Source organism: Pleurodeles waltl, chromosome 1_2, assembly GCF_031143425.1.
Source record: "Pleurodeles waltl isolate 20211129_DDA chromosome 1_2, aPleWal1.hap1.20221129, whole genome shotgun sequence".
Classification (NCBI taxonomy): domain Eukaryota; kingdom Metazoa; phylum Chordata; class Amphibia; order Caudata; family Salamandridae; genus Pleurodeles; species Pleurodeles waltl.
This window is the reverse complement of record NC_090437.1, coordinates 37,696,299-38,849,731: the sequence shown is the minus strand read 5'-3', so window position 1 is coordinate 38,849,731 and position 1,153,433 is coordinate 37,696,299. Positions and strand designations below refer to the sequence as shown.

At 46.9% G+C, this 1,153,433-nt stretch overlaps 1 protein-coding gene across 3 annotated transcripts; it reads left to right on the top strand.

The window, feature by feature from the left end:
* Positions 1 to 183,257: 183,257 nt before the first annotated feature.
* On the top strand, positions 183,258 to 1,087,746 carry CENPC (centromere protein C). 3 transcript variants are annotated; one of them, XM_069235758.1, is made up of 26 exons: positions 183,258 to 183,363; positions 222,952 to 222,998; positions 269,704 to 269,780; positions 275,598 to 275,695; positions 318,093 to 318,195; positions 324,662 to 324,759; positions 328,340 to 328,442; positions 338,606 to 338,909; positions 362,099 to 362,287; positions 364,997 to 365,185; positions 397,335 to 397,523; positions 422,963 to 423,172; positions 439,056 to 440,038; positions 488,743 to 489,021; positions 548,560 to 548,844; positions 639,080 to 640,580; positions 689,853 to 690,008; positions 740,429 to 740,511; positions 820,276 to 820,356; positions 831,559 to 831,639; positions 855,384 to 855,488; positions 896,177 to 896,278; positions 917,514 to 917,603; positions 970,751 to 970,905; positions 1,048,460 to 1,048,550; positions 1,087,486 to 1,087,746. In XM_069235758.1, exons 1-26 carry the CDS (start codon positions 183,349 to 183,351, stop codon positions 1,087,587 to 1,087,589), a joined length of 5,718 nt encoding a protein of 1,905 aa, XP_069091859.1. In that variant the 5' UTR covers positions 183,258 to 183,348; the 3' UTR covers positions 1,087,590 to 1,087,746. The 3 variants fall into 3 exon arrangements, with proteins under 3 accessions (XP_069091859.1, XP_069091867.1, XP_069091878.1); XM_069235766.1 differs by lacking the exon at positions 1,048,460 to 1,048,550; XM_069235777.1 differs by lacking the exons at positions 820,276 to 820,356; positions 831,559 to 831,639; positions 855,384 to 855,488; ... (3 more) ...; positions 1,048,460 to 1,048,550; positions 1,087,486 to 1,087,746 and adding an exon at positions 785,296 to 785,388.
* Positions 1,087,747 to 1,153,433: the final 65,687 nt, after the last annotated feature.

Below are 1,153,433 nucleotides of genomic sequence, written 5' to 3'. Positions count from 1 at the left end.
AATGGTACCTCACTTCTGTGGGTAGGCCTAGCGCCCACGAAAGGAAATGGCCCAAAACACAACGTGGACAGAACATATTTTTACACAGAAAACAGAGGTGTTTTTTGCAAAGTGCCTACCTGTGGAGTTTGGCCTCTAGCTCAGCCGGCCCCGGGAGGGGGGGGGCAGAAATGCCCTAAAATAAATTTGCCCCCCCAGCCCCCACCCCCCCCGGGAGCGACCCTTGCCTACGGGGTCGCTTCCCCTGCGTGACATTGGCGCCAAAAAACAAATCCCAGGTGCCTAGTGGTTTCTGCCCCCTTGGGGGCAGATTGACCTAAAATCGGCCAATCTGCCCCCAAGTGGGGCAGAAATGGCCTAAATACAATTTGCCCCCCAGGGGAGCGACCCTTGCCTGATGGATCGCTCCACATCTCGAAAAAAAAAAAAAAAATTGCCCTGGTGCCCTGAGAGTTCTGCCCTCCCCTGGGGGCAGTTCGGCCTAATAATAGACCGATCTGCCCCCAGGGGGGGCAGAAATGGCCTAAAATAAATTTGCCCCCCCCAGCCCCCACCCCCTCCGGGAGGGACCCTTGCCTACGGGGTCGCTCCCCCTGCGTGACATTGGCGCCAAAAAACAAATCCCCGGTGCCTAGTGGTTTCTGCCCCCTTGGGGGCAGATTGACCTAAAATCGGCCAATCTGCCCCCTGGGGGGCAGAAATGGCCTAAATACAATTTGCCCCCCAAGGGGAGCGACCCTTGCCTGATGGGTCGCTCCCCATCTCTAAAAAAACAAACAAACAAACAAAAAAAAAATTGCCCTGGCGCCTAGAGGTCTCTGCCCCCCCCCCGGGGGCAGATCAGCCTAATATTAGGCCGATCTGCCCCCGGGGGGGGCAGAAATGGCCTAAAATAAATTTGCCCCCCCCAACCCCCACCCCACCCGGGAGCGACCCTTGCCTACGGGGTCGCTCCCCCTGCGTGACATTGGCGCCACAAAACAAATCCCCGGTGCCTAGTGGTTTCTGCCCCCTTGGGGGCAGATTGACCTAAAATCGGCCAATCTGCCCCCAGGGGGGCAGAAATGGTCTAAATACAATTTGCCCCCCAGGGGAGCGACCCTTGCCTGATGGGTCGCTCCCCATCTCTAAAAAAAGAAACAACAAAAAAAAAAAACACAAAAAAAAAAATTGCCCTGACGCCTAGAGGTTTCTGCCCCCCCTGGGGGCAGATCGGCCTAATAATAGGCCGATCTGCCCCCAGTGGGGGCAGAAAAGGCCTTCCCGAAAATATGCCCCCCCTGGGAGCGACCCTTGCCCAGGGGGTCGCTCCCTTTTGTCAATACCAATAAAAATAAAAAAAATCCCTGGTGTCTAGTGGGGTTTCAAAAGCCGGATTGCAAGCAATCCGGCTTTTGAAACCCTCGGAGAGACTTCAAAGGGAAGGAAATACTTTTCCTTCCCTTTGAAGCCCCTCCGGGCCTCCCAAGTGATTGAAAGAGAAATGCTTTTGCATTTCTTTTTCAAACGCGCTGGAAGCAGAGCTTCCAGCGCGACGAGGGAGGCCCCTGTGACTAATCAGCGCGCGCGTGCGCGCTGACGTCACGGGGGGGGGTGGGGGGGGTCGGGGGTGGAAGGGGACATCCCCGACATGGGGGTGCACGGGGGGCGCGCTAGCACGCCCCCAAGTTCCCCTGTGCCATGGACGAGATGATCTTGTCCAAGGCACAGGGGAACTATAGCCTTGGACGAGATCATCTCGTCCAAGGCACAGAAGTGGTTAAAAGATGAATACATACTTGCAGTCTCAATCATAGAAATCTAGCTCAAAAGCCAAGATTTAAGGGTTTAGGGCAGCTTGCATTGGTCAGTTCTATGGATACGAGAATGGGAGTGAAAGGTGAATTTGATTGCCCTTTGGGTTTGGTGACCTGTGGTCCTCCTGGCATGACGGAGTTACATAAACAAAGGGCTAGGTTAGCTTGAGTAGTTTTGGCTGCATGAGTTATAGCCTGCCTTTCGCCTGGGCATCAGGACCTGGAGTGGGCCACTGAAGGCCTTGGTTCAGGCCAGGATTCCTTTCTCATAGGGAGGAGATGACTGGACATAAGGAGTTGAAGAAATGGTCGGAACCACAGTCTATTGAAGCAGGTTCTCCTGTCGACCTGCAGGGCTGGTTAGCTCATTTCTTATTCCTCCTCCAGCAACTTCTTGATTAAATACTGATGGTAGTGGGAATTGTAGAATCCAGATGTTTTATCGCTCTTGCCTGGTGAAAGTAGGCATGGAAAGTAGGAGGCAGGAAGGAGATATATAATTATCCCTACCCTTCCCTTCAGAAACCCAACTTTGCTGACTGGATGAGAAAGGAGTGAGGGGGCAGCCTGGATGCACAACTCCCCTACAGGTCTCGTATTTTAAGTACCATCTTAAGAGCTGTGATTTTTAAATCAATTTTCAGTTAACGTAAGCCCCCATGATGTCAAACAACATTACATTTTATGTGAATCTTCCAGAAACAGGGGCACACAAAAACAGCCAAAAGCTGGAGCTGCCCTGCATCTGCCAGAAAAATAGAACCAAAGTAAAGCTTGAGCAAGCATTGATAAAATATTTAGACCCAACTGCAAAAAGAAATGTTTTTTGTCATGCAAAAAGCAATACTTTATGTGCAAATCACTACCTAACCCACCAGTTCCTCCCATTCTAGGAAAGGCACAGTAAGGGTGGCTTGGTGGGTGCTTAGTGGACTAGTGCATAACATTAAAACATAAGCACATAGTGCTTCAGATTGTATATTTGATTGATGAATATCTACAATCATACATAAATCTCTCTTTCCCTCTTGCTGCAGTACTACTCTGAAGATGTTCACTATTATATTGGGTGGAATAAAATAATGTACTGCTTAATACTCTTCCCCTGCCTCGCCCCTCCGCCCTTCCTTTCTTTCTCTAGTTTGACAATAAGCTCCTCCTCTGCTGAAAATTGAAAGGATAGCAAGGTAATGAGATTTTTCCAGTGAGATGTAGAGGAAGAAGGGAAGTAAAACTGAGATGATATAGAGAAATGGGTGAGATGAGGACACACGGGTAGGAATATATGATAAGGAGGCCAGAAAAAAAGACGTGGAGATGTAGGAAGAGGTAGATAGGAAAAGGGATTTAGAATGATAGATATGATTTTGGAGTGAGGTAGAGAGGTAGATACACATAGAGGGAGCTAAGAATAATTAAATGTAAGTAAGAGGGTGGGGTACACAGAGGAGTGAAGTAGAGGGAAAGGTAATGTAGGAAGAGGGTTGCTGCAGGATACCCAGGCAAAAATATGAGCCAGAAATATACAGAAAGGCAAGATAGAGACAGCTGTGAGTTAGAGAGAGGGGCAGAATGATAATTAAGGTACAGAAAGATTGGTTAGGTAAAGTGGGCTGTTAGGTAGAGGGAAAGGTAGGTGGAGAGGGTGAACGTAAGAAAAGGAGGTGATTTGTAATAAAAGGAAGTGAAGTAGAGACAGTAGTGAGGTGGAGAAAAAGTTTTGGAATTGAGATAGATAAAGAGTGAAAGTGTGAAGAAGAGCCAGAGAGGTGAAGTAGATAGATATAAAAAGAACGAGCCAAACATATGAAGCGCAGTAGGAGTGTTTAAAGGTGTGCCAGAGAGAAAGAGATGGAAGACAGAGAGAAAAGCAATGATAGTTTAAAAAGATGGCTAGAGATAGAGAAAGAAATAGTGCTAAAAGAGTAAGGTTGTGTGAGAGAAGCAACACAGTGGGATTAGAGTAACAAAGAAGTGGAGAGGTGGGGTGAGGGAGTGTTCAAATGATAAGAGAAATTGAGAGGTTGGGAAGTGTGAGAGAGGGAGAAATGTGTGGAGAGAAAAATGAGGTAGTGTATGAATTGGGAAGTAGAGAGTGAGATGCAGGAGATCGATAGGCAAGAAAGGTAGAGATGAGACATACTGATAGAGTGGTGAGGTAAAGAAATAGATGACATAGATGAGGTAGAGAGAGAGGGGGGCTAAGCAGGTGGAGGAGAAAGACAGTGCAGTAATATGAAAAGGACTTCCAGGTGCAGAGAACAGGGGTGAGGTAGCGACAGGGCAGGGAGGGTGTGGGGTTAGACACAGAGTAAGGGACAGATAGAGACAGGTGGGATTCAGAGAGGTGTATTTGGAAGAAAGAGGTGTGGTGGACAGAAATGTGGTTGAAAGGGCTGAAATAGAGATTAGGGATCAGTACATAGCGTCTAGATATCAGTGAAGAGAGAGGGAACATAAAGGTTTTAGGTAGAAGAGCAAGGGAAGAGATCTGAAACAGAAAGATAGGTGAGGCAGAGAAAGAGGCAGTTTTAAAAAGGTGATGGGGTGTGCAGAAAGAGTGGGTGGTCTTTAGCAGGGTTTTGGTGACTGGTGAGGTAGAAAGAAATGAGGCATAAAAACATAGGTAGAAAGAGGGAGGAGGAGAGAGAGGAAGGTGCCCAGCTATAGGTACGAGAGAGAGGAATGTTCCCAGCCATAGGGAGGAGAGCACAGAGGGTGCCTAGCTATAGTGAGAAGAGAGTAAGGTGCCCAGACATAGGGAGGAGAGTGCAGAGGGTGCCCAGCTATAGTGAGGAGGGAGTAAGGTGCCTAACCATAGGGAGGAGAGTGCAGAGGGTGCCCAGCTATAGGGAAGAGAGTGCAAAGGGTACCCAGCCATAGGGAGGAGAGAGAGGAAGGTGTCCAGCTATAGGTAGGAGAGAGAGCAATGTCCCCTGCCTTAGGGAGGAGAGCGCAGAGGGTGCCCAGCTATAGGGTGGAGAGAGAGGAAGGTGCCCAGCCATAGGGAGGAGAGTGCGGAGGATGCCAAGCTATATGGAGAAGGGAGGAGGGAGAGGAAGGTGCCCAGCTACAGGGAGGAGAGAGAGAAGAGTGCCCAGCCATATTTTTGTGTACACAGAATTCTCTACCTCTCACACACTCTTTATTTCTCTACTTCTCATTCTTCTCTTTCACTGTTTCTAATTCTGTAACGTTAGTTTCCCCTCCTGTAGCACAGGTGTACTCTCTCTCTACACAGCACTTTCTTTTTCTAATATTCAATCTTCCTGTCTTTCTTTGCCTCTCTTACTCTTTCCATAGATCTGTCTCTTCCCATCTATTCCATAACTCACCCCCTCTGCCTGTTTTTTCTCCCCCTTAAGCCTCTCTTCTACCCTTTCTTGGCCCCATCACTCGTAAATGTCTCCCTCCATCTGCCTCTCTGCATTCTTCAGCGGAGTCCCAATGTCCACGGCTTCGCAGGGACAAACAACGGTGACCCCCATCTCCCTCCCTCCGTCGTGTAAGTGTATAGAACCTGGCAGGGCAAGTGTGAGAGGAGGCCTCTTTTTGCTTGGTTAGCCTCCACTTTTTTCCTGATGTTGATGTGTCCTAGAAGTTGTAGTGCCCGGGGCCTCTGCTAACCAGGTTCCCTGGGCCAGAGATCTTTCCCTAAATCTGTTGAGATGCTTGGCACAATAGGATACACTCTTAAATATCACTGCACGTCCCTAGTAAATAGGTATACCTGTATCCAGGGCATGGGATATTAGGGATTGTGCCACCCTCCAGGGCCCTGCACCCAGATGCATCCAGCACTGCCATTGCAGGCTGAGTGTCCTGGGGTAAACCTAAAAAGAAACATTTGGCATGGCACACTAGCTGTGTGCCCTGTCCATCCGACACTGCATATGTTATGGGTAAGTAGCCCCTCTAGCAGGCCTTCCAGCCCTAACTCTGGGTGCACCATACTACATGTGAGGTCATAGTTGCATGAGCAATATGTCCCCACTGTGTCTTTACCAAACCTGGGGCATAGTGAGTAAACAGAGCAGCCATTGTAAGTACATCTACTGGACACTGGTCAAACATGAGTTTCCAAGCTACATGATATCCACTCTGCACCCTGGGTTGTTTGGTATCAAACAACTCAGGATGATAAATCCAAACTGGTACTAGTATTGGATTTATCCCTAAATGTACCCAGGAGTCGCCTTAGAGGTGACCCTGCAAAAGCTAACCTAACTGGCAGGGTTGCTGACTGCTTCCATCCTGCATGTCACCTCCAGACAGCAAATATACAAACCTTGGAGAAGACACTGTCTCTCTGGTTTGTAAAACAATGCCCTTCCTGGGTGGAGGATTAACATACCCTCCCTCAGGAATCTGCCCTCTCGTGGCAGTGAGTTTCAAAGGGCAACTCTCCATGGAACTCGAGCCCCCAGGCCTGCTGCTAGCAGCAGATGGTTTCCCCTTTGTCAACCCCCACTTTTGATGGGAGCAAAGATGGGAAACCACACAAAAGGTAGGAAGAGGGGTCTCACTGAGCCTGCACCACCCCTAGGGGCTTGCATGCGAAGTGGACCTTCCACTTTATTTTTCTCCATGTTGGATAGCAGAAAAATAACCAATGAGGTTTAGGGGAATGGGCCTTCCCACAGGAAGTGGTTACTGTACTGGTTGTAGCCAGTCAAGGGTAAGTGTCCCATTAGACACTACCAGGTTCCCCCTAAAACACCCACTAAATTCAGTATTTAGTGAGCTCCCCTAGACTAAGAAACTAGATTCCTCAGGAAGAAAAGAAGATAGCACCAAAGAACTCGACAGGACGAGAACAGAGAACCTGCTGCACCAGAAGGGGCTCCAAGACCCCTGCTTGCTGCACCAGAGTCCCGACAATCGGCGCTGCGGAGGAGCTTACCACTGGACTGACTTAAAAAAAAACAGAGAACCTCCAGGCTTCACAAATAGCCTGCGATCTCCTTCCTGAGTGGAGGCACCACTCAAGAAACTAAAGAAACCTGCAAAGAACCAGCAAACTGGTGAGGGTCACTTCACCAACCAAGCAATATATCCGCAACCGGAAGTCACAGCCAGACTCAACAATACACCAACAGCCCGGACGAGACCTATAAGTGTGCCAACTTTGGTGGCACTGTGCCTCCCCATGGCCGATTTGTGCCAATACCACAAATACTGGTTAGTGCATGTTGGACAACAGCAAAAACAGCTCACCCAGAGCTGCAACTGGACCAGGAGGAAGCCCCAGTCAAGGGACTTCAGGAATACCCTGGACCTCCCACCAGAGCACCCTTGTCATCCTGCAAGGCCCCCGGAAGAAGACTTACCTCCAGCTCCAAAGGGTTCCATTGCCCACAGCATCCAAGACCTCCAAATAGCCCTGCATCCGGCTGTCCTGAGCCCTGCATCACGGAACCTGCTGTGTGACACGGGCCCCTAACCTCTTGCAGCCTCGACAGCTGAAGGGGTCCCAACCTTTAAATCTGCAAACCAGCTCCTTTTCTAGGTGGCCCCTCCAAGTGGCCCTGTGCATGTGCCAAGAGACTTTCCAGCACTGCTCCCACCAGAACTGGGAGCCACTGAGGCTCTCCAGCTGGCACGGTGTGCCCACCAACCTCATTGACCAAACTGCAAAAGAAGAGACTGGTAACTCACCTGTGTGATTTTAATGCATTTTTCTAGGTGATCTTCCCTTGATTCCTATGGTGGTAATTACGCACAGAAAGACTAACTTTATTAAAACTTTGAAAAATCATAACTCAAAAAGCCCTTAACGAATCTTAACCGATTTGGTCTTAAAAATTATATGAAAGTTTGAATCAGTTTTATAAATTCTGGTCTCGAGTTATTCATTGAGTATGTGAGGTGCATGATTGAATTTGTGAGTAGAACAAATGCTTATCACATGTCCTAGATTAGCCTAACTGCTCGACCAGCTACCTTACAAATTGGAGCATTAGGTGGTCTAATTTTTATCTATGGAAACCAACGTGTGGTTGCCTGGACCCTCTGCACAGTATGCCTAGTTTTGCACACTACATAGAGGGCCAGCCTCCTACAGCAGGGATCAGGGTAGTGCAAAGCCAGTCTCCTAAGGGAAGGTGATGGCGTGAAATGGCCCACCTCAGCCAGGCTCCAGCGAGGCTGTTCAGGACCATCCGCACCTCCACTACAATGCCCTTCATGTGTAGCTAGGCAGGGAAGAGTTCAGATGTGGGACACTGCCGGGCTCCAACTGAGAGGTGATGGGTGATAATAGCACTTCACACCTGGGCTCCAGAAAGGCGGCTCTTCCTCTCTGCTCTTCTCTCACAGGAATCGATCTGCACTCAAGTGTGGAAGACCCAGCAAGAGACGGGTAGGGAAAGTGCTGCAGAGGGTGGGAAGAAGACTGTCTGTCCATGCTACAGGCTTTCACAGAGGGTGCTTAGCCCTCTTAGAGTCACTGCCAAGGCAATGGCAGACAACACAGCTGATCTCAAACCCCTTCAAGGTGGGCATCCACATTGCACCAAATAAATTGGGTGGCCCTCCGGCTGATGTATGAATGCTCGCTTTACCAATCTGACCCTGGCTTTACATTAAATTGTGCTTCATTTTGATCTTTTATTTCTCAGCAAGCAAAGTGCAGAACTTGATCATGTATCCCTTTTCAGTGTCAATGCCTGAAGAGTGCATCAAGACTGAACATTTCCACTGGGCCAAATTTTGAAAGCAGCTAGCAAAGCTAGCCATTAAGCAATGCTTAGCTTTCCCTACTGGAGGGTGTAGGTAGGCAGCACTGCCAAGTGTCTTCAGGTAATTTTCCCACATTACCAAAAATGCCTGAGATTGTCACACAAGTCCTGAAGTGCGGTAAAACGTTCTAGTTCCAGTTTCTCACTTTGCTAGGTAAACTCTGAGTAGTATTTATCAAAGGCGACAAGGTGGCATTGGTGTACAATGGGAGGTATAGGATTCTCAATATAGTACAATATTTATATGGTTCCCTCGTCTTCATTGCTTGACTTTGCTTGAAAGAAAGTGTCACTCATAGTTGTTGAAATGTCACTCATAATTATGCCTAAATTATGAAAGTGTCATACACAGCAATCTGAAACATTGGCAGCTATGGGTAAGTTCGCAAACTCTGCTGATTTACATTTGGTAGCTGGGCTACTGAGAGGGTGTAGCTTCATTCCCTCTTCATAGTGAGTGTGCGTATCTGCATTATCAACCCAACCTGGGATTACTTTTCGAATACCGTTTTTTCAGCTTGAGAAATTTTTTTAAATATCGGAGAACAATGCATTATTCTCAGGGCCCCCTGCTTCTGCTGCAAAATGTTTTAAAAGAGTTTAAAACAAGCCTGTCCTGTTTATTTATGACCAGGGAGGTAGGTTGGTCAGTGTGACGGGGGGGGGGAGGGTTCTTAAGGGGTAGTGGAAAGAGAAAGGAGTGCAGACGGTAGGGGTACTTAAAATGTAATTTTTTCAAACTAATCTATATACTCAAAGCCTTCAAAACATAGATGAAAAAGTGTGTGTGTGTGTTTGTCAGTGCGGGCATATAAAAATCCCAGGTGAAATCTGACAGACGCTCCACATTACCCGACAGAAAGCACTTTTACCCAACTGTTTATTACAAACTAAATTGTTTAAGGGGGTGTAACACCCAGAAATCCCGCCTAGAGTTAAGCCCCTGATTATGACAGCTAATACAGGTAAAACGGCTGGAAGGCACCACATGCTTTAGGTTTATTTGCTTGCTCCTTATTCAATGGCTTGTCTTCCTCTTGTGTCTGTCCCTTGCCTAGAGCATAGCCTGTATAACATCCATTCGACTGGCTGACTTATATCCTGCCATAGTTGACTTTTAAGAAGCAACTTTCATTTTTGGTTAAGCACTGCATGAGAGAGCATGTATGTTCTAGTTGTCTTGCTCATGTGATTCTTTGTACACCAAATATCTGCCTCACCACTCTGTTGCTCCTTCTGTTGTGGGCTCTCTCCCACGTTTCTGTCTCCCCAAAAGCTTTCTCACTCCTTGTTGTTATCTAGCTTATGGGCTTCTCTTCCACACCCCTGTTGCTGTTCCACATGTGTACTGCTTTTCCCCTCCTGCCACCTGCCACCCCTCATCTGTGCCTCCATTTTTCCTGCAGTCCATTTTTATTAGGGTCGAGCCTGCGTTGCATGCGCTCGCGCATTCGTATCACAGCGAGACGCTTTAGTGTTTAGAAAAGGGCTCGGAGCCCTGTTGACGTCATGTCAGTGTTTTTCATTGGTTCGTGGGCTTGCCTATTAAAATCTGCTTGCTTTCATTAGTCGAAGGCATGCATACGTCATGCCTTTTCCGGTGACTAGCCCTCCTCGAGCGCATCGACCAAGTACAGAAAACATGCAAGGCTCGCGGTTTTCTGTCGGGCTCGTGGACTACTTTTTCTCTAATTCACTAGCGCGATTTCGCTTGGCAGAAATCGAGCGCTTTACATAGTTAATTCCACTTTTTCGGGTTACATGCATAAATGCACTTTAGTCGATATGTGAAAAGTCAGGTTATGAGTTTACAACGCGATCAGCTCTAACATGAACAAACGCGAGACCCGTTGCATTGCAAATGCTTGTATTTATTTGGTGTTTTTGCACTAAAAAGGTATTTATTTACTGATCCAGGTGGGGACTGCCATTTTAGATCTGTAAATAAAAAAGGAAATTGGGGCCCACATCATTATCTACATACAAACACATCTTTGTGCCTATAGAATGGCTCAGGCAACAGGCGTCACGTCAAAGCACCTTTTTTTGCTGACACTTTGCAGCACGAGCAAAAAAGTATATTGCCTTGCAAATTGCATTGGCAAAGATGAAAGGTCCAAAAGGCGAGAACTATTGCCTCTGCCATTACTTGTTGCCTACCAGACAACACACGCGGTTTGGCTGCTAAAGATCTATTTTGGACTTCCCAAGAACTTACAGGGCTTTACAACCCACTTGTTGCCCATTGGTTGACTTTATTGTCACTCTCATTTGCTTGCTTATTATTTAATTGGCTTTGCTTGTCCCAGCTTGTTCACTTTATGTGTCTCCATCCCCTGTAGCATATTTGCTTTACCAGGGGACAAGCAGTACAATTACGTGGGTCCCGTGCTTGCTATGCCACCAGATTCAAGCTAGCCTGGCTGATGAAGGGTGATACCCTGAAACGGGTCCTAGGATGCTTTTTTCTGGTCCAGGGAGGACCTGGCCTGGCAGTTCGGGTTGGACTGTTCCCATGGGGAAACAGGGTCAAGACTGATTTGCACATGGCTGGGTCCAAACTGGAATGGCATAGCAAGCAAAGAAACTGATGGATTATACCCAGATCTGTGACTGGGGGTGAATGTTTGATTTGCTCTGCATTCCGTCCATCTTCTGTTGTTTTTGCTACTGTAACTGAGCCGCCAGCTCAAAATCAGGAGCGCCAAGTCCCCTCTTCTAAGGTGGTAAACAGAGAGTCCCCAGCGCCACCAGCTGACGTCCCCCATCCCATATCAATTCACGTAGTAGTGTGTCTAGTGTCCGGAACCTTGATGCTGGGGTGCTCAGCGGCAAGTTGGTGAAATAGTAAAGGAGTCTAGGGAGCATCACCATCTTGGAGAGCGTGACTTTGGCCATGATTGGTAGCTTTAAGGAGCGCAAGAAAGCCACCTCTGTTTCAGAGCCCGTTATGCCCTCCCCAAGTTGGCTACCGAAGGACCCCTCTATTGTGATAAATCTGAATTCCCAGATATCAAAATGTTTTGGGTGCCCACTGTATATCCACCGGGCACCAGAGGGGGCGCACCACTCCTTCGAGCATCTGGGAATACATGCGTCTTCGGTCAGTCGAGCTGCAAGCCCGAGTGGTTACCGAAATCGTCCAGTATCTGAAGCACCTGCGGGAGCACGACATTCCCATTTCGTACATAAATAAGGAGGTCATCTGCATAAAGAGAGATGATGTGTGGGACCTCCCTTCTGATTACACCCCGCTCCCGTCCCCTGTTCCTGAAACTCTCATCCAAAATCTTCATGTTTAAGACTGCCCTTATGTACAGGTCCCAAAATATTAGGCTTAGTGGGTGACAACATGTTAAATTGGGGATGTGTAACGGGAACATCACAGGTTCAATTCCCGAAGTACCTTTCTTGTCTGCTGAGAATGTGTGTGTTGGAAAATGGCCCTCTCTGAAGGGTCACCCCAAACGTTTTGCATTCCTCCTCTTTTTCTGACCTCATGTTTGTTTGCTTTAGGACTCTGGACACTTTACACGGGCTGTCTCCCTAAAAACATGGTAACAGTGGCTCAGACCCAAATGGCAAGTTTAATTTAATTTTAAGTCCCTAGTAAAGTGTACGACATGTGCCCAGGGCCTGTAAATGAAATGCTACTAGTATGACTATATATTGCTAGTAGACGGGAGGACCACACCTCCCACCACTCTCAGGTTCCAGGAAGCAGTCCGAGCATCGGTTTCACCTGTGCCTGTGTCGGCACCATAAAGTCTGTCTCATCTTCCCACAGCACGGGATGACTATGTATTGCTGGTAGACTGGGGGACTACAACTCCCACAACTCTCACCACTCTCGGGTCCCAGGAGGCAGCCGGAGCATCGGTTTCCCCTGTGCCTGTGTTGGCGCTATAAAGCGCCTCGCGGGATGTCTGTGTATTGCTGGGAGACGGGAAGCCCACAACTCACAACATCCCACAACTCCCACTACTTTCAGGTCCCAGGAGGCAGCCCGAGCATCGGTTTCACCCATGCCTGTGTTGGTGCTATAAAGTGCGTCTTATCTGGAAGCCCGGGCCAATGGCGGGCCCGTCCTGCGTCCGGCAGCGTCAGGAGGCGGCAGGGCCACCCCCGGGCTTTTGATTAGCTTACAAGAGTTTGAAAGAGCTTTCTGTATCTTGCGGGCAAGATCAGTCAGTTATCCAAGGAGGGAGGAAAGGGCGTGTCTTGTTAGGGAGCATACAGTAGTGAAGAGTACTTTTTTCCTCTGGCTTTTTCATGCTTTGCTTCTAGTAGGTGATTCAATTGTGACTCAGGACTTTCCTTGGTGACATTAGACCTGATTAAGTTGATATCTTGGTTTCACTCTGTGGGGGTGAGCAAGGTGAGGAGGTGCTAATTTATCTTGGGGAGTGCTGAAGTGGATTGTTGAGGTAGATGATGGGGAAGAGAAAGCAGTGGGCGCAAAGGACAAAGAGCAGGGAAGCTTGTGTACTTTTATACTAAATTACATCACAGGGGCTATGGGACCTATAGAAAAGCAAATTATTACTGTTGGAATCTCTATCTACCCATGAGGTGGAAGCACTAGGCACCTCCCACTGAGAATTTAGAGCTGCGTATATGAAATCACCTATAACTTCTACAGTAGATACAGATAGGGCTAAAAATGCTTCTAATTCAAACAGTAAACCAGACCCCAAGCCCCAGCTAAAACGAATTAGGTCTCCAGGACCCCTACCCAAGCGCCAAGTAACTGAGACAGGGGAGGCCGATGCCCTGAATTTAGACCCCAAAAAGCCTAGTAAAATGGGCACGGTAAAATCCTCCACCAAGAAAAGTATGGGCAAGGATACTTCTGAGGAGTTTAAGGGAAGGAGATGTTAAATACTGTGGAATCCCTGGAATCTTTTGTTAAATTGTCACTGACTTCCTTATCCAATAGAGTGATCCAGGTGGAACATACGATATCCACCTGTGCAGAGCTTTTACAATCAGCTCTGTCATCAGGAATAGTTAACCCCCCAGACATTTTCTCTGAATCAGGGTGTGGATAACATTACGGCCGCTGGTGCAATGCAGACCTTGGTGGGAGCAGCGAATCAGACGGGAGGTGGGGGTGTATATTATCCAGAAATCAGGTTGTGGGTGGTTATTCTGTTCCAATGACAGACGCAAACATAGGTGGATTAAGTAAGGAACACATCTCTTTAGCATCAGAACAGGAGTCTAGAAATAAGGTTATAGCTCACAAGACGGGAAAAGTTTGAAATTTCCCGATCTACCTCCCGCTGTATCACCTTATATGGTAGTGTTGGCTAATGTACCAACCCTGCCTCCAGAGGTGATGGTTCAGGAAACATGGATATCATTGAGTAATAAAGCCTTACATTGGCTAGGGGAGAAACCCAGGCTCACACGTGAACTGTTTGAGGACATTAAAATGGTTAGGAGAATGAAATGGGTGGCGAGGGGACAGAAAAAGTTACAGGGAGACTGTGTGGTGTTGTCCTTTAAAGCTCCTGGTAGAAACTATATTAAATGGAGTGAGTTTATGAGAGTTGTTGCCAAATTGCATATAGGTACTGCCCCTTGGTTACTTTTATCAGTCTCATGGAGTGCGGGAAGCGCCCGAAGAGTTTAATAGCCCTGATGTTAAAGGCGCAGTAGGCGCCCCACACAAATTGGTTGATGACATGATAGGGTTAAGTCGCAGCTCCTTAGAAGTCCTTCCTGTTACTAGTGTTGTTTCTGGAACAATGAAGACAAGGAATGTGGCAGGTTTGCTGGCAAAATTGGCAATAACAGACTGGAGTGAATTTGTAAACAGCTATGACATACTCTGTTTTCAAGAGACTTGGGCAGTTAACCGAATTAATCTAAATGGCTATAGAACCTTCCATACCTATGCGGTGCCATTGAATTCTGGGAGAGTGAAGGGGGGAATTTGTATTTATATTTCAAACTCCCTGACGGCTACCAGGATAACTATGTTGGTTTCACAATCATTTTATCAGATTGTAGTGGTTAAATTCCCAGCTACATTTGTGTTGGCATTAGCTAATTTGTATAATAATATCCCCAAGACAGAGGTAAAATTAGTTTTGATCCAGCTAAAAAAAGGATTTTGAAGCTATTAAGAATGGGATCTACAAGGATGCAGTATTTATGTGAGGTGTGGATTATAATGTTGAATTATGCACCAAGGGGTCAGGTAAGATATGTGGCCTAAGTGAAAGTGGGAAGGATGGGAATTCACGTTTCATACACACTCCTTCTGGTAACAGATTGAATGAGTTTCTCTTTAATATTGATCTGCCCTTTGTAATAAGATTTGTGCTGCACCAGTTCCATTTATGTATACATTCAACAGACAAGGGAAAAACTCAGTGATAGACTATATATTAGTAACAAACAGAAATGCCGGGAGGCCTGGAAATTCTATTACCCATACCATTGCTTTCAGTGACCATTACCCTTTGAGTATTCACTTAGACTTACTGTCTAAGAATTTGTTAGCTCAGGTGCTACATCCAAAATATTGCACAGTGGGTGACATGGACATTGCAAAGTATGATGGGTATAACTTGGAATGGTCCCTGATTAATTCTCAAGAGTTTCTAAAAAATATGATTTCTGATAATCAACAGACCTGTGAGAAATGTTTAGATATGGGCACTAGATCTGAGGATATCATTGAGGGTGTTGGAGCGTCTGGTCCTTAATAAGTAAACTTACAAGGGGACACTCACAGGTCGTGTGAACCTTTTGATTCGCATGGAGTATCCTAGCTATGATGTGACCAATATTTCCAAATAATCAATACACAAAATTCAATAACCATTAGTCTAATCATTAATCAGCAATTAATAATCAGTAAACCATGACGTTTCAGTCATGAATAACCACGACTCGGTATACATTTTAGTGATTTTTAGTTCCCTATTAGTTACAATATTTAGGTGGTCATTACAACCCTGGCGGACGGTGTTAAAGCTGCGGTAATCCCGCAAACAGGCCAGTGAAAAAAAAAGGGAATTATGACCCTGGCAGAAACTGCCAACAAAGACAGCCACTTTAACACACCGCCCGCCACGGCGGTACAGACAAGCAGCGCGTCGATCACCGTCAACAGACAGGCGGAAGACAATGTACCGCCCATAGTATCACAACCCGCCAATTCGCCACCTTTTCCAGGGCGGATTCACCGTGGATAAAAACACGGCGGAAACAGCTTTTGCAATGGGAAAACACTCACCTTAACACATCCCACGAGGAACGAGGAAGCCATGGAGCCGGAACTCCAAATACTCCCTGCGCTTGTCTTTCTGCTCCTCTACGACCACCATCTACGTAGGCGCCGAAGACAACGGTGAGTACTGCACCTACGACATGGGGGAGGGGGGAGGCAAAAGTTAGGGGGACACCCACGAAAAACCCCCACCCTCGCATATTACAACGTACACACCAATGCATCCACAAAAATCACAGTAACAACCCACAATCCCCCCAGAAGAATGCAAAGACAAAGCGAAATCCGTTCAAACATTGTAATGTTGCAATATACATGTTTTGCAAAAATATACAGATATATATGAAAATCAGGCAGAAATATATACATTACGAGAAGTAGTGCAGATATGTACATATCAATGTCCGTGCACCACTAGTCCAAAAATGCATGGGCGAGGCCCACAAAAGATACCTGACCACAATCGGAGAGAACACTGCCGGGGCATCAGATAGAAATACTACAGGCACCTCAGGGGGAAGGGTAGGGGGGGCACCTCAGCCGGATGACTGCAAAGCCAGATCCACGACGGGACTCCATGCCCACTGTGCCATCCTGGGGAGTGCAAAGCCACAGTCTCTCAAGTCTCTACAGTGGCTGGCTTGCCCACTGTGCCAACCTGGGGAGTGCAAAGCCTCAATTTCGCAAGTAGATAACATCCGCCAGTGGCTCGCGAGGGGGACTGGTGCCCAGACTGGATTAGTCTCCCCGTGAAAGTTCCTGTCCCGTCACTGTCCCAGCTGCACATGGGATAAGGATGCTTTATGTGGCGGTCTATTCATTCTTACCCGGTGCCTGCACTGTTCAGCGGTGCTTTGCCATGGCGGTTCTGGACTGTTCAGCGGTGCTTTGCCATGGCGGTGCTTGCCCTGTTCAGTGGTCTTCACCATGGTGGTCTTTGCCCTGTTCAGCGGTGCTTTGCCATGGCGGTTCTGGACTGTTCAGCGGTGCTTTGCCATGGCGGTGCTTGCCCTGTTCAGCGGTCTTCACCATGGCAGTCTTTGCCCTGTTCAGCGGTGCTTTGCCATGGCGGTTCTGGTACGGACATTGGTGTGTGGCATGACGTTCCCTAGACTGGGCATTGGTGTGTGGCATGATGTTCCCTCATAGCCCACCTGGTCTGTGGCAGCCGGGGCCCTCCTGGGCACTGACTCCAGCGGTGGCGGTGGTCCCCGACCAGTGACGATACTTGGGCCCTCCTGGGCACAGACTCCGGCGGTGGTCTCCTGACCAGTGACGATACGTGGGCCCTCCTGGGCACTGACTCCGGCGGTGGTCTCCTGACCAGTGACGATACTTGGGCCCTCCTGGGCACTGCCTCCGGTGGTGGCGGTGGTCCTCTGACCAGTGACGATACTTGGGCCCTCCTGGGCACAGACTCCGGCGGTGGTCTCCTGACCAGTGGCGATACTTGGGCCCTCCTGGGCACTGACTCCGGCGGTGGTCTCCTGACCAGTGACGATACTTGGGCCCTCCTGGGCACTGACTCCGGCGGTGGCGGTGGTCCCCTGACCAGTGACGATACTTGGGCCCTCCTGGGCACAGACTCCGGCGGTGGTCTCCTGACCAGTGACGATACTTGGGCCCTCCTGGGCACTGACTCCGGCGGTGGTCCCCTCAACCAGTGACGATACTTGGGCCCTCCTGGGCACAGACTCCGGCGGTGGTCTCCTGACCAGTGACGATACTTGGGCCCTCCTGGGCACTGACTCCGGCGGTGGTCTCCTGACCAGTGACGATACTTGGGCCCTCCTGGGCACTGACTCCGGCGGTGGTCTCCTGACCAGTGACGATACTTGGACCCTCCTGGGCTATGACTCCGGCGGTGGCGGTGGTCTCCTGACCAGTGACGACGGTGCTGGCGGTTGGGTCTCGACCGCCGGGAATAATGCCGCCCTTCTCCGCCGTGATACTCACAACAGGCTGGGCAGACTTCCTCTGGCCCTTCCCCACCTTTGGTGGAGTCACAGCTGACTCTCCAATCCCCTTGGAACCCATGTGAGTTGTCTTCCCACCAGGCGTCTTCACACGGTCCCGTCGTCCACTCTCCAATTTCAGAGCCTTTACAGGGGGTGGGCTGCCAGTGCCTTGGCTCCGGGTCACACTGCCTGCCCTGGTGGCCGGTGCACTCCACATACCTTGCACAGGCACCACTGGTATTGGGGCTTTTTGGCTGAGTCGCTACAATGGGACTGATGAATTGGAGGGGGGGGGCAAAAAGGTCAACTTTACAGAGGGACAGTTTCTGACAAACACTGCGATGGGTAGTTGGAGGGGGTCTGGGAGTGGAGGAAGAGGAGGTGGTTGTAGGAGGTGTCACTTTAGGTGTTTTGGGTGCAGTTGCAGGTACTGGAGGCTGTCGTGAGGTGGATGGATATTGGGTGTGTGATTGCCGGCGTTTGTGTACTTTGGGAGGGGGCGTCACAGACACACTGGGAGAGGACACAGGGGACATGTAAATGGCAGTGGAGGTGGTGAGTGCAGGTGAGCGGCTTGGGGTGCTGGGTGTCCTTGTGCGATTCATGGTGCCTGTAGATGTGGTGCATGCAGGTGTGTGTGTAGACGAGACTGGGAGGGAGGAGGGAGAAGAGGAGGAGGGGGACACAGTGGAGGCAGTGGATGTTGCTGGGTCTGTATGTGGGTGAGGCTTGCGTGAGTGCCTGTGGGTTGTGTGGTGCCTATGTTTGCTTGAGCTACTTGTGTGTGCTGACTTGTGTGCATGCTGGTCTGTAGGTGTGCTTGGGATGGGCTGGGGTACAGGGGATTGGGTCTGGGTGGAGGAGGTTGGAGGGGGGAGGCTAGACACAGGGACAATGGCTGCCATCAGTGCTGAGGCCAGAGATTGCAGGGTTCGCTGAAGGACAGCCTGACCAGAATGAATGCCCTCCAGGAATGCATTACCGTGTTGCAACTCTCGTTCTACACCCTGGATGGCATTCACAATGGTAGACTGCCCAACAGTGAGTGACCTGAGGAGGTCAATGGCCTCCTCACTGAGGGCAGCAGGGGTGACTGGGGCAGGGCCTGAGGTGCCTGGGGCGAAGGTGATGCCCACCCTCCTGGGATTAGCGGGCACAGGGCGAATGCTGAGGGGCTGCTGGGAGGGCGGTGCTGGTAAGGGAGGCGGCGGCTGTACCTGTAGAAGTGGGGCGCACAGATGGTGCCGCCACCACAAGGGAGCCCCCATCGGCGGACGAATCTGTGTCGCTGGTTGGTGATCCAGTGGCCGACGTGAAGCTCCCCTCGCCCTCCGTCACACTGGTGCATTCAGAGTCCGTGGTGTGGCCCTCCATGGCCATGTGGGATGCAGCTCCCTCGTGCTCCGGTGCCACTGTACCTCCGCCTGATGATGCTGATGTACAAAAGAACAGGGAGAGCAGAAAAAGGGGGGGAGGGACAGAAGACAGACAGGTTGAGTGCATGGCATACCGCTTCCGTTGGCGGACAAGACAGACACAGCAGCCCCCTGCATTACGCCGTGCTCCTGCCCTCTGCATATGCAATTTCTGGGATATGGCCTACATGGCAATGGTGGACATCTGCACACATGGATGCCACAGGGGCAACTATACCTCGACTTGGCACTCTACTGAGGTGGGGTAGAGTGTCACATGGGCTGCATTACAGAGGGGCCTAGTCTTCGTGTTTCTGGCTGGCCTAGGTACACCCACAGGCCTCCTCCCCCACCCAGACACCTCTACTGCGCGCAAAGTCAGCAGAATGAGTTTGTACTCACCCCCTTGTGTCCCATCCAACTTCGGGTAGGCCACCGGCAGGATCCGGAACATTAGGGGGGTCATGGTGCGACGGGCACCCCTCCCACATTGGGAGGCCATCCCCAGCTGAGCCTCCGCCGTCTTCTTGCTGCAGCGGCGAATATCCTCCCATCTTTTCCGGCAGTGGGTGCCCCGTCTCTGGTGGGTCCCCAGGGTCCGGACCTCCTTGGCGATGTCCCTCTTCTGGTGGGCGCTGACCTACATGACATGCACAAGGGAAGAGGAACAGTCATTACCAACTGCACCGTCGATGTGAGTGGCCCCCTCCCTACTCTGGCCATGTGGCCCATTCATTCACATGCATTAATGTTCTATGAACTGTGCCCCCTTCCCTCTTCCAACCAGCCCTCTCCACCCAGGCCTAGCCCATACAACGTGCTCCCTGTGTACTAACGTGTTGGTCTGGAGGACCGTAGAGTAGCGTGTACTGGGGGAGGACCCCGTCTACCAGTTTCTCCAACTCCTGAGCAGTGAAGGCAGGGGCCCTTTCCCCAGACGCAGCAGCCATCGGCGCTTCCAGACCGAGGTCACAGCAGCACTTGCAGTGTAGGTCCTCTCCTGTCGAAGGTCAGGTATCTAGTGATTGAACAGATAGAAAATGTCGGTGACGTCCGCAGTGGTGCACATCATCACCGCCGGCGCACCTGTTCATTGGCTCCTGGGACCCAAAGGGTCCAATGTTAACCAATGCAGCATAGCGCCGCGGTCTACGACCGCCTACCGCGACGGTGTGCAACGCCAGCACTGTTACCCCACAATCCCATTGTCCCAGTTTAGAGGTCAGGCAGCCGCCATTTCAGGGGCCCACATGGCTTAATTTACCTCTGCTTCACACATAGCTAGGCCTACACTCAACACACATACAGGAAGGGTTTTGTGATTGGTGTAGTCTTGTGTGTAACTGTGGGTACATACCTGGAGGAAAAATGACTGATTCGTCGCTGTTGTCCTTCGTAGGCACCGTCAGCTGGGACATGTGAGAAGATGGCGAAATCCTCCGGTGTACCGACCACTGGTGGACCTGTTGACAATGGAAGAGCGACATGTAATTGTCACCTACAGGTTTGATCGTGCCACAATCCAGGAACTATGTACCCAGTTGGAGCCAGACTTGATGTCACCAATCCGCCATCCGACTGGAATCCCCCCTGACGTGCAGGTGCTGTCAGTGCTCCATTTCCTTGCAAGTGGGTCATTCCAGACAACAGTGGCCATGGCATCAGGGATGTCCCAGCCTATGTTTTCCAATGTTTTGTCCAGAGTGTTGTCTGTCCTGCTGAAACACGTAAGGAGATACATAGTTTTCTCTGAGGTGGAAGATTTGCCTACAGTTAAAGGTGACTTCTATGCCCTTGGACATATCCCCAACGTCATAGGTGCCATTGATGGGACCCATGTAGCTCTGGTGCCCCCCACAGGAGTGAACAGGTGTACAGAAACAGGAAGAGTTATCATTCCATGAATGTACAGATGGTATGTTTGGCAGACCAGTACATCTCCCAGGTAAATGCTATGTTCCCTGGCTCAGTGCATGACGCCTACATCCTGCGGAATAGCAGCATCCCTGATATGATGGCTCAACTCCAGAGGCACCGTGTATGGCTATTGGGGGACTCTGGTTACCCCAACCTGTCATGGCTACTGACCCCAGTGAGGAATCCCAGGACCAGGGCAGAGGAACGCTACAATGAGGCCCATGGGCGGACTAGGAGGGTGATCAAACGCACATTCGGCCTCCTGAAGGCCAGGTTCAGGTGCCTCCATATGACAGGTGGTTCCCTATTCTACTCACCGAAGAAGGTGTGCGAGATCATCATCGCCTGCTCGATGCTTCATAATTTGGCTTTGCGACACCAGGTGCCTTTTCTGCAGGAGGATGGTCCAGATGACGGTGTTGTGGCAGCTGTGGAGCCTGTGGACAGTGATGATGAGGAAGCTGAGGAAGAAGACAACGACAGCAGGGAGTCAGTCATACAGCAATATTTCCAGTGACACACAGGTGAGAACATTTTCATTTTTACCATTACATTAACTTTCACACGTCTACCTCTATCCTGTCTGTCGATTTCAACCAGTATTTGGTAACTGAGTTGTACCTTTCCATTTCGGTTTCACAGGTGTGGTTATCAACGTGTGTCATCTGCTTGCATCCTTCAAGGACTTGTGATGTGTGACATAGGTATGTTGGCTTTACAATGGGAAACGCACGATGACTCTGTCATTGATAATACATATTTACAATATCACAGACTGACTCCAGATTGTTTTGTGTTTCAAGGGTGTTTATTGAAGTGCTCAGAAATGGGAGGGGGTTGTAAAATGGTGATGGGTGATGGCGGAGGAATGTCCATGGCAGAGTCTAGTCTATTAGTCTCACAGGTGCACTGCCCATCTGGGCATAGGAAGTGGAGCTGGGGCAGTTCAAGTATGGACAGAGTAACAAAGTGGGTCAGTGGGGGGACAATCAGGGTGGTCTCATTTCCTGGCGGGGGTCTTGCCATCTTGCTCTGTCCTGTTCCTGGATCTCAGGGACCACTTGCGTGGTGGTTGTCCGTCTGCAGGGGGTGGGGTGCTGGTGTGGTGGTCCTGTGGTGGGGCGTCCTGTCCACTAGCGCCGGCGGAGGTGGTGGGCAGTTCATCGTCCTGGCTAGTGTCAGGGGCCCCTTGGAGTGCCACGGTGTCCCTCAGGGTCTGCTGTATGTCTTTCAGCTCCCTTACGATGGTGCCCAGGGCGGAGCTGATGGTCCTGAGCTTCTCCCTGAACCCCAAATACTGGTCCTCCTGCAGGCGCCGGATCTCCTGAAACTTTACCAGGACCGTCGCCATCATCTCCTGGGATTGGTGGTATGCTCCCATGATGGAGGTGAGGGCCTCGTGGAGAGTGGGTTCCCTTGGTCTGTCCGCCCCCTGTCTCACAGCAGCCCTCCCAGTTCTCCTGTGCTCCTGTGCCTCCGTCCCCTGGACCATGTGCCCACTACCACTGCCCCCAGGTCCCTGTTGTTGTTGGGGTGGTGGGTTATCCTGGGTTCCCTGTAGTGGTGGACACACCGCTGATTGACCTGTCCTGGGTACGGAGGTTTGGGCCCGCTGGGTGGGTGCTGTGCTGGTGTTACCAGAGGGTGGAAGGTCAGTGTTGGGCTGTGCCTGTGCAAGGGGAACCGACTGTCCCGAGGCCCACGATGGTCCGGGCTGGTCATCAGGATCCAGTAGGGTAGAGCTGCTATCGTCACTGTGGGCCTCTTCTGGGGGTGGAGTGGTGTTGTCTGGACCCTCTGGTGTGGTGACGGCCCTTCGGGTTCCTGCAGGGGCATAAGAGCATGATTAATGCATTTGTGTGTGTCATGGTGTGCAATGGGTGGGTGTACCCCAGTGCTAGCATTCCTGTGTGGGGGCTTGTGTGATGATGGTTAGGGGGTTGTTCTGGGTATGTGCAGGGGCATGCTTTAGTGGTGGGTGTCCATGCTTAGTTGTGTCATGCAGGGCTTGGTGTTGGGATGTGTGGTTTGTGTTATTAGTACATTGGTGAGGATTTTGGGTGATAGGGAAGGGGATGAGGGTGGGGGGGTGTGATAGCATGCAGGTAGGGTGGGGGATATGATAGTTAAGATTTGACTTAACGGTGTCCCATCCTCCACCGACTCCTCCAAGGCCCTCTGGATGCATGATGGTCAAGACTTGCTCCTCCCATGTTGTTAGTTGTGGGGGAGGAGGTGGGGGTCCGCCACCAGTCCGCTGAACCGCTATGTTGTGCCTGGAGACCGTTGAACGCACCTTTGCCCGTAGGTCGTTCCACCTCTTCCTGATGTCCTCCCTATTTCTTGGATGCTGTCCCACAGCGTTGACCCTGTCCACGATTCTTCGCCATAGCTCCATCTTCCTGGCTATGGAGGTGTGCTGTACCTGTCAGCCAAATAGCTGTGGCTCTACCCGGATGATTTCTTCCACCATGACCCTGAGCTCCTCCTCAGAGAAGCGGGGGTGTCTTTGGCATGACATGGGGTGGTGTGTGTGATGTGTGGGGCGGTGTGAGTGTTGATGTGTGTGGTGATGTGTAGTGGTGTGTGGTGTTTTGTGCGTGGATGTGGTGTGGGTGATGGTGTTGTGTGCCTCTGTATGGTGGTGTTGTCTTGGCTGTGCTGTCTCTCTGGCCTTCGTCCGTGAATTGTGGTCGTAAGGGTTTGTGGGTGATGTGGGTGTGTGTTTTATATAGTATTGTGTGTGTGGGAGTGGTGTGTTTATGTGTATCAGGTGTGTGTATTTGGAATTGTCCAATGTGGTGGTGTTTTGGAGATGTGTGTGTATTTTGAGCGCGGCGGTGTATACCGCCAATGGAATACCGCGGTTGAAAGACCGCTGCGTGGATTCGTGTGTCGTAATAGCATGGGCGTGTTTCTGTTGGCGTGGAGGTGGAGGTTTTGTTTTCGCCAGTTTAACACTGACCTTTGGTGTGGCGGAGTTGTGTGGGTGTCTGTATTTCGGCGGATTCCGAGATGTGTGTCATAATAGCTGTGGCGGACTACCGCCGCCGCCGCGGTGTATTGGCGGTCTATTGCACGGCGGTAAGCGCCTTTTACCGCCAATGTTGTAATGACCCCCTTAGTCCTGAGATTAGTTCAACCTTTATTCAAATTCAACAATTTCCACATTAATTCATTAGAGGACGCCAAAAGCATAACCTGGTCAAAACTTGCATCAGGATGCATTCTAAAGCATTAGCATAAGTCATTAACTAAATCAAAGGCAGATAAGTCAACATATGTCGTAGAGTTCAGCAAATCAGTCCGTCAACCATTTGTCTCTGTGATTTATCAACCGTCATAGAGTAGGAACCCTCACCTAACCCAGATTAGCATCAGCATGTGGGACTTCATGTGAAAACAATTTAAAACAAGAATTTAGAAAAACATCTAACTAAGAAAACTATTAGACAGCGCAGTTGGTACCTAACAAGAAAAGGCACAAAAAGATAACTCAGTCACATTGTCATATCTACCTATCCTCGGTATGGATCAGCAACAAAGTCAGTCTTCGTCCTCAGGACATCAGTCAATCAGCATCACATCATGCTTTCAAAGAGTAGGAGCCCAATGACAAAATCTCAAATCACCTCTTCGATCATGCAGTCTCTCCCCTAACATCTGCATGTAACATCTGAACTCTCTTCCCTCTGTCATGTTGTTATATCAAAGTCTCCCAGACTATCCCCAATTCCTAATTGGTCACTTAATCATACGATTTTTCCCTAACCAATATATTTTGTAAATCAAATCTATGAATTCTAATATTTCACAGTTCTCATGTCATTGATTGGTTCACTTTACAATGTCCTCATCATCTGGCTCTTCAGGTATCAAAAATGTTGCATCTTCCTCCTCAGTCAGTGTCTTCATTGTTCGAGTCCTGGGAAGTACACTCAGTGCGCCTTACACATCAATCGCTACATTTCTAGTTCCATCTTCTCCTGTCCATTGGTTCACATAGAGGCTTGAGCTAAACACATTTTATTAACCCGTTCTGTGCCCAGGACGTAATGGTTACGTCCTGAGGCACAGTGCTGCTGTGCCCAGGACGTAACCATTACGTCCTGTGCACAGAGCCCAGAGGGAGCGCTAGCGCTCCCTCTGTGGGGTTCCCCCCCACCCCCCCAAGTCAGGGATGGAAGGGGAAGCCCTTCCCCTTCAACCCCGACCCCCCAATCCCCCCTGTGGCGTCAGCACGCGAGCGAGCGCGTGCTGATTAGTCACAGGGTCTCCCCCATGCGATTGAAGGAGAAATGCAAAGCATTTCTCTTTCAATCCCATGGGGGAGGCCCGGAGGGGCTTAAAAGGGAAGGAAATGTATTTCCTTCCCTTTTAAGTCTCTCACAGGGTTTCAAAAGCCGGATTGCTTGCAATCCGGCTTTTGAAACCCCACTAGACACCAGGGATTTTTTTTTTTTTACTGAAACTGTCAAAAGGGAGCGACCACTTGGACAAGGGTCGCTCCCAGGGGGGGCATTTTTTTGGGAAGGCCTTTTCTGCCCTCCCTGGGGGCAGAAACCTCTAGGCACCAGGGATCTTATTTTTATTTTTTATTTTTTGTAATGTTTTCTTTTTTTTTTTAGGTGGAGAGCGACCCCTTAGGCAAGGGTCGCTCCCTAGGGGGCAATATATATTTAGGCCATTTCTGCCCCCCTTGGGGGCAGATTGGCCTATTTTGATGAGGCCAATCTGCCCCCAAGGGGGGCAGAAACCATTAGACACCAGGGAGTTTTTTTTTTTTTTGCGTGAATTTCACGCAACTGGAGCGACCCCTTGGGCAAGGGTCACTCCCGGGGGGGCATTTTTTTGGGAAGGCCTTTTCTGCCCCCCCGTGCACCCCCCCTCCCCCCCCCATGTCGGGGATGGAAGGGGAAGACTTTCCCCTTCCACCCCCGACCCCCCCCCCCACCCCCCGCGTGACATCAGCGCGCGCGCAAAAGCATTTCTCTTTCAATCACTTGGGAGGCCCGGAGGGGCTTCAAAGGGAAGGAAAAGTATTTCCTTCCCTTTGAAGTCTCTCCGAGGGTTTCAAAAGCCGGATTGCTTGCAATCCGGCTTTTGAAACCCCACTAGACACCAGGGATTTTTTTTTTTTTTATTGGTATTGACAAAAGGGAGCGACCCCTTGGGCAAGGGTCGCTCCCAGGGGGGGCATATTTTCGGGAAGGCCTTTTCTGCCCCCCCTGGGGGCAGATGGGCCTATTATTAGGCCGATCTGCCCCCAGGGGGGGCAGACACCTCTCGGCACCAGGGATAAAAAAAAAATGTTTTTCTTTTTGTTATGTTTTCTTTTTTTTTTTAGGTGGGGAGCGACCCCTTAGGCAAGGGTCGCTCCCCTAGGGGGCAAATTATATTTAGGCCATTTCTGCCCCCCTTGGGGGCAGATTGGCCTATTTTGATGAGGCCAATCTGCCCCCAAGGGGGGCAGAAACCATTAGACACCAGGGAGGTTTTTTTTTGCTTGAATTTCACGCAAGGGGAGCGACCCCTTAGGCAAGGGTCGCTCCCTGGGGGGGGAATTATTTTAGGCCATTTCTGCCCCCCTGGGGGGTAGATCACCCTATTTTGATTAGGCTGATCTGCCCCCAAGGGGGGCAGAAACCACTAGGCACCAGGGAGTTTTTGTTTTTTTTTGTTTTACAGATGGGGAGCGACCCCTTCGACAAGGGTCGCTCCCCTGGAGGGGCAAATTGTATTTAGGCCATTTCTGCCCGCTTTGGGGGCAGATCGGCCGATTTTAGGTCAATCTGCCCCCAAGGGGGGCAGAAACCACTAGGCACCGGGGATCTTTTTTTTGCGCCGTCACGCAAGGGGAGCAACCTTGTAGGCAAGGGTCGCTCCCCGGAGGATGTTGGGGGGCAAATTTATTTTAGGCCATTTCTGCCCCCCCTGGGGGCAGATCGGCCTATTGGTATTAGGCCTATCTGCCCCCAGGGGGGGCAGAAACCTCTAGGCGCCAGGGCAAATAGTTTTTTTGTGTTTTTTTTTGTTTTGTTTGTTTTTTTAGAGATGGGGAGCGACCCATCAGGCAAGGGTCGCTCCCCTGGGGGGCAAATTGTATTTAGACCATTTCTGCCCCCCTTGGGGGCAGATTGGCCGGCACCAGGGATCTTTTTTTTGCGACGTCACGCAAGGGGAGCGACCTTGTAGGCAAGGGTCGCTCCCCGGGGGGGGGGCAAATTTATTTTAGGCCATTTCTGCCCCCCCTGGGGGCAGATCGGCCTATTGGTATTAGGCCTATCTGCCCCCAGGGGGGCAGAAACCTCTAGGCGCCAGGGCAAATAGTTTTTATGTGGTTTTTTTTTTGTTTGTTTGTTTTTTTAGAGATGGGGAGCGACCCATCAGGCAAGGGTCTCTCCCCTGGGGGGCAAATTGTATTTAGACCATTTCTGCCCCCCTTGGGGGCAGATTGGCCGATTGTAGGTCAATCTGCCCCCAAGGGGGGCAGAAACCACTAGGCACCAGGGATCTTTTTTTTGCGCCGTCACGCAAGGGGAGCGACCTTGTAGTCAAGGGTCGCTCCCCGGGGGGGTGGGGGGGCAAATTTATTTTAGGCCATTTCTGCCCCCCCTGGGGGCAGATCGGCCTATTGGTATTAGGCCGATCTGCCCCCAGGGGGCGCAGAAACCTCTAGGCGCCAGGGCAAATAGTTTTTGTGTGTTTTATTTTTTGTTTGTTTGTTATTTTAGAGATGGGGAGCAACCCATCAGGCAAGGGTCGCTCCCCTGGGGGGCAAATTGTATTTAGACCATTTCTGCCCCCCTTGGGGGCAGATTGGCCGATTGTAGGTCAATCTGCCCCCAAGGGGGGCAGAAACCACTAGGCACCAGGGATCTTTTTTTTTGCGCCGTCACGCAAGGGGAGCGACCATGTAGGCAAGGGTCGCTCCCGGGGGGGTTGGGGGGGGTGGGAGACAAATTTATTTTAGGCCATTTCTGCCCCCCCTGCGGCCGGCTGAGCTAGAGGCCAAAATCCACAGGTAGGCACTGTTTTCTATGAAAAAATGTGATGTGTCCACGTTGTGTTTTGGGCCATTTCCTGTCTGGGGCGCTAGGCCTACCCACACAAGTGAGGTATGATTTTTATCGGGAGACTTGGGGGAACGCTAGGTGGAAGGAAATTTGTGGCTCCTCTCAGATTCCAGAACTTTCTGTCACAGAAATGTGAGGAAAACGTGTTTTGTTAGCCAAATTGTGAGGTTTGCAAAGGATTCTGGGTAACATAACCTGGTCAGAGCCCCACAATTCACCCCATCTTGGATTCCCCTAGGTCAGGCACGCGTCTCCGGGTAGGTTTAGCGGCTGGGCAAGAGGAAGATATCAATGCATTCTCCATTTGTCTGAGAGCTACGCGTCCCTAGGATGCCTGATTTCCACCTGGGATGGGCGGACTATTGGGTGCCTGACCGTGACGACTAATGACGTACAGTAAGTGACTTTTTCAGCACACACTGCACTCTCTTTTGTAGGAGAAGTGACGAACTCTGGTCCTGATGAGGCGCATGAGCGCGAAACATGTCGACCCCTTAGTGGAAGGATAGAGTATTTCTCTTCTTTCCCCGCATATAAGGAGTGACGGGGGTCATTATTTCCTCCAAAACACTCCTTCACTGATTTTAATCTTGGCCTGATAGTCAGTTTAGAACCATTAAATTTAACCTTTGGGTATACAGAGCCAATTTTAACACCACATTGCACTCTCCTTCTCTTTTTGTCAGCACGTACTGCAGATACCTACGGATCTGCGTAACCACCTTTCGGTATAGAGTCACCACCATTGGGATGGTGACCCGTCAGATTTTGCAGTGCCGGTCTGGCGAGGAGTGAGCCCGATGATGATGCCTAGCGTCTTCACTGACGCATGAGGGTACTCCTGACAATATACTTTGCTAAAAACACCTCTGTTTTCTTAAAAAAATTTGGATGTGTCCACGTTGCGCTTTGGGGTGTTTCCTGTCGCGGGCGCTAGGCCTACCCATACAAGTGAGGTATCATTTTTATCGGGAGACTTGGGGGAACGCTGGGTGGAAGGAAATTTGTGGCTCCTCTCAGATTCCAGAACTTTCTGCCACAGAAATGTGAGGAACATGTGTTTATTTACCCAAATGTTGAGGTTTGCAAAGGATTCTGGGTATCAGAACCTGGTCCGAGCCACACAAGTCACCCCATCTTGGATTCCCCTAGGTCTCTAGTTTTCAGAAATGCACAGGTTTGGTAGGTTTCCCTAGGTGCCGGCTGAGCTAGAGGCCAAAATCTACAGGTAGGCACTTTGCAAAAAACACCTCTGTTTTCTTTCAAAAAATTGGATGTGTCCACGTTGCACTTTGGGGCGTTTCCTGTCGCGGGCACTATGCCTACCCACACAAGTGAGGTATCATTTTTATCGGGAGACTTGGGGGAACGCTGGGTGGAAGGAAATTTGTGGCTCCTCTCAGATTCCAGAACTTTCTGCCACAGAAATGTGAGGAACATGTGCTTTTTTAGCCAAATTTTAAGGTTTGCAAAGGATTCTGGGTAACAGAACCTGATCCGAGCCACACAAGTCACCCCATCTTGGATTCCCCTAGGTCTCTAGTTTTCAGAAATGCACAGGTTTGGTAGGTTTCCCTAGGTGCCGGCTGAGCTAGAGGCCAAAATCTACAGGTAGGCACTTTGTAAAAAACACCTCTGTTTTCTTTCAAAAAATTGGATGTGTCCACGTTGCACTTTGGGGCGTTTCCTGTCGCGGGCGCTAGGCCTACCCACACAAGTGAGGTATCATTTTTATCGGGAGACTTGGGGGAACGCTGGGTGGAAGGAAATTTGTGGCTCCTCTCAGATTCCAGAACTTTCTGCCACAGAAATGTGAGGAACATGTGTTTTTTTAGCCAAATTTTGAGGTTTGCAAAGGATTCTGGGTAACAGAACCTGATCCGAGCCACACAAGTCACCCCATCTTGGATTCCCCTAGGTCTCTAGTTTTAAAAAATGCACAGGTTTGGTAGGTTTCCGTAGGTGCCGGCTGAGCTAGAGGCCAAAATCTACAGGTAGGCACTTTGCTAAAAACAGCTCTGTTTTCTGTGATGTGTCCACGTTGTGTTTTGGGGCATATCCTGACGCGGGCGCTAGGCCTACCCACACAAGTGAGGTACCATTTTTATCGGGAGACTTGGGGGAACATAGAATAGCAAAACAAGTGTTATTGCCCCTTGTCTTTCTCTACATTTTTCCCTTCCGAATGTAAGACAGTGTGTAAAAAAGACATCTATTTGAGAAATGCCCTGTAATTCACATGCTAGTATGGGCACCCCGGAATTCAGAGATGTGCAAATAACCACTGCTTCTCAACACCTTATCTTGTGCCCATTTTGGAAATACAAAGGTTTTCTTGATAGCTATTTTTTACTCTTTATATTTCAGCAAATGAATTGCTGTATACCCGGCATAGAATGAAAACCCACTGCAGGGTGCAGGTCTTTTATTGCCTCTGGGTACCTAGAGTTCTTGATGAACCTACAAGCCCTATATATCCCCGCAACCAGAAGAGTTCAGCAGACGTAACGGTATATTGCTTTCGAAAATCTGACATTGCAGGAAAAAGTTACAGAGTAAAACGTAGAGACAAATTGATGTTTTTTTCACCTCAATTTCAATATTTTTCTTTTTCAGTTGTTATTTTCTATAGGAAACCCTTGTAGGATCTACACAAATTACCCCTTGCTGAATTCAGAATTTTGTCTACTTTTCAGAAATGTTGCGGTTTCTGGGATCCAGTGTTAGTTTCATGCCCATTTCTGTCACTGACTGGAAGGAGGCTGAAAGCACAAAATATCGTAAAAATGGGGTATGTCCCAGTAAAATGCCACAATTTTGTTGAAAAATTGGGTTTTCTGATTCAAGTCTGCCTGTTCCTTAAAGCTGGGAAGCTGGTGATTTTAGCACCACAAACCCTTTGTTGATGCCCTTTTCAGGGAAAAAACCACAAGCCTTCTTCTGCAGCCCCTTTTTCCAATTTTTTTGAAAAAAACTAAATTTTCACTGTATTTTGGCTAATTTCTTGGCCTCCTTCTGGGGAACCCACAAAGTCTGGGTACCTCTAGAATCCCTAGGATGTTGGAAAAAAAGGGCGCAAATTTGGCGTGGGTAGCTTATGTGAACAAAAAGTTATGAGGGCCTAAGCGCGAACTGCTCCAAATAGCCAAAAAAAGGCTCGGCACAGGAGGGGAAAAAGGCCTGGCAGCGAAGGATTTAACAATGAGCAGTTTTCAGTTAGTTCAGTTTGTCAGCATTTTTCATTAACATTAAGAAATACAGTTTCAATTACTAGGCCAATTCACTCACTAAGTTAAGGTCTACAATTAATGTAAAGCATAGGTTATATCTCTCAATATGACACATAACTACTCTAATCTAATACATTTTCAATATTTCATATACGTTAATTACTCTTTTAATATGGTTCGTGAATTCTGGTGGTCGCTCTCCGAGGTTACAATTTCAAACGTGCACTTTATTTTTCTAAGTTAATCATTTTACTACGTATTTCATTATAAACATTCATTAATAATTTCTAATTAAAACATTTGCATTAACAATCCCTCCTCTGATGACTAAATATGTCATCACACTACTTTTACCCATCAACAGTTTCATAATTCATTCTCTTCAGCATTTTGCCTTCTTCTCAAATCTTCCCTAAAGATTCTTTCCCTGTTTCGTTCTTCCCTCCTCTGATTATTTTTAGACCTTTTCAAGTTAATCTTTTGACATAATTTACATAATCCCCATAATCCTAGTATGCAAGCAATTACAATCAATATTCCCTGTATAATTTTTAATAATACCCTATTCCAAATATTACTAAGCCAATTTCCCACTGAAACAAATCCGTTTCCAACCTTTTCCCAAACCCCTGGATCTTTCAGTTCCTTCAAATCACTACTTGAGTTAGTCAGGTTAGTAAGTAAGGGGGTCATTCTGACCCTGGCGGTAAAATCCGCCAGGGCCAGCGACCGCGGGAGCACCGCCAACAGGCTGGCGGTGCTCCCATGGGCATTCTGACCGCGGCGGTACAGCCGCGGTCAGAAACGGAAAACCGGCGGTGTACCGCCGGTTTCCCGCTGCCCTGGGGAATCCTCCATGGCGGCGCAGCTTGCTGCGCCGCCATGGGGATTCCGAGCCCCATACCGCCATCCTGTTCCTGGCGGTTATGGCCGCCAGGAAGAGAATGGCGGTATGGGGTGTTGTGGGGCCCTTGGGGGCCCCTGCAGTGCCCATGCCAATGGCATGGGCACTGCAGGGGCCCCCGTAACAGGGCCCCACAAAGATTTTCAGTGTCTGCCATGCAGACACTGAAAATCGCGACGGGTGCAACTGCACCCGTCGCACCCCTTCCACTCCGCATCCTCATGGAAGGGTGTTTCCCGCTGGGCTGGCGGGCGGCCTTCTGGCGGTCGCCCGCCAGCCCAGCGGGAAACCCAGAATACCCGCGGCGGTCTTTTGACCGCGCAGCAGTATTCTGGCGGGCCCAGCCAGGCCGGCGGCTACCGCCGCCGGCCGGGGTCAGAATGACCCCCTAAGTCTCTTATCTCTTTACTGTTGTTAGGAATACATGAGCAGCAATGCCTAGAGTTAATTCTTTTACAAACTCCGGCTTCCTTTGCTAGAAGGATGTCTAAAGCAAGGCGATTTTGAAGAGTCATAGCTCTATCTGCAGCCAATTCAGTATCTATCAGGAGTATAGCCCCTGCAAAATTTGTCAGCATGTTATCCACAATAGTGGACGACTTTCGTATCTTAATCGAGTTCAGGATGACTCCCAACGAAGGAATCACTGCACCAAATATATCTCCCACTACTGCAGAAGAGGATTACCTCCTCTGTCTCTTATGATATAATTCAGTCAATTTTGGAAACCTTTTTGAGTCATCTATCTGATAAATCTTTTGGGAATACTATCCCCAAATAACATGTCCCATACCATCCTCTTGTAAAATGGTAATAAGCATTAAGTACACAAATATAATAAATCCCCGGAATTGCAGGGTCCTGACCATTCAACATAAAAGTCCATTTACTCTGAAACAAAAACACATGCCTACATTCACTCGTACCCACAAATAAAGTGTCAGTGCGTGATTTTGGCCTATATTTACAAAGCTTCCCCAAGTGTAATGCATCTGATGCTAATTTTCCTTGCATCTTAATTGCAGTGTAACCATAATCATCCTTGTAAGACCTTTTCTCTAAGCCTTTTTCTAATTTCTCCTTTAATGCCTTTCTCCTATCATCAGCATACCCTAAGAAGCTCTTCTCCGTCGTGGTTGGAGTAATATACTCTTGGTCATAGAATCTTGTTAGTAGCAGACTACAACTTATTTAGTATGTTAATGGAAGACTATGGTATGTAACTCCTTCTTCAACTGATGAAGGAATTTGCATACACACAAGACAATCCCTTGCATCCATTATCTCAACATACTCACTCAATAAGCGATAAAATACGTTAGAAGAAAGTTCTCCTTGAGCAATAGTGTAATCATGCAAATATTTCTTCTCTAACTTAAAATTCTCAAAAGCTGTTAATGTAGTAGTCTCAAAAGCAGAAGTATGGTTGGCTCCTTTCACATCACGAACAGACATACCCACAATCACTGCTATAAACAAAATTCCACACATAATTGCCAACCCAATGCTCATATATTTACAGCTCTGAACGTCTCTAACCTGATTATTTAACTCAGCCATGATCTGTAAAGAATCAGAAAGCAGAAGTAACTTAGAAAAGTGCAGCAAAAATAAAAAATAGTCAATTATTCTTTCAGCAGTTCAGTTTCACATCCACGAACACCCCTTTTTCTCCCTTTATCAAAATCGATTAGCAGCTTGTCACATCTGGTTTTCAACGTCAAATCAGGTTATTAATGTCTCTTTCAGTTTATTTTCAACAGTCTCTTTTCTCAAGATATTTTCAGATTGCTCCAACAATTCAGCTCCATGTTCACCTTCAGGTTGCATCAAAATATTGACTCAGAACTTCCCTATCAAAACAAAAAGAAGTAAACTTGTGTTGCCATTCATTTGTAGCTGCTTATGCCCATTCAGGACCTGCGTCTCTTCGACTTGCTATTCTCTTTCTCTTCAAGCTTCGATCACCACTCAACTCTCCCTCCCTCAATTCTTCTTTTCTCGTAGTATCTACCTCTTCCTCTATTGCTTCATTTATGACCACTTCCTTCCTTTTCTCTACTTGCAATTCAAGCCAATTATCTCTTTTTCTCGATCCTTCTGTCAATATTCTCTTCAGAATTGGACTTGTCTCTTTCTCTCTCTCTATGGTGTTTTCTCTTGATGGACCTGCAACAGGCTCAGGAGGAGTCAGATCACTTTGACTCTGATCTAGCTCAACTCCCTCCCCTTCTTGGTCTGGCACTTGCCCTGTTTGTTTCTCAGCAACATCTGCTTTTGGGAGAACCCCTGCTGTGCTAGGCTCTCCTGCTCTATCTGTCAAGCTTGATTCTCCAGCACCCTACTGTAACTCTTCACCTTTGTCTCTTACAGGGGTGATAGAACCCTCTTCCACAAGCTCATGTTCAATTTCAGGCTCTCTTTGCTCCTTTTCTGGTTCAGGTGCGGCAACCTGCTTCGCAGTTGTTGGTGCTCTCAACAACGCTTCTTCATGATCCAGTGGACATGCCACTTTCTTCATGTGACTCGCGTGAATCCAGTTTGGGATTCCTGCACACTTCACAGCTGTCATAGTTGTCAAAATCACCTGGTAAGGCCCTCTCCAACATGGTTCCAAACACGTCTTGCGAACATGCTTTCGAACAACGACCCAGGCGCCTGCTCTCAGGTATGCCCTGGATCATGAATTGGTGGCAGTGTGGTGGCCTCCACCTGCTGAGAAAAAGAGCAAACCACATCAGCCCGACCCTTGCAGTAGTCCAACACCATATCATCTGTAATATTTATAAGTGCATTTGCTGGAACTGCTGGCAATCTCATTGCTCTGCCCATAAGGATCTCGTGGGGCGACAGTCCTGTCTTCCTGTCAGGTGTATTTCTCTTTGACATCAACACCAAAGGCAATGCATCTGGCCATTTCAGATTCGTAGCTGCACACATCTTGGCAGTTCTTGATTTCAAAGTATGTAGGAGGCTGGCCTGGCTTGTAGTGGGTACCAGAGGTACTTACACCCTGTGCCAGGTCCAGTTATCCCTTATTAGTGTAGATGAGGTGTTTCTAGCAGCTTAGGCTGATAGAAGGTAGCTATGGCAAAGCAGCTTAGGATGAACTAGGAGACATGTAAAGCTCCTACTATACCACTGGTGTCATATGCACAATACCATAAGAAAACACAATACACAGATATACTAAAAATAAAGGTACTTTGGGGGTCATTCTGACCCCGGCGGGCGGCGGGAGCCGCCCGCCTGGAGGGAACCGCCAGAATACCGCTGCGCGGTCAAAAGACCGCCGCGGGTATTCTGGGTTTCCCACTGGGCTGGCGGGCGACCGCCAAAAGGCCACCCGCCAGCCCAGTGGGAAACACCCCTCCATGAGGATGCCGGCGGAGTGGAGGATGTGCGACGGGTGCAGTAGCACCCGTCGCAAATTTCAGTGTCTGCTGAGCAGACACTGAAATTCAAAGTGGGGCCCTCTTACGGGGGCCCCTGCAGTGCCCATGCCATTGGCATGGGCACTGCAGGGGCCCCCAGGGGCCCCACGACACCCCTCACCGCCATCCTGTTCCTGGCGGTCGGAACCGCCAGGAACAGGATGGCGGTGAGGGGGTCGGAATCCCCATGGCGGCGCAGCAAGCTGCGCCGCCATGGCGGATTCCCATGGGCAGCGGAAAGTCGGCGGTACACCGCCGACTTTCCGTTTCTGGCCGCGGCTGTACCGCCGCGGTCAGAATGCCCAGCGGAGCACCACCAGCCTGTTGGCGGTGCTACCGCCGACCACGGCCCCGGCGGTCCTTGACCGCCGGGGTCAGAATGACCCCCTTTATTTCTTATGACAATATGCCAAAAGTATCTCAGTGAGTACCCTCAGTATGAGGGTCAGAAATATACACAAGATATATGTACACAAACCAAAATTATGCAGGTTATAGCAAGAAAAGTAATGCAAGCAGTGTAAAGTTACAATAGATTGTAATAGGAGCACATAGGTATAGGGGCAACACAAACCATATACTCCAAAAGTGGAATGCGAATCACGAACTGACCCCAAACCTATGTGAGCTTGTAGAGGGTCGCTGGGACTGTAACAAAACAGTGAGGGTTAGAAAAATAGCCCACCCCAAGACCCTGAAAGGTAGGTGTAAAGTGCACCTACTACCCCCAGAGACCACAGAAGTAGTGATAGGGGGATTCTGCAAGGAGAACAAACACCAGCAATGCAACAACAGTGGATTTCCGGACCTGAGTACCTGAAGACAAGGGGACCAAGTCCATGAGTCACGACAGTGTCAAGAGTGGGCAGGAGCCCAAGAAATGCCAGCTGAGGGGGCAAGGAAGCTGCCACCTGTTGGAAGAAGCTTGGTGTTCTGCAAGAACGAAGAGGACTAGGAACTTCCCCTTTGGAGGATGGATGTCCCACGTCGTGAAGAATCTTGCTTAGGTGTTCCCACGCAGAAAGACTGCAAACAATCCTTGCTAGCTGCAAGGGTCACGGTTAGGGTTTTTGGATGCTGCTGTGGCCCAGGAGGGACCAGGATGTCACCACTTGGATGAGGAGACAGAGGGGGCTCCCAGCAAGTCAGGGAGCCCTCACAGAAGCAGGCAGCACCTGCAGAAGTACCTGAACAGGCACTTAGAAGAAAAGTGAACCAGAGTCCATCCGAAGTCACAAAAGGGAGTCCCACAACGCCAGAGGACAACTCAGAAGGTTGTGCACTGCAGGTTAGAGTGTCGGGGACCCAGGCTTGGCTGTGCACGAAGGAAATCCTGGAAAAGTGCACAGGAGCCGGAGCAGCTGCAAATCACGCGGCACCCAGCAATGCACTTACCTCCACCAAACTTGGACTGAAGAGTCACTGGACTGTGGGAGTCACTTGGACAGAGTTGCTGAGTTCCAGGGACCACGCTCGTCGTGCTGAGAGGGGACCCAGAGGACCGGTGATGCAGTCTTTTGTTGCCTGCGGTTGCAGGGGGAAGATTCCGTCGACCCACAGGAGATTTCTTCAGAGCTCCTGGTGCAGAGAGGAGGCAGGCTACCCCCAGAGCATGCACCACCTGGAAACAGTCGAGAAAGCCGGCAGGATGAAGCGATACAAGGTTGCTCGTAGTCGTCTTGCTACTTTGTTTCGGTTTTGCAGGCGTCCTGAGCAGTCAGCGGTCGATCCTTTGGCAGAAGGTGAAGAGGGAGATGCAGAGGAACTCTGGTGAGCTCTTGCATTCGTTATCTGGTGAGATCCCAAAAGCAGAGACCCTAAATAGACAGAAAAGGAGGTTTGGCTACCTAGGAAGGAGGATTGGCTACCAAGAGAGGTAAGAGCCTATCAGAAGGAGCCTTTGACGTCACCTGCTGGCACTGGCCACTCAGAGCAGTCCAGTGCGCCACAAACACCTCTGTTTCCAAGATGGCAGAGGTCTGGGACACACTGGAGGAGCTCTGGGCACCTCCCCTGGGAGGTGCAGGTCAGGGGAGTGGTCACTCCCCTTTCCTTTGTCCAGTTTCGCACCAAAGCAGGGCTGGGGGATCCCTGAACCGGTGTAGACTGGCTTAGGCAGAGATGGGCACTATCTGTGCCCATCAAAGCATTTCCAGAGGCTGGGGGAGGCTACTCCTCCCCAGCCTTCACACCTATTTCCAAAGGGAGAGGGTGTTACACCCTCTTTCAGAGGAAGTCCTTTGTTCTGCCTTCCTGGGCCAGGGCTGCCTGGACCCCAGGAGGGCAGAAACTTGTCTGAGGGGTTGGCAGTAGCACCAGCTGCAGTGGAGACCCCGGAAAGGCAGTTTGGCAGTACCCGGGTTCTGTGCTAGAGACCCGGGGGCTCATGGAATTGTCACCCCAATGCCAGAATGGCATTGGGGTGACAATTCCATGATATTAGACATGTTACATGGCCATGTTCGGAGTTACCATTGTGACGCTGTACATAGGTAGTGACCTATGTACAGTGCACGCGTGTAATGGTGTCCCCGCACTCACAAAGTCCGGGGAATTTGCCCTGAACTATGTGGGGGCACTTTGGCTAGTGCCAGGGTGCCCTCACACTAAGTAAGTTTGCACCCAACCTTCACCAGGTGAAGGTTAGACATATAGGTGACTTATGAGTTACTTAAGTACAGTGGTAAATGGCTGTGAAATAACGTGGACGTTATTTCCCTCAGGCTGCACTGGCAGGCCTGTGTAAGAATTGTCAGACCTCCGTATGGGTGGCAAAAGAAATGCTGCAGCCCATAGGGATCTCCTGGAACCCCAATACCCTGGGTACCTCAGTACCATATACTAGGGAATTATATGGGTGTACCAGTATGCCAATATGAATTGGTGAAATTGGTCACTAGCCTGTTAGTGACAAATTTGGAAAGCAGAGAGAGCATAACCACTAAGGTTCTGGTTAGCAGACCCTCAGTGAGACAGTTAGGCATCACACAGGGAACACATACAGGGCACATACCTATGAGCACTGGGGCCCTGCCTGGCAGGGTTACAGTGACACATAGAATAAAACAACATATATACAGTTAAATATAGGGGTAACATGCCAGTCAAGATGGTACTTTCCTACAAAGTACCATTCATCCATTCCACTAGTACTGATGCTTCAGGGCGGTAACTACAATGCAACTTCTGCTCAATGTTTAGAGCTGCACACAAAAGTTTAATCACCTCATTATTGAAGTGTGTTCCCCTATCTGATTCTAAAGAGATCGGAAAACCGAAACATGGTATCAACTTTCTAAGCAACAGCTTCACTACTGTGAGACTATCATTCCTTGTTCTAGAGTACGCTTCAATCCAATGACTATAAATACACACAATCACCAACACATATTTCAAACCTCCACACGCAGGCATCTCAATGAAATCTAATTACATTCTGCTGAATGGACCTCCTGCTCTTCCAATGTGGCTCAAATTCACCACGTTCTCTTTCGCCGCATTCAATTGCTGACAAATAATGCAGAAATGGCATACTGCTTCAGCTGCCTGCCCAAACTTGGGGTTAAACCAATCAATCTTGAACAAACGAACCATGGCATCTCTCCCAATGTGTGCCTCACCATGATAGTATCTCGCCATTTGTGACAGCAAACTATTTGGTAGAACCATTTGACCCTCTTCTGATACCCATAGCTCATCCTGTCTCTGGACACGCTTCATTTCTAACCATGACCTCTTTTTTTCTTTGTCAACATAGCTTTGCAAAATTTTAAAATCTTCATTGTTTCAATCACTTTTAATGCAAAACTTGTACATGTAGTGTCTTCTTCAGACATCAATTCTCATTTGTCTTTGAACGATATACATACAGTTCAATGCTCAAAACTTTGCGACTTGATCAGCATATCCATTTCCCAGTAAAACATAGTCCTGTGACTTTAGATGTGCACTGCATTTCACCACGGCAATTTCCTCAGGCAATTGTATTGCATACAGTAACTCTTTTATTCTTTCACCATTAGTTACTGGTGAACCAGTAGAGGTCAGGAAACCTCTATGAGACCACAATTGACCAAAATCATGAACAATTCCAAATCCATATTGACTCTCTGTATAGATAGTGACTCTCAATGTAGCAGGCACATGGTACACCCTAGTAAGAGCAACCAATTCTGCTACTTGTGCGAAATATACTCCTCGAAGCCAGGAAGCTTCTAAAGTACCTGTAATTGTGCACACAGCGTATCCTGCTCTCAATGTTCCTGTACCATCTCTGAGACATGAACCATCAACAAAGACAATTTGGTCATTTTCTTCCAATCGTGTATCTCTGATGCCAGGTCTTGGTTTTGTGCACAACTCTGTCACCTCAAGACAATCATGCTCAATGTCTTCCTCTTTTTCAATTTCAACAGTTTCACTTGGAAGTAATGTTGCCGGGTTCAACACTGTACGTCTTTTCAGTGTTACATTTGGAGCACCTAAAATGCTTGTCTCATACCTTGTCAGTCGGGCACCTGTCAAATACTGTGTTTTCATCCTTGTCAGTAAGATCTCAACTGAGTGAGGTACCATTACCGTCAGCGGATATCCCATCACTACTCCCTCACACTGTGAAAGACTTTGACCAACTGCTGCAACTGCTCGCAAACAACCCAGTAAGGCTGCTGCAACTGGGTCCAAGGTAGCTGAAAAATTGCCTACTGGGCGATAAGCACCTCCATGGCCCTGTGTCAAGTCAAACAAAGAACAAGCATCATGTTCATGACAAAACAATGTGAATGGCTTTGTGTAATCAGGCATTCCCAACACTGGAGCTCAGCACAAACTCTCTCGCAACTCAGTAAACGCCTTCATCTGGTCCTGGCCTAATGTTATGGGATCAGTAACATCCTTATGTGTCAGCTGCTGCAATGGTTTTGAAATCTCAGCAAAGTTTGCAATGCACTGACAACAATAACCTACAATTCCCAGAAACATTCTGACATCGCTCTGTGAAGTCGGAGGACTTCTCTGCAATATCATTGTAATTCTTTCTTTGGAAATTTTCCTTGACCCTTTCAATTTGGTGATCCAGATACTTCACTGTCTTCTGACAGTACTGCAATTTCAATGGTGACACTTTATGACCAAACTTTCCCAAGTGGTTCAATAGGGCAATTGAGTCATATTTACACTCGTCCCTTGTTTTGGACGCAATCAGCAAATCATCGATGTATTGCACCATGGTCGATTGGTACGGAAATTCCAATGACTTCAAGTTCTTCTTCAAGATCTGATTAAACAAGGACGGTGACTCCATGTTCCCTTGAGGAAGCCTGCTCCAGTTGTAGACTCTGTCTAGGAATTTGAAACTAAAGAGAAACTGGCTATCCTCATGAAGAGGCACGGAAAAGAAAGATTGTGACAAATCAACCACTGTGACCCATTCTGCATCACATGGAATTTGGAACATTATTACTGCTGGGTTTGGCACCACGGGACAACATTTGACCACCATATCATTCACTTTTCTCAAATCCTTGACAATTCGAACCTTCCCACAAGGTTTGTTCAAACCCATTATCAGTTAATTACATGGGCTGCTCAGTACTTCTTTCAAAACTCCCTGCTTCGGAAAATCTCCAATTATCTGTGCCACTTTCATCAAAACATCTCCTGCCATATTGTATTGTGGAAGCTGCGGAAAAACTACATTTGGCTTCAGGGTAACCTTAATCGGCTCCACTCCACTGATCAGACCCACTTCTTTACCTGTCAGATCCCACACATTTTCCTGTATTGTTCCCTGCAAATCTGCATGTAGCTCTTCCACTGTGAACATGGGAAAAAACTCAATCAATGGGTACTTTTCATTGGTAATTTCACTCTCAATTTCTGGAATTAGTTCTTCTTCATCGTCGCTATTTCTCTAAATCTCTATTCCTGCAGTTGAACAAGTAATTTAACATTTGGTCTTGCACAATAAGTCCCTTCCCAGTAGGGATACTGGACTTGAATCACAGACTACAAACTTATGCAGTCCCTGAAAGTTGCCAATTTAAACTCGCACTGGATCTGTGATCGGATTTGTCAAAAGCTTATTCACTGCCCTCACAACCTGAACTTTTCTTCCTGAAAGAGGTAAATTCGGAACCTCTGCACTCCTCACTATAGAGCGTGTAGCTCCTGTGTCCACCAAAAATTAGACCTTATGACCCATCACCTTCCCTCTTACAAAGGGTCCTATCTGATCTACCTCTAAGGAGGGTGCAAGCATCCATGGCTCCTCAACTGAAGTATCACTCATCCATTCACCATTTATTTCACTCTCACAGTGTAACGGGAATTGGTGCACTGTGTCACTACTTCTGGCCTGTCTCTGACCCGTGACCTGTTGAGTAAGCATCATCTGTTGCTGTTCCATCGGGGCTTGAGGTATCTGCTTTTGCTTTCTAGGTACCATAGGGACCTGCTGCTGTACTGGTTGCAATGGTGTCATTTGTTCACGAGGCATTTGCACCTGTTGCATGGGTTGAAAATTCTGCATCTGATTCATGTTATTCTGAAAATTAGGATCAATCCCTCTCATTCTTGGGACTTTCACATTTTGAAATGAATTGACGTTACCACTTTGCTGAACAACACCTTCTTGCACCATCATCGGACACTCCCGCTTCCAATGTCCTACGGCTCTACAAATGTGACACGGTAACATCTTCTTCATCCCTTGCACATCATTCTGAACCACAACAGTATACAAATTCGGTCTGCGATTCATATTAACTCCACGACCCCTACCTCTCATCTGAGGCTGTAACATAACAGTTCCCTGCTGCTGCGGTATCTGCTGCACAAAAGTTCCCTGCATTCCTTTTTGGGCTGCCTTAATCTGCATCACCATCGCCTTCTCTTTCAGCTTTTTCTGCTTTAACTCGATCTCATCACTACAGTATTTCGCATACTGCAAGACCTCATCAATCTGCTTCACTTGCCAACAAATCAAATGACTCCTAATCATCTGACCTACTTCAGGTCTCAGTCCTTCCCCGAACCTGAACACAAAAGGCAACATGTCTTTTGGCTCGATTGATTCCTTGCCATTGTACTCCTTGAACGCCTTCAACAATCTCTCATTGTATACATGTGTTGACTCCTTTACCTCCTGCACTGTCCTATCAATTCTCTGGCAATCAATATTTTTAGGCAAAATTCTCATCTTCAGGAACTCAATCACCTTATAATAATACTCCATTACTTTAGGTGATGGTGCACCTGTAGTTCTATCCCTTTCTGGTTCACTAGTCAGCCAATCTACTGCTCTCTTGCATTCAACCCATAAATCAGCCGGAACCACTATCTCCAACAGAGTATGCGGGTCTTCCCACAGACATTTCGAAAGCTTCACAAATCTATCTGTCTGCTGATACCATTTGACCTGTTTCTCCCTCAGCTTTAGATAATCATTTGTGAATGACAGAATATCACTCCTGTGACAAGGAACATAAACAAACTGCCCTCCTGGGGTTTCCTTCATTGGTAAACTTTTCACCGGATTCTTATCCTTTTGTACGCTTTCGGACCTTTCTTGTGAATCTCGTTTCCGTTTATCCTTCTTCTTCGCCCATCTGCCTGCCCGCTTTTCTAATGCTCCCCAAATCTGTGCACTTTGCAATAGTTCTTTAAAATGCGCTTTCATTTCAGCTGACCTCATGTGTTTGAAACCCTCAAAATCTAGCCTGTAGGTTCTTTTCAAATGCTTTGTTTTCCCAATTTCTATATCATGTTTTTCTGCTAAGTCTGCCAATCTCTGGTGTATCTTGCCCACCTCTTTCGTGATTCTCGGACATAAGTATCTCAACTCTTCTTCTGTATAGGATACTAACCTATTCACCCCCATTGATACTTCAACTAGTTCAGTTATTTCTGTAGCCAGCCTAACACGATCAATCTGCTCCTCACTCTTGGACACATTTTGTGGGGGTTTCAGACTATCTAACCACTCAATCAGTTGCTGTGCTGTCAATCCCTGTAACGTAATATTACTTGCATTTGGTGATGGCACCTGTTGTACCACTGCACCTGGAGGTTGCAGTGTTAAAAGCTCCAAGCTCTGGCCTATACTCGGGCTATTTACAGCATCGGGAAGTGCAACAAGTGGACTAAGATCCATTAGTGACCTCGATCCATCAAAGGTCTGACCCATAGACGAAACTACCTGCACATGTTCTCTCACCCCCCTCCTTACGAGGCTCTGTGACAATTCACCCTGCTCTCCTGTGATTGGCTTCTTCTGCGCAAACAATAGTACCACTGGACCAACAGTAATCGGCAGCGATATTGCATCTGGGGTTGCTCTAGCACCTGCATTCTGTGGAAGAGTTACTCCCATACTCTGATTCATTACTGGAGTCAAATCTGACTGTGTCCCTCTCATTGGTGTAAACCTCAGCATACCCTGTGGCTGTGCCTGGGGCATCAATATCAGAGTCGGCTCAGTCTGGATAAGCAATGGTCTCGGAACTAGAGTCGAAGTTGTTGCAAGAATTGGTACTTCTGGGTAAATTCTCCGTATCGGTGGCAGATGCATCTGTGCCTGCACTTCCGAAGTTGTCAACGCATTAGGAGTACTCTGCACTACCCCTTGTACCTGTCCATTATCAACTTGTACTGGACCAGCTGTCCCCGACACCTGTGCTGGGGCAGTTGGAGCAGAACTAGTACTCGGATCCCCCTCATGCACCGCATATATTGGAGGTTGGTCCCTTAGCATCTGAGTAATAAGATCCTCGACATCCGAGTCTTCTTCTACTATGTAAGCCTTTTTATTTTTTACTCCCAGACAAACTCTTATCACTTTTGCTAGTTTCCTCTTTCCCTTCTGCCTCATCTTCTTCCGCAATAGCAGGAAACAACTTAACGTCCTGCAATGTCACTGTCCTCCACTTCTTCTGTTCTCAATCCCATCTTGCTTCTGCTAGAAACTTCTCCACCTTTCTTCTTCTCCTCTGAAACTTTATTTCCTGCTGCTGTCTCGCCATTAGCTCCCAAACTGCTAATGCCTCAAACTGTGCTGGTCCCGGAAGGGGCATTGTCTCATACAGTGCCATCCTAAACTGATCCAAAATTTTCAAATTAAACGTTCCATGTTCAGGAAATGCTAAAGCTCCCTGTTTCTCTGTTAATTTGCACCACTGCTTTAACCCAACACATGGCGCAAAACCTCGTTCCTCTATCACAATATAAGGCGGATAATTTTCCGGTGGGGTAGGCTCCACCACTGTCACCTTAATATATGTATCTCCTTTCATGGCACTCTTAAACGCCTTGAAAAACTTCATCTTTTCTACTTTTCGTGCATTCGAATCAAATCAGGAAATTACTTTTACTCCCAAGATTCCTTTCACCCATGTTCTCAACCAATTGCTTCTCATGGACGGCTGCCAATCCGTGCACCACCCTTCTCCCTAACCAACCTATCCCAGCACGGCTCTACTGACATCACACTCACACGTACTGCGGCTGACATTGTCTTGCGGCTCGTCCTCGTAACACTCTGAACCTCACAACTAATGCAAAATATTGCGAGCACTAACAAAAACCGAACCAAAACAAATCTGCTGGTTTACTACAGGAAGGTACCACAATCGCTTCAGAGACCTTACGGATTTTCATAGATGGCCCTTTCGCTCATGCAGCTATTCCTCTTTTTCAGTCTCCCACATTCGCAAGCAAAATTTGACCCGCAAATTTTACTCTCAACTGATCAATGGGTCTGTCCTGGTGCACATCTGACTTGCCAAATCTCAGTCGAAATGTTCTCTCACCCACTTAACTCACACACCGACTTCCTGACCAAGCCCTATCAACCTATTGAACCAGACAGATTACAACATATAACCAAGTGTCTCCTACACTTGTCAATATACTCCGGAGTCTTAGACTACACAGGGTCCGTACATCCACAACAACCATGTGGCCAATTTTTTAGTACAAAGCGCCACACACATATGAAGTTTGACGACGTCCGTACTCTCATACTTCAGAGTACGCACGCTCCTACTAAAACTTCATCTGGAGTACGCAGACTCCCTAAATTCCCTCATATACATAACAATTCACCTGCAATTTACATAAGCTGTGCAAGCGCAACCTATCACTCTCACACTATCGATAGAACGCCAAGAACATACCCAGGTCTATTAGCAGGATCCAGGATCTGGGAAAGTCATTTCTGGGCTTAAGGGGACATCATCTTTGTTACAAATGCCATTTTGAAAACAAAAATCCAAATCTCAATAATAATGAACAACTAACCTAACTCAAATTATCACCATAATCATCGGTCACCACATAACTAGTTCTCCAAGGAAACTAACCATCAAGCTGCTGCCATAAACTGTTGGCACGTCTGGTCCTTAATAAGTAAACTTACAAGGGGATTCGCATAGGTCGCTGAACCTTATGATTCGCATGGAGTATCCTAGCTATGATGTTACTAATATTTCTCAAGAATCAATACACAAAATTAAGTAACCATTAGTCTAATCATTAATCAGCAATTAATAATCATCACACCATGACCTTTCAGTCATGAATAACCACGACTCGGTACACGTTTTAGTGATTTTTATTTCCCTATTAGTTACAATACTAAGTCATGAGATTAGTTCAAGCCTTATTCAAATTCAACAATTCACACAGTAATTCATTAGACACCAAAAGCATAACCTGGTCAAAACTTGCATCAGGATAAATTCTAAAGCATTAGCATAAGTCATCAACTGAATCAAAGGCAGATAAGTCAGCATATGTCGTAGAGTTCAGCAAATCAGTCCGTCAACCATTTGTCTCTGTGATTTATCAACCGTAATAGAGTAGGAACCCTCACCTAACCCAGATGAGCATCAGCATGTGTCAGGGCCGCCCTTTTCCCGGGATCTGCACGTCGCTGAACAAGAGGCCCACCTCAAGGCAGCACCAACTCAGAATGCCATGATGGCGCTGAGTTTTTGAAAATGCCAGGTGAGGGGAAGGGAGATCTGAAAGGCAAGGGTTACCGTAATACAAACACAACTATATGAATGTAACAGTTATCACACAGTAGAGCAGATAATCTTGGCATCAACAATGTTGTCGGGTGAAGAGAGTGAGTTTTCAAAAAGTTCGCTTCCAACTTTCACAGCCCAATATGACAAGGAGCTCAAAAATCACAACCAAGACTCACTCGATATCATAGGAGTTAAACTATCGCAATTCCACACCAAAGGAGAAACCTAGTAACAAGATCCTGCTATCTAAACATGCCGCCAAGATAAAGTCCTACAAAACAAATTCAAAACTCACGCAGAATTTCTGTCCCTTCTAACTGAGGGTTTTCACTAGAGAAATGCTAACTTAGACGTCCTCCCCTCCCTGAGAAACAATATTGGAATAATCATCAAAGTTTTAAAACAGGGAACAGCAGATACAAATACAATGTTTCAAGTCTTTCTTTAGATGCCAATAAAAGTGGGCGCAGATGTACAGGGCAAAACTTTTGTGACTCTGACCTTTCGCCTTTGCTTCTGGGAATAATCGCAACAGAAGTCTCTGTTGCGGTGAAGCGTCCGGTTCCAGATTGCCGAGGGATACGATAGTATCCAGATATGAGCAAGCCGCTCGGAGGAACACACTCACCGTGACTAGTACGACCAACTCGTTTAAAGGGGCTGAGATCAAAAGGAGCACTGGGAAGATTAGCTCTTCCTCGCAAGAAGCCTCCAGAATAGTGAGCGAGCCTAGTAGGGTGTGGCTGGTATTTATAGAGCAGCCACACCCCAAGATGGCCGCCGCCAGTGCAAAGCTGGGAATAGTAGTCCGATCATAAACCCTAGTTTCCACACAGTACATGACAGTGGTAGCTGCAGTGTAACCACCAACGACCAGTGCCTGCAACCCAATGTGCTCTACCACACCGGGGTGCCGAGAGCGAGCTTTTGCACAGGAATTGACTATTAGCAGAGGTGTAACATAAGAACCTCGGATGGCTGCAGTGGAGACACTGGTGGAGGCGGGCCCTGGACCACGCAATACCGTGCCCCTGACACCATGTGGGACTTCACGTAAAAACAATTTGAAACAAGAATTTTGAAAAACCTCTAACTGAGAAAACTATTAGACAGCGCAGTTGGTACCTAGGAAGAAAAGGCACATTTGTGTCTGTGATTTAGCAACCGTAATAGAGTAGGAACCCTCACCTAACCCAGATTAGCATCAGCATGTGGGACTTCACGTGAAAAGAATTTGAAACAAGAATTTAGAAAAACATCCAACTAAGAAAACTATTAGACAGCACAGTTGGTACCTAAAAAGAAAAGGCACAAAAAGATAATTCAGTCACATTGTCATATCTACCTATCCTCGATAAGGATCAGCAACAAAGTCAGTCTTCGTCCTCAGGTCATCAGTCGATCAGCATCACATCAGGCTCTCCAAGAGTAGGAGCCCAATCACAGAATCTCAAATCACCTCTTCGATCTTGCAGTCTCTCCTCTAACATCTGAACTCTCTTTCACGTTGTTATATCAAAGTCTCCCAGACTATCACCTAAATGGTCACTTAATCATACAATTTTTCCCTAGCCAATACATTTTGTAAATCAAATCTATGAATTCTAATATTTCACAGTTCTCATTTCGTTGATTGGTTCGCTTTACGATGTCCTCCTTATCATCTGGCTTGTCAGGTATCGAAAATGTTGCATCTTCTCCCTCAGTCAGTGTCTTCATTGTTCGAGTCCTGGGAATGTACACTCAGTGCGCCTTACAAATCAATTGCTACATTTCTAGTTCCATCTTCTCCTGTCCATCGGTTCACATAGAGGCTTTAGCTAAACAAATTTTATTAAACAATGAGCAGTTCACGGTTAGTTCAGTTTGTCAGCATTTTCCATTAACATTAAGAAATACAGCTTCTGCATGAGGCCTGGCAAGACTAGGCCAAGAAACTCGCTAAGTTAAGGTCTACAATTAATGTAAAGCATAGGTTATGTCTCTCAATATGACACATTACTACATTAATCTAATACATTTTCAATATTTCACATACATTAATTACTCTTTTAATATGGTTTGAGAATTCTGGTGGTTGCTCTCTGAGGTCACAATTTCAAACATGAACTTTATTTTTCTACGTTAATCACTTTACTACTTATTTCATTATAAACATTCATTAATAATTTCTAATTTAAACATTTGCGTTAACAAGGGCTTCCAGAGGATTGCTAGTGGCATTGAGGATGGATTGGTGGTTGCCAGTAGGGGCAGTAACAATAAGAAAAATGGGTGGTTTGATGGGTTTTGTACAAAGGCCCATAGTATATTGAGAAGAGCTTTACATAAAAACCCACACTGTTTTCTAAAAATCCAGGCTACTAGGAAAAAATGTAATTGCGTTCTAATTCAGAGAAAAAAAGTATTGAAAGAATAATTGTGGAATAAATTGCATGAAACCAGCCTTAGCAAAGATTCTGCTTCTTTTTGACATGTAATTAATTCTCCATATCTTAGTTCAGATGATGGACCACGCCTGAAAATTACAATTAGCGAGACAGATTAGATCTCACACTTTTCGCCATCTATGCAAACCCTTCTGACAGGTTAAATTTAGCTGATGATGCGGCCCTTGTTAGCTGTTCTCTTGCCCCTGTTAACTTCCCAATTAATCTTGTGTTTACCCTGGATGAAATTATCATGGTTCTAAATACAAATAAAGGTAGTAAGGCTCAGGGGCCAGATATTATCCCTGTAGACCTATTTAATGTCAACACTAGTCTCTGGGGACCTCTGCTTACTCACATTTTAAACCCATGCTGTAAAGTTGTGTTTTGGGGGTTTTGGTCAGAATCTCTCATCATACAAATTTTCATAAAGGGGGACAGGCATAGTTCAACTGGCTACTGGCCTATGTCTTTATTAGACTCCATGGCGAAAGTGGCTGGTTGCATTATCTTGGAAAGATTACACGATTGGGCTCAGGAGAACAATGTTTTATTTGATTTACAGTATGGGTTCCATGCCGGAGTGGGGATTATAGAGCAGGACCTCAATCTTAACATGTTGATTGAGAAATACTGTATTATCAAACAAGGGAGTCAATACCTGACTTTTGTTGATTTGTCAGCTGAGTTTGATTGTGTAATCCACAATAAATTGTGGGTATTGTGATGGATCCTGGGGTGGACCCAACAATTATACAATTCCTTAGGCAAATGTATCAGGATTGTAGGGCTAGAGTGAGGTATGAATTACTGGGTGAATGCAACCATCTATTCAGCATAGAGAGGGGGTAATGCAGGGATGAGCTCTATTGCTTTTTTCTTTTTTTCCTTTATATAATAATAATCTGTACAGTGTGCTAAGTGCTGAGGGTAAAAGCTTGCCCCAAATGGGACACCACCCTGTTTCCGCCCTATTCTATGCCGGTGATGCAGTGCTTATAGCACGAACACCTCTTGCACTACAGAAGTTATTAACGCAATACGTATCCTACATGGAGGAATTGGGGCTACTAGTCAATAAACAAGACATTAGCTATGAGGTGTGGAAAAGCGATATCGAAAACTCACAGTCTTATGACAAAAGGCATTAGAATTGATTATGTTAAATTCTTTTTGTATCAGGGGTTTCAGCACTGGTGCAAAATATAATCGTGTAACGTTACATGTTTTCATATTATGATTGGAGCTCGTTTTTCTTTCATTTTTGCTCACCCCTGTGTGAAATGTTAAATAAATAAAAATAAAAACATAGCTTTGACTGTAGAAGTGCCCTTATATCCTTTTAAGTTTTAGATTCTGATTTGAAAGGAGTAGCCCTGTCATGTTTAGTATGGCCAGAATGGTAATAGAAAATCCTGACTACTGGTGAAGTTAGATTTAATATTACTATTTTAGAAATGCACTTTTAGAAAGTGGGCATTTCTCTGCACTTGCTGCCATCTGCGCCTTACAATCTGTCTCCAATCTATGGGCCTCATTACTACCCTGGCGGTGAAAGACCACCAGGGCTATTTTGGTGATTGTACTGCCAACAGGATGGCGGTACAATCTTGCCAACTACGACCACGGCACTTTACCGCCATGGTTGTCCCAGGGTTTTAATCCTCCAGGGCAGCGCTGCTTGCAGCGCTGCCCAGGGGGTTACAAGTCCCCTTCCCGCCAGCCTGTCCATGGCGGTAGAGACCGCCATGGAAAGGCTGGTGGGAAGGGGAGTAGTGGGGCCCCCGGGGGCCCCTGTACTGCCCATGCACTTAGCATGGACGGTGCAGGGGCCCCCAGGGACAGCCCCACCCTGCTTTTCACTGTCTGCAGACAGTGAAAAGCGCGATGGGTGCAGCTGCACCCATCTCACGGCCGCAACACGACCGGCTCCATTAGGAACCGGCTCCCATGTTGTGGCCGACATACCCGCCGGCCCAGCGGGGATGTCAAAATGGGGCCGGCGGGAGTGTGGCCGCATTGGCGGCCACTTGGTGGTACAACCTTGGCAGGCGGCCTCCGCCGCCCGCCAAGGTTGTAATGAGGACCTATGTCTGGTCTGTGCTAGTTGACCGCTCCCCTTGTGCATTCCACCCAGACAGCTATAAACACAGGGCACTCAGTCACATCTACATTCATCTGCACACCGAATGGGTTTCCCTGGGCAGACAGGGTGGAGGGGCTCTCTGTTACACTTCAAGGCCAGTGGCCTGCCCTCACACGAACGACTGATAACCAGCCCCCACATGGATGCTGGCAGACAGGGCTAGGTTGAAATGGGAACTTGTGCACTTTATAAAACACTCTCTGAAGTTTCCCCCACTTATTTTTGGGTTTATATACTGGTTTCCTGACCCCACCAAATCAGACATTTCTGGACCTACACCTGGTCTCTGTCAGAGGGACTGCCTGGCTGCCCAAAGGCCTCATCTGGACTGCTGTGCTGAGAAGGACTGCTGCCCTGCTTGTTGCCCTGCTGCCTGCTGGCCTCTGACTATGATGGAAGGACTCTGCCTTCCCCACAAGTGCTCTCCAAGGGCTTGGATTGAGCTTGCCTCCTGTTCTGAACTCTCAGGGCCACAAAGACTTCACCGCAGAGATGAAAATCCCTGTGCGTCGGAAAATCAATGCAATGCCTGCAGAAATCGACGCAGTGCCTGCCTTGTGGTGGAAACATCACTGCATTGTCTACCAGATTGATGCAGCCCCTGCTCCTTCTATCAGCACGTCAAGGATTTTCAATACATTGTCCCTGTGTGTCAAACTATCTCCACATCACAGTGAGGAATCAAGGCTGTGCTCCTGGAAATTGACGCATCACCTTGCAGCGTAGAAAGAAACAACGCATCATCTGTGCCACACCCGAAAATCCAACGCAGCGCCTTATTTTTCAATGCATATCCTCCTCTTCAGCCCCTGTGGTTGGGTAGTTTTTACACATCCTAGGTAATGTGGGTTACAAGGATATAACTACTATACCCACTGATTCTTAAGGATTGCAGCTCATGTAAACCTTTAAAAAGTGGTATCTCGACTTTTGCATATTGCATGTTTATCATTTTGATCTTAGTTTATTCAGAAAAATGTTATCTATTTTTCCAAACCGGTGTGGGGTGCTTTTTGTGGTGTTTTCACTGTGTTACTGTATGAGCTATTGCACAAATACTTTACACATCGCCTTCTAAGTTAAGCCTGCCTGCTCTGTGCCAAGCTACCAGAGGGTGAGCACAGGATAATGTTGATTGTGTTGTGACTTACCCTAACTAGGATGGTGGTCCCTATTTGGACAAGGGTGTATACCTCTGCCAACTAGAGACCCAATTTCTAACAGTGTGCCAATGAGTTGGTAATATTGTTGCCTGTAATTGCACTGCCACACATCTGTACTACATAATATAACAATGAAATAATTGCTGTTAGCACGCCAAATTGACCACTTCCCATGTACGTAGCATTGTTGCGTCACATCTGGGCAATAATGCACAAGGCTTTTATGAAAGAGCTGGTAAAAATAGTTGCCTTGACATATCATTTGTTGGGAGTATTATGAGCAGAGGTGCCTTCCTAGAATGTAGAGGTCTAGCTGGACTATAGATGCAAAGTTTTTAAGGAAGATTTGTCCAGTTCCAAGTCTCTGTAGAAGGTTGGAGAAATGAGCAGGAATGTATGCATGCAAGAGTTCAAGTACTAGGTGTGCCAGTTCTCCCTTTGAATCCATTGTAGTTTTAAAATCATCAAGTGTGGAGATTAGTGCTGCTTGTGTGCCAATGGCATACTAGAATCTGGTTTTGTAATCTGAGAGAAGGTTACTTAATTTAATAAATAAAGATATCTGTCTTGAAGCAGATCGTTCAATATTTTTTATCTCAAAACAATTAGTTATTAGCCTGTCAGGTGCCCTTGGTTGAAGGCCTGTTGGTTATATAATACACTTAAAGTTGTTTTGGGAATATACATTTATTCAAGGAGTTGTTGATTGTTATGGCTGTACTAGCTGCAGAGGTAGTCATGAATATGCTGTAGGGTATATGAGCAGGGCATGGCTCTGCTGATGATCGTGTTGACCTACAACCATTGACAGCATTGATGAAGTTGTGTATGGTTAAGAGGTCAAAGGTGAGTAACTGTGATTGTTTTCATGTTTTGTTTTCTAGTGAATTATGCTGCACTACATGAATTTTGATTGAGCAGTGGAGAGGGAAATGGGGGTCTGAAACTGTGTTGAGGGTTGGAAGTAATGCTGGTGTGCCATGCGTGCAGCCAGGACCAGCAGTAAAGCCTTCTGCTGTGTTACCAAGGCATCAGGATGTCATAAGATACAACCGCTCCAAGTACTGTGTGTGCTGTGGCTGGATGACACCTTTTCCAATGAGTTTTTCTAGCAGAACTGTTGTTTGTGATCGTGAGGCCCTTTGCTAGCTCTCCCAGTTAAGATCTCCGTTATTGTGGTCAAGCCTCTTTATCACTCTCTACTCTCCAGGCTGCTGGTCATCTTGTCAAGCTACAAGTCAGCTCTCTGATACATGAAGCAAGCTTTGCTGAAGCAAGGCAGGCATCAGGTCTCATGCCTCATTGGTGTTCCTGGCTCCAGTGAGCATTCCTTGCTACCCACTCCTAGGTTGTACCTCAGAAGAGAAAATGAACATTTCTTTGTTTCTCATCATATAAAGCATATGCAGGAGCTATTCCTGTAGGTGTGCGGTGTATAGACATGGGCGGTTATTGGAAAGAATTTATATTTAATCCAATAATTATCCATTCAAAAACAAATATACATTAGTTTAGTATCCACACAACGTCACATTTACATAAGTCGACTAAAACATCTACAAAGTAAACACACCATAAGAGAAGCCATATCAACTCAGGAAAAAATATAATATTGCATGAACACACCAGCAACTAGAAACATATCTAACTCTGTGTAGTCACTGCCATTCACCCAATGCTAAAATGTATTTGGGAACCAAGGCCACAATGGGTGCCGATAGGAACCGTGCAAGATTATGGGCACTAAAGACATTACCAGAAAGAAACAAAAACAATGTGATTTTGAATATACCTAATAGTACACTGCACTACATCTAGATAGTCCCAGTTCTCCATAACACGTGACATAATAATGTGTGTTAGTCTGGAAGTGTTACGATTTTTTTAAGTACCTTGGTCAACGTATTATTCATACATTCTGAGCTCTAGAGATTTAAGTTTTAGGTCTGGCTTCACAGCCCATATTTTGCCAGACCTTATGAGATCAACTGAAAATTAACTTTCTGAAGCACACGTGATACGGGAGCTTGGACTCCATCCACCTGTTTGCTAGTGTGAGTACAGCATTTGATTGGGAATAAGTTGTGTTCTGCCTATTAACAAATACTGCATGTAGCGCTCCTTTTGGGTCTTGAGAGGTGTTCCCTCCCCTTACAAGAATAATGATACATCAGTTTGCGAGGGGAAGATCTCTCCACAATGCTGTAAAAGTATTGGCTAAGAATATTGCTCATGAGCCAGAAGGAATACGACCAGTACCAACCTCATGATATATGCTTCCTTGCACATTATCGAGAGTGCAAGGCTAATCCTATTGGCAAATAGAGCTTCATGATAAGGAACTTTCCTTCGGTCAAAATGGCTGCTGCATCCATCATGACAATACAGAGGTGTCTGAACCTGTTTGTTTTCTTACTCATTTACATTTGCGCTGTGCAGAATAAACAGTTTGTTCTGCTCACCTATTCCCGCACTCTGGATGTTTCAGTCACTGCAGCCCCAAACATGCTCAGGCCCATCCTTCCTCCTTATGAGTTTGCCTCAGTTTGCTCTTCCGAACTGCAGAATGCTGTGCCCACATATCCCCAGCAGCCATAGAAGCCAGTTTCACAAACGGTATGGCCCAGATACCATGTCCCAATTTTGAATATGAAGTGTGAACAAAAACAGATAGAACAAGAGTGCAAGGTTAGCCACTTTTGAAATGTATACAAGTTTATAATTTTAAGTTTAGAGAGTGTTTCTATTTGTAGAAAAGTGCCTCTTTTGGACATGGTCACCCCCCACGTTTTGCCTAATGGTACTGAGTTTTGTTTTACTGAGGTGCACTGGTTCCCTGCTAAACAAGTCCCCAGTGGCAGTGCTCTTTCCCTAAAACAGGTAACAATTTGAACAATTGGCTACACTCCTCTATCTCTGTAAGACCCTAATAGAGGGTGCCCCTGGGAGAGAGGGCCTGGGCAGAGGAAAGAGGTCCCTAAGGGCTGCAGCACACATTGTGCCACCCTCACGGACCCCACTAAAACAAGTTGCACACAGCTGTCAATGCAGTCTGCGTGTCCTGATGTAAGCCAGCTGAAAACACGACATGACACACCCATTGTGTGCCATTCCCCAATCATTGCATCTAAGTATATGTGAGTCCCCTACAGCAGGCCTTGGAGTCCTAAGGCAGGATGCATTACATATATTGTGAGGTCATATGTGCACGAGCAGATATGAACCTGCAACATCCACTCCAGCAGGATGGCTAGCAAATCTGTAAACCAAGGCCAGGAACTTCAAAGGCCCTGCTGCCTTTGGTATGCCACCCCAAATTCCCCAGACCTGGACGTTGTCACCCCTGCCCACTTGGCACCAGGGCAGGTTGGAAAATGAGTTAGTCAGTAGGCTTGTACCACCTATGGACTAGCCACACCCCTATTGTGGGCTACCTGAAGTAGACACTTGAGGAAGGGTTCCACCATCTTGTTTTTGGTGGGACTAGTCCTTCTGGGATAGGGCTATGCCCACTCCCCACGGAAGGTGGTTATATAGGGGGTGTAGTCACCCAAAGGGTATGTCGCCCATTGGCCCATTGGGTTCTACACTGCACTCCCCTAAACGCCCCTAAGTTGAGCATTTAGGTGGCCCTCTGACACCAGAAGAACAGATTCGTCTGACACAAAGAAGAAGAGGATACAGAACTGTGGATGACTTATAAACTTTTGGTGCAAAACCCTGCCTGCCTACCTGCTCCTGTACCGAGAGTCATGACATCCCAACTCATCCAGCGGCTGTGGGGACTCCAAAAGCCTCAGAGGTTCTCAAGCACTTTGCCAGCCCATCAGCATCTCCCTTGGAGTGAAGGAGTCACTTCCCTACTTCCTGCAAGCATCAACCACAACGTCTGGATCACTGCTCTGCTGACCACCGGCTCCATCGATGCAGCAGTCATCCAGGAGGAAGTCACTGTGCTCCAAGAGGCCAGTCCTGTGTCCCTTCCAAGAGGGAAGACATCAAGATAAACCAGAGGTGAGCTGCACCAACAACTGGGGTAGCGGACCTCTTGCTGCAACCAAGGCTTGTTGAGGCCCATCCAGGCTCCAACAGCGCATCCGAAGACCTTCCAGTGAGGGGCATCAGCATTGCAAAGGACATTCTTCCCATTCATCCAACTGCCTTATTTTGTCTCTCCCTCTGCAGGTCACCCAAAGAACAGTGTGTGTCTTGACACAGGAGCACCGCCGCTAAAGATCCTCTGCACCAGAGTGCCCCAGCCAGGGTCCACAACTTCCAATGGTGTCCCCCTGCTCGCATGACACCCACCAACCGAGCCACCCAGTTGGGAGCTCCCAGACTTGTCCCCAAATCCCCCCTTGCACTTTCTTTCTAGGTGGCCCCACTGGTCACCAAGTGTGCGGTGCACAGGAACCCAACTCATCCAGCACCACCTCACCTGGATGCCCCCGGGCAGATAAAACTGAACTGCTAGTCTTGTTTCTAGCTTTGCAACACCAGCTCCCTAATACCTACAGGCGACCCCAGATAAGTGATTGCAAGGACACCTATGCAGGAAAAGTGCTTTGAAATCTTTACTGCGCAAAAGCGCATTTGAGTTAAAGTGTTACCAACTTGCAAATATTCATAAAACTCCAGCAATGCTTATTCTCTTGAAAGTATTCTGGTGATGAAACATAATATAAACAAAGTAAAAAAAATTCTAAACAATTGGTCTCTAGTTCCTTTTTGAGTGTGTGTTTGTTTATTGACTCTGCATGCTCAACAAATGCCTAGCACTACCATCTGATAAATCTAACTGCTCGGCCACACTACCACAAAAGAGAGCTTTTGGGATTTTCACTTTTATCCCTGTAAACCAATAAGCATCACCTGTACTATCTGTGTGGTGTAGCCCTACAATTGGTACACTACATAGATAGCCAGCTTCCTACATTATTTCATTGCCATATCTCTGCTCCTATCCTCTCTACAATGATCACCCACTCTGCACTTATTCTGCTTTCTACGCACCCTACCATTTCAGCTCAACAGCAGTGGCTAGAGAGCGTTCAATGTGGAGATATGTGATAAATGAGAGTAAACAGATTTATTTTACACAGATTAGGGACAGTGGGACTCCTCCCAAAAAATAGGGGTGAAGTACTGCATGCTAAAGCACATTTTTCACATAAATTTGCTAAAAAGCCACAGCTGCTGAAAGGCACTCATGAATTACTCCAGTACTTTCATAGTGTGCCACAGAAGCCTGACCTTCCCCAGAAGCAGACCCTATTTTTTTCAAACTATGCTGTAGGTTCACTGTATATAGCTGAAATTACCTCCACTGTGCCAAGGCCAGTATTGTTCACGAGTGCCTCCGTATGACAAGAATGACATGCAGTATGCCAGTGCCAGAATTTTGTGTCATCGACACCCCAAACCATGAGTGCCAGGTCTCTTAAACCAAGAATTACAACTAATATGTCAGCACCAGCAGTTTGGTAAGGGTGCACTGCATATACCAATAATTAATAACCTGCAGCATGCCAGGATCTGTATTTTGCCATGGGTAGCATCTCCGATTCATGAGCCGTTAGTGCCGTCATTCTTAGGGTAATGTTTGCTTTCAGTATGCCAGGCCAGCATCATATTTTCAAACTCACACACTCATACATCGTCTCACACTCTCAGGCATATTAATTGTCTCACAAAGTCAGTCTCACACATTCTCTCTATATATCACTCAAAGTATATTGTACATTCTTTTACCCTCGCATTCACACTGACATTAAAACACCATTTACTCCAATCTGCTTGTGCTGTGCTAGAACAGCTTGGACTGCTACTGCACATGCTATCCCTCTCTTGCCTGTGAGTGATGCTTAGTAAAAACAATTTCTCAGCTTGATTTACAATGTAAAAAAAACTACAAGTTCCAGAACAAAGCATTGTGGTGCCTGAAAAGCATGGACTGGCTCAAGGTGTCAAGCAAGGCAATGGCCAGCTATGTAAAAAGTTTAAAAACAAGTTTCAACTTGTGAGTTTCAGCCTTTATTCTTGGAAGTAATTAACGCTTGATCAGTGTAGTGGTGAAATGGTGGAGATTACATTTCATTCACAGATGTAAGAGTTCAAGTGGTAATTTGCAAACATTCACACTGGTGTAAAACAATTGAGCTTGCTAAAAACGTGACTGCCTACCGCAGAGACAGCCCCCAACGGTTGTTTGGTCCAGTGTCATAGCAACATCCGAAGCCCTCCCCTCCCCCTGTTCTCTGGTCATGCTGTGTCGCACCAGCTACTGATTGCGTCTGAATTTAGAAGATGGACAGAAAGTCTCACTGCTGGTGCCGGTGTCCCCATGCCGAGGCCAGCTTTGGTGTGCTTTCACAATACTCAGCCTTTAAGCTGAAATATTGCTGATGCTCCAGCCCCACTGCCCTGCAAATGTTGGTGCCCATACCCATACCCACAGCCTCAGCCAACGCTCCACTGTGGTATGACCCTCCGTATAGCACTACCATCATGCGGCCAATGGGTCTAAAATGCTGATCTATGTTGTGGCTTCAGAAGCAGCAAAAATAACAGCCTGTTATGTAGGCCAACGGGGCACAGATGCAGGGTTTAAAAGTACTGTTAGAGCAATTTTCCTCTTCCCCCACCCACACCGCACCTTTAACCTGCATTCCCCATTCTTCATACCATACTGGCAGACATCCTCAGTCGCATCACTTCATCCTCCATCAGCCTTCGCCTGTGTTGCAGCGGGATGGGATCTACACCCTGCAAACCTGTGGTGCAAACTCCAGTACAAGCTGCACTCAAGCGAACCTTTATTCCTGGCTGAGGTTTAACATCAACAAATCAATATTACATCAATAACAATTAACCACATTAGGCCCCACAAACATGACAGAAAGTAGTAGATTTGCAAACCATGAAGGTTCATTAGCATACTAGCAAAGCTACGATCTCAAATCACTTAAGGTTCAAAGATACAAGGTCAGTAACAAAAATGCCTCTGTTCTATTTCAAATCAATTCAAAATTAACACGTACATGTAAACTTCTAAGAATTGTCATAGGGCAAAATCAAGCAAAGTCAATTTCTCATTAACTGATAATTCCCTAATTTGCTAAACTAAGAGGACATTGGGGAATTAGTGAGAGACGACAAGCAGGAGGTGTCAGCCAGTAAAACAAGTAAATGAGAATAGATTTGCTTCGGAGTTTACCTCTTTGAGAGGGAGCATTTAATCTTATGAGAGTGGAAAGGGAAATGTGAATCTAACTAGCTCAGTAATTCATATTTAAATCATACAATTCATTACAGTCTTGAGCAACTCCTACATTTCCCATAAAAAGAACCAATCAGAATCTAACAATTCACAATAAGGCATTTTCTGACTTATTCCCTGAGATTGCATAATGGATGTTTTCTGATGTGCTCAAGTGATATCTCATAACAGAATGATACATCACAGTCAGTATGTCCCAGGCAGAGGTGTAGAAATTAACTATTAACCCACCATGGAATGTACATAGATGAACAATTCCAACAGAAATCAAAACATTTTGTAACATTTCAATTAACTACTGCAGTTTGGCTCCTGAAATTAAAGAAATAAAAAATACAGAGCAAACACAGAACATTTCTTTTGTCATGAGCTACTCAAACTGAGGCCTACATTAACTATGGATAACTTAATGTTAACATCACACTTTATGTAGGTGTGTATGTGGTGCAAATTAATACATATTTATGCAAAATGAAAAATAGTGGATGATGTCACCATCTTCTTCCCCATTCTTTACCACATCACCACCCCTCCCAGATCATCCCTACAGCCGCAGACTGATCCAGGTCCGGCACCAGCCCCCCAAAAAGCAGCCTGATCTCCTCTCATGTAGGCCTTTTGGTCCTGCAGGGCTAGTCCAACCTACCTGATTGGCTGGCCGCAAAATGAATGGAAATGTTGCAGCTGCCACTACAGGATCCCTATGTACAGAACTAGTAACAAAAAAAACATAAGGGGGCAGAATAAGGACACCCAGACTACATGGCACTCATGGGATGGGACACCCCAGGGGCCGAAAAATATATTTTTTCCATACCACAGGAACCGCTGGACTCTCGCAGTTCCCAGCACAGCCCTCCTGTGAGGCACTGCTGTACTCCTGCAGGAGTTGTAATGGCCAAGCAGCCAACCCCGGCCAAAAACAGTGTGCAGTAATAGGATGCACACCCTCAGGGGGTTAGTGGGAGGTTAATAAACCTCAGAAATTCAGTGATAAAACCAAGAGTTAAAGAGACATTATAGTTAGGTATATTAGCAAGATTATAGGTTACTTTAAAAAAAAGTAGAAATTCACTGAAAAAACTAAGATTAAAGTGACATTATAAATAGGTGTTGAAATAACATAACACTAATGTTTAAAAAACAATAAAAACACAGAAAATCACCAGCTATAGTTTGCTGAGCTGACCCATTACATCACTCATGGCATATTAAATTACATCATTGATGACATCACTGATGACATCTCACATTACATCATTGATGATAATGCCTCGAGGAAGTGGTATTTACAATGAAACGCGTTTTGGCTGATTTAGAGTTTGTGAAGATGTTTGAGTAATTAAATACAAAAATTCAATTTTGAGAAAATGTACCAGAGTACAGCATTTTTAGATTTGGGATTTTAAGAGTCATTAGAACATTGGAATGCTGGGGGCTCCATTGAAAACAATGGAGTGCTGCGGGCTTTTACTGGCCGGTAAAAGCCCGCAGCGCCAACATTCCAATGTTCGCTTTGTTCAGAGCAACAGCTGTGAACAAAGCCTCACGGAGCCCGAGGGGATTTTAATCCCCTCGGGCTCCGTGAACATTTTTTTTTTTAATAGAACATTCTGCCCTGAGTGGCAGAATGTTCTAATAGCCTTAGAACCCGCCGTAGCGGGCTCTACCGGCTATTAAAGTCCCTCTCCCTTGTTAAATGCCCTCGCCTTCGGCTCGGGCATTTAACGCGGGGAGCAGGCCTTTAATAGCCGGTAGAGCCCACTACGGCGGGTTCTAAGGCTATATTGTAACACTGTCTGAAGTTCAACTCCTCCAGGAAAAATGTAATATATGTGTACAGTAATATATGTTGATTAAAAAATGCAGCACACACATCAAGATTATAAATGATACATTGATTGAGCCGACTCGGACTCCAGAGTGCGTTTTGGGACTAGTGCACATTTGTTGGCTCTTGATTGTGTTTTGAATTGTTCCTGGGACCTGGGCAGACTCCCATCCAATTCAGCACCTATATTTGTTTACATTGTTTAAACTAGATTATTTTGATAAAAGACAGTGTGCGTGATCGTATTGTTTTTTCAAGTTTTCTCAAGTTTTCCTGAACACCAGGCAAGCAACAGTTAAAGTGTTGAACTTCCCCTCGGATAACAAAACATCCAAGTCAGGCTACTCACCATGCTTGGTGTCTTTGTTGCAGGGATAGATGACAAGCTGAGGCAACTGAACACACTCATCATTAGAGTCCTTGCATCGAATGGCACCAAACAAAAAAACTGCTGTTGATGCTCACCAATATTAGACGAGTTAACTTTCCTCCCGTCAATCGTAAATGGACTCCTGGCAGAAGTATAACTGAGTAAGACCTCAGGCTAATGTACAAAACCTGCAGATATTAGAAGTAAAGTACAAAGTCCACACAAAACTCCTCAAACCTTCCCAAACCTAATTAAGAACCAAGAACAAGAAAGCCCTGAAAAGACTTGCACAACCAAAGAATGCATTACTTTGGATGTGCATCAGGCTAAGGACCGAATAATATCCCATCCATAAATATAGATAACCCCACTGGGAAAACTAACAACAAATGTCCAGGACCACTGATTACAAAAGAAACCCTAATAGCTGAGCAAATACAGCAAGAGCAGGAGGAAAACTGGCAGAGGGGAGGGGGCTGGAGGAGTACCTCTTGTTAAGGTAGGCCAATAGGTTCCTCAGGGAATCCCCTTGTGGGGCCATCATATAAACCCCTTCAGGACAGTTGACAAAGGGGAAAATCACCTAAGTAAACGTGAGAGGAAGAAGTTCCGAAAAGGTAGAGATTCCATTTTAGCGACTATGCAGTCTAATGAGAATGTATATACAATTTCCAATAAAAAATAATAAGCAAATACTGGCCAAGGCACAGAAAACACCCCAAGCCATGTTACACCAATTAGATGAAAACACCGAGGCCAAACTGCAGACAAATGGTCAACAGGGGCTGGAAATGCTTAGAAAAAATAGCAGCGCCTCCAGCCTTGTAAGGGGCATCATAGATCAAAGTCAGCCAGAAAAGGTCATGTCAACAGCGGATTCAGCGATGCAAACCGAATGAGAGAACGCAGAATGAATCCTTAATTCTGATGAAAAACACAATAAGGCAATTTCCAGTCCTCAACAACCCCAATTCAGACATAGTAATTTAACAATTTAACCGCAACAGATCCTCAGATGACCCCAAAGTTAAGACCCTCACACACAAGTTGGCAAGTGCCCCAAAGGAGAAAGTCCACCAAGGTCTTAAAATGGATTTTGTAGATACATCACGACAGGTCCATATCCCAGTGCCTCTAGAAAACAAGGGAAAGCAGTTGTAGGAGGCAATTGAGTCAATAGGAGACAAGGGAAATAATTGCAGCCAGGAATCAGGTGCCCGATGTAACAAATCAATGCAATACCCAGAGTATCAAACAAGCATTTGCAATGCAACGGGTCTCGCGTTTTGTCGAGTTAGAGCTATTAGCGTTGTAAACTCCTAACCAGACTTTTCTTGCCACATTAAATGGGAAAAAAATGAGCGCGATCGCGCTGCGAAATAAAGAGAAAAATTAGTCCAGAAACCATACGGAGAACATGGAGCCTCGTATGTTTCCAGTAGTTGCTCAGTGCGCTCAAAGAGGGCGAAGCACCGGAAAAGGCATGAGGTGTGCATGCCTTACACTAATGAAAGCAAGTGGATTTTAAAAAGGAAGCCCACGAACCAATGCAAGGGACTGACGTGATAGGGGCGTGGTTAGAAGCCCAAAGAGAGATTACATCAGGTGTCGGTGCGCTTTCCGCTCACCCCTAAAACATGCATTAGCAATGCCAAATAGACTCAGCAATGCCTGAGCTATTGACATTGTCAATGTGGAATGCATAGCTGAAGCTGTCTGGACCTCATGCATCGAAAGAGTTCACCAGAGAAACCCACATCTGAATTGCACCTGTACTGAGCTAAAAATGAGTAAGCAGGATACAAAAAACAACCAGAGAAACTGAACGAAATCCCATTTAGCCAGGAGAAACACCAATAACGTGAGTCCAGGCACCAAAGAAGGCAGCTGATTCTCTAAGGAGACTTTACAATGTTACAAACAATTCTTATATTCATAGAAAATACACATCAGTCCATGTATCTTATTTTTCAAGAATGTTGAGAACATAAGCATTAAAGGGCTTTAAATTATCTTTCAATTGATGTTACTACAAGTCTGAAAAGAAAATGAAATACTTACACTGATTTTATATTGCCAGGTCCATAGCGGTGCTGCAATTTCACCACAAGCTAGATGTACCCAACAACCACACATAAATTGCATGCAATGGCTAATTGCGCACAAAATTTGAACCACAACTTATTTAAATGTTATACTTAGAAGCCACAGGAAAACTACCATAATATAAAGGATATAATGCAAGTACGTAATTGATAAAATAATGAAAATATCCCCAAATCGGCACGTGGCAAACTATTTCCTTATCCAGGCATGATCCTAACGCGTATCCGCCCACCTGTCAATCTGACTATGGTCACCTGTTCTAACTTGAGCCTTTCTGGGCTTTTTAGCCAGCAGAGCTCGCCATTCTGGAACTTGTAGTTTAGAGTGTCCCCATTATAAGCGTAGGCTCCAAATTCTCAGCACCTGAAGTGCTGCTGGCCTTCAGTCCAGGACTGAGGGCCTGATTCAGACTTTGGCGGGCGGCCGAGGCCGCCCGCCAAAGTCCCGCCGACAAATGACCGCACCGCGGTCAAAAGACCGCGGCGGCCATTCTTACATTTCTGCTGGGCCGGCAGGCGCTCTCCAAAAGAGCGCCCGCCGGCCCAGCGGAAATGCCCCTGCAACGAGGATGCCGGCTCCGAATGGAGCCGGCGGAGTTGCAGGGGTGCGACGGGTGCAGTGGCACCCGTCGCGATTTTCACTGTCTGCTCAGCAGACAGTGAAAATCATGGTGGGGCCCTGTTAGGGGGCCCATGCACTGCCCATGCCTGTGGCATGGGCAGTGCAGGGGCCCCCAGGGGCCCCACGACACCCGTTACCGCCAGCCTATTCCTGGCGGTGAAAACCGCCAGGAACAGGCTGGCGGTAAGGGGGTCGGAATCCCCATGGCGGCGCTGCTTGCAGCGCCGCCATGGGGATTCCCTGGGCCAGGGGAAAACCGGCGGGAAACCGCCGGTTCCCCTTTTCTGACCGCGGCGGTAGAATGGCCCTGGAAGCACCGCCAGCCTGTTGGCGGTGCTTCCTCTGCCCTCTGCCCTCTGCCCTGGCGGTGTTACACCGCCAGGGTTAGAATGAGGGCCTGAGTGCTGGTCTGAGAAGTGATATGGGGCAACTCTGTGACCGACCGCTCCTCAGCTCTGCAAGCCTTACAGAAGCAGTTCAAGAAAACATTCATGACATGTAGTACAGATTAAACAACGGATCTGCTAAGCAGAATCACGCATTTATAAAATTCTACAGAAAAGACATGTGTGCACTGCGTTTCAGACTAATTTAATTAGTCATCACTTTATTGAAAACAGACTTATAATACCGAAAATGTCAAGTCCAGGTCGCCGCAAGCTGCTCTCAAAGGCTCCAGGCCGCAGAAGTTCCAATGTTTAGAGAAAGGGGTGGGTCTCATTTTCGAAGCACCTGATTAAGAGTATGAATAGTGTGATAATAACGTGTATTTTTATAGCGCTGAATACGACACGTTTACCTTTTCTAAGCGCTCTAAATAAGAGATGTTACAATTTTCTATGGACGTCAAGATGCACAAGAAAGACAAACACGAGAAGCTAGGAGGGGCCCCTTTAAAATAGTGCATAAAGTAGGCAGTGGGTGCACAGAAAGGAGAGACCCACAAACTACGGGGATAGCAGAAGAGATTGAAACCGAGATTGAGGAGGAATGAAGTGGAGAACAAAAAGTGGAAACCGCTGCTGACAAGGAAGGGTTGGGGAAGGGGCACGGTTTGTGCCAAATTATGGAGATAAAGGGGTTGATACCAGGAAGAGACCGGAAGACCATACTGATGAAACAACACAAAAGTGGGTGCAGGAAAGAGAAGCCAGTGAGGTGAGGTTAGCTAAAGACAAGTGAGAGCACGGAGAGCAACAGAGATTACAAGATAATGAGCCCAGGCAGAAGGTAAGAGCAACAGTACAGCTGAAAGGAATGCAGGCATTCACACACTCCCAAGAATGCCCTATGTGTAAATTAATACTGTAAAGCCAGTGGTCGCAACAAAAGCACCACTCTATTCTTTTACAGATAGTATATGTGCATGAAATGCACGCTGGAACGTGGAGTGGTGGAAAACACAAACACTCGTGTTAAGTGTTGAAAATAAAAAAACTAGGAATGAAACCTGCATGGCAAGCTGAGGCGAGGCAGTATACGGTGGCGTGAGCGGGAAATAAAGAACGGTGCGAGTTGAAAGACTAGCTCACGCGAACAATGCAACGGGTCTCACATTTCTCCCAGTTAGAGCTACTAGCAGTTGTAAATTCCCAATCGGACTTTTCTTGCCATATTAAATGGAAAAAAAGAGCGCGATTGTGCTCATAGTGAAACCTATTGGCAAAAGTGCAATTAACTATGTAACAGGGTTGATGTCATGGAAAGTGCTCGACTTCTGCACAGCGCGATCGTGCTGCGAACAAAGAGAAAAAGTAGTCCACAAACTGGACGGAAAACAGAGAGCCTCGCATGCTTTTAGTACCTGGTCGCTGCGCTCGAGGAGGGCTAACCACCACAAAAGGCGTGACATATGCATGCCTTCCACTAATAAAATCAAGCAGATTTTAACAGGCAAGCCCACGAACCAATGAAAGACACTGACGTGACATGGACGGGGCTCCGAGCCCTTTTCCAATTACTAAAGGTCTCACTAGCACATGCGACGCAGGCTCGACCCTAAAAAGGGTGTAATCGGGACGTGTTAAACTGCATCAGTATTCTTAAATTAACGAAAGATTTCCCAGGATTAGCACATATAAATAACAGAGATATGTTTTCTGCAGAGTTTATCCCCAACTCGGACCCCTGCACCCCACTTGGAATGTAGTCTACAGAGTCCATCATTATTATCTTCTCATCAGAACACCTTGCTTTGCTAGTATGCTCACGGAAATCCTCATTAAGGAACTGGGGCATGAAAATCAGCCAGCTTAATCGAGATCGCTACTTACCTGCTCTTCGTCCAACCTTTCCGGAATCATCTCAGTGGAGAAGACACCAACAAATATCAATCTTGAGAAGTGCAGTGGGCCCAACATTGGCACCACCTAATTCCCTAAATTATACTGCCTCTCAATTCTTCAGGTCTTGCAAACAAGTGAATGTATACAACGCTAAGAGTCAAGCTACAATCCTGCAGAATGGACCTGGCTCAGGGCCTCTCTCTCAGTAAAGCCAGTAGTGATTGAAATACATTGAACTGTATACAATCGCAATCTGTAGCGAAGGAACTGAAAATCTGCTTGTGGAATCATAGGGATCTACCCAGCAAAATTAAAGATGAAGACATAGTTAAAAAATGGCAGCAATTTCATAGCCTTAATCTGCAGGAAACATGGTCACAGTCTCCAGTTCCACTAACAGGATACATTGAATACTTCTGCCGGGTAATCAAAGTCAAGCAGCGAGGCCACCACAGGGGTGGACTCTCCATTAATATAAGTTACAGCCGGAATGTTCTCACCTCACAACCTCAACAACAGAGACTGGGACCCTAGAGGTACTTATGGAAGGTTGGACCTCGGAATGCAGGGCATCTTTAATTACGATAAACAACTACCTTAACCCCAGATTAAAGAAAAAAAGAACTACAGAAAAATTATGTCAAATCATAATGGAGCTGAAATCAGATTATAATGATGCCGACGTCTTATTGACAGTGGACCTTAACCTATCTCTGTGGCGCATCCAAGAAGAAGGAGATCAGTACGAGATGGGTAATCCTCAGGGATATTCCCGAATAGACCCCTACCCAAAAAAGCGCACAGACAAACTAAGTAAGACATAGGTACCTAAACAATAAATTCTCAGGTGAGATCCCACCATCATGGACCAGGATAAATAAGGAGTGGTTTTTACACCTATATTACACTTTGGCCAATACAACTCTGTTTAATTAAATCCAACAATATAGAATAGAGCAATGCTAGAAAAGTGACCATTTCCCACAACCTTTTACCCTGGCCTTGATGACGCCGAGTTTTCATGAGGTGACGATCGTCTGGTAGAAGCCCATACCATTAATTGTCAGAGATTAAGATAAGATGAAGAAAAAATGTCAGAAATCGTCGACTGCTTTATTGCCGTTTTCCCCAGTAAGACAGGAAGTGAAGACCAATAAATAGCTGGGTGTATTTTACAATTTCCTAGGAAGTTCTCCAACAGTGGTTATATCCGGAAGGTGCGAGGAAAAAATGGATCTCCCCTCAAGTGAGATGTACAAAAAAAAACTAAATAAACATCTGTGGCAGCTGCGATTCTACTCACAAAAAAAAGAACTAAAAGCGCCAGTGAAATTCTTTATGAAAAAACTGAAAAAGGAGCTCTGGGCTATAGAGAAATTCCATCATTATAAGTCCTAGGCCAACCTCATATGTGGCAGTAACAGTAAAAATGTGGTGACATTCTGACAAATGGTCAACAGAAAAGAGTGTAGTGTTGCGAGCCAGTAACAGAACTGGTCGCTGGACACTACCATTGTGGCCCAAGCTGTAGGGGTGGAAGCAACCCACCATTCCACCAGTGTTTTGCCTTACAGTAACCACCTGTTACCACTTGAGATACAAGGTATCAAATAAAGGGCATGGCCCGGTGTGGCAGGGAACGGCACAATCGGGAAGGTAGCGAGTGCAGGTGCCGAACAACTGCAGCCTGGGGCCATGCGACATATACACCATCAAACCGTGTGCCGAGTATTTAGTTGGTAGCATCGGTGTCAGCAGTGTACGACACTACATGTTTGGCGACGAGGGTCCTACCTGCTGTGCTGTTCCCCAGTGGCGGCCGCTTCACACCCGGTGCTCGTGCCATATGGGTGATGTATCGTGGTGCAGCCTGAACTGCCGTGGTGCGATCCAGATTGACACCGCCGCTGCTGCATACCACCATCTGCACCAACACTGGAAAATACTGCCGTGTGGGCGCCCGACTGCTGCATGTGAGGCTTCCTCGTGTGCAGTGCGCACGCTGTACTCTGTGTGCCTTCGAGGTAGGCCCCACCCACCCGGTCTGGAAGAACAGAGTCTTTTGTTGCCACGACACCAGCTCCTACCAACTGCCGCTCGCGAGGCTCTTTGCTGATCCACGCCCACTCCACCTCCTACTTCTGCATGTGCAAGTGTCTGGGCTCATTCTGGTCCCTATGTGACTGTGCTGCCCACCACAGTTTTCTGAAAAGCACCTAATACTTCAGCGCATACAGTGACATTTCAGCCGCCCTGTCTGTCAGCTCCCAGTCAAATTGCACACACAGCTGCCCTCACCATGTCAGCAATACCGCCTGTAGAGCCCTTCATTGTGGAGGGTGCACCTTCTGCTTAGGCCCCTAAGTGGAGAGACTGGGTGGAGAGGGTCCTATTGTTCTTTGAGGCGTAAAGGTGGATGACGCACAGAAGCGCACAATGCTCCTACACTTAGGAGGCAAGGACATCTACAAAATCTCCAAGAATCTCCTGGAGGACACTCCCAAGACGCACACTACTCTGATTGCTGCCTTGAACAGACACTTTGAACCCATGTCAAATACAGACTATGAGCGCTTCGTCTTTCGACAAGCTCACCAGCAAGCAGAGGAGTCAATCGACTCATTCCACATGAGGCTGAGAAACTTGGCCAGCACCTGCAGGTTCGCAGACGAAGTGGAGGATATAAGAGGGCAAATAATCCAGGGTTGTGCGTCGGTAAAGCTCAGAGAATGGATCCTAGAAGAATCAGGAAGGTCCCTCCCAGAGATACTCATGATGGGGCGCACAAAAGAACTGTCTAAGGCCAGGGCGTCCCATATGGAGGCAGCCCTACAGAGATCGATAAAGGAAGAAACTGTCAACGCCGCCACCTCTTCTATAAACAAGACCAGATACCGCCCGAGTAAACCACCAATGAGACAATGCGGATACTGTGGTGGCCCGTCCCTGCAAGAGTATACGTAGCCGAAGAAGGACATGGGATGTTATTGGGTTGCAAGGCAGCGAAAGAATTTGGGGTAGTCACCTTTGGGTTCAGTATACATCGAGAATCAATGACAGAGCTTCTTGACCAGAATCAGAGAGTATTTGAAGGGATCAGGTGTCTAAAAGGCAAAGAAGTGAGGCTACACATTGACAAGATGGTACAATGTGTCGCCCTTCGCCATCGGCGCATCACGTTCCACCTACGACCCCAGGTGGAAAAGGAGTTGGAACATCTGGAGAAAGCAGGCATCATAGAAAAGGTGGCAGGAACAACGCCGTGGGTCTCGCCCATCGTCGTTGCACGAAAACTCAAACAACTAGGGGAAGTCCGCATTTGTGTGGATATGCACCTTCCTAACATCGCCATCCAAAGAGAGAGGCACCTAACACCCACAATTGACAACATCATAAGTGAGCTTAGTGGATCCTGTTGGTTTTCAAAACTTGACCTACGATCCGGATAGCATCAGCTGGTGCTCTCAAAAGAGTCATGTTATGTAACAACCTTCTCTACTCATGTAGGGTTGAGGAGGTACAAACGCCTGAACTTCGGAATCTCAAGCGCAGCTGAAGCCTTCTAAAATGTGATACACATATTACTAACTGACCTGCCAGGCACAATAAATGTCAGTGATAATATTCTAATCCATGCACCTACCATAGCAGAACATCACTCAAGACTCAAAAAGGTACTGCGCCGAAACCAGGAATCTGGTTTAACATTGCATCACAATAAGTGTGAGTTCTTAACAGACCGGATCCAGTTCTTCTGATACATATTCTCCGGCAATGGAGTGGTGCCAGACCCCGCGAATGTGCAAGATGTCAAGGACGCACCACCTCCCACCTGTGTGACCGAAGTGAGGAGCTTTCTTGGCAGGGTAAATTACTGCGGTCGTTTTTTATCAAGGACCTATCATCTCTTACCCAGCCTCTCCAGAGACTGACCAAGTCGTCAGAATCGTGGACATGGGAATCAACAGAACAAGCAGCATTTGACGCCATTAAAGAAGCATTGTCAAGTGACACAACCCTCAAGTGCTTTGACCCCAAAAAAAGACCAAAATCGCAGTCGATGCGGGCCAAAAGTCTTAGGAGCTGTGCTGTTCCAGAAACAAGAAGGTGGAGATTGGTCCTAAATGGCTTTTGCCAGCAGATCTCTAACCGAGACAGAACAAAGATATTCTCAAATAGAGAAGGAAGCAATTGCCGTGCATTGGGGCTGTAGACATTTCCACCTCTACGTGTATGGTCACCACTATTTAGTAACAACTGACCATAAGCCACTTATTCCCCTGTTCAACGGCACAGCGTCAAAACCTCCTCCCAGAATAGAGAAATTAATGCTCAAACTACAGGACTACAGGTGCCAGTTGGAGTATCGTCTCAGGTCTGACAACCCTGCTGACTATTTTTCAAGGCACCCCGAGAAGCTTCAGACAATGAAGTGCGTGATGCACAGGAAACAGAAGAGTATGTAAAGTACATCTCTGACAGATCCAGGCCTCTACCCTCTCGGTGCCGGATGTCGTCCAAGCAACAGCCGATGACGAATGTCTTCAGAAAGTTTTACCTGCAACCCAGACAAACCAATGGTACTTGGTGAAGAAACAACTACAAAATCTCACCTCCAGCTCTCAACGCATTCTTGGGTGTCTATACAATGTGCGAGATGAACTCACAGTCAATGCTGATGGGTGTCTTCTCAGAGGTTGCAGAATGGTCATTCCATCATCTCTCACAGCAAGAGTGGTGCAGCTAGCTCACCATAGCCACCAAGGAATGGTCAAAACCAAAAGTCACCTGAGGTCCAAAGTACAGTTTCCTCTCATTGATGAACAAGTGGAAAGCTTGGTGAGGTCCTGTGAATGGTGACAAGCATCTGGAGAGCCCAGCCGAAAACCCCCAGTTGAAACTGAACCTGGTCCAGAATCTCCGTGGATATCTGCTAGTCTTGCTTTTGGAAGCCTCCCCGATGGCCATCACACCATGGTCATGATTGACGACGTCTCTAAATACCCAGAAGTAGAGATCATACATGCTCTCACAGCTGAAGTAGTGATATCTCGCATCGAGAAGATAATGGCCACCCACGGTCTTATCTCTGAAATCAAGACTGACAACGGTCCTCCATTTCAAAGTCGAGAGGTAGCCGAATACTGTGCGAATGTTGGTGTTCGACATTGGGGGATCACACCTACGTGGCCCTAGGCCAATGGTGAAGTTGACCGCTTCATGCGAACCCTAAAAAAGTCATACGGATTGCTCATGCTAGTGGTCAAACTATTGATTATGCCATATACTCATTCACGGGGAGCTACTGCCAGACTCCCCACTCTACAACTCTTCAAGCCCCAGGGTATGGAGTGTTTGGGAAGGCCATATCCGACCCGATTCCACACCATCGGTCCTGGGCCCCTGCGTCCATAACCCCTGGCCGGGCCCAAGATAAATGGTTAGCCAATAACCGCTACGCAAGCTGAATACAGAGGGCCAGGCCCTCAGACCTCACAACTGGCGACATGGTACTTTTGAAGGAAACAGTCCTCTTGCAGCAAATTCCGTATGCCTTTTGATCCCAACCCTTGGACGATCATTCGACAGAAGGGATCTGCGATAGTGGCGCAACGTGGTGCAGACATTGTGACCCGCAATGTGTCCCTATTCAAAAGGTTCAATCCCTCACCCAGTGCCGATCGAGATCCTGATCAGTCTGCAGCTGATGATGATGTTTTGTCCCTCCCTGATGAAGACATTGTGGACAAAAATGGCCACGAAGGACCTGGCGATATCACACAGACCCCTGACCCAAGTGTTGACCCGATGAGTGGTCCGGGGCACCCCACAGATCAAGGGAGGTCTGCAGTCACCAGGTACAATTTGCGCAGCAATCCTGCTCCCTTTGTGAAGCTACGTAATCACCTTTTGGATGTGTGATGTATTATCTTGTGTTTACTTGTTGTATAATTTTAGGAGGAATGTACTGTTGCGAGCCAGTGACGGAACTGGTCGCTGGTCACTGCCATCATGGCCCAAGCTGGAGGGGTGGAAGCAATCCACCATTCCACCATTGTTTCACCCTACTGTAACCACCTGCTGTGGTATACCCGAGGTCACGAGGTACAAGGTATTAAATAAAGGGTGTGGCCTGGGGTGTGCCAGGGAACAGCACAAATGGGAAGGTAGCGAGTGCAAGAGCCGAACAACTGCAGCCTGGGGCCACGCGACATATACACCATCAAACTGTGTGCCGAGTATTTATTTGGTAGCCCCGGTGTCGGCAGCGTCCGACACTACAAAGTACATGGGCCACGCAAAGCTAATAATGCGAGCATCACTGAACAGGAATGGATGAGTTATTAAACAAGCCACTTCTTGATAGCTGGAACCTCGTCAAGTCCAATGTAAATCAAGCCAAACACAACGACAACCCATGGCAGCCCCAGTGGCAACTCAGATACCTCATACATTACTGCCCAAATCGAGTCTCCAGCAAGACCTAATTTTATTGAGAAAGAGGGATATAAAGGCCCAAAGCCAAACCTGCAAGATGATAGTGCCAGTGAGATAACAGATCATGTCAGCGCAGCACTGATATACAAACATTGGGGCATATTTATGGAAAAGTTGCACATCATTCATGATGCACCACTTTTCTAGCACCCCATTGCGCCCCCCCTAATGACACCATGTGTGCGCCATATTTACAATACAGTGCACCATGGCAGTTGTGTCTACATTAGCATTCTAATTTATGGCACTAATGTGGCGCTTTGCTGGATTTGCACCATAAATTATGGAGCTAATGCAGCAAAGCACAGGGAGGCCCATTGTTTTCAATGGGAGTGCCAGCTTAACATCTGACTTAGGCAGGCATTAATAATGACGCTAAAAATGGCGAAGTGAAATCTAGCAAATTTCACTGAGTCATTTTTCTGTGCCTTCCTACGAGGGAACACCCCCGCATACATTATGCCTGGTGCAGGCATAATATGGGCAAGGGTTTACAAGTGGCACAATGCAAGGATGCTTGCATTGCGCCACTTTGCAATTATGCCATGTGGAAAATGCCACCTTAACGCCACATTTGTGTAAAAACAAATTATGCAAATATGGCACAAAGTGGCGTTAGGGGCATCATAACTATGCCCCATAATTGTTAAATCACTGGATGGTTGTGCTGCAAGCTTGACCCAACTCTCCAGACTCTGCTTGAAAAGAACCCTCCGCTGTGCATCGATAAGCCCTCAGTGCTAAAAAGGCACATCCTTCAAGCAAAATAACTTCCTGAGTCCCAGAGGAGATCAATAAAACATCCAATCTATAAAGGCAAAGATTCAGCGCAGCCTGGTAACTATCAGTTGATAGCTCTCATGGATAATGAAGCAAAATATTTTGCAGGCCTACTGTTAAGATATCTCGAGAGCTGGGCCGAGGAAGATGGGATCATTCCCAGTCACGGATCGTGACAAGCAGAAGGGGCGGTGCAACAGTGGGGGTGATGGGAATTTGGGGGGATTGAAATAACAAAAATAAAAATAATAAAAACAAAAACACTTACCTTTCTATCTGCGCCACTCCTCTCTCTGTCGTACCTCCAGGCTGCGTGCACAGGCTCTTAGTCTGCCCTGCGGCCAATCCTGACGCTGCTCAACACATCATCAGGATTGGCTGGGAGCACCCAGCCAGAGTGCTCCCAGGCAGAGTGGGAGCCTGTGCAGGCTCTCTCCAGCCTGGCAACTGCATACTGCACATGTGTATTTGGCTGGCCTGAGAAGATCATTCCCCTTAACGAAGCAGGATTCAAGCAAAAACAAGGCTGCTTCTCAAACCGGATCGCAATTACTATGCTCATGGACAGTACCACCAAAACATTATTTTTTGTGTATGTATTTTGTGACTTGTGACTTTAGGAAGTTAATCTGGGGAAAGCCACACTCATACGGGCTCCCGTCAATGCTTCTGAGAGCCAGAGAATTCTTGCATACAGATATCTGGAAGAACAATGGACAACAGTAGCTCATTTTCAAGGAAAATTGAAAACGCAGATGGTTTAAGAGAATGGTGCATACTGGCACCTTTGCTTTTTAACCTGCAAAAATCACTGGGCTTGGTAAATGCCCCGCCCAGTGATAGGGAGGAAGCAACTATCCAACCTTTTCTATGTAGATGATCTGGTGTCTCTGAGCTGAACATGAGTGGGCCTGCAGAGTCTGATAACCGAACTCAATGAATACAACAAGCTAAATAAGCTGGAGGTCAACTCGACAAGAACAAAAATCATCATCTTCAGGAAAAGATTTAACAAACAGGGCTCATGGCAGAAGGACTGTTTCCACATCAATAAAGTATAAGAATACAAATATGTTGGTGTCTGGCTAGACGGGAGAGGACCTTCCAGCAGCAAAAATAATCTATTAAAAACAAAGCCCAGGTCCTTCGAGCTTCCTTCATAACCTCAAATACTAGATCTATATATATATAAATGGGTGTGCACATCTAACCCCACGTACCCTGGGCAACTAATGTACAGACCCAAAAACAGCAGAGCCAGACTAACACATTTTTTGCACTGGGTTTGCATAACAAAAGTGACATATATCTGTGCAAAATGTTTTTGTAATGTAATATACTTCCAGTGTAAAAACTGTTTTCCACATGAAAGTTGCCTGAAAGAAACACAAAGCAATCTGCATCAAAGGGGCGTTTCATGAGTGGTACACACAAATTAGGTTGTAATGACCCATGGTTTTCGACGCTAAACCCTATCCACTAAAAATAGTAGATAGTTGTTTGCACCAAAAAATAAATATACCCAGCGTGAAAGCAGATATTAAAAAAGAGAAAGGCTTTTATATCTCCTAACTTTGCCATATTGCATGTGCACTGTACTCTGTGGCACACATCCGAAGTAGGAACCTGTTAAAATTAGTGAAAGCATTGTATTTTGTACTGGAAGGTCACCCAGTACAAAACCTATTCAAGACTCACATAGACATCATTGCAATATGGCGCAAAGGTGTGTATGTGGTGCTCAGCAGCCTAATTGTGTGCAGAGCTAGGGAGCAAGGCCAGGTTAGCTATACCAGGAATGGGGCATTTCTTCAGGAGGCTGGAAGGGTGGTGGGTGCTTTTGTGACAGAGGGGCTGATTTGTAGCAGTGCAGCAGTTTTAAAAGAACTGCAGAGGTCATTATATTTCCAACAGTTTTCATGCAACAATAACAATGCCAAGATAACTCTGGGGATTAACGTACCTGCTGAGGGGAGGTTAGAGTTTTGTCTAGTGGCAGTTTTGATTCATCTAAGGTAGCGTAGAGGGTTAATATACCTGCTGCAAAGAACCTGTGCTTTTGTACATCACAGAACTGTATTTTATGTGCAATGATCAGTGGGATACTACTTTTGTCACAGAGATCCTTTTGTTACTGTTGTGTTCATTAGTTACAATCATAATCTAGAAAAGTGAGCTAGCAACTCCCATAAAAGAGCTGCATGCAGACTGCATGACACAGGTTAGAAAGCTATTTTTTCCAGTACTTGGTTATCCTAATTTTGTAAAAAGGGTTTGTTTGAGTAGAAATAAATCGTTATTAGTAAAGTCAACCCTAACCACTGTGTTACGTTCTGAATCCTGAGTTTATGCTTCCCCAGTCCAAGCACTTTTAAAAATGCCTACCAGTATGGATGATATGTGAATCCTACACCTTGTAGTCCCCTTTGTCTTGTGTAACATTTTCGATACACTGATTTACACACATATGATTTATTGTCTCTGTGTGCATGATGTTAAGTGCTCTAACACCCTACGCTGGCAAGAGAGGTGCTATAAAACAAATGAAATGCGTGTGAGAGAGGGGCTATGGAGAGATGGCCTTATGGGGGCTGGAATGACAAAATTTCCCAGGGCTAATTTGGGTTCCCAGTCCAGCCCTGCTAGTAGCCTGCTAGTAACCCTGGCCCCTTGATATACCTCCATAAAAAAATTGTTGTCATGAGATTTTCATTTTTGATTTGGATTTTTGTATCATTAGAGAATTAATTTTGCTTGGATAGACATTGCTAATCTGGGGCAATTTTTTCTCTACGATATTTTTAAAAAGGGCAGGTGTGTTGCAGTGATGATGTAATATTTCAGAATTCATGAGACCTATATACTTCTTTTTGGTGTCAAAACATAGGTTTTAGGGGGTCAAGCAGTCTTATAGAGACAGAAAATAACTCCTCAGAGCAACCCTTCTGCCATTTTCCAAAATGGCAGCTCTATAATGATGTGTTTTAGACATAATATTGGTAATTTATTTTAATATTGGTTTTGTTTCAAGTTTTCTGTTGATTCAAATTCATAAACATGAGCGATCACAGAGGATCTTTCCCTCCTGACAGAGTGCTGCTAAAATCTGAGGACTCCTTCAACAAGAAAAATGTGTCATATGCCAAACTAATCTAAAAGACAAGCTAACATCAAGTGTGGCTCGACAGAATAGAGCTTGAGATGCTGCAGAAATACAGGAAGACAAAGCTCGCAAAAGATTTAAACTGATGGGTGAAGGGGACCAAATATTTTATCATTGTAACAACACATGCTACAGGTCTTATACAACAGAAAAAAGACTGGGAAAAAGGTGTAAACAAATAGCAGAAACCAGTGAATCACGACAAGTCTGAGTCTTCTAAGAAAGCATGGACAAAGAAATCCAATGCCCATCCACTTAGAAGATTGATGGCTACCCCTCGTCCACTGACTAAAAATGATCAGAAAGCAGAGGATCTTCCATGTGTTGTCTGTGGTTTAGCCAGAAGAAGGGCTAAAGGGATTGACCAAAGAATAAAATACAGAGTGTATGAGTCTCAAGGGAAAAACATGTTTTTATCTGCAGCTAGTTTCATCCAAGATTAAGGGGCTCATTACGAACCTGGCGGTTCAGACCGCCATGCCGGCGGCGGCAGTAAATACCGCCACCAGCATGGCGGTCTGAACTGCCATATAATGTACACAGGGAGGGCCGCCTGGAGCAGCCCTCCACCACCGCCAGACTACTGCCGACAGGCAGCCTGATGATGGCGGATATAATTATCCGGCAGGGCAGCGCTGCAAGCAGCGCCGCCCTCCGGATAATTATCCCTGTTTCCCCCAGCCTTTTCCTGGCGGGTTCACCCACCAGGGAAAGGCTGGCAGAAGGGGTGCTCCGGGGCCCCAGTACAGTGCCCAGTCCCGCAGGTCACTGCTTGATTACTAGTGTTAGGCTGACCAGTTTCTGCCAGCCTGCCACATCCAGATGGCCACATGGTGTGAGTGCCTTTATCACTCTGTGGCCAGGAACAAAGCCTGTACTGTTTGAAGGTGCTTCTCACCTCCCCCTGTAGGAACTGTAACACCTGGTGGTGAGCCTCAAGGGCTCAAGCCTGGTGTTACTGCACCCCAGGGCACTCCAGCTAGTAGAGATGCCCACCCCTCCGGACACAGCCCCCACTTTTGGCGGCAAGTCCAGAGAAGATAATGAGAAAAACAAGGAGGAGTCACCCACCAGTCAGGAAAGCCCCTAAGGTGCCCTGAGCTGAGGTGACCCCTGCTTTAGGAAATCCTCCGTCTTGTTTTGTAGGATTCCCCCAATAGGATTAGGGATGTGCCCCCCTCCCCACAGGTAGGAGGCACAAAGCGGGTGTAGCCACCCTCCCGGACAGTAGCCATTGGCTACTGCCCCCAGACCTAAACACACCCCTAATTGAGTATTTAGGGGTGACCTGGAACCCAGGAAATCAGATTCCTGCAACCTGAAGAAAGAAGGACTGGTGACCTGAAAGCCCTGCAGAGACGGCGGCGACAACAACTGACTTGGCCCCAGCCCTACTGGCCTGTCTTCAGACTCAAAGAACCTGCACAGCTATGAATCCAGCGGGACCAGCAACCTCTGAAGACTCAGAGGACTGACCTGCACCTAAAGGACCAAGAACCTCCCGAGGACAGCGGCTCTGTCCAAAAACAGCAACTAGAAACCAACTTTAAAGAGACTCTCACCTCACTCCAGAAGCATGAGTCTACACACTCTGCACCTGGCGTGCCTGGCTTGAGTTCAGGAGAACCAACACAGCAGAGAAGACCCCCAGGCAACTCCAACATCGTGAACACCCTGTGTTGACCTCCATGCACCCCCACAGTGACGCCTACAGAGAGGATCCAGAGGCTCCCCCTGACCACGACTGCCTGGTAACAAAGAAACCCAACACCTGGACCAAGCACTGCACCCACAGCCACTAGGACCAAGAGGAACCACTTACCAGTGCAGGAGTGACCAGCAGGTTGCCCTCATCCTAGCCCAGCTGGTGGCTGGCCCGAGAAGCCCCTTGTGCCCTGCCTGCATTGCCAGAGGGACCCCCGGGTCCCTCCATTGCTTTTAATGCAAAACCCGACACCTACTTTGAACACTGCACCCGGCCGCCCCTGTGCCGCTGAGGGTGTATTTTGTGTGCCTGTGTGTGTTTCCCCCAGTGCTCTACAAAACCCTCCTGGTCTGCTCCCCGAGGACACAGGTACTTACCCACTAGCAGACTGGAACCGGGGCACCCCTGTTCTCCATAGGAGCCTATGCTATTTGGGCCCTCCTTTGACCTCCGCACCAGACCGGCCCTGTGTAGCTGGTGCTGAGGGTTTGGGGTTGTCTTGAACCCCCAGTGGTGGGCTGCCTATGCCCAGGAGACTGAACTTGTAAGTGCTTTACCTACCTGAGAAACTAACTATTACTTACCTCCCCCAGGAACTGTTGATTTTTGCAGTGTCCACTTTTAAAATAGCTTATTGCCATTTTTGCCAAAACTGTGTATACTACTGTTTTAATTCAAAGTTCCATACTTACCTCTGTGAGGTACCTTACAATTTATGTACTTACCTAAATACTGAATCTTGTGGTTCTAAAATAAATTAAGAAAATAATATTTTTCTATAGAAAAGCCTATTGACCTGAAGTTAAGTCTTTGAGTCTGTGTTCTCATTTATTGCCTGTGTGTGTACAGCAAATGATTAACACTACCTCTGATAAGCCTACTGCTCGACCACACTACCACAAAATAGAGCATTAGTATTACCTAATTTTGCCACTATCAAACTCTAAGGGGAACCCTTGGACTCTGTGCACACTATCTCTCATTTTGACATATTATATACAGAGCCAACTTCCTGCAATGCAGTAAAATCAGCAGGCACCATTTTAAGGAATGTCCTGAAAGATTTAGATTTTGGACTTAATGACAAATTTTGTGGTGCCCCAGAGCTCTCGGAGTAAACAAGAATGCATGGTGTTGTCTTAACATTTTTACATCATTGTTTAATATCAGCAAAGCAAAACTGTTACAAACTAAAGTTCTTCATTTGGAACAAAAGCCAACAACATTGATGATGACTTTGAAGATATGAGCGAAGAAGTGGAATCCCACGAACTGACAGGCTTATGCTGTGCAAATGTACAATCTTTTCCAAATCCTGTTTTATGAAATACATCACGGCAAAAAGAAAACTCTGGTACACATGATGACTGGCCACACAATTTATGACAAGTTCAAAAGTCGAGAGCTAATCACTTCAATGAATAGACTGATGTATCAACAAGTTATAATGACATAGTACGGAGCCGGAACTTGTTATCAGCTCATACCAGAACACTTTGTGAATCCGATGGCACACCACTTCCCAGTCACTTTACTAGGATAGGATTTACAATTGCTGCTCTTGTACATTTTGATTTTGAAGACAGCTCTTCTTTGTCTGGAACATCCAGCACACATGATACTGCCATGGTGCTTTTTGATGACTATACCAATTAAGTAGATGCTGGAAAACATGTTGTATCAGCTGTAAGCATTAAAAAAAACGAAGCTGCAAACTTATAATCCAGCTGCCTTGCCAATGCGTGCAAAATCACTACAAGCCATCAACACGCCCCAGTCTATCAGAAAGGTTTAAAGTGTCTGAGGACATGAATCTTCTTACATGCGTGCACTACATATAGGTCAATACCTATGTGTAGCTTCACAATAGTAACTCTGAATATGGCCATGTAAGGTGTCGAAGATCATGGAATTGTCCCCCGATTCCAAATCTGGTATTGGGGAGCAAATTCCATGCATCCTGGGAGCTCCACCATGGACCCAAAGTATTGCCAAACCAGCTCTCTGAGGCTTGCAATTCAGCTACTGCTGCTGCCACCTCACAGACAGAGTTCTGCCCTCCTGGGGTATGAGCAGCTCTTTCCCTTTGGAAAAAGTTGTTAAAGGTTGTGGAGGGGTAGCCTCCCCAGCCTCTGGAAATGCTTTGGAGGGCACAGATGGTGCCCTCCTTGCATAAGCCAGTCTACACCGGTTCAGAGATCCCCAATCCATGTTCTGACGTGAAACTGGACAAAGAAAAGGGGAGTGACCACTCCCCTCTCCATCACCACCCCAAGGGTGGTGCCCAGAGCTCCTCCAGTGTGTCCCAGATTTCAGCCATCTTGTTTTCCAAGGTGTGGGGACACTCTGGAGGCCTCTGAGTGGCCAGTGCCAGCAGGTGACATCAGAGACACCTCCTGATAGGTCCATACCTGATAAGGTAGCCAATCCCCCTCTCAGAGCTATTTAGGGTCTCTCCTGTGGGTTCTCTTCTGATTCTACTTGCAAGTTTCCAGCAGGAAGCTTCTGCAACTACTACTTTATCCTCTGACCTCGGATCAACCGCAGGCTGCTCCAGGAACCACTGTAACAGAAACAAAGTATCCAGAAGGGCTACTTTCCCTCTGCAACTTCAGCTCCAGCCAGCAACTGCAACAGTTTCCATGGTGTGCATGCTCTGGGGGCTCCCTGTCTTCACCCTACACCAGAAGGACCGAAGAAATCTCACCTGCTCAAGCAGGCACCTTCTAAGTCGAAGACTGGTCCTCTTGGATTCCTCTCCTGGCAACGCGCGTGCTTCTCGGAATACAGAGGGTGGACCCCTTCGACACAGACTGTCTTGAGGTCCTGCTGTCCCAATTTGGAGGAGGTAAGACGTTGCCTTCCCCAAGAATGACAGTACCCCTGTGCACCCCGTCTTCTTCACCTCCTGAGGCCTCTGTGCACTATTTGCAAAATTCCTTTGTGCACAGCCTGGCCCAGGTCCTCAGCACTCTATCCTGCGAAGCTCAACTCGCTGAGTTGACCTCCAGCGGCATGGGACCCTCCTTTGTAGTGCTACACCAACCGCATTTTGCACCTCCTTTGTCCCCGTGTCCTGGGACTCCCATGGGTGCTGTCTGATCTTTTGAGGGCTCTCTGAAGTGCTGAGAGACGCCTCTTCTTCCTCTCACAGAGGTGAGGTTCCCAGGTCCCTCCAGGGTCCAGACAGTGCCACTTTGATGCAAATGGAACTTTGCCGGAACCAAGGCTTGTTGGGGGAATCCAGCGCCAAAACTCGCCTGCATCCAACTTCGCTCCATGGGACACCCAGTGCATCATGCAGGAACCCGCTGACATCTTCCTTGGGTGCATTTCTGCAATCTTCGTACAACTGGGGACTCTTCTTTTGCACCTTCTTCTGGGTTGGCAGGGTCTCCTGTCCCTCCTGGAACTTCTTTTGATTTCTGGACTTGGTCTCCTTCCTTTGCAGGTCTTCAGGTCCAGGAATCCACCATTTGTTGTTTGCAGTCTTGCTTGGTTCTTGCAATAACTCTAATCACGACTATGTAATGTGTCGTAAGGAGACTTGCAGTACTTTACTTCTGCTTTTCTGGGCTCTGGGGTGGGGTAATTTACTTAACTTTGCTGTATTCTTACTTTCCCAGCAATTCTCTACACACTACACTTGTCTAAGAGGGAATTCGTGATTCGCATTCCACTTTCTTAGTATATGGTTTGTGTTGCCCCTAGACCTATTTTCTCCCATTGCATTAAATAGCATTTCCTATTGTTTGCACTATCCTATGTCTAATTACTTACCTTATTTTCGTGTCTAGTGTATATATTGTGTATAATACCTACCTCCAGAAGAAGTATTGCCTCTAAGATATTTTTGGCCTTGTGTCACCCAAATAAACTACGTTTATTTTTGGTAACACTGAGTATTGTCTTTACTTGTGTATAAGTACTGTGTAACTATAAGTGGTATTGCAGGAGCCTTGCATGTCACATAGTTCAGCCTAAGCTGCTCTGCTCTGCTCTGCTATACCTCCATCAGCCTAAGCTGCTAGAACACTACTACATTTCACTAATAGGGGATAACTGGACCTGGTGTAAGGTGTAAGTAACCACTACAAACCAGGCCAGCCTCCTACAGCAATCCAGTAGAATTTGATAATTTTTATCCAATGATGGGCATTTTCTACATGACAAAAGTTCTGTGCTGTGTGCTGGAAGTTATCTCAGTGGATGTGGCATTGACAAGGCACTTATTGAGGCTGAAATCTTTGGAAGCAAAACTGTCCAGTCAGTATTGAGCGGAACTAATTATGTTTGTTTGTTACAGGGTATGCTCTTCATATCTGAGGCTATAGAAACATTGCATTGGAATGCTTTCTGTAACAAGAATGACAAATTAGGGGGCATATTTAAGAGCCCCTAGCACCACTGTGACGCTCTGGTGGCTCTAATCACTGCTCTATATTTACAAGGAGGTGTAACACCACTTTCTTGTGGCGTTACGCCTCCTAGTAAATATAGGCCCCTCTGATGCAGTTTTCTGTGTCAGAGGGGCATGCATTGATGTTACGGTGGGTGTTCCACCGCAACACCCATTGCTTTTGACACTGCCTCAGATTTACGAGCTGTCGTAAATCTAAGTCATCGCCACCCCAGTGGTGGCCTTAGCATGGCAAAACGAGGAGTAATACTTATATTGCTCCTCGTTTTTTGCTTTTTCTATGTGTGCTGCACTCTGCAAAGTGCCATGGATGATTGTTTATGTGCAGGAAGGAACACCTTCCTGCACATAAACAATCATTCAAAATGATGCTTTGGTACTTCTATGTGTGCTGCATTTTACAGCACACATAGAAGGCCCAAATGGCCATTATAGATTGTTGATGTGCAAACAATATATCCCCTCAATGCAGACACCCTTGCACTATGGTGCAAGGATGCCTGCGTTGACGCTAGGCAGTTTAATTCAGGGCCAGCGCAGGGGGAAATGCAGGGGTCTGCTGTATTCCTCTAAATACGGCGGACCTCTGCATTTCTAAATTGGCACAGTGCGGTGCTGCTATATTTGGTGCAGCACTACAATGCGCCACTTTAATATAAATCTGGACGTAGGTTTTGCATATCTTATTTCAGAAGTGCACAAGGAACAGGGTGCACTTCATTCAAAAGACATAATGCAAAGCCAGGCAATGTTCAATACACTCAGTTCTAAATCAGAAAACCTGAAAACCAAGATTGCAGTGTTTGTCAAAGAATATGAAGCAAAATGATAGCCACGGTGAAAAACTTGGTGCATGCTGATCGGGAGGTTGATTAGGAGCTGCACATTAAGACTGTGGAGTCACCGAATACTGCGTTTCGCTAATTTGAGGGAAGAAGCTAGAGGTAGAAAAAACATACATGTACAGGAAATTCATCCAAAGACATTTTGTGGTGAAAGACAGAGAGGAAAGGTTCAGTGCTGTGGCTCCAGATATGAAACTGGAACAGACGGTCCAGAGACCACAGGAAAGCTCCAAGGGAATTGTAGGTCAGACACGTAAAGGTGAATATGTTGTTCAATGGCAGATAGTTTACCATGAAGTCCTTTCTATTTGCAATGTTTTCAGAGAGATTACAATTTCAAAATTAATAGACCATTGTGAAACTGTTCCTGACCATGAACTTGTGGGAAAGAGAGGAGAACATTTCAATAAACATGTTGACAGCCTTCTTCATTTCATGAAGCAGCAAGGAAATCACTTTGAAATGACTGAGCCTGTGCGACTACACAACTTTGTGACCAAACAATATGTGGATAATGATATAAAGGCACGTGTACTAGATATCCTGGAACATGGATCAAAACTATACACAAAACTGCACCAGGGGCGATTTGTACTGAAAGAAAAAAAGCTGTTTGACATAATCTCTAAAGCTAAACTTCCATGCCTTAATTGCCAGAGTTTTCGTCCAATCAGCCACTACAAAACAGGTTACAAAAAAACAACTTTTGCAAGCACATAGAGAGATGGAAGTAGCAACAGAAGGGTGAATTTATCAAGGACATTCTGTCGCATGATCTTCTCCCTGCATTATTTGATGGAGATGCTGTAACCAAACCAGTGAAGCACAAACTTGTACAAGAGCTCAAAACAACCTTTCATCTGAAGAATTTCAATTTGAAAAGTTGTCCTCATTGAAAACTGCTGTTGTTGTGGACTATGGCCCGTATTTATACTTTTTGACGCTAAACTGCGCTAACGCAGTTTAGCGTCAAAATTTTTTGCGCCGGCTAACGCCATTCTGAAGCGCCATGCGGGCGCCGTATTTATTGAATGGCGTTAGCCGGCGCAAGCAGACCGGCGCTGCCTGGTGTGCGTGGAAAAAAACCACGTACACCAGGCAGCGCCGGCGTAGGGAAAAATGGCGTTAGGGCGTCTTAAAAATGGTGCAAGTCAGGTTGACGCAAAAAATTCGCCTCCACCCGATTTGCGCCATTTTTAACGACGCCCAGACGCCATTTGCATGACTCCTGTCTTAGTAAAGACAGGAGTCATGCCCCCTTGCCCAATGGCCATGCCCAGGGGACTTCTGTCCCCTGGGCATGGTCATTGGGCATTGTGGCATGTAGGGGGGCACAAATCAGGCCCCCCTATGCCAAAAAGAAAATATAAAAAAAAAAAATATTATACTTACCTGAACTTACCTGAATGTCCCTGGGGTGGGTCCCTCCATCCTTGGGTGTCCTCCTGGGGTGGGCAAGGGTGGCAGAGGGGGTCCCTGGGGGCATGGGAGGGCAGCTGTGGGCTCATTTTGAGCCCACAGGTCCCTTAACGCCTGCCCTGACCCAGGCGTTAAAAAGCGGCGCAAATGCAGGTTTTTTTGACCCGCCCACTCCCGGGCGTGATTTTTGCCCGGGAGTATAAATACGACGCATTTGCGTCGCAGTCATTTTTTTGGACGGGAACGCCTACCTTGCATCTCATTAACGCAAGGAAGGCGTTCACGCAAAAAAATGACGCTCTTTACTCCTACTTTGGCGCTAGACGCGTCTAACGCCAAAGTATAAATATGGCGTTAGTTTTGCGCCGAATTTGCGTCGAAAAAAACGACGCAAATTTGGCGCAAACGGAGTATAAATATGCCCCTATATGTCACAATTGTGAACGGTCAAGATTTCATCCATGCAAAACTTTGGAGAAGTCATTGAGACTAAAGATATCAAAGTCAGTGTGCACCTTGCAAGAACTGCACATTGTCTTTGACAGATATCTTGAACTATCTGTTATAAAAAATGTGAGAGAATCAGACAAATGTCTACAAGTGGAACAATTCACCTTGCCAGCATCAAAAATTCGACACCTATAACTGTGCAACTTGATAAATTCTAGTCAACAACATTGAACAAGATGAACTTGGAGATGTTAATTCACCAAAACATTACTGATGCGTCAGTGACACAGAATTTTCAATTATTTCAAGTGGAATGATTGCCAATGAGGAGTTGGTGCCTGCAGAGATATATTTAAAAGGTATGGGCCATATTGTTCAAGAACTTAACAGCAAATTGGAGGAAGCTGACTTTTGTGTTGTGCCATATGTTGAGAAGGCTGTTCGAAATGGTTCCAATGGAGTCATTGAAATGTCAAATTACACAGATGGTATTATTGTGCTACTTAGATTTGTTGCAATGTTTTTAAGCCAAGGATTGTCAGAGTTATGGATACGTAATGGAACAGGTGAAAAAGGACACTTAGGCCCTCATTACGACTTCGGCGGTCTTTCAAAAAGACCGCCAAAGCCCCGGGCGCCACTATACCGCCAGTGCTGGCGGTATTGGTGGCTCACTATTATGACAGCCTAGCCAGCAGACAGAAACAGCGTTTCTGTCCGCTGGCCCAGCGGAAAAGTCACATCAACATTGCAGCCGGCTCATAATAGAGCCAGCGGCAATGTTGATGTGCAGCGGGTGCAGCAGCACCCGTCGTGCATTTCACTGCCCGAAATTCGGGCAGTGAAATGCGTGATGGGGGTGTGCCTGGAGGCCCCTGCACTACCCATGTCAAGTGCATGGGCAGTGCAGGGGCCCCCAGGGGTACCCCGAGTCCCCCTTACCGCCAGCCTTTTCGGTTGGGGATTATGATCGCCTGCCGGAAGCCTGGCAGTCAAGTGGAGGGGCCAGCGGTATGGCCGTGGCTAACGCGCCACAGTCATAATACACTGGCGGAACCCGCCAGTGTAACGCTGGCCGCCAGGGTCATAATGAGGCCCCTAATCTCGCTTCATATTCTGTACAAAAAACTTGACTCGGAGATGCCCAGTGTTCTTATCAAGGCACATTTTCTTACGAGTGATGACACTATATGAGCAAAATTGGGACAAAGCTTGGAGCTTTAACTGCTGAACCTGTGAAGTTTCTGAAAGGATTTGCTGAGACAGAAGAAGAATGTGACTTTAAACACTCAAAAAAATACCTTGTGCATGTTTGGAAAATGAGTTTGGACTTTCACACATTTGATGATCTTCGGTACAATTAGTTCAAGAGATCAGTCCCACTAAGTGACCTTCCATTGACGTCATATTCTTCCCCTGGACACACTAAAGTAGCGTTCTATTTGATCAGAAGATGTGTAAGTGTTTGGATCAGGCATAGGTAGAAAAAGATCCTTGTGAATTTGCTTGGGAAGATTTTGATACATTTCTAAAGACTGTACCCACAGAACTTACACTTACATGTACTTGAAAAACCTGTCCTACAAAAAGATGTCCCTGTCGATATGCTCTTCTCAAATGTTCAATATTCTGCAAATGTGCACAAGCGATTGCCAAAACAAATAAATAAAGTGAACTATGAAAATGTGTCCAAAACAGGAGTGATAAACGTTATTTTATTTTCATATTCAGATCATAAACGTTGTTTGGTGTATACATAAAATGATTAAAAACCATTATTATTTGTTTCATTTCTATATATGTCTCTTCTTCCTCTATTATAGCCGCCATTTTGGAAAATGGTGGAAGGGTTGCTCTGGAGAGTTATTTTCTGTCTCTATAAGACTATTTGACCTCCAAAACCTATATTTTGATACCAAAATTAAGTACATAGTTCTCATGGTTCCTGAAATATTACATCATCATTGCAACACATCTGCCATTTTTAAAAATGTGGTCCAGAAAGATTTGACCCAGATCAGCAATGTATACCCAAGCTAAATTACTTCCCTAATGATCGAAAAACACAAATCAAAAATGAAAATCTCTAGACAACAATTTGTTTTACAGAGGTATATCAAGGGGCCTGGATTATAGGGAGAAAGCAGGAAAGTGCCATATCTTTATAGATATGGCACTTTCCTGCTATCCTCCTCGCACACGATGCAGTAACTTTGAGTGCTGTGCCTCTCTGTGTGAAAGTTTTGATAATCTGGGCCTTAGTCTCTTTCTCATCACTCACTCTAACTCACATTCTTACACTTGCTCATTCCCACTCATTCTCACTCCCACTCACTGTTACTCACATGCAAACGTACTCACTCTCTGATTCTCATGCTCACTTACTAACACAATTACACACACTCACTGACTCTGTGCCCTAGTGCAACCGCACCTTCTGCACCACTGACAGCTATAGACATGACTCACTTCCACTCCCTCTCACAACCTCCAATCAATCACTCATTCTAACACACTCATATTCCTTTCCTTACTCCCTCGTACTCACTTTCACCTATTCATACACACTCCCAGACTTTGATTCTCACTTTCATTCTAATTGACACTCTCAAACACACATATCCACTTTCACTCAATCCTATTCACGTTTAATCACTCATAAACACATACACACATAGTGAATTAACATTTTTGTTTTACTTATCTTGCTTATTTAACTGGCATCTCAGAGGGTTCATGGCAGCAGCAAAGCAGGAATCTGGTGCTGGGCATTGGATCCAGCAAGTCTTGATTCCCAAAGAGGAGCCAGGTGGAACAGCAAGGGCAGGTTTTAAAGGGGAAGACCCACCGCAGTACCTCTTCCAGCTTCTTGATATGACTGGAAGCACAGGCCTAAAAGAAGCTGGGATAGTGCTTGGGATCCTGCCACTGCTGCACTCTGTGTTTTTTCACTGGCTTCAGGGATGCAATGATGTGCACCCTGACAGCTCCATTTTAGCAGGTATACTGTGCTGCCTCACAAATGTGTAGTAGGTCTCCTTATTAAAATGGATTGTGCCTGTGTCAAAGGACCATAGTTGAACTATGCCCATATGCAAACCAGACATCCATCTACCAAGTTTATTTTGAAAGAACACTTGGTAGCTGGATCGTGCCCCAGGCCCCTCCTCCTCCTTCTAACATCATGAGCCTGGAAAGGAGACAGAGAGGGCTGACCTGCAGACTTGCAGTGTCATGAAAACACTAAACTTATGTTTTCATGAACACAGTTTATAAAAAAATGCACATTGGCCTCACAGGACGTGGGGGGAAGGCTGTGCACAGATGCCCCTGATAAGGAGGTGCTGCTGATTGGCATCAAGGTGGTGGTTTCACAATAATGTAAGGTCACACAGTCACTCTAAAAGGCCATATGCATGCAGCGTTGCAGTGCAGCACCTCACTGTGCTCATCTGCCTCAAACCTACTCTTTTTGCTCAGTTTTGTAGGGATGGACATGTGCACCATAGAAGAGACACACAATATGAAATTTCCCTAAGCGAGGTCCTTGTGAGCCTCTTGCCTTTTGCGTTTGGTGGGCACATATATAATAGACTGAAAAGGCGAATCAGAATGATGCTGTGGATAGATAGCACCTGCCACGTCTCCCCCAGAAGCTTTCTTCCACAGCAGCATGGTTTTTCACAGTCTGCTCTACTCTCATGTGTTCTACCTCTTGATCATCAGTACCATCTCTGTAAGTGGCAGTTGGTGGTTGGAAAACATTAAACCAAAGGGACAGCAGTGCCTTCTTCAAATACAAAACACATTCCCATTTCAGAGGATCCTAATCGGTAAGTGTGGATCCATGGGTTATCACACCTACTTCAGAGACATGGTCCACCTGGCTCCCCTCTTTTCAGAGTCCAGCTGTTTTAAAGCTCAAACTTGGTGCTCAGAGAGAAGAATTCAAAATGTATGTTTTTTCTTTAATGTTTATTTTTCGTTCAGGCCTAATCTTTTCTTCCCATGTGCTACAGTACATTTTAACTTCTATTGCGTTGCCCATAGATAGTCACCTGGAACTGAGCATTGCTTACCCTGCCCTATGTCCCTCTTGTCACTCTCTCCAAAAGTCTATGACTTCTCTCCTGTTCTCTGTCATCCTCCCTTTGAATTTTTCTCAAACTGGGCCTTTCTAACCCATACATGCCTTGTTCCATATTTAACATGGTCTCCTTGTGCCAGCTTGATCTTCCCTGCTGTTCTAAATTTCCTCACTACAAGTGTAGACCAAAAGGACTTAAAAAATGACACTAAAGCTATTGGCATCAAGCAGATGTTAACGACAAACTGTACTCTGGGAAAGAAGAGGGTGTACCTTTGAGAAGGGATAAGAAGACACAGTAAACAAAGATCAGCAGTGCAACTGTGTAACATAGCCCCATGTATCCAAACTCTTGCAGCCCAAAGAACCATTCAAAAGGGCACAGTCTGCTTGGTTTCAAGAAGCTAATTTTGTTGTCTATTTTATTAAGGAGAGGAAGATGGTTGTTCCTCTGTGGATAGGCTGAAGACTTAGAATGCATAAATGAGTTCTACCACAGAGAGAAGTAGGTCCTTGTGCCTATGGAGACAGTGGAGCTCTTCCACAAAAACACCTAATCATCTTGTAGAGTTGAGCTCACTTTTCTGCAGATAAGGCTGAGCTCCAGCGTCTTGTAGCCAAGTCCCTGCATACATAGTTCAGAACTTATACACAGATAGAGCAGGGACCGTGATCCTATAGGTAAATTATTTCATTAAGCTGGAGCTGAGCTCCTGCATACATAGCACTGCTGCCCTGTGCAGAAAGAGTGAAGCACTTCTAAGTATGCAGCTGAGCTCCACTGCAGATTGTGCGGCACCCCTGTGCAGACATAGATCGAGGTGAACAAGTCCAAAGGCAGAGTTGAGCTCACTATGGCCCTCATTATGATATTGGCGGTAAAAACCGCCTACCGCTGCGATGACAGCCGCCAAAAGACTGTTGCCGCAGCTACCAGCCGTCCGCCATATTATGACCACAGCTGGATTTCTGCCAGAAGAATGGCGAAAATCCGGCTGTGGCCATGCCGACGGATGGTGGTGAGGTGGCGCTGCTGCCACCAGCAGCGTCACACCAGTAGACCGTCGCCAGTCGTATTATGACCCCTGAACACAGATAAGTGGGTGCTCCGACAGGGGTGGAGGTGGGGGGTGTTGTGTGTGTGTGGGTCGGGGTGTGTGTGACTGTTTGTGCGCGTGTGTATGCGGGTGTGTGTTCCGGGTTGAATGTGCATGCATGTATGGAGGTGTGAGTGTGTGTATGTTGTGGTCTGTGAATGTGTGTCTGCGTGTATGCATGAAAGTGTGTACGGATGTGTGTGTGAATGGATGTATGTGGGAATGGATGTGTGTATGCGTGTGTGTGAGTGTGAAGGGGGCGTGAATGTGGAGGGAGGTTTGGAGAGGAAGGAGGGGAAGGAGGTATCTGGGGAGAGGGTGAGGAAGGCCTCACTGATAGTGCCTACCGCCATGGTTTTCATGGTGGTAAGGAAGCCACGGAAACCATAGCGGTAGGCGGGGTCATGATCCCGCAGGTGGTACAGTTATGTTATGTTATGTTATGTTATGTTACGTTATGTTATGTTATGTTATGTTGAGGGTATTTGTGAAGTGCACAGCTCACCGCAGAAAGTATCCTGGTGCTGGGAAATCAGTGGTTAAATTGGCTGTGACTTGGCCTTGTCCAGGTGAAGAACCATGTTTTCAGGCTTTGTGGAGCTCAAGTACTGAGGAGGCAGTTCTAATGTGTAGAGGTGTGTTGTCCCAGGCTTTGGGCATGAGATAGGAAAAAGCATGATAGCTGACTCCGGTTCTTTTTTATGTGGGGGATGTGTGCAAGCAGGAGTCTGGCTGAGCAGACTGAGAGCAGGTGAGTTATAGATGATGTGGCTATTGAGGAAGGTGGGATAGAGTTTGTTTAGAACTTTGTATCTGTGTGTGAGCAGTTTAAAAAGTGTGGGTTAGTGAATGGGGACCCAGTGGAAGCCTTTAAAGGGTGGAGTGATGTGAATGCGGGCGAAAGCCTGAGTGTGAGTGTGGCCACTAGGTTTTCTATGGTCTGAAGGCTTCTAGCAGTTAGACTCTGATTCTGCCACAAACAGACATCATCATCTTGTAAAGTTCAACTCATTCCTCTGCAAATAGAGCTGAGCACCAGCACAGATGCATCCTAGCTGCCTTACTCCAGCTTGCTGATGATGAGGGTTCTTGTGATCATTCTGCATGTGTTTCCTGGGAGGCATTTGAATATTTAATTGAGCATTTTGTGCGTTTGGAAGATGGAGAAGGTGACTACACTGACTAAAGTAAACTTTACAGCACATTTCACTGATTCCTTTTGTTCCCTTCATCATAAGTCTGCCATTCACTGAGTCACTGGGCAGTGGTGGTGGTGATGGTTGTGGATTATGCCAATACTCCTATCAAAGAAACATTTTGGTCACTGACACATTTTGTTTTAGCAAATTAAGCACTGGGTAGGAGTTAAGGTGTTGCACATGTGACAGATTCACCTTGCGGCTATGTTTCAGAACTGTAAAAAGCAGTCTAGTCCAATTCAAAATTATGTTTCATGTGGAACAACAAACAGAAACACTTCAGATATTGGAGAAGTTTGCATTGTATCTGTTTGCTTTCCTTGCTTGGTTGAAGTAGCCTAACCTGAAAGTGACTGAATGGAGGACTAAAGCATGAAGCTTGTGAGGACAGCTCAACTTCAAGAGTGCAATAGGAGGGATTACTCGCAGGAGCCTAATTGTTAATGTATTGCTTGGTGACACCACAAACAAAGAGAAAGACTCCAATCATGATGAACTCAAGTCATGTTCCCCACAGTGGAAAAAGCTCTGCATACATTCCATCTTCCTGTGAGAGAGCACCAGGCATCTGTTCAGGTGAAGGAACATGAGCTCTGCACTAATTGAGGGTGTAGGTGTTGTGCACTCGCTGAAGCTATTGGAGTCTATTGAGAGCAGTACAGCAGGGTTATAGGTATGCACACACTTTCCCTCACGCATGGGTCTACTCACATGTCTCTTTCTGGCTATCTCAATCTAATCCTGCAGAACTGTCTTATTCTGTTGATGCTAACCATAACAAGAATAAATACAATTTTGATATGGCTTCAGCTTCTTCACTAAATATGGCTGCCAACACTACTCCCCATGATGAATGTCTATTGGAGCATGAACACATTTAATTCTGTGCATCTTTGTCCAACCTTCTGTCATTTGGAGAGAAAGAAACAGTGACAAGTTTGGCTTAGGTTTAAGTGTGTTATTTTATAGGAAAATTAACCTAGAGCTTACAAAATGGTAACTGGTGGTATAGTTGTAATTTACAATACCCCCCTCCCCACCCCAGCAGTTCTTAATCATTTTAAAGAAGTATTGCAGGGCCAAAAACTGAAAAATGATTCACCAGCTATTTGAAGACTACCTTAGCTGACAGAAAATACCACATTAAGACAGATACTCCTCCCCACCATTACTGCTGCAACACACAGCAACAAGCAGTGGTAAAACCAATGTATTTTAATAGACCCTGGAAAATATCTCAAGGGTAAGTGTGAAATTCAGATTTTGTCATCATAACAGTAGTCCCCAAACCACTGGGCAGAGGTTTTATGTTGTCCAGGCTACTAGGATTATGCAGCTTGAACGATGAAGGTTTTCTTTATATTGTGCAGCAAAAAATGAAAATTATGTGGCAGTTTGTCTGGCGGTATTATTTTCATTCATTTGAGCTAGAAACAACAAATGTGATGACATCTGCATAGTTTGGAAATTATGTGGTAAATTTAGTAAATCCATAATCATGCTGTGAACTCTGCAGCCACAGATTCACATTAATCCACTGAGATCACCATTGCCTATTGTTTTATCAAGAATGTATCTGTGACAGGGAAAAAAATCTGCGTTTTAATTCCAGTCATGCCCATTGTTAGTTATACCTTGAATAAAACAACTTGTAATATAGTAAATACATAATGGATACCTTGGCATTGCCATCTCAGGAATTTGGTGACTGTTAGACCTGACAGCCTTAGTTTTTGCCTGCCTCCCTCCACTTTTTAGACACTGTTTTTGCTGGTTTTAAGACTCTGCACACTTCACTACTGCTAACAAGTGCTAAAGTGCATATGCTCGCTCCCTTTAAACATGGTAACATTGGATCTCACCCAATTGGACGCACAGCCGTCCCTGCGTGAAAACTAAACGACGCATTGTCGTGTGTGGCCCGAGAAATAAACACAGTCCTCCTCTGCGGTTCTTTGGGGAGATTGTTCACGCGAACCAGGTACTTTGTGCCTGAAAGAGACTTTGTTTGTTTTTAAAAGCCTTAAGACACTTTATATAGCTTTTTAGTGGTATCTCTACATTTACTTATTGCATCTTTGATCGTTTTGACCTGCATTTATCCAGATCAATATTACATATTTTTATAAACACTGTGTGGTGTATTTTTGTGGTGCTATAGGGTGTTATTGTATGATTTATTGCACAAATACTTTACACATTGCCTTCTAAGTTAAGCCTGATTGCTCTGTGCCAAGCTACCAGAGGGTGGGCACAGGATAATTTGGATTGTGTGTGACTTACCCTGACTAGAGTGAGGGTCCTTGCTTGGATAGGGGCTAACCTGACTGCCAACCAAAGACCCTATTTCTAACGTTGATGGCAGCGGTGGGATAGGACTTATATTTGTGCAGTGACATGCAGTAGCTAAGTATTTCACTACCTACCCACAGTTGAAGGTCAACTTGATTTTTTATCTTTTTCTGCAATTTTGTTTTTCCTGTCAATTTTTTGACTAAAATCCTCATTTAACATATCTCTGGCTGGGTCTCAAGCAGGAGATGAAGATTTTGATATGGCTTTGCTGGAGACCTACACTGTTAAACAGCTGAGGGTGTTTTGCAGGGATATGGGTGTACCTACCCAGAAATCCTCCAGAAAGGAGGAATACCAAATGGCGCTGAGGGCCTTGGCAGAAGCCCAAACAGAGGATGGCCCCTCAGAGGATTTTTTGCCATCAGTGGATGAGATTACCGCTGCAATTATGGCCCCTGCCAAACCAGGGAGCAGTGCCGCTGATCAAGGCCTGACCGCAGAGGAAAGGAGAGAGGAGAGAGAGTTTCAATTGCAGATTGCAGGGCTAAAAAATGAGGCTCAACAGGAGGAAAGGATAGCAGAGAGAGAAGCCAAACACGCTGAACCTGAAAGAGCAGCCAGTCAGGCTGCAGCTGAGAAAGCCTTGGCTGAAAAGAAACTTTTGTTGGCTCATGAACTGAGTCTCAAGGAGCTGGAGATCATGGCGAGACAGTCTGAGTCCAGCCGTGATGGTGGCATCGTACATGCAGGACCTGTTGGGGACAAAACGGTTCGTATACCCAAGCATGTGGTGCCAAGTTTTGTGGTGGGAGATGACAGTGACAAGTGGTTGGCTACCTATGAAGTTGCAGTTAGGGCCCATGGGACCTCTGAGGAGCACTTGGGGATGGCCTTATGGTTTTATGTACCAGCAGTGGGGAGGGACACACTTCTTACACTAGCTCCACAGAATAGATATGACTACTCACACATGAAAGCCGCTTTACTGGCCAAGTATGGGCTGACCCCTGAGAAATACTGTCAGAGGTTCAGGGGCAACACCAAACTTTCAACACAAACTTGGGTAGATTGTTGTGATTTGTCCGACAAGGCACTGGATGGATGGGTGCGGGTAGCAAAGTAGATGATTACAAAGAGTTAAATGACTTGATTCTGAGAGAGCATATGCTCAGTATTTCTTTTACAGAGTTGCGCCAGCACTTGGTAGATAGTAAGCTGACTTATCCCAGGAAGCTTGCTGAAGAGGCGGACCTCTGGATTAGCACCAGAGTGTCCAAGAAGGCATCTGGGGGGACACCCACAAAGGTGGTCAGGGTTCCCACCAGAAGAAAGAGGAGGGAGATAAACTTAAAGAGAAGGAGCTCTTAAAAGGCCTCCAAAAGAATTCCCAAGCGGGGGTGGTTACCATTCCTCTTCTAGATTTGGGAAGAAGCCAGGGTATTTTGATAAAACATTAGGGAAGTTCATCCCAAAACACTTAGAGTGCTACCAGCATGGGCACTATAAGGGCGACTCCCAGTGTTCCAAGAGAGCACAGTCCACCACTGGACAGACACCTGGGTTGGCTAGTGTAGCGCTCGGAGGGGAAACAGTCCCAGTTAGCTTTGGGGGGCAGACAGAGGTATCCCTAGTGTCCCTTGGAGAAAGAGAGATGGTGCCTAAAGCCCACATGCCAGAAAATACTTCCAAGTATAGGCAGTGGGTCATCATTGATGGGCAAAGGGTGGAGGCTCTGCGTGACACAGGAGCCAGTATGACTACTGTCAAGAGCCAGCTGGTGTCAGCAGAGCAGATAGTCCGAAATACATTCCACCAGGTCATAGTCGCTGACAATCGTGAGAGTCACCTACTGGTGGCTCTGGTTCACTTTGAGTCTGTGGGGGTCTCTAGTATTCTGAAAGTAGCTGTGAGTCCTGCCATGCCTGTAGATTGTCTGTTAGGCAATGAACTTGAGCATACTGCCTGGAAGGAGGTAGAGCTCAGATCCCACCTGGAGATGTTAGGTTTGCCTGAGTGGGTCTCCATGACCACAAGGTCCATGGCTGCCAGGGAAGGGAGTCAAGGGCGTCTGGAGCCTGGAACAATGGCCCAGACAGCTGCAAAGAGGAAGGGCAAGAGGCGCAGGAAAACTGCCTCAGATGTTCCCACAGTGGTGGATGGGGCCCCTGAGGAGGAGGAGGCCCCTAAGCCAACTGGAAAGGACATAGCTCACCTGGGCAACCTACCTGAACTTGCTGGCTGGCAAGTAGAGGGTGGGCCAACCAGGGAAGAATTCTGCAAGGCACAGAAGGGATGCCCCACCCTTGAAGGTCTGAGGTGACAGGCTACAACCCAAGCAGCTGGTGAAGCCTCTGGCGATCAACATCTTTACTGGGAGAATGATCTCCTTTACAGTGAGCCTAAGGTTCTGGGTCCTGGGGCAGCACGTGTGCTGGTGGTCCCCAAGTGTTATCAGGCCTTCCTACTGGGTCTGGCTCACGACATTCCCCTGGCAGGACATCTGGGCCAAGACAAGACCTTTAACATTCTTGTCACCCACTTTCATTGGCCCAGAAAGGGGGTAGCCTCAGATAATTTCTGCAGAGCTTGCCCTACCTGCCAGGCTAGTGAGAAGACAGGGAAAAAGCTTAAGGCTCCCCTGATCCCACTACCCATCATTGGTACCCCCTTTGAAAGGGTGGGAATCAATATTGTTGGTCCCTTGGACCCCAAAACTGCCTTGGGCAACAGGTATATCCTGGTTTTGGTGGACCATGCCACCTGCTATCCAGAGGCAATCCCTCTGAGAACAGTGACTGCACTGGTGGTGACCAGAGCCCTGCTGGGAATATTTACCCGTGTGGGATTCCCTAAGGAAGTTGTGTCTGACAGAGGCACAAACATCATGTCTGCGTACATGAAGTCCATGTGGGATGAGTGTGTGGTGACCTACCGGTTTACCACCTCTTATCATCCCCACTCCAATGGGCTTGTTGAGTGATTCAACAAGACCCAAGCCATGAGGTGTAAGTGGGACGTCCTCTTACCATGCCTGCTGTTTGCTTACAGGGAGGTCCCCCAGAAAGGGGTGGGGTTCAGCCCCTTTGAACTTCTCTATGGTCACGCTGTAAGGGGACCACTGAGCATAGTTAAAGATGGCTGGGAGAAAGCTCCCAAGACACCTCCCCAGGATGTGGTCAGCTACATGCTGGCCCTCCGCAATCAAACCCAACACTTCTGGAAGCAGGCAAAAGTAACCTTGAGGTCAGCCAAGAGGTGATGAAGGAGTGGTACGACCGGAAGACCACTCTGGTTGAGTTCTCACCTGGAGACAAGGTTTGGGTGATGAAGCCAGTAGAGCCTAGGGCTCTCCAGGACCACTGGTCTGGCCCATTTGAGAATAAGGAGCGTAAGGGAGAGGCCACTTACCTAGTGGACCTCGAGACCCCTAGGCACTCCCTAAGGGTTCTCCATCACAACAGACTCAAACCTCACTTTGAGAGGTCTGAGGTCAGTATGTTCCTATTCACAGATGAGGGCATGGAAGAAGAGAGTGGGTCAGTGGAGGGTGTCATTCTCTCTGACTCCCTGACTCTAAACCAGAGAGGAGACTACTATTAGCTGTTAGAGCAGTTCTCTTCCCTGTTTTCCCTTACTCCTGGACTTACCCATCTATGTGTCCATGACATTGACACGGGAGTCAGTCCCCCTGAGAAGAACAACATTTACAGGTTTTCGGATAAGGTGAAGGCCAGCATCAAGGAAGAGGTCTCCAAGATGTTGATCTTAGGTGTTATTGAGAATTCCAGTAGTCCCTGGCCCAGCCCTGTGGTGCTGGTTCCTAAGGCTGCTGCCCCCGTTGTGAAGCCAGAACTCAGGTTCTGTGGGGACGACCGGGGTCTCAACTCAGTCACACGAACTGACGCTCACCCCATCCCCCGAGCTGATAAGCTCGTTGACAGACTAGGCTCTGCCAAGTTCCTGAGTACGTTTGATCTTACATCAGGGTACTGGCAGATCGCCCTGACTGAGAGGGCCAAAGAGAGATCTGCATTTTCCACACCTGATGGCCATTACCAGTTCTGAGTGATACCCTTTGGGTTGAAAAATGCCCTGCTACCTTCCAACGGTTGCTTAACGGGGTCCTAGCTGGCAAGGATGCATATAGCTGTCTATAATTCCATCGGGGAGGAACACCTGCTCCACCTCAAGGAGGTGCTTCAGGCTCTGCAACAGGCAGGCCTGACCATCAAGGCTAGTAAGTGCCAGATTGCAGGGTTCTGTGGTGTACTTGGGACACCTAGTAGGTGGTTGCAAGGTGCAGCCACTCCAGGCCAAGATTGAAACTATCAAGGCCTGGCAACCACCTAGAACACAGACTGAAGTGAGAGCCTTCTTAGGCCTCACTGGATACTATTGCAGATTTGTCAAGGGCTATGGTACCATTGTGTCACCCTTGACAGAACTCACTTCCAAAAAGCAACCTAGGTTGGTGAATTGGACAGAGGCTTGTCATAAAGCCTTTGATTCTCTGAAGGAAGCCATGTGCACGGCCCCATGCTCAAGGCACCTGACTACTCCCAGGAATTTATTGTGCAGATGGACGTTTCAGAGCATGACATAGGGGCTGTTCTAGTACAGCTAAATGAGGAGGGCTCAGACCAACCAGAAGTCTTTATTAGCAGAAGACTATTACCACAGGAACAGAGGTGAAGTGCTATTGAGAGAGAAGCATCTGCTGTGGTCTGGGCACTGAAGAAGCTGGGACCATACCTGTTTGGGACTCACTTACGGCTTCAGACAGACCACAGGCCCCTCAGATGGTTCATGCAGATGAGGGGTGAAAATCCTAAACTCTTGAGGTGGTCCATTTCCCTGCAGGGGATGGACTTTATGGTGGAGCATTGCCCGGGGATTGACCATGCCAATGCTGATGGCCTCTCCAGATACTTCTGCCTTAGCGATGAGAGCTCCCAGAAGGTTGGGTCGCTCTTCCTACTTTCAGCTGGGGGGACACATTAGACCTGACAGCCTTAGGGTGGTCACCCCTAACTTTTTGCCTGCCTCCCTCCACTTTTTAGACACTGTTTTTGCTGGTTTTAAGACTGTGCACTTTACCACTGCTAACCAGTGCTAAAGTGCATATGCTGTCTCCCTTTAAACATGGTAACATTGGATCTCACCCAATTGGACTATTTAATTTACTTTTAAGTCCCTAGTAGACTGCACTATGTGTGCCCAGGGCCTGTAGATTAAATGCTACTAGTGGGCCTGCCGCACTGATTGTGCCACCCACTTAAGTAGCCCCTTAACCTTATCTCAGGCCTGCCATTGCAGGGCCTGTGTGTGCAGTTTCACTGCCAATTCAACTTGGCTTTTAAAAGTATTTGACAAGCCTAAAACTACCCTTTTTCTACATATAAGACACCCCTAAGGTATGCCCTAGGTAACCCACAGGGTAGGGTGCCGTGTAGGCAAAATGCAGGACATGTACCTATGTAGTTTACATGTCCTGGTAGTGTAAAACTCCTAAATTCGTTTTTACACTGACGTGAGGCCTGCTCCCTTCATAGGCTAACATTGGGGCTGCCCTCATACATTGTTTGAGTGGTAGCTGCTGATCTGAAAAGGAGTAGGAAGGTCATATTTAGTATGGCCAGAATGGTGATATAAAATCCTGCTGACTGGTGAAGTTGGATTTAATATTACTATTTTAGAAATGGCACTTTTAGGAAAGTGAGCATTTCTCTGCACTTAAATCTTTCTGTGCCTTACAATCCATGTTGGCTGGGTTTAGTTGACAACTCCTTGTGCATTCACTCAGACACACCCCAAACACAGGATACTCAGCCTCACTTGCATACATCTGCATTTTGAATGGGTCTTCCTGGGCTGGGAGGGTGGAGGGCCAGCCTTCACTCAAATGACTGCCACACCCCCTACTGGGACCCTGGCAGACAGGATTGAACTGAAAGGGGACCTGGTGCATTCTAAGCCACTCTTTGAAGTGTCCCCCACTTCAAAGGCACATTTGGGTATATAAACAGGGCCTCTGCCCCTACCAACTCAGACACTTCCTGGGGAAGAAACCTGAAACAGAACCTGCATCCTGCCAAGAACTGCCTGGCTGCCCAAAGGACTCCCCTGACTGCTTTCTGTGAAGGACTGATGCCTTGCTGTTGCCCTGCTGCCTTGCTGTTCTCTGGCTGTGGTGAAGAAGTGATCTCCAAGGGCTTGGATAGAGTTTGCCTCCTGTTCCCTGAAGTCGCAGGACCAAAAAGACTTCATCTATTCAAGAAGGACTCCTTCTGCGATGAAATTCAACGCACAGCCTGCCAGAAATGATGCACAGCCTGCCCTGCGGTGAAATTTCATTGCACGCCGAACCGGAATGATGCAGTCCGACTTTGCAACAAGAAGATCGACGCAGCGCCAGCTTAGTGACCGGAAATTCGGCGCACGGCCCACCGGATCGATGCGCAGCCAACCCAGGATGACGCAGCCTGACTTCCAGAGGGGAATCGACACAGAGCTTGCCATGCGGGAGAAAATTTGACACAACGCCCACCGGATCGATGCAGCTCCTGTGACTTCGTCCTTCCAGTGCAGGAAATCCATGCACCATCCCCAGGGCGTCTGAAAACCCTGCAACCAGAAGAGGATCCACGGCCGAGCACCGGAAATCGACGCACAGCCATCCCTGAGTGAAAACTAAACAAAGCATTGCCTTGTGCAGCCCGAGAAATCGATGCACACCCCTTTGTTTCCATGCATCTCCTCCTCTGTGGGTCTTTGCAGAGATTTTTCACACAAACCAGGTACTTTGTGCTTGAAAGAGATTTTGATGGTCATTGCAACCCTGGCAGACGGTGTTAAAGCGGCGGTAAGACTGCCAACAGGCCGGCGGTAAAAATTTTGCAATTACGACTGTGGCGGAAACCGCCAACAAAGACAGCCACTATAACACTCCGACCGCCACAGCGGTACAAACAAACAGCGCGGCGGTCACCACCAACAGACAGGCGGGAGACAATGTACTGCACACACTATTACAACCCACCAATCCGCCACCTTTTGCGGGGCGGATTCACCGCGGATAAAAACACGGCGGAAAAAGGATTCCGAAGGGAAAACGCTCACCTCTACACACCCCACGAGGACACCATGGACCCGGAACTCCAAATTCTCCCTGCAATAGTCTTCCTGCTCCTCTACCAGGAGCACGAACGCCGGCGGCGAAGACCAAAGTGAGTACTGCACCTACGACACAGGGGAGGGGGGAGGGAAAAAAACAGGGTCACAGATATGCAACACCCCCACCCTCACCCACCACAACACACACACTAATACATATTTATACATTATAGTTACACCCCCCTAGCTCCCCCGGAAGAATGCAAAGACAATAGAAAATTAGTGTAACCATTGTAATATATTAAAATCAAGTAGGCAAAAATATATATATACACCATGTACAAAATATATACCAAGCATAAGTCCAGGTAGTGCTCAAATTAAGTTTGTGGAACACTGGGCCCCCACGGTATCGGCGAGGCCCACACAAGATCCCTGACCATGACGGAGAGAACACTGGAGGGGCATCAGAGAGCAACAAAACAGGCACCTCAGGGGGAGGGAAAGGGGGGGCACCTCAGCAGGTTCAGTGCACGACGCCAAATCCACGAGGGGGCCACATGCCCACTGTTCAATCCTGGGGAGTGCAAAGCCACAGTCTCTCAAGTCTCTACAGTGGGTGGGTTACCCACTGTTCAATCCTGGGGAGTGCAAAGCCACAGTCTCTCAAGTCTATACAGTGGGTGGGTTGCCCACTGTTCAATCCTGGGGAGAGCAAAGCCACAGTCTCTCAAGTCTATACAGTGGGTGGTTTGCCCAATGTTCAATCCTGGGGAGTGCAAAGCCATAGTCTCTCAAGTCTCCCAAGTGGGTGGTTTGCCCACTGTTCAATCCTGGGGAGTGAAAAGCCACAGTCTCTCAAGTCTATACAGTGGGTGGGTTGCCCACTGTTCAATCCTGGGGAGTGCAAAGCCACTGTCTCTCAAGTCTCTACAGTGGGTGGTTTGCCCACTGTTCAATCCTGGGGAGTGCAAAGCCACAGTCTCTCAAGTCTCCCAAGTGGGTGGTTTGCCCACTGTTAAATCTTGGGGAGTGCAAAGGCACAGTCTCTCAAGTCTATACAGTGGGTGGGTTGCCCACTGTTCAATCCTGGGGAGTGCAAAGCCACAGTCTCTCAAGTCTATACAGTGGGTGGGATGCCCACTGTTCAATCCTGGGGAGTGCAAAGCCACAGTCTCTCAAGTGGATAACAGTCTCCACTGGTTCTGGAGGGGGCATGGTGCCTAGAGTGCTTCATCCTGCTAAGGACAGAGGTAGTGGATGGATCTCTCCCCTGGTTCTGGAGGGGGCATGGTGCCCAGAGTGCTTCATCCTGCTAAGGACAGAGGTATTGAATGGATCTCTCCACTGGCTCTGGAGGGGGGCATGGTGCCCAGAGTGTTTCATTCTGCCTGTGACAGGCTCAGTAGCGTCAGTGCCCTTGGCACTCATGGTCCAGCGGTGCTTGAGGCGGCGGTGCCCTGTTCAGCGGTTCTTGAGACGGCGGTGCCCTGTTCAGAGGTTCTTGAGGCGGTGGTGCCCTGTTCAGTGGTTCTTGAGGCGGTGGTGCCCTGTTCAGCGGTTCTTGAGGTGGCAGTGCCCTGTTCAGGGGTTCTTGAGACGGCGGTGCCCTGTTCAGCGGTTCTTGAGATGACGGTGCCCTGTTCAGCGGTTCTTGAGGCGGCGGTGCCCTGTTCAGAGGTTCTTGAGGCGGGGTGCCCTGTTCAGTGGTTCTTGAGACGGCGGTGCCCTCTTCAGCGGTGCTTGGAGCGGCGGTCTCCATTGCAGTGACTCAGCTGCTGGTGGTCCTTCATGGCCCAGCGGGGCTTTTGCTGGTGGTCCTTCATGGCCCAGCGGGGTTTTGCTGGTGGTCCTTCAGGCCCAGCGGGGCTGGTGCTGGCGGTGGCCTCCTGGGCAGCTGGGCTGGTGCTGGCGGTGGCCTCCTGGGCAGCTGGGCTGGTGCTGGCGGTGGCCTCCAGGGCAGCTGGGTTGGTGCTGGCGGGGGCCTCCTGGGCAGCTGGGATGATGGCGGTCTTCTCCGCCATGCTGCTCTTCCCAGACTTGCTGACTTTCATGTGCCCCTTCCCCACCTTGGAAGGTGTCGCAGCTGACTCCACACTCCCACCTGTACACCTGGGAGCGGCTTTGGTGGCTGGAGTCTTCCCCCTCTCCCGCCGGGCCCTGGCCAACTTTTGATGCTCCACAGGTGGGGGACTGTCTGTGCTGTGGCTCCGTGCCACACTGGCTGCCCTCGTGGGCGGTGCACTCCAGATTCCGGTGACTACAGGCACCACTGGTCCCGGAGATGTTGTGGCTGAGGTGCTAGTTCGGGACCTAGGAGACGGACAGGGTGGGGGAGGTGTGGGAAAAAGGTCAAGGTTGGACAGGAAAAGATTTTGGGACACACTGGGACGGGTAGCTGGAGGGGGTTTGGGCGTGGAGGAAGAGGTTCTGGTTGTAGAAGGTGTTCGTTTGCTGACTTTGGGTGAAGGTGCATGCGCTGGAGGCTGTCGTGAGGTGGATGGCTGTTGGGTGGGTGTGTGCCTGTGTTTCTGTATCTTGGGAGGGGGCGTAACAGACACACTGGGAGAGGACACAGGGGATGTGTGAATGGTAGTGGGGGTGGTGACTGCACGTGAGCGGGGTGTGGTGGTGGGTGTGCTGGTGATGGTAGTAGTGGCTGTAGAGGTAGTGCATGCAGGTGTGAGTGTAGATGAGACAGGGAGGGAGGAGGGAGACGAGGAGGAGGGGGACACAGTGGAGGCAGTGGATGTTGGTGTGTCTGCATGTGTGTGATGCTTGCGTGAGTGCCTGTGGGATGTGTGGTGCTTATGTTTGCCTGAGCTTCCTTTGTGTGTTGACGTGTGTGCATGCTGGTCTGTAGGTGTGCTTGGGATAGGCTGAGGTACAGGGGATTGGGTCTGGGTGGAGGAAGTTGGAGGGGGGAGGCTAGAGACAGGGACAATGGCTGCCATCAGTGCTGAGGCCAGAGTCTGAAAAGCTTGCTGAAGGGCCGCCAGACCAGAATGAATGCCTTCCAGGAATGCATTTGTTTGTTGCAACTGCCTTTCTACACCCTGGATGGCATTCAAAATGGTAGACTGCCCATTAGTGAGGGACCTGAGGAGGTCAATGGCCTCCTCACTGAGGGCAGCAGGGGTGACTGGGGCACGGCCTGAGGTGCCTGGGGCGAAGGTGATGCCCACCCTCCCGGGTGAGCGGGCACAAGGCGAAGGCTGAGGGGCTGCTGGGAGGGCGGTGCTGGAAGGGGGGGTGGCGGTTGTACCTGTAGATGGGGGGGGCACAGATGTTGCCGCCACCACAAGGGAGCTCCCATCAGAGGACGAGTCTGTGTCACTGGTCTCAGCTCCTGTCCCCGCCGTGGAGCTCCCCTCGCCCTCCATCCCACTGGTGAAGTCCGATTCCGTAGTGTGGCCCTCTATGGCCATGTGGGCTGCAGCCCCCTCGTGCTCCGGTGCCACTGCTCCTCCGCCTGATGATGCTAATGCACACAAGAACAGGGAGACCACAAAAAGGGGGGGATGACAGAAGAAAGACATGTTGAGTGCATGCATTACTGCTACCGTTGGCGGACCCGACAGACACAGAAGCCCCCTGCACTACGCCGCGCTCTTGGGCTCCTATGTTCAATTCCTGGGAAATGGCCTACTAGGCTATGGATGACATCTGCACACATGGATGACACAGGGGCATGACTAGGTGTAGTTGGCACTCTACAGAGGTGCGGTGGGGTGCCACATGGCCTGCCTTACGGAGGGACCTTGCCTACGGAACTCGCCTTGGCCTAGGGAAACCCACAGCCCACCTCCCCCACCCAGACACCTCTACTGTGCGCGAAATCAGCAGAATGCGAGTGTACTCACCCCCTTGTGGCTGCTGTGATGCCCTCAAGTGCCCATCCAACTCCGGGTACGCCACTGCCAGGATCCTGAACATCAGGGGGGTCATGGTGCGACGGGCACCGCACCCACGTTGGGAGGCCATCCCCAGCTGGGTCTCCGCCGTCTTCTTGCTCCAGCGGCGAATGTCCTCCCATCTCTTATGGCAGTGGGTGCTCCGTCTGTGGTAGACCCCCAGGGTCCGGACGTCCTTGGCGATGGCACGCCAAATATGTTTTCCTGGTGGGCGCTGACCTACATGATTTGTACAGGGGGAAGAGAAAGTTATTACCAACTGCACCGTCAAAGTGATTGGCCCCCATCCCTACCCTTGCCATGTGGCATATGCACTCACCATAATTTCATGCACGCCGCACTCTCCCCTCTTCCTTCTTACATCCACCCCCTCCACACAAGCATAGCCCATACAGCATGCTCCCAGTGTACTTACCTGTTTGTCTGGAGGACCGTAGAGTAGCGTGTACTGGGGGAGGACCCCGTCCACGAGATTCTCCAACTCCTCCAATGTGAAGGGAGGGGCCCTTTCCCCAGACACTCGAGCCATTGTCTCTTCGAGACCGAGGTCACAGCAGCATTTGCAGTGTAGGTCCTCTCCTGTCGAAGATTAGGTATCGAGTGATTGAACAGATAGAAAATGGCGGTCACGTACGCGGCGGTGCGTACCATCACCGCCGGCGTACATCGTCATTGGCTCCTGGGACCCATAGGGTCCAATGTTAACCAATGCAACTTTGCGCCACGGTCTTCGACCGCCTACCGCGATGGTGTACAACGCCAGGGCAGTTACCTCACATCCCATTGTCCCACTTTACAGGTCAGGCAGCCGCCATTTCAGGGGCCCACATGCCTACAATTTCAACAGCGTCACACATACCTAGGCCTAGACTCACACATACAGGCCACTTTTTAGATTATGAATGGTGTTCTGTGTATGCTGTGGGTACGTACCTCTGAGTTGTTTGACTCTGTGCTCGCTGTTGTCCTTCATAGGCACCGTCCGCTGGGACATGTGAGGAGATGGCGGCATCCTCCGGTGTACCGACCATTGGTGGACCTGTCGACAATGGAGGAAAGACATGTGATAATCACATACAGGCTTGACTGTGCCACAATCCAGGAACTGTGTACCCAGTTGGAGCCAGACCTGATGTCAGCTATCCGCCATCCCACAGGAATCCCCCCTCAAGTGCAGGTGCTGTCAGTGCTCCATTTCCTTGCAAGTGTGTCATTTCAAACAACAGTGGCCATAGCATCAGGGATGTCCCAGCATATGTTTTCCAACGTGTTGTCCAGAGTGTTGTCTGCCCTGCTGAAACACATGCAGAGCTACATCGTTTTCCCTCAGGTGGAGGATTTGCCAACAGTGAAAGGTGATTTCTATGCCCTGGGACATATCCCCAACATCATAGGTGCGATTGATGGGACCCATGTGGCTTTGGTCCCCCCCCCACAGGAGTGAACAGGTGTACAGAAACTGGAAGAGTTATCATTCGATGAATGTACAGATGTTATGTTTGGCAGACCAGTACATCTCCCATGTGAATGCCATGTTCCCTGGCTCAGTGCATGACACCTACATCCTGCTGAATAGCAGCATCCCTTATGTGATAGGTCTTCTCCAGAGGCACAGTGTGTGGCTATTAGGTGAGCACCTGGAAGCTAGTCAGTGGGATTGGTTGTGTGGGTCAGGGGATATCCCTCCAGGTTAGTGTGTGTCTAACAGTTGTCCCTCGCCATTTGCAGGTGACTCTGGTTACCCCAACCTGTCATGGCTACTGACCCCAGTGAGGAATCCCAGGACAAGGGCAGAGGAACGCTACAATGAGGCCCATGGACGAACTAGGAGGGCGATCGAGCGGACCTTCGGCCTCCTGAAGGCCAGGTTCAGGTGTCTCCATATGACAGGTGGATCCCTATTCTACTCACCAAAGAAGGTGTGCCAGATCATCGTGGCCTGCTGTATGCTTCACAACTTGGCTTTGCGACGACAGGTGCCTTTTCTGCAGGAGGATGGTCCAGATGGCGGTGTTGTGGCAGCTGTGGAGCCTGTGGACAGTGAAGAAGAGGAAGCAGAGGAAGAAGACATGGACAACAGGGACTCAGTGATCCAGCAATATTTCCAGTGACACACAGGTAAGAATACAGACCTGCCTATTACATGTACTTAAACACTACTGCCTCTCTACTGTTTGTCGTTTTCACCCAGTGTATGGTCACTGAGTTGTCACTTTCCCTTACGATTTCACAGATGTGGGTCCCACTTTGTGACATCTGCTTTGATTCCTCATGGACTAGAGCTGTGTGACATAGGTATGTTGACATTACCAATGAAAATGCTTTTTGTCACAGTTATTGCTAATACAGTATTCCGAAATCACAGACAGACTCCAGATTGTTTTGTGCCTTAAGGGTGTTTATTTAAGTGCTCAATATTGGAGGGGGTTGTAAAACGGTGAGGGGTGATGGTGGAGGAATGTCCATGGCAGAGTCCAGACTATTAGTCTCACAGGTGCATTGCCCATATGGGCATAGGAAGTGGAGCTGGGGCAGTTTAAGGATGGACAGGGTGACAAAGTGGGACAGTAGGATGACAATCAGGGTGGTCTCATTTCTTGGCGGGGGTCTTGGCATTGTTCTCTGTCTTTATCCTGGATCTCAGGGACCGTTTGCGGAGTGGTTCTCCCTCTGCACGGGGTGGGGTGCTGGTGTGGTGGTCCTGTGGCGGTGCCTCCTGTCCACTAGCGCCGGCGGAGGTGGTGGGCAGTTCATCGTCCAGGCTAGTGTCAGGGGCCCCTTGTAGTGCCACAGTGTCCCTCCTGGTGTTGATTACTTCCTTCAGCACCCCTACGATGGTGCCCAGGGTGAAATTGATGGTTCTGAGTTCCTCCCTGAAGCCCATATACTGTTCCTCCTGCAGGCGCTGGGTCTCCTGAAACTTGGCCAGTACCGTTGTCATCGTCTCCTGGGAGTGGTGGTAGGCTCCCATGATGGAGGAGAGGACCTTGTGGAGAATGGGTTCCCTGGGCCTGTCCGCCCCCTGTCGCACAGCAGCCCTCCCAGTTCCCCTGTGTTCCTGGGCCTCCGTCCCCTGGACCGTGTGCCCACTACCACTGCCCCCAGGTCCCTGTTGTTGTTGGGGTGGTGGGTTAGCCTGGGTTCTCTGTAGTGGTGGACACACAGCTGATTGATGTGTCCTGGGGACGGAGGTATGGGCCCACTGGGTGGGTGCTGTGCTGGTGTTTCCAGAGGGGGGAAGCTCTGTGGTGGCCTGTGACTGGATGTGGGGAACCGACTGTCCTGAGGTCCCCGATGGGCCAGGCTGGTCATCTAGATTCAGTTGGACAGAGGTGCTGTCATCACTGTGGGCCTCTTCTGTTGGTGGTGTGGACATGTGTGGACCCTCCTGTCCGGTGACGTTGGGTAGGGGTCCTCCAGGGGTATAAACGGATGGTTATTACATCTGTGTGTGTCATGGTGTGCAATGGGTGGGTGACCGTGTACCCCAGTGCTTGCATTCCTGTGTGGGACCTTGTGTGATGGTGGTTTAGGGGGGTGTATGGGTATGTGCAGTGGCCATGCTTTGGTGATGGCTGTCCATGCTTTGTTGTTGCATGCAGGGCTTAGTGTTAGGATGTGTGGTTTGTGATGTTGGGACATTTGTGAGGAGTTAGAGTGATGGGGGTGAGGGCGAGGGTGGGGGTATGTGCTGGCATGCAGGTAGGGTGGGGGATGTAATAGTTAAGATTTGACTTACCAGAGTCCATTCCTCCACCTACTCCTGCGAGGCCCTCAGGATGCAGAATCGCCAAGACCTGCTCCTCCCATTTTGTTAGTTGTGGGTGAGGAGGTCGGGGTCCGCCGCCAGTCCGCTGAACCGCCAGGTGGTGGCTTGAGACCACGGAACGCACCTTCCCCCGTAGGTCGTTCCACCTCTTCCTGATGTCCTCCCGATTTCTTGGGTGCTGTCCCACTGCGTTGACCCTGTCCACTATTCTTCGCCATAGCTCCATCTTCCTTGCAATTGAGGTGTGCTGCACCTGTGCTCCGAATAGCTGTGGCTCTACCCGGACGATTTCCTCCACCATGACCCTGAGCTCCTCCTCCGAGAACCTGGGGTGTCTTTGCCGTGCCATGGGGTGGTGTAAGTGATGTGTGGGGTGGTGTGTGGGGTGGGAAGTGTGCTGATATGTAGTGGTGTGTAGTGTGCAGTGCGTGGAAGTTATGTGGGTGATGGTGTTGTGTGCCTGTGGATGCTAGTGTTGTTGATGGTGGTGTCTCTCTCTGGCCTTCGTTCGTGATTTGTTGTCGTAAGGGTTTGTGGGTGATGTGGGTGTGTGTTTTATATTGTATTGGGTGTGTGGGAGTGGTGTGTGCATGTGTATCAGGTGTGTGTATTTTGTTTTGTCCAAGGTGGCTGTGTTTTGTAAATGTGTGTGTATTTTGAGCGCGTCGGTGTGTACCGCCAATGGAATACCACGGTTGAAAGACTGCCGCGTGGATTCGTGGGTCGTGATAGTGTAGGCGTATTTCTGTTGGCGTGACGGTGGAGGTTTTGTTTTCGCCAGTTTATCACTGACCTTTGGTGTGGCGGACTTGTGTGGGTGTCTGAATTTAGGCGGATTCCGAGCTGTGGGTCATAATAGCTGTGGCGGATTTCCGCAGCGGTGTGTTGGCAGTCTTCTGCACGGCAGTAAGCGGCTTTTACCGCCAATGTTGTAATGAGGGCCTTTGTTTGCCTTTAAAAGACTTAAGACACTTTATATCACTTTTTAGTGATATCTCTACATTTACTTATTGCATCGTGGATCGTTTTGACCTGCATTTATCCAGATAAACATTATATATTTTTCTAAACTGTGTGGTGTATTTTTGTGGAGCTATATGGTGTTATTGTAAGATTTATTGCACAAATACCTCACACATTGCCTTCTAAGTTAAACCTGACTGCTCAGTGCCAAGCTACCACAGGATAATTTGATTGTGTGTGACTTACCTTTGCTAGAAAGAGGGTCCTTGCTTGGACCGGGGGTAATCTGACTGCCAACCAAAGACCCCATTTCTAACAGTGACATTTACAAACTACAGTGCCAAAGATATCACCAGAAACCCTCAATGATAGTGTTGGACCAGATTACACAGTTACCCCTTATGCATGCTCTGTATTTAATTAACGTTAAACCATTGTGCATATGCAAATAGATAAATCTCAACCTTAAACAAGAGACAACTCATTTAAGTGCTACCCATGTATCACACATAAATGCCAAAATACTTTTTATTCAGTCTACTCTCTAGACAGCTTGAGGAATGCAGCCTAATGGCTATGTTAAAACATAAACAGAACATGAGTATTTACAAAAAGTGGTCAAATCAAATGTTAGGAGCTTTTTTGAAGGGATGTGGTCTTGAGCTATTTGTGAGCCCTGCTCCTTTCGTGACAGTGATATAAAAGCCTTCCACAGTTTTCTTTATCCTGGTTCACTCTTCACACCTCAAGTCTACTTCTCAGTATCTGTGGGAGCATTTTCTTGGGCACATTGGGATATTCGCCCCATACACATCTTTTTGCTCCTTTGAAGAATTAGCAGTTCATGCTACTTTTAATCAGAAAAGACACTTTAGCAGTAAGTCTTCGGTGCTTTCTTCCATATGCGTCAGACATGTACAGGACTTGCTTGGTACCAACCATTTTGTAGACATCCGAAGCTCGCAGGTCTGGTGGACACTGAGCTCCAGCAGCTGCTCAGTGTCGCAGTGGAATGCACTGGAGAAGACAAAAGATGCTGCTTTAATGTGCCAAAGCATGAAAGAACAGACAGGCATATATGCCTTTTCCATGCACTAGCACATCAAAAGGACCTATTGGCCTTCCAAATGTGTATTCTAATACTGTCTCGGCCACCAGTGTGCGAAATGACAGCCCCACCACCACTGTTTAGTACTAGCTCCCCACCCCGATCAAAGTTCAGGTCTAGTTGTGTCCCTGCAAGAAATGCACTAGAAGTTACCAATGCAAAGTGCAAGAGTCTCACCATGCACACGAAAAAGCCTCATTGTCTGGAGGAATTGTGCTACTGAATAGGCTATGTTCATCACAACACATCCTGACCAACGGTAATAAAAATAAGTATTGATTAATCAGTGCCTCAGAGAAAACTATCGAGCGCAAACACAACCAGAAAGAACATTATCGTATTGCGCATAACAAGGCAAGTGTCTTAAGGTGATTTCCATCAAAGTTGTGATGGGAAACTTGCATGTCCCTGTAGAATAAAAAAGTGCACTCGACAGCACTAGGAGCCAGCTAAAGGCATTTTACTATCAAATTTATGTCGACATTGGGTGTACGTAATATTAATAACGGTAATATTGTGTTTTTTATGCACAACTGTGTCTGAAGGTTCATAACCATGCACGTGTAGTTTAATTAAAATTCACATATTTTCTTAAAATGCATTTCAAAAGGTTTTTCACTTTCGACAGCAAGTTTCAGTTTCATAGAATCACATTGTACTTCTGAAGAGGGTTTGGTGTAAAGGCCTGTGATACCGCCCTTGGAGCTGGAAAACCAGACTGAGGGGGTCATTCTGACCCTGGCGGTCTTTGACCGCCAGGGTCGCGAATGACAGAAGCACCGCCAACAGGCTGGCGGTGCTTCCAAGCCCATTCTGACCGCAGCGGTAAAGCCGCGGTCAGAAAACCGGGGCCGGCGGTTTCCCGACGTTTTTCCCCCGGCTGGGCGAATCCGCCAGGGCAGCGCTGCCCTGGGGATTCTGACCCCCTTCCCGCCAGCCTGTTTCTGGCGGTTTTCACCGCCAGGAAGAGGCTGGCGGGAACGGGTGTCCTGGGGCCCCTGGGGGCTCCTGCACTGCCCATGCCACTGGCATGGGCAGTGCAGGGTCCCCCTAACAGGGCCCCATGAAGCTTTTCACTGTCTGCTTAGCAGACAGTGAAAAGCGCGACGGGTGCAACTGCACCCGTCGCACGCCCGCAACACCGCCGGCTCCATTCGGAGCCGGCTTCTGTGTTGCAGGCCTCCTTCCCGCTGGGCCGGCGGGCGCTAACATGGTTAGCGCCCGCCGGCCCAGCGGGAAGGTTGAAATGCCGGCAGCGGTCTTTTGACCGCGTAGCGGCCAAATGACGGTTCCCGCCTGGCGGGCGGCAACCGCCGCCCGCCAGAGTCAGAATGACCACCTGAGTCTCAGCCTCTGCTCAACATCCTGTGATTCTGGGCAAATCACGTAACCTCCCTATGCCTACCGAAAATTAATGTCATTGCTAAAGTTACTGGTGCTAATGTAAAGCGCTACGATACCTAAAGGTGGAGTTTGCGCTATATAAAAAAATAAAACTACATCACAGGGTTTTACACGAACTCCGCGTCCACACAGGCACACCAATTTTTGGCTGTGACCTGACAGAATACCCAGGAGAGGGTCTACTTGACTCTATCAGATTAAGGCATTTGGGCGGTACATCAGCACTGGATGCTGACCTGCATCGGGGGCGTTGACCTCAGGGGGTGGTGTATTTAGCAATAACTTATGAAACTTGCAACTTAAAAGCACCTTCTAAAAAGTTCCTTCTGAGTCCAGCCTTCAGGAAGCAAATAAAATGTCAAGATACCTCTTGTGATTAATGTTTCTGCTAGGGAGAGAGATGGGAGTTTTGTCCAGTGCAGATTTGACTTGTTATAAAGTAGCAGAGAGGGTTAATATGCCTGCTGAAAATATCAGAATTATATTTTATGTGGATAGCTGAGTGGATTAGTAATGCCAGCCTTTACAAGTGCTTTAAAACAAATGAACGTATGTGAAAGGGGGACACGGAGAGATGAGGGGCACATTTGCCGGGTGGTAGTGAAGAAATCCGAGGAGGTGGTCATGGGATGGGCGGTGCCAAAAAAGACTGTCGCACAGGGCGCCACCAGTGCTAAAGCCGGCTCTGCGGCACTGTACAATTTGGCAATATCTCTAAGTAAGCCAAATTCCAATTATGGTTTGACTACTTGCCCGCAAGAGGTCTTGGGCAAATTGATTGATCTTTAACAGTGGAAATTCCATATTTATTTGGTTAGTTATAAATGGTTTCCACTACGTCCTATTGCTGACTTTTTTATATCTATTTAAGTGATATAAGATAGCAATACAGAGGAAAACCCATAGCACCAATATGTGATGTTTAAAAATCTTTATTTACTTCTGTTTGAGGATCAGGAGAGAGTTTGGACACATTGCCTGAGGAAAAAATCAAATTCCCTGTTCACAGTGCTTTTTTTTATTTGACCATTGTGAGCAGCAAGTTGAGACGCTCTAGTCACTGTCCTCTCACCCTTTAAAGGTTTTAATGCCATCGCCTTCTGTGTTCAGCACTTTATGAACAATACATGCATATAGGCACCTTTAATGGATATTGCCGTGTATGGCTCTATAAAAGTGAGAAAACTATGAACAACCCTCTGGGTGACGTCACCACTGCCCATATCCCTCTTTAAAGTGCTGGCTGATAAACTGATTGTGACATATGAGGTTTGCCTAAACCTGACGGAATGTCCCTCAAATCCCCCAAAAATCATAAACACAACTTTATATGAGTCCTTTATGTACCCACTCATGACCTATAGGGCAAATTGAAGCGATTCCAATCACAGAGCGGAGCTATTCATATTCATTCGCTTAGCGCCCACCATACATTTACACACCTGATTACCATTTCATCACCCACATCCATCCACTTACTTATCAAACTGTCCACCCATCAATTCGTCTACCCACCACCCATTCACCTACATTTCCATTCATTCATACTTCTGAACACTCATTCAACCCTCTCTGCAGTGTATCCTGTGAAGCTTGCCTATCCCTTTGGCTCTGAACTTGAAAACGACCATGTCCTCATTGCCAAATATTACGTTTTTCTGTTGTAAACGTCGGTATGGTTGCGGAAACTTAGACTCATTATCCTACAGCCAATGCCAGAGCTGCCCTCTTTGGAACTAGGGAAGCAGGTTCGGCACTCGGCGTCAGCTCCACATCCTGTTATTCTTGACAAATCACTTTATATCCCTGACTCTTAAAAACATGAATGTGACCTTCTATAATATATATAACTGGTGTTCCAATACCTTCAGGTCAACTTCATGCTGGCTGCATAAAACTTCAAAAACAAATACACAAACAGAGATGCAACTATATGGTAAAAGCCTATGTGATAAAACTCCATATGTATTTTTTTTTATATATGTGTCATCACTAGATTTTATAGTTGGATTTGTTGTCCAGGTAGACCCGTTTAGTACAAGGAAGTTTGAGCTGCAGTCACGGCTTCACCATTTGTCCAAACTGCATTCTCTTCATAGTGTTTGGAGGCCCAAACATTTCCAAATATTTAGGGAGGATCCTTTTCAAATATTTAGGGAGACATGTTTGGATAAAGGGTTGGCCTGTAGGAGAGTTGGAGAAAAACATGAAACAGTGTTTAATGTAGATTTTCCTAGTTTTAATGACGGAAAGTCTTAATTTTATTAAAGACACGGAGGCGAGTATTATGCCTTCTTTTCTTGCTTTTATTTTACAGCAGCAAGTGAAAAACTACAAATCCCATGAGTGCAGAAGAAATCTGCCAATGGGAAACATTCTGATGAACATTAAACAACAACCAATGAACATGGGTGCTTGGCATTATGACGTAACTGGACTGTAAGCAGCCCTCTTTTCTTGCGCTAAAACACATCAGCTAGAACGAAATAAAGGAACAATTGAAGCCAAAATGAGAATAGCCATAATAAACGATAACAATTCAGAGCAAAAGTTCATAAGTCCAGGAAACTGATGATGAAGAGAAGCACAATGATGATCCGCCAGGCAGAGCAGAGGATAAGGCGATATGGCAGATGTTGAAGGTTTCTCCACATCCTGAGTGTAACGATTATGTAGCAGGTTGGACAGACGCTGTTGACACTAAAGGGATGGGAAAGAAAAAATGTGACAGTAGTTACTACACCAGGGTGGGATAATACTCGCCTCCGTGTCTTTAATAAAATTAAGACTTTCCGTCATTAAAACTAGGAAAATCTACATTTTATGGCAAGACCGGAGGCTCCTATTATGCGAGTTTAAAGCAAATTAACAACATTTGAAGACACATTGTTTACTGGTTTACAATAGAATACTCTAAAAACATTGTCATTAGACCAATCTGCAGATCTAAGAATGTCCTCAAGACGAGAACCTGTCCAAAAGGCTTTAGAAGCCATCGCACCTCTGGAAGAGTGAGCCCCAAAAATAGAAGTATCGATACCAGCCAATGACATTATCCATTTAACCCAGCGAGCCAAGGTAGGTGACGCCACTGGTTTATGAGGTTTCCTGAAGGAAATAAGCAATTGATGTGATGAGGACGTTCTTAGATGTGCAGTCATAAGTTCATAAGCTTTTAAACATCGAGCAACACATAATTTGGGGTGATCAGGAAAATATGGATAGAAAACAGAGAGTAGATTTGTTTTGGTTCTACGAGACACAGTAAACATTACACCAGACAGAGTAAACTGTCTTGCAGTAATATCTAAGGCTTTAACATCAGAAATACGTTTAATAGAAACAAGACACAATAGCATGGTGAGTTTAGCAGACAACATTTTCAAAGAAAGGGAGGAATTATCAGGCCATGAAAGGAAAAAATGTAAAACAACATTAACATCCCATAAAAACCTGTATTTAGGTAATGGAGGATTGGCAAACTTTACTCCCTTCAAAAGACGACAAATCAGTGGATGTTCGCCCACAGGCTTCCCGTTGACGAAATTATGATGAGAAGAAATGGCTGATCTGTATAGATTGATAGTACGATAAGCTTTGCCCTTACTGGCTTCAGCTGCGAGGAAATTTACTATAAAGGAGACATCTGTTGAAAGGGAATCGATGTGTTTTCCCAAACACCAGCTGTGCCATAAAGCCCAAGCTGACTTATAAGCTTTCGATGTTCCAGGAGCCCAGGATTGTCTGATATATTCTGAAGCTTGTGCCGAAATGAGAGGGAAACTTCTGGAACCCCAGAAATTTTCCATGCAGAAAGGGACAGGACGTTGTCGAGGATGAGACTGTGGGGACGTTGGAGAGGATCTAAAAGGAGTTCTGGGAAAGAGGGAATGAGGAAAGGAAAGTCTGTAGTTAATTCCAGAAAGGTTGGAAACCAAATCTGAGACTGCCAGAAAGGTGCAACGAGAATTAAAGTAGCCTGCTGGCGTCGGACCTGAGCTAAGACCCTGCTGATCATGACGAAGGGGGGAAAAGCGTAGGAGAGGAACATGGACCAGTCTTGAAGGAATGCATCTGTGGCCAAAGCCAAAGGATCCGGGCGCCAACTGAAAAATTGGGGAAGTTGTGAATTGAGACGAGATGCGAACAAGTCGATCATCATGGGACCCCATTTGTTTTGAAGGAAACGAAAGATCGAGGGATGAAGCATCCAATCGCTCGAGTCGTGAAGATGGCGAGAGTGCCAATCGGCGACCGAGTTGAGAGTTCCTGGAAGATATTCTGCATGAACCGAAATATGGTTTATAAGGCAAAATTCCCAAAAGCTCTTTGCTAATTCTGCCAGGGGTTTGGATCTTGTTCCTCCGAGATGGTTTATGTATCGAACCGCCGAAATATTGTCCATTCTGAGAAGAATGGCGCAGCTGACCCTGTTCTTTGCAAGGCTTCTGATTGCAAAGGAGCCTGCAAGCATCTCTAAACAGTTGATATGCAATCTGGACTCCTCTAACGACCATAGACCTCCAGTCGAGATTGAGCCACAGCGGGCCCCCCAGCCTGTTAGGCTTGCATCTGACTCTAATACAAGATCTGGGGCTGATGGAAAGATAGCTCTTCCGTTCCAAGCATCTAAATGGTCTGTCCACCATTGTAATTCTGTACGGGAGTCGTAGTCTAGAGGAATAACATCTGCGTAAGAAAGCCCTTTTCGGAGATGCTGAATTTTTAGACGTTGAAGAGCCCGGTAATGCAAGGGACCTGGAAATATGGCTTGTATGGAAGAGGATAGGAGCCCGACGATACGAGCAAGAGACCTTAGGGAGACTAGAGAATGGCGTAGAACTTGAAGAATCTCTGACTTTATAGACTTTATTTTTGCAGAGGGAAGACAAAGATTTGCCGAAACAGAGTTTATGAGGAAACCTAAGAATTCTATATTTTGGGAAGGGAGAAGAAGGGATTTTTCCTTGTTGATAATGAAACCCAAGTCCGATAGGAGAGAACATGTTATGTTGAGATGCTCTTTGAGCAGATTTGGTGATTGACTCATGATGAGAATATCGTCTAAGTAAATGAGGAGTCTCACACCTTGGGCTCTGAGGTGAGCAACCACTGGTTTCAAAAGTTTGGTGAAGCACCATGGAGCTGATGATAAACCGAAAGGAAGAGATGTAAAGTGGAAGAAACGATTGAGCCATTGGAATTGGAGAAACTTTCTGTGATCTGGATGAATCGGTACAACCAAGTAGGCGTCTTGTAGGTCCAGTCGAACCATCCAGTCGTTCTTCAACAGGGAGTCTCTGAGATGGAGAATGGTTTCCATCTTGAAGTGGCGGTAAACCACAAACTGATTGAAAAGCTTGAGATTGATAACAGGACGCATTTTCTTGTTTTTCTTCTGTACTAGGAAAATAGAGCTGATGAAACCTGTGGGATCTGGATGAGTGAGAGCAATAGCCTGTTTCTGAAGGAGGGACTGAACCTCCGAAGAAATAAGAGCAGACATATCTGTAGAAAATTGAGGGAGTGGAGGGACAATGTACTGTGTTGGAGTTGAATAAAACTCTATCATATAACCCTGAACTGTACTGAGAACCCAAGGATCTGAGGTAATCAATAGCCAATTTGGAAGAAAATGACAAATCCGTCCGCCCACGGGAAAGAGAGAAGGAAAAAGATTTACCTGTTTGGTTGGCATTTCTATTATTCTTGAATCCTCTGGAACGAAATCCTCTGGATCTTTGCGGGTAGAATTGAGGTCTAAACTCTTGGTATCCTGCGTTGAAGTTGCCACAGGAACCTTGGTTATAATAGGATCGGCCGGCAGAGCGGCTCCTGCCTCTGCCGGCCCTGACAAAAACCCGCTGATGAAACACTTTCTTTAAAGATTGTTGAGCTTTATCAAGCGAAGTGAACGTAGCGACGTATTTGCCTATTTCTTTAATGACATTTTCTCCAAACAAAAAACCTTCGGTTTTGACCTGAGGTTGAAGGGAGGCGAGATGAACCAGTTTGGAGTCCAGTTTAAGGAGAATGCCCTTGCGTCTTTCCTGGGATATAGCGGAATTCGCGTTTCCCAGAAGACAAAACGATCTCTGTACCCATAATGACAACTCTTCGGGATCAATAAAAGACCCATCAATCCTGGCCGACTCGGCCATGTAAAAAATCCGGGTAAGAGGACCAATAATGTCTAAAAGTTTATCCTGGCAGGAAGACCAGGCTTTATCAATACCTTTTCTAGGATCTTTGCCAAATTTGGAAAAGAATGTCAGGATGGGTTGATCCAAAACCGGTGTAGTGGAAGACTTGTGCGCCAAAACGGGACGGGGGCACTCGGATCTGAGTTTAGCCCGAGTTTGTTTATCTAAAGAGCTAAATAACTTGGCTGCAACGTAATCTCCAACATGAGTTGCTGGATACCATTCCGTAGAATTAGGGTGTAAAATAAATGAGGGGTCAAACATGGGTACGCCTTCGGAATCTAAAATAGGATTGGAGGTATCCGGGACAGAGGATTTAAATTTTTTGGTAATGGGCGAAGAGCTCACGTCATCATGACCAGATGGGTCGACATCTGAATCTGTATCAGGTACATCGTCGTCGGTATCCGGAATAGAGGAAATTATCAGAGGGGATATGACATGTTTAGCTTTAGCCTTTCTTTTAAGAGATGTACCATTCGACGTATTAATCTCCTTAATTGGAGTCTTTTGAGGAACCGCGTCCTCTGCCATGGGTGAGGGAGCCTCACCAGTCTTTTGCGCCAATTTTTGTACAGCTTTTGATTTAGGGGAAAGGCGCTGGCTGCAAACCCCTGCAGACTGGGAAGATAAAGTCCTGTTTAACATTTTTAACATTGAACCTTCTAAATTTTTTGTTAATTTATTCATAGAGGTATTGACAGCCTGCTGTACGGAATTCTGAATAAACAGATTAATATCTTGTTTAATGGCAGACACTTCCTCTTGGTCAATTTGAGGAGATGGGGAACTGCCGGACTCCATTATGTAATAAGAAGGACTAACAAGCTGCTCAAACTGCCGCTTAAGGGTTAACAAAAAATACAGGGGGAGTTTCCACTAGAAAATAAGCTCCGCCCCGGGGTGTGAGCTATCAGTTGTCTAAAGGCAGACACACTAACGGATAAGGGGAACCCCGTCGAGCAGCAGAACAGCGCGTCGGTAAGAAATAACAAATTATTTATAAATACGGCCGAAAACACTGCTGGTCGAAGCGGCGCGAAGGGGACTCCTCTTTCCTCAAGCGCGAGCCGAAATAACGGCCGAACGCTTGAGGAAAGAGCGAAACATCGGGAAAACCGGCGCGCGCGTGTGGGAAGCGCGAGGCAAAATGAAATAAAGCAACTATTTCTGAAACGTGCGGCAACTTGCCGACTGCAAAAGAGACACGAGGGACACAATAGTTATAGGCACGCGTCGTACCACACTTAAATATAAATTAACAATATTTTAAAACATACGATACGAAACGGAGATAAAAATATGACTTAACTGGCTTGTAAGCAGCAAGAAAAGAGGACTGCTTACAGTCCAGTTACGTTATAATGCCAAGCACCCATGTTCATTGGTTGTTGTTTAATGTTCATCAGAATGTTTCCCATTGGCAGATTTCTTCTGCACTCATGGGATTTGTAGTTTTTCACTTGCTGCTGTAAAATAAAAGCAAGAAAAGAAGGCATAATAGGAGCCTCCGGTCTTGCCATAAAATTGCGTGTGGTCTCCTATTTCAGGCTCAGGTGACATTTATTAGGGCAGCAACATCTGCTACCGTTAAAGGTCGACTCAAATCTTTTGAGTCAGATAAAAGTGGGAGATTATCCAATTCAGACAGTATGAACCAATGATCACCAAATATAACATCAAATAATCAACATATCCCATGTGGAGTCAGTAATTTATATACACCATGACCTATGTGGCCTTTATTCACCACACCTGTTTAGTAAATTAACAATGCTAAAGTCACATAAATAATGCACAAGACCAAATGACAGAAACAACACAGGCTTTCTAAAGCATCTGAAGAATCCCAATGTTGCCAATGCATTTACTATTAAACACTCCATAAAAACAACACAGAATAACAACAGAATTAAGTGAATTATAGAAGTAGTATGCATTTAGTTTGTATAGATGAATCAATCACAATCAATTAATATACATTCAAAATCAAATATCAGGTCAGACATCCTTAGCTATCACTCTAATTCAAAATGCATGTATGGGCTTCATGCAAAAATAAAAATAAGACATAAATTAATTTGGAAAACACCTAGCTATGGCGCTGACCAAAATAAGCGGTTGAATTTTCTAAAGAAAAAAACCTGCAAAGGAAAACAAATGCACATTGGTTATACCTCTCCTAAGGAGGGTCAGCAGTATCTTCATTAGTAGAGCGCAGGAACTTCAGGTCTTCATTAATCAGCATCAGGACATGAAGGCAAAACAGTTCAGTAAAGTTTGGGCCTGATGTATCTGAACTGTTAGAATCATAATCAAGAACGGAATAGTAGAATCTGAATGCACAGAAAGCTAAACAGAAACATACTGACATCACCTAATGCTTTGCTATATTAAAGTCCCAAAAGGTTACTGGCTTAGCCTCTATTGGACAAGACCTTGAGATGGTTTAGTGTGCAGCCAATACATTTTCATCAGTGCTTCAGATGGATCTCTTTTCATTCTTCTTATGCTCCTCTCCAGTCAGCAGCTTCAGTAGAAAAATTACAGTTCAAACTAAACAGAAACATGACATGTTGCTTGCTGGCAAAGACTACGGCCTATTGTAAATGTTGCATGCATTAACTCGAGGAAATACAAGGAATGCAACGTGAGCACAAGAAAAAAAAATGCAAGTCACACAGGACGTTTGATGAAACATTATCCGCAAAGTTAGCACAACATTTAAACATCATGTTTCTGCAAAAATACTAAAAGGTGGGCCTTTTAACTAATGCTGAACACAAACAATAAACATTTCATAATAATTTCTATTCGTTTTTGTAAAACATATTAATAATCTTTTGTCAGTACATGTAGTTATGATTAAGCAAAATACATTTGCATTAGCATTTATTATTTCAAATAGAACTTTGTTGTGGCTGACACCATGGCAATGACTTTTCCAAGCCACACTTTCATTTTTCTAGTGCACGTTTTTCAGTTAGGCCTTTTAATACACTGTAGAAAAGTCATGGCATGGTTACCCCCCACTTTTTGCCTGATGTTTATGCCAACTTTGATAGAAATTGTGCTGGGATCCTGCCAATAATGCCCCAGCACCAGTGTTCCTTCCCAAAATCTGGACCTTTGATTTCATAATTGGCACACCCATGGCACCCAGTTAAGTCCCTTATGAAAGGTACCCCTGGTACCAAGGGCCCTGTGGCCAGGGAAGGTTCCCAGGGCTGCAGCATGTAGTATGCCACCCTGGGAGACCCCTCACCAAGCACATGCATACTTCCTTTGCAGTTTGTGTGTGCTGGTGGGGAGAAAAAGGCAAAGTCGACATGGCACCCCTTTCAGGGTGCCATGCCCACAAACAACTGCCTGCGGCATAGGTAAGTCACCCCTCTAGTAGGCTTTACAGCCGTAACGCAGGGTGCACTATATCACAGGTGAGGGCATAGCTCCATGAGCAATATGACCTTACAGTGTCTAAGACCATTCTTAGACATTGTAAGTGCAGTGCAGCTGTATTGAGTATCTGGTCTGGGAGTTTGTCATTATGAACTCCAAAGCTCCATAATGGCTTCACTGAATACTAGGAAGTTTGGCATCAAACTTCTCAGCACAATAAACCCACACTGATGCCAGTGTGGATTTATTGAGAAATGCACCCAGAGGGCTTCTTAGAGATGCCCCCTGTGTGTTAGCCAAACCGCTAGTGCAGGACTGACTGGTCAGTGCCAGCCTGCCACTTTCAGATGAGTTTCTGACCACATGGGTTGAGAGCCTTTGTGCTTTCTGTGGTCAGAAACAAAACCTATCCTGGGTGGAGGTCATTCACACCGCTCACCTGCAGGAACTGTAACCTCAGAGACTCAAGCCTCTTGGTACAGTGCCCCAGGGCACCCAAGCTAGTGGAGTTGCCCACCCCCTGGACAAAGCCCCACTTTCAGCAGCAAGTCTGGCGGGAAAATAATGGAAAACAGGGAGGAGTGATCACCCGGGCTAGGACCACCCGTAGGGTGTCCAAAGCTGAGGTGACCTCCTCCCTGCAGAATCCTCCATCTTGGTTTGGACGACAGGGACCAATAGGGTTAGGTTTGTGTCCCTCTCCCCACAGGGAGTGGACACAAGAAGGGCGTAACCACCCTCAGGGACAGTGGCCATTGGCTACTGCTTTCTGTCCCCTGAAATGCCCATGTGACGAGGCGCAGGAACCGGCGCTGGACGAGACATACCCCGGGGGCACTCAGGAGAGCGAGGATGCTAACCCGGAAGAGGCAGGATCTCCCGAGAAGCTGGACTGCCAAGAGGACCAGGAAGTAACAGGGGTTTTAAACCCCATACAAGAAGAAGACAGAGGGAGTTCAGAGGAGGAGAAAAACAGAAGGAGGACGATGAACGAAACAGACGAAGGAAGGGTGACGGCGGACCAGGGAAAAGACTGCGCGGAGGAGAGACGCAGACTGCTGTGGACACAGTGAACCCAGAGGAAGCATCGGAGAAAGGAGATGTGGAAGGGCCGGCCACGTTCTGGGAAGAACGTGGCCCATCCAGGTACGGACTATAGCCTAACAGGGACCCGGGGTGGGAGATTTAAAATTTAAGAAAAGAAAAGGGGGACGCAGGGGCAGAAGAAGAAAATCACGGGGAAAACATGAAGAGACAGCAGAGAGAAAGGAAATTACAAAGGTCAGAAGGAAAAGGGAAAAGAGAAATTAAAAACAAAACATACTTGCTAAAGGCCTGTTTTCTGTCTCCCTTTCTCCTATACACATCCATGGTTGGTCTGTGAGACATCCAGCTGAAAGTCAAGATAGAAGAAAAAACAGAGTCAAGAACAAGAATAATCCCAGAAGATTTTCAAACATGATGAAAACGCTAGAAAGGAAAAGAGAAACAACTGTGTAACAAGAGAGAACACAATTAGAAAATAAAATTGTACTAGCCCAAAGTGATACGCCTGAAAGCCTCCATTATTACTGACCTGTCACAGCCCCTAAGTCCAGGATTTAAGGGCTTCCCTGAACGCAGTTCACCAGATTCCTCGTGACCTATCAAGAAAGAAAAAGTACCACTAAGCTGAACCCCAAGTTGAGAAGAAGGAAGACGCAAACTGACTTGGCCCCAGCCCTACCGGCCTGTCTCCTACTTCAAAGAACCGGCACCAAGAAAGTGTTGCATCTAGCACGACCAATGACCGCTGCCAAACTCCAGAGGACTGCCCTGCACCCCAATGGACCAAGAACTCCAGAGGACAGCGGCCCTGTCCACAAAGAAACTACATCAATGAACTCCAGAGCCTCCCCGGATCCATAAGTACTAACCACCCTGCACCCGATGCCATTAGCCGGTGACCAGGTCGCCCAACCAGCTAGAGAGAGTCCCCAGGCAAATGTGAGCAAGGGCTCACCCTGGGTTGACTTCTCCACTGTTCCACGACGACGCGTGCAGAGAGAATCCCGAGGACCCCCGACCACAAAGCTCAGGACGAAGATATCCGACACCTAAAAGACCACTGCACTCCTAGCCCCCAGGCCTTGGAGAACCTGACCTCCAGTGCAGCTACATTCAGCAGGCGGCCCTCCTCCCTGTCTAGACTGTGGTTTGCCCAAGTCAACCCCCAGGGCCTTGCCTTTAGCATTTGAGTGACCCCCGGGGTCTCCTCATAGACTAGTATTGGAAACCTGATGTCTTATTTGCACCCTTGCACCCGGCTGCCCCAGTGCAGCTGAAGGTGTGTGTGGTGCCTACTTGTGGCCCCCCCAGTGCCCCTCTAAACACCCCTAGTCTGCCCTCCTAAGTCACGGTACTTACCTGCAGGCAGGCCTGATTCTGAGTGCCCTCAATCTCCATTAGAGCCCATGTTAAATGTGCTGCACACCCGGCCGGCCCCGTGTTGCTAGTGGTGGGTGTTTGGGGTTAACTTGAATCCCAACCTGTGGACTTCCTAACCCTGGAACTGTAAGTCAAGTACTTACCTGTAAATCTTTTTTATTTTTCTCCCCCCAGGAACAGTTTCTGAAAATTACAGTGACAACTTTTAAAACAGATAATTGCCAATATTTCAAAAACTGTATAACTTATTGATTTCAAACAAAGTACTATTGATATATTTGGACAAGATGGCCACAGCACACAGAATATATAGTCCAACAGTATGGCAGGGATAAGTATCCCTGATGGTATGTTGTAAGTTGGAGGAAGTGAAAGGTTGAATGGAGTCTCAAGTCTTGTTTGCAGATGGTGTCTTTATTTGTAGATGATTTGAGACGCGTCTCCACTCGGCTCTCCAGGTTTTGACTCCAGGCTTATCAGGGCCTGCCATACCTGTCCTACCCTATGTATTTATTACCTCACTCACCTGCTGCTGCTTGGGCAGCCATACCACCAATAGGTCTACTCCAAGAAGATCCAATTCACCTTCTAAGGCCCACTCAGCTGATCACAGGGCACCCTCGCTATTTACCTTCGTTACCTACCATTCTGGCCGGACGGCCCAGCCTTGATGAAGTCACCTGTGTGACAAAACACATGTTGGCTGTATCTCGATGATGGCACAATGATCTATAGCATCTACAAATAAAGACACCATCTGCAAACAAGACTTGAGACTCCATTCAACCTTTCACTTCCACCAACTTACAACATACCATCAGGGATACTTATCCCTGCCATACTGTTGGACTATATATATTCTGTGTGCTGTGGCCATCTTGTCCAATTTTGTCCTTGGGTACTCTGGTACCCGTTTTGGTGCCTACTGGGTAGTAAGGCACTGGGCCAGGTTGCACCAGACTCTGCATTAACTTCTATACTTGTCAAAAATTATTGTTTTACTGCCTAGATATGCAGCACCTTTCACCCTTACTACCCTTGTGTGTTTTTTCCTAGATTTTACTATTGATATATGTGTGAAATACATATCTATTAAAGTACTTACCTGCAACTCGAATCTTGTGGTTCTAGAAATAAATTAAGAAAATATATGTTTGCTATATAAAAAACATTGGTCTGGAGTAAGTTATTGAGTTTGTGCTCTTCCATTGTCTGCGTGTGTACAACAAATGCTTTCCACTACCCTCTGATAAGCCTAACTGCTCGACCACACTACCACAAATGAGAGCATAAGTATTATTAACTTTAACCTCTGTTAAAACTCTAGGGACCACTATGGCCCTCATTTTAACCTTGGCGGTATAAACCGCCTACCGCCGTAGCGATGGCCGCCAAAAGACCGTCCCCATGGCTACCAGCCATCTGCCATATTATGACCACAGCCAGATTTCTGCCACAAGAATGGCGGAAATCCGTCTGTGGCCATGCCGGCAGATGGCGGTAAGGTGGTGCTGCTCAATAATGAAATAATGAAAAATAATATGGGCTGGGGGTAGTAGCGCCCCGTCCCGTCTCCTGCCGGAGGACCCCCTGGATCCAGGTAAATTGGGCCTCCGACAGGGGAGGACGGTGGTGGGTGTTGTGTGTGTGTGAATGTATGTGTGTGCATGAATGCAAGTGTGTGTTGAGTGTTGAATGCGTGTGTGCATGTATGGAATTGTGAGTGCGTGTATGTAGTGAAATGTGAATGCGTGCCTGCATGTATGTATGGAAGTGGATGTGTGTGTGATTGGATGTATGCATGCTTGTATGTATGTGTGAATGAGTGTGTGCATGTGTGTGTGTGTGTTTAGGGAGGGGTGTGGATGTAAGGGGCGGGGGGTGAGTGGAGGGGTGGGGGAGACCCCTATCAGTGACAGGGAAGGAATTCCCTGTTACTGATATGGCCTACTGCCCTGGTTTTCGTGGTGTTACAAATGCTACGAAAACCATGGCGGTAGGTAGGATCATAATCCTGCAGGCGGAACAATGGTAGCCGCTGGGCTGGAGATGAATATTTCCATCCGGGCGGCTGTTACCGCTGTGGCGGTCGGAGTGGTACATTGGTGTCATAATGTGGCATGAAGTACAGCCAGCCTGTTGGCGGTACTTACCGCCACATTATCGCCGACCGCTGGGGTCATAATGATCCCTTATATCTCATTTTGTTATAGTATGTAAGGAGCCAGCTTCCTACATTGGTCGATGAGCGGTGGGGCCTACGGCTTTGCTTTTGCTGGACTACTCAGCCAGTACCTGATCACATGACTAAATTCCAAAATTGTCTTTGGAAACTGATTTTTGAATTTAGCAAATCTTTCTACATTTGGGCCTTGATTAAGTCCTCTTAGCATTTCTTTTTAGATTTAAAAGTTATTGTAAGTTAGGGATTAGTAACTAGAAGTAATATTAGCTTATTAAAAAGTAATCCCAACTTTATTAACATAATGAGCAGCTCAGAGGAAATGATTGTGGAACTCAACCTCCCCCTTACCGCCATCTAGAGATGGGAGAATTAAGGTCCCTCTGCAAACTGAAAAAGATTAGAACAGGTTACTACCCTACCAAGGTCAAGCTCCAGGAGCGCTTGGCAGAGTATACAAGGGACCACCCTGCTGAGGAGGAAGACCTCCCCTCAGACAGAGAAGATATTAGAGATGAGGAGGATGAACTCCCCACTCCTCACCTAAGTGGGGAGACCAGGGTCTCAAGGTCCCTGTCTCCAAAGATAGTACTCATAGGATCTGGATCTTCCACAGGCAAATCCAGCTCCTCTGGGACATTGAGGGCAGCCTCAATGAAGAGGACCTCTTTTTAGCAAAGATGGCCAAAAGGTTAGCTTTGAAGAAACAACTCCTAGCTATAGAAAGGGAGAGCAGAAATGGGTTAGCACACATTAATGGTGGCAGCAACATACTACTCCCCAAAGGGATAGTCCTAAAATTTGAAGAAGGTGATGATATCACCAAATGGTTCACAGCTTTTGAGAGAGCTTGTGCAACCAGAAAGCTAAACAGATCTCACTTGGGAGCTCTCCTTTGGGAACTATTTACTGGTAAGTGTAGGGATAGACTCCTCACACTCACTGGTGCAGATGCTGAATCCTCTGACCACATGAAGGCTACCCTGATTGAGGGCTTTGGATTCGCCACTGAGGATTATCGAATTAGGTTCAGGGGGGCTCACAAAACCTCAAGCCAGTGATAGGTTGATTTTGTAGACTGCTCAGTGAAAACACAATGGCCCTCATTAAAACCCTGGTGGTAAATCCCACTTACCGCCGTGTTGACGGCCGTCAAGATACCTCAAACATCACCCACACCACATTATGGCACCTCAAAGTCACCCCAGGTTTTCTGAGGAGGATCTCAGGGTCATGGTGGAGGAAATCATTCGGGTAGAGCCATAGTTTTTCGGATCACAGGTGCAGCAGACATCCATTGCAAGGAAGATGGAGCTATGGCGGAGAATTGTCGACAGGGTCAATGCAGTGGGACAGCACCCAAGAACATGCGATGACATCAGGAAGAGGTGGAACAACCTACAGGGGAAGGTGCGTTCCGTGCTATTCAGACACCAGGTAGCAGTACAGAGGAATGGCGGTGGACCCCCACCTCCTCCCCCACAACTAACAACATGGGAGGAGCAAGTCTTGGCAATAAGGCATCCTGAGGGCCTTGCAGGAGTAGCAGGAGGCCTGGACTCTGGTAAGTCATATATTTACTATTATATCTCCCCCACCCTACCTGCATGCTATCACAAACTCCTAGCCCAACCCTCACACCCATCACCCCAACACCCCACAGATACCCCACTATCACAATCCACACATCCCAAACCCAAGGCCTGCATGTCACACCAATGCATGGACACCCATCACCAAAGCATGTCCAGTATAGATACTCACCCAGGCCCCAAAATCACTAATCACACAAGGGCAAAGACAATAAGCCAAGCACAGGTGTAGAGGGTAACTCACCCATTGCACAAGATGGCACACACAGATACAATAACTATGCAGTTAACACCCCAACAGGACCCATACCCAACGTCACCGGACAGGAGGTGCCAGACATATCCAGTCCCCCCACAGAAGAGGCCCACGGTGACAACAGCAGCTCTGCACGCCTGCATCAAGAGGACCAGCCCATCAGGGCCTCTGGACAGTCGGTTCCCCTGCCACAGTCACACACCACCACTGAACCCCCCCCTCAGGAAACACCACCACATCACCCACCCAGCGGGCCCATCCCTCTGTCCCCGGGACACGTCAATCAGCAGTGTGTCCACCACTACAGGGATCCCAGGCAAACACAAGACAATCAGGGACCTGGGGTCAGTGGCAGTGGGCACACCGTTGAGGGGACAGAGGCACAGGATAACAGGGAAACTGGAAAGACAGCTGTGCGACAGGGGGAGGACAGGCCCAGGGAACCCACTCTCCATGAGGCACTCTCCAACATCATGGAAGCATACCATCATTCCCAGGAAACCATGGGCAAGGTACTGGCCAAGTTTCAGGAGACCCAGCGGCTGCAGGAGGAACAGTAGCCGAGGATCAGGGAGGACTTGAAGTCCATTAACACCACCCTGGTCACTATTGCAGGGGTGCTGGCAGACATGGCCAACACCATGAGGGACACAGTGGCACACCAACAGGCCCCCTGACACTAGCCTGAACGATGAACAGCCCTCCACCTCCGCTGGCGCTAGTGGACAGGAGGTCCCGCCACAGGACCAACAGGCCACCAGCACCCCACCCCCTGCAGAAGGTGAACCACCCCACAAACGGTCCCTGAGATCCAGGAACAAGACAGAGAACATTGCCAAGACCCCCACCAGGAAATAAGACTCTCCTGATTGTCACCCTTCGGTCCCACTTGAACTGCCATTACTCCACTTCTTATGCCCCCTTGGACAATGCACCTGTGATACCAATAGACTGGACTCTACCATGGACATTCCTCCACCATCACCCCAGCCCACTGCACAACACCTCCACGTATTAGCACAGAAATAAACACCCTTGAATTACAAATCAATCTGGAGTCAGTCTGTACTTTCACAAATGTGTAATTGCAACCTCTCAGAAAAATAGCAATGTCAATGTTCATTTTCACATACCAATGTTCAACAGTTTTTGGGCATCAGTAAACACAGCAGAAGGCAGAAAGTGGTACCCAGATCTGTGAAATGGAAAGCCAAAGTGAAATGTCAGGGTCCTTACACAGAGGTAAAAAGGCAGAATCATGCAATGTCCTACAGCAGTATGATATGAGAAGAGCAGTGCCAGTCTCTTACCTGTGTCTCACTGGAAGTATTGCATGATGATGTTGTTTCGGTTGTCTATATCTTCATCTTCTGCATCCTCTTATTCACTGTCCACAGGCTCCACAGCTGCCACAAGACCAACATCAGGCCCATCCTCCTGCAGAAAAGGCACCTGGCGTTGCAAAGCCAGGTTGTGCAACATACAGCATGCCACAATGCTTGCACACCTTTTTCAGTGAGTAGTATAGGGAGCCACCTGTCAGATGAAGGCACCGGGGACCTGGCCTTCAGGAGGCTGAAAGTTAGTTCAATTATCTTCCTAGTTCGCCCATGTGCCTCATTGTAGCGTTCTTCTGCCCTTGTCCTGGGATTCCTCACTGGGGTCAGTAGCCATGACAGGTTGGGGTAACCAGGGCCATCTGCAAATATAGAGGAACAACTGTTCCCCATACCCAGACACCTATGTCAACTGTGTTGGGATCTTGGGCTTTGGGACCTTGGGCTCACATATTAGCCACACACAGTGCCTCTGGAGTTGCCCCATCTCATAAGGGATGCTGCTATTCCTCAAAATGTAAGCGTCATGCACTGAGCCAGGATACTTGGCATTCACATTGGAGATGTACTGGTCTGCCAAACACACCATCTGCACATTCATGGGGGGATTCCTGTGGGATGGCGGATAGCTGACATCAGGTCTGGCTCCAACTGGGCACACAGTTCATGGATTGTGGCATGATCAAGTCAGTAGGTGATAATGATGTGTCTGTCTTCCATTGTCGACAGGTCCACCAGGGGTCTGTATACCGGAGGATGACGCCATCTCATCATCTGCCCCAGTGGATGTGCCCTATGTAGGAGAAGGGTAAGCAGAGGGTCATACACCACATAGGTTGCACAAGGGTGTTTAGAACAATTGTGATGTAATCGGTGTGTTGCGCTGTCTGTCCGTATTCCTGCCCAAAAGTGCTGTGATGCAGTTAGTTGCCCTGCCAAGTGCCCCCCTGAAATGGCGGCTGCCTGACCTGTAAGGAGGGACAAGGGGAAATTAGGAAACTGCGCTGGTGTTGTGCAGCGTCGCGGTAGGCGGACGAAGACCGTGGCGCAAATCAGCATTGGTTATCATTAGGCCCTATGGGGTCCAGGAGCCAATGACGATGTACGCCGGCGGTGACGGTACGCACCGCCGCGGGCATGACCGCCATTTTCTATCTGTTCACTCACTTGATACCTGCCCTTCAACAGGAGAGGACCTACACTACAAGTGCTGCTGTGACCTGAGTCTGGAAGCGACAATGGCTACAGTGTCTGGGGAAAGGGTCCCTGCCTTCACCACAGAGGAGTTGGACAACCTGGTCGCTGGGGTCCTCCCCCAGTACACGCTACTCTACGGTCCTCCAGACAAACAGGTGAATACACTGTGAGCATGATGGATGGGACATGAATGTATGGAGTGGCGTGGATGGAAGATACAGGGGGGGCAGAGGCCAGCATGTGAGGATGGTCAGTGTATGTGTTGTTTCTGGGCCAGGGTGGGAGGTTGTGGCCAATGAGTATGAAGAACCGGACGGGGGAGTAAAATCCATTCTTCACTTTTCTTTTAGGTCAGCGCCCACCAGAAGAAGGGTATTTGGCGTGCCATCGCCAAGGAAGTGCGGACCCTGGGGGTCTATCATAGACAGAGCACCCACTGCCGCAAAAGATGGGAGGACCTGCGCCGCTGGAGCAAGAAGACAGCAGAGGCCCAGCTGGGGATGGCCTCCCAACGTGGAAGGGGTGCCCGTCGCACCATGACCATCCTGATGTACTGGATCCTGGTGTTGGCCTATCCTGAGTTGGATGGGCACTTGAGAGCATCACAGCAGCCACAAGGGGGTGAGTACAGTCTCATTCAGCTGACTCTGTGTGCTTTATGAGGTTTCTGGGTGGGGGAAGTGGCTGTGTGTTCCCCTAGGCCAGGGCAAACGTGCCAGGGTAGATCCATTGTTAGGCAGGCTCAGTGGCACTCCAACCCCAAAAGTGGTAGTGGCCCTCTAAACCTAGTCAGGCTCCTGTGGGTTCCAGGTGTGCATCAAATGGGTCTAGGCACAGTCCCCCATGAGCATGTGATTTTCTCCTGAACTGTTAGTGCATGGTCTTGTGCATAGGGCTGCTCCCTGTGTGTTGTGTCCGCCAACGGTGGTGTTGTTGCAGGCATTGGCCATGTGTCTCTTCTGTCTTTCCTCCCCTTTTTGTTTTGTCACCCTGTCCTTGTGTGCATTAGCATCATCTGGCGGGGAGCATTGGCACTGGAGCAGGAGGGAGCTGCAACCCACATGGCCCAGGAAGGTGAATGTATGGAGTCTGAAGGCACCAGTGGGACGGAGGGCGAGGGGAGCTCCACGATGGGGACAGGAGGAGATACCAGTGACAGTGACTCCTCCTCTGATGGCAGCTCCCTTGAGGTGGCGGGCACCTCTGTGCCCACCGCATCAACAGGTACAGCCGCCACCCCCCTACCAGCACCGCCCTCCCAGCAGCCCCTCAGCGTGTTTCCCGTGCCCGCTCACCCAGGAGGGTGGGCATCTCCTTCGCCCCAGGCACCTCAGGCCCGCCCCAGTCAGCCTTGCTGCCTTCAGTGAGGAGGCTATTGACCTCCTGAGATCCCTCACTGTTGGGCAATCAACCATTCTGAATGCCATCCAGGGTGCCGAGAGGCATTTGCAGCAAACAAATGCATAGTTGGAGGGCATTCATTCTGATGTGGCAGCCCAACAGAGAGCATTTCAAGCTCTGGCCTCAGCACTGATGGCAGCCATTGTCCCTGTGACCAGCCTCCACTTCCACTACCCAGACCCAATCTCCTCTACCCCAGCCTATCCCAAGCACACCATCAGACCAGCATGCTCACTCATCAATACACAAGAGTGGAAATGACAAACATAAGCACCACACATCCCACAGGCACTCACACAAGCACCATACCCATGGAGACACACCAACATCCACTGCCTCCACTGTGTCCCCCTCTCCACGTCCTCCTCCTCCCTCCAAGTCTTGTCTTCACTCACATCTGCATGCACTACATCCTCAGCCACTACGTCCATCACCAGCACGCCCATCACCACACACCGCTCAAATGCACTCACCACCCCCACTACCATGCCCACGTCCCCTGTGTCCTCTCCCAGTGTGTCTGTGAGCCCTCCTCCCAAACCACACAAACGCAGGCACACACTCACTCAACAGCCATCCACCTCACAACAGCCTCCAGCCCATGCACCCTCACCCAAACTCAGCAGAAGTACACCTCCTACAACCACTACCTCTTCCTCCACTCCCAAACCACCTCCATCTTCCCGTCCTAGTGTGTCTATAAAACTAGTCCTGGCTAACATTGACCTCTTCCCTACACCTCCCCCCCCCCGTCCTTCCCCAAGGGCCAGGATGTCCAGATCTCAGCCCAGCACCTCAGCCACAAAATCCACGTCCAGTCTGGTCCCTGCAAGTCCGGGAACATCGAAGGGGGCACCCATCAGGGCTGCCAGTGCGCAACCTATTAAGCCAACGACCACCCTATTCCACCACCTGCCAAGGTGAAGAAGGGGCCCACATGTCATAGGGTAAAGCCGCACCAACCACCCAGCAAGGCATCATCCAAGACAAAAGAGGAAAGAGCCAAGGTCCCAGCAGTGACTTCCAAGGTGGGGAAGGGACACAAGGCTAAAGGGAAGTCAGCTCAGGGCACGGAGCCTCCAGGTGAGGGACTGGTATCACCCCTTCTGCAAGACAGAACAGAAGCCTGTACGGCAGTGCACAACACTGCAACCACCGCCACCTGCACGTCTCCTGACTCTGCAACAGTCCCCAGCATCATCCCCAGTCGGCAGCCTTCCGAGGCTGCAGGGGACGTCCTGCTGTCTCCCTCCACAGGTGCTGACACATGCACCACCAGCAGCATCTCCGCCACAAACACTGCCACAACCACCGCCACCTGCCCCGCGACGTGCTCAGACAGTGCCACCACAGCCGACATGAACATAATTCCCAGTGGGCAGCCGTCCGAGGCTGCAGGAGACATCCTGGACCCTGCACAGACTACATGAGGCACCACAACCAGCACTGGCAGGACCAGCAGTTGGCAGGCAAAGTCGCCGCAGGGTGGAGTGTGTCCCTGCCTCCATGGAGTATCATGCTACCTGTTCCCAGAAAATCTCATGGCTTACACACCCAGGTGAGGAAATGGGAACTACCACACACCATGTCCAGCACTCTGGGCACAAAGCTCCCTCCAGAACCAGGGGAGAAAAGCATCCACTACCCCAGTCCTTGGCAGGATGAAGCACTCTGGGCACCAAGCCCCCTCCAGAACCAGTGGAGAAAAGCATCCACTCACCCCAGTCCTTGGCAGGATGAAGCACTCTGGGCACAAAGCCCCCTCCAGAACCAGTGGAGTAAGCCATCCACTAGAGAGACTGTGGCTTTGCACTCCCCAGGACCAATCAGTGGGAAAACCACCCACTTGAGATACTTGTGAGACTGTGGCTTTGCACTCCCCAGGGCCAATCTGTGGGCATGGAGCCCCCTCGTGCCGCCATGGCATCGTCCCATCATCAGGCTGAGGTGCCTCCCCCTCCCCTTCCCCCTGAGGTGCCTGTTTATTTTTTACCTGATGCCTCTGCAGTGTTCTCTCTGTTTTGAGGCAGGGATCATGTGTGGGCTTCGCCCATGCATTTGGAACCACTGGTCCACGGACAATGAATGGAACACTATCCGGACTTGTGTAGTTGCTGTACATAATTGTATATATTGATCTTTTACAGACCTGTTTCCCTATCTGGATTTTCGATGATAACACTCGTTACAATCATTTCATTTGGGTCCTTGCATTATTCCAGGGGCTGACAGGGTGTAAATGTAGTGTTGATGCGTGTATTTGTGTGTATGGTGTTGTGGGTGAAGGTGGGGGTGAGGGTGTTGCGTGTGTGTGTCACTCTCTTTTTCATCCCCCCAACCCTGTGTGCTAGGTGCAATAGTCACCGTGGTCATCGCCGCCGTCTTTGATGTTCCTGGTAGAAGAGGAGGTAAACCAATATTGGTAACACCTGTAGTTCGGGCTCCATGGCGTCCTGGTTCTTCGTTGGGTGTTGAGTGGTGAGTGGTTTCCATTCCACAGACTATTTCAGCCGTGCTTTTGATGGCGTTGGTACCGCCTCGGAAAAGGTGGCGGATTGGTGCCTTGTAATACAGTGGGCGGTACATTGTCTTTCGCCTCTCTGTTGGCGGTTACCGCTGCGGTGTTTGTTGCTACCGCCGTGACAATCGGAGTGTTAAAGTGGCTGTCTGTGTTGGCGGTTTCCGCCATGGTTGTGATCCCATTTTTTTTACCGCCGGCCTGTTGACAGTATTACTGCCGCTTTAACACCGACCACCAGGGTTGAAATGAGGGCCAATGTGTTTGGGTAAATAGCAGTGGAGTGCATTACTATGATGGGCTTTATAATTTGTTTATGAAGGAACATCTTTTAAGTAACTGCTTCAATGACAAGTTGCATCAATCTCTTGTAGACCTAGGACCGATTTCTCCCCAAGAATTGGGAAAGAAGGCAGACCATTGGGTCAAGACTAGGGGGACCAAGACTTCCACAGAGGACGACCAAAAGAAAGGGGTCACAAAGCCTCCCCAGGGGAAAGGAGGTGAGACACCCAAGGACAAAAACAAAGAGTCTTAACAAGGGCCCCAAAACCCTGCACAGGAGGGTGGGCCCCAAGCCTCTTCACAGTCCAAAAGTGGGTACAAGGGTAAGCACTTTGACCCCAAGAAGGCCTGGTGTCACACCTCTAACCAGCATGGACACCAAACTGGAGACATGGCCTATCCTAAAACGAATCCCCCTAGCACTGCTCCAGTTAGTACTGGTATAGCCAGTCTCCAGGTGGGATCAACAGTGTGCCCAGAGCAAATAAGGGTTCACACTGAAGCTACTCTAGTCTCTGAGGGTGGGGTGGATGTAGCCACACTTGCTGCTTGGCCACCTAACATGCACAAATACAGGCAGCAGCTCTTAATTAATGGGACAAAAGTAGAAGCCCTGAAGGATACAGGTGCCAGTATCACCATAGTGACAGAGAAACTGGTTTCCCCAGGACAGTATTTGGCTTGCCAAACTTATCCAGTCACCAATGCTGACAATGTAACTAAGGTCCATCCCATGGCTATGGTGACTTTAGAATGGGGAGGGGCTACTGGCCTGAAACAGGTGGTGGTCTCTTCTGCAATCCCAGTGGAATGCTTGCTAGGGAATGATCTGGAGTCCTCAGCTTGGGTTGAGGTAGAGCTCAAAACCCTTGCAGCGATGCTGGGAATTCTTGGACTGGTGGGTGTGAAAACAAGAGCAGAGCACAGGGTGAAAAAGAAGTGTTGGAGCCTGGAATAATGGCCCAACCTTCGAAGAGAAAAGGTAAAAGGACTAGGAGACCAGCCTCTGTATAGCAAAAGATACAAGATCGTTCTTCTCAGGAAGATGTCTTTTCCCCTGAGGGAACTGAGTCCATGGAGCTGGAGCCTTACCAGGTACAGCTCCTGGGCCCAAGACGGGCCCTCAAAGGACAGCTGTGCCAGGGGCAAAAGACTTATCTCCGTCTTAAAGGCCTGAGGCAGCAATCTGTTGTACAGGAGAAGGAAGATGTCTGTGGCTCCCACAGGGTCTATTGGGAAGATTGACTCCTTTACACTTAGACCAGAGCCCTCAAACCTTGTGCAACCAGGAGAGTGTTAGTGTTTCAGCAGTTTAGGGAGTTTATCCTAACTTTGGCACATGAATTACCCCTAGCTGAGCATTTGGGACAAACAAAAACATGAATAGGCTTGTCAACCACTTCTATTGGCCCAACATGTCCCAGAAGGTGAAGGAGTTTTGTAGCTCCTGTGCCACATGCGAAGCCAGTGGTAAGGAAGGTGGCCACCTAATGGTCCCCCTCGTTCCCCTTCCTGTGGTGGGGGCTCCCTTTGAAAGGGTTGCTGTGGACATTATGCGTCCACTTGAGCGACCCACAGCCTCAGCAAACCAATACATACTGGCAGTAGTGGATCATGCTACCAGATACCCTGAAGCAATTCTACTTAGGTCTACTACAACTCCTGCAGTAGCCAAGGCCCTGATTGGTATTTTTTACCAGAGTGGGTTTTCCTAAGGGGGTGGTTTCTGACAGGGGTGCAAACTTCATGTCAGCTTACCTGAAACACATGTGGAATGAGTGTGGGGTGACGTACAAAATCACCACACCATTCTATCCACAAACCAATGGACTTGTTGATAGATTCAACAAGACATTGAAGGGCATGATCTTGGGCCTTCCAGAAAAAATCAAAAGGAGATGGGATGTCATCCTGACATGCCTGCTTTTCACTCACAGAGGTGCCTCGAAAGAAAGTAGGGTTTTCCCCCTTTGAGCTCCTGTTTGGCCACCCTATTAGAGGACCACTAGCACTTGTAAAAGAAGGATGGGAGAGACCTCTCCATGAGCCTAAACAAGATGTGGTGGACTAATTTACCTGGCCTCCACTCTTGGATGGCTGAGTACATGGAAAAGGCATCCAAAAACCTTGAGGCCAGTCAACATCTCCAGATGTTGTGGTATGACCAAAAGGCTGTACTGGTGGAATTCCATCTAGGGCAGAAAGTATGGGTTCTGGAGCCTGTGGCTCCCAGGGCTCTTCATAACAGATGGAGTGGCCCTTACCCAATCCTGGAAAAGAAGAGTCAGGTCACCTACTTGGTGGACCTGGGCACTAGCAGGACACCCAAGAGAGTGGTCCATGTTAAGCGCCTGAAACCCTACAATGATAGTGAAGACATAACCATGTTGATGGTTACTGATGTGAATCAGGAAGCAGAGAGTGAACCTCTCCCTGACCTCCTCTAAACTGCCCCTAAGGATGGGTCAGTAGATGGAGTTGTCTATTCAGACACCATCTCTGCCCAACAGCAGACTGGCTGCAGGCAAGTCCTACAGCAGTATGATGGGCTCTTCTATTTGACGCCTGGACTGGACATACACGCCTGTGTACCCATGATGTGGACACAGGAGGCAGTTTACCTGTCAAGACTAAAATATGCAGACAGTCTGACCAAGTCAAAGAGAGCATGAAAGTGGAAGTCCACAAGATGCTGGAGTTAGGGGTAATTGAGCACTATGACAGACCCTGGGCTAGCCCAGTGGTCTTAGTCCCAAACCTCATACCAAAGATGGCAAGAAAGAAATGAAGTTCTGTGTGGACTATAGAGGTCTCAACTCTGTCACAAAGACAGATGCACACCCTATACCCAGAGCAGATGAATTAATTGACACATTGGGTGCAGCCAAATTCTTTGATTTAAGTGCAGGGTACTGGCAAATTAGGATGGCACCTGGAGCACAAGAAAATACAGCATTCTCTACACCTGATGGGCATTATCAGTTTACTGTTATGCCCTTTGGCTTACGGAATGCCCCTGCCACCTTCCAAAGGTTGGTGAATCAAGTCCTTGCTGGCTTGGAGTCCTATAGAGCAGCATATCTAGATGATATTGCTGTTTTTAGCTCCACCTGGCAGGATCACCTGATCCACCTGGGGAAGGTTTTGCAGGCCTTGCAATCAGTAGGCCTCACTATTAAAGCATCAAAGTGCCAAATAGAGCAGGGCACAGTTGTATACTTGGGCCACCTTGTAGGTGGAAGCCAAGTGCAACTCTTACAACCCAAGATGCAGACCATTCTGGACTTGGAAGTTCCAAAAACCCAGACTCAAGTCAGTGCATTCCTTGGCTTGACTGGTTATTACAGGAGGTTCCTAAAGGGGCATGGATCCATAGTGACTCCTCTTACAGAACTGACCTCACAGAAGATGCCCAAAAAGGTAAACTGGACTCTTGATTGTCAAAAGGCCTTTGACACCCTGAAGGAGGCAATGTGTTCAGCACCAGTACTCAAAGCTCCAGAGTATTTTAGGCAGTTCATTGTGAAGACAGATGCCTCTTGAAATGGGATAGGAGCTGTCATGTCCCAAACCAATGATGATGACTTTGACCAGCCTGTTGCTTTCATTAGCAGGAGGTTACTCAACAGGGAGTAGCATTGGAGTGCCATTGAGGGGGCATTTGCTGTGGTTTGGTCCCTGAAAAAGCTGAGACCTTACTTATTTGGTACTCACTTTACTGTTCAAACTGACCACGGACCTCTCAGCTGGCTAATGCAAATGAAAGGTGAGAACCCTAAACTTTTGAGGTGGTCCATATCCCTACAGGGAATGGACTTTTAAGTGGAACACAGACATGGGACTGCCCAGGTCAATGCAGATGGTCTTTCCAGGTTCTTCCACTTAGATAATGAATACTTTTTTGGGAAAGGTTAGTCTCATCCTTTTTCATACGGGGGAGGGAGGTTTGTGTAGGAAAGTGTCACTGTTGGCATGATTACCCCCACCTTTTGCCTGACGTTGATGCCAATTGTGATGGAAAGTGTGCTGGGATCCTGCTAACCACACCCCAGCACCATTGTTCTTTCCAAAATGTTGTACCTTTGTTTTCACAATTGCCACACCCATGGCACCAAGTTAAGTCCCTTGTAAAAGGTACCCATGGTACCCAGGGCCCTGTGGCCAGGGAAGGTTCCCAAAGACTGCAGCATGTATTATGTCACCTGGGGGACCCCTCACCAAGAACATGTACACTGCCTTTGCAGCTTGTGTGTGCTGGTAGGGAGAAAAAGACAAAGTCAACATGGCACCCCTCTCAGGGTGCCATGCCCACAAACCACTGCCTGTGGCATAGGAAAGTCACCCCTCTAGCTGGCGGTCATCCCTAAGGCAGGGTGCACTATACCACAGGTGAGGGCATAGCTGCATGAGCAATAGGCCCCTACAGTGTCTACGCCCATTCTTAGACATTGTAAGTGCAGTGTAGCCATATTGAGTATATAGTCTGGCAGTTTGTCATTACGAACTCCACAGCTCCATAATGGCTTCACTGAATACTGTGAAGTTTAGTATCAAACTTCTCAGCACAATACACCCACACTGATGCCAGTGTGGGATTTATTAAGAAATGCACCCAGAGGGCTTCTTAGAGATGCCCCTGTATGTTAGCCAAACTGCTAGTGCAGGACTGACCGGTCGGTGTCGGCCTGCCACTTTCCGACGAGGTTCGGACAACATGGGGTGGGAGCCTTTGTGCTCTCTGTGGTCAGAAACAAAGCCTGTCCTGGGTGGAGGTGCTTCACACCTCCCCCTGCAGGAACTGTAACACATGGCGGTGAGCCTCAAAGGCTCAAGCCTCTTGTTACAGTGCCCAAGGGCACCCCAGCTAGTGGAGTTGCCCGACCCCCTCGGACAAAGCCCCACTTTTGGCGGCAAGTCCGGCGGGAAAATTAGAGAAAACAGGGAGGAGTGACCACCCCAGCTAGGAGCACCTCTAAGGTGTCCAGAGCTGAGGTGACCTGCTCCCTGCAGAATCCTTCACCTTGGTTCAAAGGACAGGGGCCAATAGGGTTAGGTTTGTGTCCCCCTCCCCAAAGGAAGTGGACACAAGAAGGGTGTAGCAAACCTCAGGGACAGTAGCCAATGGCCACAGCCCTCTGACCCCCTGAAACACCCCTAAATCCAGGATTTAAGGGCCTCCCTGAACCCAGCTCACCAAATTTCTGGGGACCTAACAAGAAAGAAGAAGGACTGCTAAGCTGAACCCCGAGCAGAGAAGAAGGAAGATGCAAACTGACTTGGCCCCAGCCCTACCTGCCTGTCTCCTGCTTCAAAGAACCTGCAACAAGAAAGTGACGCATCCAGCAGGACCAGCGACCTCAGAAAAGCTCCAAAGGACCACCCTGCACCCCAAAAGACCACGAACTCCCAAGGACAGCAGCCCTATCCACAAAGAAACTACACCAATGGACTCCAGAGCCTTCCCGGATCCGTGAGACCTGACAACCCTGCACTGACACCTTTACCCGGTGACCAGGTGGGACAACCAGCTAGAGAGAGTCCCCAGGCAATTGTGAGCAAGTGACTACCCTGGGTTGACCTCTCCACCCCTGCATGACGACACCTGCAGAGGAAATTCCAAGAACCCCTCCTGAACGCAAAAGCTCAGGACGAAGATATCAGACGCCTAAAAGACCACTGCAGCCCTCAGGCCTTGGAGAACCCGACCTCCAGTGCAGCTGCGTTCAGCAGGTAGCCCTCCTCCATGTCCAGCCTGTGATTTGCCCAAAACAACCTCCAGGACCTCGCCTGCATCATCTGAGTGACCCTCAGGGTTCCTTCATAGACTAGCATTGGAAACCCGATGCTTTGTTTGCACCCTGCACCCAGCCGACCCAGTGCCTCTGAGGGTGTGTGTTTGGTGCCTACTTGTGGCTCACCAGTGCTCCTCTAAATCCCCTAGGTCTGCTCACCGAAGTTGCAGGTACTTACCTGCAGACAGGCCTGATTCTGAGTCCTCCTAGTCTCCATGGGAGCCCATGTTAATTTTGCCTCAACTTTGACCTCTGCAACTGGCCGGCTACGTGTTACTGGTGGTGGGTGTTTGGTGTTAACTTGAACCCCAACCTGTGGACTTCCTAACCCCCGAAGACTTGAACTGTAAGTCAAGTACTTACCTGTAAATTATACTAACTTTTCTTCCCCCAGGAACTGTTTCTGAAAATTGCACTGTGTCACCTTTTAAAACAATTAATTGCCAATATTTCAAAACTGTATAACTTATCGGTTTTAAACTAAATACTATTGCTATATGTGTGAAATACGAGTCTATTGAATTACTTACCTGCAACTTGAATCTTGTGGTTCTTGAAATAAATTAAGAAAATATATTTTTGCTATATAAAAACCATTGGTCTGAAGTTAAGTCATTGAGTGTGTGCTCTTCTATTGTCTATGTGTGTACAACAAATGCTATGCACTACTCTCTGAAAAGCCTAACTGCTCAACCACATTACCACAAAAGACAGCATTCGTATTATCTATTTTAGCCTCTTTTTAGCCTCTGTGGAACCTCTGGACTCTGCACACTATGGGCCTGATTTATACTTTTTTTTGCGCTGCATTTGCGTCATTTCTTGATGCAAAAGCGGCGCAAACTTCAATTATATTTTGTACGTTTGCGCCGCTTTTGCATAAAAAAATAACGCAAATGCGGCCCTAAAAAAGTATAAATCAGGCCCTATATCTCATTTTGATATGGTATATACAGATCCAGCTTCCTACATACACATTATTATATCCCATGTTTTAGTTACACATTTTAATTAATAATGTTTACTCTTGTTGAAACAGATATGCTAATTAGAAATTATTAATAAATGCTTATATGTTATGGTTTTACAATTTCATAGAGAAATTAATCGTAGAGAAAAATTAATGTGCATGTTTGAAAATGTGCCCACGGGGGATTGCAGCCACTTATACAGACTTTTACTAAAAGGACTAAAAATGTGTGAGATACAGTAAATGTATAATAATAATGTAGTAGTATATCATATTAAGATGTATAGCATGTGTTTTGCATTATATTGTAGAGTTAACTTAGCCGAAGTTGTGGCCTAGTTTTCCAGGCCTCATGCAGAAGCTGAATTTCAAGCGCACTGCAGAGAAGCTGGTGCATTGAACTGTCCCTGAACTGCATACGTTAATAAAATCTGCTTAGCTAGAATTTTCTGCAATGTACCGACGAACAGGAGATGAGGGACTAGAATATGTAACAAGTTTGGTGTAAGACAGACTCGATGTACTTTCCCAGGGCTCGAACAATAGAAGCATTGACTGGAGAAGAAGATGCAACATTTTTGATACCTGATGAGCTGGAGGATGAGGACATCGTACAGCGAACCAATCAACGAAAAGAGGATGGGGAAATATTAGAATTCATAGATATGTAAAATTAATATTATAGGTTAGAGACATAACTGCCGATTGACTGACCAATTAGGAATTAGGGGGATGGACTGAAAAACTCTAATAAAAAGTCATGACAGGGGGCTAAAACTTCCAGTTGCAAGGGGTGAAATGCTGATGCCAGAAGACGCGATTCGAGATTATGTCATTGGGCTCATGCTCTTGAGAGCCTGATGCGTTGCTGATCAATTGATGACCTGAAGACGACGACTGACTTTGTCGCTGATCCACTCCGTGGATAGGTAGCTATGACAATGTGACTGATTAACTTTTGTGACTTTCTTTCTAGGTACCAACTGCGCTGTTTTTATAAGTTATCTGCTAGCTAGATGTTTTCCAAATTCATGTTTCTAAATTGTTTTCGCATGAAGTCCCACATGCTAAATGCTAATCTGGGTTAGGTAAGGATTCTTTGGGTGACTCTGACAGTGACAATGATTGATGGACTGATTGCTGAGCTCTGCTATTAATGTTGTTATATTCCTCTTTGTTGGCTTATGCTGAAGCATTTGAGTATATGTTTTCTCAAGTTCTGATTAGATTATGTTATTGGTGGTTATTAATGAACTAATTCTGAGCTGATTGAATAAAGTTTAAATTAACCTTATGACTTAGTATTGTAACTAATAAGGAAATATAAATGATAAAACGAGTTATGGTTATTCACGAAATGTCAATATATTGTCTCATGCATAATAATTCTCTTAGTGGTTATTGATTGATAACATTGATAATTGATGTTCATCGATTACTACATAGCTAGGATACTCCATGCGATCCAAAAGGTTTATCGGCCTACAAGCGTCCCCTTTTAAGTTTACTTACTAAGGACCAGGCGAGCTAGCAGTTTTTGGTAGCAGCTTGATGGTTAGTTTCTTTGGAGAACTAGTTATGTGGTGATTGGTGGTTATGGTGGTAGTTTAAGTTAGGGTTAGTTTCTCATTTTATTTTTATGAGGTTTGAATTTTGTTTTTCTGAAATGGCTATTGTAGCAAAGATGATGTCCCCTTAAGCCCAGAAATGACTTTCCCAGATCCTGGATCCTGGATCCTGTTAGTAAAGTTGGGTATGTTCTCGGCGTCATTGTGATAGTGTGAAAGCGGTAGATTGCGCTTGCAAAGGCTTTTGCAAATTGCAGGTGAATTGTGATGTATGTGAGGGAAGTAGGGAGTTTGCGTACTCCAGTTGAGGTTTAGTAGGAGTGTGCGTACTCAGCGGTATGAGAGTAGGGAAGTTGTCGAACTTCATATGTGTGTGGCGCTGTGTGCTCAAAAATTGTCCACGTGGTTGTTGGTGATGTACGGACTCTGCGTGGTCTAAGACTCCAGAGTATATTGACAAGTGTGGAGACATTTGGTTATATGTTGTAATCTGTCTGGTTTAGTAGGTTGATCGGGTGAGGTCAACAAGTTGGTGTGTAAGTCAGTAAGGGAAATTTTTGACTGACATTTGGCGAGACCCAATGTGCACCAGGACAGACCCATTGATCTGTTGAGAGTAAAATTTGCGGGTTGAATTTTACTTGCGAATGTGGGAGACTGCGAAAGGTCCAAGCGCAGATACACCCACCATTGGTACAGAGAATTTATCGAGATGTACCAGTTCTTGAGACAACTTTGAACTTAGTGGTGCCATCGGAGCAAGTGATTCCGAGGCCAATGTTAGTTCAGACCGAGCCGACTCCAATGTTGTTGCTTCAGTTACAGCCACAAGGTTTGCCGAAGATTACACCAATGACAGGGACACAGTCAGATGTGACACCAGTGATGAATCAGATCATGGGAGTAGCTCTTCCACAAAATGCGAGAGTCAGAGCAGCACCACATGCAATATCGCTGCTGATTACTGTTGGTCCAGGGGTACCATTGTTTGCGCAAAAAAAAACGATTACAGGAGAACAGGGTGAAATGTCACAGAGCCTCGTGAGGAGAGGAGTGAGTGATCATGTGCAGATGATATCGTCTATGGGTAAGACCTTTGATGGATCTAGACCGTTAATGGATCTTAGTCCACTTGTTGCACTTCCAGATGCGATAAATGGCCCGAGTGCAAATCAGAGCTTGAAGCTTTTGAAACCGCAGACTGCAGGTGCAGTAGTACAGCAGGTGCCATTGCCGAATGCGAGTAACATCTCATAACAGGGACTGATAGCTCAGCAATTGAATGAGTGGTTGGATAGTTTAAATACTCCCTGAAATACTTCCAAGGGTGAAGAGAAGATAACCTAGTAAAGTTGGCTACCGAGATAACCAAGCTGGTTGAGGAAACGATAGGAGTGACTAGATTAGAATCCTATACAGAAGAAGAGCTGAGATACTTGTGTCCTAGGATTACGAGAGAAGTGGGCAAGATACATCAGAAATTGGCAGATCTAGCAGACAAGCATGACATAGACATTGAGAAAACAAAACACTTGAAACAAAGCTATAGGTTAGATTTTGAGGCAAAAGATTTTGAGCACATGAGGTCAGGAGGGATGCAGGCACATCTTAAAGAATTATTGCAGAGCGCTCAGATTTGGGGCGCATTAGAGAACTGGGAAGGCAGATCGGCAAAGAAGAAGGGTAAACAGAAACGAGATTCACAAGAAGGGTCTGAAAGTGTTCAGAAAGAAAAGGATCCAGTAAAAATTTTACCGATGAGGGAAATCCCCGTAGGGCAGTTTGTTCATGTCCCATGGCACAGGAGTGATATTCTGTCATTCACAAATGATTATCCAAAAGTGAGAGAGAAACCGGTCAAGTGGTATAAGCAGACAGATAGATTAGTGAAGCTTTCTAAATGTCTGTGGGAAGACTTGAACACCTTGTTGGAAATAGTGGTACCAGCCGACTTGTGGGTTGAATGTAAGAGAGAAGTGGATTGGCCAATGAGTGAACTGGAAAGGGATAGAGTTACAGGTGCACCATCACCTGAAGTGATGAAACATTATTATAAGGTAATTGAGTTCCTGAAAATGAGAATTACGCCTAAAAATATTGACTGGCAGAGGACTAACAGGACAGTGCAGGAGGTGAAATAGTCAATACATACTTATTATGAGAAATTGTTGAAAGTGTTTAAGGAGTACTGTGGTAAAGAAGCAATTGAGCCGAAAGACATGTTGCACTTTGTGTTTAGGTTCGTCGAAGGATTGAGACCTGAAATAGGACAGATGATTAAGAGTCATTTGATTTGCTGGCAAGCAAAGCCGATTGATGAGGTATTGCAGTAAGCAAAATACTGCAGTGATGAGATTGAGTCAAGCAGAAAAAGCTGAAGGAGAAGGTGATGGTGATGCAAATCAAGGCAGCTCAGAGAGGAGTGCAGGGAGCTTTAGTGAAGAAGATACCGCAGCAGCAGGGAACTGTCATGTTCCAACCTCAGGTGAGAGGTGGGGGTTGTGAAGTTAATATGAATCGCGGTCTGGATTTGGGTACTGTGGTGGTTCAAAATAATGTGCAAGGGATGAAGAAGATGTTACTGTGTCATCTGTGCGGAAACGTGGGACACTGGAAGCGGGAGTGTCCGTTGATGGTGCAGGATGGTGTTGTTCAGCAAAGTGGTGGTGTCAATACATTCCAAACTGAAAGTCCCTAGCATGAGAGGACTTAGGGGGTCATTACGACCCTGGCGGTCATGGACCGCCAGGGCCGTGGACCGCGGATGCACCGCCAACAGGCTGCCGGTGCATCCAGGCCAATTCTGACCGCGGCGGTAAAGCCGCGGTCAGAAAAGGGAAACCGGCGGTTTCCCGCCGGTTTTCCCCTGGCCTGAGGAATCTTCCATGGCGGCGCTGCAGGCAGCGCCGCCATGGGGATTCCGACCCCCTTACCGCCAGCCTGGTTCTGGCGGTTTTGACCGCCAGAACCTGGTTGGCGGTAACGGGTGTCGTGGGGCCCCTGGGGGCCCCTGCAGTGCCCATGCCAATGGCATGGGCACTGCAGGGGCCCCCTAACAGGGCCCCACCAAGATTTTCAGTGTCTGCACAGCAGACACTGAAAATCGCGACGGGTGCAACTGCACCCGTCGCACCCTTTCCACTCCGCCGGCTCCATTCGGAGCCGGCATCCTCGTGGAAGGGGGTTTCCCGCTGGGCGGGCGGGCGGCCTTCTGGCGGTCGCCCGCCCGCCCAGCGGGAAACTCAGAATTACCGCGGCGGTCTTTTGACCGCACAGCGGTCTTCTGACGGCGGTACTTTGGCGGGCGGCCTCCGCCACCCGCCAAAGTCAGAATGAAGCCCTTAATCCGAACTTGCAAAATCAAGTGCAGAATGTTCAACCCATGCAGCAGGTGCAAGTGCCGCGTGCACAAGTGACACAGTTACAACCAATGCAGCAGCAGGTTCCTATGGTACATAGACAGCAAATGCAGATACCTCAAGCCCCGATGGAACAGCAACAGATGATGCTTACTCCGCAGGTTAAAGGACAGAAGCAGGATAGAAGTGATGACACAGTGCATCAATTCTCATTACATAGTGAGAATAAAATAAACGATGAATGGATGAGTATTAGTTTGGATGAAGAGCCATGTGTGCTTGCAGCTTCCTTAAAGGTAGATCAGAGAGAACCTTTTGTTAAGGGAAAGGTATGGGTCACAGAGTCTCATTCTTAGTGGACACAGGAGCCACAGACTTTACAGTGAGAAGTGCAGAAGTTCTGAACTTACCTCTTTCAGGGAGAACAGTTCAGGTTGTGGGAGTAGCAAACAGACAATTGACAGATCCGATCACAGACCCAGTACAGGTTGAGATTGGCAACTTCCAGGGACTTCATAAGTTTGTAGTTTGCGACTCAAGTCCAGTATCCCTATTGGGAAGGGACTTGTTATGCAAGACCAGATGTTCAATTAGTTGTTCGACTGCTGGAATAGAGGTTCAGATGAATAATGATGATGAAGAAGAACAGACACCTGAAACTGATAATGAAAGCATTAATGAAGAATACCCGTTGGTTGAGTTTTTCTGATGTTTACTGTGAAAGAATTGCATGCAGACTTGCAGGGAACAGTACAGGAAAACGTTCGGGACCTGACAGGTAAAGAAGTGGGCTTGATCAAGGGAGTGGAACCGATTAAGATTACTTTGAAGCCGAATGTAGTGTTCCTGCAGCTTCCACAGTATAACATGGCACAAGATGTTCTGATGAAAGTGGCGCAGATAATTGGAGACTTTCTGAAACAAGGAGTTTTGAAAGAAGTGTTGAGTAGTCCATGTAATTCACTGATAATGGGCTTAAAAACCGTGTGGGAATGTACGAATTATGCAGGACTTGTGAAAAGTGAATGACATAGTGGTCAAGTGTTGCCCTATAGTGCTGAACCCAACAGTGATACTGTTTCAGATTTCTTGCGATGCTGAGTGGGTCACAGTGGTAGATCTGTCACAAGCTTTTTTTTCTGTGCCTCTTCATGAGGCTAGTCATTTTCTTTTTAGTTTCAAATTCCTAGACAAAGTCTACAGCTGATGCAGACTTCCACAAGGGTATACTGAGTCACCGTCTCTGTTCAATTAGATCCTGAAAAAGAATTTGGAGTCATTGGAACTACCGTACCAATCAACTCTAGTGCAGTACATTGATGATTTGTTAATTGCATCCAAGACAAGGGACGAGTGTAAGTATGACTCGATTGCCCTGTTAAATCACTTGGGAAAATTTGGACATAAAGTGTCACCTTTGAAATTTCAGTACTGTCAGAAGTCAAGGAGAATCTCCAGAGAGAAGATTACAATGATATTGCAGAGAAGTCCTCCAACTTCACAGAGAGATGTCAGAATGTTTCTGGGAATGGTAGGTTATTGTCAACAGTGGATTCCAAAATTTGCTGAGATTGCCAAACCATTGCAGCAGCTGACACACAAAGATGTTACTGACCACATAACTTTATATGAGGATCAGATGAAAGCGTTCACTGAGTTGAGAGAGAGTTTGTGCAGAGCTCCAGCGTTGGGAATGCCTGATTACACGAACCCATTCACATTGTTTTGTCATGAACGTGATGCTTGGTCTTTGACTGTTTTGACACAGGTCCATGGAAGTGCTTATCGCACAGTAGCCTATTTTTCACCTACCTTGGACCCAGTCGCAGCAGCTTTACCAGGTTGTCTGCGTGCTGTTGCCGCAGTCGGTCAAAGCCTTTCACAATGTGAGAGTGTAGTGATGGGCTACCCTTTGACAGTAATGGTTCCTCACTCTGTTGAGATTTTACTGACTAGGACGAAAACACAGTATTTGACTGGTGGATGATTGACAAGGTATGAGACAAGCATACTAGGTGCTCCAAATGTATCATTGAAAAGATGTACAGTGTTGAACCCGGCAACATTAATTCCAAGCAATACTGTTGAAATTAAAAAGGAGGAAGACATTGAGCATGACTGTCTTGAGGTAACTGAACTGTGTACAAAACCAAGGTCTGATATCAGAGACACTTGATTGGAAGAAAATGACCAAATGGTCTTTGTTGATGGCTCTTGTCTCAGAGATGGTACAGGGACATTGAGAGCAGGATATGCTGTATGCACAATCACAGGAACATTAGAAGCTTCCTGGCTTCGAGAAGTATATTCTACACAGGTAGCAGAATTGGTAGCTCTTACTGGAGCATGACATGTTTCTGCAAGTCTGAGAGTCACCATCTATACTGACAGCCAATATAGATTTGGAATTGTTCATGATTTTGGTCAGTTGTGGTCGCAAAGGGGTTTCCTGACCTCTACTGGTACACCAGTAAGAAATGGCGGCAAGATAAAAGAGTTGTTGTATGCGATACAGTTACCTGAAGAAATTGCCGTGGTGAAATGTAGGGCACATCAAAAGGCACAAGATTACATCCCACTGGGAAATGGATATGCAGATCAAGTCGCAAGGTTTTGCGCATTGAACTGTATATCATTCAAAGACAAATGGGAATTGATGTCAGAAGAAGACAACAAATGTACAAGTTTTGCAATGAAAGTGATTGATACTCTGGAAGAGTTGAAAACATTGCAAAGTAATGTTGACAAGGAAGAGAAACGTCTTTGAGCCAAATTGAAATGTGTCCAACGACCTGATGAGATTTGGGTTTCAGAGGAGGGTCAGGTGGTCCTGCCAAATAGTTTATTGTCGCAAACGGCTAGATATTATCATGGCCAGGTACACATTGGGAGGGATGCCATGGTTAGATTGTTCAAGATCAACTGGTTTAACCATAAGTTTAGGCAGGCTGCAGAGGCAGTATGTCATCGCTGTATAATTTGTCAGCAAATAAACGTGGGAAAAGGGACAGTGGTGAATTTGAGCCACATCGAAGAGCAGGAGGTCCATTCAGCAGAATGCAATTAGATTTCATTGGGATGCCTGCGTGTGGAGGTTTGAAATACGTGTTGGTGATTGTGTGTGTTTTTAGTCACTGGATTGAAGCATACCCTACAAGAAGGAATGACAGTCTCATAGTAGCAAAGTTGTTACTTGGGGAGTTGATACCACTTTTTGTGTTTCCGATCTCTTTAGAATCAGATAGAGGAACTCACTTCAATAACAAGGTGATTAAACTCTTATGTGCAGCACTAAACATCGAGGAAAAGTTGCATTGTAGTTACCACCCTGAAGCATCAGGACTGGTGGAACAGATGAATGATACCTTGAAATCAAGAATTGCAAAGACGTGTGCAGCTATGAATCTGAAATGGCCAGATGCACTTCCTTTGGTGTTGATGTTGATGAGAAATACACCTGACAGAAAGACAGGGCTGTCACCCATGAGATCCTCATGGGCAGAGTAATGAGATTGCCAGCTGTTCCAGCCAATGCACTTATGAATATTACAGATGATATTGTGTTGGACTACTGCAAGGGTCTGGCTGGTTTGGTTTGCTCTTTCTGTCAGCATGTGCAGGCCACCACCCTGCCACCCATCCACGATCCAGGGCACAATCTGAGAGGCGGTAATTGGATTGTTGTCAGAAAGCATGTTTGCAAGACCTGTTTGGAACTGCATTGGAGGGGTCCTTATCAGGTGGTGTTAACAACTACAACAGCTGTGTAGTGTGCAGGACTACCAAACTGGATACACGCGAGCCATACAAAGAGAGTGGTATGTCCACCAGATCATGAAGAAGCGTTGTTGAAAGCACCAACAGCAGCGAAACAGGTCGTCACATCTGGACCAGAAAGAGAACCAATAGAACCTGAAGTTCAACCAGAGCTTGTGGAAGATGGTTCTATTACCCCTGTAAGAGACAAAAGTGAAGAATTACAGGAGGGTGCACAAGAACCAATTTCGATGGATACAGAAGGAGAGCCTAGCTCAGCAGAGGTTCTCCCAGAAGCAGACGGTGCTGAGAAGCAGACAGAGCAAGTGCCAGACCAAGAGGGGAAAAGAGTTGAGAACGATCAAAGTCAAAGTGATCCAACTCCTCCTGAGCCCGTTGCTGGTGCATCAAGAGAAAACACCATAGAGAAAGAGAAGGATAAGAGTCCAATCTTGAGAAGAATATTAACAGAAGGAACAAGAAAAGGAGATAATTGGCCTGAGTTGCAGATAGGAAAGAAAAAGAAACTGGTAATAAATGAAACCATAGAGGAAGGAGTGGATACTACAAGAAAAGAAGAATTGAGTGAAGGAGAACTAAGTGGTGATCGAAGGTTGAAAAGAAAGAGAATATCAAGTTGACGCTACACAGGTCCTGAATGGGCCTATGCAACTACTAATAAATGGCGACACCAGGTTATGTCCTTTTGTTTTGATAGAGAGGTTCCGAGTCAGTACTTTGATGTAACCTGAAGGGAAACAAGAAGCTGAATTGTTGAGAAAATCTGAAAAACCTAAGAAAACGACTGTTTCAAAATAAAACTGAAAGAGACATTGATAGCTTGATTTGACATAAAACCAGATGTGACAAGCTGCTAATTGATTTGACAAAGGAAAAGGGTTCCTGGATGTGAAACTGAACTGTGATAGAAGAATTCTTTTAATTTTTTATGTTTATTGCACTTTATATAAGAGTTACTTCTGCTTTCTGATTCTTTACAGATCATGGCTCAGCTAAATAATCAAGACAGAATTGCTAGGCGCTGTAGATACATGAGTGTTAGATTGGCAGTTATGTGTGGAATCTTGTTTATAGTGATGATTGTGGGAATGTCTGTTCATGATATGAAAAGAGCTACTATTACTTATGATCCTGAAACTACTACACTAACAGCTTCAGAGAGGTTCAAGCTAGATGAGAAATATTTGCATGACTACACTAATGCAGAAGGAGAGCTTTCTTCTAAAGTTTTCTATCGCTTATTGAGTGCGTATGTTGAGACAATGGATGCGAGGAATTGCCTTGTGTGTACGCAAATTCCTTCGTCAGTAGAGGAAGGAGTTACATACCATAGTTTACCGCTAACCTATGGAATAAGCTGTTGTCTGCTTACTAACAAGATTTTATAATCAAGAATATATACAGTATTTTTACTCAAATTATGATTTAGTGTTTTTGTTTGTACCTACTATTAGATATCTGAGTAGAGTAGTTAAAAAGCATGATATAGTGCTAGTTAGAGGATTCTTTGAGCCTGCAAAGCAGACAGTGAAAATCTTCATGGGGCCCTGTTAGGGGGCCCCTGCACTGCCCATGCCAGTGGCATGGGCAGTGCAGGGGCCCCCAGGGGCCCCACGACACCCGTTCCCGCCATCCTGTTCCTGGTGGTAAGAAACGCCAGAAACAGGGTGGCGGGAAGGGTGGCGGAATCCCCATGGCGGCGCTGCAAGCAGCGCCGCCATGGAGGATTCCCTGGGCCAGGGGAAAACCGGCGGGAAACCGCCGGATCCCCTTTTCTGACCGTGGCTTTACCGCCGCGGTCAGAATGGCCCTGGAAGCACCGCCAGCCTGTTGGCGGTGCTTCCGTGGTCCCCGGCGGTCATGGACCGCCAGGGTCGGCATGACCCCCTTAGGGCCATATGTATGAACACATTTTCCCATAGACACAGAATGGGTAAAACCCTTTGCTACATCTGGCCCTTACTCACTAATCTGACTAACTCAAGTAAGGATTTGAAAGGAACCAGGTTTTTGGGAAAAGGTTGGAAAAGGATTTGCTTCAGTGGGAAATTTGCTTAGTCAAATTTGGAATGGGGTGTTATTAAAAATCATACAGGAATATTAATTGTGATTGCTTGCATATTAGGATTATGGGGTTCATGTAAATAATGTCAAAAGATAAAATTGAAAAGATCTAAAAATAATCAGAGGAGGGAAGAACGAAACAGGGAAAGAATTTATAGGGAAGATTTTAGAAGGAGACAAAATACAGCAGAAACAGAATTGTGAAATGATGGGGAATGAAAGGTGTGATGACATATTTAGTCATCAGAGTGACTGTTGAAGCAGATATGCTAACTAGAAATTATTAATAAATGCTTATATGTTATGGCTCATAAAAGTTCATAGAGAAATTTATCATAGAGAAAAATTAATGTGCATGTTTGAAAATGTGCCCACAGGGAATGGCAGCCACTTATACGAACTTGTACTAAAAGGACTAAAACTGTGTGAGATAATGAAAATGTATAATAATAATATAGTAGTATGTCAATTGACTGATCAATTAGGAATTAGGGGGATGGACTGAAAAACTCTAATAAAAAGTCATGACAAGGGGCTGAACTTTCAGATGCGAGGGGTGAAATCCTGATGCCAGAAAACGCGATTCAAGATTATGTCAATGGGCTCATGCTCTTGAAAGCCTGATGCGTTGCTGATCGATTGATGACCTGAAGACGAAGACTGACTTTGTTGTTGATCCATTTCGTGGATAGGTAGTTATGACAGTGTGACTGATTAGCTTTTGTGCCTTTCTTTCTAGGTACCAACTGTGCTGTTTTTATAGGTTATCTGCTAGCTAGATGTTTTCCAAATTCATGTTTCTAAATTGTTTTCCCACGAAGTCCCACATGCTAAATGCTAATCTGGGTTAGGTAAGGATTCTTTGGGTGACTCTGACAGTGGCAATGATTGACGGACTGATTGCTGAACTCTGCTATTAATGCTGTTATATTCATCTTTGTTGGCTTATGCTGAAGCATTCGAGCATATGTTTTCTCAAGTTCTGAATAGATTATGTTATTGGTGGTCATTAATAAACTAATTCTGAGCTGATTGAATAAAGTTTAAATTAATCCTATGATTTAGTGATGTAACTAATCGGGAATTTAAATTGATAAAACGTATAATTGAGTTGTGGTTATTCACAAAATGTTGATATATTGTCTCATGCTTAATGATTCTCTTAGTGGTTATTGATTGACAACATTGATAATTGATGTTCATCGATTACTGCATAGCTAGGATACTCCATGTGATCCAAAAGGTTAATCGGCCTATACGTGTCCCCTTGTAAGTTTACTTACTAAGGATCACGCGCGCTAGCACTCTCTCATACTGTCCCCTAACCCTTTGAAGGTTTTCATGCCATGACCTCCTGTGTTCAGCGCTTTATGAACAATGGATGTGAGAGAGCGTAGCTTATATAATCTATATTAACATGAAATGTTTATGAATCAATGTGTGATGATGCCACATACAAACTATAATATTAATAATTTTGCTTAGACGTGCACTTGAATAGTGACCACGAGGAGTGGCCACCAATATATACGTAGACTAACAATAATGACCAAAATGTTTATATTATGTTTAAATAAGTTTATAATAATGTTTGCGTTATTGAATCTGTATTGAAATCTTCATAGGCCTTAAGTTAGCATGAGCCGAAGTTTAGCTGCCCAGGCTCTCATATTAAATGCATTTTTCTATTTTCCAGTGTGCTGACTCACAAGGGGACATGACGCTGCTTGTTCTTTTTCTTCAAACTTGGAAGATGAATGTAACCATGTTAGATCCGTTCTCATCACTTTCTCTCGTTTACAGAATAAATGTTAAAGTAAAATTGAAACAGTGTAGATTAATGTAATGTACAAGGTCAATCAAACCGGGGAAGACAATGGAACTGCTGACCAAAAGATGTGCAAAGAATTACAGAAGGATGAAATCATACCGGACGTACCACCTCTGAAGACGTTAATTACGAAGACCAATCAAAGATTTGTAAAATAATATGGGGTGAAGAGTAGGATTACCTAATGTGTATTTTGATAGGTTGAAGATAGTGGGGTATAACAGAGGACCAATAGAATTTGGGGGGAATGTACAACGAAAAAGGGATAAAAACTCATGTCACGGGGAGTCATTTAGAATTAGGTAGGGAATGCTATCGATTTTTATCCAGAAACTCTGTCACTCTGTTTGGTGACTTATTGCTTTACTTAAAACCATCCTCGCCCTTAGAATTGTCCATTTTACACTTTACCTCCTTATGAGGAAAGTGCCCTTTTGCCACGGAGCTGAGTTCTGACTAATGGCGATTTGACTGAAGTCCTGAGGACGAAGACTGAACCTGTGCATTGACCTAAACTTTGGAGGGTAATTATGACAATGCAATTGTGATTTGTCTGTTTGCTTTTCCTTTCTAGGTACCAACTGCTTGGTTTTGACAGAGGCCTTAGCTAGATGTTTCCCAAATTGGTGTTCTAAATTGTTTTGCATGAAGCCCAACATGCGAATGCTAATCAGTGGTTAGGACAGGTGTACACCAAATTGACGCAAATAGACAAACGACCGAGATTATGCTGTGTTGAACTGACGCGTTATTGACACTCTGCTAAATTGATCTATGTTCACGCCGTGTTATGTTCTGATGTTTGTGATTCTCGCTTTAATGAAAGCTTACCAAAGTTGACATATCGTGACTATGTTATTATGTTTCTTGGTGTTGAGATTAACGCATTTGCTATTAGACTGTAATTAATAGGGAATAAAACTCATAAAAATTCTACTAAACAAGGTGTGGTCATTCATGGCTGAAAGGCCATGGTAGCGTCTTTGAATTGATTAATGACTTTGACTAAAGTGAAATGCATTGTTGTGATAAATATTGATGACATTATTGATGTACTGATTGATATATTGATTAGCTATCTCGTCCTAAGGTGTCTCTCAACTGGGTCAAAAGATTCATTGGCCTAAAACGAGTCCTGATGTGTGATAAATTATCATAAAGGGACGCGTTAACAGTTCTGGTAGCAGAGCGACGGTTAGACCCTTTGGGGCCCTAGGGCGGAGAATCATTGTTTAAATTGTTTTTCTGAGATAATGCAAATTGGAGGTATGATGTGTTTCTAAATTCACCATGATTTTCCCGGGATCTCGGAGCCTACCTAAGTGAGTTGGGAATGTTCTCGGCGTTATAGCATGTGTGGTGTAGGATTTGGGCTTGCTCAGCTTATGCATTTTTGCAGGTGATTTGTGAAGTTTGTGTGTATTTAGGCCAGGAAATGTTGTTTTAGTAGGAGTGGGTGTACTCCGCAGTATGAGAGTAGGGAAGTTGGCATACTTCATATGAGTGTGATGCTTTGTGCTCAAATTTATCCACGTGGTTGGTTGTTCATGTACGGACCCGTCGTGGTCTAAGACTCCGGAGTATATTGACAAGTGTGGGAGACACTTGGGTTTACGTTGTAATTTGTGCGGTTTAATAGGTCAATCGGGCATGGTTGACAAGTCGAGTTTGAGTCAAATTGTATGTGTGAAACCTTCGATGGAGATTTGGCAAGTTCTAAAGTGCACTAGGACGAACCATTGACAAGTCGAGAGTAGGATTTGCGGGTCGAATTCTGCTTGCGGGAGCGGGAACTGAGAAGGAGAGAGTAGCGGCCGAGGCTTCAAGTGAAATCTCTGTAAGGTTCTGAAGCGAATGTGTTACCCTTCCTGTAGTAAACCGGCAAATTTGTATTGTTGTTGAAGGTGCTCGCAGTAATTTTGCATTAGTTTGGTGTGAATCCAGTGAGGGGCGGACGAGCCGCAAGACTTTGTCAGCTGCAATGTGTGAGTGTGACGTCAATGGTGCCGCGCTGAGATAGGTCAGTTGTCGAGAGGGATCGCGCACGGATTGGCTGAGGTCCGTGAGAGGCAATAGGTTGAGAAAGGTGGGTGAAGAGTGTCCTGGGAACTAAAGTCACTTTCTGATTAAATACAAATAAGAGAAAAACGCAAAACAAATGAATTTTGTCAAGGCTTTTAAGAGTGCTCTGAAAGGAGATGCACACATTATGGCGAGTGAAGGGGAGCCTACACAGCCTGAGGGAACTCCGGCTTACATAGTTATGAAGGAAAAAGGTGTTGCGCCTTGTTTATGGATGAAACAGTGGCGCAAATTGACAGAAAAAGAGGGATGTTTGGCGTTCCCAGAACATGGGACGTTCAATACAAGAGTTCTAGAAAATCTAAGGTGGATGTTAAGTGTACAAAAACCACCTCCGAGGCCAGCTCAGTATGAGGCTTTAGCAATTTGGGATTTAATGGCCCTTAAAGAGAGACAAGAAAAATTCCAAAGAAGAATAAAAAGGGCAGAAAAGACTTATGCGGAAGCTAGGTGGGATAATGAAAGCAAAATGTGGAGACGGGGAATAGTTGATGGATTAAAATTATTCCCAGCTATAACACAAGGAGATGAGACGCAGGGCAAGAAAGCCACCTGTAAAACAGACAAAGACTCTAGTAAGACTAAAGAAACTAAGAGATCTTGGGAAGAAGAAGATGATTCAGACGATGAAGAATTTATGGATCGGATATTACATGATCGTCCCCCACCTTATGCGGTAAGCGATAATGTCCCGAGCACTAGTACGGGTCCTGGGAACCAGACGCAGGAGAAGGGAGTTACTGATACAGTACAGACTAGTGATACGGTTTTGATACAGAATGGTGTTAGTGTACCCACTGCACCAGACATGCAGATACAGTTGCAACCTGCACCGCAGACACAGAGAATCTATCCAGATGTCCTGATACTAGAGACTACTACCAATCTGATAGTGCCGCCAGACCCGATATATACAAAATCGAGGTTATTGCAGATTGAGTCAACTCTGCAATTGCTGCCCCAGCCGCAGCCACAACTGATACCGGGATATAATCCAGCAGCTGGACCTCCATTAATACCTGCCCCGGCTTCACTGAATCAGACCTTTGGAGTCGCTGCTCCACGAGGTTTGGGACCAGGTCAGACACCAGCTGCCATATCGTTGCCAATTACTGTTGGTCCACCGGTGCCATTATACGCACAAGATAAGCCTGGTGTATGTGATCAGAGAGTAATGGCCCAAGATGTGTTAAGAGGAGGGTCCATAGGAACCCCTCAGTTAATGGCCCCAGGAGAACAAGCGGTTGAAAAACCAAGGTCTTTGATAGACCTTAGCCCAGTTGAAGCCCCGTTGGAAGTAATGAGACAGGCAGGGCTAGGAGTGTTAACCACACAAACACTAAATACGAATGCTTCACAGTCGCCGATGATGCATGCGGGGAACATTTCACAGTTGAATGAGTGGTTAGAGAAGACCTATGCTTCGCAAAAGACTACAGTAACTACAGTGGAACCAGGAAGATCAGAGAAAGATGATTATTTAAACTTTGTGAGACTGGGCGTGAAAGCTGCTGAATTAGTGGAAGGGACAATGGGGGTAAACAGATTAGAGTCATACACAGAAGCAGAATTAAGTTACCTGTGCCCTAAGATAACTAAAGAAGTAGGCAAGGTACATCAGAAATTAGCAAACCTGGCAGACAAATACAACATTGATATTGAGAACACTAAACATTTGAAAAGAAGTTACAGGTTAGACTTCGATTCAAAAGATTTTGAGCATATGAGGTCTGCCGGAATGAAAGCACATCTAAAGGAAATATTGCAAAGTGGGCAAATCTGGGGAGCATTAGAAAAATGGGAAGGCAGATGGGCTAAGAAAAGAGACAAGGCGAAAGGTGACAGCCCGGGTTCAAGTAAAACTAAAACCACACCAGATTCGGAATCAGTAAAGATACTACCAATGAGAGAAACAGCTGGTGGAGTTTTAATTCATGTACCATGGTCTCGAGGAGACATCCTATCTTTTACTAATGATTATCCCAGGTTGAGGGAGAAACCGATCAAGTGGTACCAACAAACAGATAGGTTTGCGAAGCTTGCGAAGTGTCTCTGGGAAGCCCTGAATGCCTTGTTTGAGATCATTGTTCCACCCGACTTATGGCTTGAGTGCAAGCGAGGGGTAGACTGGCCGATGCAGGAGCAGGCAAGGGATAAGGTGACCGGAGCACCCTCTGAGGAGGTGATGAAGTACTATCATAAAGTGATTGAGTTTTTGAAGCAGAAGGTGTCGCCGAAAGTGACTGATTGGCAGAAAATCGACCATACCTCACAGGAGGTTAAAGAGTCAATCCATGCTTACTATGAGAGATTGTTGAAGGCATTCAAACATTACAGTGGTACTGAGACCATTGAGCCGAAAGACATGAACCATCTCGTGTTCAGATTTGTTGAAAGGCTGAGACCAGAGGTTAGCCAGATGATTAAGAATCATTTGATCTGTTGGCAGGCGAAGCCGATTGATGAGTTGTTGCAGTATGCAAAACACTGTAGTGATGAGATTGAACTGAAGCAGAAGAAGTTGAAGTAGAAAGTGATGGTGATGCAGATAAGGGCAGCGCAGGCAGAAATGCAGCGAAATGGAATTCAACAGATGATACAGCAGCAACCACAAGGGAATGGTGTGTTTCAGGCACAACCGAGAGGTCGAGGTCGAGGTTTTGTGAATCGCGGTCCCGACTTGAATACTGTTGTGGTTCAAAATGACACGCAAGGGATGAAAAGGATGTCACCATGTCACGCGTGCGGGGGCATTGGGCATTGGAAGCGGGAATGCCCAAATGTGGTGCAGGATGGTGTCATTCAACAAAGCACTAATGTTGGTACATTACAAAATATGAGAGGTCCAAAATTGAGAAATCAAAACCCGAGTTTTCAAAATAACATGGTACAGATGCAGGGGTTACAGCCCATGCAGCAAATGCAAATGCCGCGTGTTCAACCAGCGCAAATGCAGCAGGTACAACAGCAGATTCCCATGGTACCTAGACAGTAAATGCAATTACCAATGGCTCCGATGGGACAGCAACAGGTGATGCTTCCTCAGCAGGTCACAGGTCAGGTGATGAGTCAAAATAATACAGTACAGCAATTCCCATTACGTGGTGAAGATGGAATGAATGAGGAATGGTCGGATGACAGTTCAGACAGTGAAGAGTGCAGACTTGCAGCATCCCTAGAGGTAGATCAGAGGGGACCTTATGTAGAGGGAAAGGTGATGGGTCACAAGGTTTCATTCTTGGTTGACACCGGAGCTCCACGCTCCACAGTCAGGAGTGCAGAAGTTCTGAAATTGCAACTTTCGGGGCGTACCATAAGAGTGGTCGGAGTAGCTAACCAGTACTTGACGAATCCAATTACAGATCCGGTGCAAGTTGAGATTGGCAACTTCCAGGGACTGCATAAGTTTGTAGTCTGCGATTCAAGTCCAGTATCTCTACTGGGAAGAGACTTACTGTGCAAGACGAAATGTTCGATTACATGTTCCAATGATGGAATTGAGTTGCAGACAAACAGTGATGATGAGGGAGATGATGGTCAGTTCTCAGAGTTAGAGACAGAAACTGCAAATGAAGATTACCCTTTGATTACATTGTTCCCAATGCTTACAGTGATTGATTTACCTGCCGAATCAAAGGGAACGGTGACAGAGAAAGTGTGGGATTTGACAGGAAAAGAAGTAGGACTGATAAAAGGTGTAGAACCAGTTAAAGTGCAAGTGAAGCCAAATGCAGTGTTTCCCCAGGTGCCACAATATCACATGGCACAAGATGTTCTTATCCAGGTGGCACAAATAATTGCAGACTTTGTGAAACAGGGAGTCCTGAAGGAGGTATTGACCAGTGCTTGTAATTTACCGATAATGGGTTTGAAAAAGCCTTGTGGGAAGGTTCGAATTGTGCAGGACTTGAGAAAAATAAATGAGATTGTGTTGAAGTGTTGCCCCATAGTGCCCAATCTAGCAGTGATTATGTTTCAGGTCCCATGTGATGCCGAATGGTTCACCGTTGTAGACCTGTCACAAGCTTTCTTTTCGATACCTCTTCATGAGGACAGCCAGTTTTTATTCAGTTTCAAATTCCTGGACAAAGTGTACAGTTGGTGCAGAATTCCTCAAGGGTTTTCTGAATCACCGTCCATCTTCAATCAGATACTGAAAAAAGACTTAGAGTCTCTAGTACTGCCTTTCAATTCAACTCTAGTACAGTACATTGACAATTTGCTGATTGCGTCCAGGACAAAAGATGACTGTAAATATGACACAATTGCCTTACCGAATCATTTGGGAAAGAACGGACATAAAGTGTCACCAAAGAAGTTGCAGTACTGTCAGAAAGAGGTGAAATACTTATGGCACTTGATTGAGAAAGGGTCCAGGAGAATATCGAAGGAAAGGGTGACTGCTATTTTGCAAATTAACTCTCCGACAACCAAGAGAGATGTCAGGATGTTTTTGGGAATGGTGGACTACTGTCGCCAGTGGATACCCAACTTCTCGATTATCTCAAAACCATTGATAAAGCTGACAGGCAAAGAGATTAAGGATGAGCTGTATACCATAGTTTTATCCAAGGAAGAGCTTGAGTCATTCATGGAATTGAGAGAGTGCATGTGCAGAGCACCAGCTTTGGGTATGCTTGATTATACGAAGTCGTTTCTACTGTTTTGCCATGAACGTGATGCTTGTTCTTTGTCTGTCTTAACACAGGTCCATGGAGGTGCAAATCGCCCTGTAGCATATTTTTCAGCTACCTTGGACCCCGTCGCAGCAGCCTTACCGGGTTGCTTACGTGCAGTTGCAGCAGTTGGTTAAAGCCTCACACAGTGTGAAGGCATAGTGATGGGACATCCCCTAACAGTAATGGTTCCGCATTCAGTTGAGATTTTGTTGACTCGAACCATAACTCAGCACATGACAAATGCACGACTTACCAGATATGAGACAATTATATTGGGGTCACCTAATGTTTCATTGAAGCGATGTACTGTATTGAACCCGGCAACTCTACTTCCTGTTGAGAATACCAAGATTAATAATGAAGAGGAAGTTTGTCTTGAGGTAACAGAACTATGTACCAAGCCCCGACCTGATATTCAAGATAAACAGTTAAAAGAAAATGACTGCATTATGTTTGTTGATGGATCCTGTTTGAGAGACTCAGTCGGAATGCTGAGAGCCGGTTACGCTGTATGTACCATAGCTGGTATCATCAAAGCTTCCTGGCTCGAGAAAGTGTATTCTGCACAAGTGGCAGAGCTAAATGCCCTTACTAAGGCATGCCATGCAGCAGAAAATCTGAGAGTCACTATCTATACTGACAGCAGATACGGATTTGGAATTGTACATGATTTTGGCCAATTGTGGTCGCAGAGGGTTTCATGACCTCCTCTGGTTCCCCTGTGAAAAATAGTGAACAAATTAAGGATTTGTTACATGCAATTCAGTTACCTCTTGAAATTGCCGTGGTGAAATGCAATGCTCACGTTAAGTCACAAGACTTTGTGTCCATGGGAAACGGTTATGCAGATCAAGTCGCAAGGTTTTGCACATTGACCTGTATATCGTTCAAGGATCAGTGGGAATTGTTACCGCAAACTTAAAATGACACATGCTTGAACCTTGCATTAAGGGTGGTCGATACATTAGATGAGCTAAAAAGACTACAGGGTCGTGCTAGCAAAGAAGAAAAACGCTCCTGGCAAAGAATGCAATGCGTACAAAGAGCCGACGACTTATGGGTTTCAGAGGAGGGGAAATTAGTTTTGCCAAACAGTCTTCTGTCACAATTTGCGAGGCTCTACCATGGACAGGCTCATCTTGGGAGAGATGCAATGATCAGATCATTCAAAATCGATTGGTTTAACCCAAAGTTCAGACATGCCGCAGAGGTTACCTGTCACAGGTGCATCATCTGTCAACAGATGAATGCCGGAAAAGGGACTGTGGTAACTCTAAGCCTCATAGGGAGAGCTGGTGGTCCATTTAGCAAGATGCAAATGGGTTTCATTGAAATGCCTGTTTGTGGAGGATTGAAGTACGTGTTGGTGATTGTGTGTGTTTTCAGCCACTGGATTGAAGCTTACCCCACACGTAGAAACGACAGTCTTACAGTTGCAAAGCTGCTGCTTAGGGAACTAATACCCAGGTTCGGGTTTCGGGTTTCTATAGAATCAGATAGGGGCAGACACTTTGACAATGAGGTGATTAAGCTCTTGTGTGCCACATTAGACATCGAACAGAAGCTGCACTGTAGCTACCGTCCCGAAGCATCAGGACTAGTAGAGCAAATGAATGGTATTTTAAAATCGCGAATGGCGAAGATGTGTGCAGCTACCAATATGAAATGGCCAGATCCATTGACCTTAGTGCTGATGTCAATGAGGAACACCCCTGATAAGAAAACAGGATTATCACCACACGAGATCCTTATGGGTAGTGCTATGAGGCTGCCTGCAGTACCTGCAAATTCTCTTGTGAATATCACGGATGATATGGTGTTGGACTACTGCAAGGGTTTGGCTGATGTGATTCGCTCTTTTAGCTCACCAGGTGGAAGCTAACACATTTCCAGCGATCAGTGATCCAGGTCACATCCTGCAAGCCGGTGACTGGGTGGTTGTCAAGAAGCACGTGAGAAAGTCATGTTTGGAGCCATGCTGGAAGGGGCCATATCAAGTCATATTGACAACAACCACTGCTGTAAAATGTGCAGGCGTTCCAAACTGGATACATGCCAGCCACACAAAGAAGGTAACGTGTCCAACTGATGAAGAACTTGAAGTTTCCGACTCAACAGTTCCAGAAAGGGAAGTCTCAGGACCTGAAAATAGCCAAGAGAGAACTGAGACTGCAGGAGAGCCCACTGAGAACAGCCTTGTCCCTCAAACAGTAAACGAGTTTGAGAGAGGTGTCAGTGTGCCTATCTCAGTAGAGGCAGCAGGAGAACTAAGTCAAGGAGAGGTTCTCCCAGATGCAGACGGATACGGGTTAGAACTTGAACCCGTAACAGATCCAGAAGAAGAAGAAGAAGGCAAAATAGTAGAGAGAGATCAAAGTACACCGGCATCCCCTGAGCCCGTTGCAGGTCCATCAAGAGAAAACACCATACTACAAGAGGAGGGTGCTGTTCAGCATCCCGAAAGGACAAACAGGAAGAAGACGCATAAAGGAGATAACTGGCCAGAGAGACAGACTGCAAAAGAAAGGAGCGTACCAGGTGAAACAATAACAGAAAATACAGATACATCCCGAATAGAGGATCTGAGTGAAGGAGAACTGCAAGGTGAACGCAGACTGAAAAGAAAAAGAATCGCAAATAGAAGGTACGCAGGTCCTGAGTGGGCATATGCAACAACATCTGAATGGCAACAAGAATTCTTAGCGTTCTGTTTTGATCGAGAAGTACCGGGCCAATACTACGGTACCTGAAGTAACTCAAAGAAAAATACTTTTTTTAAATCGGAAACTGAAAAAAATAAAGAAAAGAGACTTATAAATTACCGGATACGACACTGATAACCTGATTTGACTTTGAGAACCTGATTATGACAAGTTGCTAACCTGATTTGACAAAGGGGTCCTGGAGTGAATGAAACGCTGTAAATACACGCAGAGAAAAAGAGACTTTTGAATCAAGGAAGAGAAGAAAAAAAAGTCCTCAAGTTGATTGTTGTTTTGCTATCTGATTCTTTACAGACATGGCCTACAATAGAGGTAGTAACAAGAAGGGTAAGGTGTGTGGTTGGTTGAGTCTTATATTAGGTATCATGTGTGCAATAATAATTGTGGGAGTGATTGTGGGAATGCCGTGGTTGGATAAGAAAGTAACTGACAATGCTTCAAAACCTGAGACTGCAACACTAACACCGTGGGAAAAGTTTGAGCAGGATGCAAAACACTTGCATGAGGGAACTAACTCAAAGGGGGAACTTTCCACTAATGTCTTCTATCGCTTGCTGAATGAGTATGTTGAGACCATGGATGCGAAAAACTGTTATGTGTGCACAAGGATTCCTTCATCAGTGCAAGAAGGGGTCACTAACCATAGCCTTCCACTAACCTACAGGATAAGTTGTAGTTTGCTATTAACAAGATTCTATAATCAAGAGCATGTGCAATATTTTTATTCAAATTTGGATGTTGTGTTTTCTTTTGTGCCTGTGATTGAGTTTCTGAACAAGCTAGCTAAGGAGCATAGTATAAAATTAGTGAGAGGTTTCTTTGAACCAACGCTTACATTTGGGACAGCTTATGCACACCGCAACAATCTGACTTGCTTATTGACACCTGTACAGAAAAGCTTTTTAGATCACACTGATGATAGACGCAAAGCATTAAAAGAAAGATTAGAAAAAGGGCTAGAAAAACGTACATATGCAAATGATTATGCTTACACTGCAATAAAGACACAAGGCAAACTAGCTATAGATGCATTAAATGTAGGGAGGCTTTGTATATATAGGCCAAAATCTGAACATGACACTTTATTTGTGGGAACGAGTGAATGCAGACGTGTTTTTGTTTCAAAGTAAATGGACATTCATGTTAAATGGACAGGACATTCTTTTAGCAAAGAGTGGAGGAGTCTGCAAGATGCTCAACGAGCGTCATTGTTGCTCATATATACCAGATAATAGTAAAAAGATTAGAGGTATGCTTACTAACTTAACTAAGGATAGTGCAGATCTGAAGGATTTGAAGGAACCTGGAGTGTGGGAGAAATTTGGGAAGGGAATTGCCAGAGTAGGGAGCTGGTTTAGCAATATTTGGAATGGGGTACTTGCAAAAATATTAGGGGGTCTATTAATTGTTCTGGCCTGTCTATTAGGATTATGGGAAGGATGCAAAATTAATGATAAAATCAAAAGAAATTGGACAAAGAGATACAAAAGGAATGAGGAAAGTGAAAGGGAGAAAAGGTTTAATGAAATTTGGGAGAACTCACACAAAGGACAAGATGTTGAAATGCGCATTATGCGTAAAGTGAAAAATTAAAGTGAAAGGTTAAAGGAAAGGTTTGTGATGACGAACGTCATCAGAGGAGGGACTGAGAGAGCGTAGCTTTTATAATCTATATTAACATGAAATGTTTATGAATCAATGTGTGATGATGCCACATAGAAACCATAATAATAGTAATTTTGCTTAGACGTGCATTTGAATAGTGACCACGAGGAGTAGCCATCAATATATACGTAGACTAACAATAATGAACAAAATGTTTATATTATGTTTAAATAAGTTTATACTAATGTTTGCATTATTGAATCTGTATTGAAATCCTCATAGGCCTTAAGTTAGCATGAGCCGAAGCTTAGCTGCCCAGGCTCTCATATTAAATGCATTTTTCTATTTTCCAGTGTGCTGACTCACAAGGGGACATGACCCTGCTTGTTCTTTTTCTTCAAACTTGGAAGATGAATGTAACCATGTAAGATCCGTTCTCATCACTTTCGCTCGTTTACAGAGTAAATGTTAAAGTAAAATTGAAACAGTGTAGATTAATGTAATGTACAAGGTCATTCAAACCGGTGGAAGGCAATGGAACTGCTGACCAAAAGATGTGCAAAGAATTACAGAAGGATGAAATCATACCGGACGTACCACCTCTGAAGACTTCAATTACGAAAACCAATCAAAGATTTGTAAAATAATATGGGGTGAAGAGTAAGATTACCTAATGTGTATTTTGATAGGTTGAAGATAGTGGGGTATAATAGATGACCAATAGTATTTTGGGGAAATGTACAACGAAAAAGCGATAAAAACTCATGTCACGGGGAGTCATTTAGAATTAGGTAGGGAATGCTATCGATTTTTATCCAGAAACTCTGTCCCTCTGTTTGGTGACTTATTGCTTTACTTAAAACCATCCTCGCCCTCAGAATTGTCCATTTCACACTTTACCTCCTTATGAAGAAAGTGCCCTTTTGCCACGGAGCTGAGTTCTGACTGATGGCGATTTGACTGAAGTCCTGAGGATGAAGACTGAACCTGTGCGCTGACCTAAACTTTGGAGGGTAATTATGACAATGCGATTGTGATCTGTCTGTTTGCTTTTCCTTTCTAAGTACCAACTGCTTGGTTTTGACAGAGGCCTTAGCTAGATGTTTCCCAAATTGGTGTTCTAAATTGTTTTGCATGAAGCCCAACATGTGAATGCTAGTCAGTGGTTAGGACAGGTGTTCACCAAACTGACGCAAATAGACAAACGACGGAGATTATGCTGTGTTGAACTGACACGTTATTGACACTCTGCGAAATTGATCTATGTTCACGCCGTGTTATGTTCTGATGTTTGTGATTCTCGCTTTAATGAAAGCTTACCAAAGTTGCCATATCGTGACTATGTTATTATGTTTCTTGGTGTTGAGATTAACGCATTTGCTATTAGACTGCAATTAATAGGGAATAAAACTCATAAAAATTCTACTAAACAAGGTGTGGTCATTCATGGCTGAAAGGTCATGGTAGCGTCTTTGAATTGATCAATGACTTTGACTAAAGTGAAATGCATTGTTGTGATAAATATTGATGACATTATTGATGTACTGATTGATATATTGATTAGCTATCTTGTCCTAAGGTGTCTCTCAACTGGGTCAAAAGATTCATTGGCCTAAAACGAGTCCTGATGTGTGATAAATTATCATAAAGGGACGCGTTAACACATGCATAGAGGAAACTTGTTATATTCTTATTATGAGCACGTGAGTTAGAACCTTAATAGGTTTTTAGAATGGTGAGGGAGAGCTGTGAGCGCGAGCTGGGAGCACGAGCGGTGGACGTTGTGGAGAGAAAACTAGAGGCTGGGACGTTGCTTTAAGAAGATCTTTTTAATGTAATAAAATCCAGTAAAATATCTTTCTAGTCTGTGGATTAACCTCAATTCAACAAAACTTTAACGGACATTGCAGTGTATGGTTCTATTAAAGTGAGAAAATAAGGAACAACCTTCTGGGAGATGTCACCACTGCCCATATCTCTTTTTAAAGTGAATACTATGTGCTGGCTGATAAACTGATTGACACATATCTGAGATGCCTAAAACTACCGGAATGTCCCTCAAATCTGAAAAAATCATAAACACAACTTTATATGAGTTCTTTATGTACCTACTCAAGACCTATGGAGCAAATGTAAGCGATTTCAATCACAGAGCGGAGCTCTTCATATTAATTTGCTTAGCGCCTGATGACGCAGAAATGAAGGTTTTACATTTATTAGCGCTTAAACGTAGTATTGCAATAATCAAGTGTGACTTTAACCGAACTAATAAAGATTGTACGGGGACAAATGTGCCCTTAGAGTAGTTTGCCAACATTTATAAGCGTGCTTTATATAACGTAATGTATTAGAAGTGCACTAATCCGACATAATCGTAAACGTATACCACGATTTGCTTGTTTGAAATGTTTTAGCTTAGCATAACTTTAGTAGAGGCTTCGGCCTAGTTGCCTGGTCTCACGGTTTAGATGCTCGTGTTTTTCCAATGTGCTAATAAACGTGTATTTTTGCTTGAAGCTGTACTTTTCCACTGAGATCGTTCACATGCTTATCTTAAGGTTTCGTGCCAGCCTGGCATTTTTCTCTTTGCTCCAAGGTCAATCTGCAGGTGCGGACAATGGAAGCTCTGAAAGTGAGTTAATTGGTATAAAATGTTGCAACTTGCGTACCCGTCTCCAAGGATAATGTATGCTTAAGTAAAAACTTGAGAACTGTTGTTTTTGATTGGACAATTTGAAGCCAACCTATGAACCCTCCAATGGCAGACCCTACTGGATTTGAACTGTTGTCTATTTAAACCAGGTGCACGAGAGGAAAGTGGCCATTATTGGACATCCCGCCATTTTGTAGACTTTGCAGCTACTATGGCCCATCTTGCTACGACGCCATTTTGAAAGAGACTTTGATGCTTTCTCTAATCGAGAGAAAGAGACTTTAAATGATTCTTGCCCTAGAGACTTTAACTTTGATCCCTTTGCATGAAGTAGTAGTTTTATTTTGCCGCCGTGAGGCAATTGCCCCATCCACCTTGCCCCTTTGCCCCGACCCATGCTGATCGAGAAACGGTACCTGTGAGACGAAGACTTCCTTGAATGCTGATTGTAATTGGTAAATATGAAAGGAAATTGTACAATTGCATTGTGTTTCTTTTAGGTAACCAACTGCTGATTTTTTTATAAGAGTCCTAGTTAGGAGTTTTTCTAAATTAATGTTGCTAAATTGTTTTTGCATGAAGTCCCACATGCCGATGCTAATTTGAGGTTAGATGAGGATTCCTTTTGTTGCACGATGCAATTTGAGACCTTGTTATGCTGACTAAATGTATGCAATTAGCTCATTACAGATTATAGTTTTAGTGATTTGCATTGCTATTATCGAATGCCTTGTTATTCAAATGCTGCATAGATTGCACCTATTTCGTCGTTATGGACAGCTATTAATGTTCATTTATGTTTATCATTTGGTGTTGAGACACATCTATATTGTGCTAGCTTTGTTAATATAGGGAAATAAATTCATTAACTTTGAATAAACTGGTGTGGTTATTCATGACCGAAAGGTCATGGTTCGCCGAAATGTATTCTGGATTAATTGTTAAGTGTTATGTTGATCAGGGTATTGCTTATGTTCGTTATTGATTATTGATTACACTAAATCGACTGATCTCGGATGAAGAGAGTCCCACTTAGCCAAAAGATTCATCGGCCTAAAGAGCGTCCAAATATAGGTAAATTATTAGTACGGAACGCTCTATCAGTAGATGGTAGCAGAGGACGGTTTAGACTTTTGGGACCCCACTCGAGACATACATGGTGTTGAATTAACGGTTTAGACTTTTGAGACCCCACTCGAGAGGTATATGGTGTTGAATTAGATTTTCTTGGGTAAAACAGATTGAGAAAATGATGATGGGCTAGGTCCACCGCGACTTTCCCGGGATCTCGGAGCTTGCGAATGGAGAGAATGGAGGTGTGGAATCGGCGTTGGCGGTACTAGTGATGGTATGAGTGAAGTTAGGATTTTGCGCTTGCACAGCTTATTGCCGCAGATTGTGTGAAAAGGTTGCGAGGATTTTAGAGAATAGCGGAGGTGCGACTCCGAGTGTAGGAGTAGGGAAGTCGTCGAACTTCATAGAAAATAGCGGAGGTGCGACTCCGAGTGTGAGAGTAGGGAAGTCGTCGAACTTCATGTGCATGTGGGGCTTTGTGCAGAAAAAGGTCCACGTGGTTGTTGTTGTTGAGACGGGCCCTGCGAGGTCAAGAGACTCCGGAGTATGTTGAAAAGTGTATGAGACACTTGTTTTATGTTGTGGTCTGGTCGGTTTAATAGGTTGATCGGGCGTGGTCAACGAGTCGGTACGTGTGTTAAGGGAGTGAAAGAAAACTTCGACTTCGGGCTTTGACAAAATTCTAAGTGCACTAGAATAGATCATTGACAAGTTGAGAGCAGAGTCTGCGGGTCAGATTTGCTTGCGAAAGTGGGGACCGAGAAAGATGGAATAACTGCCGAGGCTAGTGAAAAATCCCTAAGGTCCTGAAGCGATTGTGATACCCTTCCTGTAGTAAACCGACGGATCTGTTTTATTATTATTTTTTTGGTAGCTCGCGATACATGCAAGAAGTTGTTACGAGAGGAGCTGAGTGAAGGAGGACTAGCCGCGAGGCTTTGTCAGCCGCAGTGTGTGTGAGTGTGACGTCACTAGGAGCCGCGCTGGGATAGGTTGGTTGCAAAGAAGGGTCGCGCACGGATTGGACGCAGTCCGTGGGGCTCGATTGGAAGGGGAAAGGCAAGGTATTCCGGGAATTAAAGTCACTTATTGATTACAAACTTTGTGAAATAAAAGACGAGAAAAATGAAATTATTTAAAGCGTTAAAGAGTGCGATGAAGGGGGAGTCTTTCATTAAAGCTAGCGTAGGAGAGGAGACGCCGCCCGAAGGTACACCAGCTTACATTGTAATGGAGGAAAAAGGGGTAGCTCCGTGCCTTTGGCTAAAGCAATGGCACAAGCTGACAGAGAAACATGGGAGCGTAGCGTTCCCGGTCCATGGGACATTCAATATAAGGATCCTAGAGAATTTGAGATTCGCGATGTACGACATGAAGGTACCTCCAAGGCCAGCACAGTTTGAGGCTCTAACAATCTGGGAACTGATGGCTAGACAGCAACAGCAAAATAAGTTCGAGACCAGGATAAGGAAGGTAGAAAAGACACTAGCGGACGCTAGGTGGGATAAGGCACAGAAGGTGTGGAGGTCAGATGTATTGCAGGGGATAAAACTGTTTCCCGCAATTACTAAGGAAGAAGAGACGACAGGCAAGAAAGCTACCTGTAAGACAAATGGGAGGCGTTCCAAAGATAGAGAGGACGAGGAAAAGTTGAGAAGAGAAGAGGAGTTAGAGGATGAGGAGTTAATCATGCAATTGCTGAACGACCGTCCACCACCTTATGCAGAGAATGGACGAGGTCCAAGTACCAGTTCTGCCCCTCCGGCACCGGTACAGAATAATGAAACTCCGAATTCAGAAGCGTCATCGGGATCTAAGGACCCGAGTTTACTGTTCACCCCACAGATACCACAGGTTAGGAGAATATATCCAGATGTGCCCATGTTGAAACGATTGGAATGATTCTAGATCCAACCGTAATGGGAGTACAGAATGGTCGCAACCCAACATTGGCACAAGCTGAGTCAACCCAGTTTTTGATGCCTCAAAAGCAGATGCAGGGGGGAAACGCACATGCTCAGATGACGGGGAGTCAGATGGGCATGCCGGCAATGATGACCCATAGTGTGGGAATGAACATGTCTCAGAACATGGGGAATGGACAGAACGCAGATGCGATATCCCTACCCATTACTGTAGGTCCACCGGTACCTTTGTACATACAGCCTAATTCAGGTATGAGCAGTCAAGGATCAATGGTGCAGAGCGGGATGGAAAGGAGGTGCATTCAAAACACTCCAGAGACAACTCCGATAGCGGCTCTGCCAACTGGATCTGGGTCTTTGATGGAGTTTAGTCCCATATGTGCTCAGTCAACAGTGGTGAGGTCAAGTCCCCCACTGGTGATACCGCTGTCATCGAATACTGAAAAGGTGCCGCAACCATCAATGGCAGTCGATGTGAATGCTACACTGATGGGGTTGAATGCGCAACAGCTGACACAGTGGTTCAACAGTCTGAATTCCACACAAAGCTCAGCCAGTGGGAAGGGAGAAGACTATCTGAATAGGGTCAGGTTGAACATGGAAGCACAAGAATTGGTGGAAGGGACTATGGGTGTGAATAGGTTAGAGTCCTACTCGGAAGAAGAGCTGAGGTACCTATGTCCCAGGATTACGAGAGAAGTGAACAAGGTACATAGAAGCTTGCAAGAAATAGCTGACAAAAACGGGGTGGAGATAGACAAGACAAAACACTTGAGCAGGAGCTATAGATTGGATTTCGGGACCACAGATTTTGAACACATGAGGTCAGCAGGCATGAAGACACACCTTAGAGAATTGCTGCAGAGTGCACAAGTGTGGAGGTGCTTAGACAAATGGGAAAGCAGATGGGTAAAGAGAAAGGAAAAGAGGAAAGACAGTGTTCCAGAGCTCAACGAGAAAAGACCACAGAGTAGTGATGCAGTAACCATGTTACCAATGAGGGAGACAGCAGGGGGGAAATTAATACATGTACCATGGCACAGAAGCGACATTCAGTCTTTTACGGACGATTTTCCCAAACTGAGAGAGAAACCGATTGAATGGTATCAACAAACTGATAGGTTTGTGAAGCTTGCAAAATGTCTCTGGGAAGGCCTGAACACTCTCTTTGAGATTGTGGTTCCGGCAGATTTGTGGGAGGATTGCAAAAGAGCTGTAGGTTGGCCGACAAGTGAACCGGAGAGAGACAGGGATACGGGTGCACCATCACCTATGGTGATGAGCTTGTACTATAAGGTGATTGAGCATTTGAAGACGAAGGTTGCCGCGAAAAATGTGGATTGGCAGAAGATCGATCGAACTGCCCAAGAGGCTAAAGAGTCGATTCATAGTTACTATGAGAGGTTGTTGAAGGCGTTCAAGAACTACAGTGGCACGGAAACAATAGAGGCGAAGGACATGCTTCATTTTGTGTTTAGATTTGTGGAAGGGCTGAGACCAGAGATAAGTCAGATGATAAAGTCGCATTTGATTTGTTGGCAGTCGAAACCGATTGATGAGGTGTTGAATTATGCGAAATACTGTAGCGACGAAATTGAAGTGAAACAGAAAAGGTTGAAGGAGAAAGTGATGATGATGCAACTTAAAGCAGCTCAGACAGGTCTGCAAGGTTTGCAAGGGTTGCAAGGGTTCCAACAGCAGGTACCGCAACAGCAGCCGCAGTTGCAGGGAAATATGATGTTTCAGCCACAGGCGAGAGGCAGAGGCAGAGGAGGTTTTGGGAATAACGGTCCGGATTTGAACACTGTTGTGACTCCGAATGGTGTGCAGGCATTGAAAAAGGTGATGCCGTGTCACGTGTGCGGAATTGTCGGACATTGGAAACGCGAGTGCCCGATGGTGGTGCAGGAAGGTGCAGGTGTTGGTCAGCAAAACAATGATGTCAATGCATTTCAGACAATGAGGGGACCGAAAATGAGAGGTCCAAACCCAAATTTTCAGACCATAAATCAGTTGCAGGGATTACAACCTATGCAGCCGCAGCAGATGCAGATGCCCCGTATGCAGATGACGCAAATGCAGCCAATGCAACAGCAGTTTCCCATGGTACCTAATCAGCAAATGCAAATACCTTTGGCACCAATGAGTCAGCAGCAAGTGATGGTTCCTCCACAGGTCTCGGGTCAGGTAATGAATACAAATGGCACAGTACAACAGTTCCCATTACACAGTGAGAGTGGAATAAACAATGTATGGGAGAGTGAAAGTTCAGGAGAGGAAAGAGATTGTGTGCTTGCAGCATCCTTGGAAGTTGATCAAAAGGGTCCGTACGTGGAGGGAAGAGTAATGGGTCATCGTGTCTCATTCTTGGTTGACACAGGAGCCACACGTTCAACTGTTAAGAGCATTGAAGTACCAAATTTGCCACTCTCAGGGAGAACAGTTCAAGTGGTGGGAGTAGCAAACAGGCACCTGACAAACCCAATTACAGATCCGGTACCAGTCAGCATCGGTAACTATCAAGGGTTACATAAATTTGTGGTATGCGACTCAAGCCCGATAGCACTGTTAGGGAGAGATCTATTGTGCAAGTTGGGATGTTCGATTATGTGTTCGAACGAAGGAATTAAAATTCAGACGAGCAGTGATGGGGAAGAAGAGGACAGTATAGAGGGGGATGAGATGGAAACTGTCGATGAAGAGTATCCTCTGATTTGCCTTTTCCCGATGATAACTGAAGAAGATATTCCAGCTGAATTACGGGAAACAGTCGGAAAGGAAGTGTGGGATATGACAGGGAAAGAGGTGGGATTGATGAAAGGAGTGGAACCAGTGAAAGTGACTGTAAAACCCAATGCAATCTTTCCCCAGACCCCACAATACCACATGGCACAAGACACCCTCATGAAAGTTGCCCAACTCATTGACGAATTTGTAAAGCAGGGAGTACTGAAAGAAGTGTTAAGCAGTCCATGTAATTCACCAATCATGGGACTAATAAAGCCGAGTGGAAAGGTCCGAATTGTACAGGACTTGAGGAAAATAAATGACATCATAATTAAATGTTGCCCTGTCGTACCAAATCCAGCTGTGATAATGTTTCAAGTCCCTTGCGATGCCGAGTGGTTCTCAATCATCGACTTGTCACAAGCATTCTTTTTGGTGCCTCTTCATGAGGATAGACAATTTCTCTTTTGTTTCAAATTCTTAGACAGAGTTTACAGTTGGTGTCGAATTCCTCAAGGGTTTTCTGAGTCACCGTCAATATTCAATCAGATTCTAAAGAAAGACTTGGAAGCGTTAGAATTGCCATTCGAGTCAACCCTAGTACAGTACATCGATGACTTACTGATTGCATCTAAGACAGAAAGTGGCTGCACAGCCGATACCATTGCTCTGTTGAACCATTTGGGAAGGAATGGACACAAGGTGTCTCCTTCCAAGTTGCAGTTCTGTCAGAAGAAAGTGAAATACTTGGGACACCAGATAGAGAAAGGGTCACGAAGAATAATGAAGGAAAGACTAACAAGTGTACTTCAAATGAGTCCACCAAAGACAAGGAGGGAGGTGAGGAAGTTTTTGGGGATGGTAAGCTACTGTCGTCAGTGGATCCCCAACTTTTCAACTCTAGCGAAGCCTCTACTGAAACTGACCCAGAAGGATGCCTTGGATCAAATTGAGCTGAAAGGAGATGAGATGGATGCTTTTATTGAATTAAAGGAATGCATGTGCAGGGCTCCAGCTTTAGGTATGCCTGATTACACAAAGCCTTTCACACTGTTTTGTCATGAACGTGATGCATGTTCTTTGTCTGTCTTGACTCAAGCCCATGGTGGCATAAACAGACCAGTAGCGTATTTTTCAGCTACTTTGGATCCGGTCGCAGCAGCACTTCCAGGGTGTTTGCGCGCCGTAGCAGCAGTTGGTATCAGCCTCACTCAGAGTGAAGGAATAGTGATGGGACACCCAGTAACAGTCATGGTCCCTCACTCAGTTGAGATACTTTTGACCCGCTCCCGAACGCAACACATGACTGGAGCAAGACTCACAAGGTATGAAACGGTAATTCTGGGCTCACCGAACGTGCAGCTGAAAAGGTGCACTACGTTGAATCCAGCAACCTTGCTTCCTGGTGAAAATGCTGAAATTGAGAACGCTGAAGACGTCGAGCATGACTGCCTTCAGGTGACTGAATTTTGCACAAAACCTCGACCTGACATTAAGGATACTAAGCTTGATGAAAATGACCAAATTGTTTTTGTTGATGGTTCATGTCTAAGAGATGGGATGGGAATTTTGAAAGCAGGATATGCTGTATGTACTGTAACAGGTGTCTTGGAAGCATCCTGGCTCCAAGGAGTCTATTGTGCACAAGTAGCAGAACTTGTAGCCCTTACAAGAGCATGCCAATTGTCTACATTGATGAAAGTCACCATTTACACTGATAGTCAGTACGGGTTTGGAATTGTGCACGACTTTGGCCAACTATGGTCACAGAGAGGTTTCCTGACTTCTTCAGGATCCCCAGTGAAAAACGGGGAGAGAATAAGGGAATTGTTACACGCCATTCAAATGCCAGCCGAAGTTGCAGTGGTAAAGTGTAGTGCTCATACAAAAGGACAGGACTATGTTTCTCTGGGAAATGCATATGCGGATCAAGTCGCAAGATTTTGTGCCTTGAACTGTATATTACTCAGGGATGAATGGAATTCAATAAGTGAACCAGAACTCGAACCAGCTGAAGCATTTGCCTTGAAGGTCGTAGATACAATAGATGAACTAAAAGCATTACAGAATAACGTCAGGGAGGATGAAAGAGATTCCTGGATTAAATCACAATGTATAAAGAGACCAGATGAGTTATGGGTTTCAAATGAGGGAAAATTTGTTTTGCCAAATAGTCTCTTATCGCAGCTAGCGCGGTTCTATCATGGGCAGGCTCACCTAGGGAGAGATGCCATGATAAGATTGTTCAAAACTGATTGGTTTAACCCCAGATTCCGTCAAGCTGCAGAAGCAGTTTGCCATCGATGTGTCATTTGCCAGCAGATGAACCCAGGGAAGGGAACGGTTGTGAACGCGAGCCACATTGGTAGGGCGAGCGGCCCGTTCAGTAGGATGCAGATGGACTTCATTGAGATGCCTGTGCATGGAGGTCTGAAGTATGTGTTGGTGATTGTGTGCATTTTTAGTCACTGGATTGAAGCATACCCCACACGTAGAAATGACAGCCTTACAGTTGCAAAACTATTGTTGAGGGAGTTAATACCACGTTTCGGATTCCCGATCTCTTTAGAATCAGACAGAGGAAGTCACTTCAATAACGAGGTGATAAAGTTACTTTGCGCAGCGCTGAACATTGAGCAAAAACTGCATTGTAGCTATCGCCCAGAAGCCTCAGGACTGGTGGAGCAGATGAATGGTACATTGAAATCAAGAATGGCGAAAATATGTGCATCGACAAATTTGAAATGGCCTGACGCGTTGCCTTTGGTGTTAATGTCAATGAGAAATACACCTGACAGAAAGACTGGATTGTCTCCGCACGAAATTCTCATGGGCAGGGCTATGAGACTTCCTGCAGTTCCCGCAAACGTGCTTTTGAATATTACAGATGATATGGTGTTAGACTACTGCAAAGGTCTGGCTGACGTGGTTCGCTCTTTCTCTCACCAGGTGGAAGCAACCACCTTGCCACCGATCCAAGGTCCAGGACACACACTGAAAGCAGGTGACTGGGTCGTGGTAAAGAAGCACGTGAGGAAGTCGTGTCTGGAACCCCATTGGAAAGGCCCTTTCCAAGTGATCCTGACGACAACTACCGCTGTGAAGTGTGCGGGAGTTCCCAACTGGATTCACGCCAGTCACACAAAGAAAGTGTTGTGTCCCACAGATGAGGAAGTTGAAGCGCTGAAACTGCCAGTGCCTGATAAAACAGTGCTGAGCGCTGAGACAGAGCAAAACCGAACTGAAAGCGAACAGGCAGAAACAGGAGAGAGAGAAATATTCTCTGAGGACGAAGCAACAGACTCACTTGGGGAAGACCAAGGAGAAACCTCAGACAGCGACGAAGCAGCTGAAGGTGACAAAGAACCTGAAGCAGCTGAGGGTAGCAAAGAGCCTGAAGCAGCTGAAGGTGACAAAGAGCCTGAAGCAGCTGAAAGTGATAAAGAGTCTGAAGAAAGTAACGTTGACGAAGGGCTCGAAAGAGGTGAAAAGGCAGGAGAGCCTGATCAGAGGAGGGCTTTCCCAGAAGCAGACGATACAGAAAAAGAAAAAGAGAACGTGATTGATTCCCCAGAAGGAGGGGACAAGGCAGGACAGAACGAAACTGTTCAAGCTTCCACAGAAAAGATCGCAGGTCCATCAAGTGGACACGGTGCAAAGAGGAGACTAAGTATATCACCAATAAAACTAAGAACTAGAGAAAATTTGAACGACGGAGAAAGGCCAAAAGTGAAAGAGAAAAGAAAGGAAGTGTCTGTCGTGGTACCAACCTCAAGTGAAGGAAAAGACTTGGCCAAAGAGGAAAGTACCAGCGAAGCAGAATCGAAAAGAGAAGCAAAATTGAAAAGGAAAAGGATACCGAACAGGAGATATTCCGGTCCAGAATGGGCCTATGCAGTCAATGACGATTGGACTTACGAATTTGTATCTCTAAGCCTCGAGAACGAAGAAGAAGAGATACCAATAGAAAAGAAAAGTTTTATGGACAGTGTTGATTGAAAGGGTGATAAATGACATTGCTTGCTACAATCTAACGTGATACAACCAGCTGAGACATTGCTAAACCGGATAAGACACTTGCTGAACTGATAAAAGACTGAGTTATTGCTGAATTGAGACAAATGCTGCTAACCGATAAGTGACTGGCCTCTTGAAAAAAACTGTGTGAACATTGCGCTCGTTCAGCTTTGTAACTGAATTGCTAAATAGTTTCTTTATAGGTGCTTCTAGCTCTCTGATTCTATACAGATCATGGCTACACAAAACAGTAGAGTGAAATATTGTAAATATGCGTGTATAGGCTTGATAATTGCATGTGTACTAATAATATTGGGAATAGTGCTTGCTACACGTGGAAAAGGTGAGAATGAGAGAATTGATGCTTCTACTTTTGCTCCTGTTACTGTCACTGAACTAACCGCATTGAAAAGACTAGAATTAGATGAGAGACACTTGCATGATAAGAAGGAACTTTCATATAATGTTTTCTATCGCTTGCTAACAGAATATGTTGAGACTATGGATGCGAAAGATTGTTATGTGTGTACACAGATACAGACATCAGTAAAGGAAGGGGTGACTTATCACCACATGCCTCTTACATACGGGATTACATGTAGTATAGTAACTTCTAGATTTTATGGTCAGACAAACATACAGTATTTTTACTCAAATTATGATGTTACCTTTGCATATGTTCCTATAATAGCGCAGCTAAGCCAGATTGCTAAAGATTGGGATGCTAAAATAATGAGGGAATTTTTCGAGCCAATGCAACCTTTTGAAACGGCTCACGCTCATAGGGAAAACCTTACCTGCTCGCTCTCTGCAGTAGAAATAAGCTTTTTAGATCGCACAGATGATAGAAGGGCACAAATGAATGCGAAATTAGAAAAGGAGCTAAGTAAGAGGACTTCAGTAGATCATTATGATTTTGCCGCAATAAAAACACAAGGGAGAATAGCTTTAGATGCTTGGCATGTAGGGAAATTTTGTATATATCGAGGTGAATCTTATTATGACAACATTTTCGTAGGAGCGAGTGAGTGTAAACATACGTTTATCTTTAAGGCCAAATGGACATTCATGATGAACGGACTTGACCCTGTCATACCAGGTGTATATTACATTTGTGGGTATAATGCGTATTATCGTCTTCCGAAAGGATGGTGGGGGAGATGTTATTTGGGTATAGTGTTCCCAAAGGTTTATCAACTGGATGACCTATCGATGATTTCAAAGACATCTGGATCCCATCGTATCCAGAAAAGAGAGACCGCAGCTGCTGTGGTAGGAGATATATTTGGAGCCATGATTCCTTCATTGGGAGTTGTGTTGAATTCCATCAAAATAAGAAAGTTGTCTACTATAGTGGATAACATGTTGACAAAGTTTTCAGGTGCTATAATCCTGATAGATGCTGAACTTGCAGCGGAAAGAGCTATGACTCTTCAAAATAGGCTTGCCTTAGACATTCTTTTAGCAAAGGATGGCGGCGTTTGCAAAATGCTTGGTGCGCGCCACTGTTGCACGTATATTCCCGACAACAGTGTGAAAATTAAAACTATGCTTGCTAATCTAACAAAGGAGAGTGCAGACTTGAAGGAACTGAAAGAACCAGGAGTGTGGGAGAAGGTTGGAAAAGGACTTGCTTCAGTGGGAAATTGGATTGGGGGAATTTGGAATGGAATATTACTAAAAATAATACAGGGAATATTAATAGTACTGATTTGTATATTTGGAATTTGGGGAATAAAAAGGGGAATAATAATGATTATGGAAAGAATTAAGAGAAGGAAGGAAGAGAAAATGATGAAAAGAATGGAAGAAGAATAAAAAAGGGAAAACTAGGGGAACTAAAAGGAAAAGAGAACTGACAGAATTTTAATGGAATAAAATTTGTGGCAATAGTTTGTGTGATGACAAGTAGTCATCAGAGGAGGGATTGATGACGCAGAAATGAAGGTTTTACATTTATTAGCGCTTAAACGTAGTATTGCAATAATCAAGTGTGACTTTAACCGAACTAATAAAGATTGTACGGGGACAAATGTGCCCTTAGAGTAGTTTGCCAACATTTATAAGCGTGCTTTATATAACGTAATGTATTAGAAGTGCACTAATCCGACATAATCGTAAACGTATACCACGATTTGCTTGTTTGAAATGTTTTAGCTTAGCATAACTTTAGTGGAGGCTTCGGCCTAGTTGCCTGGTCTCACGGTTTAGATGCTCGTGTTTTTCCAATGTGCTAATAAACGTGTATTTTTGCTTGAAGCTGTACTTTTCCACTGAGATCGTTCACATGCTTATCTTAAGGTTTCGTGCCAGCCTGGCATTTTTCTCTTTGCTCCAAGGTCAATCTGCAGGTGCGGACAATGGAAGCTCTGAAAGTGAGTTAATTGGTATAAAATGTTGCAACTTGCGTACCCGTCTCCAAGGATAATGTATGCTTAAGTAAAAGCTTGAGAACTGTTGTTTTTGATTGGACAATTTGAAGCCAACCTATGAACCCTCCAATGGAAGACCCTACTGGATTTGAACTGTTGTCTATTTAAACCAGGTGCACGAGAGGAAAGTGGCCATTATTGGACATCCCGCCATTTTGTAGACTTTGCAGCTACTATGGCCCATCTTGCTACGACGCCATTTTGAAAGAGACTTTGATGCTTTCTCTAATCGAGAGAAAGAGACTTTAAATGATTCTTGCCCTAGAGACTTTAACTTTGATCCCTTTGCATGAAGTAGTAGTTTTATTTTGCCGCCGTGAGGCAATTGCCCCATCCACCTTGCCCCTTTGCCCGGACCCATGCTGATCGAGAAACGGTACCTGTGAGACGAAGACTTCCTTGAATGCTGATTGTAATTGGTAAATATGAAAGGAAATTGTACAATTGCATTGTGTTTCTTTTAGGTAACCAACTGCTGATTTTTTGATAAGAGCCTTAGTTAGGAGTTTTTCTAAATTAATGTTGCTAAATTGTTTTTGCATGAAGTCCCACATGCCGATGCTAATTTGAGGTTAGATGAGGATTCCTTTTGTTGCACGATGCAATTTGAGACCTTGTTATGCTGACTAAATGTATGCAATTAGCTCATTACAGATTATAGTTTTAGTGATTTGCATTGCTATTATCGAATGCCTTGTTATTCAAATGCTGCATAGATTGCACCTATTTCGTCGTTATGGACAGCTATTAATGTTCATTTATGTTTATCATTTGGTGTTGAGACACATCTATATTGTGCTAGCTTTGTTAATATAGGGAAATAAATTCATTAACTTTGAATAAACTGGTGTGGTTATTCATGACCGAAAGGTCATGGTTCGCCGAAATGTATTCTGGATTAATTGTTAAGTGTTATGTTGATCAGGGTATTGCTTATGTTCGTTATTGATTATTGATTACACTAAATCGACTGATCTCGGGTGAAGAGAGTCCCACTTAGCCAAAAGATTCATCGGCCTAAAGAGCGTCCAAATATAGGTAAATTATTAGTACGGAACGCTCTATCACGCCCAAACATACAGTTACACAACCAATTACCATCTCATCACCCCATCCGTCCACTTACTTATCAAACTGTCCACCCATCAGTTAATCTACCGTCCACCCATTTACCTACATTTCCATTCATCCATACTTCTGCACACTCATTCAACCCTCTCTGCAGTTTTTCCTGTGCAGCTTGCCTATATCTTTGTCTCTGAACTTGAAAACTACTAAATCCTCATTGCCGAGTATTACAGTTTTCTGGTGGAAACGTCTGCATGGTTGCGGAAACGCAGGCTCGTTATCCTAGCATTAATTCCAGAGCTGCCATCTTCCTAAGGAAGCAGGTTCGATACTCGGCGTCAGCTCCCCCTCCCGTTATTCTTGGCAAATCACTTTATATCCCTGACCTTCAAAGACATGAATGTGACCTTCTATAATATATATAACTGGCGTTCCAATGCCTTCAGGTCAAATTCGTCCTGGCTGCATAAAAAAATATTTAAATAGAGATGTAATTATATGATAAAAAAAACCTATGTGATATAACTCCAGGCGTATGTTTTAATATTTTAAGTCACTAGATTTTAGAACGGGGATTTGTTGTTCAAATTGACCCGTTTAGTACCAGTAAGTTTGTGCTGCAGGTACGGCTTCACCATTAGTCCAAACTGCGTCCTCTTAACAGCGATTGGAGCTCCAAACAAAACCAAGAGGGAAAAGCAGGGAGGGACCTTTCCAAACATTTAGGGAGACATGTTTGGAAGTAGGGTGGGCCTGTAGGGGGGTTGGAGAAGAAGGAGAAACGGTGTTTAATTTGTAATTACTAGAATGCCTGTCCCAGACATGGCCGCCTATTTGACTTTAGCGCATTACGCAGGCGCGAAGCCGGCAATTCTTTGCGCGTATGCTACTCCGAAGCCGTTGAGCTCCACTAGCAAATAGGAGTGGGCGTGGCGGTGTGCGCGTACTGGCAGCGCCCTGTGAACTGGCGCCATAACTTGCAGTACGTCAAAACACTAAGATGTGCAGTGCGTTGGTAAGTGTAACTCCAGGAATGGCTGTAAAGACTTGGGTTTGGTAGCTGCTTTTGTACTGGTTCTTTTTTCGTAGCCTGTTGTTAAATCTGCAGTTCAGTGTCTGCTGGTCCGTACTTCCTGGATTTATACTTTTTGTTTTACTTGCGTACCCACACTGTAACTTTTTACAGTAGCAGATCAAGTTATTGTGCCACTTATTTTCTGATGCATTGCAGTGTTGTGCAATAAAATTGCTTGGTATACCTCCTCGCGGCCTCTTAGATCTTCGACTGCCAATCTTTTAACTTAACCCAGAATTTCCAAAACCTCATGGGGTGGCAGGGGCTTCTCTCATTTCAACTCCCACCACTGGAACTCCATGCCTGGTCACCTTTAAAAGCCAGCCAGATCTGTTAGTTTTCAGAAAATCGTTCAAAACCTGGCTGTTTAGCGAGCCCCAGTCTTTCATCCTAATCATGTCGTCATACCTTTTCCTCTATTCTCTGTGTTTCTCTGGTTTTCATTGCATATTATACATTTGCATGTTTCGCCTATCTTCCTTTTTTTGTTATTATCTTTACTCTTGAGGCAGTGTCTAGACGCCCTTGGGCATTTGTTTGCACTTTATAAATAAACTCAACTCATTGTTTTGAAGGCAGGAATTTTCCATTTCTCTAGAGATCTCATGTCAACGTACAGTATTTTAGTGATTTTAATTTTTTACATCGGGTACTGCTAGATTACATAGTATTGTTTTTCTTTTCTCTCAATTGTATTAAGTTTATCCTTGTACAATTGGAAAGTAATGCTGTCAGGTAATAGTGCAAAGAACAAGCATTGGCATTGCTCACGGGTACGTAGAGCGCTTTATAAATCCAATGATTGATTGATTGCTAGTAGGTCTTGCCTTCAGGACCTATTAGCTTTGACAATTGCTTTCTGCGGCAGAGGTGATATGGGGCATGAGGAGCAGCACCGTTCCTTGTTCCAATAGCGTTGCGACAAGCTATAGACTGGGTGAGCCATATGGGAGAGCTTGGGGCAAAGCCGCATTAAGTCTGTGCAGAACATTGTAGGACTGTTTCCGCTGTGGGGGGACAGGCTGGACTCTGGTTAGAAAATAAAAACAAGGGGGAGGTTTGGGCGGTGAGTGCAGAGGTAACACATGGAAGGGTGGGTTGATGAATATGAAAGCAACATGGGGTTGGGTGGAGGAATGGATACGAAAGCAGCACAGCCAAGGAGTGGGGCTGCTTTCAAAATCCTTCTGCCTGCAATTGAATATAGCCTTGTAGATGCTAGATTTGTACCTAAACAAGATGGCATAACCCAGAAGTGGAATGCAATACGTTTTACTGGATTTCAGGCTCGGGGTTTGGCACCAGGATGACTACTGCAGCTGACAAGCTGCAGACCAGGTGAGGCAGACGGGAGAGCCTCGAGCAAAGTCCCAGGAGTCCTGTGCGGAGTATGGATAATGCTGAGGGTTTTGAAAGCGTTGATTGCAGACCGGAGAGCCTTGAGCAAAGTCGCATGAGACTTGCACAGAGCTTGTTGGACCAGAGTAGGACTGTTTCCGTGGCTGCATAGAGGCTAGACTGGTCAGAGAATAAAAAAAACAAAAACAAGGGGGAGGGTTGTGTGGTGAGTGCAGAGGCAACACAGGGAAGGGTGGGGGGATGGATGTCAAAGCAACATGGCATTTGGTGGGGGTATGGATATGAAAGCAACACAGACGAGTAGCGGGGCTGCGTCTATAGTTCTACGGACTGTAATTGAATGTAGCGCCATGGATGCTGGATTTATTAACTAAACAAGGTGGCATAACCCAGATGTGGAATGCCAGTAAGTTGTACTGGATGTCAGGCTCTGGGTTTAGTACCAGGATGGCCACTGCAGACTGGGTGAGGCAGACGGGGGGGGGGCCTTAAGCAACGTCCCAGAAGGCCTGTGCGGAACATAAATAAATCTGGGTGTTTTGAAAAGTGATTAAAAGCAGCAGTACAGAATGCTGCCAACAAGCTATTCGGCAACATGAATGAGCATGGTAGGGTAAGAGAAGAAACTGGCACAGACTGGTTGGGGAGGGGGTAGAAAGAGACTAGTGAGAGCAAGTCAAAGCACAGACTGGTTGGGGAGGGGTGTTGAAAGAGACTAGTGAGAGCAATTCAAAGCACAAACACTCCTGAAATGCAGTTTCAAATTTAAAAAAAGTCACTGAGGCAGACACTAAAACATAAGTGGTCGGTGACACGTACTGTAGTGCTGCTCTGTAGGAGAGAAAGATAAACGAAAGGGCAGGACAAAAAACAAACATTAACCACTTGGAAGGAAGGATTTTTAAAGGACACGTTAACAAACAAATAGGAAGCACGAGGTGGGCTGTAGGCCCGCAGAGTAGATACTACATGTCTCGAGAACGTGGAAGTGCTGTCTAGGCCCGACCTAAAAACATAGTACTCGTGTGAACTGAATGTTCTTAAACTGGTCCCACAGCACACTTGACAATGTAGAATTGTTGACTCGCTTTGTTTCTAGTCTCTTGGTTTCATTTACCAAGGGACTGCATTCTTGAAGTTATAGGGGCCTTAGAAGTGACCCATAGGATCTGATCCAGAAACCCTGCAAAGTTGGACTTAAACATTTTTTTGGACTTCCACGACATTTAGAGCCCCCAGGAGAACCTTGTGGCAAAGGTTTACAATTTTTATACATCTTCCTCAATTACAGCTTTAGGCTTGCTCCACACTGGGATTTTGAACCCTGTTAAAAAACAGACTGTCGGAAGGTAAAATCATTGCCTGGGAAGAACCCGCTTGGTTCATCCGACGTGCTCTAATTATGATCGTCCTGAAAAGCTTCCCTAGACTACTGCTAGCACGGAGTGTTTTTTTGCCACTAATTTTATTTTACTAAGAAATGTAAAATTTCATATCTCTGGTTTCCTCATTAGATTTTGTCATTTAGGTGCTATTTTATTTACTAGATTTGATTACTTTTTTCCATTGCAGTTTGGGATATTTATTGTTTGATGTTTAGACTGTAGAACTGATAACACGTCCTTTTATGTTAATTTATACACATTAGGACTTGTTTTAGTCCAATGAATCTTGTGACCCAGTGGAGAGACACCGTAGGACGAGATAACTGATCAATATGGCAAGCAATATATCAATAATTTCATCAATATTTATCACCACAATGCATCTTACTTTAGGTAAAGACATTAATCAAATTGTCGACGCAACCATGACCTTTCAGCCATGAATAACCACACCTGTTGATAGAATTTTATGAATTTTTATTCCCTATTGATTACAATCTACAAGCAGAAGAGTCAATCTCAAAAACAAGAAGCATAAGAGTATAGTCACAATATGGCAACTGTGATAAGATTTCATTAATGCAAGAATCACAAACATAAGAACATAGCACAGCGCGAACATAGATCAGAACATAGCAAGTGTCATATATGTCTCAGTTCAGCAAAGCGGAACGTCAGTCATTTGTCTATTGCGTCAGTCAGAGTGAACTCCTATCCTAACCCCTAATTAGCATCAGCATGTTGGGCTTCATGCAAAAACAATTTAGAACACAAATTTGGAAAACATCTAGCTACGACCTCTATCCAAAAATGAGCAGTTGGTACCTAGAAAGGAAAAGCAAACAGACAAATTGCAAATCGCATTGTCATAGTTACCCTCCAGGAATAGGTCAGCACACAGGATCAGTCTTCGTCTTCAGGACATCAGTCAAATCGCCAACAGTCTAACTTCGTCTAAAAGACAGGGGACACTTCCCTCATGAGGAGGAGAAGTGTAAAGGGCAGTCTATGGGTGAGGATGGTTTATTAAGTCTCAAAGTCACCAAACAGAGTGACAGTTTTCGGATGAAATCAATAGCATTTCCTACCTAGTTCTAACGTCCCTTCTGTGACATGAGTTTTTATCCCTTTTTCGTAATACCTTCCCCCAAAATTCTATTGGACATTCACTATACCCCACTATCTTTAGCCTATCAAATTATACATTAGGTAATTCCAATTATCACCCCACGATAATTTATAACATTTTGATTGGTCTTCATAATTGGTGCCTTCGGAGGTGGCACATCCGGGGGGGTTTCATCACCACTTGGCATGTTTCTCGGGTCATGAGTTCCTTTGTCCATGGTCGAATGTCCTTGTACATTGCTTTAATCTACTTTTGTTTCAAAATTGTATTAAACTCATACTAAGGCAGCTAGCATGCGGATGAGAACTGAATCTGTATGGTTACATAAAACGGAGAAAAGGAACAAATGCAGGGTCATGGCCCTTTGTGAGTCAGCACACTGGAAAACAGAGAAAAATGCTTTAATATGAGAGCTAGGCAGCTAAATCTACAACTCACGCTAACTTAAGGCCTATAGGATTTTCAATGCAGTATCGTAAATGTTAATGTAAGCTATAACACAAACAATTTTTACTCGTTATTGACATTCGTTTGCATACACAATGGTAACTTCACATATTATAGTCATAATTCAACTGCACGTTAAGCAAATCGTTATTTATTGTCGTTTTCTATGCAGCGTTATTAAGCATTGATATAAGCATTTCACTTTTAATATATGTAATATTTAAACTACGCTCTCTCAGTCCCTCCTCTGATGACGCTCGTCATCACACAAACCTTTCTCTTTGACCTTTCATTTTAAATTTTTCACCTTGCGCATAATGCGCATTTCGACATCTTGCCCTTTATGTGAACTTTCCCAAATTTAATTGAACATTTTCTCTCTTTCACTTTCTTCGTTTCTTTTTGTTATTTTAGTCCAATTTTTCTGGATTTTGTCATTAATTTTGCATGCCCCCCCCACAATCCTAATAAACAGGCCAAGACAATTAATAGACCCATTAATATTTTTGCAAGGACCCCATTCCAAATATTGGTAAACCAACTCCCAACTCTGGCAATTCCTTTTCCAAACTTTTCCCAGACACCAAGTTCTTTCAAATCCTTCAAATCTGTACTATCTCTAGTAAGGTTAGTAAGCATACTTCTAATCTTTTTACTATTATCCGGAATGAACGAGCAACAATGACGCTCGTTGAGTATCTTGCAGACCCCTCCACTCTTTGCTAAAAGAATGTCTAAAGCAAACCGATTTTGAAGAGTCATAGCTCTTTCTGCAGCAAGTTCAGTATCCATCAGGAGTATAGCCCCCGTAAAGTTTGTCAGCATGTTATCCACAATAGTAGACAACTTTTGAATCTTCATAGAATTCAAGATAACCCCCACTGAAGGGATTATAGCTCCGAATATATCACCAATGACAGCCGCCACTGATTCTCGTTTTTGTCTAGGATGTTGTTATTCAGACGTTTTAGGTATTTGTTTTAAGTCTTCAATCTGGTAAATCTTTGGGAAGACTATTCCCAAATAACATGTCCCATACCATCCCTTAGGGAGACGGTAATAAGCATTTAGCCCACAGATGTAATAAATCCCAGGGATCGCTGGATCCTGTCCATTCAACATAAATGTCCATTTACTCTGAAATAAAAACACATGTCTACATTCACTCGTTCCCACAAACAAATTGTCTTGATCAGATTTTGGTCTATATATACACAAAGCCTACCTACATGTAATGCATCTATAGCTAGTTTGCCTTGTGTTTTGATTGCAGTATAAGCATAATAATTTGCAACGTGCGTTTTTCTAACCCTTTTTCTAATCTCTCCTTCAATGCTTCGCGCCTATCATCAGTGTGATCTAAAAAGCTTTTCTCTACAGGTGATAGTAAGCAAGTCAAATTATTGCGATGTGCATAAGTGGTTCCAAATGTAAGCGTCGGCTCAAAGAATCCTCTAACTATTTTTATATCATGTTCCTTAGCTAATTTATTCAAGAATTCAATCACAGGCACAAAGGAAAACACAACATCCAGATTTGAATAAAGGTATTCCACATGCTCTTGATTATAGAACCTTGTTAGTAGTAAGCTGCAACTAATCCCGTAAATTAAAGGGAGGCTATGATAGGTAACTCCCTCTTGCACAGATGATGGAATCTTAGTACATACGTAACAATCTTTTGCATCCATGGTCTCCACATACTCATTTAGCAAGCGATAGACGACGTTAGTAGAAAGTTCCCCCTTTGAATTAGTTCCCTCATGCAAGTGTCTTGCATCCTGCTCAAATCTCTCCCACGGTGTTAGTGTTGTAGTTTCAGGTTTTGAGGTAGCATTAATGGTCTCTTTCTCTATCCATGGCATTCCTACAATCACTCCCACGATTATTATTGCACACACAACACCTATTATAAGCCCTAGCCAACCACACACTTTACTTCTCTTGCTGCTACTTCTATTATAAGCCATGTCTGTATAGAATCAGATAGCAGATCGACAATCAACTGAAGGATGATCAAAACATTTTTTTTTCTTGCTCTCTGCCTGTATTTACAGCGTCTTCACTCACTCCAGGACCCCCTTTTTGTCAAATTAGGATAGCAGCTTGTCGTAATCAGGTTTCTCAAAAGTCAATCCGGTTCTAGTGTCACTTTCGGTAATTTATAAAGTCTCTCTTTCAGTTTTCAGATTTTCAATTTTAACCACGTTTTTTCTTCGGATCGGTTCAGGTACAGTAGTACTGGCCTGGCACTTCTCGGTCAAAACACAACGCTCGGAATTCTTGTTGCCATTCAGATGTTGTAGCATACGCCCATTCAGGACCTGTATATCTTCTGTTTGCAACTCTTTTTCTTTTCAGCCTTCGTTCACCCTGTTGTTCTCCTTCACTTAGGTCTTCCACTCGGGATGTATCGTTCTCCTCAATTATTGTGTCTCTTGGTATGTCTCTTATCCTTAAGAGTGTTTTCTCTGGCCAGTTATCACCCTTATGCGTCTTCTTTTGATGTGTCTTTCAGGACTCTGGACAGCACCCTCCTCTTGTACTATGGTGTTTTCACTTGATGGACCTGCAATTGGCTCAGGTGACTCTGGCACACTCTGATTTCACTCTATTATTTCTCCTTCTCCTTCTTCTTCTCCTTCTTCCTCTTCCTCTGGGTCTGTACCAGGTTCAAGTTCTAACCCGTATCTGTCTACTTTTGGGAGAACCTCTCCTTGATTTAGTTCTCCTGTTGCCTCTACTGAGATGGGCACTCTGTCACCTCTCTCGAACTCATTCACTGTTTGAGGGACGAGGCTGTTCTCAGCAAGCTCTCCGGCAGTCTCAGTTCCTTCTTGATTGTTTTCTGGCCCTGTGACTTCTCCTTCTGAAGCTGTTGTGCCGGAAACTTCAAGTTCCTCTTCAGCTGGACATGTTACCTTTTTTGTGTGACTGGCATGTATCCAGTTTGGAATTCCGGCACACTTTACAGCAGTAGTAGTTGTCAAGATTACTTGATATGGCCCTTTCCAACGTGGTTCCAGACACGACTTTCTCACATGCTTTTTGACAACCACTCAGTCACCAGCTTGTAGAGAGTGGCCTGGATCGCCAATCGGTGGCAATGTGTTAGCTTCCACCTGGTGAGAGAAAGAGCGAATCACATCAGCCAAACCTTTGCAGTAGTCCAACACCATATCATCTGTAATATTCACTAGAGCGTTTGCAGGTACTGCTGGTAATCTCATAGCTCTACCCATCTGGATTTCATGGGGGGATAATCCCGTTTTCTTATCTGGGGTGTTTCTCATTGACATCAGCACTAAAGGCAATGCATCTGGCCATTTCATATTGGTAGCTGCGCACATTTTTGCCGTTCTCGATTTCACAGTACCGTTCATTTGTTCTACTAGTCTTGATGCTTCAGGGCAATAGCTACAATGCAGCTTTTGTTCGATGTCAAGTGCGGCACACAGGAGTTTAATCACCTCATTGTCGAAGTGTCTGCCCCTGTTTGACTCTATAGAGACCGGAAACCCGAACCTTGGTATCAGTTCCCCAAGTAGTAATTTTGCAACTGTAAGACTGTCATTCCTACGTGTAGGGTATGCCTCAATCCAGTAACTGAAAACACACACAATCACCAATACGTACTTCAACCCTCCACAAACAGGCATTTCAATGAAGTCCATTTGCATCTTGCTGAATGGACCGCCCGCCAGCTCTCCCCATGTGGCTCAAGGTTACCACAGTTCCTTTTCCGGCATTCATCTGTTGACAGATGATGCACCTGTGACAAATGACTTCAGCAGCATGTCTGAATTTTGGATTGAACCAATCAATCTTAAATGACCTGATCATTGCGTCCCTCCCAAGGTGAGCCTGTCCGTGGTATAGTCTGGCAAACTGGGATAAAAGGCTATTTGGTAGGACTAGTTTTCCTTCCTCTGAGACCCACAAATCGTCAGCTCTTTGTACACATTGCATTCTTTGCCAGGAGCGTTTTTCCTCTTTGCTTGCACAACTCTGTAATGTTTTTAACTCATCTAACGTGTCAATTACCCGTAATGCAAGGTTCAAACGTGTAATTTTCAGTTTGTGGTAATAGTTCCCATTGCTCCTTGAACGATATACAGTTCAATGCGCAAAATCTTGCGACTTGATCTGCATAGCCGATTCCCATGGACACAAAGTGTTGTGATCTAATGAGCACTGCATTTCACCACGGCAATTTCAAGAGGTAAATGAATTGCATGTAACAAATCCTTTATTTGTTCACCATTTTTCACAGGAGATCCAGATGAGGTCATGAAACCTCTCTGACCAAAGTTGGCCAAAATCATGTACAATTCCGAATCCGTATCTGCTGTCAGTATAGATAGTGACTTTTAGGTTCACAGCTGCGTGACATGCCTTAGTAAGGGCAATTAATTCTGCCACTTGTGCGGAAAACACTTTCTCGAGCCAGGAGGCTTCAATGATGCCAGCTATAGTGCTTACCGCATAGCCAGCTCTCAGTGTTCCAGCAGAATCTCTTAGACAGGACCCATCGACAAACATAATACAGTCATTTTCTTTCAACTGTGTGTCCTGAATGTCTGGACGAGGTTTGGTACATAGCTCAGTTACCTCAAGACAGTCATGTTCAAATTCTTCCTCATTTTTGATTTCAGTGTTTTCAACAGGAAGTAAGGTTGCTGGGTTCAATACATTACACCACTTGAGTGAGACATTTGGTGACCCCAGTATGATTGTCTCATATCTCGTGAGACGTGCATTTGTCATGTGCTGAGTTTTAGTTCGAGTCAACAGAATTTCAACTGAATGTGGAACCATTACTGTTAGGGGGTATCCCATGACTATGCCTTCACATTGTGTAAGGCTCTGACCAACTGCTGCAACTGCGCGCAAACAACCCGGTAAGGCTGCTGCGACAGGGTCCAAGGTAGCTGAAAAATATGCTACAGGACGATTTGCATCTCCATGGACCTGTGTTAAAACAGACAAAGAACAAGCATCACGTTCATGACAGAACAACAGAAAAGGTTTCGTATAATCAGGCATTCCTAATGCTGGTGCTTTGCACATGCATTCTCTCAACTCCATAAATGACTCAAGCTCTTCTTTGGATAAGGCTATGGTATATGGCTCATCCTCGATCTCTTTGCCTGTCAGTTTTATCAATGGTTTTGAAATGATCGAGAAGTTGGGTATCTACTGACGACAGTAGCCCACCATTCCCAAAAACATCCTGACATCTCATTTTGTCGTTAGAGGGTTCATTTGCAAAATGGCTGTTATTCTTTCCTTTGATATTCTCCTGGAACCTCTTTCGATCAAATGCCCTAAGTATTTCACTTCTTTCTGACAGTATTGTAACTTCCTGGTTGACACCTTATGCCCATTCTTTCCCAGATGATTCAGTAATGCAATGGTATCGTATTTACAACTGTCTCTAGTTTTGGATGCAATCAGCAAATCGTCAATGTACTGCACAAGAGTCGAATTAAAAGGCAGTACCAGGGACTCCAAATCCTTTTTCAATATCTGATTGAAGATGGACAGTGATTCTGAAAACCCTTGACGGATTCTGCACCAACTGTACACCTTATCCAGGAATTTGAAACTGAACAAAAATTGGCTATCCTCATGAAGAGGTATTGAAAAGAAGGCTTGTGAGAGATCTACGACAGTAAGCCATTCAGCATCACAGGGAACCTGGAACATTATTACTGCTGGATTGGGTACCACAGGGCAACACTTCACCACAATTTCATGTATTTTTCTCAAATCCTGCACAATTCGAACTTTCCCACAGGGTTTCTTCCATCCCATTATGGGAAAGTTACATGGACTGCTCAAAACTTCTTTCAGGACCCCCTGCCTGAGAAAATCTGCAATTATTTGTGATACTTCGATGAGAACGTCTTGGGTCATATGATATTGTGGCACCTGAGGGAATACCGCATTTGGCTTTATCTGGACTTTGACTGGTTCTACCCCTTTTATTAGTCCTACTTCTTTTCCGGTCAGATCCCATACTTTCTCTGTTACTGTTCCCTGTAACTCGACAGGTAAATCAATCAAGGCAAGCATCGGGAACAGAGTAATCAAAGGGTAATCTTCATTAGCTGTTCCTGTGTCCTCTTCTGAGAATTGTCCTTCATCTCCCTCATCATCACTATTTGTCTGCACTTCGATTCCATCATTGGAACAGGTAATTAAGCATTTTATCTTGCACAGTAAGTCCCTTCCCAGTAGGGATACCGGACTCGAATCACAGACTACAAACCTATGTATCCCCTGAAAGTTGCCAATCTCAACCTGCACTGGATCTGTAATCGGATTTGTCAAATACTGGTTTGCTACTCCGACCATTCTTATGGTACGCCCTGAAAATGGCAATTATGGGACCTCAGCACTTCTGACTGTAGATCGTGTGGCTCCTGTATCAACCAGGAATGAAACCTTGTAACCCATCACCTTTCCTTCCACATATGGACCCCTCTGATCCACCTCTAAGGATGCTGCAAGCCTGCACTCTTCACTGTCTGAGCTATCGTCTGACCATTCCTCATTCATGCCATTTTCACCCCGTAATGGGAACTGTTGTACTGTATTATTTTGACTCATTACTTGACCTGTGACCTGTTGAGGTACCATCACCTGTTGCTGTCCCATCAGAGCCATTGGTAATTGCATTTGCTGTCTAGGTACCATAGGAATCTGATGTTGTGCTAGTTGCATTTGCACTGACTGAAAATGCGGCATTTGTATCTGTTGCATGGGCGGTACCCCTTGCATTTGTACTAGATTGTTCTGAAAATTCGGGTTCTGATGCCTCATTTTCGGGCCCCGTACATTTTGTAATGTACCAACGTTAGCATTTTGCTGAACAACACCATCCTGCACCATATTTGGGCACTCCCGTTTCCAGTGCTCCATGCCCAGCACGCGTGACATGGTGACATCTTTTTCACCCCTTGCACGTCGTTTTGAACTACAACAGTATTCAAGTCTGGACCGCGATTCACAAACCCTCGGCCTCGACTGTGTCTGAAACACACCATTCATTTGCGGTTGTTGCTGTATCATTTGTTGAACTCCGTTTCCCTGTATTCCTGCCTGTGCAGCCCTTATCTGCATCACCATCACTTTCTCTTTCAGCTTTTTCTGTTTCAGCTCAATCTCATCACTACAGTACTTCGCACATTGCAACACCTCATCAATCGGTTTAGCTTGCCAACAAATCAAATGATTCTTAATCATCTGGCTAACTTCTGGTCTCAACCCTTCAACAAATCTAAACACAAGATGATTCATGTCCTTCGGTTCAATAGTTTCAGTACCACTATAGTGTTTGAATGCCTTTAACAATCTTTCATAGTAAGTATGTATTGATTCTTTAACCTCTTGAGAGGTCCGGTCAATTTTCTGCCAATCAGTCACTTTCAGCGACACCTTTTGTTTCAAAAACTCAGTCACCTTATGATAATACTTCATCACCTCTTCAGAGGGTGCCCTTGTCACCTTATCCCTTGCCGGTTCCTTCGTTGGCCAATCTACCCCTCTCTTGCATTCAAGCCATAAATCAGGCAGAACAATGATCTCAAACAAAGTATTCAGGTCTTCCCAAAGACACTTTGCAAGTTTCACAAACCTGTCTGTTTGTTGATACCATTCGATTGGTTTTTCTCTCAATCCGGGATAATCATTGGTAAAGGATAGAATGTCTCCCCTGGTCCACGGTACATGTACTAAGACACCACCAGCTGTCTCTCTCATAGGTAATATTTTTACTGAATCCACATCAGGGGAAGCCTTAGCTTGGTTGGACCCTGGACTGTCACCTTTTTCCTTGTTTCTTTTCTTTGCCCACCTGCCTTCCCATTTTTCCAGTGCACCCCAGATTTGCGCACTTTGCAACAATTCTTTCAAATGTGCCTTCATTCCCGCAGAACTCATGTGCTCAAAATCTTTTGAGTCAAAATCTAATCTGTAACTTCTTTTCAGATGTTTAGTGTTTCCTATATCAATATTGTATTTACCTGCCAGGTTCGCTAATCTCTGATCCACCTTGCCTACTTCTTTGGTAATCTTGGGGCACAGGAATCTTAATTCTGCTTCTGTGTATGACTCCAATCTATTTAATCCCATCGTACCTTCCACTAATTCAGCAGCTTCTGCCCCTAGTCTTACAAGGTCCAGGTATTCGTCTTGTTTTTCTTTTTCTGGTTCGACTGTAACCACTGCAGCCTTTTGTGAAGTATAAGTCTTTTCTAACCATTAATTTAGCTGCTGGACTGTGAAACCCTGTAGCGAAATGTTCCCTGCATGCACCATCGGGGAATGTGATGTATTTGTACTCATTGTCTGTGGAGTTATAACTCCTAGTCCTGCTTGACGCATTGCTTCGATGGGTGCTCCCACTGGACTAAGGTCCATTAAAGACCTCGGTTGTTCAACCGTTTGTTCTCCTGGGGCCATTATCTGGGGGGTTCCCATAGACCCTCCTCTTATCGCGTCTTGAGTCATCACTCCCTGATCACATACACCAGTCTTACCCTGAGCATACAATGGCACTGGTGGACCGACAGTAATTGGCAGTGATATGGCAGCAGGTGTCTGACCTGGACCCAGACTCCGTGGAGCAGTAACTCCATAGGTCTGTTCCAAAGTACCCGGGACAGGTACTAATGGTGGGCCAGCTACTGGGTTGTGTCCTGGTATCAGCTGTGGTTGCGGTTGGGACAGTAATTTCGGAGTTAACTCGATCTGTACTAATTTTGATTTCGTATATATCGGGTCTGGCGGCACTATCAGATTTGTAGTAGTCTCAAGTACTGGGACGTCTGGGTATATTCTCTGTATCTGCGGTGGAGGTTGCAACTGTATCGGTATGTCTGGAGCAGTGGGTACACTGACACCATTCTGTAGCAGAGCCGTATCACTAGTCTGTGCCATATCAGCAACTCCCTTTTCCTGCGTCTGGTTCCCAGGATCCGTATTAGTGCTTGGAGCACTATCGCTCACCGCATAAGGTGGTGGGCAATCGTGCAATAACCTGTCCATAAACTCCTCATTGTCTGAATCATCTTCCTCTTCCCAAGATCTTTTATTCTCTTTAGATTTGCCTGAGTCTTTATCTGTTTTACAGGTGGCTTTCTTTCCCTGTGTTTCTTCTCCCTGTGCTAGTACGGGGAACAATTTTAATCCATCAACAATTCCCCTTCTCCACATTTTGCTCTCATCATCCCATCTAGCTTCTGCATAAGATTTTTCTGCCCTTCTCAGTCTTCTCTGAAACTTTTCTTGCCTCTGTTTAAGAGCCATTAGATCCCAAACCGCTAACGCCTCATACTGAGCTGGCCTCGGAGGTGGTTTCTGTTCACTTAACATCCACCTCAATCTTCCGAGAACCCTCGTATTGAACGTTACATATTCTGGAAACGCTAAACATCCCTCCTTCTCTGTTAGTTTGCGCCACTGTTTTATCCATAAACATGGAGCAACACCTTTTTCTTCCATGACTATATAACCTGGAGTACCCTCGGGTGGTGTAGGCTCCCCATCAGTTGCTATGATATATGTATCTCACCTCAGAGCACTCTTGAATGCTTTAACAAAATTCATTTTTGCGATTTTCTCTTGTTTTATATTTAATCAGAAGTGACTTAGTTCCTAGGACACTCTTTGCCCACCTTTCTCAACCCTTTGCCTCTGACAGACGGCAGCCAATCTATGCGCGACCCCTCTCGACAACTGGCCTATCTCAGCGCGGCACCACTGACGTCACACTCACACACACTGCAGCTGACAAAGTCTTGTGGCTTGTCCGCTCCTCACTGAACCCACACAAACTAATGCAATTATTGCAAGCACCTTAAATGACAACACAAATCTGCCGGTTTACTACAGGAAGGGTAACACATTCGCTTCAGAACTTTACAGAGGTTTTACTTGAAGCCTCAGCCGCTACTTTCTCCTTGTCAGTTTCCGCATACGCAAGCAGAATTCGACCAGCAAATTCTACTCTCGACTTGTCAATGGCTTATTCTAGTGCACTTTAGAACTTAGCAAATCTCCATCGAAGGTTTCACATACGCACTTACTCAAACTTGACTTGTCAACCATGCCCGATTGACCTATTAAACCGCACAGATTACAACATAAACCCAAGTGTCTTCTACACTTGTTAACATACTCCGGAGTCGTAGACCACGACATAAACAACCAACCATGTGGATATTTTTTGAGCACCAAGCGCCACATTCACATGAAGTACGCCGACTTCCCTACTCTCATACTGCGGAGTACGCCCACTCCTACTAAACAACACATAGTTAACCTAAATACACACAAATCTCACAGTCACCTGCAAAAAAGGCATAAGCTAAGCAAGCGCAAAAAAAAACCTAAACCACACACATTATGGCGCCGAGAACATCCCCAACTCACTTAGGCAGGTTCCGAGATCCCGGGAAAGTCATGGTGAACTTAGAAACCCATCATACCTCCAATTTGCATTATCACAGAAAAACAAATTAAACAATGATTCTCCGTCCTAGGGCCCCCAAGGGCCAAACCGTCGCTCTGCTACCAGAACTGATAACGCGTCCTTTTATGTTAATTTATACACATTAGGACTCGTTTTAGGCCAATGAATCTTGTGACCCAGTGGTGAGACACCGTAGGACGAGATAACTGATCAATATGTCAAGCAATATATCAATCACCACAATGCATCTTACTTTAGATGAAGACATTAATCAAATTGTCGACGCAACCATGACCTTTCAGCCATGAATAACCACACCTGTTGATAGAATTTTATGAATTTTTATTCCCTATTGATTACAATCTACAAGCAGAAGAGTCAATCTCAAAACCAAGAAGCATAATAGTATAGTCACAATATGGCAACTGTAATAAGATTTCATTAATGCAAGAATCACAAGCATAAGAACATAGCACGGCGCGAACATAGATCAGAACATTACAAGTGTCATATACGTCTCAGTTCAGCAAAGCGTAACGTCAGTCATTTGTCTATTGCGTTAGTCAGAGTGAACTCCTATCCTAACCCCTAATTACCATCAGCATGTTGGACTTCATGCAAAAACAATTTAGAACACAAATTTGGAAAACATCTAGCTACGACCTCTATCCAAAAATGACCAGTTGGTACCTAGAAAGGAAAAACAAACAGACAAATTACAAATCGCATTGTCATAGTTACCCTCCAGGAATAGGTCAGCACACAGGATCAGTCTTCGTCTTCAGGACATCAGTCAAATCGCCAACAGTCTAACTTCGTCTAAAGGACAGGGGACACTTCCCTCATAAGGAGGAGAAGTGTAAAGGGCAGTCTATGGGTGAGGATGGTTTATTAAGTCTCATAGTCACCAAACAGAGTGACAAAGTTTCTGGATGAAATCAATAGCATTCCCTACCTAATTCTAACGTCCCTTCTGTGACATGAGTTTTTATCCTTTTTTCGTAATACCTTCCCCCAAAATTCTATTGGACATTCACTATACCCCATAATCTTTAGCCTATCAAATTATACATTAGGTAATTCCAATTGTCACCCCACGATAATTTATAACATTTTGATTGGTCTTCATAATTGGCGCCTTCGAAGGTGGCACATCCGGGGGGTTTCATCACCACTTGGCACGTTTCTTGGGTCATGAGTTCCTTTGTCCATGGTTGAATGTCCTTGTACATTGCTTTAATCTACTTTTGTTTCAAAATTGTATTAAACTCATACTAAGGCATCTAGCATGCGGATGAGAACTGAATCTGTATGGTTACATAAAACGGAGAAAAGGAACAAATGCAGGGTCATGGCCCTTTGTGAGTCAGCACACTGGAAAACAGAGAAAAATGCTTTAATTTGAGAGCTAGGCAGCTAAATCTACAACTCACGCTAACTTAAGGCCTATAGGATTTTCAATGCAGTATCGTAAATGTTAATGTAAGCTATAACAAACAATTTTTACTCGTTATTGTCATTAGTTCGCATACACAATGGTAACTTCACATATTATAGTCATAATTCAAATGCACGTTAAGCAAATCGCTATTTATTGTCGTTTTCTATGCAGCGTTATTAAGCATTGATATAAGCATTTCACTTTCAATATATGTAATATTTAAACTACGCTCTCTCATAACTATTTTGGTGCTGCATAAATATTTAACACCTATGTTAAGCCTTTTTGCTCTGTACTATAGCTATAAAGGTATTGCGTTTAGGTTAATTTAGCAACTTTGGGGTTCACTCTGCCAAGTTACTGTCATTCTTTCCCTGAACTGGGCAACCAGGACCTCAGATAAACCATTTTTGTCATCTGCTGCCACCTTGTTTATTCATAGGAGAGACTGAAGGATTAGAGGAATGAGAAGAAAAACAGAGAGAAAGGAATGAGTTCAAGATGTAGAGAGTTACCAACTCCTAAAAGCCCCAGAGCTGGAAAAAGAGAGAAAAATCTGGCAAGCTGTTCATTCTCTGGGAAGGCAGATAGACCTAGGAATGGCCTCCCAGACGTCTGGCAGATCCAGAGATGAGAATGTTTCTTCTCCGCAGTCTGTGTGAGTCTAGGCCTTGCTCTTGAACTGGACAGGTTTTAGAGAGAGCAGCTACATTTCTTTCCAGGATTCAGACTGTGTTGCTACCAGATAGAGAGATCTGGAACAAGTTCCCCTTGACAATTTAAACATACCAAAGTAACCACATTTTCCATTTAAAGGAGAATATGCTGATGCTCTAGATTGCATTGGAAATGTGTTAAGTACAAAGAGCCATTAAAAACTCCTTTCACATTGACAAAAACAACTTTCTCTAAGGGATCATCTGCCTTGACTTGGAACGTACTTGAGAATTGTGCTCTATTTCTTTGAGCTGGCATCCAATGTCACTACCAGAGGAAGACGGAATGCATTGGAAGGCCTCTGGCCAGAGACTCTGACTTAAACCACTATTGAAGATCTTTTGAGAGGGGGGCATTTCCTGTGATGGGTTTCTCAGTCTTGATACGCAGCCCTTCAGTACATCAGAAGATGATTTATTAAAGGAAGATGAATGTAGCCTAGAAATCTTGAAATATCCTTTTTTTTTATTTTATTGAGCATTTTACAATATAAAAAAATACAACAAACAAACTTGCGAGTTATCATCCTTAGTATGTTACATATGGTATGCTATTAGGTGTCATATAAAAAAGAACGTGTTACAATAGTCATCATGTCCATATTGATAGAGTTTACAAGCCTCTAGCCTGGGCACAAGGGATCAGAGGGCCACAACATTCTGCTATAGTATTTAGAGAGAGCAGCAACGGAAGAAAACAGGTTAGTAGCCAGGCACATGCTAACGATACGGGCACCACTCACATGATATGAAAGGAGAAGAGTGCGATGTATCCCCAACCGCCCCACCCCTCCCAGGGGTCATTCATTTAGAGTATCACCCTTCGATCCCCTGCTCTGATGCTCCCGAGCCCAACTCACAAACAGATCCCAAATGTCATGGGGTCTAGAAGCAGCCGGCATTAACTCCCAGAATGTAGTTAACTGTGTGTGTCCATAAGTTACATCAGCCAGCCAATCTCTCACCACGGGTACCCTCTGCCTACCCCAGTTGATCGCCACCCGACGCTTAGCAAACAGTAGAAGTAGTGCATGCAGCCGGCGCATTGTTGGCGGAGTGTCCCTGACATATCCCAGAAGCCCAAGCAGAGGGGAGGGGGCATCCGAGCGGCCACTATTTGGTTTACCGACACAAAGACCCGGGACCAATAACCCTTTATCCTTGGGCAGGACCACACTATATGTAGAAAAGAGGCCGGGGCCGACCCACATCGCCAGCATTCATCTGTCTCCCTAAGCCCCATTTTTCTCAGGCTGATGGGGGTTCTGTAGAACCTATGCAGGTATTTAAAATGTATTAAACGCAGCTTGTAATTTGGCGAAAGCTCAGCAAGCTGCCCACAACAGAATTCCCACTGTTCCTCAGTAATCTCAGGCTGGAGCTCCTCATTCCAATACAGCATAGATTTAGGTGTCACTCCCAGTGCCATATTTTGCATAGGGCGATAAATACGGGTTACTAGTTTCCGAGGGGAAGGGGAGCTCACTACCGCCTCCAAAGCTGTAAAGACTGGTGGCGCGTCAGGGAAACCCTTGGATAGCGTCCGGCACGCCGCACGTAGTTTGTGGTATAGAAATAGTTCAGAAAAAGGCACCGTACCTCCCTCTTCTGACGTCGGGGGAGTTATAAACTTACCATTGGGAAAAAGGTCTGCAAATGTGTGGAGGTGCATTTTGTCAACCAGATGACTAGCTATCCCATCAGCCACACAAGGCAGCATCGGGTTATGCAATAGCGGAAGCGATGGAGCATACAACAGTGGGACCCCGGCCCTCTTGCGCAACTCCCCCCATACCCACTGCAGCATCCTAGCCGTATCTACGTCTGCTCTGGGACGCCCCGCCTTAGCGCATATCGCCACTCCAAGTGGAAGGGGCGCCACCACATCGCGTTCCACTGCCACGTGAGGCTGAAAAGGGACCGGGTGAGTCCAAAAATGTAAGAACTGAGCCTGAGCACAGAGGGCATACAATTTTATATCTGGGGCACCTAAACCTCCCTGTCGCAGTGGCAGCGCCAGCGTGTCCCACGCCACCCTGGCCTGTCCAGCTGCCCACACCAACTCCACCAGGCGTGACCGCAAAGTGGCAAAGAAGTGTGCTGTAAGCGGTATAGGTATATTGACGAATAGATAAAGGAATTTGGGTAACACTATCATTTTTGTTAGCGCAATCCGCCCAGTCAGTGACAGAGGCAGGGAAGCCCATAATTTCACTTTCTCGCTCAGCCATGTCATTGCTCTGCCGAAGTTAAGGCCCCAAATCTCCTGAAGGTCCCGGCTAATCCAAATCCCCAGATATTTGAACCTTCCCGCCTCCCAACGCAAAGGATATTCAGAGCGCACTTCTGTGGTGGCGTTCGTGAGAGGAAAGATAACTGATTTGGACCAATTAATGGAGATACCTGCGAAGCCCTCAAAGCGGACAAATTCCCGCAAGATGGGGTCCAAGTTATCCGAAGGTTTGGTGAGATAAAGGGTCACATCGTCCGCATATAGTGATACTAGAAGGTTTCTAGAGCTGAATCCTATACCTCTTGCAGTATGGTGTTGCCTAATTCTCGCTGCCAGCGGCTCCATAGCAATAACAAATAGCAGCGGGGATAAAGGGCAACCCTGCCTAGTACCGCGTAAGATGGGGAAAGGCTCAGACACCAGACCATTCACCCGCACTCTGGCTGTAGGCAATGTGTAGAGCAGGCGAATTTTCCTAAGCAGCAACGTACTAAACCCCATCCTTTTTAAAACACAGAATAAATATGGCCATTCAATGGTATCAAAGGCCTTAGTGGCATCCAAAAATACCACGGCCGCTCTAATCTCGGGGTGTAGGTAATGTAATGCAGCGAAGATCGTTCGCAAATTATGGGAGATCGCCCTTCCTGGTATAAAACCGGATTGGTCAGGGAGTGCGATCATCGACAACATTGGTTGCACCCGGTTCGCAATCAATTTGGCCAAAATTTTCACATCTACACTAATAAGAGATAAAGGTAGGTATGAGTTTAGATCGTCAGCAGGTTTATCTGGCTTCAGCAGCGTGATAATCAGCGCTTCACGCATAGTGGCAGGCAACACCCCTCTCTCCAGGGCCTCCTCATACACCGCCAACAACCTGGGCGACAGCTCCTCTGCGTATGCCTTATAGAAGGCTGTTGTCAGACCATCAGGACCCGGTGCCTTGTCAGGCGGTAGGCTCCTGATGACTTGTGCCACATCTCCGGCGTCTATAGGAAGGTCCATATATGCTCTGTGGTTATTATTGAGCCATGCCAATGCAATGGAATCTAAGTAGGGTTCCAGCCCCACCGGACATGCATCATGAGTGTTGGTATATAAACGAGAATAAAACTTGGAGAATGCTCCTGCAATGTTCTCCCTGTCGTGAAGCAGTGCACCATCAGCTGTACGCAGTTCATGGATATAAGTCGCGGGACGAGGCGGTCTAATCATATTTGCTAGGACCTTACCCGGTCTCCCTCCTTCGCCGTAGCGCCTCGCCTCCGCATATTTCCCTAGAAACTTGACCTCCCGCAACGCCTCCTCCTCATATTCCAATAATTTGGTTTTCAACAGCCCCGCCACCTCTGATTCTCCAGCCTCTAAGAAAGTGCGCTCGAGTCGTTTTATATCAGTTTCCAGCGCTACCAGTGTGCCACGTATCGCCCTTAATACACCCGCCTGCCGGGCTATACACTGGCCTCTAATGACGACCTTAAAGGCCTCCCACAGAGTCGCCTCTGTGTCCACCGATCCCTCATTATGCTCAAAATAGTTAGTAATATCAGTCCGTATTTCCTCTCTGAATGCATCATCAAGTAATGCCTGGGGTGGGAGCCGCCACGAGAACGCCGGGAAAGGACCCCCCGGGAAGTAGCAACTTCAGCATACAGGGTGCATGGTCTGACAGCGTGCGGGGCATGTGCTCCGCCTGCGCCGTCCACAACGCTACATCTCGCGACACTAGCCAGAAGTCAAGACGGGACCACGCGCCGCTATAAGTTGACACACAAGTGCCCTCCCTCAGGTCCTCATGTCTACCTCGCCATACATCAACCAGCGCACCATCCAACATTATATCCCGCAGCGCGGAGCCCGCCAACGGATTTAGTGTGCGAGCCGCTCCTTTCCTATCCACTCTGTCATCAAGTACTGCATTAAAATCGCCTCCCCATATAATTGTATCGCACCCAGTGGCTTTCACTTGTCCCCACAGCTTATGAAAGAAACCTGGAGAGTCAGCATTAGGCCCGTACACAGCCACGAATACTACCGAAACACCACACACAATGCCCTGTACCCAAACATATCGCCCCTCAGGGTCGCACCGGACATCGCCCTCACGCCAGTCCAACCCGCGTCGTATCAATATCGCCACCCCCGAGCATAGTTGGAATAGATAGCTGAATAAACATGCCCCCATCTGGTGTGGCGTAGTCTACGGGCAGGGGTGGTATTCAGATGAGTTTCCTGCAGTAGGCAGACATCCACACCATGCCGTACCAAATATGCATGCACCAACCTAGCCTTCCTGTGGTCGTTGAGCCCCCTAACATTCCAGGTGAGACAGTTCAAGGTTTTATCTACTCTTGACATTTCTCATACACATCATGTAGAGTGCAGGAGGGCATGCAGACAGTGACCCTACTGTACGCTCAAGACACCATACAAATAGCAAATGATAGATATTGGCAATAAACAACAAGATAACAACCCCCATCAGCCACCCCCCACCCACTCCAACCCCCCAACCGGGTCGTAGAATAACCATCCCCAAAAAGACATTTTGATAAACAAAGGAACATTCCCGAGAGGGTGTGGCGATGCCAGCTACATCCCCGTATGAAACGGGGTGGCCGGAAGATCTGCAGGGGATCCTCGCCGCTCAAAACCTTATAATTTGGATCTATCTAGAATAGCAGGTGACAGAGATTGAACCACAAACTACCCATATGCACCACCCCCTCAAGCAAATAGAGGTCACATTTAAGTAAGAGACATTCCCAAAGGATATAGTAGATTGGGCCCGCGTTCACTCATTGTCACTGAGCCTGCTATCCATTTTCTCAGCAGCCTCTCTCGAGCGTTGTGCGGATTTGCGTCCCACATGTTTGGCGAACTTCATCGCTTCCTTGGCATATGTGGGCAGACCCCTCAAAGGACACCTTTAATTTAGCCGGGTAGAGAAGGGAGTACGGGACCTGCGCCTGCAGTAGAAGTCGCTTAGCAGGCAGAAACTCCTGGTGGGCAGTCTGCACAGCCGGGGTGAAGTCAGGGTAAAAGGAGATGCTGTTGCCCTTGTGCGTGGTGGAACCTCTCTGCCTCGCTAGTTTAAGGATCAAATCAAGGTCTTGGTAGTTCAGGATTCTCGCAATTATAGGCCGGGGCGGCGCTCCAACAGGGGGCCTCTGGCCCAATGACCTGTGTGCCCTCTCCACCGCGAACATCGCCGAAAGTTTAGGGTCAAATAGTTCATGTAGGAGTTCCGTGATGTATGTTTCCATCTTATTTATGGCAGTGGTCTCCGGGATCCCCGTGATACGTAAATTGTTGCACCGGGACCGCGCTTCCAGGTCCTCATTTTTGGCCTGGATTATTCTCAGCAATTTGTCCATGTGTAGGAGCTGGTCCCTCGTTTCCATCTGAAACTCGTGACACTCAGACTGGCGAGCCTCAAGCGTGTCCAACCTCATCTCATGCGTGGTCACCTGTGTTTTCACAGAGTCTAACTGACTGGTAAGATTGTCCAGTTTAGTGTCGATATTCCTGAGGCTGGAGCGCATCTCCTGCATCAATGTGCGCAAATCTTCTCCCTGGTCATCGGCGACTAGATCGCGCCCCTCCGCCGCCTGGGGCACCTGTTCCGACTCTCCCTGACGTGTAGAGCGCTTGTTATCAAAGTTCAGCTTCGGCTGCTTAGTATCATGTTTCCCCATGGCAGCTAGAGATCCACCAGGTCACGCCGCGAGCCACCAGCCGGGCCTACAGCCACCTCCGCTTCCAAGTAGCCGCAGCAGGGGACCACTACCTCCCACACGGCGCTCACGCTGACTGATTCCTCACTAATGAACCCCGTAGTCGCCGCCAGCACCTCCACTTGGTTCCCATAGACTGTCTCTCTGCGGTAGACTAAAGCCTTTGCCAGGATGTAATCAAATGTCCACTATGTCATCCATCACCTCAGATCGACGGGGGTGAGGCCCTTCATACACCCCCCGCACACACGAGGCCGCCTGACCCAACTGTTCACCTTCAGCCTCCAGCCCAGCAGTGCTTGCTCGCAGGACCCCTGTCTCCTCATCTCTGCATCCCTGGAGCACACCACCTGCGTCGCCCGGGTATACCAGGCACTACCACCACCACCGGTGCTCCAGTTGTCTTCACCAGTGCGCCCACTGCATCTGTTGGGACCCGCGTCTATGCCCAGCCGCACACAAGTTCCCGCACCGCCTCACTCTGAGGCCTGTGTTTTGCCTCATAAATGGCGGCTGTCACCTCCAAATTCCGCCGTCACAGCTCCCGCCGCAGGCCCAACGACGGTGTTCAGCGGGCCACCTCCGTCAGACGGGGTGCAGCCCTGGTGTCGCTCCTGTGACTTTTTGTTTTTAGGGGTTCCTCGTTCCTGCTATTGTCGTCCGCGCCGGCGGACAGCGACCCGACCTCTGAGCCGCCACCAAGCCGCGCGGCTCCAAAAAGCTCCGCTCCTTGGCGGCCCGGGGGCCGCTCCAGCCCCCCGGCACCCGCAGGAACCCTTGGGCAGCCTTTATCTGTGCCGGGACCCACAGCGTCCTGGCGCTGCCCTCGCGCGGGCCCCGCCGCCGGTTTGCGCCCCGGGCCCGAGTCTCAGCTCTCCCAGCAGCGTGCTCCAGCAGGCGCCTCCGTCGGGTCCGTCTGTAGGCCGCGCGGTCCCCAGTTCCTCGTAGGCATTAGGATATAAGCCTCTCGTATCGCCGCCTGTGCCGCACCGCCACCTGCAAATTTTCTACTGGTCCTGGCAGCTACGGATCGCCCCCAAGTGAAGGATATTTAAAGGATTACGTTCCGGCCGGCGGAGCTCACTCAAAGAGCGGCCATCTCGCTGCTCAGCAGGCCACGCCCCCAGAAATCTTGAAATATACTTGAAGCAATGTGCAGTTAAACCCTCATCCATAGACGTTTTGGTGCTAGAGCTTGGGAAAGCAGAGGCACTTAGCCATTTTGTTCTTTCTACAGGATGGAACACCACCACCCTTGAGTTTGATCTGAAGGTTGCCAGTTGAGAAGTATTCCTGAGAAGTATTCCTGATGATGATTCAGTGCAATCACAGCTTCCTCTTATGACGGTGGTATGAAGTGGCCAGTCATCAAGGGAATGAAACATGACAATCCTGAAAATGTCACAAAGCTATCAAGAAGCCCATCACCTTGGTGAAAAGTCTTGGTGCAGATCTGAGCACGAAGGGCAATACCTGCAACTGATAGCAATGCTGAGGCAGAAATTCAGACACTGCTAAGGGATTATGAAAGTACAATCCATAATGATCATAAAGGCCTTTTTTGGAACAAGATGAATAATTCTCTGCAGTTGAAAGGAAGTTTGTAAATTAAGCTCCTTACGTCCACAAGTAATTAGGAGTATGAATCCTGACACTTATGGTACAAGAAAAATAATGGCCTAGGCTCCATACCTTGCTCACTTGGCAGAACTATAACAGTTCCCTTATTTATTAGAAAGACTGAACTCCCTGTGTCATAGGACTCGCATCATGGGGGCGAGACTGCTGGTTTGGGCGACAGCACCACCGTGTGCGAGGGACTTAGTCAAAACCCACACTGTTTTGCAGCTGTCATCCTAACCCTTTCGGTTAGCTAGCAGCACCTCACCCAAACCCGAAAGGTAAAGGTGATTTGTGGCAGCCTGATGCATGACACTCTCTGATTCCTTAAATGAATTTGGGTATAACAGATCGTACCCCTTTCTCTCAGTTACTTAAGTCTCATACATGCAGAGACAAACAGAAGCAGGATTTGGCTCAATACATTTATTGAAGCAACTGCTTTCAATGTAAAAAGGCATGAATTGCAAATATCAGGAAAATTAAATGCAACACAATTACCATTATGACCAGGAAAGTGAAACAGATGAAAAGTCCCAACATTCTGTCGCAATAATGAATATAAAACTCCTGCCTGCACTACTAAAAACCTACATGAGAGCAATTCTAGTGTTAGCCCGAATCTGCACATAGTAGTCTCTGCAAGGCAAGGAAGCCCTATACCCGTACCTAAATAATAAGCAGGGATTTTTCTTTGTCTGCTGGCGGTCCTCCCAAATGAATGGAGTGACGAGGCCAAGTTCAGCAGAGCTGTGACAATATGGTACAGTGTAAAAAGGCTGGCTAGAATATCCCTTCTAACCTGGTTTGTGGCAGTGTGTTGTTTTATACCAAAACGCATTGTTCTGAGAACTGCCCTGATGTGATAATGCGTCTTTACTGTGTAAGGTAGACCTCGCACTCTTGGACAGCCAATACTCTGTAGATTAGCATGTACAGCATGTGGCAGAGCACAAGATGAAATGTCTTCTAAGAGAACTATTAACAAATTCTGTGTGGAAGGGCAGCTGCTAAAAACAATAAAACATCTCAGATAAAATGAAGCCATGCTAAAATAATAAAAGAAATTAATGAAATGAACTTGGTAAAAAGGCACAGGCCAAGAGCTAAAATAAGTGTGCACAAGCAAAAGCGCTATAATAACCCAATGACACCTGAAGAATTCACACCATTTCAATGGGATTGCTAGGGCAAGGCATAAGTATGATCCCAGAATCTGGAAGATGAGAGAAGTATTCTGAGATAACTTGTTCACTTTCAAGACCAAAGCAAAGGAGCCAAGTCCTCCTCCAAATAGCCGCATAAGGCCACGGATACCATATTCAGGAACGTTAAGACTTGATAGTTGAAGAGCTTATCCTTTCTGATCAAAACACCCAAAGATGCCATCACTTGTTGTCTCTTTGTTTTAGAATACTGATTTTGAGCAGGTGCTCTCCTAGAAGACTGTTTAGATGAAAACTTTAAATATGACTGCATTGTATGTGAGGCTGTTGAATGAAAGAAGAACACATTTTTCCTTTGCTTGAACAGTTGATGGGGGTTTCCTCCAGTTCTGAACAGAAATGCTTAGCTTTTTTTAAATGAAGTCTTTGAGCGACAACCCTTTGGGTTGTGTGAGAGTGCCATTCCTCGAGGGGGGGGGAATGTTTCTTCATCTTGCAGTGGTTGCTCCTAACACCAAGGCTGAAGCATACGGTACATCAGATAATAGTTCTGATAAAAATACACTTGCTTTTTCCATTTCTTCCAGCAAAGCAAGGCACTCTAAAACCATTTTGAATGTCATTAGAGCTCCTTAAAATTCAAGATGAGCGACTGAGAAGCATAAACACTGTGAGTGCCTGCTCATAGTGCTAAGTGTGAGCCATTTCAGGCCTTCTTCAAAGCTGAATAAACTTACCTATCCACAGAGTCTTTGAGGATGGCCTCCTCAGCGTTGAATGTACAGCCAGTGTGTCAGCTGCTACAGGCTCAGGGATATTCTTCTTTGTGTCCTCTAAAAGATAAAGCCTAAACATAAATCCTAGATACATTCATCCAAGCTGGACACTGCCACACCATGGATGTGTTGATGGAGGGGCAGACCTAGAGAAGGAGCCCATGACCTGTACCAGGTCGTTCTTTACCAGGAAATCCCATTATATTACAGGTTTTCAGTAGGAATTTGGACAGTCTCATCAATATATTGTAATTTCTTACTAGAAGTTGATATATCCACCTTTTCAACTTTGAATGCAGAAGACTCAAATTGAAAATCGTTATATGCCTTTGATCTGGAAGTTGACAGGAAAATTCTTAAAGATCATGGTTTCAAAAATAATCCCATTCTTAATGTTTTCCTCATACTGCTCTCTAGATCCCTTTGATAGATTCCTATGAGGTGCAAGGCAGTGCAAGAGGAATTCTTCATATGGTGACTCTTTCTGCTATGCTTGTCCACTGCAGAATATATATATTTTAGGGAACAAATCCAATAAAAACCCAGTATCCTTAAAAAGAAGAACTTACCTGTTGACAGTGCTCCCTTAAATAAAGTCCAATCAGGGACATGCAGTCCGAAAGTGAAAATATGTGCTTTGGTGATCCCACTACTCTGCTCACTGCACATAGCCACATTGGGTAACTCAGAGGACAGTATCTCTACATGTATCCTTGAGATAACACTGTGGTGCTCCTGCCCAGAAAAATGTAAGACACTTTTGACAGGGCATGCTGGATGTAGGGATAATGTTGACTTCTACTGGGCCTCGAAATGGGTGCTTTCCAAGTCTTGTACCTGTTGCAGTAACTCACTGCTTTTCACATTTATATGCAGTAAGGAAGACACTTCTATTTGTCTATAAGTAGGTATGCTTTTTGAAAGAAAAATTAGTTGCTACATATGTATGATTTTTACACATTGGAAGTGATTGTAAGATAGCATACATTGTTGACCTTTTGGCAATATCTGGAATTCTGGAGATGCAGTTAGTATGCAGCCCATGCATGGTGGCACTAGAGCAGTCCAGAAAGTATGTGCTCCGGTGGTGAAATGCCAGAGAAAATGTGCATCATGTACAGAGGAGTTAATGACTGTTTTTTTTTTTTTTTCCTGGCCACCTACGGATAGAAAAGGGTACAGTTCATGTACCATGGCAGGGAAGTTGACAACGCTGTGTACATAGGTGCAGGAGTTATAATAATTTGAAAGTGTGAGTAATTTATAAATTTAAGGTATAAATATAGCTTTAGAATTTCTAATTTTGTGTAGTTTGTATATAAAAAAATAAGTTTTTTTTTCTACCTATAAATACGTTTTAACCTCTGTTTTAACAAAAATTAATTTCAATGGTTTTTATTTTTTTTAATAGAAACGTGTTTAAAAGCTGTTAGTGTAGTATTGTGAAGTGGCAGGTCATAGAGTACGGTGGAGGACAGCGTTGTGGATTGGAATACCATACAGTGGAATGGCGTAGAGTGGAATACAATACAAGGAGTTGTGTGGTGTGGGATACCATACAATTGAATGGCATAGAGTGGAATACCATACGTTAGAGTGACGTAGAGGTGAGTGGCATAGACTGGAATAGAGTAGAGTAGAGTTGGGTGGAGTGGCATAGAGTTGAGAGGTGTATAGTAAAGAACCATAGTGTTCAATAGTTTAGATTGGAGTGTCAGTCAGGTGACTAAGAGTGAAAAAACATGCAGTGGAGTTGGGTAGAGTGGCATATAGTAGAGTGGTGTGTCGTAGATTAAATTGGCATAGAATGGAATACCGTACATTAGAGTGGTGTACATTGGCATAGCGGCAAGGACTAGAGTAGTGCAGAGTGGAGTGGCCTAGAAAGGAATAACGTAGAGTGGAGTGGGGTAGACTGAAATCGCATAGAGTGGAGTGGCGTACAGGTGAGTGATGCACAATAGAGTGGCATAGAGTGGAGTGGCACACAGTAGAGTGTCCTAGAGTGTTGTGGTTTAGAGTGTGATAAGATGCAGTGAAGTGGCATACAATGGAGTGGCATACAGTGGGACAACATAGAATCCAGTGGTGTAGAGTGGAATAGCATAGCATTGCTTATAGTGGAAGTGAGTGCATTGGAACATCGTACAGTGGAGTGGTGTGGAGTGCCATAGAGTGTAATATTGTAGAGTGGAGCGTCGTAGAGTAGAATACCATACAGTGAAGTGGCGTAAACTGGAGTTTGGTAGAGTGGAGTGGCATAAAGATGAGTGGTGTACAGTAGAGTGGCCTAGAATAGGGTGGAGTGGCGCAGAGTTGAATAGCATGGAGTGACGCACAGTAAGGTGGCACAGACTGGAGTGGGGTAGAATGTAGTGGTTTACATTGTAATATATAGTGGAGGTGCTTACATTGCAGTGGCGTAAAGAGGAATAGAGTGGAGTGAGGTACAGTGGAATAGCCTAGTGTGCGGTGGTGTAGAGTCCAGTGACTTAGTGTGGAATAGTGTGGCCTGGAACAGCATACAGCAGCATGTTGTAGAGTAAACTGTTGTGTGGTGGTGGAGCATGTAGTTTAAAGAGATATTGCTTGAAAGGGTCCGAACTAAAATAGATGAAATTTGGCAGGAATATAGATTATGGGGTGGAAAGGGTAAAATTTTGTTAGTAGCTGTAAATAGTTGAAGTGCGCTTACAATTATAAGTGACAAACACTGAGGTATTTATTGTGCCACTGTATGCTGTGGTTCATGCTAATCACCAGGCAGTATATCATTGGCTAAAGGCTGCATTTACAAAAGGAAAAGGCGTGGCTGACTTGTACTGCACCAAGGTGGAAAGAAGCAGGAGAAGCCTTAATGCAGAAAGTTAAATGTCCTACATTTTTTATGACTTTCCTTAATTGTAATTAAGTTAAATGCGCACACAGTTGTTAGTAGAATGCAGAGCAGGCGCATAAACGAGACAAAAAAAGTAATCAGTATCTGTCAGTGCGGATTATCACTTGCTGAGCAGGGCGTTCATAGTACAAAGTTCTATTCATAATATTTGGAAATTTGAGCTCAGTGCTCAGAGTACAAGTATGCTGATCTTTGCACTTAAGTTATAGGCTAAAGTTTGACTTGCCTCGACCTCCTCCACCTTGCTTGGATTTAAACTTCACCGCCTCTATCACCACCACAGTGGCTGCTGAAAACACCCAACGCTTTCGTTTCACTCTGCAGCAAACAGCATCAGATGTGCAGCTGAGTTGAGATTGTTGCTAAGTGTCCTAGCAAAACCGCAGATGGATAACCCAGTGTCCTCCCACTCCCCAGGAGATGAATTGACACAATGGCATAGTTTCCCCCTCCAGTGGTGACCAGGGGAAGCTCCAATAATAATCACAGCCAAAACAACTAGCATCAGCGCACACATGCAAAGATGTGAAAAATGCTTGGTGTGGGAGGAGAAGAAATGGAGGTGCACCAAAGGACAAGAACCTTACAACTACTATTCACTGAGTAAACCAGTTACAGGGAGTCATCTGTTGAAATACGTGTGACAACGAAGGACCAAAGAACTACACACCTGAATCAATCAAAATGACTTGTAGTAAATTAACTATCACTTAGAAAGCGGAAACTGGGGAAATACTTGTTGAAGAATCAAGAACATGGTGTTAAAAATATAAATTGCATTCCCTTGTTTTGGAGGATGGAATCCTGATGTTCATGAAAGCAGCAAATCCATACTAAATATCTAGACTAGTCGGATTTTGCTTATTTTTTTAAACAGGTACATGCTAAATAATTTGTTTACCAGTATTGGGGTAGTTATATTTTGCCAGAGGTCATTGTTTCAATCATTCCAAGACGAGGCAAGGATCTTGCTGAGTTGGGAATAAGCATTGCATGATTTATTTGTATTCACATATGGGTAGAACAGGGTGGCATGGATTCTCCACTGGCTTAAACATTGTGAAAACAGGTTGATAAATTCCTGGGCTCTCACTCTGTGCCCGCATCTTCCCTTACTTGCACTCTCAATAAAGACCACAGACCAGAAATAAGTGTTCCTAGTTTCTTTGTGGAGGTCGGACATTTTGACTTTAAATGGATCAAATATACACCTAAGACCCATAAATGCACTAAATGACACTTCTTCCCCACAAAATATTTAACACTTGAAATGTTAACATAATTGACCTTTACCTAACTAGAGCTTGCAAATTGCCTATTGGATCTAGGCGTTCTTATAAAAGTGATGCTTTATTTATAGGAAATTCAGATTTACCTTAACATAACTACATACAAACGACTTTATCCTTTTATGATCATAGGCAATTTTCTTCCTATCCTTTTGAGGTTTAGAATTGAAGACCTGCCAAGCAAAGAGGGAACAAGAAGAATTGTTCAGTCTGTCACATGTACTCCCCTCAAAAACAGTTCGACCAAAAAATGTGCTGTTCCATGTAATACTATGTGCAAAGTCAACAATGAGAGTTTGCTCACATTAATTTTTGTATCTGCGCTAAGGGGTGTACCTTCTTAACGATGCATAGAACTTGACCCACCATGGTGTTATGCTCCATCATTGGGGAAGGCTCAATGCTGGGTGGGTGGTGCAGTACCCACCACAGGCTTCAAATTCATAAAAATGTTACTAGACCTGCAAGTCTAGTAGCTTGAATAATCTACTCGACCTAACTGTAATGTACTTGACCCGGAAATGGGTCTCAGTTTGTGTGATCCCAGGACAGACAGTAAATTTCCAAGAAATGTCCAAAAACCTTCTCACTAACTTGCAGCTTTACTGATAAAACTATGTAGTGTATTAACAATAATCTTTGACAATTGAGCATCAGAAAACATTTATCATTTGCACATCACTAAGTAAAGTGTTCTGACTTTTTTCATCCTATTAAAAAGTTTTTTTCATCACTCAGAAGTACAAAAATGGTCTTTCACAGCTACTGAAATATATTTTGAAATGTTTGTAAAGTTGACTTAGTTATATAAATGTTGTGTTTTGGAAAACCCTGAGAATAACAGCCTTTCATTTTACATATGTCAGACAGTTCACCTTACAAAATCCTGGAACTCTGCAGTCACAAGGAAAAGTACATTGCAAGAAGACAAACTGACTTTTGGCCTCTGTCCCTGAACACAGAGCAAATGTGACAAGAATAACATTTAAAGGTGTCTTAATTGCTAATTCAGTTTCTGACTGAACAGAATACCTGTTCTTTGTCCACTCACTAGAAGGGGCAAGTAGAATCTTCAGTGTTTTCAGGTCCACATGACCTTTTTGGTCCCACTGGAATGTGAAAAAGGTGGAATGTAGGGGTGAGGGGTTGTTTTCTTGTGATATTAAAATTACCATGGATAACGTAGATAATAGTTTTTAATATTGACCATTATCCATGGCACGATTAAAACAAAAGGATGACCCCTAGGACTTGAGTAATCTGTGATGTGGTCAACATGTTTCATGCCGTATCATTCTCAAAAAAATGGCCCGTTGCAATTCTTCAGGCCCTCAATGAAAACCCTAATCTCTTATATAGGGACACTTTAGGAGAAGGTCCTATGTCTCGTTATCATCACAAATGTCTTTATTGTTTCAGTTATTTTTAACCATAGCAATCTAGACAATCAAATAGCGTTAGTTAAATGAAATGCATTATAACCACATAAAATAATTTCCATCCTACTAATATATTAAAATAACAAGCAACTGCAATTGTAAAATACCTGTGATCCAACCACCACTACTAGCATGCATTAGGTAGGGATAAAGGAAGAGGTAAATCATCTAAGATGTGCTATACTAAGCAGTTGATAAATACTGCATAGATCACAGATTTGATAATAAAATAGATAAAATCTTAGCAGCACTCATTAAGAAGAGAGAGGTAAAAATAAAGACGGTTAAAAATTACAACTACATTCAGCAGTTACATAACAAAGCTGCGATTATGAATGTCCCTAATTTGCAGTTTAACTGCGGATCCTGAGGCTTTATACATACTATGATTGCTGCTCTGTAAGTTTGAATGGCATGCTCTTTGAGACTTGTTCTTAAAAGTTTTCAACTGAGTTCTTGGCAAACAGGGCAAATACAAACAATGTGAACCACGTCTTCATTGTGCCAGCCGCAATGTCTACAGGTCTGTGAGACGGGATTTATCCACAATCTGGGGGTGGTCCCTCGTTGGAATGTTACCTAGGCGCAAATGCATTCAAATGTGTTTAATTTGTGCTGGAAACAGGATAGAGAGATAAGATGCTGGAGGCAAGATGGTGGATTGATTTATTAGCATCCATGCATGTGAACGAGAACTAAATATGACTTTATCCTCTCAAAATGATAAGTATTTCACAACTTTATTCACACCCTTTTTAAAGGAGCAAAACTCTGGACTGACATCTCATAGTTCTTGGAGGCCCAGTTGGTTAATGGCTATCTGCAAGTATTTACTACAGGGAGATTTTTGATCAAGCTGAAGCGCTTTCCAGAGAGCCATAGTTAGTAGTTCATCAGCTCGACTTATCTTGTACCATGTTTTGACAGCAGCAGCTTTTATTGCTAAATCTTGCCATGTTAGTCTGTATTCTAATTGAAGTTGGGGTTGCGAGATGGAGTGTGGCTGATACAAAACATGCTTAAAAACCCTCAGCTGAAGTAACTGTTGACAACTGTTTTGATGAAATAACAGTTAGCAACGGTTGAAACAAAGCACTGTCTGTCTGCCTGGTCAAGAGTGAGAAAGCGTGAATCAATTATGCTGCTTTATTCTCAATATTATGTTTTTGCCATACAAAAGTGCCCCAGTCATCCATGTATATTCCCAGGTTTTTATAGTATGAGGCAGTGTCTAATGGTAGGTTGGTCCAGGCCTGGTTAAGGTAGAATGACTGATGAGGGCCTATTTGCATTAATTTAGATTTAGCCATGTTGATCTCCTGTTGGTTCAAGGTCTTTTGAGCGGACAATGAAATAAGAGACTGTTGTAGGCCTACCTTGGTATGACTGCACAATACTAGATTATCTGCGTAGAATAGATGGGTGAGAGATAAGGATCCCAAGATGCGGTGCCAGCACACACCCTTGTTTAAAAACGGAGTATGTGGGAATTTTCCTTGAGAGTTTTGTTCCATCACCTATCATAACCTGGACCCACTTATCTGAATATAATAATATCACCTTTAACAAGGACTCTGGTAAACCCCAGTGTTTTAACTTGCTCCAGAGTAATTGTCTATTAACACAGTCAAATGCGGCTTTAAAATCTATGAATGCTAGATAAAGTTTGTTCTTCAATCGTCAACATTGCTCTTTCAGAAAGGATGTCACTAGTATGTTAGTTGTTGTCCGCACTCCTTTCCTGAATTCTGTCTGATTAAATGGAACAGTGTTATTCCTTTCAGTCCAGGCCACCAGGTCTGCAAGAACAAGTGAGGCAAAATACTTTGCCTCCACGTCTAGGAGGGGCATAAGCCTGTAATTGGCTAGATTGGCCTGGTTTACCCTTGCCTCCTGTCCACCACCCCCTTCTAGATCTGATTTATTATAGAGTCAGGGCAGGACTCTGGAATAATGGAAATGCTCTTATTTCCTGGTATAACGATCTTAGGATTCCAGACCAAAATTCGACATCCATGAAAATGTTTTGTGGCCTGGGGACCCATCTTGACGAGCCTTCATCAAAACCTGGCCAGTTTGTGCATTAGTGAAATCCTTTTCAGCCATAAATGCACAGAGATTGTGTTGTGTTTGAGTATTTACTACTTCCCATACCTCTTCTGATAGATTGTTGATTTGTGACTTTATTGAGAATACTTCAGCAAGGTGTTTCATCCAGGCAGTCTTGGCTATGTTCGAGTTGTTAACTGGGGTTCTTACAATGTCTAAACAGTTAACCATTTCTAAGAATTGGCTGGGTTTAGATGGTTTTGCACAATGTATTAATTTTGGCCAGAAAATGTCTTTATGTTAATTTTTGTCCTTCCGAATTTGATTTTTGTAATCCTTTATAGCCTTTTTTAAATGTTCCCTGAGAACGATATTGCTGGGGGTGGAATTCAGAAACCTTGCCAACCTCTTTTGCTCTTTCTTTAGCAGTTTACATCGTTTCAAGAGACATACTGGACCTGTAGGGTCCTGTGCTATATTGGAGTGAGTAATAATTTGCTTGGGATATCTTTCTAACAGATTCTTCTCAAAGTGCTCTCATGCCTTGATTTTGTACGGGTAGTTGTTTAAACTTTCTGTGAGAATCCTTTTGGCCATTATAACAACTCCTTCGGTTGTTCCTGAAACCCATTGCTGACGCTTTAAATTTGTTGATCCAGCTGTCCCCAATTGAGGTGGTGCTTGAATGTGAGATGGTGGAATGGATTCTAATTGTAACATTTGAGAAGCATGATTGCTGGATGAACTATTTGTTTATTATGAACCTCTGTACCTGGGAGATTAACAGTAAAGTTACAACTGTAAAGTTGATTATTGAATATGACTTGGTACATAATATGTTTAGTTTGGGGTGAGTCTCCTGGAGATCTTCCATTTAGTACACACATTTTTAACAATGTTAACAGGTGCGGACCTAGTTGATCACAACGATTTCTTTTTAATTTTGTCTTAACTGGAACTTTCTAGGACAGATTATTAGCTGTTAGTGACACATCATCCTCAGCCACTTGAATGAAGTTTTTATTGAAATCACCAGACAATATTATGTAAGACCTGACAATATTTAGTAATAATGGACAGTAATTTCCTTATTGCGGTCCTCCTCTGACACAGCGTAGACGTAACCAACAACAAAGGGGGGGGGGGTCTAGCTTGTAGGTCCGAGTTAGTTAATTTTATTATCTGAATATCTGGGTCTAATTGTGGAAGTTCTTCTTTGTCGATTCTTAAGTTTACAGAAAAATATGCAGCAAAGCCTCTATCTGGCCTTCCTAGTTGCTTACGCTTAACTGCCTTTATGTGGTAAGATATAATCCCTATTAATGGCAAATCATGTTGGGACCACTTTTCTTGAAGGATGCTAACATCCATGTCGTTCCAGTTTGCCGGGGGAATACCACTTTGCAGCGGTGATTTAGCACCAGCTATTTTACATGACAGTAAGCATAAGAACTATTGATTTTGACTGGGAGCTCTTGAAATTTCTACGCATGGGCTTGGAGGGGCATGTAAGACGTGTGGGAGCCAATCCCATTGAAAGGCTGTTGATGTTAAAGTAGGTGGCCCATCGCTATTAATGTCCGTGACTCAAAATGTGAAAAGTAAGTTCACTTCTATTAAAGTGAGGCTTTCTTAGCCTGCATCCAAACTGGATGTTTCAGTGCTCTTGTGGGAACCTGGTGGCCTGGAGCATTTCAAGGACTTGTGGGTTATATCACCAATAAAATGATTTTGTTCCTTAAGTTCTTGGATTCTTCTCCAGCTATTTAGAATAATTTCATAATAGATCCCCGGAAGTTCCTAAGCCAGATGGACATGTGAGGATATGTCCAGGAAATTGACAATTAACTGCACATAAACCTTCAAATGCCAATATCTCACTCATAAGCTTGTGCCTTTCAAAAGTCATTGATGCAGATGGGTTAGTAAGTCTCCACTCAGTGGGGATCAGGTGAAGCAAGGTCATTGATGCAGACAGTTTAGTAAGTCTCCACCCAGTGGTGATCAGGTGAAGCATGGTGGTAATCACATCCAAAATGACTAGCAGTAGCACACATGTGCAGAGATGTGAAAATGTGCTGTGAGTTCACAAGACCAGAATGGCAGGGGCGAGAGGAGACGGCATGGAGGAGCACCAAAGGGCAAGAACCTGACAGCTACCTTCCTCTAAATAATCCATCAGTAGGATATAATCTGCTGAAAGTCTTAATGCAATGGGACTCCGAGCTGCCAACGGCCGATACAGTACGGATCAACCTCCCTCATTTAAATTTTGCAATCAAAAGGCACAATCGATAATAGACTATACAGTCTTATCCCTACCCCTGTTCGGCCGAATTTTGAAATTACAGGTAACAAGCAGAGGGGAGAGTGATCACTTACTGCAAAACCTGCATTTTACTCACCCAGTTGAACATCATGAACCTTTGGATGCGTTGCAGTGAGCCACATATATAACTAATGGAGGTGAATTAAGTGGTCCTCCAAGACCCCTCCTGCGCTGGCAGAGACAGCCAAGCAAATATGGTCCCTTAAATTGAACCTCACAGACCCTGAGCAAACTCCGCAAACAGCCTGGGACGAGTTTGTAGTAGAGCTTCTGACATCCTACCAGCAGCAATTTCAAGGAACAAGACCCCACAGCTTACAGTGGCCTTCATCCAGAAGGTATACAAAGACGCTTAAATTCCCCCCTTTACTGTCTTCAGAAAGAACCCAGAAATGAGGCCCTGAGAGCGCTGTTATCTACCTCCAGACTGGCCTATAGAGGCCACCTATGGCATCAGAGACAAGGCAGCCAAGCTAGCAGTAAAACTCCGGCACACATCAATGACAAATCGGCATACACAGTTTTGGAGGGTTATAAACAGCCTAAGCTCTGAAAACTCCCCCACCCCATGAATATCTCTGAGCCCATCTGGTATCAGTATCTCTCATGCCATATTGGCCTTTCATCTAAAAGCCCCGTAGTTGAGGGAGCCCTCCTCCAGGCAAAAGCCTCAGCCTGTACCTCCACTGGCTCTCCAAAACAACAATGCAGCTGCTTTTCGGTTCCCTCAGAAACAGCGAGTATGAGAATTATTAAGTTCCGGAATGAGGGAGCACCTGGACCCAATGATATACGTGCCGCCCGGTACACAGAGGACCCAGATTTGTGGGCAAAACACCTCTCCACACTCTACAATTGCATTCTTGCTACCAACATTATCCCGCAAGCACAGAGAGGCTCAACCATCACCCTGTCTTTAAAGGGGGTGCGACTAACGACCCGTCAAATTACCTATTAATTGCACTTCTAGATGTCGAATCAAAAAGCTTTGCAGAGATTCTCTTGGAGGAGCTTGAAACCTGGGCTAATGTCAATAACCAAATCCCGTTTTTAATCAAACTGGATTCTCAAAAGGGGTGGGCACGACTGCCAATCTTATGGCCATTGCACTATTATTTGACCAATGCCAACGTGCCAAGAAGTCCCTCTTTCTTTCATTTATAGACTACGAAGCATTTGATCGAGTAGTAAGAGGGAACTTTTGGCTTAAACTCACAAGTTGGGGCATTCCCTCCCAATTGTTGAAAGCAATAGTCCTTCTCCACACAGATACCTGGGTGAGGGTCAAATTGGGTGGCGGGACGCACCTCTCCAGGAAAATTCCCACTCTTCAGGGTCTGTGGGTGTGTACTTTCACCCCTTCTTTTTAATCTATTTTTGGCTGACTTACCGGTGGAACTGAAGAAGGTGAACTCGCATCCACCAAGTTTGGGGCAAACTGCCATGACAAGTTTGATGTACACCGATGATGTCATCCTTTTCCCTCCTACAGAGGCTACTTAATGCAACAGCTGAATTCTCTGGAAAAAATTCATAATTTGAATAAATCAAAAATCATGCCCTTTAAGACGACTCAGTGGTTGTGATATTGGTGGTACTTGGGTAACAACAAGGTTGAAACAGTGTGCAAATATAAATACCTAGGGGTTCTTCTTGACAGCAGTTGCACATTCAAACCCCATCTGGAGTCGGAAATCCATCTCGCTTGCATTCGCGTTCCACAGTGTCAAAAAAGCAACCGGTTCTTCAACCTATCTGCTGCTTTTAAAGGTCATCCAAACCAAATTAATACCAACAATCACATATGGCAGCGCAGTTCTAAGAGGCCGTGACGACGAGCACTTGGACAAAATGATCACCAAGCTTTTCAAGAGGTTGTTTAGCTTACCAAATCATGTTTCACCGGCTCAAGTCCGCCTCAAATGTGGCCTGGTTGGGTAGTCTCTAGCAAGGAACTTAAGGTAGCAAGAGAAGGCTCTCTAAGCTCTCTTATTTGGGTGGCAATGACTTAGACCCAACATCCGCCTTCTGTCTCTACCTCGAGTCCTCTTTGACAACATTGGGTCTGGTAGATCAACTACCCCAACTCAGCTCACACCAGCTTGTCAAACGTGCAACGAAAGTAAGTGTCAAGTCTCTTTCACATCTTCAGGATAAAGAGGCTTTATCGAAACAAAGCCATACCTGGCTGGTTCTGTCATCATACGGCTCTCTCTAACCCCACAACTCTATTTGGGAGCAGCAGTTAATCCATAGATTAAAGCAGCCTTTATGAAATACCAAATGGGCTGCCTTCCAACATACGGTCACCTCCCTAGGTGGATGGGAGTCAATATGACAGACACCTGTCGACTATGTGGGCTGGCTCCGGAAACCCTGATCCATCAGATATGCCTATGCAAAAGCACTACAACAGATCGTAATAGATTCCTACAACCAGTTTGGCTTCAAAAGGGGCTGCACAGGTGCAGACCGGCAATATTGGCAGGCTTTAAAGGGGACGACGTGCAGCTTAGCTGCAGACTGGCTAAATTCTTGGGTAAATTAGGGCACCTTCTTCAAGAGACTAAACAAGTAAGACAAGCGTGCACAGCCAGCCAGCAAGCAACTTTGTAGTACTTCGTAATTCAGCTGAACAGTTTAACCTAAACCAATTTTATTACTGTATTTTATGATTCTTTGGCTCCCTTTATTTCTTTTTTTTTGTGTCTTTTTTTCTCTTCTCTTCGTGTAATGATTTTTATTGACCGAACACGTGATAAAAAAATACAAGTCTGCTGAAAGTCCAAAGCATTTCAGTGCTTGTAACTACTTACTGAGATACAACTCTTGTAACCTTCATGTAAGTTAGCTTAACTAATTTTAGTAGATTTATCTCTTATCATTTTAAGTAGTGAGTGTAGGGAACACATAGTGTTATCCCATTACATGTGCCATCACTGTTTTGTTGCCTTTTTAGCCACAGTGGATTGTAAATATTGGAAAAATAAAGCGTAAAAGAGGTACTTGAATTTTGGTTTTACACCTTTCAGGACCGATTCAGAAATGAATACAGGACAAGATACTGCAAAACGGAAAGGTAAATTATCACATTTATTTTTGTTTAAAGTTTCCTTGGTACTGTTGGCTTGCCAGTGTTGTCAACAGTACATCTGTGATTTCTGCCTTTTTATGTTGTGGTACGTTAAACATCACAGAATCAATGCACTGATAATTAACAAAATGGTTACCTAAGTTTTGGATAGGCCTGCTCAGGACCAACATGAATCTGGTTTCAGCTGTTTTACATTTATTATTCAGGGTCTGAGCAGTTCAGCTCAGACATGTAGCACCATCTTTTTTATGGGTCATACTGTACATCATACAAATGTTAGCTGCTATGCAAATATAGTTTTTATTGTTAACTCCAATAGATACAGTATTCATCATTTAAGGAGTCTTAATTTAATTTTATCATAATCTAATTATATGATGATTAGGCATGAGTGCTTGTTACTCATGTCACCTGGTTTAAGAATCTGAATGGGAATCGCCTTCTGCATTGTTTTTAAAAAGACTTCAAACATTGTTATGAATGGAAAGTTGTATCCCCCAGCAGAGATAAGAAGAGAATGTATTTTCCAAAAGATATGAGGGTCCTGATTTAGCGGATTGAATTAAATGTGACCTCCTTTAAGAAACTGAGGGCATGGATTGATATTACCTTTTTACAGAGACGTTGTTGGACATGGTCTTGCAGGCTGATGTAGATTGGATCAGGTCTCCGGACAGAGATTGGGACTGGGCTAGGGCTCTCAATAAGGCTGGAAGTGGGGAAGATTTCTGCCTGCAACCAGCCATCTGTTTTCTCAGTCTGGGCAGGGGACCCTCAGTGCCCAAAGTACCATGTGCTTTGAACATTGAACTCTTTGGGACTTGAACATCCATATTTGAAAAGTCAGCAGCAGGAAGACACTGCTGAGTTGAACACTTTGGCATTTTAGAGTAGATGGAAAGAGTTTTAATTGCTGTCCAAATGCTCCCTAGCCATTTGGAACAGATAAGTGTAATATCTTAATTTCTATGTAATTGAAATTACTGGGAGGTGATGAAAAATAACCTATTTTAGATACTGCGCACTGCTACAAGCTTATCATTACGTAGCACTTTAAAACTGCCAGTGTTAAGTGGCAATTCAGTGATCTTCGTTTTGTTAACCTTGGAAAGATGAAAGGCCCTTTAAGCTGCTTGCATTCAGTTCTGCGTCTGCAGGTTTCAAGCATATTGCTTGAGTGAACACATTAAGCCCTGTACTTTTGCATGTCAGGTTGTTAATACTGCTTACTTTATATTTCTATTCCTAATTTGTTCCTTTATTTTAACCTATTTACAGACGCAAAAGCTCATGGGCGAAAAACATATACATTTAATATTGCTTACATTACCCACCTTTCCCTATATCACTCAAACTTCCAAGATCTGTAATTTGTTCAAAAATCCCTTTATGTGCTGCTGATAAGCACAACATATTTCACTAGTCCCTGTAGGAACCAAAAGGATGGGGGAGAAATGCAAGCAGACAGACACAGAATAAAAGATTTAGAACGTCAACATGTTGTTTGGGCTTTACCTACATTAGCTGCCATTCCAAATTCTTCTGGAAGAAATATCTCTCTTGCCCAGTCAGGACAAAATCACGAAATCCATTATCCTCTTGCAATTCCCCACTCCCTCAAAGGTATTTCCCAGGCAGCTCTGTTATGATTCTGAAAGTGACTGCGAATCACTGCTCAGCCAGTTCTTCTAGAAAAACATACGGTGACTCAACCTGAGAAAAAGGCCCTCTGTTTCCTTGGTATTCTACGTAGTTCTTGCCCTGTCATCCCACAAGGCACTGCTTCACCATCTTCTTTTTTTATCACCATCAAAACCCTCTTTCTAGCTAGGGCGCCAGGGTTTAAGTCGACATATAAATGTAGCCTGTACTCTTCTCTTAGCACTAGCTTCCTCCTGACTACTTACTGCAATGTTTTCTCCCTCACCTCTGCGCAGTGAAGCAGCCCCATCACAGAATTGTCAAAGACTTCTTAGCCCTGAAGGGAAGTTGATACACCTTTCTCACTAGTGGCCCTACCTTGTCTCAATGTGCTCTCACCCGGTCCATGAATATCTTTTTAATCTTTGCAAGTAGTGACTCAGAATTGACTATAAACGTGACTGGAGCAAGGGAAGCCCCCACCTAAAGTTGTTAGGCCTTCTTGTTCAGCTTCACCATAGTTTGTATTGACGCAGCTCTTGATAGTGGCCACACATTCCAGCACTGCAATAGCTTTTGTAGCCAGAAGCTCTAAAGATTGCACTTTAATGGATTTCAATTTCTAGCCTACTTTCTATTCCAGGAACTCAATGTGTCAAGCCCTTAATTTTTTCTTCTCTGCCAATTTCACAGTGGATTGAGACTGGCTTTCTCCAGTATGTCAGCATTTTACTGTGTTGTTGGATGGAAGCAATATCCATTTCTTCACCTGACTGTTGCACATCTTCAAATAAGCCCTTGCACCCCCTCCTTCTTGAATGCAGCATTCTGAGGATTTAAAAACACTCTACGGCTCTTCATGCACCCTTGCTATGCTGGTTCACTGCACTCTGCTCTTCAGTGCCAGAACAGTTGCATGGCTTCTCTTCTTCGGTTGTTGAGAACTGTATTAGGAACTAGCTTTACTCTTTCCCTTGGCTGAACATAGGGGAATCCAGCTAAATTATACCTTAATGTTTCAGGATTTCGTTCATCACACCCCATCAGGAGTTATGCAAATTTCTAATAAATTGGCAGTGATGCAGGATACTTATAATTTGAACTAAGACATACAATCAAAGAAAATAAGGCACACTAGGCCATCCAGATCATAAAACTAATGTTTGATTTACTAATTAAAAATTGTTATACATATAATCAGATTTGTAGTGCAAACAAACACATACTTTACTAGGTTATGTTAGGTAATCATACATTAACAATGACAAACTCATTTTTAAATCACCTCAGTGGCTCTATGAAGCAATTCTATACTGAACATCTATCCGTTTATCACAGAAAACTGCAACCAAACATTTGTTTTTCTTTTTATTTGGTTCTTTCAAGACAGTTGACTTTATACATATCCATATATAAACATTCTGACAACTCAAGCCATACAGTGGTAACCAGGAAGAAAAACCCAGGCCTACTTATGTGCACTTGCTCACAACAAAACAAATGAATTCATGTTGTTTTTGTAAATTTGCACTCAAAATATGCATAAAACACTTTCGTAAAAACACAAATTCCCAAATATACTGCACTCATTTTTTTTATCATTATAAAACACACTAATGTGGCAGGAGTAACCAAAATCTTGACATGACCTTGCAAATTGTCTGTTGTCTCCAAAAGCAGTGTGTAATCACGCTGACTTGTCTCAGCAATGACTGTCGAAAGTTTGCATTCAGGAAACATGCTACTCCTTCTTTTTTTGTTTTTTTTTGTTTAAAGAATAATTTATTAAGGATTCTTGGATATTTAGATATGCCTGGGATAGTGCCAATGAACTGTTGACAGTTTAACCGATTTTCAGAATTAATTGGTTGTGAAATTTGATGTGTGTGAGTTTAATGTGTTTTTAGAGAAAAATTGTGACAATTTGGAATTTCTTTCCAATAGTTCTAAACTTGGCAATTTGCAAACTAGTGTCTAGAATGCTGAAACGTTTCATTAGGCAAACTTAATAAAATCGTTTTTCAGAGAACGGACTCAAAATGAATGCTACGCATTGCATCTGCTGGTTTGATAGTTACTTGTTCATGGCTTGGAGTGTGTTCTTGTGACTACTCGATCTTGGTGCACTAGTCAGTATAACATTTTTGGCTTTTCTGTGTGGTCACCCTGTATTTTTCGACTTTTGCATGGGCTGTGCAGGGGCCCCTCCTGGAGCCCCCTGCACCCGTTCTCCGCCAGCATTTTCATGGCAGTAGTACAGCCATGAAATCGCTGGTGGAGAAGGGGGTCGTAATCCCCAGGGCTGCCCTGGTGGATTAGGACCGCTACCACCTCCAGACCGCCGGGATCTCAGATCCTGGCTGAGCTGGCAGTTCCCTGGCAGGCTGACCACCAAGGTTGTAATGTGCGCATTGGCGACAGTCCGACTGCCATCCACGAGCCTGGCGGTCTAATGATTGCCAGACTCTTAATGAGGTCCTTTGTGCTGCACTTGAAAGGGAGTGAAACAGTATGTTCAAACGATTCTTGTGTGTTCACCGGTTGCTGCAAACCCGGCTTTTGCTCTGTTAGACCTCTGTCTCTGGGTTTATTATTTGTGCAGGGCTGCCCAAACTGGATTTTGGTGTTCAGTGTGGGAGGACATGAGGACACTCCCCACACCCAGAACTCAGGGCCCAAGTTTAGTATTAATGAAGAATTTCACTGTCTTGAAAATGCCCAAAGGGCATAGCATTGGCCTCTGGAAGTTTTACCTCATTGGTTTGGTCGGTCCTAGGAGTTATTACCACCGACTAGCATGTGCCAGATATAATTGTGACACCTCTAGCCCCTCACTTCTGAACACTCCAGGAGCTGAGGAAGAACAGAAGACTAGACCTGCTGTCTGAACTGAGAGGAGCTCTGAAGATCTGGGCCTGCTCCCTCTTGTACACGGGGCAAAGAAGTAATCTTCAAGGGTAATACGGATGTCCTCCTGTTCAGGCTGCAGGGATACAACCTGCTACAGGGGTAAAGCTGACTACAAGACGTCTTTATTGCAACTGCCCAACTGACCAGTGGGAATCGGACCTGAACTGGGCCCTGCGGTTGACCTGTGTCTGATACCTCGCCATAGTGCTTAATTTGTGGCAGTGGTTGCTAGTGGCGCCCACCAGCACTCATTTATGGATACCGGCGCTTATGTTTACTTGTGAGACATTTCTCAAGAGCAAGAGAGTATAAACACAAAGAGACAGACTGAGAAAACCATCACAAACTGAGAAAATCAGAACCTGCAAGGCTGAGATAAAGTTCCAGAGAGTCTGATAATTGAATAAAAAGCCATGAGGTGGATTTAAGACTACTCAGCCTTGATATTCGGTGCACTGACAGTTAAAACCACCAGCTGCAGTCTTCTGAGCAGAGCCTTGGGCACCTGTGCTTTTTTTAAATGTATTTATTTAAACAAATTAAGTACTGTTTTAAGTGCCACCGGTTGGGGCCCTGGGGTGCTTTAAAAGTGTGCACCCATTGTTTGATTGGTACTTAAAGGCAGCGCTCGAAAAATCATAAAAATGTTACTAGACCTGCAGTTTGAGTAACTTGAATAATTTACTTGACCTAATTGTAATGTTCTTGACCCGTAAACACAGTCCTAGGCAAATAGTTTAGAGCACTGGTTCCCAACCTTTTGACTTCTGTGGACCCCCACTTTATCATTCCACTCAGTCTTTATTGGAATCCAGCGATCCCCCCCGAGTCATTACTGAAAGCTTGGGACCTAATCTGTTAACAATATAAATTTTCTAAGCAGTCGCAGACCCCCTGAGGAGGCTTCGAGGACCCCCAGGGGTCCCTAGACCACAGGTTGGGAACCACTGGTTTAGAGTCTCCTTTTTCTTCATTCACGCATATGATTGCACCTTCGAATATGTGAGCTCAACATTTCTCCAGTACAAAAAAACCTCTTGTTTGATTATGTAGACTAAAGCTTGTTGCATGTATCACAAGAAACTAGCCCACATATAGGGGACAAATGACCCATAACTTACTTTTAGTTTACTAATATCATTATCATTGGGGCAGGAGTGTTTCTCAGTTTGTTTAAACACTCATTTTTTATAAATATATTACTAAACCATAATGTGGTAGGATACTACCACATCTACACACAGTAAATTTCCAAGAAACGTCCAAAAACCTTTCCACTAACTTGCAGCTTTACTGATAAAACTATATAGTGTATTAAGTCTGTGAAAACTGGGGTTCAGAAAACATATCCTTTGGACATCAACACATAAAGTATTCTAATTTGTTTTCATCCTATTAAAATATTTTTTTTCATCACACAGAAATACAGGCATTTGCAATGCAGTGAGTTTCGCGTTTGCTCGAGTTAGAGCTATTAGCTTTGTAAATTCCTAACTGGACTTTTCTTGCCACATAAATAGAAAACAAAAAGTAAAACAATTGACATGAGCAAGCCAGTTCAAAGTTCCACAGCTGCCCTGAGTGCGAAGGAGAGACACAAGAGGAAAAGGAGGTTTGCTTGCAGTCATACGTATCAGCAAAATATAAATTATCCATGTAACAGCGTTGATGGCCAAGGCGGTAACAAAACTGCCCCAAGGAGGGACAAACATAAAGCATTTACCATTGTTAACAAAGGATTTTTAAAAGGCAAGCCCATGAACGAGTACAGCAGGCCAGAGCACTTGCACGCTCAATGTAAAAATGGGCTGTCACAGCTACTGAAGTAGATTTTGAAATGTTTGTGCAGTTGACTTAGTCATTTAAATGTTGTGTGTTAGGATAAACCTCACACCCTACAGCCTTTTATTTCACACTCTAAACAACAGGTCAGGCAGTTCACTTTACTAAATTCTGAAACTCTGCAGTCAGAAGGAAAATTAATCTTAGGACAGACTCACTTTTGACCTCTGTCTGTGAACTACGAGCAAATGTGACACACAAGAACAAGAGTTAAAAGCGTCTTTTATTACTCCTCCACTTTTTGACCGAACAGACTGCCTGCTCTTTATCAACTCGCCAGATGGGGCGAGTAAGTCCTAAAAATAGCACCACCTAATCAAATATGACTCACCAAAGTGAGTGGTCAAATACATTTTTCGAGCCTTAAACAGACTAAAGTCAGAAGTTAAAATCTTTGTTCAGAATGAACCTAGTTAGTGTATCCGACTGGGGCTCCATCGCAGTCAGCATCAATTTGCACCTGGGTCCCGGGCTACTTCTACTATTGACTATCCCTGTCACCTTGTGCTTGTTGGTGCTGTTCCTACTTAAAACTTTAAAAAAATAATCATATTTCCCGTTTGCCTTATAGATTTTTGTAATTTTTATGTCATTTTGTTTATTACATTTTATTCTATTTGCTTTCTAATTCAGGTTGTGTAGGAGGCGGGCCTGGTTTGTAGTGGGTACCCGAGGTACTTACACTTTATACCAGGTCCAGTTATCCCTTGTTAGTGAAATGCAGACAGTGGTCTAGCAGCTTAGGCTGTCTAGAGGTAGCTGTAGCAGAGAAGCTTAGACTGAACTAGGAGACATGCATAGCTCCTGCAATACCACTATATTTACACAGTACTCACACACAAGTAAAGACAATACTCTGTGTTACCAAAAAGAAAGGTACTTTATTTTTGTGACAGAAGGCCAAAAATATCTTAGAAGCAATACTCCTCCTGGAGGTAAGTATTAAACACAATATATACACTAGAGTCCAAAATCAGGTAAGTAAATAGTCATAGAATAGTGCAAACAGTAGGAAATAAAATAGAACGCAATAGGCCTAGGGGCAACACAAACCATATACTAAGAAAGTGGAACTGAACCATGACTTCCTCCCCAGGCAAGTGTAGTTTGTAGAGGGGTGCTGGGAGTGTAAGAAAACACCAAAGGTAAGTACCCCACCCCAGATCCCAGAAAAGTAGGAGTAAAGTACTGCAAGTTTCCTCAGGACACAATACAAGTCGCAATCACAGTTACTGCAAGGACCAAGCATGACTGCAAGCAGCATATGGTGGATTCCTGGACCTGAAGACCTGTGAAGAGAGGAGACCAAGTCCAGAGGTCGCAGAAGGACACAAGCCCCTGCCAGCCTAGAAGATGATTCTCCTGTTACAAGTCTGCAGAAGAGCACTGAAGAAGATGGCTGTGGGTTCCTGCGTGGTGCAGGAGATGTCCCATGTCGAGATGTTGGATGCAGGCTGTTTGCATTGCTTGATTCGTCCAACAAGCCTTGGTTCAAGCAAGGGCACGGTTTGCGTCACAATGGCACTGCCTGGACCCAGGAGGTACCTGGGGGCCTCTACTCGGACTGAGGAGGCAGAGGGATCTCTCAACACTGGAGAGAGCCCACAGATGACCAGGCAGCACCCACAGGAGACCCAGTACACGGGGACAACGAAGGTGCAAATTGCAGTTGGTGCAGCACAATAAAAGAAGGTCCCACACTGCCGGAGTACAACTCAGTGAGTTGAGCGTTGCAGGATGGAGTGCTGGGGACCTGGGCTACACTGTGCTCAAAGGATTCTTGGAAGACGTGCACAGAAGCCCAAGGAGCTAGAGATGATGCGGGGAAGGCAAGCTCTTACTTTCTCTAAATGTGGACAGCTGGACCTTAGGACAGTCTGGGTTGTGTTGGTCTACCACCTGTGATCCAGGGAGCACGCTCGTCATCAGGAGAGGAGTCCCAGAGAACCGGTCATTGTCTTGGAAGGTACCTGCAGGAGCAGGGAAGCGACTCGGTCACTCCACAGGAGATTCTTCCGGTTCTTCTGGTGCAGGGTGAAGACAGGGAGTCCTCAGAGCGTGCACACCTGGGAAACTGTTGCAAATGCTGGCTGGAGCTGAAGTTGCAGTTCATAGGAGTCGTCCTGGATACTTTGTTGCAGTTACAGCGGCTCCTGGAGCAGTTTGCGGTTGATCCGACGGTCAGAAGCTGAAGCAGAGGATGCAGAGGATTCCTGGAGGAGTCTTGCAAACTGAATCTGAAGAGGAACCCACAGGAGAGACCCTAAATAGCCCTGAGAGGGGGATTGGCTACCTACCCAGGCATCAGAAGGGGTCTGCTGCTGGCACTGGCCACTCAGATCTCCAGAGTGCCCCCACACCTTGGAAAACAAGATGGCTAATGCCAGGGACACACTGGAGGAGCTCTGTGCACCACCCCTGGGGTGGTGATGGACAGGGGTGTGGGAACTCCCCTTTCGTTTGTCCAGTTTTATGCCAGAGCAGGGACTGTGGGTCTCTGAATTGGTGTGGACTAGCTTATGCAAGGAGGGCAACATCTGTGCCCTTCAAAGCATTTCCAGAGGCTCTGGGAGTCCACCCCTCCCAAGCCTGTAACACCTATTCCCAAAGGTGGAGGGTGTAACACCCTCTTCCCAACAGAAATGCATTGTTCTGCCTTCCTGGGACAGAGCTGCTCAGACCCCAGCAGGGCAGAACCCTGTCTGTGAGGTAGCAGTAGCTGTAGCTGCAGTGTAAGGGTCAGAGAGCTGGTTTCGCAGTACTGGGGTTCAATGGTGGAGCCCCCAGGATGCATGGGATTGGCCCCCCTATACCAGATCTGGAAAGGGGGACAATTCCATGATCTTAGGCACCTTACATGGCCATATTCGGAGTTACCATTGTGAAGCTACATATAGGTAATGACCTAAATGTAATGCACATGTGTAATGGTATCCCCGCACTCACAAAGTCCGGGCAGTTGGCCCTGGACATCGTGGGGACAACTTTGCCAGTGCAAGGGTGCCTTCACACTTAGTAACTTTGCACCTAGCCTTCAGTACATGAAGGTTAGACATATAGGTGACTTATAAGTTACTTAAGTGTAGTAAAATTGGCTGTGAAATAGTGTGTGCACTATTTCACGCAGGCTGCAGTGGCAGTCACGAAGAAGGGTTTGTCTGAGCTCCTTATGGGTGGAAAAGGAAATGCTGCAGGCCATAAAGATCTCCAGGAACCCCAATACCCTGGGTAACTAGGTACCATATACTAGGGACTTATAAGGAGGGTCCAGTGTGCCAATTGGAATTGGAATTGGAGTATGAAAATCACTAAACTATAGAGACTAATATGGAAGCAGAGAGAGCATAAGCACTGGAATTATCGTTAGCAGAAAGCACTACTGACAATACACACAATAGGCCACAAACTATGAGCACTGGGGTCCTGGCAAACAGGATCCCAGTGAGACTATAAAAACACACTGACACACAATCACAAAGAGGCCAAACGTAGGGGTAACCATGCTAGAAAGAGTCTACTTTTTCACAGGTTGGGAATTTTATTGTTTTGCATTTAGGGCCTGATTACAACTTTGGAGGAGGTGTTAATCCGTCCCAAAAGTGACGGTAAAGTGGCGGATATACCACCAGCTGTATTACGAGTCCATTATATCCTATGGAACTCGTAATACGGCTGGTGGTATATCCGTCACTTTACCGTCACTTTTGGGACGGATTCACACCTCCTCCAAAGTTGTAATCAGGCCCTAAGTCTTTATTGCTGTTTTGGTACTGCAAAAATACTTTACACACTGCTCCAAGGTAGGCGTGTCTGCTCTGTGCCTTAGCTACCAGGGGGTTGGGCGCGGGCTAGTTTAGTGACATTAAGGGTTGACCCTAACAAGGCTTGTGATGATTAACTGGGGTGGGTAACTACCCACCCCAGTTAATCCAATTTATTACTGTCAGGAAGGACATAGGTTATTTCACAGAGAAACAATCAGCCCACTTCATAGGTCCTGATGTAAATTAAACTCCAAAGCATTTAGAAAATATCACAATCCTGGATTTACCTAGTCAGCCAGAAAAACCATCACAAGAAGAGAGCCCACTGGAAAGTACAACCTAGAGTCTGATTCTATTCTCCATTCTTGTATCCTTCTACCCTACCCCTGGTTACTTAGTAGACATTAAATTATGGGATCATTTGAGCACTCATGACAGTATAGGTTTAACAGTAAACAAAATAAATTGTATCTATACAATTAACTATGACCAGACATCATTAAATACTTGAATTTAATTCAATAACCTCTGCTGGGTTTCTGACAGTTTTTGGCTTGGCTGATTGAGTGCAACCCCTGCATCAGATCGGAAGCCAATACATTGTTTTTGGGGTCTGAATATTGTATCCAAAATTGCAATTCGAACAGTTTACAACCAGATTATTTAGTGGAACAAAATTCACTTGAAACTGTAGCTTGGTTATCCTTTGTTTCTACTAAATATAAGAATTATCTAGATTTTTTCTAAACCTAAGTGTCTTAGTGTCTCAGTGACTTTGAAGTGTTGGCAGGTTCTTTGGTGCCTTGTGGAAGAAGGTGATGTAATGTTTCCTTGGATTAGCAAACTACTAGAAGAAAGGACTTAAGAATGTTGCAGACCAGGATGTTATTTTTTTTTTAAGAATTGTTTTTTTAAAATTTAATTTGTTTATCACAGTTGTAGCACCAACAATAATAATAGCAATTCATACTAATAAGAACAGCAGTAAACCTGATCACTAGCCCTCCCATCCCGACATTCCGCCCAGTTCATATTCAATAGGGTGCCAGTATATTGATTTTTTGTTCCCCTTGGCCATAAAAGTTATGGTCTCCGCAGTGGCAGCCCTATTGGGAGGGTGATGGTGGGGGGTGTGCTAACATTTTTTTTCTGGAGCCCGTATCATCAGGGGCACCCTATATATCCCATTTGCCCTGTATTTTCTCAAATTTGTTTGCACACCCTCATCCCTTATATACCTCTCTTTCCTGCACGCTGCAATATTCCATTCCCGTCTCCCCCTCTCTTGTGTGTGGGGGGAGTGTTTCATCCCCGTTTCTGTGTGATATCTTGTTTTGCTACAATATGTCCAAGATTAACCAGGTGTTTTTGATATTGTGTGTGATCTGTGTTCTCGCACACTCCCAGCACTGCCGTTTCGTTGTCAAGTCCAGTGTGTTGCCTGTGGCTTCTTCCAGAGATCTTCCAACTCCCTCCCAGAAGGGACGGATACGGGGGCAGGTTTTCAGTTTGTGCTGGATGGTGCCCTCCATGCCACAGCCTCTGAGGCAATGTGCATCAACTATTTTGCCTATCCTATGGAGCAGGGTAGAAATATAGTACACTCTGTGGAGAACCTTAAGTTGAATCAGTCAGAAGCTAGCTTTATGGCCATCCCAGGAGGGTGTGCCAGTGCTTCTTGCCAGTCCTCCTCATCCAAATCCTCCAGGTCCTGTTCCCATTTGGCCTGTAAGGGCAGAAGAGATGTTTGTGTGTTCCTCATGAGGATACCATACGTCAGCGAGCTAAGTTTCTCGCTTACTTTCCCATTAAGGAGTCTAGTTTCTAGAGGGGATTTTTGCTGTATTTCTCTGTCTGATGGTATGCACGCCCTAAGTGCATGATGGACTGTAGCATATTGCAGCCACTGTGTTTCTGGTATCTTGCAAGTTAGTCTTAAGTGCGCAAAGGGCACCACTCCATTTGCATCCCACACGTATGCCAAACTGGATAGCCCTACGGCATTCTAACCTGAGAAACTCTTTAGTGTCACAACTGGCTTTAGCCTGGAGCTCTCCCACAGTCGCGTTTTGGGGATGAGTCTACGTTTCCACCCCATTTCCGACATTAGTCTGCCATGTTGTTACTACTATTTTGGTTGCCGGGCAAATGTTCAGTGGGAGTTGTAGGAAACTGGCCTGGTGTGTGGTGAGCACCTATGGTGTTATCACCTTATATGAGGTCCAGGTATCCCCTATTAGTGAGGTGTAGTCCGTGTCTAGGAAGCCAGGGCTCTCTACGGGTAGCTGTGGATGAGCAGCCAAGACTTTTCTAGAAGACATGCGAAGCTTAGGCAATACCACTACAGTCACACAGCACTTACACACATGAGAGAACCACACATTGTTATAAAAATAAAGGTACTTTATTTTTGGTAACACAAATGCTAAGATAGTGTGTAGGCAATATTCTACAAGCAGGTGAGTAACCACACTATTGTATACATATTAGTTATCAGGAATGGGCATAAAAAGCAATGGAAAACATTGCAATAACCGAAAATAATGGAGACCCTAGGGGGAGACCAAACCATATACTAAGTAAATTGAATGTGAAGGGCAGGACCCCGAAGTGGAATCTGTAGAGGGGAGCTGGAGGAACTAGGAACCCCAAAAGGTAAGTACCAAAGTGCCCCTCAACGACCACGACAAAAGAGGTAAGTACCTGGTTTTTCACGAACCCACAGGTAAACTTTGTAAAAGGACTGTGCAAGACTGGAAGAAACAGACAATGGCTCCTGACAGAAGAGGACCTGCAAATTGAGGGAACCAAATTCAGTTCAAGTTGGAGTGTCCGTTTGGGGCAGGAGCTGCTACCCACCCTTCTAGAGATGCGAGACCAGGTCGTCAGTGAGGACCCGGAGTCGGCTGTGCGGCACAGGAGCAGAAGAAGAGTTCTAGAAGTGATGCAGTCAGTGTCCCACGTCGGTGGAAGAGTTGCAGTCAGTCACTGTTGTGGAAAAACCACCAACAAGCCTTGGCAAAGGCATGAGTTAGAGTTGCTGGGGACCAGGAAGGTCCGGAGGGACTCAACTCAAGGAGGGGAATCCCAGGTGACTCTCAGCAGTAAGGAGAGCCAAAAGTCAAGGATGCACCCTCCCCCCCTCCCCCCCCCCCCCCCCCATAGGCAACTCACAGGCAGCAGGCACAGGAGTCGCAGTGAACCCCAGTCAGCTCATATAGAGAGGAGTCCCACGACGCTGAAGCAGCAGGCAGGAGACTGTGCTTTGCAGAGAAGAGTGCTGGAGGCCGTGGCTACATGGAGCCCGAAGATCCCTTGGAAGAAGAGCCAACAAGACTTGGTAGGTACAAGAGTCGTGTTGCACAGGGGTACTATCCTGCAAGGAGAGGCAGAGACTCTCCACCTCCCAAATTGGACAGCTGGTAGAGGGGACGGAGGGGACCATTCCAGACCACCACCTGTGTTGCAGGATCCATGCAGTTTTGCAGGAGAGGATATCCATGCGGCCAGTCGTCGATGCAGTTGGTGCCTGCAGAGGCAAGGGAGATTCTCTCTTGCTTCTAGTGCAGACTGAATACTTGCTGCCCTCAGAGGATGCACAGCCAGGGAAATGTTGGGTTGCTGGAAGGAGCATGAGAAACAATGTTGCAGGACGAAGTTGTCAATGGAGCTGCAGATTGTGGGTTCCTGTGAAATCCACTTGCGGTTCCATTGGCCAGAAGTTGAAGTAAACAATGCAGAGGAATCCTGCTGGAATCTTGCATGTTGAATCTGAGGACCTTCCCAAGAGGGAGACCCTATATAGACCTAAAAGAGAGATTGGTCATGGAGGTGGCTGTGACGTCACCTGCCTGACATGGCCACTCAGATGCTCCCCGAGGCTTCTGCCCACCTTGGATTCAATATGGCAGAATCCCGTGGCCACCTCTAGGAGCTCAGGGCACCATCCCTGGGGTGGTAATGTGTCCATTGTCCAGTTTTGTGCCAGAGCAGGGACCGGGTGTCCTTGGACTTGTGAAAACTAGTTTATACAAGGAGGGTACCAAATGTGCCCTTCAAAGCATACCAGTGGCTTCGGGAGGCTACCCCTCCCAAGCCATTTAACACCTATTTCCAAAGGGAGAGGGTGTTGCCGTCCTCTCCCAAAGGAAATCCTTTGTTCTGTCTTCAAGCAGCAGGAGGGCAGAAACCTGTCATTAGGATGGCAGCAGTGTGGGCTGCCAGGGAAAACCCTGCAGACTGGTAGGAGCAAAGCTGAGGGGTCCTCTAAGGAGCCCCAGGAGTGCATGGAATCATGCAGTCAAACTTGAAACAGTATTGGGGTATGATTCCAACATGTTTGATTCCAAGCATCCAAGGTTTAGATTTACCATTGTGTAGCTGGACATAGGTTGTGACCTATGTCTAGTACTTGGGTAAAATGGCTTCCCCACACTCAAGAAGTACAGGAAAATTGAGCTGGGATTCGTGGAGGCACCTCTGCTCATACAGGGGTGCACTCACACACATGTACTTGCACTCTGCTGTCTGGGGTAGGAGGGCCTGCCACAGGGGTAACTTACAGTGACCTGATGCAGTGACCAGTAGTGAAAGGGCGCATGCAGCTTTTCACGCAGGCTGCAATGGCAGGCTTGCAGACACATTTCACATGGGCTCCCATGGGTGGCATAACACGTGCTGCAATCCATGGTGAATCCTGGTGCCCCAATGCCTTGGCTACCTAGGTTCCATATACTAGGGACTTACATGGGGGCACCATTATGCCAACTGTAAGATGCACAAAGTCAGGGACAACCAAATTTAGAGGGAGAGAGCACAGTCACTGGGGTCCTGGTTAGCAGGATCCAGTGAACACAGTCAAAAACACACTGACAGCGGGCAAAAAGTGGGGGTAACCATGTCAAAAAGAGGGTACTTTCTTACAGCAGTTTTCTGCCATAGAGTGCATGCATATTTTAATTTTTTAATTTTTTTAATCTGCTTAATGATTAAGGTCACATTTGAATTCCGAGGATATTTAAGCGGGCATTTGCTGTGTTTAGACCGTACTTGTCTGTGGGGTGGGGGTGGCACTTCTGTTGAGTATGTGAGCTGTGGAGCAGGAGCTGGGCTAGACAGTAGTACGCGCAGCGCCAAGAGTGGTGGTGTTGTGTCCACGTGGTACCTCAGGGGGTCGCTGTAGGGGAAACTTATTTAACTTAATGTTGTTGTGCTTCTTGTGGATATGTTGATGTCTGGGCTGATTTTTGGAGGACTTCGGGGAGTTGTGCGGTGTAGGGCTTTGACAGGGAATGTAATACCTGGGTTCCAAGATGTTCAGGGGGGTATGTATCATCGCTGGCTTCTATGTGTACCACAAAATTATCCCAGATTTCAGCGCCGCCCTGTGCCAGTTCCCTATATTGTAGTTGGCGTAATGTCTGAACCTCTGCTTGCGAACGGCTATGCAGGTCGTGAAGCCAGGCAGCATGTGTTGGGCGTGTGGGGCCTTCCAGTATGTGGCAATCAAGCGCTTGTAGACTACATAGGCAAGGTCGATGAATTTATGAAGGTGTTTCTCTCCTTTATCGCGATGGCGTATGCCAAGTAAGCATGATTCCGGATTGGATGCTTGGGTGTGAGCGGTGATGTCCGCTGTGGCATCGGTAATACGTTGCCAAGCCGTGTTCGCTGGGTGACAGATCCATACCATATGGTAGAAGTCTGCTGCAGGGGTAGCGCATCTAGGGCATGTAGGGTTTGAGTTCGGGTATATTTTGTTAATGCGGGCCGGAGATAGATAGATAGTGATGAATGTAGTTGAACTGGGTGTATCGCAGTCTAGTATTACGAGATACGTTCTTGATCATGGAGAATGCTGCGGCCCAAGTTTTCTGAGATAGTGGTGAGGGGGGGGCAGCATCCCAGAGGGACATAGCTAGTGCCAAGTCAGAGCAGGCCTCTGCTAGGAGCAATTTATATAGTTTGGTTATGATGCCTTTTGTGTTGCCTATGGTGAGGATTACGGTGAGCAGCTGAGATTCTTGTGGCCCGACATTGCCGAGTCCCCATAAGTTGTTGAGTAGACTTTTGACTGCACTGTATGTCAGGAAGGCCCCAGGATGAGTAATCCAGTCGTTCACTAGTTCAGTGAAGGTGCGCATTGTGGAGCTTGAATAACAGTCTCCTACGTTTAATGGTCTCATGTCTCGTGTGTCGTGGTGTAGTGAAAGTTTGAGGGTTCCCGGCAGTTGTGTCGGCGGCAGCAAGGGGGAATAAGGAGTCGTGGGGGTCTTGCCTTGGACATATCTACGCCAACATGATCTGGCTACTTCCAACAATATAGGCTTTTTCTGTGGTCGGGGAAGGCTAGCTAATAGCGAGTTTAGCACTGCTTTGCTTTCTTCTAAAGAGGGCTCACTAAGCCACATGGTTGGCCATTGCAGTTGAGCAGTGGCGTAATATAGTTCGAAATTTGGGCATGCACAAACCTCCTGCTTCTTGTGGGTATTGTGTTGATAGAGTGCATGCATATAACTATTTTTCCCAAGCTCATCTGATGTGTCTAAACGCCGGGTCATCCCATTCCGCATGTGGTTATTCGTTTACCACATTTGCGTGTGCCGCCTCATAGTATTTTTTTTATGTTTGGCAGGGCTCTGCCTCCCTCGTATTTGGATCTTTGTAAAACTCTCTGGCGATCCTGGGTGGTCCCCCTGACCAGAGTATGGGTGCGAAGCATGGAGTCCAGCTAGCCAAAGAAACGTTCTGGTATCCGAAATGGGCTATTTTGTAGGATATACACAGGGCGCGCAGTAGTGCCACTATCTTAAACTTTGCAGCTTTACCTAATAGCGAGAGTGGGAGTGTCTGCTAGTGTTCCACCTTCTTTTTATTTGGAGTTCGAGATTAGCTTTGTAAAGCATGGCTGGGTCCCCAGTGAGCCACAAGCCTAAATACTTGAACTGCAGCTTCTCCACCCTCATGGAAGTCTTAGGTTGCAGTGCCATGTCCCTGTTTCCATCAAGAACAGCAGCGATTTATCCCAGTTTATGGCAAAGCTAGAAAGTTCCCCAAATATTCTAAAGAGTGCTTCCAGCCTGGCTGCGGATTAGTGCACATTGGACAAATATAACAAGATGTCATCTGCTTATAAGGAGATATGTTCCTCCTCATCCCTTCTACCAGGCCATCCCCACACCAGCAAGTCCACTCGCACCCATGCCTCCAGCATCTCAATGGCAAGCATGAATAACTTAATGGAGAGGGGGCACCCCTGCCTTGTGCCTCTACAAATGCAGATTGCCCTTGACGAATGTCCATTGACTTTAACTCTAGCTACGGGGGGGTCAGATAAGAGTTAGACCCATTGAATATATTTAGGACCAAAGCCCATTTTGGCCAACATTCCAAAGAGGATGGCCATTCTACAGAGTTGAAGGTCCTGTGTGCGTCTAACGATGCAATAGCTCTTCCCGTCGGTGAGTCTACAATCGTAGCCAAATTATTATATAGTCTACGTAAATTCTGTTTAGGCTGTCTTCCTGGTATGAATCCTGTTTGATGCGAGTGTACCAGATTATGCGTTACCTCCCTTAGCATGTCGGCCAACACTTTGGCCAGTGTCTTCATGTTGACATTTAGCAACAATATGGGTCTGTAAGACTTCCATTTTGTCCAGGGGCTTGCCTGTTCTTGAAATCAGTATGAATGTTGCATTACGCATGTCCTCCAATAACTGCCCTTCCTGAAACGCCTGTTGATATTCCGCATGAAACAAGGCTGCTACTCTGTGTCGTAATGTCTTGAATAACTCAAGTGGTAACCAATTTTGGGCTCAAGGCCTTCCCTGACTGCAGTTGTCCCAGCGTGGAGGCTATGTCCTCCACCATTATATCTGAGTCTAAATCCATTGCTTTCTGTCTCTCCAACCTCCTCGCTGGACAGACTTTTATGAAATACAACACCTTTAGGTGGGTGACCCCCAATTAGGATCCATAAAACGTCTCCAGGTAGTCTGCAAATGACTCTGCAATGGTGCTGCTATCTTTCACTAAGTCTCCACCCTAATTTTCATATGTTCTCTTTCCTTGCTGCCCGGCCATTCAATAATTTCCCGGTCTTGTTTCCCCCTTCGTAAATTCATTTTTGCTTTGCCAGATATGCCGTCTACACCTTGTTTCTTGCTACTGACTGGTATTCTGCTTGCTCAAGATCCACTGCATCTTTCATTCAGGGAAGTGGATTACGCGAGTAGTCACTTTCTAGACATTTTAGCTCTGCCTTTAAGATAGTCAGCCTTTCTCGCGTTTGCCTTCAGCTTTGGGCTGCAGTGCCTGCAGGAGTCGGTCCATTTTCTTCTGTGTTGAAGTGAGCGTTGTAGTGTCCTACTGGACACATTCTAGAGTTTCCACCAGCCACTCTGCTGAGGGCTGGCTTCTACACCCCCCACACCCATCCATCACAGGTGTCACCAGTCAGGTGACCCTGCTAATAAAAAGGGCTGGGCGCATGTGCCCGAAGCCAGTTATACAAACCTACAACTATGTCTCTGCGTCACCTTATTAGTAGTATGAGGGCCTAGGGCCCCCAACACTACAGTGGCTACAGGTGGTCCTGCCCGATGTGCCTACTGGCCACTATTTTGCTGTTCTTCATGGGGGAGAGTAGCCTGTGCCTAAGGCACCCCCTCACCCATTGCAAGCACGAAGGTCACCTGTGCGACGCGAGAGGACGGCCACCTGGTGCAGACACCAGCGTGCCTGCCTTGACCCCCGAAAGGCAGTAGTTGACAGAGAACACTGCTTGCACTGGGCCGAGCATGAGGGGAGCCAGGAGGTAGGAGAAAGGAACCCTCCAGCATTGCGTACCCCCTCCCTTGATGAGAGAGACTGCCACGGCCGGGTCGAGGGAGGCGTGTTGCAGCCGCTGTCCAGCTGCCCTCAAGACTGTGGCCCCTCCCCGCACTCAACCGGTTACCCACGTCGGCAGTAGAGGCCACGCCGAGCCTATCATGCCCCCTGGGAGAAAGGCACAGACCGCCAGCGACCTCCACCCTCCCTGTGCCCCCGTGCCATCGCCTATGTCGATAGGGCAGCACTGAACAGAGGTGTGGCACCAGGAAGGGGATTGGAATTGCACCTGCTCTGAGAGCGAAGAAAGGCTGTGTGTGAGGCCCAAGAGAGGAGGCTTTGGGGAAGTAACTGTGTCGCAAAGAGAGAAGTGCCCAAGGCCGTCCCCCTACAATTAACAGGACGGGTGTCTGGCTTTCGACTGCCCACATCAAGAGCGCAGCCCCCACAAAGTGTGCGCGTCGCCCGCCTCTCCAATCGCAATCTGAATGAGAAAAAAATAAAATAAAGATAACTGCACTTACATGGGGGCAGAAAGAAGAAAGGGTTGCCTCAGCACCACGTGAACCACGCCGCAGCAGCACCAGCATTCCGAGCGGTCCGCGATGTCCCAGACACACTCCTGTGGGCACGAGGAATGGAAGCACAGCGCCACCTAGTGGCCGCCCTTCAGCACTGTACCCAACCTCCTGTGTCTGATGAGGAAAGACTCCTCTCCAGAGAGAACAATGAGGCCCCCAGCTTCAAAGCTGCCGTGGCCTCCTGCTGTCATCACAGTCCTCGCTAGTGGCAGCCAGCCTGCACACCACCTAAGCCACGCAAAGTTTTGAAGAGGCCCGACCGGGGTCAACTCTGAGAGCAGGCAAATTAATCTGCCAGCCAGTGACAGCGGAGAGCTGATGCCTACAGTGCAGCCCCTGCATTTGACTCAAACACAAGACCGACTACCAAAGTGCAAGAGGTGATAGAGGAGGGTACTGCATGCTCTCTGATTGATGCCTGCAGTGAGCCAAGGAGGGACATCCTCAAAGTACACCACAAGAAGCCCAAACCAGCATGGAAAGCTAACCCCGTCAAGCAGCAAAGCCTATGGAGGTTGCATGCCGTGCAAGTAGAACGCGTGTGGCCAGCGCAGCCCTTAGCGGCTGTCTGCTGCCGCCGTCAACAGGAAGACAGCACCACACGCCCCAGCAGTGAAGGACATCCTCGCAAGCCAGGAGGATGGGCACGCCAGGCGCCAACGAAAGGTGCCCATGAAGGAAAGGGACAATGTCCGAGGCACGCAGAGGGCCCGCCAACGAACCTGACAACACAACAGGAGCCCGAGAGACAGACAGCCCCCAAGAGCGTGATACAACGCCAGGGAGAAGAGGCAGTGCCAACTCAAGATGGCCACTGTTGGCCCATCATTCAGCAAGTCAGCAGGACTGACCAACCCTGCCAAGCACCGAGGCAGGAGCGAGTGCTGCGACAGTGCAGTCTCGAACGCAAGAGCGACGCCCTCGATTGAAGACTCAGAGAAGAGGACGATGACCCTCCAGTTAGGGAGCGGACCACCAAGAAGATCCTGGAATGGACCAGACAAGCGAGAGGTCTGAAAGGAGTGCGGGTCAAGTCCGACTCTCAGGACCCAGCCTGCGAGAGGCTGCGACGGATGACGATACACCTGCAGAGGCGCAACACAAGCCAGCGAGAGGTCCATGTGGCGCAACATGCGATCTGTGGCGCAACGCCACATTGAGAAGGAAAGCGTAGAGAAGAACGTGGTATGGTGCCATGACATGACTGGGTGAAGAGAAGAAGGGTGTGACAGACTGGTCAAACAGATCAGCACCACCACAGGTGCACAAGCGAAAGGAGAAGAGTGACAGGACTCGTGCCAGCATACAAGAGAGCATTCATAACCACAAGACAGCCACCGGGGTGAACAGATCACTGGAGACAGCTCTGCAGGTGAACCAACTATAAGCCACCAGCATGTGCGAACAGCGTCTAGGCCACGCGCATCCCAGCTGGACCGTCCTGTCACCGGCTGCTTGACCACAATGGCATCCCTGTTGCCAACTGCACATGCCAGGCAACAACCGCCAGTGGCCACTAAGTCCCTCACGTCGTCCTTCCGCCAGAGAAGATACTGCCACCTGTTGATCTTCAGCAAGATGTAACAAGATCCTCATCTTTGAGATGCATCACCCAAAACACCTGAGGAGCACAGCACCACCCGAGTGGAGCCAAAGTCAGCAGCAAGATCTGAAGTTGGTGAGGCATCCCCAGCACTGAGGGAGGCTGACCACCCAAACACGTGCCATGAGCCCCCATGAACTGGACACCTGCCAACGAGAGCAGACCGTACCATTCAGATCATCCACCCTTGGGGTTGCACAAGGCTCTGTCGTGGTCCTGTGGCAATCCAGGGGCCAGGGCCTCAATGGAATTCCGGTGAGAGAGGAATCCCGCCACAAGGGATGTGTCTGAGGCAGCTCCACAACAGGCACCTGGAAGCTCAGAGGTCACAGACAGCGACTGGTCACCCAAAGACTATTGCACTAAGGCCAGAGCACCTGAGTCATGACGGTCTGAGCACGTCAACCTTGTGACATCCTTCCTGGTGGCTCCATGCATGACTGGGATGTGGTCCTGTTGGCAGTTCCTCAGCTAAGACTTCGCTTTCCGTGTCAGCCTGCCATAGGGGCGCAAGGAGACAACTGCCTGATGGAGTTCTGGCACAAGAAGGACGCTTGACACCGCTCTGCCATTGAACGTCGGGATGCACCAGGCCTTCATAGACTATGCATCTTCATCAAGGTCATCCACAGACTTTGGAGGTGTGCCATCCCTGGAGCTGGAATGGCTAACAGAGATCCTTAAAGTGGACTCCCCACTGCTCCTGATGCACCAGTATCAAACTGTGTAAATCGACTTTTAACACCGTGAGCCCAGGTGGGACAGGACTGACAGTCCCCAAACTAACTGAGATGTCATGGACAGGCGACTGATCCAGCCTGACTTCATCCGCACTGCTATTCCTGTCCAGAGCAGTCTGGTTAAACAACAGAGGCGTGCCGTGATGCCGAGTGTCCAGCTGTACCTGTTTCATGCAGCATGTCTGACGGACCACCTGAAGAAACTCAATGATTGTTTGTTTTATTTGTTTTCTCTCACACAAGTTGGACTTGGTTGTTTTAATTTTCAATAAAGTTTGGGAGGGATGTAGTGTTCTGCTGGATACGTTCTAGTGTTTCCACCAGCCACTCTGCTGAGGGCTGGCTTCTACGCTCACTCTACACCCATCCATCACAGGCGTCACCAGTCGGGTGACCCAACTAATAAAAAGGGCCGGGCGCATGTGCTCGAAGCCAGTTATACAAACCTACAACTATGTCTCTGCGTCACCTTATTAGTAGTATGAGGGCCTAAGGCCCCCAACACTACAAGCGTAACCTGTTCATCTTCTGCCTCCGACACAGGCCTCTCCACCATAGCAAGATGTTCAGCATGCTTGTTGATTCTTTCTGTTAAGCAATCCATTCAGAAGGTGAGTGCATCTAGTTTCCCATCAATCTTTGTGAGACTGTTGCATAGATGTTAGGATTAGCTTCAAGTGTGCATCTTTCTCTGCACTCGGTTCAGGGTCTGGTGCCACTGCACCGTCCTCGTGAGTCTTGGGTGTTCTCTGCTGCTCAAATGGTAACTTACTCTGTAGTCTGCCTGTCTTTCCCATGGCTTCAGAATCCTGTGATCTTCCACTACCGTAGCTACCACTGGCCTGTGCGTCACTGTGGCCAATGTCGGCACCACCAGATGTTCCTGGTGGAGAAAGAAACCGCAATGAGGGTTAACACCTCAGCAGGTAAAGGGGGGGCCTGCTTTAATGAAGCCAGTGCACCTGCACCACCATTGTCGCCTCAGTCCAGATCCTGGTTTATCCTTAGGACAGTGGGCATACATTTGTTAGTAGGTCGAGCAGTCTTTCCCATGAAGGCCGTGGGGTCCAGAGAAGTATTCTGGGTGGACTGGTATTGATCGGGGTGGGGGTCGGACAGTCCCGGTGCTGGAGATGTTGCCCTAGTCCCCCTCCTCCCCAGCGCTCTGTCAGTGCATGCCCCCACGCTACAATCTGGCTCCTGGTGCCATGGACACAGTAGGGCTCAGGCCTTGTGGTCTTCTGCTTTCTGCCTATCAGGCCACACCAGGATACAGTTCTGCCCGCGGCCCCCACCTGGCTTACTGCTCGCTCTTCGTGTCCTCAGCTCCTACCTGCCACAGCAGCTTGACTACAATGAGCCGCTCTTCTCACCTTCGTCCCCTGGTTGATTTGCTCAGGACCGTGGTCAGCGGGGAGACTGAACTCCCTAACGGCACATCTTCTTACCAAAGAGGGGATAGGAAGGGCTGTTAAAGTGCAAATCATCTGTCTCCAGGGTTTGTCACAGTGCATAACCAACACCAAAACCCTTGCCTACTGTAGTATTCTGTGAGTTTCTACCTGATGTAAATCAAGTATACATTCTTTAGCACAGTGAAGTAATAGTTAATTCTTAAATACCTGTTGGTATTCACATGTGCTTTTCACATGCCAGGCCTATTGCCTTCTTTGTAAAATTCCATAACAAACAGCTCAGACCTATTAATGTTTGCCAATGAACTAATCAGGCCCATAGCCTTTATCAATATCTTGGCATAAACAAGTCTGGACTACTGTGTTGCCCTTAGGCTTTCCCCACTAGGAATCCATTGGGGCACCATCATAAATTTACAAATATATCAAAACAATATACAAAATCTCTTGAGAGGGTTTAACACTGTCAAAGTGCTAATCTAACCCCAGGGTTTGTGAGATTATGTATAACATTCTTGCTTACTACAGCAATCTGTGTGATTCCATGTCACACAATACAATTCTGTTGGCTTTATTACAGTGTACTAGCGCTTGAATCTTAAATGTCTGTTGTCTTTGCCATATTGTTTTCACAATAAATTTGTTAGGCCTAGTGTCTGTCATTACTACTCTTAAAACAAATCAGGCCTTTAGATCTCACCATTGGGTTGACTCCATATCCTATATTGGCTGTACATGCCGTATTGATAATAAACTTTCCTCAAGATATAACTTACAATGTAGGCACTCGTTTTTTTTTTCTGTGCAAGCACACAACTTGTGACCAACCAAATACTATACCCCAGGGTAGCAAATTGTGGGTGGATCAAACACACCTTCCAGTAGTGCTTCTTAAAATTATTATTTTTGTTTTTATTACTTAAGGTCAGGCCAAGGCTACGTTGTCAAGCCAGACCTAAAAATGGACAAGGCTAATATTGCACCCTTTACTGTTACTTCTGTCTCATCGCAGTATTATGACAAGCCGTTCAGAAAGAAATCAAACATAACCAGAACCGCTGGAATTGTGCAGTTATGTAGTTTTGTGACTGCTGCATTTTACCCATTATTATGGATCTGCTGCATTATTAGAAAATGTTAACAAAAATATTGTGAGTTACTGCAGTGAATAAACAATTACATAAACTGCTGCTATACATGTTGTTATTGTGCAGTGGGTGGCTGTAGGAAAGTGCCCCTTTTTGACATGGTCACCCCCCACTTTTTGCAACTGGTACTGAGGTTTTTCAACTGAGGTGCACTGGCTTCTTTCTAAACAAGCCCCAGTGCCACTGCTCTTATCCAAAAACAGGTAACATGGTATACAGTTGGCACACTCCTCGACCTGTGTAAGTCCCTAGTAAGTGGTACCAAAGGCCTGGGTAGAGGAGAGACGGTCCTTAAGGGCTGCAGCATAGATTGTGCCTCCCTCAAGAACCCCCCCTAAAAGTGAGAAGCACACAGCTGCCAATGTAGTCTATGTGCCCTGGTGCAAGCTAGAAGAAAACACAACATGGCACTCCCTTGGTGTGCTAAGCCCCCAGCACTACAGCAAAGTGAATGTAAGTCACCCCTAAGGCAAGCCTAAGGGTCCTAAGGAAGGGTGCTGTACACTTACTGCATGGCCATATCTGCTTGAGTGGATATGGCCATGTGATGCTCAGCCCCATTGTAGAGCATTGCAAGTGAACCAAGGAGTGCCCCAGTCACATAATGGCTTCACCGAACCCCTTTAGTACAGATATTCGTACAGCTCTCCTTGATGTTCCCTGTAAGCCAGACCTGGCCATTAAAGTAGATTTTCCTAGTGATTATATATTATTTATCTTCTGAAGAACTTGATAGTGAAAACTAGAGTACGTACCTCCAGGCACAGAAGTGCTAGATGATGAGGAGGAGGTTATTCTTGAAAGACTAGCTAGAAGAGCATCCTTGAAACCACAATCCTAGCTATAGAGAAAGAAAGGGCACCACTGAGACGTGACAGCAAAATAACTAGGGAGAGAAAGGACATTTTTGATCCCAAAATACCCAAAGGAATTGTCCCCAAATATGAAGAAGGAGATGACATTACCAAGTGGTTTACAGCCTTCGAGAGGACCTTATGTTAGTAAATCCAGGTTGATGTCAGCTTTGGATTTTTCCAGACATGCACCCAGAGGGCACCTTAGATGTGCCCCTTGAATCCTACCAGTCTCTTGGCGTGCTGATTGACTAGTTTGGTTAAGTCTGCCAGCACCAGTTATGTGTCTGATCCACTGGAGGTGAGAGCTTGTGCTCTCAGAGGGCAGAAGCGATGTCTGTACTGGAGAGAGGTGTTACCACCCACTCCAGCAGGATTGCTACCAGATCTGCATATCAAGGCCAGGATCTTGAAAGGCCCTGTTGACTTTGGTATGCACAGCCCCGTTCTGGGTGTAGCCACGCCTTACACTGAGGTTCATCCGACACCAGGAAAGGAGGGAAAATTTGCTAGTCAATAGTCATGGACCACCCCTGGGCTAACCACACCCCTAAGGTGGGCTATCCTAGATGGTGTTCCATCACCTCGGTTTTGGTCAGAACTAGGCCTTCTGGAATAGGAATATGTCCACTCCCCACAGGAAGTGGTCATAACTGGGTGTAGGACCACAAGGGTGAATAGCCCATTGGCTACTTCCTTACACTCCCCTACATTCAGTATTTTGGTGGCTCCCCGACACCAGAAGCCAGATTCGCCTGAGAACAAGAATAGGACACAGAAGAGCGGGAGCTTTGAACGCCTGGTAAACCTTTGGCGTGAAGCCCTGTCTGCTTATCTGCTGCTGTCCAGACAATTGGGACATCTCAACTCGTGCTGCAGCTGTGGGGGCTTCAGAAGCCTCGGAGGTTCTCCAGCACTCTACCAGCCTGTCAGCATCTCCCTTGGCATGGAGGAGCCATTTCCCTGCCTCTTCAAGGCACCAACTGCAACATCCAGTTCACTGCCCTGCTGATTCCCAGATCCACCGTTGCAGCTGTGGTCCAGGAGGAGATCCCTGTGCTCTGAGAAGTCAGTCCTGACTCCCCACCAAGTGAAAAGTCCCAAGGATCCACTGGAACTAAGCTGCTCCAAAACCTGGTGTACTGGACCCTTTGCACCAGCCAAGGCTTATTGAAACCCACCCTGGTCTCCAACAGAAGAACCGAAGACCTGCTGCCGAGGGACGTCCGCATCGCAGAAGACAGGCTTCTCAGTCATCAAGTTGCCTTGTTCTGTCTCTTATTCTGCAGGTCACCCAAAGAAATGTTGCACCTTGATGCAGGAGCACCACCACTAAACATCCACTGCACCCGAGTGCCCCTGCCTGAGTCCACAACTTCCAACGGTGTCCCCCTGCCCTCCGGATGCCCACCAACTGAACTCCCTTGTTAGGAGCTGCCGGACTTGCCCCAAGTCCCTCCTTACATTCTCTTTCCTGGTGGCCCCCATTGTCGCCAAGTGTTTGGTGCGCAGGAACCTAATATGACCAACATCACTGCACTCTGACCCTCATAGGCAGATAAACCTGAACTGTTGGGCTTGTCAATGACTTTGCACCCCTAGCACCTCACTACCTTTAAGAGATCCCCGAGAACTGAGTGTAAAAATTTCCACTCAGCCATAGTACTTTGAAAAATGTAGATGCTTAAAATGGAGTCATCTATAAAAAATGTTACTTACTTGAAAATCGTTCTAAGAACTGCTGCATTATTTATACTTCTGCAAATGTTCTGATGTTTATGAACAATACAACAAAGTAATTATTATTCTAACCAATTGGTCTCAAGTTGCTTCTTTAATGTGTGTTTTGTTTATTGACTCTGCACGTTCAACAGAATCTTAGCTCTACTCCCTGCTTAGCCTACTTGCTCGGCAACACCACCACAAAAGATAGCTTTTGGGATTGTCCTTGATGTGCATAATCCCCCCACTACATTGGGTCACTATATAGATATCCAGCTTCCTACGGTGGCCCTTTGGGCTACATGTTCCACTTTCAATTGCTGAATGCTGAGTTTGGGTTCAAAGTAAAACTAATGAGGTGAAACCATTGGCCAGACAATCATTTTAACATGTGTAAAAAGGAAGAAATAATGAAGTAATACAGCCTCAAAAAAATCCCACATCAAGCCGCACATTTAGCTTTTTTGCCACATTTTGATTAGTCCTTCCATATAATTGGGTCCTCCTCCTGCTACATTATTTCAGTGGCCCTTAAAATAACACATTCCATCTAATTTCTTGTATTGTTGCACCCTGCAATGCCACATGTCCTTACATGTCCAGTGACCTTGGAAATTCTTGCACACCAGCATAGTGAAAGGCAGAAAAGCCAAGTGGCCATCTTAAAATTGTATTTTCTAAATTGTATTTTTCCATGCTATGCGATAGTTCTTTTACAGAATTCTTCAAAATGGTGTCACATTGCATCTAGATACCATGCTTAAATCACTTTGATTGTTGTTATTATTTTCCATTTTGACACATTGTGCGTTATCATTCTTATAGTATTATTTTATTGTATTGCCAACAGTGTGTGAAAAGACAAAGAAGTCCAACTATCATGGAAAAAGGTTAAAAAGCAGAAATGCAAAAATCAAACCATTTCATCTTAATAGCGATAAATACATAGGATCAATATATATTTATTAATTAGATTTTATTAACACTCATTAAATACAATTTTGGTCAGTCAGCAAATTATACATCAGGGGCATTGTCCAACTGAGGATCCCCAGGAGGTAGCTTAAAACTTCAAAACCACTTATTATACATAGGAATTAGACTTATCTCCTTGCATGCATCTCAGTATGTATATCTCGGTATGTCTAATTCCCCACCTTCCCTTTTCCAAGAGGTGTGATTATGCAGGTATGCATTACAGCATTTGTGACCCGCAGTTAACACACCAGGTAGTTAGTTGCTATCTAGCGGGGGAGGGTAATGTGGAATGTGTGTACCTAACTGTCTTGCCCTGTTCCCGTCTGGCTTGACACGTTATCGTCCTGGCTGGGGGTTGCACTATCTATTAGGGCTTTTGTCATGGCAACCAATGCTAGTGGGACCTCTTGAACCTTGTTATCTCTTCTTGTTTGTTTGTAAATGTGCTTATTCTACCCCGTCCCAATCCACCAAGTCCCTTTTCCATACTTGTTCCGTTGGGGAACGAGGGCTTATTCAGTGTATAGCTGTATGACTCTTAGCTACTCTGAGACTTAAAAGGTTTTTTTTTTGTTTTTTTTTGGCGTTCTCTGAGAGTAACCCCAGTAAGCAACTTTTGTTTGGGTGTGAAACGTCCCATCCCGTTACTGTCTTAAGGGGACCCGAGATTACTCTCCAGAACGCCCCCACACTGGACAGTGCCATACTGAATGAAACACATCCGCCTCTGGTGCTCTGCATTTAGGACAGTGTTTCGTTCTTGTATGGTAAATGCGATGGAGGCGTTGTGGTGAGAGGTATGTCATATGAAGGATATTGTAATGTACTTGTCTAAACTTTGCACAAATAACCGTCTTCCGGACACCCTCATGAATTCTGGCCTACTCCTGCGAGGTGAGGGGATCTTTGCTAAGTTGTTGCCAGACCTCCTCAATTTGCGGTGGTTTAGGTGGTTTGTCAGAACGGAGTGCGAGGTATAGTTGTGTGATAAGACAACGTCCCTCTGTCATTGCTAACATAGTGACCATGATTTGCATTGATTCAGGCTCATCAGGAAATGATGGCCAGAATTGCTGTGCCTGCGCCGCCAGTTTAGCTTATTGAAAGAATTGGCCCTTGCCCAGGTGGAAGGTATCATGGGCTTCTTGAGGGTTGATAATGTGTCCCTCTGGGTAAAGGACTGATAGCATTAAACAGCCACTCTCTTGCCATTTCTCGACCATCATTATGTGTGCCATGCGTTTAGATGGGGAAATTTACCATATGTCTAAACCAGGTGCATAGGGTGCTCTCCTCAATACTCTAGTCAGTGCTGTCTCCCAAATGTCATCCATCAGACAGGTTAAATGTAGGAGCTCTCTGGGTACTTTTGAGCCCATCATCAGAAGTTCACTTCATGTATGCCTGTCATGTGAGCCTGCCAGGAGATCGCTCTCCGAGTTTGGTCCCCCATCAAGCCAGTGGACTGCATGCTGTAGTTGAGTAGCATAATACAGTTCTAGGTCTGCAACCTCTAAGCCGACTTTATTCCATTCTTATTTAAGTGTATCCAGGCTAACCTGTCACCTCTCGCCCTGCCATAGGAGGTCAATCAGGAGCTTGTCTAATTCTCCATTGGGAAGCTCATGGTATGTGCCCCGCATGACATATAAACAGTGTTTTAGCACTACCATTTTAAAAAAGTGATTTTTCCCATCAGGAATAATTCTAGTGTGGTCCAGAATCTGATGAAGAACTGTAGCCCCATCCTCACTTGTTCAATATTAGGGTCATAGAACAGTTTTTCTTGTGGTGTAATATATACTTAATATTTGACCTTGTCTACTGTCCATGGCAGCCCTGCCCTAGACAGATTGCATAGCCCCCCTTGCTCCCTGAATAACCTTGGGAAGTTATGTGCTTTTATCGGCCTACTCTTGGGATTTTTGCTGTATGACATCTGTGATTGGTCTAATAGTATTATTAGTATTATTTTGAGAATCTTCAGGTGATTGTGACCTGAGAGTTCCCTAAACGCTGTAAAAAGATGCTGCAGAAAGGGTTCCCAGTTCGTTACAAAATAGTTGTTTGGGCCTTATATTGCCAGGACTGTCTTTTCAATGCTTTTCAAGTCCCACAGACAATGTTGTCACACTCTGATCCCAGAAGTCCACATTTTTCCTCTGTGATGCTGCAGTCCCTTGTTTCACAGACCCTATGGCCAGCATCATTTGAGTAACAATACTTGATTATAAGCGGACTCTCTATCTAATGGGGCTAGTATTGTGTGCGTAGGGAATCTTGATATTGATGTACTGACCATTTTTTAATGTCTGTTACTTTTTCCCAGTATTTGTATAGTTTCCCAGAACAGGTGCAATAATGTCCCAGTGGCCTTCCATTCCCTCCACCATCGATTTGACATATTGAGCTTTGACTTGTGACGCTTCATAGGGGTGTGAACAGTGCAGCATTATTTTCACCATAGCTTCCTTTTTGGCACCACACTTTGCTGTGATACTTTTTAATCCCCCTCCAATAGGAGTTTGCTTAACTCTGTGTTCCATTTTTTATGGGGTTCAGGAGATGTCAGTGGGTTTAGTAGTTTTTAAATGTCGGAGATTGTACTTTTACTGTAGTGCCTAGAGATTAGCCATTTTTTGAATTTCACAAAGCTTCAAGAGGCGTGAGGTTTTACTGTTTGGTTGATAGCCCAGACCTTAACTTGGTAGTATGTGTATCCATTGCTTTTGGAAACGTTGTACAGAATTGTGAATTGCAAATTAATCAACCCTGTTTGTCTTTAGCATTTCCCTTATTGTTAACAGTAGTGACCGAAACAGAAAACTGAATACCACACACCTAAACTGGTTTTAATCAACTTTTTTCATAATTAAAATAAAATCTGTACTTGATGAAAATTGTAGGAATAATTGGTATGTATTTTTTTAATTATTTTTTAATAGAAGGTGACTTAGCTTCTGTACCTGGCATTTAAAAACAGTTTTCTGAGGATTTTCATATTTTGTTTGAGATAGTGGACATTTCTTTATCCACTTAGGCATACCTCTTTATGAAATGAAAAGAAATTAAATTTATAAAGTGTGTTAAACCCCAAGATATCACAAATCTAAGACAAAGTTTTTGTAGAACCTACTGAAAGAAGTGAAACCCAGGAAAGCTAGGTAAAAAGAAGGGGAAGAAAGTGTACATAAGCAGAGCATGCCTACCAGACAGAAAGTACTAAATTAGATGATCTAAGGGGAGTATAGCCAGGTTTTTAAAAAGTTTTCTACAAGATGAAAAAACCTTGCTATCTGCAGTGTGAACAGAAAGAGTGTTCAGTAACATAGCAGTGGCAAGTTCTAGCTTTTAGAACGTAGGAAGAAATACTTTTTTGCACGAGGCTGAATTTAGGTGCCTACCTGGTGTGTACTATTGAAAGGAAAAAGTAATGGCTAGATAGCACCAATAATATAGGTCCAGATATACAGTGCTGAGTGCCTTAGAGATCACCTGTTTCCTCACCGGTAATCAGTGTAGGTTTTGAAGGCCCTCTCTGATGGAATGATATTTCGGTATGTTGAATATGAGACATGCTGTCGCGTTTTGTACCATCTGAAGTTTGTTTAGGGAGAGATTGTTAATGTCAAGGTACAGAGAATTAAAGTAACCTAGTCGCAAGGTAATTAATGTGATAGCCGCTGATTTGTGGAGTTCTGCAGGATTAAATGGAAAGATTTTCATTATGGTTCTAATAATAAAGAATCATGTGCTCACCTCCAAGATGAAATTAAGGGAGTTGTCAAACAGAATCCCTAGGTTCATTGGCTGACTCCGCAGGAGAAGGAAGGGGACCACAAGAATTGGGCCACCATAGCTCTGACCAAATGAAATGTTGTGCTCTGAAGACCATGAATTTTGTCTTATCCGCATTTAACTCAAGGAAATTATCCTTCGTCCCGCTGCTAACCTTGGCCAAGCGATGTTTAAATTTGTCAGCCATCAGAGTTGTCTGTAAAAGGTACAATGATTTGAGTATCTTCATTATATGATAATACCTGGAAACCAAAAGATCTCACTAAAGCTGCAAGAGGAAGACATACAAGTTAAAGAGAGTGAGGCTGAGGGAGGAGCCCTGCGGCACCCCAAATAGTAATCAAAAATCTTTTTCCCTAAATTGATCATTATTGCAATAGCTAACTATTTGAAGCCTCTCTGCAAGAAAGGAATGTAACCGTTCTAACGCTGTGATATCCACCCCTACCTGCTGTAGTCATTGGACCACGTGTGTGGCCGAGACTATGTTGAAAGCCACAGGCAAGTCTAGCAGGATTAGAATAGCAGTCACGCCCTGGTTGACCTGAGTTCTAATAGAATCTGCAGCAACAATTAGGGCTGATTCTGTACTGTGGAAGCTCATGTAGCAATTTTGAGAGGGGGTCCAGTAGGTCATGATCAGTGATAAATGTAACTAGTTCTTGATTCATATATTTCTCAAGTATTTTTGTGGGGTGGGCACCAAAGAGATTGGGCGAAAGTTCTGCATATCATTCAGATCATCCAGATCTGCATCTAACTTGAAGAGTTTGGGATCCTTGGCCTTCTACCAAAAAAGGACAAAAGCTATCTTAAGGAGCCCTTTGTTTACTAAAAGCTTAATTTAGGTAGAGTTCTGGTATCGGGACCATGGTTAGCCACATTTGGAGAAAAATTATCACGTGGCCATTAAAGGCCTTGCAACAAAACGTAGTATATCTCTAGAAGCCTTGGAGTCAATAGTCAAAGCTACCAAAAAATCACCTTGTGGAAATTGGGTCCCACACATTAGTTCAATACTGTTTATGGCAAGGACTAGTAGCTGTTGTGCACAGGTTGCAAGGCCCCCACACGTAACACCTGTCTTGATCTGTGGAAGTGGCATGTTTTAGATTAAATATTTGTTTTTCTTGCTAGTACCCCACAAAAGTGTTCAGTTAATGGGGACCTAGACAGATGGGCAAAGACTTGGGGACCTCGATTCAGTGAATGTTCAGCTTGCATTTGTATACCTCCCTGTAGACACCAGAACAAACATGAGCAGGTTTATATAGCTCTCTGGATAATATAAGGAGGGCTTGCCCTTTTCAATTGAAAAAGGAACTGAAAAATATATTTTTAGTTACATATGAAAATGGTGCACAACAAATATCACATGGCTGGCAACTGTAAGTGCAAAGAAACAAGCATATGCAATGCAATAGGTCTCATATTTTCGTGAGTTAGAGCTATTGGCATTGTAAATTCATAACTGGACTTTTCATGCCACATAAATTGGTCAACCCCGCCTCATAATTTCACATTCTAATGTCATAATTCCAGTGACCCAGTATTCAACTAAAGCACTTCCAATTACCTTTTTCCTCTATCTTAAAACATATACAATTATCATGTAAACCTTTATCAGAAATAAACTTTTGGCATTAGAGTGTAATGCTCAAAACACCGTAACAAAATATAATTTGGGATGGAGTGGAGGGTGAAAGGAAAGAGGGAGTCGGGAGTAAAGATGGAGAGGGCAAGTGACGTAGTAACGGTGTCTTGGGCCCTGAAATAAGAAAGGAAAATGGTTGACTTAAATTTCAGTAGAAAAATACAGCAGTAATTAGAGCTGAGTGAGGTCTATAGGTTTCTGGGCCACTGTTGCTACATTGATAAATAGGCCTCGGGAGAAAGCGGATGGGGCAGAAAAAGAGAAGCAAAAGGAATACAATAGTAAAAAGGAAGAAAGAAAAGTGGATGAAAAGAAATAAAAGAAAGAAGGGAAAGAAAGAACGAGAAAATGCAAACACAAATAAGAGAAGAAATAAAGCAAACGTGTGAGACAAAGAAAAAAGGGAAGGAAGATAGTGAACAAAAGATAAAGAGGAAAAATAATGAAAGAAGTGTGTAAAGAAAGAGAGAAATTAACATTAGAGGAAAAAAGAGATGGTGAAAGAAACAAGTAGCAAAAGAACCATGGCATGTAAGTACTGACACATTTCCCACAGACAGAATGGGAAAACTACTTTGGGTCCCGACAAGTAGCTTGTGACTTCCACATACAGATGGGAAAGAGTGATTTATAGTAAAATGTGAATTGACATGTAAAGATAAGCAAAAATGCCAGAGAAAGAAAGGAAGGATGAAAAATCCCCCCAAAAAGTGAAAGGACGCATACTGAGTAAAAGGCAAGAGCAAATAAAAGACAAAGAAAGAATGAAGGGGAGAGAAAACAATAGTGAAGGAATGAATGCATAATGAAGAAAAAAGAGGAACGAAACAAGGAAAGAAATAACCAAGTTTTTGTGAGTTTGAAAGTGGAGGTAGCAAGTGGAAGAGGGAAATAAAAAAAAAAGGGGAAAAGAGTAGAAATAAACAGTTGAAAGAAAGAACGACACTGTTAACGTGGATTTTAAGATGTGGAAAGAGAAGTGGGGGAGAAAGAAAACATTCAGAGTAAACATAATAAAGGAAAGAACGGAGTGAGATAGGTGAAACAGACCCTTCCAAATAAAGATGGCAGCTAAGAATAAATGTAATTGGCTCTCCCACGTCCTCAAACAGAAGTCAGTGTGTGGAACAACAGGGGGCACTGCAGAAGAGCAGGAGGTGCATCATCAGAGTTGTATGTGAACCCCAATAGAGCAGTATTTGGGTGCTTCAGATCAGGATTGGGGGTATAGACAGAGCTATGTCCGGCCCAGGGCTTGAATTACAGAAAGGCAGAGCTGTGGTGGTTCCCATCAACAGTGGCATTGGATGTTAGACTTGAGGTGCACTGGCTGAGCTGTGCTTTGCTCTTTTGGGTCCAGTATTGGCTTGGGAGTGGGACTGAATATTATAATTCAGCTGCTGTAATGGAACTGTAGGCAAGTGTGGTCCCAGTATAGGAAAGGAAGTGACCTCGCAGGGGTAGAACTGAGGTGCATTGATGGAGCTGCACCCGAGGTCCTAGCACTGGAACAGCAGAGTGTACTGACTGTAAGAACTGAGGTGCTCTGTCAAACGGCTTGTGTAGGGTTCTGGCACGGGCAGGCCTGAGGGGCTTGGAGTGTGTGAACTGAGGTGCACTGATGGAGCTGCACCCAAAGTCCCAGTTCTGAAACTGCAGTGTGTTCTGACTTTAAGAAATGAGGTGCTCCGGCAGACCACATATGTTGGGTTCTGGCACGGATGATGGCTTGGAGTGTGTGAACTGAGGTGCACTTATGGAGTTGCGCCTGAGGACCCAGTACTGGAGCAGCAGTGTGTATGGACTGCAGGAACTGAGGTGCTCTGGCAGACAGCGTGTGTGGGGTTCCTGACACTGGCATGGCTGAGGGCTTGGAGTGTGTGCACTGCAATGCACTGATGGAGCTGTACCCGAGTTCCCAGTACTGGAGCAGCAGAGTGTACTGACTGCAAGAACTGAGGTTCTCTTGCAGATAGCGTGAGGGGTTCCTGGCACTGGCAAAGCTGAGGGCTTGGAGTGTGTGACCAGCGGTGCAGTTATGGAGCTGCGCTCGAGGTCCCAGTACTGGAGGAGCAGAGTGTACAGACTGCAAGAACGGAGGTGCTCTGGCAGACAGCGTGTGTGAGGTTCCTAGCACAGGCAAGGATGAAGGCTTGGAGTGTGTGAACTAAGTTGCACTTATGGTGCTGTGAGTGGTATCAAAGTAGTGGGCATTGTGTCTAAGGATTGCGGAGCCCTGGTAGAGCTGGATGCTTAGGCTATAAGCAATTACAAGTGATCTTCTGTCCTTGCTCTGATCACATAGGCAAGCTCACTTGGTAAAGAAAATCCAAGCCAAGGAAGGGTGGGAGGCAGGCAGCTGAGAGAGGGTGCAAAGAGCCCACAAAGAACAAATGTGACCAAGATGACAGCCTGATTTATAGCCTTGTTTATGGCTAAGCTCAGAGGAAGAATGTTCTGCAAATGAAAAGAGAAGCTTCTCTGAACAGGAGAAGGAAACAAAGTAAACAACAACAAAAAAATGTCCCCTTTAGACCAGATGAACAGGACAAAGCGTAATTATACAGTAGTTGGTTCCTGCTCCCACACAGAAGAAGGAAGGACAAAGAGGCAGGACTGACCACTAGCAAGCAAGGATTTTTAAATGACACCGAAATTAACAAATAAAATAGCTGACGTATACTTAAAAGTATACAGGAGGTGGTATGCTTACGCTCAACCTAAAAACGGAAAAAATGAGAGTAGCAAATACTTGAGAGGAGGAAGTGGTTGATTTTTTTCTTCATCCCAGCCCCAAAAGAAACCCTGAGACTGTGAGTTGCAATTTGGAAACATCAAAGTAAGATACGTAAATGTTTTACTTAGTTTCATTTTTAGGTCTGGCTTAATAATGCCCGGTACTGAATTTTATCTGATCGCCCTCAAAAAGAGCTTTAAGAAGAAGTTCAGAGAGAGTAACTGAAGCTCCACCCACACATAGATCTGTTTCTCACAAGGTTTTAATTACATGGAATACTACCACTGGAAAAGGATATGTTTATGCCAATAGGTATGTAAGAGTAGACTGTTGTTGCACTGTGTTGAAACCTGTGGAAGGGTTGTGAAGTTGATTACTCCTTCTGACAAACCCTGGAGGTAGAAGGTTCTTGTAAGGCCCTTAAAGGAGGGGTTGCATACTATTTTCCTAACTGTTATTTTGTACATATTTGTACATATTAGTAGTTTTGTGTATATTGAGGTACTTTGTAGATCTGGCTTTCCACCCTGAGCTGTCAACTATGCTGTTGTAATCAGAACATATAAATACATATGTTTATGTACACATAGAGGGCACTAGGTCAGCCATTAGCAGCCACTGGTCTGTTGAAGTGTCATTCAAGTTCTGCTTCCACTGATGTCTGCATACAGCATGGGGTGGTGGGTCAGTCCACTTAAGCTATTGTCTCTTGTGCCCCCTGAGTGACTAGATTTCATCTGATGGGAATATAGTCAACACCTAAGGGCACTGGCAACCGTTCTTTTCTTTCCACAGCAGGCACCGCAGATCCAGAGAAGAGCTGTACCATCAGTCACTTTCGGACTGGACGATTTGGTTACTTTTTTTTTTCTTTTTTCTCCTTGTGTGGCAGGGATGTCATCCAAGAAAGCTTGCTTCAAGCTCTGTGGTGCCTGTGATAGACTGGTGTCAGTGGCAGACCTGCACCTTGTATGCCTTTTGTGCCTCGAGTGCGACCATAAACCTAAGTCGTGCCCCTTCTGGTTCTGTGCCAGTTGGGCCCTGAGGATCCGGACCAGAGCCTGTCTCGATCTCGGTGCTGCCACCGCTCCCATTCTGATCCCTGACAGCTACATGGAGCGAGGGTTTGTCTCTTAACCCCATTCCGGGTGCCATCTTGAGCCATGACTTTCAGGCCAGAGCATGACCCCTATTCCTGTGGGCTAGGACTCAAGGAGGAATGGGAGGGGTCGCTGGACCCTGAAGAGTTCCAGCACTGTGAAGAAAGTAACATGGACTGGTGTGAAGGACTGGATGGAGCCAGTGAACTGGATACTTCTCCAGATACTCGTATGCTTTATCCCCCTACCGTGGCTGAGGGCGGTTGAGGTTCTTGGCCTTCTGTTGCCTTATGTGGCAGTCAAGACTAATGTCTTGACTGAGATTCTGCAACTAGGAGTCTCCTCCCCTCAGAACTGCTACTCCAGTTCAATGAAACTCTCACTGACGTCCTTATGGGACATGCTCCCAACCCAGCGTAGGAGCTCCTGTAAATAGGACGATCGCCCCTCGTCACTGCTCCACGGGACCCAAACTTCCTCACTCAAATGCTACCCCAGAGAGCTTGGTGGTCCAAGCCTCTACGTCTACCGCACCCCAGGACAGGGCATCCAAGAGACTGGACACTTAGGGGAATAATGTGTTTTCTTTCACTAGCCTGGCAATGCCGTCTGTGAACACGGCACTGCATGCCTCTAGTCTCACGTTCTGTGGGACATGGTTTTGTAAGTGATGCCAACAGTCCCAGAGGAGGCCCAGGCTCTGCTCTCTCAGACTGTCGCAGAAGGGAGAGATACAGTGAAGTTCACTATACGTTGTGCATGTGACATGACCAACTCACTTGGCTGAGCTTTTTCATTGACTGTGGCATTGAGGTGCCATGCCTGTTTGAAGACGACTGGTTTTTCGGGGGATTTCCATTCCTCTCTGATGAACATGGCCTTTGATGGCTCCAGTCTCTTTGGAGAGAAGGTGGATTCCGCGCTGAATCGCTTCAAGGGCAGTCGGTCTACAGCCAGGTCCTTAGGCCTTTCTATGGCCCCAATTCACCCACAAGCCACCTTGTGCCTCTTTTGTGGCTACGGAAGGGGCTTCCAGGTGTGCCATTACCCTCCCAGTAATTGCACTGTGTACGCTTCCTAGCCTTCACAAGGCTGAGGGTGCAGTACCCACAGACCTTGTGGGTCAGGCAACCAGCTGTCGGGTCAGTCCACCATGCCCTGGTAGCCGCAGCCTCCAAACTCTCCTAATCTGTCCTCCTACCATCATGGGCATCAAGTTGGTACCAGGATTCACCATTACACACCCCACTGGCTGTCCATAACATCGACAGGTGGGTTTTTCCAGATCGTTCGAACAGGCTAATGTTAGAATTGAGGTCTCTAGTTAGCCGAGGTGTGCACTGTGTCTAAGTATCAACCTAAATTTAACTGTGCTTACCCTCTGATATCTTGGCACAGAGCAGTCAAGCTTAATTTAAGAGGCCACGTATAAAGTATTTGTGCAGCACTTAACTTACAGTAACACAGAGAAAACGCTACAAAAAGACTTCACACCAGTTTAGACAAATAGAGTATATTTATCCGAATAAAACAAGATGACAAAAACAAAAATCCAAGAAGTAGAACTCAATATATTAATTTTTAAAGATTAAACTGCAATATAGTATTTAGAAGCGTAAAGCGCCAACCTGGGATATCTGATCTCGCTAAGCTCTGTGAAATTCAAACGTTCAGGCTGACCATTTTGGAGTGTGGGTCGGATACAGACCCAGGTAACTCCCACTGGAGTTCGTCTCAGTTTGGTGGCAAGAGTATGTTTGTGGGCGCAAAGTGCTACCCTGTGTCTGACGGCTGAACTGGAGCCTCACAGTTGCAAGCGGCTATGCTGGTGTGAAAAAAGAAAATTGCGCCTGCTCGTTCCGATCCTTTGTGCGAGCGGCACGGTTCTGGTATGAACAGGCCCATTCGCGTTTGCGAAGAGCCCAAAAGCTTGATTTGGAGAGCAAAAAAACACTTCCAAGGACCCCAGGACTGGAGGGGTGCCTCTTAGGGGTCAGGAGCTGGTTGAAGACAGGTCATGAAGCTGTAGTAGGTGTGTTGGAAGTCTTTTGTGGCCCTGAGACTTCAGAAGGGAAGCCAGCAAGCCCTTGGAGAATTTGGGGTCAAGGATTGTAGACAACAGGTCCAGTCCTTCTCACGCCAGGCAAGAGGCAGTGGGCCAAAACAGCAAAGCAAGTAGCAACGTGGCATTCCGTCTATAGCACACAGCAAGCTGTAGGTCAACACAGCAATGCAGTTAGCAGAGTGGCAGTCCCTCCTGGCAGCACAGCAGTCAGTCCTGGCAGAATGTCCTTGGTTCCAGTAGAGTTCTTATTTGGTAGGGTTTGTGGTCCAGCACTTATACTCATTTGAGCCTATGAAGTGGGGATAGAATTTAGAGAGGCTTTTGAAGTGCACAAAGTCCCTGCCCTTCCTTCGCTGGCTCAAGACATTCTCCAGGGGGTTATGTAGTATTTTGTGTGGGGAGAAGCACAGCCTTATCAGGGGTATGGAATTTAACAAAATATCTACTTGTCCATGGGACAGGTTGCTACATAAATCTACTTGTCCTGTAAAAAAAAAATACACTTTTCCATTTAGTGCATCAACACATAATCAATCAATCAATCAATCAGAGAATTTATAAAGCGCACTATGTACCGGTCAGGGTTTTGAGGCGCTGGGGGGGGGGGGGGGGGAGGGGGGTGCTGCTAGCGTTCAAAGAGCCAAGTCTTGAGGAGTCTCCTGAAGGTGAGGAGGTCCTGGGTCTGGCGTAGTGAGGTGGGGAGAGAGTTCCAGGTCTTGGCGGCGAGGAAGGAGAAGGATCTGCCGCCAGAGGTCTTGCGCTGGATTCGGGGGACGATGGCGAGGGCGAGGTTGGCAGAGCGGAGTTGACGTGTGGGGGCGTAGAAGTTGAGTCTGGTGTTGAGGTAGGTGGGTCCGGTGTTGTGTAGCGCCTTGTGAGCGTGGGTGAGGAGTTTGAAGGTGATCCTTTTTTCCACGGGGAGCCAGTGGAGGTCCACCAGGTGGGGGGAGATGTGACATCGGCGGGGTATGTCGAGGATCAGGCGGGCGGCAATCTCATTATGTAAGAGGTCTGATAATAGTCTGTATGGTTATGCCAGGGATATTAATACAGTAGGGCTTGAATCCTTGCAATTTCAAGCCCTAAAATAGCACTTTCCTTACTGTGCCACTTTTCTCCAGATCTACATACTGGGGTTGGAGGAAGCAGTGAGCAGTATTTCCAGTGCTGGAATGCCGTTGAGTCTCTGCAAACCTATTAACTTGCATGCTGTAAGGATTTTCACCAGCTCTTCTCTAATCTTTTCTCAAACTCAAAGGTTAGAAATTTACTTCTGACAAGGGCAAAAGTAGATGTTCTTCCAGGGTTGGGAAAAAGTGGATGGATGGAAATTGAACTTGTAAACACACAATAGATTTTCACATGAGCCAATCTCCACATGCATATTTGCTAGTGCTAAAATACAGTTCATTTTTTTTTTCTAGGAGCATGATTTCCTGGTCTACTTCCCTAAATTCTTGCTAATGCAAGAAAGGCACTAATGCAAACACATAGCCCATGTGTGCACTTTTGTGACTTTCTTTAAGAATTGGGCACCTTATTAGGTGCAGCGCTAACCAAGACATTTTGTTTTTATTAAATTCTATTTCTCTCCCTATCCATCTGTCGGCTGGCTTATCTATGAGTGATAGCATTTTGCTCTTCCACAAAGAGCATATTGGCACACAAAGTAGTTTTGTTCAGTGCCAGCAAATACTTTTGATATCAAAACTTTTTTTGTTTTTGCTTTTTGACAATGTTTGCGACAATGTGTGAGCCTGGCAACACTTACAAGAATAAAGTGTTGCATAAGCTATATCAAAACAAGACGCACATTGACAACGCCAAAAGACTGACCCCCAGTGTCGGATATGTTGGTTTTGCCAGTGCATGTTTATTTTCATGTTTCCCACAATCTTGTTAAAAATGGTTACACTGATTTTCGGTTCTGAATATTTTTTGAAAATGCACATTTTTCTAAATGCTGCTTCAAAGAAATAGTACCTACAATTTCACAGTACTTTAGCAAAACGCCCCCCCCCTTGCATTTTTTTTCTGAACATTTTATTTTGACCCTAAACAATATGTCCAGGGCGTCAGGCTATAGGAATTCCGCACACCTGCTTATTTAGGTGTAAGTTTTATCCCGTTCTCCCATCATGCCCAGGAAGGCCCATCAGCCTGGTGATGGGTCATCAGGATGCAAATGTCACACCCCAGCTCCCTTTGTGTGGGACTGTCAAGAGGGAATGCACAAAGCCCAGCTGTCATCTACCTCAGACATGTATTCAGAGACCAACAGAGAGACATAATGGTTAAAGAAAGAACATGTCAAGTTTCTAAAAGTGGCGCTTTCAGACTCACAATTTAAAATCTGAGTTTGCAATAAGTTGTTATTTTAATTTGTGGGCCCAGAGACACCAAACTCCACATTTCTATCTTGTCCTAATTAGAAATTACACTTAAAAGATGTTTTAAGGCAATCCCAATGTTAACCTATATGAGAGGTAGGACTTGCAGTAGTGAAAAACAAATTTGATAGTTTTTTCGCTACTGAGAAATGTTAAACTTAAAAGTACATGTCCAACTCTTTAAATACATTGCACTATCCCCTTGGGATCAACTAAGGCCCACTTTAGGGGTAACGTACATGTAATAACAAGCATTTGCAATGCAATAGGTCTCGCATTTGCTTGAGTTAGAGCTGTAGACGTTGGTAAATGCATAACTTTTCTTGCTACATAAATTGGTCAAACCTGCTTCATAATTTCGTGCTCTCTGCCACATAATTTAAATAGCCCTGCATATAACTAAAGCACTTCCATTTACTGCAGAGAGTTTTGCCCTACCAATGACATCAAGGGATTTTTGTAAGGCAAGCCCAGTAACGTATGAAAGTGATGAGCGTAAGATGGGTGTGGTTAAAGCCCACAGAATAGATTACAACATGTTGAAAAACAGCACTTGTGTGCTGCTATGCTGAACCTAAAAACGGCTATGTGGTAACTGCAGCGTATGCGCTTCAGTCTAAACTAAGCACCTACAGTGTTCTCAAAGATATCGGTGGAGAGTTGCCATTAGCAGTGTTTCTCCACAGTCTGAAGGTTTGAATTCATTTATGCATCGACGATAAGTTGCAAGATACTACATGTACATTTGTTATATTCAGTGAAAACAGCCAGCAATGAGCTGTGGTGTGCTTTTTCTTTTTGTTTTAAATCTGTGTACTTTTGTCTACTGTCTATTATATCAGGTCCAACATTATTCCCTCCCCTTCGTGACTATCCCACTCCCATGCCACCATCTTACGATAGGCTGATGGAGGATCATCAATTCCTTTCTATGTAAGGAAGTCATAGCTCAAGGAAGCCTTAGAGAGGTTGCCGACACCAGAAGTGGGACGTGGTTGCTATTCCTGCTACTTTCTGGTGCGAAAAAGGACAGAGGCCTTCATCCTATCTTAGATCTAAGGCCCCTCAACTACTTCCTTAAGGAGGAGAAGTTCAAAAGGATCATGTTAGCTCAGGTTCTGTCTGCCCTGGACCCAGGAGACTTAATGGTAGTGTTAAACTTGCAGTACACACATTTCCACATTATCCTCCTGCCTGCCCTAAGGCGTTATCTGCTGTTCATGGTCGACCAAGAACATTTTCAGTTCACCCTGCTCCCTTTTGGCCTTTCTGGCACCCCTTGCGTGTTCACCAAAGTGATGGTAGTGGTTGCAGCTCATCTGCAGAAATCAGGTTTGCGCCAAGATGCTGTCTCCTACATACAGGCTACAGTGAACCTCCAGTATTCCCTGGGGTAGCTATCAACATGACGTTGTCACACCTGACTCCCTCTCAGACACTACCTTTCATGTGAGCTTTCCTGGACACGTTGCAGTTTTGGACCTATCTTCCAGAGCGGTGAGTCCAGTATATTCAGGCTGTGATACCGATGTTTCTGCCTCTCCCCTGGCTTGCTGTGAGACAGACCTTGAGACTCATGGATGGCCTCCTGCAGGTAAGACGTGCACGTTGACATAAGCGGGCTATGCAGTGGGACCTGACATTAAATGGGTACAGCATCAGGAGAATCTCTCCCACAAGTTCCAGATCTTTGAGGGAATTGCAAAACATCAACAGTGGTGGTTAATGAACCGCAGTTGGGTCAACAGCAGACCCCTCTCCTTTACCCAACCAAATTTAACAGAAGCGACAGATGCTGAACTCCACATCATTCTGTTGGAGCTCCATGAAATCTATTTGTCAGTGAAAGCTTTTTTGCCCTAAATCAAGGGAAGACTAGTGCATGTGTTAACGTACAACACCATCACCATGTGATGCTGCATTAGGCCGGGGTGGGGTAGTTGACCCTTTGTCAAGAGGCCCTACATCTCTGGACATAGCTGGAACATCAGGGCATATCGCTGGTGGTTGAACACAGGACAGGTTTTCTGAATGACAGGGCAGTCAATCTCAGTCAAAGATGTCTAGTGGATCAAGAATTACGTCTCCACCCATAGGTGGCACAAGGTCTCTTTTAGCAGTGGAGTGAGCCTTAGTTAGATCCGTTTGCCTCCACTGGCATGTGCAATTTCAGCAGTTTTGTGTGCTGGAGTTTCAAAAGTGGCTCTTGCTTAGAGATGCTTTTCTTCTCAAGTGGAGTGCAGACCTCCTGTATGCTTTTCCACCATACCACTTCTGCCCAGAGTTCTCAAGAGGATCAAAAATGACTGGGCCCCAGAAACCTGGACTTGACTTGGCACAGAGCATCTGGTATCTAGAGTTACTGAACAAGGCCATCAATCCTCCGATCAGTCTGCTCATTTGGAAGGATCTTTTGTCACCTCCTCAGTGGAAAGTCCTCCACCTGAACCTGTTCACTCTATGCCTTCTTGCATGGAGATTGAGCGGCGGTAGTTGACAGGTTTTGACCTTTCTCCAGACGTCTGTGATGTCATCTTGGCAGCCACACATCCCTCCACTAAGTTGGTATAAGCCTGCTGTTGGAAAAAAATTGTGGCATGGTGTGCAGAAAAAACATTGATCACCTTTCTGTCCCTCTTTCTTAAGTTCTGCTTTTCGTTCTCTCTCTTGCCCAGAAGGACTCTGCCTATGGGACCTTTAAAGGCTATCTCTCTGCTGTCCTTGCCTGTTTGCGGTTGCCTGTCTTGCCGCCTATTAGAAATTGTGTCTCTAGTTGGCAGAGGTATGTATCCTGTCCAAGTAGGGACCACGATCCTAGACAGGGTAAGTCACAACACAATCCAAATGATCCTATGCTCACCCTCTGGTAGCTTGTCACAGAGTAGGCAGGCTTAACTTAGAAAGCAATGTGTAAAGTATTTGTGCAATAAGACATATAGTAACAGTGAAAACATCACAAAAATACACCACACAAGTTTAAAAAATAGATAATATTTATCCGAATAAAATAAGATAAAAATTAAACAAAATCCAATATGCACAAGCTGAGATCACTTTTTAAAGGTTTAAGAGTCTCAGTCCTTAGGAATAAGTGATTGTATCTTTGTAACACACAGTACCTGGGAAACAGCAAACATAACAATGCACGGGGGCTGCAGAGGAGGCGATGCAATGAAAGCAAAATAAGGCACTGAGTAAGATTTTGAAGCGGGGCACAGTCAACGCACTGTTTCTTTCCACGGGTGCAAGGTGATGCGTTGATTTCCAGGAGGGCAGTCTTGGTTCCTCACTGAGATGGGGGGGATATTTTGATGCCCAGGGACAGTGCGTTGAAAATCCTTGTCGTGCTGGTAGAAGGAGCAGGTGCTGCGTCGATCTGGTAGGCATGTGGCCATGTTTCCACCATGAGGCAGATGCTGTGTCGATTTCTGCAGGCGTTGTGTTGATTTTCCGACGCACAGGGATTTTCTTCTCTTGGGTGAAGCCTTTGTTGCCCTGAGACTTCAGAACAGGAGACAAGCTCAATCCAAACCCTTGGAGAGCACTTGTGGGAAAGGCGGAGTCCCTCCTGCAGAGTTAGAGGCCAGCAGAGCAGCAGTCCTTAGCAAAGAAGTCTAGATGAGTCCTTTGGGCAGCCAGGCAGTCCCTCTGACAGAGTCTAGGTATAGATCCAGAGGTGTCTGATTTAATGGAGTCAGAGAACCAGTATATATACACCCAAATGTGCCTGCTTTTTAATGTTCCATGATGGCCACTACATTTAAAATCAACGTGATTGCCATCTTGGATTTGTAGAGCAATATCATTCCAAGATGGCCACATACAGCAGTTTTACGTGGCAGCCATCTTGGAATGGTATTGAGCATATGCTATTGCTGTACCTTTCCAGGATGTTATGGCTATAATATTGTTTTTAAATGTGGCTACTACATTGCATAATTAAACAATGGTTCACCACGCAGAATACCATTTCATGATGTACTGCAATGCTGTGTTTAAATCTTTCACTTATTTTTGTTGCAGGCATGTGCCTGCTATACTTAGTATGCAGCATTTTTTCCTTTGTACTCTTATTCTTTTAATCTATCCTGCATATTTTTAGGTTCTGTTTTATTGTGGCTTGGTACCTGGGTTGATTGCAAGAATGAGACAGTGGTGGAAGACGTTAAACATGGTTGCAAGGGTGAGTGAAACAGTGCATGTGTGATGAGGTAATGAATGCTTAGACTCACCTGTGACTGAAGAGTCAATTTCACTTATAATCCAGAAAGAATTGTTGATTCAGATGCTAGAGGCATGCATTGAGCAGGCACCCTTCCAAATCCAAAGTGTGTAAGGAATTTCTCGCTGAATGAAATGCCAAGGAGTGCATCCAGCACTTTGTTAGATGAGCTTAATTTTATGCCATCACTGTCTGGATCTTAATTGAATTCAAGTGAAGCACTGAAACAACGGCATCTTTGAGGATAGGATCTTTCCTATATACAAGGTTTCTTACCAAGCCACCCTACTTATTTTTGGCAAGAAGAGAATGAATTGTTTATCAAATTGTCAGCCCACAGGAACATTTTCATATTGACCCTACCCTCTATCCTTCCTATTTCCAGCCTATTTCATTGAACTCTATTCCCTAGATTTGGCTTGGTTCAATTAGGTAATGTTACCTTAAACGGTTATGGGTCACACCTCCCTGGTAACTCCATGACTTATAACATGTCTTTACGGAATAACCTTCCAGACTCTGCCTCATTGTTATTAATGAATTGTGTGTTTCTGCATCAAGAAAATCTGTGCTGTACCACTGCAGTCAAAAATAAATGTAATGTTTGATTTGAATTGCAAATATTTGAAATGTTAATAGAATTGTTTTAAATTTCTTTATTTAAATTTCTATACAGTGTTTTTTTTCCCTTGCAGTGCACGACAAAACCTACCTGCTCGTGGGGCTGATGGCAGTTCAAGGGACATGTTTAAGAATTTGTTTGTGGACAGAAGTAAGCCACATCCTTTTCGTTTTTACTTTGGTCACTATCAAAATGCTCCTTCAAAGGCAGAGATGGAATTTACTTGGGCACTTTGCTGTCAATTTGAATTTGCTTATGAAAATTAATAAGGACCAATATCATTATTTAAAATCCGATTTCCCTGTTTTTCCACCATCAGAAGATTAGTTCCAGGTTGCAGAATTGTAGACTCCCACAAATGGAGGCAAAAGCTAGCCCTTGCATTCCACTACTTCCTCCCCTGAGACTCCACTCCAGTAGCTTTAAACCACTAATCCTTTTTTCACCTCCCACTAGTTTGTCTCTGGTGGCATGTCTTCACTTCCTGTAGAAGTGAGAAGAGATTACCTTGCACCATTTAACCCTTCAATCTATTAGATTGGAGTACATAATACATGTCTTGAAGACACTGATTTCGGACATCCACATTCTTTGTTCCAGCTCTTGTAAATCTTGTTAAAAGAAGTAAGGGTACCATTACACTGGCAAGGTTGCTAGTCTACCCATTTTGCTCCTCATACAGGCCAGTCTGCAGATGCAAACAATGCAGTTAGAGCAGCAGTAACCGAGAAATTAGTTAGGAGGGATGTGTTGGAATTAATCTAGGTGTCACAGCCTCGCTGCTCAGACCTTGAATGATGGATGTGGGAAGGATTTGTTGCATGGGAGAGCTGTTAGAAAGGTTTAATTGACTTAGGCCCTCATTAAAACGTTGGCGGGCGGCGAATGCCTCCTGACAATTCCTTCCCGCCATAGGGGCGCCTGTGCGGCCTGAACCTCGCCGGCCCTATTATGGCTTCCCCGCCGGGCAGGCGGACAGAAACAGAGTTTCCACCTGCTGGCCCAGTGGGGAACAAGGCCTTAACATTGCAGCCGGCTCCTAATGGCTGCCCTGACGGATTACAACCGCCGTGACAGCCATGCTGCAGCCAGGCATGTCAGTGGTTTGACCGTGGCGGCTCAGTCATAATTTCGCAGTCGGACCACCACTTTGGTGGCTGTCTGACCGCAACCCTGTCATAATGACCCCCATAGGCATCACTGGTTGACTCCTGCGTCTTCCCAGATGCTCCATCAGCAGGTCTTGGCATTAGGGAAGATCAGAGTGATTGAAGTAGCATGTTGCCTTTCCAGCAATCACTGTGATTGAAGAAGTAAACATGACTATAGTCTTGTAACCTGTTAACAAGAAGAGCAGTGTGGACTTTGTGTTGAGGCAATGGCATCTGAGGGAATCCTGGTTGCACAACTTGTGTGAAGGAGTATCATAGCATATTGGTATATGCTAGCCATGAATGGGAACTAATACCTTTGCATAAGATACAATTTCTTCAAGTGGACTTGCTTGAGACTGGACTTGACCGCATCTCAGCATTTACTTTTTGCTGATTGAACATCCTCATTATTAAAACTAACATGAGTGGTGAAAGGCTTAGAGCCACACTTCAGATGAAGAAGCAGTATGGATACCTCTGTGTATTGCTCCTGTTTCAAGCCTTGACAAGCAGCGAGGCCAACTACTAGTAATGGGGACAAACCAGGGGTCGGAGAATGGACAGGAAGGAATAGAACCTGTAGACTAGCGGAAGCAAAATAGAGAGCCACATTAACTTACATAATGACTAGCAAGAATCAACTCTGTCCTCTTCATACCCATCCCAGGTCCCATCCTCCTCCTAAACCCTTCACCACCAGCGGTAGCACTGGCATGCACATCACATGCATCTTTCGTGTTGACTGAGTATCCCATATTCATATTTACATGGAATATTTTTAAATAGCAAAAACGTGTACAGGAGTGGAACATCCTAATGATCAGGCACAGAATAAGCATTGACAAACAACATTTGGATAGAGTGCCCTTGATGTTGTTATATAGCCTAGTAATATTCTTTGCTCACATTGCTCAATTCTTCCTACATGTTTTGTTGTCCATACCTGTGTTATTTGAGTCACATTGAAGTTTTGCCTTCTCAATAAACGAGAGACTTAGCAGAGTCTTTTATAGAAATATGCTGTCACAGCGTAGCTGGTTAACATTCCAGCACTCTTACCTGTATCACTGAGTCGTACGTTTCTGCAAGATGCAGCTGCTGGTGAGTAGTACAGATCCTGATCAGCAGCAGGAGTGTAAAAAATTGTATAGCAGTGTCAGATTTCTTCTGATGACAAGCCGATGGCTTGGTTATCCAATCCAAGATCGCAGCTTCCAATTGCCTTAAAGCGGCAATTTGACCCTCCAGCTGGCCTCACTTATGCACGGAAACAAAGGAAAGTCACAAAATGACAGACTAGGTCATATAACATTAGTCACTAATGGTGGCTACATTGTTACTGCCACGGATGGCCAGAACCATGCCTTTACTGGTAGTCATGTGAAGGCAGAAGCAGGGAAGACTCTTGGTGCCCCAAGGATTCCCTGCTTTAGGGTCAATACTATTCTGACATTGATCTTGGGAAGTGCATCTGTTGCACACCTGAGCTAAAATGCATATGGTGCCCCTCTAAAATCATCTGACATGCATGAAGAACTAACTCTATCGCACAACCAATTTCTTTAGGATGATGGAGTCCAGAGGTGAGAGTTGGTCTAGAAACTGGATGCAACAAAATACACCCTTGCTGTCATGGTCCCTAGTTAACGTAACAGGGTATGCAGATAGTGCCATTGTGGGAGTTGGCCTAGAAACATGATGCGACATCCTCATCTTAACTGGCTATACAAGTAGTACATGTACTCAGTGCACGTCAAAGTACTGTAATGTATGTTTAAGCCTGACCTCATGATCATGGTCTAGGCCTGGGGAACCAAGCAGCTGGGTACTGAATGCCCTTCAGAATTCTTGTCTGCTCTAGAAACTCCAGTCCACTTCTTCACACCTGGGTGCAGAAGTCTCAAATTTCTGTTGGACTATGGAATTGTAAACATTTCACTTTTCACAGTAATCCACAGACACAACCAATCAAGAAATAGGAAAATGTTTCTTCTTGTATATTTAAGAACCTGTAACTAATCTTCTTCAGGTCTTGATCATTTCACCTGGGCATTACCTCATCCCCAACCTGAAGGCTCACAATCTTGTTTCTTGAATATATATTTCATCAGACCCAGGAGGGGTTAGCAATGTATCCAGTATTCTCTCTCTCATTGGAGTTAATTAGTAACATGTCTTCTGTTTTTAAACTTCTAATCCGTGGAATTTATTACATTTCCTGGAGACATGGTTTAGTTTCCTGAACAGTGTTTAGAAAAGACCGACCCGCCATGTCTCTTTCATCCTTAATACTCTCTAAGCTTAGTTATCCCTCCCCTCTATACATTGAAGTTTCAGTATGTTCACGTACCTGAAAAGAAGGAAGTGGTTTGAGGAAAGAGCTACCCAATCTTTCTCTGTTTTCCGCCTTCTGATCCTCTCTGGCATGCTTCAGTACGCTCTGAAGGTAAAGGACTCCATCCTTCCCTTTCAAATGAAGTGTAAAGTGTCCTGGTTGGCCCACTATTTATTTCAGAGCCTGATTCTGGCGTGGAACCCACACTTCCTTAAAGCTCCTATCCCTCCCATTCATGGTGCTTGAAGTTTGTAGCTGTGGAAGACCTTCTGGCTGACATAGCAAATAGCCGTAACTGAACCATACCAGCCTGCGTCTCAGTTTGTAAGGAATTATGCTGTCCCCATGACCTCCCGGACCTCACCATTGCACCATCTGTAGGAGCATACACTGTGCACATCGGCACAGGGGAGGAGGGGATTGGGCTGGCTCCTCTTATGGGTGCCGTTCGTTGCAATACTAGTTTTATGAGACCTGCAAGCCTCTGTCTCCTGTTTCTCACCTGTGGTCGACCAAGCTACCTCAAAAATTCGAGCATTAGGTGAACTAGTTTTTGCCTCTGGAAACTAACATGTGGTTGCCTGGACCCCCTGCGCACTACATAGAATTGCATTGCACACTACATAGAGGGCCTGCCTCCTACACAGACCAACTATTTGTGACTTTCAGAGACAACAATAGTGAATGAGCAGCTATTGATGGCATCATTCCAAGATGGATTACATCCATTATCTTGCACAAATATAGCTTGCATAGGACAGACCATGCATCTGTTGATGGGGCACACACACCAAGCACAGTAGGTTTTGAAACATTCTCCATCTACCTATTGGAGATGGAGAGGGCAGTTGTATTGACAACTTGATATGCATCCAGCTGTTGAGGCTTTCTTTCCAAATGGATGCTTAATTGAATCAGGAGCTTCTGAGAAATTGTTTTGTTTGAACTGTACGACGCTGCATATCCCATCAGTCTTTTTATTCTGACTGAAATGCTCCTGGGTGGGGTAAGCACAAAATAGGTCTGTCAGTGTTTTGAATGGATGAGTTGTATCATTCCATGGCATACTTGGAAGGAATGTTTGTTATTGAGGACTTCATGGCAGTTCATGTGCTTTCTTTCCCGCTCTCCCTTGTTCCATGATTGCCAACCATGCGTGTGCATGTATATTTACGCCTGCTTTTGCATGCCTGTGTCAATAAACTGTTTTTTAAATGGCGCAAACTATTGATTCAGCCAAAAAGTTCTTTTCCCAGGCGACCTGGTGTGATTGATCACCTTTTAAAAGGCATTCCCGTGTACATAGTACAGTTGTATGCATGTTCCCTGACAAGTAGAGCTGTAATTAATCAGCTGTTGGATGAGTTTTTGGTTCCACTAATATCCTTGCTTGGTAATAGGAAGAGCATAAGACTACGAGTATGCATAATGGTTTAAGTTGTACAGATATGTTATATAATACACTTTTACAAAGCCTGGGATGTTGGAGAAAAAGCTAGTTGCAGTTGTTGTTACATATTGTACATATAGTGGTAAAGACCCAATTCTCGTCGTCTTAAAATTGAAAAAATATTCCCATAAAAGAGTTCCTTATTGTATACTGAAAGTTTTATCTGAATTCTGTTTAACCAGACAATAGTTGCACTTGTTTTCCAACCCAGACCCCAAGCCTACTTTGCTGTGATGATTCATCATGTGCCCAACCTACCCCTTCCAGCTCTATGAAATATTTTTCACTGCTAGAGTTTGTTCCTTCAGAATTCTGCACTACTCTTTTCACCAAAAAGATTGTGAGATTTAAGATTGCCAGACAGGTTGTCTATTCCTCTAACATTAGAGGGGTTTAGCTATTCTGCTCGTGACGACAGAAAAAAAGCTCAATTGATATTTTTCCAAAGGTATGTACCTATTTCAGAAATGTATGACAGCTACTAAAGCCCCTCTCCATGACCAGTGTAAGCACTTGATGGGTCCTTTGGTAAAGATGCAGACTTTGATCATGAAGCTGTCCATAACAGTCTTGCTTGATGCCTGGTCCAGCGTCCGCCATCTCTTCCTCCCACCATTTAATTGAATGAAATCAGATCCTTAACCAGTGGTGGAGGAGAAAACAGCCATTATGATAAACTAGGGAAAACTGCCTTCATGGTGATTCCCGAACCCTAAATACTCAGTCTTCCTCTTCTGCAACACTCATTTAGCCATCACTGATTGTCTTGACGAAAATGTGACTGGAACTCTGATTGATCAGTTTGAAACACCTAGGTTGAATGCACGGCTTGGCACTTAAAGGAGAATGCTCATGAAAGGCCTTTTCTCGAAGGGCAATATTTAAAAAAAAAAGACTCTCTTAGTCTTGTTTGTAATTACGTCAGTTCCCATTCAACTGTAAAGGAGATGGTACAAGAATTCAGAATATTGCTGTCATCTTAAAGACAATTATTCCTTACTATTATCATTTTGTTTCTGTATCTTTAGTTGAAGCTGAAATTAGTACAGTTGATCGGCAGCCTCTGATTTGCTCCACTCCTATCAGCGTAAATTCCAGAACTGCTGCACTTAATCAGAATAAACAGGTAAATGAACCATGGGATTTTTAAAAGCTATAAACACTTTTACTCTTGGTACCTTAATTCTGTGGTGAAAGCTTTTAAAGGAATACAATAGAGGCCAAAGTTACTTTTTTCTGACTTTTTTTCTGAGTTTTGCTAATTTGATTAATGCGTAAAACTACAAAACCTTTAAACTGTTATTGTTTGGTACATTGTTCAAGAGGCACTGCAAAAACTTTAAGAAATAAGAAAAGTTAGTAGGTGAAACATTTTGTAATTTGAAAAAAAGAAAACAATTTAGAGTAACAGTGTGTAGGTAACACCACAGAGGATCGGTCAGGCAAATATGTAGGAAGATCTCCATTTCCTATAAAGCCTACCTGTGAGAAATTGGATGGTTGGATGTTGGGGGTGGGGGGGGGGTGGGGGTTGGGGTGTGGGGGGAAGTGAGTCGTTCTCAATCAACAGTCACAAACATTGTCAGGGCGAACCACAAAAGTCACTAACTTAACCTGTGCTTAACCCTCTGGTCGCTAAGCACTAAAGCAGTGAGGTTTATCTTAGAGGCTATTGTAAAGTATTTATGCAGCACTTAAACAGTAATAAAGTGAAAACAACACAAAAACAGTCTCTCACCAATATAGGAAAATTGAGTACATATCAGAGAGTTAAGGTAAGTTGGGCACAAAAGCACAAAGCGCCACTTGCAGTTTTCTGGTTGGGAGAGACCAGGCTAAAGTCACAAGTTCAGGCCAACTGCGATGGAGTCCAGGCTGGACATAGGGAGCAGGTTGGTGTTACTGAAAACTGTTACCTTCTAAAATCCAGCACAAAGAGTTCTATTAACCATGGACGAAGCCAGGTGGAGCAGGGCAAGCTTTGTGAATAGTAGTAGCTGTAGTGCGAAGAGCAGGCCAGGTGTAGCGAATGGTCGCCTCTGTAGCGCAAAGATCCTGTTGGCACCGTGGATGGAAGTTGCTGTAGATTTGGGTTAGCAGCGGCCACTGGCTGCCGAAGCGTGAAGTGCAGATATCACATTGCTGGTTGTCGCTGGCGGTTGCTGTGGCGTCTGGTTCACCAGGGCTTCTCATTGGCAGTCATCACCGATGGGAAGATATTTGCGGTCGCCAAGTGCCCAAACCTTCAGGACTTCTCCTTATCTTTCAGCAGGAGCTCAGCTGATGCTCAAAGATCCCGAACCTAGGAGGTACTATTGGGGATCAGGAGCTCACTACAGCAGTGGCCAGTAGGGCTTGGGTAGGTCCACATGCAGGTCCAGTACAGCAGGTCAGCTGGACTGTTGCAGAGAGGCCTCTGGAACATATGACTGTGTAGGTCAGTAAGATGACCCTTAGAATAGCTTAAGCCTTGGATGAAGAGTGCATGCCAGTCTTCATTCTCTGACAGCAGGGCAGGCCTCAAGCAGCAGTGTAGCATCAGGCGAGTTCTTCTGTAGTATCCACAGATTCAGGAGTGTACTGAAGAGTGGGACTGAAGGTCTTATTTTTATACCAGGTGCCCCCTTTGAAGTAGCAGAAACTTCTGGAGTTTTCCCCTTACAGAGGTGTCTGGTATCCCGTGCCTCCCTGCCCATGTCCCACTCCAATTGGGGGCACAATAGGCTAGTATAAAGTCCTTTGTGTGTGAGCTGAGCCAGTGCCTTTTAATTACAAATGTGGTAGGTGACAACTCCGCCCCCAAACCAAGTCCTGTCTACACCTGGACCCTCTATGGTGACATTGTCTGGGAGGAATACACAGAGGCCAACTGCACCTAGTCATATGACCCAGGAACATGCTGCAGGGACCAAATGATTAGTACAAGAAAATGCCAACTTTCTAAAAGTGGCATTTTCAGGATTGTGACGTAAATTCTGACTTTTCCTCTAAAGAGGTTTTAAATTATGATTTCTCAGTATTGTTCCCAAGTAAAAGTTAACAATTATTACATGTAATAAGGTGTTTTAGTGTGTAATAGGGTGTTTCAGTGTTATCTTATGGGAGAGGGTGGCATTGGAATAGTGAAAAGCAAATTTGACAGTTGTTCACTACCAGGGCATGTAAAACTCAAAAATACATGCCCAGCTTTTTAATTACAATGCACCCTGCTTGGGCAGGTTAGTGCCTATCCTAGCGTTGACTTGTATATATTAAAAAGCAAGGGTTAGTGCTTCCCATGCCACTGGATTCAAGCTAGCCTGGCTGATGAGGGGTGAAACACCGAAACCGGCCCCAGGATGCTTGTTTCCAGTCCAGGGAAGACCTGGCCTAGCAGTTCGGGCTGGACTGTTCCCATGGGGAACAGGGTCAAGACTGATTTGCATATGGCTGGGTCCAAACTGGAATGGCATGGGCAGCAAAAAAATGATGGATTTAGACCCAGATTACTGTACTGGGGGTGAATGTTTGACAATGTTCAGCATTCTGTCCATCACTTGTTGTTTTTGCTTTGTCGCCCTAAGTGGGAAGGGTATGCCCAGACGTGGGTCCCGTGCTTCCCATGCCACTGGATTCAAGCTAGTCTGGCTGATGAGGGGTGAAACTCCGAAACCGGTCCCAGGATGCTTGTTTCCAGTCCAGGGAAGACCTGGCCTAGCAGTTCGGGCTGGACTGTTCCCATGGGGAACAGGGTCAAGACTGATTTGCATATGGCTGGGTCCAAACTGGAATGGCATGGGCAGCAAAAAAACGATGGATTTAGGCCCAGATCACTGTACTAGGGATGAATGTTTGACAGTGTTCAGCATTCCGTCCATCACTTGTTGTTTTTGCTGGCAAAAGGTTTATTTTGCCAGATCGAAATGGCAGTTTAAAACAGCACAGACTCGCTGCCATGCCCGGGATATGTTTTAAAAGGCTAGTAAGGTGTGTGGCACTGTCAGTGCTGGAGGCCCACTAGTAACATTTAATTTACATGCCCTGAATACTTGTAGTAACACTCTACTAGATACTTACAAATAAATTAAATTAATGTGGCAATTGGTTGTAAGCCTATTTAACAATGTTTAAAGGAGAGAGCATAAACACTTCAGTGGTAAAGTGCACGGTCCTAAAAACCAACATGAGAGGCTTCAGCAAACAGGAGTGAAGGCAAAAAGGTTAGGGGGGACCCTGCAGAGATGACCAAGCCAATACGGCCAATCTGTTTTATTGCATGGAGATGCTTGTAATTGCATCCATGGTCCTGCCTCTCCTTCTACTAGATGGGCCTTCGTAGTAGCAAATGAATATGCCTGTATAGTGGTTCACATCTTTATGAGTAAGCAAGAAGGAATGCAGACTTTTGGTAAGACTGGGAATCCCAGTAGTGTAGCAGAGTTTAGTTGCTGCATTTCTTCACAAGAAAGGAATTCTTGCCCTTACCTATTTGGGTGATAAAAGCAGTCAGGAACCCTAGCACAAAAAGACAAAACTGCACTGTCAAATTGTTAAACTACTTGGCATTGCATGTAAATCTGGTGAAATCAATCAGAAGCCCAGTTCAAGTTCTATCTTGCTTAGTAGCATCTCTAAATACAATACCAGGAGAAGGGTATACCTTGGTGGAAAGAGTATATTCCATTTTTCAAAAACGCCTTCAGCGACTACATTTCACAATAAAAACAAAACAAAACGGCACAGTCAAATTGTTAAACTACTTTACAATCCTATGTAAATCTGGATAAATCAACCACAACAGCAGTTCAAGTACTATCCTATTAAGGAGCATATATAGTATAGAGAGCATCTTCACTCCTAGGTTCCATAGCATTGTACGTTCTTGTTCCCAATGCTTATCTGTACATGAGGCCGCTACAACTATGTGTGGAGTGTTAATGGACACAAGATCAAAAAAGCTAACTATTCGGAGTTGTCTTAACTCAACAAGCTCAGCAATCTTTCCATTGGTGGATTAACAAATTTAAGAAGATTCAAGGAATACTGTTCTATCAGCATCACCCATCACAGACCATTGAGACAGATGTGTCTTCATTAGGCTGGGGAGCCCATTTAGGTTGATGTGATAGAGCTGTTGTTGAGGAGACCATTGACTTTGAATACTCACTACAGGAGCCCCGCCCCTTAGTATACCTCATGGGTACTACTGGTATCTCCTTCTTACTGTTGTGACTGCTAACTGTTGTTGGTCTTCTAGAGTAGGACAGGTCCTATGTTCGTTACTTAGGTCCTCTCTAGAGGGATTCCCCGCTCCATGGAGTTCTGCCAGCCCTGGCACGTTTGAAAGAGCAGTTCCTCTGCAGGCACCAGGCCTTTCCCCTGAGGGTTGGGCATTTTCTGGGCCTCTGGGCTTGTGAAGGCTTGGCAGCCAGCCTTCCTGCTCCTCCTCTTGGCCCTAGGGACCTAGGGCCAGATGTAGCCAGGTATTTACGCCTCGCAAACAGCGAAAATCGCTGTTTGCGAGGGGCAAAAGCAACATCACGATGCCCATTCCCATTTTGCGAGTCGGTAACCTGGTTACCAACTCGCAAAATGGGACTGCGAGTCTCAAATAGGTAGGGGTGTTCCCCTTCCTATTTGCGAGTCGCAGTGCGATGTAAGATTTGCTTATAAGCAATCGCAGTTACCACCAGTGTCACACTGGTGGTAACCCATTCGCAAAAGGGAAGGGGTCCCCATGGGACCCCTTCCCCTTTGTGAATGACCTTGAAAACATTTTTCAAAATGCATTATTTAAAAGCAGTCACAGACATGGAGGTCTGCTGTCTCCAGCAGGCCACCATCTCTGTGAGTGCTGCGACTCGCAAGGTGTCGCAAATTGCGACCCACCTCATTAATATTAATGAAGTGGGCCTTTGCGACCCCCTTGCGACTCGCAGATGGTGTCAGGGACACCATCCGGCATTGCGACTCGCAATTTGTGAGTCGCAATGCCGGGTTTTCCTACATCTGGCCCCTAGTCCATTGTTTCTGGCTCCAGGACCCATTGACTCTCCTTTGGGGCCTTCTGTACTATTTTAGTAAAACACACACATTCAGGTAGACCCAGCAAGGCTGCATGGATCCTCCTCTCTTCTTCTGCCAACGCAGAGGTTTCCAGGTCATTCCCTGTGTGTCCTGGCAAATTGCAGTAAAAACACTCCCCAACCTTCGAGGGGTCAAACTTCTTTCCCTGACACACACTCTCCTTTGAGTGGGAAGTGACTCGGGTGCCCCCCCTTTAACAACTTTTGGGGGCTCTTTCGGGCTATCTTTTAAAAAAATATTTAAGCCCTCTTTTCCCTGAAGGAGATCGGACCACCTTTCATCGTCTCATATACCAGGAACTTTTAGAAGACCGGGTTACGAACCCACTCATAGCTACCTTGTCCAGTTTCCTGGGGCTAGACAGCTTAAGAGTCCACCAGACGCTGGCGCAACTTCTCTTGGTGACAATTTGTTAAACTGTGCTCCTTAACAGTTACATTTTAGAACTCTTCAAATCTGTCTACTTTGTTGCCCAATCATCTAGTGCATTTACTGAAGTGTCAACAGAATTAAACCATGTTTGTGTTGCCCCCTGTTGTCTTGTCTTAAGTTTCTGTCTATGCTCTTCAGGAGTTAGACCAAACAACTCAACAAGTGCCGCATTCATGTGTGGGTAGTATTCTGCTACCTGATCCTTAAGTGAAAGTCTATTTCTACCAACTACTGGCACAAACCAGGGGCATCTAGGAGACTAGTGGTCCCTCAGCAGGACATAGCATTCCTCCTTAACCTGACCAACGATATCTCTTTAGGTGGACTCCTGGGGCAGACCAGGCCTGGAAGAGGCTGGTCATTCGCTGCTATTAGCCCCAGATGTCTGAGAAGGTCAAGGAGTTTTGTCACTCCTGCTTTACCTGTCAAGCCAGTGGCAAGGCAGGGTGGAAACCAAAAGCTCCCCTGATAGCAGTATCTGTGGTGGGAACTCCATTTTTTAGAGGAGGTTGACATTGTTGGTCTCCTTGACTTACTGGGAACCTGAGGAAATAGATTTATCTTGATGGTAGAGGACCATGCCACCAAACACCCAGAAGCTGTTTCTCTTAGGAAAGTCAGTGCCCCTGCAGTGGCTTCAGCCCTCCTTGGAGTCTTCATGAGGGTTGGTTTCCCTAAGGAGGTGGTCTCAGATAGAGGTACAAATTGAGGCCTTTTTTCCAGGGTGGAAGGCAAAATTCTTCATCCCAACGTACAGTCCTTGAATTTGGTAGCACGGCTCCTGAGATCATATAATATGGACATTTAAATGTACCTCTAGACTGCATGAGGATCCTAAAATCAGCAAAAAGACCATCTACCAAAATATCTTACGCCTCCAAATGAGAGATTTGTATTCTGTTATCTTGAAAAAAAAAACACGACTCTTCATCTTGCCAAAAAATGGTCATTCTTCCAAACTTGTTAGATTTGGAAAATGCAAAACTGCAATTTTCCTCAATAAAAGAAGTGCATCTGGCTCTTATAACAGCATACAGAAAAGAACCTAACCTGAATTCTTTCTTTTACGAGATTCATCATCAAGGACTACCTGGTGGGACTTAAGAAGGTCTAACCTTAATCTGAAGGCTTACTCCCTCATGAGAGCTAGATTCTTTTATTTATATATTCTTCCTTCTTACGTTTCCAGGCACAAAGTCGGATCTGCTTGCTGCTGTATTCTACGTTCATGACTGTCATTGAGAATCCTATGATGCCAAAGTCCATGTTATTCGTACGTAATCTTGGTTCTCCATCAAAGATATTTTCAACGAAGCCATGGACAACCCTCACACCCCCAGATGTTCATGTGACAGTAATATACAACTCCTTCATAGGATATTAAACTCCAGCTCACAAAGAACAGTGCCTCTGAGGCAAACTGTTAGTACAGTGCAGCTGTGGTAGTGAAAGATGCTAGAGCTCTGAACGCTACACTGTACATTGTGTGCAGCGGGTACACTTTTAACCTGATCATCATCTTTCCCTCCCTTTATCTTTGCAGTTACAGAAGGGTTTTTCAACTAATTATTTATTATAAGTCACATTTCTACATTAAATGCTGCAATGTGTTTTGTTATGTTGTTTGTGTACCTTTAGTTTTCTGCAGTTACAAATGCAGTTAAAGCTGGCCTGTCACATACTATGGAAGTGTCACCATTCTGTTCATTGTTGGGGTGGTTACCTCCAGTGTCACCAAAAATACATATAGAGAAGTGTTCCGTTGTCCCTAATCATGGGAGGGGTGCTATTCTAGTTCATGACTTAAGTGACAATACTTATGCTGCAGAACCAGGATTATTTCCAACTAAGTTATTGGTCTACTTCATACTTATCGTCGTTTCTTTTCTGTCGCCGCTGCACACAGCCCTTCAATATGACAAAAGCAGTGGATATGCTGGGAATCTAGAGGAAGGCGATCCCATTGGCCCTCATTACAACATGCTTGTACAATCTCAAATGCCTGTAAGAACAGAGGGAACATTTCGTCCTTGGAGGGTACAATCATTCAAGAATAAATCAGGGAAACAGCCAAAATTAAGGAGGACACCGAGCCAAGCAAACTAGTCTAGTATGGATTTATTGACACCCCATCGACTACTTCTCAGTGCCAGGCAAGGGATAATAGTTTGCATCAGTCAGTGTAGGGCAAGGTGGACATGGACATGGACATGGACATGGAGAGGAGAGGAGAGGCAGCAGAAGATCTAGAGTGGAGGACAATGAGAGGAGGACAGAGTGAGAGTGGAGAGTGCTTTTGGCCAGTTGCCTTGCCAGCCTCCTGAGATATGGCCGAGGACAATGGGTTAAAGGAAAAAGCAGGTAAAGAAGGGGAGGCCTTGCAGCTCCCTCCGTTCCTACAACTTGTAGTTAGTTCGTAGGCAGTCACTGCCTTTACTACATCTGCCTTTTTTATCCTTGGTCCCCGCATGTTGACTCCCGCCCACCTCCCTTGCACCCAAGGTTGTATCCAAAACTGTAAGCAATTTCACAGCTCTTCTTCATCAAGGCTCTGTTGGTGTCCATGGGAGCAGCCCAGGGTGCACTTGCTGCAGACCGGATAGCAATTTCACCTGCCACACTTTTGAAGGTACCATTAGTTCTCTTACCCAGGGAGGACTTGCTTTCCTGCTCTCCCTGTTTGTTTGCATCGGGCAGCTCTGTATTATAGTTGCTGAGGCTGCTGATATGTCCAAGGTTGTGGAGGGAGGGAGTGGTGGTGTGTGGCCCAGGCAGTGCGGATGTTTAGGGCGATTGAGTGAGTGGCGAAAAAAGGAGTGTGTTTGTCAAATTGGAGCAGTTTGGCTTTCGGCCTGGTGCTGCTTGTTTTCCAGCATTTGAACACTGTTATCGCTGTATCAACCCATAAGAATCCCTTCTACATTTACTCCATTTTGGCTGACTTGCTGAGTCTTTCGGATCTTAAATATCTCTTCCTAACAGCCTTGCTATATATTTGAAGACATTCAGAGGGTACTCTTCTAATTTGTTGGCTTGGCTCCTCATTGTTGCGCACAGTAATCCTTGGTGTAATCATAGATTGGCCGCATGAGTTTTGTGAAAGTGCTCAGCAAGCTCTGGATGAAAATCTGGGTGGTCCTGGTATTGTAATTCTTCCTCTAGTTCCTTTTTAGATTGACCACAATGATGACAGTTAAGAAACTACGCTCTGGGAAATTAGTTTTTGTATATGTATTCAAAAAATAGAGATCAAACCCATCAAAAATAATGCCTTGCACTTAAATTCTGTGAAGGGGTTGTTGTGTAGCCATTTTAGTTCTAGTTCCATATAAGTTATTTGAGCAAACTAGGCCTGCCGCTGTGCACTTTAACCTAGATATATTTTATTCAGCTTTGTTTATTATTTTAACAATAGCCACATTTGCAGTCTTGTTTTATATCTCTCTGTCTAGCTGTTCTTTGCCTAGGTCAGCACTGCTTTCTTAAACAAGATATTTCTTTCACTCTGTGCTTTTCTCAAGGCTGCAGTAAGATAGGTTGCCAGTAAATGTGGTAACACTTTGGTGGTCATTACAACCCTGGCGGTCGGTGTTAAAGCGGCGGTAAAACCGCCAACAGGCCGGCAGTAAAAAAAAATGGAATTACGACCTTGGCAGAAACTGCCAACATAGACAGCCACTTTAACACTCCGACCGCCAAGGCAGTACAAACAAACACCGCGGCGGTAGCCGCCAACAGACAGGCGGAGGACAATGTACCGCCCACAGAATTACAACAGTCCAATCCGCCACCTTTTCCGGGGCGGATTCACCGCGAACAAAAACACGTCGGAAACAGGACTTAGAAGGGAAAACGCTCAACTCTACACACCCCACGAGGAACCAGGACGCCATGGAACCGGAACTTCATGTACTCCCAGCCTTTATCTTCCTGCTTCTCTACCAGAGCACGAACGCCGGTGGCGAAGACCACGGTGAGTACTGCACCTACGACACAAGGGAGGGAAAAAACAGTGACACACACACGCAACACCCCACCCCCACCCTCACCCACTACAACACACACACAAATACAGCATAATACATTACAGTTACACCCCCCCTCCCCCCACCCAGAAGAATGCAAGGACAAAAGGAAATGAGTTGAATAATTGTAATATATTCAATTACATAAATCAAAGATATTTACATATATATACATTTACACTATAAACAATTATATACACCAAGACCACAAGTCCAAGGGGTTCCGCCATCATAGTCCGTGGACCACTGGGCCCAAAAGGCATGGGCGAGGCTACACTCAATACCCGAACAAGACGGAGAGAACACTGCTGGGGCATCAGATAGAACTAAAACAGGCACCTCAGGGGGGTGGGAAGTGGGGGCACCTCAGCCGGATGAGTGCAAGACGCAAGATCCACGAGGGGGCTCCATGCCCACTGTTCAATCCTGGGGAGTGCAAAGCCACAGTCTCTCAAGTCTCTACAGTGGGTGGGTTGCCCACTGTTCAATCCTCGGGAGTGCAAAGCCACAGTCTCTCAAGTCCCTACAATGGGTGGGTTGCCCACTGTTTAATCCTGGGGAGTGCAAAGCCACAGTCTCTCAAGTGGATAACAGTCTCCATTGGTTCTGGAGGGGGCTTAGTGCCCAGAGTGCTTCATCCTGCTAAGCACAGAGGTAGTGGATGTAACTCTCCACTGGTTCTGGAGGGGGCTTGGTGCCCAGAGTGCTTCATCCTGCCAAGTAAGGGAAAGAGGTCAAGGTTGGACAGGAAAAGTTTCTTAGGAACACTGGGATGGGTAGCTGGAGGGGTTTGGGAGTGGAGGAAGAGGTAGTGGTTGTAGGAGGTGTACGTTTGGTGACTTTGGGTGAAGGTGGATGGGCTGGAAGCTGTCGTGAGGTGGATGGCTGTTGGATGGCTGTTGGGTGGGTGTGTGGCTGCGTTTGTGTACCTTGGGAGGTGGCCTCACAGACACACTGGGAGAGGACACAGGGGACGTGTGAATGGTAGTGGGGGTGGTGACTGCACGTGAGCAGGGTGTGGTGGTGGGTGTGCTGGTGATGGACGTAGTGGCTGAGAATGTAGTGCATGCAGGTGTAGGTGGAGACGAGACAGGGAGGGAGGAGGGAGACTAGGAGGAGGGGGACACAGTGGAGGCAGTGGATGTTGGTGTGTCTGATGCTTTGGGTGAAGGTGCATGGGCTGGAGGCTGTCGTGAGGTGGATGCCTGTTGGGTGGGTGTGTGGCTGCGTTTGTGTACCTTGGGAGGGGGCGTCACAGACACACTAGGAGAGGACACAGGGGACGTGTAAATGGTAGTGGGGGTGGTGAGTGTACGTGAGTGGGGTGTGGTGGTGGGTGTGCTGGTGCGGGACCTAGTGGCTGTAGTGGTAGTGCATGCAGGTGAGAGTGTAGACGAGACTGGGAGGGAGACGACGACGAGGTGGACACAGTGGAGGCAGTGGATGTTGGTGTGTCTGTAGGTGTGTGATGCTTGCGTGAGTGCCTGTGGGATGTGTGGTGCTTATGTTTGCCAGAGCTTCCCTTGTGTGTTGAGGTGTATGCATGCTGGTCTGATGGTGTGCTTGGGATAGGCTGAAGTACAGGGGTGTGGGTCTGGGTGGAGGAAGTTGGTGGGGGGGAGGCTAGAGACGGGGACAATGGCTGCCATCAGTGGCCAGAGTCTCAAAAGCTCGCTGAAGGGCTGCCTGACCAGAGTGAATGCCCTCCAGGTATGCATTGGTTTGTTGCAACTGCCTCTCTACACCCTGGATGGCATTCAAAATGGTAGACTGCCCAACAATGAGTGACCTGAGGAGGTCAATGGCCTCCTCACTGAGGGCAGCAAGGGTGACTGGGGCAGGGGCTGAGGTGCCTGGGGCGAAGGTGATGCCCACCCTCCTGGGTGAGCGGGCACGGGGCAAACGCTGAGGGGCTGCTGAGAGTGCGGTGCTGGTAGGGGGGTTGGCGGCTGTACCTGTAGATGCGGGAGGCACAGATGGGCCTGCCACCGCAAGGGAGCTCCTGTCCCTGCCGTGGAGCTCCCCTCACCCTCCGTCCCACTGGTGAATTCAGACTCCGTAGTGTCGCCCTCCAGGGCCATGTGGGATGCCGCTCCCTCCTTCTCCGGTTCCACTGCTCCTCTGCCTGATGATGCTAATGCACACAAGAACAGGGAGACCACAAAAAGGGGGGGGAAGACAGAAGAAAGACATGTTGAGTGCATGAATTACCGCTACCGTTGGCGGACACGACAGACACAGAAGCCCCCTGCACTACGCCGCGCACTTGGGGTCCACTATTCAATGCCTGGTAAATGGCCTACACGGCTATGGCCGATATCTGCACACATGGATGTCACAGGAGCCTGACTAGGTGTAGTTGGCACTGTACACAGGTGGGGTGGGGTGCCACAAGGCCTGCCTTAAGAAGGGTCCTTGCCTACTAAACTCGTCCTGGCTTAGGGGAACCCACAGCCCACCTCCCCCAACCAGACACCTAGTATGCGCGCTGAATCAGCAGAGTGAGAGTGTACTCACCCCGTTGTATCTGCTGTGATGGCCTCAAGCGCCCATCCAACTACGGGTACGCCACTGCCAGGATCCTGAACATAAGGGGGGCGTCATGGTGCGACAGGCACCCCTCCCACGTTGGGAGGCCATCCCCAGCTGGGCCTCCGCCATCTTCTTACTCCAGCGGCGAATGTCCTCCCATCTTTTCCGGCAGTGGGTGCTCTGTCTGGGGTAGACCCCCAGGGTCCGGACTTCCTTGGCGATGGCATGCCAAATGTCCTTCTTCTGGTGGGCGCTGACCTACAGGAATTGTACAGGGGAAAAAGAGAAGTAATTACCATCTGCACCGTCACAGTCATTGGCCCCCATCCCTACCCTTGCCATGACGCACATGCACTCACTGTCGTTTCATGCATGCCTCATTCTCCCCCCCCCCCTATCTTTCATCCACCCCACTCCACACAGGCATTGCCCATACAGCATGCTCACAGTGTACTTACCTGTTTGTCTGGAAGACCTTAGAGTAGCGTGTACTGGGGGAGGACCCCATCCACGAGTTTCTCCAACTCCTCTGTGCTGGAGGCAGGGGCCCTTTCTCCAGACATACGAGCCATTGTCTCTTCTAGACTGAGGTCACAGCAGCACTTGCAGTGTAGGTCCTCTCCTGTCGAAGATCAGGTATCAAGTGATTGAACAGACAGAAAATGGCGGTCACATCCGCGGCGGTGCGTACCGTCACCGCCGGCGTACATCATCATTGGCTCCTGGGACGCATAGGGTCCAATGTTAACCAATGCAGGATTGCGCCGCGGTCTTCGACTGCCTACCGCGACGGTGTACAACGCCAGCGCAGTTACCTCATATCCCCTTGTTCCACTTTACAGGCCAGGCAGCCGCCATTTCATGGGCCCACATGGTATTATTTTGGACTGCATCACATGTATCTATGCCTTGCCTAAACACTCATACAGACAAATTTCGATTTGCTAATATTTTCTGAGTAAGCTGAGTTTACGTACCTCAGAGTTGTTTGACTCTCTGCTCTCCTCCATAGGCAACGTCGGCTGGGGCATGTGAGGAGATGGCGGCATCCTCCGGTGTGCAGACCACTGGTGGACCTGTCGACAATGGAGGAGTGGCATGTGATCATAACCTACAGGCTTGATCTTGCCACAATCCAGGAACTGTGTGCCCAGTTGGAGCCATACCTGATGTCAGCTATCCGCCATCCCACAGGAATCCCCCCTCAAGTGCAGGTGCTGTCAATACTCCATTTCCTAGCAAGTGGGTCTTTTCAAACAACACTGGCCATAGCATCAGGGATGTCCCAGCCTATGTTTTCAAACGTGTTGTCCAGAGTGCTGTCTGCCCTGCTGAAACACATGCGGAGCTACATCATTTTCCCTCAGGTGGAGGATTTGCCTACAGTGAAAGGTGATTTCTATGTCCTGGGACATATCCCCAACATCATAGGTGTCATTGATGGGACACATGTGGCCTTGGTACCCCCCGCAGGAGTGAACAGGTGTACAGAAACCAGAAGAGTTACCATTCCATGAATGTGCAGATGGTGTGTTTGGCAGACCAGTACATCTCCCATGTTAATGCAAAATTCCCTGGCTCAGTGCATGACGCTTTCATCCTGCGGAATAGCAGCATCCCTTATGTGATGGGGCAACTCCATAGGCACCGGGTGTGGCTACTAGGTGAGGACATGGACTCAATACAGTGGGAATAGTTGTCTGGGTCTGTGGATGTCCCTATGAGTTAGTGTGTGTCTAACAGTTGTCCCTCGCCATTTGCAGGTGACTCTGGTTACCCCAACCTGTCATGGCTACTGACCCCAGTGAGGAATCCCAGGACAAGGGCAGAGGAATGCTACAATGAGGCCCATGGGCGAACTAGGAGGATTATAGAGCGGATCTTCGGCCTCCTGAAGGCCAGGTTCCGGTGCCTCCATATGACAGGTGGTTCCCTATTCTACTCACCAAAGAAGGTATGCCAGATCATCGTGGCTTGCTGTATGCTTCACAACTTGGCTTTGCAACGACAGGTGCCTTTTCTGCAGGAGGATGGTCCAGATGGAGGTCTTGTGGCTGCTGTGGACCCTGTGGACAGTGAAGACGAGGAAGCAGAAGAAGAGGACATCGACAACAGGAACACAGTGATCCTGCAGTACTTCCAGTGTTTCACATAAGCTTTATTCGGCCAACAGACCATCAAAGCAATACAATACAATACAATATAATATAATAATATAAACCATAATGTCATAGAAAAATTAAAAAAAAGAATGATCCATGTTTGCCCGTCTTAAAACAATTTCAACTCATTGTAAATAAAAAGTGCGTATGCGCCATGCTGTTGCTAAAAACTTACTTACTGCGTAAATTGTCACATTTGAATTGTGGCTTTTTAAGATCCGCAAAGCTAAAAAACATTTCCTTAAATTCAATTCCCTACAGATTTTATATATCCATTTAAACCTTGGGATTGAATAGGCGGGACAAAAAAACATAAAATGTTCTACTGTTTCGGAAGGAATGCCACATACAGGACAGGTATCAGAGCTTGACTTAGGTCCCCATCTGCTCGTTAAGGCCTTCAGGGGTAATGTTCCAAATCGAAATCTGGCATACAAACTTTTGCCTAACAAATCAGGTATTGTATCTAAGTATGGTTCAAACTCAGGGTACCATTTAAAATCAATAAACGAGTTAGTTAAATGACCATTCGATTTCTGAGAAATGTAATTATTACATATGTGGGACCAGTAAGCTCTCTTCAATACTTTTACATGGGGCTTCACAAGTTGCTGGGGATTCTCCCAGAAGTTCCTCAGTCCTAGCATGCAAAACCAACTAGATACGTGTTTGATCCATGGTATGGACATGGAGTTAGAGGTTTTTAACAATTCTAATAGGGAAGACTTATATATAGCCAGTTCAGGAACTACCCAAAGCCTCACCCAATATAGTAGGGGCCGTAAGATAATCAAATCGGCTATACGTTTAAGCCCTAGATCTAAAAAAAGGGGGGTTAATGGGGTGCTAGTGGGACAAGCACATAGAGCCCGAGCAAAGCTATTCTCAATTTTAGTTATCCTACTGCTATCTGTCATGCCCCAAATCTCTGCACCATAAACAGCAGCACCCTGTGCCTTGGCCACATAGATCTTTACTGCTGGAGACACAACTTTAGCGATCGTATTCCTGTAAAGGCGTAATATGGATGCTGCCCGATGTTGCAAAAGCCCGCCACTCTTACCGACTTGTTCGTCCCAGAGGAGTGAGTCTGTAAGCCTCACACCCAAGTAGACGATAGAGCTAACCTGGTCCAAAATAGCTCCATCTAACCTGATCGTACACTTCTTACGAGAGCCAGAGCGAAGCACCATCAATTTTGTTTTATTTCGAGTTCAGCTCTAAACCAAAATTCCAGCAGAATGATTTAAATCTATCCACAAGAATTTGCAGCCCCATAGGGGTCTTTGAGATCAATAGAGAGTCATCCGCAAAAAGAAGAATTGGGATTTTCTGATTGCCTGAGCTGGGAGCATCATTCTGGCATGTCATGAGTTCTTGGACCACCTCGTTAATGAATAAAGAAAACAAAAGTGGCGCTAGGACACATCCCTGACGAACACCTCTTTTAATGGGAAACTTGTTAGTCAGTTCGCCTTGGTTACCCCATCTTACTTGAGCGTATGTGCCTTCATGCATACGTGTTAATAAATGAATGATATCAGATGGTGCCCCTCTTTTGTGTAGCACTCCCCAAAGCTTGTCTCTAGGGACCAGGTCAAAGGCAGAGCGCAGGTCTACAAAAGTGACATATAGTGTTTGCTTTGCCAAGACTACATATTTCCAGTGTAGCACGGTCAACCTAAATACCTGGTCAACCGTGCTAACTCTAGAGCGGAACCCTGCCTGAAGTGGTGATAGGATCTGCTGCTCCGTCACCCAACTCGTCAGTCTAACTAACAATTGTTTTGCAAAAATTTTTTGTAGGTTGTCAATTAAACTGACCGGTCTGTAGTTAATTGGAAGATTTACGTTGCCCTTTTTATATATTGGAATAATTTCTGCACCCTTCCACGTCTCAGGGATCTGTCCTCCTTTTGCGATTTTGTTTGACAGCATATTAATATACCAGGTCCAGATGGGTAACTCTGATTTATAAAGGTCACCTGGAATTTTATCAGGGCCTGGGGCTTTACCTGTCTTTAGAGATTTAATGGCGTCTGCAGTTTCTTCTAGAGAAAAGCAAATATAGCTTTCAGAGTTAAATAGATTCCCACTGGACGGAGAAGTGGCAAGGTTAGCATTGGGTGAAATTGGGGGGTATAATCCCACTTTCTCACAATCGACAGTCCCAGTGGAGGCAGTTCCTTCGTACAAGAGAGAGAAATGATCCACCCAGGTACCAGGTTGAATATGGTTCCTTTGTATAAACCTACCCCCTCTCTCGTGCTTAGTCAGCAGTTCCCAAAAAAGCGTATTGTTGTTTGTTTTAGTAGCATCTAGCAAGTCCTGCCAAATAGCATCTTCCCAAGCTTTCTTTGATTGTAGGATTATCTTTTTATACGTGAATCTTGCTTGTTTGATTGCCCCCGTATACCCGGCCAGTATAGCCTTCCTTAACTCAGTCTTAGCCCTCATGCATGCATCATTAAACCAACTGCTGTTAGGTGAACCCCCATATTGCCGGTTTGCCGTGGCTACCTTTTTATAAAAGACACTTTGAAGTTTAACCATCATATCTTCGTGAATATCAAGAAGTGGAATGGCTTCTGGTTCGAAGTCTTCATAGGCTGACAGATTATCTAAGAACACTTGGTAGATCTTACATAGCAAATAGGGGTTTGACATGACTTTTGGCCACTTCACCTTTGTATAAGCATTGTTTAAAATAGGGGGAGGGGCCATTGATGTTTGCATATTCAAGGTTCTACCAAAGATATTCCCAGCAAGGGTGAGCAACAATGGAAAGTGATCACTCTCGCATCTTGAATCTACCCTCATATCTAGCAGCAATGGCCAAAGACGCACATCCACCAGAAAATAATCAATTACGCTGGCCACAGAACCTCGTAGGAATGTCGGTGCCAAGTTTAAATCAGAAGGAGTTCGACCATTACAGGCTTGCTGTATGCTTCACAACTTGGCTTTGCAACGACAGGTGCCTTTTCTGCAGGAGGATGGTCCAGATGGAGGTCTTGTGGCTGCTGTGGACCCTGTGGACAGTGAAGACGAGGAAGCAGAAGAAGAGGACATCGACAACAGGAACACAGTGATCCTGCAGTACTTCCAGTGACACACAGGTAAGAAGACAACACTGCCTGCTACATCTGATTTTAATCTACTACCTCTCTACTGTCTGTCATTTTCACCCAGAGTATGGTCACTGAGTTGTCACTTTCCCTTATGATTTCACAGATGTGGGTCCCACTGTGTGACATCTGCTTTCTTTCCTCATGGACTAGAGCTGTGTGACCTAGGTATGTTGACATTACATTTGAAAGAGCATTTTGTCACTTTAATTGCTAATACACATTTTCAAAAGCACAGACTGACTCCAGATTGTTTTGTGATTTAATGATGTTTATTTAAGTGCTAAATAGTGGAGGGGGTTGTAAAATGGTCCGGGGTGATGGCGGAGGAATGTCCATGGCAGAGTCCAGTCTTTTAGTCTCACAGGTGCATTGTCCAAAGGGGCATAGGAAGTGGAGCTGGGGCAGTTTAAAGATGGACAGGGTGACAAGGTGGGACAAAAGGATGACAATCAGGGTGGTCTCATTTCTTGGCGGGGGTCTTGGCATCGTTCTCTGTCCTGGATCTCAGGGACCGTTTGCGGGGTGGTTCTCCCTCTGCAGGGGGTGGGGTGCTGGTGTGGTGGTCCTGTGGCGGTGCCTCCTGTCCACTAGCGCCGGCAGAGGTGGTGGGAGGTTCCTCGACCAGGCTAGTGTCACGGGCCCCTTGTTGTGCCACAGTGTCCCTCCTGGTGTTTACAAGTTCCTTCAGCACCCCTACAATGGTGCCCAGGGTGGAATTGATGGATTTGAGTTCCTCCCTGAAGCCCAAATACTGTTCCTCCTGCAGCTGCTGGGTCTCCTGAAACTTGGCCAGTACCGTTGCCATAGTCTCCTGGGAATGGTGGTAGGCTCCCATGATGTTGGAGAGGGCCTCGTGGAGAGTGGGTTCCCTGGGCCTGTCCTCCCCCTTTCGCACAGCAGCCCTCCCAGTTCCCCTGTGTTCCTGGGCCTCTGTCCCCTGAACCGTGTGCCCACTACCACTGCCCCCAGGTCCCTGGTGTTGTTGGGGTGGTGGGTTAGCCTGGGTTCCCTGTAGTGGTGGACACACTGCTGCTTGACGTGTCCTGGGGACAGAGGTATGGGCCCCCTGGGTGGGTGCTGTGCTGGTATTTCCAGAGGGGGGAAGCTCTTTAGTGGCTTGTGCCACTGTGAGGGGAGCCGACTGTCCCGAGGTCCCAGATGGGCCAGGCTGGTCATCTAGATCCAGTTGGGTAGAGCTGCTGTCATCACTGTGGGTGGATTGGACATATCTGGACCCTCCTGTCCTGTGACGTTGGGTAGGGGTCCTGCAGGGCTGTAAAAGCATGATTATTGCATCTGTGTGTGCCATGGTGTGCAATGGGTAGGTGACCGTGTACCCCAGTGCTTGCATTCCTGTGTAGGACCTTGTGTGATGATGGGTTAGGGGGGTGTATGGGTATGTGCAGTGGCCATGCTTTGGTGATGGGTGTCCATGATTTGGTGTTGCATGCAGGGCTTGGGTTTGGGATGTGTGGTTTGTGATATTGGGACATGTGTGAGGAGTTGGAGTGATGGGGTGAGGGCGAGGGTGGGGGTATGTGATGGCATGCAGGTTGGGTGGGGGATGAAAGAGTAAAGATTTGACTTACCAGAGTCCATTCCTCTAGCTACTCCTGCGAGGCCCTCAGGATGCAGTATAGCCAAGACTTGCTCCACCCATGTTGTTAGTTGTGGGGGAGGAGGTGGGGGTCCGCTGCCAGTCCTCTGAACCGCGATGTGGTGTCTTGAGACCACGGAAAGCACCTTCCCCCGTAGGTCGTTCAACCTCTTCCTGATGTCATCCCTAGTTCTTGGGTGCTGTCCCACTGCGTTGACCCTGTCCACGATTCTTCGCCATAGCTCCATCTTCCTAGCTATGGAGGTGTGCTGCACCTGTGATCCGAATAGCTGTGGCTCTACCCAGATGATTTCCTCCACCATGACCCTGAGCTCCTCCTCGGAGAGCCTGGGGTGTCTTTGCGGTGCCATGGGGTGGTGTGGGTGATGTGTGGGGTGGTGTGTGTTGTGAAATAGTGGGGTGATATTTAGAGGTGTGCTGTGTGAGTTGCGTGGATGTTATGTGAGTGATGGTGTTGAGTGCCTGTGGATGCTAGTTTGTAGATGGTGGTGTCTCTCTCTGGCCTTCAGTCGCAATTGTGGTCGTAGGGGTTTGTGGGTGGGTGTTTTATATTGTATTGAGTGTGTGGGAGTGGTGTGTGTATGTGTATTAGGTGTGTGTATTTTGATTTGTCCAATGTGGTAGTGTTTTGTAAGTGTGTGTGTATTTTGAGTGCGGCGGTGTGTACCGCCAATGGAATACCACGGTTGAAAGACCGCCGCGTGGATTCGTGGGTCGTGATAGTGTGGGCATATTCCTGTTGGTGTGACGGTGGAGGTTTTGTTATCGCCAGTTTATCACTGACCTTTGGTGTGGCGGACTTGTGTGGGTGTCTAGATTTTGGCGGATTCCGGGCTTTGGGTCATAATGACCATGGTGGAATGCTGCGGCGGTGTGTTGGCGGTCTTCTGCACGGCGGTAAGCGGCTTTTACCACCAATGTTGTAATGACCCCCTTTGTCTCTAGTGTTCATAGAAACATAAACATTCTTATGTAGGGACATTTTCTCAGAACATCAGCTGTTTTATTATAAAAACACTTCTCTGTCCCATACACGTTAGAGAGAGATTTCAGCCAGATGACCATGACTGTATGCCGATTGCTGAGTGCTCGCTGCAGTCTGCTTATGTAGACTACAGGCCTCTCCCTCAGGTATGAGGGATGATGTCTTCCCAGGGGAACCTAAAGGGCAGAACTAGGGAGAGAAACGGATGCGATCTGAATGACCACGATTTTCCTGAGGAGTCAATTGTGTGATGTGCTCGGCTGACTAATCATCCCTGCCTTGGGTGGAGATGAGGCACTGCTAGTTAGCTGGAGCAAAACCCAGATTAGGCCGACAGGTGTGACCTGTAGTGGGATCTGACTCAGTCTTCTTCAGTGCAAGTGATTCTGCCGCCCAAATCCAGTAGTCTCATTAGAATAATGAGAGCCTTATGCGACAGGGTTTAACGCTATTTCAAAATATTTTGTCAGGAGTAAAAGTCAGACCCCTATATCAGCCAAATGAGGAAAATGTACTCCCTATTGAATATTTCACCCTTACTGATTTAGACATTGATCGGTTTATGTACTTAGTTGCTACTACTGCATCCCCCCACCATAGGATACAACTTTTCCGTAGCATTTCCTCTGAGAAACGTTCTTCTCTGTGACGTCTGTCACACCAGAATTGCACTTAAATATTCAGTCTTCATATAATTTCTTTGGAAAGTATGTACAGTACTCTGAAAATCCTGTCCTCCAAATTGCTGTTTGGGAAAAATCAGTCAACAATTCAGACTGCATCCTGGACTCTCTCCTGATCATTTTAAAGTTTTTGCTTCAGGATAATTGGCAATTTTTTGATAAATCTACTTCATCCTTAAGACATGATGGTGGGTGGGAATATTTCACTTCTCAATTTGACTGAGTACTCTACAAGTGACTTCGAGGAACCCTTATCCAGTCATCAGTCTAGGGATATGGGTATACAAGCGAGACCTCCTCAGTGTTGGAAAAAGAATACATTGACTGGCAGCCCAACAGAGAGTGAGTTGTCTTTCTCTTTGCAAAATATTTTCAATCTAACACCCTCTGAAGTACTGCTTCAGCCCCCACAGTCCTAGTAAATGTAAAAGAAAAATCTCTTTCCAATTTTTCAGAAGAATTATATTTCTGTGTTATTAAATCTTGGGGGGAAGATGTGGAAGAAAAGCGACTAAGGCAATGAACAAAAAGCTATGAGGAACTAAAATTAAGAATCTGTCATAAAACGGGTAAAAAAAAACAAAAACCTCTTTGATGCAATCTCCAATCTTGGTGGGGAGTACAGAGCAAAGGGGGTAATAGGATTGATCCAACAAGAAAAAGGGTGATGCTGCCCTCGACCCTTCTGCCCTATGGTTGTCTTACTGAGGTTTTCCCACCACCTGTTTCCCCAGTCTGCCTGAAACCCGGGCTAAAATCAGCATATTATTATCTTTCTTGGGAAATCATGGGAAAAGTTGTAAGGACCTCAAGGATTTCCTGGTAAGTAAGAAAGTCTACTGTTCACCCAAACACTTGGATCTGGGTCTAAGCTGCAAGGCAATTTTGTTCTTTGTTAATGTGGAAGGGGAAGGTGAAAGTGGCCTGCCAGCAAGAATGCCGGCACCTCGTGAGGCTCTGCTGGACTTCGGGCCTCATTTCTGCATTTATCCTTTTTGGGCGGCATTACCCGGAGATGTCGGTTCTGCCGGCTGCTAAGAAGGGGGGTGTGGGGGAGCCCTGGTCGCACCGATTGTTGTTGGAGGAGGAGGGCCTGGCTGCGTCTGTCTGGGCGGACGGAGGCGTGCTGCTGTGGCCTTTCCTGCCGGGCTGGGAGGACTCGCGCTGAGCGTGTTGTTGCCGGCTGAGGCGCCAATGCCAGCTGCAGAAGGTGAGGGCCCACCGCTGCCCCTGCAGCCCCTTCTGTTCCCGCTGTCTTTTGCCTCCCCCGGGTTTAGGGCGAATCAGCCCTCCGTTCTGGTGGGGCGGGTGTCTCGCGTTTTTTTTTTTTTGTGGCCTGTGGAGGGTTCGCCTGGCTTGCTGCTGGTGGCGGCTGTCGGGGCCCTGGGCGGGGCGCTGGCCTGGGGATTTGTGCGGGTGGCCGCTGGGCCTCCTTTCTTGTGGGCTGGGGGCGTCGACTGCGGCTCTGTTGGCCGGACTGGTGGCCGCTCTGTCGCCTCTGGGCAGAGGGGCTCTGCGGCTGGCCTGCTGGGTGGCGGCTTCGCCTGCAGGAGCGGGCTGGCGGCACCATTGAGACATTTTGGCTGCCTTTTTTTTTTTTTACTCTTGAGCCACACTGCGGGGCCCGGCTTCCCTGTCGGCGGGTTGTCCGGATGTGAGCTTGATTGTTCTGGTGGCGGTCTGGACCTGGTGGAGCTGTAAGGTGGATTTTTGCTGCTTTGGAGAACTTGGCTGCCCTGGGAGTCTCGTGGCTTGGGAGAGCCGCTGCTGGGGAGGCGCTGCACGCCGGTTGTGAACTGCAATAAATTGGCGGGGTGCCCTCCGTGGGGGGACTCGGCTGCTGCAAGAATGGGGAAAGCAGAACAGCGGCAGGCAAAGATTTCCTTCGATAGGGGCCGGAGCAAAGGTGGAAACTCTGCCTCCCAGTCTGGAGAGGCGCTGACGACAGAAGGGTCATCGGACATGTCAGTATAAGACATGTTTCTAGACTTGAAGAACAGTTTGACAGGGATTGACGCTAAGCTCGATCATTTAACTGAACAACTGGATCATATCGAGGCTAGAGTGGATAATCACGATTCTCGATTTGAGCAGCTGGAGGGACGAACTTCGGAACTGGAAGATCAGCGGCGGGGTGAGCGTGAGCAATTGTTGCGAATGTAGAGGGTGCTGGAAGTCATACACAATAAGAATGAAGATTTGGAGGCCCGCTCGCGCTGCAACAACATTCGATTGCTTGGCCTTCCGGAGTCCACGGACATGGGTAGAATGGAGGACTTTGTTGAAGGTATGCTATCTGAACTTTTTCCTGGCGAGCTTTCGCGTCTGTTGGTGGTGGAGAGAGCGCACAGATCGCTGGGACCCCGCCTTGGCCTATCAACATCCGTCTGCTAAATTACCCCAACAGGGATGCGGTGCTCCACCTGGCTAGAGATCGCCGCCCGGTGATATATAAGAACTCTGAACTGAACTTTTTTCCGGACTATACTCCCGGGGTGCAGGCGGCGCGAAGGGCCTTCCTACCGATTAAGCGCTCCCCTGGACAGACGGATGCTAGGTTTTCTCTTTAGATTCCTGCACCTTCAGTTTCACAGGATATATGTTTACTAGGTTCTGGGGTGCCCCTAAATACTGAACTTAGGGGTGTGTTTAGGTCTGGGAGTGGAGTAGCCAATGGTGGGGAAGGGGGCACATCCCTAATCCTATTGGGGAATCTTCCAAACTCAAGATGGAGGATTTCTCAAGGCAGGGGTCACCTCAGCTCAGGACACCTTAGGGGCTGTCCTGACTGGTGGCGGACTCCTCCTTGTTTTTCTCATTATCTCCTCCAGGCTTGCCGCCAAAAGTGGGGGCAGTGGCCGGAGGGGCGGGCATCTCCACTAGCTGGGATGCCCTGGGGTGCTGTAACAAAAGGGGTGAGCCTTTGAGGCTCACCTACAGGTGTTAACAGTTCCTGCAGGGGGAGGTGAGAAGCACCTCCGCCCAGTACAGGCTTTGTTCCTGGCCGCAGAGTGACAAAGGCACTCTCCCCATACGGCCAGCAACATGTCTGGTGTGTGGCAGGCTGGCAGAAACTGGAAGTCGGGTATGTTTTCAGGGGGCATCTCTAAGATGCCCTCTGGGTGTATTTTACAATAAATTGTACACTGGCATCAGTGTGCATTTATTGTGCTGAGAAGTTTGATATCAAACTTCCCAGTTTTCAGAGTAGCCATTATGGTACTGTGGAGTTCGTATTTGACAAACTCCCAGACCATATACTCTTATGGCTACCCTGCACTTACAATGTCTAAGGTTTTACTTAGACACTGTAGGGGCATAGGGCTCATGCACATATGCCCTCATATAGTGCACCCTGCCTTAGGGCTGTAAGGCCTGCTAGAGGGGTGACTTACCTATGCCACAGGCAGTGTGAGGTTGGCATAGCACTCTGAGGGGAGTGCCATGTCGACTTAGTCATTTTCTCCCCACCAGCACACACAAGCTGAGAGGCAGTGTGCATGTGCTGAGTGAGGGGTCCCTAGGGTGGCACAAGACATGCTGCAGCCCATAGAGACCTTCCCTTGCATCAGGGCCCTTGGTACCAGGGGTACCAATTACAAGGGACTTACCTGGGTTGTGCCAATTGTGGAGACAAAGGTACAGTTTTAGGGAAAGAACACTGGTGCTGGGGCCTGGTTAGCAGGGTCCCAGCACACTTTCAAATCATAACTTGGCATCAGCAAAGGCAAAAAGTCAGGGGGGTAACCATGCCAAGGAGGCATTTCCTTACACAAGCCCTTTGCGCCATCGATGTCGGTGCTTGCTGTTGCGGATGAGAGGATGTTCCGAGATTCGCAGTTGTGGAGCTACCGTTGTGGCTTGGACCTGTCGTTATTAGGAGACTGGTTTTGGTTTGTGGAGGGGCGGCTTATCTCTCTGGAGGTGGCCCTTGGTGAGGTGACTGATAATGCGTTGCATCGGCTGTATGTCCTGCGTGTATGTGCAATACTCCACACGCATTATTCTGGTCTCCCGGAGACCCCACAGATATGCCAGGTGCTGGAGGTACTATGGAGTGCACAGTCGCCGAGGAAGCTCATTACCAAGTTGTATGGATGCTTGCAAGAACAGCGTGGCGAAAGTGTGATGTCTGCTAAGGCAAAGTGGGAAGCGGATGTTGGAAAAGCCATCTCTGATGAGGCATGGAAGAAGTGATGTGCGTATATGAAGGAGCTGTCGCAGAACTACAGGTTACGACTCATTCATTTCAAATTCTTGCACCGCCTCTATCACACGCCTTGAGGTTTATGTGCCATGGGGTTGCGTGCGGATGCTAACTGTGAGCGATGCCATGCCCCGGATGCTGATTTTCTCCATCTGGCGTGGCACTGGGGGAAGGTAGCAGTTTTTGGCTAGAAGTACTGCATGTAATTTAGGAGATCACCGGCTTGACGTTGGCCCCCCTCTCCGATGTTGGCGCTGCTTGGAAGGGTGGATGGAGTGCCGGTTGCTATGCGGAGACTGGTGGGTATGTTGCTGCTGTTGGCCAAGCGTAGAGTTGTGGCATGTTGGGGACGGGCCGATCTCCTCGTGCTTCTGAGTGGCTGTGCGATGCTGCGTTCTGTCAGGAACAACTGATGACTTATTGGGAGCTGATGCCAGAGGGCTCTAGACCTAGAGACATTTGGGCGCTGCTGCGCTCCTTTTTGGAGACCACTTACTAAGAAATGGGTGTTCATTCCGTTTGCTCATGCATCTGGGAATTAGCTTGAGTTGCTGATCCTGTGTGATGTTGCTGTTTGTGGTGATTGGATGCTGTGCTGCCTATGCCCCTGCCTGCTTTCTCTCTCTGTTTTTGCTAGTTTTAGTTCTGTTTTTCTCCCTTCGGACGTCCGCATTTACTGTTAGCGGTTGGACTTGCGCCCCAAGGCCTAATATTCTGGAACTATGGACGTTTCTGATGTTCTTGAATTGAGAGGGAGACTCTCCTCTGCATACCTTCCTTCTGTGAACTGTTGGAGTGGCTTCGGGGTTGCACGCTGTGGGACTATGTCTGTGTTTTATTGTATTGCCTGAAGGGTTTCTTGTATGTTCATTCAAAACTGAATAAATAAATATATTAAAAAATGTGGAAGGTGAAGACATTCATTTGCAAAGCTCTTTACCCTGTCTCCTTCCACCCAGAATGTATTGATTGCCTGAAATGTCCTGTGAGTCAACATGCAGTTTCTGCTATCTTTAATGTTTCTATAGTGCATATGAGAGAAAGTAAAAGGACTTTGCATGAATTGTGAAATGTCTTGTCAGATGACAATTCCATTGGTCCCTTCATAGTACTGTGCGGTTCTTCAACCTGGCTCCCCACACCCCAACTTGTGATGTAACAAACAACTGAGATGTTTTGCATTTGCAGGAGGATTGTGCAATGGGATAAGTCATTAGCCAGACGCTAAAATTTAAAAAGTTTTACCACTGTTACAAAGTAGTTGTTTCGGAGGGAACAATCTTTCAGTCACCAATTTCCTCCGGTTGTGTCTCTTGAGTGGGTCATTGTTGGAAATGGCCCTTTTTGCAGGGTCATCCCCGGTCTTTTTGCCTCCTTCCTCCTATTTGTTCCGACCTTTTTTTGTTGGCTTTAGGACTCCGGGCACTTTACCACTACTAACTAGTGCTAAAGTGCATATGCTCTCTGTGTAAAGTGTACTGTTGATTCGTTTATCCATGATTAGCATTTTTGATTTACTGCTAAGTCCCTAGTAAAGTGCACTAGAGGTGCCCAGGGCCTGTAAATCAAATGCTGCTAGTGGGCCTGCAGCACTGGTTGTGCCACCCACATTAGTAGCCCTGTAAACATGGCTCAGACCTGCCACTGCAGTGTCTGTGTGTGCAGTTTTAAACTGCCAATTCAACTTGTCAAGTGTACCCACTTGCCAGGCCTAAACCTTCCCTTTTACTACATGTAAGGCACCCCTAATGTATGCCCTAGGTAGCCCCATGGGCAGGGTGCAGTGTATGTTAAGGGTAGGACATATACTAGCGTGTTTTATATGTCCTAACAGTGAAATACTGCCAAATTCGTATTTCACTGTGTAAGGCATATCTCTCTCATAGGTTAACATGGGGACTGCCTTTAAATATCCTTAAAGTGTCGATTCCCTTTGAGAGCAGATAATAATGTGGAGTTTAGGGTCTCTGAACTCACAATTTAAAAATACATTTTTTAGTGAAGTTGTTTTTTTAAATTGTCTGTTTGAAAATGCCACTTTTAGATAGGCATTTTCTTGCTTATACCATTCTGTGACTCTGCCTGTTTGTGGATTGTCTGTCTGGGCCAGTTTGACAGTTGGGCTGTTTTGCACCTCTCTAGACAGTGACACAAAAGGATGCAGGGTTGTAGCCTGCATATCCTGATGAGCCATCTAAGCTAGAGAGGAGGGAGGAGTGATCGTTCACACCTGAAAGGATTGTGCCTACCCTCACACAATGCAGTCTCCGACCCCCTGGTGTGACAAGGAAGGATCTTGCAAACACTTGAGACTTTGCTTTGAAGTTTGCCAACTTCAAGGGCAGAACTAGGTATAAGAAGAAGACCCAAAACCCCAGACTTTTAGAATCTTTCTGGAACCAAGAGGAACCTCTGCCCAGGAGAAGAGCTGAAGAACTGAGGGAGGATTACGGTCCCTTTGTTGTGTTGCTTTACTAGACTGGCCTGCAGTTGCTGCTTCTGCCTGAAGAGTGCAAAGGGTGAACTTTGACGTGTGTCCTGCTTGAGAAAATTCTCCAAGGGCTTGGAGTAGAGTTTGCCTCATATTGGAAGTCTCAGGGACACCAAAGAAGTTTTCCTCGACCTGCAGCACTGGTAACTGTGTGTTTTGTGCTGTTCAAGAGAAGAAACCACTGCAACGCCTCCAACGACGCCGCTGGCCTGCACCGTGACCTGCCGACGCCACACAGAGTCATATTGCCCCACTTCGCACCGTGACCCTGGTCTCCCCGATGCTGTCATCGGGCGACTTCACCGAGCTGCTGCTCGCACCGCAACCTGTGGGCCCGCACCCCGGAATCGCCTGCTCACACCGCAGCCTGGGTATCCCCGACAACGACGCTCCTGCTGACACCGGCGCCGCTGCCTGCACCGTGGCCTGTGGACACTGCTTGCGAGGTACACAAAGCACCGTACTGCCTTGCACCGCAGCCCCGGTCCACCGACGCCAGCACCATCGACTCCTGAGTCATCACCAGGCATCCTGCCTGCACTGTGGCCCGTGGACACCGCTCGTGAGGGTCACGAAGCACCATCCCATCCCGCACCGCTGGCTTGAGCCTTCCTCTACAGCGTTTCAGCAACAACGACGCTGCTGCCTGCACGGTGACCTGTGGACATCGCACCGCCCCACTTCACACCGCAGCCCTGATTGCACTGATGCCGCTGGATGCCGTTGGATGCCGTCACCGAGCCGCTGCCTGCACCTTGACCTGTGGCACTGCACTTTGCATCGTCCCACTTCGCACTGCAGCCCCAATGCCATCCACGCCAGCGCACCGGACTTCATCAGCCTGGAGTTCAATCTGCAACAGGTGTGACCTCAAGGGCCTGACGACTTCTGCACCGACTCCGGAACCGACACCGCAACGTCAGCGACACCGCTCTCCGGAGCTCACTGTGAGGATCACGACCTGAACTGTTGGTTTTGCTGATCACGACGCCGTGATAGCCCCAGGTGGAGCTATCGACTTCAAGGAACTGCATTTTTAAGTAAATCTTGCAGAATTCATATTTTTATTACTGTATGTTGGTTTTTTGTTGTATTTGTTCTTGTTTTATATAGGTAAATATTGGCTATTTTTGTAAAACTGGTGTGGTGTCCTTTTGTAGTCTTTTCACTTATTAATGTGTGTTATGTGCAGATGCTTTACACATTGCTTCTGAGATAAGCCTGACTGCTCGTGCCAAGCTACCAAGGGGGTGAATAGGGGTTACTGAGCGAGTATCTCCCTTATCCTGACTAGAGTGAGGGTCTCTACTTGGACAGGGTGCAAACCGACTGCCAACTAGAGACCCCATTTCTAACAGTCTTCCAATCCAATATGCTTACATGTGATTGCTGCATCAGTCCTAGCTCGGATCCAAAAATGACACTTGGATTACCTGCTTTGTTGTTGTCTAACCACCAGTGCATTGTTACCAAAGACCTATGGTCTAGGGGAGTCTCTCAATAAAGGACAAATTGTTCACCATTGAAAATGGAATAAACACGTTTGAAAGATCACTTAGATGGAAGAAGACAGGAGTCCTTTATTTGGGGCAGGATCCCTGACGGTCACAGTTATCCAGTTCACTGTGAAGAAAAGCTCATCCATCAGACACTGGAGTACGTCTTATAAGAGCTTGAAAAGGCATATCTTGTTATCTGCTAGAAAGTTGAGGTGCTCCGTCTCCTGTCAGTGTATATAGGCCCACTTTACAAGGTTCACCAGAATTCCCAGACAATTCAGAAGATTGTTTACTTAGGTGTTTCAAAAGAATGACATGACAGTAGACCATGTATACATCAAGACTATTGCCAGAAGTATAAATATGATAACATGCAGCATGGAGAAGTCTTGTGAAGCACATAGAGTGGAAACAAGGCCACATAGAAGGCAGTAGTTTTGCTACATCCTGCCTTTATCAGGAATTTTCCATGGTTCTGGTGAGGTGGGTAAGTGGTATTTAAAAAATATGCATCTTTTAGGTCCAAGTGGACCAATAAATTGAATAGCAGTGAACAGAGTCAATGTTTCATCGTTTGGATGTATATAGAAAAAGGTGCATTCCTACTATTTGTTTCCAAAATACCGACTTGCTAGCCTATTGTATAAAATGGCAAAAAAATAACCACTATTACATTTAGAACCTTAGTTCGGTTGTCTCTTACTTCATTGAAGAGTATAGTCAATATGTATTTCATGTCTTTTACAAAAGAAACAGGGTAATAATTTAGATCAAGTGATCTGTCAATCCCCAAACGAATAAAGCTGTGAGAACCTCTACCAATGTAAGTAGAATGAATGAAAGAACGTGAATGAATATTGCAAAGATGACTACGTTTATAAAATTGCATTTAGGGATCAAAACAGTTGTGCCCCACCAACGATTGTTTTTCAAGAAGGGCATTGTTGATCAGCAGCCCAATATTCGAAACACTCATATGGGGGAGTTCAGTATAGTCACTATGGAATACTTCTGAAGCTCACTTTTAATATTTTGACTCAATGGTGAAACCTTTAGGGGCCATTCCTTGATTTCTAAAGGTTTTATTGCCATGGAGATTTTTACTCAGTTACCCTTAACAGTCCCTTGATATGGAAGGAAAGTCTTTTGGGACTAAACACTTATGGCCGTATCCTTATTTTTTTCAACTTTTTGTTTAAACAAAGCTCAGCGTACATCAGACATACATTTACCATTGCAGACTGACACGGGACAGCAATAATAGTTGCATTAATTGTCAAGTGTTGCAAAGTACTACAGCTATTCAACTTTGGTGCTTTTACGGCCCAACTGCAGAGGTCTTGGAGCACAACATGCACAGTATGACTCCCTTTGGCACAGTGAATATGCTTAATTATGCCCCATCAATCATGCCCCTTCTAGTAGCACACCAGGGTTCCCAGATTTTTTCCCCCCACTTTTTGGGGCATCCCAGACTCTGGTACACCACTTTTTCCACCCTTTGACACCAATCTAGGTAGGATTACCACTGCTCCAAAGTCAGAGGAGTGGGTTTACCCCAGTTTCTTGTTGTATTGCGTTTGGCAACCTCGAATGCCGACACTGCCCAAATCATGGAAAATGTTGATATTGGTTCCTCCCTTGTTATCTGGAGCAAGATCCACCTGTAGGATACGGGGATTGTGATTCTGAGGGTCTGAGATATTCTCCTGGTGTTTTCTGTCCAGTGGGTCTGGATCAATGGGCACGCCTGTAGAGTATGAATAATGGTTTCCTCCTGCCTGCAAACACTGAGACAGAAAGGTATATCTACTTTGTGAATCTTGTACAAAAGTGACCAGGAGTAGTAGGATCTGTGTAGGAGTCTTAATTGTATCAGGAGAAATCTTACCTGAATAGCTATCTCCTTTGGGCTTTGCAGCGCCAATGTCCTCAGCGAGTCTGGGACATTGTTTATGAGTTTTCTGTAAACCACTGAGATGGACTTATCTGGTATGGGTTCTGTAAGTAATCTGCCCTCCGGGGAGGGTGGCGGTTGCACACCCTCTATAACATGGCATGGCCGAATTGTAGGAATTTTTATCGTTCAGTATCTGCCAGGTCGTATTCTGTAGTTGGAGATTTGAAGGGAATGAGAGCTTGGTCTCTCCAAGTGTCGCCCAGTTACTCAATGCCAATTAATTCCCATTTTGACCCCCCCCCCCCCCCCCCCCTTTTAAGGCTGCCCACCTCCCGCAGTAGACTGCTGTCCACAGGGGCATCATTTATATTAGTGTTTTGTGCAATCCCAGGGCTGTGTTGGCCTCCCTCCAGGACCTCACCTCTATGGCCAGTGCGGAAATCACAGGGGAGAAGGGACAGCCCTGCCTCATGCCCCTGTGAAGGACGAATGCACGAGAAATCGTGCCATTCACTTGGACCCGCACCAATGGAGATAGCTAGAGAAGTCTTACCCAACTGCAACATTTTGGTCCAAAGCCTAGCTTAATCACTGTTGCAAAAATGTAGGGCCATTTTGACATCTGGACTGCCTCCTCAGTCTCAGGGTTATCTGTCCTGTATAACGCCCCATAGAGTGGCAGGAGGTTGAGTCTTATTCCTCTGTGGGGCATGAAGCCCGCCTGGTCAGGGTGGACTACGGACGTTATGAAAGTGCTGAGCCTATTTGCTAGAGCTTTCGCCAGGGACTTCTGCTCCACACTTAGCAGGGAGATTGACCTATAAGAACTGCAATTTTTTGGTGATTTTCACGCCTTATGAATGATGATAATGGTGGCCATGCGCTGATCTTGCAGGGGATACCTTCTTGTAGCGCTGCTTGGAACATGGGCAGTATAGGGGGAGCCACTTTATCAACTATTCCCTTATATAGTTTGATCGGCAGTCTGTTGGGACCCAGAGCTTTCCCCGACGGCAGGTCACGTATGACAAGTGTTATCTCCGCCACCGTGAGATCTGCTTTCAGGGCTGCCCTCGATTCACTTTGTCTCGGACAGAGGCTAATGTCTTGAAAAAAGGCCGCACAGTAATTGTTTGTCATTGAGGTGGTGGATTGATACAGGTCCTCATAGTAATTGGCAAACACATTTGCTATGCTTTGGCTATCTCCCTGGGGTCTACCTGCTCTGTCCTGTATCTCCAGAACACAGGAGCGTTCTCTATCTGTTTTTTTCCTACCACACTAAGAGCTTGTTCACCTTATTGGCGACATTATAGAGATGACGTTGCACGGCAAGGGTGGAGCTGCAGGCTGCTTTTTCTGCTAGGTCCTGGAGATCACTCTGCCTAAGACGCAGTTGGTGGCAGAGTTTGCTTGTGTTTTCCATTAGTACCTTAAATTTTATTCTCTCCATATCCTGCTCGATTTCCTTACATTGAAGGGACGTTTGCTTCTTCTTACCTCCTATGAGGGATTGGGCTTGACCCCTTAAGACGGCCTTGAAGGCCTCCCACAGAGTACTTGAGGAGGCAACTGCACCTGTGTTTTTTTTCTTGGAAGTAGACCTCAGGCCCAGTCCTCAGTGCGTCTTTAATACATGGGTCTTGGAGGTACCAAGTGCTAACCTTTGGGGATAATGTTGTGATGTGTACGGTATTCTGGAGACTAATCTCCAATGGAGCGTGGTCCAACACTCATTTGGGTCTAATGTGCGCCTCCCGGAATTTGGCTATGTGGATACTTTGTGTAAATAGGTGATAAATTTGCTAGAAGCTCTTCTGTGGGGCGGAGAAATATGTGTACCACAAACTGTTTGGGTTATGTATACGCCATCTATTTGCCAGTCCCCGGGCATCCACAAAGGAACGCAGTAAGTGGCACTTCCTACCCACAGAGGTCCTGGAAAGCCCATCAACACCGGCTCTATTACTGCATTGGTGTCACCCCTATGATTAGAGTTCCCTGTGGCATCTCCAGCAGGCAGGTACTTATTTAAGGAATGGTTTGTGCTTGGAGATGGGGAGGAATATATAGAGAGACCTCATTTAGGACCGTTCCATCCCAAAGGCCGGACAGTGTGACAAATCTGCCCATTGGGTCATGCCAACTGTGTTGCGGAATCAAAGGAGTTGACATCTTGACTAAGGTTCCCACCCCGTGAGTCAGAGATGTAGCCTGCATGGACTAGGAGTTTAAAGCCAAGCCGGTCAAGCGGTTTGTACGTTGTGCCCTGGAGATGGCTCCTGGAGGAGCATCAGGTTTGGAGAGTGCTTGCAGATATACTGGGGAACTAATGTGCACTTTCTTGTATTGCCCAAACCATTCACGTTCCCTAACCATATGAGCAGGCTGCATTGTGTAGTCCGTGTCTGTGACAGGGAATATTATGGGGGGAAAGGTAGCATTTATATGCTGTTCCATGTACATGTGGCTTTGCCCTTGATAACTTGCCGTACAGTGTCCTACTACTGTGATAGGATTGCCACCTGAGCAACAGTTGTAACAGTCTAACTTATCTTGAAACATAAACTTAAACACTACTAGTTTCCCACAAACACCACCCACCCTGCTGCCCCGTGCATCATAAACCACCCCTCCCTCCCAGTTTGCCGACAGCCTGTCACCCAAAAAATCTCAAACGTATGTGGGTATGGCAAAGCCGTCAAGCCAAAGCATTCAGTATAGGTGATACTTTATCTGAAATCCCCATCTACGGTAGTTGCTATTAATATCCTGCCATTTTGGGGGACTCCTCGCCCCATTTGGCTGACATGGTATCCATTTGTAAGGAGATCTGTACTTGGGTCACTGGCAGACTGTCTCTACACTTTAGTTAGTTGCTGTCATCCAGGGCCTGCCTTTTGTTCCTTTCCAACAGAGGATCTTTTGCATGCTATTGTGTCCCTTTTTTCCCCTTTTGCACATGCCATTCCTCAAGCCAGTCCCATGCTGTGAAGAACCACCCCATGACACTAAGCTTTGCTGGGTAGCGCATCATATATTTTGTGATCCTTATCTCTCAGTACTCTTTTAACTTCCTCGAAGCACCTTCACTGTTTCTGTACCTGTAAGGTGAAGTCAGGGAAGAACCAGATTGTAGCACTCTCCGTGCAGAGGTCTCCCTGTGTGCGAGCTGCCTGCAGGATTACGCCCTGTCCCCTATAGTTAAATATCCTTGCAATTATTGTTCTTGTGGAGCCCAAGAATAAAGAATTTAGAGAGTCTTTTTGATGGAGAGTCTTAAGTACCATGTCTTACACACATATGTTGACGCTAGAACCTTCAGTTCCCTCAGGAACTCACACTATGCAGATGTTGTTCCTCCGGTTCTCCCTTCCTAATCTTCAAGTCGAACTGTAATGACCATGTTCTTTTTTGTTAGGGCTTGGACCTGTGGCTTCTGGCATTTGGTGACTCTCTGTATCCTTACAGAGGTTAGCCCTTATGAAGGGTAACTTCCACTGTTACAGTGTCTACCTTTGGCTCCGGTGTATCCTGGACATCCTGAATTATGGTCATTATGTCATGCAGGGAAGGTTCCATTGTTTGCAGGGGCCAGGCTGGCCGTGCCCCGGTGTGGCTGGGTTCTGCATTTCTTTGACCATGGGCACAGATACTGCGTACTTGTCCAAATCGTTTGTTTGTGTGGGATGGGGGCTATGGATTCTGACCATGTCCACAGAGATGGAGAATGGAGCTGGTGGAGTAGTGTCTCTTCACTGCGAGTAAGGAGATCCCTTGGGTCAGTGAAGGGAAAGCAGCAATTACAGTCACTGGGCCCTGTGACAGTCGAGTAGTGTTAAAACAGGATAGAGGTGTCCTGTGGAGCTCAATCCTCCCTTAGTCTTTAGTGTGTGGGGAAAATTAGAGTTTCAAATACTTTCAGGGAGGGCGCAGATTCCCCCTAAATCTTTGGTCGCTGAGGCAATAATTTCGCCCAGCTCCCCCACTCATTCCAGCATCTGTGAAAAAGGGGGGCAGTGGGTTTTGACTCAACAATAGATAATGGGGGGAGGGGGAGTGTCCTTGCTGCTCTTAATCTCGCCACTTGTCTTGGTCGCCGCTCACCTGCCAAACAGGCGTGGTGTAGGCTGCTCACACCTGGGCCGCATTAGCCTCCCTGAGGTCCCCACACACCTCCTGGCGGCCATGAAGGGACTTGGTGCATGCGCAGGTAAAAAGAGGGCCTCCCAGAGGGTTCTCACAGTAGGTCGATATTACCTTGAAAGGGCTGATGGGAGGAGAGGTCTGCGCCCCTCCTACGCGTGTTGTCTCTCTGGGCCGCTCTCCTCCCATCTCTGGACACAGGTGGCTCAGGCTGCTCTCTTGGACTGCGGTGATTCCCCCGGAGACCTTGAACGCCGCTCAGCAACAGGCATGTCTCCTGGGATGGGAGCAGGTAAGTGGGGGGCATGGGATATTCGACGTGAGGCGGACCCCTTGTCCCAAGACCCTTAATGATGCTCGATCCGCTAGAGGGAGCACAAGAGGGTCCGGCCCGTGGCTGAGTGTCTTGAAAGAACTGCTGCTGCACGGCCCACTCCACTAGTAGACAACCAGTGGTGCAGGTGTGCCTGCAAAATGTCTGGGGCACCCGGCTCGCCTCCCAGTATGCAGATTCTTGCCCCGGGCAGCCGAGGGTCCCAAAGCTGATCTTGTTACCAAGCTCCCGGCCACCAGTCCCCTTCAGCCATGTTCCTTTTCACTGCTTATACACTTCCTGGAATATTGGTAGTTTTGCTGCCCTGCTGTGGAGCTGGTGAGCATTGATGGTTCAGCGGGGTGACAAGCAGGTCTTGGGTGGTGTGCCAACCCGCACAGCAAGATTGCAGAACAGATGGCTGGGGATTAACCTGGTGACTGCAGCAGAGCCGCACTAGTGTGCGGCCATCTTTGGCGCTGGCTGGTCATGCCCCCCAATGACAGTATCTTGAACCTTCTCTGATTTGGGGTTATAATTAGTGCAAATGGGATTGCGTTACTCAGGGAGTATTATGAGGTAATGGCCATCAGGACTGCATCCACTCGCTGGTGTTCTGACACTGCAACTGAGATTTCACCTCTAATAAAATTGCACATGCAGAATCCTGATTTGTTAAAACTAGCCTTGGTCCTTGGGAGACTGCCAAAGGGTAAGAGGTCGAAAAACGTCAACACAGTACATTAGGGAAACGGGACTGCTCAAAGCTGCTAAATGAAAATTTACGTGGTCATACAAAGGCCTAGGAGGTTATTGTCCACACCCTTGGTTCAGAACATTGAAAGTGTTGTTCTTCAGTGTTCCATCCTGACTTTGCAGACCCTCCCTCCGTCTCCCCTTGTGGCTTTTTCTAATAATGGACTTGTAATCAATGATGTCCTTCTTTTAAAAGCAATTGTTTCTTATGGATACTTCCTCCACTTGTGAATATTCCCCAGGTAGCAGACTGGGTCCGAAAAACTAAAAAAGCAGCACTTCTGAGTGCCAGCAAGTGGCATTGTGCGTATTTGCGCTGTTATTCCGCTCCAGAAGTTTCAAGGTGAGCTGCATTTAAGTGCTACGTACATATGCTGATGTTTCCTTTCTGTATACAACTTCAGACGCAGAGCCTGAACTTCTCTTTGGTCTTTTGAACAGATTCTTTTGAGAAATTCTACTAGCATGCAAGGGAAAATGTCACCCCCTACAATAGGGTTTAAACCATGTAGGGACTGTCACAAACAGATGTCTGTGAAGGACCCTCACAAAGTCGGTTTTTGGTGCCTGGGTCAGATCACAAATACAGGTGTGTCAACTGCACCCAAAGGAATCCTTTGGCCATACTGGACAGTGAGGCCAAAGTCAGAAAGATTCCACGCTGCTACCTGTCATAGTCAAAAGGAAGGTCTCTTTCCCAAAGTCGTTCCCATGGCAGATAATCATTGCATTAAAAGTCTTTGCGAAAATCTAAGAAAAAGAAGACAAAGTAGAATCATTCCCTTGATTTCACACTCAAGCTCTATAGAGGGGTTGAGGGTGTCCGCATGTGTCCCGCTTCTGTTCTCCACCAGAGCAGATTCAGTTTGGTCCCAAAGCAGCCTGAATTTCCAGGTCAGTCGGCGACATTGCAGAAGTTAGAGCTCTTCAGAGAGGTTTTATTAACTCGACCTGTGGCATGCCCTCAGACCCCAAGGATTTGAAGGGGCCTCCAGTTGGACTTCAGCCATCTGCACCCCTTGGGCCGTACCAGATTCAGCACTGGCTCTGGTTCCCACTTTGAACTGAATTCACCTTGACTTAAGTCACGCCTGGCACTGACTGGCGCACTGCCACACTGCATGCTTTCAGACTCTGATACTTGTCCTTATCACATGGTAGGGCCCAGTCCTTAGGCAGACTTTTTGGCACAGAGTAAGACGATAAGAACTGGGTTGACTGTGTTCCACAGTATGATAAAGAAAACTGGTATGAAGAACTTCAAGATGCCAATGGGCTAAACACTTTGCCAGATACTGGCCTTGTCCTTGTCCCCACCACTCCCCAGTGTCTTGCAGCACCTCTTTCGCTGTCATAATGTGAAGGGAACATCAGTTCTGGACTTACAACTCCCAACCATGGAAGCTAAGACTAATTTCCTGATGAAAGTATTGTAACCTGGTCAGGCTTTCATAAAGCCACTATTGACATTTAATTAGCCCTTTGACACTAGCCTTGTTCAGGTCTGTCTGTTAATGGATAGGTTGATCATTGCCATCGTTCTGCATCTGGCGACTTGTCTAATCTTACTCAACACCCAATATCAGAGAATCTGGTGGTACAGGTGCCCACCATCAAAGGTATTACAAATGCTTTTCTGACTTATCTGCCTGATTGTGAATTGAAATGTTTGGTAAGAGGATTTTCTCATTCACACGCCTGTCCCTGAGATCTGTGAATGATATCTGCCTATTAGGCTGCTGTCCTCATGCTCTGTGGAACTCTGTCGTACATCAAAAACAAGGAGATGGATGGAATGCTTGAATTAATTTCAGCCACTGGCTGTCACTCTGAACCACATTCCAAACCACCTATTTATTTCACCATGCCACCTCAGTTCGTACCCAGCCAAATGCAAATCAGTCTTGACCCTGGTCCAATCAGAATAGTCCAGCCTGAACTGCCAAGGCAGGTAGTCGCTAAACTAGCACAAGCAACCCAGGACTCTTTGAGAACTTGTGGCTCAAGTTTTACTGTCTGTTGACCTTTGAGCGTCCTTTTCTCTAGCTACGCAGAATGGGCATGATGTGGTGAAATTTGTCATCTGTTCTGTACTGGACACCACAGGCTGTTGAAGATGTGCAGTGAGTACTATTGTGGCTTTTTTATGCTATGCCTGAATGAGTTCTACTGGCTTATCTTTAATGGCTTTGCTGTTTGACTGCTCTCATCTGGTTTGTGTCAAATTGGGCTCATCCTTGAAATTGTTCAAGGAGAGCCACAAAGTGTTCCCAGGAGACAATTTCACCAGCGGTTTTGTCCTCCCCATGCCTATGTGGGTGTCGGACTCCTTCATCCCAGCAGGTCTTTTAGCCTTTTCATGTCAGAATCTTCCACTCTCAGCGAGGAAGAGGACAGTACGGACAACATGCAGCTCAGTCTTGTGGCCCTTTTGCTCCCACCAACAGCTTTAGTGTGTTTGTGCCAGAACACAGCCACCCGGTTGGAGACAGAATCCCTTATTTCCTCCAGGGTTGAGAGACCTTCACTTCAAACAAGTGGCTGTGCCTTCCCGTTTCTTTCTACCCTGCCAAATGTTCCACCTCCTTTAGGGTGGCAAATGGAGGCCTATGTATCCGTTTTGCAGCAGGAAGTGCTGGCCCTATTGTCTAATGGCGTCAGAGTGTCCCTGCCTCAGAAGTTAGAACTAGGTGTTACTCCTGGTAATTCTTTGTGGTGAGGAAGGACGGAGGCCATCGTCCTGTTTAGATCTTCAACCTCCAAATGCCTTTCTGAAAAAGGACAAATTCAAGATGCTCACTGCAGCACAGGTCCTGTCTGTGTTGGACTCTGGGGACTGGGTGGTGTTTTTTTTACCTGCAGGATACTTATTTTGTTATCCCAATCATGCAGACACTCGAGCTCTACCTGCGTTTCATGGAGGAGCAGGAGCATTTTAATTTAGCAGTGTTCCTTTTTGGGATTACCAGCGCCCCTCAGGTGTTACTGAAAGTGATGGTGGGGGTCGCAGCACACCTTCAGAAGATGAAAGTATCATGGCTCCCCTCCCTGTGTGCCATGCCTACAAACACTGCCTGTGGCATAGGTGAGTCACCCCTCTGGCAGGCCGTACGGCCCTAAGGCAGGTTCCCTCTACCACAGGTGAAGGCATAGCTGCATAAGTAGTATGCTGCTGCAGTATCTAAGTCCATTCTTAGACGTATGTGCAGTGAAGCCATAATGAGTACATGGGCGGGGAGTTTGTCACTACAAACTCCACAGCTCCATAATGGCTTTAGTGAATGCTAAGAAGTTTGGTATCAAACTTCTCAGCTTAATAAACCCGCATTGATGCTAGTGTTGGATTTATTGAAAAATGCACACAGAGGGCATCTTAGAGATGCCTCCTGAAAACGAACCAACTCTCTAGTGTGCGGTTGACCAGTCTCTGCCAGCCTGCCACCACTGGACAGGTTTCTGACCCCCTGAGGGGAGAGTCTTTGTGCTCTCGGAGGTCAGAAACAAAGCCTGCTCTGGGTCGAGGTGCTTCATATCTCTGTGATGCACCTCAATGGCTCCTTCCCCTTGTCATGCTGACTGACACTCCAGCCAGTGGAGAGGCCCCCCTGCAGCTTCCAGACCTTCTGCTACAAAAAGACGACTTGCCCTGCAGGCCCAGCAACGTCTACTAACACCTCAGAGGACTTCCTTCCACAGACCAAGAACTCCTGAGGACACTGGCTCTGCCCAGAAAGAAACCAACACCAAGGACGTCTTTGCCCTCCGGAACAGTGAGTCTTGACCATCCTACGCCCGATGCCTCTGGCTCAAGTTGTGGTGGCCCACTGGCCCAGTAAAGGTTACCCAGGGATTCCAGACCCGAATCCACTGTGGGCTGACCCTTCCTGGCCAGCACAACAACACCTCCAGCCTCAACTCAAAGGATCCCCCTGACCGTGACTGGCTTCGGTAAAGATTTCCCGATGTCCAAAGGCACCCCTGCATCTGCAGCTCCCAGGCTGTGGGGAACCCAACCGATGGCCTTGCAGTGTCCAGTGACATCTCAACTTACCTGCCCAGCCACTGGTCTCCTTTATCCAGCTTTCTGGACCGAGCCTGCAGAATCTTTGTGAAACTGACAATCTCTATTGCTTTACGTTGGGCGCCCAGTGATGTGTTTGCACCCTGCACCCAGCTGCCCCTGTGCCAGTGGTGGTGCATGTTTTGTGCTGCCCTATACCCTCCTTGTGGATCTCAGCCCCAGGGCCTGTGTCCTGAAACCGCAGGTACTTGCCTGCAAACTGTGCCTTTTCGATTGCCTCCAGTCTCCATTGAGTTCCATTGAACACCCAACACCAACTTTGACCTCTGCACCTGGCCTCCCCTTTACCACTGGTGGTGCAACCTTGGTGTCCCCTGTAACCTTACCCTGGGGACACCTAAAACCCCAAAGACTTGGATAGTAAGTCAAGTTCTTACCTGTAAATGGCGATTGTGTTTTTTCTCCCGTACAACTGCATTGCATTCACTGATTTTGCACTAAGTGCCATTGGAAAGTATTGCCATATGAAACGTATCTTCATTGTTGATTTTCATCAAAAGTCCTATTGATACTTGAAAGTGTTACAACCTTGAAACTATATTTATCTGCAAAAAAGAGTCCTTTGGTTCTAAAATAAAAGTAAGAAATTATCTGTTTTTTTTTTTATATAAACATTGGGCTGGAGTTAGTCATTGAGTGTGTGCCTCATTTCTTGACTATATGTGTACAACTAATGCTCAGCACTACCCTCTGACAAGCCTATCTGCTTGCCCGCACTACGGCAAAAGAGAGCATTAGTATTATCTGTTATAGTATCTGTTTTAGCCTCTGTATAGCCTCTGGGGATCCACTGGACTATGTGCACACGGTACCTTTGGTATAGTATATACAGAGCCAGCTTCTTATACTAAGGCACTTGTCTGCTACTGCCACATAATGGCGGACCTCTTAACATCATTGAGGTTCACTATCAATGTGTTCCAGTTACACTGACTCCTTCTCAGATGCACCCATTCATTGGCGGTATTTGAGAGAGACTATGATTTTGTGCCTTTCCCCAGGAGCAGAGAATCCATGACATTCAGGCCATAATCCCAGTGTCTGAGCCTTGGTTATTGATCTCAGTACAGATGACTCTGAGGCTTTTGGATTTGTGGACCTCCTGCATCTTGCTGGCCAGTCACACCAAGTGGCACGTGCGCTCTGCAGAGCGACCTCAAATATCTGTGGTCTCAACATCAGGGGAATCTGTCTGTATGTATCCAGATTTGAGAGGAGATTGCAAAATGTCTACAGTGGTGGCTACTGGATTGCAGTTGGATCAGTGACCGGTCCCTCTCCTTACCCAACCCAGCGCTGACAGTGGTCATGTATGCATCACTGCTAGGTTGGGGAGGCTGTCTGAGAGAGGTGGACAATAGAGGTCTCTGGTCACTATAGAAGACTCGACTCCACAAGTTTGTTGGAGCTGAGGGTGATGTGCATGTTGTTGAAGGCCTTGCAGTTGCTTATGGACTATACCACTGCTGTGTGGTAGTGCAGAACGCAGGATTGCATGGATTCCTGGCCCCTGTGTTGGTAGGCTGTAAGCCTTTTGATATGCCTTGATGATGAAGGTATTTCCTTGGTAGTGAACCACCTGTCAAGATCTGTAAGTGTTAGGGCAGACAAACGCAGCAGCAGGGGCTTAGAGAATCACTATTGGCATTTGCACCCAGATGTGACACATGGGATTTTCCAGCATTGGGAGAACGCTGCCTGGTGTTTTGCTACCAGTGAGAATGTGCAATGTTATAATTTATGCACATTGGAATTTCCAAAGGCTCTGTCTCCTGGAGACACCTCCCCTCCTCGAGAGGAGCACACGACTCCTGAATGCCTTCATTGCCTCTCTAGTCTGGAGTTCTGATGAGGATCATGAACAACCTGGTGAAAGCCATCCTAGTGGCACCAGATCGGGCCAGGAGAGTGTGGTACCTGTAACTCTTGGGCATGCACATCTGTCCTTTGGAAAAGCTGCAGCTTAGGGTGGGTCTTCTGTAGCAAGTGCAGGGCAGGATGCTGCACAATGTGTATCTCCATGCTTGGTGAACGAGCGGTGGCAAATGAATGCTTAATTCATTGAGGGAACAAACTTTGAAAATGTGAACAGACGTATGGGTCTGGTAGTATTTCTAGAAGGCCTGCATAGAAGTTGATTAAATTTCTGTTGCTATACATCGTTGTGTATGACTTCCGAGGATCCATTGCTGGGTAGGAAGGTTCCTGAGTGTATCCAATGCTGTTATTCTCGTTGGCCATAGAATTCCTACTCTGGGAATCCCTCCATTGCATTGATTTGATACTTAGCTAATAATTTTGCTGAAGGGGCACAGAGATGGTTGATTTGAGTTGTTTTTACAGAATATTGACCTAGGCGGTGCGCAGGATTGAAGCAGTCGAAGTGCTAGAATTGCATGTGGCTTGCTTGTGATAACAAGTGTGTTACTCAACCAATGACATTTTGTGACATCCTTCTCATGCCCACTCTTCTTATCTCCCCACATTTTTAATCAGGAGTTGGAGGCGTCTCCACGTTTGGCTGGTTTTTTGACGATACCGATAAGGGAATCACTAGGCAAGTCATCTAACCGAAACATCCAGGCAATCTGCAGGCCAGGTTGGTATTTCTTTGTTTACTACAGGGTTTTAATGTACTCGTAGGAAAATTAATTTATCTTTGCTTTATGAGAGTGCTATTTTATACTGCATGCATGAAAAGTGAAATAAACCCCAAAATGTTTTACTATATATTGCTAAATGTTCTCTAATTGATAGCTACTGATATTAGTGATGTGCCTGAAAGGGTTGTTTTAACAATGCTTTTTCATGTAGGATGCCTATGTTTCTCTAATTGGATGCAGAAATGTTACTTCCCTAGCCGTCTCATTATATAACAATTACAAATGAAAAGCACATCAATGAAATCTGCAGATATAGAGCACAGTAATATACAATACTGTAGATGGCATTTGAGTTTTTTGATTTTGCATGAAATTAAGAACTGGAATTGTGATACATTAAACCTGGCTTTCTGAAGTCAAGCAGAACTTGGTTCTTGGATTAGATGGGTTCAAGCAGTATGACCTGTTGTACGACTGGATGTATGTTTGCATGATTTTTCCACATCTATGGTTTCTCCAGAAGAAAGGAACAGATTTCTCTGTGGTCATGGTGATTTCCTTCTGGCCTTGATAGGTTTGGTACTAGGATCCACTTCACCTTAAGCAAAGGAGCAATGTTTGCCTCCTCCAGGAAAGAGATGTGCTTTTCTTGGAGAAAATGACTGTTGCAGTGTGTGGGCCTTTCCAGGGCTAGACCTCCCCCTCTGAGAGCTTTGAGTTCATGGCTGCAAACAGGAAGGCAACTAAGAATCCAGGACATGAGCAAATGGCTCCACTTTTGTCATTGAATATCTCCACACTTAGTTGCCCAGTTGATGTATTGTCTTGTTGGCTCTAGTTGGTTGAATCTTATACAGAGGAACACCTGCAAAACCAATCCTGTGTTACAGGTCTTCTACAGCATTCCATAGGAATCCTCCGCCATTGATCATGAGCTATCAGAAGGCATTGAAAAGACATGTTCCAGTGTTCAACCCTCACTCCCCACCCCGTAATATGTTTCCTGGGACCTGAACCTCTGTCTCACTAGGATGTTGCACAAGTCTCTTGAACTAGAGCTATCTAGCATTTCTTTTGTAGAAAACCACCTTCTTAAACTTCATAACATGAGCCAGGCATAGAAACAGGATTAATGCCATTTGTACCATTGAGAAGGTGTTATCTGAGTTCCAATGTTGAGTAAGAAACTATACCTCAGATTTTCTTTCCACATCACCATGCCTCCTTGGCTGTTGAGGTCCTTTTCAGTTTGCTTGTGATGTGCCTTATACTTTATTCGTTTCCAAACCAGGTGTGTGAATTTGTGAGACTAATTTTATAACTTTTGGGGACAAGGATGCAAACTGAGTGTCAGCTAAGGCATCAATGCCAATGGGATAAGGTCTTGCATCATTGTTCATGGAACCCAGCTTCCCTCTTGTTTCCAAACATACTCCACCACGGTCAATTTGATGTTTGTGTCATTATCCAGACATGTACCTGCAAATGTTATATATTGGGGATGCTACATGTCTACCATAACGCATTAAGGCAACATTTTACTTATCTTGGTTCCTCCTGAAGTGGTGCATGTTTTGGCCATGAACTTCTGTGACACCTCTTTGTATTAGACCTTTCTGATGGATACTTCTAATCACGGACTCATCACGTTTATAATAATTCACAGGTGCCATTCTGGATCTGGAAGTCTTATATGACGTCCTGCGGGTCCACTTTGACCTTGTTTTGCCCCAGACATGACAACATGACAGAGCAGAATGGCATATGTGCACGACCCATGCTTTTTGGCAATTGTTTCTTTCTTTCTGTACCTTTGAACACATATCCCGTAACTCCGCTTCTCCTTTTGTTGGTTTCAAATTATTCCCTGTGCATGAGAGTAGTGTTTACAGTGAAGACTGCAGAGTTCAAACCGTTATATGTTATTTGTAAACAGGTGATGGACCCACATGAGGTCTCCCTCTGGTGTTAGGGCTCAGGGCATTACTCCAAGATGTGAATAAAGTGCTCTTATGTACCCAAAGGCAATCGTGCACTTTGAATCGAAGCTGTATGTTTCCAAACTCGGGAAGAAACCATGGATCTTGTGCATGTCCTGTTCAAGTCTCAGATGTGGACGTGTTCGTATGATAGGTCATCTTCTCAGGCAGAGGTCTTGGAAGTCCAAGTTGAAGAATGAGCATTAACAGTATCAGAGGGATTCCTCCACATCGAGCCACTCTGGCCCAAGCGATGTTGGGGGAGCATCAAAATGCCAGCTGAGCTCAGTCCCGATACCTGATTGAGGATCCAATTCCACAACTAGTCCTGTTGCACCCTAAATTTCCCAGCCTTCCGCAATGCTGCAGCCAGTCAAAGCATTTAAGTAGGTTATCTCTATATTTTTGATACCTCAAGCTTCCTCTACTCCGCTACCTGGCCCTAAGTATTCAGAGGGGCCTCTTGTGGAGTTACTGGTGGGATGTCTGTCTATGTTGCAGTCGAAGCCCTCTAGTGCTGCATGGACATTAGTGTGAATTTCAGTCCAACTCCAACACCGGCATCTGTTCAGATGGGTGCTGTGCTGGAGTTTGAGACCTTGCCTACTCTGGTGTTAGAACCCAAACCAAATCTGCCTCAACCCTGATTGAGATGGCACCACAACTCCACTCCAGCATACCCTGTTCCTGTACCTTGTGACTCAGGCAGACTCTTCCTGGCCACAGAACCTTCCTTTGGTGTTCCTTCATCTGTTTAACACTAATTAAGACCAGAGTTTGCTACCACCTCACAATGGTGATATGACTATTGTACCCCCATATTATGAAGGTGACAGGGATTTGCAGTGGCCTTAATACTTCCCTGAAACTCTGTTGATTTTTCTGCTTGGACCACTAAAGGAGGAGCGTTCTTCATTTTCTGTAGTGATTAGACGTATGGCTAACATCCTAGACCTACAGCCACCTTCTGTTGAAGTGAACACCGATGTCCTTACCCAAGGTTTTGCTGGAGATGCATCCTCATTAGAGCCCTTACTTCCACGCAATGAGCCTCTGACAGTCTCCTTTTTGGGCACAGCTTCTACCAGCAAAGTAAATCCCAATTAGTTCCCCTATAACCCTTCCAAACAGGAAGTTGAAAAGAAATGAGGCATGCATGAAGCAAATATTCTCATCGGCCAACTTGCCTTCGAGGTCAGTCAGTGCAGTCTGCCTGCAGGTCATTATATTTGCCCTCTGGGACATGACCATCAATAGCTTGCTGGCCGTGCTCTTTGAGTCAAACAAGAGCAGCCAGCATGCAGCCAAGTGTGTAATTAGGGTTGGCCTTGATACTACTGATTACTTGGGACGAGCAATGGGCACTAGTGTAGTGCTCAATGTATGAATGCGCCCCACTGGCATTTCTGGAGATATACAGGCATCTCTTATGGAGATGCCCTTTGAGTCCTACTTTTTTTTTTTTTTTTTTACAACAAGTCTAACTGTGCCCTTGAATGCTCCAAGGAAAGGTGAGTTAAGGCATAATCTTTGGGACTTTCCACTCACTGCTCGTTTGTTTCCCCACCAGTTTTACTCCTTGAGAGGGTACACCCAAAGACTGGCCTATAGCTGAAAGCAGACTCTGCCCTCCCTGCAGCAGCCACCCTTGCCTTTCGTCTGCAGTATCAGCCGCCACACTGATTTTGTTTCCCCTTTGTTCTTACTGCTACTACCATGCTCTTGTAAGTTGGGGTCTCTATTCCTTTACATAGATCCAGCCTTTCGTTACCTCTTGGAGAGGTGCAGCTGATTTGTTCCACTGAGGTTTCAAACAACTCTTCCTAATGCTGGTTACAGGAACCAGTCTCTGTCCTCCCTGATAGTGGAGCCTAGCTCCTCGCCCTTCATTGCAATACCAGTTTTATGAGACCTCCGAACCTCTGCCTCCTCTTCCTGTCCTACTGTCAAGCCTGGGTTCCGATTGTCACCAAAGAGCGTTGAGAAGAAGGCTGCCAAGCTGAGGAGTGAAGGGTTAGCTTTATGCATGATGGAATGAAAATGTTTTTTCTTCTCCTTCTTAAGTAGTGTGAAACACAGATATCATAAGAATACATAGCCATCCCAGTTTTCTGTATCAGAGCACATACTGTGAAATACCAAGCCAAAGGACCTAATTCTGCCCATCCTTTTTATTACTCTTCACAGTCGCATCTCTCTTGACATGCAGCAGAATAAGCTTGCCATTTATATTTACATTTAAAACTTGCCTCATACCCATTGGCATCTACTAGAAAAAGCAAGGGTAATGCTTTTCCACTGCCTCAGTGGTCACCAAATGACATCTGACTAGAGTACTTAACCTATTTCTCACCGCCTGGCGTTTTTGGATGATGTGGAATTCGAAATTTGTCCCAGGCAGATTAATTCACATACTCTTTGACACCTGCAGCATGAGGCTTCTCTCTTATAAGGCTGCCTTTTTTAGTCATTATTCTGCAAGAGCACAATTAAGCTTCAAGTCCTTGTTGCTTCAGCCCTCAGGTGTCACCCTGCTATCATTCCTAAGGTGTTGAATGAGCAGCATCTAAATATTTTTTTTTCAACCTTCTACTGTACTTTTTATCTTAACATCTGGTGGACTCTGCGCTTTAAGCTTCGGAGTTCTACAGACCGACTATTTGGTACATTTGGACACAGTGATGGTGTGTGAGCAGCTGTTGATGGCATAATTCCAAGAAGGATTATATCCATTATCTGCCACAATTATAGCTTGCATAGGACATGCCATGCTTCTGTTTATGGGGCACATACACCAAGCAAAGTAGGCTTTTGAATCATTCTCCAGCTTGTACCTGTTAGAGATATAGAGGGTAGTTCTATTGGCTACTTCGTATGCATCCAGCTGTTGAGGCTTTCTTTCCAATGGGATGCTTAATTGGATCAGGAGCTTCTGAGAAATTGGTTTGCCTGAGGTGTACGACACTGCATATCCCATCAGTCTTTTCATTCTTACCCAAATGTGCCTGGGTGGGGAAAGCACAAAAAAGGCCTATCAGTGTTCATTCATTCCATGACATACCCGAAAGTAATTTTAAAAAGAATGTTATTGAAGACTCAAATGCAGTTCATGTGCTTCTTTTCCCTCTCTCGCTTGTTCTACGATTGCCTGCCATGCATGTGCATGCATCTTGGCACATGTTTTTGCATGCCTACGTTAAGAAACTCTGGCTTTTTTTAGGCACAATATATTGATTTTGCCAGTACTTTTTTTCCTAAGCAAACCGGTGAGATTGCTCATCTTTGCATGTCAAAGGGCATTCCCATTTAAGAAGTACAGTTGTGTGCATGTTCCCTGTCAAGTAGCGCTCTAATTAATCAGCTATTGGATGAGTTTCTGGTCCCACCACTATACATGTTTGATAATGGGAAAGAGAACAAAGGTGAGTGGGCACAAAGGTTTACGTTGTACAATTATATTATATAATAGACTTTTACGAAGCCTGAGATGTTAAAGAGAAAACTGATTGTCAGTTACTGTTACACTGTGTACATATATTGGTAAAGATCCAGTTCTTGCCTTACTTAAATTGAAATAATATTCACAAGAGTTATTTTTGTATTGTGAAAGTTTTACCTGAATTCAGTTTTTAACCAGACAATAGTTTTACCTGTTTTCTAATCCCAGGTCTACGTTGCTGTGATGACTATGATGACTATGCCCAACCTTAACTGCTTCCAGCTCTCTAAAATATTTTTCATAGCTATAGTGGATTCCATCAGAATTCTGAACTACTCTGTTAATTGCTTATTGTGGACTTCACCACCCCACCAAAATGATTGTGAGATTTAAGATTACTGGGCAGGTTGTCTAGTTCTCTTTTGAGGCTTTGTTCTCATTTCAACAGAACAAACGCTTAATTGATGTTTTTTAAAGGCATGTACCTATTTCTTAAATGTATAAGGCAGGTACTCAAGCCCCTCCCCAAGCATTTGATGCTTCCTTTGGTAAAGATGCAGACCTTTGATTGTAAAGCTCTCCATAATTGTGTTGCTTGATGCCTGGTCTGGTGTGCACAATTTCTTTCTTCCACCATTCAATTTAATTATATCAGGTACTTAACTAGTGGGGAAGGAGAAAGCAGCCATTATGAGAGAATAGGGATAATGGCTTTCATGGTGATTCCTGAACTCTAAATACTTAGGCTTCCTCCTGTGCAACATTGCTTAGCATCCCTGATTGTTTTAATGAAAGTATGATCTGAACTCTAGCTGATCAGTTTGAAACACCTAGGTTGAATGCAAGGGCTTGGCACTTAAAGAAGAAAGCTTGTGAAGCGCTTTTCTCAAAGGGCAATATTTTCATAAAAAGCCTTCTTCAGTCCTGTTTGCAACTGTCAGTTCTTTTTCAGTTGTAAAGGAGATGATACAAGAATTGAGAACATCACTATCATATTAAAAAAAGTTATTCCTAACTGTTATCGTTTTGTTTCTTTGTCCTTAGTTGAAGCTGATATTAGTACAGTTGATGCCCAGCCTCTGATTTGCTCCACTCCTATCAACCTAGGTTCCAGAACCGCTGCACTTAATCAGAATAAACAGGTAAATGAACCATTGGCTTTTTAAAAGCTACATAAACTGCTTGTCCCTTAATTCTGCAGTGAAAGCTGATAAAGGAATTCGAGAGAGGCCAAAGTTTACTTTTTCTGAGTTCTGCTAATGTGAATAATGCTTGAAACTGTTTCAAGCCTTTAAACTGTTTTGGGTACATTGTTCAAGAGGCACTGCAAAAACTTATATAAAACAATATGAAAAGTGAATAGGTGAAACCTTTTTTATTTTGAAAAAAAATGATAGTACTAATGCCTAGGTAACACCACAGAGAATCTGTTAGGCAAGTGTGTAGGAATATTTCAATTTCCTATAAAGCCTACCTGTGAGAGATTGGGTTGTTGGTTGAGGGAGGTGTGAGATGTGAGCCATTTTCAAGCAAAAGCAGCAATCCTTGTAAAGGCGAACCATAAAAGTCACTAAATTAGCCTGTGATTAACACTCTGGTAGCTAAGCACCAAAGTAGACCACCTTAATCTAGAGGCTGTGTGTAAAGTATTTATGCAGCACTTATACAGTAATAAAGTGAAAAAATAACACAAAAACAATCCCACACCAATATAGAAAAATTAAGTAAATTTCAAAGATTTAAGATAACTATTGCACTGAAAAGCACAAAGCGCCGCTCGCGGCTGTATGGTTGTGTGAAATCTGGTGAAAGTCACAAGTTCAGCCCGACCGCGATGGAGTGCGGGCTGGATACAGGTACCAGGTTAGTGTTGCTGTAAAATGTATTTTTAAAGTCCAGCACGAAGAGTTCTGTTCCAGGTGGAGGAAGCCGGGTGGAGCAGTTAGAACGTTGCGGCTAGTAGTAGCTATAGTACGAAAAGCAGGCCAAACGTAGCGGATGGTCGCCTCTGTAGAGGGAGGATCCTGTTGTGTACAGTGGACGGAAGTTGCTGGAGATTGTGCGTTAGCAGTGACCACGGGCTGCTGATGCCGTAGTGTGAAGTGCAGATATTACATTGCCGGTTGTCGCTGGCAGTCACTATAGCATGACTAGTCTGGTTCACCAGAGCTTCTATTTAGCGGTCGTCACCGGTGGCAAGATCTGGGTGCGAACAGGCTTGTTCGCAGTCACAAAGTGCCCATACCTTCAGGATTTTTCCTCTTATTCTAGCAGGAGCTCAACTGATGTTCACCAAAGGTCCCGTATCTGGGAGGCACCCATTGGGGGGGTCTGAAACTCACTCCAGAAGTATTCAGCAGTGCACAGGCAGGTCCAGTTGCAGGTCCAGGTAGGTCCAGCGCAGTAAGTCAGTGGGGTGGTTGCAGGAAGGCCTCTGGAGGTCAATCAGCTGACCCTTTGAAATACTTCAGCCTTGGATGCCGAGTGCATATCCAGTCTTCCTTCTCGGATAGCAGGGCAGGCCTCAAGCAGCAGGTGAGTTCTCTTGTAGTTTTCACAGGTCCAGGAGTGCACTAAAGAGTGCTTTTAGATAGCCATACATAAAGTTTGGCTCTCTGCCTGACACCACCTCCTTAGGGAAACCCACTCTGGAAAATATTTCTAAGAGCGCGTAGGCCACTGCAGGTGCTGTAGTGGTTCTAAGGGGAATAGCTCCTGGGTACCTGGTGGCATAGTCCACCACACCAGAATCTGTTTCCATAGGCTGGAGGAGGGACAGGGTGACCAACAGTGTCAATCCCTACCTTCTCAAAGGGAACCCTAATCACTGTTAATGGAATGAAGGGGGTGGTATTTTTAGTGCCACCTGACATGCTGCTGGCTTGGCAGGTGACACAGGAGCGACAAAACTCCTTGGTCCCTATAGTCTGTCCCAAGTCTTGCTTTTGCCCAAGGTGTCCTTTGAGGAAAATGTCATGTGGTGGGGTCAAAAAGAACTCCCTAAACTTCGGAGTAATGACCAACCTCCTGGTAGCACTAGGCATGCGGTCTCTAGCCTCAGAGTAAAGAAGACCATAGATCCTGTGGGATCCACTGACATCCCCTGCCTCTTCTGCAGCAGCTTGTTGTCTGAGGCCTTCAAGAGAGTGGCAGGAATTCTGCTCCAGACTCAATTCTTTCCTGGATGGTCCCCTCTACCCCCGGAAGCGCTGACGTGTCAGGCCCAAGCACCCCTGGGGTTGTTCCTCAGAACAGGCAAGATGATCTCCCTGAGGAGCCTAATCGGTCTGGGTAGAGGGTAACTTTTTACCCTTCCCACCTCTCTTCTTAGGAGCTGTCTGGGCTTTTGTTTGAGAAACCAATGCTCCTTGATCTTCCTGCTTCTTGACTTGTGCTCTAGTTGCGACAAACACACTCTCGCGGATGCCCAGCATTGCTGCATGGGCCTGTAACTCCACTTCAACCCATGCTGAAGTGTCCAAATCATTGCCCATAAGAAACCCTACAGGATTGGATGAGGATACTGCAACTTTTTTAGGGCCAGTACCCGGATCCCCCAGCCGAAATTAACCCCTGGCATGGGGTGGCACTTAGTGATGTTCTCTGAGTTGGTTACTTGGTAAGTGTACCCAAGTAGGATTTGCTCAGGTGACCCCCTCTGATAGTATGGGACAGGTTCTTCAGTCAGCATGGTGACACTTGAACCTGTGTCCTTGTAAGCCTTTGCCTCAGTATCATCAATGAAGGGAAGCTGTCTGTATTTCCCCATATTAGGAGGACAGGCAGCCAAGGTGGCAAAGTCAGTGCCACCCTCTGATACCAGAACAGCCTCAGTGGTTTCTCTGACTAAGCCAGAGTCCGCTGCAGTACCCAAGGTGAACTGAACCCAGCTACACCCTTGGATGTGGTACCACTACTAGTGCTACTGCAAAGGGCTCTAGGGGAAGTAGTACTAGTAGTACTTATGCTTTACTTAGGACAACTGGGATTAGATATCCTATGGCCTCCTGTAGAGGAGCTCGGGACTCCTGCATGCCTTTACTGCCTCTCTTGTCATGAGTTCTGAAGAAGATTAGGAACAACCGGGGAAAAGTCATCCTAGTGGCACCAGATTGGGCTAGGAGAGTGTGGTACCTTGAACTCCTGAGATTGAGCATCTGTCCTTTGATTAATCTGCAGCTTTGGGAGGGTCTTCTGTAGCATGAGCAGGGCAAGATGCTACACAATTTACATCTCCATGCTTGGAGGTTGAAGAGTAGCAGATAAATGCTTGTTTCATTGAGGGAACAAACTTTGAAAATGTAAATAGATGCATGGGGCAGGTAGTATTTCTAGAAAGTCTACATAAAAGTTGAATCAATTGCCCTTGCTATACACAGTTGTTTATGACTTTATGACTTGAGAAGATCAATTGTTGGGTAGGAAGGTTCCTGTGTGTATCCAATGCTGTTATCCTCTGTGGTCATGGAACTCCTACCCTGGTAATCACTCCATTGCTTTGATTTGATATATAATGAATACTTTTGCTGAAGAGACACTTAAATGCTTGATTTGTGTTGTTTTCACAGAAAATTAACTTAGGCGGTGTGCAGGAATGAACCAGTTGAAGTGTCAGAATCCGATGTGGCTTATTTTTGATGACAAAGTGTGTTACCCAACCAATGATGTTTTGTGACATCCTTCTCAAGCCCACTGTTCATATCTCCTCACATTTTTAATCAGGAGTTGGTGGCATCTCCAGAATGGGCTGGGTTTGTGAAGATACCGAAAAGGGGATCACTAGGCAAGTCACCTGACCGAAACATCCAGGGAGTCTGCAGGCCAGGTTGGCATTTATTTGTTTACAATAGTACTACAGGGTTTTAACTTACTTTGTAGGAAAATTCACTGATCTTTGCTTTATGAAAGTGCTATTTTATACTGCATGCATGAGAAGTGAAATAAACCTCAAAATTTATTTTACTATATGCTGCTAAATCTTCTGTACTCTGATGGATAGCTAGTGTTAATGACTTGCCTGTAAATATTGTTTTAAAAATGCTTTTTAATGCAAGATTCCTATACTATTTGGATGCAGAAATGTTACTCCTGTAGCCATCTCTGCATATAATCTGTGGAACACATCAGTGAAATCTGCAGATATAGTGCCTGTACAATAAAGTTGATGGTACTCAAGTGTTTTGATTTTGCATTAAATGAGGAACTGGAATAGGGCCATATTAGACCTCGAGGTCTGGAGTCAAGCTGAACTCGATTGTTGGATTATATATTGGTCAAGTAGTATGACCTGTTGTCTGACTAGATGTATGTGTCTGTATGATTTTCCCACGCCTGTGATTTTTCCAGAAGAAAGGAACAGGGTTCTCTGCGATCCTGGTGATTTCCTTCTGGCCTTGATAGGTTTGCTACTGGGATCCAGTTCACCTTAATATCATGGGCAGTGTCTTCCTCTTCCAGAAGAGAGCTGTCATTTTCCTGGAGAAAATGAGTATTGCAGCTTATGGGCCTTTCTCGGGCTAGGCCTGCCCTCTGAGAACTTGGAATTCATGGCTGCAAACAGGTATCTGCAGACTTGGTCCAAGGGGTCGGCTGAAGAAGTCCAACGGATGGACAGGTAATTTGCGGCCCCTCTGGACGACGATGGGCAGTTGGCTGGGTCCTCAAGGCCAGGGGGCTGCAGGTGCAGGGTACCTTTAGGCGTCGGGTATCTTAGCCAGATTGGGTCGTGGTCCAGGGGGGGTCCTCTGGATTTAGGCTGCAGGCATCGTCGTGGTGGCTAGGAGGGGTCAACCTGAGGTGGACTTGAGGTCAGAATCACCTGGGGACTCTCTCTGGTAAGGTGGGCCACCTGGACTTGGGGTGTGGATGTCAAGTGCAGAGTGGGCAGAACTAGCTGATCGGGAGGGCTCTGGAGTCCTTCCTGGAGGTTTCTTTGTGGACAGGGCCACTGTCCTTGGGAGTTGGGGGGGGGACGAATTGGGTCTTTACAGAAGGCAGGCAGTCCTCTGAGGATTTGTAGAGGTCGCTGGTCCTTCAGGACGAGTCGTCTTCTTGTAGCAGGGGTCTTGAAGCTGAGGTCAAGTCAGTTGTCGTCTGGAGGCTTCACTGCTGGTAGGGAGATGGACCACCTCAAAAGTTTAGGGTTTTCACCTTTCATATAGTCTCAGCTTCAGGGATCAAACCACAGCAAAGGCCTCCCTCTCAATGGCACTGTAACACTTTTCTCTGGGAGCAACATCTTGCAAATAAAAGCAACATGTTGGTCATGGCCATCATCATTGGTTTGGGACAGGACTGCTCCTATCCCATGTTCAGAGGCATTTGTTTGCACAATGAATTGCTTAGAGTAGTCTGGAGCTTTGAGAACTGGTGCTGAGCACTGTCTCTTTCAGTGTGTCAAAGAACTTTTGACAACTAACCGTCCAGTTTACTTTTCTGGGCATCTTCTTGGTGGTAAGTTCTGAGAGGGAGGTCGCAATGGACCCATATCCCTTCACAAACCTCCTGTAATATCCAGTCAAGCAAAGGAATGCTGACTTGAGTGTCGGTGATACAAGCTTCCTAGTCCAGAATTGTCTGGATCTCGGGCTGTAAGGGTGGCACTTGGCCTCCACCTACAAGGTGGCCCAAGTATACCACAGTGCCCTGCCCTGTTTGGCATTTTGATGCCTTAATAGTGAGGCCTGCAGATTGCAGGGCCTGTAAAACCTTCCCAAGATCGACCAGGTAGTCCTGCCAGGTGGCGCTAAAGATAGCAATATCATCTAGATATGCTGCACTAAAGGCCTCCAAACCTGTAAGGACTTGATTCACCAACCTTTAGAAGGTGTAAAGAGCATTCTTTAAACCAAAGGGCATAGCAGTGAACTGATCATGCTCATCAGGCGTGGAAAATGCTATGTTTTCTTTTGCTTCTGGTGGTATGTGAATTTGCCAGTACCCTGCAGTCAAGTCAAACGTACTGAGGAACTTTGCTGCACCCCATTTGTCTATCAGGTCATCAGTCCTGGGTATGGGGTGAGCATCTGTCTTGGTGACAGAGGTGACTCTTCTGTAGCCCATACAGAACCTAATTTCTTTCTTTCCACCCTGGGGATGAGGCTTGGGGACTCAGGCCACTGGACTGGCCCAGGGGCTGTCAGAGGATTCAATAGCCCCTACATCTGGCATCTTGTTGAATTCCACTTTGATGCTCACCTTAACATAGGCCTAGTGCATAGTCCACCACATCTTGCTTAGGTGCATCAAGAGGTCTCTTCCAGCCTTCCTTCACAAGAGTAAGTGATCCCCTAACAGGATGGACAAACAGAAGCTCAAAGGGGAAAACCCCAACTCCCTTCTGAGGCATCTCTCTGTAGGCAAAAAGCAGTCATGGCAAGAGGACATCCCATCTCCTTTTTAGTTTTTCAGGGAGTCCCATGATCATGCCTTTCACTTTTTTGTTGAACCTTTCAACAAGTCCATTGGTTTGTGGGTGATCATGTGTTTTGAACTTGTAGGTCACAACACACTCATTCCACTTGTGTTTCATGTAGGCTGGCATGAGGTTGGTACATATGTTAGAAACCATATCTTTAGGAAACTCTACCCTGGTAAAGATACCAATAAGGGCCTTTGCTGCTGCAGGGGCTGTAGTAGACCTAAGAGGAATTGCTTCAGGATACTTGGTAGCATGATCCACTACTAACAGTATATATTGGTTTCCTGAGGCTGTGGGTGGTTCAAGTGGACCCAGTATGTCCACACTAACTCTTTCAAAGGGAACCCCAACTTGAATTAAGGGGGCCTTTGGGTGGCCACCTGCCTTACCACTGGCTTGGCAGATGACCCAGGAGCTGCAAAACTACTTCACTGTTTGCGACATGTTGGGCCACTAGAAATGGCTGACTAGCCTATACTCCGTTTTGGTTTGGCCCAGATAAGAGGATGTCATGGGCTAAGGTGAGGATGAATTCCCTGAACTGTTGAGCCATTACCACTCTCCTAGTGGTACCAGGTTTGGGATCTCTGGCCTCAGGGTACAGGAGTCACTCCTCCCAGTAGACCCTGTGGGAGCCACTGACATCTCCCTTTTCCTGTGGAGCAGCTGGCTGTCACAGCCTACAAGAGTTGGACGGGTCCTCTGTCCTTGGCACAGTTGGTCCCTAGAGGTTCCCCCTGGGCCCAAGAGCTCAATGTGGTAAGGTTCAAGTTCCATGAGCTCAGTTCCCTCTGGGGTTGGTAAGGCTTCTTCCTGAGAAGAGGAGTCTTGAGTTTTTTGCTGTTTAGGAGCTGGTCCCCAGTCTTCTTGGCCCTCCTTTTGGAAAGTTGGGCCCTCACTTCAGGTTCCAACTCTTCTTTTTCATCTCTGTGGTCTGATTTTCACAGACACCGCCTCTGGGATTCCCAGCATGACTGCCTGAGTTTTGAGTTCTTCCTCAGCACATGCTGTGGACTCCAGGTCATTCCCTAGCAGCCATGCAACTGGGATTTCAGAAATGAGCACTACCTGTTTCAGGCTAGTAACCCCTCTCCTTTCTAAGGACACCATAGCCATGGGATGTTTCTTGGTTGCATTATAAGCATAGATAACCGGATAAGTTTCTCCAGCCAAGTACTGTCCTGGGGAAACCAGTTTTTCTGTCACCATGGTGACACTGGCACCTAAATCCCTGAAGGCTTTTGCCCAGTCCCATTACTCAAGGGGCGCTAGTAACTGCAGCGTGTGAACCCTGATTTGTTCTGGGCACACTGTAGATCCCACCTGGAGAATGGCTATACCAGTGCTAGCTGGTGCAGTACTAGGGGGATTCTTTTTAGGACAGGCCAAGTCTCCTGTTTGGTGTCCATTCTGTTTACCTTTGAAACACCAGGCCTTTTTGGGGACAAAGTTTTTACCCATGTGCCCATGAGTGGATTGTGAAGAGGTTTGGCCCCCACCCTCCTGAGTAGGTTTATGGGGACCTTTAGAAGACTCTTTTCTTTTATCACTAGGTGTCTCACTACCCTTCCCCTGGGAGGCTTAGTAACCCCCTTTCTTTTGGTTACACCCAGGGGAATTCTTGGTCACCCTATTCTTGACTTAGTGGTATGCCTTCATTTCTGATTCTTGGGGACAAATTGGACCTAGGTCTGCCTGATATTGATGCAACTTTTAATTAAAGCAGTTACTCAAGATGTGTTCTTTCATAAACAAATTATAGAGCCCATCACAGTCATGAACTTCACATCTAGTTAACCAACCATCTAGTGTTTTCACTGAGTTGTCTATGAGTTCAACAGAGGACTGGCTGGAGGTTTTGTGAGCCCTTGTGAACCCAATTCTATACTCCTTAGTGGTGAGTCCAAAGCCCTCAATCAGGCTAGCCTTTATGAGGTCATAGGGCTAAGCATCTGCTCCAGTGAGTGTGAGGAGTCTACCCCTAAACTTAGTTAAAAGTTCACAAAGGAGTGCCCCTCAGTGATACCTTTTCACTTTTGTCATTCCACAACCCCTCTCAAAGACTGTGAACCATTTGGTGATGTGATCACCATCCTCATACTTGGGGACAATCCCTTTGGGGATTTTAGGGTCACAAGATTGCTCTCTGTCCCTAGTTATTACGTTGCTGCCACCATTAATGGGTGCTAGACCCAATTCTGCTCTCCTGCTCTATAGCTATGAGTTTAACCTCCAGATCTATTCTTTTGGCCATCCTTGCTAAAAGGCTGTCCTCTTCACTGAGGCTGTCCTCTGTGGACCCAGAAGAACCTGACCACCTGTGTGTGGTGTAGGTGCTGTGGGTACTATCCTTGAGTACAGAGATGCAGAGGCCCTGTTCTCCATAGTTAGGTTAGGAGGGGGGAGGTCATCCTCCTGATACTTACCTTCTTCCCCATCCGAGGGGAGAACATCCTTCTCAGGAGGGTGTGCCTTTGTGGACTCTGCCAAAAGCTCCTGGTGCTAGACCTTGGTACGGTTGAAACCAGTTTTAATCTTTTTGAGACTGCAGAGAGACCTTAGCTCTCATCTTGAGATGGAGGTAAGGGATTAGGTTGAGCTCGACAACCTTGTCCTCTGAGCTGGTCATTATGTTACTAAAGTTGGGGATTTCTTTTAGCAACCTAAACTACTTGTAGTTACTTTACTCCTAACTATAGTAACTTTTTCAACTTTAAAAGAAAATGTTGAAGGGGACTTATCCAAGGCCCTAGGAGGAGTTTTGGAAAAATTGTCAACTCAAAAATCAATTAAATCTAAAGGCAATTTTGAAACTTAGTCGTGTGATCAGATGTTGGCTGAGAGGTCCAGCAAATCCAAAGCCGTAGACTGCACCACTGATCCACAAATGTATGAAGCAGGCTTTGTAAATGCCATTCCAAAGTTATTTATAGTGTCCAGTGGATCCCCAGAGGCTTTACAGAGGCTAAAGTTGATAATACTAATGTTCTGTTTTGTGGTAGTGTGGTCAAACAGTTAGGCTGATCATAGGGTAGTGCTAAGCATTTTTATTGTACACACACACAGCAAAGAAATCAGGCACACACTCGACTATTTCCAGTCCAATGATTTTTGTAACAAAACACACACTTTGTTACTTTTTATCTAGAACCAAAAGTATCTTTGTTGCAGGCAAGTACAGTTTCAACAGTGTATCACTTTCAAGTATCAAATGCACTTTGTTTGAAATTATCAGATAAAACAGTTATCAGGTAAGTAATACTTTTCAATGTCAAAAGTGGACACTTTGTCAACATTTCATTGAAGGCAATGCATTCCTGGGGGACAAAATTACATACACAATTTACAGGTTAGTACTAGACTTAAGTTCCCAATTTTCTGGGGTTAAGGGGTCCACAGGGCAAAGTTTGGGAAGACTCCAAGGGTGCACCACCAGCAACATGGGGCCGGCTGGATGCAGAGGTCATAGTTGGTGTTGGGTGCTCAATGGAGTCCTATTGAGACTGGGGACACTTGACATTAAACGGTTTGTAGGTAAGTACCCAAGGTCTCAGGGTACGGGCCCTGGAGTTTTAGATAAGGGGGGGGGTGGCACAGCTAAGTACCAAACACAGGTCCTCAGGGGTGTTTGGGTGCAAACACAGATTCGGCCACCCAATGCTTTTCTTTGGAAAACTCTGGGTTCGCAAAGAGGCTGCTGGCTTGGTCCAGGGGATGGGCTGAAGTGGAGCAACAGCTAGACAAGTAAGGTGAGGCTCCTCTGGACGTCCATGGACTGTTGGCTGGTTTCCCCAAGGCCAGGGGGCTGCGGGTGCAAGTGTACCTTTAGGCGTCGGGTATCTGCACTGGATATGTTTGTGGTCAGGGTGTCCTCTGGATTTAGGCAGCAGGTGTCATTGTGGTGGCCAGGAGGGGTCAACCCGGGGTAGACTCGAGGTCGCAATAGCCTGGGGACTCTCTTTAGTCAGGTGGGCCACCTAGACTCAGGCCGTGGACATCGGGTGCAGAGTGGGCAGGACTAGCTGATCTGGAGGGCTCTGCAGTCCTTGCTGGAGGTTTCTTTGTGGACACAGCACTGTCCTCAGAAGATCTTGGGCTTTAGGGCAGGCAGACAGGCTGGCCTCTAAGGGTTTGTAGAGGCCACTGGTCCTGCAGGACAAGTCGCCTTCTTGTAGCAGAAGTCTTGAAGCTGTAGACAGGCAGGTCGGGCTGGGGCCAAGCGAGTTGTCTTCTGGAGTCTTCACTGCTGACTGCTCTTCAGTCCTACTTCTTTAGGTTGCTTGAAATATGAAGAGTAAGGTTCAGGGGCGCCACTACATACTAGAATATAGGGCATTACAGGGGGTCAGAGGGCAGTAGCCAATGGCAAAGTCACCCCTTTGGTAGGCCCTTCAGCCCAAGGGCAGGGTGCATGTCCCCAAGTGTAAGGGTGCCCCTGCATGAGCAGGGTACCCCCTACAAATCCTAGACTCCATTCCCTGGGATTTGTAAATGCGGGGAAGCCATCTTAAGGCATGTAGTGGACACTGATTAACAAGACTGGTCCAACTACATAATGGCTTCTCCGAACCCACACGTTTGTTATCAACATGTTGGAATCATGCAACTATACCTATTCCAGTGATCCCATGTACTCTGCACCTTAGAGGATCCCCCAGTTCCGCCTATGCAGCCTTACGGGGTCTGGCTGCTACCAACCCAGGCACTGTTCTGCCCTCCTGCTGATGAGCCTAACTCAAGCAGGGAAAGGCTGAACAAAGGATTTTCTGCAAGGGAAGGCAGAGCAAAAAGATTTTCTGTAAGGGAGAGGTGTGACCAACCCTCCCTTTGAAATAGGTCTCTCTGGGTTGGGGTGGGGTGGCCTGTGAGCACCACTGACTGCTTCGATTCTGCCATCTTGGCAACAAGGTGAGACGAGGCTCCTAGGGGTATCTGACTGGTTAGGCCAAGTAGATGACGTCCCTGATCCTGTCTAATAGGTGGATCACTACAGAGGGTAACCAACTCCCTTTTAGGATTAAAGACGCGTTGCACCGGATGGACAAGGCGCTCCTCGCACAACATACAGGGTCACCTTTGGAGGCTTATCAGGGCCTTTACCTCTTCAGTTCCGATCACTGGACCACTTAGCACTCGCAGATACCAGGCTCAGTGCTTACTACCTACCTACCTTCATATCGGTTTGCTGCTACCACTTCCCTGGCCATACAGGCCCAGCCTTGATAAAGTCACTTGTGTGACGAAACGCGTGTTGGCTGTTTTCTGCAAGACGATACTAACCTATGACAAACTTGGTCTAGGAATAAAGACACCATTCAACACCAACTGGGAATCAGCGTCTCTTTCTCCGCTTCTGGATCCATACTACCGGAGATACTCTTCTACCATTACGTTTCTGGACTCTTTACCTCTGTGTGCCTTGGTCTTTTTGCATTTATTGTCATTGTGTACCTCGGTACGCAACTCCTTGTGCCCATTAGGGTAGTAGGGCACCCGACCAATTGGCAACAGGTTCTCACCTCATTGACTTTGTTGCTTAATACGAGTTGTTACGTCACGGAGGTGCAGCATTTTCACCACTACTACCCTTGTACACTCTTTTAGGATTACTTAAGGACTACCCTGAGGGTGGGTCCTCCGATTCGTCGAGCAAGACTGTTCATGGAACTGTACGCAAGACATTTTCTGCTCCTGTCCTCTGGAACCGCTGCTGGTCTGCTTTTGGAACTGAAAGAAGACTGCCTCTAGTTGGGAGGGATTCCACTGCAGCATTGTTTCACCAGCTCCTGCAAGATTTCTGTAATATCCCGGGGTATGCATCCTCCACGGTCACAAGGACTCTGCCTGCATCCAAGAAGCAAGAAGGAGTCTCCCTTGGAGTGAAGGAATCACTTCCCTGCATCCGCAGGCTCCTCAAGACAATGACGACCGGCTGATGGATCCTGCTGTCCCATGGACAATTTAAAGGCTCTGCTCACAGGTGGTGGTTCTATGATCCTCTCCAGGTCAAACTTGTTTTCTGACCAACTTGGAGATGTTGGACCCTTGCTGCAGCCACTGAAACAAAACCCCTTTGCACCGTGACTGTTGCCTTGCCAAGGTTTGTTGGCTCTTCCTCCAAAATATCTTCGCGCTCTGCAACTCCAAAATCAGCTTTCACTCTGCAGCTCCTGCGTTGTGTGCCTCCTGTCTTTTGCTGCTGAGGCCTCACTGTGACTCCCTGTGCCTGCTGCCACTGGGTCACTCGTGGGGGCTCCTCCGGCTGGCTTGCCCTCCTGCTGAAGGCCTGTCTTGACTCCCCTCCAAAGGTGGAGTCACTATGACCTTTCTGGTCCTTCAAAACCTGCAATCGTCCTTGCACCAGCTATTTGCAATTGTCAAGGCTTGTTGGTGGTGCTGCTGGCCACTGACCCTCTTGTAATTTGGTGACCGATGTGGGACAGCTGGTGGGTGACTCCCAAGGATCGTCTGCATCCCCCTGGACTCTAAAGCTGGACTTCTTCCTTCACTGTCCTGCAGGAACTTCACCACCAAGAGGGTGGGCATTGCCTACCTGCACCGCCTGGACACCTCTGAATGGTCTGGACTCTGTCTCCTTCTTTTTTCATGTTCTTCACGTCCGAAATTCACCTTTTGGTTCCACCGGCCTGGTCCACAGGTTAGGACAGCAGCTGGACAACTGAAGCTTCCATTGACTTCAGCGAGGGTTTCCAATGTCACCTCACCCCATGCACTTTGGCTCCCTGGTGTAGGTACTCCGGTCTTCTGATTATCCATGGGAGGGGGCAGTCTCCAACCTTCTTTGTGCCAACTGGTTTTCTCCGGGTCCACTTGGGAAGTGGCCTGAATCATAAAAATCCAGCCGCGACTGTCCTATACCTTAAAATACTCTGTTAAAGGTTTTTGAGCATTGTATCACCAACATGGATTGTAACTCATCCAACTGTCTTCTCTACTTCTCAAAATGTTTTTTTTTTAAAAACACACTGACCACACGTCTGCATTCACGCGCTGCTTTACAAATGGATTTCTTTCTCGTTTTTCTTTGTCTGTTTTTTTTCATCATGTGTTAATGTGCATGCAAATCATCTGCTCAGCACGTTGGAATGTTATCTGCCAGATTGGTTGCAAATTTGATTTATCTTTTTATGATTTAAGTTCTGGAATGTGAGGCAGTTGGAGGGAGCGTTTAATTGATGATCGTGTAGTTTTTTAGTCAGTCAGCTGTGGGTCGAATAAACCTATGTTTTGTGCTAACTAGGCTTTCGGCAGCTTATTACATAGCTGCTACCCCTGGCATTGTTCAGATTCTATGAATGTTCATTGTTCAGATATGTACTGTGTGTTTACTTTAATTAGTAAAAAAAATAATTTCAGAGAAAGTCTGTCAGCCTTTAAGTAACACCAACATCCATAATCTATATGCAAATTTACAATACACTTAACTGACTCTCGAAGGCCAACAGGAAACTGTTGATGTATTTACCTTATTAGCAAGCTAATAGATATATTATGTTGACCTTTTAAAAATGGCAGTATTTGAGAATTGACCCTAATATGTTTTTTAGAATCTGAACAGACCTTTAGTACTTCGTGTAAATATGATATTGTTCCTGAATTGCCTGGGCTCCGTACTGAAAAGGGAAACCGCTTTCTAGAAAGAGATGAGCACAATATGTTTGAGAGCGATGATGAGAAAGACGTGGAAGCAGATAAAGGAGAAGCCATTCTTTTTGAGACAGATGCTCAAATGCCGGATGCTCTTTTGGAGCCTAACAATGTGGAGAGACCACAACACAAGTTGTACGCCTGTGACTCTTCAGCTGTAGTACAACAATTGAGTCCCACAATGAAGCTGCAGGCACGAAAGAGGTAAAATCATCTAAAACTGTAATGCACATTTGTAACATTATTTTGTGAAAGCTTGTGTTTCTCAGTACTGTATCGATTTGTTTTTAATTTAACTGTTTTCCCTGTCAAACTTGGTACACGGAAACAACTTTTGAATGGAGTTGCAGAAGGGTTGCAAATCTTAACTTTTGTGAAGTATGTGCTAGCCTAAATCTAGTAGTCTAACTCCAACTCATTATTCGTACTAGTATTATTACAGTAGAATTAGTTCTTTAGTCTTGGCCACAATGATTCAAGTCCAGATTGTTGCAAAGGATTTAAAATGTCCTGTTTGCTGTGCCTTCCTCACTACTAATGGTCATTTGAGAAAGGTGCTCTTTACCTTGTTTTAGGTCTTTAACTTTAGTTCTACCATAAGTTGTATCAAGTATATGTAACTTCAGTTTACCTTAATTCTGTGCTCTGCCCTGCCTAGATTCCCTAGTCTTGGGATCTACGTTTTTTTTTGTAAACAGTAGAATATATGTGCTTACGTGCATTTTCTTGAAACACTTAGGGGGTCATTATGAACACGGCTGGATTTCCAGCCGTGTTCATGCTGGCGGTCTAAACACAGACTGCCAGCCCGTTGAATACCCGGCCGGTCCAACAATGAACATTCTGCTGGGCCTGGACAATGGCGACAGCTCCACATGGAGCCGTCAATGTCGCACTGCAGCGGGTGAAGCAGCACCCGTTGCGCATATCACTGCCGTAAATCGGGCAGTGACATGCGTGACGGGGCTGTGCACGGAGGCCCCGGAGCACCCCTTCCACCAGTCTTTCCCTAGCTAGTGAAACTGCCAGGGAAAGGCTGGGGGAACACAGGTTCTTTATCTGCCAGCGCTGCCCTGTCTGATAAGGAACTCCTGGCGGCAGTAGCAGGGCGGTGGCGGAGATCTGCCTATGGCGGTCTCCCGTGTGAACAATATATGGCGGTCGAGACCACCATGCCGGTGGAGGTAATTTCCGCCACCACCATTGACCCCCTTAATATATAACTAAAATCTTACTTTCCAAAAACGTCTAACAGATAGCTGAGGCAACTTTATTTTTTAATGTATGTTTTTTTTTTTTTTTAACCACTTCGCTGCCAGGCCTTTTCCCCCTCCTGTGCCAGGCCTTTTTTTGCCTATTTGGGGCAGTTCGCGCTTAGGCCCTCATAACTTTTTGTCCACATAAGCTAACCAAGCCAAATTTGCGTCCTTTTTTTCCAACATCCTAGCGATTCTAAAGGTACCCAGACTTTGTGGGTTCCCCTGAAGGAGGCCAAGAAATTGGCCAAAATACAGTGAAAATTTCGTTTTTTTCAAAAAAATTGGAAAAAGGGGCTGCAGAAGAAGGCTTGTGGTTTTTCCCCTGAAAATGGCATCAACAAAGGGTTTGCGGTGCTAAACTCAGCAGCTTCCCAGCTTTCAGGAACAGGCAGACTTGAATCCGAAAACCCAATTTTTCAACACAATTTTGGCATTTTACTGGGGCATACCCCATTTGTGCAATTTTTTGTGCTTTCAGCCTCCTTCCAGTCAGTGACCGGAATGGTCATGAAACCAATGCTGGATCCCAGAAACCTAAACATTTCTGAAAAGTAGACAAAATTCTGAATTCAGCAAGGGGTCATTTGTGTAGATCCTACAAGGGTTTCCTACAGAAAATAACAGCTGAAAAAGAAAAATATTGAAATTGAGGTGAAAAAAACATCAATTTTTCTCTACTTTTTACTCTGTAACTTTTCCCTGCAATGTCAGATTATCGAAAGCAATATACCGTTACGTCTGCTGGACTCCTCTGGTTGCGGGGATATATAGGGTTTGTAGGTTCATCAAGAACCCGAGGAACCCAGAGCCAATAAATGAGCTGCACCCTGCAGTGCGTTTTCATTCTATACCGGGTATACAGTAATTCATTTGCTGAAATATAAGGAGTAAAAAATAGCTATCAAGAAAACCTTTGCATTTCCAAAAAGGGCACAAGATAAGGTGTTGAGGAGCAGTGGTTATTTGCACATCTCTGAATTCCGGGGTGACCATAGTAGCACGTGAATTACATGGAATTTCTCAAATAGATGTCTTTTTTACACACACCCCTATATTTGGAAGGAATAAATGTAGAGAAAGACAAGGGGCAATAACACTTGTTTTGCTATTCTATGTTCCCCCAAGTCTCCCGATAAAAATGATACCTCACTTGTTTGGGTAGGCCTAGCGCCCGTGACAGGATATGCCCCAAAACACAACGTGGACACATCACAGAAAACAGAGCTGTTTTTAGCAAAGTGACTACCTGTAGATTTTGGCCTCTAGCTCAGCCGGCACCTAGGGAAACCTACCAAACCTGTGCATTTCTGAAAACTAGAGACCTAGGGGAATCCAAGGAGGGGTGACTTGTGTGGCTCGGACCAGGTTCTGTTACCCAGAATCCTTTGCAAACCTCAAAATTTGGCTAAAAAAACACATGTTCCTCACATTTCTGTGGCAGAAAGTTCTGGAATCTGAGAGGAGCGACAAATTTCCTTCCACCCAGCATTCCCCCACGTCTCCCGATAAAAATGATACCTCACTTGTGTGGGTAGGCCTAGCGCCCGCGACAGGATATGCCCCAAAACACAACCTGGACACATCACAGAAAACAGAGCTGTTTTTAGCATAGTGACTACCTGTAGATTTTGGCCTCTAGCTCAGCCGCCACCTAGGGAAACCTACCAAACCTGTGCATTTCTGAAAACTAGAGACCTAGGGGAATCCAAGGAGGGGTGACTTGTGTGGCTCGGACCAGGTTCGGTTACCCAGAATCCTTTGCAAACCTCAAAATTTGGCTAAAAAAACACATGTTCCTCACATTTCTGTGGCAGAAAGTTCTGGAATCTGAGAGGAGCTACAAATTTCCTTCCACCCAGTGTTCCCCCAAGTCTCCCGATAAAAATGATACCTCACTTGCGTGGGTAGGCCTAGCGCCGGCGACAGGAAACACCCCAAAGCGCAACGTGGACACATCCTAAATTTTGGAAAAAAACAGAGGTGTTTTTTGCGAAGTGCCTACCTGTAGATTTTGGCCTCTAGCTCAGCCGGCACCTAGGGAAACCTACCAAACCTGTGCATTTCTGAAAACTAGAGACCTAGGGGAATCCAAGGAGGGGTGACTTGCGGGGCTCGGACCAGGTTCTGTTACCCAGAATCCTTTGCAAACCTCAAAATTTGGCTAAAAAAACACATGTTCCTCACATTTCTGTGGCAGAAAGTTCTGGAATCTGAGAGGAGCTACAAATTTCCTTCCACCCAGCGTTCCCCCACGTCTCCCGATAAAAATGATACCTCACTTGTGTGGGTAGGCCTAGCGCCCGCGACAGGATATGCCCCAAAACACAACGTGGACATATCACAGAAAACAGAGCTGTTTTTAGCAAAGTGACTACCTGTAGATTTTGGCCTCTAGCTCAGCCGCCACCTAGGGAAACCTACCAAACCTATGCATTTCTGAAAACTAGAGACCTAGGGGAATCCAAGGAGGGGTGACTTGTGTGGCTCGGACGAGGTTCTGTTACCCAGAATCCTTAGCAAACCTCAAAACTTGGCTAAAAAAACACATGTTCCTCACATTTCTGTGGCAGAAAGTTCTGGAATCTGAGAGGAGCTACAAATTTCCTTCCACCCAGCGTTCCCCCAAGTCTCCCGATAAAAATGATACCTCACTTGCGTGGGTAGGCCTAGCGCCTGCGACAGGAAACACCCCAAAGCGCAACGTGGACACATCCACAATTTTGGGAGAAAACAGTGCCTACCTGCGGATTTTGGCCTGTAGCTCACCCGGCGCCTAGGGAAACCTACCAAACCAGTGCATTTCTGAAAACTAGAGACCTAGGGGAATCCAAGGAGGGGTGACTTGCGGGGCTCGGACCAGGTTCTGTTACCCAGAATCCTTTGCAAACCTCAAAATTTGGCTAAAAAAACACATGTTCCTCACATTTCTGTGGCAGAAAGTTCTGGAATCTGATAGGAGCCACAAATTTCCTTCCACCCAGCGTTCCCCCAAGTCTCCCGATAAAAATGATACCTCACTTGTGTGGGTGGCCCAGGTGCCTGCAACATAATAAGGCCCAAAACCTGAAGGGATAGAAGGGATAGCACAGCAAGTTTATAAGGGCATATTCTTTTATACATCTTTAGACGGACTCTGCTTTGGGGACCCACATAAGTGAGGTGTCATTTTACTTGGGAGACTGAGGGGAAAACTGGGGAGTAGGAATTTTGTGCTGGAGCGGTGATCCTACTAAGAAAAATCAGGAAAATATGCTTTTTTATGCAAATTGTGAGGTTTACAGAGGAGTCTGGGTAAGAAAATGTTGGGGGAGCCACACAAGCCACACCTCCCTAGACTCCTTGGGGTGCCTAGTTTTAAAAAGTTTCTGGGTTTTGTAGGTTTCCCTACATGACGGCCGCACCCAGGACCAAAAACATAGGTGGGCCCTCCCCCCCAAACACAGGTATTTTTGGAATATATCACTTTGATGTGTGCACATACGTCCGTGATGTGCCAAACACTAAAATTGTGAAAAGAAACACACTTAGGTTATGTGAAGAAGACCCCTCACCCACCAACCAAGTTGGTGGCATGCTTCATCATCGGGGTCCCACCTGAGGCACCTAGCGTGTCTCAAGTGTGCTGCGACGCCTGATTACAGCGGAGCAGGTTTTGTCATTTGTACCACACATACTGGTTGGATTTGGCACGAGGGTGAGTGATGGTTCAGTAGATCAAATTTTATTAACAAGAGATTTCACAAAAGTGAAATGCACTGGTAATAACTGAAAGGCCAAAAAACTGAACCAATGACTCACAGCTCGTGAGCTGTAAAGCAACGACAAGGCACCAACCGCTTTACAGTCCATTCACACACCTTTCATACATGACATGCACTAGACCATTCACGCCGCCAGCCACGGGCCCAGCACATTACAAGACTCGCATCCACAGACAGCGCCAGTCAAGGGCCCATCACTTTCATACGCCCACATGCCTGATACAGCAATCACACCAGCTGATGAGTGTGTGGACTGGCGTTTGGCCGGCACTGCCAGCCAAGCGCCACACCACCAGCCAAGCGCCACCCCACCCACACCACCAGCCAAGCGCCACCCCACACACACCGCCACCCCACACACACCGCCAGCCCAGCGCCACCCCACACACACCGCCAGCCAAGCGCCACCCCACACACACCGCCAGCCAAGCGCCACCACACCCACGCCGCCAGCCAAGCGCCACTCTACACATGCCATCCCCTTTTTTTTGTTTTTAAACAACAAAGAAACCACTAATCATAAATTAGTACAAAACTACAAACACAAAAGCTCTAACTGAATACATGACTAATGCCAACCGTGAAACCGAACATATAAAAATATAAAACACCAGTTTACGCTCACGGAATTTCCCAATAATTCTTCTGTGTGTGGTAGCTCCTGAAACAGCCACCCACACACAGCCCAGGCTTTGAAGGACAATCAGGGCAGTACATCCTAGTCTCCTTCCTGATACCTCTTCGAGCACAGACTCTACATCTCTTAGCAGGAAAGTTTTTTTTGGCCGTGGGAGGAATGTGCTCAGCAAAGTGACGATCTTTCAATCTAGCCACATCCTCCACCACTGCTTCTCTAGGAACTCTTGCCTGTTCCAGCACAACAAGGCTAGCTATGAGAGACTCCTGAAATTTCACAAATGTCATCCTTGACTCTGGAGAACTATCCTTAAACACAACAAAAGCATTAAAAGTTGCCAAGTGGAACAAGTGAAGCGCTAATTTCTTATACCACACATAAGACTTACGAGCAGCAGTGTAAGGTTCTAACCTCTGATCTACTCTATCAACACCACCCATGTGCTTATTATAGTCTAAGATGCACACAGGTTTGCGCACTTCGGCAACCTGACCCCAAACAGCCACAGGTGAAGTACTCTCATCATGGATGGTGCGTAGCATGTATACATCCCTCTTGTCTACAAATTTCAGAGCTAGCAGCTCATCATTCCGCAAGGCACTGCACTGTCCCTTCTCAAGTTTTTTTACAGACAAGCTCTTTTGGATAGCCTTTCCGATTAGAGCGGATTGTGCCACAAGCAACAGTGTCCACTCTGAACAACTCCTTGAACAACCGAACTCCAGTGTAGAAGTTATCTACATATAAATGGTGACCTTTGTTAAACAGTCGTCTACCAAGTTCCCACACAATTTTCTCACTAACTCCAAAAGTGGGAGGACAACCAGGGGGGTCAATATTGGAATCCCTACCAGTGTAGACCCGGAAATTATAAACATATCCTGTACTACTTTCTGACAGCATATACAATTTAATTCCATACCGTGCCCTCTTGCTAGGAATGTACTGCCTAAAAACCAAACGACCCTTGAACAGGACCAAAGACTCATCTACAGATATTTCTTTCCCTGGAACATAGATCTCTGAAAACCGATCTACCAAATGATCAAGGACAGGTCTAATCTTAAAAAGACGGTCAGAATCAGGATGATCTCGTGGCAAGGCTAAAGCATTATCTACAAAATGCAACATCCGAAGAAGAAGCTCATACCGGTTACGACTCATGATGGCAGGAAATATAGCAGTTGCCATCAAGGGACTAGTAGACCAATATGAAGACAGCGACGGCTTCCTTATCAGCCCCATCAAAAAAGTTAAACCCAAGAACTTTTTCAACTCTTCCAGATTTGTGGGAATCCACCGGCTAGCTCTAGAGTGTGGCCTAAGTCTGGCAGCGTTGTCCCTCAAAAACTGCTCTGCATACAAATTAGTCTGCTCAACAATCTCTTCCAAAAATATATCGTCCATAAACAACTCAAAAAAGTTGACGGGCAAAAAGTTTTCCGTATTAACTCGACACCCTGGAAAACCAGTAAACGCAGGCAACTGTGGCTGCTCCATGTTTGGTGCAACCCATGCGTCAGGTCTTCCAATGGGAAGCCTTTCAGCCGCTGGCTCCTGCACCATTGGCACATCACTGTCCTCCTCTAAAACAGGCCCTTCATCAGCACTGAGAGTGGCTTCATCATCAGATGATTCATCTCTGACAGAAAATTCACTTCCAGAATCCTGCACTTCCTCCTCTGCCTCAGATGCAGAGTCAGTCTCATATTCATGGTCAGAAGATGACTCAAAAAGCACACTAACAACCTGCTGAGCGGTCATCCTACGGCTGGCCATGATCCTTCCTACTAAAATTAACTGGACAAATACACCACCAACAACCAGCACTGTGTAAGATAAGTAACAAAGTATAGGTTTATCACTAAGAATTATAAACTCAAAAACTATACTGCTCACTTGCCTGAAAAAGCTTGACTCACCAGCAACTACTCTGCACAGCCACAGCAATCACCAACGATATCCCACTAAAAAGAGAAAAAAAAAAGCAAATTAGACATAAGACAACACAATAATCATTGTGCATAACTCTAAGGACAATTTCACACACAATCCTGCATTCAGTACACCACCTACAAACATGTCATTCATGCATTGCAACAATACTCACTTGGAGTAAATTTATTTACTTACCTAAAACATGCAACTACGCAAACCGCAGGACAACTACTGCCAAAACTGCAACAAGCCACAGCAAAGTCAGCAAAAGCTTTGAACTAAAACAAAAAGGAGAAAAACTGTTATTATCATAAAAGTAAATACTTCGCCAGTTGACAAACACTCCGCCACTAACCATTTTTTCATTTTCCCGTGTCTAGTCTTCTCTGCTTGGGGGAAGATGGGCCTAAAAAAAAATAGGCCAATCTACCCCCAAGGGGAGGGGGCAGAAATCGCCCAGATTACATTGCACCCTATGGGGGGGGCGACCCTTGCCCAAGGTGCCACACCCCCACACAAAGCACACACACACATACATAGTATCCCTGGCGCTATGGGGATTCTGCCCCCCTTGGGGACAGAAAGGCCTAAAAAATAGGCATATCTGCCCCCTAGGGGGGCAGAACTGCCCAAAAATACATGTGGGCCCCTGGGGGCGACCCTTGCCCAAGGGGCCACCCCCCAACACAAAAAATAAAAATCAACAATAAAATCCCTGGTGTCTAGTGGCTTTCTGCCCCCCTTGGGGGCAGATCGGCCTAAAAATAGGGCCAATCTGCCCCCAATGGGGGCAGAAACGACAATAAATACATTGCGCCCCTGGGGGGAGCGACCCTTGCCCAAGGGGCCACCCCCCAACACAAAGCACACATACATACATACTATTTCTGGCGCTATTGGGATTCTGCCCCCCTTGGGGGCAGAAAGGCCTAAAAAAAATAGGCCTCTCTGCCCCCAAGGGGGGCAGAACTGCCCAAAAATACATGAGGGCCCCTGGGGGCGACCCTTGCCCAAGGGGCCGCCCCCCAACACAAAAAATACACATCAACAATAAAATCCCTGGTGTCTAGTGGCTTTCTGCCCCCCTTGGGGGCAGATCGGCCTAAAAATAGGGCCAATCTGCCCCCAGGGGGGGCAGAAACGACGTAAAATACATTTGCCCCCAAAGGGGAGCGACCCTTGCCCAAGGGGCCGCCCCCCAACACAAAAAATACAAATCAACAATAAAATCCCTGGTGTCTAGTGGCTTTCTGCCCCCCCTTGGGGGCAGATCGGCCTAAAAATAGGGCCAATCTGCCCCCAGGGGGGGCAGAAACGACGTAAAATACATGTGCCTCCAAAGGGGAGCGACCCTTGCCCAAGGGGCCGCCCCCCAACACAAAAAATACAAAGCAACAATAAAATCCCTGGTGTCTAGTGGCTTTCTGCCCCCCTTGGGGGCAGATCGGCCTAAAAATAGGGCCAATCTGCCCCCAGGGGGGGCAGAAACGACGTAAAATGCATGTGCCCCCAAAGGGGAGCGACCCTTGCCCAAGGGGTCGCTCCCCTACACTAATATTCACACACACACACACACATACAGAAATCCCTGGTGTCTAGTGGGCATTCCTGCTGCCCGATCGCATCGCGATCGGGCAGCAGGAATGCTCAAAGAGACATCGAGGGAAAGGAAAACCCTTTCCTTTCCCTCGATGCCTCTCTGAGAGCACCCCCACCCCGCAGGAAGGTGAAATACTCACCTTCTCCCTTGACGCGCTGGAAGCAAATGGCTTCCAGCGCGTCATTCCCCCTTTCCATGAAATCAGCGCGCGATCGCGCGCTGACGTCATGGGGGGGGGCGGGGGGGGTGGGCGTGAAAGGGGAAGGGATTCCCCTTTCAGCCCTGGCCTGGGGGTGTTGGGGGGCGGCCTTCGGGGGAAGCGCTAGCGCTTCCCCCGACTGCCAGTCCCTGGACGTAATGGTTACGTCCATGGCGCCACACGGGCGCTGCCATGGACGTAACCATTACGTCCGTGGCGGGGAAGGGGTTAAGGTATGATTGACCCCCCTAGACATAGGAAATGCAGATTTGCCTTCCTAGGTTGTTGATTGATTGTCATAAACAGCAATTAATCCATGTCAAAAAAATGAAACGGTGCTACAAGTTACATCAAGACGTTTTTAACCCACCCCTATTCCCCCCCCCCCCCCCCCCCCCCACAATTTTTTTAATTTTTTTATTTTTATTTCAAATGATTTTAAAAAACACCCTAAATGGAATCTAGTGTTCGAGGCCTGTGTGGCTGCAGATACACATGCTAATCATCATCCTTCTATCTAGTGCTGGGCTCAGATGTGTGCAATTTCTTTTTCTTTGAAGAAAGTCTTTTGAGTCACGAGGTAGAATGACTCTTTGCAGTTAATGTGCATAGTCAACTCCATTGTTTGATTATTTTTTTCCACTTATTGGTTTGGACATGTGCATTGCTGCTCCATTTGAACACTGTTGTTTCTTCTTTCCAAACTTTACCGTCAGTATTGTTTTTGATCACAGCTCTTCTCAGTCTCCCTCTTCCAGGCATCGCTGTCGCCTTTGTTGGGGCAACTCGAGTCGGCTGTGGCCCTTGTTGGCCTTTGCCATTCAGGTGGACTTGATCTTCCACATGCCATCCACACCATGTTGTTCTGCTTTCCCACTTATCTCCTAACCGAGCTTACAGAACCTCTCTGGAATGCACTTCTGAGTTTAAAGAAGACATTTATTGTTATTAATTCCCCACCCACAAGTTCCTGAGAGACGAAATTAGTAGATTGGAGGCACACGTTCAAAAGTAGTCGCAGCAATGAAAGCAAAATATATCAAAGTACTTCTCAGTTGCAATGTACACAGCAAATATAGGTGATTATAGTATAACATAACTGCAAAGCATAAAAGTCAAATTCATCACCGTATGGGCAAGGCGGTAGGGCCTATACTCAGCTTCATCTTTCTGGGGTCTGCAAGTTGATGACTCCGGCCAACTGCGAGAAAGAGATTCTCTACCCAAATGGGAGACGGGCAACTGACGTCTAGTTCCAGTCTGAAGTGAAGCAGATTCAAATCTAACTCACTGTAGCCCAGAGTTATCCTTAAAAGCAAACTCAGTGTGAGAGCCGAATAACCTTGGAGAGGGGCCAGTTCTCCTGAGCAAATTCGCTCTCAGACTGGATTGCGAGGTAAACACAAAATCTACGTGCTCTTATCAGCTAAGGTCTGGTGTGAAGAAAACAACTTGGTCCATCTTGTGGAAAAACTCAGACATCTGTAATGTCTCAACTGCAATGTCTAACCCTACGTTAAAGCCAATAGGCAGCTAACCTAAATATCAAATGTAATGTCAAATGTCATGTCAAAGCCAATAGGCAGCTAAACTGAATACAGAATGTAATTGCTAATGCCATGTCAAAGCCAATATGCAGCTGAACTGAATACAAAATGTAATGGCTAATGCCATGTCAAAGCCAATAGGCGGCTAAACTGAACAAAACATATAGGCCCTCATTCTGACCCTGGCGGTTTGAAACCGCCAGGGCAGAGGGCCGCGGAAGCACCGCCAACAGGCTGGCGGTGCTTCATGGGCAATTCTGACTGCGGCGGTAAAGCCGCGGTCAGAAAAGGGCAACCAGCGGTTTCCCGCCGGTTTACCTCTGGCCCAGGGAATCCTCCATGGCGGCGCTATGGGGATTCCGACCCCCTTCCCGCCAGCCTGTTCCTGGCGGTTTACACAGCCAGGAAGAGGCTGGCGGGAACGGGTGTCGTGGGGCCCCTGGGGGCCCCATAATGATTTTCAGTGTCTGCTTTGCAGACACTGAAAATCGCGACGGGTGCAACTGCACTCGTCGCACCCCTGCAAATCCGCCGGCTCCATTTGGAGCCGGCTTCCTCTTTGCAGGGGCTTTCCCGCTGGGCCGGCGGGCGATCTTCTTGAGATCGCCCGCCGGCCCAGCGGGAAAGTTAGAATCACCGCGGCGGTCATTTGACCGCGGTGTGGTGTTTGGGCGGTTTCCGCCCGGCGGGCGGTGTCTGCCGGGGTCGGAATGACCCCCATAATGTGCTACTGGTGAACATTGAGCAACTAATATGCGCAGTGGTGAAACACAAAGTCATTGGTCAAACACAATTAATAGCATCACACATGTGCACCTGGTGATGGAGCAAACACCGTTCTGCTTTCAATGCCACACCAAGTACCCATGCACCCATCTCTGTCGGGTATGTAACTTGGGCCTCTCATTTTTGTCCAAAAAGAAGCTGCATGATCAACGAGCTCTGTGACTTGAGAAATCCTACTGCAGCACAGAGGATACACTGGACCTCGCAGAAGACCCTCAAGAGGAGGCTCATGCTCAGGTGTCAGCAGCAGATTAGGGCTCCTTTTCGCCTGAGTACAGCTGAGGCTCCGAACTCGAGATAGAGGACCTAACACTGGAACAACCTGTAAATTACGGAGACAAGTACTCCGTTCCAAAACAAGAGGATCCGATGGACACTAATGACATTAACCCACTTACAGACATAGACCTTGATCTCTAACTGGCAAATCCTTCTGCCTCAGAAGACACCACTACCTACCACAAATCATTCTTAGGGCATCTCCGTATCATAAGGTTCAGCTCCATATGGAACCACCAGAGGATGATTTTCTGTGTTCAAGCACTCTCCTCTAGTAAACGCTTGGTACAGTATCTGCCAATGCTTAAGTATATGTTTAGACACACACCTGACAGCTTTGAAGACCCAGTTAAGGTACATGCTGTTACACCCAGGATCGATAAGAAAGATAAACCTTCTCCAAACAACACTACATGCATTAAAGGTTAACGCCCTCCTGGCTGTCTGGTGGTCGCTACAGTGAGAAAAAGGGCAAACTTTCAACCATCTGGTGAGGCGCCCCCACAGACAAAGAAAGTAAAAAGATAGATGCAGCAGAGAGGTTAGTGGCTGCCCAATTTTCAATCAATGGAGAATTACCAGCTCCTTTGGCCTCCTCTTCTGCTATGACAGAGCTCGTTGGAGCAAGATGGAGGGGCTCCTCCAACATCTCCCCGAGAAACATAAAAAAGGGCATATGAGAAGCCTCTTAGGGTAAATTAATAGCAAATACCTCCCATTGTTTTGCTCTTGATGCAGCAACAAAGCAACAAGAAACATTAACCCCAGCGTGCTCCTCAGATGTCACGCATGGCTTAGGGTCTCAGCCTTCAAATCCAAACTGCACCAAAACATTTTCGAACTTCCTGTTGACGTCGAACACCTCTTTGGCCCTCAAGTGGATACCCTACCTGAAAAAATCAAGAAAGATTTGGGAGCCTTTCAAACATCATTGCTTTGTTGCTCCTTTTGCTGTTCCCCCTGTCGTGGAGGAACAAAATCCACCTCCATAGATCCCCTCCACATTCTACCAACGTCCCCATGTGCAAACCACCCTGCCTAAAAAAAAAAGGTTGTTTCACCAAACCCTCTTTCACGTCCACCAAATCCTGACTTGCCAGCCATCCCCCTTGTCCACACAACACCTGTCCGGGGTTGACTACAAGGTTTCTTTATGTCACCTCTGACCAGTGATTGTTGGATATTATCCAACATGGCTGTTGTCTGAAGCTCACTGCACATCGCCATATATTCCACCTCACAAAATCTAATTACAACATCAATAGTTATTCAAGGGGGACAATCAAGCACTCTTAAATAAGAGGCCATAGAACCAGTGCCAATACACCAGCAAGCCACAGGAGTCTATTCATTCTATTGCCTTATTCCCAAAACGGGCAGGGTCGTTGAGAACAATCTTGGACCTCCGACTTCTAAGTCAATACCACAAGTCCACAAGTGGAAGCTCTACCAGCAAGCTCTTTTCACCACAGCAGAAAATGCAAAATACCCAAACTTCACCTCCAGGCATGCATAGTTCAGGGGCAGGGCACTGTGGATGAGTTGATTGGGGATCTTTGCTTACGCTTTTTCACCCTTCCCACTGCTTCCTTTTGTGGTTTGCAAACATCGGCAGACATTTCTCACCCCCAGCTTAGTAGCATCGAACTGGGCATGGCAAGCATGGTTCACTATAGCCCTAGAGCTCGCAGTAGTCCCCCTGGAGGTATGCCGAACAGGCAGGACCGTCTCATGCAGAACCATAGAGAAATTGGACACCCAGACACCTCAGCCTTGCGATTTGGCTTCTGAAGTCCTAGAGTTTCAGTATTTGAACTTACCACAACCCTGTATGGACATCTTTAAAGAAGCGCACAGGCATAGTACTCACGCTTGTTATGCTGAAAAAAGGAAAAGATTTGGCCACTACTGTCATTCCAAACAAATTGATCCTTTAAAATCTAATGTTCAAGACGTTGTCCTGACTCTGCTGATTTTCTGATCTTCTGCGCAGCCTTTTGTGCTTGATCCCGTGAGGTTTCCACAGCTCCTGGAGCCCAAGAGGGTTCTGAGCCCCTGCCAGTTGCAACACAGTCGGCTGCATTAGCTGTATCAATTGTTTCTGCATCTGCTAACACACCTACCTGTGATATTCCTACTTTTAGCGACTGTACCAAAAGCCAGAGGAAAAGGAAGAAAAGGGGCAGGGAACTTAATAGACTCAAAGACCCTGTTGAGGCCCTGTGCCTTGCCCTGATGCTGCTAATACCTTTGATTGGAAAGGAATTATGGCCCGGTTTGAACTTTTAGTCAGGGCTTGTTTGTGCCTCTTATGGAAAAACGTTGATTGTTAGAGCTTGAGATTACGCAGTCACCCTTATTACCTACCCCCCAAATGGTCCAAACTGTTACTGTTCCAGTGTAAATTGATAGGTCTACTTCTGTGGTTGGTTCTGTCCTTGAGATGTGTCATTCCATTCCTCTGTCCAAGGGCAAACCAGCCCCTTCCCCTCTGGCGACAAAGCAACTATCTCGTCCACTGGTGGCCAATGAGACGACGGGCTTGGTGGGGGAGTACATTCCTATTGTTAGTGTTGGACCCAATGTACGTAGTTGACAGCATGCCCCAGCTGTCAACAGCAGGTCGTTTTATTGTTTAGACCTGCCTCCAGCCTGTTGCTCCTACTTTGTAGTCCTTCCAGGAGTTCCTCCTCCTCAAAGCCCTGGTAATGAAGCACATGCAGATCTTAAAAATAAGGTCTGACACTGGCTTGCGCGAAATACCAATTTTTCATTTGGCGCAGTATAATGAAATTTGGTTTGTGCAGAGGGTGGTTTGGGTTAGGCCCTCAATGAAGAATACGTCTGGGGATTGTGTTGTCATTAATTGTAGGAGCTGGGAGGTAATTTACTAATAGTGGAATAGAGGGCTTGAGGAAGTCCGCTTGCACAAATTTGGTTCCCTTGATGTTCTTGTGAAAACCGACCTCAATTGTGTGCAGAGATTCTTGTACATTGTCATCGGCCAGGAATAACAGACCTTGCAGGCCCTCGGTGCTGCTTCTAAATAGATATTTGCCCCTAGCTGAGTTGGAAGTTCTTGATTGACGCCAACCTTCCCTTAATTTGGTATACAGGGTACACCGTGAAGAAGCCGTTGGGGACATGGTAGTGGTTAACCTATCATATCAATTGGAAGTAATCTCTCATTCTATTAGCTTCATTTGCCCAGTGTGCTGTCCCCTAGAGATGATGGCTTTTCTCCTCTTAAAGTGGTATTACCTGTGACTTCTAGGACTTGTTTATTTGCTCCTGTTCCCCCTGATATTTTTAAACTAGTTTCCTGGAACTTAGCTGGATTAGCAGCCAAGTTGGTATGTCCGCTTAGAGGATCGTTTATAGATTCTTTTGATGTCTGTTTGTTCCAGGATACTTGGGCATTAGTTCCATATTATTGTACTTGGTTTGTAACCTTTTGCGTGCCAGCTACCACCTCCCGGAATAGAGACCGTCAGTGGGGGTTTAGTAATCTGGCTTAAAACTTAACTATTTTTCTTAGCTGTTGTTGTTAATTTGGGCAGTCCTGACAGCTTGTGTGTTTCTTTGGGTTTTAGCAATGGCCGGGCATATTATTTGTAAAATTTCTATTGCAGACCTGGTGGTCTCAGTGATAAATTGCAATTGATTAATTTGGTTAATGACCACCTGGGTATCCTAAGTGAGGTTGGCTACAAGATTTGGCAGGAAGGATTTTAATAGTAAGTTTTAACCTCTATCCACTGACCATGACAGCCTGTCCTGTGAGGAGGATAATGTGTGGGCTGGTATCACAGTCAATCCAGTGAAAAGCTGGTCTGCAGCAATATTCCAGCTCATTGCATTCACAATGAAAAATGGTCTACAGGATTGTAATGTAAGAACCCCCTCGAATAAGATAGAGGGGTATACATTCGATCAGCTAAACCATTTCAGTTTAGGTAATTATATCCTTTTAGATATAAGGATGTGGTCTGACCTGGTCGACGTGGAAGTAGTACCAAGGAAGGACAGTGATTACAATGCATTGAGAAATGTCATGATATTTATGGGGCAAAGGCTATTTGGATCAGATTGAGTCACCAGCCGCAAGAACTCTGTATATCAAATTCCTCATGGGATTCCTTCCCGTACGTTTGTTTACAGCTTCATGGAAGCAAGGATGTTTTGGTTTCACTAGTCGCTGCCCCTTTTGTCCAGAAGTGGTAGAATCAGTGGAGCATGTTATTTTCTTTTGTTCCTCCTACAGTGGTCCTAGGAAGAAATGGATCTTGCCCGTATGCCATAATTTGGGCTTTAGGAGTATTAGGCATGCCCTCAGAATTTTAAGAAGTGATACCAGACTGTGTACTGTTTTTGCACTTTCTTGGTACGTGTTGTCCATGTGGCGTATCAGACAGAGGGAAGTGTCTTCCTAAATCAGGGGCATCACCACGTTTGTGATCACAGTCCTTTGTATCTGATTATTTTAATTGATTGTATCTTTTTTAACCTTGATATTTATTGTGCACAAAAATTCGCAAGCGGGTAGAATCATGACTATGGCTAAGGTACATGCTCAGGAGTGGGAAACTTCTCCAGGTGCTCATCTACAGGTTTTAACGGGCAACCCAAGTAATTCCGAGCTTCCAATCTCTACGGGTAATGCGACAGAGGTACATAATGACACTGGGTATGTGAAAACCCACCAACAATTGACCCCAATCCTGTGGTCAAATTTCAACACCCAGGGGAACAATGAGAGACTGGACATTGGTTCCGAAGTAACTACAGGGTTGAAAGATTCCTGGTTACAGTCGCTCTCTATAACAAATAACAAAGACCTGGGAGAAGCGCTGGACTTAAAAACTTTTGATCTAGTGAATCCTAAGGATCAGCAGTCGAGCTATCCTCTGGTGGTAGGAAGCATTAAAAACAGCATTACTACGCACCAACAAGAAAGAACTTTTAACTCGATCATTGAAATTTCTAGCGAGATGTCCAAAATACAATCACTTTAGGAATTAATGGTAAAAAGCAACTCGACTGCTTCGCCTTCCAATAATACCCCCCCCAGAGTCCATTAACAGGGCAAAAAAAATTCTATTAAAAAACCCCGCTCACGCAGGCCACCTTACTTGTGAGAAAGGAGATCTAACGTGACTACACACCTCATTGCTGAATGCTCTGCATACTTCAGCTGCGATTCTTAACATGCAATCAGATAAATTAGACTTGCAAATGGATCTAATGAAGGTAATGGCCACATACATAGCTGACATCAATCACAAATTGGACTCGCTGGCCATCTGTCCAATCGAACAAAATTGCAACCACCAGCAAATTCCTTGTAATTGTGGCCCAATAATAGATAAACTGTGTACGTTACCACAAGTCTTAGTAGAGATTCTGCAGGAAGTTAAAACAAGGAAAACCAATGAGGCCGTCCCCAGGAACCACGATACATCTCAAAAGACACCAGCCTTTGGGGTAAGCAGCCCAGCAAAAAAAGATGCAAACATTCAGTGCATTAACCCAATGGTCACAGGCGGATCAGATGGATCTTCACAGTTGGAACAAACAGCATCTACCAATTTTCAGAGTATAATTGAGCAGCCAGCTCCAGCACTGAAACCCCTAAAAAAGAGACAAAAAAAGTGAGCAAGAAAGGCAAGGAAACAAACACGTGCCAAAGCTAATAATGACAATCTGTATCCCATATTTTCAACGCTTCGGCAACAGCAAAATCGAGTTTCAGGAACCGCAAGTAGTATCCAAATCTCAAATAGCTCCAAAGCCATAAGGGAGGGGGTAGTCACCAGTCCAGAACAACAGTTCACTGGAGAACATCTACCTGCTGACTCGCCAATGTCGGTCAAATATAACATGCCACACCCAACATCCCAAGACCAATTGAACGGGCACGCATCGGTCATGAGGTTGGCAGCTCCTCGTCAGGGAGACCCAAGGGCAGGAAATTGTATCAACAAGGATAAATCTGAGATCCATTTAGATGCCCAATTACCAGTGAAGATTCCACCAGAGCCACCCTCCAATGCAGCTGTCGCACAAGCCACTTCCTCACTATCTACAATAACCCTTCCGGACAAGACCCACGGCATCTTGTCGAGTCTCAAAACATCTTCCAAGCAAAGATCGTCTGCCCAGGTCAATACGGGGCAGGTTATAGTAATCCCCGCAGGCACAAAGAATAATAAATTCACTCCTTTAGCAGACGACTCGCAGTCCAGACTCAATCCTCTCACGAGAGAAACACACTTGTCACCGACCCTAAATCTCAAATATCCTTCTAGGGAGGTCTCAACTACTCATCATGATGGACAAATAAAGACAAAAGTAATGATTCAAAATACTCAAAAAGCAGCAACAGACCTTGAAAACACAGCCCTTTTAAGCAAACAATCATGCACGCTCAAAAGGGCCCCAAACAGAAACAAATCGGAGGATGGTCAACGGAACAGGCCTATGCCACACAGAATTATAGAGCATTCCCATCAATCACAATCTAGTCATGTTATTGAAAATGATAGGGAATCAAGGCAGGTCATTCTAACCCCAGATTATGACTCACACGGCCAACAAGATAGCCTGAACAGGGGCAACATTCTGAGGCTTTTGCCAGAGCTTCCTTCAACTAAGAAAATTATGGCCCCAGATTTAATATCACTGAAATTCCTCTCCAACAGCACTCAGAATGACCGGGAACAAACTGACTATGTGGACAACAAGCGAAATCGCTGCATTAATCATGGCAGTTAAGCAACAGTTTGAAAACTGGGGTATACGGCTATCACAACCAACCAGCCCACATTATCCTTTTCCCCTATTGTTAAATCTGAAAAGTGAACCAATTCAAAAAACGGAGTCACAGGCCCGCAAGTGTGGACGGGGCCCGGACGTCGGGGAAGCGGAACAGCGTCAATCCAAATGGGGGGGAAAAGATTCAAATACCTCTATTGACCCCTTAATTGTAGGGAATGGAGTACAAGACGAATAGAGATGGATGGCACGTACCCTAAATTCAAGGAGAAGTAATTGACCCACCATACGCAATGCACCAGATACAGATCAAAGGCCGACCGTTACTATTATGTCCCGGAACATCGCAGGAGCAAAAGCAATTATTACAGAAGGATTTACAGTAATGTCCAGTTGCAACTACTCGATAATAGTGCTGCAAGAAACATGGCTGGTAGACCCGATAGAACTAGGAGGCTATTCTCTACACCACATTGGAGCTGAAAAATCAAACAAATCAGGCAGGGCAAGCGGTGGTCTAGCCTCATACATCTCTATGGCACTTCAGGTCACAGAGCAGCTGGCCGTCTTTCTGATCGACGGACTTACAGGCAATAAAAATCAATTTTAGTTTCAATCGTCACCCTCCACTAATTATCTTTAATATCTATGCCCATCCGCGGAAACATCGTAAAGTACTTCTCTTCGAGAAGTTACTGCAAAAGATAGAAGAGATACGGTGCGCTAATCCAGCATGGGCCATCTTACTAACAGGCGACTTTAACAGCAACCTGATATATACTCCAGAACCGGACGAGCAATTGGCAGCAGAAAACGCAATTTGGTCAGTGCTACCACAGTTACTATCAATACAGATGAAACTGGATATAAGGGGCAAGCAATTGGTAGAGGCCTTAGAACATCTAAGTATGAGGGTGCTAAACGGCAGGGTGAAAGGTGATGTCCCGCCCAGCTTTACTCATTATAGTGCAAAATCTGCAACTACAATTGACTACACTGCCATCTCTCTTCCCCTGCTGGCACATGTTAAAAAATTCAAAATTATACCTACTCTCCACAGTGACCATTCGCTTCAGCACATAGAATTGGCTTGGAATGTTCCGTGTTTTCTTCCAGCCATAAATCAATTAGGAACAGTAGCCTCTGTCAATCTAAACCGCTTGTTTTGGACGGAGTCTTCTCTACCACAGCTGTGCAAAAATATAAAAACCCTGCTTCAATCAACAGCACACCAAGATCTCTCAGCTGGGGAGGTGTGGGCCAGCTTTCTACAGTTAGTACCATCACTTGGCTCGGCCAGGCGTCAAGCTCCAAATCATAACCGGAGGCCACTAACTATGCCACCAAATATCTTAGAATTAAGAAAGAATCTGAGACGCAAACTCAGATCCACAAAAGATAGACCTCCTACAGAATCTTTATGTACCCAAATAAAAACCCTTCGGAAAAATTATAAGAAACAGGTATGGCAAATACGAACCCAAAAGGAGGATGATTTCTGGATCAAATTACTTATCAACTTAAGAAAAGCTAATACTAGAGAATTCTGGATGTCAGTGAATGAAATAGACCGAAAGGCAAGAGTAATAAACTGTACCCCAATTTCAGAAGATAAATGGGTGGATTACCTGTTAGACATCTTTTTCAAGCCAACCCCTCCAGTAGAAAATCAGCAACTGAAGGCTTCACTAAAACTTATAGACGTTCCTCAGAGTGATATGAGATTCAGTGCCAATAAAGTAGCCCAGGTGATCAGAAGGAGCCGTAGGGATGGGGCTCCCGGCCCTAACGGTCTCCCCCAAGCCATATTTAAGGCGGATCTCGATTATTGGTCAGCCACTCTGTCAATATTATATGCTGAATTTGAACGTAACAGTACCATTCCTGATAGTTGGAAAGGATCCATCATCAATCCTATATACAAAGGAGGCAGCAGGGCAAACCCAGCCAGCTATAGGCTGATAGCTCTAATTGACAGTGAGGCCAAATACTTTGCCTCTTTAATCCTAGCAGACCTGCTCACCTGGTCTAATCTAAATAACCTGGTCCCTATGAATCAAACTGGTTTCCGGAAGGGCTTCGGCACAGTGACTAACATTCTTGCGCTAGGAGATATAGCAACCGAGCAAAGTGCTTAAAGAAAAATTTACACATATGTTTTGTGGATTTCAAAAGTGCTTTTGATTGTGTGGACAGAGCAATTCTCTGGAACAAACTACGGAGTTGGGGTTTGCAAGAACGAATTTTGAGGTGCATAGAATTGCTGTATGATAAAACTTGGGTACGAATCAAGGTAGCAGACGGCTCAAATGTTTCCAGGAGAATACCAACAAATATAGGATTAAAGCAAGGCTGCGTGTTGGCCCCGCACCTCTTTAACCTCTTCATGGCAGATCTCTCTGCAAAACTCGACGCAACCAACTTACATTCTCCAAGGATGGGAAGTCTGGCTATAACACATCTATCGTATGCTGATGACATTGCTCTGTTAAGTCACACAAAAATAGGGTCGCAACGGCTGGTTAGTGCCTTGGGCGAATTTGCAAAGACAAACAAAATAGAGGTTAACACTTCAAAGACAAAACAATGTCAATAGGCTACTCTTTGAATCCTGCAAATAAAATAAAATTGAATGGTATCACTCTGGATACGATCTGCAGCTACAAATATCTTGGACTTACAGTAGACAATAAGATCAATTTTGTGCCGCAAAACCAGTATATTCTACAGAAGTCCAAAGCCTTGGTGTTCGCTTTCTGCACTCTTGCTAAAAGATTAAAGGGCCCATCATATAAACCACTAATGTCGGTTATGTCAGCTAAATTCCTTCCAGCAATTACATACGGAAGCGCAGCCCAATACGGGAAAGATGCTAGCCTTCTGGAAAGGCAACAAATAAAAATCTATAAGCAAGACTTCAATCTTCCTCGCTCTGCTTCCCCTGCACAGATAAGGCTGGAATTTGGTCTTAACACAACAGCAGCTCGACAGGAAGGCCCACACAATAAAGATCTGGTACAAAATAAGTAAAAACACTGTCAGCCCGCTAGTAGTGGCACTATGGAATTCAGTAAACAGCAATCCTAATTCAGTATACAACAGGTACCTGAACAACTCCTTGCAAGAGACGAAAACAAAGTACCTATGGGATTCCACCATGTCGTATTCCCTTTTGTGTTGAGCGATAAAAAAGGAAATAAGTATCCAATCTTTTCTAGATGATAAAGCTAAACCTGCGCAACGCTCACACGCCTGGCTGGTAATGCATACTTATACCACCATGGCCCCATCACAATACCTGGCCGCAACCTTCGCACTTAACATCAAGCATCGCTCCTTGACTCTGCATTTGGGAGCATCTCCTGCTAGAGCGGATCAACCATCGTGGAAGAATAGAGGAGAGACTTCCTGCAGGCTATGTAAAGGCCCGAAAGAAGATATGGTTCACCTGATTTGTATTTGTCCAGCCTTAAAAGAAGCCCGCAGACAACTATTAAAACCGCTTTTTATGAGAAATGGGACTCGTTCCTGTCGGTCAGCGGTGATGTCAGTGTTTGATCCTAATGATGCACAATCAATATGCAAATTTATCAAATTCTTGACTGCACACACCAAAGACGTAAACCTGCTATCCGGGATGCATGCTTAATCATGCACTTTTTGCATCTTAGAGTTAAGAAACTGATTTTAGATCCTCACATGGTTTCATGGCCAAGGAATTTACGGAATTTTATAGAATGTTAGAGATTTTTTTATCTTTAAATACGTTGTATTATGAGATCATTGTTATGGTTTTTATTAACTAAACAATAAAGATTATTATTATTGTGCTTTATAGATTTTATTGTCATTTTTGTTTTTACATTTATTTTTGGTCTTTTTCGTGGTTTTTGTTTGCTTTTACTTTTTCGGCTGTTCAGCCTAAATAAAGGTTATTTAACTTGACTTGATTTTTATGCATGCTGAGATAAGTTATCCTAAGTATGCTGTGACTCATGGATAGGGGGATCTTGCTTTTTTCTTTGTATTTGATTTATCCAGTAAACGAATTATCAGCATGGTCTGCTCATGTGCATCTCTAGCAATGTTCAGATCCCATTTGGGATGACAGGTTTACGATTACAGCATAGCCCCTCATGTTTACATTTAATGTTAACATATCAGAGGGCAAAGCTTACAGGATATAAACAGGAAATAAAACACCCCTGGCTCAAAGCAGCAACTAAATTCACTAATCCGGATGAATTAACCTGACTGCTTCCTGTGCCATGCCTCACACTGGATTTCACTTCTGCTCGCAACCTAAAAGAGAGCTCAGTCGATGCATCTCTAGCAAAGTGGCCCTTCTGGAAATGGAGCAAGCTCTGCTGTTGGATCTCCTCTGCTTTTTCACAGTGAAGAATATTCAAAGATCTGTTGGATATTGAATTCTGTATTGTTTTCTTCATGATAGATCTTTTGTGCACTGAACTTCTGAAATGTGTTTTTGTTTTTAACATCTATCAGTGGTAACGGTTCAATGTCTGACTGCATATAGTAGGCTCTTTTGTATTGACAGTACTGTATACTGGAAATATTGTGTGGGTCATTTATCTTCCCTTTTTTGTACATAGGTTAAGTTTCAAGGATAAAGAAACACCATTTGGAAGCAGAACACCAGCATCTGAATTAACTAAACACAGTCAGCCTGAAGTCAAAATAAGAGAGACTTCCCCGTTTATTAAGATTCCAGTGCCTTCTGCAAAGTCAAGTACAATTCCACCATCTGTACACAATGCCTCAGAGAAAGATATGGGGTTAAGGTAATCAGACATCTTTTCTTTAGTCATTTTCTTTAAAGTTCATTATGAAAGCTATTGATTGTGTCGAGCTGTGTGTTACAAAACTCATTTTGACATGTAATGTCACATTTTGTATTTCTACTCAGGTGGGATGGGTATGCATTTTAAAGTTGTTTTACAGGTAGTTTGACAGAATCATACAACTTTGGCTGTGATGCTTAAAATCCACAGTCCGAGCAGCCATTAAATAGTTGTTGCTAACCACATTTAATAAAATATGTGAAAATTACAATGTCCAGTCATACAGCGGGAACCAAACCCTGTGCTACAAAAAGCAGCACAGATGTGGTCCTTGAATTGTGAGGTATTATTGTAGGATTCTTTAGCACCTAAGTTGGACCCCCTTATTTTAGCATTAGGCCCGTGCCGTATATATATTTAGACACATTTTATTAATTTCACATTTTCTAGCACTGCCAGCATTTAACACATTGTACTTATATTTTAATCAGCTGCTTCTTTCCACGAAGGCATAGTTGTTCACGCTGCACATTTCACAAGTCATTTGTACACAGTGCATTTTGTGCCCTACTCAAGGCTGCCATGTTGGTTAGATGATATTCTAACTCATATTACCACTCCAGGAGCTCAGGAGTCAGCCCCCATTTTCTAGACACATTAGTACGTCAAGCCTGTTCTTAGAACGTTGTTTAAGTTAAACATCATGTAGGCCTAAGTGGGGTAGAGGGCATTCCAGCCATGCCCATCCTGGGATGCACATCATTCCACTGACAGCTTCGCTGATCCTGACGCGGACTCTTCAGCTTCCCGAGAAGATTGCCGTTCAGACAACTGGCAGACCCTTATGGGGTAAGGGTTATTTCCTGAGATCGGGACAGGCAGTGGTTTACCACTGCTATGCTCTCAGACCTAGACATAGGATGTAAGAAGGACTCTAGAATCCTGCCAATTGGTTGGGTTGTTCATATCATTTACATTAGTTGAAATGATTACTGTACTATGTTTCATCTGCCTTATCGCAGCTCGCGCTTTTTATACTAGGACACAATTGCTTCAATAAATACATTGAAATCCAGTTTGCATGTTGTTTCCTGCCTTTGCATGTATGAGTCTCTGAGTAACTGAGCGAAAGGGGTATGATCTGTTTCTTCTACTTCTCTGAGGAGTCAGTGTGTCATGTTTAGGTTGCTACAAAGAACCTTTGCGTTTCTGGGGTTAGTTGAGGCATTTCCAGCTAGTTAGGAGTCATGCTGACAGCTTCTAAGTGGTGTGGAGTTGCCTCAAGTCTCCCTAAACATGCAGTCTTATTACTATCATAGGAACCACATTCCGTTTTGGGTTGCACAAAAACAAATCGGCTGGAAGCAGTGTTTCCCCATCCGGGACCCCAAGACAAACACAGAATTCTCACAATATGCTTTCCATTTAAAATGGTTACCTCCATAGCTGACTGTGCCACTTGGCGCACAGTATTTGTTGCAATTTACACTATGACACAAGATAAGCCAGCATTGGCAAATTTCCAGATGTGTTTAAACAAATTCAAAATTAACATAGGGCTGTCTCTGCCTTGGATTTGGGAATGAAATTAATGGGTCATTTGGACCGTTTCCTCAATCATTTTAAGTAACATTAAAGGGGGAGCAGCAGTATTGGCAATACGCTAGCAGCTCATAGACGTTCCTCAAATAGACCAGGAACGCGAGCTACCAAAGATTGTTTCTGAGACTTATACTAGCATAGGCCGGTATAGTCTGGGGGCAAGATCAAATAGGCCATAACTTAAAGGTAATTCTGAAAAGGATAATGGCAAGCAAGCGCAGAAGGGATCTAAAAGTTCTGGGACAAGCAGAAATCTAATAAAGATAAAGTAAAACAACAATGAGAAACAATGCAATCTTAGAAATCCTGACAATTTAAAACTTCACAACAGGTTTCAGTGTACTGATACATGCCCGTCCCGTACCTTTCAGGACTCAACTGACATACGGACCGAAAGAGATGAGCAGGCAACACAGAAATGAGTACGTGAAACTGAAAAGGACTCACAACGATCCTCTGATGTCAGGATAGAAAAAGGAAGAGAAACTTACACAGCATAAATCTCAATTCAAAACGGAGGAGGCAGCAGCACTTTTGGCTATGTATACCACACATTTTGAGAAAATTACTGACGAATAGGACGTGGGCAGTGACTCTGCTAGGCAGAGGTCACAATAGTTCGTCAGAATCTTCAAGAACTTCTAGATGTGACAGCAACTAATGACTACCTTGAAGTTGAAATGCCAGACAGGTGTATTGCCCCACCCGACAGGGTCTACAATAAAATTGAAACTGAGGGGCTCATGAAGGACACAAATTAATTTTCAAAGAAAGATTAAGGTTAAGCTATGATGTTCTTCTGGTAGAAGAAGATTGGCCACCAGAGTTTGTCCAAACGCTCCCACAAGAGGAAGATGGATTTTTCCCTTCTTTCCCAGTCCTTGTCTCATAGCCAGTAAAGGAAGCCTATGCCGCAGATTGAGCTCTGGGACATGCTCCAGCATTTTACCGCATCCTCGTGGGAACTTCTGAAATGTGTTTTTTTTTTAACATCTATCAGTGGTAACGGTTCAATGTCTGACTGCATATAGTAGGCTCTTTTGTATTGACAGTACTGTATAGTGGAAATATTGTGTGGGTCATTTATCTTCCTTTTTTTGTACATAGGTTAAGTTTCAAGGATAAAGAAACACCATTTGGAAGCAGAACACCAGCATCTGATTTAACTAAACACAGTCAGCCTGAAGTGAAAATAAGAGAGACTTCCCCGTTTATTAAGATTCCAGTGCCTTCTGCAAAGTCAAGTACAATTCCACCATCTGTACACAATCCCTCAGAGAAAGATATGGGGTTAAGGTAATCGGACATCTTTTCTTTAGTCATTTTCTTTAAAGTTCATTATGAAAGCTATTGATTGTGTCGAGCTGTGTGTTACAAAACTCATTTTGACATGTAATGTCACATTTTGTATTTCTACTCAGGTGGGATGGGTATGAATTTTTAAGTTGTTTTACAGGTAGTTTGACAGAATCATACACTTTGGCTGTGATGCTTAAAATCCACAGTCCGAGCAGCCATTAAATAGTTGTTGCTAACCACATTTAATAAAATATGTGAAAATTACAAAGTCCAGTCATACAGCGGGAACCACACCCTGTGCTACAAAAAGCAGCACAGATGTGGTCCTTGAATTGTGAGGTATTATTGTAGGATTCTTTAGCACCTAAGTTGGACCCCCTTATTTTAGCATTAGGCCTGTGCCGTATATATATTTAGACACATTTTATTAATTTCACATTTTCTAGCACAGCCAGCATTTAACACATTGTACTTATATTTTAATCAGCTGCTTCTTTCCACGAAGGCATAGTTGTTCACGCTGCACATTTCACAAGTCATTTGTACACAGTGCATTTTGTGCCCTACTCAAGGCTGCCATGTTGGTTAGATGATATTCTAACTCATATTACCACTCCAGGAGCTCAGGAGTCAGCCCCCATTTTCTAGACACATTAGTACGTCAAGCCTGTTCTTAGAACGTTGTTTAAGTTAGGTGGGGTAGAGGGCATTCCAGCCATGCCCATCCTGGGATGCACATCATTCCACTGACAGCTTCGCTGATCCTGACGCTGACTCTTCAGCTTCCCGAGAAGATTGCCGTTCAGACAACTGGCAGACCCTTATGGGGTAAGGGTTATTTCCTGAGATCGGGACAGGCAGTGGTTTACCACTGCTGTGCTCTCAGACCCAGACATAGGATGTAAGAAGGACTCTAGAATCCTGCCAATTGGTTGGGTTGTTCATATCATTTACATTAGTTGAAATGATTACTGTACTATGTTTCATCTGCCTTATCGCAGCTCGCGCTTTTTATACTAGGACACAATTGCTTCAATAAATACATTGAAATCCAGTTTGCATGTTGTTTCCTGAGTTTGCATGTATGAGTCTCTGAGTAACTGAGCGAAAGGGGTATGATCTGTTTCTTCTACTTCTCTGAGGAGTCAGTGTGTCATGTTTAGGTTGCTACAAAGAACCTTTGCGTTTCTGGGGTTAGTTGAGGCATTTCCAGCTAGTTAGGAGTCATGCTGACAGCTTCTAAGTGGTGTGGAGTTGCCTCAAGTCTCCCTAAACATGCAGTCTTATTACTATCATAGGAACCACATTCCGTTTTGGGTTGCACAAAAACAAATCGGCTGGAAGCAGTTTTTCCCCATCCGGGACCCCAAGACAAACACAGAATTCTCACAATATGCTTTCCATTTAAAATGGTTACCTCCATAGCTGACTGTGCCACTTGGCGCACAGTATTTGTTGCAATTTACACTATGACACAAGATAAGCCAGCATTGGCAAATTTCCAGATGTGTTTAAACAAATTCAAAATTAACATAGGGCTGTCTCTGCCTTGGATTTGGGAATGAAATTAATGGGTCATTTGGACCGTTTCCTCAATCATTTTAAGTAACATTAAAGGGGGAGCAGCAGTATTGGCAATACGCTAGCAGCTCACAGAAATGAGTACGTGAAACTGAAAAGGACTCACAACGATCCTCTGATGTCAGGATAGAAAAAGGAAGAGAAACTTACACAGCATAAATCTCAATTCAAAACGGAGGAGGCAGCAGCACTTTTGGCTAATTATGGCACACATATTGAGAAAATTACTGAAGAATAGGACGTGGGCAGTGACTCTGCTAGGCAGAGGTCACAATAGTTCGTCAGAATCTTCAAGAACTTCTAGATGTGACAGCAACTAATGACTACCTTGAAGTTGAAATGCCAGACAGGTGTATTGCCCCACCCGACAGGGTCTACAATAAAATTGAAACTGAGGGGCTCATGAAGGACACAAATTAATTTTCAAAGAAAGATTAAGGTTAAGCTATGATGTTCTTCTGGTAGAAGAAGATTGGCCACCAGAGTTTGTCCAAACGCTCCCACAAGAGGAAGATGGATTTTTCCCTTCTTTCCCAGTCCTTGTCTCATAGCCAGTAAAGGAAGCCTATGCCGCAGATTGAGCTCTGGGACATGCTCCAACATTTTAGCGCATCCTCGTGGGATGGGATAGGGGCTCTCCTTCTGACTTCATACCTACATGGTCCAGTCCCCAAATACAAACTCATTATCCAGTGAAACTTGATACTAAAATAGCAGTGAGTGAGATTCTCTCACAAGTACTGAACCATGCGTATCAGCTATGAATAACCTTTGTTTTGTGTAGCCAAGCCAGACCATTCTTATAGAATAGTCTTAGATTACTGACATTTAAACAATCACATGTGCACATTTGACATTCAGAACTCGCAGAGCACAGCTCTTATGAACAACATTGTACACAAAAAATACAAAACAACACTGGACACTTCCAATGGGTTTTTCTGCCAAAGTCTAGTACCCAAAAGCTGGGATTTAAGCACATTTTCCGCATTAGGCTCTGTGTTGTGTTTGTCGACTTAGCCAAGGGTGTAAGAACAGCCCAGGATTGTTCTTAGACCATGTGACATCAATATTACATGAGCGTGATCCTGATTTGTTGTCCTATGTAGATTCCTATGTAGGTGAGATCTGACGACGACGACATCAACACAGATTTGGACAGGGTAGAGGGCATTGCGCTGGGATTTGCTGACCATGGCTGCAAATCTAATTTTAAGAAAAATAAATCCAGATCATCGTGGGTACCATTGGATTTACGTATGCCACATTTAAAGAGATGTGTGATTTGTATTATTGCTTACAGTCCTTTAACGAAAACTTGCACTACTGGTTTCTTAATGGGTTCAGAGATTCCAAGGGAAACACCATAATACACACGTTTCTGGGGGGGAAGGGGGCAGGTCTTAAGGAGAAACTGCCACAGGCTCATGTAATACATACACTGGCCCACCATCGTGTTGGAATACACTTTGTAAGAAATTCATTGGCGGATGAAGCTACTAAATCTGCATTTGCTATGGCATCTGTTGCTGCAATAACTCATTGCCAGCCTTTACCAAAAGCATAACCTATCAAATATTCCTACTACGTAAGTGTCCAAAATATTCCCTTTGTTACAACCAGAATCATAGGCTAGGACTAATCAAAGCAGCTCATGAGGGTGTTGCTTCTGCCCATGCTGGTGTGGTGGCTACAGAATCCCTTTTACAAAAACGCGATTGGTGGCACAGGTTATACAAACAGGCCAAGCAGTATGTCCTTAGTTTTGACATCTGTCAACAAATTAAAGGTTCCACCATCAAATGTCCACCGCAGACACCCCTCCTAATAGCAAATAAACATATGCAATGTGTGTACCTGGACCATTGCTGTCCCCTGAATTCCGGTGGTGCATACTGCAGGAACCTAGCCTTGTGGACACCTATGGTGTTTGCACCTTTTACCTGGTCCAGGCAACCCTTAGTGGTGAGTGAGTGTCGAGGATGCCAGGGCTCTCTAGTGGTAGCTGTGGTGAGCAGCCAAGACTTATCTGGGACGAGTGTAAAGTACTTGCAATACCACAGCAGTCACACAGCAACTTATCATACCTGAAAGGAACCACACATTGTTGCTGAACTAGGTTACCTATAGGCAGCCCCCAAATGGTGGTAAGTAAGTTCACACTATATATACCCAGTACATATGAGGAATTAGCTTATAGAAACAGCCAGCATTGTCAAGGAATAGGGAAAATAGCTAAGGCCCTATAGAGAGGCCAAACCATATACTAATATAGTGGAATGCGAAGTGAAGTTCCCCCACCCAAGGATGTGTTGTAGTTAGAAGAGAGCTGGGAGAACTTGGGCCCTCAAGAGGTGAGTACCTAGGGGACCCCCAGCGACCAGGAGAGCAGAGGTAAGTTACCTTGTCTTCCCGAAGACTAACAAAGGGAGATTGCAAGACCAGGACCAGTCCAGTCTAACCCAGCCGTGGATTCCGGAAGAAGAGGACCTGCAAAAGAAGGGACAGAGTCCAATCTATGTTGCAGAAGTGTCCAGGTGGGTCAGGAGCCACTACCCACCGTTCTGTGGATGAAGATCTGGGTCGATGAGGGAAGATTATCATCTGTGGAGCCCAGGAGCTGCAGAGAGGTCCTTGGAGTCGTGCAAATGTCCTGCAAGGGGGAAGCAAGGGCTTACCGTCTCCCAAATTGGACAGAGGGCAGAGAGGACGTTCAGCACCACCACCTCTGTTGCAGGGTCCACGCAGTCCTGGAGGAGAGAAGATCCCAGCAGCCGGACGTCGTTGCCTTGGTTGCCTGTGGATGCAGAGAAGTGACTATTACTCCAAGAGAGATTCCTTCTTGCTTCTTTGGTGCATCTGAATTCTTGCAGACCCCTGAGGATGCACAGCCGTGGAAATATTGCAAATGCTGGATAATCTGAAGAAACAATGTTGCAAGGGAGGCCGTCTCAGGAGTTGCAGGCTTGTTTGGTTCTTGAAGAGTCCAGTAGCAGTTCTGGTGGCCAGGAGCAAAAGAGGTCGATGCGGAGGAGTCCTGGTGGAGTCTTACAAGCCAAATCTGGAGATCCACCCCAAGGGAGTCCCTAAATAGCCCTAACAGGGGGCTTGGTCACTCTGCAGGGTGACCACCTACCAGAGGGGGTCACTGGCGTCAGTCACCTGTCCTGACCAAGCAGATGCTCCCAGGCGCCTATGCACATTTGGTTTTCCAGATGGCAGAATCAAGTGGCCACCTGGGGTGGTGATAGGGGAGTGACCACTCCTCTGTCTTTCCTTTGTGTGCTTTCGCGCCAGAGCAGGACCGGTGCAAACCGGATTATGCAAGGAGGGCACCAAATGTGCCCTTCAAAGCAAGCCAATGGCGTGGGGAGGCTCCCACTCCCCAGCCATGTTACGCCTAATTCCATGTGTTTAGTCTCCAGTATTCATAGAAAATACACATCCTTACGTAGGGACATTTTCTTAGAACATCTGCGTGTTAGTTATAAAAACACTTCCTAGTCCTAGTACACGTCAAGAGGGAGATCCAGCCAGGAACCTACAACTAGATACTGAATGCCCCGTTGCAAATGCTGACGCAGATTACAGGCCTTTGCTCCGGTATGAGGGTTGATGTCCTCCCGGGGGAACCTGAAAGGCAGGCTTAGAGCTTCACATGCTGTGCTCGAAATATAACTTAGAGAGAAAATAATCTAGCGGCACTACGATAGCCTTATTCTTGTGCTTCACTCTCATTGTGACTATTTTAATCCTACTGTGTTGTGTAGTTCTGGTTATTGCAGCTCACGCTTTGCTATCTAAAATGCAGTTGTTTTATTAAACCAATCTTTAAAAACTTAAACTACCTTTGTCATTTATATTTGAGACTATACTGTGTATGAGAGAACCGGTTGTGACCGGAGTGACCACGACTTCCCTGGGAAGTGCTAAAATGTTATGCGCTCGGCTGCCCAATTGTCTCTTCCATTTGGGAGAGATGAGGCACTGCTAGTTAGCCGGAGCACAAAACAGGATTAAGAGTGACTAGTGTCATCCACTGTGGGCCAGACTCAGTCCCCCACACTGTGAACGATCTTGCCGTTCAAAATCCAGTAGTCTCATTAGGATAATGAGAGGCTACGCGACATGGCAATAGTAGCAATGTGAGGCCAAATATCTGCTGCCCCCCTAAATTTAGTGGGGAGAAACAACACTTTCCCGCAGCATGTAACAAACTTAGTGACCGAAACAACGTAAACTATTCCGGCCCGCACGCCACAACAATCTTCACTATTGAGGAGGACGTAGCTGCCGTTTGAAAGCACCCGGAACGTGTGTTTAATCAAGGGGACTGGAACTCCCTTCAGATAGCAAGCCAAGTTTGCAACCGAGGCATTACACGCCCCATGCAAGGACAGCTGCTTACAAATCATCGAATGGTTGACTGAAGTCTTGCATTCACTGCTGCTAAGAAAGACCTCTTTCATGCCATTGAGGCATTTGTACGAGAGGGGAAGTGGATGTAACTATCTCCCAACTTTTCATATCTGCCTACCGGAACATGTTTCAAACAAGAAGTGAATTGTAATGTAGAAATAGGCAGATTAATAACCCCGTGTATCAACCACTCTGCTAAAGGAATCTCGGCCACAGTAAAAGGCAGTCTTTCTATCTTTTCAATGTTAAGCATGACATAAGTCGCCTCCTTTTTAGCCATTAGTTGTTGTTGTCGCGTTAAATTAAAGGAAAAAAATATTTCCCTGGCACTGATGTGCTGCCACGGAACGCGACCCGCCTTCAATGTCTGAAGTGTCCAACCCAACTGCATAATGGACCTGGTCTGACTCTGTCCATGATATAAAGAAGACATATCAGATCTTATAATGTCTATAGCCGAAGAAACAATGTTGTTAATTGTATATATCCGGTCGGACAAGGTGTGAATCCCATTATCCACAACAGCTAATGCCTTTTCCATATTTTCCTGATCTATCTGCCTTAACTGGGCTGCAGACTCTTGTTGGGAAAGTTTCCATATTTCATTGTATACTTCATACAGGAAACGCTTCCTACGTGGCATCTTTGGGCCTGACAAAAAATCTTGTAAGTCAGTGTTGTTAGACAGGAGACTGAGATGGGTCTCAACTGCATCTAGTGAGGATGATTTTAGCCACTGTTTGCACAATTTTCCTACACTATATGTCGTAATTATGTCAGCATGTTCTGTTGATATATAGCGAGGGTCTGACCTACTTGTTCGGAAACCCCAGAGGAATTGACAAAACGTTGATGACACCCGTTGGTATCTATTGGCCACAATAACCACCCGCCTGGACGTGTCAGTGAAGCATTAAATGTACCATTCTGGACCCACTCATTAAGCTCACTAAAAGTTGCATTTGTGTACTGTAGGAAGTTGGCTCTGTATGTGCTATTTCAAAGTAAGGAATAGCATGCACAGAGTCCAAGGGTTCCCCTTAGAGGTAAAATAGTGGTAAAAAGAGATAATACTAATGCTCTATTTTGTGGTAGTGTGGTCGAGCAGTAGACTTATCCAAGGAGTAGTGTTAAGCATTTGTTGTACATACACATAGACAATAAATGAGGTACACACACTCAGAGACAAATCCAGCCAATAGGTTTTTGTATAGAAAAATATCTTTTCTTAGTTTATTTTAAGAACCACAGGTTCAAATTCTACATGTAATATCTCATTCGAAAGGTATTGCAGGTAAGTACTTTAGGAACTTCAAATCATCAAAATTGCATGTATTCTTTTCAAGTTATTCACAAATAGCTGTTTTAAAAGTGGACACTTAGTGCAATTTTCACAGTTCCTAGGGGAGGTAAGTATTTGTTAGGTTAATCAGGTAAGTAAGACACTTACAGGGCTTAGTTCTTGGTCCAAGGTAGCCCACCGTTGGGGGTTCAGAGCAACCCCAAAGTCACCACACCAGCAGCTCAGGGCCGGTCAGGTGCAGAGTTCAAAGTGGTGCCCAAAACACATAGGCTAGAATGGAGAGAAGGGGGTGCCCCGGTTCCGGTCTGCTTGCAGGTAAGTACCCGCGTCTTCGGAGGGCAGACCAGGGGGGTTTTGTAGGGCACCGGGGGGGACACAAGTCCACACAGAAATTTCACCCTCAGCAGCGCGGGGGCGGCCGGGTGCAGTGTAGGAACAAGCGTCGGGTTTTCAATGTTAGTCTATGAGAGATCTCGGGATCTCTTCAGCGCTGCAGGCAGGCAAGGGGGGGATCCCTCGGGGAAACCTCCACTTGGGCAAGGGAGAGGGACTCCTGGGGGTCACTTCTCCAGTGAAAGTCCGGTCCTTCAGGTCCTGGGGGCTGCGGGTGCAGGGTCTCTCCCAGGCGTCGGGACTTTAGGTTCAAAGAGTCGCGGTCAGGGGAAGCCTCGGGATTCCCTCTGCAGGCGGCGCTGTGGGGGCTCATGGGGGACAGGTTTTGGTACTCACAGTATCAGAGTAGTCCTGGGGTCCCTCCTGAGGTGTTGGATCGCCACCAGCCGAGTCGGGGTCGCCGGGTGCAGTGTTGCAAGTCTCACGCCTTTTGCGGGGAGCTTGCAGGGTTCTTTAAAGCTGCTGGAAACAACGTTGCAGCTTTTCTTGGAGCAGGTCCGCTGTCCTCGGGAGTTTCTTGTCTTTTCGAAGCAGGGGCAGTCCTCAGAGGATGTCGAGGTCGCTGGTCCCTTTGGAAGGCGTCGCTGGAGCAGGATCTTTGGAAGGCAGGAGACAGGCCGGTGAGTTTCTGGAGCCAAGGCAGTTGTCGTCTTCTGGTCTTCCTCTGCAGGGGTTTTCAGCTAGGCAGTCCTTCTTCTTGTAGTTGCAGGAATCTAATTTTCTAGGGTTCAGGGTAGCCCTTAAATACTAAATTTAAGGGCGTGTTTAGGTCTGGGGGGTTAGTAGCCAATGGCTACTAGCCCTGAGGGTGGGTACACCCTCTTTGTGCCTCCTCCCAAGGGGAGGGGGTCACAATCCTAACCCTATTGGGGGAATCCTCCATCTGCAAGATGGAGGATTTCTAAAAGTTAGAGTCACCTCAGCTCAGGACACCTTAGGGGCTGTCCTGACTGGCCAGTGACTCCTCCTTGTTTTTCTCATTATTTTCTCCGGCCTTGCCGCCAAAAGTGGGGCCTGGCCGGAGGGGCGGGCAACTCCACTAGCTGGAGTGTCCTGCTGGGTTGGCACAAAGGAGGTGAGCCTTTGAGGCTCACCGCCAGGTGTGACAATTCCTGCCTGGGGGAGGTGTTAGCATCTCCACCCAGTGCAGGCTTTGTTACTGGCCTCAGAGTGACAAAGGCACTCTCCCCATGGGGCCAGCAACATGTCTCGGTTTGTGGCAGGCTGCTAAAACTAGTCAGCCTACACAGATAGTCGGTTAAGTTTCAGGGGGCACCTCTAAGGTGCCCTCTGTGGTGTATTTTACAATAAAATGTACACTGGCATCAGTGTGCATTTATTGTGCTGAGAAGTTTGATACCAAACTTCCCAGTTTTCAGTGTAGCCATTATGGTGCTGTGGAGTTCGTGTTTGACAGACTCCCAGACCATATACTCTTATGGCTACCCTGCACTTACAATGTCTAAGGTTTTGTTTAGACACTGTAGGGGTACCATGCTCATGCACTGGTACCCTCACCTATGGTATAGTGCACCCTGCCTTAGGGCTGTAAGGCCTGCTAGAGGGGTGTCTTACCTATACTGCATAGGCAGTGAGAGGCTGGCATGGCACCCTGAGGGGAGTGCCATGTCGACTTACTCATTTTGTTCTCACTAGCACCCACAGGCTTGTAAGCAGTGTGTCTGTGCTGAGTGAGGGGTCTCTAGGGTGGCATAAGACATGCTGCAGCCCTTAGAGACCTTCCTTGGCATCAGGGCCCTTGGTACTAGAAGTACCAGTTACAAGGGACTTATCTGAATGCCAGGGTGTGCCAATTGTGGATACAATGGTACATTTTAGGTGAAGGAACACTGGTGCTGGGGCCTGGTTAGCAGGGTCCCAGCACTCTTCTCAGTCAAGTCAGCATCAGTATCAGGCAAAAAGTGGGGGGTAACTGCAACAGGGAGCCATTTCTTTACATGTACTTTTGCCAGTTATTACATTTTGCAGGGGCAGGTATACTGGGCATGTTTAATTCTCTAATTGTAGCTCAGCCTAAACAACTGGCCTGTTGTACTGGTTCATTTAAAAAAAAACATTTGAACGGGGATGAGACATGCTCTAAACAATGTTTCTCTACCCTTGGTCTGACAATTTTTTGTTCCCCAAACACTCTTCAAATCAACATTTTTTGACCAATATTCATAACCTTCAATTGACAACCGGGAAACAAAGGAGTCCGAATATATAAATTTTGTGTTGGTCAATAACATATGTTTATCCCTAGTCGGAGTTACCTTAAAATAATATGACTCAGCATTTTTTAGGTGATGCCCAGAAAAATACGCAAACTTTTCAAAATAAGTTTTGGAACTCCCTTTGCGGGGGAGTTGGGCAGTGTTCCCATTGTGTATAGTCAAATATTGTTTTTGGACTTCTTGCTTTATGTATGAAGTGTTGCCCATAATAATTATAGCAAAACATGTCACCAGAATTGTCTTTAAACTGGTAAACATCTTCATTTTCATAGACAGTATAATATTGCAAATCTGTCATCATTGAATCAACTGTTTTCACATCCCAATCATCAGATACAATGCCTGGTATAACTATATTGTTCATGGATAACTTTAATACATACGGTATTTGAATGATTTCAGTGGGACCATATAAATATCAAACATTACTTTGCCCCACACAATCCCATCAGGAATTGGCACTGCAGAAATGTTCACAAAGGACAAGTCTCTTTGAACCTTATGTGATGAGCTGGCCAAGCAGCAGAAGGGCAGAAACCTGTCCGAGGGGCTACAGCAGCGCGGGCTGTCCGTAAACCCTGAAAGACCAGTAGGAGCAATCCTCTAAGGATCCTCCAGAGTGCATGGAATCATGCCACCAATTCCGGCATTAGTATTGGGGTACGAGTCTGACATGTTTGATGTCAAACATGCGTAAGTTTGGAGTTACCATTATGTAGCTGGACCACCTGTGGCCAGTACATGGATAAAATGGCTTCCCCTCAATTATGAAGTCCAGTGCATTGGAACTGGAATTTGCATGGGCACCTCTGCTTATGCAGGGGTGCCAGCACACACAGGAGCCTGCACCCTGCCCTCTGGGTTAGGGGGGTCCTACGATAGGGGTGGCTTACAGTGACCAGCAATGAAAGGGTGCATGCACCTTTTCCCTCAAGCTGCAATGGGATGCCTGTAGACACAGTTTGCATGGGCTCCCAGGGGTGGCATAATACATGCTGCAACCCGTGGGCGACCCCTGGTGTACCAATGCCCTGGGTACCTAAGTACTATATACTAGGGACTTACAGGGGTACACCAGTATGCCAATTGTGGAGTGTAAAGGGTAACAAAGCAGCCAAATTTAGAGGAGAGATCACAATCACTGGGGTCCTGGTTAGCAGGATCCCAGTGTAAACATTCTAAATACACTGATAAACAGGCAAAAATTGAGTGGTAACCATGCCAAAAATAGTGACTTTCTTACACATACAAATACATTCTACTTGCAGTAGACTCTTGTACCAGATTTCTGTGGGTGTGGCCACAGTGATCCCCTGGTGCACAAACTGTTATTAAAGATTTGCAAGTCTTTATCGGACACATGCATTAGCAGGATTATACTCAGACCAGGGTTCTGCTTTTGCCTCCAGGACATAGAAGATCTGTAGGAAACTGGATTTTGGTTGCAGTTGTCACCCCACTTGTTGTCTGGTATTTTATGACTGAGGTGCAGTGGGTTCCTGCTAACCAGGATCCAAGTGTCAAGTGTTCCTTCACAGAAAACAAGACAATTGTTCTCTTGATTACCAAGTGACCAGGCCTTTAGCACCTCTCTAAGTCCCTAGTAAGTTGTACATCTGCATAGATACTAAAGAGAGTCCCTAAGAGCTGCAACATAGCTTGTGCCACTCTGAGGGACCCAGCACCAAACTCGTATTAACTACCAACGGAGGCTGGATAGCCAGGTGCTCTAAATTGTGAAAACACAATATGATAAATGTCCCCTAACACTGCATGTAGTATTTGTAAGTCACCCCTACAGCAGACCGTACAGTCCCAAGGCAGAGTGCATTATTACCTATGAGGAAATCTATGCATGAATAGATATGCCTATATGCATAAATAGATATGCCCCTGTGTTGGCCAGTTCAATTATGGACTGTACAAGTGAACAGGGAAACCATACTAAGGTACGTATTGGATGCTGTTCTAAACAAGTTCCCCAGCTACCTAATGGCTTCACTGATACCTATGGTGTTTGGTATCAAACACCTCATATTAATAAACCCACAATGATTCCAGTGTTGGATTTCATACATGCACCAGGAAGAGTACGTTAGAGATGCCCCCTGAAAACCTACCAACTATTAGTGTGCTGACTGACTGCTTGTAACCAGCGTGCCACCACAGATGAGTTTCTGACCCCTACGGGTGAGAGCCCACCCTCTTGAGTGGTCAGGAACAAAGCCTGCTCTGGCAGAGCAGAGCGTCTTGTACACAGGATGACCTGTAAATTAGCATTCCAAGGCAGGGAGCTTCAAAGGGCCGTACAAACTCCCTCAGAGATTAGGGGATGCTGACCGCACCCTGACCAGGCCCAAAATTAGATATGCGGGAGGCTTGTTGCACTTTGGAGGCTGGACACACCTCTAGGGTGACCAGCTTGAAATTAACACAAAATTAGGAATTCCACCATCTTGTGTGTGGTGGAAGTAGGAGTTCGAAAGAATACAACTACCTGTGCATTCCTCACCTTATGAATTCACCCATGCGCCAGCATCTGACAGAAAATCTTCATCCCAGCTCTCCACGTCGACGAGGACGTCACAATTGCATGACTCCACACGACTCCGTCTGACGTCACCGTGCCAATAAGAGGTCCTCGCCGGCGTGCTGACGTCAGTTACCTTTTTTCCATGCCTTCGACGCTATCGGTTTTCTCCTAACACTCGCTGCTGTTGAAGGTGTTCCATCTTGTTTCTGGTTACGGGATTTAAGCCGTGAGGAAAGTGTGGGGGGGTCGCATGTCGGTCCCTGGCCCTCATGATGATTGTCTTTGGTGTTTGAGCTCCGAGCATGACGTCGAGTGTGTATCCTGTGAGAGCATGAATCCAAAGGCTCTGAAGGATAGGGAGGCCAAACTCTTTTTGGCTAAGGCGAAAAAAGGACATGAGGGCCATCACAGGTCATCTTCTCACACTTCGACGAAGAAGCATAAGAGGCGACGTCATCATGACCCTTAGCGTCGTTCGGCTCGGAGCCGTTCAAGGTCCAGGTCTCCATCGTGACGGCAGACGTGGGAGGTTAGTCCGACTGTGGCTCCACAACCTCAGAGCCCTCAGGCTTCTCCAGTGCCGTCGGTCTTCGAGGTGGTTGCGCGCCCAGAGAGTTCTCGCTTTTCACCTGTGGCGCAGGATTCAGATGCTCAACAAGCGCCGGTGCAGCATGGAGACCAGCGGTATCCTGCCTTCCCAGCTCCGGGAGCGGATGCGGCGGCATTTTTAAATGCCATGTTTTCTATGTTTAATCCTATGGCCTCTGCTGGTGCACCGGCTGGTCCCACGGGTCCTTTAGCATTTTCGTTGGGCTCCCCGGCTCCTTACAAGGCGGCGCCGTTTATGCACTTCTATCCTGCTGAGGGTGCCGGTTCAGCGCCATTGACGTCACCTCAGCGACCTGCGGTTCCGATGACTTTGCCTTTTAGACCTGCGGCGCCGGTGTCATCACCCTTTCAGTCGATGCCGGAGCCTCAGGTGACCACGGTGCCGATGGGATCCTCCGGATTAGACTGAAGTCAACCTTCTTCTCCTGGTCCGCGCCTTTCAGTTCTGAAGCCGGTTTCATCGACGTCAGCTAATTCTATGTCGACGCCAAGGAGGAAGAGGAGTACAAGAGGCAGTTGTTGGAAGAAGGGGAGATTGTTGAACCCTTGGGGGAATATCAAGGGCTTGACTCGGCCAGTGGACTAGACACTTCCACGGAATGGGACCCTTCCTCACCAGGGTAGTTTAAGGAGGTGGCGGCCTCTTTCCATACTGTGATCAGGAAGGCGGCTAATTTTTTTGATCTTCCGTTGCCTGATGCAGAGGTCAAAAGAAATATCTTAAGTGAGGTCCTGCATCCTTCTTTTACTTCGGCGGATCCATTGCTTCTGTTTAATGATGCTCTTCTGGAGCCTATCTTATAGGTTTGGAGGAAGCCTGTATCGTTAGCAGCTGTCAACACATCTGTGGCAAGGAGCTACAGGGTGGCTCCTGGGGATCTGGGATTCCTGTCAAAACATTCTACCCTAGAGAGTCTGGTTGTTCAGGCCTCTTGTTAAACATGGTGTGCACCAGGCTCCTTCCCTGTGATTCTGGCGAACAGGGAATCCAAGAGGATGAAGCAGCCGGCGAAGAAAACTTTTTCTTCTTGCAGTATGGCCCTCAAAGCAGCAAATGCTACCTGTGTATTGGGTAGATATGTGCACGCCCTGATGGATTCAGATAAGACTATGGTTCCGGACCTGCCGCAGGAGGTGCAGCGACAATTTGAAGAACTTCTGTCTGATGCTTAGGCCGCAACAAAGCAGATAATCCAGTCTGGTCTGGATTCTACAGATTCGGTGGCCAGGGCGATGTGTACCTCTGTTGCTACCAGGACCCATGCATAGTTGAGGTTCTCTGGCTTTTCCTCAGATGTCCAGACTGCTCTCTTGGACTTGACTTTTGATGAGGAAAAACGTTTTGGTGCTAAAGCTGACGCCTTAGAGCGCTTTAAGGACAGTAGGGCCACAGCAAAGTCTTTGGGTCTGCAGGCTTCCACTACTACCCCTTTGTAAAGAAATGGCTCCCTGTTGCAGTTACCCCCCACTTTTTGCCTGATAATGATGCTGACTTGACTGAGAAGTGTGCTGGGACCCTGCTAACCAGGCCCCAGCACCAGTGTTCTTTCACGTAAAATGTACCATTGTTTTCACAATTGGCTCAACCCTGGCACCTAGGTAAGTCCCTTGTAACTGGTACCCCTGGTACCAAGGGCCCTGATGCCAGGGAAGGTCTCTAAGGGCTGCAGCATGTCTTATGCCACCCTAGGGACCCCTCTCTCAGCACAGACACACTGCTTGCCAGCTTGTGTGTGCTGGTGGGGAGAAAATGACTAAGTCGACATGGCACTCCCCTCAGGGTGCCAGGCCAACCTCACACTGCCTATGGCATAGGTAAGTCACCCCTCTAACAGGCTTTACAGCCCTAAGGCAGGGTGCACTATACCACAGGTGAGGGCATATGCGCATGAGCACTATGCCCCTACAGTGTCTAAGCAAAACCTTAGACATTGTAAGTGCAGGGTAGCCATAAGAGTATATGGTCTGGGAGTCTGTCAAAAACGAACTCCACAGCTCCATAATGGCTACACTGAATACTGGGAAATTTGGTATCAAACTTCTCAGAATAATAAACCCACACTGATGCCAGTGTTGGATTTATTAAAAAAATGCACACAGAGGGCATCTTAGAGATGCCCCCTGTATTTTACCCAATTGTTCAGTGCAGGACTGACTGGTCTGTGCCAGCCTGCTGCTGAGAGACGAGTTTCTGACCCCATGCGGTGAGAGCCTTTGTGCTCTCTGAGGAAAGAAACAAAGCCTGCTCTGGGTGGAGGTGCTTCACACCTCCCCCCTGCAGGAACTGTAACACCTAGCAGTGAGCTTCAAAGGCTCAAGCTTCGTGTTACAATGCCCCAGGGCACTCCAGCTAGTGGAGATGCCCGCCCCCTGGACCCAGCCCCCACTTTTGGCGGCAAGTCCAGGAGAGATAATGAGAAAAACAAGGAGGAGTCACTGGCCAGTCAGGACATCCCCTAAGGTGTCCTGAGCTGAGGTGACTCTGACTTTTAGAAATCCTCCATCTTGTAGAAAGAGAATTCCCCCAATAGGAATAGGGATGTGCCCCCCTCCCCTCAGGGAGGAGGCACAAAGAGGGTGTACCCACCCTCAAGGACAGTAGCCATTGGCTACTGCCCTCCCAGACCTAAACACACTCCTAAATCGAGTATTTAGGGGCTCCCAGAACCCAGCAAGATAGATTCCTGCAACCTAAGAAGAAGAGGACTGCTGAGCTGAAAAACCCTGCAGAGAAGACGGAGACACCAACTGCCTTGGCCCCAGCTCTACCGGCCTGTCTCCCCCCTTCGGAAGAAAACTGCTCCAGCGATGCTTTCCCCAGGACCAGCGACCTCTGAATCCTCAGAGGACTGCCCTGCTCTAAAAGGACCAAGAAACTCCCGAGAACAGCGGCCCTGTTCAACAAAGACTGCAACTTTGTTTCCAGAGGAGCAACTTTAAAGACCCCTGCAATTCCCGCCAGAAGCGTGAGACTTGCAACACTGCACCCGGCGACCCCGACTCGACTGGTGAAGAAAGAACGCTACAGGGAGGACCCCCCGGCGACTCCAAGACTGTGAGTAACCAAAGTTGTCCCCCCTGAGCCCCCACAGCGACGCCTGCAGAGGGAATCCCGAGGCCCCCCCTGACCGCGACTACCTGACTCTGAAATCCCGACGCCTGGAAAAGACCCTGCACCCGCAGCCCCCAGGACCTGAAGGATCGGAACTCCAGTGCAGGAGTGACCCCCAGGAGGCCCTCTCCCTTGCCCAGGTGGTGGCTACCCCGAGGAGCCCCCCCCCGCCTGCCTGCATCGCTGAAGAGACCCCTTGGTCTCTCATTGAAACCTATTGAAAACCCGACGCGTGTTTGCACACTGCACCCGGCCGCCCCCGTGCTGCTGAGGGTGTACTTTTTGTGCTGACTTGTGTCCCCCCCGGTGCCCTACAAAACCCCCCTGGTCTGCCCTCCGAAGACGCGGGTACTTACCTGCTGGCAGACTGGAACCGGGGCACCCCCTTCTCCATTGAAGCCTATGTGTTTTGGGCACCACTCTGAACTCTGCACCTGACCGGCCCTGAGCTGCTGGTGTGGTGACTTTGGGATTGCTCTGAACCCCGAACGGTGGGCTACCTTGGACCCCAATTTGAACCCCGTAGGTGGTTTACTTACCTGCAAGAACTAACAATAACTTACCTCCCCCAGGAACTGTTGAAAATTGCACTGTGTCCACTTTTGAAATAGCTATATGTGTTTTATGTAAAAAGTATATATGCTATTGTGATTATTCAAAGTTCCTAAAGTACTTACCTGCAATACCTTTCAAATGAGATATTACATGTAGAATTTGAACCTGTGGTTCTTAAAATAAACTAAGAAAATATATTTTTCTATAACAAAACCTATTGGCCTGGAATTGTCTCTGAGTGTGTGTTCCTCATTTATTGCCTGTATGTATGTACAACAAATGCTTAACACTACTCCTTTGATAAGCCTAGTGCTCGACCACACTACCACAAAATAGAGCATTAGTATTATCTCTTTTTGCCACTATCTTACCTCTAAGGGGAACCCTTGGACTCTGTGCATACTATTCCTTACTTTGAAATAGTGCATACAGAGCCAACTTCCTACACCCTTTCAGGTCCTTTCAGAGGTTCAGGGGTTTGGGCGTGGAGCCGTTTACCATAGGAGACCACAGTCCAACAGCCTACCAGCCTCCCTTATAGGTCCTTTAGAGGGTGGGGGAGGGTTCGGACAAGAGGGGCCACCCAGCAGCACCCTACGTCATCCTCTTCCTCTGGAGGACAACAACAAGGGAAGCAGCCCTAGTTTTCTGCTCATTTTCAGCCATACGTCTCGTGTAGGGGGAAGATTACGTCTTTTTCTCCACGAGGGGGAGTTAATCACATCACACTCCTGGGTTCTGAACATTGTGAGGAAAGGATATGCTCTCCCTTTTCAGGAGTTTCCCCCTCCCATCCCTCCCTGTCCCTCATTTTGTTCAGAAGACCATCTCCTGTTGTCGCAGCAGAAGGTTCAAATCCTGTTATCAACAGGTGCAGTGGAGTTGGTTCCAGAGCAGGAAAGGGGTCAGGGTTGTTATTCGAGATATTCCCTGATTCCTAAGAAGTATGGCCGATTGAGACCAATCCTAGACCTGGATTTTGAATTGGTTCCTCAAACAGGAAAAATTCAAGATGCTGACTCTAGCACAAGTACTTCTGGCGTTGAACAGAGAGGATTGGATTGTGTCGGTCGACTTGCAGGATGCTTACTTTCATATCTCTATACTCAAGTTTCCGGTTTGTGGTCAGGTCGCAAGACTACCAGTTTGCGGTCCTTCCGTTTGGTCTTACTTCAGCACCTCAAGTCTTTACGAAGGTGATTGTGGTGGTTGCAACAAGTCTCAGAAGGAAGAGAATATCAGTATTCCCTTACCTGGACGATTGGTTGGTCAAAGCCAAGTCACCAGAGCTCGTGTTGCATCCCTTGCAGATGACACCTCAGTTGTTGTTCAGTCTTGGCTTTTCGGTAAACGTGCCCAAGTCTCACCTGGAGCCCTCTCAGCGCCTCCTGTTCATAGGGGCAGTACTGGATACAACATTAAATCAGAACTATCCTGTGCCTCAGCGGATTCAGGACAGCCAGGCGTTGATTCCAATGTTTCAAAATGGAGCGGTTGTTCCAGTCCTCAAGGTCCTACCCTGCTCAGTCTGTTCACTTCTTGTATTCTGTTGGTCACTCATTCACGTTGGCACATGAGGGTTCTCCAGTGGTACCTCCGCAAGCAGTGGTTTCAACACAAAGGGGATCTCGAGGAGTCAATAACGATCTCCAGAAATGCTGCAGCGGATCTACGATGGTGGGCTGTGGGTGGCAACCTTTCTCAAGGAAGGCCGTTTTCACTGCCGCCTCCGGTGGCCACGGTCATGATGGATGCTTCCACTCTAGGGTGGGGAGCTCATCTGGGAGACCTGGCGATCAAGAGTCGTTGATCTCTAGCGGAACAGACTTTTCATATCAATCTGTTAGGGTTGCAGGCGATACGGCTGGCTCTTAAGGCCTTCTTCCTGTCCCTTCGCGGTCAGTCAGTTCAGGTCCTGACGGACAACACTACCGCGATGTGGTATATAAACAAGCAGGGAGGAGTGGGTTCGCACCTTCTCTGCAGAGAGGTTCTGTGGCTCTGGTCCTGGCTTCAGTACCATCGGATTTGCTTGATAGCGAATCATCTGGCCGGAGTGCTCAACGTACGTGCGGACACTCTCTGTTGACATTTCTCGGCCGATCACGAGTTGCATCTCCATCCGGGTCTGGTCCTTCACATCTTTTAGATGTGGGGTTCTCCAAGGATAGATCTGCTGCCCGTCATTCTGCAGCCTCTAGTATCCGGTGCAAGGAGCTTTGGGGGATGCGTTACAGATGTCTTGGTGCAACCAGTTGCTTTACGCGTTTCCCCCCATACTCTTGATTCCTTGGGTTCTGAGGAAGGTTTGCCAAGATCGGGCTCAGGTCATTTTAATAGCCACGTATTGGCCAATAAGGGTGTGGTACATGGACCTTCTCCAACTTTCACTGTGCCCTCAGCTCCGTCTCCCTCTCAGGGCAGACCTCCTCTTGAAGTCGCAGGGGCAGGTTCTACACCCCCACCTCCAGAGCCTGCATCTTCATGGTATTGAACGGGACAACCTGAGCTCTTTCTCTCTCCCACCAGATGTATTGGATGTTATTTTATCAGCCAGGCGACACTCCACTAAGCCCGTTTATGCTGGCAGGTGGGCAAAATGAATGGCTTGGTGTTGAGAGAAGCAAATTGATCCTTTGAGGGCCCATCTATCCGATGTTCTGTTGCTTGCATTAGCTTTAGCACAGAAGGGTTGTGCAGTTTCTACTGTCAAGGGCTATTTGGCGGTACTGTGAGCCTTTCTTTGCCTTCCGGATCAACCCTCTTTGTTTAAATCACCTATTGTTATTAGGTTCTTAAAGGGTTTAGCTAATAAGTTTCCTCCCACTCCTTTTATTATGCCTCAGTGGGATCTGAATCTCGTTTTAACTTTTTTAATGGGTTCTCCTTTGGAACCCATGCTTTCTTCCTGTGTAAGTGAGATTCAGGCTCTTTGTGTTAAACCTCCTTTTACTTTATTCTTTCTTGATAAAGTGGTGCTGAAATTCAGGACGGCTTTCCTACCTAAAGTTGTCACTCCTTTTCATATGGGGCAGACCATTACCCTTCCTTCTTTCTACCCTCCTCATCACCTCTCATAGGAGGAAGAGAGGCTCCATCGTTTGGACCCCAGAAGGGCTCTCCGTTTTTATATTGAGAGGACAAAAGACTTTCGCTTGGAAGATGAGCTATTCGTGGGATATATTGGAAAGAGGAAGGGCAGAGCGGTTAATAAAAGAACAATATCCAGGTGGGTCATTCTTTGTATCAAGGTTTGCTACTCGTTGGCAAAGAAAGTTCCCCCTGAGGGTATTAGGGCCCATTCGACCAGGGCTAAGTCTGCCACTTCGGCCTTGGCTAGAGGGGGTTCCGGTGGTGGATATTTGCAAGGCAGCGACTTGGGCGTCCCTCCACACCTTTGCAAAGCATTATTGCTTGGACTCTGAGGTTAAGAGGGACGGCCATTTTGCACGATCTGTATTGCAGGATTTCTTGGTGTAACCAGACAGGCACCCACCTCAGAGTGCGGTACTGCTTTGGGACTCTATTCATAAGGTGAGGAATCCACAGGTAATTGTATCCATCAGAAGAACAAGTTATTCCTCACAGTCCCACCCGCCTCCCCGTTGCTTGTCTGGTCATACCAAGATTTTTGTATTACAAATGTACATAGGTTTTTGGTAATTATGTGTATATATAAATGATGGTTACAATTTTATTACATTATGGTTTTATGTATATATGTATTCATTTGAGCTATTGTGAGGTCGGTTTTCACCTGGTTGCCTCAAAGGCACGTAAAAAATGGGTGAAACTGACGTCAGCACGCCGGCGAGGACCTCTAATTGGCATGGTGATGTCAGACGGAGTTGCCTGCAGCTGTGACGTCCTCGTCGACATGGAGAGCTTGGAAGAAGATTTTCCGTGGAATGTTGGCGCATGGGAGAATTCATAAGGTGAGGAGTCCACAGGTAGCTAGTGTATCCACCAGAAAAAGCATTACCGAAGGTAAGTAACTTGTTCTTCTTGGACAGGGTGATGCCCAATCCCCAAAGGAAGTGGTTATCTGAGGGATACAGTGACCACAGGGGTAAGTAGCCTACTGACTGCTACACCTAACTCCCCTTAACGCCCCTAGATTGATCATTTAGGGGACACCTTGATACCAGGACTTCAGATTTCGATGGACTCAAAAGTAGTCGTGAATAGAGATGACTGCTGACCGGAGAACAGAGGAGTACAATTTTCTTTTAAATGTATCTTTGTTAGTTTTGATAACAAGAAAGTAACAATTGAGTGAAGCTTGGCATTGACACATATCCATATATACACCCAGTTATCCGTGCAGTAGTAGAAATATTGTCAACAGTGATTTAGTAGCATCCTTACAATTAGCATCGTAAAACATGAACTTTACAGTCTACAATCTGTAAGAAATATGCAAACTGATGGATAGTGATCTCCGGTGTCTACCTTTGGGTCAAGGGAGAAGGAAGGTGTAGCTGGGGCGAGTGGAAGGAGCAGGGAGAGGGCAGCAGGGGAGGGAAAGAAGGGAGTCTAGTTGGAAGAATCTGCTTATGTCTGTGCAGGGATGGTAAATGTTTAAGGTGACCTGAATTTGTGCACGGTGCAGGGATCCCTGGAGTTGTACCTAGGGGTGTGAAGCTGTATTCTGGAGGGCTGACAGCCAGACCACTGAAAGTGTCACCAGAGGTCACGTTATCTATGGCAGTCTATTGTTTGACTCAGCTTCCACCTTCTCCAAATAATTCTGCCAGTCCGGAAGTGTGGCTGTTGTCAGACAACCAGGCCCTCCAGCCATCAGTGCTTGTTGTTTCTCCAGAATGGCAGAGCGCACATCCAAAAGACAAAAATTGGTTAGGGAAAGCATAACCAACTTCCAACACATGGCTATCCTCTGTTTCGCCAGCACTAAGGCAAGATCCATGAATTCTTTGTCTGGCCTATGCGCAGCCAAGGGGGAGATGACGTCCAAGATGCAATGCCTACCCTCTCTTTGGAAGGGAATGCCTAAGGACTCTAACATAAACCTCATGACCTCGTCCCAGTAAGGGACAAGTTGGGGGCCGCTCCACTCACTCCATGTGCATAAAATCTGCTGCCTCAGTCTGGCAGTGGGGGCAAGTGTCTTCAGTCGCTCAGGGCTGAAGCATGTGTGCCGTGAAGGCAATTAAACTCTGTATACTTTAATCTGGTGTCCGTGGGAATTCATTTTGGCACCTTTGTGTTCATTGTTTTTCTATCAACGTGACAGTTAGGGCATTCATCCTAATAAGCACGTAGAGGGTGGTGAGGAACCTCCCTGTCAGTGTGTATAGAGCTGTAAAGATGCCCTTTGCCTTCCCAAATGTCAACAGCACCTGTAAAAGCTGGGTAATTCTCTGGCTCATCGTGCCTTTTTTGCCTGGTCATGTGTAGGTATTGTGTAATTGTGGCGTAGATAAGTAAAGAGCCCTGGGAATACCATAGTCATCTACCACACTGTCAAATGTGTTGAGGAGGCAAACTGTGAATAGTTTGCCCCAGACATTAATACCTGCTTCGGTCTCAGCTGCTGCATCCGGTTGCGTTTGGGTTTTGGTGTGTATAGAGAGCAATCACGTAGCTTAGGCATGTACGTAGTAGCCCAGCATTTTCTGGTCACGTGCATGAGGGTGTTTCCTCATCCCAGGTACCTCCATTTTACAACCCAGTAGCCATTGCAACACCAGGGAAGATGCTGCCTCCCTAATCCAACGTCCCAGTTCTAACATATTTTTGCCTGCAAGCCGTTGCATGGCACTGTAGGTGGACAGCTTCATAGTTGTATTAGGAATTTGGGGCACCTAGCACACCACGGCTGGGGTAGCATATAGTTTAGCAAGTGCCACCGTGCGTCTGCTTTTGCCCTATATTAATGCAGTGAGGAACGATTGTAGGTCCGCAAAGAACCGGGCGGGCAGTTTCACCAGCAGAGAGGAGAAGAAATACAATAACTTGGATAGCTTAACATCTTGGAGATCGCTACTGTTCCCGCTGGTGAGAGCGATTAGAACATCCAAAACAGGAGGGAATACCTCACACTCACAAGGGCTCTGCCCACAATGTCCTCTTAAGTCTGGGTTTGAATGATACACCCAAACGCTCAGGTATTTAATGGAAATACAGAACCAGGGGAGCAGGGTGTGTGGAAGCTCCCTCTGCTGAGCCTCGTATAGTGCTGTCAACGGAAGCAGTTGGGACTTGTCCCAATTCACTCTTAGGCCTGATGGTTCTTCAAATTGCCGTAGGAGTGCCTTAATTCAAGGAAGCACAGTGGCATCATCTAGTGATATTACGTACCAGCGACCATCGGTTTGGACTCCTCACTTTGAGGCGCGAGATCGAAGTGCACACGCAAGGGGTTCCATTGTCAGAGCAAAGATTATTGGGGACAGGGGACAACCCTAATGGGTGCTACGCTCTGGTGAATCAATCAGAAATGACACGTTCAGTTTTTACCTGGAGTAGCAGCATGTTGTAAAGCAGGGCTGTCAATTATTGGAACTTGGAGCCTATCCCAGTCCTCGTGAAGACCTCCTTTAGAATTTCCATCCCTGAGTGTCAAACGCCTTCTTTATGTCCAGCAATGCTACACAGGTGATCTAACCTGATGATCGTGCCCAATCCATCAGCATGAATAGGCGGCATAGGTTCAGGAAACCTCTCGGGTACAAACATGTTCTGATCTGGGTGTACTACGTATTTTGCTATGGGGATCAACTGATTCATTAACATCTTCCGTAGGATCTTGTAGTCTGTGTTCAATAAGGAGAGGGTTCTATATAAGCCCAGCAATAGAGCATCTCTGTCCGGCTTTGGTAGGAAAGCCAAGATTGCCTCACAAAGTAGATATGGGAGCATGCCCATCTAGGAGGCTGAATTCAACACTTTTAGCAAGTGAGAGGTGAGTTTGAGCTTAAAGGCATCATAAATTTCCTCCAGCCAGCCGTCTGCTCCAGGAGTATTGCCACGTGCCATTTGCCTGATCGCATCCACGTCATAGAAAAAGTGGGCCTCAAGATCTGCCCGTTGAGATGCCTGAAGTTGTGGTAGGCGTAAAGTGTCTAGAAACAAACCAATCAGGGTAGGGTCTGTCAAATGCGGGGCTGGGTAGAGCGCCGTATAGTAGGAGCAAAATGCTGTATTAATAGCCTCCGGGGTGTTGAGTATGGGGCCTGTTGCTTTGCGATTATCAGTAATGGCGACCCTTGGAGAGTGCGGAAAAGCCAGGTCAAAAGCTTGTCTGCCTTATCTTCTTCCATGTGTTTCCGGGTTTGATATTACTTATAGCCTACTGTGCCCAGCTGTTGTAACGTAGACGTGTGCTAGTAGCACTTGTGCCAGTAGAGCAGCAGCTGTCTTATTGTCCGATAGCATCAGTTCACATGTACGAATCTCCGAATCCAGCCTATGTAATCTATGAAGTAGGCGGGGAGAGGGTGGCGCGAAAGGCCTTGTCCTGTAGGCCGTCTGTGGAAAGGCTCAAAGTTGGTACACAAGGGTGCCTGTGGCCCCATGTCAGTTGGAATTGCAGTGGGCAGTGGTCTGTGGTAGTGCAACCTGAATATTCTGCCTGGACAACCTTTGTGAGTGCCTCTGAGCTGTAACATATATGGTCAATCCTGCTGTGGAGATTGTGTTGCCCCGAATATAAAGAATATTCTCTGAGCGGGGGATGTAAGCTGTGCCATGCGTCCAATGCCTGATTGTGGGAGACCCAATTGTCGAGATGGTGAGTGAGTACAACCAAGTGGGTCCCTGATACCGGTGGGCAGGAGCGGTCACAGTCAAGGCCTGGAACGCAATTAAAATTTCTGATCAGTAGAAAGGGACCAGTGCTTTATGGAGCAGGGCCTGATGGAATTGTAGAAATAGGGCCTCATTATTGTTTGGACCATATAAAGAAATAATGGACACAGGAGGGCCATATAGGATCACCTCTAGTAGTGAGTATCTCCCTTCCGGGTATACCTTAGTGTATAGCACCTCCAATGGTGTCCTTGGTGTCACTTAGTTAAGCGCACCCCAAGCATATCGGGGAGCATGTAGTTCCGCGCCAGCACCTACTCTTGTCCTCCAGGTCCAGAGCAGACAGATGTGTCTCTTGCAGGAGTGCTTATTAGATTTACGCCTGCGCAGGTTTTGGTGCACTCTGCACCACTTCACGTAGCCAGCCAACCCCCTTACATTTCATATCATTAACAGATACTGTGTTCCTGTTCTAGTACCAGGCATAGTCTTTCAGTAATAATCTTGCAATATAACACCACAGTCTTCATCCCATCCAAGCCTATCATCCACCCCACTCCCCAAGCCAGTGAACCGCACACATTTCTAAAAACATTCAATGAGGAAACAAAAACGAGTAAGAAAGGTAAGCATATAACAATCACCGAACACCCCTGTAGGAAACTGGGCCCTTGTCTGCAGTACCCCTTCACTTTTTGCCTGATATGATGCTAACTTGATTGAGTGTGTTGTGGGATCCTGCTAACCAGGACCCAGGACCAGTGTTCTTTCTCTAAACTGTACCATTGTTTCCACAATTGACACACCCCTGGCTCACATCGAAGTCCTTTGTAAAAGGAACTAGTGGTACCAAGGGCTCTGTGACCAGAGAGGGTCCCTAAGGTCTGCAGCATGTATTGTGCCACCCCTTAAGGACCCCTCACCAAACACATGCACACTACTGTTGCAGATTGTGTGTGTTGGTGGAGAGAAAAAGGTAAAGTTGACATAGCACCCCTTTTAGGTTGCCACGACCACAAACCACTGCCTGTGGCATAGGTAAGTCACCCTTCTAGCAGGCCTCACAGCCCGAAGGCAGGGTGCACTATACCACTGGTGAGGGCATAGCTGCAAGAGCAGTATGCCCCTACAGTGTCTAAGACCATTCTTAGACATTGTAAGTCCAGTGTGGCCATACTGACTACATGGGCTGGGAGTTTGTCATTATGAACTCCACAGCTCCATGATGACTTCACTGAAGACTGCAAAGTTTGGTATCAAACTTCTCAGCGCAATAAACCAACACAATAAAGCCAGTGTTGGATCTATTGTAAAATGCACACAGAGGGCATCTTAGAGATGCCTCTTGTATTTTACCCAACCCTTTAGTGCATGGTTGAGCAGTGCCTGCCACTAACGGACAAGATTGGGGTGAGAGCCTTTGGACTCTCTGGGGTCTGAAAAAAAGCCTGCTCTGGGTAGAGGTGCTTCACACCTCCCCCTGCAGGAACTGTAACACTTGGCGGTGAACCTCAAAGGCTCTGGTGTCCTGTTACAGTGCTCCAGGGCACTCCGGCTAGTAGAGATGCCTGCCCCCGGACCAAGCACCACTTTTGGCGGCAGGTCTGGTAGGAAAATTCTGAAAAAACAAGGAGAGACCACTTCACCTGGGATCACCCCTAAATTGCCCAGAGCTGAAGTGCCCACCCCCCCTCTCCCCCTTGTAGAATCCTCCATCTTGGTTTGGAGGAGAGGGACCAATAGGGATAGAAATGTGCCCCCCTCCCCAAAGAGAGTGGGCACAGGAAGGTTTAGCCACCCTCAGGGACAGTAGCCATTGGCTATTGCCCTTTGACCCCTGTAGCACCCCTAAGTCTAGTATTTAGGGGCACCCGTGAACCTTACCAGATTCCTGGCGACCTCAAGAAGAAAGAAGGACTGCTTGCCTTTCCCAGCGGTGAAGACTCCAGGCGACAACTCGCTTGGCCCCAGCCCTGCCAGCCTGTCTGCAGCCTCAAGACTCCTGTTCCAAAAAGGCGACCCATCCTGCAGGACCAGGGACCCCTACAAACCCCCAGAAGACTGCCTGCCCAGCAGAGGACCAAGAACTACAGAGGACAGCAGCCCTATCCAGCAGAAACCTCCAAAAAAAACTCCAGAACCGCCCTGGATCCACAAGCTGCACCCACTGCTGAGTCCAGGTGGTCCACCATTCCAGAGAAGGTCCCCAGGCGATTCCGACCTCAAGTCCACCCTGCATTGACCCCTCCTGACGAACACGAGGACACCTGCAGCCTGAATCCGGAGGACCCGCCTGGCCGCGACCGGATACCGACGAAGATACCAGACGCCCAAAGAGATGTCCGCACCTGCAGCCCCGTGTCTTTGGGTAATCTGACCGACAGCCTTTGGTTTCCCAGAACCGACGCCCTGGCCCCAGCCTGCAGCATCTTTTTGTGACCCCCGGTACCTCCATTGAAAAGCATTAGGCACCCAGCCCTGTGTTTGGCACACCCCACCCTCCTCTGGTGCTGACCTAAACCCCCAAGACCTGTGTCCTGAAACCCAGGTACTTACCAGCAGTCTGCTTTCTACCGAGCATCCCCAGTCTCATAGGATTCCATTGTAAACCCAATACTAACTTTGACCTCTGCACCGAACAGGCCCCTTGTTGCTGGTGGTGTAACTTTTGGGGTCAGCCTAAACTTTTACCTGTGGACATCTTAACCCCGAAGACTGGAATCGTAAGTTGTGTACTTGCCTGTTGAATGTGCTAACATTCCCCACCTCCCCACCCCCGGGACTCTATTGACTACTATGAAAAATTGCATGGTCAATTATTGAAATTGATAAGTGTTACTTGTAAACTGCTTTATCTGCAAAAACCAAATAAAGAACATTTGATACATATGCTTGATACCTATTTACAACTGTATTTACCTGCAACAAAGACCTTCTGGTTCTAGAAATAAAATAACAAAATATATTTTTGCTCTATAAAACAATTGGCCTGGAATTAGTCATTGGGTGCGTGCCTCGTTTCTTGACTGTATGTGTACTACAAATGCTTTGCACTACCATCTAATAAGCCTAACGGCTTGACCACACTACCACAAAAGAGAGCATTAGTATTATTTACTGTAGCCTTGGTTAAGCCTGTGGAGAACCCCTGGACTCCATACACACTACACATTTTGGTATAGTATATACAGAGATAGCGTCTTTCAACCTCTTCCCGGGCTAGCACACCCAGTGTCCAGCCAGCATTACTTAGATACAACAAAAAAGTGAACTTGTGAAACAGTCAGTTTCTGCGACACTTTGTACAAGTAAGGCAGTCTGTAGAGCAGTACCAGCAACAGCAAACTGGCCTTGCACATCCCTCGGACACAACAGCAGTACAATGGACCTCATCTATATCCTTTGCCACAGAATTGAAGTCAAAGTCCATGAATTGGCTAACTAATCACAGGTGCCTATATCACATCCTCCGACACCTGAGGAGTGACCCTAGGGCCCCCCTCCAAGTACCTGATCAACCAGTGATGGGGGATGGTTGGGTACCTCCTCATTAAGACTGCTCTCCACTGATCCAGCAGGAGATGGGTTTGATGCGCTCTGTTCCACTTCTGCGACCACCTATGCTTTTTCCTTGGCTGCCTGCTCCCTTGAGGGGCCCACCTTGGGGTGCATCTTAAGGGAGCGGCAGCTGCTTTGTCCCCTCCATGCTATTGAGGTGTCTGCAGTCCCCTGGGGTGGAGTGGCTATGTTTCTGTGTTCCAACCAGTTCAAGGCCTCCTCTGGGGTCGTGCAGAAAGTGGCACTGTCATCTTACTTAATCCTTAGTGTGGCCAGAAATTGTAAAGCATAGCTGATGTCTTGGTCATGGAGGTACTGACAAAAAGGAAGAAGGCCATTGTTGTGCTTCCAATGTGTAGTCATGGAAAATGTTGACTTGAGTGTTCTCCACTGTCCCCATGCTCTGGTATCTTGCAAGATAGATCCCTGTCTCTATAGTTGAAGAGACCAGTACCACAGGTACGGGGGCCCCCTGGTGGTGACAGGGGTGTTGGAGGGGGGACGGGGGAATGGAGGTGAGGGCTAACCCTGAACTCTGTGGATGTGTTCCATGGAGAAGAAGGATGAGTGTTTGCCTTGTAAAATCATTGTCAAAAACCATTCCTTGAGGTAGGGTTTCATAGTGTTGAATTCTAGCTTGATACTGAGGCCCACGATCTTAACATTAAAGCACCCCTCATTGGAACGTTGTTTGAAGTAGTCCTCCTCATCTTTCAGGGCGTTAATATGTGCATTAGTGTAGGAGCTGTTGTCCTGAGGGAGTCAAGAGTGGATTTTGTGGTCTTGACATGCTCCTTCAACGTTTTGTGGTTTTTCCTCGTTAGAGGCATATCTATCCTTAGAGCATCTATCTTCGGCTTTAGGGTGGGGGAAACAACTTACAATGCGGTCAGTGCAACGGTATGCATTTACCACGTGGTCATTGCCATGCTTATGCATCTAGCACGCGTGCCTTTACCATGCATATATGTGGTGACAGCAGAGAGAGCAGTCTAGATGTCTGGGTGGAACAGGAAGGAGCAGAGGAGAGAGAGGTACGTGGGGTTGGGCTGGTGCCTGGTTTGGAGGTGGGGGGAGATTGGGGTAGTTTTTAGGGCAGGGTTTGGGGGTCCGGGTAGTTTTTAGGATGGGGCGGGATAGGTTTTAGGGTTCAGGGTAGTTTTTAGGACAGTGGGTGGTATGTTTTAGGCTACAGGGAGGGAAAGAAGGTTAGGGTAGTTTTTAGGACAGGTTGGGGTAGGTTTTAGGGTTCCGGCAGGGTGGTCGGGTTCGTTTTTAGGACAGAGCAGGGTAAAATTTGAGGTCTTTAACAAGGCTATATGAACATTCTACGAGAAGCTAAAAGACCTTTTATTAGAAAATCATATGCCTTTAAGGGAAGAGTGTTTGTATTTGGTGTATTTAGTCACCATCCATCCTCGTGTCTAGAAGATGAGGTAATACGATACCTACTTCATCTGGCAAGGTCTGATTTATAATTTTCTTCTATTAAATGTAGTGTTTTGTCCTGTTAAGTCCCCTTCACCTCCTTGGGATCATAACATTGTTGTATCTAAGTTAACAGGGACCCCCCTTTAAACCCATTGACAAAGCCTCTCTACCTCTTACATGGAAAGCAGCTTTCTTTGTCACTATTACCTCAGTGTGCAGAGCGTGTGAAATTCAGGCTTTATGTGCAACTGAACAATACATAGTATTCCATAGTAAGAGTGATAATGAGAACACACCGGTTTTCTTCGTAAGGTGATTTCAGATTTTAACAGTAACCCAACCATCTCTTTCACTATGTCCTTTCCAAATCCATCCACTTCAGCAGGGGGATCTCTGCATTCTCTGGATGAAAAAAGACTTATGAAATTCTTTCTGAACAAAACAAAAGATATACGACAATAAGGTAGTGTTTTTTTTTAAAAAAAATTGCGGTCCCGTAAGAAAAGGTTTACCTTCATCAAAGTTGTCTATTTCTAGATGGATAGTTTCATGTACACTACTTACTTATCAGCTTGGTGGAAAGTCCTTAACTGGTATACCTAAAGCCCATTCCTCGTGGGGTAAAGCTGCTACTATAGCCTTGCTTAGGAATATTCCTACTTCAGCAATCTGTAAAGCAGCTACATGGAGATCTATTCATACTTTCACTGGACACTACTGTCTGGACTCGGAATCCAGAGCGGACACTCAAGTAGGACATGCTCCTTTGAGGAAGCTTTTTGAGTGATTGCTAGAGCTGTTTTCTATTTCTTGTCTGCTTATTTACGAGATGGGCTTGCTATTCGATTTAGTGCTGACAACTATTGAGGATCCTGGCAAGAGAAGGAAAGGTTATTGACCTCTAATCTTAGTTCTCTTCCAGAGGAATCTCATCAAAGTCTTAAGCAACCCTCCCACCTCTCCAGACAAGACTTACTTCAGTTTTCAGCAATTTTCACCCAGAATACTCTCATTTCTTCTGAAATGACCTGCCCAGTCACCTGTGAAGCATGATGGGATGCAGGTATATTGTGAGGTTATTAAAGTCATAGGGACAGTTTTGTCTCTCCTGTGCTTAGCATTGCAGCCTTGTGGCTAAAAATGTCATACATTCTCTTTCCAACAAAGTTTGTGAAAGATGTTCTGTGGTCTCTTCTCTAGCAGTGACTCATTTCTATGCAGTTGGCTTCTTTTTAAAATAAAAAATTAAATGAATTTGGCCTCTTTTAGCCTTTCTATAGGCTGCAAACACATGTTGTTTACTTTGCACAAAGTTAGATTTACATATATGTAAAGCTTAAATACTTGAGGATCCCCGAATGTGGGCAAGACTATTCAGTGCTTAAATAACTATTAATGAAGATTCCTTGAAAGAGAACCTCTGTTCTAGCAACACCAAGATAAACCTCCCAACGTAGTCTTGAGGACAGTAGTAGCTACAAATGTAAACAGAATGCCACTTTTACATTCAATATTCACCAAGTTAAGTCACAAGATCTATTCTGGATATGTATTCGTAGTCTACTATTGTGCAAAGTAGATATACTTCTATATACAGTTTAAAAGTACTCTGGGATTCCTGCGCATGAGCGGGACTATTCAGTGCTTATGACTTTGAAGAGATTTCCTGTGGAAGAGAACTAGGATTACTGGTGAGTAGCGTTTCCTTCTCACTACAGTAACTTGTTGTCTGTGTTGTGTTCTGTTGGCTGCTCTCTTGGTCAAGTTTCTGTGTTAGTGAAGTAATTCCTCAGGCTCTTTGTGTTGCAGAGCTTTTAGTTTTGGATCGAAGAGTCAGTTGGTTACACTTAGACGTGCGTTTTTCAAAACTTTTACTTCAGCTACCTGGTAGTACTATGGCCTAAGATGTCAGATGGGAGCCTAATGTTGCTGCTTGAGAGAAGGTTTAGCTCAGGATTTCTGTTCAAGATTTGTATGCATGCTGACATGCCACCATCCTCAAGATAAATTATCCTAAGTATACTGGAACCCGTGGATAGGAGTACCTAGTGTTTTATTTCTTTGAATTTGATGAATTCAGTAGTAGAAATATCGTCATGGTCTGGTTATTTGCATCTCTAGCTATGTTCAAATTCCATTACAGAAGACAGGTTTATGCATATTTTAACATAGCCACTTCATGTTTACATTTAATGTTAAAACATGAGAGGGCAAAGCTCACATTATAGATACAAGAAATACAACTCTCTTGGATCAAAACAGCAACTGCATTCTCTAAATTGGATCAAAAGTTGTTTGTATGCCTCCTGTGCAATGCTTCAGATCGGATTTTGCTGCTGCTCACAACTTAAAAGGGAGACAGACCCATGCATCTGTGACAGAGCAGCAGTTCCGGAATAGAGCAAGCTTCGCTGTCAGATCTTCTCTGCTTTTTCATAGGGAAGAATATTCATACATTCTTTGTTTACTGAATTTTGCATAGATCTTTTGTGCACTGAATTTCTAAAATGTGTTTTTACATCTGTCAGCGGTAACAGTTGAAAGCGGTCTGACTATATGTAATAGGCTCTTTTGTAGAGTGTGATTTCAGTCTGTATACTGGAAATATTGAGTGGGTCATTTATCTTCCCTTTTTGTGTACATAGGATAAGCGTCAAGGATAAAGAAACACCATTTGAAAGGAAAACACCACAATCAGAATTAACTAAACAAAATCAGCCTGAAGACAACATAATGCAGACCCCCCCTGTTACTAATATTCCGCCACCTTCTGAATTGTTTCATAGCATAATGGCATCTATTCACACTGCCTTGAAGAAAGATACGAAGCTCAGGTAATATGAAACCTTTCATTTAATCATTTTTTTAAAGTTCGGTATTGTTAAAGCAGTGGATTGTGCGTTGAGCATTTTTTTTATGAAATTCAGTTTGACAGGTAGTCTTACATTTTGCATATCTGCTCGGGTGGGATGGGTAGGAATGTTAAAGTTTTGCCATTATGTTGACAGGATCACACACTTTTGCGGCGAAGCTTAAAATCCACAATAGATCAGCCATTAATTTGTTGCTGCTGGCCACATTTAATAAAACGTATGAAAATTACAAAATACAGACATAAGGAGGGACCCAGACGTTGTGCTACAAAAAGCTACTCAGATGCGATCGTTGTAGTGTGAGAGGTGTGTTGAGATAGTTTGTGGAAGTGAGTGGTGCAGAGAGTGCCACTCCACTCCTCTCCATCCTTATGGAAAATTAGCATTAACACAAGAACACTTTGATCTTGTATGGAGACAGTAGTGTGGAACAGGACCAGTGTCTTGTCCGTATTGCACTTTTTGTGAATTTTCTTTGTTGGCTTTAACAAACGGTAAACCCATAGATATGTTTGTTTCTCTTTTCAACTGCACATGCTCCAAGTGTACTTCTTGAATTGGTCAAAAGTGAAGATACCCAAGGCAATCCTTCATGATTAGTAGTCTGGATACCTTTTGGCCTTCTGATAATTGGAGTATTACAGAAGGCAGAAAATCACAAATTAAAAACAGTTGAAGAGGGCTAAAGAATAAGGCAGAAAAGGATTACATACACACATGCTTTGTGAGTCTATAAAATATATATGATTCAGTGAAAAAAGCAAAGGTTACAGAGATGTTCTAGTTAGGAAATAGAATTTTAAAAACTTTAAATTTCACTCAAAACAAAGGTTATGGGGACATTATATTTAGGTTCAGATTTTACTCAGAAGGGGGTGGAAGCAGAGTGCCTCACATCCCAGCACTGAATTTGCCCCAGTGCATCCTACAAGACACATGTTTCTGGATTAATTCCTTCCTCAGTAGAAAGCAACAAGTCTTTCTGGGGGTGCTGGAAATACTGCCAGAGTCTTCTCAGGTCTCTGTACCACTAACTGGGGGCAGGTGTATCAACATAAGCTCGTCACCTGAGTAGCTCAAAAGGGCCTTTTCAGACGGAAGTAGGGTGGGAACACACTGCCTCACATCTCAGCACTCAATTTACCCTAATGCATCATGGTAAATGCAGCGTATGATAACATTTACTTCAGTGGTATTCCTTAACCTTTCACCCTTCTTGGTGCATCCTGTGCTGTCTAACTCTAGACCTGTGTTTCTGGATTCATTCCTTCATTGGTAGAAAGCAACATTTTGTTCTGAGAGTGCCGGAAATGCTGCTCAAAGTCTTCTCCTCAGGTCTCTGTGCCAGTCACTGGGCATAAGTGCATCAACACTGGCACGTCAACTCATATTTTACACACATAAAACCATAGAAATTCAGCAGTTATAGTTAGTTCAAGAAACTATAACTCATTCCCTAAGGTAAATATAAGTCGCGCCTCTGCCACACATTTTTCTCTTCAATAATTTTACTGTAAATGTTGCAGTGGTATTATCAATGATGTCATAGAAGATGCTGTAACTGATGTAATATGGGGTAATTAGCAGTGCATGGTAAGGGTGTGAGTTACAGTTTCCTGAGATAACTATAACTGCTGAGGTTCTTCTGAAGGATACAACTACCTGTGGATTCCTCACATTTTGAATACTCCCATTGCGCCAGCATTTGACGAAAATCTTCTTCCTAGCTTCTGCACGTCGACGAGGACGTCACAATTGCCCATGCAACGCCGTCTGACGTCATACAGGCAATAAGAGGTCCTCGCCGACGTGCCGACGTCAGTTCCCTTTTTTCCGTGCTAACGGTTATCTTCGAGGGAGCTACTGTTGCTTCTCGACGTGGTTACAGTGTTTTTTGGCTTTTTTTTTGCTTTGAGACATTACAATGTCGCAAAGAAAGTCAGGATTCAAGCCCTGCCACGAGTGCGGAGGTGAAATGTCGGTTACGGACCCACATTCTGACTGTTTGTGGTGTCTTAGTTCCGACCACGACGTTGACAAGTGCGATTCTTGTCAACGTATGAATCCTAAAGTCTTAAAAGAACGTGAGGCCAAGCTCTTTCTAGCGAAATCAAAAAAGAAAGAGAAAAGACATCACCGAAAGTCGTCTTCACCGAAGTCGCATCGGCGTCATTGGGACTCCCGGCGTCGTCGAGAATCTCAACGCCGGTCGAGTAGGGAGAGGTCTCGATCGAGGTCACCTTCGACTCGACGTCGTAAGACTTGGGAAGTTAGTCCGACCGTCTCTCCCCAGCCGCCGACGCCGTTAGCATCTCCGACTTCCCCGACTTCACCGATGTCACCTGTTAATCCTCCTTCAGTGTTCGAGGTTCCACAGCCTCAGGTGTTTTCTCTGTCCATGCGGACGTCGAGACCGGCGTCGATGTCGCCTTCGAACCAGGCACCTCAGTACCCGGCTTTCCCTGCCCCTGGAGCTGATAGTTCCGCATTCTTGAATGCAATGTTCTCCATCTTCCAACAGATGGCTCCAGGTGGTGGACCGGCTGGTCCGTCAGGCCCTTTGGCCTTCAACATGGGTGCTCCGGCTCCACTACGACCGGCACCCTTTATGCCCTTTCTTCCCTTGGGAAATATGGGCTCGGCGCTGGGGTCGGCGCCTGTATCTTCGGCTCCTGCGGCGTCAGTGTCTCAGCCAGCGACGCCGACTAGACCTCCACTGGCCCCGGAACAGTCTTTAGTCCGTCCTGCTCCACGTTCGGCGCCGAAGATAACCATGGCGCTGTTAGATCCGGCGTCTGACGGATCAGAGGACCGGCGTCAAGCTTCGACTTCTGCTGACGCCATGTCGACGCCGAGGATAGAGGAGAGACTGCATTCGAGGTGGCTTGCTCTTCGCCTCCTTGAAGAGCAAGAATACCGGCAGACATTGGAGGAAGGGGAGATTGAGGACTCTCGTGAAGGGCTCCATGGCTTGGACACGGCTAGTGGCCTGGACACCTCTCCAGAATGGGACTTGTCGTCTCCTGGGGAGTACACAGAGGAGGCAGCGACTTTTCATTCAGTCATTAGAAAGGCAGCAGACTTTTTGGACCTCCCTTTGCCGGTGTCTGAGCCCAAGCCAAACATCTTGACAGAAGTGTTGCACCCTGCCTCAACATCCGCAGAGCCACTTTTGCCTTTTAATGAGGCACTGTTGGACCCCATTATGGAAATCTTGATGAAGCCGGTGTCATCTTCGGCGGTGAATAGATCTGTGGCTCGGAGATATCGAGTTGCACCTGCTGACCCAGGCTTTCTTTCCAGGCATCCAACACCTGAAAGCCTAGTGGTTCAGGCTTCTTGCTCAGCCCAGTCTGCTCCAGGGTCCTGTCCAGCTGTGCCCTCAGATAAAGACTCTAAAAGGATGGACATGTCATCAAAGAAGGCTTTCTCGTCATGTAGCATGGCTTTGAAATCCACCAATGCTACGTGCATCTTAGGGAGATACATTTGCGCCTTGATGGACGAGATTAAGTCAACGCATACTGAGGTTCCTCAAGAATTATTGAGCCTGGTTTCGGATGCTCAAGCAGCGGCAACCCAGATTATTCAATCTGAGTTGGATACGACCGACTCTGTTGCTAGAGCTATGGGTACTGCTGTGGCTACAAGGAGGCAAGCCTGGCTTCGTAGCTCTGGATTTTCCTCTGATGTACAATCAACCCTCTTGGACCTTCCTTTTGATGGCGATAAGCTTTTCGGCGCCAAGGCTGATTCGGCTCTAGAAAGGTTCAAGGAGAGTAGAGCCACTGCCAAGTCGTTGGGCTTGCAAGCCTCTTCTTCTGCTTCCTCAAGATTTTTTAGGAGGTTTCGAGGATTTGGATGTGGTTCCTCCTCCTCCTTTCGAGGAAAATTCCAGCAACCCTCCTCTGCTCTCTCCTATAGATCTTTCAGAGGGAGGGGTAGGGTCCGCACCAGGGGAGCCACTCAGCAGCACTCTGCCTCTTCCTCTTCCTCTGGAGTGGTGCAGCATGGGAAGCAGCCTTAGGCTTCCGCCAATTCCTTCTCACTCCACTCCTGTAGGGGGGGGTTATTGAATTTTCTCCACAAGTGGGAGGTCATAACATCAGACTCCTGGGTTACCAGCATTGTGGGGAAAGGCGATGCCTTACCCTTTCAGGAGTTTCCGCCCCTCATCCCGCCCCGTCCTTCCTACTGTTCAGGAGAACACCTCCTGTTGCTAGAACAGGAGGTTCAAGTCCTCCTTTCAAAGGGTGTGGTGGAGTTGGTTCCAGAGCAGGAAAGGGGTCAGGGTTGTTACTCGAGATACTTCCTGTTCCCCAAGAAGGATGGTCGATTGAGGCCAATCCTGGACCTGAGGATCTTGAATTGGTTCCTCAAACAGGAAAAGTTCAAGATGCTGACCCTAGCTCAGGTGCTTTTGGCGCTGAACGATGGAGATTGAATGGTGTCTGTCGACTTGCAGGATGCTTACTTTCATATCCCGATACTCAAGTCGCACAGGAGGTATCTCCGGTTTGTGGTGGGGTCGCAGCACTATCAGTTTGCGGTCCTCCCATTTGGTCTTAATTCAGCACCCTGAGTCTTCACAAAGGTGATGTCGGTGGTTGCAGCAGAGCTCAGAAGGAAGGGGATAGCAGTATTCCCTTATCTGGACGACTGGTTGATCAAAGCCAAGTCTCAGGAGCTCGTGCTGCATCACCTTCAGTCGACAACCCAGTTGTTGTTCGACCTGGGTTTTTCAGTGAATGTACCCAAATCTCACCTAGAGCCCTCTCAGCGCCTCCTGTTCATAGGGGCAGAACTGGATACAACATTGAGTCGCGCCTTTCCTCTGCCTCAGCGGATTCAGGACATTCAGGCGTTGGTTCCAATGTTTCAAAGAGGAGCGGTCATTCCGGTCCTCAAGGTCCTACGCCTGCTCGGTCTGTTTGCTTCTTGCATTCTGTTGGTCATTCATGCTCGCTGGCACATGAGGGCTCTTCAGTGGTGCCTCCGGAAGCAGTGGTCTCAGCACAAAGGGGATCTCGAAGGATCAGTAAGGATCTCCGGGGACGCTGCAGCAGATTTGAAATGGTGGATTGCAGACGGCAATCTTTCCCAAGGAAGGCCGTTCTCGCAACCTCCGCCGGTGACCACAGTAATAACGGATGCTTCCACTCTAGGGTGGGGAGCTCATCTGGGGGACCTGGAGATCAAAGGTCTTTGGTCTCCAGTAGAACAGATGTTTCATATAAATCTGTTGGAGTTGCGGGCGATATGTCTTGCATTCAAGGCCTTCCTCCCTTCCCTTCACGGTCAGTCGGTTCAGGTCCTGACAGACAATACTACTGCAATGTGGTATATAAACAAGCAGGGAGGAGTAGGGTCGTACCTTCTCTGCAGAGAAGCTCTACGGCGTTGGTCCTAGGCAAAGGACCATCAGATTTGTTTGGTAGCAAATTATCTGGCCGGAGTCTTGAACGTGCGTGCGGATTCTCTCAGTCACCATTTCTCGACCGATCACGAGTGGCATCTCCATCCGGATCAAGTCCGTCTAATCTTCCAGGTGTGGGGGTTTCCTCGGATAGATCTGTTTGCCACCCGGGAGAATTCACACTGCCCGTTATTCTGCAGCCTCCAGTATCCGGTACAAGTAGCTTTAGGGGATGCGTTTCAGATGACCTGGTGCGACCAGTTGCTTTACGCGTTTCCCCGCATACCCTTAATTCCTCGGGTTCTGAGGAAAATTCGTCAAGACCGGGCCCAAGTCATCTTAATAGCTCCGGATTGGCCAAGGAGGGTGTGGTACTCGGACCTTCTCCAACTCTCACTGTGCCCTCCGCTCTGTCTCCCTCTCAGGGCAGACCTCCTCTCACAATCGCAGGGGCAGGTTTTACACCCCCACCTCCAGAGCCTGCACCTTCATGCTTGGAGATTGAAAGGGGCAACCTGAGTTCCTTTTCTCTCCAGCCTGATGTAGTGGATGTTATCTTATCGGCCAGGCGACACTCCACTAAATCTATCTACGCTAATAGGTGGGCTAAATTTGTGATTTGGTGTGGAGAGAGGCAAATTGATCCCTTACGTGCTCACTTATCAGATATCTTGTCTTTTGCATTGTCTCTGGCACAGAGGGGTTGTGCAGTGGCTACGGTTAAAGGATACTTATCTGCCCTGTCAGCCTTTCTATGTCTTCCAGACCAGCCTTCTCTATTAAAATCTCCTATAGTACTTAGATTTTTAAAAGGTCTTATTAACAAATTTCCTCCCACTCCTTTCATTATGCCTCAGTGGGATTTAAACCTGGTTCTGACTTTTTTTATGGGTTCCCCTTTTGAGCCTATGCATTCTTGCCCCTTAAGGTTATTGGTCCTAAAGACGGTTTTCTTGGTTGCAATCACTTCCGCAAGAAGAGTGAGTGAGCTGCAGGCTCTATCTGTAAAACCCCCTTACACATCTTTTTATGGGGATAAGGTGGTGTTGAGGACCAAGGCTGCTTTCCTACCGAAGGTTGTTTCACCCTTTCATATGGCCCAATCGATTACTCTTTCCACGTTTTATCCTCCGCCTCACCCTTCAAAAGAAGAAGAGAGACTACACCGCTTAGACCCGAGGAGAGCGCTAAGCTTTTATGTGGACAGAACGAAGGATTTCAGGCTGGAGGATCAGCTTTTCATCGGGTACGTGGGAAAGAGGAGAGGAAAGGCAGTCCACAAGAGAGCACTCTCCAGGTGGGTCATTCTTTGCATTAAAATGTGTTACTCTTTAGCAAAGAAAGAACCCCCTGATGGTATAAGAGCTCATTCCACCAGAGCTAAGTCGGCCTCTTCGGCCTTTGCTAGGAGTGTTCCTGTGGTCGACATCTGCAAGGCCGCAACTTGGTCATCCCTCCACACTTTTGCGAAGCATTACTTCTTGGACTCTGAGGTTAGGAGGGATGGCCATTTTGCACGGTCAGTGCTGCAGGATTTCTTGGTTTGACCATTCAGGCACCCACCACCGAGTGCGGTACTGCTTTGGGACTCTATTCAATATGTGAGGAATCCACAGGTAGTTGTATCCATCAGAAGAACGAGTTACTTACCTTCGGTAACGACTTTTCTGGTGGATACATTAGCTACCTGTGGATTCCTCACGGTCCCACCCGCCTCCCCGTTGCCTGTCTGGTCAAACCAAGTTGTTCTTGGGTGTTCTGCTCTTGGTTTTGAGGACATGTACATATACTGTATATATGTATATATATATTTATTTGTGTATTTATTTATTTAAAAAAAAAAAAAGTTCTTGAAGTGATGTATTTATCTTGAATGTCATTAAATATTGCTATTTGATTATTTATTTCAATGGCCTATTATTCTCAGGCACGTAAAAAATGTTGGTACTGACGTCGGCACGTCAGCGAGGACCTCTTATTGCTTGTATGACGTCAGACGGCGTTGCGTGGGCAATTGTGACGTCCTCGTCGACATGCAGAAGCTAGGAAGAAGATTTCCGTCGAATGCTGGCGCAATGGGAGTATTCAATATGTGAGGAATCCACAGGTAGCTAATGTATCCACCAGAAAAGTCGTTACCGAAGGTAAGTAACTCGTTCTTTGGTTTCATGTGTGTAAAATCTGAACCTAACTACAACGTTCCTGTAACCTTTGTTTTTAGGTGAAATTCTTTTTTATTTTTTTTTATTCTGTTTCCTGACTAATATTCCTGTAACCATTGTTTTTTTTTTCCAGAGAAGTTCTACTTTTTTTTATCCTGTAACCTGGGTGTGTGAGTGGCTATGTGGGTCTGTGAGTGGGTGTATGAGTGGCTATATTGGTGTGTGTGGTGGGTGTGTGGGTGCGTGTGACACTGGCTGTGTGGTTCTGTGATTGGATGTGTGGGTCTGTGATTGGATGTGTGGGTCTGTGAGTACTGTATAGGTGTGTAGGTAGGTGGTTGTGTGAGACTGGGCGTGAGTCGCTGTGTGGGTCTGTCTGAGTGGCTGTATGTGTGTATATATGTGTGTGGGTGGGTGAGTGTGGGGTAGGTGTGTGAGTACGTGTGACTGGCTGTGTGTCTGAGTGGGTGAGTGCCTGTGTGAGTGAGTGGATGTGTAAGTGGTTGTCTGTATGTGTGAGAGAGAGGAGAGTGAGTGTGTGTGAGAGAGAGATGGGTGGGTGTATGAGCGAGTGTGTAGTACATTTATGGTATTATTATGCCAAATAGTTTATTTGACTTGAGTGGGTGTGTAAGTGGCTGCATCAGTCTCTGAGTAGTGTGTGAGTTGGTTGTATGGGTGTGAGTGGCTGTGTCAGTGGTTGTACTGTATAGGTGTCTGAGTGAGGATGTAAAAGGCTATGTGGATCTGTGAGTGTTGTGTAAGTGGCTGTATGGATGTGTATGTGGATGTATTGGTGACTATGGGTCTGTGAGTTGGTGTTTAAATAGCTGTATAGGGGTCTACATGGCTGTGTGAGTAGGTATGTGAGTGCCTGTGTAGGTCTGTAAGTGGGTCTGTGAATGGCTGTATGGGTGCATGAGTGGTTGAGTGTTTGAGAGAGTAGGTCTGTGAGTGCTGTGCGGGTCTTAGATGTGTAAGTCGTTGAGTGGGTATGTGTGTGTGTGATTTGGTGTATGGGTCTCTGGGTGTATGTGTCAAATTGTTTTAAATTGGGTTCTGGATTTGTGAATCCTCACACGCTGGGGGGAAAAAAAAAAGTAAGAAATTTGTACATTTTTTTTTTTTTTTGCCATGAGGGACCCTCACAGACCCCTCCATCAGTCCCATAGGGTCAAAGTACTTCTCCTCTGAGCCCTTGTATTACTTTAAAATCTAATTTTCCCTGCTGGGATGCAAGTCCCAGAGAGCAGTATTGTTTGCTGCAACTTTACTCTCGCGTTATGCCCAGCCAATAATGGCATTGCTGTTGGTGTGTGGATCCTCCAATCCATCCACATCAGTGGAGGATCCACAGTGATATCCGTCTCTAGATATACAGAAACTTTTTTACTTGAATGACTCCAAAACTACTGAACAGTTTTACACCAGATTACAAAAAGCACTCTTCTGGTCAAGATCAAGCTTTCTGCCACATGTGGTGTAACTGTTCAGCCCTTTGGGCTGTAGTTATGTATAAAATCCCTATGGGAAATTTCATGGGGAAAACACATTTGGGACAGCCCTCCTCCCCCCACCCCTCCCTTTTTTTTCTTTTTTTTCCCCTCTCTCGCCCCTGCATGACAGATCACATCAAATCCTTACAGTCTGCAGCTAAAGTGACTAACTAACTAGCTGGGAAAATATTTTTGAAGATTCGTCAATTGGCGCCAAAGTTCTTAGCAAAACAAAGAACACTTTTTTTCCTACTGAAACTAGATCCCAACTATAACTACCTAGTGGCGAACGCCAGTGGATAATATATATGTATATACATATACGCATGCATATTTGTGGCATGTATATTTGTACATACACATGCTTATCATACTCCTACTGTCTAGTATTGAGGTCGGACGTTTACAAGTTGTTTTGTTTGACAATGTCTCTTGAGTCTTGAGACGTGGTGTGACTCCTGTTGGTGTACATTGCTCTGTACATTGCTTATGAGCACTGACTCCGTGTTAGTTATATCCCCTCACTGTGTTGGGACACACACAGAGCATGGGCTCAGCGTGTGTTATGTCCTAAACACTTTTTTTGGTCAGCCCTGTTGAGTTACCTTTCAATCCCATCACGTTGGGCTCCACCGAGCTCTGGTGCCTTCATCTCCCTGCCAAACAGGGAAAAACCCTGGATGGATCATCACAGTGTGTATTCTGTAACTGTCCCTCCACTGTAGAAATATGCCCTATCTTTTGTGTCTTACCTTTTGATCACAGAAAACCTGCCGGTATCGAAGGGAACAGCACTGAGCACAGAGGAGGATGCATCAACATTGCAACACAGAGACCCCGGACATGTTAGGCAAAGATGATGAGCTTGAGGCCGAAGAAAAGGAGGCGGCATGCCTATCTGGTCTCCTGGCTGCACTTTTGGTACTCAGTCCGGAGACGGAGTTGTTGAGTTAGTCTGATGGTTAGCAGCTGGAGGACGTTGAAGCAGTGTTGAAGGCTAACCGTCATACAAAGAGCCCACCCAGGGCTCTGAGTGAGTATTCTTTCAGTCCCTGAGGTTCATTTCACCATGCCTGGGCCCCATAAGTTCAATACTGGGGTAAAGCACTGCATCCTAGTGAGTTGGCGTTGAACCTTGAGCCCAGATGCCGATAAAAAGCAAGCCAGGTGCCTCTCACGACCTTGACTCTTTCATTGTCACTGACAGAAGGCTGGACAAGCTCCAGCCAAGGGTGTTGATCCCAATTGGCCATTGAGCCCGAGACGATCCAAATGCACCAGACCCAGTTGGTCCCATTGAAGGTCTCTCATTGTTGCAGGTACACAAGACCCAGTCGACTCCGAATGGATGCTGAAGCTCTCCTAGACCTCGAAGCTGACCTCGAGACCTTTGTCAAGACCAGTAGACGAGTACGTTAGGTCCCCATCTTAGAGTGGCTCCAACAGGAACTGGACACTCAACAAAAGTACCTCTCTAGAGGTAGCTGAGGCAAGCATTCAAATCTTATCCAGGAGTAAGGTAAAGCACTTGCAATACCACAGTAGTCAGATAGAAACTCACTCACAAGAAAGAACCACACAACTGTTGCAAAAATAAAAGATACTTTACTACAGCACTACTAATAGACTAGCATTAGTATACCTCCCTTTGGAGATGTATGTACACAAAATAACCAACAGCAATAGCATAAAAATAGACAGGGCCCTATGGGAGGGCCAAACCATATAGTAAAAAATGGAATGTGAAATAGTGAACCCAACCAAGGTGAGCGTGGTAGTTAGCTAGGGGCTGGGATAGATAGAAACACCAGAGGTAAGTACTGTAAGTGTCCCCAGCAACCAGATGCAAAGTAGTAACCCACCCAGTTGTCCCATAGGCTAACACAGAGAGTAGTGGTTGGAGTTAGTGGGATTCAGGTCCCTTCCCAGTGGACCCAGAGGAAACCAGGAGACAAGAGGAAGGCTGGAGAGGACTCCCACCCCAGGATTCCCAGAAGACGGAGTATCTACACCAGAGGACCTGGATGCAGAGGGGAGAAGGGACTCTCTGAAGTCAGTGGATGTCTTGTATTGTCCTGCTGCTGTCACAACCCATGGACCTAGCTGGTGGAACACAATGACGGATTCCGGACATGGAGGACCTGCAAGGAAAGGGGGACAAGGTCCTGCACCCTTGGAGGTGCATAGGTGGTGCAGGTGGCGATGCCCACTCTCCTGAAGATGAAGTTCCTGCAAGTCGGTGACGGAAGAAGCCCAGCTGCGGGGTCCAGGAGTTGCAGAAGATCCCAGGAGTCACCTATGAGCTGTCCCTTGACGGTTGCTGGATTGCAGGAAGTTCAGTGACCAGCCAGTTCACTAAGAAGCACTGACAAATGCAGGTAGGAGCTGCAGAAGAATTTGCAAAGCTTTGGGGACCAGCAAGGTCCAGGATACTCTACCCTTGATGAGAGTCAGGGCTGGCCCTCAGCACACAGAAAGGCCAGTGGAAGTCAATGGAGCCCCCACAAATGATCCACAGGCGAAGGACACAGGGAGTCACAAGGAGGCCTTACCAGCACAACAAAACACAAATCCCACGTCACAGGAGTTGCAGGACAGAAGCTGACCTTCGAGTTGCAGAGTGCTGGATACAGGGGCTTCTGTGTGCCTGAAGATCTCCTGGAGGAAGAGTCAACAAGCCTTAGCAAGTGCAACAGTCACAGTGTACAGGGGTTCCAGTTCAGTTGCAGGAGCAGGGGCTCACAATCTTCCAAATTGGTTAGAAGACAACCAGGACCCAGAGGAGGCCACAGACTCACCACCTGGGACAGCAGACCCCACCATCGGGTCGACGTTGTTTTGAGGTGCCTGCAGATGTAGGGGAGTGACTCCTTCATTCCAAGGGAGAGTCCTTCGTGCTTCCGGGTGCAAACAGAGCCCTTGTTATCCTGGAGGATGCACAGCCTTGGATGACGCAGAATTCTTGCAGGATCTGGAGAAACAATGTTGTACTGAGAGCCTTCCTCCAGAAGCAGACTTGTTCAGTTCCAAAACAGACCAGCAGCGGTTCCAGAGGTCAGGAGCCCAAGATGCCTTGCAGAGAGTCCCTTGGAGAGACTTGCCTGACAAATCTGAGAACCCACCTGTAAGGGAGCCCTTAAGTAACCCTTAAAGGCAGTTGGTCAAGGGGGTTGGTCACTGTCTGTGGTGACCCATCTGTTAGAGGGGGTCAGGGACATCATCTACCGGGCCTAACCAGTCAAATGCTCCCAGGTGCCTCTGCACATTTTATTTCCAAGATGGCAGAGTCAAGTGGCCACCTGGCAAAGCTCTGTGCACCTCCCTAGGGGAGGAGCTGGACAGGGGGGTGGTCACTTCCCTGTCCTTTGTGTAGTTTTTCACCAGAGCGGGAGCCGGGGTTACTGAACTAGTGCAAACGGAATTATGCAAGGAGGGCACCAAATGTGCCCTTCAAAGCAGTCTGGTGGTGCTCAGAGGCCACCCGACCCGACCCCAGCCCTTACACATCTAATAGATAGAGGAGGTGGTCACACCTCTGCCTTGCAGGAAATCCTTTGTTCTACCTCTCTGGCCTGAGCCTGGCTCAGCAGCCGGGGGGCAGAACAGTGTATGTGGCCAGCAGCAGCAGCGTGGGCTACCAAGAACCCCCAGAGTACATGGTAGCATACAATTAACACTGGAATCCGTGTAGTTACATGATGATACCTAACATGCCTAGGTTCGGAGAAGCCCTTTATGTAGTTGAACCACTCGTGTTGACCAGCGTCCACTATATACCTGAGGATGGCTTCTGTTCCAAGTCTCCCTCCTGAACCCATGCAGTGCTTTGGATAGAATGGAGCTATCAGTTGCCCATTCCTCTAACCTCCCCAAAAGAACCCTACCTAGTAATGTGGCTAAAGAGTCCAAGCGGGAACTAGGACGGTAGCATTTTGAACCAGCCCTGTCCACTTCCCTAAAAATTGGAAATATAATGGATTTAGCCCAGGAGGAGGGGAAGAAATCTTTTGGTGCTTTATTAAAAATATGGATTAAGATTGGGGCTCACAACTCTGTCAACCCAAAAAGGCATTAACCCGAACCCTTTCTGGTCCCTGGGCTTTCCATTAGCACATTTACTCATTGCATCCAATACTTCCTGTAAAATAAAAACTGAGATAGGGCTGTCATGAAAGAACGCTTGGCTTGCCCTTGCAGTCTGAATCAAAGTTTCTCCCAAAATGATTGACCCAAGCTTGCGATTGAACAAAAGACTTTAGGGCAAGATTGGGTCGCGCTGCTGAAGATCCTCAATTATCTAGGTTCCTGCAGAAAGAGACAGCATGTGGCGACTAGGTGGGACCAGTCTGGCTAAACCCAAGGGTGGGTTCAGCTTCTGAGGGTCTCAGATCTTGGTGGCACTGTCGTCTCCTTCGGAGTCGGGCTGTGGGGCTTAAAGCAGCGGTGCTTTGAGGCGTTGGGTCGTGGCAGGCAGAGACGTGTTCCTTGTCATTGTCTCAGCAGAAGAGGGTTGAACAGGACAGCTGGGACACTCCTAATGTGTGTCTTACTGTCCCAGAAGTCCCTCGACGTGCAGATAGGTTATCCTCAGTGTTGGTGCCTGGACTAGACACTACCAGCCTTAGCTGCTGCAACATCTGATACCTAGGTTAATGTTACTGTTGGGCTTCTGGGGGGATCAGCATCTTGAAACTGGCTGAGGAGATCTGACTGACCTCCTAGGGCCTCAGTGACCTCTTCTTGGTAGCTTGCTCTCTCAGTTGACCCGATGGTCAACAACACGGTGGACCCAGGCAGTTGCTTTGATGCCTGCGGGTGCAGGATAGTAGCTCCTTTACTCAAAGGTAGATATTTTCTGGTTGTTGAGGTGATGGGCAGTCCTCCAGGGGTTTGGGGAGGACTTTGTCCAGCGCTTTGCAATGCTGGTCCCACCAATTCTCGAAGTGCAAGCAGCCTGCAGGGTTTGGTGCCAGTCTTTGGTGAAGGTCTTCAGTTCTCCCTCACTTGGTCCTCCTTCTTTCTTTCTCGCTTCCCAGTAGTCAAATCCCTGACTTGATCTGCTTTCCTGGTGTCAAGGAGGTCCCCTAAATACTCAATTTATAGTCATTAAGGGGTGTTAAGGGTAGTAGCCTATGAGCTACCTACCTTTCATGTCACTAAACCTCCTTGCCCCCTAGATGACCACTTTCTGTGGAGTGGGAATCACCCTGTCCCAGAGTTCCTAGTTCCACCACACACAAGATGGTGGAATTCTCCTTTTCCTGTTCACTTCAGCCTACCCCCTTCTAGGAATTTTGCCCAGCCTGCAAGTGTAGCACGCCTCCTGACTATCTAATTTCCCACCTGTCCTGGTACCAAATGGGTCTCACGACAGGGGTTGCCTTACCCGGGTCTGGGTGAACCTAGCTGTCGCTAATCAAAGAAGGCAGGGACTTTTAACCCCTTCGCTGCCAGACCTTTTCCCCCTCAGGTGCCAGGCCTTTTTTGGCTATTTGGGGCAGTTTGCGCTTAGGCCTCTTAACGTTTTGTCCACATAAGCTACCCACACAAAATTTGTGTCCTTTTTTTCCAACATCCTAGGGATTCTAAAGGTACCCAGAGTTTGTGGGTTCCCCTGAAGAAGACTAAGAAATTAGCCAGAATAAAGCAAACATTTCGGTTTTAAAAAAAAAAGTGGGGAAAAGGGGCTGCAGAAGAAGGCTTGTGTTTTTTTTCCCCTGAAAATGGCATCAACAAAGGGTTTAGGGCGCTAAAAGCACCAGCAGGCAGGCAGACTTGAATCCGAAAACCACATTTTTCAACACAATTTTGGCATCTTACTGGGACATACCCCATTTTTACTATTTTTCGTGCTTTTAGTCTCCTTCCAGTTAGTGACAGAAATGGGTGTGAAACCAATGCTGGATCCCGGGAAGCTAAACATTTCTGAAAAGTAGACAGAATTATGAATTCACCAAGGGGGAATTTGTGTAGATATTACAAGTTTTTCCTACGGAAAATAATAGCTGAAATAAAAAATATTGAAACTGAGGTGAAAAAACAGCCATTTTCTCCACGTTTTACACTGTAGCTTTTTCCTGCGATTTCAGATTTTTGAAAGCAATATACAGTTATGTCTGCTGGACTCTTCAGGCTGCGGGGATATATAGGGCTTGTAGGTTCATCAAGAACCCTAGGTACCTAGAGCCAATAAATGAGCTGCACCTTGCAATGGGTTTTCATTCTATACCGGGTATACCGCAATTAATTTGCTGAAATATAATGAGTGAAAAATAGGTATCAAGAATACCTTTTTTATTTCCAAAACGGGCACAAGATAAGGTGATGAAAAGCAGTGGTGATTTGAAGATCTCTGAATTCCGTATGGTCCCCATATTAGCATGTGAATTACAGTGCATTTCTCAAATAGACGTGTTTTTTACACACTGTTGTACATTTGGAAGGAAAAGAATTTGAGAAAGACCAGAGGCACTAACACTTGTTCTTCTATTCTGCGTTCCCCCAAGTCTCCCGATACAAATGGTACCTGACTTGTGTGGGTAGGCCTAGTGCCCGTGACATGAAAAAGCCCCAAAACACAACGTGGACACATCACATTTTCCCAAAGAAAACAGACCTGTTTTTTGCAAAGTGCCTAGCTGTGGATTTTGGCCTCTAGCTCATCTGACACCTAAGTAAACCTAGCAAACCTGGACATTTCTGGAAATTAGACACATAGGGGAACCCAGGATAGGGGAAACTTGTGGTGCTCTCACCAGGTTATGTTACCCAGAATCCTTAGCAAACCTCAAAATTCGGCCACAAAAAACACTTTTTCCTCACATTTCAATGCAGCAAAGTTCTGGAATCTGGGGGAGCAAACAAATTCCTTCTACCCAGCGTTCCCCCAGGTCTCCTGATAAAAATGGTACCTCACGTGTGTGTGCGGGCAGTGGGGGGGAGCGTTGGTCCTGGGCTCAGCAGCGACCTAGGGAAACCTACCAAACCCAAACATTTCTGAAAACTAGACACCCAGGGAATCCAGGAAGGTGTGACTTGAGTTGATCCCATAGTGTTTTCTTAACCAGAATCCTCAGTAATCCTCAAATTTACCTTAATGACATTTTCCCACATTTCTGTGTGGGATCACTGCACCGGCACAAATTTCCTACCACCCAACGTTCCCCTTAGTCTCCTGGTAAAAATTATACCTCACTTGTGTAGGTGGGCCCAAGTGCCTGTGACAGGGAAGAGCCAAAAACATGTCAAACACGAGGGGGAACCAAAGCAGGTCCAAAAGGGCAATTTGAAAAGAAACGTTTTTAGGCTGACAAGTGGGGCAGATCTTTTATTGGTATAGATGCGACAAGGCTGGGTGGTAGAATTTTTGTGGATTCCTGCAGATTCCGGAAGGTTTCATCACAAAAATGTGGGGGGAAATGTGTGCTTTCCAGCAAAGTTGGAGGTTTGCAGGGCATTGTGGGTAAGAAAATGGTGCAGGGTGCAGGTGAAGCACACCAGCCTGGACTCACCCAGATGTTTAGTTTTCAGATGTGTCTAGGTCTTGTGGATTTTTCTACATGGCAGCGTCCCAAAGTCCAAAAAGTGAAACCCTCACCATTCCAATGGGTGCTCCAGCCCCCTGAGACCTTCCTTAGAATCCAAGCCCTAGGTACCATGTGTAGCATTTACTATGGACTAAAGGGTTGGCCAGTTGTGTAAAAACAACTGCAGTTTTGGGTAAAGAGATCTGGCCCTCCGGACCTGCGTAGCAGGAGCCCAGTGCACTAACATTCAAACTCACATCAAAAACCAGGCAAAAAGTTGGGGTTAACCATGTCAAAAAGGCTGCTTCCCTACATTAAATAAGATATCTGTGAACTTGGGTAGCAAGGCCCAAATGGCTGGACTATGGATCTCCCTCACTGCCTTAAAAATATTAGAAATTTTATCTGAGAAAAAATGTGCAATTGAATTGCACTTGTTAATCGAGGGACTAATAGACTGGGACGTCCATTCTAAGGAAGATACGGACTGCACTGGGAAAGCTCTCTTGAGAAGTTCTTTGCTTGTTTGATCTTTTGAGAATGGATTAGGCTACATGTGCACCTTATGTGTTTGTGATATTCTTTAAAAACTTGAGGTCATTTGTTTTGTCTGAGGTGTTGTAGTTCGTACACCATATGCGTTCCAGGCGTTTACAATACTTTTTCACTGCCTTCAGCTCCGCATTGAACCATTCTGCTGACTGCTTGGAACGACCAGCCTTATAGCTCGTCAGGGGGGCAATGTTGTCAAACGCCTCAATAATCCCTATTTATTACCAGCGTGTTGGCAAGGTTCACTCAGTCCTTAAGAGTCCAAAGATTGAAAGCTCAGAGCTGGCGAAAAGGCCTCTGTGGTGACCTTGGATGTGGCTAAGAGTACTGGAAAAGGGAAAACAAAATGATCTGGCCAAATTACTTTTTAGGGGAAGCCACACTTACAATAGTGAACATTTCAAAAATAGGATCTAAATAATGACCCTGCTGATTCGTGGATCCATGAGTGGATCTATTTGAGTAAACTGTAGGATAGTCAGATATTCTATAAGGGACATTACTCCAGTATTGGAACGTTCATAGATTGACATGCTTGAATCATTCCCCGTCGTCGAGATGGGAGCCCCCGGTATATTTAACAAAGTAGTGTTAATTGAGATATAATCTAAGGGCCATAGGCCTCTTAATTTAGCAGTCTTTCACAGTCATTTGAAGAAAAAGGACCAAACTTGAGCATCCACCAATCAGACGACACCACCCTTTAGAACCCTTCTGAGAGAAGCTCCAGTACCTCAGATTTTCTACCACACGTTGTGCTAGGGAGTCTCCTTAGAGCTCTGCTCTTTCTTCACACTTTTGTATTAGCTTCAAGCTTTTTTTTCTTCTACTAAAACTTGTTTTGACTGATTGTGGTTGAGGCCTACAGCATGTCTGACAAAGAGAAGGGTTTATTCAGAGCTTGCAAGACCTGTGGCAAAAAGAGGGCTATACTCTGAAGACCCTCATCAGGATTTTTTATACTGCCTCTATCCAGACCACTCAGCCAAGGACTTGCTAGGGTTTGTCGTACCTTTTCTTCTAAAACTCTAAAGGATAGAGAAGGCAGATTGTTGATATGGCTGCAAAAACTTAAGTCCAGAGATAATCCAGTCTTGGATTCAGATAGTTATGACTCAACATTGTCCAAAAAGTCATCAAAAAGGGCTAGATCAGATAAAAGATCTCCTTCGGTGCATTCAAGAAAAGCCCACAAAAGACCACATCAGGGTCTTACAAGGGACGCAGTCCCTCTTCTTCGCCTCATAGATTTTCCAAGAAAGGGGAAAGAGGTCACTCCAGCAGTTCTGAAAGGCACAAAAAGTCATCTTCTGTATCGCCATCTGTGCCTTTCAAAAGGCCCTCATCTGCTCCTGGGGCAAAGAATGTACCACCGACGATGGTTTCATCGTCGACGAGGATGCCGTTGAGTGTTTTTTCACCGTCGATGACGACTTCCACCTTTCCATCGTCGACGGCATGGTGTCTGCGTTGCCATCGTCAACGGTAGCCTCTTCAGTAAGGCTGTCGACGATTAAGATCTCTATGCGTTCATCGTTGACGACTCTACCGTCGATGAAGGCTATATCTGCGCCGTCGACGAGGGAAGAATAGCACAAAAAACAGGAAAATCTTACCTCAAAGCATACCTCACCTGTTAAGGTAACCCCTGTCATGCCAGTACACCTACTGGAGGGGGCTGGAGAGTCAGACGAAGAGGGTCCATTTGGAACAGCACATAGCCCCTCACAATTAAATGTCAAATATCAGGACGACGATGATGAGTATGGTGAGACCTATAACCTGCAGTACTATGGAGGGGATCAAGCATATCAGGAGGAGACATACATACCTAGCTCTTTGATTTCTGATCTCAGAGCAATGCTGGCTGACTATAGTAAGCGTTTTCGTCCTCCGGGACAGCAACCTCCTCAGTCGCCCGTTTCAGGGGTTACCACTCCACGTCAGAGGCCAGCCTCTTTGCCACCAGCAAATGTGGCCCCGCCGGATATGACCATACCACAGGACACTGATGTTTCGGAGGGTGATCAAGAAGAAGGGGAGCTCCTTGGCACTCAGTCGGAGTGGGACAAATATATTATTCCTGCTCCATCTTCTCCTTCTCAGCCGAAGGTAGATTTCCCCTCCAGGTGACATCGGGGGCTCCATAATCTCCTGGAGAGAGCGGCTAAACGGTTTGCTCTGCCAATGCGGTCCAAGCAAACAGATTGCTTCTTATATGATTTTAAAGAGCTGTTCCAGAAATCTGTGCGTTCTATACCATTAGTTAACTACTTAGGGGAAGAGGGGTTGAGGGCATGCACAACCCTGCTACGGTCACAGCGGTGCTTCACCGACTAGTTAAAAAATACAAAGCACCGGAGGATGCCCCAGCATGTGTAACTGGTCACCCTCATACAGATTCAGTGGTTTTCTCAGGCGGCACAGAGAAGGTCCAAAAATCCCTCTGCTCCAATTTCCGCACCTCCGGACAAAGAGGGTAGATGGTTGGACAATATTGGAAAGAGGTTCTCGTTAATGGCAGTCTCGTTATAAGAGCGGCTACTTCCTGGCAGTGTTAGCCAGATATGACCGACAATTATGGGCAGACATCGCCCCACATATTGACCAGTTGCCAGAGGATGTTAAGTCATAGGTGAAAAAGACGTTACATGAGGGTTACTCACCCAGGTTACACTGGATGTGCCGTTGGGAGTCATCTTTTTCCATAGGTTCTTTTCTAGTGTGACTTTGCCTTGATACTGTCCTGACTGTTGTGATGGTTAAAGAGCATTAATCACAGAACTTGTGGCTTCTGAAGTTCATTTCAGAAGCTTGAAATTTCTGCAGGAATTTCATGGAACTGACAAAAAGGTCCTCCTTCTCCATACCTTTTACAGGACAAAATGAAGGGCCACTCTTGACTGGCCGTAGAGCTGTGTTGCGGTGTCGCAATGTGAGTGAAACACTGGTGAATGCTGGCACTAGCAGAGTATGGTAAACACGTATGCTCAGTTAGATGTCTGTGGCTGTTACAGTGGCCATCATGATGCAAATCGTCTGGAAGAAATGAGGTTTGGAGTTGCTTGTGTGGTTGGGGCAGGGATTTTGATCAGCATGCCCCTATGTCACCGCAGTGGAGTTTGTGGCCTGACTGCATGTAGCATAGAGTGGTTCGGTCGGTGGATACCTGGTAGCGACAGCTAGGCACCTATTGATCTGGACGGGGTAAAGACAGTTAGGGAGAATAGTTTGTTTTCCACACCTTGACTTTAAGTGCATCGTCCTTACTGTGCTATTGATTGGGATATCAGCATACCATCAGGAAGGAGGTTCCATAAAATAAGACATAGGAATATAGTTGGTGTTGATTTCGCAATTACTGCTGTAGAAATTAGGTTTGAGCCCATGGTTTCTAGGGTTTCATCACTAAGGTGTATTGACCACCTCTGGAGACTAACTCTGCAGCTGAGGTGACATTTATTACCAAGCAAGTTGAGGTTAATGCTAACTCCTCACAAATCCAGGTCTGTAAGATGACCTTGGTATTTTAGAGGGAAGACAGGCACAAGACTTGAAAAATACCAGAATGGCCTCTAAGCTAAAGTTGATTGGGAAGTCATTGTCAACAGATCATGCAGACATTAAGGAGAAGGAGGAAAGGCCTTATGAAGCTCTAGGCCTATTGAGATTATGCAAAGCATGTAGGTTCTCAAAAAGGGTTGCCTTGAGAGGAGTGACAGTAGTTGCTACTTTCTTGACTGAGGTGAACAAGGAGGTCTGTAGAGGCATGATTCTGATGTTGGTTTGTTTTGACATAAAGGGAGCTCTCCTTTTGAATGAATAGTAGTGTTTGCAGACATGAGTCTTGATAGACCAGAGAGGAAGAGGAGGAAGAAGCTGCAGTTCCTGCAGTGGTTCTTAGCTGATCGTATAGTTTAAGCTCGTCTGCTGTTCCTACAAGATTGTGGATGTTGGTAGAGCAAGTTCTCTATTTTCTCCAAGGTAGAAGGGTCTGAGGCCCCTCCCCGTTTTTACTCAGACATTAGTAGATCATGCCTGCTTCCTTGTAAAGAGGTTCAGTTATTGCTGTTGCAGGGGGCAGTAGAGTGAGTTCCCAAGCAAATGAGCGGCATGGGTTCTGCTCCTGTTAATTCTTGGTGCCCAAGAAAGACGGGAAGGCTAAGGTCCGTTCTGAATGTTTGAAAACTGCCTACCATTACATAAAAGTCGACAGGCGCTTTCAGAATTGAAATTTGGAATTGAGGGAAATTAACCATTCTTTCTAAGGACATTGGTAAATTTCCTGGTTTTCAGGAGCATAAGATTCTCAGTATTGCAGATCAGAATAGAATTTGTAGTGCATGCTTGAAGTTTGCTAGAAGCAGAGCCCAGTTCGTTCTCAATCTCATTTAATAACCCTAATCTATTTAACAAGATGCTTTCAGTGGGTGTGAGAGGTAATATGAATCGAAAGGTGTATTTGAATTAAGCCATCTTCAGGGATTTGAGGGCCTCGAGACTTTATCTGACCTTAATTACTTTTGCAGGATAAATCAGATGAGTCCTTTATACAAATAACTAAATGGATGCAGTCACATAAGGCACATGCCAAATAACTAAAGGGATCCAGTCACATAAGGCACATGCCAAGAGTCTCTTAAGATGCCAAAGTCTGTGAAGAAACATTGGAAGACGAGCCACCCGAGGATATATCTTACAAATGTATGCCAAGATGTTAGAAAGGCAAAGCTTAAACTATGTGAATATTTGCTCCATCTGGCTGGAAATAATAGTATAAACCTATTGAGTGGGAGAAGGTATTGAAAGACATACTTTGTATTGTAGTTGAAATCAGTATATAGTGAATTCATTCCTGTTGCATGTTGTGGATGTATTAACTACCATAACGTTGTCCTGTAATTTGTGCCATTAGGTCATTGTTTGGTAGTCACATATCAATAGCAGCCATGTAGTGGTTGTGGCTGAAGGTAGCCAGCTGTTCCAATGGGATTTTTCCAATTCCGTCAAACTGTGGGAATGACTTTGTCACTCTAAAGGTTACTGTAAACTTGTAGCATAAGGGATCAGTCACCTTGAAGCATGACTTTTAAATTTACACTCATTGCTTGATTTGTTGTTATTATGAATGGATGAGTGGAAGAACTACACTTGGTTATCGGTAGGTTGTAAAAAATGAACTATATGACTTTGGTGTAAGTATTGCTTAATCATAGAAGGAGTACCTGAGACATTTTGAAGAACCTGGTGCTGGATTTATGCAGTACTGAGAAAGATAGAGATGAAATTCCAGCACTTCTGGATGGGGGTAGAATTTGAGAAAGTGATGAGCTTATTTATTTGTTTGATGTCTTCTCGCACTTAAAGATCTTGAATTTGAACAAATGATTTAAAAAAGCGTTCTATTTGCTTATGAATTTGCCTAATTATTTATCACATATCATTTTGTGTGCTAGATTTGAATTATGTTTCTGATACTTGATAGACTTGCCTGAGCTTTCTAGGCTTCTGTGTTTTGGCAGCACCATTTCAATCTGTGTATTGAAGGTAATAGGTGATTGTGTCAGTAGTCGTCCGTCCTTTTCTCTCAACCTTGAAAAATTTAGATAGAACAGTTCTTCATAACATAAAATTGACACCAGAAATAACAAGCAATTGCAGTGCAAAGGGTCTTGCATTCGCTCGAGTTAAAGCTATTGACGATGTAAACTCTTAACTGGACTTTTCTTGCCAAATAAACTGAAAATGAAAAGTAAAACAGTTTCACATAACTAACCGGACTTGCCACATGAACTGAAAAGTAAAACAGTTTTATGAGTGCAAAGCAAACACAAAAAAGGAAACAGAAGTTCTCTCACAGTGAAACGTCTGTGCAAAAGTGTAGTTATCCATGTAACTCGAAAAAGTGCAATTATCCATGTAACTGGCAAAAGTGCAAATATCTATGTAACAGGGTCGATGTCATGCAAAGGGCTTGACTACTGCCCAGCGAGATCGCACTGCCCACAAAATAAAGAGAAAAAGTAGTCCAGAAACCATACGGGAAACATGGCCTTGTATGTTTTCAGTAGTTGGCTGGTGTGCTTGAAGTGGGCTAAACACCGGAAAAGTCATGACGAATGCATGCCGTTCACTAATTAAATCATGCTTATTTAAAAAGGCAAACCCACAAACCAACCAAACTGATGGACTTGACGTGGGCATGGTTAAAAGCCCACAGAGAGATTACACCAGGGACATAGAGCTTTGCGCTTGACCCTACAAATTGATGCCTTCCATTGTAGAGACTCCAGTAATTTTAGTGTTACTTAGGAATATTCAGGCACTAGTAAACACAGTGTCCGTCAGTGATACTGGAAATAGATAAATTGGCACCTTTATTAGACTTGTCAATACTTCTATATATAAAAAGGGTTGAAATGAATAAGCATGTAGATATATATTCACTGAAAAATACCAAGGTTAAAGTAATGTTATGGTTCACTTTGAATACTGCAACATATGTTGTTTTAAAAAAAAAATCTACTGTTGACTTAAAAAAAAAACATAGTTGAAGTGAAGTTACAGTTTTGATTTAAATCTAAAAAGCCACTGAAATTTGTACATTTTAGTTGTGCCTGTAATCCATAACTTGTACAACAGCCATGCAAAAACCGTAACACTGTAACTGAAACAACGTGGCGTTCTAATCAGAGGTAAGCAAAACTTCAATTTATTCTGTGATTTTTAATTGAATTTTAGAGTTTTATGATCATATACATATGTAACATTTCCCAGTGGCCTGCCTTCTACAGATAGCCAACCTCCGAGAGTGTCTGTCCTTCGGATGAGTGCACCAAGGGTTGGCCATAGGGCCTTTATATTTGACCATGCGTTTTTCTCAATTTCTTTTGAACATTTTTGACTGACCCTATCTTGTTGGTTATCTAGTAGCATTTACTGATCTGGTACTCCGTCCTTAAACAGCTTGAGATGCCCATCATCTGTTCAAGACCCCCTAGCTTTCTTTCGCGACGAGTGTGGCAAAATCAGCCATTTATTGTATTTATTTTTCATAACAACTGAGGCAAAGCTGTCAGAGGTGGGGAAGGGGATCTTTTTGGATTCCCACACTCACCATATTCCACCTCTCTCAAGCATGATCTAGGGGGTCTGGGATGTGCCTTTATATTCCTCCTTTTGTTTTCCTTCCAGAACACAAGAACCCTTGTTCTACAGTCTAAAAATGCAGTATGTTTCTTGGAGTTGCGGCCAGCCCGTCAGAGAAAGTTTGGGGTCAATGGGCGTGAAGCCAACAAGAAAAAATCCTCCCTTGTCAGATTAGATGTGACTAATTTTTAAAATATTGTGTTTTTTTAATTTTATTTAATTTTTTGTCCGCTGAAGCACCTGGCTCAAAGGTCCAGGTATCTCTAATTTAACTAAATTGCATCTTAGCTAGAGGTCTACAAGAATTATTTTTTACGGCTATTTTCTTTTTTTTAGTTCTGTATGGATGTACACCATACCAAGCCCAGGCACTTCATTAAGGAAAGTACCACTTTACGCAGGAGAGCCTGTTCTTGACATCTGCCTGGCTGCAATGTGGGTGTGCTCACATTCATAAAACATTGCCTTGACAACCAGGTCCAGCAAGAAAAGCGTTTTACCTGCTCTGTCCTGCAAGACTTTGGTCTGAGTCTACTCTACAGACCGTCCACCTGAGGAGGTTCTACTTTTGTATCTAATCTACAGTGAGGGACATAGGTTTAGAAGTATCCATAAAAAGAACAGGTTACTAAACTGCAGTAATAGTTTTTGGTGGATACTGTATCTGTCTTCCTTTACATGTATGTACTTCTTTTTAAACATCTGAAAAGGTTCCCAGTTAGTATTCCGCACACTGGTACCAACAATTGTTCTCACTTCCCATCTGAGGACCCGGCAAGGGAAAAGATAAGAAACCAACAGTGTGCACCGTTGCCGCTCACACGGCTCAGCTTCATCACTTCTGTGGCAGTGTGGAGTTAGTCTGGATCTACAGAGCACCATGTAGTGGCACGTTTTAGTGCTGCTATGCAGGAAGTTTTTCAGGTCCCCGGTGGTGCATGGTGTTATTCCAAGGTGAGGAAACCGTGGTTAGATCGAGTATTTACCAAAAAGAGCATAATCAAATGTAAGTAACTTGTTAATTATGGCTGTTGCTTCATCAAATTGCTCATAGAAAATAAAGAACATCTGCTAGCTAAATGTTTCATTTTTTTTATAGGAACCATGTACATATGAATGAGACTCAACATACATTGAATAAACGGACTGCAGATAAAGTTGACATGCTTAAAAATACTCAGGACCTTACAGACTCTCAGGAAACTATTCGGGGAAATGAGAAGAACCATGGGAACTGTCAGTCTCTGAATGAGAAATGTACAGACAGATTTACATCAATATTTTATAAAACCATGCATCCCGAAAACAAGTGAGTATGAAGTGATTTGTTCTGAAAGTAGCATGGCATTTTACATACTATTGTGACACATACTAATTTTCATAGGAAGTTTCAAATACATTAACTAAATTGGACTATTGTAAATTCTAGCTTGATTGATTATTGAAGCTATCATTTGCCTACTGCTTATTACCAACCAGTGCTGATTGTGAGCAAACATGAAATTGGAAACCTAGTATTGATTTCCTTATGCATAGTTAGTCAGCCACCCCACACACTCAATGAGTCTTTTGTCATCATTTGCGGATTGAACTTGTTTGGTGTTCTCACAGTGCTGCTTTCAGGCTCATCACCACAGATTGTTCAAGAAGGGTGCCTGTCTAGTGTGGGGTCCTTTGCCACTAGTATTGAAATAAAATGCCCTGCATTTGTGATGATTTGCTTTTGTCAGCAGATTCTTTAGCTAAGGTAAGCCTCTACGGTCTTTTTTAGTACATTTTACCATGTGTTGATTCTTTGACCGCCACTAGAGAGATCCCTCTACAGATACCTTTAAAAAGGTCTTACAGAGACACATTGACTGGCAGTTAGAAATGAATCCATTCAGGAAACTCTTTCTTGTACTGTAAAATAAGGATTGTACCAAAAATACTACAACTATCTATTTGTTCGTATACAAATATTCAGTTTGACAAGATTTTGGAATAGTTTTTTTGTTGTATTTTTAACAAGCTAGAGAGCAACTTTTTTGAAAACTCTATTTATTGGTTTATAGCAGCTGAGTAAAAATACAGCAAGCACTACAAGTCAACTTGCATGTCAGCTCATCAGGAACAATTGAAATAATACGGTACTTTTAGCATACAAGTGACTAACCATGTTATTGGGTAGTTCACCCACATATCCTAGACTGTAGGATATTTCTGAATACTTCCCCCTAGATCTATACACTTATGCTTTGTCTTTGGCGCAGTAGTGCATTCTTAAAGTATATTCCTTCTTTGAAGGCACCCTCTCGGTTCACCAGTGTTGAGCATTGGCCCTTTTGACTATCTATAGTGCCAGTGCAACAATCAGTCTGGTAGTTCGGTGTGCCACCATTCATCCAGAAGTTCTAGAAGTACCATTTTGGGCTCAGGGGTAAACCCCCAGCCCGCCACCATGGAGAACGTTTAACACACCTGGTACCAGAATCCTTGTATCACTCAGTATTCCTAGGCATGTAGAAGAATGTATTCACCCGCTCCCCTCCCTCTTCCCCCACTCCCTTGTAAGCTTTGGGGGTCCAATTTCATTCTGCTTTGCTAAGTTTGTGCTGTAATAAACCCAATGAAAGTCCTTAAGCTAGATGAGTCACAAGTGCATCAACACCTCAAAGACCCTGGGGGCCATCCTCTCTTCTGTCTAATCCACTTTGACCAGATCCTCTACATCCTGAGCCCATTGTTCTCTCAGGCACAAGAAAGGATCTGGGATGTTGTTCATTAACGCATGATGGATCTTGGAGATTCTGTTACTCCCCCATATGCTCCACTGTGACTCTGGTCTTGTTTTCAGGGAGGCTGTGAGGTGTTTGGTGTAGGCCTCCAGGCCATGCTGGATGTGCAGGTAGTGTTAAAATTGTGTCTTTGACATATCATATGTTTCAGCTAGGTAAATGTGGTCCCCATCCCAAATGTCGCCTTGTTGAGATATGCCATTAAAGTCCCATGAGTGAAAACATGACAGTCCCACTGTGTGTTGAATCCAAGTCCTGTACCTTAGCTTGGTTTCAGCAGTCAAGAAGCTACTCCACCCCTGCCATCTAAGGGCAGCGTGCCAAGATTTTAAAATGACTGCAGTAGTCTGGTCATCTATGTGGACCATAAGAGATGCAGGACTCCATTTCTGTTGATTCATTCTAATTTTGAGCCTGTGCATGGGTCATCCTAGTTTTCTTCCAGGGGATCCTCATATCCTCATCAATAGTCATAAGCATTGAATATTCTCGCCTACATGCGGGGACCCCAGAACACATATTAAATATTTTTTATAGATCCAATCTGTTTATTGGTATATAACATATACATTCATGAACAAAGCATAATGCCTGCATCCAAGCCGGCCGGCAAACCAATTATCCAGGAGAATCTCCTATCTATTAATAAAGCAATTAAAGAGAGATCTCACCAACATAATAAGACACAGTTCTATGTTTCAAGAACCTCGCCCCGACTCCAAATAAAAAAGTTGCCAATCTGTACTAAGAACGCCAGATTCGGAAAGAAATTATAATACATTAAACACAGAACAAGAACAAAACTGTGCTTCCCCTCGCCGAACCCAGCAGTACCTCACATTCTGCCCGCCTCTCTCTGCCGATCCTGCCACACCCGTCTGACCCCACTCATCAGGCATCCTCCAGCAACCTCAACAACCTTAAATAAGCAGGGCAAGTCAGCTCATTGAATTCTGCAGAAAGGATCTGTATGAACGGCTTCCAGATGTCCCCCATCTCCTCCACCCTCTGTGCTGCCACTAATGACAGTTTCTCCATTGCCAAAATGAACCAGAGCTTATAGAGGCAGGAGGTGTAAGTCAGGACTCTGTCTGTACCCCAAAGAGCCAGTATGACCTATATCCCAGCATTAAGGGCCAGCGCCATCTGTTGTCCCCTCCGAGAGCGAAGTCCCCCCCCAAAGAATTTCAGTATAGCTGACTGAAGTGTCGCAATGGTACGCTGCGGGGGGGGAGGGGGCCTTAAGGGAAGCGTCTGAAAGACATAAAGTATGCGAGGTAAAACAGTCATCTTGATCGCGGAAACCCTCCGAACCAGGAGAGGCCATGCTTCCCCCACTTCTCCAGATCATTCAGTATCTCTCTAGACAGGGAAGCATAGTTCATGCTACAGGTTCTAGCCACTGATGCGGCCAGGGCAACCCCCAAATAAGGCACATGGGAAGATGACCATATAAAGGGGTATCGAGCCCGCAGGGCTTGTTCATGCTCCGGTGTAATTGACAAGCTTAAGACTTGGGGATTTCTGCGTGTTAACTTTGAACCCCGATACCCGACCAAACTCGTTAATGGCCTGCATGAGTGCTGGCAAGGATACCATAGGGTCTGCCAATGTGAGGATCACATCATCGGCATAAAGACTAATGAGATGATGGTCTCCCCCGAAACGAATGGCAGATATCTGGGCATCATCCCGGAGATGCTGAGCGAAGGGCTCCAATTAAAGCGCAAACTGTAGTGGGGAGAGTGGATACCCCTGCCTCGTCCCCCTCCCTATCAGAAAAGGAAGTGACGAGGCCCTGTTTACGCGGACTGCTGCCCTCGGAGCACTATAGATACACTGAATTCAGGTCCGGAACGCCGGGCCAAAACCAAAGATCTCCAGCACCTGTAAAAGGTAGGGGCAGTGCACCCGGTCGAATGCTTTCTCCGCGTCTATGGAAAGGAGGAGTGTCTCCCTAAGGGATCTATTAGTTTTGTCTACGAGATGTAGGAGCTGCTTCGTGTTGTCCCCACACTGTCTATGGGGTATAAAGCCCGACTGGTCCGGGTCAATAAGCCCTGGCATAGAGGGGTTAAGACGCTGTGCTAGAATACCCGTGAATAGCTTTGCATCAGTATTTAAAAGTGAAATGGGCCGATATGAGCCACAGTCCTCTGGGTTCTTCCCAGTCTTTTGGATGACTGTGATAGTCGCTTCTAACATGCTAGGCATGAGGGTCCCTGTTAATAAAAAGGAGTTAAAGAGCCGAACTAAGAGCGGGGCCAACTCAATGCAAAATGTCTTATTGAAGAGCGCCGTAAAACCGTCTGGGCCTGGCGCCTTCCCAACAGAAAGGCGCGAAATCGCCGCAATTAACTCCTCTATTCGTATAGGCTGGTCAAGCGAGGCAGCGTCTTGCTCACGGAGTGGGACAATGTTACAGTCTGCTAGATAGGAGGACAGCTCCGCGCCACTCCCCACCTCCGCAGCGTATAAGTTGCTTTTAAAATCTGCAAAGCCTCTGCTATCTGCTGATCCGTCCGTTCCTCCCCCCAAGAGGGGGAGCGCACCATCTTTATAGCATTGGCCGGTCGCTGGGCCCTCAACTTGTGGGCCAAAAGTTTCCCACATCGATCCCACCTTACGTAGTATTTATGTTTAAGCCGAGCCACCGCATACTCCGCCCGATCCCAATCGAGCCTCCTCAGCTGAAGGCGCGCCTTCTCCACTTCCCTCCACACCCTGGGGGCACCCGTATGTTTATGAGCACGCTTTAGGGCCGATACTTTTCGCTCCAAAACCTCTCTAAGCTCTCTGCTAGCTTAAACCAGTCCGCCCGTCGTCATTGTAACTAAGGTAGTCAAGAATTGCTCGCCTCAACGCCTTCTTCACCGACTTTAACTGCAGTATTTTATCGCTGAAACACCAACTGGGAACCCGCATAGGCCCACCATCCAGACGGACCACCAGTGTAACAGGAGCGTGGTCCGTCAAGGCCCGAGGTTCAATCGTACATTCTCTAACTCGGGAGCCAAACTCAGAGGAGGCCAAAAAAAGTCTATTCGCGTATATGTCTTAGAGGATGCCGAATAGAATGAGTAGTCCTGCAGCGTTGGGTGCGCCCTCCTCCAGACGTCCGCCAAGTCACAATCTGCCAGCCATTGCCGGCCCGCTGGAGTCAAAGCCCCAGTCTGCCCAAAACGGTGTCCAGAGCGGTCAATATCATTGTCCAGGACCAAATTGAAGTCCCCCCTACCAAAAGTGCCCTATCCGGTGAAGCAAGCTTGGGGGAAATTACTTGTCTCATAAATGCTTCCTGACGCTCATTAGGGGCATATAAAGTAGCGATTGTGAAGTGGCATGACTCTACATGGAGTCTAATGGCCAGGAACCTACCCTTAACCTCGTGTACCTTAGCAATCACCTCCCCAGGGAAGGCCCTCGAGATCAAAATCCCAACCCCAGCATGCTTTGTGGGAGAAGACCAGAATTGTCGAGGGAACCATCTGGAGCGCATGGGAAGAGTGTCCGAAGGCAGCAGATGCGTTTCTTGCAGCAGACATATATGACTCTCAGAGCGCTCAAGAGCAGAGAGACTTGCCAGCCTCTTGGCGGGGTTATTAAGCCCCCGAACGTTAAGACTCAAGCCCTTAAGCGACATGAGTGGCTAAAGTAGTGAATATCATGAGCCAGAGGCCGCCCCTGAGGCACCCTGCACACTACCCGAAAGAGGGCCCACCCATCGAGGAACAACCATCGTTTCGGGGCACCCAAGCATTCCAGAAGAAGCACCACAACATAAAACCATGAAACACAACAGGTGAACATCCAACTCACACAAGTCCTCAATCAGTTGTCCAAGAAAAGGCAAGTTCAAGATAGGGGTCGTCCGTACCTCACAAGGTTGACTCACGGCACCCAACAACCCGACCGCCCGGACCCCACTCCAGCGCCACCACATCACTCTCAAACGACCCCAGACCCCAGCGGCGACCCCCAGCAGCTGTCCGCATCTAGGCACTCAGCCCTGCCACCAGGCTGTTCAACACAGACTGTCTCTCCAGCGCCTGCTCAGTCTAGACGGCCCCGGATGCCTCCTTTTCTTCTCTTTCCGCCGCCATCTCGGGCGACCCCCGGAGGCAGTGTCCCCACGCGGGCCAGGACTCCGCTCTGTCTCCTCCAGGCCTAGGATCCGGCGTGCCTCCTGTAGCGACTTCACCTGGCGTAGCTGTTCTCCCCAGCGGAACACAATGCGGAAAGGATGACCCCACGTGTAAGGCATAGAATGTGCCCGAAGATGCTCCATGATGTGCTTGAGTTCTCGCCGTCTCTGCAATGTCCACACCGAGAGATCTTGAAACAGCTGCTGCGTGTGTCCTCTAACCTGAACCTGGGGGAGGTTGTGCGTTTTCTGCAGGATACTTCTTTTGTCATAAAATTGTGCAGACATACCAAAATATCCAGGGGGCGCACATTATCTCCTCCCAGCCGACCCACCCTGTGGGCACGGTCCAGGGTGATCTCCGGGAGTCATCAGGACCCAGAATGGAGCAGAACAGCGCCAGGACAAACTCTCTCATGTCTCTGCACTCTGCTCCAGATGGAGCGCCCCGGATCCGAATATTATGCCTTCTCGAGTGATTTTCTAAGTCCTCAGTCGCCATCTGCAGAAGTTCCTGCTGCTCCCGAAGATGCAAGATTTCCTGTTGCAATTGCTCGATCTCTTCCCCCCCCGGGAGATCTCATTGTCCTCCATACTCAACACCCTTTCCCCCCGCGACGAGACATCAGCTCGCAGATCCTTTATCTCCTGGGAAATGTCTCTAAGCTGCTCCTGCAGGTCCATCCTGAGGGAGCCAAAGAAGGAGGTAAGAAAACCTTTCGTGACCGGCGCTCCCCCGTCGTCCTCGCCCTCACTTCGGTCGTCTGAACCTCTCGCCGAGGCCGACCCATCCGCCGCTTTGCTCTGTGGCAGATAAGACCTAGTGAGCATCTCCCTTACTGACTGGTCCCTCTTAGGTTTAGAGGACGCCATCAGGATCTTGCTCCACAGCAGTCTTCGGAAAAACCAGGACCTGCCGCGGCCCTTCACACTGACCCACGATTGTCTTCTTCTCCGAAGCACCTACTTCACCGGAACCTCTCAGTGTGGCCCCGGGCTTTCACCAATCCAGGATTAAGCAACTGATCTCCGCTCTCCTGCCCCGTCGTGCTCGGCCCTCTTCTGTTTCTCCCCAAAGCTGACCCACCACGGGACGGCCCAGCACTCACCAGGCCCATAGGGCGCCTCCTGCCCGATCACATTGTGGCGTGGTCAGGGAACCACGCCGAATCACCAGTCTGCCGTTCCTCCCAGCACGGTAGGGCCCCCTGTCCACTGGCTCCGAGGGGGCCACAGGGGGTCCCTCCCCCGATAGCCGCCTCACCTCAGCTCGAGGCAGCCTCCTCCGGGCCTCCGCTTATGGGCTGGGCCACTCCACACGCTGCCGTCTTTCTCGCGTGTCCCGGGTCCCCTGGTTGGCCCTACGCGGCCCGATCACTGCCGCCGACCCCCTTGGAGGACGACGTGAGCCCAGAATGGGCCCGTGTGCGCCTCTCCTCTTTCGCGGCATCCACGCGGCTGCACCGCCAGACGCCACGCCCACAACACTCAGCCGTGGCCCAGGCCCAAATCGCCTCTCCGGCCAGGCGCTCCGTAGGGCACCAGGCCGAACTCCGGACCTAGTCTGTGGGGCCCCTATGTGTCCATAAGGCGCCAGGGCGACAACCCTGCTGTTGGACGGCCTGGATGAACCCCCCCCCCCCCTCCGGGGGCATCCAGGCCGTCCAACAGCCGGAGAAGGCCCAGGCGGCGGAGCTCGGGACTTCACGTCCGATCACGCCGCCATCTTAGCCACACCCTCTTAAATATTTTTATATATATATATAAATATAGAAAATGTACGTAGTACTTTTATACATATATGTGTGTGTGTGTGTATATATATATATCTCCTATATTTAGGGCTATAAATGCCTATGAGAGAGCATAAAGTGTCTAGCACAACCTTTATTGAAGAAAAAACTGCAAGAGACTACAAAAGGCATTGGCTACAGGCTTCATTAAAAGCACAACAAGTGAAAACTGGCACTGCGCCTTTAAGGTTTTCAGGACCTCGTGTATCCCATCATGCCCCAAAGGTGACAGGTCCCTTTTTTTTCCAGCTCCTTCAGTGAAGATACTGGAGCACTGAGCTCTCTCAGTTTTGAATTTTTTTGTCAAAAATATCTTTACAAAAATAATTTTTCTGTTCTTCACGCAATGTCTTTTTCCATCCAGAGTGAGGAATAGTAATTTTCTGAAATATATATATACATATTTCCAGTAAAAAAAAAAAAAAAAGCCCTATCTTTTTGTCAAGTGTACTACCTGTGGCAAAAAGAAGGCACATATTGACGCCAGCGCCCTCTGCGTAGTTTGTGTAGGAAAGTCCCTTTTTTTCTGGCATGGCTACTCCCACTTTTTGCCTGTTGTCAGTGTGCTTAGACACTTTTCATTGGGATTGTGCTAACCGGGACCCTAGTGATTGTGCTCTCGCCTCTGAATTTAGTTGTCTTGGTACACTTTACACCCCACAATTGATATACTGGTGTACCCCCGTAAGTTCCTATATATGATACTTAGGTACCCAGAACATTGGTAGACCAGTGGTCCCCCATGGGCTTCAGCACGTTTTATGCCACCCAGAGGAGCCAATACAAACTGTATCTGCAGGTCTGCCATTTGCTGACTGCGTGAAAAGGTGCATGCACCCTTTCACTACTGGTCACTACACCAGGATTCTGTAGGATATGGTATGCCCTTCCAGCCCTAAGTGCAGGTTGCAGGTCCCTGTGTTTGTTGGCACCCCTGCAAACTCCTGTACCAATTCCTGGTCTTCGTAAATGTGGGGAAGCCATTTTAGCTATTTACTGTCCATAGGTCACTACTTATTATGGTCCACCTACATAATGGTAACTCCGGACCTAGGCATGTTTGGTATCAAACATGTCTGAGTCATACCCCAGTACTGGTAGCATGATTCCGTGCTCCCCGGGGCTCCTTAAAGTACCCCCCGTTGCCCCAACCAGTCTTTCAGGGTCTGTGAGAAGCCCACGTTGCTGCAGCCCCTCAGACAGGCTTCTGCCCTCCTGCTGTTTGGCCTGCTCAAGCAGGGGGAGGCAGAACAAAGAATTTCCTGTGGGAGAGAGGTGCAACCTCCTTTCTTTTGGAAATAGATGTTACATGGCTGGGGACAGGTAGCCTCCGCATGCCAATGGTTTGCTTTGAAGAGCACATTTGAGCCCTCCTTGCATAAATCGGTTTGCACCAGTCCAGGGACCCCCGGTCCCTGCTCTGATGCAAAACTGCACAAAGGAAAGGGGAGTGACCACTTCCTTGAACATCACCACCCCAGGGGTGGTGCCCAGAGGTCCTCTAGGTGGCCACTTGATTCTGCCATCTTGAAAACAAGATGGGCGGAGGCCTCCGGGAGCATCTGACTGGTCAGGTTGGGCAGATGACGTCAGGGAACCCCCTCTGATTGGTGGTCACCTTACAAAGTGACCAAGCCCCTTTTGGGCTATTTAGGGACTCCCTTGTGGGTGGATCCCTAGATTCGGGATGCAAGACTCCTCTGCAACAACCTCTTCTGCTCATGGCCACCGGAACCGTTGCTGGACTTAGCAGGAACTGAACAAGCCTGCAACACAAAGAGGATCTCTCCTTGCAACATTCTGCGGCTCCTGTCAGCAACTTGAAACGTTTCCACGGCTGTGCATTCTCTGGGGTTGGCAAGACGTCAGTTGCACCAAAGAAGCAAGAAGGAATCTCCCTTGGAGTGAAGGAGCCACTCCCCTGCATGTGCAGGCACATAAGGCAACAACATCTGGCTGCTGGGATCTGTTGTCCTCTGGACCTGTGAAGATTCTCCAACACAAGTTGTGGTACTGGGGGGGTCCTATGGGTCCTCTCTGCCTTCTATCCCACATGGGAGTCAGTGAGTCTTTGCCTCTTCCTCCAAGACAGAGCCCTGAGCACCATGACTGTTGCAGCAACCAAGGCTTGTTGACTCCTACTCCGAGGGATCTACAGGCTCCAAGTAGCCCCAGCACTCTACCTATGCAAGGACAGTATCCTTTGTGGTGCTGCAGCGACGTGGGACTCCTCTTCAGGTGTGCTGCCATGGCCCCACTTCGACTTATTGTGCCTGCTGCCATTGGTTTTCTTGTGGGGGCTCTGACTGCTTCTGCTGGCTCTCCTGTCTTCTGAGAGTCAGCCCAGACTCCCATCCAAGGGTTGAGTCACCAGGACCTTGCTGGTCCTCTTCAGCTCTGCAAATCTCCAACAGCTCTAGTTGCATTTGCTTGTGCTTGTTGGTGGTCCTCCTGACCACTGACTGGTCTGTAATCCGGCGACCGTTGAGGGACAGCTAGTAGGTGACTTAAGGGACTCCTCTGCAGCTCCTGGACTCCACAGACTTCATCCACCACCGTCGACCCGGATCTTCACTCAAAGAAGGGTGAGCATTGCCTCCTGCCCCACTGGACACTCCTGAGTGGACTGGACTCTGTCCCCTTCTTTTAGAGGTCCTCTTCTTCCAGAATCGACCGCTGTGTTCCACCTCCCTGGTCCTGCTTTTGCAGTATTCCATTTACTATTTTCCATGTTAGCCGATCAGGTAACTTACCTCTGCTCTGCTGGTCGCGGCGGGTCTTGTAGATACTTAACTCTTGGGGTTCCACTCTCTCCCAGCCCTTGGGTAACTACTCCATATCGTCTGGTGGGGGACCCATTTTCGAATTCCACTTTTTTAGTATATGGGTTGGTCTCCCCTATAGGGCCCTTGCTATTTTGTGCTGTTTCCTAATACTTAACTGTGTATATTTTGTGTGTACTTACCTCCAGAAGGTGGTTTGCCTACAGCAATCTAGCTTGGGGTTCCTGTAATAAAGTACCTTTATTTTTGCAACTCTGTGTGGTTCCTTTCGCGTGTAATACGTTACTAAGTGACTATTGTGGTATTGCAGGTGCTTCACACTCCTCCTCGATAATTCTTGGCTGCTCTCCACAGCTACCACTAGAGAGCCCTGGCTACCTAGACACTGTAACCCTATCTAATAATGGTTGCCTGTACCTAGTATAAGTGTAACACCATAGGTGGCCACCACACACTGGGCCAGCTTCCTTCATTTTGTCTATGTGATACTCATTTGCCTGAGTCTTGCATCCATTTCCAAAAACTCTCTAAAAGATAGAGAGAAAATATGTCTACGTTATCTTCGATAGGGAACAGGGAGGACCTCCTCCATCTTCCTCCAAGGAAACTCTCTCATCACAAGGCTGTTCCCAGAGGAAGATACCCTGGCAGGCTAGAAAAAGGGATAAGAAGATCAACATCCAGAGGTAGGAAAATACCTATTTGTTCCCTGTCAACGTTTGGATCGACGTGAAAGGTACCCTCAACCACAAGGCTGTCTTTATCTGCAGGATCACTGTCAGTGGGTATCCATTGAGGGCAAAGCTCTTTCTTAAGCCGTCAAAGCCCACATTGTTGAGGGAACTAACCATCACTTGACGTCAGTGCCAAAGTCTCTGTCGATGCCAGGTCCCCACCAGACGACGTTGAGGCACGAAAAGACTCCGTTGATGCTGTTTCATCACTGCTCGCTGTCGAGACACTTCGCTGAGGCATCCTCCATCAATGGCAACCAAGTGCAGCTCGATGTCAAGACACACGTCTCTGTCGATGGCATCTGAGCGCCGTTCAATGTTGAGGCATATGTCTCGGCCAGCGGCAACCAGACACCGTTTGATGTTGAGGCAGACATCTCTGTCGGCTGCAACCAGGTGCCGTCTGATGCCGAGGCAGACTTCTGCATCGATGACAACCAGGTGCCACTCGAAGTCGAGACAGATGGCTAATAGACAGTCTCCGTCAACGGCTCCTGGACACTGTTCAATGTTGAGGCCTCACTCACTGCCTCAACATCATGAACCACCTCTGTTGACGACAGCACCTTATCCCTGGACGTCGAGGCAGCATTTGTCTATGGACATGCATATGGTGCATCATTATTCTAGACCTTCAGCTACTTCTTCAGGAGCTTCTTCACACTCTTCAGCAGGGCAAAAATCTCTGTCAGTCAGAGACTCCTCAAACACCATGATCACTAGAACGTTTCCGCAACTGGTCTGTCCCACTGATTCCGGGCTCACGGTACTCAAGTACATACTCTGTTTGAAGGTCTCCTCCACAGACACCATCTTCAAACCGACTCCACAAAACAAGATGTCTGTAGTCCGCTTGTCAGAGGTCAGCTCTCCAAGGTCCCTAACAGGATCCAGGGAAATATGGAGCTCCCTCCTTGGTGCAGTACCAGGTCACGGACAAGTATAAATATCAATATAGGGCTAAAACAAGATCCTCTATGCCTGTCCGAAGATCTCAGAGGTCTTGATCACGCCACCATGCACATAGGTTTTCTACATGGTTGACTTTCACAAGATCATCAAAGAGGGATTTCTCCCCAATACATAAGGACATTCCACCAATGAGAGTATCCACAGTAGACCTAAATAGATTTAATGAGGTGTTGGTGATAGGAGATACTAAATTGAATATTGATATTCCAGCACTCGCTACAACCTCATTGGTCATCTTTGAGACCTTGCATCATAGATTTTCCTCAAGACCATGCTGCGTTTGGGTCCAGGTCTTCTCAAACCTGTGATTGATATTTTTCTTACTGCAGCCTCCCTTCGAACGCCTCCAGCGGGAATTCTAAAGAAATATAGGGCTCTGCATCAAAATCCTTTATTTCTACAAAACGGACCCTCCACTAGATTCGGTCATTATAGCAGCTGTCAAGACACACTCCATCGCAGCTTCATCACCTGACCCACCGGACAAGGAAAGTAAATAGATAGATTCCTTGGGCAGAATAATGTGTGGCATATCTGCCTCATTTATGAAGGTGTCATTATTGAGCCGATACAGTAGGTCTCTTTGGGACTCACTGGCCAAATTTGCAATAAAGATACCAAGAGATGGCAGACAGGACTTGAATGAAATGCTGCAAAAAACAAGTTTAGTCGCGGACCAAATAATTGTCTCGGCTGCAGATGATTCTGACCTGGCGGCGCATGGATATTCACACACTATATGTGCCAGATGCTCATCATGGCTTCATCTCACAAGTCTTAAGCCAGAGGTGCAGCAGTGCATCCTGGACCTTCCTTTCACTGACATCTCATTGTTTGGGTCACACACGGATGACAAAATGGCAAAGATGAAAACAGAGTTAGACACACTTAAGCCCATTGGCCTACAGAAATGGAAAGAAGTCTGCAGAAGGTACAGGCCTTATGACAAGTGCCTCTTCCATCAGATGGTTCAAACCCCTCACTGGTTTTCCTGTCCCTTACATCAACAACCAGCCAGATCTCAGTACCAGCCCCGAGAATCTTCTTGTGGACGAGGAGCTAATCGACAATCACCAGCTTCCTCCTAGGCAGTAGGCAAATAATGAGTTGTTGCTTTCCCTGTCTCCGTTAATCACCCTGATGGGGGGGAAGTATCACCAGATGTCTAAACGAATGGTGCAACATCACCAGCGACAACTGGGTCCTACATATTGCTGAAAATGGTTACCCACTTTGCTTCAAGTAACCTCCAGCTGTTCCACCGTCAAAAGCTTCTTGCCACCAACAGAAGCTGCTGCAAAATGAAGTCTCTACTCTTCTCCACAAAGAGGAAATAGAGGAGGTTCAATTCTCTCCAAGAGGAATAGGAGTACTTTCTAGTAAAGAAAAAAGCTCAATGGTAGAATTCAGTCCTATTCTGGACTTAAATCTGCTAAACAAATATATACACAAGGAAAAGTTCAGGATGCTTGCTCTGCATCTGATATACCTCCATCAGGGGGATTGGAAATGCTCCATCTATCTACAGGATGTCTGCTGTAGGAAACTGGCTCAGTTTATAGTGTACACTATAGGAAGCTGGCTCTGTATATATTATACCAAAATGGCACAGAGTTCATGGGTTCCCCAGAGGCTTAACAGAGGCTAAATTAGGTAATACTAATGCTCTCTTTTGTGGTACAGTGGTCAAGCAGTTAGGCTTATCAGAGGTTAGTGCAAAGCATTTGTTGTATACACACAGTCAAAAAATGAAGCACACACTCAGTGACTAACTTCAGGCCAATTGTTTTTATATAGCAAAAATCTATTTTGTTACTTTCTTACCAGAACCGAAAGAACTTTGTTGCAGGTAAGTACAGTTGTCAATGGGTATCAAGCATATGTATCAATGTACTTTGTGTAGTTTTTGTAAATAAAGCAGTTTACAAGTAAGTAGCAATTTTCTGTTTCAAAAGTTGACAGTGCAATTTTCCACAGGAGTCCATAGAGTCCTAGGGGGGGGGGGAAATGTTAGCACAGAAAACAGTTAAGTATATAACCTACGGTTCCAGTCTTTGGGATTTAGGATGTACACAGGTCAAAGTTTAGACTGACCTCAAAAGTACATCACCCACAGCACTTGGCTGGCTGAGTGCAGAGGTCCAATTTGGCGTTGGGTTTACAATGGAATCCTGAGAATACTAGGGGTGCCTGGTAGAAAAAGATTGTAGGTAAGTGCCCACGGTTCCAGGATGCAGGCCAGGGGAGTTACATCAAACACACACCCTCAGCAGCACAGGGGAGGCCGGGTGCAAACACAGAGCTGGCTGCCCAGTGCTTTTCAATAGTGGGACCCCAGGGTCACAAAAGATGTTAGAGGCTGGGTCCAGAGGGTCAGTTTCTGGGAAAGCAAAGGCTGGACAGGCATCGGCTGCAGACATTGTAGCAGGAGGCCTGAGCCTTTGAGGCTCACCACTAAGTTTTAAAGTTCCTGCAGGAGGGAGGTGTGAAGCACCTCCACCCATAGGCTCCCATCCCATGGAATCAGAAACTTGTCTGTTAGTGGCAGGCTGGCACAGACTGGTCAGTCCTGCACCAAAGGTTTGGGTAAAATATAGGAGACATCTCTTAGATGCCCTTTGGGTGCATTTTGCAAGAAAACCGAAACTGTCATCAGTGGTGGGTTTATTGTGCTGAGAAGTTTGATACCAAACTTCTCAGTCTTCAGTGAACTCATGATGGAGCTGTGGAGTTTGTAATGATACACTCGCAACCCATGTACTTATATGGCCACACTGCACTTACAATGGCTAAGAATGGACTTAGACACAGTAGGGGCTCATGCAACTATGCCCTCAGCTTTGGTATAATGCACCCTGCCTTAGGGCCGTAAGGCCTGCTAGAGAGGTGACTTACCTATGCCACCGCTAGTGGTTTGTGGGCATGGGACCCTGCAAGTGGTGCCAAGTTGACTTTGCCTTTTTCTCCCCACCAACACACACAACCCGCAGTGGCAGTGTGCATGTGTTTGGTGAGGGATCCCTTAGGGTGGCATAATACATGCTCATTTGGGAGGGGGTTACCATGACAAAAGGGGCACTTCCCCCAGACCTTCAAACCTGTGATCAAGGTCAGCTCAAGCACCTTTAGCATCTCCGAGGAATGCGTGGCTATCGTAGGAGGAGCCAGTAAACCTGTTGCTCATACCATGTATGCAGTTAAGTGGAGAAAGGTTCATGCACTAATGTATTTTAAGTAATTCGATCCTTTTAGTTTCCTTGTTTTCTATCTAAAAACATCTTTAAAAGGCAGCTCGTGCTAACACTGCCATATGCTTACAGCTAACCGCACTTTCAGGGTACCTTTAAAACAGAATATACATTTATTTTAGGATCCCTTTCATTGATGCTCACTTGGAGGGTCTAAAGTAAGCAGTTTCTCCCAAAAGACTTCCTGCAGGGACAAAGACATAGTCTAATTCACAGAAGTTCCTGTGAGCCCCAGAAAAGCAAGAATTACCTCTGTCTGCATTGTGCTGAACCATCGCGGTGTCAAGGAGGCCCAACCCATTTGTAAATCATGCCAGTCAGGACTCCAAGGGAATGAGGGCAAGGGATGTAGCCGATCTCTCCATGACATTGTTAAAATCCCCCCCCTAATGTTAGTATTTTGACCTTCAAATACCTAAAAATTAACTGAGTATATTGTAAGAGAAGAGAGGAGCATTTTAATGATTCATCACAGATGCATACACAAGCCATTTGGACTCTTATTTTCAGACCATTGTGCTTCTAGTCCTTTTTTAAGCTGTTATAACTCGATGGTGTTGCTCTTTGGATAAGGGTGAAGTAGGGTTGTATAAATTAAGATTTTCTGACTCTGAAAAGGTGATCAGTATGCGCAATCCCTCCTTTCTTGTTAATTGACGTGTACATATTTAATGGATAAAGACTAATATGGTTGATATATTTCATGGTTTGCTATACTTTGTTTTATTTTTTCACCCAAAGGCTTTCGAAAGGCACTCTGCATTCTTCTCATCTTCCATGTCCTCAAACCACTGAATATAATATGGAAGAAGAATTTGAAATTAATGAAGCGAGTAGCTTGATTTTTAAATCATGGACCAGAGAATTCAAGAATGTTAAGCCCTCATCAAAACAACCAATAACAGCAGCTGCTGAGAGAAAAAAATGTGTAGACCTAGAGCAAGAAGATACTAAAGAACTGGACTTCCATGCTGTTGATGCAGCAGCTAGCAATTTCCCTTTGTGTTCCAGCAGAAAAAAGGCATCCACTAAAACGAAACAAGTACGAGCCTTGGCAAATGCAAAAGAACTTTCTTCACTTCAGCAACAAAATAAAAAGAATATTGCCTTGGTAAAAGCGCAACGAGCCAGGCAAATTGCTGTTCAGTCTTGTGTAACATATGACAATCACTCATCGACTGTCACTGCTACAAATGTACAATTGCCGAATATGACTGTATCATTGGAAGCAAACCTTCCCACAGAGGTTGAAGAATGCAGTAATCCCCCTGTTTCAAAAAATCAATCCTTGCTTAAAAAGAAGGCAGTTGAAAGTCAAGTAAAAGCTAAAATCTCATCCGCATTTAGTAAAAAGACCAAAAAGGGGTTTGGAGTGGGTCCTTTACAAAAAGAACAGATTAAAACGCGAAACATTGAAACTTCCACCCATGCTACAGACAGACTTACTTTGGGTCGAACACCTATGAATGAGAACAATTCAACACATGTAACTCTGCCACAAAATGTTTTAGCGGACACACTACCAGAAAAGATGCAGGAAAATACACCAAAAGAGTGCTGGAATGAAGCCAGTGGTCAAATACTTGGTAGAAAGATGCTTACAAAAAACAAAAGTGTAAATTCTCTGTCCGAAATTGATAAAAATCAAGATCCACCAGTGAAGACTCGAGATGAGGATGAATTGACAAGTAACTTATCATTGAAGGACCGAGACAAGTTCAAAGGTAACATGAAATTGTTTTTTGTTTCATTTTGCTAATTGTGAGTGCAACGTTATTAAATACATCACACATTTTTCCAAATGTAATCTCTTATGAATTTTCCCAGGAAAAAAGTAATGTTTGTGACTTAATCTGCCTACTTGTTATAATAGTTTTAGTAACAGTTTTAAAGCTACTATCAACGCTTCACTGTTATCTTGACTGAACCTACAACTACTCAAGAGAGTGATATTTATTCCATCGTTTTGTAAAAAGTGAATCTAGAATAGAGCTGGGTGGAACTCGCGGAGTTTCACTCTGCAAAATTGTCCAGAGTTGCATGAAAACTGTGAGTTTCCACAGAGTTTCACAAATGGGCTGAAATCGGCACGTTGGGCTGCTTGTGTTCACTTCTAGCTTCTGTGCTGAAAAATCAGCTTGAATAGCACCATGTGGTGCACCAGAGGGTGCTGCTGCTCAAGTTGCTTTTGCTGCCGCTCAAGTTGCTTTTGCTGCCGCTCAAATAGATTTTCTCACCGCGAATGGTCACCACCGCCCACAACTGTTCGCAGTGAGAAAATCTTGCTGGATGCCCCCTAACGCCTGAAAAGTGCACTAGAGGACACCAATTCTAGCTCAAGCTTGCCAAATTACTGTTGACGAGCTGCTTACGAGGAAAACTGTTGGCGGTATTTGGCCGGAACTCTGTGTTGGCTGGCGGAGCGGAGTTTTTGGCCCACGACTAGTCTAGAAGCATCAGAGCTTAAAAAAATACTTCCCTATTGCCCAGGCACCAACCGTAGATAAGGCGATGGAGAAACGCCTAGCTGGCTGGCTGACTGACTGGCCACCAGAGGAGCTTAATCACGCAGGTAAAGCAAACCTCCTTCCTAACTTCAGCATAGAATCTGTGCTTTTGGCTATTCTTGATTAATTATCATCCAGTTAGGCTCAAGGGCAGGCAGGGTGCATCCTAGTTTTAGACTGCTCCACGGCGTTTGCCAAGGTCAACAATAACATTTTGTTGTTCTGTCTGGAAGCATTGAGGTTGGCTGACAAAGCTATATCCTGACTAATTTGATTATTAGGTGGTAAATAACAATTAGACGTCAGTTCCTCTTCAAGCCCTATGAAGTTTGCCTGCTATGCAAAGTTCCTCAAGGATCTGCTTTGCCTCTGGTTCGAACGTTTACATCCAACACACATCTGGTCTGATCAGGTCCTTTAGGTTTGCAACACTTGTGCAGATGATGCTCAAATGCTAATTAAGATTAGTCAGTCCTCATCTAACTCAGTCGTCTGGTTGAAAGATTGTAAGTTAGTATTACAGAATTGGATGTCATATAATGTCCTTAAACTGAATGTTGTCAAGATGGAGCAACTAGTAATGAGTGTGAAATCAGAGTCTAGGTATTTCCATCTAGCCACTCAATCCTCCCAGCTATCCTAGAGCCCTTTTTTATTAAGGAGCTTTTTTATAACCTCGAAACGAAAAGATTTAGAACAAAAGACTGCTTATGCAATTTAAAATCTTGAGAAATGTTTTTCTGTTAATCCTTAAGGAGACATTTTGTAGGTAGTAGTGTCGGGTAACTTCAGTATTGGATCTTTCATAAATTCACATGCTTGAATCATCCCCGTCGTCGAAGTGGGAGTCCCACGGTACATAAAATAGCAATAAATAATAAATAAAAGATTTTTTTGCCATAGGCTATAATGGAGCCAGAGCTTGCTCATATAGCCCATCCATGTCCTTTTGTGAAAGGACCCAGACCTGCCTGCTGTCCAATCAGGCACCAGCACCCTCTAGAACCTTCTCCAGAGAAGCTCTCTTCCTCAGATTTTCTACCGCACATCGTGTGAAGGGAGTCTCCCTGAGCTCTGCTCAGTTTTCTTCTACTTCAGAGATTTTCTCTCAAGAAAGCTTCAAATATGTCAGATTCTTCTAGAAAAGGCCTTTTCCGCCCTTGCAAGACCTGTGGGAAGAAAAGGCTCCATGTGGATGACCCACATAAAGACTGTTTGTACTGTCTCTACCCACAACATCAGGTTAAGGACTGCAAAATATGTCGCACCTTCTCCACAAAGACCCTCAGAGACCGGGAGGGCAGGCTCCTGACATGGTTACAGGCCAAATCCTGTTCAGGTGAGGAGAGTGGGTCAGAGAGGCCACATAAAAGGTCCAGATCTGAGGACCTAGGCCACACAGAGAAATCCAGGAAGAGGCAGAAATCTCATCATGGGAAGGGCTTACAGACTTCAGTCTCCTCTGAGCCTTCCTCTCCTCTTCAAAAGAAGGAGTCCTACCATCTATTTCCTTCTTCAGAGCCTTCCACTTCTGGAAAAATGACTCTGAAAATCAGATCAACGATGACCGTGACGACGACGACGGTACCTACATCTACCGTCTCCACTTCATCGTCGACGAGACCTTAACATCGTCGGTAAAGGGTCCGATCCCCTCTCTCCAGACTCCATCGGCACCGTCGACGACTGCCCCGTCGACTATAACTTCAGCGACGCCATTCTCATCGGTGATATCGCCATCGACGGGGTTAAAGAAACTACCGTCGACGAGACCATCGTCGGCGAAACCATCGTCGTCGACGAGACCATCGTCGACGGAAAAATCTCTACCATCCACGGCTGCATCAACTTTCACCCCATCGACAGCAGTGATGCCTAGTAGACAGGTTGAGGCCACTCCTACCTCTTCCAGGTCTCCAGAGTTCCGAGCCATGGATAGCATCAGAAATTTACCTACACAGGACATTTATCCAACGACACATCTCCAAACAAGGTGTCGGCTTTACTACCCAGTCATCTTCTTGACTGGGAGGAATCGGACGAAGGTCCTTTCGGAGATACACATAGCCCTTCGCAGCTCCGTGTCAAATACCAAGATGACGATGAAGAGGATGAGTATGAACAGTATCAACCATACTACTCGCATTCAGGACCAATACTATGAAACAGAGCCTCAACTCAGAGACACTGTACAAATGCCTTCCTCCTTAATCCAGGATTTACAATCCATGCTTCAGGATTATAGGAGAAGGTTTCCAGCGGAAGGTCAACCATTGGCGCCGGCCTCTACGGTGACGCCAGTTAATGCTCCTCCTCCGCCAGCTACTCCAAGATCAACATCACATTCGGTGTTAGCTGCACCCCCCAGAGATGAAGGTTCCACTTCAGGGGAAGAAGAACAAGAAGAAGGAGAAATTTCCACCCCACAACATCCTACCGAGGAATGGGATGATTACTTGGCCCCCACTCCTTCTCCACCACCTCCTCGTCCCTCTGATTCTCCGCCCGAGGACATAGGTGGTTTCCATAATCTTATGGACAGAGCCGCAGTGCGTTTCCACCTACCAACATCTGTCTCCCAATCGGAATGTTTCCTGCATGATTTCAAAGAACAATCACGGAAGTCGGTACGGTCCATTCCGTTTATTGATTACATATGGAGCGATGGCACAAAAATTATGCGGAATCCGGCTACGGTTCCTCCAGTTCCACAAAAACTGGATAAAAAATATAAGGCAACCCAAGATTCTCCAAAGCCTGATTCGGTCATCTCAAAGGCTGCTCAAAGACGCTCCAAAAATCCATCAATGCCTATCTCTACTCCTCCAGACAGGGAAGGTTGCAGACTGGATAATATATGTAAGAGATTCTCCTCCATGTCTGCAATCACTGTCAGGGCAGCAAATTCATTAGCAATTTTAGGACGATATGATCGTCAAATGTGGTCCGACATGCAACCTTTCCTGGACCTCATCCCAGAAAATAAGCAAGAAGAGGCACGAAAGATCCTACAGGAAGGTGAGCGTGCGTCGGAAGAGATTATTGACTGCGCTCTGGACATAGCCTCTACTGGTTTCTGCCAACTAGCGGGTGCCGCTGTCTTACGACGACAAGGTTGGCTCAAGGCCACATCTTTCAGACCAGAAGTGCAGTCCCGAATTCTAGACATGCCTTACGATGGGGAATCTTTGTTTGGCAAACATGTGGATGACGCACTTCAAACCATCAAGACGGACACAGACACGGCCAAGTCCCTGGGTACCCTGCAGTACAGGAAGCAGCCCTTTCGAGGGGCTAGAGGGAGAGGTTTCACCTCATTTCGAGGTTCCTTTCATAGACAATACCAGCAATCCCAGTACAGGCCTTCATACCACCAGCAGTACAGGCAATCATTGACTGCCTCCTATACCAGACAAGGAGGGAAACGAAGGCAGGGTTCACAATCCAGAGATCAACCCAGAAAGCAATGATCTTCCACAGGCACCGGCTATGCTCCCTCAATGCCCGCAACATCAGCAAATAGGAGCAAACATTTCCAACTTCATCCAACAGTGGAAGAAGATAACATCAGACAAGTGGGTGCTGGATATAGTGACAAGAGGTCATACCCTGGAGTTCATACAAAAGCCACCGCTTCACCCACCAACATCAGGCAGCTCTCTCCACCTTTGTCTGCTTCAAGCGGAAGTCTTCAGCCTTCTAGCCAAAGGGGATATAGAGACAGTTCCTCTGCAACAACGGGGTCTCGGATTCTACTCCCGTTTTTTCCTCATAAGGAAGAAGTCAGGAGAGTGGCGTCCTATATTAGACCTCAGGAAACTCAACAAGTTCCTTCGGAAACAATCCTTCAGAATGATCACACTGTCAGATATCTTGCACCTCTTGAATCCTGGAGATTTTATGACAACCTTAGATCTCCAGGACGCCTACTTCCACGTTCCAATACACCAAAAACATCGCAAATATCTCTGTTTTACAGTAGCCGGTGCCCATTATCAATTCAGAGTCCTGCCATTTGGCCTCAGATCAGCTCCGAGAATCTTCACGAAATGCCTTGCCCCAGTCGCAGCATCCCTCAGAAGCAAGGGTTTCCAGGTGTTCCCTTACCTGGACGACTGGCTCATAAAAGCTCCGTCATCTCTACTAGCCTCAAAAGCCAGTTTGGGTCTTACAGTGAACCTACAAAAGTCAGTCGTATTTCCCGCGCGCAGGAGAGTTTTCCTGGGAGCAGAATTGGACACTATCCAAAACAAGGCATATCTTACCCTAGCAAGGCAGCAGAAGCTGACCCAATTGGCTCTCACAATCTACGCAAGAAAGTTTGTTTCAGTACGACTATTCAAATAGCTTCTGGGCATGATTTCCTCAGCCATAGTCCTAGTACCGCTGTCAAGACTCAAAATGAGACCTCTACAAGAAGAACTACAACTTCAATGGATCCAATCACAAGGATCCTTCGACGACTTAATAACCATCACACCAAGGATTCGGCAAACGTTAGAATGGTGGTCTCACATCGACCACCTCTCCCACGGTCTAACCTTTCTGGCACCAATAGCAGATTTCGTTATCACCACGGACGCCTCCTTGGAAGGATGGGGAGGCCACTTACAGGACATGCGCATTCAAGGCAGATGGTCCAAGCTCCAAAAAGAGATGCACATAAATCTGTTAGAACTGAAGCCGATTCATCTTACGCTCAAAGCTTTTCTGCCACGCATCGCAGGATCATCAGTGTTACTCAGAACAGACAACACAACAAGCATGTTCTACATCAACAAACAGGGAGGAACAAGATCCCTCTCCCTCTCAAGGGAAGCTCAGTCTCCCTGGAACTGGCTCACACGGAACAACGTCCGCCTCAGGGCAGAGCACCTAGCGGGTGTCAACAATGCTCTAGCGGAATCTCTCAGCAGGACAGACGACAACTGTCACGAGTGGGAACTCAACCAGACCATACTCAACAGCATTTTTCAACGATGGGGGTCGGCCGATCCTAGACCTGTTCGCCACCAATCTGAACGCCAAATGCCAGTTTTACGCCAGTCGATACCCGCTCCCGGGGTCGTGGGGAAATGCTCTTTTGATAAGATGGTCCGGGATCTTTGCATACGCTTTTCCCCCCATTCCACTGATTCCCAGACTCCTCAGGGAAATGAAGACCGACTGCTGCAAGATCATTCTCATAGCCCCCAAGTGGCCGAGGCAGTACTGGTACACGGAGCTCCTCCTCCGGTCAATAGCCAATCCAGTCCGTCTCCCTTGCAACCACAATCTTCTGTCGAAGAATCAGGGTCTCATCTTACATCCCGACCCAACTTCACTGCACTTGCATGCTTGGCTCCTGAGTTCAGAGAGTTCCAAGATATGAACATCGACCAAGAATGTAGGCTCATATTATCTAAAGCACGAGCAGAGAGCACGAACAAGACATACAAATTAAAATGGAAGAGGTTCTGTGTTTGGTGTTCTCAGAACAATTTTCACCCATTTCAAATCAATCCTGAGCAAATTCTTCCTTACCTGCTCTCCCTTTCCAAAGCTGGTCTTTCCTATGCATCAGTCAAGATTCACCTAGCAGCTATAGCCTCTTACAGATGATCGGCTAACATGCCGTCTATTGGTTCAGCCAGGGTAATCAAACAGTTTATGAAAGGGCTGTTCCGCACCTTTCCTCCGGTACGCTTACCTCCGCCGGAGTGGCACCTTAATATTGTTCTCTCCCAACTCATGAAAGCCCCTTTTGAACCCATCCATAGAGCTGAACTCAAGTACATCACCTGGAAAGTATCAACCTTGCTCGCTCTCACCTCTACCAGAAGAGTCAGTGATATACAGGCGTTCACTACCAAAGAACCTTTTTTAGTTTTTTCTGAGGATTTCGTTATGCTCCGAACCAATCCCAAATATATTCCCAAGGTTCCATCTTCGTTCCACCTCAATGAGCCCGTTATTCTACGAACCTTTTTTCCAAACCCTACTACGATAGCAGAGAGAACTCTCCATTCTTTGGACATTATACAATGCCTAAAATTTTACCTGCAAAGTACCAAGCACATCAGGAAATCAGACCAACTCCTAGTATCTTATTCTCTGGGACGTCAGGGAACAGGAGTAACCAAGGCCACTATAGCCCGATGGATTTCTTCAACATCCAATTTTGTCACACCAAGGCAGGAAAACCCTTGACTAGGCGCCCGAGAGCCCACTCCACAAGAGCAGTCTCCACATCGGCTGCTTTGTTTCAAGGTATTGCCCTTGAAAAAATTTGCCAGGCTGCGACATGGAAAACTACGCATTCTTTTACGCAGCACTATTGTTTGGAGTCATCACAAAGAGCAGACTCTCTAGTAGGACAAGCTGTGCTACGCCATCTCTTTCATTAAGGTGAGACCTTTCCTTAGTTATAGTCCTATGGTTTGAGATGCATATAACCATGTTTCTATTATGCTTCCATGTGAATATGTAAAGTGTATGTATGTACTTATGAATGTGTATACACGTACTTAAAGTATCTGTATTCCTTCGTAACTCACGGTCAGAAATGTATGAGTTTTCTATGACTGTTATTATTATTATTATGATTATTATTATGTATATTTGAGATAGAGGGTCTTCATGCTCGCACCCTCCACCCACGCTGGATACAATGTTTATCAACCATACTGCTGTCTATTCAGATTCAAGCATGTGAATTTATGAAAGATCCAATACTGGATAAGAAAACAAGTTACTTACCTGTAACTACAGTTATCCAGTATTGGTATCTTTCATAAATTCACATGCGACCCACCCGCCTCCCCTTTGATGCTCGCATTTCCTCTCAGGTTTTAATTTTTCACTCTCGTGCTGGAAAATCTGAGGAAGAGAGCTTCTCTGGAGAAGGTTCTAGAGGGTGCTGGTGCCTGATTGGACAGCAGGCAGGTTTGGGTCCTTTCACAAAAGGACATGGATGGGCTATATGAGCAAGCTCTGGCTCCATTATAGCCTATGGCAAAAAAAATAAAATATATTATTTATTGCTATTTTATGTACCGTGGGACTCCCACTTCGACGACAGGGATGATTCAAGCATGTGAATTTATGAAAGATACCAATACTGGATAACTGTAGTTACAGGTAAGTAACTTGTTTTCTTATACCACCTAGATTAGTGTAACCTGGGCCTGCCAGATCAAGCCATTTTAAAACTATAATGGCCCTAGAAAATGGTTGTCAAGATGGTAAAAGGTCTTTTGAAATTTGACCCCTCATCACAAGAAAGGCACTCTTTGCTGACTCCCCATTGAACTAAGAAGCCTTGGAAGCCTAAGACATTGGATCAACTGGCATATACCTGGACTAAAACTCTCTAAATACATCAACTTCTTAAAAGAACCTGGGGTGCAGTGAGAAACCATCTTGCTATCTTATCCAGTGAGGAAACTTTATCTTCATGGAAATGTAACATAGATCTTTCAAAATGTTCAGGCCACAAAATTGAGCTGGTATATAAAACGTAATATGAACAACTTTATTGGAAATTCACCTTCTTGTTTGCTGTTGCTTCAGCCTGTAGGTTAAATTAGATTTATTAATTATATTATCTTCGTTCATGATAATAAGGTAGTGATGAGAGCCCATCTCACTGGTTTTACCTAAAGTGTCATCAGATTGTGATTTTTTCCAAAACCTTAGCTCCCCAGTGGAAAGATCTCTAAGCATGCTGGATGTGAGAAAGGTTATACGTTTCTGGGTCCATAGCACAATAGACTTTGAAAGCCAAAATGTAATTCTATTAATTATGGCTCTAATCGTAGCACTGGTTATAGCCTCACCCCAAAAGTCCCTCTTGAGTTAGTTTCATATATTTTTCTGTTCTTTTGAGAGCTAATGGACTAATTTCTTGCTGAAGAGGTCATTCTATATAAAGAAAGGGGGCCACTACAGTCCCTTTGAGAATTAACCTGATCCAACACTTTTGTAAGTATGAGCGTTTATAAAACATTGTCTTGATTCATGCACCAAAGCGGATACGCAAATGGATCAACCTTCTTCACTTGACTTCTTTTAATTAGTCTGATGGTTGGTTTGCTGTCCTTTTTGCTGCTCAATTGGATATATTTTTCTATGCAGTAATCTTCCTTCAAATTGCTTACCTTATGACTAAACTTTTCAGGCTCATGACTGACCTGGAAAAACTTTTCCTCAGCAGTGAAACTCAAGTGCCGCACAGTGTCTCCACGCGGGTCCTGTTGCTACCATATCTCAGTGTATGATATCATAAGATATATAAGGTGCCAACTGGTGCACTGGCATTAGTTTTTTTTTCCCCTCCACCTCAGTGTAGTTCAGTGCTCTCTTTGGGTCACTGACACAAAATGTCCTTAATTTTCGACAATGACTAGGTCAAATGTTTCCACAGAAGATTTCATTCTTCAAGCTTTGTAGAAGATGCCCCTAGAAGATGTCTCTCCCAAAGCTGTAAGTCTGCATATCGCATCTGGGATAAAAGCATGATGCTGTGGCTTGTGATTCCTGAGCTTCCATGTGGCTTGTGGTTCATGTACTTCCATGCAGCCATATGACTTAGACGGTAGCCCACTCTCTTTTTGGCCAAAGCCTGTAGGGAGGTACCTTAGCGTAACACAGAGAAGACAATGAGTCCTCTTCCACCTTGAAAAAATGTCCTTCTCTTGAGACCATTTAGATTCTAGATGCCTTTCTCTTCTGGACTTTTTCTCATCATTGGGCATGACCACAGCTTCACAAAATGAAATCAAAGTTTTCAGGTCAATCAGCCAGCCTTGTACAGGATCGAAACATCTTGCCATACTGGTTCTTTTGAGGACTGCTTCATCACAGAGCTTCTCTCCAAGGTGGAGGCCTTTCCGTTGGCTTGCTGATGCTGACCATGATGTTACCTCTCCACAAATAATAACCCTGGTGCAGAAACCAGCTAAGGTGCCATTCCCTGCTTGTTTGGGCCTTTCTTTGTTGTTGAAACCATCCATCGATCCGATCTCTGAGCTGGGCAAGGAACCCATTTGGGAACAATGGTCCAAACAGCAAAATTGAAGGTAAAGGCGAATTTTTATGAAATATGCTAAGGAGACCCTCTGCTTCCGGGTCTGGGATTTGTTGGCTTGAATTAAATGTTTGGCTTATATTCAGATACCTGGGTGTAGAAGATAGACAATGGCTGTACTGAGGATGCTGATGAAAAAGCTGAATATGTCCTGCTACCTTAGTATACTGATGCTGGTATATATCTGGACTTAGACAATGTCAGTGACACCTGAAACTGACATATCTGATAGAGACTCCTAGCTTCGGATTCCTTACCTTTAGAATTTCCAGGCATCAGCTTGTAATTCTAAACTTTTCCTGAGCAATATCCTTGCACCGGCCATCGGGTGGCATCGCTTGGATACATGTGGCATCGGTGGAGCCGTGTGACTCCACGGTTCCCTATAAAGGCACCTTCCAAGCGTGTGTACGTCAGTTCTTTTCATTCCATGCCGGTAAAGCACAGATCCTCTACAGATCTACCCTCAGTCTTTTTTGTTAGGCCTTTTTTTGACCTTTTGGGTCTGTGCAAGGATGACCTAGAGAAAAAGTAGATTCAAGCTGTGTGGTGCCTGCCATCGCGCCATGTCGGTGAAGGATCCCCACCAGGTATGTCTATGGTGTCTCTAGTGGGACCACAATTCAAAGTCATGCTCTGACTGCTGGCCCATGGCTCCGAAAGCTTTCAGGGAGTGATTCCTGAAGCTAATAGCGGCCCGGCCGACGACATCGGCCGGCACAACTCCTCAGAGGTCCCGATCGAGGAGAAAGTTGCTGGACTGCTCCCGGAGCCCAAAGTCCTCTTTGACCCACTTGAGGTGTGCCGGGCACTCTGGAAGAGGCACAAGAAGAAGAAGAAGTCCAAGCTGACTTGATTTTGCCTGTCTGCCAACAAGGCGACTCAGGAATGACAACGTTCCAGGCACGGTTTTGTGGAACGGATGCCAGGGCTTACTCCGCGCCTTCCTCCCTTTCCAGAAGCTGGATCGACCCTCACTCAACTTAAGGAATTTTATGAGGCCATGCGCCTTTGTTTGAGCGGGCTGGCCCCACCGGAATGCCCTCGGGCACCGCAAAGTCAGCAGAGGCCCCATCAGATTCTGCGCCTGCGGCCTCGGCTTTGGTGGGAACTCGTGGATCTGATTCAGTATCTAGAACGGTGCCGGCTGCACACAGTCAACAGTGAGCCACATTTTTATCACCAAAGATCCGGAGTCGGGACGGCATTGTACGATGCCGACTTTAGCCCCAACAATGCCCACAGGTGCCCGATCTATGGCTGAGCATTTGAACCGCCAGGCACTGTTGAGGAATGGGAGGGGTCTTTGGATCCTCTAAAAACCCACATGGAGCCATTGAACTGGTATGAGGAGCTAGGAGAGGCCACTGGACTGGACACCTCTCTAGATACTGGCTTGCTCTCTCCTCCCTCAGTTGTTATGGAGGAGGGTGCAACGTATACAATAGTGGTGCGTAGGGAAGTGGAGGTACTTGACTTTGATCTGCCTACGGTGCCAGTCAGGACTAACCTCCTGACAGAGGGGCTTCAGCTAGGGACTTCCACATCGAAACCGATGTTGCCCTTTGTAGGAAAGTGCCCTCTTTCTTGGCATGTTTACCCCCATTTTCTGCCAAGGCCCCACTTGCCTCCTGCAACAACAAGGACAGAACACTGCAAGGGCCTCAGTTACAAAATAGGCAGGCACCTTGGGGGGACAGAGGAGGGTGGGGTGGGCACCTCAGCCGGCAGATGGAACAACACCACTGGTCCTGGAGGAGGCAACATGCCCTGTGCGCTGTCCTGGGGAGTGCAAGGCCACAGTCTCAAGTGGTTGACTTGCCCACATGCCCTGTGCGCTGTCCTGGGGAGTGCAAGGCCATAGTCTCTCAAGTGGGTGACTCCTCCACATGCTCTGAAGGGGGCAACATGCCCTCTGCTTGGTCCTGGGGAGTGATAGGCCACAGTCTGTCAAGTGGGTGTTTTCCCCACTGGTTCTGAAGGGGCATCGTGTCCTGTGATGCAGATCTTGGGGAGTGCAAGGTCACAGTCTCGCATGTGGGTGTCATACCCACAGGATTTGTAGGGGGCAGGCTGCACAACAACCCATGGAGGCAGGACTACAGACCATCCGCCGTCTGTGACGGATGCTCAGTGGCGGTGCTGCTGGTGGGGGAAAGCTCCAGCCCATCCCCTGCAGCCTCGGACGGCTGTTCTGTGGTGGCATTAGTGGTGCTTCTGGTAGTGGTTGTAGGGGGAAGCTCCTGCCCATCCCCTGCAGCCTCAGACGGCTGTTCAGTGGTGGTGCTGCTGCCGCTGCTGGTGGTAGTTGTGGGGGAGGGAAGCTCCTGCCCATCCCTTGCAGCCTCGGATGGCTGCACCACCATGGTTGGTGGTGGGGGCTCCGACTGAGTCCCAGCACCAGGCCTCTTGTCCTTCCTTCCTGCGGCCCTTCCTGGCAGCAGCTGGGGTTGGCTCCTTGCCCTTCAGGGTAGCAGCAGGGCAGGCCACTTGACCTTCCTGGCAGCAGCTGGTGCAGGCCCCTTGACCTTCCTGGCAGCAGCTGGTGCAGGCCCCTTGACCTTCCTGGCAGCAGCTGGTGCATGCTCTCTGCCCTTCCTGGCAGCAGCTGGGGATGGCTCCTTGCCCTTCCTGGCAGCACTTGGCACAGGCACCCTTTCTGTGAGGCTGCCTAGTGCCCTGGATCCTTTCCCACCACGGGTTGCTATGGACACTACTGGGCCCGTGGACTGGGTAGCTGAGGTGCTTGCCTGGGATTTACCCATCCTGGCCAGATGTGAAGGACAGGGGGATGGGTAGAGAAGAGGTCAGTGGTGGATAGGAAACATTTCTTAGGAACATTGCGGCAGGGAGAGGGAGAAGGTTTGGGAGTGGAGGGAGTGGTTGTGGGAGGTGTCTTTCTGCTGTGTTTGGGTGCAGGTGCATGGGCTGGATGCTGTTGTAAGGTGGATGGCTGTTGGGTGTCTGAGTGCTTGTGTTTGTGTACCTTGTGAGGGGGGAGCAGACACAATGGGAGAGGACACAGGGTAAGTGTGCATGGCTGTTGGGGTGGTGTCTGCCAGTGAGGTGTGTGTTCTGATAGGTGTGCTGGTGATGGCAGTAGTGGATGAGGATGTAGTGCATGGAGGTGTGAGTGTAGACAGAACTTGGAGGTAGGTGGAGGAGGGGGACACAGTGGAGGCAGTGGATGTTGGTATGTCTGCATCTGGATGGTGTTTGTGTGAGTGCTTGTGGGATGAAGTGTGGTGCTTGTGTTTGCCTGTGCCACTCTTGTGTGTTGTCTTGTGCGCATGCTGGCCTGCCTGTGTGCATGGGATAGGTTGGGGTTGAGGGGACTGGGATTGGTTAGAGGAAGTTGGAGGGTGGAAACAGGGACAATGGCTGCCATCAGAGAGGAGGCCAAAGCCTGGATTGATCTCTGTTGGGCTGCCAAGCCACTGTGAATGCCCTCAAGAAATGCACTGGTCTGTTGCATTTGGGCTGCCAGCCCCTGGATGGTACTCACAATGGTTGACTGCCAAACAGAGATGGATTGCAGGGGGTCAATAGCCTCCTCACTCAGGGCAGCAGGGCTAACTGGGGCAGGGCCTGAGGTGCCTGGATCAAAGAAGATGCTCACCCTCCTGGATGAGCGGGCACGGGCAACTCGCTGAGGGGCTGCTGGGAGTGTGGTGCTGGTACGGGGATGGCGGCTGTACCTGTAGCTAAGGTGGTCTCAGAAGTGTCCGCCACCACCAGCGAGCTTCCATTGGAGGAGGTATCTGTGTCCGAACTGTCCCCTCCAGTCTCCGCCGTGGTGCTCCCCTCGCCCTCCTTTCCATTGGTGCCCTCACTGTCTGTGGAGTCCGCCTCCTGTGGGATGCAGCTTCCTCTGTCCCTGGTGCCTCTGCTCCTCCGCCAGATGATGCGAATGCACATAAGGACAGGATGACAAAACAAAAAGGGGGGTCGGGGGAGATAAAGGATACACTTGGTCAATAGCTGCACCAACCCCACTGTTGGCGTACAATGCACCCTCAGACAAAGGGAACAGGCCTACGCACTATGCAATGTGCTATCAGTACCAATGCCCATAACCAGGGCATGAGGAGATACACATACCGCCAACTGCAGCATACCTGGGACCCACACAGCCCTGCCCATTAGTGGGTGCCTACAAGCTAGGTAGGAGGAATATCAAATCAGAACCCTGCCCCACATGGGACCTACTCTGCAATGTCAGGCCTGGCCTAGGGGCACCCACAGACACAACTCCCCCCCCCCCCCCCCCCCCCACCGGCTACCACCCTACCATGCGTAAGTTGTAATGATGGGCACTGTACTCACCCCTTTGTGGTTACTGTGATGCCCTCAGGCATCCATCCAGCTCCCGATAGGCTCCCGATAGGCCACCGCCAGTATGTGGGCCATCGGTTGGGCGGGGGAGCCGGGGTGTCAGGGTTCGACGGGCACCCCTTCCTTGTTGGGAGGCCATCCCCTGCTGGGCCTCTGCTGTCTTCCGTGCACAGCGTCTCAGGTCCTCCCACTGTTTCCGACAGTGGGTGCTCCGCCTGCCGTAGCCACCAGGGTCTGCATCCTTGGCGATGGCACGCCATACACCCTTCTTTTGATGGGCGCTGACCTGCAGAGAAATATACTCAGGAAAAGGTATCAGTCAGACCGTCCTGCCTGTTACACTTATGGCCCATCATACCCCTTCACATCGCCATTTGCACACAGAGCCCAGCACACTTGATGCTCGCCGCCCAGGGGACATCCACCCCCTGGTAGACTTGGCAACAATGGGAGACAGGTACATTATCCTCACCTACAGACTTGACAGGACCACAATCAGAGCTGTATGCCCAAACTGGAGCCTGAACTGATATCTGCAATCCATCATCCGACTGTGGGTCATAAGGGATAGTGTGTGGCTAAATGTTGTCCCTCAATATTTGCAGGTGACTCTGGTTACCCCAACCTATCATGGCTACTGACCCCTGTGAGGAATCCAAGGGAAGAGGAACGTTACAATGACTCACATGGGCGTACAAGAAGGATAATAGAACATACCTTTGGCCTCCTGAATGCCAGTTTTCGGTGCCTCCATCTAACAGGTGGATCCCTGTGCTACTCACCCAAGAAGGTCTGCCAGATAATCGTGGCATGCTGCATGTTGCACAACCTTGCCTTGAGACGCCATGTGCCTTTTCTGCAGGAGGAGGAGGCTGGAGATGACCGTGTGGCAGCAGTGGACCTTGTGGACAGTGAAGATGAGGAGGCAGAGGATGAGGATGAGGACAACAGAACTGCAGTGATTAGACAGTACTTCCAATGACACACAGGTAAGACAGTGTACCTTCACATTTCATTGTCATTTTCTTGTTTCACATTGTCACTGGCAGGCGCCCCACTATTGCTCCTGGTGTGTTCACTGCAGCCAACTACAGGTCTATCCCATGTGCACATTACTGTACAGTTGATTTGCATTGTTTGAACCTTGTTAAACAAATACATACTTAAATCATTTGACTTACGCCATACTTGTATTTTTTCAAAGTGTTTATTGCAGTGCTAAGTAAAAAAGGGGGAAGTGCAATGGGCTGGGGTGATGATGGAGGAAAGTCCAGGGTATTGTTCCAGTCTGTTTGTTGCACAGGTGCATTATCCAAGGGGGCATAGGAAGGGGTGCAATGCAGTTGAAGGTGGACAGGGTGACAGAGTGGGACACAGAGGTGACAATCAGGAGGGTCTTATTTCCTGGCGGGGGCCTTCGCAATAGTCTCTGGCTTCTACTGGATCACAGGAACGTTTGCGGGATGGTTCTCCTTCTGCAGGCGGAGGGGTGCTGGTGGACTGTTGCTCCTGTGGCAGAGCCTCCTGTCCACTAGTGGCAGCGGAGGTGGAAGGCAGTTCAGTAGTCTGGCTAGTGGCAGGGGCCCGCTTTTGTAAGACTACCTCCCTCATAATGTTGGCCTTGTCTGCCAGCACCCCTGCAATGGAGACCTTAGTTGTGTTAATGGCCTTCAAGTACTCCCTGATCCCCTGGGAATGTTGGTATGCTCCCAGGATCTCAGTGTGGGCCTCCTGAAGAGTCTGCTCCCTGGGCCAGTCCTCCCCCTGGTGCACAGCAGTCCTCCCAGTTTCCTGGTTGTCCTGTGCCTCTATCCCCTGAACCGTGTGCCCCCTGCCACTGAGGTCCCTGATTGTCTTGGGGACGAGGTGTGCCTTTGGGGCCCTGTAGAGGTGGACACACTTCTGATTGACGTGTCCTGGGGACAGAGGTATGGGTACGCTGGGTGGGTGCTGTAGTTGTGTTTCCTGAGGGTGGGTTGCCCTCTTTGTTTGTATTTTCCCTGGCAGCTTTAACTTGTGTGAATTGGTATGTGTTGGGCTAGCTGATTCTCTCTAGTGTGCATGCTTTAGTAATAGGTGTCAATGCAGGGCTTTGAGTGGTGTTCATGCATTAGTATGGCATGAAGGGCTTGGCATTGGGATGAGTGAGTTGTGATGGTGGGCCCGTGAATACCCAGAAGACTGGAGTACCTACACCAGGGAGCCCAGGTGCATAGGGGTTAAAAGGCATCGGAAACCCTTGTTGGAGTCAATAGAAGCCTTGGTTGTCCAGTCGCTGTCACAGCCCATGGATCAGGCTGGTGGAACCAATAGGTGGAGTCCAAAAGAAAAGAACCTAAAAAAGAAGGGGACATTGTCTAGACCACTCGGAGATGTTTACATAGTGCAGGTAGGCAATGCCCACCCTATTGGAGATTAAGTTTCTGCAGGACGGTGAAAGAAGTCTAGCTGTGCAGTCCAAGGAGATGCAGGAGATTATCGGAGTCGCACACAAGCTGTCCCATGTTGGTCGCTGGATTGCAAAGGTCACTAGCCAGCAAGACCACCAACAAGCTGTGGCAAATGCAGGTCACGGTTGCAAGGAAGCTTGCAGATTTTGGAGGACCAGCAAGGTCCTAGTAACTTGACCTTTGGTGGGTAGTCAGGGCAGGCCTTCAGCAGTAAGGAAAGCAGCCCAAGTTGGAGAAGACCCCATGAGTGACCCATTGACAGCAGGCACAGGTGGTTGCCAGGAGACCTCAGCAGCACAACAAAATAGGAGTCCCACGTCCCAGGAGCTGCAGAGTGGAAGGTGAATCTAGAGTTGCAGAGTGTTGGAAGCTGAGGCTTTTAGGAGCTTGAAGATCTTCTTGGAGCAATAACCAATAAGCCTTGGCAAGAGCAAAAGTCATAGTGCACAGCACAGGGGTTCAGTTCTAGTGGCTACAGCAAGGGTCCACCATCTTCCAACTTGGTCAGAAGACAAGTTAGACGAGAGAGGATCACAGAACCACTGCCTTTGTACAGAGACTTTAATTTGTCCGTGGGACAGCAGGGTCCACCATCCTGTCGTTGTCAGGAGGTGCCTGCGGATGCAGGGGAGGTACTCCTTCACTCTCCAAGGGAGATGCCTTCTTGCTTCTTGGATGCAGACAGAGCTCTTGTGACCCTGGAGGATGACAGCCATGGTTGTTGCAGAAATCTTGCATGAGCTGGAGAAACAATGTTGCAGTGGGAGCCCTCCCAACTGGAAATAGTCTTGTTTCAGTTCCAAAAGCAGACTAGCATCGGTTCCGGAGCCCAGGAGCATAAGATGTCTTGCAGTGAGTTCCTTGATGAGTTTTTCTCGACTAATCTGAGGAGCCACCCTCGGGGAGCCCATAAGTAATCCTAAAAGGGTGTTGGTGACGCTGTGAAGTTACCCACCTGTCAGAGGAGGCCAGGGACGCCATCTGTCTGGCCTAACCAGTCAGATGCTCCTAGGGGCCTCTGCACATCTTATTTTCAAGATGGCTGAATCTACCGGCCACCTGGCAGAGGTCTGTGCATCTCCCTAGGGAAGGAAATGTACTGGGTGGTGGTCACTCCCCTGCCCTGTGTGTGATTTCAGGCCAGAGCAGGAACCGGGGGTTCCTGAATTGGTGCAAACTGGACTATGCAAGGAAAACACCCAAGTGTGCCCTTCAAAGCAGTCTGGTGGTGCCCAGAGGCCACCGCACCCCAGTCCAGAGATGCCTACTTCAAAGGAAGAGGTGGTCACACCTCTCCCTTGCAGCAATTCCTTTGTTCTGCCTTCCCTGCTTGAGGTAGGCTTACCAGCATGAGGGCAGAACAGTATCTGAGGTCGGCAGCAGCATGGGTGGCAGCGAGAAACCCGTAAGGCTGCACAGGCAGAACTAGGGGATCCTCTAAGGAAGCCCCATAGTACATGGGATCATGCAGCAAGCACCGGAATCTGTGTAGTTGCACAATTCCAACATTTACACCAAACATGCCTAGGTTCAGAGAAGCTATAATGTAGTTGGACCACTCATGTTGACCAGTGTCCACAACATATACCTTAAGGTGACTTCCCACACTTATAAAGCCCAGGGAATTGAGTCTGGGGTTTGTAGGGGTACCTTTCTCATACAGGGGTATCCTCACACTTAGGGACATGCACTCTGCTTTTGGGCTGACAGACCTACCAGAGTTTTGACTTAGTGTCAAAGTGAAGTGACTATGATATAAGGCAAGCCTTATGTGTGATTTGAAAGGTGCCTATACCATTTCACGCAGACTGCAATGGCAAGCCTGTAGACACAGTTTACATGCGTCTCCATGAGTTGCATAGTACATGCTGCAGCCCATGAGGGTCCGTGGCGTGCCATTGCCCTGGGTACCCAAGTATCATATACTAAGAACTTAAGTGTGTGCACCAGTATGCCAATTATGAGTGTAAAAAGTTTACCAGCAACCAAATTTAGAGGAGAGAGAACAGACACTGGAGTCCTGATCAGCAGGATCCCAGTGCACTGCAGTCGAAACACGCTGACACCAGGCAAAATGGGGCAGGGGGCAACCATTTCAGAAGGTGTCGCTTTACTATCGCACAACTCCCCCTCCCACATGAAAGAGGATAAGACTAGCCGTACCTAGGTGAATCTTCATTTTCTAAGTGGAAACATCTGTAGAGTCCATTTGCTTTGCATGGTTACCCTCAGGTCTATGTCCCCCTGTAGGAAAATGTACCACTTCAACAGTTCTGGGTTTTCACCTTTCATCTTCTTCAAAGCCCAGATCACAGCTAAGATCTCTCTCTCTCTCTGTAGCTGACCAACGCTTTTCTCTGGCGGTCAACGTTTTGCTGATAAAAACAAGAGGTTGATCCTGGTCCTCTTCATTAAATTGTTAGACTGCTGCTCCTATTCCTGAAGTTATGAGTCTGGATAATTAATTGTTTTGAATAGCCTGAGCTTTTAGCAATTGGAGCTGAGCACATGGCCTTTTTCAAGGCATCAAAAGCCTATTGACAAACAACTGTCCACTGACCCTTTTTAGGTTTGTTTTTGGAAGTGAGATCATTCAAGGGGGTCACAATGGAGCCATGCCCTTGTACAAATCTTCTGTAATACCCAGTCATCAGGCCTAGAAAGGCTCTGACCTGAGTCTCGGTAGTGGGAGCAACCCAATCCATAATGGTTTGGATTTTGCTCTGTAGGGGCTGAACTTGGCCTCCACCTACCAGGTGGCCCAAGAAACACCACTTTGCTCTGACCTATCTGTTATGTTGTAGCCTTGATAGTGAGGCCTGCCCTTTCACTGCCTCAAGTACTCTCCTGAGGTGAGCCAGAGGATCCTGCCAGGTGGAGCTAAAAACAACAATATTGTCAAGATGTTCCGCAGTAAAGTCTTCCATACCTGCTAGAACTTGATTCACAACCTTTGGAATGTGGCAGGTGTGTTTTTCAAACCAAAGGGCATCACTGTGAAGTGATAATGCCCACCAGGAGTGGAAAATGCTGTTTTACGCTTAGCAGCATCAGTTAATCTGATCTGCCAGTAGCCTGCAGTTAAATCAAAAGTACTAAGGTACTTTGCTGCAGCCAAAGTATCAATCAGCTCATCTGCCCTGGGAATAGTATGGGCATTAGTCTTTGTGACTGCATTGAGGCCTCTGGAGTCTACACAAAACGTCATCTCTTTTTCCACCCTGGGAATGAGGTTTTGGCACAAGCACTGCTGGACTAGCCAGATGGCTTTCTGAGGGCTCAGTAAGCACTAACTCCAGCATCTTTTGGACTTCTGCCCTGATACAGTGTCTGACATGGTCAGGCTGCCTGTAGATTTTACTCTTTACAGGAAGGCTATCACCTGTGTCCTCATGATGTGCACATCAGATTGTCGGACTGGGTGTCTGGGGAAAGAGTTCTGAGAACTGCCTGAGAACCTGTCTGCAGTCATCTTGTTGCTGTTTAACCCGCTCAAGCAGTGGACAGCAGAATAATTGCTTTCCTGTAGGAGAGGGGTGCAACCTACACTCCTTTGGAAATAGCTGTTACAAGGCTTGCGAGGGTTTGCCTCCCCACACCACCAGACTGCTTTGAAGGGTACATTTGGTGACCTCCTTGCATAATCTGGTTTGCACCAGTCCAGGTGCCAATGGCCCCTGCTCTGGCGCAAAAAAATACTCAAAGGAAAGGGGAGTGCACACTCTCCTGTATAGCACCATCCTGGAGCTCCTCCAGGTGGCCACTTGGTTCTGGTATCTTGGAAACAAGATGTGCAAAAGTCTCTGGGAGTGTCTGTCTGGATAGGCCAGGTATCTGACATAAGAAAGTGACCTAGCCCCCTTTTTCGGCTATTTAGCGACTCCTTTGAGGGTGGGTCTTCAGATTCGACATACAAGATTCCAGCAGGACTCCTTTGCATTGTTTACTTCATATTTAGGCCACCGGGACTGCAAGTGGACCCTCCAGGAGCCGTCAGTCTGCAACTCCAGTGACTACTCTGATCTGCAACATTGTTTCTCTGGTTTCTTCTAGGAACTGCAACATTTCCCTGGCTCTGCATCCTCTGAGGGCGACATGTCTTCAGTCTGCTCAAGAAGGAAACTCCTTTGGAGTGAAGGAGTCACTCCCCTGCATCCGCAGGCACCAACTGAAATTACGACTGGCTGCTTGGATTCTCTCTCCTCGGAACTGCATGGATCCTGCATCACAGGTGGTGGTCTGGAGTGGTCCCCTTGGTCACTCAACAAGCTTTCAAACTTGGAAGACAGTAAGCCCTTGTCTCTCCTAGCAGGGCAGTACCCCTGTGCACCACAACTCTAGCAGCTACCAAGGCTTGTTTGTTCCTCCTCCAAGGGATCTTCAGGCTCCATGTAGCCCTAGCACTCTTCCCAGCCAAACACAGTCGCCTGCCTGCTGCTCCAGCGACGTGCGACTCCTCTTCAGGTATGCTGAGTTGGCCTCACTGCGACTCCTGTGCCTGCTGCCTGTGGGTCGCCTGTGAGGGCTGACTCCTCTTCTTCTGGCTCTTCCAGCTGCTGAGCGTCACCTTGGAGTCCCCTCCTTGGGTTGCGTACCTTGGGCCTTGCTTGTCCTCTTCAGATTTGCAAAAACCTCATTCCCCAATTCTTGCATTTGCCAAGGCTTGTTGGTGGTTTTCCAGCACCACTGACTGACTGCATCATGACTGCCGACGTGGGACATCACTTGCATTACTTCTGGAACTCCTCTTCAGCCCCTGTGCTTCAAAGCTGACTTTCTTCATCCACTGTCGACTTGGTCCTGCAGCCACAGAAGGGTGGGTAGTGGCTCCTGCCACAGCCGGACACTCCAACTGGAACTGGACTTGGTTCCCTTTTTTTTGCAGGTCCTCTTCTGTCAGGATCTACCTTTTGGTTTCTTCCAGTATTGTCTGGGTCTTGCACAGTCTTTTTTCAAAGCTCTCCCGTGGGTTTGGGGAAAAACATGGTACTTACCTCTCCTCTTTTGGTTGCTGGGGGGAACACTGGTACTTACCTACTTACTTGAATGAGGGACTGTCTAGGAAAAGAGCCCTTGTTGCAGTTAACACCCTCCCCCACCCCCCCAAACTGATATTATTGTTGACTGATATTATTGATGCTGACTTGATTGAGAGTGTGCTGGTTGGGATCCTGCTAACCAGGCTCCAGCACTAGTGTTCTTTCCCTAAAACAAATGTAACATTGTTTCCACATTTGGCACACCTCTGGCACACAGTTTGTAAAAGATTCCAGTGTTACCAAGGGCCCTGTGACCAGGGAAGATCCCTAAGGGCTGCAGCATGTGTTTTGCCACCCTAAGGGACCCTTCACCTAACACATGCACACTGCCATTGCAGATTGTGTGTGTTGGTGGGGAGGAAAAGGCAAAGTCAACTTGGAATCCCCCTCAGGGTGCCATGCACACAAAACACTGTCTGTCACATAGGTAAATCACCCCTCTAGAAGGCCTTAAAGCCCTAAGGCAGGGTGCACTATACCACAGGTGGTGAGAGCACAGCTGCGTGAGCAATATGCCCCTACAGAGTCTAAGTCCATTCTTAGACATTGTAAGTACAGTGCGGCCATATTAAGTATATGGTCTGGGAGTTTGTCAAAACGAACTCCACAGTTCCATAATGGCCACACTGAATACTGGGAAGTTTGATAGGGGTCTCCTCCGCCCCCTCCACAGTCCTCCCACCACCCACACCCTCCCAACCACCCCAACATGTACAAACATACACTCAAATACATACACACCCATACACACACGCATTCCTACATTCACCCAAGCATGCATACATTCATACACACACACAGCAACACTCACTAACATACATCCAGGCACACACGCAATCACACGACACAACATGCACGTACACACACGCATAACACATGCATGCACGCATACACAGTCTCACACACACGCACACAACACCCCCCATCCCCCTCTCCTGTCAGGGAACCTGACTTACCTGCTTGCAGGGGGGGTTCTCCGACAGGATACAGGATGCGTCACTGATGCCAGCAGCAGCGTCGGCCAGCAGAACACTGATACGGTCGGTGGCGTTTTGAAAGCGTGGCGCTGCTGCTGGCAACAGCGCCACCTTACCGCCGTCCGCTGCCATGACGGTAGACAGAATTCCACCAGCCTTCTGGTAGAATTCCGCCACCGATCATAATTAGGTGGACAGTTGGTAACCGCGGCGAAGGTATGTTGACGGCTGTCGCCGTGGCGGTAGGCCGCATTTGTTATAATGAGGGCCTATATCACACTTTGATATAGTATATACAGAGCAGGCTTCCTACTGACTGCCTTTCACATTTCACATACTGGTTTGGTCTCCCCCTAGGGCCTTCAGGTATTTGCTATTGTTTTTACCATTTGCTTTTGCTTTCTGTGCTAATCACGGACTTCTAATGTGTACTTAATAGTTAGTTTACTTACTTCCTATTGGGGTATTGCCCATTCACTATTTTAGTATTTGTGTCACTGTATTATTTTTGTAACACTGTGTGTTTCCTTCATGTGTGTAAATGCTATGTGACTATAATGGTATTGCATAAGCTTTGCAAGTCTCCAAGATAAGTCTTGGGTGCTCATCCACAGCTACCTCTAGAGAGCCATGGTTTCCTAGACACTGCCTACACCTGACTAATAGGTGATACTTTGATCTGGTATAAGGTGACAACACCATACACCAGGCCAGCTTTCGACACTGCCATTGTAGACTGTGTTTATTGGTACATGCTAGATTGGAAACATGACCTGTCACATTCCCCTGTGTGCCAGGTTCCCTATCACTGCATGTGGCAAGTGTAAGTCACCCTAAGGCAGGGTGCATCAAGATACATGTGAGTGCATATATCCACGAGAAGATATGTCCCTTCTAAATGTCTATTGATTCTGAGACATAGTAAGCACACAGAGAAGCTATTTTAAATGTATGTGTGGAATCTGGTCATTATGAGTCCCTCATCTACATGATGGCTTCTCTGATTCCTGGGATGTATGGTATCAAGTATCTCAGAATAATAAACCGTCACAGTGATGGATGTATTAATAAATAAATAAAAATAGGTCTGTACCCCCTGAAGCCCTACCAACTACGAGTATGCTGACTGACTGGTCCTGAGCAGTTCAGCCACCACAGACATGTTTCTGTCCAGTGGAAGTGATCATAAGAAGGGTGTAATCGCCATAAAGATGGTCAGCCCACTGGCTACTGCCTGGCACTCCCTCTAACACCTCTAAATTGCTGTGCTGCCTGCTGACCTCAAATGACTGCCCAAGAAGCCAACTCGTCCAGCCTCCAACAAAAACGAAATTCTTCCATGAGCAGCGGATCTGCTCTACCAGAAGAAACTCCAGGGAAAAGACTCTGCAGATGCTGGAACCCCAGAAATCTGACACCTGAAGTGACCTCTGCACCTGACGTCCACAACCCGAGGTGAAGCAAACCAGTGGTGCCAAGTGGTCTCACCCATCTTTGACTCATCTAAGATGCCTGCTCCCAGGCCCCCCCCCTTGCCTGCAGTCTAGTGGTGAGAGGAAACCCAATACTTCCAGCAAGCACTGCACCGTCCCCCTTGACCCCATCTGAGGTGGGTCACTGGTGCCAACAACATCCCCTGGCTCCTGAGACCTCAAGTCCACCCTGGATCCCCCCCAGCTGGACTCCTCGACAACGCCTGCAGCCTTAACACTTCGGACCCCCTCACCGTGAGAGCTCCCGGATGAGAAAACCCGATGCCTAAAGACACTCCTGCATCTGTTACCCCTGGGTCTTGGAGAAAAAGATCAAATGTGCACCTACATCCCCGAGCACCCCAAGTCTGCAATTTATTTGCTTGTTGCCCTTGATTGGCTTCCTAGCCAGAGTCTGCAGCCTTTCTTCACGAGCACCAAACTCCCATAGGAAACTATTGGGCTCCCGATGCCTTGGTGCACCCCTGCACCGGCCACCCCAGTGCTGCCCAGGGTGACCTGCTGGTGTGGGTCTGATCAGTGCCCAGTACTTACCTTAGCTCCCTGAGTTTGACTCGTAAGTTGTTGTTACCCCTGTGTTTACTGAATGTTGTTTTTCCTCCGTAGGATAACATTGAAAGAACTTTGAAAATTGCAACATGTGTTGATTTCTGAAACTGCAAAGTATTTATGTTTGAAACTCTACTTACCTGATTATGAAGTTCTTGGGTTTGAAACATATATAAAAAGGATTGCTATTTTTCTAAATTGGCCTTGGATGTATTCTTGTGTGTCTCATTTATTGCTTCTGTGAGTACAACAAATGTTTAGCACTACCCTTTGATAAGCCTAACTGCTTGCCCACACTACCACAAAATAGAGCATTGGTCCTATCTACTTCTGCCTCTGCAAACCAATTGGGGATCCACTGGACTCTTTGCACAGTGTACTTCTTTTTTGTGCACAATATGGAGAGCCAGTGCCTCCTTTTACCTGAAAGTGGTCACTCCATTTCACATAGGCCAATCCATCACTTTGACTACTTTTTGTGCTCCTCCACAACTCTCTAAAGGAGAGGAGCGACTACAGCCTTAAAGAGAATTATCATTCTACCTTGATTGAAGAAAGGATTTCTGTGCAGACAACCAACTCTGTATAGGGTATGTTGGAGCAAAGATAGGATGGTTTGTGCAGAAGTGGACCATCTCCAGGTGTGGGTCATACTCTGTATTAAAATCTGCTACGCATTGCACAAAAAGCAGCCTTGTGAATGCTCGCAAGCTCATTCCACCAGATCTAAAGCTGCGACCGCTGCGTTAGCACTCGGAAGTCCGGTCTATGACGTGTGCCAGGCAGGAACTTTGGCGTCCTTGCACAAACCGTAACAAAGCACTACTTCCTGGAGAGTCCGGTCTGTTGCAATGGGCACTTCACCTGTTCCTGCAGGACTTCCTTGTCTGAAATTGGTCCTCAGACCCACCTCTAGGGATGGTGTTGCTTGGATATCTATTCTAAGGTAATGAATCTGCAGCTAGAAGTCTCTATCGGATGAACAGATTACGTACCTTTGGTATCACCTTATCTGGTGGAGACTATATCTATTTTTCACGAGTATATAAGAAAGTTATAATGTTTCCTTGCATCAAATTAGCTGTAATTGCTCACTTCCAAATGTGGTAGCAGCCTTCCTCATAAGTCAGACAGTTTCTGTTCGCAACTTGCTTTCCTGACTCTCCTTTCTGGAAGAGATCTTATCAAACTTTAAGTATTTTTTCTATTTTCCCCATAGTTTACCATAGAGGGACTCCGCAGTCTGGGTTGAGATTCTAGCATAGTGAATTATCGGTAAAAATGAACATAAACATGAACATTAAAAATATTTTTAAGTTACTGAAAAATAGTAAAACTTACACAACAGTGTAAACTTACTCAAGCGTCTAATTTACCTTAGGAAATCAGTCCTGAAGTTGTTTAATTCTTTTATTGGGGATAGGGTAATAATCTTTATGTGCAGGGACCTTAATTCTTCCTTAGGAGTTGATTTCTCTGTCCTTCCTACCCTTCTGCAGTAATTTGTTTTTCATGACCTTTTGTGTACAAAGCCAGTGAGGTTCATGAGTTACCTTTTCTCTCTGTGGAGTCTAAATTCAGCATTCCAGCAAAAATCTTGGTGCAGTGTTCTACCGTTTAATGAAGGTTTTTTTAAACCATGGCAAACTGTTTAGAGAAACTCTTTTTTTGGCCTGACAGTTCACAAACAAAATGCTGTGCGCCATAGGCTTTTTGTCAACCATGTGAAGCTGGCTCTCTATGTAGTGCACTAAAATGAAGTACACTGTGCAGAGACTCCAGTGGATCTTCAATTGGTAATGCAGAGACAAAAGCAAATAGGACTAATGCTCTATTTGTGGTAGTGTGGAGGAGCAGTTAGGCTTATCAGAGGGTAGAGACAAGCATTTGTTGTATTCAAAAAGGCAATGAATGAGACACACTCATAGAATAAATCTGAGACCGTTTTAGAAAAGTAACAGTTTTATATATGTTTCAAGCCCAAGAAGTTCGTAATTAGGGTAAGTAGACTTTTAAGCATAAATACTTTGCAGTGTCAAAAATCAGCAATTAGTGCAATTTTTCAGTGTTTCATGTCCTCCAACCTATTGGAGGAAAACAAGAATGCAGTTTTGTAGGTGGATACACGACTTTCAAACCCTGTCTTTGGGTTTTTAGGTCAAAACCAGGCAAGGTTTAAATCAGTACCAAGAGTGCACCCACAGCAGCACAGGTGTCACCGTGTGCAGAGGTCAAATTCGGGGTTGAGTGCCCAATGCTAACCAATGGAGCCTGGGGGTGAACTAAGATGCATTGCTCATAGGTAAGTAATGTGGTGTCTGGGGACAATCTCCTGGTGGAGTTGAGGTAAGCACAAGGTGGGGGGGGGGGTAAGGTAAGCACAATGCTGGTCCAAACTTACACATCATCGGCGGGGGGAGGAGGGGGCAGGTGTATAGTGGCAACACAGCATTGGGTGCCCAGTTTTAATCAAAGAGGGAGATTGGTTTTGGAGAAAGGCTAGAGGCTTCGAGGCAGAGTCTGTCAGGGGTAAGCCATCATTGGACCCAGGCTCAGGATTGCTGGGAAACCTTCACACTTGGACTCGGGCCATGTGCGGTTTCATGGTTCCTCAGGGCAGATTATTTTTTTTTCTTTAAAAGCTGGTTTCTTCTTGATCAGTTCGGGTGTTCTTGGGAAATCTTGATCTTTGTCAAAGGCATGCAGTCCTCTCAAAGCTTTGTAGATCACTGGGCAGCAGAACGGGTTGTCCTTTGGCGCAGGATCATCGAGGGCTGTAGACAGGCTGGTAGGGCTGGGGCCAAGTCAGTTGGTGTCTGCAGTCTTCTCTGCTGGTGCGACTCTGTAGTGCCCGGCTCTTTTTAGGTCATCAGGAATCTGAGTTCTAGGGTTCAGGTGTGCCACCTAAATATTCAATTTAGGGGCATTAAAGGGAGTTCCAGGCGGTAGCAAATGGATTGATCACCTTTAGGGTGACTACACCCTTCTTATGACTACTTCCACTGGGAAGTGGGCAAAACCCAAACCCTAGTGGCCTTATGCCTTCCACAACCTACAGGATACCAACACTGCATCCCTCCTAGACAACATCCACAACGTAGGGCTCCGACAGATCGTGACGGAACTAACACATTCAGCTGGACACACCCTCGACCCCATCTTCACAACAGGAACCTCAGTCGCCTTCAGCCACACTTCCGAACTTCCTTGGACAGACCATTGATGCATCCATTTCACCTTCAACACACCCACCATCCTCAGACCCCAACACCAACCATCTTGTAGAAGCTGGGCAAGAATCACAAGCGACCAGCTCTCCCCAACCCTCACCAACGCCCCCCCTATCGCACACAACGATGACCCGAACATCACAGCCTGCACCTTTCACAAATGGATTGCCGACTGCGCCAACACCATAGCCCCCTAAAAAAAAGCACAAGAGCTCCCACACCAAGAAAGTCAGCTTGTTCACCACACAACTCCAAGAATCCAGACACACATGTGAACACCTCGAAAAAATCTGGAGAAACTCCAAATCTACAGAAGCCCAAATCAACTTCAGAGCCACCACCACCGCACACCACCATCTCAACAAAAGCATCAGAAAGAAATCAATACATGAAAGAATCTCCTCACACGCACACAACAGCAAGGAACTCTTCAGCATCATCAAGGAGTTCTCCCAACCTAACAGCAAAGCAAGGGACATCCCATCCTCACAAGATCTCTGTAACAAACTCAACACATACTTCCACCACAAAATCAAGACCATCTACGACAAGTTCAGCGAGGACATCCTACGTGCAGAACCCCCTCCACCAGAACACGACAACAAAAAACCAACGATCACCAACTGGACCCCTCTCACCACCGAAGATACACTGAAGACAATGAGGACCATACACTCCGGGGCCCCCACGGACCCATGCCCCCACCACATCTTCAACAGAGCCGCTGAAACCATTGCCCCCAAGGTCCGCCTCACCATCAACTGCTCCTAGCAGACACCTTCTTCCCCGACTGGAAACACGCCAAGATCAACCTTCTCCTCAAGAAATCCTCGGCGGACCCCACCAACCTCAAGAACTACACCCCATCTCCCTGCTCCCCTTTTCAGCGAAAGTCATCGAGAAAGCCATCAACAGCCGACTCACATCTTTCAGTGAAGACTACAACACCCTCGCTGCCTCCCAATCTGGCTTCAGAAAAAAACATAGCACCAAAACAGCCCTCCTAGCCACAAAGGACAACATCCGCTCCCTGCTGGACAAGGGATAGACTGCGGCCCTCATCCTGCTCGACCTCTTGGCGGTCTTCGACACAGTCTCCCACCACACCCTAATACACAGACTTCACAAGGCTGGCATCAGAGACAAGGCCCTCAACTGGATCTGATCTTTCCTCTCTGGCAGAACTATACGAGTAAGACTCCCCTCACCCCCCCTCTTCCTCTTGGACCCCACACCTACCACCCGCAGAGTTCCCCAGAGATCCTCCCTCAGCCTCATGCTGCTTAACATGTACATGGCCCCGCTAGCCACCTTTGTCAGAAACTACGGACTCAACGTCGTCTCCCACGCTGACGACCCCCAACTCATCCTCTTCCTATCCAACGAACCCAACACAGCAAGACACAACTTCTGTAAGGGCATGGGAGCAGTCGGCAACTGGATGAAAAGCAGCCGCCTACAACCCAACGCAGTCAAAACTGAAGTACTCATCATGGGCCCTCAACCCGACGCGTGAAACGACTCCTGGAGGGCCCTCACCCTCGGAAGTGCGCCCACCCCCACGAACCAAACCCACAACCTCGGAATCATCCTGACTCCAAACTCAACATGGACCCCCAAATCAACTCAGTCGCATCCACCTGCTTCTGCACTCTCCACCTCCTACGCAAGACATTCAAATAGATCCCCCTCGAACACATAAAAACTGTCACACACTCCCTTGTTACCAGCAGACGACTACGACAACGCGCTCTACGTCGAAATCAACAAGTAACTCACCCACAAACTACAGAACGCCACCGCCAGACTGGTCCTCGACCTACCTCAACACTGTCACATCTCCCAGCACCTGTGCACACTACACTGGCTCCCCATTGAGAAAAGAATCACCTTCAAGATCCTCACCCATGCACACAAAGCCCTCCACGACACCAGACCAGGCGACTCAATTTCCAAGTACCCCACAGGACCCTACGCTCAGCCCAGTTCTCTCTCGCCGAAGTACCCCGCATCAGAAAAACAAGACAGGGGGACGCTCATTCTCCAATCTCGCCGCCACAGCCTGGAACATCATACTGCCCCACCTTAGACAGACTACACCCCTCCTCAACTTCACGAAAGAGCTGAAGACATGGCTATTTGAAGAACCACTGCTCTGATGGATGCGCCACGCCTGATTGATTGATTGATTGATATTTTTCTGACCCTCTTTCTGTTGGCTTTAGGACTCTGGGCACTTTACCACTGCTAATCAGTACTGAAATGCATGTGCTCTCACCCTTAATGCTTGGTATAACTGGTTTACATCTGCTTGGCTTATCTGATAGAGACTTCTAGTTGCAGATACCTTACCTTAGAATTCCCCCAGCCGTCAGAGTTCTTCGAGCAGTACCCCTGCGTGCCGTTAGGTGGCGTCAGTCGACTCAACGGGTGTCGTTGATGTCGTGGTCGCCGTGATGATGTCGCAGTCTTATATAGGCGCCACCCAGGTGCGCTGACGTCAGTTAATTTCTTTCCGTGCCAGCCTAAGCACAGATCCGGAGAAGAGCTACTCCAGTCATTTTTTAACTAACTGCAACATTTTGTAGAATTTGTTTTTGATGAGTGTTGATGCATCAAGGGATGTCCTGTAAGACTGAATTTAAGCCCTGCGACTCCTGTCACCACATGATGTCGGTGACGGAACCGCACCTCGTGTGCCTCTGGTGTTTGGAGCTCAACCACAACCCAAAGTCGTGCTCTGAGTGTTGGGCCATGAACCCGAATGTTTTGAGGGAGCAGTCCCTGAAGCTCATGGCGGCCGGACTCTCGACTGCATTGTTCCCGTTCGAGAGGAGACCGGTCATGGAGTCACCACCATTCTTCTTTGTCAAAGTCATCTGGACTTTCAGGTAAGAAGACGAAATGTTTTTCGACTTCGCCCTGTCGCTCGCACAACGCTGGAAGAGCGTCAACGCTCTAGACCTCCATCCTCAAAGCCTCAGTCTGGGTCCGCTCTGCACCTCTCTGATTTTCTGAGAGCAGGTGCTACCCCTGCCCAACTTAAGGAGTTCTGTTAGGCCATGCGTCTCATATTTGGGCAGCCTGACCCACCCTCAGTGCCTTCGGGCCCAGGGGAGTCGGTAAGGGCCTCCTTGAGTTCAAAGTCAGTGACTTCGGTCCCGACTCAGGAGGGCATCTCAGGATCCGCTTCCGGATCTGTCCCGACGCCGGTCGTGCCAACGCGACCTTCCCCAGCGTTGGGTCAGAAGTCTACGCTCCCGGCACCATTTGGACCCACAATCGACATTGACCCTATACATATTCCCGACGGCCTGGAGTCTTAAAGACGGCGCTCAACGCTGATTCCATTTGCTTTTGATGGGCTCTGCTGTGCCCAGGGTTGAACCCTATTACTGTAAGTATGGATGTGCGGATAGAGTAGAGGGGTTGCAGGACCCTTTAGAAGACCAGCTTGAGGCTGCACCGGACTAGGTACAAGATTTGGGTGGGTTGAACACCTCCCTTGACACTAGCATGTTTTCTCCCCGCACCGTGGCTACAGAAAAGGGAACACCTTATTCTATGGTGGTGATGAGGGCTGCTGAGGTTTTGAACCTCGATCCTCCTTCTGTGGAGGTCAGGCCTAATCTCCTGACCAAAGTGCTTCAGCCTGGGGCCTCCAGCTTTGAACCCCTTCTTCCCTTCAACAAAGCACTTACGGATGTCCTTCTGGGGACCTGGTCTCTGAACGTCAAAGCAGACAAACTCAGCCGTCGATGCATAGTCGATCGTGAATGGCGTTTCCATCTGGAGGTGGCGCAAGGTCTCGTTCAGCAATGCAGAGAGCCTTGGTTAGATCTGTTTGCCTCCGCAGAGAACGCACAATGTCAGCTGTTTTGCGCTTTAGAGTTCCCAAGGCGGCACTCGCTGAGCGACGCTTTTCATCAACAGTGGAACTCAGGGTTCTTGTACGCCTTCCCGCCACTACCACTTCTGCCCAGAGTTCTGAAGAAGATCAGGCAAGACCGGGCCCAAGTAATCTTGGTGGCTCCGGATGGGGCAAGAAGAGTATGGTATCCCGAGCTATTAAGCATGGCCATCGATCCTACAATCAGACTGCCCCTTTCGGAAGGATCTTCTGTTGCAGCAGCAGGGGACCGTTATCCACCCGAACCTGTCCTGTCTCCGCCTCCCTGCATTGAGATTGAGCGGTTTTTGACCTTCCACCCGAAGTTGGTAATGTCATCTTGGCAGCCAGGCGTCCCGCCATCAAAACGGTATATGCCTGTTGTTGGAAGAAATTTGTGGCATGGTGTATCAAAAAATCTGTTGATCCCCTCTCTCCACCTCTCTGAGGTTCTCCTCTTTATTGTCTCTCTTGCCCATTAGGGCTCTGCTCTGGGCACCCTTAAGTGATATTTGTCTGCCTTCTTAGGGCTACCAGACCAACCTTCTCTTTTCAAATCTCCCATTGTAGGGAGGTTTCTTAAAGGCCTCAATCCTATGTTTCCTCCCGTCCCCTTCATCTTGCCCCAGTGGGATTTGAACTTGGTCCTCATATACCTCATATGTGCCCCTTTCAAGCTGCTCCACAACTGTCCTCTACAGCTCATAACCCTTGAAACAGGTTTCTTGATTGCCATCACCTCTGTTCGCAGAGTAAGTGAGCTTCAGGCTCTTTCTTCGAAGCCACCATTCCTAGCAGTGCATTCTGACAAAGAGGTGCTTTGTACCAGGGCTTCCTTTGTTCCCAGAGTGGTAACGCCCTTTCACGTAGTCCAATCTATCATCTTGCCTACTTTTTACACACACCCACATCCCTCTCATGAGGAGGAGAGACTCCACTGTCTGGACCCAAAAAGAGCTTTAGCCTTCTACCTAGACTGCACCAAAGAATTCCAGGTGGACTATCTACTCTTTGTAGGATATGTGGGTGTGAAGAAAGGGAAGGCTGTGCAGAAGAGAAGTATCTTGCGCTGGGTAGTCCTCTGCATCAAGATGTGCTATGCTTTGGTGAAAAAGCAACCCGCTGAGGGTTTGCGCGCTCATTCAACCAGAGCAATTGCTGCTAGCACAGCATTAGCACGTGGAGGTCCAGTCCTGAATATCTGCCAGGCGCAACGTGGGCACCCTCACATACGTTCACCAAGCATTACTGCCTGGACAGTCAGGTCTGCAGGGACGGCTATTTTGGCTGTTTGGTCCTGCAGGACTTTTTGGTGTCTTAGTTTGCAGCCCACCACCGGGGATGTCATTGCGCGGGTATCTATTCTGAGGTAAGGAATCTGCAACTAGAAGTCTCCATCAGATGTACAAGTTACCTACCTTCGGTAACGATATATCTGGTAGAGGCATATTCTAGTTGTAGATTCCTTACCAACCAACCCACCCATCCTCCCCACACCATTCTTGGTGTTCTTCAAGGCTCTGCGCTTCTGGTGTGGAAAGTCGTGAAAAGAAACTGACAACAGTGCGCCAGAGCAGCACCTATATACGATCGCAACGTCATCACAGCGACCACGTCGCCAACGACGCCCACGGAGTCGACGGATGCCACCTAACGGTGCTCAGTGGTACTGCTGGAAGTAAAAATCTTTGGATCCAGTTGGATGCCTGGGGAAATTCTAAGGTGAGGAATCTGCAACTAGAATATGTCTCTACCAGATATATTGTTACCAAAGGTAAGTAACTTGTACATTGAATTTACCTGTGAGGCCCTTGTAAAGTGGTATGGTAAATACACAAGGCCTGTAAATTAAAATGCTACTACTGGGCTTGTAATGCAGACTGCGCCACCCACAGGAGTAGCCTTTCAAACTTGTCTCAGGCCTGCCACTGCAGAGCCTATGTGTGCAGTTAACTGCCACATTGACTTGGCAAGTTCAACTACTTGCTAAGTCCTAGACTCCCTTTTTACTACATCAATGTCACCCCTAAGGTAGGCCCTAGATAGCCATATGGGCATGGTGCTGTGTATGTAAAAGGTAGGACATATATTTTTATGTACTAATTGTCCTAGTGGTGACAAACAGCCTATTTAGTTTCTCACTACTGTGAGTGCTGCTCCTCTTCTAGGAGCTCATTAGAAATTCCCTTCTATATGTCTCAGTGGTATTTTCTGATCTATGATGAATAGCGTGTTCATGTTTGGTATGTTTGGAATGGCAGTGAGAAAAACTGCTTATTGGTGTAGGTGGATTTTGTATTACTGTTGTAGAAATGCCACTTTTAGAAAGTCAGTATTTCTCTGTGCTTAGAACTCTAGTGCCTTGCAGCCTGACTCCAGTCCACACCTGGGGCAGAGTGACAGCTCCACTTGATGCATACTTTTTAGACAGCCATCACGCAGGAGGTGTTGGGTGTGACAGAAGAAGAATCTGCATCTTGATAGTCTTCCTGGGCTGGGGTGAGGGAGGGTTGTTCACACCTTACATGTGAATAGGATGTGTCCTGCCCTCACACTATGGACTGATTATCCCCACTGATGTCTGGAGACTGGACTTGGTTGAAAGGGTATTGTGCTTCACCTGAAAGGGCTCTTTTGAAGTTAACTCCTGAACAAAGGCCTTTTTGAGTATAAGTAGGGCAGGCCTCGAAAAGTCTTAAAACTGTTACTAGACCTGCAGGTCGAATAACTTGAATAATCTACTTTACCTAAGTATAATGTACTTGACCCGTAAATGGGTCTCAAATTGTGTGATACTATGCAAATATTTTATTTTACAGAGTCACCTTTTCCTTCATTCTCACATATGAGTGCACCTTCAAATATGTGAGTTCAGCATTTCTGATGTTAAAAAAAAAAACTCTTGTTTGATGAAATAGACTAAGGTGCCGATTTGCAAGTGGCCTGCGCCACCGATGAGTCACTTTATTTGACGCATTGGTAGCGCAGGCTGCTATCACATATCTACAAAGCCACTTTGGGTGGCTTTACATGGCCTTGTAGATAAGGAGTAAGGCAACACAGGGAAAGTCACTGCATTGCCTGACCTTCCACTGCAGCATCTTAACACCATTGGGAGCCCGACGCTGTGGTTGCACCCTGCACCCAGCTGCCCCTGCGTTGCTGAAGGAGGGTGTTTGGTGCTGACCTGTGTCCCCCTCCTCCCCCCCCACCCAGTGCTCCTTTAAACCCCCCAGGTCTGCCCTCTGAAGACGCAGATACTTACCATCAACCATGCCTGATAACGAGTGCCTCCAATCCATATAGGAGACCATGCTAAATTTGCTTCATCTTTGACCTCTGCACCCAGCCAGCCCCGTGTTGCTGGTGGTGGGTGTTTGGAGTTAACTTGAATCCCAACCCGTCGACTTATTAACCCCCGGAGACTGGAACAGTAAGTCTTGTACTTCCCTTCACGTCATACTAACTTTTCTTCCCCCCAAGAACTGTTTCTGAAAATTTCACTGTCAACTTTTAAAACAGATTATTGCCATTTATTCGAAAACTGTACAACTTGCCAATTCTAATAAAAGTGGTATTGATGCATATGTAGAATACTTATATATTCATGTACTTACCTGCAAACTGAATCTTCTGGTTCTAGAAATAAGTTAACAAAATATATTTTTGCTATATAAAAACCATTGTTCTGGAGTTGGTCACTGAGTTTGTACTTCCCTTATTGTCTGTATGTGTACAACAAATGCTTTGCACTACAGTCTGATAAGCCTAACTGCTCAACCATACTACCACAAAAGAGAGCATTAGTATTATCTATTTTAGCCTCTGTTAAGCCTCTGGGGAACCCTTGGACACCGTCCACACTATATCTCATTATGATATAGTATATACAAAGCCACCTTCCTACAGGTTCTCATCCCACTTTAGATGTCTTAATGTTCTATCGCAAATCTGGGGTACCATCAGGGTGTTTTGTGGAAGCAAGGCCTGGCACCCACGTTTGTACAGTAGGGTCTGATAATCTCACAAGCACATCATATTTCTGTCTATCCATTTTGATGATTCCTGTGTATTACTTGAGCTTGTTACCCCACCTTTCTCAAAATACCATTAGGCTGCTAGATGCTGCTGTCATCAACAACAAGGGGGAACATTTAAATGTTCGTTATTACAGTTATTTTTGAGCTATGTGTTTGTAGCAGGTTATAGGGCTCTTGATCAGAGTAATAAGGCAGACGAGTTGCAGGGAGTGGTCCTTTATTTGATACTCTTTAGTTGCTAACCCATGAGATTGACCTTCAAATCTAACCTAAATGTATCTATTTTCAGGGGTTTCTTCAATCAGGGTTATTTGACCGCTGCCCTGGGATGTGTGTCACTGAATACAGGAACCTGCCTCTTTATCACTTTGATCCTTGGGTATGAGGTGGTTGACACAGGGGCCTTGCTGGGTTGTAGTAGGGTGCAAGTGTCTGTAAGCAGCACAAACCTTTTAGGTCAAGGAATGTCTTGTTTGGATTGATTTTAGTACCTTTTCACCTTTTTTAGGTATTTTGGTATAAGCTGGCTGCCTGATTTTGCTTTCTTTACAGCCTGAGTTAGTTTCTTTGATGTTCTAGGTAGTTTCTCATTTGTGTCTACTTGTTTCAAGTTGCTTATATGTCCAATCAAGAAATTACCTGAACAGAGAGTGAAATCTATAGATAGTCAGAGTAAATCGCCCAAACAAAAAGTAATTGAAGAAAGAATGGCCTAGAACATGTTGGACGTGTGTATGGCTCTTTAACCAATTTCCTTTCAATATTTTGGTTTATTGCAGATCTATCCCACTCTACCCTAAGCCTAATTCAGGCCTTCTATAGATAATAATATACATTACTTACTGTATTGTTTCTGGTTCCTACTTTTACGTGCATAATCTTTGCAACACTGTTTTCTCAGATAAACTAAATTGCGCCCACAAAGTAATGCGCTTTCTTTTGGACCTATTTATAACATGTCTCACAGCGTGTTTTACACCCTACTCTTAAGATTTACTAGTTAAAGTGTTATATCTCATTGCATTCATAGGGGGGGAGTATTTACCTTTCTTTATGACTCCCTTCACTGTTACCCAGCTTAAATATGTTTGATATTGGTTACACATCAGGTGCCCCTCTTTTTGGAGGTATGTTTCTTGTTGTTTCTTACTGTTCGGTGCTCACCTGCCATTTCACCTGCTTTGTCGTTCTAGCTTAGTTCTCTTCTCTTGGTTGACTACCTTTTGAGTCCTACATGGCTCCTATTTCTTTATTTTGGGGTTGGTGGGCTGGAAATTGATGTATGTGGATCTGCAGGATATTTATGGTTTTGGGTATCCAATATGGCGAGTTTCATAGCAGACCGTTGATAATGTGAAGTATGCTCTCTCTATGCCTTGAATTTAGTTTTGTTAGTTTATTTTTTTAGCTCTACCGTCCTCTTCTCCTTGTGTTTTACCTTCCCCTTACCCCATCCTTTAAAAAGTTCTGTTGGTTACATTATGGTTACTTCATCATCTCTTAAGAGCATATACCTTAATTCAAAAGGTCACCATCATCTAATCAAACAAATACAAATGCTAGACTATTCCAGCAAAATGAAAGATGATATCATTTCCTTTCAGGAAACTAGAGCGGGGGTTATAGAGGCTTGTGGTATGCAGCATTCTTGGATTACTAATAGTTTTTTCTCTCCTGCATTAAACCAGAAGAACCGGGTGTTTACCATGGTTGCTACACAGGCTAAATGCATCATCAACACTAGTGCACACTATGTGTGTTAGATGTCGTGTCTACATTTACTAGATTGTGTTTCCTTCTTTTATGACCGCATATACTTCCACAAAGCTGAAGAGCCCTCATTTTGGATCTCACAGAACAAAAAAGTGCATGACCTGCCCAAGTATAGTAAAATGATCCTATGGGGTAGCCTTTAACCATGTGACCCTATCTTGGTAGACTCTGAGTGTGCCTATAGGCCCAACCATTCGCAAAAACCTATGTTTAAACTTTGTGAGGACAGCAATTTGGAGGATATAGGGACATTGCATAACATGACAGGCAGTGACTTTACCTTTTACTCCCATTCCAACAAAGCTTTGTCCAGAATTGATTGTCAGTGAAAATCCATTGCATCTGGACTCCAATCCCACTATAGAACCAATCTTTCTCACATCACACATGCATTAGACTAACCATCAGCCTTTCTAAACAACATACGAAAAACTGCTTATGGAGAATGGTCTATACCCTATTAGCAGACCAGGATCCCAAAGAGCCACTCTCCCATTTTGTATCTTATTTTTCTCATGATTATAAAATGCTAGATATGAACATAGAGACAATCTGGGATGCGATAAAGGTGACTACCAGAGGTGAGATGCTCAGCATTATGGCAACAAATAATAAACACTGAACCGCAAGGCTGAACATTTTAGAGAGACAGATTAAAAATCTGGAGAATGATAGAAATGTAACCCTAGACCACTTCTCTACAGCCAGGATAAAATATCTTAATATGTGTCTAAAAAAATCTTAATTGAAAGAGCTCACATATGGTCCTATACAACTAAAGCCAAAAATGTGTTGAAGTGTAACAAGGCTAGTAAACTCCTATCTTTAACCCATAAAGATTCTAAAACATCCATTAATATTCCAGCCATTAAAGATAGGAATGGTGTACTACAGGTTGATCACACTAAAATCGTAGGCCCCTTCGAGTCCTTTTACACAGACTTGTATAACCCATTGTAGGAAGTTGGCTCTGTATATACTATGTTAAAGTGAGAGATAGTGTGCACAGAGTCCAAGGGTTCCCCTTAGAGGTTGATAGTGGCAAAATGAGATAATACCAATGCTCCATTTTCTGGTAGTGTGGTCGAGCAGTAGGCTTATCAGAGGGTAGTGTTAAGCATTTGTTGTACACACACAGACAATAAATGAGGAACACACACTCAAAAACTTAACTCCAGGCTAATAGGTTTTTATATAGAAAAATATTATTTTCTTAATTTATTTTAGAACTTCAAAATTTGTGGTACGTACATAAAATGCAAGGTACTTCACAGAGGTAAGTATAGAACTTTGATTTAAAACAGTAGTACACACAGTTTTGGTTAAAATGACAATAAGGTATTTTAAAAGTGGACACAGTGCAAAAGTCAACAGTTCCTGGGGGAGGTAAGTTTGATTAGGTTTCTCAGGTAAGTAAAGCACTTACACAGTCAGTCTCCTGGGCATAGGCAGCCCACCGTTGGGGTTTCAAGGCAACCCCAAAGCCACAGCACCAGCAACCGAGGGCCGGTCAGGTGCAGAGGTCAAATGAGGGCCCAAAACACATAGGCGCCTATGGAAAACACGGTTGCTCCGGTTCCAGTCTGCTAGCAGGTAAGTACCTGCGTCCTCGGGGAGCAGACCAACGGGGGTTTTGTAGAGCACTGGGGACACACACACACAAGCCCACAAAACACACCTCAGCGGCACAGGGGTAGCCGGGTGCAGTGTGCAAAGTAGGAGTCGGGTTTGCTGTAGAAAACAATGAAGGGGCCCGGGGGTCACTCTGGCGATACAGGCAGGGCACAGGGGGGCTTCTCGGGCCAGCCACCGACTGGGCTAGTATGAGGGCCGCCTGATGGTCACTCCTGCACTGGTAGGTGGTTGCTCTCGGTCCTTGGGGCTGCGGGTGCAGTGCTTGGTCCAGGCGTCAGGTTCCTTTACCAGGCAGTCGCTGTCAGGGGAAGCCTCTGGATCCTCTCTAAAGGTGTCGCTGTTAGGGTGCAGGGGGTTGACTCAGGGTGTCCACATCATTGGAGTTGCCTGGGAATCCTCTCTGCGGTGTTGGTTGTCCTGAACTCGAGCCGGGGGCGTCGGGTGCAGTGTGTGAAGACTCACGCTTCTGGCGGGAAGTGAGAGTCTCTTTAAAGATGTTTCAAAGTTGCAAGTTTGTTGCTGCTTCTGAACAGTGCCACTGTTCTTGGGAGGTTCTTGGTCCTTGGGGTTCAGGGCAGTCCTCTGAGTCCTCAGAGGTTGCTGGTACTGCTGGATGTATTGCTGTGCAGGTTCTTTGAGTCTGGAGACAGGCCGGTGGGTCTGGAGCAAAGTCAGTTGTCGTCTTCATTGTCTCTGCAGAGCTTTCAGGTCAGAGGCCTTCTTCTTGTTGTAGGTTGCAGGAATCTGCTTTCCTGGGTTCAGGGTCGCCCCTAAATACTAAATTTAGCGGTGTGTTTAGGTCTGGGGGCAGTAGCCAATAAGTACTGCTCTGGAGGGTGGCTACACCGTCTTTGTTCCCCCTCCCTCAGGGGAGGGGGGCACATCCCTAATCCTATCGGGGGAATCCTCCAAAGTTAAGATGGAGGATTTCTAAAGGCAGGGGTCACCTCAGCTCAGGGCACCTTAGGGGCTGTCCTGACTGGTGGGTGACTCCTCCTTGTTTTTCTCATTATCTCCTCTGGACTTGCCGCCAAAAGTGGGGGCTGTGTCCGGAGGGCTGGGCATCTCCATGAGCTGGAATGCCCTGGGGCACTGTAACAACAGGCATGAGCCTTTGAGGCTCACCACCAGGTGTTACAGTTCTTGCAGGGGGAGGTGAGAAGCACCTCCACCCAGTGCAGGCTTTGTTCCTGGCCACAGAGTGGCAAAGGCACTCACCCCATGTGGCCAGAAATTTGTCTGGTGGTGGCAGGCTGGCAGGAAATGGCCAACTTAACACTCTGAGTCGGACTGGCATGCAGGGGGCATCTCTAAGATGCCCTCTGTGTGCATTTTGCAATAAATCCCACATTGGCATCAGTGTGCATTTATTGTGCTGAGAAGTTTGATACCAAACTTCCCAGATTTCAGTGTAGCCATTATGTAACTGTGGAGTTCGTGTTTGACAGACTCCCAGACCATATATTCTTTATAGCTACCTTGCACTTACAATGTGTAAGGTTTGGCTTAGACACTTTAGGGGTATAGTGCTCATGCAACTGTGCCCTCACCTGTGGTATAGTGCACCCTGCCTTAGGGCTGTAAGGCCTGCTAGAGGGGTGACTTACCTATGCACACAGGCAGTGGGTTGAGGGCATGGGACTCTGAGGGGAATGCCATGTCAGCTTAGTCATTTTCTCCCCACCAGCACACACAAGCTGTCAGGCAGTGTGCATGTGCTGATTGAGGGGTCTCCAGGGTGGCATAATACATGCTGCAGCCCTTAGAGACCTTCCCAGGCCTCAGGGCCCTTGGTACAAGGGACTTATCTGTGTGCCAGGGCTGTGCCAATTGTGGGAACAAAGGTACAGTTTAGGGAAAAAAACATTGGTGCTGGAGCCTGGTTAGCAGGGTCCCAGCACACTTTCAATCATAACTGGCATCAACAAAAGGCAAAACGTTAAGGGGTAACCATGCCAAGGGAGGCATTTCCCTACACCCATCCTCTGCCAGGAGTAGGAATAACTTAGAGGCTTGCAAAATTAAACGTCTTGGACTCACTTCAGCTACAGAGACAAGTGGGTAAAGATTTAGCTGCTGTTAATAAACTGTTTGAGTTGGATAAAATAATAAAGGCTATTAATTCTCTTAAAACAAACAAAACACCAGGACCACATGGGTTTCTGACCCCCTTGTATTAGTGCTATCAAAATACATTACTACCCCACTTGATTAAACTGCTTAATAAATTTGAGTCGTTGGGTGAAATCTGGGTCAATTTCAGAACCCCAAAAAGTAGTGATACCGAAAGAAGGTAGGACCTGATGGACGCAAAAAACGTTCACCCTGTATCATTAATCAACACTGATTATAAAATGTATACTAAATTGCTAGCTCCTAGAATGGAGAATGTTATACCTTCTAACTTACTAAGGCGACACTACCTACTGGAACCTGGGCCGTCATATTATTGGTTAATGATGATATCCATCACAATTGTATTGATAATATACCTAGTCTGAGCAATGGAGGGGGAGGAACAACCACATTAATAAATAGCAATAATCATTGCTAGAACTGACACTCGCCACATCACCAAACATTAGTGCAGAGTGCATTTTGGTTGTGAGAGAGCCCAAAAACAAACAGGGAACCCATATGAATCAATTCAAAAGTCCATTCATATATTACATCAAAAGAATGGTTTCCAAAGGAGCCATAAACAACCAAAATCAGTGAATGTCCATTTGTAGAAACCCAATTGTAGGCAGTGGGCCACTGTCTATAGTTTGTTTCAGGTTTAGTCGACGACGTTTTGACCCTCAATTAATTATAGGATCTCATCAGGACACAATAAATAATCTAATCCATACTGAAACCTGTGTCCGCAATCACACCTGTGCAGTTGTTGGTTCTTAGATGTCAAGGTGTCTCTGCACGCTTATACATTGTAATAATCATGACCCAGCAATTCATGTAAGGTCCTATGTTGATGCCATTAAAGAACCTGTTCAGTAACTAGTGCAATCTGCTTCCCAGGTACAGTGTAAAAAGATGATTAGGACGTACACAAACACATACCCCTATGTCAATGGTGAATAACTGATAGGTAATTGCTCAGTTGCGTTGACCGCTAAAGCGCTGTGGCTTGTGACAGAGGCAAAAAGGGAATCCATATGAAAAGACGCGCTCAATCGCGCTCGTTGACAGTGGGCTCAATCCGCCTCGCTGTAAACCGTAATACAGCTGGTCCTATATAGGCGCCATCATGGTGTGCTTACGTCAGTTCTTTTCTTTCCATTCCAGCCTGAACTTTTCCAAAGAGAGCTACACTGCAGTCAAATTTTGACTGACATTTTTTAACTTTTTGCAAAGATTTTTAGAGCCGTCAACCTCTGGTGCATCGAGGGATGTCATCAAGGACGACTGGGTTCGAGCCCTGTGGGAACAGTCATCAGACGATGTCTGTGACTTTGGTGTCTGGAGCTCGACCATGACCCAAAATTTTGCTCCAAGTGTCCGGCCATGCATCTGAAGGTTTCGAGGCGGCCCCTAATGTTGATGGCGTCCTGGCACTCGACTCTGTGTAATTCTCATTCTAGAGGAAGATCGTGGGCTCAGTCACGGAGTCCCCCCTTGTTCCCTCCCCCACACTCCATGTCCTCTGGATGATTGGGTAAGTCGAGGCACAAGAAGAAGGTGAATTGTTCTTCGACTTCCCCACGTCTGTCGGCCTACGAGACGAGGGAGCGTTGTCACTCTAGGCCCCCTTCTGCGGACACCTGCATCTGGGATGCCTTTTGCCTCCCTGAGATTCTGGGAACTGGTACAACCCCTGCCCTACTGAAGGAGTTCTATGAGGCCATGCACCTCACTTTGAGCATTCCAAAACCAGTGGTGTGCCTCCAAACCCCGCAGAGCCTGAAGGAGCCCTTTCTGGTTCAGCACCAGCAGCTTCGGCCATTGCTCCGATGGGCACCCATGGATCCATACTTGATTCCGGGATGGCGTCTGTTGTACCAACTCGACCTTACCCGACACTAACACTCTCAGCGCCCCTGGCAGCACCGTCCCCATTCCCACTGTCGACTCCATCATGGAGCTGGGTAGGCGTTGTATGACGCTGACAAGAGCTGTACCTCCTATTTCAGATCCAGAGCCTTTTTCCTATGGGCTAGGTTATGGTGAGGAATGCGATGGGTAATTGGACCCTTTGGAATACCACCCCCAGACCCTATGGACTGGCGTACAGGCTTGGGTGAAGCCAGTGAGCTGGCCATCTCCCCAGATACTGGCATGCTTCCCATCCTTCATAGTCTGTGGTGGTGCGAAGAGCAACTGAGGTCCTGAACCTTGACTTGCCTTAGGTGGCAGTCAGGACTAACCTCCTGAGAGAGATGCTTCGGGCTGGAGCTTTATCCTCTGAGCCTCTGTACTCCTTCAGTGAAGCCCTAACAGATGCCTTACTGGGTACCTGGTCCAAACCCAGCCATGGGGCTCCTGTGAACAGGACAATTGAGTACTATTGCCCTGCTCCGGGTGACTCAAGTTTCCTTACATCACACTCCAACACTAAGAGATTGGTTTTCTAAGCCTTCATGTCCCATGGGACACTCCCTTCCACAGCCCCGGATAAGAAATCTAAGAAGTTGGACACACTTGGGAAGAAAAACAATTCTTCCGCCTGCTGAGCATTGATGTCCACCTGGTCTGGTTTTCCAGGGTATGTTCCAGCCAATCTTATGGACATGCCCTTTGATGGCACCCGTCTCTTTGGAGAAAAAGCACACTTTGCGCTGAGCGCTTCAAGGATTCTCAGGCTACTGTCAGGTCCGTGGTCCTCGCCATGATCCCATATCCTCTTATGTCTGGTATTTACTCCTTTCATATCTACAGAAGGGGTGCTCAACCACGTTCTAAGGAAGCCACTGTGCCGTGCATGCTGCTCAGCCTCTGCAGGGCAGTTTTCATGGGATCCACCGAAGCCAGTGTTCCAACCACCCTCCCCCCCTCAGGAATCACTCGGAGGGAGGATCTGCTCAGACAGGTGGGTTTTGCAGCTAGTCCAAAGGGGCTATTCCCTCCTCTTAGATACTAACCCTCCAACCATGCCACATCCTACGATCGGATGACTGAGGATCATTTGGCGTTTCTCTGAGAGGACCTTATGGCTCTCTTGGCCCAGGGAGCCATAGAGAGGGTTCCTGTGCCAGATGTAGGTTGTGTTTGTTATTCCTGCTACTTTCTGGTACCCAAAAAGGACACAGGCCTCTACTCTGCTCTAGACCTTCAGTCCCTCAACCTCTTCATCAAGAAGGAGAAGTTTAAAATCCTTACTCTGGCTCAGGTTTTATTTGCCCTGGTCCCAGGAGACTGGGATAGTAGCATTGGACTTGCAGGATGCTTATTTTCATATTCCTGTCCTACCTGCCAAACCCTTTGGCCTTACCAGCGCCCATCGGGTGTTCACCAAGGTGATGGTGGTCCCAGCTCATCTGCGGAGATCAAGGGTTTCAGTCTTCTCATATCTTGATGACTGGCTGCTGAAGGCAGGCTCGCCCCAGGATGTCGTCTCCCACCTCCAGACTACAGCGAACCTCCTGCATTCACAGGGGTTCACTATAAACTCTCCAAAGTTATACCTAACTCCATCTCAGATTCTCTTTCATCAGGGCTGTTTTGGACACAGTTCAGTTTTGGGCTTATCCTCCCGTGCGGTGTGTCCAGGATTTTCAGGCTATGATACCGATGTTTCAGACTCCATCCTGGATTTCGGTGAGAATGACACTGAGGCTGTTGGGCCTCATTGCCGCCTGCATCCCGCAGGTTGAGTGAACTGCAGGCATTGTCATATAAGCTGCCCTACCTTTCCATCTATCCTGACAAAGTGGTGCTTTGCACTTGGGCCTATTTTCTGCCAAAACTAGTTGCGCCAATATGTGTAGTCCAATCCATCACCTTGCCTACTTTTTATCCACCCCCGCATCCTTCTAAGGAAGAGGAGAGATTCCACCGCCTGGACCCAAAGAGAGCATTGGCGTTCTACCTTGATTGTGCAAAAGAGTTCCAGGTGGATGACCAACTCTTTGTAGGGTATGTGCATGTGAAGAAAGGTCAGGCAGTGCAGAAGCATACCTTTTCCAGATGGGTCATGCTCTGCATCAAGACCTTCTACTCACTGGCCAAGAAGCAACCCCCTGACGCTTTGCATGGTCATTCTACCAGAGCTACAGCTGCGACTACTGCGGTTCGCATGCAGAGTTCCAGTCCTTGAGTATCTGTCAGGTGGTAATATGGACTTCTCTGTACATGTTTACTAACTTTTACTGCCTGGACCACCAGGTCTGTAGGGATGGGTACTTTGCTGGTTCGGTCCTGCAGGACTTCCTAGTATGATCTTAGTTTGCAGACCCGCCTCCCAGAATGGAATTGCTTGGGTAGCTATTCTAAGGTAAGGAATCTGCAACTAGATTTCTCTATCAGATGGATAGGTGACTTACTATCTGTAACACCTTACCTGGTATAGAGAATATCTAATTGTAGATTCTTTACCGACCCACCCATGCTTCCCACTCTTCAAACTGATTTCTAGAGATCACGACTCCCCTTTTAGGGCCTAATTTGTTAATGCACCAATGGTCAATGTTCTTCAAGGCTCTGTGCTTCTGGTGTGGAATGTCAGCGCGCCGGGGTGCTGCCTATGCAGGCCTTGCGACGTAATACCAGCCGCAGATGTTGCTGACGAAGGACGCTGAGACAATCAACCTCATCTAATGGCAAGCAGAGGTACTGCTTGAGAACAATCTCTGGATCCATACTGACGCCTGGGGGAAATTCTAAGGTAAGGAATCTGTATCTAGATTTTGTCTCTACCAGATAAGGCATTACCAAAGGTAAGTAACTTGTTCAACAGTTTACTTCTACCACCATGGCTATTGCCTTAGATGCGGAGAAGGTGGCGTTTGGGAAAGCTTCATGGACTTTCCTCAGGCCTGCCCTGGAAAAATGTAACCTAGGGTACCGCTTTATATGCATGGCCATGGTTGTTTACCATAAACCCTCAGCTCTCATCAAATGTACTGGTCCTTTTTCAGATAAATTTTGATTAGCACAGAGCACCAGACAAAGATGCGCTATATATCCCCCTCTTTTTTTCTACTTTCAATAGAACTGCTTCTCCGTTCCATCAGAGAAAGAAATAATATAAACGGTATCCTTTTTAACATCTTCACTTGAAAACTGGCGGCTTTTTCCAATGATTTCCTAATTCTTTCAGCAATTGAGGACTTGGCTGTCCTGGGGACTTTTTGAGACTTCCAAGGATGCCTCGGGTCTCAGGGTACTCCTTAAACAAGAAAAAAAACAGAACTATTTTCCTTAAACATGCTTTGCCTATCAACCATAGCTATGTATAGAAACCTAAAATGCCAACCCTCTAGACTAAAATACCTAGGAGTTGAATTTGGTGATATCATTGAAGGCACCAGACTCAATATAGAAATACTTTACTAAGATTATAAAACTAAGTGATTTGTAGTCTTGTGTGTTGATTACATGGTATTGTCACATAGAAATGGTTAAGATTATGTTGACTTCGAAATTAACTTTTTCTTAAGTGTGTTCCCAATTAATCTCTCTACCTCTTTTTATACTTCTGGTAATACTCTAATATTGTCTTTTACCTGGAAAAATAATAGACCAAGAATCTCGATGCGGAAGCTTTATGCAAACAAATGAATGGGTGGCCTGAGCCTTTCGAATTAAAAAAAGTATCAAGTCGCCTATCTGGCCATACAAACTACCTGGTGGCTACGCCCGAACCGCCCTACCCAACCTGCATGGGTTGACATTGAGATTGACCTAGTCAGCCATATTTTTCTTATTAGTACCCTCACAATCAAATAACTTGGTGTCTCTCACTCCTTTGAGAGCAATAAGGATTCAATTCTGGCGATAAAAACTCTAGATAGATAATTCACTCATAAAATAAGACTCATAATAGACCTCACTGTGGTTCACTGCTGCCATGAAAATTGATCCCACTCCAATCTTCTTTGGCTGTTCACGATATACTTTACATTAAAAAGCTGGTGATTCAGTAACAACTTCATCTTTGGTATGCTGCCTGAAAGGTTCAGCCTACACCCTTATGATTTCTGCAACTTTCTGAAAGGTCAAGTTATTCTGCGTGAGTACAAGCACCCTCATCCTGTGGATTGCCTACTCTTCCTTGAAAAAGTCTCGACCAATCCTCATTCCACTTGTCAGATTTATAGTCTTACAAAAGAACTCCAAGCCAAACAATGCACACAATCAACAGGAGTACTCCTGCTCTAAATATAATATTGAGCCTATTCCCCTTGCCTATTGGAGGAGACGGGCACACCCTCCTGCATTACAAAATACCTCCCTTAATTCTTTAATGCAAAGATTGAACTGCTTACAAATCTCTGGTCTTCTGCACAACTGTATAAACCAAGCTTATCAAAATCAGGCTCATGCTGGCACTGTGATAAGCTCTCCAATGAGTTTGATCACTTACTCTTTCATTGCAAACATATTAATCCCTAAATCATTTAATCGTTTCCCTAAGAGTCATGGCCTGTTCAGATGCTCCACTTTTAGACTCACTAAACATTTGAGATCTCTTCCTGATTGAAATCGTACTTTGTATTGGAGTAACAACCATCCTTTCCAAATGTAAAAACTGTAACATAATCTGTCACCATACATGGTGGTCCTGGGTATGCTTCACTAGGAGCATGGACAACAGTTTACATAGTTGTGACTTAAACAAAAACTCTTCCTGTTTATTGTTGTAGAAACTGGATATATACCTTGAAAATGTAAGCCTTCTTGAATAACACCTGTGCAAAGCTCAAAAGTGTTTTTTCCTCTCAACCTATACTATTATACAACTTATCCTTCTCCTCCTTATTCTATCTCTCCGACCTTCTGACTTTCCCACTCTATCTTCATTCTATTGGCTCAACCCCTCCATTTTATCGCACTCTGTCTACACCTTGTTTGGGGTCTGTGCAATTGTATAGGACTTAGTTTTGCTGTACAAATGCCTTTTTCAGTTGCAAAAATGAACTGTGCAGTGCTTTTACATTTGAAACGTCTTAATCTTTCAGTATTATTTGCTGATTCTCCAATAAAATCTTGTTGAAAAGAAAAAAAAATCAATGTCCTAGACATCAGTGAAAGAGCATTCAGATCAAATTATGAAGCTGCTCTTTTTTTAATGTCAATTTAATTAGTCTGTTTTGTTATTTCCTCTTACTGCCTTTTTCCTCTTTCCTCCATTTAAAACTGCTACATTTATAATTTATTTTCATAGTTGTTTTATTGTGTGAAATCTAAAACCCTGGCCAAACGCGATTGAATATCTTGAAAGAAAATTTGACCTGGAAGACTAGTAATCTCTACTTTACTTCAGAAAATGCACCATTTCATTTGCAGAAAAACAACTAAGCCAAAATCAAGCGGATGGTGACACAAAGAATGGAGTTTTGGATATGGAGCATCTGCCTTCGCCACTCAGTGATGATTGGGAAAAAATGCCAGTCCCTGAGCCATCTCCCTCTCAAAATGTAGTTAAACTTCCTTCCTCTGTTTCCAAACGAGGACGCAAAGTCAAACCTGCATCGACTACTGCAAATCCAGAGAAAGATTTATTAACCTCTCCAGCTAAGCCAAAGAAAAGGGTGTCAAGAAAACTCAATCGGAGTGTTTCATCAAGTAAGCTATTAATGTATTATTGTTCTCTGCAAATGTTGTCCAACAGACATTTCTATTAGGGGACTGTGGTCTAAAGACATGGTTAATCTTCGATACTGTAATTTCGTTGTCATCTCTGTCAACTTAGCCTTCCCAATTCTCCTGAAAAACACAGAGTGAGAGAAGGAAGAGAAGTAAAGTGTTAAGAGGAGTCATCCTCAATTTTACTGGTATTGAGCCTTGTCTCATCTTCTGCACATTCTCTGCTCTTCAATTAATCCACTTTTTGTCACCATTGATTTTGCTGTTAGTTCCTTTCATTCCTTGTTTCAAGAGGAAGCATATGTTTCAGGAAGCTCAGGTTTTACAAGCCTGCTTGTACGCAAATCATTATAAGAGAAGCTTCTGTAGAAGGAGAAATGGTCCCCATCAGAGCTCAAAGTCACATCTCAGACCCCAATTGAAGGAGGGTGGGGATGGGGTAGGTGAAATATCATAGAACAAGCAGATCTCACGTGTCTTCTGTGGGATGGGGTTATTAGGGATTTTTAGAATCTGATGCCCTTCTATGCCTCTGCAGAACTGGGCCAGGTGCAATCCCTTCACCGCTTGAGTACCAATTGTGCCGATGATGAGCAGAATGGCGCTTCTCAGAGAGGTAGATTTAGAGGTGGGGTGGTGGATGCGAACTCAGACTACTGCAGTTAGCTAGCAATACAGTCTGATTGTCTAAGCCAGTGCTTTTCTTGGGTAAAGAAAAGTACTTTAGTGCACATGTAAAACGTAATGGTTCTCAGAGAACAGACTATAGGTACAATTACTTTACTGCTACTTGAGCTGCTGTGCTCATCCCTTTTCAGAGTGACCCTCCTTTGTGTAGCTGGGCATGACCTCCCCACCTTTTCTGGGTTTGAGCTCTCAAGGACAGGTATTATGGCTTACTTAAAGATGATCCTTTTGAATTGTTTGTGCACCATGTTACCTCCAACAGTCCCCCTGTTATAGTTCTTATAACTCAGTCGTTGTGATAGCTGTGATCTGACTGAGACAGCTGTGGTATTCAGATCTGTTCCACCTGTTTCTGCAGCTTCGCTGGTGGAGTGTGTGCTTGCCACCCTTTGTAATCAGTTGCTCCGTTCCAACTGTGGCATAAGTAAAGTGGACACCCTGGCTCCTGAGTACCTGTAATATGACCGCTTATTCTCTCATATCTTTGTTAATATACTGGAAGAATCAATGTACACTTCCACTAAATGTATATACTACTACTTGTAAAAGTGATTTGGCTTAAGGTTTTTAAAGAGCAGGTTGAACTGAGAGCTTGCCCAAACGTTTACCGCTGTGTCTTCTATAGCTGGCTAAAGGGAGCTTTTGATTTTCTTTATTTAAGGGACAATTGTCTGATGATATGGCAAAAGTGTCATTCCCTACTTTTTTCGTCACTGTCCCTGTGACCAAAGATTTTCTTACAGACCGAAGGAGCATGTTTAATCCCATGAGAAGGCCTTCTCGATCCTGGAAACTTAACATTTGTTCTATTTAAACTAAAGTGTCCTACTTTTAAACCCAGGCATCAGTCAGAACTCCAACATTTATCTGGAAGGTGACATTCCTGGTAGCCATTGCGTTTGCCAGAATGAATAGTCAATATGTGATAGAGGCTTCTAGCCTCAGATTCCTTACCTTATAATTATTGCCAGGCATCAGACTGGATCCAGAAGATTTTCGTGAGCAGTACCCTTGCATGCCGGTTGGTGGCTTTGTTTGGCGTGGTGTTGTCCGTGCTAGAAGTGACGTTTGCAGTGCCTATATAGTGGCCACGCAGGACACTAATGTTAGTTCTTTTCTTTCTGTGCCAGCCAGCGCTCATCTGGAGAAGAGCTACCCCTAGTTGTTTTTTGTTGGACTTTTTTTTAACGTATTTTCAAGTTTTTCGAGGTTCTACTCCTGGTGTGGGAGTAGTGTTAACTAAGAAGGCCAGATTGAAGCCTTGCATCTCCTGTCATCGACCAATGTCAGCGAGCGACCCAAATCATGTATTCCTTTAGTGGCTCAAGCACGACCATGACCCCAAGGCCTGCTCTGACTGCTGTGCCATGACCCTGAAGACCTTTAGGGAGATATCCCTCAAGTTTCTGGCGGCTCGACGTGCAACGCCATGACAGGTCCGGAAGCAGTCGCGGAGTCTGAGATCTTCGTCACTCTACAAGTCATCAGGTCACTCAGTTAAGTCCTGCCACAGGAGGAAGAAGTCAGAGGTGTTTGGCTTCTCTGCACGTGTCAGCCGATGAGACGTGGAAGCATCAGCATTCTAGTGCTGGGTCTGCAGTTGTGCCTGAGCTGTCTTTGTGCCTCCCCCATTTTCAGGGAGCTGGAGCGACCCCCATCCAACGATGAAAATTCTGTGATGCCATGCGGCTCATATTTGGATGGCCTGACCACTCCAGTGTGCCTTTAGGTGGGAAGAAGGTGGTAGGGGTACCTTCTGGTCCTTCCCTGTATCTGGACCACCTCTGGTCATATCACCTTAACCTTCCCCAAGACCAGTCCCGATGCGGAAGCTCCCGGCGCCCCCATTCTGATCCCTCACTTTTGACACGGAGCTGGAGGGGCATCGCTCTACACTGTGTCAAAAGCCATGCCTTTTAGACCAGAGCCTAAGCCCTGTTCTTCTGAGCTATGACTTGGGGAGGAATGAGAGGGGTTGCTGGACCCTGAAGAATACCAGCTCTATGAAGAAACTAACATGGACTGGTGTGAGGAACTGGGTGAGGCCAGTGGACTGGATATTTCCCCAGATGCTGGTATGCTTTCTCCCTTTACCATGGATATGGAAGGAGGAGTGCCATTTGCGATGATGGTGCAGAAGGCAGCCAAGGTCCTGGACCTTAGCCTACCCTTAGCGTCAGGCCAGACCAGTGGTTCCCAACCTGTGGTCCGGGGACCCCTGGGGGTCCGCGAAGCCTCTTCAGGGGGTCCGTGACGGCTTAGAAAAGTAGACATTATTAACAGATTAGGTCCCCAGCTTTCAGTAATGACTTAACGGGGGTCCCCGGACTCCAATAATTATTCAGTGGGGGTCCCCGGGTTCCAGTAATCATTAAATGGGTGTCCACAGAAGTCAAAAGGTTGGGAACCACTGGTCTAGACTAATGTCTTGGCGAAGGGGCTGAAACTGTGAGTCTTCCTTTCAGAACTGCTACTCCCGTTCAACAAATCCCTCACAAACACACTGACGTACTGGGCACATGATCCACACCCAGCACAGGGGCTCGATTGAATTGGACAATTGCCCATCGCTTTCCCCCATTTCACAGGACCCAAATGTCCCCACCCAGCCCAAGAGAGCTTGGTGGTCCAAACCTCTACCTCCCATGTTAATCCTGGCACAGACCATATTGCACTCCCGGACAGGGAATCCAAGAGGCTGGTCCCTCTTTGGAAGAAGGTGTTCTCTTTCAGCACTCTGGCATTGCAGTCTGTAAACACTGCATCGCTTTTGGACCATTACTGCAATGTATTTTCTGACACAGTTGCACAGGTGCTGCTAACGGTTTGGGAGGAGGCCTGGGGCGTACTCTCTCAGGCTGTCGCCGACTGGAGAAATGCAGCGACGTCACCATACATTGTGGACTATACACAGCAAACTCACTGGGAAAGGCCACTTAATCAACTGCGGCCTTGAGGTGCCGCACCTGGTTGAGGACAACTGGCTTTTCAGGGGATTTCTAATCATCTCTGATGGATAAGGCCTTTGATGGCTTCCGTCTCTTCAGAGACGAGACAGATTCGGCTCTGGAGCAAGTTAAGGAGAGCCAGGCTACAACAAGGTGCTTAAGCCTTTCTGTGGCCCCTCTTCACCCTCACCTGACCTATTGCTCCTTTCGTAGCCACAAAAAGGGATTTTGGCCAGGCCCCTGAGCCACCGTGCTGCACATGCTTCCCATCCTCTGCATGGCCAAGGCTGTTTTACCCACAGACCTTCTGGGTTGTTCAGCCAGCAGTCAGGTGAATCCACCGAACTCCAATCCGCCCCGGCAGACCAGCCTCCAAACTCTCCTAATCTGCCCTCATACCATCATCCGCATCCAGTTGGTGGCAGGATTCACCATCACTTTGCCCAGTAGCAGTCTCTGACATTGGACAGATGTATTTTACAAATAGTCCGAATGGGGCTACTTCCTACCTTTTGAGACCACCTGTAGGAAAGTCACACTTTTTGGCATGGTAACCCCACTTTTTGCCTGTTGTCTGTGTGCTGAGAGTGTTTTCACTGGGATCCTCCTAACCAGGACCCCAGTGATAGTGCTCTCTTCTCTAAATGTGGTTGTCTTGGTACCCTTTACACCCCACAATTGGCATACTGGTGTACCCCTGTAAGTCCTGAATATATGACACTTAGGCACCCAGGGCATTGGTACACCAGGAGTCCCCCATGGGCTGCAGCATGTATTATGCCATCCATGGGAGCCCATGCAAACTGTTTGCAGCCGTAGCCCTGCCATTTGCAGGGTGTGTGAAAAGGGGCATGCACCCGTTCACTGCTGGTCACTACACCAGGTCATTGTAAGTCACCTTATGGTAGGTCCTTTTCAGCCCTATGGCAAGGTGCAGATCCCTGTGTGTGTGGGCACCTCTACATGACCATAGGTGTCCCTATGAACTCCAGTTCCAATTCACTGGACATCGTAAGTAAGGGAAGCCATTTTAGCTATGTACTGGCCATAGGTCATTACCTATGGTCCAGTTACGTAATGGTAACTACAAACCTAGGCATGTTTGGTATCAAACATGTTAGAATCATACCCCATTACTAATGCCAGTATTGGTAGCAGGATTCCATGCTCTCTGGGGGCCCTTAGAGGATTCCCCAGTTCTGTTCCTACTAGTCTTGCAGGGTATATGGGTGGCCCACAGTGCCGCAGCCCCTCAGACAGGATTCTGTCCTCCTGCTGCTTGACCAGCTCGAGCAGGGGAAGGCAGAACAAAGGATTTCCTGTGGGAGAGGGGTGCAACATCTTCTCCCTTGGAAATAGGGGTTACAAGGCTTGGGAGGGGTAGCCTCCCCACGGCACCGGCTTGCTTTGAAGGAACATTTGGTGCCTTCCTTGCATAATACGGTTTGCACGAATCAAGGGACCTTTGGTCCCTGCTCTGGCATGCAACTACACAGAGGAAAGGGGAGTGACTACTCCCCTGTCCATCACCACCCCAGGGGTGGTGCCAAGAGCACCTCCAGGTGGCCACTTGGTTCTGCCATCTTGAAACCAAGATCTGCAGAGGCCTTTGGAGCATCCGAGTGGTCAGGTTAGGCAGGTGACGTCTGACCCCCTCTGATAGGTGGTAACCTTGCAAAGTGATTAAGCAACCCTTTGGGCTGTTGAGGGACTCCTTTGCAGGTGGACCCCCAGATTCGGCCTGCAAGACCCCACCAGGACTCCTTTGCAATAACCTCTTCTGCCCCTCGCCACCGGAACCGCTGCTCGACTTCACAGGAGGAACCGAACAGGACTAGAACACCGAGGCAGCCTCGCCCTGCAACATTGTTTCCGCTTCTCCTGTCAGCACTTTGCAACATTTCAAGGGTTGTACATCCTCTGGGGTCGGCAAGACTTCAGCCGCACCAATGAAGCAAGAAGGAATCTCCCTTGGAGTGAAGGAGTCACTCCCCTGCATCTGCAGGCACCTACGGCAGCGACATCTGGCTGCTGCGATCTGCTATCCTCTGGATTACAAAAAGTTCTCCAACGCAGGTGGTGTTACTGAGGGGTCCTCAGGGAGTCGGTGAGCCTTTGCCTCTTCCTCCAGGACAAAGTCCCTGTGCACCATGACTGTTGCAGCAACCAAAGCTTGTTGACTCCTTCTCTGATCGATATTCAGGCTCCATGTAGCCCCAGCGCTCTACCTATGCAAGGACAGTCTCCTCTCTGCTGCTCCTCTTTTGGTGTGCTGTCTGGGCCTCACTGAGACTTGTGCCTGCCGCCAGTGGGTTGCTTGTGGCGGCTCTGACTGCTGCTTCTGCTGGCCCTCCTGTCTCCATTGGGTCAGCTTGGATTCCCCTCCACCCCCCCAAGGGTCGAGTCCCCATGTCCTTGCTGGTCCTCTCCAGCTCTGCAAATCTTCAGCTCCAGCTTGCATTTGCTTGTGTTTGTTGGTGCTCCCCCCGACCACTGACCCTTCTGCAATCCAGCGACCGTTGAAGGACAGCTCCTAGATCACTTCAGGAACTCCTCTGCAGCTCCTGGACTCCTCAGCCAGCCTTCACCCATCACAGTCGTCCCTAATATTCACCCATAGAAGGGTGGTCATTGCCTCCTGCCCTGCCTGGACACACCTACGTGGACAGGACTCTGACCCTTTCTTTTACAGGTATTCTTCCTCTGGGATCCACCCTTGGGTTCCACCGGTCTGGTCCTTTTATTGCATTGTTCCAAGTCCCCCATAGTTAGCCTATGGGACAACCAGGTAACTTACCTATGCTCTCCTAGCTGTTGGGGGTCTTCTAGATACTCACCTCTTGGGGTTCCATACCCACCCAGCCCTTGGCTAATGACTCCATATCCTCTGGTGGGGGAGCCATTCTCGCAATCCACTATATTAGTATATGGTTTGGCCTCCCTATCAGGCCCTTGCTGTGAGAAAAGGCCTCTTTTTGACATGGTAAACCCCCACTTTTTGCCTGGTATGTGATGTAGCCTAGAAGTTGTTAGTGCCTAGAGACCTTGCTAACCAGTTTCCCTGGGCCAGAGCTTTTTCCCAAAACTGTTTTGATGCATTGGCACAATTGGAGACACCTTTAACTGCCACCACAAGTCCCTAGTAAATGGTACTTAGGTACCCAGGATAGGAGGTAGTAAGGGTAGGCTCCTGAGTGCAGCAGCAGTACTGATTTTGCCACCCTATAGGGCAGTGGTCTTCAAACTATTTAATGCTGCGCCCTCCCCGTGGGAAAAAAAAATCGGGGACCCCCCCCTACATTTTTCACACTTATTTTATTAAACTGCCAATGTTTAAATAGGTTTAGACTTATTTAAACATTGCAGTTGGGTTCTGTTACCGATTTAAAATTGCAATCAAATACGATTGCCAAACATATTTTTATGGTCAGGTAGGCTTTAATAATGTGTAAAATTATCCACACTGTGATTATTAGAAATGGGTGGTGAGAGGTTTGAAGAATATTTGAAATCTCTTCCATTTTGACACCTTCTCCGAGCCAGAATATAAATGACAAAAGAGGTTATTGATGGCCTGTTACAGAGCGGCTGACTGCCACTCACTAAAACAAAACACTGCTATCAGTATTATGCTTCCTTTGGCCAGAGATTGGTGCCACCGATGAGATCACTTGAGGCCCCTCGAGAGGGAACCATCCCCCAGTTTGAAGACCTCTGCTTTAGGACCATGCATTCAGGTGCACCCAGTACTGCCATTGCAGGCATAGTGTCCTCATACAAACCAAAAATGCAAGCTTGCGATGGCACACTGCTTGTGTGTCCTGTCCCCTACACACTGCATGGAATATATGTAAGTCACCCCTCTGTTAGGCCTTCCAACCATAAGGCAGGTACACTATACTGTATGTGAGGGCATAGCTGGATGAGCAGTATTCCCCACTGTGTCCCTAACATACCTGAGACATAGTGAGTGAACAGAGCACCTGTTTTAATACATGTGCTGGACACTGTTTGTAGGAACATACCCTCCTTTTGGCACGGTTACCCACACTTTTTGTCAGTGTGTTTTTGACTTTGTTCACTGGGGCCTGCTATCAGGACCCTAGTGACTGTGCTCTCTCCCTCTATATTTGGTTGCTTAGGACTTTGCAAACCCCGGAATTGGCATACTGGTGACCCCATTAAGTCCCTACTGTTAACCTGATACCTGACTTCGTGATGTGATGCTGCAGGAAGAGACGGGGAAAGAGCAAGGCGCAAGACCACGGTGCCTCACCAGTAACCTGGCACCCTGCCTCATCAGAGGCAGCTTTTGCACCAGTTCCGTAGCGCGTGGTTGCTTCAATGATCAAGCAGGCACAACCCAAAACCCGATCCGATCCAGCCGCGGAGGAGGTGGATAGATCATGGGAAGCCATTCAACGCCATTTGAAGGAGGGAAAGCTGAAAGTGGGTAATCTGCTCTGTTGCTCTGCTCCCCACCCTACTCCCTCTTCCCCCTTCATAGTCCTGTGACTGCTGTGCCTCTGTTGCTTGGTGTGGACCCTGTTGGCGTGGGGTCTGCTGAGGGGCTGGCATCTGGCTTGGGGGTTATTAGGACTGGAGGCCCAAAGGAGAATGCCCGGAGGTGTGGGGGAACGTGTGGCTGCCCGGGTCATTCAGTTATCCAACTGAACATTGAATGTTGGCTGGCGAGGTTCTGGAGAGCGTAATTTCGAGCCAAGGGCTGATTGCTGGCTGGCAGGCAGGCTCAGAGCCTCAGGCTGCAGTGCACGGCAGAAGCGGCCAGCGTTACATTGGTGCGGCTTGCTGTGTCCTGCTGGTCTGTATGCTGCTAACCTGCTACAGAGACAATCTCAGGGGCTCCTCACTAAAAGTGATACCCCCGACCTCCCAGGAGGTATGGAACAAGGGGGAGATCAAGGATAAATAAGGAGGCGCAGGCACAGGAAAATTACATAGGACAGCTGCGAACCGTCCAGGCTTCTGGGGATCCCGAGGAGGTAGAGGGTTCGGAGGTGGATGGTGGAAACGCAACAATAATGCCAGGGCTCACAGAACGAACAGAGCCCAGTGCGTGGGGCCCCACACCCAGAAGCCAGTGCAAAGCGGACAAGGGTGAGACCGGGGAGACTAGTCTGACCTCTTGTCTCCCAGGCGTTCCCATCACTGGCTCTCCGGGGGATGGCAACACCATGTTCACTGCAGAAGAGCAGGGCAAAGCGGACAGCACTGAGATCATAAAAGCATCAAGGAGAGAAGCAGAGGGAAGAGTCACAAGCCAGGGCGACTCCATAAGTGCAACAAGGAGACATGTACGGGAAACAGTGGTACGACCGGAACAGGAAAGAATCAAGGACCTCAGGACCCATGATACGGCATCGTACAATCAGGGCCCAAGGTTCTCTTCTCCCCTAAATGATAAACAGATGCTCCGGGCCAATACTATAGCAAATTACTACAACTATCTTAACGTGAACGCTGAACAGAAATAGACATTGCATTCCATGTTACATATTGTCTCGGAGCAAGCGCAGGGAGACAGTGGAGATGTCAAATCGGAGAAGGACAAAACATTACCTCGGCGGATACCACCAAAACCACAGTGCAGTTACCAAAGCAAGGGCCGCCTCCTTGTGAGAGAGTGTCCCTCCCTTCTACCACAGGGTGAACAACCTTTTGAGGGGAAAACTTCAGGAGAATGAATGAAGAGCCAGAGGCATACCTGTGAGCTCCTTCATGATTATACTGGGCCACAAGACCAAAAAGGACTCGAGACTTTACCTCAGATGGTTCAAATGACCGATCACTGATCTAGAGATGGTTAAATCACATAATTTAGACGAGAAGGGATCTAAGTCAGCCCACCCACTAAATATACAATTTCAAAAAACCAACTCCGACTCAGTCTTCTCCCACATGCAGAAGTGGAATAGATAACTTCTTACTGGACAGATAGGAGACACTGGACAGACTGGATCCAGGACACCCAGCCTGGTCTTCTCTTCACTTGATAACCTCTAATCGATCTGTAATATCGACCCCCAACTGGACAGTATAACATCTGATGATCTGAACTTCCTGGACATAAATACACTAAGGGGCGACAAGGCTAAGGGTGGGAGAGAAACTGACGGACAAGATATGCAATTCCTGATGGCCCAAAGCTCAAATGAGTCTGAAAAAGATCTCCCAGTGGACCAACCAATACTCAGTATAATGAAGACTATGTGTGTAACATTAGGTTCAATCGCTGCAGGTCTCATGACCCAGTCCGAAAAACTCGACGTGCAATTCGAATCTTCCATCTTAGTTTGGATGACAGGGACTAATAGGGTTAGTCTGGGACCCCCTTCCCAAAGGGAGTGGACACAGGAAGGGTGTAGCCACCCTCAGAAACAGTAGCCATTGGCTACTACCCTCTGGCCCCTGTAACACCACTAAATCCAGGATTTAAGGGCTCCGCTGAACCCAAGTGGTCAGATTCCTGGTGACTTCACAAGATGAAAGAAGGACTGCTAAGCTGAAACCCCAGTAGACAAGAAACTGACTTGGCCCCAGCCGTACGGGCCTGTCTCCGGCTTCAGAAGCCCTCTCAAAAGAAGTTGGGTCCAGCAACCTCTGCCAAGCATCCAGAGGACTGCCTGCACCACAGAGGACCAAGAACTCTTGTGTACAGCGGCCATGTCCAAGAAGAAACAGCCAAGGACTCCAGAGGCTCCCCATTGCCGCAAGTCCTGACTACTCAGCCCCCGACGCCCACGGCCTGTGTCCAGGTGGCCCAGCCGACTAGAGAGGATCCCCATGCGATTCCGAGCGAGTTCCCACCCTAGGTTGACCTCTCCTGTCCTTCACAACTACGTCTACAGTGTGAATCCAGAGGACCGTGACATCACCAGACGAAGATACCCGATGCCAAAAGGTACACTGCACCTGCAGACCCTGGCCTTGGGGAACCCGACTTCCAGTGCAGTAACCTTCAGCAGGCGTCCCTCCTAATTGTCCAGCCTGTGATTTTCCAGAACTGACCCCTCTGGATCAAGCCTGCAGCATCTAAGTGATCCCAAACTCCCTCAAAGGAAAGCATTTGGAACCTGACGCTCTGTTTGCACTCTGCACCCATCCGCCCCTGCGCTGCTGAGGGTGTGTGTCTGGTGCTTACCAGTGCCCCCTGGTGCTCCTCTAAACCTCCCAGGACTACTGCCCTTTGAAGACGTGGATTCATACCTGCAAGCAGGCCTGCTTCCGAGTCCCCCAGTCTCCTTAGGAGCCCATGTTAAATTTGCCTCATCTTTGACCTCTGCACCCAACTGGCCCCTTGTTGCTGGTGGTGGGTGTTTGGAGTTAACTTGAATCCCAACCTGTGGACTTCCTAACCCCCAGAGACTGAAACTGTAAGTCTTGTACTTACCTGTAAAACATACTAACTTTTCTTCCCCCCAGGAACTGTTCTGAAAATTTCACTGTCAACTTTTAAAACTGATTATTGCCATTTACTCAAAAACTGTACAACTTACCAATTCCAATCAAAGTGATATTGATACTTATTTGAACTTCTTATTTTTTTTATGTTCCTACCCTCAACTTGAATATTGTGGTTCTAGAAATAAATTAACAAAAGATATTTTTGCTATATAAAACAATTGGTCTGGAGTAATGTCATTGAATGTGTGCTTCTTCTGTTTGTGTGTGCACAACAAATGCTTAGCACTACCCTCCGATAAGCCTAATTGCTCGACCACACTACCACAAAATAGAGCATTAACATTATCTGTTTTGCTCTCTGTTAAGCCTCTGGGGAACCCCTGGACTGTGTGCACACTACATCTCATTTTGATATAGTATATACAGAGCTAGCTTCCTACATTGGTGGATCAGCGGTGGGGTCTCCGACTTTGTATTTGCTGGACTACTCAGCCAATACCTTATCACACAACTGAATTCTAAAATTGCCTTCATAAATTGATTTTCGAATTTGGCAAAATTTTCTAAATTTGTAAAAGTCCTGCTAGGGCCTTGGTTAAGTTCCTTTATCATTTCTTTTTAGATTTAAAAGTTATTGTGAGTTAGGGGTTAGTAACAAGTAGTAGTAGTTTTTAGTACCTAAAAGTAATTCCCAACTTTAGTAACAGAATGAGCATCTCAGAGGAAATCGTTGTGGAACTCAACCTCACCCCTTACCTCCATCTAGGTATGGGTGAGTCAAGGTCCCTCTGCAAGCTGAAAAATATTAGAAAAGGTTCCAAACCTACCAAGGTCAAGCTCCAGGAGGTCTTGGCAGAATACACAAGGAACCACCTCAACTCAGATAGGGAAGATGTTGGAGCTGAGGACAATGAACTCCTCCCTCCTCACCTGAGTAGGGAAATCAGGGCCCCAAGGTTCCTATCTCCAAGGAAAGTGCCCAGAGGATCTGGATCTTCCATGGGGAAGTCCAGCTCCTCTGGGAACCTTGAGGACAGCCTCAATGAAGAGGACCTCCTTTTAGCAAGGATGGCCAAAAGATTAGCTTTTGGAGCAACAGCTCCTACCTATAGAGAGAGAGAGAGTGTAGAATTGGGCTTAGCACCCATTAATGGTTAGGAATCAGGGAGAATACTGATACCCTAAAAGTCCCCAAAAAGATTGTCTCAAAATATGAAGAAAGTGATGATATCACCAAATGGTTCACAGCGTAGGGATAGACTCCTCACACTCACTCTTGCAGATGCTAAATCCTGTGACCTCATGAAGGCTACCCTGATTGAGGGCTTTGGATACATCACTGAGGAGTATAACATTAGGTTCAGGGGAGACTCACAAAGGCTCAAGCCAGTGCTGGGTTGATTTTGCAGACTACTCAGTGGAAACACTATATGGTTGGATAACTGGCAGTCGAGTGCATGACTATGATGGGGTTTATAATTTGTTTATGAAAGAACATCTTTTAAGTAACTGCTTCAATGACAAGTTGCAATATCTGGTAGACCTAGGTCCAGTTTCTCCCCAAAGATGGGAAAGAAGGGAAACCATTGGGTTAAGACCAGACTTCCACTGGGGTTGACCGAGGTACAAACTTTGTCAGCTTACCTAAAACATGTGGAATGAATGAGTTTCGGGCGATTTACAAATTCACCACACCATCCCATCCACAAACCAGTGGACTTGTTGAAAGATTCAACAAGCCATTAATGGGCATGATCATGGGGCTCCTGAAAAACTCAAAAGGAGATGGATTGTCCTCCTGCTGTGCCTGCTCTTCGCTTACAGTGAGGTGCCGTTTTCCCTTTTAAAATTCTCTTTGGCCACCTTGTAAGGGGACCACTAGCACTTGTAAAAGAATGCTGGGAGAGACCTTTCCATGAGCCCACAGAAGATGTGGTGGACTATGTGCTTGGCCTCTGCTCATGTATGGCTGAATACATGGGAACGGCATCTATAAACCTTGAAGCCAGATAACAGCTCCAGAAGCTGTGGTATGCTCAAAAGGCTGCACTGGTAAAATTCAAAGCAGGGCACTTCTGTCCAGGGCCAAGGCAGGAGGCCTTCCCCAGAATGGGATTTTTCCTTGAACAGTGCGTCCACTTCCAAGCCAGCTCATTCCTCAATGCCAAGTTTCCCCACCTTATTTACATTAAACTCAAGAGGATGATTTTAGTAATCCCCTTCCCTTCGATTTTGAAATTCAAGCTCTGGTTGTACTCGGTGTTTGTCGAAAACATGCAAAGGGGCGGGCCCAGCCCCAATGTGCATTCCAGAGACAGAGCTGTAGTTTTTCTTGATGAAAACATTCCCTGTCCGAGACTCCCTTATCATGTCTACCTTCCACATACCCCATGTTGTGTTCCAGTGTGGTGTAACCCTGTGCTGGTGAGAAAAGCACAAACATCTTCTGTGTGGAAATTAAGCTTGGTGTGAAAACTCACACCAAGCTTCTGTGACGGCACCTGAAGCTAAGCACAAAATGGATTCAAGTCAAGATTGAGTCCCTGGTCAAATACACATAGCATTGCAAAGCCTCCGTTGTCCAGCTGCTGCCATGACCCGTGGACTAGGCCGGTGGAACCAAAAGGTGGAGTCTGGGCGACAAGAACCTGAAAAAGAAGGGTACAATGTCCAGACCAGTCGGAGATGTGCAGGCGGTACAGGTAGGCAACGCCCCCTCCGTTGGAGGTGAAGTTCCTGCATGACGGTGAAATAAGAAGTCCAGCTGCAGAGTCCAGGGGGATGCTTGAGATCTTTCGAATTGCCCACAAGCTGTCCCATGTCGGGCACAAGATTGCAGAAGGGTCAGTGGCCAGCAGGACCATCAATAAGCTTTGGCAAATGCATATAGTGGTTGCAAGGAAGTTTGCAGAGTTTGGAGGACCAGCAAGGTCTTAGTGACTCGACCTTTGGTGGGGAAACAGGGCAGGCCTTCAGCAGGAAGGAAAGCCAGCCGGAGTTGGAGGAGCCCCCACAAGTGACCCACTGGCAGCAGGCACAGGGAGTTGCAAGGAGTCCTGAACCGCACAACAGATCAGGAGTCCCATATTGCAGGAGCTGCAGATTGGAAGCTGAATCTGTGTTTGCAGAGGAGCGCTAGAGGCTGGGGCTTTTAGGGGCTCAAATATCTTCTTGGAGGAAGATCCAACAAGCCTTGGCAAGAGCAACATTTGTGCTGCAGCAGGGGTACACCGTCTCCCAAGTTGGTCACAAGACAAGTTGGACCCAGAGAGGACCACAGAACCCCCATCTGTGAGCAGAGTCTTTACATTGTCTGTGGGACAGCAGGATCCACCAACCAGTCGTCGTTGACTTGAGGTGCCTGTGGATGCAGGAAATTGACTTTTTCACTGCAAGTGAGATACCTTCTTGGTTCTTGGATGCAGACAGAGTCCCTGTGAACCTGGAGGATGCACAGCCACTGATGTTGCAGAAATCTTGCAAGAGCTGGAGAAACAATGTTGCAGTGGGAGCCATCCCAACTGTGCACAGTCTTGTTACAGTTCCAAAAGCAGACCAGCTGCAGTTTTGGAGGCCAGGAGCTGAAGATATCTTGCAGAGAGACTACCTTCAAGAGTAGGTATGAATCAAGACTTGATGAATCTGAGGACCCACCTTCAGGGGAGCCCTTAAGTAACTCTAAAAGGGGGTTGTTCACTCTCTGAAGTGACCCAACTATCATGGGACCTAGTCTAATCAATCAGATGGTTCCAGGGGACCTAAGTGGGGACCTATGTGCATCTTATTTTCAAGATGGCAGAATCAAGTGGCCATCTGGCAGAGCTCTGTGCACCTCCCTAGATGTGAGGAGCTGGACAGGGCGGTGGTCCCTTCCCTGTCCTTTGTATGGTTTCGCACCATAGCGGGAATCGGGGGTTCCTGAAGTAGTACAAACCGGATTATGCAAGAAAGGCACCAAATGTGCCCTTCAAAGCAGGCCAGCGACATCAGTTTAAAAGGGAGAAGTGGTCACACCTCTCCCTTTCAGGAAATCATTTGTTCTGTCTTTCCCTCTTGAGTTAGGCTCACAAGCAGAAGGGCAGAACAGTGTCTGAGGTTGACAGCAGCTTGGCCTGGCAGCCAGACCCCCATAAGGCTGTTCAGGCATAACTGTGGGATCCTCTAAGGTACCCCCAGTGTGTATGTGATCATGCATCTAGCACTGGAATCAGAGTAGTTGCATAATTCCAACAAGTTTGATTCCAAACATGCCTAGGTTCAGTGAAGCCAATATGTAGTTTGACCACTTCTGTTGATTAGTGTCCACTAAATACCTTAAGATGGCTTCCCCACAGTTACAAATCCCAGGGATGTTTTTCTTTCACTAGGGACTGAGCTGAAAACAATCTATGGAATGCACTTCTTAGTTTAAAAAAGACATTTATTATTACTTCACCACGAGGTTCCTGAGAGAGGAGATTAGTAGGTTGGAGGCACACATTTAAAAATAGTCATAGCAAAGAAAGGAAAATATATCAAAGTGATTCTCAATTGCAATGTACACAGCAAATAAATGTGATTATATTATAGCATAACTTCAAAGCAAAGAATAAAAGTCAAAATTCATCACTGTAGGGCCTATCACTGCTCATCATCTTTCTCATGCCTGCAAGCTGATGTCTCCTGTATAACTGAGAGAAAGAGATTTTCCACCCATACAGGACAGGTCAGGCAGCTGACGTCCGCTCCTGACTGAAGTCTCGGAAAATTCCCCTTGCTGCTACCCAGGGACACCTTTTATCCCTTCCCCCTAATAGTCAAAACATGCTGGCTACTGTAGGACAGAGTTGGAAGAAGCAAGCGTCGAAGGTTGGCCAAGTCTTCAAAGCCTGTTCTTTCCAAGGCCGACTAGAGAAAAACACAATATATTGTATTGTATTGTAATCGTATTTATATAGCGCTTACTACCCCTGACGAGGCGTCAAAGCGCTTTTCGATGAGTAGCACGCTACTCCGGTACCCAACAAGAATTAGTGATGGATTAGTATAATTTAATAATGAGTACAGTTTTAGTATTATTATGAGTTAATTTGAGTTGGGGATATGAGAGTTTGTTAGTTAGATTGACTGGAGTAATGGGGGGGTGGAGGAGGAAAGAAATCCAGAAGTGTTAATTGGGAGTTTATCCTTCATTTACTCAATCCAAAGGCTTGGGATGAATAAAAGGGGGGCGGAGGGGAAAGAGGATGTGGAAGGGTTAGGGAGAGCATAGTAGCAGGGTGAGATGAATGCAGGATAATTTAGTAGGGTTGTGTGGGAGGTCACAGAGGTAGAGTGAGGTTTGGTGAGTTAGATGTGGAGGTGGAGGGAAGAGCTTAGGCAGAGATATTTAGGAGATGAAAGTGGTCGAAGGGATTTGGGATGAGTCAGAGTGAGAATGGAGGATAGTTTGATAGAGACATGACATAAGAGTGATGAGTAGATAAGTGTGATAAAAGAGAGCAGAAATTCATAGATATCTAGTATAACAACCCAAAAAACCAGGAGCCATGCAATGATCCACAAACATGCCAGGCACAGAAAGAACATATACACATACATACACATATATATATATTTATACACACACACACATGAATACACACACATATGCACATACAATACATAATTAGAATCATGGGTAAAAAATACTTAGTCAGACAGGTTTAAAAGAGTGTGTGTATTTTATTGTTATGACAGTAGCAATACATATTTTCAAAAGAAACTATAAATAAATAGAAATATACATATAATCAGAAAAAAATAATTATCCACATAGGCATATGCAGTTCATAGTTGTTTGAAAAGGGTGGTTATGAAGGAAAGAGCCAACTCTTGAGTAGTTTCCTGAAAACAAGAAAGTTATCTGTGGCTCTTATAGTTGGGGGTAATGAATTCCATAGTTTGGCTGCTTGTAAGTAGAAGGATTTACCACCTACAGTATTTTTCTTGTATGGTGGTGTTCTAAGGCGGGGTGCCAGTCTTGAGCGGAGAGTTCTTTGTTGGATGTATTTGGTAATTTTCTTTCTGATAAAAAGCGGTCCTGTTCCATGTATAGCTTTGTGGGTGATACAAAGCAGCTTGAAAGTGCATCTTCTGGCAACGGGTAACCAGTGTAGTGCTCTCAAGGCATGGGAGATGTGGGCTTGCGGCTTTATATGTAGTAGTAGCCTGGCTGCGGAATTCTGGATACGTTGTAGTTTTTTCATAACAGATAGAGATGATCCATGGTAGAGGCTATTGGCATAATCCAGTTTGGATAATACAAGTGAGATAGTAGCTTGCACCTTGTGTGGAAATCCGAGGTGGGGGAAAATGCGTTGTAAAGTCTTTAAGGTGATGAAGCTTGTGCGTGCTAATTTGTCTACTTGGGCATTCATAGTTAGTTTGGAATCCATGGTGATTCCTAGGTTTTTCACTTCCTTGGATAATTGAGGAGGTGGTCCGAGATCGTCAGGCCAGACGCACAGAGGGTCATAATGTTTCCAGTCACCACATATGAGTATTTCAGTTTTGGAGGGTATTTAGTTTGAGATGGCTCCAGGTCATCCACTGATCAACGGCTCTGAGGCAACTGAAGATTTGTGAGTTTTCAATGTTTTTGGGGTCTTCTAATTGAAGTTGTATTTGTGTGTCATCTGCATAGTTGTAGCATGTGAGATGGAAATCATTGATCAGTTCTGGTAAAGATATCATGTAGATGTTAAAAAGCAAAGGTGAGATGATTGACCCTTGGGGGACCCCTGTATTTGTGAGGTAGGGTTCGGATGAAAAGGGGGGTGAGTGGATGATATTTGCTCTTTTTTGGAGATAGGAAGTAATCCAGTCGAGAGCAATCCCTTGTATGCCGGCTTTGTGGAGTCTTTGAGTTAGGGTGTCATGGTCAACCGTATCAAAGGCAGCTGAGAGGTCCAAGAGAAGTAGTGCAGCAACTCCATTTCGGTCAACTGTGTTTTTAAGATCGTCCCAGATTGCCATGAGTGCCGATTCAGTGCTTCTTCCTGGGCGGAATCCAGTTTGGAAGTCTGAAAGTATAGAATTGTCTTCAATGAATTGTGACATCTGGGCGAATGCTGCTCTTTCTATCAATTTGCCCAGGAAAGGTCCATTTGTGGTAGGTCTGTAGTTGTTGGGGTCTTGCGGGTCTAGATTTGTTTTCTTTAATAATGGTCGTATGTATGCCTTTTTCAGGTCTGTAGGAAAAGTTCCTGAAGTTAAAGAGTTGTTGATGATTCTTCTTACAGGTGTGGCAGCAGAAGTAGATAGCAGGATGTTCTTGAAGATTTGTGGTGGGCAAGGGTCAGAAGGGCAACCAGAAGGTCTGCTTGCTTTGACCAAATCCATAAATTCATCCTGGGATATTTGTTTGAAGGACTGTAGAGGTTGGGATGGTTTATTCTTAAAGGGTATTTTAGTAAAGGGGTTGGTGCTGATGGTTTCCTTCTGTTTTAAATAGGAGTCCAATGTGTCTGCCTTGGTTGTGTAGTGAGTTGCCAATTTGTTTGTGAAATCTTGAGTGGTGGGATGACTTCCTTCCATGCATGTGGGTTTTCGAAATTCATTGAGAATTTTGTAAAATTCCTTGGTTGTAGATTGAGCATTTAGAATTCTGTCTGAGTAGTATCTTTTTTTAGCTTTTTTGATTGATGATTTGTATATCCTGTTAAGTTTGTGTAGCTGCAGTTTGTCTTGACTGTTGTTTGTTTTGAGCCAGGTCCGCTGCAACTTTCTGATTTGTTGCTTTATCTTTTTAAGTTCTGTGTTTCTCCAAGGTGTTGGTTTTCTTTTGTCATGTTTAGTTTTTCTGAGTGGTATTAGGACATCAAAAGCTTTCTGTAGCCACTCATAAAGTTTTGGTACAGAATTGATTGTATCTAGATCTGTGTTTGCTGTTAGTTGTGTTTCTAAGTGATCCAAATTGAGTTTTCTCCATGGTCGATAGGTGTATGTATGTAAGTTGTTGTGGGGTGTGTTGATTTGTGGAGTTGTCTGTCGGAAAGGTATCAGATGGTGGTCTGACCAGGTGGTTGGTGTGATGCTATGAATAGTAACCAGTTCAGGCTTAGCAAAAATGACATCTAGGATGTGACCAGCGATGTGTGTGGGATTGTGTACAATCTGATGTAGATTCAATGCGAGTAGGCCAGTGGTGATAGCTTTTGGATGGGGCATATTGGGTTTGTCAAACCAAATGTTTAGATCCCCAAGAATGCATAGATTGGAGTATAGTGTAATAAGGTTTGAGACTATGTCAAGAAAGGCATCTGGGAGAGTGGAGTTGTTAGGTGGAGGTCTGTAAAGGAGGAGAAAGTTACAGGTGGAAGTTGGAGTAGGGTGGCATCTGGTAAGGAGGGCTTCACAACCTTGTATGGAGATGTTGTCTGTTTTACTGAGGTTTATTGCCTGTTTGAATATAATAGCTAGTCCACCTCTTCTCTTGCCTATACGGTTTTGTGTGATGGTTTGATAGCCCGGAGGAAGGGCTTCGTGCAATACTGGTGCCATGTCATCTCCCAACCAGGATTCCGTAATGAATAGTAAGTCAGGTTGTGTGTCTGTGAGCAGGTCGTAGATGTGGTGCTTGTTTTTTTAGAGTGATCGAGCATTTATGAGCTGGCAGTTTAGATAGGGTGTGTTAGTGGTAGTGTTGTTTTGTTTAGTAGAAGGGTAAGTAGTATAATGTGAGCTTGAAGCAGGAGTGTTGCTAGTTGTGTTAACTGTTTGAGGCTCACAATAGTCTTGCTTTTCAACATAGTGTTCCTCTTCCAGCAGGTTAAGGAGGCATTTTGTTGGGTCTGTGTGTGTGGGTGGTGGACTTGGTGGCTGAGAGAGCCATGAGGAGTGTAGTGTTTTTTGTAGGGTAGTTTTATTATGAAACAAACAAGGGGATGCGAGGTTGCTATGAGTGGCATGTTTTTTATTTTGTTTGCGTTTGTTTAGTGTGGATGGAGTATGGGTTAGGGGTGGTGGAGGAGCATGTTGATCATGATGTAAGGCTCTAAATTGTGCAATGGAGGAGAGGCGAGTGAATGAAGGTTGCTGGGATGGGGTGCTTGTGGTAGGTGTTTGTGAAGAGTGGGGGGGTAGGGGTGGAGATAGGGTGGAATTTGTATCCTTTGTGTAGTCTTGGGGGTGAGAGTGGGTATGATGATGAGTGTAATGTAAGACTGTGTTGCTTTGATGTGCTGATGTTTGTGGTCGGTATTGTTTTTGTGGAATAATGAGAGGGGTTATTGGTGTAGTTGTTTTTGGTGAGGGACTTGTATGTGAGTTAGTGCTGTTAAGTGGAATTTGAGTGTTAGATGGGGTGTTGATGTGTTTAGGAGATGAATGTATGAGGTGTGTAAGAGGTGATGGGTGTGTGTCAGGGAGATAAGTATTAGTTGAGATGACTGGAAGAGGTAATATGTGTGGTGGAGTGAAATGTGGGGATTGTATGGTTGTGTGTAATTGGTGAGCAGAGGGGAAGAGTGTTTGTAGATGATGTGTTTGAAGGCAGGGTTTGGGCATTGTTATGAAGACAGGCGGTCTGTGTGAAGCGAACAGCGGATAGTGTTTTTGGTTAGTATGAGTAGAGAGTGTGTATCTGGGAGACTGAAACTGAGAGAATTGTACGTTGTAGTTTTGTATTGTGTGGGTGGTGGCAGGTAGTGTTAGTGGGAGGGGACAGAGTAGTGTTTGCTGTGAGAATGAAGGTGTTTGACTGTAGTAGTTGTGGGGTGTATGTGTATATGTGTTGTATGTAGGGTATTGTGTTGGGTGGTGGGGCAATGCAATATGTCTGTGGTCAGTTTGTGATGCATGAGTTGGATATCTTTGCAGATAATGTGTTTGCATGTTGAGGGATGTGTTGGGCTAGAAACCACTCCTGGTGGAATGAGAATTGGGCAGCATTTCTGGCCCTAGTCCCTACATGTCCCGAACAGGCCCAAACAGGCAACTGCCCTTGTCCTCTCCGCCCAAACAGGCAACTGCCCTTGTCCTCTCCGCCCTTTGCCTCAGGGCTCAGACGCACGGGCTCAGACGCCCTGAATCCTAGCCTTTTATAGCCCTACTGGCCAATAAGAAGCTGGTCCTAACCCTAGCCAATCCGATTTTAAACCCTGATTTAGCCAACTAATGGGAGACCCAGCCCTAATCACCAGTCACAGCCCTATTTCCTGACCCCCAATCACAGCCCCAGCCCTAGAACCAACAGCCAATCAGAATCCCAGCCCTATCCACCAATCACAGCCCTAGAACCAACAGCCAATCAGAATCCTAGTCCTATCCACCAATCACAGCCCTAGAACCAACAGCCAATCAGAATCCCAGCCCTATCCACCAATCACAGCCCTAGAACCAACAGCCAATCAGAATCCCAGCCCTATCCACCAATCACAGCCCTAGAACCAACAGCCAATCAGAATCCCAGCCCTATCCACCAATCATAACTGCATCCCTGGAGCTAGCAACCAATGAAACACCATCTCCCAAAAACCAATCACAACAGCATATGCAACAACCACGAGGAACCTATATAAGGAGCAAGTTAACTAAAGTCCAGTCCCTGTGGCCTATATATATACACACACACACACACACATCCACACACACTCATACACTCATACACACATCCACACACACACACATATACATATATACACACACACACACACACACGATCAGGACTTTGAATAGAATCAACAGCACTGGAGGAGCCTTAAGTAGGCACCAAAGCACGCACCCTCAGCAGCAACTAGGGCGGCAGGGTGCAAACAGGGCATCGGATTTTCAATGGAACTCTGAGGGGACCCCAGGGGTCACTAAGGCTGCAGATGAGGTCCAGGGGGTCTTCTCGAGCAAACCACCTGCTGGACAGGGAGGAGGGCTGCCCGCTGGTCGATGTTGCACCGGGGGTCAGTTTCTTCAAAGGCCTAGAGGGCTGCAGGTGCAGTGATTCTTCAGGAGTCGGTTATCTTCGTCCGGAGCTCGCAGTCACGGGTGTCCTCGGGATTTCCTCTGCAGGCGTCATCATGGAGGGGTCAGCCCAGGGTGGGCTCTTGCTCACAATTACATGGGGACCCTTCTTGCTGGGTGGACCACCTAGACACGGGCCGATGGCGTCTGGTGTACAGGGGTCAGGACTTGCACATCTGGAGTGGGGTGGGAGTCCTAAAGTTGTAGGTGTCTTCAGGCAGAGCTTCTGTCCTCTGGAGTTCTTGGCCCTTTTGGGTGCAGGGCAGTCCTCTGGAGTTGGCAGAGGTCGCTGGGCCCGCTGTACGCGTCACTGATCTTTTTGCATGTTCTTTGAAGCAGGAGACCGGCCGGTAGGGCTGGGGCTAAAGCAGAAGTCTTTGTCTTCCTTCTTCTCTGCTTGGGGTTTCTGCTTAGCAGTCTTTCTTGTAGGTCACCAGGAATCTGGCGAGACGGGTTCAGGGAAGCTCCTAATAAAAGATTTAGGGGTGTTACAGGGGTCAGAGGGCAGTAACCAATGGCTACTGTCCCTGAGGGTGGCTACACCCTCCTTGTGACACTCCCTTTGAGGAGGGGGCACATTCCTATCCCTATTGGTCCCTGCCTTCCAAAACAAGATGGAGGATTCTGAAGGGAGGGGGGGTCCCTTCAGTTCTGGACACCTTAGGGGTGGTCCTAGTTGGAGTGGTCACTTAAGTTTCCCACCGAACTGGCAGCCCAGAAGTGGGTGCTTCTGCGGGGGTGATTATCTCCACTACCTGGAATGCCCTGGGGCACTGTAACACAAGACCTGAGACTGAGGCTCACCACCTGGTGTTACAGCTCCTGCAAGGGAGGGGGTAGGGCTTTGAAGCATCTCTACCCAGAGCAGGCTTTATTTCTGGCCTTGGAGAGCACAAAGGCTCTCACCCCATGGGGTCAGAAGCTCATCTGCTAGTGCAGGCTGGCACAGACCAGTCAGTCCTACACTAGAGAATTGAGTAAAATACTGGGGGCATCTGTAAGATGCCTTCTGTGTGCATTTTCTTAATAAATCCCACACTGGCATCAGTGGAGATTTTTTGCACTGAGAAGTTTGATACCAAACTTCCCATTATTCAGTGTAGCCATTATGGAACTGTGGAGTTTGTTTTGACAAACTCCCAGACCATATATGTAATATGGCCACATTGTACTTCCGTCTAAGACTAGACTTAGACACTGTAGGGGCATATTGCTCATGCAGCTTTGCCCTCACCTGTGGTTTAGTGCACCCTGCCTTAGGGCTGTAAGGCCTGCTAGAGGGGTGACTTACCTGTGCCACAGGCAGTGTTGTGTGGGCATGGCACCCTGAGGGGGATGCCATGTCGTCTTTGCCCTTTTTCTCCCCACCAACACACACAATCTGCAATGGCACTGTGCATGTGGTAGGTGACGGGTCCCTTAGGGTGGCACAACACGTGCTGCAGCCCTTAGGGATCTTCCCTGGTCACAGGGCCCTTGGTACCACTGCTATCTTTTACAAGGGACTTATCTGTGTGCCAGGGGTGTGCCAATTGTGGAAACAATGGTACATTTTAATGAACAAACACTGGTGCTGGGACTTGGTTCGCAGGGTCCCAGCACACTCTCACTTCCTTATCATGCTAGGGTTCGGTGAGAGCAAAATACGAAAAACACAGCTCATCTGCAATGTCTCAACTGCAATGTCTAATGCCACGTTAAAGCCAATAGGCAGCTAAACTGAATACAAAATGTCTAATGCCACGTTAAAGCCAATAGGCAGCTAAACTGAATACAGAATGTAATGTCTAATGCCACGTTAAAGCCAATAGGCAGCTAAACCGAATACAAAATGTAACGTGCTACTGGTGAACATTGAACAACTAATATGCACAGTGGTGAAACACAAAGTCAGTGGTCAAACATACTTATTTTCACCACAAGGGGTACCCTCATGTTTAGGGACATGCACCCTGTCCTTGGGCTGAAGGGCCTACCATAGGGGTGACTTACAGTGTCTAAGTGCAGTGACCCTGATACAAGGCAAGTCTCAAATCTGAAGAGAAAGGTGCATACACAGTTCCACTCAGGCTGCAACGGCAGGCCTGCAGACACAGTTTCATGGACCAGGCCCCCATGAGTGGCACAATACATTCTGCATCCCATGAGGGTGCCTAAGTACCATTTATTAGGGACTTATATGGGTGCACCACTATGCCATTTGTGGGTGTAAAAAGTTTACCAGCAACCAAATTTAGAGGAGCAAGCACAGACACTGGGGTTCTGATTAGCAGGATTCCAGTGTAGTACAGTCTAAACAGAATGGCATTATGCAAAAAGTGGTGATAGCTATGTCAGAAGGATGCTACTTTCCTACACTTGGCGTTCCCCTTATCAACCCTCTTTATTTAAATATCTCATTGTTGCATGATTTCTTTAGGGTCTTACTCATCTCTTCCCTCCTATCTCATTCATAATGCCCCAAGGGGATTTGGACTTAGTTTTTACCTATCTAATGTGCGCTCCCTTTGAGCCACTTTACAACTGCCCACTTTAGGAAGATGGCTGTATATACTATACCAAAATGATGTATAGTTTGCACAGAGTCGAGTGGATGCAAAGAGACTTTACAGAGGCTTAAGTAGATAATACTAACACTCTCTTTTGTGGTAGTGTGGTTAGGCTTAGAGAGTAGTGCTAAGCACTAGTTGTGTACACACACAGTCAAGAAGTGAGGCACACACTCAATGACTAACTCCAGGCCAATGTTTTATGCATCAAAAATATACTGTGTTACTTTATTTCTAGAACCAATAGGATCTTAGTTACAGGTAAGTACATTTTCAAGAATGTATCACTTTAAAGTTAAAATGCACTTTGTTTAGAATTCACAGGTAGAAAAGTTTACAGGTGAGTAATACTTTTCAATGTAAAAAATAGATAGTGCAATTTCTCATAGAAAGCAATGCAGTCCTAGGGGAGGAAAAGGAACTACACAGCTTGCAGGTAAGTATTAGACTGACGATCCCAGTCCCCAGGGGTTAAGATGTCCACAGGGCAAAGTTTAGGAAGACACCAAGGGTGCACCACCAGCAACACAGGGCAGGCCGGGGGTCACGTCACAGGTGGGCACTAAACACACACCCTTAACGGCACTGGGGCGCACAGTGCTTTTCAAGGAGGGAACCCTGAAGGTAAGTAGAGAGCCCACTGGACGTTGCTGGAGCATCATTTAGGTTCCCCCTAAGTCAGGGGGCTGCAAGTAAAGGGTTACTTTTAGGCATCGGGCAATCTTCACCGGTTCCAGTCACGGTCAGGGGGGGCCCTCTGGATTTAGGCTGTAGGCATTGTTATGTTGGTCAGGAAGGCTCAACCCAGGATGGGATCGGGGTCGGTATCGCCTGGGGACCTTTTTTTTGGACTGGTGGGCCACCTGCACATGGGCCGTGGGCATTGGGTGAAGAGTGGGCTAGACTCGATGATCCGTGGCGTTTCTAGAGTTCTTCTTGGAGGTTTCATTGTGGACAGGGCCTCTGTCCTCGGAGATCTTGGTCCTTGGGTTAGGCAGGCAGTCCTGTAGAGGTCCTGGTCCTGCAGAGCGAGTTGTCTTCTTGTAGCAGGAGTCTTGAAGCTGCAGGCAGGCTGTTATAGCTGGGGCAAAGTCAGTTGTCGTCTGGAGACTTCTCTGCTGGTGCGGCTTTTCAGGCCTTATTCTTCTTGTCAGGTCGCCAGGAATCTGAAGAGCAAGGTTCAGAGGAGCCCCTTAATACTAGATTTAGCAGGTATTACAGGAGTCAATGGGCAGTAGCCAATAGCTGCTGTCTCGGACGGTGCCTACACCCTTTCTGTGCGCACTTCCTTTGGGGAGGGAGCCCATTCCTAACCTTATTGGCTAATACTCTTCAAAGCAAGATGGAGGATTCTGCCAGGAGGGGTTCACCTCAGCTCTGGGCACCATAGGGGTGGTTCCAGCTTGGGTGGATTTCCTCCTGGTGTTTACTAATTTTCCTGCTGGACCTGCCGTCATAAGTGGTGCCAGGTCTGGGCGGTGGGGGTGGGGCGTGCGGAGTGGGAGTGGAGTGCACTGGGGCAGTGTAACACAAGACAGGAGTCTTTGAGGCTCACCGCCAAGTGTTGCGGTTCCTGCAGGGGGAGGTGTGAAGCACCTCCATCCAGAACAGGCTCTGTTCCTGACCCCAGAGAGCACAAAGACTCACACCCCTTGGGGTCAGAAACTTGTCTGTTAGTGGCAGGTTGGCAAAGGCCAGTCAGCATTACACTACAGGGTTGGGTGAAATACATGGGGCATCTATAAGATGCCCTCTGTGTGCATTTTACAATAAATCCAACACCAGCATGAGTTTGATACCAAACGTCCCAGTCTTCAGTGAAGCCATCATGGAGCTGTAGAGTTCGTAATGACAAACTCCTAGCCCATGTACTCAATATGGCCACACTTCACTTACAATGTCTAAGAATGGACTTGGACACTGTAGGGGCATATTGCTCATACAGCTATGCCCTCACCTGTGGTATAGTGCACCATGCCTTAAGGCTGTAAGACCTGCTTTGGGTGGGGGGAATACTTACCTATGTCACAGACAGTGGTTTGTGGGCATGGCATCCAGAGAGGGATGCCCTGCAGACTTTACCTTTTTCTCCCCACCAGCACACACAAGCTGAAGTGGTACCTGTTACAAGGGACTTAGCTGTGTAACAGGGGCGTGCCAATTGTGGAAGCAATGGTGCAGTTTAGGGAAAGAATACAGTTGCTGGGGCCTGGTTAGCAGGATCCTAGCACACACTCAATCTATTGAGCATCACGTATCAGGCAAATAGTGGGATGGGGAGTAACCATGCCAAAAGGGTCACTTTCCTGCACCCAGTTCTCCTGCTTACTTTGAAAACAGTCTTCCTTATAGCTATCACCTCTGCCCACAGAGTGAGTAAACTGCAGGCTCTTTATTCGAAGCCACTTTTTATCTCCATCTACCCTAACAAAAGGTGGTGCTTCGTACCAGGGCTTCAGCTCCGCCTTAAATAGTCACGTCCTTTCCTGTAGGCCAATTGATCACCTTGCCTACTTTTTACGCACCCTCAAATCCTTCTAAAGAAGAGGAGAGACTCCACCGTCTGCCCCCCAAAAAAAGCGTTGGTGTTCTAACTTGATCGTACAAAGAGTTCCCTGGTAGACCATCAATTCTTTGTGGGCTATATGGGTGCGAAGAAAGGTCTGGTACTGCAGAAGAGAACCATCTCCAGATGGGGCGGTTCTCTGCTTTAAAATGTGATGCAGATTGGCAGAGAATCAATCCCCGGAGGCCTTGCTTTCTCATTATACCAGAGCAACACCTTCAATCACTGCTTTAGCATGTGGAGTTCCAGTCCTTAACATCTGTCAGGCCGCAAGGTGCGTGTCCTTGCACACATTTACTAAACTCTACTGCCTGGACAGTCCTGTCCATAGGGACGGGTGCTTTCCCTGTTTGGTCCTGGAGGATTTGCTAGTATGATCTTGATTCGAAGACCCACCTCCAGGGATGGCATTTCTTAGGTAAGGAATCTGCAACTAGAAGTCTCTATCAGATGAACAAGTTACTTATCTTCGGTAGCGATTTATCTAATGGAGACATATTCTAGTTATAGATTCCTTACTGACCTCCCCATACTCACCACTCTGCAAACTGATTTCTAGGGACAGGAACTTCACTTTAGGGGCCTTAGTTCTGGCGCACCAGAGTCATTGTTTTTCATGGCTTTGCGCTTCTGGTGTGGAAATTCGTGAAAAGAAACGGACTTCAGAGCGCCGGCTTGGCACCTGTATACGACCTATGACGTCATATACGGCAACCATGAAGCCAATATCGGATGCGCAGTTGACTGACACAACCTGATGGTGCGCAAAGGAACTGCTCGAAAAAAAACTTCTCCCCATCCAGACTGACTGCTGGGGTAAATTCTAAGGTAAGGAATCTGCAACTAGAAGGTGCCTCTACCAAATAATTTGGTACCAAAGGTAAGTAACTTGTTCTTTGATTCTAAAGAGTGGTCATTGGGCAAAAGGGCCTGTACACACCTCAGGAAGGACATGGGCTGATAAGGGAATCATAAAGAGTAGGGCTGGGGAACTTTGTAACCCTTTGATACATATATAACTGATGCTGACATACAGGGGTCTCTCTAGTCCTTCCCATGGCCTGTGTGTGGGGCTTCCAGGAGTGGAGGTGCTCCTACTATGAGGTTGTTCTCTGGGCTAAGAGCCTGACAGGGGAGTGGGTACTTTAAAGTGGACAGCTCCCAGAGCATGAACTTTAATGACCGAGATCCTAAATCAACCCTAAATCACATTTGTGTCTTGACGTGGATTATAGAAAGAGGAGCTTGATACTCCCAAAATTGTGAACCTGAAGCTGTACATAAGGATGGAGAAGCTCAGCACATGTCCAGTATTGGGGGCTAAAGATCTGCCAGTCCTGTATGCTAGTTGAGGGTGCCATCCCTAAAGAGAATCAAGAACATTTGTCTGGCGCATAGACCACCAGCTTCTTCTCTTACTCAAGGCCAGAGAACCCTGTGAGGAGAAGGAGTGAGTGAGATCCAGGATGGATTCTTCAAAGAGGATCCTAGGAGTGAAGTGTGGTATTTGTTTCCACCAGGACCAGCTCACTGATCGGGCTGTGTGTAGATTTTGCACCCTCCTGTGCCATGTGGGGCCATGGTGAAGAAGAAGGTCCCCCCCTATACCCCTTGGTGGCTTGCTGCATCCAGACAATGGCCACTGCTCCCACACAGTGCCGCAACACCAAGCATCCTGAATGCCAAGTAAGAGCTGTTGGATCAAGAAGAAGGCAGTTGCCATGGATAGTGTTGTAGCCTGGAAGGGGCTTTCGCCCTGTGTACACTGACGCAACCCTCATATCTCAGGAGGGGGCTGTGGTGAACTAGAAGGGTCGTTGCTTGGAACCATCATGCAGCTGTGATCCAGCTACGTCTTACTCATTATAGTAGTAGAGTGGTTTGAGAACATCTGTTCTCTTGTATTTTAACACCAGTTTAGAAACCTTGTGGAGTTGGTGATGTGAATTTGTTTCAAATTTGACACACAAGCCCTTAGATTTGAGTACTTCCAGTGATATGACTAGTATAGCATGGGACACTGCTATTTTGTTGTGCTTCAGCTTCTTTGATTGGAATCCAACAGTAGAGCTTGAGAACCATGCTGTTTTTGCAAGACGTGTATGAGATGTTTATTTAAATGCTTATATAGTTATCACCAAGTTTTGTATAGCCCTACCGTGCGTCAAACCCTACAGTTATTTTTGCAGCATCATTAAGGAAACTGTATTTCAGGAGTGGTCCCTTATCCGATTTTCTTTAGTTTCTTTCCTATGGCTCTACTTAGAAGGTCAGCCTAAATGAATTTATTTTCAGTAGTTTCTTAACAGTTGTTGTGCCCCCTGCCCTCAAGCAAAAATCCCTGTATCTGGAACCTGCCTGTTTTAAATGTTTGAATCAAATATAAGGTGGCTGAATGTTGTATGTTACCTTTGTCTGTAAGTAGGACCTGGACCTTTGCAGCAGTGATTAGGTCAATAATTACTTTTTCTGATGGTTAAGTCTTGATGCAGATTTTTCACCTTTATCCCCAGGCACAAGACTGGTTCCAGAAGATTTTTCAGCATACGCACTGCTCAGCAGTAGATTTTTGTGAGTGCTCGTTTTGACCCCGCTCTGCTCTGGGTGTGATTTGAGACACATACAGGAACCAGCCAAATAGGCAGTGTCAGTCCCTTTCTGTACATTTGTACTCTGATTTGGAGATAGTTCCTTACTGTTTCTCCCCATTGTCTTGCAAACTCTTTCTTCAGTGTCCCCTCTTAAAACTACAGAGTTTATACCTTACAGAGACTGTTGGAAGCTGATGTCTGTGACAGAGCTCCACGAGTTGTGTCCCTGGTGCTTGGACTGGGGCTGACTCAGTCATGCACGAACTGTGCTCTGATGCACTCAAAGGTGATTCAGGCGATCGAAACCAAGGTGTATGTCACTTCACAGATCAGGAATACACTAAGACCAGCTCCCGCTCGAAGTCAAGGGCATAGACCTGTTTCTGTGACAGCCCATTGTCATGATTCAAGTCTTTGTGTAAATCAAAATACAAATAGAAATACAAGAAGCCCAAGCTGGCCTTGTCCAGCCTCACCACTCCCTGTCTGAGAAGTTGCAAGGATGTAAAGGTGCACTTGATCCCCCACCATGGAGCCGATTACATAGCTTGTCAGATGAACTGTGAATTTTCAGGACAATCTGCAATGCTGCAGAACATTGATACATTTTGCCTTCTGCTTTCAAGCACCACGGATCAGCCACCTGCTGGTCCGTCCTCTGTGCTGTTTATGTCTCCTGAATCTACTTTGAGTTCAGCTCAGACTCTGGAGCCATGCCTGATACCGTGATCCATGCCGGTTCCTGCCACATCAGTGCTCACCCTCAGATGCCAGAGGATGCCGATTCTTTTGTTTTGTCTGAACCTGATCTGTTTTGCCTGATGTCTTGTACTGAAATAGCTCCAATTAGTCCGGCCCCAGTACAATGTGACTCTGAGAAGCCTTTGCTTAGGAGCCACCCTCCAGTGCTCCAATAACCTGTGAGATCCAGCTCTTATCAGCCTTAACCAGTTTACGGTGGTGATGGGGTTGAATTGCCCCCATAATATGATAACAAGTTTATTTGGGCTACCAGAAGCCAGTGGATTGGACACTGCCCATCATCTGGGGCTAGGTTCTCCCTCTGGCCCTTCCACAGAGGAATCAGTCGCATTCTGATATGCTGAAGTTTTGCCTGCTTGGTTTTGCAGCAAAAGCCAATGTCCTCACTGAATTTTTGCAGCCCTGGCAGAACTTGACTGAACCCTCGCTGCTGTTGAACGATGCTTTGACTGTCACCCACAGAGGTATGGGGCCAAACCCTGTTCTTAGCAGATGTGAACATACAGGTGACACAATGCTACAGACCTGCTTCAGTTAACTCTGTCTTCCTGACTTCACACCGTACCATCAGGGTTAATCCAAGTTCTTTCCCTATGAAAATAATTGAGGCACTTGGAAGGAGGATTTTTTTATAGGCTAGCTTTGCCCTTGGGTAAATCAGTGTAACCTCTTTGCTTGGTAGATTCCCCCATTCATTCTAGATATGGCCAACAATATCTTGCTACCAGTGGCACTGAGCATGATGACCAAGATGTAACCAAGTATGTCACACAGTCAGGCCTGGATGTGACTGATTGTTTAGGAAGAACGGTTGGAACTACTGTGATACTCTGGCACCATGCATGTATGAGAACCCCGGCCTTTATGGGTGATGTTCAAGCATTGTTCATAGATATGCCTTTTGACTGCTCTTGCCTATTTGGTGTGAATGCTGACCCTGCCTTTAAATGCTTTGAAGAAATAAAGCCATGGCACGCTCCTTCGGTCTCTCCACACAAGCATTGTTGTGTCCCCAACTATTTCATCTCTTTCAAAGCATCACTGTGGGGTTACACTTGCAGGCAGCGCTCTCTTGTTAACTCCCCAACAACGCCTGCGTAAAAGACTGAGGTAACGTTTGGTTGCCTGTCGCTGCACACAACCACCCTCGAGGAGGAAGAATCGGACATTTTCTCAACAGGTGGCAAGCCATACCGTCTGACAGATGCGGTTTGCAGATAATCCAGCAGGGCTCGACCTGCCGTTCCTTTTCATACCACAGCCTCTTCTGCCAACATTGGAGTGACGTCCGTTGGAACATGTGGGAAGCTGGATATCTATGTAGTGAACCAATGTAAGGGGACACTATACAGCTAGTCCAGACGACCCTTAGTGGTTTATAGGGGTTACATTAAAAAATCCAAAATGCTATCTTTTCTGGTAGTATAGTTACCTTTTTATAGATTGTTTCAACACCAGGAAAACTTCAAAGAAGGTAAGTACTGTTGCAGTGTGTCAATTTTATCAAGTAGCAGTTTTACTCCAATGTGCTTTTACACAGTAAAGACTTGAAAGTACTATTTGATAGAAACATCTAGCAGCAGATTCCTTACTTTAGAATCCTCCCCAGGCACAAAACTGGATCTGGGAACTTTTTCCTGTAGCACATCTTTGTGTCGAAATAGAGCGTGGTGCGACTTTGTATCGACATCCTCCTCCAAATGTGACGTAGATTAAGTCCATATAACCACCTTGCTGTTGCGCTAATGTCAGCCTTTTTTTCTGCACTTGCAATGCGGACCCGGTTTACCAGGCCGTTTTCGACCTACATTGACATTTTTGTCGACAGAACAGTGTGTTTTCTTCTGTGTGTTTTCAGGGTTCACACCCTGTGGGTCCTGTGGAAGGCAAATGTCGGAAACGGACCCCCACTGTATTTGTATTTAGTGCCTGGATGAGCACCATGACTAAGCGGAGTGCGACTTCTGTTGTCACCTTTGGCCGAAGGCGCTGCAGGATACTTGTATGAAGCTTCTGGTGGCACCGGCATCTGAGCCTTCCCAGGCTTCCCGTCTAGCTCAGTCTCCTTCTCGTACTAAGGTCCATTTGAGGGCCTGTTGCAGGAGTCGTTCTCATGGATGTCATTATCCATTGACTTCACACAGTAAGCCACGATGCAAGAGGCCAAAGTCAATGCATTTCTGGACCTCACTATTTAGGGCGACGCGACTCTGATCCAGATGAAAGCTTATTATGATTATCTTCATACTGCCTTCGGATCTTCACCTTCCCATGGAGACCTTTGAGCCCCCTAAAAGTGCAAAATGCATTGACTGTATTCACTCCAGCAGGTTCGTCCTTGGCTTCATTTAGACCTTCTGCTTCCGTTATTGAAGCCGTTATGGTGCTGCTGCACAGCCCTTTGGGGTTTCCAACTTTTGCACCTGTATCTGATCAGCCGACTCTGGCGACACCGATCAAAGTTGTGCCCCACTCCCCTTCCGACATTGAGGCAGCACCCTTTCAGCATCGGTTGGGTATGGTGCCAATCATGCAAGTTGTCTCTGACACTACCTCCATTTTCCCCTTATTTGTCCAAGAAAAAGGGACATGGTTTTGAAGGTATGTTTGTGGCAGGTGTATTTTCTTCTCCACCAGTTCTGCGCTCTCTTAATATGTCTTGAGTTCTTTGATGTTTTATATATACTGAGTTGAGATTGCTTAGCCTGTGAACAAATAGACCCTCATTTGAGGTTAGAGTTTTACCCTCTGTAAAGTATTAATTTTTGTAACTTATGATATAATAAATTCATGTGATTTAGAATCTCTTATACTGAATTTTTAATATTTGCAATGCCATGGGAGTCTTAGTATATTACTTATCTTCTAATAAGAGAGCTTATTTAAAATAATCCTCTTCTTAATGGTTATTATGTAGAAGTGTCTTATACTTTTGTGTGACCTTATGCTTCATTTCTGGGTGTTCATCAAAATAATTATGTTCCATTGATGGGATTAGACCACACTGAGGGTGCCAATCTCATGATTGCAGGCTGTGTGCTGTTTTAAGGGGTCCCTTAGGGTGGCACAATGCATGCTGCAGCCCTTAGGGACCCTCTCTTGTACCCAGGCCCAATGTACCAGGGCTACCATTTGCTAGGGACTTAAGAGGTACAAGAGTGTGCGCCAATTGTACACAAGTTACTTCATTTTAGGGAAAACACTGGCACTGGGGACCTGTTTAGCAAAAGGACACCCCTGCATTTGTCATCCCTGCACCCTATATCTAGATCTGAGAGCATAGTAGTTGTAACCCTTCTGCCTTCTGTTAGGAGAACAGGTCTGATGTAATGTTGTATCTTGAGAATCGAAACTGGCTCCTGGGCTGGCAATACAATCTAGCATATCATGTATTGTGCATGGCAGCCTTAGACAAAGGTACAGATTACATGTTGTACAACGGCTGATAAAAATGTACAGCGTGAACTCTACCTTCCTCGAAGAGGCAGCTGATAAAATATATAAAACAGTTGCTAAAAGCAGGCTCGAATAAAACGTGTGTGAATGTAAAAGGCACAAACCGTTAAACTAGGTTAAGATAGGGGGTGCCCAACCTGAGTGCTAAAAGTTCCCTACAACACCCTCCCCTTTGCAGTTTTGGAGCGTAGATTGTAGCATCTCTGAGAGGGAATAAACTAAATACATAAAGTGTAAAAAAAAAAAAAAAATAATAATAATAATTTCGAAGTACATCAGCAAGACAATCCAAATAGACATGGATACATTTAAAAAAATATAAATTTTGAAGGAAACTTTGCCAAATGAAAAATCATTGGAATCCCACATGAGGTCATAAAACATAATAGTGGAGATGCAATCCAAGAGAGCATATGATATGACCACCAGAGCCCCATCCAAAAGGTCAAAGGAGCACACATGATCCGTAGTCCCAGCCATAGTTGTGGGAACCACATTCCATGCTGTGCCAGATTTTGGGGCACAGGGAGCTGAAGTGACATGATCAGGGATGTGGAATTCCTAGATTTTGGGGCACAGGGAGCTGAAGTGACCTGATCAGGGATGTGGAATTCCTATAGCCCGACGCCCGGGACATCTTGTAGGCCCAACCGTCTGCAGCACAAACCCTTTGGCTGCCTGTTTACAGAGAGTGGAACTCTCTGCAGTTGAGGTAATGTGTTTCCAAAAGATAATGCTGTTCGAACTTGTATTTATGGTTCATTATTTGAAAGCCTTCATTATTAGGGTGAGTGCTGTAAATAAATGTTTTAAGGTCACACTTCACTACTGACATTGGTTCTACAGGGAGTGCAGAATTATTAGGCAAATGAGTATTTTGACCACATCATCCTCTTTATGCATGTTGTCTTACTCCAAGCTGTATAGGCTCGAAAGCCTACTACCAATTAAGCATATTAGGTGATGTGCATCTCTGTAATGAGAAGGGGTGTGGTCTAATGACATCAACACCCTATATCAGGTGTGCATAATTATTAGGCAACTTCCTTTCCTTTGGCAAAATGGGTCAAAAGAAGGACTTGACAGGCTCAGAAAAGTCAAAAATAGTGAGATATCTTGCAGGGGGATGCAGCACTCTTAAAATTGCAAAGGTTCTGAAGCGTGATCATCGAACAATCAAGCGTTTCATTCAAAATAGTCAACAGGGTCGCAAGAAGCGTGTGGAAAAACCAAGGCGCAAAATAACTGCCCATGAACTGAGAAAAGTCAAGCGTGCAGCTGCCACGATGCCACTTGCCACCAGTTTGGCCATATTTCAGAGCTGCAACATCACTGGAGTGCCCAAAAGCACAAGGTGTGCAATACTCAGAGACATGGCCAAGGTAAGAAAGGCTGAAAGACGACCACCACTGAACAAGACACACAAGCTGAAACGTCAAGACTGGGCCAAGAAATATCTCAAGACTGATTTTTCTAAGGTTTTATGGACTGATGAAATGAGAGTGAGTCTTGATGGGCCAGATGGATGGGCCCGTGGCTGGATTGGTAAAGGGCAGAGAGCTCCAGTCCGACTCAGACGCCAGCAAGGTGGAGGTGGAGTACTGGTTTGGGCTGGTATCATCAAAGATGAGCTTGTGGGGCCTTTTCGGGTTGAGGATGGAGTCAAGCTCAACTCCCAGTCCTACTGCCAGTTCCTGGAAGACACCTTCTTCAAGCAGTGGTACAGGAAGAAGTCTGCATCCTTCAAGAAAAACATGATTTTCATGCAGGACAATGCTCCATCACACGCGTCCAAGTACTCCACAGCGTGGCTGGCAAGAAAGGGTATAAAAGAAGGAAATCTAATGACATGGCCTCCTTGTTCACCTGATCTGAACCCCATTGAGAACCTGTGGTCCATCATCAAATGTGAGATTTACAAGGAGGGAAAACAGTACACCTCTCTGAACAGTGTCTGGGAGGCTGTGGTTGCTGCTGCACGCAATGTTGATGGTGAACAGATCAAAACACTGACAGAATCCATGGATGGCAGGCTTTTGAGTGTCCTTGCAAAGAAAGGTGGCTATATTGGTCACTGATTTGTTTTTGTTTTGTTTTTGAATGTCAGAAATGTATATTTGTGAATGTTGAGATGTTATATTGGTTTCACTGGTAATGATAAATAATTGAAATGGGTATATATTTTTTTTTGTTAAGTTGCCTAATAATTATGCACAGTGATAGTCACCTGCACACACAGATATCCCCCTAACATAGCTAAAACTAAAAACAAACTAAAAACTACTTCCAAAAATATTCAGTTTTGATATTAATGAGTTTTTTGGGTTCATTGAGAACATGGTTGTTGTTCAATAATAAAATTAATCCTCAAAAATACAACTTGCCTAATAATTCTGCACTCCCTGTAGTACAAAAAAAAAAAAAGTGTATACACATGTTTGAAAAGTTTAGGCTATGAGGCTAAGTATAATGCTCCCAGAATGCTCTCTGAGTAGATGCAAATGAAGTGTCATTTAGTAAAATGTTTTTGATGCATGCTAGTATTTCCCAAAAATATTTCGAATGGAAAATTAGTGTAACCATTTTCAACACGAATATGGGAAGCATGAAAATAAACAAACGCTGACAAAGCCAACTAGTCTGACATATTTGTATAAGTCTTTTAGTTTCATCAATACGTGTCTTGTTTTGACATGGCTTTTGTAACACTTTATTGTTGTGGGAGCTCCCAGGCCCTCCACATTGTAACAAACACTGGCAAAAAAAACCCAAAAAGTTTTTAAACTCTAAAAGCACACGTTGCCACCAGTGGCATAACAAAGGCCCCGCAGCCGCCCTCCAGGGGGCCCCATCAGCACAGCACCTGCCCTGAGTGAGTCTGGAGAGGGGGCTCCTCCATGTTCTTTGCAAAGGGGCACCCTCCAGTTTCGTTACGTCACTGATTTCCACTGTAGTTCCTGACACTGAACAAAACTACTTTGTGTGCCAATATGCTCCTTGTGAAAGAGCAGAATGCGATCACTCACAGTAAAGCTAACCGAAAGAGAGAGAAATAGAAGTTTAATAAAAACAAAATGTCTTTGTTAACACCAGACCTAATTAGGGACCAAGACCCACATGTAGGTAGCTTTTTGCATGTCGCAAACAGCGACTTTCGCTGTTTGCGACATGCAAAAATCACATTGCGATGCACAAACCCAGTTTTGCGATTCAGTAACCTGGTTACCGAATCAAAAAACGGGTTTGCGACTCGCAATTAGGAAGGGGTGTTCCCTTCCTAATTGCGACTCGCAGTGCAATGCAGGATTGTTTTGTGACCGCGAACGCGGGCGCAAACCAATCGCAGTTTGCACCCATTTCAAATGGGTGCTGACACTTTCGCAAAAGGGAAGGGGTCCCTATGGGACCCCTTCCCCATTGTGAATGTCACTGTAAACATTTTTTCAGAGCAGGCAGTGGTCCTGCGGACCACTGCCTGCTCTGAAAAAATGAAACGAAAATGTTTCATTTTTCGTTTTTGTAATGCATCTCGTTTTCCTTTAAGGAAGCAGTCACAGACATGGTGGTCTGCTGTCTCCAGCAGGCCATCATCCCTGTGAGGGCCGCTATTCGCAAGGGGGTCGCAAATTGTGACCCACCTCATGATTATTCACTAGGTGGGCATTTGCGAAGCCCTTGCGAATCACAGATGGTGTCAGGGACACCATCCTACATTCGGATTTGCGACTCGCAAATTGCAAGTCGCTCTGACTCGCAAATTGCAAGTCGCAAATCTGAACCTACCTACATGTGGCCCCAAATTCTTAAAGACAGTCACAAAAGTGCACCCATGGTATATGTCGTACCCCTATAAAATATTTGTGAACTGTATTTTAGCATAGGTAAATACGCATGTGTAGATTTCCTCATGTGAAAATCTATTGAGCATTTGCAAGTTCATTTTCCCTCCGTCCACTTTCTTCCCAACCCTGGAAGAAGTTCTAATTCTGCCATTGTCAGGAGTAAATGTCCAACCTTTCTTATTATGGGAAAATATTAGAGAGAAGCTGGAGAAAATCTTTAAAATATGCAGGTTATTAGGTTTGCAGACTCAAAGGCATTCCAGCCCTGGAACTATTGCTTACTGCTTCCTCCAGCCCCAGTATGCAGATCTGAAGAAAGGTGGCAAAATAAGGAAATTGCTACAGTAGGGATTGAAACTGCAAGTATTCAAGCCCTACTATGGTAGTAGCCCTGGCATAATCAGAAAGGCTATTATCAGAGCTCTTACATAATAAGATTGCTGCCATAATTTGTCGCCACACTACATGGCACCAAAGGGACAAGTAGATCTTTTTACAGGACAAGTAGATTTGAGAAGCAACCTGTCCCCTGGACAAGTAGATATTTTTATAAATTCCACACCCCTGCCGGATACATGAAGGCTGGCTCATAGAAGCATCATGGAGTAACCACAATCTTATGGAACATCTCTGGAAATTTACCCACATTGGCAACATCATCATTTTTATGTCGATAGAAAGTACTTGTTGCTGAACAAGGCACACTTCCATTGTATTCTTGAAAGGGCAGCATAAGCAATGGAAGACAGGATGCACACAGCAGAATATTGATCTAAATGACAATGACCCGTTCTTATCAAGTTCTTCCAACAGTGATAATCCAAAATAACTCATCATTCGTTCATAACACAGTTGGGCTGGTGGAAGCTCCATCACTCTTCTTGCTTGACATGGGGCAGCCATTGCGAATCAAAATTAGCAACAGCAGGATACCGCCAACAAATGCCAATAAAATTGGGAAACCTCCAAACACACTTGAAAAAAGTGAGTGAATGACTGATGGTATAACTTAAAAAGCAGTCTAGAATGTACTTTCAAATCCAGACTCAATGTCCTTCAAGTGTACAATCCCTGCCATGTTGGTTGCCTTAAAAATGTTGTTCACCTATTCACACAAGTGTCTTGGGAAGTTAGTATTTAAAAGGGACTGTATCTCAGCTGATGACCTTGCCACTTGTAGGTCATAGGTTTCATGGGCAGATTTGAACACCACATCTCCTTTAGCCTGCTTCACTTGTTGAAATTGACATTAGAAGTATCAATGTAAGGCCACAAATTGGCTACTTTAACTCTTGCGTGGGAGGGAAAAGTACATGTCCACAGCAGGTCACTATCTGAGAAACCAAATCACATACGGGCACCTGTTCTCATCCTACAACAGCCTTGATCACTCAGCACCGAGTAACTCATTTGAGAGTAACTAAAATACAGGACAGATCACAAAGACAGGAATACCCTTCAAGTAGCAGCCTGTTAGCCCCCGATGCGTTACCTGCGCCATGCAGTACCACCTGTTTACAAATCATTGACTAGCGTACAGAAGTCTCACTTTCGCTTCCTCTAAGAGAGACCTCTTTTTTTCCTTCCCCTCATGCTTTTGAAATTGCAAGGCAGTTCCTGGACCTCATGCATATAGGTCCCTCTTAAATGTTCAGTCCTGCCAATAGGATAATGTTTCAAGCAGAAGGTGAATTGAAATGAGGATATCGGCAGGGCTATCACCCTATGTATTAACCACATTGGTGATGGTATTTCCACTACTGTAAAAGGTAACTTTACTGTTTTTTCTATATTAAGATTGGTGTAACTACCTTCCCTTTTCACCATTATCTGTTGTTTCTATGTTAGGTTAAAAGTGGCAATTAACTTGTTAGAGTTTATTTACATGCTTCCAGGGCCTGTAAAATCCAACTCAACTTTATAATGGACCTAAGCTGAATTTGCCCATGTTGTAAAAGTGACATATCATTTTGAGTAATGTCAACAGCAGAATATGAAATGGTGTTTTATATATATATGTATGTGAGTGGAAAGCCCGTTCATACCATTATCAACAACGGCTAATGCTTTCTTTAAGTTTTCCTTAACTGTTTGCCTTAAACGAGCAGCAGCTTCTGTTTGTGAAAGCTTCCATATGTCTTTATATATTATATATAGAGATTTTTTGGAGTGTGGTTTTCCGGGACCTAACGAGAAATCTTGCAAGTCTATGTCCACAGAAAGGAGAGAGGAGTGTTGTTTCACAGCTGCCAATATGGAGTATTGCAACAATTGCTGACATAATTTGTCCACGCTATATGTGGTGACAATACTTGAATTATGCTTGGCCATGTAACAAGGGTCTGCTCTCCCTTCTCTAAAACCTCTCATTTAGTTAATAAAACTTGCACGACAACCGTTCATGTCCACTAGCCACAATAACTACCCATTGGGACCTGAAAGTTCTGAATTATAAGTACTGTTTTGAACCATACCAATGAGGTGGTCTTTTGGAAAATTCACAACTTTTTTCCAATGGTCAAATTTAGCTATTGAGAGAATATTGGGCACTTTCATTTCTTTTACTTTGCCAACCCAAGGCACGTTGTTTGCTGAACAGTTTGGTTCAAAAAAATAATTTGTAATGGAATTAAACATGCCTTTAAATAAGGCTTCAATGACTTGTACCTGCCAAACATTCGTTCCCCAAGCCATTTTTAAGTCATTTGTGTTTTTTCAATAATCATATCCTTGTATGGCCAACTGGGAAACAAATGAATCAGAATAAATTAATTTAGTGTTGGTCAGCGGTGTTTTTCTTGATTTTGCTATTGGCAATTGGAACTAATATGACTCGGCATTAGTGGCAGCATGCCCAGAAAAGTAATTTTTCTAAATATTTTATTTTAGAATTCCCTAGTGGGGGGAGTCGGACAATGTTCCGATTGTGTGTACTTCAAAACTGTTCTTGGGGTACTAGCGCTATGTAAATAATGTCCGTAATAATGGTAACAGAACATTTAGCTATAATTCTGAGTTCATGTACATATCTTTACTTTCCAACACAGTATAATTAAGCTCAAAGCATAGATTAAACTGTTTAAACATCTTAGTAATCAAGCAGCCCCATGTGTAACAAAGTAATTCATGGATGTTTTAAAAACGTATGGAGTCTGTATCATTTCAGTTGAACCAAATACATCAAATGGACCTTTATCCCAGACAATCCCATCAGCAACTGAACCAGCAGAAATGCTCACTAGGGAAAAGTCTCTTTGCACTTTGTGGGAGGACAAAGACAGTAAAACCTCATCCACTAGTTCAACAGCAGAACCTTCAGGGAGGTAAGACCTATATATAAGCAAAATGAAGACAACAACAAATCCGATCCATAGAAGGAAAGCACACAATGCCAATGTAATCCACAGGTAATACATTGGACAAATAAAATGTGTGTTTACGCCAGTTAAAAAGGTTACATACACCATGGGGCAATAGTTGATGGTGAAGGTCAAAGAAAAATCATCTCTGTCGGCAAAATAACCAGAAGCAGTCTGAGCTAGAATTGGAGCCTGTGCAGGTGTAAGAGAACTGGTGGTACGTACGTCATAGACAATCTTATCAAATTGTGTTACACTAGTAAATTGCACATTAACTGTTTGGACATTTCTTTTACTTGTAGTGGTAACTGCCCCCCCAACCTCAGGGAAGCAATTGTGGTATTGTTTAGTACTTGAAGAGGTATCTCCTGTATGGTAGTGAGAGGGGTAATGGATCTACCAAGGAATCCTCATGTTCTACTGTGCAGGACCGGCCACATGATGCAATTTGAGAAAAAACAATTGCCAGGCAGTGGTTGTAGAATAACAGTTCTTGTACCTTGTATTCAGAATACCGGTGCCTGCTAGAGTGGGCCAGTCTCCTCCTTCACAGCACCCTTTTCTCACACCCGATCCCCAATTTTTAGAGACCAGATTGGGGAAGATTTTTTTATTTTTTTTTATTAAGTTTTTATTGACATTTCAACACCGTACAATTCCACATAGAAAGCAACATTACAACCTATATTCATTCCATCTTACATTAATTGGAACCACAGAAATCACCCAGTCACCTGAGTCACCTGAGAGCTAAGCATAAAATATCGAGAAACAAGGATGTCAATAAAACACCCTGCCCCCACCCAATATTATTCTCAGTACCTGAAACATTACCAATCGAGCAAGAGTCCAATCACCCTCCCTCCCAACCCCTGCCCTACTCTACCTTGGTGCAACATCAGTTTAGGAGAGTGTCAGCCCATAAAAGGGGTAAAGAGAGCATATCCTGGTCCACAACAGTTCCACCCTACATGTGTACATGATTGGAGTCAACAAATTAAGTAGGATCATAGCATGCCATTCTAATAGTGCAGGCACCCCAGATCGGGACTACCCCACGACAGCCAGTAAATCAAGCACACAGGGATCCCACAAGCTACACTCTTTGGGGGTCTAGTATCCCAGGGGGTCCAGCAAATCCACAAGCATGGCGGCTCACAAGCATAGATCATGAGCCAATTTGTCATCCTGTCTACATTGACGCATGCGGCACTCCTCTGCCACCGCCCATTCAGCCATATCCTTCACCCACCCATTTACCGCAGGGGTTGACGGTGCCAGACAACTAACTGCGATCCATTGTTTTGCCTGTACCAGTCACAACACTAGAAACTTATTACCCAGCCCCTTCTTTTGTTTAGCTGGGATTAAGCCAAGTAAGCATAGTTTAGGAGCCCTAGATATTGTCCAACCTGTAGCCAAATGTAGGCAATCTACTACAGTCCGTCAATAAGAATCCAATGAAGTACAACTCAAAATCATGAGAAGGAAGTCGGCCCGTTTGATTGAGCATCTAGGGCATATGAGGAGTGACTAAGGAATATCACCCTCAGTGTGGCTGGAGTCAAATATGCCTGGTGCACTGTATTGAGGTTGATCAACTTAAACCTGGCATTTGCGGTAGACGTCTGAATCACTGAGTGCACACCGTCCCACTCCTTATCTGTGAGTTGTTCACCCAGCCTACATGCCACTTCTGTACACGCAAAGGACTGAGTGGCTTATCTTCCCAGAGCACACAATACAAGAAGGAAACAAAGCGCCTGCCCCTGTCATATATAACATAATAACCAAAGTGTTAGATTCCATTACGGCCACGGGAAACAACAGCCATATACCACGTGCAGTAGCAGCCAGTTTAGCAAACTGCAAGAACTGCCCGTACCGAGTTGCCATGTGTCTACTGCCTCCTGTAATGTGATGAAATTGTTTTATGGGTACACATCCTGGAGTGTGATGCAACCCCTGCCCGTCATTTTCAGGGTTTTAGGTATCATATAGGTAGGTCAGGGACATATGGTGCTCTCTTAAGGACTCTCCTGACCGCCCATTCCCATGCCCGACATACTTGCGTAATCACGAAGGGTGTAGTAGTCTGCACTCTTTCCCTCCATCTGAGTAGTTCTGGAAGCGGAGTGGCACCATGCAAATCGATAAGCAGACGTTTCTCCCAGTTGTCTTCATCATCAAGCCAGTGCACCACATGTTGCAACAGGGACGCAAGATAATATAATTCTAAATCCGGCAGTATTAACTCACCACGGTTCCAGGCTCACACATTTCTTACCAGAAGCCCAAAGCAATTCAACCATGAGCCTATCAAGTTTCTGGAAATATCGTTCAGGAATATCGAAAAGCGAGCCTTGGAAGTTATATAGGCATCGCAGGAGGACCACCATTTTTACAAGTGCCACTTTACCCATTAAGGATAAGGGTAGGGTGTTCCAAAATTTCACAGAGGAAACACAGGCCATCTAGAATGTGTCCCATGTTAATGGAGAGAAAGCCATCCAAATACCTGTCTAATTGAATACCTAGATATCAGATACCCGTAGTTTCCCACTGAAGGGCTGCTTCGGCAGCAAACAAGAACTAGTCGCACCCAATATTCCCAAATGAAATAAATTAGATTTTGCTTTATTAACATGAAGCACAGAGATCTTCCCAAACGCCTCCAATAACGCTAGTAGTATGGGTACAAAATACTCAGGTTGACCAAGTATATCAGTGCATTATGGGCATATAAAACCACATGTGTGGTGCTTAGCAGCCGCTGTAAATTCCTAGTAAGTGGTACCCCTGGTTCCTAGGACGTGGGAAACTAAGGTAAGGCCCCTGAGGTCCGCAGCACAGATTGTGCTACCCTCAGGGACCCTCTCACCTAAGTACACATAGTACTGCCTTTGCAGGCTGCGTGTCTTGGGGCAGACCCAAAATGAAAACATGACATGACACACTGCCTGTGTGCCCTGATCTCTAACACTGCATGCAATATATGTAAGTCACCCCACTGGCAGGCCTTCTAGCGCTAAAGGCAGAGTGCATTATATTACATGTGAGGGTATACCTGCATGAGCAGATATGCCCCTGCTATGTCTTTGTTAATTCTCAGACATAGTAAGTGAACAGTGAAGCCATTTTAGGCACACGTGCTGGACACTAGTCATTACGAGTTCCCGAGCTACATGATGGCTTCACTGAAGATAGGGATGTTTGGTATCAGACAACTCGTATTAATAAACCCCCAATGAATCTAGTTATGGATTTATTAATACATGCACTCAGAGGGCACCTTAGAGGTGCCCCCTGCAAAACCTTCCAACTCCTAGCATGGGCACTGACTGGTCAGAACCAGTACAGCCTCCTTAGACCAAGTTCTGCCTCCCTGAGGTGAGAGCCAGTGCTCTCGAGGGTTCAGAACAAAGGCCTGCTTTGAGCAGAGGTGTGTCCTCCTCTTCCAGGCAGGATGGACATCCCAGTGTGGGGAGCTTCAAAGGCCTTGCCGCCTTTGAAATGCGACCCAGGCCTCTCAAATGAGCAGTGTGTGAACTCACGCGTGAGCACCACCACCCCCATTCCCCCCAACACGCACACACACACACACGACCAACCTCAACTGGTGCACCTTGGGTACCAATCTGAACCTTTCCCGGTGCTAGCCTAAAGTCTTGAAGGCTGGGACAGTAAGTAATGTCTCTCAACCTCACCCCTTGCTTTCACACAAAAACCTGAGGCCCCTCTGTAAAGTAAAAAAGATCAAAGCAGGATCAAGCCCTACCAGTACATAGTCCAGGAGTTTCTGGCAGAATATGACCTGGCCCATCCTTCAGATGAGGCCACTGATCCTGTAGCTAAGGATCAGGACAGCTCAAATGAGGAGGAATAAAGGGAATTCTCCCCACCTTGAAGTAGCTGTACATGTATCCCAGGTGTCTGCAACACCTTCCTCTAGTGAGAATGGTTCAGTTTCCTCAAGATCAAGGGATAGAATCTCTGAATAAGATGCCCTCTTAGAGAGGTTAGCTAGGAGACTGGACCTGGAATGCAGGATCCTAGCTATATAGAAGGAAAGAGCAGAGATGGGTTTAGGACCTGTAGGAGGCTGGCCAGGTTTGTAGTAGGTACCTTGGGTACTTACACCAGGTCCAGTTATCCCTTGTTAGTGAATGTAGTAGTTTTCTAGCAGCTTAGGCTGATAGAGGTAGCCAAAGCAGAGCAGCTTAGGCTGAACTAGGAGACATGCAGAGCTCATGCAATACCACTTATAGTTACACAGTACTAATGCACAAGTAAAGACAGTACTCAGTGTTGCCAAAAATAAAGGTATTTATTTGGGTGACACATTACCAAAAATATCTTAGAGACAATACTCCTTCTGGAGGTAAGTATTATACACAATAAATACACTAGACACCAAAATTAGACAGGTAAATAGTCATAGAACAATGCAAACAGTAGGAAATACTATATAATGTAATGGTAGAAAATAGGTCTAGGGGCAAAGCAAACCATATTCTAAAAAAGTGGAATGTGAATCACGAATTCCCCCCTAGACAATTGTAGTGTGTGCAGAATCTCTGGGAGAGTAAGAATACAGTAAAGGTAAGTAAATTACCCCACCCCAGAGCCCAGAAAAGCAGGAGTAAAGTAATGCAAGTTTCCTTAGGACACACTACACCTCGTTTTGGGGATTTTGCAGCAGCTAACCAAGTCTGCAAAGAAAAACTGCTGGTTTATTGGACCTGAAGACCTGCAAAGGAAGGGGACCAAGTCCAGAAGTCGAAAGAAGTTCCAGGAAGGACAGGAGCCCTGCCAACCCAGAAGAGGGTGCAAAAAAAAGAGTCCCCGGTTAGTAGAAGACTGCAGAAATGCACCCTAGGAAGATGCCAGTGGGTTCCTGCATTATGCAAGAAATGTCCCACGGCGTGAAGATTGTTGCAGATGAGATTTCGTGTTGGAAGGCGCCAACCAGCCTTGGCTACGACAAAAGTGCGTTTTTCATCAAAATGGTGCTGGATGGACCCAGGAGGGACCTGAGGGCCTCAACTCTGTATGAGGAGGAAGAGGGGGCTCTCAGCACTTTAGAGCCCTATCGATGCCATCCAACACCCCCAGAAGCCGCAGGATCCGGGTTCAAAGGAGGTGCAAAATCGCAGTTGATGCAGCACAACAAAAGAAGGTCCTGCGCCGCCGGAGAACAACTTAGCGAGTTGAGCGTCGCAGGGTGGGGTGCTGGGGACCTGGGCAGGCTGTGCACAAAGGAATTTTGCAGAGAGTGCACAGAGGCCTCAGGAGGCGAAGAAGACACAATACACAGGGGTACCATTGTTCTCGGGAAAGGCAAGGTCTTACCTCCTCCAAATTGCGTCAGGACAGTCTATGTCGATGATGTCCACCCTCTGTCTTTAGGAGCCCGCTCGTCGCTGTGAGAGGAGTCCCAGGGTACCGGTCGTCGCCTTGGAAGGTGCCTGCTTGGAGCAGGGAAGTGACTCAGTCACTCCACAGGAGATTTCTTCGGTCCTTCTGGTGCAGGATGAAGACAGGGAGTCCCCAGAGCATGCACACCGTGGAAACTGTTGCAGTTGCTGACTTGGAGCTGAGGTTTCGGAAGAAAAGTGTGTCTTGTAGACACTTTGTTGCAGTTAGAGCGTTTCTTGGAGCAGGCTGCGTTTGATCCGAGGTCAGAAGAGTGAAGTTGTTGCAGAGGATTCCTGAAGGAAACTTGCAAGCAGAATCAGAAGGGAACCCACAGGAGAGTCCCGAAATAGCCCTGAGAAGGGGATTGGCTACCTTGTCAGGTATGAACCTATCAGGAGGGGTCTCTGACGTCACCTGCCACTCAGAGCCCTCCAGAGTGCCCGCACACCCTGAAAAGCAAGATGGCTGAAGTCTGGGACACACTGAAGGAGCTCTGGGTACCCCCTGTGGAGTGGTGATGGACAGGGGAGTGGTCACTCCCCGTTCCTTTGTCCAGTTTTCCCCCACAGCAGGGGAGAAGGGGTCCCTGAACCGGTGTAAACTGGTTTATGCAAGGAGGGCACCTTCTGTGCCCTTCAAAGCATTTCCAGAGGCTGGGGGAGGCTACCCCCCCTAGCCTGTAACATCTGTTTCCAAAGGGAGAGGGTGTAACACCCTGCTCTCAGAGGAAATGCTTTGTTCTGCCTTCCTGGGACTGGGCTGCCCAGACCCCAGGAGTGCAGAACCCTGTCGGTGAGGTGGCAGCAGCTGTAGCTGCAGTGCAAGCCTCAGAGAGCTGGTTTGGCAGGATGCATGGAATTGGCTCCCCAATACCATATTTGGAATTGGGGGACAATTCTATGATCTTAGACATGTTACATGGCCGTATTCGGAGTTACCATTGTGAAGCTACATATAGGTATTGACCTATATGTAGGGCACTCGTGTAATGGTGTCCCCGCACTCACAAAGTCCGGGGAAATGGCCCTGGACTATGTGGGGGCACCTTTGCTAGTGCAAGGGTGCCCTCACACTTAGTAAGTTTGCGCCTAACCTTCAGCAAGTGAAGGTTAGACATATAGGTGACTTATAAGTTACTTAAGTGCAGTGAAAATGGCTGTGAAATACCATGGCATTATTTCACTCAGGCTGCAATGGCAGGCCTGTGCAAGGGTTTGTCTGAGCTCCCTAGGGATATATAAGTGGGGGGGTCCAGTATGCCAGTTGAAATTGATAAATGAAGTCACTGGCCTACAGTGACAAATTTAAAAGCAGAGAGCGCATAAGCACTGAGGTTCTGATTAGCAGAGTCTCAGTGACACAGTTAGGCACTACACAGGCATACACTTTAGGCCACAAACTATGAGCACTGGGGTCCTGGCTAGCAGGATCCCAGTGACAGAGTAAAAACACATTGACACACACTCATAAACAGGCCAAAAGTGGGGGTAACCATGCTAGCAAGAAGCTACTTTCCTACAGGACCCATAAATGGTGGCCGCCATATCACAACTAGAGACAGAGTAGAAAACTATGACCCTAAAATCTCCAAAGGGATTATCCCCAAATATGAGGAAGATGATGACATCACCAAGTGGTTCACAGCCTATGAGAAGTCCTGTGTTTCCAGAAAATTCAAGAAAGAGTACCAGGGAACTCTCTTTTGAGAACTGTTCTCAGGAAATTGTAGGGATAGACTCCTCACTCTGAATGAAGCAGATGCAACCTCATATGAGCTCATGATGGCTACTCTGATTGAGGGATTTGGGTTGACTTCTGAGCAGTACACAATCAAATTCAGGGAGACTCGCTGAACACAGAGTCAGTCCTGGATTGAGTTTGGAGACTTCTCAGTGGAAACCTTAGGTGGTTGCTAGAAGATAACAATGTGCATAATTATGAGGGGCTTTACAATCTTGTGATGAAAGAGAATCTGTTGAGTAATTGTGTTAAAAAAAGTTACACCAGTACCTGGTAGACCTAGGTCCACTTTCCCCTGAAGAGTTGGAGAAGAAGGTGGAATAAAGACAATGGTGATCAAAACTTCCACTGGTGGGGGGGTTATGAGAGAGACCAAAGAGCCCCCACAAGGGAAAGAGGGTAACCAAAACAAGGAGTGTTCCAAAGACCCCCAAAATCCTTCACAGGAGGTTGGGCCTGACACTTTTCCCAGCCCAAAGGTGGGTACAAAGAGAAAATTGGGATCCCAAGTAGACTTGGTGCCATAACTACAAAACTAATAGACACTAAACTGGAGCTTCTAACTGCTCTACCAAAAAGAATGCCTGTAGTGCACCTGCAGTAAATGCATTGGCAAGTCTCCAGATGGGATTGCAAGTAGGCCCTGACCATGTCAGTGAGCACACTGATGCAACTTTGGTCTCAGAGGGTGGGGTAGATGTAGCTGCCCTGGCTGTCTGGCCCAGTAATATGGAAAAGTAGAGACAACATGGGATTGAAGTTGAAGCACCAAGAGACGCATGTGCCAGTGTCACCATAGTGACCGAGCAGCTAGTGTCCTCAGATCAGTATCTTCCTGGAGAGACATATACTATGCTCATTGCTGACAATCAGGCTAAGGTTCATCCAATGGCAATGGTGTCCTTAGAATGGGGAGGGGTTAGTGGCCAAAAGAAGGTGGTGGTTTCGCCCTCTGTACCTTGTCAGTGTCTGCTAGGGAATGATCTTGAGTTCTCAGCCTGGTCTGAGGTACCAAGAAAGACCCATGCAGCTATGCTGGGTTTCCCTGAATGGGACTGTGTGAAAAGAAGAGCACAAAGAAAGGTCCAGGGTGAAAAACTAGAGTTTGAGCCAGGAATCCCAAGCAAATGGGCAGGAGGTCTAGGGAACCAGCTTCCAAACAAGTCACAGAACAGGCTCTCTCCTCAAGGAGAAGATCTAACAGCACCAGAGGGAACTGAGCCTCAGGAGCCAAAGAGCTCTTCGCCATGGTTAAAGAGTTTGCCACACCCCAGTCGGATGCGGCAAACATCCCTCAGGACCTCTTCGACAGATTAGCCACCTTCTTTCATCGGAAAATGAAGGGCATCTACGATAGCTTCGGACCCCAAGACCTTCGGAGTCCACCATCAAGCTCTGCCACACTCAAATGCTCCATGGAGACAGCTACCTTCCTCGAGAACTGGAAGCACGTTGAGATCCGCCCGCTTCTGAAGAAACCCACAGCCGACCCCCTTGACCTCAAGAACTACCGTCCCATCTATCTGCTTGGCTTTCCCAGCCAAGGTCACCGAAAAATTGCACTGTTGTTTTTCCTAATTGACAAACTTTTGCTGCCACTGTAAGTCCCTAGTAATTGGTACCTCTGGTACCTAGGGCATGGTGAACCAAGGTAAGTCCCCTGAGGGCTACAGCACAGATTGTGCCTCCCTAAGGGACCCTCTCTCCTAAGTAGACACAGTACTGCCTTTGCAGGCTGCGTGTCTTGGTGCAGACCCAAAATAAAAATATGTCATAACATGGCACAGCCTGGGTGCCCTGTCCCCTAACACTGCATGCAATAAGTGTAAGTCACCCCTCTGCAGTGCTTCAAGCCCTAAAGGCACGGTGTGTTATATTACATGTGAGATCTTGCCTGCAGGAGCAGATATACCCATGCTACGCCTATGTTGATTCTCAGACATGTAGAACAGTGAGACCATTTTAAGCACGTGCTGGACACTGGTCATTACGGGTTCCCCAGTTACATGATGGCTTCATTGAAGATAGGGATGCTTGGTATCAAACATCTCAAATGAATAAACCCTCACTGAATCCAGTGATAGATTTTTTAATACATGCACTCAGAGGGCACCTTAGAGGTTCCCCTGTAAAGCCTACCAACTCCTAGCGTGAGCACTGGCTGGCCAAAACCAGTATAGCCACCTTAGGCTCCCTGAGGTAAGGGCCAAGTTCTCAAGGGCTCAGAACAAAGGCCCGCTCTGGGCAGAGGTGTGACCACCCCTCTCAGGCGGGGTGGGCCTCCCAGGGCTGGGAGATGCAAAGGCGTTGCCACCTTTGAAATGTGACCCAGGCCTCTCCAAATGGTGGAGGTTGACCCCCAGTTCCAGACCCCACTTTCGGCGGCAGGACTGGTGGGAAAATTAAGTAAATTAGGAGTGCCCACTTCATGGCAGTCCCACCCCTAAGGTGGACAAGCTGAAGTGGACACCACTTTTTAAATTCCTTCATCTTGCATGGACGGAATTAGGTAAATAGGCTTAGAGCTATGCCACTTCCCAAAGGATGTGGACATAGAAAGGGTATAGTAGTCACCCTAAAGGTGAGTAGCCCATCGGCTTCCACCTGGCACACCCTGTAACACCCCTAAATTCAGTATTTAGGAGGGGCACACCCGAACCCTAGAATAAGATTCCTGCAACTTAAGAAGAACTGGACCTGTCACCAGCAGAGAAGATTGAAGACACCCACTGACTTGGCTCCAGCCTCCTCCAAGGCCTTGGGAGGACTTCTCTGCCTTTGATTAAAAATGTTTTTTAAAAAAACTTCTTTGGGCAGCATACCTGTCCAGAAGAAACCATCTTTGAAGAAGAGGAATCCTGCCTGAGGAACCGTGAAACCCGACAACATAAGTGACTGCTGCACCTGACGCCCCTGGCCGGAGTCCAAGTGGCCCACCCATACAGTGAAGGTTCCCCGGCACTTCTGACCAAGAGTCCACCGTAGGCTGACCCCTGCTGGATTCCCCAACGATGCCTGCAGCCTAAATCTGAGGGATCCCTCAGACGCGACCTACTTGGTGAGCTGATTCTGACATCTAAAGACACCCCTGCACCTGGAGTACCTGGGCCTTGGGGAGATGAACCAACGCTGTCCCTACAACCCCTGGCCTCTCATCTTAACTGGGCAGCTGTGGGTTGACCTCTCCCGACGTTCTGGCCAGAGCCTGCATCCTTTTTCTGGACGCCAACTCCTCATTAGAAATGCATTTGGCGCCTGACGCTGTGTTGGCACTATTCATACGGCCGCCCCATAGCTACTGAGGGTGTAATTATAGTGCTGTCTTTTGGACCCCCTTGTACTTACCTCAACTCCACGAGCTCGACAACCTACTGAAGTTACATAGTGTATTCCTGTGAGAAATGAAACCTCATTGATCCTCGTGGACCAATGCCCGAATGTAGGCTAAGAGTCTAGTGGCCAAGATTTTGCTGAGAATCTTTCCGTCCACATTATTCGTAGATAAGCGGCAGCATGAAGAGACCTCGCTGGATTCTTTACCTGGCTTGGACATTAAGACTATAATAGCTTCTCTCATCGAATATGGTAAAATCCCTCTCCGCAGGGTTTCCTGGTAAACCAGTAATTATCGATCTACAAGGCTGTTGGCATGTTTTTGATAAAACTCGGCTGGTAGGCAGTCACTCCCCTGGGCTTTTGAGGTGCGAAAGGTGCGGATCGTGGCAACAATCTCTTCTTTAGTGATTGGCGCATCCAGTGACTTCCTGTGCTCTGCTGGTAGGCAGGTCTTTGGTAGGCCTGTTGAGTACGTCTCTAGCTCACACAAACTGGGAGGGTGCAATTGTGAGTAGACCTTAGATAAGTGGGCAGCAAAGACCTCTGGGATCCCTTATTGCAATGACACCATCCAGCCAAATGCATCTCTAGCCCCCACCATGTGCTGTCACGAGTTTCATTATTGATTAACTGAGCGAGCATTCTGCTTGCCCTGTCGCCCCCTGTCGCCCTCTACAAATAGGCATTACCTGTGTGTGTTGCACAAGAATCTATCAAGCTTATCCCACCTATCCAGTAACTCCTTCTCAGCCTGTGGAAGTTGTTGAATCCCTCAGTCCCAAAATGGTGGCATGTGTTGTGGAATGTTCATCTCTGAACTGTTGTAATTCCTGTAAACCAGTGACACATTTATGTCAAAAAGTGTTTATGCCGCCACTGCGCCAGGACCATCAGGATCTTGAACATACATAGGGATGCCGAACACGAATTTCATATGGGGTACGACCTCTTTATAAAAAAAAAAATCTGGTAAACAGATTATTTAGTGCTTTCTGTACTCCATACAAGTGATAGATCCAGCTGCAACTAGAACCTAGTACTCTAGCTGTTAAAGATTGCTTTGTCTGTTTTTTGTCTGTCCACAGCCATATTTCCCTCTGGATGGTATAGAGAAGAAAAATGCACCGCAACACCCATTGTTCTCATGGCATCTTTGTAAGCCCTAGAGGCAAATGCAATGTCCTGGTACGCGTGGAATGCATCGACTGCATATTACCCGATGAAGACTTGCAAACCATTGGTGACAGAGCAAACGTGAGCCGATCGTTGTGGCCACACCCATAGGAATCTGCAGCAAAAGTCTGCTGCTAGTAGAATGTATTTGTATGCACCATCTGAATTTAGGGCACCTCACCCTGGTCTAGATACACACATTGCATAGGCTTGTTTGATATTAAGAGGGGTGTCCGTGGTGGGCATCTGATGGTGGAAGCTTTTACTTGTTGACAGATGCCACAACTAAGGACATACTGTTGGGCCTGTTCATATAGACCGTGCCACCAGTAGCTTTTTTGTAGAAGGGAAGTGGTAGCCGCCATACCTGCATGAGCACAAACAACATTCTCATGAGCTGCTTTGATCAGTTCTAGTCTACAATCTTGATAGGGGATCACACGGTCACCTATCCCTGGTATTTTTACCAAGGGAATGTTTTGGGTACTAAAGTGGTAGGAATATTTTGTGTATGCTTTTGGGAAAGGCTTGCTGTTAGCCAAAGCACTTATACTAGCCAGAATTTCATCAATCACCCTTGTATGGGAACTAGTTATAGTGGCTACAGCTGTCGTAAGAACTGCAGATGTGGCATCTTCATCAGCCAATGAATTCCCTACAATGTTGTGCAGTGCTTTAAAGAACACTTATACTTAGGGTGCCTCAATCGGTTCAGAGAGTCAAAAGAAAACACCATAAAGCCAAATTATTGTGGGGAAAAGTGGCTGAGTTTAAGGACAACATTGGCCTTTGGAGACCAAAACATCGACAATGGTTCCTCTCCAACTACGATCACCGCTCCATATGGTTGGATAGTCCATTGTTGTAAAGCTTGAAGAGAAGGACATTGACCTTTTTGGTCTAACGTGCTTAGGAGCACTGTCCACTTCCCCAGATCGTTAGGATCTACTGAATGTGAAAGAGGAAATGTCAGTGATGTATTGGAATTGTTGGCGCTGGCCGTGCTCTGCGAGCCCAAAAACAGATGTTGCAATTATTGTATGTATGAAAACTGAGTCATTTTTTATTTTTATTTATACAATACACTACGCATGGATTTGTGTATGTATGTATGTATGACTGTGTCATGGAAGACTATTTTTGATATGGTTCTGGTTGGATATTTATGTTGACCAACACTTAACGTTATAAAAAACTTCATAGAAATAATTCCCCTTGTAACACTGTCTTATATATATATATATATATATATATATATATATATATATATATATATATATATATATATATATATATATATATATATATATATATATAATATACTCGATGGCACCCAGAATTGTCCGGATCACCAGATTGGTCAGTTTATAATGATCTGAGAATTTGTGTATGTTGTGGTGTCCAGTGTTAGCTTGACAAATCTGGACAAATTAAATCATAGTCATTTTATGCGTTGCTCATAGTCCAGAATGCTGCAGTTTTTTAAGGTATTTGGTGGTTCTAATTGTGCACACTTCTACAGGAAGTGTGGTGCCAAACTCTTCTCCCTATTTGAAAGCTCGTATCTCAGAAAAAGAACACTGAGAATTTGTAGCCTGGCCCGATGTGTGTTGAGGTTGTTGTCCATCAGATTGATGTCATCTACATAGGACAATGCCTCACGATCAGTATCATGTAATATTGATGTCACAGGGGATGACAATAATCCTGGACTTTTCTTATACCTTTAGGGGCGTCGGCAAAAACAGAAAGCTGGGCGCATAATGCAGAAGAAGCACTTAAGTGTCTACTTTCAGGTGTTAGATTTTGGCAGAAAAACCCGTTAGAAATGTCCAGGATTGTTTTGTATTTTTTTATGGGCATTGTACATTAGGGCTGTGCTATGCAGGTTTTGAGTGGCAGATGTGCCAGTGTGACTGTTTAAATGTCTGTAATCCAGGACTATTCTTTAGGAATGGTCCGGCTTAGCTACAGGAAGCAAAGGGTTGTTCATGGCTGATATACTGGGCTAAGTTACTCCCTGGTACTCTCAATTGTTACAGGATTTCTCTCAAAGAGGTTTTTTCATCATGTTTTATTGGGTATTGAAGTTGTACTTGTGGGCTAGACCGTATAGGTGTAACGTGATAATGAGAGTCCCTATCCCAGCCCACGTGGTTGCAGTACAGCTCTGCTGCGTATGCTCGAGCCCATCCGCAGCATAGTCTTCCTTTACTGGATCTGGAACTAGGACTGAAGAATGTGGCAAAATTACATCTTCTCCTTGTGGGAGCTTTCTGACAAACTCAGGTGGCCAAGCTTTTTCTGCAAGAAGAATTTCATAGCTGAGTGTTAATTTTTCCCCAGAAAATTACTTTATTAGTGCGCAATAATCTCCCCTCAATTTGAATACATGCCCGTCTGGGGTTTTGACTTCTACATAGCCATTAGTTGCTGTCTCCTCCAGAAACTCTTGAACTATTATGACCTCTGCAGCAATGTTTAGCAGAGTCACTACCCACGTCTTGTTCAGTAAAATCCTCAACATGTATGGCATATTGAGACGAAATCCCTGCAACCTTCTTTTTAAATTTAGGTTTTTTGTTGAGGAAGTTTTGCTTCCTTTTTTAATGTGACGTCTGATGAGCATTGAGAGTCCTCCTTTAGTTTCATGTACTCATCTTTTCTGCGTTCTGACTGCCCACCTATATCGGTCGTTTGTCAGATGAGTCCTGAAAGGAACGAGAAGGGCATCTATCAGTGTACCGATACCTGTCATACAGTTTCAGTATATCGTGATTTCTTAAATTATGGCATTTATCTAAGCTCTCTGACTGCAGAGATTCTTCTCGTTGTTTTACTTTATCTTTATTATATTTTTGTTTTTCACAGCGTTTTTTTAAAAGCCTTCTGCTTTTGCTTGGTACTATCCTTTTCATAATTACCTTTAAGTTGTGGCTTATATTATCTGTCTCCCAGATTATCCAGATCTATACTAGTATACGTTGCAGAGATAATTTTTGGCTGTTCACGCTCCTGATCTATTTGAGGAACGTCTTTGAACCGCTGGTGTAGTACCAGTGCTCCTGCTTCTCCTTTAAAAGTTCCTAAAATAATTGAGGATTCTGTGAGAAAATTTCCCATTCATTTTATCCCCAAATCCAGGACCGGGTCAGTCCCTTGCTAATCTTGTATTTGTTTTAACACCTCTGGAAGACTCAACAGAGTTGGTGTACTATACGTTGTGGTATATACTGCAGCAAATACCGTGCCTAGTGGCACAGTTATCTATGAAGGGAACTATCCCAAATGGGAAGCATATTGTGAGAAGTATTTGTTTATCTTGGGGTCCCATACGGGCAAACACTGCTTCCAACTGATTTGTTTTTTGTGCAATCCAGAACAGAGTTTCTTCTCGCCTGATGGGAACCTTACCCATAATTGCGTTATAGTTACTGGGTTCATGTGTGGTGTCACCAATTGTTGGATGGCTGGTGCCCTCGCTGTGGCAGTATTCAGAGTTCGCATTTCAAATTTTGTAAAGTGTCTGTATAAAAATACTAAGTTATTGCAATAGGGACGTAAATCTGCTACCTGCAGTCTTTGTACATTTGGATATGGTGTATATGTAGCCAATACTGGCAGTGTTGGCCCCTTTATTGCTGAGGGGGCGAAATCTAACGTGTTGAACTATGTGTGGGACGGCGCCTTGAAACCAGTTTTGGTGTCCTTGGTATGAATTTTTAAATAATTACAAGCTCTCTATGGTGCAGATGCGTTCGCTGTAGTGTATGTGTGAAAAATGTTTGTATTGGCATCAACTACAGGAATATTGACCCATGAATAAAAGATTTCTGTTTTGTACGCATTTTGGGCTTCTACCAGAAATGTAACATCTCTACCCCCATTAGGAAGCCCATTAGCAAGTAAATAGTTTGTGAGTGCTTGTCTACAATTCACTGGAGTTACTGCTGGTTGTACCATTTTGGGTTTGAGTTCAGAGGAGAAACACCAAATGGGGTATCTTTTTAAGGTTCATGTTTGAACAGCCTACAACTAGTAGAGGTACTACCTATATAGCTGAGGATGATTTGTCTGTTACACCACAGACTTCTCCATATGAAAAGGCGATTAGGGCACTTTTGACATGGGACAGAGAATTACTCAGGAAATCCGTTAAATAAGTACTGAACCTTAATACGTTGGTGGCGTCACATAATGCGGTCCCTATTTTGGTAATAAAACTGCATGTTTGATGGCAGCACCACCGAGTGTGCAACCCATGCCACCTGTTGGTCTAACTCTTGGCTAGCTTGCAGTGCCTCACCCAAACCTCTAAATCTACCATGGTGAAAGGTGATTTGTGGCAACCTGAACCAGACACTCTGACCCCTCACGAAAGTCATGGCAACAGATCATACCCCTTACACTCGGCTACTTAGTCTCTCACGCATGCCAAGGCATATAACAAGATGAAAACTGGATTTCAGTGTATTTATGGAAGCAATTGCACCCTGCTGACAAAAAATGTGCTCTGGTAATAAGGCAGATAAAACAGAGCAAAATAATCAACATTACAGCCAAACCTGTGTGAGTCGAGAGAGTCGAGAGATTCCTAACAAACCACTAAGTATAGATCTGAGAGCATAGTGGTTGTAAGCCTTCTACCTGGCCCGACATTAGGGAGTAGCCCTAGACCCATATCTGAATAGAATATTAGGGGGGTGTCTGCTGTCTGGATGGCAGTCCTCTCAGGAAGCTGAAGAGTCAGCACCAGGATCAGCAAAGCTGTCTGTCGCATGGGACACGTCACAGGACAGTCATGAACGGAATGCCGTCCACCCTTCTTGGGTCTATGTGTTGTTTATGTACTAACTCATACAGAATTCACACAACCTGCCAGATGGCACGATGTGTCATGTTGATAGGAACTGGCTCCAGGGCCTGGTGCAAAACAAGTTAGTATGTCATGTACAGTACATGACAGCCTAGGACAAGGCAGAGTTTGCGTTGTACTGCAGCTGATAAAGTGTGCAGCATGTAGTCTGTTGTCTTAGAAAGACGCAGCTGATTAAAATACAAAAACAATAAGCTAAAAGCAAGCTGTGATAGGAATATGAAAATAAATAAAATGTGTATGAATGTATCAGGCACAAGCCGTACAACTAGACTAAAATATGAATGTCTAACCCAGGCAGTAAAAGGCCACTACAACAACTGTGCATCCCTTCTCTTGCCAGAGCCCTCAAAAGCCGTCCTGGGACGTGTATCATACTACAAACAGCTATGCAGATCCTAGCACCGACTATGCAGCTTCCCTCGAGGATTGCCATCCAGACAACAGGCAGGCCCTTGCTATCACACTTGGGTGTAGGGTTGGGGTTACTCTTTAGATTAGGACAGGCAGAAGTTATAACCACAATGCTGTCAGATAGAGACATATTGTTTCAGCATGACTCTTTATACTTTCTAGAATCATACAAAATAGTGTGATTGTTCATCTTCGTTGGTTGTAATGAGGATTACTGTACTATGTTTCATTTGCCTTATTGTTGTAGCTCATGCTTTATACTCTGCATTTGCTTCAACAAATGCATTAAAATCTAGTTTGTATCTTGTATCCTGCCTTGACATGTGTGGGTCACTGAGTAACTAGTGAAAGAGGTATGATCTTTTCCACAACTTCCCTGGGGATTCAGAGTGTCATGTTTAGGTTGCCACAAATCACCACTGCCCTGATTGAGGTGGGTGAGGTACTGTGGGCTCACTAGGAGTTAGGCTGACAGTTTCCAAATGATGTGGAGTTGAATTTAGTCACCCACACTCAATGGTGCTGCCACCCTAAACATGGAGTTTTATTAACAAAGTAAGTACTGCACAACACAATAGGACCCACTGAATCCTCTTATTAGCTGGCCTTGTCACGAGTCAGCTAGTAAGAGAAAGATCTTCCCTACTTCTTAAAGAGTGTGGTGTGTACAGTGAGACATGTTGACCTCACCACACTTGGTGACAAGGCATCAATGATAAACAGTTTTGGGGCTTAAACCGGAAGTCCCCAGGGCTGACTGTTATAGGCAATACTCCTCCTTGTCATAAGGGGGAGGACCATCTTACTGGTCTTTGCTGTGCTGATGAGATTGCTATATCCAGGTCTATGAAATCTTTAACCAGGCAAAGCTTGCCTCGGGCTGCTCGGCATATGAGCATTAGCACATGTTAAGTGCTTGGCTGCCTGATATTGTGGTTGTTTGTGGCCCTTGTCCATCCTTACAGACACATATGCTTTGGAAAGGGGGGTGGTGGAGCCCCGGTGCCCATGACGAGCCTCCTCTGCTTGAATGATAACCAATTCAGTAGTGGCTGATTAACCTACAGCACAGTAAAATTTCGAGGAAGTTCCCCATCAAAAACACATTTAAGAATGAATAGACTAGATAGGCGTGAAATGTCTTTCAGATCAAAGAGCAAAATTGTTGTTTTTAACCTTTGAATTTGTCTGTTTTATTTTGCCTTCCTGGTTTTTTCTCATGTTCCTTTTTCAGAACTGTTTAATTTCTAATTTAATATTGTAATGTTATTTTTGTACACAATGGGCAGCACTCTTCCCAAATTCCAATAAAAAATGTGAATTAATGTTTAAAATGGACTTGAAAACAAGTAATGTCTGCTTTACATCGATGAATGACTTAAACTATTGCATTTTTAGAAAAGCAAGTAAACAAAAATCAAGCTGCTGGTGGCTCACAGCAAAGAGAGTTGGAAATGAAGCATGTAATGTCACCACTCCAAGACAACAGTAAAGAAAGCCCAGTCCTCAAGTCACAACTGTCTCAAGATGACAAAGAAGCTCCTCCCTCTCTTTCTAAAAGAGGACGCACACTGAAACCTGCATCAGCTTGGTGGGCAGTAAATCCAGATCAGGATTTGTTATCGTATCCAGCTAAGGCAAAGAGAATGGTGTCAAGAAAATTCTCTGAGCATTTCTCAAAAAGTAAGCTGTTAATGTTTTTAATCTGTAAATGTTGTTAAATGGCTATTTCTCCTGGGATAAGGGTAGTTCTCTCATAAGAGTCTGATACCTAAATGTTATTGTCTTCCTGGTTATCCCAGACTTCTCATTTTGTTGACAATATCTAAAGATATAAAAGGGAACTGTAGCATCAAGCTAGCTGTAAACTTAAAACAAAACTGACAATGGCCCTCATTACAACATTGGCGGTAAAAGCCGCTTACCGCCGTGCAGAAGACCGCCAACACACCGCCGCGGAAAACCGCCACAGCTATTATGACCCACATTTCGGAATCCGCCAAAATTCAGACACCCACACAAGTCCGCCACACCAAAGGTCAGTGATAAACTGGCGAAAACAAAACCTCCACCGTCACGCCAACAGAAATACGCCCACAATATCACAACACACGAATCCACGCGGCGGTCTTTCAACCACGGTATTCAATTGGCTGTACACACCGCTGCGCTCAAAGTACACACACATTTACAAAACACAGCCACATTCGACAATTCAAAATACACTCACCTGATACACATACACACACAACTCCCACACACCCATTACAATATATAAAACACACCCACATCACCCACAAACCCCTACGACAAAATTTCACGAACGAAGGCCAGAGAGACACCACCAGCAAGAACAACCGCATCCACAGGCACACAACACCATCACCCACAGAACTTCCACGCACCTCACACAACACCCCACTACATATCAGCACACTTATCACCACACAATCCACCCCACACATCACCTACACCACTCCATGGCATGGCAAAGACACCCGAGGTTCACGGAGGAGGAGCTCAGGGTCATGGTGGAGGAAATCGTCCGGGTAGAGCCACAGCTATTCGGATAACAGGTGCAGCACACCTCCATTGCAAGGAAGATGGAGCTATGGCGAAGAATAGTGGACAGGGTCAACGCAGTGGGACAGCACCCAAGAAATCGAGAGGACATCAGGAAGAGGTCGAACGACCTACGGGGGAAGGTGCATTCTGTGGTCTCAAGACACCACCAGGCGGTTCATCGGACTGGCGGCGGACCCCCACCTCCTCACCCACAACTAACAACATGGGAGGTGCAGGTCTTGGCGGTTCTGCATCCAGAGGGCCTCTCAGAAGTAGGCGGAGGAATGGACTCTGGTAAGTCAAATCTTAACTATTCCATCCCCCACCATACCTGCATGCTATCACATACCCCCGCCCTCACCCCCAGCACCCCAACTCCTCACATATGTCCCAACATCACAAACCACCCATCCCATCACCAAGCCCTGCATGCAAAAACAGAGCATGAACACCCATCACTAAAGCATGCACACTGCACATACCATACAACCCCCTAAACCACCATCACACAAGCTCCCACACAGGAATGCAAGCACTGGGGTACAAACTCCCTCACCCATTGCACACCATGACACATACAGATGTAAGAACCATCCTTTTATACCCCTGCAGGACCCCTACCCAACGTCACCGGACAGGAGGGTCCACACATGTCCACACCACCAACAGAAAAGGACCACAGTGATGACAGCACCTCTGTCCAACTGGATCTAGATGACCAGCCCGGCCCGTCGGGGACCTCACACTGGCACAGGCCATCACAGACCTTCCCCCCTCTGGAAACACCAGCATAGCACCCACCCAGCGGGCCCATACCTCCGTCCCCAGGACACGTCAATCAGCTGTGTGTCCACCACTACAGGGAACCCAGGCTAACCCACCACCCCAACAACAACAGGGACCTGGGGCAGTGGTAGTGGGCACACAGTCGAGGGGATGGAGGCCCAGGAACACAGGGGAACTGGGAGGGCTGCTGTGCGACAGGGGGCGGACAGGACAAAGGGAACCCACTCTCCACGAGGCCCTCTCCTCCATCATGGGAGTTTACCACCACTCCCAGGAGACGATGGCAACAATACTGGCCAAGTTTCAGGAGACCCAGCACCTGCAGGAGGAACAGTTTATGGGCTTCAGGGAGGAACTCAGAACCATCAGCTCCACCCTGGGCACCATCGTAGGGGTGCTGAAGGAACTCGTGAACACCAGGAGGGACACTGTGGCACTGCAAGGGGCCCCTGACACTAGCATGGACGATGAACTGCCCACCACCTCCGCCGGCGCTAGGGGACAGGGCGCTCCGCCACAGGACCACCACACTAGCACTCCACCCCCTGCAGAGGGAGAACCACCCCGCAAACGGTCCCTGAGATCCAGGACAAAGACAGAGCACGATGCCAAGACCCCCGCCAAGAAATGAGACCACCCTGTTTGTCATCCTACTGTCCCACTTTATCACCCTGTCCATACTTAAACTGCCCAACCTCCACTTCCTGTGCCCATTTCGGCAATGCACCTGTGAGACTAATAGACTGGACTCTGCCATGGACATTTCTCCGCCATCACCCCTCACCATTTCACTACCCCCTCCAATATTGAGCACTTAAATAAATACACTTAAAACGCAAATAATCTGCAGTCTGTCTGTTACTTCGAAATAGTGTATTAGCAATTACAGTGACAAAATGCTCTTTCAATTGTAATGTCAACGTACCTATGTCACACAGCTCAAGTCCATGAGGAATGAAAGCAGATGTCACACAGTGGGACCCACATCTGTGAAATCGTAAGGGAAAGTGACAACTCAGTGACCATACACTGGGTGAAAACGACAGACAGTAGAGAGGTAGTAGTGTTTAAGTACATGTAGTAGGCAGGTCTGTACTCTTACCTGTGTCTCACTGGAAATATTGCTGGATCACTGAGTCCCTGTTGTTCATGTCTTCTTCCTCTGCTTCCCCGTCTTTACTATCCACAGGCTCCACAGCTGCAACAACACCGCCATCTGGACCATCCTCCTGCAGAAAAGGCACCAGTCGTCGCAATGCCAAGTTATGAAGCATACAGCAGGCCACGATGATCTGGCACACCTTCTTTGGTGAGTAGAATAGGGATCCACCTGTCATATGGAGCCACCGGAACCTGGCCTTCAGGAGGCCGAAGGTCCGCACGATCTCCCTCCTAGTTCGCCCATGGGCTCATTGTAGCGTTGCTCTGCCCTTGTCCTGGGATTCCTCACTGGGGTCAGTAGCCATGACAGGTTGGGGTAACCAGAGTCACCTGCAAAATGGCGAGGGACAAATGTTAGACACACACTAACCTGGAGGGATAACCCCAGATCCAGACAACCATTCCCACTGACTTGCTTCCAGGTGCTCACCTAATAGCCACACACATTGCCTCTGGAGTTGACCCATCACATAAGGGATGCTGCTATTCCGCAGGATGTAGGCCTCATGCACAGAGCCAGGGAACTTTGCATTCACATAGGAGATGTACTGGTCTGCCAAACATACCATCTGTACATTCATAGAATGATAACTCTTCCGGTTTCTGTACACATGTTCACTCCTGTGGGGGGGGGGGACCAAAGCCACATGTGTCCCATCAATGGCACATATAATGTTGGGGAAATGTCCCAGGGCATAGAAATCACCTTTCACTGTAGGCAAATCCTCCACCTGAGGGAACACGATGTAGCTCCGCATGTGTTTCAGAAGGGCAGACAACACTCTGGACAATACGTTGGAAAACATAGACTGGGACATCCCTGATGCTATGGCCACTGTTGTTTGAAATGACCCACTTGCTAGGAAATGGAGCACTGACAGCACCTGCACTTGAAGGGGGATTCCTGTGGGATGGCGTATTGCTGACATCAGGTCTGGCTCCAACTGGGTACACAGTTCTTGGATTGTGGCACGGTCAAGCCTGTATGTGATTATGACATGTCGCTCCTCCATTGTCGACACGTTCACCAACGGTCGGTACACCGGAGGATGCCGCCATCTCCTCGCATGTCCCAGCTGACGGTGCCTATGAAGGACAACAGCGAGCACAGAGTCAAACAACTCAGAGGTACGTACCCACAGTTTACACAGAACACCAATCATACGCAAAAGGTGGCCTGTATGTGTGTTGAGTCTAGGCCTAGGTATGTGTGACGCAGTTGGAAATTAAGCCATGTCGGCCACTGAAATGGCTGCTGCCTGACCTCTAAAGTGGGACAATGGGATGTGAGGTAACTGCGCTGGCGTTGTACACCGTCGCGGTAGGCGGTCGAAGACCCCGGCGCAATGCTGCATTGGTTAACATTGGATCCTATGGGTCCCAGGAGCCAATGAGGATGTGCGCCGGCAGTGACGGTACGCACCGCCGTGGACGTGTCCGCCATTTTCTATCTGTTCAATCACTCGATACCTGATCTTCGACAGGAGAGGACCTACACTGCAAGTGCTGCTGTGACCTCGGTCTGGAAGAGATAATGGCTCGAGTGTCTGGGGCAAGGGCCCCTGCCTTCACATCGGAGGAGTTGGAGAAGCTCGTGGATGGGGTCCTCCCCCAGTACACGCTACTCTACGGTCCTCTCGATAAACAGGTAAATACACTGTGAGCTTGCTGTATGAGCTATGACTGTGCGGAGTGGGGTGGATGAAAGATTGGGGGGGGGGGGTGGAGATTGAGGCGTGCATGAAACGACAGTGAGTGCATGTGCATCATGGCAAGGGTAGGGATGGGGGCCAATCACTTTGACGGTGCAGTTGGTAATAACTACTCTTTTTCCCCTGTACATTTCATGTAGGTCAGCGCCCACCAGAAAAAAGATAGTTGCCGTGCCATCGCCAAGGACGTACGGACCCTGGGGGTCTACCACAGACGGAGCACCCACTGCCGAAAAAGATGGGAGGACATTCGCCACTGGAGCAAGAAGACGGCGGAGGCTCAGCTGGGGATGGCCTCCCAACGTGGGAGGGGTGCCCGTCGCACCATGACCCCCCTGATGTTCTGGATCCTGGCGGTGGCGTACCCGGAGTTGGATGGGCGCTTGAGGGCATCACAGCAGACACAAGGGGGTGAGTACACTCATTGTGCTGACTTTGCGCGCAGTGGAGTTGTCTGGGTGGGGGAGGTGGGCTGTGGGTTTCCCTAGGCCAGGGTGAGTTCCGTAGGCAAGGCCCCTCCGTAAGGCAGGCCATGTGGCACCCCAGCCCACCTCTGTAGAGTGCCAAGTACACCTAGTCATGCCCCTGTGTCATCTATGTGTGCAGATGTCGTCCATAGACTTGCAGGCCATTTCCCAGGAATTGAACAGTGGAGCCCAAGAGTGCGGCATAGTGCAGGGGGCTTCTGTGTCTGTCGTGTCCGCCAACGGTAGCGGTAATGCATGCACTCAACATGTCTCTTCGGTCTTCCCCCCCTTTTTGTGGTCTCCCTATTCTTGTGTGCATTAGCATCATCAGGCGGAGGAGCAGTGGCACCGGAGCAGGAGGGAGCTGCACGCCACATGGCCCTGGAGGGCGACACTACGGAGTCTGAATTCACCAGTGGGACAGAGGGCGAGGGGAGCTTCACGGCGGGGACAGGAGCTGAGACCAGCGACACGGACTCGTCCTCTGTTGGGAGCTCCCTTGTGGTGGCGGCAACATCTGTGCCCCCCGTATCTACAGGTACAGCCGCCACCCCCCCTACCAGCACCGCCCTCCCAGCAGCCCCTCAGGCTTTGCCCTGTGCCCGCTCACCCAGGAGGGTGGGCATTACCTTCGCCCCAGGCACCTCAGGCCCTGCCCCAGTCACCCCTGCTGCCCTTAGTGAGGAGGCCATTGACCTCCTTAGGTCCCTCACTGTTGGGCAGTCTAGCATTTTTAATGCCATCCAGGGTGTAGAGAGGCAGTTGCAACAAACTAATGCATTCCTGGAGTGCATTCATTCTGGTCAGGCGGCCCTTCAGCGAGCTTTTCAGACTCTGGCCTCAGCACTGATGGCAGCCATTGTCCCCGTCTCTAGCCTCCCCCCTCCAACTTCCTCCACCCAGACCCAATCCCCTCTACCTCAGCCCATCCCAAGCACACCTACAGACCAACATGCACACACGTCAACACCCAAGGGTAGTTCAGGCAAACATAAGCACCACACATCCCACAGGCATTCACGCAAGCATCACACACATGCAGACACACCAACATCCACTGCCTCCACTGTGTCCCCCTCCTGCTCGTCTCCCTCCTCCCTCCCAGTGATGTCTACACTCACACTTGAATGCACTACCTCTACAGCCACTACGTCCCTCTCCAGCACACCCACCACACCCCGCTCACGTGCAGTCACCACCCCCACTACCATTCACACGTCCCCTGTGTCCTCTCCCAGTGTGTCTGTGACGCCCCCTCCCAAGATACACAAACGCAGGCACACACCCACCCACCCAACAGCCATCCACCTCCAGCGCATGCACCTTCACCCAAAGTCACCAAACGTACACCTCCTACAACCACCACCTCTTCCTCCACTCCCAAACCCCCTCCAGCTACCCATCTCAGTGTGTCCCAAAAACTTTTCCTGTCCACCCTTGACCTCTTTCCCACACCTTCACCACCCCGTCCATCTCATAGGTCCAGAACTAGCACCTCAGCCACAACATCTCCGGGACCAGTGGTGCCTGTAGTCACTGGAATCTGGAGTGCACCGACCACCAAGGCAGCCAGTGTGGCACGGAGCCACAGCACAGACAGTCCCCCACCTGTGAAGCATCAGAAGTTGGCCAGTGCCCGGCGGGAGAGGGGGAAGACTCCAGCCACCAAAGCCGCTCCCAGGTGTCCCGGTGGGAGTGTGGAGTCAGCTGTGACACCTTCCAAGGAACCTGGCAAGTCTGGGAAGAGCAGCACAGCGGAGAAGACCGCCATCATCCCTGCTGCCCAGGAGGCCACCGCCAGCACCAGTCCTGCTGCCCAGGAGGCCACTGCCAGCACCAGCCCTGCTGCCCAGGAGGCCACTGCCAGCACCAGCCCTGCTGCCCAGGAGGCCACCGCCAGCACCAGCCCTGCTGCCCAGGAGGCCACCGCCAGCACCAGCCCTGCTGCCCAGGAGGCCACCGCCAGCACCAGCCCTGCTGCCCAGGAGGCCACCGCCAGCACCAGCCCTGCTGCCCAGGAGGCCACCGCCAGCACCAGCCCTGCTGCCCAGGAGGCCACCGCCAGCACCAGCCCTGCTGCCCAGGAGGCCACCGCCAGCACCAGCCCTGCTGCCCAGGAGACCACCGCCAGCACCAGCCTAGCTGTCCAGGAGGCCACCGCCAGCAAAAGCCCTGTTGGGCCATGAAGGACCGCCAGCAGCTGAGACCCTGCAATGGAGACCGCTGTCTCAAGCACCGCTGCACAGGGCACCGCCGTCTCAAGCACCGCTGCACAGGGCACCGCCGTCTCAAGCACCGCTGCACATGGCACCGCCGTCTCAAGCACCGCTGCACAGGGCACCGCTGTCTCAAGCACCGCTGCACAGGGCACCGCCGTCTCAAGCACCGCTGCACAGGGCACCGCCGTCTCAAGCACCGCTGCACAGGGCACCGCCGTCTCAAGCACCGCTGCACAGGGCACCTCCGTCTCAAGCACCGCTGAACAGGATACCGGCGTCTCAAGCACCGCTGGTCCATGAGCGGCAAGGGCACTGATGCAACTGAGTCCGTCACGGGGTGAATGATGCACTCTGGGCACCATGCCCCCTCCAGAACCAGTGGAGAGATGTATCCACTCCCTCTGTCCTTAACAGGATGAAGCACTCTGGGCACCATGCCCCCTCCAGAACCAGTGGTGAGATACATCCACTTCCTCTGTCCGTAGCAGGATGAAGCACTCTGGGCACCATGCCCCCTCCAGAACCATTGGAGACTGTTATCCACTTGAGAGACTGTGGCTTTGCACTCCCCAGGATTGAACAATGGGCAGCCCACCCACTGTAGAGACTTGAGAGACTGTGGCTTTGCACTCCCCAGGATATGGCAGTGGGCAAACCACCCACTGTAGAGTCTTGAGAGACTGTGGCTTTGCACTCCCCAAGATTGAACAGTGGGCAGCCCACCCACTGTAGAGTCTTGAGAGACTGTGGCTTTGCACTCCCCAAGATATGGCAGTGGGCAAACCACCCACTGTAGAGACTTGAGAGACTGTGGCTTTGCACTCCCCAGGATTGAACAGTGGGCATGTGGCCCCCTCGTGGATTTATCGTCGTGCACTCAAGCGGCTGAGATGCCCCCCTTTCCCTGCCCCTGAGGTGCCTGTTTAGTTGCTGTCTGATGCCCCTGCAGTGTTCTCTCCGTCATGGTCGGGGATCTTGTGTGGGCCTCGCCCATACCGTGTGGTCCCGATGTCCCACGGACTTTCTTAGAACACTACCTGGACTACTATGCTTGGTATATATTATGTACATGGTGTGTATATATATTTCTGCCTACTTGCTTTTAATATATTACAGTGGTTACACTCATTTTCTATTGTCTTTGCATTCTTCTGGGGGGATTTGGGGGGTGTAACTGTGATGTATTGATACGCATTAGTGTGTGTGTTGTAGTGGGTGGGGGTGTTGCGTGTTTGTGTCCCTGTTTTTTCCCTCCCCCCTTCCCTGTGTCGTAGGTGCAGTATTCACCGTGGTCTTCGCCACCGGCGTTCGTGCTCATGGTAGAGGAGCAAGAAGATGAGGGCTGGAAAAATGTGAAGCTCTGGTTCCATGGCGTCCTCGTTCCTCGTGGAGTGTGTAGAGGTGAGCGTTTTTCCTTCGGGATTCCTGTTTCCGCCGTGTTTTTATCTGCGTGAATCTGCCCCAGAAAAGGTGGCGGATTGGCCTGCCATAATAGTGTGGGTGGTACATTGTCTCCCGCCTGTCTGTTGGCGGTGACCGCCGCGTTGTTTGTTTGTACTGCTGTGGCGGTCAGAGTGTTAAAGTGGCTGTCTTTGTTGGCGGTTTCCGCCACGGTCGTGATTCTAAATTTTTTACCGCCGGCCTGTTGGCGGCCTTACCGCCGCTTTAACACCGACCGCCAGGGTTGTAATGACCACCAATTGGCCTTTCATAACTCATCATTACCTGCCAGGTCAGTCAGCCAAGTTTACTTTTTTCTTTGATCCCAGAGAAGGATTGAAGAAAAGAACAGCTTATATACACACATACATGTTCGATTGCATGTGCAGCTGCAGATACGCATGCTGTGCATATCCTGCCATCTAGTGTTGGGCTTGGCATGTTACAAGTTGTTTTTCTACGAAGAAGTCTTTTTTTCGAGTCACAGGATCGAGTGACTCCTCTCGGTGATAGTGCGCATGGCCACAGACTCCTTTGTTAGATTGTTTTCTTTCTGCCGTCGGGCTCGGACGTGTTCTCTCTCGCTCCGAAACATTTGATTCGGAAACTTTATATTCGCTTTATTAAACTGTCGGTATTGTTTTGACCGCGTATACATCTGCAGTCGATCCAATAGTACCGTCGGGATCAAGAAAACGCCGTTTCAGAAGCTTGCGCCCTTCTTGGGCCTGTTCAGGCCTACCAGGCCATAGCCTGATGGATCGTACTCCATTCCGATTCTGTCCTCAATGACACGCAAAATTCCCTTATACTGACCAGCACGTAGTATGTAATCTTTGCCTTTCTCCTGAACATCGAGAGGAGGATTGTGAAGCTTGCCGTTCATTTCGGTCGAAAAAGACACTGCGTGACCGAAGAGCAAAAAGACCCGAGATGGCGTTGAAATATACAGAGTATACCGACACCTTAGAGGAGGAGCAGGCATAGACGGCTGTTTTGATACAAGATTCCGACTCCAAACTATGATCAGGAGACGACAGCCAACCGATCACAGCAGCATGTGAGTACACCTGCCCCTACACCCACTTTCAAAAAACCCTGCAAGGCCGTTGATGCATCACTGCTGGAAAGCCATGGTTCCACCCGAAAGAAAGTTGTTGGCGACCGGCCCTTTGGTTCGGCGCCGAAAAAGGCCAAGTCACCCCATCAACCGGCCACGCCTGTTTCGGTGCCGGAGTCGCGCAAAAGAATATAAAAGCTCCAGCACCTAGCTGACGCCTACAATCTTTGTATTCAAAATTACTGCGTCCGGCTTCAGAGCTGAAACCTCAGTGACTATCTTCGGGACCGAAAAAGCTTGAAACCGCTTCAGAGCCAAAAAACATCCTTCTACACAGAAAAGACAGGACTTTCAAGCCGTTTGAAACATATGCCCGAAACAGCCAGTGAACAATCCCCTATGGGCACAAAAACATCAGAATATCAAATAGAGGAATCTGATATACTGCCAATTTTGGAGGTTATGGACAGTAAGCAGAGAATACACATCCACAAAGAGATTGGAAAAATTATTGCTTCTCTACCTCCACAGACTAAAAGAAAGCTGGCATTTCAAGAGACTCTTGATACTGCTCCACCACCAGCAAAACATTTTAAGCGAAAGGAGAAGCCATCACCTCTCCAGCTTTCTCAACCACATTCACCACAACTTTCTTTTACTCCACCACCTACTACCCCACCACCACTACTGTCACCATCTCACTCCCATACCTACTCACATGGAGACACAGTGGACCCTTGGGACATGTATAACTCTGACCCTATACCATCCAATGATCCTGATCGTTACCCTACTAAACCATCACCACCAGAGGATAGTACAGTTTACACCCAAGTCATATCTAGGGCAGCTGCATACCATGGGATCCTAATACATGTACCAGTGCTTACCAATGCTTCCTGGTATGCTTAGACACGCAGACGACCTATTCAAAGAACCTGTCAAAGTTAGGATTCTAACCCCAAGAATTGATAAAATATATATAAGCCTGCACCAACAGACACAGTCTAGATTGCGCAACAACTGCCACCGGATTCTATTGGGGTCGGGCTAATAGTCAGTCTTCTGGGGATACCCCTCTCCTTGACAAGGAAAGTAGGAAGTTTGATTGTGAGCTACACATGCAGCCAACCAATGACGTATTGCCAATTCCCAGGCCCTGTTGGCAAGATATGACAGGGCATATTGGGATGAAGTGCAAGAATTCTTGCACTGCCTACCCAAAGAACACCAAAATGAGTGCAGCAAATTGTAGAAGAGAGACAGGTATTACAAATACCCAGATTAGATCTGTCGTAAACGCAGCTGACACTGCAGCTAGAAGTATTCATTCTAGTGTTACAATTCGATGACATGCATGGCTAAGGTCCTCTGGTTTTAAATCCGAAATACAAAGGGCGGTACTTAACATGCCTTTTGGTAAACAGCATCTCTTCGGACCAGAAGTAGATACTACTATTGAGAAATTCAGAAAAGATTCAGATACTCCAAAAGCCATGGGAGCCCTGTATGCCACACCTTTTCGGGGTTCCTTTCGGAAACAACAGTTAAGGGGAGGTTTTAAACCCCAAACTACAGAGGCTTCCACCTCCCATCCAAAAGAAACGCAGCAGTATTATTCAAGATGGTCATTTAGAGGCTCTTACAGAGGGCAAAACTTCAGAGCCAGAGGAAAGTTTACTGCCTCAAAGAGTGCTACCCACCCACAAAACAATGACTTCCCAAACATCCCTCAATCCCACACGTCTTCTGTGGGAGGAAGATTGCAACAATTCCACTCTCACTGGCAAAACATCACCACAGATCAATCAATCAATCATTGATTTGTTAAGCGTGCTACTCACCTGGAAGGGTCTCAAGGCGCTGAGGGGTGGGGTGCTACTGCTGGAAGAGCCAGGTCTTGAGGTGCTTCCTGAAGGTCAGGAGGTCCTGGGTCGGACGTAGGTTGAGGGGGAGGGATTTTCAGGTTTTGGTGGCAAAGTGGGAGAAGGATCTACTGCCGGATGTGGTACGGTGAATGCAGGGCACGGTTGCGAGGGTGAGGTTGGCGGAGCGGAGCTGGCGTGTAGGGATGTGGAAGTTGAGACGCTCGTTTGAGGTAGGCCGGTCTGGTGTCGTGGAGAGCTTTGTGAGCGTGCATCAGGAGCTTGAAGACCATCCTTTTGTTGAGTATGAGTCGTGCTGAGGCGTTCTGGGTGCGCTGGAGTTTCTTTTGGAGCTTGTTCCTGCTGACGAGGGCGTGGGTGACCGTTTTTCTTGTTTCCACGGGGCTCCATCTGAAGGTCTTGCGGAGCATGTGAAGGTTGTTGTAGCATGAGGAAGAGATTGTGTTGACTTGCTGGGTCATGGAGAGCGAAGAGTCCAGCATGAAGCCGAGGTTGCATGTGTGGGTGGTGGGCTTTGGAGCCGACCCCAGGGTGGCAGGCCACCAGCAGTCGTCCCATGCTGATCTGTTGGGGCCGAAGATGAATATCTCAGTTTTCTCCGAGTTTAGCTTGAGGTAGCTTTCTTTCATCCAGTTGGTGATGGCGTGAAGTCCGGTGTGAAGGTTGTTCTTAGCAGTTGCGGGGTCCTTCGTGAGAGAGAGGATGAGCTGAGTTTCGTCTGCGTAGGAGACAGTGTTGAGGCCTTGGGATTGGCCAATGTTGGCGAGCAGAGCCATGTAGACATTGAAGAGGGTGGGGCTGAGTGAGGATCCTTGGGGAACTCCACAGATAGTTTTGGTGGCCTTGGACAGGAATGGGGGAAGGCGGACTCTCTGGGTTCTTCCAGAGAGGAAGGAAGTGAGGCAGTCCAGGGCTCTGTGGCAAATTCCGGCATCGGAGAGGGGTGTGCGAAGGGTGTGTTGGCAGACGGTGTCGAAGGCTGCGGAAAGGTCAAGGAGGATGAGGGCGATGGTTTCCCCTTTGTCGAGCCTGCTCCTGATGTCGTCCGTGCAGGCGATAAGGGCGGTCTCGGTGCTGTGGTTCTTGCGGAATCTAGACTGTGAGATGTCGAGTAAGCTGTTGTCCTCCAGGAAGTGGGATAGTTGGTTGTTGACAATCTTCTTGATGACCTTCGCGGGAATTGGGAGAAGGGAGATGGGTCAGTAGTTTTTTAGGTCTTCGGGGTCGGCTTTGGGCTTTTTTGAGCAGAGCGTTGACTTCGGCGTGTTTCCAGCTCTCTGGGAAGACGGCGGTCTCGAAGGAGCTGTTGATGATGGTCCGGAGCTGTGGAGCGATAATTTGGCTGGCTTTAATGAAGATGTGGTGAGGACAGGGGTCAGCGGGAGAGCCGGAGTGGATGGTGCTCATGGTTTTGGTGGTTTCCTCATCATTGGTGGGGGTCCAGGTGTTCAGGACGTTGGTGTCGACTTTGGCAGTGGTGGTGGTGGTGGTGGTGGGGGGGGGGTGGCATTGCGAAGCTTCCATGGATGTCGGTGATCTTGCTGTGAAAGAAGGTGGCGAGGGAGTAGCAGAGGTCTTGCGAGTGGGGTGGGTCCGCGGAGCAGGACTTGGGGTTGATGAGTTCCTTGATGATGCTGAAGAGCTCTTTGCTATTGTGTGCGTTGTTGTCAATTCGCTCTTTGTAGAAACATCTTTTAGTGGCTCGGATGAGCAGGTGATGTTTGCGCATGGCTGATTTGAATGCGGCGTGGTTGTTTTCTGATTGTTCTTGGCGCCAGATCTTCTCGGCTTTCTGGCATTCACGTTTGGAGGCCTGAAGGTTTGCTTTGAACCAAGGAGCTTTCTTGTTGGCGCGGGTGTTGGTGGTTTTCTTGAGTGGGGCGAGGGTGTTGGCACGGTTGTCGAGCCATTGTTTGAGATTGAGGGCGGTGGTGTTGGGGTCGTTGGTTTTGGGTGGTAGGGCGTGAGCGAGGTTGGAGAACAATTGGTCCTTGGAAATCTTGTTCCACTTGCGGTGAAGGATCCAATGCTGTTGGTGGTGGGCTTCTGGAAGGAAAAATAAACACAACGGTGGTCGGTCCAATGGAGTTCGGTGGGGTGAGTGAAGGTGACGTGGCTGCTGGAGGAGAAGATGGCGTCGAGTGTGTGACCGGCTGAGTGGGTGGGTGAGGTGACCAGTTGCTTGAGGCCGAGGTTGGCAAGACTGTCTAGTAGGTCTGAGGAGTTGCTGTCACCGGTGTTCTCCAGGTGAAAATTCAGTTCGCCGAGGAGCATGTAGTCTGTGGAGGCGAGGGCGTGGGTGCTGATAGTGTCGCCGATGGCGTCACAGAATTGGGGGCTGGGGCCGGGGGTCTGTAGATGAGGGTTCCTCTCAGGGTGGTGTTGGCGTTGACGCATATCTGGAAGTGCAGATGTTCTGCGGTATCTAGGGGGTCGTGGGTGTGGGTTGAGATCCTGATGGAGCTTCTGTGGACAATGGTGATTCCTCTTCCTGGTTTGTTGGTACGGTCTCTTCGGGTGGTCTTGTAGCCCTCAGGGATGGCTATGGCGATGTCTGGTTCCGATGAGGGGTTCATCCAGGTTTCGGTGAGGAAGGCGATGTCTGGGAAAATTGATGTGAGCAGGTTCCAGAGTTGGATGGCATGCTTGTGGACGGAGGGGGTGTTGAGGAGGATGCAGCTGAGGTGGTTGAGGTGGGCGGCATTGTTGTGGTGCTTGGTGGCTTTGAGCGCAGCTGTAGTGGCATGAGCGGCAAAAAAAAGGTCCATAGGTGTGCCTAGGAGAGGCCTGGATGCAGGCGGTAGGGCGACCGGGGTTGAGCGCGAGGAGTTCTGAAGTGGTGTAGTGGCAGCTGGCGAGGGGCAGGGGAATAGGTGCTGGGCGCGGTCCAGGCGTAGACATGCTTGCCTCTGGAGCGCCCGCTGCATGCAGCTGCGCAGAGGCCGCCATTAAGAAGGGGAGGAAGGAGAGAGGAGCAGCTGGGAGGCGGTGGCGAATGGGGGTGTGAGGGGGTGGGGACGCAGGGGACATAGCGGCGGGATCAGGGAAGAAAGGAGCGGCACAAAAACTGGCAAAACAGGCAAGAGCAGACAAACAAAGGCAGTAAACAGTCAAAACAGGCAGAACAATGAGAAAAGGCAATAAATCAAAAGGCACAGAAAAACGGCACAGAAAGCACAATACAGAGAACAAGACACACACAATAATACTTATGGCAAACCGCTAGACACCAGGGATGAGGTGCAGGCGGATGCCTGCAATTGGTGGAGAGCGTCGAACTTGCGGCAGCAGCGAGGGGGGGGGGGGCGGTCGGGGACACGAGGGCAGTCTGGTGGAGCTGCTCGGCATGCAGAGTGGTGCCTGGCCTTATGGCAGGTCAGGGGTCATTCTCTGCGCCGCGCAGCGGCCGCCATTAAGAACGGGAGGTGGGAGGGAGGAGCAGCTGGGAGGCGGGAGGTGGTGGCGAATGGGGGCGCGAGGGTGGCGGAGACGCAGGGGATGGACTGGGGAGAAAGGAGCGACACAAAAACTGGCAAAACAGGCAAGAGTAGACAAACAAAGGCAGTAAAGAGTCAAAATGGGCAGAACAATGAGAGAAGGCAATAAACCAAAAGGCACAGAAAAACGGCACAGAAAGCACAATACAGAGAACAAGACACACACAATAATACTTACGGCAAACAACTAGACACCAGGGATGAGGCTCAGGCGGGTGCCTGCGGGTGGTGGAGGGCCTTGAATTCGCGGCAGCAGCGAGGGCGGGGTTGGGGGACACAAGGGCAGTCTGGTGGAGCTGCTTGGCCTGCAGAGTGGTGCCTGGGCTTAAGACATGTCAGGGGTCACTCCATCCAGATCAGCGGGTACTCTAAATTATCCGCAATTGTTATTGCGTAGAACTCATCTCTACTCCACCAAATATTCCCGGTCGTTCTCACAGACTCTCTCCAGAACGCACTGTTCTACTAAAACAGGAAGTACAATCTCTGTTACTAAAAGGGACAATAGAAATGGTTCCCATCTCGCAGGGACAGGAGTATATTATCGCCCTACTTCCTTATACCAAAAAAGGATGGTATTCTGAGACCCATTCTAGATTTTAGAGCTCTAAATCTATATATCCTGTGTAGGAAGTTGGCTCTGTATGCACTATTTCAAAGTAAGGAATAGTATGCACAGAGTCCAAGGGTTCCCCTTGGAGGTAAGATAGTTGCAAAAAGAGATAATTCTAATGCTCTATTTTGTGGTAGTGTGGTCGAGCAGTAGGCTTATCAGAGGGTAGTGTTAAGCATTTGTTGTACACACACAGGCAATAAATGAGGAACACACACTCAGAGACAATTCCAGGCCAATAGGTTTTTGTATAGAAAAATATATTTTCTTAGTTTATTTTAAAAACCACAGGTACAAGATTTACAAACAATACTTTAAATGAAAGGTATTTCACTTAGGAACTTTAGGAACTTTGAATTAGCAAAATAGCATATACAGTTTTCACACAAATGGCAAATAGCTATTTTAAAACTAGACAGTGCAATTTTCAACAGCTCCTTGGGGAGGTAAATGTTTGTTAGTTTTTGCAGGTAAGTAAACCACCTACTGCAGTGGTTCCCAACCTGTGGTCCGGGGACCCCTGGGGGTCCGCGAAGCCTCCTCAGGGGGTCCACGAAGCCTCCTCAGGGGGTCCGCAATTGCCTAGAAAATTAAATAACATTACCATTTTAGGTGCCCAGCTTTCAGTAATGACTCAGTGGGGGGGGTCCCCAGATTCCACAAATGTTGCAGTGGGGGTCCCCGGGTTCCACTAATGATAAAGTGGGGGTCCACAGAGGTGAAAAGGTTGGGAACCACTGACCTACGGGGTTCAAAGTTGGGTCCAAGGTAGCCCATCGTTGGGGGTTCAGGGCAACCCCAAAGTTACCACACCAGCAGCTCAGGGCTGGTCAGGTGCAGAGGTCAAAGTGGTGCCCAAAACGCATAGGCTTCAATGGAGAAGGGGGTGCCCCGGTTCCAGTCTGCAGCAGGTAAGTACCCGCGTCTTCGGAGGGCAGACCAGGGGGGTTTTGTAGGGTACCGGGGGGGGGGGGGGGGGGGAACACAAGTCCACCAAAAAGTACACCCTTAGCGGCACAGGGGCGGCCGGGTGCAGTGTGCAAGCAAGCGTCAGGTTCCCAATAGGTTTCAATGGGAGACCAAGGGGTCTCTTCAGCAATGCAGGCAGGCAAGGGGGGGGCTCCTCGGGGTAGCCACCACCTGGGCAAGGGAGAGGGCCACCTGGGGGTCGCTCCTGCACTGGAGGTCGGATCCTTCAGGTCTTGGGGGATGCGGATGCAGCGTCCTTACCAGGCGTCAGGTCTTTGAAGCAGGCAGTCGCGGTCAGGGGGAGCCTCGGGGTTCCCTCTGCAGGCGTCGCTATGGGGGCTCGGGGGGGGGGTCAACTCTGGCTACTCACGTGCTTGCAGTTGCCGGGGAGTCCTCCCTGTGGTGTTTGTTCTCCACAAGTCGAGCCGGGGGCGTCTGGTGCAGAGTGCAAAGTCTCACGCTTCCGGCGGGAAACGTGTGTTGTTTCAAAGTTGCTTCTTTGTTGCAAAGTTGCAGTCTTTGTGGAGCAGAGCCGCTGTCCTCTGGAGTTCTTGGTCCTTCTAGATGCAGGGTAGTCCTCTGAGGCTTCAGAGGTCGCTGGACCCTGTGGAACGCGTCGCTGGAGCAGTGTCTTTAGAAGTGGGGAGACAGGCCGGTAGAGCTGGGGCCAAAGCAGTTGGTGTCTCCGTCTTCTCTGCAGGTTTTTCAGCTCAGCAGTCCTTCTTCGTCTTAGGTTGCAGGAATCTATCTTGCTGTGTTCTGGGAGCCCCTAAATACTCAATTTAGGGGTGTGTTTAGGTCTGGGGGTTAGTAGCCAATGGCTACTAGCCCTGAGGGTGGCTACACCCTCTTTGTGCCTCCTTCCTGAGGGGAGGGGGGCACATTCCTATCCCTATTGGGGGAATCCTCCATCTGCAAGATGGAGGATTTCTAAAAGTCAGTGTCACCTCAGCTCAGGACACCTTAGAGGCTGTCCTGACTGGCCAGTGACTCCTCCTTGTTTTTCTCATTATCTCCTCCAGCCTTGCCGCCAAAAGTGGGGCTGTGGCCGAAGGGGGCGGGCAACTCCACTAGCTGGAGTGCCCTGGGGTGCTGTAACAAAGGGGGTGAGTCTTTGAGGCTCACAGCCAGGTGTTACAGTTCCTGCAGGGGGAGGTGAGAAGCATCTCCACCCAGTACAGGCTTTGTTACTAGCCACAGAGTGACAAAGGCACTCTCCCCATGTGGCCAGCAACATGTCTGGTGTGTGGCAGGCTGCTAAAACTAGTCAGCTTACCGGGATAGTCTGTTAAGGTTTCAGGGGGCACCTCTAAGGTGCCCTCTGGTGTGTATGTTACAATAAAATGTACACTGGCATCAGTGTGCATTTATTGTGCTGAGAGGTTTGATACCAAACTTCACAGTTTTCAGTGTAACCATTATGGTGCTGTGGAGTTCGTGTATGACAGACTCCCAGACCACATACTCTTATGGCTACCCTGCACTTACAATGTCTAAGGATTTGCTTAGACACTGTAGGGGCACAGTGCTCATGCACTTATGCCCTCACCTATGGTATAGTGCACCCTGCCTTAGGGCTGTAAGGCCTGCTAGAGGGATGACTTATCTATACCTGTAGGCAGTGTGAGGTTGGCATGGCACCCTGAGGGGAGTGCCATGTCGACTTAGTCTTTATATCCCCACTAGCGCACACAAGCTGGCAAGCAGTGTGTCTGTGCTGAGTGAGGGCTCCCCAGGGTGGCATAAGACATGCTGCAGCCCTTAGAAACCTTCCCTGGCATCAGGGCCCTTGGTACCAGGGGTACCAGTTACAAGGGACTTACCTGGATGCCAGGGTGTGCCAATTGTGGAAACAAAAGTACAGGTTAGGGAAAGAACACTGGTGCTGGGGCCTGATTAGCAGGCCTCAGGCACACTTTCAAATCATAACTTGGCATCAGCAAAGGCAAAAAGTCAGGGGATAACCATGCCAAGGAGGCATTTCCTTACATCCTGTCAGAACATTTTCACATGGTCACTCTACAGGTCGTCATTCCCCTACGACAAAAACAAGATTACATGACCGCGTTAGATCTCAAGGACAGCTACGCCACATTCCCATACATCCAGCTCACCACAAGTACTTAAGGTTCATAATATCAGGCAACCACTACCAATTTAAAGTACTACCCTTCGGGATAACAACAGCTCCAAGGGTTTTCACAAAATGTCTAGCTGTGGTAGCCTCTCACCTCAGAAGACAACACATACATGCCTTCCCTTATCTAGACGATTGGTTAATAAAATCCAGCACTATTCTACAGTGTCAACAACACACTCGATACACAATAGATACCCTACACACATTAGGGTTTACAATCAATTACCAGAAATCTCATCTTCAACCAGCACAGATTCAACCTTATCTAGTTGCAGTTCCAAATACTCAAACAGCATTAGCCTACCCAAATTCACAGAGAATATATGCTTTTCAATGTCTCATATCACAAATCCAGTTCAATCAGACTTACACAGTAAGATTTATCGTGAAACTATTGGGAATAATGGCATCATGTATAGCAATAGTACCTCATGCAAGACTAAACATGAGACCACTGCAACAGTGTCTCTCACAATGGTCTCAGGCACAGGGTCAGTTACAGGATCTAGTGTTGTTAGACCGCCAAACTTACAAATCTCTGCAATGATGGAATCACAACAACTTAACAAAAGGGCAATCCTTTCAAGACCCAGTGCCACAGACCATAATCACAACAGATGCGTCAATGACAGATTGGAGAGTTCATCTTAACTACCTAACCATACACAATCAAATTACCACATAAACCACTTGGAATTATTAGCTGTGTTCCTGGCCATCGAAGCCTTTCAACCTCTCATCATACACAAGACAGTCTTAATAAGAACAGACAACATGACAACGATGTATTATCTGACAAAACAAGGGGGGACACATTCATCTCTATTGTCCCTTCTAGCTCAAACAATATGGAAATGGGCAATTCACAATCAGATTCATTTACTATTGGGATACACAAACAGCTAGCAGACCTTCTAAGCAGGACGCAGCAACAAATAGATGAGTGGTAAATTCACCCAGAGGTACTTAAACATTACTTTGACATGTGGGGAACACCAGACATAGACCTTTTTGCAACAAGCGAAAACGCAAAATGCAAAATTTTCACATCCAGACACCCACACCCTCAGTCCAAGGGCAATGCTCTGGATCAACTGGTCAGGGATATTTGCTTACGCCCCCCCCGTTAATTCCATTTCTGGTCAACAAAATGCATCAGACCTCTCTCACCATGATACTCATACCTCCCACATGGGCACGCCAACACTGGTACACAACACTCCTGGATCTGTCAGTAGTGCCACATCACAAACTTCCAAACAGACCAGATCTGTTAACACAGAAGAAAGGTCAAATCAGGCATCCCAATCCCAGTGTACTCAACTTACCGATTTGGCTCCTGAAGTCATAGAGTTTGGATATTTACAGCTTCCATTAGAATATATGAACGCTCTAAAACAAGCATGTAAACCAACAACCAGACAATGCTATGCAAATAAGTGGAAATGGTTTGTATTCTACTGCCAACCTAAAAATATAGATCCACTTTAAAGCATCAGTATAAGATATTGTGTGCTACTTGATTTATTTACAAAAAGCAAACCTAGCTTTTTCCTCTATCAAAATTCATCTAACAGCCATATCAGCATACCTACAAACCATACAACATACTTCTTTCTTTAGAGCTCCTGCCATAAATGCATTTCTGGAAAGGCTTAAATGCATTATTCCACCCAGAACTCCACCGGTTCCTGCATGGAATCTTAATATTGTACTCATAAGACTAATGGGACCACCATTCGAACCCATGCACTCCTGTGATATTCTGCTTCTCACATGGAAGGTTGCTTTCTTATTAGCAATTACTTCATTAAGAAGAGTATGGGAAATTCAAGCATTTACTATAGAGCAGTGGTCTACAAACGTTTTAATGCCGCGCCCCCCCAGTTGAAAAATAAAAATCATTGGGCCCCCCTCAGAATTTTTCACAATTGTTTTAGAAAGATGGCAATGTTTAAATATGCCTAAACCTATTTAAACATTGCAGTTAAGTAGTGTTACCTTTTTAAAACTGCAATAACATGCTTCTGCTTAAAACAAAGGCATTTTATCTGTATAATATTTCTTTTGGCCAGAGTTTGCCCCCCCCCCCCCCCCCCCTGGGATCACTTAAGGCCCCCCAAGGGAGGCCCGCCCCCCAGTTTGAAGACCTCTGCTCTAGAGGAATTGTTCTTCCAAGTACACAAACACAAAGTGGTACTTACGACAAACCCACATTTTTTACCTAAAGTGGTTTCACCTTTTCATATTAATCAGTCATTGGAATTGCCAGTCTTCTTTCCACGGCCAGATTCTGCTTCTGAAAAGAGATCTACGCACTGTAGACCTTAAAAGAGCTCTAATGTACTGCGAAGACGGAACAAAAGATTTTAGGAAAACTAATCAAATGCCCCTCCCTCCTCCCTCACCTCCTTTTCGTCCGTTTTTTCCCACCGCTGCTAATCCCTGCAGCCCCATCCCCCCAGCCTTCCCATTCGCCCAGCCCTCCCTCCTCCCAGCTGCCACTCCCTCCCTCGTCCCCATTTATGGCAGCCGCGGTGCGGTAACAAGGAGCAACCCTTGACCCAGCTTTCAGCAGGCAGGTCGCTCCTTGCGCCGCCTCCCCGCGCCGCTTCCACTTTTCCGGTTATACCCTTCCCAGCCTCCGTCTGTTCTCTTCTCTAGAACCCCTGTCGCTGCGTCCCCGCGGCCCCCCCATTTCCCCCACTTCCTTTCCTTCTGTTTCCTCTCCTTTTGTAAAAAAAAAAAGAAAAACCCTGCCGCTGCGACCCCGCGGCCCCTCCCCCTCCACTCACTCAACCCAGGCCCTCGCCCCACCTCCACCCTTTCCAGCCCCCCACACACACACACACACACACCCATGGCCACTTCACCTGCTACACCTGTCATTTCTCCTGCTCCTCATCTCTCACACCACACACCAACCATAGCGACCCCCCAACAACAAACACAACACCCCCAATGCAGTACTTACCTGCTCTGCCCCCACCAACCAGCCCCGCCGCACACCACCCCACAACCAGAACACACCCGCAACAACACCCTCATACACCACACCAACACCACCCACCACAACCACCTCAACTGCCTGCTCTTCAACACCTGCTCCCTTCACAAACATGCCATAGAACTCTGGGACCTCATCACATCACACTCACCTGACATCGCCTTACTCACGGAAACCTGGACCAACCCCTCCTCGGAACCCGACATAGCCATCGCCACCCCCAAGGGATACAAACTCCAACGCAAAGACCGCCTCAACAGGCCAGGTGGTGTCATCGCCATCCTACACAGGGACACCATCAAAGTCACCACCAGCTCCCAAGACACTATCGACAACACAGAACACATGCACTTCCTAATCCACATTAACAACAACTCCACCCTCAGAGGTACACTAATCTACAGACCACCAGGACCACGCCCCGCCTTCTGCGACACCATCAGCTCGCATGCCCTCACCTCCACAGACTACATCCTCCTCAGTGATTTCAACTTACATTTGGAGAACCTACAAGACCACAACTCTACCTCCCTCATAGACAACCTCACCAACCTCGGACTCAAACAACTGGTCACCTCACCCACCTACTCAGCAGGACACACGCTGAACGCAATTTTCACCTCAAGCCTACAACCACACCACCGAACTCCACTGTACTGACCACCACTGTGTCCACTTCTCCTTCACCAAACCCCGCACACACCACCATCAACACACCACACCCTACCGCATGTGGGACAAGACCCCCACAGAACGCCTGAACTCCCAACTGGCTCACAACCTCCCCCCCACACCAACGACCCCAACCCAGGAGCACACAACCTCTCTAAATGGATCACTACCTGTGCAGACACACTAGCCCCCCTCAGAAAACACATCGCCACCCGCAACATCAAGAACGCCCCATGGTTCACCCCCGAACTCCAAGATCCCAAGCGCAAATGCCGCCAAGTGGAGAAAATATGGCGACAAGAACCCTCTACAACCAACATCTCCACCCTCAAAACTACCATTCGCACCCATCACCAACTCATACGCACCACCAAAAGAGATCACTACAAGACACGCCTTGACAACAACTCCCAAAACAGCAAAGAACTCTTCACCATCATTAATGAGCTAGCCAAACCCAAGCCAGCAACATAGACCCCACACACACACACACACACAGCCCCTATGTAACGCTCTCTCCAACCACTACCACCACAAAATCCTGGATATCCACAACAGCTTCATACCACACCCCCCACCACACACACCTCTCACTCACCCAACTCAACCCCCACTCATGACCCCCCCCCCCCCCCTCACCACACTCACCACCTGGCCCCCCACCACACACGAAGAAACCAAAAAAAACATGAACTCCATCCACTCCGGATCCCCCTTCGACCCCTGTCCTCATCGCATCTACAACAAAGCCAGCCCAACCATCGCCCCCATACTCCGCGACATAATCAACTCCTCTTTCGACTCCTACCCAGACCCCTGGAAGCATGCATAAATCACTGCTCTCCTAAAAAAAAAAAAAAAGCCGACCTGGAGACCCTCTCCAACTATCGCCCTATCTCCCTCCTCCCTTTCCCCGTCAAGGTTGCCGAGAAACTAGTCAATGCCCTCATATCTCACTTTCTCGAAGAAAACAACACTCTTGACCCCTCACAATCCGGGTTCCGCAAGAACCACAGCACGGAAACCGCCCTCATCGCATGCTCTGACGACATCAGGACCAAAGTCGACAAAGGCCAGACCGTCGCACTCATCCCCCTAGACCTCTCCGCAGCCTTTGACACGGTCTGCCACCACACACTCCGCACACGCCTCCAGAACACCGCTACCAAGATCATCTGCGGAGTCTCCCAAAGGTCCTCCCTCATCCCCAATCTCTTCAACATTTACATGATCCCCCTAGCCAACATCCTCCGACCACACGGAATCACTATCCTCTCCTACGCAGACGACACCCAACTCATCCTCTCCCTCACCCGCAACCCCATCACTGCCAAAACCAACCTACACGCTGCTCTCCTCGACACCGCCAACTGGATGACAACTAACCACCTCAAGCTTAACTCCAACAAAACCGAGATCATCATCTTCTGCCCCAACAAAACCATATGGGACGACTCCTGGTGGCCCACCACCCTAGGCCCCTCACCCACCCCGCAAACCATGCACGCAACCTCGGCATCATCCTGGACCCCACCCTCTCCATGACACAGCAAATCAATGCACTAACCTTCTCCTGCTTCCACACACTCCGCACTCTTAAAAAATAAATAATAATAAATCCTTCAAATGGATTCCCCCAGAGACCAGGAAGACAGTCACCCATGCACTCATCAGCAGCAGACTAGACTACGGTAACGCCCTCTACGCTGGCACCACACTCAAACTCAAACGCAAACTCCAAAGAATCCAGAACACAGCCGCACGCCTCGTCGGCTTGGCCTCCCCCGCCACGTACGAATCTCACCACACCTCAAATCCCTTCACTGGCTCCCCATAGACAAGAGAATCACTTTCAAGATCCTCATCCACGCACACAAATCCCTCCACAACACCGGCCCGACCTACCTCAAAGAAAGAGTGAACTTCCAGACTCCCACCCCCAACCTCCGATCAGCTGACCTCGCACTAGCTACAGTCCCCTGCATCCAATGAACCACCACAGGAGGCAGGGCCTGCTCTTACCTCGCCCCCCCCCAACATGGAACTCCCTCCGCAAAACCAAAGACCTCCTACTCTACAGAAAAAACCTCAAGACATGGTTGTTCGAACAGTAATAACCCAACACCCCCCCCCCTCCCGCTCCCCCCACACACAAGCACCTCGAGACCCTCATGGGTGAGTAGCGCGCTCTATAATTTTTTTTTATTTTTATTGATTGATTGATTGGTTTCAAACAGATCCTTATGTTTCCATAAGTGAAATGATGGAATTTCAAATTCAACCCAGCCAACACGTGTTTCGTCTAGGGAAGTGACCCATGACTTCCTCAGGGCTACAATCACAAAAAGAAATAACTAAACATAGGTACTAGATTTGTCAGTCATAATATACCCTTCACCAAAGTGTGTTAGGGATGGAGACCAATTCAAAAACTTCACCCTGTTATGAGTATGCTTGAAATATGAATAATCACTACTATTCATTATGATTTATAACATTTGGAGTGAGCAATTAATTGACAAATAACAAACAACGAACGTTTGGTGTGCTTAAGTCATGCAAATTCCAAAAACAAATAAATGAAAAAATAGTTTGATATGAAAAAAATATATATAATAAAAGGTGTAGATAAATGTGATGGGCCATGCACACAAATGTGCTACAACCTATTGAGTGAATTATAAAATACAATTTAACCTATTCAACATAGGCCTACCTGTTGTAATAGTCAGTTATAAAGCCAGTTGTAAAGTTCCCTTATTCTATTGGGCAAGTTCAAATCATTTGCCCCATGTCGTATTTGCTAAGAAGAAAAGTTCAAATATATATTAATAAGTTACTCCAACGTACCCTGTAAGAATACAAAGACCTAATCTTTAAGAATAAAAATATAATCCATCTCAGCACTAGTCCGATTTCACCGTTATAAGTAACCCCTAACTGATGGACATACCAAACGTAGGTTTACAGCAAATAAAAGAAACAATATATATATGTGTTTGATCAGTAACAATTAAACAGGTACCCTACCCCACTGTACAGTCCGAAAACCGTCCTTTTTTCCGTGTGTGAACCCAAAAAATAGGAGGCTAATAGCGCCCCAGCGTTCATAAGAGGAGCATTATCATATCGACTTTGACGAACTAGACATCAATATTCATCTTACAGTAAAGAGCATGTAGTTGTTGAATTAAATTAGTCACTCACCTCAAATATATCAAGAAGCTATTAAAGAACCCAATGTAATGACATCCGCGTATAATGGTTGCGAGTACGTAGCCATTCTATTACTTCTGGGTGCATCCTTTCAAGAGAACAAGTGCATTAAAGAAGGACTTTTCTGCACCATATTTACTAATCCGCCATATTGCGTATAGACCGTTGCACCAATTCTGCTTGAAAGCAATTGTATCAACATACGAGTATATCGGTTGTAAATACACAGCCATTTTGTTATCATCAGGTGCCTCCTTTAGAGATACCAAGGATATAAAGGAGGGAATAATCGGCACAAACTTTATCAATCCGCCATAATCTCTGTAAATCTTATACCAATGCTACTTATAAAACAACCGAATCGACATCCACATATATTTTGGTTGCGAGTATGTGATTGTATTACTACTTATGGGTACCCCTATTAAAGAGAGCCAAGACATAAAAGAGGGATTACTCCACACAATCTATACCAATCAGCCATATTATGTGCACATCATCCACCAATTATAAATCAGCAGGAATCTATATTTTCCAAAATAAAATACAATAACATTCAACATGGGAATCGTTCCCCTGTGGGTAAAGTATCTAAAATACATGATTATGATTAATTGCTTTGGACTTGAACATCTCATCGGCTTCTGACTGAGATGTTTCATTTGAACTTTCTTACTATTAACTGAAGTTTTGCACTAATTTGATGTTGCGTGTGTCTCCATTTATGCAGTTTTTCTGATTAAAGTTGGTTTTATCAGAGTAGGGGATGTGGGTGTTCCCTTATGAGAGCACCGCTATTAGAATATATATACACTGTATTGTTTGCTGATAGGTCTCTGAGCACCTATTTCTCCGTTGTCCAACACCCTCATATCATTATCTTAGTGCTTTAGTCTATGCACAGCATGTGTATCTGCAGCTACACATGCCATCAAACGTAAAATGTCACTTACCTAGTGTACATCTGTTCGTGGCATGTAGTGCTGCAGATTCACATGCGCCCTCCTCGGGAGCCTGTAGTCGTTGTAGTACTCATTTGTACATATGTGTGTGTGTGTGTGTGTGTGTGTGTGTATATATATATATATATATATATATATATATATATATATATATATTTTTTATTTTTTTTTATTTATTTTTTTATTTGCATGGACATCTTACTTATTACATATCTATAGTTCTACTTACACAATCTTTCACTCTTTCCTACACCCTTCTGCAGGAATACATTCTAACAAAGGAGTCGATGCCCATGCGCCCTACCACCGAGAGGAAGAGTCACTCAGTCCTGTGACTTGAAAAAAAGACTTATTCATAGAAAAACAACTTGTAACACTCCAAGCTCAACACTAGATGGCAGGATATGCACAGCATGTGAATCTGCAGCACTACATGCTACGAACAAATGTACACTAGGTAAGTGATAATATATATATATGTATATATATATATATATCTGAGAGAGACTTATAGCTGCAGATTTCTTACCTTAGAATTCCCTGGTGTCCGCTTCGAATCCGGAATTTTTTCTGCTGAGCAGTACCCTGCGCGTCCTGCTCCTCATGGCGTCGTTGGAGCTGTCTGTGACATCACGGTCTTCTATATAGGCACCACCCCGGTGCGCGTTCATCAGTTCTTTTTCTTCCACGCAGGTCCGGATAGAGCTACCCTTTTTTCGCCATTTCGTCAAAGACTTTTTCGATTGTCTGTGTGAATGACTTCGAGGAAGACTGGATTCAAACCATGCATGTCATTGCGCCATGCCGGGACCTGATCCGCACCAAATTTGTCTCTGGTGCCTCAAGAAGGACTACGATGCGAAGTCGTGCTCTGACTATCGGGCCATGGCTCTGAAGGCCTTTAGAGAGAGATTTCTCAAACTTCTAGCGGCTAGGCAACCGTCTTCGGTTGGCATGACTCTGAGGAGATCATGGTCCTGCACTTGGAGGAGGTCGCATCACCGCTCCAGGAGCCCCAAGTCATCTTCCTCGCATTCAAGGTCACTGGGGCATTCAGGTAAGAGGCACAAAAAGAAGTCCGAGCAGAATTCACCATGCCCGTCGGCCGATGAGGCGTCCAGGGAAAGTCTATGTTCTGAGCACAGCTCCGCAGAGCCGTTGCCAGGGTCGACTCCGTGTCTTCCCCCCTCTTTCCGGGAACCAGAGCCACCCCCGCTCAAACAAAGGAATTTTACGAGGCTATATGCCTTGTTTTTTAGCGGGCTGCACCCTCGAGTGGGTCTTCGGGCCCCGCTGGGTCAGCAGGGGACTCATTGATTCGGCATTGGCTGCTTCGGCATCAGTGCCGTTGGGGACCTCAGGATCCGATAGTGGATCCTGACCGGTGCCGGGTTCTCACAGTCGACCTCCAGCGCTGAATCCGATGTCAACTCTCCCTCCACCACCGGCGCCACTGGTGGTGGTAGTCCCATCCTCATTCCGGATGATCTGGAGCTGGAACGACGTTGTGCGATTCTGATTCAGACTTCAACTGCACCAATTAGGCCCAGATCAGTGCCTGAGGCTTATTTGGAACAGCCGGGCACAGGTGAGGAGTGGGAGGGGTCTGAGGACCCTTTGAAATATGGATTGGAGCATGAGGACTGGTATGAGGATCTAGGAGAAGCCAGTGGACTGGATACTTCTCTAGATACTGGCATGCTTTCTCCTCCCACTGTGGCTAAGGAGGAGGGGGCTTCTCATGCTATGGTGGTGCGTAGGGCAGCTGAGGTCTTGGACCTAGACTTGCCTACAGTGCCAGTCAGAACTAATCTCCTGACAGAGGTGCTTTAGCCAGGGGATGGTACATCGGAGCTGATGTTAAACCTTCATTGAAGCCCTCACAGATGTCCTTCTGGGAACGTGGTCGAAACCCAGCACAGGGGCTCCTGTCAATAGGGCAATCGGCCGCCGCCATAGCCTAGCTCCAACTGACCATAGTTTCCTCACCCAACACCTCACCCCTGGGAGCTTGGTGGTCCAAGCCTCCACTTCCCGTGGTGCCTTCCCTTCCGGTCCCCCGGATAGGGAATCTAAAAGTCTGGAAACTTGGAACGAAGCCAGCAGTCTGTCGATCACCCCTTTTGAGGCTTCCGAAGGGGCGTGGTACCACGCCAACCACAGGTTAGCCTCCGTCCTCCAGCTTCACAGCATCCCGTGCGAGGACGAGGTTGTGGTACCTTCAGACCCAGAGGGTCTAGACAGAGGTCGGCCACCACCCAACCCTCCTCTTCTGCAACGCTCAAGCCCTCCTAGAATGGTTCTGCAAGACCATGTCTGCCCAGTTGGAGGGAGGATTCAATTTAATCTCCCTCACTGCCGGTCCATAACATCGAACAAATGGGTATTGCAGATCATACAGAAGGGCTATTTCCTCCCCTTCCAGTCTTTCCCTCCCACTATCCCTCCAGTAAAAGAACAGCTGATGAAGGATCATTTGATATTACTCCTCGAGGAAGTTACAGCTTTCTTGGCCAAGGGAGCCATAGAAAGGGTCCCGATATCAGAAGTAGGCAGTGGTTGTTATTCCTGCTACTTTCTGATTCCGAAGAAGAACAAGGATTTTCGTCCTATCCTGAAAAAGGAGAATTTCAAGATGCTCAATCTTGCTCAGGTCTTGTCTGCCCTAGACCAAGGAGACTGGATGGTAGCGTTGGACTTGCAGGATGTGTATTTTCACATCCCTATCATGCCTGCCCACAGGAGTTACTTGCGGTTCAAGGTGGGCCACAAGCACTTTCAGTTTACCGTGCTCCCCTTCGGTCTCACCAGTGCCCCTCGGGTGTTCACCAAAGTGATGGCGGTGGTGGCAGCTCATCTGCACAGGTTAGGGATTTCAGTCATCCCCTACCTGGATGACTGGCTGTTGAAGACTCCAACGTCCCAGGCTCTTGTCACCCACCTTCAGACTAAGGCTGACCGCCTGCATTGGCTGGGGTTCACCATAAATGTGCTGAAGTCACACCTGACTCCCTCTCAGAAGCCTCCTTTCATCGTAGCTGTTCTGGACAAAGTGCAGTTTCGGGCCTATCCACCCGAGAAGCGAGTCCAGGATATTCAGGTTATGATACTGATGTTTCAGCCTATATCCTGGATTTTGGTGAGACAGACTCCGAGGCTGTTGGGACTCATGTCTTCCTGCATCCTATTGGTCAAACATGTCAGATGGCATATGAGTGCTCTGCAGTGGGACCTGAAGTTCCAATGGGCACAGCATCAGGGAAATCTTACCGCACATGGTTCAGATCTCGGAGGGAACTGCAAAAGACCTACAGTGGTGGTTAGTGAACTGTGATTGGGTCAAAGGCAGACTCCTCTCCCTTTCTCAACCAGATCTCACGATAGTGACAGATGCGTCACTCCTGGGTTGTGGCGGCCGACTGGGAGAGGCGGAGATCAGAGGTCTCCGGCAGAATCCGGGCTTCATATCAACTTGTTGGAGCTTCGGGTGATCCGACTAGCATTAAAGGCATTTCTTCCTGTTGTGAAAGGGGAGCTAGTGCAGGTGTTCAGACAACACTACGTCAATGTGGTACAGCAACAAGCAGGGAGGTATGGTGTTGTGGACCCTTTGTGAAGATGCTCTATGTCTCTGGACGTAGCTGAAACACCAGGGCATAACCCTGGTGGTTCAACACCTGGCAGGTTCTCTAAACGCCAGAGCGGACAAACCCAGCGGACGATGCTTAGCTGATCACGAATGGTGTCTCCATTCGGAGCTGGCACAAGGACTCTTTCAGCAGTGGGGAGAGCCTTGGTTAGATCTGTTAGCCTCTGAAGAGAAGCGCAATGTCAGCAGTACTGCGTGCTGGAGTTTCCAAGGCAGCTAACGCTAGACAACGCTTTTTGTCTCGAGTGGAGTTCAGGCCTCCTGTATGCCTTTCCGCCCTTACCACTTCTGACCAGAGTTCTCAAGAAAATCAAGAACAACCGGACCCAAGTAACCCTAGTGGCTCCCGATTGGGCATGAACAGTCTGGTATCCAGAGCTTCTCAAAATGAGCATCAATCCTCCAGTCAGGTTGCCTCTTCTGGAGGATATTCTGTTGCAGCAGCAGAGGAAGGTTCTCCCTCGAACCTGTCAACTCTGCGGCTTCATGCATGGAGATTGAGCGGCGGCAGTTGATGATTTATGATCTCCCTCCCAAAGTCTGTAATGTCATTCTGGCAGCCAGGCGTCCCTCTACCAAGATGGTATACGCCTGCCGTTGGAAGCGTTTTGTATTATATTGTACAGATAGGTCTATTGATCCTCTTTCTTCTTCTTTTTCTAATATCCTTCTTTTCATTCTAACACTCGCCGAACAGGGTTCCACCTTATGGACTCTAAAGGGCTATCTTTCTGCCTTATCATCTTTTCTTTGATTGCCTGTTCAACAGTCTTTGTTTAAGTCTTCTATTGTACAGGGATTCTTAAAAGGGCTTGTACATATATTTGCAGCTACGCCTTTTGTTATGCCCCAGTAGGACATTAAATTGGTGCTCACTTTTCTTATGTGTGCTCCTTTTGAGCCTTTACAGAGTTGTCCTCTCTGGCTGCTCACTATCCAAAACAGCTTTCTTAGTGGCGATCACATCTGCCAGGAGAGTAAGTGAGATGCAAGCTTTATCATCAAAACCGCTGTATCTCATGGTGTATCTTGATAAGGTAGTCCTCAAAACCTGTGCCTCTTTCCTTCCCAAGGTGGTGACCTCTATCCATCTGGGTCAGAACATCACCCTGCCCACCTTGTTTGCTCCACCGCATCCCACTAAAGAATAGGAGTGTCTCCACCGCCTGGGCCCAAAAAGAGCGTTGTCGTTTTACCTTGACCGCACAAAAGAGTTCCGGGTGGAGACAAACTCTTTGTGGGGTATGTTGGTGCAAAGAAGGGTCGGGCAGTTGAGAAACTAACCATTTCGCCCCGGGTCGTTCTCTGTATTAAAATCTGCTACGCATTGGCTAAGAAGCAGCCTCCTGAGGGCTCATTCTACATGGGGGAAAGCTGCTCCCACGGTGATAGCTCGAGGCGTGCCAGTCCTAGACATCTGCCAGGTGGCAACATGAGCTTCCTTGCACACGTTCGCAAGGGACTACTGCCTGGATAGACAGGTGAGGAGGGATGGGCATTTTGCTCGCTCAGTCCTACAGGGCTTTCCTGTATAAAGTATATGTCCGCAGCCCACTGCCAGGAGGTTATGGCTTGGGTATCTATTCTAAGGTAAGGAATCTGCAGCTAGAAATCTGTCAGATGAAAAAGTTACTTACCTTCGGTAACTAATTATCTGGTAAACACTCACTTGCAAATGTTTGAAATAGTTTTCCTTCAATGTTCTTATCCGTATGCTCGTAAGTAAAAATGGACTAACATGTCTCCATAAATCACGTAGTTAGAGGCGCCGCCATAATAGCATGTGTTATCTGATATTTAGTATACTGATCAGAACAATGAAGGAAAGCTATTTAAAGCATTTGCAAGTGAGTTTTTTCCTTTTTTTTACTGGCATTTGAGAAAGGCAAGCAGCCGAAACGCGTCATGCTGTATGAAATATTTGTGGCTGGTAATTCGTAGAGTGCTCCTTTTGGCTCTAAAGTGAAGCCTTTTTGTTTGTCATATATATGTTTTTGTCTCATTTGTTCTTGATATGTTATCTTTGTTGAGTTTCTTTGTGGCACATTTTTGATAAGTACCCTTGTGGTGGATAGAAAATGTCATAAAAGGTTTACCTTTGTTGTGTCCTCTTTACAGACTCTCACTCCATAAAGGTGAATAACATTTCCCTCTTTATCACATGCAGTAGACTTTGGAATAAGAGGGAAGAGTGCTTTTGAGCAGTGCGGGGGGAGGAGTAGAGTGCTTTCAGCATTCCAGATCAACTCTAGCAGGGCAAGGGCAACCACCCTCCTTATATGGTTATCCTGGGTATGACCAGGTCTGGCTCCTTGCTCCCCCTCCTCCCTCCCCTTATGGTGCCCACAGACATTCCCTCAGTTTCCAGAGTGATGTTGAGATAGTTGTAATTGAGTGTATTGGTATCTTCTCTCTGAAGGCATCTTGAGATGGATCTTGACATCCCAATAGGGCTTTGCTTTCGGCATCCTTATGATCAAGGGATCATACCACAAAATGCATTATCTGTTCCTGGAAGAGAATAGGGAAGATTCCTTTTTTTTTTTTTTTTTGCCTACATAACTCTCTGCTTGGGATCTCCCTACCACTCAAATCTTAGAAAATGAGCCACAGTTATTAAGCATTTGAGTGTCCCCCCAAACAGGCAGCAGCACACCCTCTATCTAATGTGAACATTTTAGTTTGAAGTTCAAAACATAGACTCAAGAGGTATAGAAGTGCCAAAAGAAAGATCTTTGCATGAAGATGCAAAGTAGCAACACTGATGAATGTCCCATGGTAAGTATGGGAACTATATTTATTCTAGAAGTGCTCTTCAAGCTCATCATCATACTCAAAAGTCTTCAGCAAATGATGTCCTTCCTCTGCCTCTCAGAGAAATTTCTCCTCCCATCTCCTGATATTTCTGTTCACAAGAGCTGTTGGAAGCCAGGCTTTTTGTAGGTTGTCCTCCCCACTTTTTGTCAACCTTTTGAGCTGCTAAATACTAGTTTTTGAACACTGGTGCTTGATAACCAGGCTACAGTGCAGTGTTCTTTCTCCTAAAAACAAAATACCCAATTGGCAAGGACCTTAGTACCCCTGTAAGTCCCTAGTAAATGGCTCTCTTGGTACCTAGAGCATGGGTACTAAAGAGGGTCTCTAATGGTTGAAGCGAGTATTATGCCACCCTAAGGGACCCCCACACAATTTACATGCAAACTGCCACTGCTGGCTGCGTGTCATGGTGCAAACCATGAATGAAAACATGAAGTGTGCCATGCCAGAAATCGCTGCTTATAATATATGTAAGTTGCTGTAAGGAAATGCCTCCTTTGCATGGTTACCCCCTGACTTTTTGCCTTTGATGATGCCAAGTTATGATTTGAAAGTGTTCCTGAGGCCTGCTAACCAGGCCTCAACACCAGTGTTCTTTCCCTAAACCTGTACCTTTGTTTCCACAATTGGCACACCCTGGCATCCAGGTAAGTCCTTTGTAACTGGTACCCCTGGTGCCAAGGGCCCTGATGCCAGGGAAGGTCTCTAAGGGCTGCAGCATGTCTTATGCCACCCTAGGGACTCCTCATTCAGCACAGACACACTGCTTGCCAGCTTGTGTGCGCTGGTGAGGAGAAAATGACTAAGTCGACATGGCACTCCCTTCAGGGTGCCATGCCAATCTCACACTGCCTATGGCATAGATAAGTCACCCCTCTAGCAGGCCTTACAGCCCTAAGGCAGGGTGCACTATACCATATGTGAGGGCATAGGTGCATGAGCACTACACCCCTACAGTGTCTAAGCAAAACCTTAGACATTGTAAGTGCAGGGTAGCCATAAGAGTATATGGTCAGGGAGTCTGTCAAACACGAACTCCTCAGCACCATAATGGCTACACTGAAAACTGGGAAGTTTGGTATCAAACTTCTCAGCACAATAAATGCACACTGGTGCCAGTGTACATTTTATTGTGAAATACACCCCAGAGGGCATCTTAGAGATGCCCCCGGAAAACATACCCGACTTCCAGTGTGGGCTGACTAGTTTTGCCAGCCTGCCACACACCAGATATGTTGCTGGCCACATGGGGAGAGTGCCTTTGTCACTCTGTGGCTAGTAACAAAGCCAGTACTGGGTGGAGGTGCTTCTCACCTCCCCCTGCAGGAACTGTAACACCTGGCGGTGAGCCTCAAAGGCTCACCCCTTTTGTTACAGCGCCACAGGGCACTCCAGCTAGTGGAGATGCCCGCCCCCTCCGGCCACGGCCTCACTTTTGACGGCAAGGCCGGAGGAGATAGTGAGAAAAACAAGGAGGAGTCACTGGCCAGTCAGGACAACCCCTAAGGTGTCCTGAGCTGAGGTGACTCTGACTTTTAGAAATCCTCCACCTTGCAGATGGAGGATTCCCCCAATAGGATTAGGGATGTGCCCCCCTCCCCTCAGGGAAGAGGTACAAAGAGGGTGTAGCCACCCTCAGGGCTAGTAGCTATTGGCTACTAACCCCCCAGACCTAAACTCACCTCTAAATTGAGTATTTAGGGGTCCCCAGAACCAAGCAAGATAGATTCCTGCAACCTGAAGACGAAGAAGGACTGCTGACATGAAAGCCCTGCAGAGAAGACGGAGACACCAACTGCTTTGGCCCCAGCCTTACCGGCCTGTCTCCCCACTTCCAGAAAAACTGCACCAGCAACGTGTCCCCCAGGGTCCAGCGACCTCTGAGGCCTCAGAGGACTACCCTGCATCTAAAAGGACCAAGTACTCCTGAGGACAGCGGCTCTGCTCCAAAGAAGAAACAACTTTGCAACAAAGAAACAACTTTTAAAGGACTGCATGTTTCCCGCCGGAAGCGTGAGACTTTCCACTCTGCACCCAACGCCCCCGGCTCGAACTGCGGAGAAACAACACTACAGGGACGACTCCCCGGCGACTGCGACCCTGTGAGAAGCCAGAGTTGACCCCCCTGACCCCCCCCAGCGACGCCTGCAGAGGGAATCCAGAGGCTCCCACTGACCGCGACTGCCTGCTTCTAAGAACCCAACGCCTAGTAAAGACACTGCACCCGCAGCCCCCAGGACCTGAAGGATCCAACCTCCAGTGCAGAAGCGACCTCCAGGTGGCCCTCTCCCTTGACCAGGTGGTGGCTACCCCGAGGAGCCCCCCCTTGCCTGCCTGCTTTGTTGAAGAGACTCCATGGGTCTCCCATTGAACTCCATTGCAAACCCGACGCCTGTTTGCACTCTGCACCCGGCCGCCCCGTGCCGCTGAGGGTGTACTTTTTTTGCTGACTTGTGTCCCCCCCGGTGCCCTACAAAACCCCCCTGGTCTGCCCTCCGAAGTCGCGGGTACCTACCTGCTGGCAGACTGGAACCGTGGCACCCCCTTCTCCATTGAAGCCTATGTGTTTTGGGCACCACTTTGACCTCTGCACCTGACCGGCCCTGAGCTGCTGGTGTGGTAACTTTGAAGTTGCCCTGAATCCCCAACTGTGGGCTACCTTGGACCTAACTTTGAACCCTGTAGGTGGTTTACTTACCTGCAAAACTAACCAATACTTACCTCCCCTAGGAACTGTTGAAATTTGCACTGTCTAGTTTTAAAATAGCTTATTGCCATTTTTGCCAAAACTGTACATGCTATTTTGCTGATTCAAAGTTCCTATGATACCTAAGTGAAGTACCATTCATTTAAAGTATTGATTGTAAACCTTGAACCTGTGGTTCTTAAAATAAAACTAAGAAAGTATATTTTTCTATATAAAAACCTATTGGCCTGGAATTGTCTTTGTGTGTGTTCCTCATTTATTGCCTGTGTGTGTACAACAAATGCTTAACACTACCCTCTGATAAGCCTACTGCTCGACCACACTACCACAACATAGAGCATTAGAATTATCTCTTTTTGCCACTATCTTACCTCTAAGGGGAACCCTTGGACTCTGTGCATGCTATTTCTTACTTTGAAATAGTACATACAGAGCCAACTTCCTTCAGTCGCCCAAAAGCAAGGTGCTTTATATTTTATTTGAGGACATAACTGCATGAGTTGAGACTCCCCTATGATGTCTAGTTCGATTACTAGATATTGCAAGTGAGTAGGGAGTCATCTTAAGGTATGTACTGGGCACTGGTCATTACGAGTAGAAATGCCCCTGCTATGTCTTTGTCACTTCTCAGACATAGTAAGTGACCAGGGAAGACATTTAAAATACATGTGCTGGACACTGGCCAGTATGAGTTCCCCTGCGACATGATGGCTTCACTGATGATAGGGATGTTTGATATCAAACATCTTGTATTGGTGAACCCACACTGATGCCAGTGTTGGATTCATCAATACATGCACCAAGAAGGCACTCTAGAGGTGCCCCCTGAAAACCTTCCAGCTACTAGTGTGTTAACTGACTGATCCTGACCAGTTCATCCTCCTTAGCCACGTGTCTGACTCCCCCCAAGGTGAGAGCCAGTTCTCTCTGGGTACAGAGACAAAAGCCTGCACTGGGCAGGGGCGTTGACACCTCCTCCAGACAGGATGGACATTCCAGGGAGGGAAGCTTTAAAGGCCTAGCCATCTTTGTAATGCAATCCAGGTCTCTCCAAATGGCGGAGATGACCAACCTCCCCTGTCCTGATCCCACTTTTGGCAACAAGATAGACCGGAAATTTAGGCAGATTAGGAAGTGTGCCCTCTTCATGCCAGACCCACCCCTAAGGTGGACAAGCTTTTTAAATTCCTCCATTTTGGTGGACACCACTTTTTAAATTCCTCCATCTTGGTTTGGAAGGAATTAAGCCAATAGGGTCAAGGTTATGCCCATTTCCCAGTGGAAGTGGTCATAGAAAGGGTGCAGTCACCCCAAAGGTGGGCAACCCCCCTGGCACTCTCTGTAACACCCCTAGATTTAGTATTTAGGTGGCACCCTGAACCCCAGAACTCAGAACCTGACGACCTTAGAAGAAAAGGAGAAAGAAGAGACGCACTCGCAGAAGGAGGAGGAGAAGAAGCAGCTGACCTGGTGCCAACCCCACCGGCCTGTCTACACTCCTTGACGGACTCTGCACCAGAAGGTGCCTCGTCCTGCAGCTGAACCTCCAGAAACTTGAGGGTTGCCTGCCTTCAATAAAAACTCAAGTCTGTTGTGAGCAGCAGACCTGCTCTCCAACCACCTCTAAGAAAAGAACACTACAGCCTCCAGAACCACAAAGACCCGACACCTGAAGTCACGACTGCACCTTCCGTCACCGACCCAATTGGGAGTGAACCTCTGGTGCCAGCAAGATCCCCCTGTTCAGAGACCGAGTCCATTGTGGTTTCACCAGTCCTGGACTGCCTGAAGTCGCCTGCAACCCCTACATGCAGGCCTCCACGCCTGCAGCCTTTGAGGTGAAAGAAACCTGACACCTAAAGCAACCACTGCACCCGTCATTGCTGGCCCGAGTTGAAATGGACCCATGTGTCAGCGATGTCCCTGAGTTCTCATGGGCTCGAGTCCACTGTGGTTTCACCCCTCCTGGACTCCACGATGATGCCTGCATCCTAGGACCACAGGACCTGCCAACCATGAGTGCTCCTGGACAAGGAAACCCAACACCAAAGGACACCCCTGCATCTATCGCCCTTGGGCCCTGGTGAGGAGGACCAAAGTTGCACCTACATCTCTGACCACCCCATGTTTGTGACTTACCTGTTGGTTGCCCCCGTCTGGCACCCCAGCCCAGCTGAATGTGTTTTCCTTCCATAGACTAACATTGAGGAACCCTGAAACTGTACTGTCGACTTTTGCAAGTGATAAGTATTTATGCTTAAAAACATACTTGCCTTATAACGAAGTTCTTGGGTTTAAAGTTTGTATAAAAAGAAGTGTTATTTTTCTGAATTGGTCTCGGATTTATTCATTGTTTGTCTCATTTATTGCCTCTGTGAGTACAGCAAATGCTTAGCACTATCCTCCGATAAGCCTAACTGCTCTCCCACATTACCACAAAATAGTGCTTTAGTCCTATCTACTTGTGCCTCTGCAAACCGACTGAGGATCCACTGGACTGTCTACCTGGTGTGCTTCTTTTAGTACACCATATAGAGAGCCAGCCTCCTTCAACAATTATTATACATGCTTCAAATGATTAATACTTCGTTGTACTCCAAATATAATGAAATTAAATAGATCATGGTTGATATTAGATTAATAGACCCCACAGAGCAGTAATTATATGTATACATTTCACTAATGTAAGATGCCAATAATAATGTATCACTATCCATACTCTTATCCAGTTTAGCTCATATCTGTTTAAATGTGGCAAGTTAGATATCGTCTTTGTTATACATTTCTCCTGTTTATTGGCTTAGTCACTTTGACCACCAGCAATAAACAATACTGGCATCCTTACTGCACCAGTTCTTAGGTATTAGGATTTGAGCTATGACTAGGTTCTAAAATAATAAAGGCTCAACTTTGCTAAGGCTAATTTCTACAAATTTGTTGCTCAGCCGATTATCTCTCTTCCGAACAAACGTGATAAGAACCTAATAATTTTTCACAAGTTTATAATAATGGCCACTATGCAAATATGTGGATTCTTTCCCCACTGTAGGAAAGTGGCACCTTTCTGGCATAGTTACCCCCACTTTTTGCTTGGTGCCAGTGTACTTAGACTGTAGTACCCTGTGATCCTGCCATCCAGAGCCCCAGTGTCAGTGTTCTGTCCCCTAAATTTAGTTGTACGGTAACATTTACACCCCACAATCGGCATACTGGTGCACCCATGTAAGTACTTGGGTTTCCAGGGAATTGGTACCCCAGGGGGCCCCCCCAAGGACTGCAGCATGTATTGTCACCCCCTGGGGGCCCATGCAATCTGTGACTGCAGGCCTGCCTTTGCGCCAGCATGAAATGGTGCATGCACCTTTCTCTCCAGATATAAGGTTTGCCTTATTTCATGGTCACTGATATCTGACCTGTTAAGTCACCCCTAATGTAGGCCCTTCATCCCAAGGGTGTAGGGTGCATTTTCAAAGTGTGGGGGAGCCCCCTGCATGAGCAGAGGTGCCCCTAGAACCCCTGACTCCTTTCCCTGGGAATTGTAAATGCAGGGAAGCCATTGTTAGATATGTTGTGGTCACTGGTCAGCATGAGTGGTCCAACTACATAATGACTTCACCGAACCTAGGCAACTGCACTGATTCTAGTGTTAGTTACATGATACCATGTAGTCTGGGGTCTGCATGCCAGCCCATGCTGCTGTTGACCCCAGACACTGTTCTGCCCTTCTGCTGCTGAGCCTAGCTCGGGCTGGGGAAGACAGCACAAAAGATTAGAAATAAGTGTCTCTTGGTTTGGGTGGGAGGGCCTCTGAGCACCACCATACTGTTTTGAAGGGTACATTTGGGGCCCTCCTAGCATAAACCTGTTTCACAAGTGCAGGAACCCCCGGTTCCTGCTCTGGCGCAAAACTACACAAAGGACAGTGGAGTGACAAATCCCCTCTCCAGCTCCTCTCCTAGGGAGTAGAACAGAGCTCTGCCAGGTGGCCACTTGATATTGATATCTTGGAAATAAGATGAGCAGAGGCCCCTGGGAGAATCTGACTGGTTAGTACAGCTGGGTGACATCCCTGACTCCCCTCTGATAGGTGGGTTCATTGCTGTTAGTGCCTAACCCCCTTTCTGGGTTACTTAAGGGCTCCCCAAGGGTGGGGCTCCAGATTCGTCTGCAGGACTTCACAAACCGTCTGCAAGTCTCCTTTGTAATACACTTCTGCAACCTGGACACCTGAACGGCTACTGTTCTTTGCTGGAACCAGAAGCAAGACTGTAACCAGTAGGAGGGCTTCTGCTGCAACTATGTTTCTGCTTTCTGCAAAGACTTCTTCAACTTTATGTCCATGCATCCTCCAGATGGGACTCTGCCTACACTTAAGGAAGCAAAAAGGAATCTCCCTTGGAGTGAAGGAGTCACTCCCCTGCATCCGCAGGCACCTCAGTGATAACAAGCGGCTTGTGGATTCTGCTGTCCCACGGACTCTGCAAGGCTCTGGAACACAGGTGGTGGATCTGTGGCTCTCCAGAGGACTGACCTATCTTCCTTGCGACTGGGAAGTCTCTGTTCCCTCAATGCAGCTGCTTGGCTTGAACCTCTGTGCACAGTGTCTGATCGTTGTTACCAAGGCTTGTTGGCATTTCAGTCTTAAGACCTCCTAGCTATAAGAAGCACCAGCCTCCAGCACTCTCCAGCTCCAACAATGACATCCACCCTGCAACGTGGGCATCCCTCCTTGCTGTACTGCTGACGCCTCCCTGTGACTCCCTGTGCTTGCTGCCAGAGGGTCCTTCTGGGGGGGCTCCAATGATTCCTGCTGGCTTTCCTGCTTGCTGAGGGCTGGCCCTGATCTCCCTGCCAAGGTTGGGTATCTGGACCTTACTGGTCCCCAAAACTCATGCAAACTCCGCACAACGCTTACTTGCATTTGCTAAGGCTTGATGGTGGTGCTACTGACCACTGGCTGCTCTGCAATCAAACAGCTGGCGTGAGATTGCTTGTAGATGACTCCTGGGACCCCCCTGCATCGCCTGGACTCCACAGCTTCACTTCTTCGTTGACTGTCCTGCAGAAAGCATCACCAATGAAGGATGAGTGTTACCATCCTGCAGTGCCTGGGCACCTCCGAGTGGCCTGGACTCTGTCCGCTCTCTCCTTAGGCCCTCTTCTTCCAGAATCCACGCCTGGGTTCCACCGACCTGCTCCACGGGTCGCAACAGCAGCTGGACAACCGAGGTCCCCATTGACTTGAGTGGGAGGTTCCTGACACAACTTTTCCCCTAATCACCTGAGCTCCCTGGGGTAGGTATTTCACTGTTCTGGGTGTCCTGGGTTGGGGGCACAATCCAACCTCTTTTGTCCCAACGGGTTTCCCCGGGGTCCACTGGGAAGGGTCCTAAAACGTGAAAACTCCAACTGCTACCTTGCCATGTTATCTGCGTTTCTGGGAGCTGGATTGACCCAAACTCAAACAAGTTTGAGGCCAGGGGGCTCATTTATTAGCAGAATGACCTCTCCATTGTGCCCTTGTGCCCCTTTGGGGTCAGAGGGAATCCTATCTGGTTCTGCGCCGGCAGCTGTGACCCCGACTGTGATAGGCCCCCATGAATTCAGTCATGAATCCGGACAGGCACCGGGTGTGCCAAAGTGACCTTCCCCGTTGCCGGTCAAGACGCAGATTCTTACCGCACCAGCCCCATTTGGATGCCCGAATCCGACATGGAGTCGACCAACGCGGATTCCAGCACCAGCAGAACGCATGTCAGAATGGGAGCTATTACTGGACAATTTAGAATATCAGTCAGATGGCCAGGAATTGGACTAGTTTGAGGAAATGGGTGATGCAGTGGACTGGATACGTCTCCAAATGCTGGCATGCTATTTCATCCTACCAAGGCTATGCAGGAGGGAGCAACATATGCTGTGTAGGTGAAGAGGGCGGCTGAGTCTTGGACCTCGAGTTGTTCTCGGTGGCAGTCAAGGCTAAAATTTTGACTGAAGTACCGCAGCCAGTAGCTTCCTCTTCCGATCACCTACTCCCTTTCAATGAAGCACTGACAAATGTCGTAATGGGAACTTTAGACCAAACCCAGCACAGGTGCTTCAGTGAAAAAGTCTATGCCAACTGCCACCTTCTAACACCTGCGGACCCACACTTTCTCACCCAACACCCCACCCGTAAGAACTTGGAAGCCCAAGCCTCTACATCCATAGCACATTACCTGCCACAGCCCTGGCAGAGAATCCAAGAGACTGGATAGCTTTTGAAAAAAAAAATGTCATCCATCAGCCTTGCATTTGCAGGCAGTGAACACTGAATACTTATTTGGTCGCTGTTCCCTCACTTTGTGGGACACGGTTGTGCAAGTGCTGCCACATGTTCAGAAGGAAGTCCGGGCTATTGTCTCCCAGGTGGTCCAAGATGGGAGAGACGGCAAAGATGTAGGAGGCTGGCTCAGTTTAAGATGTACACCTATATGTGAGGCACCCTGCACTGAGTCTAGGCAACCCTTAGTGACAGTGTTAGAGGTTTCTAATAATCAAAGCTCTCAAAGGGTAGCTGTGGAGAACAGCTAAGGCTTATCAGAGAGGGTGTAAATAAATTGCAATAACCACAAATTTAATCAATGATTTACACACAAGAAAGAACCATGCCAAGTGTTAGAAAAGTGAAGTATTATTTATTAACACCCTGGCACTAAACTAACATTGGTGTATCTCCTAACCAGAGATATAAACACCCCAAAACATACTTGAGGACAGATGGGTACAAGCATATAATAACATGGGCCCCTAATTGGGAGGATAACATTGTGTAACAGACGGTTAGGAAATTTTGGAAATGGTCCCTTCCCAGAGGACCCCGAGGAAACCCACTGGAACTAGTAAGGTTCAAGTGTGCTCCATCCGTGGATCCCCAGAGAAGTGGAGCCTAGGTGTATAGGGGTGAAGTTGTGTCGGAACCTCCTGTTGAAGTCAGTTAGGAATTCGGCTGTCCGGCTGCTACAATGACCTGTGGACCAGGTTAGTGGAACCTAGGCATGGATTCCGGACAAGGAACACCTGTGATAAGAGAGGGCAGGGTCCAGGCCACCCAGAGATGCCAATGGGGTGCAGGCGGGCAACAGCCACCCTTATTGGGGATGCTTTTCTGCGTGACTGTTCTCGTGTAGATGCAGCTGCGGCGTCCAGGTGATGCAAAAGGATCCCATGGGCTGTCCTGGTTGTCGAATGCAGTGGGGGTCACTAGTCAGCAGGACCAGCAGCATGCTTTGGCAAATGTAAAAGGAGTGTTGCACAAAGTGTTGCAGTGGTTGGGGCCAGCAATGTCTGAGGGACCCAACCTTAACAGGTAAGTCAGGACCCACCCTCAGCAGTGAGGAGAGCCAGCAGGAATCGGTATAGACACCAGAGGGATCCTCAGGCAACAAGCACAGGGAATCACGAGGAGGACTTAGAGGCACAAAGAAAATGGGTGCCCATGTTTCAGGGGTTGCAGGGAGGATTTCGGTCTTAGAGCTGTGTGGTGCTTGGTGCATCTTGGAACTGGGAGGTCTTCGAGCTGAAGAGCCAAAAAGCCTTTGTGAGGACAACAGACGATGGTGCATATGGGTTCTGTCCCAGCACCTCCAATGAAGGACCACTGTCTTCCCAGTTGCAAAGAAGACAGGTGAGACCTCTGGAGAGCCATCAAACCACCACCTCTGTTGTATAGCCTTGAAGAGTCTGTTGGACAGCAGAATCCACAAACCGGTTGTCGACTTTGAGGTGCCTGTCGTTGCAGGGGAGTGACTCCTTCACTCCAAGGGAGATTCCTTTTTGCTGTCCTTAGTGCAGGCAAAGTCCTTGTGACTCTGAGGGATGCAGGGCCATGGAAGTTGCAGAGTCCTTGCAATGTACTGGGACAAGGTTGCAGTAGGAACCCTCTTACTAGGTGCAGTCCTGTCCTGGTTCCCAGCTAAGACCAGCAGCGGTCCAGTGTCCAGGTCGCAGAAGTGTCTTGCAGAAGAGTCTTGGAGACAAATTATGTATAAGAATCTTACAGACCACTCTTGTAGATGAATCTAGGGTGCCTCCCTCATGGGAGCCCTTAAGTAACCCGGGAAGGGGGTTGGACAGCTTCTGTAGTGACCCACCTATCGGGGGCCAGGGATGCTACTCTACTGGACTGACGAGTCAGATGCTCCCAGGGGCCTCTGCTCATCCTTTTTCCAAGATGGCAGAATCTAGTGGCCTTCTGGCAGGGCTCTGGGTACCTCCCTATGGGAGGATCTGAACAGGTGGGTGGTCACTCCCCTGTCCTTTGTATGGTTTTGCACCAAAACTGGGTTCCTGACTGGAGTAAACCAATTTGTGCTAGGAAGTCACCAGATGTGCTCTTCATTACAGTCTGATGGTCCTCAGGAGCACCCCCAACCATGCCCAGAGACACCTTTTTCTAATGGAGAGGAGATAACATCTCTCCGCTACAGGAAATAATTTGTTCTGCCTTCCCCTGCCTGACTTAAGTTCAGCAGCAGAGAAGGTGGGCATAGATGTGTCTGGGGTCTGCAGCAGCTCGGGCTTGCATGCAGACCCCGCAAGGATGAACAGGCAGACATAGGGGATTCCCTAGGGAACCCCAGAATTCATGGTATAATGCATCTAATACAGGAATTCGTGTAGTTGCATGATTCCAACATGTTTGATACCTAACATGCCCAGGTTTGGTGAAGCCATTATGTAGTTTGGCTTTCCCGCCTTACATAGCCCAGGAAATGGAGTCTGGTGTTTGTAGGGACACCCCCTGCTCAGGCAGGAGACTCTAACACTTAGAACCATCCACTCTTCCCTTGGGCTGAAGGGCCTACCTTAGGGGTAACTTACAGGTCAAAGTGCAGTGACCGCGATAAACCTTTTTATCTGGAGAGAAACATGCATGCATCATTTTACATAGGCTGCAATGGCAGGCCTGTAGACAAAGTTTCATTGGCCCTCATGGGTGGCATAATATATGCTGCAAACCATGGGGGACACCTGATGTACCAATGCTCTGGGTACCTAAGTACCATATACCAGAGACACACAGGGGTACACCAGTATGCCAATTGTGGGGTGTAAGAAGTACTTACCAACCAAATTTAGGGGTGTGAGAATATCAAAATTGGGGGTCCTGGTTAGCAGGATCCCAGTTTACTACAGTCAAAACACACTGACACCAGACGAAAAATGGGGGCAACCTTGTCAGAAAGATCCTAATTTCCTACAAAGAACGCAATTCGGTGTGGTTCAGAGATGACCGACTCGCAATTTCCTCAGTGGTAGCACTCAGGCGCCTGGCTGATAACATCTGGCTTTTAAGGGGATGTCCAGGCTTTCCTCATGGACATGCCTTCGATGGCAACTGTCTCTTCAGAGACCAGACAGACTCTGCACTGGAACGCTTTAAGGACTTGCAGGCTGTGGTCAAGCCCTTGTGCCTCTCAGCTGCCCCTTGTCATCCCAGTCTGCCTTTCGCTCCTTTCATGGTTACGGAAGGGGCGTTCAACCATGCCAACCCTATCCGAGCCACTGTCCCTCACAGGTTTCCCAACTTATGCATGAGTGCAGTCCTTACCAACTCCATGTGTCAGGTAGCCAGATGTCTGCTACAGCCACCAACCCTTGGCAGCTGCAGCCCTTAATCCCTCCTAATCTTGCCCTAAAATATCATGGTCATCCAGTTGGTGCCATAATGAGCCATAACTTCCACCACTCGCAGTCCATAACATCGGAAAGGTGGGTCTAACTCACTCCCCTTAGAATACTCCCCACCCTGTTCCTCAATCACATGACCAGCTGAAGGAGGAGCATTTGTCCTCGCTCCGCAAGGACGTCACAGCTCTCTTGGCCAAGGGAGCCATAGTGAGGGTTCTGGTGTGAGAGGTAGGCAGTGGTTGCTATTCCCTCTAATTTCTGATTCCGAAAAAGAGCAAAGGTCTTCGCTTTATCGTAGATCTGCAAGCTCTCAAACTTTTCCTCAAAAAGGAAAAGTTAAAGGTGGTATCATTGGCTCAGGTCTTGTCTGCCCCGGACCCAGGAAAACAGATAGTCGCATTGGAATTGCAGGACCCTTATTTTCACATTCCAGTCCTGCCTGCCCACAGACCTTACCTGTGGTTTACTTTAGGCAATGAGTACTTTCAGTTCATCCTGCTCCTCTTTGGTCTTACCAGCACCCCTCAGGTATTCACCAAGGTGATGGTGTGGTGGCAGCTCGTCTGCCCAGATCAGGGATGCAATTATTCTCCTATCTTGACGACTGGCTGTTAAAGGGAAGCTAGACCCAGACTGTCATCTCCCAACTTCTATTGCTAGCTTCCTGCATTTGCTGGGGTGTAATTTTGTAATTTTGAAAGAAAGAGCACTGGGCTCCTGCTAACCAGGTCCCCATTGCAAGATCTCTTTCCCCCCAAAACTACACAGTCATTTTTCCCAATTGGCAAAACCTTTAGCACCCACTGTAAGTCTCGAGTAAATGGTTCCACTGAGGCCTGAGGTACTAAAGAGAGTCCCTAGGGGCTGCAGCACGAATTGTGATACCCTAACGGTCCCCTCACTCAGCACATTGACATGCTGCCATTGCAGGCTGCTTCTCTTGGTGCAGACAAAAGTGTAAACACAACATGGCACACAGCCTGTGTAACATGTCCCCTAAACACTGCATGCAGTACATGTAAGTCTCCCCTCTAGCGGGCCCGTACAGCCTTAAGGCAGGGTGCACTGTATTACATGTGAGGGCAAATCTGCACAAGCAGATATGCCCCTGCTATGTCTTTGTCGATTCTCAGACATAGTAAGTGACAAGGGAAGCCATTTTAAATGCATATGCTGGACACTGGTCACTACGAGTTTCCCAACTACATGATGGCTTCTCTGAATATAGGGATGTTTGGTATCAAACATCTCAGATTATTAAATTCTTACTGATGCTACTGATGGATGTATTAATAACTGCCCCCAGAGGGCACCTTAGAGGTGCCTTCTAAAAACCTTGCAGCTACTAGTGTGTTGACTGACTGGTCCTGGCCAGTTCAGCCACCTTGTACACGTTTCTACCCCCCCAAGATAAGAGCCAGTGCTCTCGCAGGCCAGAGACAAAAGCCTGCACTGGGCGGGGGTGTTAGCACCTCACTTAGGCAAGATGGACATTCCAGGTGGGGAGCTTCAAAGGCATAGCCATCTTTGTAATGAGATTCAGGTTTCTCCAGATGAGAGATGACAGCCCCCATTGTCCTGACCTCACATTTGGTAAAAGAACAGGCCAGAAATTCATGCAGATTAGGTGTACCCACTTCATGCCAGTCCCACAGGTGAATGAGCTGAAGTGGATACCACCTTTGAATTTCTTCATCTTTGTTTGAAAGAAATTATGCCACTATTGTTAGGTTTATGCCCACTTCCCAGCTGAATTTGTCATATAAGGGGTGTAGTCACCCTAAAAGTGGTCAGCCCATTGACTACCGCCCGGCACTCCCTGTAACACCCCTAAATTGAGTATCTAGGTGGCAACCCTGAATCCTAGAATTCAGATTTTGACAACTTAAGAAGACCCTGACAAAGAAGAGTTGCAACCGCCGGCGTGCCTGTTGACCTCAAAGAATCATGCACAAAAAAGCCAACTCGACCAGCCTTCAATAAATATTTGAGTCTCACGTGGGCATTGGACTTGCCCTGCAAGAAGAAAACTCCAGAGCAAAGACTCTGCAGCTGCTGTACCCCGAAACCCGACACCAGAAGTGACCACTGCACTAGACATCCACGACCCGGTTTAAAACCAACCAACGGTGCCAACGTTGGTCCCCAGCTGACCAGAGACAGAGTTTAGTGTGGTCCTACCCATCTTGGACTCTCCTGAGACAGCTGCAGCCTCTTCACACAGGTCAGCTCTCCCACAGGCTTGTGGAGAGAGGAAATCCGACAGCTACAGCAACCACTGCACTCGTCACCTCTGACTGGAGCTGAGGTGGGTCATCAATGCCAACAATGTCCCCTGGCTTCTAGGAGCTCGAGTCCACACGCTTACAAAGCCTGCAGCCTCAGCATACAGGACCCCCTGACTGCGAATGCCCCCGGACTAAGAACACTGACACCTAAGGACACCCTGCATCCGTCACCCTGGGGCCCTGCAGAAAAAAATCAAAAGTGCACCTACGTCCCAGAGCACCCCACGTCTACAACGTACTTGTGTGTTGTCCTTGACTGGCTTCCTGCCCAGAGTCTGCAGCCTGTTTTCACAAGGCCCAATTTCCATTGAAAACTATTCGGCACCTTGCTGCTCCTCTGCACTTGGGTGCCCCAGTACTGACCGGATTGACCTGCTGGTGTGGTTCTTAATAAGTGCTGCGTGCTTAACTTAACTCTGAGATTGGCCTCGTAAGTCATTGTTAACTGTGTGTTTGCTGAATATTGTTTTCCTCCATTGGTTTACATTGAAGAACTCACCTTGTAACAAAGTTCTTGGTTTTAAAGTATATATAAACAGATGTGGTATTTTTCTAAATTGGTCTTGGATTTGTTTTCCTCCATAGGTTAACATTGAAGAACTCACCTTGTAACAAAGTTCTTGGTTTTAAGGTATATATAAACAGATGTGGTATTTTTCTAAATTGGTCTCAGATTTATTTATTGTGTGTGTATCATTTATTGCCTCTGTGAGTACGACAAATGCTTAGCACTACCCTCTCATAAGCCTAAGTGCCTGCCCACACCTACCACAAAATAGACAATTGTTCCTATCTGTTTTTCCCTTTGCAAACAAATTGAGGATCCATGGACTCTCTGCACGGTATTCATTTTTTTGGGTGCAACATATAGAGAGTCAGCTTCCTGTAGCTATCACCCTGCAAAAGTCACACCTGACTCCTTTTCAGGCGCTCTGTTTTATTGGAGCTGTTCTTTGCCCAAACTTAGTTTCCGACTTATCCTCATGAACATCAAGTCCAGGATATTAAGGCTATGATATTGATGTTTCAGCTTCTCTCCTGCATTCCAGTGAGAATGAGTCTGAGGATGCTGGGCCTCATAGTATCCTGCTGCTGGCACATTCCAGATGGCATGTGCAGGCTCTGCAGTGGGGCCTGAAGTTCCAGTGGGTGCATCGGGGGAATCTCTCTGGCATAGTCCAGTTCTCGGAGGGAATTGCAAAGGAACTGCAATGGTGGCTAATGAACCACGATTAGGTCTGAGGCAGACCCCTCTCCCTTCCCTAGCCAGATCTCACAGTAGTGCATACGCATCACTCCTGGGATGGGGCGGCCGTTTGGGAGAGGTGGAGATCAAGGCACTGGGTACTGAAGAAGGCCCTTCAGAACTGCATCACAACCTGGCCTACTCCGACAGACCCAGCATCAACCTCATTAATACTGCCATTACAGGCTGCGTGACAAGGTGGTCCTAAAATTGAAGGCATGACATGGCAGACAGCCTGTGTGCCATATCCCCTAACACTGCATGCAATATATGTACATCATCCCTCTAGCAGGCCTTACAGTCCTAAGGCTGGGTGAATTATATTACATGTAAGGGTATATATGCATGAGGAAATGTGCCTGTACAATGTCTTTGTCGATTCCTAGACATAGTAAATGTACAGGGAAGCCATTTTAGATTCACGTGCTTGTAGGAAGCTGGCTCTGTATACACTATACCAAAGTAAGGTATAGTGTGCACAGAGTCGAGTAGATCCCCACAGGCTTTACAGAGGGTAAAGTACATAGTACCAGTCTCTCTTTTATGGTAGTGTGGTCGAGCAGTAAGGCTTATCAGATGGTAGTGCAAAGAATATGTTATACACACAGTCAAGAAATGAGGCACACACTCAATGATTAACTCCAGGCCAATGTTTTTATATTACAAAAATATACTTTTTGAATTTATTTCTAGAACTAAAAAGGATCTTTGTTGCAGATAAGTACAGTTGAAAGTTTGTATCAATCTTATATATCAAATGTACTTTGTTTAGGTTTTGCAGATAAAACAGTTTTCAAGTAAGTAACACTTTTTAATTTGAAAAGTAGACTACTGTTTCTCATCGGAAGCAATGTAGTCCTAGGAGAGGAAAGGTATTAAGACAACTTACAGGTAAGTACTGGATTTACTATCCCAGTCTTTTGGGGCTTAGGAGGGGGACCTTCACAGGTCAGCACCAAACACACCCTCAGCGGTACAGGGGCAGCCAGGTGCAGGGTGTAAACAGCGTCTGGCACCCAGTGCTTTTCAATGTGGGAGCCCCGGGCGTCACAAAGATGCTGCTGGCTGGGTCCAGAGAGCTGGTTGTAGAAAACCGATGGCTGACCGGTAGGGGAGGAGCCCGCTGGATGTTGATGGACCGTTGGTCGGATTCCCCAAGGCCAGGGGTCTGCGGGTGCAGGGGTATCTTTTGGCATCGTGAATCTTCATCTGATCCTGTTGCGGTCAGGGAGGTCCTCTGGAATTATGCTCCAGGGGTCGTTGTGTTGGCCAGGAGGGGTCAATCCAGGGTGGACTTGAGGTGGAAATTGCCTGGGGACCTTCTCTGGACCGGTGGGCCACCTGGACACAGGCCGTGGGTGTTGGGTGCAGACTGGGCAGGACTCATGGGTCTGGGGAGGCTCTGGAGTCCTTGTTAAAGGTTTCTTGTGGACAGGGCTGCTGTCCTGGGGCTTTCTTGATCCTCTGAAAGGTAGGCATTCCTCTTGGGGTTTGTAGAGGTTGCTGGTCCTGCAGGATGCATTGCCTTTTTGTAGCAGAAGTCTTAAAGCTGCAGACAGGCCGTTAGGGCTGGAGCCAAGTCAGTCCTCCTCCTCCTCCTCCTCCTCCTCCTCCTCCTCCTCCCTTTTTCTTTCTTCTTCTTCTTTCTTCTTCTTCTTTCTTTTTCTTCTTCTTCTTTCTTTTTCTTCTTCTTCTTTCTTTTTCTTCTTCTTCTTTCTTTTTCTTCTTTCTTCTTTCTTTTTCTTCTTTCTTCTTTCTTTTTCTTCTTCTTTCTTTTTCTTCTTCTTCTTCTTTCTTTTTCTTCTTCTTTCTTCTTTCTTTTTCTTCTTCTTCTTCTTTCTTTTTCTTCTTCTTCTTCTTTCTTTTTCTTCTTTCTTCTTTATTTCTTTTTCTTCTTCTTTCTTTCTTTTTCTTCTTTCTTTCTTTTCTTCTTTCTTTCTTTTTCTTCTTCTTTCTTCTTTCTTTTTCTTCTTTCTTCTTTCTTTTTCTTCTTTCTTCTTTCTTCTTTCTTCTTTCTTCTTCCTCCACCACCACCACATTTAGGGGTGTTACATGGGTCACAGGGCAGTAGCTAATGACTACTGTCCCTCTGGGTGGCTACACCCTTCCTGTGCCCAATCCCTTTGGCGAGAGGGGCCCATTGCTAACCCTATTGGCTAATATCCTCCAAAGCAGATGGAGGATTCTGCCAGGAGGGGTTCACTTCAGCTCTCGGCACCTAGGGGTCATCCTGGTATTTACTGATTTTCCCACTAGACTTGCCGCTAAAAGTGGGCCTTGGTACCTGGTGAGAGGGGGGGGGGCAATCTTCCACTAGCTGGAGTACGCTGGGGCAGTGTAACACGAGACAGGATTCTTTGAGGCTCACTGCTAAGTGTTGCAGTTCTTTGCAGAAGGAGGTGTGATGCACCTCCACCCAGAGCAAGCTTTGTTCCTTACCCCCGAGAACACAAAGGCTCTCACCCCAAGGGTTCAGAAGCTAGTCTGTTAGTGGCAGGCTGGCACAGTCTGGTCGGTCTTACATTAGAGGGTAGGGTGTAACACAGGGGCATCTCTAAGATGCCGTCTGTGTGCATTTTTCAATAAATCCAACACCGCTATCTGTGTGGGTGTATTGAGCTGAGAAGTTTGATACCAAACTTCCCAGTCTTCAGTGTAGCCATAATGGAGCTGTGGAGTTCATAATGACAAACTCATTGTACTCAATATGGCCACACTGCACTTAAATTGTCGGAGAATGTACTTAATACTGTAGGGGCATATTGCTCTTGCAGCTATGCCCTCACCTGTAGTATAGCGCACCCTGCCTTAGAGCTGTAAGGCCTGCTAATGGGGTGATGTACCTATGCCACAGGCAGTGGTTTGTGGGCATGGTACCCTGAGAGGGATGCCATGTCGACTTTACCTTTTTCTCCCCTCCATCACACACAAGCTGCAATCACACTGTACATGTGCTTGGTGAGGGACCCCTTAGGGTGGCATAATAAATGCTGCAGCCCTGAACTACTCTCTGGCCACAGAGCCCTTTGTACCAGTGGCACCTTTTACAAGGTACAGGTTTCAGTCTTTTAGGTGTTGGAGGGTCCACTTCCCCATCACTTGCACTCTCCTGATCTACAGGGTCAGTGGCCTCATCTGCAGGATGGGCCTGCTCTTGCTTGCCAGTAGCTCATAGAGCCTTGCATTGGTAGGGTTTGAGCCTATTTTATGTTGTACTCTTTACAGAGGGTCCTTAACCGTATGTGAGACAGCTTTAGTTAAGAGCTACGGTCGAGCTCCTCCTCCCTGTCCTCTGAGGTACTAATTTTATTACTGGAGTAGGGACTGTTTGGAGCTAGAAACATAAAAAATCCTATCACTGTTTTTTGCAGTCGTAACTAAAGTATGTTTTTAAACCTCTTTTTGAAAAGCTTGCAGGGACCTAACCAGGGCCATATCAGTTACTATTAAGAAGCTGGAAAATTACCCAATTCAAAAATGCAATTTATCTAAAGGCTATTTTTAGATTTACTTGTGTAATCACCTATTGACCAAGTGGTATCAACAAAGGCGTAGACCCCACCGCCGTTTCACCCATGTAGGAAGCTGGCTCACTATATAGTGCACTAAAATGAAGTACACAGTGCAGAGAGTTCCGTGGATCTCAAATTGGTATTGCACAGGCAAAAATAGATAGGACTAATGCTCTATTTGTGGTAGTGTGGGTGAGCAGCTATGCTTTTCAAAGAGTAGTGCTAAGCATTAGCATTTGTCATAGCCACAGAGACAATAAACGAGAGAGACACTGAAAGAATAAATCCGAGACCAATTTTGAAAAATTATATTTTTTTGATATAGGTTTCAAACTTAAGAACTTAGTAATAAGTTAAGTTGACATTTAAGCATAATTACTTTTCCAGTTTCAGAAACAGACCCAGTGCAATTTTCAGTGTTCTTTCAATGTTATCCAATAGAGAAAAACAATGTTAATCAAACACAGGGTTAACAACGACTTACAAAGCCAGGCTCAGGGAGTTAAGGTAAGAACTGGGCACTGATCAGAACCACTCCCAACAGGTGACACCGGACGGCACTCGGGCAGCCGGGTGCAGAGGTGCAGTAAAGCGTTGGGTGCCCAATGATTTCCTATGGGAGTTTGGTCCTTGTGAAGACAGACTGCAGGCTGTGGCTAGGACTTCAGTCCGGGACAACAAGCAGATATGTTATAGACTTGGGTTGTCAGGGACATAGGTGCACTTTTGGTCCACTTTTCCTATGCAAATGGATGTGTCCTTGGGTGTCACATTTCACTTCGGGGAGCACTTGCGGTCAGGGGGTCCTCTATGTTGAGGCTGGAGAGGTCGTGGGGGAGTCCGGCAGGGATGGACCCAGAGTTGACTCTAACTCGTAGGAGCCGGGGTACAACGTTGACATCGATAAACCACCTCAGCTGAGGTCAGAGGTGCAGTGGTTGCTGTAGCTGTTGGATTTTCGGTCTCCACAAGCCTGTGGGAGAGGGGATCTGCATGAAGAGGCTGCTGCTGTCTAGGGAGAGTCCATGATGTGTGAGACCACACTTAACTCAGTCTCTGGGCAGTTGGGGACCCGCGTTGGTACAGTTGGTTGGCTTTTCCTCAGGTCGTGGATGTCTTGTGCAGTTGTCATTTCTGGTATCGGGTATCCAGGGTCCAGCAGCTGCAGTCTTTTCTTTGCCATTTTTTTCTTGCAGGGCAAATCTGCTGCCCAAAGGAGACTCAAGTCTTTACTGAAGGCTGGACAAGTTTTTTTTTTTTTTTTTTTTTTTGCGGGATTCAAGATCAGCAGGCATGTCGGAGGGGCCTGCACAGGTCAGCTGCTTCATTTTTCCTCTTCTGCAGGTGCAACTCTTCTTTGTCCAAGTCTTCTTAAGTTGTCGAAATCTGAGTTCTAAGGTTCAGGTGTGCCACCTAGATACTCAATTTAGAAGTGTTACAGGGAGTGGCAGGCGGTAGCGAGTGGGCTGACCACCTTTATTGGGACTACTCCCTTCTTATGACCACCTCTGCTGGGAATTGGTCACAACCCTAACCCTAGTGGCCTAATTCCTTCCAAACAAGATTGAGTAGTTTGAAAAGTAGCATCCACTACAGCTCAATAGGTATTTGGTAGGTTTGCAGAGGCACCTCTAGGGTAACCTCTGTGTGCGTTCTTTAATAAATCCATCACTGGGGTCATTCAGGGTTTATTATTCTGGAGTATTTGATTCCAAATATCCCAGGATTCAGAGAAGCCATCGTGTAGCTGGGGAACTCATAGTGACCAGTGTCCAGTTCATGCATTTAAAATGGCTTCCCTGTCAACTTAGTATGTCAGCGAAGACATAGGGGTATATTTGCTCATGCATATATGCCCTCACATGTAATTTTATGCACACTACCCTAGGGCTGTAAGGCCTGCTAGAGGGGTGACTTACATATATTGCATTCAGTGTTAGGGGACATGGCATGCAGGCTGTGTGCCATGTCGCGTTTTCAATTTTGGGAACACCTTGTCACGCAGTCTGTAATGGCAGTCTGCCTGAGGTTTGTGCTGGGTCCCTCAGAGTTGCACAAGTTATGCTGCACCTCTGAGGGGCCCTCTTCTGTACCCATGCCAGGGTTGCCATTTGCTAAGTGCTTACAGGGGGGTGTAGGATCTGGTCACTTGGGGGTCCAGTGACCAGGTATTTTTGTTTTAGGGAAGGAACACTGGCACTGCGACTGTGTTCTATCTTGATCGTACAATAGAGTTCCGGGTGGACGACCAACTCTTTGTTGTTTATGTGGATGCAAAGAAAGGTCGGGCAGTGCAGAAATGGACCATCTCCAGATGGGGCATACTCTGCATTAAACTCCGCTACACACTGGCCACAAAGCAACCCCCTAAAGGTATGCATGCTCATTCTACCTGAGCTAAAGCTGCGACCACTACATTAGCACACAGAGTTCTGATCCTTGACATCTGTCAGGCGGCAACGTGGGCATCTCTACACATGTTTACCAAACGTTACTACCTGGACAGTCAGGTCCATGGGGACGAGTATTTTGCCCATTCAGTGTTGCAGTACTTTCTAGTATGAACTTGGTTCGAGACCCACCTCCTATGGGTTGTATTGCTTGGATATCAATTAAAAAGATAAGGAATCTGCAGGAAGTAGTCTCTATCAGATGAACAAGTTACTTAAGTAATGCTTTATCTGCTAGAGACAATATCTAGCTGCAAATTCCTTACCGACCCACCCATCCTTCCCGCTCAGCGAACTGTCAGGGCCTTAGTTTTGACTCACCAATAGTCAGTTTCTTTATGGCTCTGCGCTTCTGGCGTCTAAATTAGTGAAAAGAAACTGATGTCAGTGGTCCGGGATGGCGCCTGTATAGGATCAGTATCATCATATCTGGCGCGGATAGGAGATGAGGAGCGGATCAACACCACCTAACAGCGCACAGGGTTACTGCTAACAAAAATCTTCCAGATCCAGTCTGACCCCTGGGTAGAATTAAAAGGTAAGGGATTGTTGTAGGACTTCTACCATTATTAAGACTGCTTTGTTTTGGGTAGCAGCACCACCGCTTTTGGGTGACTGAGTCAGTCCCACATTGACTGGAATCTATCAGCCTGAACATCTCACCTAACTAGCTGCACCTCACTCAAACCTAGAAGGTAGAGGTGATTTGTGGCAGCCTAAAAACATGACACTCCCACTCTTCAGTCATGGTGGAACAGATCCTATCCCTTTCTCTCATTTGCACAAGTCTCACACATGCGAAGACAAACAAAGAAATGCAGGATAGGTTTCAATACATTTATTGAAGCAACTGCATTCTGTGATAAAAGGCATGAGCTGCTAATATTAGGAAGATGAAACATAAAACAGTGATGATTGTGACCATTAGGGTAAAAACATATAAGCAGTTCCAACATCCTGACATAATCATGAGTCTAAGAATTTCCTACCTACACTCTAGGGTTGAACATGAGACTTTACCACTGTTGGTCCTTATGCCAGTACTAGTCTGTGGGAGAAACATCTGATGCAATGCCTGGAAAAAGGCAAGGGTCTACCTGTTTTTCTGCTGGCAGTCCTCCCAGTTGACAGGAAAGTTAAGGCCATGATTAGTGAAGCTGTCGCCAAAGTGGCACACAGCGTACGATGGCTGGCTGGAATGTCCCCTCTGCGTTTCTGAGGCATATGTGGTGTTTATACCTCTAAATGTTTTGTGTTCTGATAACAGGCCTGAAGTGATCATTTGTTTAGGGTTTGAGTCTCGACTCCGTTAGTCATAGAGCGGCAATACTAAGTAAGCTCCTATGTACAAATAAGACAGGCTTGAGCAGATCACAGAATGAAATGTCGTGCAACGTAACTAACCACAACGCTTTCGTAGAAAGGCAGCTCATTGGAATATAAAAACACTTGTGCTGAAAAGCAGGCTGTGCTGGAAAAAGGAATAAACTAATAAAATGTGCATATAGGTAAAAAGGAATAGGCCACAGGCCTGGAGATAAAAAAAATGCGCCCAATCCAGGCACTAAAAGAAACCCATGACACAACAGAATCTGAAGCTATACATTGTCTCTACTAGATAAGGTGTTACCAAAGGTAAATTACTTATTTTTTTTCTTTCTCTTCTCAAGCAGGGCCCTGGTTTGGGCGGTCTGATTGGTTACCTTTGTGCCCTGTCTACCTGACCAGCCCTTGTTATTTATGTCCACTTTTGTGAATACTATTCTCCAAGGTCTTGTGCATAGGTTTCCCCCTGTCTCCTTTTAATATGCCTTACTGGGACCTTAATTTGCTACTCACATTTTTATGTGTGCTGCTTTTAGCCTCTTCATAACTGTCCACTCTGGCTTCTCACGATCAAAACAGCATTTCTCGTGGCATTAACATGTGCCCGGAGAGTGAGTGAGCTGCAGGCTTTGCCATCCAGGCCTCCATTCTAGTCTGTTTTTCCAGCAACAATGGAGCTTCACCCTAGGTCCTCTTTCCTGTCGAAAATGGTAGCACCATTTCACGTGGGCCAATCCGTCACCTTGCCCACTTTCATTGCTCCTCTATGTTGGAAAGTCACTCTTTTTGGCATGGTTACCCCCACTTTTTGCCTGTTATCAGTGTGCTTAGACTGTTTTCACTGAGATCCTGCTAACCAGGAACCCTGTAATTGTGCTCTGTTGGACCTGGCTTTTTGACAGGGACATCCACAAACTTTTTGCCTCCTTCCTCCTATTTTTTCTGACCTGTTGTTGTTGGCTTTTGACCTCTGGGCACTTTACCACTGCTAACCAGTGCTAAAGTGCATATGCTCTCTGTGTAAATTGTACTACTGATTGGTTTATCCATGATTGACTATTTAATTTACTTGTAAGTCCCTGGTAGAGTGCACTACATGTGCCTAGGGCAGGTAGATTAAATGCTACTAGTGGGCCTGCAGCACTGGTTGTACCACCCACCTCAGTAGCCCCTTAACCTTGTCTCAGGCCTGCCATTGCAAGGCCTGTGTGTGCAGTTTCACTGCCACTTCGACTTGGCATTTAAAGATACTTGCCAAGCCTAGAACTCCCCTTTTTCTATACATATGTCACCCCCAATGTGTGCCCTAGGTAACCCCTAGAGCAGGGTGCGGTGTGGGTAAAAGGCAGGACATGTACTTGTGTGGTTATATGTCCTGGTAGTGTAAAACTCCTAAATTTGTTTTTACACTACTGTGAGGCCTGCTCCCTTCATAGGCTAACATTGGGGCTGCTCTCATACATTGTTGAAGTGGCAGCTGCTGATCTGAAAGGAGCAGAAAGGTCATATTTAGTATGGCCAGAATGGTAATATAAAATCCTGCTGACTGGTGAAGTCGGATTTAATATTACTATTCTAGAAATGCCACTTTTAGAAAGTGAGCATTTCTTTGCACTAAAACCTTGTTGTGCCCTTCAATCCACGTCTGGCTAGGTTTAGTTGACAGCTCCTTGTGCATTCACTCAGACACACCCCAAACACAGGGTACTCAGCCTCACTTGCATACATCTGCATTTTGAATGGGTCTTCCTGGGCTGGGAGGGTGGAGGGCCTGCCCTCACACAAAGGACTGCCACACCCCCTACTGGGACTCTGGCAGACAGGATTGAACTGAAAGGGGGCTTGGTGCATTTCTTAGACACTCTTTGAAGTCACCCCCACTTCAAAGGCCCAACTTAGTATAAAACAGGGCCTCTGCCCTACCTCATCAGACACTTGCTGGAGAAGAAACCTGAACCAGAAACTACATCCTGCCAAGAAGAACTGCCTGGCTGCTCAAAGGACTCACCTGTCTGCTTTTCTACAAAGGACTGCTGCCTTGCTGAACTGCCTGGCTGCTCAAAGGACTCACCTGTCTGCTTTTCTACAAAGGACTGCTGCGTTGCTGTTGGCCTGCTGCCTTGCTGAACTGTTGTCTGGCTGTAAAAGTGCTCTCCAAGGGCTTGGATAGAGCTTGCCTCCTGTTCCCTGAAGTCTCAGGACCAAAAAGACTTCTCTCTTCCTCTTGGACGCTCCGTGCGCCGAACTTTTCGACGCACAGCTTGTTCCGCGGCAAGAAAAACGCCGCACACCGACGCTGATCGACGCGACGCTTTCGGGACGACCGAAACTTTGACGCACGGCCTCGCAAGGACAACGCCGCCCGACTTCCTGGGAGAAATCGACGCAACGCCTGCCGTGAGATCAAAACTTTGACGCACGGCCTCGCAAGGACAACGCCGCCCGACTCCGCAGGAGAAATCGACGCGACGCCTGCCGTGAGATCGAAACTTTGACGCACGGCCTCGCAAGGACAACGCTGCCCGACTTCCCAGGAGAAATCGACGCGACGCCTGCCGTGAGATCAAAACTTTGACGCACGGCCTCGCAAGGACAACGCCGCCCGACTCCGCAGGAGAAATCGACGCAACGCCTGCCGTGAGATCGAAACTTCGACGCGCAGCCCCGCAGAACGACGCGCAGCCGGAAAACAAGCAGGAAAATCCACGCACAGACCCGGGACATCTGGTACTCCCCGCGAACCACAGAAAGAGACTGTCCGCGCACCGGAAAATGACGCACGACTCCCCGCGTGGAAAATAACGACGCAAATCCGTGTGTGCTGAGGAGAAATCGACGCACACACCATTTTTCCACGTACCTCTTCTCCTGTGGCCCTCTGAGGAGATTTTCCACCAGAAACCAGGTACTTTGTGTTTGAAAGAGACTTTGTTTACTTTCTAAAGACTTAAGACACTTTATATCACTTTTCAGTGATATCTTTACAAATTCATATTGCAACTTTGATCGTTTTGACCTGAAGATACCCAGATAAATATTATATATTTTTCTAAACACTGTGTGGTGTATTTTTGTGGTGTTATGCTGTGGTGTTGTATGATTTATTGCACAAATGCTTTACACATTGCCTTCTAAGTTAAGCCTGACTGCTCGTGCCAAGCTACCAGAGGGTGGGCACAGGCTGATTTTGGATTGTGTGTGACTTACCCTGACTAGAGTGAGGGTTCTTGCTTGGACAGAGGGCAACCTGACTGCCAACCAAAAACCCCATTTCTAACATTGGTGATCAGCGGTGAGGATAGGACTTGTGTTTGTGCAGTGACATACAATAGCTAAGTATTTCACTACCTACCCACAGTTGAAGGTCAACTTGATTTTTCATCTTTTTTTGGCTTTTGGTTCTCTGATGTCCTCCTGGATATACTATTGATATTTTGGACTTTGGATTTTGTTTTTTGCTGATAAGATCTTATCAGAATGGGATTGTGTACCTACTCATTCTTTGTTCGTACTGACCACCTCACTAAGGCTGACCTAAGGAAGTTTTGCGGAAAATGGGGCCTTCCTGTAGCAAGGAGATCTACTAAGGCGGAGATGCTACATAACTACAGTTTATAGTCTGGGGGGAGGAAAGATGGGCAGAGAGAGAGGCAGCAAGAAACCAAATGACTAAGTACCCCTCAGATGAGGAGGAGGACGTCGCACATGAGGAGGAAGACTACTCAGATGAGGACAGTGACCTAGAAATAGATGAATGGCTCCGAGGTCAAAGGCGACAGGAGCAACAATTAGAGGAGTATCTTGCAAGGGTTGAGGCAAAAAGACTCTTAGCCCTGGAAGAAGAAAAGATTGCAGCTCAAGAACTGAGCTATAAAGAGCTGAAACTGGAGGCCGGAAGGGCTGAGTCCAGTTCAGATGGTGGCAGCAAAAATCTTCCATCCGGTACTGCTGAAGAAGGGCACAAGCCCAGAGATGTGGTGCCCAACTTGAATAAGGGAGTTGACACACCCCAGGCGGTTCAAGGGTATGAGGTAGTTCCCGTTATGCACAGGGTCCCTGAGAAGGATTGGGGAACTGGCACAGGGAGTCATATTCCTACTGGGGGGAGGGACACTTTACTGACTCTAGCAGAGAGTGACAGAGAAAAGGGTTCCCCCCTGGTGGACGTCCTGGATATAGAGTGTAGAGACATCCCAGAAGAGTATGGGTTGAGTGTCAGGGACAGACAGATACTGTCTCACCAGTCTCAGGAGGGTGAGGTAGAGTGCATTTCCAAGGTTGAGTTACTGGGTGGTTGGGTGAAGGGTACTGTGGTTAATACATGTGAAGGGCAGAGTGATGTAATTGCTGGAGAGCATATGTCTGGTCCTTATTTTCCAGAGCTACGCCAACACCAGGTGGAGTGTGAGTTCTCTGACCCCAGGGAACTTACAATGGAGGCAGACTTCTGGGTGAGTACCAGAGAGTCTGAAGAGGCATTTGGGGGTGCTCCTGAAGGGAGTGGTATAGGTGGTTCCCAACCGAGTGAGGTGGGAAAGGATTGTAGTGTCCCAGGTAGGTCCCAGGTCCTAGAGGGTTCCATGAGGGAACACCAGGAGGGAAGCCTAGCCTGTACCGTAGGGCCACCTTTTGAGGGAAGCCCTGCAGTGTCAGAAGAACTTGGGGGGTGACTGTAGCCAGCATCCCAACAGTTCTGGTGTCTGGCAGTACCCCTCCTAGTGAGGGGGTGCAGAAGTCCAGACATAGGGTTGAGAGGGGGTTGCAGACCCCAGTGGAGGACCTTGAGAGTCAGGGGACAGCTCTGAGAGCAGAGCCCCCCAGAAATGACCCAGGTGAAACCGTTTCTGGTTTGGGGGAAACCCAGACTCTGCCGGATGGGCAGAGGTCAGGAGACCTGCGCCAACCAGACTCTTGTGTGGCCCTTGGGGACGGTGTGTCCCTTGTGGGGGGTGAGAGTGCCCCCCAGGAAGTCCTGGCATGCCAGGTAAAGATTCAACATCAGGGTGGTGACTCTGGGTTGGATACCCAGGTTCAGAGGTTAAACTCTGACCTGGTGGGAGGTAGGTGTGCCTCCCAAGAAGTCCTGCTGTGCCAGGCAATTGTCCAACCTCAGGGTGCTGACTCTGGGTTGGATGACCAGGTTCAGAGGTTAAACTCTGACCTGGTGGGGGGTAGGTGTGCCCCCCAGAAAGTCCTGGCGTGCCAGGCAATTGCCCAACCTCAGGGTGGTGACCCTGGGTTGGGGAACCATGCTCAGAGGTTAAACTCTGACCTGGTGGGAGGTAGGTGTGCCTCCCTGGAAGTCCTGGCCTGCCAGGCAATGGTTCAACCTCAGGGTGGTGACTCTGGGTTGGCTAACCAGGTTCAGGGGATAAACTATGACCTGTTGGGGGGTAGGTGTGCCCCCCAGAAAGTCCTGGTGTACCAGGCAGTTGTCCAACCTCAGGGTGCTGACTCTGGGTTGGATAACCAGGTTCAGAGGTTAAACTCTGACCTGGAGGGGGGTAGGTGTGCCCCCCAGGAAGTCCTGGCGTGCCAGGCAATTGCCCAACCTCAGGGTGGTGACCCTGGGTTGGGGAACCAGGCTCAGAGGTTAAACTCTGACCTGGTGGGAGGTAGGTGTGCCTCCCTGGAAGTCCTGGCCTGCCAGGCAATGGTTCAACCTCAGGGTGTTGACCCTAGGTTGGAGAACCAGGTTCAGAGGTTAAACTCTGACCTGGTGGAGGGTCAGTGTGCCCTCCAGGAAGTCCTGGCGTGCCAGGCAATTGTTCAACTTCAGGGTGGTGACTCTGAGTTGAATGGTCAGGTGCAGAGGTTAAACTCTGACCTGGTGGGGGGTAGGTGTGCCTCCCAGAAAGTCCTGGTTTGCCAGGTAGTGATCCAGTCTGAGGGTACAGACCCTGGGCTGGAAGACCAGGTTCAGGGTGCCCCCCCGGACCTGGAGGGAGGGGCTACTGATAACAGTGCCCCTACCATGTTGTCTTCTGAGGAGGCCACTCCTAGTTGGAGGGTGCTGGACCCCAGAAGGGAGGGCCGGGGGAGGGAAGCCTCACCCCAGGCCCTAGTCCAACCTGAAGGTACAGACCCCAGGTTGGAGGGCCAGTTGCAGGTTAACAGCCCTGCACTGGTGGAGGAATGGTACAGGGCGACTTCTGTAAGCACCCTGACCATGTTGGACTCTGGGGGTACCGCTCCAGGAGGGAGGGTACAGAGCCCCAGAGGGGAGGACCAGGTTCAGGCTGTCATCCCTGACCTGGTGGAAGGGAGAGTGGTTAAAGGGTGCCCAGCACCTGGGGCTACCGCCCCCCCACTCTCCACAGCCACAGTGGTTGGAGAGCTTTGAGAGGCCTGGGGCCTGGCTCTCATCCCTGGCAGCTGTCAGTAATCACTGTGGCTTGCTGTCCGGGTGGACAGAGTTATCCCTGGGGAGGGGACAAGTGTCACACCCCGGGGGTAGAGTGGGCAACACCACTGTGTTGGTCATGGTGGTACTATCCTGCTCCTGGGATACATCTGTGAGCAAAGTAAGGTTAGGTGCTGCACAGATGGGATCCGCAGGTAAGGAGAAAGGTTCCCCATGGGTTGGCTTAGTGGGCCCTGAGATTATGGACAGAGGGATCCAATTGGAGTCAGGAAGGCGAAGAACTGGATCATGCCCCTGCTGTTGTGGGCCTGGGTCCTTGTTCTGTTGCCTCAAACAGGGAAGTACATCAGGATAGTGATTGTTCTCCCCTGGCTTTAGGCTGGTAGGGGGTCATGTTGGACCTGGCTTTTTGACAGGGACATCCCCAAACTTTTTGCCTCCTTCCTCCTATTTTTTCTGACCTGTTGTTGTTGGCTTTTGACCTCTGGGCACTTTACCACTGCTAACCAGTGCTAAAGTGCATATGCTCTCGGTGTAAATTGTATTACTGATTGGTTTATCCATGATTGACTATTTAATTTACTTGTAAGTCCCTGGTAGAGTGCACTACATGTGCCTAGGGCAGGTAGATTAAATACTACTATTGGGCCTGCAGCACTGGTTGTACCACACACCTCAGTAGCCCCTTAACCTTGTCTCAGGCCTGCCATTGCAAGGCCTGTGTGTGCAGTTTCACTGCCACTTCGACTTGGCATTTAAAGATACTTGCCAAGCCTAGAACTCCCCTTTTTCTATACATATGTCACCCCTAATGTGTGCCCTAGGTAACCCCTAGAGCAGGGTGCGGTGTGGGTAAAAGGCAGGACATGTACTTGTGTGGTTATATGTCCTGGTAGTGTAAAACTCCTAAATTCGTTTTTACACTACTGTGAGGCCTGCTCCCTTCATAGGCTAACATTGGGGCTGCTCTCATACATTGTTGAAGTGGCAGCTGCTGATCTGAAAGGAGCAGAAAGGTCATATTTAGTATGGCCAGAATGGTAATATAAAATCCTGCTGACTGGTGAAGTCGGATTTAATATTACTATTCTAGAAATGCCACTTTTAGAAAGTGAGCATTTCTTTGCACTAAAACCTTGTTGTGCCCTTCAATCCACGTCTGGCTAGGTTTAGTTGACAGCTCCTTGTGCATTCACTCAGACACACCCCAAACACAGGGTACTCAGCCTCACTTGCATACATCTGCATTTTGAATGGGTCTTCCTGGGCTGGGAGGGTGGAGGGCCTGCCCTCACACAAAGGACTGCCACACCCCCTACTGGGACTCTGGCAGACAGGATTGAACTGAAAGGGGGCTTGGTGCATTTCTTAGACACTCTTTGAAGTCACCCCCACTTCAAAGGCCCAACTTAGTATAAAACAGGGCCTCTTCCCTACCTCATCAGACACTTGCTGGAGAAGAAACCTGAACCAGAAACTACATCCTGCCAAGAAGAACTGCCTGGCTGCTCAAAGGACTCACCTGTCTGCTTTTCTACAAAGGACTGCTGCCTTGCTGTTGGCCTGCTGCCTTGCTGAACTGCCTGGCTGCTCAAAGGACTCACCTGTCTGCTTTTCTACAAAGGACTGCTGCCTTGCTGAACTCTTGTCTGGCTGTAAAAGTGCTCTCCCAGGGCTTGGATAGAGCTTGCCTCCTGTTCCCTGAAGTCTCAGGACCAAAAAGACTTCTCTCTTCCTCTTGGACGCTCCGTGCGCCGAACTTTTCGACGCACAGCTTGTTCCGCGGCAAGAAAAACACCGCACACCGACGCTGATCGACGCGACGCTTTCGGGACGACCGAAACTTTGACGCACGGCCTCGCAAGGACAACGGCGCCCGACTTCCCGGGAGAAATCGACGCGACGCCTGCCGTGAGATCGAAACTTTGACGCACGGCCTCGCAAGGACAACGCCGCCCGACTTCCCAGGAGAAATCGACGCGACGCCTGCCGTGAGATCAAAACTTTGACGCACGGCCTCGCAAGGACAACGCCGCCCGACTCCACAGGAGAAATCGACGCGACGCCTGCCGTGAGATCGAAACTTCGACGCGCAGCCGGAAAACAAGCAGGAAAATCCACGCACAGACCCGGGACATCTGGTACTCCCCGCGAACCACAGAAAGAGACTGTCCGCGCGCCGGAAAATGACGCACGACTCCCCGCGAGGAAAATAACGACGCAAGTCCGTGTGTGCTGAGGAGAAATCGACGCACACACCAGTTTTCCACGTACCTCTTCTCCTGTGGCCCTCTGAGGAGATTTTCCACCAGAAACCAGGTACTTTGTGTTTGAAAGAGACTTTGTTTACTTTCTAAAGACTTAAGACACTTTATATCACTTTTCAGTGATATCTTTTCAAATTCATATTGCAACTTTGATCGTTTTGACCTGAAGATACCCAGATAAATATTATATATTTTTCTAAACACTGTGTGGTATATTTTTGTGGTGTTATGCTGTGGTGTTGTATGATTTATTGCACAAATGCTTTACACATTGCCTTCTAAGTTAAGCCTGACTGCTCGTGCCAAGCTACCAGAGGGTGGGCACAGGCTGATTTTGGATTGTGTGTGACTTACCCTGACTAGAGTGAGGGTTCTTGCTTGGACAGAGGGCAACCTGACTGCCAACCAAAAACCCCATTTCTAACATGCTCTCTCCTCTAAATTTGGTTGCTAGGTACCCTGTGCACCCCACAATTGACATACTGGTGTACCCCTGTAAGTCCCTAGTTTATGGTACTTGGGAGCCCATGCAAACCTTGTCTGCAGGGCTGCCATTTGCAGCCTGCGTGAAAAGGTGCATGCACTCCGAACCTGAGCATGTTTGGTATCAAACATGTCGAAATCATACCACAATGTTAATGCCAGTGTTAGTGGCATGATTCCATGCACTCTGGGGGCTCTTTAGAGGACCCTCCAGTATTGCTCCTACCAGTCTTTCAGGGTTTGCGAGCAGCCCATGCTGCTGCCGTTCCTCAGACAGAGTTCTGCCCTCCTGCTGCTTGACCAGCTCAAGCAGGGGAAGGCAGAACAAAGGATTTCCTTTGGGAGAGGGGATGCAACACCCTCTCCCTTGGAAATAGGTGTTATTGTGCTGGGAGGGGTAGCCTCCCCACACCACTGGCTTGCTTCGAAGGGCACATTTAGTGCCCCCCCTTGCATAATCTGGTTTGCACCAGTCAAGGGAGCCCTGGTCCCTGCTCTGGCATGAAACCACACAAAGGAAAGGGAAGTGACCACTTCCCTGTCCATCACCACCCCATGAGTGGTGCCCGGAGCACCTCTAGGTGGCTACTTGTGATTCTGCCATCTTGAAAACAAGATGGACAGAGGCCCCTGGGAGCATCTGGTTGGTCAGGACAGGTGACTGATGTCAGTGGACCCCCTCTGATAGCTGGTCACCCTGAAGAGTGACCAAATCCCCTGTTAGGGCTATTTAGGGACTCCCTTGCCAGTGTCTCCCCAGATTTGGTGTGCAAGACTCCTATGCTTCTGGCCACTGGAACTGCTGCTGGACTTCACAGGAACCAAACAAGCCTGCTACTTCTGTGACATCCTCAACTTGCAGCATTGTTTCTCCAACTCTTTCCAGCAATTTCAACATTTCCATGGCTGTGCATCCTCTGGGGTCGGCAAGACTTAAGCTGCATTAGAGAAGCAGGAAGGAAGCTTCCTTGGAGTGAAGGAGTCACTCCCCTGCATCCGCTGGCACCTAAGGCAACCACATGCGGCTGCTGGGACCTGCTCTCTACTGAAACTGCGTGTATTTTCCAACACAGGTGGTGGTTCTGAGTGGTTCTCTTGGTCCTCTCTGCCTTCTGTCCAACTTAGGAGACGGTGAGCCCTTGCCTTTCCTTGCAGGACAGAATCCCTATACATCGCAATTCTTGCAGCAACCAAGGCTTGTTGACTCCTGCTCCTGGGGATCTTCAGGCTCCAAGTAGCCCTGGCCTCCAGCACTTAATACTTGTAAGGACAGTCTCTCCTCTGCCACTCAAGCGACGTGGGGCTCCTCTCCAAGTGTTTTGACTGGGCCTCACTGCAACTTACTGTGCCTGCTGCCAATGGGTTTCCTGTGGGGAGGTTACGACTGCTTCTGCTTGCTCTTCCCATTGCTGAGGGTCAGCCGGGACTCCCCTCCAAGGGTCGAATCCCCTGGACCTTGCTGGTCCTCTTCAGCTCTGCAAATCCGCTTCTATCCAGATTTGCACTTGCCAAGGCTTGTTGATGGTCCTCCAGACCACTGACCCATCTGTGACCCAGCGAACACAGTAGTGCAGCTTATGCATGACTTCAGGGACTCCTCTGCTGCTCCTGGGCTCCACAGCTGGTCTTCATCTTTCATCGTCAACCAGGATCTTCGTCCACAGAAGGGTGGGTAGTGGCTCCTGCCCCAACTGGACACTCCAGCATGGACTTGGCTCTGTCCCCTTCTTTTGCAGGTCCTCTTCTTCCAGAATCGACCGTTGGGTTCCACTAGACTGGTCCTGATCTTGCAAAGTTATTTTTCCAAGTCCCCTTGTTAGTGTATGGGAAGACCAGGTAACTTAACTCTGCTTTCCTGGTCACTGGGGGTCATCTAGGTATTCACCTTTTGGGGTCCTGACTTCTCCCAGCTCCCTTCTAACTACTCCACATCCTTGGGTGGGGGACCTAACTTCGCAGTCCACTATTTTAGTATATGGTCCCCCTGCCAAAAAAAAGGGCCCTAGCTATTTTCTGCTATATCTTGCCAATGCTTGTTTTACTATGCTAATTCCTAATACATAACTGTGTGTGTTGGGTCTGTCTATAGTAATCTAGGTTAGTGTTCCAGTAATGAAGTACCTTTGCAACACTGTGTGGTTCCTTTCATGTGAGATAAGTTACTGTGTGAATGCTGTGGTATTGCAAGTGCTTTACACTTCTCCTAGATAAGTCTTGGCTGTTCACCACAGCTACCACTAGAGAGCCCTGGCTTCCTAGACGTTGTTTCACTAACTAATAGGGATATAAGGTGGAAACACCATAGATGTCCACCACACACCAGGCCAGCTTGCTACACTCCACATCTGTATAGCCTTTCATTTAGAAGAAGAGGACACAATGGCAAAAGAACTCAGCACTCTGTATGAATAATAAATGTATTAAGGCACTTCACAAACAGCAAATAAAGGTTGTGCAGATATATGAGAATAAGCGTATAACTCAAGTGCAATATAATGTGTGTATATACGGGAATAAGTACATCGGTTGGACGATCATGAGAAGAAAGGTGCAATGCATCAACAGAGCATGTGTACGTGAGTTAAGTAATCAAGATTTGAAATTCTTAATTTATTGAGTTAAGGTCATCATCTTCGCTAGTACGACTGGTGAACCCTCGGATCAGTCTGACAGGTGTCTCGATCAGGATCACAAGGAGATCCTGGGCAAGTGTCCATTCCCCAGGCAAACTTCTGTCTGAGCACTAAGTCTCCCCTTCTTTTGTACCTTAAAACACCTGAAGGATAGAGTTCTAGCACCCCTCTGTTCTGAAACTAAATGCCAGCTGTCCTTATTCTGCTTCAGCAACACTCACAGGAGCTGGCCAGACTCCAATGTTTGCTCCGAGACAGATCTGTATATTCCTCTGGCAAAAGCAATCTGTCTTGTGAACTCTTATCAAATGGGCATACCACATCCTATGTTCCAGCACTGTCCAACTTTGTACTTTTAAAGAGAAAAACAACTTCTGTGAGATAGAACACCAGCACTGCCCTGCGACTGCCACAGGACACAAAATGGAGTTATTCAAACAATATGGAGTCGATGGTCAAATCCATATAGCATTACAACATCCCTCAAAAGAAGAGAAGCAACTCCACTGTCTGCCGCAAAAAGAGCGTTGTCGTTCTACCTTGTCAGCACATAAGAGTTATGGGTGGACGACTAGCTCTTTGTGGGCTATGTTAGTGCGACAAAAGATTGGGTGATACAGAAACAGACCATCTCTGTGGGTCATTGACTGCATCAATATCTACTATGCACTGACCAAGGAGCAGCATCCCAAGGGGTTAGGGGCTCATTCTACCATGCTGTGACCACGGAGTTAGAGCTTGGAGTCCCAGTCATGAACATCTGCCAGGCAGCAACATAGGCTTGTCTGCACACTTTTATCAAACATTACTGCCTGGACAATGTGGTCCACAGGGACGTGCATTTTGCCATTCGGTCCTGAAGGATATTCAAGTTTAGAATTTGTCTGCAGCCTACCACCGGGGGCAGTATTGCTTGGGTATTTAAAGGGAAGGAATCTGCGTCTAGAAGTCTCCATCAGATGAACAAGGTACTTATGTTCTGTTATTATATCTTTTTGTATGGTAACAACGATATCTAGCCGCATATTCCTTACCGACCCATCCATCCTCCCTGCTCTGCGGACATATTTCTAGCACTAGGGATGATCCTTTTCAGTGTCCTAGTTTGGACACACCAGTGTCCGTGCACTTCATGACTCTGCGCTGCTGGAGCGGAAAGCCATGAAAAGTAACTTACTTCAGCACCCTGAGGTGAAGCTTATATAGGTGAAGCGGACGTCACTGCTGGCATGGACAACTCAGCCGATGTTGTGTGGAGCCATTCAACATCACCTGATAGCACGCAGGGATACTGCTAACAAAAAATCATCCTAATCCAGTCTGACACCTGGGGAAATTCAAAGGTGAAGGATTTGCAGCTAGATATTGTCTCTACCAGAAAAGGCGCTACCGGAAGGTAAGTAATTTGTTCATCAAGTGGATTTGTTTTGATCGTGGCCCCTACAGGGCTTCACCCTTTTGGGGTCTCTCTTTGGTCTTGATTACGTTCTTCAGAGAATGCTTTGGTGGTGATGGAATGGATGCCCTTCAGATACTGCCCGTGCTGCCACACGTAGTATCCCCGGACTGATGAACACTGGGTCTTTATTCTGTCTCCGACCACATGGAAGCAGATAGCGAAGCTTGCCATTCCTTCCCCTTGAAGAAAACTCTTTGAGAACATCAAACACCACTTCAGAATGTTGCAGAGGAGCATCAAGGATACTCCTGACATCCTCGGTCATCAAGACGGAGAAGAAGAAAACCCTCAGTGGCGTAGGAAGAAGCGTTAATGATTGAGGGCAGCTCCGGCTCTGCTCTTGAGGTGGACTTGAAGATGGAAGAAGTTCCACCGGCTCAACAATTCGTGAGTACGGCACTTCCTGTCCCTCACCATTGTCACGATCCAGCTAAAAGACACTTGGCCCCTCTGGGACAATGTGCAGAGGCCTCGGTCAACCACAGCCTTCAGGCCATCGGCCAGCATGAACAACTGGTTCAGACATCCCACACCCCGGCTTGTCAAAACACCTGCCAAAGCGGAAGCCTGCGTTATCGAGCACTTTGGTTCTGGAATGCCACCCAGTTTGCAGTTTTCCCCCCACTTTTTGCCCCCGTTTGGACTGCTGGTTGTTAGTTTTCAACTCTGACAGTGCCCTAGGACCCTGCTAACTAGGCCCTAGTGCCAGTGTTTTTTATGCAAAAAGTGTCAAATGTGTAGTTGTAAACCAATGTTTAGCACCCCTGTAAGCACCTAGTAAATATTACTCCTGGTAGCTAGGGCATGGGTACTAAAGAGGGTCCCCAAGGGCTGCAGCATGTGCTGTGCCACCCTAAGGGACCCATACTCAAACACATGCAGACTGCCAGCGCAGGCTGTGTGAAACTGTGAACACTCTTCCAAAAACACAGCATGGCACACTCGCTGTGCGCCATGCTAATGACCACTGTCTATACTATATGTTAGTCACCCCACAGCAGGCCTCGGAGCCCTAAGGCAGGGTGCATTATGTTACATATGAGGGCCCTTCTGCACGAGCAGATAGGCCCCTATGATATCTAGTTCCTTTGCTAGATATTACAATTGGTCAGGCAGCCATCTTAAGTACAAATACTGGACACTGGTCTATACGAAGGATCCAGCTACATGATGGCTGCACTGAAACAACTTGTGTCTGATATCAAACACCTTGTCTTAATAAATATGTACTGATGCCAGTATTATATTTATTATGACATGCACCCAGAAAGACATCTTGGAGGTGCTCCTTGAAAGCCTACTAGTCCCTTACTGTGTTGGTTGACCCAAATTGACCAGCTTGCCACCTCAGCCAAGTTTCTAACCTCCCAGAGGTGAGAGCCCATGCTTTCAGAGGTCGGAAACAGTGCCTGCTCTGGTGGAAGGTGGATCACACTTCCTCCAGCAGAATGGCTAGTGATTTAGCATATCAGAGCCTGTGGCTTCAAAGCCCCTCCCACCTATGATACACAACCATTGCTACTCCCCCAGTCCCAGGGAATGTCACTCCCTGTCTGAGGCAGATTTGGCACTAGAGCAGGTGGGAAATAGTTAATGAGGTGTGTTGCCCTCCTAGGATAGCTACACCTCTAAGGTTGGCTACCTGAAATGGACACTCAAGTACAGGTCCCACTATATTGTTTTTGGTGAATCTAGGAAATGTGGGTCAAGCGTATGCCTACTTACCTTCTTCATCAAAAAGGAGGACCAGCTGCCCACAGACACCCTGGCCGCACCCTTGGCTCCAGATGCTGCTTGCCAGGGAACCGTAACAAATGAAGGATCTCAGCCCCCCTCCCCATCACCTCTCCCAGCAAATACAAAAACAAAGGGCCTCAGTACGGGGGCGCATGAATAAACTTTATCCTACCTAAACATGCAAGAGTGGGAATACATGCTTGTCGCTACTCCCAAGATTTCCCCTCTGTTATTCAATTTACTATGGATCCCAGCCAGCAGTTTCCAGATGACGAACAAGGACCTATACGACCATTCCACCTTTCAGTCACCCGTCTCCCAATGACTGCGCAAGGAACAGAGTAGGCACAGACCCAACCCCTGCACCAACAACTGGCCAGGACCCTGTTACAAACCGTCACAGCCGGCATACAGATGGCGCCTGGGCCTCCCTGCTCAAAACCGTGCAGCTCCTAGTGGAAGCACTTCATTATCAGTTGGACAAAATGGACGTTTAGCTAACTCTGCTCTACACCTTTGCAGTATTCGTAGCTGGTATTGATGAGAAATGAGTTGACCTCAGATTCCTTTTCATGCTCTGACAAGGAAACCCCATGAGTACTTCTACGAGCTGCTCATGTGGGCCAATAGTAGACAAACTATCCACATTACCTTCTTTGCTCTCTAACCGCTGTGCATCTCTAAAAGTGGGAGCCTCCAGTCATCACCCACACTTGCACCCTTCATCCGACCTTTCAATACATGTCCTGGAAAAAACTTACTTGGATCCTCCTGAGACCACAGTCATCGGCCTGGGTACAAGAAGCAATGACAGGACAAATGGTCCCAACAAGGCAACTCCTGCAATAGCAACCCCTTCCAATCAACGGTTACTGCACCTGAACTTTTAAAGAACCAACTCCCAACCGATAGTCCTGTGGATGGCAACGCCATGGTGAAAACCAATGCCAAGCAGAGACGCACTCAGCGGAGGAAAGGCCGCAAGGAGGGAACCGCAGGGAATGGGGTGAACCTGGCAGCTGACCCCAAACTAACAGTACCCAACCTCTGGGCCTCGAAATAAGCGGGGTCTTCTGGGTCACCTGCTCCAGCAACAATCTCTGAGGACCCACCCTCAAATTTGGCTATCAAGCAGAGGAACGCAGCCAAAAATGACCACCCCTAGCCTACAGAAGGTGCGGGCAATGCCGTGGTACTGCCGTCCTAGCAGCTCCAGCGCACCGTTGTGGCTTTATCTCCTGGCAGTTACAGTCAGCCTATACAAGCAACTTCCTTTACCAACTCCGCCGACCAGCTAATGGCCCCTCCACCACAAGACCAGGGAGCAATTATTATAGCTTCAAGCCCCACACACCAAGCACAAGTGGGGAACTCTACAACCAACCGGTCCAACAACTGCTGGAATCTGTGAAAGGACTCTTCTCCTCCACCCCCATGGAACCCTCAGCATCCGCTGGAGAAATTTGAAGCTCAACCAGATCCCTCAACCACCAACTCATTAATTTTTTATCCTCACTACAAATCCAGGGGAACTGGTGATATCTTGAACAGGGGGAATATTTTTCGGCTACTTTCCCACATCCCTTCTACAAGCGGCCTGAATTCAACTGATCTAGCAGTAGAATTTCTCCACCCAACCAACACTACTGCCTCTGAAGCTACTAAGGCCACATGGAAGACAAGATTAATCGCCCAAACAATCTTAGGAGAAAGTCCAACCTTCGAATGTGGGGCATCAGTATTACCACGCATCGGGAGGCTGGCTACCCAGTCCCTTTACTAACATTGGGTCCTGCTTTTGAATCAGAACCCAAGTGCAGGGAAACACGCTTCCATGCTCTCCTGTTTCCTCAGGGTCCTCCTCTGCTGCTAGGGGTGACTCTCGGCCACAAAAACTCTTCCCCTCAACTAACTTCTCTTTAAACAACAACAACTTAAGGTGTTTTTTCAAAAACAATCAACAACTACAACAGGCAAGGGTGACTAACCTCAGTTAAAAAGCGGTGCGCTATATCGTTAAAGGAGATCCTCTGCATGTGTTCTTGGAATGTAACTGGCCTCCTTTCTAAAGCTTTGGACCATGACTTCACCCTATACATCAGCACCTTTGGCATTATACTAATGCCGGAAACGTGGCTGGATGAACCATTCCACTTGCAGGGCCATATGCGCTTCATTACCCCAGCAACCAGGAAGGTGTAGTCTGGTCACCCACAAGGTGGCCTGGCCACTTAAATCTCTTTAGCACTATCGGTGAGTTACCCCACAACGAGTGTGTCCAAAGCAGAGATAGTTTTCGTAAACACTTATCAATACGGCCAATATCATTGTCTCAGGCGATTTCAATTTGTATCTACTCGGATACTCCACAGGTGAAACCTCAAATGCCCTTTCCAACGATTTGGACCTTCCTACACAGGGGGCTGACAGACATGGCGCCCTCACAAAGATCAGCAGGTCTTTGCTCAGTGGCTTCAAATTGTTTGAGCTAAGAGCCCTGAACGGCAGATTTATTGAGGACTTGGATCCAGCAGCAACATACTTTTCTATCACAGTCTCCACCACAATTGACTACACGTTTGTCACCCTTCCACTATTCAAACAAGTAACCTCCGACCATCTAGGCAACAGGAGTGAGAGGGACCACTGCTCACAGGAAATACCCATCATCCTGGGATAACCAAAATGGAGAAAACGAGTACTACACATATAACCACTTTCCACACAAACTGCAAACGGGTCAAATGTGGACAATCAAACATGGATCTTGTCACCGAAGCAGCAATGGATCTTGCACATGAATTAGAAACAATGACAGAGACGTGCAGAAATGGGAACAACTCACAACCAGGCTTAGAGGAAGTTTTGCGGAGCCAATCATGGACAGGCGACTGGCACCTCCCTCATCCTTAACACAGTTGGCACAGGCCCACAGGACAGCACTACGAGACGCAAAGAGAAACATTTGTTCCAGTATAAGGCGTCTCCATGGCAGCCCTGGCAATCCAGACCTTCTGGCAACCATAAGGCACCACAAACAGTCACTGAACAAGCTAAAATGGGCAATCAGTAGGAATCGCAGTGAAGACTTGTGGGCCAGGCTACACTTGGACGCAAGGAGCAACAACAGCGCGTGCTTCTGGCGTACAATATGCAACTTTACACGCCCATATCATGGTGACATTACATTCGATATGCAAGAAGCTGTCTAGGCCCAACATCTTGGAGTTTCACTGGCCAGGCATCACTCAGCATGGCCACACATAGCACGACTTTGCCAGGAACTCTTCTCCTACACAGGCCCTCATTAAAGACCATGCTTACTCTACTCACTGACTCAGTTAATATAAAAAATCAGATAGCCAAGGGCAGGCGATAGGGCACCCTGGGCCCGAACGGACTTCCGCCTGCAGTCTTCAAGCATAACACCCCCTTCTGGGAAAAGATTTTTGAACCTCTCTACCTGCAAATAGGTCTGACAGGAACGATCTCACAGTCCTGGAAGGGGTCCATAATCTCCACCATCTTTAAAACTGGGGACAGTTATTGGATCATCTGCATGCATGGACTACTGAAAAAGGAATAATCTCCATGACCCAAACAGGATTTTCTAAACAGACTGGTACTATTACGAACATAGTGGCCATTGCCCTTTTAATCGACAAAGCTATACCACTGAAATGTCAGCTCCCTCTTTGCTATGTTGACTTCAAGGCCGCATTTGACTACGTGGACAGGAATCTGTTGTGGAAGAAGCTTGAAAGCTGGGGGCTTCCATATCCACTCCTACTCCAGATAATAGCCCTTCACTCGGATACATGGGTCCAGATAAAATTGGGTACAGACACTCATCTTTCAAGGCGGATCCCCACTACCAAAAGTTTCAAACAGGGTTGTGTTTTGGCTCCCACACTGATCAATCTATATTTAGCAGACTTGGTGCGCTCACTAACCGTCACAAACGCACCCCCCAAAAATCGGGGACCTGGAACTACTGTGCCTTATGTATGCTGACGACCTCGTACTGATCAGTCATACGGAAATAGGCCTTCAGAGACTATTAAAAGCTACTCAACATTACTCCGCCATTAATGCCTTGACTGCGAAATTTGGAAAAACACGAACATTGACAACTAGATCTAAGGCACCGTCGAGAGCATGGTTTTTGGGTAAGACACGTCTTGTTCAAACAGACAAGTATATATATGTTCGATGGCATGTGTAGCTGCAGATACACATGCTTTGCACATCCCGCCATCTAGTGTTGGGCTCGGAGTGTTACAAGTTGTTTTTCTTCGAAGAAGTCTTTTCGAGTCATGAGATCGATGGACTCCTCCCCTTTCGGCTCCATTGCGCATGGACGTCGACTCCATCTTAGATTGTTTTCTTTCTGCCATCAGGTTCGGACGTGTTCCTTTTCGCTCCGTGCTTCGGTTCGGAAAGTTAGTGAAAAATTCAGAAAATTCAACGGTATTGTTTGCGTCCGGTATCGGGTTAGTTACAACAGATCGACACCGAATTTTGAAGAGCTCCGGCGGCCCTTCGGGGTTTTCGAATCCCCGGCGGGGCCTGGTCGGCCCGACCTCGTGCGTCTTCAAGGCTAATGGAACGGACCCCATTCCGCTTCTGCCCCGAATGTCACAACAAGTATCCTTATACAGATCAGCATTTGGTCTGTAATTTGTGTTTGTCGCCAGAACACAAAGAGGATACCTGTGAGGCCTGTCGAGCATTTCGGTCCAGAAAAACCTTAAGGGACCGAAGAGCAAGAAGACTACAGATGGCGTCGGTGCCGACAGGACAAAAACACATGGAGGAAGAAGAGGAAGCCTTCTCCATCGAGGATTCGGACTCGGAAGAGGTCGATCCTGAACAGACGCCGAAAACCGTGAGTAAGACGTCAATACACAAGACTCAGGTAAAGACCAGTAAAGCCCAGGGGATGCCACCGCCAACAGGCCATAGCTTAACCCGAAAAATAGGTGACCGGGCATCGCCACCGAAAAAGGGCATACATGTGTCGAAGTCATCCGACTCTGGTCGAGATACCGGCACAGAGCACACTCGACCCCGAGACACTAGTTCCGAGCAGACTCGACCCCGGTTCAGAGCAATCTCGGCACCGAGAGAGCGGCACTGAACCAAGTCGGCACCGAGAAATCAGTAAGCCGAAGAGCAAAAAAGTGTTGTTGGAACCGAAAAAGGCAGGCGAAAAGGTTTTGATACCGAAACATCCGGCCTCGGAACCGAAATCAAGTTCCTACACAGAGGAACAAGGCCTGTCCTCACAAATGCAAACACATAGATTTGGACAGGAACTGGAGACAGTGGAGCCAGACTACACCCAAAGAAGGCTCCACATCGAAAAAGAAACAGGGAAGATCAGTACTCTCCCTCCGATTCGAATGAAACGAAAACTTGCCTTCCAAGAGAAAGACAAGCAGCCACAGGCGAAGGTGGCTAAACAAGTAACCTCGCCACCATCTCCACAACGCTCTCCACAACCGTCACCGGTAGCCACTCCACCAATGATGCAATCCCCAACTCATACAGGGATGAGTCAGGATGATCCTGACGCGTGGGATCTTTATGATGCGCCTGTGTCAGATAACAGTCCCGACTGTTATCCAGCTAGACCGTCACCACCAGAGGATAGTACAGCCTACGCACAGGTGGTGTCAAGGGCAGCGGCGTTTCATAATGTCAACATGCATGCTGAGCCAATTGAAGACGACTTTCTATTTAATACACTGTCGTCCACACACAGCCAGTACCAGAGCCTCCCTATGCTACCTGGAATGCTAAAACACTCCAAACAAGTATGTTAGGAGCCTGTGAAAGGAAGGGCCATTACTCCAAGGGTGGAGAAAAAATATAAACCCCCACCAACAGACCCCGTGTACATCACACAACAGTTAACACCGGACTCAGTGGTAGTAGGGGCAGCTCGCAAGTGAGCGAACTCACACACTTCAGGAGATGCACCATCTCCAGACCAAGAGAGTCGTAAGTTCGACGCGACAGGCAAAAGAGTGGCGGCACAGGCAGCAAACCAGTGGTGTATTGCCAACTCACAGGCTTTGTTGGCCAGATATGATAGGGCTCATTGGGACGAAATGCAACACTTTATAGAACATTTGCCCAAGGAGTTCCAAAAGAGAGCACAGCAAGTGGTGGAAGAAGGACAGAGTATCTCGAACAATCAGATACGGTCAGCAATGGATGCGGCAGATACAGCTGCTAGGACTGTAAACACAGCAGTGACAATACGGAGACATGCATGGCTGCGTACATCAGGATTCAAGCCGGAAATACAACAAGCTGTGCTGAATATGCCATTTAACGGACAGAAGTTGTTTGGGCCGGAGGTGGACACTGCTATCGAAAAACTTAAAAAGGACACTGATACGGCCAAAGCCATGGGCGCCCTCTACTCCCGACAGAGCAGAGGCACATTTTGTAAATCACAGTTTCGAGGGGGGTTTCGAGGACAAAGCATGGAACCCACAACCTCCCAAACAAGGCCCACTTATCAGAGTCAATATCAGCGGGGAAGTTTTCGGGGACAATATAGAGGGGGACAATTCCCAAAAAGTATAGAGAGGGGAGTTCCAAAGTCCCAAAACTCCACAAAACAAACAGTGACTTAGACGTCACAAATCCCCAACACATAACACCAGTGGGGGGGACTAACCAAGTTCTACAAACAATGGGAGGAAATAACAACAGACACTTGGGTCCTATCAATTATCCAGCATGGTTATTGCATAGGATTTCTAAAATTCCCTCCAAATGTCCCACCGAAAACACACAATATGTCAAAACAACACATGGATCTTCTACAACTGGAGGTCCAAGCGTTGTTACAAAAAGATGCAATAGAACTAGTACCAATTCATCAGAGAGGAACAGGAGTTTACTCTCTGTACTTTCTCATACCCCAAAAAGACAAAACTCTAAGACCTATATTAGATCTCAGAACATTAAATATCTACATCAAATCAGATCACTTTCACATGGTGACACTGCAGGACGTAATCCCATTGCTCACACAACAAGACTACATGACAACACTAGACCTAAAGGATGCATACTTCCATATACCGATACATCCTTCACACAGAAAGTACTTAAGGTTTGTATTCCAAGGGGTACATTACCAATTCAAAGTGTTGCAATTCGGGATAACAACTGCGCCAAGAGTTTTTACAAAATGCCTGGCAGTAGTGGCTGCTCATATCAGAAGGCAGCAAATACATGTGTTCCTGTACCTAGACGATTGGTTAATCAAAACCAACATGCAAGAACGGTGTTCACAACACACAAAGTATGTCATGGAAACCCTCCACAAACTAGGTTTCTCACTCAACTACAACAAGTCACACCTTCAGCCATGTCAAACACAGCAATATTTAGGGGTGACAATCAACACAACAAAAGGGATTGCCACTCCAAGTCCACAAAGGGTACAAGCATTTCACAATGTAATACAGGCCATGTACCCAAAACAAAAGATACAAGTGAAGATGGTGATGAAACTACTAGGCATGATGTCCTCATGCATAGCCATTGTCCCAAACGCAAGATTGCACATGCGGCCCTTACAACAGTGCCTAGCATCACAATGGTCACAGTGTCAACTTCAAGATCTAGTGTTGATAGACCGCCAAACATACACCTCGCTTCAATGGTGGAACAATACAAATTTAAACCAAGGGCGGCCTTTCCAAGACCCAGTGCCTCAATACGTAATAACGACAGATGCCTCCATGATAGGGTGGGGAGCACACCTCTACCAACACAGCATCCAAGGACAATGGGACACTCAGCAGAGACAGTTTCACATAAATCACTTAGAACTACTGGCAGTATTTATAGCGTTGAAAGCATTTCAACCTATAATAAGCCGCAAACACATTCTTGTCAAAACAGACAACATGACAACGATGTATTATCTGAACAAACAGGGAGGAACACACTCGACACAGTTGTGTCTCCTGGCACAGAGAATATGGCATTGGGCGATTCACAACCACATTTGCTTAATAGTGCAGTTTATTCCAGGGATTCAGAATCAGTTAGCAGACAATCTCTCTCGGGATCACCAACAGATCCACGAATGGGAGATTCACCCCCAAATACTAAACACTTACTTCCAAAGATGGGGAACACCACAAATAGACCTATTTCCAACAAAAGAAAACGCAAAATGCCAAAACTTCGCATCCAGATACCCACAGGATCAGTCTCAAGGCAATTCGTTATGGATGAGCTGGTCAGGGATATTTGCATACGCTTTTCCCCCCTCCCACTCCTTCCATATTTGGCAAACAAATTGAGTCAAAACAAACTCATACTAATAGCACCAACTTGGGCAAGGCAACCTTGGTACACAACACTACTAGACCTGTCAGTAGTACCTCATGTCAAACTACCAAACAGACCAGATCTGTTAACTCAACACAAACAACAGATCAGACACCCAAATCCAGCATAGCTGAATCTAGCAATCTGGCTCCTGAAGTCTTAGAATTCGGACATCTAGACCTCACACAGGAATGTATGGAAGTCATAAAATAAGCTAGGAAACCAACCACAAGACATTGCTATGCAAATAAGTGGAAAAGATTTGTTTATTACTGCCATAATAAACAGATACAACCCTTACACGCATCTGCTAAAGACATCGTCAGCTACCTGCTACACTTACAAAAGTCAAAGCTAGCTTTTTCATCCATTAAAATACATCTCACTGCAATTTCAGCTTATCTGCAAATTACGCACTCAACATCACTTTTTAGGATCCCAGTCATAAAGGCTTTTATGGAGGGTCTAAAAAGAATTATCCCACCAAGGACGCCACCAGTTCCTTCGTGGAACCTTAACATTGTCTTAACACGGCTCATGGGTCCACCGTTTGAACCCATGCACTCATGTGAGATACAATACTTAACATGGAAAGTACCATTTCTAATTGCCATCACATCTCTAAGAAGAGTAAGTGAAATACAAGCATTTACCATACAAGAACCCTTTATTCAGATACACAAGCATAAAGTAGTTTTACAAACAAATCCTAAGTTCTTACCAAAGTCATATCACCGTTCCACTTGAATCAAACAGTAGAACTACCAGTGTTCTTTCCAGAACCAGATTCTGTAGCTGAAAGAGCACTACATACATTAGACATCAAAAGAGCTTTAATGTACTAAATTGACAGAACAAAACAAATTCAAAAAACAAAACAATTGTTTGTTGCTTTCCAAAAACCTGATACAGGGAATCCAATATCCAAACAAGGCATTGCCAGATGGATAGTTCAATGCATTCAAACATGTTATCTCAAAGCAAAAAGAAAACTGCCTATAACACCAAAGGCACACTTAACTAGAAAGAAAGGTGCTACCATGGCCTTTCTAGGAAACATTCCAATGACTGAAATATGTAAGGCAGCCACATGGTCTATGCCTCATACGTTTACCAAGCACTACTGCGTGGATGTGTTAACAGCACAACAAGCCACAGTAGGACAAGCAGTACTAAGAACTTAGTTTCAAACAACTTCAACTCCTACAAGGCTGAACCACCGCTTTTGGGGAAAAAACTGCTTACTAGTCTATGCAAAGCATGTGTATCTGCAGCTACACATGCCATTGAACGGAAAATGTCACTTACCCAGTGTACATCTGTTCGTGGCATGAGACGCTGCAGATTCACATGCGCCCACCCGCCTCCCCGGGATCCTATAGCCGTTTGAAGTTGATCTTGAACATTTGTAAATTTGTAAATATATCGCTTTAAACCACATTATGTACATACATATTTACTCCATTGCATGGGCACTATTACTATAATACACAACTCCTACCTCACCCTCTGCGGGGAAAACAATCTAAGATGGAGTCGATGCCAATGCGCAATGGAGCCGAAAGGGGAGGAGTCCCTTGATCTCGTGACTCGAAAAGACTTCTTCGAAGAAAAACAACTTGTAACACTCCGAGCCCAACACTAGATGGCAGGATGTGCAAAGCATGTGAATCTGCAGCGTCTCATGCCACGAACAGATGTACACTGGGTAAGTGACATTTTCCATCTTTATTGACAAATCAGGGAACTTTGCGCATCAAAGAAAAAGTCTAATGGGAAAAAGTCTTGACATAGCGCTATCCTTAAAAAGACAAAAAATGTATCTTAATGGGCCTTCATACACCCACTTCCTAAAAGTGCTAAAAGCCAAGCTCCTGCCCACAATAACATACGTGAGCAATGTACAAAGAGGCAAGGATTTAGACATCTTAAACCACGCTGTGAGCAAGGTCTACCGGATGATCTTCAATATCCCCAGATTCACCTCCCCCGCTCAGCGGAGACTGGAGTTTAGCCTACTGAACCAATCCTTGGCACGACGCGGTGCATATATAATCTTCTGGAGCAAAGCCTGTGGTGCCACCCTGAACACTCTCAATTACTATATGTGGCAAGAGCTCGAAAGTAAGAACACCTCCCCGTACAGAATCCACTGAGACGATTCACTTAAGAAGAGCGGGCTCACTGACCTTTGGACGATCCCAATCCCGCACAGCGCCTTTAAGAAAGCAGTGGGGAAATCAATTAGGCTTCAGTCACTACTGGAGGACGAGGCAGCCTTCTCACGGAGGTCTTGTGCATGGATGACTTTTCACGCCTACATGTCTCTGGCACCACAGTCATACCTTGGCCAGGGTTTCTCAAGACGAACAATGGAGAAATTCTTACAGTATCCTCTTGGTCTTTTACCACCTGCTTCAAATGCACCCCCTTGGCTGAGGGATGTAATCAATTCTATCTGCCCCCTGTATGGCGAGGACACAGAAGATCTCTTGCATGTCCTGTGCTCATGTAACCCCCTTGCACTGGAACGAAAAACCGTATTAAGGAACAAATTCAACGAAAAAGGCATATGGACCCGGAGACGAGCAGTGATGGCATGCTTCGCACCTGGGGACCCTCAGCTGAACTGTGCTTTAGTGAAGTTTTTATCACTGTTGACGCAGAAGAAACATTTTACAAAATAGCACTATCCTCCTTGTGACTCGAGCTCATACGGAGTGCATATCGAAATTACTGGAGAATGCGCATAACCCTTTGATGATTAGCAGTGCATTTTAAAAGTGTCTGCTTCTTTTTACCTTTTTTACCTTTGTTATGGTTTTAAGTAACTAAACAATAAACCCCTAGTACTACTACTTACTACCTACTTCCCTTCAGGTTGTAGTCACCCCAGAGGTAAGTAGCCCATTGGCTAATACCCCATACGACCCTAAATGCCCCAAACTTCAGTTATTGAGGGGTCCCCTGGACACCAGGAACTCGGATTCATCTACTGCGAACCGAAGAAGGGCAGTCAGTGTAAGATCAGAGGACTTTACCACCACTTGCTGGAACCTCGACAATTGCACCAACCCGACTCCCCTGAAAACTGTGCCTCCTCCCAAAGCTACAGAGGCCTGACCAGCACTTCAACACAGGAAGCATCTCCCTTTGAATAGAGGAGCCACCCCCCTACATTTGCAGGTAGCGACCGCATCTGCTCGGGAAGCCGTGTTTTGTTGACCATTGGGCCCACTGACGGAGCGTCACAATAGGAGGAGGCTCTTGAGACTCTAAGAGGTCAGACTTGTGTCTCTGGCGAGTTTTGAGAAGCTAGAGACTTTACCGGGGCACTTGCGCCAACCAAGGCTTGTTTGTGTTCATTCCATAGACCATCACTGCAAAAATGTACCTGCACGTCAAGGAACCTCAAGACAGATGAGCTCCACATGTGGAGTGGACCTACTGTGTTGTTTTTTTTCCCTCTGCAGTTTGACCGAGAACCGTGGGAGGCTCCAGTATTAAGTGGCCAGCCAGCTAGCACCTCTGCACCCAAGCTTCCCAGCCCAGGTGCATGACATCTGCCTGCGTCCCCTTTGTGTAGGAGTCCCCACAAGCTGAGTGCCACATTGGTTTCTGGCAGACTTGTCCCCAAGTCCCCCTTTGCAGACTTTGTTGTTTTGACAGGTCACTTTAAACCTTTACCCCTGCAGCGCTCTAAGCTACCAATGCGACCAGCACCTCTGCACCCAGACACACAAGGGCAAGTAAGCCCAAACTTCTGGTGGTACTTTGGACCTTGGCCCCTTAGCACCTTAAGGTCTAAAGGCCACTCTCTACAATCATTGCAAGTGTAGCTATGCAGTGTATGTTTCTCCCACAGGAGATTGCAGTCTTTGTGGTTTATACCTCAAAACTGACAGCTTTGCTATTTTTACTGTATATTTTTAAAAGTCAAAAACATTTTAAGTACTGACCCAATATTGATCGTCTTGGTGTCTAAATATACATGAAAATCTGTGTTTTTTTTCTAAATTGATCTCAGATGTCTGTTATGAGTGTGTCTCTCGTTTATTCACTCTGTGTACAACAGATGCTCGCCACTCCCCCCTTGATAAGCCTAAGCTGCTCGGCCACACTACCACAAATAGAACACTTGGGATTGTTAAAGCAAGCCTCTGTAAACCAATAAGGGATGTCTGGACTTTTTCGTAGTGTGGCCCTACATTTGGTAGACTATACAAAAGGTCAGCTTCCTACAGGTATCCCGAGCTACTGAGCATGGCCATCGATCCTCTTAATCAGGCTGCCCCTTCAGGGATATCTTGTTTCACAGCAACAGGGGATGGTTGTCCAACCTAACCTGTCCACTCTCCCTCTTTTTGTGTGGCGATTGAGCATTGACAGGTGACAGCTTTTGACCGTCCTCCTGTAGTCTGTAATATAACTTGACAGCCAGGCAAACCTCCACCAAATCAATATGTGCCTGCCTTTGGAAATAACTTGTGGCATGGTATGCAGAGAAACATGTTGATCCTCTCTCTGCTCCCCTTTCTGAAATCTTACTTTTTATTCTGTCCCTTGCCCAGCAGGGTTCTGCTCTGGACATCTCTGAGGGCTATCCTTCTGGTCTTTTTGCATTCTTGCAGCTGCCGGACCACCCCACTTTGGTTAAATCCTCTATGTTGTACATGTTATTGAGGGTCTTGTTCACCGTTATCCTCCCTCACCCTTTATCATGTGTAAGTGGGGTCTCGTCCTAACATTTCTAATGTGTGATCCCTTTGAGCTGGTACACATTTGCCCCCTCAGGTTTCTGACACTGAAAACAGCCTTCCTTTCAGCCATTACATTTGCCCACAGAGTGAATGAACTGCAGGTCTTGTCATCTAAGTCGCCTTACCTTTCAGTCTACCCTGACAAGGTGGTAGTTCGCAGAAGGGCATCCTTTCTACAGAACATGGTCACCCTGTTCTATGTAGGCCAATCCTTCACACTGCCTACCTTTTTGCTCCTCCACATCTCTCTAAAGAAGAGGAGCGACGTCTGGACCCAAAAAGAGAATTGTCGTAATAGCTTAACCAGTGAAGAGTTCCGGATGGATGACCAACTCAATGTTGGTGCGAAGAAGGGCCGAGTTGAAAGATTGCATGCTCATTCCACCAGTGCTAAAGTTGTGACTGCCGCATTAGCATGCAAAGTCCCAGTCCTGGACATCTGCCAGGCAGCAACGTGGGCTTCCCTGCACACCTTTACCAGGCACTACTGCCTGGAAAGTCAGGTCAATCGTGGTGGCACTTTGCCCTCGGTCCTACAGGACTTCCTTGTCTGAAATTAGTCTGCATATCCACTCCGGCTAAGGGATTTGTTGTCTATCTATTCTAAAATAAGTAACGCCTTATCTGGTAGAGACTATGTCCAGCTGCCTTACCAACCCACCCATCCTCCCCTCTCTTCTGACAGATTTCTAGGGACAGGGCTGACCACTTTCAGAACCCTAATTGTTCACACAAGTGGTCAGTGCGCTTAATGGTTTTTCGCTTCCGGCCTCTCGCTTTTTTAAAAAAAAATTAAAGGGCTTTCACTTATAAATCTCTCTGTCCCTTTCATTATGCCTCAGTGGGATTTCGATTTTAATGCTACTTTTCTGATATGTACTTTTTTTTTTCTTCTGCACAGATGTACCCTGAAGCTGTTAACTGTGAAAACCAAGTTTCTAATTACCATCACATCTGCACATCTTGTGAATGAGATGCTTAAATTGTCAGTTCGGCCTCCTGTAGGAAAGTACCTCTTTTTGACATGGTCACCCCCACTTTTTGTTCAATGGTACTGATGCTTTTGTTTGGAAGTGTACTAGGCCCCTGCTAACCAGGCCCCAGTGCCAGTGCTTATTCCCTAAAACGATACAAATGTAGATTGTAACCCAGTTGGCAAGGACTTTAGCACCCTTATAAGGTCCTGGTAAATGGTACTTCTGGTACCCAAGGCATAGGTACTAAAAAGGGTCCCTAAGAGGTGCAGCATGCATCATGCCACCCAAAGAGACCCACAGTCAAACTGCATGCAGATAAACATTGCCGTATATGTGAAATGGTGCACACCATTTCGAACAGACTACATTGCCCAATCCATGTTGTGCAATGCCAACGAACACTGCATGGATCATATGTAAGTCACCCCCTACAACAGGCTTTAAAGCCCTAAGGCAGGGTGCATTATATTTCATCTGAAGGCCCATCTGCGTAAGCAGATGTACTCCTGTGATGCCTGTAGGAAGCTGGCTCTTTATATAGTGGACCAAAACGAGGTACATTGTGCATAGAGTCCAGGCAAACCCCAGTCGGTTTACAGGGGCACCAGTGACAACACTAAATGCTCTCTTTTGTGTTAGTGTGGTTGAACAGTTTAGGCTTGCCACAGGGTGGTACTAAGCATTTGCTGTACTCACAGAGTCAGTAAATGAGACACACACTCACAGAATAATTCTGAGATTTAGAAAAAATAGCACGTATTTTTGTGTAAATTTTGATACCATGAACTTTGTTGTCAAGTAAGTACTTTTTAAATATCAATTTGTACTTTTAAGGAATAATTAAAATTATTCACTTAAATGCATTTTTGCGCAGCAATGCTTTATTAAGAGAAAAAAAGCATATGTTGCATTCAACTATTTACGATTGGTTCTGAGAATTTGTTTTGGGACTTAGGGTCACAGGGGGCCAAGGTCCAAGATAAAACCAGCAGTTACTCAATACTTGCCCTCGGGTTCCGTGTACAGAGGTGCTGGTTGGGTTAGTGGTTTTGCATGCTACGTCGGTGGAAAGAAGGGAGACCTGGAAACAGGCTGCAGAGGGGGACTTGGGTACAAGTCAGGAAGCTCCCAAAGGGGGGTGTGAGGCATCTTTGGTCACATGGGCCCTGGGAACACAAAGCAAAGTCAGTTGTTTGTTATTCATCCAGCCTGGACTCCACTGCCTTTGAAGCCTTCCTGCACGACAACAGATTTGTAGACCTACGAGATCCATGACCAGAGTGGCCCTGCTGTCTTTGTTTTCCCTACTTTACAGGCAACCAACAGCTGTGAGAGCCTGTGAGAGCCTCAACCTCAAGTGGTCAGCCAGCCAAGCACCTCTGCATGTGACCCTTCCTGCCCAGGTCCACGACTTCGGACTGTGCCTCTTGGCCTAGGTTTCCCCACAACATGAGCCTTTGGATTCAGGCAGACTTGTCCCAATTCCCCCATTGCAGTCTCTTTGTTTCAAGTCCCCTTGACTTTACTGGTGTAGTGCTCAAGTCTACCATTCCAACCAGCACCTATACACCTGGACAGGTAAAAGGAAACTGCTGGTGGTACTTAGGACCTTGGCCCTTTAGCACCTTAAGTTCCGAAGGGCACCACTGAACTTAGACTTCAAGTTCTGTTTTGGTACATGTTTTTCCTCCCATAGGTGAACATTGTAGAGTTTGAGGTGCACGCCTCAAACGAGTTATTTGAACTATTTTTCTATTTTCTTTTAAGAACAATGTCTCCAAAAGTACTAAGGTTATTCTAATGATCTTGGTGTCTAAAATGATGTAAAAGTCTACTTTAATTTTCTAAATTGGTCCTGGATTTCTTATTGAGTGTGTGAACGAGTTGTTGACTGTGTGTACAACAAATGCTTAACACTCCCTACTGATAAGCCTTAAGATGGTCGGCCACACTACCACAAATAGAGCACTTAGGATTATTAAAGTAAGCCCTGTAAAAAAATTTGGGGTTGTGCAGACTTTTTGCATAGTGTGCCCTTACATTGACACTACTACATAAAAAGCCAGCCTCCTACACATCCATGTAACACTTTATTTTTACTGACAAGGTGATGCTTCTAGTTGTGTGCCCTTTCTCTGGACAGTGAATTAACCATCTTGAGAAGGGCAACACATTTCAATTCCCTTGTTCTTCTCTGTGGCACATCGGTTTCATAGAAAAGGCTCATTGGTTGAATACTAAGTGGGCTGTTAGCATCTACACTGATTAGACTGAGTAAGTTAAAGAACACTTCCTCAGTTTTGCTGGTGCGAATAAATGGATGTTAGTTCAGAAGCAAAACGTCCTGTTCTGGAATGTCGTTGGGATTAAAATAGTTTTGCCTGGACGAGAAGGATCCTCCAGTGGGTCTCAGGGCTTATTCTGTCAGGGCAAGAGCTACTTTAGCTAGGTTTGAGGTGTTCCTACTTTAGATGTATACTAAGCATCCATGTGGTCAAACATCTATACAAGGTAATCCTATTTCCACTCTAAAGTCTGCAGAAAGGTCATTTTGTCTGATCGATCCTTGAGGCCCATCTGGTGTACAGTCCACTTCTCAGTACCTCCTCCTTTGAAGGGGCAGCACTGCTGTGTCATTCCACAAAATGAGGAAACTGCTGTTAGAAGTTTGGATCAGAAGAATAAGGGGGTCGTTATGACCCCGGCAGTTGGAGCTAATGTGGCGGTAGTACCGCCAACAGACTGGCAGTACTTACCGCCACATTATGACATTGGCGGGTTGGCTGAAGCCAATCCCCCAATGTACTACTCCGACTGCCATGGCGGTAGCAACCGCCGGGCTGGAGATAACCATCTCCAACTTGGCGGCCGCTATTGTGCTGCCAGCGGTATAATGACCCTGCCTACCGGAAAACCATGGCGGTAGGCCCTATCAGTGACCATGGATTCCTTCCCTGTCACTGATAGGAGGCCCCCCACATCTCCAAACAACCCCACCCCTCGTACATCCACGCCCCCCCATTCTCTCTCACACACACACAGACACACACTCATCCACACATATATACACTCATGCATTCATCCATTCATGCACACATCCGCGCACACACATCAAAACGTACATGCAGACACGTATTCACATTTACATACATACATAAACACACTCGCATTCGTACACGCACTCACACATTCATACACGCACGCAAACAACACTAAACTCGCATTCACGCACACACTCACACACATGCACACATCCCCACACACACACACCCCCACACACACACACCCCCACACACACACACACAACACCCCCCACTTCCCTGTCGGAGGCCCGACTTACCTGGATACAGGGGGTCATCCGGCAGGGGAGGGGATGGGGCGCTGCTACCACCAAAGGAACACCGCCAGGCTGTATTATTTGTCATAATACGGCTGGCGGCAGTCTACTGGTGTGGCGCTGCTGGAGGTAGCAGCGCCACCATACAGCCATCCACCAGTATGGCCACAGCTGGATTTCCACCCTTCTTGTGGCGGGAGTCCATCTGTGGTCATATTATGGCAGATGGATGGTAGCCGCGGCGACGGTCTTTTGACGCCCGTCACTGCGGCAGTAGGTGTTTTTTACTGCTGTTATCAAAATGAGGGCCTAAGTTTATTTATCTTTGGTAATGCTCTTTCTGATGAATATTCTGATTCCACTGAGCTGGCTCACCTCATTCTGTGCAATGGGCTGTTTGGAGTTAATAAGGTTCCACTTCAGAATTTGCTCAGTTCTTCTCCTCTCTAGCTGCCTGTCCCGTTCTTAGTCTATGGGCACTGAAAGACCTATGAATAAGCTGCTGTTATTGCTCATGTGTGGTACCTATATTCTGCTCTTTATTGTCATGCCCGGAAGCACAACGGGAGACAGCATCATGAGATGCACTGCGTGAGAAACCTAAGAAACGTGAGTTTGGCCAAAGCATCGACAAATCAGGCTGTCAACATCCACCAGCTTTAATGCGAACTGTAGCATAGAAAGAACTCTGTAGCATTCAACAATGCTTAACATCCACCATACTTAAGGTATAGGATTGTATTGGATTTAAAACAAATGTCTTTTAAAATGTTTGTATGTCAATTTACGTACAGGTTTGAAGATCTGGGCATAAAACAATGTTGATATTTATTTTTTTGTATTTTAAAGGTGATTAGTCTCAACGTGATTGGGGGCTGCAACAGGTGGTGGAGGACCAGCTGGGGTAATTTGAGAAGTCTGAAAAATGGTGATCACATATGCTTCTGAGCAACAGCATGTTCAGTTAAACACACAAACTTGTTTGTTCTTTTATCTAGTTCTGGAAGATCAACTATACGGGGTGCTCCTTCATGATATCAAAATAATTTACTCAAATTGTTGTAGATCATGCTTCTGTCCCCGGCAACCAATCTTAAGGGCCTCATACAAATGAACACCTCATACATTTACTCAGGGTGGTGCCCCTCAGTACATTTTGAAGGTGATGGAAAAAAAGAGAACTCTTGTGAAATGGTATTCAATAGATGTAATTAATGGCATTTCGGTTTAGTTGTTGGATCAGTTTTGAGCCGGATACATTTTTAGAATAGTTGGGAGAATGCCTTTAGGAGTGGTATTGAACAAGTCATCACTGCCCTAGCAGTGGCAGCAAAAAACAGATTTAAAGCTGTAATTCTGGAGTTAACATTTGAAAAGTAATTAATACTATGAGATGATGAGACATCGCGAGTTTAATGCTATGCTTATGCAGACTAATTAAGTATGCTGTTTGTGACGTTGCTTCAATCATTTGAATAAAGTGTTGGTTTCTTTGCAGGGGCAGCAAGTAACAAAAAAATTAAAGGTGCCAAAATAAGTAAAACAAAATCACATCAACAGGTTAAAATCAATAATGTAACAAAAATTGATTCACCTGCAGATTTAGATGGAATGGACAGATTAGTGGAAACAAATACAGCTAAAGGAAAAACAAATGAACAGTTAGGTTCAATGAGTGAAAATACTGAAATGCAAGCTGTTTCAGAGTATCGAGGAAAGAAACGAAAAGTTGATGATGTACTAGAGAATAATGAAGTGAAACAAAAACCTATGAAAATAAAAAAATCCATACTTAAAGTTTCTAGTAAACACAAATGTCCTATCTCAGAGGAAAGAACTGAAAGATTTTTGGAAGAAGAAGAACCTGAAAACCCAAAAAGAGAAGAGGGCTTTGCTCTACCACCGAAAGTGAAGTCTAGAGTCTCAGCTTTAAGAAAATCTCTTTTGCCACCAATGCGGACTCAACGACTATCTAGTTTTAAGGGATCTCTAGAAACTTTTGGTGCAGTATATGTAAAAACTCCAGTTGCTAATACAAAGACAGCACTAGAGATTGATCCTGATAGTGTGACACCCGGGCTAAGCCCAACAAAGTCTCCGCAGCAAACAGATATTTCTCAAGAACTCACTGTTAAAGAAATAAGAAGTAAATCTAGGATGCCAGTTTGTACTTTCAGTGAAGGTAATCTTGTCTCTGAAAATGAGAATGAAGACCAGTTAAAAGATGTTGACCAGATCGAAAATATAGACCTTGTGCTGGATGTTGCCAAAGCGTCACTAGAGAATCCTAAGCATGACACACATGAGAAATTGTTGAAAAGGTCTTGCTTGAAGGAAAATTCTTCAGAAGATGCAGAAAACTTGGAAGAAGATCCCAGGCTTTACACCCATGACAAGAATGTCACAAAGATTCACAGTAGAGGGCGTACTTTAAGACTTGGGCATGTTTTGGAAGAGGATCACGGTTCTTGCAAGTATGGTAAGCCAGCGATTGGGTCTGTGCAGAATGAACGCTGTACAGAATTTGTGCATAACGAACTCTGTTCAGAAGTTGCAGCCGGTCTTCATCAAAAGGCAGATGTCAAAAAAGCTAAACTGTCTTGCCAGAAAGAGCATTTTCTAGAAAGTGTAAATGCATTGCAAGAAGATCTTGAAGTTAACACACATGTAAAAAATATCAAAACGTCTTACTGTAAAGAAGTACCTGAACATATGGAACGCAGTAAACCAAATAACAATAATCTGAATCATAATAACACTTCATCCTCTTCATCTTCTTCAGACGGCAATGTGGAGGAAGGCACAATGAGAATAAATACACAGTCCCATTCTGATTACAGTGAAAACTCTAGTTCAAGAAAAGAAGATAGCAGAGAGCCAGAACAATTGACACACATGTCTGAGCAGTTCGATAGAATATTGGAAAAGAAGAATCTAGGCACATTTGATAAAAATATCAATGTAGTCACTCCCCAGAAAAAATATTTCAACAGATTTCCGTAAGTACTTTCCCTGATGTTGAAAAATACTAGGAAAAAACTTGTATATATTGTATAAAACACTTCTTTGTGATGAGCTGATTCACTTTTGCTTAATACTGTTTTTTTCTCATTCACTAAATTTCTGTGAAGCTGCCATTGACCTGTCACAGTCATTTGCTGAGAGGCTAAATTGAGCCTTAAATAGTACAGTATTCTTTGAGCTCAGGCTCCTGTTTATATGCCTGGAATAACCTTTATTCCTGAAATATCCTCTCTGTGTTGTGTAGTTTTTAACCTTATTTACATTTACCAAACAAATGTGTCTGTATGAGGCAGAACATGCATTGATTGTAGAGCCATTGGTTCACAGATTCCACGTGCTAATCATTATATACCCATTTTTAGAGATCATGAGCGTACTGCCGGGCCAACTGCGGGTCTCTACTATTAGTAAGTCATCCATTTGATTAGACTACTGAGATGTGCTTGTCACTTGCCCCACACTGTGGCCCCCTTCTATTATATAAATTAGTTTCTCTTACTTCATACAGTTATCCATTCCTTGCACTGTTACACTGTAGTTGAGGAGTCCCTCAGACCCTTCACAAATAAATTATAACTGTCCTAATAACAGTTAGCACTCATCAATAGTGATATTTTCCCCAGTGTTCCCTAGGACTCCTAGAATGAACAATTTTGTGTCCGGGTTGATGTATATCCTGCTGTTTCTAACTAGTCTTTAAAACTATCCTTTATGGACAGACCAGACCATGCGGCAGAAGCTACTACTGTCTTTTTATTTTATTTTATTTTTTACAGTGCCTGCATCTTACCCAAGCACATTGTTACTTAAAATTGAATGCCTTTATCAAGACAATCTGTACACCTCTTTCTCCTCATCCTTAAACCATGTTACCACATTTGTCACAGTTGCAGAGGGATTACATAGCCAACTCCTTCAAAGAAAATGTTTTTACTGGCCACAAGCATTAACCCTACATGGATAATCCTCATTTCGCCCTGGCGTTACTTCCACTTTTTTTTCTAGATGAAGTTCTTAAATAATTTCTGGAAGCATCAGTTGACCAGATTCTGGGATGGTTATGACTTATTTCGACAGTGTGACAGCCAGACCTACCAGCTTCTAACCCCATCCCCAAAAAGATAATTTACACCCCGCACAACTTGTCAGTTACTCACCTGTTGTGAGATTTCAGTTATGAATATATTAATTGAGAAACTACTTGCAAACCAGCTACAAGTCCAAAGGATAGGATTGATCAGTCGGGATGAATGCTTTTCTATTGAGATTTAAGATAACATCAGCCAGAATGTAGCCAAGACACGTGGCACTTAATAATGAATCTGTCAGCAGTGCCTGACATCATGAGCCATGCTATTCCTTTAAAAGGGACTGCCTATCACATTAGGAGTGCAGTGGCTGAAATGGCAGTGCTTTCAATCTTGTCTGAATTATTTATAAAATCACATTTAATCTGGATATTTTTCTCTTTATGAATAACACTTGTTTATGTGATACCACAGGGGTACCCACTTTCACCTCGCTTTTTTAACATCTTCGTCTGGCCTCTGAAACATAAAGGAAGGCTCCCACAATTCAAAAACTATGCAACTAAAATCACAGATTTACCTGGACTTTTCTATGTCCGCTTCACTTAGTCTGTTTGATATCACTTAGGACCACTTGGTGAAAAACGGCCCTATAACTCAGTTACCCATCTGTAATTCTGTATATAATCATAAACCTCAATTTCTTTATTTTTCCTGTCAGTCAGTCTGAGCATCTCAGCATCTACAAATGTATCCACACAAAGGGTGATATTTAAGTGCAGTCACCTCAATACAAATGAACATTTGAGAATCACTGGTGGTATCAAGAAACAAGGGGCATTTAAAATGGTGCATGGCTCACAAACATAGCAGATGTATTGACTGCTCATTTACAAGTGCATTGACTGTAATCTATTTGTAATACATCGGACAGGACATCTGTAGTTTGTGGTAGAATGCTATGTCAACTAAACTCTAAATAAGGCACAGTCTAATCTGCTGAGCTACCACTTCCCACCTCCCCAACCATCAGTACTTTCTGTGCTGTAACAAGGGACCTACACTGTTTCTGGATCTTCATCATCTTCGCTTTTTAAAGTGACAAACTCCATGACAGGCCATAGTTGTCAGTGATTTGGCCTGGTGCACTGTGTCATTGGCCCTTTCACGGTGCATGTAATAAACCTAGTATGTCCCTCATTAGCCCTAAATAGTGCATCAGGCAATGGTCCTAGTGACAAGCATCATTGACCTTTCAATACAGACCTCAGCTGCACTTGTGAAAGATGTCGATGGCACCTCAGTGCATGCACCAATATGTGTTGTGCAGAGCTCCAGTGGCCCCATGCAGTGCCTGAACTGTGCCTAGTGACAGACCTCAGATGCTGCACAAAGTGCACACATCATTAGTAGACCCACTCAGTAGGTATATCAGTGAGCATTATAAGAACTGTCAGTGGTCCAACACAGTAGACTCAGCCTTGGGCAGAGTAAGTGGCAACATTGGCCTGACTCTGTATATGTCGATAATCCTAATAAGGAGAATTAGTAGATGTCTGCTACTGAGACTTGCCTCCTCTGTCATCTTATCATAGGCAGGAATAATAATATTTTTCATTTAGTCCAAGTCTGCTTTGACTGATGATGCTTTCCAGACAGAAGCCACAGGCAGATCTAATATCTCGTATACAGAAAAACCTGCCATGAAAAACTCTTTAAAATGTAAAAAGACACTTAGTGAAGCATTCTCCCAACTATAAACACTTGTTTTCTGCAGGGAGCCACATTTGAACCAGCCGAAACAGCACAGACTTACTCTGAGGAGATGAGAAAGATTTCTTCTAATCAGACCATTGGCCACCATTGATTGTAAAGCACACTGAAACAGTTTGACAAGCCTGCTTCCAAGTGTTTAAAACTGGCCACACTCCTGTTGTCAGAAGCGTGATCTATAGCAGTGGTTTGACTTATGTTGACCCCCTCTTAATCATTATTGGAATCAGGGGACCCCCACTAAATCTTTATTGGAGTTCGGGGACCCTCACTAAGTCATTATTGGAAACCTTGGACCACAGCCTGGTCATTTCTGATGATTTAAACTGGAAACAAAAATACAAAATAAATACAGGACAAGCCTTTACCATATAAAATACAAACTATTAAATATTTTATTTAATTCAGTAATATATAAAAACATCAGTATTGTAATTTTAATAGAAATATTGGTTCATTTGTCATTTCAATTGAGGACACACATCATCCATACCATATTCTTTTTGATACACTTGTACTGTTCCCACAAATCAATCTGAGAATACTACCTTCATTTTTAGCATCCAATTTCAAATCCTTCACGTTTCTGTGACGTTTAAAATTTTTCAGTTGTACATTTTGCTGCTTTATTGATTTACACTTTATTATAATATTTTATTATTCATTTTTTAAGCAGTCACGACCCCCTTTAGTAGGCCTCGCAAACTCTTATAGGCCCCCGGACCACAGGTTAAGAAGCTCTGATCTGCAGGATATCAGAAAACTTGCAGGAGTTTTTAGGGCAAGTTATCAAAAAAATCGCTGAGATAGTGGCACCTGTGCTCTAATTTTTGATGTAACACTCTTTTTACAGATCAAAAATCCATGGTGTGAAACTCCATTTTAGCGTCTCTGTGGAAAAGTTAGAACTATCTGGCCTTCTACAAACAATTGAAGAACTGGTTGTTTTACTCGATACATCTACATCATATGCACTCAGTTTGGACCTCACTAATTACTCAAGTTGCTAGCTCAAGCTCAGGCAGATCAGTATTACCTTTTCTAACTCCTTATCTTGTAGAGAATTTATCTAGCCACATATTCCTTACCTTAGAATATTCCAGAAGTGTCGAACTGGATTAGGAAACTTTTGGTGAACAGTACCGTCTACGTGCCGGTGGTGGTGGTGTTCAACATTGCGTCATCCGTACCTGAACAAAGTGCGTGGTCCCTATATAAGCACCATCCCAGTGCGTTATCAGTTTCTTTTCACAGCCCTCCATGACAAAAGCACAGAGCCACAAGCAATACTGACCTCAGGTGTGGCAGGCTAGGGCCCTTTTGAAAGGGAACATCACTTTTACTCTGCGGCTGGACAGAGTCTTCTCCATATAAGGCGTTACCAAAAGTAAGTAACTTGTTCATTTGATAGAGACTTCTAACCACTCACCTCTTACCCTTAGAAAAGATACCCAAGATCACTTTGCTGCCTGACAGATATCCATGACAGGAACCCCACAAGCTAATGCAGTGGTCGCAGTTTTTGGCTGTGTTAGGAGTTTGCAAGCCTTCATGAACTTCTATTTGCCCAATGCGTAGCAGACCTTGATACAAAGCACTGTCCATCATGAGCTGACTCTCTCCTCTTCTTTAGAGGGGTGAGGTGCAACGTAAAAGATAGGCAGAGTGATGGATTGACCTATATGAAAGGGACTTAACACCTTTGGTAAAAAAAGGATGCTTGAGTCCAAAGGACCAGCTTGTCTGGGTAGATGGACTGGGGCATGTACGAACAGTGCCTGTAACTCAGTAAGTGGACAGTTGGATAGCGACTCAAAGGGGGCACACATTAGAAATGTGAGAACTCGGTTGAAGTCCCACCATGGCATAATGAAATGTGTTGTTGGAAACATATGCTGGATACCTTTCAGGAACCAATGTCCAACAGGGGATTTGAAAAGAGATGGCGGTTTGCCAATCACAGAAAGGCCAAACTAGCAGAAAGAAAACCTTTTAACGTGCCCAAAGCAGAACCCTGCTAGGCCGCGGCAAGAATGAACAAACAGCCCTGGGAAAGGGATGCAGATAGAAGGTCAACATGTTTATTTGTACACCATGTCACACTCTTGCGTTAACGCCAGGTGTATACCATCTTGGTGAAGAGATGCCTGGCTGCCAAGATAACATTCCAGCCTTCGAGTGGAGTGTCCAAAGCTGTTGATTGACACTGCTTAATTGCCACACATGAAGGTGAAGCTTTTTTTATTTATGGTTAGGGTGCAGAATCACGCCCTTTTGCTGCGATACAAGATCCTCCAAAAGAGAGAGCCTGACCGGAGGACCAACACTCATGCTCAGCTGCTCAGGGTACCAGACTATCCATACCCATGCCGAATCCACAAAAAGTACTTGGGTCCAGTCGTTCCTGATCTTCTTGAGAACTCTGGGCAGAAGTGGTATTGGCAGAAAGGCGTTCAGGAAGCCAGAGCTCCACTGGCGACATAAAGCATCTCTGAAGGAGAGCTGCCTTGGAAACTTGCTGACATTGCACGTTCTTGGTGGAGGCAAACAGTTCTAACCAAGGACCTCCCCACTATTGGACAAGACCTTGCTCTACTTCCGGATGGAGACACCATTCGTGGTTTACACTTTGACGGCTGAATTTGTCTGCTGTGGTCTTCAGAGGTCTTGCCAGGTGTTGAACCAATAGGATTATACCCTGGTGTTCCAACCAAGTCCAGAGGCTCAGTGCCTCTTGACAAAGGTTCCATGCCCTGTTTGCTGTAATACCACATGACGGTCTATAAACACCTGTACCAGCCGTCCCCTGATTAAAGAAAGAAAAACTTTCAGTACCAATTGGATTGCTTGTAGGTCCAACAAATTGATGTGATTGATTTTAATTTTAATTGAAAAGAACAAAAGATTGAAGTAGAACCCAGATTCTGCCAGAGCCCTCTGAACTCAACCTCTCCCAGACGGGCACCCCACCTCAAGAATGACGCATCTGTCACTACAGTCAACTTTGTTTGGGGAAGGGAGAGAGGTGTCTGCCACGGACAAAATTGTGGTTTGTTAGCCACCACTGCAGGTCTTTTGAAGTTCCCTCTGAGATCTGGACATTGTCAGAGAGATTCCTCTGATGCCTCATTCATTGGAACGTCAGATCCCACTACAAAGCCTGCATATGCCAATGATTATAGACACTAAACAAATACAAGAGCAACCCATAATGTCCACGTGAACCTGGGTATAATTATCACAAAACACGGATCCACTTGAAACTCATTTTCAATCAATTTAATTACTATAGCAGAAAAAGCGCCACTGAATTCAGTACCAACACATATGTGAAAAACATGTTTTTAATGTTTTGGAAGCTGCATCAGCATATAATGGTGAATCATTTTTATAATCATACTTTAGGAAAATAAACAAAGAGTGATAGTTGAAAAAAGGGAAAATAAAGAATGAGTGATAGTCGAAAAAAGTGTGATTCCCAAAGTCAGAAAAGAGGCACCACACCATACAGCAAAAAAGAAATTGCTTATAGTTCAGTGATCTTTGGTGTATCTCACAAAGACAGCATCTTATTAAGTTATAAAGTATGCTTGCCAGTACATTGATAATTTGAAACATAATCAAAGAGGTCTTTTGTGATTAATGTGTCAACTGCGTTTTCCAATCTTACACCAATACGTATATTATTTTAAATCTAACCCTTTTTGTTTCTATACACCATAGCACACTCCTTACTGATGATCTTTTCCTTGACAGTTCCCCAGGTCATTTTTTATCCTGATGAGACCCTAGTATCCAGCATGAGAGTCGAAATGCTTCAAGCACGTTAATCAGACAAGACCTCTTTGATTATGTTTTGTATACATTTTTTTTTTTTTTTTTTAAATAAGCCTGTGGTTCTCAAGTAGGTGTGGTGCCCAAGGGCCACCGATGATGAAGTCGACTGGCTCACCAAGTCTATTGTATTTAGCCCACGTGTTGAGGTGAACTTGGCAGTATCCCTCCCATTAGCAGTTGCTTGAGAGAATATGGTTCGGGCCTCCTCCAAGACCACGGCAGCAGTGTGCAATCGAGTCCCAGATCGTATGTCAGAATCCGTCCAGCAAGCATGCAGTATTCACTGACTTCAGTGTCAGGCTGGTAGAAAAGAAAATCCTTTTACCAAAGGTATCCAGCCTTTTGGATTTCCTGTCCAGAGGAGTGGTAGAGAATGTGCCTGGGTTGATTTTAGAAGTGGAGGCTTGGACCACCAAGCTCTCCAGGGTGGGGTGCTTGGTGATCAAACTGGGGTCCCCTGGGTGAGGGTGATGATGGTGACCTATTTGCCCTATGCACAGAAGCCCCTTTGCAGGACTTGGACCAGGCCTTAGTAGGATGCCCACAAGGGCTTCATTGAATGGAAGTAATAATTTAGTGGGGGCAACTCCCAGCTGAAGCATCCCAGTCAAGACGTTTATTTTGACTGGCACTGAGTGTAGTGTACAGTTCAGGACCTTAGCCGCCCACCACACCACAATTAAGAATGAGACACCTTCACCTGTAGCCACGGTAGGGGGAGAGACCAGGCCAGTGTCTGTGTAGGTGTCCAGCCCACTGGCATGTGCCAGATCCTAATACCACCTGTCCTTGAGATCTTCTAATGTATGATATCCACTAGGGTCCGCAGACCCCTCCCAATCATCACCCAATCTAGGTAATGACTCTGGGTCATCGCTGGATGATGCCCATCTGTCTGTTTATCAGAGTTGGGAATAAAGATGGGGGTGGTACCACCACTGAGCGTTGGTGGCGCTAAAGGATGTGGTCACTGTTGCAGGCACCAGGGAAGGCTGACGTTGCTTGACCGACACTGCTTCAGATCAGTCAATGGATCCCTGGGGCCCAAATGGAACAAGTGTCTAACCCATTGACTGAAGATCAATAGGGGGATTCGCCTGGATTCGTGGAGCCTAAGGGTGTTCCAGAGGGGTCAGGCTGCCCAGAGATGATGTGCATAACCTTGTAAAATTCTTTAATTTAGGCAGCAGTGGATCCGAGCCCCAGAAATTCAGGGAGGACCATAGCTAGCTTTGTTGCAGGCCTAGTACAGAGCTAGGCCACGAAAGCTAATAGTCCAGGACTTTCCCAAAGATTTGATTGGTGAAATTGAAGACCTCTTCAACTTTTTTTGTTCTTGTGGGACTTACCCGCCTTCCCCAGTGACTTGATATGTAATGAGGATTGCCAGGTACTGCTTCACATACGATCTCTGGACCTTCCGTGCAGCCTTGATCTGGAGTGTCACAGAATTGATCAACATTGGGTGGGAAGGAGCTTATCAGTTCTTCTGGGGCTTCCCAAGGTAAGGATTGGCACATACAATGGTACTTATGTTTGAGCCTACTAGGGCTCTAACCACTGCTCCACTTAAACTTAGAAGGTAAGGTTAAATGATTTGCTGCAACCAGCAGTCCATGTTGCCATTCTACATGATAACACTCCGACCTAGACAAACCAAAAAACGTAATTTACAATCCACAAACTACCAAATACCCTCCACCTACAGAGCACACTTTCCAACTCGTGCTTATTTTTGGGACAGAAAAGTACCCGGCAAGTTGATGAGGGTGCACACTTTTCCTGAGCGTCCTGTCTGTAATATCTGGATGCCTGGAACTGATTTTTGGTTATTGGCGAACACAAGTTATATGTTTGTGCCATGACCTAGGCCTGTCTCAATGTAATGCGGTCCATTTAGTCTTGGAGGGTCAGACCAAGCATGTTCAGTATTATCAGTAATGTGTACAGTCCTATTTGATAGAGACTTCTAGTTGCAGATTTTTTACCTTAGAATTTCCCACAGGCGTCAGACTGGATTCACAGAATTTTCTTCAAGCAGTACCCTTGTGCGCCATCAGATGCGTCGATCGACTCCATGTTCATCATGGTCGCTGTGATGACGTCATGGTCGTATATAGCTGCAGTCTCTGCGCAGTGACATCAATTCTTTTCTTTCTGCCGAACACGCTGATCCGGAGTGAGCTACCCTGGTCGTGTTTTGACCAATTTCAATACCTTTGTCGTGTTTTTTTGTGACTTTTGTGGCGGCGAGGCCGTCCCCGAAGGCCGGGTTCAAACCATGCGAGGACTGTCACCACATGATGTTGGTTTTGGATCTGCACCGGGTCTGTTTATGGTGTTTGGAGCTAGACTACGACCCAAAGTTGTGATCTGAGTGCCGGGCCTTGCATCTGAAGGCTTTTCAAGAGCGCTCCCTAAAGTTCATGGCGGCCTGGCGCTCGACTCCGCATCGCCTTTGGTCTCATTCGAGAGGAAGGTCTCTAGACCGCTTGCGGAGTCATCACCACTTGTCTTCTTCCAAGTCTTCAGGTCACTCGGGTAAGAAGAAGAAGACGCAGAAGGCTAGGCATTCTTCGACTTCACCCTGTCGCTTGGCTAAAGTGACGTGGGAGGAGCGTTGATGCTCCAGGCCCCTGTCCGCGCAGCCTACTTCTGGGTCCGCTCCGCGCTTTCCCGAGTTTCCAGGAGCCGGAGCAACCCTTTCCTAACTAAAGGAGTTCTATGAGGCCATGCATCTCATATTTGGGCCGTCTGGGACCCCCCCCCCCCTTGCTCCAGTGCCGTCCGTGCCTGGAGGTTTGATTGGGGAACCTTCGGGTTATGTGCTGGTGGCTTAGGCCTCTGAGGGCCCCTCCGGTTCTGCTATCGGATCCATGCTGACGCCGTTCATTCCATAACCACCTTCCCCAGTGCTGACTAAGTCGTCAACGCTCTCAACGTCGGTTGAGCCCACGATCGACGTCGACCCAATCCTAATTTCTGACCACCCGGAGCCGAAACTGCATCGGCCGATGCAGCTTCCACTTCGATGGGGCCTACTCAACCCAGGTCAGTTTCAGACCCTTTTTCTTGTGGGTACGAATATAAGGAGGGATTGGTGGGGTCGCTGGACCCTTATGAATACCAGGTAGAAGACCCTAACATGGACTGGGCACAGGAATTGGGCAAGGCCAGTGGTCTGGATACTTTGCCAGATGCTGGCATGCTTTTTCCTCCTACTGCGGGTACAGCGGAGGGAGCCTCCTATTCATTGGTGGTCAGTAGGACGGCTGAGGTACTTGTCCTCGAACTGCCCACTGTAGTGGTCAGGACTAATCTCCTGACTGAAGTGCTCTACCCTGGGTCTTCCACTTTGAAGTCTCCACTCCCATTCAATGAAGCCCTCACTGATGTCCTTCTAGGTACTTGGTCCAGACCCAGCACAGGGGATCCTGTGAGCAGGACAATTGCCCGCCTCCATCGACCTGCCCCGAATGACCCTAAATTCCTGTCCCAACACCCCACACCTGAAATTCTTGTGATTCAGGCTTCTTCTTCTTCCGGCGCATTCCTGTGTGCTCCGCCAGATAGGGGAGAGACTGGACCAGTTTGGGAAGAAGATGTTTTCTTGATCCAGTCTGGCGTTGCGGTCAGTGAGCACTGCATGTCTTTTGGGCCTCTATAACCTCTCATTGTGGGATATGGTCGCGCAGGTCTTGCCACTGATCCCAGAGGAGGCCCAGGCTTTTATCTCTCAAGCTGTTGCTGATGGGAGAGATGCAGGAAGTTGACTATTCGATATGGGCAGGACACAACTGACTCTCTGGGCAGATTGGTTTCGTCAACAGTGACCTTGAGGTTCCACATCTGGTTTTGCAGGGGATGTCCAGCAGTCCCTTATGGACATGCCCTTTGATGGCATCCGTCTCTTCAGAGACAAGGCGGACTCAGCGCTTGATAGATTCAAGGAGTCGCGGGCTATGGCTCGGTCCCCTGGCCTTTCAACTGCACCTAGCCCCGAAAAGTCCCCCTTTCGTCCCTTTTGTGGCCATTTAAGGGGCTCCCTGTTGCGTCCCTTTCCGAGCTGCCTTGCCACCCACGCTACTCAGCCCCTCATGGCCAGGGATGCCGAATCCCACGTGCTCGGACAGGGAGCAAGTGGTCTACCCAGTCCACCCCCACTCCTGCTGCAGCCTCCAAGCCTTCCTAGTCCGTTACTCCATCTCAGACCAGTTGGGGGCAGGCTTCACCATCACCTGCCCCACTGAACATCCATCACAACGGACAGGTGGATTTTGCAGATCGTCCAAAGGGGCTACTACCTTCCCTCCGAGACTGCCCCTCCGGCCATGCCTCCTTCATATGGCTGCTTACCGGAGGATCATGGGGCACTTTTCCACGAGGAAGTCACAGCTCTCTTGGCCAAGGGAGCCATGTAGAGAAGGGTCCCTGCACCAGAAGTAGGTTGTAGTTGTTATTCCCGCTATTTTCTGGTGCTCAAAAAGGACAAGGACTTACTTCCTATCCTAGACCTTCGGGTCCTCAATCTCTTCCTCAAGAAGTCAACAGCAGATCCCTCTCCCTTCCCCAACCAGATCTTACCGTAATGACAGACGCGTCCCTCCTGCAATGGGGCGGCCACATGGAAGAGGCGGAGATCAGAGGTGTTTTGTCTCTGGTGGACTCTGTACTCCACATCAATCTTCTGGGGCTCTGGGCGATCAGGCTTGCATTGAAAGCATTCCTTCCCTCTCCCAAAGGAAAAGTGGTGCAGGTGTTCATGGTCAACACTATCCCCACATGGTAGAGCAACAAACCGGGGCGGAGTGGGGTCCTGGACTCTTTGTCAAGAGGCTCTACGCCTCTGGATGTGGCTGGCAAATCAGGGCCTCTGGACGTGCTGTCACATCAGGGGATTACCCTGGTGGTTCAACATCTGATGGGCTTTCTGAACACCACAGCAGACAAATTCAGCCGTTGATGCATAGTCGGTTCAATATGGCATCTCCATCCAGTGGTGGCACGAGATCTCTTTCAGAAGCAGGGAAAGCCTTGATTAGATCTGTTTGCCTGTGCACAGAACACACAATGTCAGCTCTTTTGCACGTTGGAGTTTCCAATGCAGCACTCGTTCAGCGATGCTTTTCGCCTCAAGTGAAACTGAGGCCTCCTTTACGCCTCCCCACCCATACCACTTCTGTCTAGAGTTCTGAAGAAGATCAAGAATGACCGAGCCCAAGTAATCCTTGTGGCTCCGGACCGGTCACAGAGAGTATGCTATCTAGAGCTACTGAACATGGCCACAGATCCTCCTGTCATACAGCCCTTCCAGAGGACCTTCTGTCACAGCACCAGAGGATTGTCCTCCATCCGAACCTGTCCAATCTTCGCCTTCATGAGTGGAGATTGAGTGGCAGCAGATGACAGCTTTTGACCTTCCAGCCGAGTCTGTGACGTTATCTTGGTAGCCAGGCGTCCCTCCACCAAAACGGTATTTGCCTTTCGTTTGCATAAATTTGTGCCATGGTGTACCAACAAGTCTGTTGATCCCCTTTCTGCTCCTCTCACTGAGGTTCTTTTGCTCATCCTTACATTAGCCCAGCAGTGCTCTGCTTTAGGCACCCTTAAGGATTACTTGTCGGCTATCTCAGCCTTTCTTAGGATGCCAGACCAACCTTCCCTTTTCAAATCTTCTATTGTTGGTAGATTCCTTAAGGGACTCAACCATTTGTTTTCTCCTACTCTGTTTATTATGCCTTAGTGGGACCTCAATCTGGTCCTCACTTACTTGATGTGTGCCGCTTTTGAGCTGTTACACAGTGGCCCCTTGCGGCTCCTTACTCTCAGAACTGCATTTCTTGTTGTCACCCCTGCTCGCAGAGTGAGTGAGCTTCAAACTCTTTCTTCTAAATCCCCATTTTTGTCTGTTCACCCTTAAAATGTGGTGCTTCGTGCGAGGGCCTCCTTCCTTCCCAAGGTTGTTATGCCTTATTATGTAGGTCAGTCCATCACTTTTCACGCACTCCACATCCTTATAATAAGGAAGAGAGACTCCACTGTCTGAATCCAAAAAGAGCATTGGTTTTCTACCTCAATCATACTAAAGATTTCTGGGTGGATGATCAACTCTTTGTTGGGTAGGTGGGTGTGAAGAAAGGGAAGGCGGTGCAGAAGCGTGCCATCTCACGATGGGTACTACTTTGCATTAAACTGTGCTATGCTTTGGCAAAGAAGCAACCCTTGAGGGCTTGCATGTGCACTCCACAAGAGCAATTGTTGCTTCCACAGCGTTAGCGCGTTGAGTTCCTGTCCTGGATATCTGCCAGGCAACAACGTGGGTATCCCGGCACACGTTCACAAAACATTACTGCCTGGACAGTCAGGTCCGTAAAGAAGTCTACTTTGGTCGTTCAGTCCTGCAGGGTGGTATTGGTTGGGTGTCTATTCCAAGGTAAGGAATCTGCAACTAGAAGTCTCCATCAGATGAGGAAGTTACTTACTTTCCGTAACAATTTTTCTGGTAGAGACAAATTCTAGTTGCAGATTCCTTACCGACACACCCATCCTTCCTGCTTGCAAACTGATTTCTAGGGACAGGGATCTCCTTTTCAGGGCCTTAGCTCTGGAACACTATTTTCAGTGTTCTTCATGGGTCTCGCTTTGGCTTGGAAAGTTATGAAAAGAAACTGACATCGCCTAGGCGGTGCCTGTGTACCACCCCGACATCATCAAGGTGTAGAAAGCTAGCCTGGTTTGTGGTGGGTATCTATGGTATTTAACACCTTATACCAGGTCCAGTTATCCCCTACTAGTGAGGTGTAGTCAGTGTCTAGGAAGTCAGGCTCACTAGAGGTAGCTGTGGATGAGCAGCCAAGACTTATTTAGGAGACATGCGTAGCTTATGCAATACCACTGTAGTCACACAGCACTTACACACATGAAAGAACCACACAGTGTTACAAAAATAAAGGTACTTTATTTTAGTGACCAACTACTAAAATACTAGATAGGCAGTACTCCATTAGGAGGTAAGTATACACAATATTAAATGTACAATAACAATCAGAAATAGGCATACAAAGGAAGTACTGCAGGCCTGGGGGGACCAAACCATATACTAAGAAAGTCGAATCCGAAGGTCGAGTCCACACCCAAGTAAGTGAAATCGGTAGAAGAGAGCTGCAGGAACTAGGAAACCCAAAGGTAAGTACCAGATTGCCCCCGGCTAGCAGGAGAAAAGAGCTAAGTTACTGGTTCTCCCCAAACCAACCCAAAGGACTTGAGAAAAGGATATTGCAAGACCCAGACAAGACTGCAAGAAACCAAAGGTGGATCCTGGAAGAGAAGGACCTGGAAAAGATGGGGACCGATGCCAGTTCATGTTGAACTGTCTGGTCGTGGCAGGAGCCACTACCGACCCGTCTATGGATGTAGGATGTGGTCGACAGTGAGATGAAGACAGTCCGCAATGCAGCACTGGAGCAGTTGAAGAGTTCCTGGGTGGTGTAGTCGACATCCCACGCCGAACGAAGAGTTGCAGTCAGTCTGTGGTGTGGAAGAACCACCAACAAGCCTTTGCAAAGGCAATTGTTGTGGTTGGTGCAAATGTGGAGTTGCCAGTGACCAGCAAGGTCCAAGGTGGACTCAGTCCACGGGGGAGTCTCAGGTGACCCTCAGCAGTGCAGAGAGTCCAAAGAAGAAGAGGCAGCCCCACAGGAGACCCACAGGCAAGTAGTCGCAGAGAGGCCCACCCAGCACACCTGAAGAGAGGTCGCAGGAAGAGCATGCAGAGGGCTGTGCATTGCAGGGAAGAGTGCTGGGGGCTGAGGCTACACGGATGCTGGATATCCCCTGGAGGAGATGCCAACAAGCCTTGGTGGCTGCAAGAGACACAGTGCACGGGGGTACTGTCCTGCGTGGGAAGGCAAGGACCTACCTTAACCAAAGTCGGGCAGCTGGCAGAGAGTAAAAAGGTGACCACTCGAGACCACTACCCATGGTGCAGAATCCACGCAGCTCAGGGAGAGGAGAGCCACGCAGCCGGTTGTCGTTGCAGTTGGTGCTTGCAAATGCAGAGAAGTGACTCCTTCACTCCAAGGGAGATTCCTTCTTGTTTCTTGGTACAGACTGAAGACTTGCCGCCCTCAGAGGATGCACAGTCGGAGAAATGTTGCAGTTGCTGGAAGGAGCCGGAGAAACAATGTTGCAGAGCAGAGTTGTCGCTGGAGCTTCAGATTGTACGTTCCTGTGGAGTCCAGTTGCGGTTTCAGTGACCAGAATTCAAAGTACAGGTTGCAGAGGATTCCTGCTGGAGTCTTGCACGTTGAATCTGAGGACCCACCCAAGACGGAGACCTTGCATAGCCCTGGAAGGGGAATTGGTCATCTAGCCACGTGACTACCTATCAGGTGTGGGCTGTGACGTCATCTGCCTGACCTGGCCACTCAGAAGACCCAGAGGCCACTGCCCACCTTGAATATAAAATGGCAGAATCAAGGGGAGGAACTCTGGGCACCACCCCTGGGGTGGTGATGGACAGGGGAGTGGTTACTCCCCTTTCCATTGTCTAGTTTGAGTGCCAGAGCAGGGACTGGAGGTTCCTGAACCAGTGTAGGCTGGTTTATGCTGGAGGGGCACCAGATGTGCCCTTCAAAGCGTACAAGTGGCTTGGAGAGGCTACCCCTTCCAAGCCATGTAACACCTATTTCCAAATACAATATTTTTAGTATTTGTGTTACTGGAAAAAAGTAACTTTATTTTTGTAATACTGTGTGGTTCTTTCATGTGTGTTGAAGTGCTGTGTGACTGTAGTGGTATTGCATAAGCTGTCGCCTAGATAAGCCTTGGCTGCTTACCCACAGCTACCTCTAGAGAGCCCTGTCTTCCTAGACACTGCCTACACCTCACTAATATGGGATCCCTGGACCTGGTATAAGGTGATAACACCATAGGTGCTCACCACACATCAGGACAGCTTCCTACAGCGACCATGACGCCAACGATGAATGCAGAGTAGACCGATGCCACCTGACGGCGTGCAAGGGTACTGCTCGAAGAAAAATCTCCGGATCCTGCCTCACACCTAGGGAAATTTTAAGGTAAGGAATCTGCAACTAGAATATGTCTCTACCAGATAAATCATTACCAAAGGTAAGTAACTTGTTCTTTAACGTTTATCACTGAAGTGGGTAGGGACAACTAGTTTACTTGTGTAAAGTTCAGTGGCTTGTGAACTTAACTCTCTCTTGGCTTGCATGCATGTGTCCAGCTCCAGATAGCTTCGGATACTTTTGTGTGCATGCTGATTTGCATGTATGTGCCTGTGTATGGTACATACCATGGATGCCTGAGGTTTCCATTTCGCAAGCCCAATGTCTGTAGAAGCTGTGCATGTGAAGACTGCAAACCCTTAGCGAGATGTCCATTACTAAAAGTCCCGATGGCTGGGGTGGGACACAAAATGAATGGAGAGGAGCAGATTATCCTCAGTGCACCTCAGTGGGCTTTATGTTTCCAGTTACTGGTCAGTGGGGCCTGTGTGCTCTGTCAGGGAGATGGTGAGGCTGATTGGGCTGGTCCTACCTGAGAATCGGAAAAAAGGAAGACTTAGTAATTTGAATGTTAATGTGACATATTTCAGTGGAGGCTGACAGATAATTGGGATCAATGGTTACTCCCTTGGACTGTGTTGTAGGTCGCTCAGCATTGTTACTCCTCTTGTTGTAGCAGTGTATCCTTTTGACAACCAACAGTACAAAAGAATGAGCACTCTTCAGACCTAGCTCTCCCCTCAGTCGCCCTTTGCCTCTGCTGGCTGCTGTTTCCTCTTTGCCTTGCCTGTTACTGTGTGTCTACTTCGTTATCTCATCTGTTGCTAACCTTCTCTGTTTGCCTCTCTCTCTTTTTGCTTTCCTCTATTATATTTGCCTCCTTATCTCATTGCCCCTTTTTGTCTCTTTATCTTATTGCCTCTTGTCTCTTTATTTTGTTGCCTCTCTTTGCATCTTTTCTGTTTGCCTCTTTTACTCTGTAGTGCCTTTGTGGTTTGATCTGCTTTTGCCACCTTTTCCCGCTGTTTCTCTCTCTTGCGCTACCCTTCCTGCCTTGTTTTCCCACTAGCTCTGCCCACTGCCACCCAGAACCCATCCCAGGACCTCCTTAACGGAGGCCGCTGCATCACCGTTCAGCAGACATGCCACCAGAGCATCGAAGGCACTACAAAGGCATGCCCGTCTGCACCTGGACATTGCTAGGCGCTAGGGTCTCTTCCCTTACACAGCTACACCACTGCAAAACTCCACACCCTTGACCCCAAGCGCCCCATCACACACTGCCACCGAACCTCACCCCCCTTCACGGTAGGATCTTTCACCTGCACTTACTGCACTTTCACCTGTTTTAACTCACTCACAAACACTCAACCCACCAATAAACACACACCGCCCAAGGGGACACACACCTTACTTGCATCCTCCTCAACACTCAATCGTTCAGCAAGCACGCCACCGAGCTGTTGAACCTTTTCACCAACCTGTCACCTGATGTCACCTTCCTCACCAAAACATGGCTCACCCCTTTGTCGGTCCACCGTATCACTGCAGCAACACCAGAGGATTACATGATCACACACCGGGACTGTACCAACAGAGGAGGGATTACCGTAATCCACAAGGAAACCTTTCATTGCACCATTACCACGGACAGCGCCATCCCAGCTTGAGACTACTTGAACTTCATGCTCCAAACCGATGGCAAATTCACCATTTAGAGGCACCCCCGCATACAGATCTCCTGGACCACGCCACAATTTCTGCAACATCATCTTTTTCATTGCCCTCCTCACCGTATACTCAAACAACTACATCTCCCTGGGCAACCTAAACTTCAACCTTGACAAAAACAACACCTCCAACCTCATCAACAGCATGAACATTGGCCTGAACCAACTCATCAGCGACCCCACTCACACTGCAGGACGCACCCTGGACCCCATTTTCACCTCCAGCAAACAAGTCAAATACAGCCATGCCACCGAACTCATCTGGACTGACCACTCCATCATTCATGTCAACACCTTCAGACCTCTGTGTGCTAAGAGTAGGGATGATTCAGCTGAGACTTGGGGCTAACTCCGTACAGTTGACTTTGGGAACACGATATGGACTGTTGCCTGCTTCTGTGACCTTAAACCACGCCCCCATATACACATGTACCAGGAAAGAGCCACTAAAGCTGTTGGGGCTGTCTCCACGGCCAGCAGAGGCACTCAGGAACAAGTCCAGAAGCTGCCTGCAGAGATGCTGCTGCTACACCGATTTATCAACAGAAGCTCTGAAAAAGAAAGAGCTGCTGCCCCCCGGAGCCTGTCTGTGACTACCCCAGTGTGCTCAACCCATCAGCAACTGAGAAGAATACAGCAAAAGCTGTCAGTGTGGAGTGCCGTGGAGAGAAGCTCTCCGGTTCTTGGATTCTATTGAAGATGGTCGTAGAGTAAGGTGGAAACAGGGACATAGGTGACTTGTTTGTTTGCCCAAAGAGCTGAAAAACTTTTAAGGGGAAAATAGAGTGTGACCCCCGGACCTGACAATAACTACAGTGCTAGTCTTGAGAGACTCCTTTTTTTGTGTGTGCTGCGTCTAGCACGTGTAACTGCTTTTTACTCTAAACATCAGGATTAAACTGGACAATCCCTTTATTGGAGTCACTGTGGGGCACTTTTAGTTATGAGCCCTTTTATATCTTCTCCTAAACCGTCTTGGACTGTTTAACTTGCACCATCACTGGGCATCAGGTGCTCTGGGGGAAAAGGGGTGGACGCAGTCCAGTTACTACGGATCCATAGTGGATCAGCCCCCAGGCTATCAGGAGTAAAAGGCCACAACCACCACAGTTGGGCCCAGAAACTCCTACTTACCCCATGACCCTCTGATAAGGGTCTCTGACACGCATTAACTTTTGCTCTGCAATACTTCATGCACCAGACATTGCAGCCCTCGTATTCTTGAACATCCTTGATGTCCTCCTTCCCACAAGCTTCAACATTTATTGTGTGGACCTCACACTTAAGGGATGAGGCCTCCTTTTCGTCCAGAAGTCTTCATCTTCCTGCACCCTAGGCAAGCAAATAACACTCAACTCCAAGGAGCTGCTGACATTCCATTTTTCACTCTGAAAGCCAGAGCATCTCATCAAGAGGCCTCCCAGGCAAAACATCGACTTAATTGATTAATCCTCACATCTCCGCAATCCCTCCTCTAGCTGACATGCTAACACTACACTATTTGTTGACTTCAATATCACAGACAGCACAAGCTCTTAAAAAAATATCCACCCTCTTCAACCTCATTGACACACTTGACGTGTTACTGTATGTCACTGGCTCATCACACCCAAAAGGCCACATCCATGACTTTCTGTGCTCAACCTCACCTATAGTCCAATGCAAACCACTCATACTCTTAGACTTGACCAATCATTTCGCCATTCCTATCTCCCTGTTCATCATCCTTCGAACAAAGAAAGATCAACCCAGAAGAGAAGACCAAACATTCCGATCATTCAAAGACCTCTCCAAAGATAGACCAGTGCTTGAACACATCTTTGACCCTATCGACTTCATATCCTAATGAAAATACCCTTCTAAACAACTTCAGCTCCTTTCTATAATTCCTGTGTGAACATCCATTCCCCAATAAAAACATGCAAGTGCAAGTCAAAACCTTCAGCATTCTGGTACCCTTAATACTTTATTTACAATAAATGATCCTTCAACAAGGAGGAAAGAAAAATAACTCTACAAGACTTCATGTTACTGATGTCCCTCCATGCAACACACTGTCTTATCAACATCAGCCAAAGCAAAGTACTAAACCAAAATCATCAATGAAGTCCCCACCTGAAGCAGAACGGTTTTCAAACAATCAAGCACTGCATCGTCCCCCTGCCAGATCCAACTACTCCTCACTCCGTAGAAAACTTAAGTACCATTAATCTCTTTTCAGTGAAAATTTACAGAAGATCTGACAACACATCAGCAGCACCAGGGAATGTCCACCCCTCCTCCAGAATTCTACAGTCGGCCTTCAGAGCTGTATCTCCTGCAGATCTTGGAGACAATCTCAACATCCTTAAAGCCACCAAGAATTAATATGTCTTCCTCCACGTCCTTCACCAAAGCTATTTCTGGGGACTCTGTCTTATCCCCTTCATTCCATTGACAATGCCTCCCTCACTCAAGGGATCTTCCAAGAAGATCTCAAGACATCTACATCTTCCCACTCTCAAAGAAACCTACACTAGACTCTAACCTCTCCAATTTCTGGCTATCACACACCTGCCATTTATCCTCAAGATCATTGTAAAAGCAGTCCATGTTAGACTTCAAAAATCGTGTTAAATGTAATCATCTACTGCACATCTACGAGCCTGGCTTCAGCTCACTCTGCAGCACTGAGACCTCTACACATGGTAGACAGTGCCTTCTTGACCACAGATGAAAATCACCCCATCTTCTGGTATTGTGTTTGACACAGTCAGCCATTCCATACTCATACACATCTATGAGTCTTGAATGGGTTTCCCTGTCAGTGTGTTTCATTGAATGATCTCCTACCTTTCCAGCCAACTCTGGTTTGTTCCCATTGTCACATCTAGGTCCCAAAAGATCCCTATCGCTTTCGGAGCCCCCCTGCATTCCTTAATGCCAGCTATAATCTTAAGTCTCTAAATGGAGCTGCTTGTTGCCTATTCACAGATAACAACAGGAAAATTCACAAATATTCTGATGATACACATCTCTGTCTGAAAGTTTCCTCTGCTTCAGATGTGCAATACCTCAAACACTGCCTGCACAGCATCCAGACATGCATGTCCAGGACTTACTTGGAGCTCAACTCAACCAAGACAGAATTTTATTATTTGCCAGGAACAACAAACAGTATAAACCTGACTGAATGACGTGAGCCTGATCGGCTCTACTACGCAACTCTCTCACAATGCCAAGTCATATGGATTCACTCTGGATACCAACCTCACCTTCAAGGGCAACATTATCCCCCACACCCCAAAAAAGATATTCTGTGTAGGAAGCTGACTCTATATATAGTGTAGTAAAATTAGGTACACTGTGCAGAGAGTCCAGTGGATCCCCAATTAGTATTGCAGAGGCATAATTAAATAGGACTATTGCTCTATTTATGGTAGTGTGGGTGAGAAGTTAAGCTTATCAAAGGATGGTGCTAACCATTTGTTGTACTTACAATAAAGGAGGTACACACTTAAATAATAAATCCAATACCAGTTTAGAAAAATAACATTTCTTTTTCACATGTTACAAGCCCAAGAACTTCGCAATCAGATAAGTAGACTTTTAAGCATAAATACTTTGCAGTTTCAGAAATAGACACTTAGTTAAACTTCCAGACTTCTCTCAATGTTATCCTATCGAATGTTCCGCAATAAAGGGTAAAGGCTCTGATCAAAACCACACCAACAGGTCACACTGGGTAGCACTGGGGCGGCCGGGAGCAGAGGTGCAGTAAGGTATCAGGTTCTCAGTGGTTTCCTTTGGGCGTTTTGTCCTCGTGAAGGCCGGCTGCCGGCTGCGACTAGGAAGCTAGTCAGGGACAACAAGCAGGTAGGTAGTAGACTTGGGGTGCTCAGGGACATAGGTGCACCTTTGGTCCTCTTCTCCTGTCTCCAGAGGTGACAGATGCAGGGGTGTCCTTAGATGTTGGGTTTTCATGCCCGGAAGCACTCTTGGTCATGGGATCCTGTATGTTGAGGTGGCTGGCTTCATGGGGGAGTCTGGCAGGGATGGACCCAGGGTGGACTCCAGCTTCTAGGAGCTCGGGAGCGTTGTGTGCACTGATGAGGGGTCACTGGTGCAGTGGTTGCTGTCAGATTTTCTCTCTCCACAAGCCTGTGGGAGAGGGAACCTGCATGCAGAGGCTGCAGGAGTCTCAGAGGAGTCCAAGATGGGTGAGACCTCACTGAACTCGGTCTTTGGGCAGCTAGGGACCAACATTGGGACTGTTGGTTGGCTTCACCTTGGGTCGTGCACGTCGGGTGCACTGGTCACTTCTGGTGTCGGGTTTCCGTAGTCCAGCAGCTACGAGTCGTTTCTTTGGATTTTTCTTCTTGCAGGGTAAGGCTGCTACCCACAGGAGACTCAAGTCTTTATTCAAGCAGGGGTGTGGAATTTATTAAAATATCTACTTGTCCAGGGGACAGGTTGCTTCTCAAATCTACTTGTCCTGTAAAAAGATCTACTTGTCCCTTTGGTGCCATGTAGTGTGGCGACAAATTATGGCAGCAATCTCATTATGTAAGAGCTCTGATAATAGCGTCTCTGATTATGCCAGGGCTACTACCTTAGTAGGGCTTGAATACGTGCAGTTTCAATCCCTACTGTAGCAATCTCCTTATTTTTCCACCTTTCTGCAGATCTGCATACTGGGGCTGGAGGAAGCAGTAAGCAATAGTTCCAGGGCTGGAATGCCTTTGAGTCTGCAAACCTACTAACCTGCATGTTTAAAGATTTTCACCAGCTTCTCTCTAATATTTTCCCATAAGAAGAAAGGTTGGACATTTACTCCTGACAATGGCAGAATTAGAACTTCTTCCAGGGTTGGGAAGAAAGTGGCTGAAGGGAAAATGAACTTGCAAATGCTCAATAGATTTTCACATGAGCAAATCTACACATCGTATTTACCCATGCTTAAATACAGTTCACAAATATTTTATAGGGGTACGACATATACCATGGGTGCACTTCTGTGACTTTCTTTAAGAATTTGGGGCCACAATGTCAGTAGGTTCAGATTTGGGACCCGCAAATTGCGAGTCAGAGAGACTCGCAATTTGCGAGTCACAAATCCGAATGTAGGATGGTGTCCCTGACACCATCTGTGATTCGCAAGGGCTTCGCAAATGCCCACCTCATGAATAATCATGAGGTGGGTCGCAATTTGCGACCCCCTTGCGAATGGCGGCCCTCACAGGGATAGTGGCCTGCTGGAGACAGCAGACCACCATGTCTGTGACTGCTTTTTAATAAAGCAGTTTTTTTGTTTTTTTTTGTAATGCAGTCCGTTTTCCTGAAAAGAAAACGAGATGCATTACAAAAACGAAAAATGAAACGTTTTTGTTTCATTTATTCAGAGCTTGCAGTGTTCCGCAGGACCACTGCCTGCTCTGAAAAAATGTTTACAGTGACATTCACAATGGGGAAGGGGCCCCATGGGGACCCCTTCCCTTTAGCGAAAGTGTTAGCACCCATTTGAAATGGGTGCAAACTGCGATTGGTTTGCGCCCGCGGTCACAGAACAATCCTACATTGCACTGCGAGTCGCAATTAGGAAGGGAACACCCCTTCCTAATTGCGAGTCGCAAACCTGTTTTGCGATTCGGTAACCAGGTTACCGAATCGCAAAACTGGGTTTGTGCATCGCAATGTGCTTTTTGCACGCCACAAACAGCGAAAGTCGCTGTTTGCCACATGCAAAAAGCTACCTACATGTGGGTCTTGGTCCCTAATTAGGTCTGGTGTTAACAAAACATTTTGTTTTTTATTAAACTTCTATTTCTCTCTCTTTCGGCTGGCTTTACTGTGAGCGATCGCATTCTGCTCTTCCACAAGGAGCATATTGGCACACAAAGTAGTTTTGTTCAGTGTCAGGAACTACAGTGGCAATCAGTGACGTAACGAAACTGGAGGGTGCCCCTTTGAAAAGAACATGGAGGAGCCCCCTCTCCAGACTCACTCAGGCCAGGTGCTGTGCTGAAGAGGCTCCCAGGAGGGCGGCTGCGGGGCCTTTGTTATGCCACTGGTGGCAACGTGTGCTTTTAGAGTTCAAAAATGTTTTTTTTTTTTTTGTTGCCAGTGTTTGTTACAGTGTTGAGGGCCTGATAGCTCCCACAACAATAAAGTGTTACAAAAGCCATGTCAAAACAAGACACGCATTGATGAAACTAAAAGACTTGGGGTGCTCAAAATATGTCAGATCAGTTGGCTTTGTCAGTGTTTGTTTATTTTCATGCTTCCCATAATCGTGTTGAAAATGATTACACTGATTTCCCATTAGAAATATTTTTGGGAAATACTAGCATGCACCAACACATTTTACTAAATGACACTTCATTTGCATCTAATCAGAGAGCATTCTGGGAGCATTATACTTAGCCTCATAGCCTAAACTTTTCAAACATGTGTATACACGTTTTTTTTTTGTACTGGAACCAACGTCAGTAGTGAAGTGTGACCTTAAAACATTTATTTACAGCACTCACCCTAATAATGAAGGATTTCAATTAATGAACCATAAATACAAGTTCGAACAGCATTATCTTTTGGAAACACATTACCTCAACTGCAGAGAGTTCCACTCTCTGTAAACAGGCAGCCAAAGGGTTTGTGCTGCAGAGGGTTGGGCCTACTTGTCCCAAGGACAAAGTAAACATAAAAACTTGTTGCCCTTGACCCCAAACAAGATGTCCTGGGCGTCGGGCGATAGGAATTCCACATCCCTGTTCAAGGCTGGATGAGTTGGCTTTTTGTGCAGGTTCCTTTGAAGTCAGCTGGCAGACCGAAGGGGCTAGTTCCAAGTCAGCTGCTTCTTTTTCTCTTCTGCGGGTGCAACTCTTCGTTGTCCGGTTCTTCTTAAGTTGTTAAAATCTGAGTTATAGGGTCCAGGGGTGCCACCTAAATACTCGATTTAGGGGCATTACAGGGAGTGCCAGGTGGTAGCCTATGGGCTGACCACCTTTTGGGTGACTAAACCCTTCTTATGGCCACTTCTGCTGGGAAGTGGGCATAACTCAAACCCTAATGGCCTAATTCCTGCCAACCAAGATAGAGGATTTTGAACAGTAGTGTCCACTTCAGCTTGTCCACCTTAGGGGTGGGACTGGCATTAAGTGGGCATTTCTCCTAATTTAACTAATTTTCCCATCTGTGCTGCTGCCAAAATTGGGGTCAGGACAGGGGAGATGGTAATTTCCCCCATCTGGAGAGTCCTGGGTTGCATTACAAAAGCAGCAGGGCCTTTCAAGCTCCCCACCCTGGAATGACCATCCCTCCTGCCTGCCTGGGAGAGGAGGTCACATGTCTGCATAGTGCAGGCATTTGTCTCAGGCCCTTAAGAGCGCTGACTTTCACCTTGGGGGGTCAGAAATGCGTCTGTGGTGGCTGACCTGGTCAGGACCAGTCAGTCAACACACTAGTAGTTGGTAGGTTTGCAGGGGGCACCTCTTAGTTTCCCTCCTTGTGCGTTTCTAATAAATCATCACTGGGGTCAGTGAGGGTTTATTATTCTGAGATGTTGGTTACCAAACATCCCAGGATTCAGAGAAGCCATCATGTAGCTGGGAACTTGTAGTGACCAGTGTCCAGAACATGCATTTAAAATGGCTTCCCTGGACACTAACTATGTCCAGGGGAGCCATGCATATATGCCATGCATATATCCCCTCACATGTAATAAAATGCACCCTGCCTCAGGACTGTAAGGCCTGCTAGAGGGGTGACTTACATATATTGCATGCAGTGTTAGGGGCATGACACACAGGCTGTGCGCCATGTTGTTTTTTCAATTTTGGGAGCACCTTGTCAGGCAGCCTGCATTAGCAGTCTGCATAAGGTTGGTGCTGGGTCCCTAAGTGTCACAAGTTGTGTTGCAGCTCTGAGGGGCTTTCTTCAGTACCTATGCCCTAGGTAACAAGGGTACCATTTACAAGGGACTTACAGGGGACTGAAGGGCCTGGTCACTTGGGGATCAAGTGACAAGGTGTCTTGTTTTAGGGAAGAAACACTGGCACTGAAGACCTGGTTAGCAGGAACCCTGTGCATTTCAGTAGAAGTTGCTTCTAAAAACAGGTAAAAAGACTGGGGGGGGAGGGGAAAGGTACTGTATCCTGAACCCAGCTCCCTACAACTAGGGTACTAGCCTCTCTCTTCTAAAGAAAGTGAAACTGTTTCTTCCAGAAAATGCCTTCATAGCTGCTGTTGAAGCCCTCCTGCGCTTGCATTTGGATGGTGCTAATTCCCCTATCCATGACCTCCCAGACTCCACATTGCCACCCCTTACGGGCATGCTACTTGCTGCAGCATGTCTAATCCTGGACCTTGAAAATATCATTTCACCACCGCATTCCTAATGGAACTTCATTGGCTTCCTTTGACCGCCTGCATCATCCTCAAAACCAGTTACATCCTTTTCAAAGCCATCGCGACCTGCTCACTGTAGCTTAGACTCCATCAGACTGCAGACTAAGAACTTTAAAAATGTTAGATAAGACAACAGGCCCACTTTACATATGCACCCAGGATCTACAACGTCACCCTCTATCCATCCCAACACTGCTCCCAATGTGGGAAAGAGTTGAAGACACACCTTTTTAATGAAAACTACATCGCAGTGATTAACTGTCCACACACCAACTACCTCTCGTTGCACATGTTGAATTTATGCTGTCTTTGACCATGTGCAGCTTTCCGCTGCCATTTGGCTAGGGTTGTGGTATTAAAATACTGTATACATACATAGTGCAAAGGGTAACCAATTGCACAGCTTCGTATTAATTGGAGGCATGTTTCAATTAATATCATCCACTGGGGATTGCCCAGGGTACTACATTCCAGTCCATTGTTTTTCACCCACTGGGCCTTACTCTTGTCTAGGTTTGTGCTGCAGAAGTACTACACACACATCACTTACATACAGGGTGGCAGCCTATATAGAATCATACTGATTAGGTAGAGTTGCAGTGTTTGTGACGTTAGTAGAGAATAGGCAGGCAGTGCAATTCCAGGGTTCAGGGTTGTGAGAGATGCATTCTTGGAATCTGATCTGACCCTATTTAGGTTTAGCTTGACTGTGTTGTCTTCTGCCAGCGTATATGTGGACAAAGAAATTAACAAGTGACCTCACTACTCTTCAAAGATTGGGACATTTTTTTTTATTTGGTTAATTGTGGCAGTGATGAGCCATACTGTAGCTCCCTTTGATTAGTGGGCTTCTGAGTAAATTAGTACAATGTGTTGTTAGTTAAGTAGGAGCTTTGTGGCAGTCACACAATTAACAGAGATATCACTGAGCGGGTCCCAGTCTCTCCTTGTCAATATTAGATTTGTTCTTTCCGGTCTTCAGTAAAAGTGCACTTTGTTACTTCAAGGCTTGTAGAGAAAAGATTGGACGCAAAATGCTCAATAAAGGGCTGAAAAAATGAGCTGTAGGCATTCGAAAGACAGGTCTTAAAGGATGATAGTTTGTTTACATTTGATGTAGCCTTCATGTACTAGAACTAAATCTCCCCACTTCTCTTCTTCCTGTTTCGACTTTTGATGGAATAGCTATTTGGGTGCCATAAAGATCCATGAGTGCATGAGCAGAGTTTCTGTTAGAAAAAGGCGCTCCAATTCTTGATCCATTAGACCCTTAGCACTATGGAATATTGGAAGCAAGTCCATGGCTGTTATATATTGTACAATTTAGGTTGAATTATTAGGGTCTTGGCAGTTTCAGGTGATTAATCTTGAATGGGGCAATGCTGATGAGGTGTGCCCCTTGAGGGTCACCAATTTGAAAATTTGCAGAAGTGTTCTGTAAGATTCTTGCAGTAACCTGTAAAGTGGGTTTCATTGCATATTTAAAGATATGTCTAGTTACTGAACAGATGGTGTAGGAAAGTATTTTTTTCAAATATGCTTTCTGGTGGCGAAGAAGGGGATACAACGTGCATTATTCATTATTTTGGATAGAGTACTGAGGATTTTCACTGTAAATTGAGTTGAATTGAGATGGAGAGTTTTTGGAGGGGGGACAGAGTTTAAGGGTATCTTATGTGGATGCCACATGCTGTTGGTGAGTGCTAGTTCTGTGTTTTAGAGGTTGTGAAAAAGTTAATTCACATTTTGTAGTTTGTCTTGGAGTGTGTTGTTCATTGGTGAACGAAACTTTAATTTTTATGCTCCGTCTTATTTGCATCATCATTCTGCTACCTCTGTCATGATGAAAGTCTTAAAGAAGGTGGGATTTTGCAGGATGTGGTGTTATACCAGCTCACTTACTTAATCCTCAAAGTGGTTTGGGCGGTTATGGTAGAAACAGTATATTTAGTATTTGTGGGTGACTCAGACCACTTTGTAGCCGAATATCTCATAAGCATTTTTGCATTTGTTTGGTGATAAAGATATATAACTTCATGCTGTCTTTTTTAGTGGATTTCTGTCTTTTTGTTTACACAGTGTGGGATAGGTTTTGGCTTAATCTAAATATGAATAAAAGTGTTTGGTAGAGTAATTTGAGAAACAAGGTGAGTCTGCGTTTTTAGCTATATATGTAGGTTCGTTGAAGATTGTAGCAAAACTGGATAATATTTGTGCGCCAAGGGGCTCCCATATCAAACCAAAGTATGCTGCAAGTCAGTGGCAGGATTGCAGTCATTACACAAGGTGATACATGTGGTAAATCTAACTTTTGTTTTAAAAAACAGTAAATATAAACTTTTATCCACACCATCATTTAATCACAAGGCATGCAGAGCTTTTTTGACAGTGCATTTTCCTTCTTCAGTCCTTGTTGTGAATTTGACACCAGATGGGCTGTCATTCCCTAATTAGTATTTGCAAGCACCCATTCTACCTCAAACTTGAAAACTGTAACAGCCCAACACAATGTTAGTCAGTGTGGTCAGGTCTGGATGAGTTATAAGATTACTTCACATACTTAACTGATTATCTGGGGGAGGATGTAGGATTTTATTTTTTTGAGGCTTCTGTTACTCAAAACTGTCCATATTCTATGTAATCAGGTTCGTTTTCTTGGGTGGCATACAAGTGTTAAGATCCATGTTGGAGAAGGGGGCACCCTTTGTTAGCAAGGTGCTGCAGGCTCTGCAGAATTCCAAAGTCAGCATGAAGGTTTCCAAGTCAAGACCCCTAATCTATCTGGCGTAAGAAAAAACATTCACTGTTTCTAAGTTTGTTGACACTTGGAAGGAAGTGACACTTGCCAGACACTGAAAGCCTATGACAAAGCTTTTCCTGACAAGGCAGAGGTCACTTTTCAAATAAGTGCAAAACTACACCTACAGGTAAGAAAATGTTAATTTCCCTATAGATGGCCTGACCTTTAAAAAAAAAAAAAAAAGAAAAAGGCCAATAAAGTAGTAGGGAAAATAGAGCGTCTTGCGATAAGTTGAAGAAAGGCCTCATCAAAAGAATTGTACTGAACGTCTGTCACCATCACCAGTTAATTTTTGTATAAACATATCCCCCTGACAAGAAAGCTGGCTGTCTTCTGGCACAAACATTTCAGGAATAAAAAGGGAACCCGTTGTCTCTTGGCCAGAGAACAAAACTGGAAGACATTTAAGAGTGCTTTGCCATTTTCCAGGCTTTTGAACTGCTTTTGCCCCTTTTGGTTCCTGTCCATTCGCAAGGTTGATTCAGACAGCAAACCTTTTTCAATGGCCCATCACCATTAAAGGGGAAAATGACACATTGGAGCTCTGTTCCTTATACTTCATTGAGAATGGAGTATTGATTCAGATGTCTCTTAGCACTGTTGATGGAAGCTCTTGAAAGTTCATCTTATCATGAGACATTGGATATCTGTGGATAAGTGCCATTTTTGGCATGGTTGCCCTCACTTTTGTTTGCCCTAGTATTGCTGCTTTTTGACTGAAAGTGCACTGGGTCCCTGCTAAGCAGGTCCCTAGTGCCAGTGTTCTTTCCCCCAACACAAAGTAAATGTCTAACTGTAACCCAGTTGGCAAACAATTTGGCATCCCTGTAAGCCCCGAGTAAATGGTACCCTTGTACCTAGAGCATGGCTGCTAAAGAGGGTTGCTTAAGGTTGCAGCATATAGTATACTGCCTTAAGGGATCCACACACAAACAGCATGCAAACTGCCATTGCAGGGTGTGTGAAAAATGTCACGCTCGCTGTTTACCATGCCAAAGTACACTGTATATACTATATGTCAGCCAGCCCTACAGCAGGCATTAGAGCTCTAAGGCAGAGTGCATTATATTATGTAAGGGCACAGCTGTATGAGTTTATAGGCCTCATGTTGACCAGCTCCATTGCTAGATATTACAAGTGATCAGGCAGCCATCTAAAGGACATATACTGGACACTGGTCATTACGAGTGACCCAGCTAGATGATAACTGCACTGAAACTAATGGTGTTTGGTATCAAACACCTCATCTTAATAAAGCTATTCTGATGCCTGTATTAGATTCATTATGACATGCACAGAGAGGGCACCTCATAGGTGTCCTGTGCAAACTTTCTAGTCCCTTAATATGCTGGCTGACTGCCAACACAGACGAGTTTCTGACCCTCTTCAGGTGAGAGCCCACACTCTGAGGTCAGAAACACAATGCCTGCTACAGAGGAAGGTGATCACACTTCCTCCACCATGATGGCTAGTGATTTAGCATATCAGAGCCAGGGGCTTCAAAGCCTCTGCCGTCTTGTAAATGGGACCCTTACTTCCACCCAGACATAGGGAATGTCCAAGCCTGTCCTGAGGCCCATTTGGCACCAGCACCGGCAGGAAATTAGATATTCTGGAGGCTTGTTGCCCTCCTAGGCTAGTCACAGCCCTATTGTTGGCTACCTGAAGTGCACAGCCAAGGAAGGGTTACACCATCTACTCTTTGGTGAAACTTGGAACTCTGGGTCAGGAATATAGCTACTCTCCACAGGAAGTGGTCATATCAGGGCTTTAGCTATCCCGGAGGTAAGTAGCCGATTGGTTAATACCCTAAACTCCTATAAACACTCTTAAATTCAGTATTTACAGGTCCCCCTAGCACCAGGAATTTAGATTGGTAAACTGCAAACTGAAGGAAGGACAAATAAGAGCCAAATTTGTGAGAACAGAGATCCTGTACCTTGGTTGGCATCAAACTCTGCTTGGTGCTTGCATTGGGACAGTCACAAAGAATGAAGTGAAGCAGCCTCCCTAATCCCTTGTGTGGACTGTTTCCCCCCCCACCCCCACTCCTCTTCAACAACCAAGCAGCTTCTCCCTTGGGGCGTAGGAGCCAACCCCCTGCCTCTGCAGGCACCAGCAGCTCTGATCCGGTACTTCGTCTGTTGGCTTTCGGGCCCACCTATGGAGCAGATTGCCAGGAAGAGATATTTGTGAGTCCAGGAGGTCAGCCCTGACGCTTGACCAAGTCTCGGGGCACTGGAATACAATTCCCCCCATAGGAGCATCTCAGCAATGAAACCCTGTGTTCTGGGCCCTTGCATCTACCAAGGCTTATTGCATGTCCATCCTGGACACTTGAGGCCGACACAACCTGCCTTCGAGGGACATCAGAACCCCACATGTCCGTCATTGAGAGTGACCCTGCTGCCCTTTTTCCTCTCCCTCTACATGTCACAAAGCCAAGTGAGAGCCTCTATAACTACAGAGACCTGCTGGACCAAACAGCTCTTCACCCGAGCCTCCCAGCCCGGGTACATGAAAACCAAATGTGTCCTTGTCTCCAGAGACCCACAAGGCCAAGCCCTCTGTGGTCTCTGCCTGACTTATCCCCACTTGCAGCCTTTCTTTTGCAGGTACTTCCTCCATAGACTTTAATGTGTAATGCTCAGGGCTATCCTCGCAACCAGCACCTCTGCACCCAAACACACCAGGGCAGGTAAAATAAACACCTTAATGCCTGGAAGATGCTCCCCAAACAGTTTACAAGTGTACCTACGCAGTGTATGTTTCTCCCATAGGATAACATTATTGCTCATAGCTCAAATCTGACAGCTCTGTGATTTTTACTGTTTCTCTTAAAAAATCTATAATGCCTGAAGTACTTACCCAAATTTTGTTGATCTTGGTGTCAAAATATATATAAAAATCTGCTATTTTTCTAAAGTGGTCTCGGATTTCTTCTCAAGTGTGTGTCTCATTTATTGACTTTGTGCGTACAACAAATGCTCAGCACTCCCCTCTGATAACCTTAAGCTTCTTGACCACACTACCACAGATAGAGCACTTGGAATAAATTAAGTAAGCCTCTGTAAACCAATAAGGGTTGGCCGGACTTTTTGCATGGTGTACCCCTACATTGGTACATTACAGAAAATGCCATTTTCTTATATTGATGAATCAGCGGTGGGATACAAGACTTCACATTTGATAATACCACTTGGTCAAAAAATGATTCCACAAACAAATGTATAATTGACATTAGCCAAACATTTATTTCTATTTTTTTAAAATTTGAGCAGTTAAAGCTTTGTGTTAATTCCCTCTGTCCATTGCATTAGGAATTTAAAAAGTTTTCTAGTCAGTTAGGTCTTAAATTCTTTTAGAATTTTTGTTCTTGATTTTCTAAAAAGGTTCCAACAGTTTTTCTAAAGAGTCCGGCAAGGAGGAAATAGTGCAGGAACTCAACCTGACCCTTTATACGCTGCTTAGTATGCAGCAGCTAAGGGTTCTCAGTAAAGCCAACAAGATTGCTACTGGCTCAAACCTTACAAAAGCATGCCTCCAGGAGGTCCTTGCAGAATAAGATGAAGCCCATTTTGCAGCTGAGCACACAGTTCAAAAGATGGGAGTGAACAGTGACAATGAGACTATAGACAGTTTTCGTGGGTGTAGGCACCCCATTGTAACCAGAGAGAATGGGGAACAACACGGAAACCTCCATCCTAAGCATGGGTCTAGAGTGCCTTCACCATATGAGGAGGGGAGGTCAGGCAACTCAAGGCTCAGAAAAGTGCTAGGGGATGAAGATACATTTCTTGAGAGACTCACAAGAAGAGCTGTCCGTCAAGCAACAATCCCAGCTATAGAAAAAGAAAGGGCTGAGATGAGTCCACCACAAATGAGTGGTAGCAGCAACAAACTAAATAGGGAGAGAGGAAACGCTTGATCCCAAGATTCCCAAAGGGATTGTCCCCAAATATGTTTTGAGGGTGATAATATCACAAAGTCGTTTACAGCCATTGAGAGGGCTTGTCAAATGAGAAAGCTAAGCAGAGACACTGGGTTCTGGGAGTTATCATCAGGAAAGTGCAGGGATAGACTCCTGAAACTGGTTGAGGAAGATGCCTGGTCCTATGACCTCATGAAAGATACCCTGATTAAGGGTTTTGGACTCACCACTGTTGAGAACAGGATTAAATTCATGCAGACTCACAATACCTTGAGTCAGTCCTATGTAGATTTTGTGAACTTCTCAGTCAAAATACCAGGTAGCTGGATGAAAGGCAGTGAGGTGCAATACTTTGAAGGGCTCTATAGTTTGATAATGAAAGAGCATCTGTTAAGTAATTATACTTCTAAAAATAGCGTTCGTACTGAGTGGACTTAGAGTTAGTCTCTCCTCAGGAGTTGGGGAAGAAGGCTGACCACTGGGTCAAAACAAGGATGTCCAGAAAGACCCATGGTGGGGGTGACCAAAAGAAAGGGATTACTCCTCTTCCCAAGGGAAAGATGTGGAACAGGAAGGGGAATCCCCTAAGGCCCACAAAAATCTGTTCAGGAGGGTGGGCCTGACACTCTTACCAATACAAGAGTTGGGTACCAGGGTAAAAACTGGGATCCCAAGAAAGCTTGGTGCCATCTCTGTGGGCAGAGTAGGAACAGTTTCCTGCCTCATGAAGGCATTCACTAGTCAAACACCTTCAGGGGTAGTTAGTCCCCAGTTTGGATCCTTGGTGTGCCCTGACCAGGTCAGAGAGCACACAGAAGCTACTTTCATTTCAGAGGGAGGGGTGAATATGACTACCCTGGCTGTCTGTCCCAGTAGCCTGGAGAAATACAAAGGGCACATATCGATAGGGTTGAAGTAGAAACACTGAAGGATACAGGTTCAAGTGTCTCTGTGGTGATTAAAAAAGCTGCTATTCCCGTAGCAGTACCTAACTTGACAGACATCTCCAGTTATCAATGCTGATAACATATTCAAGGTTCAACCCATGACTATGGTGACTGAATAGGGAGACGTTACTGGCCAAACGAAGTGTAGGAGGCTGGCCTGGCTTATAGTGGGTACCTAGTGGTACTTACACCTTGCGCCAGGTCCAGTTATCCCTTATTAGTAGATTAGAGGTGTTCTAGCAGCTTAGGCTGATGGAGGTAGCTATAGCAGAGCAGCTTAGGCTGAACTAGGAGACATGCAAAGCTCCTACTATACTACTTATATCATATAGCACTATATCATAAGAAACACAATACTCAGAATTACTAAAAATAAAGGTACTTTAGTGGCAATATGCCAAAAGTATCTCAGAGGATATACTCCCTTAGGAGGTAAGTAAAATACACAAAATATACACACAAACCAAAATCAGATAAGTAAACAGTTAGAAAAGTAATGCAAACACTGTAGAACACAATAAAATGCAATAGGAGACAATAGGCCTAGGGGCAACACAAACCATATACTCCAAAAGTGGAATGCGAACCACAAATGGACCCCAGGCCTAGTGTAGTGTGTAGAGGGTCGCTGGGAGCGTAAGAAAACACTAAGGGTGTCCAAGATACCCCAACCCAAGACCCTGAAAAGTAGGAGTAAAGTTACCCTACTACCCTAGAAAGACAGTAAAGTCGAGATAGGGGATTCTGCAAAGACAACAACGGACTGCAAAGCAATGAAGACGGATTTCTGGACCTGAGGACCTGCAAAGGAAGGGGACCAAGCCCAAGAGTCACGCAAGTGTCCAGGGGGGCAGGAGCCCACTAAACCCTGGATGAAGGTGCAAAAGGGCTGCCTCCGGGTGGAAGAAGCCGAAGATTCTGCAACAACGGAAGGTGCCAGGAACTTCTCCTTTGGTCAGAAGATGTCCCACGGCGTGCTGGAGGATGCAGAGTTGTTTCCATGCAGAAAGACCACAAACAAGCCTTGCTAGCTGCAAGAGTCGCGGTTGAGGATTTTGGGTGCTGCCAGGGCCCAGGAAGGACCAGGAGGCTGCCCCTTGGAGGAGGAGACAAAGAGGGCGCTCAGCAACACAGAGAGCCCCCGCAGAAGCAAGCAGCACCCGCAGAAGCACCTGAACAGGCGTTCAGAAGATCTGAGCACAGCGGTTTTCTCAGCACAACAAAACAGGGTCCCATGAAGTTGGAGTCCAACTCAGCGAGTTGGGCAATGCAGGACGGAGTGCTGGGGACCTGGGCTGTGCTGTGCAGGAAGGAAGTCTTGCAAAAGTGCACAGAAGCCCTAGCAGCTGCAGTTCACGCAGTACACAGGATTACTGTCTGGCGTGGGTAGGCAAGGACTTACCTCCACCAAATTTGGACAGAATGGCCACTGGACTGTTGGGGACACTTGGATCCAGCTCCTATGTTCCAGGGACCACGCTCGTCAAGTTGAGAGGGGACCGGTGATGTAGAAGTTTGGTGCCTGCTTTGGCAGGGGGAAGATTCCGTCCACCCACGGGAGATTTCTTCTTGGCTTCCAGTGCAGGGTGAAGTCAGATAGCCCTCAGAGCATGCACCACCAGGAAACAGTCGAGAAAGCCGTCAGGATGAGGCGCTACAATGTTGCTGGTAGTCTTTTTGCTACTTTGTTGTGGTTTTGTGGGTGTCCTGGAGCAGTCAGCGGTCAATCCTTGGCAGAAGTCGAAGAGGGAAGTTCAGAGGAACTCTGGTGAGGTCTTACATTCGTTATCTGGTGAGAAACCCACAGGAGAGACCCTAAATAGCCCTCAGAGGAGGATTGGCTACAGAGAAAGGTAAGCACCTATCAGGAGGGGTCTGTGACGTTACCTTCTGGCACTGGTCACTCAGAGGTGCCCATTGTGCCCTCACACCGCTGCATCCAAGATGGCAGAGGTCTGGGACACACTGGAGGAGCTCAGGGCACCTCCCCTTGGGAGGGGCTGTTCAGGGGAGTGGTCACTCGCCTTTCCTTTGTCCAGTTTCGCGCCAGAGCAGGGCAGGGGGGATCCCTGAACCGGTTAGACTGGCGTATGCAAGGAGGGGACCTTCTGTACCCTTCAAAGCATTTCCAGAGGCCAGGAGAGGCTACTCCTCTCAGGCCCTTAACACCTATTTCCAAAGGAAGAGGGTGTAACACCCACTGTCAGAGGAAATCCTTTGTTCTGCCTTCCTGGGGCTGGGCTGCCCAGGCCCCGGGGGGCAGAAACCTGTCTGAGGGTTGGCAGCAGCAGTAGCTGCAGAGAAAACCCCGGAGAGCTAGTTTGGCAGTACCTGGGCTCTATGATGGAGCCCCGGGGATGCATGGAATTGTCCCCCCAATACCAAAATGGTATTGGGGTGACAATTCCATGATCCTAGACATGATGCATGGCCTTCTTCGGAGTTGACTTTGTGACGCTACATATAGGTATTGACCTATATGTAGTTCACACGTGTAATGGCGTCCCCGCACTCACAAAGTCTGGGGAAATTGCCCTGAACAATGTGGGGGCACCTTGGCTAGTGCCAGGGTGCCCTCACACTAAGTAGCTTTGCACCTAACCTTCACTAAGTGAGGGTTCGACATATAGATGACTTACAAGTTACTTAAATGCAGTGTAAAAAGGCTGTGAAATAACGTGGACATTATTTCACTCAGGCTGCAGTGGAAGTCCTGTGTAAGAGTTGTCTGAGCTCCCTATGGGTGGCAAAAGAAATGCTGCAGCCCATAGGGATCTCCTGGAACCCCAATACCCTGGGTACCTAGGTACCATATACTAGGGAATTATAAGGGTGTTTCAGTGTGCCAATCAGAATTGGTAAAATTAGTCACTAGCCTGCAGTGACAATTTTAAAAGCAGAGAGAGCACAAGCACTGAGGTTCTGGTTAGCAGAGCCTCAGTGATACAGTTAGGCACCACACAGGGAACACATATAGGGCACACTTTATGAGCACTGGGGTCCTGGCTAGCAGGATCCCAGTGACACAGGCAAAAACAAACATACATACAAGTAAAAATGGGGGGGGGGTAACATGCCAGGCAAGATGGTACTTTCCTACAAGAAGGTGGTTGTGTTCTTTGCAGTTCCAGTAGAATATCTGCTAGGTAATGATCTGGAGTCCTCAGCATGGACTTAAGTAGTGATAAGAACCCATTCTGGGAATACTTGAAGGAGTATGTGTAAAACCAAGAGCAAAAAACAGAGCCCAGGCTGAAAAAGAGGTATTGGAGGCTGGAATCATGGCCCAAGCCTCCAAGAGAAAAGGCAAGAAGACTAGGAAACAAACATCTAATGAGACTAGAGCAGCAGTCAACTCTCCTCAGGGAGAAGACCTGTCAGCCCTTGAGGGAACTGAGCCCAGGACCCTGCGCCTTACATGGTAGAGCTCCTAGGCCCAGGGGTCCTTCTAGGGAAGAATCTTGCCAGGGACAGAGGACCTGTCCCCCTCTTGAGAGCCTGAGACTGCAAGCTACTGACCAGGAGAAGGGAGATGTCAGTGGCTCCCACAGGACCAATTGGGAGGAGGGACTCCTGTATACTGAGGCCGGAGACGACAAACCTGGTGCCACTAGGAGAGTGGTAGTGCCTCAGGAATACAGAGAGTTCTTACTCATCTTAGCACAGGACATTTGCCTAGCTGGGCATCTTGGTCAGACTAATTCTTAGAGTAGATTAGTCACCTACTTTTACTGGCCAAGCATGTCGCAGTAAGTGAAGGAGTTTTGCAACTCCTGTGTCACCTGTCAAGCCAGTGGCAAGTCAGGTAGCCAACCAAAGGCCTCCTTAATTCTACTAGCAGTGGTAGGAGTTTTTGTTGAAAGGGTAGGTTCGACATTCTCGGTCCCGTGACTCACAAACAGCACCAGGTAACATATTTATAATGGTGTTAGTCGATCATGCCTTTAGGCAACTCCCCTTAGGGCTATCAGTGCTCCTTCAGTTGCCAGAGCCCTTTTCAATATTTTTACTGGAGTAGGTTTCCCTAAGGAGGTGGTTTTACACAGAGGTAATAACTTCATGTCTGCTTACCTAAAAGCAATGTGGAATGAATGTGGTGGGACTTACAAGTTTGCTGCCCGTTATCACCCACAAAACAATTTGTCTGGCTGATAGATTTAACAATACCATGAAAGGTATGACAGTGGGACAATCTTGAAACACTCAGAAGGAGATGGGATCTCCTTTTGCCATGCTTTCTTTTCACCTACAGAGATGTGCTACAGAAAGTAGTGGGCTTAGTCTCTTTGAACTTCTTTTTGGCCATCTTGTTAGGGGGACCACTGAATCTACTGAGGGAAATCTGCAAGAAGCCCCTCAAATAGCACAAACTTGACATTGTGCAATATGTTCTTGACCTTCGTTCCAGCATAGCTGAGTGTATGGAAAATGCAAATAAGAACCTTGAGGCCAGCCAAGAGCTCCAGAAGCAATGTTTTGATTGACAGGATGCACTGGTTGAGTTTGAGCCAGGGGAGAAGGTATAGGTTTTGGAGCCTGAGGAGGTCACCTATCTGGTAGACCTAGGCACTTGCAGGATCCCCCACAAGGTCATCCATATAATCTTCCTAAAACATTTCATGACAGGAATGATATGATCATGCTGATGGTCACTGATGAGGAACAGGAAGAATAGATTGAACCTCTCCCTGACCTCTCTAACAACCCCTAAAGATGAGTCTGTTGAAGGAGTTGTCTTTTCAGATACCCTCACCGTCCTCAGTGGATTTGTATAATCTGGAGCATTTACAATGGGTGCTGAGCTCATTGCTTCCTTCAGAGTGTCAAAAGCTTTTTGACAGCTCACTATCCAGTTTACTTTTTCTGGCATCTTCTTGTAGGTAATTTCTGTGAGGGGTGCCACAATGGCACCATACCTCTTCGCGACCCTCCTGTAGTACCCAGTCAAGCCAAGGAATGCCCTGGCTTGAGTCTGGGTAGTTGGAGCCTCCCAGTCCAGAATGATCTGGATCTTGGGTTTTAGTGGTTGACCTTGACCTCTATCCACAAGGTGTCCCAAGTATGTAGCCATGCCCTGCCCTATCTGGCACCTACTTGCCTTGATAGTAAGGCCTGCACTCTTCAGAGCCTCCAGGACCTTCCCCAGGTGGCTCAGGTGATCCTGCCAGGTGGAGCTAAAGATGGCAATATAATCCAGATTTGCTGCACTAAAGTCGTCCAACCCAGCCAGGACTTTATTCAGCAACCTTTGGAAGGGGGCAGGGGCATACTTTATTCAAAAAGACATAATAGTAAAGTGTTAATGCCCATCTGGGGTTGAGAATGCATATTTCTTTTTTGCTCCAAGGGTCTGACCTATCTGCCAGTAACTTGTTGTGAGATTAAAAGTAGTGAGATATTTGGGTGAACCTAACCTGGAAATTAATTAATCAGCCCAAGAAATTAGGCGGGCATCCATTTTAGTTAAAACATTGAGGCTCCTACAGTCCGCACAAAATCTAATTTCTCTCTTTCCACTCTGGGTGTGAGGTTTGGGGACTAAGACAACTGGGAAGGCCTAGGGGCTCTAAGTGCTCAATGACAACCGATTCCAGCATCTTTCTTACTTCAGCTTTGATGCACTCTTAGACATGATCAGACTGCCTGTAGATTTTATTTTTGGCAGGTATGCTGTTCCCAGTGTCCACATCATGTGTACACCAGGTAGTCTGTCCTGGGTTCAGAGAAGATCTCCGCATACTGATTCAAGAATTGCCTGAAGTAAGTCTGCTGTTGGTCAGTGAGGGTGTATGAAAAGACCACTCCTTCAACTGATCCATCTTAAGTGGGGGAGTTGTTGGAGAAGAGATCAGGGAGAGGTTCACTCTTAGCTTTCTGTCCCTCATCAATGACCATGAGCATGGTCATCTCAGCCCTGTCATGATAGGTTTAAGGCGATTGTCATGGATGACGCTCTTGGGGTTCCTGCAAGAGCCAAAGTCCACCAGGTAGGTGACTTCCCCTTTTCTTTCTAGGATAGGTTAGGGCCTACTCCATTTGTCCTAAAGGACCCTAGGGACCACAGGCTCCAAAACCCACACCTTTTGCCCTGGTTGGAACTCCACCACTGCAGCCTTTTGGTCATACCAAAGTTTCTGGAGCACTTCGCTGGCCACAAGGTTTTTGGATGCGTTTTCCATGTACTCAACCAGTTGGGAGCAAAGGCCCAGCATATAGTCCACAATATCTTGCTTCGGTTCACTGAGAGACCTCTTCCATCCTTCCTTCATAAGACATTATGGTCCCCTCACAGGATGCCCAAACAGAATTTCAAAGGGGGAAAACCCCACTCCTTGTTGTGGCACTTCCCTGTGAGCAAAAAGCAGGCATGGAAGTAAGAGATCCCTTATCCATGTTAGTTTTTCAGGGAGTCCACCAAACATACCTTTCAATGTCATGTTGAATATTTCAAAAGACCATTGGACTGTGGGTGATATGGGGTAGTGAACTTGTAGGTCACACCACATTAAGCCCACAGGTGTTCCAGGTAACCAGACATAAAGTTTGTGCCTCTGTCTGGCACCACCTCATTTGGGAAGCCCACTCTGGTAAAGATACCAGTGAGGGCCCTAGGTACTGGAGGCCATTAGTAGTCCTCAGGGGAATTGCTTTAGGAATACCTGGTTGCATGATCCGCTGCAACCAGCACAAATTGATTTTCTTATGCGGTTGGAGGGTAAATGGGACTAACAATATCGATTTCTACCCTCTGAAAGGGAACCCCAACCACAGGTAGTGGAATTAAGGGGACCTTTGGGTGACCACCTGTCTTGCCACTGGCTTGACAGGTGGCACAGGAGTTACAGAACCCTTTCACCTTCTGGGACATACCTGGCCAGTAGAAGTGGTTCCCCGACCTACTGCAAGTTTTTGTCACGATTTGCAAGATGCTTCTCACCTTTGGCTGAAGAATTTGAAAGAGCACCCGGTGTTCTGCTGGTTCTGGACTGACCAAGATAAGGGCGACCCTTTCTAGTAGCCACAGTGCTGCTTGACAGGAAACGCCTAAGCCGACCGTACCCTCCATAAGGAGTCCCAGAGGAAAGAAAGAAAAAGCAAAATGTGGGAATAACCTCTGAACAGGAACTCCTGAAAAAGAGGAAAAAAACAAGAGTGAAAAAAGGAAAACATTGGAAAGGTCTCAATCAGAGTAACAGGCAGTGGAGAAAACACAACGAACAGGAGCGAGGATCACCACCAAGAGGAAGTGTTTGCAATGCAAAGAAGACCAGAACTGAAAGCCTTATATACTAGGAGACAGGAAGTGACACACAGGAAGAAAGAGTCATACCATCTTGGATTGGGAAAGCCACATAGGAAAGAATAGGAAAAAAGTAGCAGTTATAAAAGGAAAAAGAAAGAAGGCATGCTGGGAAAAAGGAACACCAAGAAGTAGACAACATGGACACCAGAACAAGAAAAAGAAGTTAAGTTGGAAAACAAGAAGAAGAAAAAGGAAGAAAGAATACGGTTCCCACCAGGTAAGCAAGGGAAAAGGTATCAGGTATGCAGGCAGGAAGAGTGGCGCGACTGGGAGTACGAAATGTGCTTACCCGACTGCGCCATAAACAAAGACAGGCAAAAAACGCGGGCCACAGTGATGCCGCCGCTCCGAGTATCAGAGCAACGGCCCGACTGCGGTGCGCAGAAGGGACGCCGCGGCAGAGCGCGGCATCACAGTTTTAGCCTGCCGATGATGCTAAGTTAGTGGGATGTCATGGGCCAGCGTGAGGAGAAATTCTCTGTACTGCTGAGCCATTACCACTCTCTTAGGGGCACCAGGTTTGTGGTCTTTGGGCTCAGTGCACAGGAGTCCCTCCTCTCAATAGGCCCTGTGGGATCCATTAATGTCTCCCTTTTCCTGATCATCAGCTTGCTGTCTCAGGCCTTCAAGAGTGGGACAGTTCTTCTGCCACTGGCACAGACCTTCCTACAGGGTCTACCTGGGCACAAGAGCTCTGCCGTTTAAGGCCCAAGTTCCTGGGGTTCAGTTCCCTCTGTGGTTGACAGGTCTTCTCCCTGAGGAGAGGGGATCTATTCTGGTATCTGTTTAGAATCTGTTTTCCCCAGACTTCTTACCATTTCTCTTGGTAGGTAGGGCCATTATTCCAGGCTCCATCTCTACTTTTTCACAGTGGGCTCTGCACTCAGTTTTCACACACACTAATTCAGGTATACTCAGCATAGCTTCCTCCTTATTGTGAAGGTTTTCAGTGGTAGGATTTGAGCCAGTTTTGATTTTGTACCCTTTGCATGGGGTCTTTAGCTGCTTGAAAGAAAGGAGCTGGTAAGGGGTAAGGTCGAGCTCCTTAGTTGTAACCTGTGAGGTACTCATTATTGCTCTAAAGTTGGGACCTTTTTTGAGGCTAGAAAAAAAACCCTACCACAAAAACTACAGGGATTTAACTGAGGCCCTAAAGTTACCTTTAAGAATTTAGAAGAATGACCAAATGAGAAAATGCAATTGTAACTAAGAGCAGTTTTTGTATTTTCTTGTGTGGTCACTTACTGACCAAGTGGCATCAGGTAACGCAAAGTCGCAGACCTCACTGCTGATCCACCAATGTAGGATGCTGGCCTTCTATATGGTGCACTAAAAAGAAGTACACCGTGCAGAGTCCAGTGCATCCCCAATTGTTTGAACATTCTCTCTTGTGGTAGTGTGGGTGAGCTGTTAGGCATATCAGAGATGTACACTTTGCAGAGAGTCCAGTGGATCCCCAATAAGTATTGCAGATGCAAAAGTAAAAGGGGACTGTTGCTCGATTTATTGTAGTGTGGGTGAGCAGTTACGGTTATCAGAGGGCAGTGCAAAGCATTTGTTGTACTCACAGAGGCCATCATTGAGAGACACACTCAAAGAAAATTCTGAGACCAATTTAGGAAAATAATACATATTTTTACATATGTTTTGAAATCCAGACCTTCTTAAAAGAGTGAGTACTGCTTTCATTATTATTTCTTATAGGCAAGTAAAAGGTTCAAACCTGTACGCCTTTACGCACAATGCAAACCTATGGAAGTCAGTAATGCATAAAGGTATGTACAGTCAGTTTCAGGGGGTTCCCCTTCTGCTTTTAGAGATGTAGGGGCCTACGGTCCTAAGTACTACCAGCAGTTTGTCAGGAGCTCCCCAAATTCCAAGGGCACAGGCTGCTGGTGAAGTTGTAGTTGGGTGCAGCGGCGGAGGGCCACCGGAAACAGACTGCTAAGTGGGACTAGGGGGCTTGGGTCACAAAGGGGCACAGCCGGTTCTTCAGGATCTGTGCCAGGCAGTACGGATGCAGAGTAGGTAGTGCTGCTGGGCTCTGTGCGTGAAGATGCTCCTCGCGGATAGGGGCCAAGAGCTGACAGGGGCAAAGTCAAGACTGCTGGGCCATTCACGAAGTGGGTCTCAGTCGTGCTGACTTCCCTCAATGGCTCCTTGGTCATGGGGCAGTGGGAATCCGGAATGGACTCTTACTGTTGGTGCTGGGTGAAGAACGTCCTGTACCCCCAGAATTGGTGCTGCACTGCTCCAGTTGGTCAAGGTGGTGTCACACTTGATGGGGGCAGTTCTGGCCCTCCAGAGCACCAGTACCTCCTCCTGTTTGTAGGTGACTTCAGTCGGTGCCAAGGAGCTGCAAGGTGGTGGACCAGACTCTGCTTTTCGGTGTGTGCGAACTGCAGGGAAGTAGCTCCTCTACTCCAAGGGAGACTAGTTGCAATTTGTCAGATGCTAGCCTGCTATCCAATGCATTGGTAGTTCTCCAGCTTTGCAGGATCAGTCACTCTGTTGTGATTGTCTATAGAGGTGCGGACACACAAGATTTCATGCCAAAAAGTCCACAGCTCTTCTTCTCTTGATCCGTTGAATTGGAGTTTGTGTTCAGGGGTGATACCTAAATACTCAATTTAAGAGTGTTAAGGGGAGTGCCAGGTAGCAGCCCATGGATTGTCTACCTTTAGGGTGACTACATCGTCTATATGACCACTTCCACTGGGAAGTGGGCATAACCCTGACCCTAGAATGCTAATTTGAAAAGTGATGTTCACATCAGTTGGTCCATTTTAGGAGTGGGACTTGCTTGATGCGGGCACACCTCTTAATCTTACAAATTTTCCCACCTGTCTTGCCACCAAGAAGTGGGTTCAGGACACGAGGATGATCTTCTCTGCCATCTGGAGAGACCTGGGTTGCATAACAAAGGCAGCTGGCCCTTTGAAGCCTCCAGCCCTGGAATATCCATCCTGCCTGGAAGAGGTGGGCTTTGCTTCTGGCCTCCGAGGCCCCTAGCTCTCGCGTTAGGAGGTCAGTAATCTTTCTAGGTTTGCTGTGCTGGTTTAGGCCAGTCATTTAACACACAGTCTGGTAGGTTTTCAGGGGGCACCTGTAAGGTGCCCTCTTGGTGCATGTATTAATAAATCCATCACTGGATTCAGTGAGGGTTTATTAATATGAGATGGTTGACACCAAACATCCTTATGTCCAGAGAAGCCATCATGTAGCAGGTAACCTCATACTGACCTGTGTCTAGCACATTAATCCAAAAATGGCTTCCACTGCCCTCTTACTATGTCTAAGAATCGACAGAGACATAGCAGGGGCATATATGCTCTTGCAGATATGTCCTCACTTGTGATATACTGCACTTGCTAGCACTTTAGGCTTGGAGTACGAACGACTTAGAACTATCACATACAGTGCTAGAGGACCTGCCACCTGGGGATGTGTGACAGGTCGTGTGTTCTCTTTTGTCATGTTTTCATCTTTGCAAGAAGACACTCAGCCTGCGATGACAAGAATGGGTGCATTTGGTGAGAGGTCCCTAAGGGTGGCACAGTTCATGCTGCTGCCCTCAGGGACCTTCTTCAGTACCCCAGGCCCAAGGTACCAGGGGTACCATTTACTAGGGACTTAAAGAGAGCGCTAAAGGTTTTGCTAATTGGATGAAAGAACTGCAATATAGGGAAAGAGATCTTGCACTGGAGACCTGGTTAGTAGGAACCCAGTGCACTTTCAGACGAAAGCACATCAGATACCAGGCAAAAAATGGGGACTAGCCATGCGAAAAATTAGTGCTTTCCTACAGGCAGAGAACGACTTCACATAAACCTGTTGGACCGGCAAGTGATTAGACTAGCATTGAAAGCATTTCTTCCCTCTCTCAAAAGAAAGGTAGTGCAGATGTTCACAGACAACATTACAGCCATGTGGCACTACAACAAGCATGGCGGAGTGGGGCCATGAACCCTTTGTCAAAAGGCTCAGTGCCTCTGTATGTGGCTGGAACAGAAGGGCATATCTCTAGTAGTTCAACATCTAGCAGGCTCTCTGAACGTCAGAGGAGACAAACTGAGTTGTGAATGCCTGGACGATCACAGATGGCGTCTCCATCTGGAGGTGTCGCAAGGTCTCTTTTAGCAGTGAGGAGAGGCTTGGTTAGACCTGTTCTCCTCCGCAGAGAATGCATAATGTCAACAATATTGTGCATTGGAGTTTCCAAGGTGACACTCGTTCGACGTTTTTCGTCTAGAGTGGATGTCAGGCCTCCTGTATGCCTTTCTGCCAATACCACGTCTGCCAAGAGTTCGCAAGAAGATCAAGAGTGACCGGGCCCAAGTAATTGTTGTGGCTCCGGACTGGGCACAAAGAGTCTGGTATCCTAAGCTATTGAGCATGGCTTCCGATCAGACTGCCCCTTTGGGAGGATCTTGTTTTGCAGCATCTGGGGAGGGTTTTTACCCAAACCCATCTGCTCTCTGCCTTCTCCGCCTTCTTTTGAGGAGCTTGAGTGGCAACAGTTGAACACTTTCAGACTTCGTCCCGAACTTTGTAGCTAAGGCTGTGTGACCACTGCTTTAACATGCAGCATTCCACTCCTGGATATCTGTCAGGCAGCAACGTTTGCTCCCCTGCACACGTTTTTCAAGCACTAATGTCTGGGTAGTGAGGTCTGTCCCAGCTAGCACTTTGCCCATTCGGACCCACAGGACTTCCTTGTCTAAAATTAGTTTGGAGACCCACCTCCGGGACTGGCATTGCTTGGGTATCTAGTCAGAAGCAAGGACTCTGCAGCTAGAAGTCTCTATCAGATGGACAAGTCACTTATCTTCTATAATGCCTTTTCTGGTAAAGACTATATTTAGCTGCAGATTCCTTGCTAACCTAACCATCCTCCCTGCTCTGTGGACAGACTTCTAGGGACCGGGTTTACCCCTTTCAGGGCCCTAATTGCTTACACCAGTGATCAGTGCATTTCATGGCTCCACGCTCCTATCATGGACAGTTGTGAAAAGTTACTGACATCGACGCGTCTTTGTTGCGCCTAGATAGGTACTGCAGTATCCCCTCCGGTGCAGATGAAGCCAATGTCGGTGGGGCTGTTGACGCCACTTACCGGTGCACAGGAGTACTGCTTATGAAATATCTTCTGGATCAAGCCTGATGCCTTGGAAATTCTAAAGTAAGGAATCTGCATCTAGATATAGCTTCTGCCAGATAAGGTGTTATCAAAGGTAGGTAACTTGTCCACCAGTAAGCTACTTTTAAAAAGGTCTCACTCTGTACATCTCGTATGGCTTTGGTATACCTTTTGGGTTATCTCTGGGACAAGAAGCAGGGTGTAACTGTCGAACTAAGGTATCATTCCAAAGTCATGTATACAACATGTGTCTAGGATTTGCTTTTGAACTGCCCTAGTACCCTATGCCCTGGGACACTATTTGAAAAAAAGCAAAACCCTCTAAGAAAGATATGCAGTCTTCCCAAACAACCCAGGGCTGGAAAGAAGGCCTGCTGTCAGGCCTTTGTTATGGAAAATGGCGTTTTTAATATTCCTTACCTTCTCCGTAGAACCAAGACACACTATTCTTCTCTAAACTTTAAGATTTATGGATTAACACAGCCAATGTGAATGAATGGCATTCAGTGGGAGAGCTCTTTCTGAGGGATATTCAATTGAAAAGTTATGTGGGTTTTTTATACATTACTTAAGAGTGTGTGAAATGCTAACAGCACCGAAGGTGTGAACAAGGGGGTGGTATATAAGCAGCTGTATTATATTCCCTGTCTGTACCATTTGTTCTGTGCAGCCCTCCATACTGACATTTTTATTACATCCCTTTTTTTCTCCACAAACCCACACACTTACAATCTCCCTGTATGGTATCTCACTACACCTCTACCCTTACAGTCAGCCATCTTCACGGTCCCTCCAATTAATCCCTTTACAGTGAACCTTCCAAAAAAACTCATTGTCCTGCTTTCAGCTTGACACATGGATACATCTTTTAATACAACACTACAATCACACAAATGTCTACTCACGCAACCACACATACATCCACTCATACAACCACATATATTTTGCCCCCAAGTCATTGTGCAAACATTATCACAGAAAAATAATGCCCAGAAATCTCAGCTCTACCTACTATTTACCAGAATACCAGTCTGTAAATTACACAACAAATTCTCCCAAGACAGCCACACCGATTGTTTTTGCCAATCTGTGTTTCAGGTTTTATAGCTCCTTCCTGCCAGACAGCCTTGCAGCCCACAAGGAGGCCACCCGCAAGCACCACCAGCTTATCAGACTCGCCAAACACTCCCACTTCACAGAACGCCTGAACAACAACGCACACAACAGCAAAGAACTCTTCTGCATCATGAAAGAACTCTCCAACCCCAGTGCCAACGTCAACGACATCCCACCATCCCAAGAACTCTGCGACGCCCTGTCCACCTTCTTCTACCAGAAGATCGCCGACATCAACGACAGCCTCAAAACCACGCCTCCGTCAGACCCCAGCCCGACAACTCCACCTGCACCAACCGCCTAACCGCCTGGACCCACGTAGACGACGCTGAAACTTGCAAGATCATGAACTCCATCCACTCAGGATCCCCTTCAGACCCATGCCCCCACCACGTCTACAACAAAGCCGACTCTACCATCGCCCCCCAACTTCGAAAGGTCATCAACCTATCCTTTGAAACTGCGACTTTCCCGGAAAGCTGGAAGCACGCCGATATCCACGCCCTCCTCAAGAAACCCAAGGCAGACCCCAACGACCTCAAAAACTTCCATCTGATCTCCCTCCTCCCCTTCCCGGCGAAGGTCACCGAGAAGATAGTCAACGCTCAGCTTACCCACCACCTCGAGGACAACTCCATCCTTGACCCCTCCCAGTCCGGTTTCAGACGTAACCACAGCACCGAGACTGCTCTCCTCGCCGCCACAGATGACATCAGACAGCAAATGGACAACGGCGAAACATCAGCCCTCATCCTTCTGGACCTTTCCGCAGCCTTCGACACGGTCTGCCACTGCACCCTATTAACACGCCTACACAAAGCCGGAATACAAGAAAAAGCCCTCAACTGGATCTCCTCTTTTCTCTCCGGCACAACCCAGAGAGTCCGACTCCCATCGTTCCGCTCCAAAGCCACCAACATCATCTGCGGCGTACCCCAAGGCTCCTCTCTAAGCCCGACGCTGTTCAACGTCTACATGGCCCCCCTTGCACAACTGGCCCGACAGCACAACCTCAACATTCTCTCCTACGCCGACGACACCCAGCTCATCCTCTCCCTCACCAAAGACCCACACACCGCCAAAGCCAACCTCCACGAGGGAATGAAGTCCATCGCTGAGTGGATGAGAAATAGCTGCCTGAAGTTGAACTCCGACAAGACGGAGGTCCTCATCCTCGGTCGCACGCCGCGGCCTGGGACGACTCCTGATGGCCCACCGCGCTGGGACCCCCTCCAACGCCAGCCAACCACGCACGCAACCTGGGTTTCGTCCTCGACTCAGCCCTCACCATGTCCAAGCAGGTCAGCGCAGTTTCCTCCTCCTGCTACAACACCCTCCGCATGCACCGTAGAATCTACAAATGGATCCCGATGGAAACCAGAAGAACGGTGACCCAGGCCCTCGTCAGCAGCAGACCAGACTACGGCAACGCACTCTACACTGGCATCCCAGCTAAAGACATCATACGCCTCCAACGCATCCAAAACGCCTCCGCCCGACTGGTCCTCGACGTACCCCGCCGATGCCACATCTCCCACTACCTGAAAGACCTCCACTGGCTCCCCGTGGACAAGAGGATCACCTTCAAGCTCCTCACCCACGCTCACAAGGCACTCCACAACGCCGGACCAGCCTACCTGAACAACAGACTCAACTTCTACGTCCCCCCCACCCCGCCAACTCCGCTCCACCAACCTCGCCTTCGCTATCGTTCCCCGCTTCCAACGCAAGACCTCCGGCAGCAGATCCTTCTCCTACCTTGCCGCCAAGACCTGGAACACCCTCCCGCCCCCCCTGCGGCAGACCCAGGACCTTCTCACCTTCAGAAGACTCCTCAAGACCTGGCTCTTCGACCAGTAGCAGCCCCCCCCCGCCCCTCAGCACCTTGCAACCCTAACGGGTACGTAACGTGCTATATAAATACTGTGATTGATTGATTGATTGAGGTAGGCCATGCAGACATCTGGCCCTGAAAGCTGAATGACCGAGCACAGACTTAGTAAGCCATAAACAAAAGAACTTGATCCTGATTCGTTGACTGGTGTGTTTTCTTTTGATTTTGTTGATGCTTTTTTTTTATGAATGGCTTGCCTTTGCCCTGACATATTTATTGACATTGCCCTGACATATTTTTCTTGTGTGGAATGAGATAAATGATGGAAGTAGTCAGTTATAAATGGTTTTATTACAGTTTTTTCTCTTGCTTTCTGCTTCTTTCGTTTTAGTGGCACAGCAAGGAAAAGAACAGGCCTGAATAATGCCAGTAAGATGGCACACCAAGGACGTCCATCTACAGAGCTTACAGCATTTGAACTTCCAAACTCAAGAGTACTGCTCACACCTTCGGCTTCAGTACTTGGTGGTAGCCATTGCATTCAAAGGTATTCATATTTACTGAGTACTTAGTAAACATATAGGGCCATATGTACGAACACATTTTCCCATAGACACAAAATGGGTAAAACCCTTTGCTACATCTGGCCCATAGTCTCTATCTTGTTGATACAGATGGCCATGATTCTAAGATATAGTTGTATTCAATAATAATTAACAGGCTTTTTTACAGAGACGGATAATAGTTTGCCAATATCTATCAGTTGGTGAAACCTTGTTTCCCGTGTCTTCAGTTTCTGTCTCATCTTGAATGTGACATTACAACCCCATTTAATTCTGTATTTATCAGTACAAAAGTGAAGGGGACATGCAAGCATAGAATAAACATATATAGAAAAGAGTGAAGAAAATGCAAAATGCAGCTAAAAATACAGCCTGAATGTATTGTCATAAAGTTAATAACCATTATCAAATATCGACCCCCTTTGTTGCTACCAGAGCTTCTCCAGCCATTTTGTTCTTCCCAAAGGCCTGGATGACTATTGATTACATTTGAACCAGTTCAGCTGTGGGTAGAAGAAACTTTAGCAGTCACTGCCTGAGGAGGAGGGTGTAGTAAAGTATTCTGACATACTTACCCCCTCTTTTTGCCTGGTGTCAATGTGTTTTGACTAGTACACTGGGATTTTGCTAATCGGAACCCCAGTGTAAGTATTCTCGCCTCTAAATTTAGTTGCCACACAACATTTACACCCCACAATTGCATAGCGATGTACCCTTGTAAGTCCCTTGAATATAGGACTTTGGTACCCAGGGCATTGGTACATCAGGGGTTCCCCAATTGGCTGCAACATGTATTATGCCACCCATGGGAATCCATCCAGACTGTGACTACAGGCCTGCCACTGCAGCCTGTGTCAAAAGGTGCTTGCACCTCTCACTCCAGATATAAGGTTACTCCAGTATTGGAACTTTCACAGATTCACATGCTTGAATCATTCCCTGTTGTCGAGATGGGAGTACCCGGTATAATTTACACAAGTAATGTGAAGACATATTAACAAAGAAAAAAAAGGCCCTAGGCCTCTTCAATTTAACAGTCTATCAGAGTCATTTTGTGAAAAGGACCAAACTTGAGCCTCCACCAATCAGGCAACATCACCCTCCAGAACCCTCCTGAGAGAAGCTCCAGCACCTCAGAGTCTCTACCGCACGTCGTGCTAGGGAGTCTCCTAAGAGCTCTGCTCTGTCTTCACACCTTTTTTTCAACTATTTTCTCTTAGAGAAACTTATCTAACTTGATTTGTCAGCTATTTTTCAACTGTCTGACAAGGAGAAGAAGGGTCTCTTCAGAGACTGCAAGACTTGTGGAAAGAAAACACTTCATTCTGAAGACCCTCACCAAGACTGGATTTACTGCCTGTACCCAGATCATTCAGCTAAAGACTGTAAGATTTGTCGTACTTTTTCTTCTAAGACTTTAAAAGACAGGGAAGACAGATTATTGATATGGCTGCAGAAACTAAAACATAGGAAAGACCCAGTTTCTGATTCTGAGAGTGATGAATCATCAACATCCAAGAGATCATCAAAAAGGGCGAGATCAGGCTCCAGATCTCCCTCACAACTCTCAAGAAAAGCCCTCAAAAAGACTACTTCAGGGTCTTATAAGAGCAGCAGCCCATCTTCTTCCCCAAAGAAAGTTTCCAGAAAAGAGGGGAAAGGCCATTCTTCCAGTTCAGAGAGGCACAGGAAGTCTTCCTCTGTACCACCATCTCTGCCTTTTAAGAAGCCATCCTCTGTAACTGGGGAAAAAAGCATCGTTGATGGATTAATCGTCGACGGTACCGTCGGTGAGTGCTTTTCCGGTGACGACATCTACTTCTGGGTTTCCACCGACGAGGACAGGTACCCCACCGTCAACGAGAACTTCAGTGACGACATCAGCGTCGACGACCGTCTATACATCGTTATCGTCGACGGCGCTGATGTCTGTGTCAGTCCCACCGTCGTCGACGGTAGACTCGTCGGCGAGACTTTCTTCTATTAAAATCGCTGTGTCCAGCGTCTACGACACCGTCCACGTCAAAATCTATTTATAGGTCGCCGACGACGACACCGTCGACGAGAGAAAAACATCTAAAAAGTGTGGAAAAGCTGACGCCAACTCATACATCACCTAGTAAGGTGTCCTCCCTTGTCCCAGTACATCTTTTGGAGGGAGACGAAAACTCAGATGATGAGGGGCCATTTGGAACAGCCCACAGTCCATCCCAACTGAATGTAAAGTACCAGGAAGAGGAGGACTATGAAGAGGCCTATGACCCCCAACTTTATTCAGAACAACAACAATACCAACAGAGAGCGTTTATTCCTTCCTCCCTACTAACTGACCTCAGAGCGATGTTTGTTGATTACAACAGGAGGTTTCCCCCTCAAGGAGAACAACCTCCCCCATCGCCCATTTCTGGCATTTCCACTCCACACCAGAGGCCAACGTCCTTACATCTCACGAATGTGGCCACTCCGGATATGACACTTCCTCATGACACCGACATCTCAGAAGGGAATCAGGAAGAAGGGGAGCTCCTGGACACTCACTCAGAGTGGGACGAGTACATCATCCCTGCTCCTCCTTCTCCTTCTCAATCGAAGGTGGAATCCCCACCAGAAGACATTGGAGGGTTTCACAATCTTCTAGAGAGAGCAGCCAAACGTTTTGCTTTACCAATGCCTACCAAGCAAACGGTCTGTTTTCTTTACAACTTTAAGGAGCCTTTTCAGAAGTCTGTGCGCTCTATCCCGATGGTAAACTACCTGTGGGAAGAGGGCCTTAAGGTCATGAATAATCCGGCTACAGTTATGGCAGTACTGCCGCGTCTGGATAAGAAATACAAAGCACCTGATGATGCACCAACATGCTTAACGAGACACCCTCCTCCGGATTCAGTGGTAACTCAGGCAGCAAAAAGAAGATCTAAGAATCCTTCTGCCACGATTTCCGCACCCCCAGACAAAGAGGGTAGATGGCTAGATAACATAGGGAAAAGGTTTTCTTCTATGGCTAGCCTAGTAGTTAGAGCAGCCAACCCTTTGGCTATTCTGGCTAGGTTCGACAGACAGCTTTGGGCGGACATTGCACCTTATATTACTCAACTGCCGGAAGATGCGAGATCAGAGGCAACTAAAACGATACAGCAGGGTCAACGCACGTCTGCAGAACTTAGACTGTGCAATGGATATAGCAACCACTGCATTTCGACAACTCGCCGGTGCAGCGGTGCTAAGAAGGCAAGGCTGGCTTAAAGCCACCTCTTTTCGGCCAGAAGTACAAAATAAAATCTTGGACTTATCTTTTGATGGCCAGGTGTTATTTGGGAAACATGTTGATGACGCCCTACAATCCATCAAATCGGACACGGACACGGCAAGGTCATTAGGGACCCTGCAATATCAAAAATCTTCCTTTCGTCCTAGAGGGCGTGGCCAATCCTCATACAGAGGGGGATATAAACAACACAGATATTCCGCCTATCCTTCCTCTTCCCAGCAATATCGTCCATACTACTCAGAAAGGCAGCCGCCGCAACCTGCCTATGGTAGACCTGGCGGCCGTGGACTCTCAACCCATCCTGCCTAAGATTCGGCTCGTAGAACCTGATGCTTTCGAGGCTCCGGCTACGTCCAGTCCTCCTCCTTTCATTCTGGGCTGGAGGATATCTCTATTCCTCAAACAATGGCAAACCATTACTTCAGACAAGTGGGTCCTACAATTAGTGAAACGGGGCCATACTTTAGAATTTATCCAGATACCTCCCTCCAACCCCCCCCCCCCCCCCTCCTGCGCAGGACTCCTTCAAGATACCCTCAACAACTCAAAAAGGAGATCGACAAAATGCTTCTCAAAGGAGCTATAGAGAAGGTGCCTCGGGCCCAACGAGGAACAGGATTTTATTCCAGGTTCTTCCTCATTCGGAAAAAGTGGAAGGATTGGAGGCCGATCCTAGATTTAAGGGAACTAAATGTCTACTTAAAGAAGCAATCGTTCCGGATGATCAGCCTGCAAGACGTCCTCCTGCGTCTCAATCAGGGAGATTTCATGTCTTCACTAGACCTGAAAGACGCATACTTCCACATACCCATCCACCCTGCCCACAGAAAATACTTGAGATTCACCGTAGCCGGCAGCCATTTTCAATACCGTTTCCTTCCTTTCGGACTGAAATCAGCCCCAGAATATTTACCAAGTGTCTAGCACCAGTCGCAGCCTTTCTCAGAAGGAGAAAGCACCATGTTTTTCCATACTTAGATGATTGGTTGATAAAGGCAAAGACTTATGCAGGAATGCACAAGTCAACAAAAAAGTGGGTTTCCTTACTAACCAATCTCGGATTCACCGTCAACTGGGAGAAGTCCAACCCTCTACCAGCACGCAATATTACCTTTCTAGGAGCAAGACTAGACACAGAATCCACCATGGCATGTCCCACGTTAGAGAGGCAACAAAGATTACTGACTAGCAAGTTTCATACAGAGAAGAGGAAATGTTACTGTCCGTCTGTTCAAGTCGCTGTTGGGCATGATGTCTTCATACATACCTCTGGTTCCTCTATGTCGGCTAAAGATGCACCCCTTACAAGAGCAACTAAATCGTCAATGGCTCCAAGTATCAGGCACTTTGGAGGATCAGATACAAATAACTCTGATAATGCTCAGAGCTCTGAGATGGTGGTCTCAAAGGCATCATCTATCAATCGGCCTTTTGTTTCTACAACACCCAGCCCCGTGGACCATAACGACGGATGCATCACTGGAAGGCTGGGGAGCTGTGTTACAGGATCTGCAAATAAGTGGCAAATGGCCACCGCATCTGGCATCAATGCATATCAATTGGCTGGAGCTCAGAGCAGTGCACCTAGCCTTACAGGCGTTTCTTCCCAAGATCTCAGGATCGCAAGTGGTAATAAGGACGGACAACACCACTACGATGCATTACCTCAACAAACAAGGAGGCACAAGATCTCTCACTCTCTCCAGGGAAGCCCAAGCAATCTGGAACTGGGCCTCGCAGCAAAACATCACACTATCAGCGGTACACTTGCCTGGAATAAACAACAGCAGACAGCAGATGCACTCAGCAGGCAGAAATCGGACTGCCACGAGAGGGAGCTAGACCAGACAGTACTGAACCATATTTTTTCCCTGTGGGTAACACCAACAGTAGACCTGTTTGCGGACAAAAACAACGCCAAATGGCAGTTCTTCGCAAGTTGGCATCACCAGAAGGGATCTTGGGGGAATGCGTTTTCGATAGTCTGGTCAGACATCTTTGCTTACGCCTTCCCTCCTAGTCCGCTGATCCCACGGGTCCTCACGAAGATGAAAACAGAGCCGTGCACTCTGATACTGATAGCTCCGTACTGGCCGCGTCAACATTGGTTCGCAGAACTTCTTCTATCAATCAAGCCTCACATTCCGCTGGAGCCGTTACCTCAATTACTAAGAATGAAAAACGGCCAGGTTTGGCACCCCGATCCGCAGTCAATGCTTTAATCAGCCTGGCTCCTCACCACAGAGAGTTCGCGCATTTGAATATCCCGCAGGACAGATTGACCCATTAGTCTCACCACCAGAGGAAATATTACTGTATCTGTTGCAGCTAGCTCAATCTGGCCTAGCCCACTCGTCCATTAATGTTCACTTAGCAGCTATAGCTGCATACAGATGTTCAGATGATACACCCTCACTCTACTCTTCTCGGCTGATTAAGAGATTTTTGGAGGGGCTTTTCAGAGTTTTCCCTCCTTTCAGACCACCACTTCCTTCATGGAACCTGAATATTGTCTTAGCACAACTGATGAAGCATCCGTTTGAGCCGATCCATCGTGCTTCTCTCAAGTTCCTGTCATGGAAGGTTGCCTTATTGGTAGCTCTCACATCAGCTAGGCGAGTCAGCGAGGTGCAAGCTATTTCCATCCAAGAGCCATTCCTACAGCTTAAACACGACAGACTGCTAATGCGCACTAACCCGCATTTTATTCCAAAGGTTCCTTCAGACTTTCACATCAACGAACCTTTAGTCTTCAAATCTTTTTTTCCTCATCCATCTACTCCGGCTGAGAGGGCATTACACTCCTTAGACGTTAAAAGATGTGTTAAATTTTATTTGGACAGGACTAAATCTTTTCGACGCTCTAATCAGCTATTTGTAGCATACAGTGCTCCTAGGAAAGGTCATCCACTCTCCAAGCAGAGTATTACCAAGTGGATCGCCTCAGCCATTCGCTTCTGCCATCAAGCAACGGGCAAACCTCTGCAATCACCTGTGCATGCTCACTCTACAAGAGCAGTCTCATCGTCAGCGGCACTGTTCGCCGGAGTTTCACTACAAGACATTTGTAGGGCAGCAACATGGAAGAGCTGCCATACATTCACAAAGCACTACTGCTTGGAATCTCTATCTCAGGGAGAGGTAGCAGTGGGCCAGGCGGTTCTCAGGAATCTCTTCAGGTGAAGGTGAGTCATCTCTTCTACATCCCTCCATCCTAGAACAGGTATGCACATTGTTTATATTTCTTATATTTAAAAAAAAAAAGAAAGAAGAAGATATACAAAGGTAAAAGAACATTATGACAAACACATAAGTGGTCGGTTTTGATGATGGTATTCATGTTACATAAGTGTCTTAGAATAAGTTTTGCTCTGTCTCTTGGCATTTCTTTATGTATTTGTATATGTGTGTATATATATATATATATATATATATATGTATACATAGTATAGATATAGTTATATATATATATATATAGGTGTATACCTTTATAGTTGTGTGTGTGTATATATATATGTATATATATATATATATATATATATATATATAATGTTCGATGGCATGTGTAGCTGCAGATACACATGCTGTGCACAGTCCGCCATCTGGTGTTGGGCTCGGAGTGTTACAAGTTGTTTTTCTTCGAAGAAGTCTTTTCGAGTCACGAGACCGAGGGACTCCTCCCATTTCGATTCCATTGCGCATGGGCGTCGACTCCATCTTAGATTGTTTTTTTTCCGCCATCGGGTTCGGACGTGTTCCTTTTCGCTCCGTGTTTCGGGTCGGAAAGTTAGTTAGAATCTCGGAAAAAGACGTTGGTATTGTTTGAGTTCGGTATCGGGTTAGTTAGAACAAATCAACACTGAATTTTGAAGAGCTCAGGTGGCCCTTCGGGGTTTTTTCGATTCCCCCGTCGGGGCCTGGTCGGCCCGGCCACGTGCGACTTCAAGGCTGATGGAACGGACCCCATTCCGCTTCTGCCCAAAATGCCATCACAAGTATCCGTATACGGATCACCATCTGGTCTGTAACTTGTGCTTATCCCCCGAGCACAAGGAGGATACTTGTGAAGCCTGTCAAGCGTTTCGGTCGAGGAAGACGCTGAGAGCGTCCATGCCGACAGGTCAAGATCATTTCGAGGAGGAAGAAGAAGCTTTCTCCGTCCACGAGTCGGATTCTGAAGAACTCGACACCGAAGAAACAACCAAAACCGTGAGTAAGACATCGAAAATCAAGACTCACGAGAAGTCTACAAAAGCCCAGGGGACGCCACCGCCAACAGGCCATGGCTTAACCCGAAAAATAGGTGACCCATCCAAGGCACCGAAAAAGGGCATGCTGGTGTCGAAGTCATCCGACTCCGGTCGAGATACCGCCACACAGCAACCTCGGAGCCGAGACAGCGGCTCCGAGAAACTTCGGCACAGGGACAGCGGCACCGAAGAATTTCGGCACCGAGACACCACGCCGAAGGTTTATTCGGAGCCTAAAAAGACTTCCGAAAAGGTTTCGGTTCCGAAACAGCCAGCCTCGGAGCCAAAAACTAGTTCCTATACAGAGGAACAAGGATTAACCTCCCAATTACATAGATTTGGAGAGGAGCTTCAAGCTGTAGAGCCTGACTACACGCAAAGAAGACTTCATATTCATGAGGACACAGGGAAGATAACCACTCTTTTCCCCCAAATCAAAATAAAAAGGAAACTTGCCTTTCAACAAAAGGACAAGCAACCACAGGCAAAGGTGGCAAGGAAAACAACCCCACCGCCGTCTCCACCACCATCAATACATGCATCACCAGCAACAACTCCACCACTGATGCACTCACCAGCTCATACTACAGTGAGTCAGGATGATCCCGATGCATGGGACCTTTACGATGCTCCAGTGTCTGACAACAGCCCAGACTCCTATCCTACAAAACCGTCACCACCTGAGGACAGTACATCCTACACACAGGTGGTCGCAAGGGCAGCCGAATTTCACAACGTCACCTTACATTCTGAACCAATTAAGGATGACTTTCTGTTTAACACCCTATCCTCCACCCTTAGCCAGTACCAAAGCCTTCCCATGCTCCCAGTAATGCTAAGACATTCAAAACAAATATTTCAGGATCCAGTTAAAGGCAGAGCCATAACTCCAAGGGTGGAGAAAAAGTACAAGCCACCGCCAACAGATCCAATCTATATTACAACACATCTAACACCAGACTCAGTAGTTGTCGGGGCAGCTCGTAAGAGAGCCAACTCTCATACCTCAGGAGACGCACCACCTCCAGACAAGGAGAGCCGCAAATTTGATGCAGCGGGAAAAAGGGTTGCAGCACAAGCAGCAAATCAATGGCGTATTGCCAATTCACAAGCACTTTTGGCAAGATACGACAGGGCTCATTGGGATGAAATGCAACATTTCATCGAACACTTACCCAAGGAGTTCCAAAAAAGAGCGCAACAGGTGGTGGAAGAGGGACAAAGTATCTCAAATAATCAGATACGGTCTTCCATGGATGCAGCAGATACAGCTGCGAGGACAATAAACACTGCAATCACAATACGAAGGCACGCATGGCTGCGCACTTCAGGGTTCAAGCCGGAAATCCAACAAGCTGTGCTCAATATGCCATTTAATGAACAGCAATTGTTTGGGCCGGAGGTGGACACTGCCATTGACAAACTCAAAAAAGACACTGATACAGCCAAAGCCATGGGCGCACTCTACTCCCCGCAGAGCAGAGGCACATTTCGAAAAACACCTTTTAGGGGAGGGTTTCGAGGTCAACCCACAGAAGCCACAACCTCACAAACAAGGCCTACTTACCAGGGCCAATATCAGAGGGGAGGTTTTCGGGGGCAGTATAGAGGGGGCCAATTCCCAAGAAATCGTGGAAAATTCCAAGGCCCCAAAACTCCTCAAAATAAACAGTGACTCACAAGTCACACAACCCCATCACATAACACCTGTGGGGGGAAGACTAAGCAAATTTTACAAACTTTGGGAGGAAATAACAACAGACACTTGGGTCTTAGCAATTATCCAGCATGGTTTTTGCATAGAATTTCTCCAATTCCCTCCAAACGTCCCACCGAAAACACACAATATGTCAAAACAACATATAGATCTTCTAGGACTAGAAGTTCAAGCATTGCTACAAAAGGACGCAATAGAATTAGTACCAATTCAACAAAAAAACACAGGAGTTTACTCACTGTACTTTCTAATACCCAAAAAGGACAAAACTCTGAGACCAATACTAGATCTCAGAACACTAAATACCTACATAAAATCAGACCACTTTCACATGGTCACGTTACAAGACGTAATACCACTGCTCAAACAGCAAGACTACATGACAACATTAGATCTAAAAGATGCGTATTTCCATATACCAATACATCCTTCACACAGGAAATACCTAAGGTTCGTTTTCCAAGGAATACATTACCAATTCAAATTGTTGCCATTCGGAATAACAACTGCGCCAAGAGTTTTTACAAAATGGCTGGCAGTGGTAGCTGCACATATCAGAAGGCAGCAAATACATGTGTTCCCGTACTTAGACGACTGGTTAATCAAAACCAACACGCTAAGACAGTGTTCACAGCACACAAAATATGTCATACAGACCCTTCACAGGCTAGGTTTCTCCATCAATTACGCAAAGTCACACCTTTTGCCGTGTCAAACACAGCAATACTTAGGAGCGACAATCAACACAGCAAAAGGGATTGCCACTCCAAGTCCACAAAGGGTTCAAACATTTCACAAAGTAATACAGGCCATGTATCCAACACAAAAGATACAAGTCAAAACGGTAATGAAACTACTAGGCATGATGTCTTCATGCATAGCCATTGTCCCAAACGCAAGATTGCACATGCGGCCCTTACAACAGTGCCTAGCATCACAATGGTCACAAGCACAGGGTCAACTTCTAGATCTGGTGTTGATAGACCGCCAAACATACATCTCGCTTCTATGGTGGAACAGTACAAATTTAAACCAAGGGCGGCCTTTCCAAGACCCAGTGCCACAATACGTCATAACGACGGATGCTTCCATGACAGGGTGGGGAGCACACCTCAATCAACACAGCATCCAAGGACAATGGGACATACATCAGAGGCAGTTTCACATAAATCACTTAGAACTGTTAGCAGTATTTCTGGCGCTGAATGCATTTCAACCCATAATAACCCCAAAATACATTCTTGTCAAAACAGACAACATGACAACAATGTATTATCTAAACAAACAAGGAGGGACACACTCGTGCCTCCTAACACAAAAAATATGGCATTGGGCGATTCACAACCACATTCGCCTAATAGCACAATTTATTCCAGGGATTCAGAACCAGTTGGCAGACAATCTCTCTCGAGATCACCAACGAACCCACGAATGGGAAATTCACCCCCAAATACTAAACAATTACTTTCAAATTTGGGGGACACCTCAAATAGATCTATTTGCAACAAAGGAAAACTCAAAATGGCAAAACTTCGCATCCAGGTACCCACAAGATCAATCCCAAGGCAATGCTCTATGGATGAACTGGTCAGGGATATTTGCGTACGCTTTTCCCCCTCTCCCTCTCCTTCCATATCTAGTAAACAGGTTGAGTCAAAACAAACTCAAACTCATACTAATAGCACCAACATGGGCAAGACAACCTTGGTACACAACACTACTAGACCTTTCAGTAGTACCTCATGTCAAACTACCCAACAGACCAGATCTGTTAACACAACACAAACAACAGATCAGACATCCAAATCCAGCATCTTTGAATCTAGCAATTTGGCTCCTGAAATGCTAGAATTCGGACACTTAGACCTCACACAACAATGTATGGAGGTCATAAGACAAGCTAGGAAACCTACCACTAGACACTGCTATGCAAACAAGTGGAAAAGATTTGTGTATTACTGCCAGAATAATCAAATTCAGCCAGTACACGCATCTCCAAAAGATATAGTAGGATATTTACTACATTTGCAAAAATCAAATCTAGCTCTCTCTTCCATAAAGATACATCTCACCGCAATATCAGCTTACCTGCAAATTACTCATTCAACTTCACTATTTAGAATACCAGTCATTAAAGCGTTTATGGAAGGCCTAAAGAGAATTATACCACCAAGAACACCACCTGTTCCTTCATGGAACCTCAACATTGTCTTAACAAGACTCATGGCTCCACCTTTCGAGCCCATGCATTCTTGTGAAATGCAATACTTAACGTGGAAAGTTGCATTTTTGATTGCCATCACATCTCTAAGAAGAGTGAGTGAGATTCAAGCATTTACCATACAAGAACCATTTATTCAAATACATAAAAATAAAGTAGTTCTAAGGACAAATCCAAAAATTTTACCAAAGGTTATCTCACCGTTCCACTTAAATCAAACAGTAGAACTACCAGTGTTCTTCCCACAGCCAGATTCTGTAGCTGAAAGAGCACTACATACATTAGACATCAAAAGAGTACTAATGTACTACATTGACAGAACAAAACTAATTAGAAAAACAAAACAACTATTTATTGCCTTTCAAAAACCTCATACAGGAAATCCAATTTCAAAACAAGGCATTGCTAGGTGGATAGTTAAGTGTATTCAAACCTGCTATCTTAAAGCAAAGAGAGAGCTGCCTATTACACCAAAGGCACACTCAACCAGAAAGAAAGGTGCTACCATGGCCTTTCTAGGAAATATTCCAATGAACGAAATATGTAAGGCAGCAACATGGTCTACGCCTCATACATTTACCAAGCACTACTGTGTAGATGTGTTAACTGCACAACAAGCCACATTAGGTCAAGCTGTACTAAGAACATTATTTCAAACTACTTCAACTCCTACAGGCTAAACCACCGCTTTTGGGGAGATAACTGCTTACTAGTCTATGCACAGCATGTGTATCTGCAGCTACACATCCCATTGAACGGAAATTGTCACTTACCCAGTGTACATCTGTTCGTGGCATTAGTCGCTGCAGATTCACATGCGCCCACCCGCCTCCCCGGGAGCCTGTAGCCGTTTAGAAGTAGATCTTGAACATTTGTACATTTGTAAATATATTACTTTAACCTTTATTATGTACATACGTATTCATTCCATTGCATGGGCACTATTACTAACATACACAACTCCTACCTCACCCTCTGTGGGGAAAACAATCTAAGATAGAGTCGACGCCCATGCGCAATGGAATCGAAATGGGAGGAGTCCCTCGGTCTTGTGACTCGAAAAGACTTCTTCGAAGAAAAACAACTTGTAACACTCCGAGCCCAACACCAGATGGCGGACTGTGCACAGCATGTGAATCTGCAGCGACTAATGCCACGAACATATGTACACTGGGTAAGTGACATTTTCCATATATATGCAGAGCGATAATGAGGTTTCGTGTTTTCCATCAAAGATGTTATCATATTACAATGTGCATAGCTACTGCTCTCTACTCTGATTCAAGCATGTGAATCTACGAAAGTTCCAATACTGGAGTAAGAAAATAAGTTACTTACCTGTAACTGTAGTTCTCCAGTATTGGAATCTTTCATAGATTCACATGCGACCCACCCGCCTCCCTGGAGAAGCTCACTTCACCTCTTTCTTTCTCTCTCTTTTTACTATATTGTACGCACTTGTGCTTGGAAAATCTGAGGTCCTGGAGCTTCTCTCAGGAGGGTTCTGGAGGGTGCTGTCGCCTGATTGGTGGAGGCTCAAGTTTGGTCCTTTTCACAAAATGACTCTGATAGACTGTTAAATTGAAGAGCCCTAGGGCCTTTTTTTTCTTTGTTAATATGTCTTCACATTACTTATGTAAATTATACCGGGGACTCCCATCTCGACGACGGGGAATGATTCAAGCATGTGAATCCATGAAAGATTCCAATACTGGAGAACTACAGTTACAGGTAAGTAACTTATTTTCTTCACCTTATATCATGGTCACTGCACTCTGACCCTATAAGTCACTCCTAAGGTAGGCCCTTCAGCCCAAGAGCAGGGTGCATGGTTTTAACTGTGAGGGCACCCCCCCTGCATGAGCAGACATGCCCCTACAAACCTGATACTCCATTTTCTGGGCGTTGTTAGTAAGGCCATCTTAAGGTATCATCATGAGTTCTCCAACTACATAATGGCTTCACTGATCCTAGTCATGTTTGGTATCAAACATGTTAGACTCATGCAACTACATCGATTCCAGTGCATGATACCATGTACTCTGGGTTTTCCTTAGGGGACCCCCATTTCTGCCTTTCAGGGTCTGCATGCAAGCCTGTGCTGCTACGAAGCCAGACACGGATCTGTCCTCCTGCTGTTGAGCCTAACTCAGGCAGTGAAAGGCAGAACAAAGGTTCCCGTAGGGCAGAGGTGTTACCACCCCTGCTTTAGAAATAGGTGTCACTAGGCTAGGGTGGGGACGCTCCTGGGCGTCACTAGATTGCTTTGAAGGGCGCATATGGTGTCCCTTTTGCATAAACCGGTTTACTTCAGTGCAGGAATCCCCGGTTCCTGCTCTGGTGCGAAACCACATAAAGGACAGGGGAGTGACCCCTTTCCCTCACCCAGTTTCTCCCCTAGGGAGGTGCCCAGAAATCTGCCAGGTGGCCACGTGATTCTGAAATCTTTGAGACAAGATGAGCAGAGGCCCCTGGGAACATCTGACTGGTCAGTCCAGCTGATTAGCGTCCCTAGCCCCCTGTCCAACCCTCCTTCCTGGGTTACTTAAGGGGCTCCCCTGAGGGTGGGACCCTTGATTTGTCCACAAGAGTGGCATGCAAGATTTTCCCACAATATTTGTCTGCATGACTCTTCTTCAAGACACTTTTGCGACCTGGACACTGGAACCGCTGATGGATTTCACACGAGACCCAAGACAAGACTGCATCTAGTAGGAGGGCTCCTGCTGCAACTTTGTCTCAGTGCACTGCAAGGACTCTGCAACTTCCATGGCCATGCATCCTCCAGAGTCCCAAGGACTTTGCCTGCACTTAAGACAGCAAGAAGGAATCTCCCTTGGAGTGAAGAAGTCACTCCCCTGCATCCGCAGGCACCTTGACATCGACAACCAGTTTGTGGATCCTGCTGTCCCACGGACTCCTCAAGGCTGTACAACACAGGTGGCGGTTCTGTGGCTCTCCAGAGGTCTGACCTGTCTTTGCATCTGAGAAGCTGTGTTCTCTAGTTGGAGCTGCTTGACCGAAACCCCTGTGCACCATATCTGTTTGCCGTTGCCAAGGCTTGTTGGCTCTTCAGTCTGAAGACCTCCTAGCTCCAAGAAGCCCCAGCCACCAGCATCGCACAGCTGCAAAAACAACACCCTCCCTGAATCCCCCGTGACATGGGCATCCATCTTCATTGTGCTGCTGAGGCCTCCATGAGACTCCCTGTGCCTGCTGCCAGAGGAACGTCCTGTGGTCTCCGACAATTCCTCCTTGTGCTCCTGCTTGCTGAGGGCTGGATCAGACCTACCTACAAAGGTTGAGTCCCAAGAACCTTGCTGGTCCCCAAATCCTGAAATACTTCATGCATCACTCAAGGCTTGTTAGTGGTCCTACTGACCACTGATCCCCTGCAGTTCGAAGACCTATGTGGGACAGCTCATGGATGACTCCTACGATCTTCCTTCATCGCCTCAACATCTTCCACGACAGTCGTCCCTCAGAAAAGTATCTCCAAAAGCATTGCCCTCCTGCACCCCCTAGGCATCTCCGGGTGGTCTGGACTCTGTCCCCTCTTTCCTTAGTTATCCAGTATTGAATCTTTCTTAGAGTCACATGCTTGAATCATCCCCGTCGTCGAAGTGGGAGTCCCACAATACTTTAGAAAGCAGTATGTAAGAAAAACCATAGTCTATAATGCTAGCAAACTTAAAACATATAGCCTATCCAAGGTTCTTTTGAAAAAGATCCAAATGTGACCCATAACCAATCAGAATACTCCCAAGCACCTTCTAGAATACTCCCAAGAGAGGCTCTTTCCCTCACATTTTCTACCGCACGTCGTGTGAAGGGAGTCTTCCTCAGCTCTGCTCAGTTTTTGCCTGTCAAAACTATTTTTGTCAGAGAATGTCTGATACTTCTAAGAAAGGTCTTTATCACCCTTGCAGGACCTGTGGCAAGAAAAGGCTCCTTGTGGTTGATCCACATAAAGATTGTTTCTACTGCCTGTATCCCAAACATCAGGTAAAAGACTGGAAAATAACCTGCACCTTCTCTGCTAAAACGCTGAGAGATATAGAAAGAAGACTTTTAATCTGGTTGCAGTCAAAATCTGCTACTTCAGCTGAGGAGTCTGACATGGACCCGAAGCCTCAGAAAAGGTCTAGATCTCCTGACCCCGGGCCGTCTGACGAGAGCAGAAAACATCATAAATCTCAATTACATCGTCTGTGTTAACTACGTCAATCTCGTTGACGCGGGTGTGTGGCACCAAAAGACTTCCTTTGACAGAATCGTCAACGAGATCTTCCCCGCAGTCGACAATCCCATCGTCGACGCGAACAGTGTTGGAGAAAACCTCATCAGCAAAAACATCGTCGGCGAGGACTTCGTCGACGGAAATAACCCAGTTGAAGACCCCGTTGAGGATACCACCGTCGACGAGACCACTGTCGTCGGAGCCATCGATGACATCACCGTCGGCGATAATACCAAGATGACGGCACTAACATTAAGAGAGACAACAGTTTTCTCCTCTGCTGGTTCTCTGGAGCTTCACACCACGGTCAAGATCCCTACACTTTCTAGAACTACCCTTCATCATGAAGAAACCTCTCCTAACAAGGTGACTACATTAGTGCTTAGTCAGCTACTGGACTGCGAAGAGTCTGAAGAGGACGGACCGTTCGGAGACGCTAATAGTCTGTCACAATTACATGTCAAGTATCAGGATGATGATGATGAATACGATCAGTACAGTATCACCAACTGCGTGATACCATGCAAATGCCTTCTTCATTGATTCAGGATCTACAGATCATGCTCCAGGACTATAAGAGGAGATTTCCAGCTCAAGTGGGTGAACAGCCACAGCAGCCACAACAAGTACAACACTCCTCACCGGTTTCACAGAGAACCGTTCCTCCCCCTCCGGCAACACCTAGGTTCATACCTACCTCTTCATTAGCTGCTCCCCTCAGGGAAGACATCCCCTCTTCAGAGGACGAAAGGGAGGAAGGATCATCACTCCTCAACACCCGAATAATGAGTGAGATGATTACTTGGCCCCTATGCAATCATCACCACCTCATACTTCGGATTCAACTCCGGAGGATATTGGAGGATTTCATAATCTGACAGAGCTGCGGCATGCTTCCATTTGCCATCTGTTTCTCATTCTGAGTGTTTCCTACATGATTTTAAGGAACAAGCAAGGAAATCAGTGATATCAATTCCCATCATGGTGTAAAAATTATGAAAAACCCAGCCACAGTCCCGCCGGTACCATCTAAATTAGACGAGAAATATAAAGCTATAGATGACTCTCCAGCTTGCTTAATAGGGCATCCTAAACCAGACTCTGTTGTATCTCAAGCTGCCCAAAAGTATTCTAAAAATTCATCTGCTCCTATTTCAGCCCCACCAGACAAAGAAGGCAGATGTTTGGATAATGTGGGAAAAAGGTTCTCATCAATGTCAGCCATTACGATGTGTTCTGCCATCACCATGGCTGTCTTAGGTCGCTACGGCGTCAGATGTGGTCAGACATGAGCACCTTTATAGACCTCATCCTAGAAGAGAAGCAACCTGAAGTGCGAAAGATATTGCAAGAGGGTGACTGCACATCGGCAGAGGTTATTGATTGTGCGCTGGATATAACCTCCACAGGCTGTCGACAATTAGCAGGAGCAGCAGTCTTGCGTCGCCAGGGCTGGTTGAAAGCTACCTCATTCAGACCTGAGGTTCAGTCAAGGATTCTTGATATGGCCTATGACAGCGAAACCCTTTTTGGGAAGCACATTGATGACGGTTTATTAGCCATCAAGACAGACACTGCTAGCTCATTGGGTACTCTACAATGTAAGTAACCCTTTCGTGGAGTCAGAAGTAGAGGTTTTTCATCTTTCAGAGGTGCCTACCACAGACAGTATCAACAGTACCAATATAGGCCTGCCTACCAACTGTCTTACCGACAGCCATCTACAACAGCTTATGCTAAGCAAGGCAGCAGGAAGAAACACCCCCACCCCAATCAAGAAGCAGGTCGTAAACAATGATTTTCATCGGGTACTGGCTGCAGCTCCCTAATTCCCTCAAACCAAGCAAGTAGGAGCAAATATCTCAAATTACCAACAGAATTGGCAACAAATAACATCAAACAAGTGGGTGTTGGATATAAGAACTCAGGGTCACATGCTAGAGTTTCTGCAAAAAACACCAGATCACCCTCCAGTGAAAACACATTCACTCCATCTTCACTTACTAAAGCAAGAGGTATATCAAATGCTGTCCAAGGGTGCTATAGAAGAAGTCCCTATCAGAGAGGTCTAGGTTTTTACTCTCAGTTCTTCCTAATAAACAAAAGGTCTCAGGAGAATGGAGACCTATCCTAGATCTCAGACAGTTAAGCAAATACCTGCACAAACAATCCTTCTGTATGATCACTTATTCCGAAATCCTCCACCTTCTCAGCAGTGGAGATTACATGACATAATTGGATCTCCAAGATGCCTATTTCCACATTCCTATACATCCCAGGCATCGCAGATACCGCCGCCTCAATGTAGCCAGTGCCCATTACCAATTCAAGGTTCTCCCTTTCTGATGGAGTCAGCACCAAGAAGTGTCTCACACCACTGGCGACCACCATCTACAACAGAGGTTTTCAAATGTTCCCATATTTAGATGACTGGCTGATAAAGGCACCAACTTAGCAGCAGACTTCCGATGCCACTAACGCCTATCTAACCTTATTTCACAATATAGGTCTGACTGTAAATCACCGGAAATCAGCCATTATTCTGACACGCAAAATGGTCTTCGTGGGTGCAAAACTCGACACAGGCAGAAACAAGGCTTATCTGTCAATAGCAAGACAACAACAGATTTCCAAACTGGCGATCTCAAAAAGAAAGTTTCTGTGAGGACATTAAAGTCGCTTTTGGGAATGATGTCCTCTTCAGTCAACTGGGTTCATCTAGCAAGATTAAGAAGAGGCCATTACAGGAGGAACTACAACTTCAATGGAACCAGTCTCAAGGGTGTATCGAAGACATGATCAAAGTCACACCATGAATAGTGGAGACCCTGCAGTGGTGGTCTCAAACCTGTCATATATCTCAAGGTTTAACTTTCCTGACTCCAATGCCAGATTTCATCATAATGGACGCCTCTCTAGAAGGCTGGGGAGGCCATTTGCAAAACATGTGCATTCAAGGGAAATGGTCAGTTTCTCAGAAAAAGATGCACATATATATTTTGGAGTTGAAAGCAATCACTCTTACTCTAAAAGCTTTCGTTCCTCGGCTTGCAGGAGCCTCAGTATTGATTTGTACGGACAATACAACAAGCATGTATTATATCAACAAACAGGGAGGAACGCGATCTCTCTCCCTCTCAAAAGAATCCCAAACACCCTGAGAGTGGCCCAATCTACACAAGATATCTTTGAGAGCGGAAAATGTACTGGACGTAAACAACGTCCTGGCAGACTTGCTCAGCAAGACAAACAACAGTTGTCACAAATGGGAACTCAATCTAAAGGAAGTGGAGAGTGTCTCCCGGCACTGGGGACAACCGACCCTGGATCTTTTTGCCACCAACAAGAATGCCAAATGCCAATTTTACGCCAGTTGGTTCCCGCTCCCAGGATCATGGGGGAATGCTCTGCCGATGCAATGGTCCGGGATCTTTGCATACGCTTTTCCCCCCTTTCCTTTGATCCCCAAACTTCTAAAGAAAATTAAAACAGATAGGGGCCGGCTCATTCTCATAGCTCCCAGATGGCCCAGACAGTATTGGTACACAGAGCTCATTCTCCTGCCAGTCGACATGAGCTGACAGTACAAACAAGACTTACAAGCTCAGGTGGTGAATGTTTTGTAATTGGTGCCAACAACACAGCATCCATATTACGCCTTTACAGGAATACGATCGCTAAAGTTGTGTCTCCAGCAGTAAAGATCTATGTGGCCAAGGCACAGGGTGCTGCTGTTTATGGTGCAGAGATTTGGGGCATGACAGATAGCAGTAGGATAACTAAAATTGAGAATAGCTTTGCACGGGCTCTATGTGCTTGTCCCACTAGCACCCCATTAACCCCCCTTTTTTTAGATCTAGGGCTTAAACGTATAGCCGATTTGATTATCTTACGGCCCCTACTATATTGGGTGAGGCTTTGGGTAGTTCCTGAACTGGCTATATATAAGTATTCCCTATTAGAATTGTTAAAAACCTCTAACTCCATGTCCATACCATGGATCAAACACGTATCTAGTTGGTTTTGCATGCTAGGACTGAGGAACTTCTGGGAGAATCCCCAGCAACTTGTGAAGCCCCATGTAAAAGTATTGAAGAGAGCTTACTGGTCCCACATATGTAATAATTACATTTCTCAGAAATCAAATGGTCATTTAACTAACTTGTTTATTGATTTTAAATGGTACCCTGAGTTTGAACCATACTTAGATACAATACCTGATTTGTTAGGCAAAAGTTTGTATGCCAGATTTCGATTTGGAACATTACCCCTGAAGGCCTTAACGAGCAGATGGGGACCTAAGTCAAGCTCTGATACCTGTCCTGTATGTGGCATTCCTTCCGAAACAGTAGAACATTTTATGTTTTTTTGTCCCGCCTATTCAATCCCAAGGTTTAATGGATATATAAAATCTGTAGGGAATTGAATTTAAGGAAATGTTTTTTAGCTTTGCGGATCTTAAAAAGCCACAATTCAAATGTGACAATTTACGCAGTAAGTAAGTTTTTAGCAACAGCATGGCGCATACGCACTTTTTATTTACAATGAGTTGAAATTGTTTTAAGACGGGCAAACATGGATCATTCTTTTTTAAAAAATTTCTATGACATTATGGTTTATATTATTATATTATATTGTATTGTATTGTATTGCTTTGATGGTCTGTTGGCCGAATAAAGCTTATGTGAAACACACAGCATCCACCGCTCTACCAGAGCAAATTATATCATACCTCCTTCCTCTATCAAAGTCAGGGCTCTGGCATGCTTCAGTTAAACTTCACCTGGCAGCAATTTCCTCTTATAGACGTTCTTCAAATACAACTCCACTAGGTTCATCCAGTCTCATAAAACAATTTAGGAAAGGTTTTTTTTGCACTTTTCCCCCAGTGCGACCACCACCACCTCCTCCTCAATGGCACCTAAACCTTGTCCTTTCTCAATTAATGAAAGCACCGTTTGAGCCCATACACAGGACACATCTAAAGTTTCTCACATGGAAGGTGGCAACTCCCCTTGCACTCACTTCCACTAGAAGAGTTAGGGACATACAAGCATTTACCATCAAAGAACCGTTTCTAACTTTCTTGAATGATTTTCTTCTTCTAAGAACTAACCTGAGATATATTCCCAAAGTACTTTTATCTTTTCATTGAAACAAACCTGTCTTATTGAGAACGTTCTTTCCAAACTCATCACCTGTAGCCGAAAAAAACTCTCCACTCGATGGATGTTAAGCGATGTTTAAAATTCTATCTCCTGCGTACCAAACAGTTCCGTAAAACAGACCAACTATTAGTTGCTTACAGACAAGGTCGGCAGGGCACAGGAGTAACTAAAGCATCGATCGCCCAATGGATATAATCCACCATTCAGTTTTGTCATACGAAGGCAGGGAAACCGCTAACCAATTGACCTAAGGCACACTCTACAAGAGCAGTCCCAACCTCAGCTGCTCTATTTCGAGTTATCACCTTGGACAAGATATGCCAAGCTGCAACGTGGAAGACTACTCATTCTTTCACGCAGCATTACTGTTTGGAATCAACACAGCGCAGCAACTCACTTGTGGGGCAGGCGGTTCTCCGGCATTTGTTCCATTAGGATGAGCCTCATTGATATGTACCTTACTTTATATTTGTTACCTTTACAGTTCCTTATAGTCATTGTGCAATTGGATATCTCTCTCTCACTCTCTCTCTCTCTCTCTCTCCCGCTCGCGCGCTCTCTCTCTCTCTCTCTTTCTCTTTCTCTCTCTCTCTCTATATATATATATATATATATATATATATATATATATATATATATATATGTAAAAGTATCACATATAGATTTATACAATTAAGGTATAAGTACAGTGTTTTATACACACAGATAAGCTTTCAACCACCATCCACTATGGGCATAACAGCTGTCTTCAATACTGCTTGCTATTCAAATTCAAGCATGTGAATCTATGAAAGATCCAGTACTGGATAGGAAATTAAGTTACTTACCTGTAACTACAGTAATCCAGTATTGTTATCTTTCATAGATTCACATGCGGCCCACCCTCCTCCCCTCGGAGGCTCACTCTCATTTTTAGTATGTATTCTTCACTCTAGTGCTGGAAAATCAGAGGGAAGGAGCCTCTCTTGGGAGTATTGTAGAGGGTGCTGGCACCTGATTGGTTATATGTCACATCTGGTTCTTTTTTCAAATGAACTAGGATAAGCTGTATGTTTGAAGTTAGCTAGCATTATAGTCTGTGGTTATTCTTACTTACTGCTTTCCAAGGTACTGTGGGACCCCGTCTTCGGGGATGATTCAAGCTTGTGAATCTATAAAAGATACCAATAATGATAACTGTAGTTAAAGGTATGTAACTTGATTTTGTCCCCTTCTTCTGAAATTCATGCCTGGGTTCCGCCGACCTGGTCCACGGGGCACAACAGTAGCGGGACAACCGAGGTCCCCATTGACTTCAACAGGAGGTTTTGACCTAAATTCACCCCTGTGCACCTGGGTTCCCTGGTGTAGGTACTCCACTTCTTTGGGTATCCATGGGTGGAGGCACTCTTGAATCTTCCTTGTCCCAGCGGGTTTCCTCAGGGTCCTCTGGGAAGGGTCCTAGAACACGCAAACTCTAACCGCGACTTTCCCATGTTATCCTATGGATACCTGACCCGGGGTATCATCTCTGCACACTGGCACGTTAGGAATCCTAGCTCCTGTTTTAGTGCTTCTCCACTCCTGAAGGTACTTGGGTGGTAGTCTTGGTTAGTTGTGACATTCATATCCCATTATTATAGTATATGGTTTGCTGCCCCCCCAATAGGGGCCCATGTAAATAATACATTCTTTTTCTAACACTGGTGTGGTTCTCTTTTGTGTGTACATCACTGACTGACCTGTGGGGTATTTGCAATTGCTCAACACCCTCCCCCATAAGACTTAGATGCTCTTCTGAGGTACCCTTTGAGAGCTATGGTTATCTGGAACCACTTACACTATCACCAAGGGTTGCCTGGGCTCAGTACAGGGTGCCTCACCTATAGGTGTACACCTTATACTGAACCCACCCCTTACAGAGGACATACCCAGGCAGTCTCCGTTACTGGAACAGTCTTTGCGTCGGCAGAAATTAGGAATTTTGATGTGACTGCGATTGTGCAAAGCTGCTCTTCACAAAGATTTCTCTAATATAACAAGGAAGCTTTTCAACTTAATTAACAACTTTTCTTTGACATGTGCTACTATTTCAGAGTTGTAGAGGCAGCTTTGAAACTACAACCAGGGGCACAGCTAGACCTGAACTTCAAGGAGGGCTAACTGGTGAACTGTTGGGCCAATACTTCAAGTAGGAAGCAAAGCTATTCCTTTACCCAGTACAAGAATATAGAGCGATAAATTGTGCATTTTAAACATATTGGTCAAACCTGATAGAATAACAATAAACATGTTTTAGTGGAATTCACAGTGTTTATAGTCTACTGGCAAATATTGTTAAAAAAGGCAATTTGTGATTTGACAGCTAAAAATGCTTCTAGAGAACTTTTTTTAGCGATTCCCTAAAAATTCCTTCTTTAAAATTACAGCAAGCTCATGGAATATTCTAAATCGGTCCTCAGCAAACCCTCCCCCCTGCTGGTCTGTCACCAAAACGTGTTCAGTCTGAACATTGGGTTGTTGTAACATATTCGAGACCCATACATTAACACGTCTCAAAATATTGAGTTTAGTAGATTAACGTGCCTAAACTTGGATGTATGACAGGCCATTGTCAGGTTGTATTCGTAATGTATTTTCCCTCCTCTTGGGATTAAATAAGCCAGTGCCAATCAGATGACCATACCAAAACCTATTAATTATCCTGCCCTGGAAACTGTGCTCCTCTAAAATAGTTTGTGTTATAACCCCACTTTGAGCTTGTTTCACATGAGATGATGTAGCTGCATCCACCATGCTTAAAGAGAACGCAAAACAGTAGTTGCCTCAAAGTATCTTTACTACAAATGGTGTTTAAGCATGCAAAGGACGCACATATTCTTTCAATCTTCAGAACACACAGAATGTGTGTCTGATGGGCAATGCCCTGTAAAGAGATCACTCCAGCAGAAACCATGGCCCTCAATAGCATGTTATAATAAAAATAACCATTCATTTAATTCTCTTCTGAGTCCTGCAGGTCATAAAGTGTCAAATCCACTAAAATATCAGTGTTGATTTTAAAACCAGTGAGTGCAATGTGCATTATAAAATAAAACATTAGTTATGACTGTCTCCAAAATTCCTTTCTGAAAATGACCACATTCTCCTAAACATCCATACTGATTATAGCATCTAGCTGGGCCTGTGTACAAAAAGGGACATCCTTGAATGGGACTCAACAGAGACACCAGGCAGATAACATGGTTACGTTTTTTTTCATTGTAGCACTGAAATGAGTGTTGCATTCACTAGTGTTATCTTTGTACAGTTCTTCAGGGGGGCAGATATATTTGATCTGGCGGGTTACTGAAGTTAGAGCCTTTCTCTAGGCTTTGGTGAGAGAGAGAGAGAGCGAGAGAGAAAAAAACTGGGTAGCAGGGCCACGCTCCATGAAGGCCATGTGGATCCTGACATCCCGTAATGGCAGGTTGGTATCAACGTCTGTGATGTCCAGACTGGACACTCAACAAGCCTTACAAGGGCTTCGGTATCCAGGGTATTGGTGCTGAGAGGCTTCTGGAGGGGTCAGCGTCCCGGTAATTGGGGAAGTGATGATGTTGACCTCCTGGACTCACAACAACCTCCTAATGGCGAGCTGCTAAGGGCAGCCCCTCTGCTGCGGATGAGGAGTGTCGCCCGCTGCTGAAAGGCAGCAGAAAAATAAAATGATAATACAGTTATTGTATTATCATTTTAATTTTCACTTCCTCCTAGTATGAACTCTAGGTGCACATATCGATTTGGCCAGCTGTCTAAGGCTAGCCAAACCGACATGCACACTTAGAACTCTCGGGTGAAGAATCAGTGCCGACTCCCGGTACCCTGATGAGCAGCATTTCAGGCTGCTCAGACCAATTCAGGTGCCTCTCTCATACCGGGTAACAGTATGAGAAAAATATCTGGATTATGTGGGGAGAGATGAAGCACCGAGGCAGGGAGGAATAACGAGGCGGCATGCAGCAGGTATGTGGGATTTACATCTTTAAAATGTATTTCTACCCACCCTCACTAAACCGAGCATTATTTCAAACAGCCGCCACTGCGAGCTGCTCCTTCGATGGGCTCTGTGACCAGCATGGCGAGGTACCGGGTCGGTGCTGTTGGAGCCTGCAGATGCAGGGGGATTACCCCTGCACCCCAAGGGAGATGTTAGCTGTTTGTTGAAGTGCTGGGGAGGCCTCCAAGTGTTAGAGGATGCACAGCTTTTGGACGAGTCGGGTTGGTGCAGTTATCAAGGTCTCGGCAGCAAGGCAGTGTTTTGGCGCCAAGTTTAGAGTAAGTCCTCTGTTTTTGCAGTGACTGCTCTTCTTTGTCCTTTTTCGGTTCCCGGTATATGAATCTGCTGTTGTAAGGGGACCCCTAAATACTTAAATCTGATAGAGGCATCTGGCTGCAGATTCCTTATTTTAGAATCCTCCCCAGGTACAAGACTGGATCTGGAAAAAAATTCCATAGCATGTCTGAGTGTCGGAACAGGGTGTCGCCGCAACCACATATCAAAGTCATTCACCGACGTTGACAGAGTCTATGTAACCTTTTCGCGACACACCAACAGCACTTTCTTCTTTTCATCAAGTAGCAGTCTATCAGGTCATTTTCAGCCTATTTCGATGGAACAGTGTGTTTGTTTCTGTCTGTCTTCAGGGTTCAAAACCAGTGGATGACAAATGTTGGCCACGGACCTCCACTCTATTTGTCACATTCGGCCAAAGGTGCTGCATGGGGCATCATATGAAGCTTCTGGCAGTGCAGCTGTTGGAGCCTTCCCAAGCTGCCAGTTATCCTCGGACTTCTTCTTGTACTAAGGTCTGTTTGCGGGCCCCTTCCATGCATTCCCCAGCTCCTCCCCGTTCCCTGGGGCCAGGGTGACTGATCCAGGTGAAAGAATATTAGGATTCTCTTCATACTATCTTTGGATCCTCACTTGTCCCTTGAGCGCCTTTAATCCACAAGAAGGTGCAAAGTACAGTGACTGTGAGCATGCCGGCAGGTTCGCCCTCGGTTTTAGTTAGACCTTCTGCTTCCATTATCAAAGCCTTTATGGCGCCAGTGCACAGCACTTTGGGGTTTCTAACTTAGACACCTGTAGCCAATCAGCTGAGTTTAGCCATGCCGATCGAAGTCACACCCTTCTCCCCTTCTGATGCAGAGACTGCACCGGTCGCCGTCCGGTACGATGATGATCATGCCAGTTGTCTCTAACACTCTCACTCCTTTTTCTGGGAAGTCCGGTCATGTTCGTCCATCAGAGGGACATGGTTTTGAAGGTAGTAAGGAAGAGTTGGAGTTTTCTCAGGATGCTCAGCGTCCGACGGAGGACAGCTGGCTGACTGCCCTAGGACAGCTAGTGGCTTGGATTCTTCTCCAGTCTTGGGCCTATTTCCCTTGGTGCAGTAGTAAGTTCCTTTCTAGCCAACATGCTGAGGAGAGTTGAAGTGGTTTTGGATCGGACACTTCCCTCCTCTGAACTGACTACTGATCCTCTGATTTTTGTCCTCCATTACAGCCAAACAGGGGTTCAGCCTGTACTTCCTTAAAGTGAAAGCCTTACATGACATTTTGTTATGGGCTGGGGCTAAACCTCTTACAGGGGCCCCTGTTGATCGAGCTATATCTCACAGGCACAGACCTGGCCCTGGTGATCCTGCCTGCCTGCCTCCTACCCCATCTGACTCCTCATAGTTTGCTGGTACAGGCTGCTTCCACCTCATGTAATGTTGACTGCCCTCCTTATGTTCCATCTGATAGAGATTCCAGGAAACTTGACTTTTGTGGCAGGCATATTTGCTCCTCCCCTAGCTCTGCTCTGCGCCCTCTTAATACATCTGTCGTTCTTGGACTTTTTCCCATTCACTGTGGGACTCACTGGAACACATTTTGTTATCACTGCCGGATGCTACCCTGAATGATCTTGCTCCTTTGATCGAAGATGGTCAGCAGGCAGCTAATTTAATAATTCTCTGTGGTATGGATACCACTGACTCTGTAGGTCGGATGATAGCTTCTTCGGTGGCACTGCATCGCCATGCCTGGTTACAAACCTCTGGATTTTCAGAGGCTGTTCAAGCCACTTTGATTGCCATGCCGTTTTGATGGTGCCCATTTATTCAGGGCCCATTTATTCGGGGACTCTGCTTTGAGGTGTTTTCGAGACAGTCGAGCTGGAGCAGCAAAATAGCTCTGTTTCTCTTTTACCTCTGCTGCACCACTTCCTCCTGTACTGATTTGTATGGGGGATATTTGTCTTTGCATTTTCACACAGATGACATCCGGTAGGGTTTTCCTGCTTTCTGCAAGTGTTCTTCTTTCTTATACTATCATTGACAGGTTATTGTTTTTTTTTGCCTTCTCTGGGGTGTATGTTGCATTGAGACCCTCTGTGGGTTTTCATGCCTGACGCTTCAAGGTGTTCTTTCTTTCTGAAGATGGGCTTCTTCCCAGTTCTCCTTTCATAGTGAGAGTTTTGCTAGCATTGTGCGGTTGCACTGTTGCCTTGTTCCCTGTTCTATGTCAGGTACTTGTTGCAGACGTTGTGGCTTTCCACTTCAGGTCTGTTGATGTCAGCTATTGATGTTTTATTTATTTTTTGATTCTTAATGATACCTGGTGTATAGGTTGTAGGAGGCTGGCTCAATTTATGGTGTACACCTGTGGTGTGGCACCCTCTATTGAGTCCACGCAACCTTTGATGGCAGCGTTTAGGTGTCCAGATAGCAAAAGCTCTCTAGGGGTAGCTGTGGTGAGCAGCTAAAGCTTACCTAGGAGGAGTGTAAAGCACTTGCAATATCACAATAGTCAGTCAGTAACCGTCACACAAGAAGGAACCACACCAAGTGTTGCAAAAGTAAAGTACTCTTTATTACAACACTAAGACTATACTAACAATTATATATCTCCACTTGGAGAAATCAACATACAAAATATGCACTTAGCAAAAAGCAGAAAAAGCATAGAAATATATGGGACCCTACGGGGTTGACAAACCATATACTATGAAAGTGGTATAAGAATGGAGTTGCCCAACCAAGATAAGTGTGTTACGATCCCATGGGCTGGGAGAATAGGAAATTACCAGTGGTAACTACTAGAAATCCTACAGGTGCCCGGGTGCAGAGTGGTTATTGAGTCGGGTGTCCCATAGGCTAACACAGGACCAATGCTGTTGGATTTTTTTTATTGATTGAGGACCCTTCTCAGAGGACACCAAGGAAACCAGTTGCACAAAGAAGGTTGGAGAGTGCCCCCATCCATGGATACCCAGACGACCAGGGAGCCCAGGTGCATAGGGTTGAAAATGCATCAGAAACCCTTGATAAAGTCAATAGAAGCCTTGATTGTCCAGCTGCTCTCGCGACGCATGGACTGGTTTGGTGGAACCCAAGGGTTGATTCTGGACGTGAAGAACCTGAAAAAAAAGGGGACTGTGTCCAGACCACTCTTGAGATGTCCCAATGGTGCAGGTAGGCCATGCCCAACCTCTTGCTGGATGGTGAAGGAAGACGTCTAGCTTCGGAGTCCAGGGGGATGCAGAAGATCATTGGAGTCACCCACGAGTTGCCCCCCGTCGGACACTGGATTGCAAGAGGGACAGTGGCCAGCAGGACCACCAATAAGCCTTGGCAAGTGCAAATATCTGTTGCAAGGAAGGGTGCAGGTTTTTGAGGATCAGCTAGGTCCTAGTGACTCGACCCTTGGTGGGTAGTCAGGGCAGGCCTTCAGCAGAAAGGAAAGTCAGCCAAAGTCTGACGAACCCCCACGAATGACCCACTGCCAGCAGGCACAGGGAGTCGCAGAGAGGTCTAACCAGCACAAAAAAAGAGGAGTCCCATGTCGGAGAGTGCCAGAGTGGAAGATGATCTTGGAGTTGCAGAGTGCTGGAGGCTGGGGCTTCTTGAAGCTCTAAGATCTCTTGGAAGAAGACCCAACAAGCCTTGGCAAGGGCAACTGTTCCGTTCCATTGGCTGCAGTAAGGGTCCACCGTCTCCCAAGTTGGTCAGAAGATGAGCAGGACCCAAAGAGGACCTTAGAACCACCACCTGTGAGCAGAGCCTTTACGTTGTCTGTGGGACAACAGGATCCACCAGCCGGCAGTCGACATCTTGAGGTGCCTGTGGATGCAGGGGAGTGATTCCTTCACTCCAGGGGAGGTTCATTCTTGCTTCTTCGATGAAGGCAGAGTCCTTGTGACCCTGGAGGATGCACAGTCCCAGATGTTGTAAAAAACTCGCAGGAGCTGGATGTAGGAAAGTGCCATCTTTCTAGCACAGTTGCCCCCACTTTGTGCCTGATGTCAGTGTGTTTAGACTGTAGTTCACTGGGATCCTGCGAACCAGTACACAGAGACTGTGCTCCCTTCTCTAAATGTGGTTGCAGGTAAACCTTTTATACCCACAATTAGCATACCGGTCCACCCATGTAAGTCCCTAGTATATGATACTTACGTACCCAGGGCATTGGTACACCAGGGGCTCCCTTGGGCTGCAGCATGTATTGTTCCACTTATGAGAGCCCATGCAAACTGTGTCTGCAGGCCTGCCATTGCAGCCTGCAAGAAATGGTGCATGCACCCTGTAGGAAGCTGGCTCTGTATTTACTATACCAAACTAAAGTATAGTGTGCACAGTGTCCAGTGGATCCCCAGAGTCTTTACCGAGGCTAAAGTAGATAATACTAATGTTATCTTTTGTGGTGGTGTGGTTGAGCAGTTAGGCTTATCAGAGAGTAGTGCAATGCATTTTTTGTACACACACAGAGTCAAGAAATGAGGCACACACTCAATGGCTAACTTTAGGCCAATGTTTTGTGTATTATTATAAATATAATTTGTTACTTAATTTCTGGAACCAAAACGATCTTTGTTGCAGGTTAGTACAGTTTCAAGAATGTATCACTTTCATGTATCAAACACTTTTTTTTTAGAATTCACAGATAAAACAGTTTACACGTAACAAATCATTTTAAATTTCAAAAGTGAACATAGTGCAAGAAAGCGATGCAGTCCTACAGGAGGAAAGTTAACAACACAATTTGCGGGTAAGTACTCAACTTATGAGCACAGTCTTTGGGAGTTAAGGTGTCAACAGGGCAAAGTTTAGGAAGACACCAAGGGTGCACCACCAGCAACACGGGGCCGGCTGGGTGCAGAGGTCAAAGTTGGTCTCGGGCACCCAGTGGAATCCTATGGAGAAAGGGGACGCTGAGAAAGAAACAGTGTGCAGGTAAGTACCCGCAACCTCAGGGCACAGGCCTGGGGAGTTTAGATAAGCACTGGGGTCCACAGGTCAACACTAAACACACACCCTTAGTGGCACAGGGGCAGCCGGGTGCAGGGTGCAACACAGAATCGGGTGCCCAGTGCTTTTCAATGAGGGAACCCCAGGGTCACAAAGATGTTGCAGACATATTCCAGGGAGTTGACTGAAGAAAATCAACTGCTGGACAGGTAAGTAGAGAGCCCACTGAATGTTCCTGGATCTGCGGTTGGATTCTCCAAAGCCAGGGGGCTGCAGGTGCAGGGGTACCTTAAGGCCGTGGGAAATCTTATTCAGAACTGATTGGGGTCAAAGGGGGGTGTGGGGGTCCCTCTGGATTTAAGCTACAGATGTTGTGTTTAGTCAGGAGGGGTCCACCTAGGGTAGACTCGAGATTGGAATTGCCTGGAGACTCTCTGACACGACAGGTCACCTGGACTCGGGCCGTGGGCATCTGGTGCAGAGTGGGTAGGCCTCACAGATCTGCAGCGGTTCTGGAGTCCTTCTTGGATGTTTCTTTGTGGACCTGGCCACTCTCCTCGGAAGAGCTTGGTCCTTGGGTAGGCAGGCAGACCCCTGGGGGTTGGTAGAGGTCGCTGGTCCTACAGGACGAATCTTCGTCTTGTAGCAGGATTCTTGAAGCTGCATACAGGCTGATAGGGCTTGGGCCAAGTCAGTTGTCGCATGAAGTCTTCTCTGGTGGTGCGGCTCTTCAGTCCTTCTTCTTGTTAGGTCGCAGAAATCTGAAGAGCAAAGCTCAGGGGTGTCCCTAAATACTAAATTTAGGGGCGTTACAACAGTCAGTGGGCAGTAGCCAATGGCTGCTGTCCCTGAGGATGTCAACATCCTTTCTGTGCCTACTCCCACATTCCTAACCCTATTGGCTAACATCCTCCAAACCACGATGGAGGATTTCACCAGGAGGGGTTCACCTCAGTTCTGGGCACCCTGGGGGTGGTCTTAGCTGTGGTGGGCACACCTCCTGGTGTTTACTAAGTTTCCTGCAAGACCTGGCACCTAAAATGGTGCATGGTCCTGGGGGCGGGCATCTTCCACTAGCTGGCGTGCCCTGGGGCAATGTAATAAGAGGCAGGAACCTTTGAGTTTCACTGCCAAGTGTTGCAGTTCCTGCAGGGGAGAGGTGTGAAGCACCGCCACCCAGAGCAGGCTTTTTTCCTGACCCCCAGAGAGCACATGAAGGCTGTCACCCCACTGGGTCAGAAACTTGTCTGTTAGTGTCAGGCTGGCACAGACTGATCAGCCTTACCCTAGAGGGTTAGGTGAAATACAAGGGTATCACTTCTCAATAAATCCAACACTGGCATCATACCAAACTTCCCAGTCTTCAGTGAAGCATCATGGATCTGTGGAGTTGGTAATGACAAACGTTCAGCCCATGTACTCAAAATGGCCACACTGTACTTACAATGTCTAAGAATGGACTTAGACACTGAAGAGGCATATTACTCATGCAGCTATGCCCTCACCTGTGGTATAGTACACCCTGTCTTAGGGCTGTAAGGCCTGATAGAGGGGTGAGTTAACTATGCCACATGCAGTGGTTTCTGGGCATGACACCCTGAGAGGAATGCTATGTTGACTTCACCTTTTTCTCCCCACCAGCTCACACAAGCTGCAATCAATGGCAGTGTGCATGTGTTTGGTGAGGGGTCCCTTAGGGTGGTATGGTGCATGCTACAGCCCTTAAGACCCTCTCTTGCCACAGAGCCCTTGGTACCACTGGTACTTTTTACAAGGGACTTAGCTGTGTGACAGGGGTGTGTGAAACAATTGTACAGTTTTAGGGAAAGAACACAGGTGCTGGGGCCTGGTAAGCAGGTCCCCAGCACACACCCAGTGAAGTTATCATCATATATCAGGCAAAACGTGTAGGGGGGTACTGCAACAAGTGGGCAGTTTCCTACACATGCCCCTCCCCCTCCCAGCACACAGGCCAGGCGACTCAGGCAAACCTGGGAGAGTCTTCCTAGTCTGTGAGGCGAGGAAGAGTAGGGAAACAAACTGGTTTGTTGCAGAGCCTACTCTGCTGTACATCCTCCTGTCCAGGTTATCCCCTCTGGGAACCCAGGCATGTTTGGTATCAAACATGTTGGAATTGTGCAACTACACCAGTTCCATTGCTAGTTCCATGATCCTCTGTACTCTGGGAGTTCCTTAGAGAATCTCCCAGTTCTGCCTGTGCAGCCTTACAGGGTCTGGCTGCCAGCCCACACTACTGCTGACCCCAGGCACTGCTCTAGCCTCCTGCTGGTGAGCCTGGCTCAAGCAGAGGAAGGCAGAACAAAGGATTTTCTGCAAGTGAGAGGTGTGGCCACCTCCTCCTTGTATTAGGTGTCTAAGGACCGGGGTGGGAGGCGTTTGAGCTCCACCAGACTGCTTTGAGGGGGCACATTTGATGCCCTCCTTGCATAATCCGGTTTATACCGGTTCAGGAACCCTGGGTCCCTCTCTGGCGTGAAACTGCACAAAAGACAGAGCGACCACCCCCTTTCCAGCTCCTCCCTTAGGGAGGTGCACAGAGCTCTGACTGGTGGGCACTTGATTCTGCCATCTTGAAAACAAGATGGGCAGTGGCCCCTGGGAACATCTGACTTGTTATGCTAGTTAGATGATATCCCTGACCCCCTCTGAAAGGTGGGTCACTTCAGAGAGTGACCAACTGCCTTTTAGGGGTACCTAAGGTCTGTCCTGAGGGTGGGTCCTGAGATTCATTGACCAAGACCCAACAAGGAAAACTCTGCAAAATATCTAATGCTCCTGGCCTCTGGAAATGCTGCTGGTCTGCTTTGGATCCAAAACATGTCTGCTTCTGGTGTGAAGGCTCCAACTGCAGCATTGTTTTTTCTGGATTCTGCAAGAATTCTGCAACATCCAAGGCTGTGCAGTTTCCAGGGTCACAAGGACTCTGCTTGCACCTGGAAGCACAAAGGAATCTCCCTTGGAGTGAAGGAGTCTGTCCCCTGCATCTGCAGACATCTCAAGATAACGTTGACTGGCTGGTGGGTTCTGCTGTTATATCGAATATCGAAAGTCTTTGATTCAGAGGTGGTGAGTCTACGGCTTCCTCTGGGTCCTTCTTGTATTCTGACCGACTTGGGAGACTATGGGCCCCTGCTCTTGCCACTGGCCTGGAACCCCTGTGCATTGCGACTGTTGGTCTTTTCAAGGCTTGTTGACTCTTCATACAGGAGATCTTCGGGCACCCAGAACTCCCGGCCTTCAGCACTCTGCAACTTGAAGATCAGCCCCTGTCCTGCAACTTCTGCAACGAGGGACTTCTGTTTTGTTGTGCTGCAATGGCCTCCCTGTGACTTGTGACTCCCTGTGTCCATTGCCTGTGGGTCATTCTTGGGGAATCCAACAACTTCTGCTGGCCTTCCTGCATGCTGAGGTTAGGTTCACTATTTCACATTGCTCTTACTTAGTATTTAGTTGCGTCCACCCCTCTCCGCCTCTTCCCACCTCCTACCCAAAATAGGGCCCTGTACATTTTATGGTGTTTTTAAAAACAACTTTTGTAAATTTAACTTTTTGGAGTTTTACAGTATAAAAGAAGGAGAACAGCACATAAAAATCTTCAAAGACAAAAAAAAGGAAATACCTCACAATATCATAAGATAAAAACATATCACCTGTTTAGCTACTGATGGATAGCCTGACTGTATCTTACAATTCATACTGCACCCTGTCTCAAACCATATCTTTTCACAACTCTTATTAGAAAGTGTCCACTTCCTTTGCCCATTATAAACAACAGACTTAACATCCCATTGCGCCAATACAGAGTTTGCGGAACCAATCCCTGCTGATCCCGTTCAAACCATCCCATCTCTATTTGACATTTAATCAAAGTGTCAGGTTTTTATGTGAATCCCAAAACGGCATCCAGAGCTCTTCACCCTTCTTGAGTGCCCAATGGCCTTTCCTTTCATAGATTGCACTCTCAAGATTGAAAATAGCCAAGAGATGGGCAAATCATTGCTGAAAGGTAGAGGGATCCTTATTGAGCCCACAAAATGCAATACAAAGTTGAGCCACACCCATTGCTATAAATATAAATCTTTGTGCTACATCGGGAACCTTGTCATCGGCGAGCCCCAACTTAATAAGGAGTGGGGTTAGCCTGATATTGACGTTAAGACTGACTTACAAGAACTTATCTATCTCCTCCCTAAAGGGTTTGAGGACCGCGCAACTTCTGCACATGTGAGGAGCATCCGCTTTTAGATATTGACACCAAGGACAAGTGATACCCTCTTTCCTACCCAGGCTAGCAATGTTCTGGGGAGTATAATATAAATCGAAGATGGTTTTAGAATGCTGTGCCTGTTAGTTAGCGGAAATAAAAACTGTACAGCCTAATTTCAATGAGTCAAAGAAAGCCCGCTCCAATGCCCTCAGCACATCTTGCCACTTCTCTATGAATTTACCTATATCATCAGACTTGTATGTAGTCAAATGACCATAGTGCAGGGTGATCGTGCATGACTCCCCCACTAACCAGATGATCTAAAGTTTTACACCTCTGGAAACCTTTAGCTCCTCCCACCGTACCACTCAAAAAATCTTTAATTTGTAAAAACTTAAGAAAATCTTTACTGGGGATCCCAAAATTGTCTTGCAGTGTCGCAAAGGAAACAATTTTCTCATCAGAAACAAAAATCCCCCAATCTCTTAATGCCTCCCCTGCCCAGTTTGTCACCGGAATATCTTGTAAAGAGAGATTATTCCAAATTATTATGTAATAGTGATACCACCCTATCCCAAACTTCTTACTAATCGGAGCCCAAACTTTGTGGGCCCCCTGAAATAGCTTAAATCTGACTTTCTTAAAGTAGCTGAGTTTCACCTGTCTCAACAGACTTCCCCTGGATGTGTCCCCTAGCATAAGTTGATTTATCAAGGGTATAAGCTGCTCCCCTCCCTCCTTGTTAAAGAGAGGCTGTGGCCCAGTAATGTAAATTGAAGTCTGTAACTGCCCATCCCCCTCTCTCCCTAGATAGAGTTAAATACCGAAGAGCTCTTCTAGGCTTAGAATACGCAGAGATAAGCTGTGTCGCCACTCTTTTCATAGAGAAAAATAGCAGTTCTTGATCTCAAAAGTGATGGCCTGAATAAAGTTAAGTTTGGACAATAAAATCATCTTTAAAATTGTACACCTCCCCATAATTTTCAATTGAAGATTATTCAGTCTGATCAAGTCGCTGCTAACCTTTATCAAGGTTGATCCAAGGCTTGTTCCAACCAGCCTATCCAGGTCTGCAGTAATTGTAATTGTAATTGCTTCTTTTGTTACTGTGTCGTCTTGCAACCCAACTAAGTAATTGCAAACTACCTGAGTCTTGCTTTGATTAAGCCAGTAACTGGAAAACTGACCAAAGATTTGCACTGCCCCTTCTATCTGGGCTAGCGCTTCCACCGGGGTACGGGTAACCACAGCCACATCATCCCTATAGGCAAGCAGCTTGGTATCCCAGCCATGGAATTGCATAGGGCCTAACCCAAGGACTTATGTTATTTTCCGAATAAAAGGATCTATATGCTATGTAAATAACATTGGGGAGCATGGACACCCCTGCCTGATCTTTGAATCCAGATTATATTGGACTGCCCTCCACGTACTAACACCCTAGCCCTTGGTTTTTGATATAATACCTGCATGGCCCTAATTTATCCTGCCCCTATTCTGGACCACCCTGTGACATACCAAAGGTAAGCCCAGTTGGCCCTATTGAAAGCCTTTTCTGCATCAAGCAAAATTAAGGCCATAGAGGATCTTGTCACTAAATGCTGCATTGAAGAGGGATGTCACAGGGTGAATGTGATCCCTGGGATGAAGCCATGCTGCCAAGGAGTCACTAACTTACTGATAACCAAGCTTAACAACGTGGCAAGAAGTTTAGTGTACAATTTTGCATAACTATTGATTAACTGGTAGCTTGCCTTTCTTGGGAAAAACTATGATATTGGCTGTAGTCCAGGAGTCCAGGGGGATACCCCATTCTGTATTAGACCAAAAGTGGTAGGTAAATCTGATTGTAGATAAGGCAGGAAGGTTTTATAGAATGCAAGCAGTATATTATAAGCTGCCACCACCTTCCATGAAGGAAGGTCCCTTAAAAATGCCCGCAGCTCCTCCAGGGTGAAGGATGCATCAAGTAGCTGTTTGTCCTCCTCCCCCAGAGTTTCGAAAGAAATAGAATTTTAAAAATCACATAAATCCGCCCCAACATCATCCATTTTATATAGACTCTTAGTACTCTTAGTACCCCCTGAACACCTCTCTAACACCAACATCATTAGCCACCCTTTTCCTACTTGAGACTAGTTACTGCTCTAATTTCCCTTTGTGAAGCCCTTTCCCTTGCACAAACCGCCAACTGATGCCCGACCCGTTCGCTATACTCATAGCTCGCGGATCTCCAGGCCAAGAATTTGGCAGTGGCTAGATTACTGCAGATCTCCAGAATTGCTGCTTTTGTGACCTGTACCTGACTAAGGGCGAGGTCTACATTGTTCCCAGAGGATGATGCAGATACTAGGTGAGCTTCTCCCAGACCCTCATACAATTCCACCTGATGCTGCCTCTCTTCCTTTTGCCGCCTCAGCCCAGTCTAGGGCTAGCTGCTGCTGCAGCCTCAGCTTGGCCTCTTCCAATCTCATTAGCCTGAGCTCCCTGCATAGTGACTCCTCACCTGAAGTTGAGCAGTGTGTCTCCTCAGAAAACGAGGAGACATGCGAGTGAGAAGAGGAGGATATTTCCCTATTCTTAGTTAGTCTCTCAACCAACTCTCTGGACATGGCTTCTCCTCCCACTACCAGTAGTTCTCCCAGCAGGGCTGGGGGGGGGGTTACTAGGAGCTCTCTGATACTCTAAGGCACCCTATTGACCATCCTCAGTGTCTAGATCCTGTCTTTCTAACACTGGGGGACTAGAGTCTGCATCTTCCTCCTCCTCATCCTGGCTACCAGCATGGTCCTGGTTTTCCTGGAGGAGCAGGCCCAGAAGTAGTCTCTTGTCAGGGTTCCTGCCTGTCTTTAGGTTCCTTTCAGAGGACAATTCCCTGAGCTGCGGGAAAATTAGACCCACATATGGCGAGTCCATGGCCTGGGATGTGTTCCCCACTAAAGACATGGTGTGTTGTTAGAGTGGTGTAGGTGTTCCTAACTACCCTAACTCTTAGTCTCCCTGCAGAAGTTTGGAGCAAGAGCTATGGCTTAACCCCTAGCTTTACCTATACGTAAGAGACTAAGTCCCTGATACTAAGTACAGTGTGTACCCCTAGTCAGTAAGTGGTCTTTCCTGTGGAAAGTACCAAGTGACAGAGTGGTAAGGCAATTGAGAGTGCTTACCCCACCGCTGCACCACCAGTGTATGAGGCTTACCTGGTGTGTGGTGGGTACCTAAGGTACTTATACCATATTCCAGGTATCCCCTATTAGCGTAGTGTAGGCAGTGTCTAGAAGTCATGTTTTCTAGAGGTAGCTGTGGAGGAGCAGCCAAGGCTTATCTAGGAGACATGCAAAGCTCATGCATTATCACTGTAGTCACTCAGCACTTACACACATGAAAGAAAACACTCACTGTTACAGAAATAAAGGTACTTTATTGTAGTGACACAATTACCAAAAAGTACTAGCGGCAACCCTCCAATACGAGGTAAGTAACACATTAGATATGTACACTAGTAATGAGAAATATGCATAACAATAGACAATAGTGACTCTAGGGGGAGTCCAAATCGTATACTAAAAAAAATATGGAATGCAACTGCAGGACCTCCACTTACGTAGGTGAAATCTGTAGAGGGGAGTTGGGGGAACTAGGAAACTCCAAAGGTAAGAACCACTGTGTAGCCCCCTCCACCCCCCACACCACCCTGACCAGGAAGCAAGGAGTAAATTACTGGATTTTCCCCAAACCAAAGAGGCCCACTGTAAGAGGACATAGGAGTCGCAGAGGAGGCCATGCAGCACAACTGAAGAAGGGTCTCACGCTGCAGGAGAAGCACACAGAGGGCTGTCTCTCACATGGAAGAGTGCTTGGGGCTGGGGCTACACGGAGCCCAAAGATCCTTTGAAAGAGATGCCAACAAGCCTTGATAGCTGCAAAAGACACAGTGCATGTGGGTGTTGTCCTGCGTAGGAAGGCACAGGCTTACCTTCACCAAAGTTGGACAGCTGACAGAGAGGACCAAGGGGACTTCTCCAGGACACCTGTTGTGATGCAGGATCCGCACAGCTCAGGATGAGCGGAGATCCACGCAGCTGGTCATCGTTGCAGTTGGTGCCTGCGAATGCAGGGGAGTGACTCCTTCACTCCAAGGGAGATTCCTTCTTCCTTTTCGTGCAGACTAAGGCTTGCCCCCCTCAGAGGATGCACAGCTGAGGAAATGTTGCAGAAGCTGGAAGGAGCCGGAAAAACAATGCTGCAAGTAGTCCTTGTCGTGTATGCAGATTGTCGGTTGCTGGAGGGTCCAGTCGCAGTTCCAGTGGCCATAAGTTGAAGTAGAGGTTGCAGAGGAATCGTGCTGAAATCTTCCAAGCCGAATCCAAGGACTCACCCAAGAGGGAGACCCTAAGTAGCACTGGAAGGGGGTTGGTCACCTAGCCAGGTGACCACCTATCAGGAGGGGGCTGTGACGTCACCTGTCTGACCTGGCCACTCAGATGCTCCCAGGGGCCTCTGCCCACCTTGGATTCAAGATGGCAGAATTAAGGGACCCTCTGGAGGAGCTCTGGGCACCACCCCTGTGGTGGTTATGGACAGGGAAGTGGTCACTCCCCTTTCCGTTGTCCAGTTTTGTGCCAGAGCAGGGACTTGAGGCCCCTGAACCAGTGCAGACTGGTTTATGAAAGGAGGGCACCGAATGTGCCCTGCAGAGCATACCAGTGGCTTGGGGAGGCTACCTCTCCCAAGCCATGTAACAGCTATTTCTAAAGGAAATTCTCTGTTCTGCCTTACTGGGCTTGAGCTGATCAAGCAGCAGGAGGACAGAAACCTGTCTGAGGGGTGGCAGCTTCTTGGGCTGCCTGGAAAACCCCAGAAAGCTGGTAGGAGCAATACTGCAGGTCCTCTAAGGAGCCCCCAGAGTGCATGAGATCATACTTTCAATACTGGCAGCAGTATTGGGGTGCGATTCCGACTTGTTTGATAGAAAACATGCCTAGGTTCAGGGTTACCATTATGTAGCAGGACATAGCTAGTCACCTATGTCCGTTACACTCATAAAATGCCGGACCTCCACTCAAAAAGGCCATGAAAATGGAACTGAAGTTCGTGGGGGCACCTCTGCTGGTGCAGGGGTGCCCACACACAGGTACTAGCCCTCTGGGCTAGGAGGGTCTACCATACGGGTGACTTACAGTGATCTGGTGCAGTGACCTGTAGTGAAAAGGGTGCATGCACCCTTTCATGCAGGCTGCAATGGCAGAACTGCAGATAAACTTTACATGGGCTCCCCATGGGTGGCATAATACATGCTACAGCCCATGGGGGACACCTGGTACTCCAATGCCCTAGGTATCAAATACTAGGAACGTATATGGAGTCACCGATATGCCAGATGTGGGGTGTTTGTGGCGCAAGCAACCGATTTTAAACAGAGAGAGCATAGCCACTGGGGTCCTGGTTAGCAGGATCTCAGTGCACACAGTCTAAACATGACAACAGGCAAAAAGTAGGAGGACCCATGCCAAAAAGAAGGACGTTCCTACACAACCACCCTCCCTCCCCCTAAATAAGGACAATAAGACAACCTTTGCCCAGTTGAGTCTTCATTGTCTAAGTGAAAATATCTGGAGAGTCCATCTGCATTGGAGTGGTTTCTCCCAGATCTATGTTCCACTGTATAGCCCATTTCCTTGTAGTGAGATGGACCATCTCAACAATTTGTGATTTTCACCTTTCATTTGCTTAAGCCAAAGGAGGGTCTTGTGGTCTGTTTGAACAAGGAAGTGAGTGCCAAACAGGTATGGCCTCAGCTTCTTCAAGCCCCAGACCATAGGAAGGCTTCCCTATCAATGGCTCACTAACATTTTTCTCTGGGGGTCAACCTTCTACTTGTAAAAGCAACAGGTTGATCATGGCCCTCTTCATTAAGTTGTGAAAGTACTGCCCCCTATCCCTGCCTCAGAAGCATTGTATGTACAATACATTGTTTTGAATAGCCAGGGCTTCTTAGAATGGGAGCAGAGCACATGGCCTGTTTCAGGTCATCAAAGGTTTTCTGCCAGCTAGCTGTCAACTTTTTGGATGGCACATTTTGGATGTGAGGAATTTGAGGAGGTTAAAATTGAGCCATACTCTTCTATGAACCTCCTGTAGTACCCAGGGGGCAAAAATTGAGCCATACTCTTCTATGAACCTCCTGTAGTACCCAAGCAGGCCTAAGAAAGCTCTGACTTTAGTTTGAGTGGTAGGGGCAACCTAATCTATAATGGTTTGGATCTTGCCCTGCAGTGATTGAATTTGGCCTCCACCTACCGGGTGGCCCAAATAAACCACGTTTCCCTACCCTATCCAGCATTTAGATGCCTTGATAGTGAGGCCTACCTTTTCTATGGCTTCTAGCACAGTTTCAAGGTGGACCAGGTGATCCTCCCAGGGGGAGCTAAAGACGGCTATATCATCTTGATAAGTTGCACTGAAGCAAAACCAAAGGGCATCATTGTGAAGTGCCAATGCCCACTAGGTGTTGAGATTCCTGTTTTGGCTATTGCATTTTCAGATAACTTGATCTGTCAATGTCCTGCTGTCAAGTCAAATGTACTGAAATACTTGGCTGCAGCCAAAGTATCTGTCAGTTCACCTGCCCTTGGAATTGGATTGGCATCAGTCCTAGCTAGTGACTGCATTGATTCCTCTGTAATCAACACAAAACCTAATTTCTCTTTTTCTTTTCTGGGAATGAGGCTTGGGTACCAAAACTACATGACTAGCCCAAGGGCTGCCTGAAGACTCAATGACTCTCAAATCAAGCATCTTTTGCACTTCTGCTTTGATTACATTCTCTGACATGGTGAGGCTGCCTATATATTTTGCTTTTTGAAGGCAGACCGTCACCTTTGTCAATGTCAGTTCACACCAGGTGGTTTGTCCAGGTTTCAAAGAGAAAAGTTGAGCGAACTGACTGAGGAGGTTTCTGCAGTCAGATTGTTGTAGGTCAGGGAGGCGGTCAGCAGGGACTACTCCCTCCACCAAACCATCAACTGGGTTGTGGAAGAAGAGGTCAGGGAGAGGGTACTCTCTTCTTCCGGACCATCAGTGGCCAGGAGCGAAATCATGTCTGCTCTGTCATAGTAAGACTTCAGGCGATTCACATGAAGCACGCTGTGGGGGCTTCTAGGAGTGACCAGGTCAACCAGATAGGTGACATCACCTTTCTTCTCCACAGTGGTGAGGGGAAACTCCACTTACCTTGGAGTGCTCTGGGAGCTGCTGGCTACAGGACCCACACTTTGTGTTCTGGCTGATAAACAGTCAGCACAGCCTTTTGGTCATGTCACTGCTTCTGCAGTTCTTGGCTGGCCTCAAGGTTTTTGCTTGGCCTCTTCATGTACTCTGCCATTCTAGATCAAAGGCCAAGTACATAATCTATTATGTCTTGTTTGAGAGGTTGCTCCCAACCCTCTTTCACAAGAGCAAGTGGATCCCTAACTGGGTGCCCAAACAGAAGCTCAAATGCACTGTAGCCCACTCCCTTCTGTGGAACTTCCCTATAGGTGAAGAGGAGGCAAGGCTATAGGACATCCCATCTCTACCTGAGTTTTTTTTTTTTAGAGAGTGCTATTATCATGCCTTTTAAGGTTTTGTTGAACCTTCCAACTTAACCATTTGTTTGTGGATTGTGGGGGGTAGTGAATTTATATGTGACACCATACTCCTTCCACATTGCTTTCAGGTGTGCAGACATGAAGTTTGTACCTTTGTCTGAGACCACCTTCTTAGGAAAACCCACTTTGGAGAAAATACCCAGGAGGGCCTTCGCCACTGCAGTGACTGTAGTGGTCCTAAGGGGAATGGCTTCTGGGTCCCTGGTGGCATGGTCCATCACCAGTACAAATCTGATCACAGATGTAGTTGGAGGGTCTAAGGAGCCACAAATGTGTATCCCCACCCTTTCAAAGGGTACCCCAACCACTTGTAGTGGTATGAGGGGGGCCTTTGGAATGCCACCTCCCTTGCCACTGGCTTGGCAGGTCACACAGGAGCGACAAAGGTCCTTTGTGTCCTCAGACATATGAGGCTAGTGAAAGTGAGAGAAATCTGTCTTAAGTCTTGCTTTGCCACAAATGGCCTGCAAGGGGAATATCATGTGCCAAGGTGAAGAGCTCCCTAAACTTTTGAGGAATGACCAACCTCCTGGTGGTACCAGGTTTGGGGTCCCTTGCCTCAGATTAAAAGAGGCCATTGTCCTAGTAGACTCTCTCATAGGCTTTCTAGAGAAGGACAGGTCTGCTGTTCCAGGCTAAGTTCTTCCCTGGTGGGTCTTCTTGCTCCTTAGAGCTCAGATGTATCAGTTTTCAGCTCCTCTTGTGTAGGTTTTATCCAAGGGGCAGATTCCTGTCCTTGAGGAGTGGGATCTTCACTTGAAGCCTGGACAAGGGATAATCTCATACCTTGCCTGCCTTTAGTTTTTGGACGTCTCCTGGGCCATTCCTCCAGGGCTCCTTGCTCTCCATGTTTCTTGGCCAGTGCTGTTAGTACAAAAATGGGCCCAGGGATGCCGAGCATTGCTGCATGGGCTTCCAACTCCACTTCAGCCCAGGCTGAAATCTCAAAATCATTGCCCAGTAACCTCTCTACAGGCAAGTCAGAGGCTGCCACAATTTTCTTTGGGCCTGTAGCAGCACTCTCCTTCCCCCCCTCCCCCCAAATAACTTCAACAACAGCCATTGGGTTGGCACTGAGTGTTGTTGTATGCGTCAGTATCTTAAGTGTGACCGAGAAGGTGGTGTTCAGGAAAGACTAGGGGTGGAAGTGGTAGTGCTATAGCAGGCTTTGTGCTATTTTTAGGACAGGTCACCTGCCCTATGGCCTTTTTGTTCATAGATGTAGCACCAGGGTTTCTTTTAGGAAGAGTAAGAGGATTTAGACCCACCCCCAGAAGAGTTTTGTGTGCCTGATGAAGACTCTGGCCCTAATTATGATAATGGCGGTAAATGCCGCCTAATGTCGCTGCGAAGGCCGCCAAAAGACCGTTGATGCGGCTAACATCCATCCGCCAAATTATGATCACAGACGGATTTCCGCCACAGGAAGGGTGGAAATCCGGCTGTGGCCGTACTGGCAGACGGAGTTAAGGTGGCGATGCTACCAAGCAGCAAGCTACAGCAGTGCCACGCCAGTAGTCCGCCGCCAGCCGTATTATGTCAAATAATACGACCTGGCGGTCTTCTGCTGGCGGACGCTGTTGGCGGAAGCCGTGCCCATCCCATCCCCTGCCGGAAGACCTCCTGGATGCAGGTAAGTCAGGTTTACGGAAGGGGAGAGGGTGTGTTATGTGGTTAACCCAAAACCTTCAATGAGAACATCCTTGAGTGACTGCTAGGTGCCTGCATCTTCCTCTCTGGTAGTGATGAGTTTCTCCGTACCCTTGTCAGTAAGGGAAAACCACAAGAGGGACCTTCTGTACTCTATGGGCCCTCTCCAAGGCAGTGATCCACTTCTGGATATCATCCCCAACCTTGTACAGTGGGTTTGTTTTGCTGAAATTCCTGGAGTCATAGGAGTCCTCCCTAATCCTAGTTTCTCTAAAGCTGTTGCTGCCACCATGGGGTATCAACCCATAATTCTGTCTTTCCCTCTCCACTGCCAAGGCCTCCCCATATAGGGCTAACTGTTGCTACTGCAGCCTCAGCCTGGCCTCGTCTAGCCCCAATTTGCTGAATTCCCTATATAGGGACTCCCTCTCTGAGCTACAGTGGTTAGTCTAATCAAATACTGCTAAAATATGGGTATGTACAGGTGAGGAGGCTCTACCCCTCCTCCTGGAGACCCTTTGCACTAATCCGAAGGGAGTACAATTGGACCTACTGGTGTGTCCTCCCTTTTCACAGCCATGGGTGCTCCCTACATGACTGGTGTGCTCCCCAGTTTCTTCCTGACCCTCTCCAGTGAGATCTATGTTTACTCTGCCTAATACTGAAGGGTCAGTCTCTACCTCCTGCTCTTCCTGACCTGCTATGTTCTGGCCATCAGCCTGGAGGAGCAATCCCAGGAGTAGTGACTTGCTGGGATTTCTCCCTATCTTTAGCTTCCTAGAAGCACACATCTCCCTCAATACTTTAAAGGTACAGGCCTCATTCTGTGATTCTGAGGTCTTAGCTATGTCTCCTGCTGTAGATGTGTTACCTAGGGTAGTGAGGATGCATCTGCCTACGTCAAGGTGTTAGATTTCCTAAAAGTTTAGAGAAAGGGCTATTCTAGACCCCCAGTTTACCTAATCTAGAAGTCTAAAAATCTAGACTACCAAGTGTAGTGTGTCCTAAAGACTAGTAGTGACCTTTCCTATGGAAAGTCACTTGTGACAAAGTGGTAAGGCAATTACAAGTGTCTTATCCCACCGCTTCACCACCAATGTAGGAGGCTGGCCTCATGGGTGGTGGACACCTATGGTGTTTACACCTTATACCAGATCCAGGCAGCCCTTATTAGTAAGTGCTACAGTGTTAGGAAGGCAGGGCTCTCTACTGGTAGCTGTGGTGAGCAGCCAAGATTGAGCTAGGAGTGTAAAGCACTTGCAAAACCACAGTAGTCACACAGTCACTTATCACTTCACACATGAAAGGAACCACACAGTGTTGGAAAAATAAAGAGACTTTATTATAGTAACACTGAACTAGAATACTATAGGCAATCCCCCCTCTCTGGAGGTAATAGACACAAAATATACACAGGTAAGTACTTGGAGTTAGCATAGAAATAGCAAGATATTTCAAGGGCCCAGTTGGGGGGGCGAGGGCTGGGGGGGACAAACCATATACTAAAATACTAGAATGCGAGAATAGGTCACCCCCAGAGGATTTAGAGTAGTTTGCCAAGGGCTGGGAGAGTATGGAACCCCAAGAGGAGTACCTAGAAGACCCCCAGCGACCAGTAGAGCAGAGGTAAGTTACCTGGTCATCCCAAAGGCTCACATGAGAACTTCGAATTGGAAAAATGCAAGAACAGGACCAGACTGGTGGAACCCAAAGGTGTATTCCAGATGAAGAGGACCTGTAAAAGAAGGGGACAGAGCCTAGTCCACGCAGGAGTTTAGAGGCAGGGCAGGAGGCAATGTCCACCCTTCTGTGGGTGAAGATCCCTGACGACAGTGATGGGTAAAGGCCTTCTGCGGAGTCCAGGAGCTGCAGACGAATATCTGAAGTAGTCTAGGAGCATTTGACCCCTAGAGGGGATTTCAGGTTGCCCTGAGAAGAAAGAAGAGCCAGCATAAGCAGTCAGAGCCCCTCCAGGCAACCCACTGGCAGCACGCACAGTAAGTCACAGTGAGGTCCAGTCAGCACACCTGAAGAGGAGTCTCACGTTGATGGAGCAGCAGAGAGGAGACTGTCCTTGCAGAGGTGGTGTGCTGGGGGCTGGGGCTACTGGGAGCCTGAAGATCCGTCGAATCAGAAGTCAACAAGCATTGGTTGCTGCAACAGTCAAGGTGCACAGGTATTCTCTCTTGGAGGAAGTGGAAAGGGCTCACGGTCTCCCAAGTTGGACAGAAGGCAGAGAGGACCGCTCAGAATCGCCACCTGTTTTGGAGAGTCTTCACAAGTCCATAGGGGACAATATATCGCAGCAGCAGGACATTTTTGACTTAGGTGCCTGCGGATGTAGGGGAGTGACCCCTTCACTCCAAGGGTGGTTCCTACTTGCTTTCTTTGTGCAACTGAACTCCTGCCGACCCTAGAGGATGCACAGCCATGGAAATGTTGCAAGTTGCTAACAGGAAACACAGAAACAATGTTGCAAGGAGAGATCTTCTCAGTGTTGCTGTCTCGTTCACATCCTTTGGAGTCCAGCTCCGGTTCTGGTGGTCAGGAGCAGAAGATGTGTTTGCAGAGAGGTCCAGGTAGAGTCTTGCATGCCGAATCTGGGGACCAGACCGCAAGGGAGTCCATAACTAGCCCAAAAGGGGCTTGGTCACTCTCTGCGGTGACAGCCTATTAGAGGGGGTCACTGACGTCATCTACCTAACCTGACCAGTCAGATGCTCCCAGGGACCTCTACACATCTTGTCTCCAAGATGGCAGAATCAAGTGGCCATCTGGCAGAGCTCTGGGCACCCGCCTGGAGTGGTGATGGACAGAGGAGTGGTCACTCCCCTTTCCGTTTTGCGCCAGAGCAGGGCCCAGGGGTCCCTGGACTGATGCAAACCGGATTATGAAAGGAGAGCACCAAATGTGCCCTTCAAAGCAATCTAGTGGTATGGGGAGGCTACCCTTCCCAGCCCATTAACACCTATTCCCAAGGCAGAGTAAGTTGCATCCCCTCTCCCACAGGAAATCCTTTGTTCTGCCTTCCCCTGCTTGAGCTGGTCAAGCAGCAGGAAGGCAGAATCCTGTCTGAGGGGCTGCAACAGTGTGGGCTGCTCTCAGACCCTGAAAGACTGGTAGGAGCAGTACTTTGGGGTCATCTAAGGAGCCCCCAGAGTGCATGGAATCATGCCACCAATACTGTCATCAGCATTGGGGTATGATTCCATGTTTGATACCAAAGATGCCTAGGTTTGGAGTTACCATTATGTAGCTGAGCTACACAGTGACGTATGGCCAGTACATAGCTAAAATTGCTTACCTGCGCTTAAGAAGACCAAGGGATTAAAATTGGAGTTATTAGGGGCAACTCTGCTCAATCAGGGGTGCCAACACACACAGGGACCTGCACCCTGCCCTTTGGGCTTGAAGGGTGTACCATAGGGGGTGACTTATAGTGACCTGGTATAGTGACCAGCAGTTAAAGAGTGCATGCACCTTTTCACTCAGGCTGCAAATAGCATGCCTGCAGACACAGTTTGAATGGGCTCCCAGGGGTGGCATAATACATGCTGCAGCCTATGGGGGACCCCTGGTGTACTAAGGGCCTGGGTACCTAGGTACCATATACTAGGGACTTACAGTGGAGGATTCAATGTTATCTCCCTTAACATCGGACAAATTGATCTTGCAGAACATACATAAGAGCTATTCCCTCATCTTCCAGTCTTTCTCTCCCCCAGTGCCTCCCTCAAAAGAACGGCTGATGGAGGATCACTTATGTTTGCTTCGCGAGGTAGTTGCAGCTCTCTTTGCTAAGGGAGCCATAGAAAGGTTCCCGATATTAGAAGTAGGCAGTGGTTATTATTCCAGATGCTTTCTAATACCCAAAAAGAGCAAGGGTCTTTGCCCTGTTGTGCATTTATGGGACGTCAGTCTCTTCCTCAGAAAGGAGAAGTTAAAAATGCTTACTCTAGCTCAGATCTTGTCTGCCTCAGACTAAGGAGACAGGATTGTAACGTTGGACTTTCAGGGTGCGTATTTGCATATCCCCTATTGCCTGCCCATAGACGTTGCCTGGGGTTCAGGGTGGGCCACGAGCACTTTTAGTTTACCGTGCTACCCTCCGGCCTCACCAGTGCCCCTCGGGTGTTCACCAAAATTATGGCAGCAGTTGCAGGTCATCTACGCAAGTTAGGGGTTTCAGTCTTCTCCTACCTGGACGACTGGCTGTTAAAGGCTGTCGTCCCCCACCTTCAGACTACGGCAAACCTCCTGCATTCGCTGGGGTTCACTATAAATGTACTGAAGTCACACCTGCTCCCTTTCATCGGAGCTGGTCTGGACACAGTGCAGATTCAGGCCTATCCTCCCAAGCAGCGAGTTCAGGATATTTAGCTTATGATTCCGATGTTTCGGCCTCAATCCTGGATTTCGGTGAGACAAACTCTGAGGCTGCTGGGCCTCATGTCCTCCTGCATGCTGTTAGTATAACATGCCAGATGGCATATGAGTGGTCTGCGGTGGGGCCTGAAGTTCCAGTGGGCGCAGCATCAGGGAAATATCTCCGACACTGTTCAGATTTCAAAGGGAACTGCAAAAGAACTGCAGTGGTGGTTAAAATAGACTTCTCTCTCTTCCCCTACCAGATTTTACAGTACAGACAGATGTGTTACTGCTGGGATGGGTCGGCCATCTGGGAGAGGTGGTGATCAGAGGTCTATGGTCTTGGGTGGAATCCGGGCTCTATATCAATTTACTGAGCTCTGGGCAATCTGGCTAGCTTGCCCCTTTGGACATGGCTGGAACTGCAGGGCATATATAACCCTGGTCTTTCAACACCTGACAGGTTCTCTGAACACCAGGGCAAACAAACTCAGCCATCGATGCCTAGCAGATCACGAGTGGCTTCTCCATCCAGAGGTGGTACAAGAACTTTTTCAGCAGTGGGGAGCGCCTCGGTTAGATATTGCGCATTGGAGTTTCCAAGGCGCCACTTGCTCGTGATGCTTTTCATCATTATTGGAGCTCAGGAGTTCTCAAGAAGATCAGGAACGATCGGGCCCAAGTAATCCTGGTGGCTTCGGACTCGGTGCAGTGAGTCTGGTATCCCGAGCTTTTGAAAACGAGCATTGATCCTTCAATCAAGCTGCCCCTTCGGGTAGATCTTCTTTCTCAGCAGCAGGGGAACGTTCTCTACCCGAAAATGTGAACTCTGTGTCTTCATGTCTGGAGATTGAGCGGCGGCGGCGGTTGACAACCTTCGACCTTCCTCCCCAAGTCTGCAAAGTTATTCCGGCAGCCAGGCATCCCTCCACCAAGATGCTATACGTCTACCATTGGAAACACTTTGTATATTATTTTACAGAAAGATTGATTGATCCTCTTTCTGCTACTCTCTAATATTCTTCTCTTTATCTTGTCCCTTGCCCAGCAGGGCTCTGCTTTGGGCACTCTGAAGGGATATCTTTTTGCCTTAAAGGCTTTTCTTCGGCTGCCTGATCAGCCTTTTTTATTCAAATCTCTTATAAATAGATTCCTTAAAAGGCTTGTACATATGTTCCCTCCTACGCCCTTTCTCATGCCTCAGTGGGACTTAAATCTGGTTCTCACCTATCTTATGTGTGCTCCTTTCAAGCCTCAGCACAACTGTGCCCTCCGGTTGGTCACCATCAAGGCAGCCTTCTTAGTGGCAATAACATCTGCCAGGAGAGTGAGTGAGATGCAGGCTCTCTCGTCAAAACCTCCATATCTCACCATGTTTGGCACCGGTGCCTCTTTTCTCCCTAAGGCGGTGACCCCATTTAACGTGGTTCAGCACATCACCCTTCCCCACCCTCTTTGCTCCACCGCATCCCTCTAAGGAAGAGGAGCGACTCCTTTGATTGCACCCAGAAAGAACATTTTCGTTCTACCTAGACCACACAAAAGAGTTCCAGGTAGATGACCAATCCTTTATGGGGGAGCAAAGAAAGGTCGGGCAGTGCAGAAACTAATCATTTCACGCTGAGTTGTATTCTGGATAAAAATATGCTATGCTCTGGCCAAAATACAGCCTCCTTAGGGCTTGAGGGGCTCATTTCACTAGGGGCAAAGATTCTACCACTGCGTTAGCAAGAGGTGTACCAGTCCTGGACATCAGGCTGCAACGTGGGCGTCTGCACACGTTTGCCAAATGCTACTGCCTGGACAGTCAGATCCGCAGAGATGGGCACTTTACCTCTTCGGTCCTGCAGGACTTTTTAGTTTGAGGACAGTTTGTCCACAGCTCATCACCAGGAGGTTATGGTTTGGGTATCTACTCAAAAAGTAAGGAATCTGCAGCTAGAAGTCACTATCTGATGAACACATAACTTACCTTTGGTAATGCATTATCTGGTATAGACTCTATCTAGCTGAAGATTCATTACACCCCACCCATGCCTCCTGCTCTGTAGACTCATTTCCTAGGGTTAAGGATTGTCCCTTTCAGGACCCTAGCTTTTTCACACTGGCAAAACGGTCTGTTGTTTCCATGACTGAAAAGTACTGATATACACTTGTCTGGGTGGTTCCTTTATAGGCGACCGTGACGACAGTGCTCGCAGGGTGTTGCTCAGAAAATGTTCTGGATTCCAAGCTAATGTCTGGAAATTCTAAAGGTGAGGAATCTGCAGCTAGTTAGAGTCTCTACCAGTACCAGAGAATGTGTTACCGAAAGTAAGTAACTTGTTCTTTAATTTCATGTTTTTTGGTGTTGTGCTCTGAAATTGAAAGTGTAGCATTGTTATTTTTCCACAGTGGAAGTGGTCCAGTCCCTTCTCGGACTGTAAGGATGATCTCTCATAAAGACCAGCCTGTTCATTTTGATTTGTGTCAATCAGGTATGTACTTCAGTGTTGTTGTTATTTTTTTTTTTATCAAAAAGAGTTTTTGAGCAGTACACCCTAAGTTGTGATCTGATTTTGTTTTTTAAATACAAACTGAAATGTACCTGTAGTATTTTCTAGAGAAACAAAAATGTTACTTTTGGTAACCTGTTCTGATTTTACCTGTTTTAAATTCGAGCTTTGAAATATGCCTGTAGTATTTTCTATGGGAGGAAAAATACAAAGTTAGTTACTTATGTTAACAATTCTAATGTATACTGTAGCTTTCCACAGAGTCCTCATCTTATTAATGCTTCCTGTTTAATTAAACAGGACCTGGAAACTTTTTTCGAAAGCAGTCTTCCTCACCACCTCTTTGTCCGATTTGAGACTTCACTTGCACTGCACAGCCAGGATGCGATGACAGTGTCACATATTTTGGGCTGCTTGCCTTTCTGGTGTCATATTCCAACTTTTTCCACGCCAAATCAAAGTGTGTTGTGACAAACCAAATAGCTAAACTACAGACAATGAAAATAATGATTGCATACCTTAAAACCTTATTGGGAGTACTACGAATGTGGCAGTGTAGAATGGAAGACAATGAGAAATATTTGGGTAGATATAGCCTTCACAAATAATATTATTACCAAAGGTAGGAAATGTTCTCCTTGTGATGGATACTTCTTCGTTCAGATTACTCACCTTATCAATTAGTCCAACACCAGTACCCACTGGGAGGCAGACCAACATAGTTTTTAGCCAAGGATATTATGCAATACAGCCCTCACCTAGTAGCCATCACTCAACGCCTGAGACTCCAAACAGTAATGGTTAGTAAAAGTATGGTGAGAAAAGCAAGTAGCCTCCTCGTAAGTGTTAGCTTCCAGCACAAGTCTGGTGAGATGGAAGTTACCATAGTTACAGTAGAATAAGCACAAATGCTAGGTGGAGGGTGTTTATTAGTACAGAATATATATATTTTTTTAATTTTGTTTTAATTTTCAACTGCCATGCGGTATAAGATGAAATAATAATCTTTGGTGAGGTATATGGTTGACAAGTGTAATCAGTATATGTTCTCAGCTAATATGGCTGTAGTCAGTAAAATTTCAAAATCCATTATGTTAAATACTGCGAAAAGGAAATACAGCAGTAGTCCCAACTCCTGCACCCCCAATCTGTACAAAATCACTCCTGTACATTATTACAAGTGTACAGGATTGTCCCACACAGTGCAACATGCACATATGCAATCATGCTGGAGGCATCCATTGTCAAGTATGTGCTATTGCCAAAGACCCCCACTTCCTCTTCCACAGCCACTCCGCTATCACCTGGTCCGGCAAGAAATGCTTGCATGTATCCTTCGGGTCATTGTGTATCAACATGAGTTTGTGATATGCATTGCGTAGTACCATAAGCCACAGGGCCGGCTCCTGGGCGGTGCGACTGGTGCCACCGCTAAAGGCATCTGCCACCACGTTCCTTACCTCCATCAATTTTCAACAATTAAAATGTCAAGATAACTCCTGTGGTTAATGGCCCTTCTGGAGAGAGATCAAGTTTTGTCCAGTGGAAGTTTTAACTCATCAAAAGGTAACACAGAAGGTTCTAATGCCTGCTGCAAAGAATGGGTACTATGTAGATCACAAAGTACATATAATGTAAATAGGCCAGTGGCTTACTGCTTTTGTTGGAAATATGTTATAGTTAATTGCAGTTTATGAGTTAAAATCATAACATAGAACCGTGAACTGGAAACAGTCATCAAAGAGCTGTGTGGAAACCTCAAGGTATAGATTACAGCGTTACAATTTGTTTCCTAGTGTTTCATTATCCTTATGTTGCTAAAACGGTTCAGTTGGGTAGAGATCAACTTATATCAGTAAAAACAACAGCCAACTATGGTGGTACTTTTGAAATTCTGAGTTTGTGCTTCTCCAGATCAAGCACTCAAACTATGCTGCCTACCAATATGGATGACATGACTCCTACACCTTGTAGTCCTCTGTCCTATGTAACATTTCCTATATACTGATCTGTACACATATGATTGATTTGCTTCTGCATAATATGTTGTTATGTAAAGTGTTCTGACACTCTACACTATTATGAGTGGCGCTATAAAACTAATTATACGTATCTGAGGGAGAGTGGTTATAGAGATTTTTAAGGGCACTGCTAAAGGGTAGAAGGGAGGGAATCGGTGGTGCAGGTGGTCATTAAGGAGCACCAACAATCATCATCGCACTGGGCACCACCAGTGCTAAAGCTGGCCCTGATAAGCCCTTTCCACATGTCATTTCTTCAGCGTCACAAACGTGCCCTTTGCCCAACACATCGTTATCCTGCGCCTACCGAGTAACAAACCCAAGGCAACAAGACACCTACAGGTCTTTGGAATCGCTCTGTCATAACCCAGCAGTTTTAGTAAGGGGGTTGACGGTATGTTCTTTCCTGTGATCTGAAGTGCCCCCTAGACAGATGACCAAAAGCGTTGCACTCCATGGCAGAACCAGGCCACATGCACAAATCCAGCACCATCCTCTTCATAGCGAAGACAGCAGGAACTATCACGCAAACCATAACAATACAGTTGGTCTGGAGCATAATATGCCTGGTCAAGAAACTTGAAGTAAATCAGTCTTTGCCCGTTGTTCAGAGAAATGGTCCGGACAACTGAGCAGCAATAAGTCCATTGCTTATTTCTAATTATCAAGTCCAAGTTCTCCTGCCAGTCCAAACTGGCCTTAATGGCTCCTGGCTGACACGCCTCTTGTGAGTATGCATATATTGTGCCTATTTTGCGGTGTGGCATCGGCGCTAGCAGCAAGTATGATAAGGCGGGCAACTCCTGAGGTTCTGACAGGGTCTCCCCTAGCAACTCCCTTATCATATGAAATGCCCTGTATTAGTGGAGCTGATCTAGGACAGCAGAAGCATCCTGCTGTGCCCTCACCTGATTGTAATCATGGATGACTCCATCTGCAAAGAAATCACCCATGCAATCTAGTCCCAGCCCCCGTAGTGCGCACATCACCGCCCTTTCCTGCCCCACAGGAAACCACATACACCACTCTAATGGTATCTGTGGGTAATAACACAGCATCCCAGCATGTTGTTCCGTCAGTATTTTTTCACTAATATTGAGTGGTACCCACGAGGTCCAGGGTATGGTAGCATCTTGTTGATCTATGAAATAGGGTTCTAAGTAGAGTAAGTGGGAGTATGGCATTATGCTCCAACCAGAGGTGAGACAGGTCCCTGGGTTCACGCAGCCAGTTATGGGCGAACATGCAGTGTGCAGGTCTATAATAAGCCTCCAGATCTGGTAAATTCAAACCGCTCAGGGTATAGGGTAGACTAAGCATGCTCCAACTCATTTGTGGTTGTTTTTTGGCCCAAGCCAAGCACACCACCAGTGTGCACAAAGTTTGAAATACCGTACTAGGCAGAAGAATTGGGATATTGACAAATAAGAACAAAAAGCGGGGAACACTATCATCTTCATGATGGCAATTCAACTACAAAGAAACGGGCAAATACATGCATCACTCAACTGCCTCCGTGAGGTGCTGCACTGCTCTACTGTAATTGTCCAACATCACTACTGCCAGATCTGTTTGAACCTGCACGCCCAGGTACCACCCAGTCAGTAGTCCACTGTAGTGGATACTCCAGCTGTATTTGTGCCGTGTTCGCAGTGAGATGGAATATAATGGATTTGTTCAAATGTATTCACACCTCCGAGTGCCCACCAAATTGTATGACCTCTCTGAGAACCGGGGGTAAGTTGTGCTCCAGATTGTGTATGTAGAGAAATGTGTCATCTGTGTGGGCGGATACAGTTAAGTTATAGTTGAGGAAACAAATAATACAGTGTAGTATTTGGGCAGTGCATAAGCCAAAGGCTCCTCCACAAGGATGAACAGTAATAACAACAGGAGGTACCTCTGCAGAGTGCCCCTCATGATGACTATAGGTGTAGATACTACCCCATTTATGTGGACCAGAGCAGTCGGTTCAGCTTAAAGCACCCGGACCAATTGTAAAAATACATCACCCACCCCCTACCTGTCATAGTACAGAAAACATGAACCCCCACTCAACCAAGTCAAACGCTTTTTCCATGTCAAGAAATACAGCAATTAGTAAAGCATATCTTAATACAAATGGTGGCCCAACATGAAATAGTAGCTTTGGTCACAGCTTTGGCTTTCTTGGCTGCAGCAATGCCTACGAAGATCTGACCGTCTACCCTCTCTTACTTAGTGCAATCAAAATAATTGGAGGCGTCCAGTGTGTACAGCCACACCTCCTTTTAAGGCATAGAAGGAACATAACCCTGATAGGTTGACTCATATGGAAGACAAAACTACGTTTGGCAAAGCTGATGGACTAGGGCGGAAAACCAATTTGTCTGAATAGAAGACACTAAACAATAGGCATACTGTTAGGTCCTGCAGCTCTTCGACCAGTGGGTGAAGTAATCACCACTAGGAAGTCGGTCTTTTAAGACCAAAAGATGGATTGTACAACTGTGGATTGGTGTGACTAGTAATGCCATAAGAATAGTCCATGCTAAGTTTAAATCTCCCTGTGAAACAGTGAAGGACATGGGTGAAAACATGAACAATAAATCTTTCCAGAAAACTCACCACTTAAGATTAGAACAAAGAGTACTTATCAGGAAGGCATAGATAGACAGAAAGAGCTGGCATTATCATTTAACAATATAAATCAGTAAGCCTTGCTAGGCAATTGAAAGCGCAAAACGTATAATACATAACAGTTGAGTCTGAAAGGGATTTAAGCCTGTAGCCTTGCACCAAAAAACTAATTTGTCCCACTAAACCGAATGCACTGACTTAGTGGCTGGTTTCTGATCCAAACTGACATTTGCTACCTGAGGTGGTAAATTGAAGTATTCTAACTGGAACTGCTCAATGTCCATGCAAACAGATTCAGAGTCTAAAGGTGAGGTGGAGAGGCAGATCTATCCTGTTTTGTAGATGAGTGGGTGCCATAGGCTGACTGCCAACCGATTAAAAATATGAAATCCTCCTTAACCAGTCTCAGGCAATGAGAATCATGAGTCCCATCCTGCTAGACCTTCTGGAGAACACTTTGGATGAGTGCTGTTGGCAGAAATGTACAAAGCAGTCCACTCAACCTGTTCAGGGAGCAGATGACCCCAAGAAACTGGGCATTGAAATATCCAGAATGCAAACAAGGGCTTATCCTGGTTGACCTTGGCAGAAAGGTCAATGTTTAGAAGTTCCTGCCAGGTGAAGATCACATCCCTTGCATTGTGGTCGAGCTTCTGTTTGTGGTCTATTGGAGAAAGGCAACTTAAGGTATATGCTTTCACAATCCTAGTGTGTGCCTTATGAGCTGCCTCTGTGAATATGCCTTGCCTAGATGTCACTGCAATATGCATAAGACCATGCCGACCCATTTTGAAATGATGCATGGTGATAGTGATATCTGAGTGAACCCTTCATCCCAAATGGAAAGGAGGAATGCCTTTAGAGCTAGGTGAACTCCCCGCCAGTCAGGCAAATTGATGTGAACGTTTTTCTATAGGCTGACCATAGCCTGTGCACTGTCACTCTTGCCATGCAAGTACTTCGATCCAACCAGATGGTGTCACTGACAATGGTGGCTTGCAACTGCAGAGAACTTGATGGATGCCCCACTATGACATTTAGAAGGCCCAACAATCGGTCAAGGTCTAGGACAGAGTGGAAGTTTTCCACTTACAAGGAGTAGTTCTCCTACTGCTGAAGCCACTGTTTCCTCAGACACTACCAAAGCTGTTAACAGAAAAATGGAGGCCAGCAGGTGAATAACATGCAGAGTTGGAGTCTTAGTCTGAAATAAGATTATGTCTTGATTGTGCAAGTTTCTCTGATGCCAAGGGATGGCATCATGCAGTTTGTGTCCAGGATCCACCACAATGAATGACAGCCTATTAGTCAGAATCAGTTGGGGTGTCTCCTGGTTGGGAAACCCAGCTGATCGAGATACAAAGTGCACTCAGGGTCGTCACAAGACTAGGGCTATATTTTCCTGCCAGTACTAGCATGCCCTCTACTGAGAAATGTAGACTCAAGGTCTCCTGAGAGAAGCTGGTTCTATGACTAGCACATAGAGATTGTCCTGGCAGTCATGGTGCTAAATGGTAGTACTTCATATCGCTCGTGCCGGGGACACCACTGTGAAGCGGCGGTAGCGCCTGCGAGCAGAGAGGATCAGGCACATGGAGATAGGCACCCTGGAATCAGAGGGATATGGTCTATTCCTGTGCATTCAAAGTCAAGAGGAGCGGATTCAGGAACAGCATTTTGATGTTGTCCTGAGGTACAAAGCGATTCAAGAGTCAAACGTCCTAGAGGCTTTCAACAGAAAGGAGCAGTAGAATCCTGTGCAGCTTTTGTCCTTGGGCACCACTTTTATTACCCATAGCTGGAGTAAGATTGTTACGTTTTCTTCTGATATTGAAACATGGGCAGAGTATGCTTCCTGACGGAGCACAGTCAATCTGGAGCAGTAGAGAGGAAGTGGAGGGAGGGCTAAAACCTTGCTTAGCAACTGGATTACCAATAAATTTGCAAGACACTCCCCATATGAGGAAGCTGATAGTGGAGTGTTAATAATTGGGTTTCTGGCTGGCAGAGGTATACACCTTGTCCAAGCAGGACCCATAATCCTAGTCAGGGTAACTCAGTTACACAACATAAATGAAGCTGTGCTCACCCTTTGGTAGCTTGGCTCAGAACAGACAGGCTTAACTTAGGAGGCAATGTTTAAGTTTAAATTATTTGTGTAAACTTAAAACAGTAAGACAGTGAAAACAACTCACAAATGTATCCACACTAGGTTAGAAAAATAGAGTTTAATGAACAAAACTAGACCAAAATGACGACAATCCAATACGCACCAGAAGTGTCACCACTCGAACAATCCTTGACAAAACGTTGAAAAAGACTTGTCAAGGGGCGTGGTCTGGCTGCTGACTCGAATGGCCGTCTGAACGAGGAGCTCCGTGCACCGGGCTGGGTCTGGGCCAATGGAGGGGGTGCTACTTTCCACCTAGAGCCTCTCACTCTACACTGGGGACCCTTAAGGGAGCACCGGGCTCGGGAAAGGAGTCCCGCGACGCGCAACGGCCATAACAGCTGCCAACAGAAAAAGGCCGGGCGCGACCTAGCGAGGAGGGCTGAGCCACGGCCTCGATTGCAGCGAGGGATGGAGGACGTCAGCAGTGGAATAGGTGGCCGAGAGCGCCTCTCGCTGGTCGCGTGAGCCAACTTGCGACCCGCTTCCCTTACAAGGACCAGGGCATTTTAGGAGGGGGAGGTGAGGGGTGAATGCCCTCCCCCTCCGTGTAGAAGAACAACTGACAGCCCAGCGCGCAGCAGGGCGTCCCGGCCTGACGGAGGACCCCATGGGAGCCTTGAAGTGCGATGGACAGGTGCCAACGACCGTACCCAGCAAGGTGAAGTGTACTGGGGCCCAGCCGAGGACAATGTGACGTGGCAATCCAGTCGCAGGGGACCATCTTGGTGCTTGGAAGGGAGCAAATCTCAGGGAGGTGTTCAGCAGGGAGCAGCACTACCCCTCCAGAGCTCCTCAGGCAGGGACAGGTGCCAGACTCAGGAGATCCGGCAGGAGGGTCCCCGCCCTGAGAAGTGGCTGGTTCCTTCAGTGTGCATTTCAAAGGGTAGGGCCCACCTGCCTTTTTACAATGGAGCAGTTACTGAGGTCCCAATCAGTCAGACCCACCGGGGCTCATCATTGCAGTCACCATACCTCCGCCCTCTACTCTTCCACCCCTGTATCAGTCTGCCAATTAGAGTTGGGCCCAGAACTAGTATGGACTGACTCCAGAATTCCGGGTCTGTCACCACTCAGATTGTCTGTAGGTGGAGGGGAGAACGCAACCTTGTGTTTGGGACCATTCATGCAGTCGTGTGACCCCTCCATCGAGAGTGACACTCCTCCCAGGCCCAATCTGCATGATTGAACCCTTACGACGGCTACAGTACCAGAAGCCTTGCCGGCTACGTCACAGACATCGGCGCTCCTAAAGCAGGAACAGGGTTCAACAGTCACGTCTCCGCCAGGTAATTCCTCTCCAGGAACTTTGCCACCCTGGGGCAATGCCAAATGGGAAATCTTCCGGCAAACACTCCCATCAATTGTTTTTTTCCGAGGCCATTGCACAACGAAAAACCATGGCAGCGCAGACGGCCCCTCCATGTTCTGCATCTTCGCCAGCTGATCCCCCTTGCATTGGAGGCGGCGGGCCGCATACTGCAGGAGATAGACGTGGTGGGGCCCTGTCTGGAGGCAATGGACTCAAAGATATCAGACCTGACTGTGGCCTCTACCTCCATTCGGGCTGACATCGCCGGCTTCCGGGAGACTGTGAATGACTTGGATAAACGCCTCATGACTGTGGAGGGCCAGGTAGTGGCACTGCCCGATCAAGAGACAGAGTTACGGTCTCTATGAGCAAAGGTCATCAACTTGGAGGATAGGAGTTGCAGAGATATCGTATGGCTTTTTGGCATTCCAGAACACAAGGAGGGCTCCGATATCAAAACCTTTCTCAAAAAATCTCCTACCCGAGCATACTGGCCTGAAGTTCTCACCGCCATTGGAGTTCCAAAGGGTCCACAGGATTGGCCCTTTACATAAAGTGACCTCCGACAAGCCCCGTCCTATCCTCGCATGTTTTCTGCGCCATGAACAGGCTCGCCAGACCATCTCGGCAGCCAAATCTCATGGCCTGTACTCTATAGAGGGACACGGGATTAGGGTGACAGCGGATTTCTCTAGACTAACAAATGAAAAGCGGAAGGCATTCCTGGCCCTTCACCCACAACTCAGTAACCTAGATGTTAAATATGGTCTTTTTGAACTGGCTCGCATGTGGATTACATACAACGGCAAATCCAGGGCCTTCACTGAACCTACGGACCTAAGCTCCTTCCTGAACGGCCTTGCCCCACATTCTATGGACATCGCCATTGCGCATTCAGAATTAGACACCCTCACTCCTGGAGATCTGCTGCTTCGCCCCTGCTGTCTCAACCTCAGCGTCCAGCCTCGCAAAAGAGAGGCAGGATTTATGACTGCTCGTTTAAATCATAGGAGGGTCGTGACCATGCCCTCCAAGCGGTGCTTGACCCGCATGTCCCGCTTCCCCTTGAAGCCAGCTCTCAAAGAGCACCCATAATGTTGAACCCCAGGGTGCTCGGAGGACTTCTCGCTCTCTACCCAGCAACGGGTTCTTCCTCAACGGACAGCTAAGTGTCATATTAGACTATCACTATCAATGTCTTTCTCTTTGGTTTGAAGGGGTCAGGGAGGGGTCTGGGCCGGTGTTATGTCTTCACGTTCGTGCTGTGTCTGTTGTGATTTACCCCTGCTTTTGGGCCTGCTGTGAGGCCAGCCTCATTGCGAACACTCTGCTACCTTGGGGGTAAAATTATGGTCGGAAACATTGAGCAGCAGCGGATACAAACATTCTGTTAAAATAATATTGCATATGTTTCATGATACAGTCTGTCTAGAGTTATTTATTTATTATTAACACTTTTTGTATGGTATCGACTAGACTACGCATATAATGCGATCTGGTTGTGGGTTGTGATCTCGCTGCCAGATGCCAACGCCTCCTTCTTTTATGCCCTACCCCCCCATGCTTCTTTTCCCATCTACCGTGTAGACTTGCAGCCACGGGGAACCACCACGAGATGAGTCCCCAGAGGACCTTCGGCATCCTACACGCGCCAGCTAATGGGGAGGTTCATATTCTCTCCCCCCCCACCCTATTCCATTCATCTCCACTCGCCAAATTGGGGAGATGCTCAGATGGCATGAGTCATGGGATTTTAGTCCTCATTCCGCGCTTCCCTAAGACCATCTTACTCTTCCTAGGCACTCCCTAGGTCGTGTTGTCTGGCTACTCCCCTTCTCGTAGTTCTTGGGCCCTTGACCTGCCCCACCTTGAAGCCCCCGACAGTGTCTGTCATGCCTTTCATGATCCCCGAGAAATACTCCGTTGGCGATGCTGGCCCTGGCATGAGGTAGCGTGGACTCTGTATGCTTAGGTGAGAGCTACTTCACGATTACCTGTCTGGATGGTTTGCTGTATTATACTCTTCTCCTCTACCCTTTTTTTTTTTAGCAATGCCCTCCTTCATATTCCGTTATATTCTGCCTTTCCATACTCCAAGCTTCTCTGCGCCCTACGCCTTACCGCCCAGCGTTACCTGGGGCTCCTTGGCAGTCCTATCAGGTAGCATGCCAATCCCTTTGCCCCCCCCCGAGGCCCGCCCAGCACACGGGTCTTACAGGTCCCGACCCGCAGTTTAGCAGGACATTTGGTGGCGAGATACTTCTCGTTCACTGTAGTTTTCATCCTATCTCTCCCTTCCCCTATATTCATTCATTCTCTTTCCCTCTTCCTTCATTTTTCACACCCCACCTCTCTCTTCTGAGCTTATCCGTTTGTACACTCCTTCCCTCTACCTTTATGATTATTATTTCTTTCTATCTATTTCTTTCCCTACCTCTCTTGCATCTCTCTCCCCCCCAGCCTTTCTCTTCCGTCTGTTCGACTCTTACATTCCGTGACCAAGGGTTTCCCCCACATTTTCCCCTTTACCTATTTGTTCCTTCCCAGAACACGAGTGCTCGGAGCTTCGCTACTCCTAGCCGGTTCTTTCATTCATTGTATCAACGAACACAAAGTCCCCCACTCCTCTTCAAATAGGTTCCTACTACGCTCCATAATGTGGTCGACGACCCCGCTCACTGTTCTTTCTTGGAATCTACACGGTATGACGCATTACATCAAGCAGCAGAAGGTCCTATCTTATCTCCGGTCAAAAAGAACTGACATTGCCGTGTTACAGGAAACACACCTTTCCGCATCAGAATCAGAAAAACTCCATAGAGACTGGATGGGCAAGGTGCTTTTCAGTGGAACGCCATCTGTGCATAGTGAGACACAGGGTTCGGGGCGGAAATGCGGGGTGGCGATACTCATTCGTCGATCCCTGCAGTTCAGGCTTCTTAAGACATAGTGCGACTCGGAGGGGCATTACGTCCTTGCCAAGCTCACCCTGGACTCTTCTACAATTTGTGTTGGTTCTATCTATGCTCCCACAGGCTCCCAACGTTTTTTTCCTCTCTCTTAATCGACTACTGACAGAGATTGGCGCCTCCCAATACCTGCTGGGCGGGGACTGGAACTTAGTGCAGGATGTCATCTTGGATCAATCAAATGGTCTAGATGCGGGCAACCACGCTGGCCGGGCCCTCCTACGCGACGTCCTATCGGACCATGGCCTGTTTGACTACTGGCATCTTTCCCATCCATCTGACCGAGAATACACCTTTGTTTCCTCGGTACATGGGACTCAATCCCGGCTAGACTATTTTCTGATCAACCACCGGTTATTACAGTTGATTTGAATGTCTAAAATTCTTCCGGCCGCACTGTCTGACCATTCTCCGGTTTTATTGGCCTTTGAGCTGGGGATGGCCTCACCCGGCCGTAAGCCTTGGCGTCTCCCAAACCCCAGATACCGAACCCCGAAGGGAAAGGAACAACTTAGGTCCCACATTGCCTCATATCTCCAGAACAATAAGGGCTCGGTCTCCTCGCCCCAGCTACTATGGGCAGTGGCGAAGGCAACGAGTAGAGTACAGCACATGAGAGATTCGGCCATCTCCAGTGCTCAAAGGAGGGAAGATTGCATTGCCCAGACCACCCGGAGTACACCCAACTCCCTTTATACATCACGGGCGGAATATGCCTTACAACGGCTGAGAGGTCGCCACTATGAGCACAGGGAGAAGGCGGGTCGCCTGTTAGCCGCTCAACTCCGTCAAAGGGAGACGGCATTAGCCATACCAGCCTTGCATAGACCCGACGGCACGTTCATTACGCACCCACAGGCAATCGCGGAGGAGTTTGGTAGTTTTTGATGGGTTCACGTCAGAATTCTATAATGGACGGGAGCAGATACCGTAGATGCCTTATATGAGGCATTCCGGGGGGCTGACCAGACAGGCTCTTTACACCCTCTCTCCAACAAAGCCTCCATCATAGTTCTGCCCAAGCCGGGTAAGGACCCTCTTCTATGCTGTAGCTATCGTCCCATATCTCTCCTCAATGGATATATCAAGATCCTGGCAGGGATCTTGGCATCCCACCTCAATAAGGTCATACCCTCCCTGGTTCACCATACTCAAGTTGGTTTCGATCTCCCTGAACTTCACTCGTGGAGCTTTATACAGCTTAGACATTGTCTGGTGAGACGTTTAGGGAAACTCCCCCCCCCCCCCCCCCCCCCCCCCCCGGTGACTTACTCAATCCCCAATACTTCAGTATGTGGAAACCTGGGGTCAACTGAGAGGGACTGTATCAGGACTGCAGCCGTTGTTGAACCAACACCTCTTCTCACTCCCCCTCCTCATTTCTCTCAAGAATAAATGGCAGGCATGCTTGCAGGTCGAATATGAACTAGAGGCTTGGGCATACTTAATCGAGGCCAGAGACCGCGGAGCACAAGAGGCCTGCTTGAAATTCAGTCTTTTTAAAACATTACATGATTGGTAGTGGACTCCCCAGAAACTACGTACTTCAGGGTTACTGTCTCACGCCTCCTGCTGGAGATGCCCTCACGCCCGCTGTGACTTGCCACATATTTTACACGACTGCCCGGTCATTCAGCCTTTTTGGCGATCAGTGTGGGACACCCTTAGAGAAGCGCTACCCTTACCGTCTTCCCTCACCCCTCTCCTTCTACTGCTGCATGATACTGGAGAGCTCTATGAGTTCTCCCGACCGCAACATCGTTTATTGCACACCGCACTGGGCACAGCAAACGTATGTATCCTCAGGCATTGGCGTGTGGCAACCGCCCCCTCTAATGGGGAATGGATCACTGCAATGTACCAGGCAGCCTCTCACGAGCGACTCATATATGACTTGCATGATAAAGCAGATGTGTTTCTGCAAACGTGGTCGCCCTTTCTCTCTGGGCCGGTGAGCTGAATATTCACTAAGGAGGTTACAACACAACTGACCAAGTGGGGCTACACTTATCTGATAAGTTTACTACCACACACCAGTGCGTTATTACCACTCTCTGTTTTGTATCGGCCTCAGTTGAGTGCAAGCACACACCCTCACCTGCTCTCCATTCGGTCCTATCAAGAATGCACCTCCTTCACTTCGCCATCACCTCCCCTATTTTCATTATTCATTATTAACCATGCTCCTGTCAGCCCTCCTTGACCGTGCCTCCTGTCCTTCTCCCTCCTCCCAGTTGTGTTGTTCTTCCCCTCCCCCCCAACAGTCACCACCATTATCATTCACAATCTCATTCCCATCCTCTTCTATGTCTTTGCCCCCTTTGTTCTTATTCTTATACTCAATCTCCCTCTCGCTCCCTCCTCCCCTGCTCCTCTCACTGGTACCCTCTCCTTTCCCCACCTCTTCTGATTCCACTCTTATTATCAACCCATAGTTATGCTCCTCTCTATTTGTTTTCCTAGCTTTGTATATACCTTCTTCTTCAGATATCCCCTCCTCAATCGTGACCTCACCCATGCTAATTCATGCCGGCATCCAGAGACACCTACTCTTCTTACCTGCATTGCTATCACCGGGGCGTTATTCCACCTCTGTGCCCCCCGTTTAATGTCCCCTTTCAGGTCGTTCCTTCCCCATTCCAAGGAAAGGATACCACCCCTCCTTGCAAACCACTTGGGCCACCGTTCTTCGCCTTCAGCTCGTGTCTCTTGTCTGGATGTCCTACAGCGCTGTCTTTTATCCATAATTCGTCATCCTCATGTGAATTCTGGTGCTCCCCGTCCCTCTATTTTCAATCCATTCATCGGGTACCGGAGCTCTGGGACACTTAGTGATGGGGCGGCTAGAGATGGCAGGTTTGTTAGTTTCGTTAGGAATATCTATGTACATGCCCCTTATTGGGGCCTGAGGTGGGACAGAGGGGGAATATTATTGTAACACTGCAGTACTGGATTATTAGTACATTATTGTGTTATTGTATTCCTGCATTATTGTATTAGGGTAAGATACTACTGTATTATTGTGCTACTGCGCTATGGTTATTCTATTTTAGTAGTAGTAGTTGTATGCCTTAGAAATAGACATGAAGTATCAAGGACCGTCTGGACGTTATCCTAAAGCTGAATGTCTCTCTTTCCTAACCTGCTTGACACTTTCTGCGTGGTTTTATCAGACTTTAAGATGTATGATGTACACAAATCTTGAAGGCTTGTTATTTGCTCTCTGTATATTGTTATGGAATATGAAAATAAAAAAGTACAGCACAAAAAAAGAAAAAGACTTGTCAAAAAGTGACTGAGGGGTAGCTCTTCTTCGGATCTGCGCTGGCTGCCGTGCAAAGAACTGATGTCATCGCTTTGGGGTGGCACCTTATAGGTATTGGGTGCACACAATGCTGGCGACGGATGCAGAGCAGACTGACGCTGTCAGACAGCGCACAGGGGTGTTGCACGAAAATAATCTCCAGATCCAGACTGACACCTGGGGGAAATTCTCTACCAGATAAGGCGTTACGAAAGGTAAGTAACTTGTTCAACAACGCCACAACAACAACAATCCAATAATTAGAAGTTGAGATATGGATTTTTAAAGTATATCTGCATGGAGCACGGGCAGGCTACCAGGACCAACCTTGTCTCGCAGAAAAAGTACCTTTTGTGGAGGGTTTCATCGACGTTGAACATCTACTGTGAGGAGTGGAAGGGACGATGCAAAGGTGATACATTGTGTAAGGAAATGCCTCCTTGGCATGGTTACCCCCTGACTTTTTGCCTTTGCTGATGCTAAGTTTTGATTGAAAGTGTGCTGGGACCCTGCTAACCAGGCCCCAGCACCAGTGTTCTTTCCCTAAACTGTACCTTTGTCTCCACAATTGTCACAGCCCTGGCACTCAGCTAAGTCGCTTGTAACTGGTACCCCTGGTACCAAGGGCCCCAATGCCAGGGAAGGTCTCTAAGGGCTGCAGCATGTCTTATGCCACCCTGGGGACGCCTCACTCAGCACATGCACACTGCTTCACAGCTTGTGTGTGCTGGTGGGGAGAAAATGACTAAGTCGACATGGCACTCCCCTCAGAGTGCCATGCCAACCTCACACTGCCTGTGGCATAGGTAAGTCACCCCTCTAGCAGGCCTTACAGCTCTAAGGCAGGGTGCACTATACCACAGGTGAGGGCATATGTGCATGAATGAGCACTGTGCCCCTACAGTGTCTAAACAAAACCTTAGACATTGTAAGTGCAGGGTAGCCATAAGAGTATATGGTCTGGGAGTTTGTCAAGCACAAACTCCACAGTTCCATCATGGCTACACTGAAATCTGGGAAGTTTGGTATCAAACTTCTCAGCACAATAAATGCACACTGATGCCAGTGTGCAATTTATTGTAACATGCACCCAGAGGGCATCTTAGAGATGCCCCCTGAATACCAACCCGACTTCTAGTGTGGGGCTGACCAGTTTCTGCCAGCCTGCCACAACCAGACGAGTTGCTGGCCACATGGGGAGAGTGCCTTTGTCATTCTGTAGCCAGGAACAAAGCCTGCACTGGGTGGAGGTGCTTCACACCTCCCCCTGCAAGAACGGGAACACCTGGCGGTGAGCCCCAGGACATCCTAGCTAGTGGAGATGCCCGCCCCTCCGGCCACTGCCCCCACTTTTGGCGGCAAGGCTGGAGGAGATAATTAGGAAAACAAGGAGGAGCTCCCCCCCACCCCCCAGTCAGGACAGCCCCTAAGGTGCCCTAAGCTGAGGTGACCCCTGCCTTTAGAAATCCTCCATCTTAGTTTTGGAGGATTCCCCCAACAGGATTAGGGATGTGGCCCCCTCACCACAGGGAGGTGGCACAAAGAGGGTGTAGCCACCCTCCAGGACAGTAGCCATTGGCTACTGACCTCCCAGACCTAAACACACCCCTAAATTTAGTATTTAGGGGCACCCCAGAACCCAGGAAATCAGATTCCTGCAACCTGAACTAAAGAAGGACTGCTGACCTAAAAGCCTGCAGAGATGACAGACGACAACAACTGCTTTGGCCCTAGCCCTACCGGCCTGTCTCCAGAGTCGAAAACCTGCAACCAGCGACTCATCCAACAGGGAACAGCGACCTCTGAAACCTCAGAGGACTGCCCTGACCCCCAGGACCAAGAAACTCCAGTGAGCAGCGGCTCTGCTCAAAAACAGCTACATCTTTGCAACAAAGAAGCAACTTTCAAAGACTTCACGTTTCCCGCCAGAAGCGTGAGACTCCACACTCTGCACCCGACGCCCCCGGCTCAAGATCCAGAGAACCCACACCACAGAGAGGACTCCCTGGCGACTGCGAGTGTCTAGCCTGAGACGACCCCCTGCACCCCCACAGCGATGCCTACAGAGAGAATCCAGAGACTCCCCCTGACCCCGACTGCCTGTAACAAGGGACCGGACACCTGGACCAAGCACTGCACCCGACAGCCCCCAGGACCTGAAGGAACCGAACCTCAGTGCAGGAGTGACCCCCAGGCGACCCTCTGCCTAGCCCAGGTGGTGGCTGTCCCGAGAAGCCCCCCCCCATGCCTGCCTGCACCGCTAGAGTGACCCCCGTCCATCGAAGCCTATTCATAACCCAACACCTGCTTTGCACACAGCAGCACAGGGGCGGCCAGGTGCAGAGGGTGTGTTTTGTGTGCCTACTTGTGTCCCCCCCAGTGCTCTACAAAACCCCCCTGGTCTGCCCCCTGAGGACGCGGGTACTTACCTGCTGACAGACTGGAACCGGAGCACCCCTGTTCTCCATAGACGCCTATGTGTTTTGAGAACCTCTTTGACCTCTGCACCTGACTGGCCCTGAGCTGCTGGTGTGGTAACTTTAGGGTTGCCTTGAACCCCCCAACGGTGGGCTGCCTATGCACAGGAACTGAGACTTGTAATTGTTTTACCCACCTCACAATCTAACCTTTACTTACCTACCCCAGGAACTGTTGATTTTTGCACTGTGTCCATTTTTAAAATAGCTTATTGCCATTTTAACGAAGACTGTATATGATATTGCGTTTATTCAAAGTTCCCAACTTAACTGTGTGGAGTATCTTGCATTTTATGTATTTATTTCAAATCTTGAACCTGCGGTTCCAAAAATAAACTAAGAAAATATATTTTTCTATATAAAAACCTATTGGCCTGGAGTTAAGTCTTTGAGTGTGTTCCTCATTTATTGCCTGTGTGTGTACAACAAATGCTTAACACTACCCTCTGATAACCCTACTGCTCGACCACACTACCACAAATTAGAGCATTAGAATTATCTAATTTTTCCACTATCTTACCTCTAAGGGGAACCCTTGGACTCTGTGCACACTATCTCTTACTTTGAGACAGTATGTACAGAACCAAGGGCCATATGTACCAACGAATTTCCCATAGACACAGAATGGGTAAAAGCCTTTGCTACATCTGGCCCCAACTTCCTACACGTTGGTTCCGATCACACAGCCCGGGATGTATTGCCGTTGAGCTGCGCAGTCGTCGATGTGATGTCCTCGAGCAGTGGTGTGGCATCAAACCCTTTGCGATGAAGGCGATGCAGTGTTGTTGAGCCATGCAGCCAGCTGTGTGAAGGCGATGCCTTGGGGTTGAGGGCAATGTGTCCTTTCCGAGGCACGCAGTTAGTGCTGCAATGTCCTCGTCCTCAGCATGTATGCGTCTGCCTTGAGCAGAGAAGAAGTTCCGATTGGCGCAGTGATAAAGATGGGTGGATTTCTGTAGAAACAGCTGAAGAACTCACTTTCAAGGACCCAGGACTGGAGTGGCACCCCTTGGTAGTGTAGGGCTCACAGGTGGCAGAGTCTAGAAGCTGTAGCAGAGTTGAGTAAAGTCTTTAATGTCTTTGAGACTTCAGAACAGATGGATGTTCATAATGTGGCCAGCAGGGGTTTCTGCATGCTGGCGGTATTCTGTCGACCGTCGGCGCCAATCTCGGCGGGGAAACCCACTGAGATCGTAATGAGGGCCTCAAAGATTTAAAGGAAGAAAATACCAACCTTCTAAAAGTGGCATTTTCAGAATTACAGTTTAAAATTAGACTTTGCCAAAACCCCCTCCTCCCCGTCCGTCCCCCTTTCCCTCCCTCACACATTCACACACACATGCACACACACTCTTACAGTTTTTGCCTGATATCTGATGCTAACTTCACTGTGTGTGCTGGGATCCCGCTAACCAGACCCCAGCACCTGTGTTTACCTAAAACGGTACCATCAGTTCCACAATTGGCACACCTCTGGCACATAGTTAAGCACCTTGTAAAAGGTACCAGTGGTACCAAGGGCCCTGTGGCCAGAGAGGGTCTTAAAGGGCTGCAGCATGTATTATGCCACCATATGGACCCCCTCACCAAACACATGCACACTGCTATTGTAGATTTGTGTGTTAGTGTAGAGACAAAGGTAAAGCTGAGATAGCACTCCTCCCTGGGTGCGATCCCTACAAATACTGCCTGAAGCATAGGTAGGTCACCCCTCTAGCAGGCCTTACACCCATAAGGCAGTCTGCACTATACCACAGGTGAGGAACGGCTGCATGAGCAATGTGTTCCTACAGTGTCTAAATCTGTTCTTAGTCACTGTAAGTGCAGTTAAGCCATATTGAGTACATGGGCTGGGAGTTTGTCACTACGAACTCCACAGCTCCAAGAAGACTTTACTGAATGCTAAGATGATTGGTATCAAACATCTCAGCTCATTAAACCCACAGGGATGCCTGTGTTGGATGTAATTAAAAAAATGCACACAGAGGGCATTTCGGAGATGCCCCCTGAAATTCAATCAACTCCAATGTGTGGCTGACCGGCCTCTGCCAGCCTGGTCTGGTTTCTGACCCAAGGAGGTGAGAGCTTTTGTGCTTTCAGGAGCCAGAGACAAGGCCTGCTCTGGGTGGAGGTACTTAACACCTCCCTCTTGCAGTAACAGTAACACTTGGCAGTGAGCCGCCAAGGATCTTGCCCTTTCTTATCCTGTTGTAAGGCACTCCAGCCAGTGGAGATGCCCATCCCCCGGACCAAGCCACACATGTTGGAGGTAGGCCCGGTTGGAAAATTAGTAAACAAGAGGTGCGTCCACCTCAGCTGGGACCACCCCTAGGGTGCCCAGAGCTGAGGTGAATCCCTCTCTTCAGAATCCTCCATCTTGTTGTGGAGGTTGATAGCCAATAGGTATAGTAATGTGCCCCCCTCCCCAAGAGAGTGGGCACAGGAAGGGTGTAGTCACCCTCATGGTCAGTAACCATTGGCTACTGCCCTCTGACGTGTGCAACACCCCTAAATCCAGTATTTAGGGGCACTGCTGAACCGTGCTCTTCAGATTCCTGGTGACCTAAAGGAGGACAGAAGAACTGCACCAGTAGTGAAGATGCCAGACGACAGCTGACTTGGCCCCAGCTCCACCGGCCTGTCTGCAGCTTCAAAACTTCTGCTACAAAAGACGACTCATCCTGCAGGCCCAGCGGCCTGTACAAACCCTCAGAGGGCTGTCTGCTTCTCTAAAGACCAAGAGCTCCTGAGGACAGCGGTCTGTCCACAAAGAAACCTCCAGCAAGGACTCCAGTGCTCTCTGGAACCCAGAGTCCTGCCCACTCTGCACAGGACGCTCACAGCCCAGTGGTCCAGAGAAGGTCTCCCGACAATTCCAACCTCGAACACACCGTGGGTTGACCCCTCCTGACCAACACAAAGATGACTGCAGCCTTTATCCAGAGGACCCCCTCCCCCCTTTGACCACGACCGGTTCCGGTGATGATTTCCAAACATCCAGAGCTCTTGGGGAACCAAGCCAATAGTCCAACGTCATCCAGTGTAATCCCAACTTACCTGCCCAACCACTGGTCCACTCCACCCAACTCCCAGGACCAAGCCTTTGGCCTCTTTTGTTAAACCGGAGATCCTTATGAACAACATTGCACGCCTGACACTGTTTGCACCCGGCTGCCCTGGCGACGCTTACGGTGTATGTTTGGTGCTGACCTGTCTCTCCCCACAACTCCCCAAGTGCTGATCCAAACCCCAAGGGCCTCTGCCCTGAAGCCACAGGTACCTACCTGCAAACTGTTTCTTTCAAGTGCCCCCAGTATCCATTGGTTTCCTGACACCACCTTTGACCTCTGCACCCGGCCGGCCCCGTGTTGCTGATGTTGAACTCTGGGTATCCCCTTGAACCTTGCTATGTGGTCACCTAAACCCCTGAAGACTGGGACATTAAGTTGCATACTTACCTGTAAACTGTGCTTGTTCTCTTCCTCCAGTTGGATTCCATTGCCTTCAATGATTTTTGCAGTGTCTACTTTTGTTATTAAAAACTAAACATATATTCACTGTCAATTTGCAACCAAAGTGCATATGATACTTAAAAGTAATACATTTTTGATACTGTACTTCTCTACAACAAAGACCTTTTAGGTTCTAGAATAAAAATAACTAAAATATTTTTCGATACATAAGCATTGGACTGGAGGTAGTCATTGAGTGTGTGCCTCATTTCTTAACTGTGTGCATACAACAAATGCTTAGCTCTACCTTTGATAAGCCTAACTGCTCGCCCACACTACCACAAAAGAAAACATTAGTATTATCTACTTTAGATTTTGGGGATCCACTGGACTCCGTGCACACTATACCTCACTTTGGTGTAGTATTCACAGAGCCAGCTTCCTACATTGTGATTTTGAATTCTGTTCACAGAGACACCAAATTCTTAGGTCTCATATCTTCCCAATTGGACATTACACTTTAAATTGTAATAAGTCAACCCAAATGTTAACCTATTGCATATATAGGCCTTGCAGTTTTGGAAAACAAATGTAAGACTTTTTAACTATCTAGACATGAAAAACATAAAAGTACACGTTCAACTTTTTAAATACAGAGCACCTGCCCTTCGGGCTGACTAGGGTGTACCATAGGTGTGACTTATATGTATTAAAAACAGAAGGTTTAGGCCTGGCAAGAGGGTTAACCTACCAGGTCAGCATGACAGTTTAAAACTGCACACACAGGCTTTGCAATGGCAGGCCTGAGTCATTTTGAAGGCTAATAATGCGGGTGGCAAAATCAGTGCTGAAGGTCCACTAGTAGTATTTAATTTGCAGGCCTTGGGCACAGGTAGTACATTTTATGAGGGATTTTTCAGTAAATTAAATATGTCATTTGTGGATGAGCCAATGTTACCATGTTTTAAGCAGAGTGCATGTACACTTTAGCACTGGTTAGCAGTGTTGAAGTGCTCAGACTCCCAAGGCCAACAAAAATGAATTCCGCTCAAACGGGAAAAGGAAGGCAAACCATTTGCGAATTACCCTGCAGAAAGGGCCAGGTCCAGCATTGAGGAAGGACTTCTCAAAGTGGATGCAAGCAGCATTTACATAAGAGGAAGGGGGTACTCCAGTTTCTATTGCTTGCGACTCCTAGGGACACCTTACCCTGAATGGAACAAAAAAACACAGCAGGTTTGAGTCGGGGAAGAGAGTTACTGCTGCAATGTGGGCTGGGCCCTTAAAAAGCTACAGAAGTGTCAATACTGTTGGTGAAACTGTTGGGCGCAGGGATTCTGTATTCAGCCAGCATGCAGAATTGCAGCTATTCTTGAACCCTTCCAGAGGAATAGATGTTCTCACCATACGGTCTGTCATCATCAAATATCATATACATTAGGGCAGCATGGACAGACATAAAAAAGCCTGTGGAGCACATCGAGGTGTGCCTGCTGAATGTAACAGTCTGAGCCATTGATGGGGCCAGCGGTACTGGGGCTGCATTCCAAAATCTGCTAGGAGGTGTCTAAACAGTTTTTCATAAACTTGGAAAATGTATTCTTTGTGTTCCGGAAGGCTAATGGCTGACATTTCTTTTCATTTCCTGTAGGGCATGAGCATATCACTCTGTGAAGCATGTGCTTTGAGACAGACTGTCTGAAGTGACAAGTTTCCCCCCTGCAGAGGCAAGTTGTTTGGGCTTTCAGTTCAGAGGTGGTATATGAAAGATGTTAGGATTTAGTTTTTCCAGTGAGGGTTCATATCACCAAATTCTTGAAAGATGGATGTTTTGGTAATAACATTGGATCAGAGAGTGCAGGCCATTGACACCAAGCAATTGGCCTATGGACTGTGAATTCCTAAAAGAATGTCTGCTGAGCAGCCAAAACTGACTTGCACTGTTTTTGTCAAAAAGAAGGAGAGGCCCAAGTGATGACTAAGATGGTTGCAATATTTCCTGACGTATATTGGATTTCGGCTCCACAGACAGAGCACTTGAGCGCTGTTTCCATGCACACTACAGCTGTAAATGTGAACACTTCCTCCATATGTATGAAATGTCAGCTTCAGTGTGTGCATTGTGGCCATTGGTATTTATTATCAGTTCCAGGTGGAGTCCGGCACCTGTACAGTAAGGAGGTGGAGAATTTTTTCATTGAAGTCAGCCAAAAGTTGGTCTCCAGTGTTGGTACCGAAACCACCACTCCACCTCTGCGTCAAAATCACCCATCGACCCAAAAACCCTGGCATCAAAAGCCTTTTAGTTGAAAGGCTTGGCATCTAAAGCCTTGGACTTGAAAACCTCGGCATCAAAGGTTGTATTGAAGCTGAAACCATACTCCTTCACAAAGCAGACAGTCCAATCCAAATCAGTGGAACTAGTGCTTTAACATCTGCTCATCCACCTGGACTCTGGCGATATCCTGGCTAGACCTCCTCATAAAGGTGCACAACCAGCAAAGAGACAGCTTAGTTTTGAGGAGGCTTTAGACATACCTATGCCACCGAAGCACAGAAAAAAGGCTGACAAGGTGACTAGCCTTGGGGATACCATCCCACCATCACCTGATGCACGACCCTCGCCTCCTACACCAGAATCATACTCCCCGGATTTTTATATTAATTTCTTTTGGGGTCAAAAGGGGATGATGGAGATCAGTACTCCATTCTTCTGATGAAGACTCATGGGACATTTATATCATGGACCCACCTGCTGACACGGATCCTGATTTGGACCCAGCAAAACCTTATTTCCCAGATGACACCACTACCTATCACGAATATCTGGAAGTGTTTGGTTTAATAGTAGGAAAGAATACGTAAACCTAAGTCACATCCAATGAAGCAATAAATCTGTCATTGAGCACGCAATTTAATTACTCTTTAGTCAAAATAGTCTTAATCACTCCTGATGAAAAGACAAACAATCTAGTTACAACTGTATATACAGAAATAACATATGCATTCTAAAAAATATTTTGGTTGTACCTCACATACATAAAACACTTATAACAAAAAACATTAAACATGTTGGTGATTGGTCCAACATTCCTCTCCTTATTCTGGAAACCATGTGGTACTCACTCACAACTATAAAGAGAATCCACATGAGAGAGATAGTTGCCTAATTTTTCACAGTCTTAAAGCTCCCTTATTTTCCTCCTTGTCCAAAGACTTGTGATGTACAGTTCTTATAGGATAAATTCAATCTTCCTTGCAACTTCTCTTTTTATGGATGGTCAACGGGTTTCGGCCCTTTTAACTATGAGCCTCCTCTGGACTAATGGAGAGAGCCACACATAATGAATACAGACAAAAAGTAACAACATGACTCTAATCTAAAACCTAAAACTCACTACCACCTTGAGATCACAGATTGTGCGAAATAAAAAGTGAGAAAATCAAAATCCAGATTCAAAATTAACTGTTACCCCATTATGTGTGCTAAAACTTACTTCACGTGCTATCAAAAATGTGCTGCAATAATCTTTGAACCTGTGTAAAGCACTCATGTGTTTTATGTTTTTTCAAAATGGGGGCCATTTTTTAAGTTGTATCAACCACTTTACTCACCCATAGAAGGAGTTATCTCTGTATAATTCCATTCAGAGTGAATTGTTATTGTTCCTTCAATATACAGATGCACTATAAACCTCTGCAAGAACATTGAAAATAATTTAAAAACTGTATCATAGAGCCAGTCCACTTGAATACCTTAACTGAAATACAGGTACTCACTTGTATTAAACCGATACGCTCCCTGCCAGAGTTATTTTATTCATTTGTAACCCTTGGCAGCCGTCCGGTTGCTCCAAAGCACCAGGGCACACAAGTGCTCAGATCCACGCCGAAGTGCCTCAAACTCAGCTCCTTTCATGGCGGCCATCTTTAAGCAATTATTTTTCTTGTTGCGGCCATCGTAAAAGGACTGCCTTCTTCAAAATACGCATGTGTATTAGTTATAATTTTACTGAAAACACTCAAAAACACTAAACAAGCTTAAATGGTTTCATTCGTTTTAAAAGAAATGAAGGGAAGGAAGCTGCGGGTCCTCGAATCCATGCCGAAGTGCCACAAATGCGGCTACTTTCATGGTGGCCATCTTTAAACAGTTATTTCCCTTGTGACAGCCACCTTAAAAGGACTGACTTCTTTAAAATACGCATGAGTATTAGTAGTGATTTTACTGGATACACTCGAAAAACACTAAACAGGCTTGGCTGGTTTCATTATATTTTAGAAGAAATAAAGGGAAGGAAGCTCTGGGTCCTCAAGGTTCAGAGGAAACCGGCGGGGCCGCGCGGTGACTAGAAACTTTGCTCGTCACGTATCGGCCGTCTTAAAATTGGCATATTGTTTCCATCGAGGCGCCCATCTTTGAATGAATATTCGTTTAAATACTTGGGAACTGGTCCCATACGGTTCTAAATATTCCTGACTAGTATAATCTACGTAATAGAGACAGATACTAAATATTTCTACGGATGTGTCAGAAAATCACGACATCATTGGTAAGGTCATACAGTTCAACTCCACACACAACCACTAGAGGGTGATTTTTTTTTATTGAGGCCAACGCTCAGCACAGTACCGCTGATACTTAAAGGTATGCTTAGACACACACCTGACATCTTTAAAGACCCAGTTAACTCATGCTTCATTACTCCAAGGGTTGATAAAAAGTTTAAGCCTTGCTCAATGGACTCTACATACATTAGAGGCCAACTTCCTCCTGACTCTCTTATGGTTGCCACAGCAATGAAAAGTGTGAACTCGCAAACATCTGATGAGGTTCCCCCACCAGAAAAGGATAGATAGAGTAGGGAAAAAAAGTAGCTGTTCAGGCTGCCAACCACTGGATTATTGCCAACTCATTTGGCCTGCTCTCCAGTTATGATAGAGCTCATTGGAATAAGATTTAGGGGCTCCTCCAACATCCTTCTGAGGAACATAAAAGAAGCGCATATGAGATTCCTTCGGTGGATAAATTAATTGCTAATACCTCCATTCACTGCACCCTTGATGCAGCCTACACAGCAGTAAGAGGCATTAATTAGATGTGCTCCTCAGATGCTACACAAGGCATAGAGTTTCAGGTTTCAAATTTGAAGTGCAAAAAAACATCCTTGCGCTTCCTTTTGAGAGTGAACACCTCTTTGCCCTTTAAGTAGACACTCTCCTTGAGAAAATAATGAAATTACCAAAGCTATGAGAGTGTGGCAAACATCACAGCATGGCTCCTTTCCCCTCTTCCCCTATCATGAAGGGACAAAATCTACTCCTACGGAGCCTTCTACCGCTTACCAGCACTCCGAAACATGCACCCCCTTGCTCAGAGGTTCCTACAGGGGCTCCTATAGAGGCAATAATTCCTGGGATAAAGCCAAGGGTGGTTTCACCCTCTGTCACCTCCTCCAAACCCTGACTTGCCAACCATGCCCCCCAATTACACAATGCCTGTCAGGGGGCGAATAGAAGGTTTCTTCCCCAACTTGAGGAACATCACTTCTGACCAGTGGGTGTTGGGTACTATCCAACATGGTTATTGTCCACAACTCCAAACATTATGCCTCGGAAACACAAACTTGTGTTAGAACATCAACAGTTCCTCCCAGAGGAAACTCAGGCACTACTGAAAAAAGGGGCCATAGAACCAGTGCCAACACACCAGCAAGGCACAGGAGTGTATCCACTATACTTCCATATTTGCTAAAAAAGACTTGTCCTTGAGACCAGTCTTGGACCTATGACTCCTAAACCAATATATCTTTTTAGGGCACTTTCACATAGTCCCTCTTTAGGATGTATTGTATTGTATGAATTTGTATAGCGCATAGCTGCCCTAGGGCTTCCCAGCGCTTTGTAGAGGACCTCTAAATCCATGGCAGAAAAGAAGGAGGCAATTAAAACAGCAATGTTTTTTATTAGGTGCCGGAATGCGAGCTCGTTCTTCATCTGCCGAAGGGACAGCGGCAGAGAATTCCAGAGCTTGGCGCCCAAGTATGCCATGGATCTTCCACCCCATCTAGCTTTCTTTATGGAAGGTTGGGTTGCTAATAGCGCTGACAAGGATCTCAAGCACCTGCTGGCTCGTAAAAAGTGGCTAAAGAATGTAGAACCGGAGGGCTTGTAGCATACAGGGCTCTGTGAACGCAGCCCAGGGTCTTGAATTTAATCTGCACCTCGATCGGAAACCAGTGTAGCTCTGAGAGGGCAGGTTTGGGCGAGCAATATCTGGGTAGGTTGAATAGCAGACGTGCCGCCATATTCTTGATAACCTAAAGTCTCTTCTTGACATAGGCTGGTGAGCCCAAAAGAAAAGCATTACCAAAATCTAATCGTGAGATGATTAATGCTTGTACTATAAGTCTTTTGGCCGTGAATGGAAGAATTTTAAAGACCTGTCTCAGGAGTGTAAGTATCCCAACACATATGGACGAAATTGTATTTGCCTGGTGATCCATAGTAAGCCCTGGATCTAACCATATCCCTAGACTCTTAATCTGTTTCTTGGGTGGTGGTAGAGCTCCTGGCGGGACCTGAGTCAATGATACACGGGCTAAGGGAGAAGGATGTCCCATGATTAAAACCTCTGTTTTTTCGCCATTGAGCTTAAGCCTACACTCAGCCATCCAATTGTAAACCTCTTGTAAACATGGGGCAAGCTGGGATTCGAAGGACTCTTGTGGGGACGACAATGAGACCACCAAATGGGTGACGTCCGCATAAGACACTAACAAGAGTCCAAAGGGTTCCACTATGCTCGCTGATGGAGTTATATAAATATTGAAGAGCGTGGGGCTTAAAGATGAGCCCTGTGGAACACCCCAATGGCTCTCAAAACTATCTCAGAAACAGGCACGATCGAGAACCTAAAAGGTTCTCCCCTCCAGAAATTGTGACAGCCATTTCAGGGCACTTCCTCTAATGCCGATTTCCCTTAATCTGTGAAGTAAGATACCATGATCCACTGTATCAAATGCGGTACTTAAGTCAAGCAACACCACTGCAGATATCTTTTCCTGATCCATTTGCATCTTTACTTCTTCTGTCATTGCTAGCAGGGCAATGCCACCCCACTACTACAAGGCGACTTCATGGTAGCACTCCACCTGAAAGATGTCTATTTGCACATTCTTATTCACCCAAAGCATCACAGATACCTAAGATTCGTAATAAACAGCCGCCATTTCTAATTCGAAGTGCTCCGATTCGGGGTTACAACCCCCCCAGGGGATTCACCAAATGTCTTGCGGGAGTAACAGCCCACTTGCGCAGGCAAAACATACAATTTTTCCGTATTTAGACAAATGGCTCATCAAAGGCGCTACTTATCACTAGTGCGTCCAACACACTCAGGCCACCATAAACTTAATTCATCGACTAGGACTTTACATCAACGCAGTCAAATCCCATCTTAAGGCTCTCCAGATAAAACCAAACCTAGGAGCCATCCTCTATTCACAAAGAGAAATAGCCTACTCCAGTGCTGCCCTGATTCATTCCTTCTAGACGGCAATTCCTCTTTTCCAGCTCCATCAGCAAGTATCAGTGGAGACAGTTGTGCATCTCCTGCATCTCCTCTGTATGATGGCTTCATGCATAGCTGTAGTACCTCATGTCAGACTTAACATGCGTCTGTTGCAAGAGTGTTTACCACGCCAGTGGTTTCAAGTGAGGGTCATTTAGAGAATCTAGTGATGGTCAGCCATCAAGCTTGCCACTCTGCAATAGTGGAACACCAACAATCTCCTAAAAGGGCAGCCTTTCCTGGACCTGATTCTGCAGAGAGCCATAACAGATGCCTCCCTCACAGGCTGCAGAGCGCATTCACAAGATCTCACTGTAAATGACGCTGGGCACTCAGCCAGAAACATCTTCATCCCAGTCACCTAGAGTTGCTAGCTGTTCTTTTAGTGCTCAAAGCTTTCTTTCCCCACCTTATTGGCAAGGTAGCCTTGATCAAAACAGACAACATGACTGCCATGTACTATCTCCAAAATCAGGGTGGGTGGGTGGGGGAGGGGGGCGTTTGGGGGGGCACTAGGCCCTCTCAGCTCGCTCAATTAGCCCAGACTATTTGGAAATGGGCTCTCTGATACAACATTCGTCACCTGTTAGCAAAGTACTTGCCGGGAGCAGACAACAACTTTGCAGATGTCCTCAGCAGGAGATGCCAACAAGTCCACGAATGAGGTCTCCATCCACAAGTCGTCCTTCCATAGTTTCCGCATTAGGGTCACCCACAAATAGACCTTTTTGCCACAGCAGGAAGCTCAAAACACCCAAACTTGGTCTCCAGGTTCCCATACCTACAGTCCACGGGCAGCACACTGTGGATAGGTTAGCCAGGGATATTTGCTTACGCTTTTCCACATCTCTCACTGCCCCCGTTTGCGGTATGGAAACTACGGCAGGCATCTCTCCCCCTCATCTTAGTAGCTCCCATATGGGCATGGCAGCCACGGTTCACTACACTCCTAGAACCCCTGATAGTCTCCCACGAGGTACTGCTGAACAGGCAGGACTTTCTCTGTCACAGAACCATTGTCAAATCAGACACCCGGACCCCAGATCACTCAGTCTTGCAATCTGGTTTCTGAAGTCCTAGAGTTTGGTTATGTGATCCTACCACAATCTTATATGGACATTCCTAAAGAAGTACGTATACTGACTTATGGTGCTCATTATGCAGCAAAGTGGAAAAGACTAGTCCATTACTGTCATTCCAAACAAATTGATCCCGTACAAACAGGTGTTCAAAACATCATCTGTTATCTTTTTCACTTACACAGCTACAGTCTAGCCTTTACATCTATTAGGTTACACCTAGTGGCAATGGACGCATATTTGCAAAACAGGCACCATACTTAAGTATTGAGGATCCCTGTTGCTGAAGCCTACCTATTAGGTCTTAAAAGGGTCATCCCACCTTGGATGCCACCAACCCCCTCCTGGAATCTCAATATTGTCTTGACAAGGTTAATGGGTCCTCCATAGAGCCCCTCTATTCCTGTCCCTTCCAGTTTTTATCCTGGAAAGTATCAATTCTAGTTGCCATCACTTCACTCAGATGCGTCAGTGAGCTTCATGCATTAACTTTATAAGAAGCCTTCTTCCTACTAAATAGATGGTTGTACGTCGTACCAATCCTAAATTTCTTCCAGAGGCAGTGTCTCAATTCCAGCTGAATCATTCTATTGAATCCCACAATACCCTGTGTTGTATTTTCAAAACCACTCAAAGGAAAGGCCATTTCTAAATCAGACATTGCATGTTGGATTGTCAAATGCATTCAAAATGCTGTGCTAAAGCTAAAAGAACTTTAGGTATCCCTCCTAGAGCTCACTTCCCTCATAAAAAGGAGCTCCAATGGCATTTCTAGTATGTATACCTATAGTTGACATATGTAGACCAGCTACATGGTCTACACATCATACCCATACCAAACATTACTGTGTAGATGTGCTGGTCTGTCAGCAAGCCAATGTTGGCTAAGCAGTTCTATGTACACTTTTTCAAACAAGTATAACCCCCATAGGTTATCCACTGCTTATTGAGTAAGATTGCCTTCCAGTCTATGTTAAACATTTGTATCTACAGCTGCACATGCCTCAAATGTAAAATATTACTTAACCAGTAAGCATCTGTTTGTGGTGTGTAGTGCTGTAGATTCACATGTGCCCACCTTCCTCCCCGGATACCTGTGTGTGCTACAGTTACTTCTATAACACATTCATTTAGCATGGACATCTTGCTGTACTTCACATTCCATCCTCACCTTGCGGGAAAAACAATTTAACAGTGAAACCGATGGCCATGTACAATACCAGCAAAAGAGGAGTCATTCTACCTTGTGACTTGAAAGACTGTCTTCAAAGAAAAACAACTGGCTTACTTTCGATCTGAACACTAGATGGCAGGATTATGCTAAGCATGCGAATCTACAACACTACATACCACGAACAGAAGCTTACTGGATAAGTAACATTTTCCTTATTGTTTTTCTACAGAAATGAAAATGAGCAACAGCATCACAGCGTATTTACTTATAGCAGCTCTGCAGTATTTTCATGTCATGGATCAGTGAGTGCAAAACCAAAGATCAATCAAATTGAGTATATCAATAGTTAAATGATGGTTTAGATGCTTAGTAAGAGGCCTGCAGACTAGAGTACAATAGTTGCTTGTTTTAATTATGTTTTTAAAAGATGTATACCTTGGGCCTTATTCAAATTAGGTAAAGTATCCAATGATAGTAATTTGTGATCAAAGTAACTGTAGTTAAATGTTTAAATAATGGTGATTAAATGCTTATAATATCACATAGGTCTGTTTGTAAATAAGATTTTTCAAGGAATTTTTTTCTCCATTAGAACAGCTGCATATCTAATGAATAAACTGAATTGCATCAAGATAGAATAAAGACGCAAGACCAAATTCAAGATGATTCCTACAGTGGGAAGTAGATGTTCTAATGTTAAAACAACCACACACACATCTTAAAAAAAGTTTTGTTCAAAGCTTCTATTGTTTTACAGAAAAGGTTGTAGATCCATACAAAATAATTAAAACTATTTCAGCATTTGCAGCCCTCGTAGTGGAACCATATGCCCATCACCTACTTAAACAAGAAGCATTTAATGGCATTACAGACACCCAAATTTCTGGTTATTGGTTTAGAGACATGGGTCTTACAGTTGGGTTTATAACCTAAAACAGCTCATAGCTATGAATATTTTTCAGTCTGGGTGGATTCGGTTTCCCTTTTCAATGCACATGTGCCACTGCAAGACATCATTTATGTTTTCCATGAGTTGAGCTGTAGAATATAAACGTATTTTCACTATACAGACTAATTGCCTGTCTTCGCAGACACGTATGACTTTGCATATGCTAGCAACCTTAGTATATTATTTCAAGGAGGTTAATTATTCCCCACAAAGCCAGACTTTGAGTGGACTGAATAGTCTGGGAAGTCTGCATAAGGTAAACTGGAGAGCAACTATGATACATGCTTGTTTAAGACCATTAATTGTTTTTGTCTGTGTTTAACCATTGTAATTTTACATGCATCAAAGTGCCTGAAAGAAGTTAATTTAAAAATATAATGGAGTACCATACATTCCTCAAGTGTGCAGTTTGGCCCACAATCAATTCCAGTTAACTTTCTTGAAGGTGTAGAATAATCAGCAAAATAAGGAGCTTGTGATCATATTCATTCACAGCTATCTTATTGAGACATGTAGTTGCAGATTCCCTACCTTAATATTTGCCCTAGGCATCAGTCTAGAGCCGGAGATTTTTCTTGAGCAGCACCCCTGCACTCCGTTAGGTGGTGTAGTTTGGCTTTGCATCTGTCATCAGCATCATCCGCGCCAGATATGACGTTGCGGGTCCTGTATAGGCTCCACCCCAGCGCAGCTCAGTTCTTTTCTTTCCGACGCCAACCAGTGCTGTTTAGAAGAGAGGTACTCAGCAGTCATTTTTTGACTGGCTTTTTTAAACTTTGTCAAAGTTTCTTCAAGTTGCTAACTCCAGTTACGGCGAGGGATGTCATCTAGGAAGACCAGGTTCAAGCCCTGCGGATCCTGTCGTCGGACGATGTCCATGACTAATCTGTGCCTTTGGTGCTTTGAGCGCGACCACGAGCCAAAGTTGTGCTCAGAGTGTCGGACCATGTATCCGAAGACTTTGAGGGAGAGTTCCCTGAAGTTCATGGCGGCTCGATGCTCGACTCCGTCCAAATTGAGGTCCTGGTCGGTAGGAAGGTCTCGGGAGCGGTTGCAGAGTCCTCCATCGTCATCCTCCCACTCCATGTCCTTGGGACGATCGGATAAATGGAGGCACAAAAAAGTCGTAGAAAGCAGAACATTCTTCGACTTCACCTCATCCGTCGGCTGAGGAGATGAGGGAGCGTCAGCATTCTAGGCCTCCATCTGTGGAGCCTGCGTCTGGAGTGACCCCAGCCCAACTAAAGGAGTTTTATGAGGCCATGAGCCTCATTTTTGTAGAGCCGACATCGTTAGAGCACCTAAAGGGCCCTCGGAGTCGGAAGGGGCCCCTTCGGGTTCCGTGCTGGTGACTTCGGCCTTGGCTCGAGGGGCATCCATGAATCCACGCTTGGATCCTAGGTTGTGTCGGTCATACCATCTAATCCTATCCCAAACTCAAGTCCTGATGCTCCTGGCTTGGCCCTTGCCCCTGGGCAGCGCCGTCCCCATCCTTCTTGCAGACCCTGACAAGGACAGGAGCTGTGTCACCTATGTAAGCTCCTGAGCCTGTTTCTCATGGAGTAGGTTAGGGTGAGGAATTAGAGTGGTCACTGGACCCTTTGGAATAACAGCTCAAAGACCCTACGGGCTGGGGCATGGACTTTGGTGAAGCCAGTGGACTGGGCACCTCCCCAGATAGTGGCATGCTTTCCCCTATTGCTTTGGAAGAGAGTGCTTCATATTCTATGGTGGTGTGAAGAGCAGCTGAGGTTCTGGACCCTGAGCTGCCTTCGGTGGCAATTACGGCTAACCTCCTGACAGAGGTGCATCAGCCTGGAGCGTCATCCTTTGAGCTCCTGCTCCCCTTCAATGATGTCATACTGGGTACCTGGTCCAAACCCAGCACAGGGGCTCCCGTGAACAAGACAATTGCCTGCAGCCACCACCCTGCTCCTTGTGACCCAAGATTCCTTACACAACACTCCACCCCTGAGAGCTTGGTTATCCAAGCCTCCACCTCCCATGGCGCGTTCCCTTCCACACCTTCGCATAGGTAATCCAAGAGACTGGACAGACATGGGAATATGTTTTCTTTCGCCAGCCTGACTTTGCTGTCCATGAACACCCCATGCCTTTTGGGCTTTTATTCTCACACCCTGTGGGGTATGGTTGGGCAAGTGCTGCCACAGGTCCTGGAGAAGTCCCAGGCTGTACTCTCCTAAGCAGTTGCTGATGGGAGAGTTGCAGCAAAGTTTATGATGCGATGTGGACTGTACATGACCGATTCACTTGGCAGAGTGGTTGCATCGACAGTGGCCCTTAGGCACTACCCATTGTTGAGGATGTCTGGCTTTTCGGGGGAAGTTCAAGCCAATCTTATGGACATGACCTTTGATGGCACCTGCCTTGGCGCTTGCGCTATTTACGTTCACGGCCAGGTCCTTGGGCCTCGCGGTAGCCCCTTGTCCCCTTCAGTCTGCTTTTCACCTCTTTCATGGCTATGGAACAGGTGCCCAACCACGTCTATTCCCATCCAGCCACCGTGCTGCATATGCTGCTCAGTCTCATGGGATCCACCACCCTCATGGATCAGGGAGCCAGCAGTCTGACCAGTCCACTGCTGCCTCCAAATCTTCCCAATCCAACTCTCTTCCACTCTTCGCTGGCAGTCCATCACGTCATTTAGGTGGGTTTTGCAGATAGTTTGAAGGGCTACTCCCTCCGCTTAAAGACTTCCCTTCCATCTATGCCACCATCCTATGATCGGATGATGGAGGATCACTTCCCACTCCTCTGGGAGAAAGTTATGGCTCTCTTGGCCAAGGGAGCCATAGAGGGGGTTCCCGTGCCAGAAGTGGGTTATGGTTGCTATTCCGGCTACTTTCTGGTAATTAAAAAGAACAAGGGCCTCCGACACATCCTAATCATTCGGTCCCTCAATCTTTTCCTCAGAAAGGAGAAGTTTAAAAAGCTCACTCTGGCTCAGATTTTATCTTCCCTGGACCCAGGAGACTAGATGGTAGTGTTGGGCTTGCAGGAAGCTTATTCGGGTATTACCATCCTGCTTGCCAGCAGACGTTACTTGCAGTTCACAGTAGGTCACAAGCATGTTTGGTTCATCGTGCTTCTCTTTGGTCAGACCAGCGCCTCTCAAGTGGTTCACCAAGGGTATAGCAGTGGTCACAGCTCATCTACGCAGATCGATGACTCGCTGTTGAAGGTGGACTTACCCCAGGCTGTTGTCTCACACCTCCAGACTCCGGCGGACCTCCTGCATTTGCTAGGGTTCACTATAAACATGCTGAAGTCACACCTGACTCCCTCTTAGACACTCCCTTTCATCTGAGCTGTTCTATGAACAGTGCAGTTTTGGGCTTATCCTCCCGTGCGGCGAGTCCAGTGTATTCAGGCTATGATACTGATGTTCCAGCCTCTATCCTGGATTTTGATGAGAATGACTCTGAGGCTGATGAGCCTCATGACCTCCTGCATTCTGTTATTGACACATGCCAGATGGCATATGCGGGCTCTGCAGTGGGACCTCAAGTTCCAGTGGGCACAGCATCAAGAGAGTCTCCCCGACATTGTCCAGATTTCGGCGGGAACTCTGCAAGTTCTGCAGTGGTGGCTAACATACTGTTATTGGGTCAGAGGCATATCCCTCTCCCTTCCTCGACCATCTGATAGCATTAACATATGCATCACTCCTGGGCTGGGGTGACCATTTGGAGATGCAAAAGTCAGAGGCTTCTGGTCTGTGGCGGAGTCCCGACTCCACATCATCCTGTTGGAGCTCAGTGCAATCAGGCTAGGATTGAAAGCATTTTTTCCCTTCTCTCAGGGAAAGGTAGTGCAAGTGTTCACGGAGAACGCCACCGCCGTGTGGTACCATAGCAAGCAGGGCAGGTGAGCTTGTGGACCCTTTGTCAGGAGGTTCTGCACCTCAGGACGTGGCAGGAACAACAGGGCATATCCCCGGTGGTTCAACATCTGCCAGACTCTCTAATAGCCAAAGAAGATGAACTCAGCTGACAATGCTTAGTCAATCACGAATGGCGTCTCCATCCGGAGGTTGTACAAGGTCTCTTTCAGCAGTGTGGAGAACCTTAGTTAGATCTGTTCGCCTCTGCAGAGAAGGTGCAATGTCTGCATTATTGTGCATTTGAGTTTCCAAGGCAGCAATTACTCAGCAACGCTTTTCATTTTGAGTGGTCTCCTGTATGCCTTTCGACCCATACTACTTCTCCCCAGAGTTCTCAAGAAGATCAAGAAAGACCGGGCCCAAGTCTTGTGGCTCCAGATTGGACAAATAGAGTTTGGTATCCCGAGCTACTGAGCATGGCAATCAATCCTCCAGTCACACTGCCCCTGCGGGAGGATCTTCTGTCACAGGAGCATTGGAGGGTTCTCCACCCAAACCTGTCCAGTCTCTGCCTTCTTGTGTGGATATTGAACGGCGGCAGTTGACAGATTTTGACCTTCAACCCAAAGTCTGTAATGTAATTATGACAGCAAGGTATCCCTCCACCAAAACGGTATATACCTGTCATTGGAATACATTTGTGACATGGTACACTGACAGTTCTGTTGACCCCCTTTCTGCCTCTCTTTCTGAGTTCTTACTTTTTATCCTCTCTCCAGCCAAATAGAACTCTGCTATGGGCATTCTCAAAGGTTATTTGTCTGCCATTTCTGCTTTTTTGAGGTTGCCTGTTCAACCTTCTTTGTTTAAGTCTTCTATTGATACTAGGTACCTCATTGGTCTTACTCATATGTTTCCTCCATCCTCATTCATTATGCCCCAATGGGATTTTCATTTTGTCTCACATTCCTGATGTGCGCTCCTTTTAAGCCTCTCCACAATTGTTTTCCCAGGCTTCTCACCTTGAAAACAGCCTTCCTTGTGGCCATTGCATCTGTCCAAAGGGTGAGTGAGCTGCAGGCATTGTCATCTAAGCCTCCCTAGCTTTCCATCTATCCTGATAAAGGGGTGCTTCGCACTAAGGCTTCCTTTTTGTGAAAAGTGGTTACACCTTTTCATGTAGGCCAATCCATTACTTTGCCTACTTTTTATGCACCCCCCACATCCTTCTAAGGAAGAGGAGACTCTACACCGCCTGGACCCAAAAAGAGTGTTGATGTTCTACATTAATCGTACAAAAGAGTTCTGGGTGGGTGATCAATTCTATTGGTTATGTGGGTGCGAAGAAACATCATGCAGTGCAGAAGCAGGCCATCTCCTGATGGGTTGTTCTCTGCATTAAAATCTGCTAAGTATTGGCCAAGAAGCAACCACCTGAAGGTTTGCATGCTCATTCTACCAGAGCTACAGCTGCAACCACTGCATTAGCACGCAGTGGTTCCAGTCCTTGGCATCTGCCAGGCGGCAACGTGGGCATCTCTGCATATGTTTACCCAGCACTACTGCCTGGACAGTCAAGTCCGTAAGGACAGGTATTTTACCGGTTCCATCCTGCAGGACTTCCTAGTATGACATTAGATTGCAGACCCGCCTCCAGGAATGGTTTTGCTTGGATATTTAGTCTAAGGTAAGGAATATGAAATAAAGGACTGTCAGCTAGACAAGTTACATACCTTCGGTAATGCCTTATCTGGTAGAGCTAATACCTACTTGCAGATTACTTACTGGCCCATCCATCCTCCTCACTCTGCAAACTGATTTCAAGGGAGAGTGACTCCCTCCTTCAGGATCTTAGTTTTGACACACCAGTAGTCAGTTTCTTTATGGCTCTGCACTTCTTTCTTGGAAAGTCGTGGAAAGGAACTGATGTCAGCGTGCCAGGGTGACACCTATATAGGACCCGTAGTGTTGTATCTGGGACGGAGGACGGCGTTGACGAACGCGGAGCCGATTCACACCACCTAATGGCATGCAGGAGTACTGCTCAAGAAAAATCTCTGGATCCCAACTGACACCTGGGGGATATTCTAAGGTAAGGAATCTGCAACTAGATATTGCCTCTACCAGATAAGGCATTACCGAAAGTAAGTAACTTGTCCTTTATGACAAATATGTTAACTCCTTGTGAGTAATTTGCCCAAATCCTGGTTTTAGAATTTTTTTATAGTTTGCTCTCAGTTATCTACAATAGGAGTTTTTGTAGTATCACTTTAGCAAATAACTTGCACTCTGAATCCAGTAATGTAATAAAGCAATAACTTCTTGTTTCGTATAATGCTCTGCGTCTATAAATAAGTTGTAAATTAAACCTCTCAATGACAGCGGGTCACTCCCAGCACTAATGGTATTAGTATACATTTAACTGAATGTTTGGCTCCATTCATTGAGATTTTCTTTTAGTGCAGCCAAAGGAATACCATCGGAGGCCAGGAGAAAACTGACAATCAGGTGTCTTTAATGATCAGACATATTCTTTAGATCCCCTAACATTGGTACATTTCCATTTCATCTGTTTTAAGAACAGACCTTGCCCTCTTGCATGTTGATTCTTGATAAGCAATTCCCAGTCTGTATAAGAATGATAATTTGGTGAACTATTATAGAATCTGATTATAAACCGCACATGATTCTACAACCTACTAGTGCTGATAGATTAATTCACTTGCTTAGCACACACTGAAGACTAGCGCTGTCAGTGAATCAACAGGCCCAATAAAGTTAATCCCCAGCCCTTGGGTGTCATTTAAGAAAGTGAAAACCCAAATCTCACTGTAGTACTCAGCACTACTTAGTCCTATAAACTAAAATAAAATGTCCTTGTCTCGGCACGCCGTTAACAGGTGATATTCCCCTTATATTTCCTCTCTGTGCCCAGGTTATCTCCGTGGTTCTTGTACCACGCTCCCTTCTCTTGAGGTAAAAAGTAGTTTTGCAAATCTAGCACAAATACAGTTCAGTCAGTTTCTGACTTCCTGTTACTTGATGTGCATGACAATACTCTGAGGAACAGCAGTGCAGTGCCAGATTGATTTTGAGTACCTTTGCCTTAGATGTTTGGCAGCATCTGCTCGGCTCCTTTTGCTGGATATTTCTAACCACAGATTCTTCAGCTTAGAATATCCCTCAGGCGCTAGACTAGATATCGGGAATTTCCAGCCATGTTCCCGTGTGGTGTTGGTTGTCATTGTGCTACTTTGGGATCACTGTGTATCGTCCTGGAAGCGACTGAGTAGGGACGCATATAATTGCTGTAGGAAGTAGGCTCTTTATATAGTGAAGCAAATTTATGTACTCTGTGCAAAGAGTCCAAGCAATCCCCAGAGGTATCACAAATGCACAAGTGACCTCCCAAATGTTCTCTGTAGGAAAGTGTCATCTTTCTAGTATAGTTACCCTCACTTTTTGCCTGATGTCAGTGTTTAGACTGTAGTTCACTTGGATCCTGCTAACCAGGACCTCACTGAATGTACCCTCTCCTCTAAATTTGGTTGCGTGTAAACATTTTACACCCACAATTAGCATACTAGTGCACCCATATAATTCCCTAGTAAATGGTACTTAAGTACCCAGGACATTGGTACACCAGGGGTTTCCCATGGGTGCCAGCATTTATTGTGTCACCAATGGGAGTCCATGCTAACCAGCTTACTTAAGGGCTCTCTCGTGGATGCGTCCTCAGATTCGTTGAGGAAGACTTTCAAAGGAACTCTATGCATGACATCTTCTGCTCCTGGCCTCTGGAACCGTTGCTGGTCTGCTTTGAAACCGAAACACGTCAGCTTCTGATGGGGAGGCTCCCTTTGCAACATTGTTTCTCCGGATCCTGCTAGATTGAAGATTAGCTTACTTCTCAACCTTAGTGCTGATAGATATATATAAATATATATTTTTGATGGATACCTGTGGATGCCTCACTTTATGAATTCTCCCATGCGCCAGCATTCGACGGAAAATCTTCTTCCCAGCTCTCCACGTCGACGAGGACGTCACAGTTGCACGGTCCCATGCGACTCCGTCTGACGTCACTGTGCCAATAAGAGGTCGTCGCCGGCGTGCTCAAATCAGTTCCCTTTTTTTCCGTGCCTTCAACGCTAACGGTTTTCTCCTAGCTCTTGCTATTGTTGGAGGTGTTCCATCTTGTTACTAGTTTCAATCCGGTTTCTAGTTACAATGTCTCCTCCTAGGAAGTCTGGGTTTAAGCCATGTCGAGAGTGTGGTGGTCGCATGTCTGTTACTGACCCTCATGACGATTGCCTTTGGTGTCTAAGCTCTGAGCAGGACGTTGAGGAGTGTGTTTCCTGCCAGAGCATGAATCCTAAGGCTCTGAAAGAGAGAGAGTCATCGTAGATACTCTTCCCATACTTCGTCAAAGAGACACAAGAGACAACGTCGTCCAGTCTCTCGGCGTCGTTCGGCTCTGAGCCGGTCAAGATCAAGGCCTCCATCTCGGCGGCACCGTGCAAAGTGGGAGGTGAGTTCGATGCTGACTCCGCAACCTCAGAGCCCTCAGGCTTTTCCTGCGCCATCAGTCTTCGAGGTAGTGGCACCTCAGGAGAGTCCTCGATTTTCACCTGCTGCATCGGAGGTCCAGCAAGCACAGGTGCAACATGGAGACGAGCGGTATCCTTCCTTCCGAGCTCTGGGAGCTGATCCGGCGGCATTTTTAAATGCCATGTTCTCGATGTTTAAGGCTATGGCCCTTGCTGGTGCACCGGCTGGTCCCACGGGTCCATTAGCTTTTTTGTTGTGCTCCCCGGCTCCTTACAAGGTGGTGCCGTTTATGCCCTTATATCCGGTTGAGGGTGCCGGTTTGGCGCCGATGACGTCGCCTCGAGGTCCTGTGGTTCCGATGACGTCGCCTTCCAGACCTATGGTGCAGAACTCATCGCCCTGTCAGTCGACACCGATGGTGGACCCTCAAGTGTCCTCGGCACCGTTAGGATCCACTCCAGCGCCGGATCCGAATGATGGATTCTACTGAAGCCAACCTTCCTCTCCTGTTCCGTGTCTTCAAGTTTTGAAGCAAGTGTCATCGACGTCGGCCAATTCTATGTCGACGCTGAGGTTGGAGGCCAGACTGAGGTCGCTTAGAAAGGCCTTGAAGCTTTTAGAAGAGGAAGATTACCAACTGCAGTTGTTGGAAGAGGGGGAGATTGTGGAGCCCTTGGGTGAATATCAAGGGTTGGATTCGGCCAGTGGGCTTGACACTTCCCCAGAATGGGACCTTTCCTCACCGGGGCAGTTCACGGAGGAGGCGTCCTCCTTCCACACAGTGATTAGGAAGGCAGCAAACTTTTTAGATCTTTTGTTGCCTGCTGCAGAGGTTAAGACAAATATTTTGAAGGAGGTCCTTCACCCTTTTACAACCTCTGCGGATCCTTTGCTTCCGTCAACAATGCTCTTACGGAGCCCATATTAGAACTATGGAGGGAGCCTGTGTTGTCTCCTGCTGTTTATAGGTCTGTGACAAGAAGATACAGAGTGGCGCCTGGAGATCCGGGGTTCTTATCGAAACATCCTACCCTGGAGAGCCTGGTTGTTCAGGCCTCTTGCTCCACACGGTCTGCTCCAGGCTTCTTCCATAGGACAGGGAATCCAAAAGGATGGAGCAATCGACAAAGAAGACTTTCTCTTCTTGCAGCATGGCTCTCAAGGCTGCAAATGCTACCTGTGTTCTTGGTAGATATGTACACGCCCTAATGGACTCGGCTAGGGCTATGGTTTCTGACCTGCCGCAGGATGTACAGGGTCAGTTTGGTGAACTTCTATCTGATGCTCAGGCTGCAGCAAAACAGATAATTCAGTCTGGGCTGGTTTCCACAGACTCGGTGGCCAGGGCAATGGGTACCTCTATTGCTACCAGGAGGCATGCTTGTTTGAGGTCCTCTGTTTTCTTGCGATGTGCAGACTACTTTGTTGGATTTGCCCTTTGATGGAGAGAAACTGTTTGGTGATAAAGCGGACTCTACCCTAGAGCACTTTAAAGATAGTCGGGCCAAGGCAAAGTCTTTGGGTCTGCAAGCCTCCTCTGCTACCGCTTTCAGGTCCTTTCGGAGGTTTGGTGGTTTGGCTGTGGAGCTGTCTACCATGGGAGACCCCAGTCCACAATCCAACAGCCTGCCAGCCTCCCGTATCGATCCTTTAGAAGGCAGGGGCGGGTTAGAACAAGAGGGGCCACCCAGCAGCACCCTGCATCATCCTCTTCCTCTGGATGACAACAACAGGGGAAGCAGCCCTATTTTTCTCCCCATTTTCGACCACATTTCTCCTGTAGGGGGAAGATTATGTCTTTTTCTCCACAAGTGGGAGTTGATTACATCAGACTCATGGGTTCTGAACATTGTTAGAAATGGATATAATCTCCCTTTTCAGGAGTTTCCTCCTCCCGTCCCTCCTGTCCCTCGTTTTGTTCAGAAGACCATCTCCTGTTGTTGCAGCAGGAGGTTCAGATCCTGTTCTCAATAGGTGTGGTGGAGTTTGTTCCAGAGCAGGAAAGGGGTCAGGGTTGTTATTCAAGATACTTCCTGATCCCCAAGAAGGACGGTCGTTTGAGACCAGTCCTAGACCTGAGGATGTTGAATTGGTTCCTCAAACAGGAAAAATTCAAGATGCGGACTCTGGCACAGGTACTTCTGGCATTGAACAAAGAGGATTGGATGGTGTCTGTCGACTTGCAGGATGCTTACTTTCATATCCCTGTACTCAAGTCGCACAGGAAGTATCTCCGATTTGTGGAGGGGTCGCAACACTACCAGTTTGCGGTCCTTCCGTTTGGTCTTAGTTCGGCACCTTGAGTCTTCACGAAGGTGATGGCAGTGGTAGCAGCAAGTCTCAGAAGGATGGGGATATCAGTATTCCCTTACCTGGACGATTGGTTGATCAAAGCCAAGTCTCCAGAGCTTTTGTTGCGTCACTGGCAGATGGCAACTCAGTTGTTGTTCAGTCTGGGTTTTACGATAAATGTACCCAAGTCTCACCTGGTGCCCTCTCAACGCCTCCTGTTCATAGGGGCAGTACTGGATACTACATTAAATCGGGCCTATCCTCCACCTCAGCGGATTCAGGACATCCAGGCGTTGATTCCAATGTTTCAAAATGGAGCGGTTGTTCCAGTCCTCAAGGTCCTACGCCTGCTCAGTCTGTTCGCTTCTTGCATTCTGTTGGTCACTCATGCATGTTGGCACATGAGGGCTCTCCAATGGTGCCTCCGCAAGCAGTGGTTTCAACACAAAGGGGATCTTGAGGAGTTGATAACGATCTCCAGAGACGCTGCACTGGATCTACGATGTTGGGCTGTGGATGGCAACCTTTCTCAAGGAAGGCTGTTGTCACTGCCGCCTCCGATGGCCACAGATATGACGGATGGTTCCACTCTAGGGTGGGGAGCTCATCTGGGGGACCTGGAGATCAAAGGTCATTGGTCTCCAGTGGAACAGACTTTTCATATCAATCTGTTGGAATTGCGGGCGATACGTCTGACTCTCAAGGCCTTCCTCCTGTCCCTTCGCGGTCAGTCAGTTCAGGTCCTGACGGACAACACTACCGTGATGTGGTATATAAACAAGCAGGGAGGAGTAGGGTCATATCTTCTCTGCAGAGAAACTCTGCAACTTTGGTCCTGGCTTCAGGACCGTCGGATTTGCTTGGTAGCGAATCATCTGGCCGGAGTGCTCAACGTATGTGCGGACACTCTCAGTCGACATTTTTCGGCCGATCAAGAGTGGCGTCTCCATCCGGATCTGGTCCTGCACATCTTTCAGATGTGGGGTTCTCCAGGGATTGATCTGTTTGCCACTTGGGAGAACACGCACTGTTCGTCATTCTGCAGGCTCCAGTATCCACTGCAAGGAGCTTTGGGGGATGCGTATCAGATATCTTGGTGCAACCAGTTGCTTTACGCATTTCCCCCCATACCCTTGATTCTTCGGGTTCTGAGGAAGGTTCGCTAAGATCGGGCTCAGGTAATTTTAAGAGCCCCGGATTGGCCAAGAAGGGTGTGGTACACGGACCTTCTCCAACTCTCGCTGTGCCCTCCGCTCTGTCTCCCTCTCATGGCAGACTTCCTCTCGCAGTCGCAGGGGCAGGTTCTACACCCCCACCTCCATGCCTGGAGATTGAATGGGGCAACCTGAGTTCTTTTTCTCTCCCACCAGATGTAGTGAATGTTATTTTATCGGCCAGGCGACACTCCACTAAAACAGTTTATGCCGGCAGGTGGGCTAAATTTGTGGCTTGGTGTGGAGAAAAGCAAATTGACCCTTTGAGGGCCCACCTCTCCGATATTTTATTATTTGCTTTAGATTTAGCAAAGAAGGGTTGTGCAGTGGCTACAGTTAAGGGTTATTTGGCTGCCCTGTCAGCCTTTCTTTGCCTCCCGGATCAGCCCTCCTTGTTTAAATCGCCTATTGTGATAAGGTTTTTTGAAAGGCTTAGTTAATAGGTTTCCTCCCACTCCTTTTCATATGTCTCAGTGGGACCTAACTCTTGTTTTAACCTTTTTAATGGGGTCACCTTTCGAACCCATGCACTCTTGCCCGCTAAAGTTTCTGGTGCTTAAAACTGTTTTTCTCATTGCTATAACCTCGGCAAGGCGGGTTGGTGAGCTTCAAGCTCTTTCTGTTAAACCCCCTTTTACCTTGTTCTTCCTGGATAAAGTGGTGTTGAAAACCAGGGCAGCTTTCCTACCAAAAGTTGTCACACCTTTTCATATAGGGCAGACCATTACCCTTCCATCTTTCTACCCTCCTCCTCACTCCTCGAAGAAGGAAGAGAGACTTCACTGTTTGGACCCTAAAAGGGCTCTTAGTTTTTATGTCGAAAGGACGAAAGACTTTCGCCTGGAGGACCAGCTGTTCGTGGGGTTATATTGGACAGAGGAAGTGCTAAGCAGTCCATAAAAGAACAATATCCAGGTGGGTGATTCTTTGTATTAAGATTTGCTACTCATTGGCAAAGAAAGTTCCCCCTGAGGGTATCAGAGCCCATTCCACCAGGGCTAAGACCGCTACTCCGGCCCTGGCAAGAGGGGTTCCAATGGTTGATATTTGCAAGGCAGCAACTTGGGCATCCCTCCACACCTTCGCAAAGCATTACTGCTTGGACTCTGAGGTTAGGACGGACGGCCATTTTGCACGACCTGTGTTGCAGGATTTCTTGGTGTAATTAGACAGGCACCCAACTCCGAGTGCGGTACTGCTTTGGGACACTATTCATGAGGTGAGGAATCCACAGGTAGTTGTATCCATCAGAATAACAAGTTACCTACCTGTGGTAATGCTTTTTCTGGTGGATACAACTTGTTCTTCGAGTTTGTTTAAATGCACGTTCTTAAAACTTTTGAATAGTTGCTCTATATATATATATATAGAGAGAGAGAGAGAAAAAGAGAGAGCGAGAGAGATGGTCAATTATGAAAGTATGATGCGTGAAGATTGTATTTCCTGTTGTCTGTTTTATGTTTATCTTTTCTCTTAAGAATAATCTGTAGACTTCTTTTAACTCGTCGTTTTATATTCTCCTGTAAACCTTTCAAACTCTGATTGATAATATTTTATATTCTTTGGATGTTCACAAGAAATATTTCCAGCCGGAAACTCATTCATAAGCTGCGAAAACCTTCTGTCACTTCATCTGCTTTTAAGCAATTAAATATTATCTGTAGTTAACTTGAAAAGTCCATAAAAAGGAATGTGAAGCCAAGTTTGCCTCAGAAAACGTTTACCTCACAATGAGTGCTTTCTCAACACTTCTGGATTCCCATTAGGTCACAGTTGAAGTGCGAAGCTCTCTAGCGGGGCGCGCGTATCATAGCAACGAAATTGAGCGCAACACTAGAGCGACAACTTAACGTTTGAACTTCTCGTCGGCCATCTTGGATTCCTTTCTTCCTCATTTTCCTTGCAACGTGAGTATAACAAATCGACAAACCTTTCTCTAGGAAGTGCATCGCTTTTCCACTGTGGATATTTCTTTACCAGCACTCCTATAGCTTTTCCTGTACATTTTGCTGTTATTACATGGCAAGTTTGAGGGTTCTTGGTGGGGTAGAGTATCCTTGATCTTGCTGGTCCCCAAAACTCTGCAAATACTTCTTCAGCTCCTGCTTGCATTTCCCAGTGCTTGTTGGTGACCTGGCTGGTCACTGACTCTCCTGTAATCTGGCGACCGTCGAGCACAGCTCGTAGGCGACTCCGGGGGTTTTCTGCAGCTCCAGGCCCCCGCAGCTGGACTTCTTCCTCTACCGACTTGCAGGAACTTCACCTCTAGGACGGTGCAACCTGAGCACCTTAAAGGGTGCTAGACTCTGTCCTTTTGCTTTTCAGGTCCTCCACATCTGGAATTTGTCCCTGGGTTGCACCGGCCTGGTCCATGGGTTTTGATAGCAGCTGGACAATCCGAGGCTTTCCACTGACTTAAGAGAGCCCTTTCTCCCCTCTGCATTCTGGTCCCCTGGTGTAGGTACTCTGTCTTCTGGGTATCCTCAGGTGGACGCACTCTCCAACTGTCTGCTTCTGTGTTGGTTTCCTTGGGGTCAACTGGGAAGGGTCCTGAATCCCACAGACTCCAACCACTACTCCCTGTGTAAGTCTGTGGGACGACTGGGTGGGTAACTGCCTTGCACCTGGTCGCTGAGGACACCTACCATACTTAATCTGGTGTTTTCCTCTACCCCAGCCCCTAACTAAATACTACACTTAACTTGGTTGGGTTCACTATTTCACATACCACTTTCTTAGTATATGGTTTGCTCCCATCCCCCCAGATAGGGCCCTGTGTATTTTTATGCCATCTGTTGGTTTTATGCTATTTCAGCTACCCGTAGAGAGCCTTTGCTATCTGGACAACTATTCACTATTATTAAGGGTTGCCTCGTCTCAGTATAGGTTGTCATACCCTAGGTGTACACCATAAACTGAACTAGACTCCTGCACTCTCTTTTTGGGTGGTGTGGTAAAGCAGTTAGGAATATCAGAGGGTAGTGCTAAACATGTAAGGCAATCAGAAGATTACTTTTTGAGAGCCAAATTTTTACACTTTTTAAAAGTTGGCAGTGCAATTAATTTGGGTGCAGTAATGTTATCCTATGGGGGTAAACATGTACTGCATTTGGGCACTTGATAGCGACTTGTGGGATTGTTCTCTAGGAGTTAAGATGAGTATGGGGCGGGGTCCAAGGCCACACCAACAGGTCACCTGGGAAAGCTCTAATGCATCGGAATGCATAGGTGTGTTACAGCATCGGGTGTCCCATTCACTTAAATGGGAAACGGTCTGGTTGGAAAGTTGCTGCATGTTGATAGTGGAAGGCCATTCCAGGGGAACCCACAAGGGGACTCGACCCTTGAGCTCCTCGGGCATGTGGGGACACCGCCAGCCCACTTCTCGCACTGTGCGGCTGGGGTGAGGTGGTTCTTCTTTAACGTCGGGTCCAGTGCTGGAGTTCCTCGCGGTTGCAAGGAGGCCTGCAGATACAGTCTGCAGGTGTGGACTTGGGGGCGGGGGTTAGTTCAACCAAGCCAACAAGTGAGCTCAGGTCTCATGAGGCTGGAAGACATGGAACACCCTTGGTTCTTTTCTCCACTGTCTGGTGCGGACAGGTGCAGAGGTGTCCTGGGGCATTGGGTTTCTGTCTCCTGGACACTCGCGGTTGCAGGGGGTCCAGAGAAACAGACTGCACACGCCGTCTCAAAGTCCACAGTGGGTGAACTCAGGGTGGACTTAGTCTCTGGAGGGCCTTTGGACCACACTGACACTGTCCACTCCAGCTAGGGCTAGGAGGCTCGGGTGCAGTGGTGATGTCCAGTCTGGGGTTTCCAGCGGTTCCAGTCCTCACGGTTCTTGCTTGGGTTGCCTGCAGATGCAGGGGGGCAGCTCTTCTGCTCCAAGGGAGTCTTCTTGGCGATTTGGAAATCACTGGCAGCTCTCCCTGGTTCTTGGAGGATGCAGCGGCAGGACAGGTCAGTTGCTCTTCGAGGGCGGGCTGCTGCAGGCGGGCTGGCATGGTTGGTGCCAAGTCAGTCGTGGTTCTCAGGTTCAGCAGGCTTTTTTGTCCAGCGACACTGTTGCATTGGCAATTCTGAAGCAAATGCACCGGTTTTGTTGCACACAACAGCCGTGATGCATAGATTCTGCTCCTGCGGCAGAGGATGTGTTAGTTCCGCTGGCGGAAACACCTTAAGCCCACTTCCAAGGATCCAGGACTGGGGTGGCACCACTTGGCAGGGCATACTCACAGATGGGTAGAGTCCAGGAGCAGGGTGGTTGGTAGTCTTTATGTCCCTGAGACCTCAGATCAGGTAGCCTGCCAGCTAGTTCTTGGAGTCACTCTGTATCCAAGAGATGCCGGTCCAGTCCTTCTCGCCCTGCTGGCCGGGGAACAGCAGGCAGCAGGCAAGCACAGCACGGAAAGAGCCCAGCAAAGTAGCAGTCCAGTAGAATGGCAATTTTTCAGCAGCACAGCAGTCCCTACTGACTGAATATTGGCAGGTCCAGAAGTGTACTAAGTTGGTGGTGTCAGAGGTCCAGTAATAATACCCAATTCGGCCTTTTAAGTGGAGGAGACTTTAAAGACAGGCATTTGAAGTGTAGAGAGGTCCTGCTCTTCATGCCTCACCTCCAGACTTATGCAGCCTTTTGTTTGGTGACAGGACACACCCTATTCAGGTGTAAATGAGGCTGTGTCCAGCTCCTCCCTCCCATCCTGCCAGGATGGTCCATTAAGGACCATCAAGTCATGCCTAAGCTCCCATTGTGTGTGGCTTTCGAGGGTCAATAAACAAAGCCCCATTGTCACCCACCCTAGAGAAGTGATAAGAGAAGGCCAGCAGGCACAAAATGGCTAAACTAAGGGCTTTCTAAAAGTAACATTTTCAGAATTGCAATTTAAAATCCGACTTCACCATAAATTGTGATTTTATATAAGAATTCTAGAGCGACCAAACTTGTAAAGTTTATCCCTTGCAGATTGTGCATTACATATTTTAGATGTAATAAGGAAATCCCAATCTTATCCAGTGGGAGAGAGAGGTCTTTCTGTAGTGAAAATTGACTGTGGAAGTTTTTCATTATCAGGACTTGTAAAACTTTAAAGTAAATGTCCTTCCTTTTAAATACATTGCATCCTGCCTTCTGGGTTTTCCAGGACCTACCTTAGGGGTGACTTGTATGTATAAAAGGTAAGGTTTGGGGATTGCAAAATGGTTAATTTGCCAGGTCAGCATGGCAGTGTAAAACTGCACATACAGATTCTGCAATGGCAGGATTGGGACATGGTTAAAGGGATCCTCAAATGGGTGGCACAATCGGTGCTGTGGGCCTACCAGTAGCATTTAATGTAGAGGTTGCCTGGGCACATGTAGTGCACTTTGCTTGGGAACTATAAATACATTAAATATGCCAATTGGGGATAATCCAGTGTTACCACGTTTAGGGGAGAGATCAGAAACACTTTAGCACTTGTTAGTAGTAGTAAAGTCCACACAGTCTTAAAGTCAGCAAAAATTAGATTAGAAACATGGAGGAGGTATGCAAAAAAATGAGGGGAAGACCACCCTAAGGCTGTCCGGTCTAACACCATCCCTCCACTCTTCATTCCAAAGAGAAGGTCTGAGGATGTCAAGGTTTAAGTTGCCTACTCTCAAGGTCACTGGCCAGGGAATCAATACCTTAGCTGGTTTTGATGTGATGTAAGTTCCTAAGTCATCCTCATACACACAGTAAATTAAGGTCTTCAAGGTGGCCATGCTGCAATTTTTTTTGCACATCTAGCTCCTTCAAGTGCACCTAGACTGCAGGGTGCTCCCTCTAGTCAGGGTACTGATGTCAGGCCCTCCTCTGGCTCTAACTGTCCCTGTGGGATTAATTACTGGGCCCATATCTAATCCAGTGCAACTTCAAGTCCTGGCCTAAGATCTGGCTATGAAATACGTCATTCACTTAGGCTTAGTTATCATGAAACACATTGGCAAGGCAGTTGGTATCTGTGCTGTGCTATACAGATGTGCCTGGATGATGTCAATTGTTTTTTTTTTTGGTGATGTATAGACATTGCTGATGGCATCCACTGTGAAACAATTTAAAGATAGTAGGGATGATTAAAATATATTAGATCCACAGTGCATTCTTTGGTCTGTTGACATCTGCAAATCATTTTCCCATCAGTTCTGCAGATTTAGAGGCTATTCCAAGGAGCTGACATGTAGGCAGCAACAGCCGCCAGAGCGTGTGATGCAGCGTTGAAACCAGTCCTTTCAGAGCTGCAAATGCAACACCAGCATGCATAGCACAGATCATCGGGGCAGCAGTCGTCCAACTTCTCTTCCCTTGCTACAGTGGCTAATGAGCTGCATTAGTTTGTGCTTAACAGCTCATACTGAAGCAGTGGCAGTTTTCACCACTTCCTTCCAGTTTAACAATCCATATTGTTCAATTGAGGGGTCTTGCAGGTTGTTCAAAGAGGCTACATTCTGCCTTTCTTTTTCCCTCCAACCCACATATCTCCTGTACCAGAGCTAATTTGGGATGTGTCATTGTGCTGCATCTTACTCTCTGAAGGTGCCATAGAACGGGTACTGGTTTTAGAGAAAGGTGGGGTTGTTATTCATGCTACTTCCTTGTACTGAAAAGGGACAGGAATCTCGGGTCAATACTTGACTTTTAACCCCTATGCCCCTTATTGCAAGAGGACAGATTCAAAATGCTGATATTTGCTCAGATCCTCTCTGCTCTGGACTAAAGAGAATGAATGGTGTCCTTGAGCGTTGAAGGACACGTTTTCCTATACTTTTCCTGCAGTCCCCCAGGCATTACCTGTGGTCCCTGCCCCATCTGAAACACGTTACCATTCCCAAGCTCATCTTCCCCCCAACCTCCAACCCTCGGTTGTTCACAAAAGTGATGGCAGTGGTTGTGTTTCATCTTCGGAAGTCACAAGTTCGGTGTTTCCCTACCTCAACGAGCTGCTGAGGGTGGGCTCTCTAGATTCCGTTGTGGACTACCTCTGAATGAAAGCATAACTCCTAATTTCATTGGAGTGCATCACAAACAAGTCGAAGTCCCAGCTGATTCCTTAACAGAGGCTTCCATTTATTGTGGTAATCCTGGATATGGTGAATTTGAAGGCTTTTCCTCCTCTCCACAAAGTCCTGGATATTTGGGCTATGATACTGCTACTTCAGGCTCATTCCTGGAACCCTGTAAGAGTGGCTTTGAGGCTTTTCGACCTCTCAGCCTTGTGCATCAACCTTGCCAAACAACTCAAGTGGTATATATGGGCTGTGCAGCAGAACCTAAACTGCGAGTAGGCTCATAACCAAGTCCACCTTTCTGACACCATCCAGGTTTCAAAATAGATGACCCAAGATATGTGGTAGTGGCTGATCGATCAGATTGTTCTGCTGTAGTCCACTCTTCATTCCCCACCCACTGGTTTCAACAGATATGTGAGTTGAAGTTTGCGAGTTAGCACTTGTAAGGAGACCTCCTCCTGCAGAAATGGACAGGGGGCTCCTGTATGCCTTTCTGTTGCCACTTGTCATTCTTTGGGTTCCAAAGATCAAGAACGACTTGCCTGAAGTAACCTGGATTCCCCCTGGTTGGAGCAGGGGAGTGTGATATCTGGAACTGAGCTTTCTGGTCAGGCTATTACTAAGGAAGGTGGTGGGGGCTGTTAGGGGGTAGGGATCCTCTAGTCTCTGCCACAGGGCCCCAACAAAATCTCTAAAACTTGCACCTCCATGCATGGAGATTGCGGTGCTGCAATTGACTGAGTTTGACTCTTCTTCCTCACTGACAGACTCCCTTCTGCAAATTTCATGTACGCAGAGCGCTAGAACAAGTTTGTAACCTGGTATTGGTGCCAAGGACATTAACCCCCTGAATGCAAAGCTGTCCTTCATTCTCTTGTTTGTGCTTTCTTGCTGAATCAACTGCCCTTGTTCATATTACCTGTTCAGATGAGGTTTATAAAAATTTTGACACAGGCATGTTTCCTCCGAGAACATTTATGAGACGCAGGAGGACCTAACTTGGTCTTAACAGTCCTGGTGTGTACACCTTTTGAGTAGTTTGCTCCATCTCTTCACTCTCATAACTGTCTTCATTGTGATTACTTCAGCTCATTGTGTGAGTGAGCTGCAGGCACTTTCAATGCAGTCCCCAACACCACTTTCTTCTCAGACCATTTGGATCTCAGGACTTGGGTGACCTTTTTAACTTAGGCTGTGACCCCCTTCCACACCAGACAAATGATCACTTTACCAGCGTTCCTTTCCACTCCACGAATGATGATGAAAGGCTCCATCGCCACGCCCCAAGATGGCTTTAAATGTTTATATTGATTGTAGCAAGGCCCAGTAAGTGGATGGTCATATTTTTTAGTATGGTTTCCGGAGCGAAGAAAGAGAGGGCGGTGCAGAGGATGATGTGGTGGATCGTCCTGTGCATCAAGATCTGCTAAGCACTGGACAAGAAACAGCCCCTTGAAGGTTCAATAGCCCATTCCATTAGGGCAAAGGCTGCTGCCACATTAGTGCTAGGGGTGCCTTCCCTGGATATCGCCCAGGCTGTAAAGTTGGCATTGCTGCATAAGAACACAAAGCACTTCTGCTTCTGAGAGTCAGGTTCAGCAGGAAAGATGAGTCACCTGCTCAGTTCTACAAGACTTTTTGATTTGAGTCCACTCCATACACCCTCCGTCTTCAGTAGGTACAGCTTTCTTATCTATACTAAGGTGAGGAATTTGCTTTATAAGTGTCCATCAGAAGATTAAGGTTCTAATTGTAGAGTGGGTGGGCTACTCCATCACAAATGTGAAAGATATCCTGCTCTTCTTATCACAAGTGCATTACATTTGACAGCACTTGTAGAATGGTAGACGGGATATCTGTCATGTTTGTAATGGAATAACCTGTCTGCCAAACTCTAAATCAGGCTTTAAGCTACTTACTGCTTAGTTCTAGTAGATACTCGGTTAACCACAGATTCCTTTTTGCAGTTGTCGTAACCAGCATTCCTTGAAATGTTTTGGTCCCACCTGGACCAGTGGTAATTGCCATTCCTCTGAGTCCTTGCGATTAACATTTGAAGTTCATGCTGGTCCGGGCCATTCCACAAGATTTGCCCACAAAAGGCTCATTGGCTCTTGAGGAATTGTAGCCCCATTGAGGCTGCTCACACACAGCTGATCGTTTTTCTGTAAATGCAGTCACCCCATGACCCAAATGGCAAAAACCAGTCAACGCCCCCAATGGGCCTTGGCAATTACTTTGTCGTTGAGTTGCGTTTCATACCTGGAACTATATGGTGAATATTAAAGGGCCCCTAAACATGTGAGTCCTTCTAGGTAGCTTTTGTGCACTCTGCTTTTTCTGGGTGTCCCACACCCACAGGTGGCAAGCGTAAACTCCCTTCTTTTTGGACAGTGTCTTTTCTTGCAGAGTATGTAGGCTCCTTGTCAGGGACAGGGAAGAAATCCAGACTTTAGGTGACGTCCCCTCACCTCTTTGTGACTGTCCAGCATACTCCAGTCCTCGTTGCACATCAGCCCTCTGAGTACTCTGAGGAAAACTCCCTTCCTTGGTCTTAGAGGACTTGGAGTTGGATCAAAAACATGGCATAGTTAGTCCCACTTTCATAAGCAACTGGCAGACCGGGATGTGGATCTACTGTCTAAAACTGAAGAACCAGTTCGAGGTGGTTCTTATTTGAAGCGTCATCTTCAGGCTGTCTTGAAGACACAGCCTTTACATTGCGTGATGCTTCTCACAGAATGCTTGTGTCCGTTGTAGTGCACACGCAATAGAGGATCAAAGAGGTGTGAGGATTGTGCACCTTGCTTTGTCAACTCAACTGGAGTAATAGGTTCAAGCAAAAAGGCAGCCCTCACCCAAAAGCTTCTTCACCTTTCAAGAGTTTGCTTTCCCACCCCTTACTTCTACCATTCACCAAATGGCCGTGTTCAGGAATAATAATCAGTAGCTCCTTGCTAACCAGAAATGCCTCATAGAATATTTCAAGGAGCCCTTTCTCCACTCTCCTCACTTCAGTGTCTGGATTTAACCTCCACCTACATGTATGTGAGCACCTGATTTCTACTCTGTGGGCACAGTCATCACTCTCCGTTTTCTGCAAGGCCTGGCCAGGGGCATCTACAGTGGATCTCACTATCCTCTATCACTCAAGCTTTCTCACACTGGATGCATGTACCAAACAGGCTGCACCCATCAGTATAGTTTACTAACTTGGGATGTAAGCACCAAAGATTAAGTGAGTCCATCGAAACTGAAATAACACTGTGGGCCTGGAGGCCTCCATCACAGGGGCTGAGTAAAACAAAAAGGGAGTAGCCACACCACTGATTCTTAAAACACTGTATGCTTCTAACTCCGCTCTACATACTAAACAAATGGCTGGCACAGTAGTCCTGTCTACTTTGAGGGCACCATTTGTGCACTCCTCCATGTTACAGGATATGTGCAGGGCCTTGTCAGAGACAATCTTAGGCTTCTGTGCAGTTTCTAGATTTGCTTGTCACCAGACCAGAAATTAAGTCAGGATACCGTACACCGCAGTGGGGGAGGGCAGCATGCCATTTTCCGTGCAGGGCATTACTGTCTCAACTTGCTTTCAATTGCCTGAACACAAGCATTATCATCTTGTAACTTCTTCATTTGAGAAAGTGTTGTTCAATATAGTCAGTTTTCACAGCCAATCATACTGTTGTATTTGCTGTTAGTTTTACTACCATTCAGAAATAGTTTGCCCCCACTAAAATGTGTTGTCAGATACTTTAATACGTCTAAAAACGACTCTCAAGTTTGGTAGCAGATACTTTGTGGATGGGGTGTAACAAGTAGTGTCCTGAAATCAAGAAATAATTGGTTCCCAAAGGCAACCCGGGTCCTTCAAAAATTGTAAATTCCAACAAATCTTTTTATGTTTTATGTTTGCTTCATTCGTGGATGAATAGGGTGCTGAAACAACATGTATTCACGTTCTTTGGATACTTTGAGGATTATGGTCACTCAGTCCTAGTTACTATTTTAAACTCTTCACGTGTGTAAGAGAGTAGTCTAACCTCAGTGTGTTTTGTAGCGTGGCATACACTGTTTTAAAAAAAATACAGGTATACATAGTAAAACACATTGTTACAATTTGTCACATTGATTTATCAGTGTTCAGTAATTTTGGCGAGAAGCATCAAAGTGTAAAGAGGCTCACTTAATTTCTTTCAATGCTTTCAGGGCCGTGGTTGGCAGGAGTGCAGCAGAGGTTGTGGCACCTGGGCAGAGTGGTGCTGGAACAATTTTAAAAGTTTAAGTGCTACCATTGAAATCTAAGGATTGTGAAAAATCGAAGCCTCACACAAAAAAGTAGTGTAGCGAATGTTCCACATGGCAAAGATGTAGTATGTAGCCAGTAATGCATTTTGAAGCACTGGTGTGACAGAGCACTGTCATTTACACAGCACATTTCCCATTGAAATGACCACTGAATTTGCATAGACATGCAGTTTCACTCATAAAACCATATAGCTGGTCCCAATAAAATCTTTGTTTCCATCACACTTCTAAATTACAAAAAAAGTCACTTGTCCTTTCCTAATTGCTGATGTATTTTTAAACGTGTATAGTTAACTTACAGGCATACATGTTGGGTTTTAGAAAGAACACTGAACTGCCATCCTACAGCCTTTCTTTTCACTTCCTCTACTCCAATAAGATTGTCACCTAGGCCACCTTTACAAAATCATCAGTGTCCATTGGGAGAAATAATCGTAAACTCCACTTTCCAAATAAACAGCAGTTGTCAGAACACATAGCCTGACATTTGGCCTTTGTCTTTGAACATACAGCAAATATGACATGATAAACACAAAAGTTAAAGAAATATTTATTGCTCATGGACCTTCTGAATTCTTTCTTGATAATTTATGGGAATACTGGATGACAGGTATGTGTGTGCCCTGCCAGGATCAGCTTGTGTGATGCCCGGACATACCCAGAGTTCTCCAGCTGGATTGCAGTCCACTCTGCATTCTTTTCAGAAGTGTGTACAACCTAAACATGGAAATCTCCGGCAGAAATGTAGGAGATCGCATAATGCTGGGGTTATTCTGACAGTGAAGACACTGAGCTCTTTGTGGCTATTCTGAAACTGTAGAAACATTAAGTGCTGTCTGCCTTCCCTGAAACTGCAGGACCAGAGCTCTCTGAGGATAGTCTGAGAGGGCGGAAAAACACTGAGGTAGCCAAGTCTACTATGAAAGTGCAGAAGCACTAAACTGCCTTTTTTGCAGGGAGTGTAGACACTAAGTACTCTTTGTCTTCCATGACATTGCAGACACTGAGCTAACTAATGAGTAACCTTAGAGTGCGGATGTTGTTGTGAACCTATCTTGACAGCGCAGTAACACTGAACTACATAAGGCTATCAAGAGTGTGCTGAAGCTAAGCTATTTCAGGTGAAGAGACACTGGCGTTTGGGTGGGAATCGTGAGAGTGTAAATAACGGAGACATCTGCAGTCCCCTGAATGCAAAGGCCTGAGGCTCTCCACAGATGGCAGAGACACTGAAATCTGTGAGACTGTCACGAGAGTAGAGAAACCTAGCTCCCCAAGGCCATCCTGACAGTGCAGAAATTGACCTCTACAACGTTACCCTAACAGTGGAGTTAATGAGCTCTGCAAAGCTATCCAGAACACACAGATACATTGATTGCTCTGAGTATCGGGGAGTGCCCACATTGAGTTCCGTGAGCTTACCCCAGGAATACGGAGACTCTGGGCTTGAGGCAGCTCTGAAAGTTCAAAGACACTGAGCCTGGTGAGGCAACTGTGAGAGCGCAGACACACTGAGCTTTGTGCGGCAGCTCTGAGAAGGCAAAGACATTGCTCTCGGGGAGGCCGCCATGGGACAGCAGACACACTGAGGTTTCTGAGGCTGTTATGAGCATGCAGAAACTGAGCACCCGGAGGCTAGCCTGAGAGTGAAGAAACAGAGCTCTCTGAGGACATTCTGCGTGCCGAGAACTAGCTGTCAGGCTAGTTTTAGAATGCAGACGCTGAGCTTTCTGTCAGCATACAACAATTGCCATCTTGGAACAGCTTTTTGTCATGAAAACAAAACATTCCCAAATGGCCCATGCTGCATCAGCATATGACAAACTGCTGGCTGTTATGATTGTTTTTTTCTTTTTAAATATATTAAATATATTTTTCACTGTTTTCAATTAAGCATTGACAATGGCAAGAATTTGGCTTGTACATTTTAAAGGCGAGTCCTGTTGGATTTACCACTGTTTGTTTATTTTGTGATTTGCCAATTCAAGCAATAAAATAACTTTAATGTTTCATCTTTGTTGTTAATTTCATGGCACAGACTTGACTTTTTAATGTGCATGTAGTACCAGTTGCAGTTTCACTCCTCACAGTTTTATGTAACTCAGTGCAGTAAAAATCTTGAGTGCCGAGCACTCTCAGCTGTTTTATTATTTAACAAAGGCTACCTCTACTTTAGAATTTACTATGTGACCCCCAAGCGATGTGTCCCACTGCACAGGAAGCTGTCTCTCTCTCTCTCTCTATATATATATATATATATATCACTCCTTTTGTAGTTCACTGGTTTACAGCGTCTGAGAGGCATCAGGATGACACATAAATTATGCAAAAAACAAAGGAGAACTCTGGGAAGTTCCCAATTTTAGGTGGAGAGCTGCTCTAGTAAGGAGCACCCTGCAACACCAGCGACACTCTAAATTTGCTCACCTCAAATGTCTGCTTATCTTTGTCACTATCTAGCTCGGCGAGGATAGCACTGTGCTAATCCTATGCTTAAAAACTTTGCTAGATAAGCAGACATTTGAGGTGAGCAAATTTAGAGTGTCGCTGGTGTTGCAGGGTGCTCCTTACTAGAGCAGCTCTCCATGTAAAATTGGGAACTTCCCAGAGTTCTCCTTTGTTTTTTGCATAATTTATGTGTCTCCTTTGTTTTTTGCATATATATATATATATATATATATATATATATATATATATATATATATATATATATGTATATGTAAATAGTGACTACGTATTCATGCATGCACACCGCAAGGCAAAAAAATAAGAATTAAAAGGGCATCACCATGGGGCTTGATACCAACTTCATCCCTTTGCCTGCCAACTTCAGTTCATGGAACCTTGGACAACCAAAACAGAAGGGAGACTAAACCGCAATGTGATTTATTTTCTAGGCAAGGAGTCCCTTACCGGAGGAGTTCCTTCTTCCTCCAGTTGCCAAACTCACCTCCCTATATACTTTAAACAAACGTAAGAGAAATGTTCTAGAAACCCCCTCCCGTCGAGTAAGTTGTTGTTCAAACGCTGGTCGTATCAGGTCAGTGTTGAAAGAACATGCTAGAGACTGGCCAGATCCCATGGTGTACTACAAAGACTGAGCTGTACCTTGCTCTGCCATAACATTCTTGGCTGGAACATCCTTATCTATACTACTCCTCCTTGTTATGTTCCCCTTCTTGGTGAGAAAAGAGCAGATAATATGTTAACAAGCAGAAAAATACATGTGCCTCCAATGTGACAGTGTTTGAAGCTAAGCTCAAAATGGAGTCAGTGTTCAAGATTGAGTCACTGGTTAAATAAAGATAGCATTACACAGAGTCAGAAGTTACTACTCTGTCCCTATGTTATAAGTTGCTGCCACCATTCATGCTTCCTAGACTCATTTCTGCTCTTTCCCTGTCTATGGCCCGTATCCTGTCTTTCAAGGCTTTTTTACGGGCCAATTTTTCAAGGTGGGCCTGCTCCTCAGAGACTAACCTGTCCTTTGAGCGACCTGGGCCTTCCTCGCTAGAGGCACGTGCCGTGGGTGTTTTGTGTGGTTTGCTGGGTGCAGGATCCACAGTCTTTTCCTCGGGTGGGGGGGATAGCTGTATCTTTCTCCTCACTCATGTCAGGGCTGGTGACCTATCCCAATTGGATGGGCCAGCTCATACTCTGCCAACAGCTACTGAAGTATAGTTACGTATTGCTAATAGGTGATGGAGGGGACGTCATAGTGGTCCTGATTCTGGGGGAATTGTAACAACCCAGTGTGGTCAAAGAAGTCACCTATTCACTTGCTGTTTGCCTGTTGTCAGTGTGTGTAACTAGTACCCTGTCATGCTGGAAGAAAATTCGGATTGTCAATCTGCGTTTGTGGGGAGATGCTAGTAGATAATAGTTTTGGGATCTGAACCCTGTCCTAGGTCCCCATTGTGGCTATTGTGGCTCTAAGAATTGGTGAGATAGGTACCACAGGTGGACCATGGTGTCTGGGGAGTCGAGGCACCTTCCAGATATGTATCACGGAGACTACCTGAACACCAGTGCTTCTCCTAGATGGGTCTGTTCCATTCTACAAGTTATTGCAATTGTGAAGCTTAGTAGTAGAGCGTGAGGTGGGGAAGCCCAATGCCATCCCATTTGGGGGGTAAAAATGTCTTTTTTTTTTTTTTTTTTTAGCTATGAGCGCTTTCTTGAAGAGATACCCAAGCAATAGAGATACCCAAGCAATACCATCCCTGGACATGGGTCTGCGAACAAAGATCAAACTAGAAAGTCTTGCCAGACTAAATGGGCAACGTACCAGTCACTACAAACCTGATAACAAGGCAGTAGTGTTTGGTGAACTTCTGCAAGAATGCCCATGTTGCTGCCTGACAGATATCAAGGAGTGGATGTCTGCGTGGAACTTCAAATTATCACAGATGTTTCTCTCCTGGGGAGCTCATCGTGGTTCTTGAAAGTACAAACCTAACACACCCACGTCCTGAAATTGGATGTTTCATCCGGCCACAGAGTTGTATCTAAACCAGCTTCACAACCTCTTACCAGTTTGTTCAGATAGACAACATTTCTGCAATTTATTATCTCAACAAAAAGAGATGATGAGATCCAGAGCGCTGCTTCTAAAAGCCCAGATGATTGGGCGATGGTTGATTGTGAGGAGTCTACACATTACAGAAGTCCACCAACCAGGAATCCTCAACATGCAAGTTGATTATTTATGCAGGCTAATGCAAGAGAATCACGATTTGTGTGTTAAACAACAATGTCCTCCCTGACAATTGAGCGGGGTTTTACAGATGCCCACGTATTCACGAATACAGACAACGGGAAATACCCAAATTTCCTTGTATTACCAAATGGGAAAGCTGTGGATGATCTTTTAATCATTTTGTCAAATCAATTTGTTTTTTCCTTTTTCGCCTAATTTCGTTGATCCCATCAAACTAGTGAAGGACAGAATTAGAATGATTCTTATAATGGCCAAATAGATGGCATGCCCACCTTATACTACTGTAGGATCACCCACTCTGGAGATTGCCTTTCAGACTCCAGCTCCTAATCTAGCTCAGGGACCAGATTCTGCATCCCAATCTCCCCATCTTCCATTGTTGAGCTTGGCAGCCTGGTTCCTGAAATCCAGCAATACTGACATTCACATCTGGCAAAAGATTGTATGAAAGAGACCAGACATCTTTCTCCAGACATCTTTCTGCTAGTGTTGTATTCATTCAAAAGGAAGTGGTTTTGCATTTGGTGTCTACAAAAGAACTTTGGTCCAGCCAAATGCCAAGAAGAGGCTGTGCACCCTTTTCTTCTTCATTTAATCATGTCATGCCTGCAATTTTCTTTTGTAAAAGTTAATTTTATAGCCATAACATCTTATAGGAAAAACATAATCGCCTTAGTAATTGGCTCAACTGCCAAATACAGGACATAATGGAATAGTAGAGGTGTACAGTGCCTTAAAGGAGCAGCCCAATTTTCTTTTGGCATTTTAGTCTTTAACCTATATGGCTACATTGTTCCTATGTTTCTGATAGTGACTTCTAACAGCACATTTCTCAACTTAGAATATTCCCCAGGCATCAGACTGGATCCAGAAAAGTTTGAACTGTACCTCTGTGCACTAGTGGTTGGCATCTGTTGGCTCTGCATCAGTTTTGGAAGTGACATCGCAGTGCTCACATGAGCACCACCCAGGTCTGCTGACATCAGTTAACCCCCCCACTCCAGTCGAACATTGCGGATCCAATGAGATACCGCAGCCATTTTTTACCAACTTTTTTACTTTTTTGTCAGCCTTTTGCCAGCTATTTCGTCCAGTGTACTAGGGCGTATCCCCTGCAAAAACAACAGGATTTAATCCTTCTGGGGAATGTCGCAGACAGATGTCTGTTTCTGATCCCTACTTGCTCTGCCCCAGGTGCCTGAGGTCAGACCACTTCCCTAAGGCCTGTGCCTAGCAAGTTGATGCACCCCATGGCAATTCACAAGTGGGTGTTGAAGCTTCTTATGGTGTGGCAGTGGAAGGTCTGGCACTGTTTCCGATCTTGGGGTAGATCTTGGGGCTGTTCCTGCAGACGATCATCTTCACATTCGAAAATTTCTCCCTCCACATTGGGTAAGTCCAAGAAGCACAAGAAGATGTCTAATTGTTCTTCAGTTTCATGTCCAAATGTTGTGATTCTAGGTCATGCTGCCGCTTTGCAGCTGGCATCTGGATACACTCTGCACCACCCCAAGATCCCTGGAGCAACACCCACCCAACCTAAAGACTTTTGCGCTATCATACATGACGTCTTTGGGCCACCAACAACTTCTGGCTTCCCTTCATGCCCCACGGAGCAGAGAGGTGCCCTCTGCTCAATTACCACCGGTAGGTGCGCCCCAGCGCTATTTGGGCCTTCTGGATCCATCTCTATATCCAGACCAACACACTCACAGCTGCCTTCTTCCAACTTGGCTCTTTCCAGTGCTGCCCGGACAGTACCACTCGACAGCAAGCTTATCATTATTTCTGACTCCAAGCTGTCACCACCCCTGGATAGTTTGTTGTAGATGCCAGTGCCATCCAGGCCCTACCTGTCCTTGAACATCTCACCCCTATATAGACTCTTCCTTCCTGAAGAGTGAGATAAGGTGGAAGGGTTTGATTCCCTGGAGGAGGACCCTGAGCCAGACTAGAAAATGGTATGAGGAGCTCGGGATGCCAGTTGTCTGGACACTTCACTGGACTCTGGCCTACTTTCTACTCCAGTCCCTATTTCAGAGAAAGGCATATCCTTTTCCCCAGTGATGCACAGAGAGCCTGAGGTCCTTGACCTTTAGCTGTTGAGGTCAGGACCAACGTGCTGACTGAAGTGCTTCACCTAGGAGCTTGTTTGTCTGAAGTGCTGCTCCCCTTCAATGAAGCCTTAACAAACATTCTCCTGGAGGCCTGGGCCAAACGTTATACAGGGGCTCCTGTGCATCGTATGATTGCTGAAGACCACTTCCCTCCTCCAGGAGACCCAGCCTTCTTCTCCCATTCCCCCCTCCCCTCAGAGCCTAGTTGCGCAGGCCTTAACTGCCAAGGTCAACCCAAATGTGTTACCTCCTCTCCACCCGACAGGGAATCCAAGAGGCTGGACACCTTTGAGAAGTATGTTTCCTCTTCCACCAACCTAGCCTTGTGGTCGGTGAACACTGCTTGCATTTTGGGACTATATTCCCATGCAGTGGGATTAATTTACGCAGCTCCTTTCCATACTACGGGAGGAGGGCCGAGCCATAGTGGATGGTCAAGATGCAACTGACTTTATCCTTCAGTGTGGGCTTGGTACCACAGACTCCCTGGGTAAATCTATGGCCCCTACAATAGGTCGGGTCGGCTCTGCCATGCCTGGTTACGGTCCACTGGATTTTCTGGGAATGAGCCACTCTGTTGGAGGCAGGATCAGGTACCATCTGCCCCAGTGGTTGGCTATTACCTCCGACAAGTGGGTGCTTCAAATTGGGCGGAAGGGGCAGACCCTTCCATTTGTGGAACCACTTCTGCCTTTGCCACTATGCCAAGAATAGCTGACTGAGGACTATTGCTCTTTGCTCTTTCAAGAACCCCTGGCTATTGTGGCCAAAGGAACCACTAAGAGGGTCCCTGCACCAGAAGTAGGACTTAGTTTCTATACCTGCTACTTCCGGAGGCCGAGGGGAGCACCACCACGGAGACTGGAGGAGACAGTTCTGACACAGATACCTCCTCCGATGGAAGCTCTCAAGTGGTGACAGACACTTCTGTGAACACCCCAGCTACAGGTACAGCCGCCACCCAGCCGTACCAGAGCTGCCCTCTCAGCAGCCCCTCATCGAGTTGCCAGTCCCCGCTCACCCAGGAGGGTGGGCATCTCCTTCGCCCCAGGCACCTCAGGCCCTGCCCCAGTTAGCCCTGAGTGAGGAGGCTATTGACCTCCTGAGATCCATCTCTTTAGGCAGTCAACCATTGTGAATGCCATCCAGGGGCTTTCAGCCCAGATGCAGCAATCTAATGCATTTCTGGAGGGCATTCACACTGGATTGGCGGCCCAACAGAGATCGATCCAGGCTCTGGCCTCCTCTCAAATGGCAGCCGTGGTCCCTGTTTCTACCCTCCCCCTCCAACTTACACTTCCCAGTCCCATTCTCCTCAACCCCAACCCATCCCAAGCACACAGGCAGAAGAGCATTCACACAAGACAACACCCAAGAGTGTCACAGACAAACACAAGCACCACACTTCATCCCACAGGCACTCACACAAACACCATCCAGTTGCAGACACACCAACATGCACTATTTCCACTGTGTCTCCCTCCACCTCCCACCAAGTTCCGCCCACACACACACACCTGCATGCACTACATCATCATCCACTACCAGCATCACCTCACTGGCGGACACCTCCACAACAGCCATGCACACGTCCCCTGTGCCCTCTTCCACTGTGTCTGTCCCCCCCTCCTAAAGTACAGAAACACAAGCACTCAGACACCCAACAGCCATCCACCGCACAACAGCATACAGCCCATGCACCTGCACCCAAAAGCAGCAGCAGACACCGCCAATAACCACTCCCTCATCCTCCACTCCCATTCCTTCTCCCTCTTCCCGCCCCAATGTTCCTAAAAAACTTTTCATATCCACTACTGACCTCTTCCCTACTGCTCCCCTCCATCAGTACGTATGGCCAGGGTAGGAAGAACCCAGCCAAGCACCTCAGCCACACAGTCCATGGGCCCAGTCGTCACCACACCCACTCGTGGTGTAAAGGGATCCAGTGCACATGTCCTGAAGGTGAAGGTGCCTGCACCAGATAGCCTCAAGGGAAAGCAGCCTGCCCCAGCTGCCAGGGAGACCAAGGAGCCTGCACCAGCAGGCAGAAAGACCAAGGGGCCTGGGCCAGGGACTGTGACTAAGCCCCCACCACCAACCATAGTTGTGCATCCGTCCGAGGTTGCAGGGGATGGCCAGGAGCCTCCCCCCACCAGCAGCACCACCACCAGTGTGCAGCCGTCCGAGGTTGCAGGGCATGGGCAGGAGCCTCCCCCCCCCCACCAGCAGCACCACTGTGCAGCCGTCCGAGGTTGCAGGGGATGGGCAGGAGCCTCCCCCCACCAGCAACAACACCACCACTGTGCAGTCGTCACTGCTGGTAGACGGTAAGTAATCCTGCCTCCATGGTCTGCTGTGCGGCCTGCCCCCTCCAAAGCAAGTGGTATGACACCCACTTGAGAGACTGTGGCCTTGCACTCTCCAGGATCAAGCATGGGGCACGTTGCCCCCTCCAGAACCAGTGTGGGTGACACTCACTTGAGAGACTGTGGCCTTGCACTCCCCAGGATCAAGCACAGGGCACTTTGCCCCCTCCAGAACCAGTGGCTAAGACACCCGCTTGCCCATTACCCCCCATGATCAAGCACAGGACACATTGCCCCCTCCAGAACCAGGGGGCAAGTCACCCACTTGAGAGACTGTGGACTTGCACTCCCCAGGAACAAGCACAGGGCATGTTGCCCCCTCCAGAACTAGTGGTCTTCCGGCTGAGGTCCCCCCCCCCAACCCCCCCTACCCCAGGCCCCCATCCCCCTGAGGTGCCTGCCTATTTACCAACTGATGCCCCTGAAGTGTCCTCTCTGTGTTGAGGCAGGTGACATGTGTGGCCTTGGATTTTGGCCTGTGGCCATGTGGCCTACGAACATTGTAGACTGGGCTGTGTCCCTTTTTCTGCACATATGTATATATCTATTATCTTGCCTAACTTATTTTTCATACTGTCACAAACAGTTAGGAGCACACCTGCCTAACATCCCAGCAAATAATCAGCCCCATTGCATCATGATAAATGTAGTTTCCTCAAAAGACGAACTCAGTTACTTTAAAATATTTCACCTCTAAATAGGTGCAGCCTTTGCTGTGCATCTCTGGACACGTGTTTCTTGGTTAATCCCTTCTTCAGCAGAGAGCAAATTTACGGGGTACTGGAAATGCTGCCATTAGTCATCCGGTTTCAATACCTCTTCACTGGCATGCCGGTGCCTGCTCCAGAGCTCGTCAGCCCAGTGGCTCAAGGGAGCCTTTTTAAAGTCACAAACAGTTAGGAGCACACCTGCCTAACATCCCAGCAAATAATCAGCCCCATTGCATCATGATAAATGTAGTTTCCTCAAAAAACGAACTCAGTTACTTTTAAATATTTAACCTCATTACATTCACTTTTGCAAAACCGTTTTGTCCTTGCATTATTCAGCCGAGTGATGGGGTATAAATGTTTTTATAATACATCTGGTTGTGTGTATGGTGTGTGTGTGTGTTACTTTTTCCTCCTCCATCCCTTGTGTGCTAGCCTGCTGTACTCACCGCCGTTGTCTTCGCCAGCGTTGGTGTTCGTGGTGGAGCAGAACGTAGACATGCAGTTCAAGTTCCATGGCGGCATGGTTGTGCCCTCTGTCTCCAATGGTGAGTGCTTTCCCTTCTGAGCTCTGTTTCCACCAGGCTTTTGATGTCGTTGGTACTGCTCCGGAAAAGGTGGCGGATTGTGTAGTCATAATATGGTGGGCGTAACATTGACTTCCGCCTGCCGGCTACCGCTGTGGTGGCTGTTGTTTCTGCCCTGGCGGTTGGTGTGGTACACTGGCTGTCTTTCGGAGATCTTTATCACCGACTGCCAGGGTCCTATAGAGGGCCACAGTGTTTTAAGTACCCCTCACAATCTGCAATCCTTTCACTGGCACTTTATCCCACATCATGCACTACATCCCATATAAAGATTAACATAATATGCCAGCGGGATTTTTTGAAAATATGATGTTCACCCCTCTCCCCTCGCAATCAAACTGAACAAGCTACGTCTCTGAATATAAGGATCATACCCCACATTATCCTGGACACATTGCTACGAAGGATAAAGGAGTTAGGTGTGACTTGGGAATATTGATAGTGAACCCCAGCTAAAGATTTGGCACAGTCTGGAAGTGGGCGAACACTGCTTAGGGCAAGCCTGCCTTCAGCAGCCAGTGGTCTAGGTAGGGGAAGCCTGGAGCCTCCGATGAGCTGCAACCATCACTATCAGTTTTGTGAACACCCGAGGGGCAGCATTTGCAAGGCCAAAGGGGAGCACAGCAAACTCAAACTGCCTGTGGGCTTGCAGGACACAGTGGTGAAACTAAGTGTTCTGCAAGTTCAACACTACCAACCAGTATCCATGGTACAGGGCAGACAAGACTTAAGCCAAGATGAGCATCTTTAATTTCTTTGCATAGAAAGGCGTTTAGAGGGCACAGATATAGGATAGGATGACGTCTTCCATCCTTTTTCGGCACCCGTAACGTTGCTGGACTCTGCCTCCTGGGTGCTGTGGATGCAGCTCCCTCCGTCGCCAGTTTCTCTGCTCCTCTGCCAGATGAGGCTAATGCGCATAAGGACAGGATGACAAAACAAGAAAGGGGTGGGGATAGACAAAGGATACACTGGGTCAGTGGCTGCACCAACACCACCATTGGCGTACACAGCACACTCACACATAGGGGACAGGTCTACGCAATATGCCATTGCACTACCCGAGAAATAGTTAACCCCCAAGGCATGGGGAGGGGCACTCACTGCCAATTTTAGCACATCTGGGACCCACGCAGCCCTGACCAGTAGTGGATGCCTACGAGCTAGGTAGCAAGAATTTCCCTTCTGAACCATAGCCACCAGGGAACCTATGCTGCAATGTCAGTCCTGGGGCACCCACTGACACACATCCCACACCCAGATACCACCCTACCATGTGTAAGTTGTAATGATGGGCACTGTACTCACCCCCTTGTGGCTGCTGTGATGCCCTCAAGCGCCCATCCAGCTCAGGATACGCCACCGCCAGTCTGGGGCCATGAGGGGGGTGGTCAGGGTTTGACGGGCACCCCTTCCTCGTTGGGAGGCCATCCCCAGCTGGGCCACCGCCGTCTTCCGTGCCCAGCGTCTCGGGTCCTCCCACCAGTACGACAGTGGGTGCTCCGCCTGCTATAGACTCCCAGGTTACACACACCTTTGGCGATGGCATGCCATATACCCTTCATTTGATGGGTGCTGACCTGCAGAGGCAATACACACAGGAAAATAGAATTAGACAAACAGTCCTGCCTGTTCCACATATGGCCCACCATACCCCTTTCCGTCACTATTTACACACACATGGCCCAGCACAGAACCTGTACGCAGCCAAGAGGACAGCCACCGACCCCCTTACACGAGTCTTTCACATACACACAACTCCATGCATTCATGCCACATGCATCGTGCCCACAGTGTACTCACCTGTTGGTCTGGAGGCTCATACAGCCTCCAGACTCCTCTGATTTAAAGGCTAGGGGCCTTTCCCCGGTCACAAGGGCCATGGTAGGTTCCAGACACAGGTCACAGCAGCACATGCAGTGTAGGTCCTCTCCTGTGAAAGGTCAGGTAGCAAGCGAGGAATCAGATAGAAAATGGCAGTCACGTCCGCGGCGGTGCATACCGTCACCGCCGGTGTAGATCACCATTGGCCACTGTACCCCATAGGGCCCAGTGTTAACCAATTAGGAGTTGCACAGCTGTTCCCTACCACAACAGCGCACACCATCAGTGGAATTACCTCACTTCCACCTGTCCCTCCACACAGGACAGGCAGGCACATTATCCTCACCTATAGACATGGCAGGGCCACATTCACAGAGCTGTGTGCCCAATTGGAGCCTGACTTGATATTTGATGTCCGTCACCCCACTGGGATCCCCCCTCTTGTGCAAGTGCTATCAGTTCCCCATTTCCTAGCAACTGGTTCTTTCCAAGTGAATGTGGGCTTGGCAGCAGCAATGTCACAGCCAGTGTTATCAATTGTGCTGACAAGAGTGTTGTGTGCCCTGATAAAACATATGTGCACCTACATTTATTTCCCCCAGGTTGAGATTTGGCCACAGTGAAGGCTGAGTTCTATGCAATGGGACATTGGGACATATCCCCAACATAATTGGGGCGATTGATGGAACACATATTGCATTTGCACCCCCCCCCCTACCCCGGGTGGAATGAACAGGTGTTCAGAAATCGTAAGAGTTTCCACTCTATGATTGTACAGATTGTGTTCCTTGCAGACCAGTACATATCCCACGTCAGTGCTAAGTATCCAGGGTCGGTGCATGATGCCTTTGTCCTGAGGAATTGCAGCATCCCAAATGATGGCCCAACTACAGGGGCACAGGGTGTGGCTAATAGGTGAGCCCTGGTTCCCACCCAGTAGATGTTGTGGTATGGGTATGGTGTGGGCCATATGGGTTCGTGTGTGGCTAAATGTTGTCCCTCAGTATATCGGGTGACTCTGGTTACCCCAACCTATCATGGTTGCTGACCCCTGTGAGGAATGCCAGGACAAGGGCAGAAGAACGTTACAATGAGGCCCATTGCTGAACCAGAAGGATAATTGAAAGGACCTTTGGCCTCCTGAAGACCAGGTTCAGGTGCGTACATCTGACAGGTGGATCCCTGTGCTACTCACCGAAGAAGGTCTGCCAGATAGTGGTGGCATGCTGCATGTTGCATAACCTGGCCCTCAGATGCCATGTCCCATTCCTGCAGGAGGAGGAGGCTGGAGATGCTTGTGTGCCATCAATGGAACCTGTGCACAGTGAGGATGAGAAGGCAGAGAATGAGGATGAGGACGACAGAACATCTGTCATCAGACAATACTTCCGATGACACAGGTAGGACAGTGTTACTTCACATTTTAATGGCATTTGTGTGAATGTCTGTGTCACTGTCATGCTGATATTTCCCACTTCCATGTCCACTTACTGTTCCCTCTGACAGTTCATTTTGCAGATGTTGGTGACCTCACATATACTCCTGGTGTGATCACTGCAGTCAGCTGCAGGTCATTAATGTATGCTCACTTTCTGTACAGTTGAATTGCAATGTTTGTTCCTGTCTCCATGAAAGATATATGACAGACTCCAAATTGATTTATTTCAAAGGGTGTTTATTGAAGTGCTAAGAAAAAGAGGGGGTGATAACGGAGGAAAGTCCAGGGTATTGTTCCAGTCTGTTTGTAGCACAGGTGCATTGTCCAAGGGGACATAGGAAGGGGAGCAATGGCAGTTCAAGGTGGACAGGGTGACTGAGTGGGACACAAGGGTGACAATCATGAGAGTCTAATTTCCTGGCGGGAGTCTTGGTAAGTGTCTGTGGCTTCTGTCTGGATCGCAGGGAACGTTTGCGTGGTGGTTCACCGTCTGCTGGAGGGAGGGGTACTGGTGGCCTGTGAATCCTGTGGTGGGGCCCTTTGTCCAGTAGCGGAGGTGGAAGGCTGTTCAGATGTCTGGCTAGTGGCAGGGGCCCGCTAATGTGTGTTTGCCTCCCTCATAATATTGGCCATGTCTGCCAGCACCCCTGCAATGGAGACCAGGGTGTTGATGGCCTGCAAGTCCTACCTGATTTCCTGGTACTGTCCCTCCTGCAGTCGTCTGTTCTACTGCACATTGTCCAGGATCTGGCCCATCGTTTCCTGGGAATGTTGATAAGCTCCCAGGATCTCTGTTAGTGCCTCTTGGAGAGTCGTTTCCCTGGGCCTGTCCTCCCCTGGCACACAGCAGTCCTCCTAGTGTCCCTGTTGGCATGTGCCCCTGTCCCCTGAACTGTGTGCCCACTGCAACTGACCCCAGGTCTCTGATTGTCTTGTGTATGAGTTGTGCCCTGGGGTCCCTGTAGAGGTGGACACACTGCTGATTGACCTGTCCTGGGGACAGAGGTGTGGGTACGCTGGTTGGGTGCTGTGGTGGTGTTTCCTGATGGGGGAGGGTCTGTGGTGGTGTGTGACTGGGCCTGAATAACTGGTTGTCAATAGGTCCCTGATGGGCCATTTAGGTCATCCAGATCCTGAAGACCAGAGTTGCAGTCATCGCTGTGGGCCTCTTCAGTTGGGGGGACTGGATAGTCCTGGCACCTCCTCTCTGTTGACATTGGCTGGAGTACCTGTGGGGATGTAAATAATGTGTTATGGTTTCTGTGTCTGACATATTGTGCATCCGTGGCTTGCCCTCTTTGGTTGTATTTGCGCTGGCAGCTTCAACTTGTGTACGTTGGTGTATGGTGGGATAGTTAATTCTCTATAGTGTGCATGCTTTAGTGATGATTGTCCATGCAGGGCTATGAGTGGTGTCCATGCATTGGTAGCGCATGCAGGGCTTGGCATTGGGATGAGTGAGATGTGATGGTGGGTTGTGTGGGAAGTGGTGGAATGATGGAAGTGAGGGTATGTGATGGGATGCAGATAGGGGGTGTAGTAGTAGTAGAGAGTTGACTTACCAGAGTCCAGCCCTCCTCCTCAGGCAAGGCCCTCAGGATGCAGGATTGCCAAGACTTGCTACTCCCATGCTGTGAGTTGTTGGGGGGAGGTGGGGGCCCATGGCCAGTCCTCTGTACAGCAAGCTGTTGTTTTGCTGCAATGGAGCGTACTTTCCCCCATAGGTCGTTCCACCTCTTCCTGATGACATCCCTAGTTCTTGGGTGCTGTCCCACGGTGTTGACCCTGTCCATGATTCTCTGCCATAGCTCCATCTTCCTAGCTATCAATATCTGCTGCACCTGTGCTCCAAATAGCTATGGCTCTACCCTGATGATTTCCTCCACATGACCATTAGCTCCTCCTCTGTGAAACGGGAGTGTCTTTGTGGTGCCATGGGTGTTGTGTGTGGTGTGTAGGTGAGTGTGTTGGGTACTGAGTTTTGGGTGTGTGATGTGGGGTGCGTGAGTGGTGTATAGGTGAAACTAGTGTGTCTCTCTAGTTGTGTATGTGGTCTTGCTGTATCTCTTCTGGCAATGGTTTGTAATGGTAAAGGGTTGTAGGTACTGTGGGGGGGTGTTTTATAGTTGTGTGGGTGTGGTGTGTATATGGGTGTCAGGTGTATGTTGTTTGAATTATCCATTGGGGTGTTGTTTTGTTTGTGTGTGTCCATTGTGAGCGCGGCGGTATGTACCGCCAATGGTTTACCGCCGTTTAATGTCCGCCGTGGTGATTCGTGGGTCATAATGTGACAGGCGTTTTTCTGTTGGTGTAACGGTGTGGGTCATGATACCCCCAGTTTATCACTGACCTTTGGGCTGGCGGATTTGTGTATGTGGCTGAATACTGACAGATTGGTGTGTGTGTCATACTACGGTGAACTGATATCCGCTGCGGTAAGTTGGCCTGTATCTTGTAAAAAGAAACAGAGAGAGTGTGTGTGCACATTTTTGTCTGAGTTATTAATTAAAAATCGTGGGTGATATCCTAAAGACACTTTATCATACCCGTCTGAAAGCTCTGGCACGCAACTGTTTAAAAAAAAAAGAAATAAAAAAAAGCATTTATTAGGGGGTGTAACACCCCCCTCTCCCATCCCCATCCCTGAAGCCACGCCCCTGCTAATATTTCAGCCTCTGTCCTGGATTTCAGTGAGACTGATTCTGAGGCTACTGGGTCTGATGCTTTCCTGCATCCTCCTGGTGAAGTACACCCGATTGCAAATGGAGCTCTACTGTGAGCTCTGAAGTGCCAGTGGGCCCTAGCACTAGGGGAATCGCTCAGACTAGGTCCAGATTTGAAGGAGACTGCACAAGATCTTCAGTAGTGGCTAATGTACAGAGATTACGTCCTTGGCAGACCCCTCTTTTCCTCACCCAGAGCTTCACAGTAGTGACCGATGCATCACTTCTTGTTTGGAGCAGCAACCTGGGAGAGGTGACGATCAGAGCACTCTGTTCTTTGATGGAATCTCAGGTCCCCATCAACCATCTGGACTTGAGAGCCATCTGCTTAGCATTCCTCCACCTAGGGACTGCTGGTGCAGTGGTGTGCAGACACCACCACTGCCATGTGATACATGCAACAGATAGGGTGGAGTGGGCTTGATGACCCTCTGCCAGTAAAATCCGCCCCTCTGGAAATGGCTGGACCATAAAAAAATCTTACTGGTGGTAAAGCACTTGGTGGGATCCTTGAACAGAAGAACAGAAATAGAGTTGTCAATGCCTTAAGAATATCTGGAGGTGGCACAGGGTCTATTCCAAGAATAGGGAAAACCCTGACTCGATCTGTTTGCCACCACCAAGATCACACAGTGTCAACACTTCTGCACGTTGAAGTTTCCAAAGTTGCTCTCACTCAGGGATTTGTAGTGCCTGGAGTGGAACTCAGGACTCCTGTATGTCTTATGCCAATACAACTCCTGCCCCAAAATCATGTTAGTGGCCTATGGAATGGGCACATAGAGTATGGTATTCTGAACCCCTAATCACGAGCATTGGTCCTCTGATCAGGCTGCCCCTTCTGGAGCATCTCCTCTAGCAACAACTGGGTCAGGTCTTGCACCCGAACCTGCACACTTGCCACCTTCATGCATGGAAGTTGAACCGCAACAGTTGAGGGTTTTGGGATGATCCTCCCGAGGTCTGTCCTTTCATCTTAGAAGTCAGGTAGGGCGCCACTAAAACTGTATACGCCTGCTATTGGAATACATTTGTGGCCTGGCGTTTCTCACAACGTGTGGAACCCTGTCTGCAATGCTGTCGGAGGTGTTGTGGTTTTTTCTCTATTTAGCTGGCAGGCCCCTGCCCTCGGCACTATTAAGGGTTACCTGTCAGCCATGTTAGATCTCCTACAATTGCCGCATCAACCCTGCCTGTAAACATCACCAGTCATGACTTATTTTCTGCAAAGTTGCAAAATTTGCTCCCTCATACACCTTTAGTAATGCCCAGTTGGACCTCTATCCAGTTATCACATCTCCCATGTGTTCTCTCTTCGAGCCCCTACACAGCTGTTCTCTGCAACTATTAAAACGGTCTTATAGTGGCCCGTGACCAGCCATGAGGGTCAGCGAACCTTAAGCTTTGTCATTCACCCTCCGTACATTAGCTTTTTCCCCCAACAAACTAGTCCTTTGGAGTCGTGCCTCTTTCCTGCCAATGGTTGTCACCCAATTCCATGTTGGTCAGAGTAATACTCTGCCTATTTTTTTTCTCTCCACCTCATCCTTCAAATGAGGAGCAGAGACTCCATCACTTGGACCCAAACAGAGCTCTTTCATTCTACATTGATTGAACTAAGGACAGATGGGTGGACAACAATCTCTCGATGGATTGTACTCTGCATTAAAAGTTGCTATGCTTTAGTGAAGAAGCAGCCGCCTTAAGGTTTGTAGGCCCATTCCACGAGGACCAAGCCCACTTCTGTCTTAGATATCTGCCAAGCTGTCTGGTGGGTTTCCCTCCACATGTTACGAAGCGCTACTGCTTGGACATTCAGATCCATTTAGATGGGCATTTTGTCAGCTTTGTCCTCCAGGGCCAGGTATAAGCCAGCTTGCAGACCCTCCTTCTTCGAGGAATTGCATGGGTATCTGTTCCGAAGTGAGGAATCTGCAGTTTGAAGTCTCTCTCAGAAGAGCAAGTTGCTTCCCTTCTGTAACTCTTTCTCTCGTAGACACTCTATCTGACCGCAGATTCCTCACCAATCCTATCCGTTTTGCGAACTAGGCTGTTCACCTAAAAGGTCCCATTAGACACTGAACACAGGTCAAGCATTGGTTTTTATGTGGCTTTGCATTTTTGGTTGAAAATAATAAAGAAAGAAACAGATGTCAGCGCTGTGTAGTTGCGCTTATATGGGTGCTGTACATTCCTTCCGACACAGCCAACATGGAGCCGAAAAATGTCATCTGTTGGAGAGAAGAACTACTACTCAGTATTCTAAAGTGAAGAATCTGCGGTTAGAGTCCCTACCAGAAAAAGCATTACCGAAGGTAAGTAACTTGTTTTTTATCACCCTTCCTTTAAAAAAAACAAAAAAAGGCTTTTAAATGTTTTCCAAGTCCCTAGGCTTCCTTTGGTGACTTTGTGTGTGTGTGTGTGTGTGTATATATATATATATATATATGTGTGTGTATAATGTTCGATGGCATGTGTAGCTGCAGATACTCTTGCTGTGGTTTATTCCGCCATCTAGTGTTGGGCTCGGAGTGTTACAAGTTGTTTTTCTTTGAAGAAGTATTTTCGGAGTCATGGGATCGAGTGACTCCTCTCGGTCATACTGCGCATGGTGATTGACTCCATTGTTAGATTGGTTTCTTTCCGCTGATGGGTTTGGATGTGTTTCCTCTCGCTCCAAGATTCCAATCGGAAACTTTAGAAAACTCCCTTAATCGTCGGTATTGTTTTGATCGCGTTTCCACCTAGACTCAAACCAGTAGTATTGTCGTAAACTAAATTTCACCCTTCTGGGTGCGTGCACCCGACTTGGGCCTACCACGTCAAAGCCTGATGGATCGGACTCCATTTCGATTTTGTCCTCGATGCCAGGCAAAATTTCCCTACACAGACCAACACCTTGTTTGTAATCTGTGTCTTCCTCCCGATCACAAAGAAGATTATGAGCCTGTCGATCGTTTCGATCCAAGAAGATCCTGCATGATCGGCGATCCAGAAGATTGGAATTGGTGTCAAAGAGTACAGAACATCTCAACATCATGGAGGAAGAAGAGGCACAGACAGCGGTTTCCATCAGAGACACCGACTGCGAACAAGAATCTGAAGAAGATAGGCCTATCACTGCTGGTCAGCATGTGAGAATGTCTCCCCCTATACCCACTTATAAAAAATCATTAAAGGCCTTGGGTACACCACTGCTAGAAAGCCATGGTTCGACCCGAAAAAAGACTCTCTCCGACCGACCTTCGGGTTCGGCGTCAAAAAAGGCCACTCCTCCGTCGGTGTCTGAGTCGAGTAAATCATAAAGAGTTCTACTTTGGACTCGAGCAAGTGTCCTCACTCCTCGGAGTTGCAGCTTCGACACCCTGCTTTGGAGCCTAAACAACCGGCTTCATTTTTGAGACTGAAAAAGCTACCATCTTCAGAGCCGAAAAAATCTTTTTATTCAGAAGAGCAAGGACTTTCGAGCCATCTTAATCAGAGCTCAAGATCACTGTATGAACAATCTAATAGACCTTCTGATGAGGACACTGAGATTCAACCTATCCTTGGGGTTATGGATGAAAGACAATCAAGGATTCACATCCATAAAGAGACTGGCAGAATAATTACTAAGCCTCCTTTACTATACAAAAGGAAACTGGCCTTTTAAGAACAATTAGACACTGCTCCACCACCAGCAAAAATTTATAAACAGAAGGAGAAGCCAGTACCTGCCATACTTTTCCCTCTAATTCACCACAACTTTCTTTTTCACCTTCACCTTCACCCACTAGCCCACCACCTTTACCCTCACAAACTCATTTGCAATATTCAGATGGTGATACCGTTGATCCTTGGGATCTATACAACCCAGATCCTATTCCTGACAATGACCCTGATTTATACCCTTCTAAGCCTTCTCCACCAGAGGGCACTATTGCATACACGCAGGTCCAGATCAGCAGCATACCATTGGGTGCTTACGCACACTGAGCCCCTAGAAGAGGATTTTCTGTTTAACACTGTATCCTCCACCCACTCAAAATATCATACCTATACTACCTGGCATAGTTAAACATGCAGATCAAATATTTAGTGTACCAGTCAAGGCTAAAGTAATAACACACATTAATAAAACGTATAAATCTGCTCCTACAGACTCTGATTATATTACCCACCAAGTTCCTCCAGACTCAGTAATAGTAAGTGCGGCTAGAAAAAGGGCTAATAGCCAGTCATCAGGAGATGCTCCTCCCCCTGACAAGGAGAGTAGGAAATTTGATGCTGCTGGCAAGAGGGTAGCCACACAGGCTGCCAACCAATGACGAATTGCCAACTTTCAAGGTTTGCTAGCAAGGTACGATAGAGCCCACTGGGACGAGATGCAGGAATTCCTACAGCACCTCCCAAAGGAACACAAAAAAAGGGCACAGCAAATTGTGGAAGAGGGTCAGGTCATAAGCAGTAATCAAATACGGTCTGCCCTTGATGCTGCAGATACAGCAGCTAGAAGTGTCAGTACTGCCATTACTATACGTAGACATGAATGGCTACGTGCCTCTGGTTTTAAACCAGAAATCCAGCAGGCATTGCTCAACATGCCTTTTAATAAAAAGCATTTGTTAGGCCCTGAAGTCAATACGGCCATAGAAAAACTGAGGAAAGACTTAGACACTGACAAAGCAATGGGAGCATTTTACACAACACCCTATAGAGGCACCTTTCACGGACAACAGTTCAGAGGAGGATTCAAGCCACAGTCCACTGGGGCTTCTACTTCCCAAGCAAAGCAAGGGCAACAGCAACAGCAGTACCAGAGAGGGGGATTTAGAGGGTTTTACAGAGGCCAATACTTTAGAAACAGAGGCAAGTTCCAAACTTCAAAACAAGCCACTGCCCCATCTAAACAGGGACTTATTTGCCATCCCTCAACCCCACCCATCTCCTCGGGGGGTGGGGTGGAGGGGCGGAGGGACTGCAGCAATTCCACTCCCATTGGTAAAACATCACCACAGACCATTAGGTATTGTCAATTATCCACAATGGCTATTGCCTAGAATTGATTTCTACCCCTCCAAACATTCCTCCACGTTACCACGATGTTCTATTACAGCAAGAAGTACAATCACTACTACTAAAACACGCAATAGTATTGGTCCCACATTCTCAACAAGGAACAGGTGTATACTCACGGTACTTCCTCATTCCCAAAAAGAATGGCTCTCTCAGGCCCATCCTAGACCTCCGATCCCTAAATCTATATATCCACATGGTAACTCTGCAGGACGTCATTCCACTACTACAAAAACAAGATTACATGACTGCATTAGACCTCAAAGATGCGTATTTCCATATACCCATCCATCCGGCTCACACAAAATACCTAAGGTTTGTGATAGCAGGAAAACATTACCAGTTCAAAGTTGTGCCATTCGGCATAACAACAGCTCCAAGGGTATTCACATAATGTCTAGTAGTAGTGGCAGCATACATAAGAAGGCAACTCATACACGTCTTTCCATATCTTGACGACTGGCTAATAAAATCAGGCAATTTTATACAATGCCAACAACACACTCAATACGTAATAAGAGACCCTACATACATGAGGGTTCACTCTCAACTACCAAAAATCCCATATTCAGCCAGCACAGGTGCAGCCTTACCATGGTGCTATTTTAAATACGCAAACAGCCCTAGCCTATCCAAATACACAAAGGATACAAGCTTTCCAAAATCTCATACCACAAATGCAGCCAAATCAACAATACACTGTAAGATTTATCATGAAGCTATTAGGGATGATGGCATCCTGCACAGCAATAGTACCACATGCAAGACTCAAGAAACACAAGATTGTTCTGATAAAAACAGACAATATGACGCCCATGTATTACCTGAAGAAACAAGACAGGACACATTCATCTCAACTGTCCCTTCTAGCCCAAACAATATAGAAATGGGCAATTCACAATCACATTAATCTATTAGCACAATATATTCCAGGAAGACACAATCAGCTAGCGGATCTCTTAAGCAGGATGCACCAACAGACACACGAATGGGAGATTCACTTTCAGGTACTTCAAAATTGGGGAACACCAGAAATAGACCTTTTCGCAACAAGCGAAAACGCAAAATGCCAAAACTTTGCATCCAGACACCCACATCCTCTGTCCAAGGGCAATGCTCTATGGATCAGCTGGTCAGGGATGTTTGCTTACGCTTTTCCCCCTCTCCCACTACTTCCCTTTCTGGTCAACAAACTAGGCCAGACCTCTCTCACCATGATACTCAGAGCCCCAACGTGGGCATAACAACATTGGTACACCGCACTCCTAGACCTGTCAGTAGTGCCTCACTCCAAACTTCCAAACAGACCGGATTTGTTAACACAAAACAAGGGACAAATCAGACAACCAAATCCCAGTGCTGTCAACTTAGTGATTTGGCTCCTGAAGTCATAGAATTTGGATACTTAAAACGTCCATTAGAATGCACGGAAGTGCTCAAATATGCACATAAACCTACAACTAGTCAATGCAATGCTAAGAAATGGAAAATATTTGTTTACTACTGTCAATCTAAAAATACTGATCCACTTACAACATCAATACAAGGTACAGTATGCTATCTACTTCATTTGCAGAAATCAAATCTAGCTTTCTCATCCATTAAAATCAATCTTACTGCAGTATCAGCATTCTTGCAGACTATTCAACATACCTCTTTCTTCAGAGCTCCAGTTATAAAAGCCTTCATGGAAGGATTAAAACATATTATTCCCCCTAGAACACCACCTGTTCCTACTTGGAATCTAAATATTGTACTCACCAGACTCATGGGCCCACCTTTTGAACCAATGCATTCTTGTGAGATTAAAATTTTTAAATGGAAGGTTGCCTTCGTAGTAGCCATTACTTCATTGCTAAGAATTAGTGAAATACAAGCATTCACTCTTGAAGAACCTTTTTTCCAAGTACACAAACATAAAGTTGTACTTCGAACAAATCCCAAATTTCTGCCAAAAGTGGTATCACCTTTTTACATAAACCAAACAGTGTAATTGCCAGTCTTCTTTCCACAGCCATACTCAATTGCAAAAAGAGCCCTTCATACACCTGACCTCAAAAGAGCTCTAATGTATTATGTAGGTAGAACCAAAGAATTTAGAAAAACAATACAACTTTTTGTTGCCTTTCATCAACCACATAAAAGGGAATCCTGTCTCTAAGCAAAGGTTAGCAAGATGGATTGTTAAATGTATACAAACATGTTACATTAAAGCAAAAAGACAACTTTTAATCACACCTAAAGCACATTCCACTAGAAAGAAAGGTGCATCTATGGTAAAGCTGCCACATGGTCTACTCTCATGCATTTACAAAACATTATTATGTAGATGTACTTTTAAAGCAACAGGCCAATGTTGGTCAAGGTGGCTTAAGAACGTTATTTCAAACAACTCTAACTCCTACAGGCTAGCCACCACAATTTTGGGTAGAGTAACTGCTTTGTAGTCTATGCATAGCATGTGTGTCTGCAGCTACACATGCCATTAAACGGAAAATGTCACTTACCCAGTGTACATCTGTTCGTGGCATGTCGTGGCTACTGTCCCGGAGGGTGGCTACACCCTCTTTGTGCCTCCTCCCTGAGGGGAGGGGGCACATCCCTATCCCTATTCCTATTGGGGGAATCCTCCAAAACCAAGATGGAGGATTTCTTAAGGCAGGGGTCATCTCAGCTCAGGACACCTTAGGGGCTGTCCTGACTGGTGGGTGACTCCTCCTTGTTCGTCTCATTATCTCCTCTGGACTTGGCACCAAAATTGGGGGCTGTGTCCGGGGGCAGGCATCTCCACAAGCTGGAGTGCCCTGGGGCATTGTAAAACGAAGCCTGAGCCTTTGAGGCTCACTGCTAGGTGTTACCGTTCCTGCAGCGGGGAGGTGTGAAGCACCTCCACCCAGTGCAGGCTTTGTTTCTGGTCTCGGAGAGCACAAAGGCTCTCACCCCATGGGGTCAGAAACTCGTCTCAGTGGCAGGCTGGCACAGACCAGTCAGTCCAGCACTAAAGGATTGGGTAAAATACAGGGCATTTTGTAATAAATCCAGCACTGGCATCAGTGTGGGTTTATTATTCTGAGAAGTTTGATACCAAACTTTCCAGTATTCAGTGTAGCCATTATGGAGCTGTGGAGTTTGTTTTGACAAACTCCCAGACCATATACGTAATATGGCCACACTGTACTTACAATGTCTAAGAATAGACTTAGACACTGTAGGGGCATATTGCTCATGCAGCTATGCCCTCACCTGTGGTATAATGCACCCTGCCATAGGGCTGTAAGGCATGCTAGAGGGGTGACTTACCTATGCCACAGGCATTATTCTGTGTGCATGGCATCCTGAGGTGGATGCCTTGCTGACTTTGCCTTTTTCTCCCCACCAACACACACAATCTACAATGGCAGTGTGCATGTGTTAGGTGAGGGGTCCCTTAGGGTGGCACAACACATGCTGCAGCCCTTAAGGACCTTCCCTGGTCACAGGGCCCTTGGTACCACTGGTACCTTTTACAAGGGACTTATCTGTGTGCCAGGGGTGTGCCAATTGTGGAAACAATCGTACATTTTTAGTTAAAGAACACTGGTGCTGGGGCCTAGTTAGCAGGGTCCAAGCACACTTCTTAGTCAAGAGAGGATCAATATCAGGCAAAACGTGGGGGGGTAACTGCAACAGGGAGCCATTTTCCTACAGAAGCTATTCCAGATCTCTTAATCATTCTAACGTAACAGGTAAAAAACATTTTTATACACTAAAGCTTATCCTCTGGTCATTTTGAACAACGTGAGTGCTTATGTAATTTCACCCCTGTACATGCAGTATAAATTTTGATCTTGGATGTTAAGGTTCATTACCTTTGTGTCTTGTAGATTTGGACTCTGCAGATTCAGAAATGGATACAAATTGCACTTTTGTGATCGAGCCAGCAGCAGAGAAAAAGCCCAAAATTGGTGAGGTTAATCTAATTTGCATAACAATAAAAAGTACTGAGAGCCAAATGAGTGCATTATAGGTATGTGTCTGATCTTACATCCCTACCTGTCTTAGTTTTCAATCCTACACATCTTGCCCCTTCAAACAGTCCCTTATTCGTTTTTCATCTGAGTATTTGTAGGAAGCTAGCTCTCTATATGGTGTTCTAAAAAAAGTACACAGTGCAGAGAGTCCGGTGGATCCCCAGTTGGTTTGCAGAGTTAAAAGGAAATAGGACTAATGCTCTATTATGTGGTAGTGTGGGCGAGCAGTTAGGCTTATTCGATGGTGGTTCTAAGTATTTGTTGCACTCACAGAGGCAATAAATGAGACGTGCACTAAAAAAATAAACCAAGAACAGTTTAGAAAAATAACACTATATATACTTTAAACCCAAGAACTTCATTATAATGTAAGTGTGTTTTTTGATAAGCAATTATCTGATGGAGACTTCTAGCTGCAGGTTCCTTACCTTAGAATTCCCTGACGTCAGCTTCGAATCTGGATTTTTTTTGCGGAGCAGTACCCTGCTCGCACAGTCGGGTAGCGTCGTTCGGATTTGCGTGCGTCGTCCAGGTCCGCGTGGCGTCGTCAGCGTGGTTGGAGCTGTCTATGGCGTCACGGTTGTCTATAGAGATGCCACCTTGGTGCGTGTATGTCAGTTCTTTTCCTTCTGCGCCGGTTAAGCACAGATCCAGATAAGAGCTACCCTTTCTTCGATGAACATCAAGGCTTTTTCACCTTTTTGATTTTTTGAAGTCATGTCTTCGAGAAAGACTTGGGTTAAGCAGTGTGGTGCATGTCATCGCACCATGTTGGTGACGGACCCGCACCAAGTTTGCCTTTGGTGCCTCGAGAAGGATCACAACTCCACCTCATGCTCCAACTGTTGGGCCGTGGCTCTGAAGGCCTTGAGGGAGAGATCCCTTAATCTTCTTGGAGCCTGACAGCCATCTTCGGTCAGTGCGACTCCGAGGAGGTCACTGACACGCCGTAGGAGGAGGCTGCGACACCGCTCCCGGAGCCCCAAGTCCTCTTCCTCGCATTCAAGGTTGTCTGATCATTCAGGTAAGAGGCACAAGAAGAAGTCCAAGCGGACTTTGACTTTGGCATGCCCGCCGACCGATGAGGCGTCAAGGGAACATCAATGAAATAGTTTTACGAGGCCACATTTCTCGTGTTTTATCGGGCTGTACCCTCGGGTGGGTCTTTGGGCCCAGTGGGGTCAGCAGGGGCCCCTACGTGTCCGACATCAGCAGCTTTGGCCTCTGAGCCGTTGTGGACCCCAGGATCCGATACCAGATCCAGACCGCCGCCATGATATATCCTGACAAGGTAGTATTAAGAACTTGTGACTCTTTCCTCCCCTAGGTGGTGATCCCTTTCCATCTGGGTCAAAATATCACCCTGCCCACCTTCTTTCCACCACCGCATCCCTCTCAGGAAGACGACTGTCTCCATCGGCTGGATCCAAAAAGAGAGTTATCATTCTACCTTGACCGCACAAAAGAGTTCCTGGTGGACGACCAACTCTTTGTGGGGTACTTTGGTGCAAAGAAACGTCGGGCAGTACAGAAACGGTCCATTTCGCGCTGGGTCGTTCTTTGTACGATTTGGCCAGGAAGCAGCCTCCACAGGGCTTGAGGGCTCACTCTACCAGAGGAAAAGCTGCTACCACTGCGTTAGCTCGTGGTGTACTGGTGCTTGACATCTGCTAAGTGGCAACGTGGGCTTCCTTGCACACGTTTGCAAAACACTACTGCCTGGATAGCCAAGTGAGAAGGGAGGGGCAATTTGCCCGCTCAGTCCTGCAGGACTTCCTGGTATAAAATATATCCTTAGGACCCACTGCCAGGAATTATAGCTTGGGTATCTATTCTAAGGTAAAGAATCTGCAGCTAGAAGTTTCTGACAGATAAACAAGTTACTTACCTTCGGTAACAAATTATCTGGAGGAGACTCTATCTAGCTACAGGTTCCTTAGACCCACCCAAGCCTCCCCGCTCTGTGTGTATATATATATATATATATATATATATATATATATATATATATAAGACTTTCTTAAAAGCATGTAAAAAAAAATCTTGAAACAATCAAGTGAAAAAACAAAACTAAATACTGTTAGTTCTTCCTTGACACTGCGTTTCTGGCGCGGAAAGTTGTGGGAAAAGAACTGACATACACATGCTGAGGTGGCATCTATATAGACAATCGTGACGTCATAGACGGCTCCAATGACTCTGACGACGCCACGCGGAGCCGGACGTCACCCGCGCATCCGAACTATGCCACCTGACGGCGCGCGCATGGCACTGCTCAGCAGAAAAAGTCATGATTTGAAGCTAACACCAGGGAATTCTAATGTAAGGAATCTGCAGCTAGATAGTCTCTAGCAGATAATTTGTTACGGAAGGTAATTAACTTGTTCTTCATGAGTACTTACTAGTGTATATTCTGTGTTTCATACATCCAGAGCGTGGTATACCAATGGTAGTCTAGTTTGGTGTGCGTATAATAAAGTACCTTTATTTTTTGCAACACTGTGTGGTTCCTTTCAAGTATGATAAGTTACTATGTGACTACTGTGATATTGCAGGTGCTTCACATGCCTTCTAGATAAGTCTTGGCTGGTCACCACAGCTACCCGAGAGAGCCCTGACTGTCTAGACACTGTAGCAGTATCTAAACAGGCTTGCTTGGACCCTGTATAAGCTGTAACACCATAGGTGTCCACCACACACTGGGATGGATTTCTTCAGGTGTTCCCTTTGAAAGGGTTACGATTGACATTGTTGGGCCCCTTCACCCGCCAACAACATCAGGGAACAAATTTATATTGGTGGTAGTTTATCATACAACTAGGTACCATGAAGCAATCCCCCTAAGGACTACTGCTGCTCCTGCTCCAGCTAGGGCTGTCATTGATATTTTAACCAGAGTGGGTTTTCCTAAGGAGGTCGTGTCAGCCAGAGATACCAACTTCATGTCTGGCTACCTGAAGCACATGTGGGCTGAATGTGGTGTGATCACCACTCCGTATCATCCCCAGTGCGGTTGTCGTGTTGAGAGATTTAACAAGACTCAAAGGCATGATTGGTGGTCTCCCTGAAAAACTCAGAAGGAGATGGGATGTCCTACTTCTTTGCCTGCTTTTTGCCTACAGGGAAGTGCCACAGAAGGGAGTGGAGTTATCCCTATTTGAACTTTTGTTTGGGCATCTTGTTAGGGGACCACTTTGTCTTGTAAAGAAAGTATGGGAGAAGCCTCTCAGAGAGCCTATGCAGGACAGGGTAGATTGTGTGATCGGCCTTTGTTCAAGGATGGCTGTGTACATGAAAGAAGCAAACCAAAACCTTGAGGCAAGCTCTGATCTGACCAAAAAACCACACTGGTTGTATATCAACCTGAGCAGAAGGTATGGGTTTTGGGACCTGTGGCCCCTAGAGCCCTCCAAGATAGGGGCAGTGGATCCTACCCCATCCTAAATATAAAAGGGGAAGTCAACTATCTGGTGGACTTTGGCAGTTGCAGGAATCCCAAGAGGGTAATCCATGTAAACCGCCTGAAAACCTACGACAGTGCGAAGCTGACCATGCTCATGGTCGCAGATGAGGGACAGGAAATTGAGAGTGAGCCTCTCCATGATCTCCTCTCCAGCAATCCCAAAGATGGCTCAGTTGAGGGAGTAGTCTTTTCAGGCACCCTCTGACCAACATGTTGACTGCAGGCAGGTCTTGCTACCAGTTTGCTGAACTCTTCTACTGAGGGGTCAGTTGAACAAGGAAGTGAGAGCCAAACAAGTATGGCCTTGGTTCCTTCAGGGACCAAACAACAGCAAAGGTTTCCCTCTCAATGGCACTCCAACGGTGCTCTCTGAAGAATAACCTCCTGCTAATGAAAGCAACAGATTGGTCCTGGCCTTCATCGTTGACTTGGGACAGGACTGCTGCTATCCCATGTTCAGAGGCATCTGTCGGCACTATGAACCGAATGGTGTAATCTGGAGCTTTTAGAACAGGAGCTCAGCTCATTCATTGTTCGGAGTGCCAAAAGCCTTTTGACAGCTCACTGTCCAGTTCACTTTCTTGGGTATCTTTTTGGAGGTCAGTTCTTTGAGGATGTACTGCTATGTCTGTCAATTCTCAGACAAAGTAGGTGACCCCGAAAGCTGTTTTAAATACATGTGCTGGTCATTGGTCACTACGAGTTACCCAGCTACATGATGGCTTTACTAAAGGTAAGGATGTTTGATGTCAAACATCTTGTATTGGTGAACCCACACTGATGCTAGTGTTGTATTTACCTATGTATGCAACTTGAGGGCACCTTAGAGATGCCCCCTGAAAACCTACCAGCTACTACTAGAGTGTTGAGTGACTGGTCCTGACCAATTTCACTACCTTAACCACGTTTCTGACCTCCCGGAGACAAGAGACTGGTGAAGGCACGAGTTACAGTTACCTTAGTGCGACTTATAGTTACTTGAAATAACTCTAACTATAACTTGTGAGTTTCTATGGTTTTGAACGAGTAAATTCAGAATCTAACTATAATGTCCCTTTAACCTTTGTTTTGTTTCAGTGAATTTCTATGTTTTTTTTAACGTAATTAATTTTAATTACTGTGCTTTATTCCAACCCCGCTGCGCACATCCTTCAGTCTTGCGCGGCAAGGGTTAGTTGCAGGGCCTTATAACCACCCAACCCTTCTCCACACATGGCATTAGCCGTGCGCAGAGGAGGTTGTCCACAGGGCCTGTCCCTGTCATTGGATCTGTGAGTGGGTGTGTGAGTCTCAGTGGGTGCATGAGTGTTTGAGAGCTTGTGTGAGTGGGCTCATGAGTCTCTCAGTGCATATATGATCTAATGAATTAGCGTAAGAATGAGTCTTAATGTTTTTGTGTTTTTTTTGCATATTCTCGAGTATCCAAGAATATCCTCGAATATTTAAGGATATTCAAGGCTATCGCGCATGATGAAGAAAAATCATTTAAAACCCAGATTTGGACCCTAAAACACCCCTATATCACACCCATTGAGTCAAGGTACCTCCACCCTGACCCCTTATACCACTTATCAGTTCTATTTTCAGCACCAGGGACCCTCTCCAGTAACAAAAAATGGCCACCACAACTTTCTACTTAGGTTGTGGCTAGCCAGTTACAGTGCTTCTATTTGTGCATGCATTCCCGAAAATTTGTTAATTTTCGCGATTTGTTCATGAACGATCCACATCCCTAGATATATAAATGTATTTTCCCTCTAATATCTCAAAAGCTAGCTTTCTACCAAATTTGGTCTAATTCCGTCCAGCGGTTCGTGCTCTAGTTGTGTCTACAGTTCCTATGGGAATTAACATTGAAAACAACTTTTTTGACCCTCCCCTTTTTCTTGGCCCCCACGTGATAGATCACTCTGAATCTTTCCTTGCACAACAATAATCACCGACACACTATTTTTGGAAAATTTTGTGAAGATTCATCAAAAGGTGCCAAAGAGATAGGCAAGTCAAAAACACTTTTTCTAAGGAAACTAGGCCCTAACCACTACTACCCTCTGGAAAAAGTGTCAAGTTTGGTCTTGTTGTGCATAGTAAGTTTCGGGGTGGTCCGTCAACTAGGGAGCCAAGAAAAAGCAGGGGGGGGGGTCAAAAAAATGTGTTTCCCATGTTAATTCCCATAAACTCTTTAGACAGGCCTGCAGCACAAACAGCTGGATTGAATTGCACCAGATTAGGCAAAAAGGTAGCTTTTGGTCCGCAGGTCACACTTTTGTTTTTTAAATTTGCTGTAAATCCGTTCAGTAGTTTCTGAGATATTAAAGGGACAAGAAATGTATATTTCTAGGGCTGTCGATCCAGGGAGATCTCCTGCTGAGATCTGATTGCCAACATTTCAGACAAGAAGCATATTGGCAAAGGCCGTGCGTGGTGCAGTGCTGGGTGGTTGGCCAGACCCTGTGGCCAACCGGCCATGCATGATGGAAAATTGGGTTGTGATAGGGGGTTGGCCGCAGGCCAGGCAAATCGCCCAACCCCCGCAGCGAATAGTCGAAAACATGTTTTCTCCATTCATTCTTCCATAGGGATTTTTAATAGCCATAACACAAAAACTACTGGATGGAAGTGCACCAAATTTGGGAGGAAGGTAGGTCCAGAGTGTTTTTTATTTTGTTTTGGTGTAATTCCGTTCAGTAGTTTTAGAGACATTAAAGAAAAGCCAAATGTGTATATCTAGGGAGATGAATGATTCGTGACCCTCCTGATCTCGTGCAGAGATATGATTGGCTGATAAATGTTCAACAACAGAAGTCGTTCCAAGTGTTGTCAACCATCGTGGGACTTGGCTGAATCCAAGTCGTAAAAAATAAAGAAAAGGGGCCAGAGTTCGAACACCCTGACTCCTTAGCCCTGGTGGTGGGGTCCCAAAGGGATCCCCCAGGGCAAAAAAGCATTAAAAAAAATCTTTTACGGACAGAGTTGCTGTGGATCTGCCATAAAAAGATTTTAAAAATGAAGCATGGGCTACCTGTGCTTCATTACTATAATGCCCCCTGGTGGTCCCAAGTCCCAGGGTCTTTTGTATAAAACAAAAAGTGTGGTGGTGGGGATATCCTGGACCCCTCCCACTGCTGCCCTGGGGACCTCCACCTCTCCAGGGCAAATCTTAAATATGCAGGGGTGGGACGTCAAAGCAGCTCTGTGCTTGATGAAGCAATGGCACTGCGAGGGAAGCCTTAAGCCTTCTCCTGCAGTGCCAGGTAGCTAATAAGGGCTTTTTACATTAAAAATGTATTAATAAAAAAAGAAGTACATAAATAACTAAGTAAATATATTGGGACCAGGTGGACCATAAAGGGCTATCTGGGTGGGGCGATAAATATACTTAATGCGGGGAGACTGGTGCCCCCCCCGTCTGCCATTCCCCGGGGATGACCACCCGCCAGGGCGACACTGAATTTTGAGCGGGGCAAATATTTAGAATATTTAGGAAAATAACGGGGTCCATTTGGAACGTTGAGGACCACCATCTCCCTTGGGCTGTGTGCATAATTAGAGGGAGCCCCCACCCATCCCCGCCCTCCACCCCCGGGTGCCAGAGATGTCCCTGGTGAGCGCCACCTCCCAGGGCCGGCTCCTGCTATGTCCGACGGTGCCCACCTCTGGGACATAGCTGTTTGCTGTGGCTTAGCTGTAAAGCAGGTCCCACTGTCAAAACCAAAGCTTTTATCTCTGTTCCCTGAATCAAGTGTGCAGGGGACAGAGATGAAATTCTTCAGCAAGCACGGAGCTGCTGTCAAAGCAGCTCTGTGCTTGCCGAAGCAATGGCACTGCGAAAAAAGCCTTAAGTCTTCTCCCGCAGTGCCAGGTAGCCCATAAGGGCTTGTTATTAAAAATAACCAAAATAATAGTAAAAATAGCTAAATAAATAAATGGGGACCCTTGCGGTTCAGACTGAGCTTTGGTGGTTCGAGTCCAAATGGACTAATTTCCCTTAATTTTTTTTAATTTAAAAAAAATATATATATATATATATATATATAGTTTAAAAAAACATATGTTTTTTTAATTGAACACAAATATCTCATATCTTTAAGTTTGAGATATTAAAGCCTAAAAAAAACTCTTCTCTTTCCCTCTCACTTTCTTCCTCTCTTTCTGTCTCTCCTTCAATCAATTTCTCCCACTCAGACACTTACCCACTCACAGACCCACTCAAACACTCATGCACCTGTTAACAGACCCACTGACACCCTCATACACCCACTCAGACCTGAGCAGACACTGATCCACACACTAAAACACTGATGTACACACTCTCACACCCAGACAGACAATCTGTCAGCCACTCTCACCTGCAGATACACACTCACACCTATTCCCACACCCAGAGAACTGCTGCCAACTCATGCCGCACACAGCCAAAGGGCTGTGCACAGCATGGGTTTGGGTGGCTAGGGTGTGTTGGCCGCAGGGTCTTGCGTGCCACCTACCCTGCGCATTGGTGAAGGCTGTGCAAGGTTGGGTGCTTATAGGGGGTTGGTGTGGCCAACCAGCGCTGTGCATGGCCAAAGGCTGTGCGTGGTGTTGGTGGTTGGATTAACGTATAGTAATTAATTAATTAAGTATATTCACTTATAAAGCCAAAGGTTACAGGGACATTATAGTTAGGCTCACATTTTAAACATACAAAACTATAGAAAGTCACCCGTTATAGTTAGCTCAAGTAACTCTAACAAGTTCACTAAGGTAACTATTACTTGCACCCTTTTTCTAAAACAAAGTGTGCCAAAGAATCTTGTTGTGTATTGGAAGTTTCGGGGTGATCCGTCACGCGGGGGACAAGTAAAATTGGGGGTAAAAAATTTTTATTTCCCACTTTAATTCCCATAGGAGCTTTGAACACGACTACAGCCAGAAATACTAGATGGAATTACACTAAATTTGGCAGAAAAGTAGCTTTTCAGAATGAAGATTAGGCTTTTTGTTATATGTTTAAATCCGTTCAGTGGTTATTGCAAAATGTAAGGAAATCCTAATCTGTGGCCACGACGACTTTGAAAATAATAACAAGCTCTTGCAGAGCTATGATTGGCCAAGAAAAAAATATTTAAAAAAAGAAAATTGGCCAAAGTAGGGACACCCTGACCCCTTATTTCTGGTGCAGGGGTCCCACAAGGGCCCGCTAGGCAAAAAAAACACTTTCTTTAAACAAAATCGCACCAAATTCACGTTGATGTTGTGAATTAGCAACATTGTTTGGTGAAAAACAAGCATGGGTGGACAGGGTTCCGAGGGTATGTAAAAAATAAAGGAGTTGGGTGCACAAGGCCCCCATCCTGGGCTTATTTATGCCCCTGGGACCTCCACCTCCATGGGGCCTAAATTAAATAGTATGCAGGGGGCCATGCACCCTACCCCTCTGCCCCCTCCCTGCACGTGCCCCACCCCCTCCCTGCACGTGCCCCAGGGACCACCACCTCCCTGGGGCAAAATGTGTTCAGAACATTTAGGGGTATCTAGCAGACCCCCAGGCCCTGTGGACCACCATCTCCCCAGGGCTGTTTCGATTATATGTGGAGGAAGCCTCTTTAACTCACAGCCCTGGGGACCGCCACCTCCCCTTGCTTAAATTAAATAGTATGCAGGGGTCTTACTCTGCCCCCCCCAGGCCCCTGGGTACCACCACCTCCCCGTCACAAAATGTGTTCATTATAATAGGGGGTCCTGTAAACACGGCCCTGCCCCTTCGCCCACACACACAGGCCCAAGGACTGCCACCTCCCTCGGGCAATTGTTACAAACTTATAATAGGCTAAGCGGTCATCCTGCAGCCCAGGGACCACCAACCCCCTGGGTCTGTATAAAGGTTGGAGGTGGGCCACACAGCCCCCCTCTTTGAGCCAATAATGGCCCTGGGGCTCACTACCTCCCAGGGCCAGCTCCTGCTATGTCCGTAGGTGCCCAACCCCTGGACATAACTGTTTGCTCTGACTGCCAAGTCTGAGCAAACACAACTCCGCTCCCAAGAAGCATGAGCTGTTGTTATGGGGGTTGGCAGCAGGCCAGGCCCTGGATCCCTGGGTGCCGCAGGGTTGGGTGGGCCAGGCCCAGCATTATAACCACTTATGTGAGGTCGCTGAGTCCCGCTGGATGCGTCGCTGTGCAGGTTCTTTAAGTCTGGAGACAGGCCGGTAGGGCTTGGGCCAATTCAGTTGTAGTCTCTGTCGTCTCTGCAGGGCTTTCAGGTCAGCAGTCCTTCTTGTTGTAGGTTGCAGGAATCTGCTTTCCTGGGTTCCGGGTTGCCCCTAAATACTAAATTTAGGGGTGTGTTTAGGCCAAGTGGACAGTAGCCAGTGGCTACTGTCCTGAAGGGTGGCTACACGCTCTTTGTGCCTCCTCCCTGAGGGGAGGGGGCACATCGCTATTCCTATTGGGGGAATCCTCCAAAACCAAGATTGAGGATTTTTTAAGGCAGGGGTCATCTCAGCTCAGGACACCTTAGGGGCTGTCCTGACTGGTGGGTGACTCCTCCTTGTTCGTCTCATTATCTCCTCTGGACTGCCGCCAAAAGTGGGGGCTTTGTCTGGGGGCGGGCATCTCCACTAGCTGGAGTGCCCTGGGGCATTGTAAAACGAAGCCTTAGCCTTTGAGGCTCACTGCTTAGGTGTTACCGTTCCTGCAGCGGGGATGTGTGAAGCACCTCCACCCAGTGCAGGCTTTGTTTCTGGTCTCGGAGAGCACAAAGGCTCTCAACCCATGGGGTCAGAAACTTGTCTCAGTGGCAGGCTGGCACAGACCAGTCAGTCCAGCACTAAAGGATTGAGTAAAATACAGGGCATTTTGTAATAAATCCAGCACTGGCATCAGTGTGGGTTTATTATTCCGAGAAGTTTGATACCAAACTTTCCAGTATTCAGTGTAGCCATTATGGAGCTGTGGAGTTTGTTTTGACAAACTCCCAGACCATATACGTAATATGGCCACACTGTACTTACAATGTCTAAGAATAGACTTAGACACTGTAGGGGCATATTGCTCATGCAGCTATGCCCTCACCTTTGGTATAATGCACCCTGCCTTAGGGCTGTAAGGCCTGCTAGAGGGGTGACTTACCTATGCCACAGGCATTATTCTGTGTGCATGGCATCCTGAGGTGGATGCCTTGCCGACTTTGCCTTTTTATCCCCACCAACACACACAATCTACAATGGCAGTGTGCATGTGTTAGATGAGGGGTCCCTTAGGGTGGCACAACACATGCTGCAGCCCTTAGGTACCTTCCCTGGTCACAGGGCCCTTGGTACCACTGGTACCTTTTACAAGGGACTTATCTGTGTGCCCGGGGTGTGCCAGTTGTGGAAACAATCGTACATTTTTAGTTAAAGAACACTGGTGCTGGGGCCTAGTTAGCAGGGTCCAAGCACACTTCTTAGTCAAGAGAGGATCAATATCAGGCAAAAAGTGGGTGGTACCTGCAACAGGGAGCCATTTTCCTACAGAAGCTATTCCAGATCTCTCAATCATTCTAACATAACAGGTAAAAAACATTTTTATACACTAAAGCTTATCCTCTGGTCATTTTGAACAACGTGAGTGCTTTTGTAATTTCACCCATGTACATAGCAGTATAAATTTTGATCTTGGATGTTAAGGTTCATTACCTTTGTGTCTTGTAGATTTGGACTCTACAGATTCAGAAACGGATACAAATTGCACTTTTGTGATCGAGCCAGCAGCAGAGAAAAAGCACAAAATTGGTGAGGTTAATCTAATTTGCATAACAATAAAAAGTACTGAGAGCCAAATGAGTGCATTTTAAGTATGTGTCTGATCTTACATCCCTACCTGTCTTAGTTTTCAATCCTACACATCTTGCCCCTTCAAACAGTCCCTTATTCGTTTTTCGTCTGAGTATTTGTAGGAAGCTAGCTCTCTATATGGTGTTCTAAAACAAATACACAGTGCAGAGAGTCCGGTGGATCCCCAGTTGATTTGCAGAGTTAAAAGCAAATAGGACTAATGCTCTATTATGTGGTAGTGTGGGCGAGCAGTTAGGCTTATTCAATGGTGGTTCTAAGTATTTGTTGCACTCATAGAGGCAATAAATGAGACATGCTCTCAAAAAATAAATCCAAGACCAGTTTAGAAAAATAACACTATATATACTTTAAACCCAAGAACTTCATTATAATGTAAGTGTGGTTTTTGATAAGCAATTATCTGATGGAGACTCCTAGCTGCAGGTTCCTTACCTTAGAATTCCCTGGCGTCAGCTTCGTATCTGGATTTTTTTTTGCTGAGCAGTACCCTGCGCGCACAGTCGGGTGGCGTCGTTCGGATTTGCGGGCATCGTCCAGGTCCGCGTGGCGTCGTCAGCGTCATTGGAGCTGTCTATGACATCACGGTTGTCTATAGAGATGCCACCTTGGTGCGTGTATGTCAGTTCTTTTCCTTCTGCGCCGGTTAAGCACAGATCCAGATAAGAGCTACCCTTTCTTCGACGAACATCAAGGCTTTTTCACCTTTTAGATTTTTTGAAGTCATGTCTTCGAGAAAGACTTGGGTCAAGCCATGTGGTGCATGTCATCGCACCATGTCGGTGACGGACCCGCACCAAGTTTGCCTTTGGTGCCTCGAGAAGGATCACAACTCCACCTCGTGCTCCAACTGTTGGGCCATGGCTCTGAAGGCCTTGAGGGAGAGATCCCTTAATCTTCTTGGAGCCTGACAGCCATCTGACAGCCATCTTCGGTCGGTGCGACTCTGAGGAGGTCACTGACACGCAGTAGGAGGAGGCTGCGACACCGCTTCCGGAGCCCCAAGTCCTCTTCCTCGCATTCAAGGTTGTCTGATCATTCAGGTAAGAGGCACAAGAAGAAGTCTGTAGACGGGTCTCCTCGACCACGCCCACCACTGCTGCGGCCTTGCGCCTCTCACGCGCCGCAGCTGAAGGGCTCACGTGTTCCCATGGAAACATGGGGACGCCGACAGACGCGCGAGAGGCTGATTTCCGGAGTCCCGCACTAAAAGCGAGGATGGACTCGGGAAAGGGGCGAGAGGAGTTCTCCTGGAGAACGCCAAGGAAAGAGGATGCGAAGGAGACGCCGCGACCAGAGAAGAAGGAATCAGACAACCCTCAAGGCCTGGAGAGACGCGCAGAAGCGGGAAGTCGAAACCCAGAGACGAGCACTGGCCGCCACGACCCTGGAGGGTCGTGGCTTACTAAGGTACGGTCCTTGTTACAAGGACAGAGAAAACCCTGTGTTATCTATAGAACGCAAGGGGGAGGAGGAGGAAGAACGGAGGGGAGGGCGGAAGGAGAGCCTGTGTGAAGGGAGTCACAGAGGGAAAAGATATAAAGAAAAGCACTACGTGGGCTAGCACTAGCGAGGGATTGCTTGTCACTAGTTTCCCTGCCCTGACACAACCTCACTACCGGGCTGTCTATAAACACATCTACCCCTTTCTTCCACAATCCCCCCCCCCCCTGTATGACTATACTACAACTACCCCAGAATACCAACAAACCACTTACCTTCGTTTCCTGCTATGTTTTCTGTTTCCGGTTCCACCTGAGAAGTCCAGAGAACTGCCACCATAAGAAGACCTAGGGAAGACACAGGACAGAGACAAGAGCAGAAAAGAAGAAATTAACCGAACGGGTCCATCATCACTCAGTGCTATTTATTACATCAACTCACATTATACAATAAACCCATTTTTGCACTCTACTTACGTCTCCGAGTCCTCTGTACCGCCAATCCCCCACCACAGTGGTGCCAGAAGTGGGATTTGACAACAGGCCAGGCAGTACAACGAGGTACATAGGATGGGGGAGAAGCCTACGCTGGAAGATATGATCAAACAGTTGGCAGAAGGCCAACGACACCTCCAATTGGTATGGGAGGCGCATCAAAGGGAAGCAAAAGAGGACCGGGAGGCTCTCCAAACTGCCTTAAAAAGTCAAGCCACCATTATGGCTAACAATCAGCTTGTGCATGAGACTGCACTCCAGAAATTAACAGACACTATCGCAGCAAGTAAGGTACACCCTAATGTCCCGAGCTCTGTCCTACAAAAATTCCAAGAGGGGGAGGACCCTGATTCCTTCTTCACAAATTTCAAACGGGTGGCCTCCTCAGCCCAATGGCCGGAAGACCGCTGGGGACAGTATGTTGCCCCACTCCTGACGGGTATCCTTCAGACTGCATACCAGGCCGCGAATCCAGGGGGTACCACTCCTTACAAAGTTATCAAGAGTAGCATTTTGGAAAGAGTGGGACACGATACTGAATATTATAGGATGAAGTTCCGAAAGGTAAAATGGGGACAGAGTGAGGACCCCCGCACATTCTATTTCAGGGTAAAAGACTTGGGACTAAAATGGCTGGGTCCATTAGGTACCGACAGAGACGATATCATTAAAGCAGTTATCCTTGAACAATATCTGGATTCCCTCCCAGGCAGTACTAGGAACTGGATAAGACAACACCCCAAGATAGATACAGAACTGGCCATAGACCTAGCCTGTGCATATCACAGATCCATTGACGTCAAGGCTTTAGGTCCCCGAAATAGTGTCAAACCTCCCGTGGGTGCTTTCAAATATCTTCCTCGACGATCAGTAGAAGAGCCAGGAACTCACAGACCCGTAGAAAGAAACCCCATGCAACAGCCACAATGTTTTAGCTGTGGGGAGTGGGGACACATTGCGAGAGTGTGTCCCAGAAAAGGTGACAGGGTAGAACCTATGGAAATAGGGGTCACCCGGGGCAGGGTACTGTGCACTGGAAGAGGGCATCATCAGTTCAAACAGGTCATCAAAATAAATGGAACCCCAGTAGAAGCTCTAATTGATTCAGGCTGTAGCCAGTCCGTAATACGTAGCAACCTCGTGAATCAAACTGATCCGACCCCGAGTCAGTGGGTTACCATCTGTTGCATTCATGGGGATAAGGAGAATTATCCGCTAGCATTGATCAGAGTAGAATGAGGAGAATTTCATGACTTCCTTCCGGTAGGGGTTATGGACAGATTAGTTGAAGACTGTGTCATTGGTACAGATTACATACACTTCACTGCTCTTTTGGAAAAAGCCAAAAATCAGGGGCTATCTTCTGATTGGTGGTCGGAAGCGCCCTTTTCCAACAGTCACATTGAGAGTTCCCCAGTTCGTGCTAAACTGTCTAGAAGGGAGAAAAGACAGGAGAAACACAAGTACCAGACTTCAAGAACTGAACCATTACCAGAGAAAGTAATAGCCACCAACGACAATATCGCCTTTTCTTTTAGAGCTAGCCAACGCGAGGACCCCACTCTCTCTCACGCGTGGGAAAACGCCAAAACGGAGTCCACAGAAGAGGTGGGTCCTTATTTTCCAATCCATAAGAACCTTTTGTATAGAATCACTTCATCCGCCCACGGAGAGAAGAAACAACTAGTGGTACCAGAGCCTTACCGACAGTAGGTCCTATTTTTAGCCCATAACCAGCCGGGGGTGGACATTACGGTCGAGAAAAGACTGAGGAATACTTGTTAAGAAGATTCTATTGGCCAGGGGTGTATGCTCACATTAGAAAATATTGCACACAGTGCCCAAGGTGCCAATTAATAGAACCCGGAACCCTGAGGAAGGCCCCTTTACAACCCTTGCCCATTATCGAGATCCCCTTCAGTCGCGTGGGTATGGATCTAGTAGGACCCTTATTACCCTCCTCCAAGGGTCACACCTACATACTAGTCCTGGTAGACTACGCTACCAGATACCCTGAGGCAATCCCTTTATCCAGCATGACCACTAAGGCGGTGGCACAAGCCATGATAAACTTCTTCTCCAGAGTCGGATTTCCCCAGGAGATCCTAACAGACCAAGGTACTCCATTTATGTCCTCCCTTATGAAACAAATTTGCAAAATACTAGGGATCACCCAGATAAAAACCTCCGTATACCACCCTCAAACTGATGGGCTAGTAGAACGCTATAACCGCACCATTAAAAATCTGCTGAGAAAAACGGTGGAAGACTCCGGAAGGGATTGGGATCAGAAACTCCCTCTGGTTCTCTATGCCATCCGGACTCATGAACAATCCTCCACGGGAATCAGTCCTTTCGAGTTAGTCTTTGGGAGACAGCCCCGTAATTTGCTTGATATGGCGGCAGAAAGGTGGGAAGAAGAGGGGGAGGAGGAAAAACCTCTGTTAGAGTATGTCAACAAATTAAAAAATCACCTACACACGGTCTGGGAAGATGTGCGGAAACACCTTGAAAAAGCACAGACTAAACAAAAGGCTTATTACGATCAGGGGATTAAGTTGCGGTCCTTTGACCCTAATGATCAGGTCCTCATAATGCAACCTACTTCTGATAATAAATTGTTAGCTAAATGGCAAGGACCCTACCGAGTAATAAAAGCAGTCTCACCTGTCACATATCTTATTGAAATAAATCAACACCCAAAAAGGACACAGATATACCATGCCAATTTACTTAAAAAATGGGAATCGCCGGAGGACAACCCCAATGTTTCTGCTTCCGGCTTCTTAATCACCCCAACCCCTTGTTTAGAGATGGACCTATATCCCAACGAGACCGAAGAACTATGGGAAATGCCATGTATAAATGAGTCCCTCACAGAACCCTGAGAAAGTCCAACTATACACCCTGTTACAGCAACACTCCCTATTGTTCTCTGGGAAACCACGTAGAACCACACTAATCCAACACTGTATCAGAACTCCAGAAGGCAAAACCGTCCGCCTATGACCCTACAGAATTCCCGAAGCCCGAAAACACCTTATTGAAGAAGAAGTAAAGAAAATGCTAGATTTAAGGGTTATCGAACCATCCACAAGCCCCTGGTGCTCCCCGGTGGTTTTGGTTCCTAAGCCAGATGGGTCTGTTCGGTTTTGTATCGACTTCCGTAAGTTAAATGACTTATCTCTCTTTGACACATATCCTATTCCTCGAGTAGACGATGTATTAGAGAAGTTAGGGAGGGCCCGATACATGTCGACTCTAGATTTAACGAAAGGATACTGGCAAATCCTCCTCGCCGCGACAGACAAGGAAAAGACAGCCTTTGCAACCCAGTCCGGCATGTATCAGTTTACTGTCCTTCCCTTCGGTCTCCACGGGGCACCCGCCACCTTTCAACGCCTAATGGACCAGCTCTTACAACCGTTCCAAGCGTATGCGGCGGCTTACCTAGATGACATTGTGATTTTTAGTGACTCCTGGTCTGAACATCTTCACCATCTAGAGACTGTGTTCCACGCCTTACAAAAGGCTGGCCTTACGGCCAACCCAACAAAATGCATCTTAGGGAACACCCAAATCTCTTATCTCGGTTACCTTATTGGTAATGGGACTCTACGACCACAGAAAGATAAAGTCTAGGCCATAATGACAGTACCAGTACCCAAAACAAAGAAGGAACTACGGTCCTTTTTAGGCTTAGTGGGGTACTATCGGAGGTTTATCCCTCAGTACTCTACGATTGCCTCCCCTCTCACCGACCTCTTAAAAAAACAGTACCCCTCCCAACTACCCTTGTTCAACAACTCACAACTCCTCAGCTTTGATCATTTGAAACGGTCCCTCACAACCAAACCCGTCCTTAAATGTCCAGACTTTTCCAAGCCCTTCCACTTGTATACGGACGCCTCCAACGTCGGTTTAGGGGCGGTTCCCACTCAACCCGACAATGAACAATATGAACATCCCTTTTTTTTTTTATAAGCAGGAAACTGGTTCCTAGGGAATGTCACTACCCCGCTATTGAGAAAGAATGCCTGGCGATTAAGTGGGCCGTAGAAAGTTTGAGGTATTATCTCCTAGGACGACCTTTCATCCTCTATACAGATCATGCCCCATTGACCTGGTTGGCCTCCCATAAAGACACGAATTCCAGGGTGTTACAATGGTTTCTGGAGCTCCAACCTTTTACCTTTTAGGTCCGCCACTTTCCTGGCTCCCAACAGGGCTCTGCTGACTATCTGTCGAGGTTTCCTGATTCTTCCGGCCTCTACCAGTCCCGATCATGGGATGGGGAGTGTAGACGGGTCTCCTCGACCACGCCTACCACTGCTGCGGCCTGGCGCCTCTTGCTCGCCGCAGCTGAAGGGCTCACGCTTTCCCATGGAAACATGGGGACGCCGACAGACGCGCAAGAGGCTGATTTCCGGAGTCCCGCACTAAAAGTGAGGATGAACTCGGGAAAGGGGCGAGAGGAGTTCTCCTGGAGAACGCCAAGGAGAGAGGACGCGAAGGAGACGCCGCGACCAGAGAAGAAGGAATCAGACAACCCTCAAGGCCTGGAGAGACGCGCAGAAGAGGGAAGTCGAAACCCAGAGACGAGCACTGGCCGCCATGACCCTGGAGGGTCGTGCCTTACTAAGGTACGGTCCTTGTTACAAGGACAGAGAAAACCCCGTGTTATCTATAGAACGCAAGGGGGAGGAGGAGGAAGAACGGAGGGGAGGGCGGAAGGAGAGCCTGTGTGAAGGGAGACACAGAGGGAAAAGATATAAAGAAAAGCACTACGTGGGCTAGCACTAGCGAGGGATTGCTTGTCACTAGTTTCCCTGCCCTGACACAACCTCACTACCGGGCTGTCTATAAACACACCTACCCCTTTCTTCCACAATCCCCCCACTGCATGACTATACTACAACTACCCTAGAATACCAACAAACCACTTACCTTCGTTTCCTGCTGTGTTTTCTGTTTCCGGTTCCACCTGAGAGGTCCCGAGAACTGCCACCATCAGAAGACCTAGGGAAGGCACAGGACAGAGACAAGAGAAGAGAAGAAGAAATTAACTGAACGGGTCCATCATCACTCAGTGCTATTTATTACATCAACTGACATTATACAATAAACCCCTTTTTGCACTCTACTTACGTCTCCGAGTCCTCTGTACCGCCAATCCCCCACCACAAAGTCCAAGCGGACTTTGACTTTGCCATGCCCGCCGACCGATGAGGCGTCAAGGGAACATCGATGAAATAATTTTACGAGCCCGCATTTCTCGTGTTTGAGCAGGCTGTACCCTCGGGTGGGTCTTTGAGCCCAGTGGGGTCAGCAGGGGCCCCTTCGGGTCCGGCATCCACAGCTTTGGCCTCTGAGCCGTTGTGGACCCCAGGATCCGATACAGATCCAAACCGCCGCCGGTCCCTCACAGTTGACCTCCTGCGGCGCTGGGACCAACATCAACGCTTCCTCCACCACCGGCGCCCACCAGTGGTAGCCCCATCCTCATTCCAGATGATCTGGAGCCGAAGCGATGTCGTATGACTCCGACTTCGACGGCACCGATTCGGCCCAGATCATTGTCTGAGCTTTATTCAGAACCATGGGAGGGGTAGCGTTGGACTTGCAGGATGCGTATTTTCATATCCCCATCCTGCCAGCCCACAGGCGTTACCTGCGGTTCAAGGTGGGCCACTAACACTTTCAGTTTACTGTGCTCCCTTTCGGTCTCACCAGTGCTCCTCGGGTGTTCACGAAGGTGATGGTGGTGGTGGTGGCAGCACATTTGCGCAGGTCAGGGATTTCAGTCTTCCGCTACCTCGATGATTGGATGTTGAAGGTTCCCACGCCCTAGGCTCTCATCACCAATCTCCAGACAACGGCGAACCTCCTGCACTCGCTGGGGTTTACTATCAATGTGCCTAAGTCACACCAGACTCCCCCTCAGAAGCTCACTTTTATCAGAGATGTTCTGGACACAGTGCCGTTTTGGGCCTATCCTCTCATCAGCGAATGCAGGATATTCAGGTTATGATACCGATGTTTCGGCCTCTATCCTGGATTTCGGTGAAACAGACTCTGAGGCTACTGGGACTCATGGCTTCCTGCATCCTATTTGTCAAGCATGCCAGATGGCATATGAGGGCTCTGCAGTGAAAACTGAAGTTCCAATGGGCACAGCATCAGGGGAATCTTACAGACGTGGTTCAGATCTCGGAGGGAACTGCAAGGGATCTACAGTGGTGGTTAGTGAACTGCGATTGGGTCAAAGGCAGATTAATTCTCCCTTCCTCAACTAGATCTCACAGTAGTGACAGATGCGTCACTTCGGAATCCGGGCTCCATATCAACTTTTTGGAGCTTCGGGTGATCCGACTATCATTAAAAGCATTTCTTCCTATTGTGAAAGGAAAGGCTGTGCAGGTGTTCACGGACAACACCACCCCAAAAAAAAGTGGTACTGCAACAAGCAGGGCGGTGTGGGGTCATGGACCCTTTGTCAGGAGGCTCTGCGACTCTGGTGGTTCAACACCTGGCAGATTCTCTGAACGCCGGGGCAGACAAGCTCAGCTGAAGATGGTAAGCAGATCACGAATGGTATCTCCATTTGGAGGTGGCGCAAGGACTCTTTCAGCAGTGGGGAGAACCTTTGTTAGATCTGTTCACCTCTGTGGAGAATGTGCAATGTCAGAAGTTTTGCGCATTGGAGTTTCCAAGGGGGCTATTGCTAGGCGACGCTTTTCATCGCGAGTGGAGTTCATGAAGCTCCTGAATGCCTTTCCGCCCATACCACTTCTGCCCAGAGTTCTCAAGAAAATCAAGACCGACCGGGCCCAAGTACTCCTAGTGGCTCTGGATTGGGCACGGAGAGTCTAGTATCCAGATCTTCTCAAAATGAGCATCAGTCCTGCAATCAGGTTGCCTCTTCGGGAACAATGTTCAGCATTCCGTCCATCACTTCTTGTTGTTTTTGCTTTGTCGCCCTAAGTGGGAAGGGTATGCCCAGACGTGGGTCCCGTGCTTCCCATGCCACTGGATTCAAGCTATCCTGGCTGATGAGGGGTGAAACCCCGAAACCGGTCCTAGGATGCTTGTTTCCGGTCCAGTGAGGACCTGGCTTGGCAGTTCGGGCTGGACTGTTCCCATGAGGAACAGGGTCAAGACTGATTTGCATAAGGCTGGGTCCAAACTGGGGTGGCATGGTGAGCAAAAGAACGATGGATTAAACCCAGATCTGTGACTGGGGGTGAGTGTTTGACAATGTTCAGCATTCCGTCCATCACTTCTTGTTGTTTTTGCTTTGTCGCCCTAAGTGGGAAGGGTATGCCCAGACGTGGGTCCCGTGCTTCCCATGCCACTGGATTCAAGCTATCCTGGCTGATGAGGGGTGAAACCCCGAAACCGGTCCTAGGATGCTTGTTTCCGGTCCAGTGAGGACCTGGCTTGGCAGTTCGGGCTGGACTGTTCCCATGATGAACAGGGTCAAGACTGATTTGCATATGGCTGGGTCCAAACTGGGGTGGCATGGTGAGCAAAAGAACGATGGATTAAACCCAGATCTGTGACTGGGGGTGAGTGTTTGACAATGTTCAGCATTCCGTCCATCACTTCTTGTTGTTTTTGCTTTGTCGCCCTAAGTGGGAAGGGTATGCCCAAACGTGGGTCCCGTGCTTCCCATGCCACTGGATTCAAGCTATCCTGGCTGATGAGGGGTGAAACCCCGAAACCGGTCCTAGGATGCTTGTTTCCGGTCCAGTGAGGACCTGGCTTGGCAGTTCGGGCTGGACTGTTCCCATGAGGAACAGGGTCAAGACTGATTTGCATATGGCTGGGTCCAAACTGGGGTGGCATGGTGAGCAAAAGAACGATGGATTAAACCCAGATCTGTGACTGGGGGTGAGTGTTTGACAATGTTCAGCATTCCGTCCATCACTTCTTGTTGTTTTTGCTTTGTCGCCCTAAGTGGGAAGGGTATGCCCAAACGTGGGTCCCGTGCTTCCCATGCCACTGGATTCAAGCTATCCTGGCTGATGAGGGGTGAAACCCCGAAACCGGTCCTAGGATGCTTGTTTCCGGTCCAGTGAGGACCTGGCTTGGCAGTTCGGGCTGGACTGTTCCCATGAGGAACAAGGTCAAGACTGATTTGCATATGGCTGGGTCCAAACTGGGGTGGCATGGTGAGCAAAAGAAGGATGGATTAAACCCAGATCTGTGACTGGGGGTGAGTGTTTGACAATGTTCAGCATTCCGTCCATCACTTCTTGTTGTTTTTGCTTTGTCGCCCTAAGTGGGAAGGGTATGCCCAGACGTGGGTCCCGTGCTTCCCATGCCACTGGATTCAAGCTATCCTGGCTGATGAGGGGTGAAACCCCGAAACAGTGAGGACCTGGCTTGGCAGTTCGGGCTGGACTGTTCCCATGAGGAACAGGGTCAAGACTGATTTGCATATGGCTGGGTCCAAACTGGGGTGGCATGGTGAGCAAAAGAAGGATGGATTAAACCCAGATCTGTGACTGGGGGTGAGTGTTTGACAATGTTCAGCATTCCGTTTATCACTTCTTGTTGTTTTTGCTTTGTCGCCCTAAGTGGGAAGGGTATGCCCAGACGTGGGTCCCGTGCTTCCCATGCCACTGGATTCAAGCTATCCTGGCTGATGAGGGGTGAAACCCCGAAACCGGTCCTAGGATGCTTGTTTCCGGTCCAGTGAGGACCTGGCTTGGCAGTTCGGGCTGGACTGTTCCCATGAGGAACAGGGTCAAGACTGATTTGCATATGGCTGGGTCCAAACTGGGGTGGCATGGTGAGCAAAAGAACGATGGATTAAACCCAGATCTGTGACTGGGGGTGAGTGTTTGACAATGTTCAGCATTCCGTCTATCACTTCTTGTTGTTTTTGCTTTGTCGCCCTAAGTGGGAAGGGTATGCCCAGACGTGGGTCCCGTGCTTCCCATGCCACTGGATTCAAGCTATCCTGGCTGATGAGGGATGAAACCCCGAAACCGGTCCTAGGATGCTTGTTTCCGGTCCAGTGAGGACCTGGCTTGGCAGTTCGGGCTGGACTGTTCCCATGAGGAACAGGGTCAAGACTGATTTGCATATGGCTGGGTCCAAACTGGGGTGGCATGGTGAGCAAAAGAACAATGGATTAAACCCAGATCTGTGACTGGGGGTGAGTGTTTGACAATGTTCAGCATTCCGTCCATCACTTCTTGTTGTTTTTGCTTTGTCGCCCTAAGTGGGAAGGGTATGCCCAGACGTGGGTCCCGTGCTTCCCATGCCACTGGATTCAAGCTATCCTGGCTGATGAGGGGTGAAACCCCGAAACCGGTCCTAGGATGCTTGTTTCCGGTCCAGTGAGGACCTGGCTTGGCAGTTCGGGCTGGACTGTTCCCATGAGGAACAGGGTCAAGACTGATTTGCATATGGCTGGATCCAAACTGGGGTGGCATGGTGAGCAAAAGAAGGATGGATTAAACCCAGATCTGTGACTGGGGGTGAGTGTTTGACAATGTTCAGCATTCCGTCCATCACTTCTTGTTGTTTTTGCTTTGTCGCCCTAAGTGGGAAGGGTATGCCCAGACGTGGGTCCCGTGCTTCCCATGCCACTGGATTCAAGCTATCCTGGCTGATGAGGGGTGAAACCCCGAAACCGGTCCTAGGATGCTTGTTTCTGGTCCAGTGAGGACCTGGCTTGGCAGTTCGGGCTGGACTGTTCCCATGAGGAACAGGGTCAAGACTGATTTGCATATGGCTGGGTCCAAACTGGGGTGGCATGGTGAGCAAAAGAACGATGGATTAAACCCAGATCTGTGACTGGGGGTGAGTGTTTGACAATGTTCAGCATTCCGTCCATCACTTCTTGTTGTTTTTGCTTTGTCGCCCTAAGTGGGAAGGGTATGCCCAGACGTGGGTCCCGTGCTTCCCATGCCACTGGATTCAAGCTATCCTGGCTGATGAGGGGTGAAACCCCGAAACCGGTCCTAGGATGCTTGTTCCGGTCCAGTGAGGACCTGGCTTGGCAGTTCGGGCTGGACTGTTCCCATGAGGAACAGGGTCAAGACTGATTTGCATATGGCTGGGTCCAAACTGGGGTGGCATGGTGAGCAAAAGAAGGATGGATTAAACTCAGATCTGTGACTGGGGGTGAGTGTTTGACAATGTTCAGCATTCCGTCCATCACTTCTTGTTGTTTTTGCTTTGTCGCCCTAAGTGGGAAGGGTATGCCCAGACGTGGGTCCCGTGCTTCCCATGCCACTGGATTCAAGCTATCCTGGCTGATGAGGGGTGAAACCCCGAAACCGGTCCTAGGATGCTTGTTTCCCGTCCAGTGAGGACCTGGCTTGGCAGTTCGGGCTTGACTGTTCCCATGAGGAACAGGGTCAAGACTGATTTGCATATGGCTGGGTCCAAACTGGGGTGGCATGGTGAGCAAAAGAACGATGGATTAAACCCAGATCTGTGACTGGGGGTGAGTGTTTGACAATGTTCAGCATTCCGTCCATCACTTCTTGTTGTTTTCTCTTCGGGAGGATCTTCAGGCACAGCAGTAGGGGAAGGTTCTTCACCCGAACCTGTCAACTTGTGCGGCTTCCTGCGTGGAGGTTGAGGGGCGACAGTTGATGGTTTATGACCTCTCTTCCGAAGCCTGTGTTGCCATTCTGGCAGCCAGGCCTGCCTCTACTAAGTCGATTTACGCCTGCCGATGGAAACGTTTTGTTTCATATTGTACAGAGAGGTCTATTGATCTTCTTTCTTATGCTCTATCTAATATAATATTATTTTGTTTATTTTATCTCTTCCCCAACAGGGTTCCTCTTTAGGTACTCTTGCTGCCTTATCAGCTTTTCTACGCTTGCCCGATCAACCATCTTTTTTTAAGTCTCCTATAGTACAAAGATTTTTGAAAGGGCTTGTGCATTTGTTTCCACCTGTGCCTTTTGTCATGCCTCAGTGGGATCTTAATCTTGTTATTACCTTCCTAATGTGTGCTCCCTTTGAGCCCTTACATATCTGTCCTCTCCGGCTGCTCACTATTAAAACAGCCTTTTTGGTGGCAATTACATCTGCCAGGATAGTGAGTGAGCTGCAGCCTTTATCTTCAAAACCACTGTATCTCATGATATATCCTGACAAGGTAGTATTAAGAACTTGTGACTCTTTCCTCCCCTAGGTGGTGATCCCTTTCCATTTGGGTCAAAATATCACCCTGCCCACCTTCTTTGCACCACCGCATCCCTCTAAGGAAGACGAGCGTCTCCATCGGCTGGACCCAAAAAGAGAGTTATCGTTCTACCTTGACTGCACAAAAGAGTTCCGGGTGGACGACCAACTCTTTGTGGGGTACGTTGGTGTAAAGAAGGGTCGGGCAGTACAGAAACGGTCCATTTCGCGCTGGGTCGTTCTCTGTACGATTTGGCCAGGAAGCAGCCTCCAGAGGGCTTGAGGGCTCACTCTACCAGAGGAAAAGTTCCTACCACTGCGTTAGCTCGTGGTGTACCGGTGCTTGACATCTGCTAAGTGGGAATGTGGGCTTCCTTGCACACGTTTGCAAAACACTACTGCCTGGATAGCCAAGTGAGAAGGGAGGGGCAATTTGCCTGCTCAATCCTGCAGGACTTCCTGGTATAAAATATATCCTTAGGACCCACTGCCAGGAATTATAGCTTGGGTATCTATTCTAAGGTAAAGAATCTGCAGCTAGAAGTCTCTGTCAGATATAAAAGTTACTTACCTTCGGTAACGAATTATCTGGTGGAGACTCTATCTAGCTGCAGGTTCCTTAGACCCACCCAAGCTTCCCCACTCTGCAGATATATATATATATATATATATATATATATAAGACTTTCTTAAAAGCATGAAACAATCAAGTGAAAAAACAAAACTAAATACTGTTAGTTCTTCCATGACACTGTGTTTCTGGCGCGGAAAGTTGTGGGAAAAGAACTGACGTACACATGCTGAGGTGGCATCTATATAGACAATCGTGACGTCATAGACGGCTCCAATGACGCTGACGCCGCCATGCGGAGCCGGTCGACACCCGCGGATCCGAACTATGCCACCTGACGGCGCGCGCATGGCACTGATCAGCAGAAAAAGTACTGATTTGAAGCTAACACCAGGGAATTCTAATGTAAGGAATCTGCAGCTAGATAGTCTCTAGCAGATAATTTGTTACCGAAGGTAATTAACTTGTTCTTCATGAGTACTTACTAGTGTATATTCTGTGTTTCATACATCCACAGCGCGGTATACCAATGGTAGTCTAGTTTGGTGTGCGTATAATAAAGTACCTTTATTTTTTGCAACACTGTGTGGTTCCTTTCAAGTATGATACGTTACTATGTGACTACTGTGATATTGCAGGTGCTTCACATGCCTTCTAGATAAGTCTTGGCTGCTCACCACAGCTACCCTAGAGAGCCCTGACTGTCTAGACACTGTAGTATTATCTAAACAGGCTTGCTTGGACCCTGTATAAGCTGTAACACCATAGGTGTCCACCACACACTGGGATGGATTTCTTCAGGTGTTCCCTTTGAAAGGTTTACGATTGACATTGTTGGGCCCCTTCACCCTCCAACAACATCAGGGAAAAAATGTATACTGGTGGTAGTTTATCATACAACTAGGTACCATGAAGCAATCCCCCTAAGGACTACTGCTACTCCTGCTGCAGCTAGGGCTGTCATTGCTATTTTAACCAGAGTGGGTTTTCCTAAGGAGGTCGTGTCAGCCAGAGATACCAGCTTCATGTCTGGCTACCTGAAGCACATGTGGGCTGAATGTGGTGTGATCACCACTCCGTATCATCCCCAGTGCGGTTGTCGTGTTGAGAGATTTAACAAGACTCAAAGGCATGATTGGTGGTCTCCCTGAAAAACTCAGAAGGAGATGGGATGTCCTACTTCTTTGCCTGCTTTTTGCCTACAACGAAGTGCCACAGAAGGGAGTGGAGTTATCCCTATTTGAACTTTTGTTTTGGCATCTTGTTAGGGGACCACTTTGTCTTGTAAAGAAAGTATGGGAGAAGCCTCCCAGAGAGCCTATGCAGGACAGAGTAGATTATGTGATTGGCCTTTGTTCAAGGATGGCTGTGTACATGAAAGAAGCAAACCAAAACCTTTAGGCAAGCTCTGATCTGACCAAAAAACCACACTGGTTGTATATCAACCTGAGCAGAAGGTATGGGTTTTGGGGCCTGTGGCCCCTAGAGCCCTCCAAGATAGGGGCAGTGGATCCTACCCCATCCTAAATATAAAAGGGGAAGTCAACTATCTGGTGGACTTTGGCAGTTGCAGGAATCCCAAGAGGGTAATCCATGTAAACCGCCTGAAAACCTACGACAGTGCGAAGCTGACCCATGCTCATGGTCGCAGATGAGGGACAGGAAATTGAGAGTGAGCCTCTCCATGATCTCCTCTCCAGCAATCCCAAAGATGGCTCAGTTGAGGGAGTAGTCTTTCAGGCACCCTCTGACCAACATGTTGACTGCAGGCAGGTCTTGCTACCAGTTTGCTGAACTCTTCTACTGAGGGGTCAGTTGAACAAGGAAGTGAGAGCCAAACAAGTATGGGCTTAGTTCCTTCAGGGACCAAACAACAGCAAAGGTTTCCCTCTCAATGGCACTCCAACGGTGCTCTCTGAAGAATAACCTCCTGCTAATGAAAGCAACAGATTGGTCCTGGCCTTCATCGTTGACTTGGGACAGGACTGCTGCTATCCCATGTTCAGAGGCATCTGTCGGCACTATGAACCGAATGGTGTAATCTGGAGCTTTTAGAACAGGAGCTCAGCTCATTCATTGTTCGGAGTGCCAAAAGCCTTTTGACAGCTCACTGTCCAGTTCACTTTCTTGTGTATCTTTTTGGCGGTCAGTTCTTTGAGGATGTCCTGCTATGTCTGTCAATTCTCAGACAAAGTAGGTGACCCCGAAAGCTGTTTTAAATACATGTGCTGGTCATTGGTCACTACGAGTTACCCAGCTACATGATGGCTTTACTAAAGGTAAGGATGTTTGATGTCAAACATCTTGTATTGGTGAACCCACACTGATGCTAGTGTTGTATTTACCTATGTATGCAACTTGAGGGCACCTTAGAGATGCCCCCTGAAAACCTACCAGCTACTACTAGAGTGTTGAGTGACTGGTCCTGACCAATTTCACTACCTTATCCACGTTTCTGACCTCCCGGAGACAAGAGACTGGTGAAGGCACGAGTTACAGTTACCTTAGTGCGCGTTATAGTTACTTGAAATAACTCTAACTATAACTTGTGAATTTCTATGGTTTTGAACAAGTAAATTCAGAATCTAACTATAATGTCCCTTTAACCTTTGTTTTGTTTCAGTGAATTTCTATGTTTTTTTTTAACGTAATTAATTTTAATTACTGTGCTTTATTCCAACCCCGCTGCGCACATCCTTCAGTCTTGCACGGCAAGGGTTAGTTGCAGGGCCTTATAACCACCCAACCCTTCTCCACACATGGCATTAGCCGTGCGCAGAGGAGGTTGTCCACAGGGCCTGTCCCTGTCATTGGATCTGTGAGTGGGTGTGTGAGTCTCAGTGGGTGCATGAGTGTTTGAGAGCTTGTGTGAGTGGGCGCATGAGTCTCTCAGTGCATATATGATCGAATGAATTAGCGTAAGAATGAGTCTTAATGTTTTTGTGTTTTTTTGCATATTCTCGAGTATCCAAGAATATCCTCGAATATTTAAGGATATTCAAGGCTATCGCGCATGATGAAGAAAAATCATTTTAAACCCAGATTTGGACCCTAAAACACCCCTATATCACACCCATTGAGTCAAGGTACCGCCACCCTGACCCCTTATACCACTTAGCAGTTCTATTTTCAGCACCAGGTACCCTCTCCAGTAACATAAAATGGCCACCACAACTTTCTACTTAGGTTGTGGCTAGCCAGTTACAGTGCTTCTGTTTGTGCATGCATTCCCGATTTTTTTTTATTTTTCGCGATTTGTTCATGAACGATCCGCATCCCTAGATATATAAATGTATTTTCCCTCTAATATCTCAAAAGCTAGCTTTCTACCAAATTTGGTCTAATTCCATCCAGCGGTTCGGGCTCTAGTTGTGTCTAAAGTTCGTATGGGAATTAACATTGGAAACAACTTTTTGGACCCTCCCCTTTTTCTTGGCCCTCACTTGATAGATCACTCTGAATCTTTCCTTGCACAACAATAATCACCGGCACAATATTTTTGGAAAATTTTGTGAAGATTCATCAAAAGGTGCCAAAGAGCTAGGCAAGTCAAAAACACTTTTTCTAAGGAAACTAGGCCCTAACCACTACTACCCTCTGGAAAAAGTGACAAGTTGGGTCTTGTTGTGCATAGTAAGTTTCTGGGTGGTCCGTCAACTAGGGGGCCAAGAAAAAGCAGGGGGGGGGGTCAAAAAAGTGTGTTTCCCATGTTAATTCCCATAAACTCTTTAGACAGGCCTGCAGCCCAAACCGCTGGATTGAATTGCACCAGATTAGGCAAAAAGGTAGTTTTTGGTCCGCAGGTCACACTTTTGGTTTTTAAATTGCTGTAAATCTGTTCAGTAGTTTCTGAGATATTAAAGGGACAAGAAATGTATATTTTTAGGGCTGTCGATCCAGGGAGATCTCCTGCTGAGATCTTATTGTCTACCAACATTTCAGACAAGAAGCATATTGGCAAAGGCCGTGCGTGGTGCAGTGCTGGGTGGTTGGCCAGACCCTGAGGCCAACCGGCCATGCATGGTGGAAAATTGGGTTGTTATAGGGGGTTGGCTGCAGGCCAGGCAAATCGCCCAACCCCAGCAGCAAATAGTCGAAAACATGTGTTCTCCATTCATTCTTCCATAGGGATTTTGAATAGCCATAACACAAAAACTACTGGATGGAAGTGACCAAATTTGGCAGGAAGGTAGGTCCAGAGTGTTTTTTATTTTGCTTTGGTGTAATTCCGTTCAGTAGTTTTAGAGAAATTAAAGAAAAGCCAAATGTGTATATCTAGGGACATGAATGATTTGTGACCCTCCTGATCTCGTGCAGGGATCTGATTGGCTGATAAATGTCCAACAATAGAAGTCGTTCCAAGTGTTGTCAACCATCGTGAGACTTTGCTGATGCCAAGTCGTAAAAAATAAAGAAAAGGGGCCAGAGTTCGAACACCCTGACTCCTTAGCCCTGGTGGTGGGGTCCCAAAGGGATCCCCCAGGGCAAAAAAGCATTTAAAAAAAAACTTTTACGGACAGAGTTGCTGTGGATCTGCCATAAAAAGATTTAAAAATGAAGCATGGGCTACCGGTGCTTCATTACTATAATGCCCCCTGGTGGTCCCAAGTCCCAGGGTCTTTTGTATAAAACAAAAAGTGTGGGGGGGATATCCAGGACCCCTCCCACTGCTGCCCTGGGGACCTCCACCTCTCCAGGGCAAATCTTAAATATGCAGGGGGGTCGTCAAAGCAGCTCTGTGCTTGATGAAGCAATGGCACTGCGAGTGAAGCCTTAAGGCTTCTCCTGCAGTGGCAGGTAGCTAATAAGGGCTTTTTACATTAAAAATGTATTAATAAAAAAAGAAGTACATAAATAACTAAATACATATTTTGGGACCACAGGGGAGCCCTTGAGGGCTCCCTCACGGTCCCAGGTGGACCATAAAGGGCTATCTGGGTGGGGCGATAAATATACTTAATGCGGGGGGACTGGTGCCCCCCAACCCCCACCCCCCCTTGCCATTCCCCGGGGATGACCACCCACCAGGGCTACACTGAATTTTGAGCTGGCAAATATTTAGAATATTTAGGAAAATAAAGGGGTCCCTTTGGGACCTTGAGGACCACCATCTCCCTTGGGCTGTGTGCACAATTAGAGGGAGCCCCCCCTTCCCTCCACCACCGGGTGCCAGAGATGGCCCTGGTGACCGCCACCTCCCAGGGCTGGCTCCTGCTATGTCAGACGGGGCCCTCCTCTGGGACATAGCTGTTTGCTGTGGCTTGTCTGCAACAGCCAATCCGTAGCAAGCTCTTCTGGTTTTGTCAGCGGGACCTGTAAAGCAGGTCCCACTGTCAAAACCACAGCTTTTATCTCTATTCCCTGCATCAAGTGTGCAGGGGACAGAGATGAAATGCTTCAGCAAGCACAGAGCTGCTGTCAAAGCAGCTCTGTGCTTGCTGAAGCAATGGCACTGCGAGAAAAGCCTTAAGGCTTCTCCCGCAGTGCCAAGTAGCCCATAAGGGCTTGTTATTAAAAATAACAAAAATAATAATAAAAATAGCTAAATAAATAAATAGGGACCCTGGGGGAGCCCTTGAGGGCTCCCTTGCGGTTCAGACTGAGCTTAGGTGGTTCGAGTCCAAATGGACTCATTTCCCTTAAATGTTTTTATTTAAAAAAAAATATATATATATATATATAGTTACATTTTTTTTTTTTTTTTGTAAATTGAACACAAATATCTCATATCTTTAAGTTTGAGATATTAAAGCCTAATAAAAACTCTTTTCTTTCCATCTCACTTTCTTCCTCTTTCTGTCTCTCTTTCAATCAATTTCTCCCACTCAGACACTTACCCACTCACAGACCCACTCAAACACTCGCGCACCAGCTCACAGACCCACTGACACCCTCATGCACCCACTCACAGACCTGAGCAGACACTGTTCCACACACTAAAACACTGATGTACGCACTCTCACACCCAGACAGACAATCTGTCAGCCACTCTCACCTGCAGATACACACTCTCACACCTATTCCCACACCCAGAGAACTGCTGCCAACTCCTGCCGCACACAGCCAAAGGGCTGTGCACAGCATGGGTTTGGGTGGCTAGGGTGTTTTGGCCGCAGGGTCTGGCTGCTGGCCAGGTCTTGCGGGGGCCACCTTCCCTGCGCATTGGTGAAGGCTATGCAAGGTTGGGTGCTTATAGGGGGTTGGTGTGGCCAACCAGCGCTGTGCATGGCCAAAGGCTGTGCGTGGTGTTGGTGGTTGGATTAACGTATAGTAATTAATTAAGTATATTCACTTATAAAGCCAAAGGTTACAGGGACGTTATAGTTAGGCTCACATTATAAACATACAAAACTATAGAACTTCACCAGTTATAGTTAGCTCAAGTAACTCTAAATTGTTCACTAAGGTAACTATTACTTGCACCCTTTTTCTAAAACAAAGTGTGCCAAAGAATCTTGTTGTGTATTGAAAGTTTCGGGGTGATCCGTCACACGGGGGCCAAGTAAAATTGGGGGTAAAAAAAATGTATTTCCCACTTTAATTCCCATAGGAGCTTTGAACACAACTACAGCCAGAAATACTAGACGGAATTACACTAAATTTGGCAGAAAAGTAGCTTTTCAGAATGAAGATTAGGCTTTTTGTTATTTGTTTAAATCCGTTCAGTGGTTATTGCAAAATTTAAGGAAATCCAAATCTGTGGCCACGACGACTTTGAAAATAATAACAAGCTCTTGCAGAGCTATGATTGGCTGCCAAGTCTTCAACCAGGTAGTGTTGGCAGTCATCTTGGGACCCTGCTTCTGCTGAGCCCAAGAATAAAATAGTTAAAAAAAAGAAAAGTGGCCAAAGTTCTGGTGCAGGGGTCCCACAAGGGCCGCTAGGCAAAAAAAACACTTTCTTTAAACAAAAATCGCACCAAATTCATGTTGATGTTGTGAATTAGCAACATTGTTTGGTGAAAAAACAAGCATGGGTGGACAGGGTTCCGGGGGCATATAAAAAATAAAGGAGTTGGGTGCACAAGGCCCCCCTCCTGGGCTTATTTATGCCCCTGGGACCTCCACCTCCATGAGGCCTAAATTAAATAGTATGCAGGGGGCCATGCGCCCTACCCATCCGCCCCCTCCCTGCACGTGCCCCACCCCCTCCATGCACGTGCAGCAGGGACAACCACCTCCCTGGGGCAAAATGTGTTCAGTACATTTAGGGGTATCTAGAAGACCCCCAGGCCCTGTGGACCACCATCTCCCCAGGGCTGTTTCGATTATATGTGGAGGAAGCCTCTTTAACTCTCAGCCCTGGGGACCGCCACCTCCCCTTGATTAAATTAAATAGTATGCAGGGGTCTTACTCTGCCCCCCCAGGCCCCTGGGTACCACAACCTCCCCGTCACAAAATGTGTTCATTATAATAGGGGGTCCTGTAAACACGGCCCTGCCCCCTCACCCACACACACAGGCCCAAGGACTGCCACCTCCCTCGGGCAATTGTTACAAAATTATAATAGGCAAAGCGGTCATCCTGCAGCCCCGGGGACCACCAACCCCCTGGGTCTGTAGAAAGGTTGGAGGTGGGCCACACAGCCCCCCTCTTGGAGCCAATAATGGCCCTGGGGCTCACTACCTCCCAGGGCCAGCTCCTGCTATGTCCGGGGTGCCCACCTAGCTGTTTGCTCTGACTGCCAAGTCTGAGCAAACACAACTCCGCTCCCAGAAAGCGAGAGCTGTTGTTATTGGGGTTGGCCGCACCCTGGGTACCGCAGGGTTGGGTGGGCCAGGCCCAGCATTATAACCACTTATGTGTATTACTGATGTTAATATCAGAGGTTTTTCCAGCTTCACGTGCCGTCCCTCATGACATGTTCCATTCATATCATCCAGCAGGCCCTGCGACATTCTGGGCTCATGGTCATCTTTTAGAAATGCAGGATATGTGGCCTCTTTCTTAGTTTCCACTGGAAGAACAGCCTTCTATGGTGCCTCTTGTTGCTGTGGGTACATACTGCTCTGTAAGCCATTTTCCTTGGTCCATTTCCCAGTGTTGCAGTAATATTTCTCTCTTTAATCATTTCTGGTAAGCAGATGTGTTGCGTTTTCAGGCATTCTCCTATACTTTTTGACAGCTGGTTGATCTCTGCCTCACATCGCAGTACGTTCAAAACCTGGTTGTATCCGCCTTCAGCAGTAGTGTTCTGTGGACTGTATAGCTGTATATTGCGTAGTAGCGCTGTACCTTTCTGTACAGTTTTGCCACTAGGCTCTTGACCACTGATGCTTAGACATCTCAGTTAAGCTTTCTTTATCTTCAGACGCTTCACACCGGCTGGAGTTGTGCTTTGACTTTACATACACCAAACATCGATTCTGCACTTTGACGAAGGCACGCGTGGCACACACAAGCAGTTTGCTTGGACCACGGCAAAGTCCCAGGGAGAGCACTGTCGATCTTCAGGTTACTCATCCCCTAACTTGTCACCAATTGTATTATCATCTTCAACCTTGGTACCCGCCAATGAATACGCCACACCCGAGCTATGTATTACACGTCATTATTCATCAGCATGTACTGCAAACTTGACAGTCTAAATTTGAATTTGCTTCACCACGTTGTAACACCTACGTTACACCTCCATGGAGTTCTTCAGGAGCTTAAAGGATTCTGCCATTTATATTCACACAACACTGCAGGTAGTTTCCAGGTAGAGTGCCTTACGGTGCTCCATAAAGGAGCTGCTGTCCACCTATAGTTTGGAACTACCCCGGGTTCCCTTCTTCCGAGTGTGTATGTCACTGCAAAAAAACAAAGGTTAAAGTGAGTAATGGTTACTGTTTAAAAAAACTAAAGCTTATTTAAAAAAAAAAAACTGATATTGACCAGTAAAAGTTTCCTGAGGGTAACTACAACTTGCACCCCGCCATGCACTGCATAGGATCTTAGATATTACATCAGTCATGCCAAGTTAAATGACATCACAAATAACATGTGATGTCATCAATGAGGTCATTTAACCTACGGTGAATATATATATGTAAACAGCAGGATTTCCAATAAGTAACACTGATCAGGTAATTTACAGCGGTGCAAAGAAAAAGCATGCAACAAGAAATGCAGAAAAAAAGAGCAAAAACATTTTCATCAGGCATTTAACAATATTAAAAATGTCCACCTCTGTGTATTTATAAACTAGAGCAAGCCAAATTGAAGTCAAATTATGTATCAGTTTGAACAATCTGTACTCCAGTTTTACCATTTTAAGAATTTTTCTTCAGCAGTAGAGAGTGAAGGAGATTGGCCCCTTATCCTGACAAGATGTATTTTCTAAGGAAATATTAAAGGCCATGAATGTTGTGTTCTATAATTACTGAATTATATGGTCTGAGCCAAGTTTGGGGAGCAGAAGTATGGCCATTTCATCAGAGAACTGGACAGACCTCTGCTGTGTGACGATTGAAGAGTATGCTCAGAAAATGTGTTGGTACTTCTAGTAGAGAATGATCAATTTTCATGCAATCATGTGGGAACTCGGTTATGGAATGGGAATTGAACCATATCCACACGTTGTTTGAGAGAGAGCCAGTACAGTCTGGCATGTAGCATGTCCCACATATCAGTGATTGTAGAAGGCTATCCTACAGTGATCCCATCAGGCTCAAAGAAGGTCAAGTGAGAAACACCCTGTGGCTAAATAAACATTTGATGCATTCCAAAACAGAAGAATTCTGATAAACCAGGCAGAGAAGAAAACATACAAATATCAATTATAACAATGATCTGGCTGCCAGAGGTTAAGCTTAGGCAGTGGTGAAACTATAAGATAAACAGCTTTCCCTTTTAAAAGAAAAGTGCCATTTAGCAAATGACCCATGCCTCCATTCTCCAGTCAAGTCTGGAACTTATGGAAATAAGAATTTTTCTTGTCCAGCTAAAAGAGAAAAATGACATATGCCAAAAAAAGTAAATGTATTGTGTGTTTAAATATATTTTAAATATACTTTTGTATTGATTCATTATTCCAGTACTACCTTCTCAAACACCTAATCTTCGACGATCAAAAAGGGTTCGAGTTCCGCCCTTGGACTTTTGGAGAGGAGAACGTGTCGAGTACAAACCACGGCCATCAGGTATTGAATATACAGATTTATGTATAATGAACATTGCTTTCTCATTTGGAAGATATTTCTTCAAATGTGTACGGTTGCAAACAATCCAAAAAGGTTTACAAAAATGACATAAATACCTCTTTATTGGCTTTTTCTTTGAATCCACTCATCCGTTTGCTCATTGTAAGAGGCAGGGCTATCTATGCAGTGACCCAGTATAGGGGGGCACTATGCAGACAGTCCAGGGCGACCCTTATTGGTTTACAGGGGTAAAAATGACAATCCCAAAAGCTCTCTTTTATGGTAGTGTGGGCGAGCAGTTAGGCTTATCAGAGGGTAGTGCTATACATTTGTTGAAAGTGCAGAGTTGATAAATGAGACACACACTCAAGTAGCAACTTGAGACCAGTTGGTTAGAAAAATAGTTACTTTGTTGTATTATTCATGAACACCAGAATAATAAATACTGTAGCTGTTCCTAGAATGATTTGCAAGTAAGTAACACTTTTTGTAGATGAATGTGTCTTTACGCAGCTAGAGTTTTCAAATTACTGTGGCTGCATGGAAGATCTTACTCTCAGTTCTCAGGGATCCCCTGAAGGTAGTGTTGTACTTGTAGTGAAACGTTATTGACAAGACGAGCAGTTCAGGTTTACCTACCCAGGAGCGTCCAGATGCAGTGATGTTGGTTGTGTTGGATTCCTGCACACCGAACACTTGGCAACAAAGGGGCCAGCTGGAAAGAGAATGCAACAATTTAGTTGGAGACAAGTCCGGGATCTCCTCACAGGGAGACTCGATCGATGGGCATCCAGAGAGCAAGGGGACACCATTGGCAATCCTTTACCCAGGCCGAGGCGCTAGGGTGCAGTGCATCCTTAACGGTGGTACACCTGCATCAAGGCGCACACAGTTCTTTGGGTGACCTGCAGAGACAGAACAAGGCAACTGGACAACTGAGAAGGCTGTCTTCTGCAATGCTGACATCCCTCGCCTGCAGAGCTTTGGTTCTGATGTTGAAGCCCAGGCTTGGCTTCACCATGCCTTTGTTGATGAAGAACCTCCTTCATCCAGTTTCCCAGGTGTTGGTGCAGCTCGGCTCTGGTGGTTCCTTGGGTCTTCTTACTTGGTGGGGAAACAGGAATGATTTCTTGGAGCATTAGAACCTCCTCCTGGACGGCTGCTGCAACAGTGGACCCAGGTTTCAGCAGGCAGGTGAAATGGACATTGCGATGGTGCCTGCCAGAAGCAGGAAAGTGGTTCCTCCACTCCAAGGGAGATGCTGGCGATGTGCTGGAGTACCTCCAAGGCTTTTGGAGTCCCCACAGCTGCAGGATGAGTCTTGATATTGCGATTGTCAGGACAGCAGCAGGTAAGCAGGCATGGTTTTGTGGCAAAAGTTTTCCAGGCTTCTGCAGTTCTCGCCCTTCTAACTCTTTTATGTCTGCTTCTTGTTGTCAGGCTAATCTGGCTTCTGGTGTTGGGGAGCCGCCTAAATACTGAATTTAGGGACTTTTCAGGGGAGTGGAGAGTAGTAGCAAAGGGGCTACTTATCTTCAGAGGTGCCTACATCCCATTATGACCATTTCCTGTTGGAAGGGGCATATCCCTATTTCAGAAGTGTTAGTTCCGACCAAAACCAAGATAATGGGACCCTTCTTCAAGTGTCCACCGCAGTAGCCCGTCGTAGGGGTGTGGTTAGCTCGGGTGGTACCTCTTGACTAGCTAATTGTCCCGCCTGTCCTGGTACCAAATGGGCCTCAGGACTGGAGGTGGCTACACCCAAGACTGGGGAAGCCGGGGTGCATATCAAAGGCCACAGGGTATTTGAAGACCCCATCCTTGGAGTGCAAATCTGCTGTCCATCCTGCTGGAGTGGGTGGTAACACCCCTCTCCGGAGCAGGCATTGTTTCTGACCTCTAAGAGCATGGGCTGTCACCTCCAGGGGTTCACAAATGCGTCTTGTGGTGGCAGACTGGACTAAACTATTCAGTCAGCGCACCAAGAGACTAGTGGGGCTCAGGGGACACCTCTAAGGTGCCCACTGGGTGCATGTCTGAGTAAAGCTAAGGCTGACATCAGCCCAGATTTGTCTGTACGATGTGTTTGATACCAAACACCATAGGGTTTGGTGAAGCCATTATGTGACTGGGTCACTCATGTTTTCGAGTGTCAAGAACATACCTTAAAATGGCTTCCTGGTTCACTTGCAGTGCTCAGCAGTGGGGCTGAGCATCACCGGGCTATATCCACTCGTGCAGATATGGCCATACAGTATGTGTTCTTCTCCCTGTCTTAGGGCTCTTAGGCCTGTCTTAGGAATGACTTACATATACTTAGCTGCAGTGATGAGGGTATGGCACACAAAGGGTGCACCATGTCGTGTTTTCTCCTGGCTTGCACTAGGGAATGCAGACTGCAATGGCAGCTGTGTGGTTCTCATTTTTAGTGGGTCCTTGAGGGTGGCACAGTCTGTGCTGAGAGATCTCCTTTACCCAGGCCCCAGGTTCCAGTGGTATAACTTACTAGGGACTTACATGGGTGGACGAGTGTAAGGGGGCTGTTTTGGGGAAAAGAGCACTGGCATTGGGGGCCTTTTTAGAAGAACCCATTGCGCCTCAGTGGAAAAAACCTCAGTACCAGTGACAAAATGTGGGGGATGACCTTGTCAAAAGGGACACTCCTAGTCTCATCTGTTACCTTAATAGCATTAACAGTGATAAAAATACACAACTGAGTTAAACCCTGTAAGTGCTACTGGGGAAGCTGACTATCTATGCAGTGTACCGAGGGGTACACTATGCAGATAGTACAGGCGTCAGCCCTTTTTGGTTTCCAAGAGTAAAATTAATAATCGCAAGCTCTATTTTGTGATAATGTGGGCGAGCAGTTAGGCTTATCAGGGGGCAGTGCTAAGCATTTGTTGAACCCGCAGTCAATAAATGAGACACACACTCAAGAAGGAACTTGAGACCAAGATTTAATAAAATAGCTACTTTCTTTATATAATGTTTCAGCACGGTAACTCTTCAAAGAATGTAAGAACTGTGCAATGTATCAATGTTTTTGCAAGGAAGTAACCTGTTTACTCAAATGCGATTTTAAATGGTAAAGTACTTTTATTGCAAAGGGGTGCTTGCAGACAGTTGTCAGGTGTCTGTAGGAAGAAGATGCAGGCAGTGACTGGGGGACCAGTTTGACCAAACCCAAGGGTGAGCTCAGCTTCTGCGTGTCTAAGGACTCAGTTGTCACCACCACCTTTTGGACTTGGGCTGTGGGGTTCTGATGCAGTGGTACTTTGAGGTGTTGGGTCACAGTGGTCATAGACTCACTTTGTCTTGGTGGCCTGGTGAAGAGGAGGAACAGGGCAGTGGTGCCACTCTTCTGACTGGCCTTGAGGATCCTGATGTCCCCGTGGGTAGTTCTGCTTTGGTGCTTTTGGATTCCAGATTGGACCACCAAAAAGCTTTTTTTATTGCAAGGGTTCACGTACCCTAGATATAGGTGCAGGAAAACTCTACGAGGGTTCAGGGTCTCAGGACTTCGGGGAAGTGGGGGCTAACCTCCTGAGCTCCAAACAATGTTCTCCTGGCTTGTTCCCTTGGTGGGCCAAATGGCCAATGTGACAGTACCAGACTTTGCAAGTGCTGCCTGCAGATGCAGGGGAGCAGCTCCTCTGCTCCATTGGAGATATTTTCCAGTTGTTGAGGCTTCCAGGGTTTTGGGGAGAATTTCCAGCTCTTTGCAAAGTCGATCCCAGCGATTGTCGAAGTGCAAACAGCCTGCAGGATTAGGCACCAGTTTTTGTTGCATATCTTCAGTTCCCACTCTCTTCGGTCCTTCTTTCTTCCTCGGTTCCCAGTAGTCGAATCTGAGTTCCTGGTGTAGGAGGCCACCTAAATAGTCAATTTAGGGGTGTTAAGGGAAGTGAAGGGAGTAGCCAATAGGCTATTTACCCTTGGGGTCACTACACGCCGTAGATGAGCACTTCCAATGGGGAGCTAGTATCACCCTGTCTCAGAGTTACTAATTCTACCACACACAAGATGATGGAATTCTTCTTTTTAAGTTCACTTCAGGCTAGCCCCCTACCCCCTCCACCTCTCACCCACCCAAGGAGTGTACTCAGCCTGTAGGTGTGACATGCCTGCTGACTATCTAAGTGTTCGATGACATGTGGCTATAAATACACATGCTTTGCATAAGTCTGCCATCTAGGTTGGGCTTGGAGCGTTACAAGTTGTTTTTCTTAGAAGAATCTTTTCGAGTCCCAAGATCGAGTGAAAACTCCTCTCGGTGATAGTGTGCATGGGCATCAAGTCCTTTGTTAGATTGTTTTCTCTCTGCCGTCTGGTTCGGATGTGTTTCCTCTCGCTCCTATCTCTTTCGAACTTTCCTTTCTGTCTTTCTTTTGACAACAGTGTAGTATTTCGATCGCTCATTTCCACACTTTAACTAATTGACCAGCGTTGGGGTAGGTTCAATGCTTCTAAGGGCGTCCTTGCCCTTTTTGGGCCTACTTTGTCATATACTGTCAAAAAATGGGTTTCTGTCCTCGATGCCACTCCAAGGAACCGCACACAGATCAACACTTGGGGGGTCATTCTAACCCTGGCGGTAAAAACCGCCAGGGCGAATGACCGCGGTAGCACCGCCAACAGGCTGGCGGTGCACCGCTGGGCATTCTGACCGCGGCGGTTCAGCCGCGGCCAGAAACGGAAAGTTTCCGCTGCCCGTGAGAATCCTCCATGGCGGCGGAGCGCGCTCCGCCGCCATGGGGATTCTCACACCCCCTACCGCCATCCTGTTCCTGGCAGGTCTCCCGCCAGGAACAGGATGGCGGTAGGGGGTGCCGCGGGGCAATGGCATGGGCACTGCAGGGGCCCCCGTAAGAGGGCCCCAAAAAGAATTTCAGTGTCTGCCTAGCAGACACTGAAATTCGCGACGGGTGCTACTGCACCCGTCGCACTCCAGCAACTCCGCCGGATCCATTCGGAGCCGGCTTCATCGTTGCTGGGTCTTTCCCGCTGTGCTGGCGGGCGGCCTTTTGGCGGTCGCCCGCCAGCACAGCGGGAAAGCCAGAATGGCCGCCGCGGTCTTATGACCGCGGTGCGGTCATTTGGCGGTAACCGCATGGCGGGCGGCGACCGCCACCCGCCGCGGTTAGAATCACCGCCTTGGTGTATAACTTGTGCTTGTCCCCTGGACCTAAAGAAGAGACCTGCGATGCCTGTAGGTCTTTTAGACCTAAGAGAACTCTCCGGGACTGAAGAGCGCGACGGTTGGAAATGGCGTCAAAGACACCGGATGACACTCCTGACATCTTTGGAGAGGAACACACACAAGAAGAAATTGGACATCAGGCAGCCCTCTTGATCTTAGACTCTGAGTCGGACGAAGATTCTGTCAAGAGCTAGTTGATTCCAGCAGCGCAGAACGTGAGTACACCAGCCCCATTTTCGCACATAAAGATGTTGAAAAAGACTTTCAAGCTGGTCATCATCCTACCACTGCTTTCGGGCCCTGGTAGGATACGAAAATTACATTTGGGTGCCCCACCGTCTGGTTCGGCACTGAAATTTGCAAAATCCAAAAGGTCTTTGGCATTGACCAAAGACTCAATAACATCCCAACGTATATCGCGATCGAGATGAGCTTTCTATTCGAACACTTCAGATGTGAAAAAGCCAGAGCTGACACCTTCGGTTCAAAAAAAGAATTCAATGCTGAAAATTTCAGAACCGCAAATTATGCTTACCACAGATGCCATAATTTTAGCTGAAGGGACTTCACCAGTGGAGCCCATTTTGGAAGTCATTGACGCTTGTCAGCTCAAGATTCACATACAAAAGGGAACAGGGAAAATAATTGCTTCTCCTCCTTTGCTTATTAAAAGGAGACTTAACTTTCAAGAAACATTGGACACTGCTCTTTCATCTAAAAAAAGTCTCCAAGGATAAAGTCAAGGCTCCAGATCAGCCACCACCTTCTCCACTTAACTCTCCTCACTCTCTAATGCTTCCGTCCACTCCACCACCACAATCGCCTACATCCTTCATACAGCCACAACCTCATAGAGATGATTTAGGTGATGCTCCACAAGATGTAGATCCATGGGATTTATATGATATAGATCCCATACTCGCTAATGACCCTGATCTATGTCCAGCAAGGCCTTCACCCCCTGAGGATACAACAGCATACAACAAAGTTATTGCAAGGGCAGCAGCACACCATAATGCACATATGCACACTGACCCTATCGAAGAGGATTTCCTCTTTGATACTTTAACCAGCCCCCACAAAGAGAGCCCGTTCCTACCCATGCTGCCAGGTATGCTTGGACATGCCACAGAGAGCTTCAAAGAACCTGTTATGGCAAGAGTCATTACACCAAGGGTCGATTTAAAAAAAAAAAAAAAAAAAAAAAAAAACCTGCATCCTCAGATCCAATATTAATAAAATCACAACTACCTCCAGATTCTTTAGTAGTAAATGCTAATAGTCAGTCCACAGGAGATGCTCCTCTTCCTAATAAAGATAGCAAAAAAGTGGACGCAATGGGCAAAAGGGTAGCTGCTCAGGCTGCAAATCACTGGAGAATTGCAAATTCTCAGGTATTTCTGGCAAGGTATGATAGGGCCCACTGGGACGCAGTGGGGGAACTGCTCCTGCATCTTCCACAGAAACATCAAAAGAATTCCCCTATTACAGCAAGGATATTTCATGACAGCATTAGATCTCAAGGATGCTTCTTTTCACATTCCTGTCCAGCACATCGCAAATATCTTCGATTTGTTATTGCTGGTAAACATTATCAATTCAAAGTAACAATCGCTCCCCAGGTATTCACAAAATGCTTATCAGTAGTGGCTGTATTCCTCAGAAGACAACTTATTCACTTTTTCCCATACTTGGATGATTGGCTCACCAGAGCCCATACCAGAAGATCTCTTCACCACCGTAGAAAATTCAAAATGCCAAAACCTTGCATTCAGATACCCACACCCTCAGTCCAAGGGCAATGCTCTATGGATAAATTGGTCAGGGATATTTGCTAAAGCTTTTCTGCCTCTCCCACTCATTCCATTTCTGGTTTGCAAACTGAGACAAACATCAATCACCATCATCATTGTAGCCCCCACATGGGCACGTCAACCTTGTTGCACAACACTATTGGATCTGTCTGTGGTTCCCCACTAGAAACTTCCCAATCAGACCAGACCTTTTGACCCAAAATATGGTCAAAACAGACAACACTCAATCTTGCAATATGGCTCCTGAGGTCATACAGTTTGGCTATTTACATCTTCCCTCTGAATGTATGGACATTCTTAGAGAGGCACGTAATCCTACAACTAGACAGTGTTATGTTGCAAAATGGAAACATTTTGTATGCTACTGTCAACCTAAACACATTGATCCACTCAACGCATCAGTGCAAGACATTTTTTGTTATCTGCTACATTTATAAAAGGCAAATTTAGCATTCTCCTCTATTAGACTTCATTTAGCAGCTAAAGCTGCTTACCTCCAAAACAGACAACATAATTCTTTGTTCAGAATTCCTGTAATTAAAGCGTTTATGGAAGGACTTGAGAGGGTTATTCTACCCAGGGTTCCTCCAACTCCTGAATGGAACCTTTATATTGTCCTTACTAGACATATGGGTCCACCATTTGAACCCATGCAGTCTTGTTCTTTGCAATTTCTTTAATGGAAAATTGTCTTTTTAGAAATTAGCACCTCCCTACGAAGTGTAAATGAATTACAGGCTTTTACTTTAGAAGATCCTTTTTTCCAAGTACATAGAAGTAAAGTAGTCCTTAGGACAAACCCTAAATTTCTTCCAAAAGTAGTTTCACCATTTCAGATTAACCAATCAGTTGAGTTACCTGTTTTTTCCCACAGCCAGACTTGGTCGCTAAAAGAGATCTGCACACACTAGATGTTAAATGAGCTCTTATGTATTACAGTGACAGGACTTGAAGTTTTGGAAAATCTAAACAGCTTTTTGTAGCGTTTTCAATGCTTCACAAAGGCAAGCAAGTTTCAAACAACCATTTACAATGCAACAGGTCTCACATTTGCTTGAGGTAGAGCTATTGGCATTGTAAATTCATAACTGGACGTTTCTTGCTACATAAAGTGGTCAACCTTGTCTCATAATTTTGTCTTTTCCTGCCATATAATTCCAGTGGCCTTGCATATAACTAAAGCACTTCCGTTTACCTCCTTCCTCTATCTGCAGCAAAAAATGAAAATGTTGCCATTTAGCATTGTAATTTAAATATTTAAATCTATATTGAAGCAATAGATGCCCACAAAAATCAAACAACTTGAAAAAAAAAAAAATCACAGTGAAGAAGCTACAAAACAGGCATGGCAGTAAAGTAGGTGGTTTTCTGTAAATACATGCACACAGATGCACGTGTATAAAATATATACACTCAAATCATATTAATTCATGAACACACACAGGTAAATAAGCGGTCACAGAAAGTCTACTGACAATGATTGTTTAAACAGATGTACAGCCACACTTACTCTAAATGCATTAGTTGCTCATATAAAAATATACTAACTCCATTTACGCAGAAGATACACCCCTGAAGATGGGACAAAGGGCTTCCACAGGAATCAGACAGAAAGCATTAGCAGACACGAGAAACAATGAAGACAGTAGGGTAACACAAGGCAATCTGAGCAGAATTACTGAAAATAAGTAAACACAACTTAGCTTGCAGGCAAGCCTATACCCTTATTACTCAGCTACAAAGATCCTTTTGGAGTCTCAGGAAAAAAAAACAAGCCCTTGAGGAAAGATGAGAAGATGACTGCACTACCTCAAGTTGTGTAAACGTCTGAAGAGAGACTGGAAAATAAAGCTGAAAACTATTTTCTATTTATATTAACAGAATGAAAAGTCTTGCTAGCGTTCTTGCCTCGCATTTCAACAAAGCTCTAATGAAGTTAAATATTGCAGAGCAGCCTGAGAAGATTTATGGCCCCAATAAACGATATAAGCAATGCCCTCTGTGCAGGTGTCAGTAGGGAGGCTGGAGAGACTCCAGGTGCCAGGCTTTGCAAGTTTCACATCATTGCTTCTAGGTTTAGCTACATTCTACGAGAAAGGGTGGTAGGCAGCGGTAAAATAACATTTAAAAAACGAAGCCTAGGAGTTACCTTTCATTAAAGATGTAATGGTTGAGCAAATGTTCTAGAAGCCAGAAGAGGACAGCACTTCAATAAAGTCAAAACAAATGTCAGCAACATAGGAGGTGGTTGGAGGAACAGAATGCTCCAATAAAACCCAGCCAGCTACCAGCCTAAAACACCCACAGTGAAAAGGCAGCAACAAAGAAATGCCAAAGTAGTCCGTCACAGCAACAGATAAAGAAACAAAAGTGGAATAATACAGTAGTTGGTAACTGCTCTGAAACAGAAAAAGGCAGAACTGCAACCAACAATTTAAATTGCTTTACGCCATAAGAAGTATACTAAAAGTGTACACAAGGTCGAACGTTTACCCTCGACCTAAAAATTGAATTGCTAGATGGATAGTCAAGTATATTCAAACTTGTTATCTGAAACTTAAAAAAAAAAAACAATTACCTACAGCTCCTAGAGCACACACTACCAGAAAAAAGGTGCTTCTATGGCCTTTTTAGGAAACATTCCAGTTGCAGATATATGTAAGACTGCTACTTGGTCTACACCATACACATTCACGAAGCACTATTGTGTAGATGTTTTTAGCTCGCCAACAACCAAATGTTGGCCAGACAGTGCTCAAGACACTTTTTCAAACTACTCCAATTTCTAAATTGTAACCATCGCTTACTTGGAGGGGACTGCTTTACAGTCTATGCAAAGCATGTGTATCTACAGCCACACATGCCATCGAACAGAAAATGTTTCTTACCCAGTAGACATCTGTTTGTGGCATGAAGGGCTATAGTTTCACATGCGCCCTCCCTCCTCCCCGGAAGCCTGTAATTGTTGTAGTAAAATTCTTCTAAAATACTATACATATGTATATACACTGCATGGACATCCTTTTTTATATACTATATGTATATCTATCTAGACTATTGAACTAAGAAGAAGACTGCATAGTCGAAACGCGTTGTTCTTTTTCTTTTTGCACCGAATAAACCACTTAAATTTATTCTGTGGCTGAGCGGAGTGCGTGGCAATCATTTCTTTTGTTTTTCATGTATATATATATATATATATATTACTTACCTTACCCACCTGCTGGAAAACAATCTAACAAAGGATTCAATGTGCACTATCACCTAGAGGAGGAGTCATTCGATCTCAAGACTCGAAAATATTCTTTAAAGAAAAACAACTTGTAACACTCTGAACCCAACACTAGATGGCAGACTTATGCAAGGCATGTGAATCCACAGCACTACATGGCACGAACAGATGTCTTCTGGGTAAGTAACATTTTCTTCCCGCCTTTCCTGGTGCCAAATGGGCCCCAGGGCAGAGGGTTGCATCTCCCAGGCCAGGGGGAAGCTGGGGTTGCATATCTAAGGTGGCAGGGACTTTGAAGTCCCTGGCCTTGGTGTGCAGATTGACTAGCCATCCTACTGGCAGAGGTGATAAGTCCTCCTGCCAGAACAGGCATTGTTTCTGGCCTCTAAGAGAAGGGGCTCTCACCTCTAGGGGGTCAGAAAGTCGTCTGTGGTGGGAAGCTGGTCAATACCAGTCACCCACACACTAGAAGACTAGTAGGATTCAGGGGGCACCTCTAGGGTGCCCTGTGGATGCATGTCATAATTAATCCAATACTGGCATCAGTTTTGATTTATTAAGGCAAGGTGTTTGATATCAAACACCATAGGTTTCAGGGAATCCATTATGTAGCTGGGGAACTCGTAGTGACTAGTGCCCAATACATACTTTAAGCTAGCTTCCCGGTTCACTTGCATTATGTAGCAAGAGAACTAGACATCAGATGGGGAGATTATAAGAAAAAGCCTCTTTTTGACATGGATAGCCCCCACTTTTTGCCTGATGTTTGATGTAGCTTAGAAATTGTAGTGCCCAGGGCCCCTGTAACCAGGTTCCCTGGGCCAGAGCTCTTTCCCTAAAACTGTTGTGATGCATTGGCACAATTGGATGCACCCTTAGCTACCACTGTAAGTCCCTAGTAAAAGAGTACTAAGATACCTAGGGCATGGAGTACTATGGGTAGGCCCCTGATGGCTGCAGCACTGATTGTGCCATCTTCTAGGGGCATTCATCCAGGTGCACCCAGCACTGTCATTGCATGCTCAGTGTCCTGGTGCAAACCTAAAACACAAACTCGACATGGCACAATGCCAGTGTGGCCTGTCCATCATACACTGCATGTACTATGGATAAGACACCCCGCTGGCAGGCCTTATAGCCCTAAGGCAGGGTACTTCATATAATATGTGAGGGCATAGCTGTATGAGCTATATACTTCCCATTGTCTCCTTGCCAAACCTGGGACATAGTGAGTGAAGAGAGCAGCCATTTTAATACATATGCTGGAAACTGGTCAACACGAGTTTCCGGGGTACATGATGGCCACTCTGAAACAACTCAGAATGATAAATCCAAACTGTTACCAGTATTAAATGCACCCAGGGGTCATCTTAGAGGTGCCCTCTGCAAAAGGTAACTAACCTGGCAGGGTTGCTGACTGGTTCTATCCAGCCTGCCACCTCCAGACACCAAATCTACAAACCTTGGGGGTGAGCCTTGTCTCTTTGGTTTGTAAAGCAATGCCCTTCATAGGTGGGGATGCTAACACCCTCTCCCTCAGGAATGTGCACTGCCCTGACAGTAAGCTTCAATGGGCTTAAAGCCTTTGAAACTCAATCCCAAGCCTGCTGATAGCAGCAGATGGTCAGCCTTTTTGCAAATCCCCAGTTCTGGTGGGGCAAAGTGGGAAACAACAAAAGGGTAGGAGGAGCGGCCACACCTGGCATTCACCACCCCTAAGGTGTTGCCAGCAAGGCGGACCCTCCATTTCATTTTCCTCCATCTTAGATGGAAGGAAAATAGCCAATCAGGGTTAGGGAAGTGACCCTTCCCACAGGAAGTGCTCACTGTAGTCCCATCGGACACTACCAGGTTCCCCCTAAAAAGCCCACTAAATTCAGTATTTAGTGGTCATCCCTAGAACAAGAAATCAGATTTGAAGGACCCAAAGAAGATCAGCACAAAGAAGATCCAATGCACGAGAACTGTGAACCTGCTGCACAAAGAAAGGGCACCATACCCTGCCTGCTACACCCAGGACCCGACAATCGCCGCCGAGGAGCTGCTGGACAACTGGACTGACCTCAAGAAACCCAGAGGACCTCCAGGCTATGCAAATTGCCCAAGAACTCTCTCCAGAGTGGAGGTACCATTGTGCAGCAGAGAAGAAACCAGCAACCCAGTGAGAGTCACTTCGCTGACTGCCGGCTAACGCCTAAACTGGAAGTCACAGCTGGACCCGATGACTCACCAGTGACCACGACGACCAAACCCTACAAGTGTGCCAAGTTTGGTTGCACTGTGTCCTGCAGCGGCTGAACCGTTCCAATACCCTGGGTACTAGTCAGCTGACGTCGGACCCCAGAAAAACCGGCCCGCCCGAGGCTGAAAAAGGACCAGCAGGAATCCCTAGTCAAGGGACTTCAGGATCACTCCATACCTCCCACCAGAGTGCCCCCATTGTCCTGTAAGCGACCCTCAAAGTGACTTACCTCCAGATCCAAAGGGCATCTTTGCACACAGCTCCTGGCCCACAGATTCACTCTGCACGTGGCCGCCCTGTGTCCTGCAACAAACAACCTGCTGCGCCCTAAGGGTCCCTAACCCCATGCGACCTCAATACTCCAAGGAGAACCCAGGAACCACCTCTAAACTTACCTGCACAGCCCTTTTTCAACTGTTCCCCCGCAGTGGCCTTGCACCAGCTCCATAGATTTTACTCCACTGTTCTCCCTGGAACTGGGAACTGCCCAAACGTCTCCAGCTGGCACAGTGCGCACACCGAGGACCTCCACCAACCTGCAAAAGAAGAATTTGGTAAAGCAATTGTGTGATTTTATATGTATTTGTAAAGGTGGCCTTCCATTGATTCTATAGTGCATATGTACGCAAAAAAACTATTTTTTATTAAACTTCACAAATCCATATCTCCAAAAGTACTTAACCAATGTTGATAATCTTGGTCATAAAAATTATATAAAAATCTAAAATATTTTTATAAATTGGTCTCGAGTTATTCCTTCTAACGTGTGAGTTGTATAATTGATACTGAGTACAACAAATGCTTTGCATTTCTCCAAGATTGGCTGAACTGCTCGACCAAGCTACCTTAAAAATTAGAGGATTAGGTGATCTAGTTTTTCCTCTGTAAACCAAGGTGTGGTTGCTTGGACCCCCTGCACAGTGTGCCTAGCTTTGCATGCTACATAGAGGGCCAGCCTCCTAAACAGATCTGCTTATGCAGGCATGCCGTCGCATGTATTATAATGCATCCTGCCTTAGGGCTCTTAAGGTCCACTTGTAGATGTGATTTACATATAATACATGCAGTGACTTTGCATTGGCACATGAGTATGCCATGTCGAGTTTTCTCTCAGGGCTTACACCCTGAAATGCAATTTGCGATGACAGACTGTGTGATATTTGTCTGTGGGTCCCCTAGGACGGCATAAGATATTCTGCAGCTCTTTGGGACTGTCTTTAATATTTAATGCCCTAGGTTCCAAGGATACCATTTAATAAGGACTTACAGGTGTGCTGAAGTCCAATTGTAAAACGATCAGACATACCTTGTTTTAAGGGAAAGAGCATTGGCACTGAGGTCCTCAGTCCACTTGCAAAGTCGAAAAGCAGCCTCTAGTAGATCGAAAGGGGGCAAAAAGTGTGGCGGTGGGGAAATCATCTGCAAAAAATTCCAGTTTCCTACAGCTAAGTATCAAAGAAGCTATCTTGCTAGCACAAATATTCCACAAGGTGATGAATCCCACTAGTGTTTCATTTCACTAATGATATTCTTTATTGTTTAACTTGAGATTCCTGATCTGTAGGTTGTGGGAGCTTAATCATATCTGAATAGTGTTTACCATTCCGTCAGCCAACCAAATAGATGCCTACTATACTGAAAGAGCAAACGCAGTGTCTGCCACTTTTTCTCAAAATCATTGTCTTTATTGATATTGAACGTTGATAGTTTTGATTATTTGTTGAAGTCTTGTAGGTATCACCTTACCATGTTTGTGCCATTCATGAAGTTATTTTCCATGTTAAAATATTTGTCTTATAGAGACTTCTTGCCACTGATTCCTTACCTTTGAATTTCCCAGGCATCATACTGGATTGCTAAGATTTTTGTACGAGCAGTACTGCCTGTGTGCCGGTAGGTGGCATCGATCAGCTCCATGTGGTGGTGGCGTCTGCTTCTCCTATGTATGCACCACCTCAGTGTGCTGATGTCAGTTACATTTCATGACTTTCCACGGCGGAACTCTGAGCCATAAGACTTTTCAAGGAATTCTTTGCAAGACACTTCTGCAACCTGGACTCTGGACCCGCTGCTGGTCTGCCTTAGGAACTGAAACAAGACTATTCAGTTGGGAGGGCTTCACTGTAAGATTTCTGCAACACCCGTGGCCCTGCATCCTCCAGGGTCACAAGGACTCTGCCTTCACTTACGAAAGCAAGAAGCAATCTCCCTTGGAGTGAAGGATTCACTCCTCTGCATCTGCAGGCACCTCAATGACAATGACCGGATGGAGGATCCAGCTGTCTCACAGACATCGAAAGGCTCTGCTACACAGGTGTCGGTTCTGTGGCACTGTCAAGGTCCAACTTGTCTTCTATCCAACTTGGGAGATGGTGGGCCCTTGCTGTAGCCACTGGGACATGACCCCTGTGCACTGCATCTCTTGCTGTTCCCAAGGCTTGATGACTCTTCCTCCAGAAGACCTTCAATCACCAAGAAGCCCCAGCCTCCTGCGTTCTACAACGCCAAGAACAGGATCCACCCTGCAACTCCTGCGGCATGGGACTCCTTCTTTGTTGTGCTGCTGAGGCCTCCCTGAAACTCCCTGTGCCTGCTGCCAGTAGGTCCTCATCGGGGCTCCGACGATTCCTGATGGCTCGCCTGCTTGCTGATGGCCAGCTTAGACTCCCTTCGAAGGGTTGAGTCATTTGTACCTTGCTGGTCCCCAAAAGCCTATAAACGTCTCTGCAGCTTCTTCCTGCTTTTGCCAATGCTTGGTGGTAGTTCTGCTGACCACTGACCCTTCTGCAGTCTGGCAACCAATGTCGGACAGCTTGTGGGTGACTCCAAGGATCTTCCCGCATCACCTGGACTCCGAAGCTGTACTTCTTCCTTCACTGACCCGCAGGAACTTCTCCTCAATAAGGGTGGGCATTGCCTGCCTGCACCGCCTGGACATCTCTGAGTGGTCTGAACACTGTCCCCTTCTTTTTCAGGTTCTTCTTGCCTGGAGCTCGCCCTTGGGTTCCATCAACCTTGCCGCAGGTTGCAACAGCAGCTGGGCAAACGAGGCAGCCATTAACTCCAATGAAGCTTTCTGACGTCACTTTACCCTGCACCTGGGCTCTTTGGTGTAGGTTCTCCACTTTCCTGGGTATCCACGGGTGGGGGCACTATCGAACCTTTCTTGTGCCAACTGGCTTCCTCGGGGGTCCTCTGGAAAGGCTCCTGAATGCTGAAAATTCCAACCGTGACAGACCTGTTTGCCTATGGGACACCCGGCTAGATAACACCTCTGCACACTGGTGCCTGGGGTATTTCTGTTATTTACCTGGGGTGATTTCATACTCCCCCAGCCCCTGGTTTCCTAACACACGTACCATAGTTGAGCACCTCCATTCTTATACCACTTTCCTAGTATATGGTTTGCTGAAGAGTCGCACCAGCAGAGGAGGAGAAAAGAAGCAGCTGGCCTGGTACCAACCCCGCCGGCCAGTCTGCAACCCTCAACAGACCCTGCACCAAAAGACTGCTTGTCCTGCAGCATAGCCTCCAGAAATCCAGGAGGACTGCTTGCCTTTGAAATAGACTCAAGACTCCTTTGAGCAGTGTACCTGCCTGTCTCTCAGTGCTTCAACTCTAACCTCATTGATATGTGGCTGTTGTCTGTATCTCTCCAGATTACTGGGCCAGCTAGGGTCTCCAGTTCAGTGTTCAAGTGCTTTCCAGTCATGACACCAATCCTTCTTGGAAACCCAGTTCTTACCCTGGTACCCACCCCAGGATTGGGAAGTGTTTTGTGGCCCACCCTCCTGAGCAGGTTTCTGGGGTCCTTCAGAAGACTCTTTGTTTTTATCTTTATTTTGGTTACCATCTTTCCCTTGGGGGGGGGGGGAGGATGCGGGGTGATGGGGCTTTTTGCCTCTTTTTAGGGTCGAGCCTGTGTTGCATGCGCTCGCGCATGCGTATCGCAGCGAGAGGCGTTAGTGTTTAGAAAAGGGCTCGGAGCCCTGTCAACGTCACGTCGGTGTTTTTCATTGGTTCATGGGCTTGCCTAATAAAATCTGCTTGCTTTCATTAGTCGAAGGCATGCATACGTCATGCCTTTTCCGGTGGCTAGCCCTCCTCGAGCGCATTGACCAAGTACAGAAAACATGCGAGGCTCGCTGTTTTCTGTCCGGCTCGTGGACTACTTTTTCTCTAATTTACTAGCGCAATTTCACTTGGCAGAAGACGAGCGCTTTACATAGTTAATTGCACTTTTTCGGGTTACGTACATAAATGCACTTTTGTCAATAGGTGAAAAGTCGGGTTAGGAGTTTACTACACAATCAGCTCTAACATGAGCAAACGCGAGACCCGTTGCATTACAAATGCTTGTTTTTGTGGTCACCCCCACCAGTGATAGTTTTGGTCACCCTTGTCTTGGTGTCTTGACCTAGTGACCTTGCCTTCTTCCCCAATTCTTGAGGAGAAATTGGACCTAGGTCTACTGGGTACTGATGTAACCTCTCTTGAACACAATTATTTAACAGATGCTCTTTCATAATTAAATTATATAAATCCCATCATAAGCATGCACATTGTTACCTTTTAACCAACAACCTATTGTTTATACTGAAAAGTCCACAAATATACCCAGATCGGACTCTGGATTTTTCGAGTCTCCCTGAACCTGATTCTGTATTCTTCAGTGGTGAGTCCTTCATGAGTTGGTAGGACCCAGCATCTCCATTATTCAGTGTCAGGAGCCTATCCCTTCACTTCCTTAGAACAGCTCCCAAAGAAGAGAGCCCCAACACTTTTTGATAAGTTCTTACAGGTTACAGATCCTCTTGAAGGCTGTAAACCATTTGGTGATATCATCACTCTCATACTAGAGGACAGTACCTATGGGGATTTTAGGGTGAAAGGTTTCTGCTCTGTCCCTAGGTATTATGTTGTCATCATCATTCATTGGTGGTAAACCCATGCCTGTCCTTCCTTTTTTATGGCCAGTATCCTGTCCTCCAGGGCTTTTCTGTGGGTCAATGTTTCAAGATGACTCTCCTCCTCAGAAACTTTTTTATTGTACCTTGAGCGACCTGAGCCATCCCCGCCAGAGGCATGTGCCCTGGGCACCTTGGCTTGGCTGCTGGGTGCAGGTACCACAACCTGTCCTTCGAATGGGGGGGATAGCTTGATCTTCCTTCTGACTCACTTCATGGTCAGAGGCCTCATCCAAAGGATGTGCCAGCTCATACTCTGCCAACAGATTCTAAAGCACTGTAGTGGTGGTAGGTGTGAGCCAGTTTTTGTCTTGTAACGTTCACAGAGGATCCTTAACTGCTTGTTTATAAGCTGCAGATAAGGGGTAAGGTCGAGCTCCCTAGCCACATCCTCAGAGGTACTCATTAGCACACTAAAGTTGGGACCTTTTTGGAGCTAGAAAAAATCCTAATACACATTTTTCCATCTTAACTATAGTACGTTTTAAAATTCTAAATGGTTTTGAACTACAGGGACTTAACCAGTGCTCTAACAGTTGATTTTAATTATTTTTTTGTTTTTTTTTAAATGATCAATCTACAAAAATGAGATTTTAACTAAAGGCAATTTTTGGATTCACTTGTGTAGTCACTTATTGAGTAAGTGGTATCAGCAAACGCAAAGTCGCCGATCTACCAATGCAAACTCTTTCGTTACCACTGTAAGTGCCTATTAAGTGGTACCCTGTGTACTAAGGAAGGTCTCTGAAGGCTGCAGCCCCAATTGTGCCACCCCAGGGACCGCTCACCAAAACTTACAGAAGTGCTGCCATTGCAGACTGCGTGAGTTGATGCAGTCTAAATTGAAAACCGGACCTGTCACATTCCCCTGTGTGCCAGGTCCCCTTTCACTGCATGTGCCAGGTGTAATGTCACCCCTATGGCAGGGTGCATCCGGGCACATGTGAAGGCATATATGCATGAATAGATATGCCCCTCCTATGTTACTGTCGATTCTGAGGCCCAGTAAGTGGACAGGTAAGCCATTTTAAATGTGTGTGCTGGATGTAGGAAGCTGGCTATCTATGTAGTGCACTATAATGAAGTGCACTGTGGAGAGAGTCCAGTTGCACCCCAAAAGGTTGCAGAGGCAGAAATAGATGGGTCTCATGCTCTATTTGTGGTAGTGTGGGAGAGCAGTTAAGCCTATCAGGGAGTCAGGATAAGCATTGGTTGTACTCACAGAGGCAATAAATGAGACACACACTCAAAGAATAAATCCAAGACCAATTTGGAGATGCCTGGGTCGCATTTTGAAGGGGACAAGACCTTTGGAGCTCCCTGCTATGGAATGCCTATCTGGCCTGGGAGAGGAGATAACACTTCTGCCCAGGCCAGTCCTTTGTTTTGAGCCTCCCAAGAGCATTGGCTCTCATCCAGGGGCCAGAACTCTGTCTTAAGAGGCTGCACTGTTTTGACCACTCAGTGCCCCCGTTAGGAGTTGGTAAGTTTTCAGGGAACACCTCTAAGATGCCCTCTGAGTGCATGTATTAATAAACCCATCACTGGATTCAGTGAGGGTTTATTAATATGAGATATTTTATACCAAACATCCCAATTTTCAGTGAAGCCATTATGTAGCTGGGGAACTTGTAATGACCAATGTCCTCAGATGTACTTAAAATGGCTTCCCTGTTCACTTAATATCCCTGAGACATAGACAAAGACATAGCAGGGGCATATCTGCTATCTGAATATAATACAATGCACCTTGCATTTAGGGATGGAAGGTATGCTAAGGGGTCGCTTACATATATGGCATGCAGTCCAAAGAGCACAGGGTACACAGGCTGTGTGCCATGTTGTGTTTTCATTTTTGTTCTGCACCATGACACGCAGCCAGTAAAAGCAGCACTGTGTGCCCTTTTGAGAAGGTCCCTGAGGGTGGCACAATTTGTGATGCAGCTTTTAGAGGCCTTCCTTTAGTACCTCAGGCCCTAGATACCAGGGGTACCATTTACTAGGGACTTACAGTGGTAGCCAAAAAGGTGCCAATTGGGAAGAACAACTGTGCAGTTTTGGGGAAAGAGATCTGACACCGGTGACATGTTTAGCAGGGACCCAGTACACTTTCAGAGGAAATATCACCAGAAACCAGGCAAAACGTGGGTGGGTGACCATATGAAAAGAGGCACTTTCCTACCCTTGACAGTGGTCATTGCGAGTTCTCCAGATACATGATGGCTTCTCTAAATCCTGGGATGTTTGGTATCGAAACATCTCAGTACAATAAAACCTCACTTACCCTAGTAATGGATTTATTATACAGTACGCCCAGAGGGCACCCCTGAAAACCTACCAACTACTTGAGTGTCGACTGACTGGTCCTGACCTGTTCAGTCTCCACAGATGCGTTTCTGGACGCCCAAGGTGCGAGCCAGCACTCTCAAGGGCCTGAGACAAAAGCCTGCACTGGGTAGAGGTGTGACCTCTCCCAGGCAGGATGGAGATTCCAGGGCAGGGAGAAGTGCCCACTTCATACTAGTTCCACCGCTAAGGTGGACAAGCTGATGTGGATACTGCTTATCAAATTCCTCCATCTAGCTTGGCAGGCAATAGGTCACAAGAGTTAGGGTTATGCCCACGTCCCAGAGGAATAGGTCATAAGAAGTGTGTAGTCACCCTCTAGATGGCCAGCCCACTGGCTACCTTCTGGCAGTCCCTGTAATGCCACTTAGTAAGTATTTAGGTGGCACCCCTGCACCCTAGAACTCAGGTTTCAATAACCTAAGAAAACCCGGACAAGGAAGAGTTGCACCCTCAGAAGAGGAGAAGCAGCAGCAGCAGCTGACCTGTGACCACCCCCTCGGGCCTGCCTGCTGACCTCTAAGGATCCTGCATAAGAAGCCAACTCTCGTCCAGCCTTCAATAAAGACTGAAGTCTCCCGTGGGCAGCGGACCTGCCCTGCAAGAAGAAACTCCAAAGAAAAGACTCTGCAGCTTCTGGAACCACAGAAACACGACACCTGAATTGACCACTGCACTCCATGTCCACGACCCGAGGTGAAGCCAATCCACAGTGCCAACCCAGCTGCCCAGAAACCTATTCCAGTGTGTTCTTGTCCATCTTGGACTCTCCCGAGACACCTGCGGCCTCTGCACGCAGGCCCCCTCTCCCAGAGGCTTGCGGTGAGAAAATCCAACCCCTCCAGCAACCACTGCATCTGTGACCCCTGACCTCAGCTGAGGTGGGACATTGGTGCAAATGACATCCCCCGGCTCCTAAGAGCTCAAATCCAGTCCTTCCATACTCTCCGACTACATCTGCAGCCTCAACACACCCCTGACAGCGAGTGCCCCTGGACAAGAAAACCCAATGTCTAAAGACATCCCTGCATTTGTCGCCCCTGGGCACAGAAGAAGAGAACCAAAGGTGTACCTACATCCCTGAGTCTACTACTTACCTGCTTGTTGTCCCTGACTGGCTTCCTAGCCAGAGCCTGCAGACTGTTAGTCACGAGGTTCAACTCCCATAGAGAATCACTGGGCACCAGCCACCTTACTGCACCTCTACACTTGGCTGCCCCAGTGCCACCTGTTGTGACATGTTGGTGTGGTTCTGATCAGTGCCCAGAACTTACCTGTGCTGTCTGAGATTGGCTTTGTAAGTCGTTGTTAACCCTGTGTTTTCTGAACATTGTTTTTCTCTATAGGATAATATCGAGAGAACTCTGAAAATTGCACTGTTGATTTCTGAAACTGAAAAATATTTATGCTTAAAAGTCTACTTAGCTGATTATGAAGTTCTTGGTTTCAAACATATATAAAATAATTATTTTTCTGAATTAGTCTCCGATTTATTCTTCGAGTGTGTTTCATTTATTGCCTTTGTGAGTACAACAAATGCTTAGCACTACCCTCTGATAAGCCTTAACACACTCAATGACTAACTCCAGTCCAATGTTTATGTATCAAAATATATAATTTGTTACTTTATTTCTAGAACCAAAAGGATTTTTGTTGCAGTTAAGTACAGTTTCATGAATGTATCACTTTCAAGTATCAAATACACTTTTTTGTGTGTAAATCAGTCAATCTAGGTTTCAGTTAAATAATGCTTTTCAATATCAAAAGTAGATCGTGCAAAAATCATTAACAGCAGTGCAGTCCTAGAGGAGGAAAAGTACAAGCACAGTTTATTAGTTACATTCCCTGTCTTTAAGGGTTAAGATGTCCACAGGGCAAGCTTTAAGAAGACACCAAGAGTGCACCACCAGCAACACAGGTCCTGCCGGGTGCAGAGGTCACAGACAGTAGCGGGCCCCCAATGGAAACCAATGGAGACTGGGGGCACTTAGAAGATTGCAGGTAAGGGCCCACAGTTTCATGGCCCGGGCCCTGTGGGCTTAGATTAACACCAGGGAGCCACATGTCAGCACCAAACATACACCCTCAGGGGTCCGGTTCCCAGGGTGCCAACACAGCGTGGGGTGCCCTATGAAATTCAGTGAGGAACTCCAGATTCACAAAGAGGCTGCAGACTTGGTCCAGGAAGTCGGATGAAGAAGACCAAGGGCTGGACAGGTAAGTAGAAATCCCACTGTATGTTGGTGGGCCATCGCCTGGGTTCCCCAAGGCCAGGTGGGTGCAGGTGCAGGGCCACCTTTAAGTGTAGGGGAATCTTCATTGGAGCCAGTCGTGGTTAGAGCGTTTCTCTGGATTCAGCCTGCAGGCGTTGTCGTGTTGATTAGGAGGGGTCAACCTAGGGCGGACTCGAGGTCCGAATCACCTGGGGACCTTCTCTGATCCGGTGTTCGAGTGTATAGTGGGCAAGACTCACAGATCTGGAGAGCTCTGGAGTCCTTGTTGGAGGTTTCTTTGTGGACAGGGCTGTTGTCCTCGGGAGTTCTTGGTCCTTAGGGAAGACGGGCAGTCCTCTGGGGATTCATAGAGGTCGCTGGTCCTGCAGGATGTATCCTCTTTTTGTAACAGGATTCGTGAAGCTGTAGACAGGCCAGTAGAGCTGAGGCAAAGTCATTTGTTGTCTGGAGTCTTCACTGCTGGTGCAACTATTCCAATGCTTTTTCTTCTTTAGGTCGCCAGAAATCTGAAGAGCAAGATTGAAGAGTGCCCCTAAATATGAAATCTGATAGAAACTTCTAGCTGCAGATTCCTTATCTTAGAATTCCCTGGTGTCTGCTTCGAATCTGGAATTTTTCTGCTGAGCAGTACCCAGCGCGCGCCGTCGGGTGACGTCGGTCGGATCTGCGTGCGCCATCCGGCTCCGCGTGGCGTCATCAGCACCGTTGGAGCAGTCTGTGACGTCACGGTTGTCTATATAGATGCCACCTCGGCGCCTGTACATCAGTTCTTTTCCTTCTGTGCTGGTTAAGCGCAGATCCGGATAAGAGCTAACCCTTCTTCGACGAATGTCGAGGCCTTTTCACCCTTTTGATTGTTTAAGTCATGTCTTCGAGAGAGACTGGGTTCAAGCCGTGTGGTGCATGTCATCGCATCATGTCGGTGACGGACCCGCACCAAGTTTGCCTTCAGTGCCCCGAGAAGGATCACGACTCCACCTCGTGCTCCGACTGTTGGGCCATTTCTCTGAAGGCCTTGTGGGAGAGATCCCTCAAGCTTCTTGCGGCCCGACAGCCTTCTTCGGTCGGCGCGACTCCGAGAAGGTCACAGTCCCGCAGTAGGAGGAGGTCGCGGCACCGCTCCCGGAGCCCCAAGTCCTCTTCCTCGCATTTGAGGTCATCTGATCATTCAGGTAAGAGGCACAAGAAAAAAAGGTCCAAGCAGACTTCGACTTTGCCATGCCTGTCGGCCGACGAGGCATCAAGGGAACTCCGACGTTCTGAGCGCGGTTCCACAGAGCTGTCACCAGGATCGACTCCGTGTCTTCCCCCTTTTCCAGGGACCGGAGCGACCCCCGCTCAAGTAAAAGAATATTAAGAGGCCATGCGTCTCGTTTTTGAGTGGGCGGCACCCTCGGGTGGGTCTTTGGGTCATCGTCGTTGGGGACCCCAAGATCCGATACCGGATCTGGACTGGCACAGGTCCCTCACAGTCGACAGGCGCCGGGTCCGACATTGTCGCTTCCTCCACCACCGGCGCCCACTGGTGGTAGCCCCATACACATTCCAGATGATTCGGAGCCGGAGCGATGTCGTACGACGCCGACTCCGGCGACAATTCAGCCCAGATCATTGTCTGAGCATTTTTCAGAACAGCCAGGCACAGGAAAGGAATGCGCTGGGTTTGAGCACCCTTTACAATATGACCTAGAACAGGACTGGTACGAAGATCTAGGGGAGGCCAGTGGACTGGACACATCTCCAGATACTGGTATGCTCTGTCCTCCTAATGTGGCTACGGAGGAGGGAGCTTCTTATGTTATGGTGGTGCGTAGGGCAGCTGAAGTCTTGGACCTAGACTTGCCTACGGTGTCAGTTAGGACAAATCTCCTGACATAGGTGCTTCAACTGGGGGTGACCACATCAGAGCCGATGTTGCCCTTCAATGAGGCCCTAACAGACGTCCTTCTGGATACATGATCCAAACCCAGCACAGGGGCTCCTGTTAATAGGACAGTCGGCCGCCGCCATAGACCTGCTCCGAACGACCCTAGTTTCCTGACCCACCACCCCACCCAGGAGAGCTTGGCGTTCCAAGCCTCCACTTCCTGTGGTGCCTTCCCTTCTGCTCCCCCGGATAGGGAATCCAAGAGGCTGGATCAGCTTGGAAAGAAAATGTTTTCTTCCTCCAGCCTGGCATTGAGGTCAGTAAACACCTCTTGCCTGCAGGGCTGTTTTTCCCATTTTTATGGGATACGGTGGCACAGGTGCTGCCCCAGGTCCCAGAGGGCGTACGGGACACTCTCACCCTGGCTGTCAAGGATGGGAGAGATGCAGCCAAGTTTACAATCAGGTGTGGCTTGGACACAACCGACCCGCTGGGTAGAGCGATTGCGTTGATAGTGGTCCTATGTCGCCACGCCTGGCTACTTTCAAATGGCTTTTCAGGGGATGTCCAGTCTATTTTGATGGACATGCCCTTTGATGGCTCTCACCTTTTTGGTGAGAAGGCAGACTCCGTGCTTGATAGGTTCAAGGATTCTCGAGCTACAGCCAGATCCTTGGGCCTCTCAGCGCCAGCTCGACAGCAATCTGTGTTCCGTCCCTTTTGAGGCTTCGGAAGGGGCACGGTACCATGCCAGCCACAGTTCAGCCACCGTCCTCCGGCTTCACAGCATCCCAGAAGAGGACGTGGTCGTGGTACCGGCAAACCCAGAGGGTCTGGCCAGAGGTCGGCCACCACACAGCCCCCCTCCACAGCGCCCAAGCCCTCCTAGTGTGGTTCTGCAAGACCTTGTCCGTCCAGTTGGAGGGAGGATTCAATTCACAGCGGACAAATGGGTTTTGCAGATCCTACGGAGGGATATTCCCTCCCTTTCCAGTCTTTCCCTCCTTCTATCCCTCCGATAAAAGAACGGCTGATGGAGGGTCATTTGGTTTTGCTCCGCGAGGAAGTTACGGCTCTCTTGGCCATGGGAGCTATAGAAAGGGTCCTAATGTCAGACGGAGGCAGTGGTTGTTATTCCCGCTACTTTCTGATTCCCAAAAAGAACAAGGGCCTTTGCCCTATCCTGAATTTAAGGGGCGCCAATCTCTTCCTCAAGACGGAGAAATTCAAGATGCTCACTCTTGCTCAGGTCTTGTCTGCCTTAGACAAAGGAGACTGGATGGTAGCGTTGGATTTGCAGGATGCGTATTTTCATATCCCCATCCTGTCTTGCCCACAGGCGTTACTTGCGGTTTCTAGGTGGGCCACAAGCACTTTCAGTTTACCGTGCTCCCCTTCGGTCTCACCAGCGCCCCTTGGGTGTTCACCAAAGTGATGGCGGTGGTGGCAGCTCATCTGTGCATGTTACGGATTTCAGTCTTTCCCTACCTAGACGGTTGGCTGTTGAAGGCTCTGAAGCCCCAGGCTCTCGTCACCCATCTCCAGACAACGGCGAACCTCCTGCATTCGCTGGGGTTCACTATCAATGTGCCGAAGTCACACCTGACTACCTCTCAGAAGCTCACTTTCATCTGAGCTGTTCTGGACACAGTGCAGTATCGGGCCTATCCTCCTGAGCAGCGAGTCCAGGATATTCAGGTTATGATACCGATGTTTCAGCCTCTATCCTGGATTTCGGTGAGAGACTCTGAGGCTGTTGGGACTCTTTGCTTCCTGCATCCTATTGGTCAAGCATGCCAGATGGCATATGAGGGCTCTGCACTGGGACCTGAAGTTCCAATGGCCACAGCATCATGGAAATCTTACCGGCATGGTTCAGATCTCGGAGGGAACTGCAAGGGATCTGCAGTGGTGGTTAGTGAACTGCGATTGGGTCAAAGGCAGACTCCGCTCCCTTCCTCAACTAGAGCTCACTGTAGTGACAGATGCGTCACTTCAGGGATGTGGCGGCCATATGGGAGAGGTGAAGATCAGGGGTCGCTGGTCTCTGGCGGAATCCGGGCTTCATATCAACATGTTGGAGCTTCGGGCCATCCAGCTAGCATTAAAAGCATTTCTTCCTGTTGTGAAAAGGAAGGTAGTGCAGGTGTTCACGAACAACACTACTGCAATGTGGTACTGCAACAAGCAGGGCGGTTTGGGATCGTGGACCCTTTGTCAGTAGGCTTTGCATCTCTGGACATGGCTGGAACAGCAGGGCATATCCCTGGTGGTTTAACACCTGGAACGTTCTCTGAACGCCAGGGTGGATGAACTCGCCAGACGTTGCTTAGCAGATCACGAATGGTTATCTCCATCCAGCAGTGGCTCAAGGACTCTTTCAGCAGTGGGGAGAGCCTTGGTTAGATCTGTTTGCCTCCGTGGAGAACGAGCAATGTCAGCAGTTTTGCGCTTTGGAGTTTCCAAGGGGGCTATCGCTAGGCGACGCTTTTTGTTAAAAGTGAGTTCAGGCCTCTTGTACATCTTTCCGCCCAAAAAACTTCTGCCCAAAGTTCTCAAAAAAATCAAGAACTAGCGGGACCAAGTAATCCTAGAGGCTCTGGATTTGGCACGGAGAGTCTGGTATACAGAGCTTCTCAAAATGAGCATCAGTCCTCCAATCAGGTTGCCTCTTCGGGAGGATCTTCTGTCGCAGCAGCAGAGGAATGTTCTCCTCCCGAACCTGTCAACTTTGCGGCTTCATGTGTGGAGGTTGAGCGGCGACAGTTGATGGTTTATGACCTCTCTTCCGAAGTCTGTGATGTCATTCTGGCAGCCAGGCGTCCCTCTACTAAGTCAATTTACGCCTGCTGTTGGAAACGTTTTGTTTCATATTGTACGGAGAGGTCTGTTGATCCTCTTTCTTCTTCTCTATCTAATGTCCTTATGTTTATTCTATCACTTCACCCAACAGGGTTCCTCCGTAGGGACTCTCAAGGGCTATCTTGCTGCCTTATCAGCCTTTCTACACTTGCCCGACCAACCTTCTTTGTTTAGATCTCCAATTGTACAGAGATTCTTAAAAGGGCTTGTGCATATGTTTCCACCTGTGCCTTTTGTAATTCCCCAATGGGATCTTAATCTAGTACTCACTTTCCTAATGTGTGCTCCTTTTGAGCCTTTACATAACTGTCCTCTCCGGGTGCTCACTATCAAAAACAGCCTTCTTAGTGGCGATCACATCTGCCAGGAGAGTGAGTGAGAGCTTTATCATCGAAACAGCTGTATCTCTTGATATATCCTGATAAAGTAGTCCTCAGAACTAATTATCTGGTAGAGACTCTATCTAGCTGCAAATTCCTTACACCCACCCAAGCCTCCCGCTCTGCGGATGTATGATCATGTTTTAATGTTTTTGCCTTTCTTAAGAGCATGTCTTTTTTCTCAAACAATCAAACGTAAAACTAAAATTCTTGTTGGTTCTTCCATGACTCTGTGCTTCTGGCGTGGGAAGTTTTGGAAAAGAACTGACGTATGCACGGCGGGGTGGTGCCTATATAGAAGACCGTGACATCACAGATGGCTCCAATGACGCTGATGATGCCACGCGGAGGTAGACGACGCACACGGATCTGAACGACGGCGCGCGCAAGGTACTGCTCAGCAGACAAATTCCGGATTCGAAGCTGATGCCAGGGAATTCTAAGGTAAGGAATCTGCAGCTAGATAGAGTCTCTACCAGATAATTTGTTACCAAAGGTAAGTAACTTGTTCATTTATTGGTGTTACAGGTTTCAGTGTACAGCAGCCAATGGCTACTGACCGTGATGGTGACTACACCCTTCTTGTGCCACTCCCTTTGGGGAGAGGGACACATTCCTAAACCCTATTGGCTAATATCCTCCAAAAGAAGATGGAGGATTCTGAAGAGAAGGATTCACATTTGCTCTGGGCACACTATGGATGGTCCCAGATGGGGGTAGACACTCCTCTTGCTTGCTAATTTTCCAGTTGGACCTGCCACCAGAAAGTGGAGCTTGGTCGGGGGCGGGCATCTCCACTGGTTGGAGTACCCTGGGAGGGCATAACAAAGGCAGAAGCCTTTGAGGTTCACTGCCAAGTGTTGCTGTTTCTGCAGGGGAAGGTGTGAAGCACCTCCAACCAGAGCAAGCTTTTTCCCTAACTCCTGGGAGCACCAAGTCTCTCACTCTGTGGGGTCAGAAACTTGTCTGGTAGTGGCAGACTGGCATAGACTGTTCAGCCACACACTAGAGAGATGGGGGAACCTCAGGGGTCATCTCTAAGATGCCGTCTCTGTGCACTTCTAAATAAATCCAACACTGGCAACAGTGTGGGTTTACTGAGCTGAGAAGTTTCCTATCCCACAGGCACTTTTTTGTGGGCATGACACCTTGGGAGGGGTGCCATATTGACTTTACTTTTTCTCTACATCAACACAGACAACCTGCAATGGCAGTGTACATGTGTTTGGTGATGGGTCCCATAGGGTGGCATAATACATACTGCAGCCCTTAGAGACCCTCTCTAGCCACAGGGCCGTTGGTACCACTGGTACCTTTTACAAGAGACGTGGCTGGGTGCCAGAGGTGTGCCAATTGTGGAATCGATGGTACAGTTTAGGGAAGGAACGCAGGTGCTGGGGCCTGGTTAGCAAGATCCCAGCACACACTCAGTCAATTTAGCATCAGATATCAGGCAAAAAGTGTGGGGGGGTGACCATGCCTGAAGGGGCACATTCCTTCAGAAGAAATTAGGCCAATAGGGTTAAGACTATGCCTCGTTCCCAATAGAAGTGGGTTTAGGAAGAGTGTAGTCACCCTAAAGATGAGCAGCCCATTGGCTACCACCTGGCACCCCCGTAACGCCTCTGAATTCAGTATTTTGGTTGGTACCACTGAACCCTAGAATCAAATTCCTGTTGACTGAAGAAGATCTGACCTTTCTTATCCAGCACAGAAGTCTGAAGACACCCACTGGCTTGGCCCCAGCCCTGCTGGCCTGACTGCAACCTTCCTGTTGTTTTTGCACTATTCACCTGACCACCCCTGAGCCGCTAAGGGTGAAAGTTTGGTGCTGCGTTACGCCCCCCCTTATACTTACCTCAACTCTAGGAGATTGACCTCTGACTCCACTTTATCTGTGTATGAAGAGCGTTGGAGCTTTTCCTCCCGGACATAGAGTCTAGGATATTGGGCCTATGATTCTGATATTTCAGCCTCTTTCTTGGGTTGGTGAGTCTGACTCTTAGACTGCTGGGGCTCCTGGTCTCCTGCACCCTGCTAGTGATGCATGCATGTTGGCATCTGCGGGCTCTGCAGTGGGACCTGAAGTTCCAGTGGGTGCAGCGTCCAGGGAACCTCTCTGACATGGTCTATATCTCAGAGGGCACTATAAAAGATCTGCAGTGGTGGCTGTCAGACCAAGATTGGGTCAGCGGCATGCTCCTCTCTCTTCCCTAACCAGATATGACGGTAGTGACAGATGCAAAACTCCTGGGATAAGGAGGAGATCAGATGACTGTAGTCTCCTACGGAATCCATACTCAATATCAACCTGTTTGATCTGTGTGTGATCCAGTTGGTGTTGAAAGTCTTTCTAATGTCCGTCAAGGGAAGACCAGTGCAGACAACACCACTGCTATGTGGTATAACGCAACTAACAGGCCGAGTTGGGCTAATTTTCCCTCTGTCAAAGAGGCCCTGCTCCTCTGAACATGACTGGAAGGTCAGGGCATTTCCCTGGCGGTTCGACATCTGGTGGGCTTTTTGAACGCCATAGCGAACAAACTCAGACTGCCTAGCCAGTCACGAATGGCATCTTCAGATGGGGATGGTGCAAGATCTCTTTCGACCGTGGAAAGAGCCTTTGTTAGATCTTTTCTGCACCGCAAAGAATGTGCAATGTCAGCAGTTCTTCGTGCTTTCCAAAGCAGCTCTTGCTCGGAGACACTTTTCGTGTTGAGTGGAGCTCTGGCCTGTTGTACGCCTTTCCACCAATACCCCTCCTGCCCAGAGTTCTCAGGAAGTTCAAGAACGACCAGGCCTAAGTCATCGTTGTGGCTTCTGACGGCATAGAGAGTCTGATATCCCGAGCTATTGAGCATGTCCATCGGTCTTCCGATCAGGCTGCCCCTTCTGGAGGATCTCCTATTTCAGCAGAAAGTAAGGGTTCTCCACCCAACCTTGTAAATGCTCTCCCTTCATGCGTGGAGATTGAGCTGCACCTTTTGACAGCTTTTGACCATCGCCCAAAGTCAATAATGTTATCTTGGTAGGGTAGGATTCCTCAACCTCGATGGTGTAGACCAGCCGTTGGAAAAAAAAATGGGACTTGCTGACAGAAAAACATGCTTATCCCCCTTATCTGCACCCTTTTCCCAAGCTCTCTTGTTTATCCTTACTCTGGCCCAGTAGGGGTCTGTATGGAGCATGTTAAAGGCTTATTTACCTGCTATCCTCGCCTTTCTGGGGTTGGCAGATCAGTCCTACCTCTTCAGGTGTCCTATTGTACATAGATTTCTAAAAGGTCTCCAGCACATGTTCCCTCCAGCACCCTTAATTATGCCTCATGAAACATAACTTGGTTCTTACCTTCCTGATGTGCGATCCCTTTGAGCTGTGTCAAGACCTGCCCTCTTATGCTCCTCACCATCGAGACAGCCTTTTTGGTGGCAATTACATCTGCCTGGAGGGTCAGGGAATAGCAGGCACTCTCATCTCAGCACCTGCACATATACTTTTTTCCCCTAGACAAACCGGTCCTTCGGAGTCAAACTTCATTCCTGCCAAAGGTAGTCACCACACTCTGCATAGGCCAGTCTGTCACTTTGCCTATTTTTATGCTCTGCCTCATCCCTCTTAAGAAAGGGGAGAGACTCCACCAGGTGAACCAAAAAAGAGCTTTGTTGTTCTACCTTGCCTGCACAAAACCATCCTGGGTGGACGATCAACTGTTTGTGGGGTATGTCAGAGCCAAGAAAAGGAAGGCCTTTCAAAAACAAGCCATCTCCTGATAGATTGTACTCTGCACCAAAATCTGATACGCATTGGCCTAGAAGCAGCCCCAAGAAGGTTTGCTTACTCATTCCACTAGAGCAGAGGCTGCGACCACTGCATTTGCACATGGGATTCCAGTCCTGGACATCTGCCAGGCAATAACGTGGGCTTCACTGCACACGTTCATCAAGCACTACTCCCTGGGCAATCAGGTCTACCGAGATAGGCACTTTGCTTGTTTGGTCCTCTTTGACTTTTTGGTTTAAATCAGGATTGCAGACCCTCCTCTGGGGGTTGGTATTGCTTAGTTATCTATCCTAAGGTAAGGAATACGCTTTCCTTCAGTAATGCCTTATCTAATAGAGGCTTTCTAGCTGCAGATTCCGTACTGACCCAACCATCTTCCCTGCTCTGCGAAAAGATGTTTAGGTACAGGGCTATTCCTTTTTCAGTGCCCTAGTTCCACATACCAGTGATCAGTATTCTTCATGGTTCTCACACCTGGCGTAGAAAGTCGTGAAAAGGAACTGGTGACAGTGTGCTGGAGTGAGGCCAATATAGGCACCGAGCATGTCACTTCCGTAGCCACCAATGCCAATGTGGAGCCGAACGATGCCACCTACCAGCGATCAGGATTCCTACTCACGAAAAATTTCCAGATCCATACTATGTCTCTGTGGCTAGATAGAGTCTGTACCAGATATTGCATTACTGAAAGTAAGTAAGTTGATATTCAGTAGCGAGCCTGGTACTGGATCCAGTAACAATGTTAATTTTAGACCCTTTGCTGTGTCAGCTCACTCAAGGTCTATGTCACACCATGAAATTACTAAGACATAACTAGTGATATGCATCCAGACCATTAGCCACTGAGTCCTCCTCTATGCCAATGCTGTTAGAGGATAGAGGCATTCTTCAGCTCTGATGAGGTCCAGGTCATAACCAAAGGCCTTCTCTATACTGATGATGGCGAGGAGGTGGACAGTCTGCTTCCCACTCTTTACCAAAATGAAGGTCTGCATTCAGATTTGTAAATATCTAGTGTACTAAATACCTCACCGAGACATCTGTTTTCCCAGCCTGGTCTACCTATTGATGAAAGTGCCTCTTCTCCTGTAGACCTTTGAAGAGCAGCAGATGTAGTAGGTCTGCAATTGTCTAATCTGAAAACAAAGCCAATCTATTGACTAAATTCTAGAGTTTGGCCCAAATTCACTTGAACGTCTATTGGCCAGATAGCAGAAACCAGCCACTGGTGGCCCTGATATTTTGAAAAGACAGAAGTCTTGAAAATCTTGTGGTGCTTTCATCTACAAGTCAAGTCAATCTGAATGATTTTTCTTTTAATCTTCTGGTAGAGATTTGAAGGATTTTTTTTACTCAGCTCAATGAATGCGGTGCGCTTTGTGACCAGGTACACACGTCTTATGGAACATGGCCAGGAAGATCTTGCTGGCTGTCTTGGGGAATTACAGGACTTCACTGACCCAAATGATCCAAAAGGGACAGGAGATAGCAAATTAAGTGTTGCTTGCACACCTGAAAATCACTGACTGCGTAGTCTCTGGTTTTGGAACCAGTGCAGTGCTTTGAAGGCATGCCTGGATGTTATCAGTAGGGTTTTCAGAGGCTGGCTAAGGATCCCTTTTGGGCAAGCCGCTTAATGGGACTAGACCAGTGGTTATTACTCTGTGCTCTGAGGACTCCTAGGGTTCTGCGAGGCTTACTCAGGGGTCTGCAACTGTTTTTCAAAATTAAATAATAATAAAATGAGTACATTAACATTAATAAAGTATATTCTTTTAATGAAGCAGAATTTAAAATTGGAAAAAAAAATCTGTATTGGATTGTAAATTAACCTAAATATTTCAATCTGAGCATTTATTTTGTGTATACTAGATTTTTGTGTATTCTTTTGATGTCCAAATCCTAGAAATTGCTTGGGATGGGGGTGCCCCCCTGGATTGTAGCAATGATTCAGTAGATTACACAGAAGCCAAAAGGTTAATTACCGCTGAGATAGAGTACCAAAAAGAGTGTTACCGATATTTACTCAGAGCTACATCCTATTCCATTGTTACTTTTAACACCATGACAACTCAATTTGGACCCCGCTATATGTGAATAAGTCTTGACCCTGCTTCAATAGGTACAGTCCAGCTGGAATTGCCAGGCCAGGCCAGGTATTCCCTAAACCGGAATCCAAGAAACCTAAGACCAATTGTTTCCCTGATTGGACTCTTCAGTCGGGTGTAGCGTGGCTCTAGTGGCCCAGTGAGCAGAGGACCAACGTCTGGGCATTCCTGTCGCACTGAAATATACAAAAAAAATGATCAGTGGAATGCTTGGATTAATCTCAGCCACTGGTCCAACTACTTTGACTGCATCCCAGTCCATAGTTATCTTGTATACCTCTCTACACAACTGCACTCTACTCTGCACCATTCCACTTAACATCACTCCAGGCCACTGCTTTATCAGCCACTTCACGCTACGCTTCTCTATGCTGTACCACTCTACTCTCTATTTTTGTTTTAAATATCAACAGGAGTGTAAGCACTTGTTCCAGTATTTACCAAGGAGTCCCTCTAGTTTCTTTTGTGAGACCCTCACCAGCTATTTTCTACCACAGGTATATTATTTCTCCGGTGTACTCACAGCTAATAGCATCATCATGGGATCTCCTTCTCCTCCTAACCAAGGGTATAGTTTCCACACAAGTCCAGGAAACTATTCGGGATCTGTGAAAAAAAAATCTAAAAAAGTGCAATGAAAGTGAGAAAGTGATCTAAAAAAATACCTCTATCACTCATCTACAATCCAAATTTACTATAGCTGGAATAGGGTATGTTTAAAAACAAATATAATGTGATAGGAACAAATTAAGTGTGCTTTACATATACCAGGTCAGGTCGACATATTTCTGCCCAAAAGGGTCACAGGCTTTCTTCAGGACCAAAGAATCTATAGATCCCAAAGTGCCCAGGTATGGATTAAACCTTCCAGGACTTCAGTCTATGGCAATGACTTTGCAAGCTCTGTACTTGTGGTGCCCAACTGCTCCTTATTCAGAGAATCACCTACTTCTGTTATTTTATAGAGTGACATTTCTTAATGTTTTACATCATTGTGTTAACATCCGTGGATTCACTTGCACCGCAACGTGTATCACCAGGTAGTTACCACCACTACTCTTCACCACTCTACTCTTCACCACTCTGCTCTTCACCACTCTGCTCTTCACCATGCTACTCTTCACCACGCTACTCTTCACCACTCTACTCTACACCACTCTACTCTTCACCACTCTACTTTACACCACTCCGCTCTTCGCCACTCCACTCTACAGTACTCATGTCTAGGCCACACCAATCTACTCCTCCACTCCACGCCGCTGTAATGTGTGCCACTCTGCAGAACTGCACTATGCCACTGCACTCTATGCCAATACACTCTACACCAGTGCATTTTACTCTAACACTGAGTTCTATTCCCCAGCACTGTACACCAATCCAATCTACTCTGCACCACTGAACTCTGCCACTGCACTCTTTACCACTTCACTAAATGTCACCGCACTCTACACCACTTTACTCTAGGCCATTAAACTCTGTGCCAATCTACACAACTACACTGCAACCCACTCTACGCCACTTGACTCTACTCTGCTCCAGCCCACTCTGCTCCAGCCCACTCAATTCCACTGCATTTTATGCCACTCTACTTTGACCCACTGCACTCTACGTCCATGCATTCCACACAACTGCACTCTGTGCCACTGCACTCTACTCTGCATCGCTGTACTCTATTCCGCTCTACTGTACACCACTGGACTCTGACACTACTCTGCAACACTGCACTCTCCGCCACTGAACTCTGCGTCACTCTACTCTGCACTTCTCCACTCTGTGCCATTACACAATATGCCACTGTACTCTACAGCACTATACTCTACACTACACCACTCTTTGCTACTCTGTGTATGAAAGTGGGATCTTTCTGAAATAGTTACACTCACCTTTTGCCTGTTGTCGGTGTGTTTTGACTGTAGGACACGGAGATCCTCCTAACCAGGACCCCAGTGTCAGTGTTCACTCCCCTAAATGTGGTTTGTAAGCAAATCTTTCACCCCCCCAATTGGCATACTTGTGTACCCCTGTAAGTCCCTAATATATAGAACTTGGGTACCCAGGGCATTGATACATCAGGGGACCCCCCCACCCATGGGCTGCACCATGTATTATGTCACCCATGGTAGCCCAGGCAGGCTTTGACTACAGTCCTGCCATTGCAGGCTGTGTGAAATGGTGCATGCATCTTTCACCCCAGAATAAGCTTTACCTTATATCCTGGTCACTGCACTCTGACCTTATAAGTCAACCCTAAGTTAGGCTCTTCAGCCCAAAGGCAGGATATATTGTTCTAAGTGTGAAAGGTACCCCTGAATGTACAGAGGCACCACTACAAACCCCAGACTCCATTTCCTGGACGTTGTAAGTGCAGGGAGGCCATTTTCAGGTATGTAATGGACACTGGTCAACATAAGATGTCCAACTACATTTCGTCTTCACCAAACCTGGTCATGTGTGTTATCAAGCATGTTGGAATCATGCAACTACACCGATTCCAGAGTTAGTTGCACTATACCATGTACTTTTGGGGGTTCCTTAAAGTATCTACCATGTCTGCCTGTGCAGCCTTGCAGGGTCGGCATGCAAGCCAGTGCTGCTGCCAACCCCAGACACTGTTCTGCCCCCCTGCTGCTGAGCTTAACTCGAGCAGAGGAAGGCAGAACAAAATATTTCCTGTAGAGGAGAAGTGTTACCACCTCTCCTTTAGACATAGGTGTCTCTGAGCTTGAGTGGGGGTGCTGCTGAGCGCCACCAGGCTGCTTTGAAGGGCACATTTGGTGCCCTTCTGGCCAAACCGGTTTCCTCCAGTGCAGGGGCTCCCACTCTGGTGTGAAAACATCCAAAGGGCAGCGGGGGTGACCACCCCTCTGTCAAGCTCCTTCCCTAGGGAGGTTCCCAGAGCTCTGCCAGTTGGCCGCATGATTCTGCCATCTTGGAAATAAGATGAGTAGAGGCCCCCGGGAGCATCTGACTGGTTAGTACAGCAAGCAGAGTTGCCTTCCTGATCCCCTCGTCTCCCCATGAGTGGGTCACTTCAGACGTCGTCCAACCCCTTCCTGGGTTACTTAAGGGCTCCCCTGAGGGTGGGGCCCTGGATTCGTCTGCAAGATTCTTTTTCAAGACACTTCTGCAACATGGACACCGGATTCTGCTCCTGGACTTCGCTGAGACCCAAGGTAAGACTGCAACTGGTAGGAGGGCTTCTACTGCAGCTTTGTCCCGGGGTATGGCAAAGACACTGCAACTTCCATGGCTGTGCATCTTCCAGAGTCACAAGGACCCTGCCTGCACTAAAGACATCCAGAAGGAATCTCCCTTGGAGTGAAGAAGTCACTTTACTGAACCGCAGGCACTTCAACATCAATGACTGTTTTGTGAATCCTACTGTCTCATGGACTCTTCAAGGATCTGCAACACAGGTGGTGCTTCTGTGGCTCTCAGAGGTATGATCTGCCTTCTTTGCAACTGGGAAGTTGGTGGTAACTCGTTGGAGCTGCTGGAACTGGACCCTTGTGCACTGCGTCTGTTTGTAATTGCTATCCATCTTTGTGCTGCTGAGGCCTCCCTGTGCCTCCTGCCAGTAGGTCCTCCCGGGGTCTCCATTGATTCCTGCTTTCTCTCCTTCTTGCTGAGGACTGGCCTTGACTTACCTGTAAAGGTTGAGTCCCTTGGACCTTGTTTGTCCCCAGTTCCGCAACTCTACGTGCAACACTTAACTTGCATTTGCCAAGGGTTGTTGATGGTCCTGCAGACCACTGACCCCCCCACCCTCCACCCCCAAGGCAATTCGACAACCAGCGTGGGACAGCTTGTGCATGACTCCTGGAATCCCACCGCAACTGTCCAAAATGCCCACAAAAAGGGTGACTGGGTGGTCTGGACTCTGTCCCCTCTTTTCACAGGTACTCCTTCTCTGGAATCCATGCCTGGGGTCCATCGACGTGGTCCATGGGTCACGACAGCAGCTGGACAACCAAGGTCCCCATTGACTTCAATAGGATGTTTTGACACAAGCTCACCCCTATGCACCTGGGCTCCCTGGTGTAGGCACTCTACTTCTCTGGGTATCAACGGGTGGGAGCACTCGCAAACCTTCCTTCTTCCAGCGAGTTTCATCAGTGTCCTCTGGTAAAGGTCCTGAAATACGAAAACTCTAACTGCGACTTCCCCACGTTATCCTATAGACACCTGACCCGGGGTAACATCTCTGCACACAGGCATCTGGGGAATCCTTGCTACTTACCTCTGGTGTTTTAGTAATTCACCCATACCCTAAGATCCTTGGGTGTTAGTATTGGTTAGTTGTGCCTTTCTCATCCTATTTTTTTTAGTGTATTGTTTGGCTCCCATAGAGGCCCGTGTTATTTTATGCATTTACTTACCTGTTTCTAACTATATTTTTGTATGGATACATCTCCGGTTCGGAGATATACCAAAGTTAGTTTAGTCCCTGTGTTTTAATAAGCAATACATTATTTTTCTAACACTGATGTGGTTCTTTCTTGTGTGTAAATCACTGACTAAATTTTTGGTATTGCAACTGCTTTACACCTTCTCCGATAAGCCTTATCTGCTCCCCAATCCCACCCTACGAGAGCTTTGGTTATGTGGAACCACTAACACTATCACTGAGGGTTGCTTGGACTCAGTGTAGGGTGCCTCACCTATAAGTGTACAGCATCTGCTGAGACCGCCTTCTATACTCTGCACCTCTCTATGCCACTGCACTCTATGCCACTCGATTCTGCTCTGCGCTTCTCGACTACTCTGCGCTACTGCCCTCTGCATCACTCCACTGTACACCACTCCACTGCACCACTGTATTCCATTGCACTATGCGCCACTCCACTCTGCACCTTTGCGCTCTACTGTGCACCACACCTCTCTATACCACTGCATTCTATGACACTGCGTTGTATGAGGCTGAAATTAATGCCACTGCACTGTAAGCCACTGTACTCTGCAACACTGCGCCAGTGCACTCTACTCAAGCCGCTCTACTCAAAGCCACTCCAGTGTATGCCACTCTACACGACCTGTGTACTACTCCACTACACAACACTGTTTGCCTCTCCACTCTACAGCACCCGACTCCACTCTTCACCATTCCACATGTCTCTCCTTTATGCCACTAACTTTTAGCCATGGTGAACAGCAGCCACACTAGTGTACAACCTGGCTAAAACACATTGGCAAAGCCAATAGCTCCTGCATGGGCGAGACCTATTGGCTTTGCCAGTGCTTGTTCGGCCTTGTCGCCCAGTCAGACATCATCACTGAGCAAAGCAGAACATACATACCAGCCTGAGAATTGCGTTTTAACTTGAGTCGTGTTCTGATGCTTGCATTAACCGAGGATGCTCTGTGGAAACATGCTCCCAGGGAACGGGCAGTTTATAGCACCAATGGAGTCTGGACACCTCTGCTGCGTGGAGTGTGTGACTTCCTCAACTGCAAAAGGCAACACGAGCCTTACTTGGAATGGTGCTACATTACTCGGCTGGGTGTTTGAATCCCCCTACCCTCTCTTTCCTAAAAACAGCAAAGGATACTTATGGAGGGCTCCCTCCCAGTTCATCTTGGGAAATACCCAAGTCTTTCTCATCTCATTTGTCAGCCATTTTGGGGAATATATGACAAAATTAGCACAAGGGTGGAGGAGGATTGGGATCAAAGAATGGCTCAACAACAGCAAAATTCCTGTTCTTGCAAGGCATTTCTTGTTTGTCTTACTTGGTGGAGAACTCTGCTCTGACATCAAAGCTCGCAGTGGCTGCTACGGAATTCTCCACCTACTTGGCAGATGCTGAGAAATCTGGTCTGTTGGCAGAAATACATCGGCAACATAATAAATGGAAAGGGAAACATTATCTGTATGATTGTAGGCATAGTTTTATGAAAATGATCTTTAAAGGTTGTAAATACCTTTGGAAGTACATACTGTAATTAATAAATGTTATTTGAAAATGCTGCAGCATTCTGTACAAACAAACATTCATTGTTATTCTAAGGGGTGTGTATTGTGGGGGTTTAAAGCTATGGGTGTCCTTATTTGTGATGCCATTCTTAGTTGTACATGCAGCCACATTTCACGGAAATCCATGAGAGGTAGAGTATGTACTGCTGAAGCAGCCCCTGCCATCTTAGACAGCTTTCATGCTGATGGAGGGCCTCCTTTTTCTGTTGCAGAAATGGCGTTTCTGTTGTAGGGTAGCTGATTTGCCATTTAGGTGTAATCAGTGCCACCCAGTATTGAGGCAGGCAATGGCATACAATTTTTTTGCTATCTGTTGCCTTCCACCTGTGACTAAGGTATTAAACGTTTTTGTAGCTCATATAGAAATACTTATATTGGTGGATTAGCCCTCGTGTTTTTCTATTGTTAAACCAATCTGATCTTTGGCTTTGCTCTGCTAAGTCTAGAAACCAAGGGGCTAACTATATCATTGTGTGCATGTACTATAGACTGTGCAAAATAGCCCACTGGAACTGAATGTTATAGTTTCATAAAGTTAACAGGGATGAGCCAAAGAACTTAGTTGGCAGCTTGAAATTTCCCAGCACTCATGGAAAGGCAAGGAAAAATGCTATTTCTTTAGGGTGGAAACATGTCATGGTGTCAGAGAGCCTGCACATATTTTCTTCAGCAGTGAGATCACAGAGAGGTCTTGTTAAAGATTAAATATGTAGGCTTCGTATGTAAATTATCTATTTGCAAAGTAACGTAGCTTATCCACAATGTCTGGCTTTTACACGCTTTGCAAGCCCTTTGGTGCTCCTTTGTGTACCCTATTCATGTGAATTCGAGTGCCTTCTATCTAGTTCAGTGATGTCACTAGGCTTTGCTTATAGGCATTGACCATGGCCCTTCAGTTTTCTGTAGGGTATCCCGATCTGGTTGTTTCTTTCAGGATCTAGCTCTTATTGCTTTTCCTGGAGTACTATGTTTTGTTCAGGAATCATAGACCATCTTCTAAGCTGATCTTGTTCTATGAAATGCTCATCTATTGCCCCATCAATGAACTCGCATCAAACTCAAAATTCTCTTTGCAAATGTCCATTTGGCCCTGTTTTAGTTTGAAACAAGCCACTCCAATGTCGTCTTTTTACTACTAAAGGATGTCGTCAGGAATCCACTGCTCACAATTTTTGCCTTACAGGGCCTTCCCCCGTAGAGATCAGATTTACTCCTAGCATAATTGTAATCACATGATTTCTCGTAACACCAAATAGCTTTTATCACCTGCCTGCCCCTTCTAGTTTTTGCCATATTGATTCTGATAGCATTCTGTTTGAGAAGAACTGCAGCAAAAGTAAATTGATCACAATCTAGTTGGCCAAACACGAGCCCGGAGGAATGGATGAATGGAGTTAGCATGTTAAGGTTAGTGCAGAAATACATACCAGTATAAGGAGTCGAGATGCCACTGGTGTATCTTTACACAAATACAATTTAGGATTTTCATTGTTACAAGGTAAATGTACATTTTCTGATTGTTTTTAATCGAGCTACACACAGTCATTTAGTTTTGTCAAACAACATTGATGATTGGACTGTGTGTGACATAAGAAGTTTACCTCTGTATATTATATTAATTTTGGCCCTCTAAGTGTTTAACAAGACAAGTTCATTTACGGTTTTACTCTATCTTGCAGGAGGTTTCGTGGTTGATGGTATAATCTCTCCAGATCAAAACGTGATTGGTCATCGCAGAGTTAAAGCAATAACAAAAATACCCAAAGGGAGTCCAAAACAAGGTACTTTGCTGCTTAAAATAAGTGCAGTTGTGGTAAAAAAAAAAAACTTGAAAAAACAATGTTTTGTTTCTCCTGTTCCTCGACTGATACTTTGTCTGGCTTCTTTTTCACACTGATTTTGGTACTCAAGGGATGAAAATCTATCATTGAGCTATACCAGGGACCCCACCTGTCAGGAGGTCCTTGTGTTTCTAAACTTGAGTTTCTTGCTTTTTCGAATCATCAGGTAACAGCCCTCCATAAATTGGAATCTGCTTGCTTTAGGCACACTATATAAATATTTGGTCTTTTCATATAGTAGTCTTAGAAATGCTTATCCACTGTTGCGGAGAACCCTGAAACCTTTGAACATTTTAAAACTTTCTTTAAATTATGATAACAGTAAAAACTGTACATAGAAGCACACAGCAAGAGTCTTAAACTATAGAGGCAGCATCTGTAAATACTCCTTTAAAGGAGGGTCCCAGCATGCAGGACACCAACTAATTCTTTTCAGTGCTGATTATCATCATGCACATTATACTACAGGATAAGAATTTTTAGTTATATGGCCCTCATTACATGTTTGTAGGAATAGAATGAGGTATTTACCACACGCAGTAAATACTGTTACCCTAGGGTGAGGTATTAACCACATTTCAAAGTTTTCAGTGGAACACAAGGTGCCCAATGCACATCCTATTCTTAGCACATCAAATACATCATGTTTTGTCTTTTTTCCTAGTTTTTTCACCGATAAACTTTAATAAGTTTCACCAGCTGGAATTTATCAGGGGAAACTGCGAGGGTGTGATAATTATCAAAAAACTCATCATTCTGATATAAGCAAGTTTGCACAGGGATCGGAATTTAGTCCTGAACTCTTAATGAGGGCCTATGAAGGATGTAGAGGCAAGGATTATCTTTAACGACTTTCTTCATTTCTGTACAGCATCATTAACAATATGCAAACCGTATAATGCTCCTGCACAAAACCATTTAACTTGTGTTCCATGAGAACCAGTCACAACACTGAACAGTCCATAATCGCAGAATCTACCATTTTAACAGCCTCTTTCTTTGCATCAGACTAAGTCAACTCCTTCTCTCCTATGTTTCTGTGCAAAAAAACGAAAATCTCCGCATTGGTAGGTAAACGCTTAGTAGTAAATGTAGGAAGGACACTGGGGAGTGGCTGAAAAATAGAGAATACTTACTAAATGGAAGGGGTTTGTGGAACTCTAAAGGTAAATTTAGGAAGGGACATTTTAATACAGACAACCACAAAAGAGTACGAATATCTCAAACTATACGTCTAAAACTGATACAACCCTAAATGTTATAAAACTGGTGTCTGTGTGCTCCACCAGAGCCTTCGACTGAGTCCAGCACCACACATGTCCCTCACAGGTACTACATCACACTACCAAAGAAAACAGTTAAGGCAGAAAAATAAAATAATACCCTATGTGAAAAAATGTAGGAAAGTACCATCTTTCTTGGTTTGGTTCCCCCCGTTTTCTGCCTCATGTCAGCGTGTTTGACTTTGTTCACTCAAATCCTGCTAACCAGGACCCCAGTGATTATGCCCTCGCTCCAAAAACTCTGTATTTCATCCCACAATTGGCACACTGGTGCCCCATTATAAGTCCCAAGTATATGGTACCTAGGTACCCAGGACATTGGGGTTCCAGGGGGTCCCTATGAGGTGCAGCATATATTTTGCCACCCATAGGGAGTCCAAGCAAAGGGTTCTTCAGGAATGCCATTGCCGCCTGAGTGAAAAGATGCACGCGCCCTTTCACTGCCACCTTTCACTGTACCAGGTCACTTATAAGTCCCCCCGCATGGCAGGCCTTCCAGCTCAGAGGGCAGGGCGCAAAGTACCTCTGTATGAGGGCACCCCTGCGCTAGCAGAGGTGCCCCCGCGAACTCCAGGCCCATTTTCCCAGACTTCGTGAGTACGGGTTGCCATTTTACGTGTGTACTGGACATAGGTCAGTACCTGTGTCCAGATAAATAATAGTAACTCCGAGCATTGGCATGTTTGGTATCAAACATGTTGGAATCATGCCCCTTAAAGGACCCCCAGTACTGCCATTACAGCCTTTTGAGCGTTTCCAGGCAGCCCAAGCTGCTGCCACCTCCCAGACAGGTTTCTGCCCTCCTGCTGCTTGAGAAGCTCAAGCTCATGAAGGCAGAACAAAGGATTTTCTTTGGGAGAGGGGTGTTACCCACTACCTTTGGAAATAGGTGTTACAGACTTTGGAGGGGAGCTTCCCCATGCCACTGGCAATGCTTTGAAAGGCACATTTGGTGCCCTCCTTGCATAAACCAGTCTACACTGGTTCAGGGACCCCCAGTCACTGCTCTGGTGCAAAACTGGACAAAGGAAAGGGGAGTGACTACTCCTGTGCCCATCACCACCGCACGGGTGGTGCTCAGAGCTCCCTCAGAGGGTCCCAGGGTTTTGAAATCTTGGATTCAAGGTTGGCAGGGACCCCTGGGAACGTCTGAGTGGCCAGTGCCAGCAGGTGATATCAGAGCCCCCTCCTGATAGGTGGTCACCCAGCTAGTTGACCAGTCCCCCCTTTCATGCCTGTTTAGGGTCTCTCAATTGGGTGGCTCCTCAGATTCGGATTGCAGGACTCCAGCAGGATTCCTCTGCAACCTCCACTTCAACTTCTGACAGAGGAAACTGCATCTGGACACTCCAGGACTCGCCAAGCTGCAACAAAGCAACAAGACGCCTCCTGCAACTTGTATCCACGGTTCCTTTCAGCAACTGCAACATTTTCCCGGTTGTGCATCTTCTGAGGACAGACCATCTTCAGCCTGCATCAGAAGGAAGAAGGAATCTCCCTTGGAGTGAAGGAGTCACTCCCCTGCTTCTGCAGGCAACAATTGCAACGACGACCGGCTGCGTGGATCCCCTGTCCTGCTGAGCTGCGTGGATCCTGCATCACGGGTGGTGGACTGAAGTGGCACCAGCGGTCCTCTCTTCCAGCTGTCCAACTTGGGTGGAGGTGAGCCTTTGCCTGACCACACAGGACAAGTACCCCAGTGCACTGTGTCCTTTACAGCTGCCAAGGCTTGTTGGCATCTTTTCCACGAGATCTTCAGGCATCTTGAACCTCCAGCCCCCATCCTGCGACGCACAGCTCCCTGAGTGGTTCTCCGGCAACGAGGGAGCCTTTTTTGTAGTCTTTTTCGTAGTGCTGCATGGGCCTCCTCCTCGACTTTCCTGTCCCTGTCCTGTGGGACTCCTGTGGGTGCTGCCTGGGCTTCTGTGGGCTCTCCACTTTCCGCTAGCTCCGAGTTTTGCATGTGTGCCAAGGCTTATTGGCTGAATCCAAAGACGCAAACCCGACTGCAATCCTCCTTCCGGCGTGGGACATCACCTGCATCCTCCAGGAACTTGTCTTCATCTTCTTGGGTGCAGTGCTGACTCTCCTTCACTGTCGACTCACCTCTTGCACTTCAGTCTGGTGGGTAGGGGTTCCTTCCCTTCTGGATCCTGCTGTTCTTCTTGGACTTGGTCCCCTTCTTCCTCAGGTCCTCCTGTCCAGGAATCCACTGTTTGTGTCTTGCCGTCTCTTCTGGGTTTTGCATTATTTTTTTTTCTCTTGCAAGTGAGTGTTCTGGGAAATTTACAGTAATTTACTCCTGCTTTTCTGGTCCCTGGGGTGGGTTGTGGTACTTACCTTTCCTAGTACTCCTAGCCCCCCTCTACACACTACACTGACCTAGGTGGGGGACTGGCTCTCGCATTCCACTTTTTTAATATATGGTTTGTGCTCCCCCTAGGGCTACTTATCTCTATTGTGATTTTGACTAATTTCACTGTTTTCTAACTGTTTGTATGCCTATTTCTTTATACTAGTATATTTAATTTGTGTATTACTTACCTCCTAAGGGAGTATAGCCTCTATGGTATTTTTGGTATTTGTGTCACCAAAATAAAGTATCTATATTTTTGTAATACTGAGTGTTTTCTTTCATATGTGTAAGTACTGTGTGCCTACAGTGGTATTGCATGAGCTTTGCATGTCTCCTAGATAAGCCTTGGCTGATCATCCACAGCTACCTGTAGACAGCCTGGCATCTAGTCACGGACTACACTACACTAATAAGGGATACCTGGACCTGGTATAAGGTGTAAGTAGCTTAGGTACCCACCACACACCAGGCCACCCTCCTACAAACTAATGTTAAAATAATGAGATTATTTTGATATAGTATATGTGTATGTATTAGTGGTAAAATGTACATTGAATTATTTTACGTTAAAAATTAATAATTAACTTACCCCATAGAAATCAATGAAACATAAACTGTTAAAAAATACATGAAAATATACCATAATGTATTACATACTAGATTAAAATGTCAATGAGGGTGTCAATATTTAAAATTGTTAAAAATGATTTGCAAATTGAATTAAGATAATAAAAATAATAATTTAATACACTTTTAATTTGAGTTAATTTTCTATAGCATTTTATTTTACTAATAAATTCTAGGTTAATTAACATGTATATTAAAGATCAAAAATATTCAATATATTTTTAAAGAATAATTAATTAATGAACTTTAATAATTGTTTCTACCTTCCCATAAGGAGATCTCTACGACTGTGTAATTCAACTGCACTTACTTGTTAAAGTTTCTTTCAGTACATTTACCCTCATAACTCCTGTTGTAAGAGGCCCCATCCTGTGATTTGGTGAGACATGGCATCAGTGAAATGCCACAAGAAGTCTGTATTATTAAACAAACCAGCACTATTTATTAATATGAAATGCGTCCCAACATCCATTTTTGACTTGAGGATGCATTTTGCGATAGAAAAGCTCTGAATTGCGCATGACGCAAAAAATAAATAAATAAATAGCCATTCGCCTTCTGTTCGTTTCTGTTCCTAATATGCCAGTCTTCATTGCATGACCTGGCATAATAGCCTTCATTCTCATAACATTTGTAACACAAAAGGCCACATTACATTGGCATAATTACATTTCCCTCATGCTTAATGGAGACATTTAAGTCTGCACCTAGGTGTAAATCTGCAGTTGGAAATAGTGAATAGGAAAAAAAATTAAAGTTAACATCTAGGGGTAGTAGTAACTATACATGTTTAAATTTGCCTTTGTGACTTCGGTTGCACATTGTGCACCTCTTGAACATCCTCTTGCACGACAGTCCTGGTTACTTCTGCTTCTGCTCTGACCCTAGCAAATAGACAAAACATATGTCAAATATAAACATTTTGATGGATACTTTTAACTATAGATTCCTCAACTTGTTGAATACCACATGGTGCCAGACTTGATCCGTAGATTTTTGTCAGTATATTTTCTTGCACTCTGGTAGGGGGAATCAAGTGGCTCCATGTCGGGTCCGTCTTGATCCTGAATTGATGTCGGGTAATGTTATAACTGCCACCTACGCATCTCAATGTCAGTTTCTTTCTTTGATCACTTTCCAGTGTGGATTTGGCATCCTGACAGTTATTTTCCAAAATGTCTTCAGTGTGCCAGGGGCATGCCTCCCTTTAAAACGTCGGTCTTGATCCTGAGAGAAGTCACTGTGCAACTCAAGTCTAATAGCAGTTTAAAAAAGAATGGAATACAAAAAGACAAAATGCGGCTCTCCGCTTTACAGCCTGTAGTTGTGGATATCAAGATACCTTCAAATATTGGTCTCCCACTTCAGAACCGGTCCTTGCGGTAGTCCAGATACAGGCAGAGTTCCCGGGGCCACCGGCAACACCGCAACAGATTCAAGTCTTCAAGGTGGCTATCTTGCACATCTTTTCTACCCTTTTGGATCCTTCTCACGTGCCACCAAGCCCCAACGATCTGAGGAGGCCTCTGTCAAGTTACCACTGGCAGATCCGTCCCCAACGCTAGCTGCACTCCTGTTTGGGTGTATGCTCCAAGTCTGGGGCCAGTGCTTACTCCAACACCCCAAATGGTGGTGCGACCTGTGCTAGAACACTGCTCGCTGATACCACCAACACCGCATGAAGATCCCATAGTCCTGGCCATCTCTGAAGTAAATGCACCATTACATTTTTAGACTTGGCACTCACCTTGACTACTTGTTCAACCCAACTCTGATCCTGATATACTTCCATTATACTATAGAATGCCAGACCCAAAGCCTCAAGATGATGATGGCAAAGACATTTCACAACTATATAATGGAGAAAAAGTATTTCTAGACCTCCAAGAGGCCATCAGACTATATACCTCTCCTGACATTGGCGTCATCTCTCCACCTGCACCCTCTACAGAGGAATCTTGCTTGTTTGCAAAGGTGATAAGAAGGCCGGCAGAGGTACCTAACCTCCAGCTTCCCTCGGTGGAGTTAAAAGCCAATATACTCACAGCTACTGCAGCCAGGGCAGACTTCTCCAGAACCACCACTACTTTTTAATGCAGCATTGACAGACATACTTTTTGGCACCTGGGCAAAGCCAGAGTCCTGCCCTTCTGTCAACTGCCAAATAGCCAGGAGAGACATACCAACTCCAAGGGACCCATCTGTCCTCCTGGGGCACCAGACAGTGAAATCGCAGATGTGGGTGCAGCAGTGGAATGCTAAGTTCCAGTAGACTCAGCATCAGGCCTTCCTCTTGGATTCCATTCAGATCTTGTGGGAGACTGGCCATAATCTTCTATGATGGCACACGCGAGCCACCCTGGCCTGCGGCAGGCATCTCTCTCTTCCCCCACCCAGACATGATGGTTGTGACTGATACATCACTGTTGGGTTGTGGACATGATAATCTAAGAGTGGTAGAGATCAGCTACTCATGGTCCTCGGCAGGGAGCCAGTTCAGCATAAGATATCTGGAGTTTTGGGCAATTCTTCTGGGCCTGAAAGCGTTCCTAATAGCACAGGTCCTCATGGATACTATGACCACCATGTGGTTCTGGAACAGGCAGTTTGGACAGGATCTTGTGCCAGCAGGCCCTGGTTCTCCACAGGTGGCAGAATCAGTTAAACATATTTCTGGTCATCTGGCAGGGCCCCAAAATACCACACCAGTCATGCTGGGCAGGCATCGGCTGGCAACTTGAGAGTAGCATCTCCATCCCGATTTTCCGACGGTCATCTGCAAACAATGGTGCATGTCCTGGTTTGATCTTGCAACAATGTAGAATGTGCATTATCACAAGTACTGTGGGTGCACTGGAGTTTGCTTCAGAAAATCACTAGGAGATGAATTCTGTCATGGTGCTCCCATACACATTAGAACAACTATCTCTCCTGCCTCAAGCTCTGAGTAAAATCAGGAATGATCAGCCCAAGTCAACTTAATTGCCCCGGACTGGATAAAGAGAGTATGGTGCACAGAAGTTCTGAACCTAAATATTTGCCCTTTAGATCTGGCTACCCTTTCAAGAGAACCTTCTGTCTAAGCAACAGGAGGGGCTCATGCACCAAAATCTACACAACCTATACCTCCCTTTGTGCAGACTGAGCAGCAACAGCAGAATACTTTTGGGATGCCACTTGAAGTGGTATATGCCATTCTTGTATACAAAGTTGATCTACACTCTGGGCTGGCAGACGTTTGCGGCGTGGTGTGTTGGCTGTCATTATAATCCTCTACACGCCAAACCATAGGAAGTTAAGAATGTTTTGTCTGACCTTTCGACTATTTTTGTTACCTCTCTCTTGAAGTCACCTGTTGTGATGTTTTTTCAAAGGACTGATTCTCGTTTTCCCAAATCTAATTTTGTGCTACATTGAAACTTGAGCCTCACAGCTGCTCCTTATTAGTCCTGCTGCTCAGTATTCTTTCTTACAGCAATAACATTTACGCTGCATAAGTGAACTACCTACACAACTCTTTTTGGACAAATTGGTGTAGAGGACTTGGGAAATGTTGTACCACCTTCCATCATCAGTCAATCAAGCAATTGTCAGCTTTTTTACTCCACTTCACCTTCCAGAAGAAGAGAGACTCATTTATCTCTGCCCGAAGAGGCATTTGAGCTTCTACTTTAACCACAAAAAGACCCTTGTGTGAGTGATCAGCTTTTTGTGGAGCCTTCTGGAGTTTGAGAAAGGGAAGGAGATGCACCAAGAAACAACCTTTAGAAGGCATGCTGCCCATTCCACAAGACTTATGGTCACTTTCATGGAATTAGTAAAGGAGAGGGGTGAAGAGGACCAGTTTTTTCATATGTAACTGCTATTGAAGTGTTTGTGCACACAGTCATGAAACATCACTGCCTTGTTATATCTGATACAGACTTCTAATTGCAGATGCCTTACCGTTTGAGTTTCCCCCAGACTGGATTCAGAGAATTTTCTCTGTGCGCTGTTAGTTGGCCTTGATCGGCTCCACATCAGTCTTCGTCGGCATCTGCGCCAGATGAAAGTTTGTGGGTCTTATATAGGAACCACCCTGGCGTGCCTGTATAATTCAGTTTTTGATGGCACAACCAGCACCAATGCGAAGAGAGCTACCACTCACTCATGTTTGGCTGGGCTTTTTCGAGTTTCCGTTGAGGTTTTGTTGAGTTGTATATCTCGTTGTGCGTCGAGGATGTCATCTAGAAAGATCGGGTTCAATCCCTGCGATCCTGTCACAGGTTGATGTCGGTGACAGAGCCGCACCTCATGTGCTTTTGGAGCACGATCACTACCCAAAGTCATGCTCTGCATAAGTTGAGGTCCCGGTCGATAGAAAGTCCCGAGGCTGGTTGTGGAGTCCCCCTTTGTTGTCATCCCTCTCCAAGTCGGGACGATCGAGTAACTCGAAACACAAGAAGAAGTCTGAGAAAGAGAAACGTTCTTCGACCTTACCCCGTACATTGGCTGACAAAACAAGGGGGTGCCGCTGTTCTAGGCCTGCGTCTGGGCCGACTCCATACCTCCCTGAGCTGCAGCGACCCTTACCCAGCTAAAAGTTGTTGGGCAGTTCAACACAGATGGAACACCTTTGGGGCCTGCCGAGTTGGAAGGTGCCCCTTCCTCTTCCGCACTGGCGGCTTCAGCCTGGGTTCTGAGGGGCACCTGTGGATCCATGCCTGGATCTGTAATGGCATCAGTCACTCCATCTTGACCTTCCCCGATGCTGATGCTCCCAGCGTCGACCATGCCCCCAGGCGTCGCCATCACCATTGCCATTGCTGACTCAACATGGAGCCGGATGAGTGTCAGACAGTGCCAGTCCTGGAGCCAACGGGAGCCATACCTCCTATGTCAGATCCTGACCTGGTTTCTTATGGGCTACGGTACAGTGAAGAATGTGAGGGGTTGATGGACGCTTTAGTATACCAGCTCCAGGACCCTTTGGACTGGTATGTGGACTGCTTTCTCCTTCGACCGTGGCTACGAGGTGGGTACTTCATTCTCAGTGGTGGTACGAAGAGCAGCTGAGCTCCTGGACCTTGAGCTGCTTTTGTTGGCATTCAGGACTAACCTCCTGACATTGGTGCTTCAGCCTGGACCTTCATCCTCCACACCCCTGCTCCCCTTCAATGAAGTCCTTACAGATTTCCTACTGGGTACCTGGTCCAAACCCAGCACAGGGGCTCCTGTGCCCTTCGCAGGGCAGCCTGAATTTCCTCACGCAACATCCCACACCTTAGAGGTTGGTTATCTAAGCCTCCGCTTCCCACGGTGTCTGACATTGTAGTCCGTGAACACCACATGCCTTTTGGGCCGTTATTCCCCACACACTGGGATATGGTTGCGCAAGTACAGCCACAGGTCCTGGAGGAGGCCTGGGCGGTACTCTTCCAAGCAATTGCTGATGGGAGAGATGCAGCAAAGTTCACAGTCTGGTGTGGACTGAACACAACCAGCCCAGTAGGCATAGTAGTTGCATCAACATTCTCAAATGGGTTTCAGAACCCATCACAGTACAGAATCGGCACTCCTTACTGTAACTGAATCTGCTCGGCAACTTCTAGATCAAGGTGGTCATGCTGCTATTATCCTCCTTGATCTTAGTGCAGCATTTGACACTGTCGGTCATACTCTTCTCCTTGATAGACTTTCCAAGATAGGGTTAGGAGGTCCAGCCCTTGCCTGGCTCTCCTCCTTCCTCACGGGAAGATCCTTTCAAGTTTTGGATCGCTCTTTTTTGTCTGACGTCAGGTCTCTATCTTGTGGAGTCCCGCAGGGTTCATCTTTAAGCCCCACCTTGTTTAACATCTATCTGTCATCCTTGGCCACAGTAGTCGCTCCTTATAACCTCTCTATGGTCACTTATGCTGATGACACGCAATTGGTGGTTTCCCTCTCTAGTAGTAGGGACTCCCCCTCTGCCAACCTGGCAGACTGCATGAAAGATATTGGGGACTGGATGACCCTGTTGAAACTGAAATTTAATGACAGCAAATCAGAGGTAATGATTATAGGTAATGGCACCCCTACCGCCCCTCTGGCTATGTACTCTGAGGCTTTTAACAGCCTGCCTCCTCCAATAACACAAGTAAAAAGCCTCGGCTTTCTGCTTGACCCAAGCTTAACTATGGAGCCACAGGCTAAAAGAATTTCCTCGATCTGCTTCGGCTTAATTAGAAGTGTCAGGAAGATTCTTGGACTTCTGCCATTCGCTGCCAGAAGAATTCTTGTACAAGCCCTAGTTTTCTCCCGCCTGGACTACGGGAACTCTCTATATCTTAGTTCTCCAGATTATGTAATAAAGAGAATGCAGGTTACGCAGAACGCGGCAGCTAGACATCTCATGAATACCCCAAGGCATCTTTCCGCTAAACCAGCACTTGCAGCTCTTCTTTGGCTCCCGATTAAGCAGCGCATTCAGTTTAAAGCTCTGTGTCTTGTTCACAGAGCCTTACACAATAAGGGTCCCCTTTCCCTTAGAAAACTGATCTTTCTTTACTCGCCCCTTAGACCTCTTAGATCTCGTTCTTCTCGACAGGTTTACATCCCTTTCGTCAAGAGATCATGGGGAGGTAATTTGTTCTCCATCAGGGCTGCTCGGCTCTGGAATGCCCTGCCCTTTGAATGCCGTCAGGAATCCTCTGAACTTCTCTTTAGGAGGAAGTTGAAAACCATTCTCTTTCCCAGTTAATCTGCTTCCCCTGGCTCTTCCGACATTCATGGTGTACTTTAGCGCTGGGATGCCCCCGGGTAGCCATGCGCTCTACAAATCTATAAACTAAACTAAACTAAACAGTGGCCCTTAGTCGCCATGCCTGGTTGAAGACGTCTGGCTTTTTGGGTGATGTCCAAGCCAATCTTATAGATGTCCTTGGATGGCACCTTTCTCTTCGGAGAGAATGCAGACTCGGCGCTCAAGCGCTTCAAGGATTCCTGTACTATGGCCAGGTCCTTGGTGCTTACAGCAGCCCCTCGTCCCCCTCAGTTAGCTTCTTGCCCCTTTCATGGCTATGGAAGGGGCACCCTACCACATTCATTCCCATCCAGTGCCCACAGGTAGTCAGCAGTCCAGTCAGTCCACAGCCCCCCCCCCCCCCCACCCTGCAGCTGCCTGCAAACCTTCCTAGTCTCACTCTTTCCCACTGGGGACCAGTGATAGGCAGGATCCGCCATCACCTGCTCTGTTGGAAGTCCACCACGTCAGACAAGAGGGCTTTGTAGATAGTCTGAAGGGGCTAAACTCTCCCCTTCAAGATTACCGCTCCTTCCATGCCACTATCTTATGATCGCATGACGGGGAATCACTTGGCACTTCTCTGAGATGAAGTTACGGCTCTCATGGGCAAGGGAGCCATGAAGAGGGTTCCCTTGCAAGAAGTAGGTTGTGGTTCCCACTCCCGCCACTTTATGTCACCCAAAAAGAACAAAGGCCTCCTCCATATCCTAGACCTTCAGGCCCTCAGTCTCTTCCTCAGGAAGGAGATCAAAATGCTCACTCAGGGTCAGGTTTTATCTGCCCCAGACTCATGAGACTGGCTAATAGCGTTGATCTTGCAGGACGCTTATTTCCATCTTCCCGTCCTGCGTGCCTACAGACGTTACTTGCGGTTTATGGTAGGCCACAAGCACTTTCAGTTCACTGTGCTCCCCTTTGATCTTACCAGCACCCCTCAAGTGTTAACAAGGTGATGTCAGTGGTCGCAGCTCATCTGCGCAAGTCAGGGGTTTGTTTTTCCCCTACATCAATGTTTGGCTGTTGAAGGTGGGCTAGCCCCAGGCTGCCGTCTCCCACCTCCAGAATAAAGCGGACCGCATACATTCGCTAGGGTTCACTATAAACATGCCAAGCCACACCTGACTCCCTCTCAAAATCTCCTTTTCATCTATGCTATTCTAGATACAGTGTAGTTTCGGGTTAATCCTCCTGAGCGGCTAGTCCTAGATATTGAGGCTATGACAAATATGTTTCAGTCTCCTGGAATTCTCTGAGAATAACTCTGAGGCTTCTTGGCCTCATGGTCTCCTGCACCCTGTTGCGTGCTCTGCAGTAGGACCTCAAGTTCCACTGGGCGCAGCATCAGGGGACTCTCTCCGTCATTGTCCAGATCTTGGAGGGAACTGCACGAGATTTGCAGTAGTGGTAATTGAACTACGATTGGGTCAGAGGTAGATTCCTCTCCCTTCTCCAACCAGAGGTGACTGTCGTGACAGATGCATCACTTCTAGGCTGGGGTGGCCATCTGAGAGAGGTGGAAATCGGAGGCATCTGGTCTCTTGCGGAGTCCAGATTCTACATCAACCTGTTGGAGCTGCAGGCAATCAGAATAGCATTGAAAGCATTTCTTCCCACTCTCAAAGGGAAGGTAGTGCTGGTGTTCACCATGGGGTACTGCAACAAGCAGGACGGATGGGGTCGTGAACCCTTTGTCAGGAGGCTCTACACCTCTGGACATGGCTATAACAACAGGGCATATACCTGGTAATTCAACATCTGGCGGGCTCTCGGAAGGCCATAGTGGACAAACTCATCCGACAATGCTTAGGCAATGACAAATGGCTTCTCCATCCAGAGGTGGCCAAGATCTCTTTCAGCAGTGGGGAGAGCCTTCGTTAGATCGGGGACACTCAATGTCAGCTGTATTGCGTGTTGGAGTTTCCAAGGCAACAGTCGCTCAGCAATGCTTTTTGTCTTGAGTGGAACTCAGCTCTTCTGTACGCCTTTCTGCCTATACTACTTCTGCCCAGAGTTTTCTTGGAAGATCAAGAACAACCGAGCCATAAGTGTGAGGGGTACTCCTGCATGTGTAGGACACCCTTAGAAACCTGACTCCATTCCCTGGGCTTTGTAAGTGCAGGGAAGCCATCTTAAGGTATGTAGTGGACACTGGCCAACATGAGTGGTCCAACTACATAATGGCTTCCCCGAACCTAGGCATGTTTGGTTTCAAATGTGTTGGAATCATGCAACTGCTCCAATTCCAGTGACAGTTGCATGATCCCATGTACTCTGGTGTTTCCTTAGAGGATACCCCAGCTCTACCTGTACAGCCTTATGGGGTCTGGCTGCCATTCCATGCTGCTGCCAGTCCCAGACACTCTTCTAACCTCCTGCTGATGAGCCTAACTCAAGTAGGGGGGGAGGCAGAACAAAGGATTTCCTGCAAAAGAGAGGTGTGACCACCTCTCCCTTTGAAATAGATGTCTTTTGGCTGGGGTGGGGTGGCCTCTGAGTGACACCAAGCTGATTTGAAGGGCACATTTGGTGCCCTCAATCAATAACCAGTTCAAGAACCCCTGGTTCCCACTCTGGGGCGACCACACCGAGGGCAGGGGAGTGGCCACCCCCTTGTCCAGCTCCTCCTCTAGGGAGGTGCACAGAGCTCTGCCAGGTGGCCAGTTGACTCTGCCATCTTGGAAACAAGGTAGACAGAGGCCCCTGGAAGCATCTCACTGGTTAGGTCACATAGATGACATCCCTGGCCGCCTCTGATAAGTGGGTCACTACAGAGAGTGACCAACCCCCTTTTAGGGTTACTTAAGAGCTCCCCCGAGGGTGGGTCCTCAGATTTGTCGAGCAAGACTCTTCATGGAACTCTCTGCAAGACATCTTCTGCTCCTGGCCTCCGGAACCGCTGCTGATCTGCTTTTGGATCTGACACAAGACTGTATCCAGTTAGGAGGGCTCCCACTGCAGCATTGTTTCTCAAGCAAGGTTTCTGCATCTGTGGCTGTACATCCTCCAGGGTCACAAGAACTCTGTCTGCATCCAAGAAGCAAATAGGAATCTCCCTTGGAGTGAAGGAGTCACTCACCTGCATCCACATGGCAGCTCAAGACAACAGAGACCGGCTGGTGGATCCTGCTGTCCCATAGAACGACAAGGCTCTGCTCACAGGTGGTCCAACTTATCTTCTGACCAACTTAGGAGACAGTGGACCCTTGTTGCAGCCACTGGAACAGCACCCCTGTGCACCACGACTGTTGTTTTGCCAAGGCTTATTGACTCTTCCTTCAGGAGATCCGCAGACTCCAAGAAGCCCTGACCTCCAGTACTCTGCAACTCCAAGATTAGCTTCCACTCTACAGCCCCTGCAATGTGGGACACCTGTTTTGTTGTACTGCTGAGGGCTCCCTGCAGATCCCTAGTCTTTCTGCCAGTAAGTCTCTTGTGGGGGTCTTCTCTGACTGCTAAAGGCTTGCCCTGACTCCCCTCCACTAGTCACTAGGTCCTTGCTGGTCCCCAAAAACCTACAATCTTCCTTGAAATAACTATTTGTGTTTGCTAAGGCTAGTCCTGGCCACTGACCCACCTGCAATCCGGCAATCAACATGGGATGCCTCATGGGCAACTCCAAAGATCTCCTGCATTCCCCTGAACTCAGGAAATAGACTTCTTCCTTCACCGTCCTGGAGGACCTTCACCTTTAAGAGGGGTGGGCATTGTATACTGCACCGCCTGGATGTCACTGGCTGTACCCTTCTTTTTCAGGTACTTCTCATCTGGAATCCACCCATGGATTCCACTGACCTGGTTGACAGGTCGCAACAGCAGCTGAGCAATCGAGGCTTCACTTGACTCCAATAAAGGTTACCAACGCAACTTTTCCCCCATGCACCTGGGTTCCCTGGTTTAGGTACTCCTGTCTTCTGGGTATCCACTGGTGGGAATACTATCCAACCCTCTTTGTGCCAACTGGTTTCCTCAGGGTCCTCTGGGAAGGGTCCTGAATCCATAAAAATCCAACCTTAACAATCCTGTGTTAGCGTATGAGACAGCCGACTCAATACAAGTCTGCAACCGGGAGCCTGTGGGATTTCTAGTACTTACCTGTGGTTATTTCCTACTCTCGCAGCCCCTGGGATCCTAACACACTTACCTTGGTTGGGCAGCTCTATTCTTAAACCACTTTCTTAGTATATGGTTTGATATACCAACGTCAGGATAGTCTTAGTGTTATAATAAAGAATACTTTATATTTGCAACACCTGGTGTGGTTCTTCCATGTGTGACATCACTGATTGACAATTGTGATACTGCAAGTGCTTTACACTCCTCCTGGATAAGCTTTAGGAGCTCACCACAGCTATCTCTAGAAAGCTTTTCCTATGTGGACACCTAAACACTGTCACTAAGGGTTGCATGGACTCAGTATAGGGTGCCACACCATAGGTATACATCATAAACTGAGCCAGCCTCCTACGGTTGACAGCTTTTGACATTCTGGCCGAAGTCTGTAAAGTTACCCTGGCAGCCAGGCATCCCTCCACCACCCTTGGAAGAAATTTGTAGCATGGTGCACAGAAAAATGCTTTGTCCCCTTTCTGCTCTTCTCTCTGAGGTTCTGTTGTTTATCCTTTCTCCTGCCCAGAAGTGCTCTGCTGTGGGCATTCTCAAAGGTTATCTGCTATCTTTGCGTTTTTGAGGTTGCCTGATCAACCGTGTTTGTTTAAGTCTCCTATTGTTTGTAGATTCCTTAAAGGCCTTACGCATATGTTTCCTTAATCCACTTTCATTATGCCCCAGTTGTATTCGAATTTGGTTCTGACATTCCTAATATGCACTCCTTTTGAGCATCTCCACAGTTGTCCTCTCAGACTTCTCACACTAAGAACAGCCATCATATCTGCCCGCAGGATGAATGAGCTGCAGGCATCGTCATCTAAGCCACCTTACCTTACCTTTCCATCCATCCTGAAAAAGTGGTACTTCATACTAAGGCATAATTTCTGCCAAAAGTGGTTACGCCCTTTCATGTAGGCCAATCCCTCTACTTTTTTGTGCACCCCACAGCCTTCTAAGGAAGAGGAGAGACCCCACTGCCTGGACTCAAAAAGAGGGTTGACGTTCGTAAAAAAATAAAAATAAAAGGCTGCTGGATGGTCAATTCTTTGTTGATTATGAGTGCGAACAAAGGTCGGCAATATAGGAGTGGACCATCCCCCAATGGGTCGTACTCTGTGCATTAAAATGTCCTAGGCACTGGCTTAGAAGCAAACCCCTGAAGGTTTGCATGCTCATTCTACCAAAGCAGCAGCGGTGACCACAGCACTAGCACGCGGAGTTCCAGTCCTTGATATCTGTCAGGTGGCATTGTGGGCATCTGTGCACACTTTCAAGCACTACTGCCTGGATAGTTATGTCCATAGGTACGAGTACTTTGCACGTTCGGTCCTGCAGGACCGTCTAGTTTGATCTTAGTTCACAGACTCACCTCGGGGGATGAAATTGCTTGGGCATCTATTCAAATGTAAAGAATCTGCAGCTAGAAGTCTCTATCAGATAAACATGTTAATTATCTTCGGTAACACCTCATCTTGTAGAGACATATTCTAGTTTCAGATTCCTTACCGACCCACCCATCCTTTGTGCTCTACCAACTGATTTCTAGAAACAGGGACTCCCCTTTCAGGGCCTTAGTTTTGACACAGCACTGGTCACTGTTCTTCATGGGCCTGGGTAGGAAGGTGGCTTTCTTCTAGCATGGTTACCCCCATTTTGGCCTGTTTGTCAGTGTGTTTGTACTGTCTCACTGGGATCCTGCTAGTCAGGACCGCAGTGCTCATTGTTTGTGACCTATATATCAGTGTGTTTTACTGTGTTGTCAGTATGCTTGACTGTGTCACTGGAGTTCTGCTAAGCAGAACTCCAGTGCTTAGGCTCTCTCTGTTTACAAATTTGTCACTAGTGACTCCATATTCCAATTCAGATTGGCACACTGGACCCTCCCCCCTTTCATAAGTCCCAAGTATATGGTACCTAGGTACCCAGGGCATTGGGTCTCCAGGAGGTCCTTATGGGCTGCAGCATTTCTTTTGCCACCCATAAGGAGCTCATACAAACACTCCTTCAGGACTGCCACTGCAGCCTGAGTGAAATAGTGCACACACTATTTCACAGCGATTTTTCACTGCATTAAGTAACTGATAAGTCACCTATATGTCTAACCTTCAGTTACTAAAGGCTAGTTGCAAAGTTACTGTGTGTGAGGGCACCCTTGCACTAGCAAAGGTGCCCCCACGTTGTCCAAGACCAATTTCCCGAACCTCGTGAGTGTAGGGCCATCATTATAAGCGTGCACTACATATATGTCAATACATATAAGTATCTTCACAATGGTAACTCCGAATATGGCCATGTGAGGTGTCTAAGATTGAGAAATGGAACCCCAATCCAATTCTGGCATTGGGGGAGCAATTCCATGCACCCTGGGGGCTCCATCATAGACCCCCCAGTACTGTCAAACCAGCTCTCTGAGGTTTCCACTGCAGCCCCAGCTGCTGCCACCTCACAGACAGGTTTCTGCCCTCCTGGGGATTTAGCAGCTCAATCCCAGGAATGCAGAACAATGCATTTCCTTTACGATAGGTTTGTTACACCCTCTCCCATTGAAAATAGGTGTTACAGGCATGGAAGGGGTATCCTCCCAGAGCCTCGGGGAATGCTTTGAAGGGCACAGTTAGCACAAACTGTGCCCTCCTTGCATAATCCACTCTACACCGGTTCAGGGACCCTCAGTCCCTGCTCTGGCGCCAAACTGGACAAAGGAAAGGGGAGTGACCACTCACCTGTCCATTACCACCCCAGAGGTGGTGCCCAGAGCTCCTCCAGAGTGTCCCCGGTGTTAGCCATCTTGGATTCCAAGGTGTGGGGACCCTCTGGGAGCATCTGAGTGGCCAGAACCAGCAGGTGATGTCAGAGACCCCTCCTGATAGGTGCATACCTGGGTAGGTAGCCAATCCCCATCTTAGGGTTATTTAGGGTCTCTCCTCTGGGTGTTTCCTCAGATTTGGTTTGCAAGACTCCGCCAGGACTCCTCTGCTTCAGCTTCTGACCGTCAGATCAACCGCAGACTGCTCCAGGAACCACTGCAACAAAGTATCCAGGAAGGCTACTGTGACCCTGCAACTTCAGCTCCAGCCAGCAACTGCAACAGTTTCCAGGTTGTGCACACTCTGAGGACTGCCTGTCTTAATTCTGTACCAGAAGGACTGAAATAATCTCCTGTGGAGTGACAGAGTCACTTTCATGCTTCAGCAGGCACCTCTCTGCAACGACAGCCGGTACTCTGGGACTCCTCTCCTGTCGACATGCGTGATCCCTGGAACACAGGTGGTGGACCAAAGTGACCCTGACTGTCCAAAGGTCCAGGTCTCCAAATTTGGTGGAGAGAAGAGTTGCCTCCCCGTGCCAGACAGTATCCCTGTGCAATGCGTCTTCTGCAACTCTTTGGGCTTCTGTGCACTTCTTCCAAAAGTTCTTCGTGCACAGCGTAGCTCAGGTCCCCAGCACTCTATCCTGCGACGCTCAGCTCCCTGAGTTGTTCTCAGGTGGCGTGGGATCCCTTTGTGTACTGCTGCGATGACCGCAGTATACAACTCCTTTGTCCCCGTGTCCTTGGACTCCTGTGGGTGCTGCCTGGTCTTCTGGGGGCTCGCTAAAGTGCTGAGAGCTCCCTCTGTCTCCTCAGTCCAAGTCGAGCCCCCCTATGTCCCTCCTGGGCCCGGGCAGCACCTCTTTGAGGCAAAACGCGTCCTAGTGTGAACCAAGGCTTGCTGGCGGAATCCAGAGACGAAAACAGCCTGCATCCAACAACTCGACGTGGGACATCTCTTGCACCAAACAGGAACCTGCAGCTGTCTTCTTCGGTGCATTTCTGCACTTTTCTTCTAAACGGAGAATCCACTTTCGCACCTTCATCCAGGGTGCCAGGGGTTCCTCTTCTTCCTGGACTCTTCATCAACTTCTGGACTTGGTCTCCTCTCTCCACAGGTCTTCAGGTCCAGGAATCCATTGTTGATTTCTTGCATTCTTGCTTGGTTTTTGCATAATCCTTTACCACGACTTCTAATGTGTTCTGAGGAAACTTGCAGTACTTTACTCCTGTTTTCCTGGGCTCTGGGGTGGGGTATTTTACATACCTTTGGTGTTTTCTTACACTCCCAGCGCCTCTCTACACATTACACTTGCCCAGGGGGGGAAACCGACATTCACATTCCACTATTTTAGTATATGGTTTGTGTTGCCACTAGGCCCTTTGCAATCTACTGTGTTTTTCACTGTTTGCACTATTTTCTGACTGTGTACTTACCTGATTTTGGTTACTAGTGTATATATTGTATATAACCTCCAGTAGGAGCATTGCCTCTAAGATATTTTTGCCCTTGTGTCACTAAAATAAAGTACCTTTATTTTTGGTAACATTGAGTATTGTCTTTTCTTGTGTATAAGTAGTGTGTGACTAAAGTGGTATTGCAAGAGCTTTGCATGTCTCCTAGTTCAGCCTTGGCTGCTCTGCTGCAGCTACCTCTAGACAGTCTAAGCTGCTAGACACTGCCTTCATTTCACTGAGGTGTATCACTGGACCTGGTATAAGGTGTAAGTACCTCTGGTACCCACTACAAAACAGGCCAGCTTCTCACATCCTGCTCTTCTGGCGTGGAAGGTCGTGAAAAGAACCGTCTTCAGTGCGCCCGGGTGGTGCCTATATAGGACCCACGGCGTGATATCCAGCACCAACGATGGACGTGGAACCGATTGACACCACCTAATGTCAGGCAGGGGTACTGCTCAAGAAAAATCTCTGGATCCAGTCTGACGCCTGAAGTAAATTCAAAAGGTAAGGAATCTGCAAGTAGAATATGTCTCTACCGGATAAGGCGTTACCAAAGGTAATTAACTTGCTCATCCAACATGAGGGTAATTTTGCCTTCTCTGTACTGCAACACTTTCTGATTTGAGCGCACTCATCAGAAAGTCTACCTTTGGGAGATACAATATCTATACGAAAGATGAGGAATCTGCAGTTAGTAGTATCCATCAGAAGAATAACTTATTTAACTTTGGTAATGCAATTTTATTGGTACATACTATATCTGTTTACATTTTCCTTACTCACCTCCCTGTTCTATTGTGTGGAGTCTTGCAGTATGTGGCACGCTGTCATCTACAGGTTGTTCGTGGTTCTCTGAGTCTGAGGGAACAAGAGGACAAACATTAAGAAACTGACAATGTGCATGGGTGGTGCTTAATGCTGCTTTGTTTCTCTTTTTCATCACTTCTGGGGTAGTATGGAGTCACCACAGTGCCACATGGCTCCACCCATAAGCGCTGAGGAAGCATTGTTGGAAAAATCTTCATATTCAGTCTGCCACCTCGAAGTATACTAGGGCTGAGGAATCTGTGGTTAGATATTCGTTTTTAAGCGACTGGTTAATTATTGAGTTGCAAAATGTGCCTTTAACATATATTCTAAAGCCTACAATGTTTTTGAATTCATTACCAAAAGGGTGGGTATCTCATCAAGGATTTCTGAGGTCCAATTAAGTCTAAGACTTTCCCCTCACACACATTGATTAGGCATTGCTGACATTAGACTATCTTGCACAGTCTTTTTCGGTTATAATTTGCCGACATCCTGTCGATTCTTGGTGGTTTATTACTATTGTTTATGTTCGAGACTTTAGGTAAAAGCTAGGGTGTGCAAGAAAATAAGCTTACATTACTAAAGTATTCTCTCTTTCTAGAGCTTTGTCCCAGGAAAAATAATCCTAAAGACACATCCTTTTACTCATTCAATTGATTTGTTTGCCGATCTGCTGATGGAAGAGTATTAGTAGTAAAGTTAATCAGGAAAGGCAATAAAGTTTCAGCTGCTAGATGTGTATGTTTGTGGCTGTTATTGTGCCATCTCTATTGTCACTATATTGTCAACTTTGTACCTGTTGTCACACTTCAGCAGCTTCAAGTGCGAACAAAGTCAGGATTGCAACAGAGAGCAGAATATACAATTCAAGGTTAAATGATAACTGTAATAATTGATATTGTTCTTTCTACTTATTTAAAGCTAAATACTTACTGTTAAATATGTTTTCTATTTTTAAGATTACGTATTGATTCCTGCTGAAATTCCTCCAACTAGAACACAACCAACTACTGTAGTGGACGCGGTGGATGGCAATGAAATCTATTTGGGTAAAGATTCTACTTGGAAGTTAAAATTTGAATCTACAAAATGGTGTGGACTCTTGTGTCGTATACCCACTTCTTTCTTGTGCATGCAAGTCAGTCTCCTTTAAAGATTAAGCTGGATCAGTTACCTTCCAAAAGCTATTGTCTTGGCGTATGCGCAGACCAGCCACAATTCAAGATTCTGTTCCCCACGTGAGCATGCACCACATGATTCCCTATATCGGTTACTAAGCTTCTTTTTTGAAACACACTACCTCTGACTTCCTTGAGACCCCTCTTGAGCTCAGATACCTTGTTGTTTCTTTCGAATTTTCCCCAGGCTCTCTTTATTGCTATCTTTGAACGTCAGTGGACATGTGTTAAAGATCTTGGACACTGCAGAGATAAATTGCCAGCATGTACCTGATAAACCAGAGACAAACTGCTTAGTTTTGTCATTGCTTTTGTTTTTAGTAATTAAATGACTTTATGCTGAATAGTCTTAGTGGTCAAGGAGAAAAAAAAAATTGAAGTAGCAGTACAATTTATGAATGTCAAAATTAGAGTTCATGAACTTGGGGCAGCCCAAAAATTGATTTAAAAAGTAATAAATAAAAACCTTAAAGCCCTTTGGGAGAGCAAGATTCACTGTGGAGTAGGAACCTCCAAACTGGAGTTTACACTTTTTTGGGAGCACCTCGCTCTTTCCTGGGGCTATTTTTGTGGCTTTTGCACACATACATTGAGCATTAGGCACACATATTCTTGATTGATGTCCTTTTAACCATTCCCCGTAAAATTTTAAGTAGGCCTTAGTGTTAGTGTACTATAATCACTGGTGGGTGAAGGACAAGTGTTCCACTGGCTGCCTCAAAGAGGAGGCTCATTAACATTTTTAACTCGATAATGGTGAATTTCAATCAAGGTTTACTCTCTGTGATGCCTTTAACCCTGTGGTCAGGGGAAATGCCATAATCTACCTGCAAAATAAGGAACAAAACAGAAAGGTTGCCACTGTGGCGCCTGAAGCCATCTCCATCTCCTTGATATTGAACTGAAATATTTTACCATTAACTATAAGTTGAAATTTCAGCAGATTGAAGTTAATACTAAAGTACAGTGCCACAGATGCAGTGAAGCTGTTGCAAATGGCGGAGCGTAGAATATGGTTTTGGTGACTAAATTGGTAAATTATATACTGGCTCGCTGCATATGTCAAAGTAACCAAGCTTGTGATTGGAGTCAGTGATTTTCAGTTAGTGTTGTTTTCAGGGACGTGTAAGGTGGGAAATATGTTGATTGCCTATTGTAGGTAGGCCTGCTTGGTTGGACACCAAAAAGAGTTGGAGTGACTGAAATACTTTATTGGGGATCTCCCAAGAATTTGCTTAATGACACGGATGTGTGGAGATAGACCTCATATTGCTGAGTACTTATCAGAGGCCATGGAGTGCATGCAAATGAGGGAATTTGTGTTCAACCTAAGGATTTTCCTTGATTTTTATTTTATTTTTATTTTTTAAAGAAAATTGCCATTATGACTGTTTCTAGCTCAAAAATCTGTTGATTCAGACAGCAGCTCCTACCCTGATGATTTACACACCCTATTAATTACAGTTGTACCCGAGGTAGGTATGCCAGCTGACTAGTGCTCTTCATATTATCCAGTTCCCATTATCAGTGTTGAGACCAGTGTCCTTGCTATGGCCCTCGTCAACAAGTTGGCAGGGGATTTGAGACCCAGATCAAAATGATGTTATGCCCAACTGTGCAATTAAATATAATTTTAGGTTCCCAACAGCTCCTGCTTTCACATCAGAGGCCCACTAGCTCAAGTCGCTTTCAAAAAGGTGTTTGGTTGGTTTGACAGAATATATTTCCTTGTCATTCAGAAAATGAAATCTGGTCACAGTTTATAGTGTTTTTTTTTTTTTAAAGATGTTATACGAGTGCCCTGGGGCAAGGATAAAGGGGAATGGAGTTATGTGGGTCCCTTTTTCTTTTGAGACGGGACACAAAAAGGATGCCCTGTCTTACCCTTATTACTTGCTATCGCCATAGATCCACTGGTATAATCTGTCAAACATGATACATAGGTGTAGGGTTTGGTAGGAGGATGCCTTTGAGGACACTGTGTATGATATACTCCCTTTCCTGTTTTGTCAGAATTGGGATGGTACAGGGACTGATTGAGATAAACAAATTCATCCGTAGGCTCTCTTGCCTGGGGATCATTTGGGTAAAGTCTTTTGTCTTACAGGTGCCATACAGGGACTAACCAGTGACCAGGCATACTTGCCTGGGAGCCAAGACAGTTGCCTTTAAAGGGCAAGGTTGATGTGAACTGGGCTTGCAGCATGATCCCCCTGCAAGAAACACACTCATTCCCAGTTTTTATCTTGGGTCGAATGGTTATGTTCAAAATGGTTGGCCATCCTAGGGAATGATCTACTCTGCAGAATTGTACTTAATGAATACCTGATCACTTTGCCCATAGAGTCACAGAGACCATTCCCTCATCCCTGTGGGCAGTTAAGATACCAAGAGTAATCTTAGGCAAATATTACCAATCAGTATTTGCTAAGAGTTTGGGAATGGTGGCCATTAGTTCTTGTTAATTGGTATCACACTTTATAGTTATAAAAGACTGGCAATTTGTGCACAGAGAATATAGAGTAAGTTGGCTAGAATGTGCAATTGACTAAATTGTGCATTATCTGTCGAAGTCAGTCTCCTAAATGTCCTTTAGGAAGTCTGAGTACCGTTGGTCTTTCCCTATTTCACCAAAATGATGGCTGACTTCTGATCTAAGGCATTGAAATGGCATAGATGGGATGGTTAGCTCAATCGTAAGACCACCTTCCGGTCTGGAATGCCGTTGGGATCCTGTATTTGGTTGATGTTTGGTCTGATGAGCTCAAGAGATTACTGACTTAGCTCATTGTAGATTTTGAATTTCATAAGTCCCATTGTTATAAATAGCTTCAGTAAAGACGTGCTTGGATCATATCAGAAATCCTTGATAGCCCATGACTCATAACAGACAGCCTAAATTCCAAATGTGTGTCCCAATTCTGTAAGGCCCTCAAAACCAATGGCTTGGACCATTTTACCAGCTTGATAGAATACCGAGTGCACAAAGTAGGAACACTGATGAAAGAAGAGTGGAGGGAAGGCCAAGATGTTTCCAAGAAAAGTAAAATTTGTGACCAAGTATCATTTGATCTTATCCAAGTACCCTTAAAGAGTATACATCATGCCAGAGTAGTTGTGAAAGATGCAAAAGATTCAGGACATTCTGGGACACGGTTGATGATCCCAACTTGGCGAATGGACCCAAAGTGTTATCAAAACCTAACATTTGCATTGTCTCTTTTCTGGATTCACATGCTGTGCATTATTCCGCCATGTAGTATTTGGGTCCAGAATTCTCTAGTATGTTATAGTCCTTGTTTTCTTTTTCTTTTTTGTTTGCTTAGTCCTTCCTCTCTTTTTTGTTTTGTTGGTGGGCATCAACGCTACCTCCATTTGGTGTCCCTTATGACGTTGCATCCTTCCTCCTGAAGCTAACACCTTTGGTTGCCATCTTCCGATTTGTTTTTTCCACCTTTGGGTCTTGAAGCTGGCCAAAGGCTCTCCAACACAGACAAGTAGCTTGCTAGGAAAAAGTGGGGAAAACTTCTAAAAAAAAAAAAAAAAAAAAAAGTTACCGACACAGTAACCTGAAAGGAAGATTAAGCTTAGTAGAATGCCCGGTCAGGGTGCTCCCTGAAGGGCTTCGATGGAGAAAACACTGCTTCAGTTTTGTAAGAACTACCACCACAATTTTTCTCAAAAGAAAATGCACCCAGTCCACAACCTTGGTCTCCCTGTGGATCACCGAGCGAGGACTGCAATGCTTGCTCGGCATTAACACCGAAAACAATGACGGGTAAGGGAGAGACAGAGAAAGGCCCACTACAGCATGTAGAACCAGCAGACAACACCATCTTTGAGAGGTCAGGGCCATTCTAGCAAAGAGGAGGATTATGTCGCCAAGGAAGCATGAGAAGAGACGTTAGACACGGAGATGAAGTTCGTCGACATTGAGGAACAGGCGCAAAGTAGAAGAGGTGAGGAAAGGGAGCCTTTGAGTGCAAAAAAATCATCCAAGTCAAAGAAATCTCACTTACTGGTGTCAAGGGAAGCAGCTGTGTTAAAACATCCACCGCCGGCAGGCATGCCGCAAGAGGAGTCGTCCCACAGATCCCACGAGGTGGGATAAGGTGGAGGAAAAACTCCAGAAAAACCAAAGGAGTTGAAAGACATACAGGATAAAGACACTTCGATGTTTAAAAGAAATGGGTCAAAACATGAGCACCAAAGCTCGACAACCACTATATCATTGAAATATTCTTCAACAGACAAGTGGAAGACTCCCAGTCTTGATTTTGAAGAATGGGTCACCAAAATCAAGGGAAAGCGAAGAAGAATGTCTGCACTTCTCCCCCCCCCCCAAAAAAAAAAAAGGAGTTTAATGGTCTCAAGGGGACTTTGGGGACATAGGGGTCGAGGAATTGGAAACCCACTGACCCCTGCAACTCAAGAAGAGGATGAAGAACTTTTCTATGAAGAAAAGGAAGACCAACTCATGGAAAGCTTCCAAGATTCGGAAGCTCAGTACACGGATCAATGGCAGGAATTAGCAGCTGACTCCCCAGTGGAGGGAATAGACTCCTACCCATTGATGCCTTCACCTCTTGATGACGGGCTTGTACAATCAAGTACAATCAAGTCATAAAACATGCTGCTGATAAATTTTGGGTTCAGTTGCCGGAAGAAAAACCACAGTAATGTTTTCTCTTGGAAACATCAATACCAAAACAGGCAAGGAAGCAATTTCTGCCTATGCTCCATAGTTTTCGGGACTAGGGAAGGGAAATATTTTAGGAGCCTGCCACTTGCAGAGGGGTGACCTCAAGAGCTGAGAAAAAAAAAAACTCAACAAAGGATCCAGCTTATATTAAAGGGTAAGTACCAGCAGACTGTATGATCTTCTCAACAGCAAGGAGAAGAGCCAGTGTAACAACAACATTGGGTCCTCCTCAGCAAGAAATGGAGCTTATGGGGCGGAAAGTGGAACACGGTGCTGTTGACCAGTGGCACACTCCAGTGTTTTCTTGAACCACCATACACACCAGCATTGGAAGGAAATTGGAGAGCTAATGAAGCACCTCCCAGAACAGTACAGGAAGAGGGCTGCACAATTGGTGGATAATGGCAAAATTATAACCAACACTTGCCTGAAGACAGCTCTGGACGCAGCTGATACATCCAGCTGTCAGATGATGATGGGGTAACCCTCAGAAGGCAATCATGACTAAGAATCTCAGTATTTAAACCAGATGTACAGGCCAGCATTCTTAATAGCCTAATAGAAGGGGAACAACTTTTTTTGCAGGTCAGTGGATGACATGCTGAATCAATTAAAGAAAGATAACGAGACAGCAAAATCGATAGGCACTGCAGTTTTGGGGAGGAATGCGTAGGGGAACACCACCATTATTGTGATCTGTCGGAAGGGTAAGCTTTCAGATGGGAAACACATGTAGGAGGCTGGCTCAGTATATGGTGTACACTTATAGATGAGGCACCCTGTACTGAGTCCAGGCAACCCTTAGTGATAACGTGAGTGGTTCTAGATAACCAGAGCACTCAGGGGGTAGCTGTGAAGAGCAGCTAAGGCTCATCTAGGAGGTTGTAATGCAATTGCATATACAACATAGATCAGTCAGTGATGTACACACAACAAAAAAACACACCAGTGTTAGACAAATAAGGTATTATTTATTAAAACTCAGGCACTAAACTAACTTTGGTATACACACAAAAATATACTTAGTAACATGTAAGTAAAATAATAAAATAACATGGGCCCCTATAGGGGGCCATACCACATACTAAAAAAATGTAATGTGAAAGTTACTGCTAACCAAGACTACCACCCAACATCAGGGGAAGCAGTAAAATACCAAAGGTAGGTAGCTAGGATTACCCATTCGCCTGTGTGGAGAGTAGTAATCCAGGGTCAGTGCCCATAGAATAACATGGGGAAGTTGCGGTTGGAGTTTTCGCGTTTTAGGACCCTTTCCAGAGGACCCACAGGAAACCCCTTGGGACCAGGGAGATTGGATAGTGCCCCCACCAACAAGCCTTGGCAGTGGCAAACAGACGGAGTGCAGAGGGTTTCCAGCCAAGCAGCTCCAGCGAGAGACCCTAGACTTCTCAGATGCAAAGAAGACAGGTCAAACTTTTGGAGAGCTAAAGAACCATCACCTGTTCTGAAGAGCCTTGAAGAGTTAGTGGGACAGCATGATCCACAAACTGGTTGTCAGCATTGAGGTGTCTGCGGATGCAGGAGATTGATTCCTTTACTCCAAGGGCGATTCCTACTTGCTGTCCTAATTGTAGGCGGAGTCCATGTGACTCTGGTGGATGCACACTCACTGCGGTTGCTGAGTTGTTGCAGTGCACGAGTACAAAGTTGCAGTAAGAGACTTCCTACCAGTTGCAGTCTTGTCTTGGTTCCCGGCAAAGTCCAGCAGAGGTTTCAGTGTCTGGGTTTCATAAGTGTCTTGCAGATAAGACTTGGAGACAAATCTTGTTCTTGCAGACAAATCTAGGGTCCCATCCGTCCTCAGGGGAACCCTTAAGTAATCCAGGAAGGGGGTTGGAACGTTTCTGCAGTGACCCATAAATGGGGGTGAGGGGGGCAGCAAGGACGCTAACCTGGTTGAATGCCCAGTCAGATGCTCCCAGGGGGGCCTCTGCTAGTCTAACTTCCAAGGTGGCAGAATCAAGTGGCTACCTGGAAGAGCTCTGGGCATCACCCTAGGGGCACAGATGAACAGGGGAGTGGTCACTACCCTTTCCTTCGAGTGTTTCACTCCAGAGCTGGGACCAGTGGTCCCTGGACTGGTGCAACCCAGATTATACAAGGAGGGCACCAAACGTGCCCTTCAAAGAGGTCCGGTGGCATGGCGAGGCAATCCCTCCCCAGCCTAATAACACCTATTTCCAAAGGAGAGGAGGTTGCACCTTTCTCCTACAAGAAATCCTTTGTGCTGTTGTCCCCTGCTCGATCTGGGGGCTGCAGAAGCGCAGGCTGCACAGACCCTGGAAGACTGGTAGAAGCAGAACGGGGGATCATCTGAGGAACCCCCACAGTGCATGGAATCATGCCACCAATACTGGAATCAGTATTAGGGTATGATTCCAACATGTTTGATACCAAACATGCCCAGATTCGGAGTTACCATTATGTAGCTGGACCACAAGTAGTGACCAGTGGCCAGTACATAGATAAAATGGCTTCCCGACACTTACGATGTCCAGGGAATTGGGACTGGAGTTCGTAGGGGCACCCTTGCTCATGCAGGGTTGCTCACTGTGAGCAGCTGGCCTGGCTTGTAGTGGGTACCTGAGGTACTTACACCTTATACCAGGTCCAGTGATCCACCTTAGTGAAATGTAGGCAGTGTCTAGCAGCTTAGGCTGTCTAGAGGTCGGTGTAGCAGAGCAGCCAAGGCTGAACTAGGAGATATGCAAAGCTCTTGCAATACCACTATGGTCACACACTACTTATACACAAGAAAATACAATACTCAGTGTTACCAAAAATAAAGGTACTTTAGTTTAGTGACACAAGACCAAAAATATCTTAGAGGCTATACTCCCTTTGGAGGTAAGTATTATACATAATATATACAATAGTCACCTAAATCAGGTAAGTAAACAGTCATAAAATAGTGCAAACAGTGAAAAACACAATAGGTTGCAATGGGCCTAGGGCAACACAAACCATATACTAGAATAGTGGAATGCGAATGTTGGCTTCCCCCCTAGGCAAGTGTAGTGTGTAGAGGGGTGTTGGGAGTGTAAGAAAACACCAAAGGTAAGTAAAGTACCCCACCCCAGAGCCTAGAAAAACAGGAGTAAAGTACAGCAAGTTTCCTCAGAACACACTAGGAGTCGTGCTAAAAGATTATGCAAAAACCAAACAAGACTGCAAGACGGCAACAATGGATTCCTGGACCTGAAGATCTGTGGAGAGAGGAGACCAAGTCCAGAAGTCGATGAAGAGTCCAGGAAGAGCAGGAGCCCCTTCTAACCCAGATGAAGGTGCAAAAGTGGATTCTCTAGTTAGAAGAAAAGAGCAGAAATGCACCAAAGAAGACAGGGGTGGGTTCCTGCTTGGTGCAAGAGATGCCCCACGTCGAGTCATTGGATGCAGGCTGGTTTTCGTCATTGGATTCCGCCAACAAGCCTTGGCTCACGCAAATGTCGCAGTTGGATGGGAAAAGACGCTACCTGTGCTTAGAAGGGACCTGGGTGCCTCAACTCAGACTGAGGAGACAGAGGGGGCTCTCAGCACCTTGGAGAGCCCTCAGAAGACCAGGCAGCACCCACAGGAGTCCCAGAACACAGAGACAAAGGAGTTGCAAAATGCCGTTGACGCAGCACTACACAAAGGGATCCCACGCCGCCGGAGAACAACTCAGGGGGCTGAGCGTCACATCATAGAGTGTTGGGGACCTGGGCTACTCTGTGGAGGAAGGATTTCTGGAAGAAGTACACAGAACCCCAGGGAGCTGCAGAACATGCGGTGCACAAGGGTACTGTCTGGCACTGGGAGGCAAGCCCTTACCTCCACCAAATTTGGGCAGCTGGACCTTTGGACAGTCAGGATCACTTCGGTCCACCACCTGTGTTCAGGGAACATGGTCGTCGACAGTAGTAGAGTACCAGTTGTTGTTGCAGAGAGGTGCCTGCTGAAGCAGGGAAGTGACTCCGTCACTTCACTGGAGATTCCTTCAGTCCTTCTGGTGCAGAATGAAGACAGGCAGTCCTCAGAGCGTGCACAGCCTGGAAACTGTTGCAGTTGCTGGTTGGATCTGAATGAAGTTGCAGGGTCACAGTAGACTTCTTGGATACTTTGTTGCAGTTACAGAGTTCCTGGAGAAGTCTGCGATTGATCAGACGGTCAGAAGCTGAAGCAGAGGATGCAGATGAGTTCTGGTGGAGTCTCACAAACCGAATCTGAGGAAACACCCAAAGGAGAGACCCTAAATAGCCTTGAGAGGGGGATTGGCTACCTACCTAGGTATGCACCTATCAGGAGGGGTCTCTGACTTCACCTGCTGGCACCGGCCACTCAGATGCTCCTAGAGTGTCCCCACACCTTGGAATCCAAGATGGCTAACACCAGGGACACTCTGGAGCAGCTCTGGGCACCACCCCTGGGGTGGTGCTGGACAGGGGAGTTTTCACTCCCCTTTCCTTTGTCTAGTTTCGTGCCAGAGCAGGGACTGGGGCTCCCTGAACCGGTGTAGACTGGATTATGCGAGGAGGGCACCGTTTGTGTCCTTCAAAGCATTTCCAGAGGCTCTGGGAGGATACCCCTCCCATTCCTGTAACACGTATTTCAAATGGGAGAGGGTGTAACACCTCTCTCCTAAAGGAAATGCATTGTTCTGCCTTCCTGGGATTGAGCTGCTCAATCCCAAGGAGGGCAGAAACCTGTCTGTGAGGTGGCAGAAGCTGGAGCTGCGGTGAAAACCTCAGAGAGCTGGTTTTGTAGTAGTGGGGGTCCATGGTGGAGCCCCCAGGGTGCATGGAATTGCCCCACGCCCAATGCCAGAATTCGATTGGGGGGACAATTTCTAAATCTTAGACACCTCACATAGCCATATTCGGAGTTACCATTGTGAAGCTACATATATGTACTGACATATATGTAGTGCATGCTTATAATGGTGTCCCCACACTCACGAAGTCTGGGAAATTGGTCCTGGACAACATGGGGTCACCTTTGCTAGTGCAAGGGTGCCCTCACACACAGTAACTTTGCACCTAGCCCTCAGTAACTGATGGTTAGACATGTAGGTCACTTGGAATTTACTTGATGCAGTGCAAATGGCTGTAAATAGTGTTTGCACTATTTCACTCAGGCTGCAATGGCAGTCCTGAAGGAGTGTTTGTATGAGCTCCTTATGGGTGGCAAAAGAAATACTGCAGCCCATAAAGACCTCCTGGATCCCTAATGACCTGGGTACCTAGGTACCATATACTAGGGACTTATATGGGGGTCCAGTGTGCCAATCTGGATTGGAATATTGAGTTACTAGACTATAGTAACAAATTTTGAAACAGGGAGAGCTTAAGCACTGGAGTTCTGGTTAGAGAACTCCAGTGACACGTCAAGCATACTGACAACACAGTAAAACACACTGACATATAGGACACAAACTATGAGCCCTTGGGTCCTGACTAGCAGGATCCCAGTGAGACAGTAACACACTGACAAACAGGCAGAAATTGGCGGTAACATGCCAAGAAAGATAGTACTTTCCTACACTCACACACACAGAGACCTGCACCCTGCTCTTTTGGCTGAAAGGGCCTACCATAGGGGCGACTTACAGTGGCCTGGTGTAGTGACCAGCAGTTAAACGTTGCATGCACCATTTCAGGCAGGCTGCAAATGGCAGGCCTGCAGACACAGTTTGCATGGGCTCTGTGGGTGGAATAATACATGCTGCAGCCCATGGGGGACCCCTGGTGTACCAATGCCCTGGATACCAAAGTACCATCTACCAGGGACTTACAGGGGTAAACTAGTATGCCAAGACAGCCAAATTTGGAGGAGAGAGCACAATCACTGGGGTCCTGATTAGCAGGATCCCAGTAAAAACCAGTCTAAGCACTCTGACATTGGGCATAAAAGTGGTTTAACCATGCCAGAAAGTGGGGACTTTCCTACACACAGGGTGATCAACAAATAAAGAAAGAAGCAGGATGACACCGATCTTAATTGTCTCACAATGGGCAAGGAGGCAGACTTGTTTTTCAGAACTAATCCAGCTGGCAAAGGAAAAGGTTTTGAAGACTTATTGAGGTACTCGCGTAAAGCACCTGTTATCTCTGTTCTCATAGTCTGACAAATAGAGTGTGACAGTAAGAGGGATTCCATCCCCTAGTGACTGATGAGGCCTTGCCCTGACAATTGCAGGGTAAGTCGCACTCTGTATTAAGTTTTTAAGGATTGCCGTGATCACACCTGTTTGTCCTGAACAACCACAGTTATATACACAGAGTGCTGTGGGCAATGTGACACTGGTGTTTTTTTCGGTTCCATTGGAAATGGTGATGTTTCTAAATAAGGAGTTTGGAGAACGATTTAATTGATGTTTCTCCCCTCTGTTTATGTATGTCCCTAGGAGACGCCTAGAGACCAGGTAGGAATTAGTCTTATCTAGTTCAATGTATAAGTACACAACATGTAACGGACTGTAGGATACTAGACTAAGAGTTTTGCCCTGACGAAGGCGGAAAGACTCACTTGAGAAAAGAATTTCCAAGCTAAGGACTTGTAAGAGGCCGAAGCATGTTGGCAATTACATATGAAAAGTGATTACGGTGTACTGATTCTTTGTGGTCATTGTTACACCATTGCGTTGTTTTTAACCTTCGGGCCGTCATCAATAAAGTAGTACCTTTATACAGGCAAGAAGGTATTTTTATTTATCTTCGGTAACCCTGGTTCTTATTAACCAGAACAAGACTTATTCTGATCTCCCTGTCCCAATAGGTGCTGGTTCTCCTGTGGGGCTACGGTTGAGCCCACCAAGCCAGTATCATCTTGGCTTAGTGGGATGGACTGGCCTTTGATGAAGCATGCCACTATTAGGTGGGTGAGGCCTATCCATCTATAAAAGGTTATTTTTGAGTGAGAACTGAAAATGTTACGAGTGACTGGTGGTGACTTTTAACCACTCCCCACTGTGTGACATGCTTAAGATAGGTTGGAAGGTAGTGGAGTGGTAGTAGTTCTCCTTTCTCTCCATTGTGTGTGAAAGATTCAAACGTTACCAATAGAACTAAATCTATTATCTATGGACAAGGGAAGAGTCCTACATCCTGAACCAGAAAGCCTAAGCTTAGCGGCCTGGGTCGTGAAGATAGAGCATTCGGACACCTCAAGTTATCTGAAAAGATCATGGCTGTTATTAGTGCTGCAAGAAGACCAACAACATGAAAGTGCTATTCAGAATCGAAGCAATATTTCTAATGGTGCTGTAAAAGGGGCGTGTTACAAAAGATTCACTGAGGAGTCAACAGTATTAGTATACTTAACATACCTAATGGATTGTAATCTAACTTATAGTTCATTACGGGTACATCTAGTAGCAGTAGTATCTTGCACAAGGGATAAGTGTATCTAGTAGCAGTAGCACCTTGTTTAGGAATACGTTTCTTCACTGCACCGTTAATAAAACATTTCTTAGAAGGTGTAAACAGAAGAACACCTCCAAGGAAAATGCCTGCACTTAAATGGAACCTTTACTTGGTGTTAACCCAATTGATGAAACCACCATTTGAACCAATACATAGACATTTAAGATGCACTCATTAAAGACTGCATTTTTGGTGGCTATAACGTGTCTTTTTAGAGTGAGTGTGAGAAAGTATCCTCTTTCTAGCATGGTTACCCCCATTTTTGGCCTGTGTGTCACTGGGATCCTGCTAGGAAAGACCCCAGTGCGCGTGGTTTGTGGCCTACTTGTCACTCTGTTTCACTGTTTTTATCAGTATGCTTAACTGTGTCACTGGAGTCCTGCTAACCAGAACTCCAGTGCTTATGCTCTCTCTGGTTCCAAATTTGTACTTACATACTGGTAACCCAGTATTTAATTCCAAATTGGCATACTAGGCCCCCCCTTATAAGTCCCTAGTATATGGTACCTAGGTATTGGGGGTCTAGGGGATCCTTATGGGTTGCAGAATTTCTTTCGCCACCCATAAGGAGCCCATACAAAGGTTTCTCCAGGACTGCCATTGCATCCTGTGTGAAATAGTGCACTCACTTTTTCACAGCCATTTTCACTGCACCAGGCCACTTATAAGTCACCTATATGTCAGGCCTTCAGACCCTGACGGCTGGGTGCAAAGTACCTGTGTGTGAGGACACCCCTGCACTAGCAGAGGTGCCCCCACATTGTCCAGGCCCATTTTTCTGGGATTCGTGAGTTGCGGGGACGCCATTTTAAGTGTGCACCGTACATAGGTCAATACCTATGTACAGCTTCATAATGGTAACTCCGTATATGGCTATGTAAGATGTCTAACAACTGGGAATTGTACCCCAGTACTGATTCCAGTATTAGTTGCACAATCCCATGCACTCTGGGGGCTCCAAAGTGGACCCCCAGAACTGCCATACCAGTCTTCTGAGGTTTTCCCTGCAGCCCCAGCTGCTGCTCCTCAGAGACAGGCTTCTACCCTCCTGGGGCTTGAGCAGCTCAATCCCAGGAAGGCTGAACAATGCATTTCCTTAAGGAGAGAGGAGTTACTCCCTCTCCCTCTGGAAATAGGTGTTACAGGCATGGGAAGGGTATCGTCCCAGAGCCTCTAGAAATGCTTTGAAGGGCATAGATGGTGCGCTCCTTGCATAATCCAGTCTACACTGGTTCAGGGGCCCCCAGTCCCTGCTCTGGCATGAAAGTGGACAAAGGAAAGGGGAGTGACCACTCCCCTGTTCATCACCACCATAGGGGTGGTGCCCAGAGCTCCTCCAGAGTCTCCCTGGGTTCTGCCATCTTGTTTTCAGGATGGTCAGGGAACTCTGGGAGCACCTGAGAGGCCAGTGGCAGAAGGTGACGTCAGAGACACCTCCTGATAGGTGCCTACCTGGTTAGGTTAGGTGACCAATTCCCCCTCTCAGGGCTAATTAGGGTCTCTCCTCATGGTGTTTCTGCAGATTTGGATTGCAAGACTCCAACACGAATCCTCTGCATCCTTTACTTCATCTTCTACCCACGGATCAACCGCTGACTGCTCCAGGAACTCTAAAAAACTGTAACAAAGAAGCTAAGACCACTTCTGCAACATTGTTTCTTCAGCTCATGCCAGCAACTGCAACAGTTTCCAGGTCATGCATCGTCCGAGGACTGCCTGTCATCAGCCTGCACAATAAGAACTGAATGAATCTCCCGTGGAGTGACGGAGTCACTTCCCTGCTTCAGCAGGCACCTCTCTACAGCGATGACCGGTGGCTTGGGTCCCCTCTCCAGACGACAGGCGTGGATCCAGCGACACGGTGGTGGACTAAAGTGACTCCGACAGTCCCAACGTCTAGCTGCCCAAATTTGGTGGAGGTAAAAGCTGGCCTCCCCACGCAAGACAGTACCCCGTGCACCGCGTGACTTGCAGTTGCCGAGGCTTGTGTGCGACCTTCTAAGAAGTTCTTCGTGCACAGCACAGCTTAGGACCCCAGCTCTCCATCCTGCGACGCACATTTTCCTGAGTGGTTCTCCGGCAGCGTGGGAATCCTTGGTGTTGTGCTGCATGGGCCTCCATTTGCTCCTTCTTTGTCCTCGTGATGTGGGACTCCTGTACCCGATCCCTGGTCTTCCGAGGGCTTTCTGAGTTGCTGAGAGCCTCTTCTGTCTCCCCCTCTTGGGTAGAGGCCACCAGGTCCCTCCTGGTCCCGGGGTGCACCATTTTCCGCTAACCGTGAGCTTTGTGTGTGCAAAGGCTTGTTGGCAGAATCCAGCGACACAAACCACACTGCATTCACCCATCCAGCATGGGACATCTTCTGCAACAACCAGGAACCCGCATCTGTCTTCTTTGGTCAATACCGACTGTCTTCTCACCTGTGGTTCTTTTGCACCTTCATCCGGGTTAGCAGGGGCTCCTGTTCTCCCTGGACTCTTCAGTGCTTCTTGGAATTGGTCCCCTTCTTTCACAGGTCTTCAGGTCCAGGAATCCATCGTTGGTGTCTTGCAGTCTCTTCTGGTTCTTGCACTATCTTCTATCATGACTTCTAGTGTGTTCTGAGGAAACTTGCTGTACTTTACTCCTACTTTCCTGGGCTCAGGGCTAAGGTATTTTACTTACCTTTGTTTTTTTCTTACACTCCCAGTGCCCCTCTAAACACTACACTTGCCTGGGTGGGAAACCGACTTTTGCATTCAACTACTTTAGTATATGGTTTGTGTTCCCCAGGCCCATTGCAACCTATTGTGATTTTCACTGTTTGTACCATTTTCTGACTATTTACTTACCTGTTTTTGGTTACTAGTGTATATATATATATATTGTGTAATTTACTTACCTCCTAAGGGAGTATAGTCTCCAAAGTATTTTTAGAATTGTGTCACTAAAATAAAGTACCTTTATTTTTGGTAACACTGAGTAACACTCGTGTGTGAGTACTGTGTGACTACAGTGGCATTGCAAGAGCTTTGCATGTCTCCTAGTTCAGCCTTGGCTGCTCTGCCTACAGCTACCTCTAGACAGCCTTGCTTCTTGACACTGAATACATTTCACTAATAAGGGATAACTGGACCTGGTATAAGGTGTAAGTACTTTAGATACCCCGTACAAACCAGGCCAGCCTCCTACAGTGAGCGAAATACAAGCTCTCACAATCCAAGAACCGTATATGCAAATTCATTAAGATAGAATTGTCATGAGGACAGATCCTCCGTTTCTACCAAAAGTAGTTTCACAATTTCACATTAACAAAACTATCCAAATACCAAGTTTTTTCTAAAACCTAAAGGATCAAGAGGAGAGAACTCTATATACATTGGAAGATAGAAGAGTGAATAATGTACTATATCGAGAGGACAAAACCATATAGGAAATCAAATCATTTGCAGAGAACAACATGGGAAAGCCGGTTACTAAAGATACTGTGGCCAGATGAACTTCGGAGACAATGCAAATATGTCACACAAATGCTGGTGGAAGCTTGGGAACAAAACTCAATGCACACTCAATAGGAAAAACAGGGGCAACCATTGCGTTTGCTCTAAATAAGCAAAGAAGCTCAGGTGGGTCAGAGGGTATTAAGATATTTATTTTCAAACTCAAGTCCATCTTCATCCCATTCTCCACCGGACAACCATATTGCTACATTATCTATGCACAGCATGTTAATCAAGAAAAGATTCAGGCTGCGAAACCTATAGCTTCTTACCTTTAGGTGTAGTTTTGCAGCTTGAAGAATTATCTGGATTTACAAGCCACCCACCCACCTCCACAAGGAAGGTGGCAAGAGAAAAAAAAGAATCTGAAGATGGCGACCAAAGGTGGGAGCTTCCAGAGGACGACGACGTTACAAGGGACACCAATTGGAGGTACTGTTGACACCCACCAACAAACAAAACAAAAAAGAGAGCAAGGTCTAAGCAAATGAAAAACAAAAAGAAACTAAGTTTCTGCTCACTGTAGGCGACATTGCTAAGAACTGTGGTTCGCGACCTCATTGAGATGATGAATTTATAAACCTATGGTGCCTGCTTAATCCTAGAGAAAAGGATTTCACATTCATATTGTGTCCCTAGAACTGAAACGAGGATTGATTATTATCTTATGTCAGCTTCTCTAGCGCCACATTGATCTGTCTTTCAGCTGCAACCTGACCTTGGTCTTCTCCGGCCCCAAAATCATTTTTTCGAGTCTGGAAACGTAGAAACCTGGAGGAAAAAAGGAAAATACAAAATCACAATAAGGAATTTTTGGCTTTTAACGAGGACTCAATTGAGTCACTGCAGATATTATAGGCCTCCTGCAGAGCAGATGTGAGAGGTCATTTGATTTTAGATTCAGTCCATGGCCGTAGGAAATCTAAAGAACAACAGCTCCAACTGGAGAAACTGATACCAGTTCTGTCGCAACAACACAGAGAGCAACTGACTGCTGATAACCTAAAGGCTCTAACATGAGCGAAATTCGACCTCAACACACTTTTCACCTCCGGAGAGAATGCCCTTTCTAGAGTTAACTTCAAACATTATGAGGAGAAAGAAAAAGCTGATAGATAGATTCAATGTTTTAATTGCAGAATGAGCAAAGAAGAATATATCTGCCCTCAGGTCTGGCAGTGATACGCTGATCAGTTTGCCAAATCAGTTTACAGTAAAATTTGTAAGCTTCTACAAACCATACACTCTTCAGATTCAAGGGACACAGATTCAGCTTCAGAGGCTACATTTTTTTTTTAAAGATCTGCACATGCCCGACTGGGTAGTGTTGTTGTAGATCAACTGGAAACAGACATTACCATAGAAAAAGTTACGGAACATGTTACATCTATGTCAATGGAAAAGGTTTCAAAACAGGATGGATTCCAGGCCTAGTTCTACAAATAAAGTGTACAGCACCTAGCTCTGCTATTATATAAAATCTTTAAACATTTTGGAAGAAAATAACATTTTTATACTGAAATCCATAATTGTCCTCCTTCTGAAGCTAGATGAAGACCCTTTAGGTTGTGGTAGCTACAGGCCATTATTGCCTATTAATTCAGATATTAAATTAATGGCAAAGGTTCTTGCCAAATGACTGAAGAAACATATACCGACACTTGTCAACTGGAACCAGATTGGTTTCACCCTGGAGCACTGCTTTGGTCACCTTATGAGGCTCCTTTTTCATCTCCCATGTTAATCCAGAAACACATGAAGGGAACATGTCACCGTAGCATTGGATGTGGAAGAAGCTTTTGATAGAGGTAAATGGCAGCATCTCTTACCATCACTAGCCAGAGCTGGCTTTAAAGAAAACTTTATGCAAAAGATCGTGTGGTGGTACCCGTCTCCAACAGCCTCTGTAATATTTAATGGATTTCAAAGTGACTGCTTCACGATTGGTAGGGGCACGAGACCCGTATGCTCTCTGTCACTGCTCCTTAGGTGTAGCTGTATGTTCAAAATGCTTGCTGCACCTTTTCCTAAAGCTACTCTTTATTTTATTGATAAAATGATCGATGGTCATGTCTGGTACCCTCAAAAAGCTTTGTTACGGATCACCAATGTACAAGTGGTGACATAATCAAGCCTGCCTCCTCCCGTCCCTTATGGACTTACTACGCACACCACCTGGCCCATCTAGTTACCATCTTCACCGCTTCCGCAAGCAAAATAGACTGGATTCCTCATAGAAACCACATACCTCGCACTGATTAAGGCCAGAACTTAACATACAGGGATATCTGAGCCTCGAAAAACAACTTACACTAGTTATTTCAGGAGACAGTAAGAGTATGGAGTCAAGTACAAAAGCAATTACAGATTCATGAGTTTCTGCATGCTTGTTACCCATTTTGGAATAATGTCGCATTGAATATCTTATGTTCTGGACGGAATGGACTGAAAGTGGCATCACCTGCGTAGAGCATGACCTAACAGAGGGCAGACTGAAGTAAGTTGACAAACTCCAATCAGAATTTTAATTGGACATAAAGCAAAAACGGACATGCATGCAAATAAAATACAGTATCTGTTTGAATATCCATCCTGCCAGATCCCTTGCCCCAGTCATTTATCTCACTGTATCTATGTCAGTGGATCTATTTCAATAGAGTAATATCTGACTTCTGTACTTCTTAAACGAGTAATCACTCTAAACAACTGCTCTGTCAACTGAGAGGAAAGTGGCATATAACACTTGGTAATAATGCTCAGAAGAGACAGGAGTACACTGTTCGAGACACATGATCAAGGGCTATGAGGGATAAGTCAGCTACGGCTGAAATTTAGTTGCTGCGCGCTGTTGCATAATTGGTCCCCACAACACCTGAGGCTTGCCAATCTCTTCCACACCTCAGACTGCTGGAGATGCAGAAAATGAGGAGAGGAGACATGCCGCATCTTCTATGGTTGTGTGGGTTATTGAGTACTTTTGGGTAGAATTTAAACACCTCAACTGATACCTCAGTAGCCATCTCCCCTGCATTGGCCATTCTGCATGATTAATTGGATATCCCAGAGCGGCTAAGAAGTATGTCTTATGGCAACTGAAACAATGTCATCCCCCCATTTATGAGGACTAGATATGTGACATGGCAACACGCGAACAATTTACAGACTGGTGGACCAGATGCACTCACATAAATCCATAGGGTCCCCTCTTCTTTTATCATGGCCCTAACATGTAGCCTTGATATACTTTGGTCATTCTTCTTACTGATAGCTGAATTATTGTATATCTGTAGGAAGCTGGCTATCTATGCAGTTACTCAGTGTGGGGGTTGCACCATGCATATATTCCAGGGTGACCCTTATTGGTTTACAGAGGTAAAAATGACAATCCCAGAAGCTCTCTTATCAGTGGGTAATGTTAAGCGTTTGTTGAATGCGCAGAGTCAATAAACGAGACGCACACTCAAGCAGCAGCTCAAGACCAATTGGTTAGAAAAATAGTTACTTTGTATTATATGTAAACAGCAGAATATTCACAGAAAAAAACCTGTTTCAGTTCTTACGATGTTTTGCAAGTAATTAACACTTTTGTAGATAAATTCATTTTTACGCAGCATGGGTTCCAGAGTATTGTATCTGCATAAGAGTCCTTACACTTTGTTCTCGAGGGTCCCATGTAGGTAGGAGGTTGCTAGGGTGCAAAATTACGGACAAGACCAGCAGTTTAGGTTTACCCACCCATGAGTGTCCATGTGCAGTGGTGTTGGTTGTGTTGGATTCCTTCGCACCAAATACTTGGCGACAAGGGGGGCCACCTGGAAAGAGAATGCCCGTTGGGAACTTGGGGACAAGTCTGGGAGCTCCCAACAGGGGGGCTCAGTCGGTGGGTGTCTGGAGGGCAGGGGGACACTGCTGGAAGTTCTGGACCCGGGCCGGGGCGCTCTGGTGCAGTGGATCCTTAGCGGTAGTGCTCCTATATCCAGGCACACACAGTTCTTTTAGTGACCTGCATAAGAGAGACAGAACAAGGCAACTGGGCAACTGCGAAAGCTGTCCTGTGTGATGCTGACGTCCCTCTCCAGCTGGTCTTCGGTTCTGCTGTTGGAGCTTGGGGTGGGCTTCCACAATCCTTGGTTGGTGCAAGGGGTCCAGTACCCCAGGAGTTGGTGCAGCTTGGGTCATTTGGACCATTGGGTCTTCTCAGTTCTTGAGGAGACAGGACTGACTTCTTGGAGCACGGGGATCTTCCACTGGATGGCTGCTGCGACGGTGGACCTGGAGGTCAGCAGGCCTGTGAACTGGATGTTGTGGTTGGTGCCTGCATGAAGCAGAGAAGTGGAACGTCCACTCCAAGGGAGATGCTGACGAAGTGCTGGAGAACCTCCAAGACTTTTGGAGTCCCTACAGCTGCAGGACGAGTCATGATGTTGCGATTGTTGGGACAGCAGCAGAGAAGCAGGCAGGGTTTTGTGCAAAAAGTTTACCAGGCCTCCGCAATAATCGCTCTTCCAGATCTTCTGTGTCCTCTTCTTTTTGTTGTCAGGTGAATATGGCTTCTGGTGTCTGAGAGCCATCTAAATACTGTATTTAGAGGAGTTTTAGGGGGGAGGAGGGTAGTGCCAATGGGGTACTCACCCTTGTGTGGGCCTATACCCCATTATAACCACTTCCTGTGGGGAGTGGGCACATCACTATCCCAGAAGGCCTAGTTGCGACCAAAACCAAGATTATAGACCCCTTCTTCCTTGGGGCACCCACCTTATGGGGTGGTTAGCCCAGGGGTGGTGCACGCCTACTGACAAGCTAATTTTTCAGCCTGTCCTGGTGCCAAATGGGCCTCAGGGTGGGGGGTGGCTACACCCAGGAATGGAGAACCTGGGGGCTGTGCATACCAAAGGCAGCAGGGTGGGTGGGTGGTAACACTTCTCTCCGAAGCAGGCATTGTTTCTGACCTCTGAGAGCGCAGGCTGTCACCTCCAGGGGGTTAGAAAGGTGTCAGATGGTGGCAGGCGGGACTAAACTAGTCAGTCAGCACACCAAGAGACTGGTGGGGCTCAGGGGGCACCTATGAGGTGCCCAGTGGAGCAATGTCCGAATAAATCTGAGGCTGCTTTCAGCCCAGATTTATCTAGACGAGGTGTTTGATACCAAACACCTTAGGGTTCTGTGAAGCCATTATGTGACTGGGTCATTCGTGTTGACAAGTGTCCAGCACATGACCTTAAAATGGCTTCCCGGTTCACATGCAGTGCTCAGCAATGGGACTAAGCATTACAGGGCCATATCCACTCGTGCAGGTATGGCCACTCAGTAAGTGTACTGCACCCTGCATTAGGGCTCTTAGGCCTGCCTTAGGGTTGACTTACATATACTTAGCTGCAGTGATGGGGGCATGGCACAACATGGCATGTTTTCTTCTGGCCTGCACCAGGGCATGCAGACTGCAATGGCAGGTGTGTGCCTCTCATTTTAAGGGTGGGCCCTGAGGGTGGCACAATCTGTGCTGAAGCCCTTAGGGACCCTCCCCTCTACCCAGGCCCTAGGAACCAGGGGTACCACTTACTAGGGACTTGTGTGGAGGAGTATGCCAATTGTACGCCATGTTACCCTGTTTTTGGGAATAGCGCACTGGTGGCCTGTTTAGCAGGAACCCAGTGCACCTCATTAAAAACCTCAGTGGCTAAAAGTTGGGGGTGCCCATGTCAAAAAGGGGCACTTTCCTACAATATCTTATTCTATTTGATTCTGAAACATACAATGCTATGGTTTCACTTTTAGTTATTAGGTGCCCTCTACATTAGGCCCCGTGGAGTTTGCTGTTCTCTCCCCTTTACTGCCTTGCTTACTTACAGAGAGTTATATCTAGAAGGCTACTAGTAAAAATGGTTACATTGTTTTACTGGATTTGGTTGTATTTTGACCACTGTTGGTATATACCCTACACAATGACACAAAGTTCAGTTTGATGCACACACTTTGCGAAATCTGCCTTTAAAAAGTGTAGAGAACCTTAGTAAGTAAATCTTGAAGAAAAAACATGACGGCCTGAATATGAGCAGGTATTGACTAGGGGTGTTGACAGACGGTCACTGCTGTATTAAAAACTGCCGCTGTAAACACATTAATTCCAATAGTCCAGATTCAGATGGTAGACTCATGATTTTTGGAGCCAAAAGTTGCTTTGTTTTAGCTGACTCCACAGTGAAATTGCCTGTTTCCATAGAAGTAATTGGGGAAAACATTCCTTTGATTCTTTTTTCATAATCTCCAACTTTCCTATTCTACATTGTTGGAATGTGCGCTAAACGTGAAGATTTGGAGACAATGATGGGTCCATTTTATTATTTCTGCGTAGAATGGTGAGATTTTGGACCTGGGGTGCCTTCTAAATGTGATATAACTGGCTCCTGTCTGATGTGTCTGACTAAAAGTGTCACTACAGATTGGTATTTGTCTATTGCCTATCCTGCTTAATGATGCCAATAAAATTGTTCAAGTAAAAAATAATATGCAATTTTGTTACATTATTTTAAGTCATTTGTACTAGTGATCAGTCTCTCAACTTTCCTGAACTTGGACGAATGTTGGAATTTGTTCCATAGCTTAGCTAGATTTCACTTCCACAGATATGGAACTCTTAAAGTGGAAAATACATAATCATTGATATATTTATATCTTTCATTTCTAATATGCTTGCCTGCATTTAAGATTGTTTTGTTCTATATTGGGTGCGAGACAGTGGTTGATGATGATCAATCACTCACTATGCCCCTTCTGAGCCTCCTGGGTTCCCTTTATCCATTGTTGCATGTACAAATCAGATGTGGCAACAGTCGCCGTGTGAACACAGAGCAGACCCAAAAGTGCCATGGTCTTCCCTTCATTTGCTGAATTTGAAAGAGAGGGTAAGCCTACTACAACTGGAGTGCTAGCCCTGCTATTGCCTTCATACACCAACTGAAAATGTTATCTCTAATCGGAGTGAGGTATTAGCGAAGCTTGGAAAATGAAACTGATTGCTCACTCTGCTTATTAAGGGAAGGTTTGACCCTAAATACATAGCAACGTAGATTTATCTGGCCTTGCGCTAGTTGAGTTCTTAATCACAACTCAACACTGTGACACACATCCTGAAAACGCCGGCTGTGTAGGATGATGAGATGATAATATTCTAATTCAGTCCATATGCACAGTTTTTTTATCTTGTCTGGGGAAAGTGGGAACATGATAAATTGAGTGATATTTTTTCCCAAGGCAGTTTTACTTAAAATCACTCTAGTTTCCTAATAAAAAGACAAAACATTTGAAGTGCTCTCACTAGCGTGGTCAAGCGCACCCGGGCAAAAATAATGTTGGGATGTAGAACCCAATGATGACGCATGCCATGGGTAGGGATAATTTTCCAAAACAATAATCTTTTTAGGGGATCCCAACATAATCTACAAAGAATCACTACATAAAAGTTTTAATGGCTTACTATACTGTTGGGGTGGTAACTATTCCCCTGGAACACTGTAAGAAGCTGACTCTTTATATAGTGTGCCAAATTGAGGTACACTGTGCAAAGAGTTCAAGCAATCCCCCGAAGGTATCACAGAGGCACAGATGACATCCCAGATGCTCTCCTTTTGCGTAGCGTGATGGAGTAGTCAGGCATATCAAAGGGTAGGGCTAAGCATGTAAGGCACATACTCATGCAGTAAGTGAGACACAAGCTCAATAAAGAAATCCAGCATCACTTTTTATAACACATACTTCTATATACCTTAGGTAACAAGATCACTGGAGTCAGGTGGGTACTTTTCGAGTTATGAATTTTTAGATTTTATTTTAAAGTAGACAGTGCATTTTTCAGGCAGCTGCAATGCAGTCCTGTGGAGAAAAACAAAGATGGCAATCCAAATAGAGTACAACGACTTACAAGACCAATCTCCAGGGTTATGGTGAGTAGAGGGCAAGGTCCAAGGCAGCACCCACAGTACACACTCACTAGCACGAGGGCGGCCGGGTGCAGAATGCAAATCAGAGTCTGGTGCCCAATGTGTTCCTATGGAGATTGGTCCCTGTGAACAGAAGCTGCAGGTTAGGACTGGGTGCCCTATTTGGGTGAGCTACAGAGTGGGCTCAGTTCTTGCGATGCTCTTGGACGGGGGAACACCAGTGGTCCTCTTCTCCTCGGTCTGGGGTATCTGGATGCAGAGTGTCCTGGACTGTCAGATATCCATCCTCAGTAGTGGTTGGAGTCGGGGGACCCCACAGAACAGGCTGGAGGCATGGACTGAGGGACCAGTCCGGACGAACCAACAAGTGGGCTCAAGTCTTGTGAGCCTGGGAGATGCGGTGACATCAGTGGTCCTCTTCTACTCGATCCGGGTGCAGAGGTGCTGTGGACCCTCATAGTTACCGTCACCAGGGGCGGTCATGGTTGAGGGGGCCTGCACAAAGAGGCTGCAGGTGTCAGTGTGAAGACCACAGTGGGGTACCCCATAATTAACTTTGCTTCAGAAGAGGCTGTGGACCAGGCTGGCACTGTTGGCTCACTTCAGCACAAGCTGGTAGGCTTGGGTGCACTGGTGCTGTCCGGCAGCGGTTTTGGCAGTCCGGAGTCCTCTTCATCGGTTCTTGGGTGCCTGTGGATGCAGGGGAGCAGCTTCTCTACTCCAAGGGCGGAGTTCAGATTACTGGCAGCTCTTCCAGCTTCTTGGAGGCTGCAGCAGCAGGACAGGTCAGTTGCTCCTCGTGGTCTGGTGCAACAAGCAGGCCGGCAGGGGTGGTGCCAAGTCAATCGTGCTTCTCAGCTCTTGGGTTTGTCAGGATTCTCGTCCACTTATCCTTTTGTGTCCAGCGAAGATCTCGCTTGATTCAGAACCCTATAGTCCACACACAACCTCATCTTTCTTTCCACCCTGGGAAGGAGGTTTGGGGACTAGCACTACTGAGCTGGCCGAGGGGGCTCTGAGTGCTCAATGATACCATGTTCCAGCATCTTGTTGACTTCAGCCTTGATGCATTCCTTGACATTGTCTGATTGTCTGTATATTTTGTTCTTGAAAGGTAAACTGTCCCCAGTGTCCACATCATGGGTAGACCAGGTAGTTCTGCCAGGGGGCCAAATAGAAGAGTTCACCAAACTGGTGCAAGACCTGCCTGCAGTTAGTCTGGTGTTGGTCAGAGAGGCTGTCTGAAAAGACTACTCCCTCCCCTGAGACATTCTTGGGATTGCTGGAGAGGAGATCAGGGAGAGGCTCACTGTCAATTTCCTGTCTCTCATCTGTGACCCTGAGCATTTTCAGCTCAGCTCCGTTGTGGTAGTCAGGCAGTTTACATGAATTACCCTTTTAGGGTTCCTGCAACTGCCAAAGTCCACCAGATAGGTGACTTCCCCTTTTTCTTCTATGATGACATAGGGTCCATTCCACTTGTCCTGGAGGGCCCGGGACCCACAGGCTCCAATACCAAAACCCTCTGCCCAGGTTGGTATACAACCAGTGCAGATGTTTGATTAGTCCAGAGCTTCTGGATCTTTTTGCTGGCTTCATGGTTTTTGTTTGCTTTTTTCATGTACTCAGCCATCCTTGAACGAAGGCCATGCACATAATCCACTATGTCCTATTTGGGCTCTGTGTAGGAGGTCTCTCCCAGCCTTTCTTCACAAGGCAAAGTGGTTCCCAGTGAGATACCCAAACAAAAGTTCAAATGAGGAGAAACCCACTCCCTGCTGTGGCACTTCCCTGTAAGCGGAAAACAGACATAGGAGTAGGACATCCCATCTCCTTCTGTGTTTTTCAGGGAGCCCATCAATGATGCCTTCGAGAATCTTTTTAAGTCTCTTAACAAGACCATTGCACTGGAGATAATAGGGTGTGGTGAACCTATACTTTACCCCACACTCAGTCCACATGTGCTTCAGGAAGCCAGACATAAAGTTGGTACCGCTGTCTGATACCACCTCCTTAGGATAATCCACTCTGGTAAAAATACCAATGAGAGTTCTAGGTACTGCAGGGGCATTAGTAGGTCTTAGGGGGATTGCTTTAGGGTACCTGGGGGCATGATCCACAACCACTAGTATACGTCTGTTCCCTAATTCCTTTGGAGGATCTAGTGGACCAACAATGTCAATCTCAACCCTTTCAAAAAGAACCCTAACCACTGGAAGTGGAATTAAAGAGGCCTTTGGTTTTCTACCCGTCTTGCCACTCGCCTCGCAGGTGATTCAGGAGTTGCAAAACTACTTTACTTTCTGGGACATGCCTGACCAGTAGAAGTGGTTGATCAACCGACGCCATGTTTTTGTCTGGCCAAGATGCGCAGCTAAGTGGATTTCATGGGCCAATGTTATGAGAAACTCTCTGCATTACTGAGGCAGTATACAGGAGTCCCTCCTCAATAGGTACGACTAACATCACATTTTCCTTTGCAGAAGCCTGCTGCCTCAGGCCTTCAAGAGTGGGACAGGTTTGTTGTCCCTGGCTCAGATCTTCCCTAAAGGATCTACCTGGTCCTGGGAGCCCTGCTGTTTAAGGCCCGTGCTCCTGAGACTCAGTTCCCTCTGGCGCTGTTTGGCCTTCTGTCTGAGGAGAGAGATCCTGCAATGTGATCTGTTTGAAAGCAGGTGCCCCAGTCTCCCTGACCTTTTTCTTGGTAAGTTGGGCCATTATCCCACACTCCAACTCTACTGTTTTACCCTGTGCTTTGCTCTGTGCTTGAGTTTTGATGCACACCCACTCTGGGATACCCAGCATAGCTGCCTGGGTCTTTCTTTCTACCTCAGCCCAGGCTGAGGACTCCAGCTCATTCCCCAGCAGACATTGGACAGGTATAGCAGGAGATACTGCCACCTTCTTTTGGCAAGTAACCCCTCCCCATTCTAAGGACACCATTGCCATGGGATGGACCTTAGCCTTATTATCATTATTGAGGACAGTATATGTCTCACCAGGAAGATACTGACCTGAGGACACTAGTTGCTCAGTCACCACAGAGACACTGGCACTAGTGTCTCTCTGTTCTTCTACTTGAATCCCATTTACATGAGGCTGTTGTCTGTACTTCTCCAGACTACTGGGCCAGACAACCAGTGCAGCAACATCCATCCCACCCTCTAAGACTAAATTTGCCTCAGTAGGCTCACTGACATGGTCAGGGCCTACTTGGAATCCTATCTGGAGGCTTACCACTGCATTTACTGCAGGTGCACTTGAGGCATTCTTTTTGTTAGGACAGTTTGAATCTCCAGTTTGGTGTCCGTTGGTTTTGAATGTAGTGCGCCAAGCCTTTCTGTGATACCAAATTTTCCCCTTTAACTCACCCTTTGGCTGGTAAGAGTCTCAGGCCCACCCTCCTGTGCAAGTTTTTGGGGACCTTGAGAAGACTTTGTTTTTGTCCTGTTTGTGGTTCCCTCTTTCCCTTGTGAGGGCTTTTTGGCCTCTTTCTTGTGGTTCCCTCCTCCCCCACCACCAGTGGAAGTTTTGGTCACCCTTCTTTTGACCCAGTAGTCTGCCTTTTTCCCCAACTCTTAAGGAGAAAGTGGACCTAGGTCTACCAGGTACTGGTGCAACTTTTCTTGAATAAAATTACTCAACATATTCTCTTTCATCACAACATTGTAAAGCCCCTCATAATCATGCACATTGTTACATTTTAACCAGCCACCCAGACTTTCCACTGATAAGTCCACAAAATCAACTCAGGACTGACTAGGTTTTTTAATCTCCCCGAATTTGATTCTGTACTCCTCAGGAGTCAACCCAAATCCCTCAATCATGGCTGCCTTCATGAGTTCCTACGAATTTGCATCTGCCTCATTCAGAGTGAGGAGTCTATCCCTACAGTTTCCTTAGAACAGTTCCCAAAGGAGAGATTCCCAGTACTCTTTATTAGGTTTTCTGGCTACACAGGCCCTCTCATAAAATGTGTAGGAGTATGGGGTAACCTATTGGTTAACCACCCTCTATCACCCTCAGTGCAATGGTCTTGTTAAGAGATTTAACAAGACTCTCAAAAAATCTTCTTAAGTGACCACTTTGCCTTGTGAAGGAAGGATGGGAGAGACCTCCCAGAGAACCCAAGCAGGACATAGTGGATTATGTGTTTGTCCTTCGTTTAAGGATGACTGAGTACATGGAAAAAAGCAAACAAAAACCTTCAGGCCAGCCAAGAGCACTAGAAGCTCTGGTTTGACCAAAATGCCGCACTGGTTGTATACCAACCTAGGCAGAAGGTATGAGTATTGGGATCTGTAGCCCTTAGGGCCCTCCAAGCAAATGGAGTGGACCATACCCCATCCTAGAATGAAAAGGGGAAGTCACCTATCTAGTGGACTTTGGTAGTTGCAGGAATTCCAAAAGGGTAATCTGTGTAAACCCCCTGAAACTCTTCCATGACTGAGCTGACCATGCTCATGGTCACATGCCCAAAAATGTAAACTGGACAGTCAGCTGTCAACAGGCCTTTAACGCCCTGAAAGAATCAACATGCCCTGCACCTGTTCCAAAAAATCCAGGTTACTCAAAGCAGTTCATTGTACAGACAGATACCTCTCAACATGGGATAGGAGCAGTCCTGTCCCAAATCAGTGATGAATGCCATGACCAACAAGTTGTTTTCATTAGCAGGAGTGCCATTAAGAAGGAAGCCTTCACTGTGGTTTGGTCCCTGAAGAAGCTGAGACCATATTTGTTAGGTTCTCACTTCCTAGTTCAGACTGACCACAGGCCCCTCAGATAGCTGATGCAAATGAAAGGTAAAAATCCCAAACTGTTAAGGTGGTCCATCTCCCTACAGGGAATGGACTTTATAGTGGAACACAAACCTGGGACTGACCATGCCAATGCAGATGGCCTTTCCAGGTTCTTCCACTTAGAAGACTCCCCAGGAAAAGCTTAGCTTCACCCTCTTTCATTTGGGAGGGGGGCATGTAGGAAAGTGCATGTTTTGACGTGGTCAATCCCCCTCCCCCAAACACACACACACACACACTTTTTACCTGGTTTCTGGTGCAATTTTGACTGAAAGGGGCACTGGGTCCCTGCTAAACAGGTCCCCAGAGCCAGATCTCTTTACCTACAACTGCACATTTGTTTTTCCCAAATGGCAAACCTTTAGTTGCCACTGTAAGTCCCTAGTAAATTGCACCCCAGTGCCTAGGGTATCATGTATTAAAGGAAGGCCCCTGAGGGCTGTAGCACAGGTTATGAGCCCCTCTACGATCCTCTCACTAAGTGTTGCCTTGACAGGCTGCATATCTTGGTGCAGACCTTAAATGAAAACACAACATGGCACACAGCCTGTGTGTTCTGGCCCCTGCACTCTGCATGCAATATATGGAAGTCAGCCCACTGACAGGCCATTCATCCCTAAGTGCAGGGTGCATTATATTAGATTGTTAGATGTGAGTGGATACCTGCGTAAAGAGATAGGTCTGTGTCGATTCTCAGACATAGTAAGTGAACAGCACAGTGATTTTAAGTACATGTACTGGACACTAGTCATTACGAGTTCCCCAGCTACATGATGGCTTCTCTGACAATAGGGATGTTACGTATCAAACATCTCATATTAAAAAACCCTCTCTGAATACAGTGATGGATTTAATAATGCATGCACTCACATGTGCCCCCCTGAGAAACCTACCAACTCCTACTGTGGCCACTGACAATTCACAACCAGTACAGCCACCTTAAGACAGAGTTCAGTTCTGGACCCCTGAGGTGAGAGCCTATGCTCTTGAGGGCTCAGAACAAAGGCGTCCTCTGAGCAGAGGTGTGATCTCTCCTAGTCAGGATTGACATTCCAGGGTGGGGAGCTTCAAAGACTTTACCACCTTTGAAATGCAACCTGTGCCTCTCTAAATGTTGGAAAAGGCCGACCCCCAGTTCCTGACCCCACTTTTGGCAGAAGTACTGGTCGGAAAATTAAGTAAATTAGGAGTTGTGCCCACTTCATGCCAGCCACACCCCTAGGGTGGACAAGCTGAAGAGGACACTACTTTTTAAATTCCTCCATCTTGCATGGAAGAAATTAGCCCAATAGGGTTATCGGCATGTCTGCAGCTTCAAAGACCCTGCTCCAAGCAGGCGATGCATCCTGCAGGACCAGCGACCTCTGCAAATCCCCTGAGGACCAAGAACTCCCAAGAATAGCAGCTCTGTCCAGAAGGAACCTCCCAAAAATGACTCCAGAACTACCCCGGATCCAAGCCCTGCCCACTCTGCACTCAATGCCCACGGCCCGAGTCAAGGTGGCCCACCGGTCAAGAAAAGGTCCCCAGGCCCCTCTTGGCCAACACAACAACGTGCGTTGAAGAGGAGGCAAAGCTTAAGCTTCACTTGTTTAATTTTGTTGTGATAAGTGTTATCACTATTTTATCAATCTGACCGAGACATCTAGTTGCAGATTCCTTACCTTATAATTTCCCGCAGGCCACTGTCTGGATCTGGATATTTTTCTTAAAGTACCCTTGCGTGCCGTTAGGTGGCATTGATTGGCTCTGCGTCATGTGTAGGAAAGTACCTTCTTGCCTGGCATGTTACCCCCATATTTCACTGTATATATGTTGTTTTAGTCTATGTGTCACTGGGACCCTGCCAGGCAGGGCCCCAGTGCTCATAAGTATGTGCCCTGTATGTGTTCCCTGTGTGATTCCTAACTGTCTCACTGAGGCTCTGCTAACCAGAACCTCAGTGGTTATGCTCTCTCTGCTTTCCAAATTTGTCACTAACAGGTTAGTGACTACATTTACCAATTCACATTGGCATACTGGTACACCCATATAATTCCCTAGTATATGGTACTGAGGTACCCAGGGTATTGGGGTTCCAGGAGATCCCTATGGGCTGCAGCATTTCTTTTGCCACCCATAGGGAGCTCTGACAATTCTTACACAGGCCTGCCATTGCAGCCTGCGTGAAATAACATCCACGTTATTTCACAACCTTTTGCCACTGCACTTAAGTAACTTATAAGTCACCTATATGTCTAACCTTCACCTGGTAAAGGTTGGGTGCAAAGTACTAAGTACTTAGTGTGTGGGCACCCTGGCACTAGCCAAGGTGCCCCACATCTTTTAAAGGGCAAATTCCCCGGACTTTGTGAGTGCGGGGACACCATTACACGAGTGCACTATACATAGGTCACTACCTATGTATAGCTTCACAATGGTAACTTCGAACATGGACATGTAACATGTCTAAGATCATGGAATTGTCACCCCAATACCATTCTGGTATTAGGGTGACAATTCCATGATCCCCGGGTCTCTAGCACAGTACCCGGGTACTGCCAAACTGCCTTTCCGGGGTCTCCGCTGCGGCTGCTGCCAACCCCTCAGACTGATTTCTGCCCTCCTGGGGTCCAGGCAGCCCTGGCCCAGGAAGGCAGAACAAAGGACTTCCTCAGAGAGAGGGTGTAACACCCTCTCCCTTTGGAAATAGGTGTGAAGGCTGGGGAGGAGTAGCCTCCCCAGCTTCTGGAAATGCTTTGATGGGCACAGATGGTGCCCATCTCTGCATAAGCCAGTCTACACCGGCTCAGAGATCCCCCAGCCCTCCTCTAGCGCGAAACTGGAGAAAGTAAAGGGGAGTGACCACTACCCTGTCCTGCACCTCCTAGGGGAGGTGCCCAAAGCTCCAGTGTGTCCCAGACCTCTGCCATCTTGGAAACAGAGGTGTTGGGGGCACACTGGACTGCTCTGAGTGGCCAGTGCCAGCAGGCGACGCCAGAGGCTCCTTCTGATAGGCTCTTACCTCTCTTGGTAGCCAATCCTCCTTCCTTGGTAGCCAAACTGCCTTTTCTGGCTATTTAGGGTCTCTGCTTTGGGGGATTCGTCAGATAACGAATGCAAGAGCTCATCAGGGTTCCTCTGCATCTCCCTCTTCACCTTCTACCAAAGGATCGACCGCTGACTGCTCAGGACGCCTACAAAGCCGCAACAAAGTAGCAAGACGACTACTAGAAACATTGTAGCGCCTCATCCTGACGGCTTTCTCGACTGTTTCCAGGTGGTGCATGCTCTGGGGGTAGCCTGCCTTCACCCTGCACCAGAAGCTCCGAAGAAATCTCCCGTGGGTCGACGGAATCTTCCCCCTGCTAACGCAGGCACCAAAAGACTGCAACACTGGTCCTCTGGGTCCCCTCTCATCCTGACGAGCGTGGTCCCTGGATCTCAGCAACTCTGTCCAAGTGACTCCCACAGTCCAGTGACTCGTCAGTCCAAGTTTGGTGGAGGTAAGTCCTTGCCTCCTCACGCTAGACTACATTGCTGGGTACCGCGTGATTTACAGCTGCTCCGGCTCCTGTGCACTCTTCCAGGATTTACTTCGTGCACAGCCAAGCCTGGGTCCCCGACACTCCTTCCTGCAGTGCACAATCTTATGAGTTGTCCTCCGGCGTCGTGGGACTCCCATTTGTGACTTCGCGTGGACTCAGTTCACTTTCCTTCCAAGTGCCTGTTCAGGTACTTTTGTGTGTGCTGCCTGCTTCTGTGAGGGCTCCCTGAGTTGCTGGGCGCCCCCTCTGTCTCCTCCTCCAAGTGGCGAAATCCTCGTCCCTCCAGCAGCACCCAAAAACCTCTACCACGATCCTTGCAGCTAGCAAGGCTTGTTTGCGGTCTTTCTGTGTGGAAACACCTCTGCAAGCTTCATCGCGACGTGGGACATCCGTCTTCCAAAGGAGAAGTCCCTAGCTCTCTTCTTTCTTGCAGAACTCCAAGCTTCTTCCAACAGGTGGCAGCTTCCTTGCACCCTCAGCTGGCATTTCCTAGGCTCCTGCCCACTCTCGACACTGTTGTGACTATTGGACTTGGTCCCCTTGTCTTTACTCAGGTCCGGAAATCCACTGTTGTTGCATTGCTGGTGTTTGTTCTTCCTGCAGAATCCCCCTATCACGACTTCTGTGCTCTCTGGGGGTAGTAGGTGCACTTTACACCTACCTTTCAGGGTCTTGGGGTGGGCTATTTTTCTAACCCACACGGTTTTCTTACAGCCCCAGCGACCCTCTACAAGCTCACATAGGTTTGGGGTCCATTTGTGGTTTGCATTCCACTTTTGGAGTATATGGTTTGTGTTGCCCCTATACCTATGTGCTCCTATTGCAATCTACTGTAATTCTACACTGTTTGCATTACTTTTCTTGCTATTACTTACCTAATTTTGGTTTGTGTACATATATCTTGTGTATATAACTTATCCTCATACTGTACCTTTATTTTTAGTAACTCTGTGTATTGTGTTTTCTTATGATATTGTGCATATGACACCAGTGGTATAGTAGGAGCTTTACATGTCTCCTAGTTCAGCCTAAGCTGCTTTGCCATAGCTACCTTCTATCAGCCTAAGCTGCTAGAAACCCCTCTTCTACACTAATAAGGGATAACTTGACCTGGCACAAGGTGTAAGTACCTCTGGTACCCACTACAAGCCATGCCAGCCTCCTACATCATGCACGCCAGATATGGCATTGCTGGCCCTATACAGGTGCCACCGCGGCGCACTAACATCATTAATTTTCTTTCCTTTCCAGCCTGTGCTGATCCGAAGAAGAGCTACCCCTCAGTCGGTTTTTGACTGATCTTTTTTTACTTTTCAATGTTTATTGTTTATACACTCCTGGTGCGTGAAGGATGTCTTCACGTAAGACTGGGTTCAAGGCCTGTGTATCCTGTCATTGGGCGATGTCCGTAACGGATCTGCACCTCATGGGCTTGTGGTTTTTGGAGCATGACCACAACCTGAAGTCGTGCTCCGAATGCCAGGCCGTGAATTCACAGCTTTGAGAGAACAGTCCCTAAAACTACTGGTGCCCCGGTGCTCAGTTCCATGTTGCTCCCTGTCGAGAGGAAGGTCCTGAGAATGGAACCCCCCCTTCTTCATTGTCCCATTCCAGTTCCTCTGGACGATTGGGTAAAAAGAAGTCAAAGAAGAGCAAGCGTTCTTCGACTTCAGTCCATTCGTCTCAGCTGAAGCACCTTCAGGACCCATGAGGTTAGAAGGGGCCCCCTTGAGTTCCGAGCCGGCGGCTTTGGCTCCTGAAGTATCCATGGATCATTTCCTGGATCCCAACAGGAGTCAGTTGTACCACCTCGATCTTCTCCGACACCTGTTCCGACGTCAACACTTCAGATGCTGCCCATGCCCCTGAGCGGTGCAGACTCTGAAACGGAGCCGGACCGGCATTGCACAACGCTGATTCTGACTTGCTCCCTATGTCAGATTCTGACTCTTATTCTTATGGTTGGGGTACAGTGAGGAATGGGAGGGGTCGCTAGATCCTTTAGAATACCAGCTACAGGACCCCTTAGACTGTAATGCAGATCTGGGTGAAACCAGTGGGTTGGCCACTACCCCTGAGACTGGCATGCTTTCGGCCCCTACCATAGCTATGGAGTAGGAAACGCCTTATTGCTTTGGGGTGTGAAGAGCGGCCAGGGTTATTGGCCTCGAGCTTCCTTTGTTGGCAATCAGGGCCAACTTCCTGACAGAGATGGTTCATCTTGGGGCTTGATCCTATGAATCCCTATTGCCCTTCAGTGAAGCCCTTACTGATGTCCTGCTGAATACCTGGTCCGAACCCAGCAACCTTTGTGACCAGGACGCCGCCGTAAACCTACTCCAACTGACCCAGTGTTCCACCCTGGTCCTATGAGCTTGGTTATCCAAACCTCTACTTCCGTGGGCACTTTCCTTTCCACCCCTCCGGATAGGGAATCCAAGAGGCTGGAACAACTTGGGAAGGAGATGTTTGATTTCTCCAATGTGGCATTGCGGGCTGTAAATACTCCATTCCTTCTGGGCTGTTACTCCCACACACTGTGAGATATGGCTGCGCAAGTGCTGCCACAGGTCCCGGCGAAGGCTCGGCAGTACTCTTCCATGTTGTTGCTGATGGGAGAGACGCAGCAAAGTTCACAATCGGATGTGCAGTGGACCCGACAGACTCACTGGGCACAGCGGTTGCATCAACGGTGGCCTTTAGGCACAACGCCTGGTTGAGGGCATCTGGCTTTTCGGGGAATGTCCAAATCAGCCTTCAGGACATGTCCTTTAAAGGCACCCATCTCTTTGGAGACAAAGCAGGCATGGCACTCGAGCGCTTCAAGGATTCTCTTGCTATGGCCTTATCCTTGGGCCTTGCGGTGCCCCTTGCTCCCCCACAGTCTGCTTTTAGCCCTTTCTTGGCTACAAAAGGGGCGTCCTACAATGTTGGTTCCCTTCCAACCATTTGAGCCGCACATGCTGCCCAGCATAGGTGTGTTTGGGGACATGGGATCTGTCCTTCTTGATCAGGGAGCCAGCTGTCTAGCCAGTCCACCACCCCTCCTCTGTAGCTGCCACCAAACTGGATGGTAGTGTTGGACCTGCAGGACGCTTATTTCCACAGTCCTGTCCTGTCTGCCCACAGAGGTTACATGCGGTTCATGGTAGGCCACAAGCACTTTCAGTTCACTGTGCTCCTCTTTGGCATTACCAGTGCTCCTCAGGTATTCACCAAGGTGATGTCGATGGCCGCAGCTCATCTGCAAAGATCAGGTGGCTCAGTCTGCCCCTATTTCAACAACTGTCTGTTGAAGGTGGGCTCACCCCAGGCTATCCTCTCCCACATCCAGCCTACAGCGGACCTCCTGCATTCATTGGGATTCACTGTACTTGTGCCGAAGTCACACCTGACTCCCGCTCAGAGTTCCCTTTCATCGGAGCTGTAGGAAAGTACCCTCTTTCTGGAATGGTTACCCCCCACTTTCTGCTTGTTGTCAGTATGTTTTCACTGTGTTCACTGGGATTCTGCTAACCAGGACCCCAGTGACTATGCTCTCTCCCTTTAAACGTGGTTGCTTGGACCACAAACACACCCCACATTTGGCATACCGGTGCTCCCATACAAGTCCCTAGTCTATGGTAGCCAGGTACCCAGGAGATCGGGGTATGAGGGGTCCCCCATGGGCTGCAGGATGTATTATGTCACCCATGTGGAGTCCATGCAACTTGTATCTGTAGCCTGCCATTGCAGTCTGCGTAAAAGGGTGCATACACCCCTTTCACTACAGGTCACTGCACCAGGTAAGTCACCCCTATGGTAGGCCCTCCTAGCCCGGAGGGCAGGGTGCAGGTACCTGTGTGTGAGGGCACCCCTGCATCAGCCCAGCTTTATAACCGAGGCATGTTTGGTATACAACATGTCTGAATCACCCCAATACTGTTGCCAGTATTGAAAGTATGATTCCATGCACCCTGGGGGCTTCTTAGAGGACCCCCAGCATTGCTCCTACCAGATTCCTGGGGTTTTTCAGGTCAGCCCAAACAGCTGCCACCCCTCACAGGATTCTGTCCTCCTGCTGCTTGATCAGCTCAAACCCAGGATCTCCTTTAGGAGAAGAGGTAACACCCTCTCCCTTTAGAAATAGGTGTTACATGGTTTGGGAGGGGTAGCCTCCTGAAGCCACTGGCATGCTTTGAGGGGCACGTGTGGTGCCCTCCTTGCATAAATCAGTAAGCACCTGTTCAGGGACCTCCAGTCTGCGCTCTGGCGTGAAATGGGACAATGGAAAGGGGAGTGACCACTCCCCTGTCCATCACCACCCAGGGGTGGTGCCAAGAACTCCTCCAGAGGGTCCCAAGTGATTCTTTCAGCTTGAATCCTCTTCCAGGGCTATTTAGGGTCTTCCTTGAGGGTGGGTCCTCAATTGCAAGATTCCAGTAGGACTCCCCTGCAACCTCTTCTACGACCTCTGGCCACTGGAACTGCGACTGGACCCGCGACTGGACCCTCCAGGAACCGACAATCTGCATCCATGACGAAGACTCTGCTTGCAACATAGTTTTAACGGCTCCTTCACGCTTCTGCAACATTTCCCTGGCTGTACATCCTCTGAGGGCGGAAAGTCTTCAGTCTGCACAAGAAGGAAGAAAGAATATCACTTGGAGTGAAGCAGTCACTCTCCTGCAACGCAGGCACCAACATTCAATGATGACCAGCTGCATGGATCTCCTCTCATCTTGAGCTGCATGGATCCTGTATCACAGGTGGTGGTCTGGAGTGGTCCCCTTGGTCCTCTTTACTAGCTGTCCAACTTTGGTGAAGGTAAACCCTTGCCTTCCCCCACAGGACAGTATCCCGTGCACCGCATCTCTTGCAGCTTCCAAGGCTTGTTGGCATCTCCTCCAAGAGATCTTCAGGATCCGTGTAGCCCCAGCACTCTTCCCTGCGACGCACAGTCCTCTGCGTGATTCTCCTGCGGCATGGGACCCTTCTTCAGTTGTGATGCGTGGGCTCCTTTGCGACTTCTGGGTCCTCTGCCAGTGGGTCTTCTGTGGGGGCTGCCTTTTCTTATATGGACTCTCTGCGTCGCTTAGGGTCCCCCAGGACTCCCTCCGCAGGTTGAGTCCTCCTGGACCTTTCTGGTCCACTTTTCTTTCGTCACACCTTCTGCCTTTGCCAAGGCTTGTTGGTGGCTTTTCCACACCACAGACAGACTGTATTCTTCTATCCGGTGTGGGAGGTCGACAGCATCCTCCAGAAACTCTTCACCGACTCCAAGGCTGCTTTGCTGGCCATCTTGGTTCTACCATCGACAACTCCTGCAACCACAGACGGGTGGGTAGTGGCTCCTGCCATCACCGCACACTTCTGCGACTTCTGGTCTTGGTCCCCTTCTTTTCCAGGTCTTCTTCTTCAGGAATCCACCGCTGGTTTCTTGATGTCTTGTCTGGGTGTTGCATTATCCTTATTTTCAGTCCTTTTGGTTGTTTGGGGAAAATCTAGTCACTTACTCCTTTCTTTCTGGTCTCGCTGGGGCACTGTGGTACTTACCTTTGGGGTTTCCTAGTTCTCCCAGCTCCCCTCTATAGCTTCCATTTACCTGGGTGGCGGTCCTGCATTCGCATTCCATTTATTTATTATATGGTTTGGGCTCCCCCTAGGGTCACTATTGTTATTGCACTGTTTTCTACTGCTATTTATGCCTATTTCTTAATACTAGTGTACATATTTAGTGTGTTTACTTACCTCCTATTGGAGGGTAGCCTATCTAGTACTTTTGGTAATTGTGTCACTGAAATAAAGTACCTTTATTTTTGTAACACTGAGTGTTTTTCTTTCATGTGTGTAAGTGCTGTGTGACTATAGTTGTGTTGCATGAGCTTTGCATGTCTCCTAGATAAGTCTTGGCTGCTCATCCACAGCTACCTCTAGAGAGCCCTGCTTCTAGACACTGCCTACACTACACTAATAGGGAATAAATGGACCTGCTATAAGGTGTAAATACCTTAGGTACCCACCCCACCCCACACCAGGCCAGCTACCTACAGGTGCTGTTTTGTAAACAGTGCAGTTTTGGGCTTATCTTCCCGCATAGCAAATCCAGGATATTCAGGCTATGATACTGATGTTTCAGTAGCTATCCTGGATTTTCAGAGAGAATGACTCTGAGGCTGCTGGGCCTCATTGCCCCCTGCATCCTGCTGGTGGCAAATGCCAGATGGCATATGCACACTGCAGTGGACCTGAAGTTCCAGTGTGCACAGCATCAGGGGAATCTCTCCACTGCGTGAGATCTGCAGTGGTGGCTAACACACCCAAATGGGTCAGAGGCAGAACCTTCTCCCCTCGCCAAACAGATCTGACAGTAGTGACAGAGACGTCAGTCCTGGGAGGCAGAGATCAGAGGCGTCTGGTCTCTGGCAGAGTCCGGACTCCACATCAACATGTTGGAGCTCTGGGTGGTCAGACTAGCATTGAAAGCTTTTCTTCCCTCTCTCAAAGGGAAGGTAGTACAGGTGTTCCTGGACCACACCACCACCATGTGGTACTGCTGCAAGCATAACGGAGTGGGGTTGTGGGCCCTTTGTCAGATGGGTCTATGCCTCTAGACGTGGCTGTAACAGCAGGGCATATCCCTGGTGGTTCAACACCTGTCAGGCTCTCCAAACGTCAAAGCAGACAAACTTAGCCGTCAATGCTTAGTTGATCACGAATGGTGTCTACATCCGGAGATGGCAAAAAGGTCTCTATCACCAGTGAAGAGAACCTTGGTTAGATCTGTTCACCTTCACAGAGCACACACAATGTCAGTGTAGGAGGCTGGCACTCTACATGATGCATTTTGGAAATAGCACTTTTTGCAGGGTTATCCCAAAACTTTTTGCATCTGACCTCATTTCTGACTTTTTACTGCATTTTATTTTTACTGGTCTTAGGACTCTGGGCACTTTACCAGGGCTAAAGTGCTAGTGCTCCCTGTGTAAATTGTACTGGTGATTGGTTTCTCCATGATTGGAATATTTGATTTACTAATAAGCCCCTAGTAAAGTGCACTATGTGTGCCCAGGACCTGTAAATCAAATGCTACTATTTGACCTGCAGCACTGATTATGCCACCCACATGACCAGCCCTGAAAACATGTCTCAGACCTGCCGCCAGAGTGTCTGTGTATTCAGTTTTCAACTGCCATTTCGACCTGGCAAGTGTATCCACTTGCCAGGCCCAGACCTTCCCCTTTTACTACACATAAATCACCCAAGGCAACCCAATTGGCAGGATGCCATGTATTTAAAAGGTAGGGCACGTACTGGTGTGTTTGACATGTCCTGATAGTGAAATATTGCTGAATTCGGTTACCACTATTGCAAGGCCTATCCCTCCCATTGGTTATCCTGAGAATTGCCTTGAAATATCTTTTAATTGTAATTTCCCATTGGGAGCAGATAGAAATGTGGAGTTTGTGGTTTCTGAACTCACAATTTAGAAAATACATCTTTTGGTGAAGTTGTTTTTTGAATTCTAAGTTTGGAAATTCCGCTTGTAGAAAATAGGCATTTTCTTGCTTAAGCATTATGTACCTATGCCTGTCTGCTGAATACACAGCTGGTTCAGGATGAGGCTGTTTGTGAAATTACTCAAAGCAGTCACACAAAGGGAGCTGAGATTTTCCCTGCATATGCTGATGCTCTATCACCATCCTGATGGGTCTTCCTGACCTAGAGTAGTGGGAGGAGCTGAACACCTGAATAGGGCTGTTCCTGTCCTCACACAAAGCAGTCTCCAACCCCCTGAACTGTGTTTGGGGCCAGGGCCAAGTTTTGTGCATGACAAAGACTTCTCTTTGGAGTTTGCCTACTTCAAAGACAGAAATGGGTACTGGACCTCTGACCCCAAATAGTTAGAACCCGTCTGGACTGAGGACATACTGCCAGGAAGAAGAGCTCGATGCTGTAGGAGGGAATGCCAACTCTGTCTGTTGCTTTGTTGTTATGGCCTGCTGCTTCTGTCCTGGGAGTGAAAGGACTGGACTTTGCTTTCTACTTCCTGCTTTCCAAGGTTCTTGAAGGGCTTGAACTGAGCTTCTCTCCTGTTAAGAAGTTTCAGTGACGTCAAAGACTTCATCTGCCAGTGCCTGGGCTCTTCTGCTGAGAGTCCTAACTTGCTCTGCGGTGCCAATTCCAGTCCCTGGGCCCTTGAAAATGTAAGCATGTGTCCTGAATAATTAAATCTATGCATGCGACGCAGCGCCTGTCTTGCGGTTAAAGAATTGCCGCAACGCCTGTCTTGCGGTTGAAGAATAGAAGCAGCGCCTGTTCCACTGCGGCCCCATCATCACAGCACATCTGGATTTTGCACGCATCGTACCTGAGCGTCACTTTCTCTGCCACCCTGCACCGCAGTAAGGAACCGAGGCTTTGTGACCGAAAAGCAACCTCATAACCTTTCCTGCAAGGAAGTTATCGACGCATCACCTCCCCGGCTATTAAGGCATCAATGCATCGCTTCATCTGCGAGGAAGGAATCGACCCATCACCTCCCCTGTGGCTAAGGAACCAGCGCATCGCATCACCCGTGAGGAAAGAATTCACGCATCATCTCACCTACTAGTAAGGAACCTACGTATCGCCTCACCTGTCAGGAAAGAATCGACGCATCACGTCCCCTTTGCAATAAGGAACTGATGCATTGTTTTACTTTTTCGGTGCCTCGCCTTCTCTATGGCCGGCATTGCCCTTGTTTTTGGCACATCTCAGGTTATCTATGCTAAAAAGATACAACCATTGATTTCTATAAATTAAGACTCATTTAGACCTTTAAAAAGTGATATCTTTACTTGTGCATGTTGGATTTTTGACGTTTTGGTCTTGTTTTACTTAGATAAATATTGCTATTTTTCTAAATGGGTGTGGAGTACTTTTGTGTTTTTTTTACTGTTCCTCTGCGTGTGTTTGTGTACAAATACTTTATACATTGCCTCTGATATAAGCCTGACTGCTTGGGCCAAGTTTTCAAGGGAGCTGAGCAGGGATTATCTTAGCTATGTGACTCCCTTCCCCTGACTAGAGTGAGGATCCCTACTTGAACATGGTGCGAACCACTGCCAACTAGAGACCCCTTTTCTAACAGTGCATTAAAAAGAAGTACTCCAGTTGATCCCTAATTGGTTGACACAAGCAAAAGTAACTGATAGCTTTAGGAAAGTAGCATCTTTCTGACAGAGTGCCCCCACTTTTTGCATGTTGTCAATATGTTTAGGCTGTAGTACACTCTGATCCTGCAAACCAGGACCCCAGGGTCAGTGTTCTCTACCTTCTATTTAGTTTTATTGTAACTTTTACACCCCACAGTTGACATACTGGTGCACCCATGTAAGTCCTAACATATGGAACTTAGGTATCCAGGGCATTGGTACACTAGGAGTCCCCCATGGCTGCAGCATGTATTGTGCCACCCAATGCAAACTGTGATTACAGCCCTGTCATTACAGTCTGTGTGAAATAGTGCACACATCTTTCACTCCAGATATACGTTTTGCCTTATATCATGGTCACTGCACACTGACCCTGTAAGTCACCCCTAAGGTAGGCCGTTTAGCCCCAGGGCAAGGTGAATGGTTCTAAATGTGAAGGCACTCCTGCATGAGCATAGGTGCCCCTTCAAACTCCAGACTCCATTCCCTGGGCTTTGTAATTGCATGGAAGCCATTTTAAGGTATGGAGGGGAAACTGGTCAGCACGAGTTGTCCATCTCCATAATGGCTTGAGCAGCATAGACATATTTGGTATCAAACATGTTGGAATCATACATCTACACAGATGCAGTGCTAGTTGTACTCTCAGGGTTCCTTCTGGGACCCCCAAAGTCTGCCTGTACAGTGCGGCTGCTGACCCCAGACACTGTTCTGCCTTTCACCTACTGAGCTTAACTCGGCTGGGGAAGGCAGAACAAAGGATTGCCTGCACAATAGAGGTGTGACCACTTCTTGTTTAGAAATAGGTGTGGCTGGGGTGCAGGTGTCTCTGAGTACCACCAGACGGCTTTGAAAGGCACAGTTGGGGCCCTCCTTGCATAAACCGGTTTGCACCAGTGCAGAAACCCCTGGCGCCCACTCCTGCGCAAAACCACACAAATGACCGGCGAAGTATCCACCTCCCGTCCAGCTCCTCCCCTAGGGAGGTGCACAAAGCCCTGCAAGGTGACCACTTGTTTCTGCCATCTTGCAAATAAGAGGAGCAGAGGCCCTTGGAAGCATCTGACTGGTTAGTCCTGCTGGGTGACATTCCTAACTCCCTCTGATAGGTGGGTCACTGCGGCAAATGTCCAGTTCCCTTCCTGGGTTACTTTGGGCTCCCCTGAGGTTGGTGCCCTAGATTCATCTGCTAGAGCAAGATCCGTCTGCAAGTCTTCTCTGCAGGACACATCTGCAACCGGGACACCGGAATCGCTGCTTTTCTTCGCTGGAACGAAGAGCAAGACTGTAACCAGTAGGAGGGCTCTGACTGCAACTTTGTTTCCAAGTTATGCAAAGACTTCTGCAACCCGTGGCTGTGTATCCTCCAGAGTAAAGTGAACTCTGCCTGCACTTAGGGAAGCAAGAAGGAATCTCCCTTGGACTGATGGAGTCACTCCCCTGCATCCGCAGGCACCTCAAGGATGACAACCGACTTGTAGATCCTGCTGTCCCATGGACTCTAAGGCTCAACAACACAGGTGGTGGTTCTGTGTCTCTCCAGAGGTCTAACCTAGCTTTCTTGCAACTGGGACATCTGTGGTTCCTTGCTGGAGCTGCATGGCTGGAACCCCTGTATACCGGATCTGCTTGTCGTTCCAAGGCTTGTTGGCTCTTCAGTCCGAAGACCTCCTAGCTCCAAGAAGCCCCACCCTGCAGCACTCTCCAGCTCCAAGAACGACTTCCTCTCTGCAACTCCTGTGCTGTGGGCATCCCTCTTTGCTGTGCTGTTGAAGCCTCCTTGCAACTCCCTTTGTCTGCTGCCAGGGTGTCCTGCTGGGAGATCCATCAATTCCTCCTGTCTGTCCGTCCTGCTGAGGGCTGGCCCTGACCTACCTGCAAAGGTTGGGTCACCTGGACCTTGATGGTCCCCACAAATCTTGCAAACGCAGTGCAACGCTTCCCTGCATTTGCCACTACTTATTGGTGGTCCCGCTGAACACTGACCACTCTGCAATTCGACCACCAGTGTGAGCCAGTTTGTGGATGACTCTTGGGGTCCTCCTACATCGCCTTGCCTCTCCAGCTGCACTTCTTTGTCCAGCAGGAAAGCATCTAAGAGAAAGGTGGGCATTGCCTCCCAGCACCTCTAGGGCCACCTCCGAGTTGTCTGGACTCTGTCTCCTCTTTCCTTAGTGCCTTTTCTTCCAGAATCCACACCTAGGTTCTACATACCTGGTTGACTGGTAACAACAACAGCTGAACAACTGAGGTCTCCATTGACTTCAACAGGAGGTTCCAGCACAACTTCATCCCTATGCACCTGGGTTCCCTGGTGTAGGTACTCCACTGTTCTGGGCGTCCACGGGTGGGGGCAGTATCCATTCTCCCTTTTCCCATCGGGTTTTCTCTGGGAAGAGTCATACAACGCAAGAACTCCAGCCGTGACTTCCCCATGTTATCCTATGGACGTTGACCCAGGCTTAAAACTGCACACGAGTGGCTGGGGGATCCTGCTTACTTACCTTTGGGGTATTAGTACTTCCCCAGCCTTAAGGGCCTTTGTGTAGTAGTGCAGATTCGGAGGGATTTTCACAGTGGCTTCTGTGAATAGGACAGTTGCCCGCCGCCGTGGGCCTGCGCTGACTGACCCAAAATTACTGACCCAACACCCCAGGCTTGAGAGCCTCGTCCAGGCTTCGTCATCCTCTGGTGCATTCCCTACAGCTCCCACGGGCAGAAAAATCAAAAAGACTGGATAACATGGGGAAGAAAATGTTTTCTTCCACCGGTCTAGCCTTGCAGTCCGTGAACACCACATGTTTGGGTCGTTACTCCCATACTCTCTGGGATACAGCCGCGCAAGTGCTGCCTCGAGTTCCGGAGGAGGCCCGGACTATTCTCTCTCAAGCCATAACGGATGAGAGAGAGGCAGCAAAGTTCATGATTCATTGTAAACTGTTTAGGAGGCTGGCCCTCTATGTAGTGTGCAAAACTAGGCACACTGTGCAGGGGGTCCAGGCAACCACAAGTTGGTTTCCAGAGGTAAAAATCAGATTACCTAATGCTCCAATTTGTATGGTAGCTGGTCAAGCAATTAGACTAATCCAGGAGTTGTGCTAAGCATTTGTGTACTCTCAAAAATCAATCATGCACCACACACACTCAATAAATGCCTTGAGACCAGAATTTATAAAAATACTTCAGACTTATATATAATTTTTAAGACCAAGATGGTCCAGGTAGGTTAAGTACTTTTTTTTTTAGATATGATTTTTAAAAGTTCTAATAAAGTTAGTCTTTCTGTGCGCAATTATGCACCATAGGAATCAATGGAAGGCAACCTGTAAAAACGCATATGAAATCACAGGATTGTGTTACCAGTCTCTTCTTTTGCAGGATGGTTGGTGGGCACACTGTGCCAGCTGGAGAGTCTTGGGCGGCTCCTGGTTCCGGCGGGAGTAGAGCTGGAAAGTGTCTTGGCACAGAGCCACTTGGAGGGGCCACCTGGAACAGGAGGTGGTTTGCAGATTTAAAGGTAATGCCTTGGAGTCCCCTTGGGCTGTTGAGGTCACAAGGGGTTGGGGACATGTAACACACAGTTGGTTCCGCAATGCAAGGCTCTAGGCGGCAGGGTTTGGAGCTGTGTGCACTGGAGCCCTTTGGAGCTGGAGGTAAGTCTTCTCCCGGGGGTCTTGCAGGGCAACAAGGGCACTCTGGTGGGAGGTCCGGGTTGTTCCTGAAGTCCCTCGACTGGGGCTTCCTCCTGGTCCAGTTGCAGCTCTGGGTGAGACGTTTCTGCTGTTGTCTGATGTGCACTGACCAGTGGTATTGGCACAACTCTGCCTCAAGAGGGCGCAGTGCACCCAAAGTTGTCACACTTGTAGATCTCGTCCGAGCTGTCGTTGATGTGTCCTTGGGTCTGGCTGTGACTGCCGGTTGTGGAGATATTGTCCGGTCGGTGAAGTGACCCTCACTGGTTTGCTGGTTGTCTGGAGGTTTCTTTAGTTTCTTGAGTGGTGCCTCCACTCAGGAGGGAGATCTCTGCATATTTGTGAAGCCTGGAGGTCCTCTGGGGCTTTTGAGGTCGGTCCAGTGGCCAGCTCCTCTGCAGCGGTGATTGTCGGGACTCTGGTGCAGCAAACAGGGGTATTGGACCCTTTTCTGGTGCAGCCAGGTCCTCTGTTCTCATGCTGTCGGGTTCTTTGATGCTGTTTTTTTTGCTTCCTGATGAATCTGGTTTCTTGGTCTAGGGGAGCCCACTAAATACTGTATTTAGTGGGCGTTTTAGGGGGATGCTGGTATGGTCCAATGGGACACTTACCCTTGGGTGACTACACCCATTACAGTCACCACTTCCTGTGGGAAGGGTCCCTTCCCGAAACCTCATTGGCTATTTTCCTGCCATCCAATATGGAGGAAAATGAAATTGAGGGTCCACTTCGCATGCAAGCTCCTTGGGGGTGGTGCATGCTCAGTGAGGCCATTCCAACTACCCTTTGTCTGGTTTCCTGTCTCTGCTCCTGCCAAAAGTGGGGGTCTGCAAAAGGGGGAAGCCATCTGCTTCTAGCAGCAGGCCTTGGGGCTTGGGTTTCAAGGGCAGTAGCCCTTTGAAGCTCACTGCCAGGGTGTTTACACATTCCTGAGGGAGGGGGTGTTAGCTCCTCCACCCAGGAAGGGCATTGTTTCACAAACCAGAGAGACTGGGCTGTCCCCCAAGGTTTGGGTATTGGCTGTCTGGAGGTGGCAGGCTGGATGGAAGCAGTCAGCAACCACGCCAGTTAGGTTAGATATTGCAGGGGACACTTCTAAGGTGTCCCCTGGGTGCATTTAGGGATAAATCCAATACTGGTACCAGTTTGGATTTATCATTCTGAGTTGTTTGATACTAAACAACCAAGGGTACAGAGTAGCCATCATGAAACTGGGGAACTCGTGTTTGACCAGTGTCCAGTACATGCATTTAAAATAGCTGCTCTGTTCACTCACTATCTCCCAGGTTTGGCAAGTACACAGTTGGGGTATATTGCTCATGCATCTCTGCACTCACATATACTATGGTGCCCCCTGCCTTAGGGCTAGAAGGTCTGCCAGAGGGGTTACTTACCCATAACATATGCAGTGAAGGGTGGACAGGACACATAGGGAGTGTGTCATGTTGACTTTGTTTAGCTTTGCCCCAGAGCACTCAGCCTGCAATGGCAGTGCTGGGTGTATCGGGATGCAAGGCCCTAGAGGGTGGCACAATGAGTGCTGCTGCCCTCGGGCCTACCCTAAATACCCATGCCCTGGGTACATCTGTACCCATTTACTAGGGACTTACAGGGATACTTAAGAGTGTATCCAATTATGCCAAGCTTCAAAACAGTTTTAGGCACAGAACTGTGGCCCAGGGAACCTGGTTAGCAGGGGCCCTGGGCGCTACAACTTCTAGGCCACATCAACATCAGGCAAAAAGTGGGGCTAACCATGCAAAAAGAGGCCTCCTTTCACAAACTGGATACGACCGAATCACGGGGCAGATCGGTTGCATCAATGGTGGCCTTGAAGCACCACGCCTGGTTGAGGACATCTGGCTTTTTAGGGAAGTCCAACAATCGTTGATGGACATGCCCTTTGAGGGCATCCTCATAGTTGGTGGCCTATGTGTGTTGTCAGTTTGCTTGACTGTGTCACTGAAGTTCTGCTAACCCGAACTCCAGTGCTTATGCTCTCTCTGTGTACCAAATTTGTCACTATAGTTTAGTGACTCCATACTCCAATTCTGTTTGGGCACACTGGACCCCCCTTATAAGTCCCTAGTATATGGTACCTACGTACCCAGGGCATTGGGTTCCAGGAAATCCTGATGGGCTGCACCATTACTTTTGCCACCCATAAGGAGCTCATACAAACACTCCTTCAGGACTGCCATTGCAGCCTAAGTGAAATAGTGCACACACTATTTCACAGCCATTGTTCACTGCACTAAGTAACTTATAAGTCACCTATATGGCTAACCTTCATTTACTGAAGGCTAGGTGCTGTCCAGGACCAATTTCCCTGACCTCATGAGTGTGGGGACACCATTATAAGTGTGCACTACATATATGTCAAAACATATATGTAGCTTCACAATGGTAACTCCGAATATGGCCTTGTGAGGTGTCTAAGATTGAGAAATTGTACCCCCAATCGAATTCTGGCATTAGAAGGCCAATTCCATGCACCCTGGGGACTCCATCATAGACCCCCAGTACTACAAAACCAGCTCTCTGAGGTTTCCACTGCAGCTCCAGCTGCTGCCACCTCACAGACAGGTTTTGCCCTCCTGGGGATTGAGCAGCTCAATCGCGGGAAGGCAGAACAATGCATTTCTGTTAGGAGTGGAGTGTTATACCCTCTCCCTTTGGAAATAGGTGTTACAGGCATGGGAAGGGTAGCCTCCCAGAGCCTCTGGAAATGCTTTGAAGGGCACAAACAGTGCCCTCCTTGCATATTGCAGTCTACACCGGTTCAGGGACCCCCAGTCCCTGCACTGGTAGGAAACTGGACAAAGGAAAGGGGAATGACTACTCCCCTGTCCATCACCACCCCAGTGGTGGTGCCTAGAGCTCCTCCAGAGTGTCCCTGGCGTTAGCCATCTTGGATTCCAAGGTGTGGGGACGCTCTGGAGACCTCTGAGTGGCCAGTGCCAGCAGGCGACGTCAGAGACCCCTCCTGATAGGTGCATAAGTGGGTAGTTAGCCAATCCCCCTCTCAGGGCTATTTAGGGTCTCTCCTCTGGGTGTTTCTGCAGATTCGGTTTGCAAGATTCCTCCAGGACTCCTCTGCATCCTCTGCTTCAGCTTCTGACCGTCGGATCAATCGCAGACTGCTCCAGGAACCGATGTAACTGCAACAAAGTAACCGGGACGACTCCTGTGACCTGCAACTTCAGCTCCTGCCAGCATTTGCTACAGTTTCCAAGGTGTGCACGCTCTGAGGACTGCCTGTCTTCACTGTGCACCAGAAGAACCAAAGGAATCTCCCGTGGACTGACGGAGTCACTTCCCTGCTTCAGCAGGCACCCTTCTGCGATGACAACCGGTACTTTGGGACTCCTTTCCTGTCGACGAGTGTGATCCCTAGAACTCAGGTGGTGGACCGAAGGGACCCAGACTGTCCACAGTTCCAGCTGTCCAAATTTGGTGGAGGTAAGAGCTTGCCTCCCCGTGTTGCTACAGTACCCCTGTGCACCGCGTCCTCTGCAGCTCCTTGGGCTTCTGTGCAATTCTTCCAACAATTCTTCAGGCACAGCGTAGCCCAGGTCCCTAGCATTCCATCCTGCAACGCACAGCTCTCTGAGTTGTTCTCCGTTGGCGTGGGATCCTCCAGTGTAGTGCTGTGACGATCGCACTTTGCTTCTTCTTTGTCCCTGTGTTCTGGGACTCCCATGGGTGCTGCCTGGTCTTCGGAGGGCTCTCTGAAGTGCTGAGAGCCCCCTATGTCTCCTCAGTCCGAGTTGAGACGCCCAGGTCCCTCCTGGGTCCAGGCAGCTCCTCTTTGACGCAAACCGCGTACTTGTTTGAACCAAGGCTTGTTGGCGGAATCCAGCGACGAAAACAGCCTGCATCCAACAACTCGACGTGGGACATCTCTTGCACCAAGCAGGAAATCACAGCTATCTTCTTTGGTGCATTTCTGTACTTTTCTTCTAACCGGAGAATCCACTTTTGCACCTTCTTTTAGGTTGGCAGGGGCTCCTGTTCTTCCCGGACTCTCCTTCGACTTATGGACTTGGTCTCCTCTCTCCACAGGTCTTCAGGTCCAGGAATCCATTGTTTGTTGCTTGCAGTCTTGCTTGGTTCTTGCATAGTTCTTCATCACAACTTGTAGAGTGCCCTGAGGAAACTTGCTGTACTTTACTCCTGCTTTCCTGGGCTATGGGGTGTGGTACTTTATGTACCTTTGGTGTTCTCTTACACTCCCAGCGTCCCTCTACACACTACACTTGGCTAGGGGGGAATTCGACATTCGCATTCCACTATTTTAGTATATGTTTTGTGTTGCCCCTAGGCCCATTGCAATCTATTCTGTTTTCTACTGTTTGCACTATTTTATGACTGTTTACTTACCTGATTTTGGTTACTAGTGTGTATATTGTGTTATTGTTATATAATACTTACTGACCTCCACAAGGAGTATTGCCTCTAAGATATTTTTGGCCTTCTGTCACTAAAATAAAGTAGCTATTTTTTGGTAACACTGAGTATTGTCTTTTATTGTGTATACGCACTGTATGACTATAGTGGTATTGCAAGAGCTTTGCATGTCTCCTAGTTCAGCCTTGGCTGCTCTGCTACAGCTACCCCTAGACAGGCTAAGCTGCTGAAACACAGCCTACATTTCACTAAGAAGGGATAACTGGACACAGTATAAGGTGTAAGTCCCTTAGGTACCCACTACAAACCAGGCCAGCCTCCTACACTGGCTAGCAGGATCCCAGTGAGACAGTAAAAAAACACTGACAAACACGCCAAAAATGGGGGTAACCATGCTAGAAAGAGGCTACTTTCTCACACCCCTCTGAGTGCATGTATTATTAAATCCATCACTAGATTCAGTGAAAGTTTATTAAGACTAGATGTCTGGTACCAAACATCCCTAGTTTAAGGGAACCGATCATTCAGTTTGGGCACTTGTAATGACCAGTGTCCAGCATGTGAACTCAAAATGACTACCTTATTCACTTTCTGTAGCTAAGAATTGACAGAAACAAAGAGGGATGTCTGCTCATACAGTTATGTCCTCACATTTGTTATTATGCACCCTGCCTGTGGGCTTTAGGCCTTCTGTAGGGGTGACTTACAAATATCACATGCAGTGGCAGGGGACCTGGCACATGGGGATGTGAGTCACGTTGTGTTTTCAATTTTGTCTGCACCAAGACATGCAGCCTGCATTGGCAGCACTATGTGTGTTTAGTGCGAAGTCCCTGAGTATGGCACAATTCATGCTGCAGTCCTTAGGGACCTACTTTAGTACCCCAGGCCCTAGGTTCCAGGGGTACCATTTAAAAGGGACTTACAGAGAGTGTTAAAAATTGTGTCAATTAAGAGAAACAACTGTACTATTTTTAAGGAAAGAGATCTGACACTGGGGACCTGGTTAGCAGGAATCCAGTGGAGTTTCAGTCAAAATCACATCAGATACCAGGCACAAAGTGTGGGCTAGCCATACCAAAAAGGGTGCTTTCCTACAAATCAGCATTACCATCTAAAAAATATTTGAATGAAGAAGGGACACAATCCTTTTAAAGGTTCAAAACCATCTATGTTTATTAAATATTTAATGTGCGGTACAGAAGGCAAAAATATTATTCAGACTGCATGGTGAATCAATATAGGGAATTACCATAGGGCTCAGTCAAATGCAGCATCAACAAAAACTGCATAATATTTCAAGTTCCAAATATGCAGAAAATAAATATGCTAAGAAATGAAGCATCATTTCTAGAGGCTCGAGACAGGCGTCTTACTGATACAAGTCAAGGGAAACCTCAAAGTCAACATAAATGAGCAAAGCTAGACAAATCACACAGCAGAATTATACAACAACATCTAATGCCACAGTCCTAGCTCCATCACCTAAATGAATACTAATTTGCCCTATTGTGACCTAATGTTAATCAGATGAAACATTACAAGTCTATTTGCACAAACAATAACAGGTGTATAGAATGAAGGAATTTACAGTGGTTGAGCAGGAAGAGAACTTGTAATGATAAAAATTGACAAGAAGACTTTCTCTGAGGCTCTCCAGAAACACAATGTCATTACAAATTATCAGTAAAGAATTTGCTGCTTGCAGTGTCAAAATGAGAAATGAAAATGCACATTATGGCTGCGTCAGAATCCAAAATGGGATTTAGGTGTAGTTCTGGCATAGTTTAATCAAGGACAGAAGGATATAGTTTTACAAAGTGCATTATTTTTTATTTTAGTGCAGAATTGTTCATAATGTTAAACTCACATTTTTAATGAATCAAAATCATCTCTTACATGAGCAAGAATGTGCTCTTTATACAGTTTGTTAATACCACTTATGCCATGTGTGGGCAGAATGTCGCTGCATGACTGAGCACAAGAGGCCGCAAGGTGCATTAGTAATTATTGATGTTGCAGAATAAAGACGAAAAAAACAATCCTGGATTTTTCACCCATATATGCTTCAGTACCAGCCATACCATGCAGTTTGCTATTTGAGAATTTCGTTATTCTAGTGCACAAGCCCTGTAGGCTATAAAAATTGTGCTTTTAGTGGTTCTCAGGCAGCTCACTGTATGAGCCAACTTCAGGTTTTACTTGCTGAAACAACTGTAGTGGTGTTCTGTAAAATCTTCTGTTTCTTGTTGAATTGTAAAATGAATGAAATTCAGTGTATTTTTCTACTTTTTTTGGCCACACACTTCTGGGATGGAAAAAAACTCTTCCCATTGTAGATGTAAATATGGATTCTTAGATTTTATTTGGATTGAGCTAAGCTGGTGTGTTCAGGTAAACTGCCCTTAACAGCAGCTGGGGAGTTCTAATGTATTTTACCATGTATGATAGTGTGTTGCATATTATGATATTCCATTCAAGTTACCCGTGGCCAGTGCAGGAGGCGTCTAAGGTTTTCTTATGAGTTGGATAGAATCTTGTCTCATTAGTGGTTTTGATTCTGGGCTGTCCATTGCCCTTTTGCATTCATGCTCATATTGTGTGGCAAGGAAGAAATAGTGACTTTCTAAAAACATATCTATATTGATGTGATCTGAGAAGGAGTGGCTTAGTGGCTAGAGCTGCTGAATTTACAACCTGGAACACAGGTTCGATTCATACCTCTACATTATGTGATTCTGGGCAAATCATTTAATCTCTGTGTGTCTAAAGAAATGTAGTGTGAAATGTATTTGTGTTTTTCCGACTTGATATACATGATCTTGAAGAGCGTCTTCTAATTCTCCATTGCTTCCTAGCTACGTTTTGCCCCTTAGACAATATAAATATTTGCACACATCTGCTAAACATCCCCTCTGACTATGAGTTTTTTTTTTTTTTTTTTTAACCATTTGGGAGCTTGTTGCGAACGACCTCAGTGCGGCTAGTGTTAATTTTGCGCCCCCCCCCCTCCCCTCAAAGTCAGTGATGCTGGGGATTCTTTTAATGCTAGGCTTGCAGAATTCACAGCGATTATATAGTCAACCCTGAGAAACCCCTGAATAAGGAGGAATTATTGTGGAACCAATAATTCTGAGTGCTATTTACACTTAAATTCCTGATTCTGCTCTGCTCTTTACCTTAGAGATTTTGACTGATTTCAGCAGTGGAAATCTCATGGAGACATACTTCAGGTCTCTGTTAACTTCTTGGACCCCTTATTCCCAGTTGAGCCGGTTAACACGATTTCCAGCCTCTTTGGAAATGATAGATGTCTTATCAGTGCCATTGTGTTGGACATCAACTCAAATTTTAAAGTCCAGTTTTGTCAAACCATGCTGAAAAATATTTGTGGCTAATTTCCCCTTATGTGTCGTATTGGAAACCCTCTAACCCTCTTCTAAATTCTATGTTTGGAGATCTTCCCTGACCTCTGAAGAAAAGGAGACTGAATCTAGAGAAGGGAAATCAAGTTACTCTTCATCATACATTCAGCAGTTTGAGTATTAGTCTCCATTTACATTCCAGTCAGTGTTTGCTCTTCTTAAAGCTTCATATCCTTGTCCCTCTAGTTGACAAAGTGAAGAACTGATGTGAGAAGGCCAAATTGTTTTGTACAATAAGTCCCTGAGTCACACTTCTCAAGGGCCTCTTTTTTACTTCAGTAAGCTCTCCAGGTCTAAAGTGGATGGATGTCTTTGATGATGAAGATAAGATATTAACACACAATGAGAATAGAAGTTACAGAAGAGAATGTATTGTTCAATATTTTTCGCAAGCCATCTGCACTATAAATACACATCTGAAACATGCTTATATATACTTTTCTACAGATTGTGTGAAGAAGCAGGATGAGTGCGTGTTCGCCTCTGCAGAAGGTTTTCCAGCTGTGTGTAAAAGCCTTATTCAACCCATGTTTTCCTCGGGGGAAATTATATTGTCACCACTCCAAGAAAAAGGTTTCAGTTTTGTCCATTTCGGATGCTTGGTAAGTAAGAACCCATATGAATAAAGACCATTATGAACACTTGCCTGAGATCCGTATACATAAACTGGTACTGTGATGTGAGTGCTCTCTCTTTGACAATCTATGTAAAATGAAGGTCACAAGATTTAAAACCTTGCATGGCTGACTTTCTTTCATCACTATTAGGACAATAAAGAGAATAACTTAATGTTTGGGTGATGGAAATATTGATTGCAATTCTCTGCAACTGTAATAATGTGATACTTTATACTCATTGTGGTTTCTGGTGTTTATTATAACTGTTGGAAGGCAAGATATCTGCATTTATTCAGGATAATAGCATGATATAAATGTATTAAAATCTAAAATGTCCTTGCTTTTGTATAGCACACTTCTGTCACAAGTCTGTCCTTGTAAAGATTCTACCTTCGCCTGGTGTAGAAAGCTGGCTCTCTATATAGTGCACTAAAATTAAGTACAATGTGCAGAGAATCCAGTGGACCCTCAGTTGGTATTGCAGAGGCAAAACAAAAGTAGAAAGGACTAATGCTGTATTTGTGGTAGTGTGGGCGAGTAGTTAAGCTTATCAGAGGGTAGTGGTAAGCATTTGTTGCACTCACAGAGGCAATACGAGACACATACTCAAAGAATAAATCCAAGACCAATTTAGACAAATAATTATTTTTATATGTTTCAAAACCAAGAACTTAGTAATCAGGTAAGTAGACTTTAAGCGTAAATACTTTGGAGTTTAGAAATTAACAATTTTCTGAATTCTCTCATTGTTATCCTTTGGAGGAAAAACAATGTTCAGCAAATGCAGGGTTAACAATGACATGCACAGTCGAGCTCAGGGAGCAAAGATAAGTACTGAGCACTGATCAAAACTACACCAACAGTTCACACTGGGTGGAACTGGGGCAGCCAAGTGCTGAGGTGCAGTAAGGCGTTGGGTGCCCAATGGGTCTTTATGGGAGTTGGACTTGTGACAAACAGGCTGCATGCTCTGGTTAGGAAGCCAGTCAGGGACAACAAGCAGGTAGGTAGTTGACCTGGAGTGCTCGGGGTCACAGGTACACCTTTGGCCCTCTTCTCCTGTGCCCAGGGACAATGGATGCAGGGGTGTCTTTTGACTACAGGTTTTTACGTCCGGTACCACTCAGGGGGTCCTGTGTGTTGAGGCTGCAGGCGTCCTCAGGGAGTCCAGCAGGGATGGACCCAGGGTGGACTCAAGCTCTTAGGAGCTGGGGGACGTCGTTGACACAGGTGACCCACCTCAGCAGGGGACACAGTAGCAGGGGTTGCTGGAGATGTGCCATAATTGATAGATTTACATGCTTGAATCCTTCCCCATCGTCGAAGTGGGAATCCCACGGTATCATAGAAAGCAGTATGCAAGAACCACACAGGCTACAATGAAAGGAGGCTTTGAATTTGCTAGTTTATCTATGTCCTTTTTAAAAAAATAAATAAAAAAAAACTGAATCGTGACCAATCAGGCGATAGCACCCTCTAGAACACTTCCAAAAGAGACTTCGTCCCTCAGATTTTCACCTCATGTCAAGTGTGAAGGGAGTCTCCCTGAGCTCTGCTCAGTTTTTCCTCTATTACTTCAAAAAAGGTATTGTATTTCATCTATTTCCATTATGTCTGATACGAAAGGCCTCTTTCGTCCATTCAAGACGTGTGTGAAAAAGAGAGCTCATGTGGATGTTCCACATAAAAACTGTATTTATTGTCTTTACCCTACTCATAAGGCAAAAGAATGCAAAGTCTGTCGTACCTTTCCACCTAATACTTTAATAGGCAGAGAAGGCAGATTGTTGCTGTGGCTACAGAAAACTAAAGCCCAAAAAACATCTTCAGATGAAGATAGTGACTCTTCACCTAAGCCACATAAGAGGGCTAGATCTCTGGGGGGCACTTCTGAGGAGAGCAGAAAATCCCTCAAAACTCACCACCAGTTGAGGGAATCTAAGAAGAACAAAAACACTCCTCTACTGAAGCAACTTCATCTGCTCATGTAAGCCACAACAAGAAAAGATTTAGGTTACTTCAGACACGTCAACGACAGGAGCAAAATATCCTTTCAAAACCCCATCAACGACCGTCACCACCATATCGAAAGCAAGACCACCTACAGCTCTGACGATGACCTTTTTAGTTCAGGTTCCCATATCGTCGACGATGGCCACGGAGGCAAGGGGCGATTCAGTTTCCCTACTAGTCTCAACTTCAGCGACAACGGTTTCCCCGTCGAAAACGGTATCTATTACACCATTGACATCATTAGCTAAGGCCTCATCGACGACACCACTACCATCGACGATTGCAACATCGACTTACCAACCACCGTCGACCGTACCATCGACCACAACGTCGACAACACCGTTGACAAGATTCAAAATTAAGGCATTTACTAAATCTAGTCTGTCATACACTTCCAACATTTCACCCCTTATGCCAAGTCACCTTCTCGACATGGATGAGTCAGATGAGGAAGGCCCTTTCAGACCGGCACATATCCCTTCAGAACTCCATGTCAAATATCAGGAAGAGTATTATGAGGGTGACCAGAGTCAAGACTTTGAGGGCTACTATTGTCAACCTTCCACTCATAAGCGTTTTCAATACTACTCAGAACCTCATCGCTCTCAGGAGTATGTCATTATGCCTCGTTCTCTGATAGAAGATCTGCAAGACATGTTGTCAGATTAATTTACAGCGTTTTCCTCCACAGACAGGGGTACCACCATCAACCCCTCCACGAACAGCTCCTATTGCACCACCAACTACCCCGCCTCCAACTATGCCTAGGATGACACTACCGCTGCATGCTGTTTCCCCTCCTAGGCAGGATTCTTCCACCTCGGAAGATGAGAACAGGGAATAAGGCGAACTGCTGGCTCAGCCAGACAACTGTGATGACTACATCATCCCTACTCCATCTCCACCTCATCACCCTCCTGCTGATTCCCCTCCGGGGGACCTGGGGGGGGGGGCGGTTCACAGTATTATGGAAAGGGCAGCAGATATATTTCAACTACCCATTACAGTGAAACACTCTGACTGCTTCTTATATGATTTTAAGGACCAGGCGTGGAAATCAGTCAGATAAATACCCATCATTGATCACATCTGGCAGGAGGGTATTAAGATCATGAAGAACCCCGCTATAGTGCCAGCAGTGCTATCCTGTATTGACAAAAAAAACAGGGCCCCCGATGATTCCCCTGCATGCCTGATGGACATCCCAGGCCTGATTCCGTAGTTTCCCAAGCTGCCAGAAAAGATCTAAGAATCTGAAAGCCCCCATCTCAGTACCGCCAGAGAGAGACAGACGCTGCCTTGACACTATAGGCAAAAGATATTTCCTCATGTCAGCCATTACGGTAAGAGCTGCTAACACCTTGGCTATTCTGGCATGCTATGACAGACAGATGTGGTTTGACATAAAGTCTATGTTAGATCTGATTCCAGAGGACCAACGACAGGAGGCAAAAAAGATCTTAAAGGAAGGTGAACAAGCCTCTTCTGAGATTATTGATACAGTCATGGACATCGCCTCCACATGGTTCAGACAGCTTGCAGGTGATTCTATTCTGAGGCATCAAGGTTGGTTCAAAGCCACTTCATTTCGACCTGAAGTGTAAACAATAATTCAGGATATGGCTTATGAAAGTGATACGCTTTTCGGTGAGCACATATATGAGGCTCTTCTTGACATTAAAACAGACAGGGACACCGCTAAGTCCCCAGGTGCCTTACAATATAAAAGATTGCCTTTTTGAGGTGCAAGAGGGTGAGGTTTTTCCACCTATCGAGGTTTTTAGCACCGCTCCCAGCAGTTTAAGCCTTACCAATCTCAATATAGACCAGCACAAGCGTATCGTCAACCAACTACGACTGGTTTCTCTAAACAGGAAACTCGCCAGAGATCCTCACATCAGGTCAGAGACACAGGTCGCAAACGATGACCCAACCCAAGTACCAGCTGCTCAGATTCTTTAAGTAGGGGCAAACATCTCCAAATATCTTCACAATTAGAAAACTATCACCTCGAACCAATGAGTGTTGGACATAGTAACTTATAGGCAGACCTTGGAACTCATGGAGAAACCACCAAAGATTCCCCCAAAGGGGGCGCACCCCTCTCATCTTCATCTTTTGAAAAAAGAAACCAAGTTATGCTTTCCAAAGGAGCAATAGAGAAATTTCCAATGGGTCAGGGAGGAAAAGGATTTTATTCCCGTTTTTCCCTGTGCGCAAAAAAACAGGGGAATGGAGACCTATCCTGGACCTCTGACATCTAAACAAATACCTCAGCAAGCAAACTTTCAGAATGATCACTCTCTCAGACATATTAAATCTTCTAAACAGCGGAGACTATATGACATCTCTAGATTTGGAAGATGCTACTTTCATATCCCCATTCATCCCAAGCATCGCAGGTATCTTCGATTCACAGTAGTTGGTACTCACTATCCGTTTTGAGTCCTTCCTTTCGGACTCAAGTCAGCCCCATGCATTTTCACAGAGAGCTTAGCTCTAGTAGTGGCCGCTCTCCGAAAACAAGGTCATCCGGTCTTCCCATACCTAGAAAACTGGCTGCTAAAATGTTCGACTTCACAAACAATGCTCAAAGCAACAAAAGACTGCCTTCGTACTTTTTCAGAAGTTAGGTCTCACAGCCAACAAAGAAAATCCTCCAAGATCCCCACTCAGAGGATGACGTTTCTTGGAGCTATCCTGGACATGCAGCAGAACAAAGCTTTCCTTACATAGAAACGGCCGAAGAAACTGACATCTTTAGCCATAGAAGTATCAGAAAGAAAGTACATTTCAGTGAGATTGTTCAAATCGTTCCTAGGCATGGTATCTTCCACAATCAACCTAGTTCAAAATGAGACATTTGTAAGAGGAATTACAAGTTCAGTGGAACCAATCGCAAGGATTGTTCGAAGATCGGATTTTCGACACACCAAAGATTATAAAAGTTCTGGAATGGTGGTCTCACCAAGCTCATGTTTCTCAAGGCCTCACATATCTGCCATTAGTCCCAGGGTTTATATTACAACGGATGCATCAATGAAATGATGGGGAGTTCACCTCCAAGACCTAAAGATCCAGGGGAAGTGGTCACACCACCAGAAGCCAATGCACATCAACAGCTTGGAACTCAAAGCCATCTTCCTCACATTTCAAGCTTTTCTCCCAAGGATAGAAGGCTCTCAAGTGCTGGTACAGACAGACAATAAGGCCAGCATGTATTACATCAACAAGCAGGGAGGCACGAAGTCTCTAACACTCTCACAAGAAGTCCAGGATCTGCGGAACTGGCTAACCTGCCACAACATCTCCTTGAAGGTAGAGCACGTCTCACGAGTGCACACCACATTAGCGGATACACTCAGCAGAGCCCAGAGCGAATTGTCACGAATGGGAACTGAATCAAATTCAACTAGATAAAATATTTGCAACATGGGGAAAGCCAACACTGGATCTTCTCGCAACGAACAAGAATACCAAATAACAATTTTATAAGTCGATATCCCTTTCCAAGGTTCTGGGTGAATGCCCTTTCGATCCAGTGGTACAGGATCTATGCATATGCTTTTCCTCCATCCTGCTAATTCCCAAAATCATCGCCAAGATGAAGGTAGAAACCTTTTGCCTAATACTAATCGCTCCCAAATGGCCCTGGCAGTTCTTGTACACAGAACTTCTCCTTATGTCGGAAGCCACACCAATACATCGCCCACCAAGTCGAACGCTTCTGTCAGTGCACCAGGGGCAAATATTGCATCCAGATCCGATATCTCTGCACTTGCATGAATGGCTCCTGAATTCTATGAGTTCAGGCATCTGAAGATCACTCCAGAATGTAGAGACATACTCTCTAAAGTGAGAACGAACAGCACAGACAAAACATACAGATTGAAGTGGAAGCAGTTCTGTTATTGTTGTCAGTAAAATAACGCACCCGTATGAGATTTCTCTGGAACAAATATTACCATATCTGCTAATGCTAGCAAAGACTGGCATTAGCAGCAATTTCTACATATAGACGTTCTTCAGACGAAGTTTCTCTTTGTTCATCAAGACTAATTAAACAATTCATGAGAGGTTATTTCAGGGTTTTTCTTCCAGTAATGGCCCCCCTCCATAATGGCACCTTAATATTTTTCTCTCACAATGAATGAAACCCCCATTTGAGCCTATTCACAAAGCTGGCCTTAACTTTCTCACGTGGAAGGTAGCTTTCTTACTAGCGATCACTTCCACCAGAAGAGTCAGTGTAGTCCAAACTGTCACTACGCAAAAATCTTTTCTACACTTCACTGAGGATTCTGTTGTTCTCAGAACAAATCCAAAATTAATTCCTAAAGTTCCCTCTCAGTTTCACCTCAGTCAGTCAGTTATTCTCTGTGCATATATTCCCAATCGATCAACACCAGCGATATGATCTCTCCACACGTTGGATGTTAAAAGATTCCCTAAGTTCTATCTCCAACGCACTAAAAGTATTCGCAAGTCATATCAATTATTACTGTCATATGGAACTGGGCGACAAGGCAGTGCAGTAACAAAGGCAACAATAGCAAGATGGCTATCAGCAACCATCCAGTGTTGTCATTCCACAGCAGGAAAACCTCACGCAAGAAGACCTAGAGCACATTCAACAAGGGCAATTTCTACCTCTGCTGCTCTGTTTGCCGGACTTCCGCTGAAGCATATATGTCGTGCTGCTACCTGGAAGAGCTCCCACTTGTTCACGAAGCATTACTGCCTCCAGTCCACACATAGAAGTGATGCAGTTGTGGATCAAGCAGTCCTGCGTCATCTGTTCCCATAAGGTGAGCCTCTGTTGTAATAGAAAATGTATTTCTAATACAGGTTATGTATATTATTATCCAGTCTAATATCTATGAGTATGTTTCCGTGTTTAAGTACACAATATAATTGTAATATATTGTATGACTGTTTGATATATATATATATATATATATATAATGTGTGAGTGTAAATTCTCCTGTACCCACCATCCGCTAAGATTTTGATTGGTTATGATTCAGGTTTGCTAATTAAAAAAAAAAAAAAGGGCATAGCTAGAGTAGCAAATTTAAGGCCTACTTTAATTGTAGCCTGTGTTTTTGTTGCATACTGCTTTCTATGATACCGTGGGTCTCCCACTTCGACAACGAGGAAGGATTCAAGCATGTGAATCTATGAAAGATACCAATACTGGATAACTGCAGTTACAGGTAAGTAACTAATTTTCTTTTCTCCTACCACAAGCCTGTGGTAGAGGTTGCCTGCATGCAGAGACTGTAGCCATCTCGGGAGAGTACAATATGGATGAGACCACACACTGGACCCGGTCTCTGGGCAGATGGGGTCCCGCGTTGGCACCATTGGTTGGCTTCACCAAGGGTTGTGGAAGTTGGGTGCAGTGGTCACTTCTGGTGTCGGGTTACTGGGGTTCCAACAGCAGCACAGTCTTTTCTTTGGAGTTTCTTCTTGCAAGGCAGGTCCACTGCCCCTGGGAGACTTGAATCTTTATTGAAGGCTGAACAAGTTGGCTTTTTGTGCAGGGTCCTTTGGGGGTCAGCAGGCAGTCTGGCGTGAGCAGCTGCTTCTTCTTTCCCTCATCTATGGATGCAACTCTTCTTTGTCCAGGTCTTCTTACCTTGTCGAAACTAAGTTCTAGGGCTCGGGGTGCCACCTAAATACTCAATTTAGGAGATTTGCATGGAGTGCCAGGCGGTAGCCAAAGGGCTGACCACCTTTAGGTTGACTTCACCCTTTTTAGGACCATTTCTGCTGGGAAGTGGGCATAACCCTAACTCTACTGGCATAATTTCTTGAAAGCAAGATGGAAGAATTCGAAAAGTAGTGTCCACTTCAGATCATCCACATTAGGGGTGGGTCCGGGATCAAGTGTGCACTCCTCCTAATTTAGCTAATTTTCACACCTGTGCTAAACATAGGGTTGCATTACAAAGGCGGCATGTCCTTTGAAGCTTCCCACCCTGGAATGTCCAACCTGCCTGGGAGAGGAGGTCACACCTCCACCCACTGCAGGCCTTTGTCTTAGGCCCACAAGAGTGCTGACTCTCACCTTGGGGCTAGAAACACGTCGGTGGTGACTGAACTGGTCAGGACCAGTCAGCCAACACACTGGTAGGTGGTAGGTTTTCAGGGGGCACCTCTAAGGTGCTCTCTGGGTGCACTTTATAATAAATCCATCACCGGAGTCAGTGAGGGTTGATTATTCTGAGATATTTGATACCAAACATCCCAGGATTCAGAGAAGCATCATGTAGCTGGGGAACTCGTAATGACCAGTATCCAACACATGCATTTAAAAGGGCTTCCCTGTGAACTGACCATTTCTCAGAATCAGCAGATATAACAGGAACATATCTGCTCATGCATATATGCCCTCGCATGTGCCTGTAAGACTTACACCTGGCACATGCAGTGACAGGGGACCTTGCACACAGGGGTGTTTAGGAAGGTACCCTCTTTTTGGCATGGTTACCCCCACTTTTTGCTTGTTGTCAGTATTTTTGACTGTGTGCACTTGGATCCTGCTAACCAGGACCCCCGTGACTGTGCTCTCTCTCTTGAAACTTGGTTGCTTGGACCACAAACACCCCACATTTGGCAGACTGGTGCCCCCTTATAAGTCCCTACTATTTGGTACCCAAGTACCAAAAGCAGTGGGACACTACCGGACACTCCAACGTGAACTGGACTTGGTCCCCTTCTTTTCAAGGACTTCCTCTTAAAGGATCCTCCTTTGGTTTCTTGCTGTCTTTTTTGGGTCTTGACAAATCTTACTCTGAAGTCCTGCAGGTTGGGTTGAGTAGAACCAGCAACTTGCCTTTTCCTCCTGGTTGCTGGGGGCACTCTAGTACTTACCTTTGGGGTTTTCTAGTACCTCCAGCTCCCCTTTACTGATTCCAGTTGCTTGGGTGGGGATCCGACTTTCACAATCCATTTTTTTGGTATATGGTTTGGTCTCCCTCTAGGCCTTCAGTATTTCCTATTGCTTTTCACTGTTTTCTTTTACTTTTTATGCCAATTTCTGATTGCTGCTGTACATACAATAGTGTGTTTACATACCTCGTATTGTAGAGTTGCCGCTCTAGTATTTTAGTATTTGTGTCACTAAAATAAAGTACCTTTATTTTTGTAACACTATGTGATTCTTTCATATGTGTAAGTGCTGTGTGACTACAGTGGTATTGCATAAGCTTTGCATGTCTCCTAGATACGTCTTGGCTGCTCATCCACAGCTACTTCTAGAGAGCCTGGGGTCTAGACAATGCCTACATTTCACTAATAAAGGGATACCTGGACCTGGTGTAAGGTGATAATGCCCTAGGTATTAACCACATACCAGGCAAGCTTCCTACAAGGGGGACTCTCTAGGGAGGATCTCTGCCAGGGACAGAGGACCTGTCCCACTCTTGAAGGCTTGAAAAAGCAAGCTGCTGGTCACGAAAAGGGAGATATCAGTGGATTGGGAGGAGGGACTCCTATTCACTGAGGCCAGAGACCCCAAACCTGGTGCCACTATGAGAGTGGTAGTGCCTCAACAGTTTAGAAAGTTTCTCCTCACTTTGGCCCATGATATCCCCCTAGCTGGGCATTTTGGCCAGGCTAACATGGAGTAGGTGGCAAACTGCTTCTACTGGCTAGGCATGTCCTAGATGGTGAAGGAGTTTTGTAGATCCTGTGCCATCTGTCAAGCCAGTGACTTGACAAGTGGCCACCCAAAGCCCCCCTTCATTCCACTTCCATTTGTTGGGGTTCCCGTTGAAAGGGTAGGGATTGACATTGTTGGTCCCCTTGACTCTCCAACAGCATCAGGGACAGATTTACCCTGGTTGTAGTCGTACCCTAAAGTAATTCCCCCGATTACTACTACTGCCCCTACTGTAACTAAAGCCCTCACTGGTGTGTACATCAGAGTGGGCTTTCCAAAGGAGGTGGTGTAAGAGAGAGAGTTACTAACTTCATATCTGGATAAATAAAACACATGTGTGCTGAGTATGGTGTGGCCTGTAAGTTCACTACCCCTATCACCCACAAACAAATGGCATTCTTGAGAGATTCAACAAGACATTGAAAGGTATGACTGGTGCACTACTTGAAAAAACTCAGAAGGAGATGGGATGTCTTGTTTCCGTGCCTGCTTTTTGCTTGCAGGGAAGTGCCATAGAAGGGAATAGCTTCCGTTTAGCATCCTGTACAGGGACCCCTTTGTCTTGTGAAGGAGGGATGGAAGAGGTCTCTCAGAGACCCTAAACAAGACATTGTGGATTATGTGCCTGGCCTTCGTTCCAGTATGAGTACATGGAAAAATCTTTGTAAAATCTTGAGGGCAGTCAAGAGCTCCGGAGGCTTTGGTATGACGAAAAAGCTGTACCAGTGGAGTTCCAACTAGGGCAGAAAGTAAGGGTTTTGGAGCCTGTGGCTCCTAGGGCCCCCCCAAGACAAGTGGAGTGGACCCTACCCCATTCTAAAAAGAAAAGGGGAAATCACCTACCTGGTGGACTTTGCCTCTTGCAAGTGCCCGAAAAGGGTCAACCATGTAAACCGCCTGAAACCCTATCATGACAGAGCTGGGATGACAGGAAGCCGAGAGTGAACATCTACCTGATCTCCCCTCTAGCAACCCAAAAGATAGCTCAATGAAGGAGTGGTCTTTTCAGCACCCTCACTGACCAACAGTAGGCTGTCTTGCAACAGTATACTGAGCTCTCTTGCTTGACCCGTTGGTCAGACTACTTGGTGCACACATGATGTGGCACTGGGGACAGCTTGCCTGTCAAAAACAACATTTACAGACAGTGTGACTATGTCAAATAGAGCATCATAGCTGAGGTCAGCAAAATGCTAGAATTGGGAGTCATTGAACACTCTGAAAGTCCCTGTGCCAGTCCAACGGTTTTAGTCCCCAAATCTCATCCCCTGGGTGAAAATAAAGAAATGAGGTTGTGTGTGGATTATATGGGTTTCAATGCTGTGACAAAAAACGATTCTCACCGCATTCCTAGGGCTGATGAGCTAACCGACAGGTTAGGGGATGCCAAATATCTCAGTATTTTTGATCTCACATCAGGGTACTGGCAGATAGGTCTGACCCCTGGAGCAACAGACAAATCTGCATTCTCCACTACTGAAGGTCATTATCAGTTAACTGTTATGCCCTTTGGACTAAAGAATGCCCCTGCCACCTTCCAAAGCTTCGTGAACAAAGTCCAGGCTGGGTTAGAAAACTCAAGTGCAGCATATCTGGATGATATTGCTGTCTTTAGCTCTACCTGGCAGGATCACCTGATCCCCCTGGGGAAGGTCCTTGAGGCTCTGAAAAGGGCAGGCTCACTACCAAGGCAAGCAAGTGCCAGAAAGGGCAGGGCCAGGTTGAATACGTGGGCCACCTGGTAGGCTGAGGCCAAGTACAACCACAGCAAGCCAAGATCTAGACAATTCTGGACTGAGTAGCTCCAACAACCCAGACTCCAGTCAGGGCATTCCTTGACTTGACTGGGTATTAGAAGTTGTTTCATGAAGGGGTATGACTCCATTCTAGCCCCTCTCACTGAACTGACCTCCAAGAAAATGTCAAAGAAAGTAAACTGGACATCAGTGTTGTCAAAAGGTCTTTGACACCCTGAAAGAAGAAATGTGCTCAGCACCTGTTCTCAAAGCTCCAGATTACATCAAGCAGTTCATAGTGCAGGCAGATGCCTCTGACCTTGGGATAGGTGAAGTCCTGTCCCAAATCAGTGATGATGGCCATGACCAACCTGTTGCATTCATTAGCAGAAGGTTACTCTCCAGAGACCAGTGTTGGAGTGCCATTGAGAGGAAAGCCTTCACTGTTGCTTTGTCCCTGAAGAAGTTGAGGCCATATTTGTTTGGCTCTCACTTCCTGGTTCAAACTGACCACAGGCCTCTCATATGGCTCATGAGGATGAAACTCTTAAGATGGTCCATCTCCCTACAGGGAATGGACTTCACAGTGGAACATAGACCCCGGACTGACCATGCCAATGCATATGGCCTTTCCAGGTTCTTCCACTTAGAACATGAAAACTACCCAGGGGAAGGTTAGTTTCATCCTTCTTTCGTTTGGGGAGGGAGGGTTGTTTAAGAAAGCACCTTTTTTTTTTTTTACATGGTTTGCACCCACTTTTTGCCTCATTTCTGATGTGGCTTTGACTGTTAGTGCACTGGGTCCTTGCTAATCAGGTGGTTAGTACCAGATCTCTTTCCCCAAAACTGCACAGTTGTTTTCCAGAATTGGCAAACTCTTTAGGTACCACTACAAGGTCATAGGACCTTGCATCTGCCTCATTCAGAGGAGAGCCCAAACATTTTTTTTCAAGTTTTCTGACAACACAGGCCCTCTCATTGGCTGTGAACCATTTGGTGATATCACCTTCCTCATATTTGAGGACAATCCCTTTGGGGATTTTAGGGTCAAAGTGCTCTGTCCCTAGTTATAAAATTGCTGCCACCATTGAAGGGTGCTTAACCCATCTCATCTGATAGAGAGTTATAGCTGCAGATTCCTTATCTTTAGAATTTCCAGGCGGCAGCTTGGAATCCTGAACTTTTACTGAGCAATACCCTTGCTCCCGCTGTTGGGTGGTGTCGTTTGGATCCACGTTACGGTGGTGTTGGAGCAGTCTGTAACGTCACGGTCACCTATGAAGTTACTATCTGGAACAGATCTGCTCTCTCTTTTTTGACCGACCTTTTTCAAAAGTTTTGTTGACTTTTTTAGTCTCTGCTAGGATGACCTCAAGAACGACCAGATTCAAGCCGTATGGCGCCTGCCATTGCGCCATGTTGGTAACGGATATACACCATGTATGTTTATGGTGTCCTGAGCACTCCCACGATTCAAAGTCCTGCTCGGACTGCTTGGCCATGGCTCCGAAAGCTTTGAAGGAGCGGTCCCTTAAGCTCATGGCGGCCTTCCAGTTGACACCGGCTGGTGGGACTCCTTAAAGGTCATGGTTCCGGTCGAGTACAAGGTTGTGGGAGCGCTCTAGGAGCCCGAGTTCCTCTGTGCACTCAGTGAAGAGGCACAAGAAGACGTCTAAAGCAGACTTCGACTTTGCTTTGCCCGTTGGCCGATGAGGCAACTCAGGAACGTCGACATTCCAGGCACGGTTCTGCAGAACTGATGCCGGGGCCGTCTCTGCCCCTTCCTCCCTTTCTTTAAGCCGCAGTGACCCCCACTCAACTTAGGGGTTGTACAAGGCCATGCGCCTCGTGTTTGAGCAGGCCGGCCCTGCTGGAGCACCCACAGGCTCTGTGGGTTCACCAAAGGCCCCATCAAGTTCCACGCTGGCGGCTGTGACCTCGGCTTCGATGGGGCCTTGTGGATCAGAAACGGCCCGGCTTCACACAGTCGGCCTTCTCTGGCGCTCAGCAGTGGTGCAAACCCCATTCTGATCACTGATGATCCAAAGTTGACAGCCCCCATAGGTGCCAGATTCATGTCTGAGCATTTTCTTTTACAGCCAGGCACTGGTGAAGAATGGGAGGTGTCTTTGGACCCTATAGAAACCCATATGGAGACATTGGACTGGTATGGGAAACTAGGAGAGGCCAGTGGACAGGATACCTCTCCAGAAACCTGCTTGCTCTCTCCCACTACGGTGGCTACAGAGGAGGGAGCTTCGTATGTGATGGTGGTGCATAGGGAAGCGGAGGCCCTGGACATAGATCTGCCTATGATGCTGGTCAGGACTAACCTCCTGACAAGAGGTACTTCAGCCGGGGACTTCTACATTAGAACCAATGTTTCCCTTCAATGAAGACCTCACTGATGTCCAGCTGATGACGTGGTCCAAATCCAGCACATGGGCTCTTTAAAATAGGACAATCGGCCGCCGCCGACACCTGGCTCTAGGTGACCCTAGTTTTTTTGGTAGTCCAAGCATCTACATCCTTTGGCACCTTCCCTTCCGCACCTCCGATAGGGAATACAAGAGGCTGGCTGAGTTTGGGAAGAAGTTGTTTTCTTCCAACAGCCTGACATTGAGGTCGGTAAACATCTCAAGCCTATTGGGCGGTTTGTGGAATTAGGTGGTGCAGGAGCTGCCTCAGGTCCCTGTGGAAGCGCAGGCCATTCTTTCCCAAGCGGTTAAGGGCAGAAGAGGTGTGCCAATGTTTACCATAAGGTGTGGTTTGAACATGACTGACTCACTGGGTAGAGCGATTTTGTCCAGAGTGGCCCTTCGACACCACGCTTGGCTTCGTGCATCTGGCTTTTCAGGGAATGTCTAGGCAAACCTCATGGATGTGCACTTCGATGGGTCCAGACATTTGGCGAAAAGGCAGACTCGGAGATAGAGCGATTTAAGGACTTCCGGGCTACGGTTAAGTCCACAGGCCTCTCTGCGACCCTTTGCCAACAGTCTGTCTATTGCCTCGTTTGAGGCTTTGGAAGGGGTGTGGCACCATGCCATTCACAGACCAGCCACCATCCTCTGCCTGGCCAAAATCTTGTACAGGGACTCTGTCGTGATGCTTTCAGACCCAGAGTGTCTGGCCAGAAGTCATCTGCCACCCAGCCCGCACCTCTACGGCGTCCAAGCCCTCCTAGTGGGATTCTGCAAGACCATGTACATCCAGTTGGAGGGAGGATTCAATTTAATTCCCCTTGCTGGCGGTCCATATCATCGGACAAATGGGTCTTGCAGATCATACAGTAGGGCTATTCCCTCCTCTTCCAGTCTTTCCCTCCCCCAGTGCCTCCCATTAAAGAACAGCTGATGGAGGATCACTTGGTTTTGCTCAGCAAGGAAGTTGCGGCTCTGTTTGCCAAGGAAGCCATTGAAAGGGTCCCAATATCAGAAGTAGGCAGTGGTTGTTATTCCCTCTACTTTCTGGTACCCAAAAAGAACAAGGGCCTACGCCCTATTCTGGATTTGCAGGATGTCAATCTCTTCCTCAAAAAGGAGAAGTTCAAAATGCTCACTCTGGCTCAGGTCTTGTCTACCCTAGACCAAGGAGACTTGATGGTAACATTGGACTTGCTGGATGCTTATTACCACATCCCCATCCTGCCTGGCTACAGGTCCTACTTGCAATTCAAGGTAGGCCACAAATGCTTTGAGTTTACCGTGCCACCCTTCGTTGGTTCACAAAGGTGATGGCGGTGGTTGCAGCTCATCTGCGCAGGCTAGGGGTTTCAATCTTTCCCTACCTCGATGACTGGCTGTTGAAGGCTCCTTCTCCCCAGGCGGTTGTCACCAACCTTCACACTAGAGCAAAACTGAGGTTCACTATAAACATGCCAAAGTCACACCTGACTCCCTCTCAGACAAGCCCTTTCATCAGAGCTGTTCTGGGCACAGTGCAGTTTTGGGCTTATCCTCCCGGGCAGCGAGTCAAGGATTTTAATACTTGATACCAATGTTTCAGCCTCTATCCTGGATTTAGGTGAGAATGACTCTGAGGCTGCGTGGTGTCCTGCATCCTGCTTGTGAATCATGCCAGATGGCATATGCGGGCCCTGCAGTGGGCCCTGAAGTTCCAGTGGGCGCAGCATCAGGGGAATCTCTCTGATATTGTCCCGATCTCTGAGGAACTATAAAAGACCTACAGTGGTGGCTAACGAACCGCAGTTAGGTCAGAGGCAGACCCCTCTCCCTTTCCCGACCAAATTTCACAGTAGTGACAGATGTTTTACTCCTGGGCTGAGGCAGCCATTGGGAGAGGTGGAGATCAGAGGACTCTGGTCTGTTGCGGAATCCAGGCTCCACATCAACTTGTTGAAGCTCTGTGCGATTCAAGTAGCATTGAAAGCATGTCTTCCCTCTATCAGGGGGAAAGATAGTGCAGGTGTCCACTACCGCCGTGTGGTAGTGCAACAAACAGGGCTGAGTGAGGTCATGGAGACTTTGTCAAGAGGCCATGCATCTCTGGACATGGCTAGAAAAGCAAGGTTTAACCCTAGTGGTTCAACACCTGGTAGGTTCTCTGACCATCAGGGCGAACACACTCAGCCGTTGAGGCGTAGCGAATCAGGAAAGGTGTCTCCACCCGGAGATGGCGCAAGGTCCCTATCAGCAGTGGGGAGAGGCTTGGTTAAATCTGTTTCCCTCTAAAGAGAATGCACAATGTCAGCAGTTTTGCGCATTGGAGTTTCCAAAGCTGTTATCACGCGTAGACGCTTTTCGTCTCTAGTGGAGCTTAGGTACTCTGTATGCCTTTCCGCCCATAGCACGTTTGCCCAGAGTTCTCTAAAAGATAAAGAGTGACCAGGCCCAAGTCATCCTTGTGGTTCCGGATTGGGCAAGGAGAGTATTGGTATTCTGAGACTCTGAGAATGAGCATCAATCCTTCTATCAGTCTGCCGCTTCGTGAAGCTCTTATATCGAAGCAACAGGGGAGGGTTCTCTGCCCAAACCTGTCAGCTCTCCACCTTCATGTGTGGAGACTGAGTGGCGACATTTGACCGCCTGGGACCTTTCTCCCAAAGTCTGTAATGTTATTCTGGCAACCAGGCATCCCTTTACCAAGACGGTATACCCCTGCTGATGGTAAAATTGGGTAGCTCTTTCTTTGCCTCTTTCTCTGTATTCTTTTCTTCATTCTTACCTTTGCTCAGTAGGGTTCTGCTATGGGTACTCTTAAAAGATATCTCTGCTTTGTCTACCTTCCTACGATTGGCTGCTTGTAGGGAAGTAGCATCTTTTTAACATAGTTACCCCCACTTTTTGCCTGATGTCATTGTGTTTAGACTGGAGTATATTGGCATCATGCCAATCAGAACCCAGTGTCCATGCTCTCTCCTCTAAATTTGGTTGTATGGTAACTTTTACACCCCACAATTTGTGTACTGGTGGACCCATGTAGGCCCCTAGTGTGTGTTACTTAGGTACGCAGGGCATTGGTACACCAGGGGTCTCCCATGGGCTGCAGCATGCATTATGCCACCCATGGAAGCCCACGCAAACTGTGTCTGCAGACCTACCATTGCAGTTTGCATGAAATGGTGCACGCACCTTTCAATTTGGATATAGTTTGTGCCTTATATTGTGGTCACTGCACTTGAACACTGTAAGTCACCACACGGTAGGCCCTTTAGCCCCAGGGCATAGTGCATGGTCCTGAATGTGTGGGCACTCCGGCACCCATTTCCTGGGCTTTGTAAGTGCAGGGAAGCCATTTTAAGGTATGTAGTGGACACTGGTCAACACGAATAGTCCAACTACATGATGATGATGACTTCACCGAACCTAGGCATCTTTGGTATCAAACGTGTTGGAATCATGCAACTACACTGATTCTAGTGTTAGCTGCATGATGCCATGTACACTGGGGGTTCCTTAGAGGATCCCCCAGATCCTCCTCTACAGCCTCGCAGGGTCTGCACGCCAGCCTGTGCTTCTGTCAACTCCAGACACTGTTCTGCACTCCTGCTGCTGAGCCTAACTCGAGCAGGGGAAGGCAGAATAAAGGGTTTTGTGTAGGAGTGAGATGGGACTTCCTCTCCTTTAGACTTGGGTGTAGCTGGGGTGAAGTGGCCTCTCAGTACCACCAGACTGCTTTGAAGGGCACATTTAGTGCCCTACTTGCATAAACTGGTTTGCACCAGTGTTGAAATCTCCGGTTTGCGCTCTGGCACTAAACCACACAAAAGACAGGGGAGTGACCACTCCCCCTGTCCAGCTCCTCCCCTAGAGTGGTGCACAGAGCTCTACCAGGTGGCCACTTGATTTTGCCATCTTGAAAATAAGATGTGAAGAGGCCCCTGAGAGCATCTTACTGGTTAGGCCATCTAGGTGACGTCCCTGACTCCCTCTGATAGGTGGGTCACTGCAGTAAGTGTCCAGCCCCATTTTAGAGTTACGTAAGTACTCCCCTAAGGGTGGGTCCCAGGATTCTGCTGTCCCACCGACATTGAAAGGCTGGTGGTTGTTCTGTGATCCTCTCCAGGTCCAAATTGTCTTCTATCCAACTTGGCAGATGGGTCTTTGCTGTAGCCACTGGGATGGAACCCCTGTGCACCACGTCTGTTGCTGTTACCAAGGCTTATTGACTCTTCCGCCTGAAGACCGTCGAGCCCCAACCTCCAACGCTCTGCAACTCCAAGAACAGCATCCACCCGGCAACTCCTGTGGCGTGGGACTCCTTTGTTGTGCTGCGGAGGACTCCTTGTGCCTGCTGCCAGTGGGTCCTCGTGGGGGCTCCAACGATTCCTGTTGGCTTTCCTGCTTGCTGAATGCTAGCCCCGACTCCCCTCTAAGGGTCGAGTTGTTTGGACCTTGCTGGTCCCCAAAATCCTGCAAATTTCCCTGCAGCTTCTTCCTGCCTTTGCCAATATTTGTTAGTGGTACTGCTGACCACTGACCCATCTGCAATCTGGTGACCGATGTGCGACAGCTCTTGGGCATCTCCAAGGATCTTCCTGCTTCACCTGGACTCCGCAGCTGTACTTCTTCTTTTACTGACCTGCAGGGACTTCTATCCAAGAAGGGTAGGCATTGTCCACCTACACCACCTGGACACCCCAGAGTGGTCTGGACACTGTCCCCTTCTTTTTCAGGTTATTCTTATTCTTATTCGGAATCCACCCTTGGGTTCCACGGACCTGGTCCACAGGTCACGACAGCAGCTGGACAAGTGTGGCCCCCATTGACTCCAATGAAAGTTTCTGACATCAGTTCACCCCTATGCACCTGGACTCCATGGTGTAGGTACTCCAATTTCCTGGGTATCCACAGGTAGAGGCACTATTGAACCTTCCTTGTTCCACCTGGTTTTCTCGGGGTCCTCTGGGAAGAGTCCGGAATCCTGAAAATTCCAACTGATACAGTCTTGTTTTAGTGTATAGGACACCCGGCTAGGTAACACCTCTGCACACTGATACCTGGGGATTTCTATTACTTACTTTGGATGATTTCGTACCCTCTCTCCCCCCTACCCACACCCCCAAGATCCTACAACACTTACCTTGCTTAGGCGCCTCCATTCTTTTACCATTTTCTTATTATATTGTTAGAACCACTCCCCAAGATCCCCCCGTTTGTTTCTAAGTATATTTTCTATGTGTAGATATCTCCAAGTGGAGATATATCAATGTTAGGATAGTACTAGTGTTATAATAAAGAGTACTTTTGGTTTGTAACACTTGGTGCAGTCCTTTTTTGTGTGAACTTCACAAACTCACTACTGTGGTATTGTAGGTGTTTTACTCTCCTCCCTGATAAGCCTGAGCTGCTCTCCACAGCTACCCCTAGAAATCTTTGGTTATCTAGGCACTAAAACACTATCACTAAGGGTTGCCTGGACTTAGTATAGGGTGCCACACCTTAGGTGCACACCATAAACTGAGCCAGCATCCCACAGTGGTGGTGCAGCGGTGGGATAAAACACTTGCATTGCTTTATCACTTGATCATCAGTGACTTTCCATAAGAAAGATCACTACTGACTTGGGTACATACTGTACTTGTAACGTCAGGTATCTCTAAACATTTGGCTTGGTCAGTCAGGGGTCTAGCATAGTCCTTTCTCAAAACCTCTTAAAAGTTTAGAACTCTAGAGTACTGTAGGTACACACTACTCCCCTACCATGTCTTCAGTTGAGGAAGCTGACCAGACTCAGGAGTCTAGTTATAGGGTTCTTAAGTTCCAAGAACTTAGGACCCTGTGAACAGCTAGGCACCTCAAGAAATGTAGCAACCCTTTCAAATCTATGCTTATGGAGATGCTTATCCATGATGGCATCCAGGACCCTGATAGGGAGAGAAAGCTAGATGAGGAAGGGTGAACCACCAGTGCCGGCCACTGAGGTATCTGTCCTTCCTCTGGCCACACTGGACAGGACCTTGAAGATTCTAAAGAGATCCTTGTACCTGCAGGGGGCAGTACGTGTAGTACAAAGGGGGGTGGCAGTAGTAGGCCAACTTTTTCTCCCCCTGGGGTGGTTAAAAGGGTTACTAGAAGGAGTAGATCCTCATCTTCCCTTGCCTCAGCATCTTCTGCTGGGTCCATCCACTCCAACTTAGAAGAGGGTTCCTTAGACAAGGGGTTCAGCTTGCTTAAACTTAAGAAAGCAAAACTCAAGTTGAAAAAACAGCAGCTAGCTCTTGAGAGAGAGGCCTAAAAGAGGGAAAGGGAAAGAAACATTTCGAGGTTAAAACCCCATGGTGGCAGCATTAGAGAGTATCGAATCAGGGAAGACAACTTTTATTCTAGGAATCTCAGCAGGATAGTCCCTCCTTGCAAGTCTGTGGACGATATCCGTGAGTGGATTATTGCTTTAGAGAGGGCCTGCACTGTCCTGAAGGTCCCTCCAGAGTCAGTGAGCAGCTATTCTGTGGCTCTCCTTTGTAGACAAAGAAACCTTTGGCAGTTAGACAAGGTGATGCAGACAACGATCATCTTGATAGAGGCACTAATTGATGGGTTTGGGCTTACTAATGAGGAATACGGAATTAAGTTTACGGAAATTGAGAGAGTCCTCTCAAGATTGGGTTGATTTTGTGGACTGTATAGTTAGGGCTCTGGAATGTTGGTTATATGGTAGTAATGTACATGACTGTAAAGGGCTGTACAATCAGATCATGAGAGGGAACTTCCTTAACCCCTTAGCTGCTGGGCCTTCAACACAGTTTGGCATTTTACTAGGACAAACCCCATTTTTACTATTTTTGGTGCTTTCAGTCTCCTTCCAGTTAGTGACAGAAATGGGTGTGAAACCAATGCTGGATCCTGGACAGCTAAACATTTCTCAAAAGTAGACAACATTCTGAATTCAGCAAGGAGTCATTTGTGTAGATCCCTCAAGATTTTCCTAAGAAAGTTACAGTTGAAATGAAAAAATATTGAAATTGAGTTGGAAAAAACAGCAATTTCTGTCTACGTTTTCTTCCGTAACTTTTTCCAGCTATTGTAGATTTTTTAAAGCAATATACAGTTACGTCTGCTGGACCCTTCTGGTTGCGGGGATAGATAGCTTTTGTAGGTTCAACAAGAACCCAAGGTATTCAGAGCCAGTAAATGAGCTGCACCTTGCTATGGGTTTTCATTGCATACTGGGTATGCAGCAATTCATTTGATAAATTATAAAGAGTGAAAAATAGGTATCCAGATAACCTATGTGCTTCCGAAATGGGCACAAGATAAGGAGTTTAGAAGCAGTGGTTATTTGCACATCTCTAAATTCGGGGCTCCCCTTGCTAGGATGTGAATTACAGGGCCTTTCTCAAAATAACTTCTTTCTTACACATTGTCTTACATTTGGAAGGCAAGAATGTAGAGAAAGACAACTGGCAATAGCACTTGTTCTTCTGTTTTGTTTTCCCAAGTCTCCCGATAAAAATGGTATCTCACTTGTGTGGGTAGGCCTTGTGCCCGTGACAGGAAAAGCCCCAAAGCACAACGTGGACACATCACATTTTTCCAATGAAAACGGATGTGTTTTCTGCAAAGTGCCTGGCTGTGGATTTTGTACTCTAGCTCCGCCGGCACCTAGGGAAAACTATCAAACCTGCACATTTTTTAAAACTAAACATCTAGTGGAATCCAGGATGGGATGACTTGCGGGGTTCACTCTGGGTTCTGTCACCCAGAATCCTTTGCAAACCTCAAAATTGGGTTAAAACACTTTTTCCTCACATTTCGGTGTTGCAAAGTTTTGGAATTTGAGGAGAGACACGAACTTCCTTCCACTCGGCATTCTCCCAAGTCTCCCGATAAAAATGGTATCTCACTTATGTGGGTAGGCCTAGTGTCCGTGACAGGAAATGCCTCAAAACACAATGTAGGCACATCACATTTTTCCAATGAAAATAGATGTATTTTTTCCAAAGTGCCTAGCTGTGGATTAGCTCAGCCGGCACCTCGCGAAACCTAGCAAACACGTGCATTTTTTAAAACTAAACATCATGGGGAATCCATGAAGGGGTGACTTGTGGGGCTCTTACTGGGTTCCCCCACCCAGAATCCTTTGCAGTAGAGAGAGACAGTGTCAGTCTGTCTCTCTTTTTTTTTCTAATACTTGTGGTCTCCCTGGGGGCCGATCACACATATATATATATATTCTTTTTTAATTATGCCCATATCGGTCGGCCTGTGTTGAGAGGACCGACCCACCAACCGGATTTTTTTTTTTTTTTTTTTTTGTAATAAATAATTTTTTGTTAACTTTTTTTTTCTTCAATTTTTATACCCAGGGTGAAAACACTTACTTTTAAAAATCATACTGCCCCACATGGGGTGTTGGCTTGCCCACTTTCATGGGGGTGGACTGACCCAACGCCTCACTACGAGAGAGAGAGCGAGAAAGACACACCCCTCCACCCCTCACCCCAACCGAATCAATCCCTGCGGCCTAGTGCCATTTCCTGGCCGTAGTTTGCAGCTGTGCCCCAATCTACAGGCAGAAAGCAGTGCCAGGAAGGTGTTGATGGAAAGGGGAGACTCTCCTCTTTTCATTGATGCCTCCCTGGCAACTGGGGAGGCTGTTTTGGCCTTTTTTTTCCCCACCGGAATGCGGAGAGGGCTCTCACCTGCTCCTCGATTTTCCAATGGGGCAAAAGTGTGACGTCAGCGCACCTTGCTAACGAAACAGATGGGCAGGAGGGGGGATCAGAGGGAGACGCTGAAGCTCTTCCACATTTCCCAAGGGGATAAAAAAAAAATCCTCCGGTGCAAAGCACCAGAGGATTTTTAAAACCCCTCCCTGACATCAACCACTGATCGAGGCCCGCACCAGGGAGGGTGTGTGCATGCGACAATTAGCCAACACACCACTGATAGGGTTAAACTACACTTTAAATTTGTAACATACATTTTTCAGTTAGGCCTTTAAACACACGTTACATTTATACAGGGAGTGCAGAATTATTAGGCAAGTTGTATTTTTGAGGATTAATTTTATTATTGAACAACAACCATGTTCTCAATGAACCCAACAAACTCATTAATATCAAAGCTGAATATTTTTGGAAGTAGTTTTTAGTTTGTTTTTAGTTTTAGCTATGTTAGGGGGATATCTGTGTGTGCAGGTGACTATTACTGTGCATAATTATTAGGCAACTTAACAAAAAACAAATATATACCCATTTCAATTATTTATTATTACCAGTGAAACCAATATAACATCTCAACATTCACAAATATACATTTCTGACATTCAAAAACAAAACAAAAACAAATCAGTGACCAATATAGCCACCTTTCTTTGCAAGGACACTCAAAAGCCTGCCATCCATGGATTCTGTCAGTGTTTTGATCTGTTCACCATCAACATTGCGTGCAGCAGCAACCACAGCCTCCCAGACACTGTTCAGAGAGGTGTACTGTTTTCCCTCCTTGTAAATCTCACATTTGATGATGGACCACAGGTTCTCAATGGGGTTCAGATCAGGTGAACAAGGAGGCCATGTCATTAGATTTCATTCTTTTATACCCTTTCTTGCCAGCCACGCTGTGGAGTACTTGGACGCGTGTGATGGAGCATTGTCCTGCATGAAAACCATGTTTTTCTTGAAGGATGCAGACTTCTTCCTGTACCACTGCTTGAAGAAGGTGTCTTCCAGGAACTGGCAGTAGGACTGGGAGTTGAGCTTGACTCCATCCTCAACCCGAAAAGGCCCCACAAGCTCATCTTTGATGATACCAGCCCAAACCAGTACTCCACCTCCACCTTGCTGGCGTCTGAGTCGGACTGGAGCTCTCTGCCCTTTACCAATCCAGCCACGGGCCCATCCATCTGGCCCATCAAGACTCACTCTCATTTCATCAGTCCATAAAACCTTAGAAAAATCAGTCTTGAGATATTTCTTGGCCCAGTCTTGACGTTTCAGCTTGTGTGTCTTGTTCAGTGGTGGTCGTCTTTCAGCCTTTCTTACCTTGGCCATGTCTCTGAGTATTGCACACCTTGTGCTTTTGGGCACTCCAGTGATGTTGCAGCTCTGAAATATGGCCAAACTGGTGGCAAGTGGCATCGTGGCAGCTGCACGCTTGACTTTTCTCAGTTCATGGGCAGTTATTTTGCGCCTTGGTTTCTCCACACGCTTCTTGCGACCCTGTTGACTATTTTGAATGAAACGCTTGATTGTTCGATGATCACGCTTCAGAAGCTTTGCAATTTTAAGAGTGCTGCATCCCTCTGCAAGATATCTCACTATTTTTGACTTTTCTGAGCCTGTCAAGTCCTTCTTTTGACCCATTTTGCCAAAGGAAAGGAAGTTGCCTAATAATTATGCACACCTGATATAGGGTGTTGATGTCATTAGACCACACCCCTTCTCATTACAGAGATGCACATCAACTAATATGCTTAATTGGTAGTAGGCTTTCGAGCCTATACAGCTTGGAGTAAGACAACATGCATAAAGAGGATGATGTGGTCAAAATACTCATTTGCCTAATAATTCTGCACTCCCTTTAAATTACTTTTTAGTACTTCAGTTTTTATTAATAAAGTTTGCTCTCTTACACTTCTCTTTACCATCATGATGTGTGGACTGCATGTCATAGGTCTTTCTCGAGAGAACACATAAAGGAATCCCCCGTGGCCTAATGGTCACAATCAAAAAACACTGAGAGGTGTGGGTTCTATTCCAGCTGTGTCTGTGGACATTCCTCTCCCTTAAATTATTTTCACCTCTAAATGTTTAAGATTCATACTGAAAGAAATCTCACTCAGGTTAATTTACAAATACACTTTTCTTTTCACCTTCTCCTAAAATATCTTTCTACGTATGTCATTCATCAAGGACTAAAAACCACTTTTGCTCTCGCTCCCTCTCTCTGTCAATCTAGTTCTCTCAATTTCTCTCCCTCTCTCTCTGACCCTTAGTCTATCTCTCTCTCTTCCATCCCATAATGGGATGGAAGAGAGATTGGTACTACAAAAACTCTGACTAGCAAGATCTTTGGTTGGAATGTTATACATGTTACATTTTGATGCAGGGCAAAGCAGAGTTACTTCTGCCTTACTAGTAAAGCTCTTGCACTGTCATAAGGTGGAAGGATTAAATCCTAGTGTCATGGCAGTGTGTCTCTTTATTTCCTTTTTTTTATACTGTTAAACCTTCGTAGTGATGGAACCATCAATCAATCAATCAATTTTTTTTTATAGAGCGCGCTACTCACCCTTGAGGGTCTCAAGGTGCTGTGGGGGAGGGGGCAAGGAGGGTCACTGTTCGAGCAACCATGTCTTGAGATTCTTTCTGAAGAGCAGGAGGTCTTTGGTTTTGCGGAGGTTGGTGGGGAGGGAGTTCCAGGTTTTGGGGGCGATGTAGGAGAAGGACCTGCCTCCTGTGGTGGTGCGTTGGATGTGGGGGATTGTGGCTAGGGCGAGGTCGGCTGATCGGAGGTTGCAGGTGGGAGTGTGGAAGTTCACTCTGTCGTTGAGGTAGATTGGACCGGTGTTGTGGAGGGATTTGTGTGCGTGGATGAGTGTCTTGAATGTGATTCTCTTGTCGATGGGGAGCCAGTGAAGGGATTTGAGGTGTGGTGAGATTCGTTTGTGGCGGGCGAGGCCAAGGACGAGGCGTGCAGCTGTGTTCTGGATTCTCTGGAGTTTGCTTTTGAGTTTGAGTGTGGTGCCGGCGTAGAGGCCGTTAACATAGTCTAGTCTGCTGCTGATGAGTGCATGGGTGACTGTCTTCCTGGTCTCTGGGGTAATCCATTTGAAGGATTTTTTTTTTTTTAAAGTGCAGAGTGCGTGTAAGCATGAGGAGGTTAGAGCATTGATTTGCTGTGTCATGGAGAGGGAGGGGTCCAGGATGAAGCCAAAGTTGCGGGGGGTGCGGGGCCTAGTGCGGTGGGCCACCAAGAGTCGTCCCATATGGTTTTGTTGGGGCCTAGGATAATGATCTCGGTTTTATTGGAGTTAAGCTTGAGGTGGTTAGTTGTCATCCAGTTGGTGGTGTCGAGGAGAGCAGCGTGTAGGTTGGTTTTGGCGGTGGTGGGGTTGCGGGTGAGGAAGAGGATGAGTTGGGTGTCATCTGCGTAGGAGAGGATAGTGATTCCGTGTGATCGGAGGATGTTGGCTAGGGGGATCATGTAAATGTTGAAGAGTGTGGGGCTGAGGGAGGACCCTTGGGGGACTCCGCAGATGATCTTGGTAGCGTTGGAGAGAAAAGGTGGAAGGCGGACTCTCTGGGTCCAGTCAGTGAGGAAAGAGGTGAGCCAGTCTAAGGCTTTGTGGCAAATTCATATGTTTTGGAGGCGTGTGCGGAGTGTGTGGTGGCAGACAGTGTCAAAGGCTGCGGAGAGGTCTAGGAGGATGAGTGCGACGGTCTCGCCTTTGTCGACTTTGGTCCTGATGTCGTCAGTGCATGCCATGAGGGCGGTTTCCGTGCTGTGGTTCTTTCGGAACACATATTGTGAGGGGTCAAGAGTGTTGTTTTCTTCGAGGAAGTGGGATAGGCGGGCGTTGACTAGTTTCTCAGCAACCTTGGAGGGGAAAGGGAGGAGGGAGATGGGGCGATAGTCGGAGAGGGTCTCTGCGTCGGCTTTGTTTTTTTTTTTTAGGGGAGCAGTGATTTCCGCGTGCTTCCAGGGGTCTGGGTAGGTGGCAGAGTCGAAAGAGGAGTTGATTATGGCGCGGAGTACGGGGGCGATGGTTGGGCTGGCTTTGTTGTAGATGCGATGTGGGCAGGGGTCGGAGGGGGATCCGGAGTGGGTGGAGTTCATGGTTTTTTCAGTTTCTTCGTGTGTGGTGGGGCCGAGGTGGTGAGTGTGGTGGGGGGGGGGTCATGAGTGGGGGTTGAGTTGGGTGAGTGAGGGGTGTGTGTGGTATGAAGATGAAGCTGTTGTGGATGTCCAGGATGGAACTTTCACGTTTCTTTGCCATCACTATCTGTGGGTTTTATTCCGGGTGTATATGTTGACATTCCTCTACTTCAAATTATTTTTAACTCCAAATGTTTAAGTTTAATTCTGTCACCTTGACTCTCCCCTTTACATCGATGCCTCGCTGGCATCTGGGGAGGCCGTTTTGGCATTTTTTCCCCACCGGAGAAGGGAGAGGACACTCACCTCTCTGCTCCGGTGGGGAAACTGTGACGAGGCACACTGACATCATAGATGGCCGGTAGGCTAGGCAGAGATAGACGCGGAAGCTGATCAGAGAATTTTTAAAACCCCTCCCTTGCGTCTGCTATTGATCGTGCCCGCACCAGGGAGTTTGTGCATGTGTTGGCTTTTGGCCAACACACGCACCAGTGGGGTTAATAACTATGTGTCTGAAAAACTGCACCAATACCTAGTGGACTCCGAGCTGACCTCTCCCGAAGAATTGGGAAAGAAGGCAGACAAGCTGATCCGCACCAGGGTGAGTTAAAAAACTCACAATGGGGGTGAACATAAGAAAAAGAACACTTCTAAGTTCCAAGAGAAAGAAGGGGAGAACCTAAAGTCAAGAAGAAAGAGTCTTCATCAGGTCCATAGATTTCTAATAGGGGTGGGTCAAAATCCTCCTCCTCTTCCTCTAACAAGAAACCCTGGTGCTTTCTGTGTAGGTAAAATGGCCATACGCCAGGTGATTCCAACTGTCCTAAGAAAAGCACCAAGAGTACTACTACTACTTCCCCTAGTGCCCCTAGCAATAGCACTAGTAGTACTACCACATCTAAGGAGTAGCTGAGCTCACATTGGTACTGCAGTATACTCTGGCCTAGTCAGTGAAATCACTGAGGTTGTCCTAGTATCAGAGGGTGGCATTGACCTTGCCACTTTGGCTGCTTGGCCTACTATTATGAGGAAATACAGGCAGCATCCCCTTATCAATGATATTGAGGCAGAGGCTTACAGGGACACAGGTGCAAGGGTAACTATGAAGACTGAAAAACTGGTGTCACCTGAGCAAATTCTACTTGGACAAATGTACCAAGCGACCAGTGCTGACAACATCACAAACAGTCACCCCATGGCAGTTGTCAGCTTCAGGTGGTGGGGTTACTGGCCCTAAAAAAAAGTTGTGGTGTCCTCATCTATTCCTGTAGAGTGTCTTCTGGGCAATGATTTGGAGACTTGATCATGGGCTGAGGTGGAGTTGTAGGCCCATGCAGCCATGCTGGGCATCCCTGAGAGTGTGTTTGTGGCAACAAGAGCATAGGTCAGGGAACAGGGAGAACAAGGAGCAATGGAGTCTGGAACAATGGCCCAGGCTGCTCCCAGGAAGAGAGTCAGGAAGAGTAAGCAGCTATCCTCCTCCTAATACAGCAAGTGAGGATAAGGGAGATAATCTTCCTTCGTGTGAGGGAACTTACCCAGAGGAACCTTGGGCCCGACATGGGAGAGCTCATGGGGGCAGGGGGACACCCTAGGGAGGAACGGAGTATTTAGCAGAAACCTGCCCCTCTCTTAAAGGTCTCAGGCAGCAAGCTACTGCAGAAGATGCAGGGGATTTCAGTGGATCTCCTGGGTAAATGATCTCCTTTACTCTGAGGCTAGGGATACCAAGCCTGATGATACCAGTAGGTTGGTCATACCTCAGTGGTTTAGGGAATTCTTACTGACCCTGGCCCATGACATTCCCGTTGCAGGACATATTGGGCAAAGCAAAGCTTGGAACAGACTTTCACTGGCCCCATAAAGACATTAAGGAGTTTTGTCGCTCCTGTGTCACCAGCCAGGTCAGTGGCAAGTCAGGTGGCACAATAATAGGCCCCTTAATTCCACTACCAGTGGTTGGGGTTCCCTTTGACAGGGTAGGGATCAACATAGTGTGTCCCCTAGACCTCCTACAGCCTCTGGGAACAGATTTATTTTGGTGGTGGTAGACCATGCCACCAGGTACCAATAATCCATTCCCCTTAGGACCATTAGAGCTCCTGCAGTGGCTAAGGCCCTCCTGGGAATCTTTTCCAGGGTGGGTTTTCAGACAGAAGTGCCAACTGGAAGTCTGCATACTTCAAAGCAGTGCGGAAGGAGTGTGGTGTAAAGTATAAATTCACCACTGGTTACCATCCACAAGGAAATGGGCTAGTTGAAAGATTCAATAAAACCCTGAAAGGTTCGATCATAGGACTTTCTGAAATACTCAGAAGGAGATGGGATATCCTACTACCTTGTCTTCTTTTTGCCTACAGAGAGGTTCCACAGAAGGAAGTGGACTACCGCCCCTTGCACTTCTGTTTGGACATCCAGTTAGGGGTCCCCTTTGCCTTGTAACAGAGGGATGGGGACATTGTTGAGTATATACTTGGCCTCGCATTGCAGGGTTACATGAAGAAGGCCACTAAACCTTGAGGTCAGCTAAGAACTGCAAATTTTAGGGTATGACCAAAAGGCCATGCTGACCGCCTACCAGCCAGGGCAGAAGGTGTGGGCCCCGGAGCCTGTGACCCGAGGAGCACTCCAAGACAGGTATAGTGGTCCTCACGCAAATGTGGAGAAAACTGTGAGATCACCTATTTGGTTGACCTGGGCACTCCAAGGAGCCCCCACAGAGTACTCCATGTGAATCACCTGAAACCATATTTTGACAGGGCTGACATGAGCTTGCTTATGGCCACTGATGAGGGACAGGAAGAGGAGTAGCCCTCTTCCTGACCCCCTCTCCCTCAACTCTGTTGATCGTTAAGTGGATGGAGTGGTCTTTGCTGAGAGCCTCACTGACCACAACAAGCTGACTGCAGGCAAGTCCTCATTCAGTCCACTGAGCTATTTTCCCTGACACCCAGCCAGACTACCTGGTGTACCCATGATGTGGACACAGGTGACATCCTGCCTGTCAAGAGTAAATTCTACAGGCAGCCTGACCATGCCAGAGATTGCATCAGGACAGAAGTCCAGAAGATGCTGGACTTGGGTGTTACTGAGCCTTCAGGCAGCCCTTGGGCTAGTCCTGTTGTCCTTGTGCCAAAACCTAATTCCCAGGGCAGCAATGAAGAAATTAGGTTATGTGTAGACTATAGAGGACTCAATGCAACCTCTAAGACTGATACCCATCCTATCCCCAGGGCATATGAGTTGATTGATACTTTGGCTGCAGCACGTACCCAGCACCTTCTGACTTAATTGCAGGCTATTGGCAGATCAGATTGACAGATGCTCCCAAGCCAAAAACTGCATTTGCAGCTGCTGGTGGGCATTGTCAGTTCACTGTGATGCTTTTTGGCTTGAAAAATTTACCTGCCACATTCCAGAGGCTGGAGAATCAAGTTGTGGCAGGTCGGGAAGACTGCAGTGCAGCATATCTATATGATATTACTGTCTTTAGCTCCACCTGGCAGGATCACCTGGTCTACCTCAGGAGTTTACCGGAGGCCCTGTAGAAGGCAGGTTGTATACTTGGACAACCTGGGAGTTGGAGGCCAAGTTCAGCCTCTACAGAGGTAAATCAAAACCATTGTGGACTGGGTTGGTCCCACTACCCAGATTCAGGTCTTAGCTTTCTTAGGCCTGACTGAGTATTACATGAGATTTGTTAAGGGTTATGGATCCATTGTGACACTCCTGAATGATATAACCTCCAAGATAATGTCTAACAAGGTAAACTGTACAGTTAGCTGCCAGGAGGCCTTTGATGCCCTGAAATAGTCCATGTGCTCAGCCCCAATTCTGAAAAGCCAGACTACTCAAAAACACTCATTGTCCAGTCTGATGTTTCAGAAATAGGAATAGGGGCAGTGCTATCACAACTTAATGAAGAGGGACGGGATCAATCAGTAGCTTTTATCAGCAGAAGGTTGACCCCTTGAGAGAAATGTTGGTCAGTGTTAGAAATGGGGTCTCTAGTTGGCAGTCGGTTTACACCTTGTCCAAGTAGGGACCCTCACTCTAGTCAGGATAAGGGAGATACCCGCTCAGATAACCCCTGCTAACCCCCTTAGTAGGTTGGCACGAGCAGTCAGGCTTATCTCAGAAGCAATGTGTAAAGCATTGGCACATAACACACAGTAATGAGTGAAAACACTACAAAAGGACACCACACCAGTTTTAGAAAAATAGCCAATATTTATCTAAATAAAACAAGACCAAATACTATAAAAATCCAACATACAGTAAGAAAAATATGTATTGTGCAAGATTTACTCAAAACTACAGTTCCTTGAAGTCTATAGCGCCACCTGGGGCTATCATGGCGTTTTGATCAACAAAACCTACAGTTCAGGCCGGCTGCGGCGTTTAAGTCGGGAAGACCCGCAAACAGTACCTAGCATTTGCAGGGCGTTGTGATCCTCACGGTGAGCTCCAGAGAGCGGCGTCACTGACGTCGGGGTGTCAGTTCCGGAGTCGGTGCAGGAGTCGTCGGCCCTTGAGGTCACACGCGTTGCAGATCGAACTCCAGGCTGATGAAGTCAGGTACGCTGGTGTGGATGGCGTCGGGGCTGCGGTGCGAAGCAGAACAATGCGTCATGCGGTGTCCACAGGTCACGGTGAAGGCAGCGGCGTCGGTGAGACCAGGGCTGCGGTGTGAAGCGGAGCGGTGCGACGTGCGGTGTCCACAGGTCATGGTGCAGGCGTCGTTGTTGAAGCACTGTTGTCGGTAGGCCCAAGCCAGCGGTGCGGGACGGGACGGCGCTTCATGACCCCCACGAGCGGTGTCCACAGGCCACGGTGCAGGCAGGATGCCTGGTGACGACACAGGAGTCTGGTGCTGGCATCGGTGGACCGGGACTGCAGTGTGGGACGGACGGTGCTTCGTGTACCTCACGAGCGGTGTCCATAGGCCACGGTGCAGGCAGCGGCACTGGTGTGAGCAGGAGCGGCGTCGTTGGGGATGCCCAGGCTGCGGTGTGAGCAGGCGATGTCAGAGTGCGGGGCCCACAGATCGCGGTGCGAGCAGCGGCTCAGTGAAGTCATCCGATGATGGCAACAGTGAGACCAGGGTTGCTGTGCGAAGCAGGGCAATGCGACTCCGTGTGGCGTCGGCAGGTCACGGTGTAGGCCAGTGGCGTCGTTGGCTGCGTCGCGGTGGGTTCTCCTCTTGAACAGCACAAAACACACAGTTCCCAGTGCTGCAGGGCATGGAAACTGTAGTCTTTGGTGTCCCTGAGAATTCCAACAGGAGGCAAGCTCTACTCCAAGCCCTTGGAGAATTTTCTCAAGCAGGACACACAGCAAAGTTCACCCTTTGCACTCTTTTCAGGCAGAAGCAGCAACTGCAGGCCAGTCCAGCAAAGCAACACAGCAAAGGGACAGTACTCCTCCTTCAGCTCTTCTCCTGGGCAGAGGTTCCTCTTGATTCCAGAAAGATTCTAAACGTCTGGGGTTTTGGGTCTTCTTCTTATACCCAGTTCTGCCTTTGAAGTTGGCAAACTTCAAAGCAAAGTCTTAAGTGTTTGCAAGATCCTTCCTTGTCCAGCCCCCAGACACTCACCAGGGGGTCGGAGACGGCATTGTGTGAGGGCAGGCACAGTCCTTTCAGGTGCGAGTGACCACTCCTCCCCTCCAGCACAGATGGCTAATCAAGATATGCAGGCTACACCCCAGCCCACTTTGTGTCACTGTCTAGAGGAGAGGCGTGAACAGCCTGTTGGAAGTTGGCTCTGTATATACTATTTCAAAGTAAGAAATAGAGTGCACAGAGTCCAAGGGTTTCCCTTAGAGGTAAGATAGTGGCAAAAGTAGATCATTCTAATGCTCTATTTTGTGGTAGTGTGGTCGAGCAATAGGCTTATCAGACTAGTGTTAAGCATTTGTTGTACACACACAGGCAATAAATGAGGAACACACACTCAAAGACTTACTCCAGGCCAGTAGGTTTTTATATTGAAAAATATATTTTCTTAGTTTATTTTAAGAACCACAGGTTCAAGATTTACAGTTAATACTTTACATGTAAGGTACTTCACTTAGATACTTTAGGAACTTTGAATGAAAGCAATATCACATACAGTCTTTGTAAAAATGGCAATAAGCTATTTTCAAAGTGGACACTGTGCAAAAATCAACAGTTCCTGGGGGAGGTAAGTAACGGTTAGGTGTGGAGGTAAGTAAAACACTTACACAGTCAGTCTCCTGAGCGTAGGCAGCCCACCGTTGGGGGTTCAAGGCAACCCCAAAGTTATCACACCAGCAGCTCAGGGCCGGTCAGGTGCAGAGGTCAAAGAGGTGCCCAAAACACATAGGCGCCTATGTGGAACAGGGGTGCTCCGGTTCCAGTCTGTCAGCAGGTAAGTACCTGTGTCCTCGAGGGGCAGACCATGGGGGTTTTGTAGAGCACCGGGGGGGCTGGAGGGGGGCAACGAGAAGGCACACAAAGTACACCATCAGCGGCACAGGGGCGGCCGGGTGCAGTGAGCAAAGCAGGCATCGGGTTTCAGGTAGGAAACAATGGAGGGACCCGGGGGTCACTTTAGTGGTGCAGGAAGGCACGTGGGGGCTCCTTGGGGGGGCAACGAGAAGGCACACAAAGTACACCCTCAGCGGCACAGGGGCGGCCGGGTGCAGTGAGCAAAGCAGGCATCGGGTTTCAGGTAGGAAACAATGGAGGGACCCGGGGGTCACTTTAGTGGTGCAGGAAGACACGTGGGGGCTCCTTGGGGGCAGCCACCACCTGGGCTAGGTAGAGGGTCGCCTGGGGGTCACTCCTGCATCAAAGTTCGGTTCCTTCAGGTCCTGGGGGCTGCGGGTGCAGTGTTGGTTCCAGGCATAGGCTCCCTTCTTACAAGCAGTCGCGGTCAGGGGGAGCCTCTGGTTTCTCTCTGCAGGTGTCGCTGTGGGGGCTCAGGGGGGTCGTCTCTGGTTACTCAGGGGCTTGCAGTCACCGGGGAGTCCTCCCTGTGGTGTTTGTTTTCTGCATGTTGAGCCGGGGGCGTTGGGTGCAGCGCGTGAAGTCTCACGCTTCCGGCGGGAAACGTGCAGTCTTTGAAAGTTGCTTCTTTGTTGCAAAGAAGTTGCAGGTTTTGAACAGGGCCGCTGTTCAGGGGAGTTTCTTGGTCTTTTAGTCCAGGGCAGTTCTCTGCGGCTTCAGAGGTTGCTGGTCCCTGTCGGATGCGTCGCTGGAGCAGGTTTTCTAAGTTGGAGACAGGCTGGTAGGGCTGGAGCCAAAGCAGTTGTCGTCTTCCTCCTTCTCTGCAGGCTTGTAGGTCAGCAGTCCTTCTTGTTTCTTCAGGTTGCAGGAATCTGATTTCCTCTGTTCTGGGGTGCCCCTAAATATTGAATTTAGGGGTGTGTTTAGGTCTGGGAGGGCAGTAGCCAGTGGCTACTGTCCTTGAGGGTGGCTACACCCTCTTTGTGCATCCTCCCTGTGGGAAGGGGGCACATCTCTAATCCTATTGGGGGAATCCTCCAAACTCAAGATGGTGGATTTCTCAAGGCAGGGGTCACCTCAGCTCAGGACAGCTTAGGGGCTGTCCTGACTGGTGGGTGACTCCTCCTTGTCTTTCTCATTATCTCCTCTAGCCTTGCTACCCAAAATGGGGGCAGTGACCGGAGGGGCGGGCATCTCCACTAGCTGGGATGCCCTGGGGCGCTGTAACAAAAGGGGTGAGCCTTTGAGGCTCACCGCCAGGTGTTACAGTTCCTGCAGGGGGAGGTGAGAAGCACATCCACCCAGTGCAGGCTTTGTTCCTGGCCACAGAGTGACAAAGGCATTCTCCCCATGTGGCCAGCAACATGTCTGGTGTGTGGCAGGAATTGGTCAGCCTACACTAGAAGTCGGGTATGTATTCAGGGGGCCTCTCTAAGATGCCCTCTGGTTGTATTTTACAATAAATTGCTCACTGGCATCAGTGTGCATTTATTATGCTGAGAAGTTTGATACCAAACTTCCCAGTTTTCAGTGTAGCCATTATGGAACTGTGGAGTTCGTGTTTGACAAACTCCCAGACCATATACTCTTATGGCTACCCTGCACTTACAATGTCTAGGGTTTTGCTTAGACACTGTAGGGGCATAGTGCTCATGCACATATGTCGTCACCTGTGGTATAGTGCACCCTGCCTTAGGGCTGTAAGGCCTGCTAGAGGGGTGACGTACCTATGCCACAGGCAGTGTGAGGCGGCATGGCACTCTGAGGGGAGTGCCATGTCGACTTAGTCATTTTCTCCCCACCAGCACACACAAGCTGTGAAGCAGTGTATCTGTGCTGAGTGAGGGGTCCCTAGGGTGGCATAAGACATGCTGCAGCCCTTGGAGACCTTCCCTGGCATCAGGGCCCTTGGTACCAGGGGTACCAGTTACAAGGGACTTACCTGAGTGCCAGGGTTGTGCCAATTGTGGAGACAAAAGTACAGTTTAGGGAAAGAACACTGGTGCGGGGGCCTGGTTAGCAGGGTCCCAGCACACTTTCAAATCATAACTTAGCATCAGCAAAGGCAAAATGTTAGGGGGTAACCATGCCAAGGAGGCATTTCTTTGCACAGCCCAACTGTCAAACTGACCCAGACGGGGAATCCACTAACAGGCAGAGTCACAGAATGGATTAAGCAAGAAAATGCCTACTTTCTAAAAGTGGCACTTTCAAACTAACAATTTAAAAAACCAACTCCACTAAAAGATGTATTTTTAAAATTGTGAGCTCAGAGACCCTAAACTCCATATTTTCATCTCCTCTCAAAGAGAATCTGCGCTTTAAGGATATTTAAAGGCAGCCCCCATGTTAACCTATGAGATAGATAGGCCTTGCACAGTGAAAACCCAATTTGGCAGTATTTCACTGTTAGGACATATAAAACACACTGGTATATGTCCTACCTTAAACATACACTGCACCCTGCCCATGGGGCTACCTAAGGCCTATCTTAGGGGTGCCCTACATGTAGTAAAAAGGGAAGGTTGAGGCCTGGCAAGTGGTTACAGTTGCCAAGTCGAATTGGCAGTTTAAAACTGCACAGACAGACACTGCAATGGCAGGTTTGAGTCATGTTTACAGGGCTACTAATGTGGGTGGCACAATCAGTGCTGCAGGCCCACTAGTAGTATTTGATTTACAGGCCCTGTGCACCTCTAGTGCACTTTACTAGTAAATCAAATATGCCAGTCATGGCTAAACCAACCAACAGTACAATGTCTATAGGGAGCACTTACACTTTAGCACTGATTAGCAGTGGTAAAGTGTGCAGAGACCATAAACCAGCAAAAAAACAGACCTAAAAAAATAGGAGGAAGAAGGCAAAATGTTTGGGGATAACCCTGCAAAAAGGGCCATTTCCAACAGTCAGTCATAGAGAGGGAGGTCTTTGCTATGATCTGTGCCTTGAAGAAGCTGAGGCCATACCTCTTTGACACTCAATTTATTGTTCAGACAGACCACAAGCCGCTCCTCTGGCTTAAACAGATGAAAGGTGAAAACCCAAAACTTTTAAGGTGTTCCATTTCCTGATGGAATGAACTTTTCAGTGGAACATAGACCTGGGAGTAACCATACCAACGCAGATGGACTTTCTAGGTATTTCCACTTAGAAAATGAAGACTCGACTGGGCAAGGTTAGTCTCATTCCCTTATGTTTGGGCAGGGGGCAGGGAGGGGCGAGGAGGAGAGAGAATGTTTATGTATGTAAGTAGGCTCTTTATGTCAGTTACCCTCACTTTTGCCTGGTGTCAGTATGATTAAACTGTAGTGCATTGGGATCCTGCTAACCAGGGCTCCATTGTCAGCGATCTCTCCCCTAAAATGAACTTGGTAAGTGATTCCTTCACCAACCATTGGCATACTGGGTCCATCCCTAAGTCCCTGGTAAATGGTACGTAGGTACCCAGGGGACTGGTACCTCATGGAACTCCTATGGGCTGCAACATGTGTTATGCCATCCATGAGAGCCCCTGCAAACTGTCAGCAGGCCCGCCATTGCTGCCTGTGTGAATTGGTACATGCACCTTTCACTTTAGATATAAGGCTTGCCTTATATCGTGGTCACTGCACTTGGACATTGTAAGTTCCCCTATGGTAGGCCCTTGATCCAGGTGCATGGTCCTGAGTGTGAGGGTACCTCTGCATGAGCAATTCTACCCCAACAAACCCCAGACTCCATTTTCCAGGCTTTGTGGGCACGGGGAAGCCACCTTAAGATATGTAGTGGACACTGGTGAACACGAGTGGTCCAACTACATAATGACTTCTCCTAACCTAGGCATGTTTGGTATCATGCAACTACACCAATTGTAGTGTTAGTTGCATGGTACCATGCACTCTGGGGGCTCCTTAGATGATCCCCCCGATCTTCCTGTACAGCCTTGCAGGGTCTGCATGCAGCCTGCGCCGCTGCCGATCCTAGACACTGTTCTGACCTCTTGCTGATGAGCCTAACTTGAGAAGGGTAAGGCAGAACAAAGGATATCCTATTGGGAAGAGGTGTGACCACCTTTCCCTTTGAAATAGGTGTCTCTGGGCTGGGTGCAGTGAGGTGGCTTCTGAGCGCCACCAGACTGCATTGAAGGGCACATTTGATGCCTTTCTTGCATGAGCCGGTTTGCACCAGTACAGAGACCCTTTGTCCCTGCTCTGGTGCGAAACTACACAAAGGAAAGGGGAGTGAGTCTCACACCCACCCCCTGTCCAGATGCCCCTCTAGGGAGGTTCACAGAGCTCTGCCAGTTTGCTGCTTGATTCTGCCATCTTGGAAACAAGATGGACAGAGGACCCTGGGAGCATCTGACTGGTTAGGCCAAATAGGTGACATCCCTGACCACCTCTGATAGGTGGGTCACCACAGACTGTGTCCAACCCCCTTTCTGGGTTACTTAAGGGCTCCCCTGAGGGTGGGACCCTAGATTTGTCGAGCAAGACTGTACAAGGAGCTCTCTGCAAGACTACTTCTGCAACCTGGCCTCCGAATCCACTGCTGGCCTGCCTTAGGAACTTAAACAAGACTGTATCCAGTTAAGTGGGCTCCCACTACAACATTGTTTCTACTGCAAGAATTCTGCAACATCCGTGGCTGTGCATCCTCCAAGGTCACAAGGACTCTGTTTGCATCAGGAAGCAAGAAGGAATATCTCTTAGAGTGAAGGAGTCACTCCCCTGCAACTGCAGGCACCTCGATGACCATGACCGGCTGGTGGACCCTGCTGCCCCATGGCCATGGAAAATCTCTACAACACAGGTGGTGATTTTGTTACCCCCTCTAGGTCCAACTTGCCTTCTGTCAACTTGGGGGACGGTAGGCCCTTGCTTTGGCCACTGGGAAGAAACCCCTGTGCACCACATCTGTTGCTGTTAACAAGGCTTATTGACTCTTCCTTCCGAAGATCTTCGAGCTCTATGAAGCCCCAACCTCCACCACTTTGCAACTCCAAGAACAGTGGCCTTCCTGCAACTCCTGCAGCTTGGGACTCTGTGTTTGTTGTGCTGCTGAGGCCTCCCTGTGACTCCCTCTGCCTGCTGCCCGTTGGTCCTAATGGGAGCTTCAACAATTCCTGTTGCCTCTCCAGCTTGCTGACGGCCAGTCTTGACTCCCCTCCAAGGGTCAAGTCGTTTGGACGTTGCTGGTCCCCAAAATCCTGCAAACTTCCCTGCAGCTTCTTCCTGCTTTTGCCAATGCTTGTTGGTGGTTCTGCTGACCACTGACCCCTCTGCGATCTGGCGACCGATGTGGGACAGCTCGTGGGTGACTCCAAGGATCTTCCTACATCACCTGGACTCCTCTGCTGTACTCTTTCCATCACCAACCTGCAGGAACTTCTCCACAAGAGTGTGGGCATTGCCTACCTGCATCGTCTGGACATCGCTGAGAGGTCTGGACTCTGTCCCCTTCTTTTTCAGGTTCTTGTCTGGAATCTGCTCTTTGGTTCCACCGACCTGATCCATAGGTTGCGACAGCAGCTGGGAAAACAGGGCTCACATTGATTTCACCAAAGGTTTCTGATATGACGTCACTTCACTCCTGTGCACCCGGGATCCCTGGTGTAGGTACACCACTTTCCTCGGTATCCACAGGTGGAGGCTTTAACGAACCTTCCTTCTGGCAACTGGTTTCCTCAGGGTCATTTGAGAAGGGTTCTGAATCCTGACAATTCCAACCGCGACAGCCCAGTGTTAGCCTATGGGACACCCGGATAGATAACATCTCTGCACATGGGCACCTAGGGGATTTCTATTACTTACCTTGGGTGATTCCGTGCTCCCTCAGCCCCTAAGATCCTACCACACTTATCTTGGTTGGACACCTCCATTCTTATACCACTTTCGTATATGGTTTGCCCATCTCCCCTCCCCCTGTGATGTCCCTATACATTTCTATCCTTTTCCTGCTTGTTACTGTTTATATTGTAGTGGATATATACCAACGTTAGGATAGTATTAGGTATAATAAAGACTAGTTTGCTTTTGTAACGCTTGGTGTGGGTCTTTCTTGTGTAAACATCACTATCTGACTATTGTGGTATTGCAAGCCCTTTACTCACATCCGTGATAAGCCTGAGCTCATCTCCACAGCTACCCTTAGGGAGCTTTAGTTATCTAGGCACCAAAACACTATCACTAAGGGTTGCCTGGACTCAGTAAAGGGTGTCACACCATAGGTGTACACCACTTGGAAGAGTCAGAGATGAGAGGCGTCTGGTCTCTGACAAAGTCCAAGCTCCATATCAGCCTTTTGGAGCTCAGGACAATGAGGCTAGCATTGAAAGCATTCCTTTCCTCTCTCAAAGGGAAAGTGAGGCAGGTGTTCACGGGCAACACCACCGCCACTTGGTACTGTAACAAGCAGGGCAGGGTGGGATTCTGGACCCTTTGTCAGGAGACTCTGCGCCTCTGCACATGGCTGGAAGATCAGGGCATATCTCTAGTGGTTCAGCATCTGGTGGGTTCTCTGAACGCCAGAGCGGACAAACTCAGCCTTCAATGCCTGGTCGATCATGAATGGCTTGCCCTGTGCAGGGGGACTAGGCAGCTGCATGTTGGTTTATAGGGTTAAAAACTAGATCACCTAATACTCTAACTTTTAAGGTAGCTTGGTTAAGCAGTTAGGCCAATCTTGAAAACGTGCAAAGCATTTGAGGTACCCACATCCTCAATCTTGCAACTCATACACTCAGAGGAATAACTTGAGGCCAATTTATAAAAATACTTCGTTTTATATACATTTTTAAGACCAACATCATCAGAACTGGGTAGATACTTTTTGAGATAAGAATTTTTGAAGTTTAATAAAAATAGTGTTTTTATGTGTAATTCTGCACCATAGGAATCATTAGAGGTTCACCTTTAAAAGTACATATAAAATCATACAGTTGGTTTATCAAGTTCTTCTTTTGCGGAGGTCATCAGTGGGCACACTGTGCCAGCTGGAGAAGTTCGGGCGGCACCCGGTTCCGGCAGCATCAGAGGGAAAAGTTCTCTGGCTGTGGTGCAGGGCCACTGAGGGGGACCACTTGGAATAGCACTGCACAGGTAAGTTTAAAGATAATTCCTTGGGTCCCCTTGGAGGGTTGAGGTCATAATGGATGGGGGACCCTTAGGGCACAGCAGGTACTTCGGTACAGGGCTGCCGGGTGCAGAGTGAATCGGTTAGCCTGGAGCTGTGCGCATGGATGCCCACAGGAGCAGGAGGTAAGTTGGTTCAAGGGTTGTTTGCAGGACAACGGGGGCACTGTGGCTGGAGGTCCAAGGTGTTATTGAATTCCTTCTATTGGGGCTTCCTCCTGGTCCTTTTGCAGCCCCGTGCTGGCTTTTTTTCATGATGTTTGACCTGGCCTGACCAATACCCCTGGTAATGGCACGGTTTGGCTCCTGGAGGCCACAGTGCTACCAAACTTGGCACACTGGCAGGGTTTGTCCTTGCAGTGGTCAGGTTGCAGCTTTGTTCAGCTGCGGCGTCCGGGTCAGGAGTTAGTGGCTGGTCAGTGAAGTGACCCTGACTGGTTTGATGGTTTCTTTGGGTTGTAGAGTGGTACCTCCACACTGAAGGGAGTTCTCTGGCCACTTACAAAACCTGGAAGTCTTCTGGGGTTTTTATAGAGTTGTCCAGCAGTTCCTCAGCTGCGATTGTCAGGTCCTGGAGGCAGCAGGCAGGATTGGCGTATTTTCTTTGATGCAGCAGGTCCACAGTTCTCGTGCTTCAGTTCTTGTTGGTGCTAGTCTTCTTTTGTCAATCAAATCTGATTTCCTGGTCTAGGGATGCCACCAATTACTATATTTAGTGAGCGTTTTAGGGGTGGGAGGGGCCTGGTAGTGACCAATGGGTCATCTACCTTAGGGTGGCTACACCCACTAAGTGACCACTTAGGTGGGATGAGGTCACTTCCCTATACCTGGTTGCCTATTTTCCTTCCATCCAAGATGGAGAGAAATAAAAAAAGAGTGCCCACCTCGCAGGCAACACCTTAGGGGTGATGCATGCCAGGTGGGGCCACTCCTGCCCTTTATGTATTTTCCCACAGTTGCTCCTGCCAAATGTGGGGGTTTGCAACAGGGTCATCCATCTGCTGCTAGCAGGAGGCCTTGGGGTCAAGTTTCAAAGGCGGTAACCCCTTTGAAGCTCGCCTCCAGGGAAGTACACATTCCTGCGTGAGGGGCTCCTAGCACCTCCACCCAGGAAGGGCTTTGGTCTACATTCCAGAGGGAGAGATCTCTCCCTCAAGGTTGTAGATTGGATGTCTGGTGTTGGCAGGCTGGATAGAACCAGTCACCAACCATGCAAGGGTAGTTAGCTTTTGCAGGGGGCATCTCTAAGGTAATCCCTGGGTACATTTTATAATAAATTCATCATTGACACCAGTGGGGATTTATCAATCCGAGTTGTTTGATACAAAACAACCCAGGGTTCAGGGTGTCCATCATGTTGCTGTGAAACTCGTACTGACCAGTGTCCAGCACATGCATGTTAAAATGGCTGCTCTGCTCACTCACTATGTCCCAGGTTTGGCAAGGGCACAGTGGGGGCATATTGCTCATGCAGCTATGCCCTCACATACAATATAGTTCACCCTCCCTTGGTGCTGAAAGGCCTGCCAGAGGGGTGACTTATCAATAGTGCTTGCAGTGTGGAGTGGACAGGGCACACAGGTAGTGTGCCATGTCGGGTTTTCACTTTAGGTTTGCATCAGGGCACTCAGCCAGCAATGACAGTACTGGGTGTTCCTTAATGCAGGGCCCTAGAGAGTGGCACAATAAGTGCTGCTGCCCTCATGGGCCTACCCTTAGTACCTCCTGCCCTGGACACCTAAGTACCATTTACTCGGGTCCTTTCGGGGCAGCCAAAGGTGTCTCCAATTATATCAAGGCATCTTAACAGTTTAGGGAAAGAGCTCTGGCCCAGGGATCCTGGTTCGCAGGTGCCCTGGGCACTGTAAACTTCTAGGCTACATCAGGTAAAAAGTGGAGGCTAACCATGTCAAAAAGATGCCTCTTCTCACAGAGTCTCCATCTGGAGGTGGCATAAGGTCTCTTTCTGCAGTGGGACCTTGGTTCGATTTGTTCGCCTCCATAGAGAGCGCAAAATTTCAGCTATTTTGCACATTGGAGTTTCCAAGGCGGCTCTTTTCGTCTTGAGTACAACTCAGGCCTCCTTTCCGCCAATACCACTTCTGCCCAGAGTTATCAAGAACAACCTGACCCAAGTCATTCTTGTGGCTCCCAACTGGGCACGAAGATTATGGTATCCGAGCCCTTGAACATGGCCTCCGATCCTCCGATCAGACTGCCCCTTCGGGAGGATCTTATGTTGCAGCACCACCCGAACCTGTCCAGTCTCTGCCTTTTTGCGTGGAGATTAAGTGGCAGCAGTTGACGGCTTTTGACCTTCCACCCAAAGTCTGTAATGTTATTTTGGCAGCCAGGCGTCCCTCCACCAAAATGGTGTACAGAAAAGTCTGTTGACCCCCTCTTTCTGAGGCTTTGCTTTGGGTTATTTGTGTGCCATCTTGGCTTTCCTCCGATTGCCTGACCAACCCTTCTTGTTTAAATCGCCCATTGCTGGAAGATTCCTTAAGGCTCCTTCTCAGGTCATAATGCCTCAATGGGAATTGAACTTAGTTCTCACTTTTCTGATGTGTAGGAAAGTACCCTATTTTTGGCATGGTTACCCCCCACCTCTTGCCTACTGTCAGTGTGTTTTGACTGTGTTCACTGGGATCCTGCTAACCAGCACCCCAGTGACTGTGCTGTTTCCCTCTAAATATGATTGTCCCTGAATTTGGACACCCCACAATTGGCATACTGGTGACCACATGTTAGTCCCTAGTATATGGTACCTAGGTGCCCAGTGCATTAGGACACATGGGGTTCCCCGTGGACTGCAGCATGTATTATGCCACCCATGGGAGCCCATGCAAAAGATGGCTGCAGGCTTGCCATTGCAGCCTGCGTGAACAGGTGCATGCACCCTTTCACTACTGGACACTGCACCAGGTATAAGTCACCCCTAAGGTAGACCGTCCTAGCCCAGAGGGCAGGGTGCAAGTACCTGTGTGTGAGGGCATCCGTGCATGAGTAGAGGTGCCCCCACAAACTCCAGCTCCATTTTCCTGGACTTCGTGAGTACGGGAAAGCCATTTTACCCGTTCACTGGACATAGATCACTACCTGTGTCCAGCTACATAATGGTAACTCTGAACCTGGGCATGCCTGGTATCAAACCTGTCGGAATCATTCCCTAATACTGTTGCCAGTATTGGTTGTATGATTCCATGCACTCTGGGGGCTCCTTGGTGGACCCCCAGCTTTGCTCCTACCAGTTTGCAGGGTTTTTCCAGGCAGCCCGCGCTCCTGTCATCCTACAGACAGATTTTTGCCCTCCTGCTGCTTGAACAGCTCAAGCAGCGCAGGAAGGCAGAACAAAAGATTTCATTTGGGAGAGGGAGGCACACCCTCTCTCTTTGGAAATTGGTGTCAGTGGCTTGGGAGGGGTAGCCTCCTCAAGCCACTGGTATGCTTTGAAGGGCACATTTCATTTATTAACCACTAAAGATGTGGGATAGTTGAGGTTGAGGGTGGAATTAGACCAGTGTTCCCTCAATTACCAGTACCGGTTGGGTAGGGGTTCATGATGGAAAGAGAGAGATGTGTGAAGAGTGTCTCTAGAACGGGTGGCTGTGTTAAATAAGGGGGGGGGAGTTCCTTTACGGACCAGGTGGTCTCACACACATAATAGTGTCTTGCTTCATCATTTGACCACCTAGCCCCACCCAAGTAAGATGATACTACTTGGGCGGACTCAACCTCTTTGTTAAAAGAACAAGAGGGAGTGCCGAAATTAATCTTACTGGATAAATATCAGGGATCCAGATAGGGTGAGAATAAAATTACCATACATGTCACCTATTTAAATTAATTAAACTTTATGGAGGTGCATTTTTTTTAGTATATGGTTTTATCCCCCCCAGGGTCTCTATTGTTTACTGTTATTTCTCTGTCTTTTATTGCTTTCTATGCCCTTTCCTGATTACTAAGGTGTATTTAATAGTTTGTTTACTCACCTGCTAATACAGTGTTTTAGTATTTGTGTCACTAGAATAAAGTATCTTTATTTCTTTAACACTCTGTGGTTCTCTCATGTGTGTAAGTGCTGTGTGATTATAAGTGGTAATACATAAGCTTTGCATGTCTCCTAGATAAGCTTTGGCTGCTCATCCTCCGCTACCTCTAGAGAGCCTGGCTTCCTTGACACTGACTACATCTCACTAATAGGGGATACCTCGACCTGGTATAGGGTGATAACACCATAGGTGCTCACCACTCACCAGGCCAGCTTCCTACAATGTGTGGTCCTTTTAAGCCACTTCACAACTGCCTACTTCACCTGCTTACTCTGAATACACTCTTCTTTGTAGCCATCACCTCTGCCCGCAGAGTAAGCGAGCTGCAGGCTGTTTCCCTGAAACCACCGTTCATCTCCATCCATCCTGACAATGCAGTGCTTCGAACTAGGGCTTCCTTTCTACCTAAGGTAGTCACACCCTTTCATGTAAGCCAATCCATCAGTTTGCCTGCTTTTTACGCACCCCCACATCCTTCTGAGGAAGGAGTGGAGACTCAACCGTCTGGACCAAAAAAGAGCATTGGCCTTCTATCTTGATCATACTAAAGTGTTACGTGTGAATGATCAACTCTTTGTGGGTTATGTGGGTTCGAAGAACGGTCCGGCTGTGCAGAAGAGAACCATCTCTCGATGGGTTATTCTCTGTATTAAAATGTGTTATGCATTGGCTAAAAAGCAACCCTCTGAGGCTTGCGCACTCACTCTACTAGAGCAATAGCTGCAACTATTGCATTAGCGTGCGGAATTCCAGTCCTTGACATCTGCCAGGCATCAACTGGGGCATCCTTGTGCATGTTTACCAAACCCTACTGCCTGGACAGTCTGGTCCAAAGAGGTGGGTACTTTGCCCATTCGGTCCTGCAAGACTTCCTAGTATGAACTTGGTTCGCAGACCCTCCCCTGGGGATGGTATTGTTTTGGTATCTATTCTTAGGTAAGGAATCTGCAACTAGAAGTCTCTATAATCTGAACAAGATACTTGCCTTCGGTAATGAATTATGCAGTAGAGCCATATTCTAGTTGCAGATTCCTTGCTGACACATCCTGCCCGCTTTGCGAGCTGTTTTCTAGGTACAGGGGCTTCCCTTTCATTGCTTTGCTCTTCTGCCTTCGAGCATGGCTTCGCGCCTCTGCCGTGGAAAGTCGTGACAAGAAACTGACATCAGCGTGCCGGAGTGGCACCTATATACGACCGGCAACATCATATCCGACAACCACGATGCCGCTAAAGGGCGTGGATTTGACCAACGCCACCTAACGGCTCGCAGGGATGCTGCTCGAAGAAAACTCTCTGGATCCAGACTGATGTCTGGGGGAAATTATAAGGTAAGGAATCTGCAACTAGAATATATCTGTACCAGATAATTTGTTATCGAAGGTAAGTAACTTGTTCTATCGTGCACTATACATAGAGCCAGCTTCCTACAAAGCCGCAATCATTTCTCCACGTAGGACACAATAACAGGATCAAAGAGAAATTTCTAAAATGCCACTTTGGCCTGCTGCCATCGCAGTTTCGACCACCTCTGTGGCAGAGGAGTATAGGCCTTAACCAGTATTGACTATGCAATGAGGGAGTAGAAGACTTGCTCCACCTAATATGCAGCTGTAAGGATCTGCAGTGGGACTGGAGATCACTTTTAAAAGTCCCTTTTAATCAAAAAGGAATCGGTACATGAAAGCAGACCGTGCTGGCCTGTTTTGCCCCTATTGATTCACAACTCAACTTTAGCCTAGTGACGTTCTCAGAAGGGTAGAAAGGAAAATGGCAGCCTTGCCATCATTGTTGAGGCTCCTTGATTCTCCAGGCCTCTTTGCTCCACCAATTGAATGTAGCCTGCACTCAACTAATCTTAAACACAGGTACTCTTAACACTCCCTAGTCTGCACAAGCAGAAATTTGCCGGAGGAGCTTAACTGGCACCCACTTCTTTTGCACACGCTATACTCCTGGCACCAACCCTGAATTACCTCTGCCATTCATTGTGATTTTGCCCACTACCCAGAGATGGTGATAACTGTATGCCCACTCAATATTTCTACCTCTCTCTGCAAACGTGCATTTGCATAGACAAGAGACTGGTTCTCATGGGTAACTTGCATGGTTTGCATTGTAGAGCCAGCAAGAACTTAACTTGGCACCCTGGGTCCGCAGTCTCTGTGCTTGTAGGAAGGTAGCATCTTTCTGGCATAGTTATCCCACTTTTTGCCTGGTGTCTGTGTTTAGACTTTAGTACACTGGGATCCTGCTAACCAGGAACTCAGAGTCAGTACTTAGGTACTCAGGGCATTGATACACCAGGTGTCCCCCACGGGCTGCAGCATGTATTGTGCCACCCATGGGGGCCTATACAAATTGTGACTACAGGCCTGCCATTGTGGCCTGTGTGAAATGGTGCATACACCTTTCACTCAGAGGGTTTGCCTTATATCATGGTCACTGCACTCTGACCCTGTAAGTCACCTCTAAGGTAGGCCATTTAGCCCAAGGGCAGGGTGCATTGTTTTAAGTGCGGGGGTACCCCTGCATTAGCAGGGTTGCCCCTACAAACCCCAGACTCCATTCCCCGGGATTTGTAAGTGTGGGGAAGCCATCTTATGGTATGTAGTGGACACTGGTCAATATGAGTGGTCCAACTACATAATGACTCCACCAAGCATAGGCATGTTTGGTATCAAACATGTTGGAATCATGCAACTAAACCGATTCCAGTGCGAGTTGCATACTACCATGTACTCTGGGGGTTCTCTAAGGGATTTTCCAAAGTCTGCCTATACAGCCTTGCAGGGCTTGCATGCCAACCTGTGCTGCTGTCAACCCCAGACACTGTTCTGCCCTCCTGCTGAACTTAACTCAGGCAAGGGAAGGCAGAACAAAGGATTTCCTGTAAGATAGAGGTGTGGCCACCTCTTCTTTATAAATAGATGTCTCTCACCTGAAGTGGGGTGTCTTTGAGTGCCACCAGACTGCTTTGAAGGGTACTTATGGTGCCCTCCTTGCATAAACTTGTTTGCACCAGTGCAGGGACCCCCGGTTCCCTCTCCGGCGCGAAACCATACAAAGTACAGACAGGGGAGTGGTCACCCACTGTCCTGCTTCTCCCCTAGGGAAGTGTACAGATCTCTGTCAGGTGGCCTTTTCATTCTGCCATCTTGGAAATAAGATCATCAGAGGCCCCTGGGAGCATTTGACTGGTTAGTCCAGCTGGGTGATGTCCCTGACCCCCTTTGATAGATGGGTCCCTGCAGTAAGTGTCCAACACCCTTCCTGGGTTACTTAAGGACTACCCTGAGGCTGGTACCCTAGATTCGTTTTCAAGACATCTGGAACCATCTGCAAGTCTCCTCTGCAAGACACTTCTGCAAAATGGACACCAGAACTGCTGCTGTTCTTCGATGGAACCAGAAGCAAGAACTGTAACCAGAAGGAGGGCTCCTACTGAAACTTTGTTTCCAAGTTCTACAAAAACTTCTGCAACCCTGTGGCTGTGCTTCATCCAGAGACACTGGGACTGTCCCTGCACTTAGGAACGCAAGAAGGAACCTCCTTTGGAAAGAAGGAGTCACTCCCCTGCATCTGCACCTCGGCGACAATGACTGGCTTGTGGATCCTGCTGTCCACAGACTCTCCAAGGCTCTCCAACATAGGTGGTGGTCCTGTGGCTCTCCAGAGGTCGGACCTATCTTCCTTGCTGCTGGTAAGTTTGTGGTCCCTCGCTGGAGCTTCTTGTCTGAAACACCTGTGCACCGTGTCTGCTTATCTGATAGAGACATTTAGTTGCAGATTCTTTACTTTAGAATTTCCCCCAAGCATCAGGCTGGATCTGGAGATTTTTCTTTGAGCAGTACCCTTGCACGCTATCAGATGGCGTCGGTCTACTCTGCGTCCGTCATTGGCGTTGTGGTAGCCCTGATGACATCGGGGTTGTACATAGGCACCGCCTTGGCGCGGTAACGTCAGTTCTTTTCTTTCTGCGCCATGCGCTGATCCAGAGAAAGCTACCCTGGTCGTTTTTGACAGAATTTGTCTTTTTGCCCGTATTTTTTGTGTGACTTTTGGTGCGTCGAGGATGTCCCCTAAGACCAGTTTCAAACCATGTGAGGACTAGCTCTGCATTTTCTTAGTGACTGATCTGCACCAGTCTGTTTATGATGTTTGGAGAGCAACCATGACCCAAAGTCGTGCTCCGAGTGCTCATCTCCGCATCGCTCCCGTTCTTGCTCAAGAGGAAGGTCTTGAGACCGCTCGCTGAGTCACCACCACTCATCTTCCTCAAAGACTTCGGGTCACTCAGTTAAAAAAAGAAGTCGAAGATGGCCAAACATTTGTGAACTTAACCCTGTCGCTCTGCGGATGTGATGTGGGACGAGAGTCGACTGTGTGTGTGGAGCCTACTTCTAGGTCTGCTCTGTGACTCCCCAAGTTTCAGGGAGCCAGAGCGACCCCTGCCCAACTGAAGGAGTTCCTTCAGGCCATGCATCTCATATTTGGGCAGTCCTACCCCCCTTTGATGCCATCAGGGCCTGGAGGTTCGGATGGGAGTCCTTTGGTTTCCACGCCAGCAGCTTCGTCCTCCAAGGGCCCCTCCAAGTCTGCTATTGGATCCAAACCGATGCCAGTCGTACCATTGCGACCTTCCACAGCACCGGCTAAGAAATCGACACTCACAACTATGGTTGGGCCCACGATGAACGTCGACCCAATCCTCATCCCCAACTACCTGGAGCCAGGACGGCATCAGCCGATGCCGCTTCCGACTTCGAGGGGGCCTACTCACCCCAGGTCGGAGTCGGACCCTTTCTCTTATGGGTTTGAGTATGAGGAGGAATTGGAGGGCTCGATGGACCCTTACGAATACCAGCTGGATGATCATAACATGGTCTGGGCCCGGAATTGGGCGAGGCCAGTGGTCTGGATACTTCTCCAGACGCTTGCATGCGTTCTCCTCATGCCGTGGCTATGGCAGAGGGAGCCTCTTCCTTAATGGTGGTCAGTAGAGCAGCTGAGGTTCTTGGCCTCGAACTGCCCTATGTTGCAGTCAGGTTCCTTAGCCTGGAGCCTATACTCCCATTCAACAAAGCCCTCACCGAAGTCCTTCTGAGTACTTGGCCCAGACCCAGCACAGGGGCTTCTGTGAACAGAACAATCGCCCGCCGCCATCAGCCAGGCCCAAACGCCCCTCCTTTCCTGTCCCAACACCACACGCCTTGTTATTCACGCTTTGTCTTCTGACACATTCCCTTCCACTCCTCCGGATCGTGAATCAAAGAGACTGGACTAACTTGGGTAGAAGATGGTTTCTTCCTCCAGTCTGGCATTGCGCTCATTGAACACGGAATGCCTCTTGGGCCGCTGTACCCATTTATTGTGGGATACGGTCGCGCAAGTCTTGCCTCGGATACTGGGCTCTCGTCTCTCAAGCTTTTGCTGATCGGAGAGATACGGCGAAGTTCACTTTTCGATGTGGGCTGGACACGACCGACTCTCTGGGTCGATCGGTTGCGTCATCAGAGGCCTTGTGGCCCCATGCCTGGTTGAGGACCTCTGGTTTTACGGGGTATGTCCAACAACCCTGGATGGGCATGCCCTTCAGTGGCACTCGTCTCTTCGGAGACAAGGCGGACTTGGCGCTCGAGAGGTTTAAGGAGTCCAGGGATACAGCCCGGAGCCTTGGCCTTTTGACTACCCCTCGTCCACAACAGTCTGCCTTTTGCTCCTTTCGTGGCCATAGATGGAGCTCTCTGTCACGTCCCTTTCCTCCCAGCCACCATGCCACCCATGCTACTCAGCCTCTGTGAGGCGGGGGACGCGCAATCCCACAGCCTCGTGGGACTGGGAACCCAAGGTCTGCCCCAGTCCACCCCTGCCTCTGCAACAGCCTCCAAACCTTCCTAGCCCCCCTCTTCTTCTTCCCCCTTCTCCTTCTCCCCCCCATTTAGGACAATTTGGGGGCAGAATTCACCATCACCTGCCCACTGGAAATACGGCCGCTTACCGGAGGATCATCTGGCACTTCTCTGCAAGGGAGTCATAGAGGTGGTCCCTGCGCCTGAAGTAGGTTGTGTTTGCCATTCCTGCTACTTTCTGGTGCCATAAAAAGGACAAGGGCCTATGTCCTATCCTAGATTTTCAGTCCCTCAGTCTCTTCCTCAAGAAGGAGAAGTTCAAAATGCTCACTCTGGTTCAAGTTGTGAGTGCCTTGGACCCAGGAGACTGGAGAGTAGCGTTGGACTTGCATGATGCTTACTCCCATATACCCGTCCTGCTTGGCAACAGACGTTACTTGCGATTCGTGGTAGGTCACGAGCACTTTCCATTATCCATGCTCCCTTTCAGCCTTTTACCAGCACCCCTCAGGTGTTCACAAAAGTGATAGTGGTGGTTGCAGAGTGTTAGAAATGGGGTTTTTGGTTGGCAGTCAGGTTACCCTCTGTCCAAGCAAGAACCCTCACTCTAGTCAGGGTAAGTCACACACAATCCAAAATTATCCTGTGCCCACCCTCTGGTAGCTTGGCACGAGCAGTCAGGCTTAACTTAGAAGGCAATGTGTAAAGTATTTGTGCAATAAATCATACAATAACACAATATAGCACCACAAATATACACCACACAGTGTTTAGAAAAATATATAATATTTATCAGGATAATTGTAGGTCAAAACGAATAAAGATGCAAGGTGAAATTGTAGAGATATCACTGAAAAGTGATATGAAGTGTCTTAAGTCTTTAAAAAGCAAACAAAGTCTCTTTCAAGCACAAAGTACCGGGTTTAAAGTGGAAAATCTTCCGCAAAGGGCCGCAGAAGAAGAGATACGTGGAAAAATGTTGCGTGCGTCGATTTCTCCCCTGCACTCCCGGACTTGCGTCGGTTTTTTTCACGCGGGGAAGTTGTGCGTCGTTTTCCAGCGCACGGACAGTCTCTTTCTGTGGGTCGCAGGATTACCAGATGTCCCGGGGTCTGTGCGTGGATTCTTCGGCTTGTTTTCCGGCTGCGCGTCGTTCCGGGAGGCTGTGCGTGGAATTCTCGTTCTCACGGCAGGCATCGCGTCGATTTCCCCTCTGGAAGTCGGGCGGCGTTGTGCTTGCGAGGCCGTGCGGCGAAGTTCAGGCTGCCCGAAGGTGTCGCGTCGATCAGCGTCGGTGTGCAACAATTTTCTCGCCGCAGAGCAAGCTGTGCGTCAAAATTTTCGGCGCATGAAGAGTCCAAATGAAAAAGAGAAGTCTTTTTGGTCCTGAGACTTCAGGGAACAGGAGGCAAGCTCTATCCAAGCTCTTAGAGAGCACTTTTACAGCCAGACAAGAGTTCAGCAAGGCAGCAGGGCAACAGCAAGGCAGCAGTCCTTTGTAGAAAGCAGTCAGGTGAGTCCTTTAGGCAGCCAGACAGTTCTTCTTGGCAGGATGCAGGTTCTGGTTCAGGTTTCTTCTCCAGCAAGTGTCTGATGAGGTAGAGCAGAGGCCCTGTTTTATACCCAAATGTGCCTTTGAAGTGGGGGAGTTGAAGAGTGACCACCCACTGCTAAGTGGAGACCCTGAGGGGGGCCGTTGGATGACCTTTTTTCCAGCTGCGGGGCTGGTAGGGAGCTCCCAAGGGGCTCCTGAAGCATCCCGAAATGGGGGGGCAGTAGCCCCAGGGGTCTTGCACCCCTTCTCCATTCTCACCAGGTCAGGGGTGTGTCCCTGATACTGGTCACTCAGCCCAGGGTCTGTACCCTGAGGCTGAACAGAGGACCGGGTTGAGTCCTTCCTCACCGTGCCTCCCCATCTGGGCTCACATACCCTCCTCTGGGGAGTGGTACTGCCAGACATCTGAACTGTCAGGGCACCCTTAGGGGTCAACCCTCTTAGCTCTCCTGACACTAAGGGAAACTCATTCCCCAGAATGCAGTCAATGGGCAGCTGGGGACTAACTATGACCCGCCTCTGGGTCACCTCCCCACCCCACTCTAGGGACACCCGGGCCATGGGGCGGAAGAAGTCTTCCCCAATGGATGGAGTCACTCTACACACCTGTCCGGTGTACTGCTCTGGTGACACTAGTCTCTCCACAATCATGGTAAGACTAGCCCCTGTGTCTCTCAGAGCGGTGACTGGGACCCTATTCACTCCCACCTGGTGGAAGTGACGACTCCCACCCTCAGGGATCACCAGTTTACCCTCTGAGTCCACCTCCCAACTAAAGGAGATGAAGGCATGGTCCACGACCTGCCCCTGGGGACTACTTTCCCCTAAGGCCACATGGGCCACCCCTGTAGGGTCCCAATCCAGGGTGAGTTCTTTGGACAGACAGAGTCCCCCTTCCTGTGTCCTAGCTGGGAACACTCAAAGCAGCGGGGTTGGGAATGGGATGCTTTGGGCCACTGCCCACCAGAATCACCACCCTGTTTCTCAGATGTGGCATGGGAACCCTTTCCTCCCCCCTTACTCTGGGACTCGTCTGGGTCATCTCTAACTTCACCCTCACTCTTTCGGGGGGAACCGGAGCCACCCGCCTTCGGGTCACTCCCAGATACCTTTTTGGACACTCTGGTGCTAACCCAGAGGTCCGCTTCCTGGGATCAGTCAGCTTACTATCTACCAAGTGCTGGCACAACTTTGTAAAAGTAGTATTGAGCATATGCTCTCTCAGAATCAAGTCATATAACCCTTTATAATTATCTACTTTGTTGCCCCGCACCCATCCATTCAGTGCCTTACTGGAAAAGTCAAATAAATCTACCCATGTTTGAGTGGTTTGTTTGGTGCTGTCCCTGAACCTCTGACGGTATCCCTTAGGGGTCAGCCGAAACTTGGCAAGTAAAGTGGCTTTCTGAAGTGGGTATGTGTTTTGATCAGGTTGATCCAATATGAGAAGTGTGTCCTTCCCCAATGGCGGCACATAACCCCACATAGCTACCCCCCATTGCCCTTCAGGAACCTCATGAGCCCTTAGTGCAACTTCATAAGCAGCTAACCATTTATCTATGTCATCTCCCACCACAAAACTGGGCACCACATTTTCTGATGGATACAACTACCTGTGGATTCCTCACCTATTGAATACTCCCCTGCGCCAGCATTCGACGGAAATCTTCTTCCTAGCTTCTGCACGTCGATGAGGACGTCACAATTGCCCACGCGACGCCGTCTGACGTCATACAGGCAATAAGAGGTCCTCGCCGACGTCAGTTCCCTTTTTTCCGTGCCATTCGAACGACGGTTATTCTTCGAGGGAGCTACTGTTACTACTCAACGTGGTTACAGTTATTTTTGCTGTTTTCTCTTTGTGACAGGTTAAAATGTTGCAATGAAAATCTGGATTCAAGCCCTGCAACGAGTGCAGTGGCAAAATGTCGGTTACAGACCCACATTCTGACTGTTGTGGTGTCTTAGTTCCGACCACGATGTTGGCAAATGTGACTCTTGTCAAGGAATGAATCCAAAGGCCTTAAAGGAGCGTGAGGCAAAGCTCTTTTTGGCAAAATCAAAGAAAAAGGAGAAAAGACATCATCGCAAGTCATCTTCACCGAAGTCGCATCGGCGTCATCAGGACTCCCGGCATCGTCGAGAATCTCGATGCCGGTCGAGCAGGGAGAGATCGCGATCGAGGCCACCTTCGACTCGACGCCGGAAGACTTGGGAAGTGAGTCCCACCATCTCTCCCCAACCGCAGACGCCGTTAGCATCTCCGACATCCCCGACTTCGCCGACGTCGCCTGTGAATTCATCCTTCTATGTTCAAGGTTCCTCGGTGTCAAGAGTTTTCTCCAGCTTTGCAGACGTCGGGACCGGCGTCGATGTCGCCTACAACCCAGGCTCCTCAGTACCCGGCTTCCCTGGCCCCTGAAGCTGATAGTTCCGCATTCTTGAATGCGATGTTCTCCATCTTTCAGCAGATGGCTCCAGGTGGTGGACCGGCTGGTCCTTTAGGCCCTTTGGCTTTCAACATGGGTGCTCCGGCTCCGTTACGACCGGCACCTTTTATGACCTTTCTTCCCATGGGAAATGTGGGGTCGGCGCCTATGGCGTCAGCATCTCAGCCAGTGACGCCGAGTAGACCTGTGGTTCCGGCGCCGGAACAGTCTTCTGTCCGCCCTTCTCCTCGTTCGGCGCCGAAGAAATCCATGGCGCCGATGGATCCGACCTCTGATGGATCCAAAGAGCGGCGTCAGGCTTCGACGTCTGCTGAAGCCATGTCGACGCCGAGGATAGAGGAAAGGTTACATTCGAGGAGGCTTGCTCTTCGCCTCCTTGAGGAACAAGAATATCGGAGACAGACATTAGAGGAAGGACAGATTGAGGAATCTCGAGAAGATCTTCATGGCTTAGACACGGCTAGTGGTCTGGACACCTCTCCAGAATGGGACTTGTCATCACCTGGAGAGTATACGGAGGAGGCTGCAACATTTCATTCAGTCATTAGGAAAGCAGCTGACTTTTTAGACCTCCCTTTGCCGGTGTCTGAGCCTAAGCCGAACATTTTAACGGAAGTGTTGCATCCTGCCTCAACAACCGCAGAGCCACTTCTGCCTTTTAATGAGGCTTTGTTGGATCCGATCATGGAAATTTGGAAGAAGCCGGTGTCATCTTCGGCGGTGAACAGATCTGTGCTCGAAGATATCGAGTGGCTCCTGCTGACCCAGGCTTCATCTCCAGGCACCCAACTCCTGAAAGCCTAGTGGTTCAGGCTTCATGTTCAGCCCGGTCTGCCCCAGGATCATTTCCAGCTGTGCCCTCAGATAGAGACTCTAAGAAAATGGACACTTCATCAAAAAAGGCTTTTTCATCATGTAGCATGGCTTTAAAATCCACTAATGCTACCTGTATTTTAGGAAGATACATTTACGCCCTGATGGACGAAGGAAAGTAGTCTCATACTGAGGTGCCCCAAGAGGTTATGAGCTTAGTTTCTGATGCTCAAGCAGCGGCAACCCAGGTTATTCAATCTGGACTGTATACGACTGACTCTGTAGCCAGGGCTATGGGTACTGCTGTTGCTACAAGGAGGCAGGCCTGGCTTCGTAGCTCTGGTTTCTCTTCTGATGTACAGTCAACCCTCTTGGACCTTCCATTCGATGACGATAAACTTTTCGGCTCCAAGGCAGACTCAGCTCTAGAGAGATTCAAGGAGAGTAGAGCCACTGCGAAGTCTTTAGGCTTGCAGGCCTCCTCTTCTGTTTCCTCCAGACTTTTTAGGAGGTTTCGAGGATTTGGTCGTGGTTCCTCCTCCTCCTTTCGAGGGAGATTCCAGCAACAACCCGCCTCTGCTCTCTCCTATAGATCTTACAGAGGGAGGGGTAGGGTCCGGACCAGAGGAGCCACCCAGCAGCACTCTGCCTCTGCCTCTTCCTCTTCCTCTGGAGGGGTGCAGCATGGGAAGCAGCCTTAGACTTCCACCAATTCCTTCTCACACCACTCCTGTAGGGGGAAGGTTATTGAATTTTCTCCACAAGTGGGAGGTTATAACATCGGACTCCTGGGTCATCAGCATTGTGGGGAAAGGCTATGCCCTTCCCTTTCGGGAGTTTCCTCCCCCATCCCGCCCCGCCCATCCTACTGTTCAGAAGAGCATCTCCTGTTACTAGAACAGGTGGTTCAAGTCCTCCTTTCAAAAGGTGCAGTGGAGTTGGTTCCAGAGCAGGAGAGGGGTCAGAGTTGTTATTCAAGGTATTTCCTGATCCCCAAGAGGGATGGTCGTTTGAGGCCAATCCTGGACCTGGGGATCTTGAATTGGTTCCTGAAACAGGAGAATTTCAAGATGCTGACCCTAGCTCAGGTGCTTTTGGTGCTAAACGATGGAGACTGGATGGTGTCTGTCGATTTACAGGATGCTTACTTACATATCCCGATGCTCAAGTCGCACAGGAAGTATCTCCGGTTTGTAGTGGGGTTGCAGCACTATCAGTTTGCGGTCCTTCCATTTGGTCTTACTTCAGCACCCCGAGTCTTCACAAAGGTGATGTCGGTGGTTGCGGAAGAGCTCAGGAGGAAGGGGGTAGCAGTATTCCCTTACCTGGACGACTGGTTGATCAAATCCAAGTCTCCGGAGCTCGTGTTGCATCACCTTCAGTCGACAACCCAGCTGTTGTTCGACCTGGGTTTTTCAGTGAATGTGCCCAAATCTCACCTAGATCCCTCTCAGCGCCTCCTGTTCATAGGGGCAGTACTGGACACAACATTGAATCGTGCCTTTCCTCCGCCTCAGCGGATTCAGGACATTCAGGCGTTGGTTCCAATGTTTCGAAGTGGAGCGGTCATTCCGGTCCTCAAGGTCCTGCGCCTGCTCGGTCTGTTTGCTTCTTGCATACTGCTGGTCACTCACGCTCGCTGGCACATGAGGGCTCTTCAGTGGTGCCTCCCAAAGCAGTGGTCTCAACACAAAGGAGATCTCGAAGGTTCGGTGAAGATCTCCAGAGATGCTGCCACGGATTTAAAATGGTGGATTGCGGATGGCAATCTTTCCAGAGGAAGGCCGTTCTCGCAAGCTCCGCCTGTGGCCACAGTATTAATGGATGCTTCCACTCTAGGGTGGGGAGCTCATCTGGGGGACCTGGAGATCAAAGGTCTTTGGTCTCCAGTAGAACAGATGTTTCATATAAATCTGTTGGAGTTGCGGGCTGTACGTCTTGCACTCAAGGCCTTCCTCCCATCCCTTCGCGGTCAGTCGGTTCAGGTCCTGACGGACAATACTACCGCGATGTGGTATATAAACAAGCAGGGAGGAGCAGGGTCGTACCTTCTCTGCAGAGAAGCTCTACGGCTTTGGTCCTGGGCAAAGGACCATCAGATTTGCTTGGTAGCAAATCATCTGGCCGGAGTCTTGAACGTGCGTGCGGACAGTCTGTCGCCATTTCTCGACCGATCATGAGTGGCGTCTCCATCCGGATCAAGTCCGTCTAATTTTCCAGATGTGGGGGTTTCCTCGGATAGATCTGTTTGCCACTCGGGAGAACTCGCACTGCCCGTTATTCTGCAGCCTCCAGTATGCGGTACAAGGAGCATTGGGGGGCGCGTTTCAGATGACCTGGTGCGACCAGTTGCTTTACGCTTCCCCCCCCCCATACCCTTGATTCCTCGAGTTTTGAGGAAAATATGCCAAGACCGGGCCCAAGTCATCTTAAAAGCTCCGGATTGGCCAAGGAGGGTATGGTACACTGACCTTCTCCAACTCTCACTATGCCCCCCGCTCCGTCTCCCTCTCAGGGCAGACCTCCTCTCGCAGTCGCAGGGGCACGTTTTACACCCCCACCTCCAGATCCTGCACCTTCATGTCTGGAGATTGAACGGGGCAACCTGAGTTCCTTTTCTCTCCCGCCTGACGTAGTGGGTGTTATCTTATCGGCAAGGCGACACTCCACTAAATCTATCTACGCTAATAGGTGGGCTAAATTTGTGAATTGGTGTGGAGAGAGGCAAATTGACCCCTTACGTGCTCACTTATCAGATATCTTGTCTTTTGCATTGTCTCTGGCACAGAGGGGTTGTGCAGTGGCTACAGTTAAGGGATATTTATCTGCCCTGTCAGCCTTTCTATGTCTTCCGGACCAACCTTTTCTATTCAAATCCCCTATAGTACTTAGATTTTTAAAAGGTCTCATTAACAAATTTCCTCCCACTCCTTTCATTATGCCTCAGTGGGATCTAAACCTAGTCTTGACTTTTCTTATGGGTTCACCGTTTGAGCCTATGCATTCTTGCCCTTTAAGGTTATTAGTTCTAAAGACTGTTTTCCTTGTGGCAATTACTTCCGCAAGAAGAGTTAGTGAGCTGCAGGCTCTATCTGTTAAACCTCCTTACACATCTTTTTATGGGGATAAGGTGATGTTGAGGACCAAGGCTGCTTTCCTACCGAAGGTTGTTTCACCCTTTCATATGGCCCAAACGATTACTCTTTCCTCGTTTTATCCCCTGCCTCATCCTTCGAAAGAAGAAGAAAGACTACACTGCTTAGACCCAAGGAGAGCGCTAAGCTTCTATGTGAACAGAACGAAGGATTTCAGGTTGGAGGATCAACTCTTCCTCGGGTACGTGGGATAGAGGAGAGGAAGGGCAGTCCACAAGAGAACACTCTCCAGGTGGGTCATTCTTTGCATTAAACTGTGTTATTCTCTAGCAAAGAAGGTATACCCTGATGGTATAAGAGCTCATTCCACCAGAGCTAAGTCGGCCTCTTCGGCCTTGGCTAGGGGTGTTCCTGTGGTCGACATCTGCAAGGTCGCAACTTGGTCATCCCTTCATACTTTTGCGAAGCATTACTGCTTGGATTCTGAGGTTAGGAGGGATGGCCATTTTGCACGGTCGGTGCTGCAGGATTTCTTGGTTTGACCATTCAGGCACCCTCAACCGAGTGCGGTACTGCTTTGGGACTCTATTCAATAGGTGAGGAATCCACAGGTAGTTGTATCCATCAGAAGAACGAGTTACTTACCTTCGGTAACGGCGAGGACCTCTTATTGCCTGTATGACGTCAGACGGCGTCGCGTGGGCAATTGTGACGTCCTCGTCGACGTGCAGAAGCTAGGAAGAAGACTTCCGTCGAATGCTGGCGCAGGGGAGTATTCAATAGGTGAGGAATCCACAGGTAGCTAGTGTATCCACCAGAAAAGTCGTTACCGAAGGTAAGTAACTCGTTCTTTGGGTATACAAACCTTCTTTTCTCCAGCAGGTCCTGTCTGTATGCTGCCACCATTATTGCTGGATTCAGACTCTCGCCTTGATCTCCATCTCCTTGAGACTCAGTTCATGAGCCAACAATAGTTTCTTGTCAGCCAAAGCTCTTTCAGCTTCCACCTGTTTGGCTGCTCTTTCAGCCTCAGCTTGTTTGGCTTCAATTTTCAGTTTTGCCATTTGCAATTGGAACTCCCTTTCTTCTCTCCTTTCCTCTGCGGTCAGGCTTTGCTCAGAGACACTGCTCCCTGGTCTGGAAGGGGGCATAATTGCAGTGGTAACATCACCCACTGATGGCAACAAATCCTCTGAGAGGCCATTTTCTGGCTCCTCTTCCTCCTCATCCTCCTCTAAATGGGCTTCTGCCCAGGCCCTCAGCGCCACTTGAAAGTCCTCCTTTTTGGAGGCCCCTTGGGTGGGTACTCTCAACACCCTGCAGAACCCTCTTAGCTGTTTGGCAGTATATGTTTCCAGCAGGGCTAGGTCCAAATCTCCTACTTGAGACCCAGCCAGAGACATGTTGAGTGAGGATTTCGTTTTTGAAAATTGTCAGGAAAAACGAATTTGCAAAAAGAGATAAAAATAAAGTTGACCTTCAACTGTGGGTATGTAGTGAAATACTTAGCTACTGTATGTCACTGCACAAATACAAGTCCTATCCTCATTGATCACCAATGTTAGAAATGGGGTTTTTGGTTGGCAGTCAGGTTACCCTCTGTCCAAGCAAGAACCCTCACTCTAGTCAGGGTAAGTCACACACAATCCAAAATTATCCTGTGCCCACCCTCTGGTAGCTTGGCACGAGCAGTCAGGCTTAACTTAGAAGGCAATGTGTAAAGTATTTGTGCAATAAATCATACAATAACACAATATAGCACCAAAAAAATACACCACACAGTGTTTAGAAAAATATATAATATTTATCAGGATAATTGTAGGTCAAAACGAATAAAGATCCAAGGTGAAATTGTAGAGATATCACTGAAAAGTGATATAAAGTGTCTTAAATCTTTAAAAAGCAAACAGTCTCTTTCAAGCACAAAGTACCTGGTTTAAAGTGGAAAATCTCCGCAAAGGGCCGCAGAAGAAGAGATGCGTGGAAAAATGGTGTGTGCGTCGATTTCTCCCCTGCACACCCGGACTTGCGTCGTTATTTTTCACGCGAGGAAGTCGTGCGTAGTTTTCCGGCACGCGGACAGTCTCTTTCTGTGGGTCGCGGGATTACCAGATGTCCCGGGGTCTGTGCGTGGATTCTTCGGCTTATTTTCCGGCTTCGCGTTGTTCCGGGAGGCTGTGCGTGGAATTCTCATTCTCACGGCAGGCGTCGCGTTGATTTCCCCTCTGGAAGTCGGGCGGTCGTTGTCCTTGCGAGGCCATGCGTCGAAGTTCCGGCCGCCCCGAAGGTGTTGCGTCGATCAGCGTCGGTGTGCAGCGATTTTCTTGCCGCGGAGCAAGCTGTGCGTCGAAATTTTCCACGCACGAAGAGTCCAAATGAAAAAGAGAAGTCTTTTTGGTCCTGAGACTTCAGGGAACAGGAGGCAAGCTCTATCCAAGCCCTTGGAGAGCACTTTTACAGCCAAGAGTTTAGCAAGGCAGCAGGGCAACAGCAAGGCAGCAGTCCTTTGTAGAAAGCAGTCAGGTGAGTCCTTTAGGCAGCCAGGCAGTTCTTCTTGGCAGGATGCAGGTTCTGATTCAGGTTTCTTCTCCAGCAAGTGTCTGATGAGGTAGGGCAGAGGCCCTATTATATACCCAAATGGCCTTTGAAGTGGGGAAGACTTCAAAGAGTGGCTAAGAAGTGCACCAGGTCCCCTTTCAGTTCAATCCTGTCTGCCAGGGTCCCAGTAGGGGGTGTGGCAGTCCTTTGTGTGAGAGCAAGCCCTCCACCCTCCCAGCCCAGGAAGACCCATTCAAAATGCAGATGTATGCAAGTGAGGCTGAGTACCCTGTGTTTGGGGTGTGTCTGAGTGAATGCACAAGGAGCTGTCAACTAAGCCCCGCCAGACGTGGATTGTAAGGCACAGAAAGATTTAAGTGCAAAGAAATGCTCACTTTCTAAAAGTGGCATTTCTAGAATAGTAATATTAAATCCTACTTCACCAGTCAGCAGGATTTGGTATTACCATTCTGGCCATATTAAATATGACCTTCCTACTCCTTTCAGATCAGCAGCTACCACTTCAATACTGTATGAGGGCAGCCCCAATGTTAGCCTATGAAGGGAGCAGGCCTCACAGTAGTGTAAAACGAATTTAGGAGTTTTACACTACCAGGACATGTAAACTACACAGGTACATGTCCTGCCTTTCACCCACACAGCACCCTGCTCTAGGGGCTACCTAGGGCACACATTAGAGGTGACTTATATGTGGAGAAAGCGGAGGTTTAGGCTTGGCAAGTACTTTTAAATGCCAAGTCGAGGTGACAGTGAAACTGCACAGACAGGCCTTGCAATGGCAGGCCTGAGACAAGGTAAAGGGGCTACTTAAGTGGGTGGCACAACCAGTGCTGCAGGCCCACTAGTAGCATTTAATCTACGGGCCCTTGGCACCTATAGTGCACATTACTAGGGACTTATAAGTAAATTAAATAGTCCAATCAGGTATGATCCAATGTTATCATGTTTAAAGGGAGAGAGCATATGCACTTTAGCACTGGTTAGCAGTGGTAAAGTGCGCAGAGTCTAAAAGCCAGCAAAAATGAGGTTAGAAAAAGAGAAGGAGGAAGGCAAAAAGTCTGGGGATAACCCTGTAGAAGGGCGATTTCCAACACAGAGCATCTGCGCAGTTTAGGGATTTCTGTCTTCCCCCTACCTCGACGACTGGATGTGAAGGCAAACAAGCCCCAGAAAGTCGTCTCTCACCTTTAGACTACGGCAGATCTTCTGTACACGCTGGGGTTCACAATAAACATGCCGAAGTCACACCTGACCAGAGGCTCCATTTCATCTGAGCTGTTTTGGATACATTCGCTGTTCCAATGTTTCAGCCTCTATCCTGGGTTTCGGTGAGAATGACTCTGAGGCTGCTTGGCCTCTTGGCCTCCTGGATCCTGCTGGTGACACATGCCAGATGGCATATGCGGGCATTGCTTTGGAACCTGAAGTTCCATTGGGCACATCATTAGGGGAATCTCTCGGACATGGTTCAGATCTCAGAGTGGACTGCAAAAGACCTGCACTGGTGGCTTTTGAATCGGGATTGGATCAGCAGCAGATTTCTCTCCCTTCCCCAACCAGATCTTACAGTAGTGTCAGACACCTTGCTTCTGAAATGGGATGGCCACATGGGAGAGGCAGAGATTAGAAGTGTCTGGTCTCGAGCAGTCTGGACTCCACATCAATCTTTTGGCACTCCAGGCGATCAGGCTTACATTGAGAGCATTCCTTCCCTCTCTCAAAGGGAAAGCGGTGCAGGTGTTCACGGACAACACTACCGCCATGTGATACTGCAACAGACAGTGTGGAGTGGGGTCCTGGACCCTTTGTCAAGAGGCTCTGCGCCTCTGGACATGGCTGGCACATCAGGACACTACCCTGGTGGTTCAACATCTGGCGGGCTCTCTGAAAGACCAACTCAGCAGTCGATGCATAGTCAATCACAAATGGCTTCTCCATACGGCAGTGGCGCAAGGCCTCTTAAGCAGTGGGGAAAGCCTTGGTTAAATCTGTTCACCTCCGCAGAGAATGCACAATGTGAGCTGTTTTGCGCGTTGGAGTTTCCAAGGAGGCACTCGCTCATCAACGCTTTTCTTCTCGAGTGGAACTCAGACCTCCTTTATGCCTTCCCGCCAATATCACTTCTGTCCAGAGTTTTGAAGAAGATTAAGAACGACCGGACCCAAGTAATCCTTGTGTCTCCAGACTGAGCACGAAGAGTATTGTATCCAGAGCTTCCGTTCAGAGGATCTTCTGTGGCAGCAGCATGTTAGGGTCCTCCACCCGAACCTGTCCAGTCTTCGGCTTCATGCGTGGAGATTGCACGGTGGCAGTTGACAGATTTTGACCTCCCACCTGAAGTCTGTGATGTTATCTTGGCAGCCAGGCACCCCTCAACCAAAACCCTCAACCAAAACGGTATACGCCTGTCATTGGCATAAATTTGTGGCATGCTGTACGAACAATTATGTTGATCCTCTCTCTCTGAGGTTCTCTTGTTCAACCGTTCTTTAGCCCAGCATTGCTCTGCTTTGGGCACCCACAAAGGTTACTTGTCAGCTATCTCAGCCTTTCTTAGATTGCAAGACCAACCTTCCTTTTTCAAGTGTCCTATTGTTGGTAGATACCTTATGAGACTCACCCATTTGTTTCCTCTGACCCCATTTATGATGCCCCCGTGGGACCTCAACCTGGTCCTCACTTACTTAAATTGTGCCACTTATGAGTTGTTGCACAATTGTCTCTTGCAGCACCTTACTCTTATTGTTTTCATCACCTCTGATCGCAGAGTGAGTTAGCTTCAAGCCCCTTCTTCCAAGCCTCCATTCTGGGCTCTTGACCCTGGCAAAGTGGTGCTTCGTATGAGGGTGTCCTTCCTTCCCAAGGTTGTTACGCTTTTTCATGTAGGTCAATCCATCACTTTCCCTACTTTTTACGCACCCCCACATCCTTCTCATGAAGACAAAAGACTCCCCTGTCTGGATTCAAAAAGAGCATTGGGGTTCTGCCTCAATTGTAGTAAAGGTTGCCGGGTGGACGATCAACTCTTTGTTGGATATGTGGGTGCGAAGAAAGGGAAGGAAGTGCAGAAGCGTACCATCTCACGATGGGTCCTGCTTTGCATCAACATTTGCTACTCTTTGGCAAAGGAGCACCCCCCTGGGGCTTGCACACTCACTCTGCCAGTGCAACTGGTGTTACTACAGCGTTAGCACGTGGAGTTCCTGACCAGGATATCTGCCAGGCAGCAACGTGGGCATCTCTGCACACGTTCACAAGACATTACTGTCTGGACATTCAGGTCTGCAGAGATTGCTATTTTGGTTGTTCGGTCCTGCAGGACTTTTTGGTATAATCTTGGTTCACATCCCACCATTGAGCATGGTATTGCTTGGGTATCTATTTTAAAGTAAGGAATCTGTAACTAGAAGTTACTTACCTTTGGTAGCGATTTATCTAGTAGAGACATGTTAGAGTTGCAGATTCCTTACCGAGCCACCCATCCTCCTCACTTGCAAACTGATTTCTAGGGACAGGGATTCCCCTTTCAGGGCCCTAGTGTGGTGCACCATTTTTGGTGTTCTTTGTGGCTTCACACCAAAACTGATGTCACCGCACAGAGGCGGCGCCTGTGTACTACCCCCACCGTCATCACAGTGACCATGACGCTAATGAAGGATGCTGAGTCGACCGACTCCACCTGATGGCATGCAAGGGTACTGCTAGAAGAAAGATCGCCTGATCCAGTCTGACGCCTGGGGGAAATTCTAAGGTAAATAATCTGCAGCTTGAACATGTCTCTACCAGATAAACCGTTACCGAAGGTAAGTAACTTGTTTGTTGTTGCCAAGACTTGTTGACTCTTCAGTCCGAAGACCTCCTAACCCCAAGAAGCCCCGGCCTCCAGCACTCTCCAGCTCCAAGAACAACATCCTCTCTGCAACTCCTGCAACATGAGCATTTCTCTTTGCTGTGCTGCTCAGGGCTCCCTGTGCCTGCTGGTTTTCCTACTTGCCGAAGCCTGGCCCTCGCCTACCTGCCAAGGTTGAGTAACCTGGGACTTGCTGGTCCCCACAAATCCTGATAACTCTGTGCAACATTTCTCTGCATTTGCCAAGGCTTGTTGGTGGTCCCACGGACCCCTGTGCATCTCGACAACCGGCATGGGACAGCTTGTGGACGACTCCTGGGATCCTCCTGCATCTCCTGGACTCCACAGCTGCACTTCTTCGTCCACTGTCCTACAGGAAAGCATCACCAAGAATAGTGGCCATTGACTTCCTGCACCTCCTGGGCACCTCTGGGTGGTCTGGACTCTGTTCCTTCTCTCCTTAGGTCCTCTTCTTCGGGAATCCATGCTTGAGTTTCACCGACCTGGTCCACGGGTCGTGACAGCAGCTGGACAATGAAAGTCCCTGTTGACTTTAACTGGAGGTCCAGACAACACTTCACCCCATGCACCTGGACTCCCTGGTGTAGGTACTCCACTGTTCAGGGCATCCGCAGGTGGCAGCATTATCCAACCTCCCATGTCCCAACGGTTTTCTTCTGGGACCTCTGTTAAAGGTCCTAAAATGCGAAAAATCCATCTGCGACTTCCCCCTGTTTGTCTATGGACACTGACCTGACACTGACCTATTGCTAAGTATATTTTTGGATGCCCATAACTCCGGTTAGGAGCTATACCGAAGTTAGCCCTAGAGTGGGTGTTATAATAAATATTACATATTTTTCTAACACTAGTGTGGTTCTTTACTGTCTGTACCTCACTGACTGACGTGTGGTATTGCAACTGCTTAACTCCCTCCTGGAAAAGCCTTAGCTGCTCTCCACAGCTACCCTTATGAGAGCTCTGGTTATCTAGAGCGGCCTACACTAGGTCTAAGGGGTGCCTGGTCTCAGTACAGGGTGTCACACATGTAGGTGTACACAAATACTGAATCAGCCTCCTACAAAGCTCACTTGCAGTTTTTGCCCGAAAGGTCCCAGCTGTGTATCTGGTCTATCCTCCCTGTTATAACACTGCAAATTTGCACACCAAAGTCTGTACTGAGCCTGCCTTAAAAGATAAATGACTTGCTGTACTGGCCTATCACACCTGTGCCAAATGTTGGGGAGCCTGCACTTATGAGATTGTTACTGGGTTGGCTCTAGAAGATAAAAGCCTTGCAGGACTGACAAGCCACAATTGTTAAACTGTAAATTTGGAGTTTTTGACATTGCATTGTTGTTTTTTAGTGTCCAATTGTTCTGGTAGTTTTTCAGTAAACTTTTGTATTTATGATTTTAATAGTTTTGCAATGGTTTTAATTAACCACACCGTATTAATAAACTAAACTAAGTCCTAGAGAAGAGAGAGATTATGGGGGTCATTCTGACCCCGGCGGTCATGGACCGCCGGGGCCAGGGTTGGCGGGAGCACCGCCAACAGGCTGGCGGTGCCCCGCAGGGCATTCTGACCGCGGCGGTTTGGCCGCGGTCAGATGCAGAAAACCGGCGGTCTCCCGCCGGTTTTCCGCTGCCCATTAGAATCCTCCATGGCGGCGCAGCTCGCTGCGCCGCCATGGGGATTCTGACAGCCCATACCGCCATCCTGTTCCTGGCGGTTCTCCCGCCAGGAACAGGATGGCGGTATGGGTTGTCGTGGGACCCAACTGGTGGTAAGTACACACTAATTATATACACAATAGCAATCAGTAAACAGCATAGAACCAACAAGCATTGGCAATACTTAGTAAAAATAGCAAGGGCCCTAGGGGAGGGGGAAACCATATACTAAGAAAGTGGAATGTGAGATACAATCCCTGCAGATGGTGTCCCACGTCAGTTGTCGGGTTGCAGATGGTTAGTGGTGCAGAAGAACTACCAACAAGTCTTGGCAAATGCAAGAGGAGCAAAAGATGAGTTGCAAGTTTGAAGTGGACCAGCACCCCAGGAGGGGGAGTCTGAAGTGACCCTCAGCAGTCGGGTGAGCCAACAGAAGCAGTCGCAGTCCCCACAGGCAACCCAGTGGCAGCAGACACGATGGGATGTCCTGTCACCTTTCCTCCTTTTTGCCTACAGGGAGGTTCCTCAAAAGGGACTGGGCCGCACCCCCTTAGAATTTTGTTTTTTTGACACCCTGTTAGGAGTTGCCTTGTCTTGTGAAAGAAGGCTTGGAGCAACCTCTCAAGCCCCCCAAAACAGGACATTGTGGTTTTTGTGGTTCAGATACAGAATGGCCAAACACATGAAGAGGGCATCCAAAAATCTTCAGGCCATCCAAGAACTACAGAAGTAGTGGCATGACCAGAAGGCTGTGCTGACTGTTAACCAGCCCGGAAAGACGGTGTGGGTCCTGTGGAGCCTGTGGCTCCCAGCACACTACAAGACCAGTGGAGTGACCCACACACTATTGTGAAGGGAAAGGGTGAGGTCACCCATCTGGTTGGACTAGGCACTCCTAGAAGCCCCCACAGGGTGCTTCATGTGAATCACCTGAAACCCTATGATAGGGCTGACATGACTTTGTTCATGGCCACTGATTAGGGACAGGAAGAAGAGAGTGACCCTGTCCCTGACCGCTTCTCCCACAATATTGTGGATGGCTCAGTAGATTGGGTTGTAGTTGCAGACTGCCTTGCTGAGTAAGAAAAGGATGATCGCAGAAATCTCCTAGGTCAGGTCTCTGAACTGTTTTCTTTGACTCCTGGTCAAAATACATGGTGTGAACACACCATTGACACAGGCGACAGTCTGCCTCTCAAAAGTAGGGAGGATGTCATGCTACCCTACCTCCTTCATTTAGCAGTTTTCCCACTATTTCGTACACCTTTCCCTCTGTGGGAATTGAATGTGGTCTTGTCTAAGCTCAAAATGCCCCCCCCCCTTCCCCTCCTTGAGCCTATTCACAAAGCATCTTTGCAACATCTTACATGGAAGACAACTTTTCTTGTTTCCATTACGTCCTCCCGAAGAATCCATGAAATTCAGGCTCTCCATTCTGAAGAACCCTACACAGTTTTTCATGATAATATGGTGGTAATGATAACCAGTCCTGGTTTCCTACCTAAAGTAGTCTGATTTCCATATTAACCAGACCATCTCTCTTCCAACATTCTTTCCTAAACCATCAACACCAGCAGAAACATTTTTACATTCTTTAGATCAGAAAAGAGTGCTAACATTTTATCTGGATAAGACTCAAGATATCAGACAGTCTGATCAATTGTTTGTAAACTATGGCCCCCTGAGAACGGGCATAGCTGCCTCAAAGCAAACCATTTCCAAGTGAATATTCCCATGTTTTGTATTTACTTACCAATTAGCTAACAAACAATTGACTGCAAGACCCAAAGCCCATTCAGCAAGGGGCAAGGCAGCAACAACAGCCCTTCTGAAGAATAGCCCCATCTCCGAAATCTGCAGAGTTGCAACATGGAGATCAGTACGTACTTCTACAAGGCATTACTGTCTAGATTCAGATGCTAAGACAGACACTCAAGTGGGTCAGTCTTCTTTAAGAAATCTATTTAAATAGAACAAGCAAACTGCTTGTGCTTGCAGTTCTTTATCCGCATGGGTGTGGGATGGGCTTTCTACTCTATTCAGTGCTTATGCCTATTTATGAGAATCCCCTGGAATAAAGGATAAGTTACTTACCTGTAAATCCTAGTTCTCTTCCAGGGGAATCCACATCAAAGTCATAAGCAACCCGCCCACCTATCCAGACAAAATTCTAGATGTACAGCAGTTTAGTCTTCTATTCTACTCCTCTTATCGCCGTAAAAAAGCACTGACCTAACTGTGACCCAGCTATCACCTCACTCTTACCTCTGAGGCATGTTGGGATACTGGAGGCTCTCAAGGCCTTAAAGGGCACTGTGCCAGTTTTTTTGTTTTGCTATGTTAATTTTATTGGCTAATAATGCTTTTGTCTTTCCATTGCAGTTTTCCCTCTATAGAAGATTGCTAATGCATTTTATGGCTCTCTTTCCTGCTTTAAAGAAATGTTTTAACTCTGGTTGAAGTGTTTTATTAAAGAAAAGCTTTACAAAAATAGGGAATTTTTAGCCTGTTTGTCAACATACACTGCATGATTACATAGACATGTGTATATGGTATATATATATCTACTGAAACCCAATTTTATGCTTACATATACATTTAATGTATATACATGTGTGTTTATGCTCTGGGGTCCCCGCACGTGGGCGGCAATATTCAGCGCTTATGACATTGATGAGGATTCCCCTGGAAGAGAACTAGGATTTACAGGTAAGTAACTTACCCTTCTCCGGCTCCTTCCAGCAACTGCATCATTTCCCCGGCTGTGCATCCTCTGGGGACGGCAAGACTTCAGCTTGCACCAAGAAGCAAGAAGGAATCTCCCTTCTGCAAGCACCAACTGCAACGACGACCGACTGCGTGGATCTGCTCTCCTCCAGAACCGCATGGATTCTGCATCACAGGTGGTGATCTGGAGTGGTCCTCTCTTCCAGCTGTCCTACTTGGGAGAGGGTAAACCATTGCCTCTCCTTGCAGGACAGTACCCCTGTGCACTGCGACTCTGGCAGATGCCAGGGCTTATTTGCTTGTGCTCCATGGGGTCTTCAGCCTCCATGTAGCCCTGGCCCCAATCTGCCATGCACAGTCTCCTCTCTGCTGCTCCAGAGATGTGGGACTCCTCTCCAGGTGTGCTGTCTGTGCCTCACTGCGACTTACTGTGTCTGCTGCCAGTGGGTTGCCTGTGGGGGCTGTGACTGTTTTCTGTTGGCTCTCCCGACTGCTGAGGGTCACCTTGGACTCCCCTCCTTGGGTCGAGTCACCTGGGCCTTGCTGGTCCGCTTCAGCCTTGCAACTTGTCTACTGCTCCTCTTGTATTTACCAAAGCTTGTTGGTGGTTCTTCTGCACCACTAACCATCTGCGACCCGACAGCCGACGTGGGTCACAATCTGCACTGCTTCAAGGACTCCTCTTCAGCTCCTGGGCTCCACAGCTGATCTTCTTCCTTCATCGACCTGGTTCTGCATCCACAGAAGGGTGGGTAGTAGCTCCTGCCCCACTGGGCACTTCACCGTGGACTGGACTCTGTCCCCTTCCTTTTCAGGTTCTCTTTTACCAGAATCCACCTTTGGTTTCTTCATGTCTGGTCCTGCACTTGCACAATCCTTTTTCTAAGTCCTCCTGTTAGTCCTTGGGAAGGCCAGGGAGTTACCTCTGATCTCCTGGTCGCTGGGGGTCACTTTAGTACTCACCTCTTGGGGTTCCTAGTTCCTGCAGCTCCCCTCTAGCAACTCCACATCCTTGGGTGGGTGACTGTATCTTGCATTCCACTTTCTTAGTATATGGTTTCAACCTTCCTAGGGCCCCTTTAATTTTTACTAAGTTTTAACTATGCTTGTTGGTTTTATGCTATCATCATCATCAGCTTTATTCGATCAATGACCATAAAAGCACATAAAAACAAAGATAATAAGTAATACTTAAGTAAATAAATAAATACACATCTATAAATTGGTATAAAAACATTAAAACAATAACTTGAATTACACATAAGACTCTAAAACTTATCTATAAAAGAAATGAGGCCTTAAATAACTTTTTGAAGATGGCATCGTATGCGCCAAGCTGTTACTAAATACTTGCTTACTGAAAGAATTACGTCGGCTGAATTATGGCTTTTTAGAACCCGTAGAGCCAAAGAGAAGTTCTTAAATCCCATAGCCCTGCAAATATTGCGAATCCATTTAGATCGTGGAATCGCATAGGCTGGGCAGAAGAACATAAAGTGCTCAATGGTTTCAAAAGTACTGCCACAGTCAGGGCATATATCGGGAAGATTAATCGACCCCCACCTATGGATCAATGACATCAAGGGCAAAGAGCCAAAACGAAACCTTGCATATAAACTCTTGCCCTGCAGATCCGGTATAATATCCAAATAGGATTCAAACTTTGGGGACCATTTAAGATCAATGAAGGAATTAATTAAGCGACCATGGGATTTGTGGGTTATGTAGTTATCCCTAACATAAGACCAATAGGTTAACTTCAAAACATTTTTATGCCGTCTCTCTAGTTTATGGGGATTTTCCCAATAATCACCCAGGCCCAATAGCCGAAGCCAATGGGCCACATGGCGAATCCAGGGAAGAGTGATAGCGTTTTGGCATTTTAATAGATCGAGTAATGAGGTCTTATATATATCTAGTTCGGGGGTTATCCATAACCTGATCCAATAAAGGAGAGGTCTTAAAGTAGCTAGATCTGCTACTCGGCTTAACCCCAGATCTAGAAATAATGGAAGCAGGGGTGTGGTGCATGGACATGCAGTTAAAGCCCTTGCAAAATTGTTTTCCCCCACACTAATCTTGTTACAGTTAGCGTAACCCCATACCTCCGCTCCGTACAGGGCTGCACCTTGAGCCTTAGCTGTATAAATTTTTATTGCTGGGGAAACAACTTTTGTAGAGGTGCTTTGATAAAAACGCAATATGGATGAAGCTCTATGTTGTAGGAGCCCTGCACTTTTTGTAATCTGCTCTTCCCATGAAAGTTTACTAGTTAGCCTGACTCCCAGGTAATCTATAGAGCTTACTTCCTTCAAGGGTACTCCCTCAATATGAATGGAACATTTTTTCCTAGGTCCCTTGGATAACACCATCAGTTTCGTTTTGTTAATATTAACCTCCAACCCATGATCGCTACAAAATTGGTTAAACCGGTCAACAAGGATTTGCAACCCCATTGGTGTCTTAGAGATGAGAAGCGAATCATCGGCAAAGAGAAGGATGGGGATTTTTTGTGTGTTCAGGGAGGGGGCATCGTTCTGGCCTATGGACACAGCCTTTACTACTTCATTGATAAATATGGTGAATAGTAGGGGGGCTAGCACACAACCTTGGCGAACTCCCCTTCTAATTGGGATCTGTTCTGTCAGTTCGCCTTGTTCGCCCCACCTCACTTGGGCATAAGTGTTCTCATGTAATCGTTTTAACAGGAGTAGTAGGTCCTCTGGAACTCCCAATCTACCCAGCACTTCCCACAGTTTGGCTCTTGGGACCAAAGCAAAAGCCGATCGCAGGTCTATAAATACTACATACAGGCACTACTTGGCAACAAGAACATATTTCCAATACAATATGGCCAGTCGAAAGACCTGGTCTATCGTGCTAGTTTTAGCACGAAACCCTGCCTGTAATTGGGAAAGGATTTAATACTCCTCAACCCAATTGGTTAGCCTCTGCAAAATTTGTTTAGCAAAGATCTTTTGTAAGTTGTCTATAAGGCTAATTGGCCTATAGTTAGCTGGAAGATTAGCATTTCCTCTTTTATAAATGGGTATGATCTCTGCCCCTTCCATGTACCTGGAATTTGTCCCCCTGCAGCTATGCTATTTGAGATGGCATTAATATAACAGGACCAGATATATGGTTCCGATCTATAGAGATCTCCAGGAAGCTTATCCGGTCCAGGTGCTTTGCCAGGTTTCAGGCTATTTATAGCCTCAAGGGTTTCTTCTACTGTAAAGATGAGGTAACCCTCAGGGACACACTGGGCCTCCACTTGGAGGGCCATGCTGGAATTTGAATCCAACAATTTTGTTGGAGAGTGGACCACATTGGTGTCCATTGGGCCCTCTGGTAGGGCATAAAGAGTAGTAAAATGCTCTACCCAGCTTTCTGGTTGAATATGGTTGCTGGGACAACTCCTACCTCCATTTTCTCTTTTAGACAGAAGTTCCCAAAAACGCTTGTTATTCTTCTCTCTGGAAGCATCTAATAATTCCTGCCACAGGGAATCCTCCCACCGCTTTTTTGCACTAGACAAGGTTACTTTGTATAGGGACCTAGCTTGTTTAATTTCCCCCTGGGAACCAAACATTACTGCTGCTCTTAACCCAGACTTAGCCTTTGAGCACCTCTCATCGAACCATCCCTTACGTGCCCCTTTCCCTTCATGTGGCTTTGACCGCCTTGTTTTGTAAAAGAACCCCCGTAGCTGAGTAGTCATGCTGTCATGTATTTTGAGAATCGGAATATTCCCCACAGTCTGATCTTCGTACTCAGCCAAACTATTTAAGAAAATTTGATATATTGCTCTAATATGGTGAGGGTTGGACATCACTTTTGGCCAAGTAATCTTTGTAAATTTGTTGTTCCAGCAAGGTGGTGGAATTATTGTAGCATAGTTATTAAGTGTTCTCCTGAACATTTCTCCAGAAAGGGTAAGGAGCAAAGGGAAATGGCCACTATCACATCTCACTTCTACTTTCATGTCTACCAAATGGGGCCACAACCTAACATCGACCAAGAAGTAATCAATAGTGCTTATAGACATGCCCCTTTTGAAAGTTGGTGCGCTGTTCATATCAGATGGGGTTCTACCATTACAGGCCCTAAGGCCATGGTTTGAACATAATGTGGCTAATTGCATGGCCACCCGAGATTTTTTGCAAGGCCGAGTAGTGGATAATTGTGGGATCCCCCACTGCTCATCCTCTTCATCAGTTAAACCACTTATGAGAATAGAAGGTTCGAAGGTACAGTTAAAATCTCCAGCTATGATTAGGATAGTTGAGGGGTGGAGGCTTCCTACAAATTCAGATAAAATAGCCAGGGTATGGGACTCGGAGCCATGTGGGACCGATTGTATATAAGCATTAACAATAACAATTGATAATCTTCTGTTGAACGTAATACACATGGCTTTTAGATCTACAGAATCAATTTCCAAAAGCTTATAGTCACACTGCAGATTCTTGTTAACAAGTAATAAAAGCCCACCTTTCGCCCGGCCCCTCCCCTTCTCTGGAGGTATAGCAGGTGCACTAAATGAGAGAAATCCATCTATATTGGTAGCATCCTCCGCCCAAGTTTCCTGAAACAGACATATATCTATTTTTTTAATAAAAGAGGCCCATTCACCATCATCTAATTTCTTTGCCAGGCCGGCAACATTCCATGACATAAGATCTAACGTACATTTATCTTGGTTTATCACCACGATTGTGCATCCAGCATCTACCGCGCTCAGGTCATTACTACAAATGTCTAATGATGGTGCTTTATCATCCCCCGTCAAATGTAAGACCTTGGAGCGGGCCGTCACATTAGCTGCTGATTCAGTAGTCAGTCATACAGGATTAGGCAGCGGCCCAAGATTAGTAGCTTCCTTTCGTACAGCACCTCCACGGGAATTAATTAAACCATCGAATCCTGCCGGTCCCATGGCTAGTCCAGAATTATGTGGGTGTAACATGAGTCTTATTCCCCCCCTGGTTGTTGCACTATCCAAGTGGGTACGAGAATCAAAATCCATTAATTGTGTCACCATAGACTTATCTTCAAAATAGATAGTTATTGTATCAAAATTGGTCCCTGTGACGCTGCTTCTCTTGGCCGATATTATGTCAGAACGAATAACAGAGAGACAACTTCGTCGGGAGCGTATCCAATGTATGACTTTGTTCATCAAAGAAGCTTGGTTCTCAGCTGACCCTGGCGATAGTTTTGTTTGTTCCCTGACTTGTAGGCAGGTCCTGTTCTTTAATAACTGTACTCTCAATATTGTAGCGGGAGAGAGTGATGTTATTATAGGGGATCTTGTGTAGCTTGTTAGGGGTTTGTGTAAAACTGGACTCTTGGACAGTTTCCGGGAGGTCAGGTCTGCTGGTCCTACCTCTAGCTCTATCACTAGTTAAATTACTCGACCAGTTACCTTGACGATCTCCGTGTCTAGGTACATTTGTAGACCTCCTTCTGGGCCTCATATTATCTTTGTTGGGATCACAGCGGTAATCTTCCCTCCCTTGAAGAGATGTCCCCCCTCTAATGGGGAGACAAGAATTATCCCTTGACACCGCCCCCTTTTTTGGGGCAGATGATGGGAAAGCTTCTTTCCCCCTGACCTCCCCACAAACTTTACAAATCCCTGCACAAGCATAGTTGTTTCCGTGCTGGTGCGCACGGTTGCTCTTCATAAGATCTATTAATACTAGAACCAATCCCTTGACTTCATCGACTCTCTGAAGGACTGTAGCCAGGTTATCTCTACTAGCTGCAGATTCTTTGCCTTCCGACTCGGACTGGGAGATCGGTGGAATAACACTAGGGTTGGATGTTCCAACTACTGACTTGCACTTGGACACACTCGTGGGCACGAGTGAATCCTCTATTGCTAATAGAGGTTCAAAACGATTAGTACAGAATAAGCTTGGGACCACCTTGATCACCGGGGTCAATGGTAGGAGAGTTGGTGTTTGTGGTACATGTGGGAGACCCCACTGGGATACTGGAGGACTCGCTATATTATGAGTGGGTTTTGGGGTGGGGCCCCTACAGTTATGCGGGCCCCCGTCCCCATCAACCCCTGTTATAGTATCTATAGAATCCCTAGTCCCCTTCTTTTTAAATATCTCTGGGATTTTCCTATCCTTAGGGGGGCCTCTCTTTGGATTATTTGCCCCTATAGTTGTTTGTGTACCTAACATAGACTCAACTTCTTTAACTAGGAGGTCTATTTCATCCAATGGGTTAGACCCATTGGGTGAACCCAGATTCAAAGGTCTACTTGGGCGTTTTTTTGCTATTTTAGTACCCTTGGATTGTGCTGGTAAATCTATAGCCTTTCTTTTCCCCATGTTAAGAAGATGCCCGTAAAATAAAATAAAGACAAAATACAGTGATAAAAGAAAAGAAAAAGAAAAACAGCTCCCTTACTTATGAGTTGAGTGTCCTGTCACTGGAGTAACTGGCCCTGCCTGACAACCCACTTCCGGGGATAGCAGCGTCTCACTCGTTAGCTGGGTGCTTGTTTTAGATTTGTTTGAGAACAGCCCTCTGGGTGATATCCTCCGGATGCCAGTAGAAGCTTATGGAAGAGGCCTACTGTTGTTGTAATACAGATGAAAGAGGGGGGGCCCAGCCCAGCCTCCTCCGGTCTCAGACGGGCACAGGACGGGCCCGCGCGCGTCCCGCGAGGCGGGAGCGCTTTCCAAGTTTTAAAGGGCTCCTGCCCCTTGAATCAATGCCGCCTCCTCCTCCGCCCCCAGGTGCCGGTGATCGCGTTTCCCGCGAGGCGGGAGCGCTTTCCAAGTTTTAAAGGGCTCCTGCCCCTTGAATCAATGCCGCCTCCTCCTCCGCCCCCAGGTGCCGGTGATCGCGTTTCCCGCGAGGCAGGAGCGCTTTCCAAGTTTTAAAGGGCTCCTGCCCCTTGAATCAATGCCGCCTCCTCCTCCGCCCCCAGGTGCCGGTGATCGCGTTGGTTTTATGCTATATTCTGATTGATATTGTGTATATAATTAGTGTGTACTTGCATCTAGCTGGGGGGAACTGCCTAGAAGTATTCTAGTGTTGTGTTACTATAATAAAGTGCTTTTATTTTTTTAGCACTGTGTGTTTTTTCATGTGTGTAAGTTGCTGTGTGACTATAGAGGTGTTGCATAATCTTTGCATATCGCCTAGATAAGTCTTGTCTGCTCATCCACAGCTCCCTCTAGAGGGCACTGTCTTCCCAGACACTGCCTACACTTCTCTAATAGAGGGTACCTGGACCTGGTACAAGGTGATAACACCATGGGTGTTTACCACACAGTAGGCCAGCTTCCTACAGTGGGCATAACCCTGACTCTAGAATGCTAATTCTTTCAAAAGCAAGTTGGAAGAATCTGAAAAGTGGTGTCCACATCAGCTAGTCCACCTTCTGGATGGGACTGGCATGATGTGGGCACACCTCCTAATCTTACTAATTTACCCGCCTGTCTTGCCACCAGGAAGTGGGGTCAGGACTGGGTGGGGGTGGTCATCTCTGCCATCTGAGGAGACCTGGTTTGCATAACAAACGCAGCTGTTCCTTTGAAGTTTCCCGCCCTGAAATGTCCTTCCTGGCTGGAAGAGGTGATAATTCCTCCACCTAGAGCAGGCTTTGTTCCTGGCCTCCTGAAGTGCTGGCTTTCACCTCCGGGGGTCAGAAATCTGTCTAGGGTGGCTGTGCTGGTTCAGACCAATCAGTCAACATACTACTAGTAGGGTAGGTTTCCGAGGGCATCTCTAAGATGCTCCCTGAATGCATGTATTAATAAATCCATCACTGGTATCAGTGAGGATTTATTATTACTAGATGTTTGATACCAAACATCACTATGTTCAGAGAAGCCGTCATGTAGCTGGGGAACTCGTAGTGACCAGTGTCCTTCACATGTATTTAAAATGGCTCCCCTGCACACCTACTATGTCTAAGAACATTGTAAGGACATATTTGCTCATGCATATATGCCCTCACTTGTAATATAATGCACCCTGCCTTAGGGCTGAAAGGCCAGCTGTAGGGACAACTTACAGATATTGCAAGCGTTGTTTTAGGGGACATGGCACACGTGTTAAAAAAATTTGGAGCACCATGTCATGCAACCTGTAATGGCAGTCTGCATACGTTTGGTACTAGGTCCCTGAAAGTGGCACACACTGTGCTTGCAGCTCTGAGTGGCCCTCCTTAGTACCGATGCCCTAGGTACCAGTAGTACCATTTACAAATGACCTACAGAGGTGTTAAAGGGCCTGGTCACTTGGGGTCAAGTGACTAGATGTCTTGTTTTAGGGAAGGAACACTGACTCTGGGGACCTGGTTAGTAGGAACTCAGTAGTCTTCAATCAAAGGTACGTTTAAAAATTAGGCAAAAAGTGGGAGAGGGGTACTGCATTCAGAATCCAGCTCCCTACCCCTTTTCGTACATCAAAGCTACGCTGAAACATTGTTGAGTTTAAAAATGTTAACCAGCTTAGACGAAATTCCTGTCAGTGACTGGTCTTGCATATTTCTGCTAAGTGGCTTAAATGTGTCTGTGCTTGGGCCTACTTTCTATGCAGAATTTGTTTATTTGGTTTTGTGGAAAATGTTTCATTTTCTCTTTATCAGGTGTTCTACGTTATTAATGGTGAAATAATAGCCACAGTGCACTGTTCACAGTATCACCTGAAAACCGGCGACTATTTCTTTGTGCCACCAGGTAAGCCTACCAACCAAAATTACTATTTCAGTAAGATAACCAAAGGACCTTTAAACATAAATTCAAAAAATATTACATCTCCATTCCGTTACAGTTGTACTGCTGCAAGGTATTACTCATCTAGTTGTATATAAATGTTAATTTCAGGTTTGAAATGTTTGAGTCAATTCTTCCAGGTATGCTCTTAAATGGTATGAATGTCATTAGAGCGTCAAATGTCTCTTAACTCTGGACTCTCACATGCTAGAGTGCTGTCATGTCCGGGTAGCATCATGCCAAAAACTCAGCATCTTCTTTCTCTCAATGTACTATGAAACATTGGAACAACTTTCTCTCGTAGAGCTCCATTCTGCATTATATGAGACTGGGCAAAAGTGGTGGCAAACTTGACTGATTGCATTTAGAAAGTGCCACTATGTCATAGTGTCCCCTGACTGATGGGGTAACTGGGTTCCTGCTGAGCAGAGAAATGATGAGAGTTGGAGATGGACTGAGAGACAGTGAGAGAAATGAAGGGCACAAAATACAAAAACAGAAAATCCACGCATAGGAGAAGGAACAACAAAAAGAAAAGCCTGTGATCCAAAGGAAATAAAGAAACATGAGAGGAAAAACACTAATAGAGGTTATAATCTGCATGCTTAACTTCATTTATAAAATAAAAAATACAAAGACCTTCTGTTTAAGGCGCTCGAGTAAAGTGACAAGGGCCCATATGTACTAACACTTTTTCTCCTAGACACAAAATGTTTAAAATCCTTTCATACATCTCACCCAAGATCTCCAAATAGATTTTCTGATGGATGCTTCTAACCTTAGAATACTCACCTTACAATACTCCCTAAGCACCAGGCTTATCCGAAAAAACCTTTCTCTAGAATTGTTCCCAATTGCTACTAGGTGATGCTGTGTGACTCTGTGGTGCTACAGTAACAGAGTGAAGCTGCATATAAGCACCCCACCTGCATACTGGCATCAATTCATTTTTTATGATAGAGACTTCTAAATGCAAATTATTCACCCTAGTATTTCCCCTGGCAATACCTCTGCATGCCATTAGGTAGCATCGGCAGCTTCAAGTCGACGTCGTCCACTCCGGGTGTGATGTTCATGGTGCCTATATAGGTGCCACCCAGGCGCACTGAGATCAGTTTGCTGTAACAGCTAGGATCCAGAAAGCTACCTTGGTCATTTTTTTACCAACTTTTTCAAGCCTTTTGTCAACCTTATTTGTGCTCCCAGTTTGCTAGGGACAAGTCTCCCTTCAAACCTGTGTTTTAAACCTTGTGGGGAATGTTACAGGCAGGTGTTTGAGTCTGTTCTCCATTTGGTCTGCCTTTGGTGTCGCTTGCTTCAGACCACAGCTCAGGGGCCTCCACCCGGTGTCATTTGATGCCCCCCAGAGGCGATCCGCGAGCGAGCCATGAAGCTCCTAACGGGGTGGCATAAGAAGGCTTTTCATCGTTCACGGCCGCTAAACTGGGGAGGAAGATCTCCGGCACAATCTCAGAGTATCTCTTCCACTTTACCTAGTTGGCTCTGTGCTTTTATGCCCTGCTCTCCAGCTGCAGGACTGGCAGCCGGATCGCTCCATGACTCCCTGAATTCCCCAGAATGTTCCCTAGACAACTTAGGAGGTTTATGAAGCCATGCACTCCATCTTTCGGCCATTGACACCCTCTGGTGCACTTTCAGGCCCTGTGTAGCCTAGGAGTGCCCCTGCTGTGTTACCATAGTCAGATATGCCTCCAGCTTAGTTACTGCCAATGGATCCTCCCCAAACACCAGCTGGTCACAATTCCCCCAATGTCCCCTACAACATCATCAGTGCTACCCAGCAATGCAGACCCCATTGTCCTTTCCCACTCAGAGATGCTCCACTCGATGTCTACACTAGCGCTAATTGTACCACGCCAACTGTCTGGTATGGACACGCTGCCTCTGTTATTTGACAGACAGTAGTCATTGGTGATGATGACAGCTATGGGTTTATAGACCCAGCTGATGATCTGGCCCAGTCCAACCATGGGGATAACTGGTAGAAGATCCCAGTGGCCTGTATACCTCTCTAGATTCTGGCTTGGTCTCCTCTGGGAGGTGCCACGCAGGAAGGCACATCCTTCACCAAGGTGGTAAAAAAAAAAGGGCTAGGGAGGGACTTGGCCTGTAGCTTCCATCTGTTGCAGTCACGACTAACATCCTGACCAAGTTTGTTCAATTTGGGCTGAGCTCTGCGGCTCCCCTACTCCCCTATAATGAAGCCCTAACAGACATTCTCTTGGTGACTTGGGCCTTACCTTACACAAGGATACCCGTACAGAGGATGATTGCCTGCCACCAGTGCCCCACACCTTGGGACCCAGCTTTCCTCACCCAACACGCCTCTCCTGAGAACCTTGAGAGTTCAAGCTGCAGATTCCTTACCTTTAGATTCTCCCCAGGCATCAGACTGAACGTGGAAGATTTTCGTGAGCAGTACCCCTACGCACTGTTAAGTGGTGTCGATCAGCTTCACCTCTGTCGGCATCCAGCCAGCTATGACGTTGCAGGTCCTATATAAACTTCACCCTGGCACGATGCATCAGTTCTTTTCTTTCAGCACCAGCAAGCGCTGAAAATTCGGACACAGTGGGGCTCCCGGTGTATGCCCCATTGGAAGGGAGACTACTCATGAGCTGAATAGAAGAGAAGGCAATATTCTGGATATATAAAACTCAGATCAATAACATGCCTGATAAACTTAGGTGTCTGAGAGAACGAAGGGTGGGTGACTTGGGACCCCTGGACGACACTGACTAGGATGCTGCCCTAATGCACCCACAAGAGGCAGCCATCTGCATCTGACTGTGATTTATACAGTTTAAAATCCTGCATTGGATCGACTACGACAGGGTGAGGAGATATATGATGGGGAGAGCTCCAAACGTCCTGTTTGCGCCGCAGGAGGGGGGTCAGAAGGGGGCACCTTCAAGCACATAATATTGTCATGCCTGAATATCCAAAGCTATAGGTCTATGATTTTCAAAGGATTGGGAGAGGTGCTAAAAATACACATTCCGACTGGCTCACGTTACGTGCTGCTGGGTATTTCCACAGACGTAGACCGTCTACGCTCCAAGCTTCTTTTCAGCAACCTGAGTTTAGTGGTAGTAAAGTGAGATGTAGCCAAACACTGGGCATCCCTGGAGTCCCCCACAGTGACAGAATGGAGGGCGAGTATGTATCTCCCCATGATGGCCGGAAAGGGGACCTCCGTGGCTGCCCACGGAAATTCAATAAGGTTTGGGGGCCTTGGAGGGCTTACCACGGTCTGCTGGACACACAACACACCATAATAGTGGAAACCCCACCTGTCTGTCAACCGACTGCTCACCAGGGGACATCAGACGTGACTACTTTGAGGGCATAATCCCCTAATTGTATGGCACACATGTTACACCTGTGGCCTCTTTACGGAAGATACTTTATGATATTACTGTCCCAATAATAAATTTGCACAATGAACGTCTGTGTTATATTGGTGCTGTCATAATACACAATTGTTGGAAGCTGGCCTGATGTGTGGTGAGCACCTATAGTGTTATCACCTTAACACCTTATTCCAGGTATCCCCTATTAGAGAAGTGTAGGCAGTGTCTAGGAAGTCAGGGCTCTCTACAGGTAGCTGTGGATGAGCAGCAAGACTTATCTAGGAGACATGCAAAGCTTATGCGATACCACTATAGCCACACAGCACTCTCACACATGAAAGAACCACACAGTGTTACAAAAAATAAAGGTACTTTACTATGATATCACAAATACTAGAATACTGATTAGGCAGTCCCCCTACTGGAGGTAAGTAAACACACTATTACAGGGAGTGCAGAATTATTAGGCAAGTTGTATTTTTGAGGATTAATTTTATTATTGAACAACAACCATGTTCTCAATGAACCCAAAAAACTCATTAATATCAAAACTGAATATTTTTGGAAGTAGTTTTTAGTTTGTTTTTAGTTTTAGCTATGTTAGGGTGATATCTGTGTGTGCAGGTGACTATCACTGTGCATAATTATTAGGCAACTTAACAAAAAAATATATATACCCATTTCAATTATTTATCATTACCAGTGAAACCAATATAACATCTCAACATTCACAAATATACATTTCTGACATTCAAAAACAAAACAAAAACAAATCAGTGACCAATATAGCCACCTTTCTTTGCAAGGACACTCAAAAGCCTGCCATCCATTGATTCTGTCAGTGTTTTGATCTGTTCACCATCAACATTGCGTGCAGCAGCAACCACAGCCTCCCAGACACTGTTCAGAGAGGTGTACTGTTTTCCCTCCTTGTAAATCTCACATTTGATGATGGACCACAGGTTCTCAATGGGGTTCAGATCAGGTGAACAAGGAGGCCATGTCATTAGATTTCCTTCTGTTATACCCTTTCTTGCCAGCCACGCTGTGGAGTACTTGGACGCGTGTGATGGAGCATTGTCCTGCATGAAAATCATGTTTTTCTTGAAGGATGCAGACTTCTTCCTGTACCACTGCTTGAAGAAGGTGTCTTCCAGGAACTGGCAGTAGGACTGGGAGTTGAGCTTGACTCCATCCTCAACCCGAAAAGGCCCCACAAGCTCATCTTTGATGATACCAGCCCAAACCAGTACTCCACCTCCACCTTGCTGGCGTCTGAGTCGGACTGGAGCTCTCTGCCCTTTACCAATCCAGCCACGGGCCCATCCATCTGGCCCATCAAGACTCACTCTCATTTCATCAGTCCATAAAACCTTAGAAAAATCAGTCTTGAGATATTTCTTGGCCCAGTCTTGACGTTTCAGCTTGTGTGTCTTGTTCAGTGGTGGTCGTCTTTCAGCCTTTCTTACCTTGGCCATGTCTCTGAGTATTGCACACCTTGTGCTTTTGGGCACTCCAGTGATGTTGCAGCTCTGAAATATGGCCAAACTGGTGGCAAGTGGCATCGTGGCAGCTGCACACTTGACTTTTCTCAGTTCATGGGCAGTTATTTTGCGCCTTGGTTTTTCCACACGCTTCTTGCGACCCTGTTGACAATTTTTAATGAAACGCTTGATTGTTCGATGATCACGCTTCAGAAGCTTTGCAATTTTAAGAGTGCTGCATCCCTCTGCTAGATATCTCACTATTTTTGACTTTTCTGAGCCTGTCAAGTCCTTCTTTTGAACCATTTTGCCAAAGGAAAGGAAGTTGCCTAATAATTATGCACACCTGATATAGGGTGTTGATGTCATTAGACCACACCCCTTCTCATTACAGAGATGCACATCACCTAATATGCTTAATTGGTAGTAGGCTTTCGAGCCTATACAGCTTGGAGTAAGACAACATGCATAAAGAGGATGAGGTGGTCAAAATACTCATTTGCCTAATAATTCTGCACTCCCTGTATATACACATTAGCAATCAGTAAAGAGCATAGAAACCAATAAGCATTGACAAAAGTATAGGTAAATATTGAGGGCCCTAGGGTAGTGCCAAACCATATACTAAAAAAGTGGAATGGGAAAGGCAGTCCCCCACCCAAGGATGTGAATCAGTAGAAGGGAGCTGGAGGAACTAGGCCCCCAAGAGGTGAGTACCAGAGTGACCCCAGTGACCAGAGGTAAGTACCTGGTTCTCCCCAAAACCAACAGGAGGACTTTGGAAAAGGATTATACAAGGCCCAAACAAAACTGGAAGAACTCAAAGGTGGTCCTGACAGAAGAGGAGCTGCAAAGGTAGGGGACCGCATTAAGTTCGAGTTGGAATGTCCGGGTGTGGCAGGAGCCACTACTCACCCTTCTTTGGATGCAGAAGCAGGTCGACTGTAGACGAAGAAGGCCAGCAGCACCGGAGATGTTGAAAAGTCCCAGGAGTTATCGTTGGTTTCACTGGACTAAGAAAGGGGGAAGGCAGTGCAGAAAAGGGCCATCTCCAGATGGATTGTACTCTGCATACCGATCTGCTTTACATTTACTGAGAAGCAACCCCCTGAGGGCTTGTGGGCTCATTCCACCAGAGTCAAAGGTAGGTGCAATTACAACAATTAACTGGTGAAGTTCCTGTCTTGGACACCTATCAGGCTGCTACATTGGAATTCTTGTACATGTTTGCCAAACACTACTGCCTTAACTGCCATGTTCGTTGTGACAGGGATTTTGCCAATTTGGTCCTCCAGGACTGTTTGGTCTGAGTCAGTTTGTAGACCCACCTCCAGGGAGGTATTGCTTTAGTATCTATTCCCAGGTATGGAGTCTGTGGCTAGAAGACTTAGGGTCTGTTTTAGAGTTTGGCGGAGTAGATTACTCTGTCACAGATGTGACTGATATCCCGTCCGCCATGTTATGATTACATAATAGCCTATGGACATCTTAATACGATGGACGTGATATCCATCACATTTGTGATGCAGTAACCCCTTCTCCAAACTCTGAATCAGGCCCTTTATCAGATAAACAAGTTACTTACCTTTTGTAACCCCTTATCTGGTAGAGTTTGACAAGCCATAGATTGGTTCCTGACCCTTCCACCCTCCCCTTCAGTAAACTGGACATTTTCATGTAAAAGGGTCCTTGTAGGTCCTTAGAATCTGCATACATCTCACACCCATCTAATGTAGCTCCCTGCTTCTGGTGCGGAAATAGTCACATAAAGGAACTGATGTCAGTGCACTTGGGTGGTTCCTGTATAGGCACAGCGCACGTCATATCTGGTGCCTACGACACGACCCGATGGGTGCCGCCTACTGGCGCACAAAGGTACTGCTCAAGTTTTTCTAGATCCAGTCTGACACCTGGGGAATGTTCTATTGTAAGGAATCTGCTGCTAGATAGTGTCTACCAAAAAAGGTGTTACAGAGATAAGTAACTTGTTCAACTGTGCACCATTTGGCACCTAATATACTCTGATGCCGTAATGTCCAGAGATGAACTATGACTCATGCTTCCGACGGCACTGGAGAGACAATGCTGGGGAAAAGTCTTTGACCAGAAAGGGCCTCTGTGAGAATTTATTAGAGGAATCTGAGAGAGCTTTAAGAAATATCTTTACTAAAGGTAAATATCTTTTTTGTTTTAACTATTTCACACTTTGTTTTTAAGAGTGTCCTTTCAATAAGGCCTAAATTAGATGTATCTATTACTTTATAATGTTTTCATCAATCTGTTTGCAGTGAGTGTGTGCAGTGTTTGTAATATCATGCAACTTGCTTTAAAGTTAGGAATCAAGCTACCCTGGGGCTGATGAAGGGTGATACCCTGAAACCGGTCCCAGGATGCTTGTTTCCGGTCTAGGGAGGACCTGGCTTGGCAGTTCTGGCTGGACTGTTCCCATGAGGAACAGAGTCAAGACTGATTTGCATATGGCTGGGTCCAAACGGGGGTGGCATAGAGAGCAGAAAAACAATGGATTAAACCCAGATCTTTGCGACTGGGGGTGAGTGTTTGCATTGTTCAGAATTCCGTCCATCATCTGCTCTTTTTGCTTTTGCTTTAAAGTTAAACTGCAGTCATGAGCACATTAGTAGTCGGTTCTAAATAGCAATATATTGAAGGCATGTTTCCCGGTGTTTGAATGTAAGCAATAGAATCATGTAGAAGGACTGAAGATGGCACCCAAGGCACAAGCTGAGCCCGAAGTGTTGTACTAGTAGTAGTAATAGTCAAAACACAATTGATTAATACAAAGAGAGGGGTGACTGAATTGATGAGGCCTGGAAGGAAGTAAATTACTTTTTTTAGAGCATATTTAGGTGCAAACAGCAGGCAGGCTGAAGTGAAAGTTTAAAAAGAATAATATGATGGGATTTCTCAATAAGAGATGTTGAAACAGCAGGTATAAACAACAATTTAACATTGAACTGTGTGCACCCTAATCACATTATTGTATGACCTGAGAGGGTGGAGAAGCTTTGAGCTGTGCTCTCCCATATGGCTTTAACTGAAAGGGTAACCTCCAGAGTTCTGTTGTTTCTGAAATAAATACTTCTACAGAGTTCTTCAGTCTAAAAAGTAAGAATTATCTGAAACAGTGTAGGAAAGTGCCCATTTTGGACATAGTCACTCCCCCTTTTTGCTCACTGGTATTGAATTTTTAGTTTTGACTGAGGTGCACTGGGTCCTTGCTAAACCAGTCCCCAGTGCCAGTGTTCTTTCCTAAAAACAGTGTGCACACTCCTTGAAGAAAGCTGGGTTCTGGTTGCAGTACCTCCCACTTTTTGCCTTATTTTGGTGGAACTTTGAGCGAAATGCACTGGATTCCTGCTTATCAGATCCCCAGTGTCAGTGTTCATTCCCAAAAAGAAGACACCTGATCACTTGATCCTCAAGTGGCCAGACCCTTTAGCACCTCTGTAAGTCCCTAGTAAATGACACCCCTAGTACCTAGGGCATGGGTACTGAAGAGGGCCCCTAAAAGCTGCAGCAAACTTTGTGGCACTCTAAGGGTCCCTGCACCAACCTCATGCAAATTGCCACTGCAGGCTGCGAGACAAGGTGCTCCTTAAAAGAGAATATATAACGTGGCACATACATGTGTCCCCTAAACAGTGCATGTAATATTTGTAAGTCACCCCTAAAGCAAGCCTTGCATTATATTACTTGTGTGGGCATCTCGACAAGAGCAGATATGCCCCTCCTAGGTATTTGTCGATTCTTAGACATAGTAAGTGAACAGTGAATCCATTTTGAGTACATGTGCTGGACACTGGCCAATACGACTTCCCCCAGCTAGATGATGGCTTCTTTGAAGATAGGGATGTTTGGTATCAAACATCTCCTATTAGTAAATGCTCACTTATTCCAGTGATGGATTTATTAATACATTCACCCAGAGGGCAACTCAGAGGTGCCCCCTGAAAAACCGACCAATTGCTGGTGAGCTTACTGACCAGTTCTGACCAGTCTGCCACCAACAGTCAACAGTCTAGAACCCCCCTTGGGTGAGAGCCTTTGCTCTCTGTAGGTCAGAAACAAAGCCTGTTCGGGGTGGGGTGTAGGCCACTCCTCCCCACAAGTTGATATGCATTCCAAGGCAGGGAGCTTCAAAGAAGCCCGCCACCTTTAGTATGCAGATCTGGCCTTCCTCAAAGGAAGATGCCAACCCCACTGACCCAATGTCCATCTGGCAACTGGACAGGTGGGAAAATTAGCTATGCAGGAAGCATGTCACATATCTGGTAGAGACTTCTAGCTGCAGATGCCTTACCTTAGAATTCCCTGGCGTCAGCTTCGAATCTGAATTTTTTTCTGCTGAGCAGTACCCTGCATACGCCGTCGGGTGGCATCGTTCGGATCCGCGTGTGTCGTCCGGCTCCACATGGCGTCGTCAGCGTCATTGGAGCAGTCTATGACATCACGCTTGTCTAAATAGACGCCACCTTGGCGCGTGTACAGCAGTTCTTTTCCTTCCGCGTCGGTTAAGTGCAGATCCGGATAAGAGCTACTCTTTTTTCGAGGCTTTTTCACCTTTTTGATTGTTTTAAGTCATGTCTTCGAGAAAGACTCGGTGCATGTCAACGCACCATGTCGGTGACGGACCCGCACCGAATTTGCCTTTGGTACCTCGAGAAGGATCACGACTTCACCTCGTGCTCCGACTGTCAGGCCATGGCTCCGAAAGCCTTGAGGGAGAGATCTCTCAAGCTTCTTGTGGCCCGACAGCCGTCTTCCCCTGCTCAAATAAAATAATTTTACGAGGCCATGCGTCTCATTGTTGAGCGTGCTGCACCCTCGGGTGGGTCTTCGGGCACTGCGGGGTCAGCAGGGGCTCCTTCGGGTTCGACATTGGCACCGTTGGGGACCCCAGGTTCCGATACCAGATCCGGACTGGCGCCAGTCCCTCACAGTCGACCTCCTCAAGTGCCGGGTCCAACGTCGACGCTTCCTCCACCACCTGTGCCCACCGGTGGTAGCCCCATCCTCATTCCGGATGATCCAGAGCTGGAGCGACATCGTACAACGCCGACGGCACCGATTCGGCCCAGATCATTGTCCGAGTATTATTCAGAACAGCCAGGCACGGTAGAGGAATGGGAGGGGTCTGAGGACCCTTTAGAATATGACCTAGAACAGGACTGGTACGAGGATCTAGGGAAGGCCACTGGACTGGACACATCTCCAGATACTGGTATGCTCTCTCCTCCTAATGTGGCTACGGAGGAGGGAGCTTCTTATGCATGGTGGTGCATAGGGCAGCTGAGGTCTTGGACCTAGACTTGCCTACGGTGCCAGTCAGGACGAATCTCCTGACAGAGGTGCTTCAACTGGGGGTGACAACATCAGAGCCGATGTCGCCCTTCAGTGAGGCCCTAACAGACGTCCTTCTGGGTATATGGTCCAAACCCAGCACTGGGGCTCCTGTGAACAGGACAGTCGGCCGGTGCCATAGACCCACTCAGAGCAACCCTAGTTTCCTGACCCAACACCCCACCCCGGAGAGCTTGGTGGTCCAAGCCTCTACTTCCAGTGGTGCCTTCCCTTCTTCTCTCCCCGGATAGGGAATCCAAGAGGCTGGATCAGCTTGGAAAGAAAATGTTTTCCTCCAGCCTGGCATTGAGGTCAGTAAACACCTCTTGCCTATTGGGCCATATTTTATGGGATATTGTGGCACAGGTGCTGCCCCAGGTCCCGGAGGGCGTAAGGGACACTCATACAGGCTGTCAAAGATGGGAGAGATGCAGCCAAGTTTACGATCAGGTGTGGATTGGTCACGACCGACTCGCTGGGCAGAGCGATTGCATAGTCAGTGGCCCTACGTCGCCATGCCTGGCTACGTTCAAATGGTTTTTCGGGGATGTCTAGTCAAGTTTGATGGACATGCCTTTTGATGGCTCTCGCCTTTTTGGTGAGAAAGCAGACTCCGCGCTTGAGAGGTTCAAGGATTCTTGAGCTACGGCCAGATCCTTGGGCCTTTTACTGCCAGCACGACAGCAGTCTGTCTTTAGTCACTTTTGAGGCTTCAGAAGGGACGTGGTCCACGCCAACCACAATTTAGCCACTGTCCTCAAGCTTCACAACATCCCAGAAGAGGACGACGGCGAACCTCCTGCACTCGCTGGGGTTCAATATCAATGTACCGAAGTCACACCTGACTCCCTCTCAGAAGCTCACTTTTATCAGAGCTGTTCTGGACACAGTGCAGTATCGGGCCTATCCTCCAGAGCAGCGATCCAGGATATTCAGGTTATGATACCGATGTTTCGGCATCTATCCTGGATTTCGCTTAGAAAGACTCTGAGGCTGCTGTGACTCATGGCTTCCTGCATCCTATTGGTCAAGCATGCCAGATGGCAAATTAGGGCTCTGCAGCGGGACCTGAAGTTCCAATGGGCACAGCATCAGGGGAATCTTACCAACAGCGGCCTGCAAAGGATCTGTAGTGGTGGTTAGTGAACTGCGATTGGGTCAAAGGCAGCCTCCTCTCCCTTCCCCAACCAGATCTCACAGTAGTGACAGATGCGTCACTTCTGGGATGGGGCGTCCATCTGGGAGAGGTGGAGATCAGAGGACACTGCTCTCTGGCAGAATCCGGGCTCCATATCAGCTTGTTGGAGCTTCGGGCGATCCGACTAGCATTAAAAGCATTTCTTCCTATTGTGAAAGGGAAGGTTGTGCAGGTATTCAGACAGCACCACCGCAATGTGGTACTGCAACAAGCAGGGCGGTATGGGGTCGTGGACCCTTTGTCAAGAGGCTCTGCGTCTCTAGAGATGGCTGGAACAGCAGGGCATAACCCTGGTGGTTCAACACCTGGCAGGTTCTCTGAACGCCAGGGCGGACGAGCTCAGCCGAAAATGCTTAGCGGATCACGAATGGTATCTCCATCTGGAGGTGGCGCAAGGACTCTTTCAGCAGTGGGGAGAGCCTTGGTTAGATCTGTTCGCCTCTGTAGAGAACGTGCAATGTCAGCAGTTTTGCGCGTTGGAGTTTCCAAGGGGGCTATCGCTAGGCAACGCTTTTCATCGCAAGTGGAGTTCAGGCCCCCTGTACGCCTTTCCGCCAATATCACTTCTGCCCAGAGTTCTCAAGAAAATCAAGAATGACTAGGCCCAAGTAATCCTAGTGGCTCCGGATTGGGCACGGAGAGTCTGGTATCCAGAGCTTCTCAAAAAGAGCATCAGTCCTCCAATCAGGTTACCTCTTTGGGAAGATCTTCTGACGCAGCAGCAGGGGAAGGTTCTTCACCCAAACCTGTCAACTTTGCAGCTTCATGCGTGGAGGTTGAGCGACGACAGTTGATGGTTTATGACCTCTGTTCCGAAGTCTGTGATGTCATTCTGGCAGCCAGGCATGCCTCTTCTAATTCGATTTATGCCTGCTGATGGAAACGTTTTGTTTCATATTGTACAGAGAGGTCTATTGATCCTCTTTCTTCTTCTCTAGCTACTATCCTTTTGTTTATTTTATCTCTTGCCCAACAAGGTTCCTCTTTAGGGACTCTTAAGGGCTATCTTGCTGCCTTATCGGCTTTTCTACGCTTGCCCAATCAACTATCTTTGTTTAAGTCTCCTATAGTACAAAGATTTTTGAAAGTGCTTGTGCATTTGTTTCCACCTGTACCTTTTGTCTTGCCTCAGTGGGATCTTAATCTTGTCATTACCTTCCTAATGTGTGCTCCTTTTGAGCCCCGGCTGCTCACTATTAAAACAGCCTTTTTGGTGTCAATTACATCTGCCAGGAGAATGAGTGAGCTGCAGGCTTTATCTTCAAAACCACCGTATCTCACAAAATATCCTGACAAGGTAGTATTAAGAACTCGTGCCTCTTTCCTTCCCAAGGTGGTGACCCCTTTCCATCTGGGTCAAAATATCACCCTGCCCACCTTTTTTGCACCACCGCATCCCTCTAAGGAAGAGGAGCGTCTCCATTGGCTAGACCCAAAAAGAACGTTATCGTTCTACCTTGACCGCACAAAAGAGTTCCGGGTGGACGACCAACTCTGTGGGGTACGTTGGTGCAAAGAAGGGTCAGGCAGTACAGAAACGGTCCATTTCGCGCTGGGTCGTTCTCTGTATAAAGATCTGCTATGCTTTGGCCAAGCAGCAGCCTCCAGAGGGCTTGGGGGCTCACTCTACCAGAGGGAAATCTGCTACCACTGCGTTAGCTTGTGGTGTGCCGGTGCTTGACATCTGCCAAGCAGCAACGTGGGTTTCCTTGCACACGTTTGCGAGACACTACGACCTGGATAGCTAGCCAAGTGAGATGGGAGGGGCATTTTGCCCGCTCAATCCTGCAGGACTTCCTTGTATAAAATATATCCTTAAGACCTACCCCCAGGAATTATAGCTTGAGTATCTATTCTGAGTTAAGGAATCTGCAGCTAGAAGTCTCTATCAGATGAAAAAGTTACTTACCTTCTGTAACGAATTATCTGATATAGACTCTATCTAGCTGCAGATTCCTTACATCCACCAAAGCTTCCCCGCTCTGCGGATATATATATATATATATATATATATATATATCTATATATCTATATATCAAAAACGAGATGTCCTCAATGAAAGCGCGCTCCCAACTGGTTATAATAAGGGTTTTGAAAACTGTGAACTTGCCTACATAGGTCATGCACTTTGTTTTTCATTTTTTCGTGCTTGGCTCTAGCAACCCACTTGGGTAATACGACTTTGCAGGACTACTATAACCAGTGTGCACTTGCCATTACAGAGGCACACAGGGGCAGGACTGGTATTTTAATGGATTCATCAGGTGCCTGCAATTAATCAAACTAGCTGAAGAGCCTCGCACTCGGTGCTTTTAAAGAGAGTCTGAATTACATCAAGCACTGGCTGCACCCACGAGGGTGGAATACTTTTTACACTTTCTCTGCTGATGATGGGATCTACCCTGAAACACGTGTCCAGAGATGACTTTATTACTAAAGGCCAGAAAGAATGAAAATGCTTCAAGGACTCACCGTGAGTTGCTGGCTTTGTTTTCAAAACCCTTATTATAACCAGTTGGGAGCGCGCTTTCATTGAGGACATCTCGTTTTTGCTATATATATATATATATATGTATATATTTATGTATATATGTTTTTGGCATTTTTGCCTTTCTTAAAAGCATTTTTTTTAAAATCTTCACACAATCAAGTGAAAAGTTAAACTAAATACTGTTATTTCTTCCATGACTCTGCTCCTCTGGTGTGGAAAGTTGTGGGAAAAGAACTGATGTACATGCGCCGAGGTGGCTTCTATATAGACAACTGTGACGTCATAGACGGCTCCAACGACATGGACGACGCCACGTGGAGCCAGACGACGCCCGCGGATCCAAGCAACGGCACCCGAGGGCGCCCGCGCGGGGAACTGCTCAGCAGAAAAATTCTGGATTCGAAGCTGATGCCAGGGAATCCTAAGGTAAGGAATCTGCAGCTAGAGTCTCTACCAAATAATTTGTTAGCGAAGGTAAGTAACTTGTTCTTCTGAGTTCGGCACATGCCTAGGGTAGCCAGCCCAAAGTAGACACCACCTAGGAAATTGCAGCATCTTGTGTGTGGTGGAAATTAGGAACTCTGGATAGGGTAATGCCCACTTCTCACAGGAAGTGGTCATCTAGGAGGCGTAGTGACCCCAGGGTATGTAGCCCATTGGCTACTACCCTTCACTCCCCTTAATGCCCCTAAATTGAGTATTTAGGGGACCCCCTAATACCAGATCCTCAGATCTTCATTGGACACAAAAGAAGAAGTGGACAAGAAGTCTTAGGTACCTGAGAACCGAGGAGTACAACTGACTTCGCGCCAACCCTGCCGGCCTGCCTGATGAACCGGACTCTTGAAGAGCAACTGATCCTGTCCTGCCGCTGCAGCATTCAAGTAACTGAGAGATCTGTCAGTGCTTCACAAATCACCAAGAAGGACTCACTTGAGTAGAGGATCTGCTCCCCTGCATCTGCAAGCACCCAAGAAAGAACTGGGGAATAAGACTGCCAAAAACCTGATGTCGGATATCACCACTGCACCCGAGCCGCCTACCCTGCACTGAAGTAGGCAAACAGTGTCAGCGTGTTCCCCAAGCCCCCCAGAGACTAAGCTCACCCGCTGTGGACTTCGAGATGGCATCTGCAGCCTGTTTCTGCATCCCCCCGGCAACCGCGAGTGACCAGGAGAGAGAAACCAAAAGCCTCAGGACACCTCTGCATTCGTCCGCCCCAGATCGAGGAGAAGAGAATCTAGGGTGCCCTCATGTCTCCCAGCCTCGTGAGACCTGAGCCCACTTGTTGGCATGGTCGGACTGGACCCCCAGGTGACATCTACAGACTGTTTTTGCAGACCCACCTGCAACTATGAGGAACTCCGGCACTGGAGCTGCCCCAGAAGACACCATTGCAGTTGCAGCCCACAGCCAGAGGAAGAGTGGACCAGCAGTGTTCCTATGTGCCCGAGGACCTCAAGGGGGAAGCCCCTCTCTGTGTTCTCCTGGACTGGCCTTCCACTCCCAACTTGAAACAACTTTCCCACCAGACCGTTACCTATTAAAGTGAATGGGACACCCGATGCCCTAACGCACCTCTGCACCCAGACATACCAGAGCCTCCCGAGGTGACCTGTTGTTGTGGGCTTGGACCCAGTCTCATTCTCACCTTAAGTCCTGGAGAACAATCCCATAAGTTGCTATGAAGTGCCGAATGCAGTACATGTTCCATCCCCCCCACCCCCCACACACACACATAGGATAACATTACCACACCCAAAAAGTGTCAGCTTTTGAAAAGTGTAACAATTCCTATCTTGAAAAGAACTCTCCTGATTCCAATGATCTTGGAATCTAAATTTATTTATATAAAAGTATGTTATTTTTTTCATTTATAAATTGGTGTCAGATTTCCATAATGAGTGTGCATCTCAGTTATTGCATGAGTGTGTGCCTTGCATGCTTAGCACTACCTTCTGATATGCCTAACTGCTCAACCATGCTACCACAAAAGAGAGCATATAAGTTGTCATTTGTGCCTTTGTCATACCTCTGGGGATGCTTGGACTGATTGCACAGGGTACCTCATTTTGGTCTACTATATAAACAGCCAGCTTCCTACACTCCTCTATGATTATAAAACCCTAGTAGAAGGTAGCCCTGGTACAATGGACCTGGGAATGGAGAGCGTCCAAGAGCTGCAGCACATATTGTGCCACTCCCAGGACCCCCCAAAATAAGGTGCACACAGCTGCCATTGCATTTGGCATGTCTTGGTGCAAGCCAATCAAAAACACGAAATGGCACACCCATTGCGTGCCATGCCCCAGTCACTCCATCTAAGTATATATTGTAGGAGGCTGGCCTGGTTTGTAGTGGGTAACTTGGGTACTTACACCTTCTACCAGGTCCAGTTATCCCTTATTAGTGAAATTTAGCAGTGTTCTAGCAGCTTAGGCTGATAGAGGTAGCTATAGGTACACCAGGGGTCCCCCATGGGCTGCAGCATGTATTATGCCACCCATGGAAGCCTATGCAAACTGGATCTACAGGCCTGTCATTGCAGCCTGTGTGAAATGGTGCGTGCACCTTCCCCCCCCCCCCCCCCCCCAATATAAGGTTTACCGTCCATAAAGGTCACTGCACTCTGACCCTATAAGTCATCCTTGAGGTATACCTTTCAGCCCAAGGACAGGGTGCATGGTTCTAAGTGTCCATGACTTTATTTTCTGGGCTTTGTAAGTGTGGGGGAAGCCACCTTAAGGTATGTAGAGGAGGCTGGTCATAACGAGTTGTCTAACTACATAATGGCTTCACTGAACCTAGTCATGTTTGGTATCTGTCATGTTGGAATTGTGCACCCACACTGATTCCAGTGTTAGTTGCTTAATACCATGTTCTGTGAGGGGGGGGGGTTCCTAAGTGAATCCCCCTTATCTGCCTGTGGAGCCTTGCAGGATCAGTGTGCAAGCAAATGCTGCTGCCGACTCCAGACACTGTTCTGCCCTTCTGCTGAGCTTAACTCGGGTATGGGAAGGGAGCAAATGATTTCCTTAGAGGATAGGTGTTACCACCTCTCCCTTAGAAATAGGTGTCTCTGGGCTAGGGTGGGGGTGCTCCTGGCAGCACCAGACTGCTTTGGAGGGCACATTTTGTGCCCTCCTTGCATTAACCAGTTTACTTCAGTGGAGGAGCCCTCTGTCCTGCTCTGGTGCAAAATCACACAAAGGACAGGGGAATAACCAACCCCCTGTCCAGCTCCTCCCCTAGCGAGGTGTTAAGAATTCTGCCAGGTTGCCACTTGATTCTGCCATCTTGGAGATAGAATAAGCAGAGGCCCCTGGACAGTCCAACAGATTAGTGCCCCTGACAGCCCCCTGCTTCCCCCTTATATCACTGCAGAAGCTGTTCAACCCTCCCTTCCTAGGTTACTTAAGGACTCCCCTGAGGGTGGGACACCAGGTTTGTCTGCAAGATTCTTCTTCAAGACACTTCTGTTGCTGGACACCAGATTCTGTTGCTGGAGTTCACTGGGATCCAAGACAAGACTACATCTGCAAGGAGTACTCCTACTGTAACTTTGTATTCAGGTAGTGCAGGGACTCTGTAACCTCTGTGGTCGTGCATCCTCCAGAGCCACACCACAAGGACTCTGCCTGCATTAAGGACTGCAAGACGGAATCTCCCTTTCGAGTGAAGAAGTCACCCGCCTGCATCCGCAGGCACTTCAACGTCGACGACCGGTTTGTAGATCCTGCTGTCTCACGGACTCGTCAAGGCTCTGCAACACAGGTGGTAGTTCTGTGGGTCTCCAGAGATCTGACCTCTCTTCTTTGCATCTGGGAAGACTGGTCCCTCGTTGCAGATGCTTAGGTGGAACCCCTGTGCACTGCGTCTGTCGTTGCCAAGGCTTGGTGGCTCCTCATTCCAAAGACCTCCTAGCTTCAAGAAATCCCAGCCTGAAGCATCACACAGCTCGAAGACTGATGTCCTCCCAGCAACAGGGGCATCTGTCTTCTTTGTGCTGCTCAGGCCTCCTCGCGACTCCCTGTGCCTGCTGCCAGCAGGTACCCCTGGGGTCTTCATCAGTTCCTGCTGGCTCTCCTTGCTGAGGACTGACCATGTCTTACCTGTAAAGATTTAGGGCCTGATTACAACTTTGGAGGAGGTGTTAATCCGTCCCAAAACTGACGGTAAAGTGACGGATATACCACCAGCCGTATTATGAGTCCATTATATCCTATGGAACTCGTAATACGGCTGGTGGTATATCCGTCTCTTTACCGTCACTTTTGGGACGGATTAACACCTCCTCCAAAGTTGTAATCAGGTCCTTAGTCCCTTGGACCTTGCTGGTCCCCATTCCTGCAACTCTTCTTGCACCACGTCTTTTGCATTTGCCAAGGCTTGATGGTGGTTCTGCTGTTCACTGACTCTCCGGCAATTTAACACCCGGCGTGGGACGGCTCATGGACTACTCCTGGGATCCCTCAGCATCGCCTGGACTCAACAGCTGCATCTTCAAGACCTCTGTTTGACAGTGAAGTATCCACGAGAAGGGGGGGCATTGCCCTCCTGCACCCCTTGGGCCACTCCATGTGGCTTGGACTCTGTACCCCCTCTCACAGGTACTCCTCGTCCAGAATCCACGCCTGGGTTTCACTTCTCCAGTACACAGGTAACAGTAGCAAGTGTCCAGCTGAGGTCCCATTGACGTCAGCGGGCGGTTCCAACACAAATTCATCCCTTTGCACCTCATATCCCTGGCGTAAGTACTCCACTTCTCTGGGTATCCACGAGTGTGCGCACTTTTGAACCTCCCTTGCCCCAACAGGTTTCCTCGGGATCCTCTGGAAAAGGTCCTGAAACACGCAAACTCTAACCACGACTTCCCCATGTTATCCTATTGACAATGACACAGGCCCCTGGGGAAACAAAGTTACTTACTTTTGGTATCTTAGTATTTCCCCAGTCCTGAAGAACTTTGGGTGTCATTCTTGGTTGGTTGTGACTGTCTCATACCATACCATTCTTTTTTTTTTTTAAGTACATGGTCCCCCTCCATTGGGGGCCTATGTTATTTTATGCTTTTACTTACCTGTTGCTAAGTATATTTTTGTGTGTATCTATATTGGTTAGGAGGTATAAAAAGTTAGTTAAATGCCTGTGTTTTAATAATTATTTTTCTTATCCTGGTGTGGTTCTTTCTTGTGTGAACATCACTGACTATTGTGGTATTCACTATTGCTTTATACCCTCTCCAATAAGCCTTAGCTGCTCTCTACAACTACCCTATGAGAGCATTGGTTATTTGGAACCACTAACACTATCACTAAGGATTGCCTTGACTCCGTGCAGGGTGCCTCACCTATAGGTGTACACCATATGCTGAGCCAGCTTCCTACAGTGAGAACACCTTCCTCTGGAGCACGCATCGTTTCTGGCCTCTCAGAGTGTGAACTCTCACTTCCAGGGGGTTAGAAACATGTCTTTGGTGGCAGGCTGGTCAATACCAGTCAGCCAGCACACTTAGAGGACTAGTAGGTTTCAGGGGGTACCTACAGGGTGCCTTCTGGGTTCATGTCATAATAAATCCAAGACTGGCATCAGAATAGATTTATCAAGACTAGGTGTTTGGTAGAAAACACCATAGGTTTCAGTGAGGTCATTATGTAGCTGGCTGACTCGTAATGACGAGTGTCCAGACAATGGGGGTTATTACAACTTTGGAGGAGGTGTTAATCCATCCCAAAAGTGACGGTAAAGTGAGGGATATACCACCAGCCGTATTACGAGTCCATTATATCCTATGGAACTCGTAATACGGCTGGTGGTATATCCGTCACTTTACCGTCACTTTTGGGAAGGATTAACACCTCCTCCAAAGTTGTAGTAACCCCCAAAATCTCAAGGTGACTTCCCTGTTCACATGCAATATCTAGTAAACAAAATAGACATTACAGGGGCATATCTGCTCATGCATATATGTCCTCACATAAAATATAATACACCCTGCCTTGGGGCTCTAAGGCCTGCTCTAGGGGTGACGTACATATACTTAGACTCAGTGAGTGGGGCATGGCACACAAGTGTGGCATGTTGTGTTTTCTCTCATGGCTTGCACCATGACTCGCAGTCTCTGATGGTAGGCTGTGTGCAATTTTAAGGGTGGTCCCATTGGGTGGCACAATACATGTTGCAGCCCTTAGGGTCCCTGTCTAGTAATAGGTCCTAGGGGTACCACTTATCAGGGACTTCCAGACTAATTAGAGTGTATGCCAATTGGATGCAGTTAGACATTTTATCTTGTTTTATGGAAAAAGCACTGGCACTGGAGACCTGTTTTGCAGGAACCCAGTGCACCTCAGTCAAAAACCCTCCGTACCAGTGAACAAAAAGTAGGGGTGACCATGTCCAAAAGTAGCACTTTCCTACACAGAAACTTCTAGTTGCAGGTTCTTTATCTTAGAATTATTGCCAGGTGTCAGACTGGGTCTTGACATTTTTGTGAGCAGTACCCCTGTGTGCCAGTAGGTGGCATCATTCAGCTCCACATGGCGTCATTGGTGTAATCCGTGAAGGATGTGACATGCTTGGTGCTTATTATAGATGCCACCCCAGTTCACTGACGTCAGTTGTTTTCTTTCCGCGCAAGTCAGTTCAGATCTGAAGGATAGCTACCCCTTAGTTACTTTTCGACTAACTTTTTTCAACGTTTTGTCAAGGTCTTTTTAAGGTTTTCCTGCTAGTGTGGCAGGGATGTCATCTAGGAAGCCTCGCTTCAAGGCCTGCAGCACCTGTCACCACTCAATGTCAGTGGCAGACCCGCATTTTTTATGCTTTTGATGCCTTGAGTATGACTACGATCCTAAGGCGTGCTTCTGTTACTGCGCCATGAACCCTCAAGGCTTTGAAGGGAGCATTCCTTCAAGTTTCTGGTGGCTGAACATGCAACGCCGTTTCGATAAAGAACCCGGTCTAGTAGAAGGTCGTGGGAGCTGTTGCAGAGTCAGAGATCCTCATTGAACTCAAAGTTGTCTGGCCATTCGGGTAAATCCAACCCCAAGAAAAAGAAGTTGTCTAAGAGGTCTTGGATTTCACCTCCTCCATCAGCTGACAAGACAAGAGAGCTTCAGCATTCAAGGTTTGGCTGTGCGATTCAGCCAGCGCCTGGGCTGTCTCCGTGCCTCCCCGAGTTTCCAGAAACCATCACAACCCGCAACCGATTAAAATAATTTTATGAGGCCATGCACCTCATATTTAGACATCCAGTTCCCTCTGGTGTACCTTTGGGCTCAGCAGGTTCTGGAGGGGCCCCTTCTAGATCCACACCAGCAGTTCTAGTCTCGGCCCCTTGGATCCACTCATGAATGTGGACAAGTGCTAATCATACCACCTTGACCCTCCCCTGCACCAGTCCTGATGCTGATCTTGTCGGCTGCGCCATCCCCATTCTGACTGCCAACTCTGACGCAGAGCTGGAGGGGCTTTGCCCGGCGCAATTAGAGCCATGCTTTCTAGTCTGGAGCCTGAGCCGTGTTCTTAGGAGATAGGATTTGGGGACAACTGGAAGGGGTCGCTAGACTCTGAAGAATACCAGCCTTATGATACCAACATGGACTGGTGTGAGGACTTGGTGGACACCAGCGGACTGGTTACCTTTCCTGATACTGGCATGCTTTCTCACCGTATAATGGCTACGGAGGCAGGAGTGTCATTTGCAGTGGTGCTGAGGAGCGAAGCTAGGATCCAGGACCTTAGCTTGCCTACGGTGGCAGGCGAGATAAACTCAAGTTAGAAGTTTTTTTAACCGGGAGTGTCCTCAGAAACACTTCTCCCATTTAACAAGGCTGTTACTGATGTCCTGCCTGGGACCTGGTCCAAGCCCTACACATGGGCTCCTGTGAACAGGGCAATTGCCTGTCACCACCGTCCCACCCCAGGGGATCTCAGCTTCCTTGAACAGCATCCTAAGCCAGAGAGCTTGGTGATCTAGGCCTCCACTTCCCACGTAACAGTTCCATGGGATGCCTGAGACTTTGTATTTCTCAGGCTGTTGCTGACGGTAGAGACGCAGACAAGTTTGCAATAAGATGTGGAGTGTACTCCACCGCCTCACTGGGCAGAGTGGTTTTGTCAACTGTGGCCTTATGATGCCACACCTTGGGGCCTTCTACCGCCCCTCGTTACCCCAACTTGCCTTTTGCTTCTTTCATGGACACGGAAGGTGCTTCCAGCCATGTCTACACCCTCCCAGCCACTGTGGCGCACAAGCTTCTCAGCCACGTGTGCCCAAGGATGCAATACCCACAGACCATGTGCATCGGACAGCCAAAAGTTGTACCGGTCTACCACTCCCCCGGCAGCCACAGCCTCCAAAGTCTTATAGTCTGCCCTTTTATCACCATGGCACCTAGTGGAGGGCCTGATCTACCATCACTTGCCCCACTGGCATCGGAACGCTGGATTTTTCGGATCGTCCAAAGGGCCTACTCCCTCCCCTTCATGGCTACCTTTCTCTCCATGCTGTCTACTCACGAGAGGATGATGAAGGATCACCTATCCTTTCTACGACAGGAGATGACAGCTCTTTTGGCCAAGGGAGACATAGAGAGGGTGTTGATGCCAGAAGTAGGTCGTGATTGTTACTGCTGCTACTTCTTGGTACTGCTATACCTGCGCCCTCTCAATGTCTTACTCAAGGAATTCAAAAAAGGTAATGCGCATTTACAATTCCCTGTGCTCTCCTTTGGCCTAACTGTGCCCCTTGGGTATCGCAGTTTATCTGTGGAGATCAGGGCTGCCAGCCTTCCCTATCTCTACGGCTGGCTGTTGATGGCGGGCTCATTCCAGGCTGTCATCTCCCACCTCCAGACTGTGGTGTACCTCCCTCACTCGCTTGGATTCACTGTCAATGTGCCAGAGTCACACCTGGCTCCTTCTCAGACACTCCCTTTCATCGCAGCTTTTCTGGACACAATGCAGTTTTGGGCTTATCCTCCCAAACGACAAGTCCAGGGTATTCAGGCTATGATATTGTTATTTCAACCTTTATCCTTGATTTCGGTGAGACTAACTCTGAGGCTGCTGGACTCATGGCCTCCTGCATCCTGCTGATAACACATACCAGCTGGCATATAAAGGCTCTGCAGAGCGACCTAAAATTCCAGCTGCAAAGAACCTACAATGATGGTAAACCCAAATTAGGTCAGACAGACCCCTCTCCTGTCCCCAACCAGATCTGACAATGGTGGCAGATGTGTCACTTCTGGGATAGGGCAGCTATCTGGGAGAGGTGGAGATCAGAGCACTCTGGTCTCCGGCAGAATCTGGACTTCACCTCAAGCTGTTGGAGCCCCAAGCGATCCGGCTAGCATTGAAAACCTCCACCCAGAGAAGGCTGGTACAGGTGTCCGTGGACAACTCCACTGCCATTTGGTACTGCAACAAATAGGGTGGGTGGGGTTTTGGAGCCTTTGTCTGGAGGCGCGCTGCATCTCAACAACTACTGGACCCTCTGAATGCCAGGGCAGACAAATTCAGCCGACGATGCCCAGAGGATCACAAATAGCATCTCGAGCCGAAGGTTGAGAGACTTGGTTAGATCTGTTTGACAAGATGAGAAAGTGCAATGTCAACACTTCTGCCTGCTGGAATTTCCAAGGCAGATGTTGCTCTGAGAACATGTTCGTTTTGAGTGGAGCTCTGCCCTCCTGTACGCCTTTCCGTCCATACCACTCTTGCCCATATTTCTCAAGAAGATCACTAACAACTAGGCCCGAGTCATTATTGTGGCTCCGGACTAGGCACAGAGATTCTGGTATCCTGAACTGTTGAGCATGGCCATTGGTCCTCCAATCAGGCTGCCCTTTCGGGAGGGTCATCTGTTGCAGCAGTAGAGGAGGGTTCCCCACCCCAATCCGTCAATTCTTCACCTTCTTGGGTGTATATTGGGAAAAGGCAGTTGACAGCTGTCAACCTTCCTCCAGAAGTCGGTAATGTTATTCCAACAGCCAGGCGCCCTCCACCAAGACGAAATATGCCTGCCCTTGGGGAACATTTGTTCATTAAAGCCTCCACACTTGAACAATTATCCAGACAAATTGGTGCTTTGTACAAGAGCTTCATTTCTACTGAAAGTGGTCACTTCCTTTCATTTTGGTCAGTCCACCTCTCTGCCTAGGCTCCAACAAATCACTCTAAAAAAAAAAAAAAGAGAGAAACGGCTTCACCGTCTGGACCCCAAACCAGACTTTTTGTTTTATCTTCCCCGCACATTATAGTTCCGGGTGAACAACCAACTCTTTGTGGCGAATGTCAGAGTGAAGAAAGGACGGGCCATGCAGAGTCAGACCATCTACCAATGAATCGTACTCTGTATTGATTGTGATACGCACTAACCAAGAATCAACCCTCTGAGGTTTTGTGTGCTCACTCCGCCAGAGCTAAAGCTACAACCACTGCATTAGCACACAGAGTTTCGGTCTTGGACATCTGCGAGCCTTCTTTCAACCCATGCACAAAGTACTACTACCTGGACAATCAAGTCAGTCTGGATGGGCACTTTGCCCGTTCAGGCGTGCAGGACTTCCTCATATGAAATTGATCTATAGACCCACCCCGATGGGGTAGTGCTTGGGTATCTACTCTAAGGTAAGGTATCTGTTGCTTGAAGTCTCTATCACATGACCAAGTTACTTAACTTTGGTAATGCCTTATCTTTTTGAGACTATCTAACCGCAGATTCGTTAATTACCCACCTATCTTCTCCGCTCTGCTAACAAACGTCTAAAGACAAAGCTCTTCCCTTCCAGGGCCCTAGTTTCCCACACCAGTACTAGTGTTTTATGTGGGTCTGCACTCCTGGTGTGAAAAGTTTTGAAAAGAAACTGAGGTCAACTCCCTGGGATGATGCCTATATAAGCACTGTGTACGTCACTCCTGGCACAGATGACAAAGCCATGTGGAGCAGAACAAGACGCTACCTGCGCACAAGTGTACTGCTCACAAAATATTTCTGCCTCCAGTCTGACGCCTGGGTCTAATTCTAAGGTAAGGAATCTGCAGGAAAGTAGCTCCTCTCATCAGATAAGGCCTTACTGAAGGTATTTAACTTGTTCTTCACGATTGAATTACAGATAAGAACTGTTATGAGATTTCTCCAGTCTCCAAATACTTGCAATAATTCCAGGCATTTGTCTGGCCGGTTGCAGAGGTCAGAGTGCTCTGTCCCGGTTTGCATTGCTTTTTCTCATTCTGTTAGTTTGTGTTTTGTTTTTATATCTTGTATATTTGCCATAGTTGAAGAATGTCTGCACCAATACCACGTTTCACAATACTCTGAAACGTTTGGTTTTCAGAACTTAACCTGGGACACACAAGAAGACACCTCGTCTTTGCCTTAAGGTAAATCTAATCCTGCATTAACAAGTTAGTGCATAGTGCATCATCCCTCCCTGTCTTCCACACTCCAAAAGGAAACAAAAAAGGAAATATGGGAAATGTGAATTGGCTAAGAAGATTGGGTGGTGCCCTTATTGTTAATATTATGCTTGCTCTAGCTCTGAGATCCTATATGCCTAAGTCTCAGACTTCTATTTTGTCATTTACATTATTGTCAGTGGAAACTCTGCTCACTCAAGCCAAAGTGGTGGTGTTATCCACCTCGTCAAAGACTGCATCGACCACCTGAGAGGCTTTGAAAGCACATCTTCATCAGTCCCCTTATAGATAGTTTCCTATTGTAGAATGAGCTGGAGCAGATTAAACCAATCAAAAGCACTATCCAGAACCTACTTTACTACTAGTAAAGGAGAGATTAGCCCTTTGTAGCAGTTTCAATTCCATCCTCAATGGGTTATGTTTCAACCCCCACATCAACTTCAACCTGGTCTTTGATAACTACCCACAGGTCAGTTAACTTAAATTGGAAAGAAGACGGCTCGAAGAATGTGCTAGTTCTAGAAGTGAACAGACTGATTGTAGATGCCAAGCTCCAAGTAGAAGGCAGTGAGCGGGATAATTATTTATCTCCAGATTGATGGCTCTACTGACCGAGTTCCAAGAGAGTCTCTTCCAATGACACACATATTTCATAGCATTATTTTGAGAGCATTACATAAATTTGACCTGCCCATTTTCATGACCGAGAAGCTCTTCCTTTTTGGACTCAAACCGAAACTGTAGGTGTTTCTCAAATCCACAAGCACTCAATCATGTTTGGAAATAGGATTTCTTTTGCATGATGAACCACACAACGACCGCTGATATAGTTTGTCTCAAAAAGAAATTCAAAGTCCCAGACATACTACCCAGTTTCCAATGGAAAAACTCAAGAGTGACTGTTTTTACTGCAAAGTGTTGTTGATCCAACAAGTTAGCCACTGCTTGCACAACACTGCAGGTTCTGAAATGGTCAGAATGCGAACCATCATTAGTGTCTTTGTGGCTATTTCTGTGCCAATGCAATCTTAAGTTGCTGAGATTAACAACTCTGGCACAACAACATGTTATCAGAGGGAAATGAGCTAGAGCATTTATGAAAGGAGAACATAATTTAGCAGCTATTAAAACACATCTAAGTATATCACTAACACTAATTTCAGGCAGCTTGCCAATGGTGCAGTTCTCCAGGAAGACATCTAGCCATGCAGCACTTCTTTTCTTCAAAGGTGCAAACTAGAGCTCTGGAAATGCCCTTTTGAGGGTGTTTCTTTTTTCTTGAAGCATGTAGATAAAGCATTGAAGACTGCCAAACCAGAGACAACTAACAAGCTGATTTCCCTGGATCAGCTCAGTATTGCAGTTATGCTAACATTTTATTAGTTCTCCCTAGGGTTATCATCACATGTACTGTAGATCTCAACAACCACAGCCATTGAGATGCTCCTCTCTGCAAATCACAGCAGCGGACTATAGGAAACTACTAGATGATAATGACAGTGCACCAAGGCCTGCTAAACAGACCTCAGTGGCAGTGCTCTGTCCTTAAAAACAAGGTATGTCTAATTGTTTACAATTGGCATGGGACTTTAGCATGCCTGTAAGTTCCTAGTAATAGTAACCTTGGTACCTAGGGCAAGGGAACTAATGATGGCCCTTAAGGGCTGCAGCATATCGTATGCCACCCTTATTCCACAGATTGCACACAGCCTGCCATTGCAGACTGTGTGTCAGGGTGCCAACCCTGAGTGAAAACTCGTTATGGCGCTCACATTGTGTGCCATGCCAAAGTCACTGCATGCATTATATGTTAGTCACCCATACAGCAGGCCTTAAGAGCCCTAAGGCAGAGTGCTCTTTAATACATGTGAGTACATATCTGCATCAGCAGATATGCCCCTGTGATGTCTAGTTCTATTCCTAGATTTTACAGGGGACAGGGCAGCCATCTTAAAGCATGTGCTGAACACTGTGTCAGCATGAGTGTCCCAGCTGCATGATGGCTGCACGGAAAATAGCGGCATTTGATATCAAACACCTGGTCTTAACAAATCCATACTGATGCCAGTATTGTATTTAATATGCACCTAGCGGGCACCTTAGAGGTGGCCCCTGAAACCTAGCCCTCTGGTGTGTTGTCTGAAAGTTCTCTACCAGCCTGCCACCACAAGATGAGTTTCTGACATCCTGGAGGTGAGAGCCTCTGCTCTCCAAGGTCAGAAACAGTGCCTGCTCTGGGAGGAGGTGTTGTCACCTCTGTCAACAGGATGGCTAGCAGATCTGCATACCCTGACCTTGAACTTCAGAGGCCCTGCTGCCTTTGGTATGCTACCCTCAGCCTCCACCAGGCTTGGGAAAGGCAACTCCCTACCATGAGGTCCATCAGGCACCACAACAGCTGGGAAATTAGTTAGTTGTAAGGTGTGTTTCACTTGCAGGCTGGACATAACCCTAGATGAGGAGGGGGCAGCCTGAACGAAACACAGAGTTAGAAATTCCACCATCTTGTGTGTGGTGGAAATAGGAATTCTTGGGCAGGGTGATGTCCTCTTCCCTCAGACAATGGTCATCTAGGTAGTGTAGTGACCACCAAGGGTACGTAGCCCATTGGCTACTACCCTTCACTCCACGTAGTGCCCCTAAATTAAGTATTTAGGGGACCCCCCCTGACATCAGCAAAGCTGTTTAAGTCTTAGAAGACCACATCAAGACTCAACTACTGGGAACCGAGGAAGAGGAAAAAAGCGAGATCAGAAGATCTGCCCCAAAGATTGGCACAAAACACTGTCAGGCTGCTTGTGCTTCAACAATCGCTTAACCAACCTCACCAAGAGCTGGACAACCTCTCCAAGTCCCTTTGAGGACTGCCCAGCACCGCAACATCCAAGAAAGCTTTCCCCTGGAGTAGAGGAGGTGCTTTCCTGCAACTCCAGGCACCGTTTGCAAAGTCCCGTTGGCCATCGGGCCCTCATAAGGATCATCGAGGCAGAAGAAGACTGTTTGGAGCCTGGGAGGTCAGCCCGGCTGTAGGAAAGTAAGATCTTTCTGAAATGTTTGCCCCCACTTTGTGCCTGGTGTCTGTGTGTTTTAGCTGTAAAACACTGGGATCCCGCTAGCCAGGACCTCAGTGCTTTTTTCCTTAAAATTTACTTGGTAAGTGATTCTGGCATACTGGGGGCCCCCTGTAAGTCCCTGGTAAATGGTACTTAGGTACCCAGGACATTGGTACCCCAGGGTCTCCCATGGGCGGCAGCATGTATTATGCCACCCATAGGAGCCCATACAAACTGTGTCTAGGGCCTGCATTTGCAGTCAGCGTGAAATGGTGCATGCACCAGTTCACCACCGAACCTGGTCACTGCACTTAGTATAAGTCACCCCCTGGTAGGCCCTTCAGCCCAAGGACAAGGTGCATTTCTCTAAGTGTGAGGGTCCCCATACATATCCCAGGCCAATTTTTGGACTCTTAAGTGTGGGTAAGCCATCTTAAGGTATGTAATGGACATTGGTCAACACGAGTGCTCCAACTACATAGCGGCTTCTCCGAACCTAGGCATGTTTGGTATCAAACGTGTTGGAATCATGCAACTACACCAATGCCAGTGTTGGTTGCATAATACCAGTTCTGCCTATGCTGCCTTACCTGGTCCAGCTGCTAGCCTGCACTGCTGCTGACCACAGACACTGTTCTGCCCTCCTGCTGGTGAGTCTGGCTCAGCCCAGAGAAGCAGAACAAAGGAGTTCCTGCAAGGGAGAGGTGTGACCACCTCCCCCTGTGCATTAGGTACCTAAGGGCTGGGGTGGGATGGCCTCTGAGCTCCACCAGTCTGCTTTGACGGGCACATTTGGTGCCCTCCTTGCATAATCCTGTTTGCAGCCGTTCAGGATCCCCGGTTCCCTCTCTGGTGTGAAACTGCACTAAGGACAGGATAGTGACAACCCCCTGTCCAGCTCCTCTCCTAGGGAGGAGCACAAAGTTCTGCCAGGTGGCCACTTGATTCTGCCATCTTGGAAACAAGATGGGCAGAGGCCCCTGGAAGCATATGACGGGTTAGGCCAGGTAGATGACATCCCTGATCTCCTCTGCTAGGAGGGTCACTTCAGAGAGTGACCAACCCTCCTTTTTAGGGTTACTTAAGGGCACCCCCGTAGGTGGGTCCTCAGATTTGTCGAGTAACACTGTCCAAGAAACTCTCTGCAAGACATCTTCTGCTCCTGGCCTCTGGAACCGCTGCTGGTCTGCTTTGAAATCGGAACACGTCTGCTTCATGTGGGAAGGCTCCCACTGCAATATTGTTTCTCTTTTTAGATCACTATACCAATCTGTATACTTCGGTACCTCCTGCTTTTTCAGAACCTGTTATTGAATTTTTTAGAATCCATTGACCTTCCAAAAGCAGAGATCAGCAATCTAGAGCCATTTCCACCCATCACACTTTTGGAGGTCCAAGAAGCTAATGGGAAGGCCTGCGAGAGCGATGGGCTTCCAGCTGAGATTTTGTGGTCAAACTGTTTAATGAAATTCTGGAGGGATGTGATGTGAAGTACCACAAACGTTTACCGAATCTGTGATCGTTTTCTAAAGAAGGGGAAACCAGACAATCAGCCAGGCTCATATTGACCTACTAGTCTTTTAAATAACGACAATAAACTTTTCAAGATTATTGCTACTAGAATAACACGACTTGCGCAAGAAGTGGTTCACGCAGATCAATCAGTATTTCTTTCACAGGCGCACTACTATGTCCAACACCAATTTTTCACTACAAGCAATTTTCTTTTCCCTTTTACATAAGACCAAAGCTGCTATCATTATGAGAGATGCTGAAAATGCTTTTGCATTACTACAATGATAACTTTTCTGGCAGGAGCCCAAATACTGGCACCAGTGCATCTGGCCCCACGGTACTTTATGATTAGTGCTCTTTGTTTCATCTTGTCTGAATTATATATCTAAGTCACAGACATCTCACATGACTGGATTTTTCTACTTTGATGTTTTTCTCAGCTGGGAGGATTGAGGTGGAACAGAGGGAGGAGGGGATCGAAAGGCTCAAAATATATATATATATACACACACACACACACACACACACACACACATATATATGGCACAACTTTGTGCAGGACACAGTTGACAAACCTAGTACTATCAGGAGTAAGAGTGGAAGCAACTTGGAAAGAAGCTCTAGGTTCCTCCTCAGGGGGCAGTAACTTTGGGGTCACAAAGGCGGCCTGTGTAGCACAAATGCGGCTTGTGGCTCCTCAGTGAAAGGCCCCAACGCCTCTCTGTTTTTCTGTTTTTCTGTTTTTCATCCAATCTAATTTGAACCATCAATGAAGCGGGTGTCCATAGATTTGTCAATGAAAACTCGCATCATCAAGAAAAATACCCAAATAAGCAAAACTAGTGGTTCACTAGGTGTCAGTTCGATGTGTTGATCAGGCTTACTGACTGAAACTGAAGTGCGTTCTTCTCTGCTGGCTTTTTCAAGCGCGCCCTCACCACCCCCAAACTGAAATGCGTGAGATGAAGCTGTCTTAGAACACAAACTAACAAACAGTTGGCCCATATCAATGCCAGTATGCAGCAACTTACCTCTTGCTTGACCCAGGTGGAACAAAGAGTTTCTTCACTGGAATATTTAAGCTGCAATCAGAAGAAAATAAATTCGAAAACACTGACAGGAGCTGCAGCTGAAAATGCAGATCTAGAGAATAGCTCCCAGCTACCGAATCTGAGATTTGTAGGTATTCCAGAGAATCAAGAAGCAGAACAATCCATTGTGTCAGTACTACCAGAACTTATCTCTTAACATGTTTTGCCTGACAAACTTCTTGATGGAACTTATCTAACATCACCCGTGTACATCGGGTTCCAACTGTTCGTCCAGCTAATGTTAAGTATCCTAGAACGTTTTAGTGAATTTTGGCGATTTTCGAGTTAAGGAACAAATTCTAGCCAATGCAATTAAGCAGAGATCCTTTACAACTTCTGACAGTGTCATGTCCTGCATTTTCTCAGACGTGACTATTGTTGCAGCACGGTGTCGCAAAGGACTTGATGGCATTAATAGATGATTCTAAACAATGTGGAGCTCCGGCTGGTATTATTCAGCAATCTAAGCTCAAGGATTTTTTCAAGGGTCAAGCCCACATTTTTTCAGTTTGTTGATCTTGCTAAGAACATTTTGTGCTCTATTAAGAGAGGGGGGGGGGAGGTAGTCCTGTGAGTTCCTGCGGGCTCCACTACCTCTAATGCTTCCTAGGTGATTTGGTAAAAGGGAGAGGAGCAGTAAAGTAACTGATCAGACATTCAAGGGGGACGGTGAGGGGTGGGATAGGGTGGAATGGGCTTCATGGCGTGTTGATATTGATGTTATAGTTTTTGCTTTAACATATTTTTGGGAGTTTTTTTTTTTATGTGGGTCTTTCTTGTGTGAACATCAGTGTCTGACTACTGCAAGTGCTTTACACTCCTCCCTGATAAGCCTGAGCTGCTCTCTACAGCTACCCCTAGAGAGCTTTGGTTATCTAGGAACCAAAACACTATCACTAAGGGTTGCTTGGACTCATTATAGGGTACCACACCATAGGTGTACATCATAAACTGAGGAAGCCTCTCCTACACTCATCAATTTTGAACATTTTGAAGATTGATGATACCACCATGATTCATCTTTGGAAGAACCATATCTGTTGTGTTTGTCTACAAATCAGGTCATATGTAAGGTTTTAAAATAGTTTTATATGGCCAGCTGCAGGTGCCAACAAAGTGGAGATGGTGCTCATACCATTGAGCTGAACACATTGAAGTGCGAAGGCCAGTGGTATCGGGCCACTCTTGGTCCCATCCAGGAGAATTGGGAAGTCCTTTAAAACTCACTAAGGATCACAGGGGGATATATCCTGATTCTAGAGTGCCAATTAGATTGCATAAGGAAGCTCACCGACTAGTTGTGGACTGCTTCATCCTAAGTGACTTCATCCCACCCTGGTAAGATTGTACTACCAGGACAGACCCAACCTCATACAGACGTAGTTCTTGATAAAAACTAACTGGACAGGACAAAATCAAGACAGACTAAAATACCTTAAGTTGTAAACCCAGGGTGATACCTTTAAACCTTAGGTACAGCTGAAACCTACAAAGGGAATCGTACAAAGGTACAGTGACCCAACCATCTATGTTACGACAACATGTTTCTACTCACGTACATGCTGGTACTGGTCAAGGGCATTCGTCAGGGCCAAAGGGGATACCTATCTCTACTTCTTGTGCTAAGTAACTGTGAAGTGCAGAGTTGTGAATCCTACCTTGACAACCCAGGTAATCATGGTTCCCTCACTTTAGGTACCAGAGCTTCATGGTCTGGAAGGAGGTGATATCCTCTGTAGATGTACATTCGTTAAGAGGTATACCTGTGGTTAACCTAAATAGCCTCTGTTAGCCAGCTGCTCGCTCCACCCATTGAAGCAGTCCTTCTATGAACAGAGTATCTGGTAGAGACTTGTAGCTGCAGATTCCTTACCTTAGAATTATCCCAAGCGTCAGACTGGATCCAGAAGATTTTTCTTGAGCAGTACCCCTGCATGTCGGTAGGTGGGGGTGAATCAGCTCCATGTGCGTCATCCTCACCGAAAGTGACATCTGCATCACCTACATAGATGCCACCCAGGCTCGTTGACATCAGTTCTTTTCTTTCCGTGCCAGCCAGTGCAAATACGGGAAGCGCTACCCCTTGAGTCGCAATTTGATGGCGCTTTTGTCAACGTTTTTTTAGGTTTTCCTCGTGGTGTGGCAGGGTGAAATCAAAGATGGCCAGCTTCAAGCCGTACAGCACCTGTCAGCTGCTGATGTCAGTGATGGACCTGCATCTTGTTTGCCTGTGGTGCTTCGAGCGCTACCGCAAACCAAAGTCATACTCTGACTGGTGCGCAATGAATCAGAAGGATTTGAGGGAGTGCATCCTTCAAGTTGATAGCGATGGTCTCGCAATTTTGCGCGGGTTGTGGTCCCAGTCGAGAGGAAGGTCCTGAAATCTGTTGCAGAGTCCGAGGTCGTCGTCTCCTTCAAAATCTTCGGGACATTCGGGTAGGTCTATGCACAAACAGAAAAAGAAGTCAACGCATATCCGTTGTGTGATAAGACGCGGGAGCATCCACATTCTAGGCATAGCTCGGCTGTTGAGGCTGCACCCAAATCGACTCCCCATTACCCCCTTGTTTCCGGGAGCCAGAGTGACTCCCACTGAACTGAAGAAGCTTTATGATGCCATGTACCTCATATTTAGGCAGGCCAACCCCTGCAGTATGTGTTAGAGCCCAGCGAGGTTGGCAGGGGCTCCTGCTGGTTCCGGACTGGTGGCTCAGGCCCCAGCACCAGTGGGGCCCCAAGGATCCACTTCTGGACCTGATGCTGATGCTCCCGGAATGCCATCCCCATTTTGATCCCAGATTCCACTACAGAGTTGGCATTGATCGGCTCCGTGTCCAGCGCCATTGGGGGGGGCCTTGCTTCCAAGATCCGATCCTGAGCCCTATTTTTACAGGCTGGTTCTCGGGGAAGAATAAGAGGCTCACTGGAACCTGAGGAAGTCCAGCCGTTCGAACAAGAGATGGACTGTTCTGTGGAACTAGTTGAAGCTGGTGGCCTGGATACTTTCCAAGATGCTAGCATGCTTTCTTCCCCTTCCGTAGCTATGGAGGAGGGGAGTGTCTTTTGCGATGATGGTGCGTAGGGCAGTGGAGGTCCCCCACCTCCAGTTGCCGTCAGTGGCCGTCAAGACAAATGTCTTGACGGATGTGCTTAAGCGGGGAGTCTTCCCATCTGAATCGCTTATCCAATTTAATGAGGCCTTCATAGATGTCCTTTTCGAGTGCCTTGTTCATACCCAACACAGAGGTTCCTGTGAATAGGACATACCCATCTGAACCGCTTCTCCTGTTTATTGAGGCCCTCACAGATGTCCTTTTGAGTACCTGGTTCAAAGCCAACATATAGGGGTTCCTGTGAATACTACAAACTTATGTCGACATTGTCCCACCCCTGAGAGTTTGGTGTTCTAGGTGTCCACCTCCCATGTCAACCCCGGCGTGTTTCCTACTGTTCTGCCAGATAGGGAATCCAAGAGGCTGGACACACTTGGGAAAAAGATGTTTTATTCCGCCAGGCTGGCATTGCAATCTGTGAACACGAAATGCCTTTTGGGCCACTACTCCTTTGATCTGTGGTCTATGGTTGCACAAATGCCTACGGTCCTGGAGGAGATCTGAGTCATGCTCTCTCAAGATGTGGAAGACCAGGGAAATGCAGCAAAGTTCACAATTTGCTATGGACTAAACCGACTTGCTGGGCAAAGTGATTTCATCAACTGTTGCCCTTAGGCGTCACACCTGGCTTCCTAAACTGGCTTTTCGGGGGTGTCATGTCTTTAATGGAAGTGCCATTGGATGACTCCTGTCTCTTCTGGGGCAAAACGAACAAGAAACTTTTCAAGGCAGTCGTGCTACAACCTGACTCTTCGACTTATCTTCCACTTCGCCCCACCAGTCCGCTTTTTGCCCCTTTTCTTGCTACGAAAGGGTCTACCAGCTCCACCAGTAGCCACCATGCTGGACATGCTCCACAGCCTCTTTGTGGCCTAGGGAGTGGTATCCACAGACCTTGTGCATCATGTAGTCAGAGGTCGGATCAGTCCACTGAAGTCACAGCTCTTTTGGCCACTGGAGCTATAGAGAAGGTCCCAACACTAGAAGTAGGTTGTGGTTGTTATTCCCGCTACTTTGCTGTGCTGAAAAAGGGCAGAGGCCTTCGTCCTATCCTAGTCCTGTGATCCCTCAACTACTTCTTCAAGAGTGAGAAATTCAAGATGCCAACATTGGTTCAGGTTTTGTCTGCCTTGGACCCAGTAGACTGGATGGTAGCATTGGATTTGCAGGATAGGTATTTTCACATTCCTATCCTGTCTGCCCACAGGCGTTACCTACGGTTTACAGTCAGCCACAAGCATTTCCAGTTTGCCGTCCTGTAGGAGACTGGCCTGGTTTGTAGTGGGTACCTTGGCTTACACCGGTTATCCCTTATTATTGAAGTAGTAGTGTTCTAGCAGCTTAGGCTGATAGAGGTAGCTGTAGCAGAGCAGCTTAAGCTGAACTAGGAGACATGCAAAGCTCATGCAATACCACTTATAGTTACACAGTACTTACACAAATAAAGACAATACTCAGTGTTACCAAAAATAAAGGTATTTATTTGGGTGACACAGTACCAAAAATATCTTAGAGACAATACTTCTTCTGGAGGTAAGTACTATACACAATATATACACTAGACACCAAAATTGGACAAGTAAATAGTCATAGAACAATGCAAACAATAGGAAATGCTATAGAATGCAATGGGAGAAAATAGGTCTAAGGGCAACACAAACCATATACTAAGAAAGTGGAATGCGAATCACAAATTCCCCCCTAGACAAGTGTAGTGTATGCAGAATCGTTGGGAGAGTAAGAATACAGTAAAGGTAAGTAAATTACCCCACCCCAGAGCCCAGAAAAGCAGGAGTAAAGTACTGCAAGCTAACTAAGAACACACTACACCTCATGTTTGGAATTTTGCAGCAGCCTTTCATCTGAGCTGTTCTGGACACGGTTTGGTTTTGAACTTATCCTCCCGTATGGCGAGTCCAGAGTATTCAGGCTATGATACCAATGTTTCAGCTTCTATCCTGGATTTCAGTGAGAATCTCTCTAAGGCTGCTGGGCCGCATGGCCTCCTGCATCCATTTGGTGACACATGCCAGATGGCATATGCGGACTCTGCAGTCAGACCTGAAGTTCTAATGGGGGCAGCATCAGGGAGATTTCTCAGATGAGGTCCAGATCTCAGGGGGAACTGAGGAAAATCTGCGGTGGTGGTGAACGAACCGCGAATGGGTCAAAGGCAGATGTCTCTCCTTTCCCCAACCAGATCTGACAGTAGTGACAGATGTGTATCTCCAAGGATGGGGCGGCCTTCTGGGAGAAGTGGAGATCAGAGACATCTGGTCTTTGGTGGAACCCAGGCTCCACATCAACCTGTTGGAGCTCTGTGCGATTCAGCTAGCATTAAAGCCATGTCTTTCGTCTATCAAGGGAAAGATGGCGTAGGTATTCACGGACACCACCGTCATTTGGTTCTGGAACTGCAGGGCATATCCCTTGTGGTTTAACATCTGGCAGGCTCTCTGAACACCTGAGCAGACGAACTCAGCTGAAAATGCCTAGCGGGTCACCTGTCTCCTTTGGAGTCTCCTTCCAAAGGTGGCACAAGGTCTCTTTCAGCAGTGGGGAGAGCCTTGGTTAGATCCATTTGCCTCCAAAGAGAACACGCAATGTCAGTAGTTTTGCATGTTGGGGTTTCCAAGGTAGCAATCGCTTTGAGACGCTCTTCATCTTGAGTGGAACTCATGCCTCCTGTACACCTTTCCTCCTTTACCGCTTCTGCCCAGAGTTCCCAAGAAGATTAAGAATGACCAGGCCCAAATAATCCTTTTGGCTCCCAAGCTGCTGAGCATGTCCATCGATCCTCTGTTCAGACTGCTCCTTCAGGAGGATCTCTTGTCGCAGCAGCAGGGGAGGGTTTTGCACCCGAGCCTGTCCACTCTCCGCTTTCCTGCGTGGAGATTGAGCGGTGACAGTTGACAGCTTTTGACCTTCCTCCCAAAGTCTGTAATGTCATCTTTGCAGCCAGGCGTCCCTCCACCAAAACGGTAAACGATTATCGTTGGAAGAAATTTGTGGCATGGTGCACAGACAAATACGTTGACCCCGTCTCTGCCCCTCTCTCTGAGTTCCTGTTGTTTATCTTTTCCTTGGCCCAGCAGGGCTCTGCTATAGGCTCTCTTAAAGGTTATTTTTCTGCTGTTTATGCTTTCTTGTGGTTGCCTGATCAACCTTCTTTAAATCCCCTATTTTACATAGGCTCCTCAAAGGTCTTACATACCCTTTACCTCCATCCCCATTTATTATGCTCCAATGGGATCTGAATTTGTTTTTGACAATTTTGATGTGTGCTCCTTTCAAGCCTTTTCACAATTCTCTCTGGCTTCTCACTTTCAAAACAGCCTTCCTTCTTGCCATTACATCTTCCTGCCAGTGAGTGAGCTGCAGACATTGCCATCTAAGCCGCCCTACCATTCCATCTATCCTGACAAAAACTGTTACACCCTTTTATGTAGGCCAATCCATCAGCTTGCCTACTTTTTACACCCACCCACATCCTTCTAAGGAAGAGGAGAGACTCCACCCTCTGGAGCCAAAAAGAGCGTTTGCATTCTACCTGAACCGTACAAAAGCGTTCCGGATGGATGATCAACTCTTTCTTGGTTGTGTGAGTGAGAAGAAAGGTTGGGCAGTGCAAAAGCAAACCATTTCCAGATGGATCATACTCTGCATGCACTGGCCAAAAAGCAACCACCTAAAGGTTTACGTGCTCCTTTTACCCGAACTACAGCCACAACCACTGCGTTAGCACGTGGAGTTCCAGTCCTTGACATCTATCAGGCGGAAACGTGGGCTTCACTGCACACATTTACCAAATACTGCTTCCTGGACAGTCACGTCTGTAGGGACGGGTACTTTGCCCTTTCGATCCTGCAGGACTTTCTAGTATGATCTTGGTTTACAGACCCCCCCCCCCCCCCCCCCCCCCCCCCCCCCCCCCAAAGGATGGTATTGGTTGGGTATCTATTCAAAGGTAAGGAATCTGCAACTAGAAGTCTCTATCAGATGAACAGGCTATTTACCTTCAGTAATGCTTCTGGAAAGGTGTGAAAAGAAACTGACGTCAGCTCGCTGGGGTGGTGCATATATAGGAACCAAAGTGTCATACTTGGCATGGACGCGGAGCCAATCTACGCCACCTAACAGGGGTACTGCTCAGAAAATTCTTTAAATACAATCTGATTCCCTAGGGGAAATTCAAAGGTAAGGAAACTGCAACTAGATTTTGTCTCTACCAGATAACTTGTTCTTCAGGAATTGTTGTGTTGGTTTTTTCAACTGCAAAGGGTGGAAACATATTGAATGTGAGAATGCACCTTATCCCATGCAATTTTAACCTTGGTTTTATAACTTCTGGAATTGTTGATACCTACCTTAGACTGGTAATTTTACATAGGACTAAAGTTGCGTTGATTGCGCTATTTTTCGTAAGCACCTGAGAAGTTCAGTTATACCTGAAAAGTAAAGTAACATAAAAACGTGGTTTGATTTTAAGTCCTGGGTAGAAACTGTGGCACTCGGAAGCCAGGAAAATGCACTGTTAAGCCACTCTTACAGTTAACATTGCAGGGATACACTTGTAGGAGCAGATATTTAAAATGTTTGTTTTTTAAAATATACATTTGCTTGAACCTATGTAGAATAATACTGAGAAGCATCATATAAGTAGGGAAATGCTTACAAATTGTTCCTTATTCTCATTGATCTGTTTATGAAAACATTAGAAGGAGCAGCTCTTGATCATCAATTGGGACGGTTGCTGACCATTTCATGCCAAATAATACTTTATTTTTACATTTAGGAAACATGTACAATATCAAAAATCTCAGCGAAGAATCAAACTCGAGTATTCTTTTTGTACACATCAAAGAACAAAAACACACAGAAGCTAAAGACAATGGATAAAACATTTGTTTGCAGGAAAGGCATTGCGAGAAGGTGGACAGTGGAAAAAGATGTTTAGATGAGTGTCAAAACTGTTCTGTAAAAAGTTGTTTCTAAAGTTGATAATGTTATCTTTTGTAATAAAAAAAAGTTTTACAAGTTATTTAATACAAAAATATACCATTCTTATGTGTTATTTCCTCTTCTTTGCATTTATTAGTGCTTTCTTACACTCCCTCACTATCTATTCGTGTTCAAAAGCTACTGTTTTGGAAAACATGTTTTCCTTTTTTTGAACTTCTTAATTATATTATTCCTTTTATCTGGTGTATTCTTGTTGAAAACATTAAGCCCCTTGTTTTGATAAGTTTTTTAAAAGCTTTTTTATTTAGATAATAAAAATACATGTGCAATACATTATCAGCATAATCAATATTTACAAAATGCAGCTTATATCTAAGGGACCAACAACTTGTGCAATATCACTGTTAGAATATACTTTTATTTAAACTTGTTTGGTAGTCTTTTCGGGTGTAACCTTATTCAACATGAGATCTGTGCTGGAGTTCCTTTGTCTTGTGACATTAAGCCAAGGAGGGGCATTCTTGCAAGTTGAATAGTATTGTATTGTGTTACTCCTTTCCTGTAGTTTTTTTGTAAATTTCTGTGCAAACACTTGTTCTTTAGGAACATTTTGTCATTCATAGAAATGCCCTACCATGTCACACTGGATAAGGTCCAACGCTACCATCCAGTCTCCTGAACAGCATGGGTGGCAGGGAAAGGGATGCGACTGGGAGCCCCTCTATGGCCACAAAAGGGGCGAAAGGCAGACTGTTGGGGACGAGGGGCAGTGGCAAGGCAGAGGGACAGAGCCTTAGCCGGGAGTCCTTGAACCTCTCCAGTGCTGAGTCTGCCTTGTCCAAAGAGACAGGAGCCTTCAAAGGGCATGTCCATAAGAGTCTGTTAGATATCCCCTGAGAAACCAGATATACGTAACCCGGCGTGGCGCCTCAAGGCCACCGTCATCGCAACTGATCTACCCAGAGAGTCAATCGTGTCCAGCCCACATTGGATAGTTAACTTTGCAGCAACTCATAAGTGACACCTTGAGAGACAATAGTATGGGCCTCCTCCGATATCTGCGGCTGAACTTGTGCAACTGTATCCCATAGAGAGTGAGTATAATGGCCCAATAGGCATGTGGTGTTTACTGACCACAGTGTGATCACAAAAACTTGACAAAAGAGTCGAAGTCAGTCAAAAATTGACCAAGGGTAGCTCTCTCCGGATCAGCGCGTGGCGCGGAAAGAACAAAAACTGACGTCACTGCGCTGAGGCAGCGTCTATGTACTACTTCCGATGTCATCACGGTGACTACGATGCCCGCGGAATCGACCGATGTGCAAGGATATTGCTAGAAGAAAAAATCTCCGGATCCAATCTGATGCCTGGGGGAAAATTCTAAAGTAAGGAATCTGCAACTAGAAGTCAGGTAGGCCTGCTAGAGGGGTGACTTACATATATTGCTTGCAGTGTTAGGGGCAGGACACGCAAGCTGTTTGCCATGTTGTTTTCACTTTTGTCTGTATCAAGACACACAGCCTGCAATGGCAGCCTGTCATGTGCTTAGTGAGGTGTCCTTGAGGGTGGGACAATTCGTGCTGCAACCCTCAGGGACCCTCTTCAGGACCAAAGGCTCTAGGTACCCGGAATACCATTTACTAGGGACTTACAAAGGGTGCTAAAGGTGACGCTTATTAGGGAAACTGCAGTTTTAGGGAAAGAGATCTAGCACTGGGGCAGCTGGTTAGCAGGAACCCAGTGCACTTTCAGTCTAAATTACTTCGCTTATAAGGCAAAAAGTGGGGGCTAACCATGCCAAAAATGTTGCTTTCCTACACATTTCAAAGGTATAATACCCTTTCATTGCAACCGGACCATTTCTAGATTTTACACTTGTAGACACTAGTATCAAGGTGTATCCAAGGCAGACAGAACCTGAGCCAGGTTGAGCATTTTGAATTTCTCCTTCTTGAGGAAGTGAATGAGGGCCCGAAGATCTAGGATAGGACATTGGGAATAACAACCACAACCTACTTCTGATTTAGGGACCCTCTCTGGGGCTCCCTTGGTCAAGAGAGCTGCTACTTCCTGGCAGAGAAGTGCCAAATGATCCTCCAGTGTACAGCTGAATGATGGAGGCATGGCTGGTGGGGCAGATTAGAAGGGGAGGGAGTGACCTCTTCGAACGATCTGCAAAACCCACCTGTCCGTAGTGATAAATTCCCAGTGGGGCAGGTGATGGCGAATCCTGCCACCAGCTGGACCAGATGGAGGGGATGGACTAGGAGGGTTTGGAGGCTTCAGCAGGAGTGAACTGGGCAGACATCTGGTTCCCTGTCCCACGACCACGTGGGATTCCGCGTACCCGGCTTCCCCATTCAGGGCCTTAGCTCTGGTGCACCAATTTCAATGCTCTTCGTGGCTCTGTGCTTTGGCGTGGAAAGTCATGAAAATAAACTGACGTCACTGTGCTGAGGCAGTGTCTATGTACTACTCCTGATGTTATCACGGCGACTACAACGCCCACGGAGCCAACTGACACGCAAGGGTATTACTCGAAGAAAATTTTTCCAGATCCAGTCTGACACCTGGGGTAAAACTCTAAGGTAAGGAATCTGCAACTAGAATATGTCTCTACCAGATACATCGTTTCCTAAGGTAAGTAACTTGTACCACAGTTCTAAGGCAGGGTCGATTATATTACATGTGAGGGCATATCTCCACAAGCAGATATACCCCTGCCCTTTCTGTCGATTCTCAGACATAGTAAGTGACCAGAGAAACCATTTTAAATACAAGTGCTGGAAACTGATCACTATGAGTTCCCCAGCTACATGATGGCTTCACTGAAGATAGGGATGTTTGATATCAAACATCTCGTATTGATGAACCCACACTGATGCCAGTGTTGGATTTACCAATACATGCACCGAGAGAGCACCTTAGAAGGTACCCTCTGAAAACCTATCAACTACTAAAGTGTTAACTGACTGGTCCTGACCAGTTCAGCCACCTTGTCCACATTTCTGACCCTCTAAGGTGAGAGCCAGTGCTCTCGGAGGTCAGAGACAAAAGCCTGCACTGGCTGGGTGTGTTGACACCTCTTCCAGGAAGGATGGACATTGCAGGGGGAGCTTCAAAGGCCAGCCACCTTTGTGATGTGACCCAGGTCTCTCCAAATGGCAGAGATGACCAACCCCCTGTCCTGTTCTTGGAGGGAAGGCAGGTGGGAAAATAAGTTACATTAGTAGGTGTACCAAGGTCATTGCAGCCCCACCCCTAAGGTGGATGAGCTGAAGCGGACACCACTTTTTTAAATTCCTCCATTTTGTTTTGGATGGAATTAGACGGAAGAACTGAAAATCTGTGACTGTCTCACTGCCAACTCTGCCAGCCTGCCTGTTGACTTAGACCGTTGCAAGAATGACGCCTCATCTTCCAGCTGCTGGACCTCCCAAAACCCCAGAAAGTTTGCTTGCCTTCACCCCCTGCACCAGGAAATTCTGTGGAGTAGTGGATCTGCTCCCCTGCATCCTTGAAGGCACCCAAGAACTGCTGAACCGGACCCGGACTGCCAAAACTGCCACCGAGATGCACGATTGCACCTGAGCCTCCCAGCCTGTGTTGAAGGGGCCCAACAGTGCGAACCCAGTCCCCAGCCTTTCCAGAAGCAAAGACCATTGTGGGTGTCCCCGCTGTGACCTTCACACCGGCACCTCCAGCCTCATGTGCAGTCCCCCCTCAACCACAACTGCCTCCAATGACTGTAACCCTGATGGTCCTCTGCACCTGGACGCCCCGAACCAAGAAGTGGTGGGTCACCGGATCTCCCAAGTCCCATGAGACTTGAGCCCACTTGTTGGTTAGCCCAAGCTGGTCTCCCAGTCTTCGCCTGCAGCCTGTTCTGTGGGTCTCCCTCTACCGCGGTTGCCACAGGTTACAGAGACCAGACGTTCCAAGAACCCTCTACATCCGGACCGAGGAGAAGAGGACCACCAAGGTCCCTCCTGTAGGAACCTGACCCGATGTGTGGTGGACACCTGTGTTGTCACCTTACAACCGGTCCAGGGAAACCCTATTAAAAAATTAAGACAGTGTCTAGGAACCCAGGGCTGTCTAGAGGTAGCTGTGGATGAGCAGCTCAGACTTATCTAGGAGACATGCAAAGTTTATGCAATACTACAATAGTCACACAGTAACTTATCACACAGGAAAGGAACCATACAGTGTTACAAAAATAAAGGTGCTTTATTACATCAGCACAACACTAGATTACGTATAGGCAGTCCCTATATATATATATATATGTATACACACATACAATAATAATTAGGAATTAGCATAGGAAATAACAAGCATTGATAAGAGACTTTTAAAAAATAGCTAGGGCCAAACCATATACTAAATAGTGGAATGCGAAGTGAAGTCCCCCCACCCAAGGGTATGGATTAGTTAGAAGGAAGCTGGAAGAACTCAGGACCCCAAGAGGTGAGTATCTAAGTGACCCCCAGCGACCAGGAGAGCTGAGGTAAGTACCTGGTCTTCCCAAGGGCTAACCAGAGGCCTTAGAATGGATTGTGTACAAACAGGGCCAGACCAGAGGAACCTAAAGGTGAATTTTGGAAGAAGAGGACCTGCAAAAGAAGGGGACAGAGTCCAGTCCACAATGGATTGTCCAGACGGGGCAGGAACCAAACCCACCCTTCTGTGGATGATGATCCAGATCAATAGGGGTAGGAGATCAGCAGTGGAGCCCAGAATCTGCAGAGTAGTCCTTGGAGCAGTGCAGATGATGTCCAACATCAGTCGCTGGGTCACAGATGGTCAGTGGTTTGCTGAACCACCAACAAACTTTGGCAGATGTAAGAGAAGGCAAAAGAAGAGTTGCAAGGCTGGAGAGGACCAGCAAGATCCAGGGGATTCAGCAGTCGGGAGAGTCAGCAGAAGCAGTAGCAGCCCCCACAGCCAACCCACTGGCAGCAGTGAGGACCAATCAGCACACCTGGAGAAGAGTCCCACATTGCTGGAACAGCAGAGGGAGACTCTACTTGCAAGGATGAAGTGCTGGAGGCCGGGGCTACACATAGTCTGAAGATCCCTTGGAGCAGGAGACAACAAGCATTGGTTGCTGTAGGAGTCGCTCTGCACAGGGGCATTATCCTGCAAAAAGAGGCAAGGGCTCACCGTCTCCCAAAATTGACAGCGGGCAGAGAAGACCAAGGGGACCACTCCAGACCACCACCTGTGTTGCAGGATCCATGCAGTTCCAGAGGAGAGCAGATGCACGCTGCTGGACATTGTTGCTGTAGGTGCCTGCAGATGCAGGGGAGTGACTCCTTCCCTTTTAGGGAGATTCGTTCTTGGTGTAGGAGGCTGGTCCTCCATGTAGTGTGCAGAACTAGGCACACTGTGCGGGGGATCCAGGCAACCACATGTTGGTTTCCAGAGATAAAATGTAGACCACCTAATTCTCCAATTTGTAAGGTAGCTGGTGAGCAGTTAGGCTAATCCAGGAGATGTGCTAAGTATTTGCTGTACTCATAAATCCAATCATGCACCACACACACTCAATGAATAGGTTGAGACCAGAATTTATAAAAATCCTTCAGACGTTTATATACATTTTAAGACCAAGATCTTTAAGATACATTAAGTTATTTCGAGATATGACTTTTCAAAGTTTTAATAAAGTTAGTCTTTCTGTGCATAATTACACACCCATAGCAATCATTAGGCAGTCACTTATAAAAATGCATTAAAAATCGTAGAGTTGAGTTACCAGTCTCTTCTTTCGCAGGGTGGTCAGAGTAGTCAGTGGACACATTGTGCCAGCTGGAGAGCCTCGGGCGGCCGCCGGTTCAAGTGGGAGCAGTGTTGGAAAGTCTCTTGGCACAGGAAGACTGGAGGGGCCACTTGGAAAAGGAGCTGGTTTGCAGATTTAAAGGTGGTGCCTGGGGGGGGGTCCCCTTGGGCTCTTGAGGTCGCAAGGGGTTGGGGAACGGGCCTTGGATGCTGTGCGCAAAAGGACCCTTTGGACCGGGACGTAAGTCTTCTTCTGTGGGCCTTTCAGGACGTTGTGGGCGCTCTGGTGGGAGGTCCGGGGTGTCACTGAAGTCCCTCGACTGGGGCTTCCTCTTGGTCCAGCTGCAGCTCTGGGGGAGCTGTTTTTGGTGGTGTCCAACATGCACAGACCAGTACCTGGGGTATTGGCACAACTCGGCCAGGGGAGGGTGCTGTGCCACCAAACTTTACACACCTGCAGGTCTCGTCCGGGCTGCCGTTGGTGTGTCATTGGGTCCAGCTGTGACTTCTGGTTGCGGAGATATCATCCAGTTGGTGAAGTGTCTCTCACCGGTTTGCAGGTTCCTTTGGTTTCTTGAGTGGTGCCTCTACTCAGGAGGGAAATCTTGGGCTATTTGCGAAGCCTGGAGGTCCTCGCTGTCTTTTGAAGTCAGTCAAGTTGTCAGCTCTTCCGCAGCAGCGATTGGCAGGACTCTGGTGCAGCAAGCAGGGGTCTTGGAGCCTCTTCTGGTGGAGCAAGTCCTCTGTTCTCGTCCTGTCAGGTTCTTTGGTGCGGTCTTCTCTTCTTCCAGATGGTCTAGGGGAGCTCACTAAGTACTGAATTTAGTGGGCGTTTTAGGGGAAACCTGGTAGTGTCCAATCGGACTCTTACCCTTGGGTGGCTTCACCCACTGCAGTGACCACTTCCTTTGGGGAAAGGTCACTTCCCTAAACCTCATTGGCTATTTTCCTGCCGTCCAACATGGAGGAAAATTAAATGGAGTGTCCACTTCACCTGCAAGCCCTTAGGGGTGGTGCATGCTCAGTGAGGCCACTCCTCCTTCCCTTTGTCTGGTTTCCCGCCTTTGCTCCTGCCAAAAGTCGGGGTTTGCAAAGGGGGAAGCCATCTGCTTCTAGCAGCAGGCCTGGAGGCTCGAATTTCAGGGGCAGTAGCCCTTTGAAGCTCACCACCAGGGTGTTGCACACTCCTGAGGGAGGGGGTGTTAGCTCCTCCACCCAAGAAGGGTGTTGTTTTAAAAACCAAAGAGTCAGGGCTCTCCCTCAGATTTGAATATTGGCTGTCTGGAAGTGGAAGGCTGGAAGGAACCAGTCTGCAACCCTGCCAGTTAGGTTAGCTTTTGCAGGGGGCACCTCGAAGGTGACCCCTGGGTACATTTAAGGCTAAATCCAATACTGGTACCAGTTTGGATTAAACATTCTGAGTTGTTTGATACCAAACAACCGAGGGTGCAGAGTGGCCATCATGTAGCTTGGGAACTCGTGTTTGACCAGTGTCCAGTACATGTACTTAAAATGGCTGCTCTATCAGTCACCATGTCCCAGGTTTGGCAAGGACACAGATGGGGCATATTGCTTTATGCAATCATGCCCTCACATATAGTATGGCGCACCCTGCCTTAGGCCCGTAAGGTCTTCCAGAGGGGTGACTTACCCATAACATATGCAGTGTAGGGTGAACAGGGCACACGGGGTGTGCCATGTTGAGTTTGCCTTTTTTAGGTTTGCCCCAATATACTCAGCCTGCAATGACAGAGCTAGGTGCAGGGTCCTGGAGGGTGGCACAATCAGTGCTGCTGCCCTCAGGGGCCTACTCCTAATATCCCATGTACTGGGGTACCCATTTACTAGGGACTTAAAGTGATATGTAAGAGTGTATCCAATTGTGCCAAGCATTATAACAGATTCAGGGAAAGAGCTCGGGCCCAGGGAACCTGGTTAGCAGGTGCCCTGGGCACTACAACTTCTAGGACACATCAACATCAGGCAAAAACGTGGGGAACTAATCATGCAAAAAGAGGCCTCCTCTCACACTTGGTGCAGCTGAAGTCTTGCTGATCCCAGAGGATGCACGGCCATGGAAATGCTGCAGTTGCTGGATGGAGCCTGGTAAACAATGTTGCAGTCTTGTCATTTCCTGAAGTGTCCAATTGCGGGTCTGGTGGCCAGGAGCAGAAGTAAACAATGCAGAGGAGTCCTGGTGGAGTCTTGCACTTCAACTCTGTGAATCCACCCGCAAGGGAGTCCCTAAATAGCACTCCGAGGGGGATTGGTCACTTTGCACGGTGGCCATCTATCAGAGGGGGTTGCTTGCATCACCTGCCTGACCTGTAACACAGATGCTCCCAGGGACCTCTGCACATCTTGGTTTCAAGATGGCAGAACCAAGTGGCCACCTGAAGGAGCTCTGGGCATCCCCCCTTGGGTGGCGATGGACAGGGGAGTGGTCACTCCCCTTTCCTTTGTCCAATTTCATGCCAGAGCAGGGACTGGGGTGTAAACCGGTTTATGCAAGGAGCGCACCAAATGTGCCCTTCAAAGCAAACCGATGGCTTGAGGAGGCTACCCCACCCCAGCCTTGTAACACCTATTTCCTAGAGACAATTGTTACCTTCCTCTCCCACAGGAAATCCCTTGTTCTTCCTTCCCCTGCCTGAGCTGGTCAAGCAGCAGGAGGGCAGAATCCTGTCTGAGGGGCTGCAGTAGTGGGGGCTGTTTGGAAAACCTTGGAAGACCGGTTGCAGCAATACTGGGGGGTTCCTCTATGGAGCCCCCAGAGTGCATGGAATCATACAACCGATACTGGCACTAGTATTGCGGTATGATTCAGACATGTACCATTATGTAGCTGGACACTGTGTCCAGTTCACAAGTCAAATGGCTTCACCACACTTATAAAGTCCAGTGGAATGGAACTGGAGTTTGTAGGGGCACCTCAGCTCATGCAGGAGTGCTCTCACACACAGGGACTTGCACCCTACCCTATGGGTTAGGAGGGCCTTCCATAGGGGTGACTTACAGTGACCTTGTGTTGTGACCCGTGGTGAAAGGGGGCATGCGCCTTTTCACGCAGGCTGCAATGGCAGGCCTGCAGACCCATCTTGCATGGGATCCCATGGATGGCATAATAGATGCTGCAGTCCATGAGGGATCCCTGGTGTCCCAATGCCCTGGGCACTTAAGTACTGTTTACTAGGGACTTATAAGGGGACACCAGTATGCCAATTGTGGAGTGCACAAAGGCCCAAAGTAACCAAAGTTGGAGGGAGAGAGCACAATCATTGGGGTCCTGGTTAGCAGGATCCCAGTAAAAACCGTCTAAGCACATTAATAGCAGGCAAAAAGTGGGGGTTACCATGCCAAAAAGAAGGTACTTTCCTACACTTCCATTCCTGAGCATCGCAAGACCTGAGCCCACTCTGGCTCACCCAACTAGGACACCCAGTCCTAACCTGCAGCTTCTTTTTACAGGGACCGATCTCTGTAGGAACGCATTGGGGACCAGACTCTGATGTGCGCTCTGCCCCCGGCCACCTCCGTGCTGCTGAGGGTGTATTGTGGATGCTGCCTTGGACCTTGCCCTCTACTCACTGTAACCCAAGGAGACTGGTCTTGTAAGTTGCTATACTCTGCTTGCTTGCTGCCTTGTTTTTCTCGCATTGGTTATGCAGGGAGCTGTGTTCTGGTTGAAGTAGCCCCCATGGTTTTAGATGCAGCTTCAACTGAAGTGCATTGTGTTCCAGCTAACCAGGTCTCCAGTGCCGGTGTTCCTTCCCTAAAACAAGACACCTGGTCACTTGGGGCACCTGGGCACTTGATCCCTAAGTGACCAGGCCCCTCAACTCCCTGTAAGTCCGTAGTAAATGGTACCCCTGGTACTTAGGGCATGGGTACTGAAGAGAGCCTCTCAGAGCTGCAGCACAACTTGTGCCACTCTGAGGGGACCCAGCACCAACCTTATGCAGACTGCCATTGCAGGCTGCGTGACATGGTGCTTCCGAAACTGAAAACACATGTCCCCTAAACACTGCAAGCAATTTATGCAAGTCACCTCTCTAGCAGACCTTACATCCATAAGGCAGGGTGCTTTATATTACATGTGAGGGCATGTCTGCTTGAGCATATATGCCCCTGCTATGTCTTTGTCGATTCTCAGACATAGTAATTGTACAGGGAAGCCATTTTAAATGCATGTGCTGGACACTGGTCATTACGAGTTCCCCAGCTACATGATGGCTTCTCTGAATCCTGGGATATTTGGTATCAAACATCTTAGAATAATAAACCCTCACTGAATCCAGTGATGGACTTATTAATGAAAGCATGTGAGAGTGCACCTCAGAGGTGCCGCCTGAAAACCTACAAGGGATGCAACCTCCTCCCCATGCAGGATGGCCATTCCAGGGCAGGGGAGCTTAGGCCTTGCCCCCTTTGTAATGCGACCCAGGTCTCTCCAGATAGCGGATATGACTAACCCCCCTGTCCTGACCCCACTTTTGGTGGCGGCACAGGCAGGAGAATTTGTTGAATTAATAGGAGTGCCCACTTCATGCCAGTCTCACCCCTAAGGTGGTCGAGATGAAGTGGACACTACTTTTTAAATTTCTCCATCTTTTTTGGAAGGAATTTCGCAACTGGGGTTAGGGTTATGCTCACTTTCCAGAGGAAGTAGTCATACGTAGGGTGTAGTCAACCAAAAGGTGGTCAGCCCCTTGGCTACCACCTGGCACTCCCTCTAATGCCCTTAAATTAAGTATTTAGAGGGGAACGCTGAACCTTAGAACTCAGATTCCTGATGACCCAAGAAGAACTGGACACTACAGAGTTCCACCAGCAGAGAAGACTACATACACCAACTGACTTGGCCCCAACCTTACCACCCTGTCTTCAGCCCTCGATGATCCTGTACCAAAAGACGGCCTGTCCTGCAGCCCAGTGGCCTCCAAAGCTTTGGGAGGACTGCTTGCCTTCGACAAAGATCAAGGTCTCCTGAAAAGAGCGGGCATGTTCAAGAAAAAAACTACTTAAAAAAGAAAAGAACTCTGCCCTGAGAAACTTCGAAACCGCTTCCGGAACCACCTCTGCACCCAATCCTATGGCCCGAGTCCAAGTGACCCATCGGTCCTGTGAAGCTTCCCCACAATTCTGAGTCTACTGTGGGCTTACCCCTCCCGTACTCTGCCTCAAAACCTGCAGCCTCAAACCAAAGACTCCACCTAACAGTGACCTGTCTGGTAAGCTGTTCTGGATGCCATAAAACACACATGCACCTGGAGCCCATGAGCCTTGGGAAGCTGGACTGTTGGTGTCCCCTAGCATCAGAACTTACCTTAGCATCTGTGTTTTTTTTTCATTTAGCCTCCTTACCCGAACCTGCAGCCTTTTTTCACAACTGACATTCATCATTGACTTGCATTGGGAGCCAAACGCTGTCTTGGGACCTGGCCACCCCGTGCCGCTGAGGGTTTTAGTTTTGTGCTGCCTTGTAGCCCCCATGCTTACCTCAACCCCAGGAGATTGACCCCTGACACTGCTTTCCTCACCTGTGAGCAGCAGATCTTTGGTTACCCCCAGTCTTCATTGGTTGACATTGGGCACCTGGCACTCTGCACCTGGTTGCCCCTGTGCTGCTGAGGGTATACGTTTGGTGCTGCTTTGTGGACCCCCTTATACTTACCTCAACCCCAGGAGATCGACCCCTGACACCGCTTTACTCACTTGTGAGTGACACATCTTCATTCACCCCAGTCTCCTTTGGACGAGCTGAAGTGGACACTGCTTAATAAATCCCTCCATCTTGTTTGGAAGGGAGTAGGCCACTAGGGTTAGGGTTATGCCCGTTTCCCAGCAGAAGTGGTCATAACAAGGGTGTAGTCACCTTTAAGGTGGTCAGCCCCTTGGCTATCACCTATCACTCCCTGTAATGCCCCTAAATTGAGTATTTAGATGGCAACCCTGAACCTTAGAACTCAGATTCCTGACGCCCTAAGAAGAGCCAGACACTATAGAGTTGATACCAGGAGAGACGACTACAGGCACCAACTGACTTGGCCCCAGCCTGTCTTCAGCCCTTGAAGATCCTGCTCCAAAAAACTACCTGTCCTGCAGCCCAGCGGCCTCCAAAGCGTTGGGAGGACTGCCTGCCTTTGACAAAGCTCAGGGTCTCCTGAGAACAGCAGACCTGTTCAAGAAGAAACCAACTTTAAAAGAAAAGAACTCTGCCCTGAGGAACTGTGAAACCGCCTCCAGACCCACCTCTGCATCTGCCGCCTACGACCCGAGACTGAGTGACCCACCGGTCCTGTGAGGATTCCCCTGCGATTCTGAGTCCGAGTCCACCGTGGGCTTACTTCTGCCAGACTCTGCTTTAAAGCCTGCAGCCTCAAGCCGAAGACTCCCCCTAACTGTGACCTGCCTGGTAAGCTGTTCATTCATCCTCCTGGGCCCAGCCTGCAGCCTTTTTCCAAAACTGATCTCCCCCATTGACTTGCATTGGGAGCCTAATGCTGTGTTGACACTTTGCACCTGGCCGCCACTGTGCCCTGACGCTGTAAGTTTGGTGTTACATTGGGCACCTGACTCAGAATTAAGGGCCAGATGTAGCAAGAAATGCTTTTGCGAGTCTGAAATTGCGAGTCGGCGCATATGCAGAATGGTGTCTCGGACACCTTCTGCGACTCGCTATGGGGTCGCAAAGACCCAGCTCAGTAATAATAATGAGGTGGGTCGCTTTTTGTGACCCCATAGCGAGTCCCTGCACTCACAGGGATGGTAGCCTGCTGAAGTCAGCAGACCTCCATGTCTGTGACTGCTTTTTAAATGAAGCAGTTTTTTTTTCATTTTGCAGCCCGTTTTCCTTAAAGGAAAACGAGTTGCAAAATGAAAAAAATACAGAAACCATTTGGTTTTGTTTTTTCAGAGTAGGCCATAGGACCACTGCCTGCTCTGAAAAACTATTTTTGGCGACATTTACAAAGGGGAAGGGGTCCCATTGCGAATGAGTTACCACCAGTGTGACACTGGTGGTAACTGCGAGTTGCTTTGCGACCGCATTCGCGGTCACAAAGCAAGTCTGAATTGCGATGCGAGTTGCAAATAGGAAGGGAACACCCCTTCCTATTTGCGAGTCACATTCCCAAATTACGAGTCGGTACCGAAACCATTTGTTTTTGTTTTTTCAGAGTAGGCAGTGGTCCATAGGACTACTGCCTGCTCTAAAAAACTATTTTTGTCGACATTCACAAAGGGGAAGGGGTCCCATGAGGACCCCTTCCCTTTTGCGAATGAGTTACACTGGTGGTAACTGCGAGTTGCTTTGCGACCGCATTCTCTGCACAGTGTACTTCATGATAGTGCACTATATAGAGCGCCAGCTTCCTATAGGTTAACATTTAAGAACTAAAAAATGGCACTGTGTCCTTTCTTACAAGTGAAAGGTATTTATGCTTGAAAACATGCTTAGCTTGTACCAAAGTTCTTGATTTCAAAGTGTATTTAGAAAAAAGTGTTATTTTTCTTAAATCTTTCTAAATTGGTCTCAGATTTTTTCCTTGAGTATGTCTCATTTATTGCCTCTGTGAGTGCAACAAATGCTTACCACTACCACTGATAAGCCTAAGAGCTCCCCACACTCCCACACAAATAGAGCGTTAGTACTATCTACTTTTGCCTCCGCAAACCATTTGGGGAGCCATTGGAGACTCTGCACTGTGTACCTGTTTTTTAGTGCTCCAAATAGAGACCCAGCTTCCTACAAAATATTAGTGTTGAGACCACTTCTGTGCTTTGAAGTATGGGGCAGAAATGTTTTGTTCGACAGACCTTGCATATTCTAAACAGATGACATTTGAATCCCAGTTACCTGCATATGATCCAGAAATGTGCTATTAAAAAAGCCATGCTACTATGTGCTGTTGGTAAGGGCACACTGCTGTATCTAGTTGTGGGACCTAGCAATTTAGTTTGACAGCTGTAATGTGCAAGTTAGGTTTTTTGATTGGTCTCACAGAGAAAGTATGTATTTGGTGTCAGTTTACACACATGATTCTAGTGTCCCAGGAATCAGTGGCTTAAACCTCATGAATGTATACTGTAGTCGCTCATGTCAACCTTATTAAGACGCAAAACTTCAAGAGTTTACTGCTCATCCTTTGCTCTGAAGTGAATGCTTGCACGGATAGTAAATGAATATAATCTGCACATGTTCAGATGATGCCAATAAGGATTTTGTGTGTGAGAAAAATGAGGTGCACCTGTGCTTTGGGACTTGTTGGTGGGCTTGTCGTAATTCAATGAAGGGGTGTGGTGTATGTCTTTTTTAAACTACCAGTTTTGAAAACAACAGTTGTCTGTCATTTGAAAGCTTCTTCTCCCATGCAGACTTTTTCTCCATTCAGTACTCCATTGAAAGAAACTATGACAGATTGCCAGGAATCATATGGTCATCAACCCCAGTGTTCGGAATCACCTTGCCCTGCATTCTGAGCACCAATATATATGTGGTTCTAATGTTAGTCATGACGATGGTACAGATCTCTGATTTATTGTGGTCTGTGTAAATACAGGTTTGATGCGAGGAAGATTAACTATGTTTAAGATTGTCAACTTTTTCTGTCTCATTTTCGGTACAGGCTTTTTACCGTAAGATCTGATGAGTTGCTTCCAGACCAAACCCTTGATCAGAATCATACCCCCGTCATAATCTCCTGAGAGTTTATCGATAAAATTCATAAAATAGCTCCATGCCATCTTCACTTAGTCATTGTAAATAATGGTTCTGTGAATACTTCTAAGTGTTGATTCCTCACTGAAGAATATTCCCCAGACGTCAGACACCAGCAATCGAACATTTCGCTAGGTGACGATGTGCGGCTCCATGTTAGCAAAGTGGAAGTGATTGAGCAGAGCTGCATAGACGTGCCATCACTGTACACTAATGTCAGTTCCTTTCATCTACCAATCACAAAATCCAATACATAAGGAAACAATGTACCCACCTAAAACTACATGTTTCAAACCAAACTGTGATTGTAAACAACAAATACCTGCTCACAGGTGGTGATTCTGCGGTCTTCTCTGGGTCCAACTTGTCTTCTGACCAACTTGAGAGACTGCGGACCCTTGCTGCAGCCACTGGAGCGGAACCCCTGTGCACCACGACTGTTGCTCTTGCCACGGCTTGTTGACTCTTCCTTCAAGAGGATCTTCGAGCTCCAAGAAGCTCCAGCACTCTGCAACTCCAGATTCATTTCCCCCTCTGCAGCTCCCGCGACTCCTGTGTGTTGTATTGCTGAGGCCTCATTGCAACTCCCAGTGCCTGCTGGTAGTGGGTCATTCGTGGTGGCTTCTCTGATTCCGGCTGCCTTTCCTTCCTGCTGAAGGCCTGCCCTGTCTCCCCACCAAGGGTCAAGTCACTTGGACCTTGCTGGTCCTCCAAATCCTGCAAACTTCCTTGCAACCGCCATTTGCACTATGCCAAGGCTTGAGGGTGGTCCTGCTGGCCACTGACCCTCCTGAAATCCGGCGACCGATGTGGGACAGCTTGGGGATGACTCCAAGGATCTCCTGCATCCCCTTTGACTTTGCATCTGGACTTCTTTCACCGTCCTACAGGAACTTCACCTCCATGAAGGTGTGTATTGCCATCCTTGACATCTCCAACTGGTCTGGACACTGTCCCCTTCTTCTACAGGTTCTTCTCATCCGGACTCCACCCTTAGGTTCCACCGGCCTGGTCCACCAGTCGCGACAGCAGCTAGACAACCGAGGCTCCCATTGACTCCAACGAGGTTTTCTGATGCCACTTCTGGGTATCCACGGGTGGGGGCACTCTCTAACCTTCTTTGTGCCAACTGGTTTTCTCAGGGTCTACTGGGAAGGGTCCTAAGTCCATAAAAATCCAACTGTGACGGTCCTGTGTTATCCTTTGGGACACTCTGCTCGATAACAGCTCTGCACCACAGTGCCTGTGGGAGTTCTAGTACTTACCTCTGGTAATTTCCTACTTCCCCAGCCCCTGGGATCCTAACACATCTACCTTGGATGGGCACCTCCATTCTTATTCCACTTTCTTAATATGTGGTTCTCCCCCCCACCCCCCTCCAAAAATAGGGCTCCATGTATTTTATGCTTTTGCTATCTGTTACTAAGTGTGTAATTTTGCATGTTGATTTATCCTGGTGGAAATACACCATTGTTAGTTTAGATATAGTGTTGTACTAAAGAAACCTTTATTTTTGCAATATCTGGTGTGGGTTTTTTGGGGATTGGTTACTGACTGTTGTGGTATTGCAAGTGCTTTACATTCATCCTAGAAAAGCTTTAGCTGCTCGCTACAGCTACCCCTAGAATGGTTTTGCTCTCTGGACACCTAAACACTATCACCAAGGGTTGCCTGGACTCAGTATAGGGTGCCACACCATAGGTGTACACCATCAACTGAGCCATTCTCCTACAAATCACATGAAAGGTTGTTTTGCAATCAAACTCATCAAGTAAGTCCAAGTCAAAATTGTGCAGGAAACATAAAAAGGAGACTCTGGACTCGACCGTCATGTCTCCTATCTCTCTCCAAAGAGAAGTTGTGAGGGTGTTCAGGTGCCATTCAAACTGTCCCAATTCCTAACTAAGAAACTGATTCCACAATTGATCTTGGTGCGCCTTGAGTTCCTGCTATATCGCTGTAGGTTGAGGCATTAAAGGAGGCCATGATGCATATTTCTGTCACTGTTCTGGCTGCCTCTGGCTTGCAGTTGAATTACTGTCAGCTTATCCATCGTCCGAGCAGTCCGAGTCTCTGGAACCTGTCTCGGGTTAGGCAGTGAATTCAGTGCTAACTTTTGCTCCAACTCCAAAACCTGTGCTGGTCTCTCTTTAATCAACCCGAGCATGGTCGTCGTCAGTCCTGTAGAGTGGAGGGGACGATCTGGTGGCAAATCTAATGTCCCACCGGAGTCCATCTTGACCCTAGCCAAGGTCGCACTCCAGTGCACCTGTTTACCACACAGCCTTATTCCAACAATATACCTCCACTACATTGGAGGCGTCCTCATTCGCTCCATCGTTCCAACTCTGACCACTACCCAGTGATAGGAGTGGTGATGAAGGGGATGTCTTACCCCTACATTATAATGAATACAGTTTATACATGAATTTACTGAAGGCCAGTGAACTTGGTTCGTCCCTTGATACAGAATTGATTTCCCTCTTTAGTCCCCCAATAGAACAGAGTGGTTCTTTTGCTGTAGTAATTTGACGCATGGGCGACATCCTGGACCTAGAACTGCTTTCTGGTGAGTTTAAGACAAGCATCCTCACAGATATCCTGCAATCTGGACCTGCCCCCTCTGAGCCTATACTCACATTCAACAAAGCCCTAACTAACACCCTGGTGGGCACTTTGTCTAAGCCTTGCTCTTGCCCACTTGTAAGCGGGCATGTGGTCAGATGCCACAGACTAAAAACCCTGATTTTGTTACATAGCATCCTACTCCTGAGAGCTTGGTATGTCCAAGGTTCCACCTGCAAGGTGAATCCTAATTCATTCTCCATGGCTCCTCCAGGCTGGGAGAATTGAGGTGTTTCGATAACAAATGTTCAATTGGGCCAACCTGGCCTTGAAGCGGGTAAAAGTGGTTTGCTCACTAGGCCGATGTATGCATGCTCTCTAAAACATGGCCAATGGGATCTGTCTGACCGTTCCAGAAGAATTTAAAGCCTCCTTATCTCACACCATTCAAGAAGGTCAGGATACAGACGTGTGATTTGTGCTAGCCTAGATACTACAGATTGCTTGGTGATAAGTCCATGCTAGTTGGTGCTCCATTACCCATCCGTGGATGTGATTCACAGATTTTTCAGGAGATGTGCAGGCATCCCTTTTGATGGATCTTGCCTAGCCATTGAAAAAGTGGATTCTGCTTCACAACGCTTAAAGGAAAGTTGGGCCACGGCACATTTTTACGCCTATCGACCCCTGCCAGACAGTTTAATCAGATTTGTGCTGTCTCATGCTACTCCATAGCGTTAGCATATAGACAATGCCAGGTCCCTCCCATCCCCTCTAAATTATCTAAGTCTTTTCATGATCAAATGGGGATCTGGCAGGCACTGTGCAGGTCACCATGGACATCCGTCTTCCCAGTCTCTCTCCCCGCTGCATTAGCTTCCAAACAGTTTTAGTTTGCCCTTAGTGGCACACAGCTGTCCTGAGGGAGGCAGGATCTAACACTTTCTCCCAGGGTGGCAATCCACATCCAACATATGGGTCTTTCACTTCGTTCTGAAAGGCTATGCCCTTCTGTTTCTGAACCGACTTACCTTAATCACATTTAACAGTGACTTTCAGAGGAGCACCTATCCATCTTACTGCAGGAGGTGCAAACCCTGCTTTCTAAAATTGCCATTGCTAGGGTTCTGGAATCTGAAATAGGGATGTGTTGTTACTGTCACTATTTCTTAATGCCAAAGGATAGAGACCTTTATGCCTGTTTTAGGCCTTTGCCCCCTAAATGCCTTCCATGGAATGGACACATTAAAAATGCTCATGCTGGCTCAGATTTTATTTGTCCTGGATCCAAATGACTGAATGTTAGAATTGGACCTGCAGGACATGTATTTTTATATTCCTATCCTGCAGTCCCACAGATGTTACCTGCGGATCAAGGTAGGCCAAAAACATTTTCTGTTTGCCGTAGTGATGTGATCGCAGATCGTCGGAGGGTTAGAGGTGCTGGTGTTCCCCTACCTCGACGCATGGCTGTTGAAGAGTGGCTCATCATAGTCAGCCGATGAACACCTCTAGACAACAGTGAACTTTTTGACATTACTGGGGTTCTAGATCAACAAGTCAGTGTGCCACCGACTCCTTCCCAAAGGCTTCTTTTTTGGGGGGGGCACTGTAGAGTACAGTACAGTTCTGTTTGTTCCTCTGTTGCAATGAGTCCTGAAAATATGGGCTATAATCCCAATGTTTCAACCGTCCTTGTTGTCTGTGAGCCAATCTGTGAGACTTCTTAGCCTCCTAACCTCCTTCATCCTGCTTGTTGACTGTGCCAGGTGGTGAATGCAGGCTCTGCAGAGGAATCTTAAGCATCAACGGGCCTTGCACCGAAGAAACGTGTCATATGCCATCCAGGTTTTGAAGGAAACCTCACAAAGATCTGCAGCTTGGCCACAATCTGACCAGTGGCAGGCCCCACTCCCTTACCAATCCAGTACTGACTGTGGTGGGTTGGGATGGTCATCTGGGAGAGGTGGAAATCAGAAGAGTTTGGTCTCCAGTGAAAACCTGGCTCCATATAAATCGAATGAAATTGAGAGGTATATGTTTGATGCTGAAGGTCTTCCTGCCATTCATCAAGGGTGATGCTGGTGCAGGTTCTCACAGGCAACACCACCACCTAGTGATAATGCAACATTCAGGGTGAAAAGACTCAGCTCCTGGCAGAGTGCCTCTTGGAATGTCACGGCATCTCCCTCTTCATGGATTCATCTAGTGGAATGCTTGACTGCCAATGCTCAGCAGGCTGTACCTGGCAGATTACAAATTGCATCTGCATCCCAAGGGGGGACAGGATATCTTCTGACAATGGACAGAACCATGGCTAGATCTGTTTGCTACTCAAGTGTGCAGTGTTCAAGCTTTTGCACATTGGATTTTCTGTGCTGGGTGATACATTTTGACAGGAGTGTAACATGGGACTCCTGTATGGTTTTCAACCACTTCTTCCTGCCCAGAGTGGTATAGAAAATCAGGAGCGACTTGGCCCAAGTCATTATAGGAGCTCCCAATCGGGTACAGAGAATGTGGTATCTGAAACCTCGCCTGTAAGTGCTTTAAGCTTTTATAACATCTGAAAGAGACTTCTAGTTGTAGATTCCATACCTTAGAATTTCCCCCAGGCATCAGCCTGAGTTTTCTCGAGCAGTACCCCTGTGCGCCATCAGGTGGCATTGGTTGGCTCCGAATCCATTGTTGGCATCATGGGCGCAATATATGATGTCACAGGACCTATATAGGGACCACCCTGGCAAAGCCGATGTCAGTTCTTTTAGTTTCTCACCATCCAGCGAAGATCCGAAGAAAAGCTACCCCTCAGTCATGTTGTGACTGGTCTTTTTTCAACTTTTTGTCGAAGATTTTTTAAGTTTAGTGTACGACCTCCTGTATACTTTAGTATCCTTCTCTTGTGGACGTAAAGCCATTTCATTTGTTTTTTTCAGTATCCTTTAAAAATCCTTGCTTGCTAGTGGTCAGTCCTGCCTCTTTGTCCCTCCTTTTCCCCTTTCATCCCGCCCACAGAGCAGGGGCTGAGTACAGTATATTTAAGCCATGGTTGTTCATCTATTGGTTTCAGGTACTACTTTATTTTTCCTTTCTTGCAGGTGTAACACTGTGGATGCTTCAAGCTGTAGCTCCTTGAATTTTATTGTGGCATTTGTCAGTACCACTCCCAACCTTGAAAAAGCCAGTTCTGCTTTGATCAGAGCTGCTGTCTCCTTAAACAGAGCTGGAAACGTGGTCAGCAGGACAAACAAAATTACCAATGTTTTATTGCCTCTGTTTTCTTTCCTTATTGGCGATATTGTTTGTTTTATTAGTTTCCTGCTTGTGTTTCAACTTTTGCTCCATATTTTGTACTCTGCCTGCCGTCCCTCTTTTTATCCTCAGTGTGCTATTTTTTGCAGAACATTCTTGCTCCGAGATTAACTCTGTATTTGTAAACAGGCATGCATTGCATCTGCATTCCATCCTGAAGAAGTATCTGATGGTTTATTTAAACTGCAACATTTATTGGTTCTTTTGTACCAATGCAGCGTTTCGAGATTCGTTGGTTTCAGAAGAAAGGGGGCCTTTTGTTCACTCTGTGCACACAGCAGCAGGGAGACGGTAACACCAACTCTGCTGCGTCACAATAGGCAGGCAGCAAGACAAGGCAAGAGCCATGTACTATGCTCATTGTGGCCAAGGCACAGTGTATTGCCAGGATTGTTTATATGTGTATACCTTTGCCAGGCATCATTAGTACCACGCGTTTGCAGACAAAAAAACGTGAATTCGTATAGCCCGTGTTTACTGATTTACGTTAACTTGGTAAAAAGAGGTTTTTTCTTTCCTAACTTATTGGTGCTCATGTTGTCAACCACAGAAGAATGAGAGTTTGCGTCAGACCATTTAGTGTTTGGGCGAGATAGCAGTTGACATCTGAGCTATTTTAAGAAAGCAGTGCTTGACATTCCGATTTCAAGGCATTCACCAAATCTCATTTTCGAGACTGCTGGAAACATTTCAGGACAGAGATAACTGCGTACGCTACAATCGAGGGCTGACCCTTTGTCAGAGCTCTGTGTCGGATGCATTATGTAACCTCCGAATAACTCCATGATGTGACTCTGATTTGGAGTATAGGTCAGAACGGATGTGGACCTTTCCATAGCGGTGCATGCCATGCCAGCATAGAGATAAACTTTTAGAGCTCTATAGATGTCTTTTTCCGTCTGCAGCTGATAGAATGTCCATGGATATGTACGCTCAACATGTTACTTGATACGGCCGCTCTGGTTTTCGTGCTCATTGACTGATCTGCCCTCATCCGTTCTGAACATCAGCTGCCTATTGCATAAATGGGGCTGGCATTCAGTCAGGATCCCAGGCAGTACTTCATTTGTGCTTATTGTTTCCGGTGCAGAGCACCAACACTTATTTTTGAGAGCTGGCACTTCTTTCTGCCTCAAGCATTTACTGCGAGCAAAAGACGAAGGAAGAGAAAAACGAAAAAAAATTATAATGGAGAAAGCAGAAAGCTGTGAGAGTGAGCCGAAGGGGCAGGGAGTGGCTTTAAATGGATTGAAGACTCCTGAGATGGCTTCAGGATTACACTGCCTCAGTATTCCATGTTGGCATATTTAATTGCAGCAGCCGCATGGTTATGAGGAAGGCTTTGAGCACCTGCACGTTTTTATTTACAAATTAAGGACTGACCCCAAGAAATGATAGTTGGGCTGGGTCAAGAGCTATGAGAAGGAGGGTTCATGGTTTAGCAGTTAGCTGATGGAGGATACATCAGAAAATGAGTATTAGGATCTTGGCTTTTACGCCTGCACGCACGGTGTCATTCTGGGCAAAGCTCTTGTGCTTTCGTTTCTGGTCTATTATAATTGCATTTTTTAGCGTTTGACACAAAATCAGTTTAGAAGAATAGGAAATATTTATCTAAACAAAACAAGACCAAAACAACAAATATCCGACATACACAAGTCAAGTTATGAATTTTTAAAGATTAAACTCAAAAATAGCGCTTAGAAACACAAAATGCTTCGATGAGGTGTTAACACAGCGTCATGACAGAGTCGTTCCCAACAAGCCAATAGCAGCGGCGCCGGACACGGAGTCGCGTAGACCCCCAAGTACAGTACCTTTGGTGAAGAGTGAAAACAAGTCAATGCGCGAAGTCGGGGATCGTGGCATCTGTGCGAAACGTTGAATCCACACACTTCGAGCGGCGTCGGTCACGATGTGGCGCGGCGACTTCCACGGAGTGGCGGACTTCAGCGGGGCTGCAGCGGCGTCGGGCCTGCGAAGGTCGTCGCATTCCAGCGAAGATCACGGAGTTAGTTGCAGGCGACGTCACCGGATTCAGCAGCGGCGTCGGTCCGAAGTCGATTTCCACCAGCGTTCCTTTCAAGGGCCCAGGGACTTTATAGGGCACCACTTGTCAGAGCAGGAGTCTCTCCAGAGACTCCAGGTGCTGGCAGAGAGAAGTCTTTGCTGTCCCTGAGACTTCAAACAACAGGAGGCAAGCTCTAAATCAAGCCCTTGGAGATCTCTTCACAAGATGGAAGGCACACAAAGTCCTGTCTTTGCCCTCTTACTCTGGCAGAAGCAGCAACTGCAGGATAGCTCCACAAAGGACAGCCACAGACAGGGCAGCTCTTCTTCCTCAGCTATTCAGCTCTTCTCCAGGCAGAGGTTCCTCTTGTTTCCAGAAGTGTTCTAAAGTCTGTGGTTTTGGGTGCCCTTCTTATACCCAATTTCTCCTTTGAAGTAGGCCTACTTCAAAGTAAAGTCTCTTTTGAATGTGAAATCCTGCCTTTCCCAGGCCAGGCCCCAGACACTCACCAGGGGGTCTGAGACGGCATTGTGTGAGGACAGGCACAGACCTTTCAGGTGTAAGTGACCACTCGTCCCCTCCCTCCGAGCACAGATAGCTCATCAGGAAATGCATACTACACCCCAGCTCCTTTTGTGTCACTGTCTAGTGTGAGGTGCAACCAGCCCAACTGTCAAACTGACCCAGACAGGGAATCCACAAACAGGCAGAGTCACAGAAATGGTATAAGCAAGAAAACGCTCACTTTCTAAAAGTGGCATTTTCAAACGCACAATCTTAAAATCAACTTTACTAAAAGAAGTATTTTTAAACTGTGAGCTCAGAGAGCCCAAACTCCACATGTCCATCCGCTCCCAAAGGGAATCTACACTTTAATCAGATTTAAAGGTAGCCCCCATGTTAACCTATGAGAGGGACAGGCCTTGCAACAGTGAAAAACGAATTTAGCAATATTTCGCTGTCAGGACATATAAAACACATTACTATATGTCCTACCTTAACCATACACTGCACCCTGCCCTTGGGGCTACCTAGGGCCTACCTTAGGGGTGCCTTACATGTAAGGAAAGGGAAGGTTTAGGCTTGGCAAGTGGGTACACTTGCCAAGTCGAATTTACAGTTAAAACTGCACACACAGACACTGCAATGGCAGGTCTGAGACATGATTACAGAGCTATTCATGTGGGTGGCACAACCAGTGCTGCAGGCCCACTAGTAGCATTTGATTTACAGGCCCTGGCACCTCTAGTGCACTTTACTAGGGATTCACCAGTAAACCAAATATGCCAATCATGGATAAACCAATTACATACAATTTACACAGAGAGCATATGCTCTTTAGCACTGGTTAGCAGTGGTAAAAGTTCTCAGAGTTCAAAAGCCAACAGCAGCAGGTCAGAAAAAAATAGGAGGCAGGAGGCAAAAAGACTGGGGATGACCCTGCAAAAAGGGCCATTTCCAACAGTCCATAATTAAAGTTATGGGATGAATTCACCGTTTTTCCATGAGTGCAGAAGGCTTTTACCTAGAATTTGTGAATGTAAACGTGTACTTTACAGGCGATGCACAATAGGGCCCATCTTTATGTATGCCTGTGAAATTCGCTTGTGCATAATATACACAATTGCACTACAAATTGCTCATATCTAAATTTTGACTTAGATTCCACAGGCGAGGGGAGTGTGAGAGGAGAGGATATGCTTCTAACTCTAAACCTTTAGTGCATTTGAAAAATGTATTTTTATTGATCACATCAAGTGTGGCCCATTATCTTGGATTGCTAAATAAAAATATAAATGACTGGTGACAGCATCATTTTGTAGTTGCATTTACGGTGATACATGCATACATGATCACGCATATGTGCACCTACTTAATGTTGCAGGTGTTAGCATGTGCAGAATATGCACTACGCTTGTGTCATGACACACTTTTTAAAATTTCAGATGGAGCACAGCTTTAGCAGAAAGCATTTTAATTCATTTGCTGCTGGACGTTTTTATTGTGCTAAAATTCTAGTTACTCAGGAAGTTCACATGAAGCAGGAACATTCCAGTTCACTGTTTACCAAAACATCTGGTGCTTCGAGGCTTGTCGTGAACAAAACGTGCTCAGTCCACAGCTGTTTAATTTATCATTAGGTAAATTAAAAAAGCTAAGATAAACGAATTTGTTTCTTCCACATTGAAATATGCATTAAAGAAACCTGTTTACAACTTTCTCTGTGATGCAAGCTGCAAAGGTTTGTGAATAGCAACATTTATGTCTAAGCAGCAGGTCTTACTAAGGTTGATAAAAGGAGTACCAGGGAATGGAGCGATAGTAACTCTGTTTAACATTTGCTGTGCCTAAGCAGACACGCAGCGGGAAGAACAGTCAAATCAGCCAGACCCCTAGCCTTGTTGCACGCCCCTCCCGCCTTTCTGATTAATCTCCGTAACCATCCGGATGTATTGTTAACTTTAGAATGTCAACTCCTCCGCTGGCTAATTTCATCAATTTTTACTATTTGTGTGTCCTACAGATTTAAATTGACTATGTCCCTTATTTATACACCTGAGGCTGCGTGAGTGCGGCATCCTGTTCAGGTGAATAGTGGGAGGGTTTACAAAATATTTATGCAAAAAAAAAAAAAACACTGAATTGGCTTTCAAATAAAGGTGTATTAATTTTAACTATGGCAGTAGAACTCATGTTATCTACTTCGGGATGGTGAAGACCGGAGTATATATCCCCCACTGCTCTCCAAGCCCACACACTCCTGCACACGTCTACTAAACGTTCAGCGGAATCTTTATTTCTCTCTCGCTCTCAAACCCACAACCAGGCACGCACGGATGCCCAAACCAAACACACATGAATGTGATCCATATCTCGCTGGTATCCAGTTAAACATGTTCCGTCAAGTTACACACTCTCCTGTAGTCTCACCCCACCTCATTGCTCAGGTCACATGTATTGCCACACTGCCTTCAAGAGGAGCTTCTACTCTGCACACACCCTCCCTGCTCTGAGGAGCTACGCGCATTCCTGCAGTTTCAACCCACAGTGCACAAGTCACACACATTTCTTCAGTCACTCGTTCCCCACCCTGCTGTCATAAGTTATACACAGTCCTACAGTCTCTCTCACGCTGCTTTCTGGTTTTAGACGTCCCTGCAGTCCCTCCCCCACCCTTATCTCACAAGGTACACACATTCCAGTAGTCTAGTGGTTCCCAAACTTCGGGACCTGACACCAAAGTGTAAAGATGCCTGGAAAGTCTGTATTTATCTCGTCACTTTGCACATTTTCCGCTGTAGCCATTTTAAAGTTGCATGTAAAGTCAGTGGATATGGGCAGAAAAAAAGTGGATCAATGCGTTTTATATATATTCTGTACAGCTCTCACTTCTATCTATCCACCATGCCATATAATTCCACTACACAAATCCACTCCACACCACACACAATTCCACAACTAACAATTCCAATACAACCCACATAATTCTACTACATACCACATACATCCACTCAAAACCAAAACACATGGGTAAAAGGCATTGTCATTTACAATGGCAATAGCTCTAACTCTTGCAAATGCAAGACCTAGTGCATTGCAAATACTTAAGTGTCTACGTCAAGAGTGTCGTCTTGCAAAGCCAGGTTCAAGCCCTGCAGATCCTGTCATCGGGTAAGGTCCATGATGGATCTGCACCTCGTGCGCTTGAGGTATTTGGAGCGCGACCACTACCCAAAGTTGTATTCCAGATGCTGGGCCATGAAATCAAAAGCTTTGAGGGAGCAGTCCCTAAAGCTCATTGCAGACCGGCGTTCGGCACTGTCTTGTTCCCGATCTTGGTTGAGAGGAAGGTCCCAGAAACAGTCTCGGAGCCTCCATTCATCATCTTCCCACTCCAAGTTCTCAGGACGGTCGGGTAAGTTGAGGTACACAAAGAAGTCAAAGAAGAACAAAAAAATCTTCTACTTCACCCCTTCCGTTGTCCGATGCGATGAAGGAAAAGGAGTGTCATCATTCCAGGCCTCTGTCCTTGGAGCCTGGGTCGACTCGGCACCTCCCTGAGTTTCCAGAAGCCCATGAGGCCATGTGCCTCATATTAGGGTAGTCCAACTCCGCCAGAGCACCTGCAGGCCCCACAGAGTTGTCAGGGACCCCCCTGAGTTCCGCAGCGATGGCCTTGGCTTGGGGGGCACCCAAAAATCCATTCCTGCAACTGAACCGGCATCATTTGTACCACCTCAACCTTTCACGACAACAGTTCAGACGTTAAAGTTTCTGCCGCCGCCTGTGCCCATGGTCGGCGTCGACCTCATCCTCATTGCCAACTCCGACACTGAGCCAGACCGGTGTTGCGCAATGCTGATACCTAGTTTGATAGGGACCTTGCTAACCAGGTCGGATCCTGACCCTTATTTTCTTGGGTTGGAGTCAGTGAGAATTGGTAGGGGTTGCTGGACCCTTTGGAAAATTTCATGGACTGGCGCATGGACATGAGTGAGACCGGTGGTCTGGACACTGTCCCTGACATTGGCATGTTTTCTCACCTTACTGTGGCTACGGAGAAGGGAGCGCCCTACTAAATGGTGGTACAGAGAGCTGCCGAGGTCCTGGGCCTCAAACTGCCTTTAGAGCAGTCAGGTCTAACCTCCTAACAGAGGTGCTTTAGCCTGCAGCTTCCACTCTGGAACCCCCTTTTGCCCTTTAATGAAGTCCTCACTGATGTTCTGCTTGGGACCTGGTCCAAACCCAGCGCAGGGACTCCTGGACCAATTGCCCGCTGCTATAGACCAGCTCCAGATGACCCAGTGTTCCTAACACAACATCAACCTGTGAGAGTTTGGTTATCCAAGCCTCCACGTCCTCAGCCGCATTCCCTTCCCCACACCCGGATAGGGAATCCAAGAGGCTGGATCAGCTTGGGAAGATGGTTTTCTTTCTCCAGCCTGGCATTGCGGTCTTTGAATACCACTTGCCTTTTGGCCTGCTTCACTTACTTTTTGGGACATGGTTGTGCAGGTGCTGCACAGGTCCCGAAGGAGGCCCGGGCCATTCTCTCCCAAGCTGTTGCTGACAGGAGGGACACAGCGAAGTTCACAATATGATGTGGGCTGGATACGATAGACTGACTGGGCAGATTGGTTCCATCAACAGTGGCTTTGAGGTGCCAAGCCTGGTTAAGGACATCTGGCTTTTCAGGGGCTATCCAATCCACTCTTATGGACATGCCCTTTCATGGCACCTGTATCTTTGGAGACAAAGCATACTTGGAGCTCGAGCGTTTTAAGAAGTCACGGGCTACGGCCAGGTCCGTAGGCCTTGCAGCTGGCCCTCACCCCCACAGTCTGCTTTTCGCCCCTTTCGTGGCTCCCCTCCAGCCACGTGTCACGCATGCAGCCTAGTCTCTGCGTGGCCTGGGACATGTGATCCAATGTCCTCGTGGATCAGGGAGCCAGTGGTCTAGCCAGTCCAACCCACCCCCCTGCAGCAGCCTCCAAACCTTCCTAGTCCTAAGCTTCCCCACCAGGGACCACTTGAGGCAGAATTCGCCATCATCTGCCCTGGTAGCGGGCCATCACGTCAGACAGGTGGGTTTTGCAAATAGTCTGAAGAGGCTACTCTCTCCCCTCCACGACTATCCCTCCCTCCATGCCACCATCCTCCTATCGGACGATGGAGGATCACCTGGCTCTTCTCTGCAAGATGGTTATGGCTCTCTTGGCCAAGGGAGTCATAGAGAGGGTCCCATATGTGAGAAGTGGGTTGTGGTTGTTTCTCCCGCTACTTTCTGCTGCCCAAAAAGGACAAGGCCCTCTGCCTTATCCTAGGCCTTCAGTCCATCAATCACTCCCTCAGGAAGGAGATGTTCAAAATGCTCACTCTGCCTCAGGTTCTATCTGCCCTGAACCCAGGAGACTGGATGGTAGCGTTGGACTTGAAGGACGACTATTTCTATATTCCTGTCCTGCCTACCCACAGAATTTGCTTGCAGTTCACAGTAGCCCACAAGCATTTTCAGTTAAGGTGACTCCCCTTTGGCCTTACCAGTGCCCCTACGGTGTTCAACAACATGATGGCGGTGGGTGCATCTCATCTGCGCAGGTCAGGGGATTCACCCTTCCCCTACCTCGACGACTGGCTGTTAAAAGAAGGCTCATCCCAGGCTGCCGTCTCCCACCTCCAGACTAGGGTGGAACTCCTGCATTTGCTGGGGTTCACTATAAACCTGCCAAAGTTACACCTGACTTCTTCTCAGACACTACCTTTTATCAGAGCTGTTCAGGACACAGTGCAGTTTTGGGCTTATCCTCATGAGCGGTGATTCCAGAATATTCAGGCTATGATCCCTATGTTTTATCCTCTATCCTGGATGAGACTGCCTCTGAGGCTGCTGGGCCTCCTGCATCTTGCTGGTAACACATGCCAAATGATGTATGTGGGCTCTGCAGTGGGACTTGATGTTCCAGTGGGTGCAGGATCAGGGGAATCTCTCCAACATGGTCCAGATCTCAGAGGGAACTGCACAAGATCTCCAGTGGTGGCTTTTGAAACACAATTTGGTCAGAGGCAGATCCCTCTCCCTTCCCCCAACCAGATCTGACTGTCGTGACATATGCATCACTCTTGGGATGGGGCAGTGTAGGAGGCTGGACTGGCTTGTAGTGGGTACCAAGAGGTACTTACACCAGGCCCAGGTATCCCTTATTAGTGTAGAGGGGTGTCTAGCAGCTTAGGCTGATAGAAAAGGTAGCTTAGCAGAGCAGCTTAGGCTGAACTAGGAGACGAGTGAACCTCCTACAGTACCACTAGTGTCACTTGCACAATATCATAAGAAAACACAATACACAGATATACAAAAAATAAAGGTACTTTATTTTTATGACAATATGCCAAAAGTATCTCAGTGAGTACCCTCAGTATGAGGATAGCAAATATACATAAGATATATGTACACAATACCAAAATATGCAGTAATAGCAATAGAAAGCAATGTACAGTCACAATAGATTGCAATGAGAGCACATAGGTACAGGGGAAACACAAACCATATACTCTAGAAGTGGAATGCGAACCACGAATGGACCCCAAACCTATGTGACCTTGTAGAGGGTCGCTGGGACTGTAAGAAAACAGTGAGGGTTAGAAAAATAGCCCACCCCAAGACCCTGAAAAGTGGGTGCAAAGTGCACCTAAGTTCCCCAGAGAGCACAGAAGTCGTGATAGGGGAATTCTGCAAGGAAGACCAACACCAGCAATGCAACAACGATGGATTTCCTGACGAGAGTACCTGTGGAACAAGGGGACCAAGTCCAAGAGTTACCATCAAGTCGGGAGTGGGCAGATGCCCAGGAAATGCCAGCTGTGGGTGCAAAGAAGCTGCCACCGGATGGTAGAAGCTGTGGATTCTGCACGAACGACAAGGGCTAGAAACTTCCCCTTTGGAGGATGGATGTCCCACGTCGTGAAGAGTCGTGCAGAGGTGTTTCCGTGCAGAAAGACCGCAAACAAGCCTTTCTAGCTGCAAGGATCGCGGTTAGGGTTTTTGGATGCTGCTGTGGCACAGGAGGGACCAGGATGTCGCCAATTGCGTGAGGAGACAGAGGGGGCGTCCAGCAAGACAAAGAGCCCACTCAGAAGCAAGCAGCACCCGCAGAAGTGCCGGAACAGGCACTACGAAGTGGAGTGAACCGGAGCTCTCCCAAAGTCACGAAAGAGGGTCCCACGACGCAGGAGGACAACTCAGGAGGTCGTGCACTGCTGGTTAGAGTGCCGGGGACCCAGGCTTGGCTGTGCACAAAGGAAATCCTGGAAGAGTGCACAGGAGCCGGAGTAGCTGCAAAACACACAGTTCCCAACAATGCAGTCTAGCGTGGGGAGGCAAGGACTTACCTCCACAAAACTTGGACTGAAGAGTCACTGGACTGTGGGAGTCACTTGGACAGAGTTGCTGAGCTCAAGGGACCTCGCTCGTCGTACTGAGAGGAGACCCAGAGGACCGGTGATGCAGTTCTTTGGTGCCTGCGGTTGCAGGGGGAAGATTCCGTCGACCCACGGGAGATTTCTTCGGAGCTTCTAGTGCAGAGAGGAGGCATACTACCCCCACAGCATGCACCACCAGGAAAACAGTCGAGAAGGCGGCAGGATCAGCGTTACAAGGTCGCAGTAGTCATCTTTGCTACTTTGTTGCAGTTTTGCAGGCTTCCAGCGCGGTCAGCAGTCGATTCCTTGGCAGAAGGTGAAGAGAGAGATGCAGAGGAACTCTGATGAGCTCTTGCATTCGTTATCTAAAGAATTCCCCAAAGCAGAGACCCTAAATAGCCAGAAAAGGAGGTTTGGCTACCTAGGAGAGAGGATAGGCTAGCAACACCTGAAGGAGCCTATCAGAAGGAGTCTCTGACGTCACCTGCTGGCCCTGGCCACTCAGAGCAGTCCAGTGTGCCAGCAGCACCTCTGTTTCCAAGATGGCAGAGGTCTGGAGCACACTGGAGAAGCTCTGGGCACCTCCCAGCGGAGGTGCAGGTCAGGGGAGTGGTCACTCCCCTTTCCTTTGTCCAGTTTCGCGCCAGAGTAGGGCTGGGGGATCCCTGAACCAGTGTAGACTGGCTTATGCAGAGATGGGCACCATCTGTGCCCATCAAAGCATTTCCAGAGGCTGGGGGAGGCTACTCCTCCCCAGCCCTGACACCTTTTTCCAAAGGGAGAGAGTGTAATACCCTCTCTCTGAGGAAGTCCTTTGTTCTGCCTTCCTGGGCCAAGCCTGGCTGGACCCCAGGAGGGCAGAAACCTGTCTGAGGGGTTGGCAGCAGCTGCAGTGAAACCCCGGGAAAGGTAGTTTGGCAGTACCCGGGTCTGAGTTAGAGACTCGGGGGATCATGGAATTGTCTCCCCAATGCCATCTGGCATTGGGGTGACATTTCCATGATCTTAGACATGTTACATGGCCATGTTCGGAGTTACCATTGTGACGCTATACATATGTCGTGACATATGTATAGTGCACGTGTGTAATGGTGTCCCCGTACTCACAAAGTCCGGGGAATTTGCCCTTAACAATGTGGGAGCACCTTGGCTAGTGCCAGGGTGCTCACACACTAAGTAACTTAGCACCCAACCTTTACCAGGTAAAGGTTAGACATATAGGTGACTTATAAGTTACTTAAGTGCAGTGGTAAATGGCTGTGAAATAACGTGGACGTTATTTCACTCAGGCTGCAGTAGCAGGCCTGTGTAAGAATTGTCAGAGGTCCCTATGGGTGGCACAAGAAATGCTGCAGCCTATAGGGATCTCCTGGAACCCCAATACCCTGAGTACCTCAGTACCATATACTAGGGAATTATAAGGGTGTTCCAGTATGCCAATGTAAATTGGTGAAATTGGTCACTAGCCTGTTAGTGACAATTTGGAAAGAAATGAGAGAGCATAACCACTGAGGTTCTGGATAGCAGAGTCTCAGTGAGACAGTTAGTCATAACACAGGTAACATATACAGGGCACACTTATGAGCACTGGGGCCCTGGCTGGCAGGGTCCCAGTGACACATACAACTAAAACAACATATATACAGTGAAATATGGGGGTAACATGCCAGGCAAGATGGTACTTTCCTACAGGCAGCCACATGGGAGAGGCGGAAATCAGAGGTGTCTGTTTTCCGGCAGAGTCCGGGCTCCACTTCGATCATTTCCAGCTCATGGTGATCAGACTGGCGTTGAAAGCATTCCTTCTTTATCCCAAAGGGAAAATAGTGCAGGCGTTGGCAGACAACACCACTGCCTCATGGTACTGCAACAAGCAGGGCAGAGTGGCGTCATGGACCTTTTGTCAGGAGGCTCTGTTCTTCTGGGCATGGCTGGAACATCATGGCATTTCTTTGGTGGTTCAACACCTGGCGGGCTAACTGAGCGCCAGAGCTTCCGAACTCAGCCGTCAATGCCTGGTCAATCACGAATGGCTTCTCCATCCGGAGGTGAGGCAAGGTCTCTTTCAGCCGTGAGGAGAGCCTTGGTTAGATGTGTTTGTCTGCGCAGAGAACATGCACTATCAGCAGTTTTTCACATTGGAGTTTCTACGGCGGCACTCACTCTGTAATGCTTTTCGTCTCGAGTGCAACTCAGGCCTGCTTGTACGTGTTTCCCCATACCACTTCTGCCCAGAGTTCTCAAGAAGAACAAGAACCTCTGAGCCCAATTAATCCTTGTGGCTCTGTAGGAAAGTACCATCTTTCTTGGCTAGCTACCCCCAATTTATGCCTGTTTGTCAGTGTGTTTTTACTGTCTCACTGGGATCCTGCTAGTCAGGACCCCAGTGCTCATATTTTGTGGTCTATATGTCAGTATGTTTTACTGTGTTGTCAATATGCTTGACTGTGTCACTGGAGTCCTGCTTACCAGAACTCCAGTGCTTATGCTCTCTCTGTTTCCAAATTTGTCACTACAGTCTAGTGACTCCATACTCCACTCCAGATTAGCAACACTGGACCCCCTTATAAGGCCCTAGTATATGGTACCTAGGTATCCAGGGCATTGGAGTTCCAGGAGATCTTTATGGGCTGCAGTATTTCTTTTGCCACCCATAAGGAGCTCATACAAACACTCCTTCAGGACTGCCATTGCAGCCTGAGTGAAATAGTGCATGCACTATTTTTCACTGCACCAGGTAACTTATAAGTCACCTGTATGTCTAACCTTCATTTACTGAAGGCTAGGTGCAAAGTTACTGTGTGTGATGGCACCCCTTCACTAGAAGAGGTGCCCCCACGTTGTCCAAGACCAATTTCCCAGACTTTGAGAGTGCGGGGACACCATTATAAGCGAACATTACATATATGTCAAAACATACATGTAGCTTTACAATGGTAATTCTGAATATGGCCATGTGAGGTGTCTAAGATTGAGAAATTGTACCCCCAACCCGATTCTGGTATTGGGGGGGCCAATTCCATGCAGCCTGGGGGCTCCACCATGGACCGCCAGTACTGCCAAACCAGCTGTCTGAGGTTTCCACTGCAACCCCAGCTGCTGTCACCTCACAGACAGGTTTCTGATCTCCTGGGGATTGAGCAGCTCAATCCCAGGAAGGCAGAACAATGCATTTCCTTTAGGAGAGGGGTGTTACACCCTTTCCCATTGAAAATAGGTGTTACAGGCATGGGAGGGGTATCCTCCCAGAGCCTCTGGAAATGCTTTGAAGGGCACAAACGGTGCCCTCCTTGCATAATCCAGTCTACACTGGTTCAGGGACCCCCAGTCACTGCTCTGGTGCAAAACTGGACTAAGGAAAGTGGAGTGACCACTCCCCCATCCATCACCACCCCAGGGGTGGTGCCCAGAGCTCCTCCAGAGTGTCCCTGGGTTCTGCCATCTTGTTTTCAGGATGGTCAGGGAACTCTGGGAGCATCTGAGTGACCAGTGCCAGCCTGTGATATCAGAGATCCCTCCTGATAGGTGCTTACCTGGTTAGTCCCTATCTCAGGGCTATTTAGGGTCTCACCTCTGGGTGTTTCTTCAGATTCGGTTTTGCAAGATTCCAGCAGGACTCCTCTGCTACCCCTTCTACCATCGGATCAACAGCAGAACTGCTCCAGGAACTCTACAACTGGCTCCTTCTCAGACACTCCCTTTCATCGCAGCTTTTCTGGACACAATGCAGTTTTGGGCTTATCCTCCCAAACGACAAGTCCAGGGTATTCAGGCTATGATATTGTTATTTCAACCTTTATCCTTGATTTCGGTGAGACTAACTCTGAGGCTGCTGGACTCATGGCCTCCTGCATCCTGCTGATAACACATACCAGCTGGCATACACGAGTGCTCCAACTACATAGCGGCTTCTCCGAACCTAGGCATGTTTGGTATCAAACGTGTTGGAATCATGCAACTACACCAATGCCAGTGTTGGTTGCATAATACCAGTTCTGCCTATGCTGCCTTACCTGGTCCAGCTGCTAGCCTGCACTGCTGCTGACCACAGACACTGTTCTGCCCTCCTGCTGGTGAGTCTGGCTCAGCCCAGAGAAGCAGAACAAAGGAGTTCCTGCAAGGGAGAGGTGTGACCACCTCCCCCTGTGCATTAGGTACCTAAGGGCTGGGGTGGGATGGCCTCTGAGCTCCACCAGTCTGCTTTGACGGGCACATTTGGTGCCCTCCTTGCATAATCCTGTTTGCAGCCGTTCAGGATCCCCGGTTCGCTCTCTGGCGTGAAACTGCACTAAGGACAGGATAGTGACAACCCCCTGTCCAGCTCCTCTCCTAGGGAGGAGCACAAAGTTCTGCCAGGTGGCCACTTGATTCTGCCATCTTGGAAACCAGATGGGCAGAGGCCCCTGGAAGCATATGACGGGTTAGGCCAGGTAGATGACATCCCTGATCTCCTCTGCTAGGAGGGTCACTTCAGAGAGTGACCAACCCTCCTTTTTAGGGTTACTTAAGGGCACCCCCGTAGGTGGGTCCTCAGATTTGTCGAGTAACACTGTCCAAGAAACTCTCTGCAAGACATCTTCTGCTCCTGGCCTCTGGAACCGCTGCTGGTCTGCTTTGAAATCGGAACACGTCTGCTTCATGTGGGAAGGCTCCCACTGCAATATTGTTTCTCTTTTTAGATCACTATACCAATCTGTATACTTCGGTACCTCCTGCTTTTTCAGAACCTGTTATTGAATTTTTTAGAATCCATTGACCTTCCAAAAGCAGAGATCAGCAATCTAGAGCCATTTCCACCCATCACACTTTTGGAGGTCCAAGAAGCTAATGGGAAGGCCTGCGAGAGTGATGGGCTTCCAGCTGAGATTTTGTGGTCAAACTGTTTAATGAAATTCTGGAGGGATGTGATGTGAAGTACCACAAACGTTTACCGAATCTGTGATCGTTTTCTAAAGAAGGGGAAACCAGACAATCAGCCAGGCTCATATTGACCTACTAGTCTTTTAAATAACGACAATAAACTTTTCAAGATTATTGCTACTAGAATAACACGACTTGCGCAAGAAGTGGTTCACGCAGATCAATCAGTATTTCTTTCACAGGCGCACTACTATGTCCAACACCAATTTTTCACTACAAGCAATTTTCTTTTCCCTTTTACATAAGACCAAAGCTGCTATCATTATGAGAGATGCTGAAAATGCTTTTGCATTACTACAATGATAACTTTTCTGGCAGGAGCCCAAATACTGGCACCAGTGCATCTGGCCCCACGGTACTTTATGATTAGTGCTCTTTGTTTCTACTTGTCTGAATTATATATCTAAGTCACAGACATCTCACATGACTGGATTTTTCTACTTTGATGTTTTTCTCAGCTGGGAGGATTGAGGTGGAACAGAGGGAGGAGGGGATCGAAAGGCTCAAAATATATATATATATATACACACACACACACACATATATATGGCACAACTTTGTGCAGGACACAGTTGACAAACCTAGTACTATCAGGAGTAAGAGTGGAAGCAACTTGGAAAGAAGCTCTAGGTTCCTCCTCAGGGGGCAGTAACTTTGGGGTCACAAAGGCGGCCTGTGTAGCACAAATGCGGCTTGTGGCTCCTCAGTGAAAGGCCCCAACGCCTCTCTGTTTTTCTGTTTTTCATCCAATCTCATTTGAACCATCAATGAAGCGGGTGTCCATAGATTTGTCAATGAAAACTCGCATCATCAAGAAAAATACCCAAATAAGCAAAACTAGTGGTTCACTAGGTGTCAGTTCGATGTGTTGATCAGGCTTACTGACTGAAACTGAAGTGCGTTCTTCTCTGCTGGCTTTTTCAAGCGCGCCCTCGCCACCCCCAAACTGAAATGCGTGAGATGAAGCTGTCTTAGAACACAAACTAACAAAAAGTTGGCCCATATCAATGCCAGTATGCAGCAACTTACCTCTTGCTTGACCCAGGTGGAACAAAGAGTTTCTTCACTGGAATATTTAAGCTGCAATCAGAAGAAAATAAATTCCAAAACACTGACAGGAGCTGCAGCTGAAAATGCAGATCTAGAGAATAGCTCCCAGCTACCGAATCTGAGATTTGTAGGTATTCCAGAGAATCAAGAAGCAGAACAATCCATTGTGTCAGTACTACCAGAACTTATCTCTTAACATGTTTTGCCTGACAAACTTCTTGATGGAACTTATCTAACATCACCCGTGTACATCGGGTTCCAACTGTTCGTCCAGCTAATGTTAAGTATCCAAGAACGTTTTAGTGAATTTTGGCGATTTTCGAGTTAAGGAACAAATTCTAGCCAATGCAATTAAGCAGAGATCCTTTACAACTTCTGGCAGTGTCATGTCCTGCATTTTCTCAGACGTGACTATTGTTGCAGCACGGTGTCGCAAAGGACTTGATGGCATTAATAGATGATTCTAAACAATGTGGAGCTCCGGCTGGTATTATTCAGCAATCTAAGCTCAAGGATTTTTTCAAGGGTCAAGCCCACATTTTTTCAGTTTGTTGATCTTGCTAAGAACATTTTGTGCTCTATTAAGAGAGGGGGGGGGAGGTAGTCCTGTGAGTTCCTGCGGGCTCCACTACCTCTAATGCTTCCTAGGTGATTTGGTAAAAGGGAGAGGAGCAGTAAAGTAACTGATCAGACATTCAAGGGGGACGGTGAGGGGTGAGATAGGGTGGAATGGGCTTCATGGCGTGTTGATATTGATGTTATAGTTTTTGCTTTAACATATTTTTGGGAGTTTTTTTTTTATGTGGGTCTTTCTTGTGTGAACATCAGTGTCTGACTACTGCAAGTGCTTTACACTCCTCCCTGATAAGCCTGAGCTGCTCTCTACAGCTACCCCTAGAGAGCTTTGGTTATCTAGGAACCAAAACACTATCACTAAGGGTTGCTTGGACTCATTATAGGGTACCACACCATAGGTGTACATCATAAACTGAGGAAGCCTCTCCTACACTCATCCATTTTGAACATTTTGAAGATTGATGATACCACCATGATTCATCTTTGGAAGAACCATATCTGTTGTGTTTGTCTACAAATCAGGTCATATGTAAGGTTTTAAAATAGTTTTATATGGCCAGCTGCAGGTGCCAACAAAGTGGAGATGGTGCTCATACCATTGAGCTGAACACATTGAAGTGCGAAGGCCAGTGGTATCGGGCCACTCTTGGTCCCATCCAGGAGAATTGGGAAGTCCTTTAAAACTCACTAAGGATCACAGGGGGATATATCCTGATTCTAGAGTGCCAATTAGATTGCATAAGGAAGCTCACCGACTAGTTGTGGACTGCTTCATCCTAAGTGACTTCATCCCACCCTGGTAAGATTGTACTACCAGGACAGACCCAACCTCATACAGACGTAGTTCTTGATAAAAAACTAACTGGACAGGACAAAATCAAGACAGACTAAAATACCTTAAGTTGTAAACCCAGGGTGATACCTTTAAACCTTAGGTACAGCTGAAACCTACAAAGGGAATCGTACAAAGGTACAGTGACCCAACCATCTATGTTACGACAACATGTTTCTACTCACGTACATGCTGGTACTGGTCAAGGGCATTCGTCAGGGCCAAAGGGGATACCTATCTCTACTTCTTGTGCTAAGTAACTGTGAAGTGCAGAGTTGTGAATCCTACCTTGACAACCCAGGTAATCATGGTTCCCTCACTTTAGGTACCAGAGCTTCATGGTCTGGAAGGAGGTGATATCCTCTGTAGATGTACATTCGTTAAGAGGTATACCAGTGGTTAACCTAAATAGCCTCTGTTAGCCAGCTGCTCGTTCCACCCATTGAAGCAGTCCTTCTATGAACAGAGTATCTGGTAGAGACTTGTAGCTGCAGATTCCTTACCTTAGAATTATCCCAAGCGTCAGACTGGATCCAGAAGATTTTTCTTGAGCAGTACCCCTGCATGTCGGTAGGTGGGGGTGAATCAGCTCCATGTGCGTCATCCTCACCAAAAGTGACATCTGCATCACCTACATAGGTGCCACCCAGGCTCGTTGACATCAGTTCTTTTCTTTCCGTGCCAGCCAGTGCAAATACGGGAAGCGCTACCCCTTGAGTCGCAATTTGATGGCGCTTTTGTCAACGTTTTTTTAGGTTTTCCTCGTGGTGTGGCAGGGTGAAATCAAAGATGGCCAGCTTCAAGCCCTACAGCACCTGTCAGCTGCTGATGCCAGTGATGGACCTGCATCTTGTTTGCCTGTGGTGCTTCGAGCGCTACCGCAAACCAAAGTCATACTCTGACTGGTGCGCAATGAATCAGAAGGATTTGAGGGAGTGCATCCTTCAAGTTGATAGCGATGGTCGCGCAATTTTGCGCGGGTTGTGGTCCCAGTCGAGAGGAAGGTCCTGAAATCTGTTGCAGAGTCCGAGGTCGTCGTCTCCTTCAAAATCTTCGGGACATTCGGGTAGGTCTATGCACAAACAGAAAAAGAAGTCAACGCATATCCGTTGTGTGATAAGATGCGGGAGCATCCACATTCTAGGCATAGCTCGGCTGTTGAGGCTGCACCCAAAACGACTCCCCATTACCCCCTTGTTTCCGGGAGCCAGAGTGACTCCCACTGAACTGAAGAAGCTTTATGATGCCATGTACCTCATATTTAGGCAGGCCAACCCCTGCAGTATGTGTTAGAGCCCAGCGAGGTTGGCAGGGGCTCCTGCTGGTTCCGGACTGGTGGCTCAGGCCCCAGCACCAGTGGGGCCCCAAGGATCCACTTCTGGACCTGATGCTGATGCTCCCGGAATGCCATCCCCATTTTGATCCCAGATTCCACTACAGAGTTGGCATTGATCGGCTCCGTATCCAGCGCCATTGGGGGGGGTCTTGCTTCCAAGATCCGATCCTGAGCCCTATTTTTACAGGCTGGTTCTCGGGGAAGAATAAGAGGCTCACTGGAACCTGAGGAAGTCCAGCCGTTCGAACAAGAGATGGACTGTTCTGTGGAACTAGTTGAAGCTGGTGGCCTGGATACTTTCCAAGATGCTAGCATGCTTTCTTCCCCTTCCGTAGCTATGGAGGAGGGGAGTGTCTTTTGCGATGATGGTGCGTAGGGCAGTGGAGGTCCCCCACCTCCAGTTGCCGTCAGTGGCCGTCAAGACAAATGTCTTGACCGATGTGCTTAAGCGGGGAGTCTTCCCATCTGAATCGCTTATCCAATTTAATGAGGCCTTCATAGATGTCCTTTTCGAGTGCCTTGTTCATACCCAACACAGAGGTTCCTGTGAATAGGACATACCCATCTGAACCGCTTCTCCTGTTTATTGAGGCCCTCACAGATGTCCTTTTGAGTACCTGGTTCAAAGCCAACATATAGGGGTTCCTGTGAATACTACAAACTTATGTCGACATTGTCCCACCCCTGAGAGTTTGGTGTTCTAGGTGTCCACCTCCCATGTCAACCCCGGCGTGTTTCCTACTGTTCTGCCAGATAGGGAATCCAAGAGGCTGGACACACTTGGGAAAAAGATGTTTTCTTCCGCCAGGCTGGCATTGCAATCTGTGAACACGAAATGCCTTTTGGGCCACTACTCCTTTGATCTGTGGTCTATGGTTGCACAAATGCCTACGGTCCTGGAGGAGATCTGAGTCATGCTCTCTCAAGATGTGGAAGACAAGGGAAATGCAGCAAAGTTCACAATTTGCTATGGACTAAACCGACTTGCTGGGCAAAGTGATTTCATCAACTGTTGCCCTTAGGCGTCACACCTGGCTTCCTAAACTGGCTTTTCGGGGGTGTCATGTCTTTAATGGAAGTGCCATTTGATGACTCCTGTCTCTTCTGGGGCAAAACGAACAAGAAACTTTTCAAGGCAGTCGTGCTACAACCTGACTCTTCGACTTATCTTCCACTTTGCCCCACCAGTCCGCTTTTTGCCCCTTTTCTTGCTACGAAAGGGTCTACCAGCTCCACCAGTAGCCACCATGCTGGACATGCTCCACAGCCTCTTTGTGGCCTAGGGAGTGGTATCCACAGACCTTGTGCATCATGTAGTCAGAGGTCGGATCAGTCCACTGAAGTCACAGCTCTTTTGGCCACTGGAGCTATAGAGAAGGTCCCAACACTAGAAGTAGGTTGTGGTTGTTATTCCCGCTACTTTGCTGTGCTGAAAAAGGGCAGAGGCCTTCGTCCGATCCTAGTCCTGTGATCCCTCAACTACTTCTTCAAGAGTGAGAAATTCAAGATGCCAACATTGGTTCAGGTTTTGTCTGCCTTGGACCCAGTAGACTGGATGGTAGCATTGGATTTGCAGGATAGGTATTTTCACATTCCTATCCTGTCTGCCCACAGGCGTTACCTACGGTTTACAGTCAGCCACAAGCATTTCCAGTTTGCCGTCCTGTAGGAGACTGGCCTGGTTTGTAGTGGGTACCTTGGCTTACACCGGTTATCCCTTATTATTGAAGTAGTAGTGTTCTAGCAGCTTAGGCTGATAGAGGTAGCTGTAGCAGAGCAGCTTAAGCTGAACTAGGAGACATGCAAAGCTCATGCAATACCACTTATAGTTACACAGTACTTACACAAATAAAGACAATACTCAGTGTTACCAAAAATAAAGGTATTTATTTGGGTGACACAGTACCAAAAATATCTTAGAGACAATACTTCTTCTGGAGGTAAGTACTATACACAATATATACACTAGACACCAAAATTGGACAAGTAAATAGTCATAGAACAATGCAAACAATAGGAAATGCTATAGAATGCAATGGGAGAAAATAGGTCTAAGGGCAACACAAACCATATACTAAGAAAGTGGAATGCGAATCACAAATTCCCCCCTAGACAAGTGTAGTGTATGCAGAATCGTTGGGAGAGTAAGAATACAGTAAAGGTAAGTAAATTACCCCACCCCAGAGCCCAGAAAAGCAGGAGTAAAGTACTGCAAGCTAACTAAGAACACACTACACATCATGTTTGGAATTTTGCAGCAGCCAACCAAGTCTGCAAAGAACAACTGATTGATTATTGGACCTGAAGACCTGCAAAAGAAGGACACCTGGTGCAGAAGTCGGAAGAAGTTCCAGGAAGGACAGGAGCCCCTGCCAACCAAGAAGAGGGTGCAAAAGAAGAGTCCCCGGTTAGTCTAAGACATGATTTCGTGTTGGAGGTCGCCAACAAGCCTTGGGTACGACAAAAGAGTTTTGTGTCAAAATGGCTGTGGATGGACCCAGGAGGGACCTGGGGGCCCCAGCTCTGTGTGAGGAGGAAGAGGGGGCTCTCAGCACTTTAAAGAGCCCTCAGGATGCCAGCCAGCACCCCTGGAGGTCCCAGGACACGGGGACGCAGAAGGTGCAAAACGCGGTTGTTGCAGCACAACAAAGAAAGGTCCCACACCGCCAGAGAACAACTCAGCGAGTTGAGCGTCACAGGATGGAGTGCTGGGGACCTGGGCCAGGCTGTGCACGAAGGAATTTTGCAAAGAGTGCACAGAGGCCTCAGGAGGTGGAGAAGAGATAGTACACAGGGGTACCGTCACTCTGGGGCAAGGCAAGGTCTTACCTCCTCCAAATTGCGTCAGCAGGATCTCAAGACAGTCTTATGTTGATGATGTCCACCCTATGTCGACGATGTCCACCCTCTGTGTCCTTAGGAGCACGCTGGTCGCTGTGAGAGGAGTCCAGGGGTTGGAAGGAGCCTGTTGCAGCAGGGGAGTGACTCCGTTACTCCACAGGAGATTTCTTCAGCCCTTCTGGTGCAGGATCCAGACAGGGAGTCCCCAGAGTATGCACACCATGGAAACTGTTGCAGTTGGACTGGAGCTGAGGTTGCAGAAGAAAAGTATCTCTTGTGGATACTTTGTTGCAGTTACAGTGTTTCTTGGAGGAGGCTGCGGTTGATCCGAGGTCAGAGGATGCTGAAGTGGTTGCAGAGGATTCCTGAAGGAAATTTGCAAGCAGAATATGAAGAGAACCCACAGGAGAGAGACCCTAAATATCCCTGAAAGGGTGATTGGCTACCTTATCAGGTATGGACCTATCAGGAGGGGTCTCTGACATCACCTGCTGGCACTTGCACTCAGAGGCCTCCAGAGTGCCCCCACACCTTTCAAAGCAAGATGGCTGAAGTCTGGGACACACTGGAGGAGCTCTGGGCACCACCACTGGGGTGGTGATGGACAGGGGAGTGGTCACTCCCCTTTCCTTTGTCCATTTTCGCGGCTGAGCAGGGGACAAGGGGTCCCTGAACCGTTGTAGACTGGCTTATGCAAGGAGGGCACCATCTGTGCCCTTCAAAGCATTTCCAGAGGCTGGCTGAGGCTACCCCTCCCCAGCCTGTAACACCTATTTCCAAAGGGAGAGGGTGTAACACCCTGCTCTCAGAGGAAATGCTTTGTTCTGCCTTCCTGGGACTGGCCCAGACCCCAGGAGGGCAGAACCCTGTCTGTGAGGTGGCAGCAGCTGTAGCTGCAGTGCAAGCCTCAGAGAGCTGGTTTGTCAGTACTGGGGGTTCATGGTGGAGCCCCCAGTATGCATGGAATTGGCACCCCAATACCAGATTTGGGATAGGTGGACAGTTCCATGATCTTTGACATGCTACATGGCCATATTTGGAGTTACCATTGTGAAGCTACATATAGGTATTGACCTATATGTAGTGCACACGTGTAATGGCGTACCCGCACTCACAAAGTCCTGAGAAATGGCCCTGAACTATGCAGGGGCACCTTTGCAAGTGCAAGGGTGCCCTCACACTTAATACCTTTGCACCTAACCTTCAGTAAGTGAAGGTTAGACATATAGGTGACTTATAAGTTACTTAAGTGCAGTGAAAATGGCTGTGAAATAACATGGCATTATTTCAGTCAGGCTGCAATGGCAGGCCTGTGCAAGGGTTTGTCTGAGCTCCCTATAGGTGGCAAAACAAATGCTGCAGCCCATATGGATCTCCTGGAACCCCAATGACCTAGTTACCTAGGTACCATATACTAGAGACTTATAAGGGGGGGTCCAGTGTGCCAATTGAAATTGGTAAATGAAGTCACTGGCCTATAGTGACAAATTTAAAAGCAGAGAGAGCATAAGCACTGAGGTTCTGGTTAGCAGAGCCTCAGTGACACAGTTAAGCACTATACAGACACACATTAGGCCATGAACTGGGGTCCTGACCAGCAGTATCCCAGTGAGACAGGCAAAAACATACTGACATACAGGTAAAAAATGGGGGTAACATGCCAAGGAAGATGGTACTTTCCTACATGTGCTCCCCTTTGGCCTGACCAGCGATCCTCCGGTGTTCAACAAGGTGATGGCAGTGGTTGAATCTGAACTGTGGAGATTAGCGGTATCCGTCTTCCCCTATCTCGACGATTGGCTGTTAAAGGCGGGTTCGTCCGAGGCTGTCTCCTCCCATCTCCAGACTTCGGCGGACCTCCTGCTCTCGCTGGGGTTCACTTTAAACATGTCGAAGTCACACCTAACTCCCTCTCAGGCTCTCCCTTTCATCTGAGCTGTTCTGGACACGGTTTGGTTTTGAACTTATCCTCCCGTATGGCGAGTCCAGAGTATTCAGGCTATGATACCAATGTTTCAGCTTCTATCCTGGATTTCAGTGAGAATCTCTCTAAGGCTGCTGGGCCGCATGGCCTCCTGCATCCATTTGGTGACACATGCCAGATGGCATATGCGGACTCTGCAGTCAGACCTGAAGTTCTAATGGGGGCAGCATCAGGGAGATTTCTCAGATGAGGTCCAGATCTCAGGGGGAACTGAGGAAAATCTGCGGTGGTGGTGAACGAACCGCGAATGGGTCAAAGGCAGATGTCTCTCCTTTCCCCAACCAGATCTGACAGTAGTGACAGATGTGTATCTCCAAGGATGGGGCGGCCTTCTGGGAGAAGTGGAGATCAGAGACATCTGGTCTTTGGTGGAACCCAGGCTCCACATCAACCTGTTGGAGCTCTGTGCGATTCAGCTAGCATTAAAGCCATGTCTTTCGTCCATCAAGGGAAAGATGGCGTAGGTATTCACGGACACCACCGTCATTTGGTTCTGGAACTGCAGGGCATATCCCTTGTGGTTTAACATCTGGCAGGCTCTCTGAACACCTGAGCAGACGAACTCAGCTGAAAATGCCTAGCGGGTCACCTGTCTCCTTTGGAGTCTCCTTCCAAAGGTGGCACAAGGTCTCTTTCAGCAGTGGGGAGAGCCTTGGTTAGATCCATTTGCCTGCAAAGAGAACACGCAATGTCAGTAGTTTTGCATGTTGGGGTTTCCAAGGTAGCAATCGCTTTGAGACGCTTTTCATCTTGAGTGGAACTCATGCCTCCTGTACACCTTTCCTCCTTTACCGCTTCTGCCCAGAGTTCCCAAGAAGATTTAGAATGACCAGGCCCAAATAATCCTTTTGGCTCCCAAGCTGCTGAGCATGTCCATCGATCCTCTGTTCAGACTGCTCCTTCAGGAGGATCTCTTGTCGCAGCAGCAGGGGAGGGTTTTGCACCCGAGCCTGTCCACTCTCCGCTTTTCTGCGTGGAGATTGAGCGGTGACAGTTGACAGCTTTTGACCTTCCTCCCAAAGTCTGTAATGTCATCTTTGCAGCCAGGCGTCCCTCCACCAAAACGGTAAACGATTATCGTTGGAAGAAATTTGTGGCATGGTGCACAGACAAATACGTTGACCCCGTCTCTGCCCCTCTCTCTGAGTTCCTGTTGTTTATCTTTTCCTTGGCCCAGCAGGGCTCTGCTATAGGCTCTCTTAAAGGTTATTTTTCTGCTGTTTATGCTTTCTTGTGGTTGCCTGATCAACCTTCTTTAAATCCCCTATTTTACATAGGCTCCTCAAAGGTCTTACATATCCTTTACCTCCATCCCCATTTATTATGCTCCAATGGGATCTGAATTTGTTTTTGACAATTTTGATGTGTGCTCCTTTCAAGCCTTTTCACAATTCTCTCTGGCTTCTCACTTTCAAAACAGCCTTCCTTCTTGCCATTACATCTTCCTGCCAGTGAGTGAGCTGCAGACATTGCCATCTAAGCCGCCCTACCATTCCATCTATCCTGACAAAAACTGTTACACCCTTTTATGTAGGCCAATCCATCAGCTTGCCTACTTTTTACACCCACCCACATCCTTCTAAGGAAGAGGAGAGACTCCACCCTCTGGAGCCAAAAAGAGCGTTTGCATTCTACCTGAACCGTACAAAAGCGTTCCGGATGGATGATCAACTCTTTCTTGGTTGTGTGAGTGAGAAGAAAGGTTGGGCAGTGCAAAAGCAAACCATTTCCAGATGGATCATACTCTGCATGCACTGGCTAAAAAGCAACCACCTAAAGGTTTACGTGCTCCTTTTACCCGAACTACAGCCACAACCACTGCGTTAGCACGTGGAGTTCCAGTCCTTGACATCTATCAGGCGGAAACGTGGGCTTCACTGCACACATTTACCAAATACTGCTTCCTGGACAGTCACGTCTGTAGGGACGGGTACTTTGCCCTTTCGATCCTGCAGGACTTTCTAGTATGATCTTGGTTTACAGACCCCCCCCACCCCCCCCCCACCCCCCCACCCCCCCCCAAAGGATGGTATTGGTTGGGTATCTATTCAAAGGTAAGGAATCTGCAACTAGAAGTCTCTATCAGATGAACAGGCTATTTACCTTCAGTAATGCTTCTGGAAAGGTGTGAAAAGAAACTGACGTCAGCTCGCTGGGGTGGTGCATATATAGGAACCAAAGTGTCATACTTGGCATGGACGCGGAGCCAATCTACGCCACCTAACAGGGGTACTGCTCAGAAAATTCTTTAAATACAATCTGATTCCCTAGGGGAAATTCAAAGGTAAGGAAACTGCAACTAGATTTTGTCTCTACCAGATAACTTGTTCTTCAGGAATTGTTGTGTTGGTTTTTTCAACTGCAAAGAGTGGAAACATATTGAATGTGAGAATGCACCTTATCCCATGCAATTTTAACCTTGGTTTTATAACTTCTGGAATTGTTGATACCTACCTTAGACTGGTAATTTTACATAGGACTAAAGTTGCGTTGATTGCGCTATTTTTCGTAAGCACCTGAGAAGTTCAGTTATACCTGAAAAGTAAAGTAACATAAAAACGTGGTTTGATTTTAAGTCCTGGGTAGAAACTGTGGCACTCGGAAGCCAGGAAAATGCACTGTTAAGCCACTCTTACAGTTAACATTGCAGGGATACACTTGTAGGAGCAGATATTTAAAATGTTTGTTTTTTAAAATATACATTTGCTTGAACCTATGTAGAATAATACTGAGAAGCATCATATAAGTAGGGAAATGCTTACAAATTGTTCCTTATTCTCATTGATCTGTTTATGAAAACATTAGAAGGAGCAGCTCTTGATCATCAATTGGGACGGTTGCTGACCATTTCATACCAAATAATACTTTATTTTTACATTTAGGAAACATGTACAATATCAAAAATCTCAGCGAAGAATCAAACTCGAGTATTCTTTTTGTACACATCAAAGAACAAAAACACACAGAAGCTAAAGACAATGGATAAAACATTTGTTTGCAGGAAAGGCATTGCGAGAAGGTGGACAGTGGAAAAAGATGTTTAGATGAGTGTCAAAACTGTTCTGTAAAAAGTTGTTTCTAAAGTTGATAATGTTATCTTTTGTAATAAAAAAAAGTTTTACAAGTTATTTAATACAAAAATATACCATTCTTATGTGTTATTTCCTCTTCTTTGCATTTATTAGTGCTTTCTTACACTCCCTCACTATCTATTCGTGTTCAAAAGCTACTGTTTTGGAAAACATGTTTTCCTTTTTTTGAACTTCTTAATTATATTATTCCTTTTATCTGGTGTATTCTTGTTGAAAACATTAAGCCCCTTGTTTTGATAAGATTTTTAAAAGCTTTTTTATTTAGATAATAAAAATACATGTGCAATACATTAACAGCATAATCAATATTTACAAAATGCAGCTTATATCTAAGGGACCAACAACTTGTGCAATATCACTGTTAGAATATACTTTTATTTAAACTTGTTTGGTAGTCTTTTCGGGTGTAACCTTATTCAACATGAGATCTGTGCTGGAGTTCCTTTGTCTTGTGACATTAAGCCAAGGAGGGGCATTCTTGCAAGTTGAATAGTATTGTATTGTGTTACTCCTTTCCTGTAGTTTTTTGTAAATTTCTGTGCAAACACTTGTTCTTTAGGAACATTTTGTCATTCATAGAAATGCCCTACCATGTCACACTGGATAAGGTCCAACGCTACCATCCAGTCTCCTGAACAGCATGGGTGGCAGGGAAAGGGATGCGACTGGGAGCCCCTCTATGGCCACAAAAGGGGCGAAAGGCAGACTGTTGGGGACGAGGGGCAGTGGCAAGGCAGAGGGACAGAGCCTTAGCCGGGAGTCCTTGAACCTCTCCAGTGCTGAGTCTGCCTTGTCCAAAGAGACAGGAGCCTTCAAAGGGCATGTCCATAAGAGTCTGTTAGATATCCCCTGAGAAACCAGATATACGTAACCCGGCGTGGCGCCTCAAGGCCACCGTCATCGCAACTGATCTACCCAGAGAGTCAATCGTGTCCAGCCCACATTGGATAGTTAACTTTGCAGCAACTCATAAGTGACACTTTGAGAGACAATAGTATGGGCCTCCTCCGATATCTGCGGCTGAACTTGTGCAACTGTATCCCATAGAGAGTGAGTATAATGGCCCAATAGGCATGTGGTGTTTACTGACCACAGTGTGATCACAAAAACTTGACAAAAGAGTCGAAGTCAGTCAAAAATTTACCAAGGGTAGCTCTCTCCGGATCAGCGCGTGGCGCGGAAAGAACAAAAACTGACGTCACTGCGCTGAGGCAGCGTCTATGTACTACTTCCGATGTCATCACGGTGACTACGATGCCCGCGGAATCGACCGATGTGCAAGGATATTGCTAGAAGAAAAAATCTCCGGATCCAATCTGATGCCTGGGGGGAAATTCTAAAGTAAGGAATCTGCAACTAGAAGTCAGGTAGGCCTGCTAGAGGGGTGACTTACATATATTGCTTGCAGTGTTAGGGGCAGGACACGCAAGCTGTTTGCCATGTTGTTTTCACTTTTGTCTGTATCAAGACACACAGCCTGCAATGGCAGCCTGTCATGTGCTTAGTGAGGTGTCCTTGAGGGTGGGACAATTCGTGCTGCAACCCTCAGGGACCCTCTTCAGGACCAAAGGCTCTAGGTACCCGGAATACCATTTACTAGGGACTTACAAAGGGTGCTAAAGGTGACGCTTATTAGGGAAACTGCAGTTTTAGGGAAAGAGATCTAGCACTGGGGCAGCTGGTTAGCAGGAACCCAGTGCACTTTCAGTCGAAATTACTTCGCTTATAAGGCAAAAAGTGGGGGCTAACCATGCCAAAAATGTTGCTTTCCTACACATTTCAAAGGTATAATACCCTTTCATTGCAACCGGACCATTTCTAGATTTTACACTTGTAGACACTAGTATCAAGGTGTATCCAAGGCAGACAGAACCTGAGCCAGGTTGAGCATTTTGAATTTCTCCTTCTTGAGGAAGTGAATGAGGGCCCGAAGATCTAGGATAGGACATAAGCCCTTTTGGGAATAACAACCACAACCTACTTCTGATTTAGGGACCCTCTCTGGGGCTCCCTTGGTCAAGAGAGCTGCTACTTCCTGGCAGAGAAGTGCCAAATGATCCTCCAGTGTACAGCTGAATGATGGAGGCATGGCTGGTGGGGCAGATTAGAAGGGGAGGGAGTGACCTCTTCGAACGATCTGCAAAACCCACCTGTCCGTAGTGATAAATTCCCAGTGGGGCAGGTGATGGCGAATCCTGCCACCAGCTGGACCAGATGGAGGGGATGGACTAGGAGGGTTTGGAGGCTTCAGCAGGAGTGAACTGGGCAGACATCTGGTTCCCTGTCCCACGACCACGTGGGATTCCGCGTACCCGGCTTCCCCATTCAGGGCCTTAGCTCTGGTGCACCAATTTCAATGCTCTTCGTGGCTCTGTGCTTTGGCGTGGAAAGTCATGAAAATAAACTGACGTCACTGTGCTGAGGCAGTGTCTATGTACTACTCCTGATGTTATCACGGCGACTACAACGCCCACGGAGCCAACTGACACGCAAGGGTATTACTCGAAGAAAATTTTTCCAGATCCAGTCTGACACCTGGGGTAAAACTCTAAGGTAAGGAATCTGCAACTAGAATATGTCTCTACCAGATACATAGTTTCCTAAGGTAAGTAACTTGTACCACAGTTCTAAGGCAGGGTCGATTATATTACATGTGAGGGCATATCTCCACAAGCAGATATACCCCTGCCCTTTCTGTCGATTCTCAGACATAGTAAGTGACCAGAGAAACCATTTTAAATACAAGTGCTGGAAACTGATCACTATGAGTTCCCCAGCTACATGATGGCTTCACTGAAGATAGGGATGTTTGATATCAAACATCTCGTATTGATGAACCCACACTGATGCCAGTGTTGGATTTACCAATACATGCACCGAGAGAGCACCTTAGAAGGTACCCTCTGAAAACCTATCAACTACTAAAGTGTTAACTGACTGGTCCTGACCAGTTCAGCCACCTTGTCCACATTTCTGACCCTCTAAGGTAAGAGCCAGTGCTCTCGGAGGTCAGAGACAAAAGCCTGCACTGGCTGGGTGTGTTGACACCTCTTCCAGGAAGGATGGACATTGCAGGGGGAGCTTCAAAGGCCAGCCACCTTTGTGATGTGACCCAGGTCTCTCCAAATGGCAGAGATGACCAACCCCCTGTCCTGTTCTTGGAGGGAAGGCAGGTGGGAAAATAAGTTACATTAGTAGGTGTACCAAGGTCATTGCAGCCCCACCCCTAAGGTGGATGAGCTGAAGCGGACACCACTTTTTTAAATTCCTCCATTTTGTTTTGGATGGAATTAGACGGAAGAACTGAAAATCTGTGACTGTCTCACTGCCAACTTTGCCAGCCTGCCTGTTGACTTAGACCGTTGCAAGAATGACGCCTCATCTTCCAGCTGCTGGACCTCCCAAAACCCCAGAAAGTTTGCTTGCCTTCACCCCCTGCACCAGGAAATTCTGTGGAGTAGTGGAGCTGCTCCCCTGCATCCTTGAAGGCACCCAAGAACTGCTGAACCGGACCCGGACTGCCAAAACTGCCACCGAGATGCACGATTGCACCTGAGCCTCCCAGCCTGTGTTGAAGGGGCCCAACAGTGCGAACCCAGTCCCCAGCCTTTCCAGAAGCAAAGACCATTGTGGGTGTCCCCGCTGTGACCTTCACACCGGCACCTCCAGCCTCATGTGCAGTCCCCCCTCAACCACAACTGCCTCCAATGACTGTAACCCTGATGGTCCTCTGCACCTGGACGCCCCGAACCAAGAAGTGGTGGGTCACCGGATCTCCCAAGTCCCATGAGACTTGAGCCCACTTGTTGGTTAGCCCAACCTGGTCTCCCAGTCTTCGCCTGCAGCCTGTTCTGTGGGTCTCCCTCTACCGCGGTTGCCACAGGTTACAGAAACCAGACGTTCCAAGAACCCTCTACATCCGGACCGAGGAGAAGAGGACCACCAAGGTCCCTCCTGTAGGAACCTGACCTGATGTGTGGTGGACACCTGTGTTGTCACCTTACAACCGGTCCAGGGAAACCCTATTAAAAAATTAAGACAGTGTCTAGGAACCCAGGGCTCTCTAGAGGTAGCTGTGGATGAGCAGCTCAGACTTATCTAGGAGACATGCAAAGTTTATGCAATACTACAATAGTCACACAGTAACTTATCACACAGGAAAGGAACCATACAGTGTTACAAAAATAAAGGTGCTTTATTACATCAGCACAACACTAGACTACGTATAGGCAGTCCCTATATATATATATATATATATATACACACATACAATAATAATTAGGAATTAGCATAGGAAATAACAAGCATTGATAAGAGACTTTAAAAAAATAGCTAGGGCCAAACCATATACTAAATAGTGGAATGCGAAGTGAAGTCCCCCCACCCAAGGGTATGGATTAGTTAGAAGGAAGCTGGAAGAACTCAGGACCCCAAGAGGTGGGTATCTAAGTGACCCCCAGCGACCAGGAGAGCTGAGGTAAGTACCTGGTCTTCCCAAGGGCTAACCAGAGGCCTTAGAATGGATTGTGTACAAACAGGGCCAGACCAGAGGAACCTAAAGGTGAATTTTGGAAGAAGAGGACCTGCAAAAGAAGGGGACAGAGTCCAGTCCACAATGGATTGTCCAGACGGGGCAGGAACCAAACCCACCCTTCTGTGGATGATGATCCAGATCAATAGGGGTAGGAGATCAGCAGTGGAGCCCAGAATCTGCAGAGTAGTCCTTGGAGCAGTGCAGATGATGTCCAACATCAGTCGCTGGGTCACAGATGGTCAGTGGTTTGCTGAACCACCAACAAACTTTGGCAGATGTAAGAGAAGGCAACAAAGAGTTGCAAGGCTGGAGAGGACCAGCAAGATCCAGGGGACTCAGCAGTCGGGAGAGTCAGCAGAAGCAGTAGCAGCCCCCACAGCCAACCCACTGGCAGCAGTGAGGACCAATCAGCACACCTGGAGAAGAGTCCCACATTGCTGGAACAGCAGAGGGAGACTCTACTTGCAAGGATGAAGTGCTGGAGGCCGGGGCTACACATAGTCTGAAGATCCCTTGGAGCAGGAGACAACAAGCATTGGTTGCTGTAGGAGTCGCTCTGCACAGGGGCATTATCCTGCAAAAAGAGGCAAGGGCTCACCGTCTCCCAAAATTGACAGCGGGCAGAGAAGACCAAGGGGACCACTCCAGACCACCACCTGTGTTGCAGGATCCATGCAGTTCCAGAGGAGAGCAGATGCACGCTGCTGGACATTGTTGCTGTAGGTGCCTGCGGATGCAGGGGAGTGACTCCTTCCCTTTTAGGGAGATTCGTTCTTGGTGTAGGAGGCTGGTCCTCCATGTAGTGTGCAGAACTAGGCACACTGTGCGGGGGATCCAGGCAACCACATGTTGGTTTCCAGAGATAAAATGTAGACCACCTAATTCTCCAATTTGTAAGGTAGCTGGTGAGCAGTTAGGCTAATCCAGGAGATGTGCTAAGTATTTGCTGTACTCATAAATCCAATCATGCACCACACACACTCAATGAATAGGTTGAAACCAGAATTTATAAAAATCCTTCAGACGTTTATATACATTTTAAGACCAAGATCTTTAAGATACATTAAGTTATTTCGAGATATGACTTTTCAAAGTTTTAATAAAGTTAGTCTTTCTGTGCATAATTACACACCCATAGCAATCATTAGGCAGTCACTTATAAAAATGCGTTAAAAATCGTAGAGTTGAGTTACCAGTCTCTTCTTTCGCAGGGTGGTCAGAGTAGTCAGTGGACACATTGTGCCGCCGCCGGTTCAAGTGGGAGCAGTGTTGGAAAGTCTCTTGGCACAGGAAGACTGGAGGGGCCACTTGGAAAAGGAGCTGGTTTGCAGATTTAAAGGTGGTGCCTGGGGGGGGTCCCCTTGGGCTCTTGAGGTCGCAAGGGGTTGGGGAAAGGGCCTTGGATGCTGTGCGCAAAAGGACCCTTTGGACCGGGACGTAAGTCTTCTTCTGTGGGCCTTTCAGGACGTTGTGGGCGCTCTGGTGGGAGGTCCGGGGTGTCACTGAAGTCCCTCGACTGGGGCTTCCTCTTGGTCCAGCTGCAGCTCTGGGGGAGCTGTTTTTGGTGGTGTCCAACATGCACAGACCAGTACCTGGGGTATTGGCACAACTCGGCCAGGGGAGGGTGCTGTGCCACCAAACTTTACACACCTGCAGGTCTCGTCCGGGCTGCCGTTGGTGTGTCATTGGGTCCAGCTGTGACTTCTGGTTGCGGAGATATCATCCAGTTGGTGAAGTGTCTCTCACCGGTTTGCAGGTTCCTTTGGTTTCTTGAGTGGTGCCTCTACTCAGGAGGGAAATCTTGGGCTATTTGCGAAGCCTGGAGGTCCTCGCTGTCTTTTGAAGTCAGTCAAGTTGTCAGCTCTTCCGCAGCAGCGATTGGCAGGACTCTGGTGCAGCAAGCAGGGGTCTTGGAGCCTCTTCTGGTGGAGCAAGTCCTCTGTTCTCGTCCTGTCAGGTTCTTTGGTGCGGTCTTCTCTTCTTCCAGATGGTCTAGGGGAGCTCACTAAGTACTGAATTTAGTGGGCGTTTTAGGGGAAACCTGGTAGTGTCCAATCGGACTCTTACCCTTGGGTGGCTTCACCCACTGCAGTGACCACTTCCTTTGGGGAAAGGTCACTTCCCTAAACCTCATTGGCTATTTTCCTGCCGTCCAACATGAAGGAAAATTAAATGGAGTGTCCACTTCACCTGCAAGCCCTTAGGGGTGGTGCATGCTCAGTGAGGCCACTCCTCCTTCCCTTTGTCTGGTTTCCCGCCTTTGCTCCTGCCAAAAGTCGGGGTTTGCAAAGGGGGAAGCCATCTGCTTCTAGCAGCAGGCCTGGAGGCTCGAATTTCAGGGGCAGTAGCCCTTTGAAGCTAACCACCAGGGTGTTGCACACTCCTGAGGGAGGGGGTGTTAGCTCCTCCACCCAAGAAGGGTGTTGTTTTAAAAACCAAAAAGTCAGGGCTCTCCCTCAGATTTGAATATTGGCTGTCTGGAAGTGGAAGGCTGGATGGAACCAGTCTGCAACCCTGCCAGTTAGGTTAGCTTTTGCAGGGGGCACCTCGAAGGTGACCCCTGGGTACATTTAAGGCTAAATCCAATACTGGTACCAGTTTGGATTAAACATTCTGAGTTGTTTGATACCAAACAACCGAGGGTGCAGAGTGGCCATCATGTAGCTTGGGAACTCGTGTTTGACCAGTGTCCAGTACATGTACTTAAAATGGCTGCTCTATCAGTCACCATGTCCCAGGCTTGGCAAGGACACAGATGGGGCATATTGCTTTATGCAATCATGCCCTCACATATAGTATGGCGCACCCTGCCTTAGGCCCGTAAGGTCTTCCAGAGGGGTGACTTACCCATAACATATGCAGTGTAGGGTGAACAGGGCACACGGGGTGTGCCATGTTGAGTTTGCCTTTTTTAGGTTTGCCCCAGTATACTCAGCCTGCAATGACAGAGCTAGGTGCAGGGTCCTGGAGGGTGGCACAATCAGTGCTGCTGCCCTCAGGGGCCTACTCCTAATATCCCATGCCCTGGGTACTGGGGTACCCATTTACTAGGGACTTAAAGTGATATGTAAGAGTGTATCCAATTGTGCCAAGCATTATAACAGATTCAGGGAAAGAGCTCGGGCCCAGGGAACCTGGTTAGCAGGGGCCCTGGGCACTACAACTTCTAGGACACATCAACATCAGGCAAAAACGTGGGGAACTAATCATGCAAAAAGAGGCCTCCTCTCACACTTGGTGCAGCTGAAGTCTTGCTGATCCCAGAGGATGCACGGCCATGGAAATGCTGCAGTTGCTGGATGGAGCCTGGTAAACAATGTTGCAGTCTTGTCATTTCCTGAAGTGTCCAATTGCGGGTCTGGTGGCCAGGAGCAGAAGTAAACAATGCAGAGGAGTCCTGGTGGAGTCTTGCACTTCAACTCTGTGAATCCACCCGCAAGGGAGTCCCTAAATAGCACTCCGAGGGGGATTGGTCACTTTGCACGGTGGCCATCTATCAGAGGGGGTTGCTTGCATCACCTGCCTGACCTGTAACACAGATGCTCCCAGGGACCTCTGCACATCTTGGTTTCAAGATGGCAGAACCAAGTGGCCACCTGAAGGAGCTCTGGGCATCCCCCCTTGGGTGGCGATGGACAGGGGAGTGGTCACTCCCCTTTCCTTTGTCCAATTTCATGCCAGAGCAGGGACCGGGGTGTAAACCGGTTTATGCAAGGAGCGCACCAAATGTGCCCTTCAAAGCAAACCGATGGCTTGAGGAGGCTACCCCACCCCAGCCTTGTAACACCTATTTCCTAGAGACAATTGTTACCTTCCTCTCCCACAGGAAATCCCTTGTTCTTCCTTCCCCTGCCTGAGCTGGTCAAGCAGCAGGAGGGCAGAATCCTGTCTGAGGGGCTGCAGTAGTGGGGGCTGTTTGGAAAACATTGGAAGACCGGTTGCAGCAATACTGGGGGGTTCCTCTATGGAGCCCCCAGAGTGCATGGAATCATACAACCGATACTGGCATTAGTATTGCGGTATGATTCAGACATGTACCATTATGTAGCTGGACACTGTGTCCAGTTCACAAGTCAAATGGCTTCACCACACTTATAAAGTCCAGTGGAATGGAACTGGAGTTTGTAGGGGCACCTCAGCTCATGCAGGAGTGCTCTCACACACAGGGACTTGCACCCTACCCTATGGGTTAGGAGGGCCTTCCATAGGGGTGACTTACAGTGACCTTGTGTCGTGACCCGTGGTGAAAGGGGGCATGCGCCTTTTCACGCAGGCTGCAATGGCAGGCCTGCAGACCCATCTTGCATGGGATCCCATGGATGGCATAATAGATGCTGCAGTCCATGAGGGATCCCTGGTGTCCCAATGCCCTGGGCACTTAAGTACCGTTTACTAGGGACTTATAAGGGGACACCAGTATGCCAATTGTGGAGTGCACAAAGGCCCAAAGTAACCAAAGTTGGAGGGAGAGAGCACAATCATTGGGGTCCTGGTTAGCAGGATCCCAGTAAAAACCGTCTAAGCACATTAATAGCAGGCAAAAAGTGGGGGTTACCATGCCAAAAAGAAGGTACTTTCCTACACTTCCATTCCTGAGCATCGCAAGACCTGAGCCCACTCTGGCTCACCCAACTAGGACACCCAGTCCTAACCTGCAGCTTCTTTTTACAGGGACCGATCTCTGTAGGAACGCATTGGGGACCAGACTCTGATGTGCGCTCTGCCCCCGGCCACCTCCGTGCTGCTGAGGGTGTATTGTGGATGCTGCCTTGGACCTTGCCCTCTACTCACTGTAACCCAAGGAGACTGGTCTTGTAAGTTGCTATACTCTGCTTGCTTGCTGCCTTGTTTTTCTCGCATTGGTTATGCAGGGAGCTGTGTTCTGGTTGAAGTAGCCCCCATGGTTTTAGATGCAGCTTCAACTGAAGTGCATTGTGTTCCAGCTAACCAGGTCTCCAGTGCCGGTGTTCCTTCCCTAAAACAAGACACCTGGTCACTTGGGGCACCTGGGCACTTGATCCCTAAGTGACCAGGCCCCTCAACTCCCTGTAAGTCCGTAGTAAATGGTACCCCTGGTACTTAGGGCATGGGTACTGAAGAGAGCCTCTCAGAGCTGCAGCACAACTTGTGCCACTCTGAGGGGACCCAGCACCAACCTTATGCAGACTGCCATTGCAGGCTGCGTGACATGGTGCTTCCGAAACTGAAAACACATGTCCCCTAAACACTGCAAGCAATTTATGCAAGTCACCTCTCTAGCAGACCTTACATCCATAAGGCAGGGTGCTTTATATTACATGTGAGGGCATGTCTGCTTGAGCATATATGCCCCTGCTATGTCTTTGTCGATTCTCAGACATAGTAATTGTACAGGGAAGCCATTTTAAATGCATGTGCTGGACACTGGTCATTACGAGTTCCCCAGCTACATGATGGCTTCTCTGAATCCTGGGATATTTGGTATCAAACATCTTAGAATAATAAACCCTCACTGAATCCAGTGATGGACTTATTAATGAAAGCATGTGAGAGTGCACCTCAGAGGTGCCGCCTGAAAACCTACAAGGGATGCAACCTCCTCCCCATGCAGGATGGCCATTCCAGGGCAGGGGAGCTTAGGCCTTGCCCCCTTTGTAATGCGACCCAGGTCTCTCCAGATAGCGGATATGACTAACCCCCCTGTCCTGACCCCACTTTTGGTGGCGGCACAGGCAGGAGAATTTGTTGAATTAATAGGAGTGCCCACTTCATGCCAGTCTCACCCCTAAGGTGGTCGAGATGAAGTGGACACTACTTTTTAAATTTCTCCATCTTTTTTGGAAGGAATTTCGCAACTGGGGTTAGGGTTATGCTCACTTTCCAGAGGAAGTAGTCATACGTAGGGTGTAGTCAACCAAAAGGTGGTCAGCCCCTTGGCTACCACCTGGCACTCCCTCTAATGCCCTTAAATTAAGTATTTAGAGGGGAACGCTGAACCTTAGAACTCAGATTCCTGATGACCCAAGAAGAACTGGACACTACAGAGTTCCACCAGCAGAGAAGACTACATACACCAACTGACTTGGCCCCAACCTTACCACCCTGTCTTCAGCCCTCGATGATCCTGTACCAAAAGACGGCCTGTCCTGCAGCCCAGTGGCCTCCAAAGCTTTGGGAGGACTGCTTGCCTTCGACAAAGATCAAGGTCTCCTGAAAAGAGCGGGCATGTTCAAGAAAAAAACTACTTAAAAAAGAAAAGAACTCTGCCCTGAGAAACTTCAAAACCGCTTCCGGAACCACCTCTGCACCCAATCCTATGGCCCGAGTCCAAGTGACCCATCGGTCCTGTGAAGCTTCCCCACAATTCTGAGTCTACTGTGGGCTTACCCCTCCCGTACTCTGCCTCAAAACCTGCAGCCTCAAACCAAAGACTCCACCTAACAGTGACCTGTCTGGTAAGCTGTTCTGGATGCCATAAAACACACATGCACCTGGAGCCCATGAGCCTTGGGAAGCTGGACTGTTGGTGTCCCCTAGCATCAGAACTTACCTTAGCATCTGTGTTTTTTTTTCATTTAGCCTCCTTACCCGAACCTGCAGCCTTTTTTCACAACTGACATTCATCATTGACTTGCATTGGGAGCCAAACGCTGTCTTGGCACCTGGCCACCCCGTGCCGCTGAGGGTTTAAGTTTTGTGCTGCCTTGTAGCCCCCATGCTTACCTCAACCCCAGGAGATTGACCCCTGACACTGCTTTCCTCACCTGTGAGCAGCAGATCTTTGGTTACCCCCAGTCTTCATTGGTTGACATTGGGCACCTGGCACTCTGCACCTGGTTGCCCCTGTGCTGCTGAGGGTATACGTTTGGTGCTGCTTTGTGGACCCCCTTATACTTACCTCAACCCCAGGAGATCGACCCCTGACACCGCTTTACTCACTTGTGAGTGACACATCTTCATTCACCCCAGTCTCCTTTGGACGAGCTGAAGTGGACACTGCTTAATAAATCCCTCCATCTTGTTTGGAAGGGAGTAGGCCACTAGGGTTAGGGTTATGCCCGTTTCCCAGCAGAAGTGGTCATAACAAGGGTGTAGTCACCTTTAAGGTGGTCAGCCCCTTGGCTATCACCTATCACTCCCTGTAATGCCCCTAAATTGAGTATTTAGATGGCAACCCTGAACCTTAGAACTCAGATTCCTGACGCCCTAAGAAGAGCCAGACACTATAGAGTTGATACCAGGAGAGAAGACTACAGGCACCAACTGACTTGGCCCCAGCCTGTCTTCAGCCCTTGAAGATCCTGCTCCAAAAAACTACCTGTCCTGCAGCCCAGTGGCCTCCAAAGCGTTGGGAGGACTGCCTGCCTTTGACAAAGCTCAGGGTCTCCTGAGAACAGCAGACCTGTTCAAGAAGAAACCAACTTTAAAAGAAAAGAACTCTGCCCTGAGGAACTGTGAAACCGCCTCCAGACCCACCTCTGCATCTGCCGCCTACGACCCGAGACTGAGTGACCCATCGGTCCTGTGAGGATTCCCCTGCGATTCTGAGTCCGAGTCCACCGTGGGCTTACTTCTGCCAGACTCTGCTTTAAAGCCTGCAGCCTCAAGCCGAAGACTCCCCCTAACTGTGACCTGCCTGGTAAGCTGTTCATTCATCCTCCTGGGCCCAGCCTGCAGCCTTTTTCCAAAACTGATCTCCCCCATTGACTTGCATTGGGAGCCTAATGCTGTGTTGACACTTTGCACCTGGCCGCCACTGTGCCCTGACGCTGTAAGTTTGGTGTTACATTGGGCACCTGACTCAGAATTAAGGGCCAGATGTAGCAAGAAATGCTTTTGCGAGTCTGAAATTGCGAGTCGGCGCATATGCAGAATGGTGTCTCGGACACCTTCTGCGACTCGCTATGGGGTCGCAAAGACCCAGCTCAGTAATAATAATGAGGTGGGTCGCTTTTTGTGACCCCATAGCGAGTCCCTGCACTCACAGGGATGGTAGCCTGCTGAAGTCAGCAGACCTCCATGTCTGTGACTGCTTTTTAAATGAAGCAGTTTTTTTTTCATTTTGCAGCCCGTTTTCCTTAAAGGAAAACGAGTTGCAAAATGAAAAAAATACAGAAACCATTTGGTTTTGTTTTTTCAGAGTAGGCAGTGGTCCATAGGACCACTGCCTGCTCTGAAAAACTATTTTTGGCAACATTTACAAAGGGGAAGGGGTCCCATTGCGAATGAGTTACCACCAGTGTGACAATGGTGGTAACTGCGAGTTGCTTTGCGACCGCTTTCGCGGTCACAAAGCAAGTCTGAATTGCGATGCGAGTTGCAAATAGGAAGGGAACACCCCTTCCTATTTGCGAGTCACATTCCCAAATTACGAGTCGGTACCGAAACCATTTGTTTTTGTTTTTTCAGAGTAGGCAGTGGTCCATAGGACTACTGCCTGCTCTAAAAAACTATTTTTGTCGACATTCACAAAGGGGAAGGGGTCCCATGAGGACCCCTTCCCTTTTGCGAATGAGTTACCACCAGTGTGACACTGGTGGTAACTGCGAGTTGCTTTGCGACCGCATTCGCGGTCACAAAGCAAGTCTGAATTACGATGCGAGTCGCAAATAGGAAGGGAACACCCCTTCCTATTTGCGAGTCGCATTCCCAAAGTGCGAGTCGGTACCAATTCGCAATTTGGGAATAAGCATCGCGGGAGGCTGTTTGCATGGCGCAAACTGCGTTTTTCGCAGTTTGCGACATGCAAACGGCTTGCTACATCTGGCCCTAAATCTCTGCACCCCGCCGCCTCTGTGCCTCTGTAGGTGCATTCTTGGTAGTGATTTGAACCTTGCCTGATGTTGACCTAAAACCCCGAAGACTGGATTTGTAAGTTGTGTACATACCTGCAAAACTGCATTCTTGTTTTCCTCCCATAGGTTAACATTGCTCGAATGAAAATTTGCACAGTGTTAATTTTGAAACTGCAAAGTATGTATGCTTGTAACTGTACTTACGTGATTACCAAGTTCTTGGGTTTGAAAAATATATAAACAAATGTTATTTTTCTAAATTGGTCGCAGATTTATTCTTTGACTGAGTGTCTCATCATCAAAAAAAATACTTTATTTGATTGAATACAACAATCATAAAAGCAGATAATTCATATTAAAAACATCACTCAATATTTGAAATAATAAGAGAACACGAACAAGTCAGACCATACCTAAAAGGACCGTATACCGAGATTACGTTGCAAGGAATTAAATAACTTCTCATAAAAACCACAGTTCAAAAACAGGACAGATAAAATCAATATAAGAGTATATTTTAAAACAAAAGCTATTATCGTTAATAAAATACATTTAAAATTTATACAAATAAGAAAACCCTATCTAGGTTAACTGATAATGTGGTCTAGCCTTCATCACTGCACATAAAAATAAAGTTATTCTATTGCAAATCATAATTGATGGTAAGTGCATTCACCCTGAAGCCCATAACGCACCTTGGCTTTAGCTCCGGCGTATAGTTCCCTAATAAAGTGAACAATAGTTGAGTCTACCCTCATGTCCAATAAGATAGGCCATAGTTTGCTATGGACCACGCAGTCAAATGCTGAAGTCAGGTCGACAAACACTAGGTATAAGGCTCCGGCCTTGGCCCTCATATATTTACCAAGTATAATATCTAAGTTCAGAGCCTGCTCCGTACTGAGTGTCTCATTTATTGCCTCTGAGAGCACAACAAATGCTTAGCGCTACCCTCTGATAAGCCTAACTGCTCACTCACACTACCACAAATTAGAGCATTAGGGCTATCTACTTTTGCATCTGCAAAACCAATTGGGGATCCACTGGATTCTCTGCACAGTGTACTTCATGATAGTGCACTATATAGAGCGCCAGCTTCCTATAGGTTAACATTTAAGAACTAAAAAATGGCACTGTGTCCTTTCTTACAAGTGAAAGGTATTTATGCTTGAAAACATGCTTAGCTTGTACCAAAGTTCTTGATTTCAAAGTGTATTTAGAAAAAAGTGTTATTTTTCTTAAATCTTTCTAAATTGGTCTCAGATTTTTTCTTTGAGTATGTCTCATTTATTGCCTCTGTGAGTGCAACAAATGCTTACCACTACCACTGATAAGCCTAAGAGCTCCCCACACTCACACACAAATAGAGCGTTAGTACTATCTACTTTTGCCTCCGCAAACCATTTGGGGAGCCATTGGAGACTCTGCACTGTGTACCTGTTTTTTAGTGCTCCAAATAGAGACCCAGCTTCCTACAAAATATTAGTGTTGAGACCACTTCTGTGCTTTGAAGTATGGGGCAGAAATGTTTTGTTGGACAGACCTTGCATATTCTAAACAGATGACATTTGAATCCCAGTTACCTGCATATGATCCAGAAATGTGCTATTAAAAAAGCCATGCTACTATGTGCTGTTGGTAAGGGCACACTGCTGTATCTAGTTGTGGGACCTAGCAATTTAGTTTGACAGCTGTAATGTGCAAGTTAGGTTTTTTGATTGGTCTCACAGAGAAAGTATGTATTTGGTGTCAGTTTACACACATGATTCTAGTGTCCCAGGAATCAGTGGCTTAAACCTCATGAATGTATACTGTAGTCGCTCATGTAAACCTTATTAAGACGCAAAACTTCAAGAGTTTACTGCTCATCCTTTGCTCTGAAGTGAATGCTTGCACGGATAGTAAATGAATATAATCTGCACATGTTCAGATGATGCCAATAAGGATTTTGTGTGTGAGAAAAATGAGGTGCACCTGTGCTTTGGGACTTGTTGGTGGGCTTGTTGTAATTCAATGAAGGGGTGTGGTGTATGTCTTTTTTAAACTACCAGTTTTGAAAACAACAGTTGTCTGTCATTTGAAAGCTTCTTCTCCCATGCAGACTTTTTCTCCATTCAGTACTCCTTTGAAAGAAACTATGACAGATTGCCAGGAATCATATGGTCATCAACCCCAGTGTTCGGAATCACCTTGCCCTGCATTCTGAGCACCAATATATATGTGGTTCTAATGTTAGTCATGACGATGGTACAGATCTCTGATTTATTGTGGTCTGTGTAAATACAGGTTTGATGCGAGGAAGATTAACTATGTTTAAGATTGTCAACTTTTTCTGTCTCATTTTCGGTACAGGCTTTTTACCGTAAGATCTGATGAGTTGCTTCCAGACCAAACCCTTGATCAGAATCATACCCCCGTCATAATCTCCTGAGAGTTTATCGATAAAATTCATAAAATAGCTCCATGCCATCTTCACTTAGTCATTGTAAATAATGGTTCTGTGAATACTTCTAAGTATTGATTCCTCACTGAAGAATATTCCCCAGACGTCAGACACCAGCAATCGAACATTTCGCTAGGTGACGATGTGCGGCTCCATGTTAGCAAAGTGGAAGTGATTGAGCAGAGCTGCATAGACGTGCCATCACTGTACACTAATGTCAGTTCCTTTCATCTACCAATCACAAAATCCAATACATAAGGAAACAATGTACCCACCTAAAACTATATGTTTCAAACCAAACTGTGATTGTAAACAACAAATACCTGCTCACAGGTGGTGATTCTGCGGTCTTCTCTGGGTCCAACTTGTCTTCTGACCAACTTGAGAGACTGTGGACCCTTGCTGCAGCCACTGGAGCGGAACCCCTGTGCACCACGACTGTTGCTCTTGCCACGGCTTGTTGACTCTTCCTTCAAGAGGATCTTCGAGCTCCAAGAAGCTCCAGCACTCTGCAACTCCAGATTCATTTCCCCCTCTGCAGCTCCCGCGACTCCTGTGTGTTGTATTGCTGAGGCCTCATTGCAACTCCCAGTGCCTGCTGGTAGTGGGTCATTCGTGGTGGCTTCTCTGATTCCGGCTGCCTTTCCTTCCTGCTGAAGGCCTGCCCTGTCTCCCCACCAAGGGTCAAGTCACTTGGACCTTGCTGGTCCTCCAAATCCTGCAAACTTCCTTGCAACCGCCATTTGCGCTATGCCAAGGCTTGAGGGTGGTCCTGCTGGCCACTGACCCTCCTGAAATCCGGCGACCGATGTGGGACAGCTTGGGGATGACTCCAAGGATCTCCTGCATCCCCTTTGACTTTGCATCTGGACTTCTTTCACCGTCCTACAGGAACTTCACCTCCATGAAGGTGTGTATTGCCATCCTTGACATCTCCAACTGGTCTGGACACTGTCCCCTTCTTCTACAGGTTCTTCTCATCCGGACTCCACCCTTAGGTTCCACCGGCCTGGTCCACCAGTCGCGACAGCAGCTAGACAACCGAGGCTCCCATTGACTCCAACGAGGTTTTCTGATGCCACTTCTGGGTATCCACGGGTGGGGGCACTCTCTAACCTTCTTTGTGCCAACTGGTTTTCTCAGGGTCTACTAGGAAGGGTCCTAAGTCCATAAAAATCCAACCGTGACGGTCCTGTGTTATCCTTTGGGACACTCTGCTCGATAACAGCTCTGCACCACAGTGCCTGTGGGAGTTCTAGTACTTACCTCTGGTAATTTCCTACTTCCCCAGCCCCTGGGATCCTAACACACCTACCTTGGATGGGCACCTCCATTCTTATTCCACTTTCTTAATATGTGGTTCTCCCCCCCACCCCCCTCCAAAAATAGGGCTCCATGTATTTTATGCTTTTGCTATCTGTTACTAAGTGTGTAATTTTGCATGTTGATTTATCCTGGTGGAAATACACCATTGTTAGTTTAGATATAGTGTTGTACTAAAGAAACCTTTATTTTTGCAATATCTGGTGTGGGTTTTTTGGGGATTGGTTACTGACTGTTGTGGTATTGCAAGTGCTTTACATTCATCCTAGAAAAGCTTTAGCTGCTCGCTACAGCTACCCCTAGAATGGTTTTGCTCTCTGGACACCTAAACACTATCACCAAGGGTTGCCTGGACTCAGTATAGGGTGCCACACCATAGGTGTACACCATCAACTGAGCCATTCTCCTACAAATTACATGAAAGGTTGTTTTTGCAATCAAACTCATCAAGTAAGTCCAAGTCAAAATTGTGCAGGAAACATAAAAAGGAGACTCTGGACTCGACCGTCATGTCTCCTGTCTCTCTCCAAAGAGAAGTTGTGAGGGTGTTCAGGTGCCATTCAAACTGTCCCAATTCCTAACTAAGAAACTGATTCCACAATTGATCTTGGTGCGCCTTGAGTTCCTGCTATATCGCTGTAGGTTGAGGCATTAAAGGTGGCCATGATGCATATTTCTGTCACTGTTCTGGCTGCCTCTGGCTTGCAGTTGAATTACTGTCAGCTTATCCATCGTCCGAGCAGTCCGAGTCTCTGGAACCTGTCTCGGGTTAGGCAGTGAATTCAGTGCTAACTTTTGCTCCAACTCCAAAACCTGTGCTGGTCTCTCTTTAATCAACCCGAGCATGGTCGTCGTCAGTCCTGTAGAGTGGAGGGGACGATCTGGTGGCAAATCTAATGTCCCACCGGAGTCCATCTTGACCCTAGCCAAGGTCGCACTCCAGTGCACCTGTTTACCACACAGCCTTATTCCAACAATATACCTCCACTACATTGGAGGCGTCCTCATTCGCTCCATCGTTCCAACTCTGACCACTACCCAGTGATAGGAGTGGTGATGAAGGGGATGTCTTACCCCTACATTATAATGAATACAGTTTATACATGAATTTACTGAAGGCCAGTGAGCTTGGTTCGTCCCTTGATACAGAATTGATTTCCCTCTTTAGTCCCCCAATAGAACAGAGTGGTTCTTTTGCTGTAGTAATTTGACGCATGGGCGACATCCTGGACCTAGAACTGCTTTCTGGTGAGTTTAAGACAAGCATCCTCACAGATATCCTGCAATCTGGACCTGCCCCCTCTGAGCCTATACTCACATTCAACAAAGCCCTAACTAACACCCTGGTGGGCACTTTGTCTAAGCCTTGCTCTTGCCCACTTGTAAGCGGGCATGTGGTCAGATGCCACAGACTAAAAACCCTGATTTTGTTACATAGCATCCTACTCCTGAGAGCTTGGTATGTCCAAGGTTCCACCTGCAAGATGAATCCTAATTCATTCTCCATGGCTCCTCCAGGCTGGGAGAATTGAGGTGTTTCGATAACAAATGTTCAATTGGGCCAACCTGGCCTTGAAGCGGGTAAAAGTGGTTTGCTCACTAGGCCGATGTATGCATGCTCTCTGAAACATGGCCAATGGGATCTGTCTGACCGTTCCAGAAGAATTTAAAGCCTCCTTATCTCACACCATTCAAGAAGGTCAGGATACAGACGTGTGATTTGTGCTAGCCTAGATACTACAGATTGCTTGGTGATAAGTCCATGCTA

What these genes read in the sequence shown, in the direction of transcription:
- CENPC (XM_069235758.1), top strand. An exon ending in AGATACTGCAAAACGGAAAG is followed by an intron (nt 222,999 to 269,703) that starts GTAAATTATCAC and finishes TTTCCCTTGCAG; the next exon opens with TGCACGACAAAACCTACCTG. An exon ending in GAATTTGTTTGTGGACAGAA is followed by an intron (nt 269,781 to 275,597) that starts GTAAGCCACATC and finishes CTGTATCTTTAG; the next exon opens with TTGAAGCTGAAATTAGTACA.